Source organism: Podarcis tiliguerta (genome assembly GCF_965153285.1).
Source record: "Podarcis tiliguerta genome assembly, chromosome: 11".
Taxonomy (NCBI): Eukaryota; Metazoa; Chordata; class Lepidosauria; order Squamata; family Lacertidae; genus Podarcis; species Podarcis tiliguerta.
Genome location: NC_139544.1, coordinates 61,534,205 through 62,652,892, shown reverse-complemented (window position 1 = coordinate 62,652,892; position 1,118,688 = coordinate 61,534,205). Strand labels below are relative to the sequence as shown.

Below are 1,118,688 nucleotides of genomic sequence, written 5' to 3'. Positions count from 1 at the left end.
CTCTGCAGCTTGTGTCATCTTCTTGGTTGCAGGGTTTATGGTCTCCATTAGGACTTAATAGTGTTACAAACTCTGTGGTTTGCACACAAGCCTACAGTTTTCACATGGAATCTGACAGTTCTAGGGATCTTTTGACGTTAAGACCGGGGTGCATCCTGGAGTTTTGCACCCCAATAGTTGACAAAGAAAGATAAAGCAAAAATAAAGGTACTGGATCAAAAAAGCGACTTTGTAAACGACACACAAACAGGCTCAGTTTAAAACGAGTGCAAGAGTTATTCTTACAAGCATGCCATAGGGGGGAAATGTGGATGTGGTCCGATAAAGGGACAAAGGGTATTGGTGGTGATGGTACTTGCTTGTTAGAAAGAGATGGGGAAGCTGTCCAGGGAGGATGGGGAGAGATTTTATAGGGCTTTGGTAAAGTTCTTGGGTAAAAGCAAAGGAAGGCAGATGGGACAGATTAAGAAGGAGGAAGAAAGAGGGACCTGTTTGGGTTAAAACAGCCGTTGTGCCAGGAGGGGGGATAGTGAGGATTTTGCCAGCTGATGGGTTTGCCAGATATAAAAGATGCAATACCTGTCCTTGTTGTGTGTGGTGGGGATTTGGTGGGCTGGAGTTGTGGGTACCTCTTCAGCAGCAAATGGGATAGATGGGAGGATGGAGGGAGAACCAGGAGCTTGTTGGCTCACAGCTCTTTAACGGCTGCACTAACTCTTAAGAGGTTTGAAACTTTGCTTTTGAAGGGGCTGAATTGTTGGGGCATAATCAGTGCAGGGTGTTCCTTCAGTTCTGTGGGAACAAAGACAATAGAACACATTTACCCAACATACTTCACTTGACTTCCATAATACTGGCCCTGTGGCTGACTTTTGAGGCATGAATCAGTAGGACCACCTGTGTAGAACTTAAACGTGTTCTGGGAGAGCTTGAATAGGAGAAGCTTCCAGTGGATTGTACCCTACAAGGCATAGAACCGCAAAACAAAAGTTGGTGATGAAATGATCCTAACAATCTGCACATAAACAACCTTTCAATGTTGGAATACTGAGAAAAGGGCCTCACTTTCATAGAACACAATTTCGGAGCAGGAGCAGCTTGCAATTAATAAGCTGTTGGGCCTGCCCTCTTATTATCTTCATGTTCACCGTTTTTGTCATTTGTGGCTGAATTCCACCCCCAGACCAATTATTACAATTTCAGGAACTCTGTTTGCTTGTGTCCTTCTTGGAATATGGCTCTGTTTTTTGTTTGTGTTTACAATGGTTCTTTCTCTGAAGAAATTCAAGGGTTGAAGTAGAGGTTCTTTCCCTTTTTACTTATCCTTCTGTGTTGGCACCACAAGCTAGAATTATGTTAGAGACACCCCCTTCAACTTAACGATGCCTCATCAGAAGTAGGCATCCGTATGCCTTGTGGGTAGGAAGAAGAGTTAGTCAAAAGTCTGCACCAAGAGCTAGCATCTGGTGGGGACCTGGGCTGGATGGAAGGGATTTCTCTTTCTTCACCAAGTGCCAGCTCTATCTCATCATGGTGGTCGGAAACACTATAACTGCTAGATGCAGTCCTAGGCTAGTTAATCAGCATTTAAAGCTGCACTTTTGGATTCTAGTTCACATGCTAACTTTAGAGGTGGTTTGGGGGCTGGTTATTTTGAACCAGAGCAGATTACATTGCATACAGATCCATGTAGCCCTGTGAAGTACCTGTTTTGCCCCTTTCCCAACCACTTCTGTAAATGGCACTCGTGTAAGGCTCCCTCTCAAAGTGATTAGATAGATACTCTATAGCACAGCCTTTGCACGTAGACTTTTTCATTCCCAAATCCACATCTGACAGGACACAGCTATGTGTACATTGAATGTTACCTTGGGAGCTAATACAGTTAATGCATATATTTATTTACCCTGTTCTTCAGCTGACAAGCGGTTCCCAAAGTTGCTTACCAGTACAAGAGTCCCTGCCCTCAGGCTTACTGACTAAAAGTTGTGACACAAAAGCTTGCATCGGTTCCGCTAGACAAATCCATGGTTTGACTGCACTTTCCACAGTTCTGGTTGCCACATCTCAGAAAAGTTGCTGTAAAGCTGGAAAATGTGCATAAAACTGCACCAAAATGATTGAGGGGCAGAAGAAACAACCTCAGGAAAGCTTACAACTATTGTGGCTTTTCAGTTTAGAAGAAAAGTAAACTGGGAACAACAGGATGGAGGTGTGTCTCATAGGGTAGGCATGTCCAACCAGTAGGTCGCGATCTACTGGTAGATCTCCAGCTGATCCTGGTAGATTGCGGGACCCTTATCAATCGTGGGATTAAATAAAGTTTGCTGAAAGTTAAAAGCTGAAGAAGTCTGGGCTCAAGAACTCTGGGCAATCCTCCACAAAAAAAGCTCAAGAACTCTGGGCAGTCTACCCACCCCACACACGCTCCTCCCTCCAAAGACAACGTGTAGATCACTGCCAGTTTTTTTATACATACTGGGAATAACTCAGTCTCTTGGGAGTTGGACGTGCCTGTCGTAGGGGAATGGGATTAGGGTGAGGAGGAGCCTCGTATAATACCTGAGAGCATCCACTTAAACTGAAAGATTTGCTCTTTTTTAACACAGGGCAGAGTTAACGAAATTTTCTGCCACTTGCAACAAAACACAATTGCAATATCAGAACCAAAATGCTTCTGAATGCAGGTTGCACAGCTGTTGTTGCCTTCGTCTCCTACTTGTGAGATGCCAGTTAGGACATTTGCTTGGCTGCTGTGAGAACAGGATGCCAGGCTAGAGGGAACCCCTTGAAGCCTGATCTACCAAGGCCACTCTTTAGTTTAAATATATATATAACTTAGAGGGATGCGGGTGGCGCTGTGGGTAAAAGCCTCAGCGCCTAGAGCTTGCCGATCGAAAGGTCGGCGGTTCGAATCCCCGCGGCGGGGTGCGCTCCCGTTGTTCGGTCCCAGCGCCTGCCAACCTAGCAGTTCGAAAGCACTCTCGGGTGCAAGTAGATAAATAGGGACCGCTTACCAGCGGGAAGGTAAACGGCGTTTCCGTGTGCGGCTCTGGCTCGCCAGAGCAGCGATGTCACATTGGCCACGTGACCCGGAAGTGTCTCCGGACAGCGCTGGCCCCCGGCCTCTTGAGTGAGATGGGCGCACAACCCTAGAGTCTGTCAAGACTGGCCCGTACGGGCAGGGGTACCTTTACCTTTACCTTTATATATAACTTAGTGTTTGGGTGTGCTTTTTTATAGAGGCTCATCCATGAGTGTTCCTACAGTTGGGCACTACAGGACATCACATGAAAGAACTAAACTAACCTATTTGATAAACCTCTCCTTCAGGATGACTTGTGACATGTTTTGTGGCTCTCACCTCTGTGTCCTCTTTGTGATATTGGGCACAATTGCAATTTGGAGCCTTGGGCAAAAGACGTCTTGCTTCTGTGATCAAGCCAGACATTTCTGAGTGGAGAACTGGCTGTGTTGCTTATCAGACCAGCAGGATAGAAATCCTTAGCCGTTCCAAGTAACACCTCACTATGACTTACTTTGAGCTGCTGCGAGAGAAGCTGGTTGTATTTGAGAGTCAAATTAAAGGCAGAGAAAGAACGGCTGCTCTTGGGACCCCTCTGTTCCAGCTTTGATAAAGAATAGTATTCTCTATTTGTTTTTCTCAACAACCCAGTTACCAGTTTTGCATTCAGAGTGTTCAGGTTCAAAAGCCACTTTCTCTGGTTTTTACTCTTGAAAATAAGCAATCTTTTTTCCGGACTTTGGTTGCTATAGGAATATGGGAATCTTCCGTTAACACTCCCTTAATTGGCTCAGCCAATGCTATTTTTGTCCTGCGCTTCCACCCCTTTTCACTCCATGGAACTGAGGAGCTATTCAAAGGGAAACTGAAGTTGGAGATCTCTAGCCTTGTGGGCTAGTGGTTTGCATGGAAGCTCTCCCCAAGAGCAAAAGGAAAGAGCCATTTGTTTTCTGAAATTACATAGGAAAGCTGGCTGCTAGAACATTTTATCTATTCTGAGTAGGATTAGGGCTCAAGCAAGCACCTGTTTTACCTCATTTGTGCTGACCTAACTCAATTCTCAATGGTTCCAAAACAAGCAAAAACAAAATTTCAAGCACAGAGAAATAATGTTAATAAAATTTACTCAGAACCTGCCTCAAGGGTGTTCTTAGGCCTGATTGCGTTTGTTAGGCAGGCCTCGCATTAGCACGTCCTCCAAGAAATGTGCTACAACTCAAAAGGTCCTACTCCTGTCTGCTGGGACACTTGTATCATACGTGAATGAACAGTGGTTAAGAGCGTCACAATGGGACCTGGGAGACCAGGGTTCAAATCCCCATTCGCCATGACGCTCACTGGGCGAGACCTTGGGCCAGTCTCTTGAATGAAGCTACCACATTTCAGCAAGAGAGGTGCGTACTTCAGATCTTCTCTAGACCACGGCAACTTGGTTGTTCTGCAACCTCAGCACTTAGAAATCTGCAGGAAAGGTCAAGGACTGCCCCCTTAAGGATGCACGCTTCGGTTTTTCCTCTTAACCTGCATCCCAGTTTCTGCTGCTCAGCCTGGAGGGGACAGCCCTCTGCTTTCCAAAAGTCTTGCCCAAAGTCTTGCTTCTCACCTCTGCTTGAGAGACTCCATCAGATACTTTCAAGCTCTTTTCCAGGCTACAAAAGCTTAGCGTGTGAAAGAAAAGTGGGCAGGGGCAGGAGAGAAAAGCTAACTGAGGATTTTCTAATTGATGAATTAATGTGCTTTCTCTGGGGGGCCCATTCAACGCTCTCTTTCCAGGTAAGACCAAGAGCCTTTGGGTAAAATGAGTAACATGCTAGGGCGCTCCTGCCCACACGCATTGCAGGGGGTTGGACTAGATGCCCCTTTGGGGTCCCTTCCAACTCTACAATTCCTTGATTCTTCAAAAAGCAGCTGAGCAGAGAAGAAAAGCTCCAGCATCTTCTTTAATAAAACACAAGTTGATAGAACACAAGTCTGGTACTACATGATACAGCGAGGGAGGCAGATTCCCCAGAGGGCTTCCTTCCTCCCTCCCTCCCACCCACAAGACAGGCCTGTGCAAAAAATAGTGCCAGGAGTATCTGTGTTCTCTTTAATGCAAGTCCCTGCCACCAATTCTCATTGAGTTCCTGCCATCCAAGACCTGCTCAGGTGGACCCTCCCTGTAAAATGTGTCCCAATTCCCCTTAAATCCTTTTTGTTTCCATGCTAGCGCAAGTGTCCCTTTGCTTAAACCGATTGTGTGAAGGGATTAGCAATTGACGGGGTGGGCAGCCCTGCATTTGTGGCTGCATTTGTGCAGAGAAATGCAGGGCTTTGAGGGAGAGTGCAAATCAAGTGTGCACCAAGGAGATGTGCAAATCTCATTCTGAATTTGACGTTAAGACAAGAATTTTCTTTTAGCAGCCAGTGCTTAACAGATAAAATACACAATAAATAAATAAACACAGACACAAAATAAATTAAGTTAAAAACTTGGGCAGGCATTTCTGTGGAAAGGGCTGGGTGTGTATGACAGCCACTGGCCCACAACCCACCCGCTGCCACTGCCCTGGGCTAGAGCCAGTATTGCTTGCTGTGAATGGGAGGCAGCTGCCGACTGAGCTGGTCTTCTCTCTTGTAGGTGGGGTCATAATAGTCCCACTCAAACAGCCGACCCAACAGGGGTGTTCCTGGACTTGCTTCGCAATCTGACAAGATCCTCACAGAGACACCTGCAAAAGACAGGTGGGAGGGGAGAAGAAGCCACTCAGATACCAGCCAAACATGCCAGCAGCCCTGCTAATTTAGCTACCATTATGGCTGCTTTGTTCCCCAATTGTCGTGGGTCCTTATGTAGCCAAAACAGGCCGATTCCTACACAGGAGAAAAGCATCCGCAGGCTTTTGCGGGGGGGGGGGGGGACGGGACTCCCAAGGTTTGCAGGACAAAATAAAACAGAAAAACTTTCAGGGTGCTCCCTGCCCCCCGCCATGCCAATGAGGACTTAGCAATGAGGGGGGACAATTTCGCCTGGGATGGATTGTCCTCTAAAAGAACCTAACAGATCCCGCTTCCAGTTTCACACTGAATGCCAAAGAGACGAGTGCCTGTCTTTGCTGCTTGGGAGGGGGGAGAATTCTGAAGAGAGAAAATGACATCATGCTGCCAAATCACAGCTTTGCTCAAATTCCTGGATTTTCCAATTGCTTTATGTGGGCAATTCTCGCTTTGATTCTGGGAGAGGAAGAAAAGGGGCCTAAACTTAGACTCTCCAGGAACTGGAAGCTGGCCATGTTCCGTGAATCATTCCATGTTACGGTTGAGTGCTTTTGAGCCATTGAATGTTGGAGGTGGAAACAATGGAGGGGGTGGGGGCCCCTATCTCCCCATCCTGAACTCTCTCCCCACCCAGAAATGTTTAATGGGTTGAGTGCTGGTACCTAGCCCCAATTCTCCTTTAAGAGCAGCAGGGAAAGTTTTCTGAAAATGCCCAGGATGCATCCACTTGATGGAAAGGAGAGCAGCAAGAGGTGATCTGTGTGCTTCATGAGCCCAACATTATTCGACAGGGACCAAGTCTTCCAATATGCTGGAAGGCAGCACCAGCAGAGGGCCACGGGCCTGGCTTGAAGCATTTTATCCTGCCATTACACACCGGCAAGGACCGTTTGTGCCTACTGATCTCGAAATAAAAAATGGTGCCTGGGAGGAAGATGACCAGGAAGAATAAGAGGATTGAACAGGACATGGGAGGGAGGGACGTGGGAGCTGAATCAACTGGGAATGCCAAAGGTGGAAAAGAAGCTATTGGAAACGGCATCAGTCAGCTGCTCAAGGAAGTGATAGCACCAGCGCTGCAAGGCTAACATCCTGCCCAGCATCTGTAATATCACTGTAGCAGTCAAGTACAGCATTTCCTGTTTGCCCAGGGTGGACACACGGGGATGATACTCTAGCCAGGAGGACTTCCTGTCACACCTGTCTGGAGCATCCTTCCTCTGCGTGTGACCAGGTAGATGAGCGTGACCCTAAAAGGTAAAGGTAAAGGTACCCCTGCCCATACGGGCCAGTCTTGACAGACTCTAGGGTTGTGTGCTCATCTCACTCTAGAGGCCGGGAGCCAGCGCTGTCCGCAGACACTTCCAGGTCACGTGGCCAGCGTGACAAGTTGCATATGGCGAGCCAGCGCAGCACACGGAACGCCGTTTACCTTCCCGCTGGTAAGCGGTCCCTATTTATCTACTTGCACCCGGGGGTGCTTTCGAACTGCTAGGTTGGCAGGTGCTGGGACCGAGCGACGGGAGCACACCCTGCTGCGGGGATTCGAACCGCCGACCTTTTGATAAGTCCTAGGCGCTGAGGCTTTTACCCACAGCGCCACCCGGGGAGCGTGACCCTAGGAGACCCCATAAAAGGGCCGGTCATGCAGCCATCTTTCTCTTGTTGCCATTTCTTCTCTGGACGCTGTTCTCTTGGTGTTCTTTTGCTGTCTGCTGGCTCTCAGCCAGCAGCACATGGGCTCAATCCCCATATGGGATAAACTCACACGCTCTTCTGTAATCACAAGCTAAAGCCTGCCTTCAGGATCGTATTCTGAACTAAATGTAAGTAAACTTTTTATCATTGCTTTTCAAGAAGACTGTTGCATCCTTATTGTTTTAAAAGGGAATAAAGGGGAATTTACCAGGAACAATCCAATCTGGACAAGTCAGACTGAATTGCTTAACTCAAGAGATTCAAACGAATCTAACAGCTAGCTTCCTGCTATGTACAAGGGAATGTGCTCTGCTACTAGCTCACTAGCATGAGTGAGGAAGGATAATATTTAATCACTGTATCCTCTCCTACTATCCACAACATTCCCACGGCAGCAGGGTCACCCCAAGCTCAGTCCATTGAACTCAGTCTAGAGGATGCCTCTGAATATCAGCTGCTGGGACCACAGGAGAGGAGAGGGCTCTTGTGTTTGGGTTCAGCTCATGGGGTTTCTCTGGCCTGATCCAGCAACTCACCTTATGTACTTATTTCTTGCCCTGTCTTTGTTGAAGGGGGAACAACTTTGCTCCTCCCTGGGCAATATTCACCCTATTTCATGCAGCTGGCTCTCCTGGGACGAGAGTTTTATCCTCCCCTCAAATTCCTTTCCTCCTCACCACCAGCCACATTCTTTCACCCAAGGTGCCCAGGGCTGAACACAACAGAATCTAACCCCCACTGGGCCGTCTGTAAAAAGCAGCCCCCACTCCCAGGCTTGAGGTGTCGGCACTCACTCACCAGCACTGGCACCAAAGTCCGAGTCCAGGCCTGGTCCTTGAGAGGCTGTGAAGTTTGCAGAGTTGAGCTGCGCCCTCTGGTCCTCACATCGGATGCTGCTGCCGTGCTCAAAAGGCACCGCTTGTGGGTGGGTGGCAGGCGCTGACCTGCTACTGCGGCAAACCTTGTTCTGGGTGCTGGTGTGGCAGCGGCTGAATGTGCTATCTGGGATACCCTGAAAACCAAACAGAGTGATTCCAAGTGAAGAGTTCAGCTCAGTGATAGGGAATCTGCCTTGCATGCAGAAAGACCCTCATCTGAGACCCTGGAGAGTAGCTGCCATCCGTGTAGACAGTACTGTGCTAGATAAACCCAGGCCTGACTCCATCTTCTCTGGAGAAGACAGAGGGTCCATTTTGTGCCTTGCCCTATGGTTACCATTATGCCATAAAGCCTACACAAGCAAGGCCACTAGACTCCAAGAGGGCAAGTCCAGTGCTGGAGGAGAGCTCTAGGAGCTTCTAGAAATGGGAAACTGTTAGTGGCAAGGGGAAAAAAACAGGTATAAAAGGAGAATTACTGGATGCCAAGATCCAGGTTTGGGGCAAGTACTCTGTGGTGGGAGAACCCCCAACAGATTTAAAACCACAAATTATGCAGCAAAGAAAAGCATGGAAATAGCCTATATTAGACCTTTGAAATATTCCCTAAGTTCCTTCCAAAGTTCCCCTCTTCCTCTAGCGCAGAAAAAGACTACACATTTGAGAAATTAAAAAATGGTTTACTTACAAACTCTCAGATTCATGTGCTTTTCCATGTAGCATTCCATGGGGTTGGGGTTGTACAGGCAGTAAAACCTGGTTTCAACTCTAAGTCCTAAATTATTGGTAAAGGAACTCAAGAGAGGCTTGTGAGAGCCATGTGGTCTGAGCTTGGGGCAACTCACATGTTGGGTGAGGCAGTCTCCTCAGATGGCTCCCCTCAAGCAGCAGTACACCTGTTCTGCCACTCAGCTCCACCACTGGTCTCTCCAACGTCTAGGGGCAGATAGGGACTGGTGGCAAAGTTCTGCAGAATGCTTCACCTCCTGCCAAGTTGGTGAGAGGGGTGGCGTTCTGCCAAAAGCTAGGCTGATGGGGAGATCTCGTTCCATTCCTGGCAATGTGGTTGGTGGAGCTTTGCCCCAGCTTCTGCTGAAAGGAGGTGCTGATGCAAAGCCCTGCTGCCCGGCTAGAATCTTGCTTTGTTTTAAAGGGAAAGAGCATAGCTCCCTGGAAGAGCGTACAATTCTCATGCAGGGCATCTCGACAGCATGTCCAGGCAGGGAAAAGAGAAAGAGAGAGAGGGAGAGAGAGAGAGAGAGAGAGAGCGCTGCTGGAATAATGCTGTAGATGGACCCAGTTTATTTATATTCATTTCCTAAAATCTACACAGCCCTCAACTGTAAAATAAATAAACTCTTCATGGTATTTAACTCCTACTAGGTTAGCAAAAATGTATAGAACTGCTACAAATACATGTTGGAAATGCAAAGAGAAAGAAGGCACTTTCTACCATATGTGGTGGATGTGCAAGATAACAAGAGCATTCCGGGAAATGATATAAAATGAGTTGAAAAAAATGTTTAAGATAACTTTTGTGAAAAACCCAGAAGCTTTTTTATTAGGAATTATAGGTGAAGAGATACCAAAGGAGCAGAAAGACTATTCATGGATGCGACGACAGCTGTGATGATGCTTTTTGCCCAGAGATGGAAGGAAGATAAACTCCTAACCAGAGAAGAATGGATAATCAAGATGATAGACTACGCCAAAATGGCAAAATTGACCGGGAGGATCAGAAACCAAGAAGATAAGAAATTTAACAAAGAATGGGGGGGAAATTATAGGTTATCTTCAAGAACACTGTAAATATTTTAAAACGTTAGCAGGATTGTCATAAAACTTGTAACAATTCTATGGTTAAAATTTGAAATTTGAAGAAAATTTGGGTAACATTGTAAGATACAGCAGATAAAGATTTACAATGGAACCCACAGAGGGGTGGAGGAAGTCCAAGGATTCAGGGTATCCTATGTATGCATAAAAATTGATTGTATTTGAATGTAAATAATACTTGTAAAAGGTAAAGGTAAAGGGACCCCTGACCATTAGGACCAGTCGTGGCCGACTCTGGGGTTGCGGCGCTCATCTCGCTTTATTGGCCGAGGGAACCGGCGTACAGCTTCCGGGTCATGTGGCCAGCAGGACTAAGCCACTTCTGGCGAACCAGAGCAGCGCATGGAAACGCTGTTTACCTTCCCACCGGAGCCGTACCTATTGATCTACTTGCACTTTGATGTGCTTTTGAACTGCTAGGTTGGCAGGAGCAGGGACCGAGCAACGGGAGCTCACCCCGTTGCAGGGATTCAAACCGCCGAACTTCTGATCGGCAAGCCCTAGGCTCTGTGGTTTAACCCACAGCGCCACCCGCATCCAAAAATACTTGTAAAACAATACTTGTAAAATTTAATTTTAAAAAAAGAAAAAACACTCCAAGCAGTTTACAAAAGATAAAACGGTCAAGACTCAGCATAAAACACCTTCCTCGGGGAGAGAGGAAGAACAGCAGCCCCCAAGCAATGTTTGCCACTCGCCCCCCCCCCATTAGCTCAACCGCTTACTTACCCCAGTCCCTGAGCCACTCTCGGGCGTGTTGGGGGGCACCAAGATGGGCTGCTTGTCCTGGTCACTGGAGGAGGAAACGGTTCCCCGGGACGCCCCATTCCCCGGGTGGCCCCTCAGCGGAGCTTGGCTGCTGCGATGGGGCCTGGGCGTCCCCCTAGACCGAGACCCCGAGGATGCAGCCGCCCTCCCGCTGCAGGACAAGGGGAGCGGGAAGGCGCGGGGGGCCCCGGGACCCTCAGCTGGCTGCAGGAGCTGCTGCAGGACGACCCTGCCGTTGCCCTCCTGCCTCAGCACAGCGCTGCCCGAGACCACCTGGAAGAGCCGGGGGGAAGCTGGGGGCGCCTGGCCGAGCTCCCGCCTCCCCACCCTTCGGCAGGTGGGTCTCCAGCCCAGCAAGAGCAGGAGGTTCAGGAGGAAGAGGAGAAGAAGGCAGGGGATGAGCAAGCCCACCAGCAGGCGGAGGGTGGGCTGCAAGGCGCGCGCCTGCTCCTCCACACCCGCCGGGGGATCCATTCTGGCCCGTTAAATGTGGGCAGGGGTTTCTGGCTGCGCGAGAGGCTGAGGATGGGGCTTAAGCGCGCGCAGCTGGGCCGCCGAGCCTGCTCCGGCTCACAACCAGAATGGGATTCAGGTGCTGAGGGAGGCTGGGAAAGGGACGCGCCGCTTCTGCAAAAGGGATCTCAGCTGCCTTCTGGGTTGCAGCTGAGGACGCCCGGAAGGGAAACCGCAAAAAAAGTTGGGCCCTTTGGTAACCTATTGCGGGCCCGATCCTGTGCATGTTTACTCAAAGGTAAAAAGCCCGCTGAATTCAATTGGCCACATTCCAAAGGAACTTGGCGCACGGCTGCAGCCTGCGACCCTCACCCAAGTTGCGTACTTTGGCGCTTCATCCTATCCGCACTGGCCTGGGGGAACCGAAGAGCCTGGCCTGAGATCCCCAATGATGATGATAAATTTATAATTTATACCCCGCCATCTGGCTGGGTGGCTTCCAGCAAAATGACTGACCTTCAGAGACATAACTGCCTCTGACAGTGGAGGGGTAAATAGCCATCCTGGCTGGCGGCCACCGGAAGCCTTATCCTCTTCCATAAATTCATCTAGTCCTCTTTTAAAGTCAGCCGAGTCTTGTGGGAGGGAGTTCCGCAGTTTAACTCTGCACTGCGTGAAGGACTTTCTTTTCTCCGTCCTGAATCTTCCAGCAATCGGCTTGCCTGGGTGTCCACGAACTTCTAGTGCCATGGGAACTTTTCTGCGCCTGCTTTCTTCATGCAGCGCCTAATCCTGAAGGCGTCTGTCATGCCGCCGCTTCCTCGCTTTTTCTCTAAGCTAAAATCTTCATCTGTGGATTGCTGGGGATGAAGCTGCTGCTGCTGAAAGCACAGGGTTTTTCTCTGGTCAATTGGTCACTAAACACGCTGGGTGTGTGAATCTACAGTGCTGCAAACTTTCCTAACAGCGTGAGACTCTACGCACGCTCACTTGGAAGCAAGTTCCGCCCAAGTTCACAAGGTTCAAGAGTCCAGTCCAGGGGCCAGATGGCTGCTTCTCCTTGCTACCGCTGTGCGCAATGGTTGTGTGGGGCAGAAGAGGCCAGGGTCCATGCATCTTTAAGAGTGAAGGCTAGGGAGGGTCCCCAAGGCCTCGCCCTCCCCGGTGCGCAAAGGGGCCGCGTTCCTGGGCAGCGGTTTTCCAGCCACGCGGCAGGGGGCGCTCTCCCATCGCTCAGAGGCTGGCAGGGCTCCCAAATGGTCCCGATGGGACACGTGCACTTTCCTCTATGGGGGTCTCTGCTTCCCTGACCTGACTGGCATGTGCTCTCCAAACCCTGTGCTTGGAATACCCTCTTATTGACACCCGTCCCATCTTTGACCCCAGCCCGACCCATTTCCTTTTCCAACACCACATCCCTCTCCCGTTAAGGATGCTCCTGCCAGAACTTGCTCCTAGCCCAATGCGCGGCTGAGCTGTCCTTTGTGGCGGGGCGGTGTTCTTTCCCTCCCCCTTTCCCCCGAGTCCTGATCCAGACTTCTGTTGGGGTCTCAGATTTATTTATTGCATTTCATTCCCACCTTTCCTGCGCGGAGCTCAAGGTGGCCCAAATCGCTCTCCCCCTCCTCGTTCAATCCTCACGACCCTGTGAGGAAGGTTAGGCTGAGAGGCAGGAACCAGCCACCAAGGCTACCCTGTGGCTAAGTGACGATCTGAACCCTGGTCATTCAGGTCCGAGTCAGGCACTCTAACCCCTGCACCACGCTGCCTCTCATTGGGTTGTGCTTGGGACTGTAAGCCCGTGGCCAGGGGTGGTGCCTGCTGCCGCCGATGGATTCATCCAGAGCGAAAGGGTGCGAGCTTGCGATGTACAGGCTGAGAGACCTGAGTTTCCTTTCTTTGGCTGCGCTTCCTGCATTGCAGCGGGTTGGGCTAGATGACCCCTGAGGCCCCTTCCTACAATTCTATGGTCCTATGAAGAGTGTGTGCCCTCCCTATGGCTCATCCCATCCATGGCTAGCGCTCTCCTTTCCTTGAGGAATGCCTCTCTCTTTCTCCAGCCGTTTGTGGCCTGGCTGGGCCTTTGGTTTGCTTGGCACCCTCTCCATGATGGCAGCAGCACGTGGGCACGTGGCCCTGATCGGCCCCCAGAGCGGTGCCATCTGGGACGTCGGCAAAGATGCCGGCAGGGCGGCAGAAGCACCGTCTGCCGTTTCGGCGCAGAGACTGGCTGTGCCGCCAGGAGTCAGCTGACGCAGTTTCCATGTTCCCAGAACAGCCTGGGAGGCAGCAGGAAGTGGCAGAACTGCCAGAACCCAGCGAGGGACAGGGAGTCTGGCTTCTCTCAGGGGGACCAAAGCACTGGGGAGTCACTGGCAGCCCTCGCTTCCTAAGCACCATTGAGCAGGGGGCCCAGGAGCCGTGGAAGTGAATGGCCATCAGTTCTTCTGCATGTAACACGTGGCTAAACTACGGAACTCTCCTGCAGGAGGCGAGAATGGCCGACAATCTAGATGGCTTTAAAAGAGGATTGGGCAGGGAGGAGAGGCCTTTTCTAGAATCTTTAGCCAGTGTGCCCAGAGTAAGGTAAAGGGTAAAGGGACCCCTGACTGTTAGGTCCAGTCGTGGCTGACTCTGGGGTTGCGGCGCTCATCTCGCTTTATTGGCCAAGGGAGCCGGCGTACAGCTTCCGGGTCATCTGGCCAGCATGACTAAGCTGCTTCTGGTGAACCAGAGCAGCGCATGGAAACGCTGTTTACCTTCCTGCCGGAGCGGTGCCTATTTATCTACTTCACTTTGACGTGCTTTGGAACTGCTAGGTTGGCAGGAGCAGGGACCGAGTGACGGGGCTCCGCCCCTGCCCCTCCAAGAACTCATTGTAAAGAGCATCTGATGTGAATCAGTGTTTCACCTGGTCCCTAAAGGTGCATAAGGCAGGCGGCAGGTGAGCCTCCCTGGGGAGAGCATCCCACAAGTGGGGCGCTTGAGGCATGGGGCACCTTGAGTCCTTCTCCTCTGCCCCTGGAGCAGCCCGGGACAAGATGGTGCCCCCCCCCCACTTCTGTGCACAAAATCTGACCGGACTGGGAGCTGAATCTCGGCTAGCAGACCCCGTGGCCGACATTCCTAGGCAATTTCTGCCTCCCACGGTAGTGACTTCCCTCTGTCTCGTGGAAGCGTCATTCCTGCTCCGCACCCTCACGGTGGCCCCTCTGAGCCCCAACTGAATGTGAAGGGGCTCCTTCTCCTCTCCCTGCCCCTCCCCAAACCGCCTTCGGGGTCAGGAGGAAAGGGGAGGCCTCCTCATCCTCTGAACCCAGTTCCTGTGTTGTGGGAGGCAGGGGAGGGCAAAGGATGCCCACCTCACCACTTCCCCACAACCCTAGAACTTCTTCCAGGAAGGGGGCGGCACTGGTGATGCCTGTCCGTCATTCGAGACTCCCCATTTTCTCTGCAGGACAGCAAAAGGGAACGCTCCTCAGGGTGTTCTCGGTGCCAAAGCTAAGCCTTGGAACAAGTGATCAAGACCTCTGGGCATGCACAGAGTGCCTTTCTTTTTGGTCATATCTAGGTTAAGGGCAGGGATGCGAGTGGCACTGTGGGTTAAACCACTGAGCCTAGACTTGCCGATCAGAAGGTCGGCAGTTCGAATCCCCATTACGGGGTGAGCTCCTGTTGCTTGGTCCCTGCTCCTGCCAACCTAGCAGTTCGAAAGCACATCAAAGTGCAAGTAGATAAATAGGTACCACTCCGGCGGGAAGGTAAACGGCGTTTCCGTGCGCTGCTCTGGTTCGCCAGAAGCGGCTTAGTCATGCTGGCCACATGACGGCTCCCTCGGCCAATAAAACAAGATGAGCGCCGCAACTCCAGAGTCGGTCATGACTGGACCTAACGGTCAGGGGTCCTTTAGGTTAAGGGCAGAGGTATCCTGGTAGACAGGAGATGGGTTCAAAAGGGAAAGGTCTTCCAGGGACGCCACGCAGCCTTGCTGGCAGCATCAGAGACCCAGACGGTGATGGCGCTGCGTCCCTGGGGAGGGCGCCTTGGCACCCTTCAGCTGTGATGTCTGTGCCACCAGCTTCCGCCACCCACTTGCTGCCAGCCCCTGCCGACTTGACGGGGAGCCGCGCGCTGCCAGACACCCCCTCCTGCTTTGTGCAAGCACACAAATACACAATCCCCCGCCTGACTGCAGCTGAGGCTGCCAAGCCTCCAATTCGTGGGGTCCTGTACTCAGGGAGGGTGAGGAGCATGCGGAACGGGTCAGATGAGCTCCTTTGTAAGACCAGGACCTCAGCCAAGCGCATGCTCACACCATGCGCACACACCATGCAATGTGCTCACGTCATGCGTGCTCACTACACAACACGCTGATGTCATTTGTGTGTGCCACCCGACATGCTGGCATCATTTGTGCCTGTTGCGCAATGTGCTGGTGTGTCACACGCATGCCTGGGCATGTGACCTGAGCGTGGCATGAGGCGTGAGTGACGTGAGCACATCGCATGGAGTACGCACACGGCGTGCACACATCGCTGCAGAATACGGAGGTGCCCCGGCCCTGTTCTTGAAAATTGGGGGGGGGGGCTTGGCCCCTCAGCCCAACCCAGATGGCACTCCTGACCTCAGCTGGCCCCCGAGATGTCTCCATCAGCATCACAGAAGAATGAGCTCCATTGCAGGAGCTACAACCATGGGATGAGCCCCTCCAGCCTGATTGTGGGGGGTCTTTCCTCCACCCCCCCACATGGCTGCTCACTGCTCAGTGGTAGAATGGATCACTGCCCAGTGCGGGCAGAGCCCTTGACAGGGAACAGCCCATGTCCTTTAGTTCCCAGTGCATCTTGGGAAGGGGTGCTGGGTGGAGGGGGCGCAGGTGGCATTGGTGCCCCAGGGGGGAGAATTTCTGCTTGGGGAGCCTCCTTTGGAGACGGGCAGCTGCAAAGCGTCTGTGTTGATGGAAGAGGAGGGGACACCTGTGGATCGGGTCTGCTGGCTGGGAGCTCAGCGGTGTCTGGGGGTGGTGTGGGGGCTGGCAGGCTGTAAATAAGCATCCAGGCAAGCGTGGGAATTGTTCTAGGTGAAAAGTGAGATGCGCCTCCCCCCCTCCCCGCCATCGCCATGAAAGGCAATGTGTGTCCTCCCACTCAACAGTCGCCGTTGTCGCTGTAAAGGTGGGAAACTTGCCAGGAGCTGGGCTGGAAACCCTCTTGGTGGCAGGAAGGATGTGATGTGATGTCATCTTCCCAAGCGAGCCGGAGGCCTCACTCTGCCTGTAGAAGATGGCAGACCCTCCAAGTGTGTCCCTATTTCCCAGCCGTCCTGGTTTCTGATCTGACCCTGGAATGTCCCGCTTTTCCCTAGGACGTCCCTATTTTCATGGAGAAATGTTGGAAGGTTATGTGACCCCCAAGCCTTTAGAAGACATCTGTAGGCAGCCCTGTAGAGGGAAGTTTTTTAATGTGTTGTTGTTGTTGTTTAGTCGTTTAGTCGTGTCCAACTCTTCGTGACCCCATGGACCAGAGTATGCCAGGCACTCCTGTCTTCCACTGCCTCCCGCAGTTTGGTCAGACTCATGTTTGTGGCTTCGAGAACACTGTCCCACCATCTCGTCCTCTGTCGTCCCCTTCTCCTTGTGCCCTCCATCTTTCCCAACATCAGGGTCTTTTCCAGGGAGCCTTGTCTTCTCATGAGGTGGCCAAAGTCTTGGAGCCTCAGCTTCAGGATCTGTCCTTCCAGTGAGCACTCAGGGCTGATTTCCTTCAGAATGGAGAGGTTTGATCTTCTTGCAGTCCATAGGACTCTCAAGAGTCTCCTCCAGCACCAGAATTCAAAAGCGTCAATTCTTCAGCAATCAGCCTTCTTTATGGTCCAACTCTCACTTCCATACATCACTACTGGGGGAAAACCAGAGCTTGAACTATACAGACCTTTAGATGTGTAGTGTTTTATTATGTTTTTGTATCTGTTGGAAGCCACCCAGAGTGGCTGGGGCAACCCAGTCAGGTGGGTGAGGTATAAATAATAATAAAATCACCATCATCATCATCGAGTAGGACGTCCCTATTTTCATCAGAGAACTGTTGGAGGGCATGAGGTGTGTGGAGGGGGGAGTTGGACCCCCCCCACCGGGATTCTGGACCATCTCATGCTCCCAGGGTGCGGGGATGTGAGAACGTACAAAGAGGCAGCTGGATCAGGCCAGCAGGGACCAGTCTATTCACAGAACCCCAGGACCACAGAACTGTATCTCCCAGGGGCTCCTGTTGCCCCAGCAACAGCCAGGGGACGCCAGGGTCGGCCCAGCCCCAAGGTCACTCAGGGAAATGTGGTCCCAGATGAAAACCTTCCACTTCCCTACCAACCTCTTAACTCCTCGGATGGAATCATCGTCTCTTTCAAAGGCACTCAAGTGTTCTTCCGCCCTGCAAGGCAGGAACAAGAAGCCACAGAGAGCCCTCTGCGCCTGCCTGGGACCCTCAGTGCCGGAGTTACGTATAAGCTAAACAAGCTATAGCTTAGGGCCCCACTCTCTAGGGACCCCCAAAAAAATTTAAAGGGGAAAAAAAAGCCTAGGTGTACATTTAATAAAATACATATTTGTTATGTACAAATGGCTTTAGATGCCTTCCCATAGATAAATTACTGTATAGCATATATTCAACACAAAAAACAGAGACAATTTGTTGTTGACAAAGGACAGCTGGACATAGAAAGGGCCCCACCACCTTCCGGAGCTGAGGGCCTTATCAAACCTAAACCCGGCCCTGGACCCTCCAGATGTGTGTGGGCTGCCACTGCCCTTGCCCACGGCCAGCACAGCCCAAGATTCTGCGGCTCCCGGGAGTTGCAGTCCAAGTCTTCTGGGGGGCGCCAGTTTGGGGGAGCCTGTTTTCTTATCTCAATTTCCTTAACCAAATGTGTGGGCTCAGAAGCAGGCTCAGCTACATGAGCTTCAGGTGACCCCTTCCCCCTTTCTTTGTGGTGGGTGGGCAAGCATCACCATGACCAACTCCCAGTTTCTGCATGGGGGGGGGCATATTTCACACACACCTAAAAAGGAGGTTGTGTGTGAACAGCCACAGGCACGTTCCGAGTGTGCATCGCTTGTGGCAGGGCTGCGTTGCCGTGGCTACCGTACCCTTGGCAACCAGATTTGCTGGTGCTTGGCAACCAGAGGCCGGGAGTGGCTGCCTTTCTGCCTTCCAAGGCTGGGGAGTGCCAAGTGCTCCTGAATGGGCAGGAGTTGCCCCCCCCCCGCTGCCTCTCTCTCTCCCCTCCCCCTGCCCCAAATCTTGCTTCCCGCTCTGCCCACTTTAGGCGATGCGCCGGGGGCGTCGGAAGTTATACAATGCTGCAAGATGCTCCCACCAGCCGACGCAGCCAGCAGTGTGGGGGCGAGAGACCCTGCGAGTGAATCCCGTGACGTGGCAAACGGCTTCTCCCCACTCACAGCCATGAGCTGCCACACGCCCCCTCGCTGACGCGCCCGCCCACCCACTGGCACACCTTTCCCGGAGAGAGAGAGAGAGGGAGCCACTCGATGTCACACGGCTGACGGGAGTGAATGGCCTCATTCATGCAGTCGCTCTGGAGGCCCCGCAGACGTCAGCGCACCATGCACGGGCATAGGACAGCCTCCGCTCGGGGCTGCGGGAACCTGGGCTCTGTGCACACTCGCGCATCACTTGCACATAAGGAGAGCCTGCTGTGTCACCCAGTCCAGCATCCTGTTCTCACAGTGCTCTACCCACAAGCAGGATTTGAGCACCAGAGGCCTTCCAGCGACTGGTATTTGCAAACTGGCTGCAGCTGTGGAGAGCAGGGCTTAGCCACTGTGGCTAGGAGCAACCCATAGCCCTCTCCTCCTCCTCCATGAATTTGTCTGATCCTCTTTTAAAGCCATCCAGGTCTTTGGCCATCACTGCTTCCAGTGGCAGTGAGTTCCATAGTTTACACTGTGTGGAAAAGCATGTTCTTTTATCTGTCCTGAATCCACTCAGCTGGTGGATGTTCCCAAGTTTGAGCTTCAGGAGAGAGGGAGGGAAGCTTTTCTCTATCCACTTCCTCAATGCCATGATGATGTTGCAAATGTCTTTCCTGTGGCCTCACTTTTTCTCTAAGCTGAAAAGCCCCCAAGACCCTCCTTGCCCATTTTAGAGAGGTGTTCCCTAATCTACCTGCCCACCCTTTTCTGTGCTGGCTGGAGCCTGTGGGAACTATAGACCCAAACATATGGAGGGCACCAGATTGGCAAAGGGACTGGCCCAGCAGGACAGAAGATGCACCCTGCTTGCTCAGACCGGGGTGCATCCAGCTGAGCATCTTTCTCCCAGTGCCAGCGCTGGCTAGCAGAGGCCTCCACATAGCCCCAAAGCAGGCGGGTGCCCAGACCCTCTGTGACCCCGGAGAAGCTGACCCACTGGAGACGCTGACCCACCAAGACCGGCAGCCAGGATGGCCTCTGCCCAGGGGTGCTGGTGCTGGGATCTGTAGTTTGGCTATATCTGGGGGGGGGGGCAGTTTGGGGGAGGCTTCCCCAGAGAGACTCATCCCTCTGCATCTCGTTGGGAGGCCTCTTGACTGTCTCTGGCGCGGTCCTTTAAGGATAACCCATTGCTTCCTCGCATCCGTTACCTGAGGATATTCCTGCCCTTTTCCGATGTGATTCACCACTGAGATCTCTCTCCTTCTCGCCATGAGTCACACGTGTTTCCCCTAAACAGAAATGTATGTTTACCTCACCTGCCCCGGCATGAAACAGACACCACCAACTTCTGGGCGCATCACGGAGGGGGAACCTGCGGCCCTCCAGATGTGGAGGGGAGACTTCAATCCCACCTTCCTGCTGACCACTAGACATGCTGGCTGGAGAGAGCTGGGATTGCAATCATCTCAGGAGTGTGCCAGGGTCCCCATCCTTGGTCTACGTAGCATGACTATCTATGCCTGCTTTCTCCTGGGTAACTTTGCTAGCTCAGGTTTCCACCCTGCTGATTGGGGGCAAGTACTTCATGTTGAGAGGGACGCGGGTGGCGCTGTGGTCTAAACCACAGAGCCTAGGACTTGCCGATCAGAAGGTCGGAAGTTCGAATCCCCACGACGGGGTGAGCTCCCGTTGCTCGGTCCCTGCTCCTGCCCACCTAGCAGTTCGAAAGCACATCAAAGTGCAAGTAGATAAATAGGTACCGCTCTGGCGGGAAGGTAAACGGTGTTTCTGTGCGCTGTTCTGCTTCGCCAGAAGCGGCTTAGTCATGCTGGCCACATGACCCGGAAGCTGTACGCCGGTTCCCTCGGCCAATAAAGCGAGATGAGCGCCGCAACCCCAGAGTCGGCCACGACTGGACCTAAATGGTCAGGGGTCCCTTTACCTTTCCCTTGCTTCATGTTGAATAAATGAAATCAATCACTGCGATGGCATAGCTGAGCCCTAAGGCTGTAAGGAGTAGGGGAAACTTGGTCCTTTTGCAATCTTGTGAGGTATCTGGCATGCATTTGTTTTCCCGAGGTGCAGAAGAGCACCCCAGGACTGGGAGAAGCAATCAGCATTTCTAGAGTTCTGCAGAAAACTGCCTGTCCCGTCTGGGCTCAGAGGCAGACTCTTGCCTCCTTGAATACTGTTGTGTGCTGTTGGGCTTGTGTGCTGCCTGCCTGTGGCATTCCCAGAGGTACCTGGTTGGCTACTGTGGAACTGAGGAGCTGGAAGGGGCCCTGAGAGGCATCTCGCAGGAGCAGACTCCATCCAGTGCTCCACAGTTCCTTAGGAGAATTTATTCCTTAGGAGATAACTAAGGGCACATCTGGACCGTGAGTGTTTTGTGTGAGGGAATTCAAGCACACCCAGGGAAATACAGGTTTGTGGAATTAAATGTGGAGTTAAAAGTTCCGCCGCCCCCAGGATTGATAAAATAATCAGACTGTTTGCAGTTTGGAAAGTGATGAGGATGTGCATTGAAAAAGGTGGGATGGTATGCCACAACAGCAAGAATACTTATTGCACAGTTTTGGAAGACACAAGAACTACCCACTCTGGAAGATTGGCAGATGAAGGTAATGGACTACATGGAACTGGCAGAAATGACCGGCAGAATCAGAGACCAGGGAGAAGAGACGGTGGAAGAAGATTGGAAGAAATTTAAAGACTATCTACAGAAATATTATAAGATTAATGAATGTTAGAATGACATCGGATTGAACATAAAAGGTTATTAGTAATAAAGTGGTGAAGGAGTACAGAAAATTCAAAGGCTAAAAGATGTAAAATTAAAAGGCTTTAATTTGTTAAGATATTAAGGAGATGAAGATATATTAAGATATTAAGATGAAGATAAAAATTAGGTAAGATAGAGGGAAGGGATTTGCTGATCAAATATATGAATTGGAATACAGTGAAGGGAGGTGTGGGGAAGTCTGGGAAATAAGTAAATGCAAGGAATATTATGAAATGGAATTGTTTTTATCTGTTTCTCTTTTTTTCTGTTGTTCTTTTTGTCGTTTTGTATTTTTGTACTTTTGTATTTTTCTGTTGTTTTTTTTCCTTTTTATGTAAAAACTTTAAGAAACTTTAAAAGAAAAAGGTGGGATGAAGGAGTGATCAGTGGGGGAAATGAATGAACAGCTTGCAAGCAATTCAGTGTGAATGCAGGATGAACCCCCATTGCTGAGCACCTCTCTCCCTGCCGCAGGCAAATCAGGATGAAGCTCAATAAAGAACAGATACAATCTAACCTTCGTGCAAGCAATTCAGGGCCTTGGGAAGAGTTCCAAGTTTCACTCTGTTGTTTTTAATTCTGGGAATCGCCGGAGAGAAGCCCACAAGAGCTCCCTTTGCAGTCCCCCCCCCCCCCAGTGAGCGTTGCCCTCCCAGATCAGGGTCAGGGCTCGACAGGAGCAGGTTCTGATGATGGTGATTAGCTTTCCCAGCTGCTCAAGAGGCAGCCCAGCACCTGCAAGACTCTGCGCTGCCTTCTCCTCCCAGCAGCAGCCGAACCTGCAATTGGCCTGTCACTTCTCAAGCCACAGAGAAAGGGCTGCTCCGCTTGCTGTGTCCCTGACTTGGCTCGCTCCTTCTTCCCCGAAACCAGTTTCTGTTCTTAGTAACCTTGCAGGGTCATTTCAGGTCAATTGCCCAATTCCCAGAAGAATGACTCTGCTGTGTTTCTGGCCTGCAATAACCTCAACCAAGAAATCTGGAATGAACTTTTCCCCTTGATTCTCCAGCCCTGGACAGATCTCTGGAGAAGCAAACTCTCCTTTTCTACCAAAGTTTTTGAGCCTGCCTCTCCGGGCTTGTTTCTTATGCCTTTCCAAGTCAAATAAGGCTGTGCACACACTTTGGTTTACTCCGCTTGAAAAGAGGATTAAACAAAACCTATCCTGTATCCATCCTCTTGTTTCTTACAAAAAAAGCATTGCATTTTGAATGGGGTTTCCCCAAACCAGCTTCAACAGAGGCTGAGAAGGACTCTGCTGCATTTTGTATGTCAGTTAAATGCACGCAGCCTGTTTCCTTGGGATGAGAGAGGAGTGTCTTTGCAATATTTGCTTTATTTACAAACAGGCAAGTGCAGCCTGCTGGAAGCAAATAGGTTATAGAAGAGACAGTCCTAAAAATAGGCAGCCAATCCCCAGAGAGCAAGGCAGACATCTCTAGGAGACCCAGCAAGGGAACTTGAAGGCAGCAGACAGAAACCCCCGCGCTTGCTTTCTCTGTTTTCTCCAGCCAAGCCTTCCCCAACTGGGCGCCCTCCCATCACCCTTTTGAGGCCACAGATTAAACATTTGCCACCAGCCTGGCCTGGTTGCCAGCCATCTGCCTCACAAAGGAAGGGGAGGTCAGAGGCCTTAACAGGATTGCTGCACAGTGGTACCTCGGGTTCAGAACTTAATTCATTCTGGAGGTCCGTTCTTGAAACTGAAACTTGAACTTGAAACTTGAACTGTTCTGAAACTGTTCTTAACCTAAAGCACCACTTTAGTTAATGGGGCCTCCCGTTGCCGCCACGCGATTTCTGTTCTCATCCTGAAGCAAAGTTCTTAACCTGAGGTACTATTTCTGGGTTAGCGGAGTCTGTAACTTGAAGCGTCTGTAACCCGAGGTATCACTGTATATAAGAACATAAGAAGAGCCTGTGCTGGATCAGACCAATGTCCCTTGGCACAAAAATGGAAGCAAGAAGAATTACCGACAAAAGAAGAATGGTGGGTGAAATTAATGGACTATGCAGAATTAGATAAATTAACAGGAAGGATTTGAAACCTGCGGGACCAGAGATTCTTAGAAGACTGGAGTAAATATATGAACTATTTGAAAAGCAATTGTAATGAACAGATTACGCTAGTAGGACTACAAGAAGTTCTGTAATTAGGACTATTTGAAATATTACAAGAAAGACTATGAAGAGAATTATTAGTCAATGATAATTAAGAGTAATAGAGAAATTAAGAAATGCAGAATAAGTGATAAAGAATGGAAAATCATCAGAGGTGGTTGATGGAAGTCCAAAATATTGTATAAGATAAGAAGATATGTTAAATGATTGTTGGAAATGATATGTAAAAAAACCCAATAAAATTGTAAATATATAAAAAAGGATCAGACCAATGTCCTATCTAGTCCAGCATTGTATTCTCTCAGTGGCTGAACAGCTGCCTGTGGGAAACCAACAAACAGGATTCGAACTCAAGACCAATCTCCCCTCCTGTGGTTTCTGGCAGCAGGTATTCAAAAGCATTGATGCCTCCAACTGCAGAGGCAGAGCATAGCTACTGTGCCTAGTAGCCATCAATAACACTCTCCTCCATTAATTTGTCTAATTGGAATCATCAAATCTTAGAGTTGGAAGGGACCCCGGGGGGGTCATCTAGCCTAACCCCTGCAAGGCAGGGGTTTCAGCTATTGCATCCATGACAGATGGTCAGGCATCCTCTCCTTAAAAACCTCCAAGAAGGGGGAGTCCACAGGCTTCCAAGGGAGACTCTTTCAATTGTCCTTTAAAGAGATCCAAGCTGGTGGCCATAACTGCTCCCTGCAGGAGTGAGTTCCATAGTTTAACTCCCTGCTGCGTGAAGAAGGCTTTCTTTTAAGATCAGGAGTTGCAGAAGAGGAGAGTTCATGGCCGCAAGGACTCCTTCAGGCTGGTCAAGCAGCCTGTTGACCAGGCACACCGTTCTTTCTTAAGCAAATGATGGGTGATGTGTTGCCATGGGAACTACTGTAAATGGTCAGACAATTGCTTCTTGATAGGGGAAATTTCCCAGAATGTTCTGAACAAGAGAAAGTAATCAGAGAAGGTACAGTTTTAGGATGCTATCATCTCACTGTCCCTGTGTGAAGGAGAGACAGGCAGGAAAGAAGGGGGGGGGGGGCTCTTGGACCTCCACCATTCCTGACCATTGGCCATGCTGGCTGCTGAGAGTCTGAGAACTTTTGGAGGGTCTCCGGGTTCCTTCCCCTTAAGCTTCCTCCCCTGAGGCCTCCGTATTTGTGAATGAATGCAGATATTACAAAATGCCAATGAGACTCTAGTGGCAGAGGGCCTTTTCGGTAGTGGCACCCTCCCTGTGGAACGCCCTCCCTTCAGATGTCAAGGAAATAATGTATGAAATATGTAATAAGATGTCTCATTACATATGCTAACCATCTGCATTCTATCCCTTGCTTTTTCCTGTAGGACTAATTGCAGTCATTAACAGTCGTCAATATATGTATAAAATTGTCCAGTAGCACCTTAGAGTCCAACTAAGTTTGTTCTGGGTATAAGCTTTTGTGTGCATGCACACTTCTTCACATACCACGAAAGCTTATACCTAGAACAAACTTAAAGGTAAAGGTAAAGGTACCCCTGCCCGTATGGGCCAGTCTTGACAGACTCTAGGGTTGTGCGCCCATCTCACTCAAAGAGGCCGGGGGCCAGCGCTGCCCGAAGACACTTCCGGGTCACGTGGCCAGCGTGACATCGCTGCTCTGGCGAGCCAGAGCCGCACACAGAACGCTGTTTACCTTCCCGCTGTAAAGCGGTACCTATTTATCTACTTGCACCCGGGGGTGCTTTCGAACTGCTAGGTTGGCAGGCGCTGGGACTGAACAACGGGAGCGCACCCCGCCGCGGGGATTCGAACCGCCGACCTTTCGATCGGCAAGCCCTAGGCACTGAGGCTTTAACCCACAGCGCCACCAGCGTCCCTAGAACAAACTTAGTTGGTCTCTAAGGTGCTACTGAACAATTTTTTAATTTATTTTGACTGCGTCAGACCAACACGGCTACCTCCCTGAATCTACAGCTGAGAGTGTGTGCAATGTAAGCCACAGCTTCAAATGCACCTAGTCCTAAGTCGCAGGTCTCATCCCACAACTTACAATAATAAAAGTTGGAAGAGACACCAATGGGTTATGGAGTCCAACGCCCTGCAATGTAAGAACTGCAGCTTATGAATCCCTGATGGATGGGCTCCCAACCTCTACTTTAAAACCTCCATTGAAGGAGAGGCTAGCGCCCTCTGAGGCCACAGAACTGTAGAATTGGAAGGGACCACCAAGGCCATCCAGCCGAACCCCCTGCAATGCAGGAATCTCAGCTAAAGCATCCATGACAGTGGCTATCCAACCTGTGTTTGAAAACCTCCGAGGAAGGAGAGTCACCATCTTCTGAGGTCGTTTGTTCCCCAGAAAGTCCTTCTGAACGCGACTTTTCCTATGGCTTTTCTCAGGCTCACGTTCCCCGCTCCTCCTCAAAACGACACGTGTCTGCGGCTGCCCTGCCCCATTTGGAGGCTCTTCCAGCCCAATTACCTCCAATTGCTCTCATTAACTAGCAGGCCTCACCCAGCCTGGGGAAAGCAGCCCTGCTCAGGCATTACTCAGCGCAGAAGCAGCTGGTCGGGTCAGGGCGCGCACGTTACGCCTCTGGCGGCGGCATCCTGTTTTTCGCCGGGATGGAAGGAAACGGGAGCCCCCCAGGGAGGGAAGAAAGGGGGAAGCGTTTCAAGGGAACGTGGGGAACATTTGCAAGCGCGAGATGGAGCCTCTGGTGGGCGCTTTCCGGGTGCCCGTTAGCCCTTTCAGTTCGCGACCGTGCGCCAGGAGAGAGGTGTGGCTGGCACATTGAGAGCAAGCTGGAGGGGTCAACGGGAGAGGAAGGAATGGGCTGTGCTGCTTCCCGGGGAAACTTGCCTGGCTGGCAAGGCGGTGAATGACTTTTGCATAACACAAGCGGGGGGGGGGGGGGGAGAAACCACCAGCTGGCAGCCGCGCCGCGCCAGGCGGAGAATCGGCTCAGGTTGAGATGGGGATAGCGTTCATTAACGCCGCCTCCGCTTGGCAAGAGTGGAAGCAGCCTGGAAACAAAAAACACAAAAAGGGAGGGGGATTCTGCGAAAAAACCGGAGGTGAGGGACGAAGGAATCCGTCGCTGAGCGGAAGAACACCAGAGGAGCCGGTTCAGTGGCGACGTGGGGCAGCATCCTGTTCTCCCAGTGGCCCAACAGGTGCCCAGACTGGAAGCCCGCAGGCAGAATTTGAGCGCAAGATTCATCTCCCTTCCTGCGGTTTCCAGCGACTGGGATTCAGGAGCAGGGCTGCTGCCTCTGACCATTAGGGCAAAGCATAGCCGCTTTGGCTCGTGCCGCAAATCGATAGTCCTTTCCTTCGGGAAAAGACTCCTCTGGTTCCGAGTCCGAGCCCCAGTCCCAGGCCATCACAGAACTGTAACACCCCTGGGAGTCCCTTTATACAGTTGTACCTCGGGTTAGGTACTTAATTCGTCCCGGAGGTCCATTCTTAACCTGAAACTGTTCTTAACCTGAAGCACCACTTTAGCTAATGGGGCCTCCTGCTGCTGCTGCGCCGCTGGAGCACGATTTTTGTTCTCATCCTTAAGCAAAGTTCTTAACCCGAGGTACTATTTCTGGGTTAGCGGAGTCTGTAACCTGAAGCGTATGTAACCCGAGGTACCACTGTAGTTGTTTATTTCCTTGGCATCTGATGGGGGGGGGGGCATTCCACAGGGCGGGTGCCACCACCAAGAAGGCCCTCTGCCTGGTTCCCTGTGTGCTGGACCTCAGTGTCCAGGCTGAACGATGGGGGTGGAGATGCTCCTTCAGGTATATTGAGCCGAGGCCATTTAGGGCTTTCAAGGTCAGCACCAACAGAAGAAGCACTTTGAATTGTGCTCGGAAACGTACTGGGAGCCAATGCAGATCTCTCAGGACCGGTGTTATGTGGTCTCGGTGGCTGTTCCCAGTCACCAGTCTAGCTGCCGCATTCTGGATTAGTTGCAGTTTCTGGATCACCTTCCAAGGTAGCCCCTAAGGAAAATCGAGGCATTCCAGGGTCAAATCAGAAACTGGGCCGGCTTCTGTAAATCCGGGACTGCCCCTGGGAAATAGGGACCCTTGGAGGGTCTGCTGTTGTCATAGCAGACAACCAGATGCCCCCAAGGGAAAGCAGCAAGCAGGATTCAAGCTCAAGATTCATCTCCCTTTCTGTGGTTTCCAGAGATTGGGATTCAGAAGCACCACTGCCTCTGACCGCGGAAGCAAAGCCATTGCTGCTAGTAGCCATTGCTAGCTCTCTCCTTCTCTATGGATTTGCCCAATCCTCTTTTAAAGCCATCAAAGTTGGTGGCCATGGCTGCCTCCAGTGGTGGGGAGTTCCACGATTTAACAAAAGGTGGTGACGGTGGCTGCCTCCTTGGATGGCTTTGAAAGAGGGTGGCCACTGTGAGATTAGGGTGCTGGACTAGATGGGCCACTGGCCTGATCCAGCAAGCTATATTTATGTTCTCGTGCAGGAGTGTAATTTTTTTTTGGATAAACATTGGTTCCATGAACCAGGCTTTACGTTTGCAATTGGGAAGTCTCCCCCCCACTTTTGGAAGGGGTGCTGTGTGGGGTTGCAGGCGGAAGGGCTGGTGGAGAGTTGGTTGTGCCACTGGTGTGCCTGGAGAGCTCCAGCCAGCAAGACTGGCTTCTCTTGACCTGAAACCTCAGCCAGAGAACAAGGATTCTCGCCAGTGTCGGAAAAATTGTGCCACTGGCAATCTGTGAAGGTGAGAGCAGGACTTGCTTGCAGAGTAGAAGTCTGTGGCGGGACTCAAACGCCTGCTCAGGGTCTAAATGTGGCCCTCTGTGTCTGGCCCCTGGAAATCTCCCCTGCCCACCCGTCTTCTCCTCTCCTCAGGGAAAGCTCTTGAAATCCTCCGCTTTCAGCCTGAACTCCCAGCCTTCTTTCTGAATGGAAATCCAGCCAGCCTTGCCTGAATGGAGCCGGGCCCCCTGCTGGGCTGCTCCTTATTGAGAACATTTGGGCCTCACCCCCCCCCCCATTGACTTCCTCAATGGATTTCAGTCCAGGGTGAGGGGGCTGAGCAGCACAGAACTGCATGCCACCATGGACCAAAGCATCCTTCAAGCGGTTGCCATGGAGACCGGATGCGGCCACCCCTTCTCTGGGTGCAGCAGCCTTTTTGGAGACTTGGGCGGATCCAGTGGCAGGTTCCAACCGAGATGACTCAAGGATCCCAGCTGATAATCCAGGGAAAATATTTACCTTGCTGGCTCCAAGAGGAGCCCATCCCATAAACACTCCATGTCAGCAAGCTGAGAGGAGCCCTTGATGGCACTTGCTCACATCCTGTAGGTGGCAAATAGCCAGCCTCTTTTCCCCGACGTCACCCTGAAGGAGGGGTGTTATCCTCTCCAGGGTGCCTGCCTGCCTGGTGACAATGAGAGCCTTGGGGCCACCCCTTTGGACAATGGGGAGGCCCCACAGAGCAGCTGGGAAGTGGAACCCAGAGGCCATGTGACAGGGGAGGGCCAGGGCAGGAGGAGAGGTGGTGATTATGTACCTGGGCACAGAAGGTGGCAGAAGGGCACCGGGAGGCGAGAGCCACATCCAGGAAAGATCTGGGGCAGCTGAAACCCCCCCCCCGAAAAAAGAGGACGGGGACCCCCCTGACTGCACTAAATTGAGTGTGCGAGGAATTGCCAGACCCACCACAAAAGGAGAAGCAGGAAGAGGACTTACTTGTGAGTTTGGAGGGTTTTTTAAGCAGCTAAAGTTTGCCAGTGGGGCTTTGGGGAGATTTTCAAGTGCAAGGCTGCAACTTTTGCAGAGGGTGTCCATCTGTGTGTGGAAGGGTTCTGGTGTTTGGCCACTGGTGCATCTCTTCCGAGGGCTCCTGCCACAGACTGCATCCCTTGTGTCTGTGAAGGATCCTGCAGTTGGGTCCTAATGGGTTAAGCCTCTGGGAACGTTGCCCTGGTTGCCCAAGTGAATTTGAAGATTCTGCCAGTTAATGTGTTTGCTTATCACTGCCATTGTTCTTGTTGTTAAGCTTATATGACACTTTATTTATTCAATGTGTATATATCCCACCTTTTCCCTCCATGGAGCGCAAGGTGACTTACATGATTGGTCCCCTCCTCATTTAATCCACACAACAACCCTGTGAGGTAGGTTAGGCTGAGAGGCAGCGACTGGCCCCAGATCACCCAGCGAGCTGCATGGCCCAGTGGGAATTTGAACCCTGGTTTCCTGAGTCTTGTCTTTCATTCTAGTCACTACAGCACACTGGCTCTCATTACAGAGCAACGTGGGGAAACAAGGCAGGTCCCTGCCCCAAAGAGCTTGCAGTTTAATTTATTATAAAGAGGGTGTCTGTCTAGCTGATCAGTATGCCGATGACACCCAACTCTATCTGTTGATGGATGGCCATCCTGACTCGGCCCCAGACACACTGACCAGACACACAGTCTGGAAGCTGTGGCTGGATGGTTACATTGGAGCCGGTTGAAGTTAAATCCTTTGAAGACAGAGGTCCTCTGGCTGGGATGGGATGTTATGGGATGGGGGGGGGCAACTCCCATCTCTTGCGGGGGCGCAATTAGTGCCAGCACCATCCGTTAAGAGTTTGGGTGTAATCTTCGACACCTCCCTTTCCATGGAGGCGCAGATTGCAGGTATAACAAAGGTGGCATTTTTTCATCTCCACCAAGCTAAGCAGTTGGCTCCTTACCTCTCTCGCCCTGACCTAGTCACTGTGATCCACGCGACGGTCACCTCCAGACTGGATTATTGTAACTCGCTCTACGTGGGGCTGCCCTTGAGACTGATCCAGAAACTCCAGCGGGTGCAGAATGCTGCAGCGAGACTCCTTACGGGGTCCTCGCTGCAAGATCACATTCACTCGGTGCTATACCAGCTGCACTGGCTCCCGGTGGAGTACAGGATCAGGTTTAAGGTGCTGGTTTTGACATTTCAAGCCCTATATGGCCTAGGACCCTCGTACCTACGGGACCGCCTCTCCCGGTATGCCCCACAGAGGAACTTACGGTCGTCAAACAAAAACATCCTGAAGGTCCCAGGCCACAGAGAGGTTAGGCTGGCCTCAACCAGAGCCAGGGCTTTTTCGGCTGTGGCCCCGATCTGGTGGAACGCTCTGTCACAAGAGACTAGGGCCCTGTGGGACTTGACATCTTTCCACAGGGCCTGCAAGACAGAGCTGTTCCACCAGGCCTTTGGTCAGGGCGCAGCCTGACCCCCTCCTTTGGCAATCTAGCCTAATGGTTGTCATCAATTTGATTTGAATTAATTTTATAATGAAATGATTTTAGAATGTTGTACTATTTTATTGTTGTTAGCCGCCCTGAGCCCGGCTTCGGCTGGGGAGGGCGGGATATAAATAAAATTTATTATTATTATTATTATTTATTATCTTGGACACTGAAGGGATTGACTGAGGCTCTTCTTGTGGGTGTCTCACACAGCTTTTAGTGTGGTGGCACCCACACTTCAGAACGAGATCCTCTTCAAAATGAGAGACTGGATTACTGCAATGCATTCTGTGTGGGGCTTCCCTCCTGCTTGGGCTGAAGGCTGTGGCTGGTGCAGAATGCTGCAGCAGAATTGCTGACAGGAGCCTGTGTCTGCTTGTACCGTTCCCTGCCTGAACAAATTTCTCTGTCTTCCTTCCAAGTAACAGCCCCTGCCTGTGTGCATTGAATAGTAGATGGGACAGTCAGGCTCTGCTAGGGATAAAAAGCAGCAGAGAGCGAGTTGTGCTTTCACATTTCATGGTGTCTGGCTGGGCACTCTTGGACACAGAATGCTGGAGCAAAATTTCAGAATGGTGAATTTATTGGTTCTGGGTGCCGTCCAGTCTTAGGTTGGAATTAGGGTAGAACCTGGACTAGGAACTGGAGTGTAGCGGTGGTGATCTAATGCTTAGACCACTTTCACACTTGTCAACGGAGGTGATTTTTGCAGGTGTCTGCAGTATAAACATAGCATTAATACAGGCTAGCATGTACATTCAATTTTTTAAAAAGAAAAACATGCTTTTCATTCTGCTTTCTGTCACATGTCAGCGATGTTTGTGCCTGCTCTGAAATAGCATGAAAGTGTCTGAGCAAAAGTGTTGCCTCGGAAGAGGCATTCTGTCATTCTGCAAGCGCTGTGAGCAAGTCTCTTAAAACTCTGTTTACAGAGCGGAGATAATGCTCATCACTTGGGAATGATCTGTGTCATGGTCACCCTCATCTCCACATAGACGGGGCAAGGAAAACATCTCCGGAACGGCAGGCATCTATGTGTACACAACATGCAAGCACCACCCTTTCCCGCCTTGTCTTGGAGTTGCTGGCAGAACCATGAGCAAATTCCAAGTAGCTCCATGAACATCAACAGGGTCCAGAAATCGTGTGGATTTCTCTCTAAGGCAGGAGGCATCCTCAGAGAGATGAGGTGCTCTCTGGAGCAGCTGCTGCCCTGGGATGGCCCTGCTTCCCCTTGAGGCTACCAGAAGCCCATGTCTGAGCATATTCTGGGATGGGCAGAGCATCCTGCATGACGCAATCCCTTCTGTTTCAACTCTCTTTCTGCCTGGCTGCACAGGTCTGACGGGCTCTGCCAGGTCTATTCCTGTTGCCCAGTGTAAAAACTTGGGACTGCTGGGCATCCCGCCTGTTGTTCTGCTAGCCTCATCCTGCCCTCTGCCAAAATGCCAGGGTAAGATCCAGGCACTTGCTCGCTACTTCCTGCAGGAAAGCCAGATTCCTGTGGATTCTGGCAGAGCTGGACTGAATCCTATTTGTGCCAGGAGCTGAATGACCTCTGCATCCTTAACTTTCAGGATAGACAAAAGTCGGTCCTTCATAACACAGCACACAGTTCGTGCCCACAAGAGGCAGGGATGGCCGGCCACCAACCTGGATGGCCTTAAAAGAGGATTAGACAAATCCATGGAGGAGGGGAGGGTGATTGACGGCTGCTAGCCAGCAGTCATGAAATTAAAAGACGCCTGCTTCTTGGGAGAAAAGCAATGACAAACCTAGACAGCATCTTAGAAAGCAGAGACATCGCCTTGCCGACAAAGGTCCGTATAGTTCAAGCTCTGGTTTTCCCAGTAGTGATGTATGGAAGTGAGAGCTGGACCATAAAGAAGGCTGATCGCCGAAGAATGGATGCTTTTGAATTCTGGTGCTGGAGGAGACTCTTGAGAGTCCCATGGACTGCAAGAAGGTCAAACCTCTCCATTCTGAAGGAAATCCATTCTGAAGGACAGATCCTGAAGCTGAGGCTCCAATACTTTGGCCACCTCATGAGAAGAGAAGACTCCCTGGAAAAGACCCTAATGTTGGGAAAGATGGAGGGCACAAGGAGAAGGGGACGACGGAGGACCAGATGGTGGGACAGTGTTCTGGAAGCTACCAGCATGAGGGAGGCAGCGGAAGACAGGATTGCCTGGCGTGCTCTGGTCCAGGGGGTCACGAAGAGGCGGACATGACTAAACGACTCAACAACAACAAGCCAGGATGGCTGTGCTTCATTGTCAGAGGCAGTATGCAGGCTCTGAATGGCATTGCTCAGAACCACAGGTCAGGAGGGTGCTGTTGCGCCCAGTTTCCGCTTGTCGGTTCCCCATTGAGGCATCAGTTGGCCCCTGTGAGAACAGGATACAGGTGTTGATGGACATTTGGGCCAATCCTTCCCACTCCTCTTTATGTCCTTATGCTGTCCTGTTATATAAGGATTTGAAAGGAACGACGTCAAGGCAGACTTTCAAAAGGGGCCATTTTTCATTCATCCCTGGCAGAATAATGCACCATCTCCCATTGAATGTTTATGTAGCAATAAAGGGGAAGAGATTTATTACGGCACAATAGACTACTATGACTAGAGTCCACATCACCAGATGCGTGGAGCGTTGGTCTCATTCTGAGTTGGAAGGTGAGAGAATGGTAAACAATGGGACATAATAGCAAATAAGTACAGCCTGTGACCCTTCAATTACAGGCTAGACCTATGCAAATTAAGCAGTGACCTGCAGTAATTGGTGGCAGAACAACTGTATTTGCTGCTAAGCAAATTAACACCTAAAGGGGGACAGGAAGCCATTATTTTCCTTCAGTCCCCGATGAACAGAATCACACTTGGTTATTTGCTCCAATTCAGCTCCAATTTGCTGCAAGTTGCTCTGCTGCATGAAGGCAACTTTCCAGGCGGCAGCAGGATGTCCAGGGAGACAGAAACATTATGGATTTGTGTCTGTTGCTTCTTTGTCCTATGTAGAATGCAGAAAGGCAGGAAGCAGGAGTGGTCACCAGCCTACAGTAAAGGTAAAGGGACCCCTGAACATTAGGTCCAGTCGTGACCGACTGGGGTTCTGCTGCTCATCTCGCTTTACTGGCTGAGGGAGCCGGCGAACAGCTTCCGGGTCATGTGGCCAGTAGGACTAAGCTGCTTCTGGGGAACCAGAGCAGCGCACGGAAACGCCGTTTACCTTCCTGCCGGAGCTGTACCTATTTATCTACTTGCACTTTGACTTGCTTTTGCACTGCTAGGTTGGCAGGAGCAGGGACTGAGCAACGGGAGCTCACTCCGTCACGGGGATTTGAACAGCCAACCTTCTGATCGGCAAGCCCTAGGCTCTGTGGTTTAACCCCAGCACCACCCGCGTCCCTGGTCACCAGCCTAGGCAGCTTCAAAAGAGGATGAGACAAATTCATGGAGGATCAGGGGCTATCGGGGACTACTAACCACAATGGCTATGCACTGCATCCACAGTCAGAGGCAGTGATGCATCTTCCGAATACTAGTTTCTAGGAACTGCAGGAGCAGAGAGGGCTGCTCTTGTGCTCAAATGCTGCTTGTGGGATTCTATGATTCTATGCAGTTGTTAAAAATAAAGGGATGACTTCTGGTCCATCCTGGAATGCCTCCGACCCAAGAGGCGGGTGGCGCAGGTTGCCTTCGCTCTCCTAAACTCGCCCGTTCAAAGAGGCACACAGCTCTTTTGTGTTACATGGAAGGGAGCGCATGAGGCAAAGACTGCCACAGGCGGCTGTTGCCAGGATCAGAGCTGGTGCCAAGATCAGGACGCAGCCCAGGGCATTGGCATCCAGAGCAGCTTAAGGGGTGCTTTTACACTGGTCCATCCAAACATCCTTCTGTTTCGCCGCTGCTTTGCTGTCACAGAGTGGAGAGCCAGTGTGGCATAGTGCTTAGAGCGCCGGAAAAGGTCCTGAGAGAGACCAGGGTTCGAATCCACACACTTGCCCATAAAACGCACTGGGGCGCCTTTGTGTGTGAGTACCACTACCTCGCAGGGCTGTTGTGGGGATTAAATGAGGGGGGTGGTGCGGAAACATGTACGCCGCCTGGAACTCCTTGGAGCAAAAAAACCTGCTATATAAATGCAGCTAAGGACACGAGCTGGATATGGAACAACCGATTGGTTCAAAATTGGGAAAGGAGTCCGACAAGGCTGTATTTTGTCTCCCTGCTTATTTAACTTATATGCAGAATTCATCATGCGAAAGGCTGGGCTGGATGAATCCCAAGCCAGAATTAAGATCGCTGAAAGAAATATCAACAACCTCAGATATGCAGATGACACAACCTTGATGGCAGAAAGTGAGGAGGAATTAAAGAACCTTTTAATGAGGGTGAAAGAGGAGAGCGCAAAATGTGGTCTGAGGCTCAACATCAAAAAAACGAAGATCATGGCCACTGGTCCCATCGTTGTTGTTGTTTAGTCGTTTAGTCGTGTCTGACTCTTCGTGACCCCATGGACCAGAGCACGCCAGGCACTCCTGTCTTCCACTGCCTCCCGCAGTTTGGTCAAACTCATGCTGGTAGCTTTGAGAACACTGTCCCACCATCTCGTCCTCTGCCCCCCCTTCTCCTTGTGCCCTCCATCTTTCCCAACATCAGGGTCTTTTCCAGGGAGTCTTTTCTTCTCATGAGGTGGCCAAAGTCTTGGAGCCTCAGCTTCAGGATCTGTCCTTCCAGTGAGCACTCAGGGCTGATTTCCTTCAGAATGGAGAGGTTGGATCTTCTTGCAGTCCATGGGACTCTCCAGAGTCTCCTCCAGCACCAGAATTCAAAGCATCCATTCTTTGGTGATCAGCCTTCTTTATGGTCCAGCTCTCACTTCCATACATCACTACTGGAAAAGCCATGGCTTTAACTATTCGGACCTTTGTTGGCAAGGTGATGTCTCTGCTTTTTAAGATGCTGTATAGGTTTGCCATCGCCTTTCTCCCGAGGAGCAGGCGTCTTTTAATTTCATGACTGCTGTCACTATCTGCATGGAGCCCAAGAAAGTAAAATCTCTCACTGCCTCCATTTCCTCCCCTTCTATTTGCCAGGAGGTGATGGGACCAGTGGCCATGATATTCGTTTTTTTGACGTTGAGCTTCAGACCATATTTTGCGCTCTCCTCTTTCACCCTCATTAAAAGACTGGTACCATCACCATAATAATTTATTATTTATACCCCGCCCATCTGGCTGAGTTTCCCCAGCCACTCTGGGCGGCTCCCAATCAAGTGTTAAAAACAATACAGCAATAAATATTAAAAACTTCCCTAAAGAGGGCTGCCTTCAGATGTCTTTTAAAAATAAGATACTGTAGCTGCTTATTTCCTTCAGATCTGAAGGGAGGGTGTAGCTAAGGACACGATCTGCCCTACGGAGATCCACTTTCAACAGCAGGAGTCCCGGGACTCGCACGGGATGGAGAGGACGAAGCCTTTGCAGGCGCAAACTTCACGAATGCACCGTGCAAGGGCCGCCGGGGCCAGGGCGGCTTCCTCGCGAGTAAGCGGACTGCGAGGCCACGATCCTGCGCCAGCTCGCCCCGGAGGCCAGGCTCGTGCGGAGCCCCAGTCAGGCGAGGTGACCGCCTGGCCGGGCAGCTTCTACTCGCGTGTAGCGGAGCCCCACGTGGCGCCCCGCCCGCCCGGTGGGCGTGGCCTCCCGCCGGAGGCTCCCTGGTTGGCGCGCTCCCCATTGTGACGTCACGGGGCTTCCAGAAGCCTCCCGCGGCCGGGTGGGCGGGTCGAAAACCGGCACGCGAGGCAGCTCCGGCCAATGGCGAGGGCGCACGCGGAGGGGCCGCGCCCCGGTCTCCTAGAGACCAATGACAGCCGAGAATGGGCGTGACTGGCTGGCAGCGTGGCCAATCGAGGAAGCGAGAGAGAGCGAGCGAGCCTGAGGGAGGGGAGCGGGGGCGGGGCGGAGCGGAGGGGGCGGAGCCTCTCCCCCTCGTTCTCCAAAGGGAGCGGCGTCTCGTCGAGATGGGCAGCGGGCGGGGCCAATAGGCGCGCGAGGGCGGCGGCGGAGCGGGCCGTTGCTAGGCAGGGGCGGGCGCCCGGACCCGCGCGGCAGAGGGCCCGGCCGAGGGAGGCGGGCGGGACGGGACGGAGGTGAGTCTCGCTCGGAGGGGGCGGCGGAGGGGGGACGCGGCGGCCCCGGGGCGAGGGGCAGGGGGCGGGGCTCTGGCTCTGGCCCCGCCCCTCAACGCCCCCTGGAAAAGCCTAGTGGGCTCCCCCCCCCCGTGGGTAGATCTGGGGGGGCTGGAACTCGACCCCCTTCCTTGGGCCGGTGGGGCGGGGGGAGGACGGATAAAGCCCCCCCGGGAATTTCCCCCCCTACCCACTTCGCCCAGGCCGGGCTCCCCTTGCTGGTTGGGGGGGGGGCGTCCTGGCTGCAGGAGGGGAGAGGACGACCCTCCCCCTCCACGAGCAGGGCAATTGCGGGGGTCTCCTGGGGGGCTCTGGGGATGTCGCTCCCCCCAGCCCAGCCTCCCCCGCCTCCCATTCGGGGCGCCTCCCCCGCCCCCCAGTCCCAGCTGCGAAGTGGGGCAGAGCACCCCCTCGCCAGGGGCATCTGGAGGACCTATGCCAGCTAACAGAAGGGGCGAGAGTTGACTTTCCTGCTGGGGGTGCGGGGGGGGGGCAGGGGGAGGAGAGGACGACCCTTCCCTTCCTCGAGCCCAGCCAAACTCCCTCCTCTTTTGCCCTGTCCATCCTGATATGATGCCCATGGACGTCTCCTCCGCTTCCCATTCGGGGCACCTCTCCCCCAGTCCCAGCTGCGAAGTGGGGCAGAGCCTCCCCTCTCCAGGGGCGTCTGGAGGGCCTTTGCCAGCTGCCAGGAGGGGCGAGAGTTGACTTTCCTGCTGTGGGGGGGGGGGGTGTCAGGGGGCGGAGGAGTGGGGAGGGGTCTGGGGGCGGCCGCTGCTGCCGGCTCCCTCTCCCCTGGCGCTGCTGCCTGTGTGGGCACCGGGTGGGCATGGCTGGCGATGATTCACCCGGAGTGTAATCATGACATTTCTGCACGCTGACTCCCTGCCGTCTTTGTCGTCGTCGCTGGCGGCGCTGGAAGGGTCCCTCTGCCGCCCGAGTGAGCGCACGGCATTCCTGCCTTGCCTGCTTGCCTGCCTGCCTGCGGGTGCCTGTGCGCGCTCCAGCCCTTGCTCACTCGCTCGCTCGCTCCCGCACACTCTGCGCGCCTTGACCAAACTTGGGCTTTGAGCGCTGCTGCTGCTGCCACCACCACGAGTGACTCCCTCCGCTGATATGCCAGCAATTCTGCTCTTCTGGAGCCGCGTGGAGAGGTACCCGCTTTCTCTTCTCCGGATCGGGACTCCGCTCTCCCTGCCCAGCCTCAGGCAGGGGATGCGGAAGAACACCCCCCTCCCTGGGGGTCCGGCGCCAGCTGCATCCCTTCGGGGTGGGGGCCAGGCGGCTGTGCCTGCCTCTGGTTCGGTGGTGGGTGAAATGCCCCTTTGTTTAGGGGGCAGAGGAGCCGCTGCCAGCTCTGGGGACATCTGGTCCCCTGGTCCGGTCTGGGCTTCTCTGGAATCTCAGGGGACGGCTGTGGATTGTTTGAGAAGGACCATTGTGTGGCTGTTGTTTGCTTTTTTTTGTCTGCCTGGGGTGGCCGCTGGGTGTTGGGGACTCTGAAGCGGACCAGGTGATCGGGGAGTGTGACCAGGAGGGATCCCTGGACGGTGATCTCTCGGGCTCTTCCTTGTGGCTGCTGCTGCTGCAGGGGCTTCGGATGGACGTCCAGCGGCAGCCGAGAGTGGCTTTTGGAGCAGAGCGGCTCCCGGGTCGTCCCGAGCTGCCTCTTTGCTCAGCGGTGAGGTTTCCTGCTTGCTTTCGCTCACTTGGGCGCCAGAGTTTCAGGAAGTGGAGTGCCTTCCTGCGCAGGTGCTAGTTAGACTCGGGAGTCAGCGTGGGGCTGGTGCTTTTGACATGTGCTTCGGGGATGGATGCTGTAGGGCTGCGGACGCTGAACTTCACCCAGCGCCAAGCAAGAGTCACTTTTCTTGGCATTCTCTGACACTGGTGGACCTCACAGGGACGGCGTTAGCTTTGAGCCGGTTGTCTCTTGTGTCGAAGCCTTGAAGTATGCATTTTTTTTGGGGGGGGGGAGAGGGTTTTCGAGAGGCGGACTGTCTCCCCACTTAGGCTTAAGAATTTGGCACCTTCTTCTCAAACCCCGGTTCATTGAAGATGCCAAGCCGACTCCTGATGACTCTGGGGGCTGAGTTGGCCACCCATTCCCTGCCCTGTTCTGTCCTTCAGGGGGGAGGATCGCCAACAGGCTGTCCAGTGTGGGGCTGTGCACCTGCTGCTCAGTCTCCGAGGATGAGCAGAAGGGCGAGAGACCCCCCCTCAGCTGGGCAGGAAGGCTGGTAAGGTCTGCTTTTCAGTCGGAGAAACCAATTAGAGGAGGAATCCTGACTGTCGAGTGATTTCATTGAGCATTTTCTGTGGCAAGCGGTGAGGGAGGGGGCTGCGGGAAAGCGCAGAAGGGAAGCTTCTGGGAGGCTGCTGCCTTGTGAACCGCCGCTGCTCCCCAAATTCCCTCTGTTGGGGGGAGTCTTTCGCCCTCTTCCTGAACAGCTGGCTTTGGAGTCCAGGTGTGCGTGTTGGATCCAGGTGCCCTGTCCGGCTTGGCCAGCTCTTCCTCCTGGCTCTGGGGAGGGGGCTGCTTTTGGAGCCTGGCTGCCGTGGTGAAGGTGCCGCTGCCTCCATTCCCAGGCAACTCTTTTAGCGGCAGCTACATCTTGGAGCTCCAGGCCCCGCAAGCCATGTTCCGGATCAAGCTGGAGCCTTTGAAAATGAGCGCCTGGGCTATGAATGTGTTTGTGAAGTTTTGGTAAGTGGCTGGCTGCCCTGCCTTGCCTGCTTGCATTTGCCACGCTTGGGTGGTGGTCTGTCTGCTGGCATCCATCTTTGTCTCGTGTGCGGCGTCTGGCATCTGCTGTGGAGGGCGATGGATGGGGAGCTTGAGGAGGACAGCCTGTGCCTCTCCTTCTCTCTCCCCCCCCCCCCCCATCGCTCCCTCTGCCGGAGGATCAGAGGGTCTCCCTGGCCACCTGACCCAGCTCTGACATTGCCCAGGGTGGGGGCAGGAGATGCATATTGATTGTGCTTCAGGCTGCTTAGTGGGTGGTCTTGGGGGTCTGGATCCCTTTGCAAAGGGGCTGGGTGGGGGTCGCCTTGCATTTCCCCTTTGGCTTCCAGCAGAGACTGACTCCAGTCAGCCTTTTGATTTTGTGTGTGGATTTATCTGTGGCTGGTGTGTGTGATTTGTGTGTGTCTTGGGGGGGGGGGACTGGGCTCCTGCCCCCCTTCCGCTCGAGTAGGGCTGTGCTGCCCAGGGATTCCTGAGAAGCACGCTCAGGCTTGCACTGCTGAAACTGTGCATCTGTCTCCAGGTGGGAGGGAGGGGGTTATCCAGGGACCGAGTCGTGTTTTACCAAAATCTGTGTGGGGTGCTGCTCCGAGAGGATGGTGGAGCCGCACGGTGACCTATGAGGCTTGGCAGTCTTCCCTGCAGCTTGACGTCAGGCAGCCCCCACGCAGAGAAGAGCTCTCCGCTCTTGTGGTGCCTGTCGGAGGGGGGCCCCTTCCACATGCCCTTCCGAGCTGGGGGAGCTGCGGGCAGGATCGGCCCTGCTGGGTCACTGCTGAGGCTGGGGGAGTCTCTCCTCGCTTCCCTTCCACCCTCCTTCCTGCATTGCAGGGGCTGGGCTACACAACCCTTAAGGGTCCCGTCTGAGTCTGTGGTTCCTCCTCCAGCCCCCCCTTTCCACCAGTGGAAGCCCAGGTGGTTTGTAGTTCAGATGAGAAAGAGGAAGGGGACTTCCTTGCCCTCCTCCCCTGTACTTGTCCCCTGCCCCATCCAGGTTTGCCCAAGGGGGCTTTGCCCCACTGTGCCCAATGAACCTGCACCCCTGGCTCTCCTGCACAGGGGGTGTTGGGTGCAACTCCTGGATCTCGCCCGCTGCCCTTTAACCTAACACCCAGGGGTTGCTTATACAGGTGGGCTGCTCAGAGGCAACCTGCGCATGGCTGCTTAGTGAGCCACAAGCCCCTGTGGTCCAAAGTGGAGCTGGGCTGTTGGAGGCTCCCTTTTCAGAGAAGACGTAGAAGTGTAGAGCTGGAAGGGACCCCAAAGGTCATCCAGTCCAGCCCCCTGCGGTGGTCAGGAATCCTGGCCAAGAAAGGTTGTGCCGAATTTAATTCTGCAAGGGGACACCATCCTAGACCGGCTGGGAGCAAGGAGATGCTCTCCCCTTGGAGCCTGAGTCTATGCCTTTGCTCCTGGCCCCTGGTGGTGCACCGGGGCCTCATTCCTGGGGGTGAAGTCCCTGTCGAGCTGCCATGCCAAGCCCCCGAGACTTGGGCAGGGACCGTCTGCTCCGGCAGCAGCTTGTAACTGTCGCCGCCGCGGATTCCGCGTTCCTTGCTACCAGTGTGTTCCAGAGCTGCTACCTGCCGCCAGGTGAGCCGCTTGGCCTGGGCATGCCCTTCCTCCCGATGCAGCCTGGCATTTCAAGCCCACCTCCCGTGGGCCGCCTTGTGCGCCTGCCCCCTCCCTCCGTGGTCCCCGCGTGTCTAACAATAGAAACTCCCACCACGATGAGTGGGGCTGAGGAGCCCCGTCAGCGCTGCCCCCACCTGCCGGAGCCTTATTTCCAGCTAGTGATCTCACTAATTAACAGAGGGAATTGGCTGCTTCTGTGTCAGCAGCTCTTTCTGTCTCCCGGCTCACCCTTCAGAAGACGCTTCTCCGGGAAAGGGCTGAGCGTGATGTGTGGGGGTGCTCTGGGCTCCATGTGTCAGCAGCCGTGGGGCTGGCGGTGGAGGGGGCACCCACAGTGGGCCCTTGACCTTCTGCCCAGCAGAGAAGGAGGGCCTCAGCCGTGCGGATGCAGAAGGGGGCGTCTTGGGGGCTTTGCCTGGCCAGAGGGGTCTGCAGCTGTGACGTCAGAGCCAGCCTTGGTGTCGTGGTTGGAGTGTGGGACGAGGGTCCGGGAGGGACCAGGGTTCGAATCCCCACATGAAGCTCACTGGGCTGGTCGCTACCTCTTGGCCTGGCCCACCTTGCAGGGCTGTGGTGGGGATTAAACGAGGAAAGGGAGATAAATATACGGGGAGCTTTGGGGCCTGGCAGGCGTATGCTGGCTGACCCTGTCCTGTATCCCAGAGCAGCTTCAAGATTTCCCTGCCGCTTATCCCAAACTGTCCCGTGCTTGTCCTGTCATCTCCTACGGAACTCCCTGCCCCAGGAGGCAGCGGTGGCAAGCCACCTAGAGGACTTAAAAAGATAACTGGGCAGGTTCATGGAGGAGGGGGCTATCGAGGGCTCCTGACCTTCCGAACCCCAGTTGCTGAAAACCCCAGGAAGGGAGAGAGAGGACTCTTGTGCTTGGGCCAACTTGCTCATTCCCATAATGGGCACCCCGTTGGTCACTGTGAGACCAGGATGTTGGACTGGGTGGGCCCTTGGCCGGATCCAGCAGATGCTCTTCTCAGGTGCTTATGGCAGAGAGAGATCCTGGGCTTCCGAGACCCGTGTCTTTGTCTTTTCTGGCCGCAATCACTCCGTCAGCCTCGGTTCCCCATCTGTGAATTGGGCATAGCGGTGACTTGCTTCGCAGGCAGGAGACCTGACCTGTTTCAATTTAAAAGTGGCTGCAGACATTTCATCCTGTGACCCCAGCTGCCGCTGGAGCCTCTTGGAGGAACTTGGGACAGGGGAGCGCTTGGTTGCTTTGTCAGAGGAATGTTTTTGGTCCACCGGGGTCGGGGGGGGGGGGGAGAGGAAGGAGGGCACTGCTGGTCTTTGGGAGGCTGGGGTGAGGAACTCCCCCAAGAAGCCCCGAGGAACTTGGCGGGGTGGGAGGCCATGAGCGGAGCAGGTAACAGGGAGGCGGGGGCCGAATGGGAGAGTTTCTTTCCTGCTACAGCCTCACGTGTGACCTTCACAGAGCTGTTCAGTTTTTTGGAGGAGGTTGTTTCCGTGCTGTGTGTGTGAATCTCTTGGCAGACATCCAGTCGATGGTTGCTAGGGCTGGAACGGGTACAGTCTCTGTGAAAAGACTCCTGCTTTTGTGTTTTGTGTGTGTGCATTCTATATATATATATATAAATGTAATATAGGGAAGACTGTGAACTTCACCAGTCTAACAATTGAGTGGGAATGGGTGCTTTAGCATTTCCTGACAAAATTCCCCCTGAATTCCCCCCAGCTTATGCAAGGGTCATTGGGGACCAGTTCTGACTGGGAAATTTGCAGGTGGGGCAGTGGCTGAAGCAGCTCCTCCTGAGACTTTTGCATCTTTGGGGGGGGGGGGGAGGTTGCCCGGAGATGGTTCTGGTTTGGCCCAAGATGGGCAGTCACTGACCTGGCATCTTATTTGGAGGTCAGGGTGTGATGTGGCCGTTCCAGACGCAGGGATGAGAGGGACAGGCAGGGAGGGTGTTTTGTGCATGTTGGTGAGAGAGCCCTTGAGGTTCACCAGAGTTCTGCAGGCAGCGGAAAGAGAGGGGAAATAGCCACAGGGAGCTGGATCCCTGCCTGAATTCTGAAGTTCTGCACAGGAAGGAATTTGGAGTCTTGGACTCCCTTTTGGGAAGGATTTTGTCCGCTCTGGCGTCTGAAAACCAAGAGGACCGGGGCGGATGTGGGTCTGAGACCTTTGCGTGGGGTGGACAGCGAGAAGCTGACCAGCTCTGGCAAAGAGAGACCACTGTCCCTTAGATCTGACATGCCCCTTGCCTGCCTGGGTGGGTCCTGTTTCCTCCCACTCTCTGGCTTCCTGGTCACTTCCTCTGGCTTCCCTCTGCAAATCCCAGGCTCTCCTCTCGCTTCAGCTGGGCTGGCGCTTACTTTTAAAAATAACTCCCCCCCCGCCCCCCATTGCAAGATGTCTCTGTCTAACAGCTTCATCCTCTGCCGCCTTTCCGCTGGTACATGGTGGGAACGTGTCCCCGTGTGAACTCCCAGTGCTGTATTGTTCTAAAAAGTTCTTTTAAGGCAATCTGCAAAAGCACAGAAGGGAGAGAGAAAAGCTGGGGGAAGGAATCCTTCCTTGGCTAATTAACCTCTCGTTCTGCTTCGTTATGAAGCCTGCTTTGAACACATTCCTCTGCCCCCTTCCACGCTGCCCCTGCCTTCTTCCTCCCCTTTTTGGGAACGCTGAGACCGGCAAGGCGCTTGGACGGGCCGCCTGCCGCCTCCCTGGCCGCACGCTGCCCTCGACATACGCACAGCAGCTGCTTTTCCGTTGTCCGGTCCAAGGGCCGCCAGTTCTGTCCTTCCCAAGACTCCTTCCCTGCACACCTATTTGTGGCCTGGCAAAACCGGCCGCCCTCTCGAGTTACAGCGTCACGTGGTGCTGCCTCCAAATAACAACACTGACCACCCCTCTCGCTCGCTCTGCATTCTGCCCCTGTGAATTGTGCAGCAGGAGGGTGAGTCAACCGCCTTAAAAATCCCTCCCCCAACCCAAACGGCTGACAGATCCAGAGGGGCAGCGGCTGGCAGAGCTCTGAGAGGCCTCTCTGGACGTCGGGGCGCTAGAACCTCGAATCTCACCCCCCCAGTAGCGCAAGTTGGTGCTGAGCTAGCGGGCAGCCGTGTGGACGGACTGACCGGGGCTGGAGCGGGTGTGGAGGAGCCGTTCAGTGGTCAGCCTGGAGTCCTTTCTGACACCCCCTCTCCCTCCTTCTCCTCTCCCTCCCCAGGAATAAAGAGTCTGCGGCGGCGGCCGGGACGGTCTCCACCACCAACATGGGGAAGGACTACTACAAAGCGCTGGGGATCCAGTCCGGAGCCAACGAAGACGAGATCAAGAAGGCCTATCGGAAGATGGCCTTGAAGTACCACCCGGACAAGAACAAGGACCCCAACGCGGAGGAGAAGTTCAAGGAGATCGCGGAGGCCTACGATGTGCTGAGCGACCCCAAGAAGCGGGCCGTCTATGACCAGTACGGGGAAGAAGGTAAGCGGGTGGCCGGGTCTCTTGGCTGGCCAGGGAGCTTGTGGTTTATTTGGGTGGGTGGGGGTCTAAGCCTGCCTCCTGGCCACAGCCCCTCCCTGCCCAGCTGCAGCCTTGCAGGGCTCAAGACCCCAAATCCAGCCTCTGGCCTGATGTGCCGGAGAGAGTGTCTTTGCCTGCTTCCCTGTGATAACCTTTGAAGGGCACCTGTGGAGGCCCCTCACTCACCTGTGCGGCAAAGGCGGCTAAGTGGGGAGGAAAGCCCCCTTGTGGGCCTGGGCTGTGGGAAAAGCTGGCGGCAGCTCCCTGGAGAAACTGGCGCTTTTAATGGCGCTGCTTGCCAGGACTTGGTTCCTCCCGGAGTGTGTGGAAATGCGCTGGCACCGTGATCTGCGGGTGCAAACATCTTCCCTGTGGCATAATTGAGGCTTGGCTCATGCCTTCTCCTTCTCCTCCGCTTCCTTTTCAGTACATGCTGCCGTGTGCGAGTGAGTGAGAGAGAGAGAGAGAGCCTTTCCCAATTTTAGTAATAGCTCCTTGTTTCATAAGCAAACCCAGGCTGTTGGCAGGGAACATGTCAGGTTCGGCAGGAGGAAGGAAACTGCTGGGAATAGCAGTGGCGTTAATCAGCCCGTCCTGCCCAGGACTTGCTGAGCAGAAGGTCTCAGATAAACAACCTCCAGCAGAGTTTATCCAAATTCTGGCCTGGAAATGCATGTTCTCTGATGGGAACAAGTGACACGGATTGGGTGAAACTGCATGCATTTGCTCTATGTGAATCTAGCTTCTGGAGTATAGTTTGCAAACTAATTTGGAGGGGCAGCAGGGGACGTTTGACAGGGGACACAGAAACGGGTTGGGGGGCTCCTGGGGGTGGGCCAGTAGCTGATGCCGTGACTTCTTGGGGCGTTCTGCTGGCTCCTTCCCTCTCTCCTCCACCTCCTTGCAGTTCCGCAGTTTCTCTGCCAACTTAAGGGCTAGTCTTCTTTTTTTAACGTGTGACCAAAGTGTGGCGAGGGGCCGGAGGAAGATGGGATGCACTCCTGGGGAAGCTTTGAGATGCCAGAAGGAGCATCTGGCTTCCAGCTTTTGTCTGGAAATAAAAGCCGGGATCGGGCAGGTGTTCTGTGCCGCCTCCTGGGATTTGGGTGTGTGTCTCACGAGGTCACCGTTGTGATTGACAACGTGAAATTGCTGTAATTTCAGCTAAAAGCTGCCATTCTCTTTCCTGAGGGAATAAGTGAAGTCCTTAGAAGAACCCGGCCCCATTTAGATGCTTTCTCTCTGGGATCCAGTGGTTATGGGATTAAACTGAAAGCTCTGGCTGCTAAGGACGGAGGGGGGAGCAGGCCCCCTGGGAGTCCAGAGAGCTCTTTCGGCCACGCTCCGTCCTCTTCCCTGGTGGGTCCAGAGCTGTGGAGGATGCAGCGCTAGAAGGTCTTGCTATTAAAAGCTTTGCAGCTGCAGGCTGGCTGCTAAATGGGGACCCAGAAAGTGCTGGCCTGGCTCTGCTCCTCTTTGCAGCCTCTCAAGCTCCCTGTTCTCTCCCCAAGTTCTGGGCTCCTGGCACTCCTGTCTCCCCAGGGCCCTTTGTCTTGCCGCCTGATCTCCGGTTGGGCTTGGAAGCATCCTGCTTAGTCTCTGCTCTTGCAGTAACCCTTGCTCATCTTGTAGCTTGAAGGGAGGAAGCCCCCCTGCCTGCACACTTTATGAATCATGGAATTGCAGAGTTGGAAGGGACCCCAGGGGTCATCTAGCCTAACCCCCTGCAGCAGCAACAACAACAACAATTTATTTATGCCCCGCCCATCTGGCTGGGTTCCCCCAGCCACTCTGGGTGGCTTCCAACAGAATATTAAAATACAATAATCTATTAAACTTTAAAAGCTATTCAGGAATCTCAGCATCCCCGACAGGTGGCCATCCAACCTCTGACAAAGGAGAGTTCACCACCTCCCACAGGAGTCTGTCCCATTGTCCAGCAGCTCCTTCTGCCAGACAGTTGCTGCTCCAGATGTTTAGTCAGAATCTCCTTCCTTATGCCTGGCTTTGTGCTGAAACACCAAATTCTGCCAGCTGTAATCTCAGTTTCCCTGATTCTCACCTGGGCTCCTTGTGGTGCAAAACCTTGCCAAGACGTGTGGTCTGGTCAGGCCACGGGGAGCGGGGGTGTCTTGAAGGCCCTTTAAGGGGGTGCAGGAGGGCTCTGCTGAAAGGCAAAGGACCAGCGCCCTGGGGTCACGTACGGCTTCAGGGTCCTGCACTGTTGGGTTGCTGGGCCTGTCGCTGGGGAACCTGTGAAGATGCTGCTGGATGAGGCCAGTGACCCGTCTCGCCCAGCCTCCTGCTGTCACTGGGACAACCAGATGCCCAGATGAGAAACCCACAAGAGCCCTCTCCTCTCCCGCAGAGCTCCCTCAGGAATCCTGGGAACGGATTTCTTAAAGAGCCTGGGAGCTCCAGCTCTGTAAGGGGTAAACTGCAGCTCCCAGGATTCGTGGCAGTGAAATAAGAAACTAAGAAGAGCCTGCTAGATAAGGCCAATGGCCCACCTAGTCTATCTTTTATTTAAATAATATTTTTATTAGGAATTTTGACATAACAGTTTATCAAAAATACGTCATCCTCCTTCCGCCCTGTTTTTCCCCTCCCCCCTCCCCAAAAAGAAGAAAAACCCACCCTCCGACCCTGCCCCAGACTCTCTCTGGTTTCTCAGTACATGTTATTCTCTGCATATTATAAAATTGTAAAGATCCTTAATTTATGTATCTGTATATTACCAATAAAAAGGTTGCGAATGTTTATTCAAAACCTGCCAAGGACTCCAGTTCATTTTGTTGTTTCTTTAAATACTTTGCAAAAGGTTCCCATTCTTCTTTGAAGTCACAGTTGTCCTTGTCACGTAGTTTAAGTGTTTCGCCAATTCCGCAGAGTCCATCGGTTTCTCTTGCCACAGTTCTTTGGTCGGGATTTCCTCTTTCTTCCCCATCCTTGCACTATTAAGACTCTTGAATGGCCCACCTATTCCACCGTCCTCTTCTCACAGGGTCACAAGAGCCACTCTCCTCTCCTGTGGTTTCCAGCAACTGGTATCCAGGAGCTGTGGAGGCAGAGCAGAGCCGTCCTGGCTAGCAGCCGCCAGACGTGCGCCCTGGTTCCTGGCCGGCCAATTCAGGCTGCCCAATCCTGCTTCTCTTAGTGAATTTGGTCTGTTTGTAGCCCTCCTTTCCAGAGCACCTGCCTGACTGTCCCCCGCTCTCTCTCTGGTTCTGTTTCAGGGCTCAAAACCGGTGGCGGCTCATCTGGCACCTCTGGGAACACCTTCCACTACACCTTCCACGGAGACCCCCACGCCACCTTCGCCTCCTTCTTTGGGGGCTCCAACCCCTTCGACATCTTCTTCACCAGCGGCCGCTCCCGGGTCTTCAACGGCTTCGACCACGACGACATGGACATCGACGACGACGACGGCGGCGACCCCTTCAGTGCCTTCGGCCGGTTCGGCTTCAACGGGCTCAACGGCGTCCACCGCCGCCACCCGGAGCCCATCCACATGCGCCGGAAGGTGCAGGATCCTCCGGTGGTGCACGAGCTGAAGGTGTCCCTGGAGGAGATCTACCACGGGGCCACCAAGCGCATGAAGATCACCCGCCGGCGGCTGAACCCGGACGGCCGGACCCTGCGGACGGAGGACAAGATCCTGAACATCGTCATCAAGCGCGGCTGGAAGGAGGGCACCAAGATCACCTTCCCCAAGGAGGGAGACGCCACTCCCGACAACATCCCCGCCGACATCGTCTTCATCCTGAAGGACAAGCCGCACTCGCTCTTCCGCAGGGACGGGACAAACATCATCTACACGGCCATGATCAGTCTGAAAGAGGTGCGTCCGCGGGCCGAGGAGGGCGGGGCAGGGGCTCTGCGCGTCCCCCCAGGGGCTGCCGGGGCTGCAGACAAGAGGTTGGCACAGGAAGGCAGGGGCTGGTGGCAACGCTGCTGTTTGCTGCCCCACTCCGTCCTGGCAAAGGCTGCCTTTTGTGGGGGAAGTCCCTTTCCTGCATTGTCCAGGATTTCGGAGGGAGCGGTTCCTTTGGGATAAAGGGTGCACTGGCAGCAAGGGCTTTCCTTCACGGGACCACCTCTCCTGGTATGTCCCACTGAGGACCTTACGGTCTTCAGACAAAAACACCTTGGAGGTCCCGGGCCACAGAGAGGTTAGGCTGGCCTCAACCAGAGCCTGGGTTTTTTTGGCTGTGGCTCCGATCTGGTGGAACGCTCTGTCCCAAGAGACCAGGGCCCTGCGGGACTTGACATCTTTCCGCAGGGCCTGCAAGACAGAGCTGTTCCACCAGACCTTTGGCCAAGGCACAGTCTGACCCCCTCCTCTGGTAATCCTCACAGAACTCTAGCCCAATGGTTGCCATCAATTTGATTTGAACTGATTTTATAATGAATTGATTTTAGAATGTTGTATTATTTTACTGTTGTTAGCCGCTCTGAGCCTGGCTTCGGCTTGGGAGGGCGGGATATAAATAAAATTTTATTATTATTATTATTATTTTCAAGCAGAGGGCAGAAGGCCTTCTGCCAGGGATTCACCGGCTGTGATTCCAACATTGCTGGGGTTGGGCTGGATGACCCTCAAGGTCCCTTCCAACACGACAGTTCTGTGATATGTGGTGAAACAACATGACTTCTCGGGAGGAAGCTTGATGCCCTGAGGTGTACAGGCAGGCAGGCAGGTTGGCATCTGCGAAGCTACCCAAAGAAAGAGGATAGCCTACCCTAGAAGGGGTTGAAGAACCCCTGCATTGCTGAGGGTTGGACTAGATGAGCTTTGGGGGTCTCTTCCAACTCTGCAGTTCTACAATTCCATGATTCCCGCAGACTCCAGTAGGCCTGGGCAAAGAGAGGCAGAGCGAGGGCTAGCCTTCCAGATGCTGCTTCCTCCAAAATCAGGAGATGCAATGAAATCGAGACATGTAGAAAGTTCCTCGATTCTCCCCTTTGTTTGAAAGATGCTGCAAGGTCGCAGCCGTTAAAGGACGCGATAAGATTGACTTGTTTACCGCCTCCCCACAGAACGGGCCTTTGTCTGAAGGAAACAAATAAAATAAGCCTTTTGTTGCAAGTCTACCCTCTTCTCCCGATTCCTCAGCTTGTGTGTACACAACCTTTGAATCTGGCTGAAGATGTGAGCCGCGTGCTGGGTGCTCCTCTTAAGGAGAGAGACGGAGGGCAAGTAGGGGGAGACGGGATGCCTCTGGTGCTCGACAGGTGGGGAGGGGGCTCAAGAGGATCCCAGTGGATCCCCTGAGTCTTCACCTTTCCCCCCTCTCTCCCACCAACACCAGGTTATTCTGTGCTCTCACCCTTCCCCACACAATAGCACTGGCACACACGCTCCTGCCTTTTACGCTGCATCAGAGCTTCCCAAACTGGGGTCTCCAGCTGTTGTGGGACTACAACTCCCATCATCCCTGACCACTGGTCCTGCTAGCTAGGGATGATGGGAGTTGTAGTCCCACAACAACTGGAGACTCCAGTTTGGGAAACCCTGTGCAGCCTACAGGAAATACGTTTAAGAAGCTGGCGCAGGGATCAGGCTGTGATGGTGGGATTGGGTCACAGCCATTGGACCCGCATCCCTGGCCCCCCAGCTCATGGAGTGGCCTTGGGCACCCTCCTCCCTCCCGGCTTAAGCTGCCTTGCAGGGCTGTTGGGAAGACGAGTGCCCTGGCTTGCATCGCTTGGAGAGGCTGGGAGAGAGAAGGAAGAATTTCTCCAAACCTCTTAGGGAGCTGAACTGCACAGCAAAGCCTCTGGCTCCACCTGCAGCATCTCCCTGGCCTGGAAGCCATCTAGCACTCTGCACGGTGTCAAGAGACAAGTGATCTTCAGCCTCGCTACGGCATGAAAGGGGCTTTCCAAGGAAGCTGGGCCCTGCCCTCTTGTTCAGCGGCAGAGCTGGACTGGCTTGCCTGAGGGCTTCAGGCCTCAGTGAAGGAGAAGCTTGTCCGGTCTTCTCCCCCCACAATCTCTCCCATTCCTAGTTCTTCAGCTGGCCTTCCTCCTCCGCCTTTTCCTCTTGGGTGGGAGCCAGTCAGGGCCATTTGGGTATCTGCTGTGAAATCTCTCTCCTTCGTGCTCGTTGGCGGGTGAAGCCCCAAGGCGGGTGGATTTTCCCGGAGATACTGTGGGCTGGAACAAATTTATCCATTCCTAAAAGTCTGCGGGTGGCTCTTTGGGAAGGGGGGGGCGGAGCTGGAGACACAGCGGCTTCCAAGCCGAAACACTGATAATTCTGGGCTGGTGTGTGGGGCCACGGGATACGTCTCTCTGGACCCACAGACCTGAGGGGGAGCTTTAAAGGGGTCTGAACAGGACAGAATGGGGCTGGAAACAAGTAAGGCAGCTGCATCTCTTTCTCCTAATAATAATAATAATAATAATAATAATAATAATAATTTATTATTTATACCCCGCCCATCTGGCTGGGTTTCCCCAGCCACCCTGGGCAGCTTCCAACAGAATATTAAAATAAAAAAGCCTATTAAACATTGGCATATGCAGCCTGGGGCACTGCCAGCCAGTTGCAAGGTGCCACCAGGACCAGGTGATTTGAGCAATCTGACCTGGTCTCTTGTCGAAGCAGCCGGGCTAACGTGGAGGAAGGTGGGACTGGACTCCTTCTCGATGCAACATCTCGCTGTTATTTCATCCTTTGAGCGCAACATCTGTCTCCCAGGAAGAAGGCAGCATAAAAGCAAGCACATTGCTTGTCGTTAAACTTTGGAACTCACTTCCACAGGGGGCAGTTATGTTCTGAAGGCTGCCTTAAGGCCTCGACTTCATGTCCCTAGTTAGGAGCTGCCTCTGATGTACCTGGGGAAGCCTAGCAGACCTGCAGAGTCTCTGGGGAGACAGAGCAGCCCGGAACCTCAAGGCTTGCTCCTCAGGGTCCCATCGGGAGAGAGGCAAAGGGCAGCCTAGGCTGGCTCCAAAGCGGAGAGACTCAGCCAGTTTTATGTTCCCTGCTGTGCAATTACCGTATTTTTCGCTCTATAAGACGTACCTTTTTCCTCCTAAAAAGTAAGGGAAAATGTGTGTGTGTGTTATGGGGTGAATGCAGGCTGCGCAGCTAAGCTAGAAGCCAGAACAGCGAGAGGGATCGCTGCGCAGTGCTCCCTCTTGCTGTTCTATCTTCTGGCTTAGCCCCTCAGTCCCTTTCCCCACCTCCCGGAAAAGCCCCCAAGAGCCACACTCCCTTTAAAAAGCCACACGGAGTGTGTGCGCTGCTCGTGAAAGGAAGTGCTGAGCAGAGACTGGGATGCATACAGGTTCTGCTCAGTGCTCCCTTTAAAGAATATTTTTTTCCTTGCCTTCCCCCTCTAACTAGGTGCGCCTTATGGAGCGAAAAATACTGTATGGGGAATAGGGAGAGACAGGAGGGTGCCGAAGGGAGGGCCCTGCCACCGTCCTCTTTCCCCCCACTGGTCAGGGTCAGGGCAGATCCTTTGGCCGCTCTCTTTCTGCGTTGGCGGGTAAAAATAGCCCTGGTTGAGGCCTGTCTCTGCTGCCTCCGCCCTTCCAGACGATTATCCTTGAAGCTGGCAGCAGAGGATCCTCGAAAGTTTTAACTTCCTGGAAGTAGCATGCCCCCCCCCCGGCCACACGCAGGACTGAAAGCCAAAGCCGCCCCCTCCTGCGGACTCTTGCTTTCATGAGCTTTGGAGGCCGCTGGCTGCCAGCCGGGCAAAGGCCACTGTGTGTGCAACAGCTGAGCAGGCGCTGGAAGCCACGCCCCCCCCCCCCCCAGTTCTGGTTCCCTTGCTGGGGATTAAGCCGTAAAGCCTGTCTAAATTTAGCCTGTGCTGGCTCATTCGCTCGGGCTCAGTGCAGGTTGCAGGCTGGAATTTCGCAATTCTGCCCCCCAAGATGTTTCCTTTTCTGATCCTTTGGGGTGGAGTTCAGGGGCGACATAATAGAAAGGTTCTGAAAGAAAGTGCATTTTTTAAAAAGCAGGTCTTGTGTGCACCTGGTGGCTGTTCCCTGAGCCTGCCTGAAATAAAGCTGTGCCGCTTTTATTATCTGAGTCTTGATATATATTTTGCATTGTTTTAATTTTCTAAGCATTTAATCTTCTCTATGTTCCTTGGTGTTTGCATGTCACCTGTATTGCGTCGATTTGTGCATGAGCAAGGCTGCTCCTCCTGCGCCCGGCCTAACCCTGCCTCCTCCTCCTTCCCTTGCAGGCCTTGTGCGGCTGCACCGTCAACATTCCCACGGTGGACGGGCGCGTCATCCCGCTGCCCTGCAACGACATCATCAAGCCGGGCACCGTGAAGAGACTGCGTGGCGAGGGGCTGCCCTTCCCCAAGGTGCCCACCCAGCGCGGGGACTTGATCGTAGAGTTCAAAGTCCGCTTCCCAGACAGAATAGCCCCCCAGACCCGGCAGATCCTCAAGCAGCACCTCCCCTGCTCTTAGGGCCCCCCCTCCGGGCTGGACGGCCCCCGGCCTCCCTGCCAGGCCGGCCACCTTGCCTTCTGAGCAGCAATACTTCACGCACGGGTGCTGCGGTCCACTCGACCTTCGCGATGCACGGGGAGGGGGAAGCCCCTGGCTGCCCACCCACACCCTCCTTTTCCAAGAGACGCTCTGACCCGGCTTGTGTGTGCACTCCCTGTTTTGCCCCACGGCCCGGCTGGCACCCACCCACTCGCTCTCTCCCCCTCTCCCTCCCTCTTGAGCCTGGCACAAGCCTCAAGACCCCTCTCGCCGCTCCTGGAGGGCTTCTACTGGGCAGTTTGACAAGCAGCCGGGACGTGGCTGCCCCCAACCTGCTCCGGTGTAAATAGGACCCGGACTTCTCTCCTGCTTCCTGTGGACGGTCTGAGGACCTCTCTAAGCGACTCTGTGCTCTGGCTGCCACTGGGCAACGTGCCAAGGAGCCGTCCGATCCTGCCTTGCAGAAGCAGGGCCCATCCACATCTGGACGGGGCCCCCACGGTGCCATTCCTCCGTCGCTTTGTGCCTCCACGGGGAACGGAGAAGGCCTTGCCCTCTGCTCCCGCGCCACCTTCGCTTTGGAGCCCACGAGACGTCAGGGCTCTGTGGCCAAGCTCACCTGCCTGGGTGGGTCTTCCAGCCGGTGTGCCAACCTGCCGCATTTGCCATGGAGCTCGAGGCCTGCTTGGCTTGGCGGCTCCTGGTTTTTTGGGTTTTTTTACGCTTAATAGAAACTTTGCAAGGGTTGCTTTCTACTGTCCGGTGTGGTTCATCTGAGCGCTCCCTTTCTTTTGCGGGGGCCAGGGATGGGAAAAGCCGGCCTGAGAAGGGCACAAGCTACGTAGGCCTCAAGGTTCAGAGCCAGGGTCCGAGGCGAGGTCCGAGGGGAGGTGTATGTGTGCGTGTCTAGGGGTACGGGGGTGCCATTTTTCAGGGAGATGCGGAAGGGCCGGGCCAGCATGGGGAAGAGGAGGAGAGTGGCCGGGAGACCTGCTTGTGTGGTGCTTTATTTAGAGGCTGCATTTTAAAAAACTTTTCAGAGGGACATTTTCAGGGAAGCGTTTCTTATCCTCTCCAGCTGAGACTTTGCTCCACCCGCAGGGAAGTGAAGTGGGCTTGACTTCCAAAGGGTTTTGACGCTGTTTTGCAAAAGCACCCTTTCTCCTGCCCCCCTCCGTTAAACCCCCCCCCCGACAAAATGTGGTGCCAAAACCTTGGGATCCCTGACTTCCATTTTGCCTGTCCGGAAGCTGCTTTCTCTGACTTGAAACGGGGGCGCCTGCCTGGACTGCCCACAGCAGTGCCCCGGGGGGGGGGTAGGGGTGGTGGCGAGCAGAGTGACCACCCGCTTCAGCCTGGCTTTTTTCCTGAGCTGACCCTCGACTTGCGCTGTGGTCGGGCGGAGAGTCTGGACGCGGCGCAGCGGCTGCTGCTGCTTCCTGTATAGCTGTACAGAACCTCACACTTTGGGTCCTTTTAATGTGCAATTTTTCTCTCCGAGGAGATTAAAACTGTTAACGCAGTGTTGAACTTACCAACCAGTTTGAATGGTTAAGACGATGCCTTTCTTTGCCCCCCCCCCAACGTGTGTGTGTGTTTTTTAAAACAAATACAAAAAAACTCAGGCTGCTGGTGGAGGTTGGCAGGGCTGGCGGGTGAGAGCGGGACTGGGAGGAGCGCCTCTGGGGTTTTTCTCCGTTTCAGGGAGACCCCGAGTGGTTTTATAGCGGTTTTTTTGTATTTCTTTATTCTTTTGTAATGTCCCGTATTAATATTTAAAGAAAATAAAGTATTTTAAAAATAGCTTCTTTGTGTGCCTTTGCGTTACTGCGCCTGCCGCCGAGGGATGATGAAAGCTGCCTTGTCCTCGCAGCGTTTCTGCGCTGGGAGACCTCTCTGTGCCTGGCTCCGCTTCTCCTTAAAGAACCGGAGAGTCACTGAATTGGTCTGGCTAGTCTGATCGCAGTCTTCCAGGGCACACAGGTCCAGGGCTCTTCAGGCTGGTCCTTAAAACCAGATGTATGTGCCAGGGTATGGAGCTAACACCCAACAATTAATATTTGCAGACTTGCAATGTATTTTTTGCTGCATTAATTGCAAACATGTCACAGAGCAAGTGTTGAAGTTACATACAGCTTGTCTGAGACCAGAGACTTCCTTTCTTCTCTTCCCATGGGTCGTTTTGCATAACATAAATCCCTGCATATTTTATACAAACTAAACTAGGGGTCAGAAAACTTTTTCAGCAGGGGGCGGGTCCTCTGTCCCTCAGACCATGTGGTGGACCAGACTATATTTTGGAAGGGAAAAAAAGAACGAATTCCTAAGCCCCACAAATAACCCAGAGATGCATTTTAAATAAGAGGACACATTCTACTCATGTAAAAACATGCCGATTTCTGGACCGTCTGTGGGCTGGACTGAGAAGGCGATTGGGCCGCATCCGGCCCCTGGGCCTTAGGTTGCCTACCCATGAACCTAAACCATTCAGTATTCGATTATTACTTCCATCAAAACTTATTTACACTTTCGAATTTATCTTAATGCTGCCGACGTTTTCAAGTGTACACAATTTCCCCCCATATATTCAATAAACATTTTCCAATCTTCTTTAAAGAAATGTTCTTGTTCTCTTATTCTGTGTTAGATCTGCAAGCTGCGCGTATTGCGTCAGTTTAAGTTGCCATTCTTGTCACCTTTCAGGTGATGTTGGGCTATAAAATTCCCATCAGCTCTGACCACGGTGACCAGAGAGAGATGATGGGGATTGTAGTCCTGGAAGACTGCCCCCAGCCCAAAAGTTTTTCAAAGCGCCAGAATGTTTTAATGTGCCCAATCTGCGTTTGGGAATCAAGACATTCCTTCGTCGAGACTCGTGGGTACTTCATGCCACAACCTGGAGAGAGAGAGAGAGAGAGACCTTTCTGTGTCTTGGATTTCTGCAAAGGAGAAAGCGACCGAAGCCTCTGAGGTCCCTCTGCCACCCAAGAACGATTTGTGGCCTAGACTACAGTGACCTATATATGCAAAGCTTTAAAGGATGGTAATTCGGAGTTCAAAGTCAGGCTACGCGTGGTGGCTTTTCCACACGGATCCTTTGCATCCTCTGAAGTATTTTTGAATAGATCTGTCTCTTGCCTTCTGCTACGGCTGCTGAGTGGCCTTTAATGTGTGCTTTCCAATTTAATCTCCCCACCTCTGGGGCTGCTCTCACCAAAGGGACCCACAATCTTCCCCTCCACACACCCACAGTGCTGTTGTTCTGTGGATTAGTTAACCTGATTATTTCCCTTCTTACTAAAAAGGTGACACCAGTTAACTTGGCAGTGATTTGGTTTTTTTAATGCATGTGCTTATCAGAAGTGCAGATGATGAGTTCACATCTTGGAAGAGCCCTACCCTGCACTCTCATGTGCACAATTAGCCCTGCTTACTTAATCTAAGAGGGATGCGGGTGGAGCTGTGGGTTAAACCACAGAGCCTAGGAATTGCTGATCAGAAGGTTGGTGGTTCGAATCCCCACGACGGGGTGAGCTCCCGTTGCGCGGTCCCTGCTCCTGCCAACCTAGCATTTCAAAAGCATGTCAAAGTGCAAGTAGATAGATAGGTACCACTCTGGCGGGAAGGTAAACGGCGTTTCCGTGCGCAGCTCTGGTTCGCCAGAAGCGGCTTAGTCATCCTGGCCACATGACCCGGAAGCTGTACGCCGGCTCCCTCGGCCAGTAAAGCGAGATGAGCGCCGCAACCCCAGAGTCGGGCATGACTGGACCTAACGGTCAGGGGTCCTTTTACCTTTGCTTAATCTAAGAACCTAAGTGGCCTGTTATGGAAAAATCTAGGTGTGAGGCTGCTCAGTCACCCATCTCATCCTGCTGAGCCCGCGGGTCCCTGCGGAATAAAGGAAGGAGTCCGGCCACCAACCGGAGCAAATAGCTGTAGACCAAAGTTTATTGTGCAAAAGGCTCAAAGAGGAATTTTGAACCCCCAGGATGGGGTGACAAGGACTTTTAAAAGTTTCTATCTTATCCCAGCATACAGTTCATTAAGCATCATCACTACATCATTGCTACATCAGAAAAGGGGAGGGTTATACGTGATTAACACAGGAGGAATGTGTTGGGGCAACAGGTGGATATAGGATATGTATTGGGAAGAACATTCTGAGCACCTACTGCAAAGGGACAATAGAACTTAGGTTTGCCTAGTTTGCCACCTGGGCAAGTCAGAGGAGTGCCTTTGCCCAGCGATTGACACCTATGAGTACTTTCCTGTGAGTACGCGACCTCCCACTTGAGGGATTATGGCGGGGACCAAGTGGTTTCCAAGTCCTTGGCCAATGAAGCAAATTGGCGGCGGAATGAAGGAAACTGGCAAAGGAGTTGATTTTACATGATTTTTAAAGCTAGGTAACTTCCCTGAGCTGTCAAGTCGAAAGGATACCTTTATGCATAATATTTGTAACATTTAACAAATTTAGAGATGTGCCCCCCCCCCCGTAATTTTCGTAACAGGCCTATCCAGTTCTTACTGGAGGCACCCTGTTCTCTGGGAAACCTGTGTTATAAGAAAAACACTGCTCCTTTTCCTTTACGGGGTATCTAAGAGCCTGTATTGAGTCCTTAAATATCCTATCAGACGGAGAAAACAACAGAGGCCAACCAGAGAATATTGAGAAGCAAAGTGGCTAGTAAGCCTGATCTTTATTAACTGTTGCAACAGGGTCCTCACTCACCACACGCAGGAGGGAGGAGGGACCCAGAACAATGAAACGCAAGCCCTTATATAGACTTTTGAAATTGCCCACCCTGTCTCTCAAGACCACCCCCCAAAACATCATACATATGTCACAGAAAGAGGCGGCCTCCAGGAGAAATCCTGTCTGCCAGGATACCTGATAATGGTCGCTGGTTGCATTCCCTGGGCAGCCTGGCCATTCTTTTGTGATGGTAAATACTTTAATTCCTGAATCCAGATCACAGGCTCGCCCTAATCATACACAAATACACCCTTAAGACAGGTAAGCAAAAGACAATGGAGAGACTTTCCCATTTCCTCCCTCCTTGCAGAGAAACATTTGAGGTCACTGGGAGAGTCAAACTGGTTTGGGAGAGTCAAAATGGCTTCAGGATTGCTCTCCTGTACTATTTCAGACCCGTAGTGAAATATACTTGGAGTCGAGAGTGGATTTCATGCTCTTTATTCAGCTCATAGTGGTGAGGAGGAATAGAAGTTCCCCCAGAATGTCTGCCTTATATACATTACTTACACAATGGGCTCCACATGATTGGCTAATTCCGGATTCACCTGTAGGCCAATCAGGTTGCGGATTCACTTCCACCTGGAGCTGGATTGGGTGGCTCCTGTGGACCAATCAGACTGCTGCATTCTGGACCCTATTGTTCTAGGACCAATCAGACTGCTGCCTTTTGGATCCTATTCAACTCAGTACTTAACACGTGGTTTATATACTTACGGATGTGTTTGCCTTGTACATTTATGAACATTTAATTTATATATTTGAGACCTTAGAATTCTTATGACACCTGTAAACAGCCTTTGAGGACTTGTTCCATAGTTAAGTGTAGAATGAAAGAAGTCCAGACTCCGGCGGTTTTGGGAAGGCGCCTTCCAGTTCTGTGATTCTCTGCTGAGGCTCAGGGCAGTGGCCTTAAATGGGGGCGCTGCATGGAGAAGACCTGAAGGATGCTGTCAGTGTTTCCTCGGATGCCATGGAGGGTCTGTACCCCCGAGGACTGTGACTGATGCAGATTCTCTGCCCCCCAGTTCTGGGTTGCAGCAAAGGCCCCAGATGGGCGGGGGGGGGGGGGGGGAGTTGCTTTCTTTTGGGGGCAGCCCGCCCTCTGGTGGCTGCAGAGTGGAATGACCTGAGCACCCCACATGCAAAATGAACAGAGTCTTGCCCCCCCACCTCCATTTTATTGGGGAAGTATAAAATACACTTGAGCACTAATAAACAGTGGTAACAACACAATGTCTCTTTGCGCAGCCAGGTGTCCATAGGAAGAAAAATGTGAAGTTTCAACAACAGCATTATGTGGAAAACGTACGGTACATTTACACCTAAATCTGGCAACTGGTGGGAGCAAAATGATGATATTGCATTTGCAGAGTCTGTAATTAAGTGTTAGGATAACCAAATGTCTAATGCTGCTTTTGGAAGATGATCTGTTTGTCTATTATCATTGGCATAAAAGCTGGGTTTTTAAAAAATATATCCTCATATCACCTCCCTCTAAAAGCTAATGTCCCTTTGGTGTCAACCTGCTGGCAGTCATTCCAGGGGTAGCATACTCTGTTGCTCCCCTTGGCCTTTTAATATTTATTATTATTATTTTCATTTTTATCCCACTTTATATTTTTAAGGTAGAAAAAAAATCCCCAAAGGGGTTTACAATTACAATTGACAGTAAAGCATCAAATAAACATTCCAAAGCGAAACATTGCAGTGGAACGTCACCTATGAAATACACATTCAAAGCAACATAACTAGCAGGAAACTAAAATATTATCTTAAAGATTTCATAAATAAAACACATAAAATGGAGGTCTATAGGATACACATGGAAAATAGCATAATTGGAAAGAGAAATTTTAAGCTGTTTCAGCCCAGGGAGCCTCCAGTCAAGCCGGCCTCCACCTCTTCTGCCCAGGTGGGGGTTGTTCCTGCAGGTAAGTAGGTGCTCAGCTCACCTTGGAGGTCTAACAAGGACTGTGGGGCAGGTGCAGAGGACAAGCACCTCTCCTCCACCCCCACCTTCTGCTTGCACAAACTCTTTTCATACAATTTTTAATTAGATTTTGTGCTTTACAATTTAGAATATTCATTTAAACAACCTTAAAATATCAGTTCCACAGAATTCTTTCACAGAGCCTAAAACAAGGATGATCCACCGTCCGCTGATATCATATATGAGTTCGCCCAAGACGGCAAAACAAGGCTAATATTCCGGAAATCCTTGTCGAACTGCAAGAACCTTTCATGTGGATTGTTGGACTCTATGAACAGACAGGTGGAACAGACACTTTCACATATATGGACCTTATTCACAAACTGATTGGAGAATGAACTGATCCACTGGGTCTTCTACTTTTTTCGTTGAACTTTGAGTTACTTCTGTTGAAATCTACAGTTCAATGCAATGAATAGTATATATTATTTTTTTCCAAATGTACAGCCGATTACGTCTTGTGTGTTTATTGAATGGGCTTGGATGACTCAGCTGGGCGCCAGGTGGGGTTAATCTCTGCTGGGGGAGTTCCCCTGGTTGCAGGTGGGCGTGGCCAGGGTTTAAAGCTCCCTCTGGAGGGAGGGGGAAACCAGGGGGCAGAGCTGGGGAAGGACCTGGGCCTGGAAGGTATATGCTCTCTGCTATGGGAGGCTTAGGGAGGAGGAGGCGCTGGGTGTTGGGGGGGCTCAGCCACCTGGCTTGGTTGACCTTGCAGAGGGTGATGGCTTGACTGGTCCTCTTCCTCCCCCAATTACGTTTGTCTCCAATTAGCAGACAATTGCAATGAGCATTGTGCTTACTATTTGCACTGGTGCAAACTGGAAGCAAATCCCTCCATGATTATCACTGTAACCCCCAAGGGCTAAATCCATTTAAATTTTTGGACTTGAGGATGCCTTTGTTTGTTTTGTGCGCATGAGAAAGAGAGTTGGGGGAGAGGATTTCAAAGGAGGAGGGGAGTCTTGGCTGGTCTCTTTTCTTTCTTTTTTAAATACATTTTTTTTTTTTACATATCATTTCCAACAATCATTTAACATACTGTAACTTCTTATCTTATACAATATTTTATTAATATCTGTCCACAACCTCTGATGATTTTCCGTTCTTTATCACTTATTCTGCATTTCTTAATTTCTCTGTTACTCTTAATTGTCTTTAACTAATTCTCTTCATAGTCTTTCTTGCAATATTTTGAATAGTCCTCCTTACAGAACTTCTTGCAGTCCTACTAGCGTAATCTGTTTATGTCTGGTCTCTTTTCACCTGACTCCCACCCCCATGTCTGGGCTCTTTAGGCAATATCTGCCTGCTCCATAATGGGCTTCTGAGCTCATTTATTCACTTTGCATTTATACCCCACTCTTCTTCCCAGGAGCTCAAGGTGGGCAGCCTCTTTCTCCTTCCCCCTCCCCATTTATCCTCACAACAGTCCTGTGAGGGAGCTTAGGCTGAGGGGCGGCCACTGGCTCCCAAGGTCACCCACTGAGTTTCATAGCCCAATGGGGAGTTGAGTTCGGGTCTCTCCGGGGTCTGAGTCGGACTTGCAGACCTTGACTCTGGGATGTTGTAGCTGCTTGGAAAGAAGCTTCTTGCTCTCTCCACGTCTTCCAGCTCAGAAATATAGAGCTGGGAGGGACCTCAAGGGCTCATCTGGCAATGCAAGAATCGGAATTATTTTCTGGTGGGGAATCTTAAAAATATGTTTTTGGGTGTGAGGAATTCAAATCTCTGATTATTTTTGCGACCGGACAAAACTTAGTTTGATAAGTCTATGTTTGATAAAGAAGCACACAAACTGCTTTCAGAAAACCAAAGCATTTTAATTTTTACTGTGATTTTGATGTTATGTAAACTGTTATTTTTATTGTTGTTAGCTGCTCTGAGCCCGGCTTCGGCTGGGGAGGGTGGGATATAAATAAATTATTATTATTATTATTATTATTATTATTATTATTATTTACTGATGTCTGTGCAATTTCACACCTATATTACTTTCCAAGCAAACCTCAATTACGTTAATTTAACCAAACTACCTTTTGAATTCCCAAGTCCTCTTAAAACTTTTCAAAGCCCCTCATTTTTGGAATTTGAAAGTTTAAAAATTCAGCATGCTGTGCAGCCTAGTAGGTTGGGCAGAAAGGTCCATTGGCCCATTTTGCAGCCTCAGAAGTTGACCTTTGTTCTGCCACTGCTGCAAGGAAGTGTTGCTCAGTGGGCGGGTGCTTATTTGAACGAGACCCCCCCCCCCTGCCCTGTGTGTGTCTTCTGCTGGTGCTGTTTGCTGTGCCTCTGTGCAGGACAACCAGGGAGGCAGGAACTCAGCAGGCAAAGTTCCTCCGTCTCCGCATCTCCTAAATGCTGTGGAAAGCTGCACCTGTTGAATTCCTGGCTGTTAATGCAGCCGCTGTAAAGGGTGCAGTGGGAACCAGGAGAGATAATGGAAGAGTGTGCCTGTGTTGAGGGGCGGCAGTCTGGTACAGCTGGGGTTCAGTGTTGTTGATAGAGGGAGGATTCTAGAAATGGAAGACTCACGGAATCCTAGAGCTGGAAGGGACCTAAAGGGGCATCTAGACCAACCCCCTGCAATGCAGGAATCGCAGCTAAGATCTCCTTGGCAGCTTTGCTAGTGGGAAGCAATCTACTTCGGTGGTAGAGGCCCAACTTTGAATGGAGCTGGTCCCAGAATCGCCCTCAAACTATTTCCTTAACAGAGTGTGTGATGAAAGAGGTTTCCTTCTGATATTATTTTATATAATATATGTATGTATTTGGGGTGGAGGAGGCCATGGGGGCAATGTGGCCTGACTCCCAAGCTTTGCTGTACACCATGTATTTTTTGTGAGGCAGTGTGTGTGTGTGTCTCTGTGCTTTCTGTTAATGTGGGTGAGAATAGTTCTTGGAATTTGCAGGTTGAACCATACCTCTTCAATGGGGCATCTCTAATAAAAATTATTGGACTGTCATCCTAGGTTTTCAGAAACAGTTGTTCTTGCACCTCTAGGGTAGTGGCTGTTTTGATGCTCCTTCATTCAGTTGCTCCCCTCATCTGACACACCTGATCCATTAGTATCATTGGGCTAGTCCGGTGGAACTCTTTGCCACTGGAGATTCAGCAGGTACCTTCTGTGTCAACTTTGAAACACCTGCTGAAAACTTTTTAGTACCTTCAGAAAATAAAGAACACACCCTTCCACAATGGTTAATTTTTTTAAAAAAAACCTTTTAATATGGTTTTATTGCTGTAAACTGCAATTTTTTCAATGACGCAGCAGTATACTAGCATTTTGTAAAATGCAGGTTCTCATTCAGTGCCTCATCCGAAGGCCCATGCCCGTCTCTCACCCTGTATTTGCTCCCTCCCCTATATAGGAGTTGGCAGCTGCGGGCACAGAGAAGATGAGGAACCCCCCGCTCCGGATCCTGGTCACGGGTTCAGAGGAGTCTGGGAAGTCCACCCTCATTGGCCACCTTCTCTACAAATGTGGGCATCTTAAAGCAGAAACTATGGAGACCCTCTGGAAACAGGTATCTCCTTCCTAATTATTAAGTTTGTGGCTTGACTTTCTGCCAAATGATGCTCAAGGTGGCTCAAAGCAAGGAAAATACAAAGTATTTTCACATGCCACCCCTGTTTCCGAGTGGCGAGAGACCCCGGGAGCTGCAGGTGCTTCAGAATCTCTGGATATCTATACAACCTGAGCGTAAGATGGAGGGGTTCATGGCCCCAACAGCCCCGGTAGATCTTGCTTCTCCATTAATCACAGCTTTGGGTCCAGTGTAGAGCAAGCAGGTCACTGGGTCTCCTTCTTCAAGCCCTTCCCCAGCTTCCAGCTCACCTGGCAGCCAGGTGAGCAGGGTGGAGAAACGCCCCCTCTCCCAATCAGCTTGGCTCATTCTTTTGGGATGCTGATGAGGACATTTCAGTAGCCAGCTAAGGTCATGGTCTTGCAAAGAAACTTGTCTGACTAGTTCTGAAATAAAACCTTAGATTCTCCCAGGGTACAGGACCCCCAAGAACTGGAATGGACTCGGGGCATCATCCAGACTGAAACCCCTCCCCAAAACACCCAACAATACAGTGGTACCTCGGGTGAAGAACTTAATTTGTTCCGGAGGTCCGTTCTGAACCTGAAACTGTTCTTAACCTGAAGCACCACTTTTAGCTAATGGGGCCTCCTGCTGCCGCCGCGCCGCGAGAGCACGATTTCTGTTCTCATCCTGAAGCAAAGTTCTTAACCTGAGGTACTATTTCTGGCTTAGCGGAGTCTGTAACCTGAAGCGTCTGTAACCTGAGGTACCACTGTATTTTCCATTAAAAAGAACATAAAATCAGTGTAAATGACATCATATAATCGGTGCCAATAAAACATGTCAATGAAAAAAAGTGTTAACCTGGATACTGCTTGCCATACCTAAGTGCTGTTAAACTAGGGTGGGGGTGGTGTCCGCTGTATGCCCCCGCCTGCCTGGGATTTTCTGCCACCTCTGTCTCCTTTGCAGAAGGTGGAGCAAGGCAAGTCGTACAGGCAGTTGCTGGAGACCCTCCAGCAAGTTCGGAAAGGGGGTGCAACTCCCGGGAGGCGGAACTACAAGAGCCCCAAGTATGAGGTCACCATTGCAGAACCCCCAAGTCGTGTAGGGGTGTACCGCAGCTGCTGCTTGCAAGGCCAGCAAAAGGTGAGAGTCTCTGCTCCTCAGCAGCTAAGGGGGCAGGTGAGGTTTCATGCCAAAGGTTGTGTCCTGCACGTGCAGTAAATGTGTTGGGGGGGAAGGGGCTGGGTGTCAAATTCTCCCTCCTCCTCACTCTCAGTTTTGCCCTTTTAAAGCTCAGTGGGAAGGAGGTAAAGGTAAAGGTAGAGGTACCCCTGGCCGTAGGGTTGTGCGCCCATCTCACTTAAGAGGCCGGGGGCCAGCGCTGTCCGGAGACACTTCCGGGTCACGTAGCCAGCGTGACGAAGCTGCATCTGGCGAGCCAGCACCAGCGCAGCACACGGAAATGCCATTTACCTTCCCACTATAAAGTGGTACCTACTTATCTACTTGCACTTTCGAACTGCTAGATGGGCAGGAGCTGGGACCGAAAGACGGGAACTCACTCCGCCGCGGGGATTTGAACCGCCAACCATACGATCGGCAAGTCCTAGGCACTGAGGTTTTACCCATAGCGCCACCCGCGTCCCTTGGGAAGGAGGAGGGGGGCATAAAACGAGAATTCCTTGGCTCTGCCAGCCGCTCCCTTTGGCACCACCTTCTGTCCACCTCCTTGTCTTCTGTCCTGCCAGTTCCAATGGGTACCAGCCACCACCGTCTTGTCAAATCTTTGGACTCTTCCTTGGCCTGGACCTTCTCAATCAGGGGCCAGCAACCTAAGGCCCGGGGGCAGGATGCGGCCCAATCGCCTTCTCAATCCGGCCCACGGACGGTCCGGGAATCAGCGTGTTTTTATATGAGCAGAATGTGTGCATTTCTTTAAAAGGCATCTCTGGGTTATTTGTGGGGCATAGGAATTCGTTCATTCCCCCCCAAAAAATATAGTCCGGCCCCCCACAAGGTCTAAGGGACAGTGGACCGGCCCCCTGCTGAAAAAGTTTGCTAACCCCTGTTCTAAATCAGGGGTAGGCAACCTAAGGCCCACGGGCCCCAAGCAGCCTACAAGGCACATGAGCCACCCCTGAACTGAGTCGCCCACTTGGCAAGTCCCTGTACGCTGCGCTAAACTGGCGCAGCGTGGTGTGGGAACTTTCTTCTGCGGTGCCGGGAATTGCGTCTGTGCAGATGCTGGAAATGGCAGGCGCGTGTGTGATCCAGCCCACAGAGGGATCTCTGCTGGAGTGAACCAGCCCTGGCAAGGTAAACCTTGTGGACCCCTGTTCTAAATGCATCCCCCCCCCCCGCAACACCCTCTGATGGAGTAGGGCTGTTACCCACAGGAGGCAATGACAGCAATTTAACATGAATTTTACTATCTAATGAGACCATTGATCCATAAAACGAAAGCAATAAACAATGCACTGCAGTCACACAATCAAGCAGTAGCTGAACTGGGTTCCACACAGTCAGAGAAACTAAACGAAAAGAGCCGCAAAAATGCAAAATAGCAAAAACACCCAAACTGGAAGTGTAACACTCAAAACGGAGCGCTCTCAGCTTCTGAAAAAGGTTCGCAAACCAGAACAGTTACTTCTGAGTTTGCAGTGTTTGGGTTCCAAGTTGTTTACGTACCAAGGCATTTGAGAAGCAAGAGACCACTGCATGTGCTTGCATCTGAGGGGCTGTGGGGGCTTCAGCCCCTACAATAAAGCCCCATGAAGGGTGAATCCTGCTTGCAGGTTTCCCACTGAGGCCTCTGCTTGGCCGTTGTGAGTAGAGACTGCTGGGCTAGAGAGCCATCTTCTGATGTTCTTATGGAATACCCTTCCCTGGCAGAAGGTCAGGGCCAGGCGACTGAGAGTTTGACGGCCTTTTCTGTCCTCCTCTCCCTCCCTCAGGTTGACTGCCTGCTGTTTGTGGTCTCTGCAGAGAAGAGGGACTTTGAAATGCGTTGGGACCTGACCCAGAAGCAGATCCTGCTGGCCAGCAAACTCATAGCGAAGCAGCTGGTGGTGTGTGTCAACAAGATGGACGCTTCCACGCCGGAGCCTTACAGCTGCAACCGCTACAAAGACATCGTTGGGAAAGTGTGCGACTGGCTCTGCGCGTGGGACAGGGACCCCGGGAGGGTGCTCTTTCTCCCCATCTCAGCCCTCTATGGGGACAACCTGCAGGAGCCCAGCCTCAAGGTAGGCGACCCATCTCTCAGGGACGGAGGGTAGCAGATGCCATAATGCAGCTGGGAGGAACACCCAGCTACCTAAATCAGGGCTTCAGATTCTGGTTCAGTTGCAGGACCAAGAGGGATCAAGGTCCGTAGAGCCATTTTTAAGGGGTTATTTCCCATAGTGGTTCAGACAACCAGCTGACCCAGTCCTGCCAATCAGAAGCCAGGCCACGCTGGTCAGATAGAGGAAGTAGGGAGGTGGGTATCTCAGGTGGAAATTGCTAAGGGATTTCTCAATCTCCCTGACGGACGGACTTAATCAGTAATCCATGGACTCGATTTCTTCATTAACGGGGGCGGCACTATAATGGGCCACGGTGAGGCGGGTGCCTCAGTTTGCAGAATTGGAGGAGGGGCAGATTTGGTTCAGCGGATGCAAGGTTGCTCCGGAAGTTGAACTGGGCAGGAATCTGAGAGTCTGTCTGGGTCTCTCCTTTGCAGATGACCTGGTTCAGCAGGTGGGAGATCCTGAGGGAGAGAGGAGAACTGGTCAAAGGCACAACTTTGCAGCAGTTCCTGGATTCCTTCCCCGTTTGCCATCTCAAACCGGACCTCCTGTGTACTCCTTTAGGTGGGTGGAACTCTTGAACTTGAGGGGTTTTTTGTCTTAACATTTATTGAGAGATAAATTCAAAGATATACAGAAATGCATACCCATTACAAAGTCTCTTTTTATAATATGCTGAGATAAAACAGATACTTAATCTAGAAAAGAGCAAAGTCTGGAGGAAGAAAATGCAAGAAAAGGAGAAATCTAAAGAAGGAGCAAGCAAGAGAAAAGGAAAGAAAGAAAAAAAAATGGAAGAAAAATAGAGTAGAATAAAAGGACTCCCGGCTCTCTGCAGCTACAGATGATATTCATTCTTTAAGCTCCAACCATTCTATCTTCTCTAAAGCAGTAATTTTTTTTCAATCTTCAAATCCAGATATTGCAAGTTTGTTTTCTCTTTCATGCAAAAAGTCCTTTTGGGAAGGCTGGAGGGACCAAGAGCCGCTGGGGTCAGATGGTTCTCCTTGACACGGGTGCAGAAGGAGAAAAAGGACATGACGGTTGCCTGTCAAAGATGCTTTAGCTGTGATTCCTGCATTTCCGGGGTTTGGACTTGATGGAGATGGATTGAGGATTAAGTCTGTAAATCAGAATTCAAGCATTCTATCCCATGTGTGTGTGTGTGAAAAATATGAAGGGCTTTTTAGCAGAGTAAAGACACTTACGTGCTTTTGCAGCTTACTGGAAGCTAGGAATTAGGCAATTGCACCTTTTATCCCTGTTTATTTGTGTTCTGCTGATCTTTTTCCTCTCTGTCCCTGTTACTAAGAATGAACCTTACGTTTTAGTAAAAACATGAATGTTTACTTACATTTTAATGCAGACAGCAAATATATCAAAGTAGTATGCAGGTAAAATAGTTTTTAGTTACAAAATACAAAACTAGTTTCCAAAATGGAGCCTGGTCTTTGAGCATGACCTTAACAGACTGGAGAACTGGGTGCAAGCTAACAATGAATTTTAACAGGGACGGATGTAAGGTCCTTCACATAGGCAGGAAGAACCAGATGCACAAATATACAATGGGGAAAACCTGATTTATTAGTAATAGATGTGAAAAGGATCTAGGTGTCTTAGTGGACTACAAGCTTAACATGAGTTCACCGTGTGATGCAGCAGCAAAAAAAGCTAATGCTATTCTAGGCTGCATCAACAGAAGTCTAGTTTCCTGATCAAGGGAAGTCATAGTATTCTGCCTTGGTCAGACCACACCTGGAGTCCTGTGCCCAATTCTGGGCACCACAATTTAAGGAGGATGTTGACAAGCTGGAAGGTGTGCAGAGGAGGGAGACCAAGATGGTCAAGGGTCTGGAAACCAAGTCTTATGAGGAACGGTTGAAGGAGCTGGAGAAGTTTAGCCTGCAAAAGAGGATATTGAGAGGAGGTATAAGAGCCATCTTCAAATATATCAAGGGCTGTCACATGGAAGATGGAGCAAGTTTGTTTTCTCCTGTTCTGGAGGGTAGGAGTCGAACCAATAGCTCCAAGATGCAAGAAAGGAGATTCTGACTAAACATCAGGAAGATCTTTCTGACAGTATGAGCTATTTGACAGTGGAATGGTCTCCCTTGGGAGGTTGTGGATTCTCCTCCATTGGAGGTTTTTAAGCAGAGCTTGGATGGCCTTCTGTCATGGATGCTTTAGCTGAGATTCCTGCCTTGCAGAGGGTTGGGCTAGATGACCCTTGAGGTCCCTTCCAACTCAACAATTCTATGATTACATCTGCTCACATTGCTTACTTGAAAGGAAGCGAGAGACTGGGGCAAGAAGGAAGGAGAAAAGATTGAGATCCTTTGGCCTACATCCTACCACAAGACGATATATCACCACATAGAGTTGCCTTGTTTAGGAATGGAGGAACTCAAAGTGTCTTAACTCCTCCATATGCTTATTTAGCAAATAGAATGTTCATTTTGACTGCAGATTATCCCACTCTGGGTACCTCCCAACTCTACAATTCTGTGGTTCTGTGACTGTTTTGTAGAATGGACCGAGAAGGAAGAGAAGGCTCTCCTGAGGACATGGAGGAGTCTCTCCTCCCAGGCACCAGACCACGTCCCCAGCCCTTCTATGATGTCCACGGCTCTCAGGCAGGCAGGAGTCTGGCGCTCTGCAGAGCAGTGTCGCCGCAAGGTGGATGCCCTCCTGAGGCGCTACATGGCCGACGTGCTCCGGGGAGGAATCGAGTGCTCCCCTTTCTACTGGGAACTGCATGATATCTTGGGATATGATGTCTCCACAGCAGCCTTTCAACTGCGGCGATTTAAGCAGGAACTGGTGCCAACAGCAAATGCCCCCACTGCACCTGACCTGGGTTGGGCTGAAGATGTGTTTGTCCTTCTGGGGCCTTCTGGGCAAGGAGCACTTGCCGTGCCAAAGGAGGGGGAGAAAGAAGAAGAGCTTGTCATCCCTGGGCCTTGTGGTCAAGAAGAATCTGTTGCTCCAGAGGAAGCACAACTTATCCGTCCTGGGAATATTGGTCAAGAAGAGCCTGTTGTCCCAGAGGAGGGAGAGGAAGCAGAACATGTCTATCCTGGGCCTTCTGGTCAAGGTGAGCCTGTTGTCTCAGAGGAGGGAGAAGAAGCAGAACATGTCCATCCAGGGCCTTCTGGTCAAGAAGAGCCTTTTCTCCCAGAGGAGGGAGAGGAAGCAGAACTCATCCTTCCTGGGCATATTGGTCAAGAAGAACCTGTTGTCCCAGAGGAGGGAGAGGAAGCAGGACATGTCCGTCCTGGGCCTTCTGGTCAAGGAGAGCCTGTTGCTCCAGAAGAGGGAGAGGAAGCAGAACATGTCCATCCTGGACATGGTCAAGGTGAGCCTTTTGTCCCAGAAGAGGGAGAGGAAGCAGGACATGTCTATCCTGGGCCTTCTGGTCAAGGTGAGCCTGTTGTCCCAGAAGAGGGAGAGGAAGCAGAACATGTCCATCCAGGGCCTTCTGGTCAAGGAGAGCTTGTTGTCCCAGAGGAGGGAGAGGAAGCAGAACGTGTCCATCCAGGCCCTTCTGGTCAAGGAGAGCTTGTTGTCCCAGAGGAGGGAGAGGAAGCAGAACATGTCCGTCCTGGGCCTTCTGGTCAAGGTGAGCTATTGTCCCAGAGGTGGCACAACATCTTGTCGATGCGGGTATCCTTTCTCAAGAACAGGTTGCCAACTTGGTCCACCTGTTCTCTCAAGGAAAGGCTGTCACCCTCCCGGAAGAGGGAGGAGCCCTCCCTGGACAAGGTGAGCCCATCATCCTAGGAGAGGAAGTAGGGGAGCTTGTCATCCCAGGACCACCTGGCAGCTGAAATGTTTGGAGTGGGGAGTGGGCGGGCTCTTCTAAAGGAGGAGCTAGTCAGGGGGACCCCTGCCTCCTTGGAGACCAGGCCTTGGGGAGCCTGAGGGACTTCAGGCAATTTCCCTCGTCACCCATGACCACTGACCAGGCTGGCTGGAACTGAAAGAGTTTGGATTCCCACAATATCTGGAGGGCTGCAGATGTTGTCCACCCCTGGTCTAGATGTTCAAAACTTGGAGGTTGGGAGAGGGTGACCTTAGGGCTGGAGGCACCAGGGAGCATCAAGCATGTAGGACCAGTTGTGATGGTGCGGGGGGGGGGGGGTTGGTTGGTTGGAACTTGTGGGTGCACAGCTGTTTTACGGAGTCACTTGCCTTGTCGGAAGCTGCTAACCCCCTCCCTCTCTCTCTCTCTCTCTCTCTCTCTCTCTCTCTCAGGACAGGACTCAGAGACCAAAAGCACCCCTGAGCGAAGAGCCCTTGATAACCCTGACTCTGCAGAACCACCTCTGTGCCCTAGGCCCCCCAAAAGCCCCAGAAGTCACTGCCCCTCTGGGCACTTGGGGAGAAGCTCTGGATACAAATTGTGTCCTGGTCCTTCAATAACCACCAGATATGAGCCGCCCCCTCGATTTTTAAGGAGATTCAAACCTAACCCCCACCCTGGACCCTCGACCAGCAGTTCTGGACAAGATCCGTGCCCTGGGACCTCCGGGACCTCCGACTCCCAACCTGGACCCTCGACCAGCAGTTCTGGACAAGATCTGTGCCCTGGGACCTCCGGGACCTCCGACTCCCAACCTGGACCCTCGACCAGCAGTTCTGGACAAGATCTGTGCCCTGGGACCTCCGGGAACTCCGACTCCCAACCTGGACCCTCGACCAGCAGTTCTGGACAAGATCTGTGCCCTGGGACCTCCGGGAACTCCGACTCCCAACCTGGACCCTCGACCAGCAGTTCTGGACAAGATCTGTGCCCTGGGACCTCCGGGAACTTCGACTCCCACCCTGGACCCTCGACCAGCAGTTCTGGACAAGATCTGTGCCCTGGGACCTCCGGGAACTTCGACTCCCACCCTGGACCCTCGACCAGCAGTTCTGGACAAGATCCGTGCCCTGGGACCTCCAGGAACTTCGACTCCCACCCTGGACCCTCGACCAGCAGTTCTGGACAAGATCTGTGCCCTGGGACCTCCGGGAACTTCGACTCCCACCCTGGACCCTCGACCAGCAGTTCTGGACAAGATCCGTGCCCTGGGACCTCCGGGAACTCCAGACCTGACTTCCACCCTGGACCCTGGACCAGCAGTTCTGGACAAGATCCGTGCCCTGGGACCTCCGGGAACTCCAGACCTGACTTCCACCCTGGACCCTCGACCAGCAGCTCCAGGCTTGAGCTGCACCCGAGACTCTCAAGAAGCTCCAGACACAATCTACCGGGTGCTGGGCCGGAGAGGAGGCCAAGTTCTGCAATCCCTCTCAGCTCCCCAGCGTCTGGGAGCGACACAAGAGTTTTGCTAGAGGAAGAGGAGCTTGCGTTGATGGAGGAAGACACTCGCAGCTCTGGTGTTCCAAGGGGTTCCTGGGGGAACCTAATTGGCCCCCCGCTCTTGCTGTGCCCCATCCATGGGCTCCCAGTGCTGCATCCTTCCCCATACCCCTCCCCATACCCCCTTCCTCCAGCCCCGTTCCAGCAGGGGCCACGCTTCCCCTGGCCAGATCCTGGGTACCAGCTGCCGCTGCCTGGTGAGGCTTCCTGGGCCCCTGTCTCCAACGCCATGTCTCCCCATTCGCAGCCCCCTCCTGCCTCCTGGGACCCCCTCATGCAGCAGGCTCCGTCTCCCCCTTCCTCCACTCCCTTCCAGCAGCCCCCTGCCCAAGCCGTGCCGTTCATCCCACAGCCTTTTGTGCCTCTGGATTCCTTCCATGCTCCGCCGAGGCCCCAAGGGCACTTCCCACCACCACCTTATGCGCCAGCCCCCCAGGCCTTTCCGAACCAGGGGCCCCAGGCCCCACACCATGCCCAGGGCTTTCCCTGGGCCCATGCCAGGCCAGGGCCATCCTCACTCCACTCTCTCCCATGGCATGGCACTCCTGCATCTCCCCTGGGCATCAGAATCGTCCTCCAGCCCGCCTCTGGGCCACGGAGGTTTCCTTCCGCAATGGAAGCCTCTGCCACAGCCATCTGAGCCAGAGAGCTTCCTGCCCCTGCCTGTCAAAGCACCCCACTTGCGTCCTCGCCCACCCTCCCTGGCAGGGCCTGATCCTGACGGCGTTGAGGCACCGTCCTCTGCTGCTTCTCAGGCTCCGAAGCCCACGACCCAACCTGGGAACCTGGGAGCCCCTCGTCGTCACCTCCCCGGGCCCAGCCGCAGACCCCGCGCCAGCCTCTACCCCTTAGCCCTCTGCCTCCTTTAAAATCCTGCATGGTCCCCAGCGGGGCTGGGGATCAGGCTCTCAGGCTTCCTCCCCCTCCTCCCTTGCCCTCTGGCTCCCCCCCCCCCAGCTTCCAGGACCTCCATCTCAACCTGGGAGCCCTGGGTCGCCCACCTCCCAGCATCCCCCCAGGCTTTGGAAAGCGCTCCCTCCCCTGGCCCCCATCTTGCCTCCTTTGTCACCCTTCCCACTGCCATCTGTTCCTGGTGCTCCAGACTCCCTGGGCACCTCTAGCTGCCACCCCCACCCGCATGGTGCCCCCAGGCCAGCCACTGCGTCTCTGCAGCAGAGTCTGGTGCCCATGTCCCCACCAGGTCACTCTCCATTGTCCCCACTGAAGCCACGGAGCCCTTTCCCCACCTCCCCTTCCTCTCCTCTCTAAGCACAGATTTTTTTTGGGGGGGGGCAGCCCAGGCCAGGGAGGCAGCAGAGCCTTTCCCTCCTTTCCTGTCCCTCTAAGGAGCCAAGCCCTGAGCAGGCTCCCATCTCCCCTTCACTCCATCTTCCACTCACTGCCTGGGCCTCTTGAGCAAAGGTCTCCCGGCCTCCTTGTCCTTTAGCTGCCTCTTGGTGGGAGCCCTTTGGCCTTTCCCCACTGCTGGGCCAGCCTGGGAGCTTATGGGGCAGGAGTCAGACCCCTTGGGGGTTCCCTCTCAGCCCATGACCTGGATGGGTCCACGGGAGGAGATGGGATGTTTTAACCTTTCAGCATGAACCAAGCCACTTCTAGGCGATGTTCTTGCTTTTTAATCACTTGCAACAATAAACGACCTTTTTTATTTTATTGTAAGCACGCTTCTTGGAATCCTTTCCTCCCTCCAGGTAGAAATATCTGAGCCACGAGAGGGTAATGTTAAATGCCAATCTTTGAGAGGTGAGAGACCTCAGGGGCACATGCCCAGGTTGGGTTTCCTTGCAATAAATCTCAGCGGAGACGGGGGTGTCTTCAGTACATATGGTTTTTGTTGGGATGTGAATAGATGCTAGGAGAGAATATATTTATTAGGTATCATCCATCCTCCTTCACCTTTGTGAGTTCAGCAGAGTGCATCCCCTTGCAGCTTAAAAGGGAAGCTTAGATAGGCTACTTTTAGCCTTTTAGTTTAAGTAATCCAGGATGCTCCTGATATTTCCCCCTTTTCAAAAATATTCACACAAACGGTCTGGTCTTGTAAAAGACAAAAGGAACATTTGCTCGCTTGGAATACTTCCTGAAGAGCAACAAATTCAGCATCTTTGCTCAGGCAGCTTCAAATGGTAACTCGGCTCCAAAGGCACACCTAAGTCTAGCTTAAAATGCAGGCAGAGCATGGAGCTCTGACTTGGCAGATGTTCTCACATTGCTGGCAGCATGGAAAGAGAGCGAGAGTGTGTGTGCCCAGGAAGGTGGGAGAATATCTACAGCTATGCCCTCTGCCTGTCAGGGCACAGTGGGAGTCTCTCTCACATAGTTTCCTCTTGCAAACTTGCAGGAAAACTTTGTGTGATTCAACTCCTATCATGTGCCTGTCTAGCAAAACACAAATGGTTGATTTGACTGCATTTTAAATATTGCAGTTTTATTTGCACATGTAGACAACCCGAGCATAAGAGGAAGGAGCTCACAGGATCCACACCCCAACAGATATTAGTCAGTTTTGGATCCAGCACAGAGCAAGCAGGTCTGCGGGTCTCCACCTTCCAGCTCAGCCCTCTCCCACTTTCGCTCTTGTTCTCCTATCTAGCAGCTGCAGAGCGGAGGGGAAGACCTGCCCATTCATTCTGTGTCACAGAGCAACTAGTCAGCCACAACATTTGTTAAAACTGTTGGGATACTGCCGGGGAGATGGGGGCATCAGGCAGGCTCCCAGCTGGCTCCAGCCACCAACCGGCAGCCGGACAATCACCAGTCTCCCTTGGAACAGCATCAGTCAGCGACATGAGCCTCAGATATGTTTAGAGACTTGTGCACGCTCAGTCAGCAGAGTGTGTAAATCTTCTCACAGCAGAAGAGGCGGACAGAGACACGTGTAAGCAGTATATTACAGCATTTTATTCAGCAGCAGGAACAAAGAAAAAAACATGTCTGCTTCCCTTCATCTCCAGCAAAAACAGCTAAATGCAAAAGCAATATACAAATGGAAGTTCCCAGCAGACTGTGCTGGAAGTAAACAGGCATGTGACACACAACAGTCATGCCTGTACCCTTTTAAGGTGGAACGGAACTAAATCCTAACAAAAACTACATTTTGGTTCCTCCCTGCCTCCAATAAGTTACTTGATTCTTCCATTTTATTCCCCTCAGTAAGCCTGCAAGGTAGGTTAGAGAGTGTCTGACTAGCCCAGGTTCACGTAGTGAGTTGAAATCCAAATTCCTGCATTTTTGTGCGTGACAATGCCTTCTGCATGTGGCCACTAGGTGGTACTACTGCCTTTTACGTAAAGTGCTGCAAATTATGGCACCAGCCTAAGGGAACAAAATAATCATGTTGCTTAGAGGAAATGAACAAAAAGTGCCCCTAGGTGCTTTGCAGGAAGGGAAATAAGCAGGACTTTAGCTGAAGGCTCTGTTTATTAAGAGAGAGAAAGAGAGGGAGAGGAGGGGGTGGGAGATTGGGGTGGGGAAGAGACCGCATATTAGCTGAGAGGCAAGGCGTTTAAAACAAAATCGGCTGCATGCAGGAAAGAGAAGTCAAACAGAACATCTGGAGAGGCACTTGCAAGAGAGTTCCAGGAAGGAAATTCTGTGGGGGGTTTAGGAACGGAGGCTCCCACCTAATTGCCAATTGGTCAGACTTTATTCAGCAATGCATTATGGGAGAAAGTCCAAGGAATTGGATAGAGCATTTCCATTAGGACACAAAGTGTATAGGCAAAGTATCCATCCTCCCAGCTGCTCCTTTTACCTAGCCATCTTCTGCCAATACTACACCATCTCTCATCCAGCCACAGCCCATGAAACACAACTTACTCAGCTCCTTCTTCCTCCGTGTCTCAGAAGCCTCCTTGCATCTTATCCGGAGTTCCTTTTCAGCCGTCAGCTGTCAGGCTTCTCTGGATCTTGAGCTGGTTCTTACAAGTCTTGAGATCCAGAGCTTGCATTCTGGAGCAGGTGACATTGGCCTCACTTTACAAGAGACCTAAGAAAAATCCCACCGCAGGCTGGCTTCTCCCCCCACCAGGTGTTTCGGTCTCCAGCACCTATCGGGTCCAGCCAGGTCAGCTGGAATAAGATTGGTAGGTCAAAACATCGGGAGGAGACCCAGCTGGGAGAAGTCCGTTCTAAATGGGGTTTTTTTTTGCATTGGGGCAAAAGAGGCCATGCAGACGGGAGAGGAGAGCCAAGGGAGAGGAGGCTGAGTCCCCAGAGGATGCTGCCTTCTAGCCCAGGACTGTCGACACTGGCTGGCAGCCATGGCTCTCCAGCATTGCAGGGAAGGTGTCTCTTCCCGCCTCTGTCTGGCAAGGATGAGGACTGAACCTGGGACATCTGTCATGGATGCTTTAGCGGAGGTTCCTCATTGCAGGGGGTTGGACTGGATGTCCCTCAGGGTCCCTCCTGTAATAAACAAAATCTGCCCTTATTTCCTTATGCGGGACACAAGAGCCCTTATAGAGTCCTTTGTAGGTTCTCCATCATTCGGAGAAAATAACAGAGGCCAAACAGAATATTGAGAAGCAAAGCAGCTCGTAAGCCTGATCTTTATTGATCTGTTGCAAGAGTTCCTCACTCACCAGACGCAGGAGGGAGGAGGAACCCAGAACCAAGGTGTGCCTATCCTTACATAGACATTTTAAATTCCCTGCCCTGGAGCTCAAGACCACCCCTCCATACATAGAATCATAGAATCATAGAATCATAGAGTTGGAAGAGACCACAAGGGTCATCGAGTCCAACCCCCTGCCAAGCAGGAAACACCATCAGAGCACTCCTGACATATGTTTGTCAAGCCTCTGCTTAAAGACCTCCAAAGAAGGAGACTCCACCACACTCCTTGGCAGCAAATTCCACTGTCGAACAGCTCTTACTGTCAGGAAGTTCTTCCTAATGTTTAGGTGGAATCTTCTTTCTTGTAGTTTGTATCCATTGCTCCGTGTCCGCTTCTCTGGAGCAGCAGAAAACAACCTTTCTCCCTCCTCTATGTGACATCCCTTCATATATTTGAACATGGCTATCATATCACCCCTTAACCTCCTCTTCTCCAGGCTAAACATGCCCAGCTCCCTTAGCCGATCCTCATAAGGCATTGTTTCCAGGCCTTTGACCATTTTGGTTGCCCTCCTCTGTACACGTTCTAGTTTGTCAGTGTCCTTCTTGAACTGTGGTGCCCAGAACTGGACACAGTACTCCAGTACATCATACATACATCACAGAAGAGGCGGTCTACAGCAGAAATCTGAGTGTGTTGTTTTTCCTGTTTGCAAGGTTATCTAATAATGCCTTATCTGATTGCCTTTCCTGGTAGTCTGGCCATTTTTGAGATGGTGATTTCCCAATTCCTGAGACAATGGGAAGGTTCCCTCACCCCCTACCTTCTTGCAGAGAAAACATTTGGTCAGTTTGAATGGTTTCAGGGTGGTCTTCCTGTGCTGCTCCAGACGTGTGATCCAGATATCTATGTGTGTGCCTGGTTGGTACATATATGAACATTTATTATATATATATATATATATAAGACCTTTTTTATTTCACTCCCAACCCTACAATTCCATGATTCTGCATGCAGAGCAGGTGCTCCCCGCTCTGAGAGGCGCTTGTTAGATGAATGGGAGGCCTGCGGTGGAGAACAGAGACAAAGCAAGACTAAAGCTCAGGAGTGTTTAAATTCATTAGCATGAAACAATAGCGGGAAAGGTGAGCGGAAGTACGGAGGTGTAACCAGATTAATGCACGGAGAATTAAGTGAGAAGATGAGAAGCGATAATCGGTTGGAGCTGAGCAAGAGGAATACGATTAAGCAGGATATTACCATAGTCAACAAGAGAGAGTGATTGTGTAGGACTAGGTAACAAAGGAGACGTTTCAGAAACATGGCACACAGGATGGGTGTCGGGAGGAGAGAGGCATGTTGCTCTTGCAGCGAAAATGACAAAAAAGAGGCTCATTGCGCCTTTAAACCAGCAAATGCATCATGGCATAAGCTGGTTCCCAAAGTGGGCGGAACGACCCACTGGGGGGTGAAGTGGGATTACAGGTGTGGGGGGGGGGCACGCTAAGGGGCGAGGGGGGCAGGGGGTGGCAGGGGGCACTGGAGGTGTCCATGACTATCGGACTGAAAAGCCAGCATCACTGGGTTGAGTTCATCAGTTTTGTTAAATTAATTAGACTGAACGGTTTTAATTGGATTTTGAATCAATATGCAATTAATTGTTACTGCTTTGGGTTTTATTGCCTTATTATCTTGCTCAGTGGGTCATGCAAACTGCTCTTCTGAATAATGCTTTTTAATAGGGTACGGTGCAAAGCACGGGGGATAAATATGTAGACCCATGGGGAGGGGCCCCTGGAAAAGTTTGGGGACCACTGAACCAGAGGCTGTTTCATCACACCCCCAAAGGCCACAAAAGTGTGTGCTGCAATAAGTGAGTTAGTCCTGAAGGTGCCACAAGACGTTTCCTCCTCCTCACACTGTACGTAATGTTATAGGCACGATACTGCTCTGAAATCAAGCAAATGTTGACATGGGGAACCTTTGCCACTTGAGTGAGCTTTCATCCCAGTCACCAAAGGCAGAGGGGAGACCTCTACCACTATCCGAAAGGAGAAAGAGGCCCACGTCTTGACCAATAACCCCCTTGGCAGGTCAGTTGTTCTCCAAAACCTAATCCCTGGTGTTCTGCATTCCTCTGGAAAAACCACTTTCTGAATTGCAAAACCATGCATTCAGGCTCCCACCTAGAATTTGCTCAGTACTGCTTCTGCCGGATGTTAATTTTTACGTTCCTTCTCCAGACATCTGCTGCAAAGTCTCTTTCTGGCTGGGGGAGCTGCCCTATATTATCCTGCCTCTCTGAAGTGCCTTCTCAGGAAAGCCCGCTGTTGAAATATTGACGCGTCTTCTGCAGCGCTCGAGAGTCCCTGGCGGGCCGTGATGGACGAGGCTGCCTTCCTGGTGCCCTCAATGGTCGTGCTTCAAACCAGAAGTTCCCTTTCAGTCCTGAGTAGTGCTTTCCCCCTCTGGGGTACGCATACCCCAAAACATTTTGTGAATCTAAGTTTGGCCTCATTGAGGGTGGTATTTCAATACGAGTAGGAAAATGAGAGTACCCCTAAACATTTTTTTTAGAAAAAAAGCACTGGTCCTGAGCATGTGACATGGGATGTCAGGGAAGAAATCTGGTTCCCGATGGAAGAAGGGGAGCCAACCGAGCTTGTTTCTAGCTCTGGCTGTGCCTGAATTCTAGCCAGGCAAAAACACCAGATGAGGGGGACTCCCAAGGGCCACATAAAGATGGTCAGAGGGCCTCATTCGAAGTTCTCAGCTTTCCCATGCCTGCTTTGGGTGCTCTCCATCCTTGCAGAAGGAGGGGTTGTGGGCCAGTTCCCAGGGCCAGTCCTGCTGTTAGGCAGCTGCCTCAGGTGGCAGATGCTGAGAGATGGTGTGTGTGTGTGTGTGTGTGTGTGTGTGTGTGTGTGTGTGTTTGCAACCTGTCCTGCACCCCCAGCCAGCCACCCATGTCCCATCACCCGCCTTGAAGTAATATTCAACTCGGCCACTTCCAGGACTGTTCCCAGCTCTGTCTTTGTGGCCACAGGCTAGCGTGGCACATGCATGTTCCTCACCAGAGGATGATAGCGACGACATGAATGTGTGAATGAATCACGACAATGCCACCGCCTCAGACAGAGCTTCCTTGGCACCCATCATCACCTCAAATGCACGGAGGCTGCCCCGTGGGGGCCAGTTCACACATTTGGCTGTGAGTCATCAAGCGATGAGCAATGGCGTGGGACGCGCATTGATGCGCTGGTGCAGAGCTGCCTTCGGGAGGATGCTGGTCTGGAGCTGGCAAAAAGCTTTGGAGTGAGCCTGAAGATGGGACTCTTTGTGGAAGATCCTTGAGGGTTGGGGGGGGGGGATCACATCAGTCTGGACTGGAGTGGGGTGCATATTCTGCTCCCATGGGCAGAGGTCACAATTGCACTGTGTGTCTGTCCATGTCTCGACTTCAGAGTTGCCTAGCATGAGGTGTAAGGATTGCATGTGAGAATCACAGACCTGCATGCAAACCACACACACTTCAGAACAATGGTTATCTATCTCATCCAAACACCAGTGTCCAAAATGTTAGCTTTCAAGTTTACCCTCCAATGTCAAGTTTCTAGGCCTCATGGCAAGGAGATGAGACTGAAAAGATATTGGGCCATGCCGAGTGAAATCCCAGAAGCTGGAGGAGGGAGGGAGGGAGGGAGGGAGAGGATTTTTGGTGGTGGGCCAAAGTTTTGGATGTCTCCTACCCCACCAGAATAAATTGTGCAAAAACCCTCAGGCTTAATGGTTCAACCCCCAGAATAACACTGCGAAAATCAGGAAAAACTATGCAAAAACCAAACGTGCTCAATGTACATCATTTATTCAGATCACAGAATTTGGGTTTCCTTGGTACAGAACTGAGCAGGAGCAGTGGGAGGGCAAAGGAAGAGAGAGGAGTCTAGACTTCCTGCAGTCCTGCTCATGGGTTTACTCATCTTTGCAGAGTCCTCTGAAAAAGGCCCCCTAAAGATTATTGAACGAGTTTAAGAAACAAGTTCTGTGCAACTTGAGAGCTCTACGTCTGCCCTGCACATGTTTGGCTGGTCCTTTGGCTTTGACCAATATGGCTACTTCTCTGGGATGCATTATGTGCAACATGGCCGATTCTTATCCTAAGGTGAGGCCATCCCCTCCAGTTGGGTCTGGCCTGCTCTGGCTCGGGGAGGCTCTGCTGGGCAACCGTGGCAAAGTCCGAGTTGCCACCTTCTGTTCCGCCAAGTGCAGAGGGGCCTCCTCTGCGGCCACTCTCTGTGGGAGGCCCTCTCTCCCAAAACTGGAACCCAACGGGGGCTCTCCATTCAACAAAACTGGAGGGCGTTGGATTCAGAACAGACAAGAACGACTTCTTCACACAACACAAAAGTTAAACCATGGATTTGGCTACCACGAGATGCAGCAGTGGCCACCCACTTGGGTGGCCTTGAAAGCAGGTTGAGCAAATGAATGGAGGATAAGGCAATTGATGGCCACCAGTCCTGATAGTTCCCCATCCTGTATATAGATCACCTCCAGGATTAGAAGCCATCAGCCTCTGTCCCTTCCGCTGGGCTTCCTGTAATGGGCATCTGGTTGGTCGCTATGGGAGGACGATGTGGGACTAGATGCGGCCCCTTTGGCTTGATCCAGCTGCAGCCAGCCGCTCTTCTGAAGATGGAAGGGAGAGAGGCAGACACCTTGAGGGGTTTCATGCCCCTGGCCATGTCTGGGTGCTGGGGGGATCCAGGTGAGTTGGCCTGGGACAACAGGAACGTGAGAGGGGCATCACCAAAATACAGGGCAAATGCTCATCGCAAAAGGATGGGAAATCCTGGCCACTGTGCGTGTTGGATAAGGAGGTTTCTCTCTCAGTGGGTGCAGCTGCTTTGGCAGAGGGTGAAAGAGGATGGGATGGGGGCCAAGGCTGACCAGCTGTCTTGCTTCCCCCAAGGTACAGCACATTTCTCCAAGTGGGTGGGGAGACTGGGTTGGCTTAAAGCCCTTGCAAGACCGCTCCCTAGAGGGGGGAGGTCTCCCCCAGGCTCCTTCCTGGCACTATTCAGCCATTGCTCTTCCACTGTAATCTACAAGCCATGTTGTGTTCTTGCTGACTTGGCTGCTGTGTGAAGGGGTGGGGAAGGGCCAGGTCACCTGACCAGCCACTGAAGCTCAGGGCACATTGGCTCTCACTTGGCAGGGATCCAGCAGGACCCTTCTTCCCGTCTTGCACGGCCCAGGATTGAGGCCGAGTTAAATAGGAACAGCCAACAGCGAGTCAACAACGTGATGCAGCAGCAGAAAAAGCTAATGCTGTTCTAGGCTGCATCTACAGAAGTCTAGGGTCCAGGTCAAGGGAAGTTACCGTCCTGTTCTATTCTGCCTCAGTCAGATCAGGCCACCCCTGGAGTCCTGTGTCCAACTCTGGGCATCACAATTTAAGAAGGATGTTGACAAGCTGGAAGGTGTGAAGAGCAGGGCAACCAGGGTGATTAAGGGGCTGGAAACCAAGCCTGATGAGGAATGGTTGAAAGAGCTGGGTATGTTTAGCCTGGAAAAGAGGAGACTGAGAGGAAACAGGATAGTCATCTTCAAATATCTCAAGGGCTGTCACATGGAGCAAGCTTGTTTTCCCCTGGTCTGGAGGGGAGGACCAGAACGGATGGAATCAAGAGACAGGAAAGGAGATTCCGACTAAACATCAGGAAGAACCCCTTGACAGTGGAGTGGGCTTCCTCAGGAGGTGATGGAAGCTCCTTCATTGGAGGTAAAAGCAGAGGACAGGGCAGGATGGCCTCTTGTAAGGTTTCCCCAGAGGCCACTAGCTGCTCTAAGTTAACGGAGTACAAGAGCAGAAAATACATGGAGGCTCCACCTGCCTTCTGTTCTTACTTACAACCCCTCTGGGGAGCAGGTGCAACCTGCCAGCTTCCTCCCTCTTCATCTCAGAGTTGCCCCTGTAGAAGTGGAATCAGCCACCTCTGGCGCCACCTGCTGTTGGTCTTCCTGCGTCCTGCCCTACCAGTCCCAATGGGCACCAGTGGGCATCGCTGCTAGATGGACCCTCAGCCTGATGGGCCCATATCCCAGGTGGTTCATGTATTCTTCACTCTGTTCTCCAGGCTGAGCTATCGGGAGCCTTCATGGGAGTAGAAACCACTCAAAAAAGGACAGGGGAAGCATGTTCAGCCTTGGCCAGAAGGTAGCGTCTCCCTGTTCTGCTGAAGTGCGAAACCTCTTCCTGGGGCCATCTCCTAGAGATGCAGAAATAGGACTCTCGGGAATTCCCCTTGCAGGGTTTTCCAGGTCCTTAGGGGCCAGGATCCACAGCAGTGGCTGTAAATATGACAATTTGGCAGGGTGGTGGTGGACAAAGAGTGGGGATTTGGGTCTGGCAAATAACTCTATTTTGTGGCGATGAGCCTGTGCTCTGTCTAGCTAGCACTTCCATTTTCAGCTTGCAAAGGCCACTACTGAGAGGTGAAACTGCAAGATCCTGCAGTCAGCCCATGAGCTCGGCACTCTCTCAGCTATGCAAGGGCCAAGTTGTCAGTTCTAGTTTCTCTCACTTTCTCGTTTTTCCAATCTTCTGTTCGGTTCGACACATTTCAAGAGCAGTTTGAGAATTGTTGACTTTCAGGCGTCCTCATGAAATTTCATCAGCATCAGCCTGCCTGCGCATATTACATGGCTGGGGAACCGCATGGCAAAAATCCAGAGAAGTGTGAATTTGGAGGAACAACTGTCTTTTGATTCCTCATGTTGTCTAGAAAAGCCAGGCAAGCTCAACTTTAAATGGGAACTGAACAGATTTCCTCCCTCCCTATTGAAAATCGAGTGTGTTCTCTGCCTGTAGCTGATTCCTCCCCTCCCCTTGCAATAGCTAATAACAAACTAGAATGCAACAGGGGACTTTGTGGGGGGTTGGTTTGGACGACCCTTGGGGGTCCCAAGCCTACAATTCTATGATTCTGTGATTTCTTGACCAGGAGCCCAATGCTGAGGCTTTCATTTTGTCAGTGGCCATTCAGGAAGGTGCTGAGATGAGCAGATGCCCAGGAACCCTGGAACTTGGCTGCGATGCACAAGCTCTTTGGCCCTGCCTGCTGGATAATGAGAAGGCTGAGGAACGCTTGAGTTTTCTTTTGGCTCTAAGCAGGAGCTGTGAGGTGCAGCTGGAGGATCTGAACTGTTTTATGAACTGGCCAACCTGGAAGTGAAATGTCTACGTTTTAAACCGATTGATAAAAAAGGGGGTGTCCCTGCCCAATGATGCAGCCAGGGCCCTGCCTATAGGTCTCTGTGGGTGTGTAGGGAGAGATTCAGAGAAGGGGGTGAGGGGAGGGAAGTGATGGGCAAAGGGGCCAAATGCTTTGCCCTCCATCATCACCAATCTCCTGGCTGCTTTCTGGCTTGTGTCGTTTGGCTGCTCCAGCAATCAAGAAGTTTCGCCCGTGTCAATCCAGATGGCTTGGCAGGATCGTGGACACCTTCCTGCTCTTCCCAGCAAGGCAAGTCTGTTTGTCTCTGACCGCCTGCCCCCTTGCCAAGCGTGCCCCTATGCCAACGGCTTCAGGTGGATGGCAGGGCTGTTGGGCCGGGCGGCGAGGATGTAGATGGTGCTCTCTCGCAGGAAAGTAGGCCAGTTGATGGTCCGGCTGTGAAGGAAACAGAGGGAGGGAAAAGCTTAGCAGGATGGAGCTCCCAGCAGATGCCAGCCCAAGAGCAAGGCTTAGCCTTCCCCTGGCCTGGAACCTCTGGCAGTTCTCAAAGGCAGCTCCCAGAAGAAATTTAAAGAGTATTTAGCTAAATATTGTGATGCAAGATAATTAGAAAATTCTTGGAAGCAACAAATAGGCTTAGGGGTAGATTAAGAATATGTGGCAGTAAATATTAAGGATTAGAATATTAATAAAAGAGAGAAGGATATTAAAAGAATGAGTGAATATTATTAGAAATATGAATTTGGAGAACTGCTATACAGGGGTTATAATGAAATTAAGATAGATGGGATTTGAGGAAGTCAGCTATCATGAGAATTAGAGATTTGAAGTAAGAATTGTTTTGTGTGTTTTTCTTTTCTTGTTGTGTGTTTTGTAATGTTTTCTCTTTTTCTATGTGATAAATATGGAAACCAATATTATTATTTTTTTTAAAAAAGACAGCTCCCAGAAGCCCCAGCCAGCATGGCTATGTAATGCCAGGCATGATGGGAGTTGTAGTCCAATATACTTGCCAGGCTTGGGCATGAGGCAGCCCAGCAAGCCAGCTTGCCCCCCAGGGCGGAGAGTCCAGTGCTGACCTCCTAGAGAAAGCCAAAGCCACAACTGTGTGACGTAACTGGTGTGGGGCAAGGGGTCCTGCCCCCTCGGCTGTGAAGCTCACTGGGTGGCCCTGGGCCAGTCACGCCTCTCAGCCTTACCTACCTCCCAGGGTTGTTGTGGGGGGATTCTGTGAGGGGGGTGGGGAGTTTCCCTTTGACAAAGTGCAAGATCATGGCAATGAAAATAATGAATAGAGCTGGGGCAATGACACAACCCTAACACCTGATCCCACTGTGAATGGGTCACTGTGAATGGGCGCCATTGTTATCTGCGCTAGAATTGGCCTCAGACTCATTGTTAAATCCGTGTTTATGGAAGACAATCTTACTCGGCTACGAGGGATCACAGATGAAGAAGATGAAGCAGAATAAGAAGAAGAAGAGGAAGAAGAAGAAAAATGTGAGGATGGGGAGAACCATGTCTGCCCCACCTTGAGCTCCTTGGAGGAAAAGGTGGGGCAGAAAGACAATTAATAATAATAATAATGAAAGCCCCCAGCAATGTGGGGCACCTTAACCTCCCTGGGGAGGGAGATGTGTGGCCACTGGCTTCTCAGCCAGCCCTTCTCTCCCCTCCTCTTTTTCCTCTTCCCATTTCCTCCCCCCCCCCATCATCCCAGTCCCGCCTTCCCCCTCTCCCTTGACTCTGGTCGCAGCAAGCAGAGAGTTGCTATTAAATTACTCCTCCACTTTCACCCACTTTCCCTTCACATAGGTGGCACATATGGTTCTCTGCCTTCCCATCTGACCCTCATGACAATCCTGAGAGGTAGGCCAGGCTGAGAGGTGGTGCCTGGCCCACGTGAGCCAGCGTTATGTGGCTGAGTGGTGATTCGAACCCTGGGTTCTCTCTCAGGTTCTGTGCTCATAGAATCAATCATAGGATTAGGTTAGAAGGGATCCTGAGGATCATCTAGTCCAACCCCTTGCAACGCAGGAATGTGCAGCTGTCCCGTATGGGGATTGAACCCGCAATGTTGATGTCATCAGCTCCAGGCCCTAAGCAACTGAGCTACTCTAACCATTAGACCACACAGCCTTATTGTACTTGACTACCTCACCCTACTCCAGGGAGGAGCGGTTCTTGGGAGTCAAGTTTGCTCGCCCATCCATCTGTCCAGGGCCTGAGGAGCAGGCAGAGATGCCCGCCTTTGCTCTTATGCCAATCTGCTCCAGGCCCGAGTGACAGTTCGTTGGCAGGCAGGCCTGGCGAGAGAGACAGCGCCGGCAGAACCAGGCAGATGGTTGGAGAAACGTCTCATTGCAGGATGGCTCCCATCTCATTTCGGATCCCACCGAGGCCTCGGCTCACAAGCAGCCCCCTCCCAGCTGTGCCTCTCCCTCTCGCCCACCTCTCCCCACCCGAACCGGGAGTCATCTCCCCCCCAACTGGAAAGATGCTTAGGGTTTGCCTTGCTGCCAACAGTCGCCATGGAAACCCGGGAGCCTGAGCGCGGCTCCTAATGAGGCAGAGCGATATTGCAAGTGTTGGCACATCTCTCCAACATTTAGGAAAGTCAGGAGTGACATTACGGCAGTGGAAACTGAGGCAGCAGTTGGCGGCAGCGATGCTTCCGAATACCAGTTGCTGGAAACAGCAGGAGGGGAGAGTTGTTCTTCTGCCTGGTTCCTGCTTGTGGGTTTTGCACATCTGGCTGGCCATTGTGAGAAAAAGAGGCTGGATTAGGTGGGCCAGTGGTCTGATCCTGCAGGCTCTTTTTAGATTACTGTGTGAGGAGGGATCAGGCGAAGAACCCGGGGTGCCTGCAGATAATCGCTCAAAGACTGGAGAACATAATCCAGGCTTCCTGAGCTTCAGAACCAGTATGTGACCCACAGACAGAGGATAAGTCCTGGGTGCCGTCCCAGAATCTGGAACCAAGCCTGATGAGGAATGGCTGAAGGAGTTGGGGATGTTTAGCCTGTAGAATAGAAGACTGAGAGGAAATATGATAGGTAAAGGGTAAAGGGACCCCTGACCATAGGTCCAGTCACGGACATCTCTGGGGTTGCGGCGCTCATCTTGCTTTATTGGCCGAGGGAGCAGACGTACAGCTTCCAGGTCATGTGGCCAGCATGACTAAGGCGCTTCTGGCGAAACCAGAGCAGCGCACAGAAACGCCATTTACCTTCCCGCCAGAGTGGTACCTATTTATCTACTTGCACTTTGACGTGCTTTCAAACTGCTAGGTTGGCAGGAGCAGGGACCGAGCAACGGGAGCTCACCCCGTCGCGGGGATTCGAACCGCCGACCTTCTGATCGGCAAGTCCTAGGCTCTGTGGTTTAACCCACAGCACCAGCATATGATAGCCATCTTCAAATATCTGAAGGGCTCTCATACGGAAGATGGAGCCAGATGGTTTTCCCTTGCTCCAGAGTGGATCCCCTGAACCAGTGGATTCAAATGACAAGAAAGGAGATTCTGACTAAACATTCGGAAGAGCTTTCTGGCGGCAAGAGCCAGTTGACAGTGGAACAGGCTCACCTGGGAGGTGGTAGAGGCTGAAGGGCCACCTCTCAGGGATTCTTTAGCTGCAATTCCTGCATTGCAGGGGGTTGGACTAGATGGCCACTGGGGGATCCCTTCCCACTCTACAGTAGATTTCCCAGTCAGTGAGGCACCTGCAGTGGTTTCTTCATCTGAAGCAGTCTAGTCTTAGCTGGATCCTGCCAAATGCTTCTTCTGAGCTTGCAGACTCTGTTGGAGGCCCCTCCCTGGCACCCTTTAAGGACAGACTACCTGCCTGGTGACCTGCTTACCTCGGTTCCTCTGGTTCTGCGTTCAGCAGCACCTGGTCCTGGCTTGCGTTGCTGGCTGGGCTGCTCTCTGAGATGGGGCCCACGTGGCTGATGCTGTAAGGGAGCAAAGGGCACCCCCAGGGTTACATCACCCTAACCAGCAGCCTGATGAAGGACTCTGGCCACAGGTGCCCCACAAACAGCACCCCAAGGTCACCTGTGGCATTGCGAAGATCATGGCAATGGTGCCGCGCTTGGGGTGGGGGAGGCCTGGCCTCTCCCCCAGGTCAAGAAGACTTTGCAAAGGTGCCCCAAACTCCCAACAGGTTGGAGAAAAACCAGGCAGACACCCAGAATGCTCAGGCCAAGGGGAAGAGCTTCTGCTTAATAATAATAATAATAATAATAATAATAATAATAATAATAATAAATTTTATTTTACCCTGCCCTCCCTGGCCAGAGCTGGGCTCAGGACAGCTAACACCAGTAAAATTACAGTACAGTGGGACCTCTGGTTGTGAACGGGATCCGTTCCGGAGGCCCGTTCGCAACCTGAAAGGAATGCAACCCACGTCTGCGTGTGCGCGGGTCACGATTCGCCGCTTCTGCACATGCACATGATGTCATTTTGCATGTCTGCGCATGCACGAGCTGCGAAACCCAGAAGTAACCCTTTTCAGTACTTCTGGGTCGTCGCAGGATGCAACCTGAATACGCTCAACCTGAAGCAAACGTAACATGAGGTATGACTGTAGAAACATAATAGGAAAAAAACAAACCCAATTTAAAATACAGGTTAAAATGCAATTTTTAATACAGCCTCATTTTAAAAGTCAAAACCACAAGGGGGGAGGGAAACATAAGGGTCAGACTGAGTCCAAGCCAAAGGCCAGGCGGAACAGCTCTGTCTTGCAGGCCCTGCGGAAAGATGTTGAGTCCCTCAGGGCCCTGGTCTCTTGTGACAGAGCGTTCCACCAAGTCGTGGCCAGTGCTGAAAAGGCCCTGGCCCTAGTTGAGACCAGTCTAATCACCTTGCGACCTGGGACCTCCAAAATGTTGTCATTTGTGGACCTTAAGGTCCTCTGCGGGGCATACCAGGAGAGGCGGTCCCGTAGGTACGTGGGTCCTAGGCCGCATAGGGCTTTAAATGTGCCCATGTGCCCAGTGGCAAACGCAGGAGGGTTCCCAGCCAAGCCAGGGGAGGCTGTGGCTCAGAGTGGGTGGGTGAGGACCTTTACCTGACGTTGCAAGAGGGCACCTCCTTGTGCCGCTTACGAAACCACGTGTGTTGGCTGCGCCGACTTTCTGCCTCGCTGATGAGCCCGTCCCCATGCTGGTCCAGCGACAAGAAAGTGGATCGCGCCCGCTCTCTCTCCTTGCCCGTCAGCAGGCGCAGCAGGGCGTTCTGGGGGGGGGGGGGAGCAGAGGAGGAGCGTGTGATTAGAGCATCGTCTTCGAAGGGGCTTTGGCTGTGAGGGAAGAGGCTTTGCACTCCTGAACTGGCCACCACAGCGCTCAGGAGTGATGCAATGGCTTGCGAGGCCTTGGAGAGGTGCTGTCAGTCAGAGGGGACAGTGCTGGGCTGGAGGCACCCATGGACTGAGTGACTCAACAGAAGGCACCTTCCTAGGTTCCTCACGGGAGTCACCTTCACCCACCTGTGTCCGCGATCTCTGCAGCTGCAGGACGGACTCGTGGGAGAGGAAATCCACCCATTCGACGCGGCCTTTCTTCTCTGGATCCAGCGCTGAAAACTGCAGGGCGTCCTGGTCTTCCTGCTCCTCGCTGCTGGGCTGCTGGTTCGACAGTCGCTTGTAGCCCAAGAAGACATTCAAGGTCAGCGCACTGTCTGTGGAGCCACCAGATGGGAAGAGTCAGTGGCTGCGCGCGCTCTCTCTCTCTCTCTCTCTCTCTCTCTCTCTCTCTCTCTCTGCAGCGCCTTAACCCCTTGGGCTGTTAGCGCTGCCCTGCTCCCCTCAAGAAGAGCCTGCAGGATCAGGCCAGTGGCCCATCTAGTCCAGCATCCTGCTCTCACGGTGCCTGTGGGAAACCAGCAAGCAGGATCCGGGGGGTTTCCAGCAACTGGGACTCAGAAGCCTTGCTTCCTCCAGCTGTGGAGGCAGAGCAGTCATTGGAAGCCCTCTACTCCTCCATGCATTTGCCAGATCCTTTTTTAAAAGCCATCTAGTTTGGTGGCCATCACTGTGGCAGGGAGTTCCACAGTTTAACTAGGTGCTGTGTGAAGAAGGACTTCCTTTTCTCTGTCCTGAATTTTCCAACATTCATGTCCATGGGTTCTAGAGTTCTAGCGAGAAAGGGAGAAGAACCTTTCTCTGTCCACCCGCTCCATGCCAAGTATAATTTTTATAAACATCTACCACGTCCATTGTCACTTGCCTTTTCTCTAAACTAAAAAGTCCCAAATGCTGCAACCTTTCTTCAGCCCCTCAACCGTTTCTGTTGCCCTTCTCTGAACTCCAACTCTGCAATATCCTTTTTGAGATGAGGCAACCAGAACTGGACCCAGTACTCCAAATGCGGTTGCACCACAGGTTTCCATAATGGCGTTACGATATGGCCAGTTTTTGTTTAGTTCCTTTCCTAATGATCCCTAGTGTGGAATTTGCCTCTCTTTTTTGCAGCTGCTGCACCCTCTCAGTAGGAGGGCCCCCAGTTAAGGGGAGGCCTCAGCCTTGAACCCAGCGACACACCTAGTCCCACTCAAGACCCCCAGAATCACAGCCGACCCAAGACATTTTGCCGCCCGAGGCAAACTTCCCTCCTGGCTGTGACCAATTCCTACAAACAACAACCCGGGTTTTGTTTCACAGGCCCCCTCACCGAAGGGCTGGGCAGAACATGTGCAGAGTGGCAATTTAGGGGAATGCACCAGCAGCTCCCCCAGCCCTGAATTAGGGGCAGGAGTGTGCAGAAAGCACAGCCGAGAGAACAGGTGTGGGGTTGTTTGGCGACCCCTTTTGGGGTGGCCAATTGCCTCTCCAGCAAGGGAAGTGAGCTAGGACCCGGATCCCAACCTGCCGCCCTCTCCCATTCTGCCCACTCACTTATAGAGCCAGCCCTGCCCACAGCAGCCTCCTCTTCCGCTTGCTACCACGGCCCACCAGGCTCCCTCACCATCACTTCGCCTTCCTCCAGGGGGTGGTATGGAGGTCGGGAGCAGCCTCCTGCCCCACAATGAAAGGCAAGACTCCCAAGGATAGGTCATGGCGAAGGCAAGGCCTGGTGGTGGTGGGATCATGGCCACTGGCCCTACTCCTTGCTCTCCAGGCATTCCCCGTCCAAAGCACAATCTGGTGAAGGGGGCGAGAGAGCGGCTGGTGTGGGTCCCTCTCTTCACCCCTGTTCGCCTTTGCATGGATGGTGCATGGCCCAGGAGTCGAGTGTGGGTCCACAGCACAGGAGACTTACCTGGGGCGACCTTGCCTTGCTGGAAGGACCGGAAGAGGCTGCTCATCTCCTCCTCAGTGAGGAGCAAGTTGAGATTGTCCTGGGGGGGGGGGGGAGAAAGGAGGGCGAGTCAGTTGCTGGGAGGCTCCCAGGACCAACTGGGTGGATTTGCAGATTCAGAGTCCCCTCCCCACTGCCCTCACTCCTTCAGTGTATGGTCCTCAAGGGTAGACTGCCTTCAGCCATGGAGGCTTCCTTTCACCATCATGGTTATCTTTCCCCTCTCTGCGTGGGTGCAATCCTCTCTTGGAAAGGGGAGGGTAAATGACTGCCCCTCAGTCTAGGGACCCCTAGTTCTTCACACTGGAAGGGAAGACGTCTCCCACAGCACCCTCCCCTCCCACAGCACCCCAGGGTCCCCACCCGCTGCTTACGCAAGAGTAGCAGCTCCAGCCGGTCTCCGAATGGGCCGCCTCAATGACCTCGCTGGTGTTGTCCTGGGGCAGGAAGCCCATCCGGCGGAGGCAGCCGTCGTGGTAGACCCTCGTGCAGACGCGGCAGGGCAGGAGGCTGTCCGCTGTCCACACTTCGCACACCTCGCACGTCTCGTCGTTGGTCACCTGCGTGGGGAGGGAAGGAAAGGCTGAAGCCCTGAGCAGCTGCAGGGACCACCAGGAGAAGGAGGTCACCCTCGATATGCCCTCCTCAGTTCAGGAGAACCCATGGCATTGTCGACTTCTTCCCTACTCCTGCAGCAGCAGAGGGGGTGGGCATCTGCCAGGGATCCTTTAGCTGTGTTTGGGCCCATAGTGATTGCAGGAAATTGGACCTGATGACCCTTGGGTCCAGGGCAGCTGTTTACCAGCTCCATCTGGTACGCAGGATGAGACCTCCCTGTCTGCAGACTGTCTCGCCAGAGTGGTGCATGCTCTGGTTATCTCCCACTTGGACTCCTGCAATGTGCTCTATGTGGGGCTACCTTTGAAGGTGACCCAGAAACTGCAACTAATCCAGAATGCGGCAGCCAGACTGGTGACTAGGAGTAGCCACCGAGACATAACACCAGTCTAGAAAGACCTCTCCCAGTATGTTTGGCTCCCAGTACGTTTCTGAGCACAATTCAAAGGGTTGGTGCTGAACTTTAAAGCCCTAAACGGCCTCGGCCCAGTATACCTGAAGGAGCGTCTCCACCCCCATTGTTCTGCCCGGACACTGAGGTCCAGCGCTGAGGGCCTTCTGGTGGTTCCCTCGCTACGAGAAGCCAAGTTACAGGGAACCAGGCAGAGAGCCTTCTCGGTGGTGGCACCCGCCCTGTGGAATGCCCTCCCACCAGATGTCAAAGAGAAAAACAACTACCAGACTTTTAGAAGACATCTAAAGGCAGCCCTGTTTAGGGATGTTTTTAATGTTTAATGCTGTATTGCGTTTTTAATATTCGGTTGGGAGCTGCCCAGAGTGGCTGGGGAAACCCAGCCAGATGGGTGGGGTATAAATAATAAATTATTATTTTTATTGGGGCCCCTTCCTGGGGGAGGATCTGCAGCCAAATCACAAATGCATGATTGCTAGAAAGTCGCAAGCAGGTGACTCTATGATGTTATATTCTCTAAACTTTCGTGGTAGAAGACAAAAGGAACCTAATCTACTTCCTTTTGCTCCTCCTCCTCCTCCTTACCTGCAATGGGCAGTGAGCTCTCCTCCAGGAAGCGCCCTCCATTTTGAACTGGACTATGGACGTTTGTAACTTTTAAGGATTATCGCCTGCTTGATTTCCATCACTGAACATGCTGAATCCTGGCAAGACCTTCAAGTGAGTAAAGTATATACAGTGGTACCTCTGGTTGTGAACGGGATCCATTCCGGAGCCCCGTTTGCAACCTGAGCAGAACACAACCTGGGTCTGTGCATGCGTGGGTCGCGATTCACCGCTTCTGTGCATGCGCATGATGTCATTTTGAGCGTCTGCGCATGCGTGAGCGCCGAAACCTGGAAGTAACCCTTTCCGGTACTTCCAGGTCACCGCGGGACGCAACCTGAAAATGCTCAACCTGAAGCAAACGCAACACGAGGTATGACTGTATTTTCCTGGTTTACTTAAGCAGTTTGAGAGTGATTTCTTTGTTAAGAAGGAACCAGGAGAAGATGACCCAAGTCTGCCTAAACACCCTTGGATAGTAAAACTGCTCTTTGCGCAACCGTGTCCTAAAAGCTCCTAGAGATAAGCTGCCCACAGATGGTGGTATTACTCTGCTGAAATAGGTATTTGCATTCTTACACCCGTGAGAAAAAGAGGAAGGATAATTAGTATGTAAGATATCCTCTCCTGCTCATCTAAATCCACCCAATGCTTCCAACTCTACAGTGTGTCTTGCCCCTCTGGTTTTCTGGCCCCTGCCCAGGGTGCTTCTGCCTCTCCTCCCTCCCTCCCTCTTCCAGGGGTTTATCCTGTGCCCACCTGCTCCCTCTGCTCCAGGCTGATCTCAATGGGCTCGTCATCCTGCTCCCTCCGCATGGGGCGCGCAAAGGCTGGCGGCGTGAAGAAGGTGGTGCGGTCAAACTCTTCGGGCTCCACCCCTCGCCCGTCCCGCAGCCTCTCCCAGGCCGCCCTGCGGAAGCGGGTCTCCTCCTTCTGCTGGAGCCCCGCCGAAGACCCCGCTTCCGACGCCTCCTCTTCTCTGAGCTCCTGCACCGTGTCCTCGATGGTGCCCCTCCGGCTGGCGCTGCCCTCCGACTTGCGTTCTCGCAGCCCGTCCTTGAAGGCCGACACGGCCAGGCTGACCTTCTGGACCTGCTCCACGGTCTGCCGCCTGGACATCAGCACCCCCATGGCTCTGAAAGAGAGGCAGCCGTGAGAAGGGGTTGGTACCAATTAGGATTCTATGAGAGGGGCTAGCGGGGCGAGAGCCAGCCCACCCATGTAATATACGGAAACCAGTCCTTATTCCCTTATGGGGGACACAGGAGCCCTTTCAGAGTCCTTTGCAGGTTCTCCATCATTCGGAGAAAATAACAGAGGCCAACCAGAGAATATTGAGAAGCAAAGCAGCTAGTAAGCCTGATCTTTATTGAGCTGTTGCAACAGGGTGCTCCCCTCACACGCAGGAAAGGAGGAGGAACCCAGAACAATGGCGCGCAAGCCCTTATATGGACATTTTAAATTGTCCGCCCTGGAGTCCAAGACCACCCCTCCATACATCATACCTACATCACAGAAAGGGCAGTCTACAACAGAAATCTGAGTATGTTGTTTATCTCCTGTCTGGCAGGTTACCTGTTAATGCTTACTTGATTGGATACCCTGGGGAGCCTGGCCAGTCTTTTGTAATGATAAATACTTAGTTCCTGAGCCAGGTCGCAGGCTCACCCTATACCCTTAAGACAGGTTTTGTGAATGAAAAGACAATGGGGAGGCTTTTTCATTTTCCTTTGACCTTGCAGAGAAAACATTTGGTCAGTCTGGGAGCCAAAATGGTTCCAGGACTGCTTTCCTGTGCTGCTTCAGACATGTGGTTTACACATTGATGTACGTGTTTGCTTGGTACATTTATGAGCATTTATTATATATATAAGACCTTCATTTATTTATTTCACCCAGCAGGCAGGTGGGTGACTGTGGGAGAGAGGTGGAGCAGCTGTACATGCAGGCTCCTCTGGGGGGAAGAGGCGGAGGAGATCACTGCCTCCGTACCCCATTCCCAGAAATCCTAGAGTTGGAAGGGACCATGAGGGTCATCTAGTCCAACCCATTGCAACACAGAAATCTTTTGCCCAACGTGAGACTCGAACCCATGACCCAGAGATTAAGAGTCATGAATGGATTATATCAGTAGTCTCTCTTTTTTAAATGGAGGTTGGGTGGCTATCTGTCAGGGATTCTGTAGCTGTAATTTCTGCACTGAAGCGGGTTGGACTAGATGACCCTTGGGTACATTCCAGCTCTGTCATTCTTAATATTCCAGTGGGGCCAAAGACCTGGCTGGCTGCTGTGAGTACAGGATGCTGGACTAGGTGGGCCACTGGCCTGATCCAGAAGGCTCTTTTGGCGTTATCATGCTCTCTTTCAGTGGAAAACACCAGATAGCAGAATTGGGCCTCGGATACTGGTTGCAGAGTTCCTTTTGTATCCAGCAAGCTCTCTTTTGTGATTCCTTGGGGTCCTTTCTAACTCTACAATTCTATGAGTCTATAAAGTTGCCTTCAGTCATAGTCCAGTGCCTGCCCCCATTATCACAACACAAGGGAGTCTTCTGGCATTTTAAAGACTTAGCGATTTAAATCTCCTTTCCAATCGGCTGAAGGCGACTCTTATCCACAAAATCTGAGGCTGCAGTCATCTGCTAGTCTTCCAGGTGCCACAAGGCTCTTGCTTGTTATTGAAGCAACGCAGCTGATGTCTCCCTGCAAGGTCTTATCTTCCTGGCAAGGCAATTCCCTATAGCAAGGCTTGCTCTTTTGCAACTTCGCGTTCCTGTGACCTTAGAGGTCACCCCTGAATCCAGAGGACATTGCAGGCCCTGAGATATTCTCTGCTCAGCGCTGCCATCATCTCACGTTCTTTACTTCTTGAAACAAACAAACAAACAAACAAACAAACAAACAAACAAACAACTGCCTTAAAAATGAAACAAGGAGTTCCGTCTCCAGACAAGAGCAGCGTCACCCTAACCTCTTTTTCTTTTTGCCAAAATGACTGTCTTTGCTTTCAAAAGAACTGAGCATTGCTGTGACTCTATTCTTTTTTGAAAAATACTGAAAGGTGGGGAAAGTCTAGTTTCTCACAAAACGACTGGCCAGAATTGTGGCCAAATGTTCTTCCCTGTACCTCAAATGCCACAAGGCCTAGAGACTTGGTTTTCTAAATGAGAACAATTTATAAATTAATCCAATTTATTTATTGCATTTATACCCCACTTTGCCCTCCATGGAGCTCAAGATGCTAAGATGCTAATAATAATAATAATAATAATAATAATAATAATAATAATAATAATAATTTTCATTTATACCTCGCCCTCCCCAGCCAAAACCGGGCTCAGAGTGGCTCTCCCACTCCTCTTTCAATCCCCACAACAACCCTGTGAGGTAGGTTAGGCTAGGAGGCAGTGACTTGCCCCCAAAGTCACCAGGTTGAAGGAATGATTGCCAGGTGTGGAGCACACTTCCACCCGCAGACAAAGCCACAGCTGTCTGAACATCATGACCTTTGTCTCCTTCGTCATACACTGTGCAGGGGGAAAATGACGCGGTGGAAACAGGTGCCAAAATAACTTTGTACCACCCCACGAACTTGGGACTGGAAGATATGTAAAAGTCACAGTCCCAAACGTATCTGACTGGTTTTGCATATTGTGCTAATAAAAGGAGCCTCTACAGAGCTGGCCGGCAGCTTGTCTTGGAGGATGCTTGCCAGCGTGCTTCTGCACAGCTCACCTGCATCCAACCTCCTGTCGTCCTCCGTTATTCCTACACCAAGTGAGCTTCATCGAAAGTGGGGATTCGAATCCTGGTCTCCCACAACCTAGTCCAGCAACCATTATGCCACACTGGCTCTCTGGTTAGGATGGATCCTCCAGTTATGATGGGTCATTCAGTGGGGCAAGTGTGTCCCCCCTTTCCCCCTCCAGACACATCCAACAAGCCTGTCCCAGTCTCATCCCACCCCCAACCCCTACTTTGTGTCTTTTTACCTCTAATTTAGTCATGAACTGGACATGACATGGACTTCTGTTCTTCTCTCCCCCCCCCCCCACATTCCAAGGGCAGGGTGTGTGGGGCATGGACAAAACAAGGACAATGATCTTTGGGATACCAGAAAATAAGTTCTGTCCTTCTGGTGGCACAATGGCTCAGTGCATCTGGCAGTTAGCCAGAAGATTGCTGGTTTGAGCCCACCCAGGGATGGCTGTGGGCAGGATTCCTGCAGGGCACGGGATGGGACTAGATGCCCCTCGGGAATCCCTTTCAATTCTATGGTTATATGAAATAGGGTGAATTCTGGTGAATTCTGGTGCTGGAGGAGACTCTTGAGAGTCCCATGGACTGCAAGAAGATCAAACCTCTCCATTCTGAAGGAAATCAGCCCTGAGTGCTCACTGGAAGGACAGATCCTGAAGCTGAGGCTCCAAGACTTTGGCCACCTCATGAGAAGAGAAGCCTCCCTGGAAAAGACCCTGATGCTGGGAAAGATGGAGGGCCCAAGGAGAAGGGGACGACAGAGGACGAGATGGTGGGACAGTGTTCTTGAAGCTACCAGCATGAGTTTGACCAAACTGCGGGAGGCAGTGGAAGACAGGAGGGCCTGGCGTGCTCTGGTCCAGGGGGTCACGAAGAGGCGGACACCACTAAATGACTCAACAACAACAACAACAACAATGAAATAGGGGTGGCTCTCCTGCTCAGCAAGGCACTGAGACCTGAAAAAGGTGGTGCTCATTTGCTTGCTGGCTCCCTGCCCTCCTTTCCCTTCATTGAGCTGGGATCACACACACACACACACACACACACACACACACACACACACCAAGTGCAGGAGACACTTCCAATAATGGGAATAAAATCCACATGACTTTGGGTTCAATGCCAGGAAGCAGCTATCTTCCTGGTTAATGATCCACGATCAACCTGCCGATATGCAAATATATACCACACATATCCAAACAAGGATGCATTTTGTGTTTTTGCTCTTGCTGGTGCCAGCCTTTCCCCCTCCTGGACTCTCATGCAAACCTGCAGAACTTCCACAGCACCCCCACCCCAACGGCAGCCTTATGGAAAGTTTCCGGGCTGAAATACTCCTCGATTCATTTGCAATCATGCAAACAGCTTGCAGAAGATGCCCCTCCCACATTTGGCATTCCCTTTTTTTTTTTTTTTTTTTAATAAATATTTTATTCGTTTTTGCATAAAAGACAACAAAGCAAAACAAAACAACAAACAATACACCAAAAACATACAGAATTACACAAACATAACATACTACAAAAAACAGAAATAAAAACAATCTTATCTTCATATTAATCTTGCATTAACTTGTTTCTCTGACTTCCCCGAGTCTCCCTTCCCTGTATTCCAATTCATACAATTAAACAACAAATCCCATTCCTCTGTCATAATTAACCTCTTTTCTGATTTGAATGTCTTAATATAGCTTATTCAATGCTTAGAACTTAGAATGTTGGGTCTTCTGATCCTTAAAATTTTACTCCAATAACCTTCTACATTCAATCTGATGTTATTTTAACATTCATTAATCTTGTAGTGTTTCTGTAAATAGTCTTTAAATTTCTTCCAATCTTCCTCCACCGTCTCTTCACCCTGGTCTCTGATTCTGCCAGTCATTTCTGCGGATTCCATATAGTCCATGACTTTCATCTGCCATTCCTCCAGCGTGGGTAATTCTTGTGTCTTCCAATACTTTGCAATAAGTATTCTTGCTGCTGTTGTGGCGTACATAAAAAATATCCTGTCTTTCATACGTACCTCTTGGTTGACCATGCCCAGGAGAAAGGCCTCCGGTTTCTTTGGGAATGTGTATTTAAATACTTTCTTCAGTTCATTATAGATCATCTCCCAAAAGGTCTTAATCCTTGGGCATGTCCACCAGAGATGAAAAAAGGTACCTTCAGTTTCTTTACATTTCCAACATTTGTTATCGGGCATATGATAAATTTTTGCTAGTTTGACTGGTGTTATGTACCATCTGTATATCATTTTCATAATATTTTCTCTTAGGGCATTACATGCCGTAAACTTTAGCCCAGTGGTCCATAACCGTTCCCAGTCGGCTAGCATTATGTTGTGACCCACATCTTGTGCCCATTTAATCATTACTGATTTCACTTCCTCATCCTGTGTATTCCATTTCAGCAGCAGATTATACATTCTTGACAATACCTTAGTTTTGGGTTCTAGCAATTCTGTTTCCAATTTTGATTTTTCCACCTGGAAGCCAATTTTTCTATCCAGTTTATATGCCTCCATTATCTGATGATAGTGGAGCCAATTACGGACTTTACTTTTTAATTTGTCAAAACTCTGCAGTTTCAATTTATCTCCATCTTGTTCTAGTATCTCCCAATATTTTGGCCAATTGGCCTCCATATTGAGTTTTTTGACTGCTTTTGCTTCCATCGGAGATAACCACCTTGGAGTCTTGTTTTCAAAGAAATCCTTATATCTAATCCATACATTAAACAATGCTTTCCTGACAATGTGAATCTTAAACATTCTGTGAACTTTAACCTTGTCATACCATAAGTAAGCATGCCACCCAAACGCATTATTGAATCCTTCTAAATCCAGTATATCTGTATTTTCAAGAAGTAGCCATTCTTTCAGCCAGCAAAAAGCTGCTGCTTCATAGTAAAGTTTCAAGTCTGGCAGGGCAAAGCCTCCTCTTTCCTTTGCATCTGTTAATATTTTAAATTTTATTCTTGGCTTTTTGCCCTGCCAGACAAATCTGGATATATCTTTCTGCCACTTCTTGAAACAGTCCATTTTATCAATAATCTGCAGTGTCTGGAACAAAAATAACATTTTTGGCAATACATTCATCTTTATCACAGCAATACGACCTAACAGTGAGAGTTTTAGATTAGACCATATATCTAGATCTTTTTTTATCTCCATCCAACATTTTTCGTAGTTATCCTTATATAAGTTCCCATTTTTTGAGGTCATAATAATTCCCAGATATTTCACTTTTTTCACCACTGTCAAACCTGTCTCATTCTGAAACCTTTCTTTCTCTTTTTCTGTTAGATTCTTTGTCAAAACCTTAGTTTTTGTTTTGTTGAGTTTAAAACCTGCTAATCGACCAAACTCTTGAATCAGTTCTAAAACCCTCTTCACACTGGACTCTGGCTCCTGCAATGTCAAAACCAAGTCATCTGCAAATGCTCTTAATTCACATTTGGCATTCCCAGACCCTCCCCACCCCCTCCTTCTCTGCTAGCTGTGTTGCATTTGGGTGTTATTGATTCCATCTCCTGTTGCCAGGGTAACCCCGGATCCCACCCCCGGGATTTGACAGGTGAACCATATGCCAGCTCTTGTCTCTGCTAAAAACCGCGCCTCCTCCCCATTTTATTATTATTATTATTATTATTATTATTATTATTATTATTATTATTATTAGCTGGTGCCTGTTATCAATCGTTGAGTGAGCAAGGCAAACTCTCTGGCCTGATTTAGCTGTGCATTTGCTGTCTGGCTTTGCCTTCCCATCTGGAACACAACCGACTTTCAACATGAGCCGTGCCTTGTTCCAAAATGTCATGGAAAGTGAAAATGAGGTTGTAGATTAAACTCTCCCTCTCTCTCTCACACACACACTGCAAAGTATTTGGGAGAATCTACAATGGATATCCCAATAAATTGCACGATATTGTTTAAAAATCCTTGATCCTTGAACACTTTTATATTGTTGTGGGTTTTGGAAGGGGATCAGTCTGGATGATGCCCCGAGTCCCCTCCAGTTCTTGGGGTCCTGTACCCAGGGAGGGTTAGAATAAAACAGTGGAAGGTGCCGAACTGCTCAGACCAATTTCTTTGTGAGGCATTGTAAGACAATGGCCCTAGCCCCCGATTTAGGTGTGCCCATCACCATCACAAAAGTTTAAGCAAGAGTTACAACTAAGTGGCAGTTTCCTCCAGGTGAATGGTGGGGGTGGGGCTTTCCTCCATCCCCATCTCGTAACCGCCAGGTAGGAGACCATTAGCCAGGGTGGGGTGTGAGAGCTGAGCTGGAAACAGGCTGGAAGCTGGAGACACTGAGACAGGCTTGATCTCTGCTGGAGAAGATCTGCTGCAGTACTAATGCTGTGATCCCCTCCATCTGAGGATAGCTCAGCTGTTAGAGCATGAGACTTAATCTCAGGGTTATGAGTACCAACTTGGGCAAAAAACCCCTGCATTTCATGGGGTTGGACTAGATGACCCACGTGGTCCCTTTCAATTCTACGATTCTATTCTATTTTATGCTCAGGCATCCTAAAGACCCCACAGTCTCTGCTGACCTTCATTCCAAGGAAACAGAGCCCAGGTAAGTGTCTGGAACCCCTGAAGATTGAGGTGGCATGCAACAAGATTATTTCAGAACTCCAAACTCCCTAAGAAAATTTCATATGTCTCATGCTAGTCTGACAATGTTATAAACAGCTACAGTCAAAACCAGATCAATGAAGATCAATGAACCCCCACCATGGAGTTTCTTATGGAGTAAATCTTACTTACTCAGAAGCCAGCCCCACTGTGTTCAGTGGGATTTACCCCATGGTAAAGGAATCACCACTGTGGATCATTTCCATCACAGGCAGGAATGCAGGTGAGCCACCAGTTGGAGGGTTTGCAAAGGATACAGGTGATCCTGAAAGGGTAGGGCTGCTAGGCAAATTGAGCCATGAGCGGGAGGGGGGGTGGAATCTGGGCAGGCCCTGCCTGTGACTGGTGACTGTGCCTGTCAATCAAGTGAAGAGCTCCTCCCCTTGCTCCCAGGTTGCTTATAGAAAGAGAGGATGAAATCCACCCAAATGGAAACTGGGTAAGTGATGGCTGCCCCCTAGATTTCATCAGTGCTCTCTACTTCGATGGAGGGTGCTTTACTTAAGTGGCCCCAACAAGAACGTGTGGCACAGAAGGTGGGGAAATGTCACAGCACTGGGGGATTAGGAGAAGAGGGAGTCAGAGGGGACATGATAGATGTTCTTGGAATTGGGCAAGGACCCCTGGGGTCCCTTCCAACTCTACACTTCTACGATTCTGTGATTGACTGGAGGGAAAGACCCTCCTCCGCCTGAGACCCTGGGGAGCTGCTGCCAGCCAGGGTAGACAACATTAGGCTGGACGAACAAGGACTCTGAACCAGAGTAATCCAGGTCCCTGTGGGGTTGTTGCTCTGCCATCTCACAAAACCATGCGCTTCCAACCAGTTCATATAAGAACAGAAGCTTAGTTAAGCTGGGTGATGGATTCATATAGCATGCAAATCTAATTTCTCACCATTATAATCACAAGAGCATAAGGAGAGGCTGCTGGATCCGGCCAATGACTCATCCAGTCCAGTATCCTGTTCTCACAGTGGCCAAACAGATGCCTCTAGGAAACCCACAAGCCGGATTCTAGCACAAGAGCAACTCTCCCCTCCTGTGGTTTCCAGAAACTTGGAATCAGAAGTATCACTGCCTCCGGCAATAGTGCGCGTTGTAGCCCTGAGCGGACTCAAGACCCTTCCCTCCCCCCCCCCCCACAAAAAGTCAGCCGGGGGATTCGGGGGGGGGGGAGTTTCTCATGCTCTGCTGGACCCCTAGAATCCCCACTCTGCCATGGGGGGGGGGTTCGGGGGTGCGCCGAGCCCTGGCGATCACCCCAAAGCTCTATTTGCCAAAACCGTGTCGCCCCTTAAGCAGACGACATGGAGCTCGCCACCATAGCCTCCGCCGCGAACCAGAAGTTGTCTAATTCTCTTTTAAATCCATCCAAGATGGTGGCCCTCACTGCCTCTTGTGGGAGGGAGTTCCACAGTTTAATGATGCCCTGCATGAAGAAGAACTTTCCTTGTCCTAAATCTTCCAACACTCAGCTTCATTGATCTAGGACAAACTTCGGTTTCCAGCTGTTTTTGGACCACAATTCTCATCATCCCTGGCCACTGGTCCTGCCAGCTAGGGATGATGGAACTGTCTCCCTCAGAAGGTGGTGGCCTCTCCTTCCTTGGAGGTTGGAAGGCCATCTGTCATGGATGCTTGAGCTGAGATTCCTGCATTTCAGGGGGTTGGACTAGATGACCCCAGGGGTCCCTTCCAGCTCTCCAGTTCTATAATTCTATAATTCACTGGATGTCCACATGCTCTGTTGTCGAGAGCGAGAAAAGCTCTTCTCTCTCCAGTCGGTGCATAATTTTATAAACTTCTATCACATTGTCTCTTATTCAGCTCTTTATTTACACTAAAGGGCACTTCTGTGCAACAGCACACTGTTCTGCTGGAAGCAGGAAGAGTGCATAATCCCCATCTCCCTTCCAGAGATTCTGTGCGCTGGATAAACAGGTCCCCCGCTGGGATGGGGGGACAACCTGATCTCTCTTCCTTCCCTAATTAATGCATTTCTTGTCTCTCGGTGGAGCTCTAGCTGCGAGCTTAATCTGGGTCTCAAAAGCAGGTCTGCAGTCAGAACAAAGCCAAGACCACAATTATTAATAATGGAGCTCCAATAAGTGGAGTTTGTCATCCAGGCACTCTCTGTGGCAGCTTCAAAGAAAAGGTTGGGGATTTTGTGACGTCGCGATACAGGAGCATCATATGAGTCCTGCTGAGTTTGACGAAAGATCCCCGGAGCCTGCCGGCTGACGATGAAAAATCCAAGAAGCTGGGGTGGGAGACAGCAGCCCACTCTTAACCACTACACCACACTGTCTCTCTCAAACTCTTGAGGGTCCCATGGACTGCAAGAAGATCAAACCTATCCATTCTGAAGGAAATAAGCCCTGAGTGCTCACTGGAAGGACAGATCCTGAAGCTGAGGCTCCAAGACTGTGGCCACCTCAGGAGAAGAGAAGACTCCCTGGAAAAGACCCTGATGTTGGGAAAGATGGAGGGCACAAGGAGAAGGGGGCGACAGAGGACGAGATGGTGGGACAGTGTTCTCGAAGCTACCAGCATGAGGGAGGCAGTGGAAGACAGGAGTGCCAGGCGTGCTCTGGTCCAGGGGGTCCCGAAGAGTCAGACACGACTAAACGACTCAACAACAACAACAGTCAGCTGCTGACCCGTTTTACCTGCTGAGACGGTGCAAAACAGGACATCTTTGTCTGCTGGGGCATCTTTGACCATGCAGGAAACAGGCAAGGCCAAAGTGGCTGCAAAATTGCTCAGCTTGGGGACATTAGGCAGTCACTCAAAGGGAAAACTGGTTTTAGGAAACAAAGAAGGGAGGCCAGGTGCGTGAGGGGTCTGCAGGTGCCGCCCTGGAGCTGGGCACGCGGAGAGGAAATGCCGCAGGCAGCCTGTGGGGGAAATCAGTTTCAAGTCAGCTGTGGCCCTGTGTAAATTCATAAAGGATGGAGGCCGCCAGACACCCAGTCAGCCTGCAAGCTTGGCTGAGTCACCGATGAGATGATAATTACATCAGACACCTGTAGGGCACTTGGGGGGGAGGGGAGGGGGGGTTGTTACAAAGCAAGGAGAGAACAAAGAGAGTCCCTCACTGTTTAAAACTGGATCAGAGAGGAGGTTTTTGTGCAGATGTAGACCCCCCTTATGCTGGTTTTATATACTGGAAGGACAGAGGAAGGTACAATTAGGGGAAGGGCTGAAACTCAGTGGTAGAGCACCTGCTTGGCATGCAGAATCATGGAATTGTAGAGTTGGGGGGATTCCCAAGGGTCATCTAGTCCAACCCCCTGCAATGCAGGAATCACAGCGAAAGAATCTCTGGCTGGTGAACATCAAACATCTGGATGAAGTATCCGTATGCATGGCAAGGAGAAAGTGGCTAGAGAAACCTTTTGCTCCTTCTCCCAGAACTCCTGGATTTCCAACAAAGCTGAATGTTGCAGGAGCCAGACAGACTTCTTCACGCGACGCAGTTAACCTGCGAAACTCTCTGCCACAGGCTGCCAAGCTGGACAGCTTGAAAAGGAAAGAGAGAAATCAACGTGGAACAAGGCTATCAAAGGCTGTAAAGAATATCTGCTGTCTACAGTATTGGAGGCCATGTGACACTCAGTACCAGTTGCTGGGAAATTTATTTATTTTTATAGGACTTCTTTCATAAAATTTATCCACCGCTTGACTGTGGAAAAGAAAAACACCCTCAAAGTAGTTTACAACAAGATGAAACCAAGAAAGAATTACAGCAGTACCTAAAAATGAAACACAACTTAAAATGCTGCACTAAATCAGGTGAAAATGACCCCAGTTTTCTAAGCACATCGGAGGGCTTGTCTAAACAAGAAGGTTTTCAGAAGGTGCCCAAAAGACTGCAGTGAAGGAACTTGCTTGGTATCAATAGGCAGGGAGTTCCCAAGGGCAGGCGCTGCCATACTAAATGGAATGCCACTGGGAGGGTTGGTGTCCTGCTTCAGGGATCCTCATACTGGGGATCTAGTTGGCCTCTTTGCCAAAGAGGATGCCCCCTTTGTACCGATGCAGGAATCTCTTCTGAGGTGATTACGCTTTTCATGCCGGAGGTCATGCAAAACCTGGGGAGGGGAAGGGAGACCTTTTAGCCCAAGAGTCGTGTTTCCTGGTGGGCTGCCTTCATGTGTTTGTGCACCTCATGCCAGGGATGGGGAGGGCGAGAGGCAAGAGGCAGTGGAGCCACAGAAGTGGCCCTGAACATTAATCAGGAGGCTGCTTCTCGGCCATACCAAAAGTCGAGAGATTTTTTACCTGCTCCATCCCAATGTCACAACTTCCCCTCTCTCTGTCAAGGCAGGAAAGAGTTAGGATTACAGGTCAAGTACACCTCCCAGCTGGGCCAAAGCGCTTGAGAAGGGCGTGAAGAGGAAAGAGGATAATCCCAAGGATCAAGGGCAGAGCCTCCTCCCTCTGTGTTAAAAGGATCTCTGGCAGCCAGGGTGCAAAAGACATGCCAGTCAGAGCAGACAACACCAGCTGCCTTTGAGTGAGAAACAGACCCCTGGGGCCCCTCTATCGCAGCCTTGCCTCCTCTGACAGACAACTGTTCCTCAGTGCCTGAAGCCAAGAGAGGCAACCGTCTTTCACGGTAGATTGTAAGCTCTTTCCGGGCAGGGGACTTTCCTTTGCGCTGCCATTGTTTGAATTGCCATGGGCACATTGGTGGCTGTCTGTATACCAGTTCCACTGCTATTTACCACTGCATACTCCGACCCCTACAACCTGCATTGCAGCGGGTTGGACTAGATGACCCCTGGGTTCCTTCCAGCTCTACAATTCTATGATTCTACTACTGCTAAAAGCAACTTCCTAGTAAAAATGAGCATGCAGCCCCCCTTCTGGGTTGGAGAGGCAGGAGGGCAGAGAGGCCAATTTGCCGTCTGCTGAGATGCTTTTGGTTTCGCAGGTCCTGCCAGGCATTTCCCCTTTCCCCCTTCTCCCTCGCCTAGAAGTATTACGATGAACGATTGCAGCAAAAACGACCCCCAGGAAATTACAGCAGTCCAAAGCCGTGCTGGGAGGCTGCCAGCTGGGCTGCACTTGGCGTGTGCCTACACTCCTTAATTCATAAATCGCAGTGGCTGGCGAAAGGCGTGCCAGCCAGGGCGAGTTCCTCAGGGGATGGCGTGTGGCTGTGCGGGTGTGTTGTGTGTTTGGCACACAAACAGGAGGGGGCATGCACAGAAGCCCAAGCAGAAGGAGCCCCCCCTCGTTGCTCCAGCCAGCTAGTCACAGACTCCAAGGGGAAAGCCAGGGCGCAGGTGTGCTGTGGGCATCAAGGTCACCTGCATTTCATTTCTACCTGCAGTTGCAAAAGAATTCTAGAGGCTGTTGCCTGTAAGGTGAGAAACAGGGCGAGGGGTTTCCTCTGAGCCCAGTGACTGCAGTGCACCAGAATGGACTGGGTGCAAGCGAGAGCTTAAAGCTCTGGAGAGGCCCTGCCAAGAAGGGTTAACCCAACTCAGCTGCCTTCCTGTTGCTGTTTTTTTTTACCAGCAACCAAAACACAAACAGTGAAACCCACAGGTGGCTGATACATAGGGTATACATAATCAATAACAACATATTCAAATCAACCATATGTACAATTCTATATACATTAACACTCCTCCCTCCACAAGGTTTATTTAACTTTTAACATTTTAATTGCCCCAAATTGTTCAAACCTGCCCAAATAATTCAATATCTTCTCAAACCAATCCTCCTCCTCCTCCTCACTGACCTTAAACCCTTTCAGTTTGTGTATCTTCACAGTTAGATATTCTAAAATTATAATATTATTCAGTTTTTTCCTCCATTGGTTCACCCCTTCTCTTCTGCATTTTTCCAATTACTCGCTATAACCTGTCTGGCTGCAATTACCACCAATTTTACCCATTTACATTCCTCTTTTGTGTCTAACTCGGTGCTACTCAGGCTAATAAGAACCATTAATTTAGATATTTCCACCTTTTCCACCTTCCTACCCACAATTCCTGATATTTCTATACCAATCTGTTTCCAGAATTCATGAACTAACGGACAATCCCACCACATGTGACTGTACGTTCCCATCACTCCACATTTCCTCCAGCAATTCTGACTTCCAGATTTTGTAATATGATATAACTTTACCATAATACCATTTTTGTACCAACTTCAACCCTTGTTCCTGGATTATCCTAGAGGTCGCAACAAAGGGTGGTTGCCAAAAGATTCTTTCCCAATCTTCATCTAAAATCTGTTCCTGAATATCTAGCTTCCAATATTCTTTCAAACTTTCCTTTGGTGCCTTCGTATATTTCTGTGAAAGTCCAAGGAGTGTGTGTGTGTGTGTGTGTGTGTGTCACTAGAGACACAACCGCCGCCCTTCTCTTGACATGGGACTCTGGAACCAGATCAACCAGAAGGGCAATGGCACCCTAGGCTGTTGGTTGTGGCCAAGCCAGTGGTCAAGGATGCTGAGCTGTGGTCCAGCAACATCTGCAGGGGTGGGGGACAAAGGATCCCCGCTTTGGAACAGAAAAGCACAAGAACAGGAGGTGATCCGGGTTGTGGGATGAGACTGAAGGGGGCCTACTGGGTCCAGTCTCCTGTTTCCGCAGTGCCCAACCAGCTGCCCCCAGAGGAAGCCCAAAAGCAAGACATGAGTGCCAAAAGAGGCAATACTGCCCTGTCGTCTGCCACTCAGATGCATGCTGCTTGCAGAGGCTGGTGTCCTTCTCTGTTGCCAATGCACTTTCCCCCTGAAGTCTCAGGCCAGACTCCAGCATTTCCCACCTGACAGAGATTCCTTAGCTGTGATTCCTGCCACCACAGGGGGTTGGACTAGATGGCATTTGGGGGTCCCTGCCAACTCTAGGGTTCCCACAGGCAAAGGCATGCAAATGACTATGAATTGCAAAGAGTCTGCAACACCTCTTTAACAGGCTGTCTGTTCACAAGGAATGGATCAGCAGCACTCTCCCTCCCAGATTGCAACCCCAAGACCCACCACCACCCCTTGAAACTGCTTCTTGTGAATAGGAGTGGGGTGGGTGGGTGGGTGAATAACTTCTCCAGGATCTTAAGGAATTCTGGTTGCATGTTGGCGGCCCCTCCCACCGCAGCATCTTCAAGAGAAAGGCATTGTTGTAAAGCAGAGAGAGAGCAGCTTCCCTAAGACTTTAGGGAAAGGGACTCAGGAGCCTGAAAGCCAGTCCAGATCATAGAATCATAGGAGTCAGAAGGGAACCTGAGGGTCATCTAGTCCAACCCCCTGCAATGCAGGAACCTCAGCTAAAGCATCCATGACAGATGGCCATCCTAGGGTGGCCATATTATGAAGAGCAAAAAAGAGGACGCTATGAGAACTCCCATTTTAAATACCCCTACTAGATGTTAATGGGACGCAGGTGGCGCTGTGGGTTAAACCACAGAGCCTAGGGCTTGCCGATCAGAAGGTCGTGGTTCGAATCCCCACAACGGGGTTGCTCGATCCCTGCTCCTGCCCACCTAGCAGTTCTAAAGCACGTCAAAGTGCAAGTAGATAAATAGGTACCACTCCGGCGGGAAGGTAAACGGCATTTCCATGTGCTGCTCTGGTTTGCCAGAAGGGGCTTAGTCTTGCTGGCCGCATGACCGGGAAGCTCTACGCCGGCTCCTTCGGCCAGTAAAGCGAGATGAGCGCCGCAACCCCAGAGTCGTCCGCGACTGGACCTAATGGTCAGGGGTCCCTTTACCTTTACTAGATGTTAAGGTTACCAGATGTCCCCGTTTCCTGGGGACAGTCCCTGGATTTACAAATCAGTCCCCATACAAAATCCATTGAAGCTGAAAAGTGTTCCCGGATTCAATGAAAAAAATCTGGTAACCTTACTATATGTAGCCTATAGAATCTGTGAGGGGGGTGAGGTCAGGAAAAGAGAAGAGGAAAGCAAGTCTTCAGCCACCAGTTATGTCTATGCCTCATCCAGAAAGTATAGCCAGAGACATTATGGCAAATTTAAAAAATCCACCTGGGCAGAAATTTTACCCTCGAAAATGAGGATGTGTCCTGGAAAAAGAGGACACATGGCAACTGTACCATCCAACCTCTGCTTAAAAACCTCCAGTGAAGTAAATTCCACCCCTGACCACTCAGCTGCTCCACTGCCCTCCTTGCCCATCCGAAGAACTCCTCCTCCTTCCAGCAATTCCACCCTTCTCCCCTTGCTGCCCCACATGCTTCTGTGACAGGTGCCTCCCCCTTCCCTTAAATCCATCCTCAAAACGCCCCTTTTCTGAGACACCTTTGGCTCACCTTCTGGGCTGTATCTGGTGCTGGTGCCGCAAAGAACAGACCCACCAAAGTGAATGAGCACGACTAATGTAGGTCCATTTTCCAAATTATACTGGGGTGAAGATGGAGGCTGTGCAACACCACACACTCTCCCCAAATAATCTCGGGAGCTGTAGTTCACCCCCAACAGAGCCAGAGTTCCCAGAATACTTGGGTGTGTGTGTGTGCTGGAATGGGCTTTAGAAGGATGATGTCTGTGCAGCCAAAGTATATGGAATGGAAAAGGACCCAGGTTTCATTTGCTAGTCTCTCCTCTTCCTCTCCTGCTGGGTGCTGGATTGTGGGCTCCTTGGGGGCAGGGACCAGTCCTCTTGGGCTCTGTGAAGTGCCCGGCACTCTAATGGTGCTGCATAAATAATACCCCATAATGAAGGCAGCACTTTGGGGTCGGCCATTTGGGAGCCACATTCAATTGCATCGCACATTTGAATAATGTTAGGGCAAAAACCGAGAGAGGATGAATGGGTTCCTCCCATGAATTGTCCACCAGGAAGCTGGAGATGAATGGACCGTTAATTTCAGAGGCAGCCGAGGGAGCTTGATTCATGGCCTGCTTTTATTCCAGAGCTTCCATTGTCTTTGCAAACTGATGTTTTGCTGCAAGAAGCCAGCTGGCACACAAAAGGACGAGGCGTCTGCAGTTTGGCTCCTGACACATCCAAGAAGCCCAGCGGCAATATCTCACCCACAACAATTCCAGGTCTCTGCCTTCCCAAGGGATGGAGCTGGCACCTTGCCCTTGGCCCCGTGGCAGTTTCCCAGCCACACAGGTGTACTGACGCATGCCGTACCTGTTGGATTTCTGCCCGCCGTGGAGCTGTCCAAAGCGTAGAGCTTCACTTGGCAGCCTTATTGAGAAGGAGGCGTGTTTCCTGGCACTGCTGGATGACTTGGGAATAAAGCCAATGGGGTCATCCCTGGTTCTTAGAGGTGTCTCATCTCAGCAGGCTCCTGCCTGCCAGATGCAGTCCAGGTTTCCCTCAAACCAAGGTGTGTGCACCTTGGCCACTTGGTTGGACAAACTGCCTGATCAGCAGGCCAAGGGGACTGGGAGGTCAGAAGGGAGAAAGACTAATTATAGGGGGCACCAGAGCCAATGGCGGGCATAGGAACATAATTCCATAAGGCTGACCAAAGTGAGTAGAGCCTTCCTAATGAAGCTGTCAGATGGGCAGGGTATAAATAATAAAGTATTTTATATTATTATTTAAATGATATGCCTCCACTGCCACAGGTCCCTGCCTGGAATTCAGATTGCAGTAGTATTTTAACTTGTTTTGAGGGATCTCATGTATGAATGATCCACTGGGTCACTTGGGAATTAGGGTTTGAAGGTCACTGACCTGGCCACCAGCCAAGTAGGTCACTGTGATCTGGCCACTGGCAAAGGGTGTGGTCATTCTTGGGTCTATTAAGACGGGGCTGGACACGGCCTCTTTGCTTCACTGAGAGAAAGCTCTGCCAGATTGGTGCTGAGCTCTGCGCTGTATGTATGCTTTGAGTCGTACTTGCTTTGCATTGTAGCCTGAAGCTTCCACTAGGGATCATGGGGAATCCTGTATATAGTGAAACTGCCTTAACGATTTGGACCTGCCAGTAAAGGACTGAACGGTCTGAGGAGTTGGAGTCTGACTGAATTTCTTCCAGCACAAAATGGCACTGCCACAAAACTACACACTTGGGGAGCTGCACACACCATACGCTGGCGAGTTTGTTATCAAGGGTTAAGCAGAAGGGGCCTCTGAGCATGAGCAGAGTCCTTTCCTCTCTCAGCTGAGAAACCACGACATCAGAGATTAAGATGGTGGGCCTCGCCACCTCCTGTGTGAGGGAGTTCCATAGTCTTGCAGGAAGCAGAGCTTCCTTTTACCCGACCTGAACCTTCCAACCTAAAAGACTCGCAGCAGAATCTGATCACATTTCAAACGTCCCCTTGAAATTGATAGCAAGCTTCTCTGGAAGATAACAAAATTGATGGCTGCAAATGAGAACAACTCAAGTGCCTCAGTCCTGTCACCCAGGAGCCATATCCTGAGATTTGGGAAGCAAGAGGTGCTCTGCACATGCTTTGGTGCTCTCTCTTAAGACCACTCCCCTTCTATATTCGTTCTTCTCTGTTTTTCTTTTACCCACCACAAGCCTGATGAGAGTCCTGATGCCCCAAACTGGCCTAGCTCTGCTAAGGTTTACCTGAGGTTCAGCTCTCCAACCAAGCCAAGAAAAAGGCCTCTGGAGGCAGAGTTCTCTGGTGCAGCAAATGTCCTGAGATGAATGAACTTTGGGATCGATGGAAAACTGTTAGCTCTTTTAAACACCTCTTTTTAAAAATAGGCAGCCCTGTCTGTTTTCTCTGGCTGGCTGCCTAGAACAGAACACAGTTTTCCAAATGGGATTTTACCTGTGCTGGAGAGAGCAAGGTGGTTACGTCCTTTACCTTGGAAGCATTTCTGAGGCTGCAACTTAAAACACCCTTGGCCTTTTGAGCTGCAGTATCACATTGCTGGCTCCTGTTCCGTTTGTTCTGCACCAGCCCCTTCCCACTTTCCCTGCAAGTGCTGCTGCACAGACGGCGATCTCTCACATGATCCCTGTGCACCTGGCTCTCCTCTGTAGCACAACACACTTCACGAGTGTCTCTGGTGCACGTCACGTTCTGCTGTCTGCACAGCTGTCCTGTTGGGTGATATCATCTATTCTCACAAAGGAATCCCACACAAACCGTCTATGGATCAATATGGTGCCTTTTTCTCCAACATTCTGCTTCTGTCACCACTCTTTGGTTTATTAAAATTATTATTCTTTATTAAATGTATATACCGGTCTCAGGTCAGTTCACAGGATAAAATACAGAACAAAAACCACCCAATGAACCTCCCAACACATTTTAAAAGGGCATAGGATGTCAATCAAGCACAGGCCTGGTTTGCTCCATCTGGCTAAGCTCCTTGCAGCCTCTTTGCCCAAACGTGTGTGGCACCCAGTTATCTTTCCCTGACCTCCTGGTGACATTGATACCCTCACTGGTACTCAGGACCCTGCCTTGGCTCCTCTACTGGCCACCAACACAGCATTAATTCCTAGGGGGCTTTTCTTCAGGCACAAATATCTTTGGATCCCCTGTACCTACTGGATGCAGAATTCTGTTATTTCCATCTCCCTGAATTCTTCATTCACCAGACAATGAGAGAGATGCCTTTTGGTGAGTCTGCAGTTCAGAGAGATCACTGCAGAAGCGTGTGTGTGTGGAGTGGGTGGTGTGGTATTCTGTGCTCCTGTTCTCAAAACAAGCAACTGCCCCTTCAGAATAGAATGATGGCGTTTTCATTGATTTTTTTGGCCACCAACGTGAAGTATGGGAAGGAAAAGATAAATCTGGAGTGCTGCAGACTCAGAAGGCTGCTTGGCTGGGATGCTGCCCACAGATCGGGCTCTTGTGTATTCTGGGTGTCAAGGAGCAGAGTTAAGGCACTGCACCCATTCACACAGAATTAAGGTGTTGCGCCCACTCCTACCTCCACCCCCTGAACTTCGTGTTCCCCGGCTGTGTAGCTTTTACACCCAGAATTTGTTTTCTTTTGATGTCTTTCCTGTGGACCAGACAAAATGCAATGGGTAGCGAGAGAGAGGCAGGCGCCAACTCAGGCAGAAGCTTTTGCTCTGCTCGGTGTCCTCTCCTGTGTGGGCACTTGCCTTTTGGGGAAGGGCCATGGCTCAGTGGGTAGAGCACCTGCCTTGCATGCAGAAGGGCCCAGGGTCAATCCCCAATAGCATCTCTAGATATTGGGGGGGGGGGGGAAATACTCCTTGTCTGAAACCATGGAGAGCTGCTGCCAGCCAGTGCAGGCAAAATGAGTTAGATGGACGAATGATCTGACTCAGTGTATGGCAGCTTCCTATGAACCTCTTGCACCTGCCCAGGATGCCCAAGGCCACCTGGCATGGAAGGTTGCCCACACGGGCACCACTCTGGTGCCCTCTTTTCTTTCAAACCAAGCAGCCCTATGACCTGGGAGGCTTTGAGGGGGTGGGGAGTAGTGGTTAGCGGCAGTGGAAAGTGGATTTGGGTCTTATCTAGGTGAGTGACCATGCCTTGCAGGGAGGGCTTTGAGAAGGGCTTCATTCCTGATGGCAAAAGGCAGGCAGCCCCAGCTTCTCAATTCTGCCCATGGCAGAAGCGCTGCAGTGCCTGCCCAACCAACAGAGCCTGCTTGTGAAACCGGCAGCCGGCCCCTCGCTCACCTTGACCAGCCGCTCTTGCGTCACAACAAGGGATCCTCCACCCCTTCGCACGACACATTGCAGGGGGCATGTTCGTGCCACTTCCCTCTCGCAGCACGATGCCAGCCTCAGGCCAGAGATGCAATGATGCAGCCCACCCAAAACTCAGCCATATCTCTCTGCGACCCACCCAGACTGCACTGCCCCTTCCTAGGAGGGGTCTCTGCTTATGCAGTCTGTGTTCCACCCAGCGTGCAAAAGAACCGCTTTCCAGTTCCAATTACTTTGGAAGTGTCAGCCAGGGGCATGGTGATGGTCAAATGCAGTTGTTTTTTTTAAAGGTCTCAATCCAGGTCAGTCCCTGGAGCCAGGACAGCATCTATCGCACCTCCCACCTCAGCCGAAGCATCCTTAATCCCGGGGGTCCTCTCTGGACCAAGACACTCCTTAGATAGCCCTGTCCCCTCACTTTCCCATAGGCACTGGGTCCCACCTGCCTCCCAGAGACCCCCTGGACCAGCGCTTTCCCACCCTGACTGCAGAGGGCAGGGCTCCGCAAAACGACCCTCCCCCCCCCTGCCCTGTTGCGATCCGCTCACCTGAGGTGGTCTGCCTCGGTTCCACACCTAACAAGCTGCCCACTCCAAGCCCATCACCGTGGTCGCCCTTGCATCGAGAGAGGCGCCGCCGCTGCACTCCTCGGAGATGCGGGCTGGGATGCCGAGGCTGGTACCCAGGAGGAGGGATGCTGCGCGCGCTCTCCAGGAGATGCAGGGCGGAGAGAGAGAGAGAGGGCAGGGCGGTACCCCGGAGGAAGAGCCCGGAGCGCTCTCCGAGGATGGGAGCAGCAGCAGGAGAGGACAGCCCAGGAAAGGAGCCGCGGCGGGCAGGCTCCGAGGACGCTGGTACCCAAGGACCGCTCTCTCTCCAGGGATGCAGGAGGGATGCAGCGGCGGGCGAGCGAGAGGGATGCGCAAGGAAGGGAAGGGAGCCAGACCACCAACTCCGCCTGCTCCGGGCTCCCTGCACCAGTCAGTCCCCAGCCTGCCTCTCTCTCCTCCCCGCCTGGAAAGGAAGCTGCTTTTGCTGGGAAGCACTAATGACACCCCCCCCCCGTCTCAACCCAGCCCCTCCCTGAGCTCCCTCATTCGCTGAGAACTGCGGATTCTGCGCCAGTTCCCTGCCCGCCGCCGGAGAGGGAAAGGCAGCTTTCGGGCGGGCTCCGCTTCCCGCAGGACAAACACTCCCCCGCCCCACTCCGCCCCACCACGCCCCACGCCCCCGCCTCCTCCAGCCCCAGATCTGTCTAGGCTGTTGCCCCAGTCTGGAGGGGGCTGGAGAGGGGAGGGGATGGAGCTACATCCTAACTCCCACCCGCGTGTTGACGGTCAGGCTCTGGCGGCACTGTGGCCTGGGGGGCGGGAGGGGGGCGGCAGACTGCAGCGCGCGGCGCCACGTGGCAAGAGGAGCCCCCCCCCCAAGGCACATCTCCATCCTCCTGACTGGACCATTTCTGCAGCCCTGGCCTTGGGAGAGGGAGGTGTCCCTGCGATTTCGGAAAGGGACACTCAAAGCCCATGTAAGCAGCCCCAGGACCACTTTGCACACAGCGTTTGATTTGCAGAAGGTCATCCTTTCTCATACCCCCCTCCCGGCCAAAAAGTTTTTGGTTTTTTTAGGGAAATGCAGTGGCAGCGATGGGGAACATCTCTCTCTCTCTGTGTGTGGGGGGGCTCCTGATGGACTCCAGCTTCCACTCTCCCCCAGCAGCCAGCATGGTCAGGGGACGATGGGTGTTGTAGTTCAGTAACACCTGGAGAGCCCCTGTAGATCCTCCACCCCAGGGACTAGGGCTGAAGTCAGTCTCTACAGCCTGCCAATTCTAGTTGCGTGTGCATTTGGTGGTGAAGGACTCACAAGTTGTACATGGTCAGATGTGTGGTATTTTAAAATATCCATAAAATATTCTGGGACCAAAACCTGGCTAAGATCTAGCCCCTTCCTTCTGGCTCCCCTCTGACCTTGTTCAGATTTCATTTTTAATAACCCAGCCTTTCTCTAAGGGTCTAATGATTCCACCTCCCCTCACAGGAGCCCTGTGAGGTAGGCTGAGGCGAGACGGAGTGTCTGGCTCAAGGTCCCCTCGTGAGCTTCATAATTGTGCTGGGCCCAGGGGTAACCCGTGAAACGTGGTCCAGGTCCGGTCTGAATCCAAGGGTTCCGCGAGGAGTCAGTCTGACAGGGCCAAGGCAGTACATGAGGCAGGAAACCAGGCAAGGACAGGTACAGGATCTCAGACAGGTTCTGGCCATCAGCAACATTGCTCCCATAAGCTGTGGCGGGGTCCAACAGCCTTTTATCTCTGTCGGTGTAGCGGCTGGTCCTGATCCCCCGGTGACTCACCTCCCTGTTTTACCTGAAGGCGAGCACTCCTCCTGTGAGCACTCAGGTCTCTCCTTCTCTCAGACCTCAGTCTCTGCAGCTCGGGAGACATCGGTGGGTGACTAGACCCAGGGGCCGCCTCAGCCTCCCCTGACCCAGCTGGTAGTGGAGCAGCTGTAAGTGATGGCCCAGATGGAGGCAACGAGGTCATCCCCGCATCTGGAGCCAGGGCAGGTTCAGGCCCCAGACTTGGCCCAGCTGGTGCTTGTTGCAGGGGAACCTGTGCAGACTGGTACTCTTCAGGATCAGGCCCCAGACTTGGTTCAGGTGATGCCTGAGGCAAAGGATCCGGTGCGGACTGAGACTCCCAGGTAATCACTAATGGAGAGAGAACATGGACTTGGGTTCCTGCAGCCCTAGGCTGACATCACCCTCCACTTCCATTCTGGGGTGTGATCCTGTCGTCTTTGAGCTCAGAATGAAAATGTTTCTGTCCCTAATTCTGGGCGAGGTGCATGGCAGCTTCGCATTTGGCTAGAGAACGAGGTGAGGCTGGAGTTTGAAAGCTTAGAGGTTCCTTTAATGCCACATATATGGAGCAGAATTACAACTATCTAATGCTTTGCTGCAGCTGAGAGGAGATGTAACAGATGTTGCAAGAATATGAGTGATCTGTAGCACGGGTAATTATAATATTAGTCACTTATAAAGAGCAAAATTGATACGCAACAGGATTTGTTCTAGAAGACAATGGTTGACAATGGATGTGTATATAAATATTGTCATCTGTTTTATATGCCAGAATAAGAGACCTGCTGGATTAGGCCAGTGGCCCATCTAGGCCAGGATCCTGTTCCCACAATGGCCAACCAGACGACCCTTTGGGAAGCCCAGAGTGTGAGAGCGGCACTCTCTCCAGCTGAAACTGCCCGCAAGTGCTATTCAGAAGCATTATGGCTTCTGGCTGCGGAGTAAAGGAAGGAAAGGGCCAACATGGAATGCCTCATGGATCAGTATCTCGGCCTTCGCCGTGTTTTGTTCCTGGGGATTTTATACCCAGTTGCCCTGGGTTTGTCATCGGCAAACACAACTTTCATAGAACTGAGAGTTGAAAGGGACCCCACCCATGTTGAAAGAACCCCGACAGATGGACACCCAACTTTTCAGGTTTTTTAAAAGCCTCCAGTGAAGGGGAGTCCACCCACTTCGAAGGGAGTCTATTTCATGATTTAGTTGCAGTCTCCTTTCTTGTAACTTGAATCCCTTGGTTTGAATTCATCCTATTTTCCAGAGCAGTTGGAAACAAGCTTGCTCCATCTTCCATGTGACAGTCCTATGACTCGTATATCACCTATCAGCCTTCTTTTCCCAATGCTAAACATACCCAAATGCCTCAACCATTCCTCATATGGCTTATTTTCCAGACCCTTGGTCATCTTGGTTGCCCTCCTCTGCACACCTTCCAGTCTGAAGCCCCCAGTCACAAACTGGTTTGTGGCAGTGGAGAATGAGATGGTCCCTCTGCCAAAGGCACACACGATGCCTATAAATGGGCAACCGAAGACTCCAGCAAAGTATCTCTGTGCAACACAGTGAAGTTTTAATAATTTCTTTCAGCCCTCTGTTCGTAACCACATGAGGCAGCTGTTTCCTCCGCTGACAGTTCTCTGGAGACCTTTATTAGCAATATCTCTCTTGCCACAGCTTTGCTTGTTTTATCCCCTCCCTCCCCAACTAAAATATCCCCTGACATCTCCTGCCTTTTTGCCATTTAATTAAGATTATGGTGAGGGAGGCAGCCATCCCCTCTTGGTTCAGCAGGGCAACTCTCATCTGGTTTGCAGAATCTCTGCTCCAGCTTCTTGCCACTGCCCGTCATCACAGCATCCAGTCAGACAGGCAGCTACAGATGAAGGCAAGCTGTGGGCAAAGATCAGCCTCAATGATGTAAGATCTGCCCCCCCCCTCATTCCGGCTGTGAATGAAACAGGGACTATTAATTATTTTGCTTTATCTCGCTTCCTCACCATGTTCCTGCTTGCGGTGACTCTCGCTCTCTTGCCGATGACAGGGTTCTTTGCTAGTTGGCCAAAGGGGACCTCAGAGCCCAACTCAAACCGGCGATGTGAGGAACAGCAAAACACACCGCCAGCCCATCTGGGCTGCGCCTCTTTCTCTCCAGGCTGAATGCTCAGGTGATGGGCAGGGAGCAGGTGTGTGTGTGGGGGAGGGACAAAGTTATATTGCCCTTTTTTGGAATGGGTCACAGCAGCTCAGTGGCAGGACATTTGTCTAGCATGCAGAAGGTTCCGAGACCATTGGCCAGCATCATCTCCAGGTAAGGCATGTTTAGCCTGGACAAGAGGAGGCTTAGAGGTGACGTGATCATCATCTTCAAGCACCTGAAGGGATGTCAACTAGAAGATAGAGCAAGCTTTGTTTTCTGCTGTTCCAGAAGGGAGGACCAATGGCTTCAAATTACAAAAAAGTATACATTAGGAATCTTTTTTCTGGTGGTAAGAGCAGTTCAACAGTGGAATGGACTCCCCTGGAAGGGGGCAGACTATTCTTTGCTGGAGGTTTTCAGACAGAGGTTGGACAGTCCTCTGTTGGGGATCCTCTAGTTGTGATTGCAGGGGGTTGAGCTAGATGACCCCTGAGTTCCCTCCTAACTCTATGATGCTATTAAAAAAACACAACATTTTACTGGTTTCTGGTTTGTTTCTGGACCCAAGGCAGGGAGCTCGTCTTGACTTACAAAACCCTAAGGGGTCTGGGTGTGGAAGACAGGAGTGCCTGGCGTGCTCTGGCCCATGCGGTCACGAAGAGTCGGACACGACTAAAAGACTAAACAACAGCAAAGGGGTCTGGGTGGCACCTGAAGTGCCCACGACAGAGTCATCCTCAGAGGCCCTTCTCTGTGCTCTGACTGATGAGGAGAGGGAGAGAGAAAGGCTTTTCTGTTCATCCGAACTTGCAAGGTTCATTAATGTCCATTTCTCTTCCTCTCACCACATCTTAGCTGGTGTTTTATTATTTCCTACTGGCATATTTGCTCTCCTGCTTTCTTTTTGTTGTTTTTTAAAAGAAGGATCCTTACCGTCTTCATTGAATCTGCTGCCAGCTGCCCTGAAGATCCTTTGTATTGAAAGCGAGGGTCAAACATTTCTTAAGGAAAACAGAGGCTGAGAGCCAATGGCAGCCTCCTGCCCTGCAAAGCGAGACCAACCTATCTTTAGGAATTGCAGAACCAGCTGGCCTTTGGCTGCGGGTGACTGGCACGCGCGAGATGTGTTCCCTGTTTGTTTACAAGAAAATGTCTGTGCCGACAGCTTGAGGGGCACAGGGGGCTCGCTGTGTTCCTTGCTGCTTTGAATTTTAATAAAATGCAGCTTGAGGGTTTGAGACAAGGTGCAGTCCCTGAACTTATTCTCAGCCCGAAGAAGAAAGCACATTTGAACGTATCCTGTGTGTGTGCATCTTTTCCGGGCCCAATCCAAAGTGCTGGTTTTGACCTATAAAGTCTTAAATGGCTCAGGACCGCAATACCTCCAGGACTGCCTCTTTCCATATGAACCTTCCCGGACCCTGAGATCATCTTCTGAGGCCCTCCTTCGTGTGCCTCCTCCTCGAGAGATCCGAAGGGTGGCAACACAAGAGCGGGGCCTTCTCTGCAGTGGCTCCTAATCTATGGAATGCCCTCCCCAGGGAAGTTCGACTGGTGCCTTCATTATACACCTTTAGGCGCCAGGCAAAAATGTTCCTTTTTAACCAGCCCTTTGGATGATCTTACTGACATCCAACACCCTTTTAGAATGTGGGTTTTTTTGGGGGGGGGGTGGTTATTGAGTTACTGCTTTTGGTTTGATTTTATATGCTGTGGTCTTGTTGTGAACCGCCCCGAGACCTCTGGGTATAGGGCAGTGTATAAGTTGAATTTACAACAACAACAAGGTACCCCTCCACCCTCAAAATCTTGGCTTTAACGAGGGAGGTGAGCTGCAGGGAACTGTGGCTCTCTGGTGACAGAAATGGACCTCCAGGCTCTTGCAGACTGGGCTACGCCAGTTGGTAACTTGCAAACCAGGGTTAAGTGCATCCTTTAGCTTTCCTTTTGCAAGCCCTTCGCCGCAGGGTGATTTTTAATTTTTATTTCCCTTATTTCCATGTATCCCTCTGTGATATTTTCCAGTGTATGGACAAGATTCTGTTCAAGGTTGTGTCCCAGACAATCTGCTCCTTTGGGGCCTTCAAACTGTTCCTTGTTTCCTGGACACTTTTCCCCATAACTCTGCCGAACCTTTGATGTTCAAAGTCAGGTAAAGAGCCGATCCTCTGGTGGCGAGGCTGGCAACGAGGGAAGCGTCTGTGCCACTGTTTGGAAGTGTTAACTGCTGCATCATGCCTGCTTAGAGAAAGGCCTCTCTCCCCTGCCTGCCATCCCTTTCTTTGCAAACAGCTATTCCTCCACCTGTACCAGAGGCTTTGAAGTGACTGTTGGCACAGAAGGTTTTCATAGCCCGCAGTCCTGTCTGTGAGCTGAGGCCCTCCCTCCTGCCCCTTCTCCCTGCCAGTGTGATCCTCTGAAATCTTTATCTGGCGAAAAAGCTTCCTACCAGCAGACTGTGCCTAATGAATGTAGAATTAGCTTTGCAGCTTGCTGGCTCCGCAGGGCCCAAGAATCTGCAATCAGGCCTCCCTTTTGGTCAGCCAAGAAATGGAAGCTGCAGAATGCTAAGAAGCCACCGATGGGGTGGAGAATGTTGGGGCTCTTTGGGGGGTGGGGGCTGCAGTTTGAACCACAGAGTGTTCTGAATTCTTTTGCCACAAGAGACATGGATTATAACAAGCAGGGGCAAGCGTACAGGAAGCACACCTTTCTCCCCAAATGCACAAATGCATTCAGTCGCCAGACAAAATCTTCCATTGGAAATGTACAGTATGCAATCACAAGCCCTGTCTCTGCATACAAAATATATAGAAAATTGTAATAGCTGTTTTAGCCGATAGTGGCAGAGAGGCTGGAACTGGGGGTCAGGAAGCTACCGCTGGTCCATTATTGAATTGGTGGCCGTAGACAAGCCATTCTCTCAGCCTCAGTCTTTTCTTCTGCGAAATGGGGATAACAAAATTGGCTGCTTGTATGACTTGCAACCAGATAATGAATGTGCAGCACTGTGAATACCCTAAAGCATGATACAAACATTCCGTTGTTATTTAACAAAAGTGTATAGTAGGCCAACTTTGCGATAAGAAACAACGTGTGCGCCATTTTGATATTTGGTCACTGGAAATTCAGTGGGAATCCGGTCAACGTGACCGTTTCATAGAGAAACTGACTAATGAATTTGAGGATTCATGTACATCCCATGCATGAATCTGGAGGTGTTTCCAGGCGAGTCTGAAAGGGCGGCAAACTACACAGGCCTTTCCTTCCCTGCTAGCACCATGGACAGATCCTCCTTCAGGTTTCACTAGAAGTGGAAAAGTGGACTGCTCTATGTTACTACGTAATTTCATCAGACTCGCGGACTTGACTCAGGATTTGAACTCTTACTGCAGATAGAAGATTCCAGGCACACTTGGGGGGCAACCAACCCCCACTTTCAAAATACAAACTTAGCACCCTAGGAATTTTTTTCTACGGAATGACTGTTACAGTCTTTTAAGGCTTCCATCCAAAATCACCTAGGGAGAGGAAACATGCCTGCAGTGTTACAATTCCTTCCTAAAAGAAAGAGAACTCTGCATTTTTTGGGGGGGGGGCAGTAGCCGTTGACAGCTGTCTTCTCCATGAATTTGTCTAATCCTCTTTTAAAGCAGTCTAGTGTTGAAGAATGGATGCTTTTGAATTCTGGTGCTGGAGGAGACTCTTGAGAGTCCCATGGACTGCAAGAAGGTCAAACCTCTCCATTCTGAAGGAAATCAGCCCTGAGTGCTCACTGGAAGGACAGATCCTGAAGCTGAGGCTCCAATACATGAGAAGAGAAGACTCCCTGGAAAAGACTCTGATGTTGGGAAAGATGGAGGGCACAAGGAGAAGGGGACGACAGAGGGCGAGATGGTGCGACAGTGTTCTCGAAGCTACCAGCATGAGTTTGACCAAACCGCGGGAGGCAGTGGAAGACAAGAGTGTCTGGTGTGCTCTGGTCCAGGGGGTCATGAAGAGTTGGTCACAACTAAACGTCTAAACAACAAAACAACAACAAGAAGAACAAGTGTTGTATACAGTGTTAGGTTAGGAAGAAAGGGGGGAAAGAGGAGGAGAGGGGAATGGTGAGTGGGGTGGGGTTGGGTGGCAATGCTTCAATTCTTCTACTGGAACTCCTGTGGGAGGGAGTTCCATAGTTTAGCCATGCTGCCTGGTCCCTTGCTGAGGTGGGGCAGCTGTGGTGGTGGTGGTGGGGACACATGGTGGGATCTCATCCTTTTGGAGGCACCCCAAATAAGAAGAGGGCTGGGTGGCTGGCTGTAGGGATAGATTTGGGTCTGGAAGAACCTGTCTTTGGGAAGAGCAATGGCCCTGGAGATACTGTGGGTCCCAGCACCATGCAGAAGAGAAGATGGTGGCCATCTTCAAATAACTGAAGATGGAAGATCTTCCACATGGAAGATGGAACAAGTTTGTTTTGCTTCTCTAGAGGGGAGGACCTGAACCAATGGATTCAACTTCAAAGGAGATTCCAACTAAACATTAGCAAGAACTTTCTGATGCTAGGAGTTCTTTGGCGGTGGAGTGGACTCCCTCTGAAGGTGGTGGACTTCATGGGAGGTTTATAAGCAGAGGCTGGATGGTCTCCTGTTAGGGATTCTTTTGCTCCTATTCCTACTTTTTTGGGGGTGGGACCAGATGACCTTTGGGGGTCCCTACCATCTCTAAATTCTGTGATTCTCCCACCCTGAGAGCTTCAGCCTGCCATAGCCTCTTGCATCTTCCCGGGCACCCAGTGCCATGGAAACGCCTGCAGGCAGTGGGTGGCGAGGAAGAGAAGCATCGATTCGTGGCAAGACGGGGCTGTTTTTTTTGCAAGTGCTCCTAATGCATCAAAGCCACAAGCTTCCTGGTGTCCGGCTGCACAGCTACTCCAGAGCCAGCCAACTGGCTGGAGATGCAGAAACCCCTCCCTTCAATCACGCTGTGAGCACTTAGGAAGGAGGTTGGCGCCAGCTGGACAGGAGTCAGGGGAGAGCGATAAAGATGATCAAAGGAGCAAGGATGGGATGGACAGGGCTGGCTGGGATATCTGGCCCAGGGACAGTAGGCAGGGTGGGTGGAATGGGCCAGATAGGGAGATGGAGCCTGAATTCCTTGGTCCCCATGAACAATCTATGCTGAGACAGACCGTTGGCTTTTCCTAGCACATTACTACCAACTCTGGCTGGCAGCTACTCTCCAGGGTCTCGGACCAAAGCATTTCCAAGGCCTGTCCCCTGTCCTATGTGCTAACAGCAAATTGGTTCTCCCTCCAAATGTGGCCCCCGATGCAGTCAAGATGGCACCAGCAAAGGAATACAACAAATGAATAGTAAAGAGGACCCACACAAGTGACGCTGACACAAAACCCCACACATACACTAAGGAGAAGAATTGAAGCGTTGCCACCCAAGCCCACCCCACTCACCATTCCCCTCTCCTCCTCTTTCCCCTCTTTTCTTCCTAACCTAACATTGCATACAACACTAATGTCTGTGGGATGTGAAACACAAGAGCAGTCAAGTACAACATTCCTAGAGTGAACATGTTTACACATGGGGAGGAATGTTTGTCCAGCCAGCAGGTAAACTTCCTGTTTCCTTCTGGGCTGGGACAGACTTCCTCTGCATGTGACTAGAGGTGGGCATGGCCTCACTTGTGCAGGTAATGACAAAAGCACAGGGCAGGGCAGCCATCTCTCTCTCTTTGACTACATGCATCAAAGAAGCAACATCTGCTTAGCCAAGGATGCTCTCTTGGCCTCCAGCCAAGAGAGGACAAAAGGACTGTCTCCTTAGGAGATAGTTTCCAGGCGTATGTTACTTTTCCAAGCTAAGTCTGCCTTCTGGGATCCAATTGTGAACAGAATGATGTGTGAGTAAACCTTTTTATATTTTTATAGAAGACTGTATTGTGTCTTATCTTTTATGAGGGAATAAGGGGAAAATACCAGAACAATTATTACAGAGGCTTTAGCGAGCCTGAGCAAACGCATCTGCTGTGAGTTTAAAAAGGGGGAATGTTACTCTGCTAAATTGTGAACTTGTTAACACAAGTTGGAAAGGCTATAATCAGACAATATATCCTCTCCTGCAACCCTGAACATTCCCCCAATGTCTCACAACAAATGAAACTGATCTGCAAATGACACAACTTGAAAAAGGGACAACACATCTATTTTTGTAAATTAAGAAATCTTTAATAAAATTATATATATATTTTAAAAAGATGGCGCTTCTTCGCATAGTGTTTATTTATACCCTGGTTCTCCCTGCCACAGGAGGCAGGAGTGCCCACTAACCCAGATGGCTTGAAAGGAGAATCAGACAAATTCATGGAGGAGGAGGGGCTATTGATGGGCTACTAGCCAGGACGCCTATGCTTTGCCTTCAGCGATACTCCTGAATATAAGTTTCTGGAAACCACAAGGGGGGAGAGTTGTCTGGTGCTTGGTTGCTCTGCTTGCTAGTTTCCCACCTGGGCATCCGGTTGGCCACTGTGAGAACAGGATGCTGGACTAGGTGGGCCACTGGCCTGATCCTGTGGATGCTCTTTGCTGATTCAGATGTTCTAATCCATGCACAAGAAAGAAGAGCCAGAGCGCTCGATGGAAACCCAGATTTTGCAGAAGAGTCTTTATTGCGAAAAATCTCTGAGAGGGACCCCCACCCACCCACAAAACCCCCCGCCCAATGAAGACTGAGCATGCCATATTTATTATGGAATGACCGGCAGTGGTGGAAAGAGTAATGGAATGGAGTATCCTGGAAGAAGGGGTCCCGTCTGGCTGGTTGGAACCGTAGGAGTGCACAACGCTGCTACATTTTGCTGCGAGCCTCACCTTTGAAATGGAAATCCCAGTTAGGGGGACCTGGGTGCTCTGCCACTATGCCTCTGGCCCCCTTCCCCTTCTACACTTCACACCTCTCATTGAGTTTGTATACATACTTAAGGTTCATTTATAATTATATTCTTATGTAACTGGATTGTTTTATACTCGCTGAATGTCCCATGATGATATTATAAAGTAGTTGTGTTCTAGATTATAAATCAAGCATTGCTAGGAGTTGTTTCTGTTGATTTTAAGATGTATTTTAATTGATTGTTTATGTTTTTAATGTATCATACTTTGATGTTAGAATTGTGGTGCTGGAGGAGACTCTTGAGAGTCCCGTGAACTGCAAGAAGATCAAACCTCTCCATTCTGAAGGAAATCAGCCCTGAGTGCTCACTGGAAGGACAGGTCCTGAAGCTGAGGCTCCAAGACTTTGGCCACCTCATGAGAAGAGAAGACTCTCTGGAAAAGACCCCTGATGTTGGGAAAGATGGAGGGCCCAAGGAGAAGGGGACGACAGAGGACGAGATGGTGGGACAGTGTTGTGGAAGCTACCAGCATGAGTTTGACTAAACTGCAGGAGGCAGTGGAAGACAGGAGTGCCTGGCCTGCTCTGGTCCAGGGGGTCACCAAGAGGCGGACATGACTAAACGATTAAACAACAACAACTTTGATGTTAGCCGCCCTGAGCCTGGTCCTGGCCAAGGAGGGCAGGGTACAAATAACATATTATTATTATTACACTTGCTTGATCGTGGGGACAGAGCTCACAAGACGACGGTCACCTCTGGGAAAGTCAGGCAGGGGCACATATCTCTTGTTTGGCAGCCTGATCCATCAGGATGCTTGCTCTGAAGTTTCCCTTCTCTCCCTAGAAGCGCTTGCCCTGGCCCCTGCTGGAATAGGGAAAGAAATGGCAGAGGGTTCGTATGACACAGAAGGGACATTTCTATGTCATCAGGAAAAATATCCCAAACTGTATGAGCATTTCAGGAATGAAATAGATAAGCAGAGCAAATGGGAAACAGAGAATCTCTTCTCCCTGGGGCGTTTTGTGGCTCTTTGGTGCAATATTTTCCCAGCTGAGAAATATGTGGGGAGAGTTGCTTCTAGGAGAGGCATTTGCCAGGGTATTATTGGGGTACCTCTGCACTGAAGAAATCTTTCATTGCCCCTGAAGAATAAACCCCACACCATGGATACCGCAAGCTGAATTATGCCAATCATAGGTATTGTGCAAATTACACATAATCACAGGTACATTTTCTCATTTTGTATCACTTCTCCTACTTCGTGGAATACATTGGGGGTCTGTCTGCTGACCCCTGAAAATGCCTCTGAGTGTTAGCTTTGAGATATATATACAGTCATACCTCAAATTACATTTGCTTCATGTTACAGTGGTACCTCGGGTTACATACGCTTCAGGTTACAGACTCCGCTAACCCAGAAATAGTACCTCAGGTTAAGAACTTTGCTTCTGGATGAGAACAGAAATCGTGATCCGGCGGCGTGGCAGCAGCAGCAGGCCCCATTAGCTAAAGTGGTGCTTCAGGTTAAGAACAGTTTCAGGTTAAGAACAGACCTCCAGAACGAATTAAGTTCTTAACCTGAGGTACCACTGTACGTTCTTTCAGGTTACGTCCTGCGGCAACCCGGAAGTACCAGTACCAGAAAGGGTTACTTCCAGGTTTCGCTGCTCGCGCATGCGGACAAGCACCAAATTGTGCCGTGCACCTGTGCAGAAAAGGGTACTTCAGGTTGTGTTCTTTTCATGTTGTGAACAAACCTCCGGAACGGATCCCATTCGCAACCAGAGGTACCACTGTATATAGCTAGATAGCTAGATATAAATATATGGATATGGATATAGATATAGATATAGATATAGATATAGATATAGATATAGATGATATAGATATAGATATAGATATAGATATAGATATAGATATAGATATAGATATAGATATAGATATAGATATAGATATAGATATAGATTTACCATGTATTACCCACACCCTTTCAAGAATATCCCCTCCACCATAAGGACTAAAAACTTAGCCTTCCCCCCTTTTAAATAGAATTGAACTTCAGATGCTGAATTCTGTGCCCAGTCCCAGCTTTTCCTGCTCTTACAGAACACCCCCAGCCTTGGTTTGTTGCTGCTGGTGCCAGGCGTGTGTGAGAGTGTGTGTGTGTGTGTGTGTGTGTGTGTGAGAGAGAGAGAGAGAGAGAGAGAGAGAGAGAGAGAGAGAGAGAGAGAGAGACTGTGCATTTCATCCTTTCCACATGATCCCCTCCCCGTGCCCAGGATGGAGCGGTTTATGCTTCTGCTTGTAAATGTTGCATGCGCCCTGTAATGACACGTTCCAGCTTTGCCTCTCCGGCCGGAAGGAATGGAAATGAACTCCCAGCAACGAACATCATTAATGTTCCCATCTTCACTGGAGGGTGGGAAGGTCTACGGAGATAAATGGGGTCACCCCTGTCCGGAGCACCCGAGCGTGTTAATGCCAGCCTTGGCACAGAAAGCAACCCGTGGCTGCCGGCTGGAGCGGGACGTGGCAGACGCGCACCGGGGGTGCTTGCATGATCCCCCGGGGGCGCCGCTGAACCTTTCTTGCTCTCTCCAGGGGGCCGGAGAGGCAGCCTTCTGCCGCTGTTGTTGCGCCTAGGAATTGCATTGTATGCGCGGTCTGTTTGTCTGAGGGAGGAGGTGATAGCTGCTGATGTACAGACAATGACACTGCTGAGCCGGAGAGATCCATCGCAGAGCTTCCCTCCCGCTTAACATATTGTGGAGTGCTGTGCCTGGTGTTATGCAAAGGGAAGCGCGTGCCCTCCCTCCCTCCCTCCCTCCCTCCCTCCCTCTTGCTAGCAAAATGTGTTATGAATATAGCTTTGAATACAGGCCAAAATCGCAGGAGCCCATGCGGTGCCCTTTAGATGTCATTGGGCTGCAGTTTCCAACCACCCCAGACGGCATGGCCCGTGCTCAGAGATGATGGGTCGCTGTCGGTTAGCAGCCTCGGGGGGGGGGGCACCACGTTGGCAGCCCCTGAAGGAACCATTTCTTTGCTACACTTCAAGTGGCTGCTGTTAATCGATATGGTCCCCACAGGCCTTGGACTTGTCTTGCTTAGGGGATGTGCCCCCTCCCCCTAATAAGCATAGGTAAAGGTAAAGGGACCCCTGACCATTAGGTCCAGTTGTGACCGACTCTGGGGTTGCGGCGCTCATCTTGCTTTACTGGCCGAGGGAGCCGACCTACAGCTTCCGGGTCATGTGGCCAGCAGGACTAAGCCGCTTCTGGCGAAACCAGAGCAACTCACGGAAATGCCGTTTACCTTCCCGCTGGAGTGGTACCTATTTATCTACTTGCACTTTGACGTGCTTTCGAACTGCTAGGTGGGCAAGAGCAGGGACCGAGCAACAGGAGCTCACCCCGTCGTGGGGATTCGAACCGCCGATCTACTGATTGGCAAGCCCTAGGCTCTGTGGTTTAACCCACAGCGCCACCTGTCCCTAATTGTAATTGTATTGGTCCCTAATTCCTACAGACCCCTGTCATATGACATTTTCTCCTGAACTCAGCCCGGAACAGCTCTGTGGGGTTGCTGCTGCTGTTGTTTTTAGAAAGCAAACAATTTTTTAAAAAGCACAATAGGCAAATTGTTTAGAGAGCTGTTGAGCACTTAAATATGGCATTTTAGCATCTAATTGCCTCCCAAGCTTTTATTAGTACTATTGTTTCTGGGGTGCCCTCGTGACTTTTAATGCACCATGAATCATAGAATCATAGAGTTGGAAGAGACCACAAGGGTCATCGAGTCCAACCCCCTGCCAAGCAGGAAACACCATCAGAGCACTCCTGACATATGGTTGTCAAGCCTCTGCTTAAAGACCTCCAAAGAAGGAGACTCCACCACACTCCTTGGCAGCAAATTCCACTGTCGAACAGCTCTTACTGTCAGGAAGTTCTTCCTAATGTTTAGGTGGAATCTTCTTTCTTGTAGTTTGTATCCATTGCTCCGTGTCCGCTTCTCTGGAGCAGCAGAAAACAACCTTTCTCCCTCCTCTATGTGACATCCTTTTATATATTTGAACATGGCTATCATATCACCCCTTAACCTCCTCTTCTCCAGGCTAAACATGCCCAGCTCCCTTAGCCGATCCTCATAAGGCATTGTTTCCAGGCCTTTGACCATTTTGGTTGCCCTCCTCTGTACACGTTCTAGTTTGTCAGTGTCCTTCTTGAACTGTGGTGCCCAGAACTGGACACAGTACTCCAGGTGAGGTCTGACCAGAGCAGAATACAGTGGCACTATAACTTCCCTCGATCTAGATGCTATACTCCTATTGATGCAGCCCAGAATTGCATTGGCTTTTTTAGCTGCCGCGTCACACTGTTGGCTCATGTTAAGTTTGTGGTCAACCAAGACTCCTAGATCCTTTTCACATGTACTGCTCTCAAGCCAGGTGTCACCCATCTTGTATTTGTGCCTCTCATTTTTTTTGCCCAAGTGCAATACTTTACATTTCTCCCTGTTAAAATTCATCTTGTTTGTTTTGGCCCAGTTCTCTAATCTGTCAAGGTCGTTTTGAAGTGTGATCCTGTCTTCTGGGGTGTTAGCCACCCCTCCCAGTTTGGTGTCATCTGCAAATTTGATCAGGATGCCCTTGAGTCCATCATCCAAGTCGTTGATAAAGATGTTGAATAAGACCGGGCCCAAGACAGAACCCTGTGGCACCCCACTAGTCACTCTTCTCCAGGATGAAGAGGAACCATTGATGAGCACCCTTTGGGTCCGGTCAGTCAGCCAGTTACAAATCCACTGAGTGGTAGCATAGTCAAGACCGCATTTTACCAGCTTCTTTACAAGAATATCATGGGGCACCTTGTCAAATGCCTTGCTGAAATCAAGGTAGACTACATCCACTGCGTTCCCTTCATCTACCAGGCTTGTAATTCTGTCAAAAAATGAGATCAGGTTAGTCTGACATGACTTATTTTTCAGAAATCCATGCTGACTATTGGTGATCACAGCATTCCTTTCTAGGTGCTCACAGATTGTTTGCTTAATGATCTGCTCCAGAATCTTCCCTGGTATTGATGTTAGACTGACTGGGCGGTAATTATTTGGGTCCTCTCTTTTCCCCTTTTTGAAAATAGGGACAACATTTGCCCTCCTCCAGTCTGCCGGGACTTCGCCTGTTCTCCAGGAATTCTCAAAGATGACTGCCAGTGGTTCTGAGATCACATCTGCCAGTTCTTTTAATACTCTTGGATGCAGTTCATCTGGCCCTGGAGACTTGAATACATCTAAACTAGCCAAGTATTCTTGTACTATCTCCTTAGTTATTCTGGGCTGTGTTTCCTCTGCTGAATCATTTGCTCCAAATTCTTCAGGTCGGGCATTGTTTTCTTTATCGGAGAAGACTGAGGCAAAGAAGGCATTGAGGAGTTCAGCCCTTTCTGTGTCCCCTGTTTGCATTTCACCATCTTCTCCTCTGAGTGACCCCACTGTTTCTTTGTTCTTCCTTTTGCTACGAACATACCCATAGAAGCCTTTTTTGTTGCTTTTAACCTCTCTAGCAAGCCTGAGTTCATTCTGTGCTTTAGCTTTTCTGACTTTGTGTCTACACGTGCTGGCTATTTGTTTGAATTCCTCTTTGGTGGTTTCCCCCCTTTTCCATTTTTTGTACACATCCTTTTTTAATCTTAACTCAGTTAAAAGTTCTTTAGATAGCCACCCTGGCTTCTTTAGGCACCTTCCATGTTTCCGTCTCATTGGTATTGCCTGAAGTTGTGCTTTTACTATCTCCCTCTTAACAAACTCCCAGCCATCATGAACTCCCTTTCCTTTTAGTATTACTGTCCATGGGATCTCACCCAGCACTTCCCTAAGTTTTATGAAGTCGGCTTTCTTAAAGTCAAGAAATTGAGTCCTAGTATGCTTGGCTGCTCCTTTCCGTTGTATAGTAAACTTCAGAAGAGCATGATCACTTGCGCCTAATGATCCTTCCACTTCTACCCCATTAACCAGGTCATCGACATTGGTTAGGACCAGATCTAAAATGGCTGTTCCTCGTGTTGCTTCTCCCACTTTCTGGACAATGAAGTTGTCTGCAAGGCCAGTGAGGAATCTGTTTGACCTTATGCTCTTGGCTGAGTTTGACCTCCAACAAATATCTGGGTAATTGAAGTCCCCCATTACTACTATCTCCCTTCCTTTTGCATGCTTGGCCATCTGTTCCAGGAAGGCATCATCTATGTCCTCCGTTTGGCTTGGGGATCTATAGTAAACTCCCACAATGAGGTCACTATTATTCTTCTCTCCCTTAATTTTGACCCAAATGCTCTCACTTTGGCTTTGAGGTTCTAAATCTTGGATCTCTTCACAGGTATACACATCCCTGACATATAACGCCACTCCTCCTCCTTTCTTGTCTGGTCTGTTTCTGTGAAATAGATTGTATCCCTCCATTTTTACATTCCAATCGTGGGACTTATCCCACCAGGTTTCAGTGATGCCTATTATGTCATATTTAGTTTGCTGTACCAAGAGCTCAAGCTCATCTTGTTTATTTCCCATGCTTTGTGCATTAGTGTACAGACATTGAAGTCCATTAGTCATTCCCCCGTGTCTCTTATTTAAGGATTTTTTCCTCCCACCACTAGGTCTGCTTGCTGTTTGCTCCATTTGGTCTATGACATTTGGATGATCATCTTCATCAATTAATAGACTCCTACCTTCAGGAGCACTGTCTCCCTCCCCCACATTAGTCAGTTTAAAGCCCTCCTGATGAGGTTTCTTAGTTTTTTGGCAAAAACATTCCTCCCAACCGTTGTGAGGTGCAGCCCATCGCTTGCCAGAAGTCCATCCTCAAGAAACTGCAGTCCGTGATCTAAGAATCCAAACCGTTCCTGTTTACACCATTTGCGAAGCCAGCTGTTTACTTCCACTATTTTCCTCTCTCTCCCTGGGCCATGTCGTTCAACTGGGAGGACAGATGAGATGACGATTTGTGCATTTAATTGCTTCAATTTCCTGCCCAGAGCCTCGTAGTCTCTTTTGATCTTCTGGAGGCTATTGCTTGCAGTGTCATTGGTTCCCACATGAACCAAGAGGAAGGGGTATTTGTCAGTGGGTTTTATGATTCCTTGCAGTCGTTCAGTTACATCTTGGATCTTAGCCCCGGGGAGACAGCACACTTCCCGAGACATCTTGTCAGGCCCACAGATCACTGCTTCTGTTCCCCTCAGTAGGGAATCCCCTATCACCACTACACGCCTTCTCTTAGGTTTGGTCAGGGTTCTTCCGTGAGCGGTCCGTTCCAAGGTCGCCTGCACATTCCCTGAGGACTGACTTTGCTGCTCATCTTCATATACGTGATCGACTGTAATGAGGGAGAGATCCTCAAATGGAGTCTGCTCTTCGTCTTCCATGCTAGGGGAGAGGACCTCAAAGCGATTGTGTATTTCTAGACAATCAGAGCGAACCCTGGGCCTCCTACTTCTTTGAGTCACGTTTCTCCACATATCGGGCTCCTGTGTTGGTGAACTAGCCTCCTTCTCAGGGGAGTCCCCTGTCTCCTCCTTGGTGGAGACGGTGTGCTCTGTTGCTTCCAAGAAGAGCTCCAGCTCTCTAATTCTTTGGAGCGTAGCTACACGTTCCTCCAGTTGCTGGACTTTGTCTTTTAGGAGGGCAATCAACATGCAATTGCTGCACGTAAAGCTGCCTGCAACCTTTGGCAAGATGGCAAACATTGCGCAGGAACCGCAGGCGACTGCAGCTGTTCCCTCCCCCTCCATCTTGAGAATGTGTCGTTGGGCTTGAGACTAGCTCCCCTAAATCTAAAAGATGGTTCAAACTGCGCGTGCCGATAGGCGCGCGCCGCTGCCCTGCAAACACTGATAAGCTCCTCCCACAGCTAATCACCTGCCTCAACAGAAACCCTGCCCCCTCTGACCTTTGACCAGGGAAATCAGCTAATCAGCCACAAGAATCACACACACAAGAAACCCCTTTTGGCTCCTTCTTCAGCCGCTGCCCTGCAAACACTGATAAGCTCCTCCCACAGCTAATCACCTGCCTCAACAGAAACCCTGCCCCCTCTGACCTTTGACCAGGGAAATCAGCTAATCAGCCACAAGAATCACACACACAAGAAACCCCTTTTGGCTCCTTCTTCAGCCGCTGCCCTGCAAACACATGAGCTGCCTTTATTTGTGGGCACAGTTGAGTCTTTTCCCTGCCCAACCTGGTGCCCTCTGGATGGGCACCAGGTAGGGCAAGGCTGTCCTATAACCATTTTGGAATGCCCCCTGATTCACATCGGGTGAGGGGAGAAAGCTCCACTCTGAGCTTCAGATTTTGGTGCATGCATCCGGGAATTGTGTGTGCTTGTTTCTGCAACCCTGCACTGTCTGCTCCCAGGCCTGGATGATATGTTTAGCCTGGATAGAGGGGACTGACATGAGATATGATGGCCATCTTCAAATATCAAAAGTGCTGTCACATGGAAGATGGAGCAATCTTGTTTTCTGCTGCTCAGGAGCGTAGGACTCAAACCAATGGCTTCAAGTGACAAGACAGGAGATTCTGGCTCAACATCAGGGAAAACTTTCTGACAGCAAGAGCTCTCTCAGGAAGTTGTGGACTCTCTTTCATTGGAGGTTTTTAAGCTGAGGTTGAATAGACATCTGTCATGGATGCTTTAGCTGAGATTCTTGCATTGCGGGGTTGGACTAAGACAGGGGTCAGCAACCTAAGGTCCATGGGCCAAAAGCAGCCCACGGAGGTCATTTAACCAGCCCCTGAACCACCTCCGAACCGAGCTGCCTGCTCGGCGAGTCCCTGTGTGCTGTGCTAAACCGGCACAGCGCGGAGTGGGGACTCGTTTTTGCGGCACCAGAAATTGTGTCTGCGCAGACACAGATGCCAGAAATCACATCTGCACAGACGCTGGAAATCACATCTGCACAAACGCCAGAAATCACATCTGCACAGACGCTGGAATCACATCTGTGAAGACACAGATGCCGGAAATCATGTCTGCGCAGATGCAGACTCCGAAAAATGTGGGCGCACGAACTCACATGCCCGCGCGATCCGGCCCACGGAGAGATCTCTGCTGGAGTGAACTGGTGCAGGCAGGGTAAACCTTGCTGACCCCTCGACTCAGATGACCCTCATGGTCCCTTCCAACTCTACAATTCTATGATGCTACGAAGAAGAGCCTGCGGGATCAGGCCAATGGCCCACCTAGTGCAGGATCCCGTTGTCAGATTTGTTAACCAGATGTTGACGGAAACCCACAAGTAGGATTGAGCACAACAGCCCCATCCTCCCCGCTTGTGGTTTCCAGCAGCTGGGCTTCAGGAGCATTTCTGCCGCAGACAGTGGAGGGCAGAGCATTGCCATTGTGGCTAATAATAATAATAATAATAATAATAATATTTATACCCCGTCCTTCCCGGTTCAAAAACAAGGCTCAGGGCGGCTAACAACAAATTTAAAATACTTAATTATAAAAGCAGCATAAAATACAGTATAAAAACATGAATAACAATAAAAATCAAAAATCAATTTAGGGGAAATAAGCATTAGAAAATCCGCAGGGCTACCTGGCTGAATTAGTCCTACTTGGGCCAGCGAGGAGGCCAGGGGAGAATTAGCTGTGGGGAGATTCCAAGAGGGGAGAGGTCTCCCGTGCTTGAACCCTGCTTGTGGGGTTCCCACTCTGGCCAGCCACTGTGAGAAGAAGATGGTTCATTAACCTGTTCCAGCAGGGCTCTTAGAATCATAGAGTTGGAAGAGACCACAAGGGCCATCGAGTCCAACATCTTGTTTTCTTATGTTTGCTCCATCCTACTGCACTGGCTACCAGCATGAGTTTGGGCAAAGTGCGGGAGGCAGTGGAAGACAGGAGTGCATGGCATGCTCTGGTCCAGGGGGTCACAAAGAGGCGAACACGACTAAACGACTCAACAACAACAACAACTGCACTGGCTACCGATTAGTTTCTGGGCCCAGTTCAAAGTGCTGGTTTTGACCTATAAAGCCTTAAGCATCTCAGGACAGCAAACCTCAAGGACCCCCTCTTTCCATATGAACCTATTCAGACCCTGAAATCATCTTCTGAGGCCCTTCTTCGTGTGCCTCCTCCTCGAGAAGTCCGGAGTGTGGCAACACGAAAACAGGGCCTTCTCTGCAGTGGCTCCCCATCTGTGGAATGCTCTTCCTAAAGAAGTTCAACTGGCGCCTTCATTATACACCTTTAGGCACCAGGCAAAAATGCTCCTTTTTAACCAGGCCTTTGGTTGACCTGAGTGACATCCTATAGCCTTTTAAAATGTGGCTCTTTTGGGGGGGGGGTGTTATTGTTCTTATTTTGATTTTATATATTGTGGTCTTTTCTGTGAACCAGTCTGAGACCTCTGAGTAGAGGGCGGTCCATAAATTCAAAAAATAAGTAAATAAATAAATAAATCTTCCATGTGTCATCCCTTCAGATATTTGAAAGTATCTATAATATTGCTCTTTAATATTTTCTAGTCTAGTGTGTTGGTATGTATATGATTTTTTGGGGGAAAATTGTTTTTGTTTTTTCTCTTCTTTCTTTCTTTCATTTCATTTTCTTTCTAGGTACAGTCATACCTCGGGTTGAATACACTTTGAGTTGAGCGCGTTTGAGTTGCACTCCACCGCAACCCGGAAGTAACGGAGCGTGTTACTTCTGGGTTTTGCCGCTTGCGCATGCGCAGATGCTCAAAATGACACCATGCACATGCGCAGAAGCGGCAAAAAGTGACGCGTGTGTGCGCAGACGTGCCGTCACTATTTACGTTTGCTTCTAGATATGAACGGGGGTCTGGAACGGATCCCGTTTGTATCCAGAGGTACCACTGTATATAAAATTTGTATATAATTTACGTATACATGTTGGAAATTATATTATAGTAAGTCCTGTAATGTAATATGACAACGTTTACCGATGTAATATAAGAATGTTAACAAATAAATAAAATGCAAATTAAAAAAGAAAAGAAAATATCTATAATATTGCCTGTCAGTCTTCTCCTGAGCCTTCCTTCCCCCTGTGCAGCTCTGGGTCTTCTGCTCTGACGGTGACCTTGCAAGGACTGTGAGGTTCTCCTCCATCTTGCTGGTCTCGGAGCAGGAATCGCAGCCCCTTAGATAAATGCTGCAGACCAGACATGTGAACCCAACGTGATGCGTCCAATAAATCAACAGCCGTTCAACCGGCCCATCCGACTGCCAGCTCCTTGATCCATCATCCATCATCCCCCCCACACCAATTAATTAGCCTTCGTCAGCCTTCGATTCTTCCCTACTCAGGGCTAATAACAATAATCCTAATGGATGCTATGAAATTTGTGCTGCCTCAAGGCAAATAAAAGCCTGGCAGCCCTGACTGTGGAGCAGAGCAAGTCTGGGCCAGTTCAGAGAGAGAGGCCATATATCTAGATGACGCTTCTGGGCGCATCTGGGCAAGGACCTGCCTGGTGAGAAGGGGAGTGCCTCTCATGACTGCAGGCATCTGGGATGGCTTTGGGCAGACCTTTGCCCAAGTGCCCCCTAAAGTACCCTGGAGAGCAACTGTCCTTGGGAGCCGAGCGAAGACCATAAGCACACCACAATGCCTAGAGGAAACTAGGGACCTTTCATTGTTAGATCAGGGGCTCCAACAAAACCTTCTCCGGCCACACACCCTGCTATAAAAGGAGCTGGTTCTCCTGCTCTGGTTAAAATCAGCTCCGGATAGATGCTCCATATTCCCAGGGATTCTTTAAAAGGTAAAGGGACCCCTGACCATTAGGTCAAGTCGTGACCGACTCTGGGGTTGCAGCACTCATCTTGCTTTAGTGGCCTGGGAGCCTGCGTACAGCTTCCGGGTCATGTAGCCAGCATGACTAAGCCACTTCTGGCGAAACCAGAGCAACTCACAGAAATGCTGTTTACCTTCCCGCCAGAGCGGTACCTATTTATCTACTTGCACTTTGACGTGCTTTCAAACTGCTAGGTTGGCAGGAGCAGGGACCGAGAAAGGGGAGCTCACCTGTTGCGGGGATTCAAACTGCTGATCGGCAAGTCCTAGGCTCTGTGGTTTAACCCACAGCGCCACCTGTGTCCCTCTGGGATTCTTACTTCAGTTGAAAAACACCATTGCTCTGCCACATCCTCCGTGTGCATCTTGCACCCGCTACAGAGGTCTCATGTCCAGATCAAGGGAAGTCATAGTCCCACTCTATTCTGTCTTGGTCAGTCCCCACCTGGAGCCCAGTGTCCAGTTCTGGGCACCACAATTTAAGAAGGAGATTGACAAGCTGGGAGGTGTGCAGAGGAGGGCAACCAAGATGATCCATGGCAGGGGTTGGCAAACTAAGGGCCGCGGGCTGGATCAGGCCCAATTGCCTTCAGGATCTGGCCCGTGGACTGTCTGTGGATTGGCGTAGGGATTCTGTTCATTTGGGCTGCACCATTTTTTTCTGCGCCATCCCTCCCCCCCCATACTGTGGCAGCGCCTCCTCCCTCCCTCCTCCTGGCTTCTCCCCGCCCTGCCTAGAGGAGGAAGGGGGCTGGGCTGAGCTGGCTGAGCGCCATTTTAAGCAGCCCCTCTCTGGAGACAGCCCTTTTGTGCCACTCATCTTCCCTCCGCCACTGCTGCCACCGCTGCCCTGGTGCTCCTGTGGGCCAGAAAGCAGAGCAGACGAGCTCCCTTTGCTTACCCTGCATTTTAATGTTGTATTTTAATCTTATCTTTAAGTTGTATTTTAATCAATTGGTGTTAGCTGCCCTGAGCCCGATCTTCGCTGGGGAGGGCGGGGTATAAATAATTTATTTTTATTTTTATTTTTTTTATTATCCATGAGAAGCAGCAGCAGCGGCAGTGGCGGTGGCGGCGGCAGCCCCTGGGAAGGTAAGCGCAGCAGCAGGGCCAGGGCTGGGTGGTGGGGAGGAAGACTACTTGCCCCCCTCGCCTCTTCCTCCAGCTCCCCTCCCCCAGTGCTGCTTCTCCGGCCCACCACAAGGTCTGAGGGACAGTGGACTGGCCCGCGGCTAAAAAAAATTGCTGACCCCTGATCCAGGGTCTGGAAACTAAGTCTTATGAGGAATGGTTGAGGGAGAAGACAAGACTGAGAGGTGATAGGACAGTCATTTAGTTGTTTAGTCATTTAGTCGTGTCTGCCTCTTCGTGACCCCCTGACCAGAGCACGCCAGGCACTCCTGTCTTCCACTGCCTCCCGCAGTTTGGTCAAACTCATGCTGGTAGCTTCGAGAACACTGTCCCACCATCTCGTCCTCATAGAATCATAGAATCATAGAGTTGGAAGAGACCACAAGGGCCATCGAGTCCAACCCCCTGCCAAGCAGGAAACACCATCAGAGCACTCCTGACATATGGTTGTCAAGCCTCTGCTTAAAGACCTCCAAAGAAGGAGACTCCACCACACTCCTTGGCAGCAAATTCCACTGTCGGACAGCTCTTACTGTCAGGAAGTTCTTCCTAATGTTTAGGTGGAATCTTCTTTCTTGTAGTTTGTATCCATTGCTCCGTGTCCGCTTCTCTGGAGCAGCAGAAAACAACCTTTCTCCCTCCTCTATGTGACATCCTTTTATATATTTGAACATGGCTATCATATCACCCCTTAACCTCCTTTTCTCCAGGCTAAACATGCCCAGCTCCCTTAGCCGATCCTCATAAGGCATTGTTTCCAGGCCTTTGACCATTTTGGTTGCCCTCCTCTGTACACGTTCTAGTTTGTCAGTGTCCTTCTTGAACTGTGGTGCCCAGAACTGGACACAGTACTCCAGGTGAGGTCTGACCAGAGCAGAATACAGTGGCACTATAACTTCCCTTGATCTAGATGCTATACTCCTATTGATGCAGCCCAGAATTGCATTGGCTTTTTTAGCTGCCGCGTCGCACTGTTGGCTCATGTTAAGTTTGTGGTCAACCAAGACTCCTAGATCCTTTTCACATGTACTGCTCTCAAGCCAGGTGGCACCCATCTTGTATTTGTGCCTCTCATTTTTTTGCCCAAGTGCAATACTTTACATTTCTCCCTGTTAAAATTCATCTTGTTTGTTTTGGCCCAGTTCTCTAATCTGTCAAGGTCGTTTTGAAGTGTGATCCTGTCTTCTGGGGTGTTAGCCACCCCTCCCAGTTTGGTGTCATCTGCAAATTTGATCAGGATGCCCTTGAGTCCATCATCCAAGTCGTTGATAAAGATGTTGAATAAGACCGGGCCCAATACAGAACCCTGTGGCACCCCACTAGTCACTCTTCTCCAGGATGAAGAGGAACCATTGATGAGCACCCTTTGGGTCCGGTCAGTCAGCCAGTTACAAATCCACTGAGTGGTAGCATGGTCAAGACCGCATTTTACCAGCTTCTTTACAAGAATATCATGGGGCACCTTGTCAAATGCCTTGCTGAAATCAAGGTAGACTACATCCACTGCGTTCCCTTCATCTACCAGGCTTGTAATTCTGTCAAAAAATGAGATCAGGTTAGTCTGACATGACTTATTTTTCAGAAATCCATGCTGACTATTGGTGATCACAGCATTCCTTTCTAGGTGCTCACAGATTGTTTGCTTAATGATCTGCTCCAGAATCTTCCCTGGTATTGATGTTAGACTGACTGGGCGGTAATTATTTGGGTCCTCTCTTTTCCCCTTTTTGAAAATAGGGACAACATTTGCCCTCCTCCAGTCTGCCGGGACTTCGCCTGTTCTCCAGGAATTCTCAAGGATGACTGCCAGTGGTTCTGAGATCACATCTGCCAGTTCTTTTAATACTCTTGGATGCAGTTCATCTGGCCCTGGAGACTTGAATACATCTAAACTAGCCAAGTATTCTTGTACTATCTCCTTAGTTATTCTGGGCTGTGTTTCCTCTGCTGAATCATTTCCTCCAAATTCTTCAGGTCGGGCATTGTTTTCTTTATCGGAGAAGACTGAGGCAAAGAAGGCATTGAGGAGTTCAGCCCTTTCTGTGTCCCCTGTTTGCATTTCACCATCTTCTCCTCTGAGTGACCCCACTGTTTCTTTGTTCTTCCTTTTGCTACGAACATACCCATAGAAGCCTTTTTTGTTGCTTTTAACCTCTCTAGCAAGCCTGAGTTCATTCTGTGCTTTAGCTTTTCTGACTTTGTGTCTACACGTGCTGGCTATTTGTTTGAATTCCTCTTTGGTGGTTTCCCCCCTTTTCCATTTTTTGTACACATCCTTTTTCTCAAGAATTTTTGAAGCCACCTTCAAATATCTGAAGGGCTGTCCCATGGAAGATGGAGCAAGCTTGTTTCCCCCTGCTCTGGAGGGTGGGAATTAGATTCTGACTCCACCTTAGAAAGAAGTTTCTGAAGGTAAGGGCCATTCAACAATGGGACGGAAGGTGGTGGACTCTCCTTCATTGGGATGTTTTGAAACAGTTTGGATGGACATTGGTCAGGGATTCTTTAGCTGTGATTCCTGCATTGCAGGGGATTGGACTAGATGACCCTCTTGAGCATCTTCCAGCTCTACCATTCTATGAAACTGTTTCTGTTCAGTCAGGACGGGATGACATCCCAGGCCAGTCCCACAGTCTGCTGCTCACGGCTTCCCTTTCCCATGCTGACTGTACCTTGGCTGAGCCTGGGTCTCCCCGTCTGTGAAGCACAGCGGTGGTGGGTCAGAGGGGCAAAGTGCAACCCTAGCAGGACCGCCTTAGCTATGTTTCCAAGCACAATTCAAAGTGTTGGTGCTGACCTTGAAAGCCCTATACGGCCTCAGCCCAGTAGACCTGAAGGAGTGTCTCCACCCCCATCGTTCTGGCTGGACACTGAAGTCCAGCTCCGAGGGCCTTCTGGCAGTTCCCTCCCTGCAAGAAGCCAAGTTACAGGGAACCAGGCAGAGGGCCTTCTTGGTGGTGGCGCCCGCCCTGTGGAATGCCCTCCCACCAGATGTCAAAGAGAAAAACAACTACCTGACATTTACAAGACATCTGAAGGCAGCCCTGTTCAGGGAAGTTTTTAATGTCTGATGTTTTACTGTATTTTTAATATTTTGTTGGAAGCCACCCAGAGTGGCTGGGGAAATCCAGCCAGATGGGTGGGGTATAAATTATTATTATTATTATTATTATTATTATTATTATTATTATTATTATTATTTATTACACCATGGAGACTTTTCACTGCTCTTATTTTTTATTTATTACTTTTATAACATAAGAAAGATTACCAATAACAGTTCTACATCCTCCCCAGTTGTTTTTCAACTCTCCTTTTTAAAGCAGCAGGTTGGGCGAGATATTATCTCCAATGCTGCTATTCCAAAAGCTCCTGAATAAAGCTGACTTTTCAATAAATCTTCCCTCCAGCTCTCGCCCGGTATGTTGGCTGGAGTGCCAAGGCCATTTGCCTTATAGTTCCTAACCATTCTGACATATATCTCTCAGAAAGAGCTGCTGGAAAGAGGGTCTTTGTGGCTGTGGTCACGTCCCTCGCTAGGTAATGGAAGCAATAAAAAGAGAACGCCGGCAGTCACGTGAGAGCCCCTAAGTCACGGGGTGTCCCTGCAAACGGGAAACTCAGCCTGTAAATAACCAACTTGGCTCCTGCTCTTCAAGGAGACAGCACAGCCAGCCAGCCCAACCAGGCTGCTTTAAAATAGCCCCAGAAGTTCTTAATTGCTTTCAATATGTTTTTTGCGATTCTGTTCTTTGCCCCTCTCCTAGCATCTTTAGGTTCACAACCTAGATGGTTTCGAAAGAGGATTAGGTAAACTCATAGAGGAGGAGGGCTATCTTTTTTTTTTTTTTTTTAAACCTTTATTATACATCAATTAATATTAATTTAAGGGATGCAGGTGGCACTGTGGGTTAAACCACAGAGCCTAGGACTTGCTGATCAGAAGGTCGGCGGTTCGAATCCCCACAACAGAGTGAGCTCCCGTTGCTCGGTCCCTGCTCCTGCCAACCTAGCAGTTAGAAAGCACGTCAAAGTGCAAGTAGATAAATAGGTACCACTCCAGCGGGAAGGTAAATGGCGTTTCCGTGCACTGCTCTGGTTTGCCGGAAGTGGCTTGGTCATGCTGGCCACACGACCCAGAAGCTGTACGCCGGCTCCCTCGGCCAATAAAGCGAGATGAGCGCCGCAACCCCAGAGTCGGCCACAACTGGACCTAATGGTCAGGGGCCCCTTGACCTTTACCTTTTTAATATTAATTTACATAAAACTTAAACAATACATACAATACAAACAATAACCATTCCACCTATTACAACATAAACACATCTTGAACACTAACTTCTGGTTCTTCTCATTGTACTGTTTTGCATTTTGTTGCACTGTACACAATTCATTATTTTTTTTTTAGTTTTCCCATTTCTTTATATTTCAAGATTCATTCTAGGTCTGCCAGGAGTTTACCGTTATCACCATAGTTTTTAAGATATTCTTTAAACATTATCCACTCTTTATTAACTTTCTGTATTGACTTTCCTCTTAATCTCCCTGCCATCCTTGCAAGTTGTAAATATTCTATCATTTTTGCTTGCCAGTCAGTTTTTGTGGGGATGTTATCACTTTTCCAATTCTTTGCTGTCAGAATCCTAGCCGCTGTGGTCACGTACATAAATAGAGGTCTATGATTTTTCTTAATTTCCGTGGACATTATTCTTCATAGGAAGGCCTCAGGTTATATATGGTGTCCCAAAATTCTCTTATTCTCTTACAATCCCACCACATGTGCATAAATGTACCTACCCCAGTTTTACACCTCCAACAAGCCTCTGAACAGTTCTTTTACATTTTTGCCAATTTGGCCAGGGTTAGGTACCTCCTGTATAGCATCTTCATTACATTTTCTCTGAGACTGCAGTGAATCTAATAGGAGAGGGATGTCAGGGACCACTAGCCGGGACGGTTCTATTCTCTGCCTCCAAATCCCAGTTGCTGCAAACCAGAGGAGGGGAGGGTGATGCTCTTGGGCTCACGCCCTGCTTTTGGTCTTCTCATCATCATCAAACCTTTATTGGCATCTCATACAAACATTCAGAATAAATAGGCCAGTGCGATCTCGTTGCCATTTCAACAGTACAGTCATTTGCCAATGGGAAGAAGAGGCGAGCAATCTATTTCATCTCTGTGGGTCTCCAGCAAGGGCAGGATCCTGTAGCATACGTCGGCGACAAAAAATCAAATAGAGGAGCTTAGCTACTGTCTTGGTGAGCTCCTGGTCTCTCCCCTGTAATAAGAAGCGTATAACCTCTGTCTCTGGTTTCAATGTTGGAATACATAGATGGTCTAGAAATTGTTGCCGGAGCTCATCATACATTTTAGATTTAAGGATCATGCGAGCAAGAGTTTCCACCAGGTGGACATCGCATGGGCAGAGCCTATCTCCTTCTGCTATATCTGCAAACCTACCCCAAAGGAGGTTAGAGGGATTAGAATTGAACCTAGCCTGCGAAAATTTGGGCTTCTCAAAAGAGGTGTGTGGCTGGCCACTATGAGTACAGGATGCTAGACCAGATGGGCCCCCTTTGGCCTGATCCAGCAGGCTCTTTTGATGTTCTTGGGAAGGGCAGCATAGAAATCAAATCAATAACTGGGCCCTGTGATGAACTGATTGTGGGATGTGATCCATGAGAAGTACAACATTCCTTGAAATGCTGGAGAAGATATGCGAGGGAATGTTTGGTCCAGCCAGTTGAAACTTCCTGTTCCTCCTGGCTGGAGCATCCTTCCTTTTGCATGTGATAGAAGGTGGGCGTGACCTCACCTGTCCAGGTAACAAAAGGAGGAGTCACGCAGCACACCTCTCTCTTTTTGACTTCCTTCTTCATTTGACCAGCTTCTAACTAGGACTGCTCTGCTAGCTCTCAGCTAGCAGAAGCACTGGGATCATTCACCCATATGGGGTAGATCCACATGAACATATTTGCAACCAAGTCTGCCTTCAGGAATCCAACTGTGAACTGATGTAAGTAAATTTCTTTTATTGACTTTGAATAAGATTGTGGCATCTTTATTCTTTTAAGAGGGATTCAAGGGAACTTACCAGGAACGTACAATTCAGTCTGAGACGGACTGAATTGGATAATAGTGAGAGGCTCACACGAGCCTGCAACCAGCTATCTGCTGTGCATGTAAAGGGGGTTGTAACTGCTAAGTAAAGGAATTTGCTAGCGCAAGTTAGGAAGGATATTAATAAATGATATATCCTCTCCTGCCACCCTCATTCCCACCCCCAAGCATGACATGAGTGCCTGTGTTCCAAGGAGTCCTTCCCAGGCTGCTCATTGGCACAGAGGAGAAAGCCACCCCCTTCAGGCTGGCCTCCAGGGTTGACTGCCTCTGGGTGTGAAGGCTCCACATAGTGACCATGAATAACATGTGCCTCTCTTCCTCTTCACCTCTCCACCTGTCTGATCTCTTTTAGAAGCCATCAGTGCTAGAGGTTGTCTCCACATCTTGTGATGGGGAACACCAGGTGCTGATTCTGCTCTTTCTTCTCTTTTTGTCTGAAGCACCCTGCCAATCAGTTCCCTTAAATAGCACCCTCTAAGTTTTGGCATTTTGGAAGAACCTCTGCATTTGATTTGTCCACACCACTCTTCATTATGGAAAAACCTCTCCTTTAATTGAGCATTTTCCAAAAAAGAATAATAATGAAAGGGCCTTTTAACATCTTAACCCTTTAATGGTAAGGAAGACCTCCCATTCCAAAGAGATCTTCTCTCTGAGAACCTTCCTGGGCTCACAGCGGCATAGCATGGGTTGCCAGTGCCCGGGGCGACATGGAGGGACGGTGAGAGGGAGGGAAACAGGTGGAGTCTGCAAGTGCAGTCAACTGCCTAGTGGTGTCCACGTCACCAGGAGATCACTGCCACAGAGATACGAAAAGAAGAGTTGTTCCGTTGTCTGGAGGGGTCACTTCTTGGTTCACAGGGAGTACCCATTTTCAACGGAGCCCAGAAACAGAAGCACATAGCTGTATCGAGGCAGCACTGCATGTTGACATTTTGCACCCCCTGACAATTTTGCACCCAGGACAACGGTCCTGTGCCCCCTCCACACGCTATGCCACTGCATGCTCAACAACACCAATTGTGAGGTCATGTCTGCGCTACCAGCCAGGGAATGCTCTATGCTTCTTGCCACCCACTCCTGCCTCAGAGCAATCTTCCCCAACTGGTGCCCTCCAGATGTTTTGGACTCCCATCAGTCCCAGCCAACACAGCCATGCAAGACTCTTGCAAAATTCAGCTATATTGGAGAGGACCAAGGGGTCTTGTAGTTCATAGCATTTGGAGAGCTCCAGGTTAGGGGACTTAGCCAATCTGTGATCCACAAGAGGTTGTTGTTGTTGTTTAGTCGTTCAGTCGTGTCTGACTCTTCTTGACCCCCTGGACCAGAGCACGCCAGGCACTCCTGTCTTCCACTGCCTCCCGCAGTTTGGTCAAACTCATGCTGGTAGCTTCGAGAACACTGTCCCACCATCTCGTCCTCTGTCGTCCCCTTCTCCTTGTGCCCTCCATCTTTCCCAACATCAGGGTCTTTTCCAGGGAGTCTTCTCTTCTCATGAGGTGGCCAAAGTATTGAAGCCTTCACGATCTGTCCTTCCAGTGAGCACTCAGGGCTGATTTCCTTAAGAATGGATGTGTTTGATCTTCTTGCAGTCCATGGGACTCTCAAGAGTCTCCTCCAGCACCAGAATTCAAAAGCGTCAATTCTTCGGCGATCAGCCTTCTTTATGGTCCAGCTCTCACTTCCATACATCACTACTGGGAAAACCATAGCTTTTACTATACGGACCTTTGTTGGCAAGGTGATGTCTCTACTTTTTAAAATGCTGTCTAGGTTTGCCATTGCTTTCCTCCCAAGAAGCAGGCGTCTCTTAATTTCGTGGCTGCTGTCACCATCTGCAGTGATCATGGAGCCCAAGAAAGTAAAATCTCTCACTGCCTCCATTTCCTCCCCTTCTATTTGCCAGACCTCTCCTCTTATTCCTTGACTGCTAGGCTTACTCAGGAATCTTTGGTGAGGCACCTTGTCAGAAGTTTTTTGAAAGCACAAGCATGCCATATATATGCTTGTTAGCACTTTCAAAGAACTCTAATGCAGGCGCCAGCAAACTTTTTCAGCAGGGGGCTGGTCCACTGTCCCTCAGATCTTGTGGGGGGGCCAGACTATATTTTGAAAAAAATAATAATGAATGAATTCCTATGCCCCACAAATAACCCGGAGATGCATTTTAAATAAAAGGACACATTCTACTCATGTAAAAACACACTGATTCCTGGACCACCCGAGGCCTGGATTTAGACGGCGATTGGGCCGCATCCGGCCCCCAGGCCTTAGTTTGCCTACCCATGCTCTAATGGGTTGGCAAAGCAGGACTTGCCTTGGCATAAGCCATGCTGGCTGTGCTTCAGCAAGGCTTGTTCTTCCACATGCTTGGTTATTTTATCTTTAACAATGCTTTTCACCTATATTCCCGGGACAGACGGATTTCTGTGACTGGGGGAGCAGCATTTGCACAGAACTGCTCTTTATAGCGCCATAGCAGCCCATGGGCCATTTGCAGGAACGAAGACGGGGCTTTGGATTTGCTAAGGAGCCCCTCCATACTTCCTTCTCTCATTTAAGCAGCCCAGGAGAGGTTTACTTCATTTTACCATCGCTCTCCTTCCCCGCCCCGACGCACACACTTTTCAGGATTTTTATGTAAAAGGCCTTGTCCTGGTGTTTCCATAGCAACCCTTTCCCAACGTCTGTTTGGAGCAGACTTGAAAGAGAGCCGGGAGATTGGAGGACAGCTTATTTGGAATGATGCTGGGAGGATGCCTGACTCCTATCTGCCTCACTCTTCTCATTCAGCAAAGGCCTTGATCAGGGCCGGGTGGGACTGACAGAGACATTGAGAGCTGCAAATCTCCCTGGAATCAAAGGCCTGGGCGGGGAGAGGGAGAGGAAGCCAGGAGGAAATGCCCAGCGTCACACGAGACGCACTTGCTCTTTAGAGAAAATGTGTGCAGGAAGCAGAGGGATCTCGTGCCAAAACTATTGATGGTGGGTAGAGATGATCTGGAGGATGCTTCCATAGAATCACAGAATTGCAGAACTGGAAGGAGAGGGTCATGACTTTCAATAGGCCTACTCTGAGTAAAGTACTCTAAGTAAAGGAGAGACGCGGGTGGCGCTGTGGGTTAAACCACAGAGCCTAGGGCTTGCCGATCAGAAGGTAGGTGGTTCAAATCCCCGCGACGGGGTGAGCTCCTGTTGCTGGGTCCCTGCTCCTGCCAACCTAGCAGTTCGAAAGCACATCAAAGTGCAAGTAGATAAATAGGTATCACTCTGGTGGGAAGGTAAATGGCGTTTCTGTGTGCTGCTCTGGTTTGCCAGAAGCGACTTAGTCACGCTGGGCACATGACCCGGAAGCTGTACGCCGGCTCCCTTGGCCAGTAAAGCGAGATGAGCGCCGCAACCTTAGAGTCGTTCGCGACTGGACCTAATGGTCAGGGGTCCCTTTACCTTTTTACTCTGAGTAAAAGTTAACTGACTACCCCCCCCCCATAGTGTTTAAGTTGACTTGGGGACCCTTGTGAGGGCTGAAGGTAAAGGTAAAGGGGTAAAGGGACCTAGCACGATTTCTGTTCTCATCCTGAAGCAAAGTTCTTAACCCGAGGTACTACTTCTGGGTTAGTGGAGTCTGTAACCTGAAGCCTATGTAACCTGAAGTGTCTGTACCCCGAGGTACCACTGTAATTCTATGGTTCTATAAGACACCGGCAGGAAACGAAGGTGGGGCCTTCTCCATGCAGAGCCGGAGGCCGTGGTGCTCCTCTCCGCGGAGGAGAAGGAAAGCTAGCCTGGAAAGCAAGGGCAGGAGGAGCCTTTTGCTCGCAGCTCGGCGTGTCTGGGCTGCAGTCCAGATGCCCAGGGGAGGATGCCGTGAGAGAGTCACAACCCCTGGGAGAGATCTGGCAGGCAGAAGACAAACATCCGCGTTTAGGAAGGCGGCTCATCCCCCTGGGGTGCTCTGTCTCTAAATGGAGACAGGCCACAGGCCAACAATCCACAAGCAAACTAATAAAAACAGCCAGTGAAAATAGCTCAGAGTCCAATGAAAACCACGCGCCCAGAAAGAGATTTCAGGAGGCTTAAATTGAGCTGGCATTTCCGTGCTGGTGAGAGGAGCCTCGAAGCCCAAGCAAGTGCATTACAGACAAATACTCGTTGTGACTTCTACCTGCCGGAGAGAGTAGGATCTTCCTTCCTCTCCCTCGGGGACCAGCAGAGAACAAGGTAGCGCTGTCAACAAAATTTATGGCAGCTCAGCTGTGGCCTCCCACCCATGAAACATTTAGGCTACTGGGACTCCACCAGCCCAAGCAGATTGTAGGAGGATTCAGGGCAGATAAAAGAAAAGAGATGTTCACGCAGTGCTTGGCAAAACTGTGGCAGGAAGGGCCACCAACTTTAAAAGAAGATTAGACAAATTCGCAGAGGATACGGCTGTTAATGGCTACAAGCCATTGCTGTTGGCATCTATCTGTCTCGAGAGATGATGGAGGAGTGCGCCTTCAGGGGTGAAGTCCAACCTCTGGAGAGTTACAGCGCCTGCTGTGGTTGTAGAGACCGATGTGGGAGAGACATGTTTTGTTGCAGCTAGGACAGAGGAAGGTGTCCAGTTGAGCTGCTGCAGATGCACCAGCATGTTTCTTCTCCCTGTGCTCCTCCCAGGTCTTTCCTCTTCTGGTATCTGCTATGGATACAAGACCTGACTGTCTGCAGGCACTGCGGTCGTCTACGACAGGTTTGATGTTGCCAGCCTTCATGCCATGTTTGCAGACATCTCTGTAGCACAGCAGAGTTGGTCTGCCAACTGGCCTAGTGCTGGAAGCCAGCTCCTGTAGAGCACCTCCCTGGGGATCCTGCCATCTTCCATTCTGCAGACACGGCCAAGCCAGCGTAGGCTGTGGGCTTTGTTTGTCCTGTTATGTGATGCCCCAAACCTTCCTGGTACAGCACATATGGAAGGCATTGAGGTGTCACTCCTGGCGGTTGTAAGTGGCCCACGATGCACTTCCATAAATCAGCGTCTGATACACCTCCATCTTGGTATTGGACGTTCGCATCACATTCTCTCAGATCCTTTTGAAGAGGAGAGGCATTGCTGTAGCTGCCTTGCCAATACACTTGCCCAGCTCAGTGCTGATGGAAAGGTTGCTGGCTATGGACTCTCTCAAGGCAAATCTTTAAAAAAATGTAGTATAAACATCGACAACTGGGAAACACTGGCCTGCGAGCGCTCCAATTGGAGAACAGCCTTTCCCAAAGGTGTCTTGGGCTTTGAAGACGCTCAAACTCAGGACTAAAGGGAGAAACATGCAAAGAGGAAGGCACGCTTGGCAAACCCTTACCATGATCAACTCCCTCCCAGAAACCTATGTCCCCACTGTGGAAGGATGTGTGGATCCAGAATTGACCTCCATGGTCACTTATGGACTCACTGCTAAAACTGTGTTCATGGAAGACAATCTTACTCAGCTACGAGGGATCACAGAAGAAGAAGAAGAAGAGGAAGAAGAAGGAGAAGAAGCTGGTTATGGTAGATCCCAGGAAGACAAAACCATCTACCACCTCAAGTGTGTGGTCCCCAATGCTGATGCGTGAAGTGCTGGTGGTGTCCTGAGATAGGATGTTGGTTTTTGCTAGGCTGATGGTAAGGCAGAACTTTCCTGCCTTTCCCCCTCCTTTTTCTCCAAGGGGCTGAAGGTGCTGGAGATAGTTCTCCCCCTCCCCATTTTGTCCCCACAACAACCCTGTGAAGGAGGCCAAGAGTGGCCGTGGTTGGCCGAAGGGTCACCCAGTGAACTTCATGTCTGAGTGGGGATTCAAACCCGGGTCTCTTGGGTCCTAGTCCAACACTAGCCATTACACCACACTGTCTCTTTGTAAGCAAGGCATCGGGGAATAAGAGGCAGCGAAGAGCCATATGGCCACCCAGTAGTTTAGTTGGCTTAAAAAATGAATACATAAGGAAGAAGTAGACAAAGTCCTGGAGGAGAGAGAGAGAGAGAGAGCTCTGTGGAAGCTCCATGTGCTATAATAGTCTATTTCTGAATACCAGGTCATGGGAACAAAGAGCACAGCCTTGGGGCCATCTCTCTAATGTTGGGGAAAGCCCGCAGGATGCCAAGCGATTCTCCTCCTCTGCCTTCTTCTCTGATTCTCTTTGGTGCTTAATCAGGGCTTTCCCTCCTCCAAGCCCTGCCGAAGTAATTGCATTGTTGATTAAGGAATTCCGCTAATGAACCTGAAATTACTGCCTCTAATTGCGTCTGTGATCAGGAGCCAATCCTCCACCCACAGCGGGCCGTCAACGTCCCTGCCTGGTGCACGGGGGAAGTGGATGGAGGCGGTTCTTTGGGGTCTCCCTAGAACCCAGGGCAACTCGGGGCCAAAGCAGCTTCTCAGGCCAAGGCTGAGTGTGCAGCAGTCCCCCCCTCTCCCCCCCCCCACTTCCTGGCTGCCAGTTTCCCCCAAGGCAAAATCCTTGTCATTTGTATGATTAATCGCAGTGCCTGAATCGCAGAACTGGAAGCAGAGGAATGCAAGGTGGGAGCTGGCTAGCTCTGCGCTAGTTGCTGGTTTGCTACCGTTGGACTACAACTTCCACCGGCAACAGGCTGGGGCTGATGGGAGCGGTAGTCCAAAGCATCTGGATGCTGGATGGGGAAGGCTGGTTTGGAAGGTGTGGTCCTCTGCTCTTTGTTGTATCCACTCTTGTGACCCTTGAAGGACATGCCACCATTATTTCCACCCATTTCACAGATGATGGAACTGAGGCTACGAGAAGGCCACTTGCAGCAGTCAGTTGGCATTCCCACTGCTGGGAGAGGCAGTTTCTCCCAGGAAGCTCACTGGGAAAACCCACGAATAAGATGACCATCTTCCTACCCAGTCTACCTTTCAGGGTTGTGGGGAGCAATAACTCCAAAACAATTTGCAAACTATTTCAGACCCTCCAAGTGTCCCTGTTTTCCAGGGATGTCCCTGATTTAGAGAAGCTGTCCTGGTTTCTGATTTGATCCCAAAATGTCCCACTTTTCCTTAGGATGTCCCTATTTTCATTGGAGAAATGTTGGAGGGTATGGAGTTATCCGACCCCTGAGCCATCTGAAGTTAATCCTGTACAGTCAAACCCCGGTTCTTGAACACATCTGTTATCGTACATTTCGGCTTCCGAATGCCGGAAAACCGGAAGCAACTGTTCTGGTTTTTGAACTATTTTTGGAAGCTGAACGGCTTCCAGGGAATTTTTTTTCTTTTTTTCTCCTTTGACTTTGCCAACCACCCTTTGATCCTCGGTTGTCGAATGTTTTGGAAGTCGAACGGTCTTCCGAAATGCATTACATTTGACAACGGAGGTTTGACTGTATAGGTTTGACTGATTTTTTAATGTTTAATATTTTATTATGTTTTTATATATGTTGGAATCTGCCTAGAGTGTCTGGGGCAACCCAGTCAGATGTGTGGGGTATAAATCATCAAATTATCATTATGGGATGGGGCATCCCTATTTTCACTAGAGGAAATGTTGGAGGGTATGCTATTCCACAATAGCTTTCAGTCCATAGCCATAGTCTTCACTCTTAATACTGGGCCAATCCTAAATTTCCCTGAACTGGGTGGGTTTTTTTTCAGGAGAGGGGAAGTTTGGGAGGTGCCTTATTTTACTTAAGCCTCAGCATCAGAGATGGCTTATTTGAAAACTGCACATATTTAAATGAATTTACATATGCACAGTACTTTTTCTGGTGGGGGCCAAAGTAAATACTACATACAGAAAACCTATGTAACAGAAAAGAGGGAGGAGACTGGTTTCTCACAATATGAACGAGAAAAACGGTGCCTGCACATTTCACCCCATATCTCAGGTTCAACTAATGCTAGATGCGATGCGGGTGGCGCTGTGGGTTAAATCACTGAGTCTAGGGCTTGCTGATTGGAAGGTCAGGGGTTTGAATCCCTGTGACGGGGTGAGCTCCCGTTGCTCGGTCCCTGCTCCTGCCAACCTAGCAGTTCAAAAGCATGTCAAAGTGCAAGTAGATAAATAGGTCCCGCTCCGGTGGGAAAGTTAACGGCGTTTCCGTGCGCTGCTCTGGTTTGCCAGAAGCGGCTTAGTCCTGCTGGCCACATGACCCGGAAGCTGTACGCCGGCTCACTCGGCCAATAAAGCGAGATGAGCGCCGCAACCCCAGAGTCGTCTGCGACTGGACCTAATGGTCAGGGGTCCCTTTACTTTACCTTTTACAAATGCTATAATCTTTTATTTTAAAATGGAAACTTGGGACTTGAGGGTGATGGCTTACCTAGGCAGAGGCAACAACTGCCCCCTCCCCCTTCCCCTCATGGGTGCCCATGATTTGCATGTGAGGATTGACCATGCCCCCTCCCCATAGAAGAGGCAGCTCCTCCAGCAGGGGAGGCTCCCCTGGGGCCACAGTGAAAACCCGTCATCTTTCTCCTGCTGGGTGCAACACAGGCTCACAGCAGAGGCACATGGAACGCACAGGTTAGGAACATCTGTTCTCTTTTCATCTCTCATACCTGCTTTGCCATTCCCGGCAGCATCCTGCCCTGGAAAAGCCATTTAGGATATTAAAATTTCATAAGCCCATCTGAAGTGGAAGCCAAGGAGTCTCCATTGTTTTAATCACAAGGCTGTTGTGTCTCAAGCAGGCTCAGGGGAGCAGGAGATGCTGCGAGATGATGGTGCAGAGAAGGGCATGCTGGGAGCTGTAGTTCCCCAGAGCCATAGGCACTTCTCTGCAGTAGCATGGAACCCCCTCTGTCCCTCAGGACCCAGAATGACCCTTCTGTGCCTCCCCGCAAACTGGTATGAAGTTCACAGGATCTGCACCAGCACTTAGTCTCATGCACGGAATATCTGGAGAGAAACTCTTGTCTTGCTACGCTGTTGTGGGCATTTAGGTCCAGAAATTATTCAGGAACGGCAGGGCATTTCCCCACTTGAGACTGAAACTGCCTCTTGCAATTCCACACTCCATAACTGATGTGCTTGTACAGCCTGCATAGACTTAAAAATAGCTCTCTCCTCACTTTGCAAGTGTTTCCACACATGCATGCATGCCCAAGCATCGCACGAGAAGGTCAAAGGTCCTTAAGGCCAGGTGAGATGCAAACTGAGCACCAAGTATTATTTTCTGTGCATTTGGCTTGTCTGCCCACCCCCTTCCAACCCTCATGCAGATCTTCCTTAAAGAGAATCTGGTTCGTTATCCCTGAAATAGGCTTCCAAGATCTTTGGGCTATCAATGATGGCTCTGCCCTGCCTCTGCAGGTGGAAGCAGCAAAGTTTCCGATTACCAGTTGTGAGTCGAGGACCCGCCACCCGCATAGTATTATAATAAGACACAAAGACACATTATTTTAGGTTAATGGGCAAAATTAGGCCACAACTTACAGCATGTGAGTACTATTGGCTTAGGCATTGGATGAAACAGCAATACCAGACTCCACAGGAGTCATATCAGGGTTAACAACCAATGGGAGGAGCTTGTTGGTGCAAATACAACTGGAAGCTCCCCCATGACGTCACCGGGGATCGTGCCGTGGCCCTAGCCACCAGCAGGGCATCGGACAGGATCCACGACCGCCGGATTCCTTCAACAGAATACCCAAAAGAGGAGGGGTAGATGATGGCCGATACCCAATCCTCCCACACAGCACACAAATTCCAATACCTAACCGCCGATACCAGAAAGTTGTGACAAGTTGCTACGAGGTAGGCGGAAAAACCAAGAGGCTGGTGCCAATTTGCCAAATGGATAAAAAAGTCCTACCAGGCCCCTTGGGCAACCAAGGCAACCAACTGAAGTCCATAGCAAGGTCAATACACAAAGGTGTAAGAAGGAACCGACTGGGAACAGAGCCCTGCCATGGCTGTGGGAATGTTCAGGGATGCAGGAGAGGATATATTGTTTGGTTATATCCTTTTCCAACTTTTGTTAACAAGTTCCACAATTTAGCAGAGTAACATTCCCCCTTTTAAACTCACAGCGGATGTGTATGCTCAGGCTTGCTAAAGCCTCTATAATAACTGTTCTGGTATTTTCCCCTTATTCCCTCATAAAAGATAAGACACAACATAGTATTCTACAAAATTATAAAAAGGTTTACTCACATATCATTCTGCTCACAATTGGATCCCAGAAAGCAGACTTAGCTTAGAAAAGTAACATGCACCTGGAAACTATTTCATAAGGAGACAGTCCTTTTGTCTTTGCTTGGCTAGAGCCAAGAGAGCATCTTTGGCTAAGCAGATGTTGCTTCTTCAATGCATGTAGTCAAAGAGAGAGAGATGGCTGCCCTGCTCTGTGCTTTTGTCATTACCTGCACAGGTGAGGCCACACCCACCTCTAGTCACGTGCAGAGAAAGTCTGTCCCAGCCCAGAAGGAAACAGGAAGTTTACCTGCTGGCTGGACAAACATTCCTCCCCATGAAGGGGGTCATCACACCAGGGCTAGAAGCCATCAATAAACCTCTCCTCCTCCATGATTTTGCTTAATCCTCTTTTTAAACCAGCCAACTTGGTGGTCATCCCTGCCTCCTGTGGGAGAGAGTTCCATAGTTCAACTATGCACTGCATGAAGGACTTTATCTCCCTTGAATCTTCCAACATTTGGCCTCATTGGATAGCCAAGAGTTCTAGTGTTATAACAGAGGGAGAAATAATTTCCTCTCTCCATTTTCTGTGTGCCATGCATAATTTTACAAACTTCTATCATGTCGCTTCTTCCTTGCCTTTTCTGTAAACTAAAAGGTCCCAAATGTTGTTCTTCTCCTCTGAACCCTTCCTTCCTTCCTTCCTTCCTTCCTTCCTTCCTTCCTTCCTTCCTTCCTTCCTTCCCTCCCTCCCTCCCTCCCTTCCCCCCTCCCCTCTCCTTCTGATGCTGCCCCTGCCCTGCCCTGGTCTTGCTTAGCGTGGCTCCTGCTTTCTTTTCCCAGTCTGCAAGAGGAGAGGAAGATTTATGAGAGCTGCTCTGGAGATTTTCTCCGTAATGACTAACGAAGGAGAACAGCACGAGCCGGACTTAAACAACAGGATCCTAAACAGCCAGTGAATTATTCAGCTCCAATTAATATTAATGGCTGGCAGGGGTGACGGATGGCAGGCGGGCAGGCGGGCAAGGAGGCTTGTGAGATGGACCCCCCTCGCTCTCCTCTGGTTAGGCAGGATGAAGCCGCAGGAAAGGCCTGACTAGTTACCTTGGGAACACTGGGGCAGAAGCGGGAAAGGGAAGAAGGATTCCTACAACAGGTAAGCTAGATAAAAGGGCTTATGGGGTGGGGTGGGGGGTCTCTCTTAAGTCCACTCTCCAGGATCTTGTAAGTTCCTATTGGTGGCACGGCGGAGCAAGCCAATTGGGTGCCTGGGGCGGCATGCATGCCCTGTGCCCAGGGGCGGGGCAGCCGCCCGTTGGGCAGGGCCAGCCGGGCAGGATACTCTGCGGGGCCTCTGAGGAGTCTGCTTGCCTCCTCCCACTCAGCTGCCCTACAGCTGTGGGGAAGGTGGTGGGCAGACCATTTGGGGCAGCACGGAGGCTGCGGGCACCCAAACCACCGTGTCACTCACAGGAGAGATGCGTGGCTCAGGCGCACTGCAGGCCCTGCAGTGAGTGCCGCCCGGCATTTTGTCAGTGGTGACACCCGGGGTGGAAATGGCACCAAAATGCCATTTACCTTCCCGCCGTAGCAGTATGGCTGGCTGCCACAGCAGTTCCCCAGGTTATCTCCCATATGGGAAAAAACCTGTTTGTACATGTTTGTAACTTTAAGCCTAAAGCCTGCCTTCAGGGATCACACTCTGCTCTGCCTGATCGTAAGCAAAACTACTTTTTGTTACCTATGAATAAGACTGTGGTGTCTTTGTTCTTTTAGGAGGGATTCAAAGGGGATCTTACCAGGAACACACAGTTCAATCTGAGTTAGATTGAATTGTATGATAGTAAAAGGCTCATGCGAGTCAGCAACTTGTTTTCTGCTGCGTCAGAAGGGGACTGCACTCTGCTAAGTGAAGAAACTTGCTAGCGCACGTTAGGAAGGTTTTGATAAACAAGATATCCTCTCCTGCCACCCTCAACATTCCCATATAGGAGGGGGGCAAGGGAATAATAATAATAATAATAATAATAATAATAATAATAATAATTTATTTATACCTCACCCACCTGTCAGCTTCCAACAGAATATTAAAATACAATAGTCTATTAAACATTAAAAACTTCCCTAAACAGGGCTGCCTTCAGATGTCTTCTAAAAGTCTGGTAGTTGTTTATCTCTTTGACATCTGCTGGGAGGGCGTTCCACAGGGCAGGCACCACCACTCGGAAGGCCCTCTGCCTGGTTTCCTGTAGCTTTGCTTCTCGCAGTGAGGGAACCGCCAGAAGGCCCTCGGAGCTGGACCTCAGTGTCCGGGCAGAACGATGGGGGTGGAGACGCTCCTTCAGGTCTAGTGGACCGAGGCTGTTTAGGGCTTTCAAGGTCAGCACCAACACTGAGCTGTGCTTCCAAGGTGCTGGACAAAGCAGGAGTGTGGACGAGCCCTTATTCGCCTTTCTCTCCACCAGTGATGGAGATGATGGAGGCATTTTTAATTGGGTGAGAATAACGCATTTCCCAAATATCCCACCCACCCCTCGTACCCCCGCCGCTTCATTTGTCTTTCAGGAAAACAACCCACCTTCTTCAAAAGTTGAGTTTTACACTTGGGATTCAGCTGCAGAGCAACAAGCCCTTGGTGCTTCACTCAGGGTTAATTCAAGCCTGAAGCTGATGAGAGATGGACTGTATTGTCAGCCTCATATACCCTCTGTGATCTCTCCCCCCCCCCGCCCCCCACTGCTCCCCACCACCCAGAGGCATCTTCTGGCCCAAGATGGCAGTGCCACTTCTTCCAGGCTGGAGGGAATCTCTCCTCTCCCCCCAGCCATCCACTTTCCATCTGCAGCCGCAATTAGCTCTGCTTGGTTGCTCCATTTCTGCAGAAGCCACAGAAAGTGCTCCTTGCGCATTGAGCGGAGTGACCTCAGAGCACCTGCCCTCCAACCGAGGCAGCAGAGGCCGTTTTAGAGTAGCATGGCCGCTCTGAGTGCACGGGGCGCTGTGTTGCAGAGAGTGCCACCACAACGCTGTAGGACCGAGTGTGAGAGGTGCAGGAGTGCCCAGTTTTAGCATTGCACAGGGTGCCGCTGAAATTTGAGACCCCAAAGTCTGCCTTGGGCCAGTGGCAGAGCAAATGCATGGTTCAGGGAAAAAACAATGCTGTCCAGGGTTGTAAAGACTGCAGAGAGAATAATTGGGTGCGCTTTTTCCACCTTGGATCAAATCTACGCTTCCAAGTGCCATAAGAAAGCTGCAGAGATAGTGCAGGATAGTGCGCACCCCGGAAACGATCTCTTTCAGCTTCTGCCTTCTGGAAGAAGGTACAGGGTTATAAAAACTAGGACTAGCCGCCTGAGAAACAGTTTCTAGCCAAATGCGATTTTGGTTTTAAACGCAGTGTAAGTTAGTCTCTATGGGAGTATATTGTATTTAATTATGGGGTATCAGAGTTTTTAGGGGGCTAATCCAGGCTGGGATAACTGGGATTGCAGGCTTGCTGGTTTTTGAATGTCTGATGTAGACTTTTCCAATTTCATTGTTCTGTATGGGACAATGACAATGAAGATTATCGTATCATATTATCATATCGTATGCCTGCACTGCCCAGGGCAGGTGTGCTCCCAAGGGGGACGTGGCATGGAGGTTGCCCTCCCATGGCGGACATTTGGCATGCCCGTGACTCCCAATCCTCCCCCAAGCTGTCAAAACGAAGGGGGAAGGGGGGAATGTCTCCGGCAAAGTGGCGCAGCTCTCCCCTTACACCGATGGCTCGGGGCAAGCTTGGGAGTCGCAGGCAGGTGGTGTGCCGAATGTCACCCCCCTCAGTGAGGGCACCCAGGGCGATCCACCCCCACCGTCTCCCCTTCTTCCTCCCCTGCCTTGGGCTTCACACAGCTGCTTTGCATGCAGGGGAGGAGGAGCTCATCCATAGTTCTGTTTGCCCCACCCCCAGGAAAGTCTGCTTTTTACTACTAAATCAGAGTAAAAGGCAACCGGGTTTTCTGTGCAATGGCCATTGCTCCGAAAAGACGCAGTTGCGTCTCGCGTTCACTTCAGGATGCGAACGGGGCTCTGGAACGGACCCCGTTCGCATCCAGAGGTACCACTGTACATTAGGACAAAAGGAAACATGTCTGATCTTCTTCGTGTCCAAAACGGAAGTTCCCAGCATACTGTGCTGGAGTGTAAACGGACATGTGAGACACAACAATCATGCCTGTTCCTTAAGGTGGAACGGAATATCTCAACTGTTGTTGTTTACAATCAAGCAGTCTATAAATTTTATGAAACAAATAAATAAATGGGTCCTGGAGCTGAGCTGAGCTCGAATAAGCCTCCCCAGGTGCCCAGAGGGGGAGCCTGGCCTGGGGCTTGACCCCATGCCCAAACCACAGAAGTCTTCCATATGTTCGCAAGCTCCTTGCACCCATACTTCCATCTATTTCCATCATTTTCCATGTTTCATATATATATCTGGGGTGCCTCAGATGGTGCATTCGGTTGAAACATTTATTTCAGCTGGCTGGAGAAGCTGCCAGGGCATCTCCACCTCATTATCTGGGCTGACGCATCCTTCCGAAAGTCTTGCTTTGGATGTGGCCACAGAAGTCCTTCTTAGCAGAAGCTTCACTGCCAAGCCTCTGGCAGCATAAACAATCCAGGCTGACGCCTCAACGATACCATTCATTAGGCTGCCTCTGCCCATAAAGCTGCCTCATAATTGGCAATGTGCAGCACGGGTTTCGAACGCAGGTCAGCAGCATCCACCAGCCAGCTGAAAATCAAAGGACCAGCTCCGTTTAGAAGAACAGAAGTTTTGTTACCTGTCAGTTGTCAAATTCAGCCAACTCCATGGAACCAGACACAACTCACAGACCAGTCCTTCCCGAAACACGACAACACACCTATGCAAGGCAGATTAATTCCCTTAAATTTGGATGCACTATGTACCAAAAGAAGCAAGCCAGCAAATTTCTAGGTTCGATGGGACTGAGAAGAGAAACTTTGAAAGCTTGAAAGCAACGCCTCCTGGTGGGAGAGGGGGTCCCCCAAGCCAAAGTGAGTCTGGGAGGAAATTCCAGTAGCTGGGAGGAGAGGGAGAATTGCAATTCTCAAGGCCCAAGACTAGCAAAAGTGCTGCTCCTGGGGCCACCAGCAAGGGGCAGCTAGGACATTTTAGAGCCTGGACTCCTGTGTCCAATTCTGGGCACAGTTAAAGAAGGATATTGACAAGCTGGAATGTGTGTAGAGGAAGGTGACCAAGATGTTCAAGAGTCTGGAAACCAAGCCATAGTAGGAAGGATTGAGAAGTACTAAGGGGGATACTAGGGGAGAAAAGAAGGCACCTTTTATCATAGGTGGTGGAAATGTAAGGTAGTAAAAGAATTTGGGGAAATGATATATAATGAGTTGAAAAAATGTTTAAAATAACCTTTTCTGAGAGCCAGTGTGGTGTAGTGGTTAAGAGCGGTAGTCACGTAATCTGGGTAACCGGGTTCGCGTCTCCGCTCCTCCAGATGCAGCTGCTGGGTGACCTTGGGCCAGTCACAGTCTCTCAGCCCCACTCACCTCACAGAGTGTTTGTTGTGGGGGAGGAAGGGAAAGGAGAATGTTAGCCGCTTTGAGACTCCTGAAAGGGAGTGAAAGGCGGGATATCAAATCCAAACTCTTCTTCTTCTTCTTCTTCTTAAAAACCTGAAATTTTCCTTTTAGGAATTCTAGGTGCTGAAATCCCAAAAGAGCAGAAAAGACTATCTATGTATGCAACCACAGCTGCGTGGATGTTATTGGCCCAGAGACGGGAAAAAGATCAAGTCCTGACCAGAGAAGGATGGCAGATCAAGTTGATGGACTGTGCCGAAATGGCTAAAATGACCGGAAGAATCAGAAATCAGGAAGACCAAAATTTTAATTAGGAATGGGGACATTTTAAAACTTATGTTAAAGACCATTGTAAACCGTTAAAATCGATAGTAGGGTTGGAATAACACTTGTAGTTTAATGGTGAATTTTGGACATAATGGAGGTGTAAAAGATTTGGATTATCATAAAAGATGCAGGAGGAAATGATTAATAATAGGACCCACAAAGGGGAGGAGGGAAGTCCGGGAGATTCCTTGGAATCTTGTTTTTATGAAGCGTGAAGGCAATGCCTCCTGGTGTGAGGGGGGTTCCCTAAGTCAAAGTGAGTGGGGGGGGGCACTTTAGCTCTAAATCAGAACACACAGCAATCCATAGAAAACTCTTTCACCATTTAGTCTGATCCAGCGCTAAAGATCGGGTTTCCCTGGCGGAAAACAATGGAGTAAGCGGAGATGGGGATAAGCCCTAATTGCAGAACCTTATGCCTGTCCCTACTGGATTGCGGCAAAGGAATAGAAATGTGGCTGGCTGGTCCTCCCCCCTCCCCCCTCAGCCTCAATCTTCCCACTGTTGGTGTTCACCATCATCAGAGAGCCATTTCGGCACATCTGGCTAATCTCTGCAGCTATTAGGCAAGGGGAGAAAATTGATGGTGTTTCGGAGGTGCTTGTCACCATCAGTGCTGCATATATAGACCCAGTTGCTGGATCCTTCTCAGTTTTTGGATCCAGCCAAAATAGACTCCCTTGCAACCCATAGTGGGGGCGGGGGGGGGGGGGAGAACACCAAAACAGGACCAAATTTACCAAGAGGAAATCCCATTCTTCAGGCTAAGCCAGGGAAATCCCTGCCCTCCTGCTCCTCCCAAACATATTTATCACCTCATTATCCCAGTTGAATAATTGGCAACAGCCTCTCTGCTAGAGGAACAGCTGCCTTCATTTGCAAATCAAGAATGATGGGGAATTTGCCAGTCCCCGGAGCAGATGCCTGCCTTTCCCTGAGAAAATGCAGCAGGCCCAGAACGCCTCGGGGAAAGCGCCAGGCTGAAGGGAAAAGGGAGAGGCGACGCCATGCGCCACAAGTCTGGCACGCCAGGGGTGGCTGCTGGTGCCCAGTGGGACTCGCAAGGTGGGGCGCGGCAGGGAGGCCAACAGCAGGGGGCGCCAGAGTAAATGGCAGGTGGATATTAGAGGAGCCTGCTAGATCAGAGCAATGCCCAATTGCTGCCTCCATCTGTGGAGGCAGAGCATAGGCAGCATGGCTGGTGGCCATCCAGAGCCCTCTCCTCCTCTATGAATTTGTCCAATCCTCTTTTAAAGTCATCCAAGTGGGTGGCCATTGCTGCCTCCTGTGAGAGGGAGTTCCACAGGTTAACTATGCCCTGTACTTGCTTTTATCTTCCCATCATCTTTCAGCATTCGGCTTCATTGGATGTGCACACATTCCGGTGTTTCATAAAGATGAGGAAAGCTTCTCTGTCTGTTTCCTCTGTGCCAGGCATCATTTTATAATCTTCTACCTTGTTCCTCCACTGAAGAATGGATGCTTTTGAATTCTGGTGCTGGAGGAGACTCTTGAGAGTCCCATGGACTGCAAGAAGATGAAATGCATCCATTCTGAAGGAAATCAGCCCTGAGTGCTCACTGGAAGGACAGATCCTGAAGCTGAGGCTCCAAGACTTTGGCTACCTCATGAGAAGAGAAGCCTCCCTGGAAAAGACCCTGATGCTGGGAAAGATGGAGGGCACAAGGAGAAGGGGATGACAGAGGACGAGATGGCTGGACAGTGTTCTCGAAGCTACCAGCATGAGTTTGACCAAACTGCGGGAGGCAGTGGAAGACAGGAGGGCCTGGCGTGCTCTGGTCCAGGGGGTCACGAAGAGTCGGACACGACTAAACGACTAAACAACAACAACAATGCTGTAGTATAGAATGCTGCGATGTCATTTGCCTGGGTCAGTTTTTCCCAGCTAGTTCAGTTATCAGCCGTTGAGAACAAACACGTAAGTTCCTCATTGAAATGACTAGGTTAATTTTTTTTTAAAAAAATGTATGTTAAAAATGCAAATCTTCCTCAAAGCCTGTGGGGAGATGCAGCTGTCCCAGAATCATCCGTAAATATTAGTCAGTCTCAGATAAAAATTCATGTAAATATGTTTCAGTAACACCATGAATATCACCTGCCTGCCTGTCTTGTACCTCCAGTGTGACAAAAGCAAGTACACCAGGTAAAAGTTGTATGTTATTTTTAAAGCTTAAATAAAATTGCCTCGGGTAGTTTTTCAAGGAGAAAAGAGAACTATCAAAAGGGTCAAACGACCCTGGGCAACTTCCACACAGCTCTGTAAATTATATTTTCCATACAAGGAAGGATTAAAACAACCCCCTCCCCCAATTAACATAACATAATATGGAAGCACTACTAAATTATTAAAATCTGAGCTTTAAAAAGCATGTCAAGTAGCAAAATTCAACCCCAAAATTCTAATGCATAATTTAGGGCTTTTTGCCAGATCAGTGTTGCTTTCTTGCAGATCAGAAACTTTCTCTCAAGGTTGTATTCATGCTGTATAAATGCAGCATTTTCTCAGTATCCAAAAATCAAATTTTTATTTTTTTTGTATGTAGCAGGAAATGCAATGCCTTACTTTGCTCAGACGTGGCAATTTGCAGGCCAGAGAGTTGCTTCTAAGTCGTCATGATCACAGGGGTTGCAAAGGGGATCTGTCACTTTAAGGAAGACACAGAGCAGTCACCAGTGGGAGAAAATCTGAGGGGCGTCTCATAAGAGCCCCAAAGGCCAGTGCAGCGCATGCAAAAGATCTTTTGAGCCTGGTGGGCATAGAGAGGTTAAATCCATAGACACCCTAATGCAAGAACGAGTGTCGCTTGGCATGGACGCAGTAGTGCAAAGAAGGTATTTTTCAAAATCTGGAAAACAATTGCAACATTTGATCAGAAGCAAAATATTTTCAATCACTTCTTTTCCCCGAGATCTACAAAGCAAAGTACATAAAAGTACAAAGCACTGAAATATGCCTATCCCTGGGATGTCCAAAATAATCGAAGAAAAGCAAACGAGGAAATTGGATGTCTGATGAGAAGAAGAGCCATTCTTGCATAGCTTCAGAATCCTAGAAATTAAAGTCCTTTTTGATTTATTATTTAGGTTCTGAGGCCTGATCTACCTCTATAGTTGGAGGACAAAGAAACTAGCAAACAAAAATAGAGGCAACACACCAGTCTCTCCACCCTCCATCACCACCAACTCTTCACCGAAATAATATTGGCCTCCAGAACCTGGGCAATCACTGGGCAAGGGCTTTGCGCATGCAGGTGAGTTAGAAATTTCTTTGGTAGAGCTTTATAAGACTTTGGAGGCTACTTAAAGGGTAGAGGAGAAGTTTGGGTGGTTGTTCGTTGTTCAGTAGGTGCAGCAGGAGACTCTAAATCTCAGGGTCTTGGGTTCAAGCCCACGTTGGGGAAAATATTCCCACGTAGGAAGGGGTAGATGATCGCCTCATGGTCCCTTCCAACTCTGCAATTCCATGTTGCTATGAAGTGGCAAGATCAGTCAAAAGAACCGACAGCTTTGCTGGCTCCTAGTTTGCAGGAATTAACTTGTGGAACTCGCTCCCACATGAGGCAGTGAGGTCCACCAACTTAGGTGGCTTTAAACGAGGATTAGAGTCTCAGGGGTCAGCAAACTTTTTCAGCAGGGGGCCGGTCTTTGTACTTTGTACCCTAGACTATCCAGTCTGACCCTACCTGGTTCAATTGGTTGTGCCATGTGATCATTCTCTTATTGATGGAGATCTGTCCGTCCAGTGGTGCTTGAGCCTCCATTCTTCCTACTTTCACTTTTAGGAAAGATTTCTTTGGGAAAGTGACCCAACTGATAATATCAAATCCAGCTAACAATTTGCCCTTCTCATCAAAGGGCACTTTGTCACCAGCACTGTTGTTGAAGGAGATACTCCTAAGACAAGCATGAAGTAAAAGATGTTTAAGTCATATTTTTGAAGTGTGAATGTGCTTTCTATGCAATGTGCTTTGTGTGGCACTGCCCTTGAAATTGGTCTGGAAGCTGTAGCTGGTGCAAAGGGACAGAGTATTGTCTATACTGTATATTACCCCACTTTTTGAAGAATTGCACAGGCTGCCAATTAGCTACTGCGCTAAATTCAAAGTGCTGGTTTTGGCGTATAAAATCCTACACAGCTTGGGACCATGATACCTGAATTTTTTTTCTTACCCCTTATATATCAGGGGACAGCAAACTTTTTCAGCAGGGGGCCAGTCCACTGTCCCTCAGACCTTGTGGGGGGCCAGACTATATTTTGAAAAAAACCCCCACGAACGAATTCCTATGCCTCACAAATAACGCAGAGATGCATTTTAAAGAAAAGGACACATTCTATTCATGTAAAAACACCAGGTAAAGGTAAAGGGACCCCTGACCATTAGGTCCAGTTTTGGCCGACTCTGGGGTTGCAGCGCTCATCTTGCTTTATTGGCCGAGGGAGCCGGCATACACCTTCCGGGTCATGTGGCCAGCAGGACTAAACCGCTTCTGGAGAACCAGAGCAGCGCACAGAAACGCCATTTACCTTCCCGCTGGAGTGGTACCTATTTATCTACTTGCACTTTTGACGTGCTTTCGAACTGCTAGGTTGGCAGGAACAGGGACTGAGCAATGGGAGCTCACCCCGTCGCGGGGGTTCAAACCACCGACCTTCTGATCGGCAAGTCCTAGGCTCTGTGGTTTAACCCACAGCGCCACCTGCGTCCCCAGGTAGGCCCCACAAATAACCCAGAGATGCATTTTAAATAAAAGGACACATTCTGCTCATGTAAAAACAGGCTGATTCCCGGACTATCCGCAGGCTGGATTTAGAAGGCGATTGGTCCGCATCTGGCCCCTGGGTCAGACAAATTTATACAAATTCATGGAGAAGGGGAGGGCTATAACTAGCCACCCACCATGATGGAAAAGCAGGACATTCTGGGATCAAATCAGAAACTGTGACAGCTTCTGTAAATCCAGGACTGTCCCTGGAAAATAGGGAGCCTTGGAGGGTCTGTCCATATTGCAAAGCACTGCCCAAGCCCTCTTTGTGCTCCTGAATGGCACGTTTTGCTCCCAGCTCCCCATGGAGGCTCCAGCAGGCCCTTGGCCTTAGGAGGTTCCTTCTTGCATCCTTGTGGCATCAGTTGCTGCCATCTAGAGGCTGAAGAGGCAGCAATGGCAGGAGATGCAATGCCAGAAAAGGGTTTTATTTGGAAGCAAATCCCAGTGGAATATTTGAGCTGGTGATTCCGAGCTATTCATTGCCTCCATGAGTCATGACTGGTGGACATCTCAGTTTCCCGTGTGCCCGATTCCTCCTAACCAGCTTGGAAGAGGCCCTCAAGGGAACAGAACACACTGCAGGTATTCTCAGATAGGCGCTTGCACAGAGAGCACAAACTGGCTAACTGTGGTTTCTTCGGGATTGCAGAACACCTGTTTGCAGCAGCCTCAAATAAAACTGTTCTGAAGAAATACCCCACATTCTGCTCCAAGAAAATAACAATAAATCAGATGCAAACATAAAGAAGGCTTCCTGCTTGCTGAACATTCATTCTGATTTGTTTGCAGGATGATAGATACTTCCTTCTCACAAAAAGGTCAGTTATTTGGGAGATGCCAGTTTTTGGGCAATACTTTGCTGGAATCCATAGGGGGTGGAAGGGGCTTTGGCCCCCTCAATATTGAGGGAGTCGCCATTCCCCTCAGGGCCTGAAAACAAGCCTTCTCCATCTTCCGTGTGACAGGCCTTGAGATATGTGAAGATGGCTATCGTATCTCCTCTCAGTCTCCTTTTTTCCAGGCTTTCCTGATTCTCCAGTATGCCATGGGAAAATAATGACAGTCTGGAATCCTAAGAGCAGAAAAGCTGGTGCCCGACAATTAAGGGTTAGTGACAAATTTTGCTGAAATGCACACCTCTGAACTCCATAGGTCTGCACTGCTGCACCAGATGTGAAGTTAGTGATGAAATAAAAAATTTAAGGTCTTATATATATATATATAATAAAGGGACGCGGGTGGCGCTGTGGGTAAAACCTCAGTGCCTAGGACTTGCTGATCGTATGGTCAGCGGTTCGAATCCCCGCGGCGGGGTGAGCTCCCGTCGTTCAGTCCCAGCTCCTGCCCACCTAGCAGTTCAAAAGCACCCCTAAGTGCAAGTAGATAAATAGGTACCGCTTTATAGCGGGAAGGTAAATGGCGTTTCCGTGCGCTGCGCTGGTGCTGGCTCGCCAGAACAGCTTCGTCACACTGGCCACGTGACCCAGAAGTGTCTGTGGACAGCGCTGGCTCCCGGCCTCTTAAGCAAGATGAGCACGCAACCCCAGAGTCAGACACGACTGGCCCGTACGGGCAGGGGTACCTTTACCTTTACCTATATATAATAAATGTTCATAATTGTACCAAGCAAACATGTACATAAATATATAAACCACATGCCTGAAGTAGCACAGGAAAACAGCCCTGAAACCATATTGACTCCCAAACTGACCAAATGTTTTCTCTGCAAGGTCGAAGGAAAATGGAAAAAGCCTCCCCATTGTCTTTTCCATCACAAATCCTGTCTTAAGGGTATGTCTGTGTATTAATAGGGTGAGCCTGTGACCTGGCTCAGGAACTAAGTATTTATCATTACAAAAAACTAGCCAGGCTCCCCAGGGTATCCAACCATTAACAGGTAGCCTGCCAGACAGGAGATAAACAATGCACTCAGATTTCTGTTGTAGACCGCCTTTTCTGTGATGTAGGTATGATGTATCTGGGGGTTGATCTTGAGCTACATCCCTTCTGTGATGTATGTTTGATGTTTCTGGGGGTGGTCTTGGACTCCAGGGGGGCAATTTAAAATGTCTATGTAAGGGCGGGCACACCTTTGTTCTGGGTCCTCCTCCTTCTCCTGCGTGTTAGTGGAGCATCCTGTTGCAACAGTTCAATAAAGATCAGGCTTATGAGCTGTTTTGCTTCTCAATATTCTCTGGTTGGCCTCTGTTATTTTCTCCGACCAATGCAGAACCTACAAAGGACCCTATAAGGGCTCTTGTGTCCCCCATAAGGGAATAAGGGCAGATTTTTGTTTATTACAGTGACTTACCAGATTGATCCCTGATACCACATCCCTCTTTAGCGGTTGTCTGTATGCAAAGACAGGCCTCCCACACAAAGCATGGGAAATGGATGCGTCATTATGTCATATTTCCCTCACGTGATGTCGGAGTGGTTTTAGCTGGGAGCTGTACACGCCAAGTGGTGTTCTGCCACTTTCTATTCCACAAATTGAATGTCTTTTGCAAATCAAACGCATCTCAGACATTTCCATTGCCTGACTCTCCAGCCGTAAGAGCTAAAACCTTGCTTTGAACACAGGAAGATCTAGGTGGTGGAATTCCTGTCATATCTCAAAGTTCCATACTGTTGGAACACACTCGCCATGGGCAGCTTGACTTGTACAAAAGAGTGCACTTGATGAATTGTGGGAATGTTCAAGGATGCAGGAGAGGATATATTGTTTGATTATAGCTTTTCCAACTTGCGTGAACAAGTTCACAATTTAGCAGAATAACATTCCCCTTTTTAAACTCGGAGCGGATGTGTTTGCTCAGGCTCGTTAAAGCCTCTATAATAACTGTTCTGGTATTTCCCCCTTATTCCCTCATAAAAGATAAGACACGGCACAGTCTTCTATAAAAGTATAAAAAGAGTTTACTCACATTCTGTTCACAATCGGATCCCAGAAGGCAGACTTAGCTTAGAAAAGTAACATACACCTGGAAACTATCTCATAAGGAGACAGTCCCTTTGTCCTCTCTTGGCTGGAAGCATCTTTGGCTAAGCAGATGTTGTTTCTTCGATGCATGTAGTGAAAGAGAGAGAGATGGCTGCCCTGCCCTGTGCTTTTGTTGTTACCTGCACAGGTGAGGCCACGCCCACCTCTAGTCACATGCAGAGGAAGTCTGTCCCAGCCCAGAAGGAAAGAGGGAGTTTACCTGCTGGCTGGACAAACATTCCTCCCCATGTGTAAACATGTTCATTCTAGGAATGTTGTTCTTGACTGCTCTTGTGTTTCACATCCCACATCAATCTGGTGGGTCAATAACTTCACATCTGGCACAGCAATGCAGACCCATGGAGTCCCGAGGTGTGCATTTCTGCAAAATTTGTCACTGAACCGGGGACCAGTTTTTCTGCTCTTCTGATGCGATGCTCCTGGGTGCTGGATGGAGAGAACCCAGGGAGTGTTCCAAAGGTTGTTTTTTGATTGTTGGTTCTAGAAATGAGCCGAGAACCACTCCTTTGTGATGTTCTTTGGAATGCAGCTGTAGCCAATGCAGGAGGAGCGCCATTGTCTGGGAGAACCATGCTTCCGTGGTCTGTGGGGCATGTCCACATGGAGAATCCTCAACTTGGCCCTCATCTTCCTCACCAAGAGGATCCAGGGTGGCTCCTTCCTGAGGCGCATCAGACTTGGCAGCATGTGGAGGAGAATCTTCTCTTTCTCCATGGGATGGGAAACTGCTGTGACTCCCGCCTCCGTAGCACAAGAAGTGAGCAAGTTATTATTATGATCTGCTGAATTTGTTCTACCATGTCCGGGGCAACCCAAAGCAACTTACAGCCAAGCAAACAACCAGGCAGCCCTGCCAATGGTTACACTAAATCAAGGAGAAAAAAATGCATTAAAAACATCCCGTCCACTTCTAAACTGCCACAGATACAGTAGCTAAAGGCCAAAGGCCTGGTTATGTCCCCTAAATATATGTAATGAAGGCACCAGGTAAGGTTCCCCAGGAGAGCATTCCACAAATGGGAATCCGCCGCAGAAACGGCCCATTTTCACGCTTTGCCTGCCCCTGGACCTCCCATGGAGGAGGCACATAAAGAAGAGCCTCAGGTGAGTGCCCAGGTAGGTACATATGGAGAGTGACACTTCTCGGAGTACTGTGGTCCTGAGCCTTTTAAGGCTTTATACGTCAAAATTTGATTTGGGCGCAGAAACTAATTGGCAGCCAGTGCGCTTGGGCCAGGATTGGCATTATATGCTCAAAGCGTCTTGACTGTGAGCAACCTGTCTGCTGAATTCTGCACCAGCTGAAGTCTCTGAAGGTTCTTCAGAGGCAGCCCCACGTATAACACATTGCAGTCGCTCCTCTCTCTCTCTGGCTGGCCCACCGAGGGCAAGGACCAAGGGCCCCTGTTTGTGAGATAGTCTGGCCATCTGAAGGTGACTCACACCACACGGCCCATTCCACTTCAAAGGTCATCAGCCACTAGTGTCCCAAGGTGATGACATCGCGACAGCACTGTGGTGACATCATTTTGGTGTAAGCGGTTTGTTAACAGGTCAGCTCAGTGCACCAAGCATATTGTGATACATCCTTTTGCTCTGTATGAACTTACAGAAATATGGGCCTTTCCCTCTTGCCTTCATCAAGCATTCTGGTCCACGCCCCAAGCATCCCTTGCCAGTGTTATCCTCTCTGATGCTCTGTGGTTTCAGCTTGATCCATGCATGTTGACCCAAAACATTCCCTCCTCATGGCTCTCATCCTGGGAGTCTCCTCCGTAAGTTCCTACACGGGTTTTCTGTCCACTTCTGAATCCAGCATATAGTCCTGGTCCTTGAAAGCTCCCCTACCCCCCCCCCATATTCTGAGAAATTCTTTCCCATGGCCTTTGCTTTTTCAGCTCTACCACCCTCACCCCACCACCAGTGGTCTTCCTGCTCTCTCAGAAGAAGCACCTATCTCTCCCTTTCCCCTTCTTATGCTTCAAACGGCCTGCTGGTCCCAAGACACCTGTCTGATGAGGCTCAGAACAGGAATCAGCTCAGACCCCAGATGGGGGCCATTGATGAAGAACCTTCCCAGTGGATGATTTCATAATGCAAGATGGCAGCCCCTATCTTGGGAACAGGCTCCAGGGCTGGACTGGGACTAGCACAGGCAGAGTACAAAAGATTAAAATGTTCTATAGCCTGTAAACAGAAAAGAGTCTTCACAGAACAGTAGTATTGGAAGGGTTTCCCAAAGGTCCTCTAGTCCAACCCCCTGCAATGCAGGAATCTCAGCTAAAGCAGCCATGACAAATGGCCATCCAACCTCTGCTTTGAAACCTCAGAGGAAGGAAAACCCACAGCTTCCCAATGGAGTCCTTTCCACTGTTGAGCAGCTCTTACCATCAGAACGTTCTTCCTCAGGTTGAGTCAGAATCTCATTTCTTGCAGTTTTAGTCCACTGGGTCCAGGTCCTCCAGAGGAGGAGAAAACAAGCCTGCTCCATCTGCCCTGTGACAACACTTCAGATACTTGAAGTTGGCTATCGTACCACCTCCCAGTCTCTTCTTCTCCAGGCTAAACATACCCAACTCCCTCAACCGCTCCTCATAAGGCTTGGTTTCCAGACCCTTGACCATCTTAGTGCCCCCCCCAACACCTTTATTGCTGGGCTGATTCTGCATAGTGGCTCTGTCGTTTCCCCAGCTTCATCGTGGTTTTAATTTGTAAATGACTTTCAAGTGCATGGGTTGGGGAGTCCTGAGCCTGTGACTCCAGAAAGCAGGGAGATCAGGGACACCCCCTTCCTCCTGAGTAACTTTGCTGCCTCCTCTCTTCCTGGCAGGATCCTCTGGAAAGAAGAGACCAGCCCCAGGCAAATGTTGACAAAGGAGAAGGTAAGGCATTCAGGCAGGAGCCACATTCCAGGGATCTGTGCACCCAGAGGAACCGGCCAGAACTTCTAGCTCTGCTCTGCTGTCAGACGCAGCAGCGTCTCTCTGAATGATGCCCGTTGCTGGGAATGGCAGGCGGGCCAAATGCTGTTGCTCTCAGGCCCTCTTCTGGGATTCCCTTTGGGTGGCCACTGGGACAACACAATGAGATGCCCCCAGCTGCAAGGCTCTTCTTGTGACTTGCAGGAAGCCCACAAGCAAGTCAAGTGGGCTTTTGATTGTAGTGTTGGATGAGCACTTTAGATAACTTCCATTCTGTGTGCTGTTTTCCCCTTTGGCTTTTAATCGCTTTTAAGATGCTTGCATCTCATCTTGTTGCTAAGCCCCTTGGCATGCCAGGCATAATCACGACCACTGCATTCGCCTTCAGGTGTTGCCCCACAACTGGTATTGAAAGGGCTACTGTCACTGATCCATAGGCTTGTAGAGTTGGAAGGGACCCTGAGGGTCATCTAGTCCAATGCAATGGCAATGCAGCAATATGCAGCTATCCTATACAGGGATTGAACCTGCAGCCTTAGTATTATCAGCACCATGCTCTAGTCATTTGAGCGAACAAGTTCATCCTGGAGACAGAATGCGGCCATTGTGACTAGCAGCCATTTATCTCCTTATCATCCAATGATTTGCTGAGCTCCCTTCTAAAGCTGTCTGGCCACTGTGAAAACAGGACGCTCTGGGATTGCCTTTGGGGTAGCTCAGTCGGTAGAGCATGAGGCTCTTAATCTCAGGGTTGTGGGTTCGAGCCACACATTGGGTGAAAGATTCCTGCGTTGCAGGGAGCTGGACCAGATGTGATCCTTTTCAACCATACAGATCTATGATTCTATGATGCTGGACTGTTGCAGGTGTTCTGCTTGTGCTTTTTATGCTTAGCATGAGCCACCCGGGAGCTGCATCAGCTGCTGACCTCCGTATTTTGATGGGAGCATTTTCCAGACGCTGCATGGAGAATCCTCATTTGGGAGGCATGAAGCAGCGTTGGTGTATCACATGAGGTGATGTCTGTGTGGGATGTGATCCATGAGAAGTACAACATTCCTTGAAATGCTTGAGAAGACACGCGAGGGAATGTTTGGTCCAGCCAGTCGAAACTTCCTGTTTCTCCTGGCTGGAGCATCCTTCCTTTTGCATGCGATAGAAGGTGGGCGTGACCTCACCTGTCCAGGTAACAAAAGGACGAGTCACGCAGCACACCTCTCTCTTTTTGACTTCCTTCTTCATTTGACCAGCTTCTAGCTGGGACTGCTCTGCTAGCTCTCAGCTAGCAGAAGAACTGGGATTATTCCCCCATATGGGTAGATCCACATGAACATATTTGTAACCAAGTCTGCCTTCAGGGAGCCAACTGTGAACTGATGTAAGTAAACTTCTTTTACTGACTTTGAATAGGTGGCTTCTTTATTCTTTTAAGAGGGATTCAAGGGAACTTACCAGGAACATACAATTCTATCTGAGACAGATTGTATAATAGTGAGAGGCTCACACGAGCCTGCAACCAGCTATCTGTTGTGCATATAAAAGGGGGGAAAGTAACTGCTATATAAAAGAACTTGCTAGCACAAGTTAAGAAGGATATTAATAAACAATATCTCCTCTCCTGCCACCCTCAGCATCCCCACAGTCTGCTGCAGCAGCATTTCCTGAAAACACTGAAAACATAGCCCAGGTGTGGCAGGTCTGCAGAATTGCAGAACTGTAGCATTGGAAGAGACCTCCAGAGGTCATCTAAGCCAACCCCCTGCAATGCAGGAATTGTCCGTACACCCTTTAGAGCCCTCGTCTTCAGCACCTGCATGGGCTGGGTGCCGGGAGCACCTTCACTGACTCTCCGATCACAGGAACGCAGAAACAGCAGAGCACAGCGTTCCTCTGGAGCAGGTCCTGGTGCAGTGAGCTCGCATTTGCTGTTGTGAGCACCTCAATAGTAGCAGAGTAATGGAAGCGAAACAGTGGAGGTTTTGTTGCATACCTAATTTTATAACTACTGATTAAACAAAAGAAAAGAACATAATGGACATGCACGAGAGAGTCAGCTCACTCATACTGCCACCTGCCTCCAGACAGATCAAAGGAAAACCAGCAGAGTGCTAGGGAGGGAAGTCTGGAAGAGCGGTTTCTGCCCCTCCTTTCTCTGACATGATCCGGTGACCTTTGCAATGGGAGGGATGAAAATACCGACAGGAATAGCAGGTGTATATGGCAGGAAAGGGGCTCTGGGTCTGGAGGAAAGCTGAGCGGTGCCTTCCTGTCTCTTTGCAGGCCCCAGAGTCCGGCAGAGGGAAACGGTGACTTGGCAGCTGCTCGACAGCACCAGCCGCAGCATCTCCATCCGCAGGTTGCTGTGTGACAACGCAGCCTGTCCCTTGTGCGCCTGCACCGCCACGGAGGCCGAGCGGCTGGCCCAACGAAGCCACCCGGCGGGGCTGCCCACCTCCTCTTACATAGAGCGCTCCTGCCTGCCAGCCATTCCTGTCCTGGGGGGAAGTGCTACCTTCCCGCGGAGCAGAAGCCACCCTGCCCCTAACCCTGGGGACCTCAGTCCGGGCCTGGAAGCAGCCCCCTTGCCCTGGAAGGGGCAGCACCCTCACAGCCGCAAGGAGCGGCAGGAGGAGCCGCCCTGTTTGCACCCCCGCCGCCCTGCAAGCAGCCTTCATTCCCAGGGCCCCAGCTCGTCAGCCCTATGGCCAGGCCCTCCACACTCCCAGCCCCACAGCCCGGCTGCCCCTTGGTGCAAAACAGGCCCTGGCAGTTCCGATGACAACAAAGAGTTGGGAGACCAAGAAGACCACCCCAGGACCTCTTCTAGACCACCTGAGCCATCTTCCACCAGCTCCTCTTCCAGCCTGTCCTCCTCACCCGTCCGTAGCCAAGACAGGGGCAGGTTTTGGGGGCTGCATGAAGCCCCCCTTCCTAAGCAGGAAAAATATGAAACCTCCTCTCCGAGTGAGAGCAATGCCTCTTCCGAGAGTGAGGAAGAGGATGGTCAGCGTGGGCATTTTCTTCCTCAACGAAGAAGGTACAGTCATTCTTGGCCCCTGAAGGCCTCACCTGGGTCTCACAAGCATCAGAGGCGCAAATTTGCTTCTGCGGACACTCCTTTCATGTCCAATGTGGCACGCATGACCTTGGAGTTGCACTTGGTTGTGAAGAGGCTTCAGCACGACCTGGGGCTGCCCTTGAGCCTCCTCAAGACCTCTTTGCCTCCTGCCCTAGACCCCACATTTCTGGGGTCCACAAAGAGGGAGGCGGATGCAGTGACAAGGCCTCAGGATCTCCCCTTCGTGGCTGTGGCCAGCAGTAAGAGGCTGGAACGGCACGTGAAGAGAGAGACTTTCCGCAGGCATCAGGGGCTGCCAAGGGGAGCCCAGAGGACCTTCTGGCACAGGAAGACGGTCTCTCATCACATGACAGACAAGCTCTCCTCTACATCCACGGAAGAGGAAGGCCTAGGAGGAGTGAAGCACCCGAGGGCAGAAGAACCACACCAGCACGCTCCCCACCTCATCTCCACAGCTGGGGGTGGCACCCTCCAATCTGCCCTATATTCCCTAACTGACCCCCAAGCTGATGCCATGAAGAAGTTGTTCGAGAATGGTCTGGAGGCATTTTCTGAACACATGGGGGATTTCTCGGAAACGGCCTCCCCAGGCGTGAGGAAACTACCCCTCCCCAAGCTGATCCCACGGCAAAGGAGCCACCCTCAGCCGCGCTGTGGGCCAAGCCTGGGTCTCTGGAGGAAGGCGTATTGTGTGGACGTGAACATCAGGAGCAAATACCTCCAGTCCTATACCCAGAAGGTGCCCAGTGCTTTGGAGCTGGCAACCACACCACCTCAGAGGCATCCCACCACTGAATTTGGGCATGTGGAAGAGCCCTTTCTGCCCCACGGTGCACAGCAGCAGCTGGAATCCCACCACGCCAGGAAGAAGGCTGAGCCCCAGGAGGACCAGCCCAGCCTGGTGCAGTGGTCCTTGCAGCGGTTTGTCCCACCTCCACTACAAGAGCCCTGCTTGTTCCCCATGCTGTCCTTGCGAGTGGAAGGGGAGGTCCTCCCTGACAGCTCCCTGTCCACCTTCATCACTCTGGAGACCACGAGGCAGATGGACGGCCACATCAGGAGCAAGATCCCAGAGAGGCAGCGGGGCCTTCCCAAGCGGGTGATGGCATCTCAGCAGCACACAGTCAGTCCGTGCTCCCCTCTGCCTGCAGAGACACCCAGGGGTTCTGAGAAGGCCTCAGAGTCCATCCGAGGGGAAAGGGGATTGAGACAGCCACCGCTTACAGAGGCACCAAGTCCAGAGCACCCTCCAAACTCAGCACTCCAGAGATACGTGGCCAAAAAGGTTCTGGAAATTCAACTGAAGCTGTTTGACCCTGCACAGCATTTGTCTCAGGCCCCTGATGGCCATCTCAGGAGGCCTGAACTGCCTGGGTTGAGACTCGCCCAGCATCCACAATCCCAAGAGCTTCCCTTTGTGGAGCAGGCCGTCCTGGACCGCCTGGAGCTCAACGTCACCCATAAAGACTTGTCCCGCCAGTGGGGACTGCCTACACTCTGTGGAAAGTCCCTCTCTCTCCAGCTCCAGAAGGCCTCAGCTCAGCCCCCCTCTCCTCCCTCATCCAGCAAGGGCGCCATGCTTGACTTTGCCTCAGTGGACACTCCGTTCCTCAGCCAAGGAACCCGGGAGGATCTCGAGTGGCACGTGAGGGAGAAGAAGCTGCAGCACTTTTGGGAGCTGCCAGGCCTTGTCAAGAGATCCCTCCACTCCCTTTGCCCAGATGCCCCCCATTTGCGGGCACGTGGGCATGTGGAGGTGACCGTCCTCCTGGCTGACAAGGTCCCCTTCCTCAGCAATGCCACCCTGCAAGAGCTGGAGAGGAACGTGCGGAAGAGAGTCTTGCTCCAGCGATGGTGCTTGCCCAGGAGGGTCCTTGAATCTCTCAGGACGTTTTACCCGGAGGTTGGGGTTGGGGGAGGCACAGAGCAGAGGTCCAGGAAAATGAGGGTGGTGGTGGCTTCCTCCCCATGGGGTCATCTTAGGCCCCCTCTGCTGCCTGCTAGAGACACGGGGAAGGTGATGTTCCACCTAGGCAAGAAGTGTGTGGCGGCACAGCTGGGGCTCCTGCCTGTCTCGACCAGGCCTTCTGGAGAAAGCACGTCCCCCTCCGTGAGGCAGCCCCTCCCCAAGCTTATCCTGCCCAGCCAGAAGCCCCCCCAGGCCCGCAGCCACTTCCTGCCCTCCCAGAGGCCAGGAGACATCGGCCGAATTGAACTGACCATATGGCGCAACCACTTAATGTCCCTCTGGGGACTGGGCCCCCACTATGTAGAAGCTCTGGGTGGGGTGGTGTCCAGGACGTCCTTGCAGCCTCCCGGGCCCAAAAGAGCACCCGTGTTTGTGGAATCTGAGACACTGTTTCTTTCAGTCCTGGACCGAGAGGCCTTGGAGCTGCACGTCAACAAGAAGGTGATCCAGCATGAATGGGGCCTCCCTGGCCTTGTCCAGAGGTCTCTGGCAGGCTTTTCAGGTGGGGTTCATTCCCCGCACACCCCACATGTGGCAATGGTGGACCTCCAGATAAGGCGACAGGGGCTGTCGTTCCTTCCAGCTGGTGTTTGCGACTGTCTGGAGAAGCATATCCAAAAAAGGAAGCTCCACCAGCAATGGGGCTTGCCCAGGAGGGTCCTTCAGTCCCTGAGATCATTGGGTCTGTGGCCTGAGACAGCAGTCCTGGGAGAGGAAGCCCTGAGGCCTTGTCTTCCACCACTAGGCAGAAGCCGGAGGAAAGTGACAGAGTCTTGGGTTGGGGAAGGGTTGGATGTTCAGGAGGCTGGAAGGACAAGGGCTGGCTCTCTTCCACCTGCGACTCAGCTCCTCAACGCATCTGGACCAAAGGTCTGGGAGAAGATGCAGCTCCCCTTTCCTAAGAAGTGTGTGGAGTTTCCCCCAGATGTTGTAAGAGAGTCTTGCCAAGGTGCGCCGGTGTCTTGGAGGCCACCCCTCCTCAAGCCAGCCTCCCGAGGCCACTGGACCCCACAACCACGCAGCAAGTTCCTTCCATTTATGCGACCAACGGAGGTGGACCAGGTGGAGTTGGCCATCCTACGCAACCACTTGGCATCCCTTTGGGGGCTGGACAGAAGCTACGTAGTGACTGTGGGTGCCCTGAAGCCCAAGCTGCCCTCCAGGCCCACAAGAGACGTGGATGTGGAGTTCTTAGAGGAGCCGACGCCATTCCTTGAAGCCCAGGTCAGAGAGAGCTTAGAGCTGCACATTCGAACAAAGAGGATCCAGCACCAGTGGGGTCTCCCAGGCCTCATCCAGAAATCTCTGGTGGGCTTCATGCAAAGGGCTCCCCCACCGCCCAGCCCCCAAAAGTCTGAAGTCCACATCCATGTTCTTCGGCAGGAGCCATCCTTGCTCCTTCCACGAAACATCTTCAGGGGCTTAGAATTCCACATTCAGAGGCTGGAGATCCAGCGACGGTGGAGGCTGCCTAGGAGGGTTCTGGAGTCTATCAAGCAACTTCGCCCTGAGTTTGGGAGCAGTACCTTTGGCCTGGGAAGGGCTGGGTACAGGAAAGACCACCTCCACTGTCCTGACTGTGGGATGGTTCCAGAACTGTCAGAAGTCAGGACGGGAATGGGCTGGAACACACTATGGCAAGGTCAAGTCACGGACGAGTTGCAGCTCCACTTGTCGAAGAAGAACCTGGAGGTGAAGCTGAAGGACCCCCGAGATTTCACCAGCCTCCCTTGGGCATGGGCCCACCTCTCCCCCAGGCAACCCCTCCCAAAGGTGATCCCTCCTGGCTTTATGCTGCACCAGCCTCGTTGCTCCTCTTTGCCCCACATCCCCATGGGTGACGTCAAGCAAGTGGACCTGGCTGTCCAGTGCAGGCATCTGGCATCCCTGTGGGGAGGTATGGGGACAGACGACATGGAGTGTCTGAGCAGGATGGAGCCCAGGCCATTCATTGAGCCCCTGGGACCTAGGAGAAGGCCCATTATTGAGTTCAAGGAGGCACAAACACTGTTCCTTCTGGACAGGGAAAGAGAAGCCTTAGAAGTTCATGTCATGAAGAAGAAGCTCCACCATGCATGGTGCTTCCCGGGACATGTCCAGAAATCACTGAGGGCCTTTGTAGGAGACTTTCCCCTCCTGCCCACCCCCCAAAGAACCAAGGTGGTTCAGGTTCACATCGTTCAACAAGAGCCAATCTTCCTACCTCAAGAAATCTGCAGCCGCTTAGAGTTTCACATGCGTAAGAGGAATCTCCAACACCAATGGGGGTTGCCCAAGAGGGTGGCCCAGTCCCTTCAGTTGCTGTCATCGGCTGATGCGCCAGTAGGAAAAGGTCCGAGGTCTTGTCTGGATGAGATCTGGCCCAGCTCTGGGAGTGCTCCAGTACGGTGGGCTGTGGGCACAGAGCAGGATGCCTGCAGAAGAAGAGGAGTGGCCAGCTCCACACAAAATGCAGCTTCTCCACTCCCCACACTGGAGTCCAAGAGCTTGAGGGCAATGTGGTTTCACCTAGCTAAGAAACATATGGAGCTCCAGTTTGGGGTTTCCCCAGCTGCTGCTGGGGTCTCTGAGCTACCTGCACACCTCCTTTTAGGACAACCCCTTCCCAAGCTGATCCTTGCTGGCCAAGGGACCTTGTGGCCTCGTGGCATCACCATGACTATTATGCCCACAGAAGATATCGCCCGGCTTGAGTTGGCTGTCCAGCGCTGTCATTTGGGGGGTCTTGTTGGTGACAGAAGCATGACTACAGAGAGGAACAAGGAAACGAACATCTCTGATGGGAACCTGCATTCTCCTAGTGAAGCCGACATCACAGATGACCAATGGCAGGGCAGGGAGGAAGTGAGTGGTGGGATATCACAAGCCGAAGAGAATGAGGGCATAGCTGCAGAGAGCCCAGAGGAGGCCACAAAGGAAGAAAAGACTGGTGCTCAGAGTCCACAGCTGGAAGAATGGGTTGGCGAGAACCCAAATGCTACAGAAGCAATAAGCACCCCTCATGTGATCACAAAGGGTAGTGGAGAAAACACAGCAGCTACCCAAACCAAACAAGTGACAGAGGAAAGAAGCAGTGGTAGCCCACAAGCTACAGAGAATGTTGCTTCTGAGAGCCCACAGCCCACAGAGGAAGCAGAGATCACAGAGGAGATCCCACAAGCCACTTCTGAAGAAATGACCACGCTTACTAGTGAGAGACCAGCAGCCACAGAAACAGAAGGCCTTCTTGGACCAGAGCCTCAAGATAATGTTGCTAGTGAGATGCCAGAGGCCACCAACGGTGTTGGTGGTGAAAGCCCACAGGATGCAGGGAATGGGAGTGTGGTTTATGAGATCCCACTGGCTGTAGAAGGAGTTGTGGCAGAGTGGGCTCCAAGGGCAAAGGAAGGGGAAATGAGCACACCTGAGACACAGAGTCCACAGTCTGCAGATGCCCCTTGCAAAAGCCCTCCAGCAACAGAAGATGAAATGAGTGTGGCTGGAGAGAGTCAGGGGGTCACAGCCATGGGCCACGCCCAGGAGGAGGAGGAGGAGGAGGAGGAGGAAATGATGGGTCGTGTTGGTGAGACTGGACATGCTGGAGAAGAGGGAGACAACAGAGTTCCTCCTGGGAGCCAAGAGGGGGCAGAGGAAGTAGCTGCTGCAGGTGGAAGCCCAGAGGCCATGGAGGAAAAAAGCAGCGCCACTGATATGAGTTTGGAGGCTGCCGAGGAAGGGAACGTCCCCAGGGAGTGTCCATCTTCCGAAGAAGAAAGACATGCAGATGGGGAAAGGCCTTTAGCAGAAAAGGCACCAGGAGCCACTGGGGAGCAGCCACAAGCTCTGGCCCCAGAGGGAGGAGAAGGAACCAGAGGAGCCCATGAGAGGCCGCAGCTCAGAGAGAGAACAAGCGTCAAGGCGGAAAGTCCCCCGCAGGCTCCAGGAGGAGGCCAGGTCTGTGGCCAGAGCACATGGCAGGAGGCTAAGCTGCATATGGCCACCCACCCTGGAAGACTGGCTGTGGCCTGCCGTTGGCGTGTTTCTGAGCAGATCCAGGACTCGGTGAAGCTGTTCCTTCACCATTCCCAGCCCAGACTTCACAGCTACTATCAACCACTCAGGGTCTTTGGAGACCGATCTCTGGAGGAAGGGAAAATGGGATCCCGCTCAGGCTTGCAGAAGAAGCCACAGGGCCACCGGACTGAACTTCAGCTTCAAGTGGGACACGGTGGGAGAATTACGTCTTGCGTAGCCTCTTCCTCTGTTTCCCCAAAACACCATCCCTCAGCAGTGACCTCACTGGGAGGGAGCGGCCAGGAGAGGAAACATGGAGGGAGTGTGTCAAGGAGCCCATGTTTCAAAGGAAGGGCATTGCAGGGCTCCCCTGGGGTGAGATTCATTCTGGGCATGTCTTTGAAGGACCCAGGAACCTTTCAGGAGCCACAGGAGGAGTGTGGGATCCTGCCGCCTCCCCCTCCGTCGGCTCGGCCTAAGGACTACAAGCAGGGTGTAGCAACAACCAAGCAACAGCCAAGCAACAACCAACTTATCAACTCTTTGGAACGCAGCTCTCTGGACAGCAGTGTTGAATCAGCCCTGGAAAGTTGCATCGAAACATTGCTTTGGGATAAAGAGAAGATTTCAGAGTGGCTGGACCGCAGCCTCCGGAGAATGATGCAGAACCACCAGCATCCAGCAGTACCAACGCCATCATCTCCATCCCCAGAAATTGCTACCCACTCTACCTGCATGGGCCACACCACCGTTTATCAGAAAAGCAGGACGTTCCCCTATAGGACGGGTGCACATCAAGGTTGGCAGCAGCAGGAAGAGGCCCCCGCCGTGGCCAAGGGTGCAGGAAGTGGCTCCTCCCCCTCTCCAGAAAGAAACAAAATCCAGGAAGAACCCAGTTTGTCCTTTGCGGAAAGCAAGGTGGATGTTAACCTCCCAGAACAGGAGGGCCTCCTCAAGTCTTCTGAAGGAGCAGCCAGTGGCCTGCTTGGGGCCCACATCTCCCAGAGAACTCTGGGGTCCTTCGTGCACCCGTCCCGTGCCATCTCCCCACAGTCCACCTACGAGGCCATGGTGCCAGGGCTGGGCAAAGAATGCCAGGAGAGACTGAGGGGCCAGATCCATGGGGGAAAGGCCAGCCTTGGGCTGTCTGCAGCAGGTAGGGTGGGGCCACCCTTCCAGACCCAGCAGGACCACAGAGCCCTGTTTGCACCCTCAGAGCCAAGGGGCTGGGCTGATGGGCAGAGAGGGGAAGTCGGCACAGGCCTGAAACCTCCTTCTCCACCCCTCAGCGTAAGCGGGAGATCTCTGGAGCAGCAGCAGCAGCAGCAGCACAATGCTTTTCTCCAAGCTGCTGAAGGAAGCAGGAAGGCTTCATGCGAGGGTTCTGAAGCCTCAGGAGACTCCAACCAGCATCTCTCGTCCAGATGTTTTCTGGGTACTGGTGAAGAATTTCCAGCCCCTCCGTCCGACTGGTTTCACTCGGATGCAGAAGAGACAGGTGTAGAGAGGATGCCTGGAACCAGCAGCATCTCAGCCTCTGAAGGCACTTTTCTGAAGACACCACCTGACCACCCTCCAACACCGTGCCCCCTGCCAGCGGAGGACCGGTCACCCTTCAGCACAGAACGGAAGAGGGAGAGGGCCAGGCACAGGGGCAGCAAAGCCACCCACAGCAGAGAGAGCCTTGCAAGACAGGAGCCCTGCGCTGAGGATGATCAGAATGTGGGGGAGAGGCCTGGGGCGGGATCCTGCCCCAAAGCAGCTAAGGCTGTCAGGAGACCTCAGAGAGAAACGGCCTCTTCTGCCAAGGATGCGGAAAAGCGCTTGTTCCTCATCTCTGCTATCCTGGAGGGGAAACTGAACCTGAAGCACGGGCTGCACATCTGGTTGCAAAGCCAGGAAAGGCGGAGAGTAGCCTGGAGTGGGGGCATCCAGCCAGGAGCCCCCACTGCCAGCTGCCTGGAGGAAAAAGAGGAGGTGGGCAAGACTGATGGGTTCAGGACTGAGCCTCGTGGGGGTGCTGAGCCTGCTGCAAAAGGGGGAGCCTCAAAGAGGCACACGGGAGCCCGTTCTGTGGTTCAGAGCGACAAGGAGGCCCACAGAACCAGCGTTTCAGAAGCACACCAGTCTCCGGCAGAGAACACAAGATCCCAGAACAGACCCGGCCTTTCCGCAAGCTCAGCCTCCAACCCACATTTTCTGGGGAGGCCCCCCAGAACGAGCCACAGCAGAGAAAGGTCCACAGGGCCAGAGAGCGCATCGGCCTCAGCTAGGAGCAGGAGCAAGGCTTCGGGTGCGAGGTCTTGTGGGGGCAGAGAGGGGAGAAGGCAGAAAACTCCCAGCCCGGGAAGGCTGTCCAGGAGGGGAGCTGGGGGCAAGGATGGGGCTTCCAGCAGCAGGAAAACGAGGCTCAGCACCAGGGGGACGGAGAGGCCATTGAGCAGTGCCTCAAGCAGCGAGGCGCGGAGAGAGCGACCTCTGGGCCTGCAAGCGGGGACACCCCCAGGGAAAGGGGGGAGGCTGCACCAAAGAGAGGCGGCAGGATCCGTTATCCGAGTGAGATTTGCGCAGCAATGTTTTGCGGGTGCGCCCAGTGGGCAAATGGGACCTGCATTAAGGGCGCAGCCGAAGAGCAGGGCCTTTTTCCAAAGTGGCGTTTTGGAACCGCGGCATGAGGACTGCCACGCCACAGGGGCAGGTGGACACGTAGCTCCAGAAGTGTCTCATGTTGGTGTTCCTGGGAGGAGCCACCACCCCCGGGGCTCTGCTTTCACAAGACACGTGGGCAGGCGAAGCGGGGCACCCTCCGAAGATCCCTTCCGCAACCTAAAGGAGAAGATTCTTTTGAGGCGCAGGGCGTTCTGGAGCTCAACAGACAGCGAGGAGGAGAATCGTGTATAGGTTTTAGGTTTTTATTATTTTATTGATTTGTAAATAATAGTCTGTGTTTTGTTTTATTTGTAAGAAAATAAAAAAACCTCTGCTTTTGTTAAGATTCTCTTCCTTGGCTGGAATTTTCAGAGGGATCTTTCTGTTACATTAACTAGATATCATAAAGAATCATAGAGTTGTATAGTTGGAAGGGACCGCAAGCGTCATCCAGTCGAACCCCTACAAGGTCCCGTTCTTGATCAAGTTTCCCAGTGGTAAAGGCCTCCTTCCTCTGTTGCCCTTCTGCCTCCCTCTTCCCTGAGCATTGAGCCTTCTGCCCAACGTCCCTTCTTCTTGCTCAGGCTGCTGCTGCTGCTGCTTTCTATCATCTCTCTCCTCCCATTTCTTCCTCTGCCTCCTGGGTCCTCCTTTAAGCCTCTTTTGCAAGTCTTGCTGCCGACAGAACCCAGAATGTTTGTGAACATTCTGTGATGTCAGAGCATCTCAGGCAGTTAGCAGGTGACAGGCAAGTTTTCAGTACTGGCCAACTACAAAACTCTCTCTCAAACCTTGTTGTTGTTTAGTCATTTAGTGGTGTCCGCCTCTTTGTTACCCCCTGGACCAGAGCACACCAGGCACTCCTGTCTTCCACTGCCTCCCGCAGTTTGGTCAGACTCATGCTGGTAGCTTCGAGAACACTGTCCCACCATCTCGTCCTCTGTCGTCCCCTTCTCCTTGTGCCCTCCATCTTTCCCAACATCAGGGTCTTTTCCAGGGAGTCTTCTCTTCTCACGAGGTGGCCAAAGTCTTGGAGCCTCAGCTTCATGATCTGTCCTTCCAATGAGCACTTGTAGCGTTATTGGAGTTCACCGATTGGGTCTGCATTGCTCCGGGACAGGAGGAAGGAAGTCAAAATGACACCGAGGTTGGTTCAAAGAAAGAGTTTATTCTGCTCTCCGGATAGCAGAAGGCACTTAGAATCATAGAATCATAGAGTTGGAAGAGACCACAAGGGCCATCGAGTCCAACCCCCTGCCAAGCAGGAACCACCATCAGACCACTCCTGACATATGGTTGTCAAGCCTCTGCTTAAAGACCTCCAAAGAAGGAGACTCCACCACACTCCTTGGCAGCAAATTCCACTGTCGAACAGCTCTTACTGTCCACAGCAAGTACAAAGAAATGACAGGGTTCATGCAGTTTATATATCCTCCAGGCACCCTCTCACTCCTCCCCTAGGAGCCCAACCATGTCGGCCTACGTACGCAGGTTGAGATCACATATGTTCCTGCTCTGGTACTCTCAACCATAAAAGGATCTTCCTTCCTGTACTTCTGACCATAAAAGGATCTTCCTCTTCCTACTCTTATCTGGGAGGCAGAGGTCACCATTTCCGAGAACACACTCTGGCGTTATTCCCAGACGTGGGTCTGCGCGTCTTTGTGGTCAGCACATAAGATAAAGCACATACGCATTATCCCTGCTGTACTGGAACTTGGCAAGGTCACTCATTGCCGCCACGGACTGATAAGGGAGAGAGAGCTTTGTTCTTGTTATGGATTTACTCAACGGCTTGAGTTTATGCATTTTAGCTAAGGAAAAATAGGGATTTTGGTGCAGTTTAAAACTGCCTGCAGAGTCAGTTTTTGGGTTTTGGAAACCCATTCCTTCACACTCAGGGCTGATTTCCTTAAGAATGGATACGTTTGATCTTCTTGTAGTCCATGGGACTCTCCAGAGTCTCCTCCAGCACCAGAATTCAAAAGCATCCATTCTTTGGCGATCAGCCTTCTTGATGGTCCAGCTCTCACTTCCATACATCACGACTGGGAAAACCATGGCTTTAACTATATGGACCTTTGTTGGCAAGATGATGTCTCTGCTTTTTAAGATGCTGTCTAGGTTTGCCATCGCCTTTCTCCCAAGGAGCAGGCGTCTTTTAATTTCGTGGCTGCTGTCACCATCTGCAGTGATCATGGAGCCAAAGAAAGTAAAATCTCTCACTGCCTCCATTTCTTCCCCTTCTATTTGCCAGGAGGTGATGGACCAGTGGCCATGATCTTCGTTTTTTTGATGTTGAGCTTCAGACCATATTTTGCGCTCTCCTCTTTCACCCTCATTAAAAGGTTCTTTAATTCCTCCTCACTTTCTGCCATCAAGGTTGTGTCATCTGCATATCTGAGGTTGTTGATATTTCTTCCGGCGATCTTAATTCCGGCTTCGGATTCATCCAGCCCAGCCTTTCACATGATGAATTCTGCATATAAGTTAAATAATCAGGGGGACAATATACAGCCTTGTCGTACTCCTTTCCCAGTTTTGAACCAATCAGTTGTTCCATATCCAGTTCTAACTGTAGCTTCTTGTCCCACATAGAGATTTCTCAGGAGACAGATGAGGTGATCAGGCACTCCCATTTCTTTAAGAACTTGCCATAGTTTGCTGTGGTCGACACAGTCAAAGGCTTTTGCATAGTCAATGAAGCAGAAGTAGAGTTCTTTCTGGAACTCTCTAGCTTTCTCCATAATCCAGCGCATGTTTGCAATTTGGTCTCTGGTTCCTCTGCCTCTTCTGAATCCAGCTTGCACTTCTGGGAGTTCTCGGTCCACATACTGCTTAAGCCTGCCTTGTAGAATTTTAAGCATAACCTTGCTAGCGTGTGAAATGAGTGCAATTGTGCGGTAGTTGGAGCATTCTTTAGCACTGCCCTTCTTTGGGATTGGGATGTAGACTGACCTTCTCCAATCTTCTGGCCACTGCTGAGTTTTCCAAACTTGCTGGCATATTGAGTGTAGCACCTTAACAGCATCATCTTTTAAAATTTTAAATAGTTCAGCTGGAATACCATCACTTCCACTGGCCTTGTTATTAGCAGTGCTTTCTAAGGCCCATTTGACTTCACTCTCCAGGATGTCTGGCTCAAGGTCAGCAGCCACACTACCTGGGGTGTACGAGACATCCATTTCTTTCTGGTATAATTCCTCTGTGCATTCTTGTCACCTCTTCTTGATGTCTTCTGCTTCTGTTAGGTCCTTTCCACTTTTGTCTTTTATTATGGATATCTTTGTACAAAATGTTCCTTTCATATCTCCAATTTTCTTGAACAGATCTCTGTTTTTTCCCATTCTATTGTTTTCCTCTATTTCTTTGCATTGCTCGTTTAAGAAGGCCTTCTTGTCTCTCCTTGCTATTTTTTGGAAATCTGCATTCAATTTCCTGTATCTTTCACTATCTCCCTCACATTTTGCTTGCCTTCTCTCCCCCACTATTTGTAAGGCCTCGTTGGACAGCCACTTTGCTTTCTTGCATTTCCTTTTCATTAGGATGGTTTTCGTTGCTGCCTCCTGTATAATGTTGTGAGCCTCCACCCATAGTTCTTCAGGCACTCTGTCCAGCAAATCTAAATCCTTAAACCTGTTCCTCACTTCCACTGTGTATTCATAAGGGATTTGACTTAGATTGTATTTTACCGGCCCAGTGGTTTTTCCTACTTTCTTCAGTTTAAGCTTGAATTTTGCTATAAGAAGCTGATGATCTGAGCCACAGTCAGCTCCAGGTCTTGTTTTTGCTGACTGTATAGAGCTTCGCCATCTTAGACGCAGAGAATATAATCAATCTGATTTCGATGCTGCCCATCTGGTGATGTCCATGTGTAGAGTCATCTCTTGTGTTGTTGGAAAAGAGTGTTTGTGATGACCAGCTTGATCTCTTGGCAGAACTCTATTACCTAGAGGACTATAGATATAAGCATGGGCTTTCTAGATATGTTCAGGTTTTGTTTTTTTAAAGATATCTGATCTGACATGGGGTGGAACCCCACCTTAATACAAAACCACTCAAAAACTGGGAATTCCAGGAACAGATAGGAACATACTACCATATGTGGTGGTCCTGTCTAGAGATACAAAGGTTTTGGAACATGATTTATGAAGAGATAAAGTGATTGATAAAAACTACATTTAGCAAGAAACCAGAAGATTTTTTACTGGGAATGGTTTCAGATAATATTCCCAAAAATAAAACCAGGTTATTTATGTATGTAATGTCAGCAGCAAGGGTTATAGTGGCAAAAGACTGGAAAGATAAAAATACACCCACTAAAGATGAATGATGGGATGCGGGTGGTGCTGTGGGTAAAAGCCTCAGCGCCTAGGGCTTGCCGATCGAAAGGTCGGCGGTTCGAATCCCCGCGGCGGGGTGCGCTCCCGTTGTTCGGTCCCAGCGCCTGCCAACCTAGCAGTTCAAAAGCACCCCCGGGTGCAAGTAGATAAATAGGGACCGCTTACTAGCGGGAAGGTAAACGGCGTTTCCGTGTGCGGCTCTGGCTCGCCAGAGCAGCGATGTCACGCTGGCCACGTGACCCGGAAGTGTCTCCGGACAGCGCTGGCCCCCGGCCTCTTGAGTGAGATGGGCGCACAACCCTAGAGTCTGTCAAGACTGGCCGTACAGGCAGGGGTACCTTTACCTTTACCTTTAAAGATGAATGGGTAGTCAAATTGTGCGAGTACTTGGAGCTTGCGAAGCTGACGGATGCAATAAGAGATAAACCTAAAAAGATGGTGAAAGAAAAATCGAAATGTTTAAATAATTATCTAGGAATAAGGGTTCATTAAGAAAGACCTGGTTATGTTTAGAATGATACCGCATAGGGAAATGTTCCGTGATACCCAGATGAGGTATTCTATGGAATGCAGATAGAGAGAATTGATAAGAACAATGATCTGTTGTGACCTTGACGGAAGCGTACGATAGATGAGCCTTCTTGTGTTTTGGCTCATCTTCCTCTTTTCTTTTCTTTTCTCCCCCCCTCCCCCCTCCCCTCTTCCTTTTTTCTTTCTCATAATGGCTCATGTTCTATGCCATGTACTTTGATATATTTTGTAGATTTTTAGCTTTTTCATCATCATCATTATTATTATTAAGGATTTTTCTTTTGTAATTTTGATTGTTTATAGAATCATAGAATCATAGAGTTGGAAGAGACCCCAAGGGCCATCGAGTCCAACCCCCTGCCAAGCAGGAAACACCATCAGAGCACTCCTGACATATGGTTGTCAAGCCTCTGCTTAAAGACCTCCAAAGAAGGAGACTCCACCACACTCCTTGGCAGCAAATTCCACTGTCGAACAGCTCTTACTGTCAGGAAGTTCTTCCTAATGTTTAGGTGGAATCTTCTTTCTTGTAGTTTGGATCCATTGCTCCGTGTCTGCTTCTCTGGAGCAGCAGAAAACAACCTTTCTCCCTCCTCTATGTGACATCCTTTTATATATTTGAACATGGCTATCATATCACCCCTTAACCTCCTCTTCTCCAGGCTAAACATGCCCAGCTCCCTTAGCCGTTCCTCATAAGGCATCGTTTCCAGGCCTTTGACCATATGACATAATGACGCATCCATTTCCCATGCTTTGTGTGGGAGGCCTGTCTTTGCATACAGACAACCCCTAAAGAGGGATGTGGTATCAGGGATCAATCTGGTAAGTCACTGTAATCTAAAACTCTCACTGTTAGGTCGTATTGCTGTGATAAAGATGAATGTATTGCCAAAAATGTTATTTTTGTTCCAGACACTGCAGATTATTGATAAAATGGACTGTTTCAAGAAGTGGCAGAAAGATATATCCAGATTTGTCTGGCAGGGCAAAAAACCAAGAATAAAATTTAAAATATTAACAGATGCAAAGGAAAGAGGAGGCTTTGCCCTGCCAGACTTGAAACTTTACTATGAAGCAGCAGCTTTTTGCTGGCTGAAAGAATGGCTACTTCTTGAAAATACAGATATACTGGACTTAGAAGGATTCAATAATGCGTTTGGGTGGCATGCTTACTTATGGTATGACAAGGTTAAAGTTCACAGAATGTTTAAGATTCACATTGTCAGGAAAGCATTGTTTAATGTATGGATTAGATATAAGGATTTCTTTGAAAACAAGACTCCAAGGTGGTTATCTCCGATGGAAGCAAAAGCAGTCAAAAAACTCAATATGGAGGCCAATTGGCCAAAATATTGGGAGATACTAGAACAAGATGGAGAGAAATTGAAACTGCAGAGTTTTGACAAATTAAAAAGTAAAGTCCGTGATTGGCTCCACTATCATCAGATAATGGAGGCATATAAATTGGATAGAAAAATTGGCTTCCAGGTGGAAAAATCAAAATTGGAAACAGAATTGCTAGAACCCAAAACTAAGGTATTGTCAAGAATGTATAATCTGCTGCTGAAATGGAATACACAGGATGAGGAAGTGAAATCAGTAATGATTAAATGGGCACAAGATGTGGGTCACAACATAATGCTAGCCGACTGGGAACGGTTATGGACCACTGGGCTAAAGTTTACGGCATGTAATGCCCTAAGAGAAAATATTATGAAAATGATATACAGATGGTACATAACACCAGTCAAACTAGCAAAAATTTATCATATGCCCGATAACAAATGTTGGAAATGTAAAGAAACTGAAGGTACCTTTTTTCATCTCTGGTGGACATGCCCAAGGATTAAGACCTTTTGGGAGATGATCTATAATGAACTGAAGAAAGTATTTAAATACACATTCCCAAAGAAACCGGAGGCCTTTCTCCTGGGCATGGTCAACCAAGAGGTACGTATGAAAGACAGGATATTTTTTATGTACGCCACAACAGCAGCAAGAATACTTATTGCAAAGTATTGGAAGACACAAGAATTACCCACGCTGGAGGAATGGCAGATGAAAGTCATGGACTATATGGAATCCGCAGAAATGACTGGCAGAATCAGAGACCAGGGTGAAGAGACGGTGGAGGAAGATTGGAAGAAATTTAAAGACTATTTACAGAAACACTACAAGATTAATGAATGTTAAAATAACATCAGATTGAATGTAGAAGGTTATTGGAGTAAAATTTTAAGGATCAGAAGACCCAACATTCTAAGTTCTAAGCATTGAATAAGCTATATTAAGACATTCAAATCAGAAAAGAGGTTAATTATGACAGAGGAATGGGATTTGTTGTTTAATTGTATGAATTGGAATACAGGGAAGGGAGACTCGGGGAAGTCAGAGAAACAAGTTAATGCAAGATTAATATGAAGATAAGATTGTTTTTATTTCTGTTTTTTGTAGTATGTTATGTTTGTGTAATTCTGTATGTTTTTGGTGTATTGTTTGTTGTTTTGTTTTGCTTTGTTGTCTTTTATGCAAAAACGAATAAAATATTTATAAAAAAAAAAACAAAGAAGGAGACTCCACCACACTCCTTGGCAGCAAATTCCACTGTCAAACAGCTCTTACTGTCAGGAAGTTCTTCCTAATGTTTAGGTGGAATCTTCTTTCTTGTAGTTTGGATCCATTGCTCCATGTCCGCTTCTCTGGAGCAGCAGAAAACAACCTTTCTCCCTCCTCTATGTGACATCCTTTTATATATTTGAACATGGCTATCATATCACCCCTTAACGTCCTCTTCTCCAGGCTAAACATGCCCAGCTCCCTTAGCCGTTCCTCATAAGGCATCGTTTCCAGGCCTTTGACCATTTTGGTTGCCCTCCTCTGGACACATTCCAGTTTGTCAGTGTCCTTCTTGAACTGTGGTGCCCAGAACTGCACACAGTACTCCAGGTGAGGTCTGACCAGAGCAGAATACAGTGGCACTATTACTTCCCTTGATCTAGATGCTATACTCCTATTGATGCAGCCCCGAATTGCATTGGCTTTTTTAGCTGCCGCGTCACACAGATAAAATATATTTATCTGTATTTGTTTAAAGCAAAATAAAAGTATTTAAAAAATTAAAAGAAAACAGAAAACATAAATCTGGGCATTCCAGACTATCTTGTCCCTGAATGTCATAAGAAGAGCCTGCAGGATCAGGTCAATGGTTCACGTAGCCCAACATCTTGTTCTCACAGTGGCCAACCAGACTCCCCTCAGAAACTCGAAAGCAGGATCCGAGCAGAAGAGCCCTCTCCCCTCCTGTGGTTTCCAGCAACTGGTATCGAGAAGCATTGCTGCCTCCAACTGGGAAGGGACAGAGTAGCCATCGGCAGCCCTTCTCCTCCATGCATTCGTCTAATCTCTTTTTTAAACCATCCTTGTCTCCTGTGGGAGTGAGTGCCATAGTTTTAACTATGCGCTATGTGAAGGAGGATTGTCTTGAACCACGCTGGATGGCCCTCTGTCATGGATGCTTTAGCTGAGATTCCTGCATTGCAGGGGGTTGGGCTAGATGACCCCCCGGGTCCCCTCCAACTCTACAGTTCTGTGACTCCAGGAATCTTCCAATGAGGCTGAATGTTGAATGGTGTCCCTAAGGAGGTGGCCAAGTTGGTTGGCTGTGGAGGACATTCCAAGGCAGATTCCATCTGCCTCATGGGGGCCTCACAGAGTTTCATGAGTTAGGAAAAGTCTAATCTGTTTGGGGAAATTCAGCAAGAGTGTCTGCGATGCCAAATATCTATCTAAGCGTGAAAGTTGGGTGTGAATTTTTTTCTCTCTTCCCCACCCCACCTCTTTCTCAAATACACACATATTGTACCTGGAGTCTGAGTCCAGTTGATTTCTCTCCCATCCACCAATAAATTGCATGTACAGTCATACCTCTTGTTATGTTTGCTTCAGGTTAAATCTTTTCAGGTTGCATCCCGCGGCAACCCGGAAGTACCGGAAAGGGATACTTCTGGGTTTCGCTGCTCGCGCATGTGCAGACACTCAAAATGACATCACGCGCATGGGCAGAAGCGGCGAATTGTGACCCACACATGCGCAGATGTGGATTGCATTCTGCTCATGTTACGAACGGGGCTCTGAAACAGATCCCGTTCACAACAGAGGTACCACTGTACAGAAACAGCCAATGCATCCCTCCATTTTCTGTCTTAGTGCTTTTCAAATGGGAGGTGAGTTTTGAACATAAGGAGAGCCTGCTGGATCCGGCCAATGACTCATCTAGTCCAGCCTCCTGTTCTCACAGGGGCCAACCAGATGCCTCTTCTGGGGAACCAGGAATCAGGATTCGAACACAAGAGCAGACCTCTCCCCGCTTGCACTTTCCTGCAAGTGTGGTGTAGTGGTTAAGAGTGGTAGTCTCGTAATCGGGAGAACCGGGTTCGCGTCTCCGCTCCTCCACATGCAGCTGCTGGGTGACCTTGGGCCAGTCACGCTTCTTTGAAGTCTCTCAGCCCCACTCACCTCACAGAGTGTTTGTTGTGGGGGAGGAAGGGAAAGGAGACTGTTAGCCGCTTTGAGACTCCTTAAAGGGAGTGAAAGGCGGGATATCAAATCCAAACTCTTCTTCTCTTCTTCTTCTTCAACTGGGATTCCTCCAGCTGTGGATTAAAGACAGGCAAATCTGACTCACCTTTCTCCGCATTTCAGCATCCTAGAATTGCAGAGCTGGAAGGGACTCGTTGAGCCCCACTCTCTGCCCTGCAGGAATTACAACTAAATCATCAGTTTGCGGCTTTTTTATTTTAAAGGATCATGAAATTTTTATTTTTCTCATGAAAATTCATCAGCATTTTAGTGTGAATTTCTCATTATACATGTTTCTGTGTGATGTTGCCTAATACATACGTTTTTACAAAGCAATTTCTCCCAATAACACATTCTCCCAATAACACACCCAGACTGGTGACTGGGAGCAGCCGCCGAGACCATATAACACCGGTCTTGAAAGACCTACATTGGCTCCCAGTACGTTTCCGAGCACAATTCAAAGTGTTGGTGTTGACCTTTAAAGCCCTAAACGGCCTCGGTCCAGTATACCTGAAGGAGCGTCTCCACCCCCATCGCTCTACCCGGACACTGAGGTCCAGCACCGAGAGCCTTCTGGCGGTTCCCTCACTGCGAGAAGCCAAGTTACAGGGAACCAGGCAGAGGGCCTTCTCGGTAGTGGCGCCCTCCCTGTGGAACGCCCTCCCACCAGATGTCAAAGAGAACAACAACTACCAGACTTTTAGAAGACATCTGAAGGCAGCCCTGTTTAGGGAAGCTTTTAATGTTTGATGTATCACAGTATTTTAATATTCTTTTGGAAGCCGCCCAGAGTGGCTGGGGAAACCCAGCCAGATGGGCGGGGTATAAATAATAAATTATTATTATTATTATTATTATTATTATTATTATTATTATTATTATTTTTCTATGCTGTTTTCACTTGTATGGATTCATAGGCTCTCCCCCCTCCCCCCATATATGCATTTCTGAACACATTGCTTAGATGGAGAAACCATACAAATTTTAAATGGTGGTTCTGTGTTCCTGTTTTCGTATTATTTTGGAAAGAGAGGGAGGTTTGCCTTTAAATGAGAACCAAACAGAATTTCTGTTCTGTTCTTAGTTGGGTCCCATGAGAGGTCAAGGCTGCTGTTTCCCAGTATCCTTTGCCCCACAAAAATCCAGAAGTGGCTCATCCTTCTTGTTTGCTTTACTTATTTCCCCCCTCTATTTTACTTTTAGATGCTCTGAATTTTTCTTTTCCCTTAAAGAGCAGGATAAACATTAAAACAATGAAGCATTAACAGGCATAAATGAAGCACTTAAATATCATCTTAAAGAGACTGGCATCATAAATCACAGCATCATGACAGGATAATTAGAATGCCAAAATAGATGGAAGATTACTCACGTCTAATGCTGATGATCTAACTAAACCTGCTTATCTTTTAACTAATCAAGAGTTGAAAATCACACCAAGTTTCCAGTTTTTCCATGGCACAAGGTGTGAAAGAAGTGAAGGCATTCATATGAATTTACATAGAATTATAGAGTTGGTCATCCAGTCCAATGTCATTTACCCCTCACAAAGCTATAATTCCCAGCACCATTAACAAACTACAGTTTCCAGTATTCTTGGTGTGTGTGTGTGTGTGTGCTTTGAATGTGCTTTACATCTATGGCCCTAACCCAGGCACAGGCAAGCTCGGCCCTCCAGATGTTTTGGGACTACAACTCCCATCATCCCTGACCACTGGTCCTGTTAGCTAGGGATGATGGGAGTTGTAGTCCCAAAACATCTGGAGGGGCGCGTTTGCCTATGCCTGCCCTAACCATTGCAAGTTAGCATCTTACAAGAAACCAACCATTTGTAAAAGAGAGTGGTTGTATTGGAAAGAAGAGGCAACTATCCTGGAACTCATGGAAGAAATGAGGTTTAATTGGTGCTACTGGGTGACAAGGGGCACAGCTCAGCCATGTTGAGCCTCGCTTTGGTCCATGGGGTCCCAAAGGAAAAGCAATGAGAGATCTGTCTGCCACCTTCCACGATCACATCTGGCCTCTATCAAGGGATGGACGAGAAGCTGAAAGAGAAGGGCAACCCAGTTAGACTCCACAATGAAGTGGTACCTTGGTTCTCAAACGCCTTGGTTCTCAAACGCCGAAAAACTGGAACTAGGTGTTCCTGTTTCCGAACATTTTTCGCTAGCTAATGTCTGATGCGGCTGTCGGCTATTGTTTACGGGGCGCCTGCACCAATCAGAAGTTGTGCCTTGGGTTTCCAAACATTTTGGAAGTCAAAAGGACTTCTGGAACAGATTAAGTCTGGCGCTTTTGGTTTTGCTATTTATTTTGCGTTTTTGTTTTTTGGGCTTTTTTGGTTAATTTGTTTCTGTGACTGTGTGGAACCCAGTTCAGCTACTGACTGATTGATTGTGTGACTGCGGAAATGGATAAGAGCCCCCCATCCAAACAATGACTATCATCAGTGCATGTAAGGAAAAAAATTATTTTAATTTTCATCATCTACAATACTGTCTTATTTATTTTATAGTACAGTACATTGATTATTGCTTTCATTTTATGGGTCAATGATCTCATTAGATAGTAAAATTCATGTTAAATTGCTGTTTTAGGGGTTGTTTTTAAAAGTCTGGAATGGATTAATCTTTTTTTTATTACTTTCTATGGGAAAGCGTGCCTTGGTTTTGGAACGCTTTGGTTTTGGAACAGACTTCTGGAACGGATTAAATTTGAGAACCAAGGTACCACTGTATTCCAAAGGTGCTGCTGTTGTGAGTTTGGGGCAGGGTCAGTCTGTCCTGATGGTGCCCCAAGTCCCTTCCAGTTCTTGTGATCCTGCATCTGTAGGGGTAGAACGCAAGAAAGCAAGAAAGCAAGCCGGCCAAGCCGGCCCTTTTCTCTAGGCCACTGTGTTCCAAACTTGGCTCTCCAGCTGTTTTTGGACTACGACTCCCATCACCCCTTGCTAGAAAGACCAGTAATCAGCATAGCTGTCAACGTTTCCCTTTTTTTAAGGGAAATTCCCTTATTCCAAATAGGATTCCTCGCAAGAAAAGGGAAAAGTTGACAGCTATGGTAATCAGGGATGATGGGAGTTGTAGTCTAAAAACAGCTGGAGACCCAAGTTTGGGAAACACTGGTCTAGGCAATGGCTTTGGCTGACTAGTTGAGCACCATAATGGGCATAACCAAATAAATCAGGGGGTAGCAACAAGCAGCCCACGGGGGTCGTTTAACTGGCGCCCGAGCCACCCCCGAACCGAGCCGCCCACTTGGTGAGTCCCTGCACACTACGCTAAACCGGCACGGCGCGGTGCGCAGACTTGCTTCCGCAGTGCTGGAAATTGCATCTGTACATGCTCAGACGCCGAAAATTGTATCTAAGCAGACACAGATGCTGGAAATCGCAGCTGTGTGCACACAATCCAGCCCACAGAGGGATCTCTGCTGGAGTGAACCAGCCCTAGCGAGGTAAACCTTGCTGACCCCTGAAATAAATTGTCCTGTGTCATAAAACAATGCGAAGTGGGAGTGGCCTTGTAAGGAGCTGGATCATGACTTGCTCATTGCAAAGGGTTTACTCCCATCAAATGCCAAGAAACATGTGGGCGGGGGGGAGGGAGAGGTCTGTGTGCACATCCCAGAGCACCCTGACCCCTGCACTTACGCATGCCATCCAGCCTGCAGGCACTTTTCTGCAGCACTCCCTGAGGGGTCATGCACACCCGGCTGCTTCCATCGGCGATGTCTTGGAGAGGCTGAAAGGAGAAAGGGGGGGGGGGGTGAGCTGGTTGACCTTACTTACTTACTTACTTACTTAGGGACACGGGTGGCGCTGTGGGTAAAACCACAGAGCCTAGGACTTGCGGATCAGAAGGTCTGCGGTTTGAATCCCCGCAATGGGGTGAACTCCCATTGCTCTGTCACTGCTCCTGCCAACCTAGCAGTTCGAAAGCACGTCAAAGTGCAAGTAGATAAATAGGTACCCCTCCGGCGGAAAGGTAAATGGCATTTCCGTGCGCTGCTCTGGTTCGCCAGAAGTGGCTTAGTCCTGCTGGCCACATGACCCAGAAGCTGTACACTGGCTCCCTCGGCCAATAAAGCGAGATGAGCACCGCAACCCAGAGTCGTTCGTGACTGGACCTAATTGTCAGGGGTCCCTTTACCTTTACCTTTACTTACTTACTTACTGCTTGATTGTAAACAAAAGCAAAAAACAAACCACCTCAAAGCAATTTACAAAAGATAAAAATAAAATTTAACAACAACAATTTAAAACTTTTGCAAAACTTAAAATCACAATAGACTAAAACAACAGATGAAAACTTGCACCAACTTTCTATGAGTTTGGGTGGGCTTGTTTAAACAAGAGGGGTTTTTTTTTAGCAGAGGCCAAAATGCACCTGCCTGATATACATAGACAAGGAGCTCCAAAGTGCAGGTGCACGTTAATCGTTTGAGTTCTTAGAGATGCAGAACGGGTATTTTGTGGCACCTGCCACAGAGCCACTTCTTCCGTCAATCATGCCCTATAGAACTTGCCTCATTCATGCCGCTTAATGTTTTCCTCAGCTTCTTAGCTGTCTTTTCAGGCTGGGAGAAAACGCTGTTTGAACCAGGCAGTTAAGTAAGTTTTTGTGGGCTGTTTATACCGCAAACCTAGGGTCTTTGCACCAGCACCACACACTGGGCTGCCAAGCCTCCCATCATTATAACTTGCCCCCCCCCCCGTCACTGTCAGCTCCCACTCCCTTGCCCCCAAACCCAGTCTCTAACCCGCAGTCGCCCTGAGGCCTCCTCCACCACTGGAACGAACTGGGGGTCTTGCAGGCTGACACCCCGTCGGTGAGCCCTCTCCTGGGCTTTGTTCCTCAGCAGCTCTGGTGGTGGCATCTCCTGCACGGAAGGAAGGGTGTCAGAAGAGGTTGATTGATTGAAAGCAGTTGACATGCCACCTTTCAAAGCAGATATTCCCAGAACAGCTTGCAATGCAATACTTTATTTTTATGAAATCAGTAGAAAAGCAAACCAACAAAAACTCCTAATGAAATTTCACCCAGCAGCAGGTGCTTCTGGCTTAAAGCTGTTAAAAATCAGAGTTAAAGGTCTGGGATAGTGCCTCTACCTCTGATTTAAAACCCCAGATTTTCATGCACGGACCAGCTCCAGGGGGGTGAGGCGCCTGCATAATGCACTAAACTCTGCAATAGCTTCCCTTTGCAACTTGGCAAGCCCTCTATCAAGAGAATTTCTGCTCAGTGTTTTGATTGCATTGGTGGTGATTCAAGCAGAGCGTTGCAAATTTGCCAGTGTGTGTCCAGGTCTATGCGGTGCTGTTTCCTTGCATCAAAGGGAGGAGAGCAAACACTTTGAACAGCTCCATATGCCTGGCAGGTCTAGCCGAGACAGGTTGCTGTTCCCTGCCTGCGAAGGATAATTGCTATTCATGGGCAATTTACCCCCTAACAGCGTTATGCACATTCTAATTAGAGGAGTGAGCTTTGTAGGTAAGAGGGAGGCACTCAGCATCCAAGTGTGACCACACAACACATCACTCCCTTCCAGAAGGTCAGCACTTGAAGGATGCATCTATTTAGATTTATGCTCAGTGTTGCTGCCTTGGACCTGCTGCCATGGACTGTCCTTCAGACTTCATGTGGTTTCATGCAGAACATGCTTCCTGTGTTAGCAAGTTCCATAGTTTACCTTTGTGCTGCCTGATGAAGGATTTTCTTTTGATGAAAAAATCCACATGCCTAGCAAGGGGCAGGACCTAGCCAGAATCTCTTCTCTGTATACAAGTGTGTGTGCATGTTCACAAGTGGGAAAGGATAGCTGTCACCATCACCAGAACCATTTATAGACCACCGTATAGTTAAAGCTATGGTTTTCCCAGTAGAATCATAGAATCATAGAGTTGGAAGAGACCACAAGGGCCATCGAGTCCAACCCCCTGCCAAGCAGGAAACACCATCAGAAAACACCATCCTGCCAAGCAGGAAACACCATCAGAAAACACCATCAAGCAGGAAACACCATCAGTAGCGATGTATGGAAGTGAGAGCTGGACCATCAAGAAGGCTGATCGCCGAAGAATTGATGCTTTTGAATTATGGTGCTGCAGGAGACTCTTGAGAGTCCCATGGACTGCAAGAAGATCAAACCTCTCCATTCTGGAGGAAATCAGCCCTGAGTGCTCACTGGAAGGACAGATCCTGAAGCTGAGGCTCCAAGACTTTGGCCTCCTCATGAGAAGAGAAGACTCCCTGGAAAAGACCCTGATGTATGGAAAGATGGAGGGCACAAGCAGAAGGGGACGACAGAGGAAGAGATGGTTGGACAGTGTTCTCAAAGCTACAAACATGAGTTTGACCAAGCTGCGGGAGGCAGTAGAAGATAGGAGTGCCTGGCGTGCTCTGGTCCAGGGGGTCACCAAGAGTCGGACACGACTAAACGACTCAACAACAACCACCACCTTTTCCTCCTGAGAAGCTCAAGGTGCTGTAGCTTGTTTTAAGCTCAAAGCAACCCTGTGAAGAAGGATGGACCAAGAGGCAGTGACTGGCCCAGGGTCACCCAGTGAGCTTCATGGCTGAGTAGGGATTTGAACCATGGTCTCCCAGGTCCTAGTCCAACACTCTAACCACTACACCACACTGCCTCTGTTCCTCCCAGTGGTCAGGCCTCCATATGGACCTCCTTCCTCCATCTCTCATGTCCCTCACTCACCTGGAGGTTCTTATCTTGGGCCACGCTGGATTTGACTGGCTCCAAATCCACTCTGTACCCTCTTTGTACTGCGATGGGCATGGCTCCAAGCTGGAGAAAGAGCGAGAGAGAGAAGGGGCAAGGTTCATGCAGTGCGTGCATTCAAATTTTTGAAAGGTCATCCTATGAAAGATGGAGCAATCTTGTTTTTTGCTGCTTCAGAGGGTGGAAACAGAAGCCATGGATTTGAGTAACAAGAAAGGGGATGCCAACATCAAGAAAAACTTTCTGACAGTAGGAGCTATTCCTACTGGTGGCCTCTCCTTCATTGGAGGCTATTAAGCAGAGGTTGGATGGCCATCTGTTGGGATTTTTTAGTTGTGATTCCTGCATTGCAGGGGGTGGGCTAGATGACCCGTGGGGTCCCTTCTGACTCTTCTGTGATTCTAAGTGGCTCCATGTAGGAGTGCAAATATCCAGAGTGTGGGGTCAGGTGGGATTACTATGAGGAATTATAAAATATGCATCAATCCATTGTGTCCACGATGAATGCATTGTGTTGACTGGGTTTAATGTATTGACAATAATTTCTGATCAAATCCCACAACCCTCTCCATCTCTGGCCATTTCCTCTACTGCCCATCTCTCTTGCTTGTCGAGTCACGTACACAGCCCAGTTGCTTTGCCAGACAGGCATCCTGGGCCATAAAGATAGTGGGCAAGCTTCTTTGATGTAGCTTTTCTGATATGTTAATCTTAGGGCCAGGAAACAGGTCTCACATAAAGGTGATAATGATTGCTGTCCTCCTGGCCATCCTCCTTATCATGTATATTGCTTGTTTATGACCTCAGGGGTTGCCAAATGCACTCCTTTGTAGTTCTGTTTTATTTTTTTGTTGTTTAGTCGTTTAGTTGTGTCTGACTCTTCGTGACCCCCTCGACCAGAGCATGCCAGGCACTCCTGTCTTCCACTGCCTCCCGCAGTTTGGTCAGACTCATGTTTGTAGCTTTGAGAACACTGTCCAACCATCTCACCCTCTGTTGTCCCCTTCTCCTTGTGTCCTCCATCTTTCCCAGCATCAGGGTCTTTTCCAGGGAGTCTTCTCTTCTCGTGAGGTGGCCAAAGTACTGGAGCCTCAGCTTCAGGATCTGTCCTTCCAGTGAGCACTCAGGGCTGATTTCCTTCAGAATGGAGAGGTTTGATCTTCTTGCAGTCCACGGGACTCTCAAGAGTCTCCTCCAGCACCATAATTCAAAAGCATCAATTCTTTGGCGATCAGTCTTCTTTATGGTCCAGCTCTCACTTTCCATTCTGTTTTATTTACCCCATGCTTAATTAGTTTTGGTAGTTTAACTTTGTCCCCACGTGGGGTTTGTTGAAATGCTCAGAAGAAATCTAATTGGTTCTTACGAACACTCTGTAAAAAGTTCTTTGTGAATAAAACGTCCTGGGCCGAGGGGTGGAGAGAGAGAGAGATTATTATACACACCCTTCCCAGAGTCTTGCTGGTTCAAGCCTCTGTGTGTATTCTTATTAATCAGAGTTCAGTCCTTCCTTTACTTTGGGAACACCTCAGCTCCACTCCGCTGGACTGGGGAGAGTTGGAAACGCCTTACCTGCTCATTACAGTCTTGCTGCCTCAGTTGCTGCTCCCTCAAGGCCTTCTTCTCGTGGACTGCTTTGGCGAGCCTCCTCTTCTGCGGGGAGGAAGGCAAAGGCACCACAGTTGGTTTTGTGGAAAGAGCCTGCCCCGAAGGGAGGGTGTACTTGCTTGAGGCTCTGGGGCCGTCTCCCTAGGGAGGTGGGGCAGGCTGATGGCAGGACTCACCAGGTACATGTTGTACCGCATCATCTTCTTCCTGGCATCAGAGACCGTTGAGCCCATCTCCCTCAGCTTGGCCCTCATGTCGACCATCAGGTGGGCAGGAGGGTCCTGGTTGTTTTGGAGCTTGGTCACCTCAGTCAAAAGAGGCCCCAGAGATTCATACAAGGTTGAAATGAAGTTCCTGAGAGAAGGACAAGCAACCCAGCAGTGTTAATAAAAATAAAAATGAAAATATAAATAATAAATTTTATTTATACCCCGCCCTCCCCAGCCAAGACCGGGCTCAGGATGGCTAACACCAAATATAAAAACAATTGATTGAAATACTACTTAAAAAAACAAGATTAAGATACAACATTAAAACATTAAAATGCAGCCTCATTTCAGTGGAAACTCAATCAAATACTTTTTTGGGGATAAAAATGTCAAGTCTTCACCAAGGCTAACTATCCAGACTAGTCCTACGTGGGCCAGAAAAAAGCCAGGGAAGTCCCCAAATAGGAGTTCTATCACAGGAGGAGAAAGGGAAAAGGAAAGAGGGGGAGGGGATCAAGTTGATTCCAAGCCAAAAGGCCAGGTGGAACAACTCTGTCATAATAATAATAATAATTTATTATTATACCCCGCCCATCTGGCTGGGTTTCCCCAGCCACTCTGGGCGGCTTCCAACAGAATATTAAAATACAATAGTCTATTAAACATTAAAAGCTTCCCTAAACAGGGCTGCCTTCAGATGTCTTCTAAAAGTAAGAGCCTCAGAAAAGCCCTTTTCCTCCATGAATCTGTCTAGCCCCCTTTTAAAGCCATCTAGGTTGGAGGTCAACACTGACTCCTGTGGCAGGGAGTTCCACAGTCTAACCATGTGCTGTACTTACACCGTCTCCTCATCCAGTTCCTCTTCTCCATGCAGGGTGTTCTCGGTCATGGAACATCGAGGCTCAGCTACGCAGGGGAAAGAAAAGGAGAGAGGACATGGCAAATGAGTGGGGGTCTTTTGGCCCCAGATAGCCTCAGAGCAGTGGGCATGGTGAGGCATAGATCTTCTGCAGCTAGTAGCCCCTGTTTGCACCCGTGCCCATTCCCCCGTTTCTGATCCTTGTGGTGTATGAGTGAGCACAGCTGGGCATGTTGCTTGAAATCGCCACTAGCCAAGGCATGTTGTTTGAGAAGCCCACTAGCCAAAACTGCCTGGAGAAGCCCCCCTCCCTTTAACTGCCTGTGTATCAAGCTTGGAGGCTCCAGATGAAATAGAAATATTAAACAATGAATGTAAAATAATGTCTAAAATGTATAAAATACTGTTGGAATGGTATTTGAAAGATGAGGAAGTGAAATCGGTAATGATACATTGGGCAAAAGACTTTGGATATAATATACAGCTTGAAGAATGGGAAAGGTTGTGGAATGAAAGGATAAAATTTACAGCTTTGAAAGAGAATATGATGAAAATGATGTATAGATGGTATATTACACCAGTGAAATTAGCTAAAATGTATAAGACAAATAATAAATGTTGGAAATGTAAAGAAAAAGAAGGAACATTTTATCATATGTGGTGGGAATGTAAAAAAGTAAATAACTTCTGGGAAATGATAATATAATGAGATGAAAAAGATGCTGAAATGTACATTTTTTAAAAAACCAGAAGCATTTTTACTTGTATTATAGGTCCGGACATTAATAGGCAAAATGTTAAATTGTTTTTATATGCAACAACTGCGGCAAGAGTATTGTTAGCCCAGAAATGGAAACAAGAAGAAATTCTGACAAAGAAGAATGGCAGACGAAATTAATGGACTACGCAGAATTGGACAAAATGACAGGAAGGGTTTAAAACCTGCGGGACGAGAGATTTACAGAAGATTGGAAGAAGTACGTGAACTATCTGAAGAGCAATTGTAATCAACAAATCACGCTAGTAGGACTACAATAAGTTTTGTAAGGAGAAATATACGAAGTGTTACAAAGTAGAAAAAGATAGAGATATTGGTTATGAGTTTGAAATGTAATAGGGAAAATAAGAAATGCATACTAAGAGATTAGATTGGAAAATTTTCAGACAGGTTTGATGGAAGTAAAAAAAAATGAATAAGATGTAAAAGTATGTTTAACTACTGTTGAAAATGATATGTTAAAAAACTAATATATATATATAGCTTGGAACCTACAGCTGCTCCCCATCCACTACTGAGCCAATAGAGATTTAGCCTTCTGTGGCAAACTTTAAACACCCGCTGAAAACTGTGGGATGTGAAACACATAGCAGTCAAGTACAACATTCCTAGAGTGGATATGCAAGGGGATGCTTCCTGTTTCCTCCTGAGCTGGGACAAGTTATATCATGTTATATTCTGGATTATGTATGTTTTATAGATTATGTCTGAATGGGATGAGAGTGTTGGAGGTACGTGCAAATGTGTATGTGAAGCCGGTCTTTGGGTGGGTGTTTGATTTTCGTTGTTGTGTATACTGTGTATATACGGACAATGACAAATAAATTTCTAAAACAAGACTTCCTCTGCATATGACTAGAAGTGGGCATGACCTTACCTGCCCAGGTACCAAAAGGGGCAACGTAGGCAGCACACTCCCTCTTCTCCATCTTGCTTTCGTCAAAGAAGCAACAGCTCTTCAGCTAGAAATAGTTGTGGGATAGTTCCATGTGTGTATATTTTGTAACCTAAGTCTGCCTTCAGGGATCCACTTGTGAACTGATGATACTGTGAGTAAACGCCTCTTGCTGATTCTAAATAAGATTGTCGTGTTTATTCTTTTTAAGAGGGACAAAAGAGAATTACCAGGAATGCAATATTTAGAAGCTAAAACGAGCTTGCAACAAGCAAACCGCTGTGTATTTAAAGGGAAATGTTTAAAACTCTGCTAAGTTATAGAACTTGCTATAACTCCTGCCTCCCTGAACATACCCGCAAAAACTTTTCTATTCCACCAGGCCCCTGCAAACAATTAAGAATGCATCTTCCCACAAGGGTTAATGGATTCCTGAGTTTAACTCTTTTAATGGTTTTATTGCATGCTTGTTCAAGGTTTTGTCATTTAATACAAGGACCTTGAACATGTCTCAGCAGTGGGTGGGAGGTCAGTGCAACTGTTTTAACAATGGTGCCACACATTCTCAAACAGAAGACCCCGTCTTCTGCGCCAGCTGGAGCTCCCGAACCAGACCTGAGGGCAGCCCCACATGGCCCAGTTACAGTAGTCCAGCTTCAAGGTTATCAGTGCATGGACTACATGGATGCATGAAACCTATGGAAAGAAGGAGTGTCCATCTTCAGGCCAGAGTGTTGGTCCTTTGATGGGGTGGAGGCTGGAGGTGGGAGTCTGGAAACAGGCAGCAAAGACCTTGGCCAGCTCCTTCCAATCTTAGCTGGACCAAGGTGTTTGCTTGGAGCTGTCCATGGTCTAGCAATCGTTGACCAGCCTTCCTTCTTTCCCCGCAGGTTCTGGCATCAGATCAACTATATACTGTATTTTTCGCTCCATAAGACACACTTTTTTCTTCCTAAAAAGTAAGGGGAAATGTCTGTGCGTCTTATGGAGTGAATGCATGGTCCCTGGAGTCGAATTGCCCAGGGGCGAAAAGCAGATCATGCTTTTTTTTTTTGAAAGAGGAAAGTGGGTGTTTAAACAAAGCCGCTGATCGTTTGCCAATCAGGAACGAGATAAGGGACGCTAGCAATAAAGGAGGCTGCCTGGAAGGGGGGAGGTAAAGACAGCAAACTTGCAAGGCGAGGAGACAGGAACACTAAAGCAATGAGGAGAGAAATTAGAAGAAAAGGAGGAGCTGCAATACTGCAAAAAAGTGGTTACAAAGCACAGATCCACATGGATTGTCAGGATTTTTGCATTGGGCTGCCCCAAACTCACATCAGATCGCATGTCTGTGGCCCAGCATGAACCACAAAAATCACACATCCACTGTTCAGAATATTTTTTTTCTTGTTTTCCTCCTCTAAAAACTAGGTGCGTCTTGTGGTCAGGTGAGTTTTATGGAGCGAAAAGTACGGTAGATGGTCCACTTGGTGCCTGGGATGGGCCAGGCAGCTCTATCTTCCCCAGCTGCTTCAGGAAACCCTTCGCATCTACCAAATTCTGCACCAAACAGATTGAAGGAGTGTATTCTAGCTATTTTGCTAATTAAATTAATATACTGCCTTTTATCAAAAGATCTCAGGGTGGTTCACAGAATAAAATACAAGATAAAACACAGTACAATTCATAGCAATGTGATGTTGGAAGGGGTTCCATGGGCCATCTAGTCTGACCCCCTGTAACACAGGGATCACAGCTAAAGAAACCCTGACAAATGGCCACCCAACCTCTGCTTAGAAACCTCCAGGGAAGGAGAGGCCACTACCTTCTGAGGGAGTCTGTGTCGCGAATTTTTCGTGGCGCTTTAGCAGAAATGCTCAGAGTTCCAGGTTCTTCAGTGCAGTATATTTATTGTGAGCTATATATACAAATCTTAAAAAGCAGAGACATCACCTTGCCAACAAAGGTCCGTATAGTTAAAGCTCTGGTTTTCCCAGTAGTGATGTATGGAAGTGAGAGCTGGACCATAAAGAAGGCTGATCGCTGAAGAATGGATGCTTTTGAATGATGGTGCTGGAGGAGACTCTGGAGAGTCCCATGGACTGCAAGAAGATCAAACCTCTCCATTCTTCAGGAAATCAGCCCTGAGTGCTCACTGGAAGGACAGATCCTGAAGCTGAGGCTCCAAGACTTTGGCCACCTCATGACAAGAGAAGACTCCCTGGAAAAGATGGAGGGCCCAAGGAGAAGGGGACGACAGAGGACGAGATGGTTGGACAGTGTTCTCGAAGCTACCAGCATGAGTTTGACCAAACTGCGGGAGGCAGTGGAAGACAGGAGGGCCTGGCGTGCTCTGGTCCATGGGGTCATGAAGAGTCGGACACGACTAAACGACTAAACAACAACAACAACATATATACAATAATCTACAGGCTATAATACACGAGCAATTCATACAGTCAGACCTGGCTGCCCCTTAAGGCAAACAGGAAGACCTTTCTATCTCTCTCTCTCTGACCACACTCTTCTACACCACCCAATTACTGCTGGCCAGGTTTTCCCTTTTAAACCAATGACAGCCAATCAACTGACAGCACATCACTGCTGAGTCTTTCTGATCCAGCACTTCCACAGAAAGCATTGCAGGCTGATTGCATCAGCCAATTGCATCAGTTAGCAACCTCAAGCCTGCAGACTTACTATCTCACACAGCATTCTGTGAATCCCGACAGTCTATTCCACTCTGAAACAGCTCCTACCATCAGAAAGTTCTGCCAAATGTTTAGCCGGAATACCTGCAAATGCAGCCTTAAATGTAGCTGAGAGGTGGCCCTGGGACCAGCTCCCATACCCACTGTCATGGGAAACAGCCCTTCCTCCCATTCTTGCTTTGAACCACCTGCCTCGCTCCACTGATATTAACCTGTGCCCTGTCCTACCCTACAAGATACGATGTGTGTGTGTGTGTGTGTGTGTGTGTGTGTGTGTGTGTGTTCAGGGGTTGTGTGAAGTAGCCCTTCTTACCTGGGAGGCTGGGGGTTGCAGAACCTCTCTGATCCATGGCCTGAAAGAAAGAAAAGAGGGAGCCTTCTGGGAGGCTGGTCTACTCTAAAGATGCGCCGAGGCATTTATAAATCATTAACTCGTTTAAAAATAACCCATTATGATGGTGTACAATAAAATTCTTTAAACACCATAAAGTCATGGAAGACATATTTATGCCTGGATATCTAAAATAAGCTGTTCCAGAAAACGATCAACTAATAGTGTTTAACTTTATAACTGCTGCTACAATCATAATAGCTAAAAATGAAGAGAGAAAAAGCACACCATCAGTGATTTGTCAGGAGGAACTATGGTTAAGCTAACTCACCACGAAGGAATACATATAAAACCAGCCTAGTGGGTTTGTGGAAAAAATGATATTTTCTGTAATGTTTCGGAGCAACAAGTTCAGTGATAATCTCCAAACTTACATCGCTTTCAAACCTGCTGCCACTGTATTTATTTGTGTCCTTTATCTTTGGTTTGTTTAGTTTATTAATAAATAATAATTTAAAAAACCATAAAAGACAGAACAAATGGCTGACACCGCATCACATTAATTCTCTGAAAACCCTTGGCTTAACAACTGTATTTCGTGGGCGAAAGAATATCAAAATGGAGGCTGCCTCTATGGCTTTCTGAGCACAGGGCGTGGGCAGGGCTGCCTGGAGTAGACTCCATCATGGCATTTTGTGTCCCAGCCCCAAGCCCCAGGGCAAAGGCAGACTGCTGCTAATAATTTTCCGTTGGCAAAGTGCTGCCTCATAAATTGTCACTGCCGCACAGTGATGAAAACCATCCACGGCGAGTTAGTGGCCTGTCATCGAGGCCATCAAGAAGTTTATGCTGAGGTCTCGTTCCCATGTCCCAGGCCTCCCTCCTGTTCCCACTTCTCTCGAAACTTTGGCTGAATCAAAATCCACAGGTAGAAAAGTGAAATAAAATAAGAATCCTTTGCCCCCAGCAGAGGGCAGTGTGGGAGTGCTCTTCGGGGCCAACCTACTCTGCAGAGTGAATGGTCCAGCATTCTCTGCATCAAAGATGTTTCGGAGAAGAACATTTGATGCAACACACAAATGAAGGGTCTCTTAGCTGCCAGCTTCCCTCCTCAGGCTCTCAGAAGGTGGGCAGAGGCTTCAGGCTTCTAGCTGACGGGAAGGAAACAGGGCTGGGCACAGGGGCAGAGGAAGGGGTGTGTGGTGGGGGCAGACCACCCCGGGTGTCTTCGCTGGGGGGGGGTGACATTTGGCGCGCCGTCTGCCCATGACTCCCAAGTCTACTCTGAGCCGTTGGGTAAGGGGGGGACCTGTGCCGCTTTGCCGGCGGCATTCGCCCCTTCCCCCTCTGTTTTTGGAGCAACAAGTTCAGTGATAATCTCCAAACGTAGGTTGCTTTCAGACCTGCTGTCACTGTATTTATTTGTGCTCTTTATCTTTGGTTTGTTTAGTTTATTAATAAATAATAATTAAGGATAATGGCAGATGAAGTTGATGGACTAGATGAATTGGTGGAAAAGACTGGCAAGATCCGAGACCAGGGAGAAGAGTCGGTGGAAGAAGACTGGGAAAAGTTTAAAGAATATTTATAGAAATATTGTAAAATTAATGAATGTTAGAAGAACGTTGGAATGAAGTTATATGGCTTCAGTAGAAATGTTATAAGGAATTAAGTATAAATAGATCAATAGAGTATTAAAGGAAAATAAGGTTAAAATGTGTTAAGATAATTATAGGATAGAAAACAGGGGAAGATGGACAGGAAGGGGAATTAAGTATAAATAGATTAATTGAGCATTAAAGGTAAAAATATGGTTAGAATGTGTTAAGACAATTATAGGATAGAAAACAGAGGAAGATGGAAAGGAATTGCTGGAACAATTAATAGAAGTGGAATACAAAAAGGGAGGTGTGAGGAGGTTGAGGAAATAAGGGAAAGAAAGATAAGATGTTGAAATTGAAATTTTAAATGGTTCTTGTTTTGTTTTGTTCTGTTTGTTTCTTTTATCATGTTTTTTTTTTATTATGTATTGTATTGTATTGTATTGTATTGTATTGTATGTTGTTTTTTTGGTCTTTTGCAGTGTTGTGTTTAATTTGTTGGAAACTCAATAAATATTATTTGAAAAAATAAATAAATAATAATTAAAAAACCATAAAAGACAGACCAAAGGGCCAACACCGAATCACATTCGGTGGGGAAGGAGGTTTGGGAGTCGCAGGCGGGTGGCACGGCGTATGTCCGCCATCGGTGGCTAGCTCTGCCCCCATGGCGGCTCACTCCGCCCCTGACTGCAGGGCATGCGCACTGTTCTGTGCAACCGAGTGGCTATCCTGTGCCTGGGAGGGCACCCTCCACGCCCCACACCCCTTGGGGCTGGCTCTGGAGGGGGGCTGCTTAACATGGTGCTCAGCCAGCTCAGCCCAGCTCCCTTCCTTCTCTAGGCAGGGAGGGGAGAAGTCAGGAGGAGGGAGGGCAGAGGCGCTGCTGCGGTGTGGGTGTGGGTGGGCAGGGAATTGAATGGTGCAGAAAAATAATGGCTCTGCCTGAATGAACAGAATCCCCACACCAATCCACGGACATTCCGCAGGCCAGATCCTGAAGGCCATTGGGCCTGATCCAGCCTGCGCTCCCTGTTCTAGACCGAAGAGGTCCTGCAGAAATGTATACAGGACAACACACAGAACATGGTTTCCTGCAAACAGAGTGTGCGTTCATCACTTTCTGATCAAGGCTGAAGATCGCCGGGAAATGAGGCTCTTTGTGTTACTTACTGCTAAGGAGAGGGAAATTTCCAAGACTCTCTCATGTCGGGAAGGAGGTCCTCCAGAGATAAAAACTCATAAACATTTGGGGGGGGGGGTGAGGCAACTTGGAGGGAACAGAAACTTCACATTAGGCGCTCATCCTGGTTTGAGTCTTTTGGCACCCCTCCCGGCCTATTCATTTTATGAATTTGCACATTTTCTGTTTTATTTTCCCTAGCATTTGGCGAAGAGGAGGCAACATGGTGGAAGTTTTTGCAATCATGCATGGCATGGAGAAAAGGGATAGAGAAAAGTTTCTCTCTCCCTCTTGGTACGCTTGAGCTCATGGACAAAGCTGAATGTTGGAAGATTCACGAAAGAGAAAAGGAAGTCCTTCTTCACGCAGGGCATAGTTAAAACTGTGGAACTCACTGCCACTGGAAGCAGCGATGGCCACCCACTTGGATGACTTGAAAAGAGGATTGTACAAATTCACGGGAGAGAGGGCTATCAATGGTTATGAGCCAGGATGGCTCTGCTCTGTCTCCACGTTGGATGCCACAATGCTTCTGAATTCCAGTTGCTGGAAACCACAGGAAGAGAGAGGGTTCTTGTGCCCGGATCCTGCTTGTGAGTTTCCCATTGGGGCAGCTGCTTGGCCACTGTGAGAACAGGATGCAGGACTTGACGGGCCTCCTTTGGTCTGATGCGGCCAGGCTCTTCTTTTGCTCTTATGGAACCTCCAGCTGCAGGAGCAGTCTGTCACGATTCCTAGGTTCTTAGGGTTATTTGGCCACTGTGAGAACAGGATGCTGGACCAGAGGGGCCAATGGCCTCATCCAGCAGACTCTTCTTATGTACTTAGGCCATCATTTTATCTGTCATTTTTGCTGGCTCTTTCAGCGGTTCTCAACCTGTGGGTCCCCAGATGTTGTTGGACTACAACTCCCATCATTCCTGAGCTCTGGCCTTGCTAGCTAGGGGTGATGGGAGATGTAGTTCAACAACACCTGGGGACCCACAGGCTGAGAAAGGCTGTCTGATATTCTTTCCCATGGTTGCTTTGTTACTGTTATAAACCATTCTGAGAACTGAATAAGAAGAGAGGGGATGTAGCTGAAACTTGCCTGGAACCCGACTGGAGAAGTTTAGAGAGAGCCAGGAGGTTTTCAGGGCGCAAGTGGAATGTTTTTAATAGGAAGGAGAGGATCTTAGCTCCATTTAAAGAACTACAGTGGCTGCCAACTCTTTTCAGGGAGGAATTCCAAGAGCTGGTTTTGATCTTGAAGTCTGAGATGGGCTGGAACTGAGATAGCTGGAGAACAGCCTGCTCTTGCATGCATCTGTCTTGAAGGCAGAAATGTTGCTTTTGAGACCCTTTCCAAAATAGCTCCATCTTTCTGAGATCAGTTGGATGAGGACAAGGGATGAGGCCTTTTTGGTTGTGGTGCCACAACTTCTGGAACTTCCTTTCCTGGCCAGGCTTCGCTATCAGACTCCCTCTCTTAGTGGAGACAACTGAAAATACTCTATTTTCTTTTTTAATGCTTTTAATTGAGTTTTTTTTTATTGATTTCAATTCATTATACAACATCAAACATTTAGGCAACAGAAAAGGCAAACCAAACACCAAAAAAGAAGAAAAAGAGAGACAAACAACGAAAGAAAGAAAAAATCACATAACCATAAAACCCTAACAAATTAAACTTACATTAACATATAACAACTAACTAGATCACACAACATTAAATGACTTCCCTTCGTCTTGGCTTCGGAATATGCTACATTGGATTTTCTATCTGCAGTTTCATTTTCATAGAACTCTTTACGTCGCAAGCGTTATATCGAGCCTACTGTGATTTTTAAGTTTTTTACGTTTGTTTCAATGTATGTCATAAATTTATTCCATTCATTATTAAACTTTGTGTCATTTTGGTTTCTTATTTTCTGTGTCATTTTTGCCAATTCTATATAATCAAATAGTTTAACTTGCCACTCATTAATAGTTGGGATTTTTGAAGTTTTCCAATTTTGTGCTATTAGTGTTCTGGCAGCCACTGTTGCACATTGGAAGAGAGTTTGGTCTCTTCCAATATGCAACAGTGCTTTTAATTGAGTTTGATGTGTGCATTGCTGAAGCTGATTTGGTGGCGGTTTTTAAGCGGCTAATTTTAATATTGGTTTTTACGTAACGGTTTTCAGTCGCCTAGTGAAACCTTATGACTCAAAGTGAGATAAAATCCCAGGGAAGGGCAAAACATTAAGACACAATTTAAAAGTAATTTAAAGCGACTTCCAACAATAAAAAATAGGTTACCTACACCTCACGTGTCAAAAGCCAGGGTAAAGAGGTGTGTCTTCAGCATCTTCAAGAAACTGTGCGATGAAGGGACCAGGTGTACTTCTGTGGTGAGTTACACAGTTCAGGGGCCACCACAGAGAAGACCCTCTCCACCTGAGCAGTCACCCACTGAGCCTCTGAGGGTGGAGGAACTACTAAGAGGGCCCCCTCTGCCGATCGCAGCACCTGAGGGGGTCTGTAGGGAAGGAGGTGGTCTTTCACAAAAGCACATCTCTCCCCCCACCCCAGCTCCCGGACAGAATCCTACCGCACCTGAGACCTGTCAGATTCTACACGCTACGTGGTCCATCCTTAAAATCCAGGTCACACCTCATGTCCACCTGTTGTGGTTTGCTGGCTTTGGGAAGACCTGGGAGATCCCAAGCAACTCACCTCAAGGGGAAGGTTTCTGTGGGGCAGCCGGCCTCTTCTCTGGTGTGGTGGTTGAGAGACCCACCCAAGACGGGACCTCCCTTGGCCTCTTTCCCCAGCCTGCTCCTTGGAGTGGCTCACCAGATGGATGTTGTCTTCTGGTTGCCAGGAGGCTGATGCCACTGGCTGGTCTTATGAGGTCACAGAGGAAGGTGGCTGATCATGGAACATGAAGGTGGAAAAGCAGAGACCTATAGGTTTATGTTGTTGTTCTTGTTTAGTCGTTTAGTCATGTCCGCCTCTTCATGATCCCCTGGACCAGAGCACGCCAGGCACTCCTGTCTTCCACTGCCTCCCGCAGTTTGGTCAAACTCATGCTGGTAGCTTCGAAAACACTGTCCCACCATCTCGTCCTCTGTCGTCCCCTTCTCCTTGTGCCCTCCATCTTTCCCAACATCAGGGTCTTTTCCAGGGAGTCTCCTCTTCTCATGAGGTGGCCAAAGGATTTGAGCCTCAGCTTCAGGATCTGTCCTTGCAGTGAGCACTCAGGACTGATTTCCTTCAGAATGGATATAGGTTTGATCTTCTTGCAGTCCATGGGACTCTCAAGAGTCTCCTCCAACACCATAATTCAAAAGCATCCATTCTTCAGCGACCGGCCTTCTCACTTCCATACATCCAGCTCTCACTTCCATACATCACTACCAGGAGCAGGAACCGGCAAGCCACTCCAGTATTCCTGCCAAGAAAACTCCACGGACAAAGACAACAGGCATATATTTATATACCTGTATTGGGGTTTTTTCTAACCCCTTCCTCCCCATTTCACCACAGGGTCCCTTGGATGGGTTACAAGAAAGCAATCCTACAATTTCAAATCAAATAAAGTTCTTCCTAAGATTTAGTCAGAATCTCCTTTCTTCTCATTTGAGTTGGTTTGGTTTTATTTGATTTTTGTTTGAAAGAATTGTAGAGTAGGGAGGGACACAAGAGTCCAACCCCCTGCAATGGAGAAATCTCAGCTAACAAATGGCTGTCCAACCTCTGCTTAAAAACTTCCAATATAGGAGATTTCACCTGCTCCCAAGGGAGTTCATCCCACTGTTCTTAATGTCTGAAAGTTCTTTTTGATGTTGAGTCGGAATCTCCTTTCTTGTAACTTGAAGCCATGGGTTCGAGTCCTACCTTCCAGAGCAGGAGAAAACAAGCATGTTCCATCTTCCATGTGGCAGCCCTTAAGATATTTGATGATGTCTATCCTTTCTTCTGAGGGATGTGGGTGGCGCTGTGGGTTAAACCACAGAGCCTAGGATTTGCCGATCAGAAGGTCAGCAGTTCGAATCCCTGTGATGGGGTGAGCTCCCGTTGCTCAGTCCCAGCTCCTGCCCACCTAGCAGTTCGAAAGCACCCCAAAAAGTGCAAGTAGATAAATAGGTACCGCTCCGGCGGGAAGGTAAATGGTGTTTCCGTGCGCTGCTCTGGTTCACCAGAAGCGGCTTAGTCATGCAGGACACATGACCTGGAAGCTGTACGCTGGCTCCCCCGGCCAATAAAGCGAGATGAGTGCCGCAATCCCAGAGTCGGCCACAACTGGACCTAATGGTCAGGGGTCCCTTTACCTTTCTCCTTTCTCCTCTCAGTCTCCGCTTTGCCATGCTAAACATACCCAGCTCCCTCAACCGTTCCTCATAAGACTTGGTTTCCAGACCCTTGATCATCTTGGTTGCCCTCCTCTGCACATCTTCCAACTTGCCAATACCTTTCTCCAATTGTGGTGGCCAGAACTGGACAAGGGACTCCAGTTGGGGTCTGATCAAGGCAAGAAGGCTGAGCTTCTTATCACCTGCTTATTGACCATTCATCCTGATTGTAGGATTGGATAGATCAGTTGGTACAGCATGCAACTCTTAATTTCAGGGCCATGGGTCAAGCCCCATGTTGGGCAGAAGATGGACTAGATGACCCTTGTGGTCCCTTCCAATTCTATTATTTGTTTCCAGAGAGATTAGATACCACAGCACCAAAGCAAGTCTTATCCTGCCCTTTCCAGTGCATTTTCCCAGCCCTTTGCTGATTGGAAAAAGCCCACAATCTTTTGGAGGAAGTTTGTTGCACAACAGTATTGAATCAGCTATGATTGTGCCACCTGGGTTTGTTGGCATGTGATGGAGTCCATCCCAAAATAGCAACATTCTCCCAGTGGCAGGAAGGGACCTCCATATCCTCCATCATATCCTCCATATCTGTCTCTGTCCAGCCTGGCCTGTTTCTGTCCCCTCCTGCCCATCTCTGACCCAGCTCCCTGACAGGTGCTTTCCATACATAAAGGTAAAGGGACCCCTGACCATTAGGTCCAGTCGTAACCGACTCTGGGGTTGCAGCGCTCATCTCACTTTACTGGCCAAGAGAGCCGGCGTACAGCTTCCGGGTCATGTGGCCAGCAGGACTAAGCCGCTTCTGGTGAACCAGAGCAGCGCACGGAAACGCCGTTTACCTTCCCGCCAGAGTGGTACCTATTTATCTACTTGCACTTTGACGTGCTTTCGAACTGCTAGGTGGGCAGGAGCAGGGACCGAGCAACGAGAGTTCACCCTGTCACGGTGATTTGAACAGCTGACCTTCTGATCAGCAAGTCCTAGGCTCTGTGGTTTAACCCACAGCGCCACCCGCGCCCCCTTTCCATACATACTTTAAAAAGAAAAAAGAGCCCCCCCCCATGAGCAGAGACTAAGGGGTCATCCACATTTGTCCCATGGATCCAAGCAGTCTCCCCCCTTGCTCTGCTCTTTACCCAGGGGAAACCTGTTCTTTAGTGCTAAATCAGAGCAAATGTCAATCCGGAGATAACTTGGGTTTCTGTTAGCTCTGATGGAGGCATAAAGAGTGGCTTTCCTCAGGGGAAAGCAGCGGGGAGAAAGGAAATGAGGATAAGTTCCGACAGAGAACTGAGTGGGCAAAGGACATCCTGTGACTCCTTGGTTGGCAGAAGCCAAAGTTGGGGCAGAGGGATCAAGTGTGAACATGCCATAGTTGCCCAGAGAGGGAGGGGGTGTAACCACAAACTTCCCTATATAGGTAATTTAGGTCACTAGGCTGAGGAACATGTCCCAGGAGGTGCTGGAAACATGTTGCAGTTCCTTCCAGAATGAAATACGAGACTGGAGATTTGGCAAAGATTGTGAAAGCCGGCTCGCTTTATCTTTATTTAACAAAGTGTATACACCGCTTGATTGTAAGGAAACATGTAAGCGGTTTGCAAACCCTCAGCTTCCTGACACCAGCTTGTCGCTGGCATCTTCATTTCAGTACTTCGGTGCTCACAGCAAAGGTAAAGATAAAGGGACCCCTGACCATTAGGTCCAGTCGCGGACGACTCTGGGGTTGCAGCGCTCATCTCGCTTTATTGGCTGAGGGAGCCGGCGTACAGCTTCCGGGTCATTTGGCCAGCATGACTAAGCTGCTTCTGGCGAACCAGAGCAGAGCACGGAAACGCTGTTTACCTTCCCACCAGAGCGGTACCTATTTATCTACTTGCACTTTGAGGTGCTTTTGAACTGCTAGGTTGGCAGGAGCTGGGACAGAGCAACGGGAGCTCACCCCGTGGCGGGGATTTGAACCGCTCACTGCAAAGGACAGGACAAATTGAGGAGAGGGCTATCGAGGAAAGAGTTCTCCCCACAAAATCCTGCTCTTCAGCACTCAGTTGGAGCAAACATCAGTTCAGGTTTTCCACTAAGCTTTAAAGAGAGGGTTCCCATAGGAGAAGCTCCAGAGCAAGCAAAAAGGTGCTTGGATGCTCCTTGTGCAAAATTTATTCATGTCCCTCTTTATCATTCATTTTCAGCATGCTTTCCCGTCATTTTTCTAACTGCAAAAAGTCCATTATTTTTTTAAAAGGGTGGGCAACAGAGCACTGCAATCCACTTGAACTTCCAATGTGTACTTGAATCATTCCCACAAAATCATGACAATCTGAAGGCGACTTACAGGATGGGGAATGCTTAGGAAGAGAGTCAATAGATCCCAGAAGCGAGGGTGCTTTGCTGCTGCGGTTACTGAGGAAAGAAGCCTTGGTTGTTGAAAGCCAGAATGTTTGCAACAGGCAGCCCACATGCTCCAAGTCTCTAGAGGTCTTCAAAGCAACACTGGCCAGAAAATCTTGTGCAAAAGGCTTTCCACTTGACAGCTAATTCCCACTTGCAGTGTGTGTTTGCGTGTGGCATATCATTACATTGGAAAGTCCCCCTTCTTGAATTGACTTTCCTCAACCCTTTTCTGTCCCTCTTTTTCTGGAAATGGAACTTTGCCTGAAGGCTGGGCAGGGAAGAAGCAGTGGGGGGTCCACTTTCTATTTTGCTGGGCTGTTGACTTAAGCAATCAGGATGAGATCTGACTGGGGAAACAAAACCAGAGAACAGTTCCCACAAAGCCAGTTGGACCTGGGCCAACCTTCCCTCCATGTAAATCATAACTGGCAGCACCTGAAAATCCGAGAAAGAGAAACTTTTGGGTTCATGGCCCTTCCCAAAAGTTGTTGCCAGGACCCACGGGAAAGCAGATCACTTATTTGAATCCTCAGACTCCTCAAAACTGTGTCCCTGAAAATCTAATAAGAGTTGGGCTCAACTTGAGCCAAATCATGGAATCATAGTAGTGTCAGAAGGTACCTTGAGGGTTACCTAGTCTAAGCCCTGTAGTGGAGGAATCTTAGCTAATGCATCCCTCACAAATGGCCATCCAAACTTGGCTTAAAAAACTCCAAGAAAGGAAGTCTACAACCTCCTGTGGGAAACTGTTCCACTGTCAAATAGCTCTGACTATTGAGAAGTTCCTCCTGAGATTTGGTCAGAATATCCTTTCTTGTGACTTGAATCCATCGGTTCGAGCGCTACCCTTTGGAGCAGGAGAAAACAAACTTGTTCCATCTTCCATGGGGCATCAGCCCTTTGACCTCTCCATCTCCTCTTTTCCAGGCTAAACATACCCAGCTCCTTCAACCGTTCCTCATCAGGCTTGGTTTCCAGATTCTTGATCATCTTGGTCGCCCTCCTCTGCACACCTTCCAGGTTGTCAACATCCTCCTAAAACTGTGGTGCCCAGAATTGGACACAGGACTCCAGGTGTGGTCTGACCCAGGCAGAACAGAGTGGTACTATTACTTCCCTTGACCTGGACACTAGTCTTCTGCTGATGCAGCCTAGCATTAGCGTTTTTTTGCTCCTACATCCCCGAGCGAGTCCCATAGTTTAACTATGTGCTGCATGAAGATGGACATACTTTATCTGTCGTGAATCATCCAGCCTTCATTGTCATTGGGTGGCCCTGCGGGGTTCTTGTATTATGAGAGAGGGATAAAATGTTTCTTGACAACATGCATCATTTTAGAAACCTCCCTCCTTTTCCCTCTAATACAGTGGATGCTCAGGTTGTGAACGTGATCTGTGTGGGAGGCACGTTCACAACCCAGGGCGTTCGCAACCTGCGACCCGCGAATCGCAATTCGGCGCTTCTGCGCAAGCGCCGAAACCCAGAAGTAACCGTTCTGGTACTTCTGGGTTCAGCATGGGGCACAACCCAAAAACACGCAACCCGAAGCGTCTGAGGTATGACTGCACAGGCTTCCTCAACCTTGGCCCTCCAGGTGTTTTTGATCCCATGATCCCTAGCTAGCAGAACCAGTGGTCAGGGATGATGAAAACTGTAGTCTCAAAACACCTGGAGGGCTGAGGTTGAGGAAGCCTGCTCTAATACCCTGCAGACATCACAGGTGCACATGCAATGCATTTCTCATGTGATGCCTTTTCCCGCTGCATTGCAGCGTGTGCTTGAGCATCCGGCCAGTGGGCACCAGGCAGAATGATGAGCGAGCCCCAGTGAGGTTTTGGTGGACCAAGCTGTGTGTGCAGCTCAGGCCGTGATCCCCCAGGTGCAACGGTGGGTGCTACTGAATCACTTTCTGCTTTGATGTAAGATCAAAGGGCCACTCCACTGAGCTTCTGCAGGTGGAATGGGGAGAAGGCAGATACCCCTCTAGTCCAGTGGTTCCCAGCGTGGGTGCTACAGCCCCTGGGATGTGGATGGGTTATCTAATGGGATGTTAAGAGGCAAGGCGGGGGCAGGGGGGCACTGGAGATGGACCCCTCCAAGATCATTGACCACTTACAACTGACCAGGCTACAGCCTACTCCTTTCTTGGCTTTGTGTTTGAAATGTTACATCGCTTTCAAAGCAATTTCTGATCGCTATCCTGCCCCATGGGCAGTGGTTAAGAAGCTCCTTGTTGCATTTGCGACATCCTTTTTCATGGGACGTGTCTTTAGTGTGGTCATCCAACTTCTCTCCAAGCAAAGAAATTGACTCCAGCGTACTCACCTTGGTGATTTGAAACTCCTCCTAAATGACTTTAAACCAGATTCAGGTAGGTGGCCGTGTTGGTCTGACGTAGTTGAAATATACAAAAAAATAAAAAAATTGTCCAGTAGCACCTTCGAGACCAACTAAGTTTGTTCTGGCTATAATCTTTCGTGTGCATCTGAAGAAGTGTGCATGCACACAAAAGCTTATACCAAGAACAAACTTAGTTGGTCTCTAAGGTGCTACTGGACAATTTTTTATTTTTATTTTTGTATATTTTGACTTTAAACCAGACACTGGGAAACTGGCGTCACTTCATCAAGTCCACCCATTGCATGAAAGAATTTACTAAACAGGGAAGTAGTTACTGAGACTCTTGCTAAATGACTATCAGACTTTAAAAAGCTGGTCTCACTGGATAAAGCTAATCAGTTTTGTTGTATCAATTAAACGAAATAGTTTGAGCTGGATTTTGAATAAACATGCAATTAATTGTTGCTGTTTGAATTTTATCGCGTTAAGATCTTCCTTAGTGGGTCATGCGAACCACTATTCTGGGAACTGCTTTTTATAGGGTAGAAGGCATTGGGGATGAGTTTGTGGAGCCAAGGGGTGTGTGACCCCAAAACGTTTCGGGAACCACTGGACGGATCCTTTGTCTCAGGCAGTGAATCATCTTGGGCAGCCCTGACCCGCTGTAAAGCTTTGTGAGGAGATTGAGACATCAGGAGGAGCAGGATCGTGTTCCCTGAAATCTGGATGGTGTTTCCTCAGTTGGAAAGACACACGCTACTTACTGTAATCTGCAGTTTAAAATAATGCAAAAACAAAACATGTGCACATGCATACTATTAGCCTGTGTGACATCGCCTTGAATCTGCTCCAGGGACTGGCGGCTGTTCAACTGGACTATCCGATGGCATCTGAACCCCTTCCCCAAGTTCAGCACACGTCCGGGCAGGAAAGCAGGCCAGATGCCAAGGCGAGGCGAGGCAAAAAGAAAGCGAAAGTCTTAACGGAGGAAGTATATAGAGGGGGCAGCACACAGCAGGCAGTCCATCTCTCTTGCAGCCTCCTGACTGACAAGCCTCCTGAGAATCCAGCTGTGAACCTCTGCCCTAGAGATGGCTCTCCCTTCTCTGCCCAGCATCTGCCTCCTGGCTCTGGCTGCAGCTTTGTGCGTCTTCCAAGCTGAAGGTACTATGTGCATCTGTGTGTGTGAGAGAGAGACAATGTGGTGGTGGGGAGAGAGAAGGGGACTTAGTTTCTGGAGAGATGTTGTGATGCTTAAGCAGGCATTAGCCCCTGCCTGCAATTTCAGGGGAGTGTGCTGCTGGCATTGCAGGGCTTATGTGGTTGCAAGGGAAGTCCCAGCCCAGAGCTCATTTCTTTCCTTGCAAGCAACGGATGCTTCTCTTCCACCTCCCGTCCAGCGGCTGCTCCTGGGCTGCAGGCATCTTTTATGCTTCCTCAGGTGGGTTCTGTATTTTGTTAAACGGCAGTTCCCAAGTGCAAATGCTTCTTACGGTTAAAGACATTTGCTCAGCAAACCTGTCACAGCTGCCTATTGTACACTCAGCTGGGGGCAGCCCGGATTTATCTACCTAGAATAGCTGGAATCTGCAACTCGGAAACTTGAGGCAAATTGGTTTGGCTACCCTGATTTTACAAAATACATTCTGCCCTTATTGCTGCTTTGCATTATTTAATTCTGGGTTAATTAAATTTGGCGGAGGATCCAGGGTTAATTGTATTATTTAATTCTGGGAGACGATTCTGGACTTATTTAATTACCGTATTTCATAGGCTCGTAGAACTGTGAAGTTGGGAGGGATGCAAAGGGCAATCTAAGGACCTGAAATTTTCTTTTAAAATGCAAAGCGAACAAGCTTTGATTCTCAGGGAACTGAATTCTGTGTCCTGCACCACATTCAGAACTCTTTCTGTGTTCCTGCAAAAGCCTCCCTGTGCCTATTTTACAGATGAAGGAACTGAGGCCAAGAGCCCACTAGCCCTAGAAACCCACATGGTTTAAAAGCTGAGTTGACCTGTGAGCTCCAGGTCTATTGAGCAGCAAGTCATGACAAGTCACTAACACAGTTAATAGTAAAGGTAAAGGGACCCCTGACCATTAGTTGTGGCCGACTCTGGGGTTGCAGCGCTCATCTCGCTTTACTGGCCAAGGCAGCCGGCGTACAGCTTCCGGGTCATGTGGCCAGCATGACTAAGCCGCTTCTGGCGAACCAGAGCAGTGCACGGAAATGCCGTTTACCTTCCCGCCAGAGCGGTACCTATTTATCTACTTGCACTTTGACGTGCTTTCGAACTGCTAAGTTGGCAGGAGCAGGGACTGAGCAATGGGAGCTCACCCCATCGCGGGGATTCGAACCGCCAACCTTCTGATTGGCAAGCCCTAGGCTCTGTGGTTTAACCCACAGCGCCACCTGCGTCCCTCAACACAGTTAATAGAACCACAGAAAAATAGAATTGTAGAGTTGACCGGGCCCTAAAGGGTCCTCTAGTCCAACTCCATTCAATGCATTCAAAACAGTCTACCAGCTTTCACATACACCTGAGTGTGGTTGGGCTTCAGAAGAGCACACAAATGTGCCCCCCTCACCCAAAGTTCCCTCTCTTTTCTTATCCAGGAAGACTGAACACCGTGCAGGACTGCTGCTCTCGATTCAGCAACAAGCCTCTCCCCGTTAATATGGCCCACCGTATACAGTCTTACGAGAACCAGGGGCCACATATGGGCTGCACTCTCCAGGCCATTGCGTGAGTACCTGGCAAATTGGGGAGGAGGTTTCTGGGAATGCAGAGACCACCCTGTGCTCCAGATAATGGTCACCCCCATCCTATATTCAAAGCACTCAGCTTCCTCCTAAGACTCAAATGAGCTGTAGTTCACCCCCTACAGAACTGCAATTCCCCACACCCCCGGAAAACTACACTTCCCAGAATTCTTGCCTGGGGGGTGTCTATTTTAAATGTGCTTTAAACTCCCTTGGGCTCTCCAGTCACACATCCATGTAGGTATCCCCCAAGTTAGGATCCAGGGGAGGGCAGTGTCGTGTAGTGGTTAGAGTGTTGGATTGAGCAGGGTTCAAATACCCGCTCGGCCATGAAGCTCACTGTGAGCCAATCACACAGCCTCTTGAGCTAACCTAACTCCCAGGGTTGTTGTGGGGATTCAGTGAGGACTTGGAGCTTGGAGAGGTCCGGGTTCAAATCGCCACTTGGCCATGAAGATGAAGGGATGACCTTTAGGACAGTCATTGCCTCTCAGTCTAGCCTACCTACCTCACAGGGTTTGCTGTGGGGGATTAAAGGAGGAGAGGGAGGACCTAGAGCAACTTGGAGAAAATGCTGGGATATAAATACGAGAAATAAACAATAATAAATAAATACTGAGGGGGTTGAGTAGTTGAATGAAATGTAGCAGCACTTAAACTTTGGAACTCCCCGCCTATTGATACCAGAAAGGCACCTTTCACAGCACTCTTAAAAACATTGTTGTTTCAGCAAGCCCACCCAGATATTTCAAAAATTGGTGCAAGTTTTAATCTGATTTTGGACTGTTGTTATTTTAACTTTTCAAATGTCTCAAAACCTTGTTGTTAATTTTTCTTCCTGATAATTTTCTTGTTTTATCTTTTTTGTAAACTGCTTTGGGGGTTGCTGTTTTACAGTCAAGTGGCGTGTGCATTTTACGGAATGAAGTACCATAACACCTGGTTGCCTGGACAAGGCTGTTTGTCTTGGGGACGGTGTCTTCTGTTAAGGGGGCAGTGCAGGTTGCAGTGTGTGTGTGGGGGGGGGGGCTGATTAAGACCTCCCCCCCCCATCCTCATCCTTTTCCATTCTCCTTTCCCGGCTCAGGCTGCTCACCAAAAAGGGGCGCTGGTTGTGCTTCCGTTCGGATGATGCGAACGCTCTGCAGATTGTGAAGATCCTGAACTCGAGGAGGAACCGCAAGCAGCAAAACTCCCAAAGAGTGTAGGAGGCAGGCATGGTGAGGATCTGTGGTGGCACAGTGGGGGGAGGACAGAGGGGAGGCTGGAATGAAGCCCCAGAACTCATGGGCAGGCCACGAAGCTGGAAGATTCAGGACAGATCAAAGAAAGCCCTGCTTCACGCAGTGCATAGTTAACCTGTGGAACTCCCTGCCACAAGAGGCAGCGAGGACCACCAAGTTGGATGGCTTTAAAAGAGGATGAGACAAATTCATGGAGAATGAAAAGGCTATTGATAAATACTACCTTTGTGACTTAGGGCAATGTATCGACAGGACCGCCTCTCCTGGTCTGCCACGCAGAGGACCTTAAGGTCTATGACTAACCATAGTTTAGAGGTCCTAGGCCCTAAGGAAGTCAGACTATCCTCACCAGGGCCAGGGCCTTCTCAGTGGTGGCTCCGACCTGGTGGAATGCTCTGTCCCATGAGACCAGGGCTCTGCAGGATTTAACCTCCTTCCATCAGGCCTGTAAGACAGAGCTCTTCTGCCTGGCCTTTAATTTGAATTCAGCCTGATCTTTTATTCCCCTTCCTTCCCTCCCTCTCCCCTTTTATGAAGATTACCTGCTCTGAGACCCCACAGTTAATTCACCCCTGGCCTCCTCGCTGGTCCAAGTAGGACCAATTCAGCCAGCTAGCCCTGGGGATTATCTAATTGATTTTTGAATTTTATTGTTATTCATGTTTTTATACTGTATTTTATGCTGCTTTTATAATTAAGTGTTTTAAAGTGTTTTAAATTTGTTGTTAGCCACCCTGAGCCTGGTTTTTGAACCAGGAAGGGTGGAGTATTATTATTATTATTATTATTATTATTATTATTATTATTATTATTACTACTACTACTACCCAGGATGGCTCTGCTTTGCCTCCACAGCTGGATACCAGTTGGAGGGGAGAGGGGGCGCTCTTGAGCTCAGATCCTGATTGCAGGTTTCCCAGAGGGATTTGGTCAGCCAGCGTGAGATGGGAATGCTGGACTAGATGGACCATTGGCCTGATCCGGCGCAGGCTCTTCTTGTGGTCTTTTTCTGATCCGGCAGTCAGGCTCTTGTGTCCTTCTATGTTTTCCTTTTTCCTGCTTCATTTGATCTCTCCAACCAACCGCTCTCTTTTTCCCCTCCAGGAGAACACGCCATCGCTGCCTCACGGACGGGAATTACGAAGGAAATCCCTCTGCCGTGAACATGGACAAAGAGACTGGCCTCTGTGCTTACCTTCTTCTCTGCAAATGTGGACCTGGGGGGTGGGTGGGACGGGACCCTTTTAAATCCTCTTTCTCAGTTAATCTAGCCTCTTGTTTCTTCCTTGAAAAGCGCCTCCCACTTCTCTAGATTAGACTGAAAATGTCAGCGTCCGAATTTCCAAGGTGGAGAACATGGAGCCCATGGCAGCTATTCACTCAACTTGCAAACAGAGAGATTCTGAGCTCCTGACTAGCACGCACCCATGAAAGGGGCCCTTAGTCTGGGTTCAGTCCTGCTGCATTGCAGCGGGTTGGACTAAATGGCCTTTTGGGTCCCTTCCAACTCTACAATTCTATGATTCTGTGTCTCTGATGCCAGGCCCCATCCCTGAATCATGTGAATGAATGAAATGGACACATCTCAGGACATGCTCAGCTGTGGCTTTCCCTAACCCCAGAGCAAACACAGCATAAGCCTCTCACATCTGGCCAAGGCTTTGTGTCCTCCTTCAACAATTGTCTTAAAATAATAATGACGATAAGCTAAACACTGGGTACTTCCTTCACCATGGCAGCTTCCCGTTTCCCCGCGATGATAGGGCCTCGAGGGCCATGGGACTTAGTATTTCTCGCAAGCAAGCATTGGGAAAGCCTTGGGTGAATTCGTCGGATGACTGAATCTAGTTTGTTGGGGGAAAGAGGGAGAGAGAGAAATCGGTCACCTCTCCCCATATAATAGGCGATGGTTGTGGGCATTTAGGGATGGGAAAGCTGGCACCGGTGTGGCCATGCTCCCATCTTTGCAATGTCATAAGCGAAGCATGTAATCTGGTATATAAGCCTGTCTCCTTCTGCTCTCTGTAACGGTCCCCACTGTTTTATACTGCAGTTTGCTTGATTAAAAACATTTTACTTCTTACCATGTGGTTCCTCCTTTACTTGCTCTCTCAGCCCAAGAGAATAATCCAATGCCAAGAAGAGATTGATGCTGTCAATGGAGGGTTCGGATCCCACCTTTCCTAGTGCTGCCCTTTAGCAAAGGGGTCTTTTTATGCTGAAAATGATTCCCACACAATAAAGGGACCCCAGAGCAAAGCAGGGAAAACGGTGTACATTCTCCACCCAAAAAGCAGAGAAAAGAAGCATTTAGGGAGTGAGATCTTGTCAACATATACCATACTTTTCGGTGTATAACACCCCCCCCCCCATGTATAAGATGCCCCCTATTTTGGGAGACTCCAATCTAAGGGAAGGGATGCGGGTGGTGCTGTGGGTTAAACCACTGAGCCTAGGACTTGCTGATCAGAAGGTCGGCGGTTCGAATCCCAGCAATGGAGTGAGCTCCCGTTGCTCAGTCCCTGCTCCTGCCAACCTAGCAGTTCGGAAGCACGTCAAAGTGCAAGTAGATAAATAGGTACCCCTCCGGCGGGAAGGTAAACGGCGTTTCCGTACTTCTCTGGTTCGTCAGAAGCGGCTTAGTCCTGCTGGCCACATGACCCAGAAACTACGCTGGCTCCCTCGGCCAATAAAGCGAGATGAGCGCCGCAACCCCAGAGTCGGTCACGACTGGACCTAATGGTCAGGGGTCCCTTTAGCTTTACCTTTAATCTAAGAAAATGACCCAGAGTTGTGGAGCTTTTTGGGTGGAGGATGGCCCTAAGTTGTTGTTAAAATTGCTCGCGCAGCTCGCTGACAATCGCTCGCATCGCTCGCATCTGCAACAAGCGTCTGCCCGATCGCAAACAGCAGCAGGAAATAGCAAGCACAATTGCAGCCAATCCATAACAGCCCTTGGCACAGCCACCAATCACACACAAAATCGCCAGTGACAATCTGCAGCTGCAACCAATCATCTGTCATCCCTAGCCACTACTCATGTATAAGATGCCCCCAGTTTTAAAAGTTTATTTTAGAGTAAAAAAAAAAAGGTTGTCTTATACACGGAAAAGTACGGTGACTCCTGTGCTCAGAGATCTGCCCTGGCTGCTGATTTGCTACCATGCCAAGTCCAGGGTGTTGCTACTAGTACTTAAAAAGCCCTTCACAACTTGGGACCGGTTTAACTGTAAGATCTCCTTCCCCCCATATATGCCCACCTGAGCACTTCAATCTGTGGAACTGGCACAGCTGCAGGTGACGCATAACACCTGCTCCGCATTTGTAAGGGCTCTATCTTTCAGTGTGGCAGCACTTAAACTTTGGAACTCCCTGCCAATTGACATCAGGCAGAGGTGCCACCACTGCACTGTTTTTGCTGCCTGCTGAAATCATTTTGGTTTAGAGAAGCCGACTCACATGCTTAGAAAGCTGATGCGAGTTTTAATCTGTTTGTGGTCCATTGCTATTTTAAGTCCTAAATTATTACATTTCCCTATTGTTTTGTCTTTTTTTGTAAGCTTCTTGGGGGGGGGGAGAGTTCTTTTCTTTTCAAAACCAAATGGTGTATAGATTTTATGAAACAAAATAAATAAATTTTAACTACAGGGAAGTGGATTTATCTGAAATATTACAATCATCATCATCATCATCATCTGTGGCGTTTGTGAAGGAAACAATTCCAGGGGTCTGAGTGCAAACTTTGTGCAAATGGTGTCTTTCATTCTCTTTTTCTGTTGCCTAACCCACAAAAGAAGGGGCTTTTTTAACAGGGGTGTGTGTTGTGCGTATGCAGCTATAAAGCGTTCTGACTTGTGCCAAGGACTTTGTTTAATCATGAACTACTGAGATAACATAGGCTGATAAAAGGATACATGAACCTGAGCGCTATCAGCAAATCTTTACTGCTCCATTCACATTCCATTATCACACATTTTGGTGGATGGGGTTGGGGGGGGCGGTGCAGAGGGAGGGGGAATTCTCTGCTCTGCCAAATTCCCCCAAGCAGGGCCAAAAAAAATTATTGCTTCTCTTCCATCAGCTCTGCCTGCCTGGGGATGTTATAGCATTTCCTGCCTGCAAAAAACTAAAAGGGAATCTCCAAGCAGCATCACTTTTAAGGACAACAAAGGGCTGTTGGGTTGCACCCAGTTAAACTCTACGCACAGCTCACACACCGAGATGAATAGACCTAAGTTATAGTCACATTCATGAATTCCAATGGGTGGCACTTGATTAGGTTTTGCTCAGAGAAGACCCACTGAAATGAATGAACATGATTAAGTTAGGTCCATTAATTTCATTAAGGTCAACCCCGAACTAAAACTCAGTTGAATACCACCCAATGAGTCTACTTTGAGTAGAAGTAACATCATCGAGTTGGAATAATAATAATAATAATAATAATAATAATAATAATAATTTATTTATATCCTGCCACTCTGGGTGGCTCCCAAGAGAATATTAAAAACACGATAAAAGATCAAACATTAAAAACTTCCTTATGCAGGGCTGCCTTCAGATGTCTTCTAAAAGTCAGATATTTCCTTGGCATCTGCTGGGAGGGCATTCCACAGAGCAGGTGCCACCACCGAGAAGGCCCTCTGCCTGGATCCCTGCAACCTCACTTCTCGCAGGGAGAGAACCACCAGAAGGCCCTCGGAGCTGGACCTCAGATACCCCCTTGGAGTCATCTAGTCCGACCTCCTGAAATACAGGAATTAAAAAATCCCTCACAGATGGCTAATCAATTTCTGTTTAAAAACTTCTAACAAAGGAGAGTCCACCACTACTTCTGAGTAGACATGGTTAGGCTTGAAGTGTAAGCGGTTTGTCTGTCACATAAGTTTTCACAGGAAGCATTGAGGGTCCAATTGACTCTATATCAGGGGTCAGCAAACTTTTTCAGCAGGGGGCCAGTCCACTGTCCCTCAGACCTTGTGGGGGGCTGGGCTATACTTTTTTGGGGGAAATGAATGAATTCCTATGCCCCACAAATAACCCAGAGATACATTTTAAATAAAAGGACACATTCTACTCATAGAAAAACATGCTGATTCCTGGACCATCCGCGGGCCGGATTTAGAAGGCGATTCGGCCGCATCCGGCCCCTGGGCCTTAGTTTGCCTACCCCTGCTCTATATCTTTGCCTTCTTGGTAGCTGCTTCAAAACTGTGGTCCTTCCTGCTGGCATAGACTGAGCAATGTGTGAGCAGGAACATTTTCTCGAGGTGCCATCAGGCTAACTCAAGATGCCTTTCAGCAATGGCTGGAGCTCAGTACCTCGGGTTACATATGCTTCAGGTTACATACGCTTCAGGTTACAGACTCCGCTAACCCAGAAGTAGTACCTTGGGTTAAGAACTTTGCTTCAGGATGAGAACAGAAATCGCACTCCAGTGGCGCAGCGGCAGCGGAAGGCCCCATTAGCTAAAGTGGTGCTTCAGGTTAAGAACAGTTTCAGGTTAAGAATGCACCTTAACCTGAGGTGCCGCTGTATGTCTAAGCTGATTTCTATCCACTGAGTGGATATTCAGTGAATCTGTCTTTACTTGAGTTTTAGGGTTGTTATCCTCACCTTTGGATAAAGTGAGCTAGAAAGGCAACAAAATAAAGTAAAAGAAGCCTAGAGGTATGTGGAGATCTGGACGGAGGTGAGAACAGCACCATGGACAGCGATTTGGGAGTCTCCTTTTCCGGACCACCCTTCCATCCCAAGATCAGAGAGGCACAGTGTCCAAAAACATCTGGACAGAGTTCAGCAAAGGCTTCCTTTATTAGGCTTCCAACATTCCCATCTAGCTTCAGGGCTCAGCTGGTGGCCTTAGGGAAATTCATTCACACAATTAACATCACATCTGTTTTGGCTCTGAAAAGTGGAAGAGGAACAGCAGGTCAGGCTTCTTGTAGACACTCAGGTATTTGTTATTCTTCTGGGCAGAAAAGCACCTCCACCTTGGGCTGGGGGTAGGACAGAGGAAGCAGGTGGAAGCTACTGCAGAATGTAGATGAAATATGGGTGCCCCACGCCTTGCTGAAACCAGAGCTCCTCTGGCTTCTCAAAAAGTGTAGGTCTGTGCCAAGCATAACAAAACCACCTAGTTCCCCTGTCAGCCACTTGAAGGCACAGGTGGTGCAATTCTGTGCTTTCCTCTCAGCCTGGGGAGAGGTGGTGGTGATGATGGACCCTGCAGCCTCTAGGAAATCTCCCAAGACCTGACCTGAGTTCTGGTAGCATCTCAAGTGCTACTGCTACCAGAGCATGCCCCACAGACAGGCTAACCAGCCTGGTGTTGGGGAAGAAGAAGAAGAAGAAGAAGAAGAAGAAGAAGAAGAAGAAGAAGAAGAAGAAGAGGAGTAGGAGTTTGGATTTGATATCCTGCTTTATCACTACCCGAAGGAGTCTCAAAGCGGCTAACAGTCTCCTTTTCCCTTCCTCCCCTACAACAAACACTCTGTGAGTTGAGTGAGGCTGAGAGACTTCAGAGAAGTGTGACTAGCCCAAGGTCACCCAGCAGCTGCATGTGGAAGAAGAAGAAGAAGAAGAGTTTGGATTTGATATCCCGCTTTATCACTACCCGAAGGAGTCTCAAAGTGGCTAACATTCTCCTTTCCCTTCCTCCCCCACAACAAACACTCTGTGAGGTGAGTGAGGCTGAGAGACTTCAGAGAAGTGTGACTAGCCCAAGGCCACCCAGCAGCTGCATGTGGAGGAGCGGAGACGCGAACCCGGTTCACCAGATTACGAGTCCACCGCTCTTAACCACTGCACCACACTGGCTCACTGAAGAGGTAAATTTCCTCCTTTGCTCCCCGCATCACTTGAAACTCACAGTGGGATTTGGCTGGTGGGCTTCTGGCTCTGCAAAAAATGTTCACGCACCTGCTCTTCAGAGGCCCTCTCCTTTCCTTTCTATATCAAGCATTTCTTGGAAACGTCAGAGGGACTACAGATTAAGTGCCGGTGTTTGGGTGTGGTTGGGCAACCTCTTGCCCTCAAGCAGCTGGGCTATATAGAAAGAAATGTATGTCTGAAAAGAGGAAGGGACCTCAATTTCACTTTGAAACCTTCTTTCAAAGTATTTCAACCCCTCCCTCTCCCAAACATCTGGAGAAGTGGGGAATTCAACATGATTTCTTTGGAAAGGGAAGGCTTCAGAATTCTGTGAAAAGAAATCGTTTGCAGTGCAACGCTGCAGATTAAGAAAAAATGAAAGAGATAGTAATTGCTGTGATGAGTTGCTGGTCTCAGGATAGAGCCAAGCCGACTCCAGGATGTAAGAAACAGGCAGACTGGGCTGATTTGCTGAGCCTCCTGGTCACAGTTTTGCAGACGGCCAGGACGAAACTCCATTTTTTCCTTCATCAGAGAATCATAGATTTGTAGACTTGAAGATACCCAAAGGTTGGTCTAGTCCAACCCTCAGCAGTGTGGGAATCACAGCTAACCCGCCATCAGTAGTTCCCATGGCAGAGGGATTATCGCTTAGTGGTAGACCACATACTGTATTCAATTTCTGGCATGTAAAAAGGGGGATCCAGCACCTGGAGAAGTCTCTGCTGGAGAGAAAGAGCAGCTTCCTCTGAAAACTTCAGCAGATGACTTTTAGAAGGCTGTATAGGAGCTATAAAGGGTATTTCTTAAGTCAGTTGCAGACATTGTGGTCAGCACAGAATGAAAGGCTCGTCAGAAGAGAAAGGGCCCCAGTAGGCAGCAGTAAGTCAATGGAGAGAGTGCCCATCTAATTTTCAAGTGGGAGGCAGTTCCAAAGGGCCAGTGCCTCCAAATTAAAGGAATGGACCTCCTGAAAAGATGCACTCACCTGCCGAGGGCAGAGATGATATTGGAGGTATTCTGATCCCAAGCTGCATAGGGCATTATCCTTCCAGAACAGCATCTTAAACTTAGCCAGGTCTCCGATTGACAGCCAGCACAATTCTCCCAAGGGTAAGATAACTTGCTGGCAATATCCTCCCCCTGTGAGCAGGTGAGTTACTGCATTTTGCTTTGGCAGGGAACCAGGCAGAGGGCCTTCTCGGTAGTGGCACCTGCCCTGTGGAACGCCCTCCCACCAGATGTCAAAGAGAACAACTACCAGACTTTTAGAAGACATCTGAAGGCAGCCTTGTTTAGGGAAGCTTTTAATGTTTAAAAGATTATTGTAGAAGGGGACAACAGAGGACGAGATGGTTGGAGAGTGTTCTCGAAGCTACAAACATGAGTCTGACCAAACTGCGGGAGGCAGTGGAAGACAGGAGTGCCTGGTGTGCTCTGGTCCAGGGGGTTGCGAAGAGTCGGACACGACTAAACGACTAAACAACAATTTTAATATTTTGTTGGAAGCCACCCAGAGTGGCTGGGGAAGCCCAGCCAGATGGGCGGGGTATAAATAATAAATTATTATTATTATTATTATTATTATTAATAATAATAATAATAATAATAATAATATTGGCTGCAGCTTCTGACCAACCTCAAGGGGCTGCCCCACATAAAGTGCTTTGCAGCAATCCAGCCTGGAGGTTACTGGTTATTAGACAACAATGTGGACAGGCTATCCTGGTGCAGAAACGGCCGTGGTTGTCTTACCAGCCAAAGACGGTAGAAGGCATTCTTCGGCAGTGAGGTCACCTGGGTCTTTAGCAACCAAGATGAATCCAGGAACCCCCCCAGATGACAAATCTGCTGTTTCAGGGGAGTAGGACCCCATAGAAAAGCAGGCAATTAATCAATGATCTGGACATGGGAACCCCAGAGCACATCCATCTTGCTAGCATTCAAGCCAGTTTATTGGCCCTCATCTAGCCCATCATTGGCCAAGTAAGCTTTCTGGTCACCCAGAGGTCAGTTTGGCCCCAGTGGTGTGGGGAAGGGACTCTGTTCACTCTCTGGGGCAATACATGGGTTTCCTTGGTGCTCCCTTTCCCCACAAGCAGTCAGATGTTCCAGGAGGAAATGGTAAATGAAGGCACAGAATTATGTCTATAAACTGAGCAGGGGATAGGGAGAGGGAAGGGAGAAACCCAGGGCACTTCCAGACAGTTGCTATGCAGGTTGCGCAATTAAAGTTGATGGGAAGAACTTGCACAAACAGATGCTCTTGCACCCCAAACCAGACTTTTTGCAATAAGGAAAATGATGGGAAATGTGCTGCAAATGGGTGGGGAATAACATTTACTTGATGCAGCACAGGGGACTTCCAGACAAAGTGGTTATTGAGCATCCACCCTCTTTTCTTTGTGGGAAGGGTAAAGGTAAAGGTAAAGGTAAAGGGTCCCCTGACCATTAGGTCCAGTCGTGGCCAACTCTGGGGTTGCAGCGCTCATCTCGCTTTACTGGCCGAGGGAGCCGGCGTACAGCTTCCGGGTCATGTGGCCAGCATGACTGAGCCGCTTCTGGCCAACCAGAGCAGTGCACGGAAACGCCATTTACCTTCCCGCTGGAGCAGTACCTATTTATCTACTTGCACTTTGATGTGCTTTCAAACTGCTAGGTTGGCAGGAGCAGGGACTGAGCAATGGGAGCTCACCCCGTCGTGGGGATTCGAACCGCCGACCTTCTGATTGGCAAGTCCTAGGCTCTGTGGTTTAACCCACAGCGCCACCCACGTCCCTGTGGAGAGGTTAGACACTGTTAAAAACATAAAACAATGTTCCTTGAAATTCCATCTTCATTGTGACCAGACAGTGGCTGCTGTGGTCTAGTTTGTGAAATGTCCTCCCTTTCTTTACACACATGCACCTGAAGAACGTAAGACTATAAAAAGAGCCCACAAGCAGGAGCTGAGCACAAGAGCCCTATCCTGTCCTGCATTTTGCAGCAACTGGCATTCAGAAGCATTGCAGCCTTGACTGTGGAGACAGAGCATAGCCATCCCGGCTAGTAATCCTCAATATCCCTCTCCTCCTCAATGAATTTGTTCAATCCTCTGTTAAAGCCATCTAGGTTGGGAGCCATCACTGCCTCCCTAGTTTAACTTTGTGCTGCATGTTGTGTCAAAGCAAACATTACCCCCCCCCCATTACCCAGCATTCCCCCATCCCTTTCCTTCTTGCAAAAAGTATGATCTTCTGGAGGAAGTGAGTTTTCTGTGCAAGGCCTCCCAAAATCAACCATAATTTGACAGCATGAATTTGGTGGTATAGGACTAGATCCCACACTGAAATTGCAATTGACTGGAACCCTACAATGCAAATGGCAAAACAGATCGTTCCAGGATCCCACCACCATTTGAACTATAGCTCCGTTTTGCAGAAACATCAGACCCATTAGCAAGCTCCTTTAAGCTTTTTCTTTGACCCAGCCCTGTAACACTAGTCTTAGAGAACTAGACCAAAATTAACAAAATGAATTTCAATAGAGACAAAAGTAATGTTCTACACATAGGCAGGAATAACCAGCTGCATAAACATAGGATGGGGGACACCTGCCTTGCCAGTAGTACATGCAAAAAGGATCTAAAGGTCTTAGTGGACCACAAGCTGAACATGAGAACATTGTGAGTCATAAAAAGCTAATGCTATTCTAGGCTGCATCAACAGAAGTATAGTCCCACTCTATTCTTCCTTGAACAGACCACACCTGGAATACTATGTCCAGTTCTGGACACCACAATTTAAGAAGGATATTGACAAGCTGGAACATGTGCAGAGGAGGGCAACCAAGATGATCAAGGGTCTGGAAGCCAAGCCTTATGAGCAGCGGTTGAAGGAGCTGCGTATGTTTAGCCTGGAAAAGAGGAGGCTGAGAGTAGATATGAGAGCCATCTTCAAATATCTGGAGGGCTGCCCCATGGAGGAAGGAGCAAGGGTAGGACTATTCTGACTAAATATCAGGAAGAACTTCCACATGCTAAGAGCTCTTTGAGAGTGGAATGGACTCCCTTGGGAGGTGTTGGGCTCTACCGCACTGGAGGTTTTTAAGCGGTTGGGTGGCCATTTGCCAGGGATTCTTCGGCTGTGGTTCCCGCACCGCAGGGGGTTAGACTCTGTGACACTTGTGGGTCCCTTACAACTCTACAGTTCTATGATTCTGCCTCCCTCTGCCCAAGAACCCCTTCACATGACTCAAGCCACGTCCCTTGAGCAAAGAGACCAAGCCCTCAGGTGCCGCAGCAGGCTGGCATTCCTGGCACAGTGCCCAGGCCACAAGCCCTGCCTGGGCCTCTTCTTGTTCACCTCTGTCTCTGGTTCCCTGGGATTTCCTCTGTTACTCACACCAAGAAAGTGAAAACGAGAGCAAGGGATCGCAATAAATAGGAGAGGTGGGAGCTGGCTCCACACTAGAGCATCAGCTACCCAGGGCTGGCTGGGTCGTTCTTCCTCTCTGCGGCATCCTTGGCACCCACAGCATGGCAGCAGGCATGGCAGCACACGGCGGCGGCTGGATCCTTGGGTTGGTGGCTCTCTGCATCTGGAGCACCCAGCAGGGTAAGAGACAACATCTTCTCCCCTTCTGGCTGCCACACTGCTGGGTCCAATGTTCAGGAGGTCTTTCGGCTGGGCCTCTCCAGAGCAGGGGAATCCTTCCTCTTCCTCTCTCCCTTCCTGAATTCCACTGCCTTGAAGTTGGCACTCAAGCGTTTCCCTGCCAATGCTCTCTGGCTCCCCATAAATGATGGGGCAGTCCCTCGACCTGGGCTGCGTCCCCTAGTGGTTAAGCCTCCTCTTTGGCAAACGGTGGGTCTTCACTAGCGCTTGCTCTGGAAGCTGCAGTCAGTGCAGAATGCTGCAACGCAGTTGCTGACAGGAGGGAGGCCTTGCGCTCAGAGATCTGCACTGGTTTCTAATCTGATCTGGGCCAAGTTCAAGGTCTTAGTGTTAAATCCCTTAGCAACATGAGGACCAGTTTGCCTGCAAGATCGCCTTGCCCCACTTGACCTCTGCAGTCAGCGGAACTGGCACTGCTGCTGGTGTCACATTAGACCCCTTCCTCATTTGTAAGAAATAGATCTTTTAGTGTGGCATCTCCTACACTCTGGAACTCCCTGCCAATTGACACACGGCTGGCGCCTTCCCTGTGCCCTTTCCAGCACCTGCTGAAACATTTTTTTTTAGAGAAGTCTGTCCAGACATCTATAATGTAAAATGTAGTTTAATCTATGTTTAGTTTATGGTTGATTTTATGTTCTGAATGATTTGCAAAGTTGTTTTCATGTGATTGTTTAAACTGATAATTTTATGGTTTTGCTCTCTTTGAGGCTTTTTTTAAAGTGGTGTATACCTTTTCTGAAATAAAAATAAATACAATTTGCCATTTCAATGCCCGCATGTCTTGTTTGGAGAGACCCTTTTCAGACTGATTGCAAACCCTTTTTCATGTTTGCTGCCTTATATTTGCTGCCATGTAACCACAACACTGAGGGACACGGGTGGCGCTGTGGGTTAAACCATTGAGCCTCTTGGGCTTGCCAATCAGAAGGTTAGCGGTTTGAATCCCCCCGATGGGGTGAGCTCCCGTTCCTCGGTCCCTGCTCCTGCCAACCTAGCAGTTCAAAAGCACATCAAAGTGCAAGTAGATAAATAGGTACCCCTCCTGCGGGAAGGTAAACGGTGTTTCCATGAGCTGCTCTGTTTAGCCAGAAGCGGCTTAGTCATGCTGGCCACATGACCCGGAAGCTGTACGCCGGCTCCCTCGGCCAATAAAGCGAGATGAGCACCGCAACCCCAGAGTTGGCCATGACTGGACCTAATGGTCAGGGGTCCCTTTACCTTTTTTAACCACAACACTGGCCTCTGCTTCTGCTACTATAGCATTGTAGTTAGAGGACCCTGGAGATTTGGGCTATGCAGGTAGATGTGATCCTTGCCAGCTCTGGCTGGGCTGTGCCTGCTTTGGCAGAGAAGGGGCAACGGGTGGCCTTGGAGCAAGGCGCTTCTCTTTCTCTAACCTGGACTGCAAAGTGAGCCAAGAGAAGGGCAGAGCCTCCGTTTCCCCTCCCTTACACCTTGATTTTTCCTTTCCTTTCTTCAGTTTCTGGTGATTATCAGGTCATGGACTGCTGTCTGAGAACTAGCTCGATGCCCATTCCTGCCAAAGTTGTCCGAGATTACCAGGACCAGTACATTCAAGACGGCTGCCCAGTCCGGGCTGTGATGTAAGTTGTGGCCCCTACTTTGCATTCCAGGAGTCGGCTTTTTGAAAGGGGAGGGGGTAGTGTGTGCATAGATCATTGTGTGCCCTTGCATAGACCTCAGAGAGATCAGAGAGGAGAAGAAAATAGGGGGTGCAACACAAGCCTTTTTAGGGTGCAGGACCCAGTGAAGTGTGTTCAAATTCTATGAAAGGAGATTTTGACTAAACATTAGGAAGAATTTTCTGATGGTGAGAGCCTTCAACAGGGGAGCAGACTCCCTCAGAAGGCGATGGGCTCTTCTTCATGGGAGGTTTTTAAGCAGAGCTTGGGTGACCTTCTGTCAGAGGCAGGGCTGGGTTTAGGTTTGATGAGGCCCTCAGCTCCTGAAGGTAATGGGGCCCTTTATACGTCCAGCTGTCCTTTGTCAACGACAAATTCTTACTGTTTTCTGTGTTGAATATACAGTGTATGCTATATGGTAATTTATGGACCTAATAGGTCTCTAAAGCCATTTGCACATAACAAAATATGTATTTTATCAAAGTAATTGTTGAACTGAAATACAATTAAGAAGAAGCATATTAATAGTGAAATACAATTAAAAAGAAGTATATTAATAGTGAAATAATTATTAAGCTCTAACTTCAAATGATTGGGGGCCCATTACTTACATCATTGGAGCCTACACAACACAAAACACTGTTGCTATATGTAGGTTTTATTTTATTTGTTTTTTATCATCTTTTGGAAATGTACATCCAGTTTTTCCCCTTTAAATTTTTTGGGGCCCCCAAGAGAGTGGGGCCCTAAGCTATAGCTTGTTTATATGTAAATCAGGCACTGGTCAGAGGTTCTTTAGCTGTGATTCCTGCATTGCAGGGGGGTCAGCCTAGATGACCCTTGGTGATGAGTCTACGATTCCTTGGCTATTTTTAAACAGCACTCCAGCATGCTTAGAAGGAAAAGAAAGGGCTGGAACTGCAGCCGGCAGGGACAGCCCAGAAGAGGCGATGCACCACGGCTGAATTAACTTTGCTGCCGATTAACTTTGGTGACAGCAGATGCTTCTCGTCCTGAGTGTACTGTTCCCACCTGCCTGGCTGCCCTCTTGCAGACCTTTGTGGCCCCCATTTATCTTCATTCCACATCTCCTCTGCTCCAGTGACTTTTCACGGTGGTGCTGAATTTACACGCCTCCAGTCACCTTTGGCCAAGCAGTCAAGTGTGCAAGAGGCCCATGGCAGCTTCTTCCAGGACGAAGTGTCTGCTGTGGGAACGGTGTGGAGCTTCAGCCTTCCCTTGTAGGAAGGACAGGAAGGGGTCAGCTTGGAGGTGCTGCAGGGTTGGGGAGATGGAACCCCATCCAGCATAGAGGATTAGTTGATCCCCATGAGAAGGGTGGTTGGGATCCTGATATGCTCAGATGATTCCCACAAGGCCAGGTGTGGGGAAAGGAACAAAGGATTCTCCCCACGTCCATTCCTTTATGCGCTTCCAACTTAATGGGAATTCCTCCTATCAGCATGCAGCAACCACTAGGCAGGATGGCTGTGCTCTGCATCCACAGCTGGAAGCAGCACAGCTTCTGAAGGCCAGTTTTCGGGAACCATAGGAGGGCTTTTGGACCCAAACCCCTTTGAGATATCTGGTTGGACATTGTGGGAACCGAAGGCTGGACTTGCTTGACCCCCTTTGGTCTGGTCCAACAAGCTCTTCTTATGTTCTTATCCAGCCATCTCAGACCCAAACCGCAGCTGATAGGTCAAACTTCCACCAACCTGATGCTCTACGGAAGCTGCAGACTACAACTCCCATCAGCGCTAGCTAGCTGGGACAGATGGGAGTTGTAGTCTGAAACAGCTGGAGGGCATCAGTTTGGGGAACCTTGGCAGGAGACATTCTCCTTCTCTGTCCCATCTAGTTGCCAGCCATGTGCTGTTGAGCAAGAGCATCCTATGTGGAAACTGTTTTTTTATTGTTTTTTTTTTTAGAAAAACCCTAAATGAAGTAATATTGTGTTGGCTTTGTAGTAATGGGTAATGACAAATATTGTTTCCAGTTACTATGAGTTGACTTCTCATTCTAGACCTACAAAGTTTAGTAAGTCTTATATTACAAGGCTTCACAATCCTCCTTTGAGATGGGTGGAGGGTTGTCTTAGGAATACTGTAATTCAAAGTTCAGAGGAGTTCAGCATGCCTGTTTTCATCTAGTTTAAGAAGTGTCTGTTGTCTGGGACAATCGATGTAACCAGAAACCTCTCCTTGCAGTCTCAGAGCCTGCAATTCTTGGAGTCCTGCATTTCTTGTCACCTGACATCACTACAACCCGCTCCATGCTCTGTTAAACCCACAAGAGGGAAATATCTGTTGCATTCCCATTCCTCTGCCCTCCTGCTGCGAACAAAGAGAGCAAAGTTCGGTTGTACACGGTCTTCCCCTGCTACTATCTAGGCACATAATGGGATCAACTTCCATGCAAATAAAACAACTTCTGTGGTCTGTGGCTTGCAGCCAAAAGTGAGGCTAAGAGAACATTGCACAAACTTCAGTCACTATGTCCCGTTCACAGCGACTTCCCTGGCATGGTGCCAGGCTGTGCAAATGAGGTGGAACGAGATCCCATCAAGGCAACTTCGGTTGCTTTCAAGAAGTGGCAAAAGTGTTGAGTTGCACGGACGATTTCCCCTGGCAACTTAATCAGGGATTCTCACCGATAAAGGGCTCCACAGAACCAGAAAGCATGAAAAAGGCCATTTGGCCCCACTTTTCCTCCTGGGGGGGGCAACGTGCCAACTGCTGCCTATAGATCTCTGGCACCCAAACTTTTGGGAGGCGCTGCCTGCTTGGTTCTATAAATTTATCCCCAGTGACCCCTACCCAACCCCATAGAAAAGCATCGTTCAGAATAGTGGTTCCCACTAAGGAAGCGAATAATGCAATAAAATTTGAAACAGTAACAATTAATTGCACATCTATTCAAAATCCAATGAAAGCTACTTAGTTTAATTAATTCAACGAAATGGGTGAACTTGATCCAGTGATCCACTGCCACCCACTTGCCTCTTGACAACCCCAAGGTAATCCCATTGCCCCTTTAGGGGCCACTACCTCCATGGAAAATGAGCATGGTCCCAACTAAAGAAGAATGGCCACTTAAACTGATGGAATATGCTCAGCTTGCAGACCTAACTTATAGAATAAGAGAAGAAGACGAACATTCATTTAAAGAAGATTGGAAAATGTTTATTGAATATATGGGGGAAATTGTGTACACTTGAAAATGTCGGCAGCATTAAGATAAATTCAGCAGCGTAAATAAGGTTTAATGGATGTAATAATGGATGTAAAATATGCAGGGATTTGTGGTATGCAAAATGAACCATGGAAAGAGAAGAAAGGAAGTATTGATATTTTAAGGTTGTTTAAATGAATATTCTAAAATGCAAAACAGAAAAAATTAATAAAAATTATACAAAAAGGGGGGAAACAACTGCTTTAGACCATGCAATGCAGATATTTGGGGGGGGGGGTTAATAGGTGGGATATCTAAGATGGCCGAGGCATCCTGGTCATCTGCTCATATTTTTTCCTGCTCTTTGTGTTTCCAGTTTCACCACCATCAGAGGGAGAAACCTCTGCGCCCCTCCCCATGCCCCGTGGGTGAAGCATCTGAAAGAGACGTTGAACCGCCGAAACCATAACAGGGTGAGGTGTCTGTTTTAGTCACCCTTTCCCAGGGAAAATGTACTCTTTGGTGCTAAATCGGAGTAAACGTCAATCCGGAGGAAACTGAAATGGCTGTTTGTTCCAATTGAACACTACAGAGTGGTTTTCCTGAGATGAAAGCTGCTGTGAGATAGATTTGAGGTCTCAAGTAGGATCCGATCCAATGGATTCAAATGGCAGCCTCTCTCACAAGCCACCAACTTCAGAGGTCATAGAGGCATAGAGTTGCAAGGGGATCCCAGGGTCACAGAATCACAGAATTGTAGAGTTGGAATGGACCCCAAGGGTCATCTAGTCCAACCCCCTGCGATGCAGGAATTTCAACTAACTCATCCAAGTCAGATGGCCACCCAACCTCTACTTAAAATCCCCCCAAGGAAGGATTTTTGAGGGCGTGCGTTCCACTGTCAACTGGCTCTTCCCGCCAGAAAGTTCTTCCTGATGTTTCATCAGAAGCTCCTTTCTGGTCATTTGAATCTGTTGGGTCAGATCCCCTCCTCTGGAGCAGCAGAAAACAAGTTTCCTCCATCTTCTGTGTGACATCAGTGAATGTGGGGCTGGAGAGGGGTGGCAAAATTAGTCCCAGCAAAGCCAAGAAACTGGGTCTGGAAAAGTCTTGTTGGTTTGTTTTTATTTCATGAAATGTATACACTGCTTGATTGTAAAAGGAACACCTCAAAGCAGTTTGAAAAAAAGATAAACAATAAAATTATACCACTAAGAGCAGTTAAGAGCAATAATTTAAGACATTCAAAAATGTAAATTGACAATAGACTGAAAACAGATTAATACTAATAATACTAATACTACTAATACTACTAATATTTTATTTATACCCTACCCTTCCTGGTTCAGAAACCCGGCTCAGGGCGGCTAACAACAAATTTAAAACACTTAATTGATGCAACAAAAACCAGCATAAAATACAGTATAAAACGTGAATAACAATAAATTCAGAATTCAAAAATCAATTTAGGGGGGAAATCCACCCAATAAACATTAGATTAAGGGCTCCTTCACACTTCTTCTTGTCTTGCGCCAAGAGAGCCCAGCTGCAAGTGGCTTCCCCTTTGCCCCACCCCTTTCCCAGGGAAAATGTACTCTTTGGTGCTAAATCGGAGTAAACGTCAATCCGGAGAAAAACCGAAATGGCTGTTTGTTCCGGCTGAACACTATAGAGTGGTTTTCCCTGGGTGAAAGCATCGGGAAGATGTGTGGATAAGGCCCAAGACTCTCATCAACCTGCCAAACATCTGGGTAGGCTTGTCAAAATGACAATGCTTTTAGCAGGTGCCAAAAAGAGCCCCGTGAAGGTGCCTGCTTGCGATCAAATGGACAGGGAATTCCAAAACGTAGGTGCTGCCACACTGAAAGATTGAGTCATTACAGTTGAGGAATGGGGATTAGGTGGCACCCATAATAGGGCCAATTTTGCTGATTGAAGCAATTTTGACTTCCCTGGTTGTCAGTATACAATGGGGGGCCTTGTGACAACCTGGCCTGCTGAGCCCTTCTGTCTGGGTAGGAAAACCACCTGAAGAAATGCTGAGTTTGGATTTGAAGAGTTTGGATTTGATATCCCGCTTTTCACTCCCTTTAAGGTGTCTCAAAGCGGCTGACATTCTCCTTTCCCTTCCTCCCCACAACAAACACTCTGTGAGGTGAGTGGGGCTGAGAGACTTCAGAGAAGTGTGACTGGCCCAAGGTCACCCAGCAGCTGCATGTGGAGGAGCGGAGACGCGAACCCGGTTCCCCAGATTACGAGTCTACCGCTCTGAACCACTACACCACACTGTCTCTCACACTGGCAGGATGGGGTGGCTGATCCATTAATGCTGCTTTCCCTCTTCTCCCAGAGGTCATCCTGGCGTTCCTTCTAGACGGCCGGCTGCCCCCCTTGCATCCTAGAGGAGGAGCCTCGAGCAATCAGCTTCATGCAATGCCTGCATTTCCCCAAGATGGACCACGCATCTAATCCAGCAAGGTCCTTCTTTGTGCTCCTGCGTTTGAGCAGTTTGCCCCCTTGGAAATGGGGAGGGGGGTGTCTTTGCCTCTAGACTATTGTAAAGCCTTTCCGCTACTTTCTTGCATTTGCAAATATCCATCTCGAGTTAGTTGATTCAGACCCCACCAGCTTGAAAAGATCACAGCTGTTTGCTATACACCTTCATACACAAATCCCAGTTTCCTGAGGTTCAAAACTTCCCACTGTCTTAATAGGCGGCCCATTTATTCTTGAGCCGCCTTGGAGACTGCTTTGCCTTCTTCCTAGCCACAATCTGGCCACATTCGCTGCTCTTCAGGGAAGAGAGAGTTCGCCTTCAGTTGCTTGGGCTGTTTCCTTGTTATTCTGCAAACCTGAAATTGCCCTGCTGGTGGTGCATTTGGTGGGTTAAGGAGCAAGCAAATTATGAGGATTATGAGGCTGCAAGAGATGGAGGTGACAGGGCACAGAATAGGAGGAGAATGCAGAACAGTGGTATAAACCTGGTTTGGGGCAGCTGTGGCCCTGCAGATGTTGCTGGACTACAGCTCCCATCATCCCCTGACTAGCTTAGCAATGTGGGCATATTGTAGAATCACCCTTGGGTGTGTTAGGTGTGCCAGAACCCTTGGCTTTTTAAAACATGGCCTGGAATTGCCTCTGTGCATGTTTAAAAATGTCTCTTAATGGAAATTAAGTCCAAGCTAACAATCATGCATGCAGTCTGGGTGCCCAAAGGGTAGTTTTTTTCTCTTTTATCGGCCAAAACAAATAGCCTGTTATTCAAGGCTAAGAAAATTACTGTACTATCTGCGAGGAACCCTGAGGATCTAGGCCATGTGATTTGGCAAAAGAAAGAAAGGAAAACTCACAGTGATGCAAAGAAGCAGCTAGTCAAGATAGTGGAAACACAAGGCTGAGAAAGACAGAACACATGATGGGGCACAAAGGCCCCAATCCGAGACAGATGCAACATTCATAACCACAAAACAGGAACTTTAAGGCAGATCTGGGATGAATTTGCTTCTCAAAAGCTCCTTGAACTTCTCCTTTGTGAATTCTGTTGTTCATCTTCTCCAGAAGCTGTTTGATTCCTTGAATATTTGCTGAATGTTTTCTAGCTAGTTGATATTGGGTATCCAATGATATTGGGACTTCAGTGTTTAATGCTTTACAGCTGGTGCATGACAGCGCATGGGCTGCTTGGAGCTTGATAGCACTGACATCTGAATCTGTTTCCAGTCTTCAGGGATCACTCCAGCACAAATGGTCTCTTCTGCCAAGACAACCTGCACATCTGCTGCAAAACCCCTTATGCGTTGCTGAGGATTCTGGGCTCACTTTCAATTTAGGCCAATTGTGAACCAGAAGTGTGGCTTAGAACGAACCCAATATATCTCCATGACAGTGCAGAGCAGAGACATTTTTAAAAATGTATTTACCAGGCTGCCTTTGAATATCACTTGCAGTGATAATGAAGGTTTGACAGCTGAGTCAAACTGTCAAAAGATTCATGAACAAAGGCTAGGGCATTACCAGATGCAAACACTTCACATCCAAAATGTGATTTTCAATGCTGAATTAGAAATCTGAATGACAAAACTGGGAAGTTCAGAAAAAGTTGAGTGACTGGGAGCTTTCATTTGAAACCTGATTAACTGGTGAGGGCATCTTATTCCAATGTTTTGTGTTTCTTAAAAAATTATGGATCAGTAGTGTTTTCAAAACCATTTGCATGGTTGCATGTTATTCTCTATTTTTCCTTTGCGGTTGTCCTACAAGTATCTACTCACAGATGTTAAATACAAATGTAATTCAAAGTTCCTTCCATTGTGTCTGCTTGCAATCTCTATAAATTCTCAAATAAAAAAAGGGAATGACCATTACTGTGTCTCATTTGGGAAAATGTAAGCACGTGGGGCTGCTTGGGAGGGGAAGAAAGTGCCTGGGAAGGTGGCTGGCTCTCCTTCATCATATACTGTACTTTTCCATGTATAAGACGAGGTTTTTTCCTTAGAAAATTATGCCAAAGGGGGAGGGGAGGTCGTCTTATACACAGATAGTGCATCACAAGGACATGGGATTGGTTGCTGCTGCAAGCCGGAGATTGTCAGCGGCTATTGTGCGTGTTATTGGTGGCTGCAGCAAGGGCTGGTGTTGATTGGCTGGCTCTGCGGCAATTGGGCGGGCGATTGGCGAGGGGACAGACGATAGGTGGGTTTTGCGACATGTGCGAGTGTCAGCGTAGGTCAACAACTCTGGGCAATCTCCCCCCATTTTCCTAATTTGGAGTACCCCCAAATAGGAGGCATCTTATACACAGGGGCGTGTTCTACATGGAAAACTACGGTATTTCTAAACAGAGGCTGGGAGGCCACCGGGGAGGGAAGCGGTGGCTGGAGAATTCTCTGCATCCACAGCACAATAGACAGACACAACGGCCATAATGGTCCCTTCCGAATCTTCATTTTTATTTTATTTTACTAAAATAATTCAACATTAATTCATACATATTACAAATATACAGACAAACATACATTTCATACAATCCTTAAAAATATTCATACATACCCCCACTCAGTCCCACAGATACTGCCTTTTCCCACCACCAGCCCACCACCATCCAGTTAGACTTCCAATCTACTCAATTGCAATTTCTTTCACTTCTATTACTTTCCTTCACACACTTTTAAACCAACTTTCTACTTCTTTTTCCCTTACACATTGTTATCCATCTTATTTGGTATTTCGGTATTTATAACGGAACTTATTTATTCTAATAGGAGTTCTGGTTTTTCAATATGATTTTGCAAATATCCTTTAAACACCTTCCGGTCCTTGTCTATCTTCTCTTTTGAGATCCTTCCCATTTCTTCCATTGTTTTGGATATATTGTAATACTCCAGTAATTTGGCAAGCCACTCTGTTTTTGTAAGTATTATACCAATTTTCCAATTTTTTGCAATCAATAGCCTTGCGGCTACTGTTGCGGATAAATATAATGTCTCATCCTCTTCCTTTAGACTTCCTGGTACTATTCCCAATAGAATAGAAGGTTTTCAGAAGGCCTACCGAATCTTCATGAACATAAGAAGGTGAGAAGAGCCTGCTGAATCCACTCAGTGGCCTGTAGGATCCTTCCACCTCTTCTAGCAGTGATCAACCAGCCGCCTGTGCACAGTCCACAAGCAGGATTCTAGCACAAGAGTAGCCCTCTGCCTTCCTGTAGTTTCCACTAAATTACATCCCCGTCTAGCTGCTCTTCTCTCACACCCTTGTCCCCCACCGCACAGCAGGGCAAGTGCCAACCTGGGGGAGAGTGTGATATGAATTTTGAGGTCTTAGATATATGTTAAATGTTCCAACCAAGCACGTACATAGATCAGCACAGGAAGTCCGACCTGGAACCATTTTGATTCCCAAACTGACCAAATGTTTTCTCTGCAAGGTCAAAGGAAAATGGAAAAGGCTCCCCATTGTCGTTTCCTTCACAAATCCTGTCTTAACAGCACATTTAAGATATGAATAGGGTGTGAGTCTGACCTGGCTCAGGAACTAGGTATTTATCATTACAAAAGACTGGCCAGGCTCCCCAGGCAATCCAATCAAGTGACCATTAAACAGGTAACCTGGCAGACAGGAGGTAAACAACGCTCTCAGATTTCTGCTGTAGACCACCCTTTCTGTGATGTAGGTATGATGTATCTGAGGGGGTGGTCTTGAGCTACACCACTTCTGTGATGTATGTATGATGTTTCTGAGGGTTGTCTTGGACTCCAGGGAGGGAATTTAAAATATCTATATAAGGGCAGGCACACCTTTGTTTGGGGTTCCTCCGTCCTCCTGCGTGTGGTGAGCGGGGGACCCTGTTGCAACAGATCAATAAAGATCAGGCTTACTAGCCGCTCTGCTTCTCAATATTCTCTGCTTGGCCTCTGTTATTTTCTCCTACCAATAGGGAAGCTACATAAGGACTCTATATGGGCTCTTGGATACCCCATAAGGGGGGAAAAGGGCAGATTTTGTTCACAGCAAGAGACTAGAGAAAGCATGTTGGGGGAAAGTGTTAAATTCCTCCCCTTAACAGCTTTTAACTTTTAAAAAGATAATAGAATCGTAGAGTTGGAAGGAACCCAAAGGGCGTCTATTCCAACAAGGCAGGAAAATAAAAATTATCAGCCATGTAGGGGTGTGTGCGTGTCTGAGCATGAATGTCCCACCTCCCCTGCCTCAGCCGGGTGTTTTTCCTCTCCTTCCTGGCACATCTGCCCTCAGGGTGGGCTCTGTCAGTGTTACGGCAAAGCAAAGCCTCACTCTGATCACCACCGATCCCTTGCACATTGTGAAGCTGGCACAAGGAGCTTATTCCAAGTGGCAACGGCCCCGAAAGCAAGGGGAAAGTACCTTATAGTTGTGCAATATGCTGTGGTTTGAGTGCCTGAAAAACAGAAAACTTTGCCAAACTAGGAGTACTTCTTTGAGGGAAGGTGCCTAGCGAGTGCCACAGGGCACCTGTGTTTCCTGAAACGGGTTCAGTGGGCCACCACTTCCATACCCTAGGAGGGACGTGGGTGGGGCTGTGGTCTAAACCACTGAGCCTCTTAGGCTTGCTGATCAGAAGGTTGGCGGTTCAAATCCCTGCAACGGAGTGAGCTCCCATTGCTCTGTCCCAGCTCCTGCCAACCAAGCAGTTTGAAAGCACACCAGTGCAAGTAGATAAACAGGTACCACTGTGGAAGGGAGGTAAATGGCGTTTCTGCGCACTTCTGGTTTCTGTCACAGTGTTCCGTTGCACCAGAAGCACCACATAACCCGGAAAGCCGTCTGTGAACAAATGCCGGCTCCCTTGGCCTGAAAGCGAGATGAGCATCGCAACCCCATAGTTGCCTTTGACTGGACCATCCAGGGGTCCTTTACCTGTTGTTTTTTTTTTACCATACCCTCCAAGTGCCCCTATTTTCCTGGGGCAGCCCACAATTATGAAAGCCATCTCAGCTTCTGATTTGATTCTGAAATGGCCCTATTTCCTCCACCGGTGCTGCTGCGGACGAGATCAGGCAGGAGGGTGAGCCGGCCCTTGTTCTGAGCATTGCAATTGGTGGCTGTGGTGTCTGCAAGAGAAGAGCCTGTTTCTTCTCAATAGCCTCTCCATGGCTGCTGCTGCTGCTGGCCTCTTCCCTTGGGCAACTCATAGCAGCTGCCAGAGAGCGGGAGAGGAGGAGAGGCTGCTGCCGAGGCCCAGCCCCATGTGTTGCCCCAGCCCTGAGGGGCAGGCATTCAGAAGCATTGCTGCCTCCAGCTGGGGAGACAGAGCCACTATTGCCTTTGATAGGCCTCCTCTTCTCCATGAATCCATCTAATCCTCTTTTCAACCCAACTAGGTTGGTGGCCATCTTTGCTCCCTGCAGCAGTGAGTTCCGTAGTTTAACTATGCATGAAGAAGGACTTTATTTTATCTGTCCTTAATATTCCAACGCTCAGCTTCATTGTATGTCTAAGAGGACTGCATAAAAACAGGATGCCTTCTCATAAAAACATTGCCAAATTTATATATATATATATATATATGCAGGTTTTGGTGTCCTCGGGTGTCTTCCCGTGTAAAAGTTGGGGTGTCTAGGCGACGTTTCGACGAGGTCTCACTCGTCATCTTCAGGCTGGTGCTTTCGGCTTCTTGTTACTGGAACAGAGCAGGATCTCAGTGTTTGAGTTCCTATAAATACTGTTGAGGAGGTGTGGTGTATAGCCTCCAATGTTCTGGGCAGAGAGGAGGTTCCCAGGCTAGTGTGCCTTTTCTTCTTTTGTTCCTTAATTACTTGAGGGATATCTTGAGTGATTTCTTGAGTGATTTCCTGAATCCCACTTAGGTGGGTCATTAGGTGTGGATTAGTTGCTAAAGCCTTCGTGTCTTGAACTCTTGAACTTTGTGAAGAGTTTTTCTGAGAAGATGGCTGTACTGCACTTGGTTGTGCTCTGGCTTGGCTTCGTGTATAGGGGCGAGCTGTGGTTTTGTGGCCTGTGCCAGCCAGATCTGTGTAGGGATTGCAGGGGGGTGCAGCATCCGGAGGTGCCACCCTGGTTTGGCTACTGGATGGTGTCTGTAATTTATCTGTGGAGAGGGTCTGGGTTTGGGTCTGGTGTGGTTGATTGGTGATGGCGTTCTGTGTGCCTCTGGATCTGGTGTCAGATTTTGTGGGGAGGGCTAATTTCCAGATGTCTGGCAAGCGGGATGTGTCGTCACGCTTGTTCATGTTGTGAGGGTGTTTCTCTATCTCGATGGCTTCCATGATTATTCTCTTGTGGTGATGTTCCATGTTAAAGAGCAATTTGGAATCTGCAAAATTAATTTCGTGTCCTGTTTCTTTCATGTGTTGGAAAAGAGAGGAAGTTTTTTCTTCTTTTTTGACGGCATTCTTGTGTTCTGCGATCCGTGCATTTATTCGTCTGTTTGTTTGTCCAATGTACGTGGCTGGGCAGACTTTGCAGGGTATTTCATAGACCCCTTGGTTTTCCAACTGAATTTTATCCTTGGGGTTTCTGAGGATATTGGCTATTTTTTGGTTGGTGCAAAAGGCTGTTTTGATATTGTGTTTATGGAGGATTTTGCTAATTTTATCTGTAGTGCCCTTGATATAAGGAAGGAGGGCTATGCCATTGTTTTCTTCTGTGTCTTGGTTTTTGGGGGGTGTTTCTTTTTGGATTAGCTTCGTAACCCTGTTTTGCTGGTATCCATTGGCAATTAACACATTTGAGAGATTCTGTAACTCAGTTGTCAAGTGGTCTTCGTCAGCCAGGCGTTTGGTTCTGGAGATGAGAGTCTTGGCTACGGAGTTTATTTGTGCAGGGTGGTGGTGTGATTGTGCATGTAAGTAGCGGTTGGTGTGTGTTTTTTTCCGGTAGATAGTGTGTCCTAGGGAGCCATCAGGTTTTTTGTAGATTAGGACGTCAAGGAAGGGAAGTTGGTTGTTGGCTTCTATTTCCATAGTGAATTGTATTTTGGGGTGTAGGCTGTTGAGATGTGTGAGGAAGCTATCCAGTTTTTCCTTCCCGTGTGGCCAAATTACAAAGGTGTCGTCAACATATCTGAGCCAAAGTTTGGGTTTGTGTTCTGACTTGTCTAAAGCATTGGTTTCAAAGTGTTCCATGTACAGGTTAGCGATGACCGGTGAGAGGGGTGATCCCATAGGTGCTCCTTCTATCTGTTTGTATCTTTGTCCATTGTGGATGAAGTACGTGTTGGTTAGGCAGTTGGTTAGCCAAGACTCTCATCTCCAGAACCAAACGCCTGGCTGACGAAGACCACTTGACAACTGAGTTACAGAATCTCTCAAATGTGTTAATTGCCAATGGATACCAGCAAAACAGGGTTACGAAGCTAATCCAAAAAGAAACACCCCCCAAAAACCAAGACACAGAAGAAAACAATGGCATAGCCCTCCTTCCTTATATCAAGGGCACTACAGATAAAATTAGCAAAATCCTCCATAAACACAATATCAAAACAGCCTTTTGCACCAACCAAAAAATAGCCAATATCCTCAGAAACCCCAAGGATAAAATTCAGTTGGAAAACCAAGGGGTCTATGAAATACCCTGCAAAGTCTGCCCAGCCACGTACATTGGACAAACAAACAGACGAATAAATGCACGGATCGCAGAACACAAGAATGCCGTCAAAAAAGAAGAAAAAACTTCCTCTCTTTTCCAACACATGAAAGAAACAGGACACGAAATTAATTTTGCAGATTCCAAATTGCTCTTTAACATGGAACATCACCACAAGAGAATAATCATGGAAGCCATCGAGATAGAGAAACACCCTCACAACATGAACAAGCGTGACGACACATCCCGCTTGCCAGACATCTGGAAATTAGCCCTCCCCACAAAATCTGACACCAGATCCAGAGGCACACAGAACGCCATCACCAATCAACCACACCAGACCCAAACCCAGACCCTCTCCACAGATAAATTACAGACACCATCCAGTAGCCAAACCAGGGTGGCACCTCCGGATGCTGCACCCCCCTGCAATCCCTACACAGATCTGGCTGGCACAGGCCACAAAACCACAGCTCGCCCCTATACACGAAGCCAAGCCAGAGCACAACCAAGTGCAGTACAGCCATCTTCTCAGAAAAACTCTTCACAAAGTTCAAGAGTTCAAGACACGAAGGCTTTAGCAACTAATCCACACCTAATGACCCACCTAAGTGGGATTCAGGAAATCACTCAAGAAATCACTCAAGATATCCCTCAAGTAATTAAGGAACAAAAGAAGAAAAGGCACACTAGCCTGGGAACCTCCTCTCTGCCCAGAACATTGGAGGCTATACACCACACCTCCTCAACAGTATTTATAGGAACTCAAACACTGAGATCCTGCTCTGTTCCAGTAACAAGAAGCCGAAAGCACCAGCCTGAAGATGACGAGTGAGACCTCGTCGAAACGTCGCCTAGACACCCCAACTTTTACACGGGAAGACACCCGAGGACACCAAAACCTGCATTCCTGTACCCGTGAAAATCTACGAAAGCATATATATATATATATATATATATATATATATATTCCATTTAATATTATACATTCACATCATCTTTATCTACTATACCGCCTTGGCTCTTAGAGCCTGTCGATTTCCTTCCCTCCTGCCTCATGGCTTTCAAAATTAACTTTTCTGTCACTGCATTTTCTCCATTTTCCCATTCTAATTACACTCATTACAAAATGGCTCAAAATTTAAATAAATATAGAAAGGTAGAAAATTTCTCTTCTGGCAACCCTGCTAGTGATGCTAATTGCTTACAATAATCTTTCGGATATCGTATAAATTTACTCCAGTCCTTTTGGAATACTTGATCATGCTGGTTTTGGATTTTTCCCATCAGCTTTGCCAGTTCTGCAAAGTCCATCATCTTCACCTGCCACTCTTCTTTCGTTGGTACTTCTTGCTGTTTCCATTTGGGGGCTAAAGTAATTCTTGCCACAGTTGCTGCACACATAAACAGTCTTTTATCTTCTCTTGGTATCTCTTCACCCACTATCCCCAATAAAAAGGCTTCTGGGTATTTTTAACAAAAGTATTTTTTAGAGAAGAACTCATGAGTTCTGGAAATGTAAAGAAAGGGAAGGTATCTTTTACCACATGTGGTGGACTTGTAAAGAGATAATGGCTTTTTGGGAAATGGTATATAATGAGCTAAAGGAAATGTTTAAAAAAGGAAATGCTGCTGAATTTTCATGCAGACTTTTTTAAACCCACAAATTGATGGGGAAATGAGTAGGAGACTTAAGACAGGGAAAATGAGAAATGGATAGAAACCGAAAGCAGCATGAAGAAGAAGAAGAAGAAGAAGAAGAAGAAGAAGAAGAAGAGGAGGAGGAGGAGGAGGAGGAGGAGGAGGAGGAGGAGGAAGGGAGAAATCAAGAGGTGTATCTGAGTCTGCCTTGCCAGGCTAGGCTTCCAAGGACACGTCTGCATGGGAACAACAGCCACACCTGTGGCAGCTGATAAGCTGACCTTTGTGTCTGCGGCCTGCAGCGTCACGCGAAGCAACAGCCGCCCCCTTGCCGGTCTGAATTTCTCTCGGGGCTTTCCAGCGGGGAAAGCCCGTGTCCTTATTTCGAAGGTGAGGAGACAGTTTCCCAGTGGAGCTGGTAGATTCCCACCCCACACCTGCCCCACTGTTTATTTGGGGTAAAGGCAGCCAGGAGGTTAGAATGGCAGGAGCAAACACCTTCCGCCAGGCTTTGCCAACGGAGTAAAGCATGCCAGGGAAGAGAGACCCCAGGCCTTGCCAGGAAGTCGCAGCTTGGAGGGTACCTGCAAACTGGTACCCACATCCCATTCCTCCCATCTTATCCGCATAACCTAGCAATTCCAAAATATAGACGTGCTTTTGCCCTCGCAAGATTGAATGTACTGGCCTCGGCTGTACTTGAGGGATGATTCCAACAGTTGCCACACGAAAAACGCTTCTGTCCCTGTGGAGATGGCAGTCCTGAATCAATGGTGCAAGCCCTTCTGGCCTGCTCTTTTTATAAAGACTTGAGGAATGAGATTATCACCCCTCTTTTATTGTCCATTCCAGGTCGCCCAGCCACTGCTACAGTGTCTTTACTCTTGGCAGATCAAGATGAGCAGATGACAACAAAGGTTGCAAGGCTTTTAGCTGGGGCAATCAGAATAAGGTCCACTATTTGACTGTTGATTCAGGACCCTCAAGTGTGTTTTATAGAATTGACTTTTTAATTTCTGTTCTTTGTATATCACATTGTTCTTTTGTTGCTATGGCTGATGGCTGAAGCAAATAAAGATTAATTCATTTGTTCCCATTCCTTCCCTCCTCTCCACCACCACCTGGCCTCAAAATAGGCATAGACAAATCAGAATAAGCATTGGAAAGAACTTTCTGGTGGTGAGAGCTGTTTTGACAGTGGAAGGGACCAGCTCAGAAGGGGGTGGAAGCTCCTTCCTTGGAGGTTTCTCAGCAGAGGTTGGAGGGCCAGCCATCAGGCATTCTTGAGTTGAGATTCCTGCATTGCAGGGGGTGGACCAGATGCCCTTTGGTGGCCCCGATGCCCCTTGGTGGTCCCTACTGACTCTACAATACGATTCTATTGAATTCATGGAGGAAAAGTCTACCAGCCACAATGGCAAGTGTTATAAGAAAAACTGGCCCCAAGCCATTTCTCCCCAGCTGATCCATGCAGTTCAGGTGAAGAAGGGGATTATCATCATCGCCCCCTGGGTGACTGGGGAGAGGCAACTGGCCTCACCACTGGCCTTCAGCCCCTGCCACCTCCCAGGCATGACTTTTAAAAATATGTGTGCTGACAAGCGTGCAAATTCTACCTCTGGGCTGGTACAGAAGGGTTCGAAATTGGGCAAGGATATTTATCCCTTCTCAGAGCTTAAAGAACTGCAGGCTGCTGAAACTGTGACACACTTCTGACTCTCTGTTCTCGCTGCACTTAAGCTCTTCTATCCTGCAATCTTGTATTTCAATTGTTAAAAGCCGACAGGCCTGGGCAGGGCTGCTTCCAAGAAACAGATTCTGCTCAAATGCTGCCGAAATCCCCCCCCCCCCTTGCTCCCAAGATGGGCAAAGCCCCTGCCTGACAATCTCTTAATCCTTCTAATGGGTTAAGGAAGATCTTAGGAGATCCCACTCGGGGAAGTGAAGAAAGCACTGCTACTTCTGTCTGAATAATCGAAACCAGAAGCAGGAATGAAAAGGAGGCAGCCAGCTGCTGCTTTCTGTGGGTGCTTTCATGATATTCAAGGGCTTTTGAATTGCTGCGTTGGCAAGATGGAAGCACGGTTTGTAAGAACCTGGAAGTTTGTTTTTATTGCAAGAAACATGACTTTGCAAGAAATCGTACAGGCTCTTGTTTGTGGCATGGGAATGACAACTACAGTGGTACCTCGGGTTACATACGATTCAGGTTACAGACTCCGCTAACCCAGAAATAGTACCTCGGGTTAAGAACTTTGCTTCAGGATGAGAACAGAAATTGCGCAGCTGCAGCGGGAGGCCCCATTAGCTAAAGTGGTGCTTCAGGTTAAGAACAATTTCAGGTTAAGAACGGACCTCCAGAACGAATTAAGTTCTTAACCCGAGGTACCACTGTATAGAGTTGGAAGGGACCCCAAGAGTCATCTAGTCCAGCCCCCAGCAATGGGGGAAGCACAATGAAGGAATCCCAGACAGATGACTGTCCAACCTCTTTTTAAGTACAGCTGGTGATGTGATGATGACTATCAAAACTGAGAGCCCTGTTGAAAACACACAGGCCTCTTTTAAGCTGGGCCAGGAGTTGGATGAAATCATGACAGCTAATGGGAAAACCAGCAGACCTTGCTTCTCAGTTAGTCACAGCTTTGGATCTGGCACAGAACAAGCCGGTGTCTGTGTGTGATCAGCTTCCAGCTGTGCTCACAGATACCACCCTGGTTATTGTTCTTTTACGTAGCAGCTAGGTGAGGGGGGAGGGAAAGGAAAGCTACACCCATTCTCCTGGGGGCCCCCCATCACTTAGCTGTAGCTCCCGCAACCTGGTTCATCCTTTTGGGATGGTGATGAGGACACTTAAGTGGCCGGCTAAAGTCATGCTTTTACAAAGGAACTTGTTGGACCAGCAAACTCCTCTGTTAGATTCCATCACTCACTGGGTACAGGACCCCAAGAATTGGAAGGGACTCAGGGCATCAGCTAGACTGGCCCCCTCCATACCCACAACATCATACGCACGCACACACACAAAATAATAATTTGGAGGAAGGCGGACCAGGCTGCTGCTGCTTTTCGTAACTGTACTTCTGTGATTTGTTCTTGTGCCCTTTTAGTGGATTGTGTTTTGTATGGATTGAATTCTGTTGTAAACAAAATCTCTGCCCTTCTCCCTTATGGGGTACCCAAGGGCCCATATAGAGTCCTTACGTAGATTCCCTATTGGTAGGAGAAAATAACAGAGGCCAACCAGAGAATATTGAGAAGCAAAGCAGCTAGTAAGCCTGATCTTTATTGATCTGCTGCAACAGGGTGCTCCCCTCACACGCAGGAAAGGAGGAAGAAGCCAGAACAATGGTGTGCAGATCAAGACCACCCCCAGAAACATCATACCTACATCACAGAAGGGGTGTGGCTCAAGACCACCACCCCAGATACATCATACCTACATCACAGAAAAGGCGGTCTAAAACAGAAATTTGAATGCTGTTTTTCTCCTGTCTAGCAGGTTACTTGATTGGATACCCTGGGGAGCCTGGCCAGTCTTTTGTAATGATAAATACTTAGTAATGATAAATACTTAGTAATGATAAATACTTAGTTCCTGGGCCAGGTCACGGGCTCACACCCTATTCATACACAGATATACCCTTAAGACAGGATTTGTGAAGGAAAAGACAATGGGGAGGCTTTTCCATTTTCCTTCGACCTTGCAGAGAAAACATTTGGTCAGTTTGGGAATAAAAAATGGTTCCAGGTTGGTCTTCCTGTGCTGATCTATATACGTGCTCGGTTGGTACACTTATGAACATTTAACATACAGTATATCTAAGACCTCAAAATTCCTATCACAATGCCTTCTTCCTTCCTTGCCTGTCTTGTGAACTGCCCTCTGGCCTGTGCAAAATCATGATAAACTGCACATTTTGTTAGGAAACTGGGAAGCTGCCTTATACTGACTCAAACCGCAGGCCCACCTTGCTCAGTGTTGTCTACCCAGACTGACAGCAATGGCTCTGCAGGATTTTAGGCAGGATTCTCTCCCAACTATCCCTGGAGAGGATGCCACGAATTGAACCCGGCACCTTTTGCATGCTGGACAGATGCTCCACCTCTGAGCTGTGGCCCTTCCCAAAGGAGAAAGGATACCATGCTGGCCGATAGTGGATTTGCCTCTGTGGACACGGCTTGTTCCTAAGCACAGGCTAAAACAGTGCCAGGGCAGCAGGAATGCAGGTGAGAGATGCCAGGCAGCCCCGCTCAGACTGTTAACCAGAGGCGTGGAGCTGCTGTCAGCAAAACAGTGGAAACTCCCGCAGAGCCTGGCTTCTGTTTACACGCTGCAGTGACCTCCCCACATCCTGGCTGGCTGCTTGGCCTGAGATGGCCCTTGTAGGAAATGGGGAAATTGCTGCTACTGGGCTTTGGTAGTAAGAGAGTCTTCTGCATTTGGGAAGCCCAGAGGTCAAGGCCCTTCTGGTCCTTGAGCTTTCAAGAGGCTCCATCTTCAAGGGATGAGCAATGGAAAAAACACTTGGCCTTGGGGGCTTACAACATCCATCAAAACGGGACAGGTTGGGAGGGAGCCAAGGAACAGATGTGGGGAAGTACAAAAAAGGATGAAGTCAGGGAGGGATGTGCTTTTGGCACTGCAAGGGAAGTTGGGTGAAAGCACCAAGATTATGTTGAACATAATCCTGTTCCGGAAGACAGTTCCACTTCCTGAACGTTCGACAACCAAGGCGCAATTACGGTTGGCAAAATCCATTGGAAAAAGCGCCATTTGACTTCCGAAGCGTTCGACAACCGAGGCTCTACTGTACAGTTGTACCTCTGTTTACAAACTTACTTTGTTCCGGAAGTCTGTTCTTACACCGAAAGCATTCTTAAACCTAGGAGCTCTTTCCCCAATGAGGCCTCCTGCCGCCGGTACCCTTCCACCAGTTGCCATCTGTTCGTCTTCCGGGGCAAAGTTTGCTAGCCGGAACACCTACCTGTGGTTTTGCGGAGTGCCTTGCCTGAATCGTTCATTAACAGGACTCCTCTTAGACCGAGGTACCCCTGTACTTGTATGACAGCCATCATCAAATACCTGAAGGTCTGTCACACGGACAACGGTGCAAGCTTGTTTCCTGCTGCTCCAGAAGTCAGGATCTGAACCAATGGATCAACAGTGTGACGTATCAGCAAAAAAAAGCTAATGCTATCCTAGGCTGCATCAACAGAAGTCTAGTTTCCAGATCAAGGGAAGTAAGAGGGCCACTCTATTCTGTCTTGGCACGCAGAACCAGACATAAGAGTCTTGGGCAGCTCTGGGTGCCAGTTAAAGAAGGATATTGACAAGCTGGAATGAGTGAGCAAGATGATCATGGATCTCGAAACCAAGCCTTAGGAGGAACAGCTGAGGGAGCTGGGGATGCTTAACCTGGGAAAGAGGACACTGAGAGGAGATCATAGAATCATAGAATTGCAGAGATGGAAGGGACCTTGGGGTCATCTAGTCCAATCCTCTGCAAAGCTCGCTCCACATTCCGTGCAGTGCCATCTTGAAATATCTGATGGGCTGTCATGTGGAAGATGTGGGATGTGACACATAAGTAGCAGTCAAGTACAACATTCCTTGTTTTCCTAGAGTGGACATGCGGGGGAATGTTTGGTCCAGCCAGTCAAAAACTTCCTGTTTCCTCCTGGCTGGGACATCCTTCCTTTGCATGTGACTAGAGGTGGGTGTGACCTAACCTGTCCAGGTAACAAAAGGACAAGGCACGCAGCACTCTCCCTCTTTGACTTCCTCCATCGTTGGAGCAGCTTTTTAGCTCGAGATGCTTTGTTGGCTCTCAGCCAACAGAGGACACTGGGATTATCTCCATATGGGATAGGTCCACATGTATATACTTTGTAACTAAGTCTGCCTTCAGGGATTCAACCGTGAACTGAATGTGAGTAAACTTCTTGTATATACTTTACACAAGATTGCGGTATGTTTATTCTTTAAAGAGGGATATAAGGGAACTTACCAGGAACCTAATAGTGAGAGGCTTACACAAGCCTTCAACCAGCTACCCCCTGTGATTTTAAAAAGGGAATGTGAAACTCTGCCAAGTAAAGGAACTTGCTAGCCCAAGTTAGGAAGGATGTTAATAAACAATATATCCTCTCCTGCCTCCCTGAACATTCCCACAGAAGATGGAGCAAGTTTGCTTTCTACTTCTTCCCATGTCTTCGGAGTTTTCCCTTTCTGTTGTATTTCATTTAAGAGTTTTTTAAATGGAAGTGCTAAAACTTCTTCCATTTTCTTATAGTGTAGAATGGGAAGTCCATCTGGTCCTAATTTAGAATTTATTATTATCTCCATTGTTGTGATTGGTGCATTTAATTGTAGTAACTTTTCTTATGATATTTTTGGAATCTCCTTCCCTTCTAGATACGATGTCTTCTCCTGATCATTCTCTTTTCCCGCCTTGTATAATTTACTAAAATATTCTAGAAAACAGTTCACCATTTCATCTTGTTTGCCCAGAACTTGATCATCTTGGACAAGTTTGTCGATTTGTTTTTCTTTTTGTTTCTTTTTTAACACTTTTAAATTATGAAATTGAGAAGAAAATCAAATGGATGAAACAAACAAACAAAAAATTGAATTAGGGAACAGACCAGGAAAATTACTTGCTTGGCAGTTAGAAAAGGAGCAAGTTTGCTTTCTGTTGCTCCAAAGAGTAGAACCCAACTCCCCAATGGATTCAAATGACGTGAAAGGAGATTCCGACAAAACATCAGGTAGAACTGAGAAAGATGGCGTCTGCCACCTGAGGAGGACTTTTGGATGGATTCGGCATAAATAACAGCGTGTGAGGGTTTATTGCAAACAAAAGACTTACCAGCTTTAAAAAAAGGGAGAGCCATACAAAGTTCACACAGAAGCATAACAATGCTTACTTTAACTCGCCTGTGGAAACGACTCAGAGGCTATTAAGAAGAAAAAGGATAACAACAAGAAGATTGAAAGATGGGACTGGTGAATACTAAAAGCAGCAGAAATATGAGATGATCGGACCCTACTGAACTCGAAGCATGGGAAGCCCCAACAAAAATTTATAATTTGGCAAAATATTTGGACTTTATGATATGTATTGGTATAATTTGGAATGATTAATGTGATATGATTGGATTGTTAAAATGGAAAACTTAATAAAAATTATTATAAAAAAACAAAGCAAAACAGGCAGAACTTCCTGAGAGTAAGAACCATTCAACAGTGGAACGGACTCCCATGGAAGGTGGTGGACTCTCTTCCCCTGGAGGTTTTGCGACTGAGGTTGGATGGACAGCTGTCAGGAATTCTTCAGGCCATTGGTCTGTCTAGCTGGAGATGCCATCAAAGATGGAACCTGGGATCTCCAGCGTGCAAGGCAGGTGCTCCAAGCTCCAGCCTGCTTCCCCAGTGCCAAGGGCTGAAGGTGACCACGTTGCAGGTTTCATGATGGACAGAGCGGGAGAGTTTTGCCGCCCTTCCCTCCTCCTGCTGCTCAGCTTCTACAGCTGCCGCCCAGCATTTTGGGACTCCACCAGGAGATGATCCATCTGCTTGTCAGAGGGGATATTGGATCCCTGTGGGAAGAAATAAACAGCACATGTTTGTCTGCACAAAGCCATTAAATCTGCAGCCATGTTTATCCAATAAGGTAGAAACGAAGGAAGCGCCAAACTCCAAAAGGGATTTGGAAGGATCCCAAGCCTTGCCGGCTTTGCACTAGAAATCCACCCAGAGCCTTGGATGGTCTGCTAGCTGCCTAGTAGTCCTTTTTGCAGGTGGAAACCCAGAGTGAAGGAATGTGAGAAGGAGGCTGGATCACAGCCAGCAGTTTTAACTTTTCAAAAGCCGTAAATTATTGTTTTTAATTTTGCTGGGCAATAGCTTCACTGTTCTATTATTATTATTATTATTATTATTATTATTATTATTATTATTATTATAGCATTGCTTGATGCAATGTCATCTCCCTGCAAAGAAATCAGAATGGATGCCATCCAATAGCCAGAAATTCCTCCTTGCTTTAAAGAGGAAGGCAAGCAAGCACGCATCCTGACTCCTGAATGGTGTCTCCTTCAAGGACTTCTTCCTGTCTTTTGGGGGCACCCTGCCATGAATCCAGCGGACTTTCCATGACCTTCCCTGCTGGGAAAGTGGGAAGAACGTTCTCCTGTGTGTGAGCAGCACACAGGAATGACTCCCACTCTCCCAGATAAGCCTTTCCCTATCCTATCTCTTGCTCATGGGTGCCTCTGGCAAGTTCTGCCTTCAGTTTCTGTTCTGGTTTCAGGACTTGTTTTCAAAAACATTTTCCTGAAAGGAGAAGGCCAGAACTTGTGACCCAGGCTGAGGCCACCAAGGGAGATTTCCAGAGCACAAGGGACTCCCTGGCTGGTTCCCAGAAGCAGCTGGTTGTAGGAAATGTTTACATTGGTGGTGAAAACCTCACAAGCAGCCGCTGCAGGCTGGAGAAATCGAAACTTGTCACTTTGCAGGTAGAGAACCAGCTCTTTGCTGAAGCGACCAGTTGGTCTGGTCTTGGAAACAGAGAACTGGGGCACAGAACTCAGTTGGCGGCTGTTGCGTGGCTTGGCTAAAACATGTATTTTAGGAAACGGAAAGCCAAATGATCAAGGGGATGGAGTGGAACATTGCTATGTACTGAGTTGAATAGGATCCAAAATGCAGCAGTCTGATTGGTCCTAGAACAATAGGATCCAGAATGCAGCAGTCTGATTGGTCCCAGAACAATAGGATCCAGAATGCAGCAGTCTGATTGGTCCGCAGGAGCCACCCAATCCAGCTCCAGGTGGAAGTGAATCCGCAACCTGATTGGCCTGCAGGTGAATCCCAGAATTAGCCAATCACGTGGGGCCCATTGTGTAAATAATGTATATAAGGCAGACATTCTGGGGGAACTTCCATTCCTCCTCAACACTATGAGCTGAATAAAGAGCATGAAGTCCATTCTCGACTCCGAGTATATTTCAAACATTTTTAGTTTAGAGAATAGGCAAGGAAGAGACAGCATGATAGAGGTTTATGGAATTATGCATGGCCTGGAGAAAGTGGAGAGAGAAAAGGTTTTCTCTCCCATAACTCTAGAACTCATGGACTTCCATTGCAGCTGAATGTTTGTAGATCCAGGTCAGAGAAAAGGAAGTTCTTCTTCATGCAGTGCAGAGTTCAACTGCGGAACTCCCTGCCACAGGAAGCAGGGATGGCTGCCAACCTAGATGCCTTCAAAAGAGGATTAGACAAATTCATGGAGGAGAGTTCACACGTGGATGGCTGGGTGTGCAGTGGGGTCTCAAAACTTGAAAAACCACCCCGGCTGTTTCTACGCCACTTTCCTTTCCTACTGCTGCCTGGGACATTTGCTCTTCTGCAACCAGCCGGCAGCAGGATTAAAATAGAATCTAATATATTATTTCTGCAAATCTCACCATGCTGGTTCCCCTGGGCAAAATCTTGCAAAGTGTTAGCTCTGATTTGACTCTTAAGTCGGCAAAGGTCCCTTGGCCCTTTAATTGTTTCCTGTTCCTTCCTGGACAGCAGCTGTTTAATTACTGGTTTCGTTTTTTAGGTATCATAGCAATCTGACCACCCGATCATCCGTTCTTTATTTATCTCTCTTTTCATTTGCTTAATTGTGCTTTAGCAAATAATGAAACTCACAAGACTTGTTTCAATCGAGAGAAAAGCGAGAAAGGACTCCAGGACTCCATAACAGCCGGAATTAGTTTTTGCAGGGCCACAGAGACTAATTCCACAAAAACTAATTCTTTGCATGCACAGAGAGAGAGATGCCTCTTGCCGGAGGCATCAGTTGCATCTGCCAGGCTGCAGACGGAAGGCTGGTGCCGCCGTGACTTTGGGAACTGCTGGAACTGGGAGGCACTCAGGGCATTATCCTGACTGATCCCCACAAACCCACAACCGCATTAGCTGTGGGGGGAGAAGCTAGTGTGGTTCAGGGCCAGATTTAGGTTTGATGAGGCCCTCAGCTCCTGAAGGTAATGGGGCCCTTTCTATGTCCAGCTGTCCTTTGTCAACAACAAATTGTCACTGTTTTTTGTGTTGAATATATGCTCTACGGTAATTTATGGACCTAATAGGTATCTCAAGCCATTTGCACATAACAAAATAAGTATTTAATCAAAGTAATTGTTGAACTGAAATACAATTAAGAAGTTGTTTTTTATCTTTTTTATATTGAATCTTTTAAAATGAAATAATTTTAGAATGTTGTATTATTTTATTGTTGTTAGCTGCCCTGAGCCCGGCTTCGGCTGCGGAGGGCGCGATATAAATAAAAATTTATCATCATCATCTTATATTTTGGAAGTGTACATCCAGTTTTTTCCCCTTCAAATTTTTTGGGAGCCCCCAGGAGAGTGGGGCCCTAAGCTATAACTTGTTTAGCTTATCCGTAAATCTGGCACCGGTCTGGTGACTTTTCCAGTTACTTATCTGATGTTTCATTCCGCTTCCTTTTTTGAGACCTTGCGAGAAATCGCTTTATTGTCGGAAGGAGCAGCCCGCTCTCTGGTGGACGAATCTGAATATAGCGGGATTAACATTTCATGCATCTGAGGAAGGGACCCGTGCAGAAATTCTGTCCTTAAGGTCCAACAGCAACCCATCAAAAATAGCAGGTAGCTCTGTCAATTCACTGGAGAGAAAGCCAAACTGCAGCAGCGTGTGTGTGTGTGTGTGTGTGTGTGTGAGAGAGAGAGAGAGAGAGAGAGAGAGAGAGAGAGACTGCATCAGAGCATCACAAGATATTGAGAGTTCCCTTGAATTTTTCATATTGAAGGTGACTTTTCTGTCTCTCTGAAATCACTGCTTTGCCATTCCTGCAAGATGCTTTTCAGCAGACGCTGACAGACAGGCTTATCCTTCTGGGTCCCTCACCCCCAAACTTATTCTTTTTAATTTTTACAACAAAGTATTATTGTTGAATTTTATGTATCTAACCCAAATAGCAAAACAGACCTTCATGAGGCAATGGCTTGAAAACTAAACTGCAACTAAACCCAAGGTGGGTAAGGGATGTTGTATTCACAAGAAGAAATGATAAAGCTGATTTATCTGGATATTTCCCCTAAGATTCAGGCAGGTCAGGGGAGGGGACCATGGTAAGAAATGAGAAAGCAAGAAAGAGGTGAGGGCGCCTGACTTTCAAGAGATACAGAAACATAAACCTGTGACTGAAAGCATCGGAGGCACAAGGGGTGCCAGGAATAAAAGGCTCTATATTACACCAAGAAATGTTTTCAGCTAACTAGATGTTAGTTATCCCAAGTTTGTTGAAATTGTGGAAGAGACAAATGTAAATTTTCTTCCTTCCTTTAATGCGTTCAATAAAATCCCACCAAACTGAGATGAAAAGAAGTGTCCACAAGACAGATCTGATTTGACACAAACCTCCTTCCTGAGCCCCTAACTGCCTGAAAGGACATGGGAGTACAAGGAAGAGAATTAAATGTTGAAAGGGGTGGAGGGTTTTTTGGGGGGTGGGAGTGAGGGGCTATCTCTGAGCAACAGTGAAGTCCAGTGTGGTGCAGTGGTTAGAGGGCTGGACTGTGACCTAGGAGAGGTAAAGGTAAAGGGATCCCTGACCATTAGGTCCAGTCGTGGCTGACACTGCGGTTGCGGCGCTCATCTCGCTTTACTGGCCGAGGGAGCCGGCGTACAGCTTCCGGGTCATGTGGCCAGCAGGACTAAGCCGCTTCTGGCGAACCAGAGCAGCACATGGAAACGCCGTTTACCTTCCCGCTGGAGTGGTACCTCTTTATCTACTTGCACTTTGACGTGCTTTCGAACTGCTAGGTTGGCAGGAGCAGGGATTGAGCAACGGGAGCTCACCCCATCGCAGGGATTTGAACCGCCGAACTTCCGATTGGTAAGTCCAAGGCTCTGTGGTTTAGACCACAGCACCACCTGCGTCCCTGTCATAGATATTACTCCACATTTATTATGCTATTTTTGTGATATACAAATGGCATGAGAAAACTTGGAATACTTATTTGTACAACATTATCCTTGTTTATAAAACCCAATGATAGTTATTCAAAAATAAAACAAAAGAACTGAAACTGTGGGCTCCTACTGCCCAGGCAACTGAGGATCCGAGTGGTGGGTTCTTTCAGGAGGGGCACGGTGCCCGCTGTGTGCAGACCAATGGGGCAAAGGACACCATGTTTGCTCAGGTGTGTGCAGGTGGGGGGGGGTCTGAGGCCCACTTCCAACCACCTCTTGTTGATGCCATCCTAATCCTACTGCATCTAATCCTCCTGACAGTAAGATTTGCCAAGAATGGGCCTCTGCCAACCCTGCTCAGTTCAGAAGGGAATTCCCCCCTCCAAAACACACAACAAAGCAGGTGAAACAATGCCTGCTGATTTGCAAAGGTGTGTGGGGAGCCTTGGCTGACTGCTTATTTTCACAGGGTCCATGTTTTGAATTGAGCAAGTGGGGTGTAGAGAAACATCCGGTGTTTTCTTGCAACACTGAAGATACTGGGAACAAACCCTTGAACGCGAGAGCACACAAAGAACCCCTTCCGTCTCTTTGCCCGAGGGGGATAAGGAGCAAACCCCATTCAAAGCAGGGATGCGGAGCAGAAAATTTCCCAGCACTTAATTTTTCTGCAGAAAATCTTTTGTTTCATAAATTCATCGGGCTGCCAGTTGCAAATAGATGTTAGGCAAGCCTCATTGAATTGCAGAGTCCCCTTGGGGTCCTCTAGTCCAACCCCCTGCAATGCAGGAATTGCAGCTAAAAATCCCTAGCAGATGGCCGTCCAACCAGGGCAGTTTCAAGGTTTTTAGCGTTGGTTACTAAATATATGTATGGAAGTGAGAGCTGGACCATAAAGAAGGCTGATCGCCGAAGAATTGATGCTTTTGAATTCTGGTGCTGGAGGAGACTCTTGAGAGTCCCATGGACTGCAAGAAGATCCAACCTCTCCATTCTGAAAGAAATCAGCCCTGAGTGCTCACTGGAAGGACAGATTGTGAAGCTGAGGCTCCAATCCTTTGGCCACCTCATGAGAAGAGAAGACTCCCTGGAAAAGACCCTGATGCTGGGAAAGATGGAGGGCACAAGGAGAAGGGGACGACGGAGGACCAGATGGTTGGACAGTGTTCTCAAAGCTACAAACATGAGTCTGACCAAACTGCGGGAGGCAGTGGAAGACAGGGGGGCCTGGCATGCTCTGGTCCAGGGGGTCACAAAGAGGCGGACACGACTAAACGACTAAACAACAACAGCTAATTATAAGTAAAATGAGGTCTAGGGCACCAGAATTCCCCCCCCCCCCCCCGTGCAAATTATCTACTGAAAATCACCCTAATTTGCATAGGAAATGAATTGATCACCCCACCGGAAACCCACTCCACTTGCTTAAAGTGAACAAATGGACACCATAAGAGTAAAATATTTTTACCCAATGCAAATTATCCATTGAAAATCGCCCTAATTTGCATAGGAATTGTTTCCAGGAAAAAATTCAATTCATTTCCCCCTCCAGAAAACCCAGTCCACTTGCTTAAAGTGAGCGAATGGACACCACAATAATAATCAAGGGTACAATGGGGGTCAGTTATTATGATCCAGATCGGACCCTCAGCTGCCTGTTCCTAGTCTGGTGCAAGCATGTGGTGGAGTTTCAGGCTGACTCTTTTCTGAGAAAGAGATCTGTGAATCCTGAAAACTTGCATGCAACTTTGCGTCTGGCCAATGCAAGACTGCTCCCCAAACAGCAACTCTTCCTGGTATGTTCCTTTCCGATATTCACAGCAGCTGAGAATTAGCATTTCCCCATTTGAAGAACACAGAACCGAGGGATCAATCCTTCCTTCCTTCCTCGGAGCTCTCTTCTGCTTTTTTTCAGAGGGTAAGCAAGGTTGGTTTCATGTACAGTCACCCATCTTAGCTGATGCACCAGGTACTTTCTACGCTCTAACTTTCCCCTACTTTCACTCCCCAATGAATCTGAATACTTTTCCCTAGGAGCGGAAAAAATAAAGAAGTCAGTCAATGGAGAGGCTGTAGCTTCACAGTCCGAGACTCAATCCCTGACAGGCAGCATCTTCAGGCAGGACTGGGAGACGTGTGCCTGAAATCATCATACTTTGAAGGACCAGGTGCGCGGCCTGGGAGTCATTTTGGACTCACAGCTGTCCATGGAGGCGCAGGTCAATTCTGTGTCCAGGGCAGCTGTCTATCAGCTCCACCTGGTACGCAGGATGAGACCCTATCTGCCTGCAGACTGCCTCGCCAGAGTGGTGCATGCTCTAGTTATCTCCCGCTTGGACTACTGCAATGCGCTATACGTGTGGCTACCTTTGAAGGTGACCCAGAAACTGCAACTAATCCAGAATGCTCAGAGATACAGAGAGAGAAGCGCAGTTCATGCGCTGCTCACGTGTAGCGGAGAAAGTGTGGGTGCGGGGCCATGGGGCCTCTTCTTCCAGGCAGTGTGTAAAAGAAGCACAGCATTGAGTATTTACACAAACAGGACGCTTTGAATCACATGGCGCCGTGGGATGGCAGATTCTGAAGGGAGCCTGAGGGGCATAAAATTAGAGAAATGCACACTTCCAACACTTCTGGACATTTCATAGAATCATAGAATCATAGAGTTGGAAGAGACCACAAGGGCCATCGAGTCCAACCCCCTGCCAAGCAGGAAACACCATCAGAGCACTCCTGACATATGGTTGTCAAGCCTCTGCTTAAAGACCTCCAAAGAAGGAGACTCCACCACACTCCTTGGCAGCAAATTCCACTGTCGGACAGCTCTTACTGTCAGGAAGTTCTTCCTAATGTTTAGGTGGAATCTTCTTTCTTGTAGTTTGTATCCATTGCTCCGTGTCCGCTTCTCTGGAGCAGCAGAAAACAACCTTTCTCCCTCCTCTATGTGACATCCTTTTATATATTTGAACATGGCTATCATATCACCCCTTAACCTCCTCTTCTCCAGGCTAAACATGCCCAGCTCCCTTAGCCGATCCTCATAAGGCATTGTTTCCAGGCCTTTGACCATTTTGGTTGCCCTCCTCTGTACACGTTCTAGTTTGTCAGTGTCCTTCTTGAACTGTGGTGCCCAGAACTGGACACAGTACTCCAGGTGAGGTCTGACCAGAGCAGAATACAGTGGCACTATAACTTCCCTTGATCTAGATGCTATACTCCTATTGATGCAGCCCAGAATTGCATTGGCTTTTTTAGCTGCCGCGTCACACTGTTGGCTCATGTTAAGTTTGTGGTCAACCAAGACTCCTAGATCCTTTTCACATGTACTGCTCTCAAGCCAGGTGGCACCCATCTTGTATTTTTTGCCCAAGTGCAATACTTTACATTTCTCCCTGTTAAAATTCATCTTGTTTGTTTTGGCCCAGTTCTCTAATCTGTCAAGGTCGTTTTGAAGTGTGATCCTGTCCTCTGGGGTGTTAGCCACCCCTCCCAGTTTGGTGTCATCTGCAAATTTGATCAGGATGCCCTTGAGTCCATCATCCAAGTCGTTGATAAAGATGTTGAATAAGACCGGGCCCAAGACAGAACCCTGTGGCACCCCACTAGTCACTCTTCTCCAGGATGAAGAGGAACCATTGATGAGCACCCTTTGGGTCCGGTCAGTCAGCCAGTTACAAATCCACTGAGTGGTAGCATAGTCAAGACCGCATTTTACCAGCTTCTTTACAAGAATATCATGGGGCACCTTGTCAAATGCCTTTAAGCGACATTTTCTCCCAGACACTGTTTCTGGCAGCCAAATCCCAGCAATGTCTGGAAAATTCCAGACCTATGACGACCCTAAACTAGAAGCATTCAGTATGGTAGACCCAAATCTGTGGAACTCCCTTCCAGTTGAGGTCAGGCAGCACACACCCTCTTCACTGAATGCCTGGCACTTGCTCAATACTTTTTTCAGCCCAGCGGGGCACTTTAACTGAAGCCAGGTTTGACGGTTTTAACCAGTGTTTTTTTTCCTGGGGGTATGCAGAAGTATGAATACCCCTAAACATTTTTTGAATCTTTGTACTTTTGTCCATTTACTGGATTTATTTTTCCTGATTTGAACTGAAAAAGGGTGATTTTCTTGAGTCAAAATGAGAGTATCCCAAAACATTTTTTTAAAAAAGAAAAAAGCACTGGCTTTAACTAGCATGCTTAAAAGCAAAGCAAAACAAAACCCCTCCATTTGTATCTTATTTATTTATTGAATTCCTATACTGCCCTTCATGTGAGGATCACAGGGCGGTTTACAGTATGGGAGCACATGGACTCAGACTGAAGGTGTGAAATAAACCATATTTCTTAAAGCTACACCCGTCTCCGCTGCATCTTTGGTTCCCCAAAGAAGCACAAACTCTGGGGAGGCCTGGAACCCCGATTGAGGACGGCTCCCAACATCCGTAACAATAAGATGCTTGGGGTGTTGTAAGAAAAAAACTGCTCCTTTTCCCTTATGGGGTACCCAAGAGCCCGTATAGAGTTCTTATGTAGGTTCCCTATCGGTAGGAGAAAAAAGCAGAGGCCAACCAGAGAATATTGAGGAGCAAAGCTGCTAGTAAGCCTGATCTTTTTGCAACCTAAAATATCATACATACATCACTGAAGGAGGCTGTCTCCAGCAGAAATTTGAGTGTGCTGCTTCTCTCCCGTCTGCCAGGTTACCTGATAATGACTTACTTGATTGCATGTTCTGGGTAGCCTGGCCATTCCTTTGAGATGGTAAATACTTAGTTCCAGAATCTCTTACGCATATTGAGAGTGTGCTCAGCTGAACAGATATTTGCCAGGCTGTATTTACAGGGAGATGTAAGCAGCCCTTACAGTCCAAAGACCATTGGAAAGCTTCCCCCGTATTACAGGGAATGAGATAAATAAGAAAGACAGGAAGTTATTTTTATATGCAGTGACAGCAGCGAGAATATTAATGCCTCAGAAATGGAAGCAAGAGGAGTTACCCACATTAGAAGAATGGAGAATGAAGATGACGGACTTTGCAGAACTTGATAGACTGACAGGAAGGATCCGAAATCGACGAGATCAGAGATTTATAGAAGATTGGGAAAAGTTTACAGAGTATATGCACAATCTAAGTGAAAAGCAAATAACGCTTGTAAGCTTTAATGAAGCTCTGTAAGAAGAAATGTTAGAATATGAGTAAAATAAGATTTAATTTACAAAAATAATAGAGGGAAGGTTTTAGAAATGTGTAAGAAATTAAGAAGGGAAGGAGTATCAGTCAAGTTGAGGGAAGTCAAAAAAAGAGAATGGATGTAAAAAAGATGTATGAATTGTATTAATTTTATATTGGAAAAATTGAATAAAAATTATATATATATATATATAAAATGGAAAGCTTCCCCCATTTCCTTCCTCCTTGCAGAGAAATAGTTGAGGTCCATTTGGGAGAGTCAAAATGGCTTCAGGATTGTTCTCCTGTACTATTTCAGACATAGGGACGCGGGTGGCGCTGTGGGTTAAACCACTGAGCCTAGGACTTGCTGATCAGAAGGTCAGCGGTTTGAATCCTGGCGACGGGGTAAGCTCCTGTTGCTCGGTCCCTGCTCCTACCAACCGAGCAGTTCGAAAACATGTCAAAGTGCAAATAGATAAATAGATACCACTCCGGTGGGAAGGTAAACGGCGTTTCCGTGCGCTGCTCTGGTATGCCAGAAGCGGCTTAGTCATGCTGGCCACATGACCCGGAAGCTGTACGCCGGCTCCCTCAGCCAGTAAAGCGAGATGAGCACCACAACCCCAGAGTCGGTCACAACTGGACCTAATGGTCAGGGGTCCCTTTACCTTTTTATCTTTACTATTTCAGACACGCGGTTTATATACTTATGTGTGTGTTTTCCTTGTACATTTATTTTATATATATAAGACCTTAGAATTCCTATAACAGGGGAAACAGAGAGTGCTCATATGATACTGAGAGAGAGCAGAACATCTGGTGAACAGCTTCCCAGTGAGAGAGGCCATGCCAGCTGCCTCTGCCTGGCGTTGACCTTCTTTCCGCTGTCTCTTTGGGGTCACAGAACCACGGAATCCCAGCAGAGGATGGAGCAACTGACTCTGGTGGAGGCCATCTTGGGTTATCCTCTTCCCATCGGATTTGAGGGTGCCGCAATTTGCCCCCACTCAGTCACTGCCAGAGGCTGTTGTGTGACCTCTTGCCTCTCAGAGAGGTGGTCTTCTTGGCGGTTCTCCCTGCTGGCCCCAGGTGTCCTCAGTTGAACTGGGAGGCAGCAGAAGCTCTGGCACAGCTGGGCACAAGAGTCTGGCTGGTCAGACTGAGCAACTCGGAAGGCGGACTCTGTTGACACTTGGGGAGGGCCTCGTTTCCCTTCCCTGCTCCTGGAGCACTTCTTAACGGAGGCCTGTTTCACACCAGGAGGTGGGTCTGCTGGCTGCGTCTGTTAAGATGGGGATGGGGAAACTGTGACCTTCCAGATGTGGTTGGATGACAACTGGTGGACACCCAACGAAGCTGAGCAATGGGGGACTCAGCACAGCATTGTCCTATGGAACTCCCTCCCACTGGAGGCAGGGATGGCCACCAACTAGGATGGCTTGAAAAGAGGATTGGACAAATTCATGGAGGGCTCTTCTTAGGTTCTTAATCCCTGACAGATGGCCATCCAACCTCTGCTTAAAAACCTCCAGGGAAGGAGAGTCCACCACCTTCCAAGGGGAGTCCATTCCATTGCTGAACAGCTCTTACAATTGGTTGTGTCCTTCCCTTCCCTGCCCATCACCATAAGGTTCCAGAGCAGTCAACAGCAGTGTAGACATATATTAAGATCACCCAACAGGGAGAAGGATGTTCTTCCAGGAGCATGTCCTCCTCTCGAGTAGGACCCTGGCAGAGACACATGCCCGACTGGCATGTTCCCTCCCTCCTGGTCAATCGTTCAGGAGCTTCAAAAGCTTTCTTCAGCCCGAACATCACAGCGACCGATGCCAACAGACACCGGCACACTTAGGGATCTGCAGAGTCTTTGCAGCTTGCGTAACAGACCTCAGTAACTTAGCATTTTGGCTAATCTACTTTATTTACATATAAAAACACACGGAGCACTGCAACATGGCTCCCTCTCTCTCTCTCTCTCTCTCTCTCTCTCTCTCTCTCTCTCTCATATCAGACAGCAAAGAGCAAAGGACAATAGTCCCACTTCACGGAACACAGGAACACAAACATCCTGTCTCCGTCACTTCCCACTCTGTGGAGTCAAAACACACACCATCATGTGATAGACAACAATCCCATGACTGCAATCACAGAGCAGGAATTCTAACAGATAAGGGCAGCTGAACCCTAAAGAGATGGGTGCGATCTCCCAGTGGAGATGTCTATCCCATTAGGCTGGCGTTCCACTTCATGGGAAAGGGAGGGCAGGGCAAGGCGGGGGATATTCCCACTTCTTGGGTGCAGCTGACCCAAGTATTTGGTGTCCTCAGGAGCTTCTGCTGTGGCCATGGAGTCTCTGTTGACTGAGATGTACAGCCTCAATTCCCCCAAAGCCCCCACTGCCCAGTCCATGTCGGAGAGGAGAGAGATGGTGTCTGGGCTACGCTGGGACAGAAGAGACAACTGCAAAGCCAAGAGGGGAGACCACGCCTACCAGGTCAGTAGACCTACGCTGGTTGCAAGTTCAAGGTGTCAGTGTTAGTATAGGTAAAAGGTAAGGTAAGGTAAAGGACCCCTGGGTGGTTAAGTCCAGTCAAAGGCGACTATGGGGTTGCGGCGCTCCTCTCGCTTTCAGGCCAAGGGAGCCGGCGTTTGTCCACTGACAGCTTTCTGGGTCCTGTGGCCAGCAGGACTAAACCGCCTCTGGCTCAACGGAACACCGTGACAGAAACCAGAGCGCACGGAAATGCCGTTTACCTTCCTGCTACAGCGGTACCTATTTATCTACTTGCACTGGTGTGCTTTCGAACTGTTAGGTTGGCAGGAGCTGGGACAGAGCAATGGGAGCTCACCCCGTCACAGGGATTCGAACCACGACCTTCTGATCGTCAAGCCCAAGAGGCTCAGTGGTTTAGACCACAGCACCACCTGCATCCCTACACTGGCGGAGGAAGAAGGGAGCGGGGGGAGCGTACCGCCCCCAGCAGCGTGATCCTGGGGGAGGGGGTGCCATCACGGCTGCTTCCCCTGCCCGCCCTGGATGCCATGCCCCTGCAGGCAATGGGCCACGCCCCCAGGACGTGCACCAACCATGTCCCTGCCTGCTTTCCACCTCCCAATGCCAGAGCATGAAGCTCCACCACTGTGTCCCTATAGTGTTAGTATATACAGTGGTACCTCTGGTTAAGAACTTAATTTGTTCCGGAGGTCTGTTCTTAACCTGAAACTGTTCTTAACCTGAAGCACCACTTTAGCTAATGGGGCCTCCTGCTGCTGCCACACTGTCGGTGCATGATTTCTGTTCTCATCCTGAAGCAAAGTTCTTAACCCGAGGTACTATTTCTGGGTTAGCGGCATCTGTAAGCTGAAGCATCTGTTACCTGAGGTACCACTGTAAAGCCTTGAGCAACTTGGGACCAGTTTGCCTACGAAATTGGCTTACCCCGAGTGTGCCCACTCGACTGCTGCAATCGGCAGAATTGGCACCACTGCAGATGCCGCTCAACACCCATTTTAGTGTGGCATCTCCCACACTTTTGAACTCCCTGCCTGTTGATGCCAGGCAGGCGAATTCGCTGCTCCCTAAAAACAGATGGCGCAGTCCAGATGAACCTCTGTTTTCTCCATATCTGCCCCCAGAAAAAGCAGCAGCAGCTGGAAGCCGGAGCGCGTGAGGATCCATTGGGGCAAGGAGCGGAATATGTGGAGCAGGTAGGGCCAAGGACGGGAAAGCCTTGCGGACTTTGTGCCCTCCAACCACACAAACACACACACACGGCCTTACAAGGGTCCCAACCTTCTCTTTTTGTCTGTGTGTGTTTTCTTGTTTATTATTTTTTTAACATATAATTTTCAACAATAATTAAATATACTTTTACATCTTATTCAAAGTTTTGACTTCCATCAATCCTGTCTGAAAATTTTCCAATGTAATCGCTCAGTATGCATTTCTTATTTTCCCTATTACATTTCAAACTTATAACCAATATCACTATCTTTTTCTAGTTTTTAACACTTCGTATATTTCTCCTTACGAAACTTCTTGTAATCCTACTAGCGTAATTTGTCGATTACAGTTGCTCTTCAAATAATTCATATACTTCTTCCAATCTTCTGTAAATCTCTGGTCCCGCAGGTTTTGAATCCTTCCTGTCATTTTGTCCAATTCTGTGTAGTCCATTAATTTTGTCTGCCATTCTTCTTTCGTCAGAATTTCTTCTTGTTTCCATTTCTGGGCTAACAATACTCTTGCCGCAGTTGTTGCATATAAAAACAATTTAACATCTTGCCTATTAATGTCCGGACCTATAATACCAAGTAAAAATGCTTCTGGTTTTTTAAAAAATGTATATTTCAACATCTTTTTCATCTCATTATATATCATTTCCCAGAAGTTCTTTACTTTTTTACATTTCCACCACATATGATAAAATGTTCCTTCTTTTTCTTTGCATTTCCAACCTTCTCCATCGTTTCATCCGCAGAGCAGCCAGGAGGCGAAGAGGCCTCTGCAGAAGGAAGCCAAAGGAGAGAAGTGCCGCCTTCAGGCAAGTGGGAAGTTCTGAAGCCAGGTAAAGGATGTCTGGAGGTGGTGGAGGGAACAGCTGAACCACAAGGAGAGCCTTCTGGATCAGGCCAGTGGCCCATCACACAGGGACCAACTGCAAGCCTCAATGGGAAACCAGCAAGCGCTCAAACCTTCTCCTGGCCTGAGGATTCTAGCAGCTGGTGTTGATGGTACGGTCAATGGGTACCTCCACAGTCAGAGGCAGAAATGCTTCTGAACATGGCATAGCATGGAGTGGGGGGTAGACTCAGGCACATTTTTTTGAGGGACACAACCAGGTTCCCCCGTGGAAGGTGTTGTAAACAAAAAACTGCCCTTTCCCCCTTATGGGGTTTCCAAGAGCTCGTACAGAGTCCTTACGTAGGTTCCCTATTGGTAGGAGAAAATAACAGAGGCCAACCAGAGAATATTGGGAAGCAAAGCAGCTAGTAAGCCTGATCTTTAGTGATCTGTTGCAACAGGGTGCTCCCCTCACAAGCAGGAAAGGAGGAGGAAGCCAGAACAATGGCGCGCAAGCCCTTATATGGACATTTTAAATTCCCTCCCTGGAGTACAAGACCACCCACAGAAACATCATACATACATCACAGAAGGGGTGTAACCCAAAACCACCCCCTACATACCTACATCACAGAAAGGGTGGTCTACAGCAGAAATCTGAGTGCCATGTTTACCTCTTGTCTGCCAGGTTACCTGTTTAATGGTCACTTGTTTGGATTGCCTGGGGAGCCTGGCCAGTCTTTTGTAATGATAAATACTTAGTTCCTGAGCCAGGTCAGGCTCACACCCTATTCATATCTTAAATGTGCCCTTAAGACAGGATTTGTGAAGGAAAAGACAATGAGGAGGCTTTTCCATTTTCCTTTGACCTTGCAGAGAAAACATCCTGGAAGGAAGAACGGCAAAAGAGGCTTGAGCCCAGAAGTCAGCCTCTTTTCTTTTGGCCTTAGGCCAGGGGTCTGCAACCTTTAAGACAAAAAGAGCCACTTGGACCCGTTTCCGGAAAAACAACAACTGGGAGCCGCAGCGGGCGGGAAGGTGACGTCGGGACGGTGCGTGACTAACGCACGCACCGCCCCCATGTGACGTCACAGCCAGTACAGCACCCGCCACAGTGGGGAGTGTCGGGGCGCACAATGCGCCTCCTCCCCTCGTTAGTATCCGCTCCGGAGCCGCGGGTTGCAGACCCTGGCCTTAGGCCCACCCCCAGCCGGCCGTCCATTGTGCTCCCTGGCCAAGGGCGGGTCAAAGGCCAGCTCAAGCAGGTGGGTGGCACCCGCCCAGGTGAGCCTCGCTCGGTGCCGCAAACCCCGCCCACCTGTGGGGAAGGGAGGGCGGATATTCCTTTGACCTTGCAGACAAAACATTTGCTCAGTTTGGGAATCAAAATGGTTCCAGGTCGGTCTTCCTGTGCTGATCTATGTCCATGCTTGGTTGGTACACTTATGAACATTTAACATATATCTAAGACCTCAAAATTCCTATCACACAGGCTGCCTCATGGAGGGGAGCTGCGCCCAGGCCCAGCCTTCAGGCCTCCTTCTCCTTACGGCCACCCCTGGGCCAGCCAAAAGGGAGGGGGAGGCCGGTTGGCTGCAGCTCTGCTTCTGCATCAAGCCTGCCCCCAGGGGCAGAAGCAGTGGAAAGGGGGACAGGCAGAGCGGTGGCTTTGCTGCCCCTCTCTTCTGCTGGGCTAAGGTGCATGAGTGTGCCCCATGGCGTGCCCACTTCCCCGATGGGCATGCACAGAGCCCTGCAAGCGAACCCACCCTGCACGGCAATAGGAGATGTTCTGCCCCTGTTTCTGAATACCAGTTGCTGGAACCCACAGGAGGGGAGAATGTTGCTCCTATGCTCAGTCTCCCATAATGGCAGCTGTTTAGCCACTGTGAGAACAGGATGCTGGTCTAGATGGGCTGTTGGCCTGATCCGGCAGGCTCTCCTTGTGGGATTGTTGGCAATGCAATGTAGCTACGTGGCTCGGCTGATGACGATGCCTGAGATGCTGTGTGTCTTCATGTGTGTGTGTGTGTGTGTGTGTGTGTGGTGTGGTCAATCCAGCAACACTGACTCTCTTTCCTGCAGGGTGGAGACCTCATTCGGCAAGAGGAAGGGCTGGAGTCTAATGGCTGGAGGCTGGACTGGGAGTCAGAGTCGGTCCATGAAGAGTGAGTGCGGAAGCATTTCCAGGGTCCAGCAGCAGCCTCCTTGCTGGCCGGGCCAAGCCAAGCCTCCTCTTTGGAGCAGCTTGGAGCACCTTGCCTAAAGGGTGTCACCTGCATCTGGAAGGTGCAAGGAGACCTGTAGCTTAGCAACAAGAATCTCTCTCTGCCCCTCTTGCCCCTCCATCCTTGGCCTGCCATCCCAACTCCAGGGGCACACAGTCTTCAGGTCTGATCTTCACCTGGGCCAAACACTCCTCCTCCTCCTCCTCCTCCTCCTCCTCCTCTATTTAATTTGTATACAGTGGTACCTCGGGTTAAGTACTTCATTCATTCCGGAGGTCCATTCTTAACCTGAAACTGTTCTTAACCTGAAGCACCACTTTAGCTAATGGGGCCTCCTGCTGCCACCACACCACCGGAGCACGATTTCTGTTCTCATCCTGAAGCAAAGTTCTTAACCCGAGGTAATATTTCTGGGTTAGTGGAGTCTGTAACCTGAAGTATATGTAACCTGAAGCGTATGTAACCCGAGGTACCACTGTATCACCCTTCAACCAAAGATCACAGGGTGGTTCAGAACATAAACTAGACACTACACTAAATGTGCTACTGTCAGTGCTTTTTTCCTGGGGGGACTCAGGGGTACGCATACCCCTAAACATGTTGTGAATCTAAGTTTGGCCTCATTGAGGGGCAGTATTTCAATATGAGTAGGAAAATGAGAGTACTGCTAAACATTTTTTTAAGAAATAAGAAGAAGAAGAAGAAGAAGAAGAAGAAGAAGAAGAAGAAGAAGAGTTTGGATTTGATATCCTGCCTTTCACTCCCCTTCAGGTGTCTCAAAGCGGCTCACATTCTCCTTTCCCTTCCTCCCCCACAACAAACCCTCTGTGAGGTGAGTGGGGCTGAGAGACTTCAGAGAAGTGTGAGTGGCCCAAGGTCACCCAGCAGCTGCATGTGGAGGAGCGGAGACGCGAACCCGGTTCCCCAGATTACGTGACTACCGCTCTTAACCACTACACCACACTGGCTCTCAAATAAAAAACACTGGTTATTGTCATCATCATAATCATTTATTAAATTTATTAGCCGCTTTATTGCAACCAAGGAAACAAACGAACGAACAAAATACCACTGTATTTTAATATTTTGTTGGAAGCTGCCCAGAGTGGCTGGGGATGCCCGACCAGTTGGGGGCGGGGTATAAGTAATAAATTATTATTATTATTAGTAGTAGTAGTAGTATTAGCCAGGATGGCTGTGCTCTGCCTCCGCGGTCAAGGCAGCAATGCTTCTGAAAACCGGTTCCTGGAAACCACAGAAGAGCCCTTTTGTGCTTGAATCTTGTCCAAGTGTTTCCCACAGGCTTCTGACTGACCCCTGTGAGAACTAGATAAGCTACTGGTCTGGCCTATCCTGTCTCCTGCTTCTCAGGGGCCTGGGACCACCTTCCTTCCCCTCCTGCAGGTCTTCTCCCTCCCCCAGGTGGGAGCCTCTCTGCTTAGCGGCCTGGATCTCCACCCCCTTCCTTTTCTCTCTTGCAGGATTTATTGGGGCTGCTTCTACTTCTTCCCTTGGCTTAGGATGTGCAGGAGAGACAAAAGGGTGCAGCCATGACAAGGTACGTCAGCGCAGCAGAGATGGGATGTGTGGTCAGCCAAAGCAGGTGGAGGTGGTCAGCAACTGGTCAGTCGCCTTGCAGGGTTTTGGTCTATCTGGAAATAATGTCACTGGGGATCAAACCTGAGGCTTAGGCATGCAAAGTCGCTGCTCTGGCTCTGGGGCTGAGGCTCTTCACTCCCCCACCCCCCAAAAAGAGGTCTTGGTGGCATGATAGAAACTGCACCCAAAGTCAGGCTGAGTGCGCTTCAGCAGCAGAAAGGCAGCTTCACAACATTCGCTAGGAAATGATCTCTGGAAGTAGCAGAAAACCACCGTAAGAATAGAAATTTAAACATGTGTATAGTTCTGGTAATCCCATACAGTGGTACCTCGTGCAGATATTTGATTTTTAAAAAAGGATAAGAAGAACTACTGAAAGGGACACGGGTGGCGCTGTGGGTTAAACCACTGAACCTCTTGGGCTTGCCAATCAGAAGGTCGTAGTTCGACTCCCCATGACGGGGTGAGCTCCCGTTGCTCGGTCCCTGCTCCTGCCAACGTAGCAGTTTGAAAGCACAAAGTGCAAGTAGATAAATAGGTACCACTCCAGAGGGAAGGTAAACGGCGTTTCCCTGCGCTGCTCTGGTTTGCCAGAAGCGGCTTAGTCACGCTGGCCACATGACCCGGAAGCTGTACGCCGGCTCCCTCGGCCAATAAAGCGAGATGAGCACCGCAACCCCAGAGTCGGCCACGACTGGACCTAACAGTCAGGGGTCTCTTTACCTTTAGAACTACTGATGGTACCTTTCTCTTAAAACAGGAGTCAGCAAACTTTTCCAGTTGTGGGCCAGTCCACTGTCCCTCAGACCTTGTGGGGGGCCAGACTATATTTTTTCTTTGGGGGGGGGGGATGAACGAATTCCTATGCCCCACAAATAAAAGCACACATTCTACTCATGTAAAAACACCAGGCAGGCCCCACAAATAACCCAGAGATGCATTTTAATTAAAAAGACACATTCTACTCGTGTAAAAACACGCTGATTCCTGGACGGTCGGCGGGCCGGATTGAGAAGGCAATTGGGCTGGATACAGCCCCCGGGCCTGAGTTTGCCTACCCATGCATTAAAAGTTCAACTAAGGGCTTATCTCTACTTCCACTTTCCCCGCCACTTTCCCCTGGGAAGAGCCCTAAATTGCCTTCCTTGTGAAGATCCCCTTAAGCAGTTCAGGAGGTTTTTTGCTTTAACTTAGAAGAAGGAAGACGAGCTCTGCTCTTCCCTTTAATGGACTCCTGTTTGGAAGGGGAGCTCAAATTCCGCCAGGCATGGCTTGACTCATGAGCAGGGAGTCAATTCCGGTGTCATCCATCATGTTTAGTGTTGCTTTCGCAAGAGCACCGAGTTCGTGAGCATGCATGAAGCTGTGTTACTTTGCAACCTGAGATCCTTTGAAGTGGATATGCAATGGGGGAGCCTTCGCATGCCAACGCATGTTCCCTGCCACTGAACTCTGGGCCTCCTCCTCTGATCTTGGCTTCCAAGAAGCTTTGTTTCGAAAACCCAAGAGGGAGCGAAACAAGCCGGCGCAAAGGCGAAGCAAGGGGTTACGATTTCACAGTGCTTGGGGGGCGAGATCAGCTGTGAAATTGAATCTCCTCCCAGTAGCAGATGTGCCTAGACAGATCCCTTGGCCCCAGAGCCACGGCTGCTCGCCTCTGCACTTGGAACGACCAGAGGGCACGAACTTTACGGAAAAAGGCCGTAGCTTAGAGGTAGAACAACTGCTTTGCATGCAGAAGGTTCCAGGTTCAATGCTGCCATCTCCAAGCGGGGTCAGGTAAAACTCCTCACCCGCTGGAAGAGTCAGGATAGAATAAAGTATTTCTTCATGCCAGGGGTGTCATGCTCTTTGCCAGGCTGATGCCAGGCGGGTGCTCACACACTGGGCAGGGGTAGGGCATGTGTGTGTGTGTGTGTGTGTGTGAAGAGCATCCTGTGCAGTCACCTGGCCCTTGCCACTGACGCCCAGCAGGGCATGATCTCTGCAGGGGTGTCTGGTTTGTGCCTGCCCAGAGTCTGGCTCCCCACGCTAAGCCACTGCTTCATGCAGAGCATCATTAGACAGTGGAACTCCCTCCCACAAGAGGCAGGGATGGCCACAAGGCTGGATGGCTTTAAAAGAGGATGGGAAAAATTCTTGGAGGACGAAAGGGCTACGGATGGCTTCTAGCCAGGATGGCCGTACTCTGCCTCTACAGCTGGAGGCAGTAATGTTTCTGATTCCGAGTTGCTGGAAACTACGGGAGAAGAGATTGCCCTTGTGCTTGAATCCTGCTTGGTTTCCCAGAAGAGGCATCTGGTCAGCCGCTGGGAGAACAGGATGCTGGATCAGTTCTTGCAAAACCACGGAGCGCCTCTGCAAGCCAGTGTAGGGAATATTGAGCTAGATGGAGGAGATTCTGCATAAGGCAGCTTCCTCTCCTCCTCCATTTGTGAGTCTCCCCACAACCGCCTTCCAGAGCCAGCTCCAAGGCAGACACCAGCAAGGAGAGACCACAGCCAGGCTGGACGCAAAGGGGCTGGGAATGGCTCTGGCTGGGGCTGATGTCAGCTGTCGTCCAAAGCAGCTAGAGGGCGCCTGGTCGGGGAAGCCTGCTCTGGGGTGTGGGGCTCATGCTTGACGGGGCGAAAGATGGCTTTGCGCTCCTCTCATCTTTCTTGCCTTTTCCTCCCTCCAGTTGACCCCAGGCAGGGGGGCGCTTCCTGTGATGTTTTCCCTGCTGCCAGGACCCCGGTTTCACCCCATCCCTCCCTCCCCCCAAACATGCCCCCTATCTTTAGCCAGATCCCGAAGGATGCAACACAAGCCTCTATTTGCCCTGCCCTGCCCAGCGCTGGCCGCCCAGATATATCCCAGTTGCTGTTCTTTGGAAGGACTGAAATCTGCAACACCCTGGAAATTAAAAGCTTCTTCCTGAAACTTCCTGCTCCAGCTGCCAAATTTCTTTTTTGCCCAGGATGGACTGTTTGCGTCTTCTGCCACCAGAGGGTGCTGGTTCCCCGAGGGAAGAATTCCTTTGCAGCAGAAACCCAGACTGAGTTATTACAAGACATTCCAGCACAAATATACCGTATTGGCCTGAATATAAGCTGCACCTTTTTTCCCTTTCAAATTCTGATCATGAAAATTTAAAGTGCGGCTTATATTTGGGCCAATACAGTACATGGTGGTGTGTGTGTGTGTGTGTGTGTGTGTGTGTGTGTGTGGGGCCTGCATCTGCATGGAAGCTCAATCTCAGTGCTCCCCACAAAATCCTTTCATAGAATTGTAGAGTTGGAGGCTTTTAAGCAGAGTTTGGATGGCCAGTCAGGGGTGCTTTAGCTGAGATTCCTGTATTGCAGGGGGGTGTATTAGATGAACCTCAGGGTCCCTTCCAATAATTATTATTTGTACCCCGCCCATCTGGCTGGGTTTCCCCAGCCACTCTGGGCGGCTTCCAACAAAGATTAAAAATGTCACACATTAGAAACTTCCCTGAACAGGGCTGCCTTCAGATGTCTTCTAAATGTCAGGTAGTTGTTTATCGCTTTGACATCTGATGGGAGGGCGTTCCACAGGGGGGGGGCCACCACCGAGAAGGCCCTCTGCCTGGTTCCCTGTAGCTTTGCTTCTCGCAATGAGGGAACCACCAGAAGGCCCTTGGAGCTGGACCTCAGCGTCAGGGCAGAACGATAGGGGTGGAGACGCTCCTTCAGGTATATTGGGCTGAGGCCGCCTACAATTCTATGAGTCTTTTTTGGGGGGGGATAGCTTAGGTAGGAAAACAGCACAGCAAGAAAACAGGGTGGCTCCCTCCTCTGGAATTCTAGAAGCTGATTGTTCTCGAGCTCCACATCCCTGGCTACGGGGCCCAGAGGTAGGAGGTGTCTTGTCCTAAGACGATGGCAAGCTGCTTGCCTGTTCTCCGCCTTCCCAAGCCCCCCACCTTTCCAGAAGGGTCATACCTGCTCACCATGTGAGGGGTTCCAGGAGGAAGACAGTTGTGTGTGGCCTTGACTCACCTTTGACAGCGCAGAGCGGCACTGAATTGCTTGTAGGGGATTGCTGCCCACCCACTCTTTTTTGTCCGGGAAGCCCCAGAAGTAACAAAAAGCTCACTTTCCTTCATTTTTTATTTATACACAAGTGTGACGAGCCCACAGCTGTTACACAGTCCGGCGTTAGCTTATTGCAACCAGGTTCGCGGGGCACCGAATGCCACCCGAAACGAGAGCACCCGAGGGAGCCAGCTTAGAGGAGCCCATGGCAAGAATCGATGAAGAGGGGAATGAAGAACTTTGCCTGTCCTTGCTTGGTTGGGGTCAATTTCTTTGGAAGAGCAGAGAAGACCGGGGGTCGTCGTCGGCAGCAGCAGGAGGAGAAGGCGGCAACTTCTTTTGGAACTGGACATAGCTGTCAACTTTTCCCTTTTCTTGTGAGGAATCCTATTCGGAATAAGGGAATTTCCCTTAAGAAAAGGGAAACGTTGACAGCTATGGAACTGGGATCTTCGTGGGTGCCAGGAAGGGAGAGAGCAGAGCTGTCATTGGCAACTTGGAGGCAGGGGTGGGGGCGGCATGGAGGGTCAGCTGGTCTCCCACCACTCCTGCAAGCCCCACACATCCATTGCCCTTCCGGGATCGGGAATCTCATTGACTCACATACAGAATCTCAGATCTCTCTAAAACAGTCTGAAAAACAAATTGCAAACCAAAGTAACACACACACACACACACACACACACACACACCAAGGAAAGCCAAGAATTTGCAAGCTGAATAAATCATGCACTTTTTGTAGAATTGTGTGCTTTGTGGGTTTTGCCCCCCCCCCAATTTTGCATAGCTTGCTGCTTTCATAATTTATTGTTCCTTTTTTGCATGGTTTATTTATTCAGCAGTTTCCTGGGAGTGGGCTCAGACTGCTGAAGCCCTAGCAGAGCCTGCTCAGGATCCTCTTAGCTCCCCAGACAAGGCCCCTCAGTTTCAATCTCGTTTCCGTAATCATGAGGGACAGAGGCATGGCATTCTCTTTAAAACAGAAGTGGGAATGCTGCGTTCTGCACCGGATATGAAATTCCCCGTGAACACACACACACGTGCACGCACGCACACAGCGGCAAAGGACCCTTATGCACAATCGCCTAAAAGGCGTGCGATGCCAGCCTGTGGGTGCCACCCTTCACCCAAAACGCACGAGAGCCCTGCCAGGCTGCAGGGTAGCTGTACTGAAACCCCTCCACATTTAGACCCCGGCCCTTTTTAAAATGCTGGATAGATGGGCAGTCCTGTAGAGGAGTCGGTAAAAGTGGATCTGAAATTTCTCAGAAGGCATTTCCCCCAAGAAAAATCTAGTGCCTACTCTAGAGAAAGAAGCCCCTTTGCAGAATTTATTCCAAATACTTCCCCATCATTTCATGTGTGTGTGTGTTTGGCAGCCAATATCCCCAAGATGCCCTATAACAGGGGTTAGCAAACTTTTCCAGTAGGGGGCCGGTCCACTGTTCCTCAGACCTTGTGGGGGGCCGGACTATATTTTGGAAGGAAAAAATATGAACGAATTCCTATGCCTCACAAATAACCCAGAGGTGTATTTTAAATAAAAGGACACATTCTACTCATGTAAAAACACACTGATTCCCGGACCGTCCGCGGGCTGGATTTAGAAGGTGATTGGGCCGCATCCGGCCCCCAGGCCTTAGTTTGCCTACCCATGCCCTATAATGTCCTGGAAGGGCCCCGGTGGTGGCAGGCAGTTCAACGACAGCAAAATGGGCTTGAAAGACTGGGTCAGACCTTGTGGTCTTGCGCGAGCTAATGGACACCTGCGCTGGAAAAAGGGTAGGAGAATTTCTCCACCCCCTGGAAATGAGGGAAAATGAAGTTGCCGTTCTCCCATTTCACTGCTGACGACCTCCTCTATTGCAGAGCTGGAAGGCACCCTGGGGTCATCTGCAATGTCCCAACCGCCTGCAATGCAGAAATCACAGCGAATGAGGGCATTCAAAGAGATGTCTCCAGATACCTGTTCCGGGGGAGCAAGAGCAGGAAGAGATGCAGTTGTGCTCAGGACCTGCTGGGGGGTCTTCCCATTTGGGACCTCTGGTTGACCACAGAACAGGAGGCCAGGCTAGATGGAGACCCCCTGGCCTGATCCAGTACAGGAGCTGGGCTCTTCTCATGTCCTTGAGAGGCCACCTGTGCAGCACTCCAGAGTGAGAGGGCAGAGCCTCCAAACAAAATGGAAATCTTTTCTATGGAGCGAAGGAAAGGGGAGTGTACACAGACCGAGCGCAACATACGCGCATCGGTGCCCAATATCTCCCTCTCCCCTCTTTCCACCATAAACTCGCAAGGTTCCCTCTGTGAAGACGGCACACCTGACCTCTCCAACTCCCTCTTCCTGGCCAGTTCAGACAGGCACAAAACTTCTCCCTGCAATGACCTGCCAGGGAAGCGATGTGTTAGTAATTGTTGCTTAGGTTGTCAAACCAACCTGTAAGCCAGTCCCACAATTCACAAGAACAGAGGAAGAGCCTGATGTATCAGGCCAAGGGCCCATCTAGTCCAGCCGCCTGCTCTCACAGTGGCCAACCACTGTCTCCTGTGGCAGTGAGTTCCACAGTTTAAATCCGCACTGAAGAACTTTATCTGTCCCCAAACTCTCAACATTCAGCGTCAGTTGTAATTGTTAAGAGGAAGGGGAGAAACTTTTTCTCTCTCCAATTTATGCAGGCTGGGCATAGTTTTGCAAATGTCTATCATGTCACCTCTAACCCCAAACTTTCCTTGAAGCTAAGCGGCTGCGTGAGAGGAGCAACAAACTACAGAGGCATCTGCAGTCCTTTCTGAGGCACTGAGCCCTTCCTCCCCTCCGCCTCAAAACAAGGAGGTTCCAGGTAGCCTTTCCTCCAGCTGGCAGGGAGCATCGCTTTGACCCCCGTGCTGTGGTCCAGCCATGCCAGCATCCTGGCAGGAGAAAGTGTTCCTGGCTATTTTTAGCCTCCCCACCTCCTCTCCCCTCCTGTCATCTGGCGCCTGCCGCCGCCGCCACTGCTTGCCTTCATCTCAGGAAGTTTCCATCGAGTTTGCTGCCTCCGGGGTTGGCACCGGCCAGAGACTCCTCACCGCACGGCTGGCCCCACCTCATCCGCTCGCTGGCTCCGGGGTGGTGGGTTGGCACGGCCGAAACGTGTGCGAGCAATTGCTCAGAGGGGCCTGGAGGCAGTGGGAGCGCAGAGGCAGGAAGCCTTGCCCAGACCCACACCTTAAACCCGTGAACCCGGGATTTGCGGGAGACAGCGCAGACTAACTGCACACATGCACACACACATTCCAGTGCAGAAGCACCCTGGGGAACTGCACATTGCCACACTCCCTAAACACGACAGGCAATTTGTTTGCCTTGCTCTGCAGAACCAGGCCACACACACACAACCACAGAGCATAGGAAGACTGTGAGTGGCGGCTGCATCTGAGGCCAGGATCCGTCTCAGCGAGCATCTTGTCTCCCTCCGCAGCCAGCCAGGTGCTTCAGGGAATCCCACAACTAGAGTGCGGCGGCCACAGCGCCTCCACCCCCAACACTTGTGTTCCGAGGTAGACTGCTTCTGACGCTGGAGGTTCCATTGAAGGTATTGTGGCTGACAGCCACCACTAGACCTCTCCTCTCCTGTACTGGACTCCAATTCCTATCTGACCCAGCCAGCCTAATTTTGATGGCCGGGACTGATGAGAGTTGCAGTCCAGGGATGCCTGGAGGCCAACCATCTCCACCAGACGTGCGCTAAAGCCCACAGATGCCACCGCAGCTTGTAGCAAGTTGCTTTGCAAGGAGACCTTTCTGTGTATCCTGAGTCTTTGTGGGAATGCACACCCAATGCCTGCATGCGGAAGAAGCCCTTGGCCACTTGGGGAGGCGTGGAGGTCACTGAGTTGCAGAGAGGAAAGCTTTCTGTTCTCCCCCTGCTGACTTGCAGGATGGCCACCTGTTAGAGATACCGTATTTTTCGCTCCATAAGACACACTTTTTTCTTCCTAAAAAGTAAGGGGAAATGTCTGTACGTCTTATGGAGCGAAGGCGTGGTCCCTGGAGCCGAATTGCCCAGGGGCAAAAAGCAGATCATGCTCTTTTTTTCTGAAAGAGGGAAGGGGATGTTGAAACGAAGCCGCTGATTGTTTGCCGATCGGGGAGTGAGATAAGGGACGCTAGAGATAAAGGAGGCTGCCTGGGAGGGGGGAGGTAAAAGCCCATGGATCCTCAGGACTTTTGCATTGGGTCACCCCAAATTCACCATCAGATCACATGTCTGTGGCCACAGCATGAACCACAAAAATCATGCATCCACTGTTTCGTTCGGAATATATTTTTTCTTGTTTTCCTCCTCTAAAAACTAGGTGCTTCTTAGGGTCAGGTGCATCTTATGGAGCGAAAAATACGGCACTTTAGTTGTGGTTCCTGCATTTCAGAGGGTTGGAATAGAGGACCTTTGGGGGTCCCATCCAACTCGCTGAGTCCTTCCAGTGCTTGTATCTCCAAGAAACCCAACAGGAAAGCTCTGACCCCATCTCAGCTGCCTCCTGATCTCTATATTAATTGTGTGAAGAAAGTATGCATCTCTCCCTGTGTGTAGGTGTGAACCCCAAGCACCCCCCCTTCTCCCAGAAGAGCTACGGGTGGCCACCAACTTGGAACACTTTGAAAGCGGGTTAGGGGAGCCCCCAGCAGACACAGCTTCCCTTGGCTACCAGCCGCGATGGCTCCGATGGCTCCCTTCTGCCGGCACTGTTCTCAGCCGCTGAGAACCACCGGTGGAGAGAGGGCAGTTGCCTTCGGGTCCGGGGGGGGGGGAGCGCTTCCAATTTGGCCCCCTCGCCGGCCACCGTCAGAAGGGGATACTGGACTAGATGGGACCCTTTGAGCTGATCCGATTTGAAGGCTCTTCTGTCCTCCAAGTCCAAAGCACAGAGGGGTTAAGTGGGGGGGGGGGAGTCTAGGGATTGGAAGGGGGGCAGGCTGGCATGGCGGGGAGGGGGGAGAGAAAAAGGGTTACAAATCCCATTCCCAGCCCCCTCCTCCTCCAGGGCCTCCCCTTCTGAAGTCCTAGCAGGTGTTTCCCACATGCTGATCATCCAGAGTGAGAAACATGCTTCCTTTTTCGTAACCTCCCCCCCAAAAAAACTAAGATTCCCAACTCACGCCTAACAAGGTATTCCCCAGCAGATCACAGCTGAATCCACACCCACAGCCCTGCACACAGGATCCTGAAAGGAGCTGCCTCTAAATGCCAGAGCGTGGAAGCCTAGTGAGCCCAGCCTCCTTGCATTTCCAGCACACTGACAGTGTGCCAAACTCTTCTTTGGGTGCAACGCTCTAGCAGCCTGCTTGCTTTGCCCCGAAGTTGAGCTGAACCAATACAAGCAGAATCTGATGTCCTCCCAGCTCTATAGGCTAAATATTCATTGCAACAAGAGAATTCAGTTCCAGGTTTCAAATGATGAGAGTAGCTGCATCTGTACAAGTTTACACGTGTGCACACGTGTGCACACGGACACACACACACACACACACACACACACACACACACAGATGGTTGCCCTCCTTCAGGGCTGGAGACCCTCCAAATGTTTCTGGCTTCCAGCTCCCATTATCCTAACTGGGGCTGCTGGGAGCAGTGACATCCTGAAAACCCCCAATTCCACATCTCTGCCATCCTTGTTCCTTGCCTTTGTGGTTCCTGGGGAGGCTTTTGCTGTCGCCTCGCCCCCTGAGGTCTCCCCCAGGCTGATGCTCCCTTCCTGGAACGGGGTGCCGGATCCCACCCCCAATCCTCCATGCCCTGCAGATGCCACACACACACACACCCCTGCCATGCCCTGCCTGGGCTCCAGGGAAGCAGGTTCCATAAGCGATGCTGCCTTTAGACTCGGGGCAACTGTGGAGGGAAGGGCAGTGTACCCCAAAAGTCCCCCTGTCCCAAGAGTCATGCTCTGGCTCCTTGCGGGCACCAGACTTGGGGTTTGTGTGGTCCTTTTGCCCCAAGCTGTGCCGGCAAACACCTACTGGCGCTGGCACCCTCTGCCAGGCTCGGTGGGCACGGAAATCTCAACATTCTCCTCCTCCTTAGCTGTCCAGAGGCTGTCGGTCAGTCCCAAAACAGCATTCAGTCTGCATGTGGAAACAGGAGGAGAAGAGGAGGTTTTGGGGGGCTGGTGCTCAGCCAGCAGGGCTGCCCCCCAGGGCCAATACACCACCCCAAAATGTCCTGTTGATGAGCTTCTTTCCCAAGAGAGTCCTTCCATGGTGGTGGTGCTGGGGTCAGTAGAGGGGCATCCTCAGTGCCCCCCCCAGTCAATATGTAGCTGCAACTGGCGAGGTCAGTGGCGTTGATGTCCCTCTTGTTGGCGTGGGGGGTCTGCTGCCAGTGGGGAGGGGGGAAAGGTCCTGGCTACAAGATCTGAGCTTCTGCAGGAGGGAAAGAGAAAAGGAGGTGCAGTCATAGAATCGCCTGCGAAAAACATTCTTGCTTCGACAAGCCGACCGAGATGCCCAGGAAACAGGTGTGAGTATTTGTTTGTTTGAAGGTTCTAACTTTCTCTGTGCTTTAAACTATTGTTGCAGATTTTTCTCAGTGACAACATTACTGTTCTCCAGTGCTTGCTAAAAAGATTTCCGGTTCAACAATCCTGCTCAGAAGTTTAGAAAGTTGATGTGAGTTTTAATGGGTTTTGAGTCTTTTGCTGATTGCATCTTTTGTGCATTTTAAAGAGGTGCTTTTACAGATGATTTTATTGTTTTACACTCTTCATAAACCACTTTGATTTTTTTTAAATAAAAAAGAAATTCAAGCTGTGTATAGATTTTATGGGATAAATGAATGAGAACTAAGAGGGCAATAGAGAAAACCAAACAACTGAAGTGCAGGGAGAAGGCAAAACCAGAGGAGAGAGTCCTGGTACCGGATGGAGCAGCAGCCGCACTGAGGACTAGCGTCTCCCGTCCTGCGTGCCTCGCCTGTGCTCCCTGGGGCAGTTGATGCTTTAGTTGAGATTCCTGCATTGCGGGGGGTTGGACTAGATGATCACCAGGGGTCCCCGCCAACTCTGCAATTCTATGAAATCTGCTAGCCTGCTGGGGGTTCTTTGCTGCAGCCCCGTCCAGGAAGCTGCCTGAGCCCTGGGAAAGCTCCGCCATGCAGGATCTGCACAAATCCCAGGTCTCCCTGCTAACGTCTCTTCAGCTCAATGCTGCAAGCTTTGCAATGTCTACATGGCTGAGCTCCCAGGAATGGCCAGGCTGCTCTGTGTGGAACATTTTAGGTAAAGGGACCCCAGACCATTAGGTCCAGTCGCGGACGACTCTGGGGTTGCGGCGCTCATCTTGCTTTATTGGCCGAGGGAGCCGGCGTACAGCTGCCGGGTCATGTGGCCAGCAGGACGAAGCCGCTTCTGGCGAACCAGAGCAGCGCACGGAAACGCTGTTCACCTTCCCGCCGGAGGGGTACCTATTTATCTACTTGCACTTTGACGTGCTTTTGAACTGCTAGGTTGGCAGGAGCAGGGACTGAGCAACGGGAGTTCACCCTGTCGCAGGGATTCGAACCCCCAACCTTCTGATCGGCAAGTCCTAGGCTCTGTGGTTTAACCCACAGCGCCACCCGCGTCCCTTTAGCCGCCTCTGAAACCAGCCAGATGAGGCTTTGGCCAGCAGGACTCTCCCAGCAAGAAGCCCCGCTGCAATTCTGCAGGCCAAAGTGGCGGGACGACGCATTTTCAGACTGGTTTGTCTGCAGCAGCACCCCCTCTCTGCAGTCCCCACCCTGGACCTCACAGCCTTCAGGCAGGTGCCAGGGGCGTCTGGAGGAATATGGAGGGGACACATCAGCAGGGAGATTTGCCCAGCTGTGCATCCCAAATTAGGTCCGATCAGAAGGTTGGAGGTTCGAATCCCCATGATAGGATGAGCTCCCGTTGCTCGGTCCCTGCTCCTGCCCACCTAGCAGTTCGGAAGCACGTCAAAGTGCAAGTAGATAAATAGGTACTGCTCCGGCAGGAAGGTAAACAGCGTTTCCATGTGCTGCTCTGGTTCGCCAGAAGCAGCTGAGTCCTGCTGGCCACATGACCCGGAAGTTGTACGCCGGCTCCCTCAGCCAGTAAAGCGAGATGAGCGTTGTAACCCCAGAGTCGACCACGACTGGACCTAACGGTCAGGGGTCCCTTGACCTTTTTATGTCAGGAGAAAGGAGACAAGAGTGCTCCTGGGCATGCACAGAGTGATCGTCTCAGAGAGAACGGACCATGCTTTTAGAGTTTAAAAGTGGTGGCAGATCTTCCATTTTCAGGTAAACAGAAGTCCAGGCAGGGTTGACCCCCAACATCAAGGCCCAGCCCCTGACAAGGGAAGCAGGAATAATTAAGGAAACCCACCCACATTCAGACGGCCTTGAATAATTAGCAGCCAGCAAGAGGGTGGCCTGATCCTGCGGGCACCAGGACAATGCCAGAGAGAGACTTCCAGCCAGAGGAGGTCTGTGCACTCTGAGGTGGAGATGCTTCTGCCCCATATCCCCTCTTGGGGGAGCATCTTGCCCCCCTCCCCTTCCTCCCCACAAGCTGCTGTACTCACTGGGCAAGGCCTTCATGTGGATGGCAGCGGCAAGGAGGTCGTGGTTTTTCGTGGCCTCTTTGCTGTGCTTCTTCATTCGGACCCTGGGAGAGATGGGGAGGGGGAGAGAATTGAGGCGGGGGGCGCTTAGCCATGGGATGCATCTTTAGCCTGGAAGAAAGGAAACTGAGAGGAGGTGGGCTGACCATCTGCAACTATCAGAAGGGCTGCCCCATGGAAGGGGTAGAGACCACGTCTTCTCCTGCTCTGGAGGCGAGGATTGGGGCCCATGGATTCAAATGGCAAGAAAGGAGATTCTGACTCAACATGAGGAGGAACTTTCTGACCGTGAGAGCTGTTCGGGATTGGAAGCCGATGGACTCTCCTTCCTTGGAGGTTTCTAAGCAGAGGTTGGGTGGCCGTCTGCCATGGGTGCTGTGGCTGAGATTTCTGCATTGCAGGCAGTTGGACTAGATGACCCCCAGGACCCCTTCCAACTCTATAATTCTATGATTGTTTTGCATTGTTTTTATAGGATTTTGGTTTCTTCGCTCTTGCATGATGATTTATTAAATTTATATACCGCTCTCCATCCGAAGACTGCAGGGTGGCTTACAGCATATAAACAAAATGCATGACATAATAATAGAAAACAACAATATTCCCCCCCCACACACACTTTTAAAACGCCCTAGATTTGTTTGTATGCCACCTTGATATTTGACAGGAGGGGGCTGTCTGCAAATATATTTTTATAAATATGAATCGGTGGTTCCCAGAGTGTGTGGTACTCTGGCCACACTAGCTGGGGGGGGGGGGATTACCGGGGTGGGGTGCAAATAGGCAAGGGGGCAGCGGGGGAGGCTGGAGGTGTGAATGGCTAGAGACTTTTAAAAGTTGACATGGCCGAATCAAGTGCATCTGTTTTGCTGCATTAAACTAAACAGTTTAAATTTGATTTTCAATAAATGTGCATGACATTGCTACTGTTTTGGATTTGATTGTGTTACTGCCTTCCTTAGTGGGTTGTGCAAACTGTAACGCTTTTTATAGGGTATTGGGTGGTGTTAGGGGCCTAGAGATGAGCTCATGGAACTGAGAGGACAGTGGCCCAAAAAAGTTTGGGAGCCGCTGATCTAAATGAATGAGCTGCCCAGGTTGTGGCAGTTTGCTGTGTTCTGCCTCCTGCTCTGCCAGGGCCTTTCTGAGGCTCTTCCAAGCAAGGCCAACCCAGTCCAGCCCCCTCTCTGCCCATCTGGACTTCCCTTCCCCGGAACTGGAAGCCTTTATTCCGACTCTCCCACCAGCTCCAGCCTTGGAGACACAACCAATTTGCGTCTTGTTTTAGGTGGACGGTCTCCAGAATCGGGGTGGATTCCAGCCAGCGAAACACAACAGGCCAGGCTGGGCAGAGGATGGGGCAGGGACACAGTCACAGAATTGTAGTGTTGAAAGGGGTCCAAAAGGTTATCCATCCTAACCCCCTGCAGGATGTGGGGCTGGAAGGGGCAGTCAGACCTTTCCCCCGTCAAGACTTCCCACCGGCCATTACCCACTGGTAACTTCCCCTAACGCACATATTTTTGCAAAGTGATTTCCCCTAATAAATGCATTTTTATCCACACTTTATCCCGGAGTACACATTACTTGACTGGAGAACCCCACTGCAAAATTCAGGGATGTGGGCCTGCGTTTTGATTTGGGCGCTGTTTCTGAAAGTGCAAATCCGGTAGGCTGGCTTGCCAGCGTGAGCAGACTCATAGCTCTCCCCCATCCCTGCTCACAACTGGGGGCCACCACAGAACAGGCCCTGCCTCCCATCGCCGTAGGTTGAGCCACACCCGCGCCAAGGGCAGAAGCCAGGGTTTGAGGGCTCGGAGGCCCCCCAAATATGGAACTGGTCCTTCCCAAGCCAGGTGCTCCAGCAGAAGTGTTGGAGAGGAAGGGCCTCATCCCCTCTGGGGAGAAGGGAGGGTGAAATCACACTTACCACATCAGAAAGGCGAAGACCAGAATCACCGCCAGGACGAAGAAGGCAAAGACGCCCAGCGACACCAGAACCGCCACCTTCTCCGTGGGGTCGCTGTGGCCTGTTAGGGGCAGAAGGGAAAGGGGTGTGATGGCCTGGGACTCGGGCTCAGACTCGGAACCAGAGGGGACTCAGTCTGCACCGCATCCTTTGCCTCAGGCATCATCTGAATCAAGTCTGGGGCCTGATCCTGAAGAGCCCCAGTCTGCACACGTTCCCCTGCAACAAGCACCAGCCGGGCCGAGTCGGGGGCCTGATCCTGCCCTGGCTCCAGATGCGGGGATGACCTCCTTGCCTCCAGCTGGGCCATCACTTACAGCTGCTCCACTACCGGTTGGGTCAGGGGAGGCTGAGGCGGCCCCTGGGTCTAGAAACCCACCAACGTCTCCCGAGCTGCAGAGACTCAGGTCTGAGAGAAGGAGAGACCTGAGTACTCACAGGAGGAGTGCTCACCTTCGGGAGAAACAGGGAGGTGAGTCGCCGGGGGATCAGGACCGGCCGCTACCCCAACAAAGATAAAAGGCTGTCGGATCCCACCCCAGGTTGTGGGAGCAACATTGCTGCTTGCTGGAACCTGCCTGAGATCCTGTATCTGTCCTTGCCTGGTTACCTGCCTTGTGTCCTGCCTTGGCCCTGTCAGGCTGACTCCCAGTGGAACCTTTGGGTTCTGGATCGGACCTGGACCGCGTTTAATGGGTTACCCCCGGGCCCAGCACAAGGGGAGGCTTTGCGGGCAGCCTCTGTAAAGGACGTGCCCTCCATCACTGCCCAAGTCCAGGGCAAGACCTACACATGCCTGATCCTGCAATGTTATCTACCAGGACCCCACGGAGAGGCTGAGGTCTGAGAAGCAGCCCTGTCTTGAATGGCTGGACTGGAACGAAGCCAGAACCACCACTGTCCATAGCAGGTGGGTTCAATGGTCTCAGAATTAAGTGTCTGGACAGTAAACACAGGACAGAAGGGTGAATGGGCCGGGATCACGGATCTGCTGCAAAGCAGGGTGTTCCTCTGCCCAGGGTGCCCAGGGCAAAGCCCAGGGTCTTGGGTGAGCAGGATGGGTGCAGAGAGGCCACAGGGACCCTTACAGGACACAGCTCATGCCCAAAGACAATGCAATGGAAGTTCATAAACAATGCCTGGCCTGGGGAAAGTGGAGAGTTTTCCTCCCTCTCTCCTAACAGAGAGGCTCACCTGGTCTTTAGGCACCAGGCATTGCTCTTTACCCTTCGGCCCTTCAATAACCGATGGCCTGTCAAATGGGGGCGGAGACTGTTGTTGTGATTTTATGATTATGCTGTGCATTATTATGTTTTTATTATTGTGCTGTGTAAATGTTGTACGCTGCCCTGAGGTCTTTGTACAAATATAAATTGAATGAATGAATGAATGAATAATACTAGAATTTGCGGACATCCAAAAAAGAGGAATGTTGGAAGTTTCCCCCCCCCTCTCTCATATTCCCCTCTCCCCTCCTCCCCCCCTCTGGCTGCTGGCCTGTCCTCCTGGCACAGAGCACTCTCTGGGGATGAGGCCCCTTTGGGCACTGACCTTCCCAGGGGGTCTTCTGTTTCACGAACACAGTTGGGTTGCAGAGAGCAGCCTTTGGGCACAAGGAAATACCAGCCCCATCCCTGTGCTCAGCCCCTTTGCATTTAAAGGTCAGATAATGCCCCCCCCCCCCAGTTCTGGGCCTGAGAATGAGAGACCTACCAATGGGCCCATTGTTGGGGGCCAGAGAAGGCTCCTCCGCTGGGCTTTCTGCCTTGATGGCTGCAGTGGCTGTTTCATTGGGTACCAAAGTTTGTCCTGGGGAAAGAGAGAAGCATTTTAGGGGAAAGAGGGAGAGGACAGAATTATGGCTCCCACCCTCCTCATTTAATCCACACAGCAACTCCGTGAGGTAGGTTAGACTGAAAGGCAGTGATTGGCCCAAGGTCACCCGGTAAAAGCTTCTTGGCCAAGTTGGCAAACAGTAAAAAAGTCCAATTCTTCTTCCTTTTAAAGTGGAAATGTAGCAATTCAGGACACATCCAGACTTCCTTTTGTGTCACTTTTCTGGGTAGGGGTCTGCATTTCAAAGCTCCCTGCCCAAGCATTAATAAAGCAATTTTTTTGCCTTGTTGCTTTCCCCACGAAAACCCACTCTTTACCATGGAAAATATATATGCAGAAATCCCAAATCGCTGTTTGTTTTGATTCTGTGTTAAAGAATGGGTTTTCCTGGGGAAAGCACTGAGGCAAACAAACAAACAAACAAACAAATGCTCAGACACAGACCAGGAAAGTGCAGACCTGAGTCAAGAAAGCGCAGAGCAAAATTTAAGTGTAGATGAGACCTTGTGTTTTAATCCACTTTATTTGCACCGCAGCCCCGTCCAGGAAGCCGCCTGAGCCCTAGGAAAGCTCCGCCATGCAGAATCTGCACAAATTCCAAGTCTCCCCGCTAACGTCTCTTCTGCTCAATGCTGCAAGCTTTGCAACGTCTACAAACGTGAGGTTATGGTATGTGCTTGGAACCCCCTTGCAAAGTGCTTCCTTCAAACAAGGCACATGCCCCCCCCCCAGCTGTGAGGGCTCCTTACCAGTGGCCGGCACGGCCCACACTTCAGGGGTCCACTCGCTCCAGTTCCCAGCATCCAGGAAGTCCTTTGCGCTCACCTGGACCACATGCAGCAAGCCCAGGAAGGCGTCTGTTATCACCTCGGACACGTTGGCCGTCTCCACCTGCAGATCCGGGACACACACAATGGGCACCTGCAGGATGAGACCCCTACTCTCTGCTTCCCAGAATGTGGCACCCTGTCGGGCAGTTTTTTTGTTTCTGTTTTTGGGAGGGGTGCTCTCAGCTCATGCCACCAACCAACAGCAGGCCATAGATCTGTGAGCCGTGAGCCCCTGCGGACACATACTTCAAGGCTGGTGATGATGGATAAATGTCCTTGGGGCAGATCCTGTCCGCCAGGATCAGTCTTCTTGGAAGGGAAGCCCTGATAAGAACCTCATAAATACAGATGCAAACCATCGGCCCATCTAGTTGTGCTAAACTCACAAGCTCACAATCTTTTCACAAAACCCTCTGCACAGCTGGCTAAACAGATGTTGCATGAAATCTAGTGAAACAGCTGCCAGTGAAGATTCATAGAGATACTCAGAATCAAGGAGACTTTATTGTTAGTTAACAGAAGTCTGCATTTAAATCCAGATATTTTTGGAGGAGAAGGTGATGGGACAATGGAGTTCTTGCACCAAGGACATTCATATATGTTTGCTGTTGTGACCAAGATACCAATCTTGGCATTCAATACGAGGAAATACAACACAGATTGTTGCTGTTGAGACCCAGCTTGGCTTCTCCTTTACATCTGCAGGTGAGGCAGTGGAAGTGCTGGACCATTGTCTTGCCTCGGTAATGGACTGGATGAGAGCCAACAAACTAAGATAAGATTGAGCCACTGTTAGTGGGTGGCTCCCGAGACCAGATAGATGGGAGATCACCTGCTCTTGATGGGGTTACCCTCCCTCTGGGTGAGGACTGGGTGAGTAGCTTGGGGGCCCTCCTGGATCCTTTGCTAGGTAATGGGACTGGCAAATTCAGCAGACAACAAGAGCAATGAAATAATACTTCAACCACAGGCCAATGCCAGGCAGCTGAGCCACAGTTTCAGAAGTGGGCAGGCAACACTCCTCTTTCTGAGCATAAGCCCTGGGCTCCATCCACTCCTGTCCCTCAACTCACCACAGCCCAGGAAGTAGAGGTGACGGGTCGGTATCGCAGGCGGAACTTGAGCAGGAAGTGAAACTGCTTGGTCCAGCTGGAAGGGTATTCCCAGCTCACCTGCAGCTGGTTGGGCACTGAAGGCACTGGCTCCACCCGAAGATGCTCTGGTGGGTCTGGCTTGACTGGAGGACAAAGCAGAGGGGTGTTGCAAGCGCTGCAGAGGTGGGAAGTGTTGGGATTTGGACTACGTGCCATTCTGTGCAGCTTCACACAAAGCAATTAGAAGTTGGCCGAAAGCCAAGGATGACTGAGCAGAGAGAACTTATTGGACCTTGGATACAGCTCTACCATTGGTTGAGGTCTCACACAGGCATGGTGACTTATGACCTTCCTGACTGGATAGTTTGTGGGTCATTGTGGTGTTCTGAGTTCTGAGAGTCGTTTGGAGTTTGTTGAGAGACAGCTAGTAAAGATCCATATCCAGCTAGTAAAGATCCTTCTGGCAGTTCCCTCCCTGCGAGAAGCCAAGTTACAGGGAACCAGGCAGAGGGCCTTCTCAGTGGTGGCACCCGCCCTGTGGAACACCCTCCCACCAGATGTCAAAGAGAACAACAACTACCAGACTTTTAGAAGACATCTGAAGGCAGCCCTTTTTAGGGAAGCTTTTAATGTTTGGTGTATCACAGTATTTTAATATTCTTTTGGAAGCCGCCCAGAGTGGCTGGGGAGGCCTGGCCAGACAGGCGGGGTATAACTAATAAATTATTATTATTATTATTATTATTATTATTATTATTATTATTATGTGTTCTTGCATATAGTAACTTGTAGTAAAAAGGTAAAGGGACCCCTGACCATTAGGTTCAGTTGTGGCCGACTCTGGGGTTACGGCGCTCATCTCGCTTTACTGGCTGAGGGAGCCGGTGTACAGCTTCCAGGTCATGTGGCCAGCATGACTAAGCCACTTGTGGCGAACCAGAGCAGCGCACGGAAACGCCGTTTACCTTCCCGCTGGAGTGGTACCTATTTATCTACTTGCACTTTGACGTGCTTTCGAACTGCTAGGTGGGCAGGAGCAGGGACCGAGCAATGGGAGCTCACCCCGTCATGGGGATTCGAACCGCTGACCTTCTGATCAGCAAGTCCTAGACTCTGTGGTTTAACCCACAGCGCCACCTGCGTCCCACTAGTAACTTGTAGAGTTAATAAACACCTCTAAGTAACCAAGTTACTAGTAGCAGCGTCCGGCTGCTGCTTCGTCCATCCTGCCTGTATCTGATTGCTTTCTGGAACTCTGCGCATGCTCTGCTAAGGTCTGGCTAAGGTCCTGCAACAGGTCAAAGTTGCAAAACACCAATAGGAAGCCCATTCGTTGAGATCGGCCGTCCAGCCCTGGAAACGCCACCCTATCTGATCTCAGCTTTGGACTGATGGTGGTCACATAGTTTGGAAGCAACATCGCTCCTGGAGTGAAAGAAGAGAGCTGCCTTTGAAATACTCCACCCTGCCTACTCGATCTGGGCCAAAGAAAATGGCTCCGGCAAAACCAGGACATTGCTGTGCCTACCCCCCCCCCCCCGCAAAGGGCAGGACTTACTGATGCCTTGCATGAGGACGTTCAGGAGGCGAAAGTTGGAGCCCAACGGATTCACCTCCGTCACGTTGATCCAGTAGCCGCTCCAGAACATGGACTTGTGGATGGTGCAGGAGAACGGGTGGGCAGGATCCTGGATGCAGGGCCCCTCCACAATGGGCAGAGACCTGGCCAGAGACAGAAGTGGGGATAGGAAGGCTTTGGCAAAGGCGGTGATATGATTGGTGGGCTCCGCTGTGCAACCCTCTCCTTCCGCAGCCCACCCCACGGCAATGGAGAAAAAGAAAATAAAACTGCCAAGTCCACGAGGGGAAAATCTGCAGGAAACAGCTGCTTTTCGGCAGCAAGAATATTATTGGCACAAAAATGGAAGCAAGAAGAATTACCGACGAAAGAATGGCAGATGAAGTTGATGGACTATGCAGAACTGGATAAATTAACAGGAAGGATTCGAAACCTGCGGGACCAGAGATTCTTAGAAGACTGGAGTAAATATACAAACTATTTGAAAAGCAATTGTAATGAGATTAAGCTCCTAGGACTGCAGGAAGCTTTGTAAGGAGGACTATTTGAAATATTTCAAGAAAGACTATGAGGAGAATTATTAGTTAATGATAATTAAGAGTAATAGAGAAATTAAGAAATGCAGAATAAATGATAAAGAACGGAAAATCATCAGAGGTGTTGACGGAAGTCTAAAACATTGTATAAGATAAGAAGATATGTTATATGATTGTTGGAAATATGTTTAAAAAAACTAATAAAAATGTATATATATATATATAAAAAGGAAACCGCTGCTTTTCTAGGGCCACTCAACAGGGCACAAAGAAATCCCCGTGTTTCCAAGTTCTCCAAATCTCTTAATGGCCACGATTGTGATGATGCAAGAACTGGTTGCAACCCAAGAGACAATCTGCACCTGCCTTCACCAATCGAGTGCTCTCTGGATGTTTTGGGCTACAGTTTCCATCTGCCCTAGTCAGGTTCCCTGAAACATCTGGAGGGCACCAGATTGGTGGACTGTGTGGATCTACAGAGTCAGAATAATCCCATGTTAGGAGTTCCACCATTTCAGAAGGTGAGAGATTTTGTATGGGAAGAGTACCGAGTGTGTGTGTGTGTGTGTGTGTGTGTGCGTGTCTGGGGATAAGATGCTCACACGCAGGACCTGAGCACAGGAGCATTTCTCCTCCTGCAGTTTCCAGCAGTTGGCATTCAGAGGCATCGATAGTGGAGGGAGAACACAGCCCTCAGTAGTCTCCTAAGAAACAACTCTTGTGATCACAAGATAGAAAAGTATGTTTAATAGCGGTTGAAAATGATATGCTAAAAAACTAATTATATATATATATATAGAGAGAGAGAGAGAGAGAGAGTCCCACAACCTTGGATGCCTTCATTACACACCTTTAGGCACCAGGCAAAAACATTCCTTTTCAACCAGGCCTTTGGTTCACCTGACCATACCCTTTTAAAATGTGGCTCTTGGGTGTGTGTGTGTGTGTGTGTGTGTGTATTCTTGGGTTATTGCTTTTATTTTATATACTGTGATCTTTTTATGTGAACCACCCTGAGACACCCGGGTATAGGGTGGTATAATAATAATAATAATAATAATAATAATAATAATAATAATAATGCCTGATAAAAACTGAAAGCCATCATTGCGCACCATGACCCTCTGTGCGCCCAATGTGCTGAAGAGCCTTGCATACTTCTGCATTGGGACCTAAGCCTGGAGAACCAGTTTAGCCCTCGACTGGAAGTGTCAATGAGGCCTACAAGGGTTTTCAGGAGAGCAGGGGAAAGTCAGCCCCTCTCTCCCCAGCCCCTTCCCCCAAATGACATCACCATTGTTCAGGAATCTTGCCTGCCAGCGTTGATTTGTGTGCCTTGGAGTAAATTTGCACACCAGGGCTTTCCTGCTTCCTGGCTCAGAGCCAAGATGCTTTTGCATTCCCAGAAGGTCACAAGCAGGTTGCAAGGAGGCTTGCAAGTGGGGAAAGGAAACCGAGCCGGATCCTTCTGGGTGTGCGATGCTATGTGGCGATCGCGTGCGAATCGTGGGAGCAGCTGGGCTGAGGCGTGCAATCTCCGCGGGCACAGAGGAAGGAGCCGTCAAGCCCAGCTGCAAGATGGGAAGTCTTCCTTTGCTGGAGGCCCCAGTGGGGAAAAGACAAAGGGAAATGGGAATGGGAAGCATCCAGAAAAGGATAGGAAGCAGGGGCCATCATCCATTAGTCCTGCCAGCCTGAAAAAAGAATGCCTACCTTCCTTGCCAACAAAGGTCCATATAGTTCAAGCTCTGGTTTTCCCAGTAGTGATGTATGGAAGTGAGAGCTGGACCATAAAGAAGGCTGATCGCCGAAGAATGGATGCTTTTGAATTCTGGTGCTGGAGGAGACTCTTGAGAATCCCATGGACTGCAAGAAGATCAAACGTATCCATTCTTAAGGAAATCAGCCCTGAGTGCTCACTGGAAGGACAGAGCCTGAAGCTGAGGCTCCAAGTCTTTGGCCACCTCATGAGAAGAGAAGACTCCCTGGAAAAGACCCTGATGTTGGGAAAGATGGAGGGCACAAGGAGAAGGGGACGACGGAGGACGAGATGGTGGGACAGTGTTCTCAAAGCTACCAGCATGAGTTTGACCCAACTGTGGGAGGCAGTGGAAGACAGGAGTGCCTGGTGTGCTCTGGTCCCGGGGGTCATGAAGAGTCGGACACAACTAAACGACTAAACGACAACATCCCTCTGAAACCTCCCAGACGTCTCCTGGAAAAGGCGGTTTTGAGAGAAATAAACCATCTTGAGTCCCTTCTTTGAAAGGCAAACTTTTTAAGTCCTTTCAAATTCAATGGGAGATGTATAGGGTTGTGCTGTGATGCTTTTAAAACGATAAAAGAGTTGAGTTTGCAAATATTTGCTGCGCTAGGCTCTGCTTCCATAGCTGGAGGCAGCAGCGCTTCTGAATACCAGCGGCTGTGAATTGTAGGAGGGGAGAGCTGCTCTCATTTTTATCTATTATTTTTATTTCATAAAATTTATACACTGCTTGGTTGTAAAAAAAAATAACCCACCAAAACTCTCAAAAGTTTACAAAAACAAGAAAAACTTTCAAACATACCAAAGTTAAAATAGTACAGTCATACCTCATGTTATGTTTGCTTCATGTTACATTTTTTCAGGTTGCGTCCCGCGGTGACCCGGAAGTAGCGGAAAGGGTTACTTCTGTGTTTCGTCGCTCGCGCATGCGAACGAACACTAAATCACGCTTTGTGCATGCGCACAAGAGCCAAATCGCGCCACGCACCTGCGCAGATACGGCGCTTCAGGTTGCGCACTATTCATGTTGGAACGGGCCTCCGGAACGGATCCCATTCGCAGCCAGAGGTACCACTGTATAACAAAATTCCTGTGGACGGGCATCTCGTTGGCCCTTGTGAGAGATGAGCCACTGGCCTGGTCCAGGCGGCTCTATTTATATTATTTAAAAGGAGGTCAGAAAGAAGAGGTGGAATGCTCAGCTAAGAGGAAGGGGCCCAAGCCAGAGGGAGGCAGACTTGGGTTCCATAGGCGGATTCCTAAGCAGATGGACAGGAAAGTCTTTCCTGTAACGGAGTTTCTGCAAGAGAAGCCCAAGGAGCTATCGCTTGGGGCATCCCTGGGACGCAGTCTTGAGACAAAGGGCTGGACCACAAGAACTCACCTTTGCTTCTTGGATTCAACCAGGGACCCACTCCTGGGGAAAAACAGGAGAAAAAGGGAGAAAGCATTGAGGAAATCTGGCACGTGAGCAGGACTTTGGAACAGGGAGAAAACTGCATTCTACTATTATAAATAAAAAATTATTATTATGCGCCCTCCCATGAGATGTCAAAGGAATAAACAACTACCAGACGTTCAGAAGACAGCCTTCAGATAAGGCAGCCCTGTTTAGGGAAGGTTTTAATGACTGATGTTTTAATGTATTTTGAATCTTTTGTTGGAAGCTACCAGAGTGGCCGGGGAAACCCAGCCAGATGGGTGGGATGTAAATAATAATAATAATAATAATAATAATAATAATAATTTGCTTTCTCCATACATGCATCTCCTAAATTTGCTCCAGGGGTTTCCCCAACCAATCTGCTGGAACAGGTTTTTTTACGGGGGCAGGTGGGCACAGGGAGAAGAAATGACAGGGAGGTTACACTGTACTTCTAAACGCTGTTGCTCTAGTGTGATTGTTTAGTTGGACACCACCCTCTGTAATTATTACAGCCATCCTGCAATTATTACCACATTCATTTGCTTATTTCATAAAATGTAGAAGCCGCTTGATTGGTTGTAAAATAAAATTTTAAAAAAACACTTCTAAGAGATTTACAAAAGGAATAAAACAATAACATTATTGGTAAAAAAAATTTTTTAACTCATTTAGAATGTTCAAAAAATTGAAATCAGTGATAAACTGAAAACAGATCAAAATGCACTTGGGTGTTTTCTACATGTCTGGGTAGAGTTTTCTAAAGAAAAAGGTTCTGAGCAGGCGCTGGAAGGAGCAAAGGCGCCTGCAGGATTATATTTAACAATATTTATGCCAAACAACATTTATTACAACTTACATTTGATTGTAATAAAACCTCCGAGTGGTTTACAAAAAACAAAACACATTAAAATTACCCATATAAAAGACAGTTAAAAACTGCTGTTTTGAAAATACACACGTCAAAAACTAAGTGAAATCAACAATTGGCTGACAGCAGCTTAAAATGCAAAAAACCTCTACTTGTCTGGATAGGACTTCCTAAACAAAAACATTTTCAGCAGGCGCCAGTAAGCATAGAGCAAAGAACTCTCCCCATCTCTCTCTTTTAAAGCTTTTTTATTTTATTTTAATGCTTTGTTAACTGTAGTTACATCCATTACATCAAAGACATTTTATAGTCTGTAAATCAAGCTCATCAAACTAAAAATTCCATCAAAGAAGTATATATCTTCATAAATTTGACTTCCCGTCCTTCTCAACATCTTTTCACTCTAGTAAACCTATTGCCTAAATTTATCAGCAAAATCATAATAAAGTATTAATATGCATCTATGTATATATATCTACTTTAGCCCATTTAACCTTTATTTACAGAGCTTATTCAAAAGCTGCTACCGAATTCAGATTGCAACACTTATTTTTTAAGTAACTCTTTAGAGGTTTCCAGTGATCAACGAACTCATTGTTTTTGCTTATCTTTAATCTTTTCCGAGAGACTATCTAGTTCAGCATATTCTACCAATTTTAGTAACCATTCTGATCTGATGGGGATCTGGTCACTCTTCCAATCTCTCGCTATGAGTCCTCTCATGGCTGTGGTGCCATAGAGAAAGATTTCCCTTATCCTCCTGGCTATATCTGGTCCTGTAAAAAAAGGTAAAGGGACCCGTGACCGTTAGGTCCAGTCGTGGCCGACTCTGGGGTTGCGGCGCTCATCTCGCTTTACTGGCCGAGGGAGTTGGTGTACAGCTTCCGGGTCATGTGGCCAGCAGGACTAAGCTGCTTCTGGCAAACCAGAGCAGCACACGGAAACTGCCAGAGCGGTACCTGTTTATCTACTTGCACTTTGACGTGCTTTCGAACCGTAATACCCAATAATACCCAATGGGGGGGGGGATGGATTTAACATTATTTGAAACTGCGTATGTGTGCCAGAAGGTTTTGAACTTTTTACAAACCCACCACATGTGGAGCATTGTTCCACCTGATTCTCTGCATCTCCAGCATATATTAGGGACAGTTTTGTACATTTTGGGGAGTTTAGAAGGGGTTAAATGGAGGAAGAGGGATAGGGATAGAGATAGGGAGATAGAGATAGAGAGATAGAGAGATAGAGAGATGAGAGAGAGAGAGAGAGAGAGAGAGAGAGAGAGAGAGAGAGAGAGATAGTCATAGATAGATGGAGAGAGAGAGAGAGAGATGAAAAACAGCACTTGGTTGGTGAGCTTGTGTTGGCGGGAGGTTTGATCCTGGGGGTTTTCGGCTCACAGCTCCTGATGTCACCTCCTAGGCCACCTTGGCCGTGCTCCTGCTGAGCATATGGGAGGGCACGTGCCCTGCAGCCGGCCAGCACCCACACCAGGGCCCATTCCGTCCTGCAAAGGAAGGGCACTGCACCCTGGCCAGCTGCTTCAGTGTAATGCCAAGGCTTGGCCAGAAGGAGGCAGCCTCCTTTCAGAGTCGAAGGCCGGATACCTATTATTCATGTTGTTCATTCATAAAATTTATACACCACTCGATTCCAAAAACGACAACGTCAAAGCATATCACACAAAGACAAAACAAGAAAACGAAGAACCCTACTTTAAAACATAACAAGAAGTTAGAATGCTAAAACACATTAAAACAGCAACATCTGTCTAATCCTCTTTTAAAGCCATCCAGGGACTTCTTGAGAAAGCGAGTTCCAAAGTTCAATTTTTCTCTGCCTCTTAGCCCCCTGCTGGGTAGTCCCGCTGCCCTTGAGGGGCTGCTATAGCCCACTTTGGGTACCACTGGGCTAGCATGTCAGTGCCCGGCTTGCCCAACACCACAAAAGGTTGCCCACATGCCTTCTAAACTCCAGGTGTGCTCTATGGCAGAGGTGGATGCACGGCACAGGGGAGTCAAGATCCCCTCTAGATTGATTTGGCTGGGAAGCCAGATGTTTAACTCCTCCACCAGCCAAGTTTGGCAGGTGAGCACCTGCCAATCTCCTAGCATCACAATGACTGTCAGACGAATCATTTCCTTTCCCTGCGCATTTAAAAAGCAATTTCTCTGGCAATCAGCTGGCCTGGAGTGCCTGCAAGACCTCATTTTGGGGGAACCAAAAATTGTATTCCGCAGCCAGAATGGTATTTGCCCCAAGGTGGAAGGAGTATCTTGTTCCAATCAAGAGATTAAATTGATGGATTATGCCAAAATGGCAAAATAAATGGGTGTGGTAAGAAACCAAGAGGAATTATTATTTTTTTTATTAAAGAGTGGAGAACATTTGTGGAATATTTGAAAAATCATGGCATGCAAGTAAGGTCATTAGTAAGGTCAACTCAAATCAAGCAGTTAAAAGTATTATCAAGATTAATTGTAGAATAACTTTAAAATGGAATAAAGTGGAAAAATGCAGTGTTAAATATTTAAATGAGATAAGAAACCACAAAAGGGTTGGAGAGGGAAGACTAATATGTATTTGTATTGGAAGTATGTGATGGTAAGGTGCGTATTTGTAAATTTTTGAAAACTGAAATAAAATTTATGAAAATAAAATAAAATGGGGAGGTCCTGCTGGTGGAGCCCAGCTGGCGTTGACCTGTGACAGGGCCTTTTTAGTGGCAGTCCCAATGCTGAGTTGGAATTGCCTTACACGTGATGGATTCACAAGAAAGGAAATTCCATCTCAACTTTGGGAATAACTTTCTGATGGCAAGAACCGTTTGCCACTGGAACGGACTTCCTCAGATCGAAAATTTTAAAAACAATTACCAAACCATAGGACACGGGTGGCGCTGTGGGTTAAACCACAGAGCCTAGGGCTTGCCAATCAGAAGGTCGGCGGTTCGAATCCCCTCGATGGAGTGAGCTCCTGTTGCTCGGTCCCTGCTTCTGCCAACCTAGCAGTTCGAAAGCACGTCAAAGTGCAAGTAGATAAATAGGTACCATTCTGGCGGGAAGGTAAACGGCGTTTACGTGCGCTGCTCTGGTTCCCCAGAAGCGGCTTAGTCATGCTGGCCACATGACCCAGAAGCTGTACGCTGGCTCCCTCGGCCAATAAAGCGAGATGAGCGCCGCAACCCCAGAGTCATCTGCGACTGGACTTAATGGTCAGGGGTCCCTTTACCTTTACCTTTTTACCAAACCATAAAGTGTTGTCTTACAACAGATGTTAAGTCTTGTGAGCATCAAAGCAAGCTCAGAATTTTTTTTACATTACAGATTAAGCTCACATCCACAGGGCACATTTCAATCTAAATCATTAAGATAATTTCTCCATAATGACTGCTAAATTACAGTATTATTGGTAATAAACGAAGTAAATCGAGAACATATGGAGTCAAGCCAATCTTTCTTTGTTCTTCCTCTTACATCCTCTGATGATGAGTTTAAGCACCACTTAAGTGCTATATTCCACACTTGTTGGGTCCAGGTTTTGAAGGTGGGGGGGGGGGGCTGCCCGCCCCTCAACTGGAAGCAACGATCATATTTTCCTGTTTATAAGACGTTCCTGTTTATAAGATGCCCCCTATTTTGGGGGACTAATTGAGAAAATGGGGAGAGATCATGCAGAGTTGATGAGTATTTTGGGGGGGAGGATTGCCCACAGTTTTTGAGCTTTTTTGGGGGGTGGGTGCCTAAAATCACTCACCCGCCTGACCAACGCTGAAAATAATGAGCGCCGCCAAAGCCACCAATCGACTGCCCGATCACCGCCAGCAGCTGTCAATCGCACCCCCAAATGCCGTAGCGCCAGCCTATCAACAGCAGCCCTTGCCGCGGTCACCAAAGACCCGCCCTTTCGCCGATGACAATCTCCTGCTCACGGCAGCAACCAGTCGCCAGTCCACCCTCTGCACTCTCCATGTATAAGACGACCCCAAATTTTCCATGTCATTTTCTAATAAGAAATCCTCGCCTTACAAGCAGAAAAATACAGGATTTGTCTCACTGCTGTCATAAGAAAGAAGACCTGTGTTTTATCGCGACATGTGGGTTGTTAACGTTTTACACTGACAGCTGGGCTAGCATAGGATCAGGTAAAAGATGTTGCCCTGTTATTACGGAGGAAAATGAAATCCCACCCTCATAGATAGATAGATAGATGATATAGATCTACCAGCTACCACCTCCCTCTTCTGACTCTCAGGAGCAGCTACTGAGTGGGGGGGCTTCTCCTGTGCCTTGAATGGGGGGGCTCAGCTTGCTTCCTTCTTCCTATAGGCTGTCTGGGCCAGGATTCAACCCCAGAATGGCAGATGAAGATGACGGACTATATGGAACTTGCCGAACTGACTGGGAGACTCTGAGACCAGAGGGAAAAAATGGTGGAAGAAGATTGGAAGAAGTTTAAAGAATATTTGAAAAATATGTTAGTATTTAAATCTTAGAATAGCTTTGGAAGTGGATAAAGGCTGTAGGGTTAGAAGTAGAAGATAGTGCATTTTAAAATAGTATTATTTCTGAGTGATAAAATGTGAAGATTTTTATGGTAAAAGTAAGCGCGATAAAAAAAGGTTAAAAATTATGATAAATGTAAACTGCTAAAGATGAGGTAAAATGAAAATCAGATGGGGGGGGGACTTGGGGAAGCCCACCTAACAATGTTTAGAAAAAATAAGGATAAGACAAAAACTTGTTTGTATTGTTTGTTTTTCTGTTTGTGTTGTTTGGTTGTGTTATAAAATGAATTTAAAAAATTGGGGGGGGGGGGGAGGAGTCAACTCCAGCCAGGCGCTCCCTTTTTGAAGAACACCACAAGAGATCTTCCTGCTGGGTCCCTTGAGCTGTTGTTGTTGCTGTTGAGTTGTTTAGTTGTGTCCGCCTCTTCGTGACCCCCTGGACCAGAGCACGCCAGGCCCTCCTGTCTTCCACTGCCTCCCTCATGCTGGTAGCTTCGAGAACACTGTCCCACCATCTCGTCCTCTGTTGTCCCCTTCTCCTTGTGCCCTCCATCTTTCCCAACATCAGGGTCTTTTCCAGGGAGTCTTCTCTTCTCATGAGGTGGCCAAAGTATTCGAGCATCAGCTTCAGGATCTGTCCTTCCAGTGAGCACTCAGGGCTGATTTCCTTAAGAATGGATAGGTTTGATCTTCTTGCAGTCCATGGGACTCTCAAGAGTCTCCTCCAGCACCAGAATTCAAAAGCATCCATTCTTTGGCGATCAGCCTTCTTGATGGCCCAGCTCTCACTTCCATACATCACGACTGGGAGCTACCCCTCACTTTTTTAATAGGGAGGGAGTGTGACTTTGGGTTCTTTACGGCTTGGCTAACTGTGTCGGAAAGGTGCCAGAGGGGCTTCAGCCCCCCTTCCCCCCTCCCGCCCTGCGGTGGACTTGGTGGGGCTGGAACCGTCCTCTCGGTTACTCCACCCTTCTGGAATGTCGGGTGGAGACATCAGGGGCCCCCGCCTCCCTTTCCGTCCAGGCAGCACTTTCCCCTTCGTCTGGAAAGACACAAATCTTTCTTCTTCTTGGTGAGTATCGATTTGGACAAAGCAATGGAAAGCCGCGTGGTGTGTTTTTTGGGGAAGGGCCTCCCAGCCAGCCAGCCAGCAAGGTTTGGAAAAGAACGCAGCATTTGCAAGGGCAGGAGAATGTCAGAATGCAAGGAGAGGGAGGAAAGCCAGCCAGGATTCTGCCGCCCCACCCTAACCTTTATCTCCCACCCGATCCCTCTACTCTGCCTGCAATAACTGAGAAATGGGTCCAAGTGTGTGAAGAGAGCTGCCCTGGCCTGGACATTCCTTTGATCAGCGTTACCATCACAGAGGAGGCAGACCATGAAAATGAAGGGTCTGGAAACAAAGACTTAGGAGGAATACTTCTGGGAGTTGGGGAGGTTTGGGCTGAAGAAGAGAGGACCGAGAGAGGACATGAGGATACTGTTGGCATCCCACTGTCTCAGGAGACGAGGAAGGAGTGTGTCTTTGGGGGTGAAGACCAACCGCTGGGGAGTTAGAGCACCTGCAGTGGTTGCAGAGACCGATAAGGGAGAGACATGTTTTGTTGCAGCTGAGGCAGAGGAAGGTGTCTAGCTGTGTTGCTGCAGATGCACCAGGGCGTTTCTTCTCTCGGCGATCCTCCCAGCGGTCATTCCTCCTCTGGTCACTGCTGTGGATGCACTGTTAGAATTCCTGCTCCGTGATTGCAGTCATAGGATTGTTGTCTTTCACATGACAGTGTATGTTTTGACTCCACAGAGTGGGAAGTGACAGAGACAGGATGTTTGTGTTACTATGTTCCATGAAGTGGGACTATTGTCCTTTGTCTTTTTCTCTTTTTTCTGTCTGATGCTAGAGAGAGAGGGAGCCATGTTGCAGTGCTCTGTGTGTGTTTATATGTAAATAAGGTAGATTAGCCAAAATGCTGAGTTGCTGAGGTCTGTTACGTAAGCTGCGAAGACTCTGTGGATCCCTAAGTGTGTCTGTTGGCATCGGTCGCTGTTATGTTAGGGCAGAAGAAAGCTTTTGAAGCTCCTGAGCAAAAGACCAGGAGGGAGAGAACATGCCAGTCGGGCATGTTTCTCTGCCAGGGTCCTACTCGAGTGTAGGCTGAACTCCTGACATGCAAAACCTGACTGTCTCCTGGCTCTGCAAGGGATTCCCACACAGCAGGGCTTTGTGTCATGTTTGCAGACAACTTGGTCTGCTGGCAGGCCTGGTGCCTGAAGCCTTCTCCTTGGGGATCCTGAGAGCCATCTTCCAATAAAACCAGCATGTTTTCTGTTTCTCCAGAGGGTAAAACCCGAATCAGTGGACTCAAATGACACAAAATGAGATTCCGACTAACTGTTAGGAAGACTTTCCTGATGATAAGAGTTCCCTTGGAAGGTGGTGGCGTCTCCTGCGTGGGAAGGTTTTAAGCAGAGTGGGGGGGGGCATCTGTCAGGAAGTCTTAGCTGTGATTGGGCTAAGGGGGTTGGGCTAGATGACCCTCAGGGATCCCTTCCAACCGCACAATTCCGTGATTTTATGAACACACGAACTAATCTGCCATGCTGCACACCAGCTGGAGGTGGGTTCTTAGTTGTGGCGCAGGTACGCGAGGCCCCGATCCCTTCCGCAGACCCAGAGGCCTTACCTGTAGGAAGTGATGTATCTGGTGGGCAGGAAGGTCTCGACGGTGGAAGCCCAGAAGCAGGAAACGTCCTCATAGTTTGGTGCCGTGCAGAAGATGGAGGGCTTCCCTGGCAGGTCTGCGGGAGAAGCAAGGTGCGGCTTGGAATAAGGGCACAACCAGGGCAGGGAGCATGTCTGGTCTTCCTCCAACGGCTCCCGTCTCCTGCCTAAGTTCAGGCGAGGCCCAGCTGCCAGCTCTAGCACCCCAGACCAGCCCTTTCCTCCTGGCAAAAGCTCAAGGTCAGCCCAGCAATCGGGGAAGGGCCACAGCTCACTGTTAACAGCATCTCCAGGGTTCTGTTGGTGTGTGAGAATCTAGTTTTGGGTTGTCATTTCTTTCCGCAGCAGAGTTCCTTTTACAGAAATGTTTTCCTACATCTTTTACTTCTTTACAGCATCAGCATTCTAGCCATCTCTTAGCAAAATTCCCATTACAGGGATAAAAAAAATTGGTTCTGTTTCCCAGAATCTTTATTACAGTCATACCTCGGGTTACAGACGCTTCAGATTGCGTTTTTTTGGGTAACGGACCCGCCAAAACCCAGAAGTACTGCAACGGGTTACTTCCGGGTTTTGGGGGTCGCGCATGCACAGAAGCGCCGAATTACAACCCGCGCATGCGCAGACGTCGTTGCAGGTTGCGAACGTGCATTCCGCACGGATCACATTCGCAACCCGAGCATCCACTGTATTTACAAAACTTTACGCTGGTCATTGGTAAATAAATAGAAACAAATAAAGCAACATAGTTGATCACATGCCCTAATAAAGGCACCTGTTGCTGGGGAAATTCTCCATTGCCTAGCAACTTCTTCAAGACCATTTTCAAGATTCTTCCAGAATATTCCGACAGGTTCAATCCTCAGCATCTCTCAAGCTGGGAGAAACACTCTGCTTGAAACTCTAGCCGGTGGAGACAATTCTGGGTTCGATGGGACTTCCTATGTCCCTAACCACCCCGTCCTCGTTCCCAAGAATTCCCCCACCTTGCCAGGAACCTGTGCAGCCCAGCGGCGGAGGAAGCCTCTGTGGCACTTGGGGCCGGGAGAACTGCCCACAGGGAGGGATGGGATGGGACGTGTGGCACCCATTCCCACCGCCCTCCACTTTTGCTCGCCTGCCTCCTTCCCGTTCTCTTCCCAAGGGGCCGGGCAATTGCACCTGGCTGGGGGGTGCGCTCTGCCACAGTGGCCAGGCCGGGGTGTGTGATCTGGTGTGGCCGCAATTGGGCCCAGCTGGGATCTTGTCAACTCCCCTCAGGGATGGCACCTGGGACAACCGCACCCACTGCGCTCCACCTCTGGTGCAGCCGAACCCTAACTTACGTCCGAGACGGAGCACAGTGGAGCTGAGGAGGACCCCGCTGGTGTCGTGGCAGCTGTAGACCCCTTCGGAGGAGAGCTGGGTGTGGGATAGGAGAAGCTGTCCGGCCTGCACCACCGAGTCTTCCGGGAGGACGGGGCCTCCATTCCACCGCCATTCCACCGAGGAGCTGAAAGCCAGAAAGCCGCAGTGAGGATGCATGAGAGGCAGCGGCGTCTTGTCTGCAAACATGCCCTGTGTTCCTTGCCGAGGGGCCCAGAAAACCACCCTGGCCCGTCCCAAGGTGGTCCTTGCCTCCCCTCCCGCACTCAGAGGGCTTGCAGGATCCCTCTGGAAGGGACCACGACTGCTTGGAGACACCTACCCGGGACTTGCTCCAGCACACGTCAGGATCACTTCGTTCCCCAGCTGGGCATACGTCACCCCTGGAAGAGAGGCCCATGAACATAAGGAGACCAGAACAACTGGGACATCCCATTTTTTTATGGTGAGGAATCTCACACAAACATCCCAGAGCCGGCACGCTGAGCAAGCCTTGCTCCCCAAGCAAGGGGGAGAGCTTAAAAGCTCTTTTGCACCAGTTCTGCTTGGGTCGCCCGGCACAAAAAGAGCTTTTAAGCTCTCCACATCGCTTCCTGGCAAGCCTCGCTGGGCACATGGTCTCTGAAAGTTTGGGATGCTCTCTCTCCTCACCTCCCAGGGTTTGGATATAAGCGATCTTTGGGTATACACAGACCCCTTGCAACCAAACCCTGTGATTGTACTGTATTACATTTCTTGGGAAGGATGAGCACTTTGGCAAAGAGCCTCCCCAGATAAGCACAGCCCAAACTCAAAAGTGATGGGACTGTGGAAAGGACATGTGGCCTGGAACAGAGGCGATCAGAGTTCCTTCATTTGGGGGGGGCGAGACCCCCTCTTTCCCCCAAGAAAAGGGGCTACGGTGGCACATTGTGTAGTTAGAGAACAGTCCAAATCTTGTTCTGATTGACTTTGGCCAGAGTCCAGAGGGAGCAACTGACCACCACCACACCCAAACATTGGCAGGGATATCACCTCCACCTATGTGGTTTTTTTTTTTTTATCTTGTGTTTTTATGTTGTGAACAGCCCTGAGATCTACAGATGGAGGGCAGGATACAAACTGAATCCTCCTCGTATGGGAGAGGAGGTATTTTACCTGAGCAGCATTGGAAGCTGTCTTATATTTATGTCTTTTGAGGAACTTTATTGACTTGTGTGTGCTGAATATATTTCCAAAATGTGCCTTAATAAAGCCCTGAAACGTTATTCAGAGTCCATCTCTTTGGAGATAGAATATTAATCTCCATCCTTCAATTCCATATACAATGGAACCATAATTTTCCAAACAGCCTTCATCACAAGCCTGACACTATATCTGGAACTAGACTTGATAATCAGGTAAAAATAATATTCTTTACTCAGATTTCACTATTTTGACCCATATCCCTAATTCTACGTGCCTATTTTATACTTCTGCTTTTCATCTTTTAACTTCCATCTGTTGCTACAACTGTTCTCTCAGTTTGATGATGATGATGATGATAATTTATACCCAGCCCATCTGGCTGGGTTTCCCCAGGCACTCTGGGCGGCTTCCAACAGAACATTAAAACACGATAAAAGATCAAACATTAAAAACTTCCCCAAACAGGGCTGCCTTCAGATGTCTTCTAAAAGTCAGATAGCTGTTTATTTTCTTGACATCTGGTGGAAGGGAGTTCCACAGGGCAGGTGCCACTACCAAGAAGGCCCTCTGCCTGGTTCCCTGGTTCCCTGCATTGCAGTAGTCCAAGCAAGAGATAACTAGAGCATGCACCACTCTGGCGAGGCAGTCCGTGGACAGGTAGGGTCTCAGCCTGTGTACCAGGTGGAGCTGGTAGACAGCTGCCCTGGACACAGAATTGACCTGCACCTCCATGGACAGCTGCGAGTCCAAAATGACTCCCAGGCTGCGCACCTGGTCCTTCAGGAGCACAGTGACCCCATTCAGGACACCAGTCTTGCTCCCGGTCACCAGTCTTCTGGATTATAGACATTATGAAATGAAATAAAAAAATCATCTCCCCCCACCAATCTCTGTGGTCTCTTGGGCTGCTTGAGAGAGCTTTAGCCCTGTGCTAGGTAAGGCAATCGGAGGACAAAGGAACAGGGCTGCTCTCCTGTTCGATACCTGCAAGGTACGTCAAGTAACAGGAAGAACCCGACTCACAAGCCCCAACCTGCTGTGCCTAAGGTGAGGCAGCGCCGGGGCTTGTTTGCGGGGCTGCCAGTTCACTTGCCCCCGCGGGAAAAAGGAAGAAGCTGCTGCCAACTTGGCCAATAGATCTGTCTGTCAGCAACATAACATGCATGCCAGGCAGGTGAGTCCTTCTACCTCGTCTCTCTGCAGCCAAAACAGCTGGAGGGCACCGGTTTGGGAACGCTGTCGCAGAGAAAAGCCAAGTATAATCTCCCCAATTACAGGGAGCAAGGCTGGGGGGGGGGACGACTCTCTGCTGGGGACCCCGGAAAGCACCCAGTAGCCAGAATAGGCACTAAGGGCCCAGTTTAAAGATTAAGAACCTCAGAACAGAAGAAGAGTCTGACGGATTAGCCCAATGGCCTTTTGACTTCACCATCCATTTCTCACAGCAGCCAACCAGTGGGAAGGGCAGCAAAACCTGCCCCAGCCGTTGGTACCGTTCAGGAGGCCGGGGGAGAGACTTGCCATCGTTGCCCCCCACCCTGACATTCGCCTTTTGGTGCTGCCAGCCTCCTCCGGAGGAGAGATGCGAGAGCCAGAGGTTTGCCGCCCAGCCTGTATGCCAGCCACGTGCCATCAAAGCCTCTTCTTCGAATGCCACTTAAGCAGGGCTCCTTGGGATGCAGCAAGACCAGGGCCAGAAACTTCATTGTCAGCTAGCTTTCATTTTTGCTTCGAATTCACGTACTTAAGCTTTTCTGCAATGTCTTCTGCGCTTGCCAATTGTTGATTTTCGTTATTTTGAAATCGCAGGCATGTTCTGCATTTTGCATATTTGCATTGTTCTCTGTTTGGCTGTTTTGAATGCTTGCTGTGAGCTGCTTTGGGGACAGCGCATTGTGGAAAAGCCACATACACACTCAAACAAACCCACAAGCAGGACTCAAGGAGCACAAGAGCAGCTCTGCCCTCCTGTGGCTTTCAGCAACTGATATTCAGCAGTGTTGCTGCCTCCAATTGTGGATGCAGAGCATAGCCATTGATAGCTCTCTCCTCCATGAATTTTGCCTAATCTTCCTTGAAAGCCATCGAGCTTCTCTGAATAATAATAATAATAATAATAATAATAATAATAATAATAATAATAATTTATTTATACCCTGCCCATCTGGCTGGGTTTCCACAGCCACTCTGGGTGGCTTCCAACCGAATATTAAAAACAATACAGCATCAGACATTAAAAACTTCCCTAAACAGGGCTGCCTTCAGTTGTCTTTTAAAAGTAAAATAGTTGTTTATTGCCTTGACATCTACTGGGAGGGTGTTCCACAGGGCAGGCACCACTACTGAGAAGGCCCTCTGCCTGGTTCCATGTAACCTCCTCACAGGGAGGGAACCACCAGAAAGCCCTTGGCGCTGGACCTCAGTGTCTGGGCAGAATGATGGGGGTAGAGACGCTCCTTCAGGTATACAGGACCGAGGCCATTTAGGGCTTTCAAGGTCAGCACCAACACTTTGAATTGTGCTCGGAAACATACTGGGAGCCAGTGTAGGTCTTTCAAGACCGGTGTTATGTGGTCCCGGTGGCCACTCCCAGTCCCCAGTCTAGCAGCTGCATTCTGGATTAGTTGTAGTTTCCGGGTCACCTTCAAAGGTAGCCCCACGTATAGCGCATTGCAGTAGTCCAAGCGGGAGATAACTAGAGCATGCACCACTCTGGCGAGACAGTCCGCGGGCAGGTAGGGTCTCAGCCTGCGTACCAGGTGGAGTTGGTAGACAGCTGCCCTGGACACAGAATTAACCTGCGCCTCCATGCACAGCTGTGAGTCCAAAATGACTAAGAAGTCCCAAACACTGAGACCTGTCTTCATAAGAGCGCCCTCCATCATTTTGCTTTCCCCTTGGTCCCTGCTTCCCACCACTCTGAGCTGGTCTATTCCTTGGCCCTGATCCTGCTAAGACTTACCTCCCTGGCTCTAACCCTGCAAAACAATCCTCCAAGCCCTCGAGCAGGCATCCCTCAACTCGACCCTCCAGCACTGAGACCTGTCTTCGTAAGAGAGCCCTCGATCATTTTGCTTTCCCCTTGGTCCCTGCTTCCCACCACTCTGAGCTGGCCTGTTCCTTGGCCCCGATCCTGCTAAGACTTACCTCCCTGGCTCTAACCCTGCGAAACAATCCTCCAAGCCCTAGAGCAGGCATCCCCCAACTCGGCCCTCCAGATGTTTTGGGACTACAACTCCCATCACTCCTAGCTAACAGGACCAATGGGCAGGGATGATGGGAGTTGTAGTCCCAAAACATCTGGAGGGCCGAGTTGGGGGACTGCCTGCCCTAGAGAGATCCTCGTCTGCAGGTGTCAGCTCACCTTCTTCTCCCCATTCTCCTGACATGGTGATGGACGTGGTCACCGAGAGAGCCGCCAAGAGGACCACCACTCTGCCGACACAGGAGACAAGGGTCAGCATCTGAGAGCCGGGGAAAAAAAGGGGAGAAAAGAGACAATACTATAAGGCAGGTGGTCCAGCCCTGATTTGGGGTGTGGGTGAATTCTCAAAACGAGCAGCACACAACAGGAACACCTACAGATGGGCTGCACAATACTTGTCATTTCTTAGTGTGGCAGCACCTACACTTTGGAACTCCCTGCCACTTGACACCAGGCAGGCGCCTTAGAATCATAGAATCATAGAATCCTAGAATCATAGAGTTGGAAGAGACCACAAGGGCCATCGAGTCCAACCCCCTGCCAAGCAGGAAACACCATCAGAGCACTCCTGACATATGGTTGTCAAGCCTCTACTTAAAGACCTCCAAAGAAGGAGACTCCACCACACTCCTTGGCAGCAAATTCCACTGTCAAACAGCTCTTACTGTCAGGAAGTTCTTCCTAATGTTTAGGTGGAATCTTCTTTCTTGTAGTTTGGATCCATTGCTCCGTGTCTGCTTCTCTGGAGCAGCAGAAAACAACCTTTCTCCCTCCTCTATGTGACATCCTTTTATATATTTGAACATGGCTATCATATCACCCCTTAACCTCCTCTTCTCCAGGCTAAACATGCCCAGCTCCCTTAGCCGTTCCTCATACAGCCTTCACTGTACCAGCACCTGCTTAAAACATCTTTGTCTAGGCAAACCCATGTAGAATGTTGGCATGGGTTTTAATCTGTGTTTTTAGTTTTCATGTTGGTTTTAAATTAGTTTTTAAATACCTGTTCTTAACCGTCAACTTCTGCATTGCAAGGATTCGTGGGGTCCCTTCCAACTCTGCCGTTCTAAGATTAATGTTTATTAAATTTATTGGTCGCTTTTGTTGCCACAGCAACTCAAAGTGACTTGCAATATTTTAATTTAATACAATTTGCTCTAAGTTCCGTATTTTTCGCTCTATAAGACGCACCAGACCACAAGACGCACCTAGTTTTTGGAGGAGGAAAACAAGAAAAAAATATTCTGAATCTCAGAAGCCAGAACAGCAAGAGGGATCACTGCGCAGTGAAAGCAGCAATCCCTCTTGCTGTCTGGCTTCTGGGATAGCTGCGCAGCCTGCATTCGCTCCATAAGACGCACACACATTTCCCCTTACTTTTTAGGAGGGAAAAAGTGAGTCTTATAGAGCATAATATACAGTAATTTTTATGATGCCTATTTATGGAATTAATGTTTTTAACCTGTGGGGTTTTTTTTTGTCTCAAACACTGTCCTAAATGGTAAAGGAACTGCTTAATTGACTGTAAACTGCTTCGTGTCCATCAGCGGTGATCTATAATGGCGATCTACAAATATCAGAAATGAATAAACGAATGGAAGTTTTTTGAGGGGCGGGGGCATCCCAGAATGAAACCCACTCTGCTGGTTTGCCAAAAGCTGGAAGGGGTGTGTGAACCCTCTGGCAGGCTTGGACCACGTTGGAGCCAGGCATGGAAAATCAAACAGCTAATCTCCACGAGCAAATATTGGAACAGGGAGGAATTGGAGTCGGGAAACAAAGGCACTTCCCTCGATTGCTACCTGCGCCACCTTCAGGGTTCGCTCCCAGGCATCTCCTGCTCCGTCAAGGCTTTGGGCCAAGGAGAGGCAAAGGAGGAGCCCCAGAGAAGCAAAGGGTGGGAAGGGGCACCCAAAGCCCATCTAGCCAAGGGTCACCCCTGTCCACAAGGGTCCAAGAGGGATCAGTTTACTAGGCTTTGTGGTAGTGCTAGCCTGGGGAGGAGCCGCTATGGTGAAGGGAGGGAAAGACATTTAGTAAAAAATAATAGAGTGCTGGACTAGGACCCGAGTTCGAATTCCCACCCAGCCATGAAGCTCACTTGGCGACCTTGGGCTGCCTCTCAGTCTAGCCTACCTCACAGGGTTATTGTGGGGGTTAAATGAGGAGGTGGAGAACCACGCTTGCCACATGGAACTCCTTGGAGAAAAAGATGGGATATAAATGCCGTACAGAGTAATAAATTAAATTAAACGGAAACTCCGTAGAGCCGACGAACCCATAGAGCCAAAGGACTAGGCTCATTTGGCACAGTCCCTCCATGAACTTAGTCATTTCTTGGGGAGGCTAAAGCGGCCTGGCACCCTCCAGCTGCGCTGGACTACAACTCCCATGAGCCCCAGGCAGCATGGCCATTTGGGGGGTGATGGGAGTTGTATTCCCAAACAGCTGGAGGGCGCCAGGTTGTACACAGCTGTGCTAAAGGGGGGCTGGGATGTTGCGGCTGGCGCATGCACAAGCACACCACGTGTGCATGCGGCAACCGTTGCAAAATGTTGCAGCGCACCCTTCTTCCTAATATCCTGCTCTCTCGCCCTCGTCCTCTTGCCCCAGTTTCCAGCTACACTTTCCCAGGGGACACACCATGGCTACAGAAAGCACGCTCCATTGACCCGCTCACCTCTCGAGCTGCCGTGGCCCCACAAGACAAACAGGAACGAAACAAACAGGGAACGTAACAGGCCTGAGTTGTGTCCTCTCCAGCCTGTCCTGCTGTATCTGCCGGATCTGGCCCCTCTTGCCGCCGCACAAGTGGAAGATCCCGAATTGGTGAGGTGGCAGGTTTGGGACTGGACCAGCCCAGTATAGGAGGGTCCTTAAAAACACTCCCTACACTGTGTTTTCTTTCAAATATGGTATGGGAATTTGGTGCTCGATCTGCATCTTTGCAGAAGTCGTAGCTTGGGATCACAGCACCCTGAACACGGCAACCTCAACAAGGTCACTTGCACCCCACAGTTTAATAAGGGCATCATTGCTTATTTTCACATCAGTGAATAAGGATGTGTGGAAGTAAACAAGACACCCAAGTTCATTCCAGGCTCCTTGGCTGCCTGTCTGTGTAGGGTGCCCAAACTTTTTTCAAAGAGGGCCAGATTTGATGAAGTGAACATGCGGGAGGGCCAAACAAAGTTGTTGAGCTTTTTAAAATAATAATAATAATAATAATAATAATAATAATAATAATAATAATAATTTATATCCCGCCCTCCCCAGCCGAAGCCAGGCTCAGAGCGGCTAACAATAAAAGTAACACAGCGTTCTAAAATCAATTCATTCTAAGATCAATTCAAAATCAAATTAATGGCAACCATTGGGCTAGAGTTCTGTGAGGATTACCAAAGGAGGAGGTCAGGCTGTGCCTTGGCCAAAGGCCTGGCGGAACAGCTCCGTCTTGCAGGCCCTGCGGAAAGATGTCAAGTCCCGCAAGGCCCTAGTCTCTTGTGGCAGAGCATTCCACCAGATCGGGGCCACAGCCGAAAAAGCCCTGGCTCTGGTCGAGGCCAGCCGAACCTCCCTGTGGCCCAGAATCTCCAAGATGGTTTTGTTTGAAGACCGTAAGGTCCTCCGTGGGACATATCAGGAGAGGCGGTCCCATAGGTACGAGGGTCCTAGCATTGAGGTTGCCAAGCTTTTTAAAAGGATTTTACCCCAGGACATATACTGGCACGGGGGCAGGATTAAATCGACCGGTGGGCCAGATTAGGCCCCTGAAACGGGCTTTGGACATGCCTGGTGTAGACAATATGGGGCTCAATACATTACAAGGAACCTTCCAATGTCCAGTGCTTTTTTGGAGACACTGCAATGATTATTTTAAAACAAGCCAACTGAGTACAGCAGCCTCCACCCCAAACAAGCCTTCAAGGAAGATGGAGTAAGCTTATTTTTTCCCTGCTCTGGAGGGCAGAACCCAAACCCAAAGATTCAGATGAGAAGAAAGGGGATCCCGACTGAACCTTGGGAGGAACTGACTAATGGTAAGAGCTGCTGGACAGTGGAATAGACTCCCTAGAAAGGGGATGGACTCTCCTTCCTTGGCGGTTTCTAAGCAGAGGTTGGGCGGCCATCTGTCATGGATGCTTGAGCTGAGATTCCTGCCTTGTAGGGGGTTGGACTAGATGACCCCAGGGTCCCTTCCAATTCTACAATTGTACTATTCTATGAGACGGGCCTGAGCTAAGGCCTATGGGGAAACTGTGAGCAGAATCAGAGGTTCTCCTGGCCCCTCTGTGACTCGCTGTATGGAGGAGACAACAGGCAAAGATTCCTTTCGAAGTTGCTGAGTTCATTCCAGAGCGCTTAGTGTTCAAAAGGAGAGCGATGGAGGCGCAGACTGCTCCTCCCACAATCTGGTTTCAATAAATGCCCGTTTCACAGAGAGACGTTTCCCGGGACGCAGTCCAAGGACTGGAGACCAAGCCCCCCCCCCCCCACAAAGCGGGTGACTAAACTCGGGGGCAGGCTGACTCGTGAGGGACTGGGCTTCCCCTGGCAAGTTGATCACAGCCTTGCGAAATCAAAGAGCCGCTTGTGCCAAATTAGTGGACACGGCGCAACGTGGATCGCAGGGGAATCGCCTGGGAAGAGCGGGGGCAGAGTGGATGACCTCTGGGGAACCTCTTGACCTTGCAAGCCGGAGGAAGCGCATTGCAGGCCATTTGCGCCATGTGCGGAAGAAGCCAAACAGGCAAGATGGTGACTGGACTTGCCTTGAGGCAGGAGAGGCCTGGCATTTTCCAAATACAGTGGACACCCGGTTTGCGAACGTGTTCACAACCCACAGCGCTCAAAACCCGTGTCTGCGCATGCGTGGGTTACAATTCAACGCTTCTGCGCACAGCGCGCTTTAGCGCTTCTGCGCATCCACCGAAATCCGGAAGTAACCCGTTCTGGTACTTCCGGGTTTTGGCGGTCCGCAACCTGAAGCGTCTGTAACCTGAGGTATGACTGTATGAGGCATTTAGCATTGACGCAACACTGAAATGGCCACAATGGATGCAAGAAGGTCCTGTGCTGGATCAGGCCAGTGGCCCATTGAGTTCTCACCCTGGCTGAACAGTTGCCTGGGGGAAACTTGCAAGCAGGGTCCCAGCACAAAAGCCCTCTCTCCCCCTGCGGTCTCCAGGAAGTAGCAGTCTTTAGAAGGATTGCTATCTGCAACCCCCTTCTCCTCTATGAAATGGTCTAATCCTCTTTAAAAGCCAACCAGGTTGGCTGCCATCTCTGCTTCTTGTGGGAGGGAGTTCCATAGTTTAACGCGGAGCTGCGTGGACAAGTCCTTTCTTCTGTCTGCCCTGAATATCCCAAAATTAAGTTTCATTGGATGTCTGCAAGTTATAGTGTTACGAGAGAGAAAGAAAAACTCCTCTCTAGGCACTTCCTCCCTGCAGCGACTGGCCAGGCTCACCTAGTGAGCTTCATGGCTGAGTCAGGATTTGAACCCAGGTCCGACACGCCAACAACTCCATCCCAATGACATTGACCTAACACTGAAACAGACACACTGGGCCTTTATCTTGTCCGTTTTATTTCTTCTGTGCCAACTAATGCCACCCTTGAAAACTGACTCAAGGAGCCTGCTCTTTTTGATAGATGCGTGTATGTTCAAGAGGCCGAGATAGAGAACGGGAGGAGGGCTGGATCTCCAGCTTGTTGCCAAGCGAGGATGAAGCCGGGATCTGGTGCTCTCGGTGGCAAGAAGCAGATCCAGAGCTACTTTCTATATGAGCCACAGCAGAAGCCTGGAGCCAGAAGAATAAAAGCAGGGGTCCCCAAACTAAGGTCTGTGGGCCAGATAAGGCCTGAGGGACTCGTTTATCCGGCCGGCCTGCAGCGACCCCTGCCGCCCACTGCCACCACCCACTCTTACTGGCGCTGCGCTGTGCGGCTGCCCACTTTCACGTCAGAGGAGAACCGGAAATAGCTTGTGCGCATGCGCAAGCATTATTTCCAGTGCACATCTGGGTCGGAGGAGGCCCATGCACATGTGCACAAACTATTTCCGGTGCTCCTCCGACCCGGAAGTGCGCCGGAAAGAGTGTGTGCGCATGCGTATGGGCATACGTTCCCCCGCCCTCCAGCCCGCTGCGCAATCAGCACTGGAGACACCGGCCCAAGGCACGGTAAGTTTGCTGACCCCTGAATAAAAGCATTCAAATAAAATCTCTGCCTACCCCGTGCCTCAAAAAGAATGCAAATGTATGCAAGACTTCATTGTGGCGCAGGGTTTAAGGAGCTAGGCCAGCATTCCCGCAACCTGGTGCCCGCCAGATGTTTGGGACTACAGTTCCCATCAGTCCCGGCCTGCACCTCCTGCCTCTCAGCCTACTAACCTACCTTGCAGGGTTGTTGTTGTGGGGATTAAGCACCGTGCGTGTCACCATGAGAGGAAAAAGTGGGGTGGAACTGACTGCTTGGATAGCTCATCCAGTAGAGCCTGTGGCTCTTAATCTCAGGTTCACTGGGCAAAAAGATTCCTGCATCGCAGGGGTTGGGCTAGATGACCCCGCGGGTCCCTTCCAGCTCTATGATTCTACGAACTTGCAATGCAACAAAAACAACACCTTCCCCATATTTAGACAGCCCCCGTTTTGCACTGCTGAAAACACCTCCACCTCCCCAGATTTCCGTACACACTCACCCAAGCGGCTCTGGTCCGGCCTCCCAAATCAAACAGTCAGCTTTTCCCCGGCCAAAACAGCCGCTCTTGGCAGGGAGGGATGCCCAAGTCTTGGGTACGAATCCAGCCCGCACCTCCGAGCGGCCTCCCAAATGGGGCAACAGGCAGCGCGCTGACCCAAGAGGATGCTGTTGGGGGGTCTTTATAATTACCAGAGCGCTGCTGCCCCAGGGGCATATTTAGCGAGCTGCTGAGTGTTCAGCGAGATGCATTTGGAGACTGCTGGAAATATTCCTTTAACTAGCTGGCAATACTTTGCTCGAACTAAGGCTTTATTGTTCCGAGCCGACCGTCGATCCCAAATACGAGAGTTTTCGTTTCTTGTAAAGCGCAGCTCCAGAATAAGCCTTGCTGTGTGTGCCGGGACTTCCTGGGCCTCTCCCGACCCCCCCCCCCCCCGCAAACCGCAGCAGGACCAGCCTGCAGCTACCACACTGTCCGCCACCGCCCACCCCCAGGCACCACCGGCTCAACAGCCGGGTGAAATCCCTCTCTAAGCCCCTGGCTTTTGCTTCACCCGTCCCGGACCAGGCAGAAAGACTTTGGTGAAGCAAGATGTCTGGAATAGTTTGACATGGAAAAAACAACATCTCTCCAACCTATAATGGATTGGCATGTTTATTTATACGTGGATTCCAGGGACCGATGTGGGGCTGCAAACAGAGCAGAAATCCTAAACAGGCCAATTGGAGGCCTGTCCTTTGCCAGCTGCTTTCTCCCTTCATGAACGCCAGGAGGGGGCGTGGGGGCTGAGCTGGAGGAAGCTAGACCTGCCACCGAGATCAGGATTAGACCCCAAACTCCTTCTTCCAGCAGTGCCGTGGTGTTCACACAGCGGTAGTGGCAAAAGAGAGAGGGATCGAGTCTGGCTGTGGTTTCCGGGGCGGGCTGGGTACTGAGTGCAGAGGGACCCAACTGCAAAAAAAGAGGAGTTCAGGGATATTAAAAATAAAATAAAATTATGAGTTGTGTGCCTTTGCTTATCCATTTGTATTGTGTTATTTAACACACCGTGAATTGCTGCCATTTTTATTGATTACGGTCTAGAAATTATTTATTGTAATTGTGAAGAGTGGATTTCTGTTTAACTATTATTTGCTGATATTTAATTTTATTGTGTGCTGTTATATTCTAAGGGGTTATTGAATGTTACTTTATTTGATATAAGTTGTTTATTTCAAAGCTATGTTTTTCTTATGACATTTTTGTATTGGTTATATTGTTATAAGGGGTGTGATCTTTGTTGTTCCTTCAGTTTGTGTTTTGTCTTGTAAACAGTCATACAATGGATCCTGAATGCCTTGCAAGTCGAACGTTTTGGCTTCTGAACGCCGCAAGCGTGACTATTCTGGTTTGTGGACGCTCTTTCAAACCTGGATGTCCGATGGGGCTTCCAATTGGCTGCAGGAGCTTCCTGCAGCCAATCAGAAGCCGCACTTTGGTTTCCGAATGTTTTGAAAGTCGAATGGACTTCCGGAATGGATACTGTTTGACTTCCAAGGTCTGACTGTACAGCCATGTACAAAAGTGGTATACAAATCAAAAATGAAATGAAGTGAGATGGCCACAGCAGACCAGCCTCTTGTCTGCAACCTGGGCCAAACGCCTCCAGGCCCCCATAGCAGGAGGAACTGCAAGATAAATTCAGAGCAAAGCAACTCCGTTCTTTCAAGGCCACGGCGCCTATAGGATGGTTTATGGAGCCTTCAGATCTCTGGGCATCTTCCTGCGCCCATGAGCTGCTCTGGCAGGACGGAAAACGCCAGTGTTTAGTCTGTGTCCGTCATTGTCACTCTGTTTGTTTATCGCCGCTCACTGTGGCTTGAGCGGCGGCGAGCAAGGATGGCTTGTTTTTCCACCCTGTGCTCTTTGATTTCCTCTCCCCAGGGCAGGTTCGAAACCTCACAGGCCGTCCCACAAGGAGTCGTCGCCATCATCGTTCTGGGCAGCCGCATCTGTGCCGAGCAATCCAACCTGGGGGGCGGCTTTCGAAAGGAGAGGCAGAAGGGGAAATCTTTGGTGGTGTTCAAAGAGAGAAGGCAAAACTGGAGAGCAAACTGGACTCTCCTTCCCAGCAGACAATGCAAAGCTGGTGAAATGAGGATTGCTTCACCATTGGGGATTCCACAGTCATTGTCGCCGCATATCAGCTCACTTATTTGTTTATTTCCCTTTCCTACGGACTTTTCCCAGATGCCACGCCACTCAGATCCTACCCTATACGGCCCTTTTGGAATAAGCAACTGATTTGAAGGCATCAAATAGTTCTCTGACCCTGCCAAGACTTTGTCGCAAAGAATCAGACCTTGTAGGGGAGACGAGTCCCCTGGAACGAGGGCAGAATGCAGTTTCTATTTGGGTAGCTTTTAAAGCTTTCAGGGCAGCGTAAATCACAGGGCTGGCTGGCTCGGTTGTTTTCTTACACAGCCGGCATTTGGCGGCTAAATGACCGTGGAACTCAGCGCCACATGATGTGGTTGGGCAGAGGCCAGAGGTCTGGCAAGCTTCCCTGAGGAACTGAGGCAAGCAAGTGTTTCCAGATGAACAGCCCCTGCCAGGAACAGGGGCTCACAGAACCCCGATGTGGGAGAGAGAGAGAGAAGAGAAGCTTTTGAGCTGAAGCTAATCTACTGAGGGGGCTCGTTTGCATTACATAACTGAACTGCTTTTGAGGTGGTTTGACTGTCAGCACAAGAACCTTGCAAACAATGGCACCTTTGTGAGGGTGCTGAGAATCCAAAGTGACAATCCTCAAGGTGCTTCAGCTGTGCGCCTGAGCTTGAAACAGGTTACAGAATCACAGAACAGGGTTCCCATGAAGTCATCTAGTCCAACCCCCTCTTTCACAATTGAACAGATCTTACGGTTAGAAAGTTCTTCCTGATGTTTAGTCGGAATCTCATTCTATGAAATACCTGAAGATGGCTATCGTATCTCCTGGCTAAACATACCCAACTCTCTCCTCTGTTCCTCATAAGGCTTGGTTTCCAGACCATTTTGTAATGATCTGTGGAACTCCCTGCTGCAGGACGGCTTTAGTAGAGGCTTGTTATATAGTGCTTAAAATTGAATAAAAAATATTTAAAATGGAAAGAAAAACACCAGGAAGAACTTTCTGATGGGAAGAGCCATTTGAAACTGGAACAGATACCCTGGGGAGGTGGTGGACTCCTTGGAGGTTTTTAAGCAGAGGTTGGATGGCTGTCTGTCAGGGATGCTTTAGCTGAGATTCCTGCACTGTGGCGGAGGTGGGGGTGGACTGGATGACCCTGCGGGGTCCCTTTCAACTCTACGATTCTATGGTTCTGTGATGCAGGAGGGAAAGCTAAGGGAACAAGGAAAGCAAAGGTGCCAAGCAGTGCTGTTTGTTGAGAATCGTCCCCTTTCACACCATCCTACCCTGCTTGTAATTGCTTTTTAAAATTGATTTGTTAACAAAAAGAACACAAATAGAAAAGAAACAACAACAAAATCAAGGGGGGGGGGAAATAACATCTCTAATTTAAAACATACAAAAAGTTAGAATATTAAAAACACGTTAAAATTACCTCAGCTTCCTAAACACCTGGGCTGGCTCGCCTGGTGCCGAAAAATGCTCAGCGAAGGAGCCTGTTTATCTCAAGAGGCAGGGAGTTCCATCATTACAAAGAATAAAGCTTCCATATAGTCTTATATGAGCCAGACCTTTGCAGTTGCTGTTGGCCCTGAGGGAGCATGCATGTGCCTCAAATACCTATGAGGAATAAAACTGACGTCCCCCCTTTCCTCTTGCAGGCAGCTTGGACTGGCACGGAAGATGAGAGCCATTGTTTTAACAGCCAGATCCAACACCCTCCCCGCCCCGCCCCCCGGCTTGCACATATGCTGTTCAGACTCACACGTAAACAGCGGGGCCATAAATCCTTCGCTTTCCACATGCTTTCTCCATTAAAGCACACGAGAAACCCATTGCGCTTCCAGCCCTCGCCCAATAAATGAAAAACTACCTCGTCAGCCACGACATTAGCTAGCCATATTTTTGCCCTTGACTCTTGGCTCTGAAAGGAACATATCTGCGTCCTCTGGACTTGTGAAATTTGATTTCTTTGCTGGTTTTTGTGTGTGCGCACGTGTGTGTTAAAAGTAAAATTCGAAAAGCATCCCACTCAAAGAGCGAGTGAGAGAGGCAGTGGCAACAGACTGCAAAAGAGGGTTCAGAGGGAGCCACAAATGGATGCACACAACACCGATGGTCACAGAAAAGGCACACGAAAAGGCTCCAGCCCCTGGTTTCATAGGTCACGCACCAGATCACCAGATCAGGCTCCACAAATGTGGACAGGAAGGGAGAGGACCAGATATTCAACCCCAGGAGACGGAGGTGGCTGCCGGCACAAATCCTTGGGTCCCGACTCTCTCGCATGCGCTTTATGCAATTCGTAACAAAATACATATTTCATGTTCAATGCACACACCGCTCTGAATGGCTTGCGAATCTGTAGCATGAACCGAGCATTTCTGACTTAGACAGTATGGCAGGTCATATGATTATGCGCAGACGCATTGGCATGTTTTCGTAAATGGAACCCTGCGGATACGACAAACAGTTGTGCGATGCACACTGCATTGTGTTACACATACAAGTTTAGAGAGCGTGGTTAGCTCAGCAACTACCGTGTGGGCGCTTATGCTATCGATATGAGTCATTAGGCTCTTAATATTCTCAACAGGTACGAATATTATCATGTTTATTATGAACATAAAAATGAGATCACACATTATTAAATATCCCATGTAAATTAAGCAGTCGATCTGTGAGCACTTAGAAGAGGATGCTGTGATCACATCCTTCATTAAGGGCTCACAGACCAACTGTTGAATGATCTGTTCTAGGACCTTTTCTGGTACTGATGTCAGGCTCACCTGTCGGTAGTTACCTGGGTCTCCCCTCCTGTGGTTTCAGGAAGCTGGTACTCAGGAGCAGCGCTGCCTCCAATTACAGAGGGAAAACTGCGCATGCCAACACACCTGGCCAGCATTGACCCACAACTGGGGGGGTGGGAGTGGCTCTCCTTAGCTTCCCATTTTAAAAAACTGCTGCTTAGCACCGCAAACTTCTAAGTGGGGGTCCTAATTGAAGGCTGACAGGTGTCCCCAATTAAATCGGGTGATCTATTTTTGAGGAGGTGTGGTAGTTCAAAAATATTTTTAATACAGTGGTACCTCGGGTTACAGGGACACAGGTGGTGCTGTGGGTTAAACCACAAAGCCTAGGACTTGCCGATCAGAAGGTTGGCAGTTCGAATCCCAGCGACGGGGTGAGCTCCCATTGTTCGGTCCCAGCTTCTGCCAACCTAGCAGTTCGAAAGCACACCAAAAAGTGCAAGTAGATCAATAGGTACCACTCCGGCAGGAAGGTAAACAGCGTTTCCATGCGCTGCTCTGGTTCACCAGAAGCAGCTTAGTCATGCCGGCCACATGACCCAGAAGCTGTACGCCAACTCCCTCGGCCAATAAAGCAAGATGAGCTCCGCAACCCCAGAGTCATCCGCAACTGGACCTAATGGTCAGGGGTCCCTTTACCTTTACCTTGGCTTACATACGCTTCAGGTTACAGACTCCGCTAACCCAGAAATAGTACCTCAGGTTAAGAACTTTGCTTCAAAATGAGAACAAAAATCGTGCTCCGGCGGTGCGGCAGCAGCGGGAGGCCCCATTAGCTAAAGTGGTGCTTCAGGTTAAGAACAGTTTTAGGTTAAGAATGGACCTCCGGAATGAATTACCGGTAAGTACTTAACCCGAGGTACCACTGTACACCTTTTGCAGACAGTTCCAAAAGGCAACAGGCAAACAAAGACTTCTAAGGAAGAAGAGGGGTGATGACAAGAGATGAAGAATCAAGGAAAGTGAGACAGCTTGGTTCCAAAGCAGCTTTGCTAAAGAATCAAGTCTTAAGAGGGGATTTAGAAGAAAGGGGAGGTGACCTGAGTAATTCAAGGAGCAATGCCTGAATGATTCAAATATTCCATCCTTAGCCTTGAGGACTAGGCACCTGACTTTCTATTCCAAGCAACCTGAGCTCCTAAGCATTTGTCTCTTTTAAAACACAGGTGCACTGGATTTCTGGAATTCGCAATCACCGTCCAACGGTGGTGCCGCGCAACACAAGAATAACACCCTGCATTGGCTGCATTCCCTCCCCACAAGGCATCTCCTGGGTCCTCCTAACCCCTTTTGTTCTTCTCTAACCAGCCTGCTGCCCAATTCAGCAAGAGCTGTAGGCAAACAAAGCCATGGGGGCTGGGCTGGGGAGGCTGTTCTGGTGCCAGCCTCGCCCTCCCTCCCTTTGCCACCGCAGAGGCTGCCGCTCAGCAAAGCACGGTTTCATAACTCAAGCAAACCACAATTGCCAGGCGAGATTGCTGTGGCTCTCTGGCTTTCCCCAGGGGGACAAAGGCTCTGCAAACCAGGAGTTGGGTAAACGGGCAGAGCTCCTGTTTTGCGGTCCCCCCCCTTTCACCGCACAGCCCACTAGGAACTTCTCTGTTTCAGTGTGGGGCATATCCGGAACAAGGCCTGCGGCTGAGAGAAAATGCTGTGCTTTTGAGAAAGCCTTGCATCATCGGAAGTTCCTGGAGGGCTGGGATGCAAGAAGATAAGAGCAAAGAGCACTCTGCTTCTCCGAAGGACACCGCATGAGCTTCCAAGCTCCTAATTCATCTGCCGTTGCCGCGTCTGCAAGTAGACAACTTTATAGACTGAGCTCAACTTCCCGCTCCGAGTGAGAGTAATGTCTGGAGCAGGGCCCCTTTCCATGACAAACCTGCCACGAATTCGGCGACTCCGAACTTCCACCCCGTTTAGGAGCAAGTGGTGGCCAAATGTGCCTTAGAGTTCACAAGACACTGATCAGGGAGGACGCTGATGTTTTCATCTGCCCCATGGGTTACGCACCGCAAGATCAGAGCCCGGCAGTCTGATGAAGTAACAAGCCACAATTTATGAATGGCATAAACAACAAATGTTTGCGGGTTATGAATTACCAACAGAGGAGCTAATTCCAAACACATTCGCGCTCAGGCGGCTTTGAAGTCAATGGCAGTTCAAAGAGAGCAAGTGTCTTTACTAAGCGGGATCAAGGGGATCGATGAGAATCAAAGTAAACGCATTCCTGGGAAAGAAAGACGTTTCAAGAGCTCATGGCTGGGTGGCAGGGAGGATACGTCTTCCATTCAGAGCCAAGATAATCTCCATTGTATGGAGGAATGCCACTCAAGTGAGGAAGAGGCCCGTAGTTCTATAGCAAAGGATATACTTGACCTCTTTCCACAGGGCCTGCAAGACGGAGCTGTTCCACCAGGCTTTTGGCCAAGGCACAGCCTGACCCCCTCATTTTGGTAATCCTCACAGAACTCTAGCCCAATGGTTGCCATGAATTTGATTCTGAATTGATTTTATAATGCTGTGTTACTTTTATTGTTGTTAGCCACTTTGAGCCTGACTTTGGTTGGGGAGGGCAGGATATAAATAAAATATGATGATAATGATGATGATGCTCAAGGTCCCTGAAAATAAGATGAGCTTGCTGGATCAGCCCAAACGCCCACCTCGTCTGGCATCCTGTTCTCACAGGGGCCAACCTGTGGGATTTGGCAAAAAAGTTTCCAGTAACTGGTACTCAGAAGGGGCATCGCTCAGGGAAAGACTGTCTGCCTTGCAAAAAGGTCCCAGGTTCAGTGGTAAAAAAGGTAAAGGACTCCTGGGCGGTTAAGTCCAGTCAAAGGAGACTCTGGGGTTGCGGTGCTCATCTCGCTTTCAGGCTGAGGGAGATGACGTTTGTCCACGGACAGCTTTTCTGGGTCATGTGGCCAGCAGGACTAAACGGTTCCTGGCACAACGGAACACTGTGATGGAAACTAGAGCGCACAGAAACGCTATTTACCTTCCCGCCACAGCGGTACCTATTTATCTACTTGCACTGGTGTGCTTTCGAATTGCTAGGTTGGCAGGAGCTGGGACAGAGCGATGGGAGCTCACCCCGTTGTGGAGATTCAAAGTGCCGACCTTCCAGTCAGCAAGCCCAAGAGGCTCAGTGGTTTAGAGCACAGCGCCACCCGTGTCCAAATCTCCAGGCAGGAGTGGGAGAGACTCCTGTCTGAAATCCTGGAGAGCCATTGTTGCCCATCAGCGAGAGAGATGGACCAGCATTGATCTGATGCAGCTCAAAAGTTTGACTAGCTCTGTGCAAGCTTCATTCCTGCTGTGGATTCACTCCAGGATAAAGCATCCTTTAAACAGAAATTTCTGTTAAAAATTATGAGTTATGTATTCTCACCTCCTTATTCCTGGCTATGAAAAGCCAGACCTAACAAGAAAGACACAGAACAGGTAATGGAGATTCTTGGGGAGGACAAACATCCAGTGGAAGGGAGTTCCACAGATGTGTGGTAGGCCATAGCCCTTCTCTCGGCATTTGAGGTGTCCAGAGCTGGACTGTGGCAAGAGAGCTCCACCCTCCCAGCCCATGCCCATTCATCTGAAGGATTCCAGAGAACATCTTTTCTTTTTCTTTTTTCTTTTCTGGGTCAGACAAAGGAATGAACTTCCGCACATCAAGCATAATTAAATTGATGGAACGCTGTGTCACAAGAGGCGGTGACAGCCATTAGCTCAGATGGCTGTAAAGAGGAATTAGAGAAATCCATGGAGGCGCAGGGGGCTGCCTGCCATTGGCATGAGTCACAATGCCGAACATCCGGAGTGTCTTAGGGAGAGGCAGCGGGGTCCACCGAGTGCAGCAGATGGGAAAGAGGGCTGCTGCCTTCACGTCCCGCTGGTGGACATCTTGGGAAGCTGGATGCTGCAATGGGCCTCATCCAGCAGGCCAAGCTCTCAGGATCGGGTTAGGATTGCTGAGAAAAGGCTTGGCTGAAGATGCGGGCTTGGGAAGAGACATGGAGGCTGTGTATGAGACATTGCACTCATGCATCAACCCCCAAACAGAGGACATGGATTTGTGTAAAATGCGCATGTGCTAATTTAAATGTGCAGGTACAAATAGCTGGTGGATTCTCTTTTTTGGAGGTTTCTAAGCAGAGGATGTGCAGTGGTACCTCTGGTTGCGAACGGGATCCATTCCAGAGGCCCGTTCGCAACATGAAAAGAATGCAACCCGTAGCATCGCATCTGCGCGTGCACGGGTTGTGGTTTGCTGCTTCTGCGCATGATGTCATTTTGCGCTTCTGCGCATGCGCGAATGGTGAAACCCGGAAGTAACCCTTTCTGGTACTTCTGGGTCGCCGTGGGATGCAACCTGAAAGAACATAACATGAAGCCGGCGTAACATGAGGTATGACTGTACAGTGGTACCTCCGGTTGCGGACGGGATCCATTCCAGAGGTCCGGCAAATCCCAAGCTTTTTGCAACTGGAGAGACCACTTCCGCATGCGCACACACATGTGACGGAGAGCACTTCTGCGAATGTGTGTGCAGCAAAAACCCAGAAATATACTTCTGGGTTTGCCGCTTACGTATCCCAAAGTTTACGTAACTGGAGGTACGACTGTATGGCCATCTTTTATGGATGATCTAGCTGAGATTCCTACATTGCACGGGGTTTGACTGGATGACCTTTGTAGTCCCTTCCTACTGTACAATTCGATGAGTCTATGAATTTGAACAGAAAGACATCTCTCCCGCTGGGCCTCCATACCTCCAACTCAATATGGGTTGTGAATCTTCCCACGTCTCCTTTAACTCCCCCTTGTGCTAGCCATAACTCTCCTCCAGCTATTGCTGCCACAAGCTTTCTCCTGCCTAAATTCGGAGGTCCACCATGCGGTCAATGTAGCTCTCATACTTGGGTCTTCAAAGCAGAGGGAATATCTGGATTTAGGGAGGAGAAAACGGAGGACGGTGCTATTTGGAGGAGAGCGAAACCAAATTCTTACCGTGAATTTCTAGTCCAAGAGACTCCTGGAGGACGGCCCTTTACTCCGGGGATAGTTCCGATTAATAAAATTGATTATACAAGGCGGGAGGGGAAGAAAAGCCAGCGGGCTCTCCTGGTTGCAAGCTCCACGCCCTGCTCTCCCCACCCCCTCGTATAATACACTTCATTAATGAAAACAATCCCAGGAATAAAGGGCTGTCCTTCAGGAGGCTCTGGGAAACGTGGTCGGCGTGAGGAGGAATTAACAGAGGGCACCAGGACTTCACATCGGATGGGGCCCTAGACATTTTCAGTTAGAGAGTGGCGTAGCTCTGCTCATGCCCAGGACACAACAAAAAGGAAAATCGGATCCTGCCTTCAAAGTTCATCAGGGGTTGGCCTTTTCATGCACCTAAAGGGGTAAGGTGGAGGAGACTCTTGAGAGTCCCATGGACTGCAAGAAGATCAAACCTCTCCATTCGGAAGGAAATCAGCCCTGAGTGCTCACTGGAAGGACAGATCCTGAAGCTGAGGCTCCAATACTTTGGCCACCTCGTGAGAAGAGAAGACTCCCTGGAAAAGACCCTGATGTTGGGAAAGATGGAGGGCACAAGGAGAAGGTGATGACAGAGGATGAGATGGTTGGATAGTCTTCTCGAAGCTACCAGCATGAGTTTGACCAAACTGTGGGTGGCAGTGGAAGACAGGAGTGCCTGGTGTGCTCTGGTCCAAGGGGTCACGAAGAGTCGGACACGACTGAACGACTAAACAACAACAACAAAGGGGTAAGGATGTGAAAGGAGAAAAATTCAGCTGGAGAGAGATTGTGTCAGAGACGGAAGGCCATACAGTGGTACCTCGGGTTACAGACGCTTCAGGTTACAGACTCCACTAACCCAGAAATAGTACCTCGGGTTAAGAACTTTGCTTCAGGATGAAAACAGAAATCATGTTCCGGCGGTGCGGCAGCAGCAGGAGGCCCCATTAGCTAAAGTGGTGCTTCAGGTTAAGAACAGACCTCCAGAACGAATTAAGTTCTTAACCAGAGGTAGCACTGTAAAGGGGAATTTGGGGGGGGCAGGTGAGGGCAAGGGAGGCCTCACACAGACCCCAGAAGCCTTTGCGGCTGCCACCATAAGCCAAGTTGGCACGGCTGTCTGGGCAAACTGGGCAGAGATGCTGACGCTAGTTCAGTGCAGCAGAATTTTGGGGGTTGGGGGTAGCAGAGGAAGAGGACCGAGGGGGAAAGTCTCCTCTCACCTGCCTCCTTCTCTCTCAGCCCCCAAGACCTCGGGACAAGGAAGGGCTTTGCTGCCAGCCCAGCTGTTTTCCCTTCTGCTTTAATCTCTCTGTGACTTACGGCCAGGAGCGAGGCTGGAGTGATTAAGGGCTGGCAAAGCAAGCCGCATACACAGCCCCCGTGCCAATGAATACTTAGCAGGGGCACAGTTATGAAAGCCCGATGCAGCGCACTGAGCCAAGGCCTCGGGATAAGGCTGCCTCTTCTCCAGAGCCCAGAACGCCCTGCAACAAACTTGCCCGCTGCCCAAAGGCAAAATAAAGAATTGTTTCCCGCAGAGTCCTCCCCAGGGGGCAAATGGCCAGGCGGCAGACCCTAAGACACAGCTGCCTCTTTGGACTGGGCTGGGCAAATGGGTCCCCAGTAAGATATGAACATAAGAAAAACGTTTTTCAATTACATCTCACAGTGTTCCATTTTCTCCTGCATTCTTCTATACAAAGAAACCGAAGATTTAAAAAGCAGAGAAATTGCAACACCTCTTTTAACGGCAGCACATGTAGCCACAGCAAGAAACGGGAAAACTTTGAAGTCTCTAGATATAGACCAGTGAGATAGCACTGTTTCGCAAACAGCCTTATCGCAGAAATTAAGTGTCCTGGGAACAAAAAAAACCCATGACAATTTTCATCAAATCTTGCATGACTTCATTCTATATAAATTAAAATGAAGCACATGGCAAGGAGGTGCTCCCAGTTCATGGCACAGTTTGACTAGTATAGACCAGACGTCATATTATTTATTATTTTTATTATATCCCATCATCTCCAGCCTGCAAAGAAGTTAATGCAATAAGTGGAATGCCACAACATTAATGGTGCATTATAATTTGGTATTGGTACACCGTTGATTCCAAAATCTGAAAAGAGGCATTTTCCCCCATTGAGCTCTTGGGTGCTAATGACTTTCATTTAGTTTAGTTTTTGCATGCCTGAGAATCTTGTTTTATTTTCCTTTTGGTGTTTCGTTAATATTTTGAAATTCAATAAAATCTGAACAGAACAAAGAAGGCGGCTGAAAATAAAGACTCAAAACGACTCTGCTTCGCAGCCTCCTTACAACCCAGAAGATGGAAGGCCGTCCTGGGATTTGTTAATTTTCCAAAAACACATGCAATGGCCAAGAGTAGCGGCCACGAGGATGCGACTGTCGGCTTTGACACATGCCTTGTGCGGGGATGAGTGCATCGCTGAGCCTGACCATCTTGCCCTGAGAAACCACGCAGTCAAGCCATGTCCCGCCAAACAAGAATGCCTTTGATTCCTCCTCTGCCGCGCACTCGAACCCTCTGACCCGTGGTGCTCATTGAGCAAGCCCGCCTGGGGAACACAGAGGCCCCCAGTCAGCAGCTGTGGGCGGCGGAAGAGCTGAAAGCTTCTGGTAGCACAAACAGGGCTGCGCAGGGGAAATATTTGCTGGGGAAGCAGAGGCCTTGCCGACCAACGAAAGGGAAAGCTGCGCTGAGAGCCTCCGTTTGGGAGAAATTCCTTGCTGCTCCTAATCAAGAGCAAAGCACTCCTTCATTCACACATTACAGCTTTGAGTGCACACTTTGGATTCTCCTTCACTTTACATCTCCAAACTGGTTTCTTCAAGATGGGATTACTGCGATGTGCTCTATGTGGGGTTTCCCTTGTGCATAGTACGCAGGCTGAGACCCTATCTGCCCATGGACTGTCTCGCCAGAGTGGTGCATGCTCTGGTTATTTCTCGCCGGACTACTGCAATGTGATCTGTGTGCGGCTACCTTTGAAGGCGACCCAGAAACTGCAATTAATCCAGAATGCGGCAGCTAGACTGGTGACTGGGAGCAGCCGCCGAGACCATATAACACCGGTCTTGAAAGACCTACATTGGCTCCCAGTATGTTTCCAAGCACAATTCAAAGTGTTGGTGCTGACCTTTAAAGCCCTCAACGGCCTCAAAGGCCTGTTATACCTGAAGGAGCATCTCCACCCCCATCGTTATGCCTGGACATTGAGGTCCAGCTCCGAGCGCCTTCTGGCAGTTCCCTCACTGCGAGAGGCCAAGTTACAGGGAACCAAGCAGAGGGCCTTCTCAGTAATGGCAACTGCCCTGTGGAACACCCTCCCACCAGATGTCAAAGAGAACAGCAACTACCATACTTTTAGAAGACATCTGAAGGCAGCCCTTTTTAGGGAAGTTTTTAATGTGTGACATTTTAATGTATTTTTAATCTTTGTTGGAAGCTGCCCAGAGTGGCTGGGGAAGCCCAGCTAGATGGGTGGGGTATAAATAATAAATTATTATTATTATTATTATTATTATTATTATTATTAAAACCAGAAGCTTCAGTGGGTGCAGAATGCTGCAGCACAATTGCTGGCAGGAGTGAGGCCTTGCCACCATAGGACACCTGAGCTCAGAGATCTGCACTGGCTGCTGATCTGCTACTAAGCCAAGTTCAAGGTCTTTACTATTAGTAAATAAAGCCCTTTAACAACTCCGGACCAGTTTACCTGAGAGATCACCTGTCCCCATATGCACCCACTCAGCCACTTCAACCTGCAGAACTGGCCCTGTTGTGGGTGCCGCATAATCTCCGTTCCGCATTGGCAAGAACTCAGTCTCACTTTGGAACTCCCTGCCTATTGATATCAGGCAGGAACCAGCATCGCCTGCTAAAAATTGTTTTTGTTTAGACAAACCTACTCAGTGCTTTAGAAAGTTGATGTTTAGAAAGGTCGTGTGAGTTTTAATCCATTTTTAGTCTATTGTTAACTTTCTGAAAGCCTTGCATTATTGTTACAAACTCTTCTTCCTCCTAACGTTTCTGTTTTATCTTTTTTTTCTAAACCGCTTGAGGTTCTTGTTATTTAGCACTCAAGTGGTGTAGAAATTTTATGAAATGGGGTAAATAAAATGTAATTTGTAGGGGAAGCAAACGTGAATTGGCACAAACATGCCGTCGTGTCTGCTACACTTGCCAGAGTTTTAACTGGGAACTGTTTCAGCCACTCTACTCCTGCACCACGTATTTTGTTCAGCCTCTCTCCTGTTGCGGGAATTTCTGTATAGTTTTTTTTGGGGGGGGGGTTGCCCCTTCCTAAGATATCATGCACATGCAGCCCACTACCAAAATCAGCACAATCGCTTTTGTGACTTTTGTGATTTGTCCCCGCAAAACACTTCATCACAGTTTCTTCCTATCTATTCAAAGGGCCTCTGCTGCACGATACCAAATGTATGAATTCACTGATAAACGTTATCTATGTACTGCCTCACTGAGAAAACTTCAGAAATTCATATAAACATGTGAGCTCAGCTACTCAGCAGCCCCTCTGCCTGAGTGATAATTCCTGGCATCCTGATACCTGAGTGCCAGACAGGTAGCCATTCCAGAAACAACAAACCCAGATGAAGACAAAAGGGTGGGATTAACTTGGCTGGGAAACAGGGAAATGTAAATATCTCTTTTGTTCCACTTGATGGGTGTTTGGTGGAGGGCAAGGGGAACCATGGGGCAGGGTCCAGGATGCTCAGATTACGGCCACCAGACCTCCCCTTTCATGATGTAACCGTGATGTGTTAGTGATGTAGTTTTTTTTGGGGGGGCGTAACATGGGGATTAGCAGCTAATAAAAGTTTGGGTTCTCTTTTGTTTGGGGCTTCCATCTTGTTCCACCTGGTGGCAGGTGGGAGTCCTGTCGCGACAGTCTTCAATGAAGACCAAGCCTGCTGGCTGCTGTTTTGCTCTGGTATTTCTGGCTGGTGTCCTTTTTTTTTGTCCAAGGGAGACCTCAGATTTCTGTGCTCACAGTCCTACTCCCCTGGGGCTATTTGCCCTTTTTCCTGGCTCCCTTCTCTTTCTATACCCCTTACAGAGACTGTTTGGGAGCAGCAGGGTTAGACAGAGCAGCCTTCTCCAACCTCTAAGGTCTTCCCCCTCTCTGGGTGTCTTTCCATCTATTGTACGACCGCTATGCTCCTCTCGCATTCCGTACAGCAACAGGAACACAACCCTGGTGCTACGATGTTGAGATGAGAAATGGCAAATAAGATACGGCATGATAGACGTTTGAAAGATTATTGACGGCACAGGGGGGAAAGGGGGCATCCAAGGAAGCTGAATGTTGGAAGATTTACAACAGACAAAAGAAATGGCTTATTCATGTGGCACACACTTAAACTGTGGAACTCCCTGCCACAAGAGGCAGCAATGTCCACCAACTTGGATGACTTTAAAAGAGGATTAGAGAAATGCATGGGGGAGGGGGGGACCGAATGGTTGTTAACCATGATGGCTTTTCTCTACCTGCAGTCAGAGGGTGGTTGCTGGAAACTGCAGGAGGGGAGAAGGATCTGGTGCTGAGGTTTTGCTTGTGAGAGCAGGATGCTCGCCTAGGATGCCACGGTGAGAGCAGGATGCTGGCCTAGGTGGGACACTGGCCCAATCCATCACAGGCTCTTCTATTCACACCCACGAGTCAGAGAGACCTGACCTCCTTCTTCCAGGGAACCAGCCCTAGAAGGTCTTTGCCGCTGGCTCTGTTTCCCCTGCAGCTTGACGGATGGGATGCTTGTCAGCTCAGTGCCCTGCCCTGTTTGGATGATGGGGAAAGGGGGGGGGGGGTTCGAGAAGATGGAGGGGAGAGGCTGGCACACAGCAGATGGGGGTTCCTGGGGTGGTGTTGGGGCTGAGCCCGCTTTCCATGGCAGCTGGCACACTGGCCGCAGTGTGGGATCCTTGATCCAAGCCAAGCCGGGATGAGTGCACAATGCTGGGGGGGGGGGCACTGAGTACCCCTTGCCGAATGCCACCTTGGTGGTCCATGAACCACAGAGCAGGCGTCCTGCTGCTGGGAAAGGAAGAGGGAGATGAGAAAACTTGGCAGTCCTTAATGCCCCCCCCCACATGCTATGCTACTTGTTGACGTCAGAGATGTCTTTGGAGACTCAACAGCACCGGGCAGAATTAAGTGGGACAAGCCCAGTTTCCCCCCACTCAGGAGCTAAGGGGGGCTTCCAAATGGCCTGTTTATCCAGCCATTCTCCCCAGTTTGTTTGCAGACTGATCAGGTGGTGTTGGCTATCTAATGACCCTTCGTTCTGATCTGTTTGAGGGTGTTGCAGGACACGCCCCCCAATCATTCAGTTTGTACAAACACAACACACACACACACACTCACACATGTGACGCTTCTGTTATAAAGTCATAGAAAATCACCCGTACATCAGATCTGTACTGTTCCACTTTTATTTTACACCATGAAGGAAGGACTATCAAAGGGGGGAGACTTGACACAAGGCAGCCAACATGTCCGCAGCGAGCCCTACCCAGTTGGCATGACAACCTTGATGGTCCTAGACAGAAGATCACTGCACTCACAAAGGACCTGCATATGGGAGTGGATTCAGTACGGACTGAAACACAGGACAGTGATCAGCTCTTTCCTCTGGAGACAGGAAACTGCAAACTCCCCTTTGTAAAGTACTGATGGGGCGGGGGAAAGGAGGAACCGGCCAGGTGACAAGATACTCAGGTTACCACCACAACTCCTCCCTCAACCCCTCCTTTTTGTGATGTGTCAATGATGTAGTTGTGATGTAGTCTTGGGGGTGTAGCATGAGGGATTAGTAGCTAATAAAAGTTGGGGTCTCCTTTTGTTCAGGGCTTCCATCTCGCTTCGTCTTGCAGTGAGTAGGAGTCCTGTCGCGACAGTCTTCAATAAAGACCAAGCCTACTGGCTGCTGTTTTGCTCCAATTGTTCTGGTTGGTGTCTGCTTTTTGTCCAAGGGAGCCCTCGGATTTCGCAGTTAACAAGGGGAAGTTACATGAGGTTGCATTGGAGCAAAGCCACTCCACACTGTGGTTTCAAATTGGATGGAGGAATGCGTGTTGCATTGCAAGGGGTTGGACTAGATACCTCTAAAGGTCCCTTGCAATTCTATGCTTCATCTAGGCTGCTGGTTGGTTCTTACTGGAGGACCAGCAAATTGCCTGCTGGCCAGTTATCAGGTGAAAACAAACAGCTGAAAGAGAGTCACTTTGGGCGTAGATTGCAAAGGTAAACAGTGCCCAAGGAGAAGGGAGGGGCAAAGCTGTGCTCAGGAAGGAAGAATCCATCCCAGCACAAGGCTGCAAGGCTCACCTGGCCCTTGAAGCAGCCAGAAGGAGCCTGTCACCTCTGCGCTGCTCCTTTCATTGGCTTGTGGGACACAAAGGTTCTTGGGAATCAGCTGGCCTAGCTGAGAGCAGCCGCAGGTGCCAGCAGCAATGGGCAGGATGTGAAACGGGGGTTTTGCACATGCAAATATCTGCCTGGGCGCCCCAAACCCGCAGGACCCAGAATTGGCCTCCACAGCCAGTCACAGACTCACCGTTAAGACCAGGGGTCAGCAAACTTTTTCAGCAGGGGGCCGGTCTACTGTTCCTCAGACCTGGGGGGGGGGGGGGGAATTTGGGGAGAAAAAATTCCTGTGCCCCGCAAATAACCCACAGGTGCATTTTAAAGAAAATCACACATTCTACTCATGCAAAAATACCAGGCAGGCCCCACAAATAACCCAGAGATGCATTTTAAATAAAAGGACACATTCTACTCATGTAAAAACACGCTGATTCCCGGACCGTCCGTGGGCTGGATTTAGAAGGCGATTGGGCTGGATCCAGCCCCTGGGCCTTAGTTTGCCTACCCATGGTTAAGACCGTGTTCATGGAAGACAATCTTACGTGGCTACGAGGGATCGCCAAAGAAGAAGACGACATGATGGGGAGAGAGCCTTCTTGGTAGCAGCACCCGGCTGATCCACCGCTCTTCTCTAGGGAAGTTCACCTGGCACCCAAGCTGTCAGGTTTGCAGCAACAGGCAGAGAGACCTTTTCAATTTCCCCAAGGCTCTTTAAGAACATTTAACAATGAGTTGATTGGGTATTATGCTGCTTTCGTCTGCTGTTTTTAATTTCTGTCTGTTATATTGCTCTTATATTATATTTCATTGCATGAATTATATTTTTATGGCATGTATTTTATTGTACGCAATCCACCATAGTAAAATGTATTTGAGCCAAGGGATAAAAACCTACAAAACCTTACATGTGAATGGCGTAGAGCAGGCACGTCCAACAGGTAGATCACTGGGCATCTGTGGTAGATCACTGGCTCCCTCCAAAGAAGCTTAAAAAAAAAGCCTTCCTCCTCCCTAAAAAAGCTCAATAACTTTGACCTGAACCCCCAAAAACATGGTTTTCCTTCCTAAAAAAAGGTCAACAACTTGAACCCCCCAAAAGGAGTTAGATCAGTGCCAGTTTTTAACTCTGTGAGTAGATACACTCCTGGCGTAGAGGTTTGGGAGCAGGCTGAGGAGGGAGGACTGGGCTTTCATGCGCTCCTGAGTTCTGGAAGCGAAGAAGGAAGCCAGGAGGGCTCACAGGACAGCTGTCTCAGAGTCAGCATCAGAAACTCAGACTCAGGTTATGGTCACCACAACAGAATGCCTATTGGCCCGGGGGTTGGACTAGTTGACCCTTGGGGTCCCTTTCCAATGCTACAATTCTACGATTCTTTGATCTCAACTACAATGCTCTTACAACTACATATTCACTTGTCCCAGTACGCAAGAAGGAGGAGCACACACAGTGGAAATGGCATTAAATGTGGACTAAGGTAGATTTTGAAACTGTGGTCACCGACTCGGTGCACAGAAATCTGAAAAAGCCCCCTTTCTGCCCCCCAAATGCTCCAGGAAGACTGTTTGGCACAAGCCCACCGTGTGTTCCAGGTTCCATCCCTTCTCCCCCCTCTCCCCCGGCCCACCGAGCTTGGAGTGGACAGAGGGTGCCTCTTGCCGCGATGGTTCCACGAAACGAATCCTGCCAAGCACAACAAACAGCCTGTTCTTTAGCTCATGGACTACTTCCATGCTGCTGGCATTTTATAGGGGCTTTAATTGCATTGCGTTATAATTGTGCAGCAGCAGCAGCCCCAGGACCTGGTCAGGCTTTAAAGAGCAAAGAGGCGCAAGGGAGAGAAAGTGGGGCCAGCTTGTTTCCAGCCAGCCAGCCTCCCCCCAGGAGCCTGCCAAGGACTATGGGCAGCGCAGAGTGCCCAAAACAGAGGGCGGGGAGCAGAGAGGCTGCCTAAAACCACCGGGACTCCATCCCAGGACGGTGCACGGGACAGCCGGGGGAGCAGGGAAGGCACTCAGCACGTTCTCAGATGCATTCTCTGAGAGTCAGGGCCTGGCAGAAGCGGGGGAACGAGAACTTAAGAACATAACAGCATGAGAGGTGCCTGCTGGATCCGGCCAAAAGGCCCTTCTAGTCCAGCAGAGACATCACCTTGCCGACAAAGGTCCGTATAGTTAAAGCTCTGGTTTTCCCAGTCGTGATGTATGGAAGTGAGAGCTGGACCATAAAGAAGGCTGATCTCCGAAGAATTGATGCTTTTGAATTCTGGTGCTGGAGGAGACTCTTGAGAGTCCCATGGACTGCAAGAAGATCAAACGTATCCATTCTTAAAGAAATCAGCCCTGAGTGCTCACTTGAAGGACAGATCCTGAAGCTGAGGCTCCAAGACTTTGGCCACCTCATGAGAAGAGAAGACTCCCTGGAAAAGACCCTGATGCTGGGAAAGATGGAGGGCACAAGGAGAAGGGGACGACAGAGGATGAGATGGTGGGACAGTGTTCTCGAAGCTACCAGCATGAGTCTGACCCAACTGCGGGAGGCAGTGGAAGACAGGAGTGCCTGGCGTGCTCTGGTCCAGGGGGTCACGAAGAGTCGGACACGACTAAACAACAAAAGTCCAGCACCCTGTTCTCACAGTAGCCCAGCAGACGCCTTTGTGAAACCCGCAGGCAGGATTCGACCACAAGACCCTCTCCCTTCCTGTGGTTTCCAGTAATTGGCCTACAGAGGCAGAGTAGAGCCATCGATAGCCTTCTCCTGCTCCCTGAATTTGTCCAGTCCTCTTTTACAGACATCCAAGCTGGTGTCCTCCTGTGGAAGGGAGTTCCAAACTTCCACTGTGTCAAGAAGGACTTTCTTTTATCTGTTCTGATTCTCCCGACGTCCGGCTTCCTTGGAGGTCCACAACTTCTAGTATTATGAGAGAGGGAGGGAAACTGGTCCCTATCCACTCTATCCATGCCAGGCACCATTTAAAAAAATTCAGTCCTGTTTCCTCCCAGTCGTCTTTTCTCTAAACTAAAAGGTTCCAAAACGCTGTCAACTTCCCTTGTCACTGCATCCCATTTATCATTTTCCTTGCACTTTTCTGAATGTTTTCCAACTCTGCAATACGCTTTCTGAGGCCAGGCGACCAGAACTGTACACCCTCATCCAAATGCTGTTGCCCCATAAATTTATATAATGGCATATAATTTTGAAAGTTGGAACTCCCTGCCTATTGATATCAGGCAGACGCCTTCGCTGTATTCTTTTTGGTGCCTGCCAAAAACGTCCTGGTTTAGGCAAGCATAGCCAGATGCTTAGCAATGCTGTTGTGGGTTTCATCCGTTTCGGTATTTTAACTATTTGTATGTTTCAAAGTACGGTTGCAAATCTTTCTTGATCTTATTGTTTTATCTTTTTCCAAACTGCTATGGGTTTTTTTACAATCAAGCAGCACATACATTTTATGAAATAGATAAAGTAAATAAATAAGTTGCATGCACATGTTCCAGAGGGCTCACACGCGCACATCGATTAAGCCTCCCACCCTCAGCGCTCAATCCAAGCCTGAGCCACAGAAGGGTCCATATGATGCCTGGGTTTGGAGAACTTCCCTCGCCTCCCACCTCACAAGTCCCCTCCAAGCTCTCGCTGAGCTGCTGCCATACTTCAAACTGCGGTTTCTCCTGGCGAAACCCGACCCGACTCTCTCTTTCCAGAGACAAAGCAGGGCAAGAGCTCCAGTTCCAGGCCAAGAGGCTCGGTTTGGCTTCTGGAGCTGAAAAGGGGAGCGTAAAGTCTCTGAAAGAGAAGGCAGGCAGGCAGGCAGGATGGGGACCCCATGATGGCCCTTGGGCTAAGGGCAGAGACTGCACACTTACTATTTTATTTATTTATTGCATTTATTTGTTGTCGTTTAGTCGTTTAGTCGTGTCCGCCTCTTCGTGACCCCCTGGACCTGAGAATGCCAGGCACTCCTGTCTTCCACTGCCTCCCACAGTTTGGTCAAACTCATGCTGGTACCTTCGAGAACACTGTCCAACCCTCTCGTCCTCTGTCATCCCCTTCTCCTTGCGCCCTCCATCTTTCCCAACATCAGGGTCTTTTCCAGGGAGTCTTCTCTTCTCATGAGGTGGCCAAAGTCTTAGAGCCTCAGCTTCAGGATCTGTCCTTCCAGTGAGCACTCAGGGCTGATTTCCTTCAGAATGGATGTGTTTGATCTTCTTGGGGTCCATGGGACTCTCAAGAGTCTCCTCCAGCACCAGAATTCAAAAGCATCCATTCTTCGGCGATCAGCCTTCTTTATGGTCCAGCTCTCACTTCCATACATCACGACTGGGAAAACCATAGCTTGAACTATACGGACCTTTGTTGGCAAGGTGATGCCTCTGCTTTTTAAGATGCTGTCTAGGTTTGTCATTGCTTTTCTCCCAAGAAGCAGGCATCTTTTAATTTCGTGACTGCTGTCACCATCTGCAGTGATCATGGAGCCCAAGAAAGTAAAATCTCTCACTGCCTCCATTTACATATCCCACCTTTTCCTCCCAAGGAGCTCAAGGTGACCCCACCTATATGCGTCTGCATTTAACCCCCACAACAACCCTGCGCGGGAGGTTAGACTTGAGGGGCAGCTCCTGCCCTCCACAAGGTCACCCAGTGAGCGTCACGTAGCCAAGCGGGGTTTGGAACCCAGGTCCTTCCCAGGTCCAGGTCCAACACTCTAACCACTATACCACGCTGTCTGCCTGAGAAAAGGGACAAGGCCATTGCACTGGTCATTGCACCCCATCAGCCAGACTTTCTCCCGAGCTGATTGACAGGGTTTTCTGCTCGCGTACAGAACTGAACAGTTTTTATAGGGATGGCAATGTTATCGCAACTTGATTCATGGGAGGCCCCAATAAATTTGCTTTGAAAAGGAAAGGAAAACTCAGGAAAACGACCTTGCTGGTCAAAAGCACTGAATCATTCCACACTCCCTTCGCAGTTCACCTTTTTTAAACTTTCAGCCACCTTCATATTTTTACACTCTAACAGAGATGCAACTCAGACTTGCAGACCCCAGACCCGGACACCCAGCTTCCATAAAACCAAGATGTTTCTATGGGCTGACATGCCTCAAAGCCTTAATTACATTGCTAATTGTTTAGCATGTGCAATTAATTGTATTCCCTCTTTGCAGCCACCCTGGGAAAACAGCCCCCAACTGCATCCTAGGCAAGAATATTAGAAATCGGGACAATTTCTTTTCTTTCTTTCTTGCAGTTTTCTTTATTTATTAAAGTTCTTATGTTACTTCGGTAAACATTATCATATTACATCACAAGGCTTATTATACTGCAATTTTCAGCATGTATACAAAGTTTATATATTTAAAGGAAAGCAAAAAAAACCAAAAAAAAAAACCACAAGGACAAAAAACTATTCCAAAATCATATATACACCAACACTTTGGACTTCCTGTCTATCCCATTGTATATTCCTTTTTTACAAATGAATGTACTCTTATTATTGTATAGTTCTTTACATTTGATCTAATACATTCCTATATCAATATGTGCTCTTAGTCTTATTTCTCAACTCAGTCTCACTCCAACGTCAATCAAATGCTAGCATAGATAGCGAACCTTTACTGTATTTTTGAACATATATCTTATATCTATCCCACTTTTCCATAAATTTTTGAGAAATCGGGGCAATTTCTAATGGAGCTGATTTGCCGCATGAGGCTCATGTCAAATCTAAACAGTTATTGGCACGATGCACAGGCAACCTGAACAGCTCACTGCCACAAGACATGTTAGCAATCACAAGCTTAAATGGCTCTTTAAAAGTGTCCAAGACCACGGTTCAAATCCCCACTCAGCTATGGAACATGCTGGGTCACCTGAAGCTAGACTCAAGTCTCCTAGGCTGACCTACCCTACAGGGTTGTTGTGAGGATAAAATAAGGAAGGGGAGAACCACATGTGCCAGCTTCAGCTTCCTGGGCGAAAAGTAGGCTATAAATGTCATAATAATAAAATAGATAAGACTTGCTCATGCCTAGACTTCCTGTTTGGCTGCCATGGCTAATGGCTGTCCCCATTACATCAGAGCCTTTTTGTATGGAATTTGAGGATAACATGGGAGTAATTATCCTCCCATCCCCCCCAGGGTCAGGGGGCAGCTTCACCCGCAGATTGTCCGATACCTGCTGCCTGTCCGGAAGGAAAGAAGGGGCAGGGGGTGCAATGCACCGTACGTTTTTGGCAACTCTCCAAAGCCGTCAACATGAGCAGCGGACACCTGCTTTTTAAGATGAAATTTGGACTTAATTAACAGGCATGCTTTGAACTAGGGGAGATAAAGTATTCTGCTTATTGACTCAGCCACTGGGTGCCAAGAATTCGATCTGGAGAAGGACCATCATTGCAATCGGACTGGTATGTCAGAACGGAAGGGTGGGGTGAACCTCCATTATTTCTCTTTGATATATTTTGCATTTGCTATTCTACCTGGCAAACCTCTTTCGAAAGACTGCCTGCCTGGCTCTTTGAAGTATGCAAGCAGGATTGAAAGAATCTTTTACTATCGTGATGATTATGGTTTAACTACAGAATTGACTGCGTGAAATTGAAGTACGATTTTGGCAATCACTTTCTACAGAATGATAAAAAAGAATTTTTGATGGGAATCATGGTATTCTTGCTGAGCAGCGGCTTATTAACACACACACACACACACACACACACACATATGGCTTGCTCTTGCCTAGCCCTACCCCACCCCACCCCCACCCCGTGCTATGAGACAAACACATAAAAAACAAAACAAACCCAGGCTGGCATGGGATGCTACATTCACAAGAAGAAACAGAACGCTTGAGGTTTTTGGACTGGCAACGTTTTCCCCCTACAAAGCTAATTCCTTGTGGTTTCTTATTAGCCGAGTTGTGACAACTTTGCCGTCTTTATAAAAGCTGTCAAGTTCTTTATGCAAGCAGACGAACAGCCTGCCGGTCAGCCCAGGAGAGAGTATGGCTGGCGGGGTCTTCTCCAGCACAATTGCCCTGTCTAAATAAACACAGGGTCTTGAACAGACCTTTACCCCTTTAAGGTTCTCAAAGGGTGCGGCATGCCACCCTGGTGTGGCATGAATGGATGGCAAGCGTGGCAGGAAGATTCAAGGACAAAGAAACATTTAAACATTTCAATGTGGTATACCATAGTATCAAAATATTTTTTTCTTTGCAAAATGCAGATACAGTGGTACCCCCAGGTTACAGACGCTTCAGGTTACAGACGCTTCAGGTTACAGACTCCGCTAACCCAGTAATAGTACCTCAGGTTAAGAACAGAACCCCAGAGTCGGTCACGACTGGACCTAATGGTCAGGGGTCCCTTTACCTTTAAACAATTTATTTAACTAAAACAATAACATTATTGCATATGTATCCATGTTTGCTAACTGATGTGGTTAAACGATTAAAAAACACACACTCTTAGACTGAGTTTTGGCACATATGAAAAACAAATCCTTATTTCCTGATGAATAGCCTTTGGACTTATAATGCAACTTAAATAGAAAACTATCTTTAGAAAGATGTTTCCTCCAAAAGCATTTTATTTTAAAAATCCCAATTTAAATAAAAAAAAATCTGATTTAAATAAAACAAATCCGATTATTTTATTTTATTTTATTCTTAAAAATCATTGATTTTTATCCACCCTGATTTGTACCCTAAGGCTATTTGAGTCTCCCTTTCCCAAGGGTCAAATGACTTCCTTAAAGGAAATGTGTCTGGTGTCTAGGACTGGCCAGGATGCAAAAAAACTTCAGCTCATTAATGAGGTGCAAATTGCTGAGGTTTAGACATCTTATTACTCCACCACCCAGGTGCTAATGGGTCTTAGTCCTCCCTGGCATGAGACCCCACTCCTGTGAATTAGCCTGCCTGATGTTAGGCATATTCCTGGGGTGCCCCCATCCTGACAAACAGAGGCAAGCATGTGAGCAAGGAAGTGCCACCTGCTCCACACTGTCCTAAGTGTGTGACACATTGGCTTGCACTGGTATCCCCCTCGGTTTCCCCGAAGGACATGTTCAAGAGAAGAGCACCAGGTGCAAACCATAAGCTTGGTTGGTGGACCACAAGCTTAACATGAGTCAACAGGGTGATGCAGCGGCAATAAAAGCAAACACTGTTCTCAGCTGCTTCAACAGAAGTACAGTGGTACCTCTGGATGCGAACGGGATCTGTTCCGGAGCCCCATTCGCATCCAAAAGCAAACACAACCCGCGTCCGTGTGTCTGCACGTGCCACAATTTGGCGCTTCCGCACATGTGCGTGATGTCATTTTGAGCGTATGCGCATGCGCGTGCGGCAAGACACGGAAGTAACATACTCTGTTACTTCCGGGTCGCTGTGGAGCGCTACCCGCAAATATTCATCCCAAAGCTACTTCAGCCTGAGGTATGACTGTACAGTTGTACCTTAGTTCCCAAACGCCGAAAACCCAGAAGTAAGTGTTCCAGTTTGCAAATGTTTTTTGGAAGCCAAACATCCGAAATGGCTGTTGGCTATTGTTTCTGGGGTGCCTGGACCAGGGGTAGGCAACCTAAGACCTGTGGGCTGGATGCGGCCCAATCGCCTTCTAAATCCAGCCAGTGGAAGGTCTGGGAAACAGCATGTTTTTACATGAGTAGAATGTGTCCTTTTATTTAAAATGCATCTCTGGGCTATTTGTGGGGCATAGGAATTCGTTCATTATTCCCCCCCCCCCAAAAAAAATATAGTCAGGCCCACCACATGGTCTGAGGGACAGTGGACCGGCCCATGGCTGAAAAAGGTTACTGACCCCTTGCCTGGACCAATTAGAAACTGCGCCTTGGTTTTTGAACCTTTCAGAAGTCAAACGGAACTTCCGGAACGGATTAAGTTTGGCGCTTTTGTTTTTGTCATTTATTTTGAATTTTTTGTTTTTGAGGCTTTTTCGGTTCATTTGTTTTTGGGACTATGTGGAACCCAGTTCAGTTACTGATTGATGGATTGTGTGACTGTGGAAACGAATAAAAGCCCCCTATCCAAACAATGACTATCATCAGCGCAGGTAAGATATTTTTTTTTAAAAAAAGTTTTTTTATCTAAAATCTTGTCTTATTTATTTTACAGTACAGTTCATTGATTATTGCTTTCCTTTTATGGTTCAATTGTCTCATTAGATAGTAAAATTCATGTTAAATTGCTGTTTTAAGGGTTGTTTTTTAAAGTCTGGACTTTCTATGGGAAAGCGCGCCTTGGTTTTGGAATGGACTTCTGGAATTAAGTTTGAGAACTAAGGTACCACTATATAGTTTCCAGACCAAGGTAAGCAATAACCTTTTAAATTGTGTGCAGGGGTTATTGTTTTTGTTTGTTACTCTGTTCTGTACTTTTGTACTTTTATATTGTAAACCGCCTTGTGATCCTTGCATGAAGGGTGGTATAGAAATTTAATATATAAAATAAAATAAAATAAAATAAAATAGAAGAAGCTTGGCCTTCTCTGCAGAAGGCTAGATTTCTAGGTAAAGCGTTTTGTTCCATGGAGGAGCATTCTGCGATGTGAGTCCCCACCTGCAGTCCCACGCAATACAATCCAGACGTAGATTTACTGCCTCATCTGTTGTTTACAAGACCCGGATCCAAGAGGCGACGGTGATATAAGAGGCCTAGACAACAATCCACTGCATTGGTGCAAGATGGGTTATATTTAAATGCCAGGAGCCAGGAGCATTCCTGGGGAAGCAGCCAGTCCCTATGGAAACTGAGACGCCTGAACATGTGTCCGTCAGCCGAGAATCCTGGCTCCACACTTGACAGTTGCCGGTCGTCAACCGTTTTACTGCGTGTTGCACAACATGCCCCGTCTGGCTCTGCAAAACGGCAGCAACCCGGCAGGGCTTTAAGCGATTCAGCCACCGAACCAAAGGCTCTTGTCAATGACCCGCCTTCCCCATCCTTTAAGGATCTTAGGAACATTATCGCCAGGTCAGCCCACGATCTGCAAATCGCTTTGCAGATCCATTTCCACAAAGCAGGAACTACAAACCTATGACACACCCACAGAAAAGATATACACAGATTCTGAGCTAACAATGCGCAAAGTGATGTCAAATGCCAGACTGTTTTCTTTTTTTAATGTATTCTTATCTATTTGCTTTTGTTGTGGCAAAAGGGCAGTACACTGGGACCTTGATTCTCAAACGCCTTGGAACCCAAACACTGCAAACCTGAAAGTACAGTGTTCCGGTTTGCGAACTATTTTCAGAAGCTGAATGTGCTCTGTTTTGAGTGCCACGCTTCCATTTTGAATCTTACACTGAGGTCTGTCCGTTTTTGCTAATTATTTTGCATTTTTGTTTTTGCGGCTTTTGTTTTGTTTTTCTGACTGTGTGGAACCCAGTTCAGCTACTGATTGATTGTGTGACTGCAGTACATTGTTTATTGCTTATGGATCAATGGTCTCGTTAGACAGTAAAATTCAGGTTAATTTGCTGTTTTAGGGTTTGTTTTTAAAAGTCTGGAACGAATTAATCTGTTTTGCATTACTTTCTATGGGAAAGTGAGCCTTGGTTTTGGAACGCTTTGGTTTTGGAACCAACTTCCGGAACAGATTAAGTTTGAGAACCAAGGGAGCACTGTATTTAAATAATTGAAATAAATACGGAACAGTCTCTCCTTGTGTTCAGTGGGACACCGTCTCTAGGCTGTGAGAAAACAACTCCATTCACAAATAAGCACACACATATTTGGGTTCACACTAAGCAAAGCAGACTAAGCCAGGGCATCACATCTGGGCAGTGATATTGAGACGCAATGCAAGGAGAGGTGAAAGGCATGCCGTGGCCCTGATGGCTGGATCAGGAAATGACCTGGTCCTGTGTGTTCCTCGAATCCTAGAATTCATTGTGTCCCTCTCTGGTGCTCCACCTGCCTCAAAGGAGGCCCACTTGGTACCGTCTCAGCAAAGGTCTCCACTGCATGGACACCCACTCCAAAATGTTATGAGAACATAGGACAAGCTTGCTGGATCAGCCAATGGTCCATCCATCCGTCATCCTGGGCTTGCAATGGCCAACCAGACGCCCGCGCAAGCCTGCAAGCTGCGCATGAGCCCGGCAGCAGTAAGACCGTGCCCACCTGCCAGCAACTGGAATTCAGAAACACAATGATGCAAAGGATTGTGGCATTATCAGATTGATGCTTGCAAAAAAAATTATTCTGGAATAAATCAGTACAGTGGTACCTCGGGTTACATACGCCTCCGTTTTGGAACGTTTCAGTTCCCGAATGCCAAAAACCTGGAGGTAAATGCTCCGGTTTTCAAACGTTTTCCAGAAGCCAAATGTCCAACGCGCCTTCCACTTGACTGCAGGAAGCTTGACAGCTGAGGCACGGCTTCTGAACATTTCGGAAGCTGAACGGGCTTCCAGAATGGATTACGTTCAAAAATCGAGGTTTGACTGCACTCAGCGAGAACATCGACGTCACGGCATAGGAAGAGCCTGGCTGCTGCATCAAACCAAAGGCACATCAAGCTCAGCATCTTCCGTTTGTCAGCTCTTCTGGAAAAAGCATGCCTGTATCCCACGTGAAGGCTTTCAGCAAAGGAAAGGGGTGGGCCAGCCTCTGCAATCCGTCACACACACACGGAAGTCAGACATGACTTGTCACCAGATCCCATCATTCCTCTGCTCCACCCCAAAACAACAACCCCCTTGGACATACGCAGAATGGCGTCTTCTATGGATGAAACTGAATTGTCTAGAATCGGAACATCCCTGCAATTACTCAGAGGGTACACATGTACACAGGCCCTTCAGGATTTAACCTCCTCGTCAGGCCTGTAAGACAGAGCCTTTAATTTGAATTCAGCCTGATCTTCTATTTCCTTTCTCTTCCCTCCCCCTCCCCTTTTATGAAGATTACCTGCTTTGAGACCCCACAGCTAATTCTCCCCTGGCCTCCTTGCTGGCCCAAGTAGGATTAATTCAGCCAGCTAGCCCTGGGGATTATCTAATGTTTATTAGATGGATTTCCATCTAAATTGATTTCTGAACTTTGAATTTTATTGCTATTCATGTTTTTATACTGCATTTTATGCTGTTTTTACAATTAAGTGATTTAAATTTGTTTTTAGCCGCCCTAAGCCCAGTTTTTGAACCAGGAAGGGCAGGGTATAAATAAAATTATTATTATTATTATTATTATTATTATTATTATTATTACACAGATGGGAAAACAATGAGTTGCACAAGAAAAGCCGTGCCGATTGGCACGTACTGGCTGGCGAAACATTGTAGGGCCTACAACTCTCCAAACTCCTCCAACCCCTTAAGCCTCTTGCCGTGAGGCTCCCTTGCATTTTTCGTTAAAAATTCAGATTTCTTTGCAAAAGCGTCCAGACCTTGTGACTCAGTTTCACACAGGCAGAGGAGGACGCTCAAAACATTGGAGCGAAACGCCACGCCGGCTTTCAACATCTATGCCTGGCTATTCCAGTGGGTTCCAGAATTTTCTAGCTGCAGAGAGCCCTTTCCAAGTCGACGTGTGTCTGCCGAGCGACGGCTTGTTGCAAAGGATTGTGGGAAGCGTCCCAAGGCGTTCACGCGAGGCGCCGGCCAATCTTGCTGGGCGTCACTGTGGCTCTGTGTAAACGGAGAACGCGTCCGGGAACACACCAAACAACACTCGCCTGCATTGGTACATCGCAGGAGTTGATCGGTGGTGGCAGTCAAGCCCATCTTCCAGGGAAATCTGCCTTGCAGCACTGACCTTCTCACTCTGGAACCACAAATCACCTCCAAGAAACCCTCAGTTTCTCCGGGACAGATGCTCATTTTCGTATGACATGTATAATAACTCAGTGAGTCCCCTGTGCCCGTTTCCCACAAGGGTAGTTCGAAATGAAAAAGGAAATCTTCATTAGCTGGCATGCAGATTTCTATTTTTAAAATGGCTCTTTTCCACTTTCTACACCTCATTAACCAGCTTCACACTTTTCGGACCGAAAAGCATTTTTAGCACCACTTCTGAATGTGTCCTTAGATGCTCCATTAGAAAATGCCAAGGTGCACAAACCAAGTACGAACGTGTATTTGGGGCACATCCGCTGCACTAACTCGCATTCATTACCTATCACTTTAGCATCACTTCACTCTCCCTTAATTTCCTAGCTTCAAGACAACATGACAACCCATCCAACTGTTTAAAAAATTCCCTCGGAAGGTGGTGGACTCCCCTTTGCCGGAGAGCTTGAATGACCTTCTGTCAGGGGTTCTTTAGCCATGATTGCCACATTGCAGGGGGTTGGACTAGATGACCGCTGGGGTCCCCTCCCAGAACTACAATTCTGTGAGTCTCTGTGCCACCCGAACCAAGACTACCAGCCTTCCTTCCCACCAGAGATGGCAGGGGATGAACGTGGGCACCTTCTGTGTATCAAAAGCTCAGCACCTGCCACCTTTCCTGTCTCTACAGTGGGACCATCTCTCCTTGCTTCCCACCGTGGCAGAGCTCCCATGCCAACAGACCGATGCTGGATCTTCCGGTAGTAACTAAGAAGGCTCCTGGCGAGCCGGACGATTTATTTTATTGCCTGCTCCACTCTAAAGGCTCAGGGAAGGCAATAAAATGAATAGAGACATAAGACCTCATTAAAACTGAATTTCCTTCCAACGGTGAAATCTATATTTTGAAACCCAAACCCTCCAGCTTTTTCCTCTTTCACGAAATGACAGAAATGCAAAACTCCGAGTGTCCTGCAATTTGTGATTTGTTTTTATTTTGTAAAGGGTGCTCTTGAAAATGTACAGAATGGATTTCTTTCAGAACTGAGCAGTCACAGATAAGCTGGAATAGGGGGCAAGCGCTTTCAGGCAGGCTTCACCCCATAACAGTTAACCTGGGGGGCTTGACCCCTCAACAAGGAGTGGCCAGAGCTCAGGGACAAACCAAAGGTCCCGAGTTCAACAGCATCAGGTGATGATGATGAGGCCATCTTCAGCACAGTTGAACTGTGGAACTCCCTGCCACAAGAGGCAGGGATGGCTGCCAACCTAGATGGCATTAAAAGAGGAGTAGACAAATTTGTGGAGGTTATTGCTGTCGATGGCCAGGATGACTATGCTCTACCTCTGCAGTCAGAGGCAGCCAGGCTTCCGAATCCCAGTTGCTGGAAACCACAGGAAGGGAGAGGCCTAGAGAGCCTGGATCCTGCTTGGAGGTTTCTGCGCAAGCATCTACTCGATCCCTGTGAGAACAGGATGCTGGACCAGATGGGCCACTGGCCTGATCCAGCAAGATCTTCTCGTGTTAGAATGAGTCTTTCACTCATCCTGCCATAAGGTAAGGTAATGCCACAGAAGACAGAATCAGAATTCAAAATGACCTTTACAGATTGGAGTATTGGGCGCAAGCTCACAAAATGAATTTCAACAGGGACAAATGTAAAGTTAAGCACTTAGGCAGGAAGAACCATATGCACATATATAAGATGAGGAACATCTGGCTTACCAGTAGGAGACGTGAAAAAGATCTAGGGGTCTTAGGACCACAAGCTTAACATGAGTCAACAGTGTGATGCAGCAGCAAAAGAAGTGAATGCTATTCTAGGCGGCACCAACAGAAGTCTAGTGTCCAGATCAAGGGAAATAATAGTGCCACTCTAGTCTGCCTTGGTCAGACCACACCTGAGATACTGAGTCCAATTCTGGGCATCACAATTTAAGAAGGGGATGACAAGTTGGAAGGTGTGCAGAGGAGGGCAACCAAGATGATCAAGGGTCTGGAAACCAAGCCTTATGAGGAACGTTTGAAGGAGTTGGGTATGTTTGGCCTGGAAAAGAGGAGACTGAGAGGAGATATGAGAGCCATCTTCAAATATCTGAAGGGCTGTCACCTGGAATATGGAACAAGTTTGTTTCTTCTGGAGGGTAGGATTCGAACCAATAGCTCCAAGTTGCAAGAAAGGCGATTCCAACTAAACATCAGGAAGAAGTTTCTGACAGTATGAGCTATTTGAAAATGGAATGGTCTCCCTTGGGAGGTTGTGGATTCTCCTCCATTGGAAGTTTTCAAGCAGAGGTTGGATGGCCATCTGCCATGGATGCTTGAGCTGAGATTCCTGCCTTGCAGGGGGTTGGACTAGATGACCCTTGGGGTCCCTTCCAAGATTCTAAGATTCTATGATCTTTGTCCAAAGACAGATTTCCCTTTGGAAATCCAGCTGAGCAAAAGCACATTTCCTTTCTGACATTTAAACCGCCACCTTCAGCTCTTTACCTCCTCAAATTCTGAGCCTGCCTGGAGATGAGGAACTCAGATGCTGCCAAGATACGCGGATGATGACTCCTCATGCCCCTTCCACACCACAGCCATGCAGTTGCTGGCATTTGACCACACTGGCCAAGCGGGCTCCAAAAAACCTTTGGCGTTGTCTACCGGATTGCAACATCTGCTTGGGTAGCTAACGATACCAATTCGGCCACTTGGGAAGGGAGTGTGTGGAAATGGGTCTCTTGATTTCAGCCTTCCCAAAAAATCCAGAATGACACAATTCATCTAGGTTGTGAAAGCATCACAGAATGTTGGATTTGGGAGGGATATTGAAGGCCTAGAAGGCTGATCGCCGAAGAATTGATGCTTTTGAATTCTGGTGCTGGAGGAGACTCTTGAGAGTCCCATGGACTGCAAGAAAATCAAACCAATCCATTCTGAAGGAAATAAGCCCTGAGTGCTCACTGGAAGGACAGATCCTGAAGCTGAGGCTCCAGTACTTTGGCCACCTCCTGAGAAGAGAAGACTCCCTGGAAAAGACCCTGATGTTGGGAAAGATGGAGGGCACAAGGAGAAGGCGAAGACAGAGGACGAGATGGTGGGACAGTGTTCTCGAAGCTACCAGCATGAGTCTAACCAAACTGCGGGAGGCAGTGGAAGATAGGAGGGCCTGGCGTGCTCTGGTCCAGGGGGTCACGAAGAGGCGGACACGACTAAACGACTAAACAACAACAACAACAAATTGAAGGCCTAGGAATCTACAGCATCCCTGACTGGTGATGGCTGTCCAGTCTCTGCCTCGGCAAAAGAGAGGGCACCACTTCCCTGAGGCAGACTGTTCCACTGTTGAAAGGCTCTTGCCGTTAGGAAATTTCTCATAAGGTTCATAGCAAAAAAAAGCTGCCGCCTTGCAGTTTCCACCCTCCAATGCTGGTCCTGCCCTCTGGAGCAACGGGAGAACAAGAGTTCACTCCATCTTCTGTGTGAGACAGTCCAGCAGGTATCTGAAGACCTCTGGCATGGCTCACATTAATATAAGCATGAGAAATGCCTGCTGGAGCAATGGCCCATCTAGTCCTGTTCTCACACTGGCCAACCAGATACCCCCCCGGGAAACCTGCAAGCATCTGAGCACAAGAGTAGCCCACTCCCTTCCTGCCGTTTCCAGTGGCTGGTATTCAGAAACAGTTCTGCCTCCAATTGTGAAAATAATAATAATAATAATAATAATAATAATAATAATAATAATAATAATAATTTATTTCTGCCCCGCCCACCTGGCTGGGCTTCCCCAGCCACTTTGGGCAGCTTTCAACAGAACATTAAAAACAGAATAAAACTTCAAACATTAAAAACTTCCCTAGGCAGGGCTGCCTTCAGATGTCTTCTAAAAGTCAGATAGTTGTTAATTTCCTTGACATCTGATGGAAGGGCATTCCACAGGGCAGGCGCCACTACTGAAAAGGCCCTGTGCCTGGTTCCCTGTAACTTCTTGCAGTGAGGGTCAGAAGGTCCTCGGATCTGGATCTCAGTGTCCAGGCTGAACGATGGGGTTGGAGACGCTCCTTCAGGTATACTGGGCCAAGGTCGTTTACGGCCAAATATAGCCTTCCTGACTAGTAGCCATCAGAAGAACTTTACACGCCATAAATCTGTCTAATCTTCTTTAAAAGTCATCCAATTGGTGGTTGTCACTACCTCCTTGTGGCAGGGAGTTCCATAGTTGAACTGTGCACTGTGCGAGTATTTTCTTTTGTCCTGAATTCTCCCAATTTTTAGCTTCCTTGGATGCCCCCCAGTTGGGTTCTAGTATTATGAGATTTCGCTCTCCAATTTCTCCATGCTGTGGGTTTATAAACATCTATCATGCCACCTTTTTAACTCGCCTTTTCTCTAAACTAGAAAGTCCTAAATGCTGCAACCTTCCTCATAGGGGAAGTTTCTCCATCCCCTTGATAATTTTCATCGCCCTCTTTCCCACAATAATCCACAATCTTCCCCACAATAATCTTCTCTTCTCCAGGCAGAACATACACAGATCTTTCTGTTGTGCTCCACAGCAACTGACCTATATCAGTTCCAGAGACAGTAAACTGCAATGCAGCCAGAGAACTATAAAGGCAGAAAAATGGAAGCCAATTCCTCCGCCTTCAGAGAGACTGTGCACAGCAACGGGTTAAACAGAAATAAAACCAAAACAACTTACTTGGTTAATAAATGGCTAATAAAAGAGCAGTGATTTAATTGTTTGAGGACCTAGCTCAGCCCACCCTGGAGACTCCGAGGGCAGTTAACAGATTAAACAAACGAAGCATCCACTTTAAATCCAATTCGGCATTCTAAACGCCATTGGTCTCTTAACCCCACCACCGTCTCTCTGCTTGTCCCTGCAACAGAAGCCACCCCAAGCACACTGTGCAGGGCTTTCAGAAGGTTACAGCGCTGGGCTTTGATTAATCTCCGAGGGAGAGCGTTCCATAAATGCAGGGTCCGCATGCCGAAACTTTCTACATACCCCTCCTGGTTTATGGCCCCATTAAAAGGTTGCTTTGGGTTGACCTTGGAGAGTTGGATGAGATACAATCGACCAGGGCGGCTGCTGCTGCTGCTGCTGCTGCTACTGTCACTGCTGCAAGGGTAATAAGTCTGGCAAAGCTTCGGCTCAGGAGATCTAGAGAAACATTTCGGCTTAGATAGCCTGAGTGGAAGTTTGAGCAACTCACACAAAAACAACAGCACAAAGCAGCTTGCACCACCATTGCAGTAGTGCACCAGAGTTAACTTTGGAAATAAATTTGGAAGCTTCTTTTTTGAGCGCTAAAGTGGTAAGCGTTTTGGAATATATTTATTAAATGCCGTAAAGCGGCTTTGTGAGGGTTGTTGCACCCTAAACGGCGGAGCAAACACATTTAGCGAGGAAACGGCTGCAGCCCTAACAACGCTCTCCCTGGCTGTGCGGAAAACACATGTTGTAAAAACAGCCAGAGACTTGTGCGCAGCGTGCCCTGCAAAACGCTTTGAACTCAGCTGCGCAGGACTGAACGCTTCCCAACGCTCTGACTCAGATACGAGAGAGTCCAACGCGTGCGGTGACCCCGTTGACGCAGGGGTCCCAGAGTGCTGACTCAGTGGATTGTGACTCAGCGATGCCGTGTCGCCTCTGGAGGAGCCAAGCTCCTTCTGCCGGGATCGGCCAGAGGAACCAACCCGGCGCCCTCAGAGCATGTCATAAAACACATGCACGGCATAGGGATGGAGAGGTTCGGGCAGCGCATGGCTCCTTCAGACAACCCATTTCCCCTAGTAATATCTAAACCACTCATGACCCACGGGGTTTCTCCTCTGCCTGGTGCAACCGGACAGCACCATGCTCCGGAACCCACAAATACTAGTCTCCCTCGTCCTTCGGAGAGCGCAGGGTGATTCCTGCCGTCCTGTGGCAAGAGCTTACCTTCAAGACCTGGTGCTGCTTCTGCTGCCTCTGCAGTTCCCCATGGCCTCACAGCCGCCGCCAGATCACAAAAACTCTGGGAAAAGAAAGAAAGGAAAGGGGGGTTGGTGGAGGGGGGCCGCTATTCTTGACGCTGGCTGCAGCCGGAGAGCTGGGAACACACCCACCCAATCCCCACCGCGACCCCCGCTTCTGCCCCTCGCCCAAGCCTCCCCGCAGCCCAAGCCCCCTCCCCTCGGCAGCCGCCCCACTGCACCCAACCCGAGCCCCTCGCCTACCCGTAACCTGAGGCTCTGGCAGGAGCCGAACAGCAACTGCTCTGTTAACAAGCAGAACGGCAGCCAAAGCAGCCCAGCGGCTCCTGCCTGCTGCTCGGGAGGAAAGGAAAACCATTTCCCCCCACCGCCCTCCCCCCACCAGCCCAGCCACACGCTGGAGAAATTCCTAAAAATAATGTCAAAAGCAAAGCGCTCGTAAAAAAGTTTGGCGGCTGGGGAATGGAGTGGGGGAGCCGGGGGCCGGGTTCGATTTCAGGCTGCAGATACCAGGAGCGAAGAGAGGCAAGGCCTCCCTGGCTCTCCCCTTCGCAGGGGGAGTTTCCGGGACAGGGCAAAAGCAAGCGAGGAGAGGAAAGGAGCATCATCTCCCAGGGCAAAAGGCAACCTGCGCAGGTGTGGGTATCAGCGGGCAAGGGAGAGGAGGGAGAGGCGATCCGGGGTGCTGTGAAAAAATCATGCACAAATCACACAATTGCTGTGAGCAGGATCACACTCTGCAGCAGCTAATGGCCACTTGAGCAAAGAACGGGGCTTGAGGAAATTACCTGAGAGGCAATGGGGTTGTGGGTGAAAGCATATATAAAGGGCCTGCTGGATCAAGACATCTGGACCTTGCCCAGATGCCCCAAAGAAAAACCCACGTCTTCCAGCAAATGGGATTCAGAAGCATTGCAGAGCAGAGCCGTTCCACTGAGTTAGTGGTAGTAGTAGTAGTAGTAGTAGTAATAATAATTTATTTATACCCCACCCATTCCCCAGCCACTCTGGGCGGCTTCCAACAGAATATTAAAATACAAGAAGGAGGAGGAGGAGGAGGAGAAAACTCTCCTCTCTCCACCTGCTATGCCCTATTGCGCTTATTATGAAACTCAGCCACACAGAGCAGGGCATGAGCACATTACCGTTTAAGGCGCTTCCTCTACGCCAGCTTGTTGCAGTCCTTACAAACAACCCTGCAAGGTAGGTCAGCGCTGTCAACCCCATTCTGGGGGAGAGGGGGCACCGAGGTGGGGAGAGCATGGCTGCCTACAAGCACCTAACAAGCTGACTGAGGTTCACCCAGGAGCATTGTTTAGTTATCTTTGGGAAGTCAGCGTGAGGGCTGGGGAGGAGGCTTCAAATTTCAGCCTTGCGACAAGGCACTGTGCAGCCCACAGGTTCCATGTCAAAGTACTTTTGCAGCCCAACTCTGTCATGGGAGCCTAGGAAGGAGCCTTATACTAAGCGAAGAATTGGGTCCAACTAACTCAATACTGTCTACCCTGACTGGCAGCAGTGGCGCCAAGCTTTCAGGCATGGATAATTCCCAGCATTAGCAGGAGATGCCAGAGGGACTGGAGTCTCTGAGCTACGGGCAAGTGGCTAGACCAGACCACTAGACTAGAGGTGCTCAGCTGAGCTGGGAGGGGTCCTGATCCTGCTGCTACTCCTCCCTTCCTCCAGAAAGAAGGGGTCAAAGGGCTCCCCAGGCACCAGGGTCCCTTAGCCATCTGCCCGTTCCTCATGGCTTCCACCGCCACCCTTTCAAAACCACAGCTGGGCAACCTCTTTCCTGCTGGACGGCTCTCCGTAGCTGTGCTTTGGCTAGCGACGCCTCCTGGCCCAGGGCAGGGCATAGCCACAAGCTGGCTTCCAAGCACGGAGGCGCTTGGGTCAGCCAGCAGGCGAGCTCCAAAGCAAACAGCCCACTGCCGCTCCCGTGCTCCTTCGCTCGCCGGGACGGGAGCGCTGCATTCCAGCCGTGCAAAACAGCCCTCTGCCGCTTCCAAAACAAAGGCCCCTTTTGGGCTCCGGGCAGCTCCCAGCGCACCTGAGAAACAGCCCCTCGAAGAAAGGCGCTGGGCCATCGGTTTGGTCCGGGAAGAGGGGGGTCCCGTTAACCTCTCAACTCCCGGGGAAAAGGAAAAGTCATGGGGTTAGGAAAGGCAGAATGTGGAGGGGGCGATGCAAGGTCTGTTCTCTTCCCACCCATAAATCACGTTCTGCTTGGCGCTGGCCTTGCCAAGCCATGTGGTGGCCATCGCCACAGCAACCTCATGTCAGAAACAAATCACAGAAGAGGCTAGGCCTCCCGTCCTGCAGCAGCAGATATGGGCAGGATTCGTTGCAGGAACGCCACACGCCCGAAGAAACTAATCACAGGTCTGCGGAGACGCTGAGAGGCAACAGCCGACTGCGTCAGATGCCGGGCATGGGAATCGGCACAGCACAATGTGCATTTTACAGCGAGAGAAAGAAAGTTCCATAAATCCTGAGAGGTCAGGTCAGGCTTGAAAAAGGAGCTGAAGATATTGGGGGGGGGGGGGCAGCAAAGCAGGGCTAGGCCATCTCTTCCGCTGAGAGATCAGCTGCCTTTGGCCATCGCTCCATTGCCACCTAGCAGCAGAGATGCCATCAGGCCACCCAAAACCGTCTGAATCACAGTTGCCCGTTATCAGAATTGTGACGCTAAGAGCTAGTGCACAAGCATGTTTTCCCCCTTCCCATTTATTTGTTTATTTCAGAGAATACACTTGATTGTAAAAACAAACAGTACATCAGTGATACAAACAATTTACCCTGCTGTATACCCTGTTGTATTGTAATGCTTTGGTTGTTTTTCCTTTTCCTTTCCTTTCACATTACAGCCGTACCTTGGTTTTCAAACAGCTTAGTTCTCGAACGTTTTGGCTCCCATACATCGCAAGCCTGGAAGTGACTGTTCCGGTCGGTGAACTATTTTTGGAAGCTAAACGTCCGATGGGGCTTCCGATTGGCTGCAGAAGATTCTGCTGGCCTCACTTTGGTTTACGAACATTTTGGAAGTCGAACGGACTTCCGGAACAGTTTCTGTTCGACTTCCAAGGTACTACTGTATTCATATTTCTTTTATTTCATAATGTTTTTTTCAGTGAAAACCTCTAATAACTCACTGACTCACTCACTCACTCTAAACGATCAAGTTCTTACAAATGTGGAGAGACCCCAAGGGAGGAGCGACACCTGAACCTGATACAATATCCAAAAAAAACACACACAAAAAACCCCTAAACAAAATAAAATAAACCCACCACCCTGTTTAACTTCCCTCCACCGCTACTCGTCTTCTCTAGAATCAATCTTACCCTTATCATTGCATTCTGATTGTTTTTATTTTCTCTGTATACATACATATGTCATTGATAATTTATTGTTTTGATGCATTTACATTCTTAATCTAAGCATGTTAGCATGTCTTTTTTAGAGCAATTTCTTGTCATATAATCATCAAAGCATTGCTTAGTTTTTGATTTGACTGCTGTAGTAGGGATGCTGTTAATTTAGCCAATTTTAAATATTCATTTAATTCGAGATTCCATTCCTCCTTGGTAGGTAGTTCTTTAGCTTTCCATTTAGATGCTATTACTATCCTAGCTGCGGTGGTCGCATATAAGAAAATTCTTTTTTCTTTTTTCGATTTTGGTATTTCTTTTCCTAAAAGGCCCAGTCTGTCCGCGAAGTGGTGCATGCTCTGGTTATCTCCCTCTTGGACTCCTGCAATGCGCTCTCTGTGGGGCTACCTTTGAAGGTGACCCGGAAACTGCAATTGATCCAGAATGTGGCAGCTAGACTGGTGACTGGGAGCGGCCACTGAGACCACATAACACCAGTCTTGAAAGACCTACATTGGCTCCCAGTACGTTTCTGAGCACAATACAAAGTGTTGGTGCTGACCTTTAAAGCCCAAAACGGCCTCAAAGGCCCAGTAGACCTGAAGGAGCGTCTCCACCCCCATCGTTCTACCCAGACTCCAACTCCGAGGGCCTTCCGGCGGTTCCCTCGCTGCAAGAAGCCAAGTTACAGGGAACCAGGCAGAGGGCCTTCTCGGTGGTGGTGCCCGCCCTGTGGAACGCCCTCTCACCAGATGTCAAAGAGAAGAACAACTACCATACTTTTAGAAGACATCTGAAGGCAGCCCTCTTTAGGGAAGCTTTTAATGTTTGATGCATTGCTGTGTTTTAATAGTTTGTTGGAAGCCCAGCCAGATGGGCGGGGTATAAATAATATATTACTACTATTATTATTACTATTATTATTACTATTATTATTGGTAAGCCTCTGGTTTTTTCATTAATGGGATCTTAGAATAGAATTTCATAGAAATCCTAAGCATTTTTTTTCAACTCCTCATGTATTTCTCCCCGCTACGTGATACTTCTGACAGACAAACAGGAGGGGGGAAAGACCCGGCATGGAAGACTTGGACTCCAGAGGTTGAGCTGACCCAAAAATACTCAGAATCTGGAAGCGGACCTGCTCTTTTCTGGGTAGCACATGTGGCCCACGTGCCTGGCATCCTCCTTGGCCCATCTGTGGTCCAGACCCCTTTTTGCAGAGGGAGGGGGGCACAGTTCACAGGTGGTTGCAGGCCTGACACAGCATCTCTTCCCCACTCCACTCCAAAGGCTGGAAACCTTTGCTCCTGGCTCCGCCAACAGAGGGCAGCTGTCATGGGGCACGGCTGGCAACTGCGCTGTTGGCGCGACCCCCCCTTCCCTTCCCGGTCAGCAAAGACCCAGCCAAAAGTTCCCCCTTCCCCCGATCACGATTCCCGCCCCACCCCAGCAGTCAAGAGAGGCCAAATTTCTGGCCCTCGCGAGGGGGCCTGTAAAGCAAGACTCCCTCAGGTGCGTTTGCCTTGGCGCGGGTTCAAGCCCCGGCCAATTAGAGCTACAGAAAACATACACTAAAAAAAAGAAAAACCCCAAATGGAGGAAAATAAGCTTTGCTGGGAGGAATCGTGTGTGTGTGTGTGTGCATTTCTATCGAACCCAGATGGCGAAGGCGCAGAAAGGAGAGGGGCAGGAGGGGGGAAACAGAGGCCCCAAAAATAATAAAAGAGGAGCCTTGTTTGAGGCAGGGCTGTTGAGAAGGAGGGGGGGCAGGAGGGCTGATTCAGCTCCTGCAGTAAATTGGGGGGGGGGGGAGGAGTGGAGAGAGGGGGCCCAATGGAAGTTTGGGGGAAGGAGATCAGATTCCGGAGGAAAGATGCAGCTCGCAGGCATCATTTCTCTGCTTCTTCCAAATTTATTTGTTTGTTTATATCACATTTCTTTCTCCAAGGAGCTCAAGGTGGGATAGGCAGGGCATCGGTCTGGGGAGACAACAGAGGAGTCCACCTTTTGGGGTGAGGTCAAGCTGTAGGGAGCTAGCAGCGCCTGCTGTGGCTGCAGAGACCAATAGGGGAGAGACATGTTTTATTGCATCTGGGGCAGAGCAAGGCGCCCGGTTGTGCTGCTGCAGATGCACCAGGGTGTTCCTTCTTTCTGCACTCATCCCAGCGGTCATTTCTACTCTGGTCACTGCTGTGATACACAACCTGACTGTCTGTCTCCAGGTACTGCGGTCGTCTGCAAGGGATTCCCACATGGTGTGGTTGATATTGCTAGCCTTCGTGTCATTGCAGATCTGCAGATATCTTTGTGATTCATAATAATAATAATAATAATAATATTTTATTTATATCCCGCCCTCCCAAGCCGAAGCCAGGCTCAGAGCGGCTAACAATAGTAATGGAACACAGTTTACATAAAACCACAATCTATTAATTGAAATACATTCTAAAATCAATTCATTCTAAAATCAATTCAGAATCAAATTAATGGCAACCATTGGGCTAGAGTTCTGTGAGGATTACCAAAGGAGGGGGTCAGATTGTGCCCTGGCCAAAGGTCTGGTGGAACAGCTCTGTCTTGCAGGCCTTGTGGAAAGATGTCAAGTCCCGCAGGGCCCTAGTCTCTTGTGACAGAGTGTTCCACCTGATCGGGGCCACAGCCGATAAAGCCCTGGCTCTGGTTGAGGCCAGCCTAACCTCCCTGTGGCCCGAGACCTCCAAGGTGTTTTTGTCTGAAGACCATAAAGTCCTCCGTGGGACATACCAGGAGAGGCGGTCCCGTAGGTGCGAGGGTCCTAGGCCATATAGGGCTTTAAAGGTCAAAACCAGCACCTTAAACCTGATCCTGTACTCCACCGGGAGCCAGTGCAGCTGCTATAGCACCGAGTGAATGTGATCCCGCGGCAAGGACCCCGTAAGGAGCCTCACTGTGGCATTCTGCACCCGCTGGAGTTTCTGGTTCAGTCTCAAGGGCAGCCCCACGTAGAGCGAGTTACAAAATGTTTAGAGCCTGCTGGATAAGGTGTCTAGCATCCTCTTTTCACAGCAGCCAAGCAGATGCCCCAATGGGAAATCTGCAAGTAGGATTAGAGCACAAGATCCCTCTGGCCTCCTATGGTTTCCAACAACTGGGATTCAGAAGCATGGCTGCCTCTCACTGTGAGAGCACAGCCATGAATCTGTCTAATCTTCTTTTGAAGCCCTCCAGGTTGGTGGCCATCACTGCCTCAAGTGGGAGAGAGTTCCATAGTTTAACTTTGTGCTGCATGAAGAATTCCATCCTCATTTACGTAATCCCCACAACAGCCCTGTGAAGTAGGTTAGACAGAGGAGTTGCAACTGGCTCAGGGTCACTCAGCGAGCTTCATGGCTGAGAAGGGGACTGAATTTGAATTCTGGTCTCTCCCAGGTCTTAAACCACTACTGTGAAGACAGCCAGGAGGGTGCTCCACCAAGACAAAGACCAAGATGATGGGTGCTGCTTCCTGGTGAAGGTTTGTCATGGAATTGATGTAGCTGATTTGAGCATGCCTGTCTTTTTGCTGATGTGCTGGGCCAGGGGGTAACCCGTGAAACGCAGTCCAGGTCCGGTCCAGAATCTGAAGGTTCCACTAGGAGTCAGTCCGACAGGGCCAAGGCAGGACACAAGGCAGGAAACCAGGCAAGGACAGGTACAGGATCTCAGGCAGGACCTGGCAAGCAGCAATGTTCCTCCCGCAACCTGGGGTGAGGTCCGACAGCCTTTTATCTTTGTCGGGGTAACTGCCGGTCCTGATCCCCTGGCGGCTCACCTCCCTGTTTCGCCCGAAGGCGAGCACTCCTCCTGCGAGTACTCAGGTCTCTCCTTCTCTCAGACCTCAGTCTCTGCAGCTTAGGAGACGTCGGTGGGTTACTAGACCCAGAGGCCACCTCAGCCTCCCCTGACCCAACCAGTAGTGGAGCAGCTGTAAGTGATGGCCCAGCTGGAGGCAACGAGGTCATCCCCGCATCTGGAGCCAGGGCAGGATCAGGCCCCTGACTCGGCCCAGCTGGGGAACCTGTGCAGACTGGGACTCTTCAGAATCAGGCCCCAGACGTGGTTCAGATGATGCCTGAGGCAAAGGATCTGGTGCAGACAGAGACTCCTCTGGTTCAAAGTCCAAGTCCCAGACCATCACAGCTGCTTCCGCACAACACTCTCTGTCATCAAAATGTCAGACCACACTTGCTTCCCCTTTGCTAACATTTCATTCGGATTTTCTGCTACTCTTGGAAACCCACTAAGGAAACACAACCTCTTGTCCATCGGGCTGGTGTGAAAGCCTGAGGAGCCTGCCTTTTCCGGGGGTGGTTTGTCACAAGCCCACTTCTGTCTGCTTCTCTCCTGAGCAAAACTGCAGCCATCTTGTCTCCAGTGGCCCATACAAGAAGACAAAGGACGCTTTGGCTGGGATTCCTGCATTGCGGGAGGTTGGACCAGATGACCTTTGGGTTCCCTTCCAACTCCACATTTCTATGATTGGATGGTGATGAGCAATTCAGAGCTTAGCCACACCTCCATTTGCCTCTCCGCTTTCCCCTGGGAAAAGCTGCGGTTTTGCACTGAATTGGAACAAATGGCAATTGTGTTTCCTGTGGATTGCCGTTTGTTCCGATTTAGCGCCAAAGAATGGATTTCCGGGGGGGGGGGGTGCAGTGGGGCAAACAGCTCAGACTTCAATCCCTGATGCACGAGCAAAACAGTATTGGCTGTAGGTGCTCCTTCAAATAACTCAAACCCAATCCATTCAAAGATTTAAAGAAGTTAAAGTTTAATCTCAGCTCGGAAACGCACTGGTGGTATTTAACAGTTGGGGGGGGTGTCACATGACTCAGGCAGCCATATTTCAGTAAGATGAGTTTTGAAGAGGACTTTAAAGGGTCACACAGAGCGCATGGCAGCAGTCAAACCATGGCTTGATCATGGATTTCTGTGGTCAGGTCAGGCTTCTCCAGCCAGAGGTGAGATTGTGACAGCATATCCCACCTGTGCCCAAAAGACCGCACTGGCTGTAGCCAACTTAAGGTTTTACTATTTAATTTATAAAAATATTTCTGCACTGTCCTCTCGTAAAATATTAGGGTGGTATACAGCAACACGGAAAACATTTAAAAGCAATGCAGAGCGATCATTAAAACGACGAACTGCTCAAGGATATTTTAAATGACTCTGTAGGTTTGTCAGCTTTAAAAAAGTCTTGAAGACCCTTGAATGCGCGAAAGTCAAAAGGAAAGATGCCAAATCTCTGCTCAGTTTAAGCTGAGAGAGGATAAGTACAGTTGTCATTGCAAGGTAGACAGAACAAGGGTCTGAGCAAGAGTTTTGGTGGAGCCTGCAAAAAAAAAAAAAAAAAAAAAAAGGTGGCAAATTCTGTCTTGAGGATCTCATTTTACATTAAGGTTACCAGATATTTTTCAATGAATCAGGGGACACTTTGCAACTTCAATGGATTTTGTATGGGGACTGATTTGTAAATCCGGGGACTGTCCCCGGGAAACAGGGACGTCTGGTAACCTTATTTTACATTTCAAGATGTAGAGGAATCCTTTTGAGGGAAATGATATTTGACTTGCAACACGTGGACAAATTCAAACAAAGTCATTATGACCTTCAGCAGGGACGGCACTTTCATCTTCTAAACTTGATCCCAGGCACAGGTCAGTATGCAATCAGAGTGTCTCCTCTTTAGTCAGATGCATGAGTAACCGTTCTTGAATGCAAACATTTATTGAGAAATCACGCCTCAGTCGCAAGCCAAATATGCACTTATGCAGTCAATCGGAGGATAGTGCTGTATTTATAAATTTAGTGACTGTTCCTGAAGTCTAAATTTGGAAGCATTAAAAATATCCAGAGCACAGATGACACTCGTTGCCTCACACAAAGGCAATTCCACTTCGGAAACACGGCAATTGTTACCCAAGGAATGAATGAGAATGAATAAGAACAGCTGGCTCTTACATCAGACCTCTGAGACCTGACCGGTCTATCTTTTCCTGATACTTCCACTATCCCAAATCTGGCCACCCAGGGGTGCTTCATCCAGTCCAGCACCTTCTTCCCACAATGGCCAATCAGGTACCTGTGGGGCACTCCAACCACAGAGGCAGAGCAAAGCCATCATGGCTAGTAGCCGTCGATAGCTCTCTCTCATTGGCCACAGTGAAAACTTCCAGACTGGACTACTGCAACATGCTCCCTATGGGGCTGCCCTTGAAGATTACTTGGGACCTAAGAACATCAGAAGAGCCTGCTGGATGAGGCCAATGGTGGATCTAGTCCAGCGTCCTGTCCTCACAAGGCCAACCAGATGCTCCAAAAGGGAAACTAGCAAACAGGATTCAAGCATAAGAGCCCTCTCTCCTTCTGTGGTTTCCAGAAACTGGGAGACAGAATAATAATAATTTATTATTTGTACCCTGCCCATCTGGCTGGGTTTCCCCAGCAACTCTGGGCAGCTTCCAACAAAGATTAAAAATACATTAAACTATCACACATTAACAACTTCCCTGAACAGGGCTGCCTTCAGATGTCTTCTAAATGTCAGGTAGTTGTCTATCTCTTTGACATCTGGTGGGAGGGTGTTCTACAGGGCGGGCGCCACCACCGAGAAGGCCCTCTGCCTGGTTCCCTGTAGCTTTGCTTCTCGCAGTGAGGGAACCGCCAGAAGGCCCTCGGTGCTGGACCTCAGTGTCCGGCCAGAACGATGGAGGTGGAGACGCTCCTTCAGGTATACAGGACCGAGGCCGTTTAGGGCTTTCAAGGTCAGCCAGCACCAACACTTTGAATTGTGCTTGGAAATGTCCTGGGAGCCAGTGTAGGTCTTTCAAGGTGTTATATGGTCTTAGCGGCTGCTCCCAGTCCCCAGTCTAGCTGCCGCATTCTGGATTAGTTGTAGTTTCCAGGTCACCTTCAAAGGGAGCCACATGTAGAGTGCATGGCAGTAGTCCAAGCGGGAGATAACCAGAGCATGTACCACTCTGGCAAGACAGTCTGCGGGCAGGGAGGGTCTCATCCTGCGTACCAGATGGAGCATTGCTGACTCTTACTGTGGAGATAGAACATAGCCATTGTGGCTAGTAGACATTGATAGCCCTTCCCTCCATGAATGTGTCCAATCCTCTTTTAAAGCCATCCAAGTTGGTGGCCATCATTGCCTCCTGTGGGAGAGAGTTCCATAGATTAACCATGTAGTTTAAGTCTGGAAATGTGGCCAATCTAGAACGAAGATGATCTGCTGGCAGTCCTTCAGACCTCTGAGATGTGACCCGCCCGTCTCCTCCTGGCACTTCCACCACCCCAAATCTGAACATCTGGGAGTGCGCTTCATCCCCTCGTTGCTGATGGCCCATCAAGGAGTCGCCTCGCTCTCTCCGTTGGCCTAGCAAGCAGCTGCTCCTCCCAAACTGGAGCCACTGGAGGTGCAAGTCCTGGCAGTCTCTGCAAAAGGGACTCGGCAGTCCTGCCAGCCAGCCGGTCAAGGCAGCAGTTGCAAACAGAGCGCTCTGCGCCCTTCCTGCCTCAGCCGGCTTCCTATTTCGCTTGGCGCTGGCCATGTTTCTGAAAAGGCGGCGACTCTGTCAAGGACCCAGCAAATTCCTGTGCTGTGCGTGCTATTTTTTAGGTGTGATGCGGGGAAGCAGCAGCCAAATAGCACCTAGGAAACCAGAGGGCTATTTAGAGAGGAGCCGGGGCAGTGGGAGGACAGAGGAAGAGACGAAGAAGGAATGCAAAGAAGCGTGGGGCAGACTTGGACCCCTGGTGTCCCCCTCAAACCCTACAGCTCAAGACTGGCAGCCTTCTAATGCCAGTCTAGTCTGAAAGGGAGTTATCCAGTGATCCAGTTTGGAATTGCCCAGAAAAGATGTTAGATTGTTTTTGTATGCCACAACTGCAGCTCAAATTTTACTGGCCAAGAATTGGAAAACTCAAGAAGTACCAACAGTGGAGGAATGGCAGATGAAGATGATGGACTTTTCGGAGCTAGCCAACCTGACCGGAAGAGTCCGTGACCAGAAGGAGGAGGAGCACCAGGAAGAATGGAAGAACTTCAAAGATTATACTTAAATATGCTAATATAAATTAATCAGAAATACTTGCAAAAAATAGATATGCTAAGGATTTAAATATGTGAAGTTATTGAATACTATGTTTAAAGCAAAGATGAAAAGAAACAAAGATGTTAAGAGGATTAAGCCAATTTTATCTGTTTTGGAAAACCGTTACAATGATATATATTGAAATTCAGTCAAGGCAATTTGAGGAAGTCACTTAACAATGTTATTAAGATAAGTTATGATATATGTTTGTTTGTTAGTTTAAAATTTTGGAAAATTAATTTTAAAAAATTGGGGGGGAAAGTAATCCAGTGATGTAGCAGAGGTTGCCAGTGCCCGGGGCTGCATGGAGGGGTGGGAGGGAGGGAGAGAATGGTATCTGCGTCGCCCAGGAGACCACAGCCACAGAGATGAGAAAAGCAGAGCCGACCCGTGGTCTGGAGAGGTCACCTCTTGGTTTGCACAGAGAAACTGAACAGCTGTATTGAGGAAGCACCGGGGGGTGAAATTTTGGGCCCCCAACAATTTTGCACCTGGGGCAACTGTCCTTGTGCCCCCCCCCCATGCTATGCCACTGGAGTTATGTGGGTGGTTCAGTAGGGACACGAATCCTGAACTGCAGGGGGCTGGACTAGATGATCCTTGGGGTCCCTTCCAACTCTACTGTTCTATGACATATCTCAAGGAAGCTGGGTGCAAGCCACAGGCTGCACACACAGCATGCATTGACAGCACACAACCTGCCCGCGAAATAATCCTGCAGTTTCCGATGGGTGCTGGGAATTGTGGTTGTTTGGGGGGGTGAACTACAGTTCCCAGTAATCTTCAGGAGGGCCTGTGTACTTTAATGCACATTAAAAACTATGTACTTTAAATGTGCTTTAAGTGCACAACTCCACCATTTGACCCTAAAGAAAACCATTCTGCTCCAGCCTCAGTTTCCCAACTGTAAAACGAAAACTGGCACTCACAGGAGTGAGCTCTGTGTGTGTGTGTGATCTCAAGTTGAAAAAGGAAGAGAAATGTGCTGCCAATGTGTTAGATGGAAGCAAAGAGAATCCAGGAACAAGCTCCACCTCTGCCCCATCGTTTCCAGGACCAACACGGGCCCCTGGCACCAACCGGCCAGCTTGCTCCACCAGGGGCCAGAACTTCCTGGCCGGATGCTCTCCTTGCAGCCAACTCCTTTCCCCTCCCTCCTTCCGCAGTGACATATTTACAAGAAAGCCCAGCAAGAGGATGCAGCGTGTCACCAGCTCGTATTTTCACACTTGCTGGCTTTTGTTTGCCCAGCAGGCAGGCTTCCTCCCCTCCCAAAATAATATTAGCGACTCAGCTCTGATCCAAAAGACTGGCTGTCAGCAATTGGCCAGCACAACTGGCACTGGGGCATCGGGGGGGGGGGGAGTGGAATGGCTGGGGTTCTCCCCAGGGGATATGAAATGCAAGAAGGAAAGAGTGCGATCCAGAACGGCAGAAGGCACCCAAGGCTGCCTCACTTTTCACACACCTCCGAATGTGAGCATAAAGCTGTCTGGCTAACATCAGGACTGCATCTGAACCAGAGCTCAGCTGCAGAATTGAGAAATTGATACATTATTGGACATGGAATACAGAACACAATACAGTGGTACCTCGGGTTAAGTACTTAAATTTGTTCTGGAGGTCCGTTCTTAAGCTGAAACTGTTCTTAACCTGAAGCACCACTTTAGCTAATGGGGCCTCCTGCTGCAACCGCATGATTTCTGTTCTCATCGTGAAGCAAAATTCTTAACCCGAGGTACTATTTCTGGGTTAGCAGAGTCTGTAACCTGAAGCGTCTGTAACCCGAGGTACCACTGTATTTCCTTGATGCATTAAATATATATATATAAAGTGGAGGAAAATGGAAAGAAGCTCATCCTGGAAACGGAGGAAGAGGACAAAGTATTGTGATGGAAGAAGAGACTGAGAAGAGGCTCTTGCACCTTTTCCTTAAACAACAGCCCTGCGGAATAGCCGAGCTGCACCTTTCACAGAATCATAAGTTGGAAGGGACCCAGGGGTCATCTAGCCCAACCCCCTGAAATGCAGGAATCTTAGCTAAAGCATCCATGACAGGCAGCCATCCAACCTCTGCTTGGTTTTGCCCACCAAACCTTCAAGTCTCGCTCCTCTCCTCCCTGTCTAACAGCACGTCCGCTATATAGCACAATCCCTCTTTATCTCGCATTTGGGTATATTTAAAATGTTGTTCGTCACTAAGAAGGTGTGGTATGGGATATGGTTATTTATCATTCTGCAGTATCACCAAGAGAGAATCAGCCAGCCAATGCAAGGTACACCTTGTTACCAGGGTCAGGCCCTTCTAGCGAGGTTGCTGCAAAGCACTTTGGCCTTTCCCCAAGACCTCTGGCCGTTATGTCAGGACCCGCTCACCCCATAACACCCCCCTCTGCCCTCTCCAAGGCTGCTGGTTAATGAGTCAATAACACTCTTCCCACCCACTCGCTGGATCATCACCTTGTCGCGGTGAGTGGGCTTGCATGTTCCTATGACCCTTGTTAGCGAAACCGTTGGGAATCTCATACTCCCAGCAGGGTCACCCAAGGCGGTAAGGTCAAAGGGAATAAACACTGACAACTAGGAAGAAGATTGGAAAAAATTTAAAGTTTATCTACAAAAACATTGTAAAATTAATGAATGTTAGAAGGATGCTGGAATGAAGCCATATGGTTTTAGCAGAAATGTAATAAAGAATTAAGTAAAAGCTGATTGATAACGGGACAAAATGAAAAATTTAAGGTTAAACCGTTCAGATAAATTATAGAACAAAAATTGAGAAAGATGGAAAGAATTTGCTGAAATAGTTAACTGAAATAGAATACAAAAAGGGAGGTCGATGAAACAAGTTAATGAAAGGTAAAGATATGGAATATTGGATGTGTGTGTTTAGTGTTTTTTTCCCCCCTTTTTGTTTTTCTCTGTATTGTTGTATTGCCTTTTTATGTTTCTATATTCCTTTTTCTTTTTTTCCCTTTTTTTCTTATGTATTGCAATTGTAATTGTAATGGTAATGTATTTTTATTAAACTTTATATTGTTTTTTAATTTCTAAACTTCTAATAAATATATATTTTTTTAAAAACACACAACTAGGAAACACTGGCCTGCGAGCGCTCCAGTTGGAGAACAGCCTTTACCAAAGGTGTCATGGGCTTTGAAGACACTTGAACTCAGGACGCAAGGGAGAAACGTGCTAGGAGGAAGGCACGCTTGGCAAATCCACACCGTGATCAACTCCCGCCTGGAAACCAATGTCCCCACTGTGGAAGGACGTGTGGATCCAGAATTGGCCTCCAGTGTCACTTACAGACTCATTGTTAAAACAGTGTTTATGGAAGACAATCTTACTCGGCTACGAGGGATCACCAAAGAAGAAGAAGAAGAACACTCTTCCTAATGGCTATGGCATAACGGGTTTTCTGGGCAATGCTTTCCATTCAGACTCACATCTCCAGTGCATTCACCAATTCAGTCTGGAGGTACCTTGCGAAGGTCTTCATGCCTCAAACCTATATGGAATTATTGGATCATTGTTAGATCCAAGCTAGTTTCTTGAGATCTCTGAGAAGTTCTCTCTCTCTCTCTCTCTCTCTCTCTCTCTCTCTCTCTCTGTGTGTGTGTGTGTGTTTCTCTCTCTCTCTCGCTCTCTGGTTAACCCTATCATTCACCCCTCTACCCAAAAACAACTCCCCGAAAGCTTTTCTTTGCCCCACTGGGGAAAATTCCAAGGAGCACGTCAACCGTTCAGAAGTCAAGGAGAGAGTGCCGAAAGCATCCATGGTTACAAATCTGAGCTTTTGGCATCTTCACAAAGGATGTGTGTGTGTGTGTGTGTGTGTGTGTTAAAGCATGGAGTAAGAATGTAAGAGGAGCTTGCTGGATTAAGCCCATGGTCTGTTTGGACCAGAATCCTGTTCTCATAGTGGTCCTCTAGGGGAACAAAAAGCAGAACCAGAGCAGAAGAGCCCTCTCCCTTCCTGTGGCAACAGCGGGTGGATTGCATTTCAGGGATCAGCTGATTTGCTACTGAGCTCAGTTCTAGGTGCTAATGCAGCCTTTGGCAACCTGGCACCTGCCAGATATTTTGAGCTACAAGTCTGATCAAGGTAAAAGGTAAAGGACCACCAGACAGTTAAATCCAGTCAAAGGTGACTATGGGGTTGTAGCGCTCATCTCGCTTTCAGGCTGAGGGAGCCAATGTTTGTCCACAGACAGCTTTCCGGGTCATGTGTCCAGCAGGACTAAACTGCTTCTGGTGCTGCGGGACACCGTGACGGAAGCCAGAGTACACAGAAATGCTGTTTACCTTCCTGCCGCAGAGGTACCTATTTATCTACTTGCGCTGGTGTGCTTTCGAACTGCAAGGTTGGCAGGAACTGGGACAGTGCGACAAGTGCTCACTCCATCGCGGGGATTCGAACCATCAACCTTCTGATCGGTAAGTCCAAGAGTCTCATTGGTTTAGACTACAGCGCCACCCGCATCCCATACTAACTCGTACTAACCACCCCAGGGTGCTCAACCACTGCCACAATGTGTTTCTTCCATCAGATCAAAATGAGCAGATAACAGCAAAGGTTGCTAGGTTCATACCAGGGGCAATCAGAATAAGGGCCACTAACTGATGGCTGATTCAGGACTTTAAATTGTGCTCTTCTATCGAATTTCCTTTTCTGCATATACTGTAATGTTTTACTGTTGCTATGGCCATTGGCTAATGCGAATAAAGCTTTATCTATCTATCTCCACATTCCACAGGCCACCCGCATCCCAAAGTCTGGTCAGCCCCTGGTCAACACATGCTAGAACTTGTGGGCATCCAATGAAGATGATTGTTGGAAGATTCAGGACAGAGAATACAAAGCGCTTCTTCGTGCAGAGCGGAGCTGAACTATAGAACTGCCAACAGAAGACAGGGATGGGTCACTCGCCTGACTCAGGAGGCCTCTCTCCTGTTCTTATGTTTACATTCTCATTCCGCCAATAGACTGGAGCTCAATCCAGATAAGACCCAGGCATGGCTAGTGGGTGATTCCTAAGACCAGATGGGTGGGAGGTCGCCTGCTCTGGATGGGGTTACACTTCCCCTGAAGGATCAGCTTCATAGCTTGGGGGTCCTCCTGGATCCTGTTGCTCGAGACTCAGGTCACCTCCGTGGCCCAGAGTGCCTTCCATCAGCTATGCCCCTATCTGGACAGGGATAGCCTAACTATTGTTGTCTACGCTCTGGTAACCTCAAGGTTAGATTATTGCAACGCCTTCTATGTAGGGCTGCCTTTGAAGATGGTTCGGAAACTTGAGCTGCTGCAGAATTCAGTGGCCAGGTTGCTCACCGGAGCAAGATGGTTTGAGCCTATGACACTGATTCTTGTCCGACTGCACTGGCTACCGATTAGTTTCCAGGCCCAGTTCAAAGTGCTGGTTTTGACCTATAAATCCTTAAATGGCTCAGGACCGCAATACCTCAAGGACTGCCTCTTCCCATATAAACCTACCCGGTTCCTGAGATCATCTTCTGAGTCCCTCCTTCATGTACCTCCTCCGTGAGAGGTCAGGAGGGTCGCCACATGAGAACGGGGTCTTCCCTGCAGTGGCTCCCCGTCTGTGGAATGCTCTCCTCAGGGAAGTTTGCCTGGCACCTTCACTATACACCTTTAGGTGCCAGGCAAAAATCATAGAATCATAGAATGTTCCTTTTCAACCAAGCCTTTGCCTGACTTGTTGGTTGTTGGTTTTGTTTTGATTTTATGTATTTGATATTTTATGTGAAACGCCCTGAGACCTTTGGGCATAGGGTGGTAAAGAAATTAAATAAACATAATAAACATAATACAGTCATACCTCGGGTTGAATGTGCTTCAGGTTGAGCGCTTTCGGGTTGCGCTCCGCAGCAACCTGGAAGTAACGGAGCGTGTTACTTCCGGGTTTCGCCGCTCAAGCATGTGCAGATGCTCAAAATGATGTCACACGCATGCGCGGAAGTGGCAAAACGTGACCCGCACACACGCCATTGCGCCTTACGTTCTATTCAGGATGTGAACGGGGCTCCGGAACGGATCCCGTTCGCATCCCGAGATACCACTGTAATAATAGTAATAATAATAATTAATAATAATAATAATAATAATAATAATAATAATAATTTCATTTTAAATGCTGCATACTGCCCTGAGAACCTTTCATTTGAGGGGAGACGTATAAATATATCAAGCGAGCAAAATAAAACAAATGCACCGTTTCCATTCCATGGCCGTCACAAAGAATTTGCCCTCCCCGACGCCCGGGTTCAGTCCTCCCTGTCTGGAGAGTTGCCCCAGGGGCATCTGCCTTCCTGCACTCCCGGGGCCCCCACCATCTGCAGAGGGGAGGAAACAGACCTGGCAGTGTTTGGCAAGGGTTGAAAAGTTACTTCTGGGAACTCGACATCAAGCCCGACACGCAGGCAGGCGCTTCCGTGACTCTTTGCCCCCACAGAGCGACACTGAGGAAGCCCCCCCCTCCCAGAAAGCCATAGGCCCCACAAGGGGACAGAAGCAGGATGCTGGGTTTGCATTCCAGCTGCAGGGAGAAGGCTGTTTGCAGAAACTGGGAAGAAGGGCTTCTGGGTTGCGTTCCCAGCTGCAGGGAGGCAGCGAGGTAGCAAGACCCATACAAGATTTTGGGGTTCTTTGCAGAACTGCGCAGATCGCTCAGATGTCGACCCAACAAGCGGCGGCTGTGAAAAAGGCAAATTCCACTCTAAGGATCATTAGGAAAGGGATCACTGGAAAGAAGACTGCCAATATCATAACAGCAACAGTCACCAGTCTAGCCGCCGAATTCTGTATTAGTTGTAGTTTCCAGGTCACCTTCAAAGGTAGCCCCACATAGAGCGCATGACAGTAGTCCAAGCGGGAGATAACTAGAGCATGCACCACTCTGGCCAGACAGTCTGCAAGCAGTACCACTTGGTTACCAGCCAGATGGCTGTGTTCTGCCTCCACAGTCAGAGGCAGCAATGCTTCTGAATGCCAGTTGCTGGAAACCTCAGGAGGCGAAAGAATCTCTGGTGCTTGGTTCCTGCTTGTGGATTTCCCATTGGGGCATCTGATTGTTGGCCCATGTGAGAGCAGGAGGCTGGACTAGATGGGCCACTGGCCTGATCCAGCAGATGCTCTGCTTATGAGTTTTGCAAGAGGAACCTTTCTGGCGGAAAAAAGGGGCCCTGATGCAGATGGGGATGCAGCTAGTCTCACCCAGCAAAGCAATGCAGCCCTTGCCCCGGACCCCGTGCCTGTTCCCCTTTAAGAGGAGGGAAAGACAGCCTTGGGGAAAGGAGGCCAGCTCTGCTGCTGGCTTCTCCATCATGTGTTACCTTTTAAGTTCTCTGCCTCCTGGGCTCCTGGGACAGACACTTGACCGGCAGCCAACACTTATCCAGCCCTCTTTCATTCGAGCTGTTTTACAAGCTGTGAGGAGATTGTTGAGTTGGGGGAGGAGGGGAGCAGGGAGCAAGAAATCCCAAAATCTGCAAAAGGGAGGCTGCACCTCAAGGGCTCTTGGACCTGACAGGCTCAGTTTCTGATGCAGAAGAATACCTGTCCAGGTAACACAAACAGAGCTGAGTTGGTCTTTCCCCAAGAACATTACAGAGTTGAGGTCCCTGTCATGACTCTCAGAAGAATCCCTCGCTTCTGGTTCTTTCTCAGTGTCTAACAACATATTTGGTCCAGTTCCGCGATTTCAATTATTTTCAGATGTCCTATATGTCACTGGCTTTTTTCTGGACCATGTAGGACCAGTCTGGATAGTTGGCCTCAGTGAAGTTTTGATGTTTTCATCCCCAACAAGTTTTTGATTTGCGTTTCTACTGAATTGAGGCTGCATTTTAATGTTGCACTTAATCTTGTTTTTAAGTTGTATTTTAATCAATTGTTTTTATACCTGGTGTTAGCAGCCCTGAGCCCAGTCTTGGCTGGGGAGGGCAGGGTATAAATAAAATTTATTATTAGCCTTTAGATGGTTTTTAAAACTGTTTTCAAACTTGCTTTTATTTCATTTCAAATTATATTGTTCTAACCATGTTCATGCTTGCCACGCCGGGATCCTTTGGGAGGAACAGAAGGATAGAAAAGCAATACATTAATAAATATTATTTAATTGACCCATAAGAACAGCCTGCAGGATGAGGCCGATGGCCCGTCCAGTCCGGCATCCTGTTCTCGCAGTGGCCAAACAGATGCCCTGGGGGGAAACTCGCAAGCAGGATTCGAACCCAGGAGCAACTCTCCCCTCCTGCAGTTTCCAGCCCGTGATATTCAGAAGCACCGCTGCCTCCTTCCTGGTCGGTATTCATCCAGAACATGGCAGATGAATGAGCCTAAGGCGACTTCAAGTATTGTTTCTGGGTGAATCACCTTTTGGAATGTGACATCGTGGAAAGGAAATAAAAATATGCAGGAGGACGGTTAGGAACCAACCACAAAAGGAATTTCTCACTATGAATTTCGTGGGGAGGGAGAATTACTCTCTCTCTCACTCTGTTATCACTGCCTGGCTTAACTCCGGGAAGGATTCCCACAACCCCAGTTAGCGGAGAGGACACAGCTCAGCAGGCAGAACATCTGCCTTGCATGCAGAAGGCATCAGCTTCAATCCCTGCTGGCATCTGCAGGTGGGGCTGGGAGGAACTAAAACCCTGGAGAACCATTGCTGCCAATCAGTGCGGACCAGGGGTCAGCAGACTTTTTCAGCAGGGGGCCGGTCCACTGTCCCTCAGACCTTGTGGGGGGCCGGACTATATTCTGGAGGGGGGGCGGGAAATGAACGAATTCCTATGCCCCACAAATAACCCAGAGATGCATTTTAAATAAAAGGACACATTCTACTCATGTAAAAACACCAGGCAGGCCCCACAAATAACACAGAGATGCATTTTAAATAAAAGGACACATTCTACTCATGTAAAAACACCAGGCAGGCCCCACAAATAACACAGAGATGCATTTTAAATACAGTCAGACCTTGGGTTACAGACGCTTCAGGTTGCATTTTTTTCGGGTTACGGACCCGCTGAAACCCAGAAGTATCGGAACGGGTTACTTCTGGGTTTCGGCAGTCGCGCATGTGCAGAAGCGCTGAATCGCAACCCACGCATGTGCAGACGCACCGCTGTGGGTTGCAAACGTTGCGGGTTGTGAACGTGCATCCCACACGTCATTGAGGGGGTGACCGGCCTGTTCATGCTTGAAGAACTCCTTTGGGGGTTGGCACATCCAGGTGCCTGCTGCTCTCTAAAGTGTCCGCTGGGTTCTTGTGTACCAGCTGATTACAAGGCAGCATTTTCACAGGATAAAGGATAAACTAAAATGAGAACGGTGTAGGGAGACTCTGACCACCAGCGATGCAGCGGTCTCACAGTTCCTCTCAAAGCTTTCCTCAGTGGCACCCCCTGGCCAAAACGCCCAGAGTTATTTTGCAATGGGGAATGAAATGCAAGAAGTCGGGTTGTGGAGCACTCTTGCCTCCCAGGTGAGACTTGCACCCTCGTTTCTGGTGTCGGGTCAAATCCCATCTCTCTGTTCTGGAGGCTGTTGGGTCAGCAGATCTTTCCCTTCTGCTGTGTTCCTGCCTTCCCGTTTTGCTGCCCTTGTGATTATTTTTGGTTTTGTGGTTTTGCTTTAATGGTTTTCATGTGTTGTGTATTGTTTTAAATTGTGATATTTTATGTAACCTGCCCCGGGGCCGTTCGGCGCAGAGAGGGCTTATAAGTGTTTATTTATTTGAACATCATTTTTTTTCCTTTTAAAATTGCTGGGTGGAACGCTTCAGCCAAGCCTTCGTTTCTTCCTGGGGCTCCCCTGGCTAACCAACAGCAGGCATTGTGCAGCTTAATGAAATGTGGGTGGGTTTTCTCCCCCTGTTTCTGCTGATGTTTGGTTCTTTAGGAATTAAGAAAAAAATGAACTCCGATAGCCAAGCTTCATTGAATTTCTGTTAAATCAATAGTGAAGCAAATTTACAAGCTAATCCCCTTATCCCCACAAAAGAGGTGCGAGAGGCATCGACATGCCAGCTCCCTCCTAGTCCTTTGCAAGAACCAAAACGCAGGATTGCCTTGTAAGTTGGGCCCCAAATTTGGGGGCATGTGGTCTTCAGCTGGCTGCGTGTGTGGCATTGCAAACATGGCATTTCCAGCTATGCAGGACTGTGTGTGGAAATGTACAAGAGGTGTGCAAAGGAGGGAGACCAAGATGATTGAAGGTGTTGGAAACCAAGCCTTGGGAGGAATGGAGTCAGGGGTGCTTAGCCTGGAGAAGAAGAAGAGACTGAGAGGAGTTAAAAGGTAAAGGTAAAGGTACCCCTGCCCGTACAGGCCAGTCTTGACAGACTCTAGGGTTGTGCGCCCATCTCACTCAAAGAGGCCGGCGGCCAGCGCTGTCCAGAGACACTTCCGGGTCACGTGGCCAGCGTGACATCACTGCTCTGGCGAGCCAGAGCCGCACACGGAAACGCCGTTTACCTTCCCGCTAGTAAGCAGTCCCTATTTATCTACTTGCACCCGAGAGTGCTTTCGAACTGCTAGGTTGGCAGGCGCTGGGACCGAACGATGGGAGCGCACCCCGCCGCAGGGATTCGAACCACCGACCTCTTGATCGGCAAGCCCTAGGCGCTGAGGCTTTAACCCACAGCGCCACCCGCGTCCCTAAGGAGAGGAGTTAGGATTAGACAAATTCATGGAGAAGAAGCATATTGATGGCTACTTGCCAGGACAGCTCTGCTCTGCCTCAACAGTCAGAGGCAGCGATGCTTCTGAATGCCAGTTCTGGAAACCGCAGGAGGGAAGAGTTGCTCTTCCCTCCTGCGTGTTACTTCTGGGTTTCACCACTCACGCATGTGCAGATGGTCAAAATGTCATCACGGACATGCGCAGAAGCGGCAAATCACGACCCGCACACGCGCAGACACGGATTGTGTTCGCTTCAAGATGCGAACGGGGCTCCAGAACGGATCCCATTCACATCCAGAGGTACCACTGCATTTTGGTTTCCCTGCAGCTGTTCCGGTCCTCAAACACTCTGCACTTCAATCGGGAGATAGCACTCACAGAGCTCAGGCGATGCTGGACTTCGGCATCCATGCCGAACTAGAGGTTAGACTGTGTTAGGCTAGGGAACCCTTGGAGTCCCAGCTCTACAAATCTCTGAGGTTCCCATAATTTCAGACATTGTTTTGAGCATTTCAAGGCCGAGGGAAACGGCTCCCTTCATGGGCAGAGGTCAGCCGCCAAGGGCAGATAAGCGGCTCGACTGCTTGCTAAGCTCTCAGGCGGGCAGGAAGTGAACTCTGGCTGCTCTTTGGCTCTCCTGCAGTGGCGCCAGGGCACTTGGGCCGGGGGGACGGGACACTGGGCCATGTGGAGGGCATGTGTTCAGTACAGGAACCTGAAAGATCCAAACACTCTGTGGTCCAGCCTGCAAGGCAGCCCTCCGTCCTTCTACTAGGAGCTGAGGTTCCCAAGGAGAAGGAAAGCGCTAAGTGCTTCCAGCAGAGATTGGGAGCCAGGATTCCTGGGGTCTATCGTTCACTAACCCCCCCCCCCTTTGCAATCCCATTGGATGGGGTGCAGCCCCCATTACGTGCCTCGCTCAGCTTGCTGAAAAATGTGTAATAAGCCCACCTCCCCCCAAAAACTCTTGTAAAGAGAGGGGAAAGGACTCTGAATAACCCAGGGCAATTATACTTTTATAACACTGTTCGAGAGGAAGCTGCCCTCTCTGCGTGACCTTCTCCCTTTTCTCCCTCCCTCCCTCTCTCCTCTCCTCTCCACCCCCCCCCCGCCCCCCAGTTATCCTAAATGAGGCATGGCGGCTCAACACACACAGACAGGAATTTTTCTGCAGGGGCTTGTCGGAGCCAAAACCTGGGCAAATTGCGGGCAATGGCAACGGCCCACTTGAATACCCAGCAAGTGTCGAGAGAAGCTCCCCAAGCCCAGAGAGCCAATTAAAAACAAAGTAGTTTTCATGCTGGATCAGGCCAGTGGCCCATCCAGTCCAGATTCCTGTGGGGAACCCGAAGGCAGGATTCAAGCACAAGAACAACACTCTCCCCTCTTGTGGTTTCCAGCAACGAGTGTTTCAGAAGCATTGCTGAAGCATAGTCCTCCATGAATTTGACTAGATTGGGGCCTCCTGTGGCAGTGAGTTCCACAGTCCTTTCTTTTACCTGTCCTGAATCTTACTACATTGAGCTGCACTGGATACCGAGCACCACCCACTCCAACCAGCCTTGGGCAGGGCAGAAGGGCTCATTGGGCAGAGCTGGAGAGGCAAAAACAGGCCGGGAGTTCAACCGAGGGACACACAGGCGGGCTAACTGCAAGAAAGTGCAGCCCAAATTTCTCCAGCCAGATAGCTGAACTACAACTCCCACCTTCCGCGTCTGTTTAGAGCAGGGCTCAGCAACCTGCAACCCAGGGGCCACAAGCGGCCCACAGGGATTGTTTAAACAGCCCCAGAGCTGGCTGCTCGGTGAGTCCCCGTGTGCTGTGGTAAACTGGCGCACCGCAGAGCGGGGTTTCGCTTCTGTGGCACCGGAAATTGCGTCTTCAGACGCAATCCGGCCCACAGAGCGATCTCCGCAGGAGTGAACCGGCCCAGGCGAGGTAAACCCTGCTGCCCCCTGGTTTAGAGCTCCAATGTCCAGTGATTTTGATTTCCAGGAAAGCCTTTCAGCGCTGACTCATCTACCGAGGCATAATTAATATTTTCTTAAGTGCCTAAAAACAAAAGCACCCGAGAGGCCACATAAAATGGAGAATTAAAAACCAACCACAAAACCTGGCCAAGAGAGCTACATATTTAAACAGGCGCAGGAGCAAAGAGCAAGGGAGGGCAAAGAACCACAGAACTGTAGGTGGAAGGGACCCCAGTGGTCATCTAGCCCAACCCCCTTCAATGCAGGAATCACGGCTAATGTGTGAATCAGCCCAAGGCCACCAGCCAAACTTGTTGATGAATTGGCTGTTTCCTTATTACTGTTGCTAATAAACCTAACACAGTTTGCCCAACTGCTTTGTGAACAGAGCATCCTTGCCTTGCCTTAATGGTGATCCATCTTGACCAGGAATGGTAGCAATGTTAGCTTGCAAAGTCCGCTGATGAGTTTGACCTTCCAAAATTGGAGTGTGATTCATGGCAAAAGGCTGGATTCACTCTGAAATTCAATCTCCTCTCCTAGCAGCAGGGGAAATGGACCCGGGGATTTTACAACCCTTCCTTTACACTTGTGTTGGAGTTAGGGATCTTTTGAGTGGGGAGCAGCTGGTTGGACCTCTAAGCTGGCAAAGCAAGAATCAAGCTTGCTATTCATCTGCCGTTTGTGCCGACGGTTCGCCCAGCTCTGTTTGCATTCTAGGGATCGCTGACACTCACTGTTACTTGTTAATATGTGTCCAGATGTTTTGGTTTTGGCATCTCCCAGAAGCCCCAGGAGCGGCTTAGATTGATAGAGCTGTCTCACCTGGAGCTGAAATATTTTGGAACCGAGCTGTTCAGAATTCCAATGTTTATTTACATGTTATGCTGATTTCTGCTGGAATTGTTCTGCTGCATTTTTACAGAAAGTATCTGTGGTTTAAGCAGAGTTTCCCAGAGAGTTGCATTTAAATGAGACGGAGGGATTCAGGGATTCGGCTGCATTCTGGAACATTAGGTTTGTTCAATTAAAGCGGATTTAAAAGCTCTGTTGCCCTAGAGCAACAAACCCACTCAAAAAAGAGAGAGGCTTTTTGCAGTCAGGAAAGTGACGGGTATACGAACTGAAAGGGGAACAAATGTTTAATGGGAAGATGCATGAACTCCCTGCAAGCAAATCAGGATGAATGCTCAGTAATGGCTGAATATAGTCTAACCTCCGTGTAAATGGTGTGCAAGCAAATCAGGATGAATAGGAATGCAGTGAGAGCCTGCCGGATCAGGCCAGTCACCCATCTAGTTCAGCATCTTCTTCTCACAGTGACCAACCAGATGCCCATTTTGGGAAACCCACAAGCAGGATCCAAGCACAAGAGCCCTCTCCCCTCCTGTTTCCCCCCCCCCCCAACAACTGGGATTCAGAGCCTGGCTGCCTTGAGAGCACTTTCTTTCTCCATGTATTTGTCTAATCCTCGCCGCAGAATCACATTCACCCGGTGCTATACCAGCTGCTCTGGCTCCCGGTGGAGTACAGGATCAGGTTTAAGGTGCTGGTTTTAACCTTTAAAGCTCTATACAGCCTAGGACCCACATACCTACGGGACCGCCTCTCCTGGTATGTCCCACGGAGGACCTTACAGTCTTCCAACAAAAACATCCTGAAGGTCCCAGGCCACAGAGAGGTTAGGCTAGCCTCAACCAGAGCCAGGGCTTTTTTGGCTGTGGCTCCGATCTGGTGGAATGCTCTGTCCCAAGAGACCAGGGCCCTGCGGGACTTGACATCTTTCCGCAGTGCCTGCAAGACAGAGCTGTCCCACCAGGCCTTTGGCCAAGGCACAGCCTGACCCCCTCCTTCTGTAATCCTCACAGAACTCTAGCCCAATGGTTGCCATTAATTTGATTCTGACTTGATTTTAGAATGAATTGATTTTGGAATGCATTTCAATTCTGGGCTGCATCAATAGGAGTATAGCATCTAGATCAAGGGAAGTTATAGTGCCACTGTATTCTGCTCTGGTCAGACCTCACCTGGAGTACTGTGTCCAGTTCTGGGCACCACAGTTCAAGAAGGACACTGACAAACTGGAACGTGTCCAGAGGAGGGCAACCAAAATGGTCAAAGGCCTGGAAACGATGCCTTATGAGGAACGGCTAAGGGAGCTGGGCATGTTTAGCCTGGAGAAGAGGAGGTTAAGGGGTGATATGATAGCCATGTTCAAATATATAAAAGGATGTCACATAGAGGAGGGAGAAAGGTTGTTTTCTGCTGCTCCAGAGAAGCGGACACGGAGCAATGGATCCAAACTACAAGAAAGAAGATTCCACCTAAACATTAGGAAGAACTTCCTGACAGTAAGAGCTGTTCGACAGTGGAATTTGCTGCCAAGGAGTGTGGTGGAGTCTCCTTCTTTGGAGGTCTTTAAGCAGAGGCTTGACAACCATATGTCAGGAGTGCTCTGATGGTGTTTCCTGCTTGGCAGGGGGTTGGACTCGATGGCCCTTGTGGTCTCTTCCAACTCTATGATTCTATGATTCTATGATTCAATTAATTGATTGTGATTTTATGTAAACTGTGTTACTTTTATTGTTTTTAGCCACTCTGAGCCCTGCTTTGGCTGGGGAGGGTGGGATATAAATATATTATTATTATTATTATTATTATTATTATTATTATTAGCCATCCAGGTTGGTGGGCACCATTGGCTCCTGTGGGAGGGAGTTCCATAGTTTAAAGAAGTCCTTTCTTGTATCTGAATCTTTCAACATAGTACATGCCTTGTAGAATTTTATAAACTTCCACCCTCCTGCCTCTCGCTTGCCTTTGCTCTGAAACGCTGAACCAACAGCTCACCTGAGAGACTCCCTGGCAAAGTGCTCCATTTGTTAACATAAGAACAGAAAGAGCTTGCTGGATCAAGCCAATGGCCCTTCTGCTGTTATACTTTAAACTCTGGGGGTTAAGGTGATGGAAAGGTCCAGTTTTCCATTTTAAATTTCCCGCTCTGAACTCCTCTCCCAACTCTGGACTGCCCAGGGTTGGACTAGATGACCGTCCGGGTCCCTTCTATGATTCTAAATGTGGAAGATCCCTTCTCTTCTTCCGCCAAGCTTCCTGAGCAAACACCTGCCTCACCTGGTCCCTGTCATCACCAGCCAACACCCTCCATCAACTCAGCCCCTCTGGGCCGCTCCATCCTCCGTGGGGATACAGGGAATCCTCTCAACAAGGACCACATCAAGTTTGCACCCTTGCAGATCTGCACAGCTCCCCAGATGCCGGGAAGCTGTTAAAAGAGAAAATACAGCCATTTCACGGAGCCTGAAAACCATGTGCGAACAAAGAGGAAAATCCTCTTACTCTGGAGCGGCTTTCAACAGGACCCCAGCAAAACAAACGATGGCCGGGCACAGCCAGGAATGACTCAGTTTCAGCGCCTCGTGTTCTCCTGCGGTCGGGGCCATGTGGGTTTTTACACCGAACCCCCCGCCCCAAATTCTGCAATCAGAATAAGTTAGGAAAATTACTTAATTTTTTCCCTCCAAATTGCTTCCAGATGCGACATCTGGGTTTCTGCAAAATCTGAGATCTCATTTTGTTTGGCAGCTGCTGGGGCTACAGAGCGGGAGAAGTTTCACGAAGCATGGGGAGCGGGGTGGCAAGCTGGGGGGAGGCAAATAAGATTTATCGAACGCAGAGGTGGGGTGGCTGCAAAGGAAGCGGACAGATAGTTTTGGGTGCTAGTCTGTCAGAAATGTATCTGCCGCTGTTCAGCAGAACTGCTGGGACAGTTTGCGGAAATATGCTACTCCGGTTTTAGGTGTGGCAGAGGGTTAGTCTGGATCAGGCCAATGGCCCATCTAGTCCAGCATCCTGTTCTCACAGTGGCCAACCAAGGGGGAACTTGGAATCAGGACCTAAGCAGGGGACCCTTCTCCCCTCTTTGGTTTCCAGGAAACGGGGTTCGGAAGCATGCAGCCTCTGACAGCAGAGGACAGCATTCATTCCAAAGAGCTTTTGCTGGAAAAGCTGCTCCCTGGTCGTGCTGTTAATGGAGAAATCTGAGGGTTCCCTTGGACAAAAAACAAGGACACCAGCCAGGAATACCAGAGCAAAACAGCAGCTTGGTCTTCATTGAAGACTGTCGCAACAGGACTCCCACCTGCCACCAGGTAGAACAAGATGGAAGCCCAGAACAAAAGAGAACCCAAACTTTTATTAGGTGCTAATCCACATGTTGAGGGATGCGGGTGGCGCTGTGGGTTAAACCACAGAGCCTAGGGCTTGCTGATCAGAAGGTTGGCGGTTTGAATCCCTGCGACGGGGTGAGTTCCCGTTGCTTGGTCCCTGCTCCTGCCAACCTAGCAGTTTGAAAGCATGTCAAAGTGCAAGTAGATAAATAGGTACCGCTCTGGCGGGAAGGTAAATGGTGTTTCCGTGCGCTGCTCTGGTTCGCCAGAAGCGGCTTAGTCCTGCTGGCCACATGACCCGGAAGCTGTACGTTGGCTCCCTCGGCCAGTAAAGCAAGATGAGCGCTGCAACCCCAGAGTCGGCCACGACTGGACCTAATGGTCAGGAGTCCTTTACCTTTACCTAATCCCCATGTTACACCCCACCCATACTACATCACTCATACATCATACACCCGTCTTGGCTGATTAGAGCGTGTCCAGACGAGGTGCGGGCCCCCCTGGGGGATATCATCAATTTGTCCCTTGGCACGGGGACATTCCCAGGAGAATTGAAGGAGGCAGTGGTGTGCCCGCTCTTAAAGAAAACATCATTAGATCCTTTAGATCTATCCAATTACCGCCCGGTTTCGAATCTTCCGTTCCTGGGTAAGGTGATTGAGAGAGCGGTTGCTGAACAGCTTGGTGGGTTTCTGGATGAAACATCGGCTCTCGATCCATTCCAGTCCGGCTTCCGCGCTGGTCATGGGACCGAGACGGCTCTGGTCGCCCTAACAGATGATCTCCGCAGGCAGCAGGATCAAGGCGGGTCGGGGCTGCTGATTCTTCTAGACCTGTCAGCAGCCTTTGACATGGTCGATCACGAACTTCTGGACCACCGCCTTGCCGACGTGGGGATCCAGGGCACAGCCCTTCAATGGCTGCGCTCGTTTCTCTCTGGTCGGGGACAGAGGGTGGCGCTTAGGGGGGAATTGTCATCGCACCACTCCTTGGTGTGTGGAGTACCTCAGGGTGCGATACTCTCCCCGATGCTTTTTAACATCTTTATGCGCCCCCTCGCCCAGCTTGTCCGGAGTTTTGGGCTGGGTTGCCATCAGTATGCTGATGACACCCAACTCTATCTGCTGATGGATGGCCATCCTGACTCGGCCCCAGACACACTGATCAGATGTTTGGAAGCTGTGGCTGGATGGTTACGTGGGAGCCGGTTGAAGTTAAATCCTTCGAAGACAGAGGTCCTGTGGCTGGGACGGGACGATATGGGATTGCGGGGACAACTCCCATCTCTTGCGGGGGCGCAATTAGTGCCAGCACCGTCCGTTAAGAGTTTGGGTGTAATCTTCGACACCTCCCTTTCCATGGAGGCGCAGATTGGAGCTACAACAAAGGCGGCATTTTTCCATCTCCGCCATGCTAAGCAGTTGGCTCCCTACCTCTCTCGCCCTGACCTAGCCACTGTGATCCACGCGACGGTCACCTCCAGACTGGATTATTGTAACTCGCTCTACGTGGGGCTGCCCTTGAGACTGACCCAGAAACTCCAGCGGGTGCAGAATGCTGCAGCGAGACTCCTTACGGGGTCTTCGCTGCGAGATCACATTCACCCGGTGCTATACCAGCTGCACTGGCTCCCGGTGGAGTACAGGATCAGGTTTAAGGTGCTGGTTTTAACCTTTAAAGCCCTATACGGCCTAGGACCCTCGTACCTACGGGACCGCCTCTCCTGGTATGCCCCACAGAGAAACTTACGGTCTTCAAATAAAAACATCTTGAAGGTCCCAGGCCACAGAGAAGTTAGGCTGGCCTCAATTAGAGCCAGGGCTTTTTCGGCCGTGGCTCCGATCTGGTGGAACACTCTGCCACAAGAGACTAGGGCCCTGCGGACTTGACATCTTTCCGCAGGGCCTGCAAGACAGAACTGTTCCACCAGGCCTTTGGCCAGGGCACAGTCTGACTCCCTCCATCGGCAATCATCTTCGCAGAGCTCTGGCCCAATGGTTGCCAGTGGCTTGAATTAATTAATTTTATAATGAATGATTTTAGAGTGTTGTTTGTACTGTTTTATTGTTGTTAGCCGCCCTGAGCCCGGCTTCGGCTGGGGAGGGCGGGATATAAATAAAATTTATTATTATTATTATTATTATTATTATTATTATTATTATTATTATCATGGTTACATCATGAAAGGGGAGGTCTGGTGGCAGAAATCTGAGCATCCTGGACCCTGCCCCATGGTTCCCCTTGCCCTCCACCAAACCCCCATCAAGTGTAACAAAAGAGATATTTACATTTCCCTATTTCCCAGCCAAGTTAATCACACCCTTTTGTCTTTATCTGGGTTTGTTATTTCCGGAATGGATACCTGTCTGGCACTCAAGTATCAGGATGCCAGGAATTATCACTCAGGCAGAGGGGCTGCTGAGGAGCTGAGCTCACGTGTCTATATGAATTTCTGAAGTTTTCCATGTGAGCCAGTTCATAGGAACAGTGCACTGACCCTTTCATTTCCAACAAGTAAAAGGTAGAATCTGCACCCCTCTGCTGCCAACGTCAAGTGTGCACTTTGCAAGAGCATGCACGCCCTCGCCCACAATTTGGGGCCTGCAACAGCCTCCTCCCAGATCTGCATGAAGCAGCAGCCACATTTTCAAGAGATTCTCGCCTCCCTTTCCTTTCCCCCTGGTCCTGTAAAGGCAATGCAAATCGCACACACGGATCCAGCGCAGGAGGGTCTGGCTCGGCTGGCAGGAGGACGACCTGCCCAAACAACTCCCTGGCCGGCCATTAGTGGAGATTGCTTCTGCCTGCGTAGGACACAATCTCCACCTCCGCCTTCGATGCAGCAAGAAGAGGCTACCTGCAGCAAGGAGGCAGAGAGGCAGTGCAGCAACAGAATCAGGTCCCCCAGGAGCCCCTCGGGTCAGTTTGCCCCTTGGCCACCACCACTCCCTCTCTTTCAACCCTGAGTGACCACTCAGCACAGCCCACCCCCACAGAGAAACAGGAGGTCTGGACTCAGCTGCCTACAGGGTGGGCAAGAAAGGGTTTTAACAGGACAGGAGCACAATCTGAACCTGAAACAGTCATACCCTGGAAGTCGAGTGCCTTGCGAGTCGAATGTATTCCAGTTTGCGAAAGTTCTTTGGAACCTGAATGTCCGATGCAGGTTCCGATAGGCTGCAGGACCTTCCTGCAGCCAATCAGAAGCCATGCCTTAGTTTCCAAACATTTAAGTCAAATGGACTTCTGGAACAGATTCCAAGGGGTGGAAGGGAGATAAAGTTCCATCAAAAGAGGAGTGGCACGGGAAACTGTTAGGATATATGGAATTAGCATATATGACAGGGGGGAATAAGAGATCGATCGACCTGAAAGTTAAAAGAGGAGTGGAAGATGTATAGGTAAAGGTAAAGGGACCCCTGACCATTAGGTCCAGCCGCGGCCGACTCTGGGGTTGCTGCGCTCATCTCGCTTTATTGGCCGAGGGAGCCGGCGTGCAGCTTCCGGGTCATGTGGCCTGCATGACTAAGCTGCTTCTGGTGAACCAGAGCAGTGCATGGAAATGCCGTTTACCTTCCCGCCAGAGTGGTATCTACTTTTACTTCATGCTTTCGAACTGCTAGGTTGGCAGGAGCTGGGACCAAGCAACGGGACCGAGCAACCCTGTCGCGGGGATTTGAACCGCCGACCTTCTGATCAGCAAGTCCTAGGCTCTGTGGGTTAACCCACAGCATCACCCATGTCCCGGAAGATGTATAGGCAATATCTAAAAGAACAGTGTCCCCATATAAAAACTTTAGAATGCTTCGAATAACTCTCAAATTGAAATAAGGTAAAAAGAACAAAAACAAGATTTAGTACAGATAAACTTTATTGGAATATCAGAGGCAAGGAATTGAGGAAACAAGGAGCCACATCAAGGAAGTCGGAAGTCGGAATATTTTTGTGTATTGGTGAAGCAGTGTTATATATTTTTGTTTGTTTGTTTATAAAAGATGTATCATATTTTTTCTTTTGTATTAAAGAACAAAAAACAAAAGAAAACAAAAGAAAACCCTGCTTTTAAGTGTCTTTCATTGATGTATTTAATGTTCCTTTCATTATCCTGCAAATTCCTTAGGAGGTTCTATTTTTTATTTCTATTTGTTGCCCTTATAGACCACCTCTTTCTCCAAGGAGCTCAATGGGGCACACATGGTTCTCCCCACAACAACAACCCTGCGAGGTAGCTTGGGCTAAGACGCAGTGACTGCCCCCCCCCCCCGGTCACTTCATGGCTAAGCAGGGATTTGAACCCTGGCCTCCCAGGTCCCTGTCCGGCACTCTGACCACGGCACCACACTCAAGCAGTATATAAATGTTGTTAAACAAATAAAAATAAGCAGCAATCGAAGCCCCCAAATCAGAAAGCGGCTTGGGGCAGACGGTGGAAAGAGGAGAGGCTTCTTTCAGCGCCGCAAGCCGGCTGTATTTTGGCAAGAGCCTCTAGACCTGCAGCAGCAGACTTTCGGGCAGGTTGGATCGATGTTAATGTGCATGTTGAAGAGGGGAAAACACGGCTCCATCGGTTATCTGCCAGCCCTCAGCGGCGCAGCGGAGCAGAACGCTGCCCCTGCCGCACACTCCATTATCTGGAGAGGACGTGGTCCTTGGAGGGGAGGACAAGGCCAGTAATTAAGTTCTTGCCGGCACCATAAACCACGCTGACAGCAGCAAGGACGGCAGGTTGGATGAGCAGCCAAGAATTGATGGCCAGCCGCCAGCCAGGTGCTCAGAGCCGCACAAATCTGTGAGGAGCTGCGGAAGGGCCAGTTCCCAGGCAGAGAATTAAAGCAGCTCAGGGGACCTGCTTAGCCTCCTCCCACCCGGTGCCCCTCGGGGTGCTTTGGGATGACCCAGAGACCCCAGGCAGCAGCGGAGGAAGACTGTTCCGGGCTGCAGCTTCGCCCCGGCGTTTGCCCTGCGAAACCATCCATGCAAAAGCAGCAAGTTGGGGGAAAGCCAAGGAGAGGGATACAGAACCGGCAGGACCAGCGTGGAAAGCGGCGAAAGGAAATTGTGGCTAGAGAAGGAAGTGGACACAGAAGTGGGGTCCCCCCCCCTCTCATGGCTCCAGATCTCAGGAAACCCAAATGCTTTACCAGTTGCACTGGCTCCCGGTGGAGTATAGGGTCAGGTTCAAGGTGCTGGTATTGACTTTTAAAGCTCTTTGTGGCTTAGGGCCCTCGTATTTATGGGACCGCCTCTCCTGGTCTGCCTCACAGAGGACCTTAAGGTCCATGAATATCCATAGTTTAGAGGTCCCGGGCCCTAAGGAAGTCAGACTATCCTCCGACAGGGCCAGGGCCTTCTCAGCGATGGCTCCGACCTGGTGGAATGCTCTGTCCCATGAGACTAGGGCCCTTCAGGATTTAACCTCCTTCCGTCAGGCCTGTAAGACAGAGCTGTTCCGCCTGGCCTTTAATTTGAATTCAGCCTGATCTTTTATTTCCCTTCTCTTCCCTCCCCCTCCCCTTTTATGAAGATCACCCACTCTGCGATCCCACAGCTGATTCTCCCCTGGTCTCCTCGCTGGCCCAAGTAGGACCAATTCAGCCAGCTAGCCCTGGGGATTATCTAATTGATTTTTGATTTTTATTGTTAATCATGTTTTTATACTGCATTTTATGCTGCTTTTATAATTAAGTGTTTTAAAGTGTTTTAAATTTGCTGTTAGCCGCCCTGAGCCCGGTTTTTGAACCAGGGAGGGCAGGGTATAAATGAACATTTATTATTTATTATTATTATTATTACAAAATGGGCTGGTTCAAAATAGACAATGGGAAATGTTATTTTGCACAACAAGCAAGTTGACTGATGGAACGCTCTCTGTCACAGAGAAGGCGGCGGCTACTGTTCTGATGGAGTAACAAGTCCTGTTCTCCATGAATTTGCTGAAAGTTTCAGAGGCCTCCGTGTTTGAGTTGTTGAGGTCAAGAGGATGCTGTGCCCGGCGATTCTTTCGGCTGATCCCACAGCCAGTCTCTTAAGGTGGTGGACCCACCTTCATTTTGGTTTTTAAGCAAAGGTTGGGGGACCACCTGGCAGGGATTTTGTAGTTGAAATTCCTGCATCGCAGAGGGTTGGACTAGATGACCCCAGGGGTCCCTTCCAACTCCACAATTCCAAGAATTCAAGTCAACCAGACCAAGACGTTAAGGCAGGTACACATCAATATCATTTGACGTGGATTAACTCAGTGTTTCCCAACCTTGCTGATCAGCACCCACAATTAGAAGAGCAATAGGAACTGGCCAGAGATATTTGTTGAGAGGGAAGGAGAGGCAAAGTGCTCTAAGTCTAAGAGGCAGGTGAAGGAGACAGACAGGGAGAATTGGGGAGTTATGGAGAGAGCCACTTTTGTTCTGTACAGCAGCCATATTCAGATGCAGCCCACACAGGAGACAGCTGACCGGCTGTGGAAACAGCAGAGGTTAGGCCAGGAGAAGGGCAGCAGTTTTGTGGAACCAGTCAGGAATCATTCAGACCAATTGATTAAGTTAATCTGAAGTCTGGCTGGAAGCTCCTGGAAGCCCTTCTGAGCAAGCTCTTCCTGCCTGCAGAAAGGGTCAAAGCACCCCTGTTTTCTAACCAAACCAGTTGGAAGGAGCGAGGGTGCTGAAAACAAAAGTTGCCCTTTTCCCTTATGGGGTATCAAAGAGCCCATATAATCCTTACATAGGTTCTCTATTGGTAGGAGAAAATAACAGAGGCCAACCAGAGAATATTGAGAAGCAAAGCAGCTAGTAAGCTTGATCTTTATTGATCTGTTGTAACAGGGTGCTCCCCTCACACGCAGGAGGGAGGAGGAACCCAGAACAATGGCGCGCCACGCCCAGAAACATCATACATACATCACAGAAGGGGTGTAACCTAAGACCACCCCTCAGATACATCATACCTACATCACAGAAAGTGCAATCTAAAACAGAAATTTGAATTGAATTGTTGTTTTTCTCCTGTCCTTTATCTCCTGTCTGGCAGGTTGGTTGATTGGATACTCTGCTTACTAGATTGGATTGCCTGGGGAGCCTGGCCAGTCTTTTTTAATGATAAATACTTAGTTCCTGGGCCAGGTCACGGGCTCACACCCTATTCATACACAGATACACCCTTAAGACAGGATTTGTGAAGGAAAAGACAATGGGGAGCCTTTTCCATTTTCCTTTGACCTTGCAGAGAAAACATTTGGTCAGTTTGGGACAGTTTGGGAATCAAAAATGGTTCCAGGTCGGTCTTCCTGTGCTGATCTATGTATGTGCTTGGTTGGTACACTTATAAACATTTACCATACATCTAAGAGGACGACAGAGGATGAGATGGTTAGACAGTGTTCTCGAAGCTACAAACATGAATCTGACCAAACTGCGGGTGGCAGTGGAAGACAGAAGTGCCTGGCGTGCTCTGGTCCATGGGGTCACGAAGAGTCGGACACGACTGAACGACTAAACAACACAACATATATCTAAGACCTCAATTGGTGTTTCTGAATTCTGGTGCTGGAGGAGACTCTTGAGAGTCCCATGGGCTGCAAGAAGATCAAACTGATCCATTCTGAAGGAAATCAGCCCTGAGTGCTCACTGGAAGGACAGATCCTGAAGCTGAGGCTCCAATACTTTGGCCACCTCATGAGAAGAGAAGACTCCCTGGAAAAGACCCTGATGTTGGGAAAGATGGAGGGCACAAGGAGAAGGGGATGACAGAGGACGAGATGGTTGGACAGTGTTCTCGAAGCTACCAGCATGAGGGAGGCAGTGGAAGACAGGAGTGCCTGGCATGCTCTGGTCCAGGGGGTCACGAAGAGGCGGACATGACTAAACAACAACAACAAGAAGAAGACCTCAAAATTCCTATCTCAAGGGTAAATGCTGGGGTTCCCTTCTTTTCCTTGAAGCAGGAATGCTGTACCCCGATGTGCGAGGTTCCTTAGAAAGGCATTCTCCTGCAAAAACATTGCAGTGCCTTGCATGAATTTTGCATGAACCCGCCACTCTTTTTTAAATTTTTTTTGAGAAGGGCTTGCTCTCTCATCCGCCTTGGGGTTCTGAGTTTGCTCTGGAGGAACGATTCTGCTTTGCGCACCAAACCCCGACACGCAGGAGGCTTCGTTTGTGCAAAGCGCCATGCTGGGGAGGCAGGCAGGAGCACGCAGCTGCCTCCATTTGCAGAGAGGTCCCTGCTGTAGCACAAACCAGAGATTTATCTCCCCTGCCAAGGCTGTGCCAACAGCTACATTTAGCCAGGAAACGGGAGGCAGGGGGCGGAATATGGTGCGGAATTCAGCTTAGAGATTCAGAAAGGACTCGATCCTCCTTGCAGGAGTTGCACCATTCAGACTGCCAAGCTGACAGAGGTGCAAGAGGAGGGGGGAAGGAAGCTTCAGCTTAGGCCGTTTCCCTCTCGGCCTTCTGTTTAAATGTTTTCGGAGTTAGGTCAGCATCGCTGGGGAAATCTCCCAAGGCAACAGAGAAGCTCGCAGAGCCAGTGGCTGCAGCCGCCTGGAGCTATGCAGGCTCTTCTCACAGTAGTAAAAGGATGGGGTTGTGGGAGAGAAGGGATCCCGCAAAAGGCAAAGTGCAGGTGCTAATGGGGCCAGAGACAGGGAATGCCCTTAGCTTTGCGCCAAGTGCTGTCAAGGATGCCCAGAATCCGCCAGATCTGAGAAGATTCCAGAGAAAGTTCTCCCTCACCTGCCAGAGAAGAGCCAGACCTATTCAACCACTGCTGTCTTGGAAGGGGAGATTGCAGGGGGACAGGATTCAGAGAATGGCAGGGTCCCCCAAAGGTCATCTAGTCCAGCCCCCCCTGCCCACCTCTGCCTAAAATCCTCCAGGGAAGGAGAGTTCTTTCTGATTTGAACAGGGTAGCTAGCAGGTTGCTCAGGGATTCTCTCAGGCATTTTCCCATAAAACTGATGGCTGTTTTTAAGGGGGGGTTGGGGGGGGAGGGAAGCAACAAAAAACTTCCCAGAGATGAGAAGAACGTGGCTCCAAGTGACATTCCACCCCGCCCTCCCTGCAACCAAACTCTATTGCTTTGGGTTTTAGCATTACTAACAAGGTCTTGTGAAGGTTTCCTAAACTCTCTGGCATTTACGTGCTGAGTTGGCCACATAAAAATAAGGCATCTTGCCTGAAATTCCTAAAAGATGCAAATCTGACCCCTCCCCCCCTCAGGGAAGGCGCTCCATCCCCTTGATCCCTTGATCATTTTTGTGGCCCTTTCCTGAACTGAGGTCCAGCGCCAAGGGCCTTCTGATGGTTCCCTCACTGAGAGAAGCCAAGTTACAGGGAACCAGGCAGAGGGCCTTCTTGGTGGTGGCACCTGCTCTGTGGAACGCCCTTCCACTAGATGTCAAAGAGAAAAACAACTACCAGACTTTTAGAAAACATCTGAAGACAGCCCTGTTTAGGGAAACTTTTAATGTTTAATAGACTATTGTATTTTAATATTCTTTTGGAAGCTGCCCAGAGTGGCTGGGGAAGCCCAGCCAGATGGGCGGGGGCTAAATAATAAATTGTTGTTCTTGTTCTTGTTTTCAAACTCTAGGGTATCCTTTTTGAGGCAAGGCAACCAGAACTGAAAACGGTACAGTGGTAACTCGGGTTACGTACGCTTCAGGTTACAGACTCCGCTAACCCAGAAATAGTACCTCGGGTTAAGAACTTTGCTTCAGGTTGAGAACAGAAATCGTGCAGCGGTGGCAGCGAGAGGCCCCATTAGCTAAAGTGGTGCTTCAGGTTAAGCACAGTTTCAGGTTAAGAACGGACCTCCGTAATGAATTAAGTTCTTAACCAGAGGTACCACTGTATTCCAAATGCAACCGCACCACCGATCTGCATAAGAGTGTTATGACCAAGCGGTTCTACTTTATTATTATTAATAATAATAATTGAATGTATTTACTGCCCTATACCCGGGGGTCTTAGAGCAGTTCACAGAATAAAATCAAGATATACAACCACAAAAGACATACTAAAAATGAAAACCACCCCCCTGACATTTTTCTTCAGCACTTTTTAACACTCCTCATCCTTGAGAATTCACCATCGCTCCTCTAGCTTGGATTCCTTTCTGTTTCCATTCATGGCAGCGATGGGCACGCAAAGGGTTGTATTCCGGCTCACTGTTACAAGAGCTGCACAAAGAAAGCCAGTTTTTCACTGAGAATTCCACATGGTGCAGCTCCTGCTCAAGTTGCAGAGGGTGACAGGTTCTTGCATTTACCGGGGGTTGGGCTGGATGACCCTTCGGGTCCCTTCCAACCCTACAATTCTGTGATTCTCGGTACATTGCTGCCCCTGTACCATTCCCACAGCATGGCACCAGGGTGCTTGCAAGGATTACTAAAGGATTGCTCACACCATCACCAAAAATGAAAATCAGCACTCAAAACACTTTAATGCACACTCTGTCCAATACAGAGTCAGGAGACTGAACCTAGTATTGCCTACTCTGGCCACCAGCAGCTCTTCAGGGTCACAGGCAGAAAAGAAGATGTTTGCTGTGGGTTAAACCACAGAGCCTAGGACTTGCCAATCAGAAGGTCGGCGGTTCGAATCCCTGTGACGGGATGAGCTCCCATTGCTCAGTTCCTGCTCCTGCCAACCTAGCAGTTCAAAAGCACGTCAAAGTGCAAGTAGATCAATAGGTACTGCTCCGGCGGGAAGGTAAACGGCGTTTCCGTGTGCTGCTCTGGTTCGCCAGAAGCGGCTTAGTCCTGCTGGCCACATGACCCGGATGCTGTGCGGCAGCTCCCTCGGCCAATAAAGTGAGATGAGCGCCACAACCCCAGAGTCGTCCGCGACTGGACCTCATGGTCAGGGGTCCCTTTTACCTTTTTAATACAGGGGTCAGCAAACTTTTTCAGCAGGGGGCTGGTCCACTGTCCCTCAGATCTTGGGGGGGGGGGCGGACAATATTTTGTCGGGGGGGGGGATGAATGAATTCCTGTGCCCCACAAATAACCCAGAGATGCATTTTAAATAAAAGGACACATTTTACTGATTCCTGGACCGTCGGTGGGCCAGATTTAGAAGGCGATTGCACCAGATCTGGCCCCCAGGCCTTAGAGGCTGCCTACCCATGGCCTAATACTAGAAATCCAGAGTTTAACTAGGTGCTGGAGACCGAGCCCTTCTGCATGCGAGGCAGCTGCTCTGCCAGCGAGCAATGGCTCTATTATCGCCTGTCCCCTTCCTCCGCCGAACCTTGGATGAGGCAGAATGCATTATGCAAACTCACCATTTGCACAATCCATGCCCAGAGCTCAGAGCCAGGCTCCTTGGAAACTGCACTGGGGTCTCATTGTCACAGATTTCACATTGCTTCAGCGAGAGCGGGGAGGCGAGGGAGGGAGCAAGAGCAAGCAAGGAAGGGAGAGGACCAGGCTGAGCGGCATACAAGGAGCAAGCGGGCGAGAAAAGGAATCACAGAATGGCAGAGCCAGAAGGGATCTCCAAAGGTCATCCAGTCCAGCCCCCTGCAATGCAGGAATCACAGCTAAGGTTTCCCCGACAAAGCCAGATTGGGGAGGCTTTGGGAATGTAGGACAGCCTCCCACCGCTGGTGCCCTTCCACCGATTAGCTTCCATTCGGCTTCCAGGGCAAAGTTCGCTAGCCGGAACATCTACCGTATTTTTTGCTCTATAAGACTCACTTTTTCCCTCCTAAAAAGTAAGGGGAAATGTGTGTGCATTTTATGGAGCGAATGCAGGCTGCACAGCTATCCCAGAAGCCAGAACAGCAAGAGGGATTGCTGTCTTCACTGCGCAGCGATCCCTCTTGCTGTTCTGGCTTCTGAGATTCAGAATATTTTTTTTCTTGTTTTCCTCCTCCAAAAACTAGGTGCGTCTTGTGGTCTGGTGCGTCTTATAGAGCGAAAAATACGGTGCTTCCGCATTTGCGGAGTGCGTTGCCCAAATCGTTCGTAAACAGGACTCCTCTTAGACCGAGGTACCATTGTATTGTAACAGCTCCAAGAGCCGGTTGCAATTTTATAAGGACTGGTTTATTCTGCGTTCCATTTTCATTTTAAACCACTCCAGGAACTGAAAGGTTGGGCATAAATAAATGAAAAAGGAACAAAAACACCAGAGGATCGTCATAATCATATACAGTACACTATGAAGAAATTCAATTTCTGAGCACTGTTCCTTACATAGTTGAAACAGTAGCCCTTGGGGAAATGAGGAAGGCATCAGACGGCTCATTTTGCAGGAGGCAAAAACAACCCCAATGATACGGAAGGGGGGGGGGCATGTCTTCTTCACCTTCTTCTTCGCTACAATATATCCATTTATTTCCAATTGTCAATGTCAAAAGGGACTAAAATCTATAAAATTCATAGAAAATCAACGTGCCAATTTGCTCAATTTCTCTAGGACTCCATGACACCTCTGCTGTCCTCCATAATCCCTCAAGCAAGGTGTCAAGACCCTAATCCTGTCAAATCACTCTGCCTGGCCTTTCCTCTGGGCAATTCCAGGTGACAGACTATGGATACATGGACCATTGTCTTCTCATCACCTGGACTCAGGATGTGCTTATCTGCGCATATCTCCAGCTCTGCATATTCCCCCCTCCCCCCTCCATATGTTAATTCTGTGTAACCCAACCTCTTAATGTATTCATGATGTAACTGGGATGTATTTTGCACTGTATCATGGGACATGGAGGGAAGTTTCAAAAGTTCATGTCACCCCTTTCTCGCTGTTCAATCTCGCCTTGAACCTGTTGCGCAATAAACTTGGATCTTCTGCAGTTTGCTCCTCTCCGGCTGAACTCATTTTCCTCCGCAGGGACCCGCGGACTTAGTCCGACGAGCTGGGTGGCAGAGCAGCCTCGCACCCAGATTTTACCGTAACACCAACAATCAAAGAATTGTAGAGTTGGAAGGGACCCCTGGGGTTATCTAGTCCAACCTGCTGCAATGCAGGAATCTCAACTAAAGCATCCATGGCAGGTGGCCATCCAAGCTCTGCTTTAAAAACCTCCAAGGAAGGAGAGTCCACAACTTCCTGAGGGCGTCTGTTTTGCTGCTGAAACAGCTCTAACTGTCAGAAAGTTCTTCCTGATGTTGAGTCAGAATCTCCTTTCTTGTAACTGGAAGCCGTGGGTTCGAATCCTCCCCAACAGAGCAGGAGAAAACAAGTTTGCTCCCTCTTCCACGTGACAGCCCTTCTGTCCTATCACCTCTCCAAAAAGCTTAAAGGTGGCAAAAAAGTCCCAACCTCCTCAAACAGCTCAGTGGGAATCAGTGTTTTTTTCCTGGGGGTGCTCAAGGGTACACAGCACCCCCTCCCAATGTTAAAAGTGTAGCATTTACTGTAACAACTTCGTGATGAGCACCATCACCTTTTTTCTAAAACAAACAAACTGGCGGGCATTGAATGCAGACTGTCTTTTGGAAGGGGAAATAAGTGTAAACTAAGTGGAAATAAAATGCGAGTATCCTGGGAAAAGGTGTGGGTGGCTGGAATCCCCCGGAGCTGTGCTCCATGCTGCAACATTTTGTTACAGGCCTCACTTGGGCTCTTCCAGGCCCAGCAGAGAAATGCAATTTGGCTGCTGGAGCCGGGCGAGAACTCTTGGTTTCCCCTCTGCCAGCCCCAGCAGGCTTATAACTTTTGCAGGTTTTTTTACACGGTTGTCATATGCAAAGAGGAGAAAACCGTGTGTGCATGAGGGGTTTCATTATTCCTTAGCACCCTAACTGAATTTTTTTTTTTTGGGGGGGGGAGCTGCCTTGGCTTAAATTCCCCTTTCAAACCTCCATCCTTCAGCCAACCTGATCTCTTTGGGCCTCTCCGGGGCAGGTTAAAGATTAAAAATTGGCCTCCCAGTTTCTCCGCAAGCAGCAATTAGGGAAACCGCTTCCCAGTGCGCCTGAAATTCCTGCAGACAGCAAGCTCCGAGTTCTCGCTGGCACAGAAACCTTCTGGTTTGTATCAGCAAAAGCCCAAACGCACAAACTGGAACAAGCCTGTTTGTGGATTCTTTTGAGATGCAGCCGGAGGCAGTCATATCAAACATGATTTGGATGGGGGGAGGAATGGGGCTGCAGGGTTCTCCCTCCCCGGTTGGGGAAAAAAAAGTGTTTCTGTGATATCTGCACATTTCACACACAAGCAAATCATTTATCCTTGCCATAAAAGTTTTATGACAAACTTTGATGCATGAAAGAAGAAAGAGAAAGAAGAATCATGTTTCCCCGCAGACGCCAAACGCTGCTTTCCCTCTGAACAGGCCTCTCCACCGCCCGTTCCTGTGTTTTATTTGCTTTCATGATTTTACACCTCCTCGAGTTCAAAGAAAAGTGCTTGCCTCTTGCTCACTTTTCAACATGAGAAGCAAAGAAGATGTAGCTACAGGGTCCATGTGGAAGCCATTTCTGCCCCTTTGGGCCATGGCAACTCTGCGGCTTGGCCTGGCTCAGTCGCCATAATGAAGGCTGGCCACCGAAGAATGGATGCTTTTGAATTCTGGCGCTGGAGGAGACTCTTGAGAGTCCCATGGACTGCAAGAAGATCAAACCTCTCCATTCTGAAGGAAATCAGCCCTGAGTGCTCACTGGAAGGACAGATCCTGAAGCTGAGGCTCCAAGACTTTGGCCACCTCATGAGAAGAGAAGACTCCCTGGAAAAGACCCTGATGTTGGGAAAGATGGAGGGCACAAGGAGAAGGGGACGACAGAGGTCAAGATGATTGGACAGTGTTCTCGAAGCTACCAGCATGAGTTTGATGAAACTGCAGGAGGCAGTGGAAGACAGGAGGGCCAGGCGTGCTCTGGTCCAGGGGTCACGAAGAGTCGGACACAACTAAATGACTCAGGGGTCAGCAAACTTACCGCACCTTGAGCCAGTGTCTCCAGCGGTGATTGCACGGTGGGCCGGAGGGCGGAGGAGACCAGAAATAGCTTGCACACCTGTGCAGGGGCCTCTTCTGACCCCAAAGTGCACCGGAAACAATGTTTGCGCATGCACACAAGCTATTTCTGGTGCTCCTCTGACCTGGAAGTGGGCAGCCACGCAGTGCAGTGTCGGTAAGAGCGGGCAGCAGCTGTGGGTCGCGGGGGTCGCTGCTGGCCAGATAAACGAGTCCCTCAGGCCTTATCCGGCCCGCGGGCCTTAGTTTGGGGACCCCTGGACTAAAAAACAAAAACATTCCTGGTTTCTCCATAACCACAAGCCCGGCAGGATGGCAATAAGAATCTAAGAAGAGTGCTGCTGGATCAGGCCAATGGCCTATCTAGTCCAGCATCCTGTTCTCACTGTGGCAGAGAACATGCATGTACAGGAAAGCCGCAAGCAGGATCCAAGCACAAGAGCCCCACCTGCAGTTTGCAGCAATTCATTTCCAGCAACTGTGGAGGCAGAACACAGCCATCCTAGCTAGGAGTCATCATTAGCCCTCTCCCTCTCCATGAATTTGCCCAATCCTCTTTTAAAGCCATCCAAGTTGGTGGTCATCATTGCCTCTTGTGGGAGGGAGTTCCACAGATTAACGATGCGCTGCATGGAGGACTTCACTGGCCATTTGTCTTGGATGCCTTAGTTGAGATTCCTGCAGTGCAGCGGGTTGGACTACGATATGATATTATACGATAATCTTTATTGTCATTGTCCCATACAGAACAACAAAATTGAAAAAATCTACATCAGACATTCAAAAACCCACAAGCCTGCTACCCCAGCTATCCCAGCCTGGTTAACCCCCTGGAAACTGTGATACCCCATTTTAAAAATACAATATATTCCCATAGAGACTCCTTACACTGCGTTTAAAACAAAATTTGCATTTGGATAGAAACTGTTTCTCAGGCGGCTAGTCCTAGTCTTTATAACCCTGGACCTTCTTCCAGAAGGCAGAAGCTGAAAGAGATCATTTCCGGGGTGCGCACTATCCTGCGCTATCTCTGCAGCTTTCTTATGGCACCTGGAAGCGTAGATTTGATCCATGGTGGGAAGAGGGCACCCAATTATTCTCTCCGCAGTCTTTACAACCCTGTGTTTGTGCGGAGAGTGAGACCAATGAACTACTGCCACTTAGCATGTAAGAGATAGTGTGGTGTAGTGGTTGGAGTGCTGGAAATTTCCTGGACTTTTATATGAGGGGTCAGAGGCCAGTCTCTGCTGGAACCAGACCCAAACGGCATCCAGAGTCCAGAGCCTTTTGTGGTCAGAGAGGCCGAGAAAAGCCCAAACCGGAGGAGTTCAAAGCAAAGCGATGAGTTTGCAAGAGACAGGGGGATTAATACTTAATCGGCTGAAGGATCTGCAAATATTTTGAGGGCCCTGACAACTCATGGGTGACTTTTGTTGTGCGCAGAATGCAATAAGAGATAAGATTAGAATTCAAAGTCCTTTTGATCAGCAAGATGACTCTTGAGAAGAGCAAAGCTTAGGGAGAACAAACTGCAGCCTGAGAAGCCATTCAGCAGTAGGGTCAGAGTTAAACAGATTAAATCCCCAGAGATAAATGCTGCTCAGAGAGTGATGTCCTTCAACCTCTTCCTGCTCCAAGACAGACCTATCCACCAACCAGATGCTGCAGAGGTCAGCCAGCCAGGAAAAGCAACCCTGATCACCCATCGCCACAGGTCACTGCCTGGGATAATGCAGAAAAGTTGTCCCTGCGAAGCAACCAGCTGTGGGATGTGGGAATGAGGGAAGTGACTTCGGGAAAGAAAAGGAGAACAGCTGGTTCCAGAGGAATGAAGAGGCTGCTCCTCTTTTCACTTCTGGACCACGATTAGTCAGGGACCAGGAGCCGATACTGGAGGGGAGGGCACAGCGATCCTGACTTTGCCCTGAATTATCCCCCATGGATTTGTCTAACCCCCTTCTAAAACTGCCCAAATTGGGGGACAGCACAACCCCGCAATTTAACTCCAGTGGTACCTTGGGTTACATACGCTTCAGGTTACATACGCTTCAGGTTACAGACTCCGCTAACCCAGAAATAGTACCTCAGGTTAAGAACTTTGCTTCAGGATGAGAACAGAAATCGGGCTCTGGCGGCGCAGCAGCAGCAGGAGGCCCCATTAGCTAAGGTGGTGCTTCAGGTTAAGAACAGTTTCAGGTTAAGAACAGACCTCTGGAATGAATTAAGTTCTTAACCCGAGGTACCACTGTATGTGCTTCCATTTGCCCCAGTTCTTCCTTTGTCGGAAGATTCAGGGCAGACAAAAGAAATAACTTCTCAACACAGCGCAGAGTTACCAACTCTGGAACTCGCTTCCAAAGGAGGCCACATAGCCATTGTTATATTTTTTTAAAATAATTCGTTTAATTTTCTATTAAATTTCTGTTTTACATTTTAGAATATTCACTTAAACAACCTTAAAATATCAATGACTTCCCTTCCTCTCTTTCCATGGTTCATTTTGCACAACAAAAATCCCTGCATATTTTATATAAACTAAACCATTCATTATTCCATTACAGTGGTACCTCGGTTTACAAACTTAATCCGCTCCGGAAGTCCTTTCTGAAACCAAAACCATTCTTAAACCGAGGCACCCTTTCCCTAATGAGGCCTCCCGCCGCCGCTGCCCTTCCACCGTTCAGATTCCCTTCCTAGACCAAGGTAAAGTTCGCAAACCGGAAGTTCATAAACCAAATAGTTCGTAAACAAGACTGTTCATAAACCAAGGTACCACTGTATTACATCCGTCAAATGCTATTTACACTGTTGAATTTATCTTAATGCTGCCCACGTTTTCAAATAAACACAATTTTCCTCCAGATATTCAATAAACAATTCCCAATCTTCCCAAACGTATGTTATTCTTCTTCTCTTATTCTATATGTTAGGTTCGCAAGCTGCGCATATTCCATCAGTTTAAGTTGTCAATCTTCTATAGTCCACTTTTGGGCTAAATTTGGGGAAAACTCTGGAAGTGTGATCCAAAAGAGGAAAATCTGTATTATGTCCTATATGTATTGCCCAGCATTGTTATAAAAATGTTAAGGTGCGCACATATGGCAGGCACACATGGTCCACAGCAAACCAAACCTTAACCCTCCCCTAAATCTACTTTTTGCTGAACCAAAAAAGCTCTAACTGTTCCACCCTTCTGCAGTTCTAGCCTTGCGCAATTCTGCAGGAACCCCTGCCTTCCTGCAGAAGTCAATCCTATTTATATTGGGGGATATTTACTGCCATGGAGGAATGGGCTGGGATGGGCAAGGCTGGCGCTGCAGAAGCAAGGCTCGCACTTTCACGCCAACCCATTGCAGAAAGCACAGGGGCTCCTCACGTCCCACAGAGGCAGGCCATGTTGACTTCCAAGCACAAGGAAAAGGCAGCAGTTCTAGCAGAGAACAAGGGTGGATTCTGGGTCAGTGAACGTCGAGTGGCACAGCTCAAGCAAAAGCAAACAAAGCCCTTGGGGACAAGTATTGACACAGCATTACTGGAGAGGAGAAGGCAAGAATCGTGAGTGAGCGAGGAGCCTGCATGCAGGAAGGAAAGACCCTCTTATGACTGAACTCTGCTTCAGAGACTCGGGAGGTTGGAGAGGTTAAAACGTGCTTCAGATGAATCCATAATTCAAAGTACTTCTCTGCTGTGTTTTACAGTTATGACTCCACACTTGCAGACACAAGACTATCAACGGGATGGGACACGTGTGGCTTAGGGCCCTTGTATTTACAGGACCGCCTCTCCTGGTCTGCCCCGCAAAGGACCTTAAGGTCCATGAATAAACAAAATTTAGAGGTCCCGGGCCCTAAGGAAGTCAGATTATCCTCCACCAGGGCCAGGGCCTTCTCAGTGGTGGCTCCAACCTGGTGGCATGCTCTGTCCCAGGAGACCAGGGCCCTGCAGGATTTAACTTCCTTCCGTCGGGCCTGTAAGACAGAGCTATTCCGCCTGGCCTTTAATTTGAATTCAGCCTTTTATTTCCCTTCTCTTTCCTCCCTCTCCCCTTTTATGAAGATTACCCGCTCTAAGACCCCACAGCTAATTCTTCCCTGGCCTCTTCGCTGGCCCAAATAGGACTAATTCAACCAGGTAGCCCTGGGGATTATCTAATGCTTATTAGATAGATTTCCCCTACATTGATTTCTGAACTTTGAATTTTATTGTTATTCATGTTTTTTATACTGTATTTTATGCTGCTTTACAATTAAGTGTTTTAAATTTGTTGTTAGCTGCCCTGAGCCCGGTTTTTGAACTGGGAAGGGCGGGGTATAAATAAAAATGTATGTTTATTATTTATTATGTACATAACCTTAAAGAACTGAGGTGAGTAACTGGACTACTGCAATGCACTCTACATGGGTCTACCTTTGAAGGTGACTTGGAAACTACAACTAATCCAGAATGTGGCAACTGGGAGCAGCTGCTGGGGCCTAAAGGATCTTCACTGGCTCCCAGTACGTTTCCAAGTACAATTCAAAGTGTTGGTGCTGACCTTTAAAGCCTTAAACGGCCTTGGCCCAGTAGACCTGAAGGAGCATCTTTACCCACCTTCATTCAGCCTGGACACTGAGGTCCAGCACCAAGGGCCTTCTGGTGGTTCCCTCACTGCAAGAAGCCAAGTTACAGGGAACCAGGCAGAGAGCCTTATCGGTAGTGGTGCCCATCCTGTTGGAACGCCCTTCCATCAGATGTCAAGGAAATAAACAGCTACCTGACTTTTAGAAGGCATCTGAAGGCAGCCCTGTATCAAGATGTTTTATTATGTTTTTATATGCATTGGAAGCCGCCCAGAGTGGCTGAGGCAACCCAGTCTGATGGGAAGGGTACAAATATTATTATGATGATTATGATTATTCCAAGTCAGGAAGTTCTAATCTCTCTTCTGCCAGGAACTGCCAATGACATTGGCAAGCCTCAGTCCTTCCACCTGCAGAATGGGAGGTTGTAGTGCTGGCTTAGCCATCCTGTTACCCGCCAAATGTTTTGGACCACAACCGCCACGAGCCCCAGAAAACACCCCTAAATGTGTCAGTGCTTTTCCTTATACTCTGAAGTGCCAGATATACCAACGGTGTCTTGTGCATAAAAATAAAGCGCATTTTGACAGAGCAGGGGAAAGTGCTAAGTTCTGTGGCTCTTGTGGTTACCCGAGTTGGCAGCCCTGGGGCACCTCTTCAACCAGCGCCACATTTTGCCAGAGAGCATCTCTGGAAGCAAAGGTGCCAATTCCCATTTCCCATTCCTGCCAGCAACACCTCGGAGCCACCCATATGGAGCCCAGCCATTACCTGCCATGGGGGCTGATTCTGACCCAGAAGGCTCCAGTTGCCAATCGCCACCCAAAACCCACAGAGGGTCGAGGTGCTCAGGTCTTCAGCAGCCACAAGAAGATGCTTCAAGCTCAACATTGGCAGGAAGCGCTTGGAGCTGCCCATTGCAACTCTGGTCTAGACCCAACAGCCGCCATTCATGCGCCGGAAGCCTCAAGGGTTGAGGACTGAGCAGATGTCCATGAGTGAAGTCGACCTCACCCTTGGCATGCTCTAGGTCGGGTGGCCATCTGCCAGGGTGCTTGGGCTGAAATTCTTGTATCGCAGGGGGCAATTCTCTGATTCAGCAGAACATCTGAAAGAGCTCATGCGTGCAGAAAGCCCATTTCATAGCAAGCCTCTCCCCTTGTTGACCAACAAAGTCCATTCATCAGAAGCTCAGCATCATCTGCTCTGACACAGTGACTCTCCAGGGTTTGAGTCCAGCCCAACTTGGAGACTATTAAGTCATTAATTGCATCTATAGCACTCTTTTTTCTCCAAGGTGCTCACTCAGTTGACCCCCACAACAACCCTGTGAGGTAGGTTAGGCTGTAAGGCAGTGACTACCCTCCCCCCAGCATCAGCCAGTGAGCTTTATTATTATTATTATTATTATTAGTTTTGTCCATTGTGCAGGGGATGCCAACAGGAAGGGAAGAGACAATTATAGTGAAGATGAATGCGAACAAATGCAGTTACGGGCACTAACTAAGGCCTCATTACAGCTGTGAATGGCTGCCATGTTTGCTGAATATCATGAGTCCCATGGAGGTGTCATGGAGGAGATGGCTGGAGGACACTGGAAAGAGTTCTAGCAGGATGGAATCAGGACATCAAGAAGCGTCTGAACCCAGTGAGGCATCCAGCGCCTGGGAAGAGGAGATCTGGAAGCCAGGGGTGGCCTGAGTAGGTTGTCAGAGGAGCATCCTGCCCCTGTGACAACTGGACACCCCTAGCCTAATGCTATGGAGCCTTGTCTGGTACCTCCTTCTGTTGGTGAGGACAAGGAAGGCTGAGAGAGTTTCATGCTTCATGGCTTCATGGCTGAGTGGGGATTCGAACCCTGGTCTCTCCCAGTGTCCTAGTCTGACACGCTAACCACTGCACCACACTGCCAGGGATGGAACCTGGGCAGGTGCTCTGCCAGAGAGCTAAGGTCTTTCCATGGAATGGAGAAGGGACAATAGCCCAGAAAGAGAGAGGCTGGATGCAGATGAGTTGGGGGAAGGTAGTCAAGTTCTTAAAACCTTCAGCTGAATCACAGCAAGCTCTACTTGCATTCAAACATCTGGGCTACATTTAAAAACAAAACAAAACCCCAACGTGGCATCAAATATCCAATTTGCCCAAAGACAAGGTGCAGGAGCAGGTGGTGTGGGATAGAATATTCAGCCTTTTCCCCATCTTGCATACTCTCACAAGCTGTGCCACTGGGTGGAAGGAGAAGAACGAAGATCCCTCTGGGGCTTTTGCCAGAGAGTTTTAGGCCTGTAACAAATTAAGGCATTTGTGGGGAACCATCAACTGCTTTTGGGGGCCTTTAACCGATTAGCAGATTCATTAGCCCATTAAAATAATATATTACAGTATTTCAGAGCAGGTGATATACCGAGGACATTTCTATTGACTTAATAACACAAACAAATCACTTTTATTGAGCGCATTCCAGCAAGCAAGCCTGGGGCCCATTTGCTCTAATGGGAGCGCCCGGCGCATTGGATTGCATGCGCAATGTGGAAAACGCAAGCCAAGTGGCGCAACATGTACAAACTGGTGTGCACTCTCAACTGGCAGGGGGAATCAGGATCTGCTGACTCTGCCCCAATCTCCACACATCACATGCACATGGATTGTTTGGTCTGCACATCCCAAACATGCAATGTGGGACTCACAGAATCTTCTCCCCCCCCCCATATGTCATAAGTTACCTTGAGCATGGTTTGAGCTATGGAAAAGCTGCATGCAAATAAAATTATGCATGTATGCATGTAAAAAACACACAGCCAGTGAAGGGCACTCAGCCTTTTCCAGGATGCAAGACCGTGTACCGATGTGTAGGCTCTGTGCACTCAGAACTATGACCCATTGCACACCCTCATGTTCTTTGGACACCTGAACAGGACTCTAGAAGCTTACAGCCAGTGGACAATGGGAAACGGATAGGGTCCCAAGCTCAGCTCCTGCCAGCAATACAAATGTCTTGCTTTAAAAACTGTATCTCTGTACTAAAACCTTTAACAGCAATTTAATAAACGCAGCCTCATGATTAACATGTTTAGTGGCTCAGCTGGGAACAGCGCACACTCAGTCGGGTAAGCCCACATTTCCTAGACAACGTTAAACAAACAGGAACAAAGGGAGATGTTTGGACGGGGTTCCTGCTGTGCTAGAGGCCTCCCTTCTGTTTACCCACCCCGGCTCACAGCCATCCTGCCTTCTGGAACTTAACACCACCCTTACACACAAGGACATCTCTCTCTCCGTCTCTCTCTCTCTAAATCCGTGCAAAAATCCAGAAATTGCAGCTGCTTTCACAAGACGCTCTGCAAGAAGAATCCACATTCCCAGGCCTTTGCAAATGATGTCACAGCAACGACTCACAGGGCACCTGCTCCCACCCCCAACAATGCAGAATCATTTCCATTCGTCACCCGTTGCCATCTAAAGCATGCACCAAAACAGCAAGGAATGCGTGCAATCGACTGCTGCAACCTTGCATTTGTGTCCAACCAGGGATCCGTGGCTGAACGTGGCTCCCTGTTGAGAGAATGCTTGGTGGCAAATCTGGGTTTGCTGCTTTGCAAAATGGACTTCTTCATGCGATGCATAGTTGATCCGTGGAACTCCCTCCCACAAGAGGCAGTGAGGACCACCAGCCTATATGGCTTTAAAAGAGGACTAGGCAAATTCATGGAGAAGGAGAGGACTATCAGTGGCTTCTATCAGATATGGCACCCTCACTGCTGCTGGAGACGCCACAATGAGTGTGCAAAGGTGTTCTCAAGAGAGTTCTGTGTCATGCACCTCGCTGCCACAAAGCTTTGGATTGGGCTTCAGGGCTGCTGTGATGCCTAGGCTCTGCCACCTTCTCTGCTAAGTCCCACATTTCTGCATTTGCCAAATATCAGGGTGCTTCCACTTTGTCAAACTATGGGAGCACTCCCCAAAGTCACTCTCCATAGACTGAATTCAGGAAAGACCCATCTACGACCCAAAACAGAAGTGTGTTGTGGAGGGCTTTGTGGAGCTCAGAAATTACACGGGCTTTCTCAGATATAAGGTAAGGTAAAGGTACCCCTGACCATTAGGTCCAGTCTTGGACAACTCTGGGGTTGCGGCGCTCATCTCGCTTTATTGGCCGAGGGAGCCAGCGTACAGCTTCCAGGTCATGTGGCCAGCATGACTAAGCTGCTTCTGGCGAACTAGAGCAGCGCACGGAAATGCCGTTTATCTTCCCGCCAGAGTGGTACCTATTTATCTACTTGCACTTGGACGTGCTTTTGAACTGCTAGGTTGGCAGGAGCTGGGACTGAGCAACGGGAGCTCACTCCGCCACGGGAATTCTGTCTATACACCTTCCCTGCACACTGGAGGCTGGAAAAAGATACTGTACAGTGGTACCTCTGCTGCACTAATCCGGTGCAGCATGACGCGGGAACTCGCTTCCGTGGCACTAGAAATCGTGTCTATGCATGTGCAGACGCCGAAAATCACAGCACGCACTCACGTGTGCGCACAATCCGGCCCACAGAGGGATCTCTGCTGGAGTGAACTGGCCCAGGTGAGATAAACCTTGCTGACCCCTGCAGTAGGTAACCAAAAAAAAAAACCCTGTGTTGCAAACAGAATGTCAGCAATGTCTAGGCAAGTCCAAAATTAAAACGAGTCCAAAATGAAATCTTTAGTCTCAAAGTCTCTGAAAATCTTTAAATGTGTGATGACAGACAAGCTGTGAAGCTTTGTGTATTCAGCAAATATGATATCCAACACTGAACAGTGATTCCGGATATAGTCTATTTAAAGATTTTCAAAGACCTTGAGACTAAAGATTTCATTTTGGACTTGTTATGGTTTGAAGGAATTCTATAAAAGATTGTTCATTGCATATGTGCATGGTCATCGTGTTGCCTAGACATTGCTGACCCCTGCGGTAGAGTCGACCCCTGCAGGGTCATGGATTCGAGACCTGCATTGCAGAGGGCTGGACTAGATGGCCCTTGGGGCTCCCTTCCAATTGTATGATCTATTATTCATTGTGAAGTTGTTTCCTCTGTTCTTAAAGGCCATGGGTCACGATTTGAGCATCTCTGCTCTACGACATACGCCAGTGCTGGATTTAGGGCAAGTTTGGGCAGTTCCCCCATACAGGGTGTCACACCGAAGGGGAGCAAAATGGCAAAGATCCAGAACTGAGGAGATCCATTTGGAGGGGCACTGAATTGCTCAGGGAACCCTGAATACACAGGTAACACCTGACCAGTCACAGAGGACAGGAGAGCTGACAGGTGGCAGCTGAATTTCCTTAACGATCTTGCAAATTAAGAATGGCTGCAAGGTCTTGCAGTCCCTGAAGGCAGCGGATGCCTTTAGACATTTCTTTCGCCTGTCCTCCCACAAGAGATTACAACCATTTAAAACCTGGAGGCATAAATAACAGCTGTCAAGGTGTTGGCTGCAGTCCAGGGGAGTCAACAGAGCAAGGCCAGAGAACGTCTGCCTTTCCTCCGGGGTTGCAGCCGCAAAAAAGACTCCAAGCTTAGACCTCAAGCGGTTTCTCCAAAGCTCAGGACCCTTCCACCGACATGTACAAAGCCCTTTGGCAAAGCATCCTTGGAGCAGGTCTGGCTGTTCTGTGGAGTCAGTAGCTAAATCAAAGTTGTTTCTTTTAAAAAGACAAAGCCCACTTAATCTCAGCACCGGTTTATCTGCAACAATTAGCGGCCTGGCCAAACAAGGACTTCTGGGACATTCAGAAAATGTCTATCCGAAAATGAAATATACAAAGAGAAAGCAGTGTCATGTAGTGGTCAGAGTGAGGGACTAGGACCCAGGAGAGACCAGGGGGTCAAATCCTGGCTCAGCCATGTAGCTCACTGGGTGTGACCTTGGGCCAGTCAGACTGACCTGTCAGCCAAACCTACCCCTCTTAACGGAGAAAGCTGAGGTCTCCCTTGGACAAGAAACAAGGAGACCGCCAGGAATACCAGAGCAAAACAGCAGCCAGTAGGCTTGGTCTTTCTTGAAGACTGTCATGATAGGACTCCTACCTGCCACCAGGTGGAACAAGATGGAAGCCCCAAACAAAAGAGCCCCCAAAACTTTTATTAGCTGCTAATCCCTATGTTACACCCCCCCAAACTACATCACTCATACATCACAGTTATATCATGAAAGGGGAGGTCTGGTGGCCGTAATCTGAGCATCCTGGACCCTGCCCCATGGTTCCCCTTGCCCTCCACCAAACACCCATCAAGTGAAACAAAAGAGATCTTTACATTTCCCTGTTTCCCAGCCAAGTGAATCACAGCCTTTTGCATTCATCTGGGTTTGTTATTTCTGGAATGGCTACCTGTCTCAGGTATCAGGATGCCAGGGATTATCACTCAGGCAGAGGGGCTGCTGAGGAGCTGAGCTCACATGTCTATATGAATTTCTGAAGTTTTCCCAGTGAGGCAGTACATAGATAACGTTTATCAGTGAATTCTTTCATTTGGTATCGTGCAGCAGAGGCCCTTTGAATAGATAGGAAGAAACTGAGATGGGGTGTTTTGTGGGGACAAGTCACAGAAGTGATTGTGCTGGTTTTGGTAGTGGGCTGCATGTGCATGATATCTGCTGGAGGGGCAACCCCCCCCAACCTGTACATAAATTCCTGCAACACCTCACAGGGTTGTTGTGGAGATCAAATGAGGCAGGCGAGAACTGTGGATGCCGCCTTGAGCCTCTTGGGGGGGGGAGAGGCAGGATACAAACGCAACAAACAAACATTATTTCATTTATTTAAACAAATTTCATTTGCTTAATTCCACTTTTAAATTTCTGTATGTTTTACATCAGGGTTGTAAATTCTTAGTGATAATTTCAGCATTTTATCTTTTTGTGAACTGCTTTGAAGGTTGTTGTTTTTCCCCCACAATCAAGCGGTATACAGATTTGATTAAGCAAATAAATAAACAAATAACAGGTGCGCCCCACCTGTCATCCCTCAAAGTGTGAGATAGGTTTGGCTAAGGGATAGCAATTGACTGCCAATCACCCAGTGAGCTGCATGGCCAAGCAGAGCTTTGCACCCAGGCCTCCCTGGTCCAAGCTGGGCACTAACCACTAGGCCACATGGCACCATGCATGCTCTCATGCTCAGGCTTTGGTGAGTCTCCAAGAGGAGAGGGCTCTGACTTTGCTGGCAAGCAAATGGGCGAGTCGGGAGTAGCCTGCAGAAATCTGCAGTGACTGAGACGGAACATGGGGAAAATTAATCACACAGATCAATCACCTCATGATTTGTAGTAAGAAAAGGATTCCCAGCCACAACCACCCCGCCCCTCCCAACTCAGCTGGAGATCCCAGCTGCATCTGTGAGGTTGCATTTTCTTGCAGTGCATGCAAGAGCAACAGAAGTGAGAGATGGGTTGTTCAAGGTTCGAGTCCTATGTTGCCACAAATTCACTGAATGACCAGCCAAGCCCTGCTGTCTCTCCTTCTCTGCCATAACTCCCCACCAATGAAAATAGGGCCTACCTCACAAGCTTGTGATGAGGGGAGACACAATCCAAAAGATCGCAAAGCATTCTGAAATTTAGAAGTGCTATGTTGCGGTTTGGCTCACTTACTGGAGCCACCTACAGATGAATCATATTCATTCTTTCTTGCAGTCAACCAGAGCCAAGGCGAAGAAGGTCTTATCTTGGAAAAAGGGGGTTGCAGGATTTGTTTTACTGCATCTATACTCTGCTTTTCTTTTAAGGTGCCCAAGGTGGGATGTGTGGTTCTCCCCGCTGTCACCATTTCATCACCACAACAACCCTGTGCAATATATCAGATGTTTGTGGGAGGGGGGTTCATTGTTTGTTGTTGTTTTCATTATGTTGTGTTTTTATACTGTATTTTTATGTTGTGAACCACCCTGAGATCTGCGGATGAAGGGTAGTACTGTATACAAATTTAATAAATAAAATGAATAAAAATAACCAGGCTGAGGGACACTGACTGGCTCAAGGTTACGCACTGAGCTGCACGGCTGAGTGCACATTCGAACCCATAACTCAGCAGTCTTGCTCTGATCTGACCACTGCACAATGCTGCCTCACACAATACTGCCACTTTATCCCCTAGAGCAGCGGGTCTCAACCTCTGGGTCCCCAGATGTTGTTGCACTACAACTCCCATCATCCCTGAGCTCTGGCCTTGTTGAGTTGTAGTTTAACAACATCTGGGGACCCACAGGTTGAGAAAGGCTGCCCTAGAGCATGGGTAGGCAAACTAAGGCCTGGAGGCCGGATCCAGCCCAATCGCCTTCTAAATCTGGCCCGTGGACAGTCTGGGAATCAGAGTGTTTTTACAGGAGTAGAATGTGCCCTTTTATTTAAAATGCATCTCTGTGTTATTTGTGGGGCATAGGAATTTGTTCATTCCCCCCAAAAAAATATAGTCCGGCCCCCCACAAGGTCTGAGGGACAGTGGACTGGCCCCCTGCTGAAAAAGTTTGCTGACCCCTGCCCTAGAGGAAATATGCTCCAACAGGGTGGAGCCCCAAAGTCCATGCGCTCAGAACCACATGCTTCCTCCTGCTGCTGCCGGCAGTGTCTGGGGCTCATAAGCAGAGCCTGCTGGATGAGGCCAATGGCCCATCTGGTCCAGCACCCTGTTCTCACAGTGGCCACCCACATGCCCCAGTGGGAAACCAGCAATTAGGATCCCACCACAAGAGCAACTCTGCCCTCCTACATTTTCCAGCAACGGATATTCAGAAGCATCGCTTCCTCTGACCATACAGTCAAAGCATAGCCATCTGACCAGTCGTATCCATCAACAGCCCCTCTCCGTCTCCTTTCCCTGGCAAGGACCGCCTTGGGCACCGCTCTGCTGCCCCATGCCCCCAGGGGCACTTGAAGGACAAGGAGCCGGGAAGGCGGGCAGATCAGCCGTAAATCAAGGCGGCCTGGCTTCCGATAAGGCGAGAGCGACGGGAGAGGAAACTTGGGCGGCTTCCAATATTCTCCGGCCTCGGAGGGGACGGGTGGCGGGCTGAGTCACCGGCTCGCTCTCCCATTCATTCATTGATTCATTCATGCTTCATAAGAGAGGGCAAGGGAGCCAAGGCCTCTGTCTCTCCCTCCCTGCCGCCCCCCCCCATTCCAGCTGCCACAGCGAGAAGATTTTATTACAGCAAAGAGAAAGTTGCTTAACCGACGTGCGTTGCCATTCCTTCTTCCCAACCCCGACCCTGGACTTTCCCATGCGTGGGAAGAGCGGGTGTAACGCAGGGTCACCGCCAAGGGGGGGGGGGGCGTCTCACACACGTCTGGGTCATCTCCAGAGCAACGGCCCCATTGGAGGTCCGCAGGGCCAGATTCCGCATCCTCAATCCAGTTCTCCCTTTCTTGCCACCTGCTGCTGCTGCCAGGCCTCCCTGCTGGCCCCTCTCCCAAGTCTCATCAAATCACAGAATTGCAGAGTTGGAAGGGACCCTCACAAGTCATGTTGCCCACCCCACATGCGCGATGCAGGAATCACAGCAAAAGCATCCCTGGCAGGTGAGCATCTATCTGTCAAAGGCACCTCTCAGCCAAAGGAATGCAATTAATGATTTATGGTCAGAGATAACACTGACAGTTGCTTCTACCGCTCTGGAGATCTGGGCACGCCAGTCTAGCATCTAGGCCAGGAGTTAGCAAACTTTTTCAGCAGGGGGCCGGTCCCTCAGACCTTGTGGGGGGTTGGACTATATTTTTTTTTGGGGGGGGGATAAACGGATTCCTGTGCCCCACAAATAACCCAGAGTTGCATTTTAAATAAAAGGGCACATTCTACTTATGTAAAAACACGCTGATTCCCAGACCATCCGTGGTCCAGATTTAGAAGGGGATTGGGCCGCACCTGGGCCTTAGGTTGCCTACACATGACCTAGGCACCTATTCCCAGGTCCGTGCTGTATGGAGCAGTTGCAGGAACTGGGGACCACCTTCGCAAGGAGTCCGTTCCATAGCCAAACAGCTCTTACCTTCAGCAAGTTCTTCCTAAGGTTTACATGGGCCGGCTTGGGTTGGTGATACTGTTTAACGTCACCACTATTTAACAAACAAAAAGTAGACACCTTTTCTTTAATCTTTTACCCTGAAAAATGTGGGAGGGGTGTGTGTGGAGGAGGGTTGAAGTGGTTGCAAAGTTCACAACCACCTTGGAGTAAACTTAATGTGTTACTGCTATTACTAACGTTTCTCTATAGAACACATTAAAATCTAAAGTGACTTCCTAAGAATAAATCCTGAAGAGAAATAAGCAGGTTTTGGGCACTTTGCTAGAAAGGTCCAACCAGAATGGGAATATGATTTAAGGCTACTGTCAGGGGTTCAGGAGCAGAGGCACAGGAGAGGGAGGAAATGGAGAGCGAAGGGGAGGAGTCCGAAGGAAATGTCAGCGATGACAGCGATCCGAGGTCTCTGAGTCTGTCCAGTGAATCAGAGGATTCACAAAAAGGGGCTCCCATGGTCAGGGCAAGGGGAGTACCCAGGGGGGCACTTCAGGGAGAAGGGGCCAGAGGGGACTCAGAGAGCAGCAGCTGGAAATCTGGACCAGCGTCCACACCAGAGGGAAGTAGGGGGGAGGAGTCCCAGGCATCGGGATCAGGCGGCGCGCTACCAGCGGGAGAACATGAGGCAGGATTGACCACGCCTCCGTCAGGGAGCGAGGAAACGGTTAAGAGGAAGGTTAAACGCGCGCGTGCGCCAAGTTCAAATGTACAGGAAGGCGGCACAGTTGGCAGCCCGGGTAGGGAGCCAAGTCCTAAAGCCCGCCGAAGAGAGCGGGAGGAGTCAGGAGGGTCAACGTCTGCGTCAGAGGAGTCCAGGAGGGAGGAGACCCCGGGGGGCAGCAGGACCCAGAGGAGAAAGGAGAGAAGGGAGAGGTGGAGTAAGATTAGAGTCTTAAACTGGTGCACAGGGGGCGGAGACTCAGACGGAGCTTCGCCGGTCTAGACTCTAGACGTAGAGCTGGGGCGCTGAGGCTTGGAAATGGAAACTATTCTTCAATAAAGACTTTGATACTTTACTACCGGCTAGCGTTGGTCCTTTGTGAGCTGGGACCAGGAGCCAGCTCTGACAGCTACCTTCTGTGGATCTCAGGCCCTATGTATGTGTCTGTATTTTGCTTTGTTTTGTCATTGGTTTTTTGTCTGTCCAGTTCGTCACTCTTTTTTCCAGAATGCCTGATGATCTCCTCTCCCAACCCTGATACTTCTGGCTGTGCATTTTCTTATTAAATAGTTGTGATCCAAAACACCTGGAGGCCAGGGGAGAGATTTCATGGTTGGTAACAGCTGCCAGGCCTCTTTCACCGCAAACTCCGCCCATCCTAAAGCTGCCTGCTCTATTGGCCATCACACCTTGCAGACACAACCAATTTCACAAGTTGCGAAGGAGTAAACCGAATGCTTCCTTCTTCTTGGAGCAGGGGTCCTCAAACTTTTTAAACAGGGAGCCAGCTCACTGTCCCTCAGACACTGTTAGGGGCCGGACTATAGTTTGAAAAAAATATGAACGAATTCCTATGCACACTGCACATATTTTATTTGTGGTGCACAAAAAACAGGAAAAACAATACAGTACAATCATGCCTCATGTTACGTTTGCTTCATGTTATGTTTTTTCAGGTTGTGTCCCACGGTGACCCGGAAGTACCGGAAAGGGTTACTTCTGGGATTTGCTGCTCACAAGCAGTAAATTGTGCCACGCACCTGCGCAGATACGGTGCTTCAGGTTGCGTGCTTTTCATGTTGCGAACGGGCATCCAGAACGGATCCCGTTTGCAACGGAGGTACCACTGTATTTAAAAAGAAGAACGGTTTTAATCAATATAAACTTACAAGTATTTCAATGAGAAGTATGGGCCGGCTTTTGGCTAATGAGAGGGTCAATATCTCCTCCCATCTGCTCTGCCAGGCAGTGGAATGAGGCTCCCACCTCAGAGCGTTATGGCTGAAAAGGGAAAGCAGGGGCGGACAACCTCTCCCCTCCCTGCGGCTGCCTCACCCGAGTCGCTCACCTCATGGAACGCAGCCGAAGGAACTCTCAGCCACGGACCAGAGAGAGAGAGAATGCAAAAGCGCTGGCCAGCTTGCTGCATGTGCGCAGGATCGCATCATCCCTCCTCTTGCATGCGCACTGCCTCCCATCCCCGCAACCAACCAACCACTCGCGGCATCAACGGACGCTGGGTGCACAGGTTGCGCTCCTGCATGGGACGCCGTACTTCCTTTCGCCATAGACCCGTTAGACAGCGGTGGGTTCTGCAATTGCTGGGCTGGCCGGGTTCAGGACCTCGGCGGGCCAGATCTGGCCCGTGGGCCGTATTTTGAGGACCCCTATCTTGGAGTGCCCCCCCCCCGAGCCTACAGGTATGAATTTCCCCCTCTGACCCAGTCGCCCACACTTCATTCTGTCCACACCACATGCAGAGAGTCAAGGTGCAATGCAGAGAGGGAGCTGTGGGGCAGAATAGCCACAGATGACTCACACAACAAGCTTAAGGAGCATTATGCAAGAAAATGCTCCCCTCCTGAGGTCCATATCCAATGGCTACTAGCAAAATTTCCTGCAGTGCAAAGGGGTTGGATCAAGAGAGGAGATGGGCATGCGATGCCAACATCCTTGCAGGCTGGCAAGGCAAGGCCTCCACAAAGACCAACTGGCACACACAGATGTGTGTGTGTGTGTGTGTGATACATGATGCTCATGTGAAGCAAAGGCCTCAGCACTTTGAATGGCTCCTTCAAGGAGGAAAGGCCTTTCATCACACCACAAGAGGAGGAATTCTCCTCCCTTGGGAGTCACAGAAGCCCATAAGAACAGCCTGCAGGATCAGGCCAACAGCTCCGTTAGTCCAGCATCCTGTTCTCACAGTGGCTGACCAGATGCCTGGGGGATGCAATGAGGGCATGAATGAAAGAGCCCTCGGGTTCCAACAACTGGTACAGTCAAACCTCAGATCCTGAACGCCTCCGTTTGGGAACGTTGTGGCTCCTGGACGCTGAAACCCCAGAAGTAAATGCTCCAGTTTCCGAACATTTTTCGGAAGCCGAACACGCGACGCGGTTTCTGCTTGAGTGCAAGAAGCTCCTGCAACCAGTTGGAATCCCTGCCTAGGTTTTTGAATATTTCAAAAGCTGAACGGGCTTCTGGAACAGATTATGTTCAACAATCGAGGTTTGACTGTACAGTGGTACCTTGGGTTACATACGCTTCAGGTTACAGACTCCACTAACCCAGAAATAGTACCTCAGGTTAAGAACTTTGCTTCAGGATGAGAACAGAAATTATGCTCAGGCAGCGTGGTGGCAGCAGGAGGCCCCATTAGCTAAAGTGGTGCTTCAGGTTAAGAACAGTTTCAGGTTAAGAACGGACCTCTGGAACAAATTAAGTACTTAACCCGAGGTACCACTGTATTCAGAAGCATTCAGAATACAGCTCTCTCTTCCATGGATTGGTCTAATCCTCTTTTCAAGGCATCCAAAGTCCTGCGGGAGTGAGTTCCATAGTTTAACTATGCGAGATTCATTCATTCCCAGGACCTCTGCAGCATTTGCTCCTCTACTGACATTCCTTGTTCTGGGGCCACAAAACCGAGCAGGTCGGTTTGCCTGACTTCCCATTACAAGGATATCAGAGAATAAAGCCCAGTAAGGAAAATAAGGAGGCACAGAAGGAGCTGCCTTGTTCACAACCAGAGCAAAGGACCGAAGGCAACCCTGGCAGGCAACTCCACAACTCCACAAGGTCGAAGCAAGAGCAGTTGTCTCTGGGCGAGGCGTGGAATAAAGCCCAGCCCTTCCACAGAGAAAGAGAGGCTCTGCTCCCACCAAACAGCAGTGGGTGCGAATCCTGGGCACATGACTATTGCCCTTTGGAACTCCCTGCCTACTGATATCAAGCAGGCACCTTCACTGTATTGTGCCTACTAAAACCATTCTTGCTTCAACAAGCCTACCCAGAAGCTCAGGAAGTTGGTGTGAGCTTTAATCTGCTTGGGTATGTTAACTTTCTGTAGGTTTTTAAGCATTGCCATGACTTTTTCTTGATGTTTTTATCTTTTTGTATACTTCTTTACAAAACGCGGGTGGCGCTGTGGTCTAAACCACAGAGCCTAGGGTTTACCGATCGGAAGGTTGGCGGTTCGAATCCCCGCAACGGGGTGAGCTCCCGTTGCTTGGCCTGCCAACCTAGCAGTTCAAAAGCACGTCAAAGTGCAAGTAAATAGGTACCGTTCTGGCGGGAAGGTAAACGGCGTTTCGGTGCGCTGCTCTGGTTCGCCAGAAGCGGCTTAGTCCTGCAGGCCATATGACCCGGAAGCTGTACGCCGGCTCCCTTGGCCAGTAAAGCGAAATGAGCGCCACAACCCCAGAGTCGGCCACGACTGGACCTGACGGTCAGGGGTACCTTTACCTTTACCTTTACACCTCTTTATGAGGTTGTTGCTTTTGTACAATCCAGCGGTGTACACTTATTTAGTGAAACAGATAATAAATAAGCAAATAAATGATAAATATTATTATTACTCAATTCCCTTCCCCCAAACTCTTGCAGAATATGAGATCAATAAACCTTCCCATTTTGGAGATAAAAGACACAGGCTGAAATAAGCAGATCAGGCCTGGGGAGGGATGTGGTGGGGGTGGGCGGGAGCTGGAGGAAACTCCCAAGGGTCAGACAGAGACCCCTGGGGGCTGCATTTGGCTCCTGAGCCTAAGTTACCTTGGCCCTAGAATTGACAAGCAAAATGAACACCTTGTGACTCTTGGTCAAGGCCTAAAGTCCACAAAGGTTGGACCACACACACACACTCCTAAGGTCAAGACTCCAGCCATCTTCTGCTCTCAGTTGCCGGCCATTAGGGCTCTTTATCGCCGGACACAGTGTCCATTATAAAGACCCTCTTTGCCAGCCCAATCCTGCAGTGTGTCTTCTCTGGAATTGCAAAGAACCGTCCAGAAAACTCTCACCCCCCTCCCAGACTTCTCCAGAAGTGAGTGGGGGGTCCGGCAGCAGACACTCAAAGACGCCTGTCACCGAAAGACAACCCATTGATCTACTCATGAGCCTTCCTCCAAAGCAAGCAGCCGCCTCGAGATCGGGGCCACGCCGTGTCCCTGCGGCAGCCATGACTCCAGGCGTGCACGGAGAACGATTTGCACGTGTGTGTGTGCACCAATAGTCACAGGCCTGGAAGCCTCTGGCAGAGATTTACGAGTGTTTGTGTACTTGAGCGAAGGAAGGAAAGCAGCAGATCTCTAAACAACTGTGTCCACAGAGTTTACCTTTTCCTCTGCAGTTCCCATCACAATAAATAAAAGGCGAAGCATTTCCCAATTCCAGAAAGGCTGGGAGGACACGGACTGTGTGCTAAGCGGTGTTTTTGTTGTTAGTGCTCAGTTGCTCCCCCCCCCCTCCTTCTGACAGTCGCACCAGGGACCCAGAGAGTTGGCTGGCTGGCAAAAAGGCTCCCCCCTTCCCGCTGCGTCTCTCCCCCGCCCCCTCCCTTCCTCCTGCCTGGCATTTTACGGGCAGTGAGCTGCCTATTTCTCTCTAGTAATAAAAGTTGGGTTGCCAGCTGCAGCTGCTGAGCGGGAGAATGGGGCGGGGGGGATGGAGAGATGGGGGAGAAAGTGGCTGTTTAGTCTCCAAGGACGGCTGCCAGGGAGGTTGGAGAGGGCAGGCAGGAGAGACCCCCAAGGCCTTTCCGGGGTGCAGAGCAGGGACTCCCAGGGAGGGGGGGCAGGAGAGAGGGAGAAAGAGAGAGAGTCTCCCCCCCCCCGCGCCACGCTGCGGCTTTTGCAGAGCTGTTTACGCGTCCTGCCAGGCAAGAAGTTGGCCTTCTCCCCTGCGTCTGGCTGGCCAGGACGGCGGAAAGTCCAGCCAGCTTGGGATTCCCATCACCCGAAAACTCCATTCCAGGCCACACAAGTCCAAGAAAAAAGGCTAGTTGCCTGGGGGAGGAGAAATGCCTTTTCCAGGGGGAGAGGCGTCTGCCTTGCTCTTTATGGGTCGGGAGAGGTGGGAAGGAACGCGCTACGGGAGGGGGCATCTCTCTCCGGGACGGGGTGGGGGGGCTGGCTTGAAAAGTCCTGCTTCTCCGGGAGAACATCAGCCCGTCTCTTGGCGCGGACACGCGGCAGTAAATAAGCAGTGGAAAGTTATTTTTTTCCCCGGGAGGGGGAGGCTCCCAATGTCTGTGCCTCCGGACCGGGGGGGGGGGGCGTTTGGACTTAACTTCCAGACTGGGGGCCTCCCTTCGGATGGGGAGGGGGCATTTCCTTGGGAATGGGGAGCGGAAGGAAGGATGGCTGGCTGTCTGGGAGGAGAAAGCGCAGCCGGGGAAGGCGACGCGCGCTTGGAGAGGTTCGTGGTTCCCCGCCGTGCGCCCATCCCGTCGCCGCGGGCCTTACCTCGTCCTCCTCCGCAGTCCCGGGGCTGCTAGGCGCGCATGTTGGCCGCGGCTGCCCGCGCTCTGCTGCCTCCGGCCGGCCGGCGGAGGGTGCCGGTGTCTCGGCTCGGCTGCCTCCGGCTGGCTCGCTCGCTCGCCCGCGCCGTCCCGCCCCGCGCTGCCGCCGCCGGCGCGGCCAATCCTGGCGGGCGAAGGCGGCGTGTCTGGCGGAGGAGGGACGGCCAGTCCCCGCGGGGCGAGCGGCGGCTCCTCTCCGGGCGCGCTGCGCAGCGCTGAGCTGCCTACCCAACTGGCTGGGTAGCTAGAGGGGAGCCCGGACGGGTGACTGGGCGCCTTCTCCTGACCTGCGCCCCGAGACCATAGCTGTCAACTTACAGATTTGAAAATAAGGGACCAGCAGCCTCGAAAATAAGGGATCAGCAGCCAAAATAAGGGATTTTGCACAGTTTATGCAGAAATCCGGCACTGATGGAGCCATGCTGCTTTTGCTGCGACTGACTGTGTTTTGCAGGGGGTTGGACTAGATGATCCTAAGGGTCTACAACTCCCACCAAAGAAGAGTGGCAGACAAAACTGATGAACGACATCGAAATGGCAAAGCTTGCAGGCAGAATTAGAAACCAGGAAGAGGACCTCTTTAATGAAGAATGGGGAAAGTTTATAATTTAGTTGAAAAGCTATTGTAAAGAGTTACATACATTGGTAGGATTGACAGAAAACTTGTAGTAAAAATTTGAACTATGGATGGACAAATGATGGACAAATGATTTATAAAAATAGAGTTATGAAAGGGATGCAGAGGGGGAAATCACTACATTAAGATGCTGCACTGGTTGGAGGGGATGCTAAGCAGCACGTCGGGGCTGCCGTCGTCCTGGCGCCAGGAGTTCCATCGGCCCTTCCCCGCCCAAGAGAGAGGGAGGGAGATTCTCACCCACGCCGCCCGCGAGCCCGGCATGAGGTGGTTGCGGCGCTGCAGTGGCCGCTGAAGCACCGCCCTTCTGCGTCCCTCCCCATCCCTTCCTCTTCCTCCTCCCGCAAGCCGCCTCCTCAGCCGCCACCGCTGCCTCTGGCTTCCCCTGGCAGCGCGGCGGAAGTCTCGCAAGAGAGGGGCTGCCTGCCTGCCCGCCACCCCCCGTCTCCTCACGACGTGCCCCTGAGGGGGAAGAGGGAGAGACGGAGACACGGTAGCTCGTGTGCGTGCTCTCTCTCGAGGTGGAGGACCCCGAGCCGCTGCTTCCCTCCCGAGCCGGGCGAGCGTGAAACCCGGGAAATTTAAGGGACATCATCAATAAGGGACAGCAGCGGGAAACGGCGCTGGGATAAGGGAGTGTCCCGCCAAATATGGGACAGTTGACAGCTATGCCTGAGACGCATTTCCATGGGTGTGAGGGGGCCAACCCAGTGGGCTCTTCTCCTGCACAAGCCCACTGCGCAAGGGCCCAGCTCTCCGAAGCGACCCTGGGCTTTTCTTGCCAGTCCTCCTTCACTTCCAATGGGATTGCGCAGGAGAGCATCCTTGATTCCCTGATTTTCTTCTCTTGGTTTATTAGCAGACCTTAGAATCAGGGGAGCAAGCAGCCCATCTCCCCAAATTTGATCTAATTGTAAGGTAATTGGAAATTGAAGCCTCTCACTTTGTCTTCATTGAAGAGACCCCAAAATGAGGAGAACAGTCGAGAACCTTCAACCGGAGTCAGGCTACAATCCTTAAATCCACTGGGAAGGAATGATACAGGCAGGAGAGCCTTCTTCTCCAACCTGGTGCTATCTATATTTTGGACTACAGTTCCCATCAAGCCACTGTGGTAGCTGGGGACTGGTGGGAGTTGTAGTCCAGCGCATCCCCGACCTGGCCACAGTGATCCATGCGACTGTCACCTCCAGGCTTGACTACAGTGGTACCTCGGGTTACATACGCTTCAGGTTACATACGCTACAGACTCCACTAACCCAGAAATAGTGCTTCACGTTAAGAACTTTGCTTCAGGATAAGAACAGGAATTGTGCTCCGGCGGTGCAGCAGCAGCAGGAGGCCCCATTAGCTAAAGTGGTGCTTCAGGTTAAGAACAGTTTCAGGTTAAGTACAGACCTCCGGAACGAATTAATTACTTAACCCGAGGTACCACTGTACTGATTCGCTCTACGCGGGGCTGACCTTGAAACTGTCCCACAAACTCCAGCGGGTGCAGAATGCTGCAGTGAGGCTCCTCACAGGGTCCCTGGCATGGGAGCATATTCACCCAGTGCTTTACCAGTTGCACTGGCTCCCGGTGGAGTATCGGGTCAGGTTCAAGATGCTGGTCTTGACCTTTAAAGCCCTCTGTGGCTTAGGGCCCTCGTATCTATGGGACCGCCTCTTCTGGTATGTCCCACGGAGGACCTTAAGGTCCATAAATAACCATAGTTTAGAGGTCCCGGGCCCTAAGGAAGTCAAACTATCCTCCCCCAGGGCCAGGGCTTTCTCAGTGATGGCTCCGACCTGGTGGAATGCTCTGTCCCATGAGACCAGGGCCCTGCAGGATTTAACCTCCTTCCATCGGGCCTGTAAGACAGAGCTATTCAACCTGGCCTTTAATTTGAATTCAGCCTGATCTTTTATTTCCCTTCTCTTCCCTCCCCCTCCCCTTTTATGAAGATCACCCGCTCTGAGACCCCACAGCTAATTCTCCCCTGGCCTCTTCGCTGGCCTAAGTAGGACCAATTCAGCCAGCTAGCCCTGGGGATTATCTAATTGATTTTTGATTTTTATTCTTATTCATGTTTTTATACTGTATTTCATGCTGCTTTTATAATTAAGCTTTTTAAAGTGTTCCCTGAACCGGGAAGGGCAGGGTATAAATAAACATTTATTATTATTATCATTATCCCGAGGGCACCGCATTGGGGAAGTCTGACTGAAATCATGGCATGGAGAAAACGAATAGAGAACAGCTTTTCTCCCTCCCTCACAACACTAGGGTTGAATTTAGACATGTATAAAAAACATTGTGAAAATGTTTTTGTTTGTTTTTTAAAAAATGTTTTTGAAAAATATATGGAATTTGCCATAGCTCACCATTGCCATCTAGTGTCACATTTGTATAATGCACTTTACGTATTATTTGCTGGGAATTGGACAAATTCATGGAGGGGAGAGCTGTCCATGGCTCCGAGCCATGATGGTTATGTTTGGCCTTCACAGCTGGAGGCAGAAATGTTTTGGAATACCAGTTGCTGGAAACTGCAGGAGGGGAGAGTTCTAGTCTTGTGTTCGAATCCTGCTTGTGGGTTTCCCCTTGGGGCATCTGGTTGGACCCTGTGAAAACAGGATGCTGGACTAGGTGAGCCATTGGCTGGATCCACCAGGATCTCCTTATGTTCTTCCATTAATGAGACTTCTGGAGTCAACGGAGGAAGCCTGAGAGCTTCTCAAGCCTGGCAAAAGCTGAGAAGGGCTTGGCCATCCACACACCTGGGCGGGTCATTGGGTTGCAAATGGTATTTTTAATTTTGAATCACTTTTCTAATTTCCGGAACTTGACATGTTGGTATTTTCAGATTTTTCAAAGCTATAAATAGCCCCACTTTCCCGTGTCTGTGGAAATATCAATTATCCTTGCTGGATTTTCCATGGGGCGGGGGAATGAAAAGGGTGCCAGCAGCCTCTGCAGGCATCCCAGTCACAACTGGTTGGCCACGGCAAGAGCAAAAACACTGGACTAGGTGGGCCCCTTGGGCCGGATCCAGCAGCCAGGACTTTTTAGTACAACCAGAAAGAAGGCTTCACAAAGGTCAACAATAAGAACATAGGAAGGTGCCTCATACAGAGATGTTGGAGATTGACCTGGCAACCTTTTGCAAGGAAAGCAAACAGGAGGGTTTCATCTTCCCAGCTCTGATGGGTATCACATTCCAATGGCAGGAGAGAGATCCTCAGCAATCAAGGAACATTTACATTATTTTGTTCTGTCCCCAAAATGGGAATAATAATAATAATAATAATAATAATAATAATAATAATAATAAAATTTATTTATACCCCGCCCTCCCCAGCCAAGACCGGGCTCAGGGCGGCTAACACCAGGTATAAAAACAACTGATTAAAATACAACTTAAAAACAAGATTAAAGTACAACATTAAAATGCAGCCTCATTTCAGTAGAAACTCAAATCGAATACTTTTTGGGGATGGGCTGTGGCGATCACACAGGGTCCCCGGACGTTTCACTGTCTATTGATCCCTGTGCAACCACTTGATTTCTCGCTGCCACCACCCAGACCCTACCTGGTACAATACTGAGTCCAGTTTATTTATTGCAGTATAACAAGTGTGTGGTTTCATAAACGGTATCGGTCCATTACAATCATGGGGTGCCTATCCAGACCTATAAGTTCTGCTACCTGCTCTCACTCACTAAACCACCTCTCAGATATTTACTTAACTTCCTAGCTCCTAACTGTTCCTGGCTCAACTTATTTCGCTACACTAACTCAACCGGGGACGCAGGTGGCGCTGTGGATTAAACCACAGAGCCTAGGACTTGCTGATCAGAACTTCGGTGGTTCGAATCCCCGCGATGGGGTGAGCTCCCGTTGCTCAGTCCCTGCTCCTGCCAACCTAGCAGTTCGAAAGCATGTCAAAGTGCAAGTAGATAAATAGGTACCGCTCTGGCGGGAAGGGAAACAGTGTTTCTGTGCGCTGCTCTGGTTCGCCAGAAGCGGCTTAGTCCTGCTGGCCACATGACCCGGAAGCTGTACGCTGGCTCCCTCGGCCAGTAAAGCAAGATGAGCACCGCAACCCCAGAGTCGGCCACGACTGGACCTAATGGTCAGGGGTCCCTTTACCTTTACCTTTACCTAACTCAACCTCCCCACAGACTCTATCCCCATTCAATCCCACTCCAACCAACTACCCAACTCCCAACGAACTCCCCTTTCGCCCCTCCCAGAGCTGGTTTTATAGTCCCTCTGACTCCACCCCCTGGGTTCTGATTGGGTAACTGGTTTAACTATTTCACCTCCAGCACTCTCATATGTTAGCCCTGGATCTGGTAGCACTGGATCTGGCCCAAAGGGGTCCCATCCAGCCTTGCGGTCTCTTCCTTGCAGTGGCCAACCAGGTGCCCAGTGTGGGAAACTTGCAAGCGGATTGGGGCACGACAGCAACCTCTGCCTTTGTGATCCTGAGCATCTGGAACGCAGAGGCCAAATCTTACAAACGAAGCCGCCAAGATGGTCAAACTCACAATGACAAATATTATGCAGTAGGATAAGCTTCGCAGCCTGAGACTTCCATTTTAGTCTCTGATTTAAAGAGTCATAAACAAGACAGTAAAATATGCTGCCATTTTTCTCTGCACCATGTGTCTCTGTACAGCCATAAATCTTGCTTTCCCACCCATTATAAAATCATCAGCATTAGGCTAGTCCTGGAGAGTCAGGAAAGGGGCAACAGAGAGAGATTCTGACCATCCTTCTTTGAAGGGGGAGGGCAGAGAGGGCCCTCTGGATAAGTTGCTGCTTGTCTGGGGAAAAATGGTCCAAAGTTCTTGCAGAATACCCAGAAGAGATTCTCTCCCATCTGCCTTGAAAGCTCATGCCTCAGTAAATCTTCTCAGCTTTGAGCCAGCCAAACATGGTCTCATCAAAATCAATGCAACAAGTCAAAATGTAACTTACTCCATCGGTTCCATTGATTTCAGTGGGAAATAGGCAGTGCTTTTTTCCTAAAAACAAATGTTATGGGGTACTCTCATTTTGCTACTTATATTGAAATACTGACCCTCAATGAAGCCAAACTTAGATTCACAAAATGTTTAGGGGTATGCATACCCCTGCGTCCCCCCCCCCCAGAAAAAAAAGCACTGGACTTAGGCATCTTTAAGTCAAGTTGGATCAGGGCCAAGGAATGCGGATGTTGCTGTTGTTTAGTTGTTTAGTCGTGTCCGCCTCTTCGTGACCCCCTGGACCAGAGCATGCCAGGCACTTCTGTCTTCCACTGCCTCCCGCAGTCTGGTCAAACTCATGTTGGTGCCTTCGAGAACACTGTCCCACCATCTCGTCCTTCTCCTTGTGCCCTCCATCTTTCCCAACATCAGGGTCTTTTCCAGGGAGTCTTCTCTTCTCATGAGGGGGCCAAAGTCTTGGAGCCTCAGCTTCAGGATCTATCCTTCCAGTGAGCACTCAGGGCTGATTTCCTTCAGATTGGATCGATTGGATCTTCTTGCAGTCCATGGGACTCTCAAGAGTCTCCTCCAGCACCAGAATTCAAAAGCATCCATTCTTTGGTGATCAGCCTTCTTTATGGTCCAGCTCTCACTTCCATACATCACGACTGGGAAAACCATAGCTTTGACTATACAGACCTTTGTCGGCAAGGTGATGTCTCTGCTTTTGAAGATGCTGTCTAGGTTTGTCATTGCTTTTTCCCCAAGAAGCAGGCGTCTTTTAATTTTGTGACTGCTGTCACCATCTGCAGTGATCATGGAAAGTAAAATCTCTCACTGTCAGTGGGACATAGGCAATGCTTTTTTCTAAATAAATAAATAAATTTGCTACTTATATTGAAATACTGACCCTCAATGAAGCCAAACTTAGAGTCACAAAATGTTTAGGGGTATGCATACCCCTGCGTCCCCCCAGAAAAAAAAAGCACTGGACTTAGGCATCTTTAAGTCAAGTTGGATCAGGGCCAAGGAATGCGGATATATAATCTATTTCAAAGTATATCTCCCCCAGGAATCTTGGAAAGCAGTTTATCAAGGATGCTGGGAACTGCAGCTCTGTAATGGGAAAACTGTGGATCGCAGGATTCTTGCTGCTGTTGGTGAAATATGAATAAGAGCCTGCTGGATGAGGCCAATGGCCCATTTAGTCCAGCATCCTATTCTCACAGGGGCCAATCGGATGCCCATTATGGGAATCCCGCAAGCAGGATTCGACTCCTGTGGCTTCCAGCAACTGAGACTGAGAAGCATTTACAGTCATACCTCGGATTACAGATGTTTCAGGCTGCATGTTTTCAGGTTATGGATGCGCCAAAACCCAGAAGTACCAGAACGGGTTACTTCCAGGTTTCGGTGCTTGTGCATCCACAGAAGTGCTAAATTGCGCTTTGCACATGTGCAGAAGCACCGAATTGCAACCCGCGTGTGTGCAGATGTGGTGCTGCGGGTTGTAAACGCTGCAGGTTGCGAATGTGCCTCCCGCATGGATCACATTTGCAACCCGAGCATCCACTGTACTGCATTGGTAGGCAAACTAAGGCCCGGGGGGCGGATCAGGCCCAATCGCCTTCTCAGTCCGGCCTGCAGACAGTCCAGGAATCAGCGTGTTTTTACAAGAGTAGAATGTGTGCTATTATTTAAAATGCATCTCTGGGTTATTTGTGGGGCATAGGAATTCATTCATTCCCCCCCCCAAAAAAAATAGTCCGCCCCCCCACAAGGTCTGAGGGACAGTGGACCGGTCCCCTGCTGAAAAGGTTTGCTGACCCCTGATTTACTGTATCTGCATAGCAGTCACGGCTAGTAGCCTCCAATTGCCTTGACCTCCTTGCCTTTGTGCAGTCCTCTTTTAAAGCCATCTATGTGACTCTTGTTTTTCCTTATCAGGCTTTTCTCGCATGCCCTGAGCCCTGTGGAAAGTCCAGCAAGAAATGAAAAGCAATAGGAAAGCCTATGGTGCTGGATATTAAGCAAAAAATAAATAAAAAGCAGAAGGGTGGGGCAGAGAGAAGAGTGTTGGTGAAACAGGAAAAATTCCTGTTTATATCTTTCGGGTGGCACTGTGGGTAAAACCTCAGAGCCTAGGACTTGCCGATCGTATGGTCGGCGGTTCGAATCCCCATGGTGGGGTGAGCTCCCATTGCTCGGTCCCTGCTCCTGCCAACCTAGCAGTTCGAAAGCACATCAAAGTGCAAGTAGATAAATAGGTACCGCTTTATAGCAGGAAGGTAAACGGCGTTTCCGTGTGCTGCGCTGGTGCCGGCTCGCCAGCTGCAGCTTCGTCACGCTGGCCACGTGACCCGGAAGTGTCTTCAGACGGCGCCGGCTCCCGGCCTCTAGAGCGAGATGAGCACGCAACCCTAGAGTCGGACACAACTGGCCCGTACGGGCAGGGGTACCTTTACCTTACTATCTTTCAATGGTCTAAAGATGGCTTGGAGGAGATGCTTTCTGGGCTTCGTTAGGTTAGATCATGCCTGGGGCAAGAAGAGATTGAAAAATGGAATCTAAAAATCCAGTTAAAAACAACAACCACAAACCCTAGAGCAATCTTTGAACTGAAATGTTTAAAATTCTGCAGCTGAGTTGAAGCTGCACAAAATTGGGATCCCTGTTTTTGCAGCACCAAGCACAGCCAGGAGAGGGCAGCACAAGTTTAGTCTAGGTCTGCAGAGATGGGAGGGGTGTGGATGAGGAATTCTGCCTGTGCTGATATTCAGCTCTGCAAAACAAGCTTCAGAAACCCTCTCAAATAAGACAGCTGCTTCAAAGTTAGTCGAAGGTGATTCTGCAAACCTGGTTGCCACTGGTATGGAAGAAAGCATCTGCCAGGAAACTCAGGCTGGGCAAGAATGTCTGTCTGCAGGGCATAAATCCTGACAAGGCAGATTATGCAGCCAAGTGAAGAAATGTGGTTCGGAGGGACTGGAGGGGCATTGTGAGCCTCCCTGCACCCAAATAATGCTTGTGATTTTGTCAGCCCCGTAAAGGTAAAGGTAAAGGTAAAGGGACCCCTGACCATCAGGTCCAGTCGTGGCAGACTCTGGGGTTGCGGCGCTCATCTCACTTTATTGGCCGAGGGAGCCGGTGTACAGCTTCTGTGTCATGTGGCCAGCATGACTAAGCCGCTTCTGGCAAACCAGAGCAGCGCATGAAAATGTCATTTACCTTCCTGCCAGAGTGGTACCTATTTATCTACTTGCACTTTGACGTGCTTTCGAACTGCTAGGTTGGCAGGAGCTGGGACCGAGCAACGGGAGCTCACCCCGCCACAGGGATTCGAACCACTGACCTTCCGATCGGCAAGCCCTAGGCTCTGTGATTTAGACCACAGCGCCACCCGCATCCCTTGCCAACCCCATAAGCAATAATAAAATCACATAATTGGAGAGTTGGAAGGGACCCTAAGAGTCATTTAGTCCAGCCCTTTGCAATTTAAGAATGGAAAGTGGTTTTTCCCCGTGACCTGCCATTGACCAATACAGAACTAATTTTAGGTGTGAGCAAAATGGGTGGGGCAGGGAGGAAGAATATAGTAATCAGGAACAATATTTCTGAGATGTTGGGGAATACAGAAGAGTTGCAGCGTTTTTTTCACCCTGGATTATATATTAGCTTCATTCCCCCCACAGAAGCAGCTTTTTCTAACGTCTCTTGGTGCTGCAACTTTCCCCTTCTCTGGAACACACACAGAAAAAGAAAAGTTTGATTATAGATTCCATTCTCATGGTATGCAATGATTTAACCAGAGCTTGGATGACCACATGGACGCTTCAGCTGAGATTCCAGCATTGGCATCCCTTCCAACTCTACAGTTCCAAGATTCTGAAATAATTTTAAATCTTTGTTCCTTGTTTGGAGGTTAGTTGAGAGTTCTCACTTATCAAAACCATCCCTTGTCATTGCTATGCAGAATTTGGGTTTTCCTGAGATTCAGCTGATGGGCAGCTTCGTAGAAAGTTAAACAGAATATGTACATACTTTTGTTCCTGGGTGAGGTTGGGCTTCCCTGATTTATTTAATTCTTACCTGGACTCAGGGCTTTCCCCCCCAGCCAGAACTCACTGGGACTCAGTTCTGACAGCTCTCAGGTAGCCACCATTGCCATTATAAGAAAACAAGATGGTGTTCATGGTGAGTTCTGGCACCTCTTTTTAATTTTTCTGGAAAAATAGCATTGCTTGGAGTCATTTTCCTTTTGGATTTTCCTGGCTCCTGCATCCTGGACACCGGACTGGTCTCTAGCAGCATACACCTAAGACCACCAGAGCCCAAATTCCTGGAATTTCATGGAGTTGGGGGCAGCTGGGATAATGTAGGAAGCTTTAACTAGAAGCCTGGAAGAATGTAGGTGGTCCCGTGTGGAATTCAGCGAAGGTTAAGTTGTACTTCACTTCAACCTTGCTTATCGCTCTTCTGCGCAGAGTTAAAAAGTGTAAGCTGCACAATCCATATAATCATTACTCTTCCTTGCATATTTCTCTCCCCCCAACATTCATTTATGCATAATGTGATTTTTCGTTGATGCTCATATCGTTCATAAACTGAAAATGCAGTTACTGGCCTTCTGTTGATGTCTTTAAAATGTATATTTGTGTAAGCTTCTCTGGTCTCGCATCCACAGCAGCCTCTCGTTCATGGAGGCAGATTAAGAACCTTGTTTTCAGAAAGGAAAGGGTTAAGCCTTCCCTTAAATAATAAAAAAGGAGAAATCTCAGGGTTTTCTTTCTACTGTATTTTCCAGCTCAGAGGAGCTGGAGTCCTGGCTTATGCTGCCCTCTGCTGGTCGTTTCTTGCATGATTCGCAGTGGGCCCATTTTTTAAATGTTATTTTTGCAGCGACCTGTTGGTTCAGAAAAAGATTTACAAACTGTGCAATCCTAGTCATGTCAAGTCAGAAGCAAGTCCTACTGAATTCAGTGGGGCTAAATCCCAGGTAACTGAGGTTAGGACTGCAGCCTTATCTCTCCCCCACCTCCAAAATAATGTACAATTGTCAAAACCGGACAGTGAGGCTTTGAGAACCCTGGATGGCGGCAGCAGCCACCAACCTCCGCCTCTTTAAATAGACTGCTTAAAAAAGAAAACAAGCAAATGAGACACTTTTTACTATTTTAATGATTTGTTAACTGTTTTTCTCATGAAAGCTGTTCTGGCTGCTTTGTCAGCTGAAGAATGAGGGGTAAGAATGCATTAACCGTAACAATAAACAGCACATTTTCCAAATGTAGACATTTCTTCAAGCTATAAAGAGAACAGCGGGGGCTTATTTAATTTGGCTGCGACAAGTTTAGATGGATTCGGAGCTGGCTGAACTTCTGCACCCAGTGGGTGACGGTTCTGCGTCAAGGAGGACTCAAAAGGAGGCTCAGAGCGTCTTCCCAAGGTCCTGGGCTGCTCCAGGGTCTCTGTAAATGACTTGGATGAAGGAGGAGGAGGAAGAAGGGGTGCTTATCAGAGATGCAGAGGGCATGAAGTGGGAGGGAGAGCGAGATCACAGCAAAGACGACCCACAAGATCCAGAATTATCTTGACAGACAAGAATCATAAAATCACGAAGTCGGAAGGGACGCCCAAAGGCCATCTAGTCCAACCCCATGGGCACGTTGGGAGGAAACCGAGAAGATGGGAGACAAGAGAGACCCATGCAAAAATCCCGCAATTGGGGCGCAGACATAAATATCCGAGTAAAAGACGCACCAGTCTAGGATGGAGAAGGGAAGATCTGGCTTGAGAACCCCAAATGTCAGGGCTGGAGTCAGACACAGCAATAAAGGAAGCAGAGCTCCATTGTCAGTGAAGTTCACTCTTTTTTCAAGGAAGCAAACAGACAACTCGGCCTAGTGGTCTCAGCAACACTTCCCAGTAGGTCTTCCCTTATGGAGCAATTGCCAGGACTAACAGTCCATGCTTTCCACCTTTCCTAAGGCTCCGGAAGATATTTGAGGAAGTAAGACTGCCGGAAGAAATATCAACAACCTCAGATATGCAGATGACACAACCTTGATGGCAGAAAGTGAGGAGGAATTAAAGAACCTTTTAATGAGGGTGAAAGAGGAGAGCGCAAAATATGGTCTGAAGCTCAACATCAAAAAACCGAAGATCATGGCCACTGGGCCCATCACCTCCTGGCAAATAGAAGGGGAAGAAATGGAGGCAGTGAGAGATTTGACTTTCTTGGGCTCCATGATCACTGCAGATGGTGACAGCAGTCACGAAATTAAAAGACGCCTGCTCCTTGGGAGAAAGGTGATGGCAAACCTAGACAGCATCTTAAAAAGCAGAGACATCACCTTGCCAGCAAAAGTCCGTATAGTTAAAGCCCAGTAGTGATGTATGGAAGTGAGAGCTGGACCAAAAGCTGAACTGATGCTTTTGAAATCTGGTGCTGGAGGAGACTCCCATGGACTGCAAGAAGATCACACCTCTCCATTCTGAAGGAAATCAGCCCTGAGTGCTCACTGGAAGGACAGATCCTGGAGCTGAGGCTCCAAGACTTTGGCCACCTCATGAGAAGAGAAGACTCCCTGGAAAAGACCCTGATGTTGGGAAAGATGGAGGGCACAAGGAGAAAGGGACCACAGAGGACCAGATGGTTGGACAGTGTTCTCGAAGCTACCAGCATGAGTTGGACCAAACTGCGGGAGGCAGTGGAAGACAGGAGGGCCCGGCGTGCTTTGGTCCAGGGGGTCACGAAGAGTTGGACACAACTAAACGACTCAACAACAACAACATCCTATCTTCTCTCATCCTCCTCTTCTCCAGGCTAAACGTATCCAGCTCCTTCAACCATTCCTCATCAGGCTTGGTTTCCACACCTTTGATCATCTTGGTCGCCCTCTTCTGCACACATTCCAGCTTGTCAATATCCTTCTTAAATTGTGGTGCCCAGAACTGGACAGAGGATTCCAGGTGTGGCCTGACCAAAGCAGAATAGAGTAGGACTATGACTTCCCTTGATCTAAACAATAGACTTCTGTTGATGCAGCCTAGAATTGCATTAGCTATTTTTTTATTTTTTGCAAAATCCGAACCCTGGAGTTTCCGTGTTTGGCATAGTTTAATCAAACATTGATTCAGTCTAACTTTTACTAATTCTAAGAATTAGCCGTGCATCCACAAAACTCTGACACCCCAACACCTAATACGATTCCCCCCCCCCCCCCGTGAATGTTGCTGTACTGTAGATCACTACCAAATATGTCCACAAGAGGGTGCTAAAGACTGCAAGGAATCTCTGCCACTTTGCTGAACTCTGGGCTGTTTTCCTGCAGATTAAAATACAGGAACGTCCCATTCCTTATTTTTATTCTCTCTGCTTCTGAAGTTTTTATTGTTGTATCGGCAGCATGCAGAATTTTATCTGCATCGAGCAAGCAAAGCACCTGCCAAGGAACCCAGGAGACTGTCGGAGGAGTCTGGATAAAGCTTTAGAGATGGAGTTTTAACATGTTAGCAGAGAAATCCGAGGGTTGCCTTGGACAAAAACTAAGGTGACCAGCCAGGAATACCAGAGCAAAACAGCAGCCAGTAGGCTTGGTCTTTCTTGAAGACTGTTGCGACAGGACTCCCACCTGCCACCAGGTGGAACAAGGTGGAAGCCCAGAACAAAAGAGAACCCAAACTTTTATTAGCTGCTAATCCCCATGTTACACCCCCCCCCCCCCCAAACTACATCATGGTTACATCATGAAAGGGGAGGTCTGGTGGCCATAATCTGAGCATCCTGGACCCTGCCCCATGGTTTCCCTTGCCCTCCACCAAACACCCATCAAGTGGAACAAAAGAGATATTTACATTTCCCTCTTTCCCAGCCAAGTTAATCCCACCCTTTTGTCTTCATCTGGGTTGGTTATTTCTGGAATGGCTACCTGTCTGGCACTCAGGTATCAGGATGCCAGGGATTATCCCTCAGGCAGAGGGGCTGCTGAGGAGCTGAGCTCACATGTCTATAGGAATTTCTGAAGTTTTCCCAGTGAGCCAGTACATAGGAACATTTATCAGTGAATTCATACATTTGGTATTGTGCAGCAGAGGCCCTTCTTCACTCCCTTTTTAAGGAGTCTCAAAGCGGCTGACTTTCTCCTTTCCCTTCAGTGTGGTGTAGTGGTTAAGAGCGGTAGTCTTGTAATCTGGTGAACCGGGTTTGCGTCTCCGCTCCTCCACATGCAGCTGCTGGGTGACCTTGGGCCAGTCACACTTCTCTGAAGTCTCTCAGCCCCACTCACCTCACAGAGTGTTTGTTGTGGGGGAGGAAGGGAAAGGAGAATGTTAGCCGCTTTGAGACTCCTTAAAAAGGGAGTGAAAGGCGGGATATCAAATCCAAACTCTTCTTCTTCTTCTTCTTCTTTGAATAGATAGGAAGAAACTGTGATGAAGTGTTTTGTGGGGACAAGTCACAAAAGTCACAAAAGTGATTGTGCTGGTTTTGGTAGTGGGCTGCATGTGCATGATATCTGCTGGAGGGGCAACCCCCCCCCAATAAGCATACCCCCCCAATAAGCATACCATTTTCAACAGTAATTAAACATACTTTTACATCTTATTCAATTTTTTTTTTTACTTCGATCAGTCCTGTCTGGAAATTTTCCAATCTAATCTCTTAGTCTACATTTCTTACTTTTATTATTACATTTAAAACTCATAACCAATATTTCCATTCTTCATCTACTTCGTAACACTTCTTATATTTCTCCTTACAAAACTTCTTGTAGTCCTACTAGCGTAATTTGTTGATTACAGTTGCTCTTCAAATAATTCATATACTTCTTCCAATCTTCTGTGAATCTCTGGTCCCGCAGGTTTCGAATCCTTCCTGTCATTTTATCCAATTCTGCATAGTCCATTAATTTTGTCTGCCATTCTTCTTTCATCGGAATTTCTTCTTGCTTCCATTTCTGGGCTAACAATACTCTTGCAGGGCCTGCGGGATTCGATCTCAAGCCAGGTGGACAGAAGCTCCACTCTCTGCAAACCCAGAGCCGATGGTCAGGGCTTGCAAAACATCCCCACACCAGGTTCTGCACAGGGCTTAAGCCCTCCTTCCACCCAGCCCTGACACCAGCACTGCAAATCAGCTCACTCTCATAACTACGGAACTCCCTGCCACAGGAGGTGGTAATGGCCGCCAGCCTAGATGGTTGAAATATACTCTGAGTCGAGAGTGGATTTCATGCTCTTTATTCAGCTCATAGTGGTGAGGAGGAATGGAAGTTCCCCCAGAATGTCTGCTTTATATACATTATTTACACAATGGGCCCCATGTGATTGGTTAATTCCAGGATTCTCCTGTAGGCCAATCAGGTTGCGGATTCACTTCCACCTGGAGTTGGATTGGGTGGCTCCTGCGGACCAATCAGACTGCTGCATTCTGGATCCTATTGTTCTAGGACCAATCAGACCGCTGCATTCTGGATACTATTATTCCAGGACCAATCAGACTGCTGCATTCTTAATCCTATTGTTCTAGGGCCAATCAGACTGCTGCATTCTGGATACTATTGTTCCAGGACCAATCAGACTGCTGCCTTCTGGATCTTATTGTTCCAGGACCAATCAGACTGCTGCATTCTACATCCTATTGTTCCAGGACCAATCAGACTGCTGCCTTCTGGATCTTATTGTTCCAGGACCAATCAGACTACTGTATTCTGAATCCTATTGTTCTAGGACCAATCAGACTGCTACATTCTGGATCCTATTGTTCTAGGACCAATCAGACTGCTGCATTCTGGATCCTATTGCTCTAGGACCAATCAGACTGCTGCAATTTGGATCCTATTGTTCTAGGGCCAATCAGACTGCTGCATTCTGGATCCTATTGTTCCAGGACCAATCAGACTGCTGCATTCTGGATCCTATTGTTCTAGGACCAATCAGACTGCTGCATTTTGGATCCTATTCAGTACATAACAGAAAACAACAACAAAGGGAATGAGATCAATTCACGGAGATTATCAATGGCCACTAGCCCTGGTGACCCTACTCTGCCCCCACACCTGGAGGAAGCAAGGCTTCTGAATCCCAGTTGCCGCAGGAAGGGCAAGGTGATCTTGGGTTCGAATTCTGCTTGCACCTTGTCAGCCACTGTGAGAACAGGATCCTGGACCAGATGGGCCACTGGTCAGATCCAGAAGGCTCTGCTTATGTTTAGGTTGTCATTATCTGTACCTTTTAATATATCATCAATTCTATTAATGTTTAATTGCTTTCGATGATTATTTTCCGCCCTGCTATGTTTTTAGCCATTTCTGTTTTATAGGTAAGCCTTCTTGAGTCAGGGAGAAGAAAGGTGGGCTATAAATAAATATAATAATAAGTAATAACCTTACCCCACGCTTGGTAGAACATCTCAGGGTTGCGGGTTTGAATCCCACGTTGGGCAAAAGATTCCTGCATTGCAGAGGGTGGACTAGATGTGCTCTGTGGTCCCTTCCAGCTCTTCTCCATTTCTCATTTGCTCTGGCATAAGGCTGCAGACATTGGAGTTGGGCATCCCTAGATCTCTCTCTGCTCACAAGCAAAGAGGATCTTCAAAGGTGCCCTGGAGATTCCTCTATTCCCCCAGGGACTTGGGGAGCAGAAAGCAAACCATCGGACTAAATATGGTTCCACAAATAATACTTCGTTGTGCTTAGATTAATTTCATAGAAATAATGGGGGGGGGGACTGATTTGAATAAAGGAATACAGATTATTGGTAACTAATGAGAAGTGCTGAAGCCGCAAAGAGATAGAGGGAAGTCGATTAACATATCAAGGATTCAAACAAGTTTAGTGGAACAGAAAGAAAGTGATTGTAAGGAAAGAATGAAAGAGAAGAAGAAACATTAATGTAATTCCTTTCTGGGAGCTTTTTGTATAGAATATTCAAATTATGGTTTGTATCCTTGGAACAATTGTGTGTATCTCTTTTGTATTCTTTGTTCTTTTTCTCTCCTTCTTTTCTTTTTGTGTATTTGCGTGTCACTTTTAATTTATTTTCTCTCTGTAGTTTTGAAAAATGAAATAAAAAATTTAAATAAAATAAATAAATAAAGGCCGGAATATGCTCACGGGGGCCCTCGTGTGGCAACCTCAACAAAGTGCTAGCAGGTTTTCTCCACGAAAGGACCAGTAGCCTCGCACGACTGCATCTGTTTGCTCTAGACCAGGGTTCCTTGGGTCTCCAGCTGCTTTTGGACTACAATTCCCATCATCCCTGACCACTGCTCCTGTTACCTAGGGATGATGGGAGTTGTAGTCTAACTGCAGCAGGAGACTCACGTTTGGGAAACCCTGGTCTATTGGCAGTGGCGTTGCAACGGGAGGGTGGTGCGCCCTAGGTGCCATATCTGGGTGTGTGTGACAAGAAGGCAACCCACGGGTGCTGGCAGCGGCGCAAGCAGCCATTGCGCCACTGCAGCCGCATGTGGAGGATCCCACAGCCGGTGAGCAGAGGATACCAGCGCCGGTGTCAAAACGCTATGTTCAGCGCATGTGTGGCGTCGCACGCATGGGCTGTACATAGCGGTTTGCCGGTGGCGCCACTCGAGTGGCATACGGACTGCGGTGGGATCCCTCCGTCGCCTTTACAGCCGTGAATGCTGGCACTGTCCATATGGTGCTGGAGCACCAGCACCGGCGAACCGCTATGTACGGCGTCGCTACATGTGGCGCATGCGCTATACGTTGTGAGGCCCCACATGCTCCATACATTGCGGTTTGCTGCCCCGGGTGTCATGACGCCTTCGTTCACCCCTGTCTAGAGGAACAAGACCTGAGCTTCACCTCCGCATTTATCTTAAAAACCATTGCAAAGAGTTAAAACCATTAGTGGCATTGCAATCACACTTGTAATGTAACGAAGAACTACAGACATTGTGGATATAGAAAAATCTGGATCATTATAAAAGATGCAGAAGGAAAGGACTCACAAAGGGAAGTCCAGGAGATTCTTGGGAATCTTGTGGTGTGAATGTAAATTTTAATATGGAAAATCAAATAAACCCATTTGGAAAAAAATAATCCTATGCTCAGATTGTATAGATGTGCAAATTAAATTCTGCATCCTGAAGAAGAAGAAGAGTTTGGATTTGATATCCCGCCTTTCACTCCCTTTAAGGAGTCTCAAAGCGGCTAACATTCTCCTTTCCCTTCCTCCCCCACAACAAACCCTCTGTGGGGTGAGTGGGGCTGAGAGACTTCAGAGAAGTGTGACTGGCCCAAGGTCACCCAGCAGCTGCATGTGGAGGAGCGGAGACGCGAACCCGGTTACCCAGATTACGAGACTACCGCTCTTAACCACTACACCACACTGGCACCACTCTGCAGTCTCTACTGACCTCCATCCCAAGGAAACTGGGCCTGGAGTAATATTACTTTTGCAACTTTATAGACTCACATGATGCTGCTGCTCAAGTGTTGCACCTTCAGCTCCTTGGAAGTCGAGGTGGAATCTAAATGTGATTATAAAATGATAAACTTGTGACCAGTTCATTCCATGACGCCCCTCCATCGCTATGAGCAACAGCAGGGAAACCTGGAGTGGGGGTTTTGGGGGTGAGCAATGTCCTCCCCCCCACCCCTCTCCCAGGCCTGCCCAGATGGCGCCTGCGAAGGATCTGAAGACATCTGAAGGCAGCCCTGTTTAGGGAAGCTTTTAATGTTTAATAGGTTATTGTATTGTAATATTCCACTGGATGCTACCCAGAGTGACTGGGGAAACCCAGCCTGATGGGCGGGGTATAAATAATAAATTAGTAGTAGTATTACCGAAATGTATACCTAGTGTTTCATTTAAGGACTTTCAACTTTGTGCGCTCATTTACCAAAGACGAGCCGCGCCAGTGACCTGCATAGGATGAGACCTGTGGGTGTCAGGCCAAGGGAAGCCTCTCCAAAGAATCACCGATTTGGAAGGTACCCATGGGGTCATCTAGTCCAACCCCCTGAAATGCAGGAGTCTAGTATCCTATGAGCCGCCGTGGCCCAACTAGACACCCCTCTGGGTGGGAAATGGAGAGGTATATCTTCCCAGAAAGGACCCTGGGAGAGTGCGAATGTTGCATCTTTCATCCCTCGGTTTGCTGTGAAAATGGAAGCCGTCTATATGAGGGCCAGTAGCCACAAAGGATCCAGGGAGCCTCCAGGTTCAGAGGCAGTCTACCTCCAAGGACCATTTTCCAGAAAACAAAATGCAAGACCTAGGACCCACGTACCTACAGGACTGCCTCTCCTGGTATGCCCCACGGAGGACCTTAACATCCACAAATAACAACTTGTCCCAAGTCACAAGGTGATTAGATTGGTCTCAACTAGGGCCAGGGCCTTTTCAGCACTGGCCCCGACTTGGTGGAACGTTCTGTCCCAAGAGACCAGGGCCCTGCGGGACTTGACATCTTTCCGCAGGGCCTGCAAGACAGAGCTGTTCCGCCTGGCCTTTGGTTTGGACTCAGTCTGACCCTTATGTTTCCCTCCCCTTATGGTCTTGATTTATCAGCTATTTTAAAATGAGGCTGCATTTTAAATGGCATTTTAACCTGTATTTTAAATTGGTTCCCTACCCCACCCCCCATTATGTTTTTACTGTAATTTTACTGGTATTAGCCACCCTGAGCCTGGCTCTGGCTGGGTATAAATAAAATTTATTATTATTATTATTATTATTAGACTCTTGCCTTCACTTCCTACCCAGAACCACTTGAGTTAAGGAAAATATTTGGAGCCTTGGACCCAGGGTGGGTTCCCCCCCTAGCTGCTCCTGCCGGGGGCTCTGGCCAGCAGAACTTCTTCAAGGTAGCAAGAGGACTCTGTGGACTAGATGGGCCGTTGGGCCTGATCCACCAGGTTCTCCTTTTGTTCTGAGTCTGCGCTGCCCCTGCAAACGGGCTCTGCGTGCCTCTGACAAAGCGAAGGCTCAAGCAGACATGACTCAACAGCTCTTGCCGTGAGGAGGGGGCTGGATGGAGAGCCGTCAGCTGTTATAAATCACCCGGGCTTTCAGGGCCCAGGGCCGTGAATCTATAATTAGCGCATAATTAATTACCAGATGTTTTCAACACTAATGAAACATTAATAAATGATGAAGCGGTGCAGCCTGGTAATGGGGCATTTAAAAGGCAGCTTGCGAGGAGAAGCCGGCTAATTTGCTCGCCTTCTTTGGAGGTCCTTCCTCTCCTGTGGTTGGGCGGGGGGGGGGGGAGGATCTGAAAGAAAGAGAGGTCTCCTTGTGAGTAAGTGGAGAGGGAGGGCAAGACATGGCTGGGAAGGAGAGCCCTCCACCTGCCGAGTGGAACGGACACCCTCAGAAGGGAGACTCTGGTGGAAGCTTTTAAGCAGAGGTTCCGTGGCTGCCTGTCATGGGTGCTTTAGTACCTTGGGGTCATCTAGTCTGACCCCGATCACAGGTAAGAATCACTGACAGATGAGCCTCCACCAAAGCAGAGTCCACTGCCTTCCAAGGTTATCTCTTCACCAGTGAACATCTCTTTGTGGGAGCCTGCAGTCAAACACAACTAGGGTTAAGAAAATAGAGATGTGTTTCCTAGACTCAGTTAGGCCACGCCCCCTCCTCTCCAAATGAGGGTGGAGGTGAAGCCTTGTCTTCCTGCTCGCTCTCCATGTAACTGACCAAGGAAGACGTGTCTAAGTTTTGCTCCCAGCTTAGAGCACGTATTCCGAATTTTCTACCCCAGAGTATTCTGCCTGTGTTCTCCTTGCTGCTGCCTGGATAAATGCATGAATCTGACCTTTGGAGCATTCTGTAAGTAAAGGATTTTAAACTCATTGCCAGAAGGCTGGAAAGAGGGGAGTGCTGCATGCAACCAAATGGGCTAAGAGGGCTGCCTTCAGATGTCTTCTAAAAGTCAAATAGCTGTTTATTTCCTTGACATCTGATAGGAGGGTGTTCCACAGGGCGGGTGCCACTACCGAGAAGGCCCTCTGCCTGGTTCCCTGTAACCTCACTGTGAGGGAACCGCCAGAAGGCCCTCGGAGCTGGACCTGTGTCCGGGCTGGATGATGGGTGTGAAGACGCTCCTTCAGGTATACTGGACTGAGGCCGTTTAGGGCTTCAAAAGTCAGTACCAACACTTTGAATTGTGCTCGGAAATGTACTGGGAGCCAATGTAGGTCTTTCAAGACTGGTGTAATATGGTCTCGGCGGCCACTCCCAGTCACCAGTCTGGCTGCCACATTCTGGATTAGTTGCAGATTCTGGGTCACCTTCAAAGGTAGCCCCATGTACAGTGCATTGCAGTAGTCCAAGCGGGAGATAACCAGAGCATGCACCACTCTGGCCAGACAGTCTGTGGGCATGTAGGGTCTCATCCTGCATACCAGATGGAGCTGGTGGACAGCTGCCCTGGACACAGAATGGACCTGTGCCTCCATGAACAGCTGTGAGCCTAGGTGAACCATACCAAATTTCCTCACCTTTTCCTCTTGAGGTTTGGTTATGTGGGACTCTTTTGCAAAGCCATCATGGAGGAAGAGTGACCAACATCCCAATCTCTCTTCTGGTTTATCAGGAAGTGATTTATAATGGGGACAGGTAAATGAGTGTTTCCAGAGCTGGCTGAGAAGCCACCCTTTAGTGACGCAACCTTTTGCACTGGCCCCGAGAGCCACGTAGGGGGTCCTTTGGGGGTGGGGGTCTGCCAGCGCTGGCTTCAGTGATCCTCTTCCTTCAGCTGAGCAGGGGAAAACGACTCTTTCCGCAACCAGATCTCCATTAACAAGTCCCACCCCTCCTGGAACGAGGTCCAGGAAACGAGGATTAGGAATTAATTAGGGGTCCTGGTGCAGTTTTTATTGCACTGCTAAAAGTTTTTAGGGCTCATTAGAGGGATGTGAGAGCCCACAGTGGGGTTGATGGGAGGTTTGCCCCTTGGCATATCGAACTGCCATGCTCCAAGCTCCTTGATGCGCGCACACTGCTGCGATCAGGGGAAGAACGGGGAGCGGAGGAGAAATATGGCTGTGGGGTGGGAGATGTTCAACAACGGGACCAGATGCGGATCTCAGAATACAGCCCCTATCCCTTTTGGCTCAAACTCTCTTCACAGACAGGTCAGGTGGGGAGGAGTCACATGAGTGCACGCAAGTTTCAGCTGCAAGGACCGAGTCCAAAGCAGTCGGAGTCTGAGCTCTTGAGAGACATCGGTAGCAAAGTCTCACTGCCTGGAGGTTGTTCATTAAATTTCATTAAATTTCAGAGCCAATTTTGAAAACCCAGGACCCATCCGAAATGCAAGGCTAGTACAGTCATACCTCATGTTATGTCCGCTTCATGTTACGTTCTTTCAGGTTACGTCCTGTGGCGACCCGGAAGTACCAGAAAGGGTTACTTCCGGGTTTTGTCGCTCGTGCATATGCAGAAGCGCAAAATGACACCACGTGCATGCACATAAGCGGCGAATTGCAACCACGCATGCGCAGATGCGCAGCTGAGGGTTGCGCTCTTTTCATGTTGCGAACGGGCCTCCAGAACGGATCCCGTTCACCACCAGAGGTACCACTGTACTTAACAATAGCACATATTTTCTCATGGGCTCTGTTGCCTTTCTAACATGCGCCAGTACATAGCAGCACCTGCATATCTGTTGAAAGCCCAAGCACAATGGGATGGTGCAGGATGTCTTGGGCCCGTTGTTCAACGTCTTTATAAATGACTTGGATGAAGGAATTGAGGGGATGCTCACCAAACTCGCTGGTGACACCAAACTAGGAAGGGTAGCTAAAGTGGCAGAGGACAGGATCAGGTTTCAAAATGACCTTAACAGATTGGAGAAATGGCCCAAACGAACAACTTGGATTTCAAGAGGGACAAATGTAAGGTTCTGCACTTGGGCAGGAAGAACTAGATGCACAAATATAGGATGGGGGAAAACCTGGCTTACTAGCAGTGCATGCGAAAAGGATCTAGGGGTCTTGGTGGAGCACAAGCTCAACAGGAGTCAACAGTGTGATGCAGCAGCAAAAAAAGCTAATACTATTCTGGGCTGCATCAACAGAAGTATACTTCAAGGGAAGTAATAGCACCACTCTCTTCTGCCTTGGTCAGGCCACACCTGGAATACTGTGTCCAGTTCTGGGCATCACAATTTAAGAAGGATGTTGACAAGCTGGAAGATGATCAAGGGTCTGGAAGCCAAGCCTGATGAGGAACGTTTGAGGGAATTGGGTATGTTTAGCCTGGAAAAGAGGAGACTGAGAGTAGATATGAGTTCCATCTTCAAATATCTCAAGGGCTGCCCCATGGCAGAGGGAGCAAGCTTGTTTTCTTTTCCTCCGGAAGTTATAACAAAGGAGATTCAAACTACACACCAGGAAGAACTTTCTGAGAGTAATAACTGTTCAACAGTGGAACGGTCTCCCATGGAAGGTGGTGGAATCTCCTTCCTTGGAGGTTTCTAAGCAGAGGTTGGATGGCCATCTGTCAGGGATGCTTTAATTTTTATTTATATTTTTATACCCTGCCCTTCCCAGTTCTGCCCAGCTCAGGGCAGCTAACAACAAATGTAAAGCACTTAATTGATGCAACAAAAGCCAGCATAAAATACTGTATAAAATGTGAATAACAATAAATTCAGAATTCAAAAATCATTTAGGGGGAAAATCCATCCAATAAGCATTAGATGATCACCAGGGCTAGCTGGCTAAATTAGTCCTATTTGGGCCAGCGAGAAGGGCAGGGGAGAATTAGCTGTGGGATCCCAGAGTGGGTGATCTTCATAAAAGGGGAGGGGGAGGGAAGAGAATGAAAATAAAAGATCAGGCTGAATTCAAATTAAAGGCCAGGCGGAATAGCTCTGTCTTACAGGCCTGACGGAAGGAAGTTAAATCCTGCAGGGCCCTTGTCTCCTGGGACAGAGCATTCCACCAGGTCGGAGCCATTACTGAGAAGGCCCTGGCCCTGGGGGAGGATAATCTGACTTCCTTAGGGCCCGGGACCTCTAAAGTATGGTTATTCATGGACCTTAAGGTCCTCTGTGAGGCAGACCAGGAGAGGCAGTCCCATAGATACGAGGGCCCTAAGCTTAGTTGAAATTCCTGCATTGTAAAGCGATGGACTAGATGACTTGAGGGATCCTTCCAACCTTCCAGCTCCATGTTTTTATGCTGAAGAGTTCCCACCCAGGGTCATCTGACACCACCGTTACCTAAGATCTAAATTTATCTGGAGTTGTCAGAAACCAAATCTGGGATGGTGGAAAATTGCTCCATGTTAGCCTCTCCTCTGCAAAAAATGCTTCTCAAGTAAGGTGAATAAAACCAAGCATCAGTCTTTCGAAAGCTCCACTCATTCGGAACTCCTGCCTGTATGAATTGCACAACCTTCTTTTCCAGTTCAAGCGAAGGGTCCAGGGCTCACGCCCAAGCATCAGATGAATTGCTGCAGAAATCCTGCAATGGGACAGGACCACAACCTCCCTCCGTGGTCCAGTTGCAGATTTTGATGGCTGCTGGAGTTCCAACACCACGTTGGAGGGACCCCAAACAATGCGCATGTGCGTTGACACAATCCTCACGACAGGTGGATGCCTGCACATTGATCTGTCAAGGGAGTGTGGTGTAACGGTTAGAGCACTGAGCTAGAACCTGAGAAATCGGGGTTCAAATCCTTGCTCGGTATCGAAGCTCACTGGGCGTGTGACCTTGGGAGGGGGCAGCAATCCTTGCCTTTCAGCCTAACCTACCTCACAGGGTTGAGGTGAGGATTAATGGAGGAAGGAGAACGATTCACCCCGCCTTGAGCTCTTTGGAGAAGAATGTGGGATGCGGATGCAAGGAACAACAAATTTCCCTCGAAAATGCAGGAGGGAGAAGACCACACACTAAGTGAGCTCTGATCCACAAGTATTACATTTACCTGTATGGATATTCTATCAAAAATTATTTGCTGACGAAGATTCATCTTCGAAACAGTTGATTCAGTCCGGATATACTGTTCTGTTCTGCTTGTTTGCTGGTTGCTATTGAATTCTTCACGTGGGAACACCCACCACCACAATACTTTTGGACATCATCCATTGAAAGGCATCCCACCTGTGAAATGCTGTTCCCTCCCAGCAATTCATCACGCTGACTACTTCTTGGTTATGGACCGATATACAGTGGTACCTCGAGTTACATACACTTCAGGTTACAGACACTTCAGATTACAGACTCCACTAATCCAGAAATATTACCTCGGGTTAAGAACTTTGCTTCAGGATGAGAACAGAAATCACGTGGCAGCAGCAGGAGGCCCCATTAGCTAAAGTGGTGCTTCAGGTTAAGAACAGTTTCAGGTCAAGAATGGACCTCCGGAACGAATTACGTACGTAACCCAGAGGTACCACTGTACGTAACCCAGAGCCCTGTTTGCATCCTGAACATAATGTAAGACGCGACAGCGCATCTGCACATGCATGGGTCGCATTTTGCCACTTCCACGCATGACATCATTTTGATCGTCTGCGCATGCACGAGCGGCAAAACCCAGAAGTAACACGCTCTGTTACTTCCGGGTCGCTGCGGAGCGCAACCCAAATGGGCTCAACCTGAAGCGTATTTATCCAGAGGTATGACTGTATATTATTTTGAAGTTGATGATTTGTAAATTTTGGATGACATTCTAACCACTAATAATACTAATACATTTACTACATTTATTAGCCATGTGTTGCAGCTGTAATTGAGCAGATTATTCTGTATTGCAACACAGGGGTTTGTTCCTCCTTACCTGCCTTGGTACCTGAGATCCTTCTCCCCTGAATAAACCAGGCCTCCTACCTGGGATCTTTTGCATTCAGAGCATCCCTCATTCCAAGGACAGGTGAGGTGAGCAGGGCTCAGAGTGAGTCTGCATGACCCCAAATCTGGAGAGGTGTCTAAGTGTTGGGATTCCACTGGATAGGAAGTGCTGGGGGTGGGGGAGATAATAGAATCATGGAAGGGACCCCGAGGGTCATCTAGTCCAACCCCCGACGAGGCAGGAGCCTTTCGCCCAACATGGGGCTCAAACACACAACCCAGAGATTAAGAGCCTCTTGCCTTACTGACTGAGCTATCCCAGGGATGGGGGGAAAAGTGTCCCCACAGAACAGGACCCATTCTATTGCTGGGCTCTGGCAGAGATTTGAAGAAAAGGCCCCTTTCACATCCAAATTAGAACTGATTCATCAACCAAAAATTAAAATAAGGATGTAACGCCTGAAGCAAGGTTATTTGAACATTAACACCATCAGAATCAAGAGGACCTTGGAGGTAATATGTGCAGGTTAGGGGGCACAAATGTGGAATTGGCCATTATTTCTCTTTCAGAAATTGAAATTAGCAGAGTACGTTTCTGAGCACAATTCAAAGTGTTGGCGCTGACCTGTAAAGCCCCAAATGGTCCAGTATACCTGAAGGAGCATCTCCACCCCCATCGTTCTGCCCGGACACTGAGGTCCAGCTCCAAGGGCCTTCTGGCGGTTCCCTTGCTGCGAGAAGGGAGGTTACAGGGAACCAGGCAAAGGGCCTTCTCGGTGGTGGTGCCTGCCCTGTGGAACACCCTCCCACCAGATGTCAAGGAAATAAACTATCTGACTTTTAGTAGACATCTCAGGGCAGCCCTGTTTAGGAAAGCTTTTACTGTTTGATGTTTTATTGAGTTTTTAATATTCTATTGGAAGCTGCCCAGAGTGGCTGGGGAAACCCAGCCAGATGGGCGGTGTAGAAATAAATAATAATAATAATAGTAATAATAATATGGCGACGACTCACTGCCTATTTATTCTGAATGTTTGTAAGTAATGCCAATAAAGGTTTGAAGATGATGAAGATGATGAAGATGATTGAATCTTAGAGCTGCAGAGTTGGAAGGGACCCTGAGGGTCATCCAGTCCAGCCCCCTCCAATGCCTGGAATCACAATACCTGGAAGGTGGCAACCCAACCTCTGCCTAAAAACCTCCAAGGAAGGAGAGACCACCACCTTCTTCGGGAATCTGCTCCACCACCAATGGGCTCTTACTGCCAGAAAGTTCTTCCTAGTGGTGGGACGAAGTTTGCAAAGACACCTCAAGGTGCCCCTTATATGTGTGTCCCGTTCCCCCATGTGCCCCCCTTATTGCCTTGGCACCTTCATTTATGAGACGGCAGATCCTTCTTCTTCTTCCTCATTTCAAGGCTCCTGGCTCCAAGGCTCCAAACCATTTACCACATTCACAAAAAAGCCATAATGAAATGGTCACATTTAATGAACAATCTCTCTCTTGTGTGAGTGCGGGTGTTTTGTTTTTTTGCTTTTCCTTCAGTGAAGTGTGTGTGATTTTAAAAGTTTTTTTATATATATACACATCTATAAAAAGTTCAAATACAGCATATTATCGTTTTGGAATAATAGGGCGTAGGGTGTTCAATACTGCACTTTGAAACGAGGGGAGGGAGGGAGAGGAAGGGAATTTGGGGAAGCCGGATTCTTACAAAACAGGACTTGGGGAAGGGGCGAAGAGAGGGAACAGGGCAGTTTTGGGTGAGGTGGGGGGCCAAGAGGACATCTTAGTTTAGCTACAGTTCCATCGGGTATACATCCCACTCCCCCATAATAAGACCAATACACAAACCTAAGGAGTTTCTCTGTATAAACGGAAGGGGACACACAGCTACAAATGGGGCAGGAGGGAAGGGGGGAGCGTGTGTTTTCCAAGATGGGACCCCCCTCCCGACGTCTCCTTCGGTGGGACAGTTACGAAGGGCTTCTTTTAAAAAACAAAGACCCGCCAGCCGTCTCGTGGCTCCCGGTGGGGGTGCTTGCTTTATTCCGCCCCCCACCGTGATGTGTGGGGCAGAGCCGCGATGCCTCCCCGGGCACATTTGACTCTCTCTGCCCGGCCAAGGGCTCAAAGGTTCGTTCTCTCACAGCTGCCAAGAGGAGGAAGGGGAGGAAGAGGAACACCGGCCTTGTGGGGCAGCCCCCCCTGGGCGTCAGGTTCGTGGCCTCCCCTCCCGGAGCTGCCCTGTCCGTCCGTCCGTCCGTTTGTCACGCTCCTGTGTCCAGGAACCGGGCTGCGGGTTCGAAGCATGCCCAGCAGAGGGTCTTTGGCGTGGTGGTTTAGCTGTATGATCTGAACCCGGGGCCAGGGGGGTGGCTGGTGCTCCAGGCTGCTGCTCCCTCCCTCCCCCCCACTTCAGGCCTGCCTTTCTCCTCCCCCCGCCCCCAATCCCACCCCACATTCCCGCCTGTCTCTTTCGTGTGCGAGGAGAGCTCCTCTGTCCTTTTGAAGGTTTAGTCAGGCGGCTTTGCAAAGTTCCGGGAAAGTTTGTAGTTGGTTGGGTGGCAGGTGGGTGGGCGGGCGGAGAGCCTGGGCCCCCTTGGTTCTTCTTTTTTGGGGGGCTCGGCCTTCTGAGAAGTGCAGCGATGAAGAGAAACGGAACACGTCCTTCAGACCATGTGCAAAACAGAAGCAAAGACAGACGTTCCGGTGAGTCAGGGACCTCCTCCACGGGGCTCCGAGGCCGAGTCTACAGGAAGGGGGAGGGAAAGGGAAAGTGAACATAAGAAGTGGCCCCCCTAGTCCAGCGTCCTGTTCCCTCAATGGCCAACCTCTGAGGCAGCCATTCAAATTGGTGGCTGTCATCACTGCCTCTTGTTAAACCCTGGAACTCACTGCCACTGGGGGCAGCAATGGCGAGAGACCTGGATGGTTTTAGAAGGGGACTGGAGAAATGCAAAGAGGAGGAAATTGGCTACCACAAGATCCTATGGAGAGCCTTGGAGAGTTAAAATCGAGATGTGGAAATATGGAAAAACCGCTGAGAGGCAGGACTGAGATTTGGGCTTCAAGCTGCAGACTATGGGAAGCCGTAAAATTTTTCGCCCCATAAGACGCACCTAGTTTTCAGAGGGGGAACACAAGAAAAAAAAATTTATTTAAAGGGAGTGCTGAGCAGAGCCTGTATGCACCCTAGGCTCTGCTCAGCGCTCCCTTTAAAGAGCCGCGTGGAGCGTGTGTGTGGCGCTTGCAGGCTTTTCCCCAAGGAGGGAGCAGGGCAGCCCGAGCGGCTCTTGGGGGCTTTTCCGGGAGGTGGGGGAAGGGACTGAGGGGCTAAGCCAGAAGCTAGAACAGCAAGAGGGAGTGCTGTGCAGAAATCCCTCTAGCTGTTCTGGCTTCTGGGATAGCTGCACAGCCTGCATTCGCTCCATAAGATGCACACACATTTCCCATTACTTTTTAGGAGGGAAAAAGTGCGTCTTATAGAGCAAAAAATACGTTAATACAGTGGTACCTCGCAAGACGAATGCCTCGGAAGACGAAAAACTCGCAAGACGAAAGAGTTTTTCGTTTTCTGACGTGCTTCGCAAGATGGATTTCCCTAAGGGCTTGCTTCGCTAGCCGAAACGGCCCTGCCTCTCGTGTCATGGCGACGGTCACTGCACGCACGCACGCTCGCTTCCCCGCTCCTCCGGCTCCCTCCCACCTTCCCGCTGACGGCTCTTCTGGCTCCCTCCCACTTTCCGGCTGACGGTTAGTGCCTCGCGCCACTGCCCACCCCCCTCGCGCGCTCCCCTCAGAGAGCCATTGCCGCCAGCACTCCTGAGTCCCGCCGCCCTCCAGCTGCCGCGTCGCACGGTGGCCACAACGCGCAGGTGAGTCTGAGGTACCGGCTGCGGCAGCTGTCCTGCTTCTCCCCGTCCCTCCCAGCCATTGTCAGTGTTTAAATGCAGTTTCGTACAACGAAAAAACTCGCGGAACGAATTAATTTCGTCTTGCGAGGCACCACTGTAATTGCAATTCGGAAGATAATTCGACCTTTTTTTATTTTAGTTTTTTATTTTTATTGGATTATGATTTGATATGTTAATTGGATATCTTTTATTGGGAAATTAATAAAAACAATCTAACAAAGAAAAGATCCTATGGAGAGCCTGTCTAGTCCGGCATCCTGTTCTCATGGGGCCAAACATCAGGAAGAACTTTCTGCTGAGAAACCTCCAAGGAAGGAGAGTCCACAGGGAGAGAGATCCAACAACCACAACCTCCCCACGGCTTGACCTCACCCCCAAAGGCAGACCCCTCCAGCGTCTCCCGAGACAGACAGATGCCAGCTTCCATATAACCCCCCCTGTTTTCTTTCCCCTTTCCCCCCTGCCCCCTTCGCCCCACAAGGAGGGTGCTAAGAGACACTCACTAAATAAAGTGGATGCTGAAAGCCACCAATAGCAGACTAGCCACCCAGGACAGGGCGATGGCTCCATCGCTGCCTTGCTCCTCCGAGTTCCCGATGCTGCTGGTGGTGGGGACCACAAAGGCTGAGGTGCTGGCGGTCGTCGTCTCTGAAGGAGAGGGGGAAAGCAAGGGAAAGGGATTAATGCCAGGGGCACAGGTAGAGCGGGCATCCAGGGCCCCTCCTTGCCCCATGGAGTCATGTACAGTCAGGGCCGGATTTAGGTTTGATGAGGCCCTCAGCTCCTGAAGGTAATGGGGCCCTTTATATGTCCAGCTGCCCTTTGTCAACAACAAATTGTCACTGTTTTTTGTGTTGAATATATGCTATATGGTAATTTATGGACCTCATAGGTATCTCAAGCCACTTGCACATGTTGCCATGCAACTAGTCCATGCAGAATGTAAATATAAAGGGACCCCTGACCATTAGGTCCAGTCGTGGCCGACTCTGGGGTTGCAGCGCTCATCTCGCTTTACTGGCCGAGGGAGCCGGCGTACAGCTTCCGGGTCATATGGCCAGCAGGACTAAGCCGCTTCTGGCGAACCAGAGCAGAGCACGGAAACACCGTTTACCTTCCTGCTGGAGTGGTACCTATTTATCTACTTGCACTTTGACATGCTTTCGAACTGCTAGGTTGGCACTTCCTATCAGTTGATGTCAAACCAGCGTCCCACACCGTGATGCAGTATGAAAGGACACTTTCTATTGTGGACCGGTAGAAGAAGGTCATCAAATGTTGATTGACGCCGTTCTTCCGCAATACTCTGAGGAGATGGAGTCTCTGTTGGGCTTTCTTAACCACCTGGGTTGTATTGATTTTCCAAGTAAGGTCTCCTCCCTCAGCCCTGCAATCCAACGCTGCTGTCTCTCACCCAGCCCTACTCTGCAAGGTTGTTGTGAGGGGGGGTGAGAATGTACTCTGCCCTGCGCTCCATGTTGGAATGGCAGGATAAAGGTGAAATGAACAATATTAATAATATGAATAATAATGTTGGGTGCTATTTTCACAGCACCACACAGGGACCACCAAGAGACGGATGAGGAAGAGCAATCCACTGGAGAACATTGCTAAACGATATTCATTAGGAGAGCAATTAATGCCATTGACGTCAATGGGGCTCTTCCTACTTGCATGCCAAGCCGCATGGCCACCAGAGGGCAGTCTCTGCTCACACTAAAGTCCAAGTTGCAGGACACTGACCATCACTGAGTCCCTTGTTCAATCTTTCTTGGTCACGAAATGGTCACAAAGAGTTACTTGTTTTGCCTTTGGGGGAAGGGCATGGAGGCCTGCATTTATGGCACTGACCATCACCACACAACCTAAGCTAATTGGGTATGTTGCACTGTGACACTGTAACATTGGCTGCATGGTGCAAAACTGGCTGGGGTGATATCACGGGGACGCTTCGTCACACCAGCGTTAAGGAAACAAAACGGGGCCCAAAGTAACAGTGTAAGGCAATCAAAACCAATGAACAGGCAGAGAAAAAGATGAAAAAGAATGTGACACTTGCAAAATATCTCCAGCCTTGAAATCCTCTGTCTTGCACTGATGTGACTATTCGGTGTAGTTCTTGAAAGCGACTTGAACTTGCTTAACCATAAACAGGTAAAAAGGTAAAGGACCCCTGGACGGTTAAGTCCAGTCAAAGGCGACTATGGGGTTGTGGTGCTCATCTCACTTCAGGCCGAGGGAGCCAGTGTTTGCCCACAGACAGTTTTCCGAGTTATGTGGCCAGCAGGACTAAACCGCTTGTGGTGCAATGGGACACCATGACGGAAACTAGAGCGCACAGAAATGCCGTTTACCTTCCCGCCGCAGCAGTACCTATTTATCTACTTCAACTGGCGTGCTTTCAAACTGCTAGGTTGGCAGGAGTTGGGACAGAGCAATGGGAGCTCACCTCATCGCGGGGATTCGAACCGCTGACTTTCCGATCGGCAAGCCCAAGCGGTTTGGTGGTTTAGACCACAGCGCTACCTGCTTCCTATAACCATAAAAGTAAGCCCAAGCAAAGGTGGGAATAATGTTCAGGCTTGGACTTTGGCTATTTCTGGACCAAGGGACATCCAAAGACATATCAGGCGCAGAGAGACCCCAGCCTGTCCCCAACACACCAACGGTCACCTGAACAGGACCAAAGAGGGGAGCATGGGTGATGTTGCACAGTCCGGGTTTATGCAGTTTGCAACATTCTCCGAATCTGTCAGGGCCGGTGATTTCACCTGCATGGCAGCCCCTAAGAGCTGACCCCCTTGGCGTGCCGAAATGTGCCGTCTCTACAAAGGCTGTCGTGCAGCACGATAATTTGCACATTCCCCTGTGTGTGTGCGCGCACAACCAGACGCCCCGAGGGTCTTTGGCAGGCCTCCCGGTGCTTTCCTAGTAGTGGACAGCATTTTTTTTTTGCTCGATTTCCCAACCCCATGAGCGCCGGTGCCAGCTGAGGGGACCAGCCCGGACTCTGCACGGCTGCTTCTGGGAAGCCAGAGGCTGATATCACATTATGCACTTGGAAGCCAGCCCAGCTCTTTCCTAGAAACAGAGAGTTGTTAACTTTGCGGCTTTCCTCGCTAACAGGCTTCCCGTTGTGTGCTGCTACAAAAACCCACACTGGACAGCGCCTTTTGCCAGAGATTTTGCGAAGCACACGGCCTGTTCTGGTTCCCATGTTTCCTGAAACTCCGCTGCCCTTTCCTGGTGGGGAGAGCATAGAGGAAAAGCAGCTTTGCAGGATCAGACCCAGGTCCATCTGATCCTGTGTTCTGATCCTACCATGAGCCGCTGGGAAGGTCGCAAGAAGAGCATGAGGCTGGCTGATCTTTCCTCCATCCCCGGCATTAGAGGTAGACTGCATCTGAACAAGGAAGTTCCATTGTATTATCGTGGTTCACAGCCATTAACAGACCTCTCTGCCTCCATGATGGGAGAGGGACTTTAGCCCAGTGGGCAGAGCATGGGATTTGCATGCAGGATCATGCAAAGGACCCCTAGGGTCATCTAGTCCAACTATCAGCTGAATAATCCCTTACCGTTGGCCATCCTTGTTGGCAAACAACTGTCTCAGGAGACACTGGAGAACCTCTGCTTAAAAATCTCCAGAGAGGGAGAGATCAAGACCTTCCAAGGGAGTCCGTTCTGCTCTTGAACAGATCTTACCCTTGGAAAGTTCTTCCAAAGGCCTCGTCCACACTTCCTCTTCTTCTGTGCCTATAAAGCATGGGTCCGAGTGGTTTCCTCCTTGCCCCACTCCTCTCCCAGGAAAAAGCCTGCTCTTTAGTGCTGAATCAGAACAAACAGCAATCCACAGAAAACCTGGATGGCTGTTTGCTCTGATTAAGTGCTAAAGAGCAGCTTTCTCTAGAGGAAAGCGGGACAAGAGGATAAGCCCAAAGCAACTTCCTCTGAACTTGTGTGACTCCTTTTCAAGGGCCATCGCTATGTCTTGGGGTCTGGAATTCTGTACACGGATAAAGTCATTGCAGGACCTCAGCTCCTTTGATAAACCTGTGAAGTTCTGTGCAAGCCTATCTCCTTGGCCAGCAGAGCTGTTACTGTTGGGGGGTATTGGTAGAAGCAAGAACCTCTGTTGAAGGAGGAGAGTTGTATTGTGTGGTGGTGCTGTCAAGAGAAACGGGGACTTTGCAAGCCTGATGAACGGTATACCAGCCAGAAACACTTAAAGAGACACAGCACAGAGCTGACGAAATGGGCACCCCAATGGAAAAACCACTTTGGGGTGGCAGGGGCATCATTCAGGTAGTCATAGTTGTTTTTACCCTCACGTAAGAAAATAAAGAGTTTGGGACACGGGTGGCACTGTGGGTTAAACCACAGAGCCTAGAACTTGCCGATCAGAAGGTTGGCGGTTCGAATCCCTGCGACGGGGTGAGCTCCTGTTGCTCGGTCTCCTACCAACCTAGCAGTTTGAAAGCATGTCTAAGTAGATAAATAGGTACCGCTCCGGCGGGAAGGTAAACGGTGTTTCTGTGAGCTGCTCTGGTTCGCCAGAAGCGGCTTAGTCCTGCTGGCCACATGACCCGGAAGCTGTACGCCGGCTCCCTCGGCCAGTAAAGCGAGATGAGCTCCACAACCCCAGAGTCGGCCACGACTGGACTTAATGGTCAGGGGTCCTTTAAGAACATAAAGAAAGCTTGCTGGATCAGGCCAAATGGCCCACCCAGGCCAGCATCCTCTCCCCACAGTGGCCATGTAGACGTCCCAATGGGAAACGTCTGCAAGCAAGATTGGAGCGCAAGAGCCCTCTCCTCTTCCGTGGTTCCATGCTTTCGCCCTTCAAAATGGGCACCTTAACCCCGGAAGAGCCACTCCAAAGGCAGCAGGGCAGAAACTCCTCAGGGTCACAGAATCAGAGCCCTGGGAAGGGTCTCTCGTTGAGCCCCCTGGCAGAGCAGGAAGCCCACTCCCAAAGCACCCCATAGGCAAGCACCCGGCTCACCACCACTTTCCTTCCAAAGCAAAACGGGTGGATTCTTGCAAAAGTTCAAAAGTCCTTTATGCCAGCACAGCCCATCTTTAGCATGGAAAGAAGGGGCTGTTTTGCAAAACTCCTTATCTCTGAGCAACTGTGGTGGCCTTCAGGAATCCTGGGTGTTACAGGGCTGGCTGCGGCGATCCATGCATTGCAAGTTCCTCCACTTTCAAAGCTGGCTACAGGACCTCCCAGATGTCGGCCACATCTGGGACCTGTTTCCCTGTTGGCCGAGGACTCCATTTCTGGTGGGCCTCAGGCGCAGACAATATCAGCACCCGCAGAAGGAAAGGGGATGTGGCCCGCCTGGCTGCCACCCTCCAACAACTTTCGTTCTGATGCGGAATCTCCCACCTGGTCTACAAAACGGGCTACGCAGAAGTACAGAAGAATTGGAAGGGGTTCCGAGGGTCATCTAGTCCAACCCCCGAACATGCAGGAATCACAGCATGAAGTGGAAAGGGTGTGTGTTTCAAAAGGCTGCTGAATAATCCCAGGAGCCTCCCTCTCTGGCCGCAACAAGTTCCCTTCCCACCCCGGTCTCCAAGAATGCACAGGATAATAAGAAGGGCACAACCAGAAGTGAGCAAATGCAGTTTGAGATGCTTGGGAAATACTTGGGAGCGTCTCCACCCCCATCGTTCTGCCGGACACTGAGGTCCAGCTCCAAGGGCCTTCTGGCGGTTCCCTCACTGCGAGAAGCCAAGTTATAGGGAACCAGGCAGAGGGCCTTCTCGGTGGTGGCACCCTGTTCAGGGAATTTTTAAATTTGTGGCATTTTAATGTATTTTTAATCTTTGTTGGAAGCCGCCCAGAGTGGCTGGAAAACCCAATCAGATGGGCAGGGTACAAATAATAAATTACTATTACTACCCACCCTGTGGAACGCCCTCCCACCAGATGTCAAAGAGAAGAACAACTACCAGACTTTTAGAAGGCATCTGAAGGCAGCCCTGCTTAGGGAAGCTTTTAATATTTGATGCATTACTGTATTTTAATATTTTGTTGGAAGCCGCCCAGAGTGGCTGGGGAAGCCCAGCCAAATGGGCAGGGTATAAATACATTGGTACCTCGGGTTAAGTACTTAATTTGTTCCGGAGGTCCATACTTAACCTGAAACTGTTCTTAACCTGAAGCACCACTTTAGCTAATGGGGCCTCCTGCTGCTGCGCTGCCGCCGGAGCCCGATTTCTGTTCTCATCCTGAAGCAAAGTTCTTAACCTGAAGCACTATTTCTGGGTTAGCGGAGTCTGTAAGCTGAAGCGTATGTAACCCGAGGCAGTGGCGTAGCGTGGGTTGTCAACACCCGGGGCAAGGCAAGTAATTTGCACCCCCCCCCCTGCACTGTCTCTCCCCCAGATAGTCCCTCGCTCTCTCTCCGCACTGCACCGCACCGCACCGCACGCCCGGCACCTCCCCCCCCCCCAGTGGGCGGCGAACCGGCGGCTCGGATCGGATTCGCACAGCCAGCACTGCAGTGAGAGAGAGTGAGTGAGCCAGGTAGGGGCAGAGAGCTGCGAGTGCGAGCGCCCCCCCCATGTTGCGCCCGGTGCAGCCGGCCCCCCCTGCACCCCCCACGCTATGCCACTGACCTGAGGTACCACTGTAATAAATTATTATTATCATTATTATTAGAAGAGGAGGAGCCTGCGGAAGGGTGGAAAGTGGGGACCAATTGCTCCACAGGGGCAAGACCTACTGCTGCTGAGTTGTGTCTGGTTTCCTTGACCAAAGACTCAGCGTCACTGCTAAGGGCCTCTGCATCCTCTGACTCAATCTCTGGCTCTAGCCCTGCCTGAGCGAGATCTCCTCCTCCCCAGAAACGACTCCCTCTTCCCATCCCCACGGAAAACGCTCCTCGTCTTGCATCTATCTCCATGGCTTCACCTGCTCCCTGGGCTTCCGTGGTGAGATGCTTGGGCTCCTCAGTCCAGGGCGTGGCATGCACGGCCACGCTCCAGTCGCTCCACGTGCCAATCTCGTTGTCCTTGGCTGCCACCTGGATGATGTACTCCTTGCCCGCGTAGGCGTCGGTGATGATGTGGGTCGTCCCGTCTGACAGCTCCACCTGCAAGGGGGAGAAGGGGAGGGTCATTGGGGGGGGGGTGGCTGCTGATGAATTCACAGCGTCCCGGCACCTCTTGGGGGTGAGATGTTGTGGCCATGGCTCCGCGCAGAACTGGGGGTGCCCAAACGTCCGATGGCACAGGTTAGGAAGCTGCCAAGTGCCACCTGGAAGCCATGACAAGCCCCTGAGAGCATCTTGATTGGCATTCCTAGCCTGGCAAACTTGGCACCCAACCCAGCTAGGTTTTGAGGAGCAGTAACTGGCATGAGAGCCAAACCATAGAGAAACAGACAAACAGATACAGTATTTTCTGGATGATAGGAAACAAACCTTTTTGGTGTACGTAAATCCAGCTATACAGGGCTTACTCTTGGGTAAATGTATCAGGGATTGCATGCCCAGGGAGGCACAGACAGGGGGGGGGGCATATGGGCCACTTGGCCCAGGCCTCCGATTCCAAGGGGGGGCCTCGGTCAGCATACATTCCCTATGTATTTTTAAAAAGCACTAACCTAGACAGCATCTTAAAAAGCAGAGACATCACCTTGCCAACAAAGGTCCGTATAGTCAAGCTCTGGTTTTCCCAGTAGTGATGTATGGAAGTGAGAGCTGGACCATAAAGGAGGCTGATCGCCGAAGAATGGATGCTTTTGAATTATGGTGCTGGAGAAACTCTTGAGAGTCCCATGGACTGCAAGAAGATCAAACCTCTCCATTCTGAAGGAAATCAGCCCTGAGTGCTCACTGGAAGGACAGATCCTGAAGCTGAGGCTTCAATACTTTGGCCACCTCATGAGAAGAGAAGACTCCCTGGAAAAAGACCCTGATGTTGGGAACGATGGAGGGCGCAAGGAGAAGGGGACGACAGAGGAAGAGATGGTTGGACAGTGTTCTCGAAGCTACCAGCATGAGTTTGACCAAACTGCGGGAGGCAGTGGAAGACAGGAGGGCCTGGCCTGCTCTGGTCCAGGGGGTCACGAAGAGGCAGACACGACTAAACGACTAAACAACAGCAACATTGTATATCTATATTTTCCATTTTGTCTTTATATGCAGATACGGTTCAAGCCTTGAAATAAAATTATTTGTCAGCATAACTTTTGTGAATATTATTTATATACTTACTTATTTATAAGACTTCAGCTATCCCCAGGGTAAAAAAAACAGGGGGGGGGCACATTATGTACCTGGCCTGGGCCTCTGATTGCTGCTCATCAAAGTTCTCAGCCGTCAACCTTGAAAAGAGGGACTTTTCCGCTGCAGGGAATTTTCACAAGATAACCACTCCGCCCCCCCCCCCCAATTATACACTCAATAAATGAGTGAGTTGCACAATTGACACCTAATACTAGGCCTCTTCTGGGCCCTTTTATGGCTCATTTTTTAAAAAAAGAAAGCTCACAAAATTGGCACTTCCAGAATAATGGTATCAACAGCTTTCCTGAATCATTAGCTTTGGAAAGGCAGGTGCTTGGATTGGGGCCGGGGTGGGTGGGAAACAGTGAACCATTTTACCCCCAGCTCAGGTCCTGGGCTACCTCTTAGCCAACTCTGGGTTTGTTTGTTTTTAAAAATAATAAAAATAAAATAAAAAAGAAAAAAATCAGAATCGGACAATAGAAACAAAATCACAATCTCCACTAACAAAGGCAAGAGAGGAGCTGGGACTGCTGCAAAGCCGGGAAAACTTTGGCCTCCATCTCCCTGCTCTGCTAGTCCTCCTTGGCGAAGGGAGAGGAGATGCTGGAACCACTGGTATAAATGGTATCTGGATTAGGAAGGGGGTTCACAGGTAACGCACAAGACCCTTGAACTGCATGAGTGAAAAGCTCCATTGCTAGAAAGAGAACGCAGAGGCGCTGTCAGTCAAGGGAAAGGGTCACTGGAGGGTTAGAAGGAAGACGCTGTTAGATAACTGGGAAGCAGAAGGAACCTGCTAATAGCCCAGGACTAATGCCCAGATGCAAGTGAACTGCTCACTTGACAAAACTGACCAGGGACTGGCAAAGGCTTCGGCCCAGTAAGGAGCGTCTCCACCCCCATTGTTCAGCCCGGACACTGAGCTCCAGCTCCGAGGGCCTTCTGGCGGTTCCCTTGCTGTGAGAAGCGAGGTTACAGGAAGCAGGCAGACGGCCTTCTCGGTGGTGGCGCCCCTCCCATCAGATATCAAGGAAACAACCAACTATCTGACTTTTAGAAGACATCTGAAGGCAGCCCTGTTTAGGGAAGTTTTTAATGTTTGAAGTTTTATTGTGTTTTTAATATTCTGTTGGGAGCCGCCCAGAGTGGCTGGGGAAACCCATCCAGATGGGCGGGGTATAAATAGTAAAATTATTATTGCGATTATTCTTATTAGAAGGCACGACTCAGAGGCTGGGGCTTTCGCTTTCTTACTGAAGACTCTTCCCCCAAATTCCAAAATGCTCACATGCTCTCCTTGGGCTCTCTTGCTTGTTCAGATGAGCCTCCCAACTGTCCTCTTTCCGCGCCTCTCCTTTCTCCAAGATTAGAGGCTGGATCTGCCTTTGTGCATGAGCTGGCTGAGTGCAGGCCATTGCTCAGAGACAGTTCCAAGGCTTGCCTCTCTGCCAGCCCTTCCATTTCGAGATGGGGAGAGACCAAAGCCGTTCCAAAATGTCATCACCCCATTTTGTGTTGTCCTGGTCAATTTGACCAGGACGTGCAGTTTCCCAAAATAATCCGGAAAGCCTTTTAAGAGCTGTCTGCCTAATCAAAGCACAACTTGGCAGGACAACTCAGATCGGACAGATTTCGGCTTGTTTGCAAGCTGTCTTAGCTAACTTTGTTAAAGTGGCCCTGCTAGGAAGGTCAGATTTAACGTCCCAACAAAAGACCTTGGACTGAGATATCCAGCAGTTTGGGTTCAGCAGAGTTTCTGAACTATCCAGCAAATTATGCTGGTAATGTCTGGATTTGAAATTGCTAACAGAATAGCACAAGTCGGCTGCAGAGAACAGAAATGAAGCACTCTGACCCTGTGGAAAACTTCAGTAACCTCAGAGAACCTCTTGCGTGCTGTTGTTCACGGGGATGTTTCCAGTTGGAGCAATGGCATGGTGCTAGTCCCTGATCAAATGACAGAAGCTTTAGGTTTTAGGGCTCTTCAACCCATGCACATAAACCCATTTTCTCCTGGGACAAGCTGCAAAGCTACATCACTCTTTTCTCAAGGATTAATGCTTGAGTCAACAGTGTGATGCAGCAGCAAAAAAAGCCAATGCTCTTCTAGGCTGCATCAACACAGGTCTGGTGTCCAGATCAAGGGAAGTCATAGTCCCACTCTCTTCTGCCTTGGTCAGGCCACACCTGGAATACTGTGTCCAGTTCTGTGCGCCGCAGTTTAAGAAGGTTATTGAGAAGCTGGAAGGTGTGCAGAGGAGGGCGACCAAGTTGGGCAAGGGTCTGGAAACCAAATCTTAGGAGGAGCCCTTGAAGGAGCTGGAGAAGAGGAGACAGAGAGGAGATATGATAGCCATCTTCAAATATCTGAAGGGCTGTCACATGGACGAGGGAGCATGCTTGTTTTCTCCTGCTCTGGAGGGGAGGACTCGAACCCATAGTTTCAAGTTACAAGAAAGGAGATGCCGATTAAACATTTGGAAAAACTTTCTGAAAGTAAGAGCTGATCAACAGTGGAACGGACTACTGGGAAATAATATATAATGAGTTGAAAGAAATGTTCCAATTAACATTTGTAAAAAAGCCTGAAGCATTTCTGTTAGGGATTATAGGGAAAGACCTGGCAAGGAAACTAAAAAACATTTTCATGTATGCGACAATGGCGGCAAGAGTCTTAATAGCACAAGGATGGAAGAACGAAGAAATCCCCACCAAAGAACTGTGGCAAGAGAAAATGATGGACTATGTGGAATTGGCGAAAGTGACACACAAACTGCGTGACAAGGACAACTGTGACTTCAAAGAAGAATGGGAACCTTTTACAAAATACTTAAAGATACAACAAACTGAATTGGACTCCTTGGCAGGTTTTGAATAAACATACACAAATTTATTACAGTGGTACCTTAGGTTAAGTACTTAATTCGTTCCGGAGATCTGTACTTAAACTGAAACTGTTCTTAACCTGAAGCACCACTTTAGCCAATGGGGCTTCCTGCTGCCGCCGCGCCACCGGAGCAAGATTTCTGTTCTCATCCTGAAGCAAAGTTCTTAACCTGAAGCACTATTTCTGGGTTAGCGGAGTCTGTAACCTGAAGCGTATGTAAACTGAGGTACCACTGTATTGGTAAGATATAGATAAGATAAATTAAGGATCTTTACAGTTTTGTAATATGCAGAGATTAACATGTGCTGAAAAATCAGAGAGAGCAGCTGAGGGGAGTCTGGGGGGTGGTTCTGGTTTGGGGAGGGGGAGGGAAAAATAGGGGGGAATGAGGATGATATGTTTTTGATAAATTGTTATGTTGAAATTCTTAATAATTTTTTTTAAAAAAACAAACAAAAATAACAACAGTGGAGCGGACTCCTCTGTCTGAGACAGCAACTATTTGCCCCCTTTCATGATCACTACACGACCCCCCCCCTTGCCATGTTCCAGTGTTCCTCCTTGCTCATTTTTTCCTTCCAAACTGTGCACCCTTTTCCCGGCAGACGAGTTATCTCAGCCCCTTGACATTTTGGCTCCCCCTTTCTGCAACTGGATGGTGTGTCCCGAGAAAAGCGTCTTACCCCCCCCCCCCAAAAAAAACCCTTGTGCTTTCCCCTTACACACTGCCAACACTTTCATCACTCAGACTCCCCAAGGACACCCCTCTGGACAGGACGGTGCTCAATGCGCTGGCTACTCTTGCGGGCCCTTGTGGCCGCAGGTGAGGAGCGCATGTTTCGGGAGATGTGTCAGTGTGACAGGCAACATGTTTGGGAGGCCAGGAAGCTGGGGCGGATGGTGTGAGTTAACCAGCGGAGCCTGCGAAACCAGAAACAAGCTATTAGCGATCCATTAGGGCGAGGTATCCAATTCCTGGCTAGGTAATCCATTAAAGGAACATCTGAGCGCATTAGAAGCGCACTCGGGCAGGGCAGGACGTGGCTGCGAGGCAGCAGGAGGAAGCGGGGGCCAAGCTGGCTTGAGTTACACACTTAAAAGCCGGGAGGGGAAAGAAACGGTGCCCTAAATATTTAATGCTTCGTGTTTAAGGAGCCAGAACAGGAAAGCCGCCCAAGGAAACCTTGAGGTGACAGCGGCTGCCTTTCCCACAAGCCTCTTCCTCTTTCCGTCTCCTGGAAGTGAGGTTCTTCCCAGCAGCCACGGGAAGGTGCTGGGTGGGCAAAGAGGTGGCCGTCCAAGGGCATCGCCCAAGACGCCGGACCCTCAGATGGGTCCATCCAGCAAAGCATTGTCTCGTGGCCCCCTGGACACCATCCCACAGGCCATTCGGGACCCCAGAGCCCTGGCAGCGCCTAAGCGCAGCTCTGCAGGATCAGACCAAAGGCATGTCCAGACCAACATCTTATTTTCTGTGTGGTCTGGATGGCTCTGGGTAGCTTATTCAAGACAAGGAGCTCTTAGTACATGGCTGCTGATGTTGAAATTCATTCATGACCACCGGTATCTATTCACTAAGCAGGCAAATTGTTTGCCTGTCCAGTGCATTTGCAAACACGCTCGTTATTCATTTATCTGCTTTCGTCCCACCGATTTTCCTGGAATGCAATCTTACAAGCTTCAGAAATGATGACTCGCCATCGGTAGCATCTAGAAACATGTTTTTGCAGTCACTAAAATTAAGAGCAGAGATTGCGTCCGCCTGACACAACCGAGGCAGCGATGCAACAGGGCATCCTCTCGCTCGTACGTGCAGAAATAGATTTTGTGGACCTTTGGCACAGATTCGGTTCCAGGATGCCTAATTGGGAAGCCTCCTGACTTTGTGGTGGCCTCCAGCTCTCTCAGCAGTTAATCCCATAGGTTAACCAAGTGAGGGTTGAAATCAGTATGGGTCATTCAAGGAGAAACCGGGAGAAGCTGCTGGGATCTGGCCCAAACAGCTGTGATTCCTGAATTGTCAGGGGTTGGACTAGATGACCCACAGAACCTCTTCCAATTCTGATTCTATGCTTCTATGACATTTGCTTTTGGTTCTTGTGCTTTAGCTCTCAGACGCTTGCACCCAAAACCCTCTTCTGCATTCATGAACAGCTCCCTCCCTATCCCTTAAACGTGTCGCTTAACGGCTAGTGATGCTGCTTAGAAAATCTATTTAAAGTAAAAAAAATGGTTTGGTTCAGTTTGTTTTGCACTGCGAACCCACCAAAGTCAGGTGTCTTGAAACAAGACTCAACTATCCTTTAAAATGCACACTTTTCTGGATTTTGCATTGTCGTTCTCGAGCCCAAAAATGGGTGTAAAAATGCATCTAATGGCAGAAAGGACATTCAAAGGCGCATCCTATGAGGGAATGTTATTTGCAAAAATATGTATACCAAGGCAATGCTGCAAACATAAAGAACTGCACAGTTAAAGGTTGATAGATTTCAGAGAGAAATCAAAAGAAACAGATTTCCTATCCTTCTGACCACCGGTTGCTGGAAATGAAAGGAGGGGAGAGTTCTGGTCTTGCGTTCGAATCCTGCTTGCGAGTTTCCCTTTGCGGCATCTGCTTGGCCACTGTGAGAACAGGATGCTGGAATAGATTTATGGCTCTACCCCACCTCATTTAATCCCCACAACCACCCTGCAAGGTAGGCTAGCCTGAGATGCAGTGACTGGACCCCCAAGGTCACAGCCACGTGGGGATTCAAATCCTGGTCTCCTCCAGGTCCGAGTCTGATACTCTAACCACTACACCACACTGCCTTCCATGATGGGCCACTGGCTTGATCCAGCAGGGCTATTCTCATGCTCTTATTCTTTTGCGCAATAAAGAGAAAGAGAGTGCAACAAAAGCAACCATCAGATTTTCCAAGCGAAGGGAAAAGTCAGTTCCAAAAAGCAGAACAGGCAAGTTGGCACAAATATAGGAGAAAGGAAAAGATGGAGAAAGGAAAGATGGAGCAAGCTTGTTTTCTTGAACCCATGGCTTCACGTGACAAAGCCACTTCTGCCCTTGGGAGGAGCTGGGGTTGCGGGCGTCATGGCCCCAACACGAGTGTGGCGGTTGGAGCCCAGCCCCTGCATGATTGGGGGAATCCCCGGCCGCATCACCCTCTGGCCGGCCAATCAACTGGCTCTGGGGGCGTGGCCTGCCATATTTAAGGCAGGCACAGCCAGGGATCTCCCTCTTTTGCTGCCTACCATCTGTTCCTGTTTCCCACCCTCCCGCCCTATAAGGTTTTCATTCCTTGACCTTGCTATGGACCTTGGTTGGTCGCCATTGAGGGGCCTGGTAGGAATTTTTCCAAATTGGCACCAGCCACTTGGTTTTCACCTGCCTCGTAGCAAATCATCACAACTTTCTGGGTATTGGCGGATAGGCATTGGTATTGCTCTGTAGATGGAAGAGGGGAGGAAGCGCCATCACCTGCCCCACATATTGAAGGGTAGTCTGGTAAAGGATTCTGGGGGGCATGGCCCTGACTGAAGCCTGGGGAGGTGAGGGCCTAAGGCACGCCCCCTAGCGGTTCCTAGTTGATGTGCATCAGCAGGACTCCCCCTACTGGTGGTTAACCCTTCTTGGACTTCAAGCGGACGGGCTGGAGTCGGATATAGTCGGTTAGGACCAATGCCTAAGCCAATACCGCTCATCACCTGTAACCAATAAAGTTGTGGCCTTATTTAGCCCATTAACCCTAATAATTGTGTCGTGTGTCTTTATTTCCACTGGGGGTGGGGGGGTGGGGGGACTCGCCACGCAAGAAAGGAGATTCCAGCTAAACATTAGGAAGAACTTTCTGTTGGGAAGAACATTAGGAAGAACTTTAGGAAGAACGTTCTGTTGGGAAGAGCTGTTTAACCTTCCTTGGAGGTTTTTAGGCAGAGGTCGGATGCCCAGCTGTCCTGGATGCTTTAGCTGAGATTTCTGCCTTGGAGGGGGGGTCTCTTCTATCTCAACAATTCTATGATTCTACAATCACCTCTGGGACTCCAGCACTTTGCACCTTCTCAAGTGCTATTTTGCCGTTCTGCGAAAGAAAGCTTGTTTGGTTTGTGCGAGTGCTTTCATCCTGGAGGTCTTCAGAGTACTTTTCCCCTTTGTGTGTGCTTAATACTGCAGGGCACACCCAGCGCTCAAATAATCTGAGGGAATGCAAGATCAGAACTGCGAATATTCAGCAGCCTCTCAACCTGTAGAGCAGAGCAAATTGCAGCTTCAGAGAACGGAGCCATCCCACAGGAGAGACGGGACGGTATTTAGAGTGAGGAGGTGACCTTTCGGGAGGAATTAGCGGAGGACGAGGTGGCCGAGATGAGTAGCTCAGAGAAACGGGGGTTGTAAAAGGAGGCCGTTCTTCTCTCTTGGGGGAGAGCAAGAGCTGCAAAATTAGGGCACGGGGCTTTGAAAAAAGAAGGAGGGTGGGGGGAGACTGACATAGGACTAAATGCAGAGGCTTCCTGGGTAGGAAGCGTAAAGGGAAACTGGCAGCTCAGCATAAACGGAGCTTTTTAAAAGGAGGCAATACCAGACGCACAAACTGGAACCTCTCTTTTTGATGCAAAGGAGAGCTGGAAAGAGCTGGATGGATCCCTGGTGGCTGAGGAAGGAGCTTTCTAATGACCTGCAGAACTAAAGGAAAGCATGCAGGATTTTTTCTAAAAAATTTTTTGAGGTGGGAGCAAACTGGCACTGCGGAGGAGGCAAAGGAGAGAAGGAACACTCTGTGGCAGCTCTGAAAGGAGTTTCAGGAGGGAAAGAGATGTCAGAGGAGCAGCAGGGGCAGGGAAAGCGGCCAGGCAGAATCGCTGTGGCTCCTTGAATTGTGAGCGAGGCTAGTCCTCATGAACCCTGACCCCTTGCAAATGTTGGATCGTTTGTGGATTTTCTTGGGACTAGGCACAAACCCCCCGTCTCCTCACGTTAGGTAAAGGTAAAGGTACCCCTGCTGGTACGGGCCAGTCTTGACAGACTCTAGGGTTGTGCGCCCATCTCACTCAAGAGGCCGGGGGCCAGCGCTGTCCGGAGACACTTCCGGGTCACGTGGCCAGCGTGACATCGCTGCTCTGGCGAGCCAGAGCCGCACACGGAAACGCCGTTTACCTTCCTGCTAGTAAGCGGTCCCTATTTATCTACTTGCACCCGGGAGTGCTTTCGAACTGCTAGGTTGGCAGGCGCTGGGACCGAACAACGGGAGCTCACCCCGCCGCGGGGATTCGAACCGCCAACCTTTCGATCGGCAAGCCCTAGGCGCTGAGGCTTTTACCCACAGCGCCACCCGCGTCCCTCTCCTCACGTTAGAATTGTGTAATTGTGCAGCTGGAACGGACTGCAAGGGTTCTTTAGTCCAACCCCCTTACGAATCTCAACTAATCACGGTTGTTTATTATTTTTTAAATAGACATACAATTTTTTTAAGGTAAGAAAAAACTCTTTTTTCTAATGCTCCTTGATCCACCTGGACTTGTAATTGGAAAAGTTCTAAATACAAATGCATTGGGGGAGGATACAAATTTTAATTTTCCTCCCAAGCTGGTGGCCAGTGACTTTCTCCCTGCCTCCCATTCATATTTTATTTTATTTCCAGCTTAAAAGTTACATTGTCACTCAACAGTCATATCCAGTTCTACAATACTAATGACTTCCTGCTCACCCATCAGTGATGATTTCAGACAATTGCATTTTATAATTCCACCAAATCCATTTTCATCCTCTTTAACAGGTTTCTTAATAGGTTCTGGTCTTTCCCCCTTTAACTCCAAACCCCGCTGTAGACTTCACATATGGAAAGTAACTTTTGAAATAGACCAAAAAAGATCTCCAGTCCTCCTTAAAGGATTCTAAATCTGTGTCTCTTATCAGCGCCGTCAGTTCTGCCATCGCTGCGTATTCCGAGGTTTTCAGCCGCCATTTTTCCTTTGAGGCTAACGGCCAGAGACTTTCTTGTTTTCCTTCCCTGTTCTCCAGAGTTCCTCCCCATATCCACCAGGATTGGAGTGTCATGGTGAGAATGCCAAGGTTGCAGGTTTGATCCCCGTATGGGGCAGCTTCGTATTCCTGCCTTGCACGGGGTTGGACTGGATGACCCTCAGGGGCCCTTTCTAACTCTACAAGCGTTCTGTGAAAGTGCTTTTAAAAAGGAGAATGGGGAAAGCAAGTAAGAAAGGGACACCACGCCCTCATTCAGGCAGAAAGCCTTGAGGTTTCTTGATGGCACCACCCCGTTTGAAAGAAACAGGCTGGCTCCATGGAAAGGGGCTTTTTGAATGTGTTCATCTTAGCAGGTTGACAGCTTCACTGAGTGATTCTTCCGCCCAGGCCCTGCCCTCATGCTTCCCTTAAAACAGGCATCTCCAACTCCCAAGAGACTGAGATCTACTCCCAGTATTAAAAAAAGGCAGTGATCTACTCATAGAAATTAAGAAATGAGGGGAGGATTGCCAAGAGCTGTTGAACTTTTTTTTTGGGGGGGGAGTACCCAGAGTTGTTGAGCCCGGGGGGGGGGGTGTGTGTGTGTGTCAAAAAACGCTCACCAGAAAGCCCTGCACCGAAAATCGCCAACAGCATCCAATAAATGACAGCACACTTTCCGCTGCCACCAATCAGCCTCTCGATAAAAGATGACAATCGCGCCTGCACTCCCACATTCTCCCCCTCTGCAGCGATCGATTAGGATCACCCCGCGATCGATCAGGATCACACTGGCAGTCTACTGTACCTGTCAATCGCGGCCAACCGGTTGAACATGTCTGCCTTAAATGAATCACAAAGCTGATTGAATGATTCACTGCCGGTCACTTGTCCCACGAATAGCTGCCAGGTTTTGCCCACTTAGCCCCTGACTGTGTATTTCGCCCTCCATCCAGGGCAAAGACAAGGATGCCCAAGGAGCTGAAAGGTTTACTTGTGAATGGCAAACAGCAATTCCCTTGCCGATTCAGGATGCTTTGACCCAAGGGCTGGAGAAATGCCACTCAGTTGCACGCTCAGAGGCGCTCTCATCTCAATGAGCTGAGCTCTGCCTCCACCTTGTGATTGGGCTGGGCATTCATAAATATACGGATGATACCCAGCTCTACCTCTCTTTCAAATCAGAACCAGTGAAGGCGGTGAAGGTCCTGTGTGAGTGTCTGGAGGCAGTTGGAGGATGGATAGCAGCTAACAGATTGAGGTTGAATCCTGACAAGAGAGAAGTACTGTTCTTTGGGGATAGGGGGCGGGCTGGTGTGGAGGACTCCCTGGTCCTGAATGGGGTAACTGTGCCCCTGAAGGACCAGGTGCGCAGCCTGGGAGTCATTTTGGACTCATAGCTGTCCATAGGGGTGCAGGTCAATTCTGTGTCCAGGGCAGCTGTTTACCAACTAATCCAGAATGCAGCAGCTAGACTGGGGATTGGGAACGGCCGCCGAGAACATATAACACCAGTTTTGAAAGACCTACATTGGCTTCACTGAGGTTCAGCTCCGAGGGCCTTCTGGCGGTTCCCTTGCTGTGAGAAGCCAAATTACAGGGAACCAGGCAGAGGGCCTTCTCGGTGGTGGCACCCGCCCTGTGGAACGCCATCCCATCAGATATCAAGGAAATAAACAACTACCAGACTTTTAGAAGACATCTGAAGGCAGCCCTGTTTTAATGTTTAACAGACCACTGTATTTTAATACTTTGTTGGAAGCCTCCCAGAGTGGCTGGGGAAACCCAGCCAGATGGGCGGGGTATAAATAATAAATAATAAATAAATAATAATTATTATTATACTACCCACAGCGGCTCTGGAGGCAGAAATGCCTCTGAATTCCAGTTGCTGGAAACCTCAGGAGTGGAGACCTACTCTGTTGCCAACCACACAGGACCCTCTCCTCCACCACCCCCAGCCGGACCAACGACAGCAGAGGTTGCCACTCACGTGTTGCCACTGGTCAATGATGAGCGGCCGGTACCTCAGGAAGAACTTGAGGGGGAAGGAGTCCGGATCGGGCCACGAGGAAGGGTACTGCCACGTCACCAGAAGCCTCCGGGCGTTGTTGGGGATGGGCTTAGCCACCACGTTCTCTGGAGGGTCCGGCTTTACTGTTCAAGGAAACAAGACATGGGAGGAGGAGGAGAAAACCTTGGTGAGAAAAGAAACATTTCCGTGCAAATACCGCCTCTCAGAATTGTAGGGCTGTAGAGCTCAAAGGAAAAGCAATGACAAACCTAGATAGCATCTTAAAAAGCAGAGACATCACCTTGCCAACAAAGGTCCGTATAGTTAAAGCTCTGGTTTTCCCAGTAGTGATGTATGGAAGTGAGAGCTGGACCTTCAAGAAGGCTGACCACCGAAGAATGGATGCTTTTGAATTATGGTGCTGGAGGAGACTCTTGAGAGTCCCATGGACTATAAGAAGATAAAACCTCTCCATTCTGAAGGAAATCAGCCCTGAGTGCTCACTGGAAGGACAGATCCTGAAGCTGAACTTTGGCCACCTCGTGAGAAGAGAAGACTCCCTGGAAAAGACCCTGATGCTGGGAAAGATGGAGGGCACAAGGAGAAGGGGACGACAGAGGACAAGATGGTGGGACAGTGTTCTCGAAGCATGAGTTTGACCAAACTGTGGGAGGCAGTGGAAGACAGGAGTGCCTGGTGTGCTCTGGTCCAGGGGGTCACAAAGAGTCGGACACGACTAAACAACAACAAAGAGCTCAAAGGGATCCCCAACGGGGATCTAGGCCAAGCCCCCCACCCAGGTAAAGAATTCACCCAACATCAGTTTAAAAACCTCCAAGGAACCACGGAACCATACAGTTGGAAAGGGACACCTGGGGGTCATCCATTCCAACCCCCTGCAACCTTCGTCTGTGTGCTGCACAGCAGGGACTGGCAAGCAAGCAGGCGGCAGCTAGGAAAGCTGGCTATCTAATCATCATCATCATCATCATCATCATCATCATAATCAAATCACTCCTGCAAATGCAAAGCCATCTTGCTTTGCTGGCTCTGCTGCCGCCTTCCAACTTTCCCAGTCGCCACTGTGGGAAAGTGTCACCGAGCGATTCATGCGGAACCAGCGCACACGTGAGCGCTCTCTCGTCCAAGAGCACAATGCCCCAAACAAGAGAACCGCCAAGGGCTTTGAAGCCCCAATTCAATGGGCAAAGCCACTGCAGAATCAATGGGGTTGCCAAGGCCCCCCAGGGGAGGACGGTGCCGGGAAGAGGACACCACCCCTCTGACCGACTGGCTGGCGGAGCTGATAACCTTTCCGCAGCTTTGGTGACTCACTGCTATCGTTTTCTGCAGCCCGGGGGGGGGGGGGCTGGGGCTCGATTCTGCTCAGCTCTGGGGACCACGAATTTAATGAGCAGGGTGTGTGTGTGCTCGGAGGGGGTGAGCACAGTAGAAAGACTTGGTAGAGGTTGTGGGTTGAGAAGGTGTAAAAGGAAACAGACTAGAAGCAATCGGCGGGATAGCTCTGCTATGCTGGAAACCCCAAGAGGGGAGAGTTGGCTTTGAGTTCGAAAAGCGATTGTGAGTCTCCCACAGGCCTAGCGAATAATAATAATAATAATAATAATAATAATTTATTGTTTATACCCTGCCCATCTGGCTGAGCTTCCCCAGCCACTCTGGGTGACTCCCAATCAAGTGTAAAAAACAATACAGCATTAAATATTAAAAACTTCCCTAAACAAGGCTGCCTTCAGATGTCTTTTAAAGATAGGATAGCTGCTTATTTCCTTCACATCTGAAGGGAGGGCGTTCCACAGGGCAGATGCCACTACCGAGAAGGCCCTCTGTCTGGTTCACTTCTCACAATGAGGGAACCGCCAGAAGGCCCTCGGCGCTGGACCTCAGTGTCCAGGCTGAACAATGGGGTTGGAGATGTTCCTTCAGGTATACTGGACTGAGGCCGTTTAGGGCTTTCAAGATCAGCACCAACACTTTGAATTGTGCTCAGAAACATACTGAGAGCCAGTGTAGGTCTTTCAAGACTGGTGTTATGTGGTCTCAGCAGCCGCTCCCAGTCACCAGTCTAGCTGCCGCATTCTGGATTAGTTGTAGTTTCCGGGTCACCTTCAAAGGTAGCCCCACGTAGAGCGCATTGCAGTAGTCCAAGCGGGAGATAACTAGAGCATGCACCACTCTGATGAGACAGGGCAGACTGTGGGCAGGGAGGGTCTCATCCAGATGGAGCTGGAAGACAGCTGCCCTGGAAACAGAACTGACCTGCGCCTCCATGGACAGCTGTGAGTCCAAAATGACCCCCAGGCTGCTCACCTGGTCCTTTAGGAGCACAGTTGCCCCATTCAGGACCAGGGAGTCCTCCACACCTGCCCGCCTCCTGTCCCCCAAAAACAGTACTTCTCTCTTGTCAGGATTCAAACTCAATCCGTTAGCTGCCATCCATCCTCCAACCGCCTCCAGACACTCACAGAGGACCTTCACCACCTTCACTGGTTCCGATTTGAAAGAGAGGTAGAGCTGGGTGTCATCTGCATACTGATGAACACCCAGCCCAAACCCCCGATGATCTCTCACAGCGGCTGCATGTAGATATTTAAAAGCATGGGGGAGAGGATGGAACCCTGCGGCACCCCACAAGTGAGAGCCCAGGGGTGGTCCTCTAGGCTTAGTACTGCTCTGGCCTCCAAGGAGGTGATGGAAGCAGAATGACAGAGCTCTTCCGTTTCTGCATCCTGGCCTGCAGCTCCAAGAGGCAGAACACGGCCTGTTCGCCTTTTATGGCTGCTTAATTGTTGCAACGCTTATCTTATTTATGATTGTAATTGTACGTTACCGCTCTTGAATTTTGCAAATAATTTGTAATTGTATGTTATTGCTCTCGAACTTTGCAAATAATTATACAGCTTGCTTCATTTGCAAAACTTATCCCGGTTGCAATTCAGCGGACCACTTTGCTCTCTCATGCAAGCTGAGGCTTGAAGATTTAGGGCAGCTGTTACCAACGCAATCTGGCTTCAAGCTGGAGCTGTGGCTGGGAACCGGGGTTCTGTGTGAAGGAGAAGGACTGCAGCCTCTCTCCCTTCCTCTGGCAGAAGGAAAATCTCTACAGTTCACTGGCATGAAGCCATGGAAGTTAAACTAGGGCATGACTGGAGTACAGACCTGCCCCTCCTGCAAGATTTTTGCCCCATCGATTGCCACAGAAAAGTGCAGATCAGAAGGTATGGGAGCATTTTCAACCTTGGGCAGAAAGATATGCATTCTCCCCAAAGAGGGTTTGCAGAACAAAAGAAGTCAAGAAAGGAAGCGAATCTGCATAAAATCTGCATGTAGAAAGTTCTTCCTTAGTCACAATCTCCTTTCTTCTTATTTGAATGCATTGGTTTGAGCCCTCCACTCTGGAGCAGCAGAAAACAAGCTTCCTCCTCTTCAGATAAAAAGGCAAAGGACAATTAAGTCCAGTCAAAGGCGACTATGGGGTTGTGGCACTCATCTTGCTTTCAGGCCGAGGGAGCCAGCGTTTGTCCACAGACAGCTTTCCAGATCATGTGTCCAGCAGGACTAAACCACTTCTGGTACAACGGGACGGAAACCAGAGCACACGGAAATGCTGTTTACCTTCCCGCCACAGTGGTACCTATTTATCTACTTGCACTGGTGTGCTTTCGAACTGCTAGGTTGGCAGAAGCTGGGACACAGCAAGGGAGCTCACTCCGTTGTGGGGATTTGAATCGCCGACCTTCAGATCAGCAAGCCCAAGAGGCTCAGTGGTTTAGACCACAGCGCCACCCACATCCCTTCAGATGCCTTCAGATGCCTTCTAAAAGTCAGACAGTTGTTTATTTCCTTGGCATCAGATGGGAGGGCATTCCACAGGGCGGGCGCCACTACCAAGAAGGCCCTCTGCCTGGTTCCCTGTAACTTGGCTTCTCACAGGGAGGGAACCACCAGAAGGCCCTTGGCTCTGGACCTCAGTGTCTGGGCAGAATGATGGGGGTGGAGATGCTCCTTCAGGTATACTGGATCGAGGCTGTTTAGGGCTTTCAAGATCAGCACCAACACTTTGAATTGTGCTCGGAAACATACTGGGAGCCAGTGTAGGTTTTTCAGGACCAGTGTTATGTGGTCTCGGCGGTCGCTCCTAGTCCCCAGTCTAGCTGCCGCATTCTGGATTAGTTGTAGTTTCCGGGTCACCTTCAAAGGGAGCCCCACATAGAGCGCAACTCCATGACTTCTAGTTTTATGAGACACAGAGAAATATTTCCCCCTCTATCCATTTCCTCCACACTAGGCATCATTTGATAAACTTCTCTCATGCTACTTGTGACTCGCTTCTTTTCTAAGCCAAAAGTTAACCTTAACTATTCGAGGCGAACGAATACATGTATCTATAGGGTAGTGGAAAAGAAGCGCTGTCAGGAAAAGCAGACTTCTAAAAAGGAGTAAAGGAAGCTCAGAAGCAAAGTCTCCTCTTTCTTCCCAGAGCAAACGGCTCTTTTCATGCATATTTATAAATTCTTTATCCCACAGGTTCAAGGTGACTGGAGAGCAGCACTGAAACCCTCATCAGACGACCGCCTGGCACGGACAGCTCTCTTTGAAGCAGCAGCCCTAGGATAGGATAGCTCCTGCAGAATCTCTGTCAGCCAGAACTACTGGCTGCACACTTAGCGATTTACACATAGCTGTCAAGCGTCCCTTATTTGGAGGGACGGTCCCTTATCCCAGCGCCATGTCCCGCTGCTGCCCCCTATTGATGGATGTCCCTTAAATTTCCCGGGTTTCAAAGGAAGCGGCTCCTCTCCCTCCCTCCCTGCCGGCCAGGGAGGAGGGAGGCTCCAACTGTGTTGCTTGGCTGCCCGGCCCGCCCCCCTCCGGCCTCCTCTCACCAGCTTCGGCCCCCGGGAGCCCCTCCCCGCCGGGAGTGGTGGGAGCCTCGGGCCCTTCCACCACCATCCTCCTCGCGGCCGCCGAACTGAGCGTCTCTGCCTGGGGCTTCCCTTCTGCCCATTGCTCCCGCTCCTGCTAGGCCGTACTGTGGCTACGCCGCCGAAGGACCCGGATGAGATGGGCAGCCTGGCATGGTCTATGAATTGCTGAGGAGCCTTGAGAGGAGAGCGAGGGCAACCATAGAGAAAGCAGTTCAGAGAGAGGAGGAAGAGGAGGAGGCGGAGGCGCGGGCAGGTGTTCCAAGGGCTACAAGGGAAGGACCGCAAGCGCTTCTCCCATAGATTTTGTAGTGGTAGACTAGTATAGATGGTCTGATCTGCGGGTTTACTTCGGGCGCTATTTCTCTCCCCCCCTTCCTCCTGTCCCACCTGATGGAATTGAGAGCTGCAGATGGAGAACGAGAGAAAAGATACAGAACTGCAGCAGCATCTTCGTAGCTTGGACTTCGTTTTGCGCGAAAAGTGGTTGCTGCTTGTAGTTATTTAATTGCAGTGTTTCATCGGCTGGTGTCTTGAGCAGCAACCTCTGGAAACGAAGGGCTAAATACCGGCGCTGCTCTCCAAAATTATCTGGTCCCTTTTAACTGGTTGGCTAAAATACCTTATTTTCAAGGCTGCTGGTCCCTTATTTTCAAATCTGTAAGTTGACAGCTATGGATTTACAAAGCTCTGGAAGACTTACGTCCAGGGCATGCCAGAGATCGCCCAAATACTTCTATCCGAGCTCAATCGCTTAGATCATCTGCCGAAGAAGAACTGTTGGTTGCTCCTCAAGTTGGTGAGGCTCATCAGACAATGAGAAACCCAGTCTTTAGTACCATTGTCCCAGTCCTGTGGAACTCTCTGCCACTGGAGAGTCAGCAGGCAATTGAGAACACATCTTTCTGCGATGGGCAATTTATGTGTGTTTTTAACTTTGATGTGGTTGTAATTGTATGGCTTGTTCCATTTTTATTGCTGTCAACCACTTTGACATGGAAATACAACAATCACTATATATAAAAAATAAGTATAACTTTTCTACTAGGGATAACGGACACAGATATAGCAAGAGAAGATCAGAAAATATTCCTCTATGCCACAGGAGCGGCAAGGATCCTCACTGCTAAAAACTGGAAAAAAGAAACTATGCCAACAAAAAAGGAATGGCAAGACAAACTGTTAGAGTATATTGAACGGGCTAGATTACCAGGGGCAATTAGAGATCACACTAGACAAGAGCTTCAAAAAGCATGGGGAAAATGCAGAGAATACTTCACAAAACGGTGCCCTAAAATACATACCTGGACTTGTTTCGATTAACGTCTGCAGGAGACTTTGTGGATATTTAAGTGATAATTAGAAAAATCTGAATAATTATTCATAAAGGAAACAGCTTATAAGAAGTAAATAAGGAGGCCAGATACAGGATAAAGGAAGTCTTTTATTTGGTTGTTTGTGTTGTTGTATGTTATGCTCGCTGTATGTTATGTTCACATTTAATGAGGGTGGACTTCTGTATTGGGGGTGGGGTGGGGGGTTTATGTTATGTTGTAAATAAAATTTCTATAAATAAATAAATAAATAAATAAATAAATAAATAAATAAATAAATAATCACTGATAAACAAACAAACAAATACAGCAAGTCCAGGGGGGGTGTTGGATGCAGCCGAGCACCCCTGAAACTGCCCCCCCTGTCCTGTCCTGACCGTCCTGCGCCTTCTTTCACGAGTCAGTGCCTGGGAGAGGATCCGTCCCGCTGGCTGGAGGGCAATAAAACCTCAAACTATCCCCAGATGTCTCTCTTGGCGCATTAGGGACCCGTCATCTGCGCATCACATGGCGTGTCAGAGGTGGCGTCCCCCCCTAATCGCCTTTTGATATGCGGAATAATTAGCCGGGCCAGGATGCTGCATTTTTAATGCTGTGTGTTCTCTTCCCACAATTCGCCCAAGGCCCCCAATAGAAAACCAGGGGTGGGGTGGGGTGCGAAGTGTGCGCTCTCTCCATGTGCTCTCTCCTTTGCAACCAGAATGTAAACACCATCTGTCAAGGCTGTGCGAGCCATTAGGGCTCCTGAAAAGCAGATCAGGATCCATCGACGTGGCTCGGCTTTCGCCCTGGCCCAGGTACGCCCCGTGCTCTGCAGAGCAGCAGCCAAGAGCTCCCTCGGACACATTTGCAACACTAAGACAAAAGTCTCCTGAGCTGCTGCCCACTTAGAGCATGTGGAACCCAACAAACTTGTCCCTGCAAATCCTGGCATGTTGACCCAAGTTTAGGAGCACTTCAGTGAGAGAGTTCAGGACCCAATCTATCCGTTTCTGGAGTATTCTCCATTAACTACCATATATTTCCGTGTATAAGACTAGGTTTTTTTCCACAGAAAAACAATGTTTAAAATTGGGGGTTGTTTTACACATGGATAGTGCCTGTTAGAATTCCTGCTCTGTGACTGCACTCATGGGATTGTTGTTTTTCACATGATGGTGTATGTTTTGACTCCACAGAGTGGGAAGTGACGGAGACAGGGTGTTTATGTTACTGTGTTCCTTGAAGTGGAACTACTGTCCTTTGTTCTTTGCTGTCTGATGCTAGAGAGAGAGGGAGCCATGTTGCAGTGCTCCGTGTGTCTTTATATGTAAATAAAGTAGATTAGCCAAAATGCTGAGTTGCTGAGGTCTGTTATGCAAACTGCGAAGACTCTGCGGATCCCTAAGTGTACCAATGTCGGCTGGCATCAGTCGCTGTGATGTTCAGGCAGAAGAATGCTTTTGAAGCTCCCGAACGATCGACCAGGAGGGAGGGATCATGCCAGTCAGGCATGTGTCTCTGCCAGGGTCCTACTCGAGTGTAGGCTGAACTCCTGGCGGTGCCTGGGGGGGGGGAGACGTGGTATTGATTGACACTGCAAGTCAGAGATGGTCTGTAGCGTGTTACTGGTGTCTGTGGCAAGGGGTGGTGTTGACTGGTTGCTGCTGCAGCAATTGGGCAGGCAATAGGCTGCTTCTACTGGTGAGGGGACAGACGTTAGGAAGTTTTTGCGATGTGCGCGAGTGAGTTTTCCCCCCGGCAATCCCCCCCCCAAAAGCTCAACAACTGTGGGCAATCTCACCCCCCCGCCATTTTCTACATTTTTGGTCCTCAAAACTAGGGGGCGTCTTATACATGAGGGTGTGCTATACACAGCTGTCCTGCGCGGGCTTTGCCAAGCAGGCTCAGAAGGGAAGACAAATCAGGAACAAAGCCAAGGTCATCTTCCTCCTGCGGTGCAGGTTCAAATCCCCACTAAGCCACAAAACCCCTTGGGAGACTTTGGGAGGGTCCCTCGCTCTTGGCCTGGCCCACTTCGCAGGGTTGTTGTGAAGACAAAAACACGTTGCTGGGCGTTGCTGGTGGTGGGGAACACTGTATGTTTCCCTGAGCTCTTGGGAAGGTAGGTGGGCACCTGCTTCCTTTCCCCGTCACACTCCCAGTGTCTATTGCAGAGTCCGAAGGGGTCCCAGGGGACATCTAGACCAACCCCCTGTGCGAGGGGAAGCTCAGGCAGGCCAGAGAGGGGTGATGCCGTGCTGCGGAAATCCACCAGCTCGCAGAGTGCTGGGCTGGAGACTCACTCTATAAGGGAGCTGAACCATGAGGGAGGAGAGACTCCGTTTGCCATCAGGGGGTGGGGGTGGGGTGGTGGTCTCACCTGTGCTGCCCCCCTCCAGCCCAAGGAGCCTTCGGAATGGAGTTGCTGTCACAGACTTGAGAGAAATGTGCATTTTAATGCACTGAATAGAGCGGAGGATTTTGAGTCATGGGGTGTGTATGCATGAACTTAACGTTTATTTTTTGGCTGCTATTTTGTTAATGTGGTTAATATTGTTTTATAGGTTATAAATGCTGCACAGCTTTGTTAACCGTATAGCATGACTTTTGCTTTAATTGTGACGTGCAGCTTAGTTTTTTTAGCTATCGCTTTGTTAACAGTGTTCTATAGATTGCAACTGTTTCACAGATGATTTGTTGATTATTCGATATGACTCTTGCAGCGTTCGTGATGTTTCACGTCGCTCTACCGTGTTATTGTCATTTATCGCTTGCAAGCCGCTTTGGGATTCACTTGAATGAAAAGCAGCTTAGAAATATAATAAATCAAATCTAAACACCCTCTTGGAAAACCCTGCCGTTGCATAGCTTCTGAATCTTTTCTTGCACAACTCGCACCAAATACCTTTCATACTGCATGTGATGCAGCAGCTGTCCTTGGTTATCCCTGCATTCCCTGATGCTCCCTGGTTGATGAGAGCCTGCACTGCTTTTGCACATTTCACTACGCTGTGATGCTTAACGTCACCCAAAAGGCGGTGGCAAGCAGGATCCTGAGGTTTGCCACTCTGGAGCTTTTCTTAATTCTCTCCTTCTGAATCCAGGGTCCTCGTTCTGTTCTGATCGCTCACACAGCTGCTTGGAAAAGCCTTCCTTCTTCGCCTGCCCTCCGTTTCCTCCGAGCAAAGAGCAAGGCTGAGCTTGCTGGGTCCCTTTCTTCCATCCTGGCAAAGAGCCCATCGTGGGTCTCTGTTTGCTCAGAAGGCATCATTAAGCGAGCAATTCTGGCGGGACGGAGAGCGGAGAGGAAGGCCGGACACGTCGGAGAAACAGCGCATATTTCTGCCGCCATTTAAAATGGAAATGTGCCGCGACTCCGCACAGCGAGCAGCTCATTCCTGTTGGTGTGCAGCTGCAGCAGAGATCAAAGGAACACATCTCTCATTTTCCAGGCGACTGAGTGCTCTTCCTCCATCTTTCTGGCGGGGAAGGAAATGTTCTGCCAGATATTCCAAACAGGGAGCCTTCTCCAAGCCAGAGGAGGCCGGATCATCCCCTGGGGACCTTTACGTTTGGAGAATCGTCCTCGCTCCATCCCTCGTACTGGGTGGTCCAGCAAAGGAAAGCCTGGGAAGACGCAGTTCCCACCAAGACAAGATGCCACAATCTATTTATTCCACAATCTATATGGATGGCGGCTAATGGATTGAAGTTGAATCCTGACAAGACAGAAGTACTGTTTTGGGGGGACAGGGGGCGGGCAGGTGTGGAGGACTCCCTGGTCCTGAATGGGGTAACTGTGCCGCTGAAGGACCAGGTGCGCAGCCTGGGAGTCATTCTGGACTCAAGGCTGTCCATGGAGGTGCAGGTCAGTTCTGTGTCCAGGGCAGCTGTCCACCAGCTCCATCTGGTACGCAGGATGAGACCCTACCTGCCCGCAGACTGTCTTGCCAGAGTGGTGCATGCTCTGGTTATCTCCTGCTAGGACTACTGAAATGCGCTCTATATGGGGCTACCTTTGAAGGTGACGCAGAAACTACAACTAATCCAGAATGCGGCAGCTAGACTGGTGACTGGGAGCGGCCACTGAGACCACATAACACCGGTCTTGAAAGACCTACATTGGCTCCCAGTATGTTTCCAGGCACAATTCAAAGTGATGGTGCTGACCTTGAAAGCCCTAAACGGCCTCTGCCCAGTATATCTGAAGGAGCGTCTCCACCCCCATCGTTCAGCCCGGACACTGAGGTCCAGCTCCGAGGGCCTTCTGGCAGTTCCCTCCCTGCGAGAAGCCAAGTTACAGGGAACCAGGCAGAGGGCCTTCTCGGTGGTGGCACCCGCCCTATGGAACACCCTCCCACCAGATGTCAAAGAGAACAAGAACTCCCAGACTTTTAGAAGACATCTGAAGGCAGCCCTGTTCAGGCAAGCTTTTAATGTTTGATGCATTACTGTATTTTAATATTTTGTTGGAAGCCGCCCAGAGTGGCTGGGGAAGCCCAGCCAGATGGGCGGGATATAAATAATAAATTATTATTATTATTATTCAGTTTATAACCCATCTTTCCTCCAGGGAACTGGGACACTGGTTTGCGCCCCCCCCCCCCGTTTTATCCCCGCAACAAACCTGTGGGGGAGGCTAGGCTCAGAGGCCGGGACTGGCTCCCGATGTCACACACAAGAGGGGTTCATGGCAGAGTTTTAGTCCAGCGCTCTAACCACTACACTTCACTGCCAGCAGGGGAGTAGAAAGCAGCCAGGCTGTCAGGGGACACCTGCTGGGTGAGAACGGAAGCTGCATTTATCACAGGAAGTATGTTATTGCCGCTGGAAACAATCTAGAACTATGATACCTGAAGGAGCGTCTCCACCCCCATTGTTCTGCCTGGACCCTAGGTCCAGCTCCGAGGGCCTTCTGGTGGTTCCCTCTCTGCAAGAAGCCAAGTTACATGGAACCAGGCAGAGAGCCTTCTCGGTGGTGGCGCCCACCCTGTGGAACACCCTCCCACCAGATGTCAAAGAGAACAACAACTACCAGACTTTTAGAAGACATCTGAAGGCAGCCCTGTTTAGGGAAGCTTTTAATGTTTGACAGACTATTGTATTTTGGTGTTCTGTTGGAAGCTGCCCAGAGTGGATGGGGAAGCCCAGCCAGATGGGCGGGGTATAAATAATAATTTATTATTTTTATTACTTGCTTACAGGGGGAGGTTCAAGCCTTGTTTCTGCCCTGAAATGTGGCCTTGCAAAAGGTGCTTTCTGTAAAATGGGCAGAGGGAGGAATACTAGCAACCCACCTCCAAGAGTGGCTGTTGTAAGAAGGAATCTTCCTTGGAGGTTTACAAAAACAGTTCGGGTGGCCTTCTGTCAGGGATTCTTTCGCTGGGATTCCTGTATTGCAGGGGGTTGGGCTAGATGACCACTGGAGTGTCCCTTGCAACTCTAGAATTCTATGATTCTTTGAATCCAGTTCAGACTTGTAAACCACCTTGTGATCTTTGGATGAAAGGCAATATAACCATTCCCTCGCTTTCCATTCACCAAGTGATTTAAACTGCACCTCATAATATGTATATATTCGGTCCAATGTACAATATATTTTTGTCCCGCATTCCGATCAATACTGTATCAAGCACCATACATCTGTGTGTAGTAGGCGTGCGCAATATATATTTCGAAGCGTAAACAGATAAAATCAAATTACTAATTTGTTGGAAGTTGCCCAAGTGTGGGTGAGGCAACCCGGTCAGATGGGTGGCAAACAAACAAAGAAACAAGTAAATATTAACAATAACAGATTGCAAAGCATATTGCAAATGCAAAAGTGCGATGCCTCTCCCAAGGCGGATGCCGGGACCGGCCGCCATATTTACCTATCGCGAACTCGTCGAACGAGATGGAGGTGGAGCTGCTTCCCAGAGCGTTTGTGACTGTCAAAGTCACCTTGTACTTCTTGCTGGAGAAAAGGTGAAGGTACCGGATGTAGCACCTGTTTTTGAGGGAGACGTCCATATCGCACACAATCTCCTTGGAGTCGTGCCTGGAGAAAGAGAAGAGTCGAGAAGGAGGCTGAGGTGACACAGGGAGGAAAGTTTGGAAGGAGCCCCGGGGCTCGGTGGGGCGATCTGTCCCTTAGCCCTTAAAGGTAAAGAGACCCCTGACCGTTAGGTCCAGTCGTGGCTGACTCTGGGGTTGTGACGCTCATCTTGCTTTATTGGCCGAGGGAGCCGGCGTACAGCTTCATGTGGCCAGCATGACTCAGCTGCTTCTGGCAAACCAGAGCAGTGCATGGAAACGCTGTTTACCTTCCCGCCGGAGGGGTACCTATTTATCTACTTGCACTTTGACGTGCTTTTGAACTGCTAGGTTGGCAGGAGCAGGGACCGAACAACAGGAGCTCACCCCATTGCAGGGATTCGAACCGCCGACCTTCTGATCGGCAAGTCCTAGGCTCTGTGGTTTAACCCACAGCGCCACCCGCATCCCTCCCTTGCCCCTAATTTCCCCAAATAACCACAGTTCAGAACCACATTGATATAATGAAATACCACTTTACCCTCCACCAGGTAGGAAATTCATCACTGCATACATAGATAGATACACCCTCCTTTGTAATAATAATAGTAATAATAGTAATAATAATAATAATAATAATAATAATAATACATTTTTATTTATACCCCGCTGTCCCTGGCCAGAGCCGGGCTTAGGGCGGCTAACACCAGTAAAATTACAATAAAAACATAATGGGGGGGGGCACAATTTAAAATACAGGTTAAAATACAATTTAAAATGCAGCCTCATTTTAATAGTAGCCCACAGATCATAACCATAAGGGGAGGGAAACATAAGGGTCAGACTGAGTCCAAACCAAAGGCCAGGCGGAACAGCTCTGTCTTGCAGGCCCTGCGGAAAGATGTTCCTTCTGAATGCAGATTATATCCCATTTAAATCACCGTGAAAGGTTAGCCATGACTTCACTGACATCCTGCTCCATTTCAAGGGGAACTAAGCACAGCTTGTTTCACCGAGATCCCACTTGTAGTAATTCCTAAGGAGTCTCAGGCAGAAATGCCTCTGTTTGCTTGAAATGCAGGAAAGTTGGCCAACGGGAGAACCGAGGCCTCGGAGAGCAGCTGCCAATCACAGCATCATGGAATGGTAGAGTTGGAAGGGGTCTTAAAGGGTCCTCTAGTCCACCCTCTGCAATGTAGGAATCCCAGGTAAAGAATCCTGGACCGTTGAACCTCCAGCCTCTGCCTAAAAACATCCAATGAAGGCGAGTCCGCAGGTGATAAGACTGAGATGAACAGATATAAACGCCAGCTTCGTATATTTGTAGAAAGTGGCCAGACTGGGGTTTTATATGAGGGCCCATATTCAGGGCTGAATTTCAAGTCTGGGATTTCACACCCTCCCTGTACTATCACACAGGGCGGTAGCTACTCAAAAGAAGGAGTAAAATTCTGCACATGCTCAGAGACACTCTCCATTATCACCAACCTGATGGTTCAAGTGACGGAGGAAAGTCCGGCTTAAACTTAGGGTTTCAGCAAAATATCAGGGATGATATTTTGGACTGCGGGGTGCAAAGATTGAGGTGGGGAGAGAAGGGGAAAGTTCCGATGAAAGCATCATGTTCTCTCCAACCTTGAATGCGTACATCATGTTGACCCTGTCAACTCTCACAAAAACAGGCACCACAGTCCTTGTTTATCAAGGAAACAGGCTTCGGGCTGCTGTCCTGGAAATAGAATTTATGTTTTCACCCGCCTCATAATCAGACCTTTTCTTTTTTTTTAGCCCTTCACAAGGAGAGCAAGTCGGTGGCTGTTGTTCAGCACAAATAACGGTGGACACAGACAATATCCTGACATGTGGGAGGAAATCTCCGCATCAGCACTTGCCACCAGATTTCACCTAAAGCAAAATCCCAAGCCATCTCTGGAAGTTCCAGTTCAGGCCAAGTAACAGGAGGATCTGGAAGGAAGCAAATAATTTTGATGAAGCTGGCTAAATTACTTGGGGATAGCGAACCTCTAAAATTGTCAAAAGGGAATATTTCTTCACATGACGGTCACTTGCGGCACTCTCTGTTGCAAGGGTGTGCTGAATTAATTCAGAGGAAGTAAATCTACCAGCCAGGGACGCGGGTGGCCCTGTGGGTTAAAGCCTCAGTGCCTAGGACTTGCTGATCAAAAAGGTCGGCGGTTCGAATCCCCGCGGCGGGGTGCGCTCCCGTCATTCGGTCCCAGCACCTGCCAACCTAGCAGTTCGAAAGCACCCTCGAGTGCAAGTAGATAAACAGGGACCACTTAATAGCAGGAAGGTAAATGGCGTTCCGTGTGCTGCGCTGGCTCGCCAGATGCAGCTTGTCACGCTGGCCACGTGACCCGGAAGTGTCTGCGGACAGCGCTGGCCCCCGGCCTCTTGAGTGAGATGGGCGCACAACCCTAGAGTCTGTCAAGACTGGCCCGTACGGGCAGGGGTACCTTTACCTTTACCTAAATCTACCAGCCACTGCCCTGGTTGACCATCAAAGATCAGGATCCTCAACTCACTGACCAAACGCGAAGCACTTTTGGGTTCCTGCACCTCCCATCACCCTGCAGGAGAGGGCATTACGGCAAGCGGGGAGACATTGATTCCCCCCTCCCCAAGAAGGTCACAATGAGCTGTGCCTACCCAGTTTCTCCTCTTCTACAAAATTCGCCAAGGATCAGGAGTCCTGCCCCACTCTGGGGTGGGCTGAAGCTCAGTGACAGAGCACATTGCTTTCTCTTCCCCTATCTTTGAGAATTGGTCCCCGCAGCACGATTAAGGAAGATTTATGCCTCCGAGAGCATAGGACTGGTGAAGTAATATATGCGGTTACAAAGGCATTTTGCAGCAAACATGTTTTGATAAAGTGGTTTAGAAGCAAGACACTATCTGGACTCTCATCTAATATTGATCGGTTATTTATATATACATTGCTGTATATTTCTCCCATACTTTTGGACTGTGGTACGCTTATGTATTGTTTTAATGGGGGCTGTATACCCAGGTGTGTTTGTCTGGATCTTCGCCAATTGTGCTTTCTCCTTATCATTTTTATATAATTGAGGGCTTGTGTTTGTGCTCTGCAGGAACCTGTTTATGGTGTGTCGGACCATTGTTCTATCTAGCGCGGCATCGACAACACCTCCTGGAAGTGAATTCCCAGAGTTTGCATGCAGAAGGTCCCAGGCTTGATACTTGGTGTCTGTACCTACAACTAAACGGGATGCGGCAGCTAGACTGGGGATTGGGAGCGGCCGCCGAGACCACATAACACCGGTCTTGAAAGACCTACATTGGCTCTCAGTACGTTTGCAAGCAGAATTCAAAGTGTTGGTGCTGACCTTGAAAGCCCCAATCGGCCTCGGCCCAGTATACCTGAAGGAGCGTCTCCACCCCCATCGTTCTGCCCGGACACTGAGGTCCAGCTCCAAGGGCCTTCTGGCGCTTCCCTCCCTGCGAGAAGTGAGGTTACAGGGTTTCTCCAGCCACTCTGGGTGGCTTCCAACAAAGATTAAAAATACATTAAAATGCCACACATTAAAAACTTCCCTGAACAGGGCTGCCTCCAGAGGTCTTCCAAATTGCAGGTAGTTGTTTATCTCTTTGACATCTGGTGGGAGGGCGTTCCACAGGGCGGGTGCCACCACCGAGAAGGCCCTCTGCCTGGTTCCCTGTAACTTGGCTTCCTGCAGCGAGGGAACCGCCAGAAGGCCCTCGGCGCTGGACCTCAGTGTCCGGGTGGAGATGCTCCTTCAGGTATCCTGGGCTGAGGCCGTTTAGGGCTTTAAAGGTCAGCACCAACACTTTGAATTGTGCTTGGAAACGTACTGGGCTAGGGCTCTTGTGCCCAGATCCTGTTTGCAGGTTTCTCACGAGCATCTGTTTGGCCACTGCGAGAACAGGCAGCCAGACCAGATGGGCCATTGGCCTCATCCACCAGGCCCTTCTGATGTATCTAATGTCTGGAATGCCACAGGTTCCCCCTTGGATTAACTGGGATAGTTCAGTCGATAAGAGCATGAGACTCTTAATCTTGGGCTTGTGGGTTTCAGCTTCACAATGGGCAAAAGATTCTGGCATTGCAGGGGGCTGGACTGGGTGACCCCTCTGGTCCCTTCCAACTCGTAGAGTCTGTCCCTGCCCTAAAAGCACTCTGTTTAGAGCAGCGGTTCTCAACCTGTGGGTCCCCCGATGTTGTTGGACTACAACTCCCATCATCCCTGAGCTCTGGCCTTGCTAGCTAGGAGTGATGGGAGTTGTAGTCCAACAGCATCTGGGGACTCACAAGTTGAGAACTGCTGGTTTAGAGGTTCAAAAGCTCGATAAAATTACAGTAAAAGCAGCTGGGAAAGGGGCACAGATGCCTGTGGAACAATCTCAGCCTTAAAGCTGATGTTCATGAAAGCAGCCAGGCCAGTCAAGGTCGCATGCGCCCAGTCCTGTGTTTTTGTTCTGGGAAGGCTCTCCCCCACCCCGCAAAGGAATGCCTTCCCTCGAGGCCCTACTCACATTACGGTGATGTTGAAGGTGTCTGGAATGTACGTCGGGATGGGCATGTGCCAACTGCAGTAGAAGCCGCTGGGGTAATTGTTCGACCGGCACATCAATGCGGGCTCCTTGGGCGGCGCTGTTGGGAAAGAGAAAGGGGTGGTCAAGCCAGGCTCTCTGTGCTGCGATCGAACACTGCTCTGGATGCAGAATGAAGAAGGGCCAAGCAATCCAGATTGAACCCTGGAAAGCACTCTGGACTCAATGCATGGTAAACGTGTGTCGAGTCCTCTGCTCCACTTGCAAAAGAAGAAGAAGAACATTGGTGTCACATGAAAAGAACAGAACACGTCTAACAGATGGCGACAGGCGAAACTCCCCGATGATTATATTTCCACACCAGAAAAAGCTTAATCTTTCCTCACTTTTGTAGAAACTTCCTGCCTGCAGTTGTTCAATGCCCAAAAAGCCTGGGTTTGCCCGAGTGACAACTCTCAGCCCTTTAGGTGCCATTAGCTGTGAACCTGTCCTTTTGTTTTAGTTCTGTGGATGGTTGCTGTGAGGCTGGCACAACCAAACCTGGAATTGCAGAGGACTTTGAAGTTCTGCATCCAAATCGGTCTTTCAGCAAATCGCCATTTGCTCCGATTCAGCAGTAAAACATGTTTTTTTCTGGGAAACACGCAAACAAACAATCAGACACTGAGCTATTTTATAGCACAGACCTGTGCCTGGAAAGTGGGCACAAAGGAAGCTTGTAGGAGCCCTAAGGGGGATGGGCTTGGGGGGGGGGGGGCTCTGGAAGTGCAAATGACTACCAGACTTCCAGAAGCTGGTATCACCACTAGGTCAAGTCCACCAATTTTCTTGAATTAATTAAACCAACAGGTTTTAACTGGATATTGAATAAATGTTGTCAGGGGTTCAGGAGCAGAGTCACAGGAGAGGGAAGAAACGGAGAGCGAGGGGGAGGAGTCGGAAGGAAATGTCAGCGGCGACAGTAGTCCGAGGTCTCTGAGTCTCTCCAGTGACTCGGAGGATTCACAGAAAGGGGCCCCCATGGTCAGGGCAAGGGGAGTGCCCAGGGGGACACCTCGGGAAGGAGGGGACTCAGAGAGTAGCAGCTGGAAATCCGGGCCAGCGTCCCCCCCAGAGTGCAGTAGGGGGGAGGAGTCCAAGGCATCGGGATCAGGGAGCGCGCAGGCAGAGGGAGAACGTGAGGCAGGACTGACCACACCCTCGTCAGGGAGCGAGGAAACGGTCATCCGGAAAGTAAAACGCGCGCGCGCGCCAAGTTCAAATGTACAGGAGGGCGGCAAGGTGGGCAGCCCGGGTAGGGAGCCAGGTCCTAAAGCCCGGCGAAGAGAGGGGGAGGAGTCAGAGGGGTCAAGCTCTGCGTCGGAAGAGTCCAGGAGGAATGAGACCCCGGGGGGTAGTAAGACCCAGAGGAAGAGAGAGAGAAGGAAGAGGTGGAGTAAGATTAGAGTATTAAACTGGTGCACAGGGGGTGGAGATCCAGACAGAGCTTCGCCGGTCTAAAGTCCAGACGTAGGGCTGGGACGCTGAGACTTGTAAATGGAGACTATTCTTCAATAAAGACTTTGATACTGTACGATCGGCTAGCGTTGGTCCTTGGTGAGCTGGGACCCGGAGCCAGCTCTGACAGTAAGCTCTGTCTCTATTTTAAAGTTTTGGCACCAAGAACCTCGCCACGTGAGTCGACGCAGCGAGGACAGAGGAGGGGTGCTTACAGAGCTCACAAAACTCAGGCAAGATGACGACGGAAGAGCAGATAAAAGCCCTGCAAGAAGCGGTGACGCACCTCAGCACGGAGGTAATTGCATCCAGGAAGAGAGAGGAGGAAATGGTTACCTCCTGCCGGGATCTCCAGGCCAGGTTGGACGTGCTTTCTAAACAGGGGCAAACGGGATCCAAGGCAGAAGGCATTGGCTTGGGGAGGAGGGGAGGCAGCCTTGTATCGCATTTCGACGGGAGTTTGCAGCAGTACCCCAACTTCAGAGCAGACCTGCTGTTTGCGCTGGATCTCCTTGACAAAGACTTTAGAGATGAGAGAGAGAGAGTGGGGTTTATCCTGTCCCATTTGCATGGGGAAGCCAAAACGTGGCTGCGGAATCTATGGAGGGACAATGATCCAGCGCTCCAAGATGCGAAGGCTTTTATTAAAGCAATGGACTCATGCTTTTTATCAAAGGTAGACGTCGATATTGCCAGGAGGGACATACATGGACTTAAACAAGGCAAAGCCAGCGTGCGGCAGTACCATACTCGATTTTTCGGACTGGTTCATGCCCTGGGGTGGGAAAAAGATTCTGCGCCAGTCAGAGACCTCTTTTGGGAGGGGTTGAATGCAGATGTAAAAGCGGAGATTGGAAGAGGGGAGAGACCAAGGAGCACCCAGCAGGTAGTCCAGAGGGCTCTGGAGATCGGGGTGCATCTGGAAGAACGTCCTTGGAACAGGGAAGAAGGGCGTTGGGGAAGGGCACCAGCCAGAGCACCTCCCTTCTTTCCCAGAGAAGCAGCGCGTGCGCACTCCACACCCTCGCAGGGAGGGGGAGAAGAGCCGATGGAGATAGGAGGTGCCAGGGCTCAGTCAGCTAACAGAGCCCTAACACCGGGAGCAGCCAAAACGAAGCCTCCTAGAGGGAACAGGAAGTGCTACATCTGCGACAGTGCTCAACACATGGCGAAAGAGTGTCCCCAGAGGCTCCACAAGCACACTGCAGCCTCGGCAACAGTCGCTGAAGCAGCTCAATTGAAAACGCAGCAACAGTTAAACGACGGAGTCTGGCTGGAGGAAGAGGCACTGGGGTCCAGCCAGACAAGTCAATGAAACAATCCCCAGCACTTTTGCAACCCACAGACCCCCTCCCACCCAAACCAGTGGTGCAGCTTACAGCGTCTCTCCAACTGCCCAATGGACGCACTCTGGAGGTGCCGATCACCATTGACTCCGGCAGCAACGCTGACTTTATAGGACTGGAATTCATTCAGCAGCACAATATACCACTGCTACCAGCCACACTGCCCCTGAACGTTGTCACGGTGGATGGCAGAGACTTGTTAGGGGGGCAGGTGGTGCAACAAACGCAACCAATGGTGATGCGGATTGGAAATCACCGAGAAGTCATCAGCTTTAACGTCACCCACCTGTCGGACACGCCTGTAGTCCTGGGCATGAGTTGGCTGCACAGGCACAGCCCAGCATTGGCGTGGTACCAGCGCCAACTGACCTTCGGCTCCTCCTATTGCGCGGAACATTGCATCCTTCCTAGCCCGGAAGAAGGAGGGGACGACCCGCAGCTACAATTAGGCACGCTGCAAGCAGTGCCGCGCAAGTACGCAGCGTTTTTGGAGGTTTTCTGCGAGAAGGAAGCGGACAAGCTGCCTCCCCACAGGCCCTATGACTGCAAGATTGACCTCCTGCCAGGAGCGACGCTGCCAGCCGGGAAACTGTATTCCATGTCTGAGGACGAGCTGCAGGAGCTCAAGGAGTTCATAGACCTCAACTTGAAGCGCGGTTTCATCCGGGAGTCGAAGGCAGCGGGGGGCAGTCCTGTATTCTTTGTGAAGAAAAGGGACACGCCCCAAAAAAGACTTGTGGTAGACTTCAGGCTCTTAAATTCAAAGACCAAGCCCGCGGCCTTTCCCATGCCCAAGATAGATGACCTGCTGGCGACGGCGAGGAAAGGACGCGTTTTTACAAAGTTGGATCTGCGAGGGGCGTACAACCTGATTCGCATACGGGAAGGAGACGAGTGGAAGACTGCCATGTTCACGCCCCTGGGCACATATGAATACAGAGTTATGCCCTTCGGTTTACAAAATGGCGCCCACTGTTTTCAAGCTTTCATGCATCACGTCCTGGCGGGTCTCCTCTACAAGACATGCGTCTGCTTCTTGGACGACATCCTGATATTCTCAGAATCTGAGGAGACCCACGAGAGAGACGTCAAGGAAGTTCTGCAGAGACTGCAGGAGCATCGACTGTATGCCAAGCTGGAGAAGTGCCAGTTCGACAGGAAGGAGGTGGATTTCCTGGGCTACAAGCTGTCGGACAAGGGGCTTGCCATGGACAGCGCCAAGGTTCGCGCAGTGTTGGACTGGAAGAGCCCGCGCAATCGGAAGGAGGTCCAGCGGTTTGTGGGGTTCGCCAACTTTTACCGCAAGTTCATCAAGGGGTTCGCGATGCAGACGGCGGCCATTACGGACACGCTCAGCTCTAAGAAGAAGAAGTTCATCTGGACGGAGCAAGCGGAGCAGTCCTTTCAGAACCTTAAGCGTCTCTTCTCGTCCGAAGGGCAGCTACTGCATGTGAATCCCAGCAAACCGCTGAGGGTTGAAACAGACGCCTCAGACAGAGCCGTGGGCGCCGTACTGTTGCAAGAGGACCCGCATGGGGACTGGAGACCGTGTGCCTTCTACTCTAGGAAGCTCAGCAAGTCGGAGCAAAACTACACCATCTGGGACAGGGAGTTGCTGGCCATTCATGCAGCATTCAAGGCGTGGCGGCACTTCCTCGTCGGGGCCAAGCACACCGTGCAGGTTCGCACGGATCATAAGAACCTGGAGTACTGGCGCACGGCAAGATTCCTAAACCAGCGGCACATCAGATGGGCGGAATTTTTCGCGGATTTCGACTTCAGGATAGAATACATCCCAGGCGACAACAACATCATGGCGGATGCACTGTCCAGGAAGCCGCAATACCTTGAAGAGGCGGCACCAGCAGCGGCCAAGCACATTTTCGCTCCGAAAGCGTGGGCGTGCGCTGCAGCAACCGTGGACTTGGAGGCGGTCCGTCGAGCACTGCAGGGGGACCCCTTTGCACAAGCCAAGATGGAGGAGGTGCACAAGGGCACGGTGAAGGACGACGAGTTCCAAGTACGAGACGGATTGCTCATCCGCAGAGGAGCTCTCTATGTACCGGGAGACGACCTCCGGGCGAAGGTACTGCAGCAGTTACACGACGCACCCACCGCCGGGCACTTTGGCAAGGAGAAGACGGCAGACCTCGTTGCCAGGGATTTTTGGTGGCCCAAGATGCGGGGGGAAGTCGCGGAGTACGTCTCGAGGTGCGACACCTGCCAAAGGGCCAAGTCAGTGCACAAACCTCCGGCGGGACTGCTCGAACCGCTGCAGACTCCGAGCGAACCGTGGGAGAGGGTGGCCCTGGACTTTGTCACGGATTTACCCAGCTCAAGGGGTAAAACGGCAGTGCTAGTGGTGGTGGACATGTTCACTAAAATGGCCCACTTCATTCCGTGCGCGAAGGTGGCCACGGCAGAACAGACCGCCAAGCTGTTCATAGACCACGTCTTCAGAGTGCATGGACTGCCACGGTCTATTTTGTCCGACAGGGGGCGCCAGTTCATTTCGAGCTTCTGGCAGAAGCTGATGGGTTTCCTGAATGTCAAGATCAACCTAGCGTCGGCGAGACACCCGCAGACCAACGGACAAGCGGAACGCGTCAACGCCGTCATGCAGCAGTACCTGAGATGCTATGCAAATCAACAGCCGACGACATGGGTGGACTACCTGCCGCTCGCTGAGTTCGCTTACAACAACACGAAGCACGTGTCCACAGGGGTGACGCCGTTCTTCGCCAACAACGGGAGGCATCCCAGAACCTTCCCGGGATTAGAGAGACTGGGGGAGGGGGAGCCACAGGCAGCGGAAGTCTTGGCGGCGGAATTGCAGGAAGTCCACGAGCAGCTTAGGAGGCAGTTAGAGCTGGCAAAGCACGCATACAAACTGCAGGCTGACAAGCACAGGAGGGTTGGTGAAGACATACAGGTGGGAGACTGGGTGTGGTTAGCGGCCCACGCAGTGCCGACAAGATCCTTAGCTAAGAAGAAACTCGGACATAAGCAGCTAGGACCTTACCTAGTTGAGGCACAGATCAATCCGGTGGCCTTCCGGTTGACACTTCCGGAAGGATCCAGAATGCACCCAGTATTCCATAGGTCGGTGCTCACGCCCTACAAAGCACCTCACCGATTTCAGGCGCAGGGCACGGCACCAGACCAGTATAAGGAGCCCCCCCCAAGGAGGGAGTCGCCAAGAAGGGAACCCATCAACCAGGTCACAGAGATTTTGGACTCGAGATGGGGGGAAGAGGGAGTAGAATATTTTCTCGCAAGGGAAGGTACCCCGGCCAGCGCCAACAGTTGGGTGCCGGACTATGCCCTGGACGAGCCTCTCCTCAAAGAGGAGTTTCATGCCTTGTTCCCACACAGGCCCATGCCAGCCGAGTATTTCGACGACTGGCTTTTCACACCCACGCTTTCTACCAGCACGTTCCAGGGATTCACCTCGGACGAAGAACCAGCATTAGAAACACGTTCACCGGAGGGCTCGCCCTCGGGGTTTGCCTCAGACCGCTCCTTTTGGTGGGACAATCGAGGAGAGGAGAGGTGGCTGAGGGGCCCTTGGCAGGCAACGGACCCAGAGGGGAACGAGGGTGAGAGGGACATGGACGTGATGGGGGAGGACGTTGGGTTCGAGCATGGCGGCACGGAGATGGAAGCAGAGGAGAACGAGGTCGGCGAAGACATGGAGGACGAGCCGGATTTCTCTAACTGGATGCACGCCACGGGGGACGAACTGTATCCACCATTCACCCCCACAACGACGGAGCACCCAGCACCCCCGCCGGAGGAAGGGGAGGGGGGAAGGGGGGGCTTCGAGGGGGGGATGGATGTCAGGGGTTCAGGAGCAGAGTCACAGGAGAGGGAAGAAACGGAGAGCGAGGGGGAGGAGTCGGAAGGAAATGTCAGCGGCGACAGTAGTCCGAGGTCTCTGAGTCTCTCCAGTGACTCGGAGGATTCACAGAAAGGGGCCCCCATGGTCAGGGCAAGGGGAGTGCCCAGGGGGACACCTCGGGAAGGAGGGGACTCAGAGAGTAGCAGCTGGAAATCCGGGCCAGCGTCCCCCCCAGAGTGCAGTAGGGGGGAGGAGTCCAAGGCATCGGGATCAGGGAGCGCGCAGGCAGAGGGAGAACGTGAGGCAGGACTGACCACACCCTCGTCAGGGAGCGAGGAAACGGTCATCCGGAAAGTAAAACGCGCGCGCGCGCCAAGTTCAAATGTACAGGAGGGCGGCAAGGTGGGCAGCCCGGGTAGGGAGCCAGGTCCTAAAGCCCGGCGAAGAGAGGGGGAGGAGTCAGAGGGGTCAAGCTCTGTGTCGGAAGAGTCCAGGAGGAATGAGACCCCGGGGGGTAGTAAGACCCAGAGGAAGAGAGAGAGAAGGAAGAGGTGGAGTAAGATTAGAGTATTAAACTGGTGCACAGGGGGCGGAGACCCAGACAGAGCTTCGCCGGTCTAAAGTCCAGACGTAGGGCTGGGACGCTGAGACTTGTAAATGGAGACTATTCTTCAATAAAGACTTTGATACTGTACGATCGGCTAGCGTTGGTCCTTGGTGAGCTGGGACCCGGAGCCAGCTCTGACAAATGTGCAATCCATTGTTACCGTTCTGAATTTGATTGTGTTATTACCTTCCCAGTGGGCCATGCAAACTTCTATTCTGCATGACGCTTTTTAGAGGGTGGTGTAGGAGGCCCTGGGGACGGGTTTATGGAACCAAAGGGCGGCCCTCCCAAAGTTTGGGAACCGCTGCTTTAAATCAACCAGGATTCAGATGCCCGTGCTTGGATAAAATCAAGATTAAAGCATTATAAGGCAAGCCAATGAATCCTAAGACCATTTGCTGCGGCTATTTATTATGTACACCTTATAATAGCCACAGCAAAGTGATAAGCGCAGGTCAACAGCCAACATTCTCCGTTGTTCTTTTCCTTTGATTGTTGAGCAAAAAAGGATGTGATATCAATATAAGTCCCCAGTGTTATATTTAGCCATCCTTCCTCCTCTCCACGTTGCTGCTACTATCAGCTTAACACCCCACAGGCTGCATTAGTGTGTGAACGCAGTGTGAATCCAGGAGGAGAGCTGGAAAAAACTTCACATTTGGCAACCAATGCATCCCATGCTTTCAGACAGTATATGGGTAAAAAAAGGTAAAGGTAAAGGACCCCTGACAGCTAAGTCCAGTTGTGGATGACTCTGGGGTTGTGGCACTCATCTCGCTGAGCGCTGAGGGAGCCGGTGTTTGTCCGCAGATAGTTTTTCCGGGTCATGTGGCCAGCATGACTCAGCCGCTTCTGGCAAACCAGAGCAGTGCATGGAAACGCTGTTTACCTTCCCGCCGGAGCGGTACCTATTTATCTACTTGCACTTTGATGTGCTTTCAAACTGCTAGGTGGGCAGGAGCAGGGACCGAGCAATGGGAGCTCACCCCGTCGCGGGGATTCGAACCGCCGACTTTCTGATTGGCAAGTCCTAGGCTCTGTGGTTTAGACCACAGCGCCACCCGCGTATATGGGTAGATGAGTCTAAAAAGTCAGGGACACAATTTTTCACACCCCTCTAGCAGCTATGTTGGCTCTTTTGTCAGAAGTGATGCGTTTGGTGTTAACTTTGGAAGCATACACTCGATTCTCACCAAGCTAAGCCTCCATCAGAAGGCTCAGTTGGTCAGCAACACACTCATTGGGACACGGCTGGCGCTGTGGTCTAAACCGCTGAGCCTCTTGGGCTTGCCGATTGGAAGGTCGGTGGTTCGAATCCCCATGATGGAGTGAGCTCCCGTTGCTCTGTCCCAGCTTCTGCCAACCCAGCAGTTGAAAAGCACACCAGTGTGAGTAGATAAATAGGTACCACTGTGGTGGGAAGGTAAACGGTGTTTCCATGCACTCTGGTTTCCATCATGGTGTCAGGTTGCACCAGAAGCAGTTTGGTTCTGCTGGCCACATGACCTGGAAAGCTGTCTGTGGACAAACGCCGGCTTCTTCGGCCTGAAAGTGAGATGATCTGCACAACCCCAGAGTCGCCTTTGAGTGGACTTAACCATCCAGGGGTCTTTTACCATTTTTTTTTACACTCATTGATGACACTCAGACTTCACTCATTGACCGGGAACTTGAAAGGCAGGCACCGGCTCACGTCTTGCAAAGCGATTGCTTCAAGATTGCCTGCACTTTTTGCTCTGCAACCTTTGCAACTGTTTCGTGGCAGCCAACTCCATGAGTCAGAGACGGGTCCCGGGAGGAAGTTTGTCTGCCCTGAATCGACAGCCCATCCACTTCACTGGCTAAACTGTGAGATCCAGGATTGGGAAAGGGAGGAGAATGGTTCTCTCTGTCCCCTTCTCCATAACGGCACAGATTTACTGAATTTAAGGTCACGAGGGACTCATCTATTGCTGTCCTGTAGAACACGGGGTGCTAAAGAACCTCCAGTAATTACAAGCATACATCAAGCCTCCACATTAGCCCCCTACAGGGCTTGTCGGAGGACAGAATCCCACATAAGTACAGCTTTCATCTTGGTACAAGAAGCATCTCAGGCTCCTCCACTGAGGACCACAGATATCTAGCAGTGTTGCCTGTCCCGGATCACATTCCCAGGCAAGAGGTAAAAAGGGTGCCTCAAATCTCAGCTCCCTTCAGCCAGCCTCTCTCCTCCTTCAGACAAACATTCCAACTTTTTATTATTTATATGTATAGATTTTTTAAAAGCCTGTGGCTATGATATCTCTTGTTTAGCTGGCAACAGCTCTGCTCTAAAGGGAAGTCCTTCTTCACGCAGTGCATAGTTAAAACTGTGGAACTCACTGCCACTGGAAGCAGTGATGGCCACCAACTTGGATGGCTTTAAAAGAGGACTGGGCAAATTCACGGAGGAGGGAAAGGCCATCGAAGTCTGCTAGCCAGGATGGCTCTGCTTTGCCTTCACAGTCGGAGGTAGCGATGCTTCTGAAGACCTGCTGCTTGAAACCATGGGAGGGACATTATTATTATTATTATTATTATTATTATTATTATTATTATTATTATTATTAATTTATTTATACCCCACCCATCTGGCTGGGTTTCCCCAGCTACTCTGGGAGGCTTCCAACACAATATTAAAATACAATAATGCCTCAAATATTAAAACCTTCCCTAAACAGGGCTGCCTTCAGATGTCGTCTAAAAGTCTGGTAGTTCTTGTTCTCTTTGACATCTGGTGGGAGGGCATTCCACAGGGCGGGCGCCACTACCGAGAAGGCCCTCTGCCTGGTTTCCTGTAACTTGGCTTCTCGCAGCGAGGCCCTCGGAGCTGGACCTCAGTGTCCGGGCAGAACGATGGAGGTGGAGACGCTCCTTCAGGTATACTGGGCCGAGGCCGTTTAGGGCTTTAAAGGTCAGCACCAACACTTTGAATTGTGCTCGGAAACGTACTGGGAGCCAATGTAGGTTTTTCAAGACTGGTGTTATGTGGTCTCGGCGGCCGCCCCCAGTCACCAGTCTAGCTGCCGCATTCTGGATTAGTTGTAGTTTCCGGGTCACCTTCAAAGGTAACCCCATGTAGAGCACATTGCAGTAGTCATAGCAGGAGATAACCAGAGCATGCACCACTCTGGCAAGACAGTCCGCGGGCAGGTAGGGTCTCATCCTGCGTACCAGATGGAGCTGGTGGACAGCTGCCTTGGACACAGAACTGACCTGCACCTCCATGGACAGCTGCGAGTCCAAAATGACTCCCAGGCTGCGCACCTGGTCCTTCAGGGGCACAGTTGCCCCATTCAGGACCAGGGAGTCCTCCACACCCACCCGCCTCCTCTCCCCCCAAAACAGTACAGTGGTACCTCAGGTTACATATGCTTCAGGTTACATACGCTTCAGGTTACAGACTCCAGTAACCCAGAAATAGTGCTTCAGGTTAAGAACAGAAATCGTGCTCCAGCAGTGCGGCAGCAGCGGGAGGCCCCATTAGCTAAAGTGATGCTTCAGGTTAAGAACAGACCTCCGGAACGAATTAAGTACTTAACCCGAGATACCACTGTACTTCTGTCTTGTCAGAATTCAACCTCAATCTGTTAGCCACCATCCAACCAGAAGGCTCTTGTGCTCGGATCCTGCTTGTGATATGATGATGATGAAGAAGTACCACTCTAGAAAAAGAGATAGCCTTACTGCGCATGCTCAGTAGTTGTGGAATTCTGCATGTAAGATGGGGGGGGGGATTAGGAAAGATCAGGACTGGAGTGTGGGTTTGCAAAAAGAAGAGCAGGATAGTGTCTCAGTGTGAGTGGCTGGCATCATTCCTGTTAGGAGTGTTTCCTTGCAAGTCCCCTTGGCTCATTCACAACCCCTTTCAAGTGCACCTTTGCATCTGGAGTGCAGATGTTGCTGCTGCTTCTTCTTACTGCTTTCCTCTACTTAACAAGATTTATATTCCGCTCGCTTGGAAGAAAACCTCCGAGCAGTTTACAAAAATATAAACGGAAACCTTAAAATTATGGATAACAGACGAGTTAAAATCAGGTGTTTACAAATAGTCAAAAGATGATGAATAGCAGCAACAGCTAAAAAGAAATGAAGAACGTTTAACTTCTAAAGGCCTGTTCAGGGAAGTTTTTAATGTGTGACATTTTAATGGATTTTTTAAATATTTGTTGGAAGCCGCCCAGAGTGGCTGGGGAAACCCAGCCAGATGGGTGGGGTACAAATAAAAAATTATTATTATTATTATTATTATTATTATTATTATTATTATTGGCAGGTGCCCAAAAGGGAACAATGAAACTGCCTCCCTGGTGTCAATAGATGGGGAATTCCAAAGTTTGTTTTAGAAATGCAAAATGCAGCTGTTGTGGGCAGTGACAATGGGTGGGATGAGATCATTTGTGGAGGGGCAATTTAACTCTTTCCTCCACAGAGGCACCCCCAAATTAGCCCCCCGCCCCTCTGCTGCCACCGACCGGAAATTTCTCATTGTCACCAAATTCGGTTCATCATCTGGGAAGCCTTTTATGTAATTATTCTTTTCACAATTTTGCAAGACACCATCTAATTTGATACTACTCAGACCAGGGAGGATTGAAAGCACTAATATAGATTTAATATCATCACACGTCAGAACTGCATTCATCTTAAATTAGACCCATGGATCACCAATATCACCTATTTCCTATATTGTGAAATATTGTAATTTCTGCTATGTATTAAATTCAGGGTTATATATAAACAGATTCTTGCCGGAAAAATTCAAAGCTGAAGATTATTGCTGACTGTATCTCAAACAGTTAGCAAATTGGATAATAACAAATTACTTTTAATTTGTAGAGGGGCTTTCTGTCTTATTCATCCATAATGACACGTAGAGGAATCTCAGGCAGGGAGCTTGTTCCATTTCCAAGCCATTAACTATTCCATAAAGCGTTAGTCAAAGCTACGACCCCCATCTATGCAATTTGCTGGCTAATATCAGGAACTTATCGTCCTTTCCTTTTATCTTCCTGCAACAGGTTAATCATCGCGTAGGAGAGAGGATTTCACAGTGCTTAAACCTGGGAAAACTCTTTGTTCTAACATTTTTTGAACTAAAAAGGGCAAAATTTTGAAAGACCCATTTGCTCACTTTGGTCGCCTGGTCTGTGACTGAAGCGGCTTTGTCCGATAGCGGGCTGAAGAGGTGTCTAGAATGGATCCCAAGGTATTGGAATGGATCCCACCACTTCAGGCTACAGGTGTGGTGTGCTGTTTTCAAACATCATCATCATCATCATTTATTGAATTTATATACAGTGGATGCTTGGGTTGCGACCGCGATCCGTGCGGGATTCACGTTTGCAACCCACAGTATCCGCAACCCGCATCTGCGCACGCGTGGGTTGCGATTTGGCGCTTCTGCACATGCGCAAAGTGCAATTGAGCGTTTCTGCGCATGCGTGACTGCCGAAACCCGGAAGGAACCTCTTCCGGTACTTCCGGGTTTTGGCAGTCTGTAACCCGAAAAAAACGCAACCTGAAGCACCTGTAACCCGAGGTATGACTGCACTGCCCTCTACATGGAGGTCTCAGGGCGGTTCATAGAACTACATCAAAATATAAAACCACAAAATATATAATCAAAATATTAAAATGTCCATCTCTGAAAGTAAAAAATAAACATAATTAAAACAGCACAGTCTGCTCCCTGTTACACTATCTGTCTTCTGGCGAGGAGGCTGCTCATTTGTTTGTTTTCATCAGACGTGGATGCTTTAGTTGAGATTCCTGCATTGCGGTGGGGTAGACTAGAGAATCATTGGGGTCCCCTACAACCCTACGATTCTATGATATTCAAGGAGCGCATCCTGCAGTCTGAATTGGCACCGTTTTATATATTGCATCTACACCCCACCTTTTCCTTTAAGGAGCTCAAGGCTGCATACATGGCTCTCCCCCTCCTCTCATTTAACCTTCACAACAACCCTGTGAGGTAGGATAGGCTGAGAGGCAGTGCCTGGCCCAGGGCCATCCAGTGAGATCCACGGCCGAGTATTTGAAGCCTGTCCTCCCAGATCCTAGTCTGGCACGCTAACCACTATGCCACACTGCCTCTCATCTAGCACCTCATTTATCCACAGGCAGAGCTCAGGGTCTCTCCACCAGCTACCTGGGAGTTTGAAGCCCAACCACCTTGGACCGCAAGCAAATAATTTGGTATGAGTCACTGAATTCAGAATCCTTAAAAAAAAAAGGTCGTTTTGATTTAAAAGATTGTAAAGATGCCTTTTGCTCACACTCGGTGTAGCTCCAGTAAAACCGAGAATTACAGCTTTTAATTTCAGAGATGGTAAAAGTGCTTCGGGAACACTCAGCTACAACAGGGACCCAAAATGCCCGACGGGTCTGTTTTAGGACTATAAGGAGAAACTGATGGATCCGACCAGTGGCTCATCCAATCCAGCATGCTGTTCTAACAGGGGCCAGCCAGGTGCCCCGAAAGGAAGCCCGAAATCAGGATTCGAACACAAGGCCCACTCTTCCCGTCCTGTGGCTTCCAGCCGCTGGGACTCAGAAGCTGGCAGAACCCCAGACCTGCACCCCCAACCATTCTTGCCAGACATGCTCAGGGTGCTCTCCTCCAAGGCAGGGCTCGGGGAGACCCGGCGGTCTGGTCTGCAGAAGGCCTTGCCAGAGAGCAGCGCATCGATATAAGCGATGAGCTCGATTTGCAAAAACCCCGCGCGAGCTTTCTGGTAAGAAGAGTTAAAAATAACTGGCAACCTTGTGACTTTGAAGGCAGCCTCTGGCCATGACAGCTTAAAATTCCAAATAAGCCTCAGAGTCTGTTTTATTCTATTACAGAGACTGACACAGATGTTAAATTCCTTAAAAAGACTCCAGGTCCTTTAATTAATTTAAAGCCCCAAACTAATGAATGGATTTACTTGCAAATTCCCAGAAAATCCATTTTGCATGCAAGGACTAAGTGCCTCTATGTTTGGGGAGGCGCAGACAGACGGAGCAGCGGAATTAAGTGCAAGATAAAACTCGCAGAAGCAGCAGCTATCTATCGATGGGTTTGGAGACTGCTGCCTCCACAGAAATCTGAACCGGGGATCCTTTGGCACAGACTTCCAGTTCCTGGCAGGTGACTGGGTTTGAGTGAAGCCTGCCTTCGCTTAGGAACAAGGCAATTAGCACTTTCTTACGAGGATGCCAGCTCTGGGGGGAAGTGTCTGCTCCAGGTGGGCTTCTAGAAAACAAACCACCACACACATATTTCTTCTTCTTCAGGAGCTGTCATGCTTGTCCCAGAGCTTAGGAGAGATGAAGGATGTTGTTGTTCCCTGAATCAAGGTCTGATGAAGAGTTATGCGAAAGTCAAACACTTGCATATTCTCTCCCCCACCCGGCTCTGGAGATCTCTTTTTGCATTCTTGGCAGCCAGATAAATAATGACGCCCAGACCACTTCCATCTTCAGGGGACGTTGTTTGCAAAGGGTTGGGGGCTAGATTTCAGAAAACCGATTCCTAGATTTGCAGGATTTCGGGACTCCTGCACCCTTCCATCAGATGTCAAGGAAATAAACAACTATCCAACTTTTAGAAGACATCTGAAGGCAGTCCTGTTTAGGGACGTTTTCAATGTTGGAAATTTTATTCTGTTTTTAATGTTCTGTTGAAAGCTGCCCAGAGTGGCTGGGGAAACCCAGCCAGATGGGCAGGGTATAAATAATAATAATAATAATTATTATTATTATTATTATTATTATTATTATTATTATTATTATTATTATTATTTTAACAGGAAAGACTTTTCAATCACTGCTTCACCATGCTGGAAAAAGCTGCAGAGTTCCTGCTCCACTTCTGCCTATTGCACAACTATTAAATAGACAGGGACTTTGCCTTATATATTTTTTGGTGACCCTACAAATCCTGCGCTTACTCAACAGTGACGTGAGTCAACTGTGTGATGCAGCAGCAAAAAAGGCCAACACTATTCCAGGCCGCATCAACAGAGCGCATGGAAACGCCATTTACTTTCCCGCCGCAGCGGTACCTATTTATCTACTTGCACTGGTGTGCTTTCGAACAGCTAGGAGCTGGGACAGAGCAACGGGAGCTCACCCGTCGTGCACATTCAAATGGCCAACCTTCTGATCGGCAAGCCCAAGAGGCTCAGTGGTTTAGACCACAGCCCCACCCATCACTATAAGCCCAGAGCAAAGGAAGGGTGCTGCAACACCCTATCAGCTCTCCAAACAGGAGGGTGAAGCAGCTGCAGAACTGGGCTCTGTAGGTGCTGGCAGAGGCAGAAGAGGGAGACAACACCCAGAGTGGCCAGTTCCCCCACCTGGAATGGGTGCTAAGCTGGGTGCTAAGCCTCCCCCCCCCCAATCACTTGGGAACTCTGTTCTCTTCATGAGTTCTCATCAGATCAGCTGTGTTTCTTGCATCAAAGGGGGTTGGAGGAGACTTGGAGAGGTGGGCCACCAAGAAGGCTGATCACCGAAGAATGAATGCTTTTGAATTCTGGTGCTGGAGGAGACTCCTGAGAGTCCCATGGACTGCAAGAAGATCCAACCTCTCCATTCTGAATGAAATCAGCCCTGAGTGCTCACTGGAAGGACAGATCCTGAAGCTGAGGCTCCAAGACTTTGGCCACCTCATGAGAAGAGAAGACTCCCTGGAAAAGACCCTGATGTTGGGAAAGGTGGAGGGCACACGGAGAAGGGGACGACAGAGGACGAGATGGTGGGACAGTGTTCTCAAAGCTACGAACATGAGTTTGACCAAACAGCGGGAGGCCGTGGAAGACAGGAGTGCCTGGCATGCTCTGGTCCAGGGGGTCACGAAGAGAAGGACACGACTAAACAACAACACTTCAGGTTACAGATGCTTCAGGTTACAGACTCCACTAACCCAGAAATAGTACCTCAGGTTAAGAACTTTGCTCCAGGATGAGAACAGAAACTGCACGGTGGCAGCAGGAGGCCCCATTAGCTAAAGTGGTGCTTCAGGTTAAGAACAGTTTCAGGTTAAGAACGGACTTTCGCAACAAATTAAGTACTTAACCCGAGGTACCACTGTATTCTACTTTAGCTCCTGGAGAGCTGCTGCTATCAGAGGAGGTGATTAGGGGCTAGACAGACATGCGGTCTGGCAAGGTAGCTTCCTTTGTCACCGGGAGATAGGTTTGACCCAGAGACTGGCACTGAAGCCCCTTACAAGCCCTCACCCATTTGCACGGCAATTTGTCTCAAAATCCGAGCTGCCAGATAGAGACCTGACCCGGGGGTGGTGCATTGCTTAAAATCTATGAGACAGAGCGAGAGCGCGATGCATCCTTCCTCCTGCCTTAATCATTTCACTCCCTGCTCTAGTATGAGGCGAGCATCTCTGCTAATGGCTATTTCAGCCTTCAGACACCAGACGAAGGCCAGAGACAGGATAATGAGTCTGACAGAGAGATTATTCAAACAGACCCGCAGCAAGTTCAGAAGAGAGAGAGAGAGAAAACAAGAACAGCGAGGCCAGAAATGCTCTCGCCTCCCTCTCTCCTGCTACAGGTGCTCCTCAACAGCCCCTCCAAAAAACACACCCCCCCACTGCAGGATAGATGGGGGAATCAGCTCAAGGGCAGCTGTGAATTTAAAGAGAGGGAGAGGATCCTTTCCCCTGTGCAAAGACATTCCAGCTCAGCCCTTTCTGATCTGCTTGCACAAGGAAGACAGGCTGCCCTGCTTTTGCAAAACAACAGCAAAAAAATAGAAATAATAAAAACCCCCAAAGCAAGGAAGGCTTTGAGTTCCTGAGGATGCTACCGCTGGGTGGCAGTGCTCCACAAGGGGTCTGGCTCTCTGCACAGGAGGAAATAAGCACCGCTGTGAAGGAGGAGACCAACAGCCCACCTGCCTCAGTGCTGCTTCTGCCCAGAAGCCACAGTTTAGCTCGCTGTCGCAAGGCAAGAGAGGGGCATCTGCACCCCCAGAATCACATTATCAGAGGAGGACTGGAGTTGAGGACCGTGGTGCTGTCTGAGCCACAGCAGCAAAGGAAGATAAGAAGATGGCATTGCAGGGGTTGGACTAGATGACTCTCTGGGTCCCTTACGTCTAGTCTAGGATCCTGTTCTCACATGGGCTGAACAGGTGCCTTTGGAAAACACAAAGACGATCATGACCTCCAACGTTTCTCCGATGAAAACTCCCACCCATCTGACTGGGTTGCCCCAGCCACTCTGGGTGGCTTCCAACATATGTAAAACATATGTAACGTATGTAAAAACATAATAAAACATGAAATGTTAAAAAACTCCCCTCTAAATGGGCTGCCTTCAGGTGGCTTGGGGGTCAGATAGTTCCATATCCTCCGACATTTCTCCGATGAAAATAGGGACGTCCTGAGAAAAAGCGGGACATTCTGGGATCAAATCAGAAACTGGGGTGGCTTCTGTGAAACCGGGGAACATAGGGACAGTTTGAGGGTCTGCAGGATTCGAGTACATGAGATCCTTCTCCCCTCTTGCGCTGCCAAATTCCACGGCAGCTGGAGCTTCCAAACTGTCTTCAGAGGCAGCCCCACAAACCACGCGTTGCAGTCATCTGCCTTTTACGGAGTCAGGCCCCTTGGTTCATCTGGCACAGATGTGTCTACACTGACTGCCAGTAGCTCTCTAGGGTTCCCTAGAGTTTAGGGTTCCCTAAACGGCCTCGGTCCAGTATACCTGAAGGAGCGTCTCCACCCCCATCGTTCTGCCCGGACACTGAGGTCCAGCGCCGAGGGCCTTCTGGCGGCTCCCTCGCTGCGAGAAGCCAAGTTACAGGGAACCAGGCAGAGGGCCTTCTCGGTAGTGGCACCCACCCTGTGGAACGCCCTCCCATCAGATGTCAAAGAGAAAAACAACTACCAGACTTTTAGAAGACATCTGAAGGCAGCCCTGTTTAGGGAAGCTTTTAGTGTTTAACAGAGCACTGTATTTTAATACTTTGCTGGAAGCCACCCAGGGGAAACCCAGCCAGATGGATGGGGTATAAATAAGAAATAATAGTAATAGTAATAGTAATAGTAATAATAATACCCTGCCTGGAGATGCCTTCAGGGCTTGAACCAGAGACCTTCTGCACCCAAGGCAGTTGTTCTACTAGCAAGCTACTGTGGTCTCTCCCCTGCAAGCCCCAACACCAGCAGATCAATGGAGTCACCTGGTCCCAGCTGAGCCAAGCAACAGGCCTTGAATGCCATCCACAGGGAGGCATTTTTTAAATGCTTTTGCAAGCCCTGAAGGGCAGCCAAGGTCCAACCTTTCTGCAATCATCCGGATGCCTGGATCCCAATCTATTTCAGCGGCACCTCGCCTGGGATTTTTTTATTTTTGTTTAAAAAGATGGCTTATGAAGCACAAAACTAATTTTGAAAAAAATCCCCCTAAATAAGCACATAATGCCAGCTTAAACCAGGAGGATAATAAAACCACGGAGCATACCAGCTTGAAAAAAGCATCCTGGCGCACGTCTCAGTGACAACCACAAGGGAGTTGCAGCACACCAGAACTTGTGATTTATGGAGCGGTGGGAGATGATTGGGATTGGGGTCCTCCTTCTCTCTCCCCCCCCCCCCCCCCCGTTCTGGGCATCCCAGTTTAAGAAGGATATTGACAAGCTCGAAGGTGTGAAGAGGAGGACAACCAAGAGGATCAAAGGTCTGGAAGCCAAGCCTGATGAGGAGCGGTTGAAGGATCTGGGTATGTATAGCCTGGAAAAGAAGAGACTGAGAGGAGATCTAGTGACCATCTTCAAAGATCTGAAGGGCTGCCACATGGAAGAGAAAACAAGCTTGTTTCCTCCTGCTTCAGAGGGTTGGACATGAACCAATGGATTCACATGACAAGGAGATTCTGATTAAACGTCAGGAAGAACTTTCTGACAGTAAGAGTTGTTCGGCAGGGGAACGGTCTCCCTCAGAAGACAATGGACTCATCTTTGTTGGAGGTTTTTAAGCAGAGGTTGGGGATGTGGGTGGCGCTGTGGGTTAAACCAAAGAGCCAAGGACTTGCCGATCAGAAAGTCGGCGGTTCGAATCCCTGCAACGGCGTGAGCTCCTATTGTTTGGTCCCTGCTCCTGCCAACCTAGCAGTTCGAAAGCATGTCAAAGTGCAAATAGATAAATAGGTACCCCTCCGGCGGGAAGGTAAACGGCGTTTCCGTGCGCTGCTCTGGTTCGCCAGAAGCGGCTTTGTCATGCTGGCTTGTCATGCTGTGCGCCAGCTCCCTCCGCCAGTAAAGCGATATGAGTGCCACAACCCCAGAGTCACCTTTGACTGGACTTAACCATCCAGGGGTCCTTTACCTTTTACCTTTTTACAATCATAAGAATGTAAAAGAGCCTTTCGGGATCAAATGGCCCATCTAGTCCAGCATCTTGTTCTAACAGGGTCCAAGCACATGTCCATCATGGGAAGCCTGCAACCAGGATTTGAGCCCAAAGGTATTCTCCTGCGGTTTCCATCACCTGGTAGTCAACACACTCACCCTTCCGCATATGAACTAGGAATAAACAGAGCCTACTGCACAGATTGGTTGGGAGGGAAAACACGGTGGAGATGGCAAAAGATCCTTGCAAAATAAAGATGCTTTAAATCAACAATTCAGGAGTGAAATTCCCAAGACGGTGTCCTCTAAGACCCAGAGCTAATTGAGGTGATTTCCGCAGCTTGCTCTTGCTCCCTGCTCTCTCTCTCTCTCTCTCTCTCTCTCTCTCTCTTCCTCCATGTCTCTCTCATCTTCACAGCTTCTGTTTTGACTTCAACCTTCCTGCCCCACAACTACAGCGCACTGATTTTTAGCAGGAATGTTTGCAAGAGCAGACCCAGGTGAAACTACAAGTCTCAAAGAAATGGGACTTTGGGCTCATCCATACTTCTGCTTGTTCACTGCCTAGAAAGCACAGATCCAAGTGGTTTTCTACTTTTCCCGTGCCTTCTAGACATGGGTCCAAGCAGTTTTGCCTTTGCCCTGCCACCTTCCCCTGGAAAACCCGCTCTTTAGCGCTAAATTGGAACAAATGGCAATCCACCGAAAACCCAATCGCCATTTGTTCTGATTCACAGGTTTTCCCAGGGGTAAACAGCAGGGCAAAGTGTGGACAAGTATTTCACTTATGTTGGCAATGAAATAGAATTTTTGGGGATGAGGGTGTTTTTGAAATTGCCGCAACGCTGCATTTATTTACAATTATTTCTTTTTAAAGCAGCATGCACAGCCCGCTTTTCCTTTCAAAAGCTCCCAGCAGCCAGCCATAAGTTAGAACAAATGAAAATGAGATTGCAAAATTTCTAAGAATGGCGAAACACACACAAAAATCCCCCGCAAGCATCTATTAGGACTATTAAATATCCTCCAACCACAGAAACAATTCAATAGAGCAAGTTAAAAACCAATCAGCGCAGGAACTCAAAAACCATCCATGTCCCTGAAGAGTTCTTGAAGAGCAAGGATGCAGCAATGTGGAGGAAGCCATCAAGGATAAGGAAGAGGAGCCCAAAGAAGGGGGCAATCCCAGAGTCCCTGAAAAGGCCCCCAGTTGGTCCCAGCGATGGGATGTTGGGACATGCAAGAGGGTGCTAGACCCCAGAAGCCACTGCCAGCACGCTGAATGAGGCCAGGAAACCCACATGGGCAACCAACGCAATTGTCTCCAGAAGGGCATCACAGGCTCCCTACATATGGCACCACTTCAAATTTTATGGAATCACAAAATTGTACCCCAAGGATCATCTAGTCCAACCCCCTGCAATGCAGGAATATTTAACCAATGAGTGCCTTGGATTAAGGTTAGAGAAACTTGCTCCTTTTCGCTAGCAAACATGGGCTCTTCTCCTCCTGGAAATGAAGGAAGGGAATCTTCACAACAGTCCTCCTGCTCTGCCCAGTTGCTCCAGCTAATGATGGAAAGGATGGCGGGGGGACTGTTTGCCCTACATTCGGCCCCCTAATCTCCTTTCTTGTAACTTGAAGCCATTGGTCCAACTCCTGCCCTCCAGACCAGGAGAAAGCAAGCTTGTTCTCTCTATTGTATTTTAATACAGTGGTGCCTCGCAAGACGAAATTAATTCGTTCTGCGAGTTTTTTCGTTCTGCGAGTTTTTTCGTCTTCTGAAGCACCACTGTGTATTGACGGTTTCCCATAGGAATGCATTGGCGGTTTTAAAAAAAGGCGCAAGACATTTCGTCTTGTCAAGCAAGCCCATAGGGAAATCCGTCTTGCGAAGCAACTCAGAAAACGAAAAACTCTTTCGTCTTCCGAGGCATTCGTCTTGCAAGGTACCACTGTATTCTGTTGGAAGCTGCCCAGAGTGGCTGGGGAAACTCAGCCAGATGGGCAGGGTATAAAAAATAAATTCTTCCTCTTCTTCTTCTTCCCTCCTCCATGTGACAGCCCTTGAGATACTTGAAGATGGTTCTCATATCTTCTCTCAGTCCTCTCTTTTCCAGGGAAAACATACCCAAGTCCTTCAACCATTCCTCATCAGGCTTAGTTTCCAGACCCTTGGTCATCTTGGTCGCTCTCCCAGGTTCTCAACATCCTTCTTAAATTGTGGTGCCCACAACTGGGCATCGTAGTCCAGGTGTGGTCTGACCAAAGTGGGACTATGACTCCCCTTGACTCGGACACAAGACTTCTGTTGATGCAGCCTAGAATAGCATCCATGACTTGACATTGAGCCATGAGTAGAGCCCTCCCAGCTGACATTGACCATCCTTAGGAAGACAGAGTCAGCCCACTGGTCTGTCTAGCTCAGCAGGGACTAGACTGACTAGCACTGGCTCTCCAGAGCTTCAGGTCGGAGTCCTATGTGGGGATACCTTTGGGGACTGAACCCAGGACCTTCTGAAAACAATGTCGATTCTCTACCAGTGAGCGACCACAGCTGTTTCCCATGAACTGAGATGGCAAACCAGGGCTCCTTTCTGCAGTGGCATAATTGGTCCCCTAGAAGCCCAAGCCAGAATCTGAATTCAATTCCTAGATGTAAACAGGATACATGAGAAATGACTCTGGTTGTTCCTGATCAATGCCTGAGAAGTGAGTGGGGGCTGAGGTCCACACTATCACGGAGCAGTCCTATTCAACAGGCTCAGGGTGGGTAACAAGTCAATTAAAATGTATATAGTATATAGTTTTACACACCTGCTTGCTAAAATCAGAGATATACACTCCCAACTCCGTGTGAGTGCATCTTAAACAGGGGTCAGCAAACTTTTTTAGCAGGGGGCCGGTCCACTGTCGTTCGGACCTTGTGGGGGGCCGGACTATATTTTGGAAAAAAATATATGAACGAATTCCCATGCCCCACAAATAACCCAGAGACGGATTTTAAATAAAAGGACACATTCTACTCATGTAAAAACACGCTGGTTCCCGGACCGTCCGTGGGGCGATTGGGCCGGATCCGGCCCCCGGGCCTTAGTTTGCCTACCCATTATCTTAAATGTATTAAACCCCTTGAATTTGCTTTGTGCTGCTCTGGAGGAGGGGGTCTGAACCAATGGATTCAAATGACAATAAACAAGATCCCAATTAAACATGAGGAAGATATTTTTGAAGGTCAAAAATACATTTTAATATTTTAATATTTTAATGTTCCATTATTTTAATGTTGTATTTTACTTTTGTTTTTAAGTTGTAATCATTCATCTTGTTTTTATTATTGCTTGTAAGCCGCTCTGAGCCCGGCCTTGGCTGGGGAGGGCGGGGTAAATAAAAAAAATATTATTATTATTATTATTATTAAGGTCAGAGCTGTTCAGTCACGGAACGGACCCCCTCATAAGGTTGTAGACTCTGCTTCCTTGGAGGCTTTCAGCAGATGTTGGATGGCCATCTGTCATGGATAATCTAGTTGAGATTACTGCATGGCAGGGGGTTGGACCAAATAATAATAATAATAATAATAATAATAATAATAATAATTCCACCATGCCCATATGGCTGGGTTGCCCCAGCCACTCTGGGTGGCTTCCAACAGAGATAAAAACACAACAAAATCTCAAACATAAAAAACTTCTCCATACAGCCCTGCCTTCAGGTGTCTCCTAAAAGACAAACAGCTGTTTATTTCCTTGACATCTGACAGGAGCGCATTGCACAGGGAGGGCGCCACTACTGAGAAGGCCCTGTGCCTGGTTTCCTCACAGAGAGGAAACTGCCAGAAGAGCTGGACCTCAGTGTCTGGCCTGACTAATAATAATAATAATAATAATAATAATAATAATAATAATAATAATTTTTATTTATACCCCACCCTCCGCAGCCAAGACCAGGCTCAGGGCGGCTAACACCCAATATAAAAACAAATTGATTGAAATACAACTTAAAAACAAGATTAAAATACAATATTAAAACATTAAAATATTAAAATACAGCCTCATTTCAATGGAAACTCAAATCAAAAACTTTTTGGGGGATGAAAACGTCAAGTCTTCTCCAAGGCCAACTATCCAGACTGGTCCTACATGGGCCAGAAAAAAGCCAGGGAAGTCCCCAAATAGGAGTTCCATCACAGAAGGAGAAAGGGAAAAGGAAAGAAGGGAAGGGGATCAAGTTGATTCCAAGCCAAAGGCCAGGCGGAACAACCCTGTCTTACAGGCCTTGCGGAAAAAAATCAGATCCTGCAGGGCCCTGGTCTCCTGAGACAGAGCGTTCCACCAGGTCGGGGCCAGTGTTGAAAAGGCCCTGGCTCTGGTTGAGGCTAATCTGACTTCCTCAGGGCCCAGGACCTCTAGGGTGTTGCTATTTATGGACCTTAAGGTCCTCCGCGGGCATACTGGGAGAGGCGGTCCTGTAGGCACGAGGGTCCTAGGCCGTGAAGGGGATGAAGATGCTCTTTCAGGTTTAGGGTCCCTTCTAACTCTACAATTCTATGCTTCATTATCCTACCCCTGTCCATCAGAAGCTTGGGAACATATTTGTATGTGTATGTAGTCTTTTTTTTAAAAATAAAACTTTAATCCACTTTTGGAAGATGTTCCGTTTCAGGCGTTGGCTGGTGTCCAGGGCAGAAAGGCCACCCCTCAACTGAGCTGCTTCTCAGGCTCTATTGGAATATTTAGTAGTACAGGCAGAGGGACCTGGGAAAGTGGAAAACCTGGAGCTCTCGCCTTGTCTCCCACAAGGGGCACACCGCACTGCTCTGCCATGGGGGGGGAAAGTTCCTTCAACATTCATGATCTTTGATGCTTTCTGGCATCCTCCTCAGTCGTCTGTTTCCCTTGCACCATGTGTCAATGAGTTCCACATGCTATTATCACACATGTTCACCAATGCAACAGACAGGAAAAGTGTTGGCATGCGTTCCTGCTTCTGACTTTGGCTCCTATAGCTAGAGGGGTGGGAGGTGGGGGGCAGGACAGGGAGAAACATGGGCCGTGCCAAGTGGAGGTGGGGTTTGCCTTCCAGGCAAAGTCGAAATCCACCCAGTGCCTTAAAAGCTAGACTTCCTCCATTAACACCTTGCAAACATTACGGTCTGGTGGTGTATCAGTGCAAACACCAGGGCTACATCTGCTAAGACTTTGCACGAGAGCCAAGAGGGGCTGGCGCTAGGGAGAGGGGGAACGGAGAGCCTGAAGGCAGGAATTTCCTCGGGGTCTGATATCAGGTGGTGTTTTTGGCAAAGGATGCTCAGACAATAATATTTGGCCGCTCTTCCGTCCCGAGAGAGAGCCCCCTGCCTGGGTGATATATGGACAGCAGAAGGGAAAACTCCCAACGCCCAGCCCCACCTTGAACTCATGCAAACGCAAGGTTGAATCGCAGTGCATCTCTACTCTGAAGTAAGCTCTGCGGGGCTTACTCCCATGTAAGACTCTTACAGTAAGAGGGTTGCGACTGCAAGCTTGCTCAACTTCTGAATTTCTGTGCATTTAGTTATTAGGCTAGCTTCTCTCTCTCACACACCACAAACAAAAAAGCACCCTTAGAACACCCTGTACAGTGGAACCTTGGTTGTTGAATGCTTCGGAAGCTGAACAATTCTGAACCCGGTCGCCGATAACCTGGAAGTGAATGCTTCCTGTTCTTGAACGATTTTTGAAAGTTGAATGGCGTGTTTTTTTCATCTTCACCATTCACTTTGCTGACAGCCCTTTGCTTTTCGGTTTGTGAACGTTTTGGAAGTCAAACGGACTTCCGGGTAACGGATTATGTTCGAAAACAGAGGTTCGACTGGAGAGACAAAGGCGACTCTCACTCTCACACTCAAGGAATGAAAGCCACTTTCAATGCTCACTTCCTCTGTCCTGTGTTAAAAACCTTCCCGGATTGCCAACTGACCAGGAAAAGCACAAGCCCAGCCTGCACCTATGTGCTTAATCTCAGCTTGATGGGACAGGAGAAGCCTAAGAATTACCAGCTGCTAAGGGCTGTGGATTTGGTTAGTGGGATCTGCAAAGGCTGGCTGAGTAGTTGGCATCTCGGATTGTGAGTAGGAGTCATCGAGAGACCCATTCTGTGTGAATGTCCTTAAGCAGCTATTAACTATTTTTCTCCAAGGGAAATAAAAATATGAATCCCTGGGCATCTTACCAGGTTAGGAAGAGTTTACAGGGGTCAGCAAACTTTTTCAGCAGGGGGACGGTCCGCTGTCCCTCAGACCTTGGGGGGGGGGTGTGGACTATATTTTGAAAAAATAATAATAATGAACGGATTCCTCTTCCCTACAAATAACCCAGAGATGCATTTTAAATAAAAGGAAACATTCTACTCATGTAAAAACACGCTGATTCCTGGACCGTCCGTGGGCCAGATTTAGAAGGCGATTGGGCCGAATCTGGCCCCCGGGCCTTAGTTTGCCTACCCCTGGTTTATGCTATCTAGGGTTGCCAACTGACCAGGAAAAAAAGCCAGTTTGATGCATGGGAATCAGCAGGTGGATTTTATCGCCAGCATGAGCTCATGTCTGCAGATGAAACTGCAGAGCTAGAGACAAGAAGGGAAGTTGGCAACCTTTGTGCTAAGTCAGCATTTCTCCCCACCTCCCTTTCCTCATTCCACCCCCCCCCCCAATACCAGTTAAGAGTTTTGCATTAGAAGTAGAAGATCAAATAGCAAAGCCCAATCAATATGGGGAGGGGGAACCTAATGCTGTTTCTGGAGAAATGCCAGGTTACTAAGAACCGGGGAGGGGGGAGAAGAGAGGGATGGGGAGAGGAGTGGCAGGTGAGGAGGAAGAAGGAGGGTGTTTTCCTACTCCAGGCACTCAGCTCCCAACAGCTGATGAAACAAAAACGTCTCCCTTGGCGGCAGAAGGATGGGACGAAGGGTGGCTGTGCAGTAGGGCAATGCAATAACTATTAAGGTTGGCAGATGCTGAAAGATGAGGGGATGAGGCTCAGGAGCACTTTTGAGCCACACCTTCTGATGCTCAGCCCTATCCACCCACATGGAATTGTAGAGCTGGAAGGGAACCCAAGGGCTCATCTAGTCCAACCCACTGCAATGCAGAAATCACAGCTCAAGAATCCTTGGCAGGTGGCCAGAACACCTCTGATTAAAACCCAATGAGTCCACCCCCTTCCGAGAGAGTTGGCTCCACTTTCGAACGGCTCTTGCAATTGTAGTGCAACAAAACACCACCACCACAAACTGGCTTATAAAACCAAATTTACTAGAATAATAACTAGAATAGAGATAGACTTGTAACCATTCAAACAACAAACATACTAAGGTGCCATGTGCAAAACAAAGCCAGGAGATACTGTAAACATGGAGTGGATAAATGTACAATTGTATCTTAACAAGTTAGGTAAAGGTAAAGGGACCCCTGACCATTAGGTCCAGGCGTGGCCAATTCTGGGGTTGCGGCGCTCATCTCGCTTTACTGGCCGAGGGAGCCAGCGTACAGCTTCCGGGTCATGTGGACAGCATGACGAAGCCGCTTCTGGCGAACCAGAGCAGCGCACGGAAACGCCATTTACCTTCCTGCCAGAGCGGTACCTATTTATCTACTTGCACTTTGACGTGTTTTCGAACTGCTAGGTTGGCAGGAGCAGGGACCGAGCAACGGGAGTGCACCCCGTCACGGGGATTCGAACTGCCAACCTTCTGATCAGCAAGTCCTAGGCTCTGTGGTTTAACCCACAGCGCCACCTGCGTCCCTAACAAGTTAACAGGTTACATGTGCAATAAACGTTATATACTTGAATGGTTACAAGTCTATCTCTATTCTAGTAAATTTGGTTTTATACTTATAAGCCAGTTTGTGGTGTTGTTGTTTTGTTGCATTATTATTACTGTCACCACATTTGATACTTTGTGTTTATCTTACAATTGCAGAACTGCAGAGTTGGAAGGGACCATGAAGGCCATCGCCAGAAATTAGGTTTCTCCTCTCCTGGCTCATGGCGCTGGCTGTGGGATAGCCGGGAAAGAGAAAGGATGCTCTATGCATGAGCAAAGGTGAGTTGCACCACGTCGTATCTTGGCAAGCTCCAGGCTTGAGTGCTGCTGGCGCTGAGAGCAGCTTTGGCTGCCAGATCTGGCACGGCCCACCCCTCTCCCCAGCCGCAAAACAAGACGTCCTGTCTCACTTTCAACGGACAGCTCAGCAGTAATAGAAGCTCTCCCCAGGGGGCTGCAGAATCGACTTCCAAGTAAAGGCTGGTGGCCAGGGACCTGCCAGAAATGAGTGCATCAGGTTATTGTCTTAGGACAAGGCCAAATGGCCCACTTGGGCCCTATGCTGCTTTGCAACTCGGCAGCACCTATCGTCAATCAGGTGTCATCCAGGTCTGGACTACAGATCCCATCTGTCAATGGCTGGCAATGGCTGATGGCAGCCTAAACAATGAAAACAGCCCAACTCTTTTGGACATCAGTCCTACAAGAAATATGCAAAATAACTAAGCAAGTACAGTGGAAGCTCGGGTTGCGAATGTGATGCATGCATGATGGACGTTTGCAACCCGCAGCACCCACAACCTGCAGCGGCATGTCTCTGCATGCATGAGTTGCAATTTGACGCTTCTGCTCATGTGCAACTGCCGAAACCTGGAAGTAACCCGTTCTGGTACTTCCGGGTTTCGGCAGTCCGCAACCCAAAAAAACGCAACCTGAAGCATCTGTAACCCAAGGTATGACTGTATTAGAAGTCTCCCCAGAACTGGCCCCACTAAACATCTTCCAAGAAAATAATGGTCACTCACATCACAAAGAGCTCATAACCCACCTACTCTCAGCAGCCAGAAACATTATAGCCAGACACTGGAGAGACCTGTCAGGAGGAAGCATGGACCAATGGTACCAAATAGTATGGGAAACAGCCTTACTAGAAAAACTAAGCAACAAATTGAAACTGATACGGGGACAAACAGAAGAAGACGCCTTCACCCCAGTATGGCTCCCCTTTATCACATACGCAGCCCAACAAGAAAACAAGAATCCACCAACAGCATTCGAATCTGTCTGGCTAACCAGATCTAAACACCCCCACCCCACTCACAAGTGAAAACAAATCTCACTGCAGCCAACCAAAGACAACCAACCACCCCCTTGGCCACCCCCAACCTCTCTCACAACCAACAAAACACAACAAGTGAATAGTAAGGAGACCCACACAAGTGACGCTGACACAAAACCTCACAGATACACTAAGTAGAATAGAAGCATTGCCACCTGACCCCACCCCAAATACCATTTTCCCCTCCACCTCTTTCCCCCTTTTCTTCCTAAAGGTAAAGCTAAAGGGACCCCTAGTCACGGACGACTCTGGGGTTGCGGCGCTCATCTCGCTTTATTGGCCGAGGGAGCCGGCGTACAGCTTCCAGATCATGTGGCCAACATGAATTCTGGCGAACCAGAGCAGCGCACAGAAATGCCATTTACCTTCCCGCCGGAGTGGTACCTATTGATCTACTTGCACTTTGACGTGCTTTCGAACTGCTAGGTTGGCAGGAGCAGGGATCGAGCAACAGGAGCTCACCCTGTCGCGGGGATTCGAAACGCCGACCTTCTGATCGGCAAGCCCTAGGCTTTGTGGTTTAACCCACAGCGCCATCCGCATCCCTTCCCTTTTCTTCCTAATGTAACACTAATGTCCCACAACAAACTGATCCGTAGAAAACGTAACCTGAAAAAAGAGACACTACTGCACATACTTCTGTAAACAAAGAAATCTTTCATAAAAATAAACTGCTTTAAAAAATGAAAACAGCCTTATTTGCTGATGTGCACTGAAGCCCCCCCAAAAAACAACAGCAACACCTGGAGGGCACCAAGTTGGCCGATGCTGATTTGAATGATGGCCAGGCCAGCCTAGCACAGAGACTGTTTTAACCCTGGCCATCCCCTGGATTTGCACAGCTCCATCCTGAACGGCAGGCTGCCTGAGTGGCAGCAGCAGAGTCCCCACCTGCTTTAAGCCCATCGCTAAGAATGATCGACGGCAACTTTCGCAGCCCTGCCAGCCGGGTCATCAGATAATGGGACCGGAAGCAGCAGCATCCATCTACCGAGAAAGTTGTTGCAGGCCACGTTAAAGAGGTTTCTGAAATGGATGAGCTGCAATATCCCTGGGCTCCCGCGGCCCAAGGAAGGAAACCGAAACCCATCCATTTCAGAAAGCTCTTTAATGCAGCCGAGCGACAGGAGTCCATCTCGGCTCAGGGAAGCCGCTCTCAGGTTGGGCTGAGCTACTCAAGGTGCCCCCCCACCCCCCAAAAAAATTAAACAAAAGCCCTCCAAGGTGCTCAAGCTGCCGTCCCTCTTGAAGGAGGGCTCTGGAGAGGGGGTGCAACTCAAACCTAGAAATTCCAGAAATCTCCTCCAATTTGTCTACACATTCCAGGAGTGAATCTTATCTGTGGAATGGGCAAATAAGTCATTCAGGGTTCCTCTCCTTCTCCCCTTACAAAATTCACTTCTTATTTTTGCATTGTTTGCATTTTTTTAATTAAAAAAAAAAGTGTTAATACAAAAAAATTATCAGGGTTTTAGTACATTTCCCCCCCTGCAGATAGACATTTTACCCTACTATACACATTTTCCAGTTGGAGGACTCATCAGAAAATTCAGGGAAGTGCAAATTTCAAAGGATAACCAAGTGTGGTTCAGCAGTGCTGCCGCTGAGCTGCAGCGGTAAGAGTGTCGCATTGGGACCTGGGAGAGACCAGGGTTCAAGTCTCCACTCAGCCACAAAGCTCGCTGGGTGGGTTTGAGCCAGTCACTGCCACTCAGCCTAGCCTGCCTCACAGGGCTGTTGTGGGGGTAAAACAAGGAGGAGGGCAAGGAAGGCTGTCCACCACCTTGGGCTCTTCAGAGAAAAAGGCAGGCCAGAAATGAAACAAGCAAGGAAAGAAATGAACGCCATTCCGGTTTGCGCATCGTTTCAGATAAAGCAAAGCAGGGAGACTCATATTAAAATGTAGAAGGAGCCGAATTTCTCCACTAATAAAGAGCAGCATATTCTGGGGTGAGGATGGCCCTGTTTGCTCTGTGCTGGATGGGACTGATGGGAACTGTAGCACAAAACGTCTCGATGGTGCCAGGCTGGCAAAGATGGCTGAAGAGAAACACAGCAACTGGCGAATGGAGGATCAGCAACAGGGGTTGCCTGGAATGTCCTCTGTTGAGAACCTCTCCACCTCAGCTAGGGGCTCATCAGCCCCCACTAGGTAGAAGACCCCACCCCACTCACCATTCCCCCTCCCCCTCTCCCATTTTTATTTCTCTCTCTCTCTCTCTCTCTCATTCTCTCTTTCTTTCTTTCTTTCTCCCCCCCTCTCTCTTATCTGTTTAAACCAATTCATGAACCAAGAACCTGTACATTGACCACTAATAATGAAACATATGTTGTAGATATTTTTCCACATTTATTATGCTATTTTTGTGATGTACAAATGACATGAGAAAACTTCGTATACTTGTGTGTGTAACGTTTCTCTTGTTTATAAAACCCAATAAAAACAAGCGAGCGAGCGAGCGAGCGAACAAACAAACAAACAAACAAGGGTCTCATCCCCACTTCCTCTTGTCATGCTACTTTCCCCCAGGGAAACCACTCTTTAGTGTTCAATTGGAGCCAACAGCAATCAGGTTTTCTGCAGATTAAAGAGTGGGTTTTCCCTGGAAAAGGAGCGTGGCAAGGGGAAAACTGCTTGGACCCGTGTTTTCTTGGCAGAGGAATAGCAGAAGTGTCGCCAAGGGGGGTCCTGGCCGTGTGCTTTATGCTCCTCTCCCACCCTGCCCTCCCGAGGGGTCCCAGAAGCCCCTCTGCCCCAATCCCACAGCTCCAACCCCGGCTGCGCTCCCCACAAGAGAGCGGCTGCGATTTATCCCTGGCAACGGCCTCCCTGCCCCCTCTGTTACCTTGCTCCGGCTTCCAAGGAGACTATTAATCCTCGCTGCCGCTCTGGATGGATATGACAAGGGGAAAATAGCAGGAATAATCAGAGGCAACCGGGACCCATCAACAAGAGTCATGCGTCCTCGGAGAAGTTGTCCCACCAAAAACTCCTGGAAGCGGGAGATTTATTGGGGAGAGGGGGGCGGTCCCTGGAGGAACCAGGCAAGCTGTTCATCATGCAAAGGAAAGAAGTGCGCTCCTCAAGGATAGATTCTCAGCGAAGTCTCCCTGCGGGGGAGGAGGTGGAGGAGAAGAGCATAGAGGGAAGACAATTGCCAGGAGCCACCAGATCCAACTGGGGATTTCTATCTTCTCCCCTCCTTCACAGATGGATTTCCGCCTGGCCTTCTGCGTGCACCGAGAAAGAGGTGCTGCTCTTGTGCAAGAGTCTCTCTCTCTCTCTGTGGTACTTTCTTCCACGCAGCAGGAGGTGGGGGCACTTGGGGGGGGGATCCACCAAGGCCAGAAAGGGATGCAAGTTGCGCTGGGGTCTAGACCACTGAGCCTCTTGCGCTTGCCGATTGGAAGGTCGGCGGTTCGAATCCCCACGACGGGGTGAGCTCCCGTTGCTCTGTCCCAGCTCCTGCCAACCTAGCAATTCGAAAGCACACCAGCGCAGGTAGATAAATAGGTACCACTGCAGCGGGAAGGTAAATGAAATTTCCGTACACTGGTTTCTGTCATGGTGTTCTTTTGCACCAGAAGCGGTTTAGTCCTGCTGGCCACACGACCCGGAAAGCTGTCTGGGTACAAACGCCGGCTCCCTCGGCCTGAAAAGCGAGATGAACGCCACAACCCCAGAATCGCCTTCGGTTGGACTTAACCATCCAGGGGTCCTTTACCTCTACTTAGGCCAGAGAGCTGGACCATCAAGAAGGCTGATCGCCGAAGAATTTATGCTTTTGACTTGTGGTGCTGGAGGAGACTCTTGAGAGTCCCATGGACTGCAAGAAGATCAAACCTCTCCATTCTGGAGGAAATCAGCCCTGAGTGCTCACTGGAAGGACAGATCCTGAAGCTGAGGCTCCAAGACTTTGGCCACCTCATGAGAAGAGAAGACTCCCTGGAAAAGACCCTGATGTTGGGAAAGATGGAGGGCACAAGGAGAAGGGGACGACAGAGGACGAGATGGTGAGACAGTGTTCTCGAAGCGACCAGCATGAGTTTGACCAAACTGCGGGAGGCAGTGGAAGACAGGAGGGCCTGGCCTGCTCTGGTCCAGGGGGTCACGAAGAGTCGGACATGACTAAACGACTAAACAACAGCAAAGGCCAGAACAGTCCAGTCACGTTTCTGCCAGGGTCCAGTTTTTAACCAATAGAGAGGGACCAAGAAGTCATGTCATCGAATGTAGAGGCACAGTTCCCCAGTCTCACACCTGTGAGGACTCTTGGTAGGGGCAGGGCAGGTAAGAAGAGCCTATTGGATCAGGCCAATGGCCCATTTAGCGCAGGATCCTGTTCTCACAGTGGCAAATCAGATGCCTTTGGGAAAGCCACAAGCAGGATTTGAGCTTGAGTGGTTTGAGCCTGTGGTTTCCAGCAACTGGTAACCAGAGGATAGCCCTGGCTAGCAGCGACTGATACCCCTTTCCTCCTTCATGAATCTGTCTAATCTTGTTTTGCCATCCTAATTGGTGTTTATCACTTCCTCCTGTGGCAGGGAGTTCCATAGTTTAACTAAGCACCGCATGAAGAAGTACTTTTCTGTTTTGGAGAAATATCAGCCTTCCCAACCAGGTGGACTCCTCTCAGCCTGTGCCAGCACAACCGTGCCTAAAGCTCCTACAACTACTTTTATGAAAACGATTATCTTTTTTCAATAAGAAAAAATGTTGCAAAACTAACCGTGCATGTGCTCTATTTGGTCCTATTAAAAAAGGTTTCAAATAGATTACCCCAGTCGATTAGAGGTTGCAGGCCTAATTATGAACATTAAACGCTAAAGTAGTCTAGTGTTTTCATAATGGTTCTGTTTTGTTTTTAATGGCCATTTTTGATTCGTATAATAGTTTTCTTATTATTGCATATCACCTCGGGGTCCATTGCAGGCAAAACAGTGATTTTTAAATATTTATAATAAATAAATAAAAGTAAAAGATTCCTTTATTTGGCTATCTAAGCAAAAATCACAGAACTGTAGAATTGGAAAAGGATCCCAATCATCACCTTATCCAAAATGACGCTAACAATATTCTAAGCTGTTGTCTTAAGGTGTTCCTTGTGGTGTGGGCGCTGTCCAAACACACCAAACTTTTTCCCAGTGTCTGCATGACATTGTCAGCATCAAAATACCAGCCTTTAACCCCCTCCCACAATAAAATTTCAATCCAGAATTAGACTTTCTGCAGAAAACCCAGTTAAGATCCCATCTGAAAGCACCCCTAGGTTCTGAAATAAGCAGTTGGATGCAGAATTTCATAATTCTTCTGCACAGAACCACAGTGAGGCTGGAGATGGGATGAGGATTCACGATTGCTTTCCTTGTACAAAATGTCTCTCCCTGGGAATTGCTGGAAAAAGGTAGCATATCCATGTATTTGCTTGTACAAATTGCCTATCACCCCTTCAGGATAAATATTCCCACCACGGCTAACAAAACAGCAAAGCAATAAACTCGGAACAGCAGTAACTTTCAAATAATCAGCAGAACAAGACCAACGATAAAGGCAGCAGGATAAAAAACAGGCATTAGCCTTGGATCAGCGTTTGCCAACCTGGTTTTGGACTACAAATCCCATCAGCCCCTGCCAGCACTGATCCAGCCATTGCACCAAGCTGACAGCCAGTACCATGGGTAGGCAAACTAAGGCCCGGGGGCTGGATGCATCCCAATCGCCTTCTAAATCCAGCCCACAGACGGTACGGGAATCAGCATGTTTTTACATGAGTGTAACCACAGAGCCAGAAAAGCAATGACAAATCTAGACAGCATCTTAAAAAGTAGAGATGTATGGATTGAGAGCTGGACCATAAAGAAGGCTGATCGCCAAAGAAGAAGAAGAAGAAGAAGAAGAAGAAGAGTTTGGATTTGATATCCCGCCTTTCACTCCCTTTCAGGAGTCTCAAAGCGGCTAACATTCTCCTTTCCCTTCCTCCCCCACAACAAACACTCTGTGAGGTGAGTGGGGCTGAGAGGCTGTGACTGGCCCAAGGTCACCCAGCAGCTGCATGTGGAGGAGCGGAGACGCGAACCCGGTTACCCAGATTACGTGACTACCGCTCTTAACCACTACACCACACTGGCTCTCAGAATTGATGCTTTTGAATTCTGGTGCTGGAGGAGACTCTTGAGAGTCCCATGTACTGCAAGAAGATCAAACCTCTCCATTCTGGAGGAAATCAGCCCTGAGTGCTCACTGGAAGGGCACATCCTGAAGCTGAGGCTCCAATACTCTGGCCACCTCATGAGAAGAGAAGACTCCCTGGAAAAGACCCTGATGTTGGGAAAGATGGAGGGCACAAGGAGGATAGAGGATGAGATGGTTGGATAGTGTTCTCGAAGCTGCCAGCATGAATTTGACCAAACTGCGGGAGGCAGTGGAAGACAGAAGTGCCGGGCGTGCTCTGGTCCAGGGGGTCACGAAGAGTCAGACACGACTAAACGACTAAACAACAACAACCACAGAGCCTAGGACTTGCTGATCAGAAGGTCGGTGGTTCAAACCCCCACGACGGGGTGAGCTCCCGTTGCTTGGTCCCTGCTCCTGCCCACCTAGCAGTTCAAAAGCACGTCAAAGTGCAAGTAGATAAATAGGTCCCACTCCGGCGGGAAGGTAAACGGCTTTTCCATGCGCTGCTCTGGCTCACCAGAAGCGGCTTAGTCATGCTGGCCACATGTCCCGGAAGCTGTACGCCGGCTCCCTTGGCCAATAAAGTGAGATGAGCACCACAACCCCAGAGTCAGCCACAACTGGACCTAATGGTCAGGGGTCCCTTTACATTTTAATGTGTCCTTTTATTTAAAATGCATCTCTGGGTTATTTGTGGGGCATAGGAATTCATTCATTTCCCCCCAAAAAACATAGTCCGGCCCCCCACAAGGTCTGAGGGACAGTGGACCAGCCCCCTGCTGCAAAAGTTTGCTGACGCCTGCCCTGTACTAATGAGAAGAACCTGAATGGAAGCACATTCAGACAAAATTTAAGGAATATTTAAAACACAAAAGGGACGGGACACACAGAACTGAGAGGGCAGGAAGCGAGAGCTCCACTCCTTTCCAAATACGCTGCCTGAGTTCTGGGGCTCAGCTCCCTTTAAAGGACACTGGAAACTTTAAAAACTCTAGGGAGAGACTCCTCCTAGGAAGGCAGTCCAAACGTCCAGTTCAGCAAAGCGCAGGGAAGGAGGTAACAACTTGTGCCGTCCCCCCCAGGGGGCAAGATTCCCTGCAGTGCATGATCCTGACTCCTCCTCGTGCTGCTGCCTGGATGTGGCTCCGTCCCAAAGCCTTGATCTCCCCACTTTTTCCAGGAGGAGGCGGAAAGAGTTACACACCGCAGTGCCCTCCCCTAAATTTGAAGACTGGGAGGAACTCCTCTCGCGGCCTCGGGGGACGGCCAGAGGTGCAGCAATTAGACATCCAGGAGGCTTGCCAAGGACTCCAGATGTTTAATTAAAAACCCCTCCAAAATCACCTCTATTCACCTGCTAAATGGAAGAGGGAGCAGGGGCTGGGAAGGACGTGCTGCCAGGAGGCTGCTGTGCCTGGGACCCCCTTTCCAGCCTCCGCAACCTGCGCTGAGCTTCTCTCCGTCCCCCAGGTCGCGGGCTGGTGCTGGGCGTGAGAACTGAGTCTTTCTTCAAGGCTCAGGGCTTAGGAAGGCTGCAGGCTGCCCTCCTCCCACCCCGTAAAGAGAATGTTATGTACTGAGTTGAATAGGATCCAAATTGCAGCAGTCTGATTGGTCCTAGTACAATAGGATTCAGAATGCAGCAGTCTGATTGGTCCTAGAACAATAGGATCCAGAATGCAGCAGTCTGTTTTGTTTTTGTTTTTTGTATATACAGAAAGATTTATTTGTGTATATATATATATATATATTTTAATAAAATTTATTAGATATTTTATACTTATAAAAGAAAAACAATAAAAGAAAAACAATACACACAATATGATGTATTGTTTGTTGAGTTTGTGTGTTGTGTACAGAATGCAGCAGTCTGATTGGTCCGCAGGAGCCACCCAATCCAACTCCAGGTGGAAGTGAATCTGCAACCTGATTGGCCTACAGGAGAATCCCGGAATTAGCCAATCACGTGGGGCCCTTTGTATAAATAATGTACAGTGGTACCCCGCAAGACGAATGCATCGGAAGACGAAAAACTCGCTAGACAAAAGGGTTTTTCGTTTTCTAAGGTGCTTCGCAAGACGGATTTTCCTAAGGGCTTGCTTACTTTTTTTCTTTAATTCACCCCCTAAAAACTAGGTGCGTCCTATGATCCGGTGCGCCCTATGGAGCGAAAAATGCGGTAATTTGTGGGAGCTTTCCCACCCTGTCAGGTGCTTTATGGTCCCAGCCGGGCGCAGTCCCCCTATTGCAACGCCTTGTTCTCCCATGGCAGCTCCCACAATCTCCTGTCGCCAAGTTGGACTGGCAACCTCTGGAAGAAGAGAGGGAGAGCGCAGGGCACAGCGCATGAGCTCCATCGCAGCTCTGCCTGGTTACAGGAGCCCTTCATTATCATAATCCCTTTCCCAGCTGAGCTTTTTAGTCCCAGTGACAAATTTATAGGGCTCGGGAACTTTGGAGGAGGGGGAAAAAGGAGTCTGCAAGTTCTGGACACTCTTCAAGGACTGGCAAGCAGCCAACTGCTTGCTGGCTCTGGGACAGGGAGCTGGGAGATAAATACCTAGGAAGGGATTAGAGGAAGTGTAGTGTAGCTGTTGCGTCCCTTGCTAGCGATGAGCTGCAGATTCGAAAGAGACAGGCGTGCAAGGCAGGGGCCGGCAGCAGCAACCCGGCTCCTCTGCTCGAGCTCAGGGTGTTCCTTTCCTGCACCCAAGACGCTCACCTGAAACAGCCAGAATCCCCAGGACGGAGCCGCGAGGTTCCTAACACAGGTCACACACCGACGCACCAGTGCGCACATGCACATTTCTCTCACTTTGCATCGCAGCGCATGGGCTCCCTTCCAGGAGGAAGGAGCTGCCAAAAACCCTTGGCTGCCCCTTTGAGCAAACAGGCTGTTTCCCAGCCCACAGGACCAGACCCTTCAACCTCCATGCTTAGCACTTTGGGGGCGAGAAAAAGAGACGTGTTGTTAATGGCCGGCAGGTACGCGCTGGCTGTGACAACCCACACGCAGCTGTTGAACGAGGCGGGGGGCGGACAGACGGAGGGGGCTCTGGAGAGGCGGGTGCAGAGCAGATGACGCCATGTAAGACCCCGCAATCGACTTAGCCTAAGCATCCTTCTTCCAAACGGAGGGGACCTCTAACAGATGCTTCGGAACCAGGTGGAACAGGCCTATGGGTACCAATGAAAGGCTGCTTCCTCCTCACGAGAAACCTCTAGGGGGGTTTTCCTGGCAGATGTGCTCCTGATGACCGGAGCACTGAGAACAGTTCTGTTGCTTCACCTCCAAAAGGATGTTCAGAAAGGTTCAGAGAAGGGGGACCAGAAGGATCAAGCAGATGCCATTGTACATTGAAAGAAATTTACCGTATTTTTCGCTCCATAAGACGCACCTGACCATAAGACACATCTAGTTTTTAGAGGAGGAAAAACAAGAAAAAAATATATTCTGAATGAAACAGGGGATGTATGATTTTTGTGGTTCATGCTGTGGCCACAGACATGCGATTTGACGGTGAGTTTGGGGTACCCCAATACAAAAATCCTGAGAATCCATGTGGATCCGTGCTTTGTAACCATGTTTTTGCACCATTGCGGCCCCACGAAACAATGGATGCATGATTTTTCTGGTGCAGGCTGTAACCATGGACATGCTATGTGATCTGATGGTGAATTTGGGGTGACCCAATGCAAAAATCCTGAGGATCCATGTGCCTTTACCTCCCCTCTCCCAAGCAGCCTCCTTTATCACTAGCCTCCCTTATCTCCCTCCCGATCTCTTGCCGTTCAGCTGCTCAGCGGCTTTGTTTCAACACCCCCTTCCCTCTTTCTAAAAAAAGAGAGCGTGATCTGCTTTTTGCCCCTGGGCAATTCGGCTCCAGGGACCACGCATTCGCTCCATAAGACGCACAGACATTTCCCCTTACTTTTTAGGAAGAAAAAAGTGTGTATTATGGAGCGAAAAATATGGCATATGAAAATGATGTACCGGTGGTATTTGACTCTGACTAACTTAGCAGAAATGTATAAGACAATTTCAAATATCTCCTGGAAATGTAAAGAAAAAGGAGGTCCCTTTTACCATATGTGGTGGACATGTAGGGTAATAAAAGCTTTCTGGGAGATGACATATAATGAAATGGGGAAAAAATGCTTAAAATAACTTTTCTTAAAAAACTAGAAGCTTTTTTTTAAATCAGGAATTACAGGTACCCACATACCAAAAGAGCAGAAAGACAATGCCAAGATGGCAAAACTGACTGGAAAACTCAGCAATCAAGAGGATAAAAACTTCATAAAATAATGGGGAAAAAATTATAAGTTACTTGGGAGACCACTGGGAGCAGATGGAAACAAAAGCAGGATTTTGATTCGCTTGTAGTGTAAAGATTATCATGGACAATATGGTTTGAGATAAAAATAGGAGTACGGGTGAATATGCAGTTGTAGATGTTTAAAATGAGACCCCAAGGAGGGAATGGGGGGGGGGAGTCCCAAGATTCGGAGAATATATATAGAGGTATGTTTCTGACAAGACAGAAGTACTGTTTTGGGGGGAGAGGAGGCGGGCGGGTGTGGAGGAGCCCGTGGTCCTGAATGGGGTAACTGTGCCCCTGAAGTACCAGGTGTGCAGCCTGGGAGTCATTCTGGACTCACAGCTGTCCATGGAGGCACAGGTCCATTCTGTATCCAGGGCAGCTGTTTACCAGCTCCATCTGGTACGCAGGATGAGACCCTACCCTGCCCGCAGACTGTCTTGCCAGAGCGGTGCATGCTCTGGTTATCTCTCGCTTGGACTACTACAATGCGCTCTACGTGCGGCTACCTTTGAAGGTGACCCGGAAACTACAACTAATCCAGAATGCGGCAGGTAGACTGGTGACTGGGAGTGGCCGCCGAGACCACATAACCCCGGTCTTGAAAGACCTACACAAGTGAAAGTGTTGGTGCTGATATTTATAGCCCTAAACGGACTCGGTCCAGTATAGCTGGAGGTGCGTCTCCACCCCCATTGTTCTGCCCGGACACTGAGGTCCAGCGCCGAGGGCCTTCTGGTGGTTCCCTCCCTGTGAGAAGCCAAATTTCAGAGAGCCAGGCAGAGGGCCTTCTCGGTAGTGGCACCCACCCTGTGGAAAGCCCTCCCACCAGATGTCAAAGAGACAAACAACTACCAGACGTTTAGAAGACATCTGAAGGCAGCCCTGTTTAGGGAAGCTTTTAATGTTTTGTATTTTAATATTCTGTTGGAAGCCGCCCAGAGTTGCTGGGGAAACCCAGCCAGATGGGTGGGGTATGTATAAATAAATAAATAAATAATTTCTACCTTCTGTGGGAGGGAGTTCCACAGGTTAACAATATGCTGCATGAAGGACTTTCTTTTATCTGCCCTGAATCTTCCAACATTCAGCTTCATCTGGATATCCCCACTGCATTCTAGTGCTATGAGGGCAAAAAACTCCCCCCCCCAACTTTCCCCATTCCACTTGGTCAGAGTGTGGTGCTGATAACACCAAGGTTCCAGGTTTGATCCCCGCAAGGGACAGATGCACATTCCTGCATTGCAGGGGGTTGGACTAGATCAATGGTTCCCACCTTTTTGGGGGGCCATGCCCCACCTAAGCACCTATAAAATCCTAATGCCGCCGGCCCCGTGTGACATATAATTCTTATTATTCAAAAAGTGAACTCCTACTCCCGTGGAGGAAGCCTAAAAGGCCATGAACTGTTATCAGCTCATTCCTCGAATCGCCCCCCTTAAAAAGCAAATTGCTCCCCCGTGGGGCGTGTGCGCCACGTTGGGAACCACAGGACTTGATGTTCCTCAGGGTCCCTTCCGTTCTACAATTCACTCTCCAGGCTGTACGAGCCCCGAAAGCTTTGTTGAAGGCCTGCCAAAGAAACCACGGCATTTTAATTTAAAAATAGATAAGCAAGGAAGTTCATAAACAAAGCCTCATGTGTGTTCCGAATTCCAGCGTTCAAAATATTTTGGCGTTCAAGGTGCGATGTGACAAATCGGCAAGTGGTTGTTTTCGGGGGACGGATATGGCTGAGGTCAGCGCTGAGAGCCTCCCCACTCCCAGAACCAGGATGCAGAGAGCTGTTCCTCTGGCGCTGGTCTCTCCCTTCCATGTGCTCTTCGTCTGCCTAATGCAAAGTGAGCGCACCAATCCTTCTCTGTCAAGTGATTTAAGTGTGGGCCGACTCACAGGCCCCTTCCTTGGCAGTTCTCTGGGGTGACTTGCAGGCAAAAAGGAGGAAAGGAGAAAAAACACGACTCTGATTAGCCCAGAAGATAATAACCCCAGGAAATGGCATCTCTCTGGCGTCCCAGATCACCATATTCTCGCTTTCTCCTTCTCTGCACAGGATGGAAGCATCTAACGCACCCTTTGCGTGTCGAAGTCCCCAAACCACCCCAATAAAACACAACTCACACAGAATTTTTGTTTAAGGCTTTTGGCATAATTTTGGCCACAGCCTTATTCAAATACAAAAAATGTGAGTGGTTGCTTAGGCATTGGTTGCGACTATCTGTCCCCTGCCCCGGGACAGATTGACATTCTCACGCCCGTGAAAGTCAGAAAGGGAAAACATTTTGGGGAGAGAGACGGAGCTGGGAACTATGCCCTCACCTCTCCCCAAATGCTCCCAGGGGCTCTTGCGTGGGCCTAGCCCCTTGACAGGGGTTCGGACAAAACATGGCTAGCCCCTGGATTCTTTTAATGGAATTCCCTTGCAGCAGCAGCACAGCCAATCCATGCCCCTCCACCAACCATTTCATAAAATCAATGCCTAACCGCAACCTTACAAGTTGTGAGGATTTGCTACGCAGTAGGCAAAAACCGAATGGCAACAGCCAATCCGCCAAATGGACAAAATTCATACCAGGCTCCAAAAGCAGGCAACCCCATGACAGGCATAGCAAGGTCAATGCGAACAACCCTAAATATAGGGAGGGTGGACAGGTGATCCGATGCACGCAGCAAAAAGAGGAAGCTCAACGCTGTGCGCAGGGAATATAAAACCTCTTTGCTGTCAATCAAAAAATGGCAACTTCAAATTCTCCCCAATGACAAGAGGAGCCCAGTCGCAATGGTGGCCAACTACCTTTACCCGCCCAGCAACAGTGGGATGTGTTGTAAGACTCCACTGCAACACATACTCTCCATGAAGGAGAACATGCTTTCTCCAAAGGCTCCGCCAACCATGTGCAGCCTTTCGAGCCCAGAGTCATGCCTTGAATGCCCTGCAGCCCACAAAGTCACACCAATCATAGAATCAAAGAACTGTAGAACTGGAAGGGACCTGAGGGTCATCTAGTCCAACCCCCTGAGCTTTTGTGGCAGAAGGCCATCCAGGGCCCTCTTTAGCATACGTGCCACCAGGGTGCAAAGATCCACCCAGTGCCAGGGGGCTAGGACTCAATTGAGCTTTTTTTGGGGGGGGGGAGAATCGCTCACCTGTGATGCAGCGGGGAAAACTGCTTTTGTTTGATGCTACGGAGTAACAGAGTGACGGAGGAGGGGGGGCGGGAACTTCCTCTCCATTGCTTTTCACCGCCGCCAACCGAGAGGGACTGGTATGCAGTAGTTAAACATTTTGGTGCCCCCCAGAATTCAGCGCCCGGGTGCACAGCACCCCTTGCACCCTTCCGACCTCTGCTTAAAAACGTCCAGTGAAGAGTCGTCCACCGCCTTCCACGAGACACATAAGCCTCCAATCATATTACCGCTTGCTGCCAGCAGTCGCCAATCACCCACCCAATTGCCGTAGCAGCCACCAATCAGCAGCAGCCATTGCCACAGCCGCCAATCAATCACACTAACGACAGTGATAATCTACTGCTCGCAGCAGGAAACAATTCACCGCCCCCCCTTTTACACTACCCATGTATAAGATGGACCCCCCCCCCCATTTTAACGTAAAAAAATCTCGTCTTATACACTGAAAAGTACAGTACATTAAAGACATTAGCAGCAGCAGCAGCAACAACAGTTATGTTTAAATGTAGCCACAACAACAACGATGTTCAAATGTAACCAGGACAGTGATGTCTTCAGACTCAGATGTGCAATGGACGGTGGGCATTTATCCTCAAAGGAGAAGCATCTTAGCCTGGAAGCTGTAGCCATGCCACCGACTCTGCTTGACTAGAATCATAGACTCATAGAATCATAGAGTTGGAAGAGACCACAAGGGCCATCAAGCCCAACCCCCTGCCAAGCAGGAAACACCATCAGAGCACTCCTGACATATGGTTGTCAAGCCTCTGCTTAAAGACCTCCAAAGAAGGAGACTCCACCACACTCCTTGGCAGCAAATTCCACTGTCGAACAGCTCTTACTGTCAGGAAGTTCTTCCTAATGTTTAGGTGGAATCTTCTTTCTGGTAATTTGGATCCATTGCTCCGTGTCCGCTTCTCTGGAGCAGCAGAAAACAACCTTTCTCCCTCCTCTATGTGACATCCTTTTATATATTTGAACATGGCTATCATATCACCCCTTAACCTCCTCTTCTCCAGGCTAAACATGCCCAGCTCCCTTAGCCGTTCCTCATAAGGCATCGTTTCCAGGCCTTTGACCATTTTGGTTGCCCTCCTCTGGACACGTTCCAGTTTGTCAGTGTCCTTCTTGAACTGTGGTGCCCAGAACTGGACACAGTACTCCAGGTGAGGTCTGACCAGAGCAGAATACAGTGGCACTATTACTTCACTTGATCTAGATGCTATGCATCTAGATGAGTACGCTGCTCAAATCTGGGGAATGAAGCAAGTTTTGCAGAATAAGAATAAGGCGTTTCCTAAGCCTTGTTTCCAAAGTCTGTGGGGGTTCTATCAGGGACCGAGCAAATCCTGGGGTCCCCCGAGCATTCATAACCTGCAGCCAACTCTTAACATGCTCAGAGAACCCTGGGGTTCCACTTGGGGAGCCCAGAGGCATCACACAGGTCCACTTCCCTTTTATCTACTTCTTTTAATTTCTTTTTACCAATAACTTGGTCTTATTTTTATTTATTTTAAAACCTGCTACTTGCCCAAACAAGTTCATCCTAAAAAGCAGAGACATCACTTTGATACAAAGGCCTGTATAGTTAAAGATATGGTTTTCCCAGTAGTGATGTATGGAAATGAGAGCTGGACCATAAAGAAGGCTGATCGCCGAAGAATGGATGCTTTTGAATTCTGGTGCTGGAGGAGACTCTTGAGAGGGCCATGGACTGCAGGAAGATCAAACCTCTCCATTCTTAAGGAAGTCGGCCCTGAGTGCTCACTGGAAGGACAGATCCTGAAGCTGAGGCTCCAAGACTTTGGCCACCTCATGAGAAGAGAAGACTCCCTGGAAAAGACCCTGATGCTTGGAAAGATGGAGGGCACAAGGAGAAGGGGACGAAAGAGGACGAGATGGTTGGACAGTGTCCTCGAAGCTACCAGCATGAGTTTGACCAAACTGCGGGAGGCAGTGGAAGACAGCAGTGCCTGGCATGCTCTGGTCCAGGGGGTCACGAAGAGGCGGACACGACTAAACACCTAAACAACAACTTGCCCAAACTCCTGAATTCTTTCTAACACTGTTGGAAGAGATTTTTTTGGATCTTCAAATGTTATTACCAGATCATCTGCATAGGTGTCAGGGAACTGCCATCGGAAGGACAGGAGGTGCAAAGGCTCACTGAGGTTGAGAGAGACGCAGCAGCTGAAGAGGGAACCAGTAGGGGGAGAGCAGGAACTTCAAGGGAAGGTGAGTCGGAGGGATGGCTCAGAGACGCTTCCAGCGAAAACAGCGGGGAGGTCTCAGGACCTCCTATAGGGACACCCATTCCTCGCCGGAAACTGTCACGCCGAGAGTCCAGAAGACGTGTTTCCGTTAAGGAGCTTTTATGTTGGAAACGATTCCGAAAGCAACCACTTTCAGATTCTGCTAGCGATTGACGCAGCCATGCTGGAGGGGCTCCGTCACAGGCAGAGGTTTGAAAACTTGATCAAACTCTGAGGGACTTGCAGTTTACGCACAAGCAGCTCATCATCCCATCACAGCAATCCGAAAGTCACCGAAAGCTAGCTTGTGCAGGGAGAGGCATCATGAGCGACCCAGCCGGAACCGGAGGAGCAGGAGCAGCTGGAGGGGGTCCAAGCCTGGAGGAAAGGTACAGAGCGTTGGAGATCCAGCTTGCCTTGCAAACGGCGAGGCTTGAGGAGAGGAGGGCTCAGGATGCAGAAAAGGGGAAGGAGAAAACCACCCCGCTCGCCAGAAAGATGCCAGGATTGGTGCAGAAATTCGGGGGGGACCCCAGAAACTATCATGCCTTTAGAACAGAGATGCAATACGCTCTCAACCTGCAGTTTGATGACTTCCCCGACGAGGAATCGCGAGTGGCTTTTGTAATTGGCCATCTCGAATCAGGGGCGAAGGACTGGGTTAGACCCCTGATGGCAGCGAATAATGAGATCCTAAAGGACACGAGGAAGTTTTTTCGTGCCATGGACCTGATGTTTTCCAGTGACATTGAGCAGGGAGTGGTGCGAAGGCAGTTAATGGCTTGCAAACAGGGGAGCCGGTCTGTCCGTGAGTACTGGACTGAGTTTACTATGTTGATTCATAGATTGGGGTGGGACCTATCGGCGGAACCCATCCAGATGCTTTTCGAAGAGGGGCTTTCTTCGGCCCTTAAAGATGAACTTTCCCGGGGCCCCAGGGCGGAGTCTATGGACCAGCTGACCAAATCCGCGCTGGCCATAGGAGCGCGCCAGGAAGCGAGGGCTTTGGAAAGGCGGGAAGGGAAAGGAGAACGTTGGAGGGAGCTCCGCATTCCAGACATTCCAGAGCCGCCTTTCCCGCCGGCAGAGCCGATGGAAGTTGGAACAGCGCGGGCGCGCGCAGTTTCAAATCTCAGTGAAGGGCGGAAGAAGGAGGGAAAGAGCGCCAAGAAATGTTATCTCTGCCAACAGCCAGGGCACTTTGCCAGAGTCTGTCCACAAAGAAAGGAATGGCAAGGGATGGCAGGAGCTGTTGGGGGAGAAGAGGAGGAAAGCAAGGAGCAAGTAAAAGCCAACGCCTGGCTGCCACCGTCGGGGCACAGCAGCCAGGCCAAAGAGCAGTGAAAGTGCCCACGCCAGAACCTCCCAGACCTGCTTTTAGTGATAGAGGTGTTGCTAGAGCTGCCAAACGGACACCCACTACAGATCAAGGCGCTTTTGGATTCAGGCAGCTCCTGTAATTTCATGAGTAAGGAGTTTGCAGCTGAGCACCAGATACAGACCATCCCTTTAAGTAACCCCTTGCAGGTGACCACGATTGACGGCAGAGAGCTGTTGGGAGGAGAAGTGAACCAACAGACAGTCCCGATGATAATGAGGGTGGCAAGGCACACCGAAAGGATAGCGTTTAATGTGGCCACCTTGGGAGGAGCTCCCATCATTTTGGGAATGAGCTGGCTGGCACTACACGATCCTCTAGTGGGCTGGCATCAGAGGGTGGTCTCCTTTGGGTCAGCGCATTGCCTAGAACACTGCAAGCAGGGGAAGGTTCCAGGAGGAGCCAGAGTCACCCTAGCCGGGATGGAAGTAATGAATAAAGGGAAGGTGCCTCCGCAATACGCAGATCTGATCAACGTATTCAGCGAAAGGGAAGCAGACAAACTGCCGCCGCATAGACCCTTTGACTGTCAAATCAACCTACTCCCTGGGGCCCAACTCCCAGTGGGCAAGCTGTACGCCATGTCAGACAGGGAGATGCAGGAGTTGAGGGAGTTCATTGACAAAAACCTGAAGCGAGGTTTCATCAGAGAGTCCCGAGCGGTGGGGGGCAGCCCAGTGTTTTTTGTGGACAAAAAGAACACAGATAAGCCGAGACTTGTAGTGGACTTCAGGGCCCTAAATGCCGTGTCGGAACCCCTGGCTTTTCCTATGCCCCGAATTGATGACATTCTGACCAGGGTGAGGAAGGGGAAGATTTTTACAAAACTGGACCTGCGGGGGGCGTACAATCTGATACGCATAAGGAAGGGGGATGAATGGAAGACCACCATGTTCACCCCTTTGGGAGCATTTGAATACCTCGTTATGCCCTTCGGTCTACAAGCAGGCTCGGCGTGCTTTCAAAGTTTTATGAACCACGTCTTGGGACCTTTGCTCTACAAGAATTGTGTGGCCTTTTTAGATGACGTGTTGGTGTATTCGGAAGATGAAGAGCAGCATGTGAGGGACGTGCGAGAAGTGTTGGGCCGGCTGCAAGCCAATCAGCTGTGGGTGAAACTGGAGAAGTGCCAGTTTCATACCAAGGAGGTGGAATTCCTGGGGTACCGCTTGTCAGACAAGGGATTGGCCATGGATCCAGGCAAGGTCCAAGCGGTACTGGAATGGAAGACACCGAAGACCAAGAAGGATGTGCAAAGATTCCTGGGGTTTGGGAACTTTTATCGGAAGTTCATCAAGAACTTTGCACACTTGACGGCGCCCATCACCGACTGCCTCAGCAGCAAGAAGAAATTTGTTTGGACGGCGGAGGCGGAGCGAGCATTTGAAGAACTGAAAAGGGCTTTCGCCTCGGAAGAACAACTTCTGCATGTGGACTTACGGAAACCCATGAGAGTGGAAACAGACGCGTCCGACCGGGCGGTAGGGGCGGTACTTCTTCAACCGGGAAGGAATACGTCGGAGTGGAGACCGTGTGCCTTCTTCTTGAGGAAGCTGAATAAGTCCGAGCGGAACTACACGGTGTATGACAGGGAACTACTTGCCATTCACGAAGCGTTCCGGAGGTGGAGACATTTATTAATTGGGGCACAACACAAGGTGCGAGTGTGCACCGACCACAAGAATTTGGAGTATTGGAGAACAGCTCGAGTACTCAACCAACGACAAGTGAGATGGGCACAGGAATTCTCCAAATTCCACTTTGAAATTTGTTATGTGCCAGGCCCAGAAAACGTCAGGGCGGACGCTCTCTCACGCAAACCAGAGTATTTGGAGGGGGAGGGGGCAATCGAAGAAAGACATGTCATCCCTGAGGACCGCTGGGTGTGTGGGGCGGCGCTGGTGGGGCGACGAGAACTGGTAGAGGAAACGGAAAATGATGAGTATGCCCAGGATAAGCTCAGAGGTCTCAGGGGAGAGGGTGAGAGCCCCGAAGGTTTTGAGGAAAGAAATGGGGCATTGTATTACAAAGGGGCACTGTATATACCAGAAGGTGAATTGAGGGGAAGAGTACTCAAGCAGTTGCACGATAGCCCCACGGCGGGACATTTTGGGCAACACAAGACCATGTGGATGGTTACCAGGGAATTTTGGTGGCCCAAGGTGAGGGAAGATGTAAAGGAGTATGTAAGAGGGTGTGACCAATGTCAGAGAGCCAAGGGGGAAAGAAGGGCGCCGGCAGGGTTATTAGAACCATTACCCACACCAGAACGGCCTTGGGAAGCGGTATCAATAGATTTTATGACGGATCTGCCGAAATCCAAGGGGAAAATAGCCATCATGGTAGTAGTAGACCTGTTAACTAAGATGTGCCACTTTGTAGCATGCTCACATGCAGTCACAGCGGAAGAAACAGCGAAGTTGTTTGTAGAACACATCTTTAGGCTGCACGGCGCCCCCTTGAGGGTGATCTCAGACCGCGGCAAACAATTTACTTCCAGGTTCTGGAGGAAGCTCATGAGCTTGCTGCACGTGGAAGTCAATTTTTCGACTGCCCGGCACCCTGAAACCAACGGGCAGGCGGAAAGAGCAAATGGCATCCTCCAACAATATCTGAGGTGTTATGTCAATGACAGAGAGAACGATTGGGTCGAAAAGTTGGCGCTGGCAGAATTTGCCTACAATAATGCGGAGAATGTGTCCACAGGGATGAGCCCCTTTTTGGCTAATTACGGGTGTCACCCCAGGGGATTTCCAGGGGAGGGAGGCGAGAGATGGAGCGTCCCAGCGGCCGAACATTTTGTAGAAGAGATGGAAGCGATCCATCATCAGCTCCAGCTCAACTTAGAAAGGGCCAAGGCACAATATAAGAAGCAGGCAGACAAGAACAGAAGGGAAGGTGAAACCATAAGGGTGGGGGATCAGGTGTGGCTGTCAACCCAAGGGTTGCCGTTCAAAGGGGGTTGTAAAAAATTAAGACCCAAGAGATTGGGACCCTTTGAGGTCATTCAGCAGGTCAACCCAGTGGCTTTCAAACTCCGGTTACCCAGCCACATGAAATTGCACCCAGTGTTCCACAGGTCGTTACTGTCACCGTACAGGGGGGGACGTGAAGGGGAGCACACCAGGGGACCAGCCTTGGAAGAAAGGGAAAGCAGCAACCATGTAGCGGAAATCCTCGATTCCAGGTGGAAGGGAAATCAGGTGGAGTATTTGGTGGCGTGGGAAGGGGAACCGGAGTCCGAAAACACCTGGGTGACTGCAGGGGAGGTCAATGACGAGGTTTTAACAGAAACGTTCCACCAACGATTCCCGAGGAAACCACAGCCGGTAGCAAGGTTTAGGAGGGAGTATTTCGGCACCACCGATGAGGAAGAGGAACTGGAAGGATTCGCGGAGTCGGAGTTGGAAGAGGGAATGGACTCCGATGACGAGGAGTACCGAGAGACCAGGGACAGCAACAAGTGGAGGAAAGTGTTCGAAACTTCGGACGATGAGGAAGGTTCTTTCAGGGGTTTTACCTCCTCACAACCCGTAGGGGAGGAGACGGGAGGGGGTGAAGGGGGCCCTGGAGGGGAGGTGGATGTCAGGGAACTGCCATCGGAAGGACAGGAGGTGCAAAGGCTCACTGAGGTTGAGAGAGACGCAGCAGCTGAAGAGGGAACCAGTAGGGGGAGAGCAGGAACTTCAAGGGAAGGTGAGTCGGAGGGATGGCTCAGAGACGCTTCCAGCGAAAACAGCGGGGAGGTCTCAGGACCTCCTATAGGGACACCCATTCCTCGCCGGAAACTGTCACGCCGAGAGTCCAGAAGACGTGTTTCCGTTAAGGAGCTTTTATGTTGGAAACGATTCCGAAAGCAACCACTTTCGGATTCTGCTAGCGATTGACGCAGCCATGCTGGAGGGGCTCCGTCACAGGCAGAGGTTTGAAAACTTGATCAAACTCTGAGGGACTTGCAGTTTACGCACAAGCAGCTCATCATCCCATCACAATAGGCTTTCAATTTATATGACTTTCCCCCTACTTTAATGACTTACAGCCAACTCTTAACATGCTCAGAGAACCCCGGGGTTCCACTTGGGGAGCCCAGAGGCAGCAAACAGGTCCACGTCCGAGGCGAGGCTTCGCGACAAAGAGCGTCCAGAAGCGGAAGCGGCAAAGGCAGCTCCCCCCCCCATTGCCCACCCCAGGGCGAAGCATCTCCCTCTCTTCTCCACGGCTCCCCCTTTGACTCTGTGAGGCGTCGGCTGAGACTTCAGCAAGCTCCAAACGAGGCTTCACGCTGAGGGGAGACGAAAAGCCAGGCAAGATTTAGTAGGGAGCATTATCAGGGGCTCAAAAGGATTTCTCTGCACTCTCTGAAGGATTTCACAGGAAATTACTAGGAGGCAGTGGGGAGGAGGGCAGAGATTGGCAGCGGGGGAGAAGAGAGAGCCAGAGATATCACATCTCCCCATCGCCCTGTTTCCACATTCACTGCAAACTATTCACAGTGGGGCAGAGGAAGGGCAAGTCCTTGAACTGCAGGCGGGGGCAAAACCACACTGTATGGACCATATCTGGGCTTTCAGGAGATGCCATGGCGTGCTGGTTAGAGTGCCAGACTAGGACCTGGGAGAGACCAGAGTTTGAATCCCTGCTCAGCCATGCAGCTCACTGGGTGACTAATAATAATAATAATAATAATAATAATAATTTATTTATACCCTGCCCATCTGGCTGGGTTTCCCCAGCCACTCTGGGCGGCTTCCAACACAATATTAAAATAAAGTAATGCATCAAACTTTGGGCCAGTCCCTGTCTCTCAGCCTAGCCTACCTCACAGGGTTGCTGTGATGGGGCAAACCATGTATGTCATCTTGATCTCCTTGGAGGAAAACCGGGCCATAAATAAGTAAGCAAATAATCGCTCCCCGCCCCTCCTGCGCCCACAACAGAAAAGGTTTCTCAGTTTCCACTGTGTTGTTATGAAGCAGAAAATACCCAGGTTGAATGCAAAGATCTGACCTTCTGGAAAACATGGTGTGGCCTTGGACCTGGGAGAGGATTCACGAGGAGAGCAACAGATAATCATAGACTCTCAGAACTGCAGAGTTGGAAGGAACCCCAGCGGTCATCTAGTCCAACCCGCCTGCAGTGCAGGAATTTCATCTAAAGCATCCCTGACAGATGGCCACCCAACCTCTGCTTAAAAACCTCCAAGGAAGGAGAGCCCACAACCTCCTGAGGGGATCTGTTCCACTTTTGAACAGCTCTTAATGCCAGAAAGTTTTTCGGTATGTTAGTCAGAATCTCCTTTTTAGCAACTTGAAGCCATGGGTTCAAGTCCGACCCACATGGAACAAGTTTTCTCCCTCTTCCATGTGACAGCCCTTCAGATATTTGAGGATGACTCATATCTCTCAGTCTCCTCTTTTCCAGGCTAAAAATACCCAGCTCCTTCAACCATTCCTCATCAGGCTTGGCTTCCTAACCACCTTGTCTTAAGACTTTGTGGGATTTTTTTCCCTTTATGCATGTCTGGAAAAGGCTTCCTACTGCTGGAATGTTTTTTGTTGAATCGCACTACAGTGCCATATGGCAGAAGAGAATAATTATCAAGGTGATATTAATCATAATTTCACGTATACGTTCAGGGGGGTTTGAAGCTGTGGCGAATGACCAAGAGCGAGACCTTGGGGGGTCACAGGGAATACCTCAACAAAGACATCAACTCAGCTGTGGCAGCTGTGAAAAAGGCTAATTCCATGCTGGGATCACCAGGGAATGAGTCGAGAATGAAGCTATCTGTATCTTAAGGCCATGATGCAAACCTAGGCTGTGAATGCATTTGAAATACAGTTCTGGTTACCTCACTGAAAAACGGATCCCATGGAGTTGGGAAAGCGTAAGAAAAGAGCACGTGAAATGATCAAGGGGCTGGTGGAGAGACTCCTCTAAAGGAAAGATTGCAGCGTTTGGGACTCCTCAGAGTAGAGAAAAGGCAAGTACAATGGTACCTCAGGATGCGAACAGGATCCGTTCCGGAGCCCCATTCGTATCCTGAATAGAACATAAGATGTGACAGCGCGTCATGTTTCTCCGCTTCCGCGCATGACGTCATTTTGACCGTCTGCACATGCGCAAGTGGCGAAACCCAGAAGTAACGCGCTCCATTACTTCTGGGTCGCTGCGGAGCGCAACCCGAAAATACTTATCCTGAAGCATATTTATCCCGAGGTATGACTGTAAACGGTGACATGACATAAGGTAAAGGACCCCTGGACGGTTAAGTCCAGTCAAAGGCGACTATGGGGCTGTGGCGCTCATCTCGCTTTACCTTCCCACCACAGTGGTACCTATTTATTTGCACTTTGATGTGCTTTCGAACTGCTAGGTTGGCAGGAGGAACTGTGGGAGGCAGTGGAAGACAGGAGTGCCTGGTGTGCTCTGGTCCAGGGGGTCATGAAGAGTTGGACTCGACAAAACAACAACAAAGCTGGACCATCAAGAAGGCTGATCGCCGAAGAACTGATGCTTTTGAAATCTGGTGCTGGAGGAGACTCTTGAGAGTCCCATGGACTGCAGGAAGATCAAACCTCTCCATTCTGAAGGAAATCAGCCCTGGGTGCTCACTGGAAGGACAGATCCTGAAGCTGAGGCTCCAAGACTTTGGCCACCTCGTGAGAAGAGAAGACTCCCTGGAAAAGACCCTGATGCTGGGAAAGATGGAGGGCACAAGGAGAAGGGGACAACAGAGAACGAGATGGTGGGACAGTATTCTCGAAGCTACCAGCATGAGTCTGACCAAACTGCGGGAGGCAGTGGAAGACAGGAGTGCCTGGTGTGCTCTGGTCCAGGGCGTCAAGAAGAGTCGGACACGACTAAACAACAACAACAAACAACAACAAAGGGGGAAGGACCCAAACCAGTGGATTCAAATTACAAGACAACATCACGAATAGCTTTCTGGTGGTAAGAGCTGTTCAATAGTGGAGTGGACTCCCACGGAAGGTGGTGGACTCTCCTTCCTTGGAGATTTTTAAGCAGAGGCTGGGTTGTCAGCATCGCCCTTGAGCTGGTGCCACCAACAGGACTCAGCCACTTCAACCCCGACTGGGCCAGGCGAGCTGGGTAGCACTTCCAGAGACCACCTTGTGCACAGGAACAGGTCAAAGTGCTGTGGACTCACAGCTTAGAGTTGAGAGCACCGGATTCACTTCCACAAGAAGACAGTCGTCGCACAGCAGAGTATAGCAGAGCATAAACAACTCGGAGAGCAGCTCTGTAGAATATCTTCTTTATTCTATCTACAACTATAATACACAACTATATACAGAGCTAAATGAAAAAGCTGAGCTGCCCTGAGTGTCTGCAGCTGCTCTTAGCAGCAACCATATCTATACACACGATCTCTAACACTCAGTCTCTCTCTCTCCCCGACACACTGACTGACTGATTGATGTGGTGCTGGAGCAGAATAAGTAGAGAGCAGAAAACCGCCCCTCCTCTCTGGAGAATCAGCAGACTCATCAGCAGATTCTTGGATATGGGGGGCGGGGGGTGAAATCTCCTCATGGGTGGCCATCAATTAAGAATTCATTAACTGAGAAGGTCCCTTCCAACTCTACAATTCTGTGATTCTACACACAGGGTGGGGAATGTTGACATGCAAGGGAAATGCTTGCCATGCTTGCATTCTGAGCCAATCTGGCAGCAGAATCTTGGAAAGGCCGTGGCAGTTGTTTGCCCGCGTTGCAAATGATCAGGTGGCAAATCGAGGGAATCTGCCAACTTGTCTAAAGCTTAAATAAATAATAGCAATAATAAATAAATCCACGGCTCGCACGCCAGTCTCGCAACTGAGCCTTCAGACAGCTGACTTAAGCACTCTGGCAACATCTGATTCTGGCAAGCCCAATAAAGCTACGATTTATCATTTCTATTCGTATCATTAGTCACGTCTATTAATATTGATTCAAGTTCATATATTTTAAATTTTAATCTTGTTTTGACTCTAAGCTGCCCCAAGCGCGCCCTTGATTAGTAGAGGGGCAGGACACAGGCTTTAAAATAAATAAATATAATAAATAGTTATTGCAATTTAAATAATTTGCCAAGGACTTTGCAGCCTTGGCTGTTTTGATCTGACCCCTGGAAGGTTAGGCTTTTGTTGTAAAGGATTTTGTTGTAAAGCATATTTTAGGATGAAATGTGTACAACAATACATATTTTGTGGAAAAATATGTACAAGATTAAAATGATGTGTGTGAATTTGGAGATTGAAATAGAACCAGACTGGGAAGGGCTTGTGAATGAACACATGCAAAGCTGAGATGAAAGAGATGGCTCTGACCATTGCTCCTGCTTTCCTTTCCCACCAGCTCAGAGTGTTGGCAGCACCTAAAGTCTGTCCCTTCAGACATCGTGCCAAACAAGAGCACAAACCATGCCTTGCAAAGCTATAACTCTATGTACCCATCGATTCTGGTTTCTCGGCTCACCCCAAATCACAGCCTGTCAATTTAGACATCCCACCAAACGACAGTCAAGCTTCCTTTGCTATGGCTTGGTGTGATGTCTGAATTTAGCCTAAGGCAACGCCGATCAACTTCACAGCAAGGAGAGCATGATGCAAGGACATTCCGTAGCAGTAGCCCTCCAGATCAAGCGAGAAAGAATTGTTTTGTAAAAACGCTCTGTGCTCCCGGGATTAGTGCAAAAGATTGTTTCCACCAGTGGCCCAGTGTGGCTTACCAGTGCTGCTTCATGGAAACTGGAAAAGCTCTTGCGCTGTTGGCATCAGGTCCAGAACATAGGGTTTAACTACCAAGTTGTTGTTTTTTGTAGTTAAACCCAAGTTCAGTCTTGTTAAGCGTAATATAGGAACCGTAACTTTTAAGAGACCTTTCATTAGGAACTGCAACGAGAAGAGCAAGCAACAGGCTGCTGGCAGCTATCAGGAAGCGAAGTCCTGGCTTGGAACACCAATGAAAGGTGTCTGAGAACTGAGAAAAAACGACCCTGCGGAGTAGGGCGCCTTACCATGCTGCGGCTGCTCAGATCTGGCAAGAATATCTGGGAATTATGGGTTCTTTGGCCTGGAAAGGGGTAAAAAACTGGGCATAAGTGACCAGTGAACTCCTTGCCTCCGTGAAAAGGTTTCCTTTTCCTTTTTGGTAATCGTTTTCATTCTCACTTTCTAATACACAAAAAAGCAATAATAGCGACAATAAAGGAAAACGGGAAAGACGGAAGCAAGAAAGGAGAAGAAAAGGAAGGAAGGAAGAGAGGAAGGAATCAGGTCGTGCTCCCAAAACAGCCCTACAGTCCCAAGACATTGGCCCTTCACAAGCAAATTATCCAAGAATGTTTTCCCAAAGGAATTCACAAGGAGAGTGCTGCTGAAAACCATGTTACTTAAATGCCTTCAACAAATGGGATGCCAAACTTTTAAGAAAAGGTGTCCTTCATTTTTGGATGGTGTAGCATTCAGGTATCTCTCTTGCTAGCTTTTCCACCAGAGCAATGGTCTGGAGAAGAAGTTAGCAAACTTTTTCAGCCGTGGGCTGGTCCACTGTCCCTCAGACCTTGTATGTGTGTGTGTGTGTGTGTGTGTGTGTGTGTGTGTGGTGTCAGACTATATTTTTTTTTGGGGGGGGGGGGATGAATGAATGCTCCACAGATAACCCAAAGATGCATTTTAAATAAAAGCACACATTCTACTCATGTAAAAACACACTGATTCCCAGACCATCCATGGGCCGGATTGAGAAGGCGATTGGGCCGCATCCGGCCCCCGGGCCTTAGGTTGCCTACCCCTGGTCTGGAGCGAACAAAAGTATTGCATGTCTCCTGCGTTTGGCTGCAACAAAGCTGGCTGCTGCATACAGAAACCAAAGTAGCTCTTTATTAGAAACCTCCGTTTCTGAACCATCAAAGGGGCATGATTGGGTTCATAGGTAAAGACTGAGATGCAATCTGGTCTATTTATTTATTTAAAGCAAGTTTCTCCCCATCTGAGTCTTTGGGGTTCCTGTTCCGCTCCCTTGCCCAGCTTGACTGAGGAGCAACAGGGAGACAGGGCTCATTCAGCAAAGCTGGATAAATGCACATTCTCAGCGCATCAGATGCACATGGTGGCGTCCGGTGGGTGGGCTCATCCTGGCTGTTGGGTCACCAGCCACCTCGAACCCCACTCCCCTCACACACCAACACGTTTCCTCTCGTTTCCCTGCATCCTGAGCAGATGTTTGGGGGTCTGTTCGAGGGGACGGATCCCCTCTCCTTGATTTATGACTGGACGTGACTTCTGCAGCCTCTCAGCGACGCCTCTCTCCACCCCACACCCCCAGCCCCCTTTTTCCTATCCGCTTTTTACGGCCACTGCGCAGACGCCCCACAACCATTCCTCGCAAGCAACGCTTCCCGGCTTTTCTTCTTCAAAAAGCAAAAAATTTAAAATAAATAAAAAAGCCACGGGTTGGATCCTGCTGAGCCGCAAAGACCCAGATTCCCCACTTGCCATCTTCATTTCCTTTGCAGGGTTTTTTTCCCTGTTCTCTGAGAGAGGGGTCCCTTCCCCAGACAACCCCCCTACTTCTCTCCTCGCATGTTTTCCCCAAGATTTATAATGTGTCGGCCGCAGCCAGAGTGGTCTCTCCTGTTCCATATCACGTACGTGCTATTAAAAGGAACTCCAACAATATATCCCCGCAAGCAAAGACATTGAGCGGGGGGGGGGACCCCAACCCCAACACATAATGCAAGCAGAAGAACTTAGTCGGAGGTCTCTTCCCGAGAGAGTCATTTGGGAGGGTCTCAAACATCAGCTGCTCTTAGCCGTGAAGACTGCCTGGGGCTTCATAGTTCAGTGGCAGTCTAGCTGTACAAACCAAGGGACGCGGGTGGCACTGCGGGTTAAACCACAGTGCCTAGGACTTGCCGATCAGAAAGTCAGAGGTTCGAATCCCCATGGCGGGGTGAGCTCCCGTTGCTCAGTCCCTGCTCCTGCCAACCTATCAGTTCGAAAGCACCTCAAAGTGCAAGTAGATACATAGGTACCGCTCCGGCGGGAAGGTAAATGGCGTTTCCGTGTGCTGCTCCGGTTCGCCAGAAGCGGCTTAGTCATGCTGGCCACATGACCCGGAAGCTGTATGCCGGCTCCCTCGGCCAATAAAGCGAGATGAGCGCCGCAACCCCAGAGTCGGCCACGACTAGACCTAATGGTCAGGGGTACCTTTACCTTTATCTATACAAACTAGCAATAGTAACAGCAAAGCAAGGGTGCCTGCCTTCACGCCCCCCCTGGCGCCCATCCAGTTGGCCTCTGCTGGGAATTGGTTGCTGGGCCAGGTGGACTTTGGCCCCATCCAGCACTTGGGAAAAGGGGCCGACCGTTAAACCACTCTAGGAATTGTAGCTCTGTGTCGCCTAACAACTCCAAACAAGCACCTTTAAAAAAAAAAACTAAAAAAAAAACTACAGTCCCCATGTTTTTCTAGGAGAAGGATTGCCAGATTAAAGGGGTGCCATAGTTCTTTAAATGTATGGTGCAGATGGGGCACAAGCCACAGAATCAGAGATTCATAGAATTATAGAGTCGGAAGGGACCACCAAGGCTCATCTAATCCAACCCCCTGTGAGGCAGAAATCTCAACTAAAGCATGCAAGACAGGTGGTCGTACTTTATATATACACGGAACATTTTAAATGGAAACCTAAATCTCTTATCATCTATCTATCTATCATCATCTCTCTCTCTCTCTCCAGTGCTTTTTTTCTAAAAAATTTTTTTAGGGGTGCTCTAATTTTCCTAGGGGTGCTCTAATTTTCCTACTCATATTGAAATACTGTCCTTCAATGAGGCCAAACTTAGATTCACAAAATGTTTAGGAGTATGCTGTGAGAACGGATGTCCGGCACACTGGCCTTTGCCTCTGCTTTTCCCACGTCCACTCACAGAGAGTTGCGCTTGGCGGTGTGTGCCCTGGGTGGAGTAATCGCAGGCCGCCCAGAAAAAAAGCACTCTGTCTGTTTGTCTACCTATCTCTCTCTCACTCTCTCTATCTATCTATCGCTTAGGCCTTGGGAGACTGCAGCAGCTCCCTCAAGCTCTGCTATGTGGTCTATCAGAGTCATCTGTAGGATCGGAACAAATGAGGAAGACAACCGACTTCAATGAGCAAGAGGAGACCCAAAGAGAGCTCTTGCTCAGACCAGGGTTATGTCAAGGCAGAAGCATTTAGGAAAGGGAGGTGGCAGGTGGTCAAGGTCTGCTTTGCTGGCAGGGGCAGATGTGAGAGAGGCCAAAGCAGCTGGTTGGCAAAAGATGGCCTGTGGCACAGACCTTCCATCAAGTCTGGAAGATACAGGGCAGCTTGAGATACAGCCCCTAAATTCAAGATTTCTGGATCTTGGGGAAAGCTGGAAAGCTTTTGAAATTTGACATGGCTTTTTCCTTGGTGCAAACTGGTCAGTTGCATTCCAAACCCAAAGTCCCTGGCCAGGTCGGATGCCCGATATGGATTCCCTGATAGATGTTCTCTGTGGATGCCAGAGCTCCCTATAGATACTGAGGAGAGGGAGAAACTAATTCAAATTCAAATTCAAAAATAAAATAATAAAAAAAACTTGGAAGAGAACTCCCTAATAGTAATAATAATAATAATAATAATAATAATAATAATAATAATAATAATTTAGAGGGATGCAGGTGGCGCTGTGGGTTAAACCACAGAGCCTAGGAATTGCTGAACAGAAGGTCGGCGGTTCGAATCCCCATGACGGGGTGAGCTCCCATTGCTCGGTCCCTGCTCCTGCCAACCTAGCAGTTCGAAAGCACGTCAAAGTGCAAGTAGATAAATAGGTACCGCTCCGGCGGGAAGGTAAACGGCGTTTCCGTGCGCTGCTCTGGTTCGCCAGAAGCGGCTTAGTCATGCTGGCCACATGACCCGGAAGCTGAACGCCGGCTCCCTCGGCCAATAAAGCGAGATGAGCACTGCAACCCCAGAGTCGTCCCTGACTGGACCTAACAGTCAGGGGTCCCTTTACCTTTACCTTAATTTATTATTTATACCCCACCCATCTGGCTGAGTTTCCCCAGCCACACTGGGCGGCTCTCAATCGAGTGTTAAAAACAATGCAGCATTAAATATTAAAAACTTCCCTAAACAGGGCAGCCTTCAGATGTCTTCTAAAGATAAGATAGCTGTTTATTTCCTTCACATCTGAAGGGAGGGTGTTCCACATGGTGGGTGCTACCACCGAGAAGGCCTCTGCCTGGTTCCCTGTAATTTGGCTTCTTGCAGCGAGGGAACCGCCTGAAGGCTCTCAGAGCTGGACCTCATTGTCCGGGCAGAATGATGGTGGTGGAGAGGCTCCTTCAGGTATACAGGACCAAGGCCATTTAGGGCTTTAAAGGTCAGCACCAACACTTTGAATTGTGCTCGGAAACGTACTGGGAGCCAGTATAGGTCTTTCAAGACCGGGGTTATGTGGTCTCGGCGGCCACTCCCAGTCACCAGTCTAGCTGCCGCATTCTGGATTAGTTGTAGTTTCCGGGTCGCCTTCAAAGGTAGCCCCACGTAGAGCGCATTGAGGTAGTCCAAGCAGGAGATAACTAGAGCATGCAACACTCTGGCGAGACAGTCTGCGGGCAGGTTAGGGTCTCATCCTGCGTACCAGGTGGAGCTGGTAGGCAACTGTCCTGGACACAGAATTGACTTACGCCTCCATGGACAGCTGTGAGTCCAGAATGACTCCCAGGCTGCGCACCTGGTCCTTCAGGGGCACAGTTACTCTATTCAGGACCAGGGAGTCCTCCACAACCGCCCACCCCCCGTCCCCCAAAAACAGTACTTCTGTCTTGTCAGGATTCAACCTCAATCTGATAGCTCCCTTAAAAATGTTCTGGAGAAGCCCTCAAAGAAAAGAGCCCCCCTTTGCTCTGGTTTTTTGAAGAAGCAAATATGCAGAGCGGCTGTTGACAAATGAGTGACGCTTGGAACAAGGTCAGGGAGAAAAGCTGTCAGGTTTTTTTGTTGCAGCGGAAGAAAACACAGCTTGTTTCCCTGGGTAAACAGTCACCCTTCACTATCGAAGCTGACTGTAATCTGATGCCTTTGGAAGAATTAGGTCTGAAGCAAACACACAGGATGAGGCTCTGCCAGGGATGCCCAGGGAGGGACGAGATCCAGGTGTCAGCTTCTTCCACTTTGCACCTGCCTCTGATGAATTAGCAGCTCCTGTCTGTGTCCTCAGAGAAGCCACCTGGCAGGTGTGTGTATGAGAAATGGGCTACCACCTGCCAGGAAGTGTTACCTCCGCTGCCTGGGCTGGTCTGAACCTGGCAGAGCCAGCCGCTGGCATCCAGCCGCCCACCAGGCTCTGTTGATTCCAAACCATCTGTGTTTCCCTGTAAAGCGTCGGCAAATTCAGGCAGACGCACGGGAGTATCTCAAATATTAATGGAGAGTCTGCTCTGTTCAGTTTTGATCAGGCAGGAAATCATCGGCAAGGACTTTTGACTTTCTTGTGATAACACAGAGGGACCTTTGCTGCTCGTAAGAACACAGGAAGAGCCAGCGGCTGGATCAGACCAAAGGGGGGGGGCTGCAGTCCAGGATCCTATTCTTACAGCAGCCAACCAGATGCCCCCGTGGGAAACTCAGCAGGCAGGATCCGAGCACATGGTTCTGTCCTCTCCCCCATGCTTTTTAATATCTATATGAAGCCGCTGGGAGAGATCATCAGGGGGTTTGGGCTGGGTGTTCATCAATATAGTGCCACTGTATTCTGCTCTGGTCAGACCTCACCTGGAGTACTGTGTCCAGTTCTGGGCACCACAGTTCAAGAAGGACACTGACAAACTGGAACGTGTCCAGAGGAGAGCAACCAAAATGGTCAAAGGCCTGGAAACGATGCCTTATGAGGAACGGCTAAGGGAGCTGGGCATGTTTAGCCTGGAGAAGAGGAGGTTAAGGGGGGATATGATAGCCATGTTCAAATATATAAAAGGATGTCACATAGAGGAGGGAGAAAGGTTGTTTTCTGCTGCTCCAGAGAAGCGGACACGGAGCAATGGATCCAAACTACAAGAAAGAAGATTCCACCTAAACATTAGGAAGAACTTCCTGACAGTAAGAGCTGTTCGACAGTGGAATTTGCTGCCAAGGAGTGTGGTGGAGTCTCCTTCTTTGGAGGTCTTTAAGCGGAGGCTTGACAACCATATGTCAGGAGTGCTCTGATGGTGTTTACTGCTTGGCAGGGGGTTGGACTCGATGGCCCTTGTGGTCTCTTCCAACTCTATGATTCTATGATTCTATGAATATGCAGATGACACCCAGCTCTACCTCTCTTTTAAATGAGAACCAGTGAAGGTGTAGAAGGTCCTGTGTGAGTGCCTGGAGGTGGTTGGAGAATGGATGGCAGCTAATGGATTGAGGTTGAATCCTGACAGGACAGAAGTACTGTTCTTGGGGGACAGGGGGCAGGCAGGTGTGGAGGACTCTCTGGTCCTGAATGGAGTCACTGTGCCCCTGAAGGACCAGGTGTGCGGCCTGGGAGTCATTTTGGACTCACAGCTGTCCATGGAGGTGCAGGTTAATTCTGTGTGCAGGGCGGCTGTCTACCAGCTCCATCTGGTACGCAGGATGAGACCCTCCCTGCCTGCAGACTGTCTGGCCAGAGTGGTGCATGCTCTGGTTATCTCTCGCTTGGACTACCACAATGCGCTCTACGTGGGGCTACCTTTGAAGGTGACCCGGAAACTACAACTAATCCAGAACATGGCAGCTAGACTGGTGACTTGGAGTGGCCGCCGGGACCATATAACACCCATCCTAAAAGACCTACACTGGCTCCCAGTATGTTTCCGAGCACAATTCAAAGTGTTGGTGCTGACCTTTAAAGCCCTAAATGGCCTCGGTCCAGTATACCTGAAGGAGCGTCTCCACCCCCTTTGTTCAGCCTGGACACTGAGGTCCAGCTCCGAGGGCCTTCTGGCAGTTCCCTCATTGCGAGAGGCCAAGTTACAGGGAACCAGGCAGAGGGCCTTTTCAGTGGTGGTGCCCTCCCTGTGGAACACCCTCCCTTCAGATGTGAAGGAAATAAGCAGCTATCCTATCTTTAAAAGACATCTAAAGGCAGCCCTGTTGAGGGAAGTTTTTAATATTTAATGCTATATTATTTTTAACGCTCGATTGGGAGCCGTCCAGAGTGGCTGGGGAAACTCTCCCTGCCTATGGTTTTCAGCAAGTGCTCCTGAGAAGCAGTTGGTCCCTTACCTTTCTCGCCATGATCTGGCCACAGTGATCCACGTGACGGTCACCTCCAGGCTTGATCATTGTAACTCGCTCTATGCGGGGCTGCCCTTGAAGCTGACCCAGAAACTCCAGCGGGTGCAGAATGCCACGGTGAGGCTCCTCACAGGGTCCCTGCCATGGGAGCATATTCACCCAGTGCTTTACCAGGTGCACTGGCTCCCGGTGGAGTATCGGGTCAGGTTCAAGGCGCTGGTCTTGACCTTTAAAGCCCTTTGTGGCTTAGGGCCCTCGTATCTACAGGACCGCCTCTCCTGGTCTGCCCTGCAGAGGACCTTAAGGTCCATGAATAATCCTAGTTTAGAGGTCCCAGGCCCTAAGGAAGCCTGATTATCCTCCACCAGGGCCAGGGCCTTCTCAGTGATGGCTCCGACCTGGTGGAATGTTCTGTCCCATGAGACCAGGGCCCTGCAGGATTTAACCTCCTTCCATTGGGCCTGTAAGACAGAGCTACTCCACCTGGCTTTCAATTTGAATTCAGCCTGATCTGAATGGTCAGTGGTGTTAGGAGAGGCACTCCGACAACACCTGGCCCACACCACAAGGGCAGTTCCTGGCACAAAACACGGACCACAGGATTTGATCTGTCCAATTATAAGTCATCCCACATACCCTTCAGTTCCTTGAAAAGGTGCTTATCTTGAGATTTTGTCAAAATGCAGATCTATTTAATTGATTATTAATGCACGACAAGTTAATGCGCTTTCACAGCTGGAGGCTACAACGCTCTAGCAGGCTCTTCGCAGGCTCTGGTAAGGCAAAAGATTCATCGACTAAAGTCTTCCTTAAAAATGATGGATGGCTTTAATGCTCCACACACATCCTGCCTTGGTCTTCAAAGGGAAGCCTGGGTGTTTTCTCCTCCGGAAGGGGTACCATTTTGGGAAGGGTTGTAACCTAGTGGTAGAACACATGCTTTCCTTGGAGGAGAGACTGGTCTCATTTCCAGTTAGGGAAGCATTTTAAATAGTAGGGCTGATAAGGAGAGCCTGAATAGCTCAGTCGGTTAGAGCAGAGGTAGGCAACCTAAGGCCTGGGGGCCAGATGCGGCCCAATTGCCTTCTAAATCTGGCCCACGGACGGTCCGAGAATCAGCGTGTTTTTACATGAGCAGAATGTGTGCTTTTATTTAAAATGCAACTCTGGGTTATTTGTGGGGCATAGGAATTCATTCACCCCCCCCCAATATAGTCCAGCCCACCACATGGTCTGAGGGATGGTGGACCGGTCCATGGCTGAAAAAGGTTGCTGACCCCTGGGTTAGAGCGTGGTGTTGATAACTCCAAGGTTTCAGGTTAGATCCCCATATGGGGCACCTGAATATTCCTGCATTGCAGGGGTTGGACTAGATCAGGAACCCCCAAACTCGGCCCTCCAGATGTTTTGGGAGTACAATTCCCATCATCCCTGACCACTGGTCCTGTTAGCTAGGGATGATGGGAGTTGTAGTCCCAAAACATCTGGAGGTCCGAGTTTGGGGATGTCTGGAGGAGATGATCCTCAGTGTCCCATCCAACTCCACAATTCCATGATTCTATGACCTCAGACTGAGACATCTGAGAGTCATCACCATTCAGGACCAGGGAAGATGGACCAATGGCCCAAACCAGAAGGCAGCTTCACACGTTCACCCTTCTTCACAGTCCCACATGGTTCATTCAGCACAGAGCATGAGATGCGTTGGAATAAAACTGACACGCACAAGGTCATTCTCTGGACTTAACCAACACCCACGAGCCCCTCGATCTAAAGGCGGCTGATTATTTGCACAATTTCATGCGCCACATCAAACAGAAGTGCAACGTTTAGAAGGTCATCAAAGATCAAGAAAGGCCAAAAGACAACAAGGATCAGATCGCATCAAATCAAATATTGCCAGAGAGGCAACTGCTCTTCCTGGATGAATGAACAGAATTATCTGCCCATAAGACTGAGGAGGGCATTTCATGAGTGTGATACATTTTGCCCTCCACTCCTGAGCGACGTGCGATGGGCTCTTGCCATGCCTGCAGAAGGGAGACTGGGAGCTCTTTTTGCAGACACAATAATACGGAGAGAGCCTCCGGGCTTCCAAGGAAAGTTTAAGCCTCAGTGTCACTTTGCCAGCCAATATTGGGCTGCCAAGGCAACTGTGTCGAATTTGAAACGGGATGGACAGACAACGTGGAGCTTCACCACCACCAAAACAACATTTACAGTGACACTGGCGACTAGGGACGCGGGTGGCACTAGGTTAAACCACAGAGCCTAGGACTTGCCGATCAGAAGGTCGGCGGTTTGAATCCCCACGACGGGGTGAGCTCCCCTTGCTCGGTCCCTGCTCCTGCCAACCTAGCAGTTCGAAAGCACGTCAAGGTGGAAATAGATAAATAGGTATCGCTCCGGTGGAAAGGTAAACGGCATTTCCGTGTGCTGCTCTGGTTCGCCAGAAGCGGCTTAGTCATGCTGGCCACATGACCCGGAAGCTGTACGTCGGCTCCCTCGGCCAGTAAAGCAAGATGAGCGCCACAACCCCAGAGTCGGCCACGACTGGACCTAATGGTCAGGGGTCCCTTTAGCTTTACCTGGCGACTATGGAGGCACCCTGGGCCAGCTCAATTTGCTCTCCCCACCATCTGAAAAAACGGAAACCACATGGCTCAGTTTGGGGGCCACTGCCGAGAAGGTGGCATTTCTCTCGCCAGCCATCGCCCCTTATGTCTCCAAGAAGAGTCTCTGCCCCTGCAGACTGTATCATCCTGCCGGGCATCTAGGTTAGGAGGGACTTTTGCTGTGATTTGGGGCTCAAGTCATTCCAGGCTTTAAATACCAGGGTGAGCACCATGGGGTGGGCTTGGAAGCAGATAGCATTAGGGCTCTTATTCATCCTCTGCAGCGCCAGCCTGCCTCCCACCATGCACCGTCTCTTAAAGGACCCCCTTGTCACAGTCTGGTTCACGGGCGATCAAAGTCCCGGCAGGGGACCTCAGGACCGGGGGCAAGATGGAGGGGTGGGAGCATGAACGAGAGTCCAGAAGCCAGGGGTCCGAGGGTCGGGAAGCAGAGCATCATGAAGTCAAGGGTCCAAGGGTCGGGAAGAAAGGAGTCACGAAGTCAAGGGTCTGAGGGTCGAGGAGCAAGGAGTCATTAAGTGAAGGGTCCGAGGATCAAGAAGCAAGGAGTCACAAAGCCGAGGTTGAAGGATCAGGAAGCAAGAAGCCAAACGCAGCAAGGCAGGAGACGTGTTGCTGTGGCCAAGAGCCGAAGGGAAATGCTGACCTTATATCCCTTCCCGGCTCTTGACACCAGGTGCAGTTAGTTACCTATCTGCCTCGCCTGTGCGGCTGCGCATTGCCTCTTTAGAACAAACTTAGGAAGGCCCCAGTCCTGCAGAGTCCTACTGGTCACAGGGCCTGCACCCCTGACACCCCTGAGCAAATGCAGAGTGCCTTACCCTCTTCAGCAGGTACCTGGAGCCGCACCCCATGCTTCTAAGGTTGAGGAGCAAGATTCCCAGAGGACAGCAGTCAGGCTCCCAGTGAGGCAAATGCTGCAAATTAAAGGCTGAGCTTGATCAGAGCTGCCGCAGAAACTACGGTTCCCAGGAAGCTCACGGCGCCGGCCTGCCCGAGTGATTTAAGTAACTTTCTAACAAACAGCCGGCCAGAACATGCCACTGTTCTGATGGCACGTCAGCGGATTATGGATTTTCAGCGTCGAAATAATTGATCAGGGCTGCCTTGCATACGGCGCGGCTGCTCCCGGCCATCTATTATCTCCCCAGAAACAGAGTTAGCAACGTTTTTATCTGTCAATTAGGAGCCATTTGAGGCGGTTATTAGGCAGAGCGCAGCCTGGGCTTGCCGTCCTCCTGGGCTGCGCCAGAGCTGCGGAATAGTCGTAAGGAGGCATTCACCAGGGGCAGCCAGCCTCTCCACTCGGGGGGGGGGCAGAATCCTTCCCTCCAGGGGTGGGGGCTGCTAGTGGGATGGAGGGGGCTGCAGTGCCTGGGGGGAGCCGCTCCCATTTTGTTAGCTGGGGCCCAAACAAGGAAGTTCCCGAAAGATGGTAACAGGATCATAGAACTGGAAGAGATGCCAAGCGCCACCTACCCTCTTCTTCCTCTGACCACTCATCATCGTCCCACCCTGAATCCCTGCGCTCCGAGTCTTCTTCCCTTGGGGCTTCACCAGCTTGTAGCCCCCCCAATCCCTCAGTGTCCAACCAGTCCATGACATCACTGCACCACCACCCCCATTCTGAAACCACCAGTTGCATACCCTCCAACATTCCTCCCGTAAGAATTGAGATGTCCTCTTCAACAACAACAACAATTTTATTATTTATACTTAGCCCATCTAACTGTGCTTGCCCCGGTCAATCTTGGCAGCTTCCAACATATATAAAATCATACTAAACATTAAATATTAAGAAACTTCCCTATAAAGGTCTGCTTTCAGATAACTTCTAAAGGTTGTATAGTTACTAAACTACTTGGCTTGGGTGTTACATGACTTCATACCCTCCAACATTTCTCCGATGAAAATAGGGACAGCCTAAGGAAAAGTGAGGGATGTGGGTGGCGCTGTGGGTTAAAGCACAGAACCTAGAACTTGCTGATCAGAAGGTTGGCGGTTCGAATCCCCGCAACGGGGTGAGCTCCCGTTGCTCAGTCCCGGCTCCTGCCCACCTAGCAGTTCGAAAGCACGTCAAAGTGAAAGTAGATAAATAGGTACCGCTCTGGCGGGAAGGTAAACGGCGTTTCTGTGCGCTGCTCTGGTTCGCCAGAAGTGGCTTAGTCATGCTAGCCACATGACCCGGAAGCTGTACGCCGGCTCCCTCGGCCAGTAAAGCAAGATGAGCGCCACAACCCCAGTCGGTCACGACTGGACCTAATGGTCAGGGGTCCCTTTACCTTTAACAGGGGGAAAACATGTCCAGCCTAGTGAGGAACAGAATCATAGAATTGCAGAGTTGGAAGGGACCCCTGAGGGTCATCTAGTCTAACCCCTTGCAATCGCAGCTAAAGAATCCCTGATAGAAGACCTTCTCTTTTAAAACCTCCAATGAAGGACAGTTCACCAACATGATTGTTTGCTCCTGTCTCTTACGTGCACCTGCAGTGAAGGAATGAAAGGCACTCTGCACATGCCCAACTGCAGCCTCTCCTGTGACCAAACGTCCTCCAGGTTGCTAAATTTGGCCGATGCGTCAGCAGAATTGGGCCAGAAGGTGCTGCTTCCCTTCCCTAACCAGCGGGGCAGGATAGCAGAGCTGTGCGCTGCTGGAATAGGAGTGCAAGATCGAAATCAACTCACATGTTTCAGATTAGAAGCAGAGAGAATCCATATTGCTTTAGAAACGTGAGCCCAAGCAAGATAGAATTAGTTAGGAAGTCGTGGGATGTGGAAGCAGATAAAGGCCAATAATTTAGCAACAGAAACCCAGTAAAATATAAGGAAGCACAAACAAGTTGTTATTTGGTGTTGCAGAGCATTCAAAGGAGTTTAGGAATTGCAGTGAGTGAGCATGTAATACTGTAAAGTGAGAAAGAATGAAAAGGAATTTGGACGGTTTGTATTAGGAGTGGTAGCTAAGAATGGAATTAAATCAGGCCGTTTCTCTGTTATTTAATTTAATTTTGTTTACTTCTTTGCTGTGTTTATATCCCAGCTTTTTCTCCAAGCAGCTCAAGGTGTTAGTTCTCCCCTTCCTTGTTTCAGCCTGACAACAGCCCTATGAGGTAGGCTCAGTTGAGAGGCAGCGACTGGCCTAAGTTCACCCAGTGGGGGATTTGAACCTTTGTCTCTCCCAAGCCCTATTCCAACCAGAGGCTGACTTGGCACAAGTCTTGCACAAGAAACCCACTTCCCCGCAAAGAGAAAAGGCAAATGACAGGATAACGTGGTGGGAAGTGTGGAGTGACACTTTCTCTGACCTCCCTACAAAGAAATCTAGATGAATGCTCAACAAAAAGGCTGCCTGGAAGCAAACAACAAATGCCACCAGAGTTCACTGCAGGATCTTCTCTTTTTCTGCGGCAGTTGAGGTCCGAAGACCCTCTCAATGGCCTGGGTCAAGTTTCCCTTGCCAGAGATTGGTATAAAATTATGATTTTAGCTGGTATGCTTGTTATTGCATCGGGATGGAACGAAAAGGATAAACAGACAATGGAAAAATGGAATGATTGTTTTTGAATATACACAATCTGATATATTTGGAGGTAATGATGGAAGATACATGGGAAAACAAATGTCAGAAGATTTTGAATAAATGCACAAGTTATAGGAATTGGATAGCACGGGGGGGAGCCAACCCAAGCAGCCAAATTAGAATGAATAATCTGTGCACATGGTTAAAGATTTGAAGAGAGAACAAGTTTTGGGGGGTGGGCTTAAAGGGAAGGGAGGAAGGGGGGGGGAAGGATAAATGACTAGAGACAACAGTATATACTGTTATATATAACTAACAGGAGGATGATTCTGATGCAAGCTATAGTTAGATTTTCGACTGAATGATTTTTTTGTAAGTTATTTGAGATCACTGGATGAAAGTGTTATTATAAAGAATGGGGGGGGGGGGTTAAAATAAAATAAAAAATGTTTTAAAAAGGTATCCCTTGCCAGTGCAAATTCAGCAAGGCAGATGGTCTGTCCCCGAACAGGGTAAACCACAAGGACCTAAAAAGAGCCAAGTGGATCAAGCCAATCACCTGTCTAGTGCATCATCCTGTCCTCACAAAGGCCAACCAGGTGCCTGTGGGAAACCAGCAAGCAGCATTCGAACACAAGAGCCCTCTCCCCTTCTGTGGGCTCCAGCAACTGACATTGCTCCCTCCAGCCATGGAGGGCAGAGCATAGCCATTGTGGCTAGGAGCCATCGATAGCCTTTTCTTCCTCCATGAATTTGTCCAATCCTCTTTTGATGCCATCCAACTTGTTGGCTATCACTGCCTCCTGTGGCAGGGAGTTCCACAGTTTAACTACTCGCTGTGTGAACAGTCCTGGATCTCCCGAGGTTGAGCTTTATGGGATCCATTCCGGAGCCCTGTTCGCATCCTGAGTAGAACGCAACCCATGTCTGTGCGGGTCGCGATTCGTCGCTTCTGCGCATGCGTGTGACGTCATTTTGAGCATCTGCACATGTGATGAAACCCGGAAGTAACGTGTTCTGTTACTTCCGGGTCACCGTGGAGCGCAACCCGAAAACACTCAACCTGAAGCTACTTCAACCTGAGGTATGACTGTAATCGCCCTGCCAACAAAGCAGAAAGAAAGCTCAATAAAGAACAGATATAATCTAACCTCTCTGCAAGCCTCACACAAGCAGATAAGGGGAATCTGGAGGAGTCCAAAGACACTCTCCACCTGCCAAGATCCATTGGCGGTTGCCTTATCCGGGGCCAGCCTTTTGCTCCACCTTGTCCTGGGAAATTAGCTCCAACCAAACAACGACGTCTCTCTGAAGGCTCAGCCCTATTTCCCCAGGTCTTTTAACTGGAGAGGACAGGGATTCCATCTGAGGCCTCTTCTTCTACTGCATTATGGAGCCTTCCCATACGGGGACGGAGTTACAATTAGCCCCCTGTCCCCCGTCATTTCCCTTTGCTCTTCCTGCCCGAAAACTAATTCCCAGGATTTAGCCCTTGGCTGTGCCCCCAGCACGGAGGATATTAACTGGATGAGAGATTAGACATGCCACATTAATGGGAGGGACGGTTTTAGTTCTTATCTGATCGCTTGCCGATGATGGCAATCGCGAAGAAGCCCTTTTGTACGCCAAGGGCATTGTTGTAGGAATTCTAAGGTCTCATATATATAAAATAAATGTTCATAAATGTACAAGGCAAACACATACATAGGTATATAAACGACGTGTCTGAAATAGTACAGGAGAACAATCCTGAAGCCATTTTGACTCTCCCAAATGGACCTCAGATATTTCTCTGCAAGGAGGAAGGAAATGGGAAAAGCTTTCCAATGGTCTTTGGACTGTAGGGGCTTACACCTCCCTGTAAATACAGCCTGGCAAGTGTCTGTTAAGCTGAGCACACTCTCAATATGCGGAAGAGATTCAGGAACTAAGGATCTACCATCTCCAAGGAATAGCCAGGCTACCCAGAAAAGGCAATCAGATAAGGCATTATCAGGTATCCTGGCAGACAGGAGAGAAGCAACACACGCAAATTTCTGCTGGGGACCACCTCTTTCTGTGATGTATGGATGATGTTTTGGGGGGTGGTCTTGAGCTACAGGGTGGGCAATTTCAAAAGTCTATATAAGAGCTTGCACACCAATGTTCTGGGTTCCTCTCCTCCCTTCCTGCGTGGGGTGAGCGGGGGATCCTGTTGCAAGAGTTTAATGAAGATCAGGCTTACTAGCTGCTTTGCTTCTCAATATTCTCTGGTTGGCCTCTGTTATTTTCTCCTACTAATAGAGAACCTACATAAGGACTCTGTAAGGGCTCTTTGTTGTTTAGTCGTGTCCGCCTCTTTGTGACCCCCTGGACCAGAGCACGCCAGGCACTCCTGTCTTCCACTGCCTCCCGCAGTTTGGTCAAACTCATGCTGGTAGCTTCGAGAACACTGTCCCACCATCTCGTTCTCTGTCGTCCCCTTCTCCTTGTGCCCTCCATCTTTCCCAACATCAGGGTCTTTTCCAGGAAGTCTTCTCATTAGAAGAGGTGGCCAAAGTACTGGCGCCTCTGCTTCAGGATCTATCCTTCCAGTGAGCACTCAGGGCTGATTTCCTTCAGAATGGAGAGGTTTGATCTTCTTGCAGTCCATGGGACTCTCCAGAGTCTCCTCCAGCACCAGAATTCAAAAGCATCCATTCTTTGGCCATCAGCCTTCTTTATGGTCCAGATCTCACTTGCATACATCACTACTGGGAAAACCATACGGGCTCTTAGATACCCCATAAGGGAAAAAGGAGCAGTTTTTTTTCTTATAACAGTATCCTCAGCCAGAGGGACATGGAGAAAAAAAAAGAAAGGTGGGTTTTCCAAAGGTGGCCAACTGACCAGATTTTCACTTTTTGTGCTTTTCTAGGCAGAAGCAGTGGGAAGCAGAAGCAATGCTTCTTAAGACCACTAGGACATTGGGTTGGCCACTTTGAGAACGGGATGCTGGACTAGATGGGTCATGGGCAGGATCTGATTTTCTTACAAGTGCTCCACATACTGCTCCCCCCAGGCTCCTCCATCCTTGCCTACTGATGAGGTCCTTTGCGCTCCGGAGTTTATTTGGCGGAAGCAGACAGGCGGAGAGACCCAGAGAGGGCAGCATTTATTGTCAAGGTGTCTGCAGCAGACAGGAAGGCAATGAGGAGGAAGCCTGACGGAAAGGAAGGAGTCAGGGGAGGAAATAACAAGTGCCGTTCCCAGTAATGAGAGGGAGCTCTCCTGATCTCTGGCTAATGAGGAAATTGACCAGGGGCTGTCCAATGTGCAGCAGCTCTTCAAAAAGCAAATTTTGGAGACGGCAGAAGATTTCCCCCTCCCCCTTTCCAAGCAGAGAGGAATCTTTTCTGTTCTCAGCCAGCAGAAGCCAAGCAGGGAAGTTCTGAGGGGTGTTTAAGCAGCCGTCTGCAATCCGGAAGTGGGTAGGCAGTGTGGTGCAGTGGTTAGAGCACCAGGCTACGACCTGGGAAAAACCAGGGTTCAAATCCTCATTTGGGCATAAAGTTTGTCGATCTCAGCCTCACCTACCTTACGGAATCATAGAATTGTAGAGTTGGAAGGGACACCTGAGAATCATCTAGTCCAACCCTCTGCAATGCAGGTGTATGCGGCTGTTTCATATGGGGGGCTTGAACCTGCAGCCTTGGCATTATCAGCGCCACATTCCAGCCAACTGAGCTGTCTAGGCGCTGGTTGCTGTGAGGATAACATGGGGTGAAGGAGCACTATAAGACGCTTTGAGTTCTTTGGAGAAAAGGCGAGATATGATTGCAGCAATCAATGAAATGTTTCGCTCCTCTCCCACATCAAAAGAAAAGGGGTCTCTGCGCCAGACCTCCAATCGAGACATTAGCTCCCTCTGCTCTAGAAAACAAGCCCTGTGTGTAGCAAAATCCTGTGGTTGGGCAGCTCAGGGTCGATGCTTGGCTTCTAGATGATGGTGTTTATTTCTAAGAGTTTTCTTCTTGGGCGAAAGTGCGGCTCTGTCTCCCCACCTATTGACAAGCTGGAATGTGTGCAAAGGAGGGTGACCAAGATGATCAAGGGTCTGGAAACCAAGCCTGATGAGGAATGGTTGAAGGAGCTGGGGATGTTTAGTCTGGGAAAGAGGAGACCAAGAAGAGAAAGGAAATCTTCAAATATCTCTAGGGCTGTCACCTGGAAGAGGGAGCATGCTTGTTTTCTCCTGCTCTGGAGGGAAAGACTCAAACCAATGGGTTCCAAAAAGGAGATTCGACTGAACCTTAGGAAGAACTTCTTGACAGTAAGAGCTATTCAACCGTGGAACCGTCTCCCGTGGGAGGTGATGGACTCTCCTTCCTTGGAGGTTTTTAAGCCGAGGTTGCATGGCCATTTGTCAAGTGTGATGGCCCTGGGGGTAACCCATGAAACGTGGTCCAGGACCGGTCCTGAATCCAAAGGTTCCACTAGAAGTCAGTCCGACAGGGCCAAGGCAGGACACGAGGCAGGAAACCAGGCAAGGTCAGGCACAGGATCTTGGGCAGGTTCTGGCATACAGCAATGTTGCTCCCGCAACCTGGGGCGGGGTACAAAAGCCTTTTATCTTTGTCGGGGTAATGGCCGGTCCTGATCCCCTGGCAACTCACCTCCCTGTTTCAACCAAAGGCGAGCACTCCTCTTGCGAGTACTCAGGTCTCTCCTTCTCTCAGACCTCAGTCTCTGCAGCTCAGGAGACGTCGGTGGGTGACTAGACCCAGGGGCCGCCTCAGCCTCCCCTGACCCAACTGGTAGTGGAGCAGCTGTAAGTGATGGCCCAGCTGAAGGCAACAAGGTCATCCCCGCATCTGGAGCCAGGGCAGGCTCAGGCCCCGGACTCAGCCCAGCTGGGGTTTGTTGCAGGGACACCTGTGCAGACTGGGACTCTTCAGGATCAGGCCCCAGACTTGGTTCAGATGATGCCTGAGGCAAAGGATGCGGTGCAGACTGAGTCCCCTCTGGTTCCGAGTCTGAGACCGAGACCCAGGCCATCACATCAAGGATCCTCTAGCTGTGATTCCTTCCCTGGGCTAGATGCCCTTTGGGGTGCCTTCCAAGTCTATAATTCTAGGATGCTATGGTTCTATGTTGATTCGATCACCCCAAATGCCTCGGGGCTGTGCTGACCTTTCAGGAGTCCTCCCTGCCCAAACACCTGGACCAGCCAGATATTAAAACTGAATTAAAAGGCAGCGGAGAGCAAAACTCGCCTCTTACTCCCATCGTATAAACAACGGTGATAGTTTTATTTTCACGGCCACCTCTAATTTATGTTCACACCTTGCACTAGGACCATTTGTGGCACACCGTAATGCGTTACTTTTTAAAAGGCTTCGGTTATGGCTGCATATCATTTATACAGCACTTTTAATTTTCAAAAGTGCAGAATGTGTACTTGCTGCATTCTATTGCACAGCCTTGCGAGGTTAGTCACTGTTTGCGCTGAATGGAAACCAGGTTGGGAAGGGGTGACTGTCAGGAGTTCAACCTACACTCGAGTAGGAACCTGGCAGAGACACATGCCCGACTGGCATGTTCTCTCCCTCCTGGTCGATCGGGAACTTCAAAAGCTTTCTTCTGCCTGAACATCACAGTGACTGATGCCAACCGACACCGGCACACTTAGGGATCCGCAGAGTTTGCGCAACTTGTGTGGCAGACCTCAGCAACTCAGCATTTTGGCTAATCTACTTTATTTACATATAAACACACACGGAGCACTGCAACATGGCTCCCTCTCTCTCTAGCATCAGACAGCAAAGAACAAAGGACAGTAGTCCCACTTCAAGGAACACAGTAACATAAACACCCTGTCTCCGTCACTTCCCACTCTGTGGAGTCAAAACATACACCGTCATGGGAAAGACAACAATCCCATGACTGCAATCACGGAGCAGGGATTCTAACAGTGGCCTGTCAGAGAGTGCTCAAGGAAGGAGCAGGACCTCAGCTGGGGTTTCTCAGCAGCACGCAATTCCGTAGCCATAAGAATTTGCTAGCGAGCCTGAAACCGGGGGTGGGGAGAGGGCAGGCTGCAGATCAGTCAAGCACTTGCTACCAGAAATCCAAGATCTACCGATCAGAGCCAAGGGCAAAAGATTGCAGGGGGTTGAGCTAGATGACCCTGGGGTCCCTTGTGTGCTGGGCTCAGGGGTAACCCGAGTAACATGGTCCAGGTCCGGTCCCAAATCCAAGGGTCCCGCAAGGAGTCAGCGCGGAGCCCTTTTGCACACAAGTTCTTCATGTAGCCCACCTTCAAGCTGTGGAACTCCCTCCAACAGGAGGCAGTGCTGGCCACCCATATGGATGCCTTTAAAAGACGATTATAGCCTCACAGAATCATAATGTTGGAAGGGAACCCAAGGGCCATCTAGTCCAACCCCCTTCAATGCCGGAATCACAGCCAAAGGGTCCGTGGCAGATTGGACAAATCTATGGAGGAGAGGGCTACCGATAGCTACTAGCCACAATGGCTATGCCCTGCCTCCACGGATGAAAGCGGTATGGCTGTTGGAAGGATAAAATGAGGATATGTGCACAACAGACCCGGCCCTCAATTCTCATGCCTGACAGGAAGACTCCCAATTACAGTGGACGCTCGGGTTGCGAACGTGATCCATGCAGGATGCACATTTGCAACCCGAAGCGTTCGCAACCCATGTCTGCACACACATGGGTTGCAAGTGCTTCTGCGCAGTGCTTCTGTGCATGCGCAAAGCATGATTTAGTGCTTCTGCGCATGCATGACTGCTGAAACCCGGAAGTAACCCGTTCCGGTACTTCTGGGTTTTGGCAGTCCATAACCCAAAAAAAAACACACACAACCTGAAGCAGCTGTAACCTGAGGTATGACTGTACGGTGGTACCTCAGGTTAAGTACTTAATTCGTTCTGGAGGTCTGTTCTTAACCTGAAACTGTTCTTAACCTGAAGCACCACTTTAGCTAATGGGGCCTCCTGCTGCAGCCGCGCCACCGAAGCACGATTTCTGTTCTCATCCTGAAGCAAAGTTCTTAACCTGAAGCACTATTTCTGGGTTAGCGGAGTCTGTAACCTGAAGTGTATGTAACCTGAAGGGTATGTAACTTGAGGTACCACTGTATAGGAATCCTGGAGAGAGCAGACAACACACTTGTGTGCAAATCAATGGCCTTGAGATCCAGAATGGTCCTTGGATCAGGGATACTGAACAGAGGCGCCTCAGCTGAGCTGTGTGATTCCTGCATCACAGGGGGTTGGACTAGATGACCCTCTGGGGTCTCTCCAACTCTACAATTCCACGATGCCATGAGCTGCTATGATTCCCAACCACTTTCCAGGGCTCCTGAGAGGGCAAGCAGGATAAGAAATGCAAAGTGCACTTAACAATGCTATATAGTTGATAAACAATGCGATTAAATGGGCAAGGATGATTTGCACCCGGCTCTTCACTCCCTCGCATTGACCCGTCATGCAGTTGGGCACCGGGCAGGTGACCAGGGAGCCCCTCCAAGAGACAGCATTTATTGAACCTTCTTTTTTTTTTACGAGATCATTAATGACCTTGCAAGGCTTCAGTGGCAAGTCATAATTAAATGCCATGCTTAGCTTCCTCTGCAGCCCCAAACCAACATTCCCCACCCCTCAGCTAGCGCTGAGTTGGCAACACATGGACAGTTCCCCCTTGCATCTCCCCCCTAACCTTTGCACCATGACTTTGGCCCAAGGTGAAGCCCCCACCTTTCCTGCTGGGTGGCAAAAATATCCTTGCTCCACATGGCGGAGCTCAGGTCTCCCACTGGGAGCCTCATTTTAAAAGTAGCCAATAGATCAAAACCATAAGGGGAGGGAAACATAAGGGTCAGACTGAGTCCAAACCAAAGGCCAGGCGGAACAGCTCTGTCTTGCAGGCCCTGCGGAAAGATGTCAAGTCCCGCAGGGCCCTGGTCTCTTGGGACAGAGCATTCCACCAAGTTGGGGCCAGTACTGAAAAGGCCCTGGCCCTAGTTAGGACCAATCTAACCCTCTTGCGACTTGGGACCTCCAAAACAGAAAGGGGTCAAACCATTGCAAGAGGTGTTGACATTTTGGAAGGTTGGATAGTTACAATGGGATGGTCTCAGGGGTGGGGTGCACATTTTTATTCTTATTTATTTATGATTAAATGAAAAAAGAAAAAGAAAAGAGGATTAGGCAAATTCATGGAGGGGGAGAGGGCTATCGATGGATACTAGCCAGGAGGGCTCTTTGCTTCCAAAGTTGGAGGCAGCAGTGCTTCTGAAAATCAATTGCTGGAAGCTACAGGAGGGAAGAGTTGTGCTCAAACCTTGCTTGTCAGTTTCCCAAAGGCATCGCTTTGGTTAAAGCGAAAACAGGATACCTTGGCTGAGATTCCTGCATTGCTGGGGGTTGAATGATGATATTTGGGGTCCCTTCCAACTCTACAGTTCTAGGATTCTGGGAGGCTGAACTAGATGGTCTGATCCAGCAAACTCTTCTTATGTTATTTTTTAAAACCCCTGTCTTCCTCTGAATTTCAAATCCAGAAAGCGTTGTTCATGCCAATTGCCCAAGAGCGGCGCATTCCTAGGAAGGAGGTGGGCTGCTCATTCTGGAATCTGCAGCGCTGCGCTGTGTTGTGTGGGTCTTTGCCATCCACACGCTCAGTGCTGGAAGGCACTACTGATGAGAAGGCCTTGATCTCCCCGAACCCTTTGCTTCCTCCGCCCCCCCGCCGAACTGCTGGCAATCGAGTAATATCTGACATCCATTTAAATCTGGACGTGGGGAATGCATCAGCGATGGCTAAAGGCAGCTGTAGTTTGCCTTTCGAGTCTCCATGAATTTCCCCCCTGCCTAGAATTGCAATTTCAAGAAAATCAAGTGCTGAGGGCAGTTTTCAGCTCATGTGGAAGTGCAGCTGAGGTGGTGGTGGGGCCACGCTGGCCATTGAACTCACCAGGCAACTCCTGGTCGATTGCGGAAGATAACTTTGCCTGCCTTTCCCAGCTCTGCTCTGCTCTCTCCAGCTGAGCTTTCTGTTGACTGCAGGCAATGTTTGCTTAAAGGGGCTTCCAAGTAGTTAGCTTTCAACCAGGCATGATGCTCTCATGACTGAAGACCCTGCGCTTCCGGGTGTGTGTGTGAATCTGGTCTGTTCATCCACAACGCAAACGGGGCTGTTCAAAATCATTGCCTCCTCTGCCTTTGTTACAATCCTTTATTGCATTATGTTGTTCAAGAAACACTATGGGGCCCTTTCAGCCTTTAGCTTATAGGAGCAGGGATGGCCAGGGATGCTGCTGCTGATGACAACGACGACGACGACGACGACGACAACGACAACAACAACAACAACAACAACAATTTATTTATACACCACCCATCTGGCTGAGTTTCCCTAGCCACTCTGGGCGGCTCCCAATTGAGTGTTAAAAACAACACATGTGTTTGTGTGTGTGTGTGTGTGTGTGAGAGAGAGAGAGAGAGAGAGGGGGGGGGAGGGAGGGAGGGAGGAAGGAAGGAAGGAAGGAAGGAAGGAAGGAAGGAAGGCCCTTCCTCTTTATTCTCTTGCCAACCACCTGAGGAACCGGAAATGCCCTTTTTGCCTGCACACCAACCTTCTCATCTATTGCTTCGAGGCTCAGTGAAGTCTGCATGCTGAGGTTTGACTGCAAAGGACCTCCTGTGTGGCCACCTGCCTTGGCAACTATTTCTCCTTCTCACCCAATACCAGAGCATGTTGGAGTCATGGAGTGGCAGTGTTGGAAGGGACCACGAGGGTCATCCAGTCCAACCCCCCACAATGCAGGAAAAACTCAGGAAAGGTAAAATAAAAGTCCTTCACACAGCACCATAGTTAGACAGTGGAACTCCCTGCCACCGGAGGCAGTGAGGGCCACCAACTTGGATGACTTTGAAAGAGGAATAGACAAATGCATGGAGGAGGAGAGGGCTATGGATGGCTCTGTAGGATAGGATGGGAGAGGGGCCTTGCTCTTGCGTCTTGCTTTTGGGTTCCCCATTGGGGCATCTGCTTGGTGTGATAGGAATTTTGAGGTCTTAGATATATGTTAAATGTTCATAAGTGTACCAACCAAGCACGTACATAGATCAGCACAGGAAGACCGACCTGGAACCATTTTGATTCCCAAACTGAGCAAATGTTTTCTCTGCAAGGTCAAAGGAAAATGGAAAAGCCTCCCCATTGTCTTTTCCTTCACAAATCCTGCCTTAAGGGCACATTTAAGATATGAATAAGGTGTGAGTCTGACCTGGCTCAGGAACTAAGTATTTATCATTACAAAAGACTGGCCAGGCTTCCCAGGCAATCCAATCAAGTGACCATTAAACAGGTAACCTGGCAGACAGGAGGTAAACAAAGCACTCAGATTTCTGCTGTAGACTGCCCTTTCTGTGATGTAGGTATGTAGGGGGTGGTCTTGGGTCACACCCCTTCTGTGATGTATGTAGGATGTATGGCGGGGTGGTCTTGAGCTCCAGGGCAGGGAATTTAAAATGTCTATATAAGGCCTTGCGTGCCATTGTTTTGGGTTCCTCCTCCGTCCTCCTGCATGTGAGGGGAGCACCCTGTTGCAACAGGTCAATAAAGATTAAGTTTACTAGTTGCTTTGCTTCTCAATATTCTCTGGTTGGCCTCTGTGATTTTCTCCTACCAATAGGGAACCCACGTAAGGACTCTATATGGGCTCTTGGATACCCCATAAAGGAAAAAGGGCAGATTTTATTTACAACAGAGGCCACTGTGAGAACAGGATGCTAGACTACATGGGCCACTGGCCTGATCCAGCGGCCTCTTCTGCAGTTCTTCATTGCTGTGACGCTGTGGAGAGAGAGTCCCCACGGCGAGGGTTGGCTGCTAATGACCTTCCCATATGGCCAGCTGCCTGCCAACTTCTGGGTCCCTGCCCCTATTTCTCCCTGCACCCTGCACCCCACAACCGAACCGATTGCCCTGTAACCTCTAAAGCCACTGAAGGTCTCCTGTGTCCCTCTCCTCTCCTGAAGGCAATATCTAGGTTGCTGCTCACCCTTCCCTTCACAAGTTTCTGGGAAATGGATGGGCTGGGGAGGGAGGGAGGAAGGGAGAAGAGGGGTTATATGGGGTGATCAACCCAGCCTAAACTCCACCACCACCGCTGCCCACCAGCTGCCAACGGCATCGCAACCCGCCTTTGGTTAAACAAGCCCCGTCCAGGCAGTAACGGGAGAGGCTGGGATGAGAATACGAACGTCCCCGGAGGTCGCCTGATGAGGGGGAATCGGCCCAGCTAGGAGGTCCGCCAGCCCCTGGCGCGCAGCCTGGGACAGCTAATTTCTTAAGAAGAAGTGGAATCAGGTTCCCTGAGGATGATGCAGCAAATTGCATTCGCGGAAAACAACAACAGGAATTGTTTACAGGCGCTCAGCGGTGGGGGAAGAGCTTCTCCCCCTCGAACTCTGTCCTCTGCAAACTGCGGAACGTTCCTGACCGCCAAGACACCCCTTTGCATCCCACTCGGCAGATCCTCAAAGGCCACACCAGCGGCAAAGGAATCTCACACGCCAGACACTCCCTTTGATGTGCGGAATGTGGCGCTGGCATCCTCCTGGTGCTTTTGCTGGATTCCAGCGTCTTGGATTCCAGCGTCTTTCTCACCCAGGACGGCAGCCAAGGACAGGACTGTCCCATCTTCCCATGTGGCTTAGAAGAAACCCTCCCTCTGAAACCCTGGACAGTGTAGACAGAACTGAGCAGGAAGGTGATGATCAAGGTCTGGAAGCCAAGCCTGATGAGGAGCGGTTGAAGGAGCTGGGTATGTTCAGCCTGGAGAAGAGGAGATATAGTGGCCATCTTGAAATCTCTCAAGGGCTGTCACAGGGAAGAGGGAGCACCCTAGTTTTCTCCTGCTCTGGAGGGGAGGACTCAAACCCAGAACTTCAAATTACAAGAGCGTCTGACTGAACACCAGGGGGGAAATTCTGACAGTAAGACCTGTCTGACAGTGGAACAGATTCTCTTGGGAGGTTGTGGACTCCAATGAGGCCAAATGTTGGAGGCTTCAAGAGATAAAGTCCAGTCCTTCTTCAAACAGCACACAGCTAAACTATGGAACTCATTTCCACAGGAGGCAGCTATCCAAACATTTTTAAAGGAGAATTAGACAACTTCATGGGGCTTTCGATGGCTTCTAGCCAGGATGATTGATGCTTCTGAAACTACCAGTTGTTGGAAACCACAGGAGCACAAAGGGTTCTGGTGTGCACACACTGCTTGCAGGCTTCCCATCTGGTTGGTCAGTGAGTTGAACTATGAGCTGGGTTCGAATCCCCCACTCAGCCATGAAGCTCACTGGGTGACCTAGGGTTGGCCATCATCTCGTTACCAAACCCACCTCACAGGGTTGTTGTGAAGATGGAATGGGGAGACGGAGAGCCGTGAACAGCAACTTGCGCTCCTTTGAAGAAAACGGTGGTACATAAATGTAACAAACAACTAAAATGAATGAATGAACAAGGGCAGGATGCCGGACTAGATGGGCCTTGATCCAGCAGGAATATTCTTATGCTCTGCTACCTGATTCTCCCTCTTGGTCTCCCTTGCTTATGCCTTCCTTTAAAAAAACACTTTGTTGTACCTGGGGAACTGATTTGGAGCCCAGAAGAGCCTCAAAATGTGGGCGACTGCCTTTGCTCACATCCTGGTCCTCTGCCTGCCTCTCTCCCCCTCCTGCTGTTGTCGTCTCCCACCCTCTCCCAAACCATCTAAATTTAGCCTGGGAGCTGGAGGCAGAGATCTGTCTTTTGCTTATGCTATCTCCTATAACGTGCTATGTGCAATGACAGAGCGGGATTAAATAATCGCCAGAGGCTCGCAGCCAAAAATTCGGTGGGTAAATTCAAATCAATATGTAAAACCCACCCAGCCCCCCTTCTAGCCTCAGAACCCCCCCTCTTTCTTTGCACGGCCTGGCTCAGAGCCAGGTCCCCAGCCCAAACAACGAAAAGAGCATCAAAGCTTTGGAGAGCTGCTGTTAAAATGAAGGTTCTCCCTACAGGTGCTGGAGCGAAAAGGGACCGTGTGCGAAAGAGCGAGAGGCAGGAAAGAAGGAAAGCACTTATCTCATAGAATCATGGGGTTGTAGGATTTTAGAGTTGGATGGGGCATCCAGCGGTCATCTAGTCCAACCCGCTGCAATGCAGGAATTGCAGCTAAACATCCTGGACAGATGACCACCCAACTGCTCTCCAATGAATGAGTTTGTGCCACCTCCCATGGTCATCCACTCCACTGTCGTTGAGCTCTGACTTTTGGTCGGGTCTGGAGCAAAATAGATCTTCATGCTTGGCACAAAAATGGAAGCAAGAATTACCGATGAAAGAAGAATGGGAGATGAATTAACAGGAAGGGTTTGAAACCTGCGGGACCAGAGATTCTTAGAAGACTGGAGCAAATATATGAACTATTTGAAAAGTCATTGTAATGAACGGATTATGCTAGTAGGACTGCAGGAAGTTCTGTAAGGAGGACTATTTGAAATATTGCAAGAAAGACTATGAGCAGAGTTGTTAGTTAATGATAATTAAGAGAAATAGAGAAATTAAGAAATGCAGAATAAGTGATAAAGAACGAAAAATCATCAGAGGTGTTGACGGAAATCTAAAATATTGTGTACGATAAGAAGATATGTTATATGATTGTTGGAAATGATATGTTAAAAAAACCAATAAAAATGTATGTATGTATATATAAAACAAAATAGATCTTCATGCTGCACCATTCTTGCTTTTCTCTCCATGCTTGTCCTGTGCTGCCTGCAAGACCCCCCCCCCCTTCGCCCAGCCATGATTTCTGGCAAGTCTCACTTGGACTGGGACGCCACGGGAGCTTCAAAAACATTCTGAGTGTTGAGGGAAGAGGACCAGCCACAGAACGTCAAAACAGAACGGAAAAGGTTGCAGCAAAGGTGAAATCAGAACAGCCTGAGGGCTGGATGCTGCTGGCAGAAAGGGAGGGGGGAAGGAAGCAGGGCTGTGGCCCAAGAAAGACAGCATTTTTTGGGGGGAGGGGGGGTGTATCTGCGGGGGCTGAGCTTCACATCCCGAAATGCATCTTTTGGCTGCACATTTTTTGGCCGTTGTTTCACATTGGGAAGTTTACAGTGGGCACAGCGGTTTTGTTTTCCTTTTGGCCGTACAAAATAATATAATTGTGCTTTTTTATGCCTTTCTGAGAATCGTCAAGAAAGCAAAGAAGTGACAAATAACTTGCTGGAAATGCTTTTGTGTCCCGGTACGCCCCCCCCCCATACACAAGCCAACTCTTGCAGGTGCGCCCCCCCCCAATGATAGCGAACGCAGGAGGGGGCTTTGCTGCTTCCCCCCTCAACAGCCTGTCCAGCCCCAGCCAGATGTTTTTCCCTGCAGCAAGTGACCCCCCCATGTGGCTGCCTCAGATGCGCCTCCCCCCCCCCATGGGCTTTCGCCTCCCTCCTCTAATCGCATTAGCAGTGCAGAGTGCAGAACAGCCTCTGGGCTTCTGTCCAGCTCCCTAGCCGGACCTCCTTGGAGTTCGCAGCAGCTTGGAGCAGTTTGAAGCAGGACACAGAAAGGCGAGGGGGGGGGGAGAGATTAAAAAAGGAGCTGGAGCAGAAGGGAGAATGGGGCAGGTGGAAATAGGGAGTTTAGGATTGAAGGCCCATCCTTCAAAAAGGGGGGGGGAATGAGGGGTAAGACACTCTGCTCATGCTCAGAGGCACATGTCTCTCAAGCAAACCAGCCACTTCTGGGGAGCTCAAATCAAAATGTGCCTTTTCCCAAAGCTTTCTTGAGGATATGGGCTTGCACACCATTGTTCTGGATTCTCTCCTGCATGTGGTGAGTGGGGACCCTGTTGCAACAGTTAGTAATGATCAGGCTTACTAGCTGCTTTGCTTCTCAATATACTCTGTTTGGTCTATGGAATCCACTTAAGGACTCTGGAATACCCCGTAAAGAAAAGGGAGCTTTTTCTACAACAATACGAAGCCTACATTGTGGATCTCATCCGACAGAGACCTTTCACGGCGACCACAGCAGGGAAATTCTGCAGAAGGAAAAGGGGAGAAGGAAGTCCTTGCTCACATCCTGCACACTCTATGGCTTAGTGGAGGTTTGAACACTGCCAAGGAGGATATACAAAGCGCAGCCTTCTTGCACTTGCCTGCTCTTGCGCCCCCTAAGCTTTCAGGTATCTAAAGAAAATCTTTGTGGGGTATCTCTAACATCCTTGCTTTTGGAAACTGCAGGTATATGGCGGAGGTTCAACAGAATGTGATTTCAGCACAGCAGACATTCGAGTGTGCAGGTCTATTTCTGAACCCCTGGGCAAAGCTGGCTTGCAGACGACTTTGCACCTCTCACTCCTCTTCCTCTGCTTGGGAAGGAAATCAGACAGAGTCTGGCAGAAGGCGTTTCTGCACCCTTGGAAGGAGAAACAGGACTCCCAGATCAGTGCAGCATCCCACATGGCGACCAGTGTGATCTGTTTATGCTTTCATCTGCCTTCCTGAAGCTGCGATGCATTTAAGAAACATTTATTTGCTGCTTTTAGCTGGGAAAAGCATTTTACTGTATGCAGAAGCCTACTCTTCTAATATATTTTGAAATGATGTGCATATTTTTAGTCTAAAGGAGTGGGGATACTTATTTATTTATTTTTTTAAAGAGGAATAACACCTTTGGATTATGGTGCTGGAGGAGACTCTTGAGAGTACCATGGACTGCAAGAAGATCCAACCTCTCCATTCTGAAGGAAATCAGCCCTGAGTGCTCACTGGAAGGACAGACACTGAAGCTGAGGCTCCAATACTTTGGCCACCTCATGAGAAGAGAAGACTCCCTGGAAAAGACCCTGATGTTGGGAAAGATGGAGGGCACAAGAAGAAGGGGACGACAGAGGGCGAGATGGCGGGACAGTGTTCTCAAAGCTACCAGCATGAGTTTGACCAAACTGCGGGAGGCGGTGGAAGACAGGAGGGCCTGGTGTGCTCTGGTCCAGGGGGTCACGAAGAGTCGGACATGACTAAATGACTAAACAACTAAACAACAACAACAACACCCCTGTCTCTCTCAGACACACTCACACACAGGGGTCAGCCACACTTACCTTTTGCCCCACACTTTTTAGGTGCAGTTCTGCAGCACCTAAATTGCAGCGCAGAGGGAAGTCTGAATGCGCCCTCACTTTATAGCAAGTAGTCATCTTGCTCCAATCATTAAACCTCAATGTTGGTGCAAAACTCCTGGCTGGCGCAACCCTGCCATGCTCCTTGACGATGAGAACAGAGTCGCTTCATTTCACAACACCCAAAAGTTTTCCTTCCCCATTCTCAAGCAGGCGCACACAAGCTCAATGAAAGAGGAAATATTTTGCATGCAGAGGGGTCCCGAGTTCAAGTCCTTGTACTCTACAGTGAATAAAGGCTCAGAGGGTAAGTGGAAGATCTCAGAGCTTGGAACACATCTGAAGAAAACACTGGGGCCAAGTTGCACCTCTTTCCCCTGGCCTTTGAAAAGTGAAGAATTCGCAGAATCATAGAAGTGGGAGAGTTGGAAGGGACACAAAGGATCATCTCATCCAACCCCCTGCAATGCAGAAATGGATTTGGGGTCTTCCCTTTGTGTTGTGTATGGATGATTGATTTTGGACTGGGTTTTTTCGTTTTGTTTTTACTGTTTTAATTGTGTTTTTATATGCCGCAGCTCAACCTGGGATCACCTAGGGAAGGGGTGGGTAAGAAATGCAAAAAACGAAGATGCATAATAAAAACAGAAGGCAGCGAAGGAGTAAGAGGAGAAACCAGCGACCTGACCGAGTTATTTCGCAACTTCTGTCTGCAAACCCCACATTAGTCTCCGTTGCAGAAATCCATCCCGGCTCACCCGAAAGGTGTGAATGTAAAAACCATCAAAGGGAGAGAAAGAAAAATTCAGCGCGGCCACGGAATTAGAGATGAAAGGTAGTTTATTTTCTGGTTAAATGCAAAAGGCTTTCAAGATAAACAGTAACAGGCCCTGCCTTGAAGCCGGCTAACAGTGTCCATATGGGATGTTTAGACCACTTTGCCTAATCCAGAGCATCAATTCACAGACCGCATCCCTCACTCACCCACCGGGCCTGTCTTCTGTTTCCAATTGCAGATGGAGGTCAAACAAGTCATTACCGTACTCTTTTCAAGGAACACTTTTGCTACAGATTTCCTAACGTCTTGCAGCCTCAGCCCAGAGCAGCTTCAGAGATGCATTTGACAGGCCAAAACTTTGTGGCTTACTTTAAAGAACGAGGGGGGGGGTCCCCTCACCCCCCCAAGGGCACCTCCAAAGCGTCCCTCTCCTTAATGGGGCACCTTCAACAAAACTGGGTGCCCATATGGCTTCCTAGGATGGACTGAACTCCAAGGAAGCAAACAGGAGTCTGGCTCCCATGAACAACTCCTTAGGTTTGCATGGGGGAAAAATAAGATTATCCTTTAGCAATCCTGGTCCCAGGCAAGGACAAATCTGCCTATTTCTGTTTCTCATTTTTTTCCAGGATTACGTTCAGTTCTCTCCGCTTCCAAACCAGTTTGCGGATTTTTTATCTGAAGATTTGCATGCATTTCAAAGAAGCACAGAATTGCAGAGCACGGTTGTGAGTCGAGGACCCGCATAGGATTATAGTAAGACACAAAGACACATTATTTTTAGGTTAATGGGCAAAATTAGGCCACAACTTTTATTGGTTACAGCATGTGAGTGGTATTGGCTTAGGCATTGGATGAAACAGCAATACAAGACTCCATGGGAGTCATATCAGGGTTAACAACCAATTTGTTGATGCAAATACAACTGGATGCTCCCCCATGACGTCACCGGAGGTCGTGCCAGGCCCTAGCCACCAGCAGGGCATTGGACAGGATCCACGACCACCAGATTCCTTCAACGGAATACCCAAAAGAGGAGGGGTAGATGATGGCCCATACCCAATAATCCAACACAGCACACATATTCCAATGCCTAACCGCCAACACCAGAAAGTTGTGTTGAGTTGCTTCGAGGTAGACGAAAAAACCAAGAGGCTGGTGCTAATTTGCCAAATGGATAAAAAAGTCCTACCAGGCCCCTTGGGCAACCAAGGTGACCAACCGAAGTCCATAGCAAGGTCAATACACAAAAAGAAGCTGACCTAAGAGGGAGGGAGGGAGGGAGATCCAAAGAAAGCAGGAACAGACTGGGAGCAGAGCGCTGCTGCGGCTGTTTAAACGCATTTAGCCCTGCCCACCAGCCGGCCCTATTGGTTGGCCGGAAGGCTTGGCCGCGGCAGCTGAAGCAATCAGGAGCAGGGAGCCGTACATGCCCCCCCCTGCCCCTCTGGGAAGCTGCTCCCGCTCACAACCTCTGGGAGGAGGAGAGGCCTCCCTGAAATGAGAGGTGTGCCGAGGCTCCCTTGCAAGGAGACTTATTGGTGTCCCCCGCCGCACCCCCGTCCCTTGTGCCCAGGGCAAGGAAAAATTTGCTTTTTGTCACCTTTCGCACACTGCCAGTGCCTTCCTCTTTGGTGCCCAAAGGAGTCTGTGTGTCTCGCCCAACCACCCAGAGCAGCTGCCCAGGAAGGGCGCAGATGGGTGGGAGGGCTCCTAGCCACTCCGAGCCAGAAGGGGGAGCTGGCATTTTTGCTCCCCCACTGGGCCTGTGTCATTGGTGGGGGCCAACCTCGCCAACCCCTAGGTCAGCCTTTCTCAAGCTGTGGGTCCCCAGATGTTGTTGGACTACAACTCCCATCACCCCTAGCTAGCAAGGCCAGAGCTCAGGGATGATGGGAGTTGTAGTCCAACAACATCTGGGGACCCACAGGTTGAGAACCGCTGCCCTGGGTCTTCTTCTTATTCTTCGGCAATCCCTCGTAGCCGAGTAAGATTGTCTTCCATAAACACAGTTTGAACAATGAGTCCATAAGTGACCATGGAGGCCAACCACACATCCTTCTACAGTGGGGGCATTGGTTTCCAGGTGGGATTTGATCACGGTGTGGATTTGCCAAGCGTGTCTTCCTCTTAGCGCATTTCTCCCTTGCGTCCTGAGTTCGAGTGTCTTCAAAGCCCACGACACCTTTGGTCAAGGCTGTTCTCCAGCTGGAGCGCTCGCAGGCCAGTGTTTCCCAATTGTTGTTGTTTATACTACATTTTAAAAGATTTGCCTTGAGACAGTCTTTAAACCTCTTTTGTTGACCACCAGCATTATGCTTTCCATTTCCAAGTTCGGAATAGAGTAGTTGCTTTGGAAGATGATAATCTTATGCTCCCCACCCACAATGGCAGCTCCATGTGCTGCACTGCAGGCGGTTGCTTGCGGCAAACCACCCAGGTCAACTTTCTGCACCAACTGCAGGACTCTGCCGCCCTGGGATTCTGAGGTCCTGCGGTCCAGTGGCTCTCCTGCCAGGGCGGTGGCAGCATTCCTTTCTCCTGCCGAGCCACCAAGAGATGGACCTCAGTGGAAAAGCGCATGAGCCGCAGCAGCAGAAGCCTGACCCTGCTGGGATCACATCACAAACCCTTTGAGGAAGGGATTAATTCCCGCCTCCGCTGCCTTTCTCCCTGCCGACCGCATGACTCTCCCTCGCCGCCACCTCTGAGAGGGCCGCCTTGTTTCTTTGGCAGGCGATGCTCAGTCCCCCGAGGGAGCCGGGCGAGAGGAGAGGGGCATGTGTTTAGAGCGCTTCCACTCGGTTCCACTCTTCTGGGCTATTTCTATCTCGTCTTGTCAAAATTTATCAAGTGCGTAATTGTTTAAACAGCATTAAAGTGCCGGGAGCCAGAGCGGCTGGGAATTGTCCCGCGCCCGCCTCCGTGACTCGGGCTGACAGCTCCGGGAGGGGAAGGAGATGCTGTTGCGGAAAAGCACCAGGCCCCCTCGGGGCACGGGCACGGAGCCGCCTAGGGAGAAAGAAAGCTGCAACAAATGCGCTTTCTCTCTCTGTCTCTGTGTGTCTCCCCCCCCCCCCCCGGGAGAAGGAACACTCTGATCCTAAACCTCTGCGGCCTGGAGGGATATCTCCAGGAGTAGAAAAAGCTGAGGAGTAAACGCTACCCAAATCTGGTGCCAAACGTCCTGCTGTGCTTTCCCTTTGGATCACATCAGCAAGGCTGGGTGTGGTGGTCTTGTCTTCTGGGCAGCCCAGGACCTCCAGACACACTGCCCAGGCTTGCACCCAGGGAGATCACTTTGGTGCTGCTAACAAAGAGGTTTGGCTTCACCCCAAGAGGAGCACTCCACTCTCTCTCTTAAAGGAAAAGGTAAAGGGACCCCTGGCCATTAGGTCCAGTCGTGGCCGACTCTGGGGTTGCGGCGCTCATCTCGCTTTACTGGCTGAGGGAGCCTGCGTCCAGCTGCCAGGTCATGTGGCCAGCAGGACTAAGCTGCTTCTGGAGAACCAGAGCAACACATGGAAATGGTGTTTATCTTCCCGCCGGAGTGGTACCTATTTATCTACTTGCACTTTGACGTGCTAGGTTGGCAGGAGCAGGGACCGAGCAACGGGAGCTCACCCCGTCGCGGGGATTCGAACCGCTGACCTTCTGATCAGCAAGCCCTAGGCTCTGTGGTTTAACCCACAGCGCCACCCCCGTCCCACTTAAAAACCTTTAAAAAAAGGTTTTACATACGTACATTATTATCCGGGGGTTGGAGATTGTTGGTGGAGCAGTCCACTGTCTCTCAAGACAGATGGATGGCTACAACAGCAGTTCTTCAACTTTCTCCTTTGCCTTCTGCCATATAAGCCTCTAGCAATGGTGGAGAAGAGCTCTGAAGATTCCTTACAGCAGCCTTTGGAGACCTGACAACCTTCAGAAGCTTTAGTCCACAGCTCCCAACAGCCCCAGCTGTGCCTTTTTGCACAGTCCCTCAGGCCAGCCTTCAAAGTGGCCAGAGTCCCCTAGTCACACAACCAAAGCAGCAACAGGCACCTCAAGAGATCATGGATCTTGTCTGCAACAGGTTTCGTGATTGCCAGTCACATCTGGGCTGAGACTTGCAAGCCGCCAGCTGGTACACTGCACAGCCAATGTGGGGGTCCCCTGAGAGCAAGACCATCGGCAAGCCGGCCCCACTCCAACCATCCTCCCCTCCCTGATGTCGCAAGTCGGTCTGTTATTATTGCCAATTTATTAATCGCCTTCTGAAATAGTTGAAAACACACGCATGAACAGCAGGCTAAAAGTCCCATTTGTCCAGCTGGAAAAGGCTATTGGAACAAACATGTCTTCAGCCGTTTCTGGAAAGCACAGACAGTGGGCAAATCTCAGGAGAAACTCTCCACAGAATAGGGGCAGTCACGACAAAGGCCCTGCTCTGAGTGGGCTTTTGAGAACTTTGGACCTTGCAGGAGAAATCTACCCACACAAAAGGCAAGTGGCCTTTTACCCCTTCCAAAACAAAGGGAAACTTTTATTGGAAATCTGGGGGGGGGGGGGCAGTGTAGTTTGCCAGGCAGGCAACTATCCAGAGGAACTCAATGCCAGAGGATGCAATCTTTGCAAATGCAAAGCTGAGTTGGGCATCTCCATGATCATTTATTTGTACATAGATTAATGAGATGCCGTTCTCAAAAGTGAGACAAGGCAACTTTCAGCATAAAAAAAGAAGAAACCAGCACAAGAAAAACTCATTTATATTCAGAGCGAAACCAATTAACGCTGACAAAGTTGGCACAAACCTGAAAAACCCCAACTCTGCTGGTAGGAGACCATCTACGGCTGGGAAGGATTAGAGCGAGATTGTCCCAGGGGCGGCTTTGCTAGAGATCTGTCATCAGATGCCGCAGAAGCATCAGCCCCTTCCAGAGGCAGGAGACAGACGCGGATCCAGCCGGCCGCTGCTGGGAGCCCTGGTGGCGCTGGCTGAAGCCAGAGAACCTGGCACCGTCCCAGGGAAAGGCCACGGCTTGGCCCCCAATGCAGACTGCCGCTCCCCTGTCCCAGAGGGCAGTTCATGGCTACCCACGCAGGTATTAGGAGCGTGACACCTGCCCCCCACTGGTCAGCACTGGCTAGGAGAGCCTCCTGGAGAGATCACCTTTGCCAGGCTGAGATGCTGCCAGCCAGGCAGGACTGCACCCTGCAAGGGCCTCAGCCGTCCCTGCAGCGATCAGCTTTCTTGGGGGAAAAGGCTGTGGGGGAGTTGTTTACACAGCCATTTGGATCCTTTAATTATTTCGCTGGTTTTGTCATGTTAACAAGGATAAACAAGCACACGAGAGGAAAAACTGGGCGGCTGTCCATTTGCACGGCCAAGGCAGCATCATCCGTCAGGCGGAAGGCGGCCCCGCAGAAACAAAACAAAAGGGGTCTGGGGTTTACTATAAAGCAAGGGGTTCTTCTTCCTGGACGGCGGCTCCTGCCCTACATGTCGGGGCATCTGTGGGGCATCTGCCGCACACATGTTGCAGGCAGGAATGCCTTTTCAAAACCCAAAGCTTTGACTGAGTTTACTTTCACCAAAATCCATTTCACTAGATCCCTGCAGAGAAATTAAGTGCAGAGAATGAGGCTGCAGATCTGTTGGGTTTCTTTCCTTTCCATTTTTCTAGTGGACCCAATGCCTGGCTATTTCCATCTCTGGCTCAAAAATCTCATGATGCTGGAGGGGTCTTTCAGGAAGCACTTGTGAGTGGGGGCCCAGGTGCCAGTGGGAGCCTTGCTGCCCGCAATCTGGCCTCAGCATTCTGCGCCACTGCTGCTCCCGAACAAGACCCAAGGGACGCCCCACACAGAGCGCATTACAGAAATCCAGCCTCAGGGTTGCCAGTGCATGGACTGCAGTGGTCAGGCCACCCTCGTCCAGGAATGGCCACCATTGGCCAACCAGATGAAGCTGGTGGAAGGAACTCCTAGCTGCAGGGAACACATGGGCCTTTGGTGGAACCTGGGAGAGAGCCTCTGCCAGCCCGTGTAGAGAATACTCAGCTACGTAGACCAGCAGTCTGACTTGGCATAAGGCCAACTTATAATAATAATAATAATAATAATAATAATAATAATAATAATAATAATATAATAATAATAATAATAATAATATAATTGATTCTTTATACCCCGCCCACCTGGCTGGGTTTCCCCAGCCACTCTGGGCAGCTCCCAACCGAATATTAAAAACACAATACAGCATTAATTTATGTTCTTGTGTCTCAAAGGAAGGTCAAGGTAAAGGACCCCTGGATGGTTAAATGCAGTCAAACTTGGCTATGGGGTTGTGGAGCTCATCTAGCTTCAGGCCAAAGGAGCCGGCGTTTGTCCGCAGACAGCTTTCTAGATCATGTGGCCCGTAGCTCAGGGATACAGCATCTGTCCTGCGTGCAGAAGGTATCAGGTTCAAGAATCAGTTCTGAGCTGGATGAACTAGCAGGGGTCAGCAAACTTTTTCAGCAGGGGGGCAGTCCACTGTCCCTCAAACTGTGGGGGGGGGGGGGGCGGACTATATTTTGAAAAAAATATATGAACAAATTGCTATGCCCCACAAATAACCCAGAGATGCATTTTAAATAAAAAGCACACATTCTACTCATGTAAAAACACACTGATTCCTGGACCATCCACGGGCCGGATTGAGAAGGCGATTGGGCTGAATCTGGCCCCTGGGCCTTAGTTTGCCTACCCATGATGAACCAGTGTTGTCTGATGCAGGGCTTATCCACACTGATCCTGGCCCAGGTGACAGAATCATAGACTCACAGAATCTTACAAGTTGGAAGGGATCCCGGGGGTCATCTAGCCCAACCCGCTGCAATGAAGGAATCTCAGCTAAAGCATCCGTGACAGATGGCCATCCAACCTCTGCTTAAAAACCTCTGCGCTTTAAAACTCCATGTCTGAGCACCTTCTATTTTTCTCCAGAGCTTTCCTTGCAAAAAATCCACTCTTTAAAGCTGAATTGGAGCAAATGGCTATTTGTGTTTCCTGTGGATTGCAGTTTTTGCAGTTTCCTGTGGATTGCAGTTTTTGCAAGGAAAGAGGGAGGGAGAGAGAAAAATAACAACAGCAACAACAAATACATTTTATTTATACCCCGCCCTCCCCACCCATGGCCGGGCTCAGGGCGGATAACAACCAATAATAAAAATGAGTTGAATGAATACAACTTAAAAACAAGATTAAAATACAACATTAAAACATTAAAACAATTAAAATGCAGCCTCATCACAGGAGGAGAAAAGAAAAAGAAAGAGGAGGAGGGAATCAAATTGAAATGGCACTTAGACAGAGTTGGACCATGCCTGGGAAGCATGGAGGAAAGGTGAGTATGGATAACCCTCAGGATAAGGCAGCGTCTCTCCTCTGCCCTGCTTATGAAGGATGGTTTCAGGGCTCTGAACTCGCCGACCATCTTTCCGAACTTCCTGTCTCACAAGACCATTCTCCCTCGCCGGATAGCATTTCCCATTTCCTCCTTCCAATCTCTCTGCCAGAAAAACCTATTCTCTTACTTAACCTAAAGCTAACCTCAGCAAAGCAGGGGCCTTCATATTTCAAGTGTACGGGCAAAGGGGGCGGTCTTCATTGCAGCCCACGGTGTATTTGCAAACCATTACCCTCTCCATCTTCATTTTCTGAGAGATGGCCTGGCCTTGTGACTTTCCCGTAATGTTTTCTGCTTTCTAAATCCGTCGGCGATCGGAGGGGAGTTGGGGGGAACCATCCTTCCTCCTCCCAGGATTACATGCCCTCTGGTAGCCCCACGACTCCCTCCCACCCCAAGCCCCATCTCTCAGCCCCAACAGCAGCGGCCCGGAAAATTGTTTACAAAGGAGGAAGGAAGGATATTTTGATGGTTTGTGACACCGGCTGCCCCGGATTATCATGTTTTGCTGAGCGAGCCGAGGAAGGCTCTTCGGGCGATGCCGCAGGCGGACTCTGGGGAAGCCCCAGAAGGAACAGAGGAGAAGGAGAAATTGAGACCTGCTCCAGAGCATGGCGTAAGAACATCAGAAGAGACTGCTGGATCAGGCTGGCGAGCCACCTAATCCGGCATCCTGTTCTCAGTGTGGTCCACCAGATGCCTCAGGGGAAACCAGCAAGCCACTTTCGCCCTTCGGAGGAGGTGGGATTGCGGGCGTCACAGCCCAGCCCCCGCATGATTGGGGGAATCCCCGGCCGCTTCACCTCCTGATCAGCCAATCGGCTGGCTCTGGGGGGGTGGCCTGCCCTATTTAAGGTAGGGTGGCCAGGGATCTCCCTCTTTTGCTGCCTGCCAGCTGTTCCTGTTTCCCACCCTCCCGCCCTATAAGGTTTTTGTTCTTTGACCTTGCTATGGACCTTGGTTGGTCGCCATTGAGGGGCCTGGTAGGAATTTTTCCACTTGGCAAATTGGCACCAGCCACTTGGTTTTCGCCTCCCTCATAGCAAATCGTCACAACTTTCAGGGTATTGGTGGTTAGGCATTGGTATTGCTCTGTAGATGGAAGAGGGGAGGAAGAGCCATCACCTGCCCCACATATTGAAGGGTAGTCCGGTAAAGGATTCCGGGGGGCGTGGCCCTGTCTGAAGCCTGGGGAGGTGAGGGCCTAAGGCACGCCCCCTAGCAGTTCCTAGTTGATGTGCATCAGCAGGACTCCCCCACTGGTGGTTAACCCTTCCCGGACTTCAAGCGGACGGGCTGGAGTCGTATATAGTCGGTTAGGACCAATGCCTAAGCCAATACTGCTCATCACCTGTAACCAATAAAGTTGTGGCCTTTTTTAGCCCATTAACCTTAATAATCGTGTCATGTGTCTTTATTTCCACTGGGGGGGGGGGGACTCGCCACGCAACAAGAGCAACTCTCCCCTCCTGCAATTTCCAGCTACTGAGATTCAGAAGCATTGCTACCACTGACTGTGGAGGCAGAGTGAAGCCATCCTGGCTGATAACCATCAACAACTGTCTCCTCCAGGGCCAAATTAAGACCTTTAGAGGCAAAAGATTTTGGTGCCCCCCCCAATATATCTAATTCAAAATGGGGGGGGGAACCAATAAACCATAAAATAGAATTTTATTTTTTGGAATGAAACAAAACCTACAGTAAGATGGAAAACGATGTTGATTTTTGTATACTGTACTTCCACTTAATATTTGGATTTTATCTCTCCTACTTTTTCTAATTGCAAAGTCCTTTGATCAGAACCTCAAAACTAATTATTACAATCACACACCTGCTTCTATGCTAAGTAGATATGAGAGGCATCTATCTAGCCTGCCTTGCTGCATAGTTGTCCTGTTGGGATTTTTTAATATACCTCAACTGAGAAGATGAGTGCTCAGCTGAGCGATTTGTGAACATTCATGTTAAATATCTAGCAATGGGAAATTTCTGCAGTACCCCCTTCCCTGGATGCCCTCAGCATGTGCTTATTTTGCTGAATGGTTAATCCAGCCCTGCTCTCCTCTATGGATTTGCCTAATCTTTTAAAGCCACCTAGGTTGGCAGCCCTCACTGCCTCCTGCAGGAGTGAGTTCCACAGATTAACAGTGCGAAGAAGTGAGTTCCACAGATTAACTGTGCAAAGAAGTGAGTTCCACAGATTAACAGGAGTGAGTTCCACAGATTAACAGTCCTGAATCTTTCAACAATCAGCTTCTTCCATCGCTATGAGAGAGGGAGAAAAGGCTTTCTCTATCCAAGGCATGATCTTACAACCATCTATCATTCCCCCTCCCCTTTTTTCTCTAAACTAAAAAGTCCCAAACACTGCAAATTTTCCACATAGGTAATTCAGGGTCTGGGAAAGGCCACTCCTGGCTCTTGGAAGAGCTTTCATTTCCCTTTCCAATCCTTGCAGTTCAGGTGCACAAATTCAACTTTTTATGTGTCCCGCCTGTGGCACATCTAATTTGCAAATCTAATCTTAATTTTGCCCTGACAACGGCCCTGCAGGGTAGACCACTCACTCCCATTTTACAGATAGAAGCGGAAAGTCAGCGATTGTCCCAGGGCCACCTAACCCTCAAGGGGGCCCAGGCTCAGGACCAGATTCCTCTCTCCTGCCCAACCCTGGCTCATGACTTGAGAAGGTACAGAGGAGGCGAAATGCCCAAAGGGAGGTTGAACACGAAGCCCACTGCCGAGGCCACAAACTTCTCCATGTAAGAGAAGCCGCCTGGGTGGAAGTCAGGCTTCTCCAAAATGCTGATCAAGGAACTTTCCAATAAATGCAATCATCTCCCTGGCTTGGAACATCCTCAGCATTAATTCGTTTATGGCTGATGGATGGATGGAGCGGGGCCTCCTTCTTGCACAAAGGCTCTGCAATTCTCTCTTGGCACTGCCTTTTGCTATGAGACAATTTGGACGTCAGCTGTGGGAGCAGCCTTGCAATGTGCCTGCTGGCGGCTGCATGTGAATCCGCTCTGTCTCTCTCTCTTGCTGCATCATCCACTGAGATACAGGAGAACGTTAGTCTCTGGGGTTGCAAGAGGCCAACATTTTGTGGTAGCCAATGGCATTGCATTGTTGCTGGTCAGGAAGAGACCACCATCTCCCCCTTGCAACACAGCACCCCCTGATAATAGCACAAGAGGCTCAGCACCAAAAGAGCCTGCAGGATCAGGCCAAAGGGGGCCCATGTAGTCCAGAATCCTGCTCTCATAGCAGAAAACCAGATGTCCCAATGAGAAACCTGCAAGAGGGGTTCAAGCGCAAGGGCCTTACCCTCTCCTGTGGTTTCCATCAGAATGTGAGAAGACCATCAGGCCAATGGCCCATTGAGTTCAGCATCCTGCACTCACTGCAGCCAACCAAATACCCTTCTTTTTGGAGAAACCTGCAAGAAGAATCTGAGCACGAGAGCAACTCTCCCTTCCTGGGTTTCCAGTAACCGGCATTCAGAAGCACGGCTGCCCTTATTGAAGGAGCAGAACGCATGATAGCCATGTCTAGTGGGCATCAACAACCTTGATGGCAGAAGGTGAGGAGGAATTAAAGAACCTTTTAATGAGGGTGAAAGAGGAGAGCGCAAAATACGGTCTGAAGCTCAACATCAAAACAACTAAGATCATGGCCACTGGGCCCATCACCTCCTGGGAAATAGAAGGGGAAGAAATGGAGGCAGTGAGAGATTTTACTTTCTTTGGCTCCATGATCACTGCAGATGGTGACAGCAGTCACGAAATTAAAAGATGCCTGCTTCTTGGGAGAAAAGCAATGACAAACCTAGACAGCATCTTAAAAAGCAGAGACATCACCTTGCCAACAAAGGTCTGTATAGTTCAAGCGATGGTTTTCCCAGGAGTGATGTATGGAAGTGAGAGCTGGACCATCAAGAAGGCTGATCGCCGAAGAATGGATGCTTTTGAATTATGGTGCTGGAGGAGACTCTTGAGAGTCCCATGGACTGCAAGAAGATCTAACCTCTCCATTCGGAAGGAAATCAGCCCTGAGTGCTCACTGGAAGGACAGATCCTGAAGCTGAGGCTCCAAGACTTTGGCCACCTCCGGAGAAGAGGAGACTCCCTGGAAAAGACCCTGATGCTGGGAAAGATGGAGGGCACAAGGAGAAGGGGACGACGGAGGATGAGATGGTTGGACAGTATTCTCAAAGCTACAAACATGAGTCTGACCAGACTGCGGGAGGCAGTGGAAGAAAGGAGGGCCTGGCATGCTCTGGTCCATGGGGTCACGAAGAGTCGGACATGACTAAACAACAAAGCAACAACAAGTGGGCATCAACAGCCTTCTCTTCCAGCAACTTATCATTGCTTAAAAGAAATGCAAGTAGAATACAGTCTTCTGGCTCAGGGGAGAAGAAGAAAGCAACCTCCCTATTCCCTGCTGCATCTGGTGCCCAGCTGAGGGATAGAACCAGCTCCAACGGCATGGGGAGAAATTCATATTTATTAGCAACTAAGGGCTGATCACCTGATAATCAGAGGCTGGAGGCCCCAGGATTGCTCACAGCCTGGCCCAAATCACAGGCAAGCAATAGATCTGCCTTTCCACCCCTCCTCCCTTGGTGCTCAACACCCCCCCCCCCAATCCCTTCCTGGCTCTGCTGTGTCTGTTTGTTTTGCTGTTGATTCGCTTGGCTTTTTCCATGTCATTTTCTGTCAAACCGCACACATTTTCCCTTCCCACTGCCAGCTTTTTAGTGACAGATTGAAGTGGAAGGGGGCCTGCAAGGCTGGAAGTGGAGAGGAGAGCCCATAGAGAGGACCGGCCCCCCTCCACGGCTGCAGCGTGTGGCTCCACGCCAGCTTCCCCAGCTCTGGAATTGATCCTGGCTTCCACCTGCTCTGCAGGCAATTACGCACACATGGCCCAGGATGGCTAAATCCGGCCCCCACCTCCCCGCCAAAGAGCTCGCGGCACGGCTTCAACCTGGGGCGGTGGTGATGGCAGTGGCAAGGCAGGACCGAGAGGAAACCTGCGTTTCCTGCCCCTGAAACCAGCATTTCAAATTGCAGTGTTTCTTCTGAGAGTGCTGCCTAAGTGGGAACAGCACGACCGCGGCCTCCAGCAGCGACTGGCTCTGAAGAGGGAGCGCCAGGGAGTTCGTAAGTGGCCAAACAGTTGCTTGTTTCCCTCTCTCCTTCCCTGCAGTTTCCAACAACTGGGACTCAGAAGCATCGCTGCCTTCGACCGCGGAGGCAGAGCACAGCCATTGTGGCCAGGAGCCTTCGAGAGCCCTCTCTTCCTCCGCGAATTTGTCTGAACCTCTTTTAAACTCATCCCAGTTGGTGGCTGTTACTGCCTCTTGTGGCAGTGAGTTCCACCGCTTAACTCTGTGCCGCAGGAACGGCGGTAGCCCTCTGCTCCATGAATTTGTCCCATGAATTTGTCCCATCCCCTTTTAAAACTGTCAGATGCTGGTAGTGGTTGCTCGTGAGTAACCAGGCAGGACTCCGACCTGTCTTTTACAGGTTTAATTAATGCAAACTATATCCTGAGAAATCTCTATGTGGGACAAGAAGCTACAGTTAGAACTGGATATGCAACAGCTGATTGGTTCAAAATTGGGAAAGGCGTACGACAAGGCTGTATTTTGTCTCCCTGCTTATTTAACTTATATGCAGAATTCATCATGCGAAAGGCTGGGCTGGATGAATCCCTAGCCGGAATTAAGATTGCCAGAAGAAATATCAACAACCTCAGATATGCAGAGGGCACAACATTGATGGCAGAAAGTGAAGGAGGAATTAAAGAACCTTTTATTGAGGGTGAAAGAGGAGAGCACAAAATATGGTCTGAGGCTCAGCATCAAAAAACGAAGATCATGGCCACTGGGCCCATCACCACCTGGCAAATAGAAGGAGAAGAAATGGAGGCAGTGAGAGATTTTACTTTCTTGGGCTCCATGATCACTGCAGATGGTGACAGCAGTCACGAAATTAAAAGACGCCTGCTTCTTGGGAGAAAAGCAATGACAAACCTAGACAGCATCTTAAAAAGCAGAGACATCACCTTGCCAACAAAGGTCCGTATAGTCAAAGCTATGGTTTTCCCAGCAGTGATGTATGGAAGTGAGAGCTGGACCATCAAGAAGGCTGATCGCCAAAGAATGGATGCTTTTGAATTATGGTGCTGGAGGAGACTCTTGAGAGTCCCATGGACTGCAAGAAGATCAAACCAAACCTCTCCATTCTGAAGGAAATCAGCCCTGGGTGCTCACTGGAAGGACAGATCCTGAAGCTGAGGCTCCAAGACTTTGGCCACCTCATGAGAAGAGAAGACTCCCTGGAAAAGACCCTGATGTTGGGAAAGATGGAGGGCCCAAGGAGAAGGGGATGACAGAGGACGAGATGGTGGGACAGTGTTCTCGAAGCTACCAGCATGAGTTTGACCAAACTGCGGGAGGCAGTGGAAGACAGGAGTGCCTGGCGTGCTCTGGTCCAGGGGGTCACCAAGAGGCGGACACGACTAAACGACTCAACAACAACAACAACAACGAGCACAGGAGCCAACTCCTAGGGGCTGAGGTCCCTTCAACCCCCCCCCTAAAATGTTTGAGGGTGCTGTCCCCCCAAAAAAAGTTGTTGGGCATTGCCATTCAAATGGTGCATGTGGTGGGTCTTGTGATTGACAATGCAGCATGGTGCTTACCTGTCCATCCCCCCCCCCAATATTTTATTCAAGTTATTCAAATATTTATTCAAGGTGATCCAGTACAATCTTATGTTCTTATGGTGGGGACTGGACCTAGGACATTCTGCATGCCAAACAGATGTCCTGGCAACCAGCTGCCTTTGCTCTCCCAATCAGATTACACCGACTCCCATTTAACACTCCCATTTGACACAACCAAGCAGCCAAAATGCATCTCGGACAGAGATGACCATTTTCCAGATGCCTCCTAGCTTCCTAGCTCCCTCCAGACACTTGTTCTCAAAAGATGCTGGAGCTACTTTGCGTAGGGGCAGCGACCATCGCAGTGCCGTGCCGTTAATCATGCGCCGGGGGCAGGAGAGTGTTAGATTAAAATCCTGCCAATTAAATTAATTGCCCTGAGAGCGCCTCACCTGATTAGCGCCATGCATCTTTAATTGCAAGGCAACTGCCAAGAGTTCTGCTGCTGTTCTGAAGACCCTTCTGTGAGCTGGTGCTGAGTGTCTTCAGATGGAGCTCGCCTGTCTCCCGTCCCCCTTGGGAAGAGCTGCAGGTGAACCCTACCTTAATGGGAACCAGCAGGATTCGCACTCACAGCATCGTGTTCTCGTTCTCCACACCCACCCCTCACCACCCTCTGCCTCTAGCTCAAAAGCTGCAGTGCAGGGAGTGCCAGGTCAAATCGGTAATGATACACTGGGCAAAGGATTTGGGACACAAGATTCAGATGGCAGATGGGGAGAGTTTATGGGAAACAGACCTGAAATTCACGGCATGTTGTACACAGAAAGAAAATTATATGAAAATTGATGTACCAGTGGTATTTGACTCCTAGCAAGTTAGGAAAAATGTATAGAACAAGGGAACCAGGCAGAGGGCCTTCTCGGTGGTGGCGCCCGCCCTGTGGAATGCCCTCCCATCAGATGTCTAGGAGATAAACAACTATCTGATGTTTAGAAGACATCTGAAGGCAGCCCTGTTTAGGGAAGTTTTTAATGTGTGACATTTTAATATATTTTTAATCTTTGTTGGAAGCCGCCCAGAGTGGCTGGGGTACAAATAATCAATTATAATTATAGAACAAGTACAAATATTTGCTGGAAATGTTAAGAAGAAGAAGGTACCTTTTATCATATGTGGTGGATGTGGAAGGTAATAAAAGCTTTCTGGGAGATGATATATAATGAAATGGAATTTTTTTTTTAAATAACCTTTGTTAAAAAACCAGAATTTTTATTAGGAAATATAGGTACCGACGTCCCAAAAGATCAGGAAAGACTTATGTACGGGACAAGAGCTGCTTGGATGGTATTAGCCCAAAGAAGACAAACCCAGCTGATGGACTATGCTGAGATGGCAAAGCTGACGGGAAAACTCAGCAATCAAGAGGACAAAAACTTTAAAAAAACAAGGAGAAAAATTTATGATTTATTTAGGAGACCACTGCAAGCAGATGGAAACATTAGCAGGACTTCAATCCCACTTGTAATGTAACAAATACCATGGATAATATGGATTGATATAAAATGTTGATCATGGAATAATATGCAGTTTTTAATGATGATAGTAAGACCCCAGAGGGGTTGGGGGGGGGAGTCAAGAGTAATCGCTATATATGGATATGTATTTGGATTGTTATAATTTTACGTTTTTAAAACCAATAAAAATAATCCCCCCCCCCAACCAAAAAAAGGAAAAGAGGAGACTGCGAGGAGATATGAGAGCCACCTTTAAATATCTCAAGGGCTGCCACATGGAAGAGGGAACAAGCTTGTTTCCTCCTGCTCCGGAGGGCAGGACTCGAACCCATGGCTTCAAGTTACAAGAAAAGAGATTCTGACTTAACATCAGAAACAATGTTCTGACGGCTGTTTGACAGCGAAACAGACTTCCGATGGAAGGTTGTGGTCTCTCCTTCCTTGGAGGTTTCTAAGCAGAGGTTGGATGGCTGTCTGTCTTGGATGCTTTAGCTGAGATTCCTGCATTGCAGGGGGCTGGACTAGAGAACCTCTGGGGGTCCCTTCCAACTCTACAATTCTATGATTCTATGTACTGGTAAGATAGGGGCAGCAGGAGGAGACCCTTGCCCTATGCACTTGCTGCCTAGCAACTGTCCAGGACGCAGATCAGATACTGAAATAAATACAATCTGAAGCTAAAGCTTGATCACTCCTCCTTGCACCAATTCCAGAGCGGATAAGTTGCTGCGTTGTGCCTCCCCCCCCCCCCCTTTGCCTATTTCCATATCTTCCCCACTGTCACTGCAGAACAGAATCTCTGCTCTCTCCTTTAGTCTCCTTTCAAGCATTCCAATTCTTATCCACACAGGTTTGCAACACAGATCTGATCAGAGTCAGGCAGTTCCATGCTAACTTCTACTTTTGATATGTATCCGTGCTTGTCCTTGGGAACCTAGCCAGCCATCTCCCGCTATCACTGCTTGGTCTGCCCAGCAAAGGTAAGAAAAAAGGAGCCAAACTAAAGGATCACAACTAACACAAAAGTATTATTATGCAGATTCTGCAGCTGGCGAAGTACACAATGGTGCAAGAGCTCATCCATGGGCATAGTAGAAAAGGAGGCTGAGGAGTGTGGCAGGGGAGATTTCATATCCTCCAGGATTTGCACCCCTAAGAAAACACTCCATTGCCCATCCCTTGCTGCAAATCTGTGATCTGTGTGGGAGGCACGTTCACAACCTGCAGTGTTCACAATCCACAGTGCCTGCGCATATGTGGGTCACGATTTGGTGCTTCTGCGCATTCGCAAAGCGTGATTTAGTATTTTTGCACATGCGCGAGCGCTGAAACCCGAAAGTTACCTATTCCGGTACTTCCGGGTTAGGTGCAGTGCACAACCCGAAAACTCGCAACCTGAAGCATCTGTAACCCAACGTATGACTATAATAATTGTCTAGGAAACAAGAGAGACTTCTCGCTCTTTCTTTCCCCTCATTGCCTCCACCCCAACTAGAATCTGGATTGCATGGCACAGACCTGGTTTTGTTTGTACATGTTACTCAGTATATGCTAGAGAAACAACAACAACAGATTTGCAATTCCCTCTTCCAGCAAACTTTCAAATAGTAGCTTCTGCCATGCTGACTGCCGCTGCATTTATGTGAACACTTGCCATGATTGTTGATTTAATAATAATAATACAGTAGTACCTCCGGTTGCGGATGGGATCCATTTCCGGCTGGATCCTGAGATTTCCGCAACCGGAGGCACCACTTCTGCGCATCTGCGCAGTGTGCTTCTGTGCATGCACAAGCAGCAATACTTCCGGGTTTGCCGTTTTCGCAACCTGAAGTTTACGTTACCCAAGTAAGCTGAGGTTCCAGTGTAACAACAACAACAATAATACTAATACAGTGGTACCCCGCAAGACGAATGCCTCGGAAGACGAAAAACTCGCAAGATGAAAGGGTTTTTCGTTTTCTGAGGTGCTTCGCAAGACGGATTTTCCTAAGGGCTTGCTTCGCTAGACGAAACGGCCCTGCCTCTCGTGTCATGGCGACGGTCACTGCACGCACGCACGCTCTCTTCCCCGCTCCTCCGGCTCCCTCCCACCTTCCGGCTGACGGTTAGTGCCTAGCGCCGCTGCCCACCCCCCCGCACGCTCCCCTCAGAGAGCCGTTGCCGCCAGCGCCTCTCTCTCCCTAGAGTCGCGCTCCTGAGCCCCGCCGCCCTCCAGCAACCACGTCACACAGTGGCCACAAGGCGTGGGTGAGTCTGAGGTACCAGCTGCGGCAGCTGTCCTGCTTCTCCCCGCCCCTCCCCGCCGTTGTCAGTGTTTAAATGCAGTGGTGTTTCGCAAGACGAAAAAACTCGCTCAATGAAAAAACTCACATAACCCGTCTTGCGAGGCACCACTGTACTAATACCTCACCCATCTGGCAGGGTTTCCCCAGTCCATTGTGCTATTGGTTTCTTACTTGCTTTTTTAAAACACTGCTGTCATTTTATTTGCCACTCTGAGCATATTTTTTCAGAAAAAGGGAGGATGGAAACACCAAAAAGAATGAAACAAGGATAAATAAAACCCAAGGGTGCATTTTCATAAGCACAAAACGCAAAGGGGAGGGGGTGTGGAGAGGAGCAAGAGGACAAATTCCCCGGCGCCATGTACTCACTTCCTACTTTGAGGTTGACCCGGTACTTGAGATGCCATGAGGAGCCCTCGTAGCAGGAGTACTGTCCGCTGTGGGAGAGGTCCACGTTCCGGAGGACGAGACGGGAGCCGTTGAGATGGGATGCATCCAGGTCGGTGCTGTTGGCCGTCCAAGTGACCGCGGCATCCCTGTCCACAGACCCACACTGTAGCGTCACGTCGGTCCCCAACTGCGCGTAGTGAATATGGGATTCTGGGATTCAAAGAAGAGAAGACGTTCATTCATACCTGCCCCTTTGCATTTCCCACCCAGTCACTTCCATCGGCAGAACTGGCACTAGTACAGGTGCCACCTAATACCTGCTCCACATCTGTAAGAAATCAGAGTGTTTGAGGACCGGGACATTGGCAGGGAAACCAAAATGCTTATTTACAAAGCTATTGTACTACCAATCTTACTATATGCTTGTGAAACATGGACCACTTATAAATGCCATCTCCAACTCCTCAAAAGATTCCATCAGTGGTTTCTCAGAAAATGTTTACACATCACTTGGGAAGACAGGCGAACTAATGCCAGTGTACTGGAAGAAGCAAAGATCACCAGTGTTGAAACAATGATTCTTCAACATCAACTTCATTGGACTAGTCATCTTGGGCGGATGCCTGATGATCATCTTCCAAAGCAACTACTCTATTCCGAACGTTAAAATGGAAAGCGTAATGCTGGTGGTCAAAAAAGGAAGTTTAAAGACTCTTTCAAGGCAAATTTTAAAAAATGTAGTATAAACACCAACAATTAGGAAACACTAGCCTGTGAGCGCTCCAGTTGGAGAACAGCCTTTACCAAAGGTGTCGTGGGCTTTGAAGACACTCAAACTCAGGACGCAAGGGAGAAACATACTAAGAGGAAGGCACGCTTGGCAAATCCACACCATGATCAACTCTTGCCTGGAAACCAATGTCCCCACTGTGGAAGGACGTGCGGATCCAGAATTGGCCTCCACAGTCACTTAGGGGCTCATTGTTAAGACCGTGTTTATGGAAGACAGTCTTACTCAGCTATGAGGGATTGCCAAAGAAGAAGGTGTCCTATTCAACAACAACAATTTTATTATTTATACCTTGCCCATCTAACTGTGCTTGCCCCGGTCACTCCTGACAGCTACCAACATATATAAAATCATAATAAAACATTAAACATTAATAAACTTCCCTATAAAGGTCTGCTTTCAGATGTCTTCTAAAGGTTGTATAGTTACTAAACTACTTGGCTTGGGGGTTACATCACGTCATACCCTCCAACATTTCTCCGATGAAAATAGGGACATCCTAAGGAAAAGTGGGATATTCTGGGATCAAATCAGAAACTGGGACGGCTTCTGAAAATCTGGGTCTGTCCCTGGAAAATATGGACTGTTGTTGGGACTGCAGAAGAGTTTACACATCTCGCCACGGATAATTATCCCGGAACGGTGGCTCAAATAGCAAGACACTTGGAACAAAGGTGTGTTTTGTCACCAGCAGAACAACAGCGTCAACATCAGAAATCAGACCTGCCGGATTGACTGCGTGAGCATCTCTAAGAGAAACCTTTTCTGACAGCCCCGGCTCTTGCTAAATTGCTCGTGACCGATGCTGACCCCCTCCTGCAGAGGAGCACATGACAGCTTTCGCTCCTGGGTACAGAAGGCCACACACCGCAGCACAGGTCAACAACAAGCACGCGAGTCTTGAAGGTGCCACAAGACCTGTTGTGTCTGCAGTGAAAGAGAGGGAAAGCGTTTCTTCAGAGGGATCATCAGTCGAGTTGAAAAAACAGTAGGGGAAATATTTACCAGCTAGGAAACACAACACCAGAGCCTGCCTGAAAGCCAGGGTGCCCCAGCGGAGACTCTGCTGACCCCATTGTCTCACTCTGCGCATACTAGTTCTGCTGTCGTGAGTTCTCTCGTACGAGATGATGGAACGTCCTCTGTGGTGCTGCAAGAACGGCGGGGCGAATAGATGCACAAACTACCATGCACTCCGAAGGACAATAAATCCCCATTAAACCTCCATCGGTGCTGATGGAGAACATTAGCTAAATGAGTACCCTGGGCAGCTGAGCGGCTTCCTTTGCTCGAGCTGCCGGCCAGCCAGGAAAGATCAACTTTCCCCCTCTGACAAGAGGGGCAGGAGAAGTTCAAAGATGCAATGGATCATTTTTGTGTGTGTCTTAAGAACATAAGCAGAGCCCGCTGGAACAGGCCGACAGCCCATCTAGTCCGACATCCTGTCTTCACAGTGGCCAGGCCAACCAGGTGCCCCAAAAGGGAAACCTGCAAGAGGGATTTGAGAAGAAAAACTCTCTCCTTGCTGGCAGTTTCCTGCAACTGGGTTTCAGAAGCATCACTGCCTCCAACTGTGGAGGCAGAAGCATAACTCTTCTTCATGTGCCTCCTCGAGAGGTCTGGAGGGCAGCAACATGAGAACGGTCCTTCTCTGTGGTGGCTCCCTGTTTCTGGAACGCTCTCCCCAAGGAGACTCGCTTGGCGCCTTCATTATATATATTTTAGGTGCCAGGCAAAATCGTTCCTCTTCAACCAGGCCTTGGGCTGATCAATATTCTACAGCCTTTTAAATGTGTCTGTAGGAAGGGGGGGGGGTTATTATTTTGCTGTTTTGCTTTACTTAATTACTTGTTTTTATCCTGTATTTTAGTACATGAACCACCACATGATTATGATTAAAAGTGGTATAATAATAATAATAATAATAATAATAATAATAATAACAACAACAACAACAACAACAACAACGATGATGACATATCTGAACTGAGTTTTTCCTCCCAGAGGAAGGGGCAGCCAAACATTCTCATTCACTACCTGACTAGAAACTACTATGTGACTATAAATGGGTGGCGCTGTGGTCTAAACCACCGAGCCTCTTGGGCTTGCCGATTGGAAGATCAGCAGTTCGAATCCCCGCAATGACGGGGTGAGCTCCCGTTGCTCGGTCCCTGCTCCTGCCAACCTAGCAGTTCGAAAGCACGTCAAAGTGCAAGTAGATAAATAGGTACCACTCCAGCAGGAAGGTAAACAGCGTTTCCATGCTCTCTGGTTTTTGTCACGCTGTCCCGTTGCACCAGACACAGTTTAGTCTTGCTGGCCGCATGACCCGGAAACCCCATCGTCACCTTTGACTGGACTTAACTGTCCAGGGGTCCTTTACCTTTTCTTTTATAAACAGTGATTCCCAAGTAAGTCGCAGGTGCCACTGGAATGAGCTGCCTTATACCAAGTCAGACTACTGGTTCGTTTAGCTCAGTGACACCTGTGCTGACTGGAAGTGGTCCTCCAGCTTTCAGACGAGGGTCTCAAACTGCATGCAAAGCAGATGTTCTAACACGACAGCTTTTCATATAAGCCACAGAAAAATGGGAAGACTCCTCATACAGAGTCCGACCATTGGTCCAGTTAACTCAGTATGCTCAGCGCCGCCTGGTCGTGGGCCTCTAGGGCTCTCAGGTAAGGGGCATCCTCAGTGCTATTAACCTGGGACCTCCTGCATGCAAAGGAGATGTTCTGCTCACCTGTGTCTGGGAACTGTTGCACCGGTGCGCTGCATGGTGCAAATCCTTTCTCCCAGGGCAGCTCTGCACATTCCTGATTTTGTGGCTAAAAGTGACACTCACTAAGCCAGGATTTCTGGGAGCACATACATTTAAGCACTTTTTTTTTTAAGGCTGCTTGGATAAGCAAGCAAAGCAATCATTGGACTTTAAAAAACCACCTAAAGCCTAGTCATTTGGGTTCTGGACGGTTTGCTTTGGGATAGACCAGATCAGCCACTGTCTCCTTTGCAACCCAACAACCGCCCGGCCCTATGAAACTGCACAGATGTCCGGGTATGTAGATTATCACCTCTGAATAACCCCTTCTCTGTGTGCTTTTGGGGACTCGCAACCAAATTCCTCCACACTGGCGAGGCGTGACCTCTCTCTCGACGAAAGCTGTGTTGACTCTGCCCTGATTTCTGCGTGTTTATCTGCACAACTAATAAATCTGTATCCTTTGCTGGAGCTGCTGCCAATTTGCGGTTCTTTGCTCCAGCTGGGGAACCTCAATGCCTTTCCACTCCAGAGGAGCTCTGAAGAGACAGGAGATGGGAGGAAAGGGCCCGGCTGCAACAGAAGGGGAGATCCGGCGCAAACAGGCACAGGCTTTTGACTTGACATGCAGCTCAACCTGAACTCAGCCGTTCCTGCTAGAGGACCTTGGTGACTGCAGGGCCTCAACCGCACCTTCACAGAGATAAATGCAGGAAAGGGGGGCTGGATCCCTTCCGCACCTGCCAATTATTGCAATGTGCTCCATAGAATCATAGAATTGGGAGGGACCCTAAAGGTCATCCAGTCCAACCCCCTGCAATGTAGGAATCTCAACTAAAGCATCCCCCTATTTCACCAGCATCAACACTCAAATTTAGTATGTATTTTGAAAGTTCGCCAGATCACCAGACTGCAGAAGGGAGAAATGATGGTTTGCACCCATTTTTTTAGAATTTAGGCAACTAACAGGGGAGGAACCACAACTCTGCGGATCAAGGACCTTATTTTGATGCAGACGGTTCTGAGTTCAAATCCCTTGCATTTCCAGTTAAATATGGAATAATCGTCTTTTAAAGCTGTCTAGGTTGGTGGCCATCCCTTCCTCCTGTGGCAGGCAGTTCCCTGGTTTAACTGTGCAATGCATTAAGAAGAGCCTTCTCTTATCCATCTCAAATCTTCCAACATTCAGCTTCACGGAATGCCTATCAGTTCTAGTGTTAGGATAGAGGCAGCAAAAACTTTTCCCTGTCCACTTAATGCAGCTCATTACATTCTTGCCTTAATTTATGACCAAAAACTGCCGTTCCTAAGTGCCCACGTTGCGGAAGAGCAGGAGGGTGCTAAAGGTACGAGTGCGAAGACTCACCAGATAATCTGCACGCTTCCTAATTAGATCTCGCTGGCATGTTTCTGCTGCTGCTGCATGCATAATGGATGCTGTATTTACAGAGTCACAGGTGTGCAAAGAGATTGACAGGCAGATGAAAAGCGCAGGCTCCAGACCCTGCGGCTTACAAAACGAACAAGATGTGAGGATGCCAAGGGAAATAAGCCCCCTCCCCTCTGGGCCTGGGGTGGAAATCCCCCCTAGGGAGGCCAAGGAAAGCACAGTGTTGCACGTCACCTTAATCTCCAAGTGGTGAGAGACCACAGGGACTTCTGGCGCTTGCGTGGGTTCAATTTCCTTGGAATGAAGACAGTCTTCAGGATATGTGGTTTTATTCAGTCTGAAGGGTCCCATCTCTTAGCTGAAGCTCTTGCAACCTGACTCATCTTTTTGGGGATGCTGATAAGGGCATTTAAGTGACCAGCTAAAGTCACAAAGAAACGTATCTGACTAGTTTGGCAATGGAATCCTCCGTTGCGTGTCAATACCCCGCAACCACCCCCTCGTAAAGAATAAGACACCAGGACACAGATATTAAGTTTATGTTATTGGGCAAATTTTGACCACAACTTTATTGATTGCATACTGTGAGCGGTATTGGCTTAGGCATTGAATGGACCAGACTATATCTGACTCCTGCCCGCTGAACAGGAAGTCCAGTAAGGGTAAATCACCAGAAAGGGGAGCCCCGTCGATGCAGACCAACTCGAGCACCCACAGATGTTCCTTTAACGGAATACCCTTAAGCTTGGAGGGGCAGGTGATGGTCACACCTCCCCCATCATAAGGTCAAACAATGCCTAACTGCAAAACCTTACAAAGTTGTGACGTTTGCTATGAGGTAGGTGAAAACCAAATGGCCCCATGCCAATTTTGCCAAGTGGAAAAATTCCTGCCAGGCCCCTCAGCGGCGACCAACCGAGGTCCATAGCAAGGCCAATGAAGAAGAAAACCTAAAAATTCACGCCTGTCAGAGCTGGCTCCAGGTCCCAGCTCACAGAGGACCAACGCTAGCCGGTAGTAATGTATAAAAGTCTTTATTGAAGTACAGTTTCCATTCTCAAACCGGAGCGCCCCAGCTCTACGTCTAGGGTTTAGACCGGCGAAGCTCCATCTGAATCTCCGCCCCCTGTACACCAGTTTAAGATTCTAGCCTTACTCCACCTCTTCCGTCTCTCCTTTCTCCTCTGGGTCCTGCTGCCCCCCGGGGTCTCCTCCCTCCTGGACTCCTCTGACGCAGACGTTGACCCTCCTGACTCCTCCCTCTCTCTTTGGCGGGCTTTGGGACATGGCTCCCTATCCGGGCTGCCAACTGCGCCGCCCTCCTGTACATTTGAACTTGGCGCGTGCGCCCAGCCTTCAACCTTCCTCTCGACCGTTTCCTCGCTCCCCGATGTAGGCGTGGCCAGTCCTGCCTCCTGTCCTTCTGCTGGCAGCGCGCCGCCTGATCCCGATGCCTGGGACTCCTCCCCCCTACTGCACTCTGGTGTGGACGCTGGTCCTGATTTCCAGCTGCTGCTCTCTGAGTCCCCTCTGGCCCCTTCTTCCTGGGGTGTCCCCCTAGGCACCCCCCTTGCCCTGACCCTGGGAGCCTCTTTCTGTGAATCTTCCGATTCGCTGGAAAGACTCAGAGACCTCGGACCGCTGTCATCGCTGACATTTCCTTCGGACTCCTCCCCCTCGCTCTCCATTTCCTGTGCCTCTGCTCCTGAACCCCTGACAGCGCCACTGTTTAAATTGTTCCCGGCCACGCCCCCCAACCAGCTGGCATTGATGTGGCCAGGATCTCCCGGGCAACGGGGGACATTGTCCCCCACCCCTGGAGGTGAGGTGGTGGCCACACGGTCCACTGCAACTCCTCCCCACAGGTAAGTGGAGCCGATTTAGATTTTAACTCTTTCAAGAAGCCAAGAATCGGAAGGGACTCAGACTCACACCAGCCCCCTGAAGGCCTAGCAGAATAGGAAGAAAACCTTCTCCTGAGACAGACAATGGAAGCCCATCTAGCTCAGTATTGCCCATGCTGACCGACAGCTGTTCTCCAGGATTTCAAGCAGAGATGTGACCCAACCCTGCCTGGTGATGCTGCCCCCGAGACCTTCTGGCTGCACAGTTACCAGTGCTCTGCCACTGGGCCATGTCCTTTTATGAGACAGAGCAGCGTCTGGTGTCAAGAACCGTCAACCACTCCTCAAGGCAGCTTTCCCAAACCCCCCAATCCCTTGGCAGCTCAAGAAGAGCTCTGCTTCTTGATACTTCTGGGAAGCCTCCAAGAGGGGAACAAAGGCAACAAGCCTGTGTCCACCCCCAAACCAGAATCTGGTATTCAGAGGTAGACTGCCTCACATCATGGAGGGTCCATTAGTCACCATGGTTTGCCTTGTCCTCTCTTCAAGCTGCCAACAGCCATCGCTGTGTCTTACAGCTATCAATTCTGAGTTGTGTGAAGCAGGACTCTTTCCCGTACAGAAAAGCATCATGGATGTTTAGTTGAGATTCCTGCATTGCAGGGGGTTGGACTAGATGACCCTTGGGGTCCCTAGCAACTCTACTGTTTCACTGTTTCCAGATGTGTGGAGGCCAGCTCTAGCTATGAAGTGCTGAAAGACACTCTTCCCATGCTCTTTCACCATTTCCAACGAGCTCGTGGTAAGACCAGGAGTGCCTGCCCCTCATTCTCTCCTCCCATGGGGTTAAAAAGGTAAAGGGATCCCTGATCATTAGGTCCAGTCGTGGATGACTCAGGGAAGCTCAGGGGTTCAAGTCCGAGCCAGGCAGCCCTCTTGTGAAATCTACAATTGTCTAATGGGGAGAGTGGGGAATGTGATGGTCTATCCATCTTCGATTCCAGTGTCCAGGTGGCAGATCCAGTCGCTCCTAGCAACGACATCCCAGGGCATTGCTAGCAGGGGGACCATGTGCAACCTGCAAATTTCAAGCCCCAAGAACCTCCCTTGGCAGCCCTCCCCGCCCTGGAGAGGGCTGGCAGCGGCATGTCGGAGACATAACCAGGAAAGAACAAACATGGCAGGGGCTGATCCAAAGAATCGCCCCGAATATCTCAGCAGGCCTTGCAGACTGAGAAGGTCCAAGTCGAGATTGCAGATGCAGAAAATAATCTGGTGTACTCCTTGGCTGCACCCCTCTTTTCGAAACTCCAGGATCAAACATGTTACAGGTTGCTGCTTATCTTAGCTGCAATAAAAAGAAAAGAAAATATGCCCGGATCCCTTCCGGAGCCCATTGTGGAAAAGGCTTGCAGTTTTGTATGTAGCTGATCATTTTTCTTGCAGTGATAAAACAAAACAAAAACTAAAAGGAGATAATGGTGGGTAAAGCCCACGCACGCACGCAACCTAACATGACAAGAGACGTGGCAGACATCTCCCAAGGCAAGGTTTTCTTTGATCAGGAATTCCTCTGCTCCCGTCTGCTGTGATATCCTTTGTCACTTCCCTTGTGCTGTTCCTGCAGGAGATGAAAGGCTTTTGACTGACTGGCTTCTAAAGGCTGATCAGGTGGAATTTGCAGATTCCACAACCGCAGACTTTTAACTGGCAGGTGTTGTCGGCGGCGGATGTCGCCTGCGATGGGTACAGGCCCAGCAGCTATTGGAAACAGAGCAAGAATTGGGGGGGGGCAGGGAGAGAGTGAGGCACACCCACCTGCACCCCCGGAGTCCCCTTTGTGACCCCAAATGTTCCTGCTCTGAATTAGAATTAAGACAGCAGGTCTCGTAAGGAAACATTGACACTCTTCCAGATTACAATTGCCAAAAGGTTCGGGTAGGTAGCTGTGTTGGTCTAACGCAGTCGAAATTAATAAAAAATAAAAAAATTATCCAGTAGCACCTTGTTGTTGTTGTTTATTCGTTTAGTCGTGTCCGACTCTTCATAACCCCGTGGACCAGAGCACGCCAGGCCCTCCTGTCTTCCACTGCCTCCCGCTGTTTGGTCAAACTCATGTTCATAGCTTTGGGAACACTGTCCCACCACCTCGTCCTCTGTCGTCCCCTTCTCCTTGTGCCCTCCATCTTTCCCAACATCAGGGTCTTTTCCAGGGAGTCTTCTCTTCTCATGAGGTGGCCAAAGTCTTGGAGCCTCAGCTTCAGGATCTGTCCTTCCAGTGAGCACTCAAGGCTGATTTCCTTCAGAATGGAGAGGTTTGATCTTCTTGCAGTCCATGGGACTCTCAAGGGTCTCCTCCAGCACCAGAATTCAAAAGCATCAATTCTTCAGCGATCAGCCTTCTTGATGGTCCAGCTCTCACTTCCATACATCACTACTGGGAAAACCATAGCTTTAACTATACAGACCTTTGTCGGCAAGGTGATGTCTCTGCTTTTTAAGATGCTGTCTAGGTTTGTCATTGTTTTTCTCCCAAGAGGCAGGCGTCTTTTAATTTCGTGACTGCTGTCACCATCTGCAGTAGCACCTTCGAGACCGACTAAATTTGTTCTGGGTATAAGCCTTCGTGTGCATGCTTTGGGGTATCTGAAGAAGTGTGCATGCACACAAAAGATTATACCCAGAACAAACTTAGTTGGTCTCTAAGCTGCTACTGGACTATTAATTTTTTTAATTTAGATTGCCAAAAGGAACACACAAAGCAAATCTCTGGAGGCTCAATGGCCTTCGAACTAAGCCGCGGCTTTTAAATTTGTTGCTGTTGTGCTTGGAAATGTGATTCTTGCAGGTGTCTGGCCTTCCAGCCTTTAAAGCTAATCTCAGAGCCTGACGTTTTGCATTTGGTTTTGTTCCTTGCAGCCTTTGCTCTCTCACCCCTCCTTTCTCCTCTAGGAACACAGAAACATCTGTCACTTAGTCAGACCATTGGCCTAGATTTGCCTACACTGGCTGGCAGCAGATTGCCCGGGCTTTGGGTGAGGGGCTCTCTCAGCCCGACCTGGAGATACTGCCAAGTGGGGACTGAACCCGGGACCTTCTGCTTTCTCTCTTTCTCTCCCCAATTCCGCATTTTAGATTTGCAAACCCTCTGGGACAGGGTCCGATCTTTTCTTCCTTTCCCCTCTAAAGCTGTGAAAGGTATGCAGAACACGCTAAAGGAACAATACTATCATCAATGTCTCTAACGCAATTTTACGAAACAGGCACTAGGAGAAAACAAAACACCTTTGCGAAATAAAAAAGGCTGAGCAGTGCTACAGGTAATAATGCAGGTGTCCAATTTTCCAGCTACTTAGACCTGTGCAGATCTTTCTAAAAAATTCATTTGCATTTGAAATCCCTTCAGAACAAAGAGGGAAATGCAGGATTTCAGTAAAAAAAAGAACATTCGGTGTTTCATGTTTGAGTTCCGAACCATTTCCCTAATGATTTTAAAGCTCTGAATTTTGGAGGTCCTGCATTTCAGAATCCAAAAAACTTAATTCGCCACTTTTCACTTTTATCTTACGACCAACGATGCTTTCACACAGATGATTTCCATTCCAAGCCTTTTCATGATAATTCTCTCTTAACAACCGCTTCTTCCAGAGGAATTTGTTCCAGGTTAAACTATTAAGAAGCAGGGATCACAGGGTCTTTGAAATGTCAGTCAGTTTGACAAATCCCTAACTGTATCCATATACTTTTGTTGCCCATGAGTATAGGATGCAAAAAACTTAAGAATGCAAAAGAAAAAATTCTGGATCCTTATTATGCCCGGGTGTTTAACCATTCTTGTTTGCGCCACATCATGTGATGTGAAGTGTTCGTGATAGAGGTGCAATCACAGGAAGCGATTTGGTTTTAACACTGAAAGCATAAAAACGCAGAGCACTCACGCTGAATTTTTTCCACGGCTTAAACAAAAAGTGGGCTTGTGTGTGTGACCGATGAGATGAGCGCACCTCCGGTTTTGATAACACTACTAGAATTGATAAACACCAGTTCGGAGGCAGCCGTGCTTCTGAATCCCAGTTTCTGGAAACGGCAGGATGAGAGAGGGCTCTCTTGTGGTCGGATCCTGCTCACGGGTTTCCCATTGCAGCATCTGTTTGGCTGCTGTGAGAACAGGAGGTTGGAATAGATGGGCCATGGGCTTGATCCAGCACAGGCTCTGTCCTTATGCTCCCATTTGAATTGTCAAAGCAATATTCTGAATTTGTGGAAATTCAACCTGAGGAAATGTGAGAACCCTAAAGGAATGCCTTGCATTTGTTTATCACAAAATCATAGAATTTTAGAGCTGGAAAGGACCCCAGGGGTCATCCAGCCCAACCCTCTGCAATGCAGGCATCTCAGCTTCTCAGTCCATTTTTCATCAGCTTCCGTGTCCATTATTTAGCATCCCTTTGAGGGAGAAGGCTGGGCCTTGTGGAAACAGCAACTGTTGCTGAGGCCTTGATTTGAAAGGACTCGCTTCTTCTTTGAGGGGGAAACAGGTGTGATGAAATGGTGTCAATGAAGCCAGAGATATGAGCCATTCCAGGTTTAATTTGTTCGTTAATGAAGAATGGTGGTGAGCAAAGCCTCCGTTTGTTTGCCGAAATCTCCGGAGTCAGCAGCCCTGCTCTCCTGACAGGGGAAAATAATTAGCAAGGAACTTTAATTAAGAGATAACAGATGAGTGCTAACGGACTTCCACTTAATCACTGCGAGACAGCCACCAGCTCGATTTCTATTTACCTCCGTGGCCCCGTTGGCGGTTGTCTTTCTTCGGAAGAAGGCTGGGCAGGAGTTTCAAGGGGAGGGGGACACAGGGCAGGTCCTCTAATGACCTTGCATGTTTCTCAGCCTCCAGGGAGGGAGGGAAGCCCCCCCCCAAGTGGCACTTCTCCCACAGACACCACTGAGGATGCAAGAGAACCACTGCACATGCGACAGGCTATGGACCGACCATACAAAATTATGCTGCTGGCACCTGTCCGTCTCGAGAGACAATGGAGTGTGTCTCTGTGCATGAAGTTAAATACTGGAGAATCCCAGAGCCTGTTGCGGCTGCAAAGGTTTGCAATTGCTGCCTCCTGTGTTGTTTTTGCAGCACCAGCAGCGCCCGAGTGACCTCTCTGGGGCGGAAGCCTGGGCAGTGTGTCTGGAGGTCCCGGGCTTCCCAGATGACAAGACCCCTCTGATGTGGTCCCAAGCAAAGCAGAGCAAGATGATTGGCAGCAGCTTGGCTGCAGGAGTTGCTGGAAAGAGGCGTATAATAATAATAATAATAATGAATTATACCCCGCCCATCCTGCTGGGTTACCTCAGCCACCCTAGACAGCTTCCAGCAAAATATTAAAATACAATAATTCTTTGAATAATAAAAGCTTCCCTAAACAGGGCTGCCTTCAGATGTCTTCTAAAAGTCAGATAGTTGTTTATTTCTTTGACATCTGAAGGGAGGGCATTTCACAGGGCGGGCGCCGCTACTGAGAAGGCCCTCTGCCTGGTTCCCTTTAGCTTTGTTTCTCGCAATGTGGGAACCGTCAGAAGGCCCTCGGAGGAGGACCTCAGTGTCCGGGAAGAAAGATGGGGGTGGAGACGTTCCTTCAGGTAAACTGAATCTTGGGGTTGTGGGTTTGAGGGGGGTTGGTCTAGATCAGGCATGGCCAAACTCTTCCCCACCAGCTGTTTTGGGACTACAACTCCCATCATCCTTAGCTAACAGGACCAGTGGTCAGGGATGATGGGAATTGTAGTCCCCAAACAGCTGGAGGGCCAAGTTTGGCCATGTCTGGTCTACATGACCCTTGGGTCCCTTCCAACCCTACAATTCCATGATTTCACATAACCTTATTTCTTGAACTGGATAGGTAGATAGATGGCAAATAGATTTGGATTGCTGAGCAAAGGTCTTATTCATTTCATTTCCCTGCTCTGGTAAGGAAGTGAAACTGAAGAGAGCCTGCAGCAAGGTTCCCTTCTTCCTCACACAGCTTAATCCTGCCCTAGAGTGCTTTACATACCTTATAAACCTCCTTAACAGGCCTCTGAGGTAGGCCAAGGCAAGCACACCCATATATTACAGATGCAAATGAAGTGAAAGGTAAAACCAACAACCACCAGCAAAGGTGGGGAAGGAAGAGAAAGCAAGTGGAAAAATCAAAATAATGTAAATTGTGGGGCTGAGACAAAACAGGCACTTCCTCCCCCTGCATCCCTAGGACAGAGGAGGGCAGGGCAGGGGGTGTCTCCGATAGAAATCCAAGCCCACATCTATTACTGGATGTTTCCAGTGTAGGCACTGGGGGCCAGATGTGCATTAAATCAACTCCAGCCCATCACTGAACCGTGCTAAAATTTTAATGTGGACAAGCCCTCAGTGGCACAATCTACGGGAAGAAATCCGTTACGGAGGAAATATTGCAGACAACTCCAACATGATGCATTTTACATCAGTAAGAGGGGCAGCTGTAAGGGGATGTGAAAATAGCGGGGAGAAAAAGCAAGCCTCAGGTGAGATAAAATGTGCCTTTGCTGGGGCCAAAGAGGCACAGATTGCTTCTAGGATGGCCAGAGGCCATCAGGAAACAAGCCCAGTTCTGAGCTGCTAAGACATGCCAGAGACATCCAGCGTTTAAAACAAAGAGAGATTGTGAAGAGCTCCAAAAGGACCTCTCAAACGGCATGAATGAGAAGTAAAATGGGAAAAACAGTTCGTTGTAAACCAGCTTAAGTGATGAATGTTTGGGCGAAAAAAGCCCCTTAACTTTACACAGAAGCTCAGGGGTCTGAACTGGGGGCGGCAGATCAGGAATGAAACCTTGGGGTCTCAGTGGGTAGCTTGGTCAGGTGGATGCAATGACTTCCCTAGGACTTTTTAGTTTTAGAGAAAAGGCAAGTTAGAGGAGACAAGACAGGCATTTATAAAATGCGGAAAGTGCATAGAGAAAAGTTCTCTCTCTCTCCCTGTCATGACATTAAAGATCACCAGTGTTGAAGCAATGATTCTTCAACATCAACTTCCTTGGACTGGTCATGCTGTGCGGATGCCTGATGATCGTCTTCCAAAGCAACTGCTCTATCCCGAACTTAAAAATGGAAAGCGTCAACGAAGGAGGTTTAAAGACTCTCTCAAGGCAAATCTTGAAAAATGTGGTATAAACACCAACAATTGGGAAACACTGGCCTGCGAGTGCTCCAGTTGGAGAACAGCCTTTACTAAAGGTGTCCTGGGCTTTGAAGACACTCGAACTCAGGATGCAAGGGAGAAACGCACTAAGAGGAAGACACGCTTGGCAAATCCACACCGTGATCAACTCCCGCCTGGAAATCAATGTCCCCACTGTGGAAGGACCTGTGGGATTGGCCTCCAGTGTCACTTACGGACTCATTGTTAAAACCGTGTTTATGGAAGAGAATCTTACTTGGCTACAAGGGATCGCCAAAGAAGAAAAGTCAAGGCATCGGCATCATCATAATTTATTATTATACTCCACCCATCTGGCTGGGCTTCCCCAGCCACTCTGGGCGGCTTCCAACAGAATATTAAAATCCAATAATCTATGAAACATTAAAAGCTTCCCTAAACAGGGCTGCCTTCAGATGTCTTCTAAAAGTCAGATTTTTTTTCTTTGACATCTGGTGGGAGGGTGTTCCACAGGGCAGGTGCCACTACCAAGAAGGCCCTTTTAATTCTTATTATTATTATTATTATTATTATTATTATTATTATTATTATTCATAATACCCCACTTTCCCTCCTGCCTGGGACTCAAAGGGGCTTACAGCTAAAACAAGAATGAGAAATTGTGCACAGTTCATAGAATCATAGAATCATAGAGTTGGAAGAGACCACAAGGGCCATCGAGTCCAACCCCCTGCCAAGCAGGAAACACCATCAGAGCACTCCTGACATATGGTTGTCAAGCCTCTGCTTAAAGACCTCCAAAGAAGGAGACTCCACCACACTCCTTGGCAGCAAATTCCACTGTCAAACAGCTCTTACTGTCAGTTGGATGTTGGAAGATTCTGGACAGATAAAAGAAAGTCCTTCTTCACACCGGACACAGTTAAACGATGGAACTCATTCATGGAAGAGGCTGGGATGGCCACACACTTGGATAAGACAAATCCACAGAGGAGAAGAGGGTTATTGAGGGCTCCTAGCCAAAGGCAGTGATGCCGCTGGATCCTAGTTCCCGGAAACTGCAGGAGAGGAGAGAGCGCTGGTGGTCGGATCCTGTTTGCAGGCTTCCCATTAAGGCATCTGGTTGGGCAATCTGAAAACAGAAGGCTGGACTAGATGGGCCACTGGCCTGATCCAGCAGGCTCCTCTTATGTTCTTACGGACTTCCTTGGAAGTCGGGGTACTCTCCTTCACTGGAGGTTTTTAAGCAGTGGTTGGACGGACACCTGTCAGGGATTCTTTAGCTGCCGTACCACTTGAGAGTTAATGAATACAACCTCACTGTGGTTTACAAAAAGGATTAATCAACAATATTAGCAACCGTATTTTAAGACTTTGGAAAAGTTAAAATAGCAGTAGACTAAAAAATATTAAAACTTGCATTAGCATTCTAAACATCTAGGTGAGCTTGTGAAACAAAAGTGTTTTCAGACAGGCTGAAAAGAGTTCAGTGACAGTGCCTGCCTGATCTCAATCAGCAGGGAGTTCCAGAGGTGCAAAATGATTGAGTTCTTGCAGATGCGGAAGGAATATTATATGCCACCTGTAAGAGGTCCAGTTGTGGCGATCGAAACAGACTGGTGGGCAAATGAGGGGCAGGGAAACCTCACAGGTCAACTGGTTCCCAGTTGTTAAAGGATTTGGATAGCTTAGGCGGCAGAGTGTGAGAGTCTTAATCTCAGGTTTGTGGGTTTGAGCCCCACGTTGGGCAAAAAATTCCTGCATGGCAGGGGGTTGGACTAGATGACCCTCGTGGTCCTTTCCAACTCCAGGATTCTGTGAGTCTATGATTCTACTGCTATTAAGACCACTGCAGTGTGAGTAGCAGTCTGTTTCAGCAACCACTCGTGAGTCTTCTCAGGACATGGGCAAGATTAAAATACCAAAGAGAGTACACACGTAAGTCCTGAATGATCTTTAGCCTGGCTAGGTTAATGTCCATACACACTTATGAAGATGACTCGACCACCATTATCTGTCAACCCAACCTTGCAGGGTTCATTGTAAGATAAAATTATGTGTGTGGGGGGGGGGGAGGAATCTGTATGGTGTATCGAGCTATTTGGAAGGGCTGTACATATTAAGAATCCAATAAAAGAGAATTAGGAATAATTACCAGGTAATGAGTGGGACGCAGGTGGTGCTTGTGGGTTAAATCACAGAGCCTAGAGCTTGCTGATCAGAAGGTTGGCGGTTCGAATCCCCACGACGAGGTGAGTGCCCGTTTCTTGGTCCCTGCTCCTGCCAACCTAGCAGTTCAAAAGCACGTCAAAGTGCAAGTAGATAAATAGGTACCGCTTTGGCGGGAAGTTAAATGGCGTTTCCGTGCGCTGCTCTGGTTCACCAGAAGTGGCCTAGTCCTGCTGGCCACATGATCCGGAAGCTGTACGCCGCCTCCCTAGGCCAATAAATTGAGATGAGCACCGCAACCCCAGAGTTGGCCACAACTGGACCTAACGGTCAGGGGTCCCTTTACCTTTACCTTACCAAGTCATGAAGACTGATACAAGATGTATATTAGAACATTCTGGTCACAGTGGTACCTCGGGTTACAGATGCTTCAGGTTACATACGCTTCAGGTTACAGACTCCTCTAACCCAGAAATAGTGCTTCAGGTTAAGAACTTTGCTTCAGGATGAGAACAGAAATCATGCCTTGGCGGCGCGGCGGCAGCAGGAGGCCCCATTAGCTAAAGTGGTGCTTCAGGTTAAGAACAGTTTTAGGTTAAGAACGGACCTCCGGAACGAATTAAGTACTTAACCCGAGGTACCACTGTACAAGGGATCTGATTTCTTTAACCAGGTGGAGGGCCTTCTCGGTAGTGGCACCCGCCCTGTGAAATGCCCTCCCATCAAATGTCAAGGAAATAAACAACTATCTGACTTTTAGAAGCCACCTGAAGGCAACACTGTTTAGGGAAGTTTTTAATGTTTGATGTTTTATCATGTGTTTAGTGACTGGGGAAACCCAGCCAGATGGGTGGGGTATAAATAATAAATTGTTGTTGTTTCCAGTGCCAGTCACAGAATGTCTGAAACACTGAGGAGGAGGAAGAACTGCCAAGCATGTGCAGAGTGCCTTGCCTTCCTTACCGCGTAACCACAGCTCCCTCCTACAGCTGAGATTAGGAAGGAAGTCTTCCTGGCTCAGATTGGGGCGGGGGCACAAACATCCCAGCAGCCTTGGGCTCTGGCGATATCCTTGGCAAGCAATTCAGCAGCGGTTGGCAGGGAAGCAGCACCGTAGCAACGGTCTGATCCTTAACTCAATGGCATCTTTCGCACTCTCCGGGGCCCCCCCGGTTGGCCTGCCCACCCCCGGCTCCCTTTGCACACACACACAGTTGTTCTCGGCGCGGAGAACTCTTACGAAACTCCCCTCCTAATTGGCGCCGCCGTTCTGCTGCCAGCCCGGCGTGTGGGGGCGGCTCTGGAGCATCTTATCTCTTGTGACAACAGCATATTTATCTGGCCGCCCAATTGTCCCTTCCTGTCAAGGAGATCCCCCGCAAATGTTACATTAACTTTCACGCAACATGCCCATGCCTCTTCCAGATGAATTGCTAAAGGGGACGAGGAGGAGACGCTGCTGTCTGCCTCCGAGGTTGGGAAAGGGGGGGCGGGTGTTGCTCGCAAAATCCAGGCTTCCTTGGAAGGACCTGGGGAGCGGGGGTGAGATCCTGTCTCCTCTCCAGGAACTACATCCAGATCAGGGCGTTTCAGGAGGCAGGGGCAGCCACCGAGTTGGACGCCTTTAAAGGGGGATCAGGCCAACTCAGAGAGGATCAGGGCTGCCGCCACCAAGACACAGGATCTAACCGTGGTTATTGTTTTGTTTCATGTCACCCAACCTTCCCGCCCCCTTTGGAGACGGTGTACACCATGGGTAGGCAAACTAAGGCCCGGGGGCCGGATCTGGCCCAATCACCTTCTAAATCCAGCCCGCAGATGGTCCGGGCATCAGTGTGTTTTTACATGAGTAGAATGTGTGCTTTTATTTAAAATGCAACTCTGGGTTATTTGTGGGCCATAGGAATTCGTTCATTTCCCCCCCTTCAAAATATTTTTTTTTGTTTTTTGTTTTTGTTTTGTTTTGTAGTGTTTAAATTGTTGGAAAAGTAATAAATATTATTTTTTTAAAAAAATAAAAACAAAATATAGTCCGGCCCCCCACAAGGTCTGAGGGACAGTGGACCGGCCCCCTGCTGAAAAAATCTGCTGACCCCTGGTGCAGTGGCGTAGTGTGGGGGGTGCAGGGGGGGCCGGCCGCACCGGGCGCAACATCTGGGGGGTAGGGTTAGGGGCGCAAATCCACGGGTTAGGGGGTGCAAATTACTTGCCTTGCCCCGGGTGCTGACAACCCACGCTACGCCACTGCCCTGGTGTACACTGTTCCCCTCGTCATATTTTATCCTCACAACAAACCTGCGAGGTAGCCAAGGCTGAGAAGCAGAGCAACTGGCCCAAGGTATCACCCAGTGAGCCTGATGCCCAAGTTGGGAATTCGAACCCTGCTCTCCGGTGTCCTAGTCTGGCCCTCTAACCACTACACGGCACTGTCACTCTGTGCCAGTTTGAAGACCAGCTTGTGGGCATGTGGTTGGCCTCTGGCCTGGCACCCAGGAGGCCTTGTCTGACGTCCCTGTGGCTGAAGGGGTGCATGTTGGCTTGACCCCCCTCTCCTTCCAACCCAGCAATCGCCTCCTTTCTCCACTCTGCCTCCTTCCTCCCTTCCCTCTCCTCAGTCCCGTTGCAGGAAGGTTGGGGCAGAGCCTGCCTGCCTTTGACGCTGTGCAGGACGTCCAGGCTTGGGACGGAGGCAGCTGCCTCGCGCCCCCGTCCTCCAGAGCCCCTTTCCCCTTCCCAGCCAAGGGAAGCCGTAAACCACAGGAACGTCAAGCGGACCAGAGCCGCCTCTACCCTTTGCCTTTCTTCACAAACACCTCCCGGTTCCTCGGGACGCCGTCCCCGGAGGGGCTGGGCTTTCGGACGTGTTGACGGGACCCCGGCGTCCAATTATTCCTCGGCTGCGAGTGAAGGACGGCGCTCGGAGGGGTCTGGTTTCCAGTAGGAAATGGCCGTGAAACCGACCCCAGGATTACCTAATCCGTCCATTTTGGGGAGCGGCCGTGTGCAAAGGGACCCCTCCAGGAACGGCTCTGTGGGTCAGGCCGGCTCCTTAAATGCAAGGCCGGGAGAGGCAGGAGGAGCCGGGGGCAGCACTGGTTAAGCGTCCCAAGCTAGGGCCCGAGAGACTCCAGGTTTGAATCCTGCCTCTGCCTCAAAGCTGTGGTTGCCTCGCCTCAAAAAGGACACTGCAGATTTGAAAAACGGTCCAGAAAAAGGGAGCCCAAATGATCACTGGGATGCAACAACTCCCTAACGAAGAAAAGTTGCCGCATTTGGGAGTTTAGAGGCAAGGCGAGGAAGAGGAGACACAGCAGAATTTTATAAAAATTATGCATGGCACAGAGAAAACCAACGAAGTTTTAAGCAGGCCTGGGATAGCTCGGTTGGTAGAGCACAAGACTCTTAATCTCAAGGCTGTGAGTTTGAGCCCCATATTGGGCAAAAGGTTCCTGAATTTCAGGGGGTTGGACTAGATGACCGTTGGGTACCTTCCAACTGTATGATTCTATAGCATTAGAACTCGTTGACACCTGTGATGCTGAATGTTGGAAGATTCAGGACAAGAAAGAAAGTCCTTCTTTTTCTTCCTCATAACATTAGACCTTGTAGACATCCTGCGAAGCTGAACGTTCAGGACAGGTAAAAGGAAAGACTTGCACCTTCAGCGCAGAGTTAAACTGTGGAACTCATTTCCACAAGAGGAAGTGATGAGCACTAACTTGGATTAGACAAATCGCCCCACCCCCTTTTTAAATAAATTTATTTGGTTTTTCAAATTAAAGTTTTACAATCACATGTCCAACATACATCATAAAAACAAGATTCTAAGGAATCTCCTGGACTTCCCTCGTCCCCTTTGTGGGTCCTCTTGTTCGTCATTTCCTCCTGCATCTTTTATAATAATCCAAATTAAACTACAAGTGTTATTCCAATCCTATTAACGATCTTAACTGTTTATACTGATTTTTAAGACGAATTATAAAATTTCCCCATTCCTTATTGACATTTTCCTCTTCCTGATTTCTGATTCTTCCTGTCATTTTTGCCTTGATTAGACAAATTCATAGGAGGAGGCGAGAGCTCTCAGCGTCCACTAGGGCCATGCTTTCCCTCCACTATCAGAGTCACCATGCTTCTGAATCCCACTTGTTGGAAATCACAGCTCCCATGTTCTGCTCATGTTGCCTCTCTCACATCCATACTTTATATAGAGATTTTCTTATCATATGGTTTAGAAAACCTCTATGTACTCTCACCTCGTCATATGTCAAAATGGAATTCCAACCACACTTATTGTCAAACCCCTCTATATCTAGTAAGTCCATATTTTGTAACATTCCCCAATCACGGATCCAGGATAAACACGCTGCATCATCATATAGTTGGAGGTCCGGTAGTGCGAAACCTCTCCTCTCTTTGAATTTGAATTAACAATTTATGTTTTGTTCTAGGTCTCTTCCCGTTCCAACTAAACTGTGATAAATCTCTTTGCCAACCTTTAAAGCACTTCATAATAATGTCTGGAACACAAAAAATCAATTCTTGGCAAAACAGAGTGCTCTGATGGTGTTTCCTGCTTGGCAGGGGGTTGGACTTGATGACCCTTGTGGTCTCTTCCAACTCTATGATTCTATGATTCATTTTTATTGTGGAAATTCTTCCCCAAAAGGATAGGTGTAGTCTACTCCATGTTTCTAAATTCTTCTTTCTCTCATTCCAGGTCCTCACGTAGTTGTCTTGATGTAAGTTAATACACTTTGCCGTTAGCCAAAAACCTAGATATTTGACTTTTTTAAAAATTTCCAATCTGCCATATCCTTTTTGAAGGTGAGGCTGCTTCCCACATGCCTTGCGTTTGGGCTCCCTGGAGGGATCTGCTTGGCCCCATGAGAAAGAAGATCCCAGACTGGTTGGGCTATGGGGGGGGGGGGGAATCCAGCTTTCCAGGTATTGTGCTGGGAAGGGATCTAGAGCAGCGGTTCTCAACCTGTGGGTCCCCAGATGTTGTTGGACTACAACTCCCATCATCCCTGACCACTGGTCACGCTGGCTAGGAATGATGGGAGTTGTAGTCCAACAACATCTGGGGACCAGGCAGGTTGAGAAACGCTGATCTAGAGGGCTTAGCTGTGCTGAGCCTGAGGAAGCAAACATCCTCTACTGAAAACCAGCTCTATCAGATCATTGCCAAACCTCTCTCTAAAGAGCTCAGCTCAACTCTGCTTTGCTCCGGGGGCAACAGAAAACTCTGAAAACGCATTGTGGGAGATGCGGGTTGGTTGGGGAATGGAGCTCTTCAGCTGGGAAATTAAAACGGGAAAGTCTTGCAAAAAAAAAGATGATGTTTCTGCTGCAAGTGAACGCCGGCCTCGCTGGTGCTTTATCCATTTTTCAAAAGAGCTACCCGAGCCGTCGCTCTTCCACACAATGCCTGACATGATGGCAGTACAAAATAAAGGCCCTTTGTGCCTCTCCCACTGCCACTATATGGAATCATAGAATCTTAAGAGATGAAAGGGACCCCGAGGGTCATCTAGTCCAACCCCCTGCAATGAAGGAATCACAGCTAAAGCATCCATGGCATTTGGCCATGCAACCTCTGCTTAAAAACCTCCAAGGAAGGAGAGTCCATCACCTTCTGCGAGAGTCCATTCCATTGTCAAAGGGCTCTTACCCTCGTCAAGTTTTTTCCTGATGTTTAATTGGAATCTCCTTTCTTGTAGCTTGAAGCCACGGGTTCGAGTCCTACCCCCCAGAGCAGGAGAAAACAAGCTTGCTCCCTCTCCCATGCGATGGCCCTTCAGATATTTGAGGATGGCTATCGTATCGCCGGAACTTTGATGGTCAGATATGATTTTATTGTTGACTCTCTATTTCAATACGCCCCGCTTAGGAGATTTTTATTGGGATTTGTATGATTTTATGGGCATTTTATTTTTCTCTTAAATGCGACCCATTTGGAGAACAAATTGCTGTAACCCAAGCTGCATCTTGCCAAAGAAATAAAACAAAGCTGATGAGACATGTGTGCCTGCAAACATAGGAACAAAGCTGCACTAAAACCTCGTTTTGTGCTTTTTCCCATCCGCCCCGTGAAACAGTCAAGCTCATTCTGCTTTCGCAGATGAGGAAGAGAAACAGAACCGGCTCACAGCCCCCAAGCGGACCTACAGGCATGCTGGGAGTTGGACCAGGCTTCTCCGAGGTTCACCAAAGATGGCTTTCAACAAACCACACGTCATAACATTTGCAGATCTGCTCAGTGAGTGGATGTGTGTGTCCTGAATGTTAGGAGATTCAGAGCATTAATTAAACTATGGAACTCACTCCCACAGGAGACAGTGATGGCCACCAATCTAGGTGGTTTAAAAGGCAATTAAAAAGAAATAAATCACATCTCAAAACCAGCACATGCAACAACAAAAACAGAGATAAACCATGGCACCAAGGCAAAAACGGCCGATTGTTCATTCTGTTAAGAGGATTACAGTGGTACCTTGGGTTAAGAACTTAATTCATTAAGGAGGTCCATTCTTAACCTGAAACTGTTCTTAACCTGAGGTACCACTTTAGCTGCTAAGCTATGGTTTCCCCAGTAATGATGTATGGAAGTGAGAGCTGGACCATAAAGAAGGCTGATCGCTGAAGAATGGATGCTTTTGAATTCTGGTGCTGGAGGAGACTCTGGAGAGTCCCATGGACTGCAGGAAGATCAAACGTATCCATTCTTAAGAAAATCAGCCCTGAGTACTCACTGGAAGGACAGATCCCCCCGGAGCGGTACCTATTTATCTACTTGCACTTTGACATGCTTTCAAACTGCTAGGTGGGCAGGAGCAGGGACCGAGCAACGGGAGCTCACCCCATCACGGGGATTCGAACCGCCAGCCTTCTGATCGGCAGGTCCTAGGCTCTGAGGTTTAACCCACAGCACTACCCGAGTCCCTCTGATGCTGAATAAACGCCTGTAAATATGCTTACCGTATTTTTCGCCCCATAGGACGCACCGGCCCATAGGACGCACCATGGTTTTTGGGGGGGAATAAAGAAAAAAAACTTATTTCCCCCCCCAGGTGCTTGTGGGGCCGGCAGCGGGGAGAAGCGCTCTTCTCCCCGCCGCCCGCCTTCAGATCAGGTCCGGGGACAGCGGGAAGACGCGCTGCGCCTCCCCGCTGTCCTCGGAGCTTGCGGGGCAGGCAGCGGGGAGAAGCACACGTCTCCCCGCCGTCAGCCTCCAAACCACATCGGGAGACAGCGGGATGGCAGCATTCCACCTCCCCGCTGTCCCCCGACTTTGTGGGGCTGGCGCTGCGGTTCTCCTGAAGTCTGGAGAGCGAGAGGGGTCGGTGCGCATCAACCCCTCTCACTCTCCAGGCTTCAGCGAAAGCTTGCATTCGCCCCATAGGATGCACACACATTTCCCCTTCATTTTTGGAGGGGAAAAAGTGCGTCCTATGGAGCGAAAAATACAGTACATATACCTCTGTCTGCCACCTCCATTGTAAAAAGTTATTCACCCTGCTGATTAGAGCGTGCTCAGTCTCTGAAGGCTTCTGAGGCTCGAGTCGCTGATAGATGCTGTTCTGAGAACCAGAGTTCGCCCAGCTGCCGGCCGGTGGCTGGAGCCAGCTGGGGGCCTGCCAATTGCCCCCGTCTCCCCGGACGCATCCCAACAAGGATCACAGAAGGGAGAGGGCTCTGGTGCTCAAATTCTGTTTTGGGGCTTCCCACGAGGACCTCGGGTTGGCCACCCTGAAATCAGGATGCTGGACTAAGAGGGTCATTGGCCTGAATGTGTTAAGAGTTTGGACGTCAAACAGAGAGATGGCAGGACCAAATTGAGTGAAAAGAAGGCAGATTTCAGTTAGACAGGAGGAGACATGTCCTGACAACAAGACCAGAACCAGTTACCTTGGAAAGGGGATGTGGGGCTCTCCCTTCCTGGAGGTCTTCAAGCACGGCCATCTGCTTGGGATGGGGACACTCTAAGCTCAGAGTAAGAAGTGGGGGTCTGGACTCAGAGGGCCCCCCAAGGTCCCCTCCCCAGCTCTGGGATTTTACGATTTGACAGGGATCCTTCCAAACCCTGAATTGCAGGTCCCTCACAGGGATTCTTGACAGCCGCCAGTTGCCTGCAATCTCAAAGTTAACTTGCCCTGTGGGCTTGAGCAGATGTTGGGGGCAAGAGGAGAGAATCCGGCATCTTCGCCAGGCCCTGGAGAAGAGAAGGTCAGATGGAGAGGAGGAGGGCAGGCCTTTTAGGGTTCAACTTGGGTGTTCAGCTGTTTCCACTGAAGAACCTGAGACCATAAGGAGAGCCTGCAGCTGGATTTGGCCAATGGGCCCTCTAGTCCAGAATCCTGATCTCACAGCAGCCGGCAAGATGCTCCAAAGGGAAGCCCCAAACCAGGATCTGACCACAAGTGACCTCTCCCTTCCTGTGTGTGCTGGGTCCGGGGGTAACCCAAGTGACGCAGTCCAGGTCCGGTCCAGAATCCGAAGGTTCTGCTAGGAGTCAGTCCGACAGGGCCAAGGCAGGACATGAGGCAGGAAACCAGACAAGGTCAGGCACAGGATCTCAGGCAGGATCTGGCATACAGCAATGTTGCTCCTGCAACCTGGGGAGGGGTCTGACAGCCTTTAATCTCTGTCGGGGTAACGGCCGGTCCTGATCCCCCGGCGACTCACCTCCCTGTCTCGCCCGAAGGTGAGCACTCCTCCTGGGAGTACTCAGGTCTCTCCTTCTCTCAGACCTGAGTCTGCAGCTCGGGAGACGTTGGTGGGTGACTAGACCCAGGGGCCGCCTCAGCCTCCCCTGACCCAACCGGTAGTGGAGCAGCTGTAAGTGATGGTCAAGCTGAAGGCAACGAGGTCATCCCCGCATCTGGAGCTAGGGCAGGCTCAGGCCCCTGACTCGGCCCACCTGGTGCTTGTTGCAGGGGAACCTGTGCAGACTGGGACTCTTCAGGATCAGGCCCCAGACTTGGTTCAGATGAACCCTGAGGCAAAGGATCCGGTGGAGACTGAGACTCCTCTGGTTCTGAGTCTGAGCCCCAGTCCCAGGCCATCACACTGTGGTTTACAGCAACTGGTATTCAGAAGCACATCCAGCTCCAACCATGAGAATGGTCCTTGTGGCTGGTCGTCACCGAAAGTCTTCTCCTCCATCAACATGGCTACTCCGCTTCTAAAGCCATCTGAGACTTGATGAGAACAATGGTTTGCTCTGCATGGACATTGCTTTACCTGCCTGGAGGTCAGCCTTACACTTGGCTAACACACACACACACACACACACACACACACACACACACACACTTTCCATTGCACCAGGGATGACATGGACTGTGTATGCAATCATTTTTTTACGAGGACATTAAAACGAAACTCAAATAAAGAACCGCAGCATTAGAGAAAGTGTAAAAGATCTACTGGGTCCCATCCAAAACACACTCTTCCCGGCCAAGCCAGGATTGGCCCCCGCGGTGCATTTTGCCTCGACATTCTCTGCTCTCGTTTTACACACCCTCCCGCCTGCGCGGGGTCACATTATGGCTGCCTGGCGGTCGCGGAGCGCTCTGCTCGGCGGCTCTGGGGCGCGTGAAATCATAACCGTGACGTAGAATTAACGTCCCCCCCACCCTCCCCGCACTGCTTTCTCCTTGTTCATTTAATTGCTTTTAAAATTCCTCCCCTGAGTAGATTTGCTGCCTCGTTGTTTGCTGGCTTTGCATCTGGTGTTTTGTCACTTACTAAAGATCAGCTTTATTTTATTTTATTTATTATTATTTTTTTAAAAAGCACAAACACACATCTCAATTAAGCTCGGAGTAAGGAAAGTAGGCTGGGAAAGGAAAATATTTATTTTTGAAGAGCTGCTTAAAAGGAGAAATTAATCCCAGCCCACATAAACAGGGGGAGGTCGCCTGTTGAAAAATAGGACCGGAACGTACATCCTGTCCTTGCTAGACAAGAAATAGAAATCTTGGATCGCTAACAGTAGAGGGGACAAAGATGTGTGTGTGGTCTACCTGGGTGGCCCTGCAAGTGCTGGGTTCGAGTCTTCCCACAGTCACAGACTCCGCGCAGCATCGAGCTGGAAAACCCATGTCTGGTTAGCTCATCCTCAACCAGCTTCCCTCATAAGAACAGGAGAAGGGATTGCTGGATCAAGCCAATGGCCCATCTAAGTCAAGCATCCTGTGGACAACCAGATGCCCAAATGGAAAACCAGCGAGCAGGATCCGAGCGCAAGAGCAACCCTCTCCCCTCCTGTGGTGCGAGGCAAGGGGGGGGGGGCATCTGTACCTTGTTCTCCCCCAGAAGCAGGTCATCAGAGGAGGGCCGCAGCTGAGGAACACGGAGCTGCCTGAAGCAGATCAGCAAATGGACATAAGAACATCGCATTGCAGGGGGTTGGTCTGGATGACCCCTGGGGTCCCTTCCCAGTTCTATGATTTTGTGATTCTGTGACCTGGGCCAGGATCAGTGTGGAGAAGCCCTGTGTCAGGCAACACTGATTCATCCAGCTCAGAATTGCCTCTTGAACCTGAGACCCTCTCAATGCAAGACAGATGCTGTAACCCTGAATTACGGGCCACATGACCCGGAAATCTGTGGACAAACACCGGCCTGATGAGTGCTGCACCTCATAGTCAAGCTTGACTGGATTTAACCATCCATGGGTCCTTAACCTTCCTTTGAGACACGAGAACATAAAAAGCTGTCCTTATGCCGAATCAGACCCCTGCTTGGCAGGGGGTTGGACTCGATGGCCTTGTGGTCTCTTCCAACTCTATGATTCTATGACCGCTGGCAGAGGCTCTCTCCTGGATTCAACCCAAGGCCCATGTGTTCTCTGCAGCTAGGAGTGCCTTCCACCAGCTTCATCTGGTTGGCCAACGGTGGCCATTCCTGGATGAGGGTGGCCTGATTTTCTGATAAGAGAGCCACTTCCGCCCTGCAAAAGGAGGTGGTGTTGCGGGCCCGACACACGCGCAGCAGCTGATACTCAGCCTCCGTGCGCTTGGGGGAATCCCCGGCCACATCACCCTCTGGCGGGCCAATCAGCCAGCTCTGGGGGCGTGGCCTGCCCTATTTAAGGCAGGTGCGGCCAGGGATCTCCCTCTTTTCCCGCCTCCAGCTGTTCCTGCTTTTTCCCACCCTCCCGCCCTATAAGGTTTTCGTTCCTTGACCTTGCTATGGACCTTGGTTGGTCGCCGTTGAGGGGCCTGGTGGGAATTTTTCCACTTGGCAAATTGGCACCAGCCACTTGGTTTTCGCCTTCCTCGTAGCAAATCATCACAACTTTTTGGGTATTGGGGGTTAGGCATTGGTATTGCTCTGTAGATGGAAGAGGGGAGGAAGAGCCACCACCTGCCCCCCATATTGAAGGGTAGTCCGGTAAAGGATTCCGGGGGGCATGGCCCTGTCCGAAGCCTGGGGAGGTGAGGGCCTAAGGCACGCCCCCTGGCGGTGACCCTGGGGGGGGGGGGTTCCTAGTCGATGTGCATCAACAGGACTCCCCTAACTGGTGGTTAACCCTTCCCGGACTTCAAGCGAACGGGCTGAAACCGGATATAGTCGGTTAGGACCAATGCCTAAGCCAATACCGCTCATCACCTGAAACCAATAAAGTTGTGGCCTTATTTAGCCCTTCAACCTTAATAATTGTGCCATGTGTCATTATTTCCACTGGGGGGGGGGGGGGACTTGCCTCGCAACCTGCTGGACCAGGCCAACAGCCAATCTAGTCTAGCATCCTGTTTTCACAGTGGCCAACCTAATGCTTCAATCGGAAACCTGCAAGGAGAATTTAAGGACAGGAGCAACTCTTCCCTCCTGCGGTTTCCAGAAACTGGTATTCAGGAGCATCGCTGCCTCCAGGCAAAGCAGAGCCACTGTGGCTAGGAGCCGCTCTTCCTCTATAAATATGTCTGGTCCACTTCCAAGACCATCTACGTTGGTGGTCATCACTGCCTCCTACGGGATCTTTGGACCACAACCCCTTTCTGTCTCAGCCAACCTGGCTTAGGAGGAGCTGGTAGTGCTGCCTGACAGTGACCACAATATCTGAATGGTATCAGGTTTTGGGGAAGGTTGCGTAGGTAAGCGGAGCTACGCTGAGTCAGAATTCAAGGAAGGGTGGCTATATGCAGCCGCTGGGAGAGATCATCAGGGGTTTGGGCTGGGTGTTCATCAGTATGCAGGTGACACCCAGCTCTACCTCTCTTTCAAATCAGAACCAGTGAAGGCAGTGAAGGTCCTGTGTGAGTTTCTGGAGGCAGTTGGAGGATGGATGGCAGCTAACAGATTGAGGTTGAATTCTGACAAGACAGAAGTACTGTTCTTGGGGGACAGGGGGCAGGCAGGTGTGGAGGATTCCCTGGTCCTGAATGGGGTAACTGTGCCCCTGAAGGACCAGGTGCGCAGCCTGGGAGTCATTCTGGACTCACAGCTGTCCACGGAGGTGCAGGTCAATTCTGTGTCCAGGACGGCTGTCTACCAGCTCCATCTGGTACGCAGGATTAGACCCTCCCTGCCCGTGGACTGTCTCACCAGAGTGGTGCATGCTCTAGTTATCTCCCGCTTGGACTACTGCAATACTGCTCTATGTGGGGCTCCCTTTGAAGGTGACCCGGAAACTAGAGTGGTGATTAGGGGCGGCCGCTGAGGCCATATAACACCGGTCTTGAAAGACTTACACTGGCTCCCAGTACGTTTCCAGGCACAATTCAAAGTGTTGGTGCTGATCTTGAAAGCCCTAAACAGCCTCGGTCCAGTATACCTGAAGGAGCGTCTCCACCTCTTTCATTCTGCAAGGACACAGAGGTCCAGCGCCGAGGGCCTTCTGGCGGTTCCCTCACTGCGAGAAGCCAAGTTACAGGGAGCCATGCAGAGGGCCTTCTCGGTGGTGGTGCCCGCCCTGTGGAACGCCCTCCCACCAGATGTCAAAGAGAAAAATAACTACCAAACTTTTAGAAGACATCTGAAGGCAGCCCTGTTTAGGGAAGCTTTTAATATTTAATAGGTTACTGTATTTTAGTGTTTTGTTATAAGTCGCCCAGAGTGGCTGGGGAAACCCAGCCAGATGGGCAGGGTATAAATAATAAATGATGATGATGATTATAAAAAGGCATTCAAAGGCAACCAGTATAGCAAGAGAAAGAACAAAAAGTGACAACAGATCGCCATCACGACAAAGGACTCAACTGAATTGCAAAACTATCTGGACACAGTCAAGCACCGGTTCAGATCACAGGAAATGGAAGGGTTAACAAGGTGCCCCCTTCCTGACTTCTGTTTCAGAATCATCTTAACCAAGGAAGTGTTGGATATCACGATTACCATTTGCAAGGATAAAATAATAAAACACCACAACAGGTCAAAGATGTTGAAGCAAATCATAGAATCATAGAATAGAATAGAATCATAGAATCATAGAATCATAGAAGAGTTGGAAGAGACCACAAGGGCCATCGAGTCCAACCCCCTGCCAAGCAGGAAACACCATCAGAGCACTCCTGACATATGGTTGTCAAGCCTCTGCTTAAAGACCTCCAAAGAAGGAGACTCCACCACACTCCTTGGCAGCAAATTCCACTGTCAAACAGCTCTTACTGTCAGGAAGTTCTTCAAGAAAATCTCACAGCGAGCCATGACTTAGTCCAATTTCCTCCAAATTTGGGTCTCCTCCAGCTGTTTTTGGACTACCATTCCCATCATCCCTGACCACTGGTCCTGCTAGCTAGGGATGAAGGGAGTTGTAGTCCAAAAACAGCTGGAGTCCCAAGTTTGGGAAATCCAAAGTAAGTGTGGCTGAGTAAATGTGAAGATCCCTGGGCGGATGATTGCGACAACAGTTGGCCATTGCGGGAACAAGATGCTGAATGACATGGGTCATTGGCCTGATCCAGCAAACTCATCTTCTGGGCTTGGGACCTCCGCAATATGGGGAGCAAACCCCCGCAATATGGGGAGCAGACAACACCCATTACAGCAGCTCAATGGGCTAACAGTCTGCTTTTTGGCAAAATTCAAAACGCTGATTGTGACCTATAAAGCCCTACATGGCTTAGGGCCAGACCATCAGAAAGACCATATTCTCCCCTACAAACCTTCCCAGGCTCTGAATCCTTCTTTCTGTCCCCCCCCCACCCTCCCAGGAACGCTGGATGGGGATGCAGGAGAGGGCCTTCTCGGTGGTGGCTCCTCCCAAGCAACTGTGGAACTCCCTGCCTAGGGAAAGCCAGACTGGCTCCCTCCTTGCCCTTCCACCAGCAGGTGTAGATTGCTTTATTCCAGGCATGTCCAACCAGTAGATCACGATCTACCGGTACAACCCCGGCTTATCCTTATCAATTGTGGGATTAAAAAAAGTTTACCGAAAGTTAACAAATACAAAGCTGAAGAACTCTGGGCAATCCTACCCCCCAAAAGCTCAACAACCCTGGGCAATCCCACCCACCCCACCCACGCTCCTCATCCCTCCAATGACAAGGGGTAGATCACTGCCAGTTTTTTACTACTGGGAGTAGGTCACAGTCTCTTGTGAGTTGGGCGTGCCGGTATTCCAACAGGCCTTTGGGAACTGACTTGTTTTTAAGGAAAGGGCAGGTACTGTGATGTGGTTATTGCTATTGTCTGTGTTTTTAATGGATCTTTAAATACTAATTTAATTCCATTAGCGTTTAATGATGGTCTTTTCTATGCTTTTAGCTTTTTCTATTCCCTTTGTATAAGCCACCATGAGTCATGACTTGGGGGAAAGCAGGACATAAAAATAAGTTGTTGTTGTAGTAGTTGTTTGGAAAATGTATACACCACTCAAGCCTGGTTTGGTTCTGAGCCTCTCCCTTTTCATCTCCCCGTAGGAATCCCCCATTCCTGCCTTCTTTGGCTGTGTCCCCTTTCACATGAAATGCCCCCCAGCCTTCTCAGACCTCACCTTGGCAGACAGCCATGGAGGAACGTCATGGGTTCCTTTCTGCCACCGTGAGCCCAAATAATTTAAGAGGGGACCCCTAGATCAGGCTTGCCTTGCACCCCCCCGAAGCACCCTGGAAAGACCCCCACATCTCCTTTTCCTGCAGGACCAAAATCACACACAAAAATCTCTGACTCTCGCCTCGTGCGAGAACAGCTTTTCTCTTTGGCGACCAGATTTGAAAGGATTGTTTTGTACTGAAGGACTGCGAAAAGGCATTTCTCTCTCTCTCTCTCTCTCTGATGGTGCATTTCCATGCAGCGGCGCATAGATTTGCATTGATGCGAAAGCCAGGCCTTTTGCTTCCCTCACTTTTGTGTCCAGACTGGCTCCTCTCTTGATGGTCTCCGCTTTTGTGCCTGGGTTTTGTTCCCTCCGTCTCTGGAAACGGCTTTCTTGCCTCGCTATTATTATTCATTACTTCATCTTCATTCTCCGGCTTCTAACGACCTTTTCACAGCAGTCTCATTTCAAGATTTTTTTTATTCCAACCCACCCACCCACCCCCCTCCACCCATTACCAAAGCCAAGAATTTCTCCCTTCAAACTCCCGGCTGAAATCACACTCAGATTAGAAAAAAATGTGTGTGTCTCTGTGTGTGTGTCTAAAATTACCTTCTTTTAAGGGGACAAGGCAGCTCAGGCAGCCACGTGAGGGGAGCTTGAGTTGCCATTCCACAGTGAAATGTTCCATTTGTTCAGTGAATTTCTCTCCCTCTTCCCTCTGGACTCCTTTTCTTCCCTGCTGTTTAATTTTAAAATGTGCCGTCCTTACTTTTCATCTTTCTCTCTTTCTCTCCTGTTCCAAATGAGAGTTCCAGAGCCGGCTGGCGAAACCCGAAGCAGCGAGAGGCTCCCGACCCAAATTTCCCTCTTTCTCCAGCTCCCTCTTTTCCTGGCGTACAAAACCTCCAGTTCAGCAAAAAAGAGGGGGGAAACGAGGTTTCTGCCACTCTGCAAAGTCCCGTGGCATCTTACGCACAGGCTCAACTTTAAGCGCTTGCTTCAGTTAATAATACAGGGCTCGCCTGGCAACCAGCCAGCAGGTATCTGGGCAAAAATTTAAAATAATTTGGCTTTCTGTCATAAAATATCTCTATGCTCATCATTTCAAAAGCCAAGCTTTAATGGGAGATAGATTGGAAATGGTTTCGGAAAGGCAGATTTGCTTGCAAAGGCTCTAGACCCTGTGGAGCTGTGGTTATTTCTATTATAAACACAGCAATGACATTTGCACAAACAGAAGGACCACGAGGGAGCAGGGCAGCAAGAACAGAGAATGGCAACCTGAGGCACAATTCACTCACGGAACTCACTGCCACAAGGTATTGCCATAAGAGTTGCTAGTTTACACAACACCTTTTTGATGGGGATTATGGGCTATGAGGGATGCGGGTGGCGCTGTGGGTTAAACCACAGAGCCTAGAACTTGCCAATCAGAAGGTTGGCGGTTTGAATCCCCGTGACGGAGTGAGCTCCCATTGCTCGGTCCCTGCTCCTGCCAACCTAGCAGTTCGAAAGTAAGTCAAAGTGCAAGTAGATAAATAGGTACTGCTCCAGCAGGAAGGTGAACGGCGTTTCCGTGCGCTGCTCTGGTTCGCCAGAAGCGGCTTAGTCATGCTGGCCACATGACCCGGAAGCTGTACGCCGGCTCCCTTGGCCAATAAAGCGAGATGAACGCCGCAACCCCAGAGTCAGCCACAACTGGACCTAAAGGTCAGGGGTCCCTATACCTTTAAGGTGCTACTGGACATTTTTTTTCATTTATTTCAACTAGGTGAATTGATACTGACAGTGTGATGTAGTGGTCAGACTTGGACCTGGGAGACCTGGGTTCAAATCCCCACTTAGCCATGAAGCTCACTTGGGTGATTCACCTCCCCCAACTCCATCTGGTCTTCGTTCCCACGCTCTGATTTAGGGCAGGGTGAACAGGGCAGCGGGATTAGGCCTGCCACCTTAATCCTGGCCTGGGTCTCCTGAGGACGCAAGATGAAATCCCACGGGAGGATCGCCAACGGAACGGACATCTCCGTTTGAGCTGCCAAAAACATAATTGCAAAAACCTGGAGGAAGGAATGAAAACGTGGGCAGAGAGCGCGAGGCATCCCAAGGTTCTTGTGCTCCAGCGTATCCTTTGCCAAAGCGTTGCACCTTTACGGCGGAGAGGATCTCCCCACAGGGAGGGAAAACCCAGCAAACTGAAGGCCTCTTTATTCCAGGAGACTTGCGGCAGAACATCTGTCAATTAAAAGGTGGGTGAACTTTCGTTAGGAACCGCACACCCAAGTGGAGATGGCAAGGGACCTGTGGCCCAGGAAAGGACCGTGTCTCCCCTCCTGCCCACAAATCTCTTCGTGACCAAGGGACACTCCAGACATCCTTTTCACTCTGCATCCAGTGGGACCCCACTGCTTGAACCCTCCTTCTCCTCCATGGCAGGAGGGGAAGGACCTGGCCACTGGAGCCATGCTGCACTCAGCTCTTCGACACGGCACTCTGGGGACATTGGTGGGCTCCTGACCCCAAGGTTCTCGGGCCCCAGGAGCTGGCACCCCTGGGAGGCAGTGATGGCCACCAAACTTGTTGTTGTTTATTCGTTTAGTCATGTCTGACTCTTCATGACCCCCTGGACCAGAGCACGCCAGGCCCTCCTGTCTTCCACTGCCTCCCGCAGTTTGGTCAAACTCATGCTGATAGTTTCGAGAACACTGTCCAACCATCTCATCCTCTATCGTCCCCTTCTCCTTGTGCCCTCCATCTTTACCAGCATCAGGGTCTTTTCCAGGAAGTCTTCTCTTCTCACGAGGTGGCCAAAGTCTTGGAGCCTCAGCTTCAGGATCTGTCCTTCCAGTGAGCACTCAGGACTGATTTCCTTCACAATGGAGAGGTTGGATCTTCTTGCAGTCCATGGGACTCTCCAGAGTCTCCTCCAGCACCATAATTCAAAAGCATCAATTCTTCGGCGATCAGCCTTCTTTATGGTCCAGCTCTCACTTCCATACATCACTACTGGGAAAACCATAGCTTTAACTATACGGACCTTTGTTGGCAAGGTGATGTCTCTGCTTTTTAAACTAGTTGGATTTAAAAGAGGATTTGGCAAATTCATGGAGGAGGGGAAACTATGGGTGCCAGGAGGGCTCTACTCTGATCCCACAGTTGGAGGTAGCAACGCGTCGGAATACCAGTTGCTGGAAAACACAGCATTTTGGGATTTTTACATACATTATATTATCTCCTTCCAATTTTTTTAAATTTCCCATACAATTTTTCCTTCCCCTCCCTTCCATCCCCCTCCATATCTATTGGAAGGGTTCAAACAATTAGCCACGGGCACAGGGTCTTTAGTTCCCACCGAATGTCTTTTGTTCCAGTAGTTTCTATCCACTGAAGATATTCTACTCAGTACATAACACATCTGTTCCTTATCGTGGTGGACTTGACCTTCCACGTTGTTTCCTGCGACATTATTGCGACAATGTCCGACTGAATAAGTTTAAACAAATAACTGTTCCATGCCTCTACTGTCCATTTTTCTCTGTCTTTCCAACCTAAAGCTGTCGTTGCCTTTCGTGCTAATATCATAGCTTTGAAGGTAAACTGGTCCCCTTTCTCTCTAGCCGGGTTAGATGGACCCCATTTGGCCTCATCCGGAAGGCTCTTTTCGTGTTCTTTATGTTTGCAAGCCAAGCCACAAACAGCAGCGAAGGTCAAAAGCCAAGCCCCTGGGAAAGCCAAGGACCTCACAAATACCGGACGGAAGAATAAGCCATCTAAGGTGCTTGAGGACCAGCAGACACCACACAATGAAAGACATCACCCATTCCTCCTTCCCAACCCCTCTCCCCACACAGCCTCTGCCTCCTTAGAGAGCCCAGATAATTCCTTCTGCCTTTGGGGTGGATATAAATGGCTTCCGTGGGCCCCCCTCGCCACCCGCCCGCTATCATACTGCCAGACAACTCCAGCGAAGAATTGAGCCGTTCCCATCACATATAATCTCCCAGCACTCCATCACACCTCCCTGCCTAATTTTGCTATAGATCCCTCCTTATTGCTCTAAGCGCAGGGCGGTCGATGCTAATTAATTATGGGCTGGAATCTGCCAGACTCAGTCACACACTGCAGCTCTGCATCGGGAAAAACCCGTCCACGGAAATGGGAGAAGGTTCAGAAATGGTTCCTCGCTGCTGCATCCAAAAGCCCAAAGCTCTGGGGGCACTAACTCAAAACTGGCAGCCGTTTACTGATTCCAGAGGGGCAGCAAAAACGGCACAGAGCCTTGTGAGGCACCTTAAAAACAAATGAATTGATGACGGCGTTGAGCTTTTGCGGGCTGCATCATGAACTGCCATCCATAAAAGTTTAGACCATAATACATTTGTTAGTCTTTAAAAGTGCCACAAGGCCCTTTTACTTTGGCTCATTTAATCGAGAATAACCACTGCTATCGTCTTACCTGCTGTTTCATTAGAGATGTTGGGCGATTTTATTGAGAGATGAGGTGTGATTTCTCTCTGTCTCTCTTACTCTTCCTTAGAAAAGGACTGGGACTGTCAGCTGCTTTGAAACCACTTGTGTGGTGGAAAAATGGCACACACAGGCTGGGCATATTTAAAGGAAAAGGTGACTATGGGGTGTGGGGCTCATCTTGCTTTCAGGCTGAGGGAGCCGACATTTGCCCACAAACAGATTTCCTGGTCATGTGGCCAGCATGACCAAACCGGTTTTGGCCGCAACGGGACACTGTGATGGAAGCCAGAGCACATGAAAACACCGTTTACCTTTCCCGTCACAGTGGTACCTATTTATCTACTCTCGCCGGTATGCTTCGAACTGCTAGGTTGGCAGGAGCTGGGACTGAGCAACGGGAGTTCACTCCATCGCCAGCCCCAGAGTCGGCCACGACTGGACCTAATGGTCAGGGGTCCCTTTACCTTTACTGAATCTATTCTACCTTGGTCACACCACACCTGGAATACCACGCCAATTCTGGGCACCCCAAATTTAAGAAGGATGTTGACAAGCTGGAAGGCGTGCAGATGAGGGCGACCAAGATGGCCTTATAGAAGGAGCGCTTGATGGAGTTGGGTAGTTTAGACCAGAAGAAGAGGAGAGAAGAGATCAGATATGAAAGCTATCTTCAAATATCTCAAGGGCTGTCACATGGAAGATGGAGCAAGCTTGTTTTATCCTGCTCTGGAGGGTAGCACTCGAACCCATGGCTCCAAGTTCCAAGAATGAGGAGGAGCAAGAGAACAGAAAGCTTGCAAAAATCAAATCAAGCCACTGAACTTCGAGGGGGTGGGAGCTCTGTCTCCCTGCTCCATTGCCTGGGCAGGATTTGACCTTCCCAGTGTGGCGCCCTTCTGCTTCTCTCTCACACACACTCCCGCCTGGGAGATGAAGGCTTTCAGCGAGAAGGGTGTTCGGTTCATCGCCCACCCTGCCTTGGCCCCCTCCCTCTGCAATGTCACCATCCTGCCAAAGCAATTTCCTCCTGAGTAGTTCTGACAGCAGCATCCCCATTAAACAAAGTGAAAAGAGCAATTAACTTTCTGCACCTGAGCTGAAAAACGCAAGCACAACCGCCGGCAACGTGCTCAGCATGGCGGGATCAATGGCCCCAGACGCCGGGATGGCTGCGAGGACACCTCACGCCTCGCTGCAGAGATCCTGGCCCTCTCCGCTCGGCTCACGCTCTGATTAGCCTCCCTGGGGTGCTGGCTGCAAGAGGGTGGCGGTGCCATCCCATGCCCAGACCTTCCTATGGCATCATTGAAAATACATCTCATTTTCCACACTCGGCTCTTGGTGGCACGGCAAGAGCCTGGCCTGCTGAGAAAGGGATGGGATGCAACAAAGAAACAGAGTTGGGGGGTTTGTCCAGCGCCGAGGGCCTTCTGGCGGTTCCCTCACTGCGAGAAGCCAAGTTACAGAGACAGGGCCTTCTCAGTAGTGGTGCCCGCCCTGTGGAACGCCCTCCCACCAGATGTCAAGGCAATAAACAACTATTTTACTTTTAAAAGACATCTGAAGGCAGCCCTGTTTAGGGAAGTTTTTAATGTTTAAAAGACTACTGTACAGCGGTACCTCGGGTTAAGTACTTAATTCGTTCCAGAGGTCCGTTCTTAACCTGAAACTATTATTAACCTGAAGCACCACTTTAGCTAATGGGGCCTCCCGTTGCCACCGCGTGATTTCTGTTCTCTTCCTGAAGCAAAGTTCTTAACCCGAGGTACTATTTCTGGGTTAGCAGAGTCTGTAACCTGAAGCATATGTAACCTGAAGTGTCTGTAACCCGAGGTACCACTGTATTTTAATATTTGGTTGGAAGCCGCCCAGAGTTGGGGAAGCGGGGTATAAATAAATTATTATTATTATTATTATTATTATTATTATTATTCTGGTACTTCTGGGTTTCAGCAGGTGCGTAACCCGAAAAAACGCAACCTGAAGCGGCTATAACCCGAGGTATGACCGTATTATATTATATTACGTTATGTTATGTTACGTTATTATTCCACTTTTTTCTCATACAAGGACTCAAGGCGGGTTACGGATCAAATAGAAACTGCTAAAAACTAATACAGTAATATTTAAAAAGCAATTAAGCGCCAATAAAATTAAAATTCTCTCTCTCTCTTTCTATATATGATGAATTAAAGATCTATTAACTAATAAGCAGAGAGTCCCTACAGACCAAAAAGAAAAGGACGATTATGCACCTGTTTGGTCTGAATTTATTTCATTTGTAAGCAAGGAGGGAGACAGCCAAAAATCCCCTTGGCCTATAACCCAATACGGCAGATCCAGGGGGTCAGGGCTTTTGAATGCTTAAATTTATTTCTCTTGGTATAACAGGGTTCATGTTTTGTAACCTTGTCTTAGCCATTAAGTCTACGCTATAAATATTTCTAGTCCACGCATTCACATACCTGTGGTTTATTAATTTTATTATAGACCGACAGCGATCAATAATTTTGTATGGACTATGTATATCACAATCAGTCCCTGTTTGATAATATTGTATTTTGCAGAATCCTCTATAACCATTTTTAAATATTCATAAAAATCACACACACAAATATATGAGATTTTTTATTAATATTTAAATTTTTAAACAAATAAGCATTTAATTATAAATAAATTCAAATTTGTCATCTATAATGTATCCTCTATAAAAGACCTATTAACCAGAGAGTTAGGTCACCTTGAACTTTCGTCTGAGGGAACTTGTTTCGTCTTGCAATGTCAGCTCCTCCAGCTCAAAACAACAAGAGCAACATCACCAGAGCAGAACCAAAACACACCCTCCTCCTCTCCCTTCTCCTTCTTGGAGCAAACTGCATGCCAAGTACATATAATCCCTTATAACTGTTCATAATAACAGCCCCTCTGGAGGTGGTTTGGAGACACAGGCAATGCAGGGACAGCCGTTCCACGTTGCCTGAGATCACGGGCGGTGGGTTCTGCCCACCCTGCGGATGAAGGAGAACAGCCCAGAGACAAAAAAAACAAACCTCTGGGTTTTGGTCTTGTAAATGAGGAACGGCTTCATTTTCTCTCTCTCTGCACCACCACCCATGAGGTCAGCCTGCTATACTGGTCCAGAACCACTTAGTTCTGCAGAACACACAACAGCAGTACGGTGAAGTGGTTAGGGTGTTGGACTAGGACCTTGGAGATCAGAGTTCGAATTCCTACTTTGCTCACCAACTAAAACTCTGCATTGGTAAGCAATTTTGGTAAGCAAATTTTATGCCAAGAGCTTAGGTTGAGTTGATACTGGCAGTGTGGTGTAGTGGTTAGGGTGATTTAGGACCTTGGAGACCAGGGTTCGAATTCCCACTTGGCCACGAAGCTCACTTCAAATTCTGCTTCAAATCTTCCATTGGCAGGAAGCTGACCGGCTGACCTTGGGGGTCACTCATCACTTCTCAGCCTATTCTACCTTATAGGGTTGTTATGGGGATATCAACCACCTTGAGCTCCTTGGAGAATAAGGTGGGACGGAAATGCAGAAAATAAATGCCATGAATGAATGAATGATGCTAGGGAGGCGTCGGTAAAAAGATTTGCAAACCCATTTCCTGCTTCTGGCCAGAAAGCCACTTCCGCCCTACAGAGGAGGTGGGGTTGCGGGCGTCACGTCCCCAACACACGTGCAGCGGCAGGAATCAGCCACTGCGCAATTGGGGGGGGGGGAATTCCTGGCCACGTCATCCCCAGTGTGGTGTAGTGGTTAAGAGCGGTAGTCTCATAATCTGGGAACTGGGTTCGCGTCTCCGCTCCTCCACATGCAGCTGCTGGGTGACCTTGGGCCAGTCACACTGCTCTGAAGTCTCTCAGCCCCACTCACCTCACAGAGTGTTTGTTGTGGGGGAGGAAGGGAAAGGAGAATGTTAGCCGCTTTGAGACTCCTTAAAGGGAGTGAAAGGCGAGATATCAAATCCAAACTCTTCTTCTTCTTCTTCTTCTGGCCAGCCAATCAGCAACCAAGGTGTTCAAGTACCAAGGTACCACTGTATTTAATTGGAATCTCCTTTCTTGCCTGTTGAGTCCACTGGTTCGGGTTCCTCCCCTTTGGAGCAGCAGAAAACAAGCTTGCTCCATTTCCCATGAAACTGTTCTCCAGGTATTTGAAGACGGCAACTTCATGAGATGTCCACGCATTCTAGCATTATGAGAGAGGGAGACCTTCTCAGTTATGCCATGTGTTTTTTCATAAATATCTTATCATGCTGCCTCTTGCTTGCTTTTTCTCTGAACTGAAAAGTCCCAATCGCTGCAACCTTTCCTCATGGGGAGTACTGTGCAAGGGACAAATCAGCAATTAATCCGACCGGAAACTTGCAAGGCCCCATCAGGACGGGGAACCCATAAGTCACCTGCTGCCACTGCAAGGTCCGTAGCCTCAGTCAAGACCTTCTGAAAAGGACAAGTCGCTTCCAGGCTCTGCTGCATCTGAGAGCTTTGCTCCGCGTTCTGCCTTCCTAGGCAAAGCGCAGCTCCTGGGATGCCTCTGCGTCCGGGAACAAGAGAGGTGGCCCCTCACCCCTTGCTCTGAACCTTTGCCCTTTCCCTGTCAAGACATGCAGGGTGAATTACAGTTAAACCCCAGAGGCTGACCTCACGGAGCAGCAGGGCAAGAGGCCTGCGAAGAAATGGGGTCACATTTCTCTGGCTGCTATTTTGGGAGTCCGCTGTTCCTTGCTGGCGCTCCCTGCGCACTCCTTTGCAACACTGACCAAGCGGCAGGGGGGGTCGTGGCCTCTGGGTGCCTGCAAAGAGTCCCTCCCTGTTGCAGGACGCAAGGGGGTCCGAGTCAGGTGCTCAGTCTGCAGGCGGAAGGGAGATGCAGAGCAGGTGCTGGAAGGCAAGATCCGTTGCATGGCGAGCTCCCGCCCCCACAGTGGAAATAATGACACATGACACAATTAGTACAGGTGATGAGCGGTATTGGCTTAGGCATTGGTCCTAACCGACTATATCTGACTTCAGCCCGTTCCCCTCTTAAACAGCTCTTCCCAACAGAGAGTTCTTCCTAATGTTTAGTTGGAATCTCCTTTCGCAGCATAGCAAGTCCCCCCCCCCCCAATGGAAATAAAGACACATGACACAATTATTAAGGTTAATGGGCTAAAAAAGGCTACAACTTTATTGGTTACAGGTGATGAGCGGTATTGGCTTAGGCATTGGTCCTAACCAACTATATCCAACTTCCGCTTGAAGTCCGGGAAGGGTTAACCACCAGTGGGGGGAGTCCTGCTGATGCACATCAAATAGGAACCCCTCCTGGGGGTCACCAAATGTGGGCGTGGCTTAGGCCCTCACCTCCCCAGGCTTCGGACAGGGCCACGCCCCCCGGAATCCTTTATCGGACTACCCTTCAATATGCAGGTGATGGCGCTTCCTCCCCTCTTCCATCTACAGAGCAATACCAATGCCTAACCGCCAATACCAAGGAAGCTGTGACGATTTGCTACGAGGTGGGTGAAAACTAAGTGGCTGGTGCCAATTTGCCAAGTGGAAAAATTCCTACCAGGCCCCTCAATGGCAACCAACCAAGGTCCATAGCAAGGTCAAAGAACAAAAACCTTAAAGGTCAGGAGGGTGGGAAAAGGAACAGCTGGTAAGCCACAAAGAGGGAGATCCCCGGCCGCGTCCCGCTTTAAATAAGGTGGGCCACACCCCCAGAGCCATCCAATTGGCTGGCCAGGAGGTGACATGGCCGGGAATCCCCCCAATTGCGTGGAGGCTGGGTTCCAGCCGTTGCGCGCATGGTGGGGCCATGAAGCCCGCAACCCCACCTCCTCTGAAGGGTGAAAGTGGCTCTCCCAAACAAAATGGCTCCCGAGTGCCGCAAACCCGGAAGCAAGTATTCCAGTCTGCAAACTTTTTTTGGAAGCTGAATGTCCGACGCGGTTTCCGCTTCAGTGCAGGAGGCTCCTGCATCCAATTGGAAGCCGTGTCTTGGCTTTCAAACCATTTCGGGAGTCGAGTGGACTCCCGGAATGGATTAAGTTTGAGAACCGAGGTACCACTGTATTAGGAAGAATTTTCTGGCAGTAACAGCTGTTCAATAGTGGAACAGTCTCCCTCAGAAGGTGGCAGCCTCTCCTTCCTTGGAGGTTTTTACGCGGAGGTTGGATGGCCATCTGTCACGGTTGCTTTAGTTGACATTCCTGCATTGCAATGGGACAGGCTAGATGACTCTTGGGGGCTCCTTTCCAACTCTACAATTCTATTGTCCTATGAAATGTTGTGAGTTATGTAAAAACCTTGTTGATTACAATAATGACATTAGCCCTCCCTCAATGTGGTGACCTCCAGATGCTCTTGGAGGGCAGATCCCACCACTCTTGACCCCTGGGATTGCTGGCTGATGGGGGCTGGGGTCCCATAACATGGTAGGGGGCAGGAATGGATGACCCTTGGCATCCCTTCTAACTCTACAATTCTGTGACTCTATGAACATCTGGAGGGGACCACTTTGGGGGAGACTGGCATAAATTAAACGCCTTCTCTCCACAGCAGGAGACAACCACCCTGTCCTTGTCCTCGTATTATATAATAATAATAACAATAAATTTATTTATACCCCACCCTCCCTGGCCAGAGCCGGGCCCAGGGTGACTAACACCAAAAAAATCACAGTAAAAACATAATGGGGGGGGGGGGGCAAATTTAAAATACAGGTTAAAATGCAATTTAAAATGCAGCCTCATTTTAAAATATCCAATAAATCAAGACCATAAGGGAGGGAAACATAAGGGTCAGACTGAGTCCAAACCAAAGGCCAGGCAAAACAGCTCTGTCTTGCAGGCCCTGCGGAAAGATGTCAAGTCCCGCAGGGCCTTGGTCTCTTGTGACAGAGCGCTCTACCACGTCGGGGCCAGTACTGAAAAGGCCCTGGCCCTGGTTGAGACCAATCTAACCACCTTGCAGCCTGGGACCTCCAAAATGTTGTCATTTGTGGACCTTAAGGTCCTCTGCGGGGCATACCAGGAGAGGCGGTCCCATAGGTGATCTTTGCTGTGGCTGCAACCTGCGCCTCCATGGAAAGGGAGGCGTCGAAGGTTACACCCAAGCTCTTGACGGAAGGCGCTGGCACTAATCAAGCCGCAGCAAGAGATGGGAAGCCCAAGCAGCGACTTAGTGGCTCAGAAGGTCTGAGGTTCAGAGGGAGGGCCTTTTTGGGCCAGCAAGCCTAGGCACTTGCCCTGGATAACCCAGTGTCCAACGAAGCCCACCAGCTGGCCTCCCGTGCCCCAGTTGTGCCTCTTCCAGTCTGCTCAGTGACTTTTCTGAGAGCGGGAAGACGATTCCGGCCGGCAGCCCACAGCCCTCTGCCTCTGGCCTGCCAGCCGAGACACGCAAGAGGGAATTCCATTATTCAGTATTAGAGAGACGCAAGACACAAAACGGCCCGGAGGCTGTTTCCTGCTTTTAAAATATACATGGGTGTGTGTTTGCGCGCTGGCAGGTGTACCGGCCGAGGCTCGCAAGCAGAGTGTGTGTGACAGCTTGGGAAGGCAGGGAGTTCTCGTCCTGGCAGGGCCGGCTGGCTCTCTGCAGCAGACACGTCAGGAAAACAGAAAGAGACGGGACCGTAAAGGACTGCCAAGGTCCAACGTTTGGAGAGCGGGTTGTGCTGGGCTGATATCTTCTGAGGCTGCTTTATTCTTGCCTCGTTTCCAGAGAATTGCAGAGTCGGAAGGAACCTTGAGAACATAGCTGTCAACCTTCCCTTTTTTTGCAGGAAATTCCCTTATTCCAGCGCCGTTTCCCGCTGCTATCCCGGATTGTTAGATATCCCATAGACTGTCCCCAGGACAGGTGATCCTTTATTTTCAAATTTGAAAGTTGACAGCTATGCCTGAGAATCACCTAGCGTAGCCCCTGAAATGCAGGAATCTCAGCTAAAGCATCCACGACTAATGGTAATAATAATTTTGTTATTTGTACTCCGCCCATCTGGCTGGGTTTCCCCAGCCACTCTGGGCGGTTCCCAGCAGAACACTAAAAACGGATTAAAACTTCAAACAGGACTAACAGGGTGGCCTTCAGATGTCTTCTAAAAGTCAGATAGTTGTGTATTTCCTTGAAATCTGATGGGAGGGCATTCCACAGGGCGGGCGCCACCACCAAGAAGGCCTTCTGCCTGCTTCCCTGTAGCCTCTCTTGTTGCTGTGAGGGAACCACCAGAAGACCCTCAGAGCTCGACCTCAGTGTCCGGGCTGAATGATGGGGGTGGAGACGCTCCTTCAGATGGCCACCCAACCTCTGCTTAAAAACCTTCAAGGAAGGAGAACCCGCCACCTTCCGAGGGAGACCCTTCCACTGTCAAACAGCTCTTAGAAAGTTCTTTCTGATGTTTAATCAGAATCTCCTTTCTTGTCACTTGAAGCCATAGGTTCAGGTCTGCAGAAAGCAGGCTTGCTCCATCTTCCATGTGACAGATATTTGAGATATTTGAAGATGGCTCTCATATCTTCTCTCAGTCTCCTCTTCTCCAGGCTAAACATACCCAGCTCCTTCAACCATTCTTCATCAGGCCTGGTTTCCTGATCATCTTGGTTGCCCTCCTCTGCAACCGTTCTAGCTTGTCAACATCCTTCTTTAAATTGTGGCGCCCAGAATTGGACACAGGACTCCAGGTGGGATTGTTGCAAGGAGCCAGGGAGTGGAGCCAGATGCCCCCTGAATATTGAGGGGGCTCAGCTACCTCAAAAATGGCAATGGGGGGGGGGACTGCCTCAGCTACGGTTTTCCCAGTAGTGATATATAGAAGTGAGAGCTGGACCATAAAGAAGGCTGATCGCCAAAGAATTGATGCTTTTGAATTCTGGTGCTGGAGGAGACTCTTGAGAGTCCCATGGACTGCAAGAAGATCAAACCTATCCATTCTTAAGGAAACCAGCCCTGAGTGCTCACTGGAAGGACAGATCCTGAAGCTGAGGCTCCAAGACTGTGGCCACCTTATGAGAAGAGAAGACTCTCTGGAAAAGACCCTGATGTTGGGGAAGATGGAGGGCACAAAGAGAAGGGGACAACAGAGGACAAGATGGTGGGACAGTGTTCTCGAAGCTACCAGCATGAGTTTGACCCAACTGTGGGAGGCAGTGGAAGACAGGAGTGCCTGGCGTGCTCTGGTCCAGGGGGTCACGAAGAGGCGGACACGACGAAACGACAACAGCAAACTGCCTCAGCCCCTAGGAGTTGGCCTGTGTGCTTCTGGCCTTTCTTCTTTAGAGGAGAAAGCGTTCCTGCCAAGGGAAAGGCAAGAGCTGCACCTGGCTGCTGGGGGGGCATCAGATGGACCCCTCGCCTTGCATCCTGAGGATTACGCTTGCTCTCAGAGATGCCCCCCCCCCGCCCGCAGCACAATCACGGCACCTGCAGCCCCCCGACTCCAACCTCTCCATGGGGCATTGCAGCAGAGCTGACTGGCAAAGATTAGCGCCAGAGTTGGAAGCGGGGAGGGCGGGAGGGAGCTGAGAAAGTCAAATCGCCCTCCCTCTGCTTGAATAATGACGGAGCCTAATTGCTTATTGCTGGTTACTAAGCTACGGGATGGCAGCCGCTCGGACACCCATCAATATATTAACCCCGGCATGCAGCCCGAACAAGCTCATTCATTTCCAAGGGTGTTTATCTCCCTCCTTGCCTCCGTTCTCCAGGGAGAAAACATAATTATTATTTAAATGTGAGTTAATTCAGCCAAGGTGTTGATCAATAGTGGAGAATTACTCGTTTAAAAATAGAGAAATCACCAGGCGAGGAGAGGCACATGCGAGACCCAGGGAGGACTCAATTATGGAGAAGGGGCTCAAAAGAAGAAGGCGAAAAACAACCCCACAGCCCCCGAAGGTCAGGTTGGAGGCAAGTTCTGTCGGAGCCCAGCCTCTGTCTCTAAAAGGGGCAGAACTTCCGCATCATCATCATCATCATATTTATATGCTACCCATCCGATTGGCTTGCCCCAGCCACTCTGGGCAGCTTCCAACAAATTTTAAAACCACAGTAAAACACCTGCAAAATCCCAAGCTATTCGAACTCCTAATAGTTCTTGGATTTCCCTCTTTTTTGGACCAGGAAATGTGTTTACAGGACTTTTGCTTCCACCATACACCACACCATTAGAACGTAAGAGGAGATGTCCTGGATGCGAATGATGCTCTCTTCTGCCCACCCCAAATGAGATGCCCTGGAGAGATTCACAAACTGGACACCTAGGCAAAATCTGCCTACGCCCATCGACAACTGCATCCAAGAGGCTAAGCTGTTTCTAAAGGCATCGATTGCATTTTAGGCTGTCATAGCTAAAAGATTGCATCCTCCATGTAGTTATCTAATGCTCTTTCCATTTTTTTTTTTTTAAAAGGACATAGAATCACAGAATTGTAAAGTCCTCCGGATATCCAGCGACTATGAGTTCCACATATGTATCCCTGGAATATTGTAATATGCAAGCTGCTTGGAACAACTCGCCCACAGCTAAGACATCTTTCAAAAATAAAAACAAAACGAAGTGTGCTAGCCTGCGTCTCTTATTTTTTTCAACATGAAACAAAACAGAACAACCCTCTTTTTAAAAAAAAGAAATACACAAATAAAACCCAGTAAAATCAGTGCAGTGATCAGTATGAACCATATTAAGGGATGTCTTCATTGGGGGGCCAGAATGCCCCATAATTGGCATTTGCCTGATCGAAACAGGGAGAGAGCATGCCCTTGGCTTCTCCACTAGATGGACCTTGGAGGGCCCCATCCGCAGGGATTTCAGCTACTCCAGAGTTGCAGCAAGTTCCCCTCTTCAGCCACGGAGAGAAGCTGTGAAGTACTTGGAAGAAATTGTGGAATATCCCTACACGGACACAACCCTGCTCTTTAGCTGACAGCTCTCTGGTGTAGAAGAACACCTTGTAATCCACCATGCAATTGACTTCTACTCTTTTTACACAAGCCATGTGAGTAAGGAGTTGGACACCTGGCCAGGTGGCCGCCTGGATGCTTCACCATGTGTCACAGAAAAGCTCAGATTCAGTCAACTCGCCCCCCAGCACTGTCTTGGAGTGTCTATGCTGGGCAAACAAGAAACTGCCTTGGCCATTCGTCCTGCAGAAATCTCCTGCTCTGGCTTAGGCCCAGAATATCTGAAGGACCAAATTCTTCCAGACAGATCTTCCTGGGCTCTCCAATCTTTGAGAGAGGTACTTTCCTAGATGCCGCCACCCTCACAAGCATGCTGGGCGAGGACAGGGGACAGGGCCTTCTCGGTGGTGGCTCCCAGACAACTTTGGACTCCGAAAGAAGCCAGACTGGCTTCCTCCTTGTCTTTCCACCAGCAAGGGAAGACTGTTTTATCCTGACGGGACTTTTGGGAACTGATTGTTTCTTTTGAGACAGGGGCTTTCAAATCACACCGTGGTGTTTTTATGGTCTGTGTTTTAATAGATTTGTTTTTATATTGTTTCAACTTAGAGTTGACTTGCCTTTTTTTATAGGTGTTTTGATTTTTGTGTTTTGATCTGTGCTGCTTTTATTTGTCTGCAAGCCACCTTGAGACCTGGTCTGGGGAAAAGCTGGAATATAAATAAGTAGTAAAATAACCATAAATCTCCCACTGATGTTGGGATAGAGAGGAGGCAACTACTTACCCTGCTGGCTGTGCCTCTGAGCATAAACGACCACCACCGCAGCTAGCACCACGTAACACGCTGCCGACACAGGGTAAGCCATCTGCAGGAGCAAACACACAACAGCGAGGGGTCAGTGGGGCCAAAACTTGAGAGGAAGGGAAGAAGGAAGCAATAATCAATAAGAAATGAGCTCACAAATGGTTGCAGCATCACAAGAACTGGGCAAAACAGCTTCAACCCTGGTTCTCTTTCTCACATGGCTGGCAAAGGCCAGCGGAGAGAGATCTGCCTGTCACCGCCCAGTGCCACGGTCAGGATTCGAACCCGTGTCTCCCAGGTCTTAATTTGATTCAGAGGTGCTGCAGCTGGCATCAGACTGCATTCCCTTTGACTTGTCCCTCTCGGCAACCCACATGTCCCCACGTGTTGCATCACCTGAAAATGCGCGCTCCATCTTCGCAAGATTAGAGGGAAGGGCATTGTGTGGTCAATACAAAACCGTGGTGTTCTCCGCGAACCCCAAAAGATGCCAAAAGGATGCCCTCTTGGATTGAGGGCTGAAAACCAAGAAGCCTCAAGGAGAGAAGAGGGGTGCTGAGCTAACTACTTGCGTAGACCAGACTTTCCCCATCTTGGCGCCTTCTGGATCTTTGAACTACAACTCCCATAAGCCCCAGCCAGTGCATCACTATTGTCTGCTCCAGCAGAGCTCTGTTGGCAGAGGCTGATGGGAGTTGTAGTGCAAAAAAGGGAAAGCCAAACCTTCTGCAATGTGGAAATCATGTCCCCAGCTGTCCCTGGGTGGGCTCGAACCACCAAACTTCTGGTAGTGGCCCATGAAACAGGCAGAGGCAAGGAACGGAATGATCCATTAGGCTGCTGAGAGTTGGGGTGCAAAACAAGAAGAAGGCACCAGGTTGGGAAAAGCTGCTCTACAAGAAAGCCAGATAAAGGGCTTATCTCTGGAGGAAACTGCTCTTTACTGCTAAATTGGAACAAACAGCAATTTGGGTTTTCTCCTGGTGAATGTTTGCCTCCAGTTTAGCACTAAAGAACAGGTTTTCCCTGGAAAAGGAGAAAGCTGCTTGAACCCGTGCTTTGGGGGCCTGAGGCCTGCAGAAGTGTGGAAAAGCTCTCAGAGGCTAACATGCATAATCAGGGAATAATATTAAAAACAGAAATGAGAGAGAAAACAAAACGGTTCAGAACTAGCAAGGGAACAGGGAAGAAGAGATTTCTCCACAAAACTCCTAGGTTGACCCCCCCCCGCCCCCCGCTGCTCCAACCCCCCGAAATCAATGTTTTCGGAAGAAATGGCTCTTCTTTTGCGTTGAGTGAAAATGTCACAGAAGGAGCGGAAATGGAACACCTCGTGTCTAAATGTTTCACTTCTTGTCAATTGGCGGCACTTCAAATTGCTTCTACAGGCTTGTTTTAAAAGAGAATCTTTGCAGGATAAAGCGATTGCTGTCACAATCCAGAGCATGGAAGGCGGGGGAGGTGGCAAGGGTGCGCACAACCGCCGGGCCGGCTCCACAAAGGGCCTCTGCAGGAGAGGCAAAACCTATCGCTACCATCACCTCTGGGTTCTTCTGGGCTGGTGGCAAAGTTTGTAGTACAACTCATGCAACACGTTGGGAGACTAATATACACACAATAATTACCCAAATGATTATGCATTCTTTATCAGTCTTCTGAGAAAAATACAAAACCTTATGCAAAGCCAGATACTTGCGAACTACCCAACCTAGGATGAACTTACAATGTCTGATGTCAATAGATTTTTCAGGCGCTTAACTCAGTCTTTTGTTTTCTTTATCTTTTTAGGTAAGTTCATGAAGATACCAACAAAAGGTAAGTTTGTTGTTGTTCACAATACCGAGAGATGGTAGTGAAGTTGTAAAGGTAAAGGTAAAGGGACCCCTGACCATTAGGTCCAGTCGTGGCCGACTCTGGGGTTGCGGCGCTCATCTCTCTTTACTGGCTGAGGGAGCCGGTGTACAGCTTCCAGGTCATGTGGCCAGCAGGACTAAGCCGCTTCTGGCCAACCAGAGCAGCGCACGGAAACGCCGTTTACCTTCCTGCCAGAGCGGTACCTGTTTATCTACTTGCACTCTGATGTGCTTTCGAACTGCTAGGTTGGCAGGAGCTGGGACCGAGCAACGGGAGCTCACCCCATCGCGGGGATTCAAACCAGCGACCTTCTGATCGGCAGGCCCTAGGCTCTGTGGTTTAACCCACAGTGCCACCCGTGTCCAGATGGATGTTAATGAAGTTGTAGACAGGGTGCCGGCGTTTTGCACCTGTTTCGCCCTGGCAGTCCAAGTAATCAAGAGGCTGCTGTTTGCCCCCGATGGGGCCCTTTTACTGGGGCTTGCAGGTAGCACACTCCCAAGGTAGTTTACCGGTGCCAAAGTTTGGCAGAGCCAGGTCCCACTGCCCAGGGACCCCCTGGAGACCAGAGGGACCCCAGCCCGTTCCTCCATTGCTCTCACAAGGCTCGGTGGGAGGGGAACACAGCAGAGAGGGTGGGCTAAGTTGGAAGCACCAAGGCCACGGGGCAAGGAAGCTGGAAAGAGGGGAAAGATGGAAGAGGGGAAGAAACAAACACTTTGCCATGGATTGAGAGTGCCCATCACTGCCTTCTTCCCCCTATGAGTTCATCCACAAATCCTTTTCTCCTGCAACTTCTAGGCACACGAACGAGAGGTTTTTCTTCTGTCCAGCTGCTTTCTCCAGGAAAACCCCGGTTTACCACTGAAACAGAACCAACGTCAACCCACAGAAAACCTGATTGGGGATTCTTCTGATTCACTGGGAATCGGTGGGCTTTCCTGCAGTGGGACGGGAAAAAACCCTCTCAGACGCCATGGGACAAATGAAAGTGTCCCTTTCTCTACTCTGATGGTTGGGGTTTGTTTTATGTTTAAAGAAATAAATATTATTTTAAAAATAAACAAAATAAACAAAAGAGAAAGAGCATAAAGTTATACTGTCACAGCAGGTTGAAAGCTGCAAGGGCATCATTCATCTTGCTGTTGGAAAACATTTCAAAAAACAGCAATTCTTTCACAAAACTTTCAGGCTGGTTTATAGGTACAGTGGTACCTCTGGATACGAACGGGATCTGTTCCGGAATCCCGTTCGCATCCTGAAGCAAATGCAACCCGCATCTGTGAATGCACAGGTCGCGATTCGCCACTTCTGCGCATGCACGCGACATCATTTTGACCGTCTGCACATGCGCGAGTGGCGAAACCCAGAAGTAACGTGTTCTGTTACTTCTGGGTCGCTGCGGAGTGCAACCCAAAAGCGCTCAACCTGAAGCAACTTCAACCCGATGTATGACTGTATTATTTTGCAACCAGTTTGCTTAAATCACAGTTGCTGTGGACCAATTTTTCCACAATCCATTCAAGAGATACGCTTCCCACCCACCCACTCCCAATTTTTCAGCTACTATAATCTTAGCCAGTTGAACACTGGTGTGGTGTTTTTGTGGAGAGAGGGGTCAGGGTCAAAGGGAGAGGAAGGGTTGAGCCATGCCTACCTCAGTCCCAAGGGAGAACTGGCCCGTGTAAGGTGTCCCGTGCAAATCCTCTCCCAATCTTTCCTCAAGCCCCAAATCCACAGCGAAGCACCACGGCTCACCTGCAAGCACACCTTGAGCAAGGGAAAGGTGGGGCAGGTGTGTGTGTGTGTTTGATGGAGGGGACGTGTCGGTGCCAGGGGCATTGGGGGAACATGAAACATCCCCCCCCCCAATCTCTGCATCATCTCATTTCCTCTTCCTCAGATCCAGGGATGAAAGGCTTTGGCAGGATGAAAAAGCCCACTGGTGTTCTCTCCTCGTCCCAGAGTCCCAACAAGTCTCCCTTTAATAGGACTCGAGCCGCAGGGCGCTTGCGGAGAGCTTGTCAGCCTCGAACCCCAGAGAAAAAGCAGGCCGCGCCGCCAAGCTCTTCAGAAAAAGTCTTACCTGCGGGGTCAGCCCTGCTCCCACTTGAAAGGGCACCTTTAATCTGATTTAAGCGCCGCCTGTCAACGGAAGGAGCTGGGAAAGGCCCGGAGGATCCAGACAATTACAAGAAGGAGAAGCCTGCCAGATCCCTCCTCTCTCTCTTTTTCATTTATAAAAATTTGCAAAGGATGGGGGGCGAGGACCACAAGAGTCAAGGGAAGGAGGGTTGGCACCGCTGGGGAAGTCCCAGGCACCCAAATCCCACTCATCCGTTTGGAAGAGCGAGTGTCGGCTGAAGAAGGTCTACGGTTAATGGCTGTTGGGTTGTGATGATGGAGCGCCGTCGGCAGACTGTGAAGCAGCTGGAAAATACGCTTGGCTTGGCAAGCGGGGGCCACATTCACCAGCTGGAAGGAACAATGGCAGCCCTGGCAGGGGGGGGGGCAGAAGGAAAGGCTGGCACCAGGCTGGCGGGAGGCAGTGAGGAACAGACAGTGAGGAACAAATAAGGCCAATTTCAGATGGGTGGACATTTTGGTTTGGCGCAACAAGGGGAGCAGCAGAGAGATCCAGCCAGCTGGGAGGGGTGCAGAGGAGGGAAACGAAGAGGATGAAGAAATGGAAACCAAGCATTGCAAGGAATGGTTGAGGGAGTTGGGGATGCTTAGCCTGGAGAAGAGGAGGCTGAGGGGAGATAGCTACCTTCAAATATCTCAAGGGCATCTCGAGGTGGTTTTCTCCTGTTCTAGGACCAATGGCTTCACGTTATGAGAAAGGAGACTCTGACTTAACATCAGGAAAACTTTTGGGCGTAAGAGCTGTTCAACAGTGAAACAATCTCCCTTGGAAAGTGGTGGACTCTCCTTTGTTGGAGGTTTTTAAGTGGCTCCAGGTTGGAAGGTAGGGATTGTGATTCCTGCATTAGACATAGCTGTCAATGTTTCCCTTTTTTAAAGGGAGATTCCCTTATTCTGAATAGGATTCCTCGCAAGAAAAGGGAAAAGTTGACAACTATGGCATTAGACGACCCTGAAGATCCCTTCCAACTCTATAATTCTATGGTTCTATATTGTGTAAAAGTGTTCCTATCATACTACCAACCTTACTGTTCGCTTGCGAAACATGGACCACTTATAAATGCCATCTCCAACACCTCAAAAGATTCTATCAACGGTGTCTCCGAAAAATCTTACACATCACTTGGGAAGGTAGGCGAACTAGTGCCAGTGTACTGGCAGAAGCAAAGATCACCAGTGTTGAAGCAATGATTCTTCAACATCAACTTCGTTGGCCTGGTCATGTTGTGCAGATATCTGATGATCGTCTTCCAAAGCAACTACTCTATTCCAAACTTAAAAATGGGAAGCATAATGCTGGTGGTCAACAAAAGAGGTTTCAAGACTGTCTAAAGGCAAATCCAAAAAATATATAGTATAAACACCAACAATTGAGAAACACTGGCCTGTGAGTGCTCCAGTTGGAGAACAGCCTTGACCAAAGGTGTCATGGCTTTGAAGACACTCGAACTCAGGACGCAAGGGAGAAATGTGCTAAGAGGAAGGCACACTTGGCAAATCCACACCGTGATCAATTCCTGCCCGGTAACCAATGTCCCCACTGTGGAAGGACGTGTGGATCCAGAAATGGACTCCACGGTCACTTTTGGACTCATTCTTAAAACTGTGTTTATGGAAGACAATCTTACTCGGCTATGAGGGATCGCCAAAGAGAAAGAAAGAGAAAAAGCGTTCTGTAGAGTCTTTACCTCTAAGTATGCACAGATTGTGGATTCTTCAGCAATTGCCAGAGCCCATGTATGTTTGCACCACAAATAAGATTTAAACCACTCAATGTTTTCCATTTTTGCGCAACAGAAATCCTAGCTGCTGATAGTGATTCCCAGGTTTTCAAAGATACCTTGCATTCCCAGGGAAATGCAAAAACACCCCTTGAGAAATGCAAGGCCTCTCATTTGCACAGCCTTCATCTACACATGGCTTTTTCATGCAACCACAGATCTGACTGGCTCCTCGTTGTCGCTGTCCCAAAATATGCTATGTGATCCCTGGCTGGCTGGGATCACTCCTGTGACCGAGCCAGGATGGAGAGGGAAACAACAGCTTTAAGAGGAGGAAGGAGAGCAGAAGTCGCCTGGGAAGAAAGCGGCAGCAATCAAGACTGAGAAAAGAGCGTCCATCTAGGAAATATTTCCACCCCGCTGACATCTCTCTGAAGTCAGAATCTGATGATATTTCAGCGCAGACACGACACGCTGGCACAGTGAAGGGAGAGAGAAATTGTACACACAGCAGGGCTAAAGTGGAAAGAGAACAGCAGCGGTCACGGCTGCAGCACACAAATACGGAGACCACAAAGGAAGAGGAAATCGGGACGATGGTCTGAGCAACAGGTTGCACTTAAGACGCACAGAGCTGGGAGGGAGCACAAGGCTCATTGAGCCGAACTCCCTGCAATGCAAGGAATTACAAACGTAACTAAGCCTATGTATGCAAAGCTGAAAGGAAGATACAAGGTTGGATCCAAACATCAGCCTCAAATTGTATGGTAAATAAAATAATGCTAGAAAAATGCAACCTGGGTTTATAAACTGGTGCAAAGAGGAACAGGTGAAGTGTTGATGGGAGCTGGTTTGCGTGGCAGGTCCCCCCACCCCCGTGGAAATAAAGACACATGACACAATTATTAAGGTTAATGGGCTAAATAAGGCCACAACTTTTATTGGTTACAGGTGATGAGCGGTATTGGCTTAGGCATTGGTCCTAACCGACTATATCCAACTTTAGCCCATCCGCTTGAAGTCCGGGAAGGGTTAACCACCAGTAGGGGGAGTCCTGTTGATGCACATCAACTAGGAACCCCCCAGGGTTACCGATAGGGGGCGTGCCTTAGGCCCTCACCTCCCCAGGCTTCGGACAGGGCCACGCCCCCCGGAATCCTTTACCGGACTACCCTTCAATATGTGGGGCAGGTGATGGCTCTTCCTCCTCTCTTCCATCTACAGAGCAATACCAATGCCTAACCGCCAATACCAAGGAAGTTGTGACGATTTGCTACGAGGTGGGTGAAAACTAAGTGGCTGGTGCCAATTTGCCAAGTGGAAAAATTCCTACCAGGCCCCTCAATGGCGACCAACCAAGGTCCATAGCAAGGTCAAGGAACGAAAAACTTATAGGGCGGGAGGGTGGGAAACAGGAAAAGCTGGTAGGTGGCAAAAGAGGGAGATCCCCGTCCGCGCCTGCCTTAAATAGGGCAGGCCACGCCCCCCAAGCCAGCCAATTGGCCGGCCAGGGGATGATGCAGCTGGGGATTCCCCCAATTGCGCGGGCTGGGGCCGTGACGCCCGCAATCCCACCTCCTCTGCAGGGCAGAAGTGGCTTTCCTGGAGCACACAACTCCATTACAATTTTAACTTCCCCACCAGCTTCCAGTCTGTTTACAGACCTAATTTTAGATGCTGGTTTTATTACCTTCCAAATGAAGGTAATAAATGAAGCTGAATGTTCAGGAGAGAAAAAAAAGAAGCCTCATTTTCATGCAGTGCATAAACTACAGCGCTCCAACAGGAGACCAACCTAGACGGCTTAGACAAACTGGACTAGATGGGCCTTGAAGCCTGGATCCAGAAGCCTCTTCTATGTTCATAGAAAACTGCTTATAATTACAGCCCCCACTTCCCCCCAACCCCAGCTCAGTTCAGTGCGCAGCCGGAATACACTCTCGAGATACATTGCAACTGTAAGTAGTTTAATAAGTGGAGATTAATATGGTTATTTAAAAATGGAGATGATTACTATCCGTCCAAAAATAGCAAGTCGTTCCTCTTCCCGGAGCAATAGAGGACGTGGATTGCTCCAATTCAGGAAGGAAGCTGCTCTTTCACGCCTCAGGAGCCTGCCTGGGTTTTTCCAGGAAGTCTGGCTGTGCAGAAGAACCTCAGGGGGGTGTGCTTTGGGTTGGGGGGGCGCAGCAGTTGGCAGAGTTCCCTGGACCACACATCTGACCTTTGCTCTGCCAACCATGCAGAGAGAGAGTCTTGGCAGCCGCAGGGCCACAGGCTGCCCAGCTGGCAGGGAGCGCCACACCAATGTGCCGTTTCCCGGCTAAACAAAACGAGTAAATAACTGATTGTTTAAAACCCACCAAGTGACAACTGAAAAGGCGAAGTCTAAATGAAGGGTGGCAGCAGAGAAGGGAGCGCGATGGTGGTCTATAAAAACCAATGAGCGGTTTTTGCAATTTAATTTATTTCATGGAACAAGAGCTCGCAGGAAGCAGGTTGGACAACTGATGTGTGCTGGGCCTGGGGGTAACCCAAGAACCGCAGTCCAGGTCCGGACCAGAATCCAAAGGTTCCGCTGGGAGTCAGTCCGACAGGGCCAAGTCAGGACACAAGGCAGGAAACCAGGCAAGGACAGGTACAGGATCTGGCATACAGCAATGTTGCTCCCACAACCTGGGGCAGGATCCAGCAGCCTTTTATCTCTGTGGGGGTAACGGCCGGTCCTGATCCTCTGGCGACTCACCTCCCTGTCTTGTCCAAAGGCGAGCACTCCTCCTGCGAGTACTCAGGTCTCTCCTTCTCTCAGACCTCAGTCTCTGCAGCTCAGGAGACATCGGTGGGTGACTAGACCCAGGGGCCGCCTCAGCCTCCCCTGACCCAACCGGTAGTGGAGCAGCTGTAAGTGATGGCCCAGCTGGAGGGAACGAGGTCATCCCCACATCTGGAGCCAGGGCAGGCTCAGGCCCCGGACTCGGCCCGGCTGGTGCTTGTTGCAGGGGAACCTGTGCAGACTGGGGCTCTTCAGGATCAGGCCCCAGACTTGGTTCAGGTGATGCCTGAGGCAGAGGATCCGGTGCAGACTGAGACTCCTCTGGTTCCGAGTCCAATTCCCAGACCATCACATGATGGGAGGGGCAAGGAGATGAAGGACGGGACCTCTCCCCCTAAGAATCAAGCGGGCTTGGGAACTCCCTGCCTGGGAAAGTTGCGGGGGTCAACGGGGATAAAAAGGAAACAGGCAAATGTGGGACGGGATCAATCATAGAAGCATAGAATTTTGGAGGTGGAAGGGACCCTGGCGGTCATCTAGTCCAACCCCCTGCAATGCAGGAATCTCAGCTAAAGCATCCAAGACAGGTGGACATCCAGGCTCTGCTCAAAAACCTCCAACCAAGGAGAGTCCACCATCTCCGAATGGAGTCCGTTCCACTATTGAACAGCTCTGCTGTCAGAATGTACTTAATAAAGTGAGGAGGAATTAAAGAACCTTTTAATGAGGGTGAAAGAGAAGAGCGCAGAATATGGTCTGAAGCTCAACATCAAAAAAAAGTAAGATCATGGCCACTGAGCCCATCACCTCCTGGCAAATAGAAGGGGAAGAAATGGAGGCAGTGAGAGATTTTACTTTCTTGGGCTCCATGATCACTGCAGATGCTGACAGCAGTCACGAAATTAAAAGACGCCTGGTTCTCGGGAGAAAAGCAATGACAAAGCTAGATAGCATCTTAAAAAGCAGAGACATCACCTTGCCAACAAAGGTCCGTATAGTTAAAGCTGTGGTTTTCCCAGTAGTGATGTATGGACCATAAAAGAAGGCTGATCGCCAAAGAATGGGTGCTTTTGAATTGTGGTGCTGGAGGAGACTCTTGAGAGACCCATGGACTGCAAGAAGATCAAACCTCTCCATTCTGAAGGAAATCAGCCCTGAGTGCTCACTGGAAGGACAGATCCTGAAGCTGAGGCTCCAGTACTTTGGCCACCTCATGAGAAGAGAAGACTCCCTGGAAAAGACCCTGATGTTGGGAAAGATGGAGGGCACAAGGAGAAGGGGACAACAGAGGATGAGATGGTGGGATAGTGTTCTCGAAGCTACCAGCATGAGTCTGACCAAACTGCGGGAGGCAGTGGAAGACAGGAGGGCCTGGCGTGCTCTGGTCCATGGGGTCACGAAGAGGCGGACACGACTAAACGACTAAACATCAACAAATGTTTAATCAGAATCTCCTTTCTTATCATTTGAATCCACCTGTTTGGGTCCTCCCTTCTGGAACAACAAAACAAGCTTGCTCCATCTTCCAGGTGACAGCCCTCCGTTTATTTGAAGAATTGTTGGCCCTTTCAAAAACCTCTACTCAATGCTTGTTGAGGAGCAACAAAAAGGATTGTGTTGAATCTCAGCCTTGCTTGGAAAATACTTCTTTTTAAAAAATCACATGCCACTTGAAGGCACCAGAGGTGATGTAAAAATACAATTCATTTTCTACACATAGCGAGCAATAAAACTGTAGCTGGTGAGGGAATATTGCTGCCTTGGGCTCCCTTGGGAGACAGGATGGGATGCGAACCAAATGGATAAATCAATAATAATATCCCATGCAAACTGACATTTGGGTGAAATTTGGAAACTGAATCCAGGGTTTTTTGGTATGCACAGCTTTCAAGAGTCACTCTCGAGGAACGGGTTTTTAAAAAGAAAAGGAAGGCAGCTTAAAGTCTTAACCCTTGGATGGAAACTGTTAAAACGGGCAATTTAAAACAAAATGTAAGAATGTAAGTAGAGCCCGCTGGATCAGGCCCAGCTATTCCAACATCCTGTTCTCCCCGTGGCCATCCAGAAGCCCCTTCTGGGAAACCCACAAGTAGGATTTGAGCCCCCTGCCCTTTTCAGCCAATAAATGCTAAAAAGGACATTCGAATTAGCTGGTGCCAAGACCATTTGCTTGAGAATCCCCTCCACACATGTACAGAGTTCTTTTTAGTTCTGAACTCTTCCAGACAATGCCCCAGATTTACGCACAGTGGACGTTCGGGTTGCAAATGTAATCTGTGTGGGATGCACATTCGCAACCCGCAGCGTTCACAACCTGCAGCGCCACGTCTGCGCATGTCGGGTTGCAATTGGGCACTTCTGCACATGTGTGAGTGCCAAAACCTGGAAGTATCCCATTCCGGTACTTCTGGGTTCGGCATGGTGTGCAACCTGAACCGTCTGTAACCCGAGGGATGACTGTATAAGCCAAACAAGCTCTAGCTTAGGGCGCCACTCTCTTGGGGGCCCCCAAAACATTTGAAGGGAAAAAAACACTGGATGTACATTTCCAAAACATAAGATAAAAAACAAATGAAATAAAACCTGCATACAGCAACAGTGTTTTGTGTTGTGTAGGCTCTTATGATGTAAGTCATGGGCCCCGCCTGCTAGCCTGCTCCCTAAAATATCCCTGGTTTGCTCCTTTCTATATATAGGGTGCCGACATTCTGCATGGCCTTTGGCGTAGAATCAGTTTGATTCCCTCCCCCTCTTTCTTTTTCTTTTCTCCTCCTGTGAGGAGGCTGCATCCTAATGTTTAAATCTTGTATTTTAATCTTGTTTTTTAAACTGTATTTTAATCAACTTGTTTTTATTGTTGGTTGTTAGCCGCCCTGAGCCCGGTCTTGGCTGGGGAGGGCGGGGTATAAATAAATTTATTATTATTATTATTATTATTATTGTTATTGTTATTGTTATTATTTTACAAATGGCTTTAGATACCTATTAGGTCCATAAATTACCATATAGCATACATTCAACACAACAAAACAGCGACAATTTCTTGTTGACAAAGGGCAGCTGGACATATAAAAGGCCCCATTACCTTCAGTAAACCTAATCAAACCTAAATCCGGCCCTGCTTCCAGATGTTGTGGAGGTTGACCCATCCACCTACTTTTCCAGAGGTGAGCACAACTGGAACAGGATGGCCAGGGAGATGTTTTGAGAGGGGTTGGGGGAAAAGTATTTTCCCTTTCGTCAACTGCAGATGCTCTCTGGCCCAGGCTTCTTCCCTCTCCTCTCCCAGCGCTCACGGTAGTACCTTGCAGGCTCAGCCGCCAACATCCCCCATATGTGTCTTTTGCCCCCACCATCTGGACAGCATCACCACTCAGCTCATAAGGCTCCGTGCATTAAAGCCGGGAGAGAGACATAATTCAGCCAGAGCCTGCCTTGCGCTCTTGCCCTCGCCTGACCTCTGCCCCAGCCGCAGCGGCACACCTTGGCTCTATCATCATAAATGTGCTTCCTGTGGCTCCCTGTAGACCCACCACCAACATCCAAGGATGCAATGCAGGCTTCCCAGAAAGACTTTGAACCTTTGGAGACACAATTGTGAGTGTGTGTGTTGCAACCAGGTGTTTGTGTGCGCGCACACACACACACAGGAAGGCAGTTCCCCTTCCGAGCCACAAGAGGTAGGGAGAACTTCTGCCTAGACAGCCGGCAAGATCCCCGACCCCAAAGTCCTCCTCGGATGGAGGACTGCATTTGTGATGCCATCAGTGGCTGCTCAGAGATGCTGGAGGCCTTGACCGGTTCTCCTAAACCATTAAGGGCAAGAGGAGGAAAAACTCACTAGGAAACTTACTGAGACTTTTACAGCTTTCACAAAATACCCATTCCACATTTATATAATAACTCATTCTTTGTGTGTGGCAGTGCCTACACCTCGGAACTCCTTGCCTATTGACTGGGATCAGACAGGCACATTCACTGTACAGTGGACGCTAGGGTTGCAAACGTGATCTGTGTGGGATGTACATTTGCAACCCGCAGTGTTCGCAACCCGCAGTGGCATGTCTGCGCATGCACGGGTTGCGATTCGGCGCTTCTGCGCAAAGCGCGATTTAGCACTTCTGTGCATGCACAACCGCCAAAACCCAGAAGTAACCCGTTCTGCTACTTCCGGGTTTCGGTGGGTGTGCAACCCGAAAAAACGCAACCTGAAGCGGCTGCAAACCAAGGTATGACTGTACTCTTTTCGGCACCTGCTAAAAGGTTTCCTGTTTGGATAAGGCAGCCCAGGTGTTTAGAAAGCTGTTGTGAGTTTTAATCTGTTTTTAGTCTATCGTTATTTCACCTTCGTGAAAGTTTTAAATTATTGTTGTTGATTTTTCTTATTGATAATGTTATTGTTTTATCTTTTTCATAAACTGCTTTGAGGGGTTTTTTGGGGGGGTTGCACTAAAGCACTGGATACGTTGTCAGAAAGAAAGAAAGAAAGAAAGAAAGAAAGAAAGAAAGAAAGAAAGAAAGAAAGAAAGAAAGAAAGAAAGAAAGAAAGAAAGAAATTGTGGTCTTGTAGCTGCCAGGGTGGCACCTAAGACACATCCTTTTTCTCCAAAGCACTCCTACCTCTGCACCCACACGGCGGAAGGCCAGATCCTAGACTCTTCAACTGCAGGAGCAAAGAGCCAAGCCAGGTGATTGAGAAGCATCACATCTTGCCCAGTCTTTTATAGCCCAGGGGCAAGAAAGGCAAAGGATGGGAGGATTGGCAACTGGGGAAATGTGCCCCATGACGAACAGCTCTGAATTGCCACATTCATAGAACCATGGCATTGTAGAGTTGGAAGGGACCCCTTGATGCCATCTAGTCCAACCCCTTGAAATGCAGGAATCACAGCTACAGGATCCCTGACAGGTGGCTGTCCAAACTCTGCTATGAAACCTCCAAGGAAGGCGAATCAACCACCTTCTCCACCCACTTTCTCTACGCGGTGCGTTATTTTATAAGCTTCCACTATGTTATGTCTTCCCCACGATTCCCCTAAACTACAAAGTCCCAAACGCTGCAATATGACAGGCAGCGCAAGCCTGAGGTCTCATCAAAGCAGAGCATGATAGGAGATGTAGAGAGCACTGAAGCACAGCTGGAAGGAAAGGCCTGCCTAATCCGTTCTGTTTTGTTTGGACATGGATACTGGCGTTTCAATAAATCGTGCAGGGGTTTCTTTTGCTGCAAACCGCAAACATGTTGGTCTGAAATAAGCATGCAATGAATTTTCGCTACAGCTTCCCGTTTCAGAATGGATACTGGGGAAACTGTGTGCAATTGTCAGCTTGCGCGCAAGGTAATTTACTCAACATCAAGCCACAGACAAGAGCCGAGCCTTCTGCCCTTCAGATGCCCGAGCCAACAAATCCCGACCAAAGCCATCAAGACAGTGCTGCGTTTAGGGCAAATGGAAAGCAGAGATAAAGGAACTGGCCAGGAGCAGCTGGGCAGGGAGTAGGAGGCAAACAACCTTTTGCTCAGATTCAGAAAGGAAATGTCTTTTATCAAGGACACAGAACCATCTGCTTCTATGGACTGTGACCTCAACCAGCCCACAGCCCAACACAGCTTTCAAAGCAGCATTTTTCTGCAAGACTCAAGTTGGGTGGAGAGAGGAGAACATGCCTGGAGTGCTTCCAGTGGCATGGAAAGCTTCCCAACCTGGCGCCCTCTGGCTCCTTTGCACCACCACTTCCATCGCCCCCCGCCAGCATGGCTACTGCAATGGGGGGTGGGGGACAGACGGGAGATACCATCCCAGACCACAAGGCAGGAGAAGGCCTCAGGGATGCTTCTGAATTGGAACACGCCATTTCCCTTGCAAAATAAAAATGTTATTGCAATCGTTTCAACCAGAGGTGAGCAACTGGCGAAACTCCAGCACACTTACAGTCATACCTTGGGTTACAGATGCTTCAGGTTACGTTTTTTGGGGTTACGGACCCACCAAAACCCGGAAGTACCGGAATGGGTTACTTCCGGGTTTCGGGGTTGGGCATGCGCAGAAGCGCTAAATTGTGCTTTGCGCAGGAGCGCTGAATCGCAACCCGCGTGTGCGCAGACGCGCTGCTGCAGGTTGCGAACGTGCCTCCCACACGGATCATGTTCGCAACCCAAGCGTCCACTGTATTTATTTTTAATCAGCATTTCCAGAGGCTTCCCCCTACCCCAAGCGAAGAAACTAAATTAGCTTGTGCCCTGTTCTGCTCTGGTGCCAGTCCAGGCCGGAGGGAACTACTTCCTCTGACTGAGGTGGAAAGCAAACCCTCTGCCCAGCTCTCCCAGGTCCCACTCCATTGAGTTTCCCCAGCCACTCTGGGTGGCTCCCAATCGAGTGTTAAAAACAACACAGCATTAAAAACTTTCCTAAACAGGGCTGCCTTCCAATGTCTTCTAAAAGCCAGATAGCTGTTTATTTCCTTGACATCCGATGGGAGGGCGTTCCACAGGGTGGGTGCCACCACTGAGAAGGCCCTCTGCCTGGTTCCCTGTAACCTCACTTCTCGCAATGCTTCGGGTAACAAGCTCCACTAACCTGAAAGTTGATACCCCTTGTTGCCAACTTTGCCCTGGGATGCGAGCAGAAGTCGCGCGGCATGGCAGCAGCAAGAGGCATCATTAGCAAAAGTGTGCCTCGTGTTAAGAACTGTTTCGGCTTAAGAACGGACCTCCGGAACGAATTAAGTTCTTAACCAGAGGTACCACAGTATTCAGAGGCATTGCTGTTTCCAACCGTGGAGGCAGAGCAGAACCACTGTGGCAAGTAGGCACTGAAAATGTTCTCCATGAATTTGTCTAATCCTCTTTTAAAGCCATGTAGGCTGGTAGCCATCAGTGTCTCCTGTGGCAGGCAGTTCCGTAGCGTAACTGGGCACAAAGAAAGATTCTGCCCTGAATCTCACAATATTCAGTTTCATTGGATGTCAACAAGTTCCAGTGTTTTGAGAGAGGAAGGAAAACCTTTTCTCTTCCCATTTTCTCCTTGCCAGGCATAACTGCATAAAATTCCTTCATGTTGCATCTTACCAGCCGTACAAAAAATAAATCACAATTTCTGCAACTTTTCTTCCTGGAAAAGTTCAGTCCGGGGGTGGGGGGGATGTGTAGGTTTTTAACAATCTTTTCAAATGTAACAGAATTTAGAATGGAAAAATGCTAGATATGTAGCCCGATCTCATGTCCCTGCTCCTGCCAACCTAGCAGTTCGAAAGCACATCAAAGTGCAAATAGATACATAGGTAAACGGCGGGAAGGTAAACGGCGTTTCTGTGCGCTGCTCCAGTTCGCCAGAAGCGCTTAGTCCTGCTGGCCACATGACCCGGAAGCTCTATGTCAGCTCCCTCAGCCAATAAAGCGAGATGAGCGCCGCAACCCCAGAGTCGGCCACAACTGGACCAAATGGTCAGGGGTCCCTTTACCTTTACTTAAACCCTGCCAAGTCCTGATATTCCCCACCTTCACAGCCACCACCTCATGCAGCAGACCACCTGTGTCCCCATTTTACAGAAAGAGGTTTGTATGGAGAGTTCCCGTCCCACCCCCAGTGGAAATAATGACACATGACACGATTATTAGGGTTAATGGGCTAAATAAGGCCACAACTTTATTGGTTACAGGTGATGAGCGGTACTGGCTTAGGCATTGGTCCTAACCGACTATATCCGACTTCCGCTTGAAGTCCGGGAAGGGTTAACCACCAGTAGGGGGAGTCCTGCTGATGCACATCAAATAGGAACCCCTCATGGGGGTCACCGATAGGGGTGTGCCTTAGGCCCTTACCTCCATAGGCTTCAGACAGGGCCACGCCCCCCGGAATCCTTTCCTGGACTACCCTTCAATATGTGGGGCAGGTGATGGCTCTTCCTCCCCTCTTCCATCTACAGAGCAATACCAATGCCTAACCGCCAATACCCAGAAGGTTGTGACGATTTGCTACGAGGCAGGTGAAAACCAAGTGGCTGGTGCCAATTTGCCAAGTGGAAAAATTCCTACCAGGCCCCTCAGTGGCGACCAACCAAGGTCCATAGCAAGGTCAAGGAACAAAAACCTTATAGGGCGGGAGGGTGGGAAAAAGCAGGAACAGCTGGCAGGCGGCAAAGAGGGAGATCCCCGTCCACGCCTGCCTTAAATAGGGCAGGCCACGCCCCCAGAGCCTGCCGATCGGCTGTCCAGGGGGTGACGCGGCCGGGAATCCCCCCAATCGCGCAGTGGCAGGTTCCAGCCGCCGCACTCGTGTTGGGGCCGTGACGCCCGCAACCCCACCTCCTCCGTAGGGCAGAAGTGGCTTTCTCAATGGCACCCAAAGGGTTCATTCCTAAACAGGGGGGTTGAAAGAGGTCTGCCCTCTAGGTCCAGGGACCAAGATGTGATCAAAGCACGTCCTGGATCTTGTCGGCTCTCTTTTTGGGGAGTTTCGTCTGCTTCTGGGGGTGTGGAATTCGCGAGCCCTGCCACCCTTACCCGCCCCATTCACCCCCCGCGTGGAAATTGCATGCTGATCCATGAATGCTCCCCTGCCCCATCACTTTGGCTCTTGCTCATGGGATGAGACAGGCCAGGAGCTCACAGCGAGATGCCCGCAGGCTCTGGCTGCTGTTGTCCAGCTGTTCTGCTGCAGCTCCTGGGGTCGAGGTTGTTCTAAGGACGGCTGTCTTCCCAATACCAACACACACACATTCAGAAGAGAGAGAGAAGGAAGGAAGGAAGGAAGGAAGGAAGGAAGGAAGGAAGGAAGGAATCATAGAATTGTAGAGATGGGTGACATACCCCCAGGGGTCATCTAGTCCACCTCAATGAAGGAGAGTCCACCACTTCCCAAGGGAGACCATTCCCACGGTCTAACAGCTCCTGCCACCATAAAATTCTTCCTGAGGTCTAGACGGAATCTCTTCCTTGCCATTTGAATTCATTGGCTCAGTTCCAACCCTCTTATACCACTGAGCCTCTTGGGCTTGCAGATCAGAAGGTTGGCGGTTCGAATCCCCGCAACAGAGCAAGCTCCTGTTGTGCCGTCCCAACCTAGCAGTTCAAAAGCACACCAGCGCAAGTAAATAAATTGGTACTGTTGCGGCAGGAAGGCAAATCGGGTCCTCCCTGTAAACCTAACCCTGTGTTGTGGGTGGGTACGTTTTGGAGGCATAGGGCGACCCCGGTCCACAGGTGACTCGCCTCTCCTGGCCTGGAGGCGAGCCCTCCTCCTGCAGGAACTTAGTTCCCTCCGCCTCTCTGCCCTGAGCCTCTGCAGCTCAGGAGAGACTGGAGGGTTACCGGACCCAGAGGCAACCTCAGCTTCCCCTGACGGGGCTGAGAGTGGAGCACCTGCAGGCAATGGGTCCTCCCTCACCTCAGGAGCCAGAGCAGACTCAGCTGGTGTCTGCTCCTGAGGATCCGTCACAGGTGAGGACCCTTCAGGCTCAAGTCCCAGCCCCGGCTCAGCCGGCCATGGAGGCGGGGAATCCTGTGCAGGCTGAGATTCCTCAGGTTCAGCCTCTGAATCAGATTCACAGGCCATCACACCGAGCCTTGTTTCAGTAGGTCCCATTTATCTATTTAAAACCTGTGACAACCTAGAGGCATATCTCTCCCCACGATCATTGCAGTGTGGATACCCTCTAGCGCCATCGGCAGGCCGAGCCAGGTAAACCTTGCCACCGTCGGACTTCTCCATCAAGGCGGAGGCACTTTGCAAGAGCTGCGCTCCTCTCCCGCTGAATTGGCTTAACACCAGGGACGCAAGCTGATTTGCATAAGCAAGCTATGTGCCCTTGATGCTCAAACCGAATGCGCAGATGGCAGCGCTAGCGTGGCTGTTCCTGGGTGACCTTGGCAACCCCCACATAACAGCAACATATGCACAAAGGAGAGGCTTCCTTCCTACACAGGGGGAACAGAGGCTACAAAGCCAACTCTATGATTCTATGATTCTAAGATTTCTAAAGTTCACATAGGCTGAAGTCCAGACTGGAGGATCTGTGGTCAGAGTTCCTTATCTCATGTTTTTAATATAATAGGAAGAGCCTATCTAGTCCATAATCCTGTTCCCACAGTGGGCAAGCAAATGCTATTAGGAAACTTGCAAGCAGGATTCGAACCCAAGAGCCCTCTGCCCTCCTGCAGTTTCCGGCAACTGGCATTGAGAAGCACTGCAACTGCAGACATAGAGCATAGACATCTTGGCTAGTGGCCATCAATAGCCCTCTCCTCCTCCGTGAATTTATGCAGCCTTCTTTTGAAGCTGGTGGCCACCACTGCTTCCTGTGGCAGAGAGTTCCACAGGTCCCCCAAGCGCTGCATCAAGAAGTGGTTTCTTTTATCTGCGCTGAATCTTACAACTATATAGTTCAAATAAGTGGGAAACACTCAATTCAGAAGCCTGCCGGGCTCTTTTGGGAAGACACGTGGAAAATAAATAAAATTCATCATTCATCGTCAATGGAAATGGTGTCCCAGTGTGATACTGAATTTCATTTTTTTTTTTAAATGATTTTCAGTTACATACATTTCAATAGTTTTTAAATCCTTTTAACATTTTGAAACTCAACTTCCTTCCCCCTCTTTCTGCAGTTCCTTAAATTTATTTTTTATATTTCCTGCATATTCCAAATTAATTTATTCATCTAAATATATACTCTGCAGGCTATTACAATAATCCTGCCAATGTTCTTGTCTGTTTACACTTGGTTTGTAAATATTCAATAAACCATTTCCATTCCTTTTATAAAAAGTTTGTTATCTTGATTTCTTATTTTTCCAGTAAGTTTCACCATTTCTGCATATTCCATAAGTTTTTGTATCCATTCTTCTTTCGTCGGGTCTTCTACTCTTCCTTCCATTTTTGGGGCAGATAACATTCTTGCCGCTGTAGTTGAATAATGAATAAATTTCTATACAGATACTGAAATTCAGTATCACACAGTAACTCTATACACAGAACTTTATACCCTATACAGCCCTATACAGCCTGGGAAGAGGTCGCTTAAGAGGTCAGATCCTTCCTTATATATCCTGTCAATCACTGCCCTCTACAACCCTGCAGAAATCATCTTATCAGAAGGTCTGCTCCATATGATGCAGGAATTGAGCCTTTAGTGAGGCACCACCTGCCCTCTGGAACTCCCTGCCACTAGGTATCAGGCAGGAACAACTCTATTGCCTATTTAAGACCTTTCTTTTTTAACAAGCCTTTTAAGTTGAATTAAATAATCATAATCCCTGTCTGGTATCTGCATAAAAGACTGTTTTCATTGTTAAATTGCTTTGGGATGTTTTATAGGAAGCATCCAAGCATAAATAAATGAGATAAACAAACAAATGCACAAAAGCGGAAAGGCAGGGGTTTCTTAGTGCAAGCTGTGCTCACAGGCCAGGTAACAGCACACAGGGAAGTAAGGATAACGGCAGGGCTTTCTGGAGGCCAGGCTGCCCAGTGGCAGAAAACCTTTCCTATTTTCTGACATGGTCTTCCAACCAAAAATTGCATATAAAAACATGGGGAAAGTGTGCACAAGAATGTCTGTTATTAGTTAAAACAGCATACAAAAATGAATCAGATTGGGGAAAACTGATTGCAAAAGTGTATATACAGTGGTGCCCCACAAGACGAATGCCTTGCAAGACAGAAAACCCGCTAGACGAAAGGGTTTTCCGTTTTTCAATGTGCTTCGCAGGACGAATTTCTCTATGGGCTTGCTTTGCAAGATGAAAATATCTTGCGATTCTTGCGATTTTTTCCCGCTCCTCACCCCCTTTTTCTAAGGCGCTAAACTGCTAATAGCCTTTTAGCAGCTAATCCGCTAATCCCTTAAGCCTTTAATAGCCGCTAATAGCCGCTAAACCGCTAATCCGCTAATAGGATTGCTTCGCAAGATGAAAAAACCGCTAGACGAAGAGACTCACGGAACGAATTAATTTCGTCTTGTGAGGCACCACTGTATTCCGTAAAATCCAATATTTTTAAAAAAAGTGTATTGGGAGAAATATGTACAAACGTTCATGCAGACTTTTTACAAAAATGCGCAAGCGGAACCCTGACAGACAGCTCAGTCAGCAGAGCATAAGACTCTTAATCTCAGGGTTGTGGATTCGAGTCCTACATTGGAAGATTCCTGCGTTGCAGGGTGTTGGACTAGATGCCCATTGTGATCCCTTCCAACTCTCCAAAGCTGTGATTCTGTGAAGACTGCGAAAATGAGAAACTGAAACAAAGCAAAGTTGACAAGATTCACCCATCCCTAATTAAATCTGATTTTACTTTTGCTTCCCAAATGGCAACCTTTGCTGATTTGCCAACCTGCTGCCCCCCCCTTTTTTTGGCTGCTTCCTGGTCTCACCAACCTCCAAAGGAAGCAGAGTTCTGTTTACTTCCAAGGCACCAGAGGAAATGTTGTTTGTGTGGCTCAGCAGATGGGCAGGGAGGAGGAGGAGGAGACAGATGTTTGGAGACAGACCCAAACTGCGCAGAAGCCTAACAAGGTTCATGATAAGCAAAGCCTGATGCTCTCCATGCAGGCTGCTAGAGAAAAGGTTGAGCGTGGAAACAGATTATTAACTGGGTTTCTGCTAAAAGGCAGAGACCAGCAACGGGTCAGCTGCAGCACTTGTTGGTGTGAGTGTCTGGAGGCAGTTGGATGATGGATGGTGGCTAATGGATTGAGGTTGAATCCTGACAAGACAGAAATACTGTTCTTGGGGGACAGGGGGCGGGCAGGTGTGGAGGACTCCCTGGTCCTGAATGGGGCAACTGAGCCCCTGAACGACCAGGTGCGCAGCCTGGGAGTCATTTTGGACTCACAACTGTCCATGGAGACACAGGTCAATTCTGTGTCCAGGGCAGCTGTCTACCAGCTCCTTCTGGTATGCAGGATGAGACCCTCCCTGCCCGTGGACTGTCTGGCCAGAGTGGTGCATGCTCTAGTTATCTCCCGCTTGGACTACTGCAATGCGCTCTACGTAGGGCTACCTTTGAATGTGACCCGGAAACTGCAATTAATCCGGAATGCGGCAGCTAGACTGGGGACTGGGAGCAGCTGCCGAGACCACATAACACCGGTCCTGAGAGATCTGCATTGGCTCCCAGTACGTTTCCGAGCACAATTCAAAGTGTTGGTGCTGACCTTGAAAGCCCTAAACGGCCTCGGTCCAGTATACCTGAAGGAGCATCTCCACCTCCATCGTTCTGCCCGGACACTGAGGTCCAGCGCCGAGGGCCTTCTGGCGGTTCCCTCCCTGTGAGAAGCCAAGTTACAGGGAACCAGGCAGAGGGCCTTCTCGGTGGTGGTGCCTGCCCTATGGAACGCCCTCCCACCAGATGTCAAAGAGAAAAGTAACTACTGAACTTTTAGAAGACATCTGAAGGCAGCCCTGTTTAGGGAAACTTTTAATGTTTGATGTATTACTGTATTTTAATATTTGGTTGGAAGCCGCCCGGGTATAAATAAATAATAATAAATAATAATAATAATAATAATAATAATAATAACAACAACAACAACAACTACTATTACTATTGTTACTATTATTATTGGAAGGAATGGGAGCCTGGGGTCATCTAGTCCAACCCCCGGCGATGCAGGAATCACAGCGAAAGCATCTCTGACAGACGGCCCCCCAAACTCTGCTTAAAAACGCTGGCCAAGTGTGGGATTTGACATGCGCTGCAGTATTCGGCACCCTAAGACTCGCACTCGGCTCATTCCGCCAGCTCCTGCTTCCTGCCTCCTCCCATTCTCCTCTGCCTTCCTCCCTTCCGGACGAAAGGTTGCAAAGGGCCACATTCCTAACAGCGCTGAGCTGCTCTCCGTCCTCTGGGACGGCAGCGAAAGAAAAGGCAGCTTCAGTTTCAAACCAAAACATGCCTGACTCCCTGGCCTCCCTTTCCTGCGAGAGAGAGAGAGAGAGAGATGGGGGCATGGGGGTGTGCGCTTTTTTTGTTCTCTCTGGAGGAAGTTATAAACTTTTGAAGATTTCTCCCCTTGCCCCTGTGCCCCCCCCCCCGCTCGACTCCTTTCCTGCCTCACTTCAGAGTTTGACAGGGCCATTAGGAATCTATTCCCCCCGGGGTCAGCCCTTTCAGACCACATTAGTCAGACAATCCATTAAAAGCGGGCGCAAGCTTACGCTAATGCCCTTCTGCAAAATTAAAGGAGGGGGAAATATTCCATCAAAGTCGTCCGCATCACCTACGACGAGTTACTGTAACTGTGCTCTTCCGCCAGCCAAGTAATTGGGGGGGGGGGGAGGGTTTGAAAGACTGACAAGGAAGGAGAAGATTCAGCAGTGGAGTGATGGAGAGGAGGAAGGATCAGTCCCGTTGCAAGGAGAGAATGAATATGACGGATGTCAGGCACAGGGTGGTTCTTAGGGGGAAGCCCAGAGCTGTGAGCTGTGAGTCAAGCTTGCAGATTTTACTTACTGAGCTGTGCAAAAGCACGGACAAATTTCTGGGATTTCTGTCAGAAGTGGGAGGGCTGCATCCTGCAAGGAGAAGCTGCACAGGGTGAGGCCTGCAAGGTCCTGTGAGCCCAGTCATCCTTAGCCACATGACACATGCCCCATCGCCAGTGCTGGATTTACCACATTTTTCGCTCTATAAGATGCACCCTTTCTCCTCCTGCTTCGCTGAAGAGGCGCTGCGCAGCTCTCCCACTCTGCGCAGCGCCATTCACTCCATAAGACGTACACACATCTCCCCTTACTTTTTAGGAGGAAAAAAGTGGAGCAAAAAATACAGTGCGTATAAGCTAAACAAGTTATAGCTTAGGGCCCAACTCTCTTGCCCCCCCCCCCCCAAGAAAATAAAGGAAATAAACTCCCTGGATGTACATTTCCAAAATATCAGATAAAAAACAAATAAAATAAAACCGACATACAGCAACAGTGTTTTGTGTTGTGTAGGCTCCTATGATGTAAATCATGGGCCTCGTCTGCTCCCTAAAATATCCCCGGTTTGCTCCTTTCTGTATATAGGGTGCCTACATTCTGCATGGACTAGTTGCACGGCAACATGTGCAAATGGCTTGAGATACCGATTAGGTCCATAAATGACCATCTAGCATTTATTCAACACAAAGAACAGTGACAATTTGTTGTTGACAAAGATGACTTTTCAACAACAATCCTCTCCTTTGGGCTCCCTGCCTCTGAACATCACTGGCTCCCTGAGATTTGTGCAGCAGCACCTTCTGCAACATTGTGGTTTGCGATCTCCAGTTCTGGGCAGCACAGTTTAAGAAGGATATTGACAAGCTGGAAGGTGTGCAGAGGAGGCAACCAAGATGATCAAGGGTCTGGAAACCAAGCCTGATGAGGAACGGTTGAAGGAGCCAGGAAAGTTTAGCCTTGAAAAGAGGAGACTGAGGAGAGCCACCTTCCAATATCTCAAGGGCTGTCACATGGAAGAGGGAGAAAGCTTGTTTTCTCCTGCTCTGGAGGGTAGGACTCGAACCCATGGCTTCAAGTTACAAGAAAGGAGATTCCAACTAAACAGTTGGTTTGAGCATGGTGCTGATAACACCAAGGTTGCAGGTGTGATCCCTGTATGGGGTAGTTGTGTATTCCTCTGTTGCAGGGGGGTTGGACTAGATGATCCTCAGGACCCCTTCCAACTCCACAAATCCATGATTCTATGATTCTAAGAGTTGTTTGACAGTGGGGCAGACTGCCTGAGAAGGCATTGGTCTCTCCTTCCTTGGAGGTTTTTAACCAGATGCTGGAAGGCCGTTTGCCATTGATTATTTAGCAGGGATTCCTGCAACGTAGGCAGTTGGCTGACATCTCCCTTGGGGTTCCTTCCAACTCCATGATTCCAACAACAGTTTGTTGTGATGCCTACGCAGGGCAGACAATTATTACAGAAACCAGCAGGTTGCCTCTGTAGCAGAATTGGAAGCCCAGAATCTCCCTGGGCAAGTCATGAAACCACATCTGCTGGGCCCGGGGGTAACCCGAGAAACGCGGTCCAGGTCCGGTCCAGAATCCGAAGGTTCCACTAGGAGTCAGTTCAACAGGGCCAAGGCAGGACACAAGGCAGGAAACCAGGCAAGGACAGGTACAGGATCTCAGGCAGGTTCCAGCAAGCAGCAATGTTGCTCCCGAACCTGGGACAGGGTCCGACAGTCTTTTATCTTTGTCGGGATAGTGGCCGGTCCTGATCCCCCGGCGACTCACCTCCCTGTTTCGCCCGAAGGCGAGCACTCCTCCTGCAAGTACTCAGGTCTCTCCTTCTCTCAGACCTGAGTCTCTGCAGCTCGGGAGACGTTGGTGGGTTACTAGAGCCAGGGGCCGCCTCAGCCTCCCCTGACCCAACTCATAGTGGAGCAGCTGTAAGCGATGGCCCCTGACTCGGCCCAGCTGTTGCTTGCTGAAGGGACACCTGTGCAGACTGGGACTCTTCAGGATCAGGCCCCAGACGTGGTTCAGGTGATGCCTGAGGCAAAGGATCCGATGCGGACTGAGTCTCCTCCGGTTCAGAGTCTGAGACCGAGTCCCAGGCCATCACTACCAGAACAAGGAACGGCTGATCAGCAAGATGTGTTGCAGTGCAAAATCTGCAAAGCTTGCTGCCTTTTTAAAAAAAATAAAATAATGCAGTGTTTCAAACCTGCCTTATTGGGAAAGATGTTATTCACCTCTCTTCTCTGTGATTTTCTGAAGTTTTAGAGCCTGGTGTGGTTTTCGCTGCCAAGCCCTGTTTACACATGGTACGAAGGCCGACAGAACTGCCACGCTCCCAGGCATGGGCAGGCTGCCTCCTGACCTCTCCTTTCTGAATAATTTAAGTCCCCGTCTCGCTCTCAGGCAAGACGCCCATTTGGGGAGGGGAGGGAATGTGCTGTGCGGCTAAAAGGTAAAACTCGGAGCTGCCACAGACGGCGATCGGAAGTGATGGACTTCCTGAGGAAGCCGGCCTCTCGTGGCAACAGCACACTTCTCGCAGAAACGAAGATGGCGGTCGGTCGGAGAGCAGCTTCCGAATAACAGAACGAAGAGCGAGACTCTTTCCAAGAGAAGAAGAAAGCAGGGAAGGAGGAAAGCTGCGGAACAGGCATCGGGGTGAGAGGAGCTTTTGCTTGGCATGCCATTATGGGCTGTCACATGGAAGATGTCATATGGAAGAAGGAAGAAGCTTGGTTTTCTTCTGGCTCCGGAGGGTAGGACTCGAACCCATGGCTTCAAGTTACAAGAAAGGAGATTCCAACTCAACATCAGGAAGAACTTTATGGCAGTAAGGGCTGTTGGGCAGTGGAAATGGTTTCTCTCGGGGGGACAACTCTCCTTCATTGGAGTTGTTTAAGCAGAAGTTGAATCCGCTATGGGTGCAGATCAAAGGTTATTTATGTATGCTACGACTGCTGCCAGAACTTCGTTAGCTCAAATATGGAAAGTACCAGAATTACCAACAGTGGAGGAGTGGCAGGCGAAGGTGGTTGATTATGCGGAACTAGCAAAACTGACCTGTAGGATCCGAAATCAGGAGGAAGCAAAATTCCAAAAAGATTGGAGTAAATTTATGGAGTACATAAATAATAACTGTAGAAACCTGAAGACTCTGGCAGGACTGAAATAAATCTTACGATGTAGATAGGATTGGATACAATAAGAAACTGTGGAAAAGTAACTGACATAAGAAAACCTGTTGCATTTCAAGAAAAGGAGGGGGAGGAGGAGGAAGCAGAAGGAGGAGGAGGAGGAGGAAGTTCCCCAAGGCTCGACTCATTCCCTTGCTTGGGAGGTAGGACTTGTTCACAACCCCACCAGGTGTCTATAACCAAGCACTCTGAAGACCGGTTATATCCATGGCTGGAGGGATGAATCTCCCACCAATTCTACCCAAGCTTGAATTAAAAAACAAACAAAAAAGATCCAGGACACATCAAATAAAATTGTTTCTTCATGCAGTGCATCGTTCATCTATGGAACTCCCTGCCACTGGATGGCCACCAGCTTGGATGGCTTTAAAAGAACACTAGACAAATTCATGGATGGAGGAGAGGGCCATCGACAGCTACTACTCATGATGGTTATGTTCTGCTTCCGCAGTCGGAGGCAGAAATGTTTCTGAATCCCAGTTGCTGGAAACTGCAGGAGGAGAGAGGGCTCTTGAGCTCAGGACTTGCTTGTGGGGTTCCCACAGGTATCTGGTTGTGAGATGCTGGACCAGATGAGAAACTTCTTCTACCAGCGATGGAGCAGTGCAAACGCCTATTGCCGCCTATTGTCACTCCAGCAAATTTGGCTCACAGCTCCAACCCCAAACCTTGTCAGAAGAAAGCCTGTTCCTGCAGGGCCCAGCCTGGTGCGCAGCTGAATTATTAACCATGGAGCAGAAGCCCATCTCCAGAATGCAGAGCATGTCTGAGAAGCTTGGTCAGCCCCGCTGGGAGGATAAAGGCAGGACAGATCCGCTGGAGGCGAGTGGCAGGTGATTAGCAGAAGCAACTCCTTCCTGGAAGAGTGACTTGCATGAAAGCCAGTAGGTCAGAGCAGGGAGGGAGGAAAGATACTTTCCCCACACCCAGCCCCTATCAAACCACCTTTTCTTCCCATCCAAGCCATCTTCCTGAGTTTCCTGTGGCTCGGTGTTCATGCCAGCGAGGAGCGTTAACCCAAACGCCGTTTCCCGATACAGTGGTACCTCTGGTTGCAAACAGGATCCGTTCCAGAGCTCTGTTCACAACATGAGCAGAACACAACCCGTGTCTGAGCGGGCCATGATTTGCCGCTTCTGTGCATGACGTCATTTTGAGCGTCAGCGCATGTGCGAGCAGCGAAACCTGGAAGTAACCCGTTCTGTTACTTCCGGGTCTCCGCGGGACGTATCCTGAAAGAACGTAACCCGAACCGAACGCAACAAGAGGTATGACTGTAGTGTCTTATTACGTTTGACTGGATGTCTGCATTTCCCTGGGCAGACAGCGCTTTTGGTTCAGTAGTTTTTTCTCAGCTTCTCAAGTGGGGAGCATGAACAGTGCGCTGATGTTCAGTACGGAGGGGAGGGGAAATGGGCTTTGGAATCTGTGGTGATCCCCAGAACGATTGTCCCAGGGGCGTGCTGCACATGACGAGTGTATATGCGTGATCAGTCAGCAGATTTCCCAGGCAACGATCACGCCAATAGCAAAAGTCTGCCGCCAGCGGTGCGAGCGCCGCCACGCTGATCTGCCCACCTGAGATTTTGTCAACCCCCCCTAGGCTTGACACCTGGGGCAGACCGCACGTCCCACATGACGCCCCTGGGTGGAGCTCATTTATGGTAGGATGAACATTTCCCTATTAACCTCAGCAAAGAGTTTGCAAAGTTAGGTCGAATTAGAGCATCTTGGCTGGGAGACCTGAGATGAGAAAGATGCTCCCTGCCCTGCAGGCCTTTTTCCACCTGGCCTGGGAGGGTAGGACCCGGACTGACTCCAGCTACAAAAGCTGTGGCTGATGAGGAAGCCAGAGACCATCTTGGCTGTCTCTCAGTGCAGACCCAGGCCATGGAGCCTCAGTCGGTATGAACCACCAGCTTGAACCACCATGGACAGGATTGGCAGCAACACCAGCAGCTATCTTCTATGCTTCTGATAATATTTTATGTTCTTCCTGATTGTGCTCTTTTAAATGTGCATTTCATATTTGACTTCTATTAGTAAGGTTTTCTTTGGAAATGTTTAAGATTTTAAAAATGGCTAATTTTGCTGTGTTAAATGTGCATTCTGTAGTTGATCTCCTTTGTAATTTTTTATTTTATTTTAATGTTTTATGATGTTGTGAAGTGCCTTGAGATCTACAGATGAAGGATGGTATGCAAATTTAACTAGTTAATAATAATAATAACCTTTAAGGTAATGCTTCAGTTTTCTGTTAATTATGCTGCTTTGAAAGTATCCTTTATATTTGACTTTATTCTCACAGAATCAGAGAGTTGGAAAGGACTTTGAGGGTCATCTAGTCCAACCCCCTGCAATGCAGGAATCTTTCACCCAGCATGGGGCTCAAACCCACAACACCTGAGATTAAGAATCTCATGCTCTACTTACTGAGCTATCCCATTCTGTATCCTGCAATGTTTTATTCTGGATTATTTTACTTAAGGTTGGTAAATGTTGGCTTTGAGATTCCCGACTCCCCTTATAATATAAAGCAATATCGAAATGAAGGAAAATAGATAGATAAATGATGATGATAGATAGATAGATACAGTGGTACCTCGGGTTACATATGCTTCAGGTTACATACGCTTCAGGTTACAGACTCCGCTAACCCAGAAATAGTACCTTGGGTTAAGAACTTTGCTTCAGGATGAGAACAGAAACTGTGTTCTGGCAGCGCAGCGGCAGCAGGAGGCCCCATTAGCTAAAGTGGTGCTTCAGGTTAAGAACAGTTTCAGGTTAAGAACGGACCGAATTCGGTTCTTAACCCGAGGTACCACTTTATCAGATATATATCTGATGCTGACATTGAAAGCCCTAAATGGCCTCAGTCCTGTATTACCTGAAGGAGCGTCTCCACCCCCATCGTCCATCCCAGACCCTGAGGTCCAGCTCAGAGGGCCTTCTGGATGTTCCCTCACTGTGAGAAGTGAGGTTACAGGGAACCAGGCAGAGAGCCTTCTCAGTGGTGGCGCCCACCCTGTGGAATGCCCTCCCAGCAGATGTCAAGGCAATAAACAACTATCTGACTTTTAGAAGACATCTGAAGGCAGCCCTCTTTAGGGAAGTTTTCAATGTTCGATGGTTTATTCTGTTTTTAATATTCTGTTGGGAGCCACCCAGGTGGCAGGGTAGAAATAATAAATATTATTATTATTATTATTATTATTATTAACTTGTACAGTATTGGAGAAGTTATAGAATCCCTGTCAGATGGCCATCCAACCTCCGCTTAAAAACCTCCAAGGAAGAAGAGTCCACAACCTCCCAAGGATGACTGTTCCACTGTCGAACAACTCTTACTGTCAGAAAGTTTTCCTCTATGTCTAGTCGGAATCTCCTTTCCTGCAACTTGAAGCCACGGGTTCGAGTCCTACCCTCCAGAGCATGAGAAAATGAGCTTGGGCCATCCTCCATGGGACAGCCCTTCAGATATCCGACTCGCATCGCCTCGCATTTGCTATACGTTTCATTTCCCAACCTCTCTCCTTGCTACTAGTTGCAAGCATATGAGGAACCTTTGCAGGATTGAATTTGTAAGGTGTTTGAAAACCACTTTTGATGGACTTCCAATGGCTCGGTGGAGCAGCAGTGAACCTCCTCATTCTCCACGTGAAAACCAAGCAGGGCGGATTAGGGCCAAAGGACTAGAGGCGCTGGCAAAGGAATGCCAACCCCTGGCACGCAAGCTTCCTCTTGAGTAATCAGCGCCCTCTCCAGCCAATCATGCTGGCGGCTTTGGCGAAACAGTTGTTGAATCGGCGCGGTTTAACAGACTGCCATTTATGACACTGCGGTAGTTAAGAGACACGTTTTCTCTCAGAGCCGCACATAAAGTTTGATAGCTAAATAGCTGTAAACGTTACTGAAGTCTGACAACTTGAAGAGGAAGAGCGAGTAAAAGAGAGAGAGAGAGAGAGAGAGAGAGAGAGACCCCACCACGCAGGGGGCTTGGACCAACACGCTATGCTCCGGCGAGCCAAGGGGCCTTCCACTCTCGTAAAACCCGATTTATATTGGGAGTGAGAATGTGCGCCGCGCACATGGACGCCGCTTTATTGGGCCTGGTGTGATGCTGAGAAAATGTAGTTAAACCTCTACGAGCCTTCCTGGGAGCACCACTGAGGTGCCTATAAATCAAAACCGCAGTTCTGTTAAAAAAAGAGAGAAGTATTTACTAAATAAAAAATAGACTCCCTTTCTGGCGCGCTCTCAACCATTTCCAAGGCAAGGTCGGGAAGACGAGAGAAGATGCATCTCAAGCCCACATCTCGAAATTTAGGAACTCCGCAGGCAGAGAAGGGGACCGGGGTCTCTGTGCCTTGGCTCAGCCAGCCATGAACCGGCTGCAAGTCTGTTGCTATCATCCTCAATGTTATGTACTGAGCTAAACAGGATCCAAAAGGCAGCAGTCTGATTGGTCCTAGAACAATAGGATTCAGAATGCAGCAGTCTGATTGGTCCTAGAACAATAGGATTCAGAATGAAGCAGTCTGATTGGTCCTAGAACAATAGGGTCCAAAATGCAGCAGTCTGATTGGTCCTAGAACAATAGGATTCAGAATGCAGCAGTCTGATTGGTCCGCAGGAGCCACCCAATCCAGCTCCAGGTGGAAGTGAATCCACAACCGGATTGGCTTACAGGAGAATCCCGGAATTAGCCAATCACGTGGGGCCCATTGTGTAAATAACGTATATAAAGCAGACGTTCTGGGGGAACTTCCATTCCTCCTCACCAGTATGAGCTGAATAAAGAGCATGAAATCCACTCTCGACTCCGAGTATATTTCACTCAAGCTGCCATATCATAGGATTTCTATGAACTAAACATCCCTCCTCGCTCTGCGCCCAAGGGTATTAAAGGAGCTTGTGGATGTAATCTGAGAGGTTCTTGTCTATAATGGTCGAGAATTCTGGGGAGGTCCCTGCAGACTATGAGGCAGGTAAATATTCTCCTCATTTTCAAAAAGGGAGAAGACCCAGGTAACCAGCGACCGGCGTGTTTGACTGAGGGGAGTTGGCCTGTAGCAACATCCGGAAGTCTGCGCTGTGGGACCCAGGGAATCCCAGCACGCTCCTGGTCACAGGTTGTGATGCTTCCGACCCCATTTGCTAGAATCTGCAGAAGGGGAAAGGGCTCTCATGCCCGAATCCTGCTTGTAGGTTTCCCACAGGTTAGAAGAGGATGTTGGACTCGATAGGCCATGGGCCTGATCCTGCAGGGCTCTTCTTATGTTCCCACCCCATGGTACTCCTCTGGATGTGGCCTTTTCAATCTCCTTCCTTGCTCTCAGCCTCTGCAGGAGTTGTTCTGCTCAATGATGGATTTGATGTGGGACTCTGTTATTGCTGCTGTTTGGAGCAGTGTGAAAGCTGCTCTAAGTACATTTGTGTGGATGATGATTAATACCGCTCGCATTCAAACAGCGCAGAGAGAGCAGCAAGCGGGTGGTGGAGTAGCGGCTCTGGCAGGAATGATTTTCATCCCAATTCCGATCCATAACCAGGGCTGCAGGAGAAAGAGTCTTGCCAACTGCAAAGGCAATCGTCCGTCCAAACACCCGCAAACAAAACAAAAAAAGTCTCCTGCAAATGGCACAGAAAACCAGAATGTCAAAGTCAAGGGCAAACTCCTCACTTCAAGCCACCAGGAAATCTGACTGAGGAAAGATCTGTTAAAAGAGCTTCGCTCAAGGTGACGACAGATATTTCCTAGACTATGGGCTCTAATGGGGCTGCCATCCAAAATGAAGGCTGTTCCATCTGGACTTGGCAGGTTCTTAAACTGGTGGAGAGCTTCTACACAGAGAAAGAGGAAAGAGGAAGGAAGGAAGGAAGGAAGGAAGGAAGGAAGGAAGGGTAAAAAACAAACCCTGAGACATCAGATTCGCTCCATCTCCAAACTAAATGCAGGTGTGAATTCTCTGACAAGCCTTGCAAACCCTGTAGTTGTTATTTATCACCCCCTTCGTTTCCTGCTTAAAAATTCAAGTTAGACACAGGAAAGAAAGAAAACACACAAATAAACACAAAGCACCCAGGGCATCATACAGCGAGTGCCAGCCTGACAATTCTTGTTGTTTCGGAGATAATGGATTTTTTTGTATTTGATAGGATGTCGTGATCCGGGTACCAATTTCTTCCCGGCATCTTTTAAAATTCTGACACTAATCTGTTTATGGCCATCACTCCTGAAGTCATTTTAAGCTTAGATAATTTATATTTCTGAATGCAAAAATCATTTTTCAAAGCCGCATTTTAAAGACAGGAGGGGAGAATCTTCTTTTCGCATCTAATAACAGCTGCATCCGCCAGATCTCTCAAGAACCTTGCCTTCCTCTGCTATATCTGGTGCATCTCTCATTCCTCCCAGTGGGACTCAGGAAAGAGAGGTTCCCAGTGGGCTAGACCCATTATTAGTGGAATTGCCATCCTAGTAATAGTTTTTGCAGCACTTCCAGCAGTGCTTCGAAGCTTTATCTCCTGCAGAAAAGAAACAGATGAGCCAGGCAAAGGAAGGCTGCATCCCAGGTGCCCTGACCAAGAAACTTTAAGGTGCTATGATCCAGAAGGAAAGAAAAAGGTAATTACAAGGGAAGATTGCAGAACTGGAAACGTAAGTTTTCCAGGGTTTGGCTAAAGGCTGCAGTTGATTCTCCCCTTAGAAAATTGTCACCCGTTTGGCTATGTGTCTTGCATTCATAATATACTTAGCAATCAATTAAGGTTGTTTTAATATTTTGTTTTGCCCCCAGTAGAGCTGAGCAGTGCTGGGTTTTCAGCATCACAGTGGATCGCCAGCCAAACATTGTGGTTTGGCGATATACCACAATGTTGAAATAAACTGCCTCGGCGGGGTCAGGGCTCTCTCAGTTGGGAAGGGCAGGCTTCGCAATCCCCAGCTGAGCAGCCCCGATCCCACTCCAACTCGCGTGAAAGCAGGATCGGGGTTGGGGCTCTCTCAGCTGGGAAGGGGGGATACTTCAGCGGAGCCCCCTTCCCTCTGCCTCCAGCTCCCAGCAAGTTTGCTTCTGAGCAGAGCGGCTCTAGAGCAGCGACGGTTTCAGCAGCGATATACCGCTGAGTGAAGCTGTTATTGCGGTCTGTCTGCCCCGCCCCTCCCGGTCCTGGGCGATATATCAATTTATTGCCAGGGCGTAGCCCTCAGTTATAGAATCATGGAACTGCAGAGTTGCAAGGGGCGTTGAGGGTCAACTAGTCCACCCCCATCATTTAAGATGCCTTAAACAAATTATCAAACAGATGTCAACTACAAACGCCAACTACCCATCAAAAAAGAAGAGCCTGCAATCAAATAGTGATAATCCGGACCCAAAAGTTGTTGAGCATTTTTTGCAAAATCTACAATTTTTTTTTTTAATGAAGTTTTTGAACTATTTCTTTAGGAAATTTGCCCCCCAAAATCAACGCTTCCAACATGGGTTGCCCTACGCCCATGTTTATCCGGGCATTCCTACCAATCTTCAGACATTCCGCCCAGACACTATTTCTGATGGATGAATTCCAGATATGTCTGGGAAATTCTGGATGCATGGCAGACTTATCGAATAGCAAATTGAACGAGCAGGTGAAATGTGCTGCTAAGTTGCTTTATCAAAACTTAGTTCCATTGACTGCTTCATCCCGGAACCTTACAGAGCTCTGCATTCATGCCCCAAAATCTGCCAGACAGTTGTGTTTCATTACATTTGCCTGCATGCCTGAGTTTCCTGAACAGATACTGGCCTCTTTTGACCGCCCAAGGTGTTCAAAACTTTCTGCCACATCCAAAATTTTGCGGGGAGCATGAAGTATGTTGTTTTAGATCTAACACATCGGAGAGACGTTCAGCGATGCACCCAGGGCACCGGGTGAAACTTTACTGGTGTTTATTAAGGGCAAGATCAACATTCCCCATATAACCTCAGCAAAATACAGAGTGTGCACATATTAGATGCAATTAACCACACGCTGGGCATGAGCAACGAGGGATTTATCCTGAACGTGCGGGGCTAAATTGGCTGTCTTGCGTCGCTCACAGTCACTGCAGTGTGACTTTTGCAGGGGAAATTGTGTGTGTGTGTGTGTGTGTGTGTGTGTGTGTGTGTCTGGCTTGACTCGCTCGCAAGGGGAGAAGAGGGAAAGAGGCACACTATTCCTTTGAGCGCGTTCCAACTTTGAAGCATCTGCAAAGCTGGTCTGGAAACTTTCTGGGAGTGAGCGGCCCCCGAAGATTTCGGATGCTTCCTCCCTATCTGAACTGCATCTGGAAACGCTGAAAGGCCCAATGACCCAGTTGAGTCAGGGAACCAGAGGCTGAGGCTGGGGGTGCAAACGCAGGCCAGCTCCCTGGGTCCCCTCCTACAGCTGCGCCGTTTATCTCATCTCAGATGGCTCCCGAGCACATCTGTCTTCCTACCATCTGCAGAGAATACCGCTTCTCCTAAGCATGGCCCATTTCAGCCGTAGAGGTCGAGGAATCTGCCTGGCCCCAAATGCACCGTAATAAATCAAGGAGTTCGTTCTCCAAGTAAGGATCCCGCAGCTCCCCGAGAACGAAAGTGCAGGTTTGGAAAGGAAAAGGATGTTCAAGTTATTAGTCACCTACATTGCTTTATAAGATATCAAGTAAAGCCTTAGGGTTAAATCACACACACACATTTTTTTTATTAGTTTGCTTTTTAAAAAAAGTTCTGTGTCACTAACCGTTGGCAATGTGTACTAATGGAATGGTGGATTTGCAAAGTCTTCAGTGCCTAAATTTTCCTGAAAGATCCCTATTGGAACAGGGGTGAGAGCACACTGATCTCTGCTTGAGCTGGAGAAACCATGCCATATGGCATCCCAAAAGCTTAAAGGGAACAAGAATGGACTCGATGGAAGTCACCAAAGACAGCATTCCTAGATATCTGTGGGAATCGAAGCTAGCAGATTCGCCGCATCAAGTGGCAGGGAGTTCCGTAAGTTAACTAAGTGCTGTACAGAGAAGTCCTTTCTTTTCTCTGTACTGAGTCTCTCAGTGTCACCCTTTCCTACGAGCCAATAGCTTTTTGATCAGGGAAGCTGGCTTCCGGGCTCCAATAAGTGTTGGAAATGGAAAGAAAATGAAGGCACATTTTTTTTCGTATGTGGTGGAATTGTAAAATAATTAAAAATTACTGGGAAATGATCTGCAATGAAATGGAAAAAAAATATATTAAGTTAACTTTTGTTAAGAGACCAGAAGCTTGGTTTATTAGGTATTTCAGTTCAAGACCTGACAGAAGAGAAGAAGAAACTTTTTGTGTATGCGACAACTGCGGCTAGGATATTGCTAGCCCAAAGATGGAAAAGAGATGAAATATCAACTAAAGAAAAATGGCAAGAAAAAATTATGGAATACGCTGAAATGGCGAAGTTAACTGAAAGACTAAGCAACAAAGACAATAGAGACTTTAAAAAATAATGGGAACCATTTATGTTGTATTTACAGAAACGATGTAAAGAAATGGATTCACTAGTAGGTTTTGAGTAAACACTTACAATGGACAAAATAAATACAGAAAATACAAATTAACGTTATAATGAGATAATGATAACTACATTTAAGTTAAGGAATTTAATATTAAGATTTAATAAAACAAGCAGAGGAAGTTTATATGTTAAGAAACCAGAAGTTGAAGGAAGTCATTGGAGGGGGGGGGGGGGATTTGGGAATTGCATGTTTTTTTATTTGATGTTACTATGATAAAAATGTAAAATTTAATAAAAAATTATTTAAACCCCCCCCCCCAAAGGAAAGCTGGCTTCTGCATTCAGATGCTACGGCAGAGGAGACCCAGGCTGAGAGTCTGGGCATCCTATGGCTACCCTTTCCTTTAGACATGTTCAGAGATGAGTATATGTGTTCTTCTTTGCTCACAGACACACTCTGGGGCCCCAGAGCCAGACTTGTCCGGCTCCCCTCTAATGGGAAATTCTTTCCTTTCCCTCTGGAAATGTCCCTTCGCATGATGGAGAGCGAGAGAGCCGCTTTGCTTCCTCCCAAACCCGGCGAAATTATTTTTCACCTGGCTTTGCCAACAGCTCAGGCCTTTTCCCACGCTCTTACAAATCAACATGTCCAAGTCCCGGTCACTGGTGAGATTGGATATCAGTAACTGATTGCCTTTCCTTTAGCAGTTATTGTGCAAAGCCAAGAGAAAGTGGTCCGGGGAGAAGGGAGAAAACAGAAGAGAGATTTCTTTTGGGGGGGGGGAAGAAGTGAAACTCAGTGGAAAGCAGGATATGGAAGGTTTCACCCACCCCCCAGCCCCAAACGAGAGATTCCAGGGGGTCAACCTCCACCCAATTGCCTAAATATCTCCTCTGAGCGCAGGAGCAGTGGGAAGTTGAGGTTTACTCTTATTAGGTACCAACAAAGCAATTTCATCCAGAACGATATTAATTCATTTCTCCTCCCTCCCTCCATCCCCAGCTTTTAAAAATCAATTAATAGAGGATTGATTCTCACCTCCCAAATTATTCGTTTGGTCAAAAATTACGGAATCGATCTCAAAGAGGTGGTTTTTTGCTTGTTTAATCAATTTAGAAATTGAGAAAGATCTCCCCGATTGAATTGATTCATGCCTGGCTCTCTCCAAAAAAGGTCGGCTGGTTTCCTGACAACATTTCAAATGTGTGAAATGAAATTGGATTGGGGGGGGGGTGAGGGAGGTCTGCAGCCCAGAGCAGATCCTGGCAAATCAGAGGATGGGCTAGGGGAGTCTTTGGCGACCCCCAGACCACCCCCAGAAGAGAGACAAATGTTTTTCGGATAGGAAACTGCAGTGAGAAAGAAACTAGAAAGGGGAAGGTGGGCTGGAAGGAGGGTAGAAAAGGGAGCTGGCAATTGGAGGCTGCGTGTGGAACCGTCCAAAATAAATAACCACCCCCTCTTCTGAAAGAGAAAAGTTCTGGCTGCATCCAGAAACCCCATTAAAGGCAGCAATGGATAAGGAGCATAGGCTCCTTGCCGGGACTTTGTGCAAGGGCCAAACAGCCCAAGGGGAAAATGGCACTTCTGGGTATTCTAATCTACTCAAGAAACACCTGGGAAATTTTGCAAATGTGCTTTTGCACACCTCTGGGCATACACAAAGCATCCATCAGAGAGCACCAGGGCTGAACAGAAAGAATTAGAAGAGAGATATGAAAGACTTCTTCAAGTACAGGGGTACCTTTGTTCTTGAACTTAATGTGTTCCAGGAGTTCATTTGACTCCCGAAACCGTTTGAAAACCAAGGCACGGCTTCCGATTGGCTGCAGGAGCTTCCTGCACTCGATCGGAAGCCGTGTCGGACGTTCAGCTTCCGAAAAACGTTCACAAACCGGAACACTCACTTCCAGGTTTGCAGCGTACGGGAGCCGATTTGTTCGACAAGGCGTGTTCTCCTTCATGGAGAGCACGTGTTGCGGTGGGGTCTAACAGGACCCCCCCTCTTGGTTGCTGGGTGGGATTGTTTAAATGTCCAGGATTGTGACTGGCTATTCTGGGTTGTTGGGCAAATTATGATGCTGCCAATTTGTGGGATGGCTTGAGGGTTTATATACTTAGCACGCAGCATTTAACGTTCCCTTTTGCTGCATGCATCGGATCACCTGCCCACCCTCCCTAAGTTAGGGCTTGTGTGTCTGACCTTGCTATGCCTGTCATGGGGTCGTCTGATTTGGGGCAGGGGCCTGGTAGGAATTTTGTCCATTTGGCTGATTGGCTGGTGCCATTTGGTTTTTGCGTAGCAAATCATCACAATTTGTATTATTGCCGTTAGGCATTGGTTTTATGAATTGGTTGGTGGAGGGGCATGGATTGGCTGTGCCTGCCCCTCCACTGCTGCTGCCGCAAGGGTATTCCATTAAAGGAACCCAGGGGCTCGCCATGCTTTTGTCTGAACCCGTCAAGGGGCTAGGGCCACGCAAGAGCCCCTGGGAGCATGTGGGGAGAAGTGAGGGCATGGTTCCCAGCTCCATCTTTCTCCCCAAAATGTTTTCCCTTACTGACTTCCGCAGGGTTGCAGAAGTCAGTTCTGTCCCTGGGTGGAGACAGATAGTCGTAACCAATGCCTAAGCAACCACTTTTAGAAGACATCTGAAGGCAGCCCTGTTCAGGGAAGTTTTTAATGACTGATGTTTTAATGTATTTTAAATCTTTTGTTGGAAGCCACCCAGAGTGGCTGGGGATACGCAGCCAGATGGGCAGGTTACTAATAATAATAATAAGGCCATGAGGGGTTTGCAGCAGTGGCAGGATCAGGCCTGGAGGAGAGTCTTGGGAGAGCTATTGGGGAAGGCAGCAGAATGCCCTCACTCCCATCTTCCCCTGCAGCCCTGACCAGCCCCAGGAACCTGCCACCTCCAAAAGGACCAAAGAGATTCCTTAAGAATCTGGGGAGCTGCAGGAGGCGAGTTAGCGAAGACGTTTTGTGCAGAGCCAAGACGGGTGAGGTGACGGGAGAGCAAAAGCAAAAAATGAGAGGACAAACGAGTCTCTCAGGAAACATCGGCCGCGTCAGGCATACCTTCCCCAGGTGCCCGATCTCGCTCTCTTGGCAGCGAAGATAAAAGGCCCTGTCAAGCCGAGCGATAAGAGGAAACTGATTGGTGCCAGAAGGATGGCTTATTCCGAGCGGCAGCTGATGGACCGCTCACCTGAAAAGTCACCTGCCTGCCTCATCACTACCATGCACAGAGCTAGAGGGGCCAGAGGCGGCGGCAGGAACAGGAACGGGGATATCTGTCATTTCCCCTCCTGCTCAGGGCTTCTCTTCTAATGTGGCAGCGCTGCTTCTACATTTGGGGAAAGAGTGCCGGACGATATAAATTAGACGCTACAGAAAAAGTTGAGATTTTTCAGAGGTGAATATTCTTTTGAACGATTTACCTATTGTGTGGGTAGTGACAGCAGGGACAGCAAAAATGGATTTTATGAGCCGTAATGGTGGCTAAGATATTGATACTGACAAACCGGAAGAATAGAGATATGTTTCCCCTTAATCGAAAGCTTGACAACATGACAATACTGGCAATGTATGAACGGATGCAGACCACTTATAGACGCAGATAAATATAAAGATATTGGGAATGACTTTAAATGAGGTTATTGGTAAATAAATTTGTTTTAGGATAATAAGACTATACACATTTGTATACTAATGTATGGAAATGTAATTGAGTATTTTTCTTTTATTTTAATTTTCATTCACATTTTTTTCCTACTTTTTTATTTTCACCAGTTTTCTAAAAATGAAATTCTTTTAAAAGAATATTATTTTAAAAAGCAAAAAAAAGGAGGGATGATCAGAGTCTGTATCCATTCTCCATGTCCAGCCTGGCCTAGTGGTTAGAGTGTCAGGCTGGGACCCAGGAGACCAGGGTTCGAATCCCCATTTGGCCGTGACCTTGGGCCCATCACGTTGCCTCTCAGCCTCGCCTACCTTACAGGGTTGTTGTGGGAAGCAAATGAGGAGGGGGAGACCCACGGACACCCCACTGAGCTCCTTGGGAGAAAGGAAGGTGGGACATAAATAAACGAATAAACTGCACCGTGAAGCATCTAGCGGGCCACAGATTCCCTACTCCTGACTTAACCCAATAAAATTTTATTTTATTTTTTGAGGAGGGGGAGAAGGCTCCAGCCCTGAGGAAAAGGCCGCAGCCAGCTGTGCGCTCCAAATCTGTCCTCCCACTCAGAGGAGCCACGTAAGCCAGTGAGAGGAAGCGCTTGCCGGACCATTTCAGATGACTCAAGGCAATGGTCCTTCCTCCCGCCGGACCCATCTCTCGCGAGCTGCCAGACGGAAGACACAGCAATATGGAGAGAGCATCTCTCTCTCTCTCGCTCTCTCTCCTCCATTCCTCCTCCTCTCATGGCTCCACTGAGCTTTGCAATCCATCTTCTCCTAGTCCAGGTCTCAGCAGGAACCTCAGCGAGGTCCACCAGATTCCTGGAGAGCAAACCCCAAAGCGACGCATGTCAAAGGGTCTCTCTTTCTGTTTCTCTCTCGGAAACGAAGGGAATGGAAATGTGGATGGGAAACCGAGAGGCCCAGAAGGCATATCTAACCCCTTCTCATAAGTAGCGAGCCCTGATCCTTCCAGAAAGACCACACGGTTACATGATCCACTGGTTTGTGCAATCATTACTGCTCTTGCACAGGTCGTAAAAGCACAAACCAGCAAAAGCTACCCCAAAAATACACCCTGTGTTTGGCTGTGGATAGCCCTCTTTCAGGGATTCTGATTTCTGCATTGCAGGTGGTTGGCTGTCAGGGATCAGGCTGGGGAGCACTTCTCTGGTGAGGATTGGTGGAACCAGGATCCTGGGGCTCCACAGGAGCAGGAGAGTAGTATTGACCTGGAACGATGGTTTGCTGAGGGGCACAGTTCAGAGGATGGGAGTTGGGCAGAACTGGGGGGGGAACAACCAGAAGAGGCAGAACGGGAGGAGAGAGAGTTAACCGAATCTCCCTCACTGGAAGGCATACAGCCTCTTAGTCCCAGGGCTAGGAGACTGGATAAGCTAACTTCGCAGAACAGGTATGGGTTGAGAGATTGGGTAAATATGAGACGGGAAGACAGAAGTGAGAGGAACTTAAATGGGAGCACCTGCACTGTGAGAATGGTTGTTTGTTCTTTTGTGCATTCATAAAACATCTCTGTTGCTGGTAAGAGACTGCTTTATGTTGCATCACTTATCTACAGTAGCTAAAAGGTAATAGAGACATGGGTGGCGCTGCGGTCTAAACCACTGAGCCTCTTGTGCTTGCTGATCAGAAGGTCGGCGGTTCGAATCCCCGCCATGGGGTGAGCTCCCGTTGCTCTGTCCTAGCTCCTGCCAATCTAGCAGTTTGAAAGCACACCAATGCAAGTAGATAAATAGGTACCTCTGCAGTGGGAAAGTAAACAGTGTTTCCATGCGCTCTGGTTTCCGCCACGGTCCTCCATGCGCCAGAAGCAGTTTAGTCCTGCTGGCCACATGACCAGGAAAGCTGTCTGTGGACAAATACCAGCTCCCTTGGCCTGAAAGCGAGATGAGCACCACAACCCCATACTTGCCTTTGACTGGACTGGACCGTCCAGGGGTCCTTTACCTTTTTACCTATCTACAGTCAAAGTGAGAAGGAAGCCTGACATTGGCTTAGATGACCCCAAACGTTTTCCTTTTTTTAAGGGAAATTCCCTTATTCCGAATAGGATTCCTCGCAAGAAAAGGGAAAAGTTGACAGCTATGCCCAAAGGGTCCCTTCCAGCCCTACGATTCTCAACCCTACAGTATCACTCACGAAGTTGGAAAGGAACTTAAGGAGCGCCCTGAAATCTGGGTCCAGCCTGAGGCCTGTCTAGTCCCATGTCCTGTTCTCTCAGTGGCCGACTAGGAGCGAGAAGGGGGCTGTTGTTCCCACCTCAGATGCTCCAGGCCCCTTTGCCTCTTGGAGATAAAAGACAGTTCTCTGCTTGGTTGCTCAGCACAGCATAATTGTGTCCTGCCCTTCCAGCACTCTGACCAACGGGTGCAAAAGCTCTGGGACCAAAAACGTGGCCTGATGTTATTAGAGGGCAATTTAGTTTATTCACGAAACTGTCATACATTTTGAAAATACTGCACCATCCACATTTAGGCTTAGGCTGTTTCGCACGTTGGCTCCCAGTTAGTCACCTGTTTGCCTCTCTCCCCACACGCAAAATTTCCATGTAGCAACTGTGCATACAAGATTTGCCTCCTTGCCTGCCAGGTCTCCCTAGAATTCTTCTCCCCAGCCAGAAACACAAGTCTCACAAACTCCCGAGTTCATCCCTCGGGGTGCTGCTATACAAATAAGGCAACCATCATTATTCCACTAGTTGCATAAGTGAACTTGACTACCGCCTCCGAAGTTGGGTGCAATTTTGGAGTGCATTGAAATTGAACACGATAGTCTGAAAGGCTGGCTCAGGGGAGCAGGCAGTGCTGTGGTCTAAACCACTGAGCCTCTTGGACTTGCCGATCGAAAGGTCGGCAGTTTGACTCAGCACGATGGGCTGAGCTCCCGTTGCTCGGTCCCAGCTCCTGCCAACCTAGCTGACTGGACTTAACTGTCCAGGGGTAGATAGATAGATAATTTATTACAGCCAAAGACCACCTCGCATAACACAATAAAAACAGCTTTCATAAAGATAAAATATACAATCAGAGCAGATTGCAGCAATAGCTCATGAATTGAAATTGAGATATATACATACACCCGTACAACTGAGATTTGGGCTACCATAAAAATTGACCCTGAGGCACCCCAAAGGACGACTTCAGCATTTCCCTAAGGTAAAGGTAAAGGGACCCCTGGCCATTAGGTCCAGTCGTGACCGACTCTGGGGTTGCGGCGCTCATTTCGCTTTATTGGCTGAGGGAGCCGGCATACAGCTTCTGGGTTGTGTGGCCAGCATGACTAAGATGCTTCTGGCGAACCAGAGCAGCGCACGGAAACGCTGTTTACCTTCCCGATTAAGCGGTACCTATTTATCTACTTGCACTTTGATGTACTTTCAAACTGCTAGGTTGGCAGGAGCAGGGACAGAGCAACGGGAGCTCACCCCATCGCGGGGATTCGAACCGCCGACCTTCTGATCGGCAAGTCCTAGGCTCTGTGGTTTAACTCACAGTGCCACCCGCGTCCCTTTTAGCATTTCCCTAGTAAGTTATTTTATTCTAGAGGATGATCTGTGCCTACAAATCTGGGCGCAGAATCTGGCTACCAGCCAGGTCGTCTTGTGATTTTTGCCTAAGAGGAGAGAATTAAGTTTAGACTTGTCTGAAAGATCGGACAGCCTCTTCGGCAAAGGATCAATGGTGTCTCCCATTGCTTTGTCCCAGCTCCTGCCAACCTAGCTGACTGGACTTAACTGGCCAGGGGTCCTTTACCTCTGATGGTAGGAGCTGTTCAACAGTGGAACAGACACCCTCAGAAGGGTGGTTTTTAAGCAGAGGTTGGGTGGCCCTCTGTCCTGAGATTCCTGCATTGCAGGGGGTTGGACTAGATGACCCCTGGGTCCCATTCAAGTCTACAATTCTATGATAATTGCCGTCTCTTCTTAAGGAGAGTCTTGCTGCCACCTCCAAGTCTTTGAGCAAGCCCGTTGCCGCGGAGGCACAGCGCCCCTTCCCTGCGCCCAGATTGCAAGCAGATGTGATCTTAAATTACCTGCTTCTGCTGCCGAAGTGTAATAATATTAAGCATTGTTCTAGGACTCTTTCTGAGAAGCAGGCTGGGAGGAAATGTGCTGAGCGAACGGCGAGAAGGTGGAAGGGGCAAAATGTCACCATTGCGGAAAACAGACAAAGCTTCCTGTGAGGGATTTCGGCTTCCCAGAGAGGAAATAAATCACGTATCAGCACCCCTTCCCCTCCAAAAGAGAGAGAGAGATAACTTCCTCTGTCTTCTGCGGAGCCTGAGACTGTGAGTTCTCAAGAAACCTGTTTTGCTTCAGCAGTAGAGTTGGGGGGTTACGGGATGTGAAATCTCTCAAGTTGCAAGTCTCGGAGCAAACGGCGTTCTCTCCGAGCGTCTGACACATTTCCACACAGGCTGTTGCTGCTGTGAATTCAAGTGAGGTGTGGGGACCACTTGGGAATCACACATCATCTCGTTCAACTGCAGCAAAAGGATTTAAAGGGGCTGGGCCACAGCTCAAGCTGCTAGACCTCAAGACAGATGGCACGTGCAGAACATGTGTAAGTCAGTTGTTCCTTCCTGGGCACCCAGCAGACACCCAAAATCTAGAAGAAAAGAAGCCCCTTCTCTCTACAGTCTTCTGAGGCTGGTCAGAGGCCAAAATCCTGAGCTGGCCTCTGGGAGGTGCCGGTACTCACCATGAAGTTGTTACAGTAAGGGCCACGCTTTTAACCAGTGCTTTTCTTCTAGGAAAAAATGGTTCTGGTACTGTGTACCCCCCCCCCCAGGAAAAAAGCACTGTGCAGTAGACACCTACAAGAAAAGGAACCCGCCAGTTGGGACAGGGTCCGAGAGGTAGGCACGAGTTAGCAAACACATTTCTCAACCTCTTTCATCTGCAGAACTGCCGCTGTCACAAGACCCGTTCCACATTGGTGCTGACCATTAAAGCCCTAAACGGCCTCGGTCCAGTATACCTGAAAGAGCATCTCCATCCCCATTGTTCTATCCAGACACTGAGGTCCAGCTCTGAGGGCCTTCTGGCGGTTCCCTCACTGCGAGAAGCCAAGCTACAGGGAACCAGGCAGAGGGCCTTCTCGGTAGTGGCACCCACCCTGTGGAACGCCCTCCCATCAGATGTCAAAGAGAAAAATAATTACCAGACTTCTAGAAGACATCTGAAGGCAGCCCTGTTTAGGGAAGCTTTTAATGTTTAATAGATTATTGTATTTTAATATTCTGTTGAAAGCCGTCCAGAGTGACTGGGGAAGCCCAGCCAGATGGGCAGGGTATAAAAAATAAATTCTTCTTCTTCTGTCCAGAGGTTTAGAAAGCGGGTGCAAAATTTAATCTAATGTCGTTTTAACTTTTGGAAAGTCTTGAATTTTTGTTGTTGAGTTTTCTTAGTGATGATTTTATCTTTTTTTGTAAACTACTTTGAGAGGATAATGATGATGATGATTTTACAATCAAGCCATGTATAAATTTTATGAAATGAATAAAATGAACTCTTTTAGCCCAGGCAATGCAGACAAGGATCTCCTCATTAATAATTGCTTTTTCCCCCAGGGGTGAGGGGTGAGTTGACAACTACATTAAGGGGTATGGCAGAAACATATCTTTACTTTAAACCCCTGCTGCTTCCTGCACCCTTTGAACCGAGTTGTGCGGCAAACCTATTTGGAAATCATAGAAACCAAGAGACTCAAAGGATCATCTCATTCAACCCCCTAGAATGAAGTAACGTGCAGCTGCCCCATACGGGGATCGAACCTGCAGCCTTGGCATTATCAACACCACATTCTAACCCACTGAATAACTAAAAGGGCTTCACTTCCATTCCCTGGAGAGGACAGGTCACTTCCCACCATCCCTGGAGAGATCATCACATTAGAATCATAGAATCATAGAGTTGGAAGAGACCACAAGGGCCATCGAGTCCAACCCCCTGCCAAGCAGGAAACACCATCAGAGCACTCCTGACATATGGTTGTCAAGCCTCTGCTTAAAGACCTCCAAAGAAGGAGACTCCACCACACTCCTTGGCAGCAAATTCCACTGTCGAACAGCTCTTACTGTCAGGAAGTTCTCCCTAATGTTTAGGTGGAATCTTCTTTCTTGTACAGTGGTGCCCCGCAAGACGAATGCCTCGCAAGACGGAAAACCCGCAAGACGAAAGGGTTTTCCGTTTGCAGAGGCGCTTCGCAAGATGAATTTCCCTATGGGCTTGCTTCGCAAGACGAAAAATGACGAAAAAATTTGAATTTTTTTCCGCTCCAAAACCCCTTATTTTGAATCGCTAAGCTGCTAAAAGCATTTTAGCAGCAAAACCGCTAATCTCCCAAGTGTTAAAAAGCCGTTTTTAGCCCTTTTTTAGCCAATAGTGCTAATAGCGCTACTCCGTCAATGGGCTTGCTTCGCAAGACGAAAAAACCGCAAGACGAAAAGACCCGCGGAACGGATTCTTTTCGTCTTGCGAGGCACCACTGTAGTTTGGAGCCATTGCTCCGTGTCCGCTTCTCTGGAGCAGCAGAAAACAACCTTTCTCCCTCCTCTATGTGACATCCTTTTCTATATTTGAACATGGCTATCATATCACCCCTTAACCTCCTCTTCTCCAGGCTAAACATGCCCAGCTCCCTTAGCCGTTCCTAATAAGGCATCGTTTCCAGGCCTTTGACCATTTTGGTTGCCCTCCTCTGGACACGTTCCAGTTTGTCAGTGTCCTTCTTGAACTGTGGTGCCCAGAACTGCACACAGTACTCCAGGTGAGGTCTGACCAGAGCAGAATACAGTGGCACTATTACTTCTTGCTCTGTAGACCTTCATTCCCTGGGCAATTTCTCCAATGGCCCATCTCAGAATGTTTCTAAGAAAAATATAAAGCGGTATAGAAATGAAATAAAAATGAATAGTAATAATTTTCGCCTCTGGCCAGCCTCAGTCAGGAGGATTTCATGAGACAAAACGGACTCCTCAAAGGCGGCCAGAGGTCAGTCAAGCAATTCTGTGGAGAGAACTGTGGTTTTGATGGGGGGGGGGGATATTTTTTTCAGAGAGTCCCAGAAATACAAAAAAGGTGGGAAACTTCTGTCGAAGCTCCCCACGGCGGCCTCTGCAAGAGCTTGCCTTGCTTCCTAATGCTTTGCCCAGTCCAGGGCTCTGCAAAAGTAGCACATCTTACTTTGGAAATTGCTGCGTGTCCAATAAAAGCCAGGCAGGCTGGTTTCCGGAGCTCGTTCTGTTCCAGAGTAAAAGAGAGAGAGAAAAGGCCGGGGAAACCACTTACAATTTTGGCTTTGCTGGATGCGATCAGCCTGGGCAAAGAGCTCCTCGCTTCATCCCAGAGAAAGCTCAGCTCAGCAAAAACCCAAGCCAGCAGAGCAAATTGGATGGTTTCGTTTTCTTTGAAGCCCTCCTTTACTTTTGTGTAAGGGGACGGAGGCGGCCAAGCTGTGATTGGATTACAGTGAACTTTATTCCCGCATCCACAAAACCCTTTCGGGGTTTGGATGCATGTAAGAAGAGCTGGCAGGATCAGACTCCAACTGGTCCAGCGTCCTATTCTAAAGAACAGCCAAGCGGACGCCCCAAAGCAAAGCCCGCAAGCCCGGGTGCAAGAGCAAGGCTAGGACTGCATCCCCAAAGCCTTCAGAGCACAATTCAGGATGCTGAGTAGCCTCTTCAAAGGCTTTATATAGAGCTCATGGCCAGATCCAATGTCCTGAAAGATTGCAGTAAAGGGTAAAGGGACCCCTGACCATTAGGTCCAGTCATGGCCGACTCTGGGGTTGCGGCGCTCATCTCGCTTTATTGGCCGAGGGAGCCGGCGTACAGCTTCCGGGTCATGTGGCCAGCATGACTAAGCCGCTTCTGGCGAACCAGAGCAGTGCACGGAAATGCCGTTTACCTTCCCGCCAGAATGGTACCTATTGATCTACTTGCACTTTGACGTGCTTTCAAACTGCTGGGTGGGCAGGAGCAGGGACCGAGCAACGGGAGCTCAGCCCGTCGTAGGGATTTGAACCGCCGACCTTCTGATCGGCAAGCCCTAGGCTCTGTGGTTTAACCCACAGCCACACCCGCGTCTAGACACTTAAAACTTTCCGATAACCTACCACATAGATATGACCCAGAGTCACCCATGGAACCGAGTTTCGGGATTTTCTTCACGAACTAGTTTGAATCGGGGTATGGCCTGCACCTACAGATCTGTACACCGAATCTGGCGACCATCGGGGTCATCTTATGATCTTTGCCTAAGAGGAAAAGGTCAAATTTTTGCTTTTCCGGGAGGTCTGCAAGCCTCACCAACAGGGGATCAATGGTCTCACTCCGTGCCTCTTCATAAAAGGGACATCTAAAGAACAAGTGCTCTGGGCTTCCTATCTCCCCCAGTGAACAGGTGCAAAGTTGCTGAGCATATGCGACTTTTTTAAAGGATCCTTCCAGGACTGGCGAGGGCAGAGCTGAGCTTCTGGTGAGTGTAAAAGCCCTTCTTGCATTTTTGGATACGAGAAAGAAGAGATGTGCTGCCGGTGGACTTTTTTGTTTAGAGACAAGGCAAGTAAGAGGCAACATGAAGAGGTTCATAAATTTGTGCACGGCATGGAGAAAGTAAATAGAGAGGTTTTCTCCCTCTCTCTCATAATTCACAGAAATCCTATGAAGTCGGAAGATTCAGTATAGGTAGGTCCCGGGCAGGGGGGACCAATTTAAAATACAGGTTAAAATGCAATTTAAAATGCAACCTCATTTTAAAAGTAGCTCATCGATCAAGACCATAAGGGGAGGGAAACATAAGGGTCAGACTGAGTCCAAACCAAAGGCCAGGCGGAACAGCTCAGTCTTGCGGGCCCTGCGGAAAGATGTCAAGTCCTGCAGGGCCCTGGTCTCTTGTGCCAGAGCATTCCACCAAGTTGGGGCCAGTACTGAAAAGGCCCTGGCCTTAGTTGAGACCAACTAACCACCTTGCGACCTGGGACCTCCAAAATGTTGTCATTTGTCCTTAAGGTCCTCTGCGGGGCATATCAGCAGAGGTATGAGAGAATTGTAGAGTTGAGAGGAAACAGAGAGTCATCTGGCCCAGGAATCGCAACTAAAGAATCCCAGGCAGGCGGCCACCCAAACTCTGCTTCGAAACCCCCAATGAAGGCAGTGTCAGATTTAGGGTGGCCTGAGCAGGTCTTCTGCAAAGGGTACCAAGCCGAGGAGGTGCAAAAACTAAAACGCAGCGCACTTGAGAGCATGCGCAGAGTGGAAGACAAGAGGGAGGAGGGCATGGAAACAGGAACTATTTAGGGGCGGGGGCCAAATTTTGTCCTCTGCCCCCTTCTGAGGGAGCCTGCACCAAGTCGGAGCTGGTGCGAGGGACCTTCCTGAGTTCCTCCTGACTCCCGCTGCTGACTTTGCAAGGAGAGTTCACCCGCTTGGTGCTTGATCTCATCGCGAGGAGAATCCGCTTCATTGCGCCACGACCTACAGGGCTGCGGGCTTCTCTTTGGTGGGGCTGAAGTGCCTCTTAAGAGAGCCTGAATCCGGCCTCAGTGGCGAGGCACCCCTTAATGAGAGCCTCTTAGCAGCCAGAAAGCTCAGCGCTCTCAAGCCCAGGACTCCTGGGTCCAGAGCTGATAATTGCCACTTGGAGGGCCCTCGACAGCCACTTCTGCAGCCTTGGGCAGCTGCTTGAGGGGAAAGCGAAGCCTTTTATCTGCATGACTGATGGCTCAGCCCTCGAGTGCCAGTCTCGCGCACATGTGTGACATATCACCGCCATTTCTCTCCCCCCAGCCGCAACCGGCAGCAAAAGGTCAGCGCCGTTTCTCGGCCAGGATACAGAAGGGCTGCAAATTCCCTCCTTTCCAGCATGAACCCAGAAAATGGAACTGCACCCCAAGAGTGACAAAGAACTCCTACTCTCACCCAAGGCACTGGAGAAAGGCAAATCGCCCCCCTTCTGAGCATGGTGGAACAGATGGTCTCCCTTGGAGGTTTCTAAGCAGAGGTTGGATGGGCATCTGTCAGGGATGCTTGAGCTGAGATTCCTGCATTGCAGGGGGTTGGACTAGATGACCCCAGGGTCCCTTCCAACTCTACAGTTCTTTGATTCTATGTTGGGGGTGTCAGCAAGCAGTAATTCAGGAACTGTGGTAAGTCACTGGTGCAACTGAGTGTGGGTTGGGCACTCGGTTTGCCCAGCTCCACATGAGACCTGCACCTAGTAAGATTGAGTCCTGGGCCCTAAGGAAGTCAGACTATCCTCCACCAGGGCCAGGGCCTTCTCAGTGATGGCTCTGACCTGGTGGAATGCTCTGTCCCATGAGACCAGGGCCCTTCAGGATTTAACTTCCCGCAGGGCCTGTAAGACAGAGCTATTCCGCCTGGCCTTTAATTTGAATTCAGCCTGATTTTTTATTCCCCTACCTTCCCTCCTTCTCCCCTTTTTATGAAGATTACCCGCTCTGGGATCCCACAGCTAATTCTCCCCTGGTCTCCTCGCCGGCCCAAATAGGACCAATTCAGCCAGCTAGCCTTGGTGATCATCTAATGTTTATTGGATGGATTTTTCCCCTAAATTGATTTTTGAATTCTGAATTTATTGTTATTCGCTGCGGGAAGGGAAGCTACAGGGAACAGGGCAGAGGGCCTTCTCGGTAGTGGCACCTGCCCTGTGGAACGCCCTCCCATCAGATGTCAAGGAGATCAAGAACTACACAACTTTTAGAAGGCATCTGAAGGCAACCCTGTATAGGGAAGCTTTTAATGTGTGGTGTTTTATCATGTTTTTAATATTCTGTTGGGAGCCACTCAGAGTGGCCAGGGAAACCTAGCCAGATGGGCAGGGTATGTCTGTCTGCCTGTCTGTCTGTTTGCATAAATAAATAAATACTTTGCCACTGTAGTATGCCCTTCCCAAGGGAGAAATTAAAACCCAACCACTTATGAGTTTACAGAAGTGGAGGAAAACTAGGCCTTACCAACGAGACCTGCAACAAAATGTTGCACTTGGGAGAGCTGCTTGGGTGCCAGCCAGCCAGTGGTGCCCTTCCCAGGATACTCTATTTCATTTCCCCCACAATTTTCAGTTCCCTACAATGAGCAGCCAGCATTTTGTGGCGCATCAAGGTACTGTTAAAGGTAAGGTAAAGGGACCCCTGACCATTAGGTCCACTTGTGACCGACTCTGGGGTTGCAACGCTCATCTCGCTTTGTTGGCTGAGGGAGCCGGGGTACAGCTTCCGGGTCATGCGGCCAGCAGGACTAAGCCACTTCTGGCAAACCAGAGCAGCGCACGGAAACGCTGTTTACCTTCCCACCAGAGCGGTACCTATTTATCTACTTGCACTTTGACATGCTTTCAAACTGCTATGTTGGCAGGAGCAGGGACCGAGCAACAGGAGCTCACCCCGTCGCAGGGATTCAAACTGCCGACCTTCTGATCGGCAAGCCCTAGGCTCTGTGGTTTAATCCACAGTGCCACCCGCGTCACTTTTAGGGTTGTTTTTTGTTTTTTTGGGGGGGGACGTGGGTGGCGCTGTGGGTAAAAGCCTCAGCGCCTAGGGCTTGCCGATCGAAAGGTCGGTGGTTCGAATCCCCGCGGCGGGGTGCGCTCCCGTTGTTCGGTCCCAGCGCCTGCCAACCTAGCAGTTCGAAAGCACTCCCAGGTGCAAGTAGATAAATAGGAACTGCTTACTAGCGGGAAGGTAAACGGCGTTCCGTGTGCGGCTCTGGCTCGCCAGAGCAGCTTCGTCACGCTGGCCACGTGACCCAGAAGTGTCTCCGGACAGCGTGGCCCCCGGCCTCTTGAGTGAGATGGGCGCACAACCCTAGAGTCTGTCAAGACTGGCCCGTACGAGCAGGGGTACCTTTACCTTTACTTTTTGTTTTTTTAAAAATGTGGTTTTATAAAGTTGTCTGCTCTTTTATTACATAAACCACATGTTGAGCTTTTGGGGAATAGAAGTCTAGAAAAGAGAGTGACAGGGGACTTTGGTGCCATTTGTTTTCTCAGCTCAGCTCTGAATCTTTCCCAACTTGTCAACGCGGAACTAGGGTGCCTGGAACGGAATGCAAGCTTTCAAATAATTTCCTGCCAGTACTAACAGAAACGGTAAGTTTGCGTCCCAAGATTTAGAAAAGCAAATATTTCTGTTACTGAAACCCAAGAATGTAAGTCCTTGGGTAGTTCCTCTGCCCCAGGCCCACGGAGATGAATGGGAGCGGCAAAAGGGCATAGCGGGAAACTTTCCTGGCGAATTGTGCCCTAAAAAGGAATTGGCCTTGTGTGCTGCAGCATCACATTGCTGGCTCTTTTTCAGCTTCATAGCTTGAGCAAACCTCGAGGCGCTCTCAAAAGTGGCCAGTTTGCTTTAATCTCGCACGTGCTTCTTACGCACAGGAAAAGAAAAATACTTCACAGTTGTCCTTGATTTAATTTCAATTTGTTGCTTTGAGCATGGCTTCCCCCGCTTTATTACCAAGACGGTCTTGAATTTAATTACTGCTTCGCCCCACGTACCTCCTGCCAGACCCTCTCGCTGAAACAGGAGAGCTGAACCTCAGCGAGGCTGAAAAGAGCAGAGAGCCTTCCTAAGTTTTTAAAGAATTGGATGAGAAACGCATCACACGGTACATTGCAATCTTGGGATGTGGCAAAACACCAGCAGCATTGCTAAGGTGAACATCAGGCGGCCGCAGAGTTTGCAGATACAGGCTCAAGTCTTGCCAGTTGTATGTTTTGCATACTGAGTCAAGTGTTGTTCTGGAAACAGCACAGTGCAGAGAAGAGGAAACTGACTGTCCAAAATTTAACAGCGCAGTCAAACCTGTGAACTGGGCGCACTCCGCATCTGGCTGGAAGATGATGAACTTGCATTGTGCAAGGATCAAATGAACAAAGGCAGCAGCAGGGAGAAAAAGTTCTTCCTTTCTGTTCATCTTCATTTCTCCTCCGTCAAACGGCCACAGAAGATGATGAAACAGCCACTCAGGCTCCTCTTTTCTTTCCCTCACAAATGCCCAGGGTTTTTTTTTTTGGGGGGGGGAGGGAGAGAGATGTCATCCAATCTCATCAGGATTTCAGACTTAGCATCTCAAAGCCCCTGTCCAAATTCGAAAATTAATGAGGGAGCTTGCAAAGAGCACACAATCCGCCTGAAATGTCAGTTCCAACACTTAGGGCTTCTGTCTGCCACGATAAGGAACGTTAAGATGATGATGAAGAATTTGATTCCAGGAAAGTGTCTTCATCAAATCGGAAGACGGGCATGGAGAGTGTCTCTGGAAGGCTTCCCAGGAACTCCAGAACTTATTTTGAATATCGGAGCTGAAGCCTTTGAGATGGTGAAATATACTCGGAGTTGAGAGTGGATTTCATGCTCTTTATTCAGTTCATAGTAGTGAGGAATGGAAGTTCCCCCGAAATGTCTGCTTTATATACATTATTGACACAATGGGCCCCACGTGATTGGCTAATTCCGGGATTCTCCTGTAAGCCAATCAGATAGCGGATTCACTTCCACCCGGAGTTGGATTGGGTGGCTCTTGTGGACCAATCAGACTGCTGCATTCTGGATCCTATTGTTCTAGGACCAATCAGACTGCTGCCTTTTGGATCCTATTCAACTCAGTACATAACAGATTGGATAATCAAGACAAGGGGGTTATCCGAGCACTCTGGAGTATCATAGACTCATAGAATGGTAAAATTGGAAGGAACCCAAGAGTCACCTAGTTCAGCCCCCTGCAAAGTAGGAATCACAGCTAAAGCATCCTTTGCAGACAGCCACCCCACCTCTTCTTAAAACCCCTCCAGGAAGGAGAGTCCACCACCTTTAAAGGAAGTCTTTTCCACTGTCTTATCAGCTCTGGCCACCAGAAAGCTCTTCCTAAGTTTGAGTTGGAAACACTTTTCTTGTCACTGGAAGCCCCTGGGTTCAGGTCCTACCATCTAGATCAAGCTTGCTTCCTCTTCAGCAGGCATAGGCAAACTTGGTCCTCCAGATGTTTTGAAACTACAATTCCCATCATCCCTGGCCACTGGTCCTGTTAGCTAGGGATAATGGAAGTTGCAGTCCCAAAACACCTGGAGGGCCGAGTTTGCCAATGCCTGCTCTTCAGTCACAGTTATTAGAGAGGGAGTGCAGTTTTCCTTTCCACACTAATGGGAGGATGTTCCTGCATCAAGGTGATGATTATGAGGATGATTAAAATGTGTATACCGCCCCAGATACCTGAAGATCTCACAGCATAAAATTACAATCTACATTTTGTGGCTTCATGGCTGCAGTCCCATCTTCAACATACCCTCAGCCAGCAAATTTTGGAGCGATGAGCATGTGCACTGGGACAGCCCTTTCAGGTGTGTGCGTTTATTGTGGAATTGTAATCTTGTGAGAGTCTAGGAGGTTATAAGAGGAACTCTTGGGAGAGTTCAGCAATGCTCCTGAACACCAGTAGCCGGAAACCACAAAAGGGGAGTGTGTGCTTGCCCTTGCTAGCTCAAATCCCTGTGAGAATTGGGCGCTGGACTAGATGGGCCTCATCCGGCAGGCTATTCTTGCGCTCTTAGGTTCTCAGCTATCACGAGGAAGCGTTGCCTGCAGCTAATGCTTGCTGTCGTGGGCAGCATTTTGACTCAGCGCCTTCGTCTCTCGCTGCCATCTCTCTCCTCTGAATGAAGCTTGCCAAACTGACAGCTTCCACCGGTCAGAGGGAAGCAGTGCGAAAAAGACATCTCCCCAAACCGCCAACCTCTCCACACAGAAACCAAAATGATGCCTGGACAGAAATACACGCTGGATCTTTCTATTTTTGTGAAAGAGAAGGAAAAGACGGGGGAGAAATAGTACAGCCCAATTGCACCTATTGCAGGGGTTCGGATCCAAGAATTCTGCGTGCGCATGAATATTGCGCATACCCAAACCCTCGGGGCCACCCTGCACCTAGCGGGTGTGGGAGAGAGAAAGAGAAAATCTCCAATCACCCCAGAAAGCTTAAAAGTGAAGTGGAGAGCTTAAAAAGCTCTTTCAAAGATGGCCAGATTCGCGGCAAAAATAAGAGACTCTTCTTTGTGGAAGAGTGGAGATCCTTTTTTGTTTTTTTGGACTATCTGTGAAAATATTATAAAGGTAAAGGTAAAGGGACCCCTGACCATTAGGTCCAGTCGTGGCTGACTCTGGGGTTGCGGGGCTCATCTCACTTTACTGGCTGAGGGAGCAGGCGTACAGCTTCCGGGTCATGTGGCCAGCATGACTAAGCAGCTTCTGGCGAACCAGAGCAGTGCACGGAAATGCCGTTTACCCTCCCGCCAAAGTGGTACCTATTTATCTACTTGCACTTTGACGTGCTTTTGAACTGCTAAGTTGGCAGGAGCAGGGACCAAGCAACAGGAGCTCACCCCTTTGCAGGGATTCAAACTGCCCACCTTCTGATCAGCAAGCCTTAGGCTCTGTGGTATAACCGACAGCGCCACCCGCGTCCCTCGAAAATATTATAGTCAAATGAAATTACAGGCAGGACTTGAGATACAAGCAAAAGAATGAGAATGAGGAAGGAATGTAGGATAGGATATATGTTACATTTAAGGCAGCCAATAAATGATTTGAACAGAAACATCATGGAAGAAGTGGTGGGATGGGAAGTCAACATGTTACGGGACTATGGTATGGAAACGGAATTGAACTTGTTAAATTGTATGAAAATCAATAAAGCATTATTTTGGGGGATGGGGCTCTTTTCGTGCAGGGTAGCTGTCTGCCTTGCTGGAGGAGGGGGGGCAAGGCCCTCTCAGCATGCCAAATCTAGAAGCCTAGAGATGCCCGTGTGAGATCCCACAGGATCTCCAAAACACCCCAGAGCTGATTCAACCCCTGGAAAATGTCTCCCGCCTGAAACCCCAGAGGGCTAATTGCTCCCAGTCAGTGGAGAATACTGGGCAAGGTGGACCAGCGATACTCTGTACCATTCCTTTCCCCCTTTCCTTCCCCACATGTGCCCAGATCAGCTGTGCAACACACACACAAACACAAACACACACACACGGTCCTCTCTCTCCCTTCCTGCAACTTCTTCCTGCCCCTCCAGCCCAAGAACAAACCATCTTTGGCGGCCTTGATTTGCTAAATCAACTCTCTTTCAAGGCCACCTGTAATAACGGCAGCATGGAAAATTGACATTCCTCCTGCTTCTCATCAGCCCCGGCACTGTTTGTTTGTGAATTAATAACTCTGATGCTCCGCTGAGTTATCGATCTCCCCTTCTCCGCACAACGGCAAAATGCAAAAAAACAAATTAATGAGAAGATGATGGCAAAGCTCTAATGAACTTGCGCAGAGTCGATCAACAGGATCAGGGCAAGGTATCTGCGGCAGTGGCCGATGGGAGGGGGCGAGGAAAGGGAGCCCAAAAGAAATCTGGGTTCGGACTTCCCAAAAAGGTGGGACGCCGAAGGAAAACATCTGGCCTCTCCTTTGTCCTCAAAAATGCTGGGGAAACTCAAGGGCTAAGAGAGACTGAGTGACAGAGCAGGATGTCCTGGGTTCAAGTTTACTCTTGGGTCTGAAATCTGGGTGGATCTGAAATCTAGGATTGCAGACAGTGAGGTTAGAAGGAAAGGAAATGGAAAAAAGGAGAGACTATCACCACAGACAAACCTGGACAGCATCTTAAAAAGCAGAGACATCACCTTGCCAACAAAGGTCCGTATAGTTAAAGCCATGGTTTTCCCAGTCGTGATGTATGGAAGGGAGAGCTGGACCACAAAGAAGGCTGATCGCAGAAGGATTGATGCTTTTGAATTATGGTGCTGGAGGAGACTCTTGAGAGTCCCATGGGCTGCAAGAAGATCCAACCTCTCCATTCCTAAGGGAATCAGCCCTGAGTGCTCACTGGAAGGACAGATCCTGAAGCTGAGGCTCCAAGACATTGGCCAACTCATGAGAAGAGAAGACTCCCTGGAAAAGACCCTGATGTTGGGAAAGATGGAGGGCACAAGGAGAAGGGGACGACAGAGGACGAGATGGTTGGACAGTGTTTTCGGAGCTACCAGCATGAGTTTGAGCAAACTGCGGGAGGCAGTGGAAGACAGGAGTGCCTGGCGTCCTCTCCTCCAGGGGGTCACAAAGTCGGACATAACTAATCGACTAAACAGCAACAATCACCACAGATGCTCATGGTTGCTCCTTGGTGGATAGAGCATTCTGAGAACAGTCTGCCTTGATTTTTTTGCATTTATATCCCGCTTTTCTTTTTATTCCAAGGAGGTCTAGGTGCTGCACATGGCTCTCCCACCCTCCTCATTTAATCCCACAACAGCCCTGCGAGGTGGGCTGGTCTGAGAGAGGCAGTGACTGGTCCAAGGTCAAACCCAGGGAGGGTCAACCTGGTCTCGCACCTGGAGCCAGTCATGACTCAACACCATGGAAATGTGGCTCTGTGGGTTGCAGTGCAAATGCCGCTTCCGAAATGGGCACAAGATGTAGGTCACAACATTATGAAGGAAGATTGGGAACAATTATGGAAAACTCATTTAAAATTTACAGATTGTTCCCTATTGAAGGAGAATTACATGAAGATGTTGTGCAGTTGGTACACAACACCAATGCAGTTAGGGAAAATGTACAAAACTAGTTCAAATATATGTTGGAAGTGTAAGGAAAATGAGGGGACATTTTATCATATGTGGTGGGATTGTAAGGTAATTAAAAAAAATTGGGTAATGATATACAATGAATTGAAGAAAATGTTCCATTTAACATTTGTTAAGAAACCTGAAGCATTTTTGTTAGGGATTGTAGGGGAAGACCTGCCAAAAAAGCTGAAAAACATCTTCATGTATGCGACAATAGCCACGAGAGTTCTGGTAGCACAAAGATGGAAGACTGAAGAAACCCCAACTAAAGATTCATGGCAAGAAAAACTGATGGACTATGCAGAACTGGCAAAACTGACATATAAGCTATGGGACAAGGATAACTGACTTTAAAGATGAATGGGAACCCTTTACAAAGTGTCTGAAGATGCAACAAAATGAACTGGACTCCTTGGCAGGTTTTGAATAAACATTCACAAACTTTTTATTGATAATAATCAGCTAAATAGTTTGAGGATCTATACAACTTTGTAACATGCAGAAAAGAGCATTCTCAGAGAAACCAAAGACTGGAACTGAGGGAAGTTTGGGGGGGGGGAGGGGAGGAGGGAGGGAGGAAAAATGGGGGGAAAACAATGATGGTATGTTTTTGGATAATATGTCTTGTTTTAATTTTGAATAAAAAAACTTTTTTAAAAAATGCTGCTTCCCAGTCTTCCTCCCCAAGAGAACCAGCCAGGGTCTGATCCTGCAACTGTCTGAATGCAAAGCTACGGGCACTGGCTATTCTTCTACCGCTCTCCATGTTATATTGTTATGAACTGGGATGTTCAACTCTGACAAATGAGAAAGATCAGAAAAGAAACGGGCTTCTTTGTGTTGGTGAGAAGTTTGTTTGTCTCAAATTAGGCCTAATATAAATGAGATTACCGGCAAAAGCAAGCTCACACCTCCAATACGTACAACGGCCATCTGCCATGGATGCTTGAGTTGAGATTCCTGCATTGCAGGGGGTTGGACTAGATGACCCCAGGGGTCCCTTCCAACTCTACAATTTTATGATTCCATGATACGTAAGAGGCTTATAATTTGGGAGCAATTCTTATGTTCTTACGTAGCTGCAATGTTTTCTACTTTGTGGGTGCCCCGTGATCATACTATAAAGCAGTTGTGTTCTGCGTTGTAAACCGAGCACTGCTAGGAGTTGCTTCTAATTGTTTTCCGATGAATAAAATAATTGGGATGGCATGAGCAAATACTGAAAGTGTGGCCCAGAGAAGGAAGTTTGAGAACCGCTGGGTGTGCAGAGACCCCAGGGGGCGACAGGGAGAAGAAGCCCGCGAGAGTCGCTCTTTGCTGCCAATTCTGCCGGCTTCCCTTTGCAAATCCTGTAATTTTACACTTCTCCGCACAGCAGTGAGCCTCCGGCAAGCGCCGGGCCTGCTGAGTTCGCTCTCCTCTGCAGAGAGGACCTCCTCACATCGATTATGTGCAGAGCCAGGTGTGCGCCTGTTGCATTTTCCAACAATTGAAGCAACAGAAGGACACCTTCTACCTTCCTTTGCACAGGCCTGCCGCAAGGCTCGATGGGGCTCTTTGGAGGAATGGCCCCCACCGGCAACTCTTGCAGGACCCTTCAGAATCACAGAACCATCAGAGTTGGAAGGGAACCCCGAGAGTCATCTAGACCAGCCCCGCTTGCAAAGCAGGAATTCCAACAATTCCTTCTAAACTGCTCAGGAACCTGCAAAACCCAATTAAACCGTAATAGGATGAGGGTACCGGCTGACCACAGGTAATGATGCCACTGTCACATCCATGGAAAAGAAATAAAATTATTGCCCTTTGGTGAAGCCACCCCAGACTCAGCACCCTGTCCAGTGAGGGCAGGTGACGAGGGGTGATGCCAAGGGCAAGTTAATGGCAACATTACCTGCCCCGAAGCCATGTAAATTTTACTTATTTCTTTGTCAATACATTTATATCCCACCTTTCCTGAAGGAGATCAAGGCGCTGAACATGGTTCTCCTCCCTATTCAACCCCCACAACAACCCTGTGAGGTAGGGCAGGCTGAGAGGCAGCGACCTGGCCCAAGGTCACCCCTTTAGCTTCATGACCAAGCCAGAATTCGAACCCTGGCCTCCCAGGTCCTGGCCTGCCGCTCTAGCCACTGCACCGCCCTGCCTCTTGCCATCCTTCCAAGCTATTTCTTCTCCATCACATCAAGCCTGTGCTTTTGCTTTCCTCTGTGTTTCCCTAACCACTACGCCGCACTGCCTCTCTGCGTAAAATGGGGAGGGGGCTGCTGCAAGCGAATGAAATGATAAATCCTACTGGCCCAAGCCAACTAGTGTAAGAGAAGGGTGTCAGAAAATAGCACAGGCCCTTATAAAACATTCTTCCTCCTTCCCCAGGGGGCGATTTAAATGACCCCCTCTCTGGACAGGCTTGCAAGGTACATATCTTGGCCAATCCTCTGCCTTGCTCTCCTCCAGTTTCTCTTTTCATCTTATTCACATTTCCTATCTGTTAAGAGATTTCCTCTGCCCCTCCTGGAGGAATCGGGCCAGTTAAGAAACACTAATGTAAAGCAAATAAGGAATGCCTTTCGGGGGAATCGCAGCTCCCCAACAGCAATCAAACTTAAACATGCCATTTACCAGGCCTGGCCGAAGGAACCTCTCGCTGCACAGAACTTGGCTGCTATCGCTGCACCGCTCATTTGCAGAGTGCCGGTTCTCAGGCGGAGAGAGGCCGTAATTTTTCTGCCCTCAAACAATCCCAGAGTCTCCGTCCGCAATAAATTACATGAATTTGGCTTGTCCGGGTGGAGTTTGGATTCGCAACGCGGTGGGAGAAGAACGGCTGGGTCATGAAGCATCGCATGCGCGCGGGGGACGTCTGATAAACGTGGAGGAGCAGAAAGGGCCTGAGAACAGAGATGTCTGGAAATCTTAGTAATGGGGGATCCCAGAGGTCATCCAGCCCAGCCTACCACCTACATCCCACAACGGCCGGTACAAAAGAGTCCTTGGAAAAACCAATCCTTCCATAGCTCAGGTGAGATTTGACTGCAATGTGGTCCTCCAAGCATCTCCGCCTGGCCCTCAGGATTTTTCAGAGGCCACACCCCTTCCAAAGCCAAGCCCCCTGTCTCCAGGCCCCACCCCTCAAAGGCCCCACTCTGCCCCACCTTTGCCTGACTGCAAATGTGTCACTGAACTGCGATAATGACTGGATGAAGAGATGATGGACCCCAGCTGGAGTCCTGTGTCCAGTCCTGGGGCACCCCAGATTAAGAAGGAGATTGACAAGCTGGAAGGTGCGCAGAGGAGGGTGACCAAGATTGTCAAGGGACTGGAAACCAAGCCTGATGAGGAATGGTTGAAGTTAAAGCTATGGTTTTCCCAGTAGTGATGTATGGAAGTGAGAGCTGGACCATAAAGAAGGCTGATCGCCGAAGAATGGATGCTTTTGAATTCTGGTGCTGGAGGAGACTCTTGAGAGTCCCATGGACTGCAAGAAGATCAAACCGATCCATTCTGAAGGAAATCAGCCCTGAGTGCTCACTGGAAGGACAGATCCTGAAGCTGAGGCTCCAAGACTTTGGCCACCTCATGAGAAGCAAAGACTCCCTGGAAAAGACCCTGATGCTGGGAAAGATGGAGGGCACAAGGAGAAGGGGACGATGGAGGACGAGATGGTGGGACAGTGCTCTCGAAGAGACCAGCATGAGTTTGACCAAACTGTGGGAGGCAGTGGAAGACAGGAGGGCCTGGCGTGCTCTGGTCCAGGAGGTCACGAAGAGGCGGACACAACTAAATGACTAAACAACAACATGAGAGCCATCTTCAAATATCTAAAGGGCCGTCACATGGGAGAGGTAACAAGGTTGTTTCTCCCCCTCTGGAGGGTAGGAAATGATCCAATGGCTTCAAGTTCCAAGAAAGGAGATTCCAGCTAAACATCAGGAAAAACTTGGTGACAGGAAGAGCTGTTCGGCAGTGGAATGGTCTCCCATGGGCTGTGGTGGACTCTCCTCCCTGGTGTGATGGCCTGGGACTCGGGCTTGGGCCCAGAACCAGAGGAGTCTCATTCCGCACTGGATCCTTTGCCTCAGGCATCATCTGAACCACGTCTGGGGCCTGATCCTGAAGAGTCCCAGTCTGCACAGGTTCCCCTGCAACATGCACCAGCTGGGCCGAGTCAGGGGCCTGAGCCTGCCCTGGCTCCAGATGCAGGGATGACCTCGTTGCCTCCAGCTGGGCCATCACGTACAGCTGCTCCACTACCGGTTGGGTCAGGGGAGGCTGAGGTGGCCCCTGGGTCTAGTCACCCACCGACGTCTCCCAAGCTGCAGAGACTCAGGTCTGAGAGAAGGAGAGACCTGAGTACTCGCAGGAGGAGTGCTCGCCTTCGGGCGAAACAGGGAGGTGAGTTGCCAGGGGATCAGGACCGGCTGTTACCCCGACAAAGTTAACAGGCTTGTTGGTCCCCGCCCCAGGTTGTGGAAGCAACATTGCTGTATGCTAGATTCTGCCTGAGATCCTGTACCTGTCCTTGCCTGGTGCCCTGCCTCATGTCCTGCCTTGGCCCTGTTGGACTGACTCCTTGTGGGACCCTTGGATTCTGGACTGTACCTGGACCGCGTTTCACGGGTTAGCCCCGGGCCCAGCACACCTTGGAGGTTTTTAAACAGAGGTCAGGTGGACACCTATCAGGGATGCTCTAACTGAGATTCCTGCATTGCAGAGGGCTGCACTCAGGGTCCCTAACTACTCTAGGATTCTATGAATGAGATGAACTCAGAACGGAACATTCAAACTGACATCAATCCCTTAAGGATTTATAGGAATGGGAACTACTCGCGATTCAGTTTTGACACATGGACACCAGCAGCGGTTCAGTTCCAACCTCACACCCAAGTGCCGTTTGTAGTCCAACAGCAGTCAGAGGGTGCTTAGAAGGTACATTCCGATTATGTATAGTCCTCCTGTACTAATATCCTTTTTTATGAACTTCTCCCATGCTTTATGGATGAACGGCACCACTCCCAGCTCCCTATCCTTGGCAGATGGCGTGCTGGTATTTTACATGCGCAAAGACGGTTGCGCTCTGTCCCAGGGGTCCTGTTTCACACTATTAAAGCGCTGTGATTAAAAAACAAAAAAACAAAATCCGTGGCTGTTGAAGCTCCGTAAGACAATTCTAAATTTGGCACTCCCCTCCTGCCTGTTCCAGGATTGTAAAACTCATCTAGTTAGGCCTCGTTATTTCACATGCAAATGCTGTGAGCCATTCGTTGTGCTTCCGTGGTGAAGAGGTGAAGGCCCCTTACACTAAGCCAACCTACCAGCCCATTGAGAACCAGCATGTCTATCCCAAGTGGCAAGGGGAGAGGTGCACTCCCCAAACACCTTTAATGGGAGACGGCAGGGATTCGAACCCAGAACTCTTTGTACTCCACTACTGAGCCGTGGGTCTCTTCTTCGCGTAACTATGCAACTCACAGCTGCTGGAGACAGTGACGGCCACCAACTTGGATGCCTTTAAAAGAGAGTTGGACAAATTCCTGAAGGAGGAGAGGGCTAGCAAAGACTACGCGCCAGGGCCACTATCCCCTGTTTCTGTGGCTGGAGGCAGGGACGCTTCTGAAAACCAGTCACTGGAAACCGCAGGAGGAGAAAGTGCTCTTGTGCGTGGGTTTTCCACAGGTATCTGCTTGGCCACTGGCTTAGTTGGGCCATTGCCTGATCCTGCAAGCTCTTTTTTATGTTGCCTCTGCAAGTAGATAAATAGGTACCGCTCCGGCGGGAAGGTAAATGGTGTTTCCATGCGTTCTGGCACTCGACACGGTCCTCCGTGCACCAGTAGCTGTTTAGCCATGCCAGCCACATGACCCAGAAAACTGTCTGTGGACAAACGCTGGCTCCCTCGGTCTGAATGCGAGATAAGCACCACAACCCCATAGTCGCCTTTGACTGGACTGTCCAGGGGTCCTTTACCTTTTACCTTTAAGACACAGCCCAAGGCATTCTGAGATACAGTGGTACCTCGGGTTAAGTACTTAATTCGTTCCAGAGGTCCGTTCTTAACCTGAAACTGTTCTTAATCTGAAGCACCACTTTAGCTAATGGGGCTTCCCGCTGCTGCCAGAGAACGACTTCTGTTCTCATCCTGAAGCAAAGTTCTTAACCCGAGGTACTATTTCTGGGTTAGAGGAGTCTGTTACCTGAGGTACCACTGTATTACCCACAAGTGGACAGAAGCCCCCTTTCTTTTCCCAGGGCTGCGTAACAACCTCTCTGAAGAGCTGGCAAATGTTACTAGACGTCCCCGTTTCCTGGGGACAGTCCCTGGATTTACAAATCAGTCCCCTGACAAAATCCATCTATTGAGTAGGAAGTTGAAAAATGTGCCCGGATTCATTGAAAAAATCTGGTAACCTTACTTTGCCTTTACCTTTTTACCAAGTTCCCACAGATAGTTCATCGTTCTCTAGGCTGCACGGTCCCTTCAGCGAGGTAGAAAAGGGGGGGGGTCATATTATCTGGGAAGCCCAGGACCTCCAGGCACACTGCCCAAACCTGTGCCCCAGGAAGGTCACTTTGGCGATGCTAATTTCATTTATTAATTTGAAGTCCATTAATGGGTGATCAAAAGGGATACTTTCTGGGAACTGGGTTGGGAAAAACTTGTGTGTTGCTGGGATGGGAACACTGTGAAGGGTGCGGCGAGAAGCTGAGGCAAAACCAAGAACAAGCCACCAACTATCCCTAATTTTGGATTGACAGTACATTTCCGACGATGATAAGAGAATCACTGTTGTTGTGTTTTGTCACGGGTTGCTAAGTCTTTCTCTGCGGTGTGTGAAACATTGAATCTACCAAATAAATTCTACCCTCTCATCAATAACCTCACAATGGAAACTAACCGCAAAATCCTTTTGGAGAAAGAAACATAAAAATTATCTCAGACCTCGTTAATAACAGATATTGATTGGCTTAAGTGCGAGTCTATGCGTGTGCATAAATTACACGATAAAATCGATGGCATTTTGCACTCCCCCCCCCAATCAAATTGCATTATTACAAAATCCCTCTGAAATTACAAAAGCCCAACTAAGAACGCCCCTGCCGATTGACAAAGCACACTAAGTCATCTCTTTTATTGTTTCTTAAGTCTATTACAAGGGGAACAGGCGCTTTAAATCAACTTAACAAAGACAACAGCCCCAAAATAAATCCTGGGATCAAAATTAAGATTATTGAACTTTACTAAGATGTCATTTTTCTTTCTCAAGGTAAAGGGAATGGAAGCAGCCACCGAAAACACATTACTGCACACCCCTCTGGGAAATTAATGTCTCTGAGCCCCCCCCCGCCCCCCCAAGTCCCAACGGCGCCTGCACGGCCATTGCTCCCGGAGGATTCGAAGCATAATGGGGAAAGGGCAGAAAGCAGGATCCTGAGCACCCCTATTCTGCCACATGCGCCACTGATCCAAGAGGGTGCAGGACTTGGGTGCCCCGGGGCAATGCACTACCCAAAAGACTCCAGGAACCTGCAAGAGGTGGGTTACAGGAATTATCCTGCAGGGAGGGATTTTCTGCCCGCCCCACAGATGGTTGGTGCAAAGCAGAAGACCTCCTGCGTCTCCCTCTGAGCTGCCTGCAAACACGAAGAATGCAAAAGCCAGAAGAGAGCTCAGTTTATAGCAGAACGGAGCTCTGGAGAGAGGAAGGTTCTCCCTGTAATTCTGCATTGTATGGCTCAGGAAGGCCAAGCACAAAATAAAATAATAATAATAATAATAATAATAATAATAATTTATTATTTCTACCCCACCCAACCACTCTGGGCAGCTTTCAACAGAACATTTAAAACAGAATAAAACTCCAAACATTAAAAACTTCCCTCAGGTTACAAACACTTACAAACAGATTACAGACGCTTCAGGTTACAGACTCCGCTAACCCAGAAATAGTACCTTGGGTTAAGAACTTTGCTTCAGGATGAGAACAAAAATCGCGCAGCGGCGGTAGCAGGAGGCCCCATTAGCTAAAGTGGTACCTCAGGTTAGGAACAGTTTCAGGTTAAGAACGGACCTCCAGAACAAACTAAGTTCTTAACCCGAGGTACCACGGTAGTTGTTTATTTCCTTGGCATCAGATGGGAGGGCGTTCCATAGGGTGGGTGCCACCACCGAGAAGGCCCTCTGCCCGGTTCCCTGTAACTTTGCTTCTTGCAGTGAGGGAACCACCAGAAGGTCCTCGACGCTGGACCTCAGCATCCAGGCAGAGTGATGGGGTGGAGACGCTCCTTCAGGGATACTGGATAAAAGAAGCCCCTCTGCTAGCTCCTGAATCTCCTATTCTGCCCCTACTGCCCCTGCAAACCAAGGATGCCAAGCTGTGTGGCAGCTCTGATGCTGTGCCCAACTGGCAAGCCCAGCCTTGGTGGGCTCTGGCAGTAACCCTGCACAATAAAAAGGTAAATGTAAAGGTAAAGGACCCCTGGACAGTTAAGTTCAGTCAAAGGCGACTATGGGGTTGTGGCGCTCATCTCACTTTCAGGCTGAGGGAGACGGCCTTTGTCAACAGACAACTTTCTGGGTCATGTGGCCAGCAGGACTAAACCAGAGCGCACAGAAACGCCATTTACCTTCCCGCCGCAGTGGTACCTATTTATCTACTTATACTGGTGTGCTTTCGAATTGCTAGGTTGGCAGGAGCTGGGACAGAGCAATGGGAGCTCACCCTGTTGCGGGGATTCGAACCGCCGACCTTCTGATCGGCAAGCCCAAGAGGCTCAGTGGTTTAGACCACAGCACCACCTGCATCCTCCTGCACAATAGGGCTGGGCAATATTGTATTATATATCACCAGCTAAACATTATCATATATACACACACACACATTATATATATATATATATATATACACACACACACACACACACACACACACATATATATCTCCAATGTCTGAAATAAGGATGGAGCTGTCAAAGCATTGGCAAGCTTCACGGTTTCCCCCACATTGGGGGAACAGTCATCCCTTGGGTTACAGCCGCTTCAGGCTGCGCTTTTCAGGTTGTGGACCGCCGCAACCCGGAAGTACTGGAACGGGTTACTTCTGGGTTTCAGCAGTCACGCATGCGCAGAAGCGCTAAATCACGCTTTGCACATGCACAGAAGCACTGAATCACAACTCGTGCGCAGACGCGGGTTGCAAATGTGCATCCCGCAAGGATCACATTCACAACCGGAGCACCCACTGTATAGCAAACACACAAGCAGGATGATTCATGGTACATTGCCGGGTCAAAAAATTATGAAACTGCTATCATGATATGGACTTCAGACCAGTTTGGGGCGATATATTGATATCGCCCTCCTGCACACCATAACCAGAGACTACAGGCATTGCCAAGAAGGAGCCAAGCCGCACTCCAAGAGCTTAACGTTTATTATTTCACAACGCTATTTCTGCAGGACTTGTTAAGTGCAGGGATTTGGCAAACAATTATGTTAGTTAAAGCCGTATTAGAGAAGGGCTGACATTTTATGCGTGTGTGTAATATATATCTTTATATGTGTAAACGCAAGCACATGTATAATTTACTTTCTTTGAGAGGTTTTGGAGAGGAAGCTCCCAAGATAAACACAATGCAGAGAAAGTTTGAGGAAGGAAAAGAGTCCATCTCCAATTCTCCAGTCTGCTAGAAATATTTAAGAGTCAGCTGAACGGCAGATTAAGGAGAATGAGATGCAAAACATTTGACAGCTTTTCTTTTTTTAAAAAAATAAAAATCATATGCTTTTGTAATCTGCCTACAAATGGATTTCTTTTCAGAGTTAGCTCAGGGAGTCCCATTGAAGATAAATCTGAGAGGCAATTCTTATTACAAAGTGTGTGTACATTTAAAACAAATGTTTACGAGGGTGGCTGATAAATGAATTTAAATAGAAAAAGCCAAATGCGAAAGTAATTTAATACTCAAACATACGGATGCAAATATTATCTTGCTCTTTCGGCTTTCTTGGGATCGACAAGCTCTTTCGTAAAAAACGTGAATCACGAAAGGGGGAACCCAGGACCAAAACCTTTCCTTCCAGAAGTGGATCCTTCCAGGAGCACGGCTGTATTCTCAGGCTCCCTTCCAAGCGGCCTAGAGAGACACATCTTTTTAAGAAGAAGAGTGACACAGTATTTAATTGACAGGCCCTTTCAAAGTGACAGTAAATAACACAGCATGTCTGCAGCAAAGTCGGAGGCTGCTGTGGATCAGCAACTAAAACTGATTTATTTTATTTTTAAAGGAAAAATATGTTTCTCACAAGGCACAGTGTGAAGTGAGGCATTTTTGCCATTGTCCATCTCAGGACAATAGAGAGCCTCTTGAAGGCTAATAGCCTGAGGTTGCAACCAGGCAAGGGAATAAATGTTTGTGTGTGACTGCAGGCACGCGCACGTGCGCGCGCGCACACACACACACAGAGAGAGAGAGACTGTCTGTCTGTCTGTCTCCCATGTCTCTGATTCAGTTTATTTGACTAGAGTGCTGGGTTCGGATTTGACACCCAGGTTCAGACACCTCATCAGAAGCCAACAAGTATCTGCAATAATATTGCACCTACAGGGTGTTCAAAGCAGACACGATAAAATTTCAACCACTTGATTTAGTTTCTGCAAACAAGCAAAAGGCATCACTCTCTGCCTGCACGCTCACAACCTGGCCGCAATCTCCACAACAACCCTGCAAGGTGGGCAAATATTCTCAGAATCATAGTTGGAAGGGATCATCATGTCCAGGGATCAGCAACCTTTTTCAGCCCTTGGCCGGTCCACCGTCCCTCAGACCATGAACGAATTCCTATGCTCCACAAATAACCCAGAGATGCATTTTAAATAAAAGCACATACAGGTGAAACTCGGAAAATTAGAATATTGTGGAAAAGTTCATTTATTTCAGTAATTCAACTTAAAAGGTGAAACTAATATATGAGATAGACTCCTGACATGCAAAGCGAGATATTTGGTACTTTTGGCAGCTTGGGCAGGTGACAAAGTCCTACTGGAAAATGAAGTCAGCATCCCCATAAAGCTCGTCTGTGGAAGGAAGCATGAAGTGCTCCAAAATCTCCTGGTAGACAGCAGCGTTGACCCTGGACTTCATGAAGCAGAGTGGACCAACACCAGCTGATGCCATGGCTCCCCAAATCTCTTTTCTGATGAGAGCAGCTTTTGCATCTCATTTGGAAACCAAGGACCCAGAGTTTGGAGGAAGAATGGGGAGGCACACAATGCCAGGTGCTTGAAGTCCAGTGTGAAGTTTCCACAGTCTGTGTTGATCTGGGGAGCCATTTTGGAGCACTTCATGCTTCCTTCCGCAGACGAGCTTTATGGGGATGCTGATTTCATTTTCCAGTAGGACTTTGTCGCCTGCCCACACTGCCAAAAGTACCAAAACCTGGTTCAATGGTCTCCCCTATGGCCTTGTCCAAGCCCCTGCAATGCAAGAACCGTTTTGCCCAATGCGAGACTCGAACCCGGCCCATATTAAGAGAGGTGGGAAGGGCAAGGCTGGGCAAAGCTTGCCCTAGGTCACTGGATGAGTTCAGCTGCTGAACAGGGGGTCTTGTAGCCCACCCCCTTAGCCATGAATCCTAACCACACTCTCTCGCTGGATGCCCTGCCTGAGAGCTCAGGGGTTGAGCATCTGCCTTGCATTTCTTGGGTCTTGGGTTCAAGAGCCCATGTTGAGCTTGGGGGACCAAAGGGCACAGCTGAGCTGCAGAGTGTCCGCTTTGCACCCAGACTGTCCCAGATACAACCCCAAACATCCCCAGGTAGGGCTGGCAATGTTGCCTGCATAAAACATCCGAGCCTCTGTCAGTCAAGTGTAGATAATGATGATGATGATGATGATGATGATAATAATAATAATAATAATAATAGTAATAAATTTTATTTATACCCCACCCTCCCCAGCCAGAGCCGGGCTCAGGGCAGCTAACACCAATAAAAAAATCACAGTAAAAACATCATGGGGGGGGGGAGAGGGGGGGACCAATTTAAAATACAGGTTAAAATGCAATTTAAAATGCAGCCTCATTTTAAAGTAGCCGATAAATCAAGACCATAAGGGGAGGGAAACATAAGGGTCAGACTGAGTCCAAACCAAAGGCCAGATGGAACAGCTCTGTCTTGCAGGCCCTGCGGAAAGATGTCCAGTACCGAAGGGCCCTGGTTTCTTGTGACAGTGTTCCATCACGTCAGGGCCAGTGCTGAAAAGGCCCTGTCCCTAGTTGAGACCAATCTAATCTCCTTGAGGCTCGGGACCTCCAAAGTGTTATTTGTGGACCTTAAGGTCCTCTGTGGGGCATACCAGGAGAGGCGGTCCCGTAGGTATGAGGGTCCTAGGCTCATCTGTATGGGTACAAGGAAGAGTCCTACATTTCAGTCTTAAAGGCGACTGCAGCCAGGTGGATTTTGCCTGCCTCCGTCCAGACATGAGATCGAGGGGCAGGATATTCGCAAGCAGCCAAATAAAGCAATCTACATATGTTTCAGTTCATGCCTGGCTCTTTTCATGCCAACGAACAGCTTGCCAAAAGAACTTTACGTTTTGCCCCTCCAGAATACAGTAAGACAATAAGTGTTCTTCTGAATCAAGCCCTCAACACGTCTAATCTGCACCCTTCTAGGACGGAGGTCCATCTCCCGTTTGTGGGGATCCTGCAGCCAATTAATCAGCCCGCACAGAGCAATTCTGGACACGGGCAAAGCCGTCCTTTCAAAGTGCTGAATTCAGCAGATCTCTCCCCAAACGATTCCCATTAACATAACAAATGGCTTCGCCAAGGCCTATTAGACAATCCTATCCCGGTATTAAAAAAAGAACGAAATTAGGGGCAATTAATACCACAGTACATTCATGTCTCCCATTTTTATGGCGATCAAAATTACTCCCAAGGGAGGAAGGAGCCCAGGTGGAAGCCACTCAGCCCAGATCCATGCAGACCCCTCTGCAAGTGAAAAAGTGCTCCATTCGTGGGAGAAAGTGGCCGAAAGTCTCTTTTCTGTGGGGCTTGGGAAGGAGAAATCCAAACCTTCGCTTAGCCACAAACCAAGCTTTTGCCTGGAGTCGGCTGTTAGAACGTGCAAGAACCACAAACCGCACAATTCTGTCCCACTGTGTAGATGCAGTAAAACACAGAGCCTAGGGCTTGCCGATCTGAAGGTCGGCGGTTCGAATCCCTGCGACAGGGTGAGCATCCCTGACAACTAGTCCTGCTAGCTAGGGATCATGGGAATTGTAGGCCAAAAACATCTAGGGGGGCGAGGTTGAGGAAGCCTGCTACAGGATATGGCAGGTATTAATATTGCACAGTCTAAAGTGCCTGGAAGCATAAGAGCTGACTCTTATGGGCCTAGACAATATTTTGGAAGAAAATATTGTCTAGGCCCATAGAAATACTATTCAATGTTTTACCTGCAGAACATTCTTCACAACAGAATGAAACCATCAAATGCACATCAAAGAACCCTAACCCTAACCCATAGAATATCTTGTGATGTCCAGAATAGGCTCTGCATCTTAGGAAATCTGAAATAATTCAAACAGACCCAGAAGCACATGTCCCTCTCTCCCCACAGCCCTGTTTACCTGGAGAGCTTCATTTACATCCTCACTCCACAGAATTGGAGAGAGAACAAGGAACCAATAGCAATTTGCAATTCAGTACCTCCATCACCTGATCTAAGGTTACACACTCATGTATTAGCTAGCAGGAGGTAATTATCAACTCAGCAAGAACTCAAAGTCCACTTAGAAAACTACTGTGGACAAAGCCCAATGTTAGCAACACACATTTTTAAACCACCATTAACACACAGGCGTTTTCATTTCAGTGTGAATTAAACCAATTATACTGGAGAAAGGTCTCTTCTTGGGAAAGCAATGGTGAAGAAAGGAGGAGACCCAGGAAAGAATGGGGGGGGGGGGAAGACATCCAAAATGGCTGGCAATCGTGAAAAGGGAAAAAGGGCAAGAAGAGAAGGAAGACACAGAAATGCGATTCAAAATGGAGAGGTTGCATCTTCGAGGTGGAGCAGGTCTCCCTAATCGGAATACGGAGTGTGGATTTAAACAATTTCTTTTCATCCTTTTGGGTTATGTGCTAGGATGCGAATTTCTCTTATAAACATTCAAACAGAAGTAGAATCCTTCCTTGGTTTTGCTCATAAAGTTCTCGGAAATCATGCAAATATATATATAAAAAAGAGCTCACCGAATATGGTGGCTTAAAACAGAGAGAGAGACCCGAGTTCAAATCAGATGGGAGCAGATATTCCCCCAAAATTGTTTCTGATTTTCTCCCTGGCTTCCCTCAGATCCACCTGATGTGCCCTCTACCTCCGAGTTATACTGGGAGCATTGTTCTTATTATATTTATTTATATCCTGCACTATTCTCCGTCAGGGACTCAAAGAAACTTACAGATAAAACAGAAACAGCTTAAAACATAGGGGAAAGGAGCGATAAGTAAACATGAATGGAATATGAGAGAGAGAGAGAGAGAGAGAGAGAGAGAGAGAGAGGAAAAAAACAAAATTCATAGAATCTTAAGAGCTGAAAGGGATTCCCAGGGGTCATCTAGTCCAGCCACCTGCAATGTAGGAATCTCAGCTGACAGATTCCCATTCAACCTCTGCTTTAAAACCTCCAAGGAAGAAGAATTCACCCAAAGAAATCATCACAGCAGTTAGTTCTCAAAAGCCCGTTGGAACATTAAAGTTGGACAACAAGGAGGGAGCCGGTTTGGCTTCCCTAGGCAGGGATTTCCAAAGTTGCCTGGGAGCAGCCACCACCAAGAAGGCCCTCTCCTGTGTCCCCACCCAGCCAGCCTGCGAGGGTGGCAGGACCAAGCTTGCCTCTGTGATGGCGAGAGGGAGAGCCGCTGCGACGGAGATACAGACCAGAGGTTGACTTGCCAAGACGATGGGTGGTCTACGTCCAGTGTTCCACCGAGGTCTTTCTAGGGTACCCGAAATTGTCAGGAAGCAGAGTCTGGTGTGGCAGCTGGGGCCTTCAGCACACCACAAGCCTAGCTATGCAAACCCTGCAGGGAATCTGCTCCTCTTCCAACTGATACAACTTAGCTAGACCCAGGCATTAACCAGGGTCCACTTTTCACAGTGCCCAGCGAGAAGGCAAACTGAGCTCAGAAGACCAGGCAAGGAGATGGAACAGGGAACCGGACTCAGAGAGGAGCATGTTCCTGCTTTGGGAAACCTTCCCCTTGCACAACCCAAAAGGACCCCCAGCACACACAAACGCGCACGCTCTGGCCTTTCCCGGGATGACGTGCATCGTCCAAGGTTGCCCTTGGGACCCGTAGGCCAAAGCATGCTCCCCGGGACAGCGGCACGGCTGCCCTTGCCAAAGCTCAGCTCTGAACAACAACAAGCAGAGCGTCCAAGTGATTGCTCAACAGAGTGCAAACAGGGGCTGGGGACATGAGGACATTCTGGATCCGGCCAGGAGCCCATCTAGTCCTGTACCTTGTTCTCAGTGGACAACTTGATGTCCAGGATCCGAGAACAAGATCCCTCTCCCTGCCTGCATTTTCCAGCAAATGGCATTTGGGCAAATTTCTGCCTCTTAACTAGGAGCCACTGATAGCCCTCTCTCAAACAGTTTGTGTGATTCTTTCTTAAAAACACCAAGGTTGGTGGTCACCACTGTTTCCTGCAGCAATAATAATAATAAATAATTTTATTTATACCCTGCCCAGAGCCGGGCTCAGGGCAGCTAACACCAATAAAATCACAGTAAAAACATAATGGGGGAGGGACCAATTTAAAATACAGGATAAAATGCAATTTAAAATGCAGCCTCATTTTAAAAGTTGCCCATAGATCAAAACCGTAAGGGGAGGGAAACATAAGGGTCAGACTAAGTCCAAACCAAAGGCCAGGCAGAACAGCTCTGTCTTGCAGGCCCTGCGGAAAGATGTCAAGTCCCGCAGGGCCCTGGTCTCTTGGGACAGAGTGTTCCACCAAGATGGGGCCAGTACTGAAAAGGCCCTGGTCCTAGTTGAGACCAATCTAACCACCTTGCAAAATGTTGTCATTTGTGGACCTTAAGGTCCTCCGCGGGGCATCCCAGGAGAAGCGATCCTGTAGCAGTGAGTTCCACAGCTGAACTATGCACTGCATAAAGAAGTATCTCCTTTTCTCTGTTCCAATTCCTCCAACGTGCAGCTTCATTGCATGTACAGAAGTTCTACTGCACATAAGCATAAGAAACAGCTGTTGGATCAGGCCAATGGCCCCTCTGGTCCAGCCTCCTGTTCTCACGGCGGCCAAACGTGGGAAACCAAGGAGCACAAGTGCAACTCTCCCCTCCTGTGGTTTCCGGAGACTGGGATTCAAAAGCTTCGCTGCCTCTGATTGTGGAGGCAGAGTAGAGCCATCCTGGCTAGGAGCCCTCAAGATCCCTCTAAACTTCCTCCTCCGTCTTCCAAATCCCAGTGTCACGGGTCTGTGGGCGAATGAAGTCCCGGCTGAGGATGTCAGGGCCGGGGGCAAGATGGTGGGGTGGGAGCAGGAACGAGAGTCCAGAAGCCAGGGGTCCGAGGGTCAGGAAGCCAGGAGTCACGAAGTCAAGGGTCCGAGGGTCGAGGAGCAAGGAGACAAGAAGTCAAGGGTCCGAGGGTCGAGAAGCAAGGAGTCACAAAGTCAAGGGTCTGAGGGTTGAGGAGCAAGGAGCAAGGAGTCACAAAGTCAAGGGGCCGAGGGTTGAGAAGCAAGGAGACAAGAAGTCAAGGGGCCGAGGGTCAGGAAGCAGGGAGTCACGAAGTCAAGGGTCCGAGGGTTGAGAAGCAAGGAGTCACGAAGTCAGGGGTCCGAGGGTCGAGGAGCAAGGAGACAAGAAGTCAGGGGTCCAAGGGTTGAGAAGCAAGGAGTCACGAAGTCAAGGGTCCGAGGGTCGAGGAGCAAGGAGACAAGAAGTCAGGGGTCCAAGGGTTGAGAAGCAAGGAGTCACGAAGTCAAGGGTCCGAGGGTCGAGAAGCAAGGAGTCACGAAGTCAAGGGTCCGAGGGTCGAGAAGCCAGGAGTCACGAAGTCAAGGGTCCGAGGGTCGAGAAGCAAGGAGTCACGAAGTCAAGGGTCCGAGGGTCGGGAAGCAAGGAGTCACGAAGTCAAGGGTCTGAGGGTCGAGAAGCAAGGAGTCATGAAGTCAAGGGGCCGAGGGTGAGGAAGCAGGGAGTCACAAAGTCAGGGGTCCGAGGGTCGAGAAGCAAGAAGTCAAGGAACCAAGGTCCATGGATCAGGAAGCCAGAAGCCAAACGCAGCAAGGCAGGAAGCGTGTTGCTGTGGCAGAGAACCGAAGGGAAATGCTAACCTTATATCCCTTCCCAGCTGTTGCCACCAGGTGCTGTGAGTTACCAACCGACCTCACCTGTGCGGCCGTGCCTTGCCTCTCCAGAACAAACTTAGGAAGGCCCCAGTCCTGCAAAGACCTACTGGTCACAGGGCCTGGCTCCTGCACGCACTCCTGACACCCAGTTGCTGCAAACCACTGGCGGAGAGAGGGTTCTTGCGCTCAGATCCTGCTCCTTGGTTTCCCATCGTGGCTCCTGTGAGAAGAGGAGGCTGGACTTGATGTGCCACTGGCCTGATGGAGCAGGCTGTTCTCTGGTTCTGATTGACACCCGGTTTTTGAGAGGGGAAGCATCCAGCCGCAGCCGAGGAAAGCATCCAGCCCGGGGCTGAGGGCAGTTGCTTGCCTCCCCTCCCTTCTCCCACATCGCCATTCCTAAGTCTAAGGCTGCATGGAAACCAAATGTGACAGGAGGGAAGTGACCTCTGGTCTGGGAATGGAGAGGAGGGTGGGAGCGTCGTCGTCCCAGCACCTGCCGGCCTGAACTTTGACGCTGACCTGCGAGGAGACCACGCAAGGGAGAGGATTCCAGAGGATTTTTGGCAGCGCTCGGCGCCCAGCGCTCCCTCTCGACAGCTCCTCTGGGCCCGGGGAGAGGCTCAGCGCATTAGATCAGCACGTGCAACAACGTGCGAGGCGTGAATGCCGTCATGTGTGTACTTGCGCGGGTCTCCTGTGGCTTCTCTGAGCCCAAGCCGGCGGAGGGGGAGACTGAGGGAAAGGCAAGCGCAGGCTCCGTGCGTATGGGAGAGAGAGAGAGGAAGAGAAGGAATGGTTCGGAGGGGTGGAAGCGTGGCAAGAAGCAGCGTGGTGCAATGGTTAGAGCGTTGGCCCAGGACCTGGGAGGCCAGAGTTCGAATCTCAGCATGGTCATGAAGCTCAATGGATGGCCTTGGGCCAGTCATTGTCTCTCAGCCTAACCTACTGCCCAGGGCAGTTGTGGGAATTGAACAAAGACTAGGACTTGGGAGAGACCAGGGTTCAAATCCCCTCTCAGGGGTATATTCTAAGAAGCCAGTCACTGCCTCTCAGCCAGACACCCTAACAAAACTTTTTTCAAAGAGGGCCAAATTTGATGAAGTGAACATGTGTGAGGGCCAACCAAACATTTTTTTAGGATATTTGTGGAGCCTTTTTTAGGATTGAAGTCGTTGAGACAAAGTTGTGGAGCTTCCTCCCCCCCCCCCCCCATTTTGGACATGCCTGCCCTAACCACTACACCACACTTCCTCCAAGCTGGCTCACTAGCTTGAGTTATCAGCCACCATGAGCCCCAATGAGCCACTTTCTGGGGACACGCCTTCTCTCCACCCATGCTGGACACAAAACTATAGACGGCATGGTCTCTACAACCCAGGGCTGACTAAACCCAAAACACAGCCCAGAAGTCCTGCACAAGGCACCACCAGGAACTAAGAAGGCCTGCTGGTTTTACTGGTGGGGGGGGGGAACAAGACACCCATCAGGGGTGTTGCCAGGCACAGCTGGATTGGCTCAAGGTGTCCCAAGTACTGCAGCCTTGGCAAAGGTTGATCTCTCAGAGGGAGCAAAGGGGGGGGGGGATTTTTCTGAGCCCTCAAAACCTGCCATTTTCCTACATGAATATTTTTTTTGCAGGCGGCGATGGTGGAATTTGCTTGTCCTTGCCTGCGCACATTTCTGTATAAATGCAATGTTCCCTCCGCACTGTCTGGGACAGCCAGGTCAAAGTCACTCCCAGGGCAGACGTGACGGTACAGCTCTTTCGGACATTATTTTCCGATTGCTAAACCAACGCGGTTTGGAGCAGCCTGGAGGAAAAGGCAATTGAGCCGACTCCAAAAACATGTCAGCATCTTCTGTCACCTGCCGGAGGGTTTCTCCTCGCAACCATTTGGAAGCCAGGGGTGGGGGGAGAAGATAGTGCCTTGGGCGGGGGGCTGCCTGAAATGGGTCTTGGTGGGCGCCCTCTAAGTCCCACGGGGGAGATTGGTGGCCCAATCCTGAAGTCCCACCAAAGTCAAGACAAGCAATCAGGTAAGTTTTTCCTCCAAATCGCGTTCCTTAGAAACAGACACACAGTTATTTGGTCTCATTTCAAAGATGGATGAACTCGCATCCTTGACTCTGACCTGTTGTGCAAAGCATGCAACAAAACATGGGGGAAAGGAAAGGAACGTTTCAAAGCAAAGCAAAAAACAGGCTATTGCAGGGGGAAAGCCATCATGATCCCTGGTTCTTTATAAAAATAAAAGTTCAGGCACATATTAAAACTGGAACAAAAACATTTCAGGAAAACCCCTCTGGTGAGAGTGCTTCAAAAGGAGGGTAGCACCCCAGATATGAAATGAAATGAAATGAAATGAAATGAATTTATTAATACGGTCACAGACCAGCTTCAACACACACAATATCACAAATCATAAAAAATATCAGAAATACAAGGGACAATATGACAATGACAAGGATTTAAATATAAAAATTAAAATTAATTGTTAACGTGCCCCCTGTAATTAACATTTAGGGGATTGGGCATTATGGGATACCACTTGCTTCCTGCAATTGATTGCAGACGCACAGAATTTAGCTACATTTAATGTAGTCTTGGGCTTCTTGTCCTCTAGCAGTAGTTTTAGACTATGGTATTCCGATTCTTTCCTAAACTTTTGCAAAACAGGTGTAATAAAAGTCAAACGTATGTCCTCATAAAGACGACAACGTAATAGTACATGTGAAGCAGTTTCAACTTTCAACGAGCCACAAGGACAGACCCGTGTTGTGTATGGTTTACCCTCAAATCTGCCCTGAAGTAATGCAGAGGAGCACCCCAGATAGCATATGAAGATAAGATTCGCTCTCACAGGGGCCAGCCAGAGTCCCCAACCGGTAGCCCACAAATCAGGATTCAAACCCAAGAGCCCTCCTCCCTCCTGCAGTTTCCAGCAGCTGGTATTGAGAGGCTGACTGTCCCTCTGCGCAAGAGGGATAAAAGCTTTTCTATATCCTCTTCCTCCATGCCATGCCTAATTCTATGAATTTCTATTCTGTTGCGTCTTCCTCGCCTTTTCTCTAAACTAAGAAGTCCCGGATGCTGCAACCTGGGACCTTCTGCAATGCAAAGCAGATTCTCTTCCACCAAGCGACAGCCTTTCCCCAAGCTTTTTGCTGAGCTGTGATTTCTGAGGTGGGCAGGGACATTTGCCTTTGTTTCCCCAGTGTGCTGGATCCAGGACATCCACAGTCTGCATTGCAACACCGTAGGAGACTTACAAGTTTAACATTAACAGATGGCTTTGCCAGTCACTCTGCTTTGAAACTACTTCTCTAAGATAAGGGCAGCAACTATATTCAGAGATGCCATCCAGGGTTGATTGTGATCAGTGGTAAGTTGCAGAGAGAGGGATATGAGCAGAAAGCAGTGAAAGGAAGTTCCACAAGGGGTTCTGCAGCTTTTTCTAGGAATCACTTATTCGCTCCACGGATTGGGGAGATACAGGATAGAAATACAGTGGTTCCTTCCATTCCGGAAGTTCGTTCGACTTCCAAAACATTTGGAAACCAAGGCACGGCTTTTGAGCTCCTACAGCCAATCGGAAGCTGCGTCGGACGTTTGGGTTCCAAACAACGTTCAAACACTGGAACACTCACTTCCAGGTTTGCGGCGATCAGGAGCCAAAACGTTCAACTTGCAAGGTGTTCAGGATCCAAGGTACAACTGTACTGGATAAACATCTAGCACAAGACCTGGTTCTCAAGGTGTAAAAAGGTAAAGATAAAGGACCCCTGGGTGGTTAACTCCAGTCAAAGGCGACTCTGGGGCTGCAATGTTCATCTTGCTCCAGGCCGAGGGAGCGGGCGTTTGTCCACAGACAGCTTTCTGGGTCATGTGGCCAGCAGGACTAAACCACTTGTGGTGCAACGGATAACCATAACAGAAACCAGAGCGCAAGGAAATGCCGTTTACCTTCCCACCAGTGTGATACCTATTTATCTACTTGCACTGGTGTGCTTTTGAATTGCTAGGTTGGCAGGAGCTAGGACAGAGCAACAGGAGCTCACCCCGTCGCGGGGATTTGAACCGCCGACCTTCTGATTGGCAAGTCCAAGAGGTTTAGTGGTTTAGAACACAGTGCCACTCACATTCCCTAAATCCACAGCGCCACCCACATCTCAAGGTGTATGATGTTGTTGTACATGATACTGAACACTGTCCTGTGCTCCTTGGATGAAACGCGGGGTATAAATTTAATAGAGGAAATAAGGAACCCCCTGCATCTTGAGCCACCCCCCCTTCCATGGTCCCTATTCCCCCGGACAAAACACTCGCTGTCCGTATCCGTCCCACATTTCAGCATGGCTGGTTTGTGGACGAGGCTGGGAGTGGATCCGTTGGCCCAGCCGGAATCGAACTCTCAGCCTCCCTGCAACCAACATGTTTCCTGGTCCCTGCCGTGAGATTTCAGGTGCATGCAAAGCAAAGCGATTTATCGCTCTGGATTCTGCCCCATGCCAGGAGGGTGTGGCTATAAAGTTTGGCGCTTCTTGGTGCCTGCCCAGCATCCCGAAAGAGGCTCAGGATGGATGCAGTGAGGCGGAGAATCCGTTCTGGAGCTCCGTTCTCACACCGTTTGCAATTAACTCCTTTTGACTCTGCAAGGAGACAAATGACTGTAATTTACAAATAGATTTTATCTGAAAACGAGCGCCTTGCCTGACACCTATTGATTTGCGCCCCCTTCTTGAGGGGATAGCCTGCAATTAAATTGTCACATTCTTAATACCCAAGGAAAAAGCCAACAGATACCACATCATCTGCCTCTGGATTACAAAAAAACAAAAAACCCCAACCATTTGCCAGGTTTGCTTTTCATTCCAGAGTCAGCAAGGGATCAGATTTATCTGATAGGAAGCTGGGCTTTTATCTGCCTGGCTGAGGCTGCCAGCCCAGAGGCAGCTCAAATTATGTCTACAAATACCAGCTAACTGTGGGTGGACTGGATTTGTCCAGAACTCTCTTCTCAGAAAGGCGGAAGAAGCTCAAACCTTGGTGTTCTTTGCTTCAAGGGCCAATGGGGTGACAGACGTCTGCATATCCATTTGCTTTGGAAAAGCCCAACGGGAGATCAAGATTTCTGATTTCCCTTCCCTGCTATGGGTGGAACCCCATGCAATAAAAAACAGGGTGCAAGTGAGCTTCTGCTTCTTGCCTCACTTCTTTGATATGAATATTTTTTTATGGAAATGATGATAGAACCATAGATTTGTCAAGCTGGAAGGGACTCGAAGGTCATCTAGTCCAACCCCCTGCAATGTGACTGAGGCAAGAAGTGAGGCAAGAAGCAGAAGAAAGAAGATTCCACCTAAACATGAGGAAGAACTTCCTGACAGTAAGAGCTGTTCGACAGTGGAATTTGCTGCCAAGGAGTGTGGTGGAGTCTCCTTCTTTGGAGGTCTTTAAGCAGAGGCTTGACAACCATATGTCAGGAGTGCTCTGATGGTGGTTCCTGCTTGGCAGGGGGTTGGACTTGATGGCCCTTGTGGTCTCTTCCAACTCTATGATTCTATACCTTTTGTAGAGGCGGAGATATAAGTGAGGGAGCTGGTGGTAGTAATAGCAGAGGCAGAGCTGGTGACTGAAAAGGAACATGATTAAACAGACTTTAAGGAAAGCCAAGCAGAGGCTGGTGGGGACTGTAGTTTTTCAGACAGACCCAGAAATGCAGAAAATGGAAGTTGATAGACATGCCAGTAAACCTTCTCCAAAGTCTCTTTCAAAAAGGAATCTGGAACTTCAGTTTCTGGTACTAAACAAAGTCAAAGTTTCAGCGCGGCCTTGCTGTCATCTTCCATAAACAGAAAAATGAAATCAAAGGCAACAGAAAGATCTCGCCTTCCTGCCACAGCCCCGTTGCAAGCCTGAGACTGAGCAGAACAGTAAGCGTGCTAAAAACTTAAGCCGCTTTTCGGCTAGCAAATGTCACAGGAGACTGAGCTACAGAGGATTAGGTTGGGATATCGGCAGCTTAGCGGGCGTTCGGGGGGTCCGGGCTTAATTACACACCAAAAGCCCTGGGAGATAAAGTGAATGGGCGGCAGCAGCGTCGCCGAGAGAGGAAGAGTCTGACCATCTTGGCAGCTTAAGCAAGAACAACTTTCTCTATCTGCATCCGTCAGGCATAAGCTGCGGCCACATCTCTTGCACGCGGGGAACAGTGAGGATGGGGCAGCAGATAGGAGACCAGACCCCGTGGCATCAACACACCAGCAACCAGGCCCTCCTTTCCCCCTTCAAGACTTGGCCGGTTCACAGGCAGCCAGAAAAACTCAGAAGAGCCTGTTGGATCGGGTCAGTGGCCCATCTAGTCCAGCCTCCTAATCCAGTCGACTCATGTGGACAAAACCAGCCTTCCAGAGGTTACATTCAATTTCAATGCACTCCAAAATTTCACCCAATTTCGGAGCTGGTAGTCAAGTTCATGTGTGCGACTGGTGAAATAATGACGGTTGTCTTATTTATATAGCAGCACCCTAAAGGGAGCGAGTGGTGCTGTGGTCTAAACCACTGAGCCTCTTGGGCTTGCCGATCAGAAGGTTGGCGGTTCGAATCCCCGCGACGGGGTGAGCTCCTGTTGCTCGATCCCAGCCATAGCTGTCCCTTTTTTTGCGAGAAATTCCCTTATTCCAGCACCATTTCCCGCTGCTTCCCGCTGCTATCCTGGATTGTTAGATATCCCATAGACTGTCCCCGGGACAGGTGAGGCTGCTGATCCCTTATTTTCAAATCTGAAAGTTGACAGCTATGGTCCCAGCTCCTGCCAACCTAGCAGTTTGAAAGCACACCAGTGCAAGTAGATAAATAGGTGGGAAGGTAAACGGCATTTCTGTGCACTCTGGTTTCCGTCACGGTATCCCATTGTGCCACAAGCGGTTTAGTCCTGCTGGCCACATGACCCGGAAAGCTGTCTATGGACAAACGCCAGCTCCCTTGGCCTGAAGCTAGATGAGCACTGCAACCCCATAGTCACCTTTGTCTGAACTTAACTGTCCAGGGGTCCTTTTACCTTTCATAGCAGCACCCCTATACATGGGACTTTACAGAGTTAACATAAGAAAAAATGAATGTCTTCATGCCCCAAGAAGAAGCAGGGTGGCAAGTCACATAGAGGAGGGAGAAAGGTTGTTTTCTGCTGCTCCAGAGAAGCGGACACGGAGCAATGGATCCAAACTACAAGAAAGAAAATTCCACCTAAACATTAGGAAGAACTTCCTGACAGTAAGAGCTGTTCGACAGTAGAATTTGCTGCCAAGGAGTGTGGTGGAGTCTCCTTCTTTGGAGGTCTTTAAGCAGAGGCTTGACAACCATATGTCAGGAGTGCTCTGATGGTGTTTCCTGCTTGGCAGGGGGTTGGACTCGATGGCCCTTGTGGTCTCTTCCAACTCTATGATTCTATGATTCTATGAAATGGAGCTAGACAGTTACATATTTAGCATTCATTTCAGGTGAGGGTGAGGAATAAGATTACAGTCTTTCCTTGGGTTACAGATGCTTCAGGTTGCATTTTTTCGGGTTATGGACCGCCAAAACCAGGAAGTGCCGGAACAGGTTACTTCCGGGTTTCGGCGGTCGCGCATGAGCACTAAATTGCGCTTTGCACATGTGCAGAAGTGCTGAATCGAAACCCGTGCAGGTGCACCACTGCGGGTTACAAACGCTGCAGGTTCCTGCACAGATCACGTTCGCAACCTGAGCGTCCACTGTACTACCTTACTTGGGAAACAGAAATCACCATTTCCTGCTGTTTTATTTGCTATAATAATTCTCGATACTTCACAATGCACTCCTATGTGTAGGGACTCCAATGCAACTTCCACTTTGTTGAATGGGGCTCACTTTCACGTGCAAGGACGGGCGCTTGAGTTGTTCTGATTGTTGCAAACAGCCTTGAACAATATGTGCTTGAAAAGGTGGAATAAAACGCTTGAAGAAATAATCTGCAACGCAAGTGGTTGTCCTGGATTTCAAAGCCTTCTGAGTACTGGGCATAGATCCATTTATAGCCATGCAGAAAGCTGCCCCTTCCAGCCTGGAGGAAAGATTGCCACGGCAGCCAGGAGGAGGCGCTGTTGCTCAGCGCGAACAGGCCCTGATTTTGCACCCCTGCCTCCAGTGCCGTGTGAATGTCAGTTTGATGGGTGACCCTCGCATGTCAATTTCACTCAAGTCAGAACTGACAAAAATTTAGAGTGGCACTCAGACACATCTTCCATCTTTTCAAGAGACTCGCGTTCCAAAAATAACTACTTGCGCCAATAGAAAGCCAAATCTTATTAAAAACCATTTCCTTTCCTTCCACCTCTCTTTTTGCAGGGATTAATTTTTTTATTATGATTTTTTTACATCACGGGTCAAAGGCAGCCTGGCTAAAAAGCGCTCACACATTTTGTGGCATGACAGGTGAGATCATCCTGCGAGAAAAGACTAGGAACCTGAATCAAATGTCGCCTTTTGCGACAGGTGACTGCAGCCATCGCGGATTCTGCTCCAACATAAAATCGGTGTCCTGTTTGCCTGCCATAATTTGGCTACCAAAGAAAATGGAACAGCACAGTCCATGGGGATGTTTTTCCGGGCAAACCACACTGCAAAGGAGGGGAGCTGCACAAGGGCGCTCTCAACTGTGCCGTTGCACAGCACCAATTCCTTTCAGCTCAGTGTGCGCAGGAAAACATTCCAGGGAATTCTGCCCAGAGCGCGGCAACCAGATATTATGTTTGGATGAAAAACAAACAAAACGCTCTTTTCTTTTCTGAACAAAATTGATCACCATCCCTGGAAATATGAAGGGAATCTTTTAAGTAAAAGAATGAATGTTTTATTGAGCAGCAAGTACCCCCTGGGTACAGCTGAGGGGCCAGTAGATTCGCTCATCGGCAGCAATTGAGAACCAAATTGCCAGCTTCGTTTAAAGGAGGAAACATTTTCTGCCCAGCAAGAAACAGCATGTGTTTTTTATTTATTTCGTAAAATGTATATCCCAGGTTGTTAAGGCTTTTGCATACTAGTAGTAACATCTTGAACGTGGCCCAGGAGCAGATCAGTAACCAGCGCAGATCTCTGAGCACAGGTGTTGTATGCTGATAAGGCAAGGGAAGCCCCACTGATGCTGCCATGGACTTTTTATGAAGGCTGTTCACAAAACCTTGGCCTTGATTTTGAGAAGATTTCTGGCCAACCAGACCAACTGGCACACAGAGAATCAACTACAAAGTGGTGGGCTTCATGGATAGCTCCATTGGTGAGAGCCTGGTGCTGATAGCGCCAAGGCTGCAGGCTCGATCCCAAAATGGGACAGCTGAGTATTCCTGCATTGCAGGGGGTTGGACTAGATGACCCTCAGGGTCCCTTCTAACTCTACATTTCTATAATTCCCCAGACAAGTGATCTATGGATGTTTTGGATTACAATTTCCATCAGTCCACAACCTCGGGCCTACACACCGGGGGGGGGGGGGGTGTAAGAGAGAGAAAGAGACAAAGACTCAGACAGACAGACAGACAGACAGAGATTGGGCACCAGGTTGGGGAAGTCTGCTCTAGTGAGACTAAGGACTCAGCTACACAGCTGCAAATAAAACGTTTCAAGTGTGTTTTAAGTGCAATATACAATGTGATGCTAGATGGCGATGTTGAGCCTCATGAAAGATTCGATGTGTTTTTAAAAACACTTTTAAGAAAGCATTTTCAGAACGGTTTTTGTGTGTGTGTAGATTCCACCTGTCATGTTAGGCCTCCTGCTGTTTAGCCTTCTCTCCCTAATAAGCAATACCAGTTTACCCAATCTACATTTGGGCTTGCAGGTTTCCTATAGCTTCAGTAGTAGTTACAGCGCCAGGGACCAGGGTCCCCATTCAACTATGAAGCTCGCTGGGTGTGACTTCTTAGTCACTGCTCTTAGCCTAGCCTACCTCTCAGGGTTGGTGTGGGATTAAATGAGGAGGCCACCATCAGCGCCTGGGGGGGCGGGGGGGGAGGTCAGCTAGAAACACAATAAAGGAGGATGTGAGCAAACAAAGAAGCAAACTAGCTAACAAACTACAAGGATACAGAACTCCGGAACTCCGTTGCCTTTAAAAACATTTCCATTTATTTTTGTGTTTCGGAAACACTGCATTCTTGGGGTGCTTTTTAGCCAAGGCAGGAGTGGTGCAGTTTTTACATGGAGGCCATTTTCACAGCTCCTGAACCTCTGATGCCCATCGCTCAAGCAGCCGACAGTCGGCTTTGCTTGCAGCTGCTGGAGTTTTTAAAATTATTTTTTTAAAATAATAATAATAATAATCCCTGTTGGTTTTCTTTTCCCTTTGTACCACAGAGGAAAGTCTCTGCACAGCTCTGCATGGAGTTACGGCAAGCAGACAGGATTCCAGCGGTAGTTCCAGGAGTAAACCCACAGGCAATGGCCAGGGCCAGATTTAGGTTTGATGAGGCCCTCGGCTCCTGAAGGTAATGGGGCCCTTTCTATGTCCATCTGTCCTTTGTCAACAACAAATTCTCACTGCTTTTTGTGTTGAATATATGCTATATGGTAATTTATGGACCTAATAGGTATCTCAAGCCATTTGCACGTAACAAATAGGAGCCTACACAACACAAAACACTGTTGCTGTATGTAGGTTTTATTATTTGGTTTTTATCTTATATTTTAGAAATGTACATCCAGCTTTTTTCTCCATTAATTTTTTTGGGGTCCCCCCAAGAGAGTGGGGCCCTAAGCTATAGCTTGTTTAGCTTAAAACAGTGGTACCTCTGGTTGCAAATGGGATCCGTTCCAGAGCCCTGTTCGCAACACGAGCAGAACGCAACCCATGACTGCAGGGGTTGCGATTTGCCGCTTCTGCGCATGTGTGTGACGTCATTTTGAGCGTCTGCGCATATGTGAGCAGCAAAACCCAGAAGTAACCCTTTCCGAGACTTCTGGGGAAAGATTTATAATGAATTGGGAAAAAAATGTTGAAATATACATTTATTAAGAAACCAGAAGCCTTTCAACTTGGAATAATAGGTTTGGAATTGCCCAAGAAAGATGTCAGATTGTTTTTGTATGCCACAGCTGCAGCTAGAATTTTGCTGGCCCAAAATTGGAAATTGCAAGAAATACCAACAGTGGAGGAATGGCAGATGAAGATCATGGACTTTTTGGAGCTAGCCGACCTGACCGGTAGAATCCGTGACCAGAAGGAGGAGGAGTATCAAGAGGAATGGAAGGAATTTAAAGACTATTTAGTTAAATATGCTAAGATAACTTAAATAGAAGTACTTGTGAGTAACAGATTGGCCTAGGATTTAAACATGTGAAATTGTATAATATCATGGATAGAAGTCGAAAAGAAAGAAAGATGTTAATTGAACAAGTAAATTTTATATGAAAATAGTGTTGGAAAACTGCTACAATGAGCTATATGGAAACTCAGCTAGGGGGATTTGAGGAAGTCACTTAACAATGATAACAGTTAAGATTAATGTTTCTATCTTTGTTTGTTTTTTTGATATTGTAATTTTTGTTTGTTGTTGTGTTTGTTATAATATTGGAAAATCAATTTAAAAAATTGGAAAACAAAACCGAACCCAGGAGTAACCCTTTCCAGTACTTTCGGGTCGCTGTGGGATGCAACCTGAAAAGATTTAACCTGAAGCAAACGTAACAAGAGGTATGGCTGCATGTAAATCTGGCACTGGCAGCTGCTCGTGCCGGTAAGACTGCTGTGCTGAAACGAAAAAGGTGTCCCCAGCAGAACAACAGCAGAAGAGAAGAAGGGGTGGAGGAAGCGAAGGATGCATGTAGAAGGTTAGAGCTGGAAGCGAAGCCAAGGGTCACCATGTCTAACACCCTGCAATGCATCTGAAGTGCCAAAACACAAAGGAACACCAGCACTGGGCTTTGCGGAATTAAAAAGCCTCTGGAGAGCAAAAGGCTAAATTGTTAGCTCCGAGGGTAAGTTCTGATTGACAGGGGAACGGACAACCTTGCAAAGCTGGAGGACTTCTCCTTCCTCGGAGGTTTCTGAGCCCGGCTCAGATGGCTATCTGAATTCCGACTGGAAGCCGAAGTGGCCCCTGCAGAGCGAAATGGGAGGCTGGAGGTGGAGAATCTCACAGGCTTGCATTAAGATGTTTGGGTTTCCTAAGTGGTTCCATCTGTGCGGGATGAATTTTAATGAGATTCGCCACCTGAAGTTTGCCTTGCTTGACGAGACAGTGACAGGAAGGGCAACCTTCTCCCCCCCCCTCTCCTCACCCACCCGTCCTGGGGATTTCCCCAAGTATCGGGCTGCTAACAGTTCCTCTCCGCCAGCTCTTCCATTTTTAAGAATGGAGGAAGTCTTTAGGATTCTCTAGCTGCAACTCCTGCATTGCAGGGGGCTGGACTGGATGGAAGAAAAAGGGGGAGGCATCTCAGGAAACTGGTGCGGCTGCATAAGGAGCTTACAGATGGGCCGAGATGTCAGAAGGACATGTATAAGAAACAGAAGAAAGGGGAAATCTCAAAGGAGGAGTAGACACAAATAGTTGCATGAGGAAAGTCAGGCCGGCTGAAGCTCAGAATGAGCTCAGGCTTGCAAGAGAGGTTAAAAATAATACAAGAACAAGCAAGTGGTAGGTTCTCTGCGTGGAGAAGATGGAGAAACGCTGTTGGGTGACAGAGAAAAGGCGGAACTGCTCAACACCTGCTTTGCCTCTGTCTTCATCCAAAAGGAAAGTGATGGCCAAACTGGTGATAACAGAATGAATGATGTAAGGAAGGAGCTGAAGCCCAAGATAGGAAAAGAGGTAGAAGGTGTCAGATGGCAATGGTGGTTGCTCGTGAGTAACCAGGCAGGACTCCCACCTGTCTTTCACAGGTTTTATTTTGGTGCAAAACTATTTACAGTGCAGAGTCACAAGTTCATGTCTGCCTCAATCGCTAGCAGAATCCGGGAGTGGTAGTTTCCAGGTCCTCCCCCAACATAAGAGCTTCGTCACCCCCAGCCTTTTCCTGCCTTCTTTGCATTTTACACCTCTGCGCAGGGTGGGCGACGGAAGAGGCATGCTTCCCTCCTGGCCGGCTTGGCCAGCAGCAGTGCTGGGGCTCCCAGCAGCATCCTCTGGTCCCTTCCCCTCTTCCCCACTGGAGGTGGGGCTTTCCCCAGCGTAGGAAGAGGAACTGCTTCACAAGCTTTTCGGAGGTTCCCTGTAACCCAGCTGCCCCTCTGCCTCCCTTCCCTGTTCCGATGGCAGACCCCTGACATAAGGGATTACCTAGATACTTTAAAGGAATTCAAATCTCCAGGGCCTGGTGAACTGGGTATGTTTAGCCTGGAGAAGAGGAGACGGTTGGAGATATGATAGGCATTTTCAAATCTCTAAAACAGAGGTTTTAAACCTTTTTGAGTCCATGGCTCCCTTGACCAACTACCGTATTTTTTGCTCTATAAGACACACTTCCCCCTCCTAAAAAGTAAGGGGAAATGTGTGTGTATCTTATGGAGTGAATGCAGGCTGCACAGCTATCCCTGAAGCCAGGAGAGTGAGAGGGATCGGTTCACACTGATTCCTCTTGCTCTCCTGGCTTCAGGGATAGCCACCCAAAGCCTCCTGAGCGCAGCGGGAGCACTACTGCTATGCTCAGGAGGCTTCGCGTTGTTTTCGCTGATGCCAGGAGAGCAAGAGGGATCGATCCCTCTTGCTTTCCTGGCTTTGCTTCGCTGGAGAGCCGCTGCGCAGCTTTCCCTCTCTGCGCAGCGCCCCTTCAGAGAAGCAGCAGGAGAAACGGAGCCCTTTCCGTTTCTCTTCCCACTTTGCTGGAGAGGCGCTGAGCAGAGAGGGAGAGAACATTTTTTTTCTTGTTCACCTCCTCTAGAACTAGGTGCATCTTATGGTCGGGTGCATCTTATGGAGCGAAAAATACAGTACATTCTTTCTGCAGCTCCCCTGTGAGGCTCAGGAGCCCAGTTATGTTCCCCCCCCCCCTTGCCTGCAGAACTAGCAGCCCCTCACCCTTTCTCGAACACCCTCCCTTGGGGAGTGTTCCCTCGTCCTCCTCTCTTCTCCCCTCTCCTTGGGAGTCCTCCAGGCAGCCTCCACAGCTGCCCCTGGTCTCTGAGCTGCCTCTGCTCCTGGCAACCAGCACCCCTTGGCCAGCCCCAGAGGTGACATTCGCTTGGGGAGCTTGCAGCCAGGGCTGCTGCAACAAACAGCTGTGTAAGCCTCTGGGAGGTAGAGACGCGAGAGAGAGGGAGGGAACGAAAGAGGGACAGAAGCCAGTGTTGCCCACAGCACCCCTGACCATCATTCAAGGCACCCCAGGGTGCCACGGCACACCGGTTAAAAACCACTGCTCTAAAGGGTAGTCACCTGGAAGAGGGAGCAAGCTCATTTTCTCCTGCTCCACAGGGTAGGGCCTGAACCAATGCATCCAAACGGAAAAAATGAGATTCAGACTAAACATGAGGGAGAACATTCTGACACTAAAAGGCATTTGATAGCGTAAGGTGGTGGGAGTTTTTTCTTCATGGGAGGTTTTCAAGCAGAGGTTGGGTGGCCATTTCTCAGGCATTCTTTCACTGTGATTCCTGTGTTGTATGGGGTTGGACTAGATTACCCCTGGGGGTCCCTTGATATATATATATATATGTTCATGGATTTGCCAGGCATACACGTACATAAATATATGGGCCACATGTCTGAGGCAGTCAGCCATTTTGGCTCACAAACTGACCAAATGTTTTCTCTGCAAGGTCAAAGGAAAATGGAAAAAGCCTCCCCATTGTCTTTTACCTTCACAAATCGTGTCTTAAGGGTATGTCTGTGTATGAATAGGGTGAGCCTGTGACTTGGCTCAGGAACTAAGTATTTACCATTACAAAAGACTGGCTAGGCTCCCCAGGGTATCCAATCAAGTGAGAATTAACAGGTAACCTGCCAGACAGGAGGTAAACAAGGCACTCAGATTTCTGCTGTAGACCGCCCTGTCTGTGATGTAGGTATGATGTTTCTGGGGTTGGTCTTGGACTCCAAGGCAGGCAATTTAAAATGTCTATATAAGGGTGGGCACACCTTGGTTCTGGGTCCTCCTCCTCTTCCTGCGTGTGAGGGGAGCACCCTATTGGAACAGTTCAATACAGATCAGGCTTATTAGCTGCTTCGCTTCTCAATATTCTCTGGTTGGCCTCTGTTATTTTCTCCGACCGCCCTACAAAGAACTCTATAAGGGCTCTTGTATCCCCCATAAGGGAATAAGGGCAGATCTTCACTTATTCCACCCCATGTGTGAGACGGGGGAGGCCGAGGGGCAGCGGGAGACGTTGACCGATGTACCTGCTGAAGCTTAGCTATGACGCAGCAGTGCAAAGCTGGAAAGAGGAGGCAGGTTCGCTGTCTGCCTCACTGCTGCCTCTGCCTCCAGCCGCGAAGCTGTCAGGAGCAGTAGAAGGCACAGGTTTGACTCTCGCTAGCTCTGCGGCTCCGAACAGCAGGAGCCTGCCTCCTACACACCAGGCGCTGCGTGCAAGGGAGACAAGAAAGAGATGGGAGAGGGACTCACGGTGTAAGATACCCACACGCACACAACCCCCATTTCTTCTTGCAACAACCTGGCACGGAGATTTTTTACCTACCATCACCTCCAGGTCACCCCCAGTCTCACCACCCCAATGAAAACCATTCCCCAAGGCCAGAGACTCCTGCATTTTGTTAGGGCTCATGCCCCTGGGCTGGTTGTGAGGAGGAAGAGGAGAAGAGCCTTAGCATTTGAGAGACTGCATCCCTAAAATTATTGCTATTGTTGTTGCGTCAGGAAATCAGCACAACGGAAAAGAGTTATCCGCCACGACCATGTGCTGCAATGCCAATCTGCTCACTCCACACTTTAAAAAAAAAGGAAATGTCAAAATGAAAATCCAGTCCATCATTCACCACCCGCTTCTCGCTGTGTTTGGTCCCCAGTCACTGGGCGGCAGGGACTTCAGAACCTGAGTTTCCAAAGCACACACAAGCTTTTGGGATACCCATCATAGGCTTCTGGTTGGGAAGGGCGTGCTGGACTAGGTGGGCTCTCTTTGGCCTGACCCAGCAGGCAGGCTCTGCTCCTGTTCCCGTGCAAGTCCCAGCACATTCCCCCCTCCCCGCCGGCGAAGAAAAATCAACCCCAACTGAGGCACGTCAGAGGCAGCGCCCCGAGCAAGGATGGCAATGTCTTGACAGCTCCTGGCAGATTTATTTGCCTCGAGTCCAAACTGAACAGCCAAGCAGATTTGGGAAGATTAATGTTGGGTTAGAATGGTTTTCCCCAGCCAGAATTTCCCTGTTTCGTTTCTGAACTTTTCCACTGTTTCTTGGGATGGAGCGAGAAAGCCAAGTGGGGGGTGGGCGGAGGCCTGGATTGTGCGAGCACCCTGCTCAGAGTGAAAAAACAGTGTGAATGCAGCCCCCCCCAACTTTAACTTACTTGCACCCAAGGCTATCTCCCAGCTGTTACCTTTTCTTCTTAAGACAAAAAGTTAACCCGAACCCTAATCTTGGGGAAGTGGGGGGGGGGGCAGAGGAAAGCTACCCTATTTTTCGCTTTATAAGATGCACTTTTCCCCTGCAAAAAAGTAAGGGGAAATGTGTGTGCATCTTATGGAGCGAATGCAGGCTCCTTGGCTTCAGCGATAGCAACGGGAAGCCTCTGGAGCACAGCGGGAGCGCTCCTGCTGCGCTCCGGAGGCTTCGGGCGGCTATCCCTGAAGCCAGGAGAGCAAAAGGGATAGGTGCGCACCGATCCCTCTTGCTCTCCTGGCTTCGCTTTGCTGGAGAGGCGCTGCACAGTTTTCCCTCTCTGCGCAGCGCCCCTTCAGTGAAGCGGGAGGAGAAATGGAAGGGGCTCTGCGCAGAGAGGGAGAGAATATTTTTTTCTTGTTCTCCCCCTCTAAAACTAGTGCATCTTATGGCCGGGTGCGTCTTATAGAGCAAAAAATACGGTACTTTGAGGAGCAGCATCCAGAAAACTGTTGCAATGGGGGCAGCCTGCTTTTTGCAGTGGTGAGGTCGCACTCCCTGCTGAGGCCCCACCAGCTATTTACCGTATTTTTCGCTCTATAAGACGCACCAGACCACAAGACGCACCTAGTTTTTGGAGGAGGAAAACAAGAAAAAAAAATATTCTGGATCTCAGAAGCCAGAACAACAAGAGGGATTGCTTAGCAGCGAAAGCAGCAATCCCTCTTGCTGTTCTGGCTTCTGGGATAGCTGCGCAGCCTGCATTCGCTCCATAAGACGCACACACATTTCCCCTTACTTTTTAGGAGGGAAAAAGTGAGTCTTATAGAGCAAAAAATACGGTATTTATTTATTCGTCCTCCCTACTTGACAAGCAACGATAAGGGGCTCTGATTTCCCCCCACCCCCAGTTAGATCACTATGGGGAGGTTGAGATTCCACAAATATTACTTGCAAGCACTTGTTGCAACACCCCTTGAAGTTCTGCAAATATTCAAACGCTTGCAGAGACCCAGTGATGAAGTGAGCAGGGGGATGAATACTCATCTTTATTCAGATCCTTTTTATGCTTTTCTCCCCCCCCCCCCCGCCCACCCCCCAACCTTCCCCTTGACAAGAAACCTTCCCCTTAGTAACCCAACTAACTGCTGGGTCTGTTTCTGCTGCGACAATCACAGCAGGGCAGGATTCCTGGAGTTTCCCTGTCCTTTCCACCTAGTCTGGCTTGTGCTTTCTCTCCCTCTCAAACACTGACCCTTTCTGGTCCTCACGCTCTGAGTGTTGGATGTGCATTGAAAAAGCCTCTTCCACAATGAAGGAGCAGCAACAGAATCAATCCATGAGAATGTAAGAAGGCTCTGCTCAATTGGGCCACTGGCTCATTGAGTCCAGCATCTTGCCAGCCAGATACCCTTGGGAAACCCACAAGCAGGATTCGACCACAAGAGCTCCCTTGCCTCCTGCAATTTCCAGGAACTGGGATTCCGAAGCCTCACTGCCTCTGAGGAGACCTGCATTGCAGGATTGCCCTACGCGTTGATCTGGAGAGATCTGATTCCGGGGTTGCAAGGTGTCTCAATCGCCGGCTGCCCCTCATTCTGACCTGCTCAAATCCATTTATCTGAAATACTCCTATGCCGCCTTTCTGCCGCAAAGGGGTAGTCAAGGCAGCTCAGAAGAAGATGGAACCCACTGAACCAAAGAATACAATTTCAGTACAAAACTCAACAGCTGATAAAACCTCTCAAGGCAGCCATGAAAACCAAATCAAAGCAGCACCAGCAGCCAACCTGAGCAGAACCAGAGGCAGCCACAAAGTATATCCTACCTGTTAATACAACAGTGTTAAATAACATGGCGGGTTAGGGGCCTCCCTGCAGATCCCTGGGGCATAAAATGCTGCCTTCTTGCCAAGAAATCCCCCTTCCAGACTCCCTTCTGGAACGAGAGAGGAGCAAAAAGTCTCCAGCTCCCACACCTAGAAGGATCCAGAAAAGGTGTGATGGAAATTGACACGCAAGGGTGTCCCATTTGAGCATCTTGTCGGCTGCTCTGCTGGACTAGATGGGCCGCCTTTGGGCAGAGGCAGAAGGGATGCCGCTATGTCCCTACGGATCTTAAAGGGGATAAGGAAAATCCATGAAGAATAAGGCTATCAATGGCTACAAGCCATGATGGAGATGCTCCACCTCCAGCGTTGCAGGGAGGATGCCTCTGGGTACCACTTTCTGGGGGATGCGAGTGGGGAGAGAACTCAGGTCCCATGACACTCAGCTCCTGCTTGTGGGCTTCTGGTTGGCCAGTATGAGAAGAGGCTGCGGGATGGGCCTTGGGTATGATCCAGCAGGAATCCTCTTCCATTCTTATGGTGAGGTTGAGAGGTGTCCAGAGGTCCTCTCAATCAAAATGGAAATTGGCGTGAAAAATTGACATGAAAAACATCTTCATGTACGCGACAATGGCCGCGAGAGTTCTAATAGCAAAAGGATGGAAGACTGAAGAAACCCCAACTAAATAATCATGGCAAGAAAAATTGACGGACTATGCAGAACTGGCAAAACTGACATTTAAGCTATGGGACAAGGATAACTGTGACTTTAAAGATGAATGGGAACCCTTTACAAAGTATCTGAAGATGCAACAAAGTGAACTGGACTCCTTGGCAGGTTTTGAATAAACATTCACAAACTTTTTATTGATAATAATCAGCTAAATAGTTTGAGGATCTATACAACTTTGTAACACGCAGAAAACAGCAGTCTCAGAGAAACCAAAGACTGGAACTGAGGGAACTCCAGGTAACCTTCAGGCAAGCAAAAACAAGCAATTTTAACTCAGGCATAGGCAAACTCAGCCCTCCAGATGTTTTGGGACTACAACTCCCATGATCCCTAGCTAACAGGACCAGCGGTCAGGGGTGATGGGAATTGTAGTCCCAAAACATCTGGCGGGCCGTGTTTGCCTATGCCTGTTTTAACTGCAAAATGCTGGCCAAATGGGTCACCGTGGGCTACCAAAGGTTATGGCTATTCTTTCTGAGGCTCCAAACGCAGAAATCTTCTCATTGCCGCAATAATTTTATCCAAACAGCATTCAAAAGATGCGACGCCGGCAGAGAAAAGTTCTTGTTCGCTTCCATCACTGCCACATAAGAGGCCTTGAAGTGAGTCCTTGTCTGTGTTCAATCAAGATTCATCTTGAATTTTCCTTCATTTGCATTCAATTCATGTTCCAGCTGCTCCATCACCAGCAGCTCCCATAAATACTCAGCAGGCAACCTGGTTCTAGCTGGGGTGGGGATGGGAGACGTTGAGACGTCTATGTATTTCATAAAATCTATAGTACACTTATTGATTCCCGCCCCCGCAAAGAAAACCCTCAAAGTGGTTTACCAAAAAAGATAAAACAATAAAATGATCGCTTAGAAATATTTGCAACACTAATCTAAGACTTTGGAAAAGTTTAAAGAGCAGTAGACTAAAAACAGATTGAAACACACGAACTTTCTGAACTTTTTTGAAAGGAGGAAACTGAGAGGAGATAGTCATCTCAAGGGCTGCCACATGAAAGAGGAAAAGGACCTAGGGGTCTTGGTGGACCACAAGCTTAACATCAGTCAACAGTATGATGGAGCATGAATAAATTAATGAATAAATTAATTAATGTTCTTCTAGGCTGCATCAAGAGAAGTCTAGTGTCCAGATCAAGGGAAGTAATAGAATAGCCACTCTCTTCTGCCTTGGTCAAACCACACCTGGAATAACGTGTCCAATTCTGGGCACTACAATTTAAGAAGGATGTTGACAAGCTGGAAGGTGTGCAAAGGAGGGAGGGCGACTAAAATTATTAACAGACTGGAAACTAAACCTGATGAGGAATGGTTGAAGGAGCTGGGTATGTTCAGCCTGGAAAAGAGGAGACTGAGAGATTTGAGAGCCACCTTGTGATGGCCTGGGAATCCGATTCAGAGGCTGAACCGAAGGAATCCCAGCCTGCACAGGAGTCCCCGCCTCCAGGGCCGGCTGAGCTGGGGCAGGGCGTTGATTCTGAAGCCCCTGCACCTGTCCTCAGGAGCAGGTACCAGGTGAATCCACTCTGGCTCCGGAGGCGATTGAGGACGCATTGCCTACAGGTGCACCTCTCCCAGCCCTGTCAGGGGAAAGTGAGTCTCCCCCTGGGTCCAGTAACCCACCGGCCTCTCCTGAGCTGAAGAGGCTCAGAGCAGAGAGGTGGAGGGAACTGGTTTCTCCCAGGAGGAGTGCTCGTCTTAAGGCCAGGAGAGGCGGGTCACTTGGGGGCCGGGACTGCCCCTGGCCTCAGAGAAGATAAAGGCCAGTCAGCCCGGTCCCAGGTTGCGGGAGCAACGTCGTTGAAGAGCTGTTTCGGCCAGCACCCAGTCCTGTTCCCCCAGAGTTCCTGTCCTTGCCCGGCTCCTCACTTTGGACCCCGCTTCGCCCATGGAGGACTGTCTGCTGACCCTCGACTCAGGTCCTGGACCTCGCCCCACGGTAACCTCCCCCCTGGACCAGCACACATCTTCAAATATATCAAGGGCTGCCACGCTAATAAAGCTGTATTTGACGGATGAAAGTATATGATGTTTGACATAATATAATAAAATAATAATAATAATAATAATAATAATAATAATAATAATAATAATTTATTACTTATACCCCGCCCATCTGGCTGAGTTTCCCCAGCCACTCTGGGAGGCTCCCAATCAAGTGTTAAAAACAATACAGCATTAAATATTAAAAACTTCCCTAAACAGGGCTGCCTTCAGATGTCTTTTAAAGATAAGATAGCTGCTTATTTCCTTCACATCTGAAGGGAGGGCGTTCCAGAGGGAAGGCGCCACTACCGAGAAGGCCCTCTACCTGGTTCCCTGTAACCTCACTTCTCGCAATGAGGGAACCGCCAGGAGGTCCTCGGCGCTGGACCTCACTGTCCGGGCTGAACGATGGGGGTGGAGACGCTCCTTCAGGTAGACATGATTGAGAAGAGTGACTAGTGGGGTGCCACAGGGTTCTGTCTTGGGCCCGGTCTTATTCAACATCTTTATCAACGACTTGGAGGATGGACTCAAGGGCATCCTGATCAAATTTGCAGATGACACCAAACTGGGAGGGGTGGCTAACACCCCAGAGGACAGGATCACACTTCAAAACGACCTTGACAGATTAGAGAACTGGGCCAAAACAAACAAGATGAATTTTAACAGGGAGAAATGTAAAGTATTGCACTTGGGCAAAAAAAATGAGAGGCACAAATACAAGATGGGTGACACCTGGCTTGAGAGCAGTACATGTGAAAAGGATCTAGGAGTCTTGGTTGACCACAAACTTGACATGAGCCAACAGTGTGACGCGGCAGCTAAAAAAGCCAATGCAATTCTGGGCTGCATCAATAGGAGTATAGCATCTAGATCAAGGGAAGTAATAGTGCCACTGTATTCTGCTCTGGTCAGACCTCACCTGGATTGCTGTGTCCAGTTCTGGGCACCACAGTTCAAGAAGGACATTGACAAACTGGAACGTGTCCAGAGGAGGGCAACCAAAATGGTCAAAGGCCTGGAAACGATGCCTTATGAGGAACGGCTAAGGGAGCTGGGCATGTTTAGCCTGGAGAAGAGGAGGTTAAGGGGTGATATGATAGCCACGTTCAAATATATAAAAGGATGTCACATAGAGGAGGGAGAAAGGTTGTTTTCTGCTGCTCCAGAGAAGCGGACACGGAGCAATGGATACAAACTACAAGAAAGAAGATTCCACCTAAACATTAGGAAGAACTTCCTGACAGTAAGAGCTGTTCGACAGTGGAATTTGCTGCCAAGGAGTGTGGTGGAGTCTCCTTCTTTGGAGGTCTTTAAGCAGAGGCTTGACAACCATATGTCAGGAGTGCTCTGATGGTGTTTCCTGCTTGGCAGGGGGTTGGACTCGATGGCCCTTGTGGTCTCTTCCAACTCTATGATTCTATGAGAATCGTGGACTCAGCGACGGAGAATTATAAAGCGTTAAAATCGTGATGTGGGAAATATGGAAACAACGCAGAGAGGCAGGACTGAGATGTGGAGATATGCTTCTGAAATCCAGACTGTGGGGAGCTCCGAAAAATTAATAATTACAATTTGGTCTTTTTTATTTTAGTTTTTTATTTTAATTGGAGTATTATGATTGGATATATTAATTGGATGTTTTCTATTGGAAAATCAATAAAAATGATTCAAAAATTAAAAAGGGCTGCCACATGGAAGAGGGAATATGCTTGTTTTTTCCTGCTTCCGAGCGTAGGACTTGAACCCATGGCTGCAAGTTACAAGAGAGGAGATTCCGACTCAATATCAGGAAGAACTTTCTGATGGTAAGAGCTGTTCGGCAGTGGAACGGACTCCCTTGGGAGGTGATGGGCTCTCCTAGCTTGCGGTTTCCGGCAACTGGGGTTCAGAAGCATCACTGGCTCCATCTGTGGGGGCAGAACAGAGCCCTCCTGGCGAGTAGACCTCAACAGCCCTCTCCTCCTCCATGAATTTGCCCAATTCTCTTTTAAAACCATCCAAGTTGGTTGCCTTCACCGCCTCCTTTGGGAGCGAATTCAAGTACACGCTAAGTTTCCCTCGCTAGGGAACGACTCCAAGAGGCACTGCGCTCCCAAATGAAACGTTTGCATTTCCTAATCATACTTGGATTGGTTCATTTAATTATAGCTTGTTCCTTCTTTTTCCTGGACGTGCTCTCCTTGATCCTGCTGATAACCAGAGTCTGCATCTCCCAGGGTGGCTGACGTGAAACTCGCCCACACGTCTCCCCCCCGCCGTCTCAAAAAACGGATCCGAGAAAAGAATAATGAGGAAGAGGAATCAGATCCCCCCAGCCTTCGGAGGAAGAGTCAAGAGCCCCTCGGACCAAATTCTGTTGTGTCTCGTTAGGGTTGATTTATGGAAGTTGACGCGGTTGCTGACCTTTCACCGGAGCCCGGCCACCTGGGGGGACTTCTCAGCACGCCAAGGATTGTACAAGCACAAACGAGGAAGAGCGCCAATTACGTCTGGCCTTCCTCGCTAAAGCCATCGGGCATTGGGTTTGGAACGGGGAAGGGCTTGATCAGAGATCAGACGAGGCCCCCGCGACGCCCGTCAGAGCCAACGAGCGAGGCAAATGCTGGAACGCTGGGCAGGCACGGCCAAAATTCACGGATGCAGAAATCTTGAGGTCGGACAAAAGGGTTTCAGGAACATTGTGTCCATCCCAGGTGTGGCATTCTTAAGAGGGGCTGCTAAAAACTCCAGATGTGACCTCAGAACTGTTGTGTGGGGTTTTCTGGGGGCTTGGAGGAGCATCATTTTCCAGCACTGTCTCCAACTCTGAAATCCAATGACTGGGAAACAAATAAGAGCCACTCAGTGACCAGCAAATATGGGGTGGCAGAAGACATCGACATCAGGGGTCAGCAACCCAAGGTTCATGGGCCAGAAGTGGCCCGCGGAGGTTGTTTGACCGGCCCCCAAGCCGCCCCCGAACCAAGGTGCCCCTCGCGCGCAGCGCTAAACCGGCACAGCGCGGCACGGGGACTCGCTTCCGCAGCGCCGAAAATCGCAATAAACCTTGCTGACCCCTGCTCTACGTGGATCACATTCCAGTTCATCAGGTACATAGGAAAGTGACCCTCCACTGGCTGGAACTTGTACACAAGGAAGGGGCAATGACATTGGATGGCAAAACATGGGCTGAAATGCCATGAAATGCACAAAGCACAAGCTGTGACAATGACATTGGAATAAATGCACCAACAGGGCAATGGCCATTTCCAGTTGGTATTAATTTATTATTATTATTATTATTATTATTATTATTATTATTATTATTAATTTATTATATGTGTCAACCACCTTTCCTCCAAGGAGCTCAAGGTGGCTTACGTGATTTTTCTCCTCGCCATGAATGATAGCCATCGTCAAATGTCCCAAGGGCTGTCACATGGAAGGCGGAGCAAGATGGTTTTCTCCTATTCCAGAGGGTAGGACTCAAACCCATGGCTCCAAGCTCCAAGAAAGGAGATTCTGACTCAACATCAGGAAAAACTTTCTGGCAGTAACAGATACAGTCTCCCTCGGGTGGTTGTGGACTCTCCTTTGTTGGAGATTTTTAAGCAGAGGTCGGATGGCCATCTGTCACGGATGCTTTAGCTGGAAATCCATGCATTGTAGGGAGTTGGACTAGATGACCCCAGGGTCCCTTCCAACTCTACAATTCTATGATTTTATTATTTCATTCCCATGATAACCCTGTGAGGTAGGTTAGACCAAGAGGCAGCGACTGGTCCCTGAGGTCAACCAGTGTGCTTCACAGCCAACTGGGGTTGAAACACCCCGACCTCCCAGGTCCTAATCTGACACTCTAACCCCACCCCACCCCGCCATGCTAGCTCTCAAGATGGAAGATAACACTGTCATCTTAACATCGCCAAATTAGTATATAAATGCTGTATGCAGGACAGGACTCCATTGTCTTCATTTGTCCCCAAATGGACAGAACCAAAAGTCTTGGTGCAACCCAATTCAGCATCTCCATGTTCAAGTCCCCATTGGAAATCCCTGCACATCACCCAATGGCTCTTCTGGGCTCTTCTAGGATTTACTCACCACACCTAAGTATTGCTCCCCTCTACAACACCCCCAACTCCTTGCTTCTTCACTGGAGCGCACAACTCTGACAAATCTTTGATTTCTGAACCACTCTGTAATTTATGGAAATTAAGAGTGGCAAATAAATGGAGCCAATAAAATAAAGAAACAAATAAATCTACACTATCTTTCTTTTTTTAAGTGATTCCCATCCCCCATTTTCATTTTGCAAGGACATGGGTCTAGCTCACTGCTAGAATACTAGGATTATCGTCTTCCAAAGCAACTACTCTATTCCGAACTTAGAAATGGAAAGCGTAATGCTGGTGGTCAACAAAAGAGGTTCAAAGACTCTCTCAAGGCAAATATTTTTAAAATGTAGTATAAAAACCGACAACTGGAAACACTGGCCTGCGAGCGCTCCAGTTGGAGAACAGCCTTTCCCAAAGGTGTCATGGGTTTTGAAGACATTCGAACTCAGGACGCAAGGGAGAAACGTGCTGAGAGGAAGGCACGCTTGGCAAATCCACACTGTGATCAACTCCCACCCAGAGACCTATGTCCCCACTGTGGAAGGACGTGTGGATCCAGAACTGGCCTCCAAAGTCACTTACGGACTCACTTTTTACAACTGTGTTTATGGAATACAATCATACTCGGCTACGAGGGATTGCCAAAGAAGAAAAAGTTGGGTCTGAGCTAGAAGTTAGAAGTGTGCGTCTGTGCGGGTGCATGTGGTGCTGCAAAGACCCTTACCCGGTAAAAACTTGACTGAATCCTGCAACTCCAGGAGGTTCCAATGGACAGATTGATCTATGTGATTCGAACCAGCCTGAAGGAAGAATGGAAGCAAGAGGTGGAGAGGGAGAAAAAGGCTTGAACCTTTGACAGATGCTTGAAACTCCCAAACACCCATCTTTCAGCCTCAGCGCATCTTTCAGACAATCGGAAACCCCAGAGTTTCCACCGGGAGATGCTAGCATTCAGGAGACAGCAGCGTCCTCTTGGAGCCTGGCTGTTTGTGGGTGTATTAATAGCCCTTTTGACCGGGGGGGGGGGGGAACGAAGATGAAATTTCACGGTCTCGCAGATCCTCTTTGAGAGGCGCTCATGTGGGACTCGGCGCTGGGTATTCAGAAAAAGGGGCTCAGCTTTCGACAGCTCTTGTGTTTTCTGGCAGGGCCCCGAGGCATTTGTTGCGAAGCTGTGTTTACGCGGCTTTGATCAGGCATGTTTAACTTTTCGGCTGCATGACAGCAGCAAAACAACTTTGATACGTGGCTAATGAAACACATTTTGTCGGAGAGCGCCCAACAAGGTCTCGCGCGTTCACGGATGCTGGGGCTGGCGGGGGGGGGGTAGAGGAGAGCGCAGAAATGTAAGGAAGGCAGCTTGCGGGGGGGGGGGGGCAGCGGCAGAAAACAGAAACAAACACGGCCGCCAAAACTGCAGCCCGACTCGGGATCCTAAGCAGCTCAAACTGATTTTTTATACTGCCTTTGATCTGACGCAGACAAAAGAGTCAAGCAAAATTCCCATTAAATTTCATCTGGGGGATTGTCAGGCCAGAACAGGAAAAGAGGCTTAATGCTCTGTGTGTCCTAGGGGCACATGAGAAGGGCCAGGCCTGCAAAACCACGGCGGCCCGGGCCACTTTTCCCAGCCTGTCAGGTGACAGGCAAACTGCTTGGGCTACAAAACCAGAAACTTCCTTTATGCAGAGCGTAAACATCAGGCACAACATTCAGCATCTCAAAGGTCTCGCCCTTCCGCCTGCCAATGTTTCTAGCCCTCATGGTGGCAAAAAGGGAAACCTGAAACCAGTTCCCAGGGCTGGGAGGCAGGATCTCGGGGGTCAAGAATTGCCCCTTGCCTCTCTCCATGACAAGCCAAGGCAGGGAAATTATGCAAAAAACAAGCAGAGCATATGCAAACTCCAGCTTCCACAAGCTGTGCTGCCTGCAGAACGGTACCTTTCTTAGTGCAGAAGCTAGATCAGATTGATTTATTTCCCCACCACAATCAAGTGCAGCATATTGACAACCCTGCCTCTCGCAGGCACCAGCCGAGTCTCACTTCTCACAGCCTTGTCTCCATGGAATAAGAGTTGTTGAGTGGGAAGGTATAGCAACAGAAGAGGGGCAGGATCAGTTGAGCCACGGCAGCAGCAAATGGTTAAAGGCCTTGGCATGGCCCACCTGCCCTGTCCTGCAGCTGTCGTTTACCATAGCTAAATGCATAAATCACATCTCATAGAATCTTAGACTTGGGTGGGATCCGAGGGTCATCTAGTACAACCCCCTGCAATGCAGGAATCTCAGCTAAAGTATCCAAGACAGAGGGCTATCCAACCTTTGCTTAAAATTCTCCAAGGAAGGAGACTCATGGGAGTCTGTTCCACTGCTAAATAGCTCTTACTGCCAGAAGGTTTTTCCAAACGTTGAGTTGGAATCTCCTTTCTTGTAACTTGAAGCCATGGGTTCGAGTCCTAACCTCAGAGCAAGAGAAAACAAGCTTGCCCTCTCTTCCATGTGACAGCCTTTAAGATACCTGAAGACGGCTATCCTTTCTCCTCTCGGTCTCCTTTTTTCCAGGCTAAACATACCCAGCTCCTTCAACCGCTCCTCATCAGGCTTGGTTTCCAGACCCTTGATAGTCTTGGTTGCCCTCCTCTGCACACCTTCCAGCTTGTCAACATCCTCCTTAAATTGTGGTGCCCAGAACTGGACACAGGACTCCAGATGTGGCCTGACCAAGGCAGAAGAGAGTGGGACTATGACTTCCCTTGACCTGGACACTAGACTTCTGTTGATGCAGTCTAGAATAGAATTAGCTTTTCTTGGCTGCTGCATCACACTGTTGACTCATGCTAAGCTTGTGGTCCACCAAGACCCCTCGATCCTTTTCTCATGCACTGCTAGTTTCACCTATCAGCTGATTCTGTGCAATGCACATATAGGGTGGAGAAATGGGGTCTGTCATCCCTTGCCCTGAGCTGCTGGCAGTTGTCGTCCAAAACACCAGCTTGAGGAAGACGTCCGCAGACAACTGAATGCTTCTTTGCTTTTCTCCCCACCGCACTGCCGAACCTTACAAGTTTCATCTTCTGATTTGTTCCCCCCACCCTCCCCAAACAATGCTGTCCAAGACACGGCACAAAATTGAAATTTCTCGGATAACTTATATTGAAAAGTCACTACACATTACGATCAGCTTTGTAATCAGCTGAGCTTATAAGATCACAGCACAAGACTTTGGCAAAAGCTCATTGCCTCTGCAATCAAACAGATTGAAGATATGCCATGACAACGGACAAGGCTTAACATGCATCAGTCCCAGTTTTAAGGCATCTCCCGCCCCATGACGCCAACACAGCCTTGCATGGTTCCAACCATTTCATTCCATGGAAGGCTGCAGTGGATTATAAATGGTCACGTTTCAGGAATTATTTTCAGGCTGTAATTGCCAGAGGCAGAAAATTTGGGAACATAGAAGTGGTCACTCTCAAGTCACCAGAGGAAGGAGAGAATGGAGTTTTCCAAACAGGGGATCACTCAGATTCAAGACTGTAGGAATTCTTCCCGGAGTGGACTGATATAAAATCAAAGGAAATTGATTCAGCATTGTAAAAGATGACTTAAAATGGTCAATGGGGAAAAAATATTTAAATCAGCCTTTGCCAACTCAGATGTTAAATCATGGACGTTTGAACATGTGTTGCATGCTTGGCATTAGGGTTCATGTACTTTGCAGCCTGGAAAAGAGGAGACTGAGAGGAGATGTGACTGTGTCGACCACAGCAAACGATGGCAAGTTCTCAAAGAAATGGGAGTGCTTGATCACCTCATCTGTCTCCTGAGAAATCTCTATGTGGGACAAGAAGCTACAGTTAGAACTGGATATGGAACAACTGATTGGTTCAAAATTGGGAAAGGAGTACGACAAGGCTGTATTTTGTCTCCCTGCTTATTTAACTTATATGCAGAATTCATCATGCGAAAGGCTGGGCTGGATGAATCCCTAGCCGGAATTAAGATTGCTGGAAGAAATATCAACAACCTCAGATATGCAGAGGACACAACCTTGATGGCAGAAAGTGAGGAGGAATTAAAGAACCTTTTAATAAGGGTGAAAGAGGAGAGCGCAAAATATGGTCAGAAGCTTAGCATAAAAAAACACGAAGATCATGGCCACTGGTCCCATCACCTCCTGGCAAATAGAAGGGGAAGAAATGGAGGCAGTGAGAGATTTTACTTTCTTGGGCTCCCTGATCATCGCAAATGGTGACAGCAGCCACAAAATTAAAAGACGCTTGCTTCTTGGGAGAAAAGCAATGACAAACCTAGACAGCATCTTAAAAAGCAGAGACATCACCTTGCCAACAAAAGTCCGTATAGTTATGGTTTTCCCAGTAGTGATGTATGGAAGTGAGAGCTGGACCATAAAGAAGGCTGATGGCCGAAGAATGGATGCTTTTGAATTATGGTGCTGGAGGAGACTCTTGAGAGTCCCATGGACTGCAAGAAGATCAGACCTCTCCATTCTGAAGGAAATCAGCCCTGAGTGCTCACTGGAAGGATGGATCCTGAAGCTGAGGCTCCAAGACTTTGGCCACCTCAGGAGAAGAGAAGACTCCCTGGAAAAGATCCTGATGCTGGGAAAGATGGAGGGCACAAGGAGAAGGGGACGACAGAGGACGAGATGGTTGGATAGTGTTCTCGAAGCTACAAACATGAGTCTGACCAAACCAACAGCACCACACAGGGACCACCAAGAGACGGATGAGGAAGAGCAACCCACTGGGGAACATTCCTAAACGATATTCATTAGGAGAGCAATGAATGTCATTGGCGTCAATGGGGCTCGGAGTTGCAATGAACTCTTGCAAGATGCCTGCTGCCCTTCCTACTTGCATGCCAAGTAGGAACCCACCTGGGTTGTATTGCTTTGCCGCTGCTAGAAGCTACCCCACCATCCCCAGACTTGCTAAGATGAGAGCAGCTGAGGCAACTGGCATGAGGGAGCTGGTCCATAGGGCTGGGCCAGTCTCCTTTGGAGTAACCAGTCTGGAACCTCTGCAAGAATCAAACGTTCCCCGTGGATTGTGCAAAGGGGGAGTCTCCGTAAATGGAAATTCTACAAATGGAGCTGGTGTGCGTGTGTGTGTGTGGAAACATCCCATAAAATCGCCGGGGAGGAAAAATGGCCTGTGCTAAGTGAAACTTTATATATATATATATCCCCTTCTTAATTTCCTTTTCATTTAACATCTTTAACATTTAAATCTCTTTTTTAAATAAAAGGATTTCTTTTCTCTCTTCTGCCTTTGCCTCTCTTAAAATCTATGCCGTTAAAGTGGCCCTATTAAAACTCCAACCTTTGCCAAGTAAATCCTCCCCCAGTAAAAAGAGCTCTAAAGACGGAGGAAATTAGCAGAGATCTGGGATTGATCCCAACCTCCCATAAACGGGAGTACTTTGGGCCATTAATCAAGCTTGGCCTTCGCTTCAGAGGGTGGGAGCCTCGCGGCAAGAACTTCCGCCACTAAAAGCATGCTAAATATTTATGGGGGCTGAGCGCTGGGGCTCTCCGCCCGGGCAGGATGGGACCCTCTGCCTCCCCACAGACGCCGGGCCCAGCGCTGAGCGCAACTGGCCTCTAACCCGCTAATGTCTCATCCTCCGAATCCCAACTCCTCAAAATCTCCCCTAGTGGGTCCGCCAGGCCAAAGGGGGTGGGAAGCAGCAGATAAAATAGGTCAGGAAATCAGAGGTATCTAGAGTTCAAAGAGTTATTTTGTTCCTTGGGAGCAGATGGACTAGATCAAAGGCTTTTAAAAAAAGCTGCCTCTGTTAACTTCGCCTCTACGTAGTTCCACCCGTTGTTATTTATTTGCTTGCTGCATCTATATCCTAACTCCCCCCCCCCCAAAAAAAGCAAAAGGCAGGGTATATGGACCTGGGAGATCAGGGTTCGAATCCCCACTCAGCCAGAAAACCCACTGGGCAAGCTTGAGCCAATCACCATCGCTTAGCCTAACCTACCTCACGGGGTTGTTCTGAGGATATGAGGAGGAGGAGAACCAAGCACACTGCCTTGAGCTCCTTGAGAGAGAAAAGTTGTATATAAATGTAATAAATACATAAATAAAATTTAAAAAAGGATACCTAATACTACGTTCTGTCACTAGGTGTCACTATTGCACTTTACTGGGCTTGCTGAACTCAACTAAAGACTTGACCAAAAGAAAGACCTCTATCCAAACATTTTATTTTGCAATTAACCTGCCAAATTGATTGTACAAATCCACTCCAACATCCCCGCGTCCCTAGAAGAAGAGAACAGATAATTTATTTGCTAAATTTGTATCCCAACCTTCCTCGTGCCTGGGAAATGTGGTCCATCTTGACTTTCTGGTCTCCAAGCAGCAGAGGAATCAAGCCAGCCCTCTGCAAATTTGTCCTTTTTATAGCAGGAGTGGAAACAGCCACCCAAGTCCTGTCCTTAAATTTTAATTCCAATGCACCATCTTTAAATGTGGCTATAAAGTCAAAGCAATTGACTCTGATGGAAACTCTCAGCTTTCCATTTTATGGTCTGCGTGTGCTTTGGGAACAGAGGAAAGTCTTTGTCACCTTCTTGAGATGCAGGAGAACAAATGCAAGAGGAAGGGGAACAGAGCGCTTGAAGGATGGGGAGAAAGAGACAGAAAGCACAGCATACCTATGAAGCAGAGGGAGGTTTGATGGCATCTCCATGGAGCCACTGACCCCAAGGGTCATCTAGTCCAAACCCCAGCAATGCAGGAATTGCAGCTATGTATCGGTCTGTTGGAGCTGGATGGAAAGCCACTGCAGGAGAACAGTCATGGAGCCACCACTTCCAGGGCAGCCTGTGGCTGTCAAATGTCAGCCTAAGAACATCAGAAGAGCCTTCTGGATCAGGCCAATGCCCCATCTAGCCCAACCCCCTGTTCTCACAGGTGCCACAATGGGAAACCCACAAACTTATGGAAGCTCTGGACCAGCTCAGATAGAGCATGGGGCTCTTAAACTCAGTTATGGGTACAAGTCCCACGTTGGGCAAAAGAGTCCTGCCTTGCAGAGGGGTTGGACTAGATCAGGAGAAGGCAACCTAAGGCCCAGGGGCCACAAGAGGCCCACAGGGGTCATTTAACCAGCCCACGAGCCACCCGCTTGACGAGTCCTCACACGCTGCGATAAACCAGAGCAGCGCTGCATGGGGACTTGTTTCCGTGGTGCCAGAAATGGCATGTGTGCATGCTCAGATGCCGGAAATCACATCTGCGTAGATGCCAAAAATCTTGTCTGTGCAGACGCTGGAAATCACAACCATGCGCACTCATGTGCACGTGTGATCCGGCCCACGGAGGGATCTCCACTGGTGAGCACCAGCCCAGGCGAGGTAACCTTGCCGACCCCTGGACTAGATGATCCTAGTGGTCCCTTCCAAGTCCATGATTCAATAATAATAATAATAATAATAATAATAATAATAATAATAATAATAATTTATTTGTACCCCGCCCATCCGGCTGGGTTTCCCCAGCCACTCTGGACAGCTTCCAGCAAAGATAAAAAATACATCAGAGTGTCACACATTATAAACTTCCCTGAACAGGGCTGCCGTCAGATGTCTTCTAAAGGTCAGATAGTTGTTTATCTCCTTGACATCTGATGGGAGGGCGTTCCACAGGGCAGGGGCCACCACTGAGAAGGCCCTCTGCCTGGTTCCCTGTAGCTTTGCTTCTCACAGGGAGGGAACCGCCAGAAGGCCCTCGGCACTAGACCTCAGCGTCTGGGCAGAACGATGGGTGTGGAGACGCTCCTTCTGGTATACTGGGCACAATTCTATGAGCACAAGAGCCCTCCCCTTCCTTCCTAAGGTTTCCAGGCACTGGTATTGGGGATAGTAGCCATCGATAGCCCATGGGCAACCCCTGAACTAAGGCAAGTTTCCTGAGTGCATCCTACCCAGATGTCCAGGCTGGTGTCCGGGAGCCAGGGCTAATGGGACACCTCCTTCCAGACAATCCCAGCTTGGCTCAATGGAATCCAGGTCGTCCCGCCGAGACCCGGAAGCCAAGGATGGGCACCTGTGACCAAGACCTGTCCCCATCTCTTCTGGAAGACAAGATTGGAGCTGGGCATGTTTAGCCTGGAGAAGAGGAGGTTAAGGGGTGATATGATAGCCATGTTCAAATATATAAAAGGATGTCACATAGAGGAGGGAGAAAGGTTGTTTTCTGCTGCTCCAGAGAAGCGGACACGGAGCAATGGATCCAAACTACAAGAAAGAAGATTCCACCTAAACATTAGGAAGAACTTCCTGACAGTAAGAGCTGTTCGACAGTGGAATTTGCTGCCAAGGAGTGTGGTGGAGTCTCCTTCTTTGGAGGTCTTTAAGCGGAGGCTTGACAACCATATGCCAGGAGTGCTCTGATGGTGTTTCCTGCTTGGCAGGGGGTTGGACTCGATGGCCCTTGTGGTCTCTTCCAACTCTATGATGCTATGATTTCCCTAGGCTGGTCTCAAGCACTGGGACTCCTGCACCACCATGCAGCTAGTTAACATGCCAACATTTGTCAGTGACACTTTGAGACCCAACCTGGCCAAGTAGTCCCCCTTCCCTTCCCCATCGACTTAATGAAGCCCAGAGTTTCCCACAATGCACTGCGGCTCACGCTCTCCGTGGCCCTGCCAGCTTTTGTCTGCAGCCTGTCATTACTTTCTAATTTCCGCCTCCTCCTCCTCCCCTTCTGCACTAACCGTCCTCGCAATAATTGTCTTCCCTGACTGCTGTAAACAAAAGACAGGCCCATCAGCGCAGATTAACCTGTACGCCGTCGGCGGAGGCGACTGCCAAACCGAGCCTGTCTCTCGCGGCGACGACTGCCATCAAACAGCTTGTCCAATTAGAGGCTCCTGGAGAGTCTATCAGGGATTAGGCGGCCCTCGCGGCGGGGAACCTCGGCAAGCTTTGCGCCCCAAACAAAGACGTCCCGCTCGCCCTCCCGGCCCTCCCTCTCCTCAGGGGCCAGAGACATTTCGATGAATGGGATCAAATGCTGCCAAATAGGAGAACGGCAAAAGAGAATCCACCACGGATGAGGGGCCTTCAGGCAAGCAAAGTTTGGAGCAAGATAAAGGCAGGAGCTCAGCAGCAAAACACCTGCTCTGCATGCAGAAGGATCAATCCCCGGCAACTGACTAAGAATCAAAGAGCTAAAAGGGACCCCAGAGGTCATGTAGTCCTTCCTCTTCCTCTTCCTCTTCTTCTTCTTCGATCCCTCGTAGCCGAGTAAGGTTGTCTTCCATAAACACGATTTGAACAATGAGTCTGTAAGTGACTGTGGAGACCAATTTTGGGGACATTGGTTACAGGGCAGGAATTGATCACGGTATGGATTTGCCAAGCATGCTTTCCTCTTAGCACGTTTCTCCCTTGCGTCCTGAGTTTGAGCATCTTCAAAACCCATGACACCTTTGGTAAAGGCTGTTCTCCAACTGGAGCGCTCGCAGGCCAGTGTTTCCCAATTGTTGGGGTTTATACTACATTTTTTTAGATTTGCCTTGAGACAGTCTTTGAACGTCTTTTGCTGACCACCAGCATTACGCTTTCCACTTTCAAGTTCGGAATAGAGTACCATATTTTTCGCTCTATAAGACGCACCTAACCATAAGACACACCTTGTTTTAGAGGATAACAAGAAAAGAAAAAATTCTCTCCCTCTTTGCGCAGCGCCTCCCCAGCAAAGTGGGAGGAGAAATGGAAGGGGCTCCGTTTCTCCTTCCACTTCGCTGAAGGGGCGCTGCGTAGCTCTCCCTCTCTGCGCAGTGAAGTCAGAACAGCAAGAGGGATCGCTGTGCAGCGAAAGCAGCGATCCCTCTTGCTGTCTGGCTTCTGGGATAGCTGTGCAGCCTGCATTCACTCCATAAGACGCACACACATTTCCCCTTACTTTTTAGGAGGGAAAAAGTGCATCTTATAGAGCGAAAAATACGGTAGTTGCTTTGGAAGACGATCATCAGGCATCCTGTACAACATGACCAGTCCAACAATGACCCTCGGGATCCCTTCTAACTTTATGATTCTATGATTCTACATGAACTCTTAACTCTTCAGTATTTTAATTTCCTGTAGGTTTTAATTTAAACAATTGCAATTCTCCTCCTGATTTTCCTGCATTATCTTTTAGTGAACTCTTTGATGTTTTGCTTTGCAATTTGTGTGGGTTTTATGAAATAAATAATATCCTGGTAGCACGGGGGAAAGATTCCTGCCATAAAACCTGCAGGCCAAGATGCTGGATGGGCTGCATTTTGGGCCTGGATCCGCCAAGGCAGCTCCTCTCGTTGCCCTTATCGTGGCCCACACTCTAGTGGCATTGTTGTGATTCCAAATTTGGGCACCGAGCCTTTCCGCGTGAGCCCCCAGCCACAGCAATGCACACAATTAACACGTAATTAAAGCACAATGAAATCAAAACAAGGGTGCATGGTGTGCCGCCCTGATGGGCTTTGGGCACGCTCCTCCTCCTACAACTCTGATCTCTTTTAAGAAGCATTTCTTTCTCTTTGCTCACTGCCAGCTATTCCCTTATCCCTCCTCTGCAGCAATGACACCCTCATGGCTTAAGGGACAAATCATCCCACAAATGGATTCTCCCCGTATTAATCTCTCTCCTGGAGCCATTTTTAGGCAGAGAGAGACCTATCCGGCACGGTTCTTAAAAGGAATGCCAGGCAGAGCAGCTTTCCCCTCCTGATGTTCTGGGAGGGCGGGGCTGGAGGGCGGGGCTGCATGCCACTGGTGGGAGGGGCCAGGGGAAAGTGGGCGGGACAATTTGATGCCACTCCTGCATTTGTACAGTAGGCTGCATGCCAGCCTTCCAAACATCAAAGACTTTGCCATCAATTTGAGTTGAATAAATTTTATAATGAAATGATTTTAGAATGTTGTACTATTTTATTGTTGTTAGCCGCCCAGAGCCCGGCTTCGGCTGGGGAGGGCGGGATATAAATAAAATTTATTAATTATTATTATTATTATTATTTGCACATGCCCATCTCTGCATCCCAAGCTAGCAGGGTGAATCATCACATCAGTCGGCAGGGCATGAAACTCTCTATATCAAAGTCGTGGGTTCGAGTTACAGGTTGGGTGAAAGAGCCAGAAAGAGAGAGGTTGCGGAGGACACATTTGATATATAATTTTTTTATTTCAAATACAGTGGGACCTCTGGTTGCCAACGGGATCCGTTCCGGAGGCTTGTTCACAACATGAAAAGAGCGCAACCTGAAGCACCTATCTACACAGGTGTGTGCGCGATTTGGTGCTTGTCCGCATGCGCGAGCGACGAAACCCAGAAGTAACCCTTTCTGGTACTTCCAGGTCGCCACGGAACGTAACCTGAAAGAACGTAACATGAAGCGGACATAACATGAAGTATGACTGTATACAAATAAATACATAGATAACAGACACACGCGTTAATAACCACTACATAAATCAAATAATATTAGACTTAATAACCTTAGATCTCTACATATGAAAAAAGAAAAAAAGACAAAACAAAGGTATTGACAAAAACAATGTAAGATTCCTTCATTCAATATTATCCAATGTGATTCAGTCCTATTGTAGTATTTCTCTTATATGGTGCCTTTCCATATGGATTGAATCTCTCTCTCTGTTTTAGTTGTTGTGTATTCCATCTACCTCACAACGGTTCATTTTGATTCAAGTCCATCCCCCCATATTTAATATTTTCTCATCTTGGTATGAGACAGCGATGTACCTCTCTGTACGGAATTATTCCAAACATAACCAAATCTTAGAGGTGGAACCTTGTTTCATCAAATAAGCATTCCCACTCTTTTAAAAAATGATCTGCTGACTTATTTCTTATTGATCCTGTCATTTTTTGCGAGTTCCAAGTACTCACAGAGTTTTAGTTGCCATTTCTCTCTTAATGGAATATTTGACCCCCACTGCACCGGTCGGCTTGAGGTTCCCCACACTCCAGGGACGGAAAGCTAGACTAGCTCAGTTTTGTCTCCTCTGGCTGACAGTGGCTCTCCAGGGTTACAGACAGAGAGGTCTGTCCATAGTTAACCTGTGGAACTCGCTGCCACAGGAAACAGTGATGGCCGCCATCTTGGATGGATAATAAGAGGTTGAGGCAAATTTGTAGAGGAGAAGAGGGCTGTCAAGGGCCACTAGCAAGGATAACTATGCTCTGTCTCCACAGCTGGAGACAGGATTGCTTCTGATTCCCAGTTTCTGGAAACTGCAGGAGGGCTCTTGTGCTTGGACCCTCCTTGTGGGCTTCTCAGAAAAGGCATCTGGTTGGCCCCCTGTGAGGACAATGGCCTACATGGGCCATGGGCCTGATCCTGCAGCCTCTGTGAAATATACTTGGAGTCGAGAGTGGATTTCATGCTCTTTATTCAGCTCATAGTGGTGAGGAATAGAATTTCCCCCAGAATGTCTGCTTTATATGCATAATTTACACAATGGGCCCCACGTGATTGGCTAATTCTGGGATTCTCCAGTAGACCAATCAGGTTGCGGATTCACTTCTACCTGGAGCTGGATTGGGTGGCTCCTGTGGACCAATCAGACTGCTGCATTCTGGATCCTATTGTTCTAGGACCAATCAGGCTGCTGCATTCTGGATCCTATTGTTCTCAGACCAATCAGACTGCTGCATTCTGGATCCTATTGTTCTAGGACCAATCAGACTGCTGCATTTTGGACCCTATTGTTCTAGGACCAATCAGGCTGCTGCATTCTGGATCCTATTGTTCTCAGACCAATCAGACTGCTGCATTCTGGACCCTCTTGTTCTAGGACCAATCAGACTGCTGCATTTTGGACCCTATTGTTCTAGGACCAATCAGACTGCTGCATTCTGGATCCTATTTTCTAGGACCAATCAGACTGCTGCACTCTGGATCCTATTGTTCTAGGACCAATCAGACTGCTGCATTTTGGACCCTATTGTTCTAGGACCAATCAGACTGCTGCATTCTGGACCCTATTGTTCTAGGACCAATCAGACCGCTGCATTCTGGATCCTATTCAACTCAGTACAGAACACTCTGCTTATGTTCTTAGGTCTGTTCTCAGTCCTGACTGGAGACCTCGAGAGATGGAAACTGGGAGCTTCTGCAAAGGACTCCAAGCCCGGGCCAGGATCGCAGCAGCTGAACAGCAGGTCCTTTGCAGAAGATTCTCTGGAGGACGAGGCTGGAGGCCATCTATGGGGTGCCCTCAAGGCGAAGGCTGCCCCATGGAACAAGCTGAGGTGTCCGTCATCTGCCCATGGCCCTTCCGTCACCCCGGCTGGCATCCCCAAAGAGCCAGGGCTGCCGCAGGGAGGGGCGGCGGTGGCGGCTCGCGAGGCGTAAACAAATAAACCTGACACAAGCCAGAAAGTTTGATGGAAGGAGCCCGTTGGTGGCTCGGCAATTGCTATTAATGGAGAGCTCTCTCTAATTGCTTTTGTGTAATTGGCGGCTGCTAGGCGGAACTGGGTAATAAATGAAATCCAATTACATTTTCTCCCCGTATTTATTTTATTAAGCAGAATTCGTCAAGTGAATGGAAGGCCCCCCTTCAAGGTAATGGCTCGTGACCGAGAAGGAGGCAGCCTTTATTTCACAAAGCGCACAGGAGCCCGGTCTCCTCTTCTTCCTGCACTGCACACAGAAAGGACACCCTGGTGCCCGAGAGTGGCAGCATCTCAGGGGTGTCAGAAGCTGTTCTGACCATTGGTCCCATCCAGCTCAGAAGAGTCTGCTCTGGCTCTCCAGGGTTTCAGAAAGGAGTCTTTCTCAGACCTACTTGGGAGATTCTAAGGGGGATTCGAACCCAGGACCTTCTCCTTGAAAGGCAGATGCTCTTCCACAGAGCTACGGCCCCAGAGGTGTGCTAATGGCCCGTTTCAAGAGCATCGCCCTGGGCTGCAAGATCTCCCGTGTATGAGACAGTGTTAGAAACCTATGTGTATTAGCTGGGCCCCAAATGGCACCTCAGACCTAGCTTACAGTTGCCACAATGGAACATCGGTTTGCCAGGGGGCTGGACTACATGACCCCTGGGGGCCCTTCCAGTACTACAATTCTACTAAATTCTACAATAATGCCACTGTATTCTGCCCTGGTCAGACCTCACCTGGAGTACTGTGTCCAGTTCTAGGCACCACAGTTCAAGAAGGACACTGACAAACTGGAAGGTGTCCAGAGGAGGGCAACCAAAATGGTCAAAGGCCTGGAAACGATGCCTTATGAGGAACGGCTAAGGGAGCTGGGCATGTTTAGCCTGGAGAAGAGGAGGTTAAGGGGTGATATGATAGCCATGTTCAAATATATAAAAGGATGTCACATAGAGGAGGGAGAAAGGTTGTTTTCTGCTGCTCCAGAGAAGCGGACACGGAGCAATGGATCCAAACTACAAGAAAGAAGATTCCACCTAAACATTAGGAAGAACTTCCTGACAGTAAGAGCTGTTCGACAGTGGAATTTGCTGCCAAGGAGTGTGGTGGAGTCTCCTTCTTTGGAGGTCTTTAAGCAGAGGCTTGACAACCATATGTCAGGAGTGCTCTGATGGTGTTTCCTGCTTGGCAGGGGGTTGGACTCGATGGCCCTTGTGGTCTCTTCCAACTCTATGATTCTATGATCTCAACTAAATTGCTTAAGTGTAGCTTGTTCTTACAATTCACTCATCCCCGGAGCACCAAGGCTTGTTGTTTTTCAGCTGGAGCTAATTTCTGCCCCTCTCAGGTGGGCACCAATGCCATTACAGTTGTAATTGGTTGCAGCCAATTGGAAGCCGTGCCTTGGTTTCCGAACATTTTGGAAGTCAAACAGACTTCCGGAACGGATTCTGTTCGACTTCCGATGTACGACTGTATAAAATATAATAATAATAATAATAATAATAATAATAATAATAATAATAATATAATAATAATTTATTTGTACCCTGCCCATCGGGCTGTTTCCCCAGCCACTCTGGGCGGTTTCCAACAAAGATTAAAAAGACATTAAAATGTCACACATTAAAAACTTCCCTAAACAGGGCTGCCTTCAGATGTCTTCTAAATGTCAGGTAGTTGTTTATCTCTTTGACATCTGGTGGGAGGGCGTTCCACAGGGTGGGTGCCACCACCAAGAAGGCCCTCTGCCTGGTTCGCAGAGTGAGGGAACCGCCAGAAGGTCCTTGGAGCTGGACCTCAGTGTCCGGGCAGAACGATGGAGGTGGAGACGCTCCTTCAGGTATACTGGACCCGAGGCCGTTTAGGGCTTTAAAGGTCAGCACCAACACTTTGAATTGTGCTTGGAAACGTACTGGGAGCCAGTATAGGTCTTTCAAGACCGGTGTTATGTGGTCTCGGCGGCCGCTCCCAGTCACCAGTCTGGCTGCTGCATTCTGGATTAGTTGTAGTTTCCAGGTCACCTTCAAAGGTAGCCCCACGTAGAGCGCATGGCAGTAGTCCAAGCGGGAGATAACCAGAGCATGCACCACTCTGGTGAGACAGTCTGCGGGCAGGGAGGGTCTCAAGGGAGGTGTTCATGGTAAGTTCTGGGATCTCTTTTTCCAGAAAGATAGTACCATCAGAAAATCCTTTCTAATGTTTAGTTGGGATCTCTTTTCTTGTCATTTGAATCCATTGGTTGCTTGTGTCCACAAATGCCTCTGCTTGGAATTTGTTGGTGCAATGCAAAAACGAAACACCATGCAGCGTTCCCTTGCAATTTGCAAATAAATAAATCAGAAAGGCAAGCTCTGTGATTTCAAAGGTGCATCTGGCATGGGAACCACCACAAAATGTTGCCACTGCTGCCAAAATCCAAGACCTCCCAGCTCTCGTTTTATGCTGTTTAAGTGACCTGAGGACACTTCCAAACCCCAATTAAGAAGGCACATACCCAGGACACATTTCAGAAAAGAGAGTCCTTGGCCTCAGTTTCCTGCCTGTAAAATAGGAGAAATTAACGAGCTGTCCTGCAGCAGAGCTCTTTTGCCAGGAATAAGGATGAGCAATGAAAATGTGCTTCGTAGGCAAAGAATAAGGACCAAATTGATGCCTCTCACTCGATCCCCAGGCCTCCATCCAGTTCTTTAGAGGAAACACAAAACAATCTGCTGTGGATAAGCCCATGCAAAGTCGGGGATCTTGCACCCAGGAGCCTCAGGGTATGTTGCTACCAATCTGCGTAACTCACAGCAGTTATTGCAAACCGAGGGATAGGAGGGCACTGAGTAATTTACTCTCAGCTGTTGACACAGAGCAAGGCGAGAAATAAAATGCCCTGCTCTAATTTAATCATGTTCTGGTGTTGCCAAGCCCATCTGCCTGATCCACATCAAGTGAATACACAATTTGGAATAAAGCAACCAAACCTCAGGACCTCCAGGATGGAATGGGGAGCCACTTCCAGACCCCTCTCAATGGTCACTAAGACACAGCCAGGGACGCGGGTGGCGCTGTGGTCTAAACCCCTGAGCCTCTAGGACTTGCAGATTGGAAGGTTGGCGGTTCGAATCCCTGCAATGGGGTGAACTCCAATTGCTCTGTCCCAGCTCCTGCCAAGCTAGCAGTCTGAAAGCACACCAGTGCAAGTAGATAAATAGGTACCACTGCAGTGGGAAGGTAAATGGCGTTTCTGTGCGCTCTGGCACTCGTCACAGTCCTCCATGCGCCAGTAGCGGTTGAGTCCTGCTGGCCACATGACCCGAAAAGCTGTCTGTGGACAAACGCCAGCTCCCTCGGCCTGAAAGCGAGATGAGTGCCACAACCCCAGAGTCGCCTTTGACTGGACTTAACCAGGGGTCCTTTACCTTTTACCTTTAAGACACAGCCCAAGGCATTCTGAGATATTAACCACAAGTGATCAGAAGCCCCCTCTCTTTTCCCAGGGCTGCGTAACAGCCTCTCTGAAGAGCTGACAAATGTGCCAATGGCGCTAGGCCACTGCCATTTCCAAAGGTCTCACCTGCCCAAGACAGGGCAGCAAAGGGCTCTCATTTTTCCAGAGTTGGGGGGGGGTTGTTTACTGGGTTGTTGTTTTCATTTTGATTATATATTTTGTGGTTTTGTTTTTAGATTTTGTTCTGAGACCTCCAGGTATAGGCTGGTAAATAATAATAATAATAATAATAATAATAATAATAATAATAATTTATTTATACCCCGCCCATCTGGGCGGTTTCCAACAAAATATTAAAATACAATAATGCATCAAACATTAAAAGCTTCCCTAAATGAATTCAATAAATAATAATCATGCTATCAGCCTCCTCTCACAATGTTCAAGACCAGCAAAAGACCAGCAAGCACATTCTAGAGCATTCAAAATCTAAGAAGGGTTCTACTGGATCAGCTCAATGACCCATCTAAGCCCAGCATCCTCTGTCTCACAGTGGCCCGGTGCCCAAATGGGAAGCTCAAAAGCAGGATTCAACCACAAGATTGCTCCCCCCCCCCTTCTATGTTTTATTGCTTGCTATCAAGAGGCAGGGAGTTCCACAGTTGAACGAATGACTTTCTTTTTTGTTTGTTTTGCTTTTAAAGGTATAGTCTCTTTATGTTTTTACCTGTATTGTTAGTCACTTGGAGACATTTAGTAATAAGTAATGAGCAAGTCTTAACCATGACGATGATGAAGGTGATTAATCCTCAACATTAGCTGTTAATTCCAGAATTGCAGGGGATTGAATGATCCCTTTGGGTCCCTTCCAACTCTTCTACGATCACCAGGATCCACAACGAACTTAATGATCCTCCAGAGCCCTTCGGATATCCTTTCAGGAACCCTACCTATTTATTCCTAACTTTAATTTCGTAAAATTTCTACACCCCTCCGTTGCGAAACAGCAACAACCCCAAAGCAGTCTGCAAAAAGGCGAGCCAATGAAACCAAGGAATAAATAGAACAGTGGCTTCAAAACATGCAAAAAGCAAAAACACATTAAAACTTGCAGCAGCCTTTTAAGCACCTGGGCAGGATTGTTTACACAAGAAATCAGAGTTGCCAAATGTTCAGAATTTCCTGGACAAACTTGGAATACTGTAGTCAGAAGCAGTGTCCGGGTAGAAATCAGCAAAATGTCGTTGTTGGCAAAAAAGAAAAGCTCAAGGCCTTTGGCCAACCCTATTTTTAGCAGGTTCTGGAAGGAATACAGTGAAGGCAGTTGCTTGCTGTCAAGTGGCAGGGAGTTCCAAAGTGCAGGTGCTGTCAAACGAAAGGATTGAAGCTGTTGTTATTTACAGAATCCCTGTTAGCTGCCTGGCCCGTTCCCATCCCGAGCAGGGAACATTGCTTTGCTATCCCCTTCCTTCCCACAGCCCTGCTCTCTCCCCCCAACCCCACAGCCGCCACTCCAGCTGCCCCTTTGACATTTCCAAGCCCCACTTTACGCAGGCCAAGCAAGGCCATGTTTTAGCCGCGGAGCTTGCTATCACTTGCAGACTCCTGCCTGCTCGGTAATTTGTGGCAATGAAGTGTCACGGCGGAGAAAATATACAGCATCCCGGGAGCGCGTAAATCTCTGATCCATAAATTTGTGCAGTCCGCTCACGTCTCGGCTCTCTCTCCCCCAACCCAACCCCCAACTTTCTCTTCTGCTTTTCATGTAAGTGCAACCATTTGGCAAAAAAGAGAAGCTGGCGAACAAGAGATTTGGAGGGGGAGCTCGTGTGATCTCTCCGCAAAACCTGCCTGCGTGAGTTTGTTCGACACGGTAATGAGCAGAGAGCCGCTTCGGTTGCAAGCGACTTGCTGTGGGCTGCAAAACATCTCAGAGGCAAAAGCGGGGGCTAAAGGGAGGCGGAAAACAACGAGGAACCTGAGACCCTCTCAGATCATAGCATTACAGGTTGTAAAGGACCCCAGGGTTCATCTAGTACAGCGGTTCTCAACCTGTGGGTCCCCAGATGTTGCTGGACTACAACTCCCATCATCCCTGAGAGAACCCCCTTAGAATGTTGAGGATCTGCAATCCCCAGGATCCCAGCTGGCGTCTTAATTAAAATAAAACAAAAAGAGTTATTTGTAGAGCCTGAGACGCGAGGCAAAACATACAGGCTTTCCTCTTCTCTCTTTCTCTCTCTTGTGAAGTAAGGGCCCCATTTCCTCCCATTTCTGGGTCATACTTTGCCCTCTTCCACCTGAAGTGAAGAGTTAAACTGTGGAACTCCCTGCCACAGGGGGCAGGGATGGCAACCAAGCTAGATAGCTTTAAAAGAGGACCGGGGTCAATTCGTGGAAGTGGGAAAGGGCTATCTAGGGCTATTAGCCACAATGGTCGCACTCTGCCTCCGCATGAGTTCTCATGTTCTCCCTGCCCCAAAACATTCCTGCAGATGCCCCTGCTTCCTGTGATGGCCTGGGACCTGGGAGGCCAGGGTTCATATCTCCACTCAGCCAGATGACTTTGAGGGCAAGACACCACTTCTCAGAATAACCTACCTCACAGAGTCATTGTGAGGATAAAATGGATAGGAGGAAAAACCATGTAAGTCACCTTGAGCTGCTTGGCAGAATGTGATGGCCTGGGACTCGGAACCAGAGGAGTCTCAGTCTGCACCAGATCCTTTGCCTCAGGCATCATCTGAACCAAGTCTGGGGCCTGATCCTGAAGAGTCCCAGTCTGCACAGGTTCCCCTGCAGCAAGCACCAGCCGGGCCGAGTCCGGGGCCTGAGCCTGCCCTGGCTCCAGATGCGGGGATGACCTCGCTGCCTCCAGCTGGGCCATCACTTGCAGCGGCTCCACCAGCGGTTGGGTCAGGCGAGGCTGAGGCGGCCCCTGGGTCTAGTCACCCACCGATGTCTCCCGAGCTGCAGAGACTGAGGTCTGAGAGAAGGAGAGACCTGAGTACTCGGAGGAGGAGTGTTCGCCTTCGGGCGAGACAGGGAGGTGAGCCGCCGGGGGATCAGGACCGGCCGTTACCCCGACAAAGATAAAAGGCTTTTGTACCCTGCCCCAGGTTGCGGGAGCAACATTGCTGTGTGCTAGAACCTGCCTGAGACTTTGTGCCTGACCTAGCATGTTTTCCTGCCTTGGCCCTGTCGGACTGACTCCTCGTGGAATCCTTGGATTCGGGACCGGACCTGGACTGCGTTGCTCAGGTTAACCCCTGGGCCCAGCACACTTCCCACATGGGATTTTAAGGCGTAAACTTAAGATATATATATATAAAAAATTGTGTATGTGGGCTGTCCAATACAGCAGTACCTTGGTTCTTAAACAGAATCCATTCCGGAAGTCCATTCAACTTCTGAAAATGTTCAAAACAAAATTGCAACTTCCGATTAGCCGCAGGAGCTTCCTGCACTCAGCCGGAAGCTGCGTCGGACGTCCAGCTTCCAAAAAACGTTTGCAAACCGGAACACTCACTTCCGGGTTTGCAGCATTCGGGAGCCAAATTGTCCGAGTCACAAGGTGTCCCAGAACCAAGGTACGGCTGTAAATTGCCATAACATTGAATACCGGTATTGAAATAACATCGTAATAAGTGTTTCAACAAGGCAATATACAGTACCAGCGAAGGAAAGGTGGCGCCTTGACAGTTTCGCAGGGGGTATCTCAGCTGAACAGATAATTTGCAGGAACCCCTGTCTCCTGCTTTGCTTGCTCTCTCCCTCCTTCCTCCTAACCGATGATAAGAAATGATGCTAAGCCCTCACACAAACCAGCAAACTCTTTCATCTTCATGGGTATCTTTCCACTTAGAGCTCAGCTAACTATGCAAAGCCTGCTAACAATCCAACAGGGACCCCCCACAGATAAGACAATCAAAGATCCAGAGGCAAAGTAAACAAAGAACTTAAACAAAGAACCAGAAAACACTTTCTTCCCTCACACTTACCCCCCCCCCCACAGACCAGTGGGGAAAAGGGGGGAGAGTTTTATTTTTGTTTTCTGGTGGTGTTTATGTTGTTAAAGGTAAAGGTAAACGTACCCCTGACCATTAGGTCCAGTCGTGGCCGACTCTGGGGTTGCGACGCTCATCTCGCTTTACTGGCCGAGGGAGCCAGCGTACAGCTTCCGGGTCATGTGGCCAGCAGGACTAAGCCGCTTCAGGCGAACCAGAGCAGCGCACGGAAACGCCGTTTACCTTCCCGCCAGAGGGGTACCAATTTATCTACTTGCACTTTGACGTGCTTTCGAACTGCTAGGTTGGCAGGAGCAGGGACTGAGCAACGGGAGCTCACCCCATCACGGGGATTTGAACCGCCGACCTTCTGATCGGCAAGTCCTAGGCTCTGTGGTTTAACCCACAGCGCCACCCATGTCCCTTGTTTATGTTGTAGGGTTCTCCCTAAATAGCTTTCCTCCATATTGAAAAGGAAGGGTTATTTATTTACTTAAAGGAGAATATCTTTTCGCTAGGGACGCGGGTGGCGCTGTGGGTTAAACCACAGAGCCTAGGAGAGATTGGTAGGATGAAGGGGTTTTTTTTTGGGGGGGGGCTTTTTGCAGGGGGTGGGATGGAATGGAGGGGAGAAGATTTAGCTGGCTGCCTTATGCTGAAATAGGAGGTTGGGTACCATATGAGAATGACGGCGAGGGTGTTTTTCAGTAAGTGGTGCAAGCAAAGGTGTGTCTGCTCACATGCAAGCCCTAGTGAATTTAATGAGGCTTACTCCCAGGAAGATAAAAGTAAGTTTAGTAGAACTCAGTGGGGCTTATACATGCACAAATTCCACTTACAACTGGGAAACACTGGCCCGTGAGCACTCCAATTGGAGAACAGCCTTTACCGAAGGTGTTATGGGCTTTGAAGACACTGAAACTCAGGACGCAAGGGAGAAACGTGCTAAGAGGAAGGCACGCTTGGCAAATCCACACCGTGATCAACTCCCACCAGAAACCAATGTCCCCACTGTGGAAGGACGTGTGGATCCAGAATTGACCTCCACAGTCCCTTACGGACTCACTGTTAAAACCGTGTTCATGGAAGACAATCGACAATCTTACTCGGCTAGGAGGGATTGCGAAGAAGAAGAAGAAGAAGAAGAAGAAGAAGAAGAAGAAGAAGAAGAAGAAGATAAAAGAAGAAGAAGAAGAAGATAAAAGAAGAAGAAGAAGAAGATAAAAGAAGAAGAAGAAGAAGAAGAAGAAGAAGAAGAAGAAGAAGAAGAAGAAGAAGAAGAAAAAAGTATTAGAGAAGGACCTGGGAGAGGCTAGGGTTCAAAATCCAACCACTCATCCATGGAGCTTACTGCGTGGCCTTGGGGACCAGTCCCATTGCCTCTCAGCCTACCTTGTAGTTGTTGTGGCAATTAAAGGAGAAGGAGGGAGAACTGCGCATGAGTTCTTGGGAGTAAAAGGTGGGTTATAAATGCAAGAAATAAAATGAACTTGGCGGCTCCTGGGAATATTTATTTTCTTGCTTAGTGCTGCAGATTTAATGCAGGACTCCGATCTGCACGCATTAGGCAGGCAGAATATCGCCTGACAACCCAGTCTGCCCTCCCAGCGAAACTGACTGCGGCGCTTTCACGCTATTTGCCAGACATGATAGACTGCCATCCGCGCTGAAGGATGTGACTTATCAGGAAACACTGTCTGTTTGCATTAGGAGATACAGCACAGCCAATAAGGGCTCTATCAAGCCGGTCGCACAGCCGCTTTCAATGCGCTGCTCTCTGGGGAAGCCGGATCCTTTACCCCCGATCCTGCTTTCACGGCATTCTTGCTATCACTAGCAGGAAGAAATACAACCTGCTCGGCTGCCAGGCCAGGGGAATGCTCAGCCTGCTCAGCTCAAGAGAAAAGAGAAAAAAGGAGCTTTTCTCAATGGCTGCCTCTTGGCTTTCTTGACTCTCTAAACCGTCGGCTGGTTTGCCTCCCCAGACAAGAGAACATTTGCAATTTGCACAATGGAAATAGATGTGGGCAGGGCAGGGTCTCGTAGCTTGCACAGCAGGGTGGCAATTTGGGGGCCAATCTGGGCAGCCTGGTGTTGGGCACAGAAAACACGTAATGCAGGGCAGGAAGTCCTGTTAAGGCTGAGAGATGTCTGTTTTTTTGCGATATATCACCAGCTAAGCATCACGATATACCAATATATCACTGTTATAAGAATTTAAGGTCCCAAATGTATAAATTAAATGTTCATAAATTTACAAGGCAAAAACATACAGTGAGGGGGGAAAGTATTTGACCTCCCTTACAGCAGGTGCTTCTAATCTCAGCTGGTTACATACAGTGAAGATACCAGGTAGCCTGACATCTGGCTGGCTGATAGGGGATCAAATACTTATTTCACTCATTATAATGCACATCAGTCTCTGACTTTTGTCTTCTGGGTTTCCGGGGGGTTTTCCTGTTGTTATTCTGTCTCTCACGGGTACAATAAACCTACCATTAAAATTATGGACTGGTCATTTCTTTGTCAGGGGGCAAACAGGCAAGTTTAGCAGGGGATCAAATACTTTTCCCCCTCACTGTACGTAAGTATGTAAACCACGTGTCTGAAATAGTACAGGAGAACAATCCTGAAGCCATTTTGACTCTCCCAAATTGACCTCAAATGTTTCTCTGCAAGGTGAAGGAAATGGGGAAAGCTTTCCTTTTTTATAATATTTTTTATTGTCTTTTGCTTACCTGTCTTTAGGGCATCTTTGTGTATGAATAGGGTCAGCCTGTGTCCTGGATTCAGGAACTGAGTATTTACCATTGTTGTAAACAAAAATTGCCTTTTCCCTTATGGGGTATCCAAGAGCCCATATAGAGTCCATACATAGGTTCCCTATTGGTAGGAGAGGATAACAGAGGCCAACCAGAGAATATTGAGAAGCAAAGCAGCTAGTAAGCCTGATCTTTATTGACCTGTTGCAACAGGGTGCTCCCCTCACACGCAGGAGAGAGGAGGAACCCAGAACAATGGCGCTCAAGGCACTCAAACTCAGGACGCAAGGGAGAAACGTGCTAAGAGGAAGGCACGCTTGGCAAATCCACATCATGATCAGCTCCCACCTGGAAACCAATGTCCCCACTGTGGAAGGAGGTGTGGATCCAGAATTGGCCTCCACAGTCACTTACGGACTCACTGTTAAGACCGTGTTCATGGAAGACAAGCTATAAGTAGTAGTAATAATAATAATAATAATAATTTATTATTTGTACCCTGCACATCTGGCTGGGTTTTCCCAGCCACTCTGGGCGGCTTCCAAAAAATATTAAAAATACATTAAAATGTCACACATTAAAAACATTCCTGAACAGGGCTGCCTTCAGATGTCTTCTAAATGTCAGGTAGTTGTTTATCTCTCTGACATCCAATGGGAAGGCGTTCCACAGGGTGGGAGCCACCACCAAGAAGGCCCTCTGCCTGGTTCCCTGAAGCTTTCTTCTCACAGTGAGGGAACCAGCAGAAGGCCCTCGGCGATGGACCTCAGTGTCCAGGTAGAATGATGAGTGATCGCCAAGGAAGAACACCATCCAACCCTAAGTCCTACATCTCCACCATGCACCGTGAGCAGAAGCCAAGGAGACTCCATCAATCCTAACCCTATCAGCGTGTCCTTAACATGCTCTCAAGAATACGCAGCTGTGACCAAATCGAGGCAACCTTTTTATTGTGCACTGATGACTGTTTGCGCTCATTACGTTATTGCGGAGGTCAGACACGACCTCACTGCCAATACTGTTTGTGCCTGCAAATGTTCTTGGGTGGGCAAGCACTTCATTTCCAGTCGGTACAAGCCCTGAAATCCTGCAACGGTTCAGGCTGAAATTGTCCACTGGGTTTGTTCCACTTTTGTCATTCCTAGCACAAGAGATTCCCCCCTCCAGGCGACAAAGATGGGGTAGCACTGGGGAAGCATTGCAGAACAACCAATAAACCAGAATAATATATAGATGCTGCAGTACAAATCCATCACTAATGCAGTAGTATTGCATCAGAAAATACCTACAAATAATATTAAAAAACCCTACCAATCCGGAGGGACCCTCCACATTTCATCTTTTTTGTTTGTTTGTTTTTACTTTTAAAAAAATCATGTTTCATTTTTCATTGAATTACAGAGTTTCAGGGACTTTGTCTGATTGACATCTGATGCCCCTTTAAACATGTTGTGGAAGGGGGGGTCATTGGGTCTGGTTCTTAATTTTTATTATGGATTTTGTGTTTTTTTTTATATTGTAATTTTATGCTGTGAACCGCTCTTGAGATCTATGGGTATAGGGAAGTATACAAACATTAATTTTTTTTAATTAATAATAACAACAATAACAAGAATGGAACCCAAGTGTCATCTAGTCCAACGCTCTGCAGTGCAGGAACCATATATATACTTTCATTTTCGCATATACAACCTGAACAATACGTAAACAGTACAAGAAAAAAAGCAAAGTAGATTAAAGCAGACGCTGCAAGTTCACTCTGGGGACAGAAGTTGAGATGTGGAACCTAAAAACTCTGCAAAGAGTACAGATATGGATGTCATTAATCCTAGCTTATGTTGTTTTTACAGATCCAGTGCAGGACTTTCATCTTAAAAGACTGCCAACCAAGCAATATGAGAGAATGCTGGTGAGGGGCAGGAAAGAAAGAAAGAAAGAAAGAAAGAAAGAAAGAAAGAAAGAAAGAAAGAAAGGAGAAGAGTCCTGGAGAGAAGACTCTGGAAAGTTTTAAGAGTTCCAGATTTTTGCATAATGCGCTCTTGCTCATTTACATCACGAATAAAGGCACCCCAAACATTGACATAGATGCTGTGTCGCACTTTGGAAGAACAAAATACTTCTTGTGCCATGAAAAATCGAGGCACTGGTCCTGCTAGAAGTAAGCAGAAAGGAAGATGGCTGCTAGACAGGATGGCTCTGCTCTGCCCCTATGGCTGGAGACAGAAATACTTCTGAATCCATTGCTGGTAACCATGAGAAGGGAGAGTTGCTCTTGTGCTCAATTCCTGCTTGTGGGTTTCCCATTGGGGCACCAGGTGGACCACTGGGAGAACAGGAGGCTGGATTGGATGGGCCATGGCCTGATGCTCTAGTCTGCTCCTTTGGACAAGACAGCTTCACAGTCCATGGTTTGGCTTGCTTTATAATAATAATTTATTATTTCTACCCCAATGCCCATTACACTGGTAATGGTAACCTCAGGTTACAGACGCTTCTGGTAACAGACACTTCAGGTTACAGACGCCGCTAACCCAGAAATAGTACCTCGGGTTAAGAACTTTGCTTCAGGATGAGAACAGAAATCACGTGGCGGCAGCAGGAGGCCCCATTAGCTAAAGTGGTGCTTCAGGTTAAGTACAGTTTCAGGTTAAGAACGGACCTCCGGAACGAATTAAGTTCTTAACCCGAGGTACGACTGTATGGGAAACTCACAAGCGGAACAGAACACAAGATGATGATGATGATTTATACCCTCCCATCTGGCTGGGCTTCCCCTGACAGTCTGGGCAGTTCCCGACAGAATATTAAAAACACGATAAAACATCAAACATTAAAAACTTCCCTAAACAGGGCTGCCTTCAGGTGTCTTCCAAATGTCAGGTAGTTATTTTTCTCTTTGACATCTGGTTGGAGGGCGTTCCACAGGGCAGGCGCCACCACTGAGAAGGCCCTCTGCCCAGGTTCCCAGTAACCTCACTTCTCGCAATGATGGAACCGCCAGAAGGTCCTTGGAGCTGGACCTCAGTGTCAGGGCTGAACAATGAGGGTGGAGACGCTTCTTCAGGTATACTGGGTCAAGGCCATTTGGGGCTTTCAAGGCCAGCATCAACACTTTGGTCTTTTTTTTTTTTTGTTAAATCATTTTTATTAATTTCCCAATAAAAAACATCCAGTTAACATATCAAATCATAACCCAATTAAAATAAGAACTAAAATAACAAAGGCCAAATTATAATTATTAATTTTACGGGACTTCCCATAGTCTGGACCTTGAAGCATAGCTCCAAATCTCAATCCTGCTTCTCCTCGTTGTTTCCATATTTCCACACCTCAGTTTTAATGTTTTTAAGTTCTCCGTCCCTGGCTCTCCAATTCTCAATCATGTCAGACATCATATATCCTTACAGCTTTGTGTGTGTGTGTGTGTGTGTGTGTGTGTGTGTGTATTCGCACTGACACTTTGAATTGTGCTCAGAAACGTACTGCGAGCCAATGTAGGTCTTTCAAGACCGGTGTTATGCATTCAACGATGATTTAGCATTGACCATGGTTATCTGCAAGGCTTCTTCTCAGCTTCTCACGTTCCCTTTCATGAAGATGTGAAACGAATTAGAATGATACTACAGTGGAACCTCGGCTCCCGAATGCTTTGGGAGTTGAACATTCCGGCTCCTGAACGAACGAAAACCATAAGTAATTGTTCCGGTTTTTGAATGTTCTTTGGAAGCTGAACGCCCAGCCTGGCTTCCACAGCTTCTGATTGGCTACAGGAAGCTGCTGCAGCCAATCAGAAGCCGCGCCTTGGTTCCTGAACTGTTTCAGGAACTGAACAGACTCCCAGAATGGATTAAGTTCAGGAACCGAGGTTCCACTGTATAGAAATTTGTGCGGGAAGTTTGCGCTGGCTGAGGCTTGAAGACGTGGCACCAGGTTGACAAAAGTTGTTCTACAACGTTGAGAAAGAGAAAAGCCCACCTCCACTCAGCCTTTCCTTGCCACCCACCCACAAAACTCTTGTTCCTATTTTACTTGGACCCCTTTTTTGGTGTGGTGGTGGGGGTTTATCAGTGGATCAGAGCACAGCTGCCATGCCTTGCCAGGGCTCAAAGACTGGAATGGTTGCGGTATTATTATTTTTTATTTTTTTAATGGGCCAGATCATATGCTTTATTAAGCAAGATCTAAATCATTCCTGCCCTGCCAGGGCCCTTTGGTATGCGCCAGCCATTAAACACACAATTAGCTTGCATTTACAAATCTGTAAAAACTGCTCTGGCCGCCCATTCCTCAGCCACTGCTTTGAGAGGGGTGGGGGAAGAGAATTATTTCTCCCTCCAGCTGAGCCCATCCTGCACTGTTGTCTCATTAGCAGAGCCTGCTTCAACCAGCTAGATCCATTTCTTTCCCCAAATTTAAGTCCCAGGAAAAGTGGGGGCATTTGCCGCTCTGCCGCTGTTTAAATTTGCTTCCACTCAAGACCCTAATGAGCAGGGAGAGGAGCCGGTGAGCTCCGCAGAATCGTTTCAGCATGAATATTTTTTTGACAACCAACTTCTCTCCATGCCATGTCACAGGCAGGCGAGGTATCAAACTGCTCTTCTCACAACCTCTGACTTGGCACATAAAGGCTTTCGGTTTCTCCGTTTGGACATTTCACATAGATCAGAATAGATTAGAACCCCCCTGTAATGCAGGAATGAATATGCCTGCCACCTTGGCGTTTACAACACCATGCTCTAGCCAGCTGAGCTATCCATGAAGCCCACCAGCTTATAGCCATCTTCAGCTATCTCAAGGGCTGTCCTGTCAGGTGTGCGTGCAGGAGCCAGGCCCTGTGACCAGTAGGACTCTGCAGTATTGGGGCCTTCCTAAGTTTGTTCTGGAGAGGCAAGGTGTGGCCACACAGGTGAGGCCAATTGGTAACTCACAGCACCTGGTGGCAAGAGCTGGGAAGGGATATAAGGTCAGCATTTCCTTTCGGCTCTTTGCCACAGCAACACGTTCCCTGCCTTATTGCATTTGGTTCCTTGACTCCTTGATCCTCGGACCCCTGACTGCGTGCCTCCTTGCTTGCTGACCCTCGGACCATTGGCTTCTTGACTCACGGCTCTCTGACCCTCGGACTCTTGGCTTCCTGACTCCTGGCTTCTGGACTCCCATTCCTGCTCCCACCCCACCATCTTGCCCCCGGTTCGGACATCCCCAGCCGGGACTTCGATCGCCCGTGAACCGGACCGTGACATGTCCTATGGGAGGGGGAGCAAGCTTGTTTTCTCCTGTTCCAGAGGGTAGGACTCGAACCCATGGCTTCTGCTGCTCCAGAGGGGAGGAGGACATGAACCAATGGATTCAAATGACAAGAAAGGAGATTCCAACTCAGGGACAGCTGTTCAACAGTAGAATGGACTCCCTTGGAAGGTGCTGGACTCTCCTTCATCGGAGATTTTAAAGCAGATATTGGGTGGCCATCGTTCATGGATGGTTTCGCTGTGATTCCTACATTGCAAGGGGTTGGACTAGATGGTCCTTCAAGGTCCCTTAAAACTCTACAGTTCAATAAGTCTATGATGGAGAAGGATTCAGAAAGGGACATTCAAACTGACATCAACCCCTTAGGATGTATAGGGATGAGAACTAGAGTATGCACATTTTGGTTTTGACACATAGTCAGCTCCAACACCAACCAAACGGTGGTTTCTGCGAACCACAATTTAGCATCGCCATCATGGTTTGAGCTTCCAGGCAAGGAGAAGGAGGGGGTAATGGTAAAAAGGTAAAGGACGCCTGGATGGTTAAGCCCAGTCAAAGGCAACTATGGGTTGCGGCGCTCATCTCGCTTTCAGGCCAAGGGAGCCAGCGTTTGTCCACAGACAGCTTTCTGGGTCATGTGGCCATCAGGACTAAACTGCTTCTGGCACACGGAGGACCGTGACGGAAACCAGAGCACACAGAAACGCCATTTACCTTCCTGCCGGAGCTGTACCTATTTATCTATTTGCACTGGTGTGCTTTCGAACTGCTAGGTTGGCAGGGGCTGGGACAGAGCAACGGGAGCTCACAAGGTTGCGGAGATTCGAACCACCAACCTTCCTATCAGCAAGCCCAAGAGGCTTAGTGGTTTAGAGAACAGCGCCACCTTTGTCCCCTAGAAAGAAGAGGGGACCCCTCACAAGTTCCACCTCCATCCAAGGATTACCAGGGTCGTCCTCCTACCATCAGCCTGGCAACTTTCCTTTCCTAGACCTCTGGAACAGGGGTAGCCAACACAGTGCTCACCAGATGCTGTTGTGCTCCATCCTCCCTGGCCACTGGTCGTGCTGGCCAGGACTAGGACGATGGGACACCACCAACCTTGATGGCTTTGAAAGAGGATTAGACAAATTCATGGCTACTAGTGATGACTAGTAAGATACTAGACAGCATCTTAAAAAGCAGAGACATCACCTTGCCAACAAAGGTCCGTATAGTTAAAGCTATGGTTTTCCCAGTAGTGATGTATGGAAGTGAGAGCTGGACCATAAAGAAGGCTGATGGCCGAAGAATTGATGCTTTTGAATTTTGGTGCTGGAGGAGACTCTTGAGAGTCCCACGGAGATCCAACCTCTCCATTCTGAAGGAAATCAGCCCTGAGTGCTCACTGGAAGGACAGATCCTGAAGCTGAGGCTCCAAGACTTTGGCCACCTCATGAGAAGAGAAGACTCCCTGGAAAAGACCCTGATGCTGGGAAAGAGGGAGGGCACAAGGAGAAGGGGACGACAGAGGACGAGATGGTGGGACAGTGTTCTCGAAGCTACCAGCTTGAGTTTGACCAAACTGCGGGAGGCAGTGGAAGACAGGAGGGCCTGGCGTGCTCTGGTCCAGGGGGTCACAAAGAGGCGGGCACGACTAAACGAATAAACAACAACAACAAGGCAGCTCCGGGGAATTTCTTATACACACAGGACTGGGAAGCCGCCGTGCCGCATCCAATGGCCCAGATGTAGAACTTTGGCGTGCTCTGGTCCAAGGGGTCATGAACAGTCGGACACGACTAAACGACTCAACAACAGCAACAACAACAGTGATGATGGCTCTGCTCTGCATCTGAAGGGGAGGGGAGGGGCTCCTGTGTTCAAATCCTGCTTGCTCAAATCCCATGGGCATCTTGTTGGCCACTCTGAGGAAAGGATGCCATTGATGGGCCACTGGCCTGATTCAGAATGTTCCTCTTCTCTTCTTAAGTCAATGAGAAGTTTTGTTTCTCAGAGAACATGCAAGGGCAGCTCATTCTGCTGAGCCAGGCAGGGAGGAGAAAGCAGCCCCACTTAACTGTTAGCATGTGGGCAGAGAGAGCCATCATAAACTCTTTTTTCTCCCTCCGCTCCTGTCTGTTTTGCTCTGGGCCACTAATCCAATTGAGCCGGGCTCCGAGCTCGTAACAAAAGCTACGAGACATTTGTCAGATCTCTCGACTAGACCCGTGGCTAATTTTACAACGTTAATTTATCTTAGCATATTATATCGCTTTAATTTTGTCCCTCTGGATCCCATTACCACCGCCGTACCTTGTAGCCGGCGTGTAACGGTAATTGCCATTATTAGCAGCGTTCCGTGGGCTGGAGCAGCTCCGCAAATAAAGGGAGCAAGGAAAAACGGGGAGTCACCAGGTCGGCGGGGGCTCCGTGTGAGGAAAAAGGAGGAGGAAAGCAAATAACTCCGGGGCTGAGATGGGGGGAATTGTAAGGTCACCGTAGCGCAGGATTAAATGGGAGGTAACCGGGGTAGTAAAGCCTCAGAAGAGGAAAGGGAAAATCATCAGGGAGAGAGGAACATAGGAAGCTGCATGGTAGAGAATCATAAAATCACACAGATCTAGAGCCAGAAGCAGCATTCAAATTCCACCAGGTGCATTTTGCACCTGTCTGTCGGCTACTCGCAACCAAGTGAGGATGCGCAGGTGCCAGAATGGTGCATGACATCTCTGCCATCTGGAGGTGAATGCCTGGGGATCCCTGGATCTTGCCTGTTTTCACACATAGCAACACATCCCGTAGGGATGCGGGTGGTGCTGTGGGTTAAACCACAGAGCCTAGGACTTGCCGATCAGAAGGTTGGCTGTTCGAATCCCCGTGACAGGGTGAGCTCCCGTTGCTCGGTCCCAGCTCCTGCCAACCTAGCAGTTCGAAAGCACGTCAAAGTGCAAGTAGATAAATAGGTACCGCTCCGGTGGGAAGGTAAACGGTGTTTCTGTGTGCTGCTCTGGTTCCCCAGAAGCGGCTTAGTCCTGCTGGCCACATGACCCAGAAGCTGGACGCTGGCTCCCTCGGCCAATAAAGCGAGATGAGCGCCGCAACCCCAGAGTCAGTCACGACTGGACATAATGGTCAGGGGTCTCTTTACCTTTTTAACACATCCCATAGAATTCTATCAGTTATATTTCATCTGCACAATCAGAACGGATTTCAGGAACCAAAACGTCGTATTGAAAAAAAACAATTTTTTAGCCGCCTGGCCCCAAAAGATAGATAAGATAAACTTTATTCGCATTAGCCAACCACCATAGCAACATAAAACAAGAAATATATACAAATTAAATATATACAAATAAAAAAGACAGCAATGGGTAAAAAGAGGAATCAAATGACCAAGATTATGGTTCAAATAGTGGCCCTTAATCTCATTGCACCCTCGATAAACTTAGCAACCTTTGCTATTGTCTGATCATTTTGCTGGCCCCAAAATGGCATCTAGGCCTTCCATTTTGGCAACCACAACCCTGGTTTAAGGAGCAAATTGGCACCTAGCTTATATATCTGGCCAGAAGGGACCTCAAGAGTCATCTACTCCAACCCCCCACAATGCGGGAATCTCAGCTAAAGTATCTATTTGATAGCAAGCTAGATAAGAGAAACGGCTACCCAGTCCGTCGCATGAGCTCAATGGAGTCCCAAGGAGACCAACCCTGAAAGAGATACCTGTTCCTTACAATGAGCCCTGGGGTGCCCAGTCTGACCCCCCCCCCCCACACACACATCACAAGTCCCCATGCTACCTGCCCAAAAGGGGGCCAAAAGCAGAAAGATCAGCTCATGTGTTTGACACCTTTTGCAGGTAGTTCAAAAGCAAATGCTGGCGTGCCTTTTGACCATGAGTAGGCAAACTAAGGCCCAGGGGCCGGATCCGGCCCAATCACCTTCTCAATCCGGCCCACAGACGGTCTGGGAATCAGCATGTTTTTACCTGAGTAGAATGTGTGCTTTTATTTAAAATGCATCTCTGGGTTATTTGTAGGGCATAGGAATCTGTTCCTTTTTAAAGATATATATATAGTCCGGCCCCCCACAAGGTCTCAGGGACAGTGGAGTTTGCTGACCCCTGCTTTTGACGGACATTCGCTGGACTAGACGCTGTTGTTTGGCCAGAGATTTGGGGGCGAAGAGACAGAAGAGCAGTCACACATGTCTCTGCATCTTGGTCTTAAACAAACATGAAAGCCTTTCTCTCTGAATCCTACAAGCAGGCAAGTCCAGCCTAAAATGTCAAGCTTGCTGACAGAAGAAGCCTCTGCTGTTCACACCTCTGGTGCTGCTCAAGCGAGGCAGCAATGAGATCGAAAGCACAAGAGAGAATCAGAGTCAGAAGGGACCCCAAGAGTCATCTAGTCTATCCCCCTGCAATGCAGGAATCCCAGCTAAAGCATCCCTGAAAGATGACCATCCAACCTCTGCTTTAAGAGCCCTCCTACTAAAAAATCCAGCAGTGAGTAGTTCCTCCACCTTCAGGGGCTTATGTGGGGGTAAGACCAAAAGTGAGAGGAGGCCTTCTCTGTGGGGGCCCCCAAGCTGAGAAATTCCCTCCCCACAGAGGTGTGTTTGGCACCTTCATTGTACAGTTTCCAGAGGATACGTAAGACAGATTTCTTTGTCCCAGCCTTGGACACTTGAGGTGCATGTTTTAAGGCTCGTTTTCTATGGTTGTAAGTTGTTTCAAACTGTTTTCAATGTTTGCATATTTTATTGATTTCATGAACTCTATATATACACCGTTTATAATTGTTTAAAAAAACTTAAAGTGGCTGTGTTTCATTGTTGCTTTAATGTTGTAACTTGCCCTGGGACGTTAGAATGAAGGGCAGATAATTAAGGAACAAGAACAATTTAACATCAGCAACAACACCTTGGCAGGTGTATTACGCAAGAGGGGGAAATCAGGATCGAATATGTGGGCTGACCGTCATACATACAACAAAATGCACAAAATAAAAACGGGGAAAGCAGAGATTGGGAATTTAGAGGGTGCCTTCAGAAACAATGCAAAGTTAAGACTGGAGAGATTAGATGACCCGCTTGTGTCCAGATGTGCATTTTTGCAACCATCCCATCCTACAGCCTTAGGACCATCTATGACTTGCTGGATAGATCCATCTTTTCAAGCCAGGAGGGATGCCCTTTCTGTAACCCCAGCTGGGTCTGGGCTGAGGACCACAACTGCTCTCACCCGTCCCTCTCTTGATATTTCCCAGTTATTGACTATATAATCTCAGGGGTGATGCACTTGGATTTAATAAAATCTCTCCAGGGATTCTAAAGAGACTTACAGAACGACGATGGCCTTTTGGGTGAAAAAGGAAATGTCAATCATTTACCTGAAAAAGAGGCAGAACCACTCAAAACGAAATCAATCATGAGCGAAAACCTATTACAGATTAGAGCATCTCAAAAACAAAAACAAAATTCAAATCCATCGGTTTGAATCCCACAACAATGAAATTTCCATTTCCCCCTTTTGGTGGCAAAGAATCATTTCCTTGCCTTGCATTATGCAGGCTTCAGATAGATTCTCAAACAGCATCCAAGCATAAGCAAGAAACAATCAGATAAAATTCAGATGAGCCTTCCTAGAATCACTTCAAAGTCCCCATGGGATCCTCGGCTGACTCATTACTTTCGCATCTCGGTCCCTCCAAAGCGATGACATCAGACCGAGCTCAGATCACCCCCAGGCCTGGCGTAACGACATCAGCGCCATCCTGATGACACAGCTACTGCCTGTATCATTCATGACATCACCCTGGAAGACGAGATGCAGGAAGGAGCTCTCAGAGGAGCAAAGGAGAGATCAAAAGACACAAACACTCCTCTGAAGTCACTGCAACAAAGGACAGCACGAGTCACTCGCTTCCAATGCTAAGTCTGAAACGTGGGCTTCTGGGAGCTGGTCAGGTTGCAAAAACTATGAGAAATGTGCAGCCCTCCAGGAGCAGAATGGTGTAACACACACACACACAAACACACACACACGAGTCATTAGAAGTCTTTGCAATTATACTGGATATTATATATATATTACCCCATTCTCCTTTCTTAAGGAGTCCAGGATAGCAAACAGGGACGGATTTGGGCTTGATGAGGCCCTCAGCTACTGAAGGTAATGGGGCCCTTTATATGTCCAGCTGTCCTTTGTCAACAGCAAATTGTCGCTGTTTTTTTTTGTGTTGAATATATGCTACATGGTAATTTATGGACCTAATAGGTATCTATATCTAAAGCCATTTGCACATAAGAAAATATGTATTTTATCAAAGTAATTGTTGAACTGGATACGACTAAGAAGAAGTATCCAGGTTTTTTTCCTTTAATTTTTTTTGGGGCCCCCAAGAGAGTGGGACCCTAAGCTATAGCTTGTTTAGCTTATACGTAAATCCAGCGCTGATGGAGAACAACAATAACAACATCACAAAAATGATTCCAGTACAGATGCGGATTGGGAAAGATCTGCACTTTGCAGGATCATTGGAAGAGGAAGGTCTTGAGCAGAAAAGGCAGCAGAGACAGCCACTGCCTAATATTCAGGGGAGGGTATTCCAAAGGGCAGGGGCCACAACACTAAAAGCCCGATTCCTACATTGTGGGGAATGGACCTGCTGATAAGATTGCCCTGCAGGAGGAGCTCAATGGTGATCCGTCAGGTACAGAAGAGGTGAAATGGTCTTCCAGGTATCCTGATCCTAAGCCATTTAGGGCTGTGGTTCCCAATTTTTTGGGAGTTACTGCCAAATTAGTTGCATAAGCTCATCCCCATTGCCCTTTCCTTACCCGGCTCTACAAAAAGCATTGTTCAGAACAGCGGTTTTCACGACCCACTAAGGATGATAATAACGCAATAAAATTCAAGGCGCTAACAATTAATTGCATGTTTATTCAAAATCCAAATAAAACTGTTGAGTTTAATTAATGGAACAAAGCTGATGTCCTTGATCCAGGGGTACCAGCTTTTCAGAATCTGATTGTCATTTATACCTCTAGCACCCCCCCCCCTTGCTGTTTAAAGCCCCCCTAGATCATTCCACCCCAGAGGGAGGTGCTGCCCACTTGTATAAGGTTTTATCCATCAAAAGGAGCACCTTCAACTTAGCTGGGTAGCTTACTGGCAGCCACTGCAACATGGGAGAACATGCTGGCACCAGGCCAGTTGGCAGACCCACTCTGCTGCATTACAAAGATGTTTGCAAATGTGGCATGAAGGCTGGCAACATGAACCCAGCCATGTGGGAATCTGTTGCAGACGACTCACAGTGCCTGGAAGACAGGCAGTCGAGTCGTGCCTCCATAGCACATGCATCCTGCCCTCTGGGAGGAGCAAAGTGAAAAGAAACACACTGGTGCATCTGCAACAACACAGCTGGACGCTTTCACCTGTCCCAGCCGCAACCAAACATGTCTGTCTCTCTCATACTGGTCTCTACAGCAGGCGCTGCAACCATCCAACAGTTTGGTTTCACCACTGTCTACCAGGACGGGCAGATGCTAGCCGGCCAACTATCGTGCCCCATTGAGCAGCTTCCAAACCAACCTTAAGGGCAGCCCCACAAAGAGCACATTGCAGGAATCCAGCCCAGAGCTTGCCGGCATATGGACAACAGCAGTCAGGCCATCTTGGCCCAGACACAGCTGTAGCAGCTTTACCTGCGAGAGCTGGGAAAAGGCACTCCTAGCCACTAGGGTCACCTGCAGCTGTAGCGGCGCAAAGATAGAGCCAGGAGCACACCGGACTCCTCTTTCTGGGGGAGTCCAACCCCATCCAAAGCAGGCAATTGATCAGTTACCTGGACCTGGGAACCAGCTGCCTCCATCTTGCCAGGATTCAGAGCTTGCTGGGCCCACCAGAAGGCAGAAGAAACTCAGCGTGCGTTTGGCATCATCAAGGGAAGTCTCTGTGCCAAGAACGTGCCAACGGACAGAGCAAGCGGCGAAGCTGCAATAATTTTCACCCGTCACCAAACTACTTGAGGACCACCCAAATGTAGCCTGCAGGCGCTTCCTGAGCAGTAACCTCCATGAACACAGAATAAACGTGCATTGGTCTCTGGTCAAGAGACCCTTACCTCTCAGGTGTTGCAGGCAGCAAGGTGTGGTCCAAATTGCTCATCCAACTCCTCTCAGCTTCTCCACGCTTTCCCTGTTCTGGGGTCTCGCCTTTGAAATCCAGGGCTTCCTGCCAAGATAAAAGCAGGTGTCGAGTCAGGTGAAATCACAGGAAATCTTTGCACCCCCTTTTCTGCTGTTAGTGTTGCTAAGTTCCACCCCTGGGCTGCTCTCCGCCCCGTGCAAAATGCTTTGCAAAAAAGAGACCGTTTGCCACCTTTTTTTCTTGCCTCGCTCAGCGTCCAGAAAGGCCAAAAACATCCAGCCTTTCCAGATGCTGAGCAAATGTGAGTGATTTCTCTACGTGGCAGGCATCTGTACATGCTGCTTTGAAGTTCCACTCTGCTGGGAGTGCGGCAGAGCAGTTAGAGTGCGGGACTAGGACCTGGGAGATCTGGGTTCGAATCCCCCACTTGAAGCTTGCTGGGTGTGGCCTTCAGCCAGCCGCTGCCTCTCAACTTAATCTACCTCTCAGGGTTGTTGTGGGGACTGAAAGAGGAGGGGGAGAACCACGTACGCCACCTTGAGCTGCTTGGAGAAAAAGGTGGTATACAAATGCAATATATAAATACATGCAAGCCTGTGTGTGGTTCAATTATTTCACTACAACCCCGTGAGACAGGCCTGGCTGTAGGATGTTTGCTACCTTAGCAAGCATGAGGGGTAATACAGGATTCAAACATTAGTCTTCCGCACCCAAGTAAGAAGATGGCCATGTCAGGGATAAGAGAAAAGACAAGTCTTGAAGGTGAACGAAAACAAATTTATTCAGCTGAGAACATTTTGGTTAAAGTTGAAAAATGAAAAGCGTTATCACTTTCCAGACTCCCCTCCCCCGCAAGTATTCCAAGCACCATAGCCAAGCATATCTTAACCCCCTTTACGACCTTCCTGCAAGGAAGGCTGCCGTTCTTCCAAGGATTAAGCCTGCCAATTGCTCTTCAGAGGGAACCCATCAATACTATCTCATCGCTATGTTTTGGCGCTGGCAGGCTTTTGGTCTCTGCAGAAGACGCCCGTCGTGCAAGTCTGCTCAACGTGGTTGGCATTACTGTTGAAAAACAGGTTCCTAAGGGAGCTCCGGTCCGTATATGGTTTCCCCAGTAGTGATGTATGGAAGTGAGAGCTGGAACATAAAGAAGGCTGATCGCCAAAGAATGGATGCTTTTGAATTATGGTGCTGGAGGAGACTCTTGAGAGTCCCATGGACTGCAAGAAGATCCAACCTCTCCATTCTGAAGGAAATAAGCCCTGAGTGCTCACTGGAAGGACAGATCCTGAAGCTGAGGCTCCAAGACTTTGGCCACCTCATGAGAAGAGAAGACTCCCCGGAAAAGACCCTGATGTTGGGAAAGATGGAGGGCACAAGGAGAAGGGGACGACAGAGGACCAGATGGTGGGACAGTGTTCTGGAAGCTACCAGCATGAGTTTGACCAAACTGCGGGAGGCAGTGGAAGGCAGGAGTGCCTGGCGTGCTCTGGTCCAGGGGGTCACGAAGAGTCGGGCACAACTAAACGACTCAACAACAACAAGGCAGCTCCGGGGAATTTCTTATACACACAGGACTGGGAAGCCACCGTGCTGCATCCAATGGCCCAGATGTAGAACTTTGTCACAAAGTACTTGGCAACACGTGGGAGTCTTTGCATTGACTTCCAGCAGGTTGCTGGATCTGATCTTTCGAAGGCCCATTAAACAGGAGTAAATAAGGGAAACTCCCGCGCGGGCCTGATTGAGAAACTCATTTGCAAAGCTCTGGGAAATAATTGCAAAGTTTTCCTGGAGCTTGAAGGAGGGAGCGGTCCGTTTGTCACTGCGGCAGCCCATGCCGGGCGCCCATTCATCACGCTTGTCAGGTGTCAGCCACTGAAAAATTCAGCGGTGCCTTCCCCCCTCCCACCGGGCAGCCCATCATTCACAAGGCAGGCAGCGAGGATGCCTGGAGACCACCAGAGCAATGACTGACAAATGTGACAGAAAGCGCACACCTACACACAAAGCACCATTTGCACACAACTGCTCGCGGGCCTCGCTACATGACCCTTCTAGCATCCTGTTCTCACAGCGGCCAACCCAATGCCCATTATGGGAAACCCACAAGCAGGACAGCACACAGGATTATTATTATTATTATTATTATTATTATTATTATTATTATTATTACCCCACCCATCTGGCTCGGTTTCCCCAGCCACTCTGGGGGGCTGCCAACAGAATATTTAAAACACGATAAAACATTAAACATTAAAAACTTCCCTAAACAGGGCTGCCTTCAGATGTCTTCTAAAAGTCTGATAGTTGTTTATCTCTTTGACATTGACATCTGGTGGGAGGGCGTTCTGCACGGCGGGTGCCACCACCGAGAAGACCCTCTGCCTGATTCCCTGTAACTTGGCTTCTCGCAATGAGGGAACTGCCAAAAGGCCCTTGGTGCTAGATCTCAGTGTCCGGGCAGAACGATGGGGGTGGAGACGCTCCTTCGGGTATACTGGGTTGAGGCCATTTAAGGCTTTAAAGGTCAGCACCAACACTTTGAACTGTGCTTGGCAATGTACCGGGAACCAAGGTTGGACTTTCAGGACGGGGTTATATGGTCTCAGTGGCCGCTCCCAGTCACCAGACTAGTTGCCACAGGTTGAGTTTTTTCAGGTTACGGACCGCCGAAACCCGGATGTACCGGAGCGGGTTACTTCTGGGTTTCGGCAGTTGTGCATGTGCAGAAGTGCTAAGTCGTGCTTTGCGCATGCAGAGGAGCGCAGAATCACAACCCACGCATGCGCAGACACGGGTTGCGAACGTGCATTCCGCACGGATCACGTTCGCAACCTGAGACAGGCAGGCAGACATCCTCTTTAAGTTTCCCATTACAGGGCAAACAGCTTCTGGGGGGAGGGATCAACTTTTTTGCTTATTTCAGGAAGTGACGCTGACCCCGGTCGCCCCCCCCAAGTGGGCCGTTCATTCACCCCAGGTCACCTGGTGCAAGAGAGCATCTCTGTGACCCGACCAAGGACTGAGGGCACAGAGGGCAACGCTTGGTGGGTGCTCTTCAGCTCCTGAGCCCCCTGCCCTGCAAGCCCCCATCCCAATCTCTCCCCCCCCCCCCGCCTGTCTAGACAACTTTTTACTAGCTCAGGATAATCAAGCATTTAATCCAACAGCATATTTTTAGGGCGTCTTTTTTATATATAGGCACGTTTTATCTTGTCATTTTTCCCCCTTGTACCTTGATTGCTTTATAATTAATATTTTTATGTTGCAATATCCCCGTGTTTGTAAAAGGCTATTACCTTCTCCGAGGCTCCTATAGATGCACATGGTTATAAATCCGGGGGAATAAAAAAGTTAAAAGGTTTTAAAACCGGGAAGACTGACGCAGCCAGACTAACCTATCGGAGGCTGTTTTCCTGGCCCCTTCCCCTCCCAACAGAAATAAACCTCCGACAGAAGCAAGGAGGGAACCATCAAGGGCTAAATTGAGACACCAGCCGCCTCCCAGAATGAGACGCAAGAAGGAGCTTTGAGGCCTTGGCAAAACCAGGCGCTCAGGGACTGTACCTGTTCCCACACCTGTGGGAGCAGAGCCAGATTTGGGACAGCCCAGGAAGCTCCCCCACAGACGGCGCCAAGTCAAGGGGAGCTTCAATAGACAGGTCTTGGGACAGAAAGTCGCAACTCAGAAAGCCGTAGTCAGTACCAACTGCACCAAAAGGAACTACAGTGGCACCTCTGGTTGCGAACGGGATCCGTTCTGGAGCTCCGTTCGCAACATGAGCAGAACGCAACCCGCATCTGCACATGCGCGGGGCACGATTCGCCGCTTCTGCACATGACGTCATTTTGAGTGTCTGCACATGCGCGAGCGGCGAAACCCAGAAGTAACCCTTTCCGGTATTTCCGGGTTGCCGCGGGACGCAACCTGAAAAGATTTAACCTGAAGCAAACAAGAGGTATGGCTGTATTATGAAAATAAGAAATACCATATTGGCCAGAATATAAGCCAAACCGAATATAAGCCAAACCTTTCCAATTTGGCATCTTGAGAGAGGCTTGGGAGCCACGGACAGGATGGCTGCTGTTGCCCCACACTCCCGGGCTGCTCTCTGGGGGGTGGGGAAGTCACGCCGCTTTGCCAGCAGTCTCCCCCCCTTCCTTCCGATGACTTGGGGGAAGCTTGGGAGCAGCAGGCGGGCGGGCTGTGCGCCGTTGCCCTGTGGTCCTAGGCTGCTTCCTTGGCGGGGGGGAGGGGGGGAGCTGCGCCACTTCGCTGGCGGCATAAGATCGCGAATATAAGCCATACTTTAACTTTTCACAATCAGAATTTTGGGGGGGGACCCCACAGCTTATATTCAGGCCAATACGGTAATTAGGGAGGGGGCGCCAAATTTTGTCCTCCTTCGTGTTACCAACGTGGGTGGGGAGATGGATAGGAGAGGGTTGCTGCTCATCAACATGTTGCGAGTAGGTAGGCCCTGGGGATGAGCTGTATTCTGCATGGCCCCCATTTAGTCCAATCAGACCCAGGCTCAGGCAAGCAAGAAATTGGGTTGCGCACGTGTTCTTTCCCCCAAGCAATGTGAATTAAAGGAAAAGGGAGCAAGGCTATTTGCTGGAAACTTGTTTTGCAGAGGCGAGAAGACAGCAGCGGGGGCAGGGGGAAAGCAAGCACTGAACCCCCCTCTGATGGGTGGGTTGCACAAAACCGTGGAAACTGGCAATCTTCTTGCTCTGGACCGAATGGGCTTTGTCCAATCCATTTGAGGCTCTTCAAAAAAGGGCGATAACCCAAAAGGATGGAGCGACTCCCCTATGGAGAAAGCTTGAGACATTTGGGAGCTTTGGGTTTAGCGCAGCCTTGTTGAACTACAACTCCCATCACCCCTAGCTAGCAAGGCCAGAGCTCAGGAATGATGGGAGTTGTAGTCCAACATCTGGGGACCGACAGGTTGAGAACCACTGGTTTAGAGAGAAGGCAAATAAAGGGAGGCGGGTTATGATAGAAGTTTATAAAATGATACCTGGCCTGGAGAAAATGGGCAGAGGAAATTTTTTCTCCCTCTCTCGTAACACTAGAACTCACAGACGTTCCGGGAAGCTGAATGTTGGAAGATTACGGGGAGAGAAAACACACAGTTAAACTGTGGAACTCCCTCCCACAAGGGGCAGTCGAGGCCACAAGTCCAGGTGGCTTTAAAAAGGATGAAACAAATTCATTGAAGAGGAGAGGGCTCTCGAGGGCTGCTAGCCAAGATGGCAATGTTCTGCTTCCACAGTTGCTGGAAAACACAGGAGGCTCATACAACAAAAAATAATATTTAGAATATGGTGGACCCCATTGCGTATGTTTAAAAAGGGGTTATCTAAGGTATCTAACTGTTGGAGATGCAATAGGGATAGTGCTTCTCATATGTTTTTTCTCTGTCCTATATTGAAAAACTTTTGGCAGAAGGTAATCGAAACCATCAACAGAACTGTACGGAACAGGCTTACATTTACAGAGCAAACAATCCTCTTGAATTACATACCCAGCACACGGAACCTTACAAAAGGACAATATGAGTGGAATCTCCCTGCCCTGACCACGGCTAAAAGACTGATACTGATGAATTGGAAAAATAAAAATGCGGCGGCTCCCTTCTACGATTGAAGACTTATACAAACTCAGAACATATGAACAACTTGCATATAAACGCAGACTTGCCATGGACAAATTCAATGATATTTGGAATCCATTCTTACAAATACTGTAATAGGTTAAGATCTGGTGAAGTGCAATAACAGCATTGTAAAATATGCAGGTTTTTTTGGGGGGGGGTTCCCCCTCCCCCCTTGTTTTCCCATCTGCACAGATACGGTTTCTCTTTTACTTTTTTGTTTGTGTCTCACCATGTTTGGTGCACATATGGCTATGTACTTTTTGAACTTTCAATAAAGATGATAAAGGTAAAGGGTAAAGGGACCCCTGACCATTAGGTCCAATCATGGCCGACTCGGGGTTGCGGCGCTTATCTCGCTTAACTGCTAGGTTGGCAGGAGCAGGGACCGAGCAATGGGAGCTCACTCCGCTGTGGGGATTTGAACCACCAACCTTCTGATTGCCAAGTACTAGGCTCTGTGGTTTAACCCACAGCGCCACCCGCGTCCCCAATAAAGATGTTACCAAAAAGAAAAATGAGGGGAGAATGGCCTTCTGCTCAGGTTGTTCTTGGCCATCGTGAGAATAGCACGCTCATATCATTCCATTCTGCTCTCCAAAGAACTCTAGTACAAATGCGAGACCTTTTGTGGAACAGACCCAAGTCCCACCTAGTCTGGATTTGTTCCAACAGCTTGGAGGCCCAAAGCCCACCTCTGTTTGCCCCCAGATCTGATCCTCAAGAGGAACAAATTCCTGCATTGCCAGGGGTTGAACTAGATGACCCTTGGCTTCCCTCCCAACTCGAAGTCCTTCCTGAGGATGACATTTCTGCTTATCTACCTTGACTAATAGCCAGCCTGTGAGAAAGAACTAATTAGCAAGAAGGGTTGGACTGGGGAGACGACAGCGAAGAGTGTGCAGAATGGCCGCTTCCCTCCAAAGCAAACCAAATTAGTAAATATAAAGAGTTCCTCCTGGGGAAAAAGCATGCAACTTTGTCAATTAGACAAGTAATTACAAATTAAGGAGTGACGAGTACACGAGGATCGCGGCTTGTTCAGTAGCCAAAAGGCACAAAGGGGCTCTGTCGGAATTAACCCACACCCCTCCCCAACGCTACATACGTCCTAGCGGCAAGAAAATTGCTCTGGAAAACTTGGCACCGCACGAGGAAGCCGGAATATATCTTGCAACTCCCAGAGTCTGGCAGGCTGAAGGACTGCAGAGATGCCTGCCAACGCTGGTATCCTGGCTGTTGCAAAGAGGCTGCATTGGGAGACCCAGGCAGCTGCCTCGCCCGATAGCATCTCTGAGCAAGTGCAAGAGCCACGCAGGTCTGAGTCAGAGGGTGACTCGGTGTCACAAGCAAGGTCAAACGCCTCCTCGGCAGATCAGATGGGGATGACGGCAGGCTACGCCGACAGATGGCCTCACCGTTCCTTTCAGCCCAGGCCTGAGTCACAGGGACAGCGCAGGATCCAGAGGAGATGGGGGGAGGGTTGCTCCTTGGGAGGTCAGAGTGGCGATGGTTCCCTTGGGCCGCTTCGAAGCGCTGCTCTTCTCAACCAGGGTTTCAGGTAGCTGACCTCAGGCCCCTCTGCTGTCCACAGGGACGCAAGGCAAACATTCGCTAATGGCCCTATTTCGCTTTCCGGTGACGTGGCACCGACAGCGGCTACAGGATCCCCAAGTGCCAGATTTTGCCAAAATCCAAATTCGGAGCAGCACTGCTGCAGCTGCAGCCACTCCTGAACTTCAGGGTGCAAATGGGCAAGATGTGAAAGCGTCACACACATGCTTAGGTAAAATTCTACTACTGGAAGGAACCCACAGGTCATCTAACCCAACCCCACAATGATGCCAGGGCCATAATTGGTGGATGCTGTCCAGAATGCAAGGGGTTGAGGAAGAGAGTGCCAACGCATCAAAAAAGATCTGGGATGATTCTGGGAGGCTAGCCAGGATGTATTGCAGCAGAAGGGCTACAGGCAGTGTGACATAGTGGTTAGTGTTGGACTATGACACCTGGGAGGTAAAGGGACCCCTGACAATTAAGTCCAGTCACGAACAACTCTGGGGTTGCGGCGCTCATCTCACTTTACAGGCCAAGGGAGCCGGGGTTTGTCCGCTTCCTCAGACAGTTTTCTGGTTCATGTGGCCAGCATGACTAAGCTGCTTCTGGCAAAACTAGAGCAGCGCACGGAAACGCTCTTTACCTTCCCACTGGAGTGGTACCTATTTATCTACTTATACTTTTTGGCGTGCTTTCGAACTGCTAGGTTGGCAGGAGCTGGGACCAAGCTCAGCCATTAGGCCAGTCACTGCCGATCACCCTAACCTACCTGGCAGGGATGTTGTGTGGGTTAGATAGGGAAGGGGAGAACTGTGTATGCCACCTTGAGCTCCTTGGGCAAAACGGTGAGGTAGAAATGCCCGATATAAAATAATCACTTATTCATAATCATGGGACAATGTGGCAGTGGGGAGGGGAAGACCTCCCCATCCCCTGACATGAATGAAGTCTTTGTTCCGATAGTCCGAAACACTCCAGATTAGTAGAAGGAAACCTACACGACGTGTCACTTACCAAGAAAAGATACCAATGGTTGCATCTAGCATTAGTCCTTCTCAGAGTAGACCCACTGGAATTAATGGGTGTGCACTTGTTGGTCAGCTCCTCTGAACAGAACTTGGGCTGGATACAGTCACAGAATCATAGAATCATAGAATTGGAAGAGACCACAAGGGCCATCGAGTCCAACCCCCTGCCAAGCAGGAACCACCATCAGAGCACTCCTGACATATGGTTGTCAAGCCTCTGCTTAAAGACCTCCAAAGAAGGAGACTCCACCACACTCCTTGGCAGCAAATTCCACTGTCGAACAGCTCTTACTGTCAGGAAGTTCTTCCTAATGTTTAGGTGGAATCTTCTTTCTTGTAGTTTGGATCCATTGCTCCGTGTCCGCTTCTCTGGAGCAGCAGAAAACAACCTTTCTCCCTCCTCTATGTGACATCCTTTTATATATTTGAACATGGCTATCATATCACCCCTTAATCTCCTCTTCTCCAGGCTAAACATGCCCAGCTCCCTTAGCCGTTCCTCATAAGGCATCGTTTCCAGGCCTTTGACCATTTTGGTTGCCCTCCTCTGGACACGTTCCAGTTTGTCAGTGTCCTTCTTGAACTGTGATGCCCAGAACTGGACACAGTACTCCAGGTGAGGTCTGACCAGAGCAGAATACAGTGGCACTATTACTTCCCTTAATCTAGTCCCAGGTCCCTATCTTAACACAGGCGGAATCTTTTGCACGCAGGACGGGTTTGTCATTCATAAATTATTGGATTATCGAGCACAATTCCTCCTTCTGTTGGAATGCTCAAAAGAACGCTGCATGCAAGAAAATTTATACAAAACAGAAAATGACATAACAATGTAATATGTCTGCAATGCTTCACCAAACAGAATCAGATTAAAGGTAAAGCACAGATTAGGATCCAATCTTTGTCGTCATGAGATAAATATAAGACCAGGCATCTCTGAAACAAGTTTGAAAAAGGCACAGTTGTTATTTGTTGGCTCTTAAAAGTGATGTGTGTGTGTGTTGCTTTTGCCATTTCATCCACATGCTTGGGGAGGGGCTACCTTTGCCCCAGCCAGACCAACTGCAGGGAGAGAGGAAGGGGTTTGCAGAGACACCCCCCTGCCCAGCACACCAGCTCCATGGGGCAAGGTATGAACGAAATGCGCAAATGCCATTTACACAGCTCAATTTGCAGAGGCAAAAAATGTGTGTTTGACTTCCTGACTTCAAGGATGTGATTTTCACCTATGCACATAGGAAGGATTTGCCTGTCCCATCACTGCACACTAAACATGGGCCCAGCCTATCAGGTAAGCAGAGAGGACCTGGTCATCCAGCAAAGCGGACTGTTGGAAGACTCAGGACAGACCAAAAAATAATAATAATATTTCAGTCTACAGCAAGAAAGATGGAGTAACTTGGATGGCTTCACAGAACTACAGGCATGTAGACTTGGAAGAGACCCTGGGGGCCATCTAATACAACCCCCTGCAATGAAGGAATCACAACTAGATCGTATATGACAAGACAGCCATCCAACTTCTGCTTAGAAACCTCCAAGGAAGGAGAGTCCAGCACCTCCCAAGGGAGTCCGTTTTACTGTCAAACAGCTCTTAATTGGCAGAAAGCTTTTCCCGAAGTTTAGTCAGAATCTCCTTTCTTGCAAACTAAAGCCATTAGTTCAAGTCCTTTGCTCCAGAGCAGGAGAAAAGCTTGCTGCCCCTTCTGTGTGATAGCCATTTAGAAATCGCTATCGTATCTCCTCTCAGTCTCCTCTTTTCCAGGCTAAACATACCCAGCTCCTTCAACCATTCCTCATCAGGCTTGGTTTCCAGACCCTTGATCATCTTGGTCACCCTCATCTGCACACCTTCCAGCTTGTTAACATCCTCCTTAAATTGTGGTGCCCAGAATTGGACACAGTATTCCAGGTGTGGCCTGACCAAGGCAGAACAGAGTGGTACTATCGCTTCCCTTGACCTGGACACTAGACTTCTATTGATGCAGCCTAGAATAGCATTCACTTTTTTGCTGCTGCATCGCACTGTTGACTTAGGTGAAGCGTGTGGTTTATTCAAGACCCCTACATCCCTTCTGCATCCTTTTCAAAAGGGCACGGGTCTTAACATTTTGTCTATTGATGGCTACCAGTCACAGAAATTGCCAGGGTGAGTTGCAGTGTGATTCAGAAGACCATTTGCTCAGAATCCCAAGGCAGGAGAGGACTTAGGTTCTGCATGCTGGCTTCTCCTAGATATCTGGATGGCCGCTGGGAGAACAAAATGCTGGATTAGAAAGGTTTGGGGGGCTGACCCCATTTCTATTGTTCCTACAAAAAGGCAAAGCAAGACAAGAAAGAGTCATCCCTTCCTGGAAAACAGCTGGCACCTCAATAATCTGGGCAAGGGCAATCTTGCAAAAGTGCAACCATCATGAATGGCAACCAATGACAGCCTTGCCCTTCGTGAAGCTGTTTGATCCTTTTAAAGCCAACCAGTTTGCCAGCATCGCTATATATTGTGGTAGCAACTTCCACAGGTCAACTACACATCAGGTGAGGACCCCAACTTTCTTCCCCCCAAGGGGCAGTGCAAAGGAGGCCCACAGATTGACACCCATCTAAGCACTGGCCAGACTGACTCCTGTTTTGCTGGAGCTTTCAAAGTGCCTTTTGCACCATGAACTAGGATACCCTATGTCAGGAATGAGCCAGCTCCAAGCAAAGAATTGTAGCCAACTGCAGAAAGCAGCCAGAAACAGAGAGGCTCAGATATTGGAGAGCAGGCAGCTGCAGACTTCGGCTCTTTGACGAACCAGCTGATAAGGCAGTAGCTGAGAGCAGGCGGGAACACAGCCAAAGCTCGCAGGAAGCACAAAGAGGCATGAATAGACTCAGCCTCTCAGCACAGAAAGAGGTTGGAGCTGATCCACTAAGTCCGAAGAGTCGGTGAATGGGAGGGCTTCAAGACAGGAAGCAAAACAAGAGACATAAGAGTCGAAAGTTCAATATCTTCTGTCGTGGCTGGAAGGAGTCTTCAGATGGGTCATCTTGAGTAATGATGCTGGAGGCTTTGTCAAAGCTGTCCAGAGCTATCTGTTTGTTTTTGCAGTGAATCCTCCTTTTCAATTACCTACGCTTACTGTGTTATCAAGCAGGGAACCTGGACTCCCGACACCCTAACAGGGAGAAATCCAGCAGGCAATGTTTTTCCAGGGCTGCAGGAAAGAGAGGAGAGGAGGACGACTCACCTGCCCCACTTGAACTTGCCAAGCACCTGAGCAAACAAGCGAATGGAGGGCAGGAATCAAACCAATGACTTCAAGAAAGGAGATTCCTACTCAACATCAGGAAGAACTTTCTGTCAGCAAGAGCTGTTCCGACAGTGGGATGGTCTCCACTTGGGAAACTGCAGACTCTCCTTCCTTGGAGGTTTTTAATCAGAGTTTGGAGGACCATCTGTCATGGAAACTGTAGCTGAGATTTCTTACATTGCGGGGGGTTGGACTAGATGACCCTTGTGTCCCTTCCAACTTTATGATTCTATGAATGCTGTTGGAAAGACCCCAGTGTCCCGTCCGGCTCTTCATGGCCACTCCTGCCTGCTGATATTTGGCGCCAGACTTTCTGCCCCTGCCTCCGCATAAAGCATGCCAAACTAAGCTCCTGCCCTTCTTCCCAGAGTGGCTGGCAGACAGTGTGTACAAGCCCTGCTGAACCCAACAAAGGTGCCATTTCGGTGCCCTGTACAGCACCCACCACACAGATGCTAAATCACGGTCCACGCAACAGCAGCAGCAGAAGCAGGAAGGCAGCTAGTTTCTCCGAAAAGGAATGGCGTCTGCTCAAGGTCTGAGCCGTCTGCGTCGTTCATCACAGAGATTCACAGCTTCCTTAATTTCACTTAAGCGGCTGCGCCATATTTCAGAGAGAAGAGCATTGTGGGTAGCCGAGATGGGGAGGCCAAGCGCTCTGCAGTGGCTCGGCCAATGCTCTCAGCAGGAACGTCACAGCAGAAAAACTTCTGGTGGGGGCCCAGAGGGCTGGGTGCATCCACTGACCTCCCCCCAACACACTTGTTACACGATTTAGATTTGGGTTTCATTAATATCACTGCATATAATTGCTTCTCCTGCACGTGGAATAATAGAACTGTAGAGTTGGAATCTCTAATAGAATCGGCTGAAGGAGGTGTTTAGCCTGCAAAAGGGGAGACTGGGAAGAGATATGGAAGCCATCTTCAAACATCTGAAAGGCTGTCACATGGAAGATGTAGCCAGCTTGTCTTCTCCTGTTCCAGAGGGTAGGACCCAAACCAAGGGCTTCAAGTTAAAAGAAAGGAGATTCTGACTCAACACCAGGAAGACCTTTCTAATGGCAAGAGCAGTTATATTAATAATAATAATTTATACTCTGGGCAGCTTCTAACAAAGTATTAAAATACAGGAGTCTGTTAAACAGGGACGCGGGTGGCACTGTGGGTTAAACCACAGAGCCTAGGACTTCCCGATCAGAAGGTCGGCGGTTCGAATCCCCGCGACAGGGTGAGCTCCCGTTGCTCGGTTCCTGCTCCTGCCAACCTAGCAGTTTGGAAGCACGAAACGAAAGTAGATAAACTGGTACCGCTCCAGCGGGAAGGTAAATGGTGTTTCCGTGTGCTGCTCTGGTTTGCCAGAAGCGGCTTAGTCATGCCGGCAACATGACCCAGAAGCTGTACGCCGGCTCCCTCGGCCAATAAAGCGAGATGAGCACCGCAACCCCAGAGTCAGTCATGACTGGACCTAATGGTCAGGGGTCCCTTTACGTTTACCTTAGTCTGTTAAACATTAAAAGCTTCCCTAAACAGGGCTACCTTTAGATGTCTTCTAAAAGTCTGGTAGTTGTTCTCTTTGACATCTGATGGGAGGGCATTCCACAGGGCGGGTGCCACTACCAAGAAGGCCCTCTGCCTGGTTCCCTGTAACTTGGCTTCTCGCAGGGAGGGAACTGCCAGAAGGTGGACCTCAGTGTCTGGGCTGAACAATGGAGGTGGAGACGCTCCTTCAGGTATACTGGACTGAGGCCATTTAGGGCTTTAAAGGTCAGCACCAACACTTTGAATTGTGCTCGGAAACGTACAGTTCAACAGTAGAATGGTCCCCCTCGGGAGATGGTGGATTTCCCTGGAGGTTTTCAAACAGAGGCTGGATCTGCCAGGGATTATTTGACTGCAATTCCAGCCTTGAAGGGGGTTGGACTAGATGACCCCTGGGTTCCCTTCCAACTATAATTCTATGAGGCTGCACATGAACTCCCCAATTGCAACATTGAGAGATGCTTTTTATCGCTCTTCTTGTTGGGAGTGTAGAGGAGGAGGCAATCTGCACCATTCTTATGGGGTATAGATTTCATTCAGCTAAAAAAAACCCATATTTGGGGGAATCCCCAGTTTTGCCTCTTTCACACCCCTGCAATCGCCAGCGATCCTTGGGAGAGAAATTCTGGTGACAGTTTTGATTTGCCTGCCTCCCTCTGGCTATAAGCTTGTGTCCTTGGATACCCTCTTATAACTGCAAAAGGATGGTGGCAGCCCCTTAAATTTTCCGGTGGCTCTAAATACCTGCCTTTCCAACTCCTCCCCATTCATCACTGCCAAACTCAGAAGTTGGTCGGGAGTCGGAAAGAGCGCCGTTTAATACATTGCCAGCCCTTGTAAATCCCTGAGCGCTCCTGGGCAGTAGCTAGGGACACTCAGTCGGGCTGTGCTCGGAGACAGAGAGAGGCTTTTCCAGACATGTAGAAAGGGGGGGGAGGAGAGGAGAGAAAGTGGCGAGATTCAAATTCCCAACAAGACAGTAGCAAATGAGGCTTTAGGTTCAGTGACTGCAGCAGCCGAGGGAGCTAATAAACACAGACATGAGAGCTAAATTGTCTTCTGAAAGTCGTATCAGTTGCTCACATTAGAGGCTCCTTCTAGCAATTTCAGAGTATCAATAATAAATGCGGAATAATTACAGCTCGCCTCCTCCTTCTCACCCCCCCCCCACCGTTGCTCTTTTGCTTTTTTGACAGCGTCTGCTTAAATGGGGGCAGCCAGAGAGGCAAGCGCCTCTTGCCAAGCACTTGAACCACCTGCCCAGAGGGGACCCACCCACCCAAACGCAGCCGATGAACCAGGAAGCCGACTGCAGGGGCCAATTAGGGCTGGAAACAAAATCCCACCGTGCAGATTGCTTCGCAGACCCTAAAAATTGGGAAGCTGTCAAGGGCAGGAGGAAAGGTTTTAAGCACGTTAAGGACACAAAAGCATTAAGAGGAGCTCTGCTGGATCAGGCAAGTAGCCCATCTAGTCTAGCATCTTGCTCTCTCAGGGGTCAACCAGGAAGCAGGATCTGGGCCCCAGAGACCTCTCCCTTCCTGTGGTTTCTACCAACTGGGATTCAGAAGAGGAGGCAGGGCAGAGCCACCCTTGGCTAGGAGACACCAATAGCCCTTTTCTCCTCCATGAATTTGTCCAGTTCCTCTTTCAAAGCCATCCAGGTTGGTGGTCATCGCTGCCTCCTGCAGCAGGGAGTTCCATGGATTAACCATGTACAGTGGTACCTCGGGTTAAGTACTTAATTCGTTCCGGAGGTCCGTTCTTAACCTGAAACTGTTCTTAACCTGAAGCACCACTTTAGCTAATGAGGTCTCCCGCTGCCGCGCAATTTCTGTTCTCATCCTGAAGCAAAGTTCTTTTTTTAAAAAAATAAATAAATTCATTTTTTCCTTTTCATTCATTACATACATCTCAAATTCTTAACGTTTACTATATATTCCTCCCTCTCTCCCCTCCAAGACTTCCCCCAACTTGCGTTTCTGGTTTGTTTCTATTTTCACCCGCTTTGCTATCTCTCACAAAATTGGAAGACTGGAGAAATACCAACTAAAGAACAACGGCAAGAGAAGCTGATGAACTATGCAGAACTGGCAAAAATGACAGAAAGTCTAAGAGAAAAAGACAACAGAGACTTGAAAAAGATTGGGAACCATTCAAATTATATTTGCAGAACCTGAAGCAAAGTTCTTAACCTGAGGTACTATTTCTGGGTTAGCAGAGACTGTAACCTGAATCATCTGTAACCCGAGGTACCACTGTACTATGCATTGTTTTGATTCTATTCGAGTTTTTGTTTTAACAGTTATCTTTCATGTGCTTTCAGCTTTCGGTGCGCTGCTTTAAGTTGTGTAAGCAACCTCGAGTCCCAGCCTGGGAGAAAGACGCAATATAAATACATATACAGTGGTACCTCGGAAGTCAAACAGAATCCGTTCCAGAAGTCCATTCGACTTCCAAAACGTTCGGAAACCAAATTGCAGCTTCCGATTGGCTACTGGAAGCCGCGGAAGCCCCGTCGGACGTTCAGCTTCCAAAAATAGCTCGCAAACTGCAACACTCACTTCCAGGTTTGAGGCATTTGGGAGCCAAAACGTCCGAGTACCAAGGCGTTCAACAGTCAAGGTACGACTGTATACATGGATGTGTCCCGTCTGCCAAAACAATTCCAGCCATCCATATTTTAGCTTCATCCCCCATGGAAGCAACTTTGATACTTTCTTGCATGTTCCCTTCTTGGTTTTCAGATCCTGAAAAAAGCCCTGGACAAGTCTCATTCTTTTTGGGCTCCTCAGGATGCAGGCGCCAGCATCCACAGGTCCAACTTTTCCAGCTTCTTAAATCCTGCCATTTTGATGCCCATTGTCTTTATAGACAGTTCCACTGTCTTCCTGCCACCAGTTGATTCTTTGTTAACATCTATAAGAGCTGAAGGAAGCACCACGTCGGGGAGAAAGCACAGAAAACTTCACAAATCACACTTGAAAGTGTGCTGCATTTTAATCCTGAATTCCACCCCCACCCACCCCAAATACGACAGCTAGGAACAGTCACCCAGCTGATACAAATTGTATTTTAAAAGCAGGAGTAAGGTGAGAATATGCTTTTGCTCGATTTAAAGCAACCTCAAAGTATTGGTATTCCACAAATGGCCAAGACCCAGATAGAGTATTTCTGCTTCATCAAAAACTCTTGTTTAAAAGGCAATGCACACAAGAAGTCTATATCTGTGTATAGTGATGCTCTTCAAAGTGATAAAAGCAAAATTAAAATATCTCACTTTGAACATCCTGAACAAAAGGAGTGTCAACGGATTTGTCAACCACTCGCATTAAAAGTGATGATGGTCGCAGTCTGAACTCGCACATTGTAGAGACATCGAAATGTGTTGAGGTTCAAATGCAGAGGAAAAATCAGATCAAGAAGCCCCCACGTGCTGATATCAGGACCTGAAGGAAGGCAGAGCTTGGAGAGGCTCCATTCAAGGGAAAAATCCTAGAACTATAGAGTTGGAAGGGACCCAAGGGGTCATCTAGTCCAGCCCCCTGCAATCCAGGAATCACAGCAAAGAAGAAAGGAATAATCTGAAGGCCTCCACAAAAGGGAGCAGGATGTAGCTTCATTTGCACCCAAAAAGCTCCTCTGCAGGGCCAGGGAAAGGGAGCGCTCTCCTGAACAATGTATATTGAGATCCACATAAATATTAAGGGAAGGAGCCATTGCTCAGAGCACCTGATCTGCTTGCAGAAGGTCCCCAAGTTTGATTAATTTGAGGCCATTTTTCATGTCCCCACCCCAAAGGAAATGGGGGAGAGTGGAGACAAGAGAAAGCGCCTTTGCAGTGGTGGCTCCTCATTTGACGAATGCTCTCCTTGTGGAAGCACAACTTGAGCCGTGCCGTCACTGTCTGCTTTTATCTTACTGACCTCGGGGCTTATGGTTTTTAATTTGGGAGGGTAGTAACATAGGCCTTGATTGTGACCGTCCACTAATCACAATGATTTTATTTTACTAGCAACACTAAAATACAAACTCCCAGGTCAAAAGTCGTAAGGCTTATCCACACACAGCTTTTGAGTTCTGTTTGCAATTACCACTACTACTACTACTACTACTACTACTACTACTACTATTATTGCCCCAGAGCTTTCCCCGCAAATCCCTACTCTTCAAAGCTGGAGAACAACAGATGACAATTTGGATTTTCTGTGGATTGCCATTTGCTCTGATTGAGCTTTAAAGAGCAGTTTTTGCAGGGGAATCTCCAGGGCAAGAGAAAGAGTGCTTAGACACGAAGCTTTAAAGCGTGAAAAGTTAAAGCGCGACATGAGGTCTACCCACCCCGAAAACCAGCACTCTCAATCTTCCCCAATCCCGAAAACCTTGCCTCTGAGAGAGTAGCAAGCCATGGAGAAGAAGACCCACTTAGACGTGAGGCCTTACTGGCTTCTTCTCATCTGAAAGTGATGCTCTTGAGTTTCAATTCTTTGACTGGAGGCAAGGCAGCTTTTCATTTCCTCTGCCTCCCGATCCTATCCAGTTAAGGATACTGCCCACAGAGCTCTAGAGATTTAGGTAATGGAATTGTGCTGATACCGGTCCAAAAAGAGGAATCGAAACAGCACTGAATTCTCTCTCCCCGGACAGGAAGGTATTCCACGCCTTTGCAAATTTCGTTGCAGAAACATGGGAACTGGCTGAGAATTCAGCATCCAGATGATTTAGGAGGCAAGGTTTCTAGCCCCTGAGCCTCAAGAGGGGAAAACAGCAAACAAGCAGGAGGACCAAATAGAAATTTCTAAAACCTGGACAAGTCGAAAGGGCTGAGTCACGCTGGTCAGCAAGACCCAACTGGGTCAAGCTGCAATAGTCAAACTTTCTTATAGTTAGCCAGTATGTGAAAAGATAGCACACGCCTTTTTCTGTGAAGGTAGCCAACTGTAAGCAAATGTAGGCTGGTCTCCCTGCTTTAGGAAATCCATTACGACCACAGAATGTTTTCACAGATGTTTTCAGAGAATATAAAAACATAAGCAGAGTCTTCTGGATCAGGCCAATGCCCCTCCCATCTTGTCCAGCAGCTGCCCGTGCGAAACAGGAGGGATCTGAGCAAAAGAGACCTCTCCTCCCCTGTGTTTTCCAGCCACTGGGATTCAGAACCAGTGCTAGAACCTCAGATATATAAGCTAGGTGCCAATGGCTCCTTAAACCTTATAGTCACCAGAACGAAATGGCTAGTTGCCATTTGGGGGGCCAGAGGGCACGAAAGTCGTATTTTCCAATGCGACTTTTTGGTTCCTGAAATTCGTTCTGATTGTGCAGAGAAAATATAATGGATAGAATTCTAGAGGACGTGGTATTATTGTGTGAGAACGGGCAAGATCCAAGGATTCCCCAGGCATGCAACTCCGGATGGTGGAGACGCCAGATGCCATCTTCACTTGGCCACCAGTGGCTGACAGCCAGATGCAAAATGCACCTGGTGAATTTCAAACATGGTTCAGAACTGTTACTTCCTCTGGTCATGGAAGCAAAGCTCAGCCATCCTGATTAGAGCCATCAATAGCCTTCTCTCCTCCTCCATGAGTTTGTCTAATCCCATTTTTAACATTGGTGGCTAACCCTGCCTCCAGTGGAAGAGAGTTCCATAGGTTAACTATGACTTTTACTATCTTTGGCTCCAATGCAAACTATCCTTCCTCTTGCACACTATGCAATAATTTCAATATCACAATTATTATTCCTTCCCCCTCACCTTTTCAGAGGATCAGTCTGCAAGAACACCATAGGACCTTTATAGAAACAGGTACTTTTCTGGATCCCTTTCAGTCCATCTCCAATGGACTGTCCAGAACAGGTTTCCTCAACCTCGACCCTCCAGATGTTTTTGGCCTACAACTCCCATGATCCCTAGCTAGCAGAACCAGTGGTTAGGGATGATGGGAATTGTAGTCTCAAAACATCTGGAGCGCCGAGGTTGAGGAAGTCTGGTCCAGAACCTCCACGACCTTCCAACTCTCTTAGAAAATTATATGAGTCTTCTTCCTGGCTCCTGGCTCCACCACCACCTTCTCCAATGCAGTAAACGGGAAGAAAGCTCTTGAGAAGGGCCCATGGTCTTTGCCGCGTGATAAAAGCTCCCATTTAGAGAGCAGAATGCTTTTAATTCCCCCTCTTTAAGGCTGGCTCCCTTCTCTGGGCACAACTGCCCTCTTGCATGTCCTCTACAACAGCAACAGACGACACCAAAGAAAAAGCCTTGTTTGAAAACCCATCAACACTACAGAAGAGCGCTCACAGCAAAAATTAACTTGACTCGTGCCCCCTTATTATTTGCAGATTTGAAAGCCTTCCTTGGAAGTGAACAAGCAAGCAATTTAGATACAAATTCAACAGCACGGTGGACGGCTGAAGGGGGGAGGCCGTGTCTTATGAATGCGCTCAGCCTTGATGAGCAAAAGAACGCTTGAAAACCTCGCCGTTCCCCCCTTTGCTCCACTCCCTGGGATATGCAATTCATAGCTTTGTGGATCAAGGGCAACACATCTGACCTCTGGAGGAGCAGGCAGGGGGAAAACCCAGCAATTCCTTTCCATTACTGCCAGATTAGAAAATCCCTGTGATTTTGAACGGATCAATCGCCTCTCTTTGCAGGAGCAGGCCTAACGGGGGATCCACGACAGCTCTTGATCACCTCTCTGACGTTCACCTGGAGTTTTCACAGCCCGACTTCTGTTCAAAACAGGGAGACACCCCCCCCCCCTTCCTCCTCTCAGTCCTGGGGATCTTCAAATGCACAGCTGCAAGGCTTCTCTGCAGGTGTCCAAAGTTTTTTTGCCAAAAGCACAGAAGACGCTGTTCTTTCCAACTGCACTTGAAGGAATCTGGGCTGCCCAACAGGCAGCAGAAATCCAGAGGCTCTGAGCTAAGAAGGGAAGCCCTCCAAGGACGAGCGCAGACTTGGGGCTGGCACAATCCAAGATTTCTGTTCTCGGTAAACAGAACAAGAAGAGCCTCTGTGTTTTGCTCGGCCAACCTGCGCGGAACACCAAAATGGAGCTGCGCTTTGGGGATATTTGGGGGCGGGATGCAACCACCACACAGAGAGGTGTATAGTTTGTGCAACTGTGGGTGGTGGCGCCCCCTGTGGGGGACCCATGGGTATGCTCAGAGGCAAGGGGGCAGTGGGGCAGCGGTGTAGGGGGGGTTCAAATGACTATCAGACTATGAAAAGCCAGTGTCACTGGATGAAGTTCACTCACGTTCTTGAATTAATTAAACTAAATCGTTTTAATTGGATTTTGAATCAATGTGCAATTGACTGTTTGGAATTTTATTGTGTCATTTTCTTCCTCAGTGGGTTGTGCAAAGCGCTGTTTGTGCCAAAGCTGCTTAAGAGCATCTTGAGGTTCCTACCAAGATCCAAAATGGGAGCTACCGTATTTTTCGCTCCATGAGACACACCTAGTTTTTAGAGGAGGAAAACAAGAAAAAAAAATATTCTGACCAAACAGTGGGTGTATGATTTTTGTGGTTCATGCTGTGGCCACAGACATGTGATTTGACAGTGAGTTTGGGGTAGCCCAATGCAAAAATCCTGAGGATCCATGTGGATCTGTGCTTTGTAACCACGTTTTTGCACCACTGCGGCCCCACAAAACAGTGGGTACGTGATTTTTTGGTACAGGCTATAGCCATGGACATGCTATGTGATCTGATGGTGAATTTGGGGTGACCCAATGCAAAAATCCTGAGGATCCATGTGCTTTTACCTCCCCCCTCCCAAGCAGCCTCCTTTATCACTAGCCTCCCTTATCTCCCTCCCGATCGCTTGCCAATCAGCTGCTCAGCGGCTTTGTTTCAACACCCCTTCCCTCTTTCTAAAAAAAAAAAAAAGCATGATCTGCTTTTCGCCCCTGGGCAATTCGGCTCCAGGGACCACGCCTTCGCTCCATAAGACGCACAGACATTTCCCCTTACTTTTCAGGAGGAAAAAAGTGTGTCTTATGGTGCAAAAAATACTCCTATAGGAGAAGTTTGTGGGCTGCGACAAGCCTTCCCTTAAAATGGGGAGCAGACAGATCTAGTGCAGGGCCCTCTTCTCACAGTGGCCACCCAGATGCCTGGGGGGGGGCACAACCAGGACTTGAGCACAAGAGCAGCCCCTCCTATATTGATGGCTTGTGTCAGGCACCCCCAAACTCAGCCCTCAAGATGTTTTGGGACTACAACTCCCATCACCCCTAGCTAACAAGACCATTGGTCAGGGATGATGGGAGTTGTAGTCCCAAAACATTTGGACGGCCGAGTTTGGGGGTGCGTGGCTTGGGTCAATAAAGGTCTGTGCCTTAACAAGCATTCTTTTCCCCCTTTAACGAGTCATTTGCAGTGGTACCTCAGGTTACATACGCTTCAGGTTACAGACTCTGCTAACCCAGAAATAGTGCTTCAGGTTAAGAACTTTGCTTCAGGTTGAGAATAGAAATCAGGCTCCGGCGGCGCGGCAGCAGCAGGAGGCCCCATTAGCAAAAGTGGTGCTTCAGGTTAAGAACAGTTTCAGGTTAAGTATGGACCTCCAGAATGAATTAAGTACTTAACCTGAGGTACCACTGTATCTGCTGTGTTTATCAAATGCTGCCCAATAATTGCGTTCTCCAGACTTGCAGCATAAAAGGACAAAATGCCATCAATGATGTGAACATAGTTGTAAGTTTCTCATCATGGTCTGGCAGGGTGCTGGGTCTCAGAGCCTAATCCAGCAGCGGGGCTTCTCCTGGGGAGTCCCAGTGGCTAGGCAGGGAAGAGACTGGAGGTACCCTTTCCAGGCAGAGTGAGAGTCCCAAACAGCCGAGCCACTTCAGAACTTTTAAGCCCTGGAAGTTCAAATGGGAGCCATTGTGCAGCCTGAAAGACACCTCCGGCAGTAATTGGAGCAGCGTGACAGCCCGCCAGGCCGATTGACCTGGAGGCAGGCAGAAAATTAGATTCAGCATGACCCGCGTCGTGACACAGAGAGGGCTCTTGGCCCCCTCTTGAAAGGGCGGCTGGGAAAAAAGGGCAGGAGCGGTCAATGGTGGGGAGCTCAGTTTGAGGAAGGGGGGGGGAGAGCAGAGGGGGCAGGGAGCCAGAAGCTGGTTCTCAGCAGGAAAGGAAGAGCAGGCGCCATCACAGAACAGCCAAGTTGGAAGGGGACTCCCAGAGGCCATCTAGTCCAACCTCCTGCGATTCGAGCACCACAAGCCTGAAAAAGCAGAGAGACCCACCCAGGAATTCCAATAGACCACTGAGAAATTCCCGCACAAGTTCAGACAGAGTTCAAGCAGAGTTCTCCTGGTATCCTTTGGCCGCAAATACAGCGGTCCCTTGGTTCTCAAACTTAATCCGTTCCGGAAGTCCGTTCCAAAACCAAAGCGTTCCAAAACCAAGGTACACTTTCCCATAGAAAGTAATGCAAAATGGATTAATCCGTTCCAGACTTTTAAAAACAACCCTTAAAACAGGAATTTAACATGAATTTTACTGTCTAACCAGACCATTGATCCATAAAATGAAAGCACCGCAGTCACACAATCAATCCATCAGTAGCTGAACTGGGTTCCACACAGTCACAGAAACAAAACAAAAAGAGCCAGAAAAATAAAAACGCAAAATAAATAGCAAAATCAGACAGACCTCAGCGTAACACTCAAAACAGAAGTGTAACACTTAAAACGAAGCATGTTGGGCTTTCAAAAAAAGTTCACAAACCGGAACACTTACTTCCGGGTTTGCAGTGTTTGGGTTCCAAGTTGTTTGAGTACCAAGGCGTTTGAGAACCAAGGGACCACTGTATTTCAGTTTCAGGCTTCGCTCCAATTTGCTTCTCAAGAACTTGGCACTCTAAAAGTGGTCCATTTCAGACACTTCCGGAAGCAAACCTGGCATTCAACATGCCTTGCGTGGAGGTCACCACAACCCTAAACTGATAAGCCTACAAAGCTGCCATGTACCAAACCAGAATGGGACATGGGTGGCACTGTGGGTTAAATCACAGAGCCTAGGACTTGCTGATCAGAAGGTCAGCGGTTCGAATCCCCACAACGGGGTGAGCTCCCGTTGCCCAGTCCCTGCCCCTGCCCACCTAGCAGTTCGAAAGCACGTCAAAGTGCAAGTAGATAAATAGGTACCGCTGCGGCGGGAAGGTAAACAGTGTTTCCGTGCGCTGCTCTGGTTCGCCAGAAGCAGCTTAGTCATGCTGGCCACATGACCCGGAAGCTGTACGCCGGCTCCCTCGGCCAGTAAAGGGGGATGAGCGCCACAACCCCATAGTCGTCCGCGACTGGATCTAATGGTCAGGGATCCCTTTACCCTCTACCTTTACCAAACCAGAACTTTGGTCTCCCTTGTCCACCACAATTTCTGCCTCTCTCATGAAACCAGAACTCGTGGACATGCAATGAAGCTGAAATGTTGGAAGAGAGTCGAACTATGAAGCTCACTCCTATCCTGGGTGGCAAATTCATGGAGGAGACGGGCTCTGGATGGCTACCAGCCAGGATGGCTGTGCTCTGCCTCCAACAGATGGGGAGAGGAATTCTTCTGAATTGCAGTTGCTAGAAACCCTGCCCCTAACTCATGGATAGGCAAACTAAGGCCTGGGGCCGGATCCGGCCCAATCGCCTTCTAAATCCAGCCCATGGATGGTGTGGGAATCAGCGGGTTTTTACATGAGTAGAATGTGTCCTTTTATTATTATTAATAATGCTACTAATAAGAATTTTTCTTTATACCCCGCCCTCCCCAGCCAGAGCCGGGCTCAGGGCGGCTAACACCAGTGAAATCACAGTAAAAAACATGATATGGGAGGGGGGAGCAATTTAAAATACAGGTTACAGTGCAATTTAAAATGCAGCCTCATTTTAAAAGTAGTCGATAAATCAAGACCATAAGGGGAGGGAAACATAAGGGTCAGACTGAGTCCAAACCAAAGGCCAGGCGGAACAGCTCTGTCTTGCAGGCCCTGCGGAAAGATGCCAAGTGCCACAGGGCCCTGGTCGCTTGTGACAGAGTGTTCCACCAAGTCGGGGCCAGTACTGAAAAAGCCCTGGCCCTAGTTGAGACCTTGCGACCTGGGACCTCCAAGGTATTCTCATTTGTGGACCTTAAGGTCCTCCGCGGGGCAGACCAGGAGAGGCGGCCCGGAAGGTACAAGGGTCCTAAGCCGCATAGGGCTTTAATGGTCAAAACCAGCACATTAAACCTGACCCCGTACTCTACCGGGAGCCAGTGCAGTTGGTAAAGCACTGGATTAATGTGATCCCGCAACTCTGGGTTATTTGTGGGTCCTGCCTGGTGTTTTTGCATGAGTAGAATGTGTGCTTTTATTAAAATACATCTCTGGGTTATTTGTGGGGCATAGGAATTCGTTCATATATTTTTTTCCAAAATATAGTCCAGCCCCCCACAAGATCTGAGGGACAGTGGACCTGCCCCCTGCTGAAAAACCTTGCTGACCCCTGCCCTAACTCATCACACCGTTGTCTGTGGGCCCAGTGGGGCAGAGACCACCCGTCAGACCAAACCCCTCCCTTCCCAGCGGCTAATTCTTAAAGTAGCAGGGAAAGTCATCTTCCAAGGGCTGCTGGCAGCAGTAACAATTGTCTAGTTAAGTTTTCCTGGGAGGAAGGGGATATTTAGCGGATATTTAGCCTCTGGGCTTCAGATTTTCCTCCTTGTGGCGGGGGATAAAGGGGGTGGGCATCTCCCATCTATCTCCCAACCTTCACCAACAGTCTTGATCTCCCAAGTGCAAAGACCCTCCCCAAACTCGCATGCCAGCCTGCCAACCATCCCCTTCACGCGGCTTTAAATGTCAGCCGTAAACCCAAGTGCACATCACAGAAAATTAAACGGGAGGAGAGGGAGGGAGAGCAGACAGTTCTGCTAACAGGCAGGCAGGCAGGCAGGCGGCATGTGGGGCTTAATTTAACTTAATGGGTTTGTCAAACAGAGACGATGGCTGAGCCGCAGGTGCCTCCTGGGCAACCCGACGCCAGTCTGTGCCCCGGAAGGTATCGGGGAAATTGGCCCGTCCTTTGTCTGCAAGGGGTTAAGAGTTCAAAAGCTCTCTCACTCCCCCCACTGCATGCAGGAAGCCCCAGGTTCCAATACCAATACCAATACCAATAACAATAACAATTTATTATTTATACCCCGCCCATCTGGCTGGGCTTCCCCAGCCACTCTGGGCAGCTTCCCAAAAAATATTAAAATACTGTAGTACATCAAACATTAAAAGCTTCCCTAAACAGGGCTGCCTTCAGATGTCTTCTAAAAGTCTGGTAGTTGTTGTTCTCTTTGACATCTGGTGTGAGGGCATTCCACAGGGCGGGTGCCACTACCAAGAAGGCCCTCTGCCTGGTTCCCTGTAACCTGGCTTCTCACAGGGAGGGAACTGCCTGAAGGCCCTCGGCGCTGGACCTCAGTGTCTGGGCTGAATGATGGGGGTGGAGACGCTCCTTCAGGTATACTGGGCTAAGGCCATTTAGGGCTTTCAAGGTCAGCACCAACACTTTGAATTGTGCTCGGAAACGTACTGGGAGCTAATGCAGGTCTTTCAAGACCGGTGTTATATGGTCTCGGCGGCCGCCCCCAGTCACCAGTCTAGCTGCCGCATTCTGGATTAGTTGCAGTTTCCGGGTCACCTTCAAAGGTAGCCCCATGTAGAGCGCATTGCAGTAATCCAAGCGGGAGATAACTAGAGCATGCACCACTCTGGCCAGTCTGCAGGCAGGGAGGGTCTCATCCTGCATACCAGAAGGCGCTGGTAGACAGCTGCCCTGGACACAGAATTGACCTGCATCTCAATGGACAGCTGTGAGTCCAAAATGACTCCCAGGCTGCGCACCTGGTCCTTCAAGGGCACAGTTACCCCATTGAGGACCAGGGAGTCCTCCACACCTGCCCAATGGCATCTGCAGGTAGGGCTGGCAGAGACTCCTGTCCGAAATTCTGGAGAGCAGCTGCCAGTCAGGGAAGACAGTATTGAGCTAGATGCACCAATGGTTTGATTATAATAATGATCATAATAATAATTTATTATTTATAATCCGCCCATCTGGCTGGGTTTCCCCAGCCACTCTGGGCAGCTCCCAAGAGAATATTAAAAACACGGTAAAAGATCAAACATTAAAAAACTTCCCAAAACAGGGCTGCCTTCAGATGTCTTCTGCCATAAAACGTAGGGAACAAGCTGTACTACCAAAATGATTAAGGTTTTAAATGACAAGTTTAGGTTATATTTTAGTGATCAAGATTGAATATATATTTCTAACTGCCACTATATCTGAATTGTCTCTGTTATACCCAATTGCAATTCAATGTATTCCTGTTTTTTTATGATTTTCCTGATATTGTAAGTGAGCTGGAACTGGTCTGTGACTGTAATAATAAAATTCTAATTCTAAATCTAAAAGTCAGGTAGTTGTTTATTTCCTGGACGTCTGATGGGAGGGCGTTCCACAGGGCGGGCGCCACTACCGAGAAGGCCCTCTGCTTGGTTCCCTGTAACTTGGCTTCTCGCAGCGAGGGAACCACCAGAAGGCCCTCGGAGCTGGACCTCAGTGTGCGGGCAGAACGATGGAGGTGGAGATGCTCCTTCAAGTATACTGGACCGAGGCTGTTTAGGGCTTTCAAGGTCAGCACTAACACTTTGAATTGTGCTCGGAAACGTACTGGGAGCCAATGCAGATCTCTCAGGACCAGTGTTATGTGGTCTTGGCGGCCGCTCCCAGTCACCAGTCTAGCTGCCGCGTTCTGGATTAGTTGTAGTTTCTGGGTCACCTTCAAAGGTAGCCCCACATAGAGTGCATTGCAGTAGAAGGCATCTTCCTACGCACATCATCCACACACACCCAGATCTCCCTCATCTCAGTGGGGTGGGGGCTCTAAGCACGTCAGAAGAGCCTGCAGGATCAGGCCAGTGGCCCATCTAGTCCAGCATCCTGCCCTTGCAATGGGAAACCCACAAGTAGGATTCCCAGAGCCCTCTCCCCTCCTGAGGTTTCCAGCAAATGATGTTCAGAAGCATTGCTGCTTCCAACTTTGGAAGAAGAGTGTGGCCATTGCACCGAGTAGCCCTAAATAGCCTTTTCTTCCTCCAGGTATTTGTCTAATAATCCTCTTTTAAAGCCATCCCAGGTTGGTGGCCATCACTGTCTCCAGTGGCAGGGAGTTCCACAGTTTAATGATCGGCTACGCATGTTGCAAACTGCCCTGAGTTCCATGGATGAAGAGTGGCACACCAATTTAATAAAGAACAGTAATAATAATACAAGTAATAATTCCTTTTATGCACCCTGGATCTTCCAGCAAATCTTTGCACATGTTCAAAGGGACAGCTTTACTTACACATTCCTGGGCCAAAATCAGTTGATGAGCATTAAGGTTCCAGAGCTTCTTCACTCAAATTATGCTCCAAATGCTCTCTCCAGATGTATGTGTGTGTGTGACATAGAGAGATGCTTTACTATTTTTATACAGATATTTACTATTTATATCCATGCTTGACTATTAAAAAATATGTGCTACATCATCTGAAGAGACATATTTAAAAAGATATGCTGCTAAAGTAAGTTTGGAATCTGAACATTTGGGAAAACTTCCAAACCGGAAAGATTTAGGATCTGACGCCCTCCCTGACAGAACTTGACATACTTGATGTGAAACTCCAGGGGGCGCTCTTGATACTGGAGGTGGCAAATGGGACCAAGTCAGAGGAGCCCCTTTGCTGTGTTGGGAGCAACTACCATATTTTTTGCTCTATAAGACTCACTTTTTCCCTCCTAAAAAGTAAGGGGAAATGTGTGTGCGTCTTATGGAGCGAATGCAGGCTGCGCAGCTATCCCAGAAGCCAGAATAGCAAGAGGGATTGTTGCTTTCACTGTACAGCGATCCCTCTTGCTGTTCTGGCTTCTGAGATTCAGAATATTTTTTTTCTTGTTTTCCTCCTCCAAAAACTAGGTGTGTCTTGTGGTCTGGTGCGTCTTATAGAGCGAAAAATACGGTATTTAGAAGTTTTAAGAGGCTGCAAGTGATGACTCAGCCGGGGAATAGCAACCTTTTTCAGCCGTGGGCCAGTCCACCGTCCCTCAGACCTTGTGGGGGGCTGGACTATATGTTGAAAAAAAATATGAATTCCTATGCCCCACAAATGACCCAGAGATGCATTCTAAATAAAAGCACACATTCTACTCATGTAAAAACACCACGCAGGCCCCACAAATAACCCAGAGGTGCATTCTAAATAAAAGGACACATCCTACTCATGTAAAAACACACTGATTCTTGGACCGTCCGCGGGCCGGATTAAGAAGGCGACTGGGCCACATCCGGGCCCTGAGCCTTAGGTTGCCTACCACTGGCTCAGACCATCTCTGGAAAATACCCAGAAGCAAACAGCGATGCCAGAGCAGTGAATGCATCTCTAACATCCAAGCAAAGAGTCACAGCTCGGTGGTAAAACAACTGCTTTGCATGCAGAAGGTTTGCAGGTTCAGTCTCTGGGATCTCCAGGTAGCAATGGAAGAGAGACCTGGGAGAGCTACTGCCAGCCAGTGTTGACATTGCTGAAGTCAATGGACCAAGAGTCTAACTCGGTATAAGATAAGCGCCCAATGTTACAATGCGCAACATGCAAAATCGCAAGGAATTGAAATATCTAAGAGTGCCGTTTGATGGAACCTGATCAATTTACTGATCAATTCTCTGGACACAGGAAATGATTTGGGAATTGGGGGGAGGGCACAAGCAATAAGGGCTCCAGGAAGTCAAATGTAATTTTGGAAAGGTTAAGAGGAAACTGGTCCCAAACCAGATGGAGTTCTTCTACTCCCCAAGCCAAAGTGCAACAATTCGCAGGCTTGAAGACTTTCCTTATTTGTGTAGGAGATTCTCTTTTTCAGGAGCTGATCTCCCTCCCACGTTATCCAGCCCTGCCTTGGTTCCAGTCCATGCAACCTTCATTATGGCTTCTCGGGAAATCTTAAATGTTTTATTTTAAGGCAAAAATGCCCAAGGGCTGATGGGTGTTGGAGCTCGCTATCAATCAAAGCGGAGGACTTGGCAACAGGTCTCACTTCTCTTGAACACTTGGCTTGGGTTGGTTCTGCACACTTATAACTTATATTTCAATGTATTTGTGAAGATTTCCAGCACACACAGCAGCATCAACTGGTCTCAGGGCAGGGCACAAACAACAGAGCGGCTCAACATATAAAAACATCAAACTGCAATTAGCATAAAGTCGTGCATAATCAACAACAAAAAATAAACCAGAACAAGGACTGAACGCTTCCTCTACCCAAGAATTAAAGTATTTGGCTGTGATTCCTGCAATGAGGGGCTTGGACTGGGCCTTCTCAGTAGTGGCGCCCGCCCTGTCGAACGCCTTCCCATCAAATGTCAAGGAGATAAACAACTATCTGATGTTTAGCAGACATCTAAAGGCAGCCCTGTTCAGGGAAGTTTTTTAATGACTGATGTTTTAATGTACAGTGGATGCTCGGGTTTCAAACGTGATGTTGCGGGATGCACGTTTGCAAACCGCATCTGCACACGTGCGGGTTGCGATTCGGCGCTTCTGCACATGCGCGACTGCCGAAACCTGGAAGTAACCTGTTCCGGTACTTCCGGGTTTCGGCAGTCTGTAACCCAAAAAATGCAACCTGAAGTGGCTGTAACCCGAGGTATGACTGTATTTTTTCTCTTTTGTTGGAAGCCGCCCAGAGTGGCTGGGGAAACCCAGCCAGATGGGTGGGGTATAAGTTGTTGTTGTTGTTGTTGTTGTTGTTGTTGTTGTTGTTATCCTTGGGGTTCCCTCCAACTCTACAGTTCTGTGATTCTAAGGAGCTGTCCAGGTAGAAACAAAACTTCAGCACACTATTCAAGCATAAGCATTTAAAAATGGCTTTGTGGTTTAGCATGAACTTGGGAATATTAACTGACACAATGCAATTACTATAGATGCTTGTTACATATCAAGGTCTCCAAACGTTACGTTGTAAAAGAAAATAAAGGAGGGGAGAGTCATACAGAACATGAGCATTTTTATAATTCGAAACAACCCCTCGCAACAGAGAGCTTGGACAGCTCACGGTCAATAAAACATAATCAACCCAGGTCATCGAAAGCCTAGATAACAAGGTGAGTTTTTACATGGAGCCCAAAAGATGTCAGTGGAGGGTCCAGCTGGACCTCACCGGGGAAAGCGTTCCCAGCCACAATGGGAAAAGCCTCTCTCTTGCCATCAGCCTCTGAGCATCCCACAAAGGACAGATCCAGAGAAGGACAGCAGGTGAAGAACTAAGGGTCCAGGCAGGTTCATTCTGGGAGACGTGGCCCCGAAGATATTGGGGTCCTGAACCATAAAGAGCTACAACAGTCTCATGCTCTACCGACTGAGCTGGACAGGACGGCTCCATACAGAGCTTTATAGGTCAAAACCTGAGATCTGAATAGGACTCAGAAGCATCTGGGAAGCCAGTGAAACGCAATGGGTGCCTCAAATCTGTCAGTCAAGCACCAGCGCTCTGCCCTAGCTGAAACCTGCACACCATGGGGTTACCAGGGCTTGGGTGACTGCAGCCAAGTTATTCCTGTCCGTTTAGAGCCAAAGGTGAAGGAATGGGGCTGGGCGATATCTGGTTCTCAACTTTGTGAGATAGCACCAGCTAAACATCGTGATATGTGCCGCGATGTCTGAAATAAGGATGGAGCTGTGTAAAAAGGCATTGGCTGGCTTCACAATTTTTCCTCACATTCTGATTTTTGCATAGTACACACACACATATCACAATTCACAATATATCGCAGCTCTAAAGTCGTATGTTTTAGTATGACTATTTGGCTCCTGGCATCTGTGATCCACGCAACGGTCACCTCCAGACTTGATTATTGTAACTTGCTCTACGTGGGGCTGCCCTTGAGACTGACCCAGAAACTCCAGTGGGTGCAGAATGCTGCGGTGAGACTCCTTACGGGGTCCTCGCTGCGGGATCACATTCATCCAGTGCTATACCAGCTGCACTGGCTCCTGGTGGAGTACAGGATCAGGTTTAAGGGGCTGGTTTTAACCTTTAAAGCCCTATATGGCCTAGGACCCTCGTACCTACGGGACCACCTCTTCTGGTATGTCCCACGGAGGACCTTAAGGTCTACAAATGACAACATTTTGGAGGCCCCAGGTTGCAAGGTGGTTAGATTGGTCTCAACTAGGGCCAGGGCCTTTTCAGTACTGGCCCCAACTTGCTGGAACGCTCTGTCTCATGAGACTAGGGCCCTGTGGGACTTGACATCTTTCCACAAGGCCTGCAAGACGGAGCTGTTCCACCAGACCTTTGGCCAAGGCACAGCCTGACCACCTCCTTTGGTAATCCTCACAGAACTCTAGCCCAATGGTTGCCACGAATTTGATTCAGAATTGATTTTAGAATGAATTGATTTTAGAATGTATTCCAATTAATTGATTATGATTTTATGTAAACTGTGTTACTTTTATTGTTGTTAGCCGCTCTGAGCCCGGCTTTCGCTGGGGAGGGCAGGATATAAATAAATTTATTATTATTAATGTTAATATTATTATTATTCACTTGGTTGCAAAATGCACCTGGTGCTTGGCAAACGTCAAACGCTGTTTGCAAGCAATGAGGACTAGTGGCATGGATGGCTTCAAGGCCAGGGGGAGAAGCTTCACTTCCCTCTCTTGGGTTTCCCAAAGTTGGGGTGTCATTTCTCGAACAACCACCCCTTCCTCCGTCCTGAATGGGGCAAGCCGTGCTATTTGCCATTTTCCTTCCTGCAAACCACACGATGATCTCGAGGCAGCTCTTTGTACGCAGTAAGGGGGACCCACTGGGGATCCCTTCCACTGCCTTGAAAGAGCTCTCTCCCCTCCCCCTGCTTCCGTCCTCCCCTCCCCCTTATTAAATCCGGGGTCCTTGTTTGATTTAAGTCCCCAGCGAGGCAGAGTTGAAAGCTCCCTGGCCTGGCCCTTGACTGCGTAGTGGGAGCTTTCGCACAGCACAAAACCCCACCAGACAATTCAGCTTGACTGATAGTCTTTCATCAAAAGAGGCAGGGGGAGGGGGGTGTTTAGGGGGGTCAGCAGGTCTGGATTTAGGCTCTTTAGCAGAGTGGGGAGAGGCCCAGGACCGTCCTTGTTGCGTCAGGGGCGGGAGACGACTGTCAGTCAGGACTGAAGAGAACCGGGCAGGGTAAGAGGGCGAGGAGTCTAATGCAGTTTCAGGAATTTGCCTCTTGAACAGCGCTGCAATTATTGCAAACCCACCATCAGAATCCAATATATATATTTTTTTATATAAAAAAAACATGCCCAAAGCACTCTCAAAAAACATCCTGAACTATAATGGGAAATTTCTAAAAGTCGACAGACATTCCATACCCTCCAATGTTTCTCCGATGGAAATAGGGACGTCCTAAGGATCTGGGAGGAATTAAAGAACCTTTTAATGAGGGTGAAAGAGGAGAGCACAAAATATGGTCTGAAGCTCAACATCAAAAAAACGAAGATCATGACCACTGGTCCCGTCAACTCCTGGCAAATAGAAGGAGAAGAAATGGAGGCAGTGAGAGATTTAACTTTCTTGGGCTCCGTGATCACTGCAGATGGTGACAGCAGTCACGAAATTAAAATACGCCTGCTTCTTGGGAGGAAAGCAATGACAAGCCTAGACAGCATCTTAAAAAGCAGAGACCTTGCCGACAAAGGTCCATATAGTTCAAGCTATGGTTTTCCCAAGAGTGATGTATGGAAGTGAGAGCTGGACCATAAAGAAGACTGATCGCCAAAGAATGGATGCTTTTGAATTCTGGTACTGGAGGAGATTCTTGAGAGACCCATGGACAGCAAGAAGATCAAACCTCTCCATTCTGAAGGAAATCAGCCCTGAGTGCTCCCTGGAAGGACAGATCCTGAAGCTGAGGCTCCAATACTTTGGCCACCTCATGAGAAGAGAAGACTCCCTGGAAAAGACCCTGATGTTGGGAAAGATGGAGGGCACAAGGAGAAGGGGACGACAGAGGACGAAATGGTGGGACAATGTTCTCGAAGCTACCAGCATGAGTTTGACCAAACTGCGGGAGGCAGTGGAAGACAGGAGTGCCTGGCGTGCTCTGGTCCATGGGGTCACGAAGAGGTGGACACAACTAAACAACTAAACAACAACAACAACAAAGGATCTGGGATCAAATCGGAAACTGTGAAGGCTGTAAATCTGGGACTGTCCCTGAAGAAGAGGGACATTTGGAGGGTGTGCAATTCAAATATTGCATTTATGCATTTGCTCTGTATCTGGAGAGGCTCGGAGCAACTTGAAACTGACTTCCGGCCCTCCGAAGATCTGAAACCCAGAAGCACATAGAAGACCAACCTGGCCAAGGAACAATTTTGTTTTAAACGTTTTTGGCTCCGAACAAGCTCAGCCTGAAGAAGAGTTCTTTTGTGTGTTGCTCGAAAGCTTCCTGCCAACATTTGAGCCCCAGATGGTTCAGAGAAAACTATTAGCTCCTGCTTTCTCTGCGTTTTTGTTCGCGGGGCCAAAGCGCGGACATTTAATTCGATCTGCTAAAGCGACAAGGGATGCAGCTACCAGCAACACCCACAGGGAATCTTGCCGAAAACTTTTATGCACTGCTATTGTTTTAAAAAAAGAGAAAAAGAGGAAATTAATTAAAAACGCTGCATGTCGGCATTAAGCATGCAAGAAAAGTGAAATGGATTTGGAACAACTTGTCAGAATGAAGAAAGGGGTGCAGAAAGCAGCAGACAGCTCTAAGAAAGTCAGGCTATGCAAGGGCACAAATATCACTGATTGATTGATTGATTGATTGATTGCATTTAAACCCACCATTTTCTCCAAGGAGCTCCAGGTGACGTACCTGGTGGCCTCCCTCACAGGGTTTTTGTGGGGATTAAACAAGGAGGGGGAGAACTGGGTACCGCACCTTGAGAACCTCAAAGAAAACGGTGGGATAGATAAGCGCAATCAATTAATAAAATTGGTATTATTCGTAATAATAGCTGCTGCACCTCTTCCCCCCTTTGTATCGTATGAAATAACAGAAGTGTGTGCAGGGGTAATCAAAGTGGTTTACAAAGAGGGGGGAAAAACACTAAAATTATCAGTAAAAGAAGCCCCCAAACCCAACGATTTAAAAGCATTTGAAAGATAAAATCAGCAATAAACTAAAGAACAGATTAAAACATACACCAACACTCTCTACATATTGGCATAGGTCTGTTTTTAACAAGGGCCCAAAAGAATGAGGTGAAGGGGCTGCTTGGTGTCAATAGGAAGGGAGTTTCAGAGTACATGTGCTGCCACACTAAAAGTTTGATTTCTAGTTCCGCTGTTGAACGGCTCTTGCCATTGGGAAGTTCTTCTCGATGTTTAGTCGGATTCTCCCTTCGCAGATGCCTCTATTCTAATCAGAGAAATGTTGGCATGTTCCCATTTTCGTTGGAGGTCATGGACTAGATTGTCCCTATTTTCATCCAAAAATTGCTGGGATTTCCCTATTTTCAGCCGACAAATGTTGGAGGGAATGGACTATGGTGTCCTTACCGAAGAAATGTTGGGATATCCCTATTTTCATTGGAGAAATGTTGGAGGGCATGTTGTTCCATCTTCCAAGGGACAACCCTTTATATATTTGAAGATGGATACCATATCACTGGGATACGGGTGGTGCTGTGGGTTAAACCACAGAGCCTAGGACTTGCCAATCAGAAGGTTGGCGGTTCGAATCCCCGCGACGGGGTGAGCTCCCATTGCTCAGTCCCTGCTCCTGCCAACCTACCAGTTCAAAAGCACAAAGTGCAAGTAGATAAATAGGTACCACTCCAGCGGGAAGGTAAACGGCGTTTCCGTGCGCTGCTCTGGTTTGCCAGAAGCGGCTTAGTCATGCTGGCCACATGACCCGGAAGGTGTACGCGGGCTCCCTCGGCCAGTAAAGCGAGATAAGCACCACAACCCCAGAGTTGGTCAAGATTGGACCTAATGGTCAGGGGTCCCTTTACCTTTACCATATCTCCTGTCTCCCCTTAGCCCCTGAATTATGACTGACAGCTCCTCAATGATTTCCCCACCCACAGGGCCTTTGCTCCCCACTCTTCCAGGCAAGTTCAAAGGGAAGAAGGCCAGCAAGGTCTCCGCTTCAGAACATCTTGATCTGGACTCGGAGCCTCCTTCCCAAAGTGAAAACCATCTCTCTCTCTCTGCCCCCAGCGGCCTCCTCAAAAGCAAAGCAGCCTCCTCAAAAGAGGAGGAAAACATTAAGCTGGTCTCCAGACAGCCCACTTCCCCAACTTGTCAAGAGCGCAATTCATCTGGCACGGCACCCACATCCTTTGCGGGGCCTCCCAGAGCTGCTTTTGTCCACCCCCTGGAGGCAGGAGGGGGGGCGCTCTGGGGCCAGCCGATGGGAAGCCAAGGCTCCCTCAGAAGGCAGATCAAAGCACCCATTTGCATAGCCTGCCTTTGCTCCCCACCCACGCCACAAAAGGCTCCAGGGGCCGCCTTTGTCTTCCGGGCCTCAAAAGAGATTTGCTTCTCTGCATTGAAATTACACCTGCCAATCGTTTGCTCCTGGTCAAGGGGAGAAAGGGCAAGGAAAAGCGTTAGGTGGGGAGTTAAGGGAGTTACAGTCCCTGCAAATACTTCGGCAGGGGGAGGCATGGGCTCATTTGCAAGGTATTTATTTGGCTAAGTTTAGAACCTAGGAGCCATCACCTCCTGGCAAATAGAAGGGGAAGAAAGGGAGGCAGTGAGAGATTTGACTTTCTTGGGCTCCATGAGCACTGCAGATGGTGACAGCAGCCACGAAATTAAAAGACGCCTGCTTCTTGGGAGAAAAGCACTGACAAACCTAAACAGCATCTTAAAAAGCAGAGACATCACCTTGCCAACAAAAGTCCGTATAGTTAAAGCCATGGTTTTCCCAGTAGTGATGTATGGAAGTGAGAGCTGGACCATCAAGAAGGCTGATCGCCGAAGAATTGATGCTTTTGAATTCTGGTGCTGGAGGAGACTCTTGAGAGTCCCATGGACTGCAAGAAGATCAAACCTCTCCATTCTGAAGGAAATCAGCCCTGAGTGCTCACTGGAAGGACAGATCCTGAAGCTGAGGCTCTAATGCTTTGTCCACCTCATGAGAAGAGAAGACTCCCTGGAAAAGACCCTGATGTTGGTAAAGATGGAGGGCACAAGGAGAAGGGGACGACGGAGGGCGAGATGGTGGGACAGTGTTCTGAAAGCTACCAGCATGAGTTTGACCAACTGCGGGAGGCAGCGGAAGACAGGAGGGCCTGGCATGCTCTGGTTCAGGGGGTCACGAAGAGTCGGACACGACTAAACAACTAAACAACAACAACAAAGAACCTAGGACAACCCTGGCTGCATTAAACCAAAGGGCGTCCATCGACTTTTGCATCCTCTTCTCCGGATGCCACAACTGGAAACCTGCGAGGAGGATTCCAACGCAGGAGCCCTCTCTCCTGCCCATCATTCTACCCAGACACTGAGGTCCAGCTCCGAGGGCCTTCTGATGGTTCCCTCATTGAGAGAAGTGAGGTTACAGGGAACCAGGCAGAGGGCCTTCTCGGTGGTGGCACCCGCCCTGTGGAACACCCTCCCACCAGATGTCAAAGAGAAGAACAACTACCAGACTTTTAGAAGACATCTGAAGGCAGCCCTGTTTAGGGAAGCTTTTCATGTTTGATGCATTACAGTATTTTAGTATTTTGTTTGAAGCCGCCCAGAGTGGCTGTGGTATAAATAATGAATTTATTATTATTATTATTATTATTATTATTATTATTATTATTATACCGCAGGAGGGGAGGGCGCTCCTGTGTTCGAATCCTGCTTGCAAGCTTCCCGTTGGGGCATCTGGGCATCAACCACAGTGAGGCTGGATTGGATGGGCCATTGGTGGGCTCTTCTGTTCAATGGAGTTTGTCCGCAGCCCCAGCACAGCAGAGGAGGAAGAGAGGGTCCTTTTGCAAGCTGCAGGCATGTCTTTCTCTCCTGTCTCTCTCTCTCTCCAGCAATAGCGGAAGAATGAGAAACAAGAGGCTGTGAGCACTGGGCACCTTCCCAGCATCATTTACAACTGTAATTGCCTCCCTGGCCTCTTTGGTGGGGACAAGGAGGGGAGGGAGAGTGTCGACATCCGAGGCTTCTCCAAGCAAGCCTCCCCCAGAGGAGACTTGAAAGCTCCAGCCGCTGCAGAAGGAGGATGCCCCTCTGAGATCATGCCCTTCCCTGGCTGAATGAATGTCCTAATTTCGATGCTAATCTGCGCCACACACTCCCCCATTGCTGCCACTGCTGCCAGTGGCACTTAAATGACTTCAGTGGCATTTTAGGTGACTGCACCTCTTCTGAACTCTCCTGGGACAGGTGGGGGAAGTCACAGAATACGATATGATACAATCATCTTTATTGTCATTGTCCCATACAGAACAACAAAATTGAAAAATCTACATCAACTTTGGGGTTGCGGCGCTCATCACGCTTTACTAGCCGAGGGAGCCGGCGTCCAGCTTCTAGGTCATGTGGCCAGCAGGACTAAGCCACTTCTGGCGAATCAGAGCAGTGCACGAAAACGCTGTTTACCTTCCCGCCGGAGCTGTACCTATTTATCTACTTGCACTTTGACGTGCTTTTAAACTGCTATGTTGGCAGGAGCAGGGACCAAGCAACGGGAGCTCACCCCGTCGTGGGGATTTGAACCACCGACCTTCTGATCAGCAAGCCCTAGGCTCTGTGGTTTAACCCACAGTGCCACTCACATCCCTGTGATGGCTTTAAAAGTGGATTAGACAAATTCATGGGCTATTGATGGATACTAGCCAGGATCTGTGCTCCTTTTGCGTGATTTTTATTAACTGCTTTGATACTGTTTTAAGAAACTGGAGTATACTGATAATTCTGATAATTTTGTCACCCATTGACAGTCTTCTCAAGGTCTCGCATCAAGTCCATAGCTGTTAAGAAATGAACCAAACTTGCAATTGTTTGAACTGTCAGCTGAACAGACCAATTTTAGGTGATTATTCTGCCAGACAAAAATCAATCGCATTTAATTAAATTGGCATCGCTTATCCCATCCTTTTAACTGGAGACGCTGTCAGGGACTGAGCCTAGACCAACTCCTGCGTCCGACACCAAGAAGCTGTGCTCTCCCCATCTGCCCAGTTCCTTCTGCGCTTGGAGTCGAGATTTCTTTTAGGAAGAGCCAAGACTAAGGGTAGGGGAGATATTCCATTCAGCCCACATTTAAAGGGGGACTAACCTAATCTGCCTTGTCCCATCACCTCCTGGCAAATAGTAGGGGAAGAAATGGAGGCAATGAGAGATTTTACTTTCTTGGGCTCCATGATCACTGCAGATGGTGACAGCAACCATGAAATTAAAAGACACCTGCTCTTTGGGAGAAAAGCAATGACAAACCTAGACAGCATCTTCAAAAGCAGAGACATCACCTTGCCAACAAAGGTCCGTATAGTTCAAGCTATGGTTTTCCCAGTAGTGATGTGTGGAAGTGAGAGCTGGACCATAAAGAAGGCTGATGGCCGAAGAATGGATGCTTTTGAATTCTGGTGCTGGAGGAGACTCTGCAGAGTCCCATGGACTGCAAGAAGATCAAACCTCTCCATTCTGAAGGAAATCAGCCCTGTGTGCTCACTGGAAGGACAGATCCTGAAGATGAGGCTCCAATACTTTGGCCACCTCATGAGAAGAGAAGACTCCCTGGAAAAGACCCTGATGTTGGGAAAGATGGAGGGCACAAGGAGAAGGGGATGACAGAGGACCAGATGGTGGGACAGTGTTCTCGAAGCTAACAGCATGAGTTTGACCAAACTGCGGGAGGCAGTGGAAGACAGGAGGGCCTGGCATGCTCTGGTCCAGGGGGTCACGAAGAGTCGGGCACGACTAAACGACTAAGCAGCAACCTCATCTGCAGTTTCAGGAACAAGATGTGAATGGAAGTACAACCATCCTTCGAAATTTGCACTTCCCCAAAATTTGCAATGCAGTTCTTCAACCAAGCAAAAAATGCATATGCTAGGGTGAAGTATACATAACAAAGCACCTATCTGTTAAAATAACATACACGGATGGGTCACATTGGGGGAAACTGCTTTGCAAATATGTTTGCCAAAGGAAAATTGCTTACGAAAAGGGGCATTTTTGCAGCTTGCACTAAAACACAATCCTTTGTGCGGCAGCACCTGCGGAACTCCCTGCCTCTTGATACCACACAGGTACCTTCACTGGACTCATTCTGGCACCTGATAAAATCATGCTTCTTTAGACAAACCTCCCTGCTTAGAATGTTGGTGTGAGTTTTAATCTGTTTTTAGTCTATTGTTAACTTTTGGAACATAAAGCACCTGCTGCTGCCACAATGGCAAGGACAGTAATCCTGGTTTAAGGAGCATTTGGCACCTAGCTGATACAGGTGAAACTCAGAAAATTAGAATATTGTGGAAAAGTTCATTTATTTCAGTAATTCAACTTACTGAACTTAATGAAGCACAGTGGACCAACACCAGCTGATGACATGGCTCCCCAAATCAACACAGACTGTGGAAACTTCACACTGGACTTCAAGCATCTGGCATTGTGTGCCTCCCCATTCTTCCTCCAGACTCTGGGTCCTTCGTTTCCAAGTGAGATGCAAAAGCTGCTCTCATCAGAAAAGAGATTTGGGGAACCATGTCATCAGCTGGCGTTGGTCCACTGTGCTTCATTAAGTCCAGGGTCAACGCAGCCGTCTACCAGGAGATTTTGGAGCACTTCATGCTTCCTTCCACAGATGAGCTTTATGGGGATGCTGATTTCATTTTCCAGTAGGACTTTGTCACCTGCCCACAGTGCCAAAAGTACCAAAACCTGGTCCAATGGACATGGGATTACTGTGTTTGACTGGCCAGCAAATCCGCCTGACCTGAAACCCATAGAGAATCTACGGGGCATTGCCAAGAGAAAGATGAGAGACATGAGACCGAGCAATGCAGAAGAGCTGAAGGCTGCTGTTGAAGCATCCTGGTCTTCCATAACACCTCAGCAGTGTCACAAGCTGATAGCATCCATGCCACGCCGCACTGAGGCAGTAATTGATGCAAAAGGGGCCCAAACCAAGTACTGAGTACATATGCATGCTTCTACTTCTCAAGGTCCAATATTGCTCTATTTGCAGTCCTTGTTTTGCTGATTTCATTTCATATTCCAATTTTCTGAGATTGTTAATTTGGGGTTTTCATCAGCTGTACGCCATGATCATCACAATTATAACAAATAAAGGCTTGACATACCTCGCTTTGCATGTCATGAGTCTATCTCATATATTAGTTTCACCTTTTAAGTTCAATTACTGAAATAAATGAACTTTTCCACGATATTCTAATTTTCCGATTTTCACCTGTGTATCTGAGTTTCTAGCATGGTAAGCAGCTTCCAACGCTCCTAAGAAGAGCATTGCTGGATCAGGCCCAAAGGGTGTCCATTTCATTCTCACTACGGAGATCAGAAGGAGCCAAGTTTTTTGGGGGGGCGGGGGAGAGCTGAGCCGAAGAGAAATGGCTCTCTGACCCCACCCCTGGAGCGGAGGGGTTAAGAAGTGTGACCCAGGCCCTGTGGGGAGCCTTGGTAGACAGAGGCATTCCTTTGGCGCTGACAAGATGGAGGCTTTGGGAAAGGAGAATTGAAAGGGCCTCGGTCGGCTCGCTGCTTTCAATTGCCTTTGCATGGAGGTGCCAAAATGAATTGGCTGACAAGGGGGAGAGAGGGGAGTCTGATGTACAGCGAGCGAGCCGCCTTAGCCATCCTGCCTTAATCATCCGGGGCCCTTTGCGAGACGCAACAGTCAATCCTGGACCAGCCACCACCAGATGCCTTTGCTTTCAATTCCGCCAACAAAACCCATTTACCGTGCCTGTCTCCTCCGCTTTCCATCAAGCCCTCCGGATTCCCCTTTGGTGGAATAAGCGAATTTACTGTAACACCCGCCTTTGTATGAGAACAGCTAAAATGACAGTCTTTCCACAAGCATCCTATTTCCCTTCGCGGCGGGAGTTAAACGCTTTCTGGAGTGAAGGGCTCCGATCTTTTGAAATGCATGAAAACTACCCAGGGGGGTCAATTTCTCTGGCACCGCTGCCGGGAAGGACAATTCTTATTTACTCTTCGCTCCGCAGCAAGTTGAGCAATTTCCTAAAGTGAGGAATTTTTGGAGGGGGTTGGTTTTGGCAAATGCAGCCACAAGGATCAGAGCGTGTCGCCTTTCTGGGACCCCGGAAGACCTGAACGAATTGACAAATGTCAAATTCACTCAGTCTCTGCGAGGTGACATGGTAGACACCTTCAAATACAGGAACAAGGGCTGCCCGGCTGGAGAGGATGGAGAATGCTTGTTTTCTGCTGCTCTAGAGGGGAGGACAAGAACCAATGTATCCAAGAGACAAGAAGGAGATTTCGACTCAACATCAGGAAGAATTTTCTGAGAGTTGTTTCACGGTGGAAAGTTTCTCTAGAGAGTTGTTTCTCTAGGAAAGTGGACACTCCTTCCTTGGAGGTTTTTAAGCAGAGGTTGGATGGTCATCTGTCAGGGATGCCCATCTTACTTTCCTCTCCCAATCCCCCAACTCTATAAATAATAAATTAATTATTTATACCCCACCCATCTGGCTTGGTTTCCCCAGCCACTCTGGGCGGCTCTCAACAGAGTATTAAAAACACGATAAAACATCATTAAGAACTTCCCGAAACTGGGCTGCCTTCAGATGACTTCTAAAAGTCAGATAGTTGTTTATTTCCTTGACATCTGGTGGGAGGGCGTTCCACAGGGCGGGTGCTACCACCGAGAAGGCCCTCTGCCTGGTTCCCTGTAACTTGGCTTCTCGCAGTGAGGGAACCGCCAGAAGGCCCTCAGCGCTGGATCTCAGTGTCCGGGCTGAACGATGGCGGTGGAGATGCTCCTTCAGGGATACTGGACTGAGGCCATTTAGGGCTTTCAAGGTCAGTGCCAACACTTTGAATTGTGCTCGGAAACGTACTGGGAGCCAGTGTAGGTCTTTCAAGACCGGTGTTATGTGGTCTCAGCGGCTGCTCCCAGTCACCAGTCTAGCTGCCGCATTCTGGATTAGTTGTAGATTCCAGGGCACCTACAAAGGTAGCGCCACGTAGAGTGCATTGCAGTAGTCCAAGCGGGACACTATTCTGGATCTCCTATCAGTTCATGCCCTCTATGAAAAAAGATTGCAGCCTTTGGAGAAAAGGCGTATAAGGGACAACATGACAGAAGTTTATAAATTTGTGCATGGCATGAAAAGGAATGGTTGTCCTGTTTATCTCCTGACACTAGAATTCATGTACAGTGGTACCTCTGGTTACATACTTAATTCCATTCTTAACCTGAAACTATTCTTAACCTGAAGCACCACTTTAGCTGATGGGGCCTCCTGCTGCCACCGCGCCGCCGGAGCACAATTTCTGTTCTCATCCTGAAGCAAAGTTCTTAACCTGAGGTACTATTTCTGGGTTAGCGGTGTCTGTAACCTGAAGCGTCTGTAACCCAAGGTACCACTGTACATGCAATGAAGCCGAATGCTGAAAGATTCATGGCGCATTAATGCAGGTCCTTCTTTACACAGCGCATGATCTATGGAACTCACTCCCACAGGAGGCAGCCACAGTCACCAGCTAGGATGGCTTTAAAGGAGGACACCCATGGAAGAAGGGAAGGGAAATAGATGGATTCCAGCCACAATGGCTATCGTCTCTGCCCTCCACAGTTGGAGGCCGAAAGGCTTCCAAATACCAGTTGATGGATGGTGCAGAAGAGAGACAGGGGCCTCTTGTGCTTGAATCCTGTTTACAGGCATCTGGTTGGCCACTGTGAGAACAGGATTGGCCATGGGCCTGATCCAGCAGCCTCCTCTTCTGTTCTCATGAGAGCCAGAAGGGAGGGAGCCTCTGCAGGCTCCATGCTCTTGTGGTGTAAACCGAGAATCCACAGAGCGTCCAAGGCGACCGCTGCCTTGCTGCCAAGTCCAGTTGCGAGCGTTTGGCGCTCTCAGCTTCCCTGTCATTAAGCATCAGGCCCAGGGCGCGAGCAGCCTTCTGGCCGGAGCTCCTGGAAGCACACAAAACCCCCTTGCCCATTACCTCAAATCGCTCCCTTGTTTAGATGGGCTCCTTACAGAGCAGTTACGTGGCAGAAAAGTCTCTCACCAAGTTGGGTGACTGACAGCGCAGAGTTGTTGGAAACAATTTTGCTGCGGTTTGTTCCAGGGGAAGAAAAAAAAGCAAAGCATTTTGCAGTGACTCCACTTGTCAAGTTTTATTGGAGAAGCACACTAAGTACGGCGCTTTTCGCACCCGCTGGCAACCTCTGCTTCCTTCCTTGTCATTCCAGGGGAGACTGAGCCAGGTTTCCCTGTTGACATCCCTGTTAGGCAGCTGGCTCCGGCCCCCTTCTCCTCTCCAGACCCCAGAGCTGCTGCTCCTCCCCCTTTGCAGCCTCCTCCCTCCTGTTCTTCCCCACAGCCTGTGAGGTCAGTTGAGCTGAGAGGCCATGACTGGGCCAAGGTGACATCCAGGGAGCTTCACAACTGAGTTGGCATTTGAACCCGCGCCCTCTAGGTCCTCGGGTGACACTTTAACCACTACACCACACTGCCCGTTACGTAATGTGTGTGTGTGTGACCACCAGCCTAAGGTAAAGGGACCCCTGACCATTAGGTCCAGTCGTGGCCGACTCTGGGGTTGTGGCGCTCATCTTGCTTTATTGGCTGAGGAAGCCGGCGTACAGCGGGTCATGTGACCAGCAGGACTAAGCCGCTTCTGGCGAACCAGAGCAGTGCACGGAAACGCCGTTTACCTTCCCGCCAGAGCGGTACCTATTTATCTACTTGCACTTTGACGTGCTTTTTAACTGCTAGGTGGGCAGGAGCAGGGACCGAGCAACGGGAGCTCACCCCACTAGATGGCTTTAAAAGAGGATTGGACAAATCCATTGAGGTGGCTGTCAATGACTACTAGCCACAATGGCTCGGCTTTGCCTCCACAATCAGAGGCAACAATGCTTCTGAATCTCTTTTGCTAAAGACCACTAGAGGGGAGAGGGCTCTTGTGCTCAAATCCTGCTTCCCACAGGTCAGCCACCATGAGAACAAGATGCTGGGCTTGATTGGCTATTGGCCTGATCCAGCAGGCCAGTCAATAAATGACACAGCTCACAGCTGGAGTTAACTCCTCCTTAGCAAAACATGATCTTCGCAGACTTGGCCAAATTTCAGGCTGAGACTAAATGTCGCCACCTCCCTACAGCTGTCTGTGTCTCCTCCTCTCCAGGGTTTCTTGCAAGCAATCAGAGACTGTGCCCAGGGGCAGCCTGCCTTTGCTCCTCCTGTGTCATCCCTCTCCTGGTTCTGTGAGTCAGGGCAGAGGGAGTTTGTCACACCAGGAATGGGAAACACCCGTGCCTCTTCACTAACCCGACTCATCTCTGCCTTTGGCCTCCAACCTCTCCTGCTTCTGCCTCTGATTCTAGACTGCTCTCTGTCACAGACTCTCCCTGCTCACAAAGCCCTGTTGCCTCTTCAGCTACTGACCCCTCTTCCCAGTCAAATCAAATCAAATACCTTTATTGGCTGATGCCAGTATAAAACATTTTAGGTCACTGGAATAATTAAAAGGACAAGGGTGAAGCTGTCGAGAGTCATAAGGGCACACAGTGATCGTGTGCACTTAGATATTCTGCTTTGCCCTGTCTGTTCCCCGAAAGGATGGTTCGTTGGGAACCCTTTCGAGTAAAATTGTGGCTAAAAAGGAAGCTACTAAAGCAGTGACATCTTTGTCCCAATCTGCCAGGAGAAACCTCACTTGACTTATTCTTGAAGTTATAGGTGCAACATTTTGCTCAGCATCAGTTGACGAGGTCTACTGTGTAGAGAAAAGCTATGGTTTTCCCAGTATGTATGGAAGTGAGAGCTGGACCATAAAAAAGGCTGATCGCTGAAGAACTGATGCTTTTGAATTCTGGGTGCTGAAGGAGACTCTTGAGAGTCCCACGGACTGCAAGAAGATCAAACCTCTCCATTCTGAAGGAAATCAGCTCACTGGAAGGACAGATTCTGCAGCTGAGGCTCCAATACTTTGGCCACCTCATGAGAAGAGAAGACTCCCTGGAAAAGACCATGATGCTGGGAAAGATGGAGGGCACAAGGAGAAGGGGACGACAGAGGACGAGATGGTGGGGCAGTGTTCTCGAAGCTACCAGCATGAGTTTGACCAAGCTGCAGGAGGCAGTGGAAGACAGGAGTGCCTGGTGCGCTCTGGTCCATGGGGTCACGAAGAGTCGGACACAACTAAACGACTCAACAACAACAGTGTAGACAGCAATCTAATAGAATGCGGTCCATTGAATCAGGCACTTCTTGGCTGCAGCCACACAAACAGGCTTGATATGGGGTATGTGAGAATCTGCCTTTGGTCACTGCAAAGGGGAAGGCATTTAATCTCGTGAGCATACAGGCTCTTCGATAGGAAGGGAGTAATAGATCCTTTAGATATTTGGCACAGGTTCTGTAAGGTGTTGTAATACCTAAGGCCTCCGGAGAACAGGATCTTGGAGTATGAGGTAACAAGCGCTGCCTTTCGTGGTCATAAAGCTGCTGCTTGATTATTTGGAATATGTAACTTCCGTCACATGCTTCAAGGCTCTCGAGAGCAATGCCCAGACTACATATTTTATCTTGAATTGCTCTGTACCATCTAGATTCTATCCTGTCTTCTCGCACTAGCAATTCATTGTCACCACTCGCTGGGCTCTGAACCTTCTCCTCTTGATGGTTCCCCAGCCGCTTCCCCTTGCCATTCCTCTGCGCCCAACCAGCGGCGGAGGAAGGCTCTCGGGCCCATAGGGGTGGGGCAAACCACCCATAGGAGCAGGGCGCACGCTGCCCATAGGGATGGAACAGGACACGCAGCATCCCGTGCCACCCTTATGGGCGCTGCGGAGCGCCCTGTCCCTATGGACGCCACACGCCCCGTTCCATCCCTATGGGTGGTGCGCGCCCATAGGGACAGACACACAGCAGGGCCTCAGCCACCCTACAGCTGGGGGGAGGCAGCAGGCGAACAGTGCAGAGCCTGCAGGCACCGAGATGCATGGCTCATGCATGCTGCAGGCCCCATGGTGATGAGTGCTGCCCGCCATTTTGCCCCCTCCATCAGGGTGACACCCGGGGTGGGCCGCGCCCCACCCCACCCCTTCGTACTCCCCTGAGCCCACAAGCCCACGACACACTTTCCACGTTCTTAAGCTCCGCTGACCCAGGAAGGGAAAGCGCTTGAGCAAACTGAGCCGAACTTTCCCAACTTTGCTCAGACTGAACGTGTGAGGCCGTCCTCATCTGTCCTTTCCCTAATCATCTTGTTTGCTAGACTGTAAGCCTGCAGAGCAAGAGTTCGTCCTCCGTAACTCAATTAAGCTGATCTATATGGTAATGAATATTTATCGCTTCGATCCGGCCAAAGCCAGACTGCAGTCCTTTCTACTACACTTAAAACTTTTACCAGGGGAAACCCACATCGAACACAGATTTACGGAGAACCGAGTTGGCGCGGGTCTACTCAGAAGCAAATCAATAGGACTTGCTCGAGTCTGTTTAGCACTCCAGCTCAACTCTCATCGCTTTCAGGGATATGCGAGTTGTTTTATTAGTTCCAGGGGGACTGGAGCAGTATACGTACTTAATTCTAAAGGAAAAATATGTAGCCAAGAAGCACAGTAATAATCAAAGGCATGGTGCTGTGAAAAGAAAAACACTGAAGAACTCAAACTCCAACCCAGCAGAAGACTGCAGAACGTCAGAAGGTGTTTGTGTGAGGTTTCTGCCTGATCGCTACCTGCCCTTGACCTTTCTCAGCATTTATGCCCCACACCCAGAAGCAAGAAGGATTATCGTTTCATTTACGGATCGTTTCCTACGAAGCATCTCAAAGTAATTTCACAATACAATAAAAACAAACATAAAACTGTTGCATATATGGAAACAGTAAAAGTAAAAAATAAAATGACAATATATGAAAAGCAAGCTGGGGTGAACATCTCTGCATGCAAGGCTTGTGGAAAGAGGAAAGTCTTCAACTTAATTTCTGGGATAGCTCAGTCGGTAGAGCATGAGACTCGATCTCAGGGCTACGGGTTAGAGCCCCACGTTGGGCAAAGGAATCCTGCAGTGAGTGAGTTGGAATAGATGAAGCTCGTGGTCCCTCTTCCAATGCTACGTTCTGTGACAGGCACCAACAGGGAGTCGGAGTAAAGGCAGGGAGTTCCAACGGTTAACGCCAAAGGCCTGCTTCTGTTAAAGGGCCTCCTGATAAGATTGTGTCTGCAGGGCCTAGGGATGGGCTGGGTAGGTAAAGGAATAAGACTCTCTTTTAGGGGGGGAGAATTAAATGAACCTGTTCCTTTGCCATCTCAATCCTGTCCCGTTGTGTCCATGAAGGCTACCCAAGGTGGCCATGTGTCCTACTTGGAAAAGGACAGTCCTCTGTTCGAAGGGCTGCTGGGTCCACTGGGTTTGCCCAGAGTGGCTGGGGAGACCCAGCCAGATGGGCGGGGTGTAAGTAAGTAAGTAAGTAAGTAAGTAAATAATACAGTGGTACCTCGGGTTAAGTACTTAATTTGTTGCGAAAGTCGGTTCTTAACCTGAAACTCTTCTTAACCTGAAGCACCACTTTAGCTAATGGGGCCTCCTGCTGCTGCCGTGCCGCCGGAGCACGATATCTGTTCTCATCCTGAAGCAAAGTTCTTAACCTGAAGCATTATTTCTGGGTTAGCGGAGTCTGTAACCTGAAGCGTATGTAACCCGAGGTACCACTGTATCATTATTTAAAGGAACACTGAGAAGAAAATAAAGAGCCCCGAAGTGACTCCAGCCAATGGCTCATTTGTCACCAGAAAAGGGGTATGAGAGCCATTTTCAAATACAGTGGTACCTCGAGTTACAGACGCTTCAGGTTACAGACTCCGCTAAGCCGGAAGTAGTACCTCTGGTTAAGAACTTTGCTTCAGGATGAGAACAGAAATCGCGCGGCAGTGGCAGCAGCGGGAGGCCCCATTAGCTAAAGTGGTGCTTCAGGATAAGACCAGCTTCAGGTTAAGAAGAATTAAGTTCTTAACCCGAGGTACCACTGTATTGGAAGGCCTGGAAGATGGAGCTAGCTTGTTTTCTGCTGCCCTGGAGAGGAGGACCCAAAACAATGAATTCCAGTGGCACGAAAGGAGATTCTAACTAAGCATCAGGCATCAGAAAGAACTTTCTGGTGGCAAGAGCCAATCAATAGTGGAACAGACTCCCTCAGAAGGTGGTGGGCTCTCTTTCGCTAGAGGTTTCGAAGGAGGTTTGATGGTCACCTGTCGGGAATTCTTCAGCTAGGATTCCTGTACAGTGGACACTCGGGTTGCGAACGTGATCCATGTGGGAGGCACGTTTGCAACCCACAGCGCCGCATCTGCACATGTGCTGTCCGCGATGTGGTGCTTCTGCGCATGTGCAAAGCGCTATTTAGCATTTCTGTGCATGTGCGAGCACAGAAACCCGGAAGTAAACTGTTCCGGTACTTCCGGGTTCGGGATGGTGTGCAACCCAAAAACGCACAACCTGTAGCGCCTGTAACCCAAGGTATGACTGTATTTCAGGGGGCTAGACTGGATGACCCTTGGAACCCCTTGGAACTTTTCAATTCCGCGAAATATACAAAGCTGCAGGCTGCTGTGGAAGCAAGTCCTCCTCCTCCTCCTCAGCAGGTCACCCCTGTGTTTACGAAGACGCAGGAAAAGCCCAGCCTTGCCTTGGCAGCAGGACAGCCTCGCCAGCTAAATGGGGCCTAATGGGAGCCTCCCCACTCCTGGCCATTGACTCTCTCCTCATCCTCCCGCTCGTGATTTATTTATACCGCGGCCGTCTCTGCAAGATCCAGGTCCATTAGAGAAATTAAAATGAACAATTGCCAGCAACCAGCACACATCAGCCCACCCTCCCGAAAACACTCAGGAGATAAATGCCCTCTGGCAAGCGTCCCGGAGGCCGGCAGAGTCGGAAGAGCACAGGAGACAAGCTGCCAGCCTTGCAGAGAGAGAGCCTTAAAAGCCAATGCATTCCCCAGCTGAGAAGCTTCCATCAAGGGTCCCTCCGGATCAGGCCCCAGCAAACGCAGCCACAAGAATCCTGCTTTTATTTGCCACCCCCTTTTAAACTTCCAAGACACCAGTTCAGATGGGTTTTCAAAGAAAAAAACAAAACAATAAAAGCTTGCTTCCATGGAAGACTGCCCAGGGCTATTCCCCATGTATCTGCGTCTTGTCAAAATGGATCATCGGCTTTAGGAAAAGCAACAACACGGCTGCATTATTCCAAGAGGAATATTACGTTGTCGTCCCCCAGCTGGATTTCCGTGGTGCTTGGCCAGGAGGCGCCAAGAGCTTGAGAAATTTCACCCAGGTTGCAAAATGTGCACAGGTGCCACAATTCATCCCTACGACTCCTGAAGCGGGCAGCTCCGAAATATCTGCAGCATCACGTAGGATGGCTAGGTGGTGCAGTGGTTAGAGAGTCAGAATAAGACCTAGGAGAGCCCAGGGTACAGACCTCTGCTCATCCGTGAGACTCGCTGGGTGACCTTGAGGCCACCCACAGCATCTCAGTCTCTGCAGGGTTGCTGTGGGGATTAAATGAAGAGAATCCTGTACGTCCTTGGGGCTACAAATGCAATAAATATTTGAAACCTGCGGGACCAGAAATTTACAGAAGAGTGGAAGAAATAGACGAATTATTTGAAGAGCAACAGTAATCAACAAATTACGCTAGCAGGACTACAAAAGTTTTGTAAGGAGGAATATATGAAACATTGCAAAGAAGAGAGATAATAGTTATGAGACTTAAATGTAACAGTGAAAATAAGAAACGTAAATTAAGTAAACAGATTGGAAAATTTTCAGATGTGTCAAAAAAATTGTGTAAGATGTAAAAGTATGTTTAGTTATTGTTGAAAATGATATGCTGAAAATCTAATAAAAAAATTATAAAGAGAAAAATAATGATACTTTACTAAGAAGGATAATTTTTTTAAAAAAAAACCAAATGCAATAAATAAATGATATATTCTTCCTTGTGCAGTGCAGCCCTGTGAGGTCCTGACACAGGAAGCTGACTTATTTATTTATTGCGTTTATGTTCCACCTTTTCCTCCAAGGGGGCATGCAGGGTTTTTGCCTCCTCCCCAGTTTTAATCCCCACCACAATCCTGTGAGGTCGTCTTGTGGCTCTCGAGGGGTTTCAGACAGGAGCTTTTCCCTGCAGAACTTTTGGCGTTCTGTGCGCAAAACAGATCCACAGCCCTCCTTCCCCAGAGCAAACATTGAGGTGCCAACAGCCGGACGATTTATTTCCTCATTCATTTCAGGCATTTTCAGCTGCCTTTCGAAACATCTTAACTTTAAACAAACGTAAGATTCCAATTATACGTTGTTGATGTTTTAAATGAAATCACAATAAACACAGCCAATTCAAATATGCCCAATGCACTAAAACACAACATACACCAGAGCAGCAGCAGCAGGTTTTTGCAATGGAACCTTTCCATTAAAAGTTAAGGGAAACAGATGAGAGTTGAAAATAAAAACCTGTCCCTCAAAACCTGGACTACAGGAGCCCGTCATTCCTTTCTCCGAAGAAAATGTCATTGTGTAGGAGACAGCACTGAAGACGCCCTCAATCTTGGGACCACCAGCTCTTCAAGACAGGCACACAAGCTGCTCCCTGCTGATCTTAAAACATGGGTGTAAGCAGTGGCGTAGCGTGGGTTGTCAGCACCCGGGGCAAGGCAAGTAATTTGTGCCCCCCCCCACTGCACTGTCCCTCCCCCAGATAGTTCCTCGCTCTCTCTCCGCACCGCACCGCACGCCTGGCACCCTCCCCTCCACAGTGGGCGGCGACCCGGCGGCTTGGATCAGATTCGCACAGCCAGCACTGCAGTGAGAGAGAGTGAGTGAGCCAGGTAGGGGCACAGAGCTGCGAGTGCAAGCGCGCCCCCCCCCAGATGTTGCGCCCGGTGCGGCCGGCCCCCCCTGCACCCCCCACGCTACGCCACTGGGTGTAAGCCATGGGTTTTCAACCTTTTTGAGTCCGTAGCTCCCTTAACCAACCACTTTCTTTTTGCGGCTCCCTGGCAGAAGCCACTTACCCTGGGGGTCCATTACAGGACGCACGAGACTGGGGATTACCCCATGTCTCAAGCCCTGTGTTACAGGAATTCTAAGGTCTTATATATAAAAAATAAATGTTCATGAATGCACAAGGCAAACACATACATAAGTCTATAACCTGTCTGAAATAGTACAGAAGAACAATCCTGAAGCCATTTTGACTCTCCCAAATGGACCTCAGATATTTCTCTGCAAGGAGGAAGGAAATGGGGGAAGCTTTTCAATGGCCTTTCGCTGTAGGGGCTGCTTACACCTCCCTTTTCAAATACAGCCTAGCAAGTATCTGTTAAATATCTGTTAAGTATCAATATGCGTAAGAGATCCAGGAACTAAGGATCTACCATCTCTAAGAATGGCCAGGCTACCCAGAAAAGGCAATCAGATAAGGCATTATCAGGTATCCTGGCAGACAGGAGAGAAGCAGCACACTCAAATTTCTGCAGGAGACCACCTCTTTCTGTGATGTATGTATGATGTTTTGGGGGTGGTCTTGTGCTACAAAGGGACGCGGGTGGTGCTGTGGGTTAAACCACAGAGCCTAGGACTTGCCGATCAGAAGGTCGGTGGTTCGAATTCCCGCGACGGGGTGAGCTCCCGTTGTTTGGTCCCAGCTCCTGCCAACCTAGCAGTTCAAAAGCACGTCAAAGTGCAAGTGGATAAATAGGTACCGCTCCGGCGGGAAGGTAAACGGCGTTTCCGTGCACTGCTCTGGTTCGCCAGAAGCGGCTTAGTCCTGCTGGCCACATGACCCGGAAGCTGTACGCCGGCTCCCTCGGCCAATAAAGTGAGATGAGCACCACAACCCCAGAGTCGTCCGCGACTGAACCTAATGGTCAGGGGTCCTTTACCTTTACTTGAGCTACAAGGTGGGCAATTTCAAAAGTCTATATAAAGGTTTGCACACTAATGTTCTGGGTTCCTCCTTCCTCTTGTGTGGGGGTGTGAGCACCCTATTGCAACAGTTTAATAAAGATCAGGCTTACTAGCTGCTTTGCTTCTCAGTATTCTCTCGCTGGCCTCTGTTATTTTCTCCTATTGATAGAGAACCTACATAAGGACTCTGTATGGACTCTTGGATACCCCATAAGGAAAAGGAAGCAGGTTTTTCTTATAACAGTGTAAAACTAAGGAACTGTTTGTTATTGAAGCTGAGGAGGATTTTTGGTTTTTTTAGTTTCCCCAACTTTCCCCCACTGTTTTATTTCGGGAAGATAATGGGCTGCAACTTAAAAGCTGCTGGCTCCCCTAAAAGTTCCTCAGAGAGAGGGAAAGAGAGAGAGAGAGTAATAATAAATAATAATAGTAATGATTTATTTACATCCCGCCCATCAGGATGCACGTTCACAACCCGCAGCGCCGCGTCTGCGCACCCACAGGTTGCAATTCAGCGCTCCTGCGCATGCGTCGAAACCCGGAAGTAAGGCATTCCAGTACTTCCGGGTTTCAGCATGTCCGTATTCCAAAAACGCACAGCCTGAAGCGTCTGTAACCCGAGGTATAAATAAAGGACCTGCTCATGTGACGCTGATACAAAAACCCTGCACAAACATTTATGCAACAGAACAAAAGTTCATTATTCCCCCAATCTCCCTCCCTCCCTTTTCTCTCCCCCCCCCCCAATATTTATGACCAGAGTGTCTCATACCAAATGTAAACAAACTACAACTTGAAATTGGAGGAGCCCTATGCACTTTTCCTTATTTGTTTGTTTTGTAACACACACAAAAACGCTAATAAAAAATAATTTTAAAAGCAGCAGTAGCATTGCTGCCTCAAACTCTGGGGGCAAAGCCTCTCCTCCTGTAAGAATTTGTATAATCCTCTTTGAAAGCAGCTTAGGTTAGTGTCCTGCCCATCACAGCCTCCTGTGGCAGGGAGTTCCATAGTTCAACTATGCACCGTGTGAAAATTGGATCATTCCCAAGCCTATCAGTTTGAGGGAGGGAAGGCCCAAATTGCACCATTTTCTATCAAATGAAAATCGAAGGGTGCAAAGCTGCCCACCTATATTTTCAAAGTTTTATTTTCTAGAACGGAACCAGGTTTTGAACCTTCATAGACCCGCCTCCCCGGTCTCCTCCCTCTCCCATTCCAAGCCTCCACAGACACATCTTTCTAGTTAACGCCCTGCATTCCTTTCCAAAATCTTCAACCGAACTTCAAACTTCACATTTTTGGAACAGCTTTTCTTTCTTTCTGATTTAAATTGAAAAGCTCCACTTCAGATAAAAGACTTTCCACCTTATTTCCCTGTAACTCTTTGACACTTAATCAAATTAAGAGAGATTTCCCCGAAAGGGAAGCATCAATTTGAATTATGGGCAAGGGAGAAGGCAGGGAAAGTTTTGATTTGATAGGCAACGCAAAATTACGATCCGTCCCTTCTCCACTTCGGGGAAGGTCAACCTTCTGTTTGCCCTCGCGGGAAGGAACAGAAAATGTCAGGAGACTCCCCCACTCCCCATTGCATGGCGCATCCCCTTTTCTGCCTCCCAGGACATAAGTTGCATGACAGAAATCTTCCCAATCAAACCATGCTCTCTGCAGAAGCATGAATTTCTCGAGCAGATGTGGGGCACACAGGGGGAGAGAAGCAAGACTGGGGACCATTATCTTGCCCAGAGATTCTCTGCATCTTACGATATGATACGATAATCTTTATAATCTTTATTGTCATTGTCCAATACAGAACAACGGAATTGAAAAACCCCACAAGCCTGCTATCCCAGCTATCCCAACCGGGTTAGCCCCCTAAAAACTCTGATACCCCATTTTTAAATACAATATACTCCCATAGAGACTACCTTACACTGCGTTTAAAACCAAAATCACATCTGGATAGAAACTGTTTCTCAGGCGGCTAGTCCTAGTCTTTATAACCCTGTACCTTCTTCCAGAAGGGAGAAGCTGGAAGAGATTATTTCCGGGGTGCGCACTATCCTGCGCTATCTCTGCAGCTTTCTTATGGCACCTGGAAGCGTAGATTTGATCCAAGGTGGGAAGAGTGCACCCAATTATTCTCTCCGCAGTCTTTACAACCCTGAACAGCATTGTTTTTTCCCTGACCGTGCAGCTCCCAAACCACACACAGAGAACATAACTTAATACACTCTCAACGGTACAGTGGTAAAATGCCATCAACAGGTCCTTTGAGAGATTATTTTTCCGGAGGATTCTCAGAAATTCTCTTGCCTTTCTTCCAGGGAACTTGGGGTCTCCCCTCCAGAAATCACTCCTATTTGCTCCTGAAAAAGTGTCAGGGCTCTTAGGCTCCCAGGTTGTGGGATTCTCTCCCCACAGGACTGTATCTCGGACCTTCATTTCTGATAACTGAAGACGCACCACTTTTCCCAGGCCTTCTAACGCCTGAAAACTGTTAGGGACCCAGCCTGTTATTGTGACCACGATTCAACTGTTTTTAATGTTGCGTTTCAGATTGTTGTAACCCATCCTGGGACCTGCTGGTGAAGGGTGGGTAATACAGTTGGCTATCACCACCAGCGCCATCTTAAAGCTAATGCAATTCTAGGATGCATCAAGAGAAGTCTAGTGTCCTGATCAAGAGAAGTCATAAGGACACTCTATTCTGCCTTGGCTAGACCACATCTGGAGTCCTGTGTCCAGTTCCGGGCAGCCAAGTTTAAGAAGGATATTGGCAAGCTGGAATGTGTGCAGAGGAGAGTGAGCAATAATAATAATAATAATAATAATAATAATAATAATAATAATAATAATTTCTTATTTAAACCCCGCCCATCTGGCTGGGCTGAGGCCACTTGGGGCTTTAAAGGTCAGCACCAACACTTTGAATTGTGCTCGGAAACGTACTGGGAGCCAGTGTAGGTCTTTCAAGACCGGTGTTATGTGGTCTCGGCGGCCGCTCCCAGTCACCAGTCTAGCTGCTGCATTCTGGATTAGTTGTAGTTTCTGGGTCACCTTCAAAGGTAACTCCACGTAGAGCGCACTGCAGTAGTGCAAGCGGGAGATAACCAGAGCATGCACCACTCTGGCCAGACAGTCAGTGGGCAGGGAGGGTCTCAGCCTGCGTACCAGAGGGAGCTGGTAGGCAGCTGTCCTGGACACAGAATTGACCTACGCCTCCATGGACATCTGTGAGTCCAAAATGACTCCCAGGCTGCGCACTTGGTCCTTCGGGGGCACAGTGCCCATTCAGGACCAGGGAGTCTCCCACACCTGCCCACCTCCTGTTTCCCCAAAACAGTACTTCTGTCTTGTCAGGACTCAACCTCAATCTGTTAGCCGCCATCCATCCTCCAACCTCCTCCAGACACTCACACAGGACCAAGATTGTCAAGGGTCTGGAAACCAAGCCTGATGAGGAATGGTTGAAGGAGCTGGGTATGTTTAGCCTGGAAAAGAGGAGACTGAGAGGAGAAATGACAGCCGCCTTCAAATATCTCAAGGGCCGTCACATGGAAGAGCGAACAAGCTTCTTGTCTCCTGCTCTGGAGGGTAAGATCTGAACCAATGGCTTCAAGTGACAAGAAAGGAGATTCTGACTAAATACCAGGAAGAACTTTCTGGCAGTGAGAGCTGTTCAACAGGAGAATGGTCCCTCTCAGGAGGTCGTAGACTCTCCTTCCTTGGAGGTTTTTAAGCAGAGGTTGGGGCTGGACTAGATGAGTCTTGGGTCCCTTCCAACTAGAAAATTCTATGAGTCTATATCCCCTGCCAGTCCTCCTTCTGTACTCCACCATCTCATAAGAATATAACAATCAAAGTTCCTGTCAGCTGGATTGGGCCATTGGCCCATCTAGTCCAGCATCCTAGTCCAGGCTGGAAGCTGGAGATACAAGAGACCTGCCTGCTCTGAACCTGAAACTAATGGAGAATGCAAAATGTATTGGGGTGTTGCTGTGTGAGCCCCTCCATCTTATACTCAGGTTGCCTCTTGTTGTTGTTGTTGTTCAGTCGTTTAGTCGTGTCTGCCTCTTCGTGATCCCCTGGACCAGAGCACGCCAGGCCCTCCTGTCTTCTACTGCCTCCTGCAGTTTGGTCAAACTCATGCTGGTAGCTTCGAGAACACTGTCCAACCATCTCGTCCTCTGTCATCCCCTTCTCCTTGCGCCCTCCATCTTTCCCAACATCAGGGTCTTTTCCAGGGAGTCTTCTTGTCTCATGAGGTTGCCAAAGTCTTGGAGCCTCAGCTTCAGGATCTGTCCTTCCAGGGAGCACTCAGGGCTGATTTCCTTCAGAATGGAGAGGTTTGATCTTCTTGCAGTCCATGGGACTCTCCAGAGTCTCCTCCAGCACCAGAATTCAAAAGCATCCATTCTTTGGCGATCAGCCTTCTTTATGGTCCAGCTCTCACTTCCATACATCACTACAGGTTGCCTCTATGTGTCAATAAAACCTTATATCCTAAAAACACCACAGTCTCCACTAATCTTCATCCCAAGCAAATCAAACTCTGGGTAAGCGATGGACCCCTTGGAATCTGTCACTGCTCAGAGACTTGGGGTGGCACGAACAGCTGACTATAAAGGGTCGCTCAGAAAGGAGATGTTCACCCTCCCATCAACTCACAATATCCAATTTCACAATCCAACCAGTGGAACGCAGAGGGTGCAAATTGTGGCACTTGGCAAGGAAACCTCAGGTGCCGATTGGCGTGTGAGAAGCTCACTTTCTCACTCTCCAGACAGACGGTGGCTTGAGACTGGGGGTTCCTCTGAGGCTATTTCAGAGCAAGCTGGGTGTGTGTGGAATAACTTGTTCTCCACTGTCTGCTCCCCTCCCGGGGCAGAGAAAATGCAGGGGTCTCTCTGCCCGTGCATGTCCACAGAATACCACTTTTGATTCCTAGACATGAAAAGTCTGCTATTTTAGAAAGCGGCAACTCTCTGAAGTTCAGACGGCAGGAACCTAAAGGCGCAGTTGCAAGACACTGAGATACGCACAACAGAGGCAGAACACAGCTTAATAATGCATAATTGAGAGTTCAAAATTTGTTGGGTTTGTTTTTTTTTGTTTAGTTCTTTACAGCCAGCTGGTAATCGCAACACACAGAAACACTCAAGGTTAAGAGGCTGCAGAAGCAACATATGAAAGGGCAAGATTAGTCTCGGGAAAGCAGGATTAATTCTCGAGAGGCAGAATTTCTGAAAAGCAGTTGTGAAAGGTGCTGTGTGTCGGTCTGCTTCAGCACAACATTGTCGAAGCGGTGTGTGCAGATGCACACATACACAAAGAGGTCTAGCACAACATTGCAACAAGGCAAGAACGAAGGAGGGCAAATTTACAAAAGATTCTAAGAACAGCCTGGTGGATCAGGCCCATGGGCTCTCGGGTCCAGCATCCTGTTCTCGCAGTGGCCTCCCAGATACCCACAATCAGGATTCGCACACAAGAGCAATTCTCCCCTCCTGTGGTTTCCAGCAACTGGTATTTGAAAAGTCATGCAGCACAAACTATGGAACTCACTGCCACAGGAGACAGTGACCACCAAACTAGATGGCTTTAAAAAAGGATTCGACCAATGAGTGGATAAGGCTATAGAAGACTACTAGGTCAAGTCGACAACCTCAGATATGCAGATGACACAACCTTGATGGCAGAAAGTGAGGAGGAATTAAGAGCCTTTTAATGAGGGTGAAAGAGGAGAGCGCAAAATATGGTCTGAAGCTCAACATCAAAAAAACGAAGATCATGGCCACTGGTCCCATCACCTCCTGGCAAATAGAAGGGGAAGAAATGGAGGCAGTGAGAGATTTTACTTTCTTGGGCTCCATGAGCACTGCAGATGGTGACGGCAGTCACGAAATTAAAAGAGGCCTGCTTCTTGGGAGAAAAGCAATGACAAACCTAGACAGCATCTTCAAAAGCAGAGACATCACCTTGCCAACAAAGGTCCGTATAGTTCAAGCTATGGTTTTCCCAGTAGTGATGTATGGAAGTGAGAGCTGGACCATAAAGAAGGCTGATCGCCAAAGAATGGATGCTTTTGAATTATGGTGCTGGAGGAGACTCTGGAGAGTCCCATGGACTGCAAGAAGATCAAACCTCTCCATTCTGAAGGAAATCAGCCCTGAGTGCTCACTGGAAGGACAGATCCTGAAGCTGAGGCTCCAAGACTTTGGCCACCTCATGAGAAGAGAAGACTCCCTGGAAAAGACCCTGATGTTGGGCAAGATGGAGGGCACAAGGAGAAGGGGACGACAGAGGACGAGATGGTGGGACAGTGTTCTCGAAGCTACCAGCAGGAGGGAGGCAGTGGAACACAGAAGTGCCTGGTGTGCTCTGGTCCATGGGGTCATGAAGAGTCTGACACGACTAAACAACTCAACAATCTAATCTTGCATTTCTCTTCTGAGATGCTCACCCTCAGACTGCCAGCAGCTTCCACCCACAGGCCCTGCCAACAGCATGGTTTAAGTGGCATCAAGCCTATAACGCAAAAAAATAATCGGACCTTCCTGCTGGACCAATGTGAGTGGCGGCGGCAGCAGCATCCTGCCTGCAAGGGCAGCAAGACCAGGTGCTCCCTGGAAGTTACCCAGAAGGGAACATCCGAGATACCATATTTGATTCCCCAGTTTCTGCCTTCGAGTCTGTTAAGGTGCAATTCTGGCAGCGATTCCTACTCAGGCAGCCCTCGAAACTCCATAAAAAGGAGCTCCATCGCTTGCCTACAAACCTACAATTTCACGCTTCAGAGGCTCTCCTGCTGGCATATTGTTAAGCAAACATAAGGAAGGAGGTCGAGCGTTGGACCCCTCCACAGTCAGACTCCACAGCTTAACATTTTACAGTTTCCACCGTCCACACCGCAGGAGGCACCCAAACTCCCACACACTCCATAAATTAAACTCAGACAGACCTCCCCATGCAGTCTCAGAAAAGACTGCAGTCTCTCTTTCTCTTTCTCTCTCTTGCCATGCAAAGCGGAAGAGGGAAGCTGGGTCAAAAACCAGGCTGAGGAGAGGCAAAGATGCTCAGAATCTTTGTGGACCCCCCAGCGGTAATCCAGTCCAACCCCTTTCACTGCAGGAACCACAATGAAAGGATCCCTGACAGGTGGCTGTCCAACTTTGTTGACTTGGCACACAGTTAGACTGCGGAACTCACTCCCACAGGATGAAGTGATGATCACCAACTTGCATGGATTGTGCTGAGTTGGGATGGTAATAATAATAATAATAATAATAATAATAATAATAATAATAATTTATTAGTTGTACGCCGCCCATCAGGCTGGGTTTCTCCAGCCACTCTGGGCAGCTTCCAACAAAGATTAAAAATACATTAAAATGTCACACATTAAAAGCTTCCCTAAACAGGGCTGCCTTCAGATGTCTTCTAAACGTCAGGCAGTTGTTGTTCTCTTTGACATCTGGTGGGAGGGAGTTCCACAGAGTGGGCGCCACCACTGAGAAGGCCCTCTGCCTGGTTCCCTGTAGCTTGGCTTCTCGTAGGGAGGGAACCGCCAGAAGGCCCTCGGTGCTGGACCAAGGCCGTTTAGTGCTTTCAAGGTCAACACCAACACTTTGAATTGTGCTCGGAAACGTACTGGGAGCCATTGTAGGTCTTGTGGAAGGAAGGAAGGAAGGAAGGAAGGAAGGAAGGAAGGAAGGAAGGAGTAAGGCATGCAAGAATAGAAGCACTTGCTACTCATGCAGGGAGGTTCCTGGATCCCTGCCCAGAAACCTTCAGATGATTACACAGCCAGGAAAAAAAGAAAAGGCTGTGAAATTTGCAACAAATCCTTTAATCCAAATATGCTACTTCTAGGCTTCACCTTTAATCCTCACCTCCCAGCCATCACCCCTAAGGATGCAGACATCCTGAATCTGGAGCGCCAATGGCAGGTCTACCAGCCAGCAGGTCAAACGCTGACTCAGAGAGCTTTTATAAAAGAAAAAGAGCAACTCATCATCCGAGTTATTGCCGGCGCGTACGTTTGCTCAACCGATCATTAATCTGTCATTTTATCCTTCTGGACTGCAGTGCTGTACAGTTTCAGATTTAAGCTGGAAAGCTGCTCCGAACACAGAAGGGGTGTGGCCTCGTGACATCACGGGGAATCATCCAATCAGTACTGTGCACAGCCGGATCCTGCTCTCACCGCCTGATTTTTTTCCAGCAACTGGTATTCAGAAGCATTGGTGCCTATGACTGTAGCCATCATGGCTGGTAGCCACCAATAGCCCTCCCCTCCGTTAATTTGTCTTAATATCGGTGGCTGGGGCACATGAGCAGGGAGAAGGTGGCATTGCACCTGTGCCCCAGGATTCCCAAAGGTAAAAACAGGATGCTGGACCACATGAGCCTTTGGCCTGATCCAGGGGGTTCTTCTTAATGTTATGCTCTTACAGATGCATATGATGAATTTTCACAGGATGCAAAGAGAGAGGGGCTTTCAGCAACTGAAGCAGAAGGTCTTTATAATAATAAGAATAAATTTTTATTTATACCCCGCCCTTCCCTGTTCAGAAAACCAGGCTCAGGGCGACTAACAACAAATTTAAAACACTTAATTGAGACAAACAAAAAACAAAAAACCAGCAGCACAAAATAAAATATAAAATGAGAATAACAATAAATTCAGAATTCAAAAATCAGCTTAGGGGGGGAAATCCATCCAATAAACATCAGATGATCACCAGGGCTAGCTAGCTAAGTTAGTCCTATTTGGGCCAGCGAGGAGACCAGGGGAGAATTAGCTGTGGGATACCAGAACGGGTAATCTTCATAAAAAGGGGAGAGGGAGGGAAGTAAGGGGAACAAAAAATCAGGCCAGGTTCAAATTAAAAACCAGGCGGAATAGCTCTGTCTTACAAGCCCTGCAGAAGGAGGTTAAATCCTGCAGGGCCCTGGTCTCATGGGACAGAGCATTCCACCAGGTCGGAGCCACCACTGAGAAGGCCCTGGCCTGGTGAAGGATAATCTGACTTCCTTAGGGCCCAGGACCTCTAAACTAGGATTATTCATGGACCTTAAGGTCTTCTGAGGGGCAGACCAGGAGAGGCAGTCCTGTAGATACGAGGGTTCCAAGCCACAAAGGTCCGCAACCCAATAGTCGAGGTGGGAAGGGGGGGGGATGCAATTCTGATTGGAGAATGTTGTTGTTTGGGGGCCAGCAGCTCATAGCCTTATTATTTTTAAAAAAGAAATAATATTAATATTTAATAAAGAAATTTATTAATCTAGATTTATTAATCTAGATTTATTCTGAGAGACACACAAGACAGATACTGCCTCCTGCAACAACTTCCATCTCTTCTACCTGTAGTCTATTTTTATAAAACCACATTTAAGCAATTCAGCAGCGAAAGGGGGGCGAGAGCACAGCCGAGCATGTGGAATCTGATTAAAAGGAGCGCTATTTTCCCAACCGCCTGGCCTGGTGCCTGCAATTAGAGAGGCTTTTGATTCCTTGCAAATTCCCCGGAGATCAAACGCACCTGATACGCGCCAGCCTCTTATGTGTTTTTCAAAATGCAAGTCAAGCCACTCCTGGCCTTTTCGCTTGCTCCGAAGCAAAAAAGGGGTGAGATTCCTCGCACCTCCAAACCGCTTTGCGAAAAACTTAAGCCCAGCTCTGTGGGTCAGGGCTGAAGCCGCCATCCGTAATTGGCCTTGCAGGTGGGCAGTGCCATTTGCAAGCCAGGGCAGAATTATTCTCATTAAAAAGGCACGGCTCTCCGCTACCTAAATTGCTTTCCACCAAAGGCCTGCCAAGCCAAGGGTTGGGAAGGGCGGCGAAGGAGCAGAGAGCTAATAAGGTCTCCCAGAAACAAGACAATTAAGGACCAAGAATCCGAGCAAGGAGGGACCAGCCCAGTTTTTTCAGAGTCAGGATGGCACAATGGGCCTATTAACCCAATGGAAAACTCCCCCCCCTCCCTTTTTTTAACATGGCGGAGCCAAATTCCTCACACTTCCAAGTCATTAAGGACCTGAACCAGCCAACACCCCATGCAGAAGAACAAACAGGCCCTCGCTTTGATCTCTGGAACACAAGAACATCAGGGGTGTCCAAATTTTCCAGGGAGAGTCCTGGAATTACAGAAGCCGCCCTGGTTTATGATTATTTTTTAAAAAAAGTATTTTTTAATTAGGAATTTCAACATCAGAATTTATCAAAAATACATCCTCTTCCTCTTTCCCCCTCCCTCATTTTTCCCTCCCCCCTCCCCCAAAAAGAAAAACCCACCCTCCAGACTCCTTCAGCTCCTCCTTCTGATTTCTCAACACATATTATTCTCTGCATATTATAACAATGTATGGATCCTTACATTGTTATAATGTAAGGTTTTCCCAGTAGCGATGTATGGAAGTGAGAGGTGGACCATCAAGAAGGCTGATCACTGAAGAATTGATGCTTTTGAATTCTGGTGCTGGAGGAGACTCTTGAGAGTCCCATGGACTGCAAGAAGATCAAACCTATCCATTCTGAAGGAAATCAGCCCTGAGTGCTCACTGGAAGGACAGATCCTGAAGCTGAGGCTTCAATACTTTGGCCACCTCATGAGAAGAGAAGACTCCCTGGAAAAGACCCTGATGTTGGGAAAGATGGAGGGCACAAGGAGAAGGGGACGACAGAGGATGAGATGCTGGGACAGTGTTCTCGAAGCTACCAGCATGAGTTTGACCAAACTGCGGGAGGCAGTGGAAGACAGAAGTGCCTGGTGTGCTCTGGTCCATGGGGTCATGAAGAGGTGGACACGACTAAACAACTAAACAACAACAATGAATCCTTATTTTATCTATCTATATATTACCAATTAAAAAAATTGTGAATCTTTATTCAAAACCTGCCAAGGAGTCCAATTCATTTTTTTGTTTCTTTAAATACTTTGTAAAAGGTTCCCATTCTTCTTTGAAATCACAGTAGTCCTTGTCACGCAGTTTATGTGTCAGTTTCGCCAATTCCACATTGTGCTATTAAGACTCTTGCCGCCGTTGTCGCATACATGAAGATGTTTTTTAGTTTCCTTGGCAGGTCTTTTCCTACAATCCCTAACAGAAATGCTTCAGTTTTTTTTTTGCAAATTGTTGATTCGATCCCAGAATGTCCTGGTTTTTTCCTTTTCCTTCCCTCCATATATTGGAGAACAGTGCCGTGTGTAGGTGCAAAAACGGAGCCCTGTTTATCCTGAAATTAAAATTCCTGCACCAAATGAAGAAAATGGTGGTGCTGGCATATGAAGCCCTTCCTATAATTTGAAGGAAGATGTGACCAATCCACTTCAAATTCTTTCATTGCAATGCCTCAGCAGCCAGCCATTTCTCAGGAAACCCGTGCTTATTCCTTTATTGTAAATGGAGCCTTAACACTGTCTCCTCAGAAGTACGCCCCACTGTATTCAGAGTAGCTTACTCCCAGGTAACTGGGTAAAGACTAGGCAGCCTTACACTGCAATCCTAATACCCAGACATAAGTCCCACTGAGTTTAATAGGATTTACTCTCTGGTGTGTTCCTGATCATTCTCACAATTATTATTATTATTATTCTCGCCTTTTCCCTGACAGAGACTCAAGGAAGCTTATTGCTAAAAAATATAATTTCATTCCATTTATCGGTCAAAGGTGTTCTTCATGAGCCCTTGCCTCACACATTTTTTCCCCTTTATAACACTCCTGCAAGGTAGGTGAGGCAGGGGAGGTTGCAATTGGTTCAAGGTGACAGATGTAGGTGTGCCTTTGACGTCTATGCATGCAAGAGATCAGAAGTTTCCTGATGCGGAATAGAACAACAATAATAACATAATAATAATAATTTATTATTTGTTCCCCAGTCACTCTGGGCGGCTTCCAACAAAGATTAAAAATACATTAACATGTCACACATTAAAAGCTTCCCTGAACAGGGCTGCCTTCAGATGTCTTCTAAAAGTCTGGTACTTGTTGTTCTCTTTGACATCTGGTGGGAGGGCATTCCACAGGGCGGGCACCACTACCGAGAAGGCCCTCTGCCTGGTTCCCTGTAACTTGGCTTCTCGCAGCGAGGGAACTGCTAGAAGGCCCTTGGAGCTGGACCTCAGTGTCCGGGCAGAACAATGGGGGTGGAGACGCTCCTTCAGGTCTACTGGGCCGAGGCCGTTTAGGGCTTTCAAGGTTAACACCAACACTTTGTATTGTGCTCAGAAACGTACTGGGAGCCAGTGTAGGTCTTTCAAGACTGGTGTTATGTGGTCTCAGTGGCCACTCCCAGTCACCAGTCTAGCTGCCACATTCTGGATTAATTGCAGTTTCCGGGTCACCTTCAAAGGTAGCCCCACGTAGAGCGCATTGCAGGAGTCCAAGAGGGTGATAACCAGAGCATGCACTGCTCTGGCCAGACAGTCTGCGGGCAAGGAGGGTCTCATTCTGCGTACCAGATGGAGCTGATAAACAGCTGCCCTAGACACGGAATGGACCTGCGCCTCCATGGGCAGAGCACAGCCATCACGGCTATGAAAGCACTTTCCACAAATTTGTCTAATCCCTGCCTCCAGTGGGAGGGAGTCCCACAGTCTGCACTTTGCGAAGAACTTTCTTTTCTCTGTCTTCCCGCAAGAGGATCTCCCTTCTCCACACCAAAGTGCTTGGCGCTGTTTGATCACAAGAAAAAGCACAATTTTTATTATGCATCTCAGGTTCCGGCGACGGTTCCTTTCATCTGCTTCGCCCCCCCCCTCCTTGCAGGAACATCACAAGAAGGTCTGAAGCGCTACAAGTCTCTGCCAATTAGAGGCCTCTAACATGGCAGCAGCGGCGGAAGGTCAGGAGCGTTTGTCTCTCTTCTGAGCACCCTCCACTTCAATTGCTTTTCCTCAGCGCTGCTTTGGAGAGCAAAGAGGGCGACCACAGAACCTCCCGTTGGCTTCCGAGGAGATAACAAGGACACACGTGATTCCGGGCAGCAGAAGCAGAACATGTTTCTGGTTCTCCTCTTGTGCCTTATATCCCACCTGGGGCAAAGATGAACAACACACAAAACTGGAACTAGTGTGTGTGTATCCTCCAACAGAAGCACCTTTTCCAATAATAATTAATAATAATAATAAATTTTTATTTGTATCCCGCCCTCCCTGGCCAAAGCTGGGCTCAGAGCAACTAAAATCATATAAATAAGACGATATGCATAATACAAGCGATCGATCAACTAAGATACATCCCACAATTAATTCCAACAAAATTAAAACTAAAACTGGACAAGTGGCAACCTTCAGGTTAAAATTGGAATCTGTTAATACTTGCCAAGACCAACTGTTTCTATGATATTATAAGGACCTATGAGCAAGCTGGGAAACCTCCTTCGTGCTTGTTCTTATTGTTGTTGTTGTTGAGTCATTTAGTCGTGTCCGACTGTTCATGACCCCATGGACCAGAGCACGCCAGGCCCTCCTGTCTTCCACTGCCTCCTGCGGTTTGGTCAAACTCATGTTTGTAGCTTCGAGAACGCTGTCCAACCATCTCGTCCTCTGTGGTCCCCTTCTCCTTGTGCCCTCCATCTTTCCCAACATCAGGGTCTTTTCCAGGGAGTCTTCTCTTCTCATGAGGTGGCCAAAGTATTGGAGCCTCAGCTTCAGGATCTGTCCTTCCAGTGAGCACTCAGGGCTGATTTCCTTCAGAATGGATAGGTTTGAACTTCTTGTAGTCCATGGGATTCTCAAGAGTCTCCTCCAGCACCAGAATTCAAAAGCATCCATTCTTTGGCAATCAGCCTTCTTTATGGTCCAGCTCTCACTTCCATACATCACTACTGGGAAAACCATAGATTTAACAATACGGACCTTTGTTGGCAAGGTGATGTCTCTGCTTTTTAAGATGCTTGTCATTGCTTTTCTCCCAAGAAGCAGGCGTCTTTTAGTTTCGTGACTGCTGTCACCATCTGCAGTGATCGTGAAGCCCAAGAAAGTAAAATCTCTCACTGCCTTGGGAATAGTGTCTTAAAATCTCACCAAGGTGACCTTTTTAAACAGGGTAACTCTTAATCCAGCCTTCTTCATGGCACAGCTCTCATTTCCATACATCACTACTGGGAAAACCATAGCTTTAACTATATGGACCTTTGTCGGCAAGGTGATGTCTCTGCTTGTTCTTATACAATGAGAAAATGAGTCAGGCTGAACCCTGACCAAAGTAAATAAATTCCAAATGAGCACCATTCCTATAGCTCTAGAAAACAGAACCTACCACAGCCCAACCAATGCCCTCAAGTTAGATCACAGTGGTGAGGACAACCAGCCAATACCACTCATCACCTGTAACCAATAAAGTTGTGGCCCTTTTTAGCCCATTAACCTTAATAATTATGTCATGTGTCATTATTTCCACTGGGGGGGCGGGAACTCACCACACAATTGCAGAGTTGGAAGGGGACCCAAAGGCCATCTATTCTGACCCCGTGCCACGCAGGAATCACAGCTCGAGGCTATTTGCGAACAGCTGCTCCAGAGCCCTTTGCATCCGGATGGGGTCACAAACAGTTCCTGGATGCATGGCAGCCCCAACTCTGCTCTCGGGGAAAATAGGCTGCATTGACTCTAGTTGTGCCACCTCCTCATCTTGGCCCTGGGTACATCAGTCCCTGCCCAGCTACGCTGTCCCTGCAGAGCGGAGATTTCACAGGGTCTCTTCCAGCGGTTGGGTTACGTACCTGCTTGGCTATTCCCAGGCTGCTCACGTACAAGCTCAGGCACTGCTGAATTTTAAGCTCAATGAAGCTTTTTGTTAGATCTTTTTTTAAAACACACACACAACGTTTCAGTGGAGAAAGGGGGAGACTTTGGCTACCACGGCAGAAGGAAGAAGGGACTGACCTCAGGGTTGTCCCATTAATTACTGCCTTTTGTTTATTTGCAGTTGAAGCCGAACTACTGAATAATCATGTCGAGTCTCTTTTCCCGCGTGGGCCATTACGCTCTCCGGCTAATCTCGGGGAAATTATCAGGAGGGCTGGTGACCTTCCTCCGCCACAGGCTAAATAATGCAGGAGGCACCGGGAGCAGAGAAGCAAAATCCAGGGAGCCACAGAAACTTTCATCACCGGCTCAGCAGCAACCGATGTCTCTGGCCAAATTGTCCCTGTTCCATCCCTGGCACAGAGGGGCAGCTGGGTTCAAAGATAATTTCCCAAAGGAGAAAAGGGTGCTCAGAATGCTGTTAAGAAACTCAGATATATATATATATATAAGCTGATGGCAAAAGGCACCTTGAACTCAGGTTACACAGTCTCCACAACAGAATATCTGGTCGCCATTTTTTAATAATGAATTATTATTATTATTTTTCATTATTATTAACTCAAATGCAGAACCGGGCTCAAACTAACAAAATGAATTTCAGCAGGGACTAATGTAAGATTCTGCACTTTGGCAGGAAGAACCAAAATGCCCCCTCCAAAAAGCACCCCAGAATATTACCTTTCTTCCTCCTCTCTCCAGATCCCTGTTTCCTTTTGTATTCTGTCTCTTAGGGACTGGGTATTATTCATATTTGCTAGCCTCTTCCAGCTGAAAAGTGAAATAAGAGCGGAACTTGCCTTTCTAGGGCAGTTTTTCCATGCTCGGTGTTTTATTGTGTTTTTAATATATTGTTGGGAGCCGCGCAGACTGGCAGGGGCAAGCCGGTCAGATGGGCAGCACATAAATATTAAAATGACTATTTATTAAAAATATATAGTGCCTTCATCCAAGGATCACAGGGCCATTTGCAGCGTAAAGTTATTGGGCTTCAACTCCCAGCAGCCCAACTCAGGACGGCCAGCGGTCACGGAGGATGTTTCTAGACCAGAAATAGGATTAATAAAAATATTTAGGAAAACAATTAAGGAGCTTTAAACATATTAAGCTGTATTTAAGTTCTGGCTTTCTTGCAACGGCCCCATCCATCACCGCAAAGCTTCTGGCACAACGCCTGGTGGATGAGGCCCACTTGCAAACCCAATGTGGCAACTGGGAGGGACTGTGGTCTCCGGGCTGGATCCCAACATCAGCAACAGAGAGGGCGAGGTTGGCTAGGCAGGATCCGGGCTTTTAACAGCTTCATGGCTGCAGCTTTGAACGCATCGTGCTTCTTTCCCTGATGGACCGTTTTGATTTTTTTTAAAAAAAAAAGCCAGAAGAGGCTTCCGGTGCAATTGCTTGGCTCACAGAACGTGATCAATTCACCACTTAACCTTCTCTCAGGACAACTCAATAGCACACATTTAAAAGTCTCTCTGGCTGCAAGGAAGAAACAGCTCCTAGGGGCTTGATCGTTCTCTTCCAATTTCCATCGATCCGGGAGACCAGGAACACTGAAACTGTCTTATTTTGAGTGGGTTGTGGTGTTTCACTTGGATTTTGCAGAATAGCAGCATTGGAGACACCTAGTTTTAGGCTAGCACAGCTGACACTTATGTCTACAGCAGTCTCCCCAAGATGAGGATCTTCAGATACATTGGACGACAGCTCACATTCAGTAGTCATGTTGGCTAGGGCTGAAAAAGCTGAAGGGCAAAACATCAGGGAGAGGGTCAGGTTGGGAAAGAACAGTGCCAAATTTATGTAGAAGCTAAACAAGCTACAGCTTATGGTCCCACTCTCTTGGTGGGGTCCCCAAAAATGTAAAGGGGAAAAAACTTTGTGTACATTTCCAAAATATAAGATAAAAAACAAATACAGTGGTATCTCGGCTTAAGAACTTAATTCGTTCTGGAGGTCCGTTCTTAACCTGAGGTACCACTTTAGCTAATGGGGCCTCCCGCTGCTGCCACGCGATTTCTGTTCTTGTCCTGAAGCAAAGTTCTTAACCCGAGGTATTATTTCTGGGTTAGCAGAGTCTGTAACCTGAAGTGTCTGTAACCCGAGGTACCACTGTAAAATAAAAACACAACAGTGTTTTGTGTTGTGTAGGCTCCTATGATGTAAGTCATGGGCCCCGCCTGTTGGCTTGCTCCCTAAAATATCCCTGGTTTGCTCCTTTCTATATATAGGGTGCCTACATTCTGCATGGACTGGTTGCATGGCAACATGTGCAAATGGCTTGAGATACCGATTAGGTCCATCAATGACCATCTAGCATATATTCAACACAAAGAACAGTGACAATTTGTTGTTGACAAAGGACAGCTGGACATAGAAAGGGCTCCATTACCTTCAGTAGCTTAGGGCCTCATCAAGCCCAAATCCGGCCCTGGGGAAGAACATGAGAAGAGTGTGCTGGATCAGGCCAATGTCCCATCTACTCCAGCTTCCTGTTCTCACATTATGGGAAACTATGGAAAGGCGGCATACAAATAAAATGAGGATGATGATTTCGCTCCTCCTCCATGAATTTGTCTAATCCTCTTTAAAGCCATTGAAGTTGGTGACCATCACTGCCTCCTGTGGGAGGGAGTTCCACAGTCTAACTACGTGCTGTGTGAATAAGAACTTTCTTTTATCCATCCTGAACCATCAGACATTCAGCTTCATTGGATATCTATGAGTTCTAGTGTAATTGGGGGAGAAGGAGAAAACCTTTTCTCTCTCTCTCTCCATCCTCCAATTCATGCAGCATTTTGTGCACTTCTGCCATGTCGCCTCTTTCCTGCTTTTCCTCTAAGCTCTGCGGTTTTCCCACTTGTTAGGTGTGGAAGTGCTAAAATGTGACAACCAGGATTTGCACTTGCAAATCTCTCTTACTCCCCCCCTCCTGTCCCTCCTCCCAGCCCATCCTTTCTGGCCTCTTCCGCCTCTGCGCCTGAGTGGCTGCCTTGCCTACATCTGAGAGACGAGAACAGAGAGCAGCGAGGTTCCAACATCAGACTTCATTGGATGTCCAGGAATTGGAATCATAGAACTGCACAACTGGAAGGGTCCCCACAGGTCATCTAGTCCAACCCCCTGCAATGCAGGAATCTCAGCTAAAGTATCCAGGACAGATGGACATCCCATCTCCAATGGAGAAAAGTCCACCGGCTCCCGAAGGACTCAGAAAGTTCTTCCTGATGTTTCATTGGAATCTCCTTGCCATTTCAATCTGTTGGGTTCAGATCTTACCTTCTGGAGCAAGAGAAAACAAGCTTGCTCCATCTTCCCTGTGACAGCTCTTGAGATACAGTGATACCTTGGGTTAAGTACTTAATTTGTTCCGGAGGTCCATTCTTAACCTGAAACTGTTCTTAACCTGAAGCACCACTTTAGCTAATGGGGCCTCCCTCTGCTGCCGTGCTGCCGGAGCACGATTTCTGTTCTCATCCTGAAGCAAAGTTCTTAACCCAAGCTACTATTTCTGGGTTTGCAGAGTCTGTAACCTGAAGCGTCTGTAACCTGAGGTACCACTGTATTTGGAGATTGCTCTCACATCACTTTTCAGTCTTCTCTCCTCTAGGTTGAACATCCCCAGCTCCCTCAACTGTCCCTCATCAGCCTTCGATTCCTGACCCTTGACCATCTTATCACCCTCCTCGGCACACATTACCCGGCTTGTCCGTATCTTTCCAAAACTACCAACACTCCCCACCAGCTGCGCAAAGTGTGGCAGTCTTCACACACACAGACACACACACACACACACACACTACTTCACGGCGCTTATTCGCTCCCTGCACCAAGGATATTCACAGAGATGCAAAAGGCGGCAGATGTCTCTGTTTTCAAAACCGCCTTCTTCCCCCCCCCCACACCCTTCAACCCCCAAATACAGTGGTACCTCTGGATGTAAACGGGATCCGTTCCGGAACCCCGTTCGCATCCTGAAGCAAACGCAACCCGCATCTGCGACGGTTACAATTTGTCGCTTCCGTGCATGCACGTAACGTCATTTAGAGCAGTGTTTCCCAACCTTGGGCCTCCAGCTGTTTTCGAACTACAATTCCCATCATCCCTGACCGCTGGTCTTGCTAGCTGAGGATTATGGGAGTTGTAGTCCAAAAACAGCTGGAGGCCCAAGGTTGGGAAATGCTGATTTAGAGTGTCTGCGCATGCGAGAGCAGCGAAACCTGGAAGTAACGCACTCCGTTACTTTCGGGTCGCCACGGAGCGCAACCCGAAAATGCTTATCCTGAAGCTACTTCAACCCGAGGTCTGACTGTACTTTGTTTCACTTGGCCAAACGCACACACAGCGTGCACCCAGTGGGCCTGTCAGGCTAATTATATTATCCGCGCAGGAGAAATAGCAGCAGGCCAGGCTCCGGAGTGCTTGCAGAGAAAAGAGGCAGGGAGGCCTCTATCCTTCCAGGAAGCATGTTCAATAAATGCTCAGGCAATCTCGCCCACCGCAACGCCTCCGCTTCCCTCCTCTGTGTGGATAGCAAAGCAGAAAAACAAAGCTTTGGGTCTTCCTATCTCGCTCTCTTTTGCAGTACAGTCATACCTTGGCTTACAGATGCTTCAGTACCGGAACGGGGTACTTCCGGGTTTTGGTAGTCGTTCATGCGCAGAAGCGCTAAATCACGCTTTGCACATGTACAGAAGCGCCGAATTGCAACCCATGCATGCGCAGACACACCACTGCGGGTTGCAAACGTGCATCCCGCACGGATCACGGTCACAACCCGAGCGTAAACAGAAGAGCCCATAAACAGACAGAAGAACCCTGGGTGAGAGCGACAGAAAATGTGACCAAGCCCTTGGGACCACAGTGGGGGAAAGCTGACATGTGCAAATGCCTCTGCAATGCAAAGCTAGAGAGCCAAACAGAAAGAGCCGTCAGGTCCTCTCTGCACACTAAGTTCCCGGACGAAATCACCTCGGACTGCTAACTCATTCCAGCACATGGGATGGGATTCTGGGGTGGAGAGGGGAGGGAGACTTGCAGAAGGTACCAGTCAAGGTAAAGGGACACCTGACCAGTAGGTCCAGTCGTGACCGACTCTGGGGTTGCAGCGCTCATCTCACTTTATTGGCCTAGGGAGCCAGCGTACAGCTTCCGGGTCATGTGGCCAGCATGATGAAGCTGCTTCTGGCGAACCAGAGCAGCGCACGGAAACGCCGTTTACCTTCCCGCCGGAGCGGTACCTATTTATCTACTTGCACTTTGACGTGCTTTCGAACTGCTAGGTGGGAAGGAGCAGGGACCGAGCAACGGGAGCTCACCCCATCGCGGTGATTCAAACCACCGACCTTCTGATCGGCAAGTCCTAGGCTCTGGGGTTTAACCCACAGCGCCACCCGCGTCCCATAGAAGGTACCAGTGGAGTCTTGCAAAAAGGTATCGACCTCCTGCAACCTCCGAAAGCACAGCGCATGGAGTAGTGCAGCGATGTGCAAGCCACTTCCAGAAAACTAATGGAATATAGAACATCTTTAGCACTCATTTCCACATCATTTGATTCCCCCCCCCAAAATAGCAGTGAGACCCCCCTATTGCCATTGGGGGACAAAATGGGCTGTCCCCATTTCCCCAACTCAACTTCAAGGGAGGATGGGCATCACATAGTTCTCAAGGCTTCTCCAGAAAGGAATGCTTCAACCATCTTTAAATTAAATACAGCGGTAACCTTGGTACTCAAACGCCTTGGTTCCCAAACACTGAAAACCTGGGGGTAAGTGTTCTGGTTTTCGAACGTTTTTCGGAAGCCAAACGTCTGATGAGGCTGTCGGCTATTGTTTCCAGGGTGCCTGCACTAATCAGAAGCTGTGTCTTGGTTTTCAAACGGACTTCTGGAACAGATTAAGTTTGAGAACCAAGGTACCACTGTATTTGGCACTTTTGTTTTTGCTATTTATTTCGCGGTTTTGTTTTTGAGGCTCTTTTGGTTAATTTTTGGTTTTTGCGACTGTGTGGGATCCAGTTCAGCTTTTGATTAATTGACTGCGTAACTGCGGAAACGAATAAAAGCCCCCCATCCAAACAATGACTATCATCAGCGCAGGTAAGAAAAAAATGAATTTTGATTTTTATCATCTACAATACTGTCTTATTTATTTTATAGGACAGTACATTGATTATTGCTTTCATTTTATGGATGATTGGTCTTGTTAAAAGAATAAAATTCAAGTTAAATTGCTGTTTTAGGCGTTGTTTTTAAAAGTCTGAAATGGATAAATCCCTTTTTGCATTACTTTCTATGGGAAAGCGTGTCTTGGGTTTGGAGCGCTTTGGTTTTGGAACTTCCGGAATGGATTAAGTTTGAGAACCAAGGGACCACTGTACAGAAGAAGTAAAATCAGCTGGATAAATGCTAAGGTATATTGGGCTGCATTCACATATCAGTGTATTTCATTTCCATGACGTTTCCCTGTTGATTTCCGCAATTTATTAGAACTTTCACACAACCAAAAAAGCCATTTCTGAAAAATCTGTGCACGTTTAGTGCTCGTTTCTATGTTATTTGATTCCAGGGGAAAATCTGCTTACAGCCCCTTTCACCCAGAAGATCGCAAGAATAAAGCAATGAAATGCGTGATTCTTTCCTGCTGTTTTTCATGGTGGAACAGAAAGTAACAGCGTCATCCTAGGTCCCCTGCGGTGAGCAAAGTTTCAGCACGGGGGCATCCAGGTAGATCACTCAAAAAGGCACAAACCCACAACCCAAGAGGAGCTGCAGTGTGAAAGCAGCATCAGGAAATGGGACAGAAATTAGAATCAGGAGAACTAATGCAAAATTTTCCCCAATCTGCACGCAGCTTTAAAGTGCATTGACTCCACAACATCCCGTCAACGTTTCCCTCTCCACAGAGATTACTAAAGGTAGATTCTTCCCGAGTGCTAACCTCAAGCGTGCGGTTCTGCCACGTAAACCCATTCCACCAAATCACCCTTCCATTATCCTAAAACAGGTAGGTAGCCGTGTTGATCTGCCGTAGTCGAAACAAAATAAAAAAATTCCTTCCAGTAGCACCTTAGAGACCAACTAAGTTTGTTATTGGTATGAGCTTTCGTGTGCATGCACACTTCTTCAGATACCTTCTTCAAATATTTCATGCATGCACACGAAAGCTCATACCAATAACAAACTTAGTTGGTCTCTAAGGTGCCACTGGAAGGAATTTTTTAATTATCCTGAAAAATATACTTGCACCCCAGCAACCAAAACACCAACGACAGCCACCCTACCAGGGTGGATTTGATTTAAATCAAATCGATTTAAATCACAATTTAAATCACTAGTCACTAAGACTGGATTTAAATCTCTCTTCTTTTTTACAGAAAAAAGAAGGTACAATCTTAATATTTACAACCAGATTAAGGTTTCAATAAATTTTCAGAGTATAGTATATCAAAAATTACTGATTTAGTTATACTGTTAGAAAGACATTGACAGATCATTATGAAATTATTGTGAGGTTTAATAAGTTAACTGCTATTTGGACAACTTTTCTGCTGTACTTTATTGGGAGGAGAAAAATAATCATTTCCTTAATAACAATTTATTTAACTCAAACAATAACATTACAGCATATGTATCCATGTTAACTGATGTGGTTAAACGATTAAAAGAAAACAACAACTTAGACTGAGTTTTAGCACACATGAAAAACTTAAAACAAATCCTTATTTCCTATGGACTATAATGTCACTTAAATAGAAAAGTACCTTTAGAAAGATTTTTCCTCCAAAAACATTTTATGTTAAAAATCCAATTAAAATAAAAATAAAATCTGATTTAAATAAAAAAAATCTGATTTTTAAATTAAATTTAATTTTTTTAATCATTGATTTTTATCCACCCTGCACCCCACCTCTCCTGCTTCCTCCATCCATCTAAAGCACCCTGTCACAGAGGAGCTCAGTCAGGAGATCGAAGGCACCTCCATTCCCAGCTTTTGAGCTCCATCCTTTGAACCCACACCATTAAATGCGACAGAAGTTCAGAGCGGATATTTAAAAATCAGCATTCATTCAGATTGCAATTCTAAATGCAGGCTGCCTGCTTAGGATCCCAAACAATCCATTTATTCTGCTGCTGCTCTGCAAATCCTAATCAAGACCCCTCCTGCTCCACTCACTAGCAAGCGAGCCTGAGGTCACTGCACGGATCTTAACACAAGTGCATGAACTTCCAGGAGTTATGATCTTGCCATTAAGATAGCCAGCTGGGGAGGAGGACAAGGGGGCTCATTTATCTTGAAACGGAGGTGCCAGAGGAGGAGGCTGGTCCGTAACCAGCTGGGCAGCCTCCTTGCAAGGTCAGAGTGAAGGCACAGAGGCTGCAAAGGAGCAGATCTTGGTCCTTTCCCGGAACACTTTCGACCCAAACTGCTCCACTTTGTGGAAAGGGGTAACTGGTCGTTTGGAGGATGGATGGCGGCTAATGGATTGAGGTTGAATCCTGACAAGACAGAAGTACTGTTCTCGGAGAAAGGAGGTGGGCGGGTGTGGAGGACTCCCTGGTCCTGAATGGGGTCACTGTGCCCCTGAAAGACAAGGTGTGCAGCCTAGTAGTCATTTTGGACTCACAGTTGTCCATGGAGGTCAATTCTGTGTCCAGGGCAGCTGTCTACCAGCTCCATCTGGTACGCAGGATGAGACCCTCCCTGCCCACAGACGGTCTGGTCAGAGTGGTGCATGCTCTGGTTATCTCCCACTTAGACTACTGCAATGTGCTCTACATGGAGCTCCATTTGAAGGTGACCCGGAAACTACAACTAATCCAGAATGTGGCAGCTAGACTGGTGACTGGGAGCAGCAGCTGAGACTACATAACACCAGTCCTGAAAGACCTACATTGGCTCCCAATACGTTTCCAAGCACAATTCAAAGTGTTGGTGCTGACCTTTAAAGCCCTCAACGGCCTCGGTCCAGTATCCCTGAAGGAGCGTCTCCACCCCCATCGTTCTGCCCGGACACTGAGGTCCAGCGCTGAGGGCCTTCTGGTGGTTCCCTCGCTACGAGAAGCCAAGTTACATGGAACCAGGCAGAGGGCCTTCTCGGTAGCAGCACCCACCCTGTGGAACGCCCTCCGATCAGATGTCAAAGAGATAAACAATTCCCAGACTTTTAGAAGACATCTGAAGGCAGCCCTGTTCAGGGAAGTTTTTAATGTTTGATGAAGAGGCGGCTGCTGGATCAGGCCCATGGCCCATCCTGATCTCACAGTGGCCAACCAGATGCCTGTAAACAGGATTCAGGCAGAAGAGCCTTCTTTCCCTCCTGCACCATCCATCAACTGGTACAGTGGTTCCTCAGGTTACAGACGCTTCAGGTTACAGACTCTGCTAACCCAGAAATAGTACCTCGGGTTAAGAACTTTGTTTAAGGATGAGAACAGAAATCGTACTCCGGTGGCGCGGCAGCAGCAGGAGGCCCCATTAGCTAAAGTGGTGCTTCAGGTTAAGAACAGTTTCAGGTTAAGAATGGACCTCCGGAATGAATTAAGTACTTAACCCGAGGTACCACTGTATTTGGAAGCCTTTCTGCTTTGGAAGCCTTGCTTTCTCCGCAGCTGGAGAACTGTAGAGAGCAGAGACGATAGCCATCATGGCTGGTATCCATCAATAGCCTCCCCTTCTTCCCTGGGTTTCCTCCATCGCTGGCTGGCCATCGCTGCCTCCTGTGGGAGTGAGTTCCATCAATGTGCTGCAGAAAGAACATATTTTACTGTGCTCTGAATCTTCCAGCATTCAGCTTTGTTGGGTGAGCACAAGTTCCAGTGTCAGGAGAGAGGGAGGATAACCTTTCTCCATCCACAGACGTCTGTGGCACAGCTGGGGCCTGGGATAGCCCTGTCAGTAGAGCATGAAGCTGTTAATCTCATGGTTCAGGGTTCGAGACCCACAGTGGGCAAAAGATTCCTGCATTGCAGGGGGTTGGACTGGATGATCTTTGCGGTTCCTTCCAACTCTACTATTCTATTATCCCAAATTAAGAGGGCCTAACCCAGGAGTCAGCTGGAAAATGCAGCCTTGCCTTCCTTTCTCAAGGCGCTGGAGGGGGCGGCTGCAAGAGCTCCACCTCTCCCTTCCCGCCCAGCCCAGTCCCGAAAGGCGGTGTTGGGGGGGGCTTTATGCTTCTTGTAATTGGTCAAATAAAGGATAAAAGGGAAAGGAATTCCCCTGGGGTTCTGGCAGAGGCAATCTTAGGTCAGCTCCTCTAATCCACAGCCCTGCCATTGTGAGGGAGTCAAGCAGCCACAGCCGTGGGCTGGAGCAGTTTGCAAAAAGGTCTCGGAGGGTCAACCCTGAAAGGATTTATTAACCGACACAACCTCAGGCTGTTGCCAATCCCAAGCGGTTGTTGCTCGGCTCCAATTTCATGGTGCAATCTGGGGCTGAAGCGCTCCTCCCTGCTGCAGCCCATCTCCCAGGCTGGAGCACTTCTCTCTTGCAAATCAGGCATTTCCCATCCTCGCAGTATCCAAGCCGCACTTTGGCCAAACTCAAATTGGAAGCGAACCCTTACTTTCAACCTTCCACACAAAAAAAAGTTACCGTATTTTTTGCTCTATAAGACTCACTTTTTCCCTCCTAAAAAGTAAGGGGAAATGTGTGTGCATCTTATGGAGCGAATTCAGGCTGCGCAGCTATCCCAGAAGCCAGAACAGCAAGAGGGATTGCTGCTTTCGCTGCGCAGCGATCCCTCTTGCTGTTCTGGCTTCTGAGATTCAGAATATTTTTTTTCTTGCTTTCCTCCTCCAGAAACTAGGTGCGTCTTGTGGTCTGGTGCGTCTTATAGAGCGAAAAATACAGTATCTATGCACGGACCAGATGCCTATGCAGGAGAGACTGGGAGCATCAACCTGATCAGATTATCAGGAGGCAGCAATCCCAGATTTCTATATTTATTTATGATCTGCCGTTACGAATATGCCCCCCATTCAGCAAAGCTCTCCTGAGGCAGCTTGCAAAAGATGAACTATTTCATGCAAATACAGGGCAATCACATAGCTGGAAGGGACCCAAAGGGTCATCTGGGCCCTTGCAATGCAGAAATCGCTCCATGTGCATGGCAGAACTGCAGCCATTGACAAAATAGGGGATTTCCTCCTCTCCTGCTGATGGGCTCATGGATGGCAGAGGTGTGACGGACAGCCACCTCGCAGGGTGGGCAACTTGGTTGCATCAAGGGAGATGCCATGATCCAGATCACACCCAATGAGAGATGCAAGGGTTATGGTGGGCCACAGCTGAGTAGCAAAGCTGAAGGTAAAGGTAAAGGGACCCCTGACCATTAGGTCTAATCGTGACCGACTCTGGGGTTACGGCGCTCATCTCGCTTTATTGGCTGAGGGAGCCAGCGTACAGCTCCCGGGTCATGTGGCCAGCATGACTAAGCCACTTCTGGCCAAGCAGAGCAGTGCACGGAAACGCCGTTTATCTTCCTGCCAGAGCGGTACCTATTTATCTACTTGCACTTTGACGTGCTTTCGAACTGCTAGGTGGGCAGGAGCAGAGACTGAGCAACGGGAGCTCACTCCGTCGCGGGGATTCGAACCGCCAACCTTCTGATTGGCAAGCCCTAGGCTCTGTGGTTTAACCCACAGCACTACCCGTGTCCCGGCAGAGCTGAGGTTGGCATGCAAAATAGCATCCCTTGTGCCATAAGTCTGTTCAGGCTTCACCTTGGAGTTGGATGGACATGTCAGTTTGGAAATTCACCAGAAGCCAGGCATATTTTGCACCCGCAACCAAGTTGGCACCTGACATCACCATCTAGAGGGGCCTGCCTGGGGATCATTGGATCTGAACTGTTTTCATGCATCAGCAACACATCCTGTAGAATTCTATCTGTTATATTTTATATGCACAATCAAAACGTATTTCAGGAACCAAAATGTTTTTGTGCAGCCTGAGCAAGAGCAGCGAGCGATGTTGTAGCTCAGGGGTCAGCAAACTTTTTCAGCAGGGGGCCGGTCCACTGTGCCTCAGACCTCGTGAGGGGCCGGACTATATTTTTTTTGGGGGGGGGGGGAATGAATGAATTCCTATGCCCCACAAATAACCCAGAGATGCATTTTAAATAAATGCACACATTCTACTCGTGTAAAAACACACTGATTCCCGGACCATCCGCAGGCCAGATTGAGAAGGCGATTGGGCCGGATCTGGCCCCTGGGCCTTAGTTTGCCTACCCATGTTGTAGTTCATTGTTGTCTCTTGTCTTCATTTACCCCACCTAACTGCCTTGCTCACAGTTGTGAGTAATATTCTTACATTATGAATGGTCCACGTCTCCATTAAGAAAAAGAAGTCGGAATAGGCCAACGTATATGTGGACTGTGCCTGGGTCAAGTGACATTTTTTCTTTTAAGTTATCAAAGCTCTTAACCCAGCTCAAGGCTGTCATCGGAACAAGCCAGATGTTTAATTGAGATTCAATCACAGTCAGCCCATCATTTGAACAGTAAGACTTGGTGTTGACTAAGTGTTTGTGTTCTGCCCGGACGCTAAGGTTCAGCTCTGAGGGCCTTCTGGTGGTTCCCTCCCTGCGAGAAGCCAAGTTGCAGGGAACCGGGCAGAGGGCTTTCTTGGTGGTGGCACCTGCCCTGTGGAACTCCTTTCCACCAGATGTCAAAGAGAAAAACAACTGCCAGACTTTTAGAAGACATCTGAAGGCAGCCTGGTCAGGTAAGTTTTCTAATGTGTGACATTTTAATGTATTTTTAATCTTTGTTGGAAGCCGCCCAGAGTGGCTGGAGAAACCCAGCCAGATGGGCAGGGTACAAATAAATTATTGGCAACAAGACTTTCCATTTTGCTCTTTGCAACCTTGGCGCCTAGCTTATATATCTGAATTTCTAACACTGCGCCAGGACTAGTAGCCATCAACAGCCCTCTCCTCCTCTATGAATTCGCCTAATTCTCTTTTAAAGCCACCCAGGTTGCTGGCTCTCACTGCCTCCTGTGGCAGGGAGTTCCATAGTTTAATTCTGTGCTGCATGGAGAATTTGGGGGCTGGGGAGGCCATGGAGCCCCCCCAAGAAGGGAGCGCTCTGCCTGCTCCAAGGGGACGCAGTCCAAGCTAAAGGCAGCCCTGTCTCTGCTGGCTATATTTAGCATTTCCATGGATTTTGACCCCTGCTAATGAAAGCAGGGCAGCAGCCGTCTGCTCCAGGCACCCCGCCCAGACAAAAGACATTACAACAAAATCAATAGCAAGGAACGCAAAACTACACTGCTACCAGTCGAGGCAGCGAGGTATGATGAACTCTTGGCACCCGACTTCCAGCGCCACCAGGAATAGACAAAAGAGGGTGGGGTTAAACCTGCCGCCACTCAAACAATCCATTTTCCAATTGCTGGGAGTACAGGTGAAACTCGGAAAATTAGAATATTGTGGAAAAGTTCATTTATTTCAGTAATTGAACTTAAAAGGTGAAACTAATATATGAGATAGACTCATGACATGCAAAGCGAGGTACGTCAAGCTTTTATTTGTTATAATTGTGATGATCATGGCGTACAGCTGATGAAAACCCCAAATTAACAATCTCAGAAAATTGGAATATGAAATGAAATCAGCAAAACAAGGACTGCAAATAGAGCGATATTGGACCTCTGAGAAGTAGAAGAATGCATATGTACTCAGTACTTGGTTTGGGCCCCTTTTGCATCAGTTACTGCCTCAATGTGGCGTGGCATGGGTGCTATCAGCCTGTGGCACTGCTGAGGTGTTATGGAAGACCAGGATGCTTCAATAGCAGCCTTCAGCTCTTCTGCATTGCTCGGTCTCATGTCTCTCATCTTTCTCTTGGCAATGCCCCGTAGATTCTCTATGGGGTTCAGGTCAGGCGAGTTTGCTGGCCAATCAAGCACAGTAATCCCATGGACACTGAACCAGGTTTTGGTACTTTTGGCAGTGTGGGCAGGTGCCAAGTCCTGCTGGAAAATAAAGTCAGCATCCCCATAAAGCTTGTCTGCGGAAGGAAGCTTGAAGTGCTTCAAAATCTCCTGGTAGACGGCAGCGTTGACCCTGGACTTAATGAAGCACAGTGGACCAACACCAGCTGATGCCATGGCTCCCCAAATCTCTTTTCTGATGAGAGCAGCTTTTGCATCTCATTTGGAAACCAAGGACCCAGAGTCTGGAGGAAGAATGGGGAGGCACACAATGCCAGATGCTTGAAGTCCAGTGTGAAGTTTCCACAGTCTGTGTTGATTTGGGGAGCCATGTCATCAGTTGACATCAGTTGAATTACTGAAAGAAATGAACTTTTCCACGATATTCAAATTTTCTGAGTTTCACCTGTATGGATGATATTGCAGGCTATTCTGGACTCTAGGTTCACCTTAGATTTCAGAGCCCCAAACCTGCCTTTCACTCCTTCTTCTCCTTTCCCGGAAAAATGGATTGGAAAGAACAGGGTTGAGATAGATGACTCCTTGGGGGGACCTTCCAAAAAACTCCACAGTTCTGTGATTCAATGGGTTCTTCTCCTTTGCACAAACTCTAGGACACAGTGCTGACATTTTGCAAAAAAATGCTCCAGGTGGTTTTTCTGCAGAAATCTTCCCTTTCTTAGAAATACATTGATTCATGAAAATTATTAATGACATGCTGAATACCGGTCAAATTGGGCAACTGGTGTGGGTAACAAGTCAAATCTAGCCGCAATTAACTCTTATTCCAGGAGACGTCTCCCCGGGAACTACATATTGATGAGCACAGTTCTTCAGGGCCAGCCGTGTTAAAATTAGTATGTTAAAGCCGTCCTTCGTTCCTTCATTCTTCTTAAAACCTAAACACAGCAAGGAAAATGCATGCTGTTGCGCTATCACAGCTTGTAAATATCTACAAGTATTCCAATAAAAATAAATTTCAAAGGAAAGCTCCGAATTTGCTTGAATATGGATCATTTAATCCACGCTAAGGACACTTCATCACCCCCCTGCCCCCCAAAACAGTCTTTTAGTTACTGGATTTTTTCTGGAGATAATTATAAAATATGTAAAATTAACATGGCGCATGCTTGGCCAATAAAACTATAAAGCCTGTTGAACATACATAAATGGTAAATCAAACTTCCCTCTGTTTAAGGCAATAGAAAATTTGCTGGGTTTTTCTCCAGAAAATTCAAATCACTGCCCCAGTCCCACACTTGTCTTAGGGAACAGTGCGAGAAACGCAGGTATCTAAGATAATCTCCAAATGGCACCTTGAACCCAGGTCACAGTCGCCACAACAGAATGCCTAGGCACTTTTGTTTTACAGTGAGAATTTTTATTATTATTATTATTCATTTCACTTCATTTCTATACCACTTTATATATTTTTTAAAAAAACATATCAAAGCGCTTTACAAGACATCAAAAAATCAAATATAAAACAATACGGAATAAAGCAAATTCAAGCTTCAAGGAAAATATTTCAGATCCTTCTCTTACTGACATTTTGCTTTGCCCCTATTTATTTACCTACTTATTTACAGTTGCACCTTGGTTTTTGAACAGCTTAGTTCTCGGACGTTTTGGCTTCCGAACGCCACAAACCTGGAAGTGACTGTTCCAGTTTGTGAACTATTTTTGGAAGCCGAACATCCAGCAGGGCTTCCGATTGGCCACAGGAGCTTCCTGCAGCCAATCAGAAGCCACGCTCTGGTTTCTGAACGTTTTGGAAGTTGAATAGGTGTGATGGCTTTGGATTCAGACTCGGATGCTGAACCTGAGGAATCCCAGCCTGCACAGGATTCCCCGCCTCCATGGCTGGCTGAGCCGGGGCTGGGGCCTGAGCCTGAAGGGTCCTCACCTGTGCCAGGATCCTCAGGAGCAGACACCAGCTGAGTCTGCTCTGGCTCCTGAGGAGATGGAGGACCCATTGCCTGCAGGTGCTCCATTCTCAGCCCTGTCAGAGGAAGCTGAGGCTGCCTCTAGGTCTGGTGACCCTCCAGCCTCTCCTGAGCTGCAGAGGATCAGGGCAGAGAGGTGGAGGGAACTAAGTTCCCGCAGGAGGAGGGCTCGCCTCCAGGCCAGGAGAGGCGAGTCACCTGAGGATCTGGGCACCCTATGCCTTGGGGCAGATAAAAGCCAGCCAGCCCCAGTCCCAAGTTGTGGGAGCAACTTTGTTGGTTGCTAGTTCCTGCCTGAACCCTGTCCTGCTTTCCTGCCTGAGCTCCTGACCCGCCCTGGCTCCCTGCTTGCAAGCCTGTTCCTGACTTCACCCGACTCCCTGCCCTGCACCCAGCTTCAGCTACTACGGACTGTTTCCACTTTGCACCTTTGACCATGGACCGGACTTGGACCTCGCCTCTCGACTGTATATTGCTGCCCCATGACAGAAGAACTCCGGGAAGCCAGTGGGGTGTAGTGGTGAGAGTGTCGGACTAAGACCTGGGAGAGACCAGGGTTCAAATTCCCACTCCTTCGTAAAGCTCACAGGGTGAGTCAGTCGCAGCCTCTTCACCTCCCTCGCAGGGTCGTTGCAGGGATTAACTGAGGGGGGGGGTGAACCATGTGCTCCTTGTGAGAAAAAATGGGGCATAAGTGCAACAAATAAGCTCTTCCGGAGTACAGGACCAGGTTCAAGGTGCTGGTTTTAACCTTTAAAGCCCTATACGGCCTTGGACCCTGGTACCTACGGGACCACCTCTCCTTGTATGTCCCACAGAGGACCTTACAGTCTTCAAATAAAAACATCTTGGAGGTCCCAGGCCTCAAGGAGGTTAGATTGGTCTCAACTAGGGCCAGGGCCTTTTCAGCACTGGCCCCGACTTGGTGGAACACTCTGTCCCAAGAGACTAGGGCCCTGCAGGACTTGACATCTTTCCGCAGGGCCTGCAAGACAGAGCTGCTCCATCAGGCCTTTGGTCAGGGCACAGCCTGACCCCCTCCTTTGGTAATCCTCACAGAACTCTAGCCCAATGGTTGCCATTAATTTAATTCTGAATTTTAAAATGAATTGATTTTAGAATGTTGTGTTACCTTTATTGTTGTTAGCTGCTCTGAGCCCGGCTTTGGCTGGGGAGGGCGGGATATAAATGAGTAATAATAATAATAATAATTATCGGTATTATTATTATTATTATTATTATTATTACCTGTCCAGGTAGGGAGGGGGTGCAGTAGCTAGAGTTTGCAAAGGACCCAATGCCTCAGAATGCACAGTATTTGAAAGCCAAACTAATTCAGAAATGCAGCTGGGGGAAAACCCCAACATCTGCTCTCGCCGAACGCGCTGCAAGGACGGGCTGCAGGCTCTGCCAATAAAAGGAAGTGTAACCAAACAAGCAGCCAGAGGAAAAAAGGGGGGGGGGGAGGAGGAGAGAAGGAACAATATTAACAAATAAAAAGAGACGCTAGCCGGCATCCAAACTCACGAAAAATAAATATTGAAACTGACCCCAAACTGTTATTTAAACACAGTGTTTCTCTCCCCATCTGTCTCCAGCTCTCTCTTCCTGGAAACAATGGGGAGAGCAGGAAGAGGGAGCAGGGAGAATACTAATACACAGCGGGTGTCCACAGCCTCCCAGAATACAGGCGCATTCGGAGACAGTAACAGGGTGATATGACCAGAAGGAAGCAGTTTCAGGGCACATTCCAGCATGTAGCAGTTCTTGTCATGCGCAGGCTCCACTGAAGTGAATGGGAGGTGTGCAAGAGCACATGGAAAGTTCTGGGACTTGGAGGGCAGAGAGAGGGGAGAGGCTGCTTCACCCTTGGGTATGTTAAGCCTGCATATTAGAAGACAGAGGCTTTGAATACAGTTACCACGCTGTGCATTGAACCTAGGACTTGCCACTCAGAAGGTCGGACTGCCCGGACACTGAGGTCCAGCTCTGAGGGCCTTCTGGCGGTTCCCTCACTGCGAGAAGCCAAGTTACAGGGAACCAGCAGAGGGCCTTCTCGGTAGTGGCGCCCTCCCTGTGGAACACCCTCCCACCAGGTGTCAAAGAGAAAAATAACTACCAAACTTTTAGAAGACATCTGAAGGCAGCCCTGTTTAGGGAAGCTTTTAATGTTTAATAGACTATTGTATTTTAATATTCTGTTGGAAGCCACCCAGAGTGGCTGAGGAAACCCAACCTGATGGGTGGGGTATAAATAAATTATTATTATTATTATTATTATTGCACTTGGCTTGACCACCTGAGACCAAGTGAAGATGCCTGGGCATATCGATGGCACCTGACATTTCCACCATCCAGACTTTTTAGCTTAGAGAAGAGGTGATGTATGGAAGTTCATAAAACTATGCATGGCATGGAAGAAGGAGACACCCCATGAAGTTGAAGGTTGGAAAATACAGGAAAGCTAAAAGAACGCCCTTCTTAGTTCACAAAAGGCACAGGAGGCAGTGATGGCCACCAACCTGTATAGCTTTAGAAGAGAACTGAAACAATTCAGCAGGAGAGGACTACTGATGATTCCTAGCCACAGTGGCTCTGCTCTGCCTCCAATGCCTCTGCATACCAGCTGCTGGGAACCATGGGAATGGGGAGTGTTGCTCTTGTGTTCGAATCCTGCTCACCTGTTTCCCCCCGTCACCTGGTCAGCCTCTGAGAAAAGAGGAAGCTGGAGGAGATGGGCCATTGTTCTGGTCCGGAGGGCTCTTCTTCTTAAATGCCAATCATTAGACAAGAGGAAGACAAGGCTGCTTGAAAACGCCCTGAAGCCCCTCTCCAGCTGCCCCCAAAGATTCGGTGCATTGCATGGAGTTCAAGGGCAATTAGTCTAATTAAGCAATTAAATTATCTCTCTCTTTTTTTGGAAAATAACTCCTTGGAAGACTAGCTAATGTCTTGCCCCGCGAATTCTGGCTGGCCCCCTTGGGCTCTGATGTCTTTCATCAGCATGTCAAGGCAACTTTATTCTGACAGGCATTCACCGGGCAGGAGAGATACAGTCGTCTCCTGTTTGGTTTTAACGGCTGGATCCAGCCTCCCTTAATTGTTTTATATTTTTATTTTTGTGAAATAGCTATTTTTAAACACGGCAAGCCACTCTAAGCAACACTTTCACATTAGAAGGGTGGGATATAAATATGTTTGAGTAGAAAAGTTCTGCAGGAAACAGAGTAGACCTTTAAAGGAAAAAAAAAAGTGCTGATCTTTTCCACTTCCAGGTCTTTTTGAAAAGCTGGGAAAGAATCTGACAGTTAAAAGTAATATTTTTCCCATTCATGTTTGTTGCATTAGCAGCCATTGAACTTGCAAGGCTCCCCTTACAAGTCAAGGCATGGAAGTGTCACTGCAGACCTGCACACACACACCGTGTGGCTCCACACAATATCTCTGCTCCACAACTTTAAGATGCACAAAGTCCTGGGTTCATGAGACTCTCTGCAAAATCAATGCGAAGAAAAAACTGCTCCTTTATCCCTTATGGGTATCCAAGAGCCAGTATAGAATCCTTATGTAGGTTCTCTATCGGTAGGAGACAATAACAGAGACCAACCAGAGAATATTGAGAAGCAAAGCAGCTAGTAAGCATCTTTATGAAACTCTTGCAACAAGGTTCCCACACAACACACACACACCCCCATGCAGGGAGGGAGGAGAGGAACCCAGAACAATGGTGTGCAAGCTCTTATATAGACTTTTGAAATTGCCTCCCCTGTAGCTCAAGACCACCCCCAAAAATATCATACATACATCACAGAAAGAGGCTGTCTCCAGGAGAAATCCTGTCTGCCAGGATACCTGATAATGCCTTATCTGATTGCCTTTTCTGGATAGCCTGGCCATTCCTTAGAGATGGTAAATCCTTAGTTCATGAATCTCTTACACATATTGAGAGTGTGCTCAGCATAACAGATACTTGCCAGGCTGTATTTACGGGGAGGTGTAAGTCGCTACAGTCCAAAGACTATTGGAAAGCTTTCCCCATTTCCTTCCTCCTTGCAGAGAAATATTTGAGGTCAATTTGGGAGAGTCAAAATGGCTTCAGGATTGCTCTCCTGTACTGTTTCAGACACACGGGTTATATACTGATGTACATGTTTGCCTTGTACATTTATTTTATGGATATATAAGACCGTAGAATTCCTATAACATCAACTCTAGGGGGAGATTATCTCTCCTGCCTCAAAAATCTCACTTTGCCAGCGCCAAAGTTTCCTGCTCGTAGGACCTGAGTCCTGAACCACATTTTCTTCCCAACAGCAGCAGAAAATAAGAGAGCCTCCCACCCACCTCCAAACACAGATGCACATACAAATCTTCCCAAATAATTCCAGCAAGCCTTCTGCCGCCTACCGACAGCCGACAGAATTACAGCCTTGCTTCTCAAATGAAGGCCTCCTGTTGGAACTGGGTTGCCTGAACCAAAACACATCTACTAGACATAGGAGCCAGGAAGCTGGGGGGGGGGATGAAGAGGAGCTGCCAAGCCCTATAAAAGGCTTAGCTTCCAAAATTCAAAAGCCACTGTGCTGGTTATGTTCTCTCCCCACATTTTTTACATGAGAGCACAAGCCACACAGAGAGCCACCAGCACTGGTTACAGAAGGAGTTTGTGCCAGGGCAATAATGCAAATCCGGAGACTGCAAAAGCACTCCAACATTTCTACAGTTCCAACTCTCTTGCACAGGTCAGAAGGGAAGAGGAAGAAAGCAGCACTCAGCACAGTCCTGTCTTCCACAGAGGTGGGATTGTCTCTTTGCAACCTGGAGATTGTCAAGTATGATGCGGCGAACACTGGCAGGGATGCAAATGGCAAGGCTAGGCTCCAGGTTAGTGCCAAGAGGTGCCAGGTCCCACCACCCGAAGATCGGCATGCCCACAGACCACAAAAGAAAATGTCCAGAGGCCCAGCAAGCGGAGAAAACGGCCTCGTTCCCAAGCACCAGGCAGCTTGTGCCAGTCGAAGAGCGGGCGCTTGGCATCAGCCTGCCACTGTGGGCAAACCAGAGAATACAGTGGTACCTTGGTTCTCAAACGCCTTGGTACTCAAACAACGTGGAACCCAAACACTGCAAACCCAGAAGTAAGTGTTCCGGTTTGCAAACATTTTTCGGAAGCCGAACGTGCTCCGTTTTGAGTGTTACACTTCCGATCTGAGTGCCACACTTCTGTTTTGCATGTTACGCTAAGGTCTGTTTTTGCTATTTTGTTTTTGCATTTTTGTTTTTGCGGCTCTTTTTGTTTTGTTTTGTTTTTGTGATTGTGTGGAACCCGGTTCAACTACCGATTGATTGGCTGATATTGTGACTGCAGTACATTGTTTATTGCTTTCATTTTATGGATCAATGGTCTCATTAAGATAGTAAAATTCATGTTACATTGCTGTTTTAGGGGTTGTTTTAAAAAGTCTGGAAAGGATTAATCCATTTTGCATTACTTTCTATGGGAAAGCCCCCCTTGGTTTTGGAACGCCTTGGTTTTGGAACGGACTTCCGGAACGGATTACGTTTGAGGACCAAGGTACCACTGTAGTAAGGTTGGAAGGGAACCCTAGGGTCATCTAGTCCAACCCTCTGCAATGCAGGAATTGTAGCTAAAAATAGGATACTTTTTATCCAGCAAACAAGTTACACTTTTATAAAAATACTGTTTCATAAACAAACCTGAAGGGCCAGCAAAGGTACCCAGCACTAAATTCTTCCAAGTCTGTCATTCAGTGCTTGAGTGGTTTCCTAGTTGCATTCTGGTGCTTTTTAAAGAATTATTTGAAATAGAACAGTACAATAAAAGAACTTCTGTTACAGAAATAAAAATTCTCTGTTAAACTTTCTCCTAAAACTGAGGTGGGGGTTTCACATGCCTTTCCTGCCTGCCAAGACCCTGACCTCGGGATGCCCAGATCTTTTAAGACTTGCTTTAACTAAATGATCAAATAAGTAAGGAGACTGGAATGAAAGAATAAAGGGAAGGTGGATTTTCTGAGACTTTCCATCGAAATCCATTAAAATCAAAAGGGCTCAGAGTGGTCAAGGAAGCCCTGGGAGATGCCTTGCTGGGAACGTCTTTTGCTGGCCAGAACACACTTTCTCACCTGTACGCTTGTGTTAGCTGACACCCACAAAATGTTGAAAAATCTGGACATGTTAGCAAAACTGCACAATGCAGAGAAGATGGAGTCTACCCAGCCGAAACAGCTGTTACCCCTGTCAAGCAAGCACCACCAGACACCAGTACAAATTCAACACACACCAGCAACCCGTGCGTAAAGTAGGATAACCGATAACACTCACAGCTTCTTCACACGTCACAAGTTATTTCCACAAGACTCCCCAGCACCCACGTTCCCTTCAAAGCAAAGTCCCCGGGCAACTGAGGTCAGGTGGTCAGTGACTCAGATGCCACGGTGACTGCAATATGAGTCACACAAAGGTTACTCTCTCCTACACAAGCAACTTTTGCAGAGATACAGGTGGAGGGGGCATTGACATGTCCAACTTCTTAACCCCCATTCCAGGGCGCACATCGAGTGTCGCGCATGTAGCTGAGGCAATTGCCACCCACTTGGGAATCAGATGGGATGAGGGAACCATGTTGCTTCCTAGGAGTTGCGCTTTAAATAGGTGAAATAAGGATATTCCTGTTTGGCACCATTTTCTACAGACTGGCCAAGCCCCTGGGACCACGTATCATGGGGAGGTCCTTTGTTGCTAACAGTTGTTCTGCAAAGTCTCCAGCAAACAGGTCTTTCCCATCGCCAGCTACCAAAGACTCTTAGCTGTAGAAGCTGCCCAGGATTGGCACTGGGACCTTCTGCATTCAAAGCAGGTGTTCTTCCTCCAGGCCGGAAGCTGCTCTGATGTAACCAGTTCCCTACATGAACTGGGACAAACGCCAAACCCATTGCCCTTCGGTCTGTATTTGTGTCCTGCCTGTGTCGTGGACTCCCATTACTAGAAAACCCTCAAATTTTCCCTTCCACAAAATTGGAACTGACCTACCTCACAGGGTTGTTTAAAACAAAGCCTGCCAGCATTTTCGACATTATTAATGGAGCACTGTAGCAGCAAGCCATTAATTCAAAATTCATGTGATCAGTACACAACATTCTGGGACTCCTTAATTGCTCAAATTTTGTTTTATTCATGAGCGATAATTTACGTTTAAATGTTCCTTGAGTGACTTATTTGTTGTCTATTTGGGGCCATGCTCCAGGGGCTCCACAGGGAATGCAAAACTCTCCAAGCGTCAAGCTTTTCCACTCTCATTTAAGCACATGGGGAAACTGTTCCAGCGAGAGACTGGGATTCCACATGTACCTATGAAGTAGCTCCTTTCACAAAGCACAGGAGGAACCACCCATGGCATGAAGACTCTGGGACACACACAAAAACAGGGATCGTTCCCATCTGTTGCAAACGGCAATTGTGCAAGAGACCTGCCCAGAGGACTGTGCTCCCCAGTAAGATTTGTTGTTTTGCTTTTTAAAAATACACCCCAGTGTTTAAAAAACTTTTTTAATGTAACTTTTCCAAAACTGAATACAAAAACAATGCCAACATAAAAATTGACAAGCAAACTAAATTTTATACTGCACAAGAAAACTTTTAACAGTACACCCCATTTTAAGAAAATATAGTCACATTTTGATGGTCAGCACATCCTCTCAAGGCACCATCAGCTGGAATGTCTCCAGCCCAAGCAAGGCCCCTTGCGAAAGTTAGTTGCTGGATAACGAAAATGGGGAATAAAAATTTAAGCATTGAATGGGAGTTGTGCATGAGCAAAACTCTGTTTCAGCAGGCCTCACTTTGGCAATATTCCTAGTGGATCATGCCCTTGCAGCTGGTCACAAGCTCTCTCTCTTGTAGAGTAGCAGATGACTATCTCATTACATGCCATCTCAGCCTGTGATTTAAATTGACTTTGTATTACATAAGGAAAACATAAGCACCAAATGCAACCGTTTTCTCAGCAGTTTCAAGCTAAGCAACACAAATCAAGGATCAGCTTCCAAACAAGCTACACTCTTTCTCTCTCTCGCACACACACTGAAAACATTTATGAGGCTTCCCAAGCAAAATTCAGCTACAAGGGCTTAGGTGTCTGTACACACCAGCCGATTACTCATCAAGTCCTGAGCATTTGTTTTCAAATGAAGGATCCGGGAACAAGTTCCCCTCAATATGCAAAGCCCTGAGTTGGTCACAGGGTTCCTGTTTTGCCTAAGTTGTAAGAGTCCTTCCCCCATGGCAGAGAAAGAATAAAACCGCTTCATCTGAGTGGGGCTTCTGCCATCTGCTCCAGAGAAGCAAGATATTCTGGAATGCTTTTTATTAGCCAACAAGGTTCTTTACCAGGCACAGGGAGCACATGCCAGCCTTTGAAAATTCTGGGATTTAGGAGAGTTCCTTGCTACTCAAAGGCTCTGGAAGGGAAAATCCACCGAAAGAAGCAGATGCAACTGTGAACACACACACACCCTCTCCAAATACGCTACTTCAAAAAGAAAGAAAAAACCCCACACATTTCAGTCAATTCATCTTTTGGTTTTTCAACACGCTACACTGCCATCGTGCTGTCAAGGCTCCTTAGGAACCACAGTTGTTGCAACCAACTCTCTTTTTGTCTTTGAGGAAAGTGGCATGCGAAAGCAAGCTTGCCGAGGGGTTATCGGGTGCCACCTCCGAGGTCGCCAGGCCACCCTTGAAAAGAAAAAGACTTTCTGGGAACAGCATATGGCTCAACATCTCGGGGACTGTTTTTGCAACATTATGAACAGCAGGATGTGCTGAAAGCAACTCAAAGTGAGGCTCGCAGCACCCAACACACGAGCAGCTCTTGCTGCTACAAAGGCAGCTCCTACAGTTGAGAAAATAATCGCCCAGGGAGATGCATTTGAAGATACAGCCCGCCAGGTCTTTGTGACACCCGTTGTCAACTGTGAAGCACAGGAGAAAGCCGCAAGGGCTTGCGTGTGGCCCAGGCATCCTGACTGAAAGACGTTGGCAGAGCTAGCAATGTCCTTTCATGGCTTATGGTCAACACCCTGCTATTAAGGATGGGCACAAACCGCTGGGGGGAAACCATGCCCAGCAAGGAATCCACACGCAAACTCCAAAAATATTTGAGATTCAAGAAGCCATTGCATTAACCAATTTTCTAGTGCAAGAAGTCTTACTGGACGGACTACAGCTCCTTCCAAAACTTTGCCACGGCTGACTGTATTAGGCTGGCAAAAGCTTTCCGCTTGGAGAAGGCAGATCCAGAGTTACCCAGCGTATTTCTCCTTGGGAAGTTAACCCCTTAGAACCAGCCAGCCAAGACCACGAGGAAAAACAGGTACCCAGTAGTTCCTCACAAAGTTAGCAAGCAAGCACATTGAAAACTGAACCCCAATGAGCCCTCATTTCAATGCAAGTAGCAACATCTCAGGCTTTTTAAAAACAAAAACAAAAAAACAGCAGCCATTACGATTTATAAGGCAAGACGTTTGCTCTTCAGACAAATCATTCCCTGTCCAGTTCTCTCTCTCGCAGACCTCGAGCATGCAACACACAAATCACAGCCGCTGGCAGAAACACTGGAGCAGGGACTGTAGAGAAATGCACTTGCGAACACAATGGCAAGAGGAGCAAACTGGAGATGTAACAGTGAAGCTGGGAGCAGCGGCACAGGGAGAAAACTGTGGCACAAGGCAAGGTATCCCCGAACATTTTTGCAGGAAAGGAGAAGGAAATATCAGAGCAGCAACAAGAAGACATGGTGGTCGACCAAATGCATTTATCTATCTATTGGATTTCTTGGCCCTGGCCCCTTCGCCCAAAGATCCCTGGCCCGGGCTGGCTACAACAATACTGTACAACATCAAAAGCAGTCGAAACAATTCCCATCAGAAGGCAGTCTCCTTTGCAGTGAGGCTCAGATTCTCTCCCACACACCCTGGCAAGTTGGAGGAGAGTGCAGTTTCAAGAGAGTTTGGAGAGGCAGGCAGATGAAATCCAGTTCCGTATGCACAACTGCCGTCCGTATGCACAACTGCTTCTGCTCCCCAAAAGTTGCTGCAAAAAGGAACCACCACCGGGTTTCAAGGCAACTCACTGAACATCAGGATGCCAGATTTCAATGGATTCACACACACACACACACACACACACACCCCTCTGTCTCCAAACTCCGGGTTTGCCCCAGAGGGCAACAAGGATAAAGCAGGGCCCAGTCACCCTACGGAACAACGGCTCAAATGCAAAAGGTGCCATTGGACAAGCAGCAGCACAACCTCCCAATACGAGAAAGACCATGCAGGATTAAAAAAAAACTCCTGACAGAGGAAAAAGGAGCAGGTTAAACTTGTGCAGAGATCTCCAGGCTCCTTGATGCACTCCAGTGTTTGGCACTTGCAAAATCCCATGGATGGGAGGATACAAGATAGGGGGGACACACTTTAGACATGCTGAGGGGTTCCATATGGCTACCCCCTCTTCCTAAAATCTGCCCCTGCATTTGGCCCCATCCCTCCCAATATCTATGGAGAGGGGCTTGCTTAGCAAGACAACCCCCCCCCCCCAAAAAATACGTTTATGTCCTTATTGAAGAATCTCTTTGGGGGGAACAGGGACCGAGAGATGGAGAAAAACTAACCTGCACAAACAAGCAAGGAATTTGCAAATTTTACCCAGAGTGTTTGCAGAAATGGAGACTTCAGGGCTTCTAAGTGGAGAGTGGGGAGGGCAAATATATCTAATTTTTTAATGGATTGAGGGCACCTAGTATGGAAACCAGGTTTTTCTTTCCATATATTGTAACTTTTGTTTTTAAAAGTGAGGGTGCCAGACACTTGTGTAATTATTTTCTTACAATCATCATCAAGGGAGGGGTGGTTTCTAGGAGTTGGGGAAAGACCCATGTAATTGATGGGGCCGTGCAAGGAGACAGTCAGCCTTATCCCCACTTTTAAGATTCCCCTGCGATCAATGCCATTAGCCCCATAAAAGCACTCCATGCCCCACAGAGTTAAAAAAATATGGGGGGGGCCGGGGCCGGGAGAGGATGACTTTTTAAAAAACGCTCTTTCACAGCTACTCCTTTCCGGGTGCTGAACTGCATCCTTTTCCGAGAAATTCAGGGTCGCTCAAAATCCCCCCACCCGCGACGCCGCTTCCCAGCTCAGAAGTTGCAAAATACCAAGCAGCCCACGAGATTGAAGGGAACAATTGGGGCGGGGGCGGGCAGGACACGAACCTGTTGCTGCCCCCCCCCCGTGCAGACCCTAGAGCAGATGCCTCCCCCCTCCCTCCACCACCACTCCGATTTCAAAGGCAGGGACCCCCACCCACCCCAGGACGCACAATAAGCTGCCCGCTCGCGGCTCCGAGGCGCGCCCAGCTCAGCTGCTGCTCTCTCCAGAGTCGCCGGGGCGAAAACCGGGGGGGGGGGGGGAGAGAAAGCAGGATCCGAGAAGGGAGGAAGAAAGAGGAAAAGCGGGCGTGGGGGGGGGGGAGAGAAAAAGCCGAAGGAGGAGCATTTCCGCTCCGGCTCGATCAATCGGCGCCGGCTAAGAGCTCCCGTGCTTGGGGGTGGGGGGAAAGGAAACAGAAGAGCGAAGCCCCGCTCAGCTGTCTGGCCGGAGCAAAGTGGGGGGGGGCATCTCTCTTTCCCCCACATCTAAGCCCTGGAGGCGCGCTCCCAACACACCTCCTCCCTCTACAGGGCCGCGAAGGAGCGACCCCCCCTCTCGCTTCGCTCCCTTCTGAACGTCCTTTTTTCGGGGTCCGCGCCAAAAGAGGGGGAGCCGGGGGTGGGGAGCCCCTCCGCGCGCCGGAAAGAAAAGTTTCCATAGCAAGAGGAAAGCAGCGGGGGGGGGGGGGCGCGAAGGAGAGGCGACCAAGCAGGAGGGAGACATCCCCAAACCCAGCACCCAGCTTTACGCACGAACCAATGTGCAAGCTCTCCAAAAAATACCGTATCAAGCATTGCATGCAAGCCGATGCAAATATATTTCTTACACTCCCCAATCGCACACGCCGCGAAGAGGTCGGTGTCCATATTCCGCCCGCCCCCCACCCACCCCAAAATCCCCCCAATCTGGGCGCCCCACTCACCGCGCGCGCCCTGCGCCCTCCTCCGCCGCGGGGCTCCCGGCAAGCCAGCGCTGCCCGGCGTGGTCGGTGCCCCTGGCGGAGCTTCGGCTCGCCCGGCGGCGGCGGCGGCACTGCTTGCCTGCACCGGCTGCGAAGAGAGCGAGAACGAGAGAGAAGCGGAGCGAGGGAGACGCTCTTTTAAACTCCCCCCCCCCACCCGCGCGCGCCCCACCCCCCATGTGACCAGCCGAGGAAGCGAGGGGGGAGGGGAGGAGAGGGGGAGGGAGGGGAGACTGCGCGCACCCCCCTGGGCACCTCCAAAATCATCTCCCCCCTCCCCGCCTCCGGAACTTGCGCGTGAAGTGGCGGCAATCCGGAGCAGGGGAAAGACAGCCGACCCGGTGCGATCCGGTGGCTGGCTGCAAAGGGGGCTTGCTCCCGAGGAAGCGCGCAAGGGGAAGGAGCCGGTTTGCAAGATGTGTTAAGGCGAGCTTACTTCGGAGTAAGCGCTGGCGAAGTAGGCGGTTTGGGCGCCGAGGAAACGTGGCCAAACGGCGTGCGGAGGCTAGGGACCGCGCAAAGAGCGCGCGCGTAGCGACGGCGGAGGCGCCACGGCCATGCAGGGAGAGCCAGTCGCCAGGCAGCGGGTTGCGCGCGCCCCGAATCCACAAACACGCGCTGCCCGGTGCTTTGCTTGTTTACTCGGAAGTAAGGCCGCTCGCTCCTCCGAAGTCAGTGCTCACGAGGATCCCGGCCAAAAGGGACAAGTTTGTCCCGGGGGAAACACTGCACACGCGTGACACACGGTCTTATGTGTGCGAAAGCAATGCCTTCCGTGCCACAGCGCGCAGCGCGGAATCCGCCTGCTTGCGTGTAAAGACACGGAGTGTAGACACGCATGTGGACACGGACGCTCAGGTGGCGTACCACGCTGACCACAGAGAGAAGGGAAGTCACAGAACTGCCGGGGGGGGGGCGGGCGGAGATGCTGACACGCGTCTGCCCATGCACACAAACATACACAAGCAGAGAAACGTCGAGGTGAGAATCGCCGGGTGCAGAGTGCTTATTCGCAGGGTAGGGAATAGGGCGGCTCCGCCAGGAGCAAGCTACCCCCGAAGAAAGGCCGCCCACATGCAGAGAACGCGCGGGGAATTAAGTCACCTTAAGGAGAGAGGGCAGTGCGGTGTAGTGGTTAGAGTGCCGGACCAGGACCTGGGCGAGACCGGGGTTCAAGTACCCCTTCGGCCATAAAGCTCACGGTGACCTTGTGCCAATCACCTCCTCTCAGCCCAACCACCTCGCAGGGTTGTTGTGGCGGTTAAACCATATACGCCACCTTGAGTTACACGGAGGAAGAGATGGGGTATAAACGCAATAAACAAATGCAACAAACAAACCTTCCTTACTGAATCTTTCAAGTCTGCGCCTTCAGTCTGAAAGAAGTTCGGCGCGCAGAAGAGCGCAGCGTGGGCGACACGCGTCTGTTGGGGCGATCGCGCGCCTCGCGCCCAGAGCCAGGACGACTCGGGAGGAAAAGGAGGAATTAATCTATGATCAAACTTCTCGTTCTCTCATACAAACAAGCTTGGCTTCCAAAAAGCAGGTTGCATTCGCACGTGCAAGACCACCAGCTCGGGGAACACGCGGGACGACCCACGGCCCGCTCGTCCTCCACGATCGCTCGCCCGCTTTCTCCAATGGCCGGTTTTACAACGCGCACCGGCTACACGGTTGCCGCCTCCCTGTTTGCAAGCGCAACGGCGAGCCGCGGGTGCAGCGCAGCAATTCGCCCGCGACTGATGCTGGAGAAGCAGCGGGAAGACTCTCCATCCTCGCCCCCGCCCCCCAACTCCGCGCGCTTTGGCATCTGGAACAAAGCCTGCGAGCTGCCAATCAAGGGGGCGGCCGAGGGGGGTTGCCCTGTCCATTTGCAAATCAATACCGGCCTCCAGAGAAAAAACCTTGCATTAAACATGAGCCCGTTCTATGGATGGATGGATGGATGGACTGGGAGGAGGGAGGCTGCAAAGGGGAGAGGCGGAGAAAGGAGCCGGGGCTAAGTGTTTTTAAAATTATTTTTATTTATGGTATTTACAGCCCCCCTTCTTCTCCCAGGAACTTAAGGGTCCTCTCCCTCCTCATTTCACAACAACCTTGCGAGGTAGGTCAGGGTGAGAGTGATCAGTCATGCACTGATCTTCATGGCCAAGCAGGGATTTGAAAGCTGGTTTCTGCCAGGTCTGGCACTCTAACCATTGCACCATGCTGCCTCTGTTTCAGCAAAGACAGTGAGGAGGCAGGGATGGCCACCAACTTAAAGGCAAAGGGACCCCTGACCATTAGGTCCAGTCACGGATGACTCTGGGGTTGCGGCACTCATCTTGCTTTACTGGCCGAGGGAGCCGGCGTATAGCTTCCGGGTCATGTGGCCAGCAGGACTAAGCCGCTTCTGGTGAACCAGAGCAGCGCACGGAAACGCCCTTTACCTTCCCGCCGGAGCGGTACCTATCTATCTACTTGCACTGGTGTGCTTTCGAACTGCTAGGTTGGCAGGAGCAGGGACTGAGCAACGGGAGCTCACCCCGGGGATTCGAACCGCCGACCATCTGATCGGCAAGTCCTAGGCTCTGTGATTTAACCCACAGCACCACCTGCATCCCTTTAAAAGAGCATTAGAGAAATTGATGGTGGAGGAGAGAGCTATCGATGGCTGCCAGCCGCAATGAGTATGTTCTTCCTCCAAGGTGGAAGGCAGCAGTGATAATGCGAGGGGAGAAGGCTTCTGTGCTCAAACCCTGCCAGCAGATTTCCCACTGAGGCATCTGATTGGCCGCTGTGAGAAGAGGGTGCTGGGACTAGATGAGCCATTGGCCAGATCCAGTCAGACTCCTCTGGTGTCCTTATGGAACCTCCAGCTCCAGGGGCAGTCTATCTCGTTTCCTAGTTTCTTAGGGGTATTTGGCTCCTGTGAGGAGAGGATGCTAGACTAGATGGGCCGCTGGCCTATTCCAGTGGGATACATATAAAACATATGTTCAAAAATACAGTAAAGGTTTGCTATCTATGCTAGCATTTGATTGACGCTGGAGTGAGACCGAGTTGAGAAATAAGACTCAGAGCACACAATGATATAGGAATGTATTAGATAATATGTAAAGAAATATACAATAATAAGAGTACAATCATTTGTAAAAAATGGAATATACAACGGGAAAGACAGGAAGTCTAGCGTGTTGGTATGTATATGATTTGGGGAGGGAATTTGCTTTTTTTCTGTTTTGTTTCATTTTCTAGGTATATAAAAGTTGTATATAATTTATGTATACATGTTGGAAATTATAGTAAGTCCTGTAGTGTAATATGACAACGTTTATCGATGTAATATAAGGATGCTAACAAATAGATAAAATGCAAAAAGAAAAAAAAGGGAGGGCGCTGTCCTGATCCAGCGGACTCTTCTCCAAATCAATGATTCGTAGAATTGCAGAGTTGGAAGGGACCCCCCCGAGGGTCATTGGACAAATGACCCCCCCCACCTCTGCTTAAAAACCTTGTAATGTAGTGGTGAGCTGGAGGTGCACAGCTTGAGCATAGAAGCAAGGGGTCCTTTGGTGACCCAGAGGAAAGGGAACCCACACAAGGGGCCACACAGCAAAATGACAGCCCTGAAATGAATGGCAGGGGGCGGGGGGGGGGGGGCTAATGTCTTAAGCCGATTCACAGAAGTGGAATTTGCTCATCTCTCGCTCACATGTAACCCAGGACAGCAAAACTTTAATTAGCTGGTGGGATGCCAATTTTAATCAGGGAGGGACAATTTTCATCAGTGGTGCCAACTCTGAAGGTCACACGTTTTATTTACATTTATCCGGAGTGTATTTTGGTGCTGGTGTGTTACGGTGAAGACAGTCTTCCCTCTTCACCGAGGGGGGCAGCTTTTCCTTATCAGCTGGCAAGATCTCTCCTGCTTCTGTCAGGAGCTGGAAATGGCACATCCGTTGAGAGTTTTGCCAATATCCAGAGAGCCCTTCGGCCGGATCTGGCAGAGATCTGGCTGCGCAATCCTATGCGATTTTTGCGCGGGAATAAGCACACTCACCCAGGTACGGATCATCTGGGTGTGACTAGGGAGAATGCCTTACTGCTATATTTAAAAATGAGGGGGGAAGAGGATTGTTAGCCGCTTTGAGACTCCTGAAGAGGAGTGAAAGGCGGGATATCAAATCCAAACTCTTCTTCTTCTTCTTCTTCTTGTTTGCATCTGTGAAATGCTGGAGGCTCCCTGATCTCTTTCATTCTGAGCAGGGCTTGGGAGCCGGAAGCCCAGGAGCTAAATAAAACCCTCCAAGTTTATCTGCCTGGTCCTCAGAATTCTCCCCAGGACACACACACACACACACACACACACAGAGAGAGAGAGAGAGAGAGAGAGAGAGAGAGAGAGAGAGACCCGCTTTACACATGAGAGTTTTGAAAGTCTGAGAATGCCTCTTGCTTGTGTCTGTAAGGGAGTGTGTCTGTCAAAGCTAGCCTACTGCACAAAACTAAAACGGACATTCCTCGCTCCACCCAGCTTACCTCTGCCCCACCTGCAACGGGCATGTGGCTCTCAGAATGTTGCCCAGAAGGCAATGCGGCCCTTGGGATGAAAAGGATCCCCTGCCCCTGATTTGGAGATTTCACAGAAACTTTGCCGGGGGTTGGACTAGATGACCCACAGGGTCCCTTCCAACAGGGAAAGTATTTCCTCTGGCATAAGAACATAATAAGAGCTTGCTAGATCAGGGACGCGGGTGGCGCTGAGGGTAAAACCTCAGTGCCTAGGACTTGCCGATCGTATGGTCGGCGGTTCGAATCCCCACGGCGGGGTGAGCTCCCGTCTTTCCGTCCCAGCTCCTGCCCACCTAGCAGTTCGAAAGCACCCCTAAGTGCAAAGTAGATAAATAGGTACCGCTTTATAGCGGGAAGGTAAACGGCGTTTCCGTGTGCTGCGCTGGTGCTGGCTCGCCTGAGCAGCTTCGTCACACTGGCCACGTGACCCGGACGTGTCTCCGGACAGCGCTGGCCCCCGCCATCTTAAGTGAGATGGGCGCACAACCCTAGAGTCGGACACGACTGGCCCGTACGGGCAGGGGTACCTTTACCTTTACTTTACCTAGATCAGGCAAAGCCCCAGGATCTGAACACCACAGCCCTCCTCGCCGCTCCTGTAGTTTCCAGTAACTGGTACAGTCGTACCTTGGATCCCAAACGCCTTGGCTCCTGAACAAATCTGCTCCCAAACGATCTAAACCCGGAAGTGAGTGCTCTGGTTTTTGAATGATTTTCAGAAGCCAAAAATCTGGCTCAGCTTCAGATTGGCTGCAGCCAATTGGAAGCCACACTTTGGTTTCTGAACATTTTGGAAGTCGAACGGACTCTGTTCGACTTCCAAGGTACTACTGTATTTGGAAGCATTGCTGCCGAGCAGAGCCATCGCAGTTGGGAGCCACTAATGGCCCTCTCCTTCTCCAAGAATTTGTCCAATCTGCTTTTAAAGCCATCCGAGTTGGTGGCCATCTCTGCCACTATGGGCAAGTGAATGCTTAACATTGTTGCCCTATAATTTGTAAAGGAGGATTAAGAGTTAACCTGTTTCAAAAGGTCACCTTGGTGAGATTTTAAGAGTCGGACACGACTAAATGACTCAACAACAACAACATTCCCAATATTACAAGGGCTTATGGCTTATGGAGGCTGCAGGTGGGAATCTGCATCACAGACGAGGCGGCATTTCCCCTTTCCTTGCAAGATGATGCCTGCTAAGACACAGGTGGTTTCTCATCTAAAATACAAAGTATGCTTCTTGCATTAGATTTATTAATCCTTGGTTGTTGTTTTTTATCAATATGCAAATCTCACGGATGCGTTCCTTGACGGAGGCTGCTTCTGGATGTGTGCTCCTAGCACCACCCAGGCATGGCTGCTGTGTCCTGCACTGCAAGCAGAATTGTAATGTGCTTTCCACACTTACTGGCAAGGTTGTGCTTTTTCCAGGTCTGCCTCCCCCAGTGCTCCAGCCACATCAGCAGGCGTGAGGTCACCGCTGGGCTTGCAGCCAGCGCTGAAGAAGAGCATCGTACCTACGGGACCGCCTCTCCTGGTATGTCCCACGGAGGACCTTACGGTCTTCAAACAAAAACATCTTGAAGGTCCCAGGCCTCAGAGAGGTTAGGCTGGCCTCAACCAGAGCCAGGGCTTTTTCAGTCGTGGCCCCGATCTGGTGGAACGCTCTGTCACAAGAGACTAGGGCCCTGCGGGACTTGACATCTTTCCGCCGGGCCTGCAAGACAGAGCTGTTCCACCAGGCCTTTGGCCAAGGCACAGCCTGACCCCCTCCTTTGGTAATCCTCACAGAATTCCAGCCCAATGGTTGCCATTAATTTGATTCTGAATTGATTTTAGAATGAATTGATTTTAGAATATATTTCAATTAATTGATTGTGATTTTATGTAAACTGTGTTATTTTTACTGCTGTTAGCTGCTCTGAGCCAGGCTTCGGCTGGAGAGGGCGTGATATAAATAAATTATTATTGTTATTATTATTATCTGCTGGGTCCATCTAGTCCAGCACCCTGTTCTTACAGTGGCCAACCAGGTGGCCCCATAGGAGACCTGCAAGTAGGATCTGGGCAGAAGAACAACATTCTCCCCTCCTGTGGTTTCCAGCAACTGGTATTTGGAGGCATCACTGCCTCCGACTTTCATAATGACTAGTAGCCATCAATGGCCTCAATGAATTTGCCCATCCTCTTTTGAAGCCATCCAAGTTGGTGACCATCTCTGCCTCCTGTGGCAGGGAGTTCCACAGTATAACTGTCCTGCGTGAAGGTGGATTTAAAATGAGCATACGTACACTATAACTGGTGTGTGTGTGTGTGTGTGTGTGAGAGAGAGAGAGAGAGAGAGAGAGAGAGAACTAAAACAGTATATTAGGTAAAGGGTAAAGGGACCCCTCACCGTTAGGTCCAGTCGTGACCGACTCTGGGGTTGTGGCGCTCATCTTGCTTTATTGGCCGAGGGAGCCGGCGTACAGCTTCTGGGTCATGTGGCCAGCATGACTAAGCGGCTTCTGGCGAACCAGAGCAGCGCACGGAAACGCCGTTTACCTTCCCGCCAGAGCGGTTCCTATTTATCTACTTGCACTTTGAGGTGCTTTCGAACTGCTAGGTTGGCAGGAGCTCACCCCGTCACAGGAATTCAAACTGCCAACCTTCTGATCGGCAAGTCCTAGTCTCTGTGGTTTAACCCACAGCGCCACCAATGTCCCTAAACAGTATATTACTATAATGTTAATTTATTATGGTGCTATAGCACTATACTAAAAGAATGCTTATAATTTTTTTTAAAAAAAGCTTTCTAATCACTGCAGTTTTTGCAACATGATTAATGGCACTGGACACCAAGGGCTTCTATTGTATTATAGCATCATGGCTTTATAAAGCTGTACTTCCCTTTCACATATATCCCGTTTCCCCAAAGCAGCAAGACTGGCGCTTGGGGAAGAGGTGTTGCTTCAGCAACGAAGTAGTTCAGACTGGGAACGGGAGTCTCCACTCCTTCCTGGCTCTCCACCCGGCCTTGATCCAAGTACATGTTTCCATCTGCTTACATAAGGGAAAGCTTGCAGCTCATTGGAAGAGCCGTTACTTTGCAGGCAGGTGGTCCCGGGTGAAGCCTGCTGAAATTCCCTCTTCTAGCTAGAGCATGATTGAAGACGCAGGATCCCTGTTGCCTTTTGCATCTGCTTCCACCTTCCTCTGCAATGTGGAAGGAAGGATCTGTACCCCTTCAGGTGTTCTAAAGGTAAAAGGTAAAGGTACCCCTGCCCATCTCACTCAAGAGGCTGTCCGGAGACACTTCCGGGTCACATGGCCAGCGTGACATCGCTGCTCTGGCGAGCCAGAGCCGCACAAGGAAACGCCGTTTACCTTCCCGCTAGTAAGCGGTCCCTATTTATCTACTTGCACCCGGGAGTGCTTTCGAACTGCTAGGTTGGCAGGCGCTGGGACCGAACAACGGGAGCACACCCCGCCGCGGGGATTCGAACCGCCGACCTTTCGATCGGCAAGCCCTAGGCGCTGAGGCTTTTACCCACAGTGCCACCCGCGTCCCGCAGGTGTTATACTCACATTTAAAAGCAACTTGCAAGTGGGATGTGTGCAAATGAGTGTGCCTCAGCTTCACCCCCCCATGAGTTGGCCAGCAAACTCCTGAACATGCAGGGAGTCTATGGGTAGAGAAGACTCCCCACTTCAGAAGGTTCACAGAGAGAGAGAAGGGGATGGGTCATGTGTGGGACTTTGCATGCTCCTCTCCTCTGTTCAGAACCCCTGGCCTACCTGGCGGCAAGTCAGTACGTCAAGTCCAGTGTGCTGGTTCGGGGGGGGGGGGTTACCGTGTGGCGTGGTCCGTGTCCAGTTCGAGGCTGAAGAGGGGTCCAAGGCAGGGAGTCGGGCGTGGTCAGGAACTCTGGCAGAAAGCAGGACAGGGTGCCGGCAGGAACAGGTAACCAACGATGTTGCTCCCGCAACCTGGGACTGGGCGGGCTTACGTGAGAGGGGAAGTTTGAGAATGGTACTTGCTCACCTGCCATTTTTGTGGCCATTTGTGGGCAACCTGCAAGGAGCTTTGAAGTCCTCTGTGGGCAGGATCCTGCCTCTTTTTAGGAGCATCTCTTGCCATCAAAGCCTTCACAGTTGCCAGCATCTCCTGAGGATCCAGCACAGGTGTGGGCCCTTCAGGTTCAAGCCCCTGCCCCGGCTCAGCCGGTCCTGCAGGCTGGAATTCCTCAGGTTCAGCCTCTGAATCCAATTCCCAGGCCATCACATCCAGAGTTCAAAGACCAGGAGTCATTCCATGCAAGTGACATCCAAAGCTCAGGGAGCGCAATGCAGGGTCAGTCCAAGGAAGCCAGATCTGAAGTCCAGCACTGTTCCACAGAGGTCCAGAAGTGTGCTGGCCCAGGGGTAACCCATGAAATGTGGTCCAGGTCTGGTCCAGAATCCGAAGGTCCTGCTAAGAGTCAGTCCGACAGGGCCAAGGCAGGACACAAGGCAAGGACAGGGGCAGGATCTGGCATGCAGCAATGTTGCTCCCGCAACCTGGGGCGGGGTCCGACAGCCTTTTATCTCTGACAGGGTAGCGTCCAGTCCTGATCCCCCAGCGACTCACCTCCCTGTTTCGCCTGAAGGCGAGTACTCAGGTCTCTCCTTCTCTCAGACCTGAGTCTCTGCAGCTCGGGAGACGTGGGTGGAAATGTGGCCTCCACAGTCACTTACGGACTCATTGTTCAAACTGTGTTTATGGAAGGCAATCTTACTCGGCTACGAGGGATCACCAAAGAAGAAGAAGAAGAAGAAGAAGAAGAAGAAGAAGAAGAAGAAGAAGAAGACTTCCTCCCCCATCGTCTGCTTGCCCTGATGTGTCCCAGTCCTGGCTGCACACCTCCCTGGGATATTTTTCCTCCTCCCTTCTTCCTGCCGTTTAATGACATCCCTAACTACCGTATTTTTCGCTCTGTAAGACGCACCAGATCACAAGACGCACCTAGTTTTTGGAGGAGGAAAACAAGAAAAAAAATATTCTGAATCTCAGAAGCCAGAACAGCAAGAGGGATCGCTGCACAGTGAAAGCAGCAATCCCTCTTGCTGTTCTGGCTTCTGGGATAGCTGCGCAGCCTGCATTCGCTCCATAAGATGCACACACATTTCCCCTTACTTTTTAGGAGGGAAAAAGTGAGTCTTATAGAGCAGAAAATACGGTATTTTGCTTTTTAGGGCTGTTTGAGCTCGAATGTTTAAATACCAACAAAGTGTTCAAGTTTACTGCTCTGAGCCTTCCAGATGGGGTCACATAGAAACTCCAAAAAGAGCAGAGGCTATAAAGAAACAGAGGTTACATTTTATCATATGTGGTGGAAATGTAGGATGGTTCAAAATTTCTGGGAAATGATTTATAATAAAATGGGAAAAAAAAGTTTAGAATAACCGTTGTTAAAAATACAGAAACATTTTCATTAGGTATTGTAGGAGTGGAGATTCCCAAAGACCAGAATAAATGGCTTATGTCTGCTACGACGGCCACCAGGATCCTGTTAGCCCAACGATGGAAGGAAGAAACAGTCCCAACCAAAGAAGAGTGGCAAACCAAGTTATTGGACTAGGCTGAAATGGAGAAACTAACTGGAAAGCTCAGAAATCAAGACGACAAGAAATTTTTCAAAAAAAATGGGAAATGTTTATTCTACATTTGCAGAAGTATTATAAACAGGTTAATACATTGGCAGGATTTTAAGAACACTTGCAATTATGAAGATAGTACAGGAAATTTGATATAAAAAATAATTTGGAGTAGAAATAGTATGCAGTTGAGAAGAAAATTTAAGGAACGGGGGGGGGGGGTAGAGAAGGGAAGTCACAGAATTTGGAGAATGCCATTTTATGGAATTGATATTGTTTTCCTGTATATTTTTCTTTCTTTGTTTGTTGCTGTTGTATTTGTTATTGTTTGTTGAAAATTTAATAAAAAATAATATTAAAAAAACAAAACGAAAAGAGTTGAGGCTGGAGCCTGAGTATTCTTTGATTGATCTTCCAGTTTGCAAGAAACATTACACAAACAACTTAAGAAGAGCCTTCATTCCCTTCTTATTCCCTGGTGGGGAGTTTTGTGCTTCGCCTCAGGTGCCCAAATGCTTTGGGGTGGCCCTGCTGGCTAGCATTTGCCTGCAGATCATTTGCTCCCATGACCATTGCGCCACTCCAGCACAAACGGGAGAGACGGAGGCAAGAGTGCTGCGGCGCTCCTGATTTCCCAGGCCTAAACTCAGAGCCTTCCATTCAGAAGCAGGCAGGTGACGTCACGCTGCTTCTGCCTGAGAGTCTTCTGAAAAGATCTTCCAGCCCCCAGGACACCTTCTGGTTGCTAAGAGCACAGTGCCAGGTGGATGGGGCCTGGGGGAAAGGAGCTGCTTGAAATTCCACCCAGGCCCTGGGCTCTCCACAGCAAAAGCACATTGTCTTGGGAGGTTTGTTGCCTCCTTTGAACACGGAAGGTGGGGAGAAAGATCTCTGCCCAAAGGGAAAAGGAGCGCTGGAAATAGATTTGCAGCTGGAAAGAGAGACGGCAGAAAAACTCACCCAGCATCCAGGGACGCCTTTGTCACACCAACTTGCAAGCCACTCAGCTTGATGAAGAGGCGTTGAGAGTGGCTTGCCACATTCGACAAGCATTTTAAAGAGTCAGAGGCATGCCCAAATGAAGCCACATGCAAAAACAGCAGAGGCAAAACGATAAGCTGCCAAATGGTGCTTGAGGGAGTTGGGTCTGTTTAGCCTGGAGAAGAAGAGGTTGAGAGATGAGATGATCGCCATCTTCAAATATTGGAAGGGCTGTCGCTTGGAAGGTGCAACAAGTTCGCCTTCCGCTGCTCAGGAGGGTAGTACTCAAACAAGTGGATTTAACTTGCAAGAGAGTAGATTCAGACTAAAAGTTAGGAACAACCTTCTGGTGGTAAGAGTCGTTTGACAGTGGAAGGGACTCCCTTGGAATTAGGTGCTCTCTCCTTTGCTGGAGAGCTTAAATGGAGGTTGGGTGGCCATCTGTCAGGGATTTGGCACTGCAGGAGCTTGAGCTACATGCCCCTTGGTGTCCATTTCAGCTCTACAATTCTATGGTTCTGTGACTTTAGCCTTGCCTCCCAAAACTCTTCCCAGTCTCCAACAGAAAGGTTTCATGTTGCCTGCAGAAGACGGATGACAACATTGGGCTCCATCGGTGTTATGTACTGAGTTGAATAGGATCCAAAATGAAGCAGTCTGATTGGTCCTACAACAATAGGATTCAGAATGCAGCAGCCTGATTGGCCCTAGAACAGTAGGATCCAGAATGCAGCAGTCTGATTGGTCCACAGGAGCCAACCAATCCAACACGGGGTGGAAGTGAATCCGCAACCTGATTGGCCTACAGGAGAATCCCAGAATTAACCAATCACGTGGGGCCCATTGTGCAAATAATGTATATAAAGCAGACATTTTGGGCGAACTTCCTGTGATAGCCTGGGAATCCGATTCAGAGGCTGAACCTGAGGTATCCCAGCCTGCACAGGATTCCCTGCCTCCAGGGCCGGCTGAGCTGGGGCAGGTGCTTGAACCTGAAGGGCCCGCACCTGTGCTGGATCCTCAGGAGCAGACACCAGCTGAATCTGCTCTGGCTCCGGGGATGATGGAGGACCCATTGCCTGCAGGTGCTCCACTCTCAGCCTCGTCAGGGGAAGGTGAGTCTGCCTCTGGGTCTAGTAACCCTCCAGGCTCTCCTGAGCTGCAGAGGCTCAGGGCAGAGAGGCAGAGGGAACTAAGTTCTCTCAGGAGGAGTGCTCACCTTAAGGCCAGGAGAGGCGAGTCACCTGTGGACCAGGGCCGCCCTATGCCTCGGGGGAGATAAAAACCAGTCCGAGGTTGCGTGAGCAACATTGTTGGAACCTGTTAGCACCCGGACCTGCTCTCCTGAGTTCCTGACCATGCCCGACTCCTTGCTTTGGACCTCGCTTTGCCCCAGACGGACAGCCTCCTTATCTTCGACCTAGGACCGGACTTAGACCATGCCGCATGGTAACTCCCCCCCCCCCCCCGGGACCAGCACACTTCCGTTCCTCCTCACTACTATGAGCTGAATAAAGAGCATGAAATCCACACTCCATCGAATCGTCCCAACAACCTCATTATTCATGGGACAAAACATAGCCCTTCACATCAACGTTCTCGGCCTCACGGGTGTGGTCTAAAGGAAAGCAGAGCAATATGTTTGGCAACTGGGCAATAAGCAATAACGAAATGTGGACCCTGTGTGATGGCCTGGGACTCGGACTCGGAACCGGAGGAGTCTCAGTCTGCACCGGATCCTTTGCCTCAGGCATCACCTGAACCAAGTCTGGGGCCTGATCCTGAAGAGTCCCAGTCTGCACAGGTCCCCCTGCAACAAGCACCAGCTGGGCCGAGTCAGGGGCCTGAGCCTGCCCTGGCTCCAGATGTGGGGATGACCTCGTTGCCTCCAGCTGGGCCATCACTTACAGCTGCTCCACTACCGGTTGGGTCAGGGGAGGCTGAGGCGGCCCCTGGGTCTAGTCACCCACCGACGTCTCCCGAGCTGCAGAGACTCATGTCTGAGAGAAGAAGAGACCTGAGTACTCGCAGGAGGAGTGCTCGCCTTCGGGCGAAACAGGGAGGTGAGTCGCCGGGGGATCAGGACCGGCCGCTACCCCGACAAAGATAAAAGGCTGTCAGACCCTGCCCCAGGTTGCGGGAGCAACATTGCTGTATGCCTAAGATCCTGTACCTGTCCCTGCCTCTGCCTGGTTTCCTGCACCGTGTCCTGCCTTGGCCCTGTCGGACTGATTCCTAGCAGAACCCTTGGATTCGGACCCTGCCCCAGGTTGCGGGAGCAACATTGCTGCTTGCTGGAACCTGCCTGAGACCCTGTGCAAGTTCCTGCCTTGGCCCTGTCGGACTGACTCCACGTGGAATCCTTGAATTCAGGAATGGACCTGGACCGCGTTGCTCAGGTTAACCCCCAGGCCCAGCACACCCTGTAAGCTATTAGGTGGGCAACTCACTCTCCTGCCTGCTGCCTTTGCAACCCACACCAGCCCATCTTTGCTCTGTGTTTTGCAACCTGTGTATCCAGGTAAAGGCGCCCCACGTGCAAGAGAAGTTGGAGCCTCTCTCCATCCCGCTGCCCTGGCTTCTGCAGCTGATCAGAGACAGGGTTGTTTTTGCCTCCGATTCCCCCCAGAGGGTTGCAGCAAACCCATCATCTTACAAGGACGGACAGTCGCTGGCAGATCTGCGTTGACCTTTAACTGTGCTTCTGTGGAAATGCAAGACATAAAACTTGTTGCTGTTCCATTTCCACGTGGAGACAGAGCCCATCTTTCCTTCTAGACATGCAGAGAGAATTTTGCTGGGGGTGGGCAAAGCAAATGCAAAGGAATTATTTTTTAAGAAGTAGACAGGACTGTTCAAGAGCCTTGAAATCTCCATGGTTGTGGGGAGAGCCAGGGAGTTTGGGGAGTGAAATATAACTTGTCGAGAGTGGATTTCATGCTCTTTATTCAGCTCATAGTGGTGAGGAGGAATGGAAGTTCCCCCACAATGTCTGCTTTATATACATTATTTACACAATGGGCCCCACGTGATTGGCTAAATCTGGGATTCTCCTGTAGGCCAATCAGGTTGTGGATTCACTTCCACCTGGAGCTGGATTGGGTGGCTCCTGTGGACCAATCAGACTGCTGCATTCTGGATCCTATTGTTCTAGGACCAATCAGACTGCTGCATTCTGAATCCTATTGTTCTAGGGCCAATCAGACTGCTGTCTTTTGGATCCTATTCAACTCAGTACATAACAGGGAGCAATTAGACACTTCTTCTTCTTCTTCTTCTTTTTAAACAGCAGAGGTTTGATCATCACTGCTCAGATGTACTACGATTTCGGTTAGGAAAGGAATTGAAAATAAAACTGCTGGTATCCTAATGTTATAGAAATCTGTGGAGTGGCTGCATTTGGAATAGTGTGTGCCTTTCTGGTCGCCTCGCCTCAAAAAGGATATTGTAGAGTTGGAAATTTGTGGGCCAGATGATCAAGGGGATGTAGCGACTCCTCTATGGAGAAAAGTTGAAATGTTTGGGACCTACAAGTTTAGAGAAAAGACAAGTAAGAGGCGACATGACAGGAGTTTATAAAATGATGCCTGGCATGGAGAAAGGAGTTCCTTATCCAGCGCGTAGCGAAACTGTGGAACTCCCTGCCACAGGAGGCAGAAATGGCCAACCACTTGGATGGGTGTAAAAGAGGATTAGACAAATTCATGGGGAATGCACTGCCCTCCGGCACCATCGGGGAGGGGGGTACCACCGCTGCTGCCCTCCTGGACACGTGCCGCGCACACACACCCGTGCCAGGTGCCACTGGGCAAGCTCAATTAGTAGAGCATAAGACTCCTAGTCTCAGGATATGATACGATAATCTTTATTGTCATTGTCCCATACAGAACAACGAAATTGAAAAAAACAACAAGCCTGCTATCCCAGCTATCCCAACCTGGATAACCCCCTAAAAACTCTGATACCCCATTCTTAAAATACAATATACTCCTATAGAGACTCCTTACACTGCATTTAAAACCAAAATCGCATTTGGATAGAAACTGTTTCTCAGGAAGCTAGTCCTGGTCTTTATAACCCTGTACCTTCTTCCAGAAGGCAGAAGCTGAAAGAGATCATTTCCGGGGTGCGCACTATCCTGCGCTATCTCTGCAGCCTTCTTATGGCACCTGGAAGCGTAGATTTGATCCAAGGTGGAAAGAGTGCACCCAATTATTCTCTCCACAGTCTTTACAACCCTGGACAGCATTGTTTTTTTCCCTGACTGTGCAACTCCCAAACCACACACAGAGAACATAAGTTAATACACTCCCAAGAGTACAATGGTAAAATGCCATCAACAGGTCCTTTGAGAGATTGTTTTTCCGGAGGATTCTTTGAAAATATAACCTCTGCTGTGCTCTCTTCATCAGGTCTTTGCTGTTTTCTCCCCAGGTTAGGTCATCTCTCAACTCCATTCCCAGGGCAATGTGTTTGAGTCCCGTACAGGGCAAAAAGATTCCTGCATTGCCGTGAGATGACTGTGGGGTCCCTTTCAACTCTACAGTTCTGTGATTCTGCAGTTTGGTGGCCTGACTGAGCTCCTTGCAAGCATGGCAGGATATAAGCGTGCCATATTTGACAGGCAGGAGATAAGCCATGGATGAAGCTGCTGGGCTAACTGTGCAACCAGCAAACCCTCCAGCAAGCCAGCGTGTATCACAAGAGATGCAGAATTGTGAAGAAGAAGAAGAGTTTGGATTTGATATCCCGCCTTTCACTCCCCTTCAGGAGTCTCAAAGCGGCTAACATTCTCCTTTCCCTTCCTCCCCCACAACAAACACTCTGTGAGGTGAGTGGGGCTGAGAGACTTCAAAGAAGTGTGACTGGCCCAAGGTCACCCAGCAGCTGCATGTGGAGGAGCGGAGACGCGAACCCGGTTCACCAGATTACGAGTCCACCGCTCTTAACCACTACACCACACTGGCTCTCAAGTTCCTGGGGTTGTGGTGGAGAAACTGGAGGAATTACCTGCAAAAGGAGTGTTTGCGTGTTTATACAAGGTGGGGAAGTGGGTGGGTGGGGAGTGAGTCTCCAAAGTAAAGTAACAAATGTCTTAGTTCTCTGGAAATGGGGATTATAGTGGAAGCGTAAAAAAGAAAGAAAGAAAGAAAGTCACACGCCATCTGGATGGAGATTCTGAGTGGGAAACGCAATTCTTTCCAATTTCCATGCAGGAACCAAGTCTTCAGGCAAACCTCTGAGCTGCTTGAAATGCTCCTATTTCTTTATTTTTAAAAATGCAAATTTGCGTCTAAATCTCAACATCCTCTCCTCCCCCCCACCGAAACCTAATGAAGTGTTTTAAGTTGATTTTAATTTATACAAAATGATTTCCTCTAGGCTTTTTGTGTTGTTGTTGTTGTTTTGGTGTGTGCATTCAAAAAGAGAGTGAAATATCATGATGTGCCAAGCATCAATATTTCTGGAAAAGACAGGGATGAGAAACAAGTTGTTTTTCTTGGTGGAATCAGAAATGAGGATTAGGAGTCTTTTGCACGGCACAAGGAAGCTGCCTGGGGCCAAGGTCTTTTCTGCAAAAACTTCGGACTAGGAGCAAGGGGCACTGGGTTGAACAAGACGCATTTCTGGAGTGGGCATGTAGAGGGCTGCACTCTGATAAAAGTGTCTTGTAGTCCTGAAAATTCACCTAAGGCACAGATCTCCTCATGGACCCCACAAAACCTCTATGCTCTGCTCACGGCCTCCTTTGCCCTGAGTGCCACCTGCTTCACTCTTCGATATTGTGAAGCTCCAGATCCATAGCCCTGGAAAATGCATCTATCTCAGTGCTGGAAGCTTGGGTCCAACTACATCATCTGAAAGGGGTTTGCATGGGTCCCCTGCAATGTTCAGGGGTGTCCTGGAATACTTTTCTGGTGTGTTTGTGACACAACTCCTGAAATGACAAATTGTCCTTCATGTGAGTTAATGCTGTGTAGGTATTGCTGATGGAAAAAACGGTCTCTAATTTTAGAGACACTGACATCACCCCTCACAGACAAGTTCCATGTTGTTGGCTCCTTCTGTCTTGAGAAACAATGGAGGAGTCTGCCTTTGGGGATGAGGTCAAACTGTTGGAAGGTTGTGGTGCCTGCTGTGGCTGTATAGACCAATACAGGAGAGACATGTTTTGTTGCAGCTGGGGCAGAGGAAGGCACCTGGTTGTGTTGCTGCAGATGCATAATAATAATAATTTATTATTTATACCCCGCCCATCTGGCTGGGTTTCCCCAGCCACTCTGGGTGGCTTCCAACAGAATATTAAAATACAATAGTCTATTAAACATTAAAAGCTTCCCTAAACAGACCTACCTTCAGATGTCTTCTAAAAGTCAGGTAGGTGTTTATTTCCTTGACATCTGATGGGAGGGCGTTCCACAGGGCGGGTGCCACCACCGAGAAGGCCCTCTGCCTAGTTCCCTGTAACCTCACTTCTCAAAGGGAGGGAACCGGCAAAAGGCCCTCGGCGCTGGACCTCAGTGTCCGGGCAGAACAATGGGGGTGGAGACGCTCCTTCAGGTATACTGGTCCGAGAAATGTCCTGGTCTTGAATAGGGTAACTGTGCCCCTGAAGGACCAGGTGCACAGCCTGGCAGTCATTCTGGACTGTCATTCTGCCCGGACGCTGAGGTCCATCTCCGAAGGCCTTCTGGCGGTTCCCTCCCTGCGAGAAATGAGGTTACAGGGAACCAGGCAGAGGGCCTTCTCGGCAGTGGCACCCGCCCTGTGGAACTCCCTCCCATCAGATGTCAAGGAAATAAACAACTTTCTGACTTTTAGAAGACATCTGAAGGCAGCCCTGTTCAGGGAGGTTTTTGCTGTTTGCTGTTTTGTCCTGTTTTTAATATTCTGTTGGGAGCAGCCCAGAGTGGCTGGGGACACCCAGCCAGATGGGCAGGGTATAAATAAATTATTATTATTATTTCTCTTCCCTATGCTCCTCCCAGCCATCATTCTTCCTCTGGTCACTGCTATGGATACAAGGCCTGTCTGTCTGTCTGTCTGCAGGCACTGCGGTCACCTGCAAGGGATTCCTTGATGTTGCTAGCCTTCACGCCATGTGCAGACATCTTTGTAATACAGCAGAGTTGGTCTACACAGCGGCGCAGTACCTGAAGCCAGCTTCTCATAGAGCACGTCTTTGGAGATCCTGCCATCTTCCATTCTGCCATCTCCCCTCACATACAGGTTCCATACATTGCTGCCTGGTCCAGCTATGCCTGGTCCAAGACCCCTTCCACAATCCTTGCTCAGTACTTGTTCCATGTTGAATAAAAGTTCCCTGTTTGCCTACCTCTCTGACAATTCAAGTTAGCAAAAAACAATGGGGGATTAAAAACACACACACAGAGGAAATAAGTAATTACAGTCCTTTTCAGGATCCAAAACTGACAATGGGGCTATTGAGACTGCAAACCTGTAAGAACTAACCTGGGACCAAGCCCTGCGGAACTTCAGAATGACTTCTGAACAGACATGTATACTATTGAATTCTCAGAAAAACCAATTAAGGGCCACTTTAGAAGTGTTTCCTCACCAGTCCCCTTGTCCTTGTCACCAGGAAGCAACAGGACAGGCAGAATCTAATCGAGGGCTCAGAAGCTCTTAAGAACTTCCAAGTTGGACAGGCTGGGGCTGAAATTGTGTTTTATTGCAAGGAGAGAGAGAGAGAGAAAGAGAGCGAAAGAAACTTCCGTATATGAGGCCAGTCCATTTGGCTTATTGGCTTTGCTGATTGGCAAAGCCTCTCCAAGGTTTCAGGAAAGGGCAATCCCCCCCCCCTTTAAATTTTCTGTTTACATTTTAAAATGTTCATTTTAAATCCTTAAGATATCAATGACTTCCCTTCTTCTTTTTCCATGGTTCATTTTATATATCATAAATCCCTGCATATTTTACAGAAATGATACTATTCAGTATTCCATCATTGCATCCATCAAAACTGATTTACACTGTTGAATTTATCTTAATGCTCCCAGTGTTTTCAGCTGTACACTGATTAATTGTTTTAATGTTGTGTTTTAATCTTGTTTTTTAAGTTGTATTTCAATCAACTTGTTTTTATTATTGGTTGTTAGCCGCCCCGAGCCCAGTCTTGGCTGGGGAGGGCGGGGTATAAATAAAATAATAAATAAAAATTATTATTATTATTATTATTATTATTATTATTATTATTATTATTATCTTATTCTATATGTTAAGTCTGCAAGTTGCATGTATTCCATCAGTTTAAGTTGCCATTCTTCTTTAGTCGGGACCTTGCTCTTTTTCCATTTTGGGACTAACAAAACATGGGCCGCAGTAGTAGCATACATAAATAACCTTGTGACGCGGCAGCTAAAAAAACCAATGCAATTCTGGGCTGCATCAATAGGAGTATAGCATCTAGATCAAGGGAAGTAATAGTGCCACTGTATTCTGCTCTGGTCGGACCTCACCTAGAGTACTGTGTCCAGTTCTGGGCACCACAGTTCAAGAAGGACACTGACAAACTGGAACGTGTCCAGAGGAGGGCAACCAAAATGGTCAAAGGCCTGGAAACGATGCCTTATGAGGAACGGCTAAGGGAGCTGGGCATGTTTAGCCTGGAGAAGAGGAGGTTAAGGGGTGATATGATAGCCATGTTCAAATATATCAAAGGATGTCACATAGAGGAGGGAGAAAGGTTGTTTTCTGCTGCTCCAGAGAAGCGGACACGGAGCAATGGATCCAAACTACAAGAAAGAAGATTCCACCTAAACATTAGGAAGAACTTCCTGACAGTAAGAGCTGTTCGACAGTGGAATTTGCTGCCAAGGAGTGTGGTGGAGTCTCCTTCTTTGGAGGTCTTTAAGCAGAGGCTTGACAACCATATGTCAGGAGTGCTCTGATGGTGTTTCCTGCTTGGCAGGGGGTTGGACTCGATGGCCCTTGTGGTCTATTCCAACTCTAGGATTCTATGATTCTATGATAATTATATGTATAACACAATAATTAATTACAAAGATTTTCTCTTTTTTACTCGACAATAAGGTTGATCCTCATAATTTATCAGCTTGCAGATGGAGACTCAGTTTCAATCATAGCACAGAAGTCAACTACGGATTAGAAACCAGGACAGGGCCCTGTTTCGATGGATTCACCTTCATCAGCTGGAAGTATCAAATATTACATGAAAATACATTTAGATTCGACTATTGAAACTTACATAGGCCTAAGTTTTTGGATGATGGCATGGTGGGTGATTTAAATTGCAAAGCTTTTGGGCCATCAGGCAGCCTCGCAAGCAGGGCAACGAGGGCTTGGGTGGGTTTTGGGTGGGGTGGACACCAGGAAGTTTATTGCCACGACTGTGCCATCCCAGGCAATCTCATCACATTATCGAAATGATTAAACACAGAGAGATTTCCTCCTCTGTCTGCAACATCGAGTGGATGTGATGGCAATGTAGATTGCACGCAATTGACAAAGGGGGTATTGATTAACCCAGTCCATCAAAGGGCCAAACGACATGCAATGATTATCATTGATGTACCGTTAATGCAAAATGCCAAGTTTCCCCCTTTTATTTTTATTTATTTATTTGCTTCAGAGAGAACTGATGACAGCAGCAACAGCAGCAGCAAATGGACTATATATCTGCCCGTAATAGGCATCCGAGTTATTATGGACAGCGCTCAGAAAATATATTCCGTTCCTAAGCATTATGAAAAGGACTGAGCCTTGACCTTAAGTGTGGGCTGGTGGGGCCCTGAGCCCCTGTCTAGATTAAATCCTAGCCCGCTCCACTTTTGCAAAACCTCATCTTGCCTTCTTTAGCTGGTGTGTGTGTGCATCTGTGTACAGCACTTGTTTATGTCTTTCCTCTTTCGCTCCCTCTCTTTCTCTCTCTCTCACTCACTCCCTGCGTAGCACCACCATTTCCACATCTCGCACAAGCAGCTGATTACAAACCCGTAAAGATGCAGCTTATAGCAACAACAAGAGGGGGGGAAAAACCACACATTTCTTCAGTTGTTTCTCAAGGGAAGGCGAAAATGGGGAAATCTTCCCTTTGGAATAGATATGATGGGTTATCTGTTCCCTGGGCTGATTCGCCTTGCCTGCAGCGCCACCTACTGGTAGGGTCCGCTCTGGATTTGGGGGATAGCTCTTTTTTGGGGGCTGGGGGGAGGCGATGGATGGTTCGTATTTGGTGAAACTGTGCAACAAAAGGGCTCTTATTCTGCCTGCGAGGATTACCGGCCGCCAGGAAAGGTACCCAAAGCAAGGCTTGAAAACAGCTTTTGTGAAAGGCCTCCATTCAGTCTGTTGTTGTTGCGTTTGAAACTGCTGCAAATATGGACCTGCTTGAGTCAGTCGCCTCCTTGCCGTGTGGGGAAGGGTACCCACACTGGGGGGTTTCAGGAAAGCCCTTTAGAAAGAATGCCTTGATTGGTTAATGGCAGGGCATTCGTAAGACGCAAAGGAGAGGTTTTTGGGGGGCGGGGGGGGCGGCATTCAGATGTTTTTGGGGGAAACGTCTTTCTTGAGTAACTGCAGATGGAACTCGAGTGGTCTCCTGGGGCACACTTTCTGCTTTCTTGGCCTCGAGGCCTGCTGGGACAGCCACTCACGCCGGGTCCCCGTTGGAAGCCCTTTAAGCGTTCACACTATGCCGAGTGCTTGAAATGTTTTCTCCGTAAAAATATGCTTTAGATCTCCTCCTTGGGTGGCGCCGGAGAAAGCAGCCCGCGAGGAAGCTGGCTGCAGAGGGCTTTAGGAAACATTCAGAGATGGCTTTGGAAATAGCCAGGAGCGCAGGCAAAAGCTCACGCTTTTTAAAGAATGCCAGGGTCAGAATGCGCTCCTTCTCTCCCTCCTTTTACACGCAATCTGGTTTTATCCCCTTTGCCAGAAGCTGGAGACACCCTTTCTGCAGGCTTACTCTGAAACAAGGCCTGTTGATATAAAAGAGCCTGCTGGATCAGGCCATTGAAAGACCGACATTGGCTCCCAGTACATCAAAGTGTTGGTGCTGACCTTTAAAGCCCCAAACGGCCTCAGCCCAGTAGACCTGAAGGAGCATCTCCACGCTCCAAATGGCCTCAGTCCAGTATATCTGAAGGAGCAGCTTCACCTCCATCGTTCAGCCCAGACACTGAGGTCCAGCGCCGAGGGCCTTCTGGCGGTTCCCTCATTGCGAGAAGTGAAGTTACAGGGAATCAGGCACAGAGCCTTCTCGGTGGTGGCACCCACCCTGTGGAATGCCCTCCCACCAGATGTCAAGGAAATAAACAACTATCTAACTTTTAGAAGACATTGTAAGGCAGCCCTGTTTAGGGAAATTTTTAATGTTTGATGTTTTATTGTGTTTTTAATGTTCTGTTGAAAGCTGCTCAGAGTGGCTGGGGAAACCAAGCCAGATGGGTGGGCTATAAATACAATGTTGTTGTTGTTGTTTTGTTGTGCAACCCCCTGCAATGCAGGAATCACAACTAAGTTTTCCTTTTCTGCCCCTTTTCCATTTCTACAGTATCCTTTCTGAAACGAGGCTGCCCAAACTATATGCAGTACTCCAAATGTGGTCCAAACTGTAGACATGCATAACGGTATTACGATATCGGCTGTTTTGTTTTCAGTTCCTTTCCTAATGGGTCCCTAGCATGCAATTTGCCTTTTTCACATACTGGGTCAACCTCTTCACTGAGCCACCCGCAGATTGGTTAGCCCTCTGTCAAGGATGCTATAGCTGAGATTCCTGCATTGCAGGGGGTTGGACTAGATGACATTTGGGGGGCCTCTTCCAGCTCTATTCTGTGACTCCAAGGTCTCATTCCTGGTCTGCCACCCCCTGAGTGCATATGTGAAATTATGATCAGTCTACTAAGCCTGACATTTGGAGAAAACCCATCTCTGTTTCCACGTGCCCCCCCCCCCCGCTGCATTATTTTTTATTTCCCCACAGCTATGCTGGGCCTTTTAGCACCCCCACCTCCAGCTTCTAGCTCATCAACTCCCACCTGCTATTCGCAACTGACTGAGCTTGAAGCCCCTAAATTAAAACTCTTTCCTGGCCTCTCTGGTGGTGATTAAACTCGAACCACTGTTTGGCCTGTCAGACTCTCAAGTAATTGTGCTTTTGAGCCTCTGGCTTCATGGAAAGGCTGTGAAAACCTCCTAGGGGCTACCATCACATAGGAGCTGTCCAGAAACTGACTGGTCTGAGGCTCACTTGCCCTAACCCCTTTTCCTGAGTTGTTGTAGTTTATTCGTTTTGTTGTGTCCGACTCTTCGTGACCCCCTGGACCAGAGCACGCCAGGCCCTCCTGTCTTCCACTGCCTCCCGCAGTTTGGTCAAACTCACACTGGTAGCTTCGAGAACACTGTCCAACCATCTCGTCCTCTGTCTTCCCCTTCTCCTTGTGCCCTCCATCTTTCCCAACATCAGGGTCTTTTCCAGGGAGTCTTCTCTTCTCATGAGGTGGCCAAAGTCTTGGAGCCTCAGCTTCAGGATCTGTCCTTCCAGTGAGCACTCAGGGCTGATTTCCTTCAGAATGGAGAGGTTTGATCTTCTTGCAGTCCATGGGACTCCCCTCTGGAGCAGCAGAAAACAAACTTGCCCCATCTTCCACAAGATGGCCCTTCAGATATTTGCAAGTGGCTATCTTGTCTCCTCTCCACCTCCTCTTCTCCACTCTATAAACTTCACCTGCTCCCTCAACCGTTCTCCATAAGGCTCACTTTCCATACCTTCCTCTGTACACATCCCAGTTTGTCAATACCCTTCTTCATATCTGTCCTTCAAAATCCATCAGAGCCTCCTGTGGCAGTGAGTTCCGCAGTTCAACTACGTGCTGTGTAAAGAAGGGCTTCCTTTTATGCATCATGGACCATCTGCATGGAAACCATGTGCTGAACGTTCTAACTGTAATAAATAAGGAACTTATTACAAATGGAGCTCGCTCCCTGGACACCTGACACACACAAAACAGAAATTCGGTGTTCATCAGAATCCCGTGACCAGCGAATTCCAGCTGATGGAGTCTTCAGTTTCAGAATAAGAGCTTGAAGAAGCGAAGGGACGTCCAACGCATGCAGAAAACGATGACACCGACTCTGCTTTTACAAGAAAAGCAATAACGGGGAAATTGTTTTGTAGAAAAATAATCCACATATTGTTCTTCCGTGAGCCATTGCTGGAAACTGGAAAAGCTGCGAGGGATCACTTGGGAGAGGGGTATTTTCCATGTCCATACATAACAACCGAAATAAAACACAGTCACTGTATGGGGTCACAATGGGACTCCTGGTGTTGGAGCCAAGTATGCCAGAGATTAAAGGTGTCAGGGGCATGCACAGTTTCTGGGGATGTTCAGCAGCTACGAGCCAAGATGGCTAAGCTCTGCCAGCACAGGTGAAGGCACGGATTCTTCTGAATCCCAGCAGGAGGGAGAGAGCTCTTGTGCTGACCAGCTGCCTGTGGGAAGCAGGATTCAGGCACAAGAGCCCTCTCCCCACCTCTGGTTTCGAGCAACTAAGATTCAGAAACATCGCTGCCTCTGGCTGCTGGAAGGGATGCAGTGGCGTATGAATGGAGGTGCGGTGGGTGCAGGCCACCCTGGGTGTCTGTTAGAATTCCTGCTCCGTGATTGCAGTCATGGGATTGTTGTCTTTCACATGACGGTGTATGTTTTGACTCACAAAGTGGGAAGTGACGGAGACAGGATGTTTGTGTTACTGTGTTCCTTGAAGTGGGACTATTGTCCTTTGTTCTTTCTCTCTCTGCTGTCTGATGCTAGAGAGAGAGGGAGCCGTGTTGCAGTGCTCCGTGTGTGTTTATATGTAAATAAAGTAGATTAGCCAAAATGCTGAGTTGCTGAGGTCTGTTACGCAAACTGCGAAGACTCTGCGGATCCCTAAATGTGCCGGTGTCTGTTGGCATCGGCTGTGATGTTCGGGCTGAAGAAAGCTTTTGAAGCTCCCGAATGATCGACCACTCCAGTCGGGCATGTGTCTCTGGCAGGGTCCTACTCAAGAGTAGGACGAGCTCCTGGCAGGGTCAGCCACTGCCTTTCTCAGCTTCAAACAAAACCTCACATGCCCTTGTCCAAAAAAACCATTCACATCAAACCAACAATTTCCCCCCGTTAATCTCCCCACCCAGAAGCCTGTTGTCCGGGTCAGCTGTTGTGAATCAGTAGCTGGTGGGTCCCGTGTCATCCAGGGATGGCCAGCCGTTTCTCCTCTCCCTTCAGGGGGGAGCAGTAGCAAAGCCTGAAGATGCTGGGAGCAGTCATGGGAAACAGTTCAATGAAGGCACGTGCCCAATGTCAAGAGGCAGGGAGTTCCAAAGTGTAAATGCTGCCTCACTAGAAGACCAAGTTCTTACAGATGCAGGATTGGTACAAGGTGGTACCTGCAGCAGTGCCAGTTCTGTCGTTCGAAGCAGAAAGGCTGACTCAAAGCAGGCGGGGGGTCATTTGTTCCCTTCCCCCCCCCCCCATGCACAAGGGCTGAGCACTGAAGATCTTTGCAGGCGAAGGAGGAAGTGTCATCACTGAGGGGGTGGAAAAATGGCAAAAATATGTGTTTTTAATATTTGTTTCAGTCAACAAACGCAACAAAACGCAGCTGAATTTGATGCTGTGTAGTGGAGAGGGTATGGGACGCGGGTGGCGCTGTGGGTTAAAGCCTCAGCGCCTAGGGCTTGCCGATCGAAAGGTCGGCGGTTCGAATCCCCGTGGCGGGGTGCGCTCCCGCTGTTCGGTCCCAGCGCCTGCCAACCTAGCAGTTCGAAAGCACTCTCGGGTGCAAGTAGATAAATAGGGACCGCTTACTAGTGGGAAGGTAAACGGCGTTTCCGTGTGCGGCTCTGGCTCGCCAGAGCAGCGATGTCACGCTGGCCACGTGACCCGGAAGTGTCTTCGGACAGCGCTGGCCCCCGGCCTCTTTGAGTGAGATGGGCGCACAACCCTAGAGTCAGTCAAGACTGGCCCGTACGGGCAGGGGTACCTTTTTAGTGGAGAGGGTATGCATAAGGAAGAGGAGGGGGTGTTCCTTTCCGCCGAAATCCCTTTGGGCCTGGCCTCTCTCCTGAAGGGGAGGCATGGGGGGGGGGCTGCCTGCAAGCTCCCTGCTGCTTTTTTGAGCAGCACAGGGCTTGCGTCTGCCCACCGCCTCAGCCACCCCACAGCTGAGGGGGTAGCTTGCCCCACCCACATGGGTGGTTCGTTCCGCCCCCAGCTGCAGGGTGCGTGCGCTGTTCTGGGCACCCAAGCGGCTAGCTACACCATTTACTGGATGGGCTACTACTACTACTACTAATATATTATTTATACCCTGCCCATCTGGCTGAGTTTCCCCAGCCACTCTGGGTGGCTCCCAACAGAATATTAAAAACAGGACAAAACATCAAGCATTAAAAAGTTCCCTAAACAGGGCTGCCTTCAGATGTCTTCTAAAAGCCTGGTAGTTGTTGTTCTCTTTGACATCTGGTGGGAAGGTGTTCCACAGGGCGGGTGCCACTACCGAGAAGTCCCTCTGCCTGGTTCCCTGTAACTTGGCTTCTCGCAGCAAGGGAACCGCCAGAAAGCCCTCAGGGCTGGACCTCAGTGTCTGGGCAGAAAAATGGGAGTGAAGACGTTCCTTCAGATATACTGGACTGAGGCCATTTGGAGCGTTAAAGGTCAGCACCAACACTTTGAATTGTGCTCGGAAACGTACTGGGAGCCAATGTAGGTCTTTCAAGACCAGTGTTATGGTCTCGGTGGCTGCTCCCAGTCACCAGTCTAGCTGTCACATTCTGGATTAGTTGCAGTTTCCGGGTCACCTTCAAAGGTAGCCCCACGTAGAGCGCATGGCAGTGGTCCAAGCGGGAGATAACCAGAGCATGCGCCACTCTGGCGAGACAGTCTGCGGGCAGGTAGGGTCTCATCCTGCGTACCAGATGGAGCTGGTAGACAGCTGCCCTGGACCCAGAATTGATCTGTGTCTCCATGGACAGCTGTGAGTCCAGAATGTCTCCCAGGCCGCGCACCTGCTCCTTCAGGGGCACAGTTACCCCATCCAGGATCAGGGAGTCCCCCACACCTGTCCCCCCCTGTCTCCCCAGAACAGTACTTCTGTCTTGTCAGGATTCAACCTCAAAGGGTGACACTTCTCAGGGTCTCTTCTACAAATCTATGATCTTATGAAATGGTCAAGGGGGTGGAGTGACTCCCCAAGGAAGGCAACATGCATTTGGGACTTTTTAGTTTACAGAAAAGGCGAGTAAAGAGCAGGTATGGCAAAAGATTATAAAATTTTGCACGGCACGAAGGAAGTGGATGGAGAAAGGATTTCCCCCCTCTCTCGTAACATCGGAACTTGAGAACATACAAGGAAGCTGAATGTGGGGACATTCAAGACAGATGAATATACTGGAGATTATTAGGTTGTTTTGATTCTGTTTTATTATGTATTTTGTGTTTCAATTTTGTATTTTTATGTTGTGAACAGCCCTGTGGCCTTCAGATAAAAGGTGGTATACAAATTCGATAAATAAGAATAAGAATGCTTCTTCACAGAGCACATAATTAATCTTCGGAACTCACTCCCTTCGGAGGCAGTGAGGACCACCAACTTGAATGGCCTTAAAAGAGAAGTAGACAAATTCATGGAGGGAGAGATGTCTATCAATGGCTACTAGCCAGGATGGCTATGCTCTGCCTTCACATTGGGAGGCAGCAATGCTTACAAATACCAGTTGCTGGAAACTTCGGGAAAGGAGAGGGCTCTTGCGCTTGAATCCTGCTGGCTGGTTTCCCATTGGGGCCACTGTGAGAACAGGATGCTGGCTCTTCTTACGTTGCTGGCAGAAGTCATTTTGCAATGCCAAGCAGCATCTCTGAAAACCTGGAGAGGTATTAAAAAATTGTCCAGTAGCACCTTTGTTGTTGCTTAGTCGTGTCCAACTCTTCATGGCCCCATGGGCCAGAGCATGCCCGGCACAACTGTCTTCCACTGCCTCCCGCAGTTTGGTCAAACTCATGTTCGCAGCTTGGAGAACACTGTCCCACCATCTCGTCCTCTGTCGTCCCCTTCTCCTTGCGCCCTCCATCTTTCCCAACATCAGGGTCTTTTCCAGGGAGTCTTCTATTCTCATTAGGTGGCCAAAGTCTTGGAGCCTCAGCTTCAGGATCTGTCCTTCCAGTGAGCACTCAGGGCTGATTTCCTTCAGAATGGTTTGATCTTCTTGCAGTCCATGGGACTCTCAAGAGTCTCCTCCAGCACCAGAATTCAAAAGCATCTATTCTTCGGCGATCAGCCTTCTTTATGGTCCTTTATGCTCTCACTTCCATACATTACTACTGGGAAAACCATAGCTTGAACTATACGGACCTTTGAGACCAACTAAGTTTGTTCTGGGTATAAGCTTTCATGTGCATGCACACTTCTTCAGATACCATGAAAGCTTGTACCTAGAACAAACTTAGTTGGTCTCTAAGGTGTTACTGGACAATTTTTTAATTTATTTTGACTGTGTCAGACCAACACGGCTACCTACCTGAACCTGGAGAAACATGGCCAGGTTCCCATGCAAAGATGCAGAAGATGGTGGACTGCAGCTCTTCGATCAATAGTCTGAGCCACATGCCTCCCTCCACGTCGACTGCAACACTGCAAGAGGGTTGGGAACTGCAGGGAGCTTCATTGGAGGTCTACAGGTATTTTAAATTCTGAAAATGACCTTCCCAAGTGACTTCCCTGTGTAGCTGCTCCTCTGGGCTCCCCTTGTGGACAAAATCGACAGTGCATGGCCATCTCTTTATGCCCCCGTGTGTGATGCCACCACAGGGCCTACTTTAAACAGCCTGATAATAATAATAATAATAATAATACTAAAAATAATAATAATAATATATTATTTCTACCCCACCCATCTGGCTGGGTTTTACCAGCCACTCTGGGCGGCTTCCAACAAAGGTAAAAAATACATTAAAATGTCACACATTAAAAGCGTCCCTAAACAGGGCTGTCTTCAGATGTCTTCTGAATGTCAGGTAGTTGTTTATCTCTCTAACATCTGGTGGGAGGACGTTCCACAGGGTGGGCGCCACCACCGAGAAGGCCCTCTGTCTGGTTCCCTGTAACCTCCCTTCTCGCAGCAAGGGAACCGCCAGAAGGCCCTCGGTGCTGGACCTCAGCTTCCGGGCAGAACGACGGGGGTGGAGACGCTCCTTCAGGTATACTGGACCGAGGCCGTTTAGGCATGGCTTGGTGGAAGGACATCTTTTCAACGCAGATGACTCCAGGATCCATCCCTGGCATTGTCACCCAACCAACTGCCAGGCTGGGGAAGACCCTGTGTGATGCCCCAGGCTAGGAGCCACCCATTGCCATCCCACTGCAGACAGGTAGAGGAGGGTTGCCCTAGTTCAAAAAAGTAAAAACCAGGACACCCCAAAAGTTGTTGAACTTTTTAAGGACAAAGCCCAAAGTTGTTGTGCTTCCTTTTTCCAAAAACACACACACAAAAAAACACCCGTGATTTTTCTATTGACTTGCTTAAGATCCAGGGGAAAGCGCCACCTTTCAGAAATCCCCCCCCCCCCCCAGCCCGATATCAGTTCCACCTTTGAAATCATGTCTGGGATGTATGGCAGCCCTAAGGTAGAGGCTACGATGCTGAGCTATATACGAACATGAGAAGAGTTTCCTGGATCAGGCCAATGGCTCATCTAGTCCAGCAACCTCTTCCCAAAGCGACCAAGCAGATAGATGCCCGTGCGAAACTGCCCTGAGATCTTCGGATAAAGGGTGGTATATAAATTTAATAAATAATAATAATAATAACTAGCAAGCAGGATTCAAGCACAAGAGCCCTGTCCCCTTCTGAACTGATTTTAGAATGTATTTCAGTTAAGTGGCTGTGATTTTATCTAAACTGTTGTTAGCTGCTCTGAGCCCGAATTTGGCTGGAGAGGGCGGGATATAAATAAAATATTATTATTATTATTATTATTCGGTTTCCAACAGCTGGCCTTATGAAGAGTTGCTGCTTCTAGCCGCGGAGGCCAAGCAGAACCATCCTGGCTAGTAGGCCTCGACAGCTTGCTCCTTCTCCATGAAGTTGCCTGATCCTCTTTCAAAATCTAGTGGCAGTCAGTTCCAAAGTTTAACGCCGAGCCGTGTGAGGAAGGGCTTTCTCTCGGGATAGTTTGCCTTCATCTCTCAGCCTCAACCGCACATTCCCAACACGGCAATCATAAAACTACCCTACCTCTCTGGGCTGTTGTGAGAACTATACGAGACGATAGTGCGTGTGAAGTGCTTTGCGCATTAAGAGCTAAGCATTTCAGTTGTGGTTTTTTTTGCAAAAACAGCCCAGTGTTAGTGACTCAGTATACCGCATCCTCCCTTGGTTTGTTTCCCCGGGGGAATCTTCGTTCAAACACTCCAACGCCAAACGGACAAGCGAGACATTTCCATGCCAACTTGGTGAGGCGTTTCCGAGGACGTGGCACTTTGCAGATGAACTTGGGCACCCCCTCATTCCAGCGCCCCCAGACTACTTGTTATACAAGTCACCCTCGCAGCCCCAAACACGCTTTCTCGGCAAGCTGAAAGGAGGCAGCAGACACACTCAGCAGGGGATCATTTGGGGCCATTATTTCAATTAATTGCACATGTTGCTAAACTAATGAAAAATAGAGGCTTAGCACCACTTATTCAAATCAGTCCCTGCCAGTTATACATCCGTGTCATTAGCGATGTGGGTTGGGGGGGGGGACCTGAAACAGCCCCAGTCGTTGCAGAGCTAGCTTGTATTTCGCTCTGCACAGCAGCAGCATGATATCAGAGGGCTCCATTCCTTCGTTTCATCCCTGCAACATTTAATCCTTACAACAACCCTGTGAGGTAGGTTAGGCTGAGAGAGGCAGTGGTTGGCCCAGGTTGCTGGAAGCCACAGAGAAAGTTGAACTCCTGCTTGAATCCTGCTTGTGTGTCTTCCACAGGCGACTGCTCGGCCATTGTCAGAACTGGATGGGCATGATCCAACAGGGTCTTCTTACATAGAATCATAGAATCATAGAGTTGGAAGAGACCACAAGGGTCATCGAGTCCAACCCCCTGCCAAGCAGGAAACACCATCAGAGCACTCCTGACATATGGTTTGTTCAGACACATCTGGAAACTGCTTTCATGCTGCACGGATAAGCCCAAGAGATAAGCCCATCTTAAGTTCAGGGTCACCCAGTGAGCTTCGTGGTTATGGGGGGATTCGAACCCAGGTCCCCCAGGTCCTAGACCACTACTCTAACCACTACACTGCACCCCTGCTGTACAAACAAGAGGTCGTGTGTGCCGCTAAATATGCTTCTGACCCCAGAGTAAACTTTTGAAATGACAGGCTGGGAGCGGTTCAAAGTTACCTGGAGGCTGTACTGGGGGCGGTCTACCTTGTCTAGCTTTGTCTATTCTGGTTGGTGGCTGGGAATGGCTCAGGGAGATCTGTGGCCAAGGTTTGCTTTCCTTGCTACCAGAGACTCTTTCAAATGCAAGCAATTGGTTGTGAGGTCCTTCTTCAGGCAAAAGACAAACTCTCCCCTTAGCGCCTGCTCCTGCAGAGCTAATGCTGTGTGTGTGTGTGTGTGTGTGTGTGTGTGTGTTTAATACCGTTGAAATACTGTTAGGGTACTACTCTATTCTGCCTTGATCAGACCACACCTGGAGTCCTGTGTCCTGTTCTGGGCACCACAATTTAAGAAGGACGTTGACGCAAGAAGAACTACCGACAAAAGAAGAATGGAGGACGAAATTGATGGACTATGCAGAATTAGATAAATTAACAGGAAGGATTCAAAACCTGTGGGACCAGAGATTCTCAGAAGACTGGAGTAAATTTACAGATTATCTGAAAAGCAATTGTGATGAACAGATTACACTAGTAGGACTGCAAGAAGTTTTGTAAAGTGGATTATTTGAAACATTGCAATGAGGAGAATTATTAGTTAAAGATAATTAAAGGTGATATGAAATTAAGAAATGCATAATAAGTGATAAGAAGGGGAAATCATCAGAGGTGTTGACGGAAGTCCAAAAAATATTGTATAAGATGAGAAGTTCTGTTGTATGAAAGTTAATTAATATGTTAAAAACCAATAAAAATGTACATATATATAAAATGAAGGATGTTGACAAGTGGGAAGGTGTGCAGAGAAGGGCGACCAAGATGGTTAAGGGTCTGGAAACCAAGCCTGATGAGGAACGGTTGAAGGAACTGGTTATGTTTAGCCTGGAAAAGAGGAGACTGAGAGGAGATATGATTGCCATCTTCAAATCTCTGAAGGGCTGTCACATGGAAGAGGGAAGAAGCTTGTTTTTTCCTGCTCTGGAGGGTAGGACTCAAACCCGTGGCTTCAAGTTACAAGAAAGGAGATTCCAACTCAACATTTGAAAGAATGTTCTGACAGTAAAAGCTGCTCAACAGTTCTCCCTCAGAAGGTGGTGGACTCTCTTTCCTTGAAGGTTTTTAAACAGAGGCTGGATGGCCATCTGTCATGGATGCTTTAGCTGAGATCCCTGCATTGGAGCTCTTTGCACATGCTCAAGGGCACACCATTTCCCCCCTGAAACACCTATAGCCATGGTTTCCAAACTTTCTGCTTACAAAGAGCCTTTTCTTTCCCCCCTGTGCATCTCTATGCATTGCCAAATATTCTGGGCCCTCATCTAAAGTTCGCAGTCCATCAACAGGGGCTGGTGAGCCCCAATATTGTCTTGCATGGAATCATTGTGCAAACAAACTTTTATCCCCTTTCCCATTCCTAACTTGTCCATTTTCGAAAAGCATGGAGAAGGTACAGTGTCAGTGTCCTTCTGCAGCAGCGTGAGAGACATTCGGCCCAACATTTAAAGGCAAACCTACCCAGTTCACACTTTCTGAAAAGATATGTGGAGAGAAACACAAAATTCGCTATTCTCTGAATTTTCAGTGTAGTTCTTCAGCCAGACACTGCGCAACAATGAATCTGCTAGGTTGAACTGTGCATAAGATGCATATGTTAGCCAAAAAATAATACAGCAAACGAATGATGATTAGGGGAAACTGCTCGGCAAAAAAGGGCGTATTGCTTGAAATTCGCGTCAGGTGGAACTGTAGAGAACTAAACAGAAGGCTGGGAAAATGAGAGACTGAAATGGACAGAATTGCTCTCCCCCAGCTACAGGTACATGCATTTCAGTTCCTGACAGTGAGCCTGATCTGTATTTATAGCCAGGCTTGGCAGCCTGGCCTGTCTGCACATTCATGACACATCTGTGGAAAATGCCCTTGAGACCCTGTTCACTGTATCTGGGATTTCGGGTCAGCTCTTCTATGCACTCCGGAGCCTGGAAGCCTGACCCACTTTCTCCCATATGTTCTGGGGCCTGGAAGTCTGATCAGCTATCCTGGCTTCTCCTGTTCCAGGCTTCTCAACTGCATGTCCAGATGTCACCGGCGCACCTCTGGGTCCTTCTGCCTGAGCAGCGTGGAAGCGAGGAACTCTGGGATTTGTAGTTCTGGGGAGGGCAGGTCACACAGAGCAGCACACATCTTTCTGCCTCTCTGTTAATAAATAATAATAAAATTTTATTTATATCCTGCCCTCTCCAGCCGAAGCCGGACTCAGAGCGGCTAACAACAGTAAAGTAATACAGCATTCTAAAATCAATTCATTATAAAATCAAATCTGAATCAATTAATGGAGGGGGTCAGACTGTGCCTTGGCCAAAAGCCTGGTGGAACAGCTCTGTCTTGCAGGCCCTGCAGAAAGATGTCAAGTCCCGCAGAGCCCTAGTCTCTTGTGACAGAGCGTTCCACCAGATCGGGGCCACGACTGAAAAAGCCCTGGCTCTGGTTGAGGCCAGACTAACCTCCCTGTGGCCCAGGATCTCCAATATGTTTTTGTTTGAAGACTATAAGGTCCTCCATGGGACATACCAGGAGAGGCATTACTTTACTGTTGGTGCATCTGCAGCAGCACAATCTTCATCTGCCTCAGCTGCAATGAAACATGTCTCTCCCCTATCAGTCTCTACAGCCACAGCAGGCACTGTAACTCTCCAATGGTTGGACTTCACCCCTGAAGGCACGCTCCTCCATCGTCTCCCGAGTCTGACAGATGCCAACAATGCTGCTTCTCGCTGACTTCAGCAGGTCTTGAAAGTGCCAGCCGGAAGAAGTTTGCATCAGTATTATGGATGGGTAGATCTGTCAATTTTGGTTCCTCTCCGGTTCTTATCTTCCCACCCTTAAGTTCAGTTCCCCACATTAGTTTGCAAATAAAGAAAAAAGCCCTCATGAAAATTGATCAGAATTTTAGTGTGAATATCATCCTGACATCCACATTTTTAATGCAATCTCAAACCAAAAAAAATAATAATATTTAGAATATGCTAGACCCCATTACGTATGTTTAAAAAGGGGCTATCTAAGGTATCTAACTGTTGGAGAGGCAATAGGGATAATGCTTCTCTAAAACTCATGTTTTTTTATTGTCCTATATTGAAAAACGTTTGGCAGAAGGTAACTGAAACCATCAACAGAACTGTACGGAGCAGCCTTACATTTACAGAGCAAAATATCCTCTAGAATTATATACCCGGCACATGGAACCTTACAAAAGGACAATATGAGTGGACTCTCTATGCCCTGACCACAGCAAAAAGACGGATACTGGTGAATTGGAAAAATAAAAATGCGGCGGCTCCCTTCTATGATTGAAGACTTACACAAACTTGCAACACACGAACAACTTGCATATAAACGCAGACTAGCCATGGAGAAATTCAAGTATATTTGGAATCCATTCTTACAAATATTGCAATAGGTTATGATCTGTTGAAGTACAATAACAACCTTGTAAAATATACAGTTTTGGGATTTCCCCCCCTTGTTTTCCCTTCCGCACGGGTTCTGTTTCTCTGTTTTATTTATGTCTCACAATGTTTAGTGCACGTATGGTTATGTACTTTTTGAACTTTCAATAAAGATGTTACCAAAAACACAAAAAAACCCCAAACCATTTTTTGAATGCAATCTGCCATATACAATGCTTTTCTGTCTATTTCATTTTCACTTGTATGCATACTTGACCCCAGAATGTGCATTTATGTGCACATTCCATGGCTGGGGAACTCATTGCAAAATTCAGAGAAGCGAATGGTTGTGTTTTGCTTTGTGTATTATTTCCGGAAGTGTGTGTGACGTAGGGTTCGCCTTTCTGTGTGAATTGAGTCAAATTTCTCCTCTCCCAGCAATGGTAGTCAGGCTACCTTTCAGGGATGTCCGCTTGTCTTCGCAGATGTTCTCACTGAGGAAACCATGAAAAATCTCCAAGATGCCCCAGGAGAAAAACCATTTCCCAATGGCTGGGCTCTGTGCAACTGGAAAACAGGCCTGAGGCTGAGCCCTGTGGACCCTCAGATCAAATAATGTCCCACCCAAAACTAAGGCTCATCAATTTCGCTTGCATAATTGCCCATCTGAGGAGGTGGCTCTCACAGCCCAGCTAATGTGTATTCACTGTTGAAATTCTGAATATTGCCGTATTTTGTAAATGAGATTTTGTCTTGCAATTAAATCGGGCGAGTGTACGACCGCTCAATGAGAAAATTTGCTTCCAGACTTGGGAGAGGTATATTTTTGAAGCTAATAATAGCTTCCAAAAAGCCCTTCAGAAGTTGCACGGTTCATTTGCCTTGCTCACAATTATACTCGATGAACCTTCTGTTCATTTAATGTAGGCTTACGGCTGTTTCGTGAATTACACAGCAACAAACCTTGGTTTGCAATTGCGAACGCGCACTCGGTCGGGGGCTGTAGCCGAGCCCGGCTCTTTGACGAGGGGGCTGGAACGAGATCTCTGCTGCTTCCAAACACCTGATCGTAGCATCTGCGTTTTAATGTATGCACTTAAATATTAGGCCTGTAGGAAATATTAGGCGCTGAGAGTTGTCTGTTTGAGCTGGACAAAGGAAGAGGGCACCAATTAGCCCTCTTTCTGTCTTTCGCATTTAATTCTGGGTGTGTACTGTGTCCTCTTGCAAACCCCTCCCATTCCTTTCAGTTCAACTCATGCAGGAGAACTTGTGCCCTATGTTAATTTGCAACAGGAGAGGAAGACTGAAAACAGATTAAAACTCGCACTGACTTCCTAAACATCTGTGCAGGCTTGTCTAACCAAGGATGTTTTCAGCAAGCGCCAGAAAGACTACAGTGAAGGCGTCTGCCTGATGTCAATAGGCAGGGAGTTCCGAAGTTTAGGTCCTGCCACATTAAACGATCGAGTTCTTATAAGTGCAGAATATTACTTGGCACCTGTAGCAGTGCCAGTTCGATAACCTCCAACATTCCTCTATCAGAAATAGGGACGTGTTATTTGACAACGACAATGACAACAATTTTATTATTTGTACTCCACCCATCTGACTGTGTTGCCCCAGCACTCCTGGGCAGCTTCCAACATATATAAAAACATAATAAAACATTGAACATTCAAAAACTTCCCTATACAGGGCTGCCTTCATGTGTCTTCTAAAGGTTGCTACTTATCTCCTTGGCTCAGGGGTTGCATAAATCCATACCCTCCAACATTTCTTTGGTGAAAATAAAGGTAAAGGGACGACTCTGGGGTTGTGGCGCTCATCTTGCTTTACTGGCCAAGGGAGCCGGAGTACAGCTTCCGGGTCATGTGGCCAGCAGGACTAAGCCGCTTCTGGTGAACCAGAGCTGCGCACGGAAACGCCATTTACCTTCCTGCTGGAGCGGTACCTATTTATCTACTTGCACTGTGTGCTTTTGAACTGCTAGGTTGGCAGGAGCAGGGACCGAGCAACGGGAGCTCACCTCGTCATGGGGATTCAAACCGCCGACCTTCTGATCGGCAAGCCCTAGGCTCTGTGGTTTAACCCACAGTGCCACCCACGTCCCTTGGTGAAAATAGGGATGTCCTAAGGAAAAGCAGGACATTCCAGAATTAAATCAGAAACTGAGACGACTTGTGTAAATCCAGGGCTGTCCCTGGAAAATAGGGACATTGGAGGGTCTGCAGTTCTGCAGATTGAAGCACTCTAGGGGGCACTTCTGGGGTAAGGTGATCTCATAGGTAAAGTGGTCCCAAGTTCTTAAGGACTTTATATACAAATAGGAACACCTTGAGCTCAGGACATCTGGTTGGCCACTGTGAGAAGAGCATTCTGCACTAGATGTTCCTTGGCTCTTCAACTGTTCCGAAGACAGAGATGCCCTTTAGATATCCTGCCCGAGGTACCCAAACTACCAACTTCGAACCCGAGAGTCCCATCCTAGGATCCTTTGCAACAGAGCAAAGGATAATGGGAGGTCATCTTCTGACCGTGCCCTGTGTCACGGATGAATTCTGCTACCCTAAGTCATCCCTTGTGCCTCCAGCTTCTTTGCTCGACTCCATCCTTTTCGCACGCAGTTCATCTACGTCACGTTGGGAAGCCCAAGGCCACACGGCACGAAACTGCCACTGCCGAGTTGTTTTATGGCGCTCCGCATTTGAGCTGTGCTAATGAGGGTTCATTTTTGCTGGGTGGCTCCCTTAACCGGCTGTGCTTGGCAGTGGGATGGCCCCGTCCCCTGACACTGTTGGAGGGGGCAGCCTTTGTTCGAGTGCTTGTCATGTTTTATTGTTTTAAGGCTGGATAAAAGGGCACTTAACAAAGGGAGATGGGAGCGTGGAGGGAGGGACGACCAGATCCAGATGGCCCAAAGAGGAAAAAGAATAGGCTTCTGGATTCCAGAGGGGTCTGTGCGGAGTGTGAGGCAGGGAGATCACAGGGGCTTGTTAAAGAGGTGTCAAGAGCCGCATCCTGCCCAGTGAGGATGTCAAGATCCCTCCAAGTTGTGGTGCCATTGAAAGAGACAAGACCAGGCCACCAGCCTTATCTGGTTTTTAGCAGGCTGGGCACAACATCCCTTAGGAACTTTGCAAGAGTCTACCAACCCTGGCTGGCAGATTCCAGGCTTTTCCCAGCCTGCTAATACTCCTTTGCTAAACCGCTTGAAACATCTCGTTGGCTAACTCTCCAAAATGAAGAAGACATGTGCATAAGACCCAGATGGGGAAAGGAGATTTCGCCAGCATCTGGAAGCTTGAGTTGGAAAGGAGAGCCAGAATCAGTGTGGCTATGCAACTGGAGCTGAATATTGGGAGATGCAGGATGAAACGAAAGTCCTTCTTCATGCAGCACTTAGTTAAACAGTGGAACGCCCTGCCACAGGAGGCAGTGATGCCCACCAACCCCGATGGCTTTCAAAGAGGATCAACAAATCCATGGAGGAGAGGGCTATTGCTGGCTCTTAGACACAACAGAGATGCTCTGCCTCTGTAGCCGGAGGAAGCAATGTAGTGGGGCTCCCTTTGAAGGTGACCCGGAAACTACAATTAATCCAGAATGCGGCAGCTAGACTGGTGACTGGGAGCAGCGGCCGAGACCATATAACACCTGTCCTGAAAGACCCACATTGGCTCCGAGCACAATTCAAAGTGTTGGTGCTGACCTTCAAAGCCCTAAATGGCCCAGTAAACCTGAAGGAGCATCTCCACCCCCATCGTTCTGCCCGGACACTGAGGTCCAGCGCCAAGGGCCTTCTGGCAGTTCCCTCACAGTGAGAAGCCAAGTTACAGGGAACCAGGCAGAGGGCCTTCTCGATAGTGGCACCAGCCCTGTGGAATGCCCTCCCTTCAGATGTAAAAGAGAACAACAACTACCAGACTTTTAGAAGACATCTGAAGGCAGCCCTGTTTAGGGAAGCTTTTAATGTTTAATAGGCTATTGTATTGTATTGTATTGTTCTGTTGGAAGCCACCCAGAGTGGCTGGGCGGGCTATAAATATGATGATGATGATGATGATTATTCTACATGCCAGTTGCTGGAAACCACAGGAGGGGGGAGTTGCTCTTGTGCTCAGATCCTGCTTGTGAGTTTCCCTTTGGAAACTTGGCCACAAGATTCTGGACTGGATCAGTTCTTGGTCTGATCTACCAGATTCTCCTTAAGCTCCTATGTCCCAGGGTTATGAGAGGGGGGAGAAAAACTTCTCTATTCAATTTCTCAATGCCATGCCTCGTTTGATGAACTTCTCTCGTGATTCCTCTTCTTCACCTTTTCTCCAAACTAAGAAGTCCCAAGGGATGCGGGTGGCGCTGTGGGTTAAACCACAGAGCCTAGGACTTGCCGATCAGAAGGCCGGCGGTTCGAATCCCCCGACGGGGTGAGCTCCCGTTGCTCGGTCCCTGCTCCTGCCCACCTAGCAGTTTGAAAGCATGTCAAAGTGCAAGTAGATAAATAGGTACCGCTCTGGCGGGAAGGTAAACGGTGTTTCTGTACACTGCTCTGATTGGCCAGAAGCCGCTTAGTCATGCTGGCCACATGACCCAGAAGCTGTACACCGGCTCCCTTGGCCAGTAAAGCGAGATGAGCGCCGCAACCCCAGAGTCGGCCACAACTGGACCTAATGGCCAGGGGTCCCTTTACCTTTAAGAAATCCCAAACGCTGCTAGATTTCTTCACGGGGTGACAAATTTTTGAAGGATTCCCCTGGATCCCTTTGAACTCCACATGAGCCTCTGGGAAGGGGTCCCAGGCTGCTAATATCCGGCTTTAGCCAGCGGTTTCTTCTCCTGCCTTCAGTGCTGCGGTCTTGGTGCACACACCCGCTCACACGCCCACAGATAGCGGCCTGCCTTGACACCGTTCCCCCAGGACAAATAAACCTCCGCCCTCCCTCGCGGCCTTCTCCTCCTTGCTCGGAAGGAGGTCAGCAGCACATTGCCCCCCAAGCTTAATGCTTTTAAAGCAGACATGCTCAAGCTGCGTCCCCCAAGGACTGCGAAAAAGTCAGAGGCAGGAAAACAACCCCAGGCTCTCCTCACAACTGAGGGAGGAAGGGGAGAGGGAGGTGCAATTGACATTTTTATCAACACACCGTGTCTCCTTTCCCACCCAGGGACTGGCGGGGGTGTTTTGCTCCTGTCCTCGTGAAAGACAGCCGAAAAACCTTCACTTTGGATCTGAACTTTTCACAATTTTTCATCCAACTCTTGTCTTTAGAGGGGATAATTCCCGCCCCCCCCTTCAGCCTGTGGAAATAAAAGCCTTCAGGAAATAATTTAGGAGCAAGGGGAATTGGGCAGCTAATAATCTGCAGCTGAGAGCCAAGGGGTGTGTTTTCAGTTCTGTTGCTGAGTTCGCCTCTCCTCCTCTGTATGCACAGAGACACGCAAGGACAAGGCCTGTTTGTTGTCCTGTAGTGGATGCTCAGGCCACACATCCCTTCCCTGGAAATTTCAGTGAGGAAAAGAGGAAAAGGACACACGCCACACCCTCAAGCTTCCAAACGTGATATGTTAACTTACGGAACATATTGTCATTGGAGGTGGTTTAGGCTATGAGTGTAAGAACACAAGAAAAGCGGGCTGGATCGGCCCAGCATCCTGTTCTCACAGTGGTCCACCCGATGCCTGTCGTAGCCTTTGAGCCCTCTCTCTTTTCACCTGCGACTTCCAGCAACAGGGATTCAGAAGGTTAAAGAGGTTAACGGTTCTCTACAGACAACTTTAGGGACACGGGTGGCACTGTGGGTTAAACCACAGAGCCTAGGACTTGCTGATCAGAAGGTCGGCGGCTCGAATCCCCGCAATGGGGTGAGCTCCCGTTGCTCAGTCCCTGCTCCTGCCAACCTAGCAGTTCAAAAGCACGTCAAAGTGCAAGTAGATAAATAGGTGCCGCTCCGGCGGGAAGGTAAACAGCGTTTCCGTGCACTGCTCTGGTTCGCCAGAAGTGGCTTAGTCCTGCTGGCCGCATGACCTGGAAGCTGTATGCCGGCTCCCTTGGCCAATAAAGTGAGATGAGCGCCACAACCCCAGAGTCGGCCACGATTGGACCTAATGGTCAGGGGTCCCTTTACCTTTACAGACAACTTTGTTCTTTTTGCGCTCAGCCAATTAAAACGCCGCGTAGAGACCCCATGGATGGGCTCAGGAGTCGGGGCAGGCAGGTGGCCAAAACCACCTGCTCAGGCAAGGAGGAAAGAGGTGTGGGCATTCCATGGAGGTGGGGGGCAAGGGGGAGCGAGGCAAGGGAAAAGGGGGGTGGAGCAGAGAAAACATATCCAACTATCCCAGCTCCCATGCCACCTGATGCCAATCCCCATGCCCCCTCGAAAGGCAGAGCATCAAACCATTGTGCCTGGTCCTTCCAAACTAGATGGCAACCACTTTAAAGGGAGATACATTGTCAGTTATAAATGGAGCATTTTCAGGGTGAGGGTGTTAAAGAGGAAGCAGAAAGAATACTGCCTCCAACTGCAGGGGCAGAGCATAGCCATTGCTGCTTGTAGCTGTCGATAGCCTCCTCCTCCTCCTCCATGAATTTATCTTGTGGGAGGGAGTTCCATAGTTCAACAGCGTGAAGAAGTCCTTTCTTTGATCTGTGGAATGATGTCTAGTACAATTTCACCACCAGGGGCTCACCCAGAATTCCATTTGTTGTCCTGCAATTTCTTCTATTTGTCCTGAGATTTTCAGGTACGAGTCTGAAAGTTTTTTGTTTTCTCCCATCGCTTTCCCCGGGTTAACCCACTGGTTACTGCTGAATCAGAACAAATGTCAGCCCGCAGAAAACCCAATGTATGCTTCTTCTAAATAGCAGGTTTCCCCAGGGAAAGGGATGGGACCAAACCAAAGTGTATCGGACCAATGCCTAAAAATCTCAGGACAAAGGGCAGTGTGGTGAACTCTAACGCGTTGAAGGCATGATGCAGAATATGGCTGCAAAACAACAACAACCCCACCTTTCAGACGGGGCCCTGGGCTACAGTTTATCCCCAGGAAGCTGCAGTGAATCCATCTACTATAACTATTTATATCCTGTCTGTTCCATTCAAGTGGGGAGCGTCAAATGACTTGCAGATACAACAGGAAAACTAAAATCGCAACGCTGCAAAAACAAAAAAGGGACCGTCGAGAGAAGGTGCATTTTAAGGTGTCGGTCTGGAAGGCACTGCATGTGAAAATGCATGCAATTCCCCCAGGCTGGGAGAATGTTCCTCAGACTCTGTTCTCCCAGAGATTCCACAGGGGTCTATGGCTGCGGTTTGCATCACAGAGCAAAAAAGGGAGAGGGAAACAGAGGAGGAATGGCGAAGAAGAGGGGGTGGGAACTGACTTGCAGCTGGCGAACTGACCCCCACCACAATGGAAATTTGCTCGGGGGCATAACGGCTGTCTTCTTCCTGTGTCCGTTCTCCGCTGTCAGGAGAGGATGGCCAGAGCCCCAGCTATGAACAAAGGAGAGGAACCAAATGGGGTTTATGAGCTTCTCGGCTCTGATGTTCCAGCAAAGGGCCTGGACTTTGTTTGTCCGCAGTTGGCAGCTCCTCAAGGCAAAGGATCCTCCAAACTGAAAGCAGAGAGCGGAGGACAAGGTTGGCCAGTGGAATATTTGCGACGGGGAGGTTTTTTTGACAAAAAATGAAGTTTACATAAGTCACCCTCCCCACCCCAACCAACCGACACTTCCAGGTTGGGAACCAGTCAGGGGTTCCGAAATATCTGAAACTTGGTTGCAGAGATCAAGGTGGCAGGATTCTGGCCTGCACCACCTCAGAGTAGGGCAGGCATGTCCGAAGTCCATTTTGGGGCCTGATCCGGCTTGCCGGGTGATTTAATTGGGCTCCCGTAGCAGTATATGTCCTTAAAAAAAAGGGGTCAGCCCTCACGCATGTTCACTCCATCAAATCCGGCCCTCTTTGGGCACCCCTGCCCTAAACTGATGGAGTAAACTTCGGGGTAAAATTGTAAAAAAAGCACAATAACTTCAACCCTAAAAAAAGCTCAACAACTTTTTAATCCTAAAGAAAGTTCAACACTTTGGTCGGCCCTCACGCATGTCAAATCTATCCCTGTTTGAAAAATGTTTGGGCACCCCTGGAGTAGGGGGTTTCTGTGCCAACTCACTGAATATGACGTCACAGAATAAAGTTCCCCACAAGTGGAAAAGTAGCAATCTCAGGACTGGGGGCAAGATGGTGGGGTGGGAGCAGGAACGGGAGTCCAGAAGTCAGGAGTCAAAGCCAAGGGTCCGAGGATCAAGCAGCAAGGAGTCACGAAGTCAAGGATCCGAGGGTTGAGAAGCAAGGAGTCACGAAGTCAAGGGTCCGAGGGTCAGAGAGCAGGGAGTCAAGAAGCCAATGGTATGAGGATCAAGAAGTAAGGAGTCATGAAGTCAGGGGTCTGAGGGTTGAGAAGCAAAGAGTCACAAAGTCAAGGGTCCAAGGGTCGAGAAGCAAGGAGTCACAAAGTCAAGGGTCCAGGGTTGAGAAGCAAGGAGTCACGAAGTCAGGGGTCCAGGGTTGAGAAGCAAGGAGTCACGAAGTCAAGGGTCCGAGGGTCTAGAAGCAGGGAGTCATGAAGTCCAGAGTCCGAGGGTCAGAGAGCAGGGAGTCAAGAAGCCAAGCGTATGAGGATCAAGAAGTAAGGAGTCAAGAAGCCAAACGTAGCAAGGCAGGAAGCATGTTGCTGTGGCAAAGAGCTGAAGCTGCCCTTATATTCCTTCCCGGCTCTTGCCACCAGGTGCTGTGAGTTACCAATCGGTCTCACCTGTGCTGCCACGCCTTGCCTCTTCAGAACAAACTTAGGAAGGCCCCATTCCTGCAAAGTCCTACTGGTCACAGGGCCTGGCTCCTGCACGCACTCCTGATAAATAATAAAACATAGAACATTTTTTTTGTTTGTTTTAAAAATGCCTTCCCTTTTCAGGAGACAGGTGGGATAACTCCATACCCTCCAACATTTATCCAATGAAAATAGGGACATCCTAAGGAAAAGTGGGACGTTTTGGAGTCCAATCAGAAACTGGGGCAGCTTTTCTAAGCCAGGGACATCCCTGGAAAATAGGGACACTTGGAGAGTCTGCTTTTCTCTCCTGCAGTTTTGAGTGACTGGTATTCAGAAACATTGCTGCCTCTTGACTATAGAGGCAGAGTATGGCCATCGTGGCTTGCAGCCATGAAGAGCCCCTTCTCCTCCATGTATTTGTCTAATCACCTTTTAAACTACCAAAGTCGTTGCCTCCTGTGGGAGGGAGTTCCACAGTCTTACTATGAGCTGTGTGAATAAGGACTTTCTTTTATCCATCCTGAACCATCCAACGTTCAGCTTCATTGAATATCTATGAGTTCTAGTGTAATTGGGCTCCATGATCACTGCAGATGGTGACAGCAGTCACGAAATTAAAAGTTGCCTGCTTCTTGGGAGAAAAGCAATGACAAACCTAGACAGCATCTTAAAAAGCAGAGACATCACCTTGCCAACAAAGGTCTGTATAGTGAAAGCTATGGTTTTCCCAGTTGTGATGTATGGAAGTGAAAGCTGGACCATAAAGAAGGCTGATCACCGAAGAATTGATGATTTTGAATTCTGGTGCTGGAAGAGACTCTGGAGAGTCCCATGGACTGCAAGAAGATCAAACCTCTCCATTCTGGAGGAAATCAGCCCTGAGTGCTCACTGGAAGGACAGATCCTGAAGCTGAGGCTCCAATACTTTGGCCACCTCATGAGAAGAGAAGACTCCCTGGAAAAGACCCTGATGTTGGGAAAGATGGAGGGCACAAGGAGAAGGGGACAGCAGAGGATGAGATGGTTGGACAGTGTTGTCAAAGCTACCAGCATGAATTTGACCAAACTGCGAGAGGCAGTGGAAGACAGGAGGGCCAGGCGTGCTCTGGTCTACGGGGTCACGAAGAGGCGGACACGACTAAATGACTAAACAAGAGCAAGTGTAATTGGGAGAGAAGAAAAAAACCTTTCCTCTCTCTCTCTCTCCATCCTCCAATTCACGCAACATTTTGTGCACTTCTGCCATGTCGCCTCTTACCTGCTTTTCCTCTAAGCTCTGCGATTTTCCCACTTGTTAGGTGCTAAAATGTGACAACCAGGATTTGCACTTGCAAGTCTCTCTCGCTCCCCCCCTCCTGTCCCTCCTCCCAGCCCATCCTTTCTGGCCTCTTCCGCCTCTGCGCCTGAGTGGCTGCCTTGCCTACATCTGAGAGACGAGAACAGAGAGCAGCGAGGTTCATGCTTCGTTCTGCCGTCACCACCAGCGCCACCACGTCCCTGCCTTGGGCCCGTGCCTTGGAAGAGGACCTGAAAATCTGTCTCAGAAGCCTGCAGAGATGGCAGTGGAAAAACAAACAAAGCAGATTTCTCCCTAATTTCAAAATGATGCTCTGGATTGTTTTCTAATAATTTTCAAATTGAAAATATAGGCTGGCTGGCTCTTCGTCCAAAGTTTCCATAGACGGTGGCCCAAAAAACACAGATGCTCTTGGCTTAAAATGTTTTCCCCCCTGCTCTTCTCTCCCCTTCTAGTTTTTCTTTTTTTTTCAAACTTACTAATATTTTCCACTCCAAAATCCCCCACATGTCTATTTCTATGTCTTCTTGCCAGACGAGCATAAGTCTAAGATCCACCGGCTCCCCAAAATGATGAAAATATTTGCAGAACATCATTTTAACTTGTTTCAACTGCTTGGATGTTGCCCGAGTATATCTGCAGACCCAAAATATATATTTGAAGCAGCCTTCTGCAACCTGGTGCCCTCTGGAGGGTTTGGTCCAGAGCTCCCAACAGCTCCAGCCATGACAGCTGTGGGGTTGTTGTGAGTGGCAATTCAGATCATCTAGAAATCTAGAGATGCAGGTGGTGCTGTGGTCTAAACCACTGAGCCTCTTGAGCTTGCCGATCAGAAGGTCGGCGGTTCGAATCCCCGCAACAGGATGAGCTCCCTTTGCTCTGTCCCAGATCCATAGCTGTCAACTTTTCCCTTTTCTTGCGAGGAATCCTATTCAGAATAAGGGAGTTTCCCTTAAAAAAAAGGGAAACATTGACAGCTATGCCCAGATCCTGCCAACCTAGCAGTTCGAAAGCACATCAGTGCAAGTAGATAAATAGGTACCGCTCCGTCGGGAAGGTAAACGGCATTTCCATGTGCTGCTCTGGTTTCGGTTTTCCATTGCACCAGAAGCGGCTTAGTCATGCTGGCCACATGATCCGGAAGCTGTCTGAGGACAAACGCCGGCTCCCTCGGCCAGTAAAGCTAGATGAGTGCCGCAACCCCAGAGTTGTCTGTGACTGGACTTAACTGTCAGGGGTCCTTTACCTTTGCCTTTAGAAAATGTTGCATCAACAGAAGTCTAATGTCCAGATCAAGGGGAAAATGGTCCCACTATATCCTGCCTTGGTCAGACCACACTTGGAATACGATGTCCATTTCTGGGCACCACAATTCAAGAAGGATGTTGAGAGGCTGGAAGGTGTGCAAGGAGGGTAACCAAGATGACCATGGGTTTGGAAACCAAGACTTATGAGGAAGGGTTGAGGCAGTTGGGTATGTTGAGCCTGGAGAAGAGGAGACTGAGAGGGGATATGGCAGCCATCTTCAGATATGTGAAGGGTTGCAAATGATAAGAAGGAGATTCTGAATGAACTTTATGAAGAACTTTTTGACAGTTAAGAGCTGTTTGATAGTGGAACAGTCTCCCTCAGGAGGTGGTGATGGAGTCTCCTTCCTGGGAGATTTTCCAGCATCAACTGGATAGCCATCTGCCATGAAATATGCTTTAGTTGAGATTCCTTCATTGCAGGGGGTTGGACTAGATGACCCTCGGGACCCTTCCAACTATGCAATTCTACAATTCTCAGAAAACAGAACTGGAAGGAGTAGGCAGTCAACAGGAATCAAGAAGAACAGGGTCAATAGGTGTAAATGATCATTTCTTCCAAGTGCTGGAGCCTTGCGATGTTCCAAGCATATGCTCTTCATATGCGAGAATTTGGTCACTTCCAGATGACCTGTTTAATGAGTATTCAGCTCTGTTTGTTTGCAGAGAGATTAGATGATGTCAACTATTTAACGAGTTTTCGGCTAGTTAATAAGCATTGCCCCCCCCCCCCCGCACATTTGTTTGTGTGGAGATTAGACAACGTTGACCCCAGCAAATGTTACCCCACACTTTTCCAGGGCATTTCCCCATTACTTCCCGTATCGTAAAAAAGTCCAATTTTTCAGGGAAGTGTTTTGCAAGATATGCTTTTAACCGTACAGCCTGAATCTGCTGGGAAGTGGATGGAGTCCCACGGGAAAACAATGACAGTCTGGAAACCCCCTGAGATTCAAGGACGTTTCAGAAACACAGCCATGCAGGGAGCTCTCTGGGACCAAGTCAAACAATCTAGCTCAGTATTGCCTCTTCGAAAAAAATCTGACCAAATTGGAAAAAGTGGGCTTACGATGGTGGCCCAGCAAGATGTCCTGGCAGTTCCGGCAGTTCTTGGAGCAGACCTCTCTCTGCCCCTTGCAAAGGTACTGGGGTTGAGGACAGAGCTCATGCTTTGCTAGCATTCATTCATTCATTTATAGTTATTTGTTTATTTGTATTTGGAGAGCACAAAATATGGTTTGAAGCTCAAAATAAAAAAAAACACGAAGATCATGGCCACTGGTCCCATCACCTCCTGGCAAATAGAAAGGGAAGAAATAGAGGCAGTGAGAGATTTTACTTTCTTGGGCTTCATGATCACTGCAGATGGTGACAGCAGTCACGAAATTAAAAGATGCCTGCTTCTTGGGAGAAAAGCAATGACAAACCTAGACAGCATCTTAAAAAGCAGAGACATCACCTTGCCAACAAAGGTCCGTATAGTAAAAGCTATGGTTTTCCCAGTAGGGATGTAAGGAAGCGAGAGCTGGACCATAAAGAAGGCTGATCACCAAAGAATGGATGCTTTTGAATTCTGGTGCTGGAGGAGACTCTTGAGAGTCCCATGGACTGCAAGAAGATCAAACCAATCCATTCGGAAGGAAATCAGCCCTGAGTTCTCACTGGAAGGACAGATTCTGAAGCTGAGGCTCCAATACTTTGGCCACCTCATGAGAAGAGAAGACTCCCTGGAAAAGACTCTGATGTTGGGAAAGATGGAGGGCACAAGGAGAAGGGGACGGCAGAGGATGAGATGGTTGGACAGTGTTCTCGAAGCTACCAGCATGAGTTTGACCAAACTGCAGGAGGAAGACAGGAGTGCCTGGCGTGCTCTGGTTCAGGGGGTCACAAGGAGGCGGACACGATTAAATGACTAAACAACAACAAATTTGCATTTATTTCATAAAACGTCTGCACCCCTTGATTGTAAAAAAGAAAAGTAAACAAAAACCCTCAAAGCAGTTCACGGGACAGATAAAACAATGGTATCTTTAACAGGGAAAAGTTAACAACAATCATTGCAGACGTTTGAAAAGTTAAAACCAGAATAGGCCAAGAAAAGAAAAAAACAAACCTTCTAAATTTCTGGGTAGGCTTGTCTAAACAAACTGAGTACAAATTGAGAGCATTTGCAGATGACCTTGTAATAACAGTAGGGAGCCCATTTGGTGAGTATGCCAAGGGTACTAGATGAAATGTATGCACTTGGACAGGTAGCAGGATTTAAGTTAAATAGAAATAAAACAAAAGTATTAGTCAAAAGACATGACTGGGAAAAAAGAAATGAATTACGACCAGCAACACAATTAACATTTAAAAAAAGGTCTATGGGATAATGCACACAGTGACTTGCGATCTCGATCACACGCAGTCTGCAGTCCGCTGACAGTAGCAGTAAGGGCATGTCTTTAAGTTAACATCTTACATTAAAACCTGACAGTACCAAACTATCGAAGGCTTTTCACCAATGCCAGACTAAACGTCTTTCCTTCTGCAGTGTTGGATGGCAGGTTGAGAGGAGTTCCCTGCCAGGACAGACTTTGCTCATGTGCTCAAGACATTGATTCCATGAAACATATTTTGTTGCACTGTGCAAAATATGAGCAAGCCAGGGCTGAACTGATACTACCCTTGCTGGTACCCTTCCTGGGAAAATCAGAGGCTCACTATGTCAGGTTCCTATTGGAAGACCAGACAAATGCTAGAACATTAGCAGTGGCAAAGTTTTTATCGGTGGTTGCAAGAACCAATGATCCCTATATTCTGAACAAAATGCTTGTTTAACCTGGAGGTAGGCTGTATGAATTGTGTATTGCTTTGTAACGATTTGTTGGGTCTTTGGACCGTAATAAAGATTGTTGTTGAAAAAAAGGTGAAATATTTGGGTGTGTAGTTGAAAATAGCTCAGTTTAAAATTGACCAAAATAAAAGGACACACAAACGCACACACAAACGCGCGCACACACACACACAACCCTCCTGCACCTCCCTTTCCTCTACAAAGCGTCGTAATGGGCTCAGAGTGCTCCATACTTCCAGCTGAGTGTTTTATGTCGAAGAGAAATGGTAGCCTGTCTTTTTTTTTATTGTGCATTTAATTTGGTACTGTGCGATATTTCGATCATCCAGAAGCCACATTGGTTCCTGCTTCTGTCGGAAACGCAGAATCGCTGAAAGGGACAGGCGGGAAAAGGCGCCGAAAGGTCAGCTCAGCTTCACTCCTCTGTAAACTCCACAATGCAACTGGCAAACAGCCGATTAAAGAAACCTTAGGTTGATTATTCAAATGAGAAGAAGACAATTTATTCCGTATGACTGCAAAAGAGTTTGGAAGATTCAAAGAATATATTGTAAAAATGATGTTATCCTAGTAGAACTGAATGATACTTGTATACAATAAACAAATGGAATAAATATACTAGAAAAATATACAGGAAAAGTTATAAAAGAAACTGTGCGATAAAATTAAGACAAGAGGAAAAGTACGATGAGAATGACTGGAAGTTTCTTTTAGAAGACTTTATTAGAATAGACAGGATGTTATAGCCAATGTACATCTCTTATTGCTAACTCTTCTTTGCTTTTTTATTTTTATTTTCTTTATCTTTTTTCTTTTATATTTTTGTGTTTAATTTTGCTGTAACCATTTGTAATGTATATGTAAGATGATATTTTAAATCAATAAAGACGAATTTATAGAATAAATAAATAAAAAGAAGCAAAAGAGTTTGGAAGAAACACACACACACACACACACACACACACCTCTTTTTCGTCTTTAGGAGAACTCCATACACTCTACATGAAAGCATAATTTAAACGACAACAACACCTGCCTTTTCCCTAATAGGGATTGAAGGCAGCTTACAGAGAAAAATAAGAACCGCTATTTGCTCACATTGTGGGAGCGAGTTCCATAAATCATGGAGAACATCAGGGCCAGGGGTCAAATGCCAACTGGTTGCCAGCAACTTCACCAACTCCTTTTGAGTGTCTGGGCTCCATTTAAGATGCCTTCCATTCCCTCTGGGATTCTTGAGTAGACCTGGGAAGGACGTGGAGCCACGCTCTTCATGCAGCACATAGTTAACCTGTGGAACTCCCTGCCACAGGAGGCAGCGAGTGCCACCAAGTTGGATGGCTTTAAAAGAGGATGAGACAAATTCATGGAGGATGTAAATGTTTATGTAAATGTTAAAAGTGAAAAAGAATTTTTTAAAAATATATAAAAAAACATAAAAACAGAACAGTTTCTGGGAACCTCAGGAGGGAGACATGTTCTGGTCTCATGTTGTGCTTGTGGATTTCCCATAATGGGGCATCTGGTTGGTCACTGCGAGGAGAAGATGATGGACTAGATGGGCCACTGGTCGGATCCAGCGGGCTCTGCTTATGTTCTTATGACTGCAAAATATCATATTTCCTCCCTGCGAAAACCCTCATGGGCTGCAGTCCAGGCCTTATATATGGTGGTGCCTTGGTTCTCAAATGCCTTGGTCCTCAAACAACTTGGAACCCAAACACTGCAAACCCGGAAGTAAATGTTTGTGAACTTTTTTCGGAAGCCAAACATGCTTCATTTTGAGTGTTACGCTTCCATTTTGAGTCTTACGCTGAGGTCAGTCTATTTTTGCTATTTATTTTGCGTTTTTGTTTTTGTGGCTCCTTTTTTTTTCATTTTTGTGACTGTGTGAAACCCAGTTCAGCCTCTGATGGATTGATCTGGTGACTGCAGAACATTGTTCATTGCCTTCATTTTATGGCTCAATGGTCTCGTTCGACAGTAAAAATCGTGTTCAATTCCTGTTTTAGGGGTTGTTTTTAAAAGTCTGGAACGGATTAACCCGTTTTGCATTGCTTCCAGTGGGAAAGCAGTGTGCCTTGGTTTCCGAACGCTTTGGTTTTGGAATGGACTTCTGGAATGGATTACGTTTGAGAACCAAGGGACCACTGTATAGCCTTGGGTTGTCGTGTGTGAGTCCCGGTGAGTCACCTGCGGCCACCTGCTCTGAGCAAGATGAGGATGAGGACGGTTGCCTCTGGTTGTCAGGTTGAAGGCTGCCTTGCTGTACGCGGCTCTCCCCTTCCCCAGACCCAGCAGCCCCCTCCTCTCGGGAGATAATGATCTCCACTCAGAACCATGGAGATTGCTCCCTTCTCCTCTCCATTTCAGGATAGAAATGTTATCGACCAGCAGTCACTAGCTGTCAGGGAAATGTTATCGCTGGACCCTGCTGGTAACTCCCGCTTAAGCGAGCTCTGGAAGTGCCTGAGATCTTGGGGGAGGGAAAGAGGGGAGGGGGGAGGAACAGAACTTGCAAATGCTGTTTTTGTTGCATGCCTTTGGGAAAAGATGGAAATGCAAGGGAGAAGAGAGGATTTTGGACTGGCATTCTAAGAGAGAGAGAGGAAGGGGAAGGCAGGTGTTGGCTGCAGAGGGAAAACTGCCCTTGTCTGCAATCAAAGTGCATAAGGAATCATAGAATTGTTGGAAGGTTCCTGCAAGGATCATCTAGTCCAACCCAATGCAAGAATCACAACTAAAGCATTCCTCAAAGGTGGCCACCTGACGCCTGCTTAAGCCCCTCCAAGGAAGGACCAGGTGCGCGGCCTGGGAGTCATTCTGGACTCACAGCTGTCCATGGAGGCGGAGGTCAATTCTGTGTCCAGGGCAGCTGTCTCCCAGCTCCATCTGGTACACAGGATGAGACCCTACCTGCCTGCGCACTGTCTGGCCAGAGTGGTGCATGCTCTAGTTATCTCTTGCTTGGACTACTGCAATGTGCTCTACGTGGGGCTGCCTTTGAAGGTGACCCAGAGACTACAACTAGTCCAGAATGCGGCAGCTAGACTGTGGACTGGGAGCAGCTGCTGAGACCACATAACACCAGTCTTGAAAGACCTGCATTGGCTCCCAGTACGTTTCCGAGCACAATTCAAAGGGTTGGTGCTGACCTTGAAAGCCCTAAACGGCCTCGGTCCAGTATATCTGAAGGAGCGTCTCCAGCCTGGATACCGGGGTCCAGATCCGAGTGGCGGTTCCCTCACTGCGAGAAGCCAAGTTACAGGGAACCAGCAGAGGGCCTTCTCGGTAGTGGCGCCCGCCCTGTGGAACGCCCTCCCACCAGATGTCAAAGAGAACAACAACTACCAGACTTTTAGAAGACATCTGAAGGCAGCCCTGTTTAGGGAAGCTTTTAATGTTTAATAGGTTATTGTATTTTAGTGTTTTGTTGGATTGGGCTTGTTTAAACTGACTTTTATTGTGAATTGAATTGTATATTTTAATGTTTCTTATTAATAAAAAATTGATTTGCTGTTAACATAAGCCATCTTGAGAAATGTTTGCAATAAAAATATTATGTGTTTGTGTGTGTGTGTGTGTGTGTGTGTGTGTGTATCTATATATATATCTATTTATATATATCTATATATGGTGTAGTTCAGCCTGGAAACCTAAAGAGGACCCCTTCATCAGGCAATGGCTGGTTCATCAGCAGCTGGAATGACTTTGAATTAATGTGACTGACAGATTCAGTTAAGTTCACAGAGAGGAGACAGCCTCGTAATTTTTTTAATAGAACACGGAGACTTTTAAAAGTATGCCGTTCTGCGCAGATTGGCTTCGGTATTGACTGAAATGTAATTTTATCTGTTTAATGAAATCCCATGTTTTTCATAATTGTGTTAACTTTAAATAATTCATAAATGCAAAAGCGCATTTGAGAATCTGGAAGAGAATAAGGCTGCAGTCTTATGGTCACCTGGCAGCTAGTTCTATTAAACTCAGCGGGACTGACTTACTTCTGAGTAAATATGCAGAGTGATGGACTGTTTGTCATTCGCAGGAAGTTTCCTTTATCTGGAACATTTGTAGCCCAGCTGCTAACCAAAGTTCTGGTCCTGCTGCTCAGTGTCATAGCTGTCAACCGTCCCTTATTTGGCGGGAAACTCCCTTATCCCACCGCCGTTTCCCGCTGCTGTCCTGGACTGATGATGTCCCTTAAATTTACCGGGTTTCATGCTCGCCTGGCTCGGGAGGGAAGCAGCGGCTCGGGGTCCTCCGCCTCGAGAGAGCGTGCGCACGAGCTGCCGCGTCTCCGTCTCTCCCTTTTCCCCTCGGGTGCATCGTGAGGAGACGGGTGGCGGTGGGCGGGCAGGCAGCCCCTCTCTTGCGAGACTTCTGCCGCGCTGCCAGGGGAAGCCGGACGCGGCAGCGGCTGAGGAGGCGGCCTGAGGGAGGAGGAAGAGGAGGGGATGGGGAGGGACGCAGAAGGGCGGTGTTTCTGTGGCTGCGGTGGCACCACAACCGCCTCATGCCGGGCTCGTGGGTGGCGTGGGCGAGAGTCCCTCTCCCACCCCCCTCTCTCTCTGGCGGGGAAGGGCCAATGGAACTCCTTGCACCAGGACGACGGCAGCCCCGATGTGCTGCTTAGCATCCCCTCCAACCAGTGCAGCATCTTAATGTAGTGATTTCCCCCTCTGCATCCCTTTCATAACTCTATTTTTATAAATCATTTGCCCATCCATAGTTCAAATTTTTACTACAAGTTTTCTGTCAATCCTACCAATGTATGTAACTCTTTACAATAGCTTTTCAAATAAATTATAAACCCTCCCCATTCTTTATTAAAGAGGTCCTCTTCCTGGTTTCTAATTCTGCCTGCAGGCTTTGCCATCTCGACGTCGTTCATCAGTTTTGTCTGCCCCTTTTCTTTGGTCGGAGTTGTAGACCCTTAGGATCATCTAGTCCAACCCCCTGCAAAACACAGTCATTCGCAGCAAAAGCAGCATGCCTCCATCAGTGCTGAATTTCTGTATGTTGTTGTTTAGTTGTTTAGTAGTGTCTGACTCTTCGTGACCCCCTGGACCAGAGAATGCCAGGCACTCCTGTCTTCCACTGCCTTCTGCAATTTGGTCAAACTCATGCTGGTAGCTTCGAGAAGACTGTCCAACCATCTCGTCCTCTGTCGTCCCCTTCTCCTTGTGCCCTCCATCTTTCCCAACATCAGGGTCTTTCTCATGTATAAGTTAAGCAAAATCCCTTATTTTGGCTGCTGATCCCTTTTTTTCGAGGCTGCTGGTCCCTTATTTTCAAATCTGTAAGTTGACAGCTATGCTCAGTGTAGATAGGCCAGTGGTCTAACTCAGCCCAAGGCAGCTTTTTGTGGGCTGCATCCAAGCTAGCACTGCATTAATCTGCCAGTGTAAAGGTTTCCTTATCTGTGATTCCTGTATTGCAGGAGGTTGGACCAGATGCCCTTTGGGAATCCCAACTGTTATCAGCATCTCTTCCCTCTGTGTGCCCTCTAAATCTGTTCTGGGGTTCACCCCAACCCTCTGGAGAGGATTTTAGGCATGCAGTGTTTTAAGAACAGATATGTGCCTGCAATGTTCAGTACTGCACAGTGATCAGATCGATCGCAGAGCTCAAGTGGGGGAGGGGAACCCGGTGGTGCAAGCAGAAATCCTTGTGCTGTTGGGATGTGTTAATTGATCACTGCCCTTTGCTCCTCTCTGAGCATTACTGTACTGCGAGGGGGAATCCTCTTGTGAGTTGACCCACTCCTGTTTGTTGCTTGCATCATTGCTCTGATGCATTCAGCTTGTGGGATGTGATACGTAAGTAACAGTCAAGTACAACATTCTTTGTTTTCCTAGAGTGGACATGCAAGGGGATGTTTGGTCCAGCCAGTCAGAACTTCTTGTTTCCTCCTGGGACATACTTCCTTTTGCATGTGACTAGAGAAGCAATGACAAACCTAGACAGCATCTTAAAAAGCAGAGACATCACCTTGCCAACAAAGGCCCATATAGTTAAAGCTATGATTTTCCCAGTAGTGATGTATGGAAGTGAGAGCTGGACCATAAATAAGGCTGATCGCCAAAGAATTGATGCTTTTGAATTGTGGTGCTGGAGGAGACTCTGGAGAGTCCCATGGACTGCAAGAAGATCAAACCTCTCCATTCTGAAGGAAATCAGCCCTGAGTGCTCACTGGAAGGACAGATCCTGAAGCTGAGGCTCCAAGACTTTGGCTACCTCATGAGAAGAGAAGACTCCCTGGGACAGAGGACGAGATGGTTGGACCGTGTTCTCAAAGCTACCAACATGAGGGAGGCAGGGGAAGACAGGAGTGCCTGGCGTGCTCTGGTCCATGGGGTCACGAAGAGTCGGACACAACTAAATGACTAAACCACAACAACAAGAGGTGGGCCTGACAAGGCACGCAGCATTCTCTCCCTCTCTCTTTGACTTCCTCCATCATTGGAACAGCTTTTAGCTAGAGATGCTCTATTGGAGGACAAAGAGATTATCCCCATATGGGGTAGATCCACATGTATATACTTTGTAACTAAGTCTGCCTTCAGGGATCCAACTGTGAACTGATGATGTGAGTAAACTTCTTTTATTGACTTTGAGTAAGATTGTTCTGTGTTTATTCTTTTAGGAGGGATATAAGGGAACTTAGCAGGAACCTAATATTGAGAAGCTTACACAAGCCTGCAACCAGCTATCTGCTGTGTGTTTAAAAGGGGAATGTGAAGGAACAGATTTATAACAAATTGAAAAAGATATTTAAATACACTTTCCCCAAAAAGCTGGAAGCATTTTTGCTAGGCTTGATGGGAGGGGAAATAGAAAAAGCAGACCAAAGGTTATTTATGTATGCTACGACTGCTGCCAGAACTTTGTTAGCCCAAATATGGAAAGTACCAGAATTACCAACAGTGGAGGAGTGGCAGATGAAGATGGTTGATTATGCGGAACTAGCAAAACTGACCTGTAGAATCCGAAATCAGGAGGAAGCAAAATTCCAAAAAGGTTGGAGTAAATTTATGGAGTACATAAATAATAACTGTAGAAATCTGAAGACTCTGGCAGGACTGAAATAAATCTTACGATGTAGATACAAGAAGAAACTGTGGAAAAGTAACTGACATAAGAAAACCTGATGAAGGGAGGGAAGGAAGTCAATGCTCAGCAGAGTGTAGGGGGAAAGAATGTGGGTAAATGATTGTTGACTGTTACTGTATATTTTTCTGTTTGTATTAAATGAAACACCAATTAAAAAGCATTAAAATAAATAAATAAATAAAAGGGGAATATGAAACTCTGCTACGTAAAGGAACTTGCTAGCGCAAGTTTGTTGTTGTTTAGTCGTTCAGTCGTGTCCGACTCTTCGTGACCCCATGGACCAGAGCACGCCAGGCACTTCTGTCTTCCACTGCCACCCGCAGTTTGGTCAGATTCATGTTTGTAGCTTCGAGAACACTGTCTAACCATCTCGTCCTCTGTCGTCCCCTTCTCCTTGTGCCCTCCATCTTTCCCAACATCAGGGTCTTTTCCAGTGAGTCTTCTCTTCTCATGAGGTGGCCAAAGTATTGGAGCCTCAGCTTCACGATCTGTCCTTCCAGTGAGCACTCAGGGCTGATTTCCTTAAGAATGGATGCGTTTGATCTTCTTGCAGTCCATGGGACTCTCAAGAGTCTCCTCCAGCACCATAATTCAAAAGCGTCAATTCTTCGGCGATCAGCTTTCTTTATGGTCCAGCTCTCACTTCCATACATCACTACTGGCTTTTACTATACGGACCTTTGTTGGCAAGGTGATGTCTCTACTTTTTAGAATGCTATCTAGGTTTGCCATTGCTTTCCTCCCAAGAAGCAGGCGTCTCTTAATTTCGTGGCTGCTGTCACCATCTGCAGTGATCATGGAACCCAAGAAAGTAAAATCTCTCACTGCTTCCATTTCCTCCCCTTCTATTTGCCAGGAGGTGATGGGACCAGTGGCCATGATCTTCGTTTTTTTGATGTTGAGCTTCAGACCATATTTTGTGCTCTCCTCTTTCACCCTCAATAAAAGGTTTTTTAATTCCTCCTCACTTTCTGCCATCAAGGTTGTGTCATCTGCATATCTGAGGTTGTTGATATTTCTTCCAGCAATCTTAATTCCGGCTAGGGATTCATCCAGCCCAGCCTTTCGCATGATGAATTCTGCATATAAGTTAAATAAGCAGGGAGACAAAATACAGCCTTGTCGTACTCCTTTCCCAATTTTGAACCAATCAGTTGTTCCATATCCAGTTCTAACTGTAGCTTCTTGTCCCACATAGAGATTTCTCAGGAGACAGATGAGGTGATCAGGCACTCCCATTTCTTTAAGAACTTGCCATAGTTTGCTGTGATCGACACAGTCAAAGGCTTTTGCATAGTCAATGAAGCAGAAGTAGATGTCTTTCTGGAACTCTCTAGCTTTCTCCATAATCCAGCGCATGTTTGCAATTTGGTCTCTGGTTCCCCTGCCTCTTCTAAATCCAGCTTGCACTTCTGGGAGTTCTCGGTCCACATACTGCTTGAGCCTTCCTTGAAGAATTTTAAGCATAACCTTGCTAGCGTGTGAAATGAGTGCAATTGTGCGGTAGTTGGAGCAATCTTTAGCACTGCCCTTCTTTGGGATTGGGATGTAGACTGACCTTCTCCAATCTTCTGGCCACTGCTGAGTTTTCCAAACTTGCTGGCATATTGAGTGTAGCACCTTAACAGCATCATCTTTTAAAATTTTAAATAGTTCAGCTGGAATACCATCACTTCCACTGGCCTTGTTATTTGCAATGCTTTCTAAGGCCCATTTGACTTCACTCTCCAGGATGTCTGGCTCCTTACATTCCAGGTTCCTATGCAATATTTTTCTTTACAGCATTGGACTTTCCTTTCGCTTCCATGCATATCCGCAACTGAGCGTCCTTTCGGCTTTGGCCCAGCCGCTTCATCAGCTCTGGATCTACTTGTACTTGTCCTCCGCTCTTCCCCAGTAGCATGTGGGACGCCTTCCGACCTGAGGGGCTCATCTTCCAGCGTCATAACTTTTATATGCCTGTTGTCTTTGTCCATGGAGTTTTCTTGGCAGGGATACTGGAGTGGCTTGCCGATTCCTACTCCAGGTGGATCACGTTTGGTCAAAACTCTCCACTATGACCTGTTCATCTTGAGTGCCCTGCTCGGCATAGTTCATAGCTTCTCTGAGTTCTTCAAGCCCCTTCGCCACGGCAAGGCAGTGATCCATGAAGGGGCAGTGATCCATGAAGGGGAGTGCAAGTTAGGAAGGGTATTAATAAACAATATATCCTCTCCTGCCTCCCTGAACATTCCCACACACCTTAGTTTAGCAAATTCAGGTGTGGGAAGATTCACTAGCTAATGTTGCACGCTGCTCCATCCTAGAATCATAGAGTTGGAAGAGACCACAAGGGCCATCGAGTCCAACCCCCTGCCAAGCAGGAAACACCATCAGAGCACTCCTGACATATGGTTGTCAATCCTCTGCTTAAAGACCTCCAAAGAAGGAGACTCCACCACACTCCTTGGCAGCAAATTCCACTGTCAAACAGCTCTTACTGTCAGGAAGTTCTTCCTAATATTTAGGTGGAATCTTCTTTCTTGTAGTTTGGATCCATTGCTCCGTGTCCGCTTCTCTGGAGCAGCAGAAAACAACCTTTCTCCCTCCTCTATGTGACATCCTTTTATATATTTGAACATGGCTATCATATCACCCCTTAACCTCCTCTTCTCCAGGCTAAACATGCCCAGTTCCCTTATCTATTCCTCATAAGGCATCGTTTCCAGGCCTTTTACCATTTTGGTTGCCCTCCTCTGGACACGTTCCAGTTTGTCAGTGTCCTTCTTGAGCTGTGGTGCCCAGAACTGGACCCAGTACTCCAGGTGAGGTCTGACCAGAGCAGAATACAGTGGCACTATTACTTCCCTTGATCTAGATGCTATACTCCTATTGATGCAGCCCAGAATTGCATTGGCTTTTTTAGCTGCCGCGTCACACTGTTGGCTCATGTCAAGTTTGTGGTCAACCAAGACTCCTCATAACTCCTATACAAGATTAAGGCCATGATTATGGCTAGGATAGAAAATGCAGGTGGCTGAATTTTGCGGGGCTCTCACTTCTTGTCTCGCTCTCACTTCTTCTTCAAAACCTCTTGGAGAAAGGTCCTCCTTGGATGTGTCTCTGCTGGGTGCAGGATGGCTGTCTTTACCCAAACCTCCAACTTATTAGAACAGGGGCTTTTTCTTTACCCAAACATGCATTTCCAATAACAAACCTCAGCTTTCTTATTTTCCCACACCCAGTGCTTGCATGTGATTGCACCAAGGTCATTCTGCTCTCCCTGCAAAAAGGATTCAGTACACAGTCGAGTTCAAGGTAACATGGGATTTTTGTAAAACTCATTATCAGCGAGGCTACTTTTGTGTCCGCAAGAGTGCAGCCTGACCACAAAACTGGTAAGAGTCTGTTCAGAAGGAACCTAAGGCCGATGGTTGAAGTGGAGGGCTCTATACATACAGGGGGAAAAATTAATTGAGTTGAGTAAGTGTTTCTAAGGACTGTGGTTGGATGAGAGGTGGTGGGGAGATGGGGGGGAAATAGGTGGTTTTCTAGAGGATGAAACAGCCAGGCTGGCACATACTTCCAGCAAATATAAAAACATGATAAAACGCCCTGACTATTGTTTTGATGTTTTGGTTTTAACTATTTATTTGTGTTTTTATCTTGTATTTTTATCTTGTGAACCATCCTGAGATCTCTTGATGAAGGGCAGTATATGAATCTTAACAATAACAATAACAATATCAGGCAAGGGCCTTCACTGTGCTCATTTTGGTGCCTGATAAAAACATTTATGGTTAGACAAGCCCAGATATTTAGCCTGTCTTTGGTATTTTAGTCTCCTTTAAAAAAAAACTTTTAAATTGCTTTTATTAATAATCTTGCTGTTTTATTCTTTTTGTAAAATGCTTTGGGAGTGCTTTAAAAAAACAAAAACAAAAAAACCCAAGCCAGCGGTATATAAATTTTATGAAACTAACTAACTAACTAACTAACTAACTAACTAACTATGGGACGTGGGTGGTGCTGTGGGTAAAACCACAGAGCCTAGGGCTTGCTGATCAGAAGGTTGGCAGTTCAAATCCCCGCGATGGGGTGAGCTCCCATTGCTCAGTCCCTGCTCCTGCCAACCTAGCAGTTCGAAAGCACGTCAAAGTGCAAGGAGATAAATAGGTACCGCTCCAGCGGGAAGGTAAACGGCGTTTCCGTGCGCTGCTCTGGTTTGCCAGAAGCGGCTTAGTCATGCTGGCCACATGACCCGGAATCTGTATGCCGGCTCCCTTGGCCAAAAAAACGAGATGAGCGCCGCAACCCCAGAGTTGGCCACGACTGGACCTAATGGTCAGGTGTCCCTTTACCTTTACCTTAACTAACTAACTAACCTCTGCAGAGTAAATTTAACAGCACCTGCTTTCTGGATCAGGAAAGACGCTATCATTGGCACAAACATATCTGTGTCTTTATAGCCCAGTCTTCCCTCAAGCTGGTGCCCTTCAGTCCCATTCAGCACATGTGGAGGGTACCAGGTTGGCGAACACCGCAAGAGCGCCACTTGAGACATAGCGCAGTTTAATGGGGCACTGTCTCCTTCTGGAAATTGATTGCAGGCAAAGGGTAGGAACAAATGAATGCTTTTCTCAGTACATGGAAGTGAAGAGCAGGGCCCCCAGGGGGCTATCTCAAGAGCCGAGCGAACGGCGAGAGAGCCAAGCTTGCAGATGGCGGCAAGTGATTAAGGCGGGCAAGTCCAACACAGACAGCCGAGAGCTCTGCAAAAGGTCTCTCTCCAACTTGTGCTTCTGGGTGACAGGATGGGATTTGGCGCCGGCTGCTAAATGATGCACATTGGGACAAATAATCCGAAGTACAAGTACACTCTAGTGGGTCTTAGATTGGCTGCCATTGCAGAGGCAAGACCTTTGCGGGGTGGGGAGGGGGGGGCATAGCAGCAAAAAGCTCACTGAAAATCTATGTAGGTGAGCTTCAGTAGCAGCAAAGGCAACCACAGGTGTAGGAATGATTAGGGAAGGGAAAGGAAAAGAATGAAACAATATGAAAGAAAAAAATTAAGGTTTTATATATATATATATATAAAATGGGACGCGGGTGGTGCTATGGGTTAAACCACAGAGCCTAGGACTTGCCGATCAATAGGTCGACGGTTTGAATCCCCACGACGGGGTGAGCTCCCATTGCTCAGTCCCAGCTCCTGCCAACCTAGCAGTTTGAAAGCACATCTAAGTGCAAGTAGATAAATAGGTACCGCTCCGGCGGGATGGTAAATGGCATTTCCGTGCGCTGCTCTGGTTCACCAGAAGCGGCTTAGTCATGCTGGAAGCTGTACGCTGGGTCCCTCGGCCTATAGAGCGAGATGAGTGCCACAACCCCAGAGTCATCCATGACTGGACCTAATGGTCAGGGGTCCCTTTACCTTTATATATATAATAAATGTTCATAAATGTACCAACCAAGCGCATACATAGTTGTGTGGACCGCATGTCTGGAGCAGCACAGGAGGACCGTCCTGAAACCATTTTGACTCCCAAACTGACCAAATGTTTTCTCTGCAAGGAGGGAGGGGGTGAGGGAACCTTCCCATTGTCTCAGGAACTGGGTGATCACCATCTCAAAGGAATGACCAGACTACCAGGAAAGGGAATCAGATAAGGCATTATCAGAGAACCTGGCAGACAGGAAAAACAACAACATTCAAATTTCTGTTGTAGACCGCCTTTTCTGTGATGTATGTATGATGTATGGAGGGGTGGTCTTGAGCTCCAGGGCAGGGAATTTAAAATGTCTATATAAGGGCAGGCACACCTTTGTTTGTGTTCCTCCTCCTTTCCTACGTGTGAGGGGAGCACTCTGTTGCAACAGATCAATAAAGATCAGGCTTACTAGCTGCTTTGCTTCTCAATATTCTCTGGTTGGCCTCTGTTATTTTCTCCGAATGATGGAGAACCTACAAAGGACTCTATAGGGGCTCTTGCGCCCCCCATAAGGGAATAAGGGCAGATTTTTGTTTATTACAGATAGAAGTTCATGAAATGATGAATGGCACAGAGAAACTGGAGACAGAAGAGTTTCCCTCGCACTCTCCTAACACTAGAACTTGGGGACATCCAATGGAGATGAAGGTTGGGAGATTAAATAAAGGACTTCTTCACACAGTGCATAGTTAAACTATCCCACAGGAGGCAGTGATGGCTACAGTCTAGATGGCACCAAAAGAGGATTAGACAAATTTGTGGAGGAGGAGACAGCTATCAGTGGCTTCCAGCCATGATGGCTATTTTCTGTCTCCATGGTCAGAGGCAGAAGTGCTTCTGAAGACCACTTGTTGGCAATTGCTGAAGAGCAGAGTGCTCTCGTGTTCGAATCCTGCTTGCGGGTTGAAGGGAATTATGATAGCCATCCTCAAATCACATGGAAGATGGAGCAAGCTTGTTTTCTACTGCTCCGGAGGGGAGGACCCGAGCCAATGGATTCTAATGACAAGGAAGGAGATTCCGAACTTTCTGATGGTAAGAGTTGTTTGACAGTGGAACAGGTACCAGTGTGGTGTAGTGGTTAAGAGCGGTAGTCTCGTAATCTGGGGAACCAGGTTCACGTCTCCGCTCCTCCACATGCAGCTGCTGGGTGACCTTGGGCCAGTCACACTTCTCTGAGGTCTCTCAGCCCCACTCACCTCACAGAGTGTTTGTTGTGGGTGAGGAAGGGAAAGGAGAATGTGAGCCGCTTTGAGACTCCTGAAGGGGAGTGAAAGGCAGGATATCAAATCCAAACTACCCTCGGAAGGCGGTGGTCTCTGATGTAGTATACAGTTATTGACTCACACTCCTATGAATCCTGAGCTCAATTTAGGAGAGTGGGTGTCACAGTCCAGTTCACGGGTGATTGAAGTCCCGGCTGGGGACATCAGGACCGGGGGCAAGATGGCAGGGTGGGAGCAGGAATGGGAGTCCAGAAGCCAGGAGTCAGGAAGCCAAGAGTCCAAGGGTCAGAGAGCTGGGAGTCAAGAGGCCAAGGGTCCAAGGGTCAGGAAGCAAGGAGGCACGAAGTCAGGGGTCTGACGATCAAGAAGTAAGGAGTCAAGGGTCTGAGGATCAAGAAGCAGGGAGTCAAGAAGCCGAGGTTCAAGAATCAGGAAGCAAAAAACCAAAGGCAGGAAGCGTGTTGCTGTGGCAAAGAGCTGAAGGGGAAATGCTGACCTTATATCCCTTCCTGGCTCTTGCCACCAGGTGCTGTGAGTTACCAATCGGCCTCACCTGTGCTGCCACGCCTTGCCTCTTCAGAACAAACTTAGGAAGGCCCCATTCTGCAGGAGTCCTATTGGTCACAGGGCCTGGCTCCTGCATGCACACCTAACAGTGGGTGTGGCTCAGCAGGCTCACAGCAGCCTCTGCTCCCACCTTTTGAGTCTTTTTAGGTTCACATTTCCTGGAACAAGCAAGAAGCCATGTGGCCATGGCTCATTATAAATGAACTCAGTTTCTCTAAAAATGAGATTTTGCAACCTGCATATTTACTAACCCAAAGATTGTACAATCCTTTTTGTAAGGAAACCAAGTACTTTCCTTTTTAAGTCATTTGGAACTTTGCCCCCCATCTTTCTCTTACTGCCAGCAGATGGAGACTTGTTTGCTGTAACTTCTGGAAACTGAGTAAAATATTCACTTATTCACAGAGCTGGTAAGTGCCTGTGATTTATTCTAGCCTAAGTATTTTCATGGGGAACGTTTGTCTAAAGGTGGATGAGGGTAGATGTAAACCTAACATCAAGTTTAAATGTGCTTGGAGCAATTGCCATTGTGCTAACTTTGCTACAAGAGAGTAAACAATTTATCTTCCAAAACTTTCTCACCCACACTCTCTCATTTCTTGGAGATTTTAAAGCAGAGATTGGATAGCCATCTGTCAGGGATGCTTTTGCTGCGATTCCTGCATTGCAGGAGGTTGATCACTAGATCACTCTTAGGGTCCCTTCCAACTCTACAATTCTGAGATTCTATGAAAATGGGAGTCAGCAGTATATTGGTGGGTGGGATGGAAAGCAACTAAAATGTACTGGGGACTGACAGATCATTTTAAGCAGTTGTGTTTTTTCCAGTCCCTTGCCCTAGAGGACACATAACAGAGGTGTATAGAATCAGGAGCAATGTGGGGAGAAGGGAATGTGGGGTAGAGGGAATTATCTCTTGATTCACAAAAACTCAGGCTCATCTCCTGCAATGGAGAGGCTGCCAGCACAGTGGAAATCAAAAGGAAACATTTTGTACAACCCGTCAGTGGAGTCCTATCGCTGTTGGGTGCTAGGAAACCCAGGAACACATGGCTTCTTCGTTTGATTGCTTTTTTTATTTAAAGAACGAGATGATTTTGTGGAGGCGAGCTCTCTTAGTTGCTTCTAGCCATAACATAGGAAAACACTGACGCCTTCATGCTTCCAAGCACCGGGAATGACGGATGAATAGCAACAGGATGACTTTCTGCAAGCCGCTGTCCCAAAACAGAGCTATTGATACTGGGACCATCAATCTGGCCAAGCATGGTCTGTACATGAAAACTATCTGCTGAATCAAACTGAAGTCTATCTAGTCCAACGTTCTGTCTTCTGAAAGCTCATAAGCAGCAGGGCAGGAAGAAAACTGTCATTCCATGGTGCTAGTCCCTATTGTTAGGTCCCTGGGGCAGCTGCCTTCACTATGTATATAGATCTCACCTGGAAATTTGCTGAGGAACACCTGACATCAGCTTGTAAACTCAAAGGTGTCCATGACTCATATCCTATCTCCAGGAATAAAAAAACACACTTTGCAGTCATAGTATCATGTCTCTGGCCCAAAACATGAAATTGAGTTTGATGGATTCTTTAGCTGAGATTCCTGAATAGCAGGGGTTTGGGCCAGATTACTGGCAGGGTCCCTTTCCAGCCCCGACAATTCTATGATTCTACGATACTGATAGCAAGAGATCTTTTTCAAATGCATGGCGTCTCCAAACGTCTCCTCCCTCCAGTTAGGTCTTATGCCCCTCCGCTCACGTGTGACACGATCAAGCAATTACAAATTGTTGTCGCCTAGGAAACCTATCTAGAATCTCCCCTTGGGATGTTTTGTTCCTCTATAGGCAAACAACCGACGCTGCATTCGAAACAGTACTTCATCTGAGTGCTTCTGACGGCACAGAAGCAACATTGGCAGAGTGCAGAGAAGGCAACTGACACCTGTCGAAGTTCCCTGGACAAATCCTCAGCTTGCGAGGGTCCAAAAATGCTTTGCAATTCCCCCCCCCCCCTTTTTGGCGATCCCTCGTAGCAGAGTAAGGTTGCCTTCCATGCATATGCTCTCAATGGTGTGTCCATAAATGTTTGTGGAAGCCAGTTTTGGACTTGCACATCCTTTCCCATAGCGGCGGAGCAAGCCAATCGGGTGCCTGGGTCAGCCTCCAGTGGGGTGGGGCCACCTAGGGCAGGAGACTCCATGGGTCCTGCGAGGAGTCTGCCTGCCTCCTCCCACTCAGCCTGACTCCACCCACATCAGCTTCTCGCGATGGGCTTCATTAAAGCAAAAAGGATAATTGGACAGCGTCTGAAGGACCTAGAGCAACAGAACAATCGGGCCATTATAAAGAAACGCTGTCCTTGGTATGCCTCCCCCCACCCCTTCTCAGTTTGATTCCCTGGCACCATATTTGTATAAATTAACCATCCCAAAAAGGTAAACTTAGCTGGTCTCTAAGGTGCTACTGGAAGGGTTTTTTTTTAATTTTGTTAGAACTAAATCTGTAATTTACAAAATCAATTAAAATACAGATAGTAAAAGCCCTTCCCTTTTTTTAAAGAAAGGGGGGGGGAGAGAAAGCAACTTTCCAATGGCCTTTCAGAATATAACCATCTTTACCTGCAATTGGAAGGCCATTTAAGCACTGCCTTTCACACCTTTTTAGCTTATTGTATTCTACTTGTGTTGTTTTAATCTGCCGTCATCTGGGAAAAGGACAGGAGAGCGGGCTGGATAACCATCCCATCCATCTTTCCTGGGTCTGAATTGGATTAGCAGCTACCTCCAATAGTCAGCTCTGACCACCCCTGTCTCAAGGCGGGGGAAACTGAGGATGAGCATGTCTGTGACATCCTTTTAGCCACTGACCGATCTGACTCCAGCGTGTCGGACAAGTTGAGAAGCCGCCCTGGGGGGGGGGGGGGAGCTAAGCAAGATCCTCCGACAGCAAAACTTTACTGCTCTTTGGACAGAAACTGCAAAGGAGAATAAAATATCCAAATATGTTTGTACAGGTGAGAGAATTAACCATTTCTCTTTCTCTCCCTCCCCCGCCAACATAGAATCATAGAATCATAGAGTTGGAAGAGACCACAAGGGCCATCGAATCTAACCCCCTGCCAAGCAGGAAACACCATCAGAGCACTCCTGACATATGGTTGTCAAGCCTCTGCTTAAAGACGTCCAAAGAAGGAGACTCCACCACACTCCTTGGCAGCAAATTCCACTGTCGAACAGCTCTTACTGTCAGGAAGTTCTTCCTAATGTTTAGGTGGAATCTTCTTTCTTGTCGTTTGGATCCATTGCTCCGTGTCTGCTTCTCTGGAGCAGCAGAAAACAACCTTTCTCCCTCCTCTATGTGACATCCTTTTATATATTTGAACATGGCTATCATATCACCCCTTAACCTCCTCTTCTCCAGGCTAAACATGCCCAGCTCCCTTAGCCGTTCCTCATAAGACATCGTTTCCAGGCCTTTGACCATTTTGGTTGCCCTCCTCTGGACACGTTCCAGTTTGTCAGTGTCCTTCTTGAACTGTGGTGCCCAGAACTGGACACAGTACTCCAGGTGAGGTCTGACCAGAGCAGAATACCGTGGCACTATTACTTCCCTTGATCTAGATGCTATACTCCTATTGATGCTATACTCCTATTGATAGAACATACAAGCAGCCCATGTCCATTGAAGAGGGCTATCTAAACAAGCGGGTGACGCAGTCGCTATTTTTGCAAGAGGAAGGCATGTTCCACCTGCCTTGCCCCACCCTCTAGTTTCTGCTTCTCAATTTGTATTGTATTATTTTATGTACTGTGGCTTGCCGTTGTTTTATTGATTATAGCTTAGAAATTATTTATTGTAACTGTTGCGTAGATTTCTGTTTAACTTTTATATGTTAAAGGTAAAGGGACCCCTGACCATTAGGTCCAGTCGTGACCGACTCTGGGGTTGCAGTGCTCATGTTGCTTTACTGGCCGAGGGAGCCAGCGTGCAGCTTCCAGGTCATGTGACTAAGCCACTTCTGGTGCACCAGAGCAGCGCACAGAAACGCTGCTTACCTTTTTGGGATGGTTAATTTATACAAATAACCTCTATCAAGCCAATGGCCCATCGAGTCCAGCATCCTGTTCTCACAGTGGCTGAATAGTTGCCTGTAGTGAACCAGCAAGCAGGATTCAAAGACAAGAGTCCTCTCCCTTCCTGTGGTTTCCGGCAACTGACATTGCTTCCTCCTGCTGTGGTGGCAGAGCAGAGCCATTCTGGCTAGTAGCTATCAATAGCCCTCTTCCCCATGAATTTGTCTAATCCTTTTTTAAAGTCATCTAAGTTGGCGGCCGGCCATCGCTGCCTCCTGGAGGAATTAGTTCTGCAATTTAACTATGTGCTTCATGAAGAAGTATTTTTCCTCCTCCTAGATGGGCTCCCTTCCCCGGTGGACCTGCCCCACCTGTCCCTTACTTCCCTACAGGGAAGTGCACAAATTCAAGAAATACATGTTTAGTCGTATAGTCGTGTCCGCCTCTTCATGACCCCCTGGACCAGAGCACGCCAGGCCCTCCTGTCTTCCACTGCCTCCTGCAGTTTGGTCAAACTCATGCTGGTAGCTTCGAGAACACTGTCCAACCATCTCTCCTCTGTCGTCCCCTTCTCCTTGTGCCCTCCATCTTTCCCAACATCAGGGTCTTTTCCAGGGAGTCTTCTCTTCTCATGAGGTGGCCATAGTCTTGGAGCCTCAGCTTCAGGATCTGTCCTTCCAGTGAGCACTCAGGGCTGATTTCCTTAAGAATGGAGAGGTTTGCTCTTCTTGCAGTCCATGGGACTCTCCAGAGTCTCCTCCAGCACCAGAATTCAAAAGCATCAATTCTTTGGCGATCAGCCTTCTTTATGGTCCAGCTCTCACTTCCATACATCACTACTGGGAAAACCATAGCTTTAACTATAGGGACCTTTGTTGGCAAGGTGATGTTGACTCCTGGAGCAGGAACCGGCAAGCCACTCCAGTATCCCTGCCAAGGAAACTCCATGGACAAAGACAACAGGCATTTAAAGGAAATACATAGAATAAAATAATGTTTATTGTAACCTCAAGCATGTAGAGAGTTGGATGTTCAAACACACACACACACACACACACACACACACACTAGTGGTGTTTTCTGCTTTTGAAGAGCTCTCCGCAAGTGGGTCTCATCCATTCCCAGCACGTGCTCCACAGTTGTTGGAGAAAGATGGTTTTGGTTTGGGGGGGAAACAATATCACAAGTTCCTAAGGAAATGAAGAACAAATGATGCTGTATAAATAACCTAATTATGGTTGCGACACATGAGCCAGCGGAACTGGGGAAATGTATTCCTCGCCCCCGTTTTCAGTCTTTCAAGGGTCTAGAGAAAAGCTTTTCTCTCCATCTATCAAAGCACAGGAGTTCATGGACATCCAATGAAGCGAAATGTTGGAATTTTGAGGACCTGCAAAAGTCCTTCTTCATGTAGCATTGAGTGCGCTGTGGTCTAGTGGTTAGAGTGTCAGAATGGGATCTGGGAGAAACCAGGGTTCAAAACCTTACTCAGCCATGAAGCTCGCTGGGTGACCTTGGATCTGTTAGAATTCCTGCTCTGTGATTGCAGTCATGGGATTGTTGTCTTTCACATGATGGTGTATGTTTTGACTCACAAAGTGGGAAGTGACGGAGACAGGATGTTTGTGTTACTGTGTTCCGTGAAGTGGGACCATTGTCCTTTGTTCTTTCTCTCTCTGCTGTCTGATGATAGAGAGAGAGGGAGCCATGTTGCAGTGCTCTGTGTGTGTTTATATGTAAATAAAGTAGATTAGCCAAAATGCTGAGTTGCTGAGGTCTGTTACGCAAACTGCAAAGACTCTGCAGATCCCTAAGTGTGCCGGTGTCTGTTGGCATCGGTCGCTGTGATGTTCGGGCAGAAGAAAGCTTTGAAGCTCCCGAACGATCGACCAGGGGGGAGGGAACATGCCAGTCGAGCATGCATCTCTGCCAGGATCCTACTCGAGAGTAGGATGAGCTCCTGGCAGGGTCAGCCACTGTCTTTCTCAGCCTCAAACGAAACCTCACCCTCCCTTGTCCAAAAAAACCCCATTCACATCAAACCAACAATTTCCCCCCTTTAATCTCCCCACCCAGAAGCCTGTTGTGCAGGTCAGCTGTTGTGAATCAGTAGCTGGTGGCTCCCGTGTCATCCAGGGATGGCCAGCCATTTCTCGTCTCCCTTCGGGGGAGGCAGTAGCAAAGCATGAAGATGCTGGGAGCAGGCGTGGGAAACAGTACAATGAAGGCACCTGCCCAATGTCAAGAGGCAGGGAGTTCCACAGTGTAAATGCTGCCTCACTAGAAGACCAAGTTCTTACAGATGCAGGATTTGTACGATGTGGTACCTGTAGCAGTGCCAGTTCTGTCGTTCGAAGCAGAAAGGCTGACTCAAAGCAGGCGGGGGTCATTTGTTCCCTTCCCCCCCATGCACAGGGGCTGAGCACTGAAGATCTTTGCAGGCGAAGGAGGAAGAATTTGGCGTCTACATTTTGCTGCTAATTGTTCCTGAATCGAAAGGGCTTCATTTCTCCGAGTTAATTAATGCACAGACCTGCGGAAATTACAGGCAAGAAGGCAAGTCTTTATTTTATTGGCCGGCTATTAACATTTTTTAATTTGCTACATGAGCTCCGTTTCAAAAGGTGCTAGAGAGAGCAGTTTGAGAAATTAGCTGGGCCCAGCACTTCCCCGGCTTGAGAACTTCAACACCTTAATTAAACTTGAGAGAAGTTCCTTGACAAGAAGTCTTTCACCGCAAGGGAAGCAAAGGTATGTGTGTGTGAGAGAGCGTATCTTTATTTATACCAGCAGTCTTGCCCCTCTCCTTCAACCATTTGGGATTTTTAAGGATGAAATACTCACTGTCATTGGGAAAACAGCAACTTTCTATTCACCTGTAGTACAGATTTCTATTCAAATGTATTCATTTATTCAATGTATGGTTTTTCTATCCCTCCTTTTTCTTCAGGGGCCTCAGGGTCTCTGCATCCTCATTCAATCTCCACAACAACCCTGTGAGGTAGGTTAAACCTTGAGAGGCAGTGACTAGCCCAAGGTCACCCAGTGATTCATGGACAAGTGGGAATTTGAACCCTGTTCCTAGTCTGACAATGTGACGCAGGTGGCACTGTGGGTTAAACTCCAGAGCCTAGGACTTGCCGATCAGAAGGTCGGCAGTTTGAATCCCTGCGACAGGGTGAGCTCCCATTGCTCGGTCCCTGCTCCTGCCAACCTAGCAGTTCGAAAGCACGTCAAAGTGCAAGTAGATAAATAGGTACCGCTCTGGTGGGAAGGTAAATGGCGTTTCCGTGCGCTGCTCTGGTTCGCCAGAAGGGGCTTTAGTCCTGCTGGCCACATGACCCGGAAGCTGTATGCCGACTCCCTCGGCCAAGAAAGCGAGATGAGCGCCGCAACCCCAGACTCGGCCACGACTGGACCTAATGGTCAGGGGTTCCTTTACCCTTTACCTAGTCTGACACTCTAACCCAGGGGTCAGCAAACTTTTTCAGCAGGGGGCCGGTCCACTATCCCTCAGACCTTGTGGGGGGCCGGACTATTTTTTTTGGAGGGGAAATGAATGAATTCCTATGCCCCACAAATAACCCAGAGATGCATTTTAAATAAAAGCACACATTCTACTAATGCAAAAACACCAGGCAGGCCCCACAAATAACCCAGAGATGCATTTTAAATAAAAGCACACATTCTACTCATGTAAAAACACGCTGATTTCTGGACTGTCCGCAGGCCGGATTTGGAAGGCCATTGGGCCAGATCTGGCCCCCGGGCCTTAGTTTGCCTACCCATGCTCTAACCACTATGCCACACTGGCTGAATCTCTCTGACCCCCCCCCCCCCCATGTACGACTGTCATGCAAATGTTGGTGAAAATCTGCTCAAAATCAATGATTTCTCCATGCTCCCACTTTTAAAAACCCTCTCCTTCTCAGTTCATATTTGCTGAATTTGAAACACCTCCTGTTCAAAGTTTTGTTAAAGTCTACACAGCAATATGTGAGAGTTATTTTTTCAAAAAAGAAAACTCTCTCATTAGCACATCCAGATAACCTATGAATAATTCCTTTCTTTCTGGCTTGTACGGAAGATACTTAACGTCTCCGTATATCATGGTGTGCCATCAGACATAAATAAGAAGCTGCTCTTTATGACTTTGGGTTTATATATAATCTTTCCCCCTCCCGAAGGATTTGGGGAGAGGGCACGTGGCAACTATTTAAATACTAGAAGCACAGAATCAATAAAAACACCCTCCCTTCAAACAATGATATAGATTCATGGAGGGGGGAAAGTTATCTTGCTCAACACCTGCTCCAGATTTATTGAACTCAAATACTCCTCAGTGCTTTCAAGCGACAAAAAAAGGGAGATTCTGGCTAAACATTTGGAAGAACGTTTTTGTTGGCAAGAACTGTTCAGCAGTGGACGACCTCAGAAAGTGCTGGGCTCTCCTCCCTTGGAGATTTTTAAGCAGAGGTTGGATGGCTGAGATTCCTGCATTGCAGGGGGTTGGACTAGATGGCTTTTGGGGGACCTCTTCCCACTCTACCATTCTATGGCTCTGCCCCTGCCTCTCTCTGCTTCTCCAGGTGAGCTGCCTTTGCAAATAAAAATAAAAATAAAAATAAAAATAAAAATAAAAATAAAAATAAAAATAAAAATAAAAATAAAAATAAAAATAAAAATAAAAATAAAAAATTTATACCCTGCCCATCTGGGTGGGTTTCCCCAGCCACTCTGGGTGGCTTCCAACAGAATATTAAAATACAATAGCCTATTAAACATTAAAAGCTTCCCTAAACAGGGCTGCCTTCAGATGTCTTCTAAAAGTCTGGTAGCTGTTTTTTTCTTTGACATCTGGTGGGAGGGCGTTTCACAGGGTGAAGTGCGCTGTTCTGGGCACCCAAGCGGCTAGCTGCGCCACTTACTGGATGGGCTAATAATAATAATAATAATACCCTACCCATCTGGCTGAGTTTCCCAAGCCACTCTGGGAGGCTCCCAACAGAATATTAAAAACAGGACAAAACATCAAGCATTAAAAAGTTCCCTAAACAGGGCTGCCTTCAGATGTCTTCTAAAAGCCTGGTAGTTGTTGTTCTCTTTGACATCTGGTGGGAGGGCGTTCCACAAGGCAGGTGCCACTACCGAGAAGGCCCTCTGCCTGGTTCCCTGTAACTTGGCCTCTCTCAGTGAGGGAACCGCCAGAAGGCCCTCGGAGCTGGACCTCAGTGTCTGGGCAGAAAAATGGGGGCGAAGACACTCCTTCAGGTATACTGGACCGAGGCCATTTAGGGCTTTAAAGGTCAGCACCGACACTTTGAATTGTGCTCAGAAACGTACTGGGAGCCAGTGTAGGTCTTTCAAGACTGGTGTTATGTGGCTTGAAAGGAACAAAGTTTTCCCTTGAAACAATAATAATATTGTAGAGTTGGAAGGGACCCATTGGATGGATCATCTAGTCCAGGGGTCAGCAAATTTACCGCGCCTCGGGCCCGTGTCTCCAGCGCTGATTGTGCGGCAGGCCGGAGGGCGGGGGAGCGCGTGCCCATACGCATGCACACATGCTATTTCTTGCACACTTCCAGGTTGGAGGAGCACTGGAAATAGCTTATGTGCATGGGCCTCCTCTGAGCGGGATGTGCACCAGAAATAGTGCATGTGTATGCGCAAATAATGCTTGCGCATGGGCACAAGCTATTTCTGGTGCTCCTCTGACCCAGAAGTGGGCAGCCACGCAGTGGAGCACCGGTAAGAGTGGGCGGCAGGGTTCACCGCAGACCGGATAAACAAGTCCCTCGGGCCTTATCCGGCCAGCGGGCCACAGTTTGGGGACCCCTGACCTAGTCCAACTTTCTGCAGCACAGGAATCTCAGCTAAAGCATCCATGACAGATGGCCATCCAGCATCTGCTTAGAAACCTCCAAGGAAGGACTTGCCAGAAGAGAAGAAGGAACTTTTTATGTACGCTACAACCACGGCTCGGTTATTGCTAGCCCAAAGATGGAAAAGCAACACAATACCAACTAAAGAACAATGGCAAGGAAAAATGATGGAATGAGCAGAAATGGCGAAGCTCACTGAAAGACTTGGAGACAAAGACAATAGAGACTTTAAAACAGTATCTCATTTATGAGATACTTACAGAAACAATGTAAAGAAATTGACTCACTAGCAAGGTTTGACAAGTTACAAAATAAATACAGAAATGATAGATGTAAAAAGGATAACAGAACAACAATATTTGATATAAATAACTCAATATGAAGATATAATTTAGCAAGCAGGGGAAGTTAATATGTTAAAAACCAGAAGAGGAAGTTGAGAGAAGTTGGGAGGGAGGGGAATATCTGGGGAACTGTATTCATTTTTTTGGGATATGATCTGTTATTATTATGATAAAAATGTAAAACTCAATAAAAATTATAAAAAAAGAAACCTGCAAGGAAGGAGAGCCCACTATCTTCCAAGGTTGCCATTCAATTGTCGAACAGCTATGACTGCCAGAAAGTTCTTCCTAATACTTAGTGAGAATTTCCTTTCTTTAAGTTTGAATCCATTGGTTAGGGTCCTGCCTTCCGGAGCAGCAGGAAACAAGCTTGCTCTAAGCTCCATGTGACAGCCCTTAAGATATTTGAAGATGGCTATCAAATCTCCTCTCAGTCTCCTCTTTTGCAGGCTAAACATCTCCAGTTCCTTCAACCGTTCCTCATCAGGCTTGGTTTCCAGACCCTTGATCTTCTTGGTCGCCCTCTTCTGCACACCTCCCAGCTTGTCAACATCCTCCTTAAATTGTGGTGCCCAGAACTGGACACAGGACTCCAGGTGTGGCCTGACCAAAGCAGTATAGAGTAGGACTATGACTTCCCTTGCTTGTTGTCTTTGTCCATGGAGTTTTCTTGGCAGGGATACTGGAGTGGCTTGCCGGTTCCTGCAATGACAAACCTAGACAGCATCTTAAAAAGCAGAGACATCATCTTGCCAACAAGGATCCATATAGTTCAAGCTATGGTTTTCCCAGTAGTGATGTATGGAAGTGAGAGCTGGACCATAAAGAAGGCTGATCGCCAAAGAATTGATGCTTTTGAATTCTGGTGCTGGAGGAGACTCTTGAGAGTCCCATGGACTGCAAGAAGATCAAACACATCCATTCTTAAGGAAATCAGCCCTGAGTGCTCACTGGAAGGACAGATCGTGAAGCTGAGGCTCCAATACTTTGGCCACCTTATGAGAAGAGAAGACTCCCTGGAAAAGACCCTGGTGTTGGGAAATATGGAGGGCACAAGGAGAAGGGGACAACAGAGGACGAGATGGTTGGACAGTGTTCTTGAAGCTACCAGCATGAGTCTGACCAAACTGCGGGAGGCAGTGGAAGACAGGAGGGCCTGGCGTGCTCTGGTCCAGGAGGTCATGAAGAGTCGGACACAACTAAATGACTAAACAACAACAACAATTACTTCCCTTGATCTGGACTCTCAGAGGTTATTGCACCAAGCACACGCTTGTGTCCAGCAGGCAAACAGCTTAGACATGTGAAACTCTCTGCAATACACCAAATAGCTCCTATAACCCCTGCTGGCTTCTCATCGCTGTCTTTTTCATTCACTGGTTCGCTTCGCTTGGGAACTTGGGGCTTGTAAAATCAGAAAGCAGGATAGCCTTTGGCGTCTTTGCCCTGCTGCTAAAGACTCACAGGAGTTTAACTCACCTGTCTGCCCCTTGTGCTTGTGAGACATAGCTGAGCCTTCACCACTCTCTAAGGTCTTGCCAGCTGGGCATCACCCCCCACAATTTGCGGGGAGCAGCGAATATATTATATATATATATATATATATATATGCTTTCGTAGATTTTCACGGGTACAGGAATGCAGGTTTTGGTGTCCTCGGGTGTCTTCCCGTGTAAAAGTTGGGGTGTCTAGGCGACGTTTCGACGAGGTCTCACTCGTCATCTTCAGGCTGGTGCTTTCGGCTTCTTGTTACTGGAACAGAGCAGGATCTCAGTGTTTGAGTTCCTATAAATACTGTTGAGGAGGTGTGGTGTATAGCCTCCAATGTTCTGGGCAGAGAGGAGGTTCCCAGGCTAGTGTGCCTTTTCTTCTTTTGTTCCTTAATTACTTGAGGGATATCTTGAGTGATTTCTTGAGTGATTTCCTGAATCCCACTTAGGTGGGTCATTAGGTGTGGATTAGTTGCTAAAGCCTTTGTGTCTTGAACTCTTGAACTTTGTGAAGAGTTTTTCTGAGAAGATGGCTGTACTGCACTTGGTTGTGCTCTGGCTTGGCTTCAGGAAATCACTCAAGAAATCACTCAAGATATCCCTCAAGTAATTAAGGAACAAAAGAAGAAAAGGCACACTAGCCTGGGAACCTCCTCTCTGCCCAGAACATTGGAGGCTATACACCACACCTCCTCAACAGTATTTATAGGAACTCAAACACTGAGATCCTGCTCTGTTCCAGTAACAAGAAGCCGAAAGCACCAGCCTGAAGATGACGAGTGAGACCTCGTCGAAACGTCGCCTAGACACCCCAACTTTTACACGGGAAGACACCCGAGGACACCAAAACCTGCATATATATATATATATATATATATATATATATATATGCTGCATAAATCTCCTTGGCCTTCTACGGGCCCTTTACAGCTCTCAGTTTCCACCGAGGAGCGGGCATAAATAACGGGTTGGTGGGATCTGCCACCTGTCTCCTACGGAGGATTTATTTGGGTGTAAACGCAATAGATCTTGGCACGGCTGCAAGCGCTGTAAATAAGCAAAAGTTTAAGCATTGGCTGGGGACTCTTTTCGGTACGCAAACATGCACTCCGGAAAGCCTGTCTGCTGCTGCCGCTTCTGCGGGCTCCTCTTGTTATGAGCTGCCACGCACGATGCCCGCCGAGTCAGGAAGCAGGCAACAGATGCTGCGAGGAATTGTACATCGCAGCTCCGCCTCTCTGATCGTGGAAAGGGTGCACAAAACAGGAGAGGGAGGAGAGGGAGGTGTCTTGCTTTGAGGAGCCGGGCTTGGCTGGGCTGGGGGATCTGCCGCTGTGTACTTTTTCAAGTGTTCCTTTGAGTTCACGGCTCAGGAATTTAATGATGCCGTTCGTCTTGTTTAGTGGAAGCATCTGGTATTCTGGCCTGGCTCAGGCTGGGCTTGGGTTCGCAGAGCTGGCATGGAGCTGCTTGTGATTCACAGCTTCGTGTTCCAGGAGCCATAAGAACCGTCTAATCTGCATAAGCAAAAAAATAATAATGGGCCTTTTTGGATGTGACCCACCTGTCGGCTGCTGTGATGTCACAAGTTGCTCTGCAAATGTTCTAACTGCTCTCGAGGAAAAGCGGCGGCAAGAGAACGCTCACCAATAGCGCAATTCCTGGGAGAGAGGGGGAAAGGAGCAAGGTGTCAGAGCCTTAAAAGGTTTTTTCTTGTTGAGAGTTTGGAAGCCACCCACAGAGTCATAGGTTCAAAAGAGTGAGCACCCTTTTCGCTCACTCATTCTGTGCCTTCTCACTTAGCAAGATTTATATGCCACTTAATCAACACAAGCCTCTAAGCAGGCTTACACAAAAGAATAGAAAATCTTCATTTTAAAAGACCAGTAAAATCAAAACGTAAAACCATTGTTGACTTAATATTTACCAAAATACCCAGCAGCTTGCAATCCAAGGTTGAAATTACAACATGTTAAAATCACTTGCCCAGGTGAGCTTTAAAAGGTTTAGCACCAAAAACAGTACAGCAAAAGAGACCTGTCCGGTATCAATGGGCAGGGAGTTCCAGAGATTTGGCACTGCTTCACCAAGGATCAATTCCTTGAATGTGTGGAATGAATATGATAGCCAGTGTGGTGCAGTGCTTAGAGTGTCAGACTGGGACCTGGGAGACCAGGGTTCAAATCAGCCATGAAGCTTGCTGGGTAACTTTGGGCCAGTCCTTGCTACTCAGCCTAACCTACCTCAAAGGGTTGTTGTGGGGACTAAATGAGGAGGGGGGAGAACTTCCACTTTGAGCTCCTTGGAGGAAAATGTGGGGTGCAAATGCGTTTAACAACAACAACATTATGTGGCTCTTGTAAAGCACACTCTCCCTCTTCCATCCAGAGAAAACTCCCTATTTTATTTTATAAAATAACAACAACAACAATAATAATTTATTATTTATACCCCGCCCATCTGGCCAGGTTTCCCCAGCCACTCTGGGCAGCTTCCAACAGAACACCAAAATACAATAGTCTATTAAGCATTAAAAGCTTCCCTAAACAGGGCTGCCTTCAGATGTCTTCTAAAAGTCTGGTAGTTGTTGTTCTCTTTGACATCTGGTGGGAGGGCGTTCCACAAGGCAGGTGCCACCACTGAGAAGGCCCTCTGCCTGGTTCCTTGTAACTTGGCTTCTCGCAGGGAGGGAACCACCAGAAGACCCTTGGAGCTGGACCTCAGTGTCCAGGCAGAACAATGGGGGTGGAGACGCTCCTTCAGGTATTAGGTATTTTATTTTATTCTTTGGTAGCTTTATAAAAAGAAAAACACATACCAATAAATAAATTTTAGAAAGGGGCAAGATTAGAAGTGGATGTAAAAAGCATACACACACACACACACACACACACACACACACAAAAAAAAAACCACACACACATACATATACTTATACATATACTTATACATAAAAAGTCATACTTCAGGTTAAAGACGCTTCATGTTGCGCTTTTTCGGGTTATGGACCCACTGAAACCCAGAAGTACTGGAATGAGTTACTTCTGGGGGTTGCGCATGCACAGAAGTGCTAAATCACGCTTTGTGCATGCACAGAAGCGCCGAATAGCAACCCACAAGTGCGCACATGCGGCGCTGTGGGTTGCGAACATGCTTCCCTCACGGATCACATTCGCAACTCAAGCGTCCACTGTATATATATGAAAATCTAGACTCCTTGTGTTCCCCTCTGCTCCCCCTTTCTTCCTGCCCTCTGCCCACCCCTCAGAGCTGGAGCGTCACACAGGGATTGGCCTTTGCAGCAACCTCTCTTCCTTCTCACCTGCTCTCCAGCTGCTGCTTCAAGCTGTTCAGGGGAAGAGGCTGGCAGTGGCTGTCATAGAGAGGCCATGGAGAGGTGATGGGCTGGTCCCTTGCCACCGCCACTTGGGACAAGCCCCATTTATCCTCCTCCCTGAGCTCAGCAGTGGTGGCTTTGGCAGGGGAAATAGGGACATTCTGGGATCAAATCAGAAGCCGGGATGGCTTCCGTAATTCCAGGACTGTCCCTGAAAATTGGGGACACTTGGAGGGTATGTGAAACTGAATGAGGAACGTTCAAAGCCATTGCCCATTCTTGGTGATGGTGTCTCCTCTACCAGATTAAGGCTGAAATTCTATGCCCACTAACCTGAACTCAAGAAGGCGGACTTCTGAGTGGATATATATAGGATTGTGGCATACAATTCATTGCCATTACCATCCTAAGAACATCAGAAGAGCTCTAAGGCTGGATCAGGCCAAAGTGTCCTATCTCACAGTGGCCAAAACCAGAAGCCTCTCAGAAGTTCATAAGGAGGACCTGAGTGCAACACTGAGAATATTGTTATTGTGTTATTCTTGGTCCAGTGTATGTGAAGGAGCGTCTCCCCCCCATCATTCTGCTTGGACACTGAGGTCCAGTGCTGAGGACCTTCTGGTGAGAAGCCAAGCTACAGGGAACCAGGCAGAGGGCCTTCTCGGTAGTGGCCCCTGCCCTGTGGAACGCCCTCCCACCAGATGTCAAATAGAACAACAACTACCAGTCTTTTAGACGACATCTGAAGGCAGCCCTGTTTAGGGAAGCTTTTAATGTCTGATGCATTACGGTATTTTAATATTTTGTTGGAAGTTGCCCAGAGCGGCTGGGGAAGCCCAGCCAGATGGGCGGGATATAAATATTATTATTATTATTATTATTATTATTATTATTATTATTATTAAGCAATCTGAGGGGGTTTTCTATTTAAAAACACATACAAGCAAGCGGTATATAAATTTTATGAAATAGAATGAATGAATGAATGAATGAATGTTTATTTGCATCAGCCATCAGCCACAGCAATAAAACAACAATACGATATACAAAGAAAAGAAATAAAAAGTCAGTTATATAAAATACACTTTAGGGTTTTGAATCAGTAGTCAAATAGTGGACCTTATTCTGATTGCCCCAGCTAAAAACCTTGCAACCTTTGTTGTCATCTGCTCATCTTGATCTGCCAAGAGAAAGGACACTGTGGCAGTGGCTGGGCGACCTGGAATGGACAATAAAAGAGGGGTGATAATCTCATTCCTCAAGCCTTTATAAAGAGTGCAAGCCAGAAGGGCACGTGCCACCAATTCGGTACTGCCATCTGCACAGGGACATGGGCGTTTTTGTGTGCAGAATCTGTTGGAATCGTGCCTCAAGTACAGCCGAGGCCAGTACATTCAATATTGCAAGAGTAAAAGTGTGTCTATATTTTAGAATTGCTAGGTTGTGCAGATCGGGTGCCAGAGAGTTGAAATCGGAAGGTGGAAAATATTTATTCATCTATTGCCCATGGTCTGACTAATCAATAAGTGTTGCAAACTGGAGAAACAGTTGTGGGTGTCAACAGAACGCTGCTTTCAAACCTAATTTCAGGGCTGGGTGGGAAGGCAACCTTGGACTCAGCAGGGAAGGCCCAAGTTGTTGATTCCTGGTGAGCAGAATGAAGGCCCAAGCGTGTTGACTCAGGCATAAGTGTGTGCAGTATCGCTGCCATAGATGAAACAGGAAGGGACTTGTCTGTTTTTTCTAAGAAGAGCTTGGTTGCTGGATCAGTGTCATGGTCTGGTTCACGGGCGATTGAAGTCCCGGCTGGGGACGTCGGGACCGGGGGCAAGATGGCAGGGTGGGAACAGGAACGAGAGTCCAGAAGCCAGGAGTCAGAAAGCCAAGAGTCTGAGAGTCAGAGAGCTGGGAGTCAAGAAGCCAAGGGTCTGATGGTCAGGAAGCAAGGAGTCACAAAGTCAAGGGTCCAAGGATCAAGAAGCAAGGAGTCACGAAGTCAGGGCTCCGAGAATCAAGAAGCAAGGAGTCAAGAAGTCAAGGGTCCGAGGTTCAAGAAGCAAGGAGTCAAGAAGTCAAGGGTCCGAGGATCAAGAAGCAAGGAGAGAAGAAGTCAAGGGTCCGAGGATCAAGAAGGAAGGAGTCATGAAGTCAGGGGTCTGAGAATCAAGAAGCAAGGAGTCACGAAGTCAGGGGTCCGAGGATCAAGGAGCAAGGAGTCAAACACAGCAAGGCAGGAAACGTGTTGCTGTGGCCAAGAGCCATAGGGAAATTCTGATCTTATATCCCTTCCCGGCTCTTGCCACCAGGTGCAGTGAGTTACCAATTGGCCTCACCTGTGCGGCCGTGCCTTGCCTCTTCAGAACAGACTTAGGAAGGCCCCAGTCCTGCAGAGTCCTATTGGTCACAGGGCCTGGCTCCTGCACTCACTCCTGACAATCAGGCCAAAGGGCGACCATCTAGGCCTTAGCACAGCATCTAACCAGATGCCCCAGTGGGAAGCCCATAGCCAAGAACACCACACATCTGTTGCTTTTGAGCTAGAGCACAGGTGAGACTCTCTGCCTTGCCGAGGTGGAAACTGGTTCACTGGTCCCTCGGGCTGAGTATGCAAGAAGTCAGACGTTAAGTGACCGAATGCCAAATAAAGGCTTCTTTATTCAGGGAAAGGAGGTGGGGAGAAGCAGAGACACGGAGAGAAGGAGGGCCAATGGAAGAGATGTAAAATCAGGGCCAGATGTTGAGCAGTGAGAATGATCTTCTGCAGCCTGAGCTGCCCAAGGAGGAGGGGGCTGGATCCCTCCGTCTTTCGCAGGCTGCAAATCAAGTTTAATCATGCTTTTTTAAGACAGACTTTAGCCAGACACAGGTGATTGGGCTCTGATAAGGTTTGGCTGGGGGAGAGTTCAGGGAGCTGGACCCAGGAACAGGTCAGGCTTGAGCATCCTTTGCCAGCCAGGTGCCCTCCAGGTGTTTGTGACTAAAGCTCTCACTAGTTGTCCGAGTTGGTCCAAATCATGTGCTGGGGAAGATTTGCCTAGAGGGTTTTGGTGGGATCTCCCCACAGCCACAAAATATACACCCCAGTCTCCACGGCTAAAGGATCGCTGGCAGATGGCTGTCCAACCTCTGCTTAAAAACCTCCAGTGAATAAGAATCCACCACGTTCCAAGGAAGCCCCTGACACTGTCAAAATTCTCTTACCATCAGGAAGTCCATCATCCTGTTCTCATAGTGGCCAACCGGATGTTTCAATGGGAAACCTGCAAGCGGTGTCAGGTGTGTGTGCAGGAGCCAGGCCCTGTGACCAATAGAATTTTGCAGGACTGGGGCCTTCCTAAGTTTGTTCTGAAGAGGCAAGGCATGGCCTCACAGGTGAGGCTGATTGGTAACTCACAGCACCAGGTGGCAAGAGCTGGGAAGGGATATAAGGTCAGCATTTCCCTTTGGCTCCTTTCCACAGCAACACGCTTCCTGCCTTGCTGCGTTTGGCTTGTTGCTTCCTGGTCATAGCTGTCAACTTTTCCATTTTCTTGCGAGGAATCCTATTCGGAATAAGGGAATTTCCCTTAAAAAAAGGGAAACGTTGACAGCTATGTTCCTGATCCTTGAAACTTGGCTTCGTGACTCCTTGCTTCCTTGATCCTCGGACCCCTGACTTCATGACTCCTTGCTTCTTGATCCTCGGACCCCTGACTTCGTGACTCCTTGCTTCTTGATCCTCGGACCCCTGACTTCGTGACTCCTTGCTTCTTGATCCTCGGACCCCTGACTTCGTGACTCCTTGCTTCTTGATCCTCGGACCCCTGACTTCGTGACTCCTTGCTTCTTGATCCTCGGACCCCTGACTTTGTGACTCCTTGCTTCTCAACCCTCAGACCCTTGACTTCGTGACTCCTTGCTTCCTGACCCCCGGACTCTTGGCTTCCTGACTCCCGGCTTCTGGACCCCCGTTCCTGCTCCCACCCTGTCATCTTGCCCCTGGTCCTGACATCCCCAGCCAGGACTTTGATCGCCCTTGAACTGGACCGTGACAAGTGGGATTCAAGCACCAGAGCCCTCTCCCCTCCTGTGGCTTCCAGCAGCTGGCATTCAGAAGCATTTCTTCCTGCAGCTGTGGAGGCACAGCATAGTTTTTGTGGCTAGGAGCCATCAGTAGCCCTCTCCCCCTCCACGAATTTGTCCAATCCTCTTTTAAAACCATCTAGGTTGGTGGCCACGCCTGCCTCCTGTGGCAGAGAGTTCCATAGCTTAACTACAAATAGCTACTTTTCTTTTCTCCGTCCTGCATCTTCCAACATTCATCTTCAATGGATGCCCCTGAGGGATGTGATGCCAACAATGCCCGAGGGTCCCTTGGTGCCAGGTGGGCAGCCCCTGCCCACAGGACGTGGCAGTGCCTGTGTTGCAAAAAGGCATGAGACGCCGTGCCCTTCCATCGTCCTTCAAGATCCGTATGAATTATTTCCTTCCATCATGCCGTTCCCCTTCTTGAAGAAATCAGAGGAACTGAAGGCGACAAGACCTGCCGCCCCTCAACAAAGAGACTCCCGTTTTCTTCTGGAGATTCCCCACAGTGCTATTAGCATCTCTTTACAATAACATCCCTTCTTCCTTTCTCTCCCCTTTTTTCTTTCCCCTTTTTGTCTCCCAGAGGAAGGCAGAGCTGTCATTGTGAGCCGGCAAATGAAACTCGATGAATACTGAGCAGATACTTCATTTTCTATCTCCGTCAGCAACTGGATGCAACTAGAGCTGGTCAGCGAGTGGCTGGCTGGCCTGATTAAATCCTGCTCTCCAAAGTAATCAAGTTGCACCTGTAGACGTGTAGGCATGGAGCAGCCTCCTCTAGCCTGGTGCTCTCCAGGCGTTTGGCTACAACAACTCCCATCAGCTCCCTGTCAACACCGTTCATGACCAATATATTGGGTGGGGGGCCACCAGGTGGGTGAAGAAAAGCTGACTTAGAGGAAGTCTAGTGGGTATCTAGTACTTCCTCTATCCAACTGCATTCAAGAAGAGTAGTAATAGGGAAAGCCGGGGAAAGCCAGAATTTGGATTTTTGTTGTTGTTCAGTCATTTAGTTGTGTCCGACTCTTTGCGACCCCCTGGACCAGAGCACACCAGGCACTCCTGTCTTCCACTGCCTCCTGCAGTTTGGTCAGATTCATGTTTGTAGCTTCGAGAACACTGTCCCACCATCTCGTCCTCTGTCGTCCCCTTCTCCTTGTGCCCTCCATCTTTCCCAACATCAGGGTCTTTTCCAGGGAGTCTTCTCTTCTCATGAGGTGGCCAAAGTCTTGGAGCCTCAGCTTCAGGATCTGTCCTTCCAGTGAGCACTCAGGGCTGATTTCCTTCAGAATGGAGAGGTTTGATCTTCTTGCAGTCCGTGGGACTCTCAAGAGTCTCCTCCAGCACCAGAATTCAAAAGCATCCATTCTTTGGTGATCAGCTACCCAACAATAAAAAAGCATATACTAAATGCTGAAAATAAAAATAAAAAACAGCAATAAAATAATAGCAACCAAGGTTGCAAATCACTGAGAACTTAATGGGTTGATGTTAGCGTGCTGTTAGCATGTGTTGCTGTGATATTGGCCCTTCCTGTCATGTACAAAATCTCCAGGGAATTCCACAGTTTAACTATGGGAAGAAGGACTTCATTTTATCTGTCCTGATAAAAGGGGAATGAAATGCACGGACCATCCAGCTGTTTTTTGCTTCCTTTGCCATTATATTTCTACTTTGAATATAGTAACCTGCCTCGATTGATCATCAAAACTAAAATCTGTGGAACGCCCTCCCATCAGATGTCAAGGAAATAAACAACTATCTGACTTTTAGAAGACATCTGTCTAATGTTTTACAATTTTTTTATGTGTTGTAAGCTGCCCAGAGTGGGCATGGTATTATTATTAATAATAATAATAATAATAATAATAATAATAATAATAATAATTTATCTTTGACCAATGGAGCAAGGGGAATGGAGATGAAGTACAGGAAGGGCTGAGCCCAGAGTTTTGGATATTGCAGTTGCTGAAGGTGTTTTCTCCACTTCCTTTCCTAAGATTATCTCATTGCTTTTTGAAAAGCTCCAAAGTCAACATTTCTTGAAAGCTGATACTATTTTTGCCTTACAAAAGGCTCAGGCTCAGAGGAGCTCAAGGGAGACTGGAGGCGGGAAATGGCAGCGTTGCCCCCTTCTTCCTGGCTATAAAAAATGTATTTATGTATTTATTCCATTCCCGCCAACGTTTCGGTGATGAAAACAGGAACTATCTTGTGCACTGTAGAGCACCCCTCTTCTCACACGGAGGCTCCCTCATTGAGCGCTCGCCCGTCTTGTCACTCTGCATATTGCCAAAAGGTCTTCTCTGGCTTTTGCAAAACACGTTTGTTTATTTTGCAAGAACCAGAAGCCGTCAGCCTTAGGAAGCTGTCCTAAGCCGTCGCTTTCTCTGAAGCCTTAAGGATGTGCTTTAAATCTTGCAGTGGATCCATTTGCAATTCATAAGATCCCCAGTGGATCATTCCAAAGCATCTTGTTTCCCACAGTGAAATCTGGGAAGCCCACGAGGCGGATATAAGCATAGCAGACCTTATTCGGACTACTTCTTGCTAGAAATGATTTTCTGCCAAGTTGTCCTGGGTGGCCAGCGATCTCCTCCCATGATCAGGGAGAACGGATTGTGTGAACTTTCCCTCGTTATACTGTTTACAATTGTTCCATTATGAACAACTGGAGTTCTTACTCCAATTAAGACACATCTTTTCTGATGGGCAATTGGTAGAGGAGAGACCTGATTGCTCTTCCGGCTATTAGCAAATGGTATTCAGGGATTTGTCGTTTTTATTGATTTTGTGTGTCTTTATCTATCTGCCTTTGTGTAAATCGATCAGTGGCTTGTGCAAAAAATCATCTAAATTAATGCATGGTCACTCCACAGACTGCAAACTGGGGGAAATATTTTCAAGGAATCATAGAATTGTTGAGTTCAAAGGGATCATAGGGGTCATCTAGTCCAGCCCTCTGCAATGCAGGAATCTTTTGCCCAAATCCACAGCCCTGAGATTAAGAATCTGATGCTCTACGGACTGAGCTAAGAGCTAAAAGTTCTGCAACTGGAAGTCGTAGATACTCAATGAAGCTGAATGTTGGAAGATGCAGGAGAGGTAAAATAAAGTTCTTCATACAATGCAGAGTTAAACTGTGGAACTCCCTCCCACAGGAGTTGGTGATGACCACTAACTTGGATGGATTTAAAAGAGGATTGGACAAATTCACAGAGGAGAGGGCTATTGATGGCTACTAGCTGTGAAGGCCTGGGACTCAGGCTCGGACTCGGAACCAGAGGAGTCTCAGTCTGCGCCGGATCCTTTGCCTCAGGCATCAACTGAACCAAGTCTGGGGCCTGATCCTGAAGAGTCCCAGTCTGCACAGGTTCCCCTGCAACAAGCACCAGCTGGGCCGAGTCAGGGGCCTGATCCTGCCCTGGCTCCAGATGCGGGGATTACCTCGTTGCCTCCAGCTGGGCCATCACTTACAGCTGCTCCACTACCGGTTGGGTCAGGGGAGGCTGAGGCGGCCTCTGGGTCTAGTCACCCACCAACGTCTCCTGAGCTGCAGAGACTGAGGTCTGAGAGAAGGAGAGACCTGAGTACTCGCAGGAGGAGTGCTCACCTTCGGGCGAAACAGGGAGGTGAGTCGCCGGGGGATCAGGACCGGCCGTTACCCTGACAGAGATAAAAGGCTGTCGGACCCCACCCCAGGTTGCGGGAGCAACATTGCTGTATGCCAGATCCTGCCTGAGATCCTGTACCTGTCCTTGCCTGGTTTCCTGCCTCGTGTCCTGCCTTGGCTCTGTTGGACTGACTGCTAGCGGAACCTTCAGATTCTGGAACGGTCCTGGACCGTGTTTCATGGGTTACTGCCGGGCCCAGCACACTAGCCAGGATGACTATGCTTTGCCTCCACAGTTAGAGGCAGTGATGCTTCTGAATATCAGTTGCTGGAAACCACAGGAAGAGAGAGAGCTCTTGTGCTTGAATCCTGATTGTGGATTTCCCAGAGGCTTCTGTTTGTGAGAACAGGATGCTGGACTAGATGGGCCTGATCCAGCAGACTGTTCTTAGGCTCTTAAACCTCATGTGCTTAAAGAGTGGTTGCCAGAAAACGGCTCTTGGAATCTCTCCTACCCAAAACAACTCCTTTTCCCTCCGCTGCGGATGGTGGCATTTTCTGCCTGTCGTTTCCAAACACCACTCCATTTCAACAGAACCACAATCTCCACTAGCCAGCATCTTGGGCTTGAGTCCAGTCCGCACTTCTTCCTCCAGTTCCTTCTTTTCAGTGTTCCTTCTCTCTGGGCAACGGCAGTCCTTTCTTCTCTTGCTTGTGTTGGGATTCCCCAGGTATCATTGCTCTGGAATTAAACCTCCGCATTGGCCTTTGCGTGGTGCTCATAATGTTTCCTCTAATCTTCTTGTAATTATCCCCCGTCCCCAAGTGAGCTCCCATCTCTGCCTTTGCGTCTCCTGACACGGGAGTTAATGGGCAATGCATTCTGTTCTCTCAATTGCTTGGGAAGATTTTAAACAGATTTAGACCCCAGCAGACCTATCCTGTGCCCCTCTTTTTCCAAAGATGAGCTGTTCCCATGTTTCATCACTTATCCTGACCTAATTGAGGTCTGCTTCATATGCAAGGCTCACAGCATTGAAGGCCACAGCATTGTTGCACGCACCCAAATCTCTGTGTGGAATTTCTGTGCTTATCCAGGGTTCAGTTTGGAAAGGAGATCAGTGGAAGCTCTGGTGCAATCAGGTTACTGTATTTTTCACTCTATAGGACTCCAAAAATTAAGGGGGAAATGTGTGTGCATCCTATGGAGCGAATGCAGGCTCCTTGGCTTCAGCGATAGCAACGCGAAGCCTCCGAAGTGCAGAGGGAGCGCTCCCTCTGCGCTCCGGAGGCTTCGCGTTAATTTCGCTGAAGCCTGGAGAGTGAGAGGGGTTGGTGCGCACTGACTTCTCTCGCTCTCCAGGCTTCAGGGATAGCCGCCTGAAGCCTTCGGAGGGCATCGCGAGTTCCCGTTGTGCTCCGGAGGCTTCTGGTTCCTTTTGCTGAAGCCGGGAGAGCAAGACTCTCCTGGCTTCAGCAGAGAGGGAGAGCTGCGCAGCGCCCCTTCAGCCAAGCGGGAGGAGAAATGGAAGGGCTCCGTTTCTTCTGCCGCTTCGCTGAAGGGATGCTGAGCAGAGAGGGCGGGAATTTTTTTTCTTGTTCTCCCCCTCTAAAACAAGGTGCGTCCTATGGTCGGGTGCATCCTATAGAGCGAAAAATACGGTATATGGTCTTATTAGCACATATATGCAACCAGAGCAAGACACGCCTCTGTGTCTCCGGCTTCCAGCATCAGGTCAGCTCTCACACACAGCTCTCACATACCCACAGCCCCTCTTGGTCTATCATTCTCTATCCTAGGATAATGTGGCATCCAGCCAGAGCGCATAGCTAGACTATGGAACTCACTGCCACAAGATGTGACCACCAGCTTTGGCAGGGGGTGGGACAACTTCAGGGAGGTGGAAAGTTCTATCAACAGCTGTTGGCCTAAAGTAGTACAGCTCTTCAAATTTCTTTCTTGGGTCTTTCCCCCCACTTTGTCTGCTGCATTTAGTAAAAGGAAAGAACAGGAAATGATAACAACATATTCTTCATGTGCTCTTGACCATACCGGGCTCAGGTCAGAGTTCGCCTATGGACTCAGTTCTGTGGACAGTCTTGCAAAGCTTTTGCCTCTCAGTCTGTCAGCAAAATCATCTGTAAAATAGGAATAAGTGTGATCGGCTTTGCAGTATTACCAGCGAGCAAAAACAGTGAAGTTTTTGATAAAAACCAGCCATTTAATTATAAACATTTGCCGAGAAAGTGATGCGATGCTCTCTTGATTCCATCGTGCGGAGATTTTGACTTTGCTGGTAGAATCCAGGTGGACCCAAATGAAAGGATAGTCAGGCAGTTGATGTGTATGGGAGGCAGAGGAGAGGGCTCCCCTGAACTTTTTTGGGACTGATCTGCACGTTCCTTTTTTCGCCCTCTTGAAAGCGGCACGGAGGTCTGGTGATAGCATGCAGCCCAGATGTATCCTTTCTTCTCGCTGTGCTTCTGAGATGGATTCCCCCCCCCCCCTTTCTCAAGATGCTGAATTATGATCTGACACAGATAGAGCAGTCAAAAGGCGATTCCAAGCTCTTGTTTTTTGGAGGGTAGGGATATATCATCGTCACTCATCCCTCTCTCTTTCCCTTTTGATGTCTGAAATCGCCAGGCTCCTTGGCTTCATGACGATACCTATGGGAAGCTTTCCCCAACCTGGTGCCCATCCAGACTACAACTCCCATCAGCCCCAGTCAGCATGGATTCAGAGTGCATGCAGGTGGCCAGGGAAGGGTTAAGTGCTCCCAAAATGCTTGTTTACAAAGCAATTGTACTACCAACCTCACTGTCTGCTTCTGAAACATGGACCACTTATAAACGCCATCTCCAACTCCTCGAAAGATTCCATCAACGGTGTCTCTGAAAATAATTACACATCACTAGGGAAGACAGGCGAACTAATGCCAGTGTACTGGAAGAAGCAAAGATCATCAGTGTTGAAGCAATGATTCTTCAACATCAACTTTGTTGGACGGGTCATGTTGTGTGGATGCCTGATTATCGTCTTCCAAAGCAACTAGTCTATTCCAAACTTAAAAATGGAAAGCATAATGCTGGTGGTCAACAAAAGAAATTCAAAGACTCTCTCCAGGCAAATCTTTTAAAATGTAGTATAAACACCAACAATTGGGAAACACTGGCCTGTGAGTGCTCCAATTTGAGAACAGCCTTTACCAAAGGTGTCATGGGCTTTGAAGACACTTGAACTCAGGACGCAAGGGAGAAACATGCAAAGAGGAAGGCACACTTGGCAAATCCACACTGTGATCAACTTCTGCCCGGAAACCAATGTCCCCACTGTGGAAGGACGTGTGGATCCAGAATTGGCCTCCACAGTCACTTATGGACTCATTGTTCAAATCGTGTTCATGGAAGACAATCTTACTTGGCTACGAGGGAAAGAAGAAGAAGAAGAAGAAGAAGAAGAAGAAGAAGAAGAAGAAGAAGAAGAAGCACTCCATGGGAACATATGGAGCTGACTGAGTCAGATTATTGTCCCACCTACCTTAGTATTGCCAACAATGACTGGCAGATAATAATAATAATTTATTATTTATACCCTGCCCATCTGGCTGGGATTCCCCAGCCACTCTGGGTGGCTTCCAACAGAACACTAAAATACATCAACCTATTAAACATTAAAAGGGCTAAACAGGGCTGCCTTCAGATGTCTTCTAAAAGTCTGGTAGTTGTTTTTCTCTTTGACATCTGGTGGGAGGGCGTTCCACAGGATGGGTGCCACTACCGAGAAGGCCCTCTGCCTGGTTCCCTGTAACTTAGCTTCTCGTAGAAAGGGAACCACCAGAAGGCCCTCGGTACTGGACCTCAGTGTCTGGGCAGAACGATGGCAGAGGCTCTCCAGCTTTTTAGGTTTCTCCCAGCCCAACTTGGAGATGTCAGGAACTGAACCTGGGACCTTCTACATGAAAAGCAGCTGCTCTAACCACTGAGCTATGTCCACTCATCCGATGGTCCTTTGCAAGAGAAAGAAAAAACCTGCTGAGGCTGAACTACATGTGGTTCCTCTTTGATGTGCGATTTCCCAAGACATTCTCCTTTTAGCAAAGTTGTGAATCTAGCAGGCGGCTGAAAACTCCTGGACTCAGTGTAGCCAAATTCCTTCAGGGGGAGAGTCCTTGCGGTTGTGCAAAGAGGTGTGTTCATGCCCTGGCCTCTGGTCTCCTTCCTGGGGTCAGTTGCGTTGATAGAGACCGAGGCATGTCGGCAAAGATAACACCATGTCTCTGTTCCCGTCAAGGTGCGATTTATGACTTGAAGTGTGAAGAGAGGATGGTGTGAGCCATAAATCAGCTTCGGAGAGAAAGCGTCTTGTCGCGTTACGACGCCAGCTCCTCTCTTGTAGTGCTGCCAGTACAATGTAATTTGAAATGTTTAACCATGGAGGATGCCCTGCCACACTCATATATTTAATTCCCCCAAAGACTGTGGTTTCATCTTGTTTTTGTTTAAGGAGAAAACGGTTCGCCTCTTGAACGGGACCAACAAAATAATCCCCGACAAACCAACTTTCCAATTAAAAAGTGGGATGCAGGGACAAAAAGCCCTGAATCCCAGCTTGGTAGAAAGGTAGAATATAGATACCGTATTTTTTGCTCTATAAGACTCACTTTTTCCCTCCTAAAAAGTAAGGGGAAATGTGTGTGCGTCTTATGGAGCGAATGCAGGCTGCGCAGCTATCCCAGAAGCCAGAACAGCAAGAGGGATTGCTGCTTTCACTGCACAGCGATCCCTCTTGCTCTTCTGGCTTCTGAGATTCAGAATATTTTTTTTCCTTGCTTTCCTCCTCCAAAAACTAGGTGCGTCTTGTGGTCTGGTGCGTCTTATAGAGCGAAAAATACGGTATATTAGATGATGATGGTGATAACCCCCCTCTCATCATCTCTCTCTCCCTTCCTGGGACCTCAGGGAGCTGCTACTGGTCTAAATGAGGCAAGCTGATTCAACGCTTTAATTCACAGAATCATAAAACTGTCGGAAAGGATCCCAAGGGTCATCTAGTCCAACCCTCTGCAATGCAGGAATTTCAACTAAAGGATCCAACCTCTGCTTAAAAACCTCCAAGGAAATAGACTCCACCACCTTCCAAAGGGAGTCCGTTCCACTGTTGAGCAGCTCTTACTGCCAGAAAGGTCTCCTTCATGTTTAGTTGGAATCTCCTTTTCTTGTAACTTGAAGCCATGGGTTCGAGTCCTACCCTCCAGAGCAGGAGAAAACAAGCTAGTTGCCTCTTCCATATGACAGCCCTTGAGATATTGGAAGGTGACTATCATATCTCCTCCCAGTCTTCTCTTATCGCAGCTAAACATTCCCAGTTCCTTCAACTGTTCCTCATAAGGCTTCGTTTCCAGATCCTTGATTGTCTCTCTTCCTCTCTTCAGCACACCTTCCAGCTTGTTAATATTGTTATAGGCAGGATAAAACTAGAAATCAATCAGTGCTTAGATTTTGGTAATTTGTGGTACGAAGGGAGAATGCAAGCTGCAAAGGAGTTCCTGGGCTGGCTTATGCAAACCAGTCTGATCGGCTGGGGTTAAGAGCAGAGCTGTTAGCATTACAAAAGGGTGTTGATGGGCCATAGAAGGATCTTTGGGCCAAGGGCAGGTGACGGCCAGGCTTACCAGGCATAGGCCAGATCACTCCCTTGGAGATCCTCCATTGGGCCAGACCGGCGCAGTGCGACACTGGAAATCACATCTGCACATGTCCGTGGTGCCAGAAATCGCTTCTGCACATGCCAAGACACAGAAAATCATGCCTGTGCAGAAGCGATTTCCGGCATCTGGTCATGTGCAGAAGCAATTTCCAGAGCTGCGAAAGAGAGTCCCCGTGCTGCGCTGTGCTGGTTTAGCGCAGTGTGTGGGGACTCACTGAGTGGGCGGCTCGGTTCAGGGGTGGCTTGAGGGCCGGTTAAACGGCCTCTGTGGGCTACTTCCGGCCCATGGGCCACAGGTTGGGGACCCCTGGCCTAGGGAGTCAGATATCACAAAGGATGCCAGGGTAAGTGTGTGTTTGGGGAGACAGGAAAAGGGAGTTTTGAAGTAGTGGCTTCCGGGCAGAAGGAGGAGGAAGCAAGGCTGAGATCCATCTTGCTAGAGCACATGAACAAATTCAAGAGGGCTTTGTTTGTTTGGTTTGTTGCTATTTTGTTAACGTTAATATTGTTTTATTGATATTAATGCTGTCGTACTTTGTGAATCCTATAATATGATTTTTGATGTAACTGTGATGTTTAGCTTATTCTTTAGTTGTTTTGTTAATAGTGTTACATAGATGGGAACTGTTTTATTTGGGATTTGGGATTGTTTTACTGATGATTTGCTAAGTATTCGATACAATTCATGCTGTATTCGTGATGTTCCGTGATGTTATTTTTATCTTTTGTTTGTAAGCCGCTTTGGGATTTATTTGAATAAAAAGTGGCATAGAAATAGAAAGAAAGAAAAATCTTGGAGAAGGAGGCAAAAGGTTGCCTGCAATGCCTTGGGTCATGCTGTAAGATGTGGACTCCCTCCCTGCAGACTGAAGGTATAAATAGCTGAATAAACCCTATTTCTTAAAGCACGACAATCTCCGCCATGTCTTCTATTCTCCAACGGCACACAGACCCTGTATGTGTGCCTGGGACCCCATGGGCTCTTGCCACCGCTTGGCAGAGAGGTGCAAGTGCCAGGATTTTGTAACAATAACCTCTTTAATTTGTAGTGCCCGGAACTGGACACAGTTACTGGATGTAAGATTTGTTTGTATGATGCACAGTTGTGACAATTTGTGCTCAAAAGACCAGGGGAGCTGGGAATCTAGCCTCTTAGGAGCTATTTATTCGGTTTCAAAGGGGTGTGGTTGCTGTTCTCCCACCGCTAGATAAATCCAGGCCGCTCCAATAATGTCAAAAGGATGACATTTAGATTGTGGCCCTGCGGGCAGGAAATCACCTTTTCAAAAAATTTATGGAACAAGGCCTCATAATTTAAGGCACTTTATATAAAATATATATAGATTATGAGGTTAGGTGACCAAGCAAGCAGTCATGGTGACAGTCAGATCATAAAAGGACCACGTCGCCCGCCAGATTGACATTCCTGGAGGATGAGGGATCCGGAAAACAATTGCCAATATCAGAACAGCCCATGTGGGCCACAAGAGTCCTTTGACACAGAACCTTTGGGAAAGAGGTGTGATGCTCTGGCAGGGTCCTAGAGCCCTTCCTCTAGGCTTTGGGAAGTGGGATGGAGAACTATAGGACCCTGTCAGAGTCCTCAACCCTCCTTCCTAAACCCAGTGCCTCCTTACTCAGCTTTGGGAAGGCAGTGTGAGGCCTGGGAGCGGGGTGTCCAAGGTTGTTGAGGGCTGCCAAAAAGGTCTCAAGGATGGCATGTCCTTCATCACGCAGCGCAGGTTAAACTGTGGAACTCACTCCCTCAGGAGGCATTGAGGGCCACCAACCTGGACAGCTTTAAAAGAGAATCGGGCAAATTCATGGAAGAGGAGAGGGTTATTGAAGTCTACTAGCCAGAATGGCTTTGTTCTGCCTCCACAGTTGGGAGGCAGCAGTGCTTCTGAATAATAGTTGCTGGAAACTGCAGGAGGGAAGAGGGCTCTTACGCATGGGTAGGCAAACTAAGGCCCGGGGGCCGGATCCGGCCCAATCACCTTCTTAATCTGGCCTGCAGATGGTCCAGGAATCAGCGTGTTTTTACATGAGTAGAATGTGTCCTTTTATTTAAATTGCATCTTTGGGTTATTTGTGGGTCCTGCCTGGTGTTTTTACATGAGTAGAATGTGTCCTTTTATTTAAATTGCATCTTTGGGTTATTTGTGGGTCCTGCCTGGTGCTTTTACAGGAGTAGAATGTGTCCTTTTATTTAAAATGTATCTCTGGGTTATTTGTGGGTCCTGCCTGGTGTTTTTACATGAGCAGAATGTGTGCTTTTATTTCAAATGCATCTCTGGGTTATTTGTGGGGCATAGGAATTCGTTCATTATTTTTTCCAAAATGTAGTCCGGCCCCCCACAAGGTCTGAGGGACAGTGGACTAGCTCCCTGCTGAAAAAGTTTGCTGACCCCCTGCTCTTGTGCTTGGGTCCTCATTGTGGGTTTCCTATGGACATCTGTGAGAACAGGATGCTGGACCAGATGGGCCACTGGCCTGATCCAGCAGGCTCATGTTGTGTCCTTCTGTTCTGATCCTGACGCTCTGTTTCCCATTCATTAAAATACCTCTTTGTTTGCTTAAGAAAGCCCATATGCTCACATCCTCCCGCTTCTTCCAAAGAATTGGACTCTTTGGGGGATGGAGAGAAGAGGCTTCGCTGTCCGTGGTGCCCCATTCACAGCCTGGCCAGATTGCTAATGCTCGTCTCACCCCCATCAAAAGCCCTCTCTGGCTTCATGTGAATCTGCATTATGCTGCGGAAAAAGAGACTTCGATACCTCGAAGTTACAGACGGGTTACAGAAACTTCAGGTTATATGTTTTCAGGTTATGGACACACCGAAACCCAGAAGTACCGGAACTGGTTACTTCCGAGTTTCGGCGCTCGCACGTGTGCACAGGGCACTGAATCATGCTTTCTGCATGCATAGAAGCGCATCATGCGCCTGCGCAGATGCGGCACTGCAGGTTGCAAACACTGCGGGTTGCGAACGTGCCTCCCACATGGATCAGGTTCGCAACCCGAGATTCCACTGTGAACTTAATTCGTTCTGGAGGTCCGTTCTTAACCTGAAACTGTTGTTAACCTGAGGTATCACTTTAGCTAATGGGGCCTCCTGCCGCTGCTGCACGATTTCTGTTCTCATCCTGAAGCAAAGTTCTTAACTTGAGGTACTATTTCTGGGTTAGCGGAGTCTGTAACCTGAAGTGTATGTAACCCGAGGTTCCACTGTACTGCAGAAGAGGAATCCTTTGGTTTAACAATGGTTTTGATCTGTGTGGCTTTACTCAGATCGAGCTTCTTGACTTTGCATTTGGGGGCTGGTGCTGGAGTGAGGAACACAATGGAGCCCCATCTCTTCAGAAATCTGCTTCTATTCAAACCTATAGGGTTTTAACAGTGCCCAGGGTGATGGGTGTTTTTGCAGATGGATTCTGCATGAAATGGATGCAATAACTGGTGTCATCAATCTGTCTTTGGGAGACCACGGAGGAGTGTGCCTTTGGGGGTGAAATCCAACTGTTGGAAGGTTTTGCTGCACAACATAATAACATTGGAAGAGCCTGCTGGATCAGGCCAACGGCCCATCTAGTCCAGCATCCTGTTCTCACACAAGGGGCAGACTTTGGGGATACGTTGCCCTGAGCTCTCTCTCCCTTCTCATCTTCCATTTTGCACATGCTCTCAAGTGCACCTTTCCCTCCCATTCCCCCTCAGCTGGGGGCCCTGTGCAGGAGAACTGCCTGCACCATGTTAAATCCAGTGCTGCTCATAGTGGCCAACCAGATTTCTGAATTTTGTGTTAGGAGGCTGCCGGGCCTGGGAAGCGAACAAAGAGGGCCCCTGAGGATGTGCAGAGCGAATTCATTGTCATCCAATTGAGGCGTGCAAGCCCGGGCGCTGAGCTCTAGCATTCCTCTTGCTGGTGGAGTTCTGTCAGTGCTGTAATGCCGAAGTGATGTAGAGCACCCATTTTCAGGGGCAGTCTATCTCTGAATACAAGATGCTGGGAAAGGAGGGGGAAGCAGGTGAGGCCTGTTGCTGACTTGAGGCACCTGGTTATCCATTGTTGGAAAAAGAAAGATGGAACACACACATTGTAACATTGCTTGTTGTTGTTGTTGAGTCATTTAGTCGTGTCTGCCTCTTCGTGACCCCCTGGACTAGAGCACGCCAGGCACTCCTGTCTTCCACTGCCTCTCGCAGTTTAGTCAGACTCATGCTGGTAGCTTCGAGAACACTGTCAAACCATCTCATCCTCTGTCGTCCCCTTCTCCTTGTGCCCTCCATCTTTCCCAACATCAGCGTCTTTTCCAGGGAGTCTTCTCTTCTCACGAGGTGGCCAGAGTATTGGAGCCTCAGCTTCAGGATCTGTCCTTCCAGTGAGCACTCAGGGCTGATTTCCTTGAGAATGGATGTGTTTGATCTTCTTGCAGTCCATGGGACTCTCAAGAGTCTCCTCCAGCACCATAATTCAAAAGCATCAATTCTTCAGTGATCAGCCTTCTTTATGGTCCAGCTCTCACTTCCATACATCACTACTGGGAAAACCATAGCTTTAGCTATGTAACATTGCAGGAGTTATTAAAAGTCTGCCAAAGTGTTCTTTTAAGTACAGTCTGTATTTGTCCCGTTCCCTACTGAAGTTTTGATCTTCCTGGATTCTGATTTTTCCCGTCAGCCTCGCCATCTCTGCATATTCTAATAGTTTCATCTGCCAGCCTGCTTTTGTCAGCATTTCCTCATCTTTCCATCACTGGGCAAGCAACATCCTTGCAGCTGTAGTCACGTACATGAATAGTCTTCTCAAAGCCTTCAGTACGTATGCACCTAAAATTCCTAAGAGAAAGGCTTCTGGTCTTTTAACGAATGTTATTTTAAACATTTTCTTTAATTCATTATATATCATTTCCCAGAATTCCTTAATTTTTTTACTAATTCCACCACATATGATAAATGGTGCCCTCTTTTCCCTTACGTTTCCAACATACATTTGAGCTCGTCCTTTACATTTTTGCTAACTTACTGAGTGTTAAGTACCAACAGTAAATCATTTTCATGTAGTTTTCTTTCAGCGTGTAACACGCTGTAAATTTAAGATCCTCTTTCCATAGTTTTTCCCATGCTGCCAACTGTATATTATATCCAAACTACAGGATGTTGCCTTAGTCAAGTGGCGAATGTGTGTGTATGACGCAACCCTCAAAGAACAGACTTGAACAACTCAGTCTACATTTGCATCTGTAATAATAGCATCCTTTTTGGCTATACCAGAGTCTCTTCCAGAGAGTGGCCAATTCCAGCTGCCTTGCAGGAAATGAGGTCAGGGCACGGGGTGAAAGTGCTGGATTTTGACATATGGCTGTCTCAACCACCATTTCCCAGTGGCAGCAGGTTCCACAGATCAGTTACGCACAGAGGGAGAGAGCAAAGATTTCCTCTTGCCCCTTCCAAAACTGGCCCATGTGTTTCATTGGTGACCTTGACCCCTCTCACCACTGACAATTCATCTTGAGGAGGAACAGCTGTTTTCTATTAACATCTGCCAGGCCACTCATTATTTGATTAACCTCCAACTTAACCTCCTTCACGGGTTTAAAACAAAACCCTGGGAAGTATGTCTTGGGTTGATGCTGGGTGCTGAAAAGATCTGTTCCGTTCTCTCTTCATTTGGGAGAAAATCTCCCACTTTTATTAGGAATATGGATGGGCTGCCCGAGGTCACTTGGAATTAGTGTATTTTTTAAGCTGCTGATAACCTTTCCTTATAACTCAGCTTGCTGTGTGTGCTTTATCTATAAGGTTCCCATGCTTTTCGTAATGCATAATCAACTTAAAGAATCCACTACCAGAAGATGAAGTGATGTCTGCAGGCTTAAATTAAGGGTGGGAGAGGTCTGTGTTTGGTCTGCAATTTTAAGTGAATCAACCTGACTTACAACTCCTAGGCAAATGCAAGAATTGGAACATAACCGCCCTTTGGAATTTGCACGTCTCCAACTTTTTTGATCTGGTTCTCAGCTCAGAAAATGAACCAAAATGCATTGCAGAATGTGTATTGAGATAAAATACATTTCAAGGGACAGGATCCATACTTAAATATGTACCACATGCATGTAATGATAGGGTAAAAGGTAAAGGTAAAGGACTGCTGACTGTTAACTCCAGTCGCAAAAGACTCTGAGGTCGCAGCGTTCATCTTGCTTTACTGGCTGAGGGAGCCGACATTTGTCTGCAGACAGATTTTTGGGTTATGTGGCCAGCATGACTAAGCTGCTTCTGGTGAAACCAGAGCAGCACACAGAAACGCCGTTTACCTTCCTGCTGGAGCGGTACCTATTTATCTACTTGCACTTTGACGTGCTTTCGAACTGCTAGGTTGGCAGGAGCAGGGACTGAGCAACGGGAGCTCACCCCGTCGCGGGGATTTGAACCGCCGACCTTCTGATCGGCAAGTCCTAGGCTCTGTGGTTTACACCACAGCGCCACCTGTGTCCCTTGATAGGGTAGCCAATTTCAAATATCTAGGGCTGTCCCATGAAGGAGGAGCAAACTTATTTCCTGCTGCTCCACAGGGCAGGACCGAAACCAATGGATTCAAAGGATGAGAAAGGAGATTCCGACTAAAAAGTAGGAAGGTCTTAGGGTTTGACAGTGGAACAGATGACCTTGAAAGGTGTTGGATTCATGAATTGCAAGGGGGGGGGTTGACTGGATGGACTTTGATGTTTCTTCCAACTCTACAATTCTGTGATTCTAAGTTCACACCCAGATTTTTTACAAAGAATTTAGCATGGATATACGACTGACCTATCTTATGAACCAGCACATGCAGTAATGGCACAGACTGGAAAGTGATTGACAGTCCATCCCTAACTTAGACGAGATCAGCCAATTTTATTTGTTGTAGAACCTCCATGTTCAGAGGCACTATTGCTGATGCTGCAGAGAAACAGGGGCAAGCAATTGCTGTCCTCCCTTCCTTGTTAGCTTCGCAGAGGTCACCCAGATTCCAGACAGAAAGTTCTACCACATCAGTGGCTCCCAAACTTTTTCAGACCCCTGCTCCCTTGATTCCATAAACTCATTCCCAGTGCCCCCTATCCAACTCTATGAAAAGCTTTATTTTGAGTATCTGTTTGCACGACTCACTAAAGAAGATAATAGCAGAGTAAAATTCAGCAAGGAATGTTGCATGAACAGTATTTTTACGCATCCTTTCTAACAAAAACATAAGGGTGAAGGAAATTTATAGCGTAAAATATGTGTTTATAACTACTTAACCAAACATGCAAAAACCTCCAAGTACCGCAGATGTACAGTTACTACTTTATAAGATAATCAATGGCTGTTACCAATAATTGGCTATCTTCTTACTTCTGACAACTCAGAAACGTAAATGCAAACATGTTGAAATGAAATACCTTTGAAAGCGATAAGAGCAGCAAAACTTTAAATGTGAAGCAAGGAAGGAGATTTGCTCTAGGTACTACCTGCCCCATTGTAAATAAGTGATCAACACGCTTGGAGGGTCCTGCTTCCGGTGCTCCCCCAAATAACCCCACTACCCCCCCCTGAAAGTGGCATTGCCCACTTTGAGAACCCCTTCACTCGATGGACTTTGAGTCTGGTCCAGTGTGGCACAACTCCCTGTCTGCAGCTCATTTCTCAGTTTGCTCCAGCTTCCGAGCCTTTTCGTTTCAGGGCCATCCTCTCCTCCCCAGCCTCAAACTATATTTGCCTTTTCACTCTCTGTACTGTATTTCAAAGCAATGCTGTAAGTAGGAAAGGAAAATCCCTCCAGGGGACTGTAAATTTGCTCTTGCTGCAGCTTCACACTTATTTCATCTGGCCTGTTTCGCCCCAAACCAGCCCAAACTGCAGAGAGTCAGAGAATTGTAGACTTGGAAGGGACCCCAAGGGTCTTTGAGTCCAACCCTCTGCAATGCAGGAATCTCAGCTAAAGCATCCCTGACAGACGGCCGCCCAACCTCTGCGTAAAAACCTCCAAGGAAGGAGAGTTCAGCAGCTTCCAAGAAAGTCCATTCCGCTGTCAAACAGCCCTTACTGTCAGAAAGTTCTTATTCATGTGTAGCCGGAATCTCCTTCTTTAAAACTTGAATTCATCGGTTTGAGTCCTCCCCTCCAAAGCAGGAGAAAACAGGCTTGCTCCATCTTCCATGTGACAGCCATTAAGATAAGGTTACCAGATTTTTTTCAATGAATCTGGGGACATTTCAAACAAACAAACAAACAAACAAATTATTATTATTATTATTATTATTATTATTATTATTATTATTTCCTGGTTATGTCGTGGCTGCTTTGCTGTCCCCGACATCCAGCTTCCAGCCCTCTCCAGGGTGGGGAGGGCTGCCAAGGGAGGTTCTTGGGGCTTGAAATTTGCAGGTTTCACATGGTCCCCCTGCTAGCAATGCCCTGGGATGTCGTTGCTAGGAGTGACTGGATCTGCCACCTGGACACTGGAATCGAAGATGGATAGACCATCACATTCCCCACTCTCCCCATTAGGCAATTGTAGATTTCACAAGAGGGTTGCCTGGCTAGGACTTGAACCCCTGCGCCGATTTTTAACTACCTTATAATAAGGTTACCAGATTGTTTTCAATGAATCCAGGGACACTTTAAATAAATACCACACGTTTGGGATGTTGATGCTGCAGCGATGGGGGTGGCAGAGGGGTGGCCACCACCTTGACCTCAACCACCACATTTACCCTTCCTTCGAGGCTTCTCCATGAATCTGGGCAGCCCCTGAATTGTTGGTTCTTCGGTGGTGGGGAAGCGGTGCGTGTTGGGTCAGGCATGGAAGGCAGCAAGGTCCGGGCAGCGCAATGCCCCCCTTCCCATTGGAGAGGCCCCAATCCCATTCCTACTTGCATGCAAGGAGGAGGGGGCGGGGATCCCTCAACTGGGAAGGGAGGCTTCCCGTTGCCTAACTGAGAGATCCCTGCCCCTTCCTGCTTGCACGCAAGCTCTGAGAGGCAGCGTGAAGCCTCCCTTCACAGCTTAGTTGCTGGGGTCAGGGAAGGTGGAGGCAGCCCAGAAGCTGTGTCTTAGAGCCCCTGCACCACCATCATATGGGGACTTCCGAGCAGCTCCTGAAGCCAGCCAGAGCCAACTGCTCCGGGCTGCTGAGACTGCCGCTGCTGCCTTTCCCGGGGACATTAGATGAAATCTGGGGACATTCCGGGGATAGAATTTCTCACAGGACCTATTCCCAAATCCCGGGACTGTCCCCAGGGAAACAGGGACGTCTGGTAACCCTACGTTATTTGAAGATGGCTCTCATATCTCCTTTCAGTCTCCTCTTTCCCAGGCTGAACATTACCAGCTCCTTCAACCATTCCTCATCAGGCTTGGTTTCCAGACCCTTGATCATTTTGGTCGCCCTTCTCTGCACACCTTCCAGCTTGTCAACATCCTCCTTTGACTGGACACAGGACATTATAATCCTGCAAAGCCCCCTTCTGTGCTAAGATCCAAACAGGGAAAGAGCCCTGTTAATTTCTGATCTGGCAACATGAGTAGACTGGACAGTGATGGATGAAAGGTTGCAGAGAACAACCTTACCCCCCCCTTTTTTATTCATTTTTCTTTTTCATTCATTACACATCTCATATTCATAACATTTACTATGCATTCCCTCCTCCCTCCCCTCCTAGGCTTCCCCCAACTTCCGCTTCTGTTTTGTTTTGTTTCTCCTTTCACCCACTTTGCTGCTTCTTTAAAAGGAAAAGCTACTAATAACATATTTATACAATAACATCAAACCTAAAAACATAAAAATAAATACACCATCTTATTTCTCTATCTTCTACACATTTTCTAATACTAACGATGTGAATGTTTATTTAAATCCTGCCATCAAGTCCATAGACTTTCTTTGTTTCTTTGGTTCCCATTCTTTTTCAAAGTCACTGTTGTCTTTTTCTCTTAATCTGTCTGTCTTTTTTGCCAGTTCTGCATAGTTCATCAACTTCTCTTGCCGTTATTCTTTAGTGGGTATTTCTCCAGTCTTCCAATTTTGTGCGATCAATGTTCTTGCTGCTGTAGTGGCATGGTTGCAGAAGAAGAAGAAGAAGAAGAAGAAGAAGAAGAAGAAGAAGAAGAAGAAGAAGAGGAGTTTGGATTTGATATCCCGCCTTTCACTCCCTTTAAGGAGTCTCAAAGCGGCTAACATTCTCCTTTCCCTTCCTCCCCCACAACAAACACTCTGTGAGGTGAGTGGGGCTGAGAGACTTCAGAGAAGTGTGACTAGCCCAAGGTCACCCAGCAGCTGCAGGTGGAGGAGCGGGGAAGCGAACCCGGTTCACCAGATTACGAGTCCACCGCTCTTAACCACTACACCACACTGGCTCTCAACATGATCAGTCTAGCTCCACACTGGTCCACACTGACCAGAAGCAGCTCCTCAGACTTTCAAAGATATGGTGTTGCCAAACCTACTTGGAGATGCTATTAGGGATTCAACCTGAGGCCTTCTGCATGCAGATCAGCTGCCCTGTCGCTGAGCTGGAGCCCTTCCCAGAATTAACATGGCAACCAAACGTTTTTAAGAAATGAGATGGTGTGTGGCAAAGGGTATCCCTCAGCCAGCTCCTTCCACGGGAGAAATGAATGGCTTTCACTTCCCCAAGGATCCAGCAGCTGCTAAGAGGAACAAAGCCCCTTCCTTTGTTCCTCTGGTGTTTTGTGAAGATGGGTAAATTCATAATTGCTTTTCCTTTTGTTCTCAACAGCTCACGTTATGGGCCTGACAGGGTAATTTTGCTTTAGCAACTTGCAAATAGTTGGGAAGAGACAATAAAATAAAATTAAATGTCTCGGAGAAGGAGATGATTTGGCCTCCTGGGCCACCTAATTTCCGCCCCCAAATGCAGATATCCCCCCCCCAAAGCCCTGCTTTGTTTGATTGATAAGTCCTCACTCTGGCCCACTGGCAGACTTCCCCCAGCCGCAGAATTTAGGCTTGCTCCTGAGATCTCATCAGAGATAAGACGTTGTATTTGCATATCATAAAGGAACAGAGAGGCTGGTGCCACCTTGAACAAATGTTATTGCCGTCACACCCTTACAGAAGGCTCGAGACACAAGATTGACATGGGGAAAGGTTATATTTACTAAAATAATAATAATAATAATAATAATAATAATAATAATAATAATAATTTATTTATACCCCGCCCATCTGGCTGAGTTTCCCCAGCCACTCTGGGCGGCTCCCAATCAAGTATTAAAAAGAATACAGCGTTAAATATTAAAAACTTCCCTGAACAGGGCTGCCTTCAGATGTCTTTTAAAGATAGGATAGCTACTTATTTCCTTCACATCTGAAAGGAGGGTGTTCCACAGGGTGGGCGCCACTACCGAGAAGGCCCTCTGTCTGGTTCCCTGTAACCTTACGTCTCACAATGAGGGAACCGCCAGACGGCCCTCGGTGCTGGACCTCAGTGTCCGGGCTGAACGATGGGGGTGGAGATGCTCCTTCAGGTATACAGGACCGAGGCCATTTAGGGCTTTCAAGGTCAGCACCAACACTTTGAATTGTGCTCGGAAACGTACTGGGAGCCAATGCAGATCTCTCAGAACCGGTGTTATGTGGTCCCAGCGGCAATGAATATCTGCAGGGGGTGGGGAAACCAGTTGAGAAGATTAAACCAAATAGCCAAATCAACATGGACTGAGCAGAAAAGATTCCCAATAAGAGAAGGATCATCTTCCTCCTTTCTGCTCGGCATATTTCCAGGTAGTACCAGTGACCCCACAGAAAGGATGGGAAAGAACTCTTCTTCTTTGCCCCATGGATCCTGGGTCTGGGAATCAGACAAGTGCACACCATTGCCCCAATGGTTTGATGTTCACTCCGGCATGCATTAACCTCTGGGTTAATATGCTGATAATGATGGCAGACAGGATCAGATCCCAAAGCGGGCAGGGTCACCGTCCTTCTCTGTTCCAGTCCTACAGGACAAGGCAGGTCAGGAGCTGCAGAACCATGGACAGCTCCAAGCGAGCAATTCGCTCCAGCAACCTTCCCAGGCGGAGCCTTTTCCTGCCTCCCTTGCGGATAACTTCAGATTCCAAAAGTGCCAACCCTCTGGGCTGAAGATGGGTATTTCTCTGTCCCACAACCTCTCACTTGGTGCATGCCCCGCGCTCCTGGACTAGTAAGACCCTGTTTGAGGCAGTTGGCTCTTCAGAAAAGAGGAGCCAAAATGATCAAGGGGATGGAAGGACGATCCTATGAAGAAAGGTTGCAGTGTTTGGGACTTTTTTTAATAGAGAAAAATGGTGAGTAAGAGGTGACATGACGGAAGTTTATAAAAGGAGGCATAATGCAGAGAAAATGGATAGAGAAAAGTTTTTCTCACTTTTAACACTAGAACTTGCGAGCATACACTGAAACTGAATATAAGAAGGCTCCGGACAAATCAGAAAAAGTCCTTCACACAGCTCAGACTTAAACTATGGAACTCCCTCCCACAGGAGTTGGTGATGACAACTAACTTGGATGGCTTTAAAAGAGGATTGGACAAATTCACAGAGGAGAGGGCTGCTGATGACTTCTAGACACGATGGCTATGCTTTGCTTCCACGGCTGGAGGCAATAATGCTTCTGGACATCAGTAGCTGGAAAACAGGAGAGGAGAGGACTCTTGGGCTTGAATCTTGCTTCTGGGTTTCCCCAAAGGGGCATCTGTTCAGCCACTGCAAGAACAGGATTCTGGACTCGATGGGCCATTGGTCTGATGCAGCAGGCTCTTCTCATGTTCTTATGGTTCCTCAGCCTCAGTGGAAGATCCCTGTGAAGGTCTTGTATCTGCATCTACAGGTCCCAGATGTATAGGAGGTGGTTCTGTGGGCTCCTGACCATCAGCCCCCAACTCAGAGCCCTGAACCTGGTCCGGTTCCTTAGCTGGAGACTTTACAGCCTCTGAGTTTTGATTGCTACTGGACTCTGAGGTCGTGGAATCCACCCCCTTTTCATTCTCCCTCTTTCCCTCTGACATCCCATTTTTTCTGCCCAGCCTCCTCACCAACACACAAGCAGCCTGCTAGGGGTGGTGGACAGATCACTCTTGCCAGTGGCTTGAACTAATAACCTCCAAAGTTTTTGTTTTTTTAATGGGGCCAAGGTAGCTAAGTGGAGGGATGGAGGTTGCCCAGCCTATTTTAAAGTTTTGATTTGTTTATGGATGGAATTTTTTTCCTGCAGATCAGTGAACTGTTAGGACAAGCATAGCATTTTAAAAATAGAATATTTTATTTGGAAAGGCATTTTTATAAATACATAAAGGCTGGAAGCAACGGCGCAGTTGAAACACCTATCAGAATAATTTTTAAATAGCTAATAATGCCACTGGCCAGTTCTGTGCTAACAAGCTGTCATATTAATTACCAATGAACTTTATTTAGAATCATTCAAGAGACATTTCCACACAGAGCAGAACAGCCGCAGTTAGGGGATTGATCAGCTCTTGAACCTGGGAGGAGAGAGGGGTGCCCCCTTCTCGAGTGCCGTGGGTCCGACGCTGCTCAGTGTGGGTTGGGGGAAAGGTTGGCCATGGGTCTCATGCAGACTCTGCCTCCTGGCCTCATTCAAATGTGAATACCTGGATCTCACCTGCTGCCCATCTTCTGATAACTCCTGGAGCCCCCTCATGTGAGAATCACAAATGCCGCGACTTCAAACCCAAAGCGTTCCGTGTGATGCTGCCTTTGTCTCGTGTGCCTCCTTTGCATGCTCACGAAACCAAAGATTTCAAAGCCTCCTTCTGTCTCCCCCCCCTCCATCTTTTGCATATGTCCTTTTGCAGAAATCTTGATCTGTTCCCTTCATGTCTGTCAGCTGCATGCTGGTTTGAAAGCCTCTGGCCTCCCTCCCTTCTGCTTTCGGTTGGACTGCTTTATTTTTTTCTTTTTCTTTTGCAGTTACTTTAGTTTTCTTAAAGTTTTCTTGGTTTACAAAGGTATGCGCAATGTCTCTTTTTTTCAAGTTACGTTTTCCATTGGTCAGTTTCATTTGTTGAGACATTAGGGTTACATTAGGAAGGGAAAAAGGGGAGAAGAGGTGGAGGGGGCCATGGTGGGTGGGGGTGGGGTCGGGAGGCAATATTTCTATTTTGCTTAATGTATGTGTGAGTTTTTTTGACAGCGTCATTTGTGCAGGTTCTCTTTGCTATTCGCTTGTGTTCAGGGAAGTTTGTAATGTGTGGCATTTTAATGTATTTTTAATCTTTGTTGGAAGCCGCCCAGAGTGGCTGGAGAAACCCAGCCAGATGGGCAGGGTGCTAATACTACTACTACTAATTTATTATTATGTGTTCCTTTGGTGGTGAAAGAAATTGTGGTTGGCTTAGGGTACGGTTGCTTGTTTGTGATTGGCTGTGTTGAACTTTGCTTTCCTGTGTGAGTGGGTGTGTGTGTGTGTGTTTTTGAATCAGGTTAGCCATATTGATTCATATGCTGCTGGTGGATTCTTGTCGTTTAGCTGGAATCTCCTTTCTTTTAACTTGAAGCCATGGGTTCGAGTCCCACCCTCCAGAGCAGGAGGAAACAAGGTTGTTCCATCTTCCATGTGGCAAACCTTTAAATCTTGAAAGATGGCTCTCATATCTCCTCTTCTGGATTCAGAGCAACCTTGTTTCCTCCTGCTTTGGAGGGTAGGACTCGAACCCATGGCTTCAAGTTAAAAGAAAGGAGATTCCAGCTAAACACGAATAATAACTTTGTGAATGTAAGAGCTGTTTGACAGAGGAATGTATTCCCTCTGAAGGCTGTGGACTCTCCTTCCTTGGAGGTTTTTAAGCAGAGGTTGGCTGGCCATCAGTCATGGATGCTTTAGCTGAGATTCCTGCATTGCAGGGGGTTGGACTAGATGACCCTGGGGTCCCTTCCAACTCTACGATTCATCGCCCTCTACACAATCATCTCAAAGCGATGCACTATAAAAAGAGCAAAACAAGTTAAACACACACACAAAAATCATCCAATACTTTTGAAACAAATCTAAAACAATATAAAATAGACACCTGGGGCAATGATCCATTTATTGTTTCTAGGAAGTGCACACAGTAGGTGTTTGTCATAACTCAACAGGGATGCTCTTCCACCGAGCAGGAGCAGCCACACTCAAAGTTTCTGCAGGGTGGGCTTCTGAGAACTATCAAAAGCTGATGAGAGATCCATGTTTGTTTACTTAAGCGTTCGCTCTTGCACAGCTCTACTCAGGGTGCTTGCAACCTTTAAACATTGCCATTTTGTAAATGCAACAATACAAAACAATCAACCAAAGATAAAGGGTCGGGAGTTAAAAGCAAAAGCACAAAACCATTTTCTGCCGCATGCAAACAAAAGCCTACTGGAATAAAAACCATCTTCATTAACTGGCAAAAGCAAACAAACCTGTTATTACTAGATGGCTGGGTTTAAGAACAGCGTTTTGCATCTGCATAGTACTTTCACGACGTTCACAGCAGTTTGTGTGCGCTGGTGTTTTATAATCTTTATGACAACCCTGTAAGACGGGACGTGGATTGCAGATGGGGAACTGATGGTGAGAGCAGTGTCTTGTGTAAGGCTAAGAACATAACCAAAGGTGCTGGATCAGGCCAGTGGCCCTTCTAGTCCAGCATCCCATTCTCACGATGGCCAAACGGAAAACCCACAAGGCCTCTCTTCCTCCCAGAGGAGAGAGGTTGTGAGCGGGAGCAGCTTCCCGCTGGGGCAGGGGGGGCGTGTACGGCTCCCTGCTCCTGATTGCTTCAGCTGCCGCGGTCAAGCCTTCCAGGCGACCAATAGGGCCGGCTGGTGGGTGGGGTTAGCCACATTTAAACAGCAGTGACAGCGCTCAGCTCCCAGTCTGTTCCTGCTTTCTTCGGATCTCCTGCCCTCCCTCCCTCTTAGGTCATCTTCTTCTGCGTATTGACCTTGCTATGGAATTCGGTTGGTGGCCTTGGTTGCCCAAGTGGCCTGGTAGGCCTTTTTTATCCATTTGGCACCAGCCTCTTGGTTTCTTCGCCTACCTCGTGAGTGTGTTGCCAGATCCAGCTCTGGCCCCTAGCCCTCCATGAAGGTGGGTTTCTTCTCATGGCAACCCTGGCTAGAAGACATTCCCCTGCCAAGCTTGGACTTCCTCCCTCCCTCTTTCCCTCTCTCTCCACCCCACACCTGATTTAAAAAAATAAAAATCGGTGGAGGCGTCTTGCTGGCTTTTGGTCAAGTTGATTAATAGCAAAGAGATTGCATAGTGGAGATCAAGATGGATGGGAACCAAATAGGCAGCTTTTTATGTAATTAAAACCAGCACTTCAGAAACAGAGAATAAAAATGCTGGCTCTCAGCCAAAGATGAAGATACTTCTGGGCCTCAAGTTTCAGGGGTGGAGTTCCTCCTGCTCTGTTCCTTCCTCCTCCCAGTCCAAATTCCAGTTGTTTCCCATTTTCCAAAGTATGTCCTTCATCATTTACAGAACTGATCTTGTCTTCAGAGTTAGTGCTATACCGCTCGGATAATAATTTTGTTTTGTTTTCAGTGCTGGTAGTACACATTTTGCCATAGGGGGAAAAACGTATTCACTGCCGCACTGCTCTCCTTCAAGTTTTTAGATCAATCAATCAATCAATCAATCAATTGTTTTATTTCGATGCCACCTTCCCAGAGTTAAAACCATGCTCAAGGCAGCTTATAACATAAAAAGCAGGCAAAAGGAGTCATAAACACCAATACATCTAAAGTACACCATCAGATTGAACAATTTCCACATAAATCACAAATCTAAAATGAAGATACAAAAATTTAATTTCAACAACAGCAACAAACCCAACAGCAAAAACCCCTAACCAGCACTCCAGCTGCAGAGTCTGTTCAACAACGGCTCAGCTTTTGTAGCTGGAGTCAGTCCGGGTCCCACTCTCCCAGGCCAGGTGGGAAAAGGCCTTCAAGGCAGGGAACAGGTCTCCCCGGTTTCTGCCCCCCTGCCACTACCGAGAGAAGGGACCATGCAGGTTTTTGCCCTCTCCTGCAGCTTCTTGCCCTCCTCTTCCTGCAGTAGGAAAGGTGTCAGGCCTTTCTATAGCCAAACACATCTTCTAATAAGCAGAACTTCCAGGACAGGTCAAATAAAGTCCTTCTTTGCACAGTGCGTAGTTAAACCATGGATCTCGCTCCCACAGGAGGCAGCGGTGGCCACCAACTTGGATCCTCAGGAACGCCTTTCAGTGCTCGGAAATTGGAGCGGCATGTGATTCCTTCACATATTTGTGTTGCAAAATTCAGAGAAGTTCAAACCTTGAAGTCCAGCTGCTTTGAAGGCTGCACATTGCTTCGAAAAGTGCAAATGAGCTAGGTCCGCATTAAAATGCAAACTAAATCAGATGTCCCCCCTTACTCTATTATAGCTCATAACTGCTCTCATGACACATAAAAACAGTGAGAAGTGAACTCTTCTCTTTACCTGACCAGCATAGAGAGAAGAACATTCCAGGCCCCGCATTCCAGGATCTCAGGGGTGCGCTAGGGGTTGTGGGAAGAGGAGGACTGTGAGATTATCGATGATATGCTGATCTGCATGTGTGTTTGGTGACAGAGGAAAAGCAAATTATTAATATCATTGTTGTTGTTGTAATTATTTCTATCCCACCCACCCCACGGACTCAAGGCAGCTCACACAAATTAAAACAACACATGTATAAATACAAAAAGCTAAAGGCATATTATTAAACTCTAATTATTAGACATATTATTAAATGCTTAACATTTTATTAAACTCTTAACAGAATTAAAACCATTTTAAAAGCAAATCTATTAAAATAAAAATAAAAAACAACACAGAACTATTAAAGCCCTCGCCCTTTAAACAACAACCACCCAGTCCTTAAATGAAGACTTTTGGGGATAGTGTGTACAATGAGTTAAAAAAGATATTTAGGTACACCTTTTTGCTAGGAATGGTTGGAGAGGACATTAAAAAGGAAGATCAGAAATTCTTCCTGTATGCCACAACAGCAGGAAGACTACTCCTCGCACAGAGATGCAAACAACAGGATATTCAACAATTGAAAAAATGGCAACAGAAAGTATTGGAGTATGAGGAAATAGCAAGGCTAACTGGAAGAATCCGACAGCAGGATGATGAAAAATTCCAAAAAGAATGATCCAAAAACCAACAACAACCCAGTCCTTAAAGGCCTGATGGAATAACAGTCTGTCAGTGGAAGGACAACAAGAGGGAACCGGTCTGTCTTCTGTAGGAAGGCAGTTCCAAAGTTGCCTGGGAGGAGCCACCACCGAGAAGGCCCTGTCCCACCCCATCCCCGGACTCCAGCATGCCTGGGAGGGTGGTGGGACTGAAAGAAGAGCCTCCCCAAAGATCTTGGAACCCTGACAGGTTCATATGGGAGAACAGGGTCATGTTGTTCTTGTTGTTGTTGTTGAAATGTTTAGTTGTGTTTGACTCTTTGTGACCCCCTGGACTAGAGCATGCCAGGTCCTCCTGTCTTCCACTGCCTCCTGCAGTTTGGTCAAACTCATGCTGGTAGCTTTGAGAACACTGTCCCACCATCTCGTCCTCTGTCGTCCCCTTCTCCTTGTGCCCTCCATCTTTCCCAACATCAGGGTCTTTTCCGGGAGTCTTCTCTTCTCATGAGGTGGCCAAAGTCTGGGAAAACCATAGCTTGAACTATACGGACCTTTGTCGGCAAGGTGATGTCTCTGCTTTTTAAGAACCTGTCTAGGTTTGTCATAAGGGACAAGGGTGGCGCTGTGGGTTAAACCACAGAGCCTAGGACCTCCCAATCAGAAGGTCGGTGGTTCGAATCCCCACGACAGGGTGAGCACCCGTTGCTCGGTCCCAACTCCTGCCAACCTAGCAGTTCGAATGCACGTCAAAGTGCAAGTAGATAAATAGGTACAGCTCCAGCGGGAAGGTAAACGGCATTTCCGTGTGCTGCTCTGGTTCTCCAGAAGCGGCTTAGTCATGCTGGCCACATGACCCGGAAGCTGTACGCCGGCTCCCTCGGCCAATAAAGCGAGATAAGTGCCGCAACACCAGAGTCGGTCACGACTGGACCTACTGGTCAGGGGTCCCTTTACCTTTTAGGTTTGTCATTGTTTTTCTCCCAAGATGCAGGCGTTTTTTAATTTCGTGACAGCTGTCACCATCTGCAGTGATCAAAGAATAGGGTCATAGCCTGGGCCTAAACCTAGAGTTTGACTTCAGGAGAAGGGAACCCCCCCTCTCCCAAAAAAGCATTCAGCGTAATGCTCCAAGCACCCTCGGGTGCGTAACAAACTGGGATACACTTCTAAGTCTGTTTGGAAGACTATGAAAGAGTTAATGGAAACTAGAAATCGAGAGAACTGCTGGGCACAATTTTGTAGGGTTTTCAGAGGACTAGTGGACAAGGTTCCTCATAGGAGATTCCTAAAGAAAATAAGTGTCTACAGAGGAAGGGGCAGAATCCTTTTTTCCAGCCAAAATGGAAATGGAGAGTGTCAGGGTGCCGGGGGCTGATCCAAGAGGAAGGGGGTTCAGGCCGGGTGACCCCAGAGGGACCGTCCCAGAGCTGTGGTTTATTAATCTATTTAGGCATGGGTTGGGAAGCCGGAGAGGTGATGAAATCTCTTCAAGTGACAGAGAACTATTTCCTTTGAAAAAGAGTTATATATTTTTTTTCTTCCAGAAAAAAAAGAGAGAGGCTATGATGGACCGTGAGAAATGCCAGAAGGATTTAATCAAAATAGGAGAGCAGGGAGGACAAAAATCTACAGAGGGAAATGTAATGAAAATCAGCGAGAGCCGGGAATGAGAGGCTCAGATGGCCTTGACTGTTCAGAGGACTGTTCAGAGGTGTCAGGTGGGGCAAGATCAAAGGACATTGGGGGCAAGGGGGGTGGAGGAGGAGGAGGAGGAGAAAGCCTCTTGAACCTGGAATTTCTCACCCAATTGAGCTTTGCCCAGCTCTTACACTGGGCTCCTTCTGATGCCAATGTTAATAATAATAATAATAATTTATTATTTATACCTCACCCATCTGGCTGGGTTTCCCCAGCCATTCTGGGCGGCTTTCAACGGAATATTAAAATGCAATAACCTATTAAACATTAAAAGCTTCCCTAAACAGGTCTGCCTTCAGATGTCTTCTAAAAGTCTGGTAGTTGTTTTTCTCTTTGACATCTGGTGGGAGGGCGTTCCACAGGGTGGGTGCCACCATTGAGAAGGCCCTCTGCCTGGTTCCCTGTAACTTGGCTTCTCGCAGTGAGGGAACCGCCAGAAGGCCCTTGGCGCTGGACCTCAGTGTCTGGGCTGAACGATGGCGGTGGAGATGCTCCTTCAGGTATACTGGACCAAGGCCATTTAAGGCTTTAAAGGTCAGCACCAACACTTTGATAGCATAACAACAGAGGAAGAGCCATGAAGATGGGTCCATTAGCTGCAGCATCCTGATCTCAAAGGGGCCAACTAGAAGCCTCTGAGAATCCTGCAAAGCAACAACAAATCTCCCCACTTGTGATTTCTAGCATCTATCATTCAGAGGCATGTGCTGCCCCTTCCAGTGAAGGAAGAACATCCTGACTGGTAGGTACTGAAAAGTTTCAGAAAAGGGCAACCAAAAAGATCCAGGAGATGGATCGGCTCCCCTATGAAGCTCGCAGCATTTGGGACTTTTTAGTTTAGAGAAGGAGGCGAGTAAGAAACAACATGGCAGAAATGTATATACATGGCATGGGAAAAGTGGAAAGAGAAGTTTCCTTCCCTCTCTCATAACTCTAGAATTAGTATACATCTGATGAAGTTGAATTTCGGAAGATTCAAGAGAAAAGAAAGAAAATCCTTCTTCACGCAGCGCATCGTTCAACTGTGGAACTCCCTCCCACAGGAAGCAGGGATGGACACCAAGCTTTAAAAGAAGATTAAACAAATTCATGGAGCACAAGGAGGCCATCGATTGCCACTAGTAAGGATGGCTCTGCTCTACCTCCACAACTGGAGGAAGAAATGTTTCCGAATCCCAGTTTCTGGAAACCACAGGAGGAGAGAGTGTTGCTCTTGAATCCTTCTTGCTGGCTTCTGATGAAGGCATCTGGTCAACCCCTGCGAGCGCAGGGTGCTGGGCTAGATCACTGGCCTGATCCAGCAGGCTCTTCACATGTTCTTATGATAGCCTTATCCACCATGGAGCTCTAACCTAGAGTACAACCACTGTCTGTTTGGCTGTGCAAAAAGCAGACGACAGTAAGCCTAAGTTCCTGTGAAGCAGAACTCAATGCACTGTCATTTTCACTCATGGGTTGTGAATGGCTGATGCAACTGTTTCAGGACTTCATGGTTTCTGTGCAATGTCCTATACAGGTGTATCAAGACAACAGGTCCTGTTTGACTTAGCTGACCACAGAGAGTTGCAAGCAAAGAACCAAATACTTGCAGATAAAGTTACATTGTGCAAGACAGTGTGTCCAGAAAGGACTCATTGAGGTCTCCTACATGCCAGGAAACGAAATTCCTGCAGATCTGTTGTCTAAGGTTGTTAACAGAGAGCAACTTAAGGTTTAAGGACAGCAGTTGCAGTTGTGTTGAAGTACTATGACACAGGTTACATGGAAAGGTGGAGGATGTTGGGATATTCTGTTCCACCTTAAGAACAGATGTGTGGAGTATTGGAAGACAGAAGAACTACCCACTTTGGAAGAATGGCAGATGAAGCTGATGGACTATATGGAATTGGCGGAAATGACCGGCAGAATCCGAAACCAGGGAGAAGAGTTGGTAGAGGAAGATTGGAAGAAATTTAAAGACTATTTACAGAAATATTATAAAATTAATGAATGTTAGAATGATGTTGGATTGAGGTTAAGGGGTTTTTAGTAACAACGGTATGAAGGAATATGTAAAAATGGAATGTTAACAGGTGAAAACTTAAAGGTATAATATATCAAGACCAAGATAAGGATAAAGTAAAGAGAGAAAGGATTTGCTGAATAAATAAATTGAATTGGAATACAAAGAGGGGAGGTCCGGGAAACAAGCAAATGCAAGATATGTTATAAAAAATTGAATTGTTTTTAATTGTTTTTCTTTATTATTTTTGTATTTTTCTTTTTCCCTTTTGTGAAAATCTTAATAAAATATTATTATTATTTTTTTAAAAAAGAACAGATGTGTGGAATTGTTGTATGTCATATGTCTGTTTACACTCCAGCACAGCTTGCTGGGAACTTTCGTTTGTGTATAGCTTTTGCTTATGCTGTCTTGCTTTGGACACGAAAGGGATCCTTTTGTCCTGATGTATGCCGAATAAACTGCTTGTAAATATGCTCACACATACTCTCCCGGCACTTCTGTTGCGTAGCGTTATCTCTGCTGATTAGAGCGTGCCCTCGCTTTTGAAGTTCGGGTTGCTCATTCATGCGGCACCAAGGACTGGAGTTCATCCAGTACACTGGCCGGTGGGATGGAGCCAGCTGGGGGCCTGCCAATTGCCCCCGCTTCCTTGGTTGTATGCCAAAGCCACTCCCGACATAAGGGGGGGGGGGTTGCGGGCTCACGCCCATCAACATCTGCACAGAGCTGGCTGTGGCCCCGTGCGACCTGGGGAATCCTCGGGCTGCGTCAGCCCCAGGACCAGCCAATCGGCTGCCTGCAGGGGCGGGGCTTGGGTCACTTAAGGTCGGCGCAGCCGGGATCACCCCTTTCCTTCTTTGTCCCAGCTGCGGTTTCCCACCCACCCGCCCTCTAGGTTTTTCCCTCGGACTTTGCTATGGACCTCGGTTGGTCGCCGCAAGGGGCCTGGCAGGAGTTTTTCCACTTGGCTAATTGGCATTGTTTTTTAAAGCCATTTGGTTTTTTTCGCCTACCTCGTAGCAAATCGTCACAACGCCTTTGGTTTGGTGGTTAGGCATTGGTAGGGGCATTGTTATGCAGATGAGTCGGGGGGGGGGAGGAGCACCATCACCTCCCCCAAATATTTAAGGGTAGTCCGATAAAGTATTCCGGGGGGCGTTGCTTCTTCGGAAACCTATGGAGGCTAGGGCCTAAAGCGCGCCCCCGAGCTGTGACCCCTCGGGGAGTGCCCAGGGATGTGCATCTCAGGGGCTCCCCCTGCTGGAGTTAACCCCTTCCGGTTCTCATACCGGATAGTCTGATAGGACCAATGCCTAAAGCCAATACCGCTCTTACCTGTAACCAATAAAGTTGTGGCCATTTTTTGCCCATTAACCTAAAATCTTGGTGTCCTGTGCCTTTATTTATTCCAACTGGTGGGGGGCAGGAATTGCCACGCCACAGGAATGCCTCAAAGCACATCAGGCTCCCCATCAACCTCCTGGAGAGACCCATATCTCATGACACCCCATCTTCAAATGTACCTGCACAAATACAATCCGCCGCCACTTTCTCCCATGACGAGGGAAAATGTCTGTTTTAGCCTCTTCTTTTGCCGGTGCAAGCAGGACCAGAGACTCTGTTGAAGCTCTCCCTCGGGGCGCATGCCTGTGCATGAAGGCAAAGCATGCGGAGACTCTGCTGCTGTCCATTCTGGGATAGAAGGAGTTAAAGAGACCTTTGCCCAAGTCTCCGCTGTCTGAGGATGATGAGGATGAGTCTGCCCACGGAGCCAGTGGTGTCCCTGCAGCCTTTTGCTCTCTTTTAGACCCCGCCCCCTTAGAAACCATTTCCCAGCAACAAAGACCTCTTCGCAGGCTGTGAGACCGTTGCATGGAAAACGCTGGCGACAATGAAAAGAATGGATTTTAAAAGTGTTGTGTTTTGCAACTATGGATTATCATGAGGCTAAAGCAAAAAGGCAGAAATGGGATAATTTTGTCCAAAAGAAAAGAGAGAACACAATTTATTCGTATTTGTGAAAATAATCCCCTACATCTAAATAGAAAAGTACTTTTTTTTTACCTTGCTTATTGTGATCGCTGTTATTATATGTGCTGTTGCTGTTGAATGGTATGTTGATTATGCATTTGTGTATGGGCTTGAAATAGATTTTTTTTTATAAAAAAAAACAATTTCTGGTGAAGTGGATATTCTGTAAAACTGATCAGCGAGGCCAGTGTCACATAGCCAAGAGTGTGCCTTGAACCAGTTCAAATTTCAGAAATTTGAAGGGTAGCTGCATTTTGGTTCTCGTATTCTTTCGGGAAGTGTGAATGACCCTACTGAATTCCTTTCCCACTTCTTGGAAGTTATCCAAAGCTCTAAAGGTTTAGGAGATGGGTAGGCAAACTAAGGCCTGGGGGCTAGATCTGGCCCAATTGTCTTCTAAATCCAGCCAGCGAACGGTCCGGGAATCACATGTTTTCGCATGAGTAGAATGTGTCCTTTTATTTAAAATGTACCTCTGGGTTATTTGTGGGGCCTGCCTGGTGTTTTTTACAGGAGTAGAATGTGTCCTTTTATTTAAAATGCATCTCTGGGTTATTCGTGGGGCATAGGAATTCATTCATCCCCCCCCCCAAAAAAAATATAGTTCAGCTCCCCATAAGGTCTGAGGGACAGTGGACTGGCCCTCTGCTGAAAAAGTTTGCTGACCGGTGGTTTAGGAGTTTCTTGGTCTCAAGGAACTTCTCATCTTCTGAATCTCCTGTTTCAAGGAACCTGCTGCTCTCCGCTCCTAGCCATATCAAGGAAATTAAATTGGTTTCAGCCACTGACTAGGTATGGGGTGGATTCCAGAAGCTTAAGCGGCTGGGCCTGTCCCAACGGAGACACGACCGGCCAGGAATGTGAGAACTGCTTGCGTTGCAGCCAGGGGAGGCAGGTTGATGGCCGTGTTTGGATTAATAACACATTTCACCCGATGGAAGCTGTGGTTCAGCGGTGGTCCGACCGAACGTGACTGGAGGGCAGAAGGCAGGTGTCAGAAGACTGGCAGCCAGCATGGATGAAGTCACTAGAAATTGGGGGGGGGGGAGGAAGGGAGGAGACGGAGTTGAGGAAGGAATGCAGCAGTCGTTTCCAGGAGAGGCAGGCAGAAAAGAGGAGCATGGAATCAGGGCTGACTCCACACATGCAGGATTAGACGTGGCAACAAGGAAGTAAGAAGAGCCACTGAACCATTTAGTCCAGTAACCTGTTCTCACAATTGTGGGAATGTTCAGGGTGGCAGGAGAGGATATATTGTATATTAATATCCTTCCTAACTTGTGCTAGTAAGTTCCTTTACTTAGCAGAGTTACATTTCCCTTTTGATACACAGCAGATAGCTGGTTGCAGGCTCGTGTGAGCCTCTCACTATTATACAATTGCATCTGTCTCATATAGAATTGTACTGTGCTGGGCCCGGGGGTAACCTGTGAAATGTGGTCCAGGACCCCTCCAGAATCTGAGGGTTCCGCTAGGAGTCAGTCCGACAGGGTCATGGCAGGACACGAGGCAGGAAACCAGGCAAGAACAGGTACAGGATCTCAGGTAGGATCTGGCATACAGCAATGTTGCTCCCACAACCTGGGGAGGGGTCCGGCAGCCTTTTATCTTTGTTGGGGTAACAGCCGGTCCCGATCCCCCGGTGACTCACCTCCCTGTTTCGTCCGAAGGCGAGCACTCCTCTTGCGAGTACTCAAGTCTCTCCTTCTCTCAGACCTGAGTCTCTGCAGCTCGGGAGACGTCGGTGGGTGACTAGACCCAGGGCCCAGCTGGAGGCAACGAGGTCATCCCCGCATCTGGAGCCAGGGCAGGCTCAGGCCCCTGACTCGGCCCAGCTGGTGCATGTTGCAGGGGAACCTGTGCAGACTGGGACTCTTTAGGATCAGGCCCCAGACTCAGTCCAGGTGATGCCTGAGGCAAAGGATCCGGTGCAGACAGAGACTCCTCTGGTTCTAAGTCTGAGCCCGAGTCCCAGGCCATCACATGTACATTCCTGGTAAGTTCCCTTGAATCCTTCTTAAAAGAATAAAGAGGCCACAATCTTATTCAAAGTCAATAAAAGCATTTTACTTACATCAGTTCACAGTTGGATTCCTGAAGACAGACTTAGTTACAAATATGTACATGTGGATCTACACCATATGGGGAAATAATCCCAGTGCTTCTGCTAGCTGAGAGCTAGCAGAGCAGAAGCTAGTCACATGATGAAGGAAGTGAAAAAGAGAGAGGTGTGCTGTGTGACTTGTCCTTTTGTTACCTGGACAGGTAAGGTCACACCCACCTTCTATCACATGCAAAAGGAAGGATGCTCCAGCCAGGAGGAACAGGAAGTTTCGACTGGCTGGACCAAACATTCCCTCGCATGTCTTCTCTAGCATTGCAAGGAATGTTGTACTTGACTGCTCCCAGTGGATTACATCCCACAACAATGGCCAACCAGATGCCTGTCCTGGAAAACCCACAAGCAGGAGTTTAGCACCAGAGCCCTCTCCCTTTCTGTAGTTTCCAGCAACTGGTATTCAACAGCATTTCTTCCTCTGGCCATGGCGGCAGAGCATAATCAGGTCTAGTAGCCGCAAGTAGCCCTCTGCTCTCAGAATTTGTCTAATCCTCTTTTGAAGCCCTCCAAGCTGGTGGCCATGCCAGCCTCCTGTGGCAGGGAGTTCAACTATGCACTACAGTATGTGAATTATTTTCTTTTATTCATCCAGACTCTTCCAGCATTAAGCCTCATTGGATGCCCATGACTTCTCCTGGCAGGAGAGAGGAATAAAAATTTCCTGTATTAGAAAGAAGGCAAAGTCCCTACCAGAGAGGAATTGCCAACCTAGCTGGTGGACTATGCCGAGATGGCAAAACTGACGGAAAAACTCAGAAACCAAGAGGACAAAAACTTTACAAAAGAATGGGAAAAAATATAAGCCACTTAGGAGACCACTGTAAGCAAATGGACACAGGAGCAGGAACTTGATTTCACTTGTAGCGTAAAAATCACTATGGATAATATGGTTTGGTACAAAAATTGAAATATAGATGAATATGCAGTTGCAGGTGTTTAAAAAGAAACCCCATGGAGGGGGTGCGAAAAAGTCCCAAGATTTGGAGAATCTCTTTATATAGATACGTCTTTTTTAAAAAAAACAACTTTTTGTTTATCTGTATTTTGTATTTGTAAAATCAATAAAAAATGACTTCAAAAAAAAAAGAAGAAAAAGAAAATACTTTCCTCTCTCCACTTTCTGCATGCCAGGCATCCTTTTATAAACTTCTATGAACATCCCTTATTCACCTTTTTTCTAAACTCCGCACCCTTCCCTCAGAGGGGAGTCGCTGCACCCCCTTGATCATTTTTCTGAACTTTTTTTTTACAATTCCACAATATCCTTTCTGACGTGAGGCGGCAGAGGCAACCATCATTACATTCAGCTTGTGTGGCTCAATAAACCTCCCTCCTGGGCTGAGTAACTGTCAATAACTGCTGCACAGTTAAGTTGTAGAGAAGCAGATGGGTGTTTTTGGAGTTTGATTTTGAGGCTGGCAGTTCTTCCCTTCCTGAACCTCCTCACCCTCCTCTGCAGGAAACAGTGGACAGCATGGTCAGGTTACCAGGATTAATCCCTGGCATCCTCAGACAGGTCTGGAATGGTCCCTTACCCCAAACCTTGGAGAGCATAAACTCAGCAATGTAGCCAATATTGAGAGAGGTGGGCCGGTGGTCTAGCATGGAAGAAAGGCACGGCAAAGGTTTCTGTGACTTGGTACAGGGTGATCTGGGACCAAATCTTCTACAAGAAAAAACTGTTCCTTTTCCCCTTATGGCGTACCCAAGAGCAGGGGTAGGCAACCTAAAGCCTGGGGGCTGAATCCGGCCCAATCGCCTTCTAAATCTGGCCCGTGGACGGTTCTGGGAATCAGCATGTTTTTGCATGAGTAGAATGTGTGCTTTTATTTAAAATGCATCTCTGGGTTATTTGTGGGGCCTGCCTGGTGTTTTTACATGAGTAGAATGTGTGCTTTTATTTAAATTGCATCTCTGGGTTATTTGTGGGGCATAGGAATTCGTTCATATATTTTTTTCCAAAATATAGTCTGGCCCACCACATGGTCTGAGGGACTGTGGACCGGCCCGCAGCTGAAACAGGTTGCTGACCCCTGTTTAAGAGCCTGTAGAGTCCTTATGTAGGTTCTCTATCAGTAGAAAATAACAGATGCCAACCAGAGAATATTGAGAAGCAAAGCAGCTAGTAAGCATGATCTTTACTAAATGGTTGCAACAGGGTGCTCAACCCACACAGGGGGAGAGAGGAGAGGAACCAGAAACAATGGTATGCAGGTCAAGTGCTTATATAGACTTTTGAAATTGCCACACTGTAGGTCACGACGACCCCCCAAAAACATCATACATACATCACAGAAGGGGCGGTCTACAGCAGAATCCTGTCTGGCAGGAAACCTGTTGATGGGTTTACCTGGACAGCCTGGCCATTCTTTTGTGATGTTGTTGTTTAGTCATTTAGTCGTGTCCGAATTTTCGTGACCCCCTGGACCAGAGCACGCCAGGCCCTCCTGTCTTCCACTGCCTCCCACAGTTTGGTCAAACTCATGTTGGTTGCGTCGAGAACACTGTCCCACCATCTCGTCCTCTGTCGTCCCCTTCTCCTTGTGCCCTCCATCTTTCCCAACATCAGGGTCTTTTCCAAGGAGTCTTGTCTTCTCATGAGGTGGCCAAAGTCTTGGAGCCTCAGCTTCAGGATCTGTCCTTCCATTGAGCACTCAGGGCTAATTTCCTTTAGAATGGATTGGTTTGATCTTCTTGCAGTCCATGGGACTCTCCAGAGTCTCCTCCAGCACCAGAATTCAAAAGCATCAATTCTTCAGTGATCAGCCTTCTTTATGGTCCAGCTCTCACTTCCATACATCACTACTGGGAAAACAATAGCTTTAACTATGTGGACCTTATTGTCCATGGAGTTTTTTTGGCAGGGACACTGGAGTGGCTTGCCAGTTCCTGCTCCAGGTGGATCACGTTTGGTCAAAACTCTCCACTATGAACTATCCATCTTGGGTGGCGGGGGGGTGGGGATCTGCTGCAGTTGTGAGCAGAGGATCCATGGTTCCCCTTCCTTCCCTCCTCCGTGGTTACAAAGCATGGATCCACATGGATCCTCAGGATTTTTGCATTGGGCTACTCCAAACTCACTGTCAGATCACATGTCTGTGGCCACAGCATGAACCACAAAAATCATATATCCACTATTTCGTTAAGAATATTTTTTTTCTTGCTTTCCTCCTCTAAAAACTACGTGCGTGTTATGGTCTGGTGCGTGTTATAGAGTGAAAAATACGGTAATTCCTGAGTCCAGGTTACAGGCTCACCCTATTCAAACTGGAACGTGTCCAGAGGAGGGCAACCAAAATGGTCAAAGGCCTGGAAACGATGCCTTATGAGGAACGGCTAAGAGAGCTGGGCATGTTTAGCCTGGAGAAGAGGAGGTTAAGGGGTGATATGATAGCCATGTTCAAATATATAAAAGGATGTCACATAGAGGAGGGAGAAAGGTTGTTTTCTGCTGCTCCAGAGAAGCGGACACGGAGCAATGGATCCAAACTACAAGAAAGAAGATTCCACCTAAACATTAGGAAGAACTTCCTGACAGTAAGAGCTGTTCGACAGTGGAATTTGCTGCCAAGGAGTGTGGTGGAGTCTCCTTCTTTGGAGGTCTTTAAGCAGAGGCTTGACAACCATATGTCAGGAGTGCTCTGATGGGGTTTCCTGCTTGGCAGGGGGTTGGACTCGATGGCCCTTGTGGTCTCTTCCAACTCTATGATTCTATGATTCTATGATTCTAAAATGTGGGGTGCTAAAAAGTTGTCACATAGCTAGGGAATCCAAAAAAGTATTTAGCATTGTGTGACATTTCCAAAAGGTAAAATTAAAATTCTTTGGTCTTCCGAAAACAGTTTAATATGCATTTTCATCGACCGTGGGCTTACCAAGCTACATGTTGTCCAAAAATAATAGCTGATTTGAATTCCTCACAGTCAAAAACATGTTTTTAAGACTGCTTACTGAAGAAATGTGCAAAAATTATCTTTTGCCATTAGAGAAACGCACAGAAGAGGTAGTTTATCAGTGACTGTTATCCACAATAGTAGGGTTGCCATATTTCTAGAAGTAAAATTCAGGAAATTCAGGACATATGCCAACCCTACATAGTAGTTAAATGGACCTTCCAGATTCAGAGGCTGTATACTTTCCCTGAATCACAGTTGCTGGGCAGGAGTGCCAACAGGAGTCATCAACATCATCATTTTATTTGAATGTCGCCTTTCCATAGTTGAAACTACTACATGACAAAATTTAACATTCAGTTGGGAGCTGCCCAGAGTGGCTGGGGAAAGCCAGCCAGATAGGTGGGATATATATAAATAAATAAATAAATAAATAAATAATAACAATAATAATAATTATATAATTACAAACATAACAAAAGTCATAAACAGTAAATAAAACACATCAAAAAGTACACAACCGCAAGGTCAGGTGGTACCCGGTGTGGAAATTTTTTTTGTCACCCCCCTCAACGGCTCGGGGTAGGCTTGGGAGTCACAGGTGGGTGGGGCGCCGAATGTCACCCCCCTCAAAGATGACATCTGGGGTGATCTGCCCCCCCGCACCCCCTTCCTACACCTCTGCGTAAAGATTTAAAACTAAAGATACAACAATAATAGCCACAGCAGCAATCACCTCTCCCAACCCCCCGTGAACAATACTCCAGCCCAATAATAATAATAATAATAATAATTTTTTATTTATATTCCACCCTTCCCAGTTCAAAAACCGGGCTCAGGGCAGCTAACAACAAATTTAAAACACTTAATTATAAAAGCAGCATAAAATACAGAATAAAAACATGAATAAAAATAAAAACCAAAAATCAAAAATCAATTTAGGGGAAATAAGCATTAGATAATCCCAGGGCTAGCTGGTTGAATTGGTCCTACTTCCTTCGACGAGACCCCAACCGGGGGGGCCTTGGCCTGGCTGCCCAGAGAGGGCAGCGGGGGGCCGTCGTCCAGGGGCTGCCTGGTGTACCCCTCCGGGGAGGCCATGAACCAGCTCTGTATCCTTTTCTGGGGGCAAGAGGTGCTTGGTTGCAGCCAGCTGGCGAGGGAGACCTCTGGGGCTCTGACCTTTCTTATAATAATAATAATAATAGATTTTTATTTATACCCGCCCTTCCTGGTTCAAAAACCGGGCTCAGGGCAGCTAACAACAAATTTAAAACACTTAATTATAAAAGCAGCATAAAATATAGTATAAAGACATGAATAACAATAAAATTCAAAAATCAATTGGATAATCCCCAGGGCTAGCTGGCTGAATTGGTCCTACTTGGGCCAGCGAGGAGGCCAGGGGAAAATTAGCTGTGGGGTCTCAGGGTGGGTGATCTTCATAAAAGGGGAGGGGGGAAGAGAAGGGAAATAAAAGATCAGTCTGAATTCAAATTAAAGGCCAGGTGGAATAGCTCTGTCTTACAGGCCCGACAGAAGGAGGTTAAATCCTGAAGGACCCTAGTCTCATGGGACAGAGCATTCCACCAGGTTGGAGCCATCACTGAAAAGGCCCTGGTCCTGGTGGAGGATAGCCTGACTTCCTTAGGGCCTGGGACCTCCAAGCTATGATTATTCATGGACCTTAAGGTCCTCTGCAGGGCAGACCAGGAGAGGCGGTCCTGTAGATACGAGGGCCCTAAGCCACAGAGGGCTTTAAAGGTCAAGACCAGCACCTTGAACCTGACCCTATACTCCACCGGGAGCCAGTGCAACTGGTAAAGCACTGGGTGAATATGCTCCCATGGCAGGGACCCTGTGAGGAGCCTCGCTGCAGCATTCTGCACCCGCTGGAGTTTCTGGGACAGTTTCAAGGGCAGCCCCGCATAGAGCAAATTACAGTAGTCAAGCCTGGAGGTGACCGTTCAACAGTCTCAGCTTTTGTAGCTGGAGTCAGTCCGCACTCCACTCTCCCAGGCCAGATGGGAAAAGGCCAGCAAGGCAGGGTGCAGGTCTTCCAGGGCTCACAGCCAAGATGGTCTCATTTAAAACAACACAGATAAGAATTAAAAACAATTTAGAATGGTTTTTTAATTGTTAAAAACCAATTTAAAATTGCTGCCTTCATGAGTTGTTTGTGGCGCATCAGCTACTGGGTGCTGGGTCCCCCCCCCCAGCAACTAATTCACTTGATTTCAGGCGCTGCACACCAGGACCATTCACTCCCGTTTAGTTTCAGTGGAGTGAATGGGGTCTGTGCGAAAACACAGCGCAGGAAGGAGAACATCTCGCCTATTGGGCCCAGGATGTGAAAAATGGCAGCGGAGGATGCCAGCAATCTCAGCTTGCTTCCCTTCCCGTTTCGCCTTGGGATTCTCGGGGGAAATTGGGAAATTCTGGTGGAGCTGAAACAATCTGTTATTTTCTTTGAGCGGAGAGAAGAGAGCTGGGGGGAAAAGCCTGGGCTTTCATTGAGTTTGGCATAATTATCACATCAAAAGCTGTAACCTGGGAAGGGGGAGAGAAACATACCTCATGCCGTCTGCCTTCAAACTGCCTTTATGTGAGCACGCAGGATGAGTTGCAATGAGAGAAGGCGGCAGCGGAGCTGTCAAAAGAACCATCCTCCCTTTTTTTTTCCGGCTGCGTGGAACTGCGGGGATACAGGAAACCAAACAACTCCAAACTCCTCAGCATGCCATGGCGTGTACCAGCCAGCCTCCGCATCCACCGTGCCAGCCTCCCATTTTGCACGGGGGGCACCTGGCAGAGAGAACAGCCTTCTCTGAAAGAAGCTGACAACTGCAGCCCGTAATTAAAGAACTGCTGCTAGTTTGCAATTATTTGAAAGAAGAGTCTGACTTAGCGGTGAATAAGCCTGGGCAGGCTTTGATGTCTTCATCTCTGTGGGCCATGATTTGGGGCAGTCTTTGGGGTGGGGAGAGACATAACAAGAAGAGCCCAGCTGGGTCAGGTCAAGGGGACCTTTCAGTCTAGCAGCCTGTTATCATGGGGTCCAAGCAGATATCATCATCATCTCTTCTTCTTCTTCTTCTTCTTCTTCTTCTTCTTCTTCTTCTTCTTCTTCTTCTTCTTCTTCTTCTTCTTCTTCTTCTTCTTCTCCTCCTCCTCCTCCTCCTCATTATTATTATTAACCCACCCATCTGACTGGGTTGCCCCAACCACTCTAGGTGGCTTCTAACATATATAAAAACATAATAAAACATACAACATTAAAAAACATTTCCCATAAAGGTCCTCCTTCAGATGTCTTCTAAAGGTTGTATAGTTACCCTCCATCATTTCTCTGATGAAAATAGAGATGAAGAATTGATCCTTTTGAATTCTGGTGCTGGAGGAGACTCTGGAGAGTCCCATGGACTGCAAGAAGATGAAACCTCTCCATTCTGAAGGAAATCAGCCCTGAGTGCTCACTGGAAGGACAGATCCTGAAGCTGAGGCTCCAGTACTTTGGCAGCCTCATGAGAAGAGAAGACTCCCTGGAAAAGACCCTGATGTTGGGAAAGATGGAGGGCACAAGGAGAAGGGGATGACAGAGGACGAGAAGGTGGGACAGTGTTCTCGAAGCTACCAGCATGAGTCTGACCAAACTGCAGGAGGCAGTGGAAGACAGGAGGGCCTGGTGTGCTCTGGTCCAGGGGGTCACGAAGAGGTGGACACGACTAAACAACTAAACCCCCACCACCATCACCATACCCTCCAACATTTCTCTGGTGAAAATATGGATGTCCTAAAGAAAAGCGGGACATTCCTGGATCAAATCAGAAACTGGGATGGCTTCTGTAAATCTGGGACTGTCCCTGGAAAAGAGGGGTCCTTGTAGGGTCTGTGCTCTCCCCTCCTGCGTTTCCAGCAACTGGTATTCAGAAGCATTGCTGCCTCCAACCATGGAGGCAGAAGATGAAGAAGAAAAAGAGGAGGAGGAGGAGTTTGGATTTGATATTCCGCCTTTCACTCCCCTTCAGGAGTCTCAAAGCGGCTAACATTCTCCTTTCCCTTCCTCCCCCACAACAAACACTCTGTGAGGTGAGTGGGGCTGAGAGACTTCAGAGAAGTGTGACTAGCCCAAGGTCACCCAGTAGCTGCATGTGGAGGAGTGAGGAAGCGAACCCGGTTCACCAGATTACACGTCCACCGCTCCTAACCACTACACCACACTGGCTCTCACTGGCAGAGCATAGCAGGGGGGCCAAATTTTGAAGAGCAAAAATGAGGACACATTTGCCGACTTCTACATTTAACTTATGGATCTCTCATTTTACATACCTGTGAAAAAGAGGACGTGTCCTGGAAAGCGAGGACATATGGCAAGCCTAGGTCACCAGCCCTCTTCTCCTCCCAATGAAGTCATCCATTGGGGTCTAGGAGGGGAGGAGGGAGGCCATCAATCCCACTCCCCATAAATCTCTCCGGTTCAGTTTTCTTGTCTTCAGCTGACAGCAGCGGCTTCCCTTTTTTGCAATTTCTTCTGATGACAAACTTCATGTACCTTCTAGTCGGAAATGTCGCCGCTGTGTCATTACATGACAAAACTGGCAAAGGCTTCAGATCAATGGGGAAGATATGCATAGGGCAAGGCACACCCCCCCGCCTTTTTGCAACTCCAATGGTGACATCACTGGGCAGCCTTCAGAATCAGCTCAGGCAAACTGCGCCTTTGAATGTGGCAGGATGATTAAAGGACCCACAGCTGCACCGTAATGATCCTGTGCAGGCTGAAAAGGAAATTGTGAGTTTGTGCAAATTTTGGGTGAAAGGCTTCTAATTTGGGTGGTGGGAAAGGGGTGCACTTCTGTCAGCCGTATCAGCACAAGAGAGATCAGGAGAAGGACTCTGCACATTCCCAGGTGCAAATTGCCATGCTGCCATGCGCTGACAGGGCACGGCGTGGCGACAGGTGCAGAATTGTGTGGGCGGAAATATCACGGTGCTCTCTGTGGTTAGACAGAAATTAAAGACATGCTTCCTCATTATGTGTGCCGCTAGAGAAATGCACACCCACCCGTTGGCGGGAAGGAGCATGGAATTGGGGAGAAGGAGATGGGATGTAGCAGAGTGGGCAGGTGGGTTTCTATTCTGGCTTACAGAATCATAGAATCTCAGAATTGTAATGTTGGAAGGAACCCAAGGGCCATCTAGTCCAGCCCCCTGCAATGCAGGAATCTCAGCCATGACAGATGGTCACCCAACCTCTCCTTAAAAACCTCCAAGGAAGGAGAGTCCATGGCTTCCTGAGGGACTTCGTTCCACTGTTGAATGGCTCTTACTGTCAGAAAGTGTCCTGAGGAAGTCAACCAAGATGATCAAGGGTCTGGAAACTGAGCCGTATGAGGAACAGTTGAGGGAGCTGGGTCTGTTTATCTTAGAGAAGACTTCTCTAGGTTGCACTTCATCTGAAGGAGCAGGTTCATAGCTTGGGGGTCCTCCTGGATCCTTTGCTGTTGCTCAAGGCTCAGGTGGGCTCAGTGGCCCAGAGTGCCTTCCATCAGCTTTGGCTGGTGGCCCAGCTACGCCCCTATCTGGACAGGGATAGCCCAACTACTGTTGCCTATGCTCTGGTAAGCTCAAGGTTAAATTACTGCAATGTGTTATACATAGGGCTGCCTCTGAAGATGGTTTGGAAACTTCAGCCAGTGCAGAATTCAGCAGCCAGGTTGCTCACCGGAGCAAAATGGTTTGATCATATGACACCAATCCTGGTCGGACTGCACTGGCTACCAATTAGTTTCTGGGCCCAATTTAAAGTGCTGTTTTTGACCTATAAAGCCTTAAATGGCTTGGGCAGCAATACCTTAAGGACTGCCTCTTTCCATATGAACCTGCCCAGACCTTGAGATCATCTTCTGAGGCCCTCCTTCATGTGCCTCCTTGAGAAGTCCAGAGGGTGGAAACATGAGAACAGGGCCTTTTCTGCAGTGGCTTCCCATCTGTGGAATGCTCTCCCAAGGGAAGTTCCCTTATAACCAGGCCTTTGGATGATCTGATTGACATCCTATGCCCTTTTAAAATGTGTGTGGGGTTTTTTTTTTTGGGGGGGGGGGTTTATTGGGTTGTTGTTGTTTTTATTTTGATTATGGATTTTGTGGTTTTATATTTTGAATTTATTCTGTAAACCACCCTGAGACCTGTGGGTATAGGGTGGTATATAAATTCTAATAATGATGATGATGATGATGATGATGACGTCTGAGAGCACATATGATAGCCACCTTCCAAAATCTCAAGGGCTGCCAAAAGAATAATAATAATAATAATAATAATAATAATAATAATAATAATAATAAATTATTTATGCCCCACCCATCTGGCTGGGTTTCCCCAGCCACTCTGGGCGGCTTCCAACAGAATATTAAAATACAATAACCTATTAAACATTAAAAGCTTCCCTAAACAGGGTTGCCTTCAGATGTCTTCTAAAAGTCTGGTAGTTGTTTTTCTCTTTGACATCTGGTGGGAGGGTGTTCCACAGGCAGGTGCCACCACTGAGAAGTCCCTCTGCCTGGTTCACTGTAACTTGGCTTCTTGCAGGGAGGGAACCGCCAGAAGGCCCTCGGAGCTGGACCTCTGTGTCCGGGCAGAACGATGGGGGTGGAGACACTCCTTCAGGTATACTGGGCTGAGGCCATTTAGGGCTTTCAAGGTCATCACCAACACTTTGAATTGTGCTCAGAAACGTACTGGGAGCCAATGTAGATCTTTCAGGACTGGTGTTATGTGGTCTCGGCGGCCGCTCCCAGTCGCATTCTGGATTAGTTGGGCCACATGGAAGAGGAAGCAAGCTTCTTTTCTTCTGCTCTGGAGGGTAGGACTCAAACCCATGGCTTCAAGAAAGGAGATTCCAACTAAACATCAGGAAGAACTTTCTGACAGCAAGAGCTGTTTGACAGTGGAACAGACTTTTTTGGAAGATGCCGAACTCCCCTTCCTTGGAGGTGCTTGGCAGTGGGGCAGACTCCATCAGAAGGAGGCGGACTCTCTTTTATTGAAGGTTTGGATGGCCATCTTTCAGGGATTCTTAACCTGTGATTCCTGCATTGCAGGGGTTGGTCTAGATGATCCTTGGGGTCCCTTCGAACTCTACCGCTCTGTGATTCCATGATTCCAACAACCAGGGCAGGGAGCTGCTGCAAATGTGGCCTGCTGCTCCCTCTACCCACCCACGTTCTCAGCCCAAGGCTGAGTTTTCCCAAATCTGCTATTCTCTCCTCTGCAAGTGGGAGAGTTGGTAGGCGGCATTCTGAGTTTGCCTGCTGGATGTGTTTTAGTTTTATAATAACCCATTGGTGTTTGCACACCTGCAGCTGGGAGCTATCTTAGCATGGAGTCAGGAGGTGTTGATGGTTTCACAGAGTACTCTGTCAAGGTGGATGGGTTTGCCTGCTCAGTGCTGTGTGAGTTGCAAGGCAATCTCGCACAGTGTTGTATTTGTGCTGAAGGATGATAATGGATTCCTGGCTTATGATAACATTTATTGATTGATTATTTGTTGCATTTCTGTCTCACCTTTTCCTGCACGGAGCTCAATGTGGCCTACACGGTTCTCCTCCACCCCTCACTCCCCAAACAACCCTGTGAGGTAGGTTGCGCTGAGAGGCAGTGACTGGCCCGAGGTCCACCAGCAAACTTCATGAACAAGTGTGGGATTTGAACCCAGGCCCTGGTCCAGCACTCTAAAGACTACACCATCACCACATGCTCAACTCTTTCCCATTTTAATATTGCAAGTGTTGCCTGCTCAGTTGTGGACGTTGTCCTTGATGAAGGATATGGACAAATTGGAAGAGGTTCAGACAGTGGTGTAGCGTGGGTTGCTGCTGCCTGGGGCAGGGCAAGTGTTGCACCTTCCTCATAGACTGGGCAGCTGAGGTGGAGGCATGCACTGCGTTGAGCCTGTGCAGAGGGTGAACGGAGACGGCCTCCAACAGACTCCTCAGCCGCTGCCTCTGTCCACCTGCTCACTAGAGCAACTCTCTCGCTTCTGCTCCATGTTGGAGCCACAGCCCAGAAGAACGTGGCTGCCCTTCTTCCACCTGTCTCCTTCTCTCCCCATACAGGATGGCCCAGCTTGGACATAGCTTGGCTTGCCTCCCTGCAGCTCGATGAGGGAGCCTGTCATGGGGGCGGCTGGTTGTGCCCCCTCAGAAATGTGTGCCTGGGGTCAGGCCCCCAACTAAGCCTCAAACTTCAGAGGAGGGAAGCACAGCTGATCAGGAAAGGTGGGAGTGATGGTTATGTTGACCCCGGAGAAGATGCTGGGAGGAGACAAAGGCGCTCTTCACATAGGAGAAGGTCAGTCCTCTGCTGCCCCAGACGACAGGACTAGATCTCATGGATTTCAGTAAGAGGACAGTAGGTTTCAGGTGAACTTTAGAAGACACCTCATCAATGGGGTTGGGGGCTCTTCCATGCTGGAGCTCATCAAACAAAGGCTGGACAAAAGTCTGAGCTAAACATCATGGAGCATGCGCAGAGAGCAGCAGCTCCTCACCTCCTCTGCCCCCTCACCCCACCGATAATGCCAGCTATTGCAAAATGCATGACATTATGGCATCGCATAGCACGTTTCCTCCAGTCCTGGCATAGACCCCAGAAGCGTTTTGCAAGCGAAGGAGGAGCTCAAGGGAGTCTTAACGTGATGAATATTGATTACTTTCCCGGCACATTTTTACATCTGCTTATTTAATGGGCAAATAATCAAGTTATAAGTGATTACATTCAATATCATTGAAACAGGCTTATCAAGATCATGCATACATTTGAATTAAAAAGAAAGAGATCTAAGAACTCGTAAGCGATCAAAGGAAATGCGATGGAACACTTAGAGAGCATCAATCAGCCGTGATTACAGCAAAACTCTCTTTCGCCTCATCAGCAGGCGCCCCGCCCACCTCAGAGGTGAGAGCAGAGCTTAGATGTTGCTTCAGCAACATATTCAGTTCTTTTCTCCTGCTTTGGAGAGTAGGACTCGAACCAATGGCTTTGGTTTTCAAGAAAGGAGATTCCAACTAAACATCAGGAAGAACTTTCTGATAGTAGCAGCTGTTGAACAGACTCCTCAAGAGGTTGTGGACTCTCCTTCATTGGAGGTTGTTAAGCAGAGGTTGGGTGACCTTCTGTTATGCATGCTTTAGCTGAGATTCCTGCATTGCAGGGGGTTGGACTGGATCACCATTGGGGTCCCTTCCAACTCTACAATTCCATGATTCTATAATTCAGCAGTATTTAGGGTTCTTTCACACTTCCGCTTGTCCTGTGACTAGAATTTATGGGTCTAAGCGGTTTTCTCTACGCCCTGCTTCTTTCCCAGCGAAAAGCTGCTCTTTATCTACAAATCGGAACAAATGGAAATCTGCAGAAAACTTGCTTGCTGTTTGCTCCAGTGCTCAACAGTGGTTTGACTAAGTCAAGAGTCTCAGACTGAGCCTTACACAAGATGTATCACTCTGACTCAACAGTAAGCTTCTTCTTGGTCAGGCCCCCTCTGGAGTCCTGTGTCCAGTTGGATATTGACAAGCAGGAAGGTGTGCAGAGGAGGGCGACCAAGATGATTAAGGGTGTGGAAACCAAGCCTGATGAGGAACGGTTGAAGGAGCTGGGAATGTTTAACCTGGAAAACAGGAGACTGAGAGGAGATACGAGAGCCATCTTCAGATATCTCAAGGGCTGTCACGTGGAAGAGGGAACAAGCTGCTCCAGAGCATAGAGCCAATGGCTTCAATTGACAAGAAAGGAGATTCCAATGGAACATTAGGAAGAACTTTCAAATGTTAAGAGCTGACAGTGGAATGTGCTCCCTTGGAGGGTGGTGGAATCTCTTGAACATTCTTGTAGCCTCTCTAATGAAAGATCCACAGGGGCAAAGAGTTGTGGAGCAGGCATGGATCCCAGTACGTTTCCGAGCACAATTCAAAGTGTTGGTGTTGACTTTGAAAGCCCTAAATGGCCTCTGTCCAGTGTACCTGAAGGAGCGTCTCCACCTCCATCGTTCTGCCCAGACACTGAGGTCCAGCTCCGAGGGCCTTCTGGCGGTTCCCACGCAACGAGAAGCTAAGTTACAGGGAACCAGGCAGAGAGCCTTCTCGGTGGTGGCACCCACCCTGTGAAACACCCTCCCATCAGATGTCAAAGAGATAAACAACTACCTGACATTAGAAGACATCTGAAGGCAGCCCTGTTCAGGGAAGTTTTTAATGTGTGACATTTTGATGTATTTTTAATCCTTGTTGGAAGCTGCCCAGAGTGGCTGGGGAAACCCAGCCAGATGGGCGGGGTACAAATTAATGATGATGATGATGAAGATGATGATGATGATGATGATAATAATAATAATAAAGCATTGGCAGCCCCCCCCCAATCTTCTTCTAAGTTTCTGGGTGGGTAATGATTCTGGGGGAAGGGATCTCTCCCCCTTTGAGCTCCCTAAAATATCAGAAGCTTGATCCACAATAGGATCTCTGTTGAGATACACCCAGTGCCCGCCATAGACAACCGAAGAAAACTTTGTTTTGACAAGTTTTTCCAGCTGGATGAAATAGTCTCTGCCTTACAGCAGCTGATCATTTTGTATCTTCCGTTCTTTTTCAAATGTTGTTTTTAAAACTATTTTTAGTTGTTTTCATGGTGTGCTTGTAAATTGCCTTGGGACTCAGGCAAAAGGTGTTTCATAAATTAATAAAACAAAACCGAATAAATGGATCTGTGAGGACCGGGCTAGGGGTGATCTGGAAGCGGACACAAATTGGTGAAAGAATTAGCCTGGGTGTGGTTTGGATATCTATCAGCTGGCTTGTTCTGGATAGATTTAAATCCTAAATTTGTTTCTATACCTATAAATTAGCATGTGCAAAATTTAGGATGAGATGCGTCTGTCCTTAAAAGTCTCTAGAGGTGCCCCTGCTCTTGACACTGGAATGGAAATAATTTCTGTATGCTGGTTTGAGGGAATGGCACTCTTCATGCTCAGAAACGGTCCTTTTAATATTATGTGCATTCCATAGATGAGCCCTGACATTCAAATCAGATTCCAGGACCAGTGAACCGTGTGTGTGTGTGTGTGTGTGTGTGTGAGAGAGAGAGAGAGAGAGAGAGAGAGAGAGAGAGAGAGAGAGAAGGAGGGATGGAGGGAGGGAGAGGGAGAGAGAGAAGAAGAGCAAATGAATATAGACCATTCTTAATGGGTAGCATTAAGTGAGGCATTAGGATTCAGCAGCCATTGTCTGAACCAGACACTTTTTCATTTACTTTCCACTATTGTTAGGTGCATTTGAATAATGCTTTGTGCAAGTGAATGCAGCTTTCCCTTGACAAATGGAGCCCAGGAGAGAAAGGGATCTTTTCTCCAGAGCTGCTCGACAAACCCACCTTGTCTGTCACCTTCAGGTAAAAAAAAAAAAGGTAAAAAAAAGGTAAAGGACCCCTGGACGGTCCAGTCCAGTCAAAGGCGACTATGGGGTTGCAGCGCTCATCTTGCTTTCAGGCCGAGGGAGCCAGAGTTTGTCCACAGACAGCTTTCCGGGTCATGTGGCCGGCAGGACTAAACCACTTCTGGCGCAACGGAACCTTGTTGAGTGCCAGAGCACACGGAAATGTCATTTACCTTCATGCCAAAGCGGTACCTATTTATCTACTTGCACTGGTGTGCTTTCGAACTGCTAGGTTGGCAGGAGCTGGGACAGAGCAACGGGAGCTCACCCCGTTGTGGGGATTTGAACCACTGACCTTCTGATCGGCAAGCCCAAGAGGCTCAGTGGTTTAGACTACAGCGCCACCCGCATCCCTTTTACCCCAGTCTAGCATCTAGGCAGCTATACCAAGGTCTGTGCTCCATGGAGCAGTTGCAGCAATGGGGGCCTACTTCACCGATTTATGTACTTTCCCCAAAAAGGCTATGAGCACAGAGCCAGAAGCTACACCTGCACGGAAACGTCCTCTGCAATTTCCACTTCAATTCTGTCCTGGTTTGGGGAGACAGTGGCGTACCCTCTGTAGCGATCACGCAGGGCCCCCGGACGTTTGACGGTCTATTGACCCTGTGCCACCACTGCGATTGCTTTTTCCGCTGCCACCACCCTGTATCTCATGGGGACACACGGAGTCCAGTCAGTTGTTAACATTAACAAATAATCAAGTTTATTTTTAAATGCAGAAACAAGCTTATGGTTTCAGTTAGTTTTTCTTGACAGTTTCTTAATCTTAGTTCCTAACAACTTCAGAATGATTATTCCCAACTATTTTAGAATCATAGAATCATAGAGTTGGAAGAGACCACAAGGGCCATTGAGTCCAACCCCCTGCCAAGCAGGAACCACCATCAGACCACTCCTGACATATGGTTGTCAAGCCTCTGCTTAAAGACCCCCAAAGAAGGAGACTCCACCACACTCCTTGGCAGCAAATTCCACTGTCGAACAGCTCTTACTGTCAGAAGTTCTTCCTAATGTTTAGGTGGAATCTTCTTTCTCGTAGTTTGGATCCATTGTTCCGTGTCCGCTTCTCTGGAACAGCAGAAAACAACCTTTCTCCCTCCTCTAGGTGACATCCTTTTATATATTTGAACATGGCTATCATATCACCCCTTAACCTCCTCTTCTCCAGGCTAAACATGCCCAGCTCCCTTAGCCGTTCCTCATAAGGCATCGTTTCCAGGCCTTTGACCATTTTGGTTGCCCTCCTCTGGACACGCTCCAGTTTGTCAGTGTCCTTCTTGAACTGTGGTGCCCAGAACTGGACACAGTACTCCAGGTGAGGTCTGACCAGAGCAGAATACAGTGGCACTATAACTTCCCTTGATCTAGATGCTATACTCCTATTGATGCAGACCAGAATTGCATTGGCTTTTTTAGCTGCCGCGTCACACTGTTGGCTCCTGTCAAGTTTGTGGTCAACCAAGACTCCTAGATCCTTTTCACATGTACTGCTCTCAAGCCAGGTGTCACCCATCTTGTATTTGTGCCTCTCATTTTTTTTTGCCCAAGTGCAATACTTTACATTTCTCCCTGTTAAAATTCATCTTGTTTGTTTTGGCCCAGTTCTCTAATCTGTCAAGGTCGTTTTGAAGTGTGATCCTGTCCTCTGGACAGGATCTATCTGACTCCACTTGACAATTCCTTTCACTCTCTCACAATACAACTCTACCAGCCCAGTGCCTATTCCTCCCTCTTCCTTCTCCTATTCCCCAACCTCAACTGGCTTTCAAAACCTCCCACTCTAACTAGCCAATCACATCACACTCATTTTAAGCCTTTCCTTATGACCCATCCTAGGAGGCAAGGGCCACACCCTCCAACATACTGAGTCCCCAAACTGGGATGCGTTCTTCTCACCTGTGGTCCTGCTCTAGTCATGTGACCTGTGTCCGATCACAGAGCCCCAAAGGGGTGCTTTTGGGGGCCCGTGATCACACGGAGCCCCAAAACATGTGTTGTGGGGTGCTGTGTGACATCACGACCCCCAAGAGAGGGGAACGCTTTTTCCAGCCTGGGATCTTGGCATGAAATTGTGCACAATCACAGCACCCAAAATGGCCACCATGCTCTCACGCAGGAATAATAATAATAATAACATTTTATTTATATCCCGCCCTCCCCAGCCGAAGCCAGGCTCAGAGCGGCTAACAACAGTAAAAATAACATAGTTATTAATCAATTAATTGGAATACATTCTAAAATCAATTCATTCTAAAATCAGTTCAAATCAAATTAATGGCAACCATTGGCCTAGAGTTCTGTGAGGATTACCAAAGGAGGGGGTCAGACTGTGCCTTGGCCAAAGACCTGGTGGAACAACTCTGTCTTGCAGGCCCTGTGGAAAGATGTCAAGTCCCACAGGGCCTGGGTCTCTTGTGACAGAGCGTTCCACCAGATCGGGGCCACAGCTGAAAAAGCCCTGGCTCTGGTTGAGGCCAGCCTAACCTCCCTGTGGCCTGGGACCTCCAAGATGTTTTTATTTGAAGACCGTAAGGTCCTCCGTGGGACATACCAGGAGAGGCGGTCCCGTAGGTACGAGGGTCCTAGGCCGTGTAGGGCTTTAACGGTTAAAACCAGCACCTTAAACCTGATCCTGTACTCCACCGGGAGCCAGTGCAGCTGGTATAGTACCGGATGAATGTGATCTCGCAGCGAAGACCCCATAAGGAGTCTCGCTGCAGCATTCTGCACCCGCTGGAGTTTCTGGGTCAGTCTCAAGGGCAGCCCCACGTAGAGCAAGTTACAATAATCAAGCCTGGAGGTGACCGTCGCGTCGATCACAGTGGCTAGGTCAGGGCAAGAGAGATAAAGAGCCAACTGCTTAGCTTGGCAGAGAAACAGGATGTCCCGTTTTTTTCTGGCCCTTCACTTGCCTGGCCTGCCTCCTCCTCCTTTCCCTCCAGCTCTGAAGCTTCCCCTGCTTCAGATTCTCATCTCCTGGCTGGTCCAGATCCCCACAAACCACTGCCTCCCTCTCCCGAGTCAGACTCCAGCCCGCCTTGCCCCAAATCACACTCGCCAGTCCCTGACATCTACTGCGCTATGGCCCTTTCCAATGTTTAGAGCCTGCCTGGATACTTGAGTTGCCAAAGCCCATCTAAAAGCAGAAGGAGCAGGAGCCTGACAGATCTCCCCAAGGAAATCATTTCTCCGCTTTGGTGCCACCACCAACAAGGCCCGTCCCTTGTTCTTCTAGTGGCTTGACCAAGCAAGGCTTCTGTTGCAGACCAGAGGGCTTTTCTCTTGGGTTTTTTTTGGGGGGGTGGGGGTTGGTTTGATTTTATTTCAACATTTTAGTTTCTGTATTTCATCCCAGCTCAAAGGGAGGGGTCAGGTGATGAAGGATTCATGGTTCAGCCATGTGTGTTACAGGTGAATTATGGACGATGCTTAATTGTTTAGGGTCATTAAAACAAAACCAGGTTGTGAAGAGCTTGGAAAGGACCTGTCTAAGATGAGCGTAAATTGAGGAGCAAAATGTTCCTATTTCACGCTGGCAGTGACTGAATAGGGCCGAGACCTTGGGGTCATCATGGGCAGCCCAGTGAAGAAGCCAGCCCAGTGCGCTGTGGCTGTGAAATGGGCAAATTCCGTGCGAAGGATCATTAGGAAAGAAACTGAAGATGGCTGCTGCCGTGATGCCATTACACCAGTCCATTGTGCAAGCGCGTTTGGAATATTCTGCACAATCCAGGTCACCTCAGCTCGAAAAGGATAGTTATAGAGCAGCAGGAGGTTCAGGAAAGGGCAGCCGAAATGATCAAGGGGATTGAGAAACACACCGTGAGGAAAAGGTTGCAGCATTTCGGGGTTTTTATTTTAGTTTAAAAGGGAATCAAGAGGGGGAAAGTGATAAAATGGTATTGAATGATGCCTGTTGCGGACAGAGAGAATTTTTTCTCCCTCTCTCATAACGCTAGAAGCCAGGTGGGGCCAGGCAATGATGCTGAATGTAGGAAGGTTCGGGACAGAAAAGGAGGCTCCTCATCAAACAGCACATAGTGAACCAATGGAGTTCACCAGCAAATACCACCAAGTGTCTGGCTTTAAAAGAGGACTAGACAAAACCTTGTGAGCTGGAACTCATGGGCATGTGATGAAGCTGAATATTGGAAGATTCGGGACTGAAAAAGGAAGTACTTCCTCATGCAGCACATAGTTAAACTACGGAACTCATTGCCACAGGAAGCAGTGATGGCCACCAGCCTGGTAAAGGGACCCCCTGGGGTTGCGGCGCTCATCTTGCTTTCCTCACTGAGGGAGCCGGCGTACAGCTTCCGGGTCATGTGGCCAGCAGGACTAAGCCGCTTCTGGTGAACCAGAGCAGCGCACGGAAACGGTGTTTACCTTCCCACCAGAGCGGTACCTATTTATCTACTTGCACTTTGACGTACTTTCAAACTGCTAGGTTGACAGGAGCAGGGACCGAGCAACGGGAGCTCGAACCACTGACCTTCTGATCGGCAAGTCCTATGCTCTGTGATTTAACCCATAGAGCCACCAGCGTCCCTATGTAGCACATATTCAACACACAAAAACAGCGACAATTTGCTGTTGACAAAGGACAGCTGGACATAGAAAGGGCCCCATGGTTTACTCAGTAGAAGGCAGTTTCTTACGCTCCTGTTTCCCTTTAGTGCTTTGTTGTTTGCATTTAACTTTGCTGCCTGAACTTTGTAATAGCAATATTGTAGTTTTTAATATTCTGTTTTAATTACTTTCTCATTCTCATTGATTGCTTTGCTTGTTGCATGTTGCTTTGCAGAAAAACAAGATACAAATGAAATTGCCACCAGAGTGGAATGGGGAAATCAGATCGTGGAACAAGAGGGGAAGGGAAATCAACCAGGCGCCTGGGACCTGGGCAAATGCTGGACTTTTAAGCAACAACAATTCCGTGAACTCAAAACCCTGCAAAATTCTAAACTGGAGAAAGTCCTCTGAGGTTGCCGCTGATTGCCGCCTCCTATTTATTAATCTTGGAGCAGAGGAGAAAAGAAGAGATAAATAATCTCGAGACGGAACAATTGCTGATTATTTGTGACATCAGCCATGGCACAGCTTCCGAGAGCCCCGGGGGCCCTCTCAGACCTCCCTCTTTATTAATCAGAGATAAGTCCAAATTGCGGGGCAATCTGCGGCTGTGTCACAATCGATTGTTAATTGTTCCGTTTGAAGATTATTTATCTCCCTCCCTCCAGATCCTCCTCTCTGCCTCCCCCGCCCCCATCTACCCCTCTCCATCTCTCGTCCATAAAATTGGAAATAAGTCCAATTCATCTTTAAGTGGCTAATGTCCCCTGGAGGAGGCAATATCACTCACAGTTATGAGCTGCCATGAAGATCTTTGGGGAGGGGGCACAGGCCCCATGGAAAGGATGTTGGCCCTTCGCATTTCTTGGGGATGCACCAGGAGGACATTTTGGAGAGAAGGAGATTGGCGTCTGTTATGTATTGAGTTCAATAGGATCCAAAATGCAGCAGTCCGATTGGTCCTAGAACAATAAGATCCAGAATGCAGCAGTCTGATTGGTCCGCAGGAGCCACCCAATCCAACTCCAGGTGGAAGTGAATCCACAACATGATTGGCCTACAAGAGAATCCCAGAATTAGCCAATCATGTGGGGCCCATAGTGTAAATAATGTATATAAGGCAGACATTTCAGGGAAACTTCCACTCCTCACAGCTATGAGCTGAATAAAGAGCATGAAATCCACACTCGACTCTAAGTATACAGTGGTACCTCGGGTTACATATGCTTCAGGTTACATACGCTTCAGGTTACAGACTCCACTAACCCAGAAATAGTACCTCGGGTTAAGAACTTTGCTTCAGGATGAGAACATAAATCACGCAGTGGCGGCGGGAGGCCCCATTAGCTAAGTGGTACCTCAGGTTAAGAACAGTTTCAGGTTCGACCTCCGGGACGAATTAAGTACTTAACCTGAGGTACCACTGTATTTCAGTGTCTTTTTTCAAGCTCCAGAATCTTCCCTGGTATTGATGTCAGACTGACTGGGTGGTAATTATTTGGGTCCTCTCTTTTCCCCTTTTTGAAAATAGGGACGACATTTGCCCTCCTCCAGTCTGCTGGGACTTCGCCTGTTCTCCAGGAATTCTCAAAGATTACTGCCAGTGGTTCTGAGATCACATCTGCCAGTTCTTTTAATACTCTTGGATGCAGTTCATCTGGCCCTGGAGACTTGAATACATCTAAACTAGCCAAGTATTCTTGTACTGGGCTGTGTTTCCTCTGCTGAATCATTTGCTCCAAATTCTTCAGGTCGGGCATTGTTTTCTTTATCGGAGAAGACTGAGGCAAAGAAGGCATTGAGGAGTTCAGCCCTTTCTGTGTCCCCTGTTTGCATTTCACCATCTTCTCCTCTGAGTGACCCCACTGTTTCTTTGTTCTTCCTTTTGCTACGAACATACCCATAAAAGCCTTTTTTTGTTGCTTTTAACCTCTCTAGCAAGCCTGAGTTCATTCTGTGCTTTAGCTTTTCTGACTTTGTGTCTACACGTGCTGGCTATTTGTTTGAACTCCTCTTTGGTGGTTTCCCCCCTTTTCCATTTTTGGTACACATCCTTTTTTAATCTTAACTCAGTTAAAAGTTCTTTAGATAGCCACCCTGGCTTCTTTAGGCACCTTCCATGTTTCCGTCTCATTGGTATTGCCTGAAGTTGTGCTTTTACTATCTCCCTCTTAACAAACTCCCAGCCATCATGAACTCACTTTCCTTTTAGTATTACTGTCCATGGGATCTCACCCAGCACTTCCCTAAGTTTTATGAAGTCGGCATTCTTAAAGTCAAGAAATTGAGTCCTAGTATGCTTGGCTGCTCCTTTCCGCTGTATAGTAAACTTCAGAAGAGCATGATCACTCGCGCCTAATGATCCTTCCACTTCTACCCCACTAACCAGGTCATTAACATTGGTTAGGACCAGATCTAAAATGGCTGTTCCTCTTGTTGCTTCTCCCACTTTCTGGACAATGAAGTTGTCTGCAAGGCCAGTGAGGAATCTGTTTGACCTTATGCTCTTGGCTGAGTTTGACATCCAACAAATATCCGGGTAATTGAAGTCCCCCATTACTACTATCTCCCTTCCTTTTGCATGCTTGGCCATCTGTTCCAGGAAGGCATCATCTATGTCCTCCGTTTGGCTTGGGGATCTATAGTAAACTCTCACAATGAGGTCACTGTTATTCTTCTCTCCCTTAATTTTGACCCAAATGCTCTCACTTTGGCTTTGAGGTTCTTGGATCTCTTCACAGGTATACACATCCCTGACATATAACGCCACTCCTCCTCCTTTCTTGTCTGGTCTGTTTCTCTGAAATAGATTGTATCCCTCCATTATTACATTCCAATCGTGGGACTTATCCCACCAGGTTTCAGTGATGCCTATTATGTCATATTTAGTTTGTTGTACCAAGAGCTCAAGCTCATCTTTTTTATTTCCCATGCTTTGCGCATTAGTGTACAGACATTGAAGTCCATTAATCATTCTCCCGTGTCTCTTATTTAAGGATTTTTTCCTCCCACCACTAGGTCTGTGTGCTGTTTGCTCCATTTGGTCTATGACATTTGGATGATCATCTTCATCAATTGATAGACTCCTACCTCCAGGAGCACTGTCTCCCTCCCCCACATTAGTCAGTTTAAAGCCCTCCTGATGAGGTTTCTGAGATTTTTTGGCAAAAACATTCCTCCCAACCGTTGTGAGGTGCAGCCCATCGCTTGTTTTGATTAATGTCTGCTGGAGACTTTGTGGATATTTAAGTTATAATTAGAAAAATCTTAATAATTATTCATAAAGGAAACAGCTTATAAGTAAGTAAGGAGGCCAGATACAGGATAAAGAAAGTCTTTTATTTGGTTGTTTCTATTGTTGTATGTTATGCTCATTGTGTGTTATGTTCACGTTTAATGAGGGTGGATTTCTGTATTGGGGGGTTTATGTTACGTTGTAAATAAAATTTCCAATAAAAATTTATTAAAAAACAAAAACAGTGCATAATTTAATTTATCCATTAGCATTGTCACATGACTCATCCCAGAAGTTCAGGGGGCTCATAATGAAGGCTGCGTCCAAAAAACCCAACAACTTGTGTTTAATGTCAAAAAGTGTCAAAACATACCATCCATTTTTGGCACTCGTCGCAAATTTCCTCACTTTATTTCAGTGCCACCATTGCGCAGATCTTCACCTTTACTTTAATTGACCAAGTTGATGGCTTGTCGTGGGCTGCCACATCAGACAGCAGCGAGGGAAGACGAGTCCAAGAATAGCTGCCAGTGATATTCCATGGCTGACCACCTGGTGTGGTCAATCCCACCAGGGTGCCAAATCTGATGTGCTGATGTCCCGGGTGACTGCGAGTGAAGTCATGTGGCTTGCAACTGCAAAGTGAATTAAATGGCAGGGTGGGCAAATGACAGCAAGGGTAGTGAAGGAAGAAAAGGAGAAACTTGCTGCACTGAAGAAGCAGCCAGGAGAACTTAAGACTATCAAACAGCATCGAAACATTGCAAAGAGACAGGTGAACGAGGGTCTCTCTCTACTCCTTTCTGCTGCCATTTGCTCAGAGACTACATCAGATGTGCACTTCAGAGTGAATGTCACAATTAGGAAAGATTCAACACAGCTGGACTTGTTATGTACTGAAGTTCTCACCTTGGGCCAGCAGGGGGATACTGTAGATGGTTTTCACTCAGGTCCACATATGCAAATAAGGGATCGAAAGTGACGTTCAGTGATTGGATAGTTACAGAAAGTTGTTACAGTTACGTTGTACTGGAGCGCTATATAAGCAGGCTGGCTGAACCCTTCAGTTCAGTTCTGTTCTGGCCTGTGAATAAACAAGAGCTGTTTGAAGAATTGCTGTGTCATCTGATATGTTCACCCACAACTTAACAGGAATGGTAATGTATTTAAAATAGAATTGTCCCTTGATTTCAACAGGATTGGTTTGGGGGGGGGGGGTAATGGTCTCTCTATTGGGGCCAGTATGTCTATTTTCAAAAAAAAATATTTTTATTAAGTTTTACCTGACAAATTTAAATTCAAATACACCGTTCACCTCCTCATTTAGGATTCTCTGAATCCCTTGACTTCCCTCTACTCTTCCATGGTTACCATTGTCAAGCTTTCTCTCCATCTGCTTATCTTATTTTCTCTAATTTGTTAAAAGTGTAATAATCCATTTTCCCATAGTTTTTTGTACATTACAAGCATTATTCGAATCCTGCCAAAGTTTTTAGTTGTTTACAGTGTTTCCTTAAGTACATCGTAATAGTTTCCCATTCCTTCTTAAAATTCTTCTTTACCTGGTTTCTGATTTTTCCAGTCAGTTTCACTATTTTGGCCATTCCCTTCATCAGCCATTCCTATCTGGCTGGAACTTTATCTTCTTTCCACCTCTGGGCCAGTAGTATCCTTGCTGCTGTAGTTGCATACATGAATAGTTGGGATGTGGGTGGCACTGTGGTCTAAACCACTGAGCCTCTTGGGCTTGCCGATCAGAAGGTCAGTGGTTCGAATTCCCGTGACGGGGTGAGCTCCTGTGGCTCTGTCCCAGCTCCTGTCAACCTAGCAGTTCAAAAGCACACCAGTGCAAGTAGATAAATAGGTACCACTGCGGCAGGAAGGTAAATGGCATTTCCATGCACTCCGGTTTCCGTCACGGTGTCCTGTTGTACCAAAAGCGGTTTAGTCCTGCTGGCCACATGACCCGGAAAGCCGTCTGTGGACAAATGCTGGCTCCCTTGGCCTGAAAGCGAGATGAGTGCCGCAACCCCATAGTTGCTGTGATGGCCTGGGATTCGGACTTGGATGCTGAGCCTGCACAGGAGTCCCCGCCTCCAGAACCAGCTGAGCCGGGGCTGGGGCATGAGCCTGAAGGGTCCTCACCTGTGCCGGATCCTCAGGAGCAGACACCAGCTGAGTCTGCTCTGGCTCCAGAGGTGATGGAGGACCCATTGCCTGCAGGTGTTCCACTCTCAGCCCCGTCAGGGGAAGAGGAGGTTGTCTCCAACCCTCCAGCCTCTCCTGAGCTGCAGAGGCTCAGGGCAGAGAGGCGGAGGGAACTAAGTTCCTGCAGGAGGAGCGCTCGCCTCCAGGCCAGGAGAGGCAAGTCACCTGAGGATCGGGGCCGCCCTATGCCTCAGGGCAGATAAAAGCCAGCCAGCCCAATCCCAAGTTGCAGGAGCAACTTCGTTGGTTGCTAGTTCCTGCCTGAGCTCCTGACCCGCCCTGGCTCCCTGCTTGCAAGCCTGTTTCTGACTTCACCGGACTCCCTGCCCTGCACCCAGCTTCAGCTACTATGGACTGTTAGGATATTTCCGTTCCACCTTAAAAGGGAGCAGGATGTTTGTGTCACAGCCTGCGTATTTCCTGTTTCACAGGATGTTTCTGTTGTGTCTTTGCTTTCGTCTCTCTCTCTCTGTGTCGGAACACTGAAGCAGGCAGTCATGTTTTTCTTTGCTCTGATCAACACAGAAATAAACTTGTAAATAATGCTCTCCTGAGTGCATCTTTCGCTGTGAATTATCTGCTGATAGAGCGTGCATCGGCTCTGGAATGTGGCAAGCCATTTCTGGAGCTCGTGTCGCTAATTGCTGATACTGTGTGTCTGTGGGAGATCGATGGACGTCCGGAGACGACGTGGAGTCATGATGGACTTTGTCTCCCTGGCAGTATCCCAACATGGACTGCCTCCACATTGCACCTTTGACCACGGACCGGACTCGGACCTCGCTTCTTGGGTAACCTACGGGACCAGCACATTCGCCTTTGTCTGGACTCAACTGACCAGGGGTCCTTTACCTTTTTTACATGAATAGTCAGTTCTGCTCCCTGGGGTCTAAGGAAGCTGACTTGCCTCCCCTTCTACCTCCCCAGCACATCTCTTAAAATGCACACGCTGTGATCGTGCACACCTACCTCATGCAGCGCACATGAAGCAACCTCAGTGAGCCCTGCAGAGGATAATGCAGTGAGTAGGATTGTCCATCACCTCAAGAAAGGAACACGATTGGGCAAGAGGGCCCTTCTGGCATTGCCCCAGGCGAAAGAGTGAGCAAGACTTCTCGCACACCATCTGCGTAAGGACGTACACAAGGAAGCATCCTCTGGTCTTGTCCGTGGAAGAAATGCCCCCATCTCTTCCTGCTATAGCCTGACTTGCTGTTTGGGGTTCCCTTGGATTGGCTCATCGCTGTCTTTCCATCTCCCTCGGCTTCTGTCGCTTATTACTGTCCTGAATGAAGGGGAGGCCTTCTGGGCTGCAGTCAATGGCTGTGGCTTTTGAAACACTGGCAATCTTTGAAGCCCACATCAGCTACGCTGAGCCATGGAGGAGACTATTTTTGGAATCAATAGGCAGTGCCCTGCCAATTTTTGCAGAAAGACAGGAGGGGTTTTAAAAGCAGCAATGCTTTTTTTAAAAGGAAGGAGTGAGAAAGAGATAGTCAAGTCACCAGCAGCGATGTTCAATGGGACTCCTCCTCCTCCTCTTCCTTTTCAATGGCTCAGCCTGGTTAGTTAACAATGCTCAGCTCCACCAACTCCTAGGCATTGTTTTTCTCTCTCCATACCTCTCTGAAATACAAACATATAACTTTGTCTGCTCTCTGTGGACATTCACTTATGTTTTCCAAGTCGTGTTGCTTTTCCTGAACAGCCAAGTCATGCAAGACCTAAGTTTGCTTGCTTGAAGCCCTTTGCAGCACAGCTCAACCCAAGAGCAAATTTGCCGTATAACAGTGGTGGACGAACCTATGGCAGGCGTGCCAAAGGGGGCACTCAGAGCCCTCTCTGTGGGCACACACGCAGCCACCCTAGCAGCTCCTGACCACTTCCGCGTGGAGGGGGAGGAAGAGGAGGAGTAGAGGAAGATTGCCTTGAAGCAGAAACTGCCACTGTGTCAAGCCTGCAGCTCTGCCTCCCTGCGATCAGCTGTTCCAAGGGTGTGAGGGTGGGGGGAGAAGGAGGAGAAGAAGAGGGCTTGCACTGCCCTCAATAATAATAATAATAATAATAATAATAATTTTATTATTTATAGCCCGCCCATCTGGCTGGGCTTCCCCATCCACTCTGGGTGGCTTTCAACAAAATATTAAATTACAGTAGTGCAACAAACATTAAAAGCTTCCCTAAACAGGGCTGCCTTCAGATGTCTTCTAAAAGTCTGGGAGTTGTTGTTCTCTTTGACATCTGGTGGGAGGGCATTCCACAGGGTGGGTGCCACTACTGAGAAGGCCCTCTGCTTGGTTCCCTGTAACTTGGCTTCTCGCAGGAAGGACACCGCCAGAAGGCCCTCGGTGCTGGACCTCAGTGTCCGGGCTGAATGATGGGGGTGGAGATGTTCCTTCAGGTATACTGGACCAAGGCCGTTTAGCACTTTAAAGGTCAGCACCAACACTTTGAATTGTGCTCAGAAATGTACTGGGAGCCAGCGTAGGTCTTTCAAGACCGGTGTTATATGGTCTCAGCGGCCGCTCCCAGTCACCAGGCTAGCTGCCGCATTCTGGATTAGTTGTAGTTTCTGGGTCACCTTCAAAGGTAGCACCACATAGAGCGCATTGCAGTAGTCCAAATGAGAGATAACTAGAGCATGCACCACTCTGGTGAGACAGTTTGCGGGCAGGGAGGGTCTCATCCTGTGTACCAGATGGAGCTGGTAGACAGCTGCCCTGGACACAGAACTGACCTGCACCTCCATGGACAGCTGTGAGTCCAAAATGACTCCCACGCTGCACACCTGGTCCTTCAGGGGCACCGTTTCCCCATTCAGGACCAGGGAGTCCTCCAGACCTGCCTGCCTCCTGTCCCCAAAAAACAGTACTTCTGTCTTGTCAGAATTCAGCCTCAATCTGTTAGCCACCATCGAAGTCTGGTTGTGCCCAGCCTGCCTTCCTGCTCTGCTCTTGGGCGTGTGACACTGGCGTGCGAGCGAGGTGCGGAGCGGGTGTGACTTTTGATGCTCCATGGCTTCTCTTCAGTCTGCTCCTATTCGGGATCAAAATACCTTGAGTTCAACAGGACTTAACTCCTAGGACAGTCAGTAAGCATATAAAGATAGCAGCCTAAGAAGGGACTGTTAGGTTTACATGTTCGCTGGGCTGTCCCACGGAAGCCAACAAAGGAATTCATTGCATGGAGGCTGCGATTGAACGGCAGCTGAAGAAGCGGTGAAATAATAATAACAGTAATAATAATAATAATAATAATAATAATAATAATAATAATAATTTTTAACCAGCCACTCTGGGCAACTTCCAACAGGACATTAAAAACAGGGGGAAAACTTCAAACATTAAAAACTTCCCTGAACAGGGCTGCTTTCAAATGTCTTCTAAAAGTCTAAACTAAAACCTCACTATTCAGGTTAAATTGCTGTGTTGCCGTGTCACATTAATTGTTCAAAAGCATGCCAAATACAAACTTTTACCTTTCGTTGAAAAGTTGTTTGCATCATTGAAAGCTCTTTTATTGTGTTTTTCTTTTAAGATGAAAGGTGTTAATGTATGAGTTGTTTTTCCTAAACGAAAACCTCAGAATACAGGTTAAATTGCCGTGTTGGCACTTTGCGATAAATAAGTGAGTTTTGGGTTGCAGTTTGGGCACTCAGTCTCTAAAAGCTGTCAGAGAATCATAGACTTGCAGCGTTGGAAGGGACCCAAGGGTCATCTAGTCCAACCCCCTGCAATGCAGGAATCTCAGCTCAAGCATCCATGGCAGATGGCCATCTAACCTCAGCCTCCACTTTTGCCAGATCCAGCATCTTGCTTTCATTTTGCAGACTCAGGTCTTAGATGTACATAAAGTCTTTTGGAAACTTGCAGCTGTTAGATCAAAGAAGCCTACAAGAAGACCTCAAGTATTTTGCACATTAATTAAGATAAATGTGACACGTGAGCTCCCAGATAGCTCAGATCTAAAATTCTGACAGCAGACTTAACAGGAGATGCCTTGCTTGGCGTTTACAAGCATAACCGAATAATGAAGATTTAATTCCACTGTTACGCCTCAAAGCCTCACAATGAACAACAACATCTTAATAGTTTTGCTTCTAGAAAGTGTTCAAGGAATCGGGTTGAGTGAATGAAGATCATAAAATATTTACCTGGATTTAATTACTGTACATCAGACAGTGAAGATTATAGGACTAGAAACTTCAAAGTCAGATTAGGAGTTAAGCACCTTGATCCAAAATCTGCTTGCTTGGAAGTAAGCCCCACTGAATGGAGAGCAAACATGAATTCCTTGTCCCTGGTTCTCTTCTGAATTCTCCCCAGTGAATTTTGATGGCAAATATTTTTTCAGTGCTCAGAGTTATATTTGGCATTCTGTACCTACACTTCCCATCTGAAGATCTCGTAGCACCTGACAGCTGCTGTCATACAGCACCTGTCCATTATTCAATTTTTGGGGAAAGGTTGTGACCTTCTGACAAGATTTGACAGCTGATGTGCAGGATCGGCCAACTAACGGATGACTTTGTAAATTTTGCAAATTTCAGATGATCTCAATTCATCTGTTTCACTGAGCAAAACGGGCAAATTCCAGTCTTCCCTCTTAAAATGCGATTCCCGGATTCAAGTTGTGAATCTCAAGGTCAGATTTTGATGTGAACTTCTGAAATGGCAAATTGTGGGTGGGAAATTAATTTTGGCATTTTTGCTCAGTTTTGTTTCAGTTCTGACATGCTGTGAGGGGAGGTGGGCAAACCAGGCACGAGCCAGGAACCTGGGAAATATAAGATGGGAAAAAGTTGGGTAGTCACCTGGGCACTCTGAAAGCCATGAAAGTCTCTGAAACAAAAGATTCTCAGACTGAGAAACAAGGTCAGCCACAACAGCTTCACGAGACCCAGTGAAACATGACCTGCCCCTCTGGTCATCTCGCTCCTGCTGAGCCACTACCAGTCACTGACCAAGCACAGCAGGAGTCGAGGTAGCAGCGCCCCCTAGTGATCAGCTCCTCTGGTGGAACAAAGCGAAGAGATTTTGAACCCTGTTGAGAAGAGTCTGGAGAACAAAACTCCTCACAGTGAGCATCAACCTCCTAGTACAATAGTTAGAAAACTTTTGGGTTTTCAGAACTTGGTGTGTATGATATGGCTACCTGCTTTCCATAGATATATCTCACCCCTCACCCCACCCCAAATGTTACTCAAGTTCAGAAGTTGAATTACCGTATTTTTGCTCCATAAGACGCACCTGACCATAAGACGCACCTAGTTTTTAGAGGAGGAAAACAAGGAAAAAATATTCTGAACGAAACAGCGGATGTATGATTTTGCGCCATTGCAGCCCCATGAAACAGTGAATGTGTGTGTTTTTTGGGTGCAAGCTGTAGCCACGGACATGCTGTGTGATTTGATGGTGAATTTGGGGTGACCCAATGCAAAAATCCTGAGGATCCATGTGCTTTTACCTCCCCCCTCCCAGGCAGCCTCCTTTATTGCTAGCCTCCCTTATCTCCCTCCCAATCGCTTGCCGATCAGCTGCTCAGTGGCTTTGTTTCAACACCCACGTCCCTCTTTCTAAAAAAAAAAAAAAAAAAAGCACGATTGCTTTTCGCCCCTGGGCAATTCGGCTCCAGGGACCACACATTAGCTGCATAAGACGCACAGACATTTCCCCTTACTTTTTAGGAGGGGAAAAGTGCATCTTATGGAGCGAAAAATATGGTAATTGTGAATCCTGCATTTCAGGAGGTTGGACTAGATGACCCTTGTGTTCCCTTCCAGCCCCACAATTCTGTTATTCTTTGTTTCCGTGGTTTTAGGAGTTGAGATGTCATATTTAGCTTGGGACAAAAGGGAGGGGGGAAACTTGGCCGAACTCGACATTTGCTTTTTCTTAATCTCCCAACGCTCAACAAATAAATTTCGACAGTTTCGTCTTATCCCAAGTTTCTTCCATCATGAAACTCAAAAGTCGCCATGCCACCCCCTTGGAACTGACCAAGTCTGTCCTGCTTCACTCCAGCATAATTCTTTTAGCAGGTAACTTCTCAGCCCGTACCCCAGGGCCAGCACAGAGCTGGATATTGATGCTCTGAATATGTTACGGCTGATGAACCGCAAGCATTAAACATTGAAATGTTGCAAACTTTATATTCACTGAGAACTCACCCTTTTTCTTGGGCTTCCAGAGGCCAGTGGTTTAAATCCTTTCTAGGTTGTGGCGCCGCTAATTACATTGCTTAAGTATTTTGTGAAAATCAGTTTTAAAGTTCTTGCTCGTTATGTTTTATTTCACTTTAGAGTGCTGCAAATGGCCCTGAGGCTATTTTTGGGGTTTTGGGCCAGGCTCTCCGAGGCTCTTCTGCCAAACGCATTTGTCCTGGTCCTCAAAACATGCAGCAACCTTTCTGCTGCCAAGAGTCCTACATTGCAGGCGAAATGTATCCCGGCCTTGAAAACAGGTGCTCAATTGACTTCTAATCATATTTTATAGTTACAACTGTGCGCTAACGTTAACCAACAGCAGGGAAAACCAAATGAAAGACCTGGCGGTTGTGGGGAATTAGCCAAGCCCAAAGCTCTGATGATTGTCTACAATGTGGGTTGTTCTGGCTGGTGAAGGAAAAGGGATGTAGGAAAGTAGGAGCTACAATGGATCCAAGCACATTTTCCAGGACTGTTCAAGTTGTTGGCACATTCCTTGGATGGTGACGTTGATGTTTATAGCTATTTATTTCCTGCTTTCCCCCCAGACTGAGACCGAAAGCATCTTACACAAATTAAAACAGCACAGATAAAATACAAAAAGCTAAAAACATATAGAATCATAGAATTGCCAAGATGCCCATGAAGATCAGATACCAAGGTGATAAAAAATTCAGCCAAGAATTTTTTTAATAGAATATCTTAAAGGCCACTGTAGATATCTGAAAATGTTAGCAAGATTGCTATAACACTTGCAGGTATATAGTAACATGATTTAAGGTAAAAATAAGGAGATAAAGGGGATTTGAAAAATGAAGTAGATGTAATAGAATTAATAGGAAAAATTGGAAGCCAGGGGAGGGTGGGGGGAAGTCCAGGGATTTAAGCAATCCCAGATGTGAAATAATGGGAAATGATTTAATTGTATAAGAATATCGTTTTTAAAAGAATGGAAAAATAGTTGTGTTTTTTTAAAAAAAATAGAACCATAGAGTCTCAGAGTTAGGAGGGGACCTGTTGCGGAAGGAGCCTTGCCTGCCACAAGTTCTGTTATCTTTTCAGCGTCTGGCAGACTTGCTTTTTCTCATACAAAGCCTCCCCAAAACGTTTTTGGATTGCAAATGTGTTGATCTGTTGGTTTGTTTTTCTGCTGTTTTTAAATAACTGCCGTCTTAATAATGGTGTTTTACGGTTTATGGAACTTTGATGTCAGCACCCTTTTAATAATGCAAATCACCCAGGAATCTTACATGGAAGGGACAGCAGAGAAATCCATTCATTCATTAAAATTATGTAAATGAGCGAGGACGAGCTGCAGGAGGTACCAGTGACATGCAGCCTTGGTGGCCTTCTTTGAGGCAGCTGGTGAAGCATCTCTTGTTGGCTGTGTTCACTATATCATTACTATCATTGTTGCTGTTGTGTCATTGGTTCAATCTGCATGGCCATTTTCAGATCAGAGGTTTTCAACCATAACAACAACAACAACAACAACAACAACAACAACAACAACAATTTATTATTATACCCCACCCACCTGGCTAAGCTTCCCCAGCCACTCTGGGTGGCTTCCAACAAAATATTAAAATACAGTAATGCATCAAACATTAAAAGCTTCCCTAAACAGGGCTGCCTTCAGATGTCTTCTAAAAGTCTGGTAGTTGTTGTTCCTTTTGACTTCTCACACTGCCCCACAGGGGCCTGGGACTTATCTGTCCATTCCCATTCTGTGAACCATCCTGAGACTTCCGGATATAGGGCAGTATATAAATTCAAGATGATGATGAAGAAGATGAAGAAGAAGAGGAGGAGGAGGAGGAGGAGGACTGGTGGACTAGCTGGCTGAGCTCCCTTGCTCGCTTGCTTGCTGACTCCAAGGCTGCATCAGCTCCTGGCAACCAGCACCCCCTGGCCAGCCCCAGAGGCACCATTCACCTGGGGAGCTTGGAGCCAGAGCTGTGGCAAGAGTCACACAAGACTTTGGGAGGCAGAGATGCAAGAGGGCATCAGAGGAGGGAGGGAAGGGAAGGGGAAGTGAAGGAAAGAGACGCAGGCCAGTGTTGCCTGCTGCCCCCTTGACCATCATTCAAGGCACCCCAGGGTGCCACGGCACACTGGTCGGAAACCATTGATATAGATAATAAGATTTACACACCCCTTGATTGGTAAACAACAACAACAACCCTTCAAAGTGGTTTACAAAAAGCTAAAGCAATAAAATAAAATAAAAACACAATAATTTAAAACATACAAAAAGTTAAAACAAAATTTATAAATTCCTTCCAGTAGCACCTTTAAAGGTAAAGGTACCCTTGACCGTTAGGTCCAGTCATGGACTACTCTGGGGTTGCGGCGCTCATCTCGCTTTACTGTCTGAGGGAGCCGGCGTACAGCTTCCGGGTCATGTGGCCAGCATGACTAAGCTGCTTCTGGCGAACCAGAGCAGCGCATGGAAACGCCGTTTACCTTCCTGCCGGTAAGTATTTATCTACTTGCACTTTGACGTGCTTTCAAACTGCTAGGTGGGCAGGAGCTGGGACTGAGCAACGGGAGCTCACCCTATCGCGAGGATTTGAACTGCCGACCTTCTGATCGGCAAGTCCTAGACTCTGTGGTTTAACCCACAGCGCCACCCACGTCCTAAGTAGTCTAAGCAGCACCTTAGAGACCAACTAAGTTTGTTATTGGTATGAGCTTTCGTGTGCATGCACAATTCTTCAAATACACTGAAAAAAGTTAAGTACCAAAACAGGTTAAAATTCACACCAACTTTCCAAGCATCTGGGTAGGCTTCTGTAAACATGAATGTTTTTAGCAGGTTCCAAAACGTACAGCGAAGGCACCTGCTTGATCTCGATAGGTGAGCTGCTGCCACGCTAAATGATCACATTCTTGGAAAAGTGGAACAGGTATTACCTGGCGCCTGTGGTAGTGCTAGTTCTGCCAAACAAAGCAGCTGAGGGCAGTGGCGTAGCGTGGGTTGTCAGCACCCGGGGCAAGGCAAGTAATTTGCACCCCCTAACCCGTGGATTTGCGCCCCCTAACCCATGGATTTGCGCCCCCTAACCCTAACGCCCAGATGTTGCGCCCGGTGCGGCCGCTCCCCCCTGCACCCCCACCCTACGCCACTGGCCGAGGGGCAGCTGTGGGGTGTGGTGACGTTGTAGGTAAATGGGTACCAAGTTGATATAGTAGATAAACATAGACACTTACCATTGAAGGGTCATGTGACATGCATCCCTGTTGCAGTTGCAAGGGATGGAGAAACATCATAGCACTAGAAGTTGTCTACATCCCAGGCAGATGAATGCTGGGAGATTGCTCCTCAGAAGCAAACTTTGGGCAATTTCCCTGTGGTCAGGAGACTCACCTGAATCAATGTAAGATGGGAAATTGATCTCCCTGGAGCTCTGGCAGCAACATTGCAACCTCAAGTAGGCAGGAGAGACATTCTCTGCTGCCGGCTGGCTGCCCTTTGCCCTGTATTCGGCTCTCCTGTGCTCTGTCCAGGGCCCTGATGCCTCCTTCCCTTGCCACAACACCAAGCTCTAGGCCTGGACCGATTGCTTGTTGGTGCTTTGTACCTGCCGGAAAAAGCACCTGCACACAACTTGGTCTATGGAAAAGCATCTCCACAGCTCTGTCCCCATCATTTCTCCCTCTCCCATAATGCTAGAACTCATGAAGATCCAATGAAGCTGAGTGTTGCAGGATTCAGGGAATAATAATAAAAAATAATAATTTATTTATACCCCACCCTCCCCAGCCAGAGCTGGACTCAGGGCGGCTAACACCAATAAAATCAAATCACAGTAAAAACATAATAGGGGGAAAAGAGAGGGAGAAAAAAAACCCAATTTAAAATACAGGTTAAAATGCAATTTAAAATACAGCCTCATTTTAAAATAGCTGATAAAGACCAAATGGGGAGGGAAAACATAAGGGTCAGACCGAGTCCAAACCAAAGGCCAGGCGGAACAGCTCTGTCTTGCAGGCCCTGCGGAAAATGTCGTCCCGCAGGGCCATGGTTTCTTGTGACAGAGCGTTCCACCACGTTGGGGCCAGTGCTGAAAAGGCCCTGGCCCTAGTTGAAACCAATCTAACCTCCTTGAGGCTTGGGACCTCCAAAGTGTTGTCATTTGTGGACCTTAAGGTCCTCTGCGGGGCATACTGGGAGAGGCAGTCTCATAGATACGTGGGTCCTAGGCCGCATAGGGCTTTAAAGGTCAAAACCAGCACCTTAAACCTGACCCTGTACTCCACCGGGAGCCAGTGCAGTTGGTATAGAACTGGATGAATGTGATCCCAAGGCAAGGACCCTGTAAGAAAGTCCTTCTTCACGCAAAGCAGAATTAAACTGTGCAACACACTCCTACAAGAGTCCATGATGGAGAGCAACCTAGATTGCTTTAAAAGGGAATTTGACAAATTCATGGAGGACAAGAGGGCTATGTTCTGCCTCCACAGTTGAAGGCAGCAATGCTTCTTGCGCTCGAATCCTGCCTGCAGGTTTCCCACAGGGCCACTGTTTTGGCCACTGTGAGAACAGGATGCTAGACTAGATGGGCCATTGGAGTTTTTTCTTGGGTTCCTCTGCAGCCAGTCATATCAGATAAGACCTCTTACTACAAGGGGCGAGAGGCAGCCTTTGGTGTTCCGCAGAACAGCCAGAAAACCTCCAAGAAAAGTGACGGAAGGAATTGCAGGTATTTTCTGAAATTGTTTGACGAATGCTGAGCTGCCACACTTTTTCAAGCCATTTACCCACATCCTTGGACTGCAATGCTCCAAACCAATCCAGTATAGATGGGTCAGATTGCGCTCTAGACACCTCCATTGGACTCACCCTGTGAGGCATTCAGGCATCCAAGTCTGCCTGAATCTGAGCAATCCCCCCCGAATTGTTGTTGTTGTTTAGTCTTTTAGTCGAGTCCAACTCTTCGTGACCCCCTGGACCAGAGCACGTCAGGCCCTCCTGTCTTCCACTGCCTCCCACACTTTGGTCAAACTCATCCTGGTAGCTTTGAGAACACTGTCCCACCATCTCATCCTCTGTCGTCCCGTTTTCCTTGTGCCCTCCATCTTTCCCAACACCAGGGTCTTTTCCAGGGAGTCTTCTCTTCTCATGAGGTGGCCAAAGTATTGGAGCCTCAGCTTCAGGATCTGTCCTTCCAATGAGCACTCAGGGCTGATTTCCTTCAGAATGGAGAGGTTTGATCTTCTTGTAGCCCATGGGACTCTCAAGAGTCTCATCCAGCCCCTTTATGGATCACTGCCTTGCCATGGCGAAGGGGCTTGAATAACTCAGAGAAGCTATGAGCCATGCCGTGTAGGGCCACCCCCCCAAAGTACCTTGCAAAGTTGTTACAGTGGGGCTTCTGAAGGTGTCAGAGCAACACTCTCTAGGTCACATGACAAAAGCCCATTCACCGCTCACAAAAGCACATGCAAATGCCACAGTGGCAGAGAAACAGGCTTTATTCGACGCCACCAACATGGCAGGCATGATGGTGGATCCGCACCTGTATTGGTCCAGGTTCAGACCAAGTCTTATGCCTCCTGCACTCTCACCGCTGACCCTCCTTATGGGTATGTTAAGCCTTCAGGAAAGCAGACTGGGGGGGGGTGCTGCTGTTATGGTTGGTCATCTTGAAATATCTGAAGGGAAGTTGAAGCAGGGTTGGTTTCTGCTGCCTCTTCAGAGAGTAGTACCTGAACCAACAGATTCAAGTTACAAGAAGAACTTTTGGGAAGAACTTTCTGGCAGTAAGAGCCATTCAACAGTAGAACAGACTCCCTTGGAAGGTGATGGACTCTCCTTCCTCGGAAGTTTTTAAGCAAAGGTTGGATGGCCATCAGTCAGGGATGCTTTAGTTGAGATTCCTACATTGCAGGGGGTTGGACTAGATGACCCTTGGGGTCTCGTTGAACTGGAAGCCATTGTGGTGTAGTGGTTAAGAGTGGTAGACTCATAATCTGGTGAACTGGGTTCGCTTCCCTGCTCCTCCACATGCACCTGCTGGGTGACCTTGGGCTAGTCACACTTCTGTGAAGTCTCTCAGCCCCACTCACCTCACAGAGTGTTTGTTGTGAGAGAGGAAGGGAAAGAAGAAGAGGAGGAGGAGGAGGAGTTTGGATTTGATATCCCACTCTATCACTACCTGAAGGAGTCTCAAAACGACTAACATTCTCCTTTCCCTTCCTCCCCCACAACAAACACTCTGTGAAGTGAGTGAGGCTGAGAGACTTCAAAGAAGTGTGACTAGCCCAAGGTCACCCAGTAGCTGCATGTGGAGGAGTGGAGATGCAAACCTGGTTCACCAGATTACGAGTCTACCGTTCTTAACCACTACACTACACTACACTGGAAAGGAGATTGTTAGCCGCTTTGAGACTCCTTAGGGTAGTGATAAAGCGGGATATCAAATCCAAACTCCTCCTCCTCCTCTTCTTCTTCTTCTTCATCTTCTTCTTCAGTTCTATGACTCTTAGACCTCCAGAACTCAACATGGGTTTCCAGGTGGGGCCTAACCAAGGCAGAATAGAGTAGTACTACAACTTCCCTTGACCTGGATACTAGACGTCTGTTGAGGCAAGAATAGCATGGGGGGAGGGGTTGCTGCTGCCTCACACTGTTAACTCATGTTAAGTTTGTGGTCAACTAAGACCCCTTGATTCTTCTCACATATCCTGCTGTCTAGCCAGGTGTCCCCCATCCTATATTTATGGCAGAATCTTACATTCATCCCTATTGAGATTCATTTTGTTAGCTTTGGCCCAGCTATCCAATCCATTAAGGTCTTCTTGAATCCTGATTCTGTGTTTTACTTTACTATTTCCTTTTGGGAAGAGTGGACTACCAATGCCCATGACGGTGGTTTTAATAATTCTCTTTTAATAATTGTTCTTGCTTTTAATAATTCCCCCTACTTTTTTTTTTGGCAAACCACTTGACATTTCTAATAGAAAACCGTTAGCTGAATCAATTTTGCAAATAAATAGAATTTCTCCAGCAAAGTTCTGAGGCTGCAGCTCAGAGTTGATTGCTCTGGGTGCTGCGTGATGGTAACTAACCACCCCCGGTCCTTGGCAGCTGCTGCATCCGAAGATGAATTGGTCATTATGCATCTAAACAAATAGATTTCATATTCCAATCGGGGAGCTCTGTCAGTGTCACACACTTCTCCAGGAAGCGGAGAATGTCAGGCCATTTAGAGACCTGTCGCTAACGATGCTGGAGGTGAGCACGCCAGGAATATGCACGGCCCCCGCGGCTAATGAGACAGTGAGATGGCCCGCCACGCAAAGAGAGATGAGGCATTGCCAGCGCATTGGGGGGCTAGGCTGCTTGGACGCAGTGGAGGCATGGAAATTGGGAGGGGTGGCAGTTAATAAGGAAAGAATAAGAGGACAGGAGGAAAAATGATGTGCAGGGGATGCTGTAAAAATGGGAAGCCGTGTACCCGGGTGATGTTCAGATTAGCTCAGACTCCAAATGTGCAAGACCCTTTTCACTCTTCCGGACTTAAAAAACAAACACCCAGCTCTACGGATGATGCGTAATCATGAAGCTTTGCTATGATGGCATTGCTCAGAGAATACATTTAGACAGGTTCTGTCCTTGACTCCAGGCTCAGAAGACTTGACAGGGTATTATGAACACGATGCCCAACTAGGCATGTGAGCACCTGAGCTTCATAAGAGGTCCTCAGACAGCTCCATGACAGAACTGAGAGATTATTAGGTCCAGGAACGCTGGCAGGCAAATAGGTATGGCTTAGAACAGAAATGCTGTAGCATGGAATAGAAAAGGAAGGACATGGAGGAGAGAAGGCAAGAGGAGGAGAGGACTATCAGTGGCTACTAGCCATGATTACTATACTCAGCCTCCACACATGCTTCTGAGTGCCAGTTACAGGAACCCACATATCAGGGAACTGCCATCGGAGCAGGAGGCGGAGAGGAGGCTCCAAGACGATGGTGGAGAGGGTCCAAGTAGGAGGAGGGGTAGCCCATCCGCTGGGGAAGGAAATCAGCGTAACACCAGTGGAGAAGGGGGGCAGATGGAGGAATCGGAGAGGTGGCTCCAGGACTCTTCGCAGGAGACCAGCGGAGAGGGCACGAGTACTCCGTTGCCCACACCCACCTTGCGCAGAAAACTTCCGTGCAGGCAAAGGGGGAGGAGACTGGGCGTCAAACAGCTTTTATGCTGGAAGAGGTTTAAGAGACGCCCACTGACGGATTCTGCCAGCGACTGAGGCAGCCACGGAACTTGAGGCTGTCCAGACAGAAAGGGTTCAACCAAGCAACCTAGCCAGGAGTAACACCAACTTACGCACGAGCAACCCCTAGAACCATTACACCACAGGAAGGGAGAGGGCTCTTGTTCTTGAATCCTGCATCTGGTTGGCCACTGTGAGAACAGGATGTTGAGGACTGGATGGGCCATTAGCCTGATCTAGCAGACTCTTCTTGTGTTCTTAAGGCCCAAGCAGGCAGCTTCCAGGAGATATTTGGGCTGTTTCCGAGTGCAGTGCCATTCTCCATCAGTTTAGGGCAGGGGTGCTGGATTTGATGAAGTGAACATGTATGAGGGCTGAGCGAATTTGCAGAGCTTTTTTTAGGATTGAAGTTGTTGAGCTTTTTTTTTTTTTACAATTTTGCCCTAAGGAAGTCAGATTAGCCTCAGCCAGAGCCAGGGCCTTTTCAACACTGGCCCCGGCCTGGTGGAACGCTGTCTCATGAGACCAGGGCCCTGCAGGATCTGATTTCTTTCCACAAGGCCTGTAAGACAGAGCTGTTCCGTCTGGCCTTTGGCTTGGAATCAACTTGATCCCCTTCCCCTCTTTCCTCTTTCCTTTTTCTTTTCTCCTTTTGTGATGGAACTCCTATTTGTGGACTTCCCTGGCTTTTTTCTGGCCCACGTAGGACCAGTCTGGATAGTTGGCCTTGGTGAAGACTTGACGTTTTTATCCCCCACAAAAAGTTTTTGATTGAGTTTCCATTGAATTGAGGTTGCATTTTAATGTTTTAATGTTGTATTTTAATATTGTTTTTAAGCTGTATTTCAATCAATTGTTTTTATATTTGGTGTTAGCTGCCCTGAGCCCAGTTTTGGCTGGGGAGGACAAGGTATAAATAAAATTTATTACTATTATTACTCCAAAGTTGTTGAGCTTTTTTTTTAGGATTTTACCCCAGGACATATATTGCCATGGGCTCCGAATTAAATCAACCAGCCCCCGAAACAGACTTTGGACATGCCTGGTTTAGGGGCAGGGTGAAGTAGCACTTAAAAATTACCAGAGGGGAAAGAGAACTTTGGTGAAAGAGAAGATACAAACAAGGGCTGTTTGTATCTTCTCTTTAATCCTACACAACTTCCCTCTATTGGCTCTTCACCAATAAAGGCCCAGGGGATAAATTTAGGTCTCTGTTTCTGGCCCACATGAGTCTCTTCAGGTAATACTTCCTCTTTGGCCCCACATCCTCTTCCCAGGCCACAGCCCTCACTAGACCCTCATCAGTTGAAAGAGTTAGGAAGGTTTAGCCAAGAGACAAGAAAACTGAGAAGTGTGATGGCCTGGGACTTGGGCTGGGACTCGGAACCAGAGGAGACTCGGTCTGCACCAGATCCTCTGCCTCAGGCGTCATCTGAACCAAGTCTGGGGCCTGATTCTGAAGAGCCCCAGTCTGCACAGGTTCCCCTGCAACAAGCACCAGCTGGGCCGAGTCAGGGGCCTGAGCCTGCCCTGGCTCCAGATGTGGGGATGACCTCGTTGCCTCCAGCTGGGCCATCGCTTACAGCTGCTCCACTACCGGTTGGGTCAGGAGAGGCTGAGGCGGCCCCTGGGTCTAGTCACCCACCGATGTCTCCCGAGCTGCAGAGACTCAGGTCTCTCCTTCTCTCAGACCTGAGTACTCGCAGGAGGAGTGCTCGCCTTCGGGCAAGACAGGGAGGTGAGTCGCTGGGGGATCAGGACCGGCCGTTCCCTGACAGAGATAAAAGGCTGCTGGACCCCACCCTAGGTTGCGGGAGCAACATTGCTGTATGCCAGATCCTGTACCTGTCTTTGCCTGGTTTCCTGCCCCGTGTCCTGCCTTGGCCCTGTTGGACTGACTCCTAGCTGGACCTTCAGATTCATGCGTTACCCCTGGGCCCAGCACAAGAAGTGACATGAGAGCCCTCTTCAAATATTGGAAGCGTTGTGACGCAAAGGAGGGCGCAATCTTGTTTTCTGCAGCTCCAGAAGGTGGGACTCAATGGATTCAAATGACAAGACAGGAGATTCCGACTAAGTATTAGGAATAATTTTCTGCTGGCGAGAGCTGTTTGATGGTGCAATGGAAGCCCTCAGGAGGTGGTAAACTCTCCTTCACTGGAGGTTTTTAAGCAGAGGTTGGGTGGCCATCTGTGCAGAGTTATTTAGTGGGGATTTGTGCATTGCAGGAGGTGGGATTAGATTATCCTTGAGGGTCCCTTACAACGCCACCGTTCCATGATTCTATGGCACAGTGTATTTGCTTCCAAAATCCCACCAACCGGCAGCTGTGGACCGAATTAAATGCATCTATTGTCTCTTTCGAGCTGCTCTGCCCGGCAGTTCTAATCACAACGAGCCAGACTTCCTGAGCTCTGATTCCACCTGAAATATAGGACCAGATAAAAGACGCACAGGAGGAATGGGGGCTCTTTGGGGATTGGTCAGCTGCCGTGGTGCACCCATATATCAGCGACGGAGGCCTCTGCGCCTTCTCCCACCTGCGTGTTATCTCTCCCAGCAAAGGGACTTCTATTAAGGGAAGGGAAATTGTGAGCACTTTGGGGCCAGTCTGAGCAGGGGCTTGATAAAGTGCCTCGCAAAATGTTCCTGGAGAAATTAATCCTGACCAGCTGAGCTCCCAGCCCCCCTACCTAACCGAGAAGTGATGTAAGGGCCATTGGCACAGGTTGGCTGATGAATGGCATTGAACCAAGCCGGTCGTGGGCTTACAGGGGGGCGCTGGCATTTAATGGGAAAAGCTGGCTGAGTTTCACATCTTTATTAATGGTGTTGAAGGGGAAGCAAACAGACCATTAATAACATCTCTAGATGATATTGCGCAGCGCTCTGGACACCATGGAAGAGCCAGCAATGGGAAGTTCACAAAGCAAGTCACAACTTTTGGAAGGAGCGGGGTGGGGTGGGGGGGTGGATCCTGATGTCTGACTTGAGGGGGGGGGGCGGGACCAGGCTGGTTTCACGCTGGGTGGGAGATGAATCATTGCAAGGAAGTTTGTCCAAGGAACAAGGAAAGGATTTCCAGAAAGACAGAGCAAAAGTCAGTTTAAAACAACAGCAAGACACACCTCAACGAAAAGCTGCTGCCCAGCAATGCATTTAATGAATATAAATAATGCCTTGAGATTCACCCACATGTTCTTAAAACCACAACATTTAGAGGCAGACAGTTGAAATGAGCATGTGAAGTTTTCAGTGTATATTCCTTTGGTACGCCTACATTCCCAAACTAACAAAATGAATTTTAATAGGGGCTGAATATTCATCGATGGATGAATATCAATCTTAGACTGGATTACAGACTCTAGCTGCTAGTGTGTTACTTTTAATGTAAATAAGTTATATATGGAATTTTGCATTTTGTTTACTGCTTCTCCCCATTGGTGCTGGTGCAGTTCTATGTGTTATTATTGTTATTTCTGCTGTCAGGTCTTTGACAGTAATAAAGGCTGAAAGTAGGGAGAAATGTAAGGTTCTGTAGGAATATCCACAAATATGGGATAGGGACACCTGGCTTGATGGCAGAACATGTAAGAAGGATCTAGGGGTCTTAGTAGACCACAGGCTTCACATGAGTCAATGATGTGATGCAGCAGCAAAAAAAGCTAATGTGGTCCAGGGCTGCATCAACAGAAGTATAGTGTCCAGATCAAGGGAACTCATAGGGCTGATCTATGCTGTCTTGATCAAATCCCACCTGGAAGACTGTATCCAGTTCTGGGCACCACAATTCAAGAAGGATATTGACAAGCTGGAATGTGTGCAGAGGAGGGTGACCAAGATGATCAAGAGTCTGGAAACCAAGCCTGATGAGGAACAGTTGAAAGAACTGGGTATGTTTAGCCTGGAAAAGGACAGACTAAGAAGAGATATGTAAGGCATCTTCAAATATCTGAAGGGCTTGCCACATGGAGGATGGAGCAAGCTTGTTCTCTTCTGCTTCAGAGGGCAGGACCCAAATCAATGGATGACAATGATTCCATGAACATCAGGAAGAGTTTTCTGATGGTAAGTGTCATTCAGACAAACCTAGACACATCTTAAAAAGCAGAGACATCACCTTGCCGACAAAGGTCCGTATAGTTAAAGCTATGGTTTCCCCAGTAGTATGGAAGTGAGAGCTGGACCATAAAGAAGGCTGGTTGCCGAAGAATCAATGTTTTTGAATTCTGGTGCTGGAGGAGACTCTTGAGAGTCCCATGGGCTGCAAGAAGATCAAAACTCTCCATTCTGAAGGAAATCAGCCCTGAGTGCTCACTGGAAGTACAGATCCTGAAGCTGAGGCTCCAATACTTTGGCCACCTCATGAGAAGAGAGGACTCCCTGGAAAAGACCCTGATGTTGGGAAAGATGGAGGGCACAAGGAAAAGGGGACGACAGAGAACGAGATGGTGGGACAGTGTTCTCGAAGGTACCAGCATGAGTTTGACCAAAGTGTGGGAAACAGTGGAAGACAGGAGTGCCTAGCGTGCCCTGGTCCAGGGGGTCACGAAGAGGCGGACATGACTAAATGACTAAACAACAAGTGTCATTCAACAATGGAACAGATTCCCTCGGAAGTTGGCAGACTCTCCTTCATTGTTGTTGTTTAGTCGTTCAGTCGTGTCTGACTCTTCGTGACCCCATGGACCAATGGACCAGAGCACGCTAGGCACTCCTGTCTTCCACTGCCTCCCGCAGTTTGGTCAGACTTCATCGGAAACTCTTAAACAGAGGTTGGATGGCCATCTGTCAGGAATTCTCATACTGTAAACCACCTTGCGGTTCTCAGATGAAGGGAAGTATATTAATTTCTTCATCACCATCATATTTAGTTGTGATTCCTGCTTTACAGAGAGTTGGGCTTGGACGAGCCTTTGGGCCCCTTCCAACTTTGCAATTCTGTGATGCTGTGAATGATGCACAGGGCAGTATAGTAGTTCTTTTTGGTGAATGTGGAGCAACCAGGGCACCTTTTCCCCAGGTGGTGTTCTCACCAAGTCATTACCAGCCTGTTTCTCTGATAAGTTCATCCAATACCCTGCAATAAATCCTGATTGGGCCCTGCCTTTTTATCTACCTTCAGATACAGTCGATATCTGCCTCTCACAATTGGCGAGATGTCTTTGTGCAGTTTCCATGGTGACACTTTTACCTTTAAGATACATTTCCCCCCAAACCCAGAGTGAGATTCCTGCGCTGTGCCCTGCATTCCGAACTGCCTCTCCATAGAAGTGGCACTAATTGAGCGTGAAATAGCATGCACCTAAATTATGCCGTAATTTATGCAGAGTTAAATGGCTCCAAGAAGCTATTTTGGAGTGCTGAGAATCCACCTTTGCTCCACCCTGAGCCTCAGTCCACTGAATTATCCTGCCAGCATCTAACCCAGACCACATCTGGGCTGGTTGTTCCATGATCGCCCAACTCCCCCTGCTATTCTGCACATTTAAGGGCAGAAGAACTTGGTGGAAGAGGGTGAATTAGCTGAAGGCATCGAGTAGCGTTCAAACCACACCGGCACATTTCTTCCCATGGGGCAAATTAGACATACTTGAGAGGGATCTGATCTTTGTCAACTCTGATATGAACCGACCTGATCTGGACCTCTCGGGCTAATGCAGAGATTGTAACTTAGTTACCCGAGCAGTTTCACACTTTCCAAATGTTCCAGCGCAGTTCTGGGCTCCAACAAGATATGAGGAAACATTTTAAAATGTGAGAGAAATTCATTAGCAATCCATATGTTGAGGGGGGTGGGACACGTATTTAAAAATAGTATTTAAAATTGGATTTTTTGTGCAGGTCCCCCCCCCAAAAAAAAAACCCCAAAGAAGCAGAGATTAATGAAGAATCAGAACATAACTGACTTGTGAGTAAGTGACAGACTGTGGCAGGATGCCACCTGATCAGGACTCCAAGAATCCTCATAGGAATTGAAGCAGAAGAGCCTGCAGCTGGATCAGGCCAAAGGCCCATCTAACCCAGCTTCCAGTTCTTATAGTGGCCAACCCGATGCCAGATGGTGAGCTCACAAGAAGGGCCCTGCAAATCTATGCTTCTGTGGTTTCAAAGGGCAAGGAAGGCGATTTTGACTAAACATAAGAAAGAACTGCCTAAGTGCAATCATCATCATTATCATCATCTTCATCATAATTTATTATTTATACCCCGCCCATCTGGCTGGGTTTCTCCAGCCACTCTGGGCAGCTTCCAACAGAATATTAAAATACAATAACCTATTAAACAGTGAAAGCTTCCCTGAACAGGGCTGCCTTCAGATGTCTTCTAAAAGTCTGCTAGATGTTTTTCTCTTTGACATCTGGTGGGAGGGCGTTCCACAGGGCGGGCGCCACCACCGAGAAAGCCCTCTGCCTGGCTCCCTGTAACTTGGCTTCTCGCAGGGAGGGAACTGCCAGAAGGCCCTCAGAGGAGGACCTCAGTGTCTAGGCAGAATGATGGGGGTGAAGACGCTCCTTCAGGTATACTGGGCCTTTGAGGCCGTTTAGGGCTTTCAAGGTCAGCGCCGACACTTTGCGTTGTGCTCAGAAACATACTGGGAGCCAATGAAGATCTTGGTATAGCAGCCCTCGATTGCATCACGGTCAGAGGCAATGACGCTTCTGAAATCCCATCAATGGGAACCAATGGATTCAAGTAACAAGAAAGGAGATTCTGATTCAACATCAGGAAGAACGTTCTGACAGGAAGAGCCTTTCAAGACCGGGGTTATGTGGTCTCAGCGGCCACTCCCAGTCACTAGTCTAGCTGCCGCATTCTGGATTAGTTGCAGTTTCCGGGTTACCTTCAAAGGTAGCCCCACGTAGAGTGCATTGCAGTGGTCCAAGCAGGAGATAACTAGAGCATGCACCACTCTGGCGGGACAGTCTGCGGGCAGGTAGGGTCTCAACCTGCGTACCAGATGGAGCTGGTAAACAACTGCCCTGGACACGGATTTGACCTGCTCCTCCATGGACAGCAGTGCGTCCAAAATGACTCCCAGGCTGTGCACCTGGTCCTTCAGAGGCACAGTGACCCCATTCAGGACCAGGGAGTCCTCCACATCTGCCTGCCTCCTGTCCCCCCCAAAGAGTACTTCTGTCTTGTCGGGATTCAACCTCAGTCTGTTAGCTACCATCCAAGAACCATTGGACAGTGGAATGGAGAACCTCAGAATGGGGTGGACTCTCATTCAAGGTTTTTAAGCAGAGCTTGGAGGCCCATTTGTTGGAGATTCTTTAGCTGAGATTCCTGCATTGCAGGGGGTTGGACCAGATGAGATCTGGGATCCTTTCCACCTGGATAATTCTACTATCGTATGGGTGGATTCTCCTCCGCTGGAGGTTTTTAAACATAGGTTAGATGGCCATCTGTCAGGGATCATTTAGCTGTGAACCCTACATTACAGAGCGTTGAACTAGATGACCCCTGGGGTCCCTTCAAACTATGCAGTTCTATGATTCTAAGACAATGCCTTATTTTTATCTACATCCCCCTGTGTGTGATGTCCTGGGACTCGGGCTCGGACTCGGAACCAGGTGAGACTCAGTCTGCACCGGATCCTCTGCCTCAGGCATCACCTGGACCAAGTCTGGTGCCTGATCCTGAAGAGTCCCAGTCCGCACAGGTTCCCCTGCAACAAACATCAGCTGGGCGGAGTCAGGGGCCTGAGCCTGTCCTGGCTCCAGATGCGGGGATGACCTCCTTGCCTCCAGCTGGGCCATCAATTATAGCTGCTCCACTACCAGTTGGGTCAGGGGAGGCTGAGGCGGCCTCTGGGTCTAGTGACCCACCAACGTCCCCTGAGCTGCAGAGACTGAGGTCTGAGAGAAGGAGAGACTTGAGTACTCGCAGGAGGAGTGCTCGCCTTCGGGCAAAAAAGGGAGGTGAGTCGCCGGGGGATCAGGACCAGCCGTTACTCCGTCAGAGATAAAAGGCTGTCGGACCCCATCCCAGGTTGTGAGAGCAACATTGCTGTATGCCAGATCCTGCCCTTGCCTGGTTTCCTGCCTCGTGTCCTGCCTTGGCCCTGTCGGACTGACTCCTAGCGGAACCTTCGGATTCTGGACTGGTCCTGGACTGCGTTTCACAGGTTACCCCCGGACCCAGCACACTATGTTTCCCACCAGGAGTGGCTCCTAGCGTCACAAGGAATTGGCTTTGATTAATCGCCTGCTATATTTTCTTCTCCGTAAAGGCTGGAAGAAAGTTTCTTAATCTGGAAAAACTCAGGGAAGCCTCTTTTTGTGGGTTGTGTGGGGTGGAGGGATGACAAATGGTTAATCCACCGGGGCTTCCCATTTTCCCTCCAGGGTGACTTTCCCCCCTTTTCTTTTTTTTTTCTTTTTTGAGTGCGAGCTGAAGAACCAAAACCTTTGAGAATTGCTACCATGTGTCTCCATCACCTCCCGCAGATTAGCCCCATATGGGAAGAAAAGTGCCCCGTTCTCATCCATTTTCAGTCTGTGTTTGATCTAAATTTATAGCAGACGTCTCGAGAATATATGTGACAAGGCAGGAGAAGATAGACTTCAAACATCGTGCAAGCTGGCTACTTCGCATGTTATTTGAAATATACGGCCCGGCTCATTAGGCCATAAATATATATATTCCCAAGCACGCGGTGATAAATGTTTCCAGGGTGTTCGTTTTTTCCACGCTGCAGATCTCAAGATTTCTTGACAAGTGGCCTCTGGCTGAAGTGGGTGGCTGTGGATCGGGGATATTCAGGGTTTGGGTAGTGGATTGTCAAGCGGAGGAGCTCAGATTTTGCTGCTGGGGAGCCCAGATTAGGCCCTGGCCAGCCTGTAATTGTACTTAAGAAATGCAAAACTATAACTAATAGACTTGTTATTCATATCTCACCTTTTCCCCAGACCAGGACCAAAGGTAGCCTATTTGTTTTATTTATTTACTTCATAAAACATATACGCTGCTTGATTGTTAAAACAACCATCCTCAGCAAAATTTGCAAAGAGACTAGAACAACAAAATCATCACTTGACCCTCTGGAGTAGATTTGGATAGGCACCTGCGAAGAGGAGGATTCCCACACTAGTGTGATGGCCTGGGACTCGGGCTCAGAACCAGAGGAGTCTCAGTCCGCACCGGATCCTTTGCCTCAGGCATCATCTGAACCAAGTCTGGGGCCTGATCCTGAAGAGTCCCAGTCTGCACAGGTTCCCCTGCAACAAGCACCAGCTGGGCCAAGTCAGGGGCCTGAGCCTGCCCTGGCTCCAGATGCGGGGATGACCTTGTTGCCTCCAGCTGGGCCATCACTTACAGCTGCTCCACTACCGGTTGGGTCAGGGGAGGCTGAGGCGGCCCCTGGGTCTAGTCACCCACCGATGTCTCCCGAGCTGCAGAGACTCAGGTCTGAGAGAAGGAGAGACCTGCGAGTGCAGGAGGAGTGCTCGCCTTCGGGCAAAACAGGGAGGTGAGTTGCCGGGGGATCAGGACTGGCCATTACCACAACAAAGATTAAAGGCTGTCAGACCCCGCCCCAGGTTGCGGGAGCAACATTGCTGTATGCCAGACCCTGCCTGAGACCCTGTGCCTGACCTTGCCTGCTTTCCTGCCTTGGCCCTGTCGGACTGACTCCTCGTGGAATCCTTGGATTTGGGACCAGACCTGGACCGCGTTGCTCGGGTTCACCCGTGGGTCCAGCACAACTAATGGGAATCATTGTTCTGGCTTCTGCTAGTGCCACAAGTTCATTGAATTTGGCCCAATATCAATAAGCTATACAGGTGAAACTCAAAAAATTAGAATATTGTGGAAAAGTTCATTCGTTTCAGTAATTCAACTTAAAAGGTGAAACTGATATATGAGATCGACTCATGACATGCAAAGCGAGATCTGCTTCTACTTCTCAGAGGTCCAATCTTGCTCGATTCGCAACCCTTGTTTTGCTGATTTCCTTGAATATTCTCATTTTCTGAGATGGTTAATTGGGGGTTTTCATCAGCTGTACACAATGTTCATCGCAATGATAATAAATCAAGGCTTGACATATCTCGCTTTGCATGTCACGAGTCTATCTCATATATGAGTTTCACCTTTGAAGTTGAATTAGTGAAGGAAAGGAACTTTTCCACGATATTCTAATTTTTCGAGTTTCACCTATACATGAGATTCCCGCATTGCAGGGGTTGGACTAGATGACCCCTGGAGTCCCTTCCAACTATGATTCTACGATTTGTGGGTGGGGCACACTTACATTTACATTCAAGTAGGAAATACACCATGGAGCACACTAATAGTATGTTTATGGGAAAGGAGCTTTGCAAACGTTTAGCTAAAATTCCTGCATTGCAGGGGGCTGGACTAGATGACCCTTTGTATCCCCACCAGTCCTGCAAGCCTATGTTTCTATGATTTAGGCATTAGGCCAATGAATGCATATATCAGCCCAGGTCAGTCCTCCACATTTATATCATTTTCTAGTTGTCCTTCTGCCTGAAGGCAGCCAACGCACACTAATGAAACCCATAATCAAAAATAACAATGCAATAAAAATAAACACATCGAAACATAATATCTAATCAAAACAGCAGCTGCAATTCCAAGGCTTTCAGCTAATGGGTCAGGAAGTGAAGCTGGTTTCCCCTTTTAGAAAAACATCCCCAAAGTTACCAATTTTCCAAGCAAAATCTGGAGGGAGACAACCCTTTCTTGGAGGCCACTGCGACTCCCAGAAGAGGAAACGTAGCTGTAAAATATCACAAAATACATTTATTCCTCCACACGCGTACATGCACACCCGTGCTCAGAGCAAAACCCCCTTCTTTCAAAACCACTGATTTTTCCCAGCCAAAGCAAAAATGTTTCAACATCAACAGAGAATGTGCAAGAGTTGGAACAGAGAGCAGGAGGGAGAGAGCAGCTGAGAAGGGTTCAGGCTAGCCTTGGTTATAGGCATTTCTGTCATAGAATCCTAGATTCGTAGAGGTGGAAGGGACTCCGAGGGTCATCTAGTCCACCCCCCGGCAATGCAGGAATCTCACCAAAGCATCCTTGACAGGTGGCCATCCAAGCTCTGCTGAAAAACCTCCAAGGAAGGAGAGACCACGACTTTCCGAGGGAGATGAACGGTTCTTACTGTCATAAAACCTGCATAACAATAACAATACCAACAATAATAAGTTATTATTTGTACCCCGCCCATGGGCTGGGTTTCCCCAACCACTCTGGGCTGCTTCCAACAGAATATTAAAATACAATAGCCTATTAAACATTAAAAGCTTCCCTAAACAGGGCTGCCTTCAGAGGTTTTCTAAAAGTCTGCTAGTTGTTCTTCTCTTTGACATCTGGAGGGAGGGCGTTCCACAGGGCGGGTGCCACTACTGAGAAGGCCCTCTGCCTGGTTCCCTGTAACTTGGCTTCTCGCAGGGAGGGAACTGGCAGAAGCCCCTCAGAGCTGGACCTCAGTGTCTGGGCAGAACGATGGGGGTGGAGATGCTCCTTCAGTTATACTGGACTGAGGCCATTTAGGGCTTTAAAGGTCAGCACCAACACTTTGAATTCTGCTTGGAAACGTACTGGGAGCCAATTTGGTCTTTCAAGACTGGTGTTATGTGGTCTCGGTGGCCGCTCCCAGTCACTAGTCTAGCTGCTGCATTCTGGATTAGTTGTAGTTTCCGGGTCACCTTCAAAGGTAGCCCCACGTAGAGTGCATGGCATTAGTCTAAGCAGGAGAAAACCAGAGCATGCATCACTCTGACAAGACAGTCCACGGGCAGGGAGGGTCTCATCCTGCGTACCAGATGCAGCTGCTAGACAGCTGCCCTGGACAAAGAATTGACCTGTGCCTCCATGGACAGCTCTGAGTCCAGAATGACTCCCAGGCTGCGCACCTGGTCCTTCAGGGGCACAGTGACCCCATTCAGGACCAGGGAGTCCTCCACATCTGCCTGCCTCCTGTCCCCCAAAAACAGTACTTCTGTCTTGTCAGGATTCAACCTCAGTCTGTTAGCCACCATCCATCCTTCAACCACCTCCAGACACTCACACAGGACCTTCACCGCCTTATCTGGTTCTGATTCGAAAGAGAGGTAGAAAGAGCCTGCTGGATCAGACCATGGGTTGGGACCACATAGTCCAGCATCCTGTTCTCACAGCAGCCAACCAGATGTACATGATGGGGAACCAGGAAGAAGGACCTGAGCATAACAGCAGCCTCCCCTCCTGTGTTGTTTCCAGCAACTGGGATTGGGAAGCATTGAAGCCTTGGAGTGTGGAGGCAGAGAATGTCCATTGTGGTTGGTCACCATCCATAACCTTCTCCTCCTCCTCCATGAATTTGTCTAATCCTCTTTTAAGGCCATCTAGGTTGGCAGCCTTCCCTGACTTCTATGGGAGGGAGTTCTGTAGTTTAACTAAGTGCTGCATGAAGAAGTACGTTCTGAATCTGCCAACCTTCAGCTTCAGGTCTAGTCCTGAAAGACCTGCATCGGCTCCCAGGACGTTTCCAAGCACAATTCCAAGTGTTGGTGCTGACCTTCAAAGCCCTAAATGGCCCAGTAAACCTGAAGGAGCATCTCCACCCCCATTGTTCAGCTTGGACACTGAGGTCCAATGCCGAGGGCCTTCTGGCGGTTCCCTCCCTGCGAGAAGTGAGGTTACAGGGAACCAGCCAGAAGGCCTTCTCAGAAGTGGCGCCCGCCCTGTGGAACACCCTTCCGTCAGATGTCAAAGAAATAAAGAACTCTACAACTTTTAGAAGACATCTGAAGGCAGCCCTGTTTAGGGAAGCTTTTAATATTTGATGAATTATTGTATTTTAATATTTTGCTGGACGGGGCAGGGTATAAATAAATTATTATTATTATTATTATTATTATTATTATTATTATTATTTATTGTTATTATTATTATTATCAGTGTTACAAGAGAGGGTGGAAAGCATTCTTCTCTCAACTTTGGTCCTATGGGACTGCCTCTCCTGGTACGCCCCACGGAGGACCTTATGGTCTTCAAATAAAAACATCTTGGAGGTCCCGGACCACAGGGAGGTTAGGCTGGCCTCAACCAGAGCCAGGGCTTTTTCGGCTGTGGTCCCCATCTGGTAGAACGCTCTGTCACAAAAGACTAGGGCCCTGTGGGACTTGACATCTTTCCACAGGCCCTGCAATATGGAGCTGTTCCACCAGGCCTTTGGCTGAGGCACAGTCTGACCCCCTCCTTCGGTAATCCTCACAGAACTCCAGCCCAATGGTTGCCATTAATTTGATTTTGAATTGATTTTAAAATGTATTGATTTTAGAATGCTGTGTTACTTTTATTGTTGTTAGCTGCTCTGAGCCCGGCTTCAGCTGGGGAGGGCGGGATATAAATAAAATTTTATTATTATTATGCCATGCACAATTTTACAAACTTCTGTCTGGTGCTCACTGTTTCTCTAAACAAAAAAGTCCCTTTTAGGGGGTTGCCAGAGAGCCCCACCTCTCTGCTCAGTGAAGGATGATAAGGAAACTCTTTTTTTTATATATATATAATATTTTATTAAAGTTTTACATAAAAAGAGAAACAGAAAATGACAAAAAATAAATACAAAATTACAGAAATATAAAACAACAAAAACCGGCAAAAAAGAAAAAAAAGAAAAACGAATAAAAACAATTCCATCTTCATAATATTTTTTGCGTTTACTTATTTCCCAGACTTCCCCACACCTCCCCTCACTGTATTCCAATTTATATATTTGATCAGCAAATCCGTTCCCTCTGTCTTAACTGATCTTTATCTTAATTTTAGATGATAAGGGAACTCTTTCCCCCAATGACTCTTAATTTGTCGGGATGCCAATGAGAAAAAGGTTCGTCTTCCATTCAGTTCAACCCGAGGTCACCCTCTTAAGGCTGTTACCATCCTCCTGAGCCCATCTGAATGTCCTGGGTGTGAGTGTCAGGAGAGAAAGACACCCTGCGGAAGGCACCACGTTCAAACCTGCTTTTGGACCTTCATTTCAGCTTGGAAGGGTTCTGATCTGAGATCTTTAGATTAACATTAAAAAACCACAACTTCTTGGATCTTTTTGGACTCCAACTCCCATCGACCACATGGCCAATGGCCAGGGATTATGGGAGTTGTATTCCTGAGGAAACTGGTATAGAAGCTTTGGAAATTTTATGGGAACACTTTGTGACCCTGTAAATGCAATCTGCATGCAGATATAGGTTTCAGGCTGCTTGAGAGATTTCGTGGTGGTTAGCTCAATCAGCAACTATTAGCAGGGACAGCTAAATGGAATCTAAATAGATTCACTTCTGAGCAAAATACCGAAGCAGAATTGCTCTGGCGGAGAGGCCATCACTCAAAGCTTGAGTACAAGTGAGAGTAGCAGGGCTTTTTTCCAACCCGAACTCACTGGAACTCAATTCCAGCACCTCTTGCCATTCTAAGAGAGCAAGAGAGGTGTTCACGGTGAGTTCTGGTGCCTCTTTTTCTAGAAAAACACCACTGGTGAGTAGTTACGGCAGATTTAGTTTGCAGTTAAAGGGAAGCTGCTTAATGACAAAATTATATACCGGTCAAAACACAGCCCTGCTCTTCCAAATTTTGCTGTGCAGCTCTCTGGCTGGATAATGTGTGCAGAAATACAGGTGCTAGGGGACACCTCTGTTAGGGAAATAACAGACAAAAATGCATTGTATTAGGGAAAATTGGTTTGGCAAAATGTGTATATTAGGGGAAATTGCACAGAGAAATGTGTGTATCAGGAGACAGTCGCAGTAAAACGCCGATGAATTTTCATGAGGGATTAGAAAAATATCACAGACTAATGTGGAAATGTGAAGAGCTGAACTTAAGGCAGGAAAAATGAGGAATTGAGAAAAACAGTGACTGAGAGATTCACCCATCCCTCGTGATGAGTGCCTTGCTTTTCACGCTCCCCAGTGAAGGATCAGTGTGCAGACACAACACTGGGACATTGCTCCTTCTGTTTCTACTACTGAGTGGACCCAATCCACCTTCATTTGGGAGGTGAAAGTATTTGTCCTCTATGTAAATCCAGGAGCAACTGTCTTGTATGCCCTTGAGGCTGGTTTGTTATGCTATTGTGCTTAAATAACCATGTTGTGAATTGAGGAGGAGTTTCATGAACAATGAACCCAGAAATTTGGGCTCCCTTCCAAACTGGGGCCAAAGTTTTGCAGGGGTTTGCAGTGCAAACCCTGGGTTTTGCAGTGAGTCTTCTTCTTTGGCGATCCCTCGTAGCCGAGTAAGATTGTCTTCCATAAACACGGTTTGAACAATGAGTCTGTAAGTGACTGTGGAGGCCAATTCTGGATCCACAGTGGGAACATTGGTTTCCGGGCGGGAGTTGATCATGGTGTGGTTTTGCCAAGCGTGCCTTCCTCTTAGCATGTTTCTCCCTTGCGTCCTGAGTCCGAGTGTCTTCAAAGCCCATGACACCTTTGGGAAAGGCTGTTCTCCAACTGGAGTGCTCACAGGCCAGCGCTTCCCAGTTGTTGGTGTTTATACCACATTTTTTTTTTTAGATTTGCCTTGAGAGAGTCTTTAAACCTCTTTTGTTGACCACCAGCATTACGCTTTCCTTTTTTAAGTTCGGAATAGAGTAGTTGCTTTGGAAGACAATCATCAGGCACCCGCACAACATGAACAGTCCAACAAAGTTGATGTTGAAGAATCATTGCTTCAACACTGGTGATCTTTGCTTCTGCCAGTACACTGGTATTAGTTCGCCGGTCTTCCCAAGTGATGTGTAAACATTTTCGGAGACACCGTTGATGGAATCTTTCAAGAGGTTGGAGATGACGTTTATAGTGGTCCATGTTTCACAAGCAGACAGTAAGGTTGGTAGTACAATAGCTTTGTAAGCCAGCATTTTGGTTTCCCTGCAAATGTCCCGGTCCTCAAACACTGCACGGGGTTCGTAGTTTGCCTCCAAACCCAACAATGTCCAATTCACTTCACAGCAATGCCAAAATTTTGAATAGTTTTGCAGCAAAAACAAATTTTGGGATTTGTAGTTAATGAAGCCTTGTAGCATTGCATCCTAGAACGTAGCAGTTCCAGCAATGAAAATCCTACTTCTGACTTAGTAGTTGGAGTGCCAAAGGAAGGAAAGAAAAATTAGCTTGCGAACACGGCTGAAAAGACCGAGTGCAAAGTTGAACGGAAATTGTAGTTTGCAAAGAAAAAGAATACAGATGTCAAGAAAAGCCAGGGTTGAAGGGAAATGAACTTTGAACTCCCGGGAGTGAGCAACCGCTTTGCAACCGAATACAGCTAATGTACATGGTAAATATTGTTATTCAGGCTCTGCTGAAAGAGGACTGATAATAGGCCGTTTTTGTAAGTGAATCCAAATGAAAGGAAGGGAGTTGAAAAGGAACACAGTGAAAAGACCAGAAATCTGAGGATGGCAGGGGAGGGGGGAAACAAAAGAAGAGGAATGAGCAGATGAAAGGGGAGAGAGAAAAATGGAGCAGTGTCTGAAATTTGCAAAAGTGAAGATGGAACTTAAAAGTGGGCTTGCAAAGGATTTCCTCCCACCCGCAAAGAGCGATTTCCCTATTATTCATGCAATCAACTGAGCAGAGAACATTTGCAAGAGATAGTTCCTAAGAGGCGACAGAGTAACGAAGTAGTTTTATACTTGACCTTTTGGCCTTTCCATCATCATTGCTCGGTGAGAGCCAGTCAGGGCATTTTCAAGACGTAAAGTGATGTTCTTGTGCTGGAGTCATAATCTGTCCCTGTTGCTCTTCACTGCTCTCTTTTGCAAACTTGTTTATGTTGCATCTGCACCAGCACAGCAAACACCACAGGCTCACTGGTATCTTGCTTCCCTACGGCGGCCAACCATTGACGTGAATTTGGCAGACAGATAGTTGGCTAAGGCAGCACGGTCTGAACGTACAACACCAATTCTGGCATGGCTGCGCTGGCTTCCAGTTTGCTTCTGGGTTCAGTTCAGAGTGCTGGTTTGGACATATAGCATCTTATATGGCCCAGGAACCCAGGAGGTCTGCCTCTCCCCACCTGAACTGACCTAGACCCTATCATCATTATCTGAGGCCCTTCTTTGTGTGACCCCTCCATGGGAGGTTTCGGGGGTGGTAAAGTGAGATCAGGCCTTTTCCGTGGTGGCCCCTCACTTGTCCCCATCTTTATCTATTTTTATGTGCTCATGATCTGGGATAGGCTGAGAGAGAATGGCTCCTCCAAGGCTACGCAGTGAGCATGAGTGGTGATTTGTGTTGGGATCTCCCAGATTGAGGTGCTGGACCAAACTGGTGCAACTCACTGTATGGTTTCTCCCTATTTATTTTTGTTCTGACTAAGCTCTGAATTTGCACAGTCCACAGGCATGCAGTGAATGTTGTGCCCTGATAGTGGGAAGGCTTAGGAGGGGGAGGAATGCAAAATTATTACTGCGATGCTTCCTGGTTCCCCCCTCCTCTCTCTCTCTCTCCTAAGTCTTCTCTACAGCCTTAAGAACACTGACAAGGGATTTCTATTTTGGTAAGAAAGAAGTTGCAGGAGCAAAGGGCCGCTGCTAGCACTGAGCGATGTCATTGTCAGGTTACTACATAATCAGGGCTCTACTAAATCTCATGTTAAGAAAATCATAATCATTTAATATTTATAAAGTACTTAAATTTATGCTTTAAAAGCAAAATGGAGTGCACATCAGGAACGGACACAGCAGAGACTCCCAGGATAGGAGCTGAGAGCAGAAATTAAGGACATCACCCAGTGCAGGAGAATAAAGTGAGGGACGGTGTGGCATAGTGGTTAGAGTGGTTGGCTAGGGCTTGGGAGACCAGGGTTCAATCCCCTTGCAGTCATGAAGCTCGGTGGGTGACCTTGAGCCAGTCCCAATGTCCCTATTGCTGAGGTAGCTTGGATGACTCCCTTTAACTCAGAGCAGATGAGAAGCGGACACTGAATATGGGCATCAGAATGCAGATTGTGTTCCGCCTCCCAGCATGATTTTGCCTTCAGTGGAGATGTGCAACCCACAAAGAAACAAAATCCATCAGCAGAGGTGGCTGGGCTAATAGCCAGAAACAGGTATATAAAAATAATAATCAAAAGAATGCAAGGTAGAGATTTTATTTGCACATATTTTTCTCACCCTGAACTTTCGCAGCAAGAATAGGATGTCATGAAAATTCAGCACAGGACGAGCTTTGCAGGTGTGTTGGTGGCTGATGTCATTTTCACTAAAGGTTTGCAGCTTGTATTCAGGAGAGACAGCCAATGGTTGTCCCACCCCCCCACTTTAAAGTCCCCTGCTGAGGCATCGCGGTGTCTTTGGAGGGAGAAGAGAGTGTGGAAAGGGAAATCAGGGAAACAGAAGAAAGAAAATCAAAACCGCCCTCAGGTCTGGCATCACAGGGGAGGAGAAATGAACATGGTGGAGCCATTTCGTTTATGGAGATGGGGATTATAAATCAGAGGGCAGCTTGCTGGTCGCTTCAAAGCCTCCAGGTTGGAAGCAGAAATGTGAGGGGGGAGAGAGAAGCCTTTCTCTTGTCTCCAGACTTCAACTCCTGTGTTGAAAGGAGCGTCGCTGGCTGAAAGATGCATTTTTGTGGGGCAGGGAAGTCCTTTCCTTAGCTTCAAAATAGTTTGGAAGCCAACTGGAATGCAAGCAGCTGGCCATCTGACATATGGAAAGTTTCAGTTGATATTTATTACATTTATAGACCACTTTTCCTCCAAAAAAAGTAGGTCAAGGTGGTGTACCTGGTTATGTTTTGGGGGGACATGGGGTGGGCAGGTGTGGAGGACTCCCTGGTCCTGAATGGGGCAATTGTGCCCCTGAAGGAGCAGGTGCACAGCCTGGGAGTCATTTTCGACTCACAGCTGTCCATGGAGGCGCAGGTCAATTCTGTGTCCCGGGCAACTGTCTACCAGCTCCATCTGGTACGCAGGATGAGACCCTCTCTGCCCGTCGACTGTCTCGCCAGAGTGGTGCATGCTCTAGTTATCTCTCGCTTGGACTACTGGAATGTGGTCTACGTTGGGCTCCCTATGAAGGTGACAATTAATCCAGAATCTGCAATTAATCCAGAATGTGGCAGCTAGACTGATGACTGGGAGCGGCTGCCAAGACCACATAACACCGGTCCTGGGAGATCTGCATTGGCTCCCAGTACGTTTCCAAGCACAATTCAAAGTGTTGGTGCTGACCTTTAAAGCCCTAAACGGCCTCAGTCCTGTATACCTGAAGGAGAATCTCCACCCCCATTGTTCAGCCCAGACACTGAGATCCAGCATCGAGGGCCTTCTGGCGGTTCCCTCATTGCGAGAAGTGAGTTTACAGGGAACCAGACAGAGGGTCTTTTTGGTAGTGGCACCCGCCCTGTGGAACACCCTCCCATCAGATGTCAATGAAATAAGCAGCTATCTTATCTTTAAAAGACATCTGAAGGTAGCCCTGTTTAGGGAAGTTTTAATATTTAATGCTGTATTGTTTTTAACACTCGATTGGGAGCCACCCAGAGTGGCTGGGGAAACCTAGTCAGATGGGAGGGGTATAAATAAATGTTGTTGTTGTCCACTCCTGTTTTGTCCTCAGGAAAACCCTGTGAGTTATGTTGGGCTGAGAGGCGGGGACTGGCCTGAAGTCCCTCTGTGAGCTTCATGGTTGAGAAGGGAAGTCACGACACCATACAGACTCTCATTATAAAATGTTGGTATCTCCAGTAAAGGATCTCAGGTAGGACAGTTGGGAAGGATCAGAGGACTGGGCTGATTTAAGCAATGGCTAGACACATGCTCAAGTAGCTCCTTATACCTATAAGAACATAAGGAGAGTCTAGGTGCTGGATGACGCCAAAGGCCCATCTAGTCATAGAATCATGGAACTGTGGACCCCCAAGGGACCAACCCCCTGAGATGCAGGAATCTCAGTTAAAGCATCCCTGACAGGTGGCCATCCAGCCTCTGTTTGAAAACCTCCAATGAAGGAGAGTCCAGCATCTTCCAAGGGAGACCATTCTCCTGCTGAACCGCTCTCCTTGTCATAAAGTTCTTCCTGATGTTTAGTTGGAACCTCCTTCCTTGTCATTTGAACTCATTTGTACAGGTCCTCCGCTCTGGAGCAGCAGGAAACAACCTTGCTCCATCTTCCATGGAACAGCCCCTCGATGTCCAATTCTCGGGCGATTGAAGTCCCGGCTGGGGACGTCGGGACTGGGGGCAAGATGGCAGGGTGGGAGAACGGGAGTCCAGAAGCCAGGAGTCGGGAAGCCAAGAGTCCGAGGGTCAGAGAGCCGGGAGTCAAGAAGCGAAGGGTCTGAGGGTCAGCAAGCAAGGAGTCACGAAGGCAGGGGTCTGAGAATCAAGGAGCAAGGAGTCACGAAGGTAGGGGTCTGAGGAGCAAGGAGTCAAGGAACCAAACGCAGCAAGGCAGGGAATGTGTTGCTGTGGCAAAGAGCTGAAGGGAAATGCTGACCCTATATCCCTTACCAGCTCTTGCCACCAGGTGCTGTGAGTTACCAATTGGCCTCACCTGTGCGGCCGCGCCTTGCCTCTTCAGAACAAACTTAGGAAGGCCCCATTCCTGGTCACAGGGCCTGGCTCCTGCACCTGACTCTCGACTACTTGAATATGGCTATCATATCATCTCTCAGTCTTCTCTTCTCCAGGCTAATCATACCAACCATCCTGTTCTCACAGTGGCCATCCTGATGCCTCCAAGGGAAATCCACAGGGAGGACATGAGCCCTGCAAGACTGTCCCCTCATTGTGATTTCCACAAACTGGTATCCAGAAATATCTTGCTTTGACACAGGATGCAGGACGTAGCCATCAGGACCATTAGCTGTTGATACACTTACTCTCCATCAGTGTGCAGTTGCTCCCTCCAATGGAAATTGATCCTCCAATCACAAAGGCCCCCAAAATATTCTGCTTTGGAATATCCAGTGGACAAGAGAGAAAAGGATAGTATATATTAGAGGCAAATTTTCCTTAAAGCAAAATCTCGAGGGAAATTTGGGCAGTCCTCCTCAGGCGAAACATCCGGAAAATATTCAAGGAAAATTAGAAGTTTCCTTGCACTTAGTGAAAATTCTCCGGGGAAGGGTCGGTTTGCACCTCTCTGCTTGAAGTGATGGAAGAAATGTCAGTAATGAACACTTGAAGCATTAATTTTGACTGATTCTTTGCTTTCACATTTAAATGTTTGCCTGTTGCTATTTCTCCCACTTTCCCCCCTCTTTTAAAGAAAGGTTTTATGACAGTGCATAAATCTGAAATGACATACCTTATTAAAAAGCCACAGGCAGTTTTCTTTTGGCTGAAAGCTGTGCTCTTTCCATCGTCCGCTCCATGAAATCGACTCTGGAATTTCCCCTTGGAATGAGCCTTCACTCTGAGGGAGAAGCTTCAGAGCTGGGTGCAATGGAGGCGCCGGGGTGGGGGTGGGGAGGAGGGTCCACCACAATATGGGACACATGGTCACCCTGGGCTTTGGGGAGTTTGCTGCAGTACAACAGAGCAGCACTCATTTGCCCTGAAGTATCAGGCTGCAGGGGAGAAGGAATCACAGTTTTGCCTTGCATGAAAAGTCACTTCCCATTTTAATGGCTTGTTAGATAGAGATGATATAAATACAGATACAGTGGTACCTTGCTTCTCAAACGTCTTGATGCTTTGGTACTCAAACAACTTGGAACCCAAACACTGCAAACCCGGAAGTAAGTGTTCTGGTTTGCGAACTTTTTCGAAAGCCGAATGTGCTCCGTTTTGAGTGTTACGCTGTGGTCTGTCTGTTTTTCTATTTATTTTGCGTTTTTGTGGCTCTTGTTTTGATTTTGTGACTGCGTGGAACCCAGTTCAGCTACTGATTGTTTAATTGATTGTGCGACCACAGTACATTGTTTATTGCTTTCATTTTATGGATCAATGGTCTTGTTAGAGAGTAAAATTCGTGTTAAATGGCTGTTTTAGGGGTTGTTTTTAAAAGTCTGGAACGAATTAATCCATTTTGCATTACTTTCTATGGGAAAGCCCCCCTTGGTTTTGGAACGCTTTGGTTTTGGAATGGACTTTCGGAATGGATTAAGTTTGAGAACCAAGTGATCACTATATTGCATTTGTATCTCACTGTTTCCTCCAAGGAGCTCAAGGAGACATACATAGTTCTTGCTGCTCCTCGTTTAATCCCCAGAACAACCCTGTGAGGTCGGTGAGGCTTGTTGGTGTAATATGAGCAATGGGTTCAATTACACAGTGCTGGGGCTCATGTCTGGAAGAGCCCATCCCCCATGTCTGGATGTTCTGAGATAAGGGTGCCGGGAGCACTGGGTCATCATAGCCGCACCTGCAAGATGGAGTGTATGCATTCACTGTCCCATTGGTTCAGAAAATATGCCTATGTGTAGAGATGGGTATAATAGTCTATAGGTAGGGGACGTGGGTGGCGCTGTGGTCTAAACCACTGAGCCTCTTGGGCTTGCAGATCGGAAGGTCAGCGGTTTGAATCCCTGTGATGAGGTGAGCTCCCATTGCTCTGTCCCAGCTCCTGCCAACCTAGCAGTTTGAAAGCACACCAGCACAAGTAGATAAATAGGTACCGCTGCAGTGGGGAGGTAAACAGCATTTCCGTGCACTCTGGCTTTCGCCACAGTGTCCTGTTGAGTCAGAAGCGGTTTAGTCCTGCTGGCCACATGACCTGTAAAGCTGTCTGTGGACAAATACCACAGGCTCCCTCGGCCTGAGAGTGATATGCGCGTCACAACCTCATAGTCGCCTTTGACTAGACTTAACTGTCCAGGGGTCCTTTACCTTTACCAATAATCTATAGAGCATTGCTTTCATTACGTCCTGTCTTGTTGTATCCTGTCCAAGTCCTATCATATTTGTGCGTCAGGGTCTGACTCTGAATCTGGGAGAGTCAGGGGAAGAGGCTGTGGGTTTTTCACAGCAGCGTTAGGTAGCCCAGGGATAGTGTACGTGGATCTCACTGTACTTCGATATCTTTACATCAGAGACCAGAAGAACTCTATAAATAATAATAATTTTATTACTTATGACCCGTCCATCTGACTGGGTTGCCCCAGCCATTCTTTGCGGCTTCTAACACATATAAAAACATAATAAAACATTAAGGACCTCTTGATACAGGGCTGCCTTCAGATGCCTTCTAAAAGTTGTGTATTTCTTTATCCCCTTGACATCTGACAGAAGGCTCACTGCCTGGTTCCCTGTAATTTTGCTTCTTGCAGTGAGGGAACCACCAGAAGACCCTCAGAGGAGGACCTCAAGTGTCTGGGCTGAATGATAGGAGGGGAGACATTCCTTCAAGTATAGAGGGCCGGTGCCATTTAGGGCTTTAAAGGTCAACACTAACACTTTGAATTGTGCTCGGAAATGTACTGAGAGCCAGTGAAGATCTTTTACAACAGTGGTTGGTTTAATCACGGCTGGAGAGGGGGAGGCGGCCTATAGGAAGGAAGTTGAGCAGTTGGGGGAGGCTGCAGGAAAAACAACTTACTCCTTAACTTAAAGAAAGCAAAAGAGATTATTGTGGACTTTAGGAAATGTAAATTGAATATTCAGCCACTTATTATTGAGGGGAAGTGTGTGGAACAGGTCTCAGTGTTTCGATTTTGGGGAATGGAGTTGAGAGATGACCTAACCTGGGGAGAAAACAGCAAAGATGTTATGAAGAGAGCACAGCAGAGGTTATATTTTCTGAGAATCCTCCAGAAAAATAATCTCTCAAAGGACCTGTTGATGGCATTTTACCATTGTACTGTTGAGGGTGTATTAACTTATGGTCTTGTGTGTGGTTTGGGAGCTGCACGGTCAGGGAAAAAACAATGCTGTCCAAAGACTGCGGAGAGAATAATTGGGTGCACTCTTCCCACCTTGGGTCAAATCTACGCTTCCAGGTGCCATAAGAAAGCTGCAGAGATAGTGCAGGATAGTGCGCACCCCGGAAATGATCTCTTTCAACTTCTGCCTTCTGGAAGAAGGTACAGGATTATAAAGACTAGGACTAGCCGCCTGAGAAACAGTTTCTATTCAAATGCGATTTTGGTTTTAAATGCAATGTAAGGTAGTCTCTATGGGAGTATATTGTATTTAATTATGGGGTATCAGAATTTTTAAGGGGGCTAACCAGGCTGAGATAGATGGGATAGCAGGCTTGTTGGTTTCTTAATGTCTGGTGTAGATTTTCAATTTCGTTGTTTTGTATGGGACAATGACAATGAAGATTATCATATCATATTAGGACCAGTGTTTTATGGTTCCAGCAGCCTCTCCCAGTCACCAGTCCAGCTGCCATTTTCTGGATTAGTTGTAGTTTTGGAGTCACCTTCGAAGGTAGAGCTCATTGCAGTAGTCGAAGCGGGAGATAACCAGAGTGTGCACCACTCTCATGAGACAGGGTGCAAATGGGTAAGATCTCAGCTGGCATACCAAATAGAGCTACTGTAGGTAGACAGCTAGTAGTGTTTAGCTTTGCCATGTGTCTGGAGACAATAAACACTTTGTTACTTTGAGCTGTGTGGGAGCAGAGTTTTGCCCTTAACAAGGAATTCTGGAAGAAGCTGTTCTTCTGGGATCAGGAAATCTCTGAAGATCTCTACTGGGCTCCACATACTCTGTTGATACATCACGCTGGGTGAGATGTGGTGAACCACCCATAATAGCCCACAAGTTGCCAACAAGGGTGAGGGTAAAGGACTGCCCAAGGTCACTCAATGAGCTTCATGGTGGAAAGGGGATTTCAACTCTGGTATCCTAGTCCAACAATCTGATCACAATATTGCACTGGATCTCTTTGAGGAACTCAATTCGCAAAAATGCCATGTTTGATAGGCCCTGGTGTCTTCTGAGGGAACCAGACTTCTGAGGGAAACAAGCAACATTTATTTAACTGTCAAAAAATATTTCTTCTTCTCCTCCAGATAATTGAGGCTCAACCAGTTCACAAAGTTGCGGTCTGGACCCCCTACCCATCCTGGAAGAGAAATCCATCACTCTTCTTTGCTTGCTAATGAAACTGGCTCCAGCTAATTTTCACATGTGGTTATAATAATTTGCAAGCCCACAACTTCCAATTATATCAGGGGAAGCTAATTCTATTCATTTATTAAATAAATTAGCCCTCACTCATTTAGATATTGCAGGTATATGCAAGCCTTAAGCTGCAGTCCTGCTCAATTGCAGTGCGACCTGATGGATGCCTGTTTGTGAGACTCAGTGCTGCAGAGTTTAAATGGGCCTTCCTTCTCAATAGGCATGTACAGCATTGAGAGAGAGTGTGGTACAGTGGTTAGAGTGTTGGCTTAGGACCCGGGAGACCAGGGAACAAATCACCATTCTGCCATGAAGCTCACGGGGTGACCGTGGGCCAGTCATTGCAGACGGCTGGACTAGATGACCATTGCACCATTCCAACTGCACAGTTCTATGATTCTGAGATTCCATGATTGGCTCTCAGCCTAATTTGACTCAGAGGATTGTTGGGGGGGGGGTTAAGTGAGGAGAGGCAGAACCATGTGTACCACCTTGAACTCTTTGAAGGAAAAGGGGGGGGGGATTTTGGAGTTCTATTTCAGTCAGGGTTTAGGCCTGGTTTTGGCACTCTATGATGACTGCTGTCAGCACAGAGACAGGAGGAATATTTCCCTGTTAATCCGCTTCAACCTCTCAGTGGCTTTCAATACCATTGACAATGTTGTCCTTCTGAAGTGGTTGTCTAACAACAACAACAATAACAATAACCCACCCATCTGGCTGGGTTTCCCTAGCCACTCTGGGTGGCTAACAGCACACACAGAAACATAGTAAAACTTCGAACATTAAAGTCTTCCAATACAGGGTTGCCTTCAGATGTCTTCTAAAAGTCAGATAGTTGTTTATTTCCTTGACATCTGGTGGGAGGGCATTCCACAGGGTGGGGGCCACTACTGAGAAGGCCCTCTGCCTGGTTCCCTGTAACCTCACTTCTCGCAGTGAGGGAACTGCCAGAAGGCCCTTGGAACTGGACCTCAGCATCTGGGCTGGACAATGAGGGTGGAACGCTCCTTCAAGCGGGAGATAACTAGAGCATGCACCACTCTGGTGAGACAGTTTGCGGGCAGGGAGGGTCTCATCCTGCATACCAGATGGAGCTGGTAGACAGCTGCCCTGGACACAGAATTGACCTGCACCTCCATGGACAGCTGTGAGTCCAAAATGACTCCCAGGCTGCTCACCTGCTCCTTCAGAGGCACAGTGACCCCATACAGAACCAGGGAATCCCCCACACCTGCCCACCTCCTGTCCCCCCAGTACTTCTGTCTTGTTGAGATTCACCCTGAGTCTGTTAGCTGCCATCCATTCCTCCAACCACCTCCAGACACTCACACAGGACCTTCACTGATTCCAATATAACGGAGAGGTAGAGCTGGGTATCATCCTCATACCCCGTGATGATCTCTCCTAGTGGCTTCATACTTGTGGCCTTCTTGCAAATTAAGATGGGTTGCATCTTACAGATGAGAGTTGCACGGGAAAGGTGGCTCCTGTGAACAATGGTATCCAAAGAAGGGCCTCTTGAGTTGACTGCAGGCTGCAGGGAGGCTCTTAACTCCTCAAACAAGAGCACATTTCAGAACCTCACACCCTGGGCAATTCCATTACATAAAGAAAAACACATAGCTCTGTCAGCAAAATAAACTTGTGGCTTGCACTGTGCAGAAAAAGCAAGCATGGTCCAAGATCCTTCTTAAATTCCATGTATCTCTGCATGGGGCAATTCCATGTAACTGAAGAGGGCTTCGCATGGAAGAGCTTTCTCTCTTTCACTACGGTTTTTAAAAATGAAGAAGAAAAAGCCCTCCCTTCCTCTTTCGAAAAGAAAGCTGATGTCATGAGAAGCCTTCAGTAATTGAATTACTCTTCGTTTTCTGTGGCAGAAGGTATTGAAAATAAGCTGAAATGTCCTTCTCGCAGCCTCTTTGGCCAAGGAGATCAAGTGTATCTCAAGGAATTCCAAAATATTTCTACATCTGTGCTCTTTGGCCTTCCCAAGTGTTGCGAAGCCAACCTCAAGCGCCACCATTGTTGAGATTATTATTTCCCTTTCTGGCTGAGTCTGGTGTGTGTGCATGCATGGCAGCTCAGCACCATTCTTCAGTGCTCAGTGGGGAGCATCTAGAGCAGCTTTCTCCAATGGGGCACCCTCTCGATGATCTGGACTACAACTCCCACCAGGATGGCTGTAGGATGCAGGAAGTGACGAGACCACGGTGATGTTGGGTGGAGCTGGTCTGGTCTGATTTTTGCCTTTGGCACCTGAATGCTCCTCTCTCTCTCTGTGTGTGTGATATATAACTAAATTGCGTAGTTTATAGCAGAGTTAATAGCTTGGAAGCTGGATCTACACATTTGTAGTCAATCTCATTCACTCATGTATCACTAGAATTGCTTAAAAAGAAGCAAATGAAGGTTATCTCCTTGCAGTTTCTTCATATTTACAAGGATGGCCTTGGAGTCTAAGTCTCCATCCTTGGGGCAAGTGTCATGGCTTCCTCGTGCAGGGGAGAATGAGGGAGCTCAAGAGGAAGGAGTGGAGCTTGGGGGGTTTGGTGGGTAACCACAAAGGGTGTTTCCCACCTGACTATCTGTTAGTCTCAACACTGCCCTCTGCTGACTGGAGGAGTGCAAGGTTGCTTATGGACTACTGCAATACGCTCTATGTGGGGCTACCTTTGAAGGTGACCCAGAAACTACAACTAATCCAGAATGCGGCAGCTAGACTGGTGACTGGGAGCGGCCGCTGAGCCCGTATAACACCGGTCTTGAAAGACCTACACTGGCTCCCAGTACGTTTCCGAGCACAATTCAAAGTGTTGGTGCTGACCTTTAAAGCCCTAAACGGCCTTGATCCAGTATACCTGAAGGAGCGTCTCCACCCCCATCGTTCTACCTGGACACTGAGGTCCAGCGCCGAGAGCCTTCTGGCGGTTCCCTTGCCGTGAGAAGCCAAGTTACAGGGAACCAGGCAGAGGGCCTTCTCAGTAGTGGCACCCGCCCTGTGGAAGGCCCTCCCATCGGACGTCAAAGAGAAAAATAACTAACAAACTTTTAGAAGACATCTGAAGGCAGCTCTGTTTAGGGAAGCTTTTAATGTTTAATAGACTATTGTATTTTAATATTCTGTTGGAAGCCACCCAGAGTGGGCACCAGTAGACTGTGGGCTGAGCCCCAAACCAAGAGCTGGGTGGATCCCCTGCCACAGTGGGGCGGGTGGGGATGACTACATTTAATCTGTTTCATTTCATCTACTGTAGCCAAACTCTTTTAGGATGAAGCTAAAAGATGCTACAATTAGTTGGGGTTTTTTCCTTTCTGTTTAATGACTCATTTTGAATTAAAATGTTCTTCAATACAATATAACAAATTAGATATCCATTTAGAAAGGCACAATCACACAGTGCTGTAGATAATTGACAACATTATAAATACATCAAATTCAGGTAGCACACGAGCCACTAAATTGAGTCGTCCTGTAAAGGCTTTTGCAATGATCAATAAAGGCATGGAGGATCCCTGGAGATCTCTCATTTTTCTCCAAACCCCACTACTGTCATCTATGCAAGCAGGAGCATAGGAATCATAGAACTATAGCATTGGAAGGGACCTTAAGGGTCATCTAGTCCAACCCCCTGAAATGCAGGAATCAACCAATCAATCCTTTTATTCGTATGCCACCTTTCTTTAAAGCTATGGTTTTCCCAGTAGTGATGTATGGAAGTGAGAGCTGGACCATAAAGAAGGCTGATCGCTGAAGAATGGATGCTTTTGAATTCTGGTGCTGGAGGAGACTCTTGAGAGTCCCATGGACTGCAAGAAGATCAAACCGATCCATTCTTAAGGAAATCAGCCCTGAGTGCTCACTGGAAGGACAGATCCTGAAGCTGAGGCTCCAAGACTTTGGCCACCTCATGAGAAGAGAAGACTCCCTGGAAAAGACCCTGATGTTGGGAAAGATGGAGGGCACAAGGAGAAGGGGACGACAGAGGACGAGATGAAGCTACCAGCATGAGTTTGACCAAACTGCGGGAGGCAGCGGAAGACAGGAGGGCCTGGCGTGCTCTGGTCCATGGGGTCACGAAGAGTCAGACATGACTAAACACCTAAATAACAACCTTTCCAAAGTTAAAACCATGTTCAAGGTGGCTTAAACCTTTCCACCTTCTCAAATCATCGGTTCCACACTTGCACAGCTCTTACTATCAGAAAGCTCCTCATTTTAGAATCTCTTTTCATTTGCATCCATTGGTTTGAGTCTGACCCTCTGGAGCAGCAGAAAACAAGTTTGCTCCATCTTCCACACGGCAGCCCTTCAGATATTTGAAGGTGGCTCTCATATCACCTCTTGGTCTGGAATATGGGAGGCCTCAGCCTCCCTTCCATGTCCCCACACAACCCATATTATCTGAAGGAGGAGAGCTGCTTTGAGGGAGACAAAGGAGCCGCCCCTGTAAAGGGAAGGATCATGCCCTAAATTCTTGAGCAATGTGAAATGCGCAGCCTTCTTGCAGAACATCCTCCCTATACTTTGGGGATTACGTTAATTCCAGCTACCCTGTTATCAGCCATGACTTATTTACCAATTGCTGTGCTGGAAGTAACGCTCAACTCCCATTTCCATGTCTCTAGTAATCTTGCTGCCATCGGTAGGTGGGAAGCAATGCAAAACCGCTTCGTCTTCTTATCCAATTTCTTTTCATTCTGGAGCCAGCCTACGGCTTGAGTGGCACCGAAATCGCGCAGAGGGCGAAATTACACTTGCAAAGTCTTTGGAGCAACTTCTTCCCTTTGACAGGGGCCAATATGGGCTGCCCATTTCCATTTCTTCCTCCTGTCAGTTTCGCACTCGGGTTCTTAAGAGTGAGTGGCAGGCAGTGACTTCACTCCTCCGGATAACTGGGGTTAATAGTGTGTGTATTATGTGTTAGTTTAACTCTTTCCTTCCCGCCCCTGCCCAAGACTGTTTTATTTTCCTAGACACAGGGACCAGACAGCAGACGAAAAGCAGTTGGGGGTGTGGTGGACTTTGAGCAGATGGCTTGCAAGGGAAGGGTTAAACACTTAGTCTTCCATTTAACCTGAAACCACCCGGTAATTGCTTTCCATGTGAGTTGCTTTGAGCAGGATATTTTGTGATACGCAAGTTAATGTTGTTACTGCATCTCTCCCCCCCCCCCTTTATACTTGCAATTTTAAAAGGAAATATTAATTAAGGGGAGGGGGGGAATGCTTATGCAATTCACCATCCTGAATATCGACAATGTTATGGACACAGCTTCTGGCTAGCCTGTTCTTGGGCAGATCACTGGCAAATAGCCCAGAATGATCAACAAATGGGAAACCGTTGTGGATCTCTTGAGTTTTTGAATGAGGATTCTATCCCACTGGGATGTGGCGCTGTGTATCCCAGTGGAATGTAAGAGGCACGAGTGTGGTGCGCAGTGGTTTGAATTCATGGGCAGGGGGTGTTGAAGACCCTTTACTATTTCTGCAGCGGGGCTCCTGTCTTCAGCCAACTCAATCTTCCCAATCAGTGTGAAAGGGTTTGGCCTTCATAGCTGAAGGAGCATCTCTACCCCCATAGTTCAGCCTGGATACAGAGGTCCTCCTCCGAGGGTCTTCTGGCAGTTCCCTCACTGCCAGAAGTGAGGTTACAGGAAACCAAGCAGAGGGCCTTCTCAGTGGTGGCACCCACCTGTGGAATGCCCTCAAAGAGAGAAACAATTATACGACCTTCTGTAGATATCTGAAGGCAGCCCTGTTCAGGGAAGTTTTTAATGTGCAATGTTCTGCTGTGTGATTGTACTTTCTGTTGGAAGCCAGGCAATTGAAAGACTGGGCAATCCAGTCAGATGGGCAGGGTATAAGTAATAAATTGTTGTTATTGCAGTATTGTTGTTATTCTTAACTTTTCTTTTTTAATATAATATTTATTAAGTTTCCATTTTGTACTATTAAAATACATTCATATTTTCCACATTGTTTGTTCAAATATCCTATCAACCTCCCTCCCTCCCATCTCATGGTTACCTTAATTCTTTCTTATATCCTAGCATTACAGTCATAACTCGGGTTACAGACGCTTCAGGTTGCGCGATTTCAGGTTGTGCACCACAACAAACCTGGAAATACCGGAATGGGTTACTTCCAGGTTTCGGGGCTTGCACATGCACAGAAGCGCTAAATCGTGCTTTGCGCATGCTCAGAAGCACCAAATCATGACCCGCATGTGCGCAGACGCGGAGCTGCGGGTTGCGAATGTGCTTCCCGCACAGATCACGTTCGCAACCTGAGAGTCCACTGTATATACGCCTTCCTTTTTACATTTATGTCCTTTCCATTGTCAAAATTTTTCACCAAAATGTATAAAGGTCTATACAGGGTGAGCCTTTTAAAAGAGGCCCCGTGGAACATATGTACAATGGTACCTTGGGTTAAGTACTTAATTCGTTCCAGAGGTCCATACTTAACCTGAAACTGTTCTTAACCTGAAGCACCACTTTAGCTAATGGGGCCTCCCGCTGCCGCTGCCGCTGCGCTGCCAGAGCACAATTTCTGTTCTCATCCTGAAGCAAAGTTCTTAACCTGACGCACTATTTCTGGGTTAGCGGAGTCTGTAACCTGAAGCGTATGTAACCTGAAGCGTATGTAACCCGAGGTACCATTGTACTCTATACCCACGGGGCCTCTTTTAAAGGACTCATCCTGTATAATCAACATTACCAGTCTTCTAAATAAGTCGTGCCAGTGTTGTTAATTGCTTGCAATTGTCCTTCATATATCGTCTAAATTTTCTCCAGTCTTATTGGAACGCTGGTTTCAGAGTTTCCCCCTCAGTTTTGTTGTTATTAACTTCTCAGCCACTGAGAAGTCTTCTCTGCTTTGTGCTGATAGGCGTCAATCAGAGTGAAAGGAGGTGAGTCAGCCATTGAGGACAGCTCCTAGGGCCACTCTGGAGAAAACGCATGGGAAGAACACTGGAGAAGTTGTTCTGTATGCTCCAAAGATAAGCATTTAGGAACAGTGAAAATGAGAGGTGCTTTGGTTTCGAGAGAATGGGGTGCAAGTTTTGTTACGTACAATGGAACTTCAAGGAGAGCACAACTCCTTACATCTCTCTGAAAGAAGATACTGGAGCACTCCAAACCGTTCGCCCATCTACACGCACAGAAAATATAAAATCTTGCTGAAAGGCAACACATGGACACCTGCACTGATTCTTGTAATGCATCCCTATTATTATTATTATTATTATTATTATTATTATTATTGAAGGGATATGTCTGTGAGGGGTTGTGGTTAAGATTCTCATGAAGAGACCCTGAACTTCTGAATTTGCCACTACACTGCAAGTGATGTGTATATGTACGTTGTGTGTCTAGACCCTGCAACCCCCCCCCCATAAAGAATAAAACACACCGGACAAAGGTATTAGGTTAATGTAGGTTAATGTAGGTTAATGTTATTGGGCAAATTTTGGCCATAACTTTATTGCTTACAGACTGTTAGTGGTATTGGCTTAGGCATTGAATGGACCCGACTATATCTGACTCCTACCCGCTGAGCAGGAAGTCCAGTAACAAGAACAAATCACCAGAAAGGGGAGCCCCATTGACGCAGACCAACTCGAGCTCCCCCTGGTGTTCCCGTGGAGGTCATGTCATGGCCCTAGCCCCACCCCAGGCTTCGGACAAGATCCACACCCCCGGATTCCTTTAACAGAATGCCCTTAAGCTTGGAGGGGCAGGTGATGGCCACACCTCCCCCATCATAAGGTCAAACAATGCCTAACTGCAAAACCTTACAAAGTTGTGACATTTGCTATGAGGTAGGTGAAAAGCAGCCACGAAATTAAAAGACTCCTGCTTCTTGGGAGAAAAGCAATGACAAACCTAGACAGCATCTTAAAAAGCAGAGACATTGCCTTGCCAACAAAGGTCTGTATAGTTAAAGCTATGGTTTTCCCAGTAGTGATGTATGGAAGTGAGAGCTGGACCATAAAGAAGGCTGATTGCCGAAGAATGGATGCTTTTGAATTATGGTGCTGGAGGAGACTCTTGAGAGTCCTATGGACTGCAAGAAGATCAAACCTCTCCATTCTGAAGGAAATCGGCCCTGAGTGTTCACTGGAAGGACAGATCCTGAAGCTGAGGCTCCAAGACTTTGGCCACCTCATGAGAAGAGAAGGCTCCCTGGAAAAGACCCTGATGTTGGGAAAGATGGAGGGCACAAGGAGAAGGGGACGACAGAGGACCAGATGGTTGGACAGTGTTCTCGAAGCTACCAGCATGAGTTTGACCAAACTGCGGGAGGCAGTGGAAGACAGGAGGGCCTGGCGTGCTCTGGTCCAGGGGGTCACGAAGAGTCAGACACGACTAAACGACTAAACAACAACAACAAGGTGGAAACCAAATGGCCCCATGCCAATTTTACCAAGTGGAAAAATTCCTACTAGGCCCCTCAACGGTGACCAACCGAGATCCATAGCAAGGCCAGTGAAGAAAAACCTGTAAAATAAGGAGCGAGGGCAGAAGTTTGAAGAAGCGAACCAAAAGGAAGCCCTCCGGCTCACTCCTGAGTTTAATTGTTCCCGGCCACACCCCCACCAGCCGCCGGATTGGCCATCTGGTCGATGACATGGCTGGGATCCCCCGGGCAACATGAGGCTTTGTCCCCCGCCCCCTGGGAGGAGAGTGGGTGGCCACAAGGTCCACAGCAACTCTTCCCCATAGAAAAGTGGAGCGGATTTTGAAGAAGCAACCATTCAGATATGCAAGAGGCAAAGGCAGAGCAACTGAGCGGGTGTCAACTGAGTTGGGGGCCAATGGCACCTTGAGGTGGGGGTGCAGCCTCCCTTCCCCTCTGAGGCTCTGATGTGGGGCTTTGCATCTGCAAGCTCTTAGGAAGGTCTTTTGCAAGAGGTGGTACCTACAAGAGAGCTCAGTCCGGAGAATTTTGAGGCGGATTTGTCCATCCAAAGAGCATCTTCTGCCTTCATTTCCAAACCCTGCAGCTATTTATGAAAGTCCTGCATTTCAGGGGATTAAAAGCCCTCGAATTTAGTGTCGTTTGAAAAGAAGCAGCTGTCACCTTTCGTTTGCCTGCGAGGTGTCAAAAGTGTTCTCTTCCCCCAAAAGCAGATTTATCGAAAAGAATTACATTTTCCCCCGGCCCCCCAAAAGCCACTAAACAGTTTGTGGACTTTAAACCAAATTCTCGATGCCCAGGGTTTCATAAAAGATATTTCTTTACAACACAAACACGCTTTGACTTAAATGATAACTGACAGACGCTCTTTAATCCCATATTCAGCCTGAGATTTTAATCATCAAAAATGTAGCAGGCGCAAGCAGGAGGCTCCCTCAGAAACCTTAACTCTGCCCTTGTGTGTGAGTGTGTGCCTGACTCACCAAGGCCCTGCAGCTCCTGTGTTCAATCCAAAGTTTATATTACAGGCAAAGGTGTAATTTCAGCATAGAAAGCAAACCCACAGAGGGGGACTGCAAATGCAATATCATAGAGGCAGGGGGGGAGGGGGACTAATTAGACTTCGACAATAATCAAGTGATTAAATTCAAATGATAAAAAGGGAGGAAAACAGAATCTTGTTTATCTTCCTCTATGTGGATGAATGGGACACAGGTGGTGCTGTGGGTGAAACCAAGGAGCCTAGGACTTGCCGATTTGGGGCTTCACTTTTTTCTGGAGGGGCATCCAAAAACACATGCTTTGGAGTGCCACACAAGATCACTGCCCCAGAAAAATGCTTTTGGGATCCTCCGTGATGTCACACAGGTCACGTGATTCATGCAGGAGTGTGGACCTGGAAGATGATGTCCTGGATTTGTCCTGCATCACGTTGGAAAGTATGTGATGAGACTGGCTATTGAATCCTTTTTGAACATCCTCCATCCAGCAACTTGTTAGAAGAAGAAGCAGAAGAAGAAGAGGAAGAAGAAGAGGTGGAGGAGGAGGAGTTTGGATTTGATATCCCACTTTATCACTACCCTAAGGAGTCTCATCAGGAGTCTCTTGCGATGCGGGTGGCGCTGTGGGCCATGCGCTGCTCTGGTTCTCCAGAAGAGGCTTAGTCATGCTGGCCACATGACCAGGAAGCTGTACGCCAGCTTCCTCAACCAATAAAGCGAGAGGAGCGCTGTAACCCCAGAGTCGGCCACGACTGGACCTAATGGTCAGGGGTCCCTTTACCTTTTTAAGGAGTCTCAAAGCGGCTAACAATCTCCTTTCCCTTCCTCCCCCACAACAAACACTCTGTGAGGTGAATGAGGCTGAGATACTTCAGATAAGTGTGACTGGCCCAAGGTCACCCAGCAGCTGCATGTGGAAGAGTGGGGAATCGAACCCGGTTCACCAGATTACGAGTCCACTGCTCTTAACCACTACACCACACTGGCCTCTATGATCTCTAAGCTCATTCCCCATATTTCCAGGCCAAGGATGCCAGAGAGTAGGGCTGGGAAGGTCTCTCTCTGCAACCGCAAAGAGCCTCTGCCCATCGAAGCAAGCGATGTTGAGGTGGCAGCTTGATACGTTTGTGTGCTGGTCCCAGGGGGTTACCGTGCAGCATGGTCCAGGTCCAGTCTGAGGTTGAGGGTGTGGTATGGAGGCTGTCCATCAAGGCTGAATCTGGGTCCTTGTCGGGTGTGGTGAGGAACTCTGGCAGAAGAGCAGGACAGGGTGCCGGCAGGAACAGGTCACCAACAATGTTGCTCCTGCAACCTAGGACTGGGCTGGCTGGCTTTTATCTGCCCCGAGGCATAGGACGGCCCCGATCCTCAGGTGACTCGCCTCTCCTGGCCTGGAGGCAAGCACTCCTCCTGCAGGAACTTAGTTCCCTCCGCCTCTCTGCCCTGAGCCTCTGCAGCTCAGGAGAGGCTGGAGGGTTACTGGACCCAGAGGCAACCTCCTCTTCCCCTGACAGGCTGAGAGTGGAGCACCTGCAGGCAATGGGTCCTCCATCACCTCAGGAGTCAGAACAGACTCAGCTGGTTCTGGAGGCGGGGACTCCTGTGCAGGCTGGGATTCCTCAGGTTCAGCCTCTGAGTCTGAATCCCAGGCCACCACAGTTTGATTCATTGGACAACCTGTCCCCTGCAGGCGTTCCAAATATCTGGAGGGCACCTGCTTGGAGAAGCCTGGGCGAATGTTTGCCTCACCTTGGCTGTCTCCCTCCAAGGAGCTTCCCTCTGTAATGATCATCTGGATTTCTAAACTGTGCCTGACATCCCCCAGGGGCCTCTGGGTATATATACATAATTAAGAAGGAATTCATGAGCAAGATAGCTTTGAAAATATGTATAAGTTCATTGCCTGCATTTCGGTGGAGTTTGACCTTCTGCGAGGAGCTGGACGTGTCTAGTGTGCAGCCGAACTGCACACCTTTGTACTTCGGTCTTTGATATTATTTTCACTCCATGCAGCATCGGTCAGTTTTTGCTAAAGGCTCCAGGCTGCAATCTTCAGAGTAAGACTCTTCGAATTCAGCAGGATGCGCTTCCAAGCCAGTGTGCAAAGGATAGAGGCTGTAGAATGGAATGTCTTGCCAAAGTGGTGCATGCTCTAGTTATCTCCCGCTTGGACTACTGCAATGCGCTCTATGTGGGGCTGCCTTTGAAGGTGACCCGGAAACTGCAATTAATCCAGAATGCGGCAGCTAGACTGGTGACTGGGAGCAGCCGCCAAGACCACATAACACCGGTCCTGAGAGATCTGCATTGGCTCCTAGTGCATTTCCGAGCACAAGTCAAAGTGTTGGTGTTGACCTTTAAAGCCCTAAACGGCCTCGTCTCCACCCCCATCGTTCTGCCCAGACACTGAGGTCCAGCGCCGAGGGCCTCCTGGCGGTTCCCTCATTGCGAGAAGTGACGTTATAGGGATCCAGGTAGAGGGCCTTCTCGGTAGTGGCGCCCGCCCTGTGGAATGCCCTCCCTTCAGATGTGAAGGAAATAAGCAGCTATCCTTTCTTTAAAAGACATCTGAAGGAAGCCCTGCTTAGGGAAGTTTTTAATATTTAATGCTGTATTGTTTTTAACACTCGATTGGAAGCAGCCCAGCGTGGCTGGGGAGGCTCAGCCAGATGGGCAGGATATAAATAATAAATTATTATTATTATTATTATTATTATTATTATTATTATTATTATTATTATTATTATATGGAGATTTTTGGGAGTGCAGCCTGGGCTGCACAGCTGGGAGCATATCCTCCCTTGGTGCTGTGAGCCAGCCAATGGGAATGGTGGGGGTTAGAAGCCATCCCCGCACCCACCAAACTAGTGATTAACATTTCCCATCTGTCATGGATGCTTTAGCTGAGATTCCTGCATTGCAGGGGTTGGACTAGATGACCCCTGGGTCCCAACTCTACGATTCTTTGATTCTATGATTTGGAGAGGGGAGAGACTTCATCAGGCAAGGCCTTCTTCCACCTGCCTTGCCCCACCCTCTAGTCTCTGCTTCTCAATTTGTACTGTATTTTTTTATGTACTATGGCTTGCCGTTGTTTTATTGAATATAGTTTAGAAATTATTTATTGTAACTGTTAAGAGTGAATTTCTGTTTAACTTTTATATGCTGCCTGTTCTGCCCGGATGCTGAGATCCAGCTCCGAGGGCCTTCTGGCGGTTCCCTCATTGCAAGAAGCAAAGCTACAGGGAATCAGGCAGAGGGCCTTCTCGGTGGTGGCGCCCACCCTGTGGAATGCCCTCCCACCAAATGTCAAAGACTAGCATTTCGAGGACATCTGAAGGCAGCCCTGTTCAGGGAAGTTTTTAATGTGTGACATTTTAATGTATTTTTAATCTTTGTTGGAAGCCACCCAGAGTGGCTGGAGAAATCCAGCCAAATGGGCGGGGTACAAATAAATTATTATTATTATTATTATTATTATTATTATTATTATTATTATTATTATTTAATTGGCATTATTCTAATGAATGTTGAATGTTACTTTTTTGATGTAGGCTGCTTATTTTGAAGTTGTGTTTTATTATCACATTTTGTCTTGCATTAGATTGTTATAAGATGTACATTTTTTGTTTTTTTCAGCTTGTACACCGCCTTGAGCATTGTAAGATAGAAAGATGGTATACAAATTAAAAGTGATGATGGTGACATGTTGGGGAGATGATCCTGCAAGAAACTGCAGGACCGGAGCTTCTGCGCATGCGCAAAGCATGATTTAGCGCTTCTGTGCATGCACAAGCACCAAAACCCAGAAGTAAGCCGTTCCGGTACTTCCGGGTTTGGCGCGGTGCGCAACCCGAAACTGCGCAACCCGAAGCGTCTGCAACCCGAGGTATGACTGTATTTTCTCCTGGTTGCCAATCGCTTTGGGCATTTTTGTTGTTGGTAGTAGCAACGCATAAAACCAGCATTGCTCTAAACCTGCAGCATTACATAAAAGTGTGAAACCAAGTTCAGGCTGCGACTTTTAATGTATTTTTAATCTTTGTTGGAAGCCTAGTAGGACGTCCGTCCTGAAATCAACTGACCAGGGAGTTCCTCTTGACAGCCTAGAAGTCACCTTGTCCTAAATCAACGCAACTGGAACTAATTGTGTCAGCGCATTCTTGCTTCGAGGTGTCCCTCTGCTGGCTTTCCCCCTTTTCTCTCCCCCCCCCTATTTTTAGCAAAGCCAGTATGCAGAGGTACAAACCGCTCCCTAACATGTCCTGCAAGAATAAGGTCATCCAAACAAGATAGAGATGTCACCGAACGAATCCAGTGGTGTTGGCAAACCAAATAAATCCAGCAGAATCATAAAATTGTACTTGGATGGTACCCTCAAGGATCATCTAGTCCAGCCCCCCCTGCAGTGTAGAAATCACATCTAAGCCACTTCCACCCTGCAGAGGAGGTGGGGTTGCGGGAGTCACGGCCCCAACACGTGCATTGCGGCTGCAGCCCAGCCCCCGTGCGATTGGGGGAATCCCCAGCCGCATCACCCCCTGACCAGCCAATCAGCTGGCTCTGGGGGCGTGGCCTGCCCTATTTAAGGCAGGACGCAGCCGGGGATCTCCCTCTTTTCCCGCCTCCAGCTGTTCCTGCTTTTTGGTTGGTCGCCATTGAGGGGCCTGGTAGGAATTTTTCCACTTGGCAAATTGGCACCAGCCACTTGGTTTTCGCCTTCCTCGTAGCAAATCATCACAACTTTCCTGGTATTGGTGGGTAGGCCTTGGTATTGCTCTGTAGTTGGAAGAGGGCAGGAAGCGCCATCACCTGCCCCACATATTGAAGGGTAGTCCGGTAAAGGATTCCGGGGGGCGTGGCCCTGTCTGAAGGCTGGGGAGGTGAGGGCCTAAGGCACGCCCACTAGCGGTTCCTAGTTGATGTGCATCAGCAGGACTCCCCTAACTGGTGGTTAACCCTTCCTAGACTTCAAGCGGATGGGCTGAAGCCGGATATAGTTGGTTAGGACCAATGCCTAAGCCAATACCGCTCATCACCTGTAACCAATAAAGTTGTGCCCTTATTTAGCCCATTAACCTTAATAATTGTGTCATGTGTCTTTATTTCCACTGGGGGGGGGGGACTCACCACGCACCTAATGATTCCCTGACAAATGGTCATCCAACCTCTCCTTAAAAACCTCCAACGAAGAGCAGTTCACCGCCTTCAGAGGGATGATGAATAGCTCCTGCTGTCAAAATATTCTTCCTAATGTTTAGGTAGAATATCCTTTCCTGTCTTTTAAACCTGCTGGTTTGGGTCCTACCTGCTGGAGCAGCAGAAAAGAAGCTTGCTCCATCTTCCATGTGAGATATTTGAAGATGACTATCACATCACCTCTCAGTCTTCCCTTCTCCACGCTAAACATCCCCAACTCCCTCGACTGTTCCTCATCAGGCTTGGTTTCCAGACTTGTTATCATTTTGGTCGCTTTTTTTTGTAATATTTTTTATTAATTTTAGCATACAAAAATTTTAAGACATACCACACAAATTATTATACATATATCCTTATTTAGACTTCCTTCAGCATCTCTGGCAGCCTTCCGTCTTAATTATTTCTCCTGCAATTCTTAACTTAATATTGCCTTTACATTTTCTAACAAATCATTTCTTCCTTTCCATTTTTACAATATTTCTTAAATTACTCCTCACAGAACTTCTTGTAGTCCTACGAACCTAATTTGATCATCGCAAATACTTTTCAGATACTCAGTAAATTTAGTCCAGTCTTCGGGAAACCTCTGGTCTCGCCGGTCTCGGATCCTTCCTGTTAGCTTATCTAATTCTGCGTAGTCCATCAATTTCATCCTCCATTCTTCTTTCGTCGCTAGTTCTTCTTGCTTCCATTTTTAGGCCAATAATATTCTTGCTGCTGTTACTGCATATAAAAACAACTTACAGTCTTTCCTTTTTATATGGAAAATGGAGGTTGAAGCCATATGAAGAAATGAAACAGTATGTTAACGATTGGTTACACTATTATCAGGTGAATGAAGTGTTTAAACAAGATATCAAAGAAAATGGTTTCTGTGAAAAAGAATCGAGGTTTCAACAAGAAATATTAAGTAACTATTTTAAAATTCTGTCAAAAATGTATAAACTACTGCTGGAGTGGCACTTGAAGGACGGGGAGGTAAAATCAGCGATGATTCATTGGACAAAAAAGATCTAGGATATAAAATTCAATTAAGTGAGTGGGTCAAATTATGGAAAGAAGGTTTGAGATTTACTGTATGTAATGCATTGAAAGAAAACGTGATGAAGATGATGTATAGATGGTACATCACACCAGTTAAGTTAGCAAAAATGTATAAAGTCAGCAATAAATGTTGGAAATGTAAAGAAAAAGAAGGATTATTTTATCATATGTGGTGGGAATGTAAAAAGGTGAGATGCTTCTGGGAGATGATATATAATGAGTTGAAAAAAATGTTGAAATATGCTTTTATTAAAAAGCCAGAAACATTTCTCCTAGGTATTGTTGGAAATGTTATCATTTTGGTCGCCCTTAATCTTAATCAAGGAGTTTGCCAAGTACAACAAGATGTCCCTGTAGCTGCAGTTGCATTTGGATCTTAAGCAACATCTTAAGCCATTTCTGCTCACTTGGTAAAGTCTCATTCCACTTCCTTTTAGACTCTCCCTGCTAATGTCATCGGCAGTTATGTATATTTGTCTTATTGCTTTTATCCAGTGCTTTTTTTCCTGGGGGTACGCAGGGGTATCTCCTGATTCAAACCATAAAATGGTGATTTTCTTGAGTCAAAATGCAAGTACCCCTAAACACTTTTAAAGAAAAAAAAAGCACTGCTTTTATCTTTATTTTATATACTGTGATCTTTTTATGTGAATCACTCTGAGACCACAGGGTATTGGGCAGTATATTAATAATAAGAACAATAACAATAACAATAATAATAATCCTGATCCGCTAACAAATCCTTTTTGCCACGCTGTCTGAATAAAGCGCATTTGCTAAACTGTGGACTTCTTAGAGCCAGGCGCTTGTCAACCAGCCCCTTCTGTTGTGGGAGAAATTCCCCTCAGGGGGCTCAAGTATGGAGGCTCACACCAAATTCTCAATGGGTTCAACTTCATTCAGCAATGCATTACTGGACAGAGTGTGAAACATCTGTGAGAGCTTCCCATTATGACACACTCCATGTAGGCAACATATATGTCATCTCGGCTGTTTCATCCTCTGACCAAACTCTTCTGCCACCCCATTGTCCCAACCACAGTCCTTGGAGACACTTACTCAACTCAGTTTCCTTTTACTGTCTGTGCAGAGCCCTCCTTGTACCTTCATCTGGAGATTTTTCTCTTTATTATTCAGCAGTTTTGTTCCTGCTTAATTGGTTCTTACCACTTTTGTGGTCAAGCCGTATTCTTGCAAAAATGGCACTGCTTCACTCATAAGGGGATTTACAGAAGTTCCTTGCCACTCTTCTCTGGAGGCCGGGCCTTCACCTGAGCTTCAAAACCTTGAAACACCAAGGTCAGTCCCTGAAATCTGCCAGTGCTACACCCTTGAACCAAGACGTGTGTCCAGCCTGCTCTGTGGAACATCAAGCAGTGCTGGTCCAAGACTAATGCATTCTTTTAACCGTTCTCCTTCAATTAATGAGAAAAGAAACTACAATTGAAAATTAGCAAAACCCTTATGCTTGCAGATTTGGAAGCTGACTTCCAGATGGACCCAAACATCAATTCACAGTGGGGAGAACAGCAGCAGCATCCTTTGAAAGTCTTATCTCTCCCTAGCCTTGTGTTTCTTCACACTCAGAGCAGAAATTTGCTTTCTTTTCCAAAGAGGAAAACAGCACCAACCACAAGCATCAAATAATCGCAGCTGGGAACTTTGTTTTACTCTTGTTTTGTTTTATGAAACAAAACTCTCCACGGGCCTTACGTTCCCTTTAAAATGACTGTGCATGTGATATGCAGTTTTGCCTGGGACTTGAGAGACCCGAGTTTAGATCCCGACTCAGTCATAAAACTCACTGGGCGACTTTGGACCAGTCACTCAATCCCAGCCTACCCTTCCTCACAAGGTTGTTGTGAGGATTAAATTCGGAGGGAAGAAAGCTCCTTGGAGGAAATAGTAGGATGCAGAATAAATAAATCACACAACCTTGATGGCAGAAAGTGAGGAGGAATTAAAGAACCTTTTAATGAGGGTGAAAGAGGAGAGCACAAAATATGGACTGAAGCTCAACATCAAAGAGAAAAACAACTACCAGACTTTTAGAAGACATCTGAAGGCAGCCCTGTTTAGGGAAGCTTTTGATTTTTAATAGGTTATTGTTTTTTGGTGTTCTGTTGGAAGCCGCCCAGAGTGGCTGGGGAAACCCAGCCAGATGGGCAGGGTATAAATAATAAATTATTATTAGTAGTATTATTATTAAAAGAGGATTAGACCAAACCTAGACAGCATCTTAAAAAGCAGAGACATCACCTTGCCGACAAAGGTCCGTATAGTTAAAGCTATGGTTTTCCAAGTAGTGATGTATGGAAGTGAGAGCTGGACCATAAAGAAGGCTGATCGCTGAAGAATTGATGCTTTTGAATTCTGGTGCTGGAGGAGACTCTTGAGAGTCCCATGGACTGCAAGAAGATCAAACGCATCCATTCTGAAGGAAATCAGCCCTGAGTGCTCACTGGAAGGACAGTTCCTGAAGCTGAGGCTCCAAGACTTTGGCCACCTCATGAGAAGAGAAGACTCCCTGGAAAAGATCCTGATGTTGGGGAAGATGGAGGGCACAAGGAGAAGGGGACGACAGAGGACAAGGTGGTTGGACAGTGTTCTCGAAGCTACCAGCATGAGTTTGACCAAACTGCGGGAGGCAGTGGAAGATAGGAGGACCTGGCGTGCTCTGGTCCATGGGGTCACGAAGAGTCGGACACGACTAAACGACTAAACAACGACAGGACTGCCACTAGCCATGATGACTGTGCTCTCACCTCATGGCTAGAGGCAGCAATGTGCCCAAAAACCAGTCACTGGAAACCACAGGAAGGGAGAATGCGCTGTGAAATCAGGCTGCTGGACTAGACAGGCCACTGGCTGTATTCGGCAGGCCCTTCTTATGTTGTCAAAAAAGAAACTCCATAGATGCAGGGACAGGTGAAATAGCTTCCCTGGAGTAGAGAGAGTGCGTTCCCTGAATGCCTCCTTCTTCCCTGGCCCGCTTCCCACTGAATATTTCATTGTGCACGCTCCCCGCCCCCCCCCCTTTTGGAAAGGAAGTGCGCCATAAATATTCATCCCGCCAGCACTTACGGGTCTATTAAAAGCAGCCTCCTCTTCTCTCCCCAAGGTGGCTTCATCCATTCCGATTATGCTAAGGGCCTTGCGCTAAATATGCCATCGCCCTGGCGATGGATGCTGCCCGCAGAGTGGGTCCACCCTGACATTAATCGAAAGGCCCTTAATGAAGTCGGCGTGTTGCCGGCGCGCATTAAGAGGATGCTCTGGACAGCACCCAAACAGCATGTTGGGACGGCCAACAGAAGCAGGAGACAGGGAGGGGGCTCTCTGCGTGTGCACCCGAGGTAGAGAAAGCACTTAAGGACTTTCTCTCTCTCTCTCTCAGGGGTGGGGGAGGACAAATATCTAATGGATTTTTTATTGCTAGTCAGCCTTTCAGACTCAGGCTTCTCCCCCCCCCCCCAACATTTTCAGGTATATTAACAGTCTTTGACTTCTCCCTCCACCACTTTCCTTCACAGATGTTACGGCTGAAATACCTTCCATTTGCTTGCTTTCATTTCTGCAACATTCAACAGTTTGCTCTGCAGGCTTCCTTCCTTCCACCCCCCCACCCCCCACTTTAATTTCCTTGCTGACTCTGCTTTTTTCCCCCCCAGCCCCTTTCATATAAAAAAAGGAAGAAAATCAGTTGCTACGCAGCACATTTCTCTATCGAGGTCAGTTTTCAGCTCATGGAAATGGTGGATCCATTTGGTGTAATGTGGTGGTTTTCACGACTTCCAATTGTTCACCCCCCCCCCCCCATGAAGAGGCATTTGTTGCTCAATATTCAAAGCAAGCATAGTTGAGAGCAGAGGAGGTTTTAGAGTAGGGTGACAATTTTGCCACACCAGGCGCCATGTGCTGCAGAACAGGGTGTGAGAGGTGGGGGGCAGAGAGTTTTAGCATCACACAGGGCGCCACTGAAAATTGAGATTCCCAGGTCTGCCAGTGTTGGGAGGGGTGCTCATGCAGGCAAATTAAATAAGTCCCAGCTGCTGGAGAATGGGGACAGAGAAATGTCTTCCATTCTCTCTCATAACCCTGGAACTCACGGACATTCAATAAAGGTGGGAAGATTTTGGGCAGATAAAAGGATGTACATCATCACACAACACATAGTTAAATTGTGGAACCCTCTCCTGCAGGACGCAGCAGAGGTTACCAGCTTACATGACATGACATGAAATTTATTACTGTCAGAGACCAGCCTGAGAAACACAAATGGAACTGCAATCCCAATAGCAAAACAAACATTTAAAACAATATACAACAACAATGGATTTTAAGTTTAAATGTGTGATAGGCACATAAACACATAAAAACTTTAAAATAGACTACCTTAGAGAACCCCTTCATGGATCACTGCCTTGCTGTGGTGAAGGGGCTTGAATAACTCAGAGAAGCTATGAACTATGCCATGCAGGGCACCCAAGATGGACAGGTCATAGTGGAGAGTTTTGACCAAACGTGATCCACCTGGAGCAGGAACCGGCAAGCCACTCCAGTATCCCTGCCAAGAAAACTCCATGGACAAAGACATGTTGGGAGAGATGGCACAAGGAGATAATAGTGCCACTGTATTCTGCTCTGGTCAGACCTCACCTGGAGTACTGTGTCCAGTTCTGGGCACCACAGTTCAAGAAGGACACTGACAAACTGGAACGTGTCCAGAGGAGGGCAACCAAAATGGTCAAAGGCCTGGAAACGATGCCTTATGAGGAACGGCTAAGGGAGCTGGGCATGTTTAGCCTGGAGAAGAGGAGGTTAAGGGGTGATATGATAGCCATGTTCAAATATATAAAAGGATGTCACATAGAGGAGGGAGAAAGGTTGTTTTCTGCTGCTCCAGAGAAGCGGACACGGAGCAATGGATCCAAACTACAAGAAAGAAGATTCCACCTAAACATTAGGAAGAACTTCCTGACAGTAAGAGCCATTCGACAGTGGAATTTGCTGCCAAGGAGTGTGGTGGAGTCTCCTTCTTTGGAGGTCTTTAAGCAGAGGCTTGACAACCATATGTCAGGAGTGCTCTGATGGTGTTTCCTGCTTGGCAGGGGGTTGGACTCGATGGCCCTTGTGGTCTCTTCCAACTCTATGATTCTATGATTCTATGAGAAGGGGACAACAGAGGATGAGACGGTGGGACAGTGTTCTCGAAGCTACCAGCATCAGTTTGACCAAACTGTGGGAGGCAGTGGAAGACAGGAGGGCCTGGCGTGCTCTGGTCCAGGGGGTCACGAAGAGGCGGACATGACTAAACGACTAAACAACAATAGCAGCCATGATGGCTGTGTTCTGTCGGCAGAGCTGGAGGCAGCAACGCTTCTGAATCCCCATTGCTGGAAACCGCAGGAGGGGAGAATGCACTTGTGTTCGAATCCTGCTTGCATGTTTCCCACGAGCATCTGCTTGGCTGCTGTGGGAATTGGAAGCTGGACTAGATGGGCCATCGGTCTGATATAGCAGGCTGTTCTTACGTTCACATAAAGTTTGGTGAGGACGCAGGGAAGGACCAGGAAGAGATCAAGAGAAATGTCAAGCTGATTGGCAGCAGCTGTGAAAAAGGCACATTCCATGCCAGGGATTATTAGGAGACCAACTGCCAATTAGAGTGCCAATAACGGCAAAGCCTTTTCAGACATCTCCGTTGCAGCAACCTTTGGAATGATGGGGAGGAATCTGAGTCATAAGAACAATGGAATTTACAGAATTCTAGTGTTGTAGTGTTGGAAGGGGTCTGGGGGGCATTTACTCCCGGTGGAGTACAGGGTCAGGTTTAAGGTGCTGGTTTTGACCTTTAAAGCCCTATACAGCCTAGGACCCTCGTACCTATGGGACCACCTCTCCCGGTATGCCCCACAGAGAGCCTCAAGGTCCATAAATAGCAACATTTTGGAGGTCCCAAGTCTTAAGGTGGTTAGATTTGTCTCAACTAGGGCCAGGGCCTTTTCAGTACTGGCCCCGACATGGTGGAACTCTCTGTCACAAGAGACCAGGGCCCTGTAGGACTTGACATCTTTCTGCACGGCCTGCAAGACCTGTTCTGCCTGGCCTTTGGTTTGGACTCAGTCTGACCCTTGTGTTTCCCTCCCCTTATGGTTTTGATCTATGGGCTGCTTTTAAAATGGGGCTGCATTCTAAATTGCATTTTAACCTGTATTCTAAATTGGCCCCCCCCCATTATGTTTTTACTTTAATTTTACTGGTGTTAGCCTCCCTGAGCCCAGCTCTGGCTGGGGAAGGGTATAAATAAAATACTTCTTCTTCTTCATCATCATCCAACCCCACCTGCAGTGGAGGAATCTCAACTAAAGCATTCTTGACAGGCAGCCATCCAAACTCTGCTAAAAAAAACCCATCCAATGAAAAGCCTGCTGGGTTAGACCAATGGCCCTTCTAGTCCAGCATCCTTTTCTCACAGTGGCCAACTAGATACCCATGGAAAACCTGCGAGCAGGATATGACCACAAGAGCCCTCTGCCTGCCTGTGGTTTCCAGAAACTGGCATTCAGAATCATTGGTGCCTCCAGCTTTGGAGCATAGCCATCGATAGCCCTCTCCTCCTCCATGAATTTGTCTAATCCTGTTTTAAAGCCATTCATATTATACACACACACACACACACACACACATTTTTATTAGTGTTTTAAACATATTATTTCCAACAATCATATAACATAACTTCTTATCTTATACAATATTTTAGACTTCCGTAAACACCTCTGATGATTTTCAGTTCTTTATCACTCATTCTGCATTTCTTAATTTCTCTATTACTCTTAATTATCATTAACTAATAATTCTCCTCATAGTCTTTCTTGCAATATTTCAAATAGTCCTCCTTACAAAAGTTCTTGCAGTCCTACTAGCGTAATCTGTTCATTACTATTACTTTTCAAATAGTTTGTATATTTATTCCAGTCTTCTAATAATCTCTGGTCCCGCAGGTTTCGAATCCTTCCTGTTAATTTATCCAGTTCTGCATAGTCCATCAATTTCATCCACCATTCTTCTTTTGTCGGTAATTCTTCTTGCTTAAAGCCATTCATGTTAGTGGCCATCACTGCCTCCAGTGGCATGGAGTGTGTGTGTGTGTGTGTGTGTGTGTGTGTGTGTAATTTTTATTAAATTTTCTATTTTACAATTTAGAATGTTCATTTAAACAACCTTAAAATGTCAGCAACTTCTCTTTCCATGGTTCATTTTGTACATCATAAATCCCTGAATATATCACATAAACTAAACCGTTTAGTATTCCATTATTACATCTATCAGAACTTGTTTACACTGTTGAATTTATCTTAATGCTGCCAACGTTTTCAAGTGTACACAATTTTCCTCCGTATATTCAATAGTCCCATTGTTTAACTATGTGCTGAAAGATGGAGGATTTTCTTCATTGAAAGATAAACCTTTTTGATTCACACTTTCCAGAATGGTGTGTGATCTGAAAAACAGAACCATCCATTGAAATACACACTTCTCTGAATTTTGCAGGGCAGTTCTTCAGCCAGTGTTTCAGGGAGGACTGGTAATATGGCTCCCTGAGAAAGGACAAAATTTGGTGCCCTCCCAGATCTTGCCCTCCATTCTGTGCATGCACTCAAGTGCAGGACATCATAGTTTTGCACCTCCTCAACTTGGTGCCCACCCTGCCCTAAATCCAACACAGAAGTTGTTGTTGTTTAGTCGTTTAGTCATGTCTGACTCTTCGTAACCCCCTGGACCAGAGCACGCCAGGCACTCCTGTCTTCCACTGCCTCCCGCAGTTTGGTCAAACTCATGCTGGTAGCTTCAAGAACACTGTCCAACCATCTCGTCCTCTGTCGTCCCCTTCTCCTTGTGCCCTCCATCTTTCCCAACATCAGGGTCTTTTCCAGGGAGTCTTCTCTTCTCATGAGGTGGCCAAAGTCTTGGAGCCTCAGCTTCAGGATCTGTCCTTCCAGTGAGCACTCAGGGCTGATTTCCTTCAGAATGGAGAGGTTTGATCTTCTTGCAGTCCATGGGACTCTCAAGATTCTCCTCCAGCACCATAATTCAAAAGCATCAATTCTTCAGCGATCAGCCTTCTTTATGGTCCAGCTCTCACTTCCATACATCACTACTTGGAAAACCATAGCTTTAACTATACGGACCTTTGTTGGCAAGGTGATGTCTCTGCTTTTTAAGATGCTGTCTAGGTTTGGTCTAATCCTCTTTTAATACTACTACTAATAATAATAATTTATTATTTATACCCCGCCCATCTGGCTGGGTTTCCCCAGCCACTCTGGGCGGCTTCCAACAGAACACCAAAATACAATAACCTATTAAAAATCAAAAGCTTCCCTAAACAGGGCTGCTTTCAGATGTCTTCTAAAAGTCTGGTAGTTGTTTTTCTCTTTGACATCTGGTGGGAGGGCGTTGCACAGGGCAGGTGCCACTACCGAGAAGGCCCTCTGCCTGATCCCCTGTAACGTGGCTTCTTGCAGCGAGGGAACCGCCAGAAGGCCCTCAGAGCTGGACCTCACTGTCCGGGCAGAACAATGGCCATAAATAAGGCAGGGCAAGTTGCAGGGACCACACAGACACACACGCCTCGCAAGCACAGGCTGCAAAGCTGGAGGACCCCATCCATAGCCCTCCACAGATCAGGCCAGGTAACTGGGACCACAGGGAGACGTCAGTAAGTTATGCAGAGCACGTGGAAAATGTGCTTTCAAATGTTTCAGGCAACTCAGGAAAGTGAGCCAAGCAGTACACGGCAAAAGGAGGCTCTGTGACCTCCAAGGTTCTTTCTAGCTTTGTGGTTTGGCTTGCTCATCACGCTAAGCCAGTGATTGTTTGGTCAAAGTGGTTTGCAGAGCTCTCTGTGGTTAGCAGGGTTGCAAACTGAAAGTGTAAAAGTATCAATAAAAAGAGTTTGATGCTGTGCTGGGCCTGGGGGTAACCTGTGAAATGCAGTCCAGGTCTGGTCCAGAATCCGAAGGTTTCTCTAGGAGTCAGTCTGACAGGGCCAAGGCAGGACACAAGGCAGGAAACCAGGCAAGGTCAGGCACAGAATCTCAGGCAGGGTCTGGCATACAGCAATGTTGCTCCCGCAACCTGGGGCAGGGTCCGACAGCCTTTTATCTCTTTCGGGGTAGCGGCCGGTCCTGATCCCCCAGCGACTCATCTCCCTGTCACGCCCAGAAGCGAGTACTCCTCCTGCGAGTACTCAGGTCGCTCCTTCTCTCAGACCTCAGTCTCTGCAGCTCGGGAGACGTCGGCGGGTTACTAGACCCAGAGGCTGCCTCAGCCTCCCCTGACCCAACCAGTAGTGGAGCAGCTGTAAGTGATGGCCCAGCTGGAGGCAACAAGGTCATCCAGGATCAGGCCCCTGACTTGGCCCAGCTGGTGCTTGTTGCAGGGGAACCTGTGCAGACTGGGGCTCTTCAGAATCAGGCCCCAGACGCGGTTCAGGTGATGCCTGAGGCAGAGGATCCGGTGCAGACTGAGTCTCCTCTGGTTCCAAGTCCAAGCCCGAGTCCCAGGCCATCACAAATGCTTATTGTCGGGAGAATCAGGAGAAAGAAAAGGAAGTCCTTCAGTCCTGCAGGAGGCAGTGATTGCCACCAACCTGGAAGAACCTGGGGGTCCCGTCAAACTCTATGATTCTATAGGTTTTTAAGCAGAGGTTGGATGGCCATCTGCCATGGATGCTTTAGCTGAGAGTCCTGCACTTCAGGGTTGGACTAGACGACCCTTGGGTCCCTTCCAACTGTATGATCCTATGATTCTATACAAAGGTAAAGGGACCCCTGACCATTAGGTCGAGTCGTGTCCGACTCTGGGGTTGGGGCGCTCATCTTGCTTTATTGGCCGAGGGAGCCGGCGTACAGCTTCCGGGTCATGTGGCCAGCATGACTAAGCCGCTTCTGGCGAACCAGAGCAGCACACGGAAACACCATTTGCCTTCCCGCCAGAGCGGTCCCTATTTATCTACTTGCACTTTGACGTGCTTTCGAACTGCTAGGTTGGCAGGAGCAGGGACCGAGCAACAGTAGCTCACCCCGTTGCAGGGATTCGAACCGCCGACCTTTTGATCAGCAAGTCCTAGGCTCTGTGGTCTAACCCACAGCTTTAGAAGAGGATTTAGATGAATTTATGGAGGAGCAGAAGGCTCCTAGTCAGGATGGCTATGGTCTGCCTCCATAGTTGAAGGCAGCAATGCTTCTGAATATCAATTACTGAACTCCTGCTTCCAGGATTCCCTTTAGAATCCAACAGGATGCTGGACTAAACGGGCCATTGGCCTGATCCAGCAGCCTCTTCTTACCTTCTTTCATGAAGATCCCTCCCCAGGTCTGAGCATGCAATTTGGGATTTGGGCGTATTTTCACTTTCAAAAAAACCCTTCTCCTACCAGTCTGCAAAGAAAAGAGAAGTGAAATGATAGGCGGAAGTCTAGACTTTTTCTGGGGCTATTGTCAGTATGTGAAGTCCTCCTGCTGTTTGAGCCATTGTCAATACTTCTTTGAAGTGCAAAAGGAGGCTTGTAAAGATTGTTCTCTACCTGCAGCAGCATGGAATATTTGCATTGATAATGAATGCTCGGAAGAGGGCAGGGAGGAAAGACTGCCTTGAAGCGCCTTTCATTCAAGTCATCTTTCTGGCCTGTTTTTGCTTCAAGGACATGCCTCCCAGGGTCCAATACTTGGACTAAGTTTAATGAAGAACTGTCAATCCAATTTATAAAGGGTGGTTTTTTCCCTTGCACTCTACACAAACTTAAGCGTTGGAGGGACTACAAGACTCATCTAGGAATCAGAGCTAAAGACTCCCTGGACAGGTGGTCATTCAACCTCTCTTTAAAAACCTACAGGAAAGGAGAGTCTACCACCTTGCAAGGTCCTGGAATCATAGAATGGTTGAGCTGGAAGGGACCTCAAGGGTCATATATACCTTGGCCTCAGCCCAGTAAACCTAAAGGAGATTCTCCATCCCCATCGTTCTGCCCGGACACTGAGGTCCAGCTCTGAGGGGCTTCTGCCAGTTCCCTCCCTGCGAGAAGCCAAGTTACAGGAAACCAGGCAGAGGGCCTTCTCGGTAGTGGCGCCCGCCCTGTGGAACACCCTCCCACAAGATGTCAAGGAAATAAACAACTATCCGACTTTTAGAAGACATCTGAAAGCAACCCTGTATTGGAACTCTTTAATGTTTGAAGTTTTACATTGGTACCTCGGGTTAAGTACTTAATTCGTTCCGGAGGTCTGTTCTTAACCTGAAACTGTTCTTAACCTGAAGCACCACTTTAGCTAATGGGGCCTCCCGCTGCTGTCACGCCACTGGAGCATGATTTCTGTTCTTATCCTGAATCAAAGTTCTTAACCCGAGGTACTATTTCTGGGTTAGCGGAGTCTGTAACCTGAAGCTTATGTAACCTGAGGTACCACTGTACTATGTTTCTGTGTATGCTGTTAGCCACCCAGAGTGGCTGGGGGAACCCAGCCAGATGGGTTGTTGTTGTTGCTGCTGCTGCTGCTGCTGCTGCTGCTGCTGCTGCTGTTGTTATTGGACAGCCACTCCAGAAGGACAACACATTCAATGGTATTGATCTTTTCTTGTGTTTTTAATAATCTGTTTTTAATGTTCTGTTGAAAGTCGCCCAGAGTGCCTGGGGAAACCAGTGGCTGGGAGGGAAGGAAGGAAGGAAGGAAGGAAGGAAGGAAGGAAGGAAGGAAGGAAGGAATATTAATCTATTCCATATCTTGCAATGCAGGACTCTCATTCATTGGAGGTTATTAAACAGGGTTTGGACGTCTATCTGTCAGGGTTTCTAAAGCAGTGATTCCTGCATTGCAGAGGGTTGGTCTAGATCAGGCATCCCCAACCTTCGGCCCTCCAGATGTTTTGGACTACAATTCCCACCATCCCTGACCACTGGTCCTGTTAGCTAGGGATCATGGGAGTTGTAGGCCAAAACATCTGGAGGGTTGCAGGTTGGGGATGCCTGGTCTAGATGAACATTCCAACTCTGCAATTCTGTGCTTCTTTTTGAACACAAGGACAGCTGTGTTTCCTTCCGGACAGCCCTGACTATAGATAGTACACAGAGCAACCTCACTCAGCTTGAAGACTTGGTCAACACCTTAATCAACTTTTCCTGCTTGAACTGGCTGCTGTTGCAGGGACTTTCTCAGCACCCCAACCACTAATCCTCATGACCTTTTAATAAGCAGGATGGATGCTCTGACGTTGGTCCCTTTGAAGAAGCCCAGCGAACCCCTGGCTGGATTAGCGTTTTAGTCCATTTCATTTCTGTCTGGCTCTTGCCGCGAAGCTGCGCGTGGATATCTGACTAAAGACGGTAATTTGGAAAGGCAATTTTCCTGAATTGCAGGTACGGCGAGATGTCGGGAGATGTAACTGCTGGCTCAGGCAGTCAGATGGAGAATAAACACCAAAGTGATTTAATGGATTCTTTTCATGCTTCCTTCTCTGTGTTTTTCCCCCCGCTTTCCCAAAGCCTGGCTGAATGAAGCAAAATAATTATAAGCACAAAATGTCACCTCATTTGGCATAATCGTTAGTCTCGCCTCACTTCCCATCACGCTTATTTTACTGGTGGAAAATAAACATCGTACAAGAGGAGGCTAGCTGAGGTCCTCTGGGTTTAGGGAGACGAGGGACCAACACTAAGAATATTGTTAGACGTCACACCAATTTCTGAGTGGTGAGAGACTTCAGAGGTCTGCTTTCCTTGGAGTGAAGGTCAGTAGGGACTGTGGTGTCTTGAAGACACATCGTTTTATTTAGACATCTATACAATCTGAGAATGAGATGGAAGGGAATGGCAGGATACATTATTAGATTATACTGAATTGGCCAGATTAACAGAGACAATCAGCGGACAGCCTAGACAAGATTTTCAAAAAGAATGGGGAGAATGCAGAGAACACTTTACCAGACAGTGCCCCAAAATATACACCTGGACTTGTTTTGATTAATTTCTACAGGAGACTTCGTGGTTTTTAAAGTCATAATTAGGAAACATTATAATAATCACATTTAAAAGAAACAGTATACAAGAAGTAAATAGGGAGGCCATTTACAGGATAAAGGAAGTCTTTTATTTTTATGTTATGTTTTCTTTGTGTAAGGGGATAGGAGTTTAATTCTGATAATTAAATTGTCAGTGGTGGTGGGTAGGTTTGTATGTATGGGTTGTTGTGGACTATGTTGTAAATAAAGTAAAAATAAAAAGATGGTCACAGCATTAACACCCTGACAGATCTTGCTTCTCCATCACAGCTTTGGATCCAGCACAGAATCAAGCATGTCTCTGTGTCTCCATCTTCCAGCCTGTTTCTAGCTCACCCACCCACAACTCTCTGGCTTTTGTTCTCATACCTAGCATTTAGATAAGGTTGGTTCAGGAAGGCTCGCCTGTTCCTTCTACGGCACAGAACAACTTCTTTCATTATGCTAATTGTGGTGCTTAACTAGTCAGCCAAAGCCATTGGCACGCTTGCTCTCATACAGTCCACCCCCACAGAAACAGGATCCCAAGAACAGGAGGGGACTTATGGTATCGCCCAGACTGAACACCCCCCAAAAAATCCCTACAACCCCAAGACCTTCCTGGGTTTATTTCTATGTGAGTTTCCAAATATTTCATAACAAACTTTTTGTTATGATAAAGGGAGAAACTGACTTCTCACTGGAAAAAGTTGGGCCTTGAAATTTCATTGGAAATCTCCTTTCTTGTCCTTTGAATCCATTGGTTTGGGTCCTGGAGCAGCAGAAAACAAGCTTGTTCCATCTTCCATGTGACAGCCCTCTTCTCTCATAAGGCTAGAAGTCGAGGACTCTCATGTCCTCCAATGCAATTGAATGCTAGAAGTTTCAGGACCTACATGTGAATGGTTAAACTATGGAAATTGCTGCCACAAGTGATAGCCACCATGTCAGACAGCTCTAAAGGGAGTTTTGATGAAATCACAGTGGATAAAGCTATCAAGGGCTACTAGTCACTAAAGCTCTATACTGCTTCCAACATCACCCTCTCACCGGATACCAGCCTTGGAGCGATCTAGAATAGGTGAGTGCTACTGGGCTTATGTCCTGCTTGAAAGCATCTGGTTGGCCACTGAGGAAGCAGAATAATGGATAAGATATGCCTCTGGTGTGACCCAGAAGAAATATAATGTTCTTTATGAGCCCAGTGCATCATAGAAGGGACCCTGGGGCTCATCTAGTCCAACCCCTTGCAATGCAGGAATCTCAACCACGATGGACATCTAACCTTTGCTTGAAAACTTCCAAGGAAGGAGATCATGAGATGTTTCCAACTCTCTTCTCTTCTAAACTGGCTCTTCAAAGACTCCCTGATCACCACAGCATCCAGAAAATGGGCCATGTGGAACAATGCATTCATGGATGCGTTCTTCTCTAGCAATGCTTGTGTCTCCCATGTAAGGAGGCATGTGAAAAGAACTATAGGCTCAGTTCAAATATTTTGCTTGTGGTGTGTCTGTTTCTTCCTAGTTGAGGTTCTGCTTGGCTGTGGAGATGGTGCAGGATTTTGTGGGAGATTACGATTCTAGACCTGCCCTTCTCCACTTTGGCCAGGCAGTGAACCATGGTGGTCAGGGAGAACAAAGAGCCTTCACAGGGAGCCATCCAGCAGTGGAAGTGGGAAGGAATAAGGTTCGGATTCCAGGTAGTAACATCAGGGTCAGGTTCTGCAGCACCATGGAGAGCTTCCAGGGAAGGTAGCAATTGATTGAGCATTACCGTAGTTTTTCTCATATGTCATCTGAGTGCTAGGAAATGCAAGGGAGGGAAAGAAAGGAACATAGGAACACAAGAAGAGGCTGCTGGATCAGACCAATGGCCCATCTAGTCCAGCATCCTGTTCTCACAGTGGCTGAGCAGATGTCTGTGGGAAACTCCTAAGCAGGGTTTAAGCACTCCTGCGGTTCCCAGCAATTGGGATCCAGAAGCATCAGTACCTATTACTGTGGAGGCAGTGCATAGCCATCATGGCTAATAACCTGAATAGCCGTTTCTTCATCCGCTTTAAAAGCCACCCAAGCTGGTGGCCATCACTGCTTCCTGTGGGTGTGAGTTCTGCAGTTTAATTATTATTATTAATAATTTTATTATTTATATCCCACCCATCTGGCTGGGTTGCATTGTGTTAAGAAGTACTTTTTAAAACCCTTCCAGTAGCACCTTAAAGGTAAAGGTACCCCTGCCCGTATGGGCCAGTCTTGCCAGACTCTAGGGTTGTGCGCTCATCTCACTCTATAGGCCAGGAGCCAGCGCTGTCCGCAGACACTTCCGGGTCACGTGGCCAGCGTGACAAGCTGCATCTGGCGAGCCAGCGCAGTACACGGAACGCCGTTTACCTTCCCGCTGGTAAGCGGTCCCTATTTATCTACTTGCACCCGGGAGTGCTTTCGAACTGCTAGGTTGGCAGGTGCTGGGACCGAACGACGGGAGCGCACCCCGCCACGGGGATTCGAACCACTGACCATGCGATCGGCAAGTCCTAGGCGCTGAGGTTTTACCCACAGCGCCACCAGCGTCCCCCTAAGTAGCACCTTAGAGACCAACTAAGTTTGTTATTGGTATGAGCTTTCGTGTGCATACACACTTCTTCAGATAGAAGAAGTATCTGAAGAAGTGTGCATGCACACGAAAGCTTATACCAATAACAAACTTAGTTGGTCTCTAAGGTGCTACTGGAAGGAATTTTTTTATTTTGTTTCGACTATGGCAGACCAACACGGCTACCTACCTGTAAGTATTTTTAAAACCCATCCTGTATCTTCCAACACTCAGCTTCATGGTATATCCATGAGTTCTAGTGTTATGAAAGGAGGAGGAAGGCAAGGGAGAAGGGAAGGTATGGAGGGAGGGAGGAAGGGAGGGAGGGAGGAGCCATTGGGTTTAAATTATGAGTGTATCAGCCAGGCCCCCAGCCCTGCCTTTTATCCAGACCATTGCAAGATGGATTTGTATGATAAAGTCACAGCTCTGCTGTCTCCTTTCATTGCAGAGATGTGCTTTGTCCTGGGAGCCAGCCTCTCTTTTGGTCTTCAGCCATCGGTTTTGCCTCCTCTGATGGGATTTGGCTGTCCTAAAGGGAACCTCATGGGAGGCAGGTTAAAATTCAACACACACATTGCAAGAGTCTCAGGCAGTGGGCCTGTTCTTCCCCTGTGGAGGCTGGCTGAAAATAAGGCCACCAGGAATGGGAAGCTATTTCAACTCCTCGAAGGCTAGTTCAAAGACCTTTTCTGTCCTGGTGGAAGAATCGCTCTTCTCCCAGCCTCAAGAGGAACGTCTGCGGAACATTCTGAGAGAATATGGTGTAAAATAACATTGATTTTCCTTTCTTTTCTAAAATGTAGCAACTAGGTGGAAGGAGTGAACATGTCATATAAAGAAGCCATCCTACAATCAACGGGTTGTCGGTACTTGCAATGAGTCCTGTGCTGTGCTTTGAAGACCCAGCAATCAGCTGAGAGCCCAAAGGCTTTGCAGGTGCCACTGATCAGCTGACTGTTAGTGCCTGCAAACCCCCTTTGGGTGTAAGGCAGGTGGGTGTAGTTGACCAAAATGGCTTGGTGACCCAAATGGGGCCCCCTGAAGTTCAGAGGCTCCCACCCCTGCTGTTGTTGTTTAGTTGTGTCCGACTCTTCGTGACCCCATGGACCAGAGAACGCCAGGCACTCCTGTCTCCCACTGCTTCCCGCAGTTTGGTCAAACTCACTAAGCTCTAAATCAGAATTAAAACCCACCCAGCTAAGTCCTGCCCACTCTCAAGAGGCTTTTAGCAAAGAATCTGTTCCAGTCCCATTACTCCTAGACATCAACAGAAGTCTACTGTCCCTATCAAAGGAAGCAATAATATAGCTCTCTTCTGCTTTGATCAGACCTCACCTGGCATCCTGTGTCCAGTTCTGGGTGCTGCAGTTTAAGAAGGATGTTGACAAGCTGGAAGATGTGCAGAGGAGGGCGAACAAGATGATCAAGGGTCTGGAAACCAAGCCTGATGAGGAACGGTTGAAGGAGCTGGATATGTTTAGCCTTGAAAAGAGGAGACTGAGAGGAGATATGATAGCCATCTTCAAATATCTTAAGGGCTGCCACATGAAAGTTCATGGGACGAAAGAGCAGCAGGACGCTCAATCGGGAGAGATGGGTTGGGCTGGGGGGCAGCTGCTGAGTAGGGGGGCACTCATCTCAAAGGGGGGGGGCATCCTGCCTGCTGTTTGTGCAAGAGGTCCCTGGTTCAACTTGCAGTTAAAAGGCTGGGAAAGTGCCAAGGCCCCGGGGGAGCTGCCCCTGCTTCTCAGAGCGGAGAGAATTGGGTTGGATGGACCAATGGCTTCACTTGGGAGAAGACAGCTTCCTGGGTTCCATGTGGATTGATCCAGTACGGATCCATGTGGGGCTGTGGTCCTAAGCCGGGTGATGTGAGTAAACAGAAGGGTGTTGAGAAGCTGGAGGATGTGCAGAGGAGGGCAGCCAAGATGATCAAGGGTCTGGAAACCAGGCCTGATGAGGAACGGTTGAGGGAGTTGGGTGTGTTTAGCTTGGATGAGAGGAGACTGAGAGGAGATATGAGAACTGTCTTCAAGTATCTCAAGGGCTGTCACAAGGAAGAGGGGAAAAGCATTTTATTTCTTTTGCTGCTCCTGAAAGATAGGACCCAAACCAATGGATGCAAATGACAAGACAGGAGATGCTGAATAAACATCAGATGATGATGATGATTTTACTCTAGGAGTTGTTTGACAATGGGACTTCCTTGGAAGCCCTTGGAAGAGAGCCAGTGTGGTGTAGTGGTTAAGAGCGTAGTCTCGTAATCTGGGGAACTGGGTTCGCGTCTCCGCTCCTCCACATGCAGCTGCTGGGTGACCTTGGGCCAGTCACACTTCTCTGAAGTCTCTCAGCCCCACTCACCTCACAGAGTGTTTGTTGTGGGGGAGGAAGGGAAAGGAGAATGTGAGCCGCTTTGAGACTCCTTAAAGGGAGTGAAAGGCGGGATATCAAATCCAAACTCCTCCTCCTCCTCCTCCTCCTCTTCTTCTTCTTCTTCTTCTTCTTCTTCTTCTTCTTCTTCTTCTTCTTCTTTCAAACAGAGGTTGGATAGCCATCTGTCAGGGATTCTTTAGCTGTGTTTCAACTCCACGGTTCTATGATTTTTGCAGTCAAAAATACCTGGGATTGTAGAGGGGTTATCTGCATGCTAACGCTTTGCTCAGTTCTCTACCCAGCCTGTGGTCTGATATACAAGGCGGAGGAGCTGAATTGAAACCCCTTTCGCTCCAATGGGACCCTCTGCAGGAGAGCGTTGCAGGTGGTTTGTGCTCTCTGCTTCCAACCTTCCCCCTTGTGGCCCCAGCTCTGCTCTCATTAAATTGGTTTGCAGCGCCATCCCCTTCCCCCTGATTTCCCTATGCCGCCATTCCTCTTGAAGGAGGCAGACAATAATTTCAATGCATTTTTTATTCCTTGCACAACAAGGCAGGGGTGTCTCAAAATTGCTGCCCTTTCTTTTCGGAGCCCCGGATGAAATGACAGGAAATAATTACGCTCCTATCTGCGCCGAGAGCTGCTGGCTGGTGCGATGCCAGATACAAGTAGTTTGTTACTCTTGTTTTATCACTCTCAGCAGAAGTGGGCCTCAGAGATTATGCACTCAAGTATTGCCTGGGTCTTTATCACTGCATATTTTGGAAAGTAATTTCTGGTAATTATTATTTTTTTTCTTCCGAAAGAAAAATATATATACATAAATTAACCAGAAGGTTTTGTTTGGTCTCAGTGATGCAATAGATTAATCTCTTTTGCACAAGCTTCATTATAGAATGGAATTGACCAGGGGCCAGGATAGTTGATGGGAGCCAAGCTTAACGAGGGAAGACATTGAGCCCCGCACAACTGGTGGTTTCTTGACAGAAACTGTTTAGAAGTACTGCATAAAAGAGCCCTGCTAGCTCAGAACAAAGGTCTGGGATCACCAGCATCCTGAGAAGCAAACAAACAAAGCAGATAACAAAAAGTCTTCCTATATTGTTTACTCATCCCTGCAGCTGGTTTTCAGAGGTACATTGGGCTGGTCCAGTTGGCTCTCCCTTTGAGAAGATGAAGCTAAATGTGGATTACAGGGACTCAGGGGGTCAGAACAGTTGCGGCAGGTGGAGTCAAGGGACCAGGGAAAATTGCAGGCATCTTTCAACATCTTTATGTGCCCCCTCGCCCAGCTTGTCCAGAGTTTTGGTTTGGGCTGCCATCAGTATGCTGATGACACCCAACTCTATCTGTTGATGGACCGTCATCCTGACTCGGCTCCAGACACACTGATCAGATGTTTGGAAGCTGTGGCTGGATGGTTACATGGGAGCCAGTTGAAGTTAAATCCTTCGAAGACAGAGGTCCTTTGGCTGGGTCGAGACAATATGGGATTGGGGGGGGGGGCAACTCCCATCTCTTGCAGGGGCGCAATTAGTGCCAGCACCGTCCGTTAAGAGTTTGGGTGTAATCTTTGACACCTCCCTTTCTATGGAGACGCATGTTGCAGCTATTAAAAAGGTGGCATTTTTTCATCTCCGCCAAGCTAAGCAGTTGGCTCCTTACCTCTCTCGCCCTGACCTAGCCACTGTGATCCACGCGACGGTCACCTCCAGACTGGATTATTGTAACTCGCTCTACGTGGGGCTGCCCTTGAGACTGACCCAGAAACTCCAGCGGGTGCAGAATGCTGCAGTGAGGCTGTTTACGGGGTGCTTGCCATGGGATTACATTCGCCCGGTGCTATACCAGCTTCACTGGCTCCCGGTGGAGTACAGGATCAGGTTCAAGGTGCTGGTTTTAACCTTTGAAGCCCTATACAGCCTAGGACCCTCTTACCTATGGGACTGTCTTTCCTGGTATGCCCCATGGAGGACATTACGGTCTTCAAACAAAAACATCTTTGAGATTCTGGGCCACAGGGAGGTTAGGCTGGCCTCAACCAGAGCCAGGGCTTTTTCGTCAGTGGCCCCGATCTGGTGGAACGCTCTGTCACAAGAGACTAGGGCCCTGTGGGACTTGACATCTTTCCGCAGGGCCTGCAAGACAGAGCTGTTCCACCAGGCCTTTGGCCAGGGCACAGCTGACCCCCTCCTTTGGTAATCCTCACAGAACTCCAGCCCAATGGTTGTCATTAATTTGATTTTGAATTGATTTAAAAATGAATTGATTTTAGAATGTTGTGTTACTTTTATTGTTGTTAGCCACTCTGAGCCCGGCAGCGACTGGGGGGGGGGCGAATATAAATAAAATTTTATTATATTATTATTATTAGTTTGAACTAATGAGCCAAGTCCCTAGAATCTAGAGCAGCCCTCCTTGACCACGGGCAGAGGCGTAGGAAGGTCAGGCGGTACCCAGTTTGGAAATTTTCTTGTCACCCCCCCCCCACACACATTGGGTTTTTTGTTTTTGTTTGTTTGTTTTGCCTGCAAACGTTTTACGTTATTTCATATTTTCTTACAAAGGAATGTGGATTCTGAGCCTCTGATAACCACTAGGTGACTATGGACAGATACTTAAATGTACAGGTTGGATTGTGTTTTGGCTTGTGTTATTTTATTTATATTTATTGTTTGTTTGTTTATTTAATAAAACTTATTTTTAAAAAACCTGCAAAGTGGTTTACCAAAACAAAACAAAAAAACCCCCACCACAACAGTAAAATCAAGAAAAATCAACAATCCTACTTTAAAACATACAAAAGCTAAAATATTAAGATTAAAATGACTTCAACTTCCTAAGCATCTAGGTATGCTTGCCTAAAGAAGAATGCTTTTAGCAGGTGCCCGAAAAGAGTCTAGCAAAGGCACGGGCTTTGTTGGAATTTCAGCCTTCATGACATAGGAAAACAGCCAAGTAAACAGATATTTTTGTGGAGGAGGGTCAAGATATTAACTGATACGCATGGAATTTCATATGTAGCTATATAATCCCTAGTGTAGTGAGATAAGACCTTTGGAGCAGGCATTTTTTTTTTAAAAAAAGCTTTTTTTAAGAACCGCCCTAGTAGGGCAGTAATTGTTTCTTGATAGGGCCTTCTCGGTAGTGGCGCCTGCCCTGTGGAAACCCTCCCACCAGATGTCAAAGAGAACAACAACCACCAGACTTTTAGAAGACATCTGAAGCAGCCCTCTTTAGGGAAGCCTTTAATGTTTGATGCATTATGGTATTTTAATATTTTGTTGGAAGCTGCCCAGAGTAGCTGGGGAAGCCCAACCAGATGGGCGGGATATAAATAATAAATTATTATTATTATTATTATTGTTACCCCCCTCCATGATGGCACCTGGGGCGACCTCCCCCCTCCCCCCTTTCCTACGCCCCTGGCCATTGGTCCCCAGATGTAGTTAGACTACAACGCCTATCACCCCTTACCTGCTGGCTAGGGATGATGGGAGTTGTAGTCCCGTGAAATCTGGGGACCCAAAGTTGAGAAAGGCTGCTCTAGAGGGTGACAAGTGTCATGTTATCTAGTGCCTAAAATGCATCCGGTAAACATCTCTAAAACCAGATAAATGTTTTAAAAAGTAGAATGACAGAAATCAGAGGAGATGGGAATTAGTTTTAAAAACCTCAAAATGAAATGCACCCAGTGCGAAGTATTTTAAAATGAATTGCCCTTGTCTAACAGGGTTCCTAGTTAAATAATGATGGAGGACTTTGCAAGAGAAGAGATCCTTTGAGGAGAAGAACGGAGCCACCCTGAGCAGAGCTGTTTCTTGACATGTCCTCGCTTGGTTGCAGGTCAAGCAAGATGCTTTTTGCTGAGAGGGGCTGTCTGGTCAAGCTGTGCTGATTCAATTACGGCAGGTATGAGCATGCCCAGAGGAAGCAGCTGTTTTTCCTCAGCTTTCCAGGCCTTTTAAAATGGGTATTTGCAAGAGTCAGGCATGCTCACGGCTATAATTCCATTTGGGTTTCAGGAAACTCTTACTACAGTAGGCAGGCTGTAAGAACAGCCCAGTTAATACTGTAAAATAATTGAATGCAGAAAGTCGGGGATCCAAATGGGAACCATCCAGTGGAAGAAAGAAGGAAGAAAACAGCTTCTAATGAGCATCTTAAAAACCTCACAAACTGAGATCTGTTATAAGAGGGCTTGAGCGTGGTTTGTCAACGACATCTAAGGTGGCGGGATCAGGAGGTGTAGAGTTTCCTTTGGTTTCTGGGTGGATATCAAATGGGCCAGAGTCAATGGATTGGTGTGAGGTACCTTTGAACTTCTTACCCCATGGGTAAGTCTGGAGAATTACAAGTTATTTATTTACTTACTTGCATTGTCTCTAACAGAATCATGGAAGATGGAGCAAGATTGTTTTCTGCTGCTCCAGAGGGTAGGTGTCAGGAATGAGCCAGCTCCCAGCAAAGGTTTGCAGCCAACAGAAGAAAGCAGCCAGGAACAGAGAGTCTTTGATGTTAGTCAGGCAGGGGAGAGCTGGCAGCTGCAGACTTCGTCTCCTCCTGACCTTGGTGGGCAGGCTGATAAGGCAGTAGCTGAGAGCAGGCTAGAACACAGCCAAAGCTCACAGGAAGCAAACAGTCTCAGAGACAGCATCTCAGAATGGAAAGAGGTTGGAACTGAGCCACTAAATCTGAAGAGCCGGCGAATGGGAGGGCTGCTAGATAGGAAGCAAAACAAGAGACGTAAGGGTTGTAAGTTCAATATCTTCTGTCGACGCCGGAAGAAGTCTTCAGAAGGGTCATCTTGAGTAGTGATGCTGGACCGGGCTTTGTTAGAGCCGCCCGCAGCTATCTGCTTGTTTTTTCAATGAATCCTCCTTTTTAATTATCTACTCTTTCTGTGTTATCAAGCTGGGAATCCGGACTCCTCACAGTAGGATTCAAGTTACAAGAAAGGAGATGTTGACTAAACATCAGGAAGAACTTTCGGACACCAAGAGCTGTTGGAGAGCGGAGCGGACTTCCTAGGAAAATGGTGGACTCCCCTTCCTTGGAGGTTTTTAAGCAGAGGTTGGACCGCCTTCTGTCAGGGATTCTTTTGTTGCGACCCCTGCGTTGTCGGACAAGGTGACCCCAATGAATTGTCTTGAGCTTTCCAGACATGTTTATTACCAAGAACGAGTTTCAGCCTGCATTTCTATTCATCTGTTTGCTAATTCTCAGTTTTTCAAGTATGTTGTGCATGAAAATAGCGCTGCATCTAATCTTGTTGCTATTTTGGGTGCTTTGTTCCCTAGAATGATGCTGAGCCTATTTGTGATCTATTGTTTTATCTCTTGGAATTGGGTTATACCAACACAAGATGCAATCAACGCTCTCAAGAACTAGGTCAGGCCTATATTTGTAGTAAAGGGAAGGTTACGGTACTCCTTACGCAGTTGGCAGTGAACTACTCCTGCAATCTCATTGTATGCCAAGCAAGAAACTCTTTGCAGGATAAGGCAGAGCAAAGTCATCTATTCAGCACTCTCATCTCCCACAGTTCTGGTTTCCTCATCAAAAATGTTATTGTAGAGCTGGAAAAGGTTCAGAAAAGGGGAATCAAGGGGGTGGAACTTTTTAGTTTGGAGAAAAGGCAAGTAAGAGTCAACTTGAAAGTAGTATATAAAATTATTCATGGCATGGAGAAAAGTTTCTCGCCCTCTCTCATAGCACTGGAACTCATGGACTTCAAGGAATCTGACGTTTTGGACTTGCAGAGGGAGGCCACTAACAATCTAGCTGCAGCAAGATTCAACTCCTCCCCAAGAGAAGCAGCTAGCAAAAGTGTGGGTCAAGGCGCTGTCAGAACATCTGACATGTAAACAGAGAGTCCTTAACGGTTCATTAAAAACAGATTTTTTAATTTGACTCGGTATAAGGGCTCTTCTTTTATTCACATTTATTGCTGCATTTCTCTACAAGTGTCTGTACTTGCGATCTTTGTCACATATTTTTTGACAATTATTCTTCAACCATAACAAAACCTTCAGGTTCTGATCTAAGAATGTCTGATTCGGTCACTTTTATTTGACAAAATGTATATACTTATTTGAGCCGCTAAGCAGTTTAGAAATATATGATCTTAAATATTAATTTAAAATTGCTGATAGAAACATTAAAAGCAAGTCACATAAAACAATATAAAACAAGATCAATAATTATAAAACAATTACTGCAGGTTAAAATGACAAAACTGGGTCATTTGCTTTCAGAAGTGTGCCTGCTTAATTTGCATTTTACAAAACACCTTGGGAACCGAAACTCAGCCCCTCTTGGGAATTCGCATTTCTCTGAATTTTGCATTGCAGTTCCCCAGCTACGTGATTTGTAGAAAAATGCATATACTAAAATGTGCATAAAGATGTATGCATTCGTGAAAGTAACACACAAAAAAGCCATTATGCTAGGGAAAATCGCTTTGCAAAAATGTGTATATGAGACAAAATTGCATTCAAAAATGTGGATATTAATAGGAATTCACACCCAAATGCCGATGAATTTTTGTGAGGACTTTCTTTTAAACTGAAAAATGATGTGGAAATGTGGAGCACTGGACCTAAGAAAGGGAAAATGAGAACTTTGGAGAAACTGGAAGACAGATTTGCCCTCCCCTCAACCTTTTGTATAGATAAGTGAGTTCTCAAGTGTCTTGGATTAATTCCCAAGGCAAACAGCCTGATTTTTGAAGGCTGCCTTGATATGCAGGAATCCTCAACTTCCTTCAAGTCTTGGATGTTTAGCCTTTCCACTGAGACACTCTGTTGATGCAATTTCCTATTAATCCTAATCATGCTCTCAACAAACAAGACAATTTATAGAAATATATTGCTCTCTCTTCCCCCATATAAAGTTTTTTCCCTTTTTTTTTTCTTTTTCAAGAAAGACTGCCGCTTGCAATCTAAAGGAATGCAATTGGATATTTTTTAATTGTAATATTTGTTTTCTTTTAATCTGAGCATTTATCAATGCGTTTCCTTTGGGCATTTTTAAAAGCTAAAAAGTGGGTTAAGGATGGAATTAATGAAGAAGACAAGCAGATATAAATTTTGGCGGCAGAGGAGCCCACAGATAAAGAGGAGGGGAGGGAGGGGAGTGGCAAATGAGCAAGAAATGGGAGAATGCATTGCATTATATATTATATTTCTGCATTATGTGGGGTTGGACTAGATGACCCGTTGGGTACCTTCCAGCTCTACTATTCTAGGATTTGATATGAAAGTTTAAAAGCATTTCATTTGTTATACCTAAATTAAAAGTGTTACGTCTAAATAAAAAGCGGTCAAGACATTTTAGAATAAATAAGAATACAGTGAGGGGGGGGGAGTATTTGATCCCCTGCTAAATTTGCCCGTTTGCCCTCTGACGAAGAAATGACCAGTCCATAATTTTAATGGTAGGTTTATTGTAGCTGTGAGAGACAGAATAACAACAGGAAAAAACCCCAGAAACCCAGAAGACAAAAGTCAGAGATTGATGTGCATTATAATGAGTGAAATAAGCATTTGATCTCTTTGCAAAAGATGACTTAGTACTTGGTGGCATAACCCTTGTAAGCAATTACAGAGGTCAGATATTTCTTGTAGGTGGTCACACGGTTTGCACACATCTCAGGAGGTATTTTGTCCCACTCCTCTTTGCAGATCCTCTCCAAGTCAGTAAGATTTTGAGGCTGCTGTGTAGCTACTCAAACCTTCAGCTCCCTCCACAGATTTTCGATGGGATTAAGGTCTGGAAACTGGCTAGGCCACTCCAGAATCTTAATGTGCTTCTTCTTGAGCCACTCCTTTGTTGCCTTGGCCATGTGTTTTTGGTCATTGTCATGCTGGAATACCCATCCTCAACCCATTTTCAATTCCCTGGCTGAGGGAAGGAGGTGCTCACCCAAGATTTGATGATACATGGTCCCATCCATCGTCCCTTCGATGCAGTGAAGGTGTCCTGTCCCCTTAGCAGAAAAACACCCCCAAAGCATAATATGCCCCTCTCCATATTTGACAGTGGGGGTGGTGTTCTTGGGGTCATATGCAGCATTCCTCCTCCTCCAAACATGGCAAGTTGAGCTGATGCCAAAGAGCTCGATTTTGGTCTCATCTGACCACAACACTTTCACCCAGTTCTCCTTGGCAAACTGCAGACGGGCCTGTACATGTGCTGTCTTGAGCAAGGGGACTTTGCGGGCTCTGCAAGATCTTATTCCTTCACGGCGTAGTGTGTTACCAACTGTTTTCATGGTGACTATGGTCCCAGCTGCCCTGAAATCATTGACAAGTTCCCCCCGTGTAGTTCTGGGCTGCTTCATCACCGTTCTCATGATCATTGCAACTCCATGAGATGAGATCTTGCATGGAGCCCCAGACCAAGGGAGGTTGACAGTTATTTTGCCTTTCTTCCCTTTGCGAATTATTGCACCAACTGTTGTCACCTTCTCACCAAGCTGCTTCGCAATAGTCTTGTAGCCCAGTCCAGCCCTGTGCAGGTCTACAACCTTGTCCCTGACATCCTTGGACAACTTTTTGGTCTTGGTGGCTACTTTGGAATCTGCTGGATTGATTGCTTCTGTCGACAGGTGTCTTCTGTACAGGTACTATAACGAACTGGGATTACAGGTAAGACCTCTCCTTTACAGCAGGTGCTTCTAATCTCAGTTCATTACATACAGTGAAGATACCAGGTAGCCTGACATTTGGCTGGTTGATAGGGTATCAAATACTTATTTCACTCCTTATAATGCACATCAATCTCTGACTTTTGTCTTCTGGGTTTCTGGGGGTTTTCCTGTTGTTATTCTGTCTCTCACAGCTACAATAAACCTACCACTAAAATTATGGACTGGTCATTTCTTCGTCAGAGGGCAAACAGGCAAGTTTAGCAGGGGATCAACTACTTTCCCCCCTCACTGTATATATCTGTTTTAGTGACCCCCCCCCCAAAAAAAAGCCATACAGATAATATTGGTTCTGGAGGAAACTGCAGCTCAGCATCCACCCAGATTTTCCTTTGAGATCTGAGCACACACACACAAACCAACCAAGCTCCTTAGACCCCTTTTGACACCCAAAGGACCTTTTCACAAGACCAACTGTTCTGGTCTAATAGCTCCTGAACTCACTGCAAAGTCTGATGTATACAGGCAAGAGTTCAATCAGAGTCGAAAGTAAATTGGAAGGGAATCAGTGTTCCGTGTCAGGATCAGAGGCTCTTGACTTGCTTTTCCACTGGGAGATAACTGACTTATCTCTGGTGGGTGGAATGCAAAATTCTTCTGACAGACTCGGAGCTGATCCATATATGAGCTCCCATCCCTCATTGACTGTAGTATCAAGGGCAAACCAGCCATCGTAGGCTAAGCACCAGCGACAGGACTTTCATATTAATGGTGCAAATTCAAACAGAAGACTTTCCAAGCGAGGCAGTTTCACACATTCAGGCAAGCTGTGACCAAGTGATGGGGGGCGGTGAAAGAGGTTTTAAAAGCTTCTCTCTCCAGCTGAATGCCCACTTCATCATAGCAGCATAGAATCATAGAATTGGAAGGGACCCCAAGTGTCATCTATAGTCCAACCTCCTGCAATGTAGGAATCTCAACATGTGGTGCCCCATCCAACTGGAAACCATTCTGCACCCTGCTTAGCGCTTTGCAAATGTGCTAGCAGTTTTATCACTGCACCAAGGCGGCCTGTGACATCAGGCCAATGACCCATTTATTTTTTATATACATAAATGATTTTTATTGGTTTTACATATAATCACATTAGATAACATCGTACCTTCTTATTTTATCTCTTTGGCTTGACTGACCCTTACGACTTCCCTCCTGTGCTGGGCACAGGGGTAACTTGTGAAACGCAGTCCAGGTCCGGTCCAGAATCTGAAGGTTCTGCTGGGAGTCAGTCCGACAGGGCCAAGGCATTACACGAGGCAGGAAACCAGGCAAGGACAGGTACAGGATCTGGCAAACAGCAATGTTGCTCCCACAACCTGGGGCAGGGTCTGACAGCCTTTTATCTTTGTCAGGGTAGCGGCTGGTCCTGATCCCCTGGCGACTCAACTCCCTGTTTCGCCCAAAGGCGAGCACTCCTCCTGCGAGTACTCAGGTCTCTCCTTCTCTCAGACCTCAGTCTCTCCGACTCAGGAGACATCGGTGGGTGACTAGACCCAGGGGTCGCCTCAGCCTCTCCTGACCCAACCAGTAGTGGAGCAGCTGTAAGTGATGGCCCAGCTGGAGGCAACAAGGTCATCCCCACATCTGGAGCCAGGGCAGGCTCACGCCCCTGACTCGGCCCAGCTGGTGTTTGCTGCAGTGGAACCTGTGCAGACTGGCACTCTTCAGGATCAGGCCCCAGACTTGGTTCAGATGCCGCCTGAGGCAGAGGATCCGGTGCAGACTGAAACTCCTCTGGTTCCGAGTCCGAGCCCGAGTCCCAGCCCATCATACCTCCCTCCCTTGTGATGGTTTACAAAATTAAACTTTACATCTTTCTTCATTTTCTATCCTTGTTATATCATTGCCTAAAATATAATGCTACTCAACCTGACCAGGTAGCAATTTCACCTTACAGATCTTCAGATAACCCTGCTAATGATGTTAATTGCTTACAAATATAATATAAATTTGTTCCAGTCCTTTTGGAATACTTGGTCTCGCTGGTTCCAGATTCTTCCTGTTAGTTTTGCCACTTCTGCAAAGTCCATCATTTTCATCTGCCACTCTTCTTTTGATGGTAACTCCTGTTGTTCCCATCTTTTGGCTAACAAAATTATTGCCGCAGTTGTTGCATAGAAGAATAATTTTTTATCTTGTCTCAGTATCTCACTACCCACTATACCTAATAAAAAAGCTTTTGGGGTTTTTTTTAAAAAAGGAGTTTTTAAACATTTTCTTTAACTCATTATATATCATTTCCCAGAAAGCTTTTACCTCTTTACATGTCCACCACATATGGTAAACCTACGGTCCGCAAATAAAAACATCCTGAAGGTCCCAGGCCACAGAGAGGTTAGGCTGGCCTCAACTAGAGCCAGGGCTTTCTCGGCTGTGGTTCCAATCTGGTGGAACGCTCTGTCACAAGAGACTAGGGCGCTGCGGGACCTGACATCTTTCCGCAGGGCCTGTAAGACAGAGCTGTTCCACCAGACCTTTGGTCAGGGCGCAGCCTGACCCCCTCCTCTGGCAATCTGCACAGAGTCTTGCTCAATAGTTGCCATCAATTTGATTTTAATTAATTTTTACAAAGAAAGGTTTTTAGAATGTTGGATTATTTTGATTGTTGTTAGCCGCCCTGAGCCCAGCTTTGGCTGGGGAGGGCGGGGTATAAATAAAATTTATTATTATTATTATTATTATTATTATTATTATTATTATTATTATTTATTATTAAAAAGTACCTTCCTTTTCCTTACATTTCCAACATTCATTTTTTGTTGTATACATTTTGGCCAGTTTAACTGGTGTTAAATACCACCTATACAACCTTTTCATAACATTTTCTTTAAGTGTACTGCATGCTGTGAAGTTAACACCTTCATTCCATAACCTTTCCCATTCTTCTAACTGTATATTAGCCAATGACCCATCTAGCTAGACTGGTGACTGGGAGCGGCCGCCGAGACCACATAACACCAGTCTTGAAAGACCTACATTGGCTCCCAGTACGTTTCCAAGCACAATTCAAAGTGTTGTTGCTGACCTTTAAAGCCCTAAATGGCCTCAGTCCAGTATACCAGAAGGAGCATCTCCATCGCCATCCTTCTGCCCGGACACCGGGGTCCATCTACCAAGGGCCTTCTGGCGGTTCCCTCCCTGCGATAAGCCAAGTTACAGGGAACCAGGCAGAGGGCCTTCTTGGTAGTGATGCCCGCCCTGTGGAACGCCCTCTCACCAGTTGTCAAAGAGAAGAACAACTACCAGACTTTTAGAAGACATCTGAAGGCAGCCCTGTTTAGGGAAGCTTTTAATGTTTGAAGCATTACTGCATTTTAATATTTTGTTGAAAGCCGCCCAGAGTGGCTAGGGAAGCCCAGCCAGATGGGTGTGGTATAAATAATAAATATTATTATTATTATTATTATTATTATTATTATTATTATTATGGCCAACATCCTGGCTCCACCCTGGCCAAGCAGATGTCTGTGGGGAAACACCAAGCAGGATTCAAGCCCAAGAATACTCTCCCCTCCTGTGGCATTCAGAAGCACTGCTGCCTCAGAGCATAACCATCGATAGCCCTCTCCTCCATGAATTTACCCTGTCCTCTTTTAAAGTTGTCTAGGTTGGTGAAGCTAAGTTGGTGAAGCTAGGTTGGTGAAGCCAGTGTTAAAGCTATGGTTTTCCCAGTAGTGATGTATGGAAGTGAGAGCTGGACCATAAAGAAGGCTGGTCGCTGAAGAATTGATGCTTTTGAATTCTGGTGCTGGAGGAGACTCTTGAGAGTCCCGTGGACTGCAAGGAGATCAAACCGATCCATTCTGAAGGAAATCAGCCCTGAGTGCTCACTGGAAGGACAGATCCTGAAGCTGAGGCTCCAAGACTTTGGCCACCTCATGAGAAGAGAAGACTCCCTGGAAAAGACCCTGATGTTGGGAAAGATGAAGGGCACAAGGAGAAGGGGACGACAGAGGACGAGATGGTGGGACAGTGTTCTCGAAGCTACCAGCATGAGTTTCACCAAACTGCGGGAGGCAGTGGAAGACAGGAGTGTCTGGCGTGCTCTGGTCCATGGGGTCACAAAGAGTTGGACACGACTAAACGACTAAACAACAACAGGTTGGTGAAGCCATAGGACAACTCTGAAGAAGCCCTCCAAGAGACGTCTTCCAACATTCATCTCCATTCGATGTCCACGGGTTCTAGTGTTTGGGGAGAGAAAAACTTTTCTTCCTCCACTTTCTCCAGGCCATGTTTAACTTTGGTTCTCCTCTCTGGCTGGCTGTCTCCATTGTGCCCTGCGACAAAGGCCATTTATCCAGGTTTCGCTTGACAAAAGCCTACGGCCGTTACAATGTGCAGCCACTGCGTCCCCCCGAGAGTCTAAGTCAGCAAGCCTGAACTCCGCACCTCTTGTCCTTCGCAGGAGATTATCTGGAGATCCCTTTGGCCACGTCTTCAGCTTTCAACGCCTCCCCCTTTTTGCTTCAGTAGTTCAGCGCTGTCCATCAAAGCAGCGGAGGGAAGCTGCACCGTTAAGACGGCGTGTCATGGAATAGCAAAACTCGCTGTAGTATTCCGGGCCAATATGTCAGATAGTTCTAAAGGAGAAAATGTCTGACAATGTGGATTCCCTGGTGGGGAGAGAAAGCAGATCTAGGCTACATGCAGGCGGGGGAAGCTGGGAGCTGTTGCCTCTCAAAGTTGCCTTTAAAAGTGAGAATCAAATCTCTTCTGTGGCCTACAAAGAGCACTCAGGCTTAGTGGAGGGAATATATTTTCGCTCTAGCGGGTTGCATTTCCAGCTCAGATGTGTTCCATTTTGATGGCAGGCCTAAGAATTTAAAGTCCCCTCAGATGCGTTAGGGGGAGGGAACGCCTCCCCGTCAGCCAACTCGTTTTATTATCCTTCTTTGCAAGAGGAAGAATAGAAATGGCCACTGACAAATGGAATGGAGAGCCACTGAAGATCAGAGCAAACCGGGGTCCTGTGTGTACTTGGAAAATTTGGAGTCACGAGCATAAGCTGGAAGCCCTGATCTGAAAAAGGGATGGCAGGGACTTTGAATTACTGGACTGATGTCCACTGGCAAAAAATGGAGTGTGCTAGCTTGCGAGTTCAGATCTTTTGTCAGGCAAAACATGGAGAGAAAGATAAGCAGGTGCAAACATAGTGGAAACGAAATGAAACGAAATGGGTTTGTGTGGGCACACACACACACACCATAGAATCGTAGAATTGTAGACTTGGAAGGGACCCCAGTGGTTATCTAGTCCATTGCAGGATGGTGGCTGGCTCCTTAATTTCTGCACCGATTATGGGATCCACTTAAATAACAGATTGGGTAGTTGTTGTTTTTTTAAAAATGAAAATGAAAAATTCAGGATATGCCAGCAGAATGCCCAGCCTTGCTGCCATCAGAACTGATCGACAACATTCAAGGTTTCATTTCACAGCTCAAGCACCAACTCATATAAAATGTAAAATGGGAATCCAATCATTTTGCAATTCAACGATGTTTATTTCGGCGTCCAAAAAGGTGATCAAACTGTGGGACAAAAATCGTTTCTGCTCTAGTTAAACTAGTACAAAAGTGAAGCCAGAAGAAGTACAAGATTGTGTACAAATTGCCTTGCCTGCTGTGTAGCCGCTATTATACTTCTAGCAAAGGAGATCATCGGACAAACAGAATAATTCAAAATGCAAGCTCGCATGTCTGGTGTTACCAACACAATGGGTTGTATTCAACGTAGCACTAAGCAGATAGTTCCACCAACACAAGGATTCCCCTTTGTGCAACAGAACGATCTCTCTCAGTTAAATTCTGGGGGTTCCTCTAACTCTCCGGAGAATATTGAGGGGGTGGCATGGGGCACACATAATAAGGGGGGAGGAGAGGGGGGCAATGCCTTTGTGCTACCGCAAAAGTGTAGTTTTGTACCACCAGACATAACTGTTGGCATTCGTCTGTCTTGGGAGACAATGGAAAAGTGTGTTTTCAGGGGTGAAGTCAAACCTTTGGAGAGTCACAGTGCCTGCTGTGGCTGTAGAGACCGATAGGGGAGAGACATGTTTCATTGCAGCTGGGGCAGATGAAGATTGTGCTGCTGCAGATGCACCAAGGTGTTTCTTCTCTCTTTGCTCCTCCCAGCGGTCATTCCTCCTCTGGTCACTGCTATGGATATGCAACCTATCTGTCTCCAGGCACTGTTGGCCAGGGTTGGTGTTGCCAGTCTTCATGTCATGTTACCAGACCTCTTTTGTAGTGCAGAGTTGGTCCGCCAATGTGCCTGGTGCTGGAAGCCTGCTCTTCAAAGACCACATCCTTGGAGGTCCTGCCATCTTCCATATTGACCAGTATACCTGAAGGAGCATCTCCACCCCCATCGTTCTGCCCGGACACCGAGGTCCAGTGCTGAGGGCCTTCTGGCGGTTCCTTCCCTGCGAGAAGCCAAGCTAAAGGGAACCAGGCAGAGGGCCTTCTCAGTGGTGGCGCCTGCCCTGTGGAATGCCCTCCCACCAGAGAAAGAGAACAACAACTACCAGACTTTTAGAAGACATCTGAAGGCAGCCCTGTTTAGGGAAGCTTTTAATGTTTGATGCATTACTGTATTTTAATATTTTGTTGGAAGCTGCCCAGAGTGGCTGGGGAAGCCCATCTAGATGGGCGGGGTATAAATAATAAATTATTTTTATTATTCTATTATTATTGTGGGCATGACCAAGCCGGCTTAGACGTTGCTGAGACAGGAGTGTCAACATGCTGGGCATGTGAGCTTGGGAGAGCACACCTTTGTTTCTTAAAAGGAAAAAGGAAAGCAACAACCCCTGAGACACTTTTTACCAAATTAATGACTCCAACAACAATCACACAGATTTAAACATGTGCACTTGAAAGAAATGTAGCCACTTTTCAAAAACCGATGCTAGTTGCTGCTGCACCAGGAAATGAAGATTTTGATTCTGTCACAAAGACCATCAGCTTTTCGCATCTGGTTCCTGGTGCACCAGCAGGACTTCTGCAAGGCACGTTCTGCCCAATGAACTTCTTCTTCTTCCTCCAGATAATGTGGACTTACTCTGAATATTCTTCATGGTTTTTTGTGGGGTGGCGGCTGTCATCCCTCCCCATGCCCCATTTCCAACTGCACTATCTCCAACCCCCCCCCCCCCCGCAACTCCTAATAAACTGTTGGAGAATCATCTCTCTCTCCCCCCCCCCCTTCATCTGCTGACAAAGAGGCTGGAGAATTTCGTGAGGCCATTTCCACACAGCTTTAGAGAACGCATTCTGATTTCAGGCCAGCGAGCAAATTGACGTCTTTCACATTCTCTCTGGCTCCGACGATACTGGGATTCTATTCAGTGCGACACTATATATAGGCTTGCAGATGGAGAAATTGCCGTCCCAAGGAAAAGACAGAGAGCTGCGACTTTCTAAAATGCATTTAGCAATGGGTGCTGTGCATCTGCCCTTGGCCTAAAGAAAAGGGAAATCAGTACCAGTTGGTGAGGCTTGGACACCTGCTGACTTGCTGCCACTAGTGTCCAACCACCTTGCTAATTTCTGGCAGGGAAGGGTGCTCTGTTTTGAGTGTTATACTTCTGTTTTGAGGGCCACACATCCGTTTGGAGTGTTACTCTGAGATCTGTCAAAAGAAAACGTCCAAAGGCCCAGCAAGCGGAGAAAACGGCCTCGTTCCCAAGCGCCAGGCAGCTTGTGCCAGTCAAAGAGTGGGCGCTGGGCATCAGCCTGCCACTGTGGGCAAACCAGAGAATACACTGGTACCTTGGTTTTCAAATGCCTTGGTACTCAAACAACTTGGAACCCAAACACTGCAAACCCAGAAGTAAGTGTTCCGGTTTGCAAACCTTTTTCGGAAGCTGAACGTGCTCCATTTTGAGTGTTACACTGAGGTCTGTCTGTTTTTGCTATTTATTTTGTGTTTTTGTTTTTGCTGCTCTTTTTGTTTTGTCTTGGTGACTGTATGGAAGGAACCCAGTTCAGCTACTGATGGATTGTGTGACTGCAATACATTTTTTATTGCTTTTATTTTATGGGTCAATGGTCTCGTTAGATAGTAAAATTAATGTCAAATTCATGCTGTTTTAGGGGTTGTTTTAAAAAGTCTGGCACGGATTAATCCATTTTGCATTACAGTCATACCTCGGGTTACAGACGCTTCAGGTTGCGTGCTTTCGGGTTGCGGACCGCCAAAACCCAGAAGTACCAGAACGGGTTACTTCTGGGTTTTGGCGGTCGCGCATGCACAGAAGTGCTAAATCAAGCTTTGTGCATGCGCACAAGCACCGAATCACAACCCATGCATGCGCAGACACACCACTGCAGGTTGCGGATGTGCATCCCGCATGGATCACATTCGCAACCCGAGCGCCCACTGTACTTTCTATGGGAAAGTGCGCCTTGGTTTGGGAATGCTTTGCTTTCGGAATGGACTTCTGGAACGGATTAAGTTTGAGAACCAAGGTACCACTGTAATCGTCTTTTGAAACCCTCCAAGTTGGTAGCCATCGCTGCCTCTTCTGGGAGACAGTTCTAGAGTTTAACTATGCACAGCATGAACAAGTCCTTTCTTTTATCTGCCCAGCAAAGTCTCCCGGGGCTCCCTCTCTCCCTCCTTCCGATTTATCTCCAAGTTGTGTTGGCTGCCTTTGGAGTGAACTGGCTTCCCAGGCTAAATTTGCAGTGTAGACAGGCATGTCCGGCATAGAAACATGAGAGGGAGTCGTGTTCTGCCCAATTGGCTGTGAGGTGTCTGAGTGGCTCCAGTTTAAGAGGCTGCCAAGGAAGGACAGGGAGGGGGAGAAGATTGCATTAAATCTTATTTGTCTTTAAACAAAGTGTTCTAATTGCTAACAGAGGAATTGCAAGCAAATTGAGGAGAGACGGGGGGGGGGGGGAGAGGAAGCAGAGCCGCAGTTTCAAAGCCAAGCAAATTACTGCGGGAGGCTGAATTGTGGGCCAGAGAAAGACTCGTGGGGAACGAGCTGGCAGTCGGAGGGAGGGAAATCATTGCTCCCCTAGTAGGGAGAATTAATACACACAAGACTCAAACGGATTGTAAAATGCAGGGGGGCTTGTTTGAATGTCAAATTGGGAGAGGCGTTTTCGATTACACGGAAATTAGAGGCGGGGGAGAGGGAGCGAGGCAGAAACCCAGAAACGGCGTGGAGCTATGTTTCAGACTTTTAACATTTATATTCCACATGCTTTTTTAAATGTTACTTCTCACTCCAGGCCTTTGTGGATAAGGGGATTAAAAATCTCAATAAACAAAAATAACACTCAGATGCAAATTATATAATTACGCACGATGCACTTGGGCTGTTTGTGAGATTTTTTTTAATTTAAAAAAAATCTTGGTTTTCATCGGGTGCCATGTTTCCATTGGGGACTGGTTAACGTTCATGCAGCAGTACCCATGGGTGGTTGCTGTCCAAGGGAATAGAGGGAGAGGCTGCTGGATCAGGCCAATGGCCCATCTAGTCTAGCATCTGATCCTCACAGTGGCCAACCAGGTGCCCCAATGGGAAACTCGTAAGCAGGATCCAAGCACAAGAGCACTTTCTCCTCCTGCGGTTTCCAGCAAGCGATGTTCAGAAGCATTGTGTGGTGGCCTGGGATTCAGACTCGGATGCTGAACCTGAGGAATCCCAGCCTGCACAGGATTCCCCGCCTCCAGAACCAGCTGAGCTGGGGCATGAGCCTGAAGGTTCCTCACCTGTGCTGGGTCCTCAGGTGCAGGCACCAGCTGAGTCTGCTCTGGCTCCTGAGGTGATGGAGGACCCATTGCCTGCAGGTGCTCCATTCTCAGCCCTGTCAGAGGAAGCTGAGGCTGCCTCTGAGTCCGGTAACCCTCCAGCCTCTCCTGAGCTGCAGAGGCTCAGGGCAGAGAGGCAGAGGGAACTAAGTTCCCGCAGGAGGAAGGAGTGCTCACCTCCAGACCAGGAGAGGCAAGTCACCAGAGGATCGAGGCTGCCCTATGCCTCAGGGCAGATAAAAGCCAGCCAGCCCCAGTCCCAAGTTGTGGGAGCAATATTGTTGGTTGCTAGTTCCTGTCTGAACCCTGTCCTGCTTTTCTGCCAGAGCTCTTGACCCACCCTGGCTCCCTGCTTGCATGCCTGTTCCTGACTTCACCCGACTCCCTGCCCTGCACCCAGATTCAGCTACTACGGACTGCCTCCACATTGCACCTTTGACCATGGACCGGACTTGGACCTCGCCTCTTGGGTAACCCACGGGACCAGCACACATTGTCTGCCCTCTCCTCCTCCATGAATTTGTCTAGCCTTCTTTTAAAGCTATCTAGGCTTATGGCCGTCAAAGCCTCCTGTGGCAGGGAGTTCCATGGTTTACACAATACAGAAGGAACCTGGCCGGACAGAATGGCGGAATCTGATGAAGAGAAGTGGAAATTGTTTGTGGGCAGACAGGTAGAAGGCAGGGGGAGGTAAGAAAAAGATAGGATAGTCCTTCGGTTCATCCTCAGTGCCATGACCCCAATGTTCAGCAGTGATGTAGACCCAGACCCAGAGGTTGAGTGACCAGTGGTGCCAATGAGGAGGACCCTGATGTACCCAAGTGCTGCTGCAGTTTTGGTGATCCCTCCTAACTGAGTAAGATTGTCTTCCATAAGCACAGTTTTAATAATGAGTCCGTAAGTGACTGTGGAGGCCAATTCTGGATCCACACATCCTTCCACATTGGGGACATTGGTTTCCAAGCGGGAGTTGATCACGGTGTGGATTTGCCAAGCGTGCCTTCCTCTTAGCACGTTTATCCCTTGTGCCCTGAGTTCGAGCATCTTCAAAGCCCATGACACCTTTGGTCAAGGCTGTTCTCCAACTGGAGCGCTCGCAGGCCAGTGTTTCCCAATTGCTGGTGTTTATACTACATTTTTTTTAGATTTGCCTTGAGAGAGTCTTTAAACCTCTTTTGCTGACTACCAGCATTATGCTTTCCATTTTTAAGTTTGGAGTAGAGTAGTTGCTTTGAAAGACGATAATCAAGCATCCGCACAACATGACCAGTCCAAGGAAGTTGATGTTGAAGAATCATTGCTTCGTGACTGGCGGTCTTTGCTTCTTCCAAAACAAGCAAACAAAAAAATTCCTTCCAGTAGCACCTTAGAGACCAACTAAGTTTGTTATTGGTATGAGCTTTCGTGTGCATGCACACTTCTTCAGATACACTGAAACAGAAGTCACCAGACCCTTGTATATAGTGAGAGGGTGGCGAGGGGTATTACTCAGAAGGGTGGTGGGAATGGGTGATTGGCTGATAGGTGTGGTAAACCTGTTGACGACTGCTAACCACTGCAATTGGTCTTACAGGAAAAAGCAAGAGGTAAGATGGCCACAAATAGCTTTATCATGCATAATGAGATAAGAATCCAATGCCTCTACTCAGACCAGACCTCTCCATGGTTTTAAGTTTGGTAATAAGTTGTAATTCAGCAACTTCTCTCTCCAGTCAATTTCTTCCCAAGTGATGTTTAGAATTTTTTGGAGACACCGTTGATGGAATCTTCCAACCCAAGTGTAATGTACCACTGATTGAAGACCCCCCCCCCAAGCCAAAGGCGAGACAAAATACTTGGGATGCCCCTGCAATCTGTTTTTTTTTTTACTTGAAAGAAATCTTGTGGAAATCCCCCCCCCCCCATAAAGTAAAAGGAAGGAATTCTCTTAAAAACAAAACCAGTGAACACACTGCTTAGTAACTAGTCTCCCCATCACCCCTTGCTTCACTTAAAACCCAGGGACAGAGGCCTGGAGGCAGCTCCTCCCATTGTTTTTTTTCTTCCCCTTTTTTATATAAAATATTTTTTATTGAATTTTACATAAACAAATTTCAGTTCAAACATATCAATCACCTTCACATTTAGGATTCTCAGAATCCCTTGACTTCCCCCCGCCCTTCTCTGGTTTTCATTGTCAAACCCTTTTTCTTCAGCTTATCCTTGTTTCCCCAATTTGTTGTATCTATTATTAGGTTTTCCATTATATTTTGTCTTTTACAAGCGTTACTCTAATCATGCCAAAGTTTTTAGTTGTTTACAAGGTTCTCTTAAACAGATGATGATGATGATGATGATGATAATAATAATAATAACAATAACAATTTATAACAACAACAACAACAACAACAACAACAACAATTTATACCATGCCCATGTGGCTGGGTTTCCCCAGCCACTCTCGGCAGCTTCCAACAAAGATTAAAAATACATTAAAACTATAAAAAAATTCCCATTCTTTCCTAAACTTCTTCTCATCCTGGTTTCTGATTCTCCCAGTCAATTTCTCCATTTTGGCATAGTCCATCATCTTCATCTGCCATTCTTCTCTGTTGGAACTTTGTCTTCTTTCCCTCTCTGGGCCAGTAGTATTCTTGCTGCTGTCATCGCATACATGAAAAGTCATTTCTGCTCCTTCGGAATCTCTGTACCTAAAAGGCCTAGCAAAAAAGCCTCCATACTTTTCACAACTGTGATTTTAAACTCATTATATTTTATTTCCCAGAATGTTTTTGTTACCTTGCACGTCCATGGGGCTTTTTTCAGACCAGGAAGCTTGCAGAACAACAGAATTGTGAAGTTCGAAGAGGCCCCAAAGGGACATCTAGTCTAACCCCCTAAGATACAGGAATCACAGCGAAAGAATCCCTGACACATCACTATCTAATCTCTGTTTAAAAACAAAGGAGGGTCAACCAGGTAAATGTTTCACGGGACAAAAGAAAGACAAACCACCAGTGGCTACCTTGCAGTGAGAAGTTTAACCTCAAAGTCTGCCTCCGCTGAAAATTTTAAAGAAAATCCAAAGCAGCCAGAGAAGAAAAAATAAAACCTCTTTGCCGGGGAGGAAAACTTTTTGAGAAACAGGAGAACAGGGTTTCTGCACAGCAGTAATCTGGCCGTTTTGTATAGAATTCACAAATCTTGGTGCCCTGAAGATTGCAGGCCCTGTGGACGCTCAGCCTTGCCCTTCATTTCATATCTTTGAGATGCTGCCCAGCATTTTCCAGTATATCATCATCAGGGTGAGATCCGCCTTTGCAATCTTTTCAATTGCTTATTCTGTTGCCCAAATGGCTTCTGCCAGTTTGTTCAAACCGCAGTTGTATTTACGTGGCAATTTCAGAAGAGTTCAAGAAAACAGCTTTCCCTCACTCCGAACCATAAATAGACTTTGCCTCTCCCCCTCCTCCTGATACGATTAGAGGCGTTTGCAGGAATATTGAGATCCATTCTTCTTTCCTTTATGAATCGCTCTAAATTTGTGCCTTTTATATCCCTAATTTATCTCTCGCCTATTCCCTCTTCTTCTATCCCTCTTGATTACTCGCCTGCTTTGAATATCTGGCATAGAATCTCACTCTTCATTGCAAGGCAACCATTGAAACACAAATAAATAAATACGCGCATGACATCAATATGCAAGCTAATTGCTATTAGTGGAAGTGCAGAGGCTTCTTTGAAAGCCAAGCTCCCTCTAGGCACCTGATCCTGTGGAGCAGCACAATTCACCCTGTGGCTAGGAAGGAATGGAACCAGAATCACAAAACAATAGGTAGAATCATAGAATTGGAGAGTGGGAAGGGAGCATGAGGGTCATCTAGTCCAACCCCCGGCAATGCACAAATCACAACCAAAGAATCCTTAACAGATATGATACGATAATCTTTATTGTCATTGTCCCATACACAACAACAAAATTGAAAAATCTACATCAGACATTCAAAAACCAACAAGCCTGCTATCCCAGCCTGGTTAGCCCCCTAAAAACTCTGATACCCCGTAATTAAATACAATATACTCCCACAGAGACTCCTTACACTGAGTTTAAAACCAAAATCGCATTTGGATAGAAACTGTTTCTCAGGCGGCTAGCCTTGTCTTAATAACCCTGTACCTTTCCCAGTCATGATGTACAGTAGTTCCTCAGGTTAAGTACTTAATTCATTCCGGAGGTCTGTACTTAACCTGAAACTATTCTTAACATGAAGCACCACTTTAGCTAATGGGGCCTCCCGCTGCTGCCGTGCCGCCGGAGCACGATTTCTGTTCTCATCCTGAAGCAAAGTTCTTAACCTGAAGCACTATTTCTGGGTTAGCGGAGTCTGTAACCTGAAGCGTATGTAACCTGAAGCGTATGTAACCTGAGATACCACTGTATGGAAATGAGAGCTGGACCATAAAGAAGGCTGATCGCCGAAGAATTGATGCTTTTGAATTCTGGTGCTGGAGGAGACTCTTGAGAGTCCCATGGACTGCAAGAAGATCAAACCTTTCAGCGGGGCCACTAGGGGGCGCATTGGAAGATGGCTGACAATACCATGTCTCCGACCCACATGGGGTAATTAAGAGGCTGTTATGGGAGTAGGCAGCCTCCCTTGTTGCCCCAAGGAAATGGGGAACACGGCCCTTGCCTGCTGTGCCCATAAATCACCCCCTAATTCAAAAGAAGGGGGTGAGGGCCCTATGCAGAATGCCCCCGTGTGGACCTCGGCTCTCCTGGATGCTGTCTCTGATCGCGCACTAGCTGCAGCAATTTGGGATAATTAATTACAAAAGAAGCAAATGCACATATTTCAAGTGAAGAAGGGGAGTGAAGTCTGCTAATTTAAGTGACCTCTGCGAAAGAAGACGACGGGTTGGAGAAACAGGAATATTTTATGATGAAGATACACCAAAGGCTGGGTATGTTGACAACGGGACTGAATGGGGGGGGGGACCTTTTTTTACTTTCCTTCTATGTGTTTTACAAGAACCCCTCCTCATTAGAATCGTTGGCTGAACTGACCCAAGCAGGATGATTAAGGTCTGTGTGGAGATAAGCTTTAACCAAAAGTATGCTTTATGGAGACTGAGAAGCAATAAGAGCTTTTGGAATGGTGCAGCAATTAATTCGGAGTTGCCATCTTGCCAAAGGATTTATAGCCGAGAGAAGGAACGGACTTGTTTTCAGACTGCATTCCTGGTGAATCTCCTCAGAGGTTTTGAGAAAGGAGGCAGATTGGTGAAGATTAATGACGCTAAGACTGTTTTGATGTATGGAAGTGATGTTACATGGAAAACATCTGGATATGGCTACTGGATAAAAAATAATAATATCCATGCAGGATTACAAACTGTCTAACCAGCTTGTGGAGACTATCAGAGTCACAAAGAGAAAGGAAAAATATATGAAAATAACAACAAGAGATGTGGAAAAACAAGAAGAAAGGACTGGATAGTACTGTGAACATCATAAGGTTAGATTTGTGGACATTAAAACAGCAGTAAGAAGCAAGAAGTTGATTGGATCCCCTTCAGAACTTGAAATATGGGTACCCCCAACAAAAATTTAAAAATTGGCTGTGTAATTTGGAATTTATGTAATTTCGTTTGATTTGATGTGATTGGTCGGTTAATAAAAAATTATTCTTTAAAAAAAACAACACCTTTCTGAAGGAAATCAGCCCCGAGTGCTCAATAGAAGGACAGATCCTGAAGCTGAGGCTCCAAGACTTTGGCCACCTCATGAGAAGAGAAGACTCTCTGGAAAAGACCCTGATGTTGGGAAAGATGGAGGGCACAAGGAGAAGGGGACGACAGAGGACGAGATGGTGGGACAGTGTTCTCAAAGCTACAAACTTGAATCTGACCAAACTGCGGGAGGCAGTGGAAGACAGGAGGGCCTGGCGTGCTCTGGTCCAGGGGGTCACGAAGAGTCGGACATGACTGAACGACTAAACAACAACAACAATTTCCATAACAATGTTGTGTTGCATTAAGAAGGGCTTTCTTTGACCACTTAGAATCGGGGAGGGCACTTAAGAGATCTTCCACCATGCAAGCAGATCCTGAAGCTGAGGCTCCAATACTTTGGCCACCTCATGAGAAGAGAAGACTCCCTGGAAAAGACCCTGATGTTGGGAAAGATGGAGGGCACAAGGAGAAGGGGACGGCAGAGGACGAGATGGTGGGACAGTGTTCTCGAAGCTACTGAGTTTGACCAAGCTGCGGGAGGCAGTGGAAGACAGGAGTGCCTGGCGTGCTCTGGTCCAGGGGGTCACAAAGAGGTGGACACGACTAAACGACTCAACAACAACAACAACAACAACCTTCTTCCAGAAGGCACAAGCTGAAAGAGATCATTTCCGGGGTGCGCACTATCCTGCACTATCTCTGCAGCTTTCTTATGGTACCTGGAAGCGTAGATTTGATCCAAGGTTGGAAGAGTGCACCCAATTATTCTCTCCACAGTCTTTACAACCCTGGACAGCATTGTTCCCCCCCCCCCAACCGGGGACCTCCCGAACCACACACACAGACCGTAAGTTAATACACTCAACAGTACAATGGTAAAATGCCATCAACAGGTCCTTTGAGAGACTGTTTTTCCGGAGGATTCTCAGATGGCCATCCAACCTCTCAGGAAGGAGAACTCACCACTCGGAGGGAGACAGTTCCACTGTCAAACAGTTCTTGGAAAGTTCTTTCTGATGTTCAATCAGAATCTCCTCGTCACTTGAAGCCGAAGGTTCAGGTCTCACCCTCTGGAGGAGCAGAAAACAAGCTTGCTCTACCTTCCATGTGACAGCTCTTCAGACATTCAAAGATAAATTTCTTATCTTCTCGTATCTACAGGACCGCCCCTCCTGGTCTGCCCAACAGAGGACCTTAAGGTCCATGAACAACCACAGTTTAGAGGTCCGGGGCCTTAAGGAGGTCAGACTATCCTCCACCAGGGCCAGGGCCTTGATCTTTTATTTCCTTTCTCTTCCCTCCTGCTCCCCTTTTATGAAGATTACCTGCTTTGAGACCCTACAGCTAATTCTCCCCTGGTCTCCTCGCTGGCCCAAGTAGGACCAATTCAGCCAGCTAGCCCTGGGGATTATTTCCCCTAAATTGATTTTTGAATTTTATTGTTATTCATGTCTTTATACTGTATTTTATGCTGGTTTTATAATTAAGTGTTTTAAATTTATTGTTAGCTGCCCTGAGCCCAGTTTTTGAACCGGGAAGGGTGGGGTATAAATAAAAATTTATTATTAGTATTTATTATATCTCCTCTCAGTCTCCTCTTTCCCAGGCTAAACACCCCCAACTCCTTCAGCCGTTCCTCATCAAGCCTGGTTTCCAGACCCTTGATCATCTTGGCTGCCCTCCTCTGAACATCCTCCAGCTTCTCAACACCCTTCTGTTTACTCACATCACCCAGTTTAGGACCACAGCCCCACATGGATCCACACTGGATGATCCATCCAACCCAATGCTCTCCTCTCTGAGCAGCAGGGGCAGCTCTGCAGGGCCTTGGGCCTTTCCCAGCCTTTTAACTGGAAGCTGAACCAGGGAACCTCTTGTACGAACAGCAGGCAGCATGCCCCCCCTTTGAGCTGAGTGCCCCCCTACTCAGCTGCTGCCCCCCAGCCCAACCCACCTCTCCCGATTGAGCGTCCTGCTGCCCTTTTGCCCTGTGAACTTTGCAACATCCCCGGCTATTAGCAGGACTCCTCTGCCCTCCACGCTGTTCGCTCCTGCCCTCTGGAGGTTTCGAGGTATTAGAGCTCTGAGTGGCAAAGTGCTTGGGATTGCTTTTATAACGGGGGCCTCCTTTCTCGGGGAGTTCAAAAGAATGCAGGGGAAACAGAGCATCTGAGCTTTGAAAAGGCAGATGAAGGCATCACATATTTGCTTTGGCAGGAGAGTTCATGTGTGATGTATTTTTAATGCCCGCTAAGCACTCAGGAGATGACAAATGCCACGGAATGGCTGGGAGATGAATTAGCCGCAGAAGAGGCAGAGGGAGGCGTTGTCACCAATAAAAACACACTTACCTCTCTGGCCCCTTGCAAAAAAAATTCTCATTACTAAGGTAGGGTTACCAGGTGTCCGGATTTGCAAATCTGTCCCCGGACAAATTCTGTCCCCGGAATGTCCCCAGATTTGCAAATCTGTCCCTGGGAAACATGGCAGTGGCAGCAGCAGCCTCAGCAACCCAGAGCCAGCCTGGTAGCACAGTTGGCTCTGGCTGGCTCCACGCTGCTGTCTGCCACTGCCAAAGGGGAACCGGGGACATCCGGCGGTACAGATCTCCTGCCCCCTTCCCCCTTTGTTTTGACTGATGGGGGAGGCTTGGGAGTTGCGGGCGGGTGGCCTTTGCCCAGGAGGGGCACAAGGCACACAGTTTCTCTTCAGGGCAAGGTACAAAGCCCTTTTTTCGCACCCTGTGAAAAATAAATGCGCAGTTTTTTTAAAAAAACTGGACAACGGCACACTGCTCACCCATGACTCCCAAGCCTCCTCCAATCTCCTCCCCCCTCCCCCCTTTGTTTTGACAGATCAGGGGAGGCTCGGGAGTTGTGGCTGGCTGGCTGTTGCCCAGTTTTTTAAAAACTCTGTGCATTTATGTTTCACAGGGTGTGAAAGAAGGGCTTTGCACCTTTATACAATATGCATGTGTGCCTGGGCCCAGGGTCTTTCGCCTCACCATCCCCACTACTGACTCCCTGTTGCTACTCAGCTTCAAAAAAAGAAAAAAAAAAGTGTCCCCGGATTCATTGAAAAAAATCTGGTAACCATATATTAAGGACCCTGATGGGAATCCAGTCCACCCACCTGCCTTGTCTAAAGCCAGGGCCGAGAAGCCCGCAAAAGCCAGACCACCATACGCCCCTGGCACTGCACAAAAGGTGCTTACAGAGAAAATAGCTTCAGTAACTGTATATCAATTGCAGTAGATGGTCTGTTATCTGGGAGAGCTGGAGACTCACCAGGCTCACATAACCTCCAATATTTCTCCGGTGAAAATAGGGACGTCCTATTCCAGAAGGATAATTTGACTATTTATACCACCCGCATCTGACTCGGTTGCCCCAGCCACTCTGAACAGCTTCCAACATATATAAAAACATAATAAAACATTAAACTTTTTTTTTAAAAAAACACCACTTCCCTATAAAGGATTGCCTTCAGATGGCTCGGGAATCAGAGAACTCCATACCCTCCAACATTTCTCCAGTGATAAAAGGGACACCCTAAGGGAAAGTGGGGCATTCTGGGATCAAATCAGAAACCGGGACGGCTTCTCTAAATCATGGACATCCCTGGAAAATAGGGATGCTTAGACTCACCCCAGTTCCCTCTCTGTAAAATGGGTCTAATAGCAATCTAGCTCACAGGGCCTTTGTGAGGGCAGGTGCAACAAAGGTATAGATATTGTGCTTGGATCTGACCCTTCCTTACATAGAGTTGAGGGCAGCTGAGAAAGAGGGGGGTAGGGAGGAAGGAAGGGAATTGCCCAAGGCTTGAAGCTCAACATCAAAAAAATACAGTGGTGCCTCGCAAGACGAAAAGAATCCGTTCCGCGAGTCTTTTCGTCTTGCGGTTTTTTCGTCTTGCGAAGCAAGCCCATTAGCGGAGTAGCGCTATTAGCGCTATTGGCAGTTTAAGGGCTAAAAACGGCTTTTTAAGGCTTAAGGGATTAGCGGTTTTGCTGCTAAAATGCTTTTAGCAGCTTAGCGCTTCAGAAAAAGGGGTTTTGGAGCGGAAAAAACCCCTCAAAAATTTTCGTCAATTTTCGTCTTGCGAAGCAACCCCATAGGGAAATTCGTCTTGCGAAGCACCTCTGCAAACGGAAAACCCTTTCGTCTTGCGGGTTTTCCGTCTCGCGAGGCATTCGTCTTGCGGGGCACCACTGTAAGATCATGGCCACTGGGCCCATCACCTCCTGGCAAATAGAAGGGGAAGAAATGGAGGCAGTGAGAGATTTTACTTTCTTGGGCTCCATGATCACTGCGGATGGTGACAGCAGTCACGAAATCAAAAAACGCCTGCTTCTTGGGAGAAAGGCGATGGCAAACCTAGACAGCATCTTAAAAAGCAGAGACATCACCTTGCCAACAAAAGTCCATATAGTTAAAGCGATGGTGTTCCCAGTAGTGATGTATGGAAGTGAGAGCTGGACCATCAAGAAGGCTGATCGCCGAAGAATGGATGCTTTAGAATTATGGTGCTGGAGGAGACTCTGGAGAGTCCCATGGACTGCAAGAAGATCAAACCTCTCCATTCTGAAGGAAATCAGCCCTGAGTGCTCACTGGAAGGACAGATCCTGAAGCTGAGGCTCCAAGACTTTGGCCACCTCATGAGAAGAGAAGACTCCTTGGAAAAGACTCTGATGTTGGGAAAGATGGAGGGCGCAAGGAGAAGGGGACAACAGAGGACGAGGTGGTTGGACAGTGTTCTCAAAGCTACCAGCATGAGTTTGACCAAACTGCGGAAGGCAGTGGAAGACAGGAGTGCCTGGCATGCTCTGGTCCAGGGTGTCACGAAGAGACGGACACCACTAAACGACTAAACAACTAAACAACAACACCTAACCAGAACACTTGATCTGGCCAATGGCCGACCTAGTCCAGCATCCTGTTCTCACCGTGGTCCACCAGATGCAAGTGGGAAACCAGGAAGAAGGATTTGAGCACAAGAGCAACTCTCCCCCTCCTGTGTTTTGCAGCAACTGGATTTGAGAAGCATTGCTGCCTTCATGACCATCTCCTCCCTGAATCTGTTTATTCCTCTTTCAAAACCACTAGTAAGGATTTAAAGCCAGGTCTTCTCAAGTAGAATTCCAGCCCTCAGCTACATTGCATTAACTGCTTTGCTCCAGCCACTGGAAGGAAAAGCACTTTCTAGATTAAAGTTTAACCCGGGCTGTATATATTTAAGTTAGAAGCTGCAAAGTGCAAGCAAAATGCACCCACTATTGTAGGTTTTGACTGCATATCCATCAGTCCTCTCCTGCCTCCCAGGGCCCTTTCAGCAGCCTCACTCTATGCAGAAGATCGTGCGCCTTATTGACGAAGAACCTGCCCCACTTGGCTGTGTGATCAATGACGGAGAGGTTTGCAGGGAAATCGTGGCCTCCACAGACCCGAGCGTCTATCTTGCTATTTGGCTGCTCACCATCTATCTATCTCCTGCTCAGATCTTCCCACCCTGCAAATATTTGCCAGCGATTATTGTACGCCCGGCAAGGCGGTGCTTAGGCAGCCCAGAGACATATTTAGCTCTATTCATCATTTCCCATAAAAGCAAACAGAGGCTGCCTACTGACAGCAACTCTTTCCTCGCCTGCAGTCTTTAAACGCTGCCTGCGTTCTTCGCTGGAAACGGCTAGCCAATCGCATGTGATTCAAACGATGCATTTGCCCTCGTTTCCATGTTTGCATAAGACACAGTAAGCGGGCCTCCTTGTGTTCAAATGAAGAGACCCCCCACCATCCTTGCGTCTTGACAGGGAGCTACTGAAGAATGTGAGTTCCTCTTGGATCAGCTCAGTGGCCCATGTAGTCCACCTTCCCCTTCTCACAGCGGTCAACCAAATGACCCAAATAGAAGCCATGGTCATAACCAGGATTTATGGGGGGTGACGGGAGGTCAGGACACCCACCTGTCATTATCCTCTGTCTGGCAAATCCGGAGTGAAATGTCTCAACAACAGTTGTTTTAAATCCTGTACTTTGGACCCCAAGGGCTCAGAAAAATCTGTCAAAATCTTTCTACAATTTCCACTCTTAGTTAAGGATTTTTATTTATTTACTTCCTGGAGGTTTTTAAGAAGTTGGGTGGCCACCTGTCATTGATGCTTTAGCCAAGATTTCTGCATTGCAGCGGGTTGGACTAGATGATCCCGGGGTCCCTTCCAACTCCTCCAACAATTCTACGATTCTGCCTCGTGGCCTGGGCTTGCTGCAGCAACTTGATTGCCCCTTCAGTAAAAGCCGGTTGTTTTCCAGAGGCTCCTCCAAGGAATCAGACCTTTCAAATTCTGCTTTGAACTTCCCACAACCTGGAGAAATTGCAGCAGGAGCTGCAGAGCCTCACGCGGAGAGGCGTCTCAGCTGGGAGCCTCCAAAAGACTCCAAGAGACGCCCCTCTGCTCCTGGCTGCCCCCTTGGCGCCTCATCCTTGCGCTCATTGCAGCTGTCAGGGTAACTTACGCCCAGGTGCCAACCAGGCAGCAAGGAGGGGAGAGGGGTAGGAATCAATACCGCCTTGCTTGTGTGGCTCTGATGGGAGCTTGCATGATCATTATGGTTACATTTCAGGTCTGCAAGAGGAAGAAGGCTTAGCAAGCGGCAGGCGCTGGCGAGGAATTCTCTCCAGGTACCCACAGGTGCTTCCCTCTTGTTCGGCGAGGGCCTTAATGATCCAGAAGAAGAGGTGAACAGCTTGTCAATTACCCTCTTTTGATTAACTTGGGAAGATCCCAAAACGAGAGAAGGGGGCCTTGGAGCGGAGCAAAAACACATCCAGAAGTTCAGCAGGAGAGGGGTGTTGGCGGAAAAGCCTCATCAGCATCCTGGAAATAATGGAAGCTCGCCATCTGTTATGGGATAGAAAGACCTGGATGTTGCGCGGGAGGCAAAAGCATCAATCTATAAAAAGGTGAAGGTGGGGGAAGTTCTGTTGCTTGGTGGTAGGACAGCTGCTTTGCATGCAGCAGGTCTCAGGTTCAATCCCCAGTCACATCTCCAGGCAGGTCTCCTGGACAGCTGCTGCCAGTCAGAGTAGACAATACTGATCTAGATGGAGCTGGGGCCTGCCAGATGTTTAGGGCCAACTCTCATGAACCCTAGTCAGCACACTGATCTCCCCCAATAGGGGAGGCCCAAAGAAGGTGGTTGAAATTTTTCCTGAGTTTGGTGCTGATCATGAATATTCAGGGTAGGAAGAACATAATAAGACCCTGTTGGGTCAGACCACCAGGTCCAGCATCCTGTTCTCTCAGTGGACAGCTAGATGTCTGTGGGGAACCCACAGGCAGGATTCGAACACAAGAGCCCTCTCCCTCCTGTGGTTTGCAGCAACTGTTCTTCAGAAGCATTCCTGCTTCCAGTTGTGCAGACAGAGCATAGCCTTCATAGCCATCAGTAGCCCTTTCCTCAATGAAATTGTCCATTCTTGTTTTAGAGCCATCCAGGTTGGTGGCCATCACTGCCTCCAGTGGCAAGGAGTTCCATAGCTTAATTAGGCACTGCTTGAAAAAGAACATCCTTTTATCTGAGTCTTCCAACATTCAGCTTCCTTAGGTGTCCACGAGTTCTAATGTTATGAGAGCAGGAGATTTTTTTTCCCTACCCCCTCTCTCCATTCCACGCCGTGCCCCCCAGGACCAAATCTGCTTGTTGCTGGCGCTAGCACTGGCTTTCAAAGAAGCGCTGGTCCCAAATATCTCTTTGGCAGGGGGAGGAGAGTGCACTGAATATTGTGTTTCCCTCAAACAAGATTCATTCAAACATTCAACAGTGGAATAGACTCTCTTGGATGGCACTGGACACTCCTTCACTGGAGGTTTTTAAACAGAGGTGGGATGGCCATCGGGCACAGGATCGTTGAGCTGTGATTCCTGTGTGGTGTGGGGCTGGACTAGATTGTGGGATGTGAAACACAAGAGCAGTCAAGTACAACATTCCTAGAGTGAACATGTTTACACATGGGGAGGAACGTTTGTCCAGCCAGCTGGCAAACTTCCTGTTTGCTTCTGGGCTGGGACAGATTTCCTCTGCATGTGACTAGAGGTGGGTGTGGCCTCACCTGTGCAGGTAATGACAAAAGCACAGGGTAGGGCAGCCATCTCTCTCTTTCACCACATGCATCGAAGAAGCAACATCTGCTTAGCCAAAGATGCTCTCTTGGCCTCCAGCCAGGAGAGGACAAAGGGACTGTCTCCTTATGAGATAGTTTCCAGGTGTATGTTACTTTTTTAAGCTAAGTCTGCCTTCTGGGATCTGATTGTGAACAGAATGTGAGTAAACTCTTTTTATACTTTTATAGAAGACTGTGTCGTGTCTTATCTTTTATGAGGGAATAAGGGGAAAATACCAGAACAGTTATTATAGAGGCTTTAGCGAGCCTGAGCAAATGCATCCGCTGCGAGTTTAAAAAGAGGGATGTTACTCTGCTAAATTGTGAACTTGTTTACCTAAGTTGGAAAGGCTATAATCAGACAATATATCCTCTCCTGCATCCCTGAACATTTCCGCATAGATTACCCTGGGGGGTCCCTTCCAACTCTACAATTCTATGAACCCTGCACTGGAAACGTTTCCCAGGGAAGATTTCTTCACCTGAGCTTGAGCAGCGCAATGCCTTCCGCCTTGAAACAACGTGGGCTCCTTTCTTCTTCTGTTTT

The 1,118,688-nt window shown here is 48.7% G+C and overlaps 11 protein-coding genes and 2 long non-coding RNA genes across 29 annotated transcripts; 7 read left to right on the top strand and 6 right to left on the bottom strand.

The window, feature by feature from the left end:
- Window positions 1-5,484: 5,484 nt before the first annotated feature.
- LOC310660287 (protein huluwa-like) lies at window positions 5,485-11,436 on the bottom strand (the record flags this gene model as incomplete). Its single annotated transcript, XM_083404611.1, has 3 exons — window positions 5,485-5,736; window positions 8,279-8,492; window positions 10,924-11,436. The coding sequence occupies 3 exons, from the start codon at window positions 11,434-11,436 to the stop codon at window positions 5,579-5,581; spliced, it is 885 nt and encodes a 294-aa protein (XP_083260737.1). The 3' UTR covers window positions 5,485-5,578.
- Window positions 11,437-29,368: 17,932 nt separating this feature from the next.
- Window positions 29,369-55,317, top strand: DNAJB5 (DnaJ heat shock protein family (Hsp40) member B5). Of its 9 annotated transcripts, none has more exons than XM_083403119.1 (4): window positions 29,369-29,442; window positions 44,751-45,007; window positions 48,283-48,887; window positions 53,260-55,317. In XM_083403119.1, the coding sequence occupies exons 2-4, from the start codon at window positions 44,797-44,799 to the stop codon at window positions 53,491-53,493; spliced, it is 1,050 nt and encodes a 349-aa protein (XP_083259245.1). In that variant the 5' UTR covers window positions 29,369-29,442; window positions 44,751-44,796; the 3' UTR covers window positions 53,494-55,317. The 9 variants fall into 9 exon arrangements, with proteins under 9 accessions (XP_083259245.1, XP_083259243.1, XP_083259241.1 ...); XM_083403117.1 differs by lacking the exon at window positions 29,369-29,442 and adding an exon at window positions 37,060-37,124; XM_083403115.1 differs by lacking the exon at window positions 29,369-29,442 and adding an exon at window positions 37,945-38,317.
- A 5,358-nt stretch (window positions 55,318-60,675) lies between these two features.
- On the top strand, window positions 60,676-70,185 carry LOC310660286 (elongation factor 1-alpha 1-like; the record flags this gene model as incomplete). Its single annotated transcript, XM_083404610.1, has 7 exons — window positions 60,676-60,766; window positions 63,633-63,788; window positions 64,764-64,940; window positions 66,752-67,042; window positions 67,522-67,651; window positions 69,615-69,984; window positions 70,182-70,185. Exons 1-7 carry the CDS (start codon window positions 60,737-60,739, stop codon window positions 70,183-70,185), a joined length of 1,158 nt encoding a protein of 385 aa, XP_083260736.1. The 5' UTR covers window positions 60,676-60,736.
- Window positions 70,186-82,162: 11,977 nt separating this feature from the next.
- On the bottom strand, window positions 82,163-115,556 carry PHF24 (PHD finger protein 24). Its single transcript, XM_083403110.1, has 8 exons — window positions 114,770-115,556; window positions 93,973-94,348; window positions 91,952-92,137; window positions 91,539-91,617; window positions 89,768-89,958; window positions 89,348-89,514; window positions 88,131-88,223; window positions 82,163-84,704 (listed from the first exon to the last, which is right to left on the bottom strand). Exons 2-8 carry the CDS (start codon window positions 94,342-94,344, stop codon window positions 84,605-84,607), a joined length of 1,188 nt encoding a protein of 395 aa, XP_083259236.1. The 5' UTR covers window positions 94,345-94,348; window positions 114,770-115,556; the 3' UTR covers window positions 82,163-84,604.
- Window positions 115,557-159,206: 43,650 nt separating this feature from the next.
- On the bottom strand, window positions 159,207-164,642 carry LOC310659612. Of its 2 annotated transcripts, none has more exons than XR_014502862.1 (3): window positions 164,435-164,642; window positions 163,315-163,597; window positions 159,207-159,576 (listed from the first exon to the last, which is right to left on the bottom strand). It is a non-coding gene; the product is annotated as an uncharacterized lncRNA (long non-coding RNA). The 2 variants fall into 2 exon arrangements; XR_014502863.1 differs by having other exon boundaries at window positions 163,315-163,396.
- A 4,472-nt stretch (window positions 164,643-169,114) lies between these two features.
- Window positions 169,115-183,474, top strand: LOC310660298 (uncharacterized protein; the record flags this gene model as incomplete). The annotated part of the gene is made up of 3 exons (XM_083404622.1): window positions 169,115-169,279; window positions 171,353-171,404; window positions 173,724-183,474. The coding sequence occupies 3 exons, from the start codon at window positions 169,115-169,117 to the stop codon at window positions 183,383-183,385; spliced, it is 9,879 nt and encodes a 3,292-aa protein (XP_083260748.1). The 3' UTR covers window positions 183,386-183,474.
- Window positions 183,475-194,470: 10,996 nt separating this feature from the next.
- On the bottom strand, window positions 194,471-212,332 carry LOC310659534 (uncharacterized protein). Its single transcript, XM_083403216.1, has 9 exons — window positions 212,184-212,332; window positions 206,685-206,724; window positions 201,986-202,052; window positions 201,114-201,291; window positions 200,902-200,982; window positions 199,306-199,395; window positions 197,353-197,472; window positions 196,244-196,334; window positions 194,471-194,636 (listed from the first exon to the last, which is right to left on the bottom strand). Exons 2-9 carry the CDS (start codon window positions 206,719-206,721, stop codon window positions 194,602-194,604), a joined length of 699 nt encoding a protein of 232 aa, XP_083259342.1. The 5' UTR covers window positions 206,722-206,724; window positions 212,184-212,332; the 3' UTR covers window positions 194,471-194,601.
- Window positions 212,333-219,534: 7,202 nt separating this feature from the next.
- On the top strand, window positions 219,535-224,638 carry LOC310659564 (C-C motif chemokine 21c-like). The gene is made up of 4 exons (XM_083403260.1): window positions 219,535-219,713; window positions 221,165-221,294; window positions 222,399-222,531; window positions 223,660-224,638. The coding sequence occupies exons 1-3, from the start codon at window positions 219,641-219,643 to the stop codon at window positions 222,517-222,519; spliced, it is 324 nt and encodes a 107-aa protein (XP_083259386.1). The 5' UTR covers window positions 219,535-219,640; the 3' UTR covers window positions 222,520-222,531; window positions 223,660-224,638.
- Window positions 224,639-231,874: 7,236 nt separating this feature from the next.
- On the top strand, window positions 231,875-556,956 carry LOC310659622. Its single transcript, XR_014502875.1, has 2 exons — window positions 231,875-232,209; window positions 556,826-556,956. It is a non-coding gene; the product is annotated as an uncharacterized lncRNA (long non-coding RNA).
- LOC310659565 (C-C motif chemokine 19-like) lies at window positions 233,791-243,265 on the top strand. Its single transcript, XM_083403261.1, has 4 exons — window positions 233,791-234,024; window positions 235,568-235,691; window positions 239,281-239,377; window positions 241,255-243,265. Exons 1-4 carry the CDS (start codon window positions 233,946-233,948, stop codon window positions 241,276-241,278), a joined length of 324 nt encoding a protein of 107 aa, XP_083259387.1. The 5' UTR covers window positions 233,791-233,945; the 3' UTR covers window positions 241,279-243,265.
- On the top strand, window positions 268,713-279,124 carry LOC310659559 (uncharacterized protein). Its single transcript, XM_083403254.1, has 7 exons — window positions 268,713-269,074; window positions 270,139-270,305; window positions 271,448-271,519; window positions 272,293-272,355; window positions 274,461-274,543; window positions 276,085-276,161; window positions 278,883-279,124. The coding sequence occupies exons 2-6, from the start codon at window positions 270,156-270,158 to the stop codon at window positions 276,155-276,157; spliced, it is 441 nt and encodes a 146-aa protein (XP_083259380.1). The 5' UTR covers window positions 268,713-269,074; window positions 270,139-270,155; the 3' UTR covers window positions 276,158-276,161; window positions 278,883-279,124.
- On the bottom strand, window positions 280,304-421,042 carry IL11RA (interleukin 11 receptor subunit alpha). 7 transcript variants are annotated; one of them, XR_014502795.1, is made up of 15 exons: window positions 420,885-421,042; window positions 356,554-356,629; window positions 313,873-313,972; window positions 309,664-309,724; window positions 309,302-309,468; window positions 307,939-308,053; window positions 299,841-299,873; window positions 296,135-296,298; window positions 294,556-294,719; window positions 293,402-293,543; window positions 292,530-292,625; window positions 290,778-290,877; window positions 288,809-288,891; window positions 285,098-286,648; window positions 280,304-284,312 (listed from the first exon to the last, which is right to left on the bottom strand). XR_014502795.1 is itself a non-coding variant. In XM_083403047.1 (15 exons), the coding sequence occupies exons 4-15, from the start codon at window positions 313,970-313,972 to the stop codon at window positions 286,632-286,634; spliced, it is 1,242 nt and encodes a 413-aa protein (XP_083259173.1). In that variant the 5' UTR covers window positions 355,618-355,773; window positions 356,554-356,629; window positions 420,885-421,007; the 3' UTR covers window positions 280,304-286,631. The 7 variants fall into 7 exon arrangements, 5 of the variants coding, with proteins under 5 accessions (XP_083259173.1, XP_083259175.1, XP_083259171.1 ...); XR_014502796.1 differs by lacking the exon at window positions 420,885-421,042 and adding an exon at window positions 356,832-356,984; XM_083403047.1 differs by adding an exon at window positions 355,618-355,773 and having other exon boundaries at window positions 280,304-286,648; window positions 420,885-421,007.
- On the bottom strand, window positions 447,776-869,193 carry CNTFR (ciliary neurotrophic factor receptor). Of its 2 annotated transcripts, XM_083403130.1 has the most exons (10): window positions 869,007-869,193; window positions 773,815-773,924; window positions 637,268-637,349; window positions 589,960-590,190; window positions 486,144-486,261; window positions 481,466-481,632; window positions 469,310-469,473; window positions 457,153-457,333; window positions 450,731-450,875; window positions 447,776-449,062 (listed from the first exon to the last, which is right to left on the bottom strand). In XM_083403130.1, coding segments are annotated over exons 3-10 (1,089 nt in total). In that variant the 5' UTR covers window positions 773,815-773,924; window positions 869,007-869,193; the 3' UTR covers window positions 447,776-449,061. The 2 variants fall into 2 exon arrangements, with proteins under 2 accessions (XP_083259256.1, XP_083259257.1); XM_083403131.1 differs by lacking the exons at window positions 773,815-773,924; window positions 869,007-869,193 and adding an exon at window positions 709,195-709,497.
- Window positions 869,194-1,118,688: the final 249,495 nt, after the last annotated feature.

What these genes read in the sequence shown, in the direction of transcription:
- LOC310659565 (XM_083403261.1), top strand. Translation starts at nt 233,946, where the DNA reads ATGGCAGCAGGCATGGCAGCACACGGCGGCGGCTGGATCCTTGGGTTG. An exon ending in TGCCCAGTCCGGGCTGTGAT is followed by an intron (nt 235,692 to 239,280) that starts GTAAGTTGTGGC and finishes TTGTGTTTCCAG; the next exon opens with TTTCACCACCATCAGAGGGA. An exon ending in ACCGCCGAAACCATAACAGG is followed by an intron (nt 239,378 to 241,254) that starts GTGAGGTGTCTG and finishes CTCTTCTCCCAG; the next exon opens with AGGTCATCCTGGCGTTCCTT.
- LOC310659564 (XM_083403260.1), top strand. Translation starts at nt 219,641, where the DNA reads ATGGCTCTCCCTTCTCTGCCCAGCATCTGCCTCCTGGCTCTGGCTGCA. An exon ending in GTGCGTCTTCCAAGCTGAAG is followed by an intron (nt 219,714 to 221,164) that starts GTACTATGTGCA and finishes TTTCTTATCCAG; the next exon opens with GAAGACTGAACACCGTGCAG. An exon ending in TGCACTCTCCAGGCCATTGC is followed by an intron (nt 221,295 to 222,398) that starts GTGAGTACCTGG and finishes TTCCCGGCTCAG; the next exon opens with GCTGCTCACCAAAAAGGGGC.
- PHF24 (XM_083403110.1), bottom strand. Translation starts at nt 94,344, where the DNA reads ATGGGGGTGCTGATGTCCAGGCGGCAGACCGTGGAGCAGGTCCAGAAG. An exon ending in TGCAGAGATCGCGGACACAG is followed by an intron (nt 89,515 to 89,767) that starts GTGGGTGAAGGT and finishes CCCCCCCCCCAG; the next exon opens with AACGCCCTGCTGCGCCTGCT. An exon ending in GCAGAACCAGAGGAACCGAG is followed by an intron (nt 84,705 to 88,130) that starts GTAAGCAGGTCA and finishes TTTCCTTCACAG; the next exon opens with CCGGACCATCAACTGGCCTA.
- CNTFR (XM_083403130.1), bottom strand. Translation starts at nt 637,349, where the DNA reads ATGGCTTACCCTGTGTCGGCAGCGTGTTACGTGGTGCTAGCTGCGGTG. An exon ending in TCAGAGGCACAGCCAGCAGG is followed by an intron (nt 590,191 to 637,267) that starts GTAAGTAGTTGC and finishes TTTGAATCCCAG; the next exon opens with AATCCCATATTCACTACGCG. An exon ending in GGTCAACCTCAAAGTAGGAA is followed by an intron (nt 486,262 to 589,959) that starts GTGAGTACATGG and finishes CTTTCCCAACAG; the next exon opens with CGCCGCCCAAGGAGCCCGCA.
- LOC310659534 (XM_083403216.1), bottom strand. Translation starts at nt 206,721, where the DNA reads ATGGATCAGAGAGGTTCTGCAACCCCCAGCCTCCCAG. An exon ending in TGCAACCCCCAGCCTCCCAG is followed by an intron (nt 202,053 to 206,684) that starts GTAAGAAGGGCT and finishes TCCCCTGCGTAG; the next exon opens with CTGAGCCTCGATGTTCCATG. An exon ending in CCCAAGATAAGAACCTCCAG is followed by an intron (nt 197,473 to 199,305) that starts GTGAGTGAGGGA and finishes CCTTCCGTGCAG; the next exon opens with GAGATGCCACCACCAGAGCT.
- DNAJB5 (XM_083403114.1), top strand. Translation starts at nt 39,803, where the DNA reads ATGTTCCGGATCAAGCTGGAGCCTTTGAAAATGAGCGCCTGGGCTATG. An exon ending in TGACCAGTACGGGGAAGAAG is followed by an intron (nt 45,008 to 48,282) that starts GTAAGCGGGTGG and finishes GTTCTGTTTCAG; the next exon opens with GGCTCAAAACCGGTGGCGGC. An exon ending in CCATGATCAGTCTGAAAGAG is followed by an intron (nt 48,888 to 53,259) that starts GTGCGTCCGCGG and finishes CTTCCCTTGCAG; the next exon opens with GCCTTGTGCGGCTGCACCGT.
- IL11RA (XM_083403045.1), bottom strand. Translation starts at nt 313,972, where the DNA reads ATGCTGACCCTTGTCTCCTGTGTCGGCAGAGTGGTGGTCCTCTTGGCG. An exon ending in CCTCTACTTCCTGGGCTGTG is followed by an intron (nt 293,544 to 294,555) that starts GTGAGTTGAGGG and finishes CCGGATCTGCAG; the next exon opens with GTGGAGACGGCCAACGTGTC. An exon ending in GTGGGCCGTGCCGGCCACTG is followed by an intron (nt 292,626 to 293,401) that starts GTAAGGAGCCCT and finishes CTCTTTCCCCAG; the next exon opens with GACAAACTTTGGTACCCAAT.
- LOC310659559 (XM_083403254.1), top strand. Translation starts at nt 270,156, where the DNA reads ATGGAGTCTCTGTTGACTGAGATGTACAGCCTCAATTCCCCCAAAGCC. An exon ending in GGGGAGACCACGCCTACCAG is followed by an intron (nt 270,306 to 271,447) that starts GTCAGTAGACCT and finishes ATCTGCCCCCAG; the next exon opens with AAAAAGCAGCAGCAGCTGGA. An exon ending in GAGAGAAGTGCCGCCTTCAG is followed by an intron (nt 272,356 to 274,460) that starts GCAAGTGGGAAG and finishes TCTTTCCTGCAG; the next exon opens with GGTGGAGACCTCATTCGGCA.